The 964,688-nt window shown below is 54.4% G+C and overlaps 363 protein-coding genes and 3 non-coding genes across 366 annotated transcripts in view; 193 read left to right on the top strand and 173 right to left on the bottom strand.

Annotated features, from left to right (window-relative positions):
* Positions 1 to 1,701, bottom strand: part of BU26DRAFT_9593 (uncharacterized protein) — a 2,511-nt gene extending 810 nt beyond the window's left edge. Inside the window, exons 1-4 of the mRNA XM_033836549.1 lie at positions 1,081 to 1,701; positions 949 to 977; positions 593 to 815; positions 1 to 545 (exon numbers count right to left, since the gene is read on the bottom strand). The exon at positions 1 to 545 is cut by the window's left edge and continues 418 nt beyond it. Of these exons, the coding sequence (XP_033690849.1) occupies positions 1 to 545; positions 593 to 815; positions 949 to 977; positions 1,081 to 1,364 (1,081 nt within the window). The 5' untranslated portion in view covers positions 1,365 to 1,701. The remainder of the gene's footprint in view (positions 546 to 592; positions 816 to 948; positions 978 to 1,080) is intronic.
* A 2,296-nt stretch (positions 1,702 to 3,997) lies between these two features.
* On the bottom strand, positions 3,998 to 4,407 carry BU26DRAFT_557346 (uncharacterized protein; the record flags this gene model as incomplete). The annotated part of the gene is made up of 2 exons (XM_033832443.1): positions 3,998 to 4,123; positions 4,240 to 4,407. 2 exons carry the CDS (start codon positions 4,405 to 4,407, stop codon positions 3,998 to 4,000), a joined length of 294 nt encoding a protein of 97 aa, XP_033690848.1.
* Positions 4,408 to 4,938: 531 nt separating this feature from the next.
* BU26DRAFT_9574 (uncharacterized protein) lies at positions 4,939 to 7,201 on the bottom strand. Its single transcript, XM_033836545.1, has 3 exons — positions 6,330 to 7,201; positions 5,717 to 6,208; positions 4,939 to 5,658 (listed from the first exon to the last, which is right to left on the bottom strand). The coding sequence occupies exons 1-3, from the start codon at positions 6,874 to 6,876 to the stop codon at positions 5,096 to 5,098; spliced, it is 1,602 nt and encodes a 533-aa protein (XP_033690847.1). The 5' UTR covers positions 6,877 to 7,201; the 3' UTR covers positions 4,939 to 5,095.
* Positions 7,202 to 8,210: 1,009 nt separating this feature from the next.
* BU26DRAFT_9565 (uncharacterized protein) lies at positions 8,211 to 9,467 on the top strand. The gene is made up of 2 exons (XM_033836542.1): positions 8,211 to 8,828; positions 8,890 to 9,467. Exons 1-2 carry the CDS (start codon positions 8,439 to 8,441, stop codon positions 9,442 to 9,444), a joined length of 945 nt encoding a protein of 314 aa, XP_033690846.1. The 5' UTR covers positions 8,211 to 8,438; the 3' UTR covers positions 9,445 to 9,467.
* Positions 9,468 to 9,881: 414 nt separating this feature from the next.
* BU26DRAFT_557343 (MFS general substrate transporter) lies at positions 9,882 to 11,584 on the bottom strand (the record flags this gene model as incomplete). Its single annotated transcript, XM_033832442.1, has 5 exons — positions 9,882 to 10,223; positions 10,303 to 10,659; positions 10,735 to 11,139; positions 11,201 to 11,215; positions 11,270 to 11,584. 5 exons carry the CDS (start codon positions 11,582 to 11,584, stop codon positions 9,882 to 9,884), a joined length of 1,434 nt encoding a protein of 477 aa, XP_033690845.1.
* Positions 11,585 to 12,763: 1,179 nt separating this feature from the next.
* BU26DRAFT_9512 (uncharacterized protein) lies at positions 12,764 to 14,220 on the bottom strand. Its single transcript, XM_033836537.1, has 3 exons — positions 13,800 to 14,220; positions 13,134 to 13,748; positions 12,764 to 13,083 (listed from the first exon to the last, which is right to left on the bottom strand). Exons 1-3 carry the CDS (start codon positions 13,985 to 13,987, stop codon positions 12,936 to 12,938), a joined length of 951 nt encoding a protein of 316 aa, XP_033690844.1. The 5' UTR covers positions 13,988 to 14,220; the 3' UTR covers positions 12,764 to 12,935.
* A 1,609-nt stretch (positions 14,221 to 15,829) lies between these two features.
* Positions 15,830 to 20,094, bottom strand: BU26DRAFT_557341 (cell wall biogenesis protein phosphatase Ssd1; the record flags this gene model as incomplete). Its single annotated transcript, XM_033832441.1, has 4 exons — positions 15,830 to 15,869; positions 15,923 to 18,199; positions 18,250 to 19,945; positions 19,998 to 20,094. 4 exons carry the CDS (start codon positions 20,092 to 20,094, stop codon positions 15,830 to 15,832), a joined length of 4,110 nt encoding a protein of 1,369 aa, XP_033690843.1.
* A 1,158-nt stretch (positions 20,095 to 21,252) lies between these two features.
* BU26DRAFT_545359 (uncharacterized protein) lies at positions 21,253 to 23,770 on the top strand (the record flags this gene model as incomplete). Its single annotated transcript, XM_033831783.1, has 3 exons — positions 21,253 to 21,441; positions 21,480 to 21,709; positions 21,909 to 23,770. 3 exons carry the CDS (start codon positions 21,253 to 21,255, stop codon positions 23,563 to 23,565), a joined length of 2,076 nt encoding a protein of 691 aa, XP_033690842.1. The 3' UTR covers positions 23,566 to 23,770.
* Positions 23,661 to 24,640, bottom strand: BU26DRAFT_512789 (2, 3 cyclic phosphodiesterase). The gene is made up of 2 exons (XM_033827470.1): positions 24,130 to 24,640; positions 23,661 to 24,079 (listed from the first exon to the last, which is right to left on the bottom strand). Exons 1-2 carry the CDS (start codon positions 24,525 to 24,527, stop codon positions 23,899 to 23,901), a joined length of 579 nt encoding a protein of 192 aa, XP_033690841.1. The 5' UTR covers positions 24,528 to 24,640; the 3' UTR covers positions 23,661 to 23,898.
* On the top strand, positions 24,614 to 26,967 carry BU26DRAFT_512788 (uncharacterized protein). Its single transcript, XM_033827469.1, has 4 exons — positions 24,614 to 24,928; positions 25,045 to 25,175; positions 25,250 to 26,045; positions 26,104 to 26,967. The coding sequence occupies exons 1-4, from the start codon at positions 24,848 to 24,850 to the stop codon at positions 26,851 to 26,853; spliced, it is 1,758 nt and encodes a 585-aa protein (XP_033690840.1). The 5' UTR covers positions 24,614 to 24,847; the 3' UTR covers positions 26,854 to 26,967.
* On the bottom strand, positions 26,966 to 30,225 carry BU26DRAFT_471716 (glycoside hydrolase family 35 protein; the record flags this gene model as incomplete). The annotated part of the gene is made up of 5 exons (XM_033825398.1): positions 26,966 to 28,299; positions 28,348 to 29,540; positions 29,589 to 29,891; positions 29,965 to 30,041; positions 30,094 to 30,225. The coding sequence occupies 5 exons, from the start codon at positions 30,223 to 30,225 to the stop codon at positions 26,966 to 26,968; spliced, it is 3,039 nt and encodes a 1,012-aa protein (XP_033690839.1).
* A 985-nt stretch (positions 30,226 to 31,210) lies between these two features.
* On the bottom strand, positions 31,211 to 34,700 carry BU26DRAFT_9417 (uncharacterized protein). Its single transcript, XM_033836524.1, has 5 exons — positions 34,320 to 34,700; positions 33,880 to 34,005; positions 32,938 to 33,833; positions 32,455 to 32,882; positions 31,211 to 32,399 (listed from the first exon to the last, which is right to left on the bottom strand). Exons 1-5 carry the CDS (start codon positions 34,515 to 34,517, stop codon positions 31,426 to 31,428), a joined length of 2,622 nt encoding a protein of 873 aa, XP_033690838.1. The 5' UTR covers positions 34,518 to 34,700; the 3' UTR covers positions 31,211 to 31,425.
* A 2,368-nt stretch (positions 34,701 to 37,068) lies between these two features.
* Positions 37,069 to 41,468, top strand: BU26DRAFT_9373 (uncharacterized protein). The gene is made up of 7 exons (XM_033836520.1): positions 37,069 to 37,859; positions 37,918 to 38,184; positions 38,237 to 38,824; positions 38,875 to 39,270; positions 39,320 to 40,523; positions 40,572 to 40,773; positions 40,828 to 41,468. The coding sequence occupies exons 1-7, from the start codon at positions 37,424 to 37,426 to the stop codon at positions 41,293 to 41,295; spliced, it is 3,561 nt and encodes a 1,186-aa protein (XP_033690837.1). The 5' UTR covers positions 37,069 to 37,423; the 3' UTR covers positions 41,296 to 41,468.
* A 1,341-nt stretch (positions 41,469 to 42,809) lies between these two features.
* On the top strand, positions 42,810 to 43,685 carry BU26DRAFT_573618 (uncharacterized protein; the record flags this gene model as incomplete). The annotated part of the gene is made up of 2 exons (XM_033834306.1): positions 42,810 to 43,138; positions 43,186 to 43,685. The coding sequence occupies 2 exons, from the start codon at positions 42,810 to 42,812 to the stop codon at positions 43,316 to 43,318; spliced, it is 462 nt and encodes a 153-aa protein (XP_033690836.1). The 3' UTR covers positions 43,319 to 43,685.
* Positions 43,686 to 45,311: 1,626 nt separating this feature from the next.
* Positions 45,312 to 46,263, top strand: BU26DRAFT_557334 (uncharacterized protein; the record flags this gene model as incomplete). Its single annotated transcript, XM_033832440.1, has 2 exons — positions 45,312 to 45,745; positions 45,876 to 46,263. The coding sequence occupies 2 exons, from the start codon at positions 45,312 to 45,314 to the stop codon at positions 46,261 to 46,263; spliced, it is 822 nt and encodes a 273-aa protein (XP_033690835.1).
* Positions 46,264 to 47,636: 1,373 nt separating this feature from the next.
* Positions 47,637 to 49,637, top strand: BU26DRAFT_526483 (multidrug resistance protein-like protein; the record flags this gene model as incomplete). The annotated part of the gene is made up of 8 exons (XM_033830706.1): positions 47,637 to 47,984; positions 48,035 to 48,198; positions 48,247 to 48,341; positions 48,502 to 48,756; positions 48,826 to 48,827; positions 48,882 to 48,988; positions 49,062 to 49,475; positions 49,505 to 49,637. The coding sequence occupies 8 exons, from the start codon at positions 47,637 to 47,639 to the stop codon at positions 49,635 to 49,637; spliced, it is 1,518 nt and encodes a 505-aa protein (XP_033690834.1).
* Positions 49,638 to 50,304: 667 nt separating this feature from the next.
* BU26DRAFT_471711 (uncharacterized protein) lies at positions 50,305 to 54,466 on the bottom strand (the record flags this gene model as incomplete). The annotated part of the gene is made up of 10 exons (XM_033825397.1): positions 50,305 to 51,582; positions 51,779 to 52,014; positions 52,067 to 52,327; positions 52,384 to 52,504; positions 52,553 to 53,062; positions 53,211 to 53,282; positions 53,345 to 53,725; positions 53,777 to 53,969; positions 54,125 to 54,148; positions 54,197 to 54,466. 10 exons carry the CDS (start codon positions 54,464 to 54,466, stop codon positions 50,660 to 50,662), a joined length of 2,991 nt encoding a protein of 996 aa, XP_033690833.1. The 3' UTR covers positions 50,305 to 50,659.
* Positions 54,467 to 54,656: 190 nt separating this feature from the next.
* Positions 54,657 to 58,855, top strand: BU26DRAFT_512782 (uncharacterized protein). The gene is made up of 13 exons (XM_033827468.1): positions 54,657 to 54,915; positions 55,168 to 55,283; positions 55,336 to 55,506; positions 55,659 to 56,107; positions 56,155 to 56,259; positions 56,310 to 56,539; positions 56,586 to 56,619; positions 56,699 to 56,880; positions 56,933 to 57,788; positions 57,839 to 58,024; positions 58,080 to 58,233; positions 58,282 to 58,380; positions 58,433 to 58,855. The coding sequence occupies exons 1-13, from the start codon at positions 54,876 to 54,878 to the stop codon at positions 58,523 to 58,525; spliced, it is 2,715 nt and encodes a 904-aa protein (XP_033690832.1). The 5' UTR covers positions 54,657 to 54,875; the 3' UTR covers positions 58,526 to 58,855.
* A 3,464-nt stretch (positions 58,856 to 62,319) lies between these two features.
* Positions 62,320 to 62,901, top strand: BU26DRAFT_387192 (HET-domain-containing protein; the record flags this gene model as incomplete). Its single annotated transcript, XM_033822660.1, has 2 exons — positions 62,320 to 62,764; positions 62,831 to 62,901. Coding segments are annotated over 2 exons (516 nt in total), but the record flags the coding sequence as incomplete, so codon positions are not given.
* A 2,280-nt stretch (positions 62,902 to 65,181) lies between these two features.
* BU26DRAFT_412328 (uncharacterized protein) lies at positions 65,182 to 66,276 on the bottom strand (the record flags this gene model as incomplete). Its single annotated transcript, XM_033822965.1, has 1 exon — positions 65,182 to 66,276. The coding sequence occupies one exon, from the start codon at positions 66,274 to 66,276 to the stop codon at positions 65,182 to 65,184; it is 1,095 nt and encodes a 364-aa protein (XP_033690830.1).
* A 643-nt stretch (positions 66,277 to 66,919) lies between these two features.
* On the bottom strand, positions 66,920 to 69,519 carry BU26DRAFT_471707 (fungal-specific transcription factor-like protein). Its single transcript, XM_033825396.1, has 5 exons — positions 69,259 to 69,519; positions 69,084 to 69,203; positions 68,265 to 69,039; positions 67,967 to 68,218; positions 66,920 to 67,915 (listed from the first exon to the last, which is right to left on the bottom strand). Exons 1-5 carry the CDS (start codon positions 69,393 to 69,395, stop codon positions 66,995 to 66,997), a joined length of 2,205 nt encoding a protein of 734 aa, XP_033690829.1. The 5' UTR covers positions 69,396 to 69,519; the 3' UTR covers positions 66,920 to 66,994.
* A 163-nt stretch (positions 69,520 to 69,682) lies between these two features.
* On the bottom strand, positions 69,683 to 72,308 carry BU26DRAFT_512779 (FAD/NAD(P)-binding domain-containing protein). Its single transcript, XM_033827467.1, has 4 exons — positions 71,789 to 72,308; positions 70,801 to 71,581; positions 70,135 to 70,751; positions 69,683 to 70,085 (listed from the first exon to the last, which is right to left on the bottom strand). Exons 1-4 carry the CDS (start codon positions 71,995 to 71,997, stop codon positions 69,803 to 69,805), a joined length of 1,890 nt encoding a protein of 629 aa, XP_033690828.1. The 5' UTR covers positions 71,998 to 72,308; the 3' UTR covers positions 69,683 to 69,802.
* Positions 72,309 to 72,982: 674 nt separating this feature from the next.
* BU26DRAFT_526478 (transcription factor Tfb4) lies at positions 72,983 to 74,226 on the top strand (the record flags this gene model as incomplete). Its single annotated transcript, XM_033830705.1, has 3 exons — positions 72,983 to 73,028; positions 73,083 to 73,979; positions 74,036 to 74,226. The coding sequence occupies 3 exons, from the start codon at positions 72,983 to 72,985 to the stop codon at positions 74,224 to 74,226; spliced, it is 1,134 nt and encodes a 377-aa protein (XP_033690827.1).
* A 622-nt stretch (positions 74,227 to 74,848) lies between these two features.
* On the bottom strand, positions 74,849 to 77,290 carry BU26DRAFT_9183 (N-terminal nucleophile aminohydrolase). The gene is made up of 4 exons (XM_033836492.1): positions 76,776 to 77,290; positions 76,507 to 76,706; positions 75,194 to 76,456; positions 74,849 to 75,143 (listed from the first exon to the last, which is right to left on the bottom strand). Exons 1-4 carry the CDS (start codon positions 76,967 to 76,969, stop codon positions 74,887 to 74,889), a joined length of 1,914 nt encoding a protein of 637 aa, XP_033690826.1. The 5' UTR covers positions 76,970 to 77,290; the 3' UTR covers positions 74,849 to 74,886.
* A 584-nt stretch (positions 77,291 to 77,874) lies between these two features.
* On the top strand, positions 77,875 to 79,738 carry BU26DRAFT_512776 (Actin/actin-like protein). The gene is made up of 5 exons (XM_033827466.1): positions 77,875 to 77,980; positions 78,043 to 78,065; positions 78,123 to 78,397; positions 78,447 to 78,533; positions 78,584 to 79,738. Exons 1-5 carry the CDS (start codon positions 77,946 to 77,948, stop codon positions 79,484 to 79,486), a joined length of 1,323 nt encoding a protein of 440 aa, XP_033690825.1. The 5' UTR covers positions 77,875 to 77,945; the 3' UTR covers positions 79,487 to 79,738.
* On the bottom strand, positions 79,739 to 81,017 carry BU26DRAFT_512774 (uncharacterized protein). The gene has a single exon (XM_033827465.1). It carries the CDS (start codon positions 80,912 to 80,914, stop codon positions 80,141 to 80,143), a length of 774 nt encoding a protein of 257 aa, XP_033690824.1. The 5' UTR covers positions 80,915 to 81,017; the 3' UTR covers positions 79,739 to 80,140.
* Positions 81,018 to 81,385: 368 nt separating this feature from the next.
* BU26DRAFT_512773 (uncharacterized protein) lies at positions 81,386 to 81,741 on the bottom strand. Its single transcript, XM_033827464.1, has 2 exons — positions 81,662 to 81,741; positions 81,386 to 81,615 (listed from the first exon to the last, which is right to left on the bottom strand). The coding sequence occupies exon 2, from the start codon at positions 81,613 to 81,615 to the stop codon at positions 81,421 to 81,423; it is 195 nt and encodes a 64-aa protein (XP_033690823.1). The 5' UTR covers positions 81,662 to 81,741; the 3' UTR covers positions 81,386 to 81,420.
* Positions 81,742 to 82,522: 781 nt separating this feature from the next.
* On the bottom strand, positions 82,523 to 84,031 carry BU26DRAFT_412053 (uncharacterized protein; the record flags this gene model as incomplete). Its single annotated transcript, XM_033822951.1, has 2 exons — positions 82,523 to 83,695; positions 83,753 to 84,031. 2 exons carry the CDS (start codon positions 84,029 to 84,031, stop codon positions 82,523 to 82,525), a joined length of 1,452 nt encoding a protein of 483 aa, XP_033690822.1.
* A 678-nt stretch (positions 84,032 to 84,709) lies between these two features.
* BU26DRAFT_598664 (transcription initiation factor IID, TAF10 subunit) lies at positions 84,710 to 85,862 on the top strand. The gene is made up of 2 exons (XM_033835040.1): positions 84,710 to 85,033; positions 85,086 to 85,862. The coding sequence occupies exons 1-2, from the start codon at positions 84,785 to 84,787 to the stop codon at positions 85,497 to 85,499; spliced, it is 663 nt and encodes a 220-aa protein (XP_033690821.1). The 5' UTR covers positions 84,710 to 84,784; the 3' UTR covers positions 85,500 to 85,862.
* On the bottom strand, positions 85,611 to 86,415 carry BU26DRAFT_471685 (ribosomal protein S19/S15). Its single transcript, XM_033825395.1, has 4 exons — positions 86,343 to 86,415; positions 86,265 to 86,280; positions 86,029 to 86,208; positions 85,611 to 85,930 (listed from the first exon to the last, which is right to left on the bottom strand). Exons 1-4 carry the CDS (start codon positions 86,383 to 86,385, stop codon positions 85,888 to 85,890), a joined length of 282 nt encoding a protein of 93 aa, XP_033690820.1. The 5' UTR covers positions 86,386 to 86,415; the 3' UTR covers positions 85,611 to 85,887.
* Positions 86,416 to 86,536: 121 nt separating this feature from the next.
* Positions 86,537 to 89,340, top strand: BU26DRAFT_512769 (DNA repair exonuclease). Its single transcript, XM_033827463.1, has 6 exons — positions 86,537 to 86,689; positions 86,741 to 87,371; positions 87,421 to 88,025; positions 88,077 to 88,408; positions 88,457 to 88,999; positions 89,054 to 89,340. Exons 1-6 carry the CDS (start codon positions 86,665 to 86,667, stop codon positions 89,126 to 89,128), a joined length of 2,211 nt encoding a protein of 736 aa, XP_033690819.1. The 5' UTR covers positions 86,537 to 86,664; the 3' UTR covers positions 89,129 to 89,340.
* Positions 89,341 to 90,056: 716 nt separating this feature from the next.
* Positions 90,057 to 93,207, top strand: BU26DRAFT_557318 (uncharacterized protein; the record flags this gene model as incomplete). Its single annotated transcript, XM_033832439.1, has 2 exons — positions 90,057 to 90,153; positions 90,374 to 93,207. The coding sequence occupies 2 exons, from the start codon at positions 90,057 to 90,059 to the stop codon at positions 93,205 to 93,207; spliced, it is 2,931 nt and encodes a 976-aa protein (XP_033690818.1).
* A 1,302-nt stretch (positions 93,208 to 94,509) lies between these two features.
* Positions 94,510 to 96,973, top strand: BU26DRAFT_8995 (serine/threonine-protein kinase-like protein nrc-2). Its single transcript, XM_033836468.1, has 4 exons — positions 94,510 to 95,663; positions 95,710 to 96,009; positions 96,057 to 96,438; positions 96,488 to 96,973. The coding sequence occupies exons 1-4, from the start codon at positions 94,787 to 94,789 to the stop codon at positions 96,876 to 96,878; spliced, it is 1,950 nt and encodes a 649-aa protein (XP_033690817.1). The 5' UTR covers positions 94,510 to 94,786; the 3' UTR covers positions 96,879 to 96,973.
* Positions 96,974 to 97,473: 500 nt separating this feature from the next.
* Positions 97,474 to 98,156, top strand: BU26DRAFT_573584 (uncharacterized protein; the record flags this gene model as incomplete). Its single annotated transcript, XM_033834305.1, has 2 exons — positions 97,474 to 97,854; positions 97,947 to 98,156. Exons 1-2 carry the CDS (start codon positions 97,702 to 97,704, stop codon positions 98,154 to 98,156), a joined length of 363 nt encoding a protein of 120 aa, XP_033690816.1. The 5' UTR covers positions 97,474 to 97,701.
* Positions 98,157 to 98,303: 147 nt separating this feature from the next.
* On the bottom strand, positions 98,304 to 99,860 carry BU26DRAFT_471676 (37S ribosomal protein-like protein S5). The gene is made up of 2 exons (XM_033825394.1): positions 98,723 to 99,860; positions 98,304 to 98,668 (listed from the first exon to the last, which is right to left on the bottom strand). The coding sequence occupies exons 1-2, from the start codon at positions 99,783 to 99,785 to the stop codon at positions 98,448 to 98,450; spliced, it is 1,284 nt and encodes a 427-aa protein (XP_033690815.1). The 5' UTR covers positions 99,786 to 99,860; the 3' UTR covers positions 98,304 to 98,447.
* Positions 99,861 to 99,994: 134 nt separating this feature from the next.
* BU26DRAFT_512765 (S-adenosyl-L-methionine-dependent methyltransferase) lies at positions 99,995 to 102,024 on the top strand. Its single transcript, XM_033827462.1, has one exon. The coding sequence runs from the start codon at positions 100,065 to 100,067 to the stop codon at positions 101,742 to 101,744; it is 1,680 nt and encodes a 559-aa protein (XP_033690814.1). The 5' UTR covers positions 99,995 to 100,064; the 3' UTR covers positions 101,745 to 102,024.
* Positions 102,025 to 102,715: 691 nt separating this feature from the next.
* Positions 102,716 to 105,064, top strand: BU26DRAFT_573582 (uncharacterized protein). The gene has a single exon (XM_033834304.1). It carries the CDS (start codon positions 102,946 to 102,948, stop codon positions 105,013 to 105,015), a length of 2,070 nt encoding a protein of 689 aa, XP_033690813.1. The 5' UTR covers positions 102,716 to 102,945; the 3' UTR covers positions 105,016 to 105,064.
* A 3,843-nt stretch (positions 105,065 to 108,907) lies between these two features.
* On the top strand, positions 108,908 to 112,729 carry BU26DRAFT_8709 (uncharacterized protein). Its single transcript, XM_033836429.1, has 4 exons — positions 108,908 to 110,729; positions 110,781 to 111,270; positions 111,320 to 112,072; positions 112,131 to 112,729. Exons 1-4 carry the CDS (start codon positions 109,142 to 109,144, stop codon positions 112,690 to 112,692), a joined length of 3,393 nt encoding a protein of 1,130 aa, XP_033690812.1. The 5' UTR covers positions 108,908 to 109,141; the 3' UTR covers positions 112,693 to 112,729.
* Positions 112,730 to 113,597: 868 nt separating this feature from the next.
* On the top strand, positions 113,598 to 126,983 carry BU26DRAFT_545337 (uncharacterized protein). Its single transcript, XM_033831782.1, has 11 exons — positions 113,598 to 113,714; positions 113,773 to 115,031; positions 115,257 to 115,316; positions 115,534 to 115,681; positions 115,733 to 116,125; positions 116,261 to 117,249; positions 117,306 to 117,544; positions 117,911 to 118,071; positions 118,405 to 118,548; positions 118,609 to 118,766; positions 118,823 to 126,983. Exons 1-11 carry the CDS (start codon positions 113,656 to 113,658, stop codon positions 126,523 to 126,525), a joined length of 11,313 nt encoding a protein of 3,770 aa, XP_033690811.1. The 5' UTR covers positions 113,598 to 113,655; the 3' UTR covers positions 126,526 to 126,983.
* Positions 126,984 to 127,322: 339 nt separating this feature from the next.
* Positions 127,323 to 129,494, bottom strand: BU26DRAFT_8665 (SET domain-containing protein). Its single transcript, XM_033836420.1, has 6 exons — positions 129,467 to 129,494; positions 129,169 to 129,413; positions 129,077 to 129,112; positions 128,891 to 129,018; positions 128,602 to 128,839; positions 127,323 to 128,545 (listed from the first exon to the last, which is right to left on the bottom strand). Exons 2-6 carry the CDS (start codon positions 129,229 to 129,231, stop codon positions 127,460 to 127,462), a joined length of 1,551 nt encoding a protein of 516 aa, XP_033690810.1. The 5' UTR covers positions 129,232 to 129,413; positions 129,467 to 129,494; the 3' UTR covers positions 127,323 to 127,459.
* A 499-nt stretch (positions 129,495 to 129,993) lies between these two features.
* BU26DRAFT_471653 (uncharacterized protein) lies at positions 129,994 to 130,968 on the top strand. Its single transcript, XM_033825393.1, has 3 exons — positions 129,994 to 130,076; positions 130,132 to 130,239; positions 130,320 to 130,968. Exons 1-3 carry the CDS (start codon positions 130,025 to 130,027, stop codon positions 130,835 to 130,837), a joined length of 678 nt encoding a protein of 225 aa, XP_033690809.1. The 5' UTR covers positions 129,994 to 130,024; the 3' UTR covers positions 130,838 to 130,968.
* On the bottom strand, positions 130,951 to 132,141 carry BU26DRAFT_471650 (guanine-N(7)--methyltransferase). The gene is made up of 3 exons (XM_033825392.1): positions 131,925 to 132,141; positions 131,650 to 131,873; positions 130,951 to 131,579 (listed from the first exon to the last, which is right to left on the bottom strand). Exons 1-3 carry the CDS (start codon positions 132,068 to 132,070, stop codon positions 131,089 to 131,091), a joined length of 861 nt encoding a protein of 286 aa, XP_033690808.1. The 5' UTR covers positions 132,071 to 132,141; the 3' UTR covers positions 130,951 to 131,088.
* A 109-nt stretch (positions 132,142 to 132,250) lies between these two features.
* Positions 132,251 to 133,857, bottom strand: BU26DRAFT_471649 (uncharacterized protein). Its single transcript, XM_033825391.1, has 4 exons — positions 133,276 to 133,857; positions 133,057 to 133,207; positions 132,647 to 133,004; positions 132,251 to 132,595 (listed from the first exon to the last, which is right to left on the bottom strand). Exons 1-4 carry the CDS (start codon positions 133,702 to 133,704, stop codon positions 132,529 to 132,531), a joined length of 1,005 nt encoding a protein of 334 aa, XP_033690807.1. The 5' UTR covers positions 133,705 to 133,857; the 3' UTR covers positions 132,251 to 132,528.
* A 189-nt stretch (positions 133,858 to 134,046) lies between these two features.
* On the bottom strand, positions 134,047 to 135,358 carry BU26DRAFT_512753 (Mago nashi protein). Its single transcript, XM_033827461.1, has 7 exons — positions 135,298 to 135,358; positions 135,211 to 135,248; positions 135,066 to 135,161; positions 134,956 to 135,019; positions 134,812 to 134,899; positions 134,463 to 134,588; positions 134,047 to 134,404 (listed from the first exon to the last, which is right to left on the bottom strand). The coding sequence occupies exons 1-7, from the start codon at positions 135,330 to 135,332 to the stop codon at positions 134,390 to 134,392; spliced, it is 462 nt and encodes a 153-aa protein (XP_033690806.1). The 5' UTR covers positions 135,333 to 135,358; the 3' UTR covers positions 134,047 to 134,389.
* A 133-nt stretch (positions 135,359 to 135,491) lies between these two features.
* Positions 135,492 to 139,390, top strand: BU26DRAFT_471641 (coatomer subunit beta). Its single transcript, XM_033825390.1, has 10 exons — positions 135,492 to 135,831; positions 135,884 to 135,976; positions 136,041 to 136,219; positions 136,271 to 136,336; positions 136,386 to 136,426; positions 136,483 to 138,293; positions 138,341 to 138,512; positions 138,563 to 138,611; positions 138,661 to 138,941; positions 138,990 to 139,390. Exons 1-10 carry the CDS (start codon positions 135,799 to 135,801, stop codon positions 139,133 to 139,135), a joined length of 2,871 nt encoding a protein of 956 aa, XP_033690805.1. The 5' UTR covers positions 135,492 to 135,798; the 3' UTR covers positions 139,136 to 139,390.
* Positions 139,391 to 139,530: 140 nt separating this feature from the next.
* On the top strand, positions 139,531 to 141,389 carry BU26DRAFT_471638 (sphingoid long chain base kinase-like protein). The gene is made up of 3 exons (XM_033825389.1): positions 139,531 to 139,814; positions 139,866 to 139,922; positions 139,972 to 141,389. The coding sequence occupies exons 1-3, from the start codon at positions 139,655 to 139,657 to the stop codon at positions 141,285 to 141,287; spliced, it is 1,533 nt and encodes a 510-aa protein (XP_033690804.1). The 5' UTR covers positions 139,531 to 139,654; the 3' UTR covers positions 141,288 to 141,389.
* Positions 141,390 to 141,823: 434 nt separating this feature from the next.
* Positions 141,824 to 141,895, top strand: BU26DRAFT_t5. Its single transcript has one exon. It is a non-coding gene; the product is annotated as a tRNA-Met (tRNA).
* Positions 141,896 to 142,856: 961 nt separating this feature from the next.
* BU26DRAFT_557301 (polysaccharide lyase family 3 protein) lies at positions 142,857 to 143,682 on the bottom strand (the record flags this gene model as incomplete). Its single annotated transcript, XM_033832438.1, has 2 exons — positions 142,857 to 143,257; positions 143,313 to 143,682. 2 exons carry the CDS (start codon positions 143,680 to 143,682, stop codon positions 142,857 to 142,859), a joined length of 771 nt encoding a protein of 256 aa, XP_033690803.1.
* A 1,191-nt stretch (positions 143,683 to 144,873) lies between these two features.
* On the top strand, positions 144,874 to 147,517 carry BU26DRAFT_526455 (GMC oxidoreductase; the record flags this gene model as incomplete). Its single annotated transcript, XM_033830704.1, has 4 exons — positions 144,874 to 146,124; positions 146,178 to 146,403; positions 146,532 to 146,909; positions 147,237 to 147,517. The coding sequence occupies 4 exons, from the start codon at positions 144,874 to 144,876 to the stop codon at positions 147,515 to 147,517; spliced, it is 2,136 nt and encodes a 711-aa protein (XP_033690802.1).
* A 1,070-nt stretch (positions 147,518 to 148,587) lies between these two features.
* BU26DRAFT_413579 (tyrocidine synthetase 1) lies at positions 148,588 to 152,445 on the top strand (the record flags this gene model as incomplete). The annotated part of the gene is made up of 1 exon (XM_033823025.1): positions 148,588 to 152,445. One exon carries the CDS (start codon positions 148,588 to 148,590, stop codon positions 152,443 to 152,445), a length of 3,858 nt encoding a protein of 1,285 aa, XP_033690801.1.
* Positions 152,446 to 152,777: 332 nt separating this feature from the next.
* BU26DRAFT_536239 (MFS general substrate transporter) lies at positions 152,778 to 154,597 on the bottom strand (the record flags this gene model as incomplete). Its single annotated transcript, XM_033831337.1, has 5 exons — positions 152,778 to 153,414; positions 153,510 to 153,719; positions 153,793 to 154,048; positions 154,131 to 154,302; positions 154,421 to 154,597. 5 exons carry the CDS (start codon positions 154,595 to 154,597, stop codon positions 152,778 to 152,780), a joined length of 1,452 nt encoding a protein of 483 aa, XP_033690800.1.
* Positions 154,598 to 156,826: 2,229 nt separating this feature from the next.
* On the top strand, positions 156,827 to 158,089 carry BU26DRAFT_414208 (uncharacterized protein; the record flags this gene model as incomplete). Its single annotated transcript, XM_033823055.1, has 4 exons — positions 156,827 to 156,989; positions 157,070 to 157,158; positions 157,233 to 157,474; positions 157,528 to 158,089. 4 exons carry the CDS (start codon positions 156,827 to 156,829, stop codon positions 158,087 to 158,089), a joined length of 1,056 nt encoding a protein of 351 aa, XP_033690799.1.
* Positions 158,090 to 158,201: 112 nt separating this feature from the next.
* Positions 158,202 to 159,593, bottom strand: BU26DRAFT_392390 (FAD/NAD(P)-binding domain-containing protein; the record flags this gene model as incomplete). Its single annotated transcript, XM_033822711.1, has 3 exons — positions 158,202 to 158,728; positions 158,800 to 159,448; positions 159,501 to 159,593. Coding segments are annotated over 3 exons (1,269 nt in total), but the record flags the coding sequence as incomplete, so codon positions are not given.
* Positions 159,594 to 160,797: 1,204 nt separating this feature from the next.
* Positions 160,798 to 163,303, bottom strand: BU26DRAFT_526451 (glycoside hydrolase family 95 protein; the record flags this gene model as incomplete). Its single annotated transcript, XM_033830703.1, has 3 exons — positions 160,798 to 162,476; positions 162,527 to 162,759; positions 162,822 to 163,303. 3 exons carry the CDS (start codon positions 163,301 to 163,303, stop codon positions 160,798 to 160,800), a joined length of 2,394 nt encoding a protein of 797 aa, XP_033690797.1.
* A 483-nt stretch (positions 163,304 to 163,786) lies between these two features.
* On the bottom strand, positions 163,787 to 165,071 carry BU26DRAFT_412489 (polysaccharide lyase family 1 protein; the record flags this gene model as incomplete). Its single annotated transcript, XM_033822972.1, has 3 exons — positions 163,787 to 164,392; positions 164,446 to 164,863; positions 164,923 to 165,071. The coding sequence occupies 3 exons, from the start codon at positions 165,069 to 165,071 to the stop codon at positions 163,787 to 163,789; spliced, it is 1,173 nt and encodes a 390-aa protein (XP_033690796.1).
* Positions 165,072 to 166,816: 1,745 nt separating this feature from the next.
* On the bottom strand, positions 166,817 to 176,996 carry BU26DRAFT_512746 (uncharacterized protein). The gene is made up of 4 exons (XM_033827460.1): positions 176,780 to 176,996; positions 176,002 to 176,675; positions 170,220 to 175,844; positions 166,817 to 170,110 (listed from the first exon to the last, which is right to left on the bottom strand). Exons 1-4 carry the CDS (start codon positions 176,840 to 176,842, stop codon positions 167,050 to 167,052), a joined length of 9,423 nt encoding a protein of 3,140 aa, XP_033690795.1. The 5' UTR covers positions 176,843 to 176,996; the 3' UTR covers positions 166,817 to 167,049.
* Positions 176,997 to 177,884: 888 nt separating this feature from the next.
* On the bottom strand, positions 177,885 to 178,985 carry BU26DRAFT_8304 (uncharacterized protein). The gene is made up of 3 exons (XM_033836386.1): positions 178,642 to 178,985; positions 178,552 to 178,577; positions 177,885 to 178,478 (listed from the first exon to the last, which is right to left on the bottom strand). Exons 1-3 carry the CDS (start codon positions 178,805 to 178,807, stop codon positions 177,990 to 177,992), a joined length of 681 nt encoding a protein of 226 aa, XP_033690794.1. The 5' UTR covers positions 178,808 to 178,985; the 3' UTR covers positions 177,885 to 177,989.
* Positions 178,986 to 179,174: 189 nt separating this feature from the next.
* BU26DRAFT_498566 (aldo/keto reductase-like protein) lies at positions 179,175 to 180,282 on the top strand (the record flags this gene model as incomplete). The annotated part of the gene is made up of 3 exons (XM_033826345.1): positions 179,175 to 179,222; positions 179,373 to 179,648; positions 179,716 to 180,282. The coding sequence occupies 3 exons, from the start codon at positions 179,175 to 179,177 to the stop codon at positions 180,280 to 180,282; spliced, it is 891 nt and encodes a 296-aa protein (XP_033690793.1).
* A 323-nt stretch (positions 180,283 to 180,605) lies between these two features.
* BU26DRAFT_526446 (carbohydrate esterase family 4 protein) lies at positions 180,606 to 183,051 on the bottom strand (the record flags this gene model as incomplete). The annotated part of the gene is made up of 5 exons (XM_033830702.1): positions 180,606 to 180,776; positions 181,320 to 181,614; positions 181,764 to 182,085; positions 182,137 to 182,719; positions 182,776 to 183,051. The coding sequence occupies 5 exons, from the start codon at positions 183,049 to 183,051 to the stop codon at positions 180,606 to 180,608; spliced, it is 1,647 nt and encodes a 548-aa protein (XP_033690792.1).
* A 1,330-nt stretch (positions 183,052 to 184,381) lies between these two features.
* Positions 184,382 to 186,952, bottom strand: BU26DRAFT_512744 (uncharacterized protein). The gene is made up of 2 exons (XM_033827459.1): positions 186,765 to 186,952; positions 184,382 to 186,711 (listed from the first exon to the last, which is right to left on the bottom strand). Exons 1-2 carry the CDS (start codon positions 186,904 to 186,906, stop codon positions 184,568 to 184,570), a joined length of 2,286 nt encoding a protein of 761 aa, XP_033690791.1. The 5' UTR covers positions 186,907 to 186,952; the 3' UTR covers positions 184,382 to 184,567.
* A 136-nt stretch (positions 186,953 to 187,088) lies between these two features.
* Positions 187,089 to 188,453, top strand: BU26DRAFT_8260 (XAP5-domain-containing protein). The gene is made up of 3 exons (XM_033836377.1): positions 187,089 to 187,326; positions 187,379 to 187,913; positions 187,968 to 188,453. The coding sequence occupies exons 1-3, from the start codon at positions 187,106 to 187,108 to the stop codon at positions 188,325 to 188,327; spliced, it is 1,116 nt and encodes a 371-aa protein (XP_033690790.1). The 5' UTR covers positions 187,089 to 187,105; the 3' UTR covers positions 188,328 to 188,453.
* BU26DRAFT_8261 (uncharacterized protein) lies at positions 188,454 to 188,907 on the top strand. Its single transcript, XM_033836378.1, has one exon. It carries the CDS (start codon positions 188,580 to 188,582, stop codon positions 188,844 to 188,846), a length of 267 nt encoding a protein of 88 aa, XP_033690789.1. The 5' UTR covers positions 188,454 to 188,579; the 3' UTR covers positions 188,847 to 188,907.
* A 482-nt stretch (positions 188,908 to 189,389) lies between these two features.
* On the top strand, positions 189,390 to 193,476 carry BU26DRAFT_8263 (glycerophosphocholine phosphodiesteras-like protein Gde1). The gene is made up of 3 exons (XM_033836380.1): positions 189,390 to 189,750; positions 189,805 to 193,016; positions 193,069 to 193,476. Exons 1-3 carry the CDS (start codon positions 189,615 to 189,617, stop codon positions 193,354 to 193,356), a joined length of 3,636 nt encoding a protein of 1,211 aa, XP_033690788.1. The 5' UTR covers positions 189,390 to 189,614; the 3' UTR covers positions 193,357 to 193,476.
* Positions 193,477 to 194,247: 771 nt separating this feature from the next.
* Positions 194,248 to 196,530, top strand: BU26DRAFT_8258 (uncharacterized protein). Its single transcript, XM_033836376.1, has one exon. It carries the CDS (start codon positions 194,494 to 194,496, stop codon positions 196,303 to 196,305), a length of 1,812 nt encoding a protein of 603 aa, XP_033690787.1. The 5' UTR covers positions 194,248 to 194,493; the 3' UTR covers positions 196,306 to 196,530.
* A 170-nt stretch (positions 196,531 to 196,700) lies between these two features.
* BU26DRAFT_471607 (eukaryotic translation initiation factor 3 subunit H) lies at positions 196,701 to 198,278 on the top strand. Its single transcript, XM_033825387.1, has 3 exons — positions 196,701 to 196,820; positions 196,881 to 197,362; positions 197,412 to 198,278. Exons 1-3 carry the CDS (start codon positions 196,767 to 196,769, stop codon positions 197,980 to 197,982), a joined length of 1,107 nt encoding a protein of 368 aa, XP_033690786.1. The 5' UTR covers positions 196,701 to 196,766; the 3' UTR covers positions 197,983 to 198,278.
* Positions 198,279 to 198,309: 31 nt separating this feature from the next.
* On the top strand, positions 198,310 to 201,310 carry BU26DRAFT_512739 (uncharacterized protein). Its single transcript, XM_033827458.1, has 4 exons — positions 198,310 to 199,095; positions 199,157 to 199,727; positions 200,164 to 200,276; positions 200,380 to 201,310. Exons 1-4 carry the CDS (start codon positions 198,491 to 198,493, stop codon positions 201,047 to 201,049), a joined length of 1,959 nt encoding a protein of 652 aa, XP_033690785.1. The 5' UTR covers positions 198,310 to 198,490; the 3' UTR covers positions 201,050 to 201,310.
* Positions 201,311 to 201,713: 403 nt separating this feature from the next.
* On the top strand, positions 201,714 to 202,506 carry BU26DRAFT_8189 (uncharacterized protein). Its single transcript, XM_033836371.1, has one exon. The coding sequence runs from the start codon at positions 201,840 to 201,842 to the stop codon at positions 202,368 to 202,370; it is 531 nt and encodes a 176-aa protein (XP_033690784.1). The 5' UTR covers positions 201,714 to 201,839; the 3' UTR covers positions 202,371 to 202,506.
* Positions 202,507 to 203,494: 988 nt separating this feature from the next.
* On the top strand, positions 203,495 to 204,260 carry BU26DRAFT_415125 (uncharacterized protein; the record flags this gene model as incomplete). The annotated part of the gene is made up of 2 exons (XM_033823100.1): positions 203,495 to 203,867; positions 203,989 to 204,260. 2 exons carry the CDS (start codon positions 203,495 to 203,497, stop codon positions 204,258 to 204,260), a joined length of 645 nt encoding a protein of 214 aa, XP_033690783.1.
* Positions 204,261 to 207,246: 2,986 nt separating this feature from the next.
* On the top strand, positions 207,247 to 208,844 carry BU26DRAFT_413247 (tRNA guanosine-2'-O-methyltransferas-like protein TRM11; the record flags this gene model as incomplete). Its single annotated transcript, XM_033823014.1, has 2 exons — positions 207,247 to 207,363; positions 207,525 to 208,844. The coding sequence occupies 2 exons, from the start codon at positions 207,247 to 207,249 to the stop codon at positions 208,842 to 208,844; spliced, it is 1,437 nt and encodes a 478-aa protein (XP_033690782.1).
* Positions 208,845 to 209,272: 428 nt separating this feature from the next.
* On the top strand, positions 209,273 to 211,646 carry BU26DRAFT_471602 (glycoside hydrolase family 51 protein). The gene is made up of 5 exons (XM_033825386.1): positions 209,273 to 209,616; positions 209,668 to 210,120; positions 210,175 to 210,288; positions 210,340 to 211,113; positions 211,164 to 211,646. The coding sequence occupies exons 1-5, from the start codon at positions 209,500 to 209,502 to the stop codon at positions 211,614 to 211,616; spliced, it is 1,911 nt and encodes a 636-aa protein (XP_033690781.1). The 5' UTR covers positions 209,273 to 209,499; the 3' UTR covers positions 211,617 to 211,646.
* Positions 211,647 to 211,830: 184 nt separating this feature from the next.
* BU26DRAFT_512736 (uncharacterized protein) lies at positions 211,831 to 212,695 on the bottom strand. Its single transcript, XM_033827457.1, has 2 exons — positions 212,566 to 212,695; positions 211,831 to 212,515 (listed from the first exon to the last, which is right to left on the bottom strand). The coding sequence occupies exon 2, from the start codon at positions 212,374 to 212,376 to the stop codon at positions 211,855 to 211,857; it is 522 nt and encodes a 173-aa protein (XP_033690780.1). The 5' UTR covers positions 212,377 to 212,515; positions 212,566 to 212,695; the 3' UTR covers positions 211,831 to 211,854.
* On the top strand, positions 212,427 to 214,370 carry BU26DRAFT_526436 (multicopper oxidase; the record flags this gene model as incomplete). Its single annotated transcript, XM_033830701.1, has 4 exons — positions 212,427 to 212,515; positions 212,566 to 212,817; positions 212,868 to 213,994; positions 214,051 to 214,370. 4 exons carry the CDS (start codon positions 212,427 to 212,429, stop codon positions 214,368 to 214,370), a joined length of 1,788 nt encoding a protein of 595 aa, XP_033690779.1.
* Positions 214,371 to 216,792: 2,422 nt separating this feature from the next.
* On the top strand, positions 216,793 to 219,139 carry BU26DRAFT_526435 (MFS general substrate transporter; the record flags this gene model as incomplete). Its single annotated transcript, XM_033830700.1, has 3 exons — positions 216,793 to 216,936; positions 217,434 to 218,967; positions 219,105 to 219,139. The coding sequence occupies 3 exons, from the start codon at positions 216,793 to 216,795 to the stop codon at positions 219,137 to 219,139; spliced, it is 1,713 nt and encodes a 570-aa protein (XP_033690778.1).
* A 3,552-nt stretch (positions 219,140 to 222,691) lies between these two features.
* BU26DRAFT_8136 (uncharacterized protein) lies at positions 222,692 to 224,333 on the bottom strand. The gene is made up of 2 exons (XM_033836364.1): positions 223,977 to 224,333; positions 222,692 to 223,925 (listed from the first exon to the last, which is right to left on the bottom strand). The coding sequence occupies exons 1-2, from the start codon at positions 224,114 to 224,116 to the stop codon at positions 222,761 to 222,763; spliced, it is 1,305 nt and encodes a 434-aa protein (XP_033690777.1). The 5' UTR covers positions 224,117 to 224,333; the 3' UTR covers positions 222,692 to 222,760.
* A 1,660-nt stretch (positions 224,334 to 225,993) lies between these two features.
* BU26DRAFT_471588 (Nitroreductase) lies at positions 225,994 to 226,951 on the top strand. Its single transcript, XM_033825384.1, has 2 exons — positions 225,994 to 226,371; positions 226,425 to 226,951. Exons 1-2 carry the CDS (start codon positions 226,084 to 226,086, stop codon positions 226,743 to 226,745), a joined length of 609 nt encoding a protein of 202 aa, XP_033690776.1. The 5' UTR covers positions 225,994 to 226,083; the 3' UTR covers positions 226,746 to 226,951.
* A 1,514-nt stretch (positions 226,952 to 228,465) lies between these two features.
* BU26DRAFT_8070 (uncharacterized protein) lies at positions 228,466 to 229,706 on the bottom strand. The gene has a single exon (XM_033836361.1). The coding sequence runs from the start codon at positions 229,499 to 229,501 to the stop codon at positions 228,713 to 228,715; it is 789 nt and encodes a 262-aa protein (XP_033690775.1). The 5' UTR covers positions 229,502 to 229,706; the 3' UTR covers positions 228,466 to 228,712.
* Positions 229,707 to 229,785: 79 nt separating this feature from the next.
* On the top strand, positions 229,786 to 230,713 carry BU26DRAFT_598622 (HAD-like protein; the record flags this gene model as incomplete). Its single annotated transcript, XM_033835039.1, has 2 exons — positions 229,786 to 229,799; positions 229,858 to 230,713. 2 exons carry the CDS (start codon positions 229,786 to 229,788, stop codon positions 230,711 to 230,713), a joined length of 870 nt encoding a protein of 289 aa, XP_033690774.1.
* Positions 230,714 to 230,734: 21 nt separating this feature from the next.
* On the bottom strand, positions 230,735 to 232,038 carry BU26DRAFT_444107 (uncharacterized protein). The gene is made up of 2 exons (XM_033824560.1): positions 231,620 to 232,038; positions 230,735 to 231,565 (listed from the first exon to the last, which is right to left on the bottom strand). The coding sequence occupies exons 1-2, from the start codon at positions 231,665 to 231,667 to the stop codon at positions 230,933 to 230,935; spliced, it is 681 nt and encodes a 226-aa protein (XP_033690773.1). The 5' UTR covers positions 231,668 to 232,038; the 3' UTR covers positions 230,735 to 230,932.
* A 202-nt stretch (positions 232,039 to 232,240) lies between these two features.
* BU26DRAFT_536220 (HSP20-like chaperone) lies at positions 232,241 to 233,539 on the top strand. The gene is made up of 3 exons (XM_033831336.1): positions 232,241 to 232,364; positions 232,571 to 232,899; positions 232,977 to 233,539. The coding sequence occupies exons 1-3, from the start codon at positions 232,340 to 232,342 to the stop codon at positions 233,232 to 233,234; spliced, it is 612 nt and encodes a 203-aa protein (XP_033690772.1). The 5' UTR covers positions 232,241 to 232,339; the 3' UTR covers positions 233,235 to 233,539.
* Positions 233,540 to 234,470: 931 nt separating this feature from the next.
* Positions 234,471 to 237,177, top strand: BU26DRAFT_444102 (uncharacterized protein; the record flags this gene model as incomplete). The annotated part of the gene is made up of 3 exons (XM_033824559.1): positions 234,471 to 234,578; positions 234,634 to 234,692; positions 234,790 to 237,177. The coding sequence occupies 3 exons, from the start codon at positions 234,471 to 234,473 to the stop codon at positions 236,948 to 236,950; spliced, it is 2,328 nt and encodes a 775-aa protein (XP_033690771.1). The 3' UTR covers positions 236,951 to 237,177.
* Positions 237,178 to 237,854: 677 nt separating this feature from the next.
* On the bottom strand, positions 237,855 to 241,696 carry BU26DRAFT_8008 (uncharacterized protein). The gene is made up of 4 exons (XM_033836356.1): positions 241,545 to 241,696; positions 240,590 to 241,484; positions 240,423 to 240,538; positions 237,855 to 240,367 (listed from the first exon to the last, which is right to left on the bottom strand). The coding sequence occupies exons 1-4, from the start codon at positions 241,574 to 241,576 to the stop codon at positions 237,988 to 237,990; spliced, it is 3,423 nt and encodes a 1,140-aa protein (XP_033690770.1). The 5' UTR covers positions 241,577 to 241,696; the 3' UTR covers positions 237,855 to 237,987.
* Positions 241,697 to 242,504: 808 nt separating this feature from the next.
* On the bottom strand, positions 242,505 to 243,644 carry BU26DRAFT_415367 (TPR domain-containing protein; the record flags this gene model as incomplete). The annotated part of the gene is made up of 1 exon (XM_033823109.1): positions 242,505 to 243,644. The coding sequence occupies one exon, from the start codon at positions 243,642 to 243,644 to the stop codon at positions 242,505 to 242,507; it is 1,140 nt and encodes a 379-aa protein (XP_033690769.1).
* Positions 243,645 to 243,835: 191 nt separating this feature from the next.
* Positions 243,836 to 244,652, top strand: BU26DRAFT_413083 (RWD-domain-containing protein; the record flags this gene model as incomplete). Its single annotated transcript, XM_033823003.1, has 3 exons — positions 243,836 to 243,902; positions 243,958 to 244,032; positions 244,093 to 244,652. The coding sequence occupies 3 exons, from the start codon at positions 243,836 to 243,838 to the stop codon at positions 244,650 to 244,652; spliced, it is 702 nt and encodes a 233-aa protein (XP_033690768.1).
* A 79-nt stretch (positions 244,653 to 244,731) lies between these two features.
* Positions 244,732 to 245,684, bottom strand: BU26DRAFT_412962 (uncharacterized protein; the record flags this gene model as incomplete). Its single annotated transcript, XM_033822998.1, has 3 exons — positions 244,732 to 245,376; positions 245,427 to 245,587; positions 245,636 to 245,684. 3 exons carry the CDS (start codon positions 245,682 to 245,684, stop codon positions 244,732 to 244,734), a joined length of 855 nt encoding a protein of 284 aa, XP_033690767.1.
* Positions 245,685 to 245,808: 124 nt separating this feature from the next.
* On the bottom strand, positions 245,809 to 246,841 carry BU26DRAFT_512727 (UBC-like protein). Its single transcript, XM_033827456.1, has 6 exons — positions 246,817 to 246,841; positions 246,582 to 246,766; positions 246,450 to 246,529; positions 246,274 to 246,399; positions 246,142 to 246,221; positions 245,809 to 246,093 (listed from the first exon to the last, which is right to left on the bottom strand). Exons 2-6 carry the CDS (start codon positions 246,655 to 246,657, stop codon positions 246,033 to 246,035), a joined length of 423 nt encoding a protein of 140 aa, XP_033690766.1. The 5' UTR covers positions 246,658 to 246,766; positions 246,817 to 246,841; the 3' UTR covers positions 245,809 to 246,032.
* Positions 246,842 to 246,963: 122 nt separating this feature from the next.
* Positions 246,964 to 252,470, top strand: BU26DRAFT_536214 (uncharacterized protein). The gene is made up of 6 exons (XM_033831335.1): positions 246,964 to 247,239; positions 247,290 to 247,463; positions 247,508 to 247,714; positions 247,764 to 247,852; positions 247,899 to 250,373; positions 250,423 to 252,470. Exons 1-6 carry the CDS (start codon positions 247,095 to 247,097, stop codon positions 252,412 to 252,414), a joined length of 5,082 nt encoding a protein of 1,693 aa, XP_033690765.1. The 5' UTR covers positions 246,964 to 247,094; the 3' UTR covers positions 252,415 to 252,470.
* On the bottom strand, positions 252,422 to 253,240 carry BU26DRAFT_512725 (uncharacterized protein). The gene has a single exon (XM_033827455.1). The coding sequence runs from the start codon at positions 252,823 to 252,825 to the stop codon at positions 252,583 to 252,585; it is 243 nt and encodes an 80-aa protein (XP_033690764.1). The 5' UTR covers positions 252,826 to 253,240; the 3' UTR covers positions 252,422 to 252,582.
* Positions 253,241 to 253,621: 381 nt separating this feature from the next.
* On the top strand, positions 253,622 to 255,029 carry BU26DRAFT_498540 (kinase-like protein; the record flags this gene model as incomplete). Its single annotated transcript, XM_033826344.1, has 3 exons — positions 253,622 to 253,801; positions 253,875 to 253,986; positions 254,041 to 255,029. 3 exons carry the CDS (start codon positions 253,622 to 253,624, stop codon positions 255,027 to 255,029), a joined length of 1,281 nt encoding a protein of 426 aa, XP_033690763.1.
* Positions 255,030 to 256,011: 982 nt separating this feature from the next.
* On the bottom strand, positions 256,012 to 259,110 carry BU26DRAFT_414070 (uncharacterized protein; the record flags this gene model as incomplete). Its single annotated transcript, XM_033823049.1, has 4 exons — positions 256,012 to 257,760; positions 257,868 to 258,433; positions 258,490 to 258,668; positions 258,866 to 259,110. 4 exons carry the CDS (start codon positions 259,108 to 259,110, stop codon positions 256,012 to 256,014), a joined length of 2,739 nt encoding a protein of 912 aa, XP_033690762.1.
* Positions 259,111 to 261,064: 1,954 nt separating this feature from the next.
* BU26DRAFT_512721 (glycoside hydrolase family 5 protein) lies at positions 261,065 to 262,303 on the bottom strand. Its single transcript, XM_033827454.1, has 6 exons — positions 262,218 to 262,303; positions 262,083 to 262,162; positions 261,931 to 262,030; positions 261,479 to 261,881; positions 261,326 to 261,387; positions 261,065 to 261,265 (listed from the first exon to the last, which is right to left on the bottom strand). Exons 1-6 carry the CDS (start codon positions 262,272 to 262,274, stop codon positions 261,122 to 261,124), a joined length of 846 nt encoding a protein of 281 aa, XP_033690761.1. The 5' UTR covers positions 262,275 to 262,303; the 3' UTR covers positions 261,065 to 261,121.
* Positions 262,304 to 263,053: 750 nt separating this feature from the next.
* BU26DRAFT_7664 (uncharacterized protein) lies at positions 263,054 to 264,364 on the bottom strand. Its single transcript, XM_033836318.1, has 4 exons — positions 264,091 to 264,364; positions 263,949 to 264,035; positions 263,663 to 263,870; positions 263,054 to 263,567 (listed from the first exon to the last, which is right to left on the bottom strand). The coding sequence occupies exons 1-4, from the start codon at positions 264,232 to 264,234 to the stop codon at positions 263,419 to 263,421; spliced, it is 588 nt and encodes a 195-aa protein (XP_033690760.1). The 5' UTR covers positions 264,235 to 264,364; the 3' UTR covers positions 263,054 to 263,418.
* A 387-nt stretch (positions 264,365 to 264,751) lies between these two features.
* On the bottom strand, positions 264,752 to 266,297 carry BU26DRAFT_598610 (acyl-CoA dehydrogenase NM domain-like protein). The gene is made up of 2 exons (XM_033835038.1): positions 265,845 to 266,297; positions 264,752 to 265,788 (listed from the first exon to the last, which is right to left on the bottom strand). Exons 1-2 carry the CDS (start codon positions 266,172 to 266,174, stop codon positions 264,826 to 264,828), a joined length of 1,293 nt encoding a protein of 430 aa, XP_033690759.1. The 5' UTR covers positions 266,175 to 266,297; the 3' UTR covers positions 264,752 to 264,825.
* A 594-nt stretch (positions 266,298 to 266,891) lies between these two features.
* Positions 266,892 to 269,194, bottom strand: BU26DRAFT_7413 (uncharacterized protein). The gene is made up of 2 exons (XM_033836291.1): positions 267,080 to 269,194; positions 266,892 to 267,020 (listed from the first exon to the last, which is right to left on the bottom strand). Exons 1-2 carry the CDS (start codon positions 268,912 to 268,914, stop codon positions 266,960 to 266,962), a joined length of 1,896 nt encoding a protein of 631 aa, XP_033690758.1. The 5' UTR covers positions 268,915 to 269,194; the 3' UTR covers positions 266,892 to 266,959.
* Positions 269,195 to 269,835: 641 nt separating this feature from the next.
* BU26DRAFT_598607 (uncharacterized protein) lies at positions 269,836 to 270,565 on the top strand. Its single transcript, XM_033835037.1, has 3 exons — positions 269,836 to 270,251; positions 270,315 to 270,417; positions 270,468 to 270,565. Exons 1-3 carry the CDS (start codon positions 270,110 to 270,112, stop codon positions 270,496 to 270,498), a joined length of 276 nt encoding a protein of 91 aa, XP_033690757.1. The 5' UTR covers positions 269,836 to 270,109; the 3' UTR covers positions 270,499 to 270,565.
* Positions 270,566 to 270,570: 5 nt separating this feature from the next.
* On the bottom strand, positions 270,571 to 272,227 carry BU26DRAFT_512717 (phosphoglycerate kinase). The gene is made up of 3 exons (XM_033827453.1): positions 272,089 to 272,227; positions 271,606 to 272,026; positions 270,571 to 271,553 (listed from the first exon to the last, which is right to left on the bottom strand). Exons 1-3 carry the CDS (start codon positions 272,152 to 272,154, stop codon positions 270,787 to 270,789), a joined length of 1,254 nt encoding a protein of 417 aa, XP_033690756.1. The 5' UTR covers positions 272,155 to 272,227; the 3' UTR covers positions 270,571 to 270,786.
* Positions 272,228 to 273,014: 787 nt separating this feature from the next.
* On the bottom strand, positions 273,015 to 276,870 carry BU26DRAFT_526414 (uncharacterized protein; the record flags this gene model as incomplete). The annotated part of the gene is made up of 11 exons (XM_033830699.1): positions 273,015 to 273,086; positions 273,145 to 273,311; positions 273,363 to 273,711; positions 273,867 to 273,892; positions 273,949 to 274,039; positions 274,099 to 274,236; positions 274,864 to 275,008; positions 275,058 to 276,168; positions 276,216 to 276,458; positions 276,539 to 276,686; positions 276,826 to 276,870. 11 exons carry the CDS (start codon positions 276,868 to 276,870, stop codon positions 273,015 to 273,017), a joined length of 2,535 nt encoding a protein of 844 aa, XP_033690755.1.
* Positions 276,871 to 277,152: 282 nt separating this feature from the next.
* Positions 277,153 to 280,067, top strand: BU26DRAFT_598603 (uncharacterized protein). Its single transcript, XM_033835036.1, has 5 exons — positions 277,153 to 277,343; positions 277,388 to 277,542; positions 277,599 to 278,667; positions 278,723 to 279,559; positions 279,616 to 280,067. The coding sequence occupies exons 1-5, from the start codon at positions 277,182 to 277,184 to the stop codon at positions 279,733 to 279,735; spliced, it is 2,343 nt and encodes a 780-aa protein (XP_033690754.1). The 5' UTR covers positions 277,153 to 277,181; the 3' UTR covers positions 279,736 to 280,067.
* Positions 280,068 to 280,116: 49 nt separating this feature from the next.
* Positions 280,117 to 282,913, bottom strand: BU26DRAFT_471537 (Endopolyphosphatase). Its single transcript, XM_033825382.1, has 3 exons — positions 282,768 to 282,913; positions 282,152 to 282,698; positions 280,117 to 282,100 (listed from the first exon to the last, which is right to left on the bottom strand). Exons 1-3 carry the CDS (start codon positions 282,901 to 282,903, stop codon positions 280,507 to 280,509), a joined length of 2,277 nt encoding a protein of 758 aa, XP_033690753.1. The 5' UTR covers positions 282,904 to 282,913; the 3' UTR covers positions 280,117 to 280,506.
* Positions 282,914 to 283,514: 601 nt separating this feature from the next.
* BU26DRAFT_512710 (uncharacterized protein) lies at positions 283,515 to 289,569 on the bottom strand. The gene is made up of 9 exons (XM_033827452.1): positions 289,508 to 289,569; positions 288,661 to 289,082; positions 288,586 to 288,612; positions 288,462 to 288,537; positions 288,085 to 288,408; positions 287,994 to 288,037; positions 287,667 to 287,940; positions 284,139 to 287,613; positions 283,515 to 284,086 (listed from the first exon to the last, which is right to left on the bottom strand). The coding sequence occupies exons 1-9, from the start codon at positions 289,512 to 289,514 to the stop codon at positions 283,948 to 283,950; spliced, it is 4,788 nt and encodes a 1,595-aa protein (XP_033690752.1). The 5' UTR covers positions 289,515 to 289,569; the 3' UTR covers positions 283,515 to 283,947.
* A 984-nt stretch (positions 289,570 to 290,553) lies between these two features.
* BU26DRAFT_7283 (hemin import ATP-binding protein hmuV) lies at positions 290,554 to 292,600 on the top strand. The gene is made up of 4 exons (XM_033836277.1): positions 290,554 to 290,764; positions 290,815 to 290,912; positions 290,966 to 290,985; positions 291,036 to 292,600. The coding sequence occupies exons 1-4, from the start codon at positions 290,731 to 290,733 to the stop codon at positions 292,108 to 292,110; spliced, it is 1,227 nt and encodes a 408-aa protein (XP_033690751.1). The 5' UTR covers positions 290,554 to 290,730; the 3' UTR covers positions 292,111 to 292,600.
* A 1,570-nt stretch (positions 292,601 to 294,170) lies between these two features.
* On the top strand, positions 294,171 to 295,596 carry BU26DRAFT_526409 (FAD/NAD(P)-binding domain-containing protein; the record flags this gene model as incomplete). Its single annotated transcript, XM_033830698.1, has 3 exons — positions 294,171 to 294,428; positions 294,528 to 295,118; positions 295,183 to 295,596. 3 exons carry the CDS (start codon positions 294,171 to 294,173, stop codon positions 295,594 to 295,596), a joined length of 1,263 nt encoding a protein of 420 aa, XP_033690750.1.
* A 124-nt stretch (positions 295,597 to 295,720) lies between these two features.
* On the bottom strand, positions 295,721 to 297,431 carry BU26DRAFT_557248 (uncharacterized protein; the record flags this gene model as incomplete). The annotated part of the gene is made up of 3 exons (XM_033832436.1): positions 295,721 to 295,854; positions 296,007 to 296,180; positions 296,300 to 297,431. 3 exons carry the CDS (start codon positions 297,429 to 297,431, stop codon positions 295,721 to 295,723), a joined length of 1,440 nt encoding a protein of 479 aa, XP_033690749.1.
* An 892-nt stretch (positions 297,432 to 298,323) lies between these two features.
* BU26DRAFT_512704 (FMN-linked oxidoreductase) lies at positions 298,324 to 299,844 on the top strand. Its single transcript, XM_033827451.1, has one exon. The coding sequence runs from the start codon at positions 298,558 to 298,560 to the stop codon at positions 299,686 to 299,688; it is 1,131 nt and encodes a 376-aa protein (XP_033690748.1). The 5' UTR covers positions 298,324 to 298,557; the 3' UTR covers positions 299,689 to 299,844.
* Positions 299,845 to 300,652: 808 nt separating this feature from the next.
* BU26DRAFT_498525 (uncharacterized protein) lies at positions 300,653 to 302,456 on the top strand (the record flags this gene model as incomplete). Its single annotated transcript, XM_033826343.1, has 5 exons — positions 300,653 to 301,106; positions 301,158 to 301,252; positions 301,318 to 301,415; positions 301,650 to 302,266; positions 302,401 to 302,456. 5 exons carry the CDS (start codon positions 300,653 to 300,655, stop codon positions 302,454 to 302,456), a joined length of 1,320 nt encoding a protein of 439 aa, XP_033690747.1.
* Positions 302,457 to 302,658: 202 nt separating this feature from the next.
* On the bottom strand, positions 302,659 to 304,242 carry BU26DRAFT_598597 (uncharacterized protein). The gene is made up of 2 exons (XM_033835035.1): positions 304,005 to 304,242; positions 302,659 to 303,954 (listed from the first exon to the last, which is right to left on the bottom strand). The coding sequence occupies exons 1-2, from the start codon at positions 304,065 to 304,067 to the stop codon at positions 302,896 to 302,898; spliced, it is 1,122 nt and encodes a 373-aa protein (XP_033690746.1). The 5' UTR covers positions 304,068 to 304,242; the 3' UTR covers positions 302,659 to 302,895.
* On the bottom strand, positions 304,014 to 304,459 carry BU26DRAFT_7246 (uncharacterized protein). The gene has a single exon (XM_033836274.1). It carries the CDS (start codon positions 304,361 to 304,363, stop codon positions 304,100 to 304,102), a length of 264 nt encoding a protein of 87 aa, XP_033690745.1. The 5' UTR covers positions 304,364 to 304,459; the 3' UTR covers positions 304,014 to 304,099.
* Positions 304,460 to 304,512: 53 nt separating this feature from the next.
* Positions 304,513 to 305,938, top strand: BU26DRAFT_545284 (uncharacterized protein; the record flags this gene model as incomplete). The annotated part of the gene is made up of 2 exons (XM_033831781.1): positions 304,513 to 304,918; positions 305,061 to 305,938. Exons 1-2 carry the CDS (start codon positions 304,555 to 304,557, stop codon positions 305,936 to 305,938), a joined length of 1,242 nt encoding a protein of 413 aa, XP_033690744.1. The 5' UTR covers positions 304,513 to 304,554.
* Positions 305,939 to 306,312: 374 nt separating this feature from the next.
* On the top strand, positions 306,313 to 309,278 carry BU26DRAFT_512701 (uncharacterized protein). Its single transcript, XM_033827450.1, has one exon. It carries the CDS (start codon positions 306,384 to 306,386, stop codon positions 309,057 to 309,059), a length of 2,676 nt encoding a protein of 891 aa, XP_033690743.1. The 5' UTR covers positions 306,313 to 306,383; the 3' UTR covers positions 309,060 to 309,278.
* Positions 309,279 to 309,791: 513 nt separating this feature from the next.
* BU26DRAFT_598593 (uncharacterized protein) lies at positions 309,792 to 312,940 on the top strand. The gene is made up of 2 exons (XM_033835034.1): positions 309,792 to 310,647; positions 310,698 to 312,940. The coding sequence occupies exons 1-2, from the start codon at positions 309,955 to 309,957 to the stop codon at positions 312,489 to 312,491; spliced, it is 2,487 nt and encodes an 828-aa protein (XP_033690742.1). The 5' UTR covers positions 309,792 to 309,954; the 3' UTR covers positions 312,492 to 312,940.
* A 1,340-nt stretch (positions 312,941 to 314,280) lies between these two features.
* BU26DRAFT_498520 (uncharacterized protein) lies at positions 314,281 to 321,598 on the top strand (the record flags this gene model as incomplete). The annotated part of the gene is made up of 3 exons (XM_033826342.1): positions 314,281 to 314,586; positions 314,729 to 315,541; positions 315,596 to 321,598. The coding sequence occupies 3 exons, from the start codon at positions 314,281 to 314,283 to the stop codon at positions 321,596 to 321,598; spliced, it is 7,122 nt and encodes a 2,373-aa protein (XP_033690741.1).
* A 574-nt stretch (positions 321,599 to 322,172) lies between these two features.
* On the bottom strand, positions 322,173 to 323,540 carry BU26DRAFT_512698 (uncharacterized protein). The gene is made up of 3 exons (XM_033827449.1): positions 323,419 to 323,540; positions 323,063 to 323,308; positions 322,173 to 322,944 (listed from the first exon to the last, which is right to left on the bottom strand). Exons 1-3 carry the CDS (start codon positions 323,473 to 323,475, stop codon positions 322,483 to 322,485), a joined length of 765 nt encoding a protein of 254 aa, XP_033690740.1. The 5' UTR covers positions 323,476 to 323,540; the 3' UTR covers positions 322,173 to 322,482.
* Positions 323,541 to 325,046: 1,506 nt separating this feature from the next.
* BU26DRAFT_557238 (uncharacterized protein) lies at positions 325,047 to 327,219 on the top strand (the record flags this gene model as incomplete). The annotated part of the gene is made up of 5 exons (XM_033832435.1): positions 325,047 to 325,722; positions 325,776 to 325,926; positions 325,977 to 326,007; positions 326,057 to 326,455; positions 326,524 to 327,219. 5 exons carry the CDS (start codon positions 325,047 to 325,049, stop codon positions 327,217 to 327,219), a joined length of 1,953 nt encoding a protein of 650 aa, XP_033690739.1.
* A 654-nt stretch (positions 327,220 to 327,873) lies between these two features.
* BU26DRAFT_545278 (uncharacterized protein) lies at positions 327,874 to 328,977 on the bottom strand (the record flags this gene model as incomplete). The annotated part of the gene is made up of 2 exons (XM_033831780.1): positions 328,904 to 328,977; positions 327,874 to 328,829 (listed from the first exon to the last, which is right to left on the bottom strand). Exon 2 carries the CDS (start codon positions 328,705 to 328,707, stop codon positions 327,874 to 327,876), a length of 834 nt encoding a protein of 277 aa, XP_033690738.1. The 5' UTR covers positions 328,708 to 328,829; positions 328,904 to 328,977.
* A 292-nt stretch (positions 328,978 to 329,269) lies between these two features.
* On the bottom strand, positions 329,270 to 331,200 carry BU26DRAFT_512696 (alpha/beta-hydrolase). The gene is made up of 3 exons (XM_033827448.1): positions 330,685 to 331,200; positions 330,447 to 330,585; positions 329,270 to 330,396 (listed from the first exon to the last, which is right to left on the bottom strand). Exons 1-3 carry the CDS (start codon positions 330,877 to 330,879, stop codon positions 329,345 to 329,347), a joined length of 1,386 nt encoding a protein of 461 aa, XP_033690737.1. The 5' UTR covers positions 330,880 to 331,200; the 3' UTR covers positions 329,270 to 329,344.
* Positions 331,201 to 331,362: 162 nt separating this feature from the next.
* Positions 331,363 to 334,364, top strand: BU26DRAFT_512695 (uncharacterized protein). The gene is made up of 3 exons (XM_033827447.1): positions 331,363 to 331,510; positions 331,565 to 332,004; positions 332,053 to 334,364. Exons 1-3 carry the CDS (start codon positions 331,412 to 331,414, stop codon positions 334,124 to 334,126), a joined length of 2,613 nt encoding a protein of 870 aa, XP_033690736.1. The 5' UTR covers positions 331,363 to 331,411; the 3' UTR covers positions 334,127 to 334,364.
* On the bottom strand, positions 334,302 to 335,258 carry BU26DRAFT_512694 (ESCRT-II complex, vps25 subunit). Its single transcript, XM_033827446.1, has one exon. It carries the CDS (start codon positions 335,211 to 335,213, stop codon positions 334,533 to 334,535), a length of 681 nt encoding a protein of 226 aa, XP_033690735.1. The 5' UTR covers positions 335,214 to 335,258; the 3' UTR covers positions 334,302 to 334,532.
* A 259-nt stretch (positions 335,259 to 335,517) lies between these two features.
* Positions 335,518 to 337,420, bottom strand: BU26DRAFT_512693 (uncharacterized protein). Its single transcript, XM_033827445.1, has 4 exons — positions 337,055 to 337,420; positions 336,905 to 337,008; positions 336,783 to 336,854; positions 335,518 to 336,731 (listed from the first exon to the last, which is right to left on the bottom strand). The coding sequence occupies exons 1-4, from the start codon at positions 337,242 to 337,244 to the stop codon at positions 335,577 to 335,579; spliced, it is 1,521 nt and encodes a 506-aa protein (XP_033690734.1). The 5' UTR covers positions 337,245 to 337,420; the 3' UTR covers positions 335,518 to 335,576.
* A 484-nt stretch (positions 337,421 to 337,904) lies between these two features.
* Positions 337,905 to 338,662, bottom strand: BU26DRAFT_512692 (carbohydrate kinase). Its single transcript, XM_033827444.1, has 2 exons — positions 338,023 to 338,662; positions 337,905 to 337,968 (listed from the first exon to the last, which is right to left on the bottom strand). Exon 1 carries the CDS (start codon positions 338,644 to 338,646, stop codon positions 338,221 to 338,223), a length of 426 nt encoding a protein of 141 aa, XP_033690733.1. The 5' UTR covers positions 338,647 to 338,662; the 3' UTR covers positions 337,905 to 337,968; positions 338,023 to 338,220.
* BU26DRAFT_512691 (uncharacterized protein) lies at positions 338,558 to 339,157 on the bottom strand. The gene has a single exon (XM_033827443.1). The coding sequence runs from the start codon at positions 338,976 to 338,978 to the stop codon at positions 338,706 to 338,708; it is 273 nt and encodes a 90-aa protein (XP_033690732.1). The 5' UTR covers positions 338,979 to 339,157; the 3' UTR covers positions 338,558 to 338,705.
* A 320-nt stretch (positions 339,158 to 339,477) lies between these two features.
* Positions 339,478 to 340,225, bottom strand: BU26DRAFT_6841 (uncharacterized protein). Its single transcript, XM_033836208.1, has one exon. It carries the CDS (start codon positions 340,130 to 340,132, stop codon positions 339,614 to 339,616), a length of 519 nt encoding a protein of 172 aa, XP_033690731.1. The 5' UTR covers positions 340,133 to 340,225; the 3' UTR covers positions 339,478 to 339,613.
* On the top strand, positions 340,091 to 341,760 carry BU26DRAFT_536190 (vacuolar protein sorting-associated protein 26B-A). Its single transcript, XM_033831334.1, has 4 exons — positions 340,091 to 340,535; positions 340,611 to 341,108; positions 341,154 to 341,270; positions 341,376 to 341,760. Exons 1-4 carry the CDS (start codon positions 340,319 to 340,321, stop codon positions 341,477 to 341,479), a joined length of 936 nt encoding a protein of 311 aa, XP_033690730.1. The 5' UTR covers positions 340,091 to 340,318; the 3' UTR covers positions 341,480 to 341,760.
* A 1,116-nt stretch (positions 341,761 to 342,876) lies between these two features.
* BU26DRAFT_557230 (aquaporin-like protein) lies at positions 342,877 to 344,885 on the top strand (the record flags this gene model as incomplete). Its single annotated transcript, XM_033832434.1, has 5 exons — positions 342,877 to 343,241; positions 343,298 to 343,409; positions 343,564 to 343,980; positions 344,032 to 344,494; positions 344,545 to 344,885. 5 exons carry the CDS (start codon positions 342,877 to 342,879, stop codon positions 344,883 to 344,885), a joined length of 1,698 nt encoding a protein of 565 aa, XP_033690729.1.
* A 402-nt stretch (positions 344,886 to 345,287) lies between these two features.
* On the top strand, positions 345,288 to 346,900 carry BU26DRAFT_536187 (uncharacterized protein). The gene is made up of 2 exons (XM_033831333.1): positions 345,288 to 345,748; positions 345,837 to 346,900. Exons 1-2 carry the CDS (start codon positions 345,595 to 345,597, stop codon positions 346,829 to 346,831), a joined length of 1,149 nt encoding a protein of 382 aa, XP_033690728.1. The 5' UTR covers positions 345,288 to 345,594; the 3' UTR covers positions 346,832 to 346,900.
* A 998-nt stretch (positions 346,901 to 347,898) lies between these two features.
* BU26DRAFT_6821 (uncharacterized protein) lies at positions 347,899 to 348,455 on the bottom strand. The gene has a single exon (XM_033836205.1). The coding sequence runs from the start codon at positions 348,418 to 348,420 to the stop codon at positions 348,079 to 348,081; it is 342 nt and encodes a 113-aa protein (XP_033690727.1). The 5' UTR covers positions 348,421 to 348,455; the 3' UTR covers positions 347,899 to 348,078.
* Positions 348,456 to 348,459: 4 nt separating this feature from the next.
* BU26DRAFT_412911 (soluble quino protein glucose dehydrogenase) lies at positions 348,460 to 349,930 on the top strand (the record flags this gene model as incomplete). Its single annotated transcript, XM_033822995.1, has 3 exons — positions 348,460 to 348,741; positions 348,790 to 349,529; positions 349,582 to 349,930. 3 exons carry the CDS (start codon positions 348,460 to 348,462, stop codon positions 349,928 to 349,930), a joined length of 1,371 nt encoding a protein of 456 aa, XP_033690726.1.
* Positions 349,931 to 351,345: 1,415 nt separating this feature from the next.
* On the bottom strand, positions 351,346 to 354,849 carry BU26DRAFT_557227 (P-loop containing nucleoside triphosphate hydrolase protein; the record flags this gene model as incomplete). Its single annotated transcript, XM_033832433.1, has 2 exons — positions 351,346 to 353,960; positions 354,009 to 354,849. 2 exons carry the CDS (start codon positions 354,847 to 354,849, stop codon positions 351,346 to 351,348), a joined length of 3,456 nt encoding a protein of 1,151 aa, XP_033690725.1.
* Positions 354,850 to 355,127: 278 nt separating this feature from the next.
* On the top strand, positions 355,128 to 357,577 carry BU26DRAFT_512685 (BOP1NT-domain-containing protein). Its single transcript, XM_033827442.1, has one exon. The coding sequence runs from the start codon at positions 355,154 to 355,156 to the stop codon at positions 357,524 to 357,526; it is 2,373 nt and encodes a 790-aa protein (XP_033690724.1). The 5' UTR covers positions 355,128 to 355,153; the 3' UTR covers positions 357,527 to 357,577.
* Positions 357,578 to 358,102: 525 nt separating this feature from the next.
* Positions 358,103 to 359,853, top strand: BU26DRAFT_512684 (uncharacterized protein). Its single transcript, XM_033827441.1, has 2 exons — positions 358,103 to 358,829; positions 358,881 to 359,853. The coding sequence occupies exons 1-2, from the start codon at positions 358,239 to 358,241 to the stop codon at positions 359,559 to 359,561; spliced, it is 1,272 nt and encodes a 423-aa protein (XP_033690723.1). The 5' UTR covers positions 358,103 to 358,238; the 3' UTR covers positions 359,562 to 359,853.
* A 1,252-nt stretch (positions 359,854 to 361,105) lies between these two features.
* On the top strand, positions 361,106 to 362,967 carry BU26DRAFT_557224 (MFS general substrate transporter; the record flags this gene model as incomplete). The annotated part of the gene is made up of 5 exons (XM_033832432.1): positions 361,106 to 361,222; positions 361,274 to 361,434; positions 361,484 to 361,661; positions 361,719 to 362,563; positions 362,631 to 362,967. 5 exons carry the CDS (start codon positions 361,106 to 361,108, stop codon positions 362,965 to 362,967), a joined length of 1,638 nt encoding a protein of 545 aa, XP_033690722.1.
* Positions 362,968 to 363,276: 309 nt separating this feature from the next.
* On the bottom strand, positions 363,277 to 363,856 carry BU26DRAFT_498504 (uncharacterized protein; the record flags this gene model as incomplete). Its single annotated transcript, XM_033826341.1, has 2 exons — positions 363,277 to 363,537; positions 363,620 to 363,856. The coding sequence occupies 2 exons, from the start codon at positions 363,854 to 363,856 to the stop codon at positions 363,277 to 363,279; spliced, it is 498 nt and encodes a 165-aa protein (XP_033690721.1).
* Positions 363,857 to 364,912: 1,056 nt separating this feature from the next.
* Positions 364,913 to 367,719, bottom strand: BU26DRAFT_536182 (glycoside hydrolase family 105 protein). The gene is made up of 3 exons (XM_033831332.1): positions 366,582 to 367,719; positions 366,494 to 366,533; positions 364,913 to 365,795 (listed from the first exon to the last, which is right to left on the bottom strand). Exons 1-3 carry the CDS (start codon positions 367,650 to 367,652, stop codon positions 365,293 to 365,295), a joined length of 1,614 nt encoding a protein of 537 aa, XP_033690720.1. The 5' UTR covers positions 367,653 to 367,719; the 3' UTR covers positions 364,913 to 365,292.
* Positions 367,720 to 369,019: 1,300 nt separating this feature from the next.
* BU26DRAFT_545264 (uncharacterized protein) lies at positions 369,020 to 370,345 on the top strand (the record flags this gene model as incomplete). The annotated part of the gene is made up of 4 exons (XM_033831779.1): positions 369,020 to 369,108; positions 369,345 to 369,561; positions 369,712 to 370,071; positions 370,104 to 370,345. The coding sequence occupies 4 exons, from the start codon at positions 369,020 to 369,022 to the stop codon at positions 370,263 to 370,265; spliced, it is 828 nt and encodes a 275-aa protein (XP_033690719.1). The 3' UTR covers positions 370,266 to 370,345.
* Positions 370,346 to 371,236: 891 nt separating this feature from the next.
* Positions 371,237 to 373,074, bottom strand: BU26DRAFT_414383 (phosphoglycerate mutase-like protein; the record flags this gene model as incomplete). Its single annotated transcript, XM_033823067.1, has 2 exons — positions 371,237 to 372,350; positions 372,419 to 373,074. 2 exons carry the CDS (start codon positions 373,072 to 373,074, stop codon positions 371,237 to 371,239), a joined length of 1,770 nt encoding a protein of 589 aa, XP_033690718.1.
* A 1,173-nt stretch (positions 373,075 to 374,247) lies between these two features.
* BU26DRAFT_512679 (ATP-citrate synthase-like protein subunit 1) lies at positions 374,248 to 376,695 on the bottom strand. The gene is made up of 5 exons (XM_033827440.1): positions 376,463 to 376,695; positions 376,289 to 376,405; positions 376,038 to 376,227; positions 374,882 to 375,977; positions 374,248 to 374,829 (listed from the first exon to the last, which is right to left on the bottom strand). Exons 1-5 carry the CDS (start codon positions 376,630 to 376,632, stop codon positions 374,393 to 374,395), a joined length of 2,010 nt encoding a protein of 669 aa, XP_033690717.1. The 5' UTR covers positions 376,633 to 376,695; the 3' UTR covers positions 374,248 to 374,392.
* On the bottom strand, positions 376,576 to 377,691 carry BU26DRAFT_6432 (uncharacterized protein). Its single transcript, XM_033836132.1, has 2 exons — positions 376,895 to 377,691; positions 376,576 to 376,695 (listed from the first exon to the last, which is right to left on the bottom strand). The coding sequence occupies exons 1-2, from the start codon at positions 377,599 to 377,601 to the stop codon at positions 376,677 to 376,679; spliced, it is 726 nt and encodes a 241-aa protein (XP_033690716.1). The 5' UTR covers positions 377,602 to 377,691; the 3' UTR covers positions 376,576 to 376,676.
* Positions 377,540 to 379,772, top strand: BU26DRAFT_512678 (ATP citrate lyase-like protein subunit). Its single transcript, XM_033827439.1, has 3 exons — positions 377,540 to 378,223; positions 378,637 to 378,851; positions 378,902 to 379,772. The coding sequence occupies exons 1-3, from the start codon at positions 377,783 to 377,785 to the stop codon at positions 379,701 to 379,703; spliced, it is 1,458 nt and encodes a 485-aa protein (XP_033690715.1). The 5' UTR covers positions 377,540 to 377,782; the 3' UTR covers positions 379,704 to 379,772.
* Positions 379,773 to 380,530: 758 nt separating this feature from the next.
* Positions 380,531 to 381,436, bottom strand: BU26DRAFT_407348 (uncharacterized protein; the record flags this gene model as incomplete). The annotated part of the gene is made up of 1 exon (XM_033822881.1): positions 380,531 to 381,436. A coding segment is annotated over one exon (906 nt), but the record flags the coding sequence as incomplete, so codon positions are not given.
* A 1,228-nt stretch (positions 381,437 to 382,664) lies between these two features.
* Positions 382,665 to 384,381, bottom strand: BU26DRAFT_6427 (uncharacterized protein). Its single transcript, XM_033836131.1, has 2 exons — positions 383,711 to 384,381; positions 382,665 to 383,657 (listed from the first exon to the last, which is right to left on the bottom strand). The coding sequence occupies exons 1-2, from the start codon at positions 384,215 to 384,217 to the stop codon at positions 383,055 to 383,057; spliced, it is 1,110 nt and encodes a 369-aa protein (XP_033690713.1). The 5' UTR covers positions 384,218 to 384,381; the 3' UTR covers positions 382,665 to 383,054.
* BU26DRAFT_512677 (MFS general substrate transporter) lies at positions 384,357 to 386,616 on the top strand. The gene has a single exon (XM_033827438.1). The coding sequence runs from the start codon at positions 384,546 to 384,548 to the stop codon at positions 386,367 to 386,369; it is 1,824 nt and encodes a 607-aa protein (XP_033690712.1). The 5' UTR covers positions 384,357 to 384,545; the 3' UTR covers positions 386,370 to 386,616.
* A 1,005-nt stretch (positions 386,617 to 387,621) lies between these two features.
* Positions 387,622 to 390,008, bottom strand: BU26DRAFT_414504 (dipeptidyl-peptidase III; the record flags this gene model as incomplete). The annotated part of the gene is made up of 4 exons (XM_033823074.1): positions 387,622 to 388,028; positions 388,194 to 388,753; positions 388,807 to 389,814; positions 389,872 to 390,008. The coding sequence occupies 4 exons, from the start codon at positions 390,006 to 390,008 to the stop codon at positions 387,622 to 387,624; spliced, it is 2,112 nt and encodes a 703-aa protein (XP_033690711.1).
* A 140-nt stretch (positions 390,009 to 390,148) lies between these two features.
* Positions 390,149 to 391,557, bottom strand: BU26DRAFT_6260 (glycoside hydrolase family 16 protein). The gene has a single exon (XM_033836115.1). The coding sequence runs from the start codon at positions 391,457 to 391,459 to the stop codon at positions 390,290 to 390,292; it is 1,170 nt and encodes a 389-aa protein (XP_033690710.1). The 5' UTR covers positions 391,460 to 391,557; the 3' UTR covers positions 390,149 to 390,289.
* Positions 391,558 to 392,611: 1,054 nt separating this feature from the next.
* Positions 392,612 to 394,989, top strand: BU26DRAFT_413124 (uncharacterized protein; the record flags this gene model as incomplete). The annotated part of the gene is made up of 2 exons (XM_033823005.1): positions 392,612 to 393,328; positions 393,421 to 394,989. 2 exons carry the CDS (start codon positions 392,612 to 392,614, stop codon positions 394,987 to 394,989), a joined length of 2,286 nt encoding a protein of 761 aa, XP_033690709.1.
* A 70-nt stretch (positions 394,990 to 395,059) lies between these two features.
* Positions 395,060 to 396,771, bottom strand: BU26DRAFT_512675 (uncharacterized protein). The gene has a single exon (XM_033827437.1). It carries the CDS (start codon positions 396,705 to 396,707, stop codon positions 395,106 to 395,108), a length of 1,602 nt encoding a protein of 533 aa, XP_033690708.1. The 5' UTR covers positions 396,708 to 396,771; the 3' UTR covers positions 395,060 to 395,105.
* A 127-nt stretch (positions 396,772 to 396,898) lies between these two features.
* Positions 396,899 to 398,240, top strand: BU26DRAFT_512673 (mitochondrial carrier). The gene is made up of 2 exons (XM_033827436.1): positions 396,899 to 396,971; positions 397,187 to 398,240. Exons 1-2 carry the CDS (start codon positions 396,903 to 396,905, stop codon positions 398,036 to 398,038), a joined length of 921 nt encoding a protein of 306 aa, XP_033690707.1. The 5' UTR covers positions 396,899 to 396,902; the 3' UTR covers positions 398,039 to 398,240.
* BU26DRAFT_512672 (WD40 repeat-like protein) lies at positions 398,125 to 402,109 on the bottom strand. Its single transcript, XM_033827435.1, has 7 exons — positions 401,823 to 402,109; positions 401,651 to 401,729; positions 400,278 to 401,601; positions 400,018 to 400,228; positions 398,997 to 399,967; positions 398,605 to 398,916; positions 398,125 to 398,537 (listed from the first exon to the last, which is right to left on the bottom strand). Exons 1-7 carry the CDS (start codon positions 401,854 to 401,856, stop codon positions 398,307 to 398,309), a joined length of 3,162 nt encoding a protein of 1,053 aa, XP_033690706.1. The 5' UTR covers positions 401,857 to 402,109; the 3' UTR covers positions 398,125 to 398,306.
* Positions 402,110 to 402,324: 215 nt separating this feature from the next.
* On the bottom strand, positions 402,325 to 404,970 carry BU26DRAFT_512671 (uncharacterized protein). The gene has a single exon (XM_033827434.1). The coding sequence runs from the start codon at positions 404,879 to 404,881 to the stop codon at positions 402,533 to 402,535; it is 2,349 nt and encodes a 782-aa protein (XP_033690705.1). The 5' UTR covers positions 404,882 to 404,970; the 3' UTR covers positions 402,325 to 402,532.
* Positions 404,971 to 405,152: 182 nt separating this feature from the next.
* Positions 405,153 to 405,536, top strand: BU26DRAFT_557206 (uncharacterized protein; the record flags this gene model as incomplete). The annotated part of the gene is made up of 2 exons (XM_033832431.1): positions 405,153 to 405,299; positions 405,348 to 405,536. The coding sequence occupies 2 exons, from the start codon at positions 405,153 to 405,155 to the stop codon at positions 405,534 to 405,536; spliced, it is 336 nt and encodes a 111-aa protein (XP_033690704.1).
* BU26DRAFT_512670 (uncharacterized protein) lies at positions 405,458 to 407,197 on the bottom strand. The gene is made up of 4 exons (XM_033827433.1): positions 406,801 to 407,197; positions 406,696 to 406,748; positions 405,650 to 406,648; positions 405,458 to 405,598 (listed from the first exon to the last, which is right to left on the bottom strand). The coding sequence occupies exons 1-3, from the start codon at positions 406,978 to 406,980 to the stop codon at positions 405,829 to 405,831; spliced, it is 1,053 nt and encodes a 350-aa protein (XP_033690703.1). The 5' UTR covers positions 406,981 to 407,197; the 3' UTR covers positions 405,458 to 405,598; positions 405,650 to 405,828.
* Positions 407,198 to 407,727: 530 nt separating this feature from the next.
* Positions 407,728 to 409,320, bottom strand: BU26DRAFT_6135 (NAD(P)-binding protein). Its single transcript, XM_033836101.1, has 3 exons — positions 409,271 to 409,320; positions 408,846 to 409,213; positions 407,728 to 408,712 (listed from the first exon to the last, which is right to left on the bottom strand). Exons 2-3 carry the CDS (start codon positions 409,065 to 409,067, stop codon positions 407,963 to 407,965), a joined length of 972 nt encoding a protein of 323 aa, XP_033690702.1. The 5' UTR covers positions 409,068 to 409,213; positions 409,271 to 409,320; the 3' UTR covers positions 407,728 to 407,962.
* Positions 409,321 to 409,880: 560 nt separating this feature from the next.
* On the bottom strand, positions 409,881 to 411,346 carry BU26DRAFT_471445 (alpha/beta-hydrolase; the record flags this gene model as incomplete). Its single annotated transcript, XM_033825381.1, has 3 exons — positions 410,898 to 411,346; positions 410,093 to 410,845; positions 409,881 to 410,029 (listed from the first exon to the last, which is right to left on the bottom strand). The coding sequence occupies exons 1-3, from the start codon at positions 411,217 to 411,219 to the stop codon at positions 409,881 to 409,883; spliced, it is 1,224 nt and encodes a 407-aa protein (XP_033690701.1). The 5' UTR covers positions 411,220 to 411,346.
* Positions 411,347 to 412,100: 754 nt separating this feature from the next.
* Positions 412,101 to 414,845, bottom strand: BU26DRAFT_498484 (uncharacterized protein; the record flags this gene model as incomplete). The annotated part of the gene is made up of 6 exons (XM_033826340.1): positions 412,101 to 413,240; positions 413,285 to 413,539; positions 413,588 to 414,190; positions 414,243 to 414,456; positions 414,507 to 414,604; positions 414,681 to 414,845. 6 exons carry the CDS (start codon positions 414,843 to 414,845, stop codon positions 412,101 to 412,103), a joined length of 2,475 nt encoding a protein of 824 aa, XP_033690700.1.
* Positions 414,846 to 415,501: 656 nt separating this feature from the next.
* BU26DRAFT_443965 (calcium-channel protein CCH1) lies at positions 415,502 to 423,117 on the top strand. The gene is made up of 9 exons (XM_033824558.1): positions 415,502 to 417,498; positions 417,549 to 418,520; positions 418,567 to 418,867; positions 418,919 to 419,045; positions 419,094 to 420,030; positions 420,079 to 420,748; positions 420,797 to 421,563; positions 421,614 to 421,933; positions 421,984 to 423,117. The coding sequence occupies exons 1-9, from the start codon at positions 415,819 to 415,821 to the stop codon at positions 422,627 to 422,629; spliced, it is 6,420 nt and encodes a 2,139-aa protein (XP_033690699.1). The 5' UTR covers positions 415,502 to 415,818; the 3' UTR covers positions 422,630 to 423,117.
* A 1,462-nt stretch (positions 423,118 to 424,579) lies between these two features.
* Positions 424,580 to 424,957, top strand: BU26DRAFT_557200 (uncharacterized protein; the record flags this gene model as incomplete). Its single annotated transcript, XM_033832430.1, has 1 exon — positions 424,580 to 424,957. One exon carries the CDS (start codon positions 424,580 to 424,582, stop codon positions 424,955 to 424,957), a length of 378 nt encoding a protein of 125 aa, XP_033690698.1.
* Positions 424,958 to 426,650: 1,693 nt separating this feature from the next.
* On the bottom strand, positions 426,651 to 428,834 carry BU26DRAFT_6047 (uncharacterized protein). Its single transcript, XM_033835542.1, has one exon. The coding sequence runs from the start codon at positions 428,367 to 428,369 to the stop codon at positions 426,978 to 426,980; it is 1,392 nt and encodes a 463-aa protein (XP_033690697.1). The 5' UTR covers positions 428,370 to 428,834; the 3' UTR covers positions 426,651 to 426,977.
* A 1,031-nt stretch (positions 428,835 to 429,865) lies between these two features.
* Positions 429,866 to 431,004, top strand: BU26DRAFT_545246 (histone-fold-containing protein). Its single transcript, XM_033831778.1, has 3 exons — positions 429,866 to 430,094; positions 430,144 to 430,277; positions 430,344 to 431,004. Exons 1-3 carry the CDS (start codon positions 430,008 to 430,010, stop codon positions 430,810 to 430,812), a joined length of 690 nt encoding a protein of 229 aa, XP_033690696.1. The 5' UTR covers positions 429,866 to 430,007; the 3' UTR covers positions 430,813 to 431,004.
* Positions 430,907 to 431,714, bottom strand: BU26DRAFT_512660 (uncharacterized protein). The gene is made up of 2 exons (XM_033827432.1): positions 431,283 to 431,714; positions 430,907 to 431,229 (listed from the first exon to the last, which is right to left on the bottom strand). The coding sequence occupies exons 1-2, from the start codon at positions 431,689 to 431,691 to the stop codon at positions 431,177 to 431,179; spliced, it is 462 nt and encodes a 153-aa protein (XP_033690695.1). The 5' UTR covers positions 431,692 to 431,714; the 3' UTR covers positions 430,907 to 431,176.
* Positions 431,715 to 432,059: 345 nt separating this feature from the next.
* Positions 432,060 to 432,958, top strand: BU26DRAFT_545245 (uncharacterized protein; the record flags this gene model as incomplete). The annotated part of the gene is made up of 2 exons (XM_033831777.1): positions 432,060 to 432,280; positions 432,325 to 432,958. 2 exons carry the CDS (start codon positions 432,060 to 432,062, stop codon positions 432,956 to 432,958), a joined length of 855 nt encoding a protein of 284 aa, XP_033690694.1.
* Positions 432,959 to 433,719: 761 nt separating this feature from the next.
* Positions 433,720 to 436,803, top strand: BU26DRAFT_5973 (uncharacterized protein). Its single transcript, XM_033834995.1, has 7 exons — positions 433,720 to 433,998; positions 434,053 to 434,160; positions 434,343 to 435,437; positions 435,490 to 435,725; positions 435,776 to 435,844; positions 435,973 to 436,156; positions 436,206 to 436,803. Exons 1-7 carry the CDS (start codon positions 433,869 to 433,871, stop codon positions 436,658 to 436,660), a joined length of 2,277 nt encoding a protein of 758 aa, XP_033690693.1. The 5' UTR covers positions 433,720 to 433,868; the 3' UTR covers positions 436,661 to 436,803.
* On the bottom strand, positions 436,646 to 437,948 carry BU26DRAFT_443955 (CIA30-domain-containing protein). Its single transcript, XM_033824557.1, has 4 exons — positions 437,861 to 437,948; positions 437,750 to 437,810; positions 437,291 to 437,697; positions 436,646 to 437,237 (listed from the first exon to the last, which is right to left on the bottom strand). The coding sequence occupies exons 1-4, from the start codon at positions 437,896 to 437,898 to the stop codon at positions 436,982 to 436,984; spliced, it is 762 nt and encodes a 253-aa protein (XP_033690692.1). The 5' UTR covers positions 437,899 to 437,948; the 3' UTR covers positions 436,646 to 436,981.
* A 135-nt stretch (positions 437,949 to 438,083) lies between these two features.
* On the top strand, positions 438,084 to 438,919 carry BU26DRAFT_512658 (uncharacterized protein). The gene is made up of 4 exons (XM_033827431.1): positions 438,084 to 438,244; positions 438,292 to 438,398; positions 438,452 to 438,547; positions 438,674 to 438,919. Exons 1-4 carry the CDS (start codon positions 438,135 to 438,137, stop codon positions 438,895 to 438,897), a joined length of 537 nt encoding a protein of 178 aa, XP_033690691.1. The 5' UTR covers positions 438,084 to 438,134; the 3' UTR covers positions 438,898 to 438,919.
* A 151-nt stretch (positions 438,920 to 439,070) lies between these two features.
* Positions 439,071 to 439,922, bottom strand: BU26DRAFT_557192 (replication protein A, subunit RPA32; the record flags this gene model as incomplete). The annotated part of the gene is made up of 3 exons (XM_033832429.1): positions 439,071 to 439,673; positions 439,725 to 439,826; positions 439,881 to 439,922. 3 exons carry the CDS (start codon positions 439,920 to 439,922, stop codon positions 439,071 to 439,073), a joined length of 747 nt encoding a protein of 248 aa, XP_033690690.1.
* A 288-nt stretch (positions 439,923 to 440,210) lies between these two features.
* Positions 440,211 to 443,593, top strand: BU26DRAFT_443947 (DEAD-domain-containing protein). Its single transcript, XM_033824556.1, has 4 exons — positions 440,211 to 440,544; positions 440,598 to 440,887; positions 440,938 to 441,513; positions 441,564 to 443,593. Exons 1-4 carry the CDS (start codon positions 440,270 to 440,272, stop codon positions 443,120 to 443,122), a joined length of 2,700 nt encoding a protein of 899 aa, XP_033690689.1. The 5' UTR covers positions 440,211 to 440,269; the 3' UTR covers positions 443,123 to 443,593.
* Positions 443,594 to 444,128: 535 nt separating this feature from the next.
* BU26DRAFT_5867 (uncharacterized protein) lies at positions 444,129 to 445,264 on the bottom strand. The gene has a single exon (XM_033834665.1). The coding sequence runs from the start codon at positions 445,107 to 445,109 to the stop codon at positions 444,450 to 444,452; it is 660 nt and encodes a 219-aa protein (XP_033690688.1). The 5' UTR covers positions 445,110 to 445,264; the 3' UTR covers positions 444,129 to 444,449.
* Positions 445,265 to 445,729: 465 nt separating this feature from the next.
* BU26DRAFT_5910 (uncharacterized protein) lies at positions 445,730 to 446,674 on the top strand. Its single transcript, XM_033834786.1, has one exon. The coding sequence runs from the start codon at positions 445,835 to 445,837 to the stop codon at positions 446,387 to 446,389; it is 555 nt and encodes a 184-aa protein (XP_033690687.1). The 5' UTR covers positions 445,730 to 445,834; the 3' UTR covers positions 446,390 to 446,674.
* Positions 446,675 to 448,498: 1,824 nt separating this feature from the next.
* BU26DRAFT_526364 (uncharacterized protein) lies at positions 448,499 to 450,576 on the top strand (the record flags this gene model as incomplete). The annotated part of the gene is made up of 2 exons (XM_033830697.1): positions 448,499 to 449,155; positions 449,242 to 450,576. 2 exons carry the CDS (start codon positions 448,499 to 448,501, stop codon positions 450,574 to 450,576), a joined length of 1,992 nt encoding a protein of 663 aa, XP_033690686.1.
* A 1,427-nt stretch (positions 450,577 to 452,003) lies between these two features.
* BU26DRAFT_512652 (DnaJ-domain-containing protein) lies at positions 452,004 to 453,065 on the bottom strand. Its single transcript, XM_033827430.1, has 2 exons — positions 452,912 to 453,065; positions 452,004 to 452,859 (listed from the first exon to the last, which is right to left on the bottom strand). Exons 1-2 carry the CDS (start codon positions 452,978 to 452,980, stop codon positions 452,278 to 452,280), a joined length of 651 nt encoding a protein of 216 aa, XP_033690685.1. The 5' UTR covers positions 452,981 to 453,065; the 3' UTR covers positions 452,004 to 452,277.
* Positions 453,066 to 453,219: 154 nt separating this feature from the next.
* Positions 453,220 to 455,697, top strand: BU26DRAFT_526362 (DEAD-domain-containing protein; the record flags this gene model as incomplete). Its single annotated transcript, XM_033830696.1, has 2 exons — positions 453,220 to 453,342; positions 453,388 to 455,697. 2 exons carry the CDS (start codon positions 453,220 to 453,222, stop codon positions 455,695 to 455,697), a joined length of 2,433 nt encoding a protein of 810 aa, XP_033690684.1.
* Positions 455,698 to 455,720: 23 nt separating this feature from the next.
* On the bottom strand, positions 455,721 to 457,153 carry BU26DRAFT_471409 (uncharacterized protein). The gene is made up of 3 exons (XM_033825378.1): positions 456,966 to 457,153; positions 456,535 to 456,910; positions 455,721 to 456,481 (listed from the first exon to the last, which is right to left on the bottom strand). The coding sequence occupies exons 1-3, from the start codon at positions 457,012 to 457,014 to the stop codon at positions 455,758 to 455,760; spliced, it is 1,149 nt and encodes a 382-aa protein (XP_033690683.1). The 5' UTR covers positions 457,015 to 457,153; the 3' UTR covers positions 455,721 to 455,757.
* Positions 457,154 to 457,985: 832 nt separating this feature from the next.
* BU26DRAFT_5811 (uncharacterized protein) lies at positions 457,986 to 459,470 on the top strand. Its single transcript, XM_033834488.1, has 2 exons — positions 457,986 to 458,160; positions 458,209 to 459,470. The coding sequence occupies exons 1-2, from the start codon at positions 458,137 to 458,139 to the stop codon at positions 458,989 to 458,991; spliced, it is 807 nt and encodes a 268-aa protein (XP_033690682.1). The 5' UTR covers positions 457,986 to 458,136; the 3' UTR covers positions 458,992 to 459,470.
* Positions 459,471 to 459,928: 458 nt separating this feature from the next.
* BU26DRAFT_598542 (uncharacterized protein) lies at positions 459,929 to 463,160 on the top strand (the record flags this gene model as incomplete). The annotated part of the gene is made up of 3 exons (XM_033835033.1): positions 459,929 to 459,962; positions 461,662 to 462,084; positions 462,139 to 463,160. 3 exons carry the CDS (start codon positions 459,929 to 459,931, stop codon positions 462,864 to 462,866), a joined length of 1,185 nt encoding a protein of 394 aa, XP_033690681.1. The 3' UTR covers positions 462,867 to 463,160.
* Positions 463,161 to 464,227: 1,067 nt separating this feature from the next.
* On the top strand, positions 464,228 to 464,323 carry BU26DRAFT_t6. The gene has a single exon. It is a non-coding gene; the product is annotated as a tRNA-Leu (tRNA).
* Positions 464,324 to 465,574: 1,251 nt separating this feature from the next.
* BU26DRAFT_512647 (MFS sugar transporter-like protein) lies at positions 465,575 to 467,930 on the bottom strand. Its single transcript, XM_033827429.1, has 6 exons — positions 467,516 to 467,930; positions 467,357 to 467,465; positions 467,076 to 467,307; positions 466,917 to 467,022; positions 466,105 to 466,757; positions 465,575 to 466,049 (listed from the first exon to the last, which is right to left on the bottom strand). Exons 1-6 carry the CDS (start codon positions 467,545 to 467,547, stop codon positions 465,667 to 465,669), a joined length of 1,515 nt encoding a protein of 504 aa, XP_033690680.1. The 5' UTR covers positions 467,548 to 467,930; the 3' UTR covers positions 465,575 to 465,666.
* A 765-nt stretch (positions 467,931 to 468,695) lies between these two features.
* Positions 468,696 to 469,107, top strand: BU26DRAFT_557182 (translation machinery associated TMA7; the record flags this gene model as incomplete). Its single annotated transcript, XM_033832428.1, has 3 exons — positions 468,696 to 468,714; positions 468,812 to 468,904; positions 469,010 to 469,107. The coding sequence occupies 3 exons, from the start codon at positions 468,696 to 468,698 to the stop codon at positions 469,105 to 469,107; spliced, it is 210 nt and encodes a 69-aa protein (XP_033690679.1).
* Positions 469,108 to 469,395: 288 nt separating this feature from the next.
* On the bottom strand, positions 469,396 to 470,792 carry BU26DRAFT_395993 (amidohydrolase 2; the record flags this gene model as incomplete). Its single annotated transcript, XM_033822744.1, has 4 exons — positions 469,396 to 469,514; positions 469,695 to 470,064; positions 470,131 to 470,534; positions 470,678 to 470,792. Coding segments are annotated over 4 exons (1,008 nt in total), but the record flags the coding sequence as incomplete, so codon positions are not given.
* Positions 470,793 to 472,736: 1,944 nt separating this feature from the next.
* Positions 472,737 to 474,937, bottom strand: BU26DRAFT_5509 (DBR1-domain-containing protein). Its single transcript, XM_033832075.1, has 2 exons — positions 474,679 to 474,937; positions 472,737 to 474,628 (listed from the first exon to the last, which is right to left on the bottom strand). Exons 1-2 carry the CDS (start codon positions 474,835 to 474,837, stop codon positions 473,138 to 473,140), a joined length of 1,650 nt encoding a protein of 549 aa, XP_033690677.1. The 5' UTR covers positions 474,838 to 474,937; the 3' UTR covers positions 472,737 to 473,137.
* On the top strand, positions 474,655 to 475,746 carry BU26DRAFT_5495 (uncharacterized protein). The gene has a single exon (XM_033832001.1). The coding sequence runs from the start codon at positions 475,066 to 475,068 to the stop codon at positions 475,651 to 475,653; it is 588 nt and encodes a 195-aa protein (XP_033690676.1). The 5' UTR covers positions 474,655 to 475,065; the 3' UTR covers positions 475,654 to 475,746.
* Positions 475,747 to 477,488, top strand: BU26DRAFT_5496 (zinc finger protein-like protein zpr1). Its single transcript, XM_033832008.1, has 3 exons — positions 475,747 to 475,979; positions 476,027 to 476,801; positions 476,850 to 477,488. The coding sequence occupies exons 1-3, from the start codon at positions 475,839 to 475,841 to the stop codon at positions 477,395 to 477,397; spliced, it is 1,464 nt and encodes a 487-aa protein (XP_033690675.1). The 5' UTR covers positions 475,747 to 475,838; the 3' UTR covers positions 477,398 to 477,488.
* Positions 477,489 to 477,578: 90 nt separating this feature from the next.
* On the bottom strand, positions 477,579 to 478,314 carry BU26DRAFT_526355 (cyclophilin-like protein; the record flags this gene model as incomplete). The annotated part of the gene is made up of 2 exons (XM_033830695.1): positions 477,579 to 478,070; positions 478,303 to 478,314. The coding sequence occupies 2 exons, from the start codon at positions 478,312 to 478,314 to the stop codon at positions 477,579 to 477,581; spliced, it is 504 nt and encodes a 167-aa protein (XP_033690674.1).
* Positions 478,315 to 478,898: 584 nt separating this feature from the next.
* BU26DRAFT_5499 (arrestin domain conatining protein) lies at positions 478,899 to 480,524 on the top strand. Its single transcript, XM_033832020.1, has 3 exons — positions 478,899 to 479,082; positions 479,208 to 480,092; positions 480,143 to 480,524. Exons 1-3 carry the CDS (start codon positions 479,005 to 479,007, stop codon positions 480,383 to 480,385), a joined length of 1,206 nt encoding a protein of 401 aa, XP_033690673.1. The 5' UTR covers positions 478,899 to 479,004; the 3' UTR covers positions 480,386 to 480,524.
* Positions 480,525 to 481,497: 973 nt separating this feature from the next.
* On the top strand, positions 481,498 to 482,223 carry BU26DRAFT_498460 (uncharacterized protein; the record flags this gene model as incomplete). Its single annotated transcript, XM_033826339.1, has 1 exon — positions 481,498 to 482,223. One exon carries the CDS (start codon positions 481,498 to 481,500, stop codon positions 482,221 to 482,223), a length of 726 nt encoding a protein of 241 aa, XP_033690672.1.
* A 417-nt stretch (positions 482,224 to 482,640) lies between these two features.
* On the top strand, positions 482,641 to 483,993 carry BU26DRAFT_512638 (adenylylsulfate kinase-like protein). The gene is made up of 3 exons (XM_033827428.1): positions 482,641 to 482,955; positions 483,011 to 483,263; positions 483,392 to 483,993. The coding sequence occupies exons 1-3, from the start codon at positions 482,948 to 482,950 to the stop codon at positions 483,785 to 483,787; spliced, it is 657 nt and encodes a 218-aa protein (XP_033690671.1). The 5' UTR covers positions 482,641 to 482,947; the 3' UTR covers positions 483,788 to 483,993.
* Positions 483,994 to 487,497: 3,504 nt separating this feature from the next.
* Positions 487,498 to 491,250, bottom strand: BU26DRAFT_557173 (uncharacterized protein; the record flags this gene model as incomplete). Its single annotated transcript, XM_033832427.1, has 3 exons — positions 487,498 to 489,582; positions 489,634 to 490,097; positions 491,025 to 491,250. The coding sequence occupies 3 exons, from the start codon at positions 491,248 to 491,250 to the stop codon at positions 487,498 to 487,500; spliced, it is 2,775 nt and encodes a 924-aa protein (XP_033690670.1).
* Positions 491,251 to 491,949: 699 nt separating this feature from the next.
* BU26DRAFT_5287 (HAD-like protein) lies at positions 491,950 to 493,242 on the bottom strand. The gene is made up of 4 exons (XM_033830864.1): positions 492,990 to 493,242; positions 492,921 to 492,934; positions 492,715 to 492,872; positions 491,950 to 492,664 (listed from the first exon to the last, which is right to left on the bottom strand). The coding sequence occupies exons 1-4, from the start codon at positions 493,056 to 493,058 to the stop codon at positions 492,174 to 492,176; spliced, it is 732 nt and encodes a 243-aa protein (XP_033690669.1). The 5' UTR covers positions 493,059 to 493,242; the 3' UTR covers positions 491,950 to 492,173.
* A 277-nt stretch (positions 493,243 to 493,519) lies between these two features.
* BU26DRAFT_512635 (nucleolar GTP-binding protein 2) lies at positions 493,520 to 495,402 on the top strand. The gene is made up of 4 exons (XM_033827427.1): positions 493,520 to 493,558; positions 493,613 to 493,707; positions 493,756 to 494,004; positions 494,058 to 495,402. The coding sequence occupies exons 1-4, from the start codon at positions 493,546 to 493,548 to the stop codon at positions 495,288 to 495,290; spliced, it is 1,590 nt and encodes a 529-aa protein (XP_033690668.1). The 5' UTR covers positions 493,520 to 493,545; the 3' UTR covers positions 495,291 to 495,402.
* Positions 495,403 to 495,704: 302 nt separating this feature from the next.
* Positions 495,705 to 497,816, top strand: BU26DRAFT_545223 (delta-1-pyrroline-5-carboxylate dehydrogenase 1). Its single transcript, XM_033831776.1, has 5 exons — positions 495,705 to 495,851; positions 495,909 to 496,016; positions 496,072 to 496,367; positions 496,423 to 496,491; positions 496,544 to 497,816. The coding sequence occupies exons 1-5, from the start codon at positions 495,711 to 495,713 to the stop codon at positions 497,670 to 497,672; spliced, it is 1,743 nt and encodes a 580-aa protein (XP_033690667.1). The 5' UTR covers positions 495,705 to 495,710; the 3' UTR covers positions 497,673 to 497,816.
* Positions 497,817 to 498,870: 1,054 nt separating this feature from the next.
* Positions 498,871 to 500,927, top strand: BU26DRAFT_415671 (MFS general substrate transporter; the record flags this gene model as incomplete). Its single annotated transcript, XM_033823128.1, has 4 exons — positions 498,871 to 499,138; positions 499,193 to 499,831; positions 499,889 to 500,392; positions 500,440 to 500,927. 4 exons carry the CDS (start codon positions 498,871 to 498,873, stop codon positions 500,925 to 500,927), a joined length of 1,899 nt encoding a protein of 632 aa, XP_033690666.1.
* A 293-nt stretch (positions 500,928 to 501,220) lies between these two features.
* Positions 501,221 to 503,440, top strand: BU26DRAFT_512631 (glycoside hydrolase family 47 protein). Its single transcript, XM_033827426.1, has one exon. It carries the CDS (start codon positions 501,509 to 501,511, stop codon positions 503,309 to 503,311), a length of 1,803 nt encoding a protein of 600 aa, XP_033690665.1. The 5' UTR covers positions 501,221 to 501,508; the 3' UTR covers positions 503,312 to 503,440.
* Positions 503,441 to 503,697: 257 nt separating this feature from the next.
* On the top strand, positions 503,698 to 505,047 carry BU26DRAFT_471367 (glycoside hydrolase family 17 protein). Its single transcript, XM_033825377.1, has 3 exons — positions 503,698 to 504,118; positions 504,173 to 504,591; positions 504,644 to 505,047. Exons 1-3 carry the CDS (start codon positions 503,853 to 503,855, stop codon positions 504,868 to 504,870), a joined length of 912 nt encoding a protein of 303 aa, XP_033690664.1. The 5' UTR covers positions 503,698 to 503,852; the 3' UTR covers positions 504,871 to 505,047.
* Positions 505,048 to 507,205: 2,158 nt separating this feature from the next.
* On the top strand, positions 507,206 to 508,362 carry BU26DRAFT_557166 (uncharacterized protein; the record flags this gene model as incomplete). The annotated part of the gene is made up of 3 exons (XM_033832426.1): positions 507,206 to 507,275; positions 507,332 to 507,865; positions 507,968 to 508,362. 3 exons carry the CDS (start codon positions 507,206 to 507,208, stop codon positions 508,360 to 508,362), a joined length of 999 nt encoding a protein of 332 aa, XP_033690663.1.
* A 344-nt stretch (positions 508,363 to 508,706) lies between these two features.
* Positions 508,707 to 511,214, bottom strand: BU26DRAFT_512626 (uncharacterized protein). Its single transcript, XM_033827425.1, has 8 exons — positions 510,630 to 511,214; positions 510,538 to 510,569; positions 510,379 to 510,484; positions 510,180 to 510,203; positions 509,680 to 510,123; positions 509,229 to 509,516; positions 509,097 to 509,180; positions 508,707 to 508,954 (listed from the first exon to the last, which is right to left on the bottom strand). Exons 1-8 carry the CDS (start codon positions 511,065 to 511,067, stop codon positions 508,727 to 508,729), a joined length of 1,644 nt encoding a protein of 547 aa, XP_033690662.1. The 5' UTR covers positions 511,068 to 511,214; the 3' UTR covers positions 508,707 to 508,726.
* A 147-nt stretch (positions 511,215 to 511,361) lies between these two features.
* BU26DRAFT_512624 (uncharacterized protein) lies at positions 511,362 to 512,059 on the top strand. The gene is made up of 3 exons (XM_033827424.1): positions 511,362 to 511,510; positions 511,570 to 511,731; positions 511,782 to 512,059. The coding sequence occupies exons 1-3, from the start codon at positions 511,418 to 511,420 to the stop codon at positions 511,851 to 511,853; spliced, it is 327 nt and encodes a 108-aa protein (XP_033690661.1). The 5' UTR covers positions 511,362 to 511,417; the 3' UTR covers positions 511,854 to 512,059.
* A 525-nt stretch (positions 512,060 to 512,584) lies between these two features.
* On the bottom strand, positions 512,585 to 513,553 carry BU26DRAFT_598523 (uncharacterized protein). Its single transcript, XM_033835032.1, has 2 exons — positions 513,182 to 513,553; positions 512,585 to 513,129 (listed from the first exon to the last, which is right to left on the bottom strand). The coding sequence occupies exons 1-2, from the start codon at positions 513,447 to 513,449 to the stop codon at positions 512,750 to 512,752; spliced, it is 648 nt and encodes a 215-aa protein (XP_033690660.1). The 5' UTR covers positions 513,450 to 513,553; the 3' UTR covers positions 512,585 to 512,749.
* A 636-nt stretch (positions 513,554 to 514,189) lies between these two features.
* On the bottom strand, positions 514,190 to 518,493 carry BU26DRAFT_512622 (TBC-domain-containing protein). Its single transcript, XM_033827423.1, has one exon. The coding sequence runs from the start codon at positions 518,186 to 518,188 to the stop codon at positions 514,688 to 514,690; it is 3,501 nt and encodes a 1,166-aa protein (XP_033690659.1). The 5' UTR covers positions 518,189 to 518,493; the 3' UTR covers positions 514,190 to 514,687.
* Positions 518,494 to 518,547: 54 nt separating this feature from the next.
* On the top strand, positions 518,548 to 519,940 carry BU26DRAFT_512620 (uncharacterized protein). The gene is made up of 2 exons (XM_033827422.1): positions 518,548 to 518,882; positions 519,018 to 519,940. Exons 1-2 carry the CDS (start codon positions 518,665 to 518,667, stop codon positions 519,871 to 519,873), a joined length of 1,074 nt encoding a protein of 357 aa, XP_033690658.1. The 5' UTR covers positions 518,548 to 518,664; the 3' UTR covers positions 519,874 to 519,940.
* Positions 519,901 to 520,922, bottom strand: BU26DRAFT_512619 (uncharacterized protein). The gene is made up of 2 exons (XM_033827421.1): positions 520,711 to 520,922; positions 519,901 to 520,658 (listed from the first exon to the last, which is right to left on the bottom strand). Exons 1-2 carry the CDS (start codon positions 520,767 to 520,769, stop codon positions 520,112 to 520,114), a joined length of 606 nt encoding a protein of 201 aa, XP_033690657.1. The 5' UTR covers positions 520,770 to 520,922; the 3' UTR covers positions 519,901 to 520,111.
* A 115-nt stretch (positions 520,923 to 521,037) lies between these two features.
* On the top strand, positions 521,038 to 522,009 carry BU26DRAFT_5137 (uncharacterized protein). The gene has a single exon (XM_033827680.1). It carries the CDS (start codon positions 521,240 to 521,242, stop codon positions 521,777 to 521,779), a length of 540 nt encoding a protein of 179 aa, XP_033690656.1. The 5' UTR covers positions 521,038 to 521,239; the 3' UTR covers positions 521,780 to 522,009.
* On the top strand, positions 521,957 to 524,688 carry BU26DRAFT_5129 (uncharacterized protein). Its single transcript, XM_033827498.1, has 5 exons — positions 521,957 to 522,208; positions 522,271 to 522,726; positions 522,778 to 523,388; positions 523,439 to 523,840; positions 523,889 to 524,688. The coding sequence occupies exons 2-5, from the start codon at positions 522,301 to 522,303 to the stop codon at positions 524,532 to 524,534; spliced, it is 2,085 nt and encodes a 694-aa protein (XP_033690655.1). The 5' UTR covers positions 521,957 to 522,208; positions 522,271 to 522,300; the 3' UTR covers positions 524,535 to 524,688.
* Positions 524,689 to 525,119: 431 nt separating this feature from the next.
* On the bottom strand, positions 525,120 to 527,121 carry BU26DRAFT_443881 (prolyl-tRNA synthetase). The gene is made up of 4 exons (XM_033824555.1): positions 526,948 to 527,121; positions 526,818 to 526,890; positions 526,725 to 526,768; positions 525,120 to 526,674 (listed from the first exon to the last, which is right to left on the bottom strand). Exons 1-4 carry the CDS (start codon positions 527,023 to 527,025, stop codon positions 525,184 to 525,186), a joined length of 1,686 nt encoding a protein of 561 aa, XP_033690654.1. The 5' UTR covers positions 527,026 to 527,121; the 3' UTR covers positions 525,120 to 525,183.
* A 116-nt stretch (positions 527,122 to 527,237) lies between these two features.
* Positions 527,238 to 528,704, top strand: BU26DRAFT_512616 (uncharacterized protein). The gene is made up of 2 exons (XM_033827420.1): positions 527,238 to 527,263; positions 527,319 to 528,704. The coding sequence occupies exon 2, from the start codon at positions 527,320 to 527,322 to the stop codon at positions 528,343 to 528,345; it is 1,026 nt and encodes a 341-aa protein (XP_033690653.1). The 5' UTR covers positions 527,238 to 527,263; position 527,319; the 3' UTR covers positions 528,346 to 528,704.
* On the bottom strand, positions 528,355 to 529,295 carry BU26DRAFT_512615 (HIT-like protein). The gene is made up of 3 exons (XM_033827419.1): positions 528,917 to 529,295; positions 528,785 to 528,862; positions 528,355 to 528,707 (listed from the first exon to the last, which is right to left on the bottom strand). The coding sequence occupies exons 1-3, from the start codon at positions 529,224 to 529,226 to the stop codon at positions 528,496 to 528,498; spliced, it is 600 nt and encodes a 199-aa protein (XP_033690652.1). The 5' UTR covers positions 529,227 to 529,295; the 3' UTR covers positions 528,355 to 528,495.
* An 861-nt stretch (positions 529,296 to 530,156) lies between these two features.
* On the bottom strand, positions 530,157 to 531,859 carry BU26DRAFT_498441 (A/B/D/E cyclin; the record flags this gene model as incomplete). Its single annotated transcript, XM_033826338.1, has 4 exons — positions 530,157 to 530,242; positions 530,290 to 530,428; positions 530,478 to 531,749; positions 531,848 to 531,859. 4 exons carry the CDS (start codon positions 531,857 to 531,859, stop codon positions 530,157 to 530,159), a joined length of 1,509 nt encoding a protein of 502 aa, XP_033690651.1.
* An 857-nt stretch (positions 531,860 to 532,716) lies between these two features.
* Positions 532,717 to 534,197, top strand: BU26DRAFT_443869 (50S ribosomal protein L2). The gene is made up of 3 exons (XM_033824553.1): positions 532,717 to 533,719; positions 533,781 to 533,854; positions 533,907 to 534,197. The coding sequence occupies exons 1-3, from the start codon at positions 532,768 to 532,770 to the stop codon at positions 534,000 to 534,002; spliced, it is 1,122 nt and encodes a 373-aa protein (XP_033690650.1). The 5' UTR covers positions 532,717 to 532,767; the 3' UTR covers positions 534,003 to 534,197.
* Positions 534,198 to 534,999: 802 nt separating this feature from the next.
* Positions 535,000 to 537,929, top strand: BU26DRAFT_526338 (uncharacterized protein; the record flags this gene model as incomplete). The annotated part of the gene is made up of 6 exons (XM_033830694.1): positions 535,000 to 535,309; positions 535,366 to 535,654; positions 535,710 to 536,229; positions 536,282 to 536,773; positions 536,821 to 537,134; positions 537,221 to 537,929. The coding sequence occupies 6 exons, from the start codon at positions 535,000 to 535,002 to the stop codon at positions 537,927 to 537,929; spliced, it is 2,634 nt and encodes an 877-aa protein (XP_033690649.1).
* Positions 537,930 to 538,201: 272 nt separating this feature from the next.
* On the bottom strand, positions 538,202 to 539,231 carry BU26DRAFT_512610 (uncharacterized protein). The gene has a single exon (XM_033827418.1). It carries the CDS (start codon positions 539,074 to 539,076, stop codon positions 538,369 to 538,371), a length of 708 nt encoding a protein of 235 aa, XP_033690648.1. The 5' UTR covers positions 539,077 to 539,231; the 3' UTR covers positions 538,202 to 538,368.
* Positions 539,232 to 539,327: 96 nt separating this feature from the next.
* On the top strand, positions 539,328 to 540,587 carry BU26DRAFT_512609 (uncharacterized protein). The gene has a single exon (XM_033827417.1). It carries the CDS (start codon positions 539,343 to 539,345, stop codon positions 540,387 to 540,389), a length of 1,047 nt encoding a protein of 348 aa, XP_033690647.1. The 5' UTR covers positions 539,328 to 539,342; the 3' UTR covers positions 540,390 to 540,587.
* Positions 540,588 to 540,635: 48 nt separating this feature from the next.
* On the bottom strand, positions 540,636 to 541,436 carry BU26DRAFT_412523 (V-snare-domain-containing protein; the record flags this gene model as incomplete). Its single annotated transcript, XM_033822975.1, has 3 exons — positions 540,636 to 541,139; positions 541,201 to 541,314; positions 541,374 to 541,436. The coding sequence occupies 3 exons, from the start codon at positions 541,434 to 541,436 to the stop codon at positions 540,636 to 540,638; spliced, it is 681 nt and encodes a 226-aa protein (XP_033690646.1).
* A 498-nt stretch (positions 541,437 to 541,934) lies between these two features.
* BU26DRAFT_415441 (60S ribosomal protein L35) lies at positions 541,935 to 542,414 on the top strand (the record flags this gene model as incomplete). Its single annotated transcript, XM_033823114.1, has 3 exons — positions 541,935 to 541,999; positions 542,057 to 542,209; positions 542,273 to 542,414. Coding segments are annotated over 3 exons (360 nt in total), but the record flags the coding sequence as incomplete, so codon positions are not given.
* A 695-nt stretch (positions 542,415 to 543,109) lies between these two features.
* On the bottom strand, positions 543,110 to 545,447 carry BU26DRAFT_536132 (Phosphomevalonate kinase; the record flags this gene model as incomplete). The annotated part of the gene is made up of 2 exons (XM_033831330.1): positions 544,793 to 545,447; positions 543,110 to 544,235 (listed from the first exon to the last, which is right to left on the bottom strand). The coding sequence occupies exons 1-2, from the start codon at positions 545,065 to 545,067 to the stop codon at positions 543,110 to 543,112; spliced, it is 1,401 nt and encodes a 466-aa protein (XP_033690644.1). The 5' UTR covers positions 545,068 to 545,447.
* Positions 545,448 to 545,940: 493 nt separating this feature from the next.
* On the top strand, positions 545,941 to 550,743 carry BU26DRAFT_4926 (uncharacterized protein). Its single transcript, XM_033826124.1, has 3 exons — positions 545,941 to 546,002; positions 546,081 to 549,890; positions 549,940 to 550,743. Exons 2-3 carry the CDS (start codon positions 546,120 to 546,122, stop codon positions 550,594 to 550,596), a joined length of 4,428 nt encoding a protein of 1,475 aa, XP_033690643.1. The 5' UTR covers positions 545,941 to 546,002; positions 546,081 to 546,119; the 3' UTR covers positions 550,597 to 550,743.
* On the bottom strand, positions 550,607 to 553,855 carry BU26DRAFT_512605 (N-alpha-acetyltransferas-like protein 15). The gene is made up of 5 exons (XM_033827416.1): positions 553,548 to 553,855; positions 552,671 to 553,501; positions 551,484 to 552,623; positions 551,329 to 551,427; positions 550,607 to 551,272 (listed from the first exon to the last, which is right to left on the bottom strand). Exons 1-5 carry the CDS (start codon positions 553,627 to 553,629, stop codon positions 550,890 to 550,892), a joined length of 2,535 nt encoding a protein of 844 aa, XP_033690642.1. The 5' UTR covers positions 553,630 to 553,855; the 3' UTR covers positions 550,607 to 550,889.
* A 252-nt stretch (positions 553,856 to 554,107) lies between these two features.
* On the bottom strand, positions 554,108 to 555,703 carry BU26DRAFT_512604 (uncharacterized protein). Its single transcript, XM_033827415.1, has 3 exons — positions 555,557 to 555,703; positions 554,925 to 555,508; positions 554,108 to 554,878 (listed from the first exon to the last, which is right to left on the bottom strand). The coding sequence occupies exons 1-3, from the start codon at positions 555,563 to 555,565 to the stop codon at positions 554,317 to 554,319; spliced, it is 1,155 nt and encodes a 384-aa protein (XP_033690641.1). The 5' UTR covers positions 555,566 to 555,703; the 3' UTR covers positions 554,108 to 554,316.
* Positions 555,704 to 555,836: 133 nt separating this feature from the next.
* Positions 555,837 to 557,418, top strand: BU26DRAFT_471314 (Arginase/deacetylase). Its single transcript, XM_033825376.1, has 2 exons — positions 555,837 to 556,218; positions 556,267 to 557,418. The coding sequence occupies exons 1-2, from the start codon at positions 556,084 to 556,086 to the stop codon at positions 557,344 to 557,346; spliced, it is 1,215 nt and encodes a 404-aa protein (XP_033690640.1). The 5' UTR covers positions 555,837 to 556,083; the 3' UTR covers positions 557,347 to 557,418.
* A 200-nt stretch (positions 557,419 to 557,618) lies between these two features.
* Positions 557,619 to 558,718, top strand: BU26DRAFT_512602 (uncharacterized protein; the record flags this gene model as incomplete). Its single annotated transcript, XM_033827414.1, has 1 exon — positions 557,619 to 558,718. The coding sequence occupies exon 1, from the start codon at positions 557,730 to 557,732 to the stop codon at positions 558,714 to 558,716; it is 987 nt and encodes a 328-aa protein (XP_033690639.1). The 5' UTR covers positions 557,619 to 557,729.
* Positions 558,719 to 561,299: 2,581 nt separating this feature from the next.
* Positions 561,300 to 563,705, top strand: BU26DRAFT_536126 (GABA permease; the record flags this gene model as incomplete). Its single annotated transcript, XM_033831329.1, has 5 exons — positions 561,300 to 561,334; positions 562,026 to 562,107; positions 562,164 to 562,348; positions 562,399 to 562,859; positions 562,912 to 563,705. The coding sequence occupies 5 exons, from the start codon at positions 561,300 to 561,302 to the stop codon at positions 563,703 to 563,705; spliced, it is 1,557 nt and encodes a 518-aa protein (XP_033690638.1).
* Positions 563,706 to 564,449: 744 nt separating this feature from the next.
* BU26DRAFT_557142 (uncharacterized protein) lies at positions 564,450 to 565,918 on the top strand (the record flags this gene model as incomplete). The annotated part of the gene is made up of 5 exons (XM_033832425.1): positions 564,450 to 564,650; positions 564,705 to 564,809; positions 564,871 to 565,092; positions 565,147 to 565,289; positions 565,363 to 565,918. 5 exons carry the CDS (start codon positions 564,450 to 564,452, stop codon positions 565,916 to 565,918), a joined length of 1,227 nt encoding a protein of 408 aa, XP_033690637.1.
* BU26DRAFT_598501 (uncharacterized protein) lies at positions 565,915 to 572,321 on the bottom strand. Its single transcript, XM_033835031.1, has 4 exons — positions 570,126 to 572,321; positions 567,686 to 570,008; positions 566,190 to 567,638; positions 565,915 to 566,125 (listed from the first exon to the last, which is right to left on the bottom strand). Exons 1-4 carry the CDS (start codon positions 572,213 to 572,215, stop codon positions 566,000 to 566,002), a joined length of 5,988 nt encoding a protein of 1,995 aa, XP_033690636.1. The 5' UTR covers positions 572,216 to 572,321; the 3' UTR covers positions 565,915 to 565,999.
* Positions 572,322 to 572,325: 4 nt separating this feature from the next.
* BU26DRAFT_4861 (uncharacterized protein) lies at positions 572,326 to 572,923 on the top strand. Its single transcript, XM_033825906.1, has one exon. It carries the CDS (start codon positions 572,436 to 572,438, stop codon positions 572,814 to 572,816), a length of 381 nt encoding a protein of 126 aa, XP_033690635.1. The 5' UTR covers positions 572,326 to 572,435; the 3' UTR covers positions 572,817 to 572,923.
* A 535-nt stretch (positions 572,924 to 573,458) lies between these two features.
* BU26DRAFT_4685 (uncharacterized protein) lies at positions 573,459 to 574,388 on the top strand. Its single transcript, XM_033825291.1, has one exon. It carries the CDS (start codon positions 573,573 to 573,575, stop codon positions 574,197 to 574,199), a length of 627 nt encoding a protein of 208 aa, XP_033690634.1. The 5' UTR covers positions 573,459 to 573,572; the 3' UTR covers positions 574,200 to 574,388.
* Positions 574,335 to 577,854, bottom strand: BU26DRAFT_512600 (uncharacterized protein). Its single transcript, XM_033827413.1, has 3 exons — positions 577,160 to 577,854; positions 575,847 to 577,078; positions 574,335 to 575,793 (listed from the first exon to the last, which is right to left on the bottom strand). The coding sequence occupies exons 1-3, from the start codon at positions 577,353 to 577,355 to the stop codon at positions 574,579 to 574,581; spliced, it is 2,643 nt and encodes an 880-aa protein (XP_033690633.1). The 5' UTR covers positions 577,356 to 577,854; the 3' UTR covers positions 574,335 to 574,578.
* Position 577,855: 1 nt separating this feature from the next.
* BU26DRAFT_536122 (nitrilase-like protein) lies at positions 577,856 to 579,353 on the top strand (the record flags this gene model as incomplete). Its single annotated transcript, XM_033831328.1, has 3 exons — positions 577,856 to 578,054; positions 578,378 to 579,122; positions 579,253 to 579,353. Exons 1-3 carry the CDS (start codon positions 578,028 to 578,030, stop codon positions 579,351 to 579,353), a joined length of 873 nt encoding a protein of 290 aa, XP_033690632.1. The 5' UTR covers positions 577,856 to 578,027.
* A 38-nt stretch (positions 579,354 to 579,391) lies between these two features.
* Positions 579,392 to 580,758, bottom strand: BU26DRAFT_4716 (uncharacterized protein). The gene is made up of 2 exons (XM_033825385.1): positions 580,209 to 580,758; positions 579,392 to 580,153 (listed from the first exon to the last, which is right to left on the bottom strand). The coding sequence occupies exons 1-2, from the start codon at positions 580,594 to 580,596 to the stop codon at positions 579,591 to 579,593; spliced, it is 951 nt and encodes a 316-aa protein (XP_033690631.1). The 5' UTR covers positions 580,597 to 580,758; the 3' UTR covers positions 579,392 to 579,590.
* Positions 580,759 to 582,484: 1,726 nt separating this feature from the next.
* BU26DRAFT_4677 (uncharacterized protein) lies at positions 582,485 to 588,203 on the bottom strand. The gene is made up of 4 exons (XM_033825269.1): positions 587,333 to 588,203; positions 586,972 to 587,283; positions 586,034 to 586,878; positions 582,485 to 585,986 (listed from the first exon to the last, which is right to left on the bottom strand). Exons 1-4 carry the CDS (start codon positions 587,923 to 587,925, stop codon positions 582,598 to 582,600), a joined length of 5,139 nt encoding a protein of 1,712 aa, XP_033690630.1. The 5' UTR covers positions 587,926 to 588,203; the 3' UTR covers positions 582,485 to 582,597.
* A 3,224-nt stretch (positions 588,204 to 591,427) lies between these two features.
* Positions 591,428 to 592,126, bottom strand: BU26DRAFT_4498 (uncharacterized protein). The gene has a single exon (XM_033824725.1). It carries the CDS (start codon positions 591,917 to 591,919, stop codon positions 591,482 to 591,484), a length of 438 nt encoding a protein of 145 aa, XP_033690629.1. The 5' UTR covers positions 591,920 to 592,126; the 3' UTR covers positions 591,428 to 591,481.
* Positions 592,127 to 592,634: 508 nt separating this feature from the next.
* On the bottom strand, positions 592,635 to 593,522 carry BU26DRAFT_4532 (uncharacterized protein). Its single transcript, XM_033824824.1, has one exon. It carries the CDS (start codon positions 593,314 to 593,316, stop codon positions 592,672 to 592,674), a length of 645 nt encoding a protein of 214 aa, XP_033690628.1. The 5' UTR covers positions 593,317 to 593,522; the 3' UTR covers positions 592,635 to 592,671.
* A 206-nt stretch (positions 593,523 to 593,728) lies between these two features.
* BU26DRAFT_498423 (uncharacterized protein) lies at positions 593,729 to 594,472 on the top strand (the record flags this gene model as incomplete). The annotated part of the gene is made up of 1 exon (XM_033826337.1): positions 593,729 to 594,472. The coding sequence occupies one exon, from the start codon at positions 593,729 to 593,731 to the stop codon at positions 594,470 to 594,472; it is 744 nt and encodes a 247-aa protein (XP_033690627.1).
* A 1,423-nt stretch (positions 594,473 to 595,895) lies between these two features.
* Positions 595,896 to 596,899, top strand: BU26DRAFT_4528 (uncharacterized protein). The gene has a single exon (XM_033824809.1). It carries the CDS (start codon positions 596,103 to 596,105, stop codon positions 596,709 to 596,711), a length of 609 nt encoding a protein of 202 aa, XP_033690626.1. The 5' UTR covers positions 595,896 to 596,102; the 3' UTR covers positions 596,712 to 596,899.
* A 274-nt stretch (positions 596,900 to 597,173) lies between these two features.
* On the bottom strand, positions 597,174 to 598,684 carry BU26DRAFT_4518 (MT-A70-domain-containing protein). The gene has a single exon (XM_033824774.1). The coding sequence runs from the start codon at positions 598,586 to 598,588 to the stop codon at positions 597,179 to 597,181; it is 1,410 nt and encodes a 469-aa protein (XP_033690625.1). The 5' UTR covers positions 598,589 to 598,684; the 3' UTR covers positions 597,174 to 597,178.
* A 423-nt stretch (positions 598,685 to 599,107) lies between these two features.
* On the top strand, positions 599,108 to 600,666 carry BU26DRAFT_512592 (mitochondrial carrier protein-like protein LEU5). Its single transcript, XM_033827412.1, has one exon. It carries the CDS (start codon positions 599,143 to 599,145, stop codon positions 600,352 to 600,354), a length of 1,212 nt encoding a protein of 403 aa, XP_033690624.1. The 5' UTR covers positions 599,108 to 599,142; the 3' UTR covers positions 600,355 to 600,666.
* Positions 600,667 to 601,036: 370 nt separating this feature from the next.
* BU26DRAFT_545190 (uncharacterized protein) lies at positions 601,037 to 602,950 on the bottom strand (the record flags this gene model as incomplete). Its single annotated transcript, XM_033831775.1, has 2 exons — positions 601,037 to 602,666; positions 602,715 to 602,950. 2 exons carry the CDS (start codon positions 602,948 to 602,950, stop codon positions 601,040 to 601,042), a joined length of 1,863 nt encoding a protein of 620 aa, XP_033690623.1.
* A 321-nt stretch (positions 602,951 to 603,271) lies between these two features.
* On the top strand, positions 603,272 to 605,368 carry BU26DRAFT_512590 (Metallo-dependent phosphatase). The gene is made up of 5 exons (XM_033827411.1): positions 603,272 to 603,738; positions 603,875 to 604,364; positions 604,412 to 604,775; positions 604,826 to 604,891; positions 604,939 to 605,368. The coding sequence occupies exons 1-5, from the start codon at positions 603,582 to 603,584 to the stop codon at positions 605,128 to 605,130; spliced, it is 1,269 nt and encodes a 422-aa protein (XP_033690622.1). The 5' UTR covers positions 603,272 to 603,581; the 3' UTR covers positions 605,131 to 605,368.
* A 691-nt stretch (positions 605,369 to 606,059) lies between these two features.
* On the top strand, positions 606,060 to 606,899 carry BU26DRAFT_598490 (P-loop containing nucleoside triphosphate hydrolase protein; the record flags this gene model as incomplete). The annotated part of the gene is made up of 1 exon (XM_033835030.1): positions 606,060 to 606,899. The coding sequence occupies exon 1, from the start codon at positions 606,120 to 606,122 to the stop codon at positions 606,897 to 606,899; it is 780 nt and encodes a 259-aa protein (XP_033690621.1). The 5' UTR covers positions 606,060 to 606,119.
* Positions 606,900 to 606,945: 46 nt separating this feature from the next.
* On the bottom strand, positions 606,946 to 608,896 carry BU26DRAFT_512587 (glycosyltransferase family 25 protein). The gene is made up of 3 exons (XM_033827410.1): positions 608,418 to 608,896; positions 608,022 to 608,236; positions 606,946 to 607,970 (listed from the first exon to the last, which is right to left on the bottom strand). Exons 1-3 carry the CDS (start codon positions 608,628 to 608,630, stop codon positions 607,010 to 607,012), a joined length of 1,389 nt encoding a protein of 462 aa, XP_033690620.1. The 5' UTR covers positions 608,631 to 608,896; the 3' UTR covers positions 606,946 to 607,009.
* Positions 608,897 to 608,995: 99 nt separating this feature from the next.
* BU26DRAFT_471274 (LET1-like protein) lies at positions 608,996 to 611,321 on the top strand. Its single transcript, XM_033825375.1, has 2 exons — positions 608,996 to 609,322; positions 609,377 to 611,321. The coding sequence occupies exons 1-2, from the start codon at positions 609,218 to 609,220 to the stop codon at positions 611,147 to 611,149; spliced, it is 1,878 nt and encodes a 625-aa protein (XP_033690619.1). The 5' UTR covers positions 608,996 to 609,217; the 3' UTR covers positions 611,150 to 611,321.
* A 1,476-nt stretch (positions 611,322 to 612,797) lies between these two features.
* BU26DRAFT_4380 (meiosis induction protein kinase-like protein) lies at positions 612,798 to 615,596 on the bottom strand. The gene is made up of 4 exons (XM_033824267.1): positions 615,574 to 615,596; positions 615,306 to 615,527; positions 614,501 to 615,250; positions 612,798 to 614,445 (listed from the first exon to the last, which is right to left on the bottom strand). The coding sequence occupies exons 2-4, from the start codon at positions 615,456 to 615,458 to the stop codon at positions 612,979 to 612,981; spliced, it is 2,370 nt and encodes a 789-aa protein (XP_033690618.1). The 5' UTR covers positions 615,459 to 615,527; positions 615,574 to 615,596; the 3' UTR covers positions 612,798 to 612,978.
* A 7,707-nt stretch (positions 615,597 to 623,303) lies between these two features.
* On the bottom strand, positions 623,304 to 625,921 carry BU26DRAFT_557126 (HET-domain-containing protein; the record flags this gene model as incomplete). Its single annotated transcript, XM_033832424.1, has 2 exons — positions 623,304 to 624,473; positions 624,638 to 625,921. 2 exons carry the CDS (start codon positions 625,919 to 625,921, stop codon positions 623,304 to 623,306), a joined length of 2,454 nt encoding a protein of 817 aa, XP_033690617.1.
* A 152-nt stretch (positions 625,922 to 626,073) lies between these two features.
* On the top strand, positions 626,074 to 627,623 carry BU26DRAFT_598485 (Cullin repeat-containing protein). Its single transcript, XM_033835029.1, has 3 exons — positions 626,074 to 626,232; positions 626,294 to 626,641; positions 626,694 to 627,623. Exons 1-3 carry the CDS (start codon positions 626,176 to 626,178, stop codon positions 627,309 to 627,311), a joined length of 1,023 nt encoding a protein of 340 aa, XP_033690616.1. The 5' UTR covers positions 626,074 to 626,175; the 3' UTR covers positions 627,312 to 627,623.
* A 681-nt stretch (positions 627,624 to 628,304) lies between these two features.
* BU26DRAFT_526315 (uncharacterized protein) lies at positions 628,305 to 631,214 on the bottom strand (the record flags this gene model as incomplete). Its single annotated transcript, XM_033830693.1, has 3 exons — positions 628,305 to 629,720; positions 629,777 to 630,796; positions 630,849 to 631,214. 3 exons carry the CDS (start codon positions 631,212 to 631,214, stop codon positions 628,305 to 628,307), a joined length of 2,802 nt encoding a protein of 933 aa, XP_033690615.1.
* A 2,149-nt stretch (positions 631,215 to 633,363) lies between these two features.
* BU26DRAFT_557123 (uncharacterized protein) lies at positions 633,364 to 634,682 on the top strand (the record flags this gene model as incomplete). The annotated part of the gene is made up of 3 exons (XM_033832423.1): positions 633,364 to 633,404; positions 633,522 to 633,893; positions 633,944 to 634,682. 3 exons carry the CDS (start codon positions 633,364 to 633,366, stop codon positions 634,680 to 634,682), a joined length of 1,152 nt encoding a protein of 383 aa, XP_033690614.1.
* Positions 634,683 to 643,206: 8,524 nt separating this feature from the next.
* On the top strand, positions 643,207 to 644,324 carry BU26DRAFT_4179 (P-loop containing nucleoside triphosphate hydrolase protein). The gene is made up of 3 exons (XM_033823227.1): positions 643,207 to 643,449; positions 643,514 to 643,837; positions 643,906 to 644,324. The coding sequence occupies exons 1-3, from the start codon at positions 643,293 to 643,295 to the stop codon at positions 644,232 to 644,234; spliced, it is 810 nt and encodes a 269-aa protein (XP_033690613.1). The 5' UTR covers positions 643,207 to 643,292; the 3' UTR covers positions 644,235 to 644,324.
* A 5,318-nt stretch (positions 644,325 to 649,642) lies between these two features.
* On the bottom strand, positions 649,643 to 650,977 carry BU26DRAFT_557121 (uncharacterized protein; the record flags this gene model as incomplete). The annotated part of the gene is made up of 4 exons (XM_033832422.1): positions 649,643 to 650,292; positions 650,355 to 650,519; positions 650,603 to 650,753; positions 650,834 to 650,977. 4 exons carry the CDS (start codon positions 650,975 to 650,977, stop codon positions 649,643 to 649,645), a joined length of 1,110 nt encoding a protein of 369 aa, XP_033690612.1.
* Positions 650,978 to 651,277: 300 nt separating this feature from the next.
* Positions 651,278 to 653,172, bottom strand: BU26DRAFT_536108 (SIR2-domain-containing protein). Its single transcript, XM_033831327.1, has 3 exons — positions 652,918 to 653,172; positions 651,828 to 652,864; positions 651,278 to 651,778 (listed from the first exon to the last, which is right to left on the bottom strand). Exons 1-3 carry the CDS (start codon positions 653,138 to 653,140, stop codon positions 651,563 to 651,565), a joined length of 1,476 nt encoding a protein of 491 aa, XP_033690611.1. The 5' UTR covers positions 653,141 to 653,172; the 3' UTR covers positions 651,278 to 651,562.
* A 149-nt stretch (positions 653,173 to 653,321) lies between these two features.
* Positions 653,322 to 654,974, top strand: BU26DRAFT_443781 (uncharacterized protein). The gene is made up of 2 exons (XM_033824552.1): positions 653,322 to 654,334; positions 654,393 to 654,974. Exons 1-2 carry the CDS (start codon positions 653,627 to 653,629, stop codon positions 654,702 to 654,704), a joined length of 1,020 nt encoding a protein of 339 aa, XP_033690610.1. The 5' UTR covers positions 653,322 to 653,626; the 3' UTR covers positions 654,705 to 654,974.
* A 4,050-nt stretch (positions 654,975 to 659,024) lies between these two features.
* BU26DRAFT_443779 (uncharacterized protein) lies at positions 659,025 to 660,760 on the bottom strand. Its single transcript, XM_033824551.1, has 2 exons — positions 660,034 to 660,760; positions 659,025 to 659,984 (listed from the first exon to the last, which is right to left on the bottom strand). The coding sequence occupies exons 1-2, from the start codon at positions 660,404 to 660,406 to the stop codon at positions 659,152 to 659,154; spliced, it is 1,206 nt and encodes a 401-aa protein (XP_033690609.1). The 5' UTR covers positions 660,407 to 660,760; the 3' UTR covers positions 659,025 to 659,151.
* A 1,614-nt stretch (positions 660,761 to 662,374) lies between these two features.
* BU26DRAFT_4096 (multicopper oxidase) lies at positions 662,375 to 665,064 on the top strand. Its single transcript, XM_033822913.1, has 8 exons — positions 662,375 to 662,900; positions 662,951 to 663,013; positions 663,063 to 663,551; positions 663,600 to 663,698; positions 663,747 to 663,792; positions 663,860 to 664,356; positions 664,419 to 664,573; positions 664,683 to 665,064. Exons 1-8 carry the CDS (start codon positions 662,655 to 662,657, stop codon positions 664,858 to 664,860), a joined length of 1,773 nt encoding a protein of 590 aa, XP_033690608.1. The 5' UTR covers positions 662,375 to 662,654; the 3' UTR covers positions 664,861 to 665,064.
* Positions 665,065 to 665,671: 607 nt separating this feature from the next.
* BU26DRAFT_573344 (uncharacterized protein) lies at positions 665,672 to 666,180 on the bottom strand (the record flags this gene model as incomplete). Its single annotated transcript, XM_033834303.1, has 1 exon — positions 665,672 to 666,180. A coding segment is annotated over one exon (378 nt), but the record flags the coding sequence as incomplete, so codon positions are not given.
* Positions 666,181 to 668,703: 2,523 nt separating this feature from the next.
* Positions 668,704 to 669,766, top strand: BU26DRAFT_512568 (uncharacterized protein). The gene is made up of 2 exons (XM_033827409.1): positions 668,704 to 668,896; positions 668,974 to 669,766. The coding sequence occupies exons 1-2, from the start codon at positions 668,829 to 668,831 to the stop codon at positions 669,422 to 669,424; spliced, it is 519 nt and encodes a 172-aa protein (XP_033690606.1). The 5' UTR covers positions 668,704 to 668,828; the 3' UTR covers positions 669,425 to 669,766.
* A 671-nt stretch (positions 669,767 to 670,437) lies between these two features.
* BU26DRAFT_573342 (FAD/NAD(P)-binding domain-containing protein) lies at positions 670,438 to 672,477 on the bottom strand (the record flags this gene model as incomplete). The annotated part of the gene is made up of 4 exons (XM_033834302.1): positions 670,438 to 670,766; positions 670,848 to 671,500; positions 671,588 to 672,174; positions 672,288 to 672,477. The coding sequence occupies 4 exons, from the start codon at positions 672,475 to 672,477 to the stop codon at positions 670,604 to 670,606; spliced, it is 1,593 nt and encodes a 530-aa protein (XP_033690605.1). The 3' UTR covers positions 670,438 to 670,603.
* An 829-nt stretch (positions 672,478 to 673,306) lies between these two features.
* On the top strand, positions 673,307 to 674,029 carry BU26DRAFT_512566 (uncharacterized protein). Its single transcript, XM_033827408.1, has 2 exons — positions 673,307 to 673,633; positions 673,782 to 674,029. Exons 1-2 carry the CDS (start codon positions 673,422 to 673,424, stop codon positions 673,804 to 673,806), a joined length of 237 nt encoding a protein of 78 aa, XP_033690604.1. The 5' UTR covers positions 673,307 to 673,421; the 3' UTR covers positions 673,807 to 674,029.
* A 509-nt stretch (positions 674,030 to 674,538) lies between these two features.
* Positions 674,539 to 676,851, bottom strand: BU26DRAFT_4040 (serine/threonine-protein kinase cot-1). Its single transcript, XM_033822834.1, has 5 exons — positions 676,097 to 676,851; positions 675,801 to 676,044; positions 675,495 to 675,751; positions 674,946 to 675,425; positions 674,539 to 674,881 (listed from the first exon to the last, which is right to left on the bottom strand). Exons 1-5 carry the CDS (start codon positions 676,702 to 676,704, stop codon positions 674,581 to 674,583), a joined length of 1,890 nt encoding a protein of 629 aa, XP_033690603.1. The 5' UTR covers positions 676,705 to 676,851; the 3' UTR covers positions 674,539 to 674,580.
* Positions 676,852 to 677,891: 1,040 nt separating this feature from the next.
* Positions 677,892 to 682,031, bottom strand: BU26DRAFT_443768 (uncharacterized protein). Its single transcript, XM_033824550.1, has 3 exons — positions 681,246 to 682,031; positions 678,520 to 681,195; positions 677,892 to 678,468 (listed from the first exon to the last, which is right to left on the bottom strand). The coding sequence occupies exons 1-3, from the start codon at positions 681,623 to 681,625 to the stop codon at positions 678,381 to 678,383; spliced, it is 3,144 nt and encodes a 1,047-aa protein (XP_033690602.1). The 5' UTR covers positions 681,626 to 682,031; the 3' UTR covers positions 677,892 to 678,380.
* Positions 682,032 to 682,724: 693 nt separating this feature from the next.
* Positions 682,725 to 683,566, top strand: BU26DRAFT_557110 (uncharacterized protein; the record flags this gene model as incomplete). Its single annotated transcript, XM_033832421.1, has 2 exons — positions 682,725 to 683,008; positions 683,056 to 683,566. The coding sequence occupies 2 exons, from the start codon at positions 682,725 to 682,727 to the stop codon at positions 683,564 to 683,566; spliced, it is 795 nt and encodes a 264-aa protein (XP_033690601.1).
* A 275-nt stretch (positions 683,567 to 683,841) lies between these two features.
* On the bottom strand, positions 683,842 to 684,909 carry BU26DRAFT_512562 (uncharacterized protein). Its single transcript, XM_033827407.1, has 2 exons — positions 684,503 to 684,909; positions 683,842 to 684,450 (listed from the first exon to the last, which is right to left on the bottom strand). Exons 1-2 carry the CDS (start codon positions 684,569 to 684,571, stop codon positions 684,103 to 684,105), a joined length of 417 nt encoding a protein of 138 aa, XP_033690600.1. The 5' UTR covers positions 684,572 to 684,909; the 3' UTR covers positions 683,842 to 684,102.
* A 300-nt stretch (positions 684,910 to 685,209) lies between these two features.
* Positions 685,210 to 686,340, top strand: BU26DRAFT_412777 (uncharacterized protein; the record flags this gene model as incomplete). The annotated part of the gene is made up of 3 exons (XM_033822986.1): positions 685,210 to 685,488; positions 685,597 to 686,048; positions 686,160 to 686,340. The coding sequence occupies 3 exons, from the start codon at positions 685,210 to 685,212 to the stop codon at positions 686,338 to 686,340; spliced, it is 912 nt and encodes a 303-aa protein (XP_033690599.1).
* Positions 686,341 to 686,402: 62 nt separating this feature from the next.
* On the bottom strand, positions 686,403 to 688,020 carry BU26DRAFT_526303 (uncharacterized protein; the record flags this gene model as incomplete). The annotated part of the gene is made up of 2 exons (XM_033830692.1): positions 686,403 to 687,242; positions 687,298 to 688,020. The coding sequence occupies 2 exons, from the start codon at positions 688,018 to 688,020 to the stop codon at positions 686,403 to 686,405; spliced, it is 1,563 nt and encodes a 520-aa protein (XP_033690598.1).
* A 1,680-nt stretch (positions 688,021 to 689,700) lies between these two features.
* On the top strand, positions 689,701 to 690,574 carry BU26DRAFT_526302 (uncharacterized protein; the record flags this gene model as incomplete). Its single annotated transcript, XM_033830691.1, has 4 exons — positions 689,701 to 689,773; positions 689,817 to 689,901; positions 689,951 to 690,375; positions 690,429 to 690,574. The coding sequence occupies 4 exons, from the start codon at positions 689,701 to 689,703 to the stop codon at positions 690,572 to 690,574; spliced, it is 729 nt and encodes a 242-aa protein (XP_033690597.1).
* A 53-nt stretch (positions 690,575 to 690,627) lies between these two features.
* On the bottom strand, positions 690,628 to 691,428 carry BU26DRAFT_557105 (uncharacterized protein; the record flags this gene model as incomplete). Its single annotated transcript, XM_033832420.1, has 1 exon — positions 690,628 to 691,428. The coding sequence occupies one exon, from the start codon at positions 691,426 to 691,428 to the stop codon at positions 690,628 to 690,630; it is 801 nt and encodes a 266-aa protein (XP_033690596.1).
* An 829-nt stretch (positions 691,429 to 692,257) lies between these two features.
* BU26DRAFT_526301 (aldo/keto reductase family protein) lies at positions 692,258 to 693,428 on the top strand (the record flags this gene model as incomplete). Its single annotated transcript, XM_033830690.1, has 4 exons — positions 692,258 to 692,322; positions 692,487 to 692,952; positions 692,995 to 693,228; positions 693,291 to 693,428. 4 exons carry the CDS (start codon positions 692,258 to 692,260, stop codon positions 693,426 to 693,428), a joined length of 903 nt encoding a protein of 300 aa, XP_033690595.1.
* A 675-nt stretch (positions 693,429 to 694,103) lies between these two features.
* On the bottom strand, positions 694,104 to 694,494 carry BU26DRAFT_512555 (ribosomal protein S14; the record flags this gene model as incomplete). The annotated part of the gene is made up of 3 exons (XM_033827406.1): positions 694,104 to 694,173; positions 694,243 to 694,348; positions 694,432 to 694,494. Coding segments are annotated over 3 exons (178 nt in total), but the record flags the coding sequence as incomplete, so codon positions are not given.
* A 618-nt stretch (positions 694,495 to 695,112) lies between these two features.
* Positions 695,113 to 696,657, top strand: BU26DRAFT_512552 (uncharacterized protein). Its single transcript, XM_033827405.1, has 2 exons — positions 695,113 to 695,484; positions 695,530 to 696,657. The coding sequence occupies exons 1-2, from the start codon at positions 695,459 to 695,461 to the stop codon at positions 696,524 to 696,526; spliced, it is 1,023 nt and encodes a 340-aa protein (XP_033690593.1). The 5' UTR covers positions 695,113 to 695,458; the 3' UTR covers positions 696,527 to 696,657.
* Positions 696,658 to 696,809: 152 nt separating this feature from the next.
* Positions 696,810 to 698,360, bottom strand: BU26DRAFT_573331 (FAD-binding domain-containing protein; the record flags this gene model as incomplete). Its single annotated transcript, XM_033834301.1, has 2 exons — positions 696,810 to 697,772; positions 697,827 to 698,360. The coding sequence occupies 2 exons, from the start codon at positions 698,358 to 698,360 to the stop codon at positions 696,816 to 696,818; spliced, it is 1,491 nt and encodes a 496-aa protein (XP_033690592.1). The 3' UTR covers positions 696,810 to 696,815.
* A 1,517-nt stretch (positions 698,361 to 699,877) lies between these two features.
* BU26DRAFT_408307 (MFS general substrate transporter) lies at positions 699,878 to 701,641 on the bottom strand (the record flags this gene model as incomplete). The annotated part of the gene is made up of 3 exons (XM_033822894.1): positions 699,878 to 700,822; positions 700,873 to 701,274; positions 701,327 to 701,641. Coding segments are annotated over 3 exons (1,662 nt in total), but the record flags the coding sequence as incomplete, so codon positions are not given.
* A 1,186-nt stretch (positions 701,642 to 702,827) lies between these two features.
* BU26DRAFT_387167 (HET-domain-containing protein) lies at positions 702,828 to 703,874 on the bottom strand (the record flags this gene model as incomplete). Its single annotated transcript, XM_033822657.1, has 1 exon — positions 702,828 to 703,874. A coding segment is annotated over one exon (1,047 nt), but the record flags the coding sequence as incomplete, so codon positions are not given.
* Positions 703,875 to 704,610: 736 nt separating this feature from the next.
* On the top strand, positions 704,611 to 705,619 carry BU26DRAFT_3483 (uncharacterized protein). The gene is made up of 4 exons (XM_033822412.1): positions 704,611 to 704,817; positions 704,893 to 705,146; positions 705,202 to 705,532; positions 705,584 to 705,619. The coding sequence occupies exons 2-3, from the start codon at positions 704,894 to 704,896 to the stop codon at positions 705,444 to 705,446; spliced, it is 498 nt and encodes a 165-aa protein (XP_033690589.1). The 5' UTR covers positions 704,611 to 704,817; position 704,893; the 3' UTR covers positions 705,447 to 705,532; positions 705,584 to 705,619.
* Positions 705,620 to 705,713: 94 nt separating this feature from the next.
* On the top strand, positions 705,714 to 708,423 carry BU26DRAFT_557098 (uncharacterized protein; the record flags this gene model as incomplete). The annotated part of the gene is made up of 3 exons (XM_033832419.1): positions 705,714 to 706,364; positions 706,414 to 706,584; positions 706,645 to 708,423. 3 exons carry the CDS (start codon positions 705,714 to 705,716, stop codon positions 708,421 to 708,423), a joined length of 2,601 nt encoding a protein of 866 aa, XP_033690588.1.
* A 371-nt stretch (positions 708,424 to 708,794) lies between these two features.
* Positions 708,795 to 712,020, bottom strand: BU26DRAFT_512550 (DNA ligase 1). Its single transcript, XM_033827404.1, has 4 exons — positions 711,803 to 712,020; positions 710,381 to 711,709; positions 709,795 to 710,329; positions 708,795 to 709,747 (listed from the first exon to the last, which is right to left on the bottom strand). The coding sequence occupies exons 1-4, from the start codon at positions 711,826 to 711,828 to the stop codon at positions 708,986 to 708,988; spliced, it is 2,652 nt and encodes an 883-aa protein (XP_033690587.1). The 5' UTR covers positions 711,829 to 712,020; the 3' UTR covers positions 708,795 to 708,985.
* Positions 712,021 to 712,151: 131 nt separating this feature from the next.
* Positions 712,152 to 713,032, top strand: BU26DRAFT_443746 (uncharacterized protein; the record flags this gene model as incomplete). Its single annotated transcript, XM_033824549.1, has 2 exons — positions 712,152 to 712,447; positions 712,521 to 713,032. Coding segments are annotated over exons 1-2 (579 nt in total), but the record flags the coding sequence as incomplete, so codon positions are not given.
* Positions 713,033 to 713,812: 780 nt separating this feature from the next.
* Positions 713,813 to 714,869, bottom strand: BU26DRAFT_512547 (ribosomal protein L1). Its single transcript, XM_033827403.1, has 5 exons — positions 714,833 to 714,869; positions 714,736 to 714,774; positions 714,492 to 714,679; positions 714,317 to 714,443; positions 713,813 to 714,258 (listed from the first exon to the last, which is right to left on the bottom strand). Coding segments are annotated over exons 1-5 (654 nt in total). The 5' UTR covers positions 714,835 to 714,869; the 3' UTR covers positions 713,813 to 713,960.
* A 256-nt stretch (positions 714,870 to 715,125) lies between these two features.
* On the bottom strand, positions 715,126 to 717,064 carry BU26DRAFT_598458 (Rcd1-domain-containing protein). The gene is made up of 4 exons (XM_033835028.1): positions 716,486 to 717,064; positions 716,278 to 716,433; positions 715,855 to 716,230; positions 715,126 to 715,806 (listed from the first exon to the last, which is right to left on the bottom strand). The coding sequence occupies exons 1-4, from the start codon at positions 716,892 to 716,894 to the stop codon at positions 715,623 to 715,625; spliced, it is 1,125 nt and encodes a 374-aa protein (XP_033690584.1). The 5' UTR covers positions 716,895 to 717,064; the 3' UTR covers positions 715,126 to 715,622.
* Positions 717,065 to 717,229: 165 nt separating this feature from the next.
* Positions 717,230 to 721,076, bottom strand: BU26DRAFT_443738 (serine/threonine protein kinase-like protein Kin1). Its single transcript, XM_033824548.1, has 3 exons — positions 720,209 to 721,076; positions 719,531 to 720,158; positions 717,230 to 719,483 (listed from the first exon to the last, which is right to left on the bottom strand). Exons 1-3 carry the CDS (start codon positions 720,698 to 720,700, stop codon positions 717,526 to 717,528), a joined length of 3,078 nt encoding a protein of 1,025 aa, XP_033690583.1. The 5' UTR covers positions 720,701 to 721,076; the 3' UTR covers positions 717,230 to 717,525.
* A 783-nt stretch (positions 721,077 to 721,859) lies between these two features.
* BU26DRAFT_526293 (DUF1604-domain-containing protein) lies at positions 721,860 to 724,016 on the top strand (the record flags this gene model as incomplete). Its single annotated transcript, XM_033830689.1, has 2 exons — positions 721,860 to 722,074; positions 722,126 to 724,016. 2 exons carry the CDS (start codon positions 721,860 to 721,862, stop codon positions 724,014 to 724,016), a joined length of 2,106 nt encoding a protein of 701 aa, XP_033690582.1.
* Positions 724,017 to 725,003: 987 nt separating this feature from the next.
* BU26DRAFT_557091 (acid protease) lies at positions 725,004 to 726,529 on the top strand (the record flags this gene model as incomplete). The annotated part of the gene is made up of 3 exons (XM_033832418.1): positions 725,004 to 725,187; positions 725,234 to 725,626; positions 725,688 to 726,529. 3 exons carry the CDS (start codon positions 725,004 to 725,006, stop codon positions 726,527 to 726,529), a joined length of 1,419 nt encoding a protein of 472 aa, XP_033690581.1.
* Positions 726,530 to 726,779: 250 nt separating this feature from the next.
* Positions 726,780 to 729,579, bottom strand: BU26DRAFT_536090 (CRO1 protein; the record flags this gene model as incomplete). The annotated part of the gene is made up of 2 exons (XM_033831326.1): positions 726,780 to 729,440; positions 729,566 to 729,579. The coding sequence occupies 2 exons, from the start codon at positions 729,577 to 729,579 to the stop codon at positions 727,010 to 727,012; spliced, it is 2,445 nt and encodes an 814-aa protein (XP_033690580.1). The 3' UTR covers positions 726,780 to 727,009.
* A 138-nt stretch (positions 729,580 to 729,717) lies between these two features.
* Positions 729,718 to 735,655, bottom strand: BU26DRAFT_598452 (uncharacterized protein). The gene is made up of 3 exons (XM_033835027.1): positions 731,116 to 735,655; positions 730,969 to 731,060; positions 729,718 to 730,924 (listed from the first exon to the last, which is right to left on the bottom strand). The coding sequence occupies exons 1-3, from the start codon at positions 735,495 to 735,497 to the stop codon at positions 729,999 to 730,001; spliced, it is 5,400 nt and encodes a 1,799-aa protein (XP_033690579.1). The 5' UTR covers positions 735,498 to 735,655; the 3' UTR covers positions 729,718 to 729,998.
* Positions 735,656 to 735,915: 260 nt separating this feature from the next.
* Positions 735,916 to 739,215, top strand: BU26DRAFT_598451 (uncharacterized protein). The gene is made up of 2 exons (XM_033835026.1): positions 735,916 to 736,019; positions 736,261 to 739,215. The coding sequence occupies exon 2, from the start codon at positions 736,355 to 736,357 to the stop codon at positions 738,719 to 738,721; it is 2,367 nt and encodes a 788-aa protein (XP_033690578.1). The 5' UTR covers positions 735,916 to 736,019; positions 736,261 to 736,354; the 3' UTR covers positions 738,722 to 739,215.
* Positions 739,216 to 739,421: 206 nt separating this feature from the next.
* On the top strand, positions 739,422 to 743,933 carry BU26DRAFT_471201 (SAICAR synthase-like protein; the record flags this gene model as incomplete). Its single annotated transcript, XM_033825374.1, has 2 exons — positions 739,422 to 741,868; positions 741,989 to 743,933. Exons 1-2 carry the CDS (start codon positions 739,911 to 739,913, stop codon positions 743,931 to 743,933), a joined length of 3,903 nt encoding a protein of 1,300 aa, XP_033690577.1. The 5' UTR covers positions 739,422 to 739,910.
* A 606-nt stretch (positions 743,934 to 744,539) lies between these two features.
* BU26DRAFT_512540 (3-oxoacyl-reductase-like protein) lies at positions 744,540 to 745,840 on the top strand. The gene is made up of 3 exons (XM_033827402.1): positions 744,540 to 744,772; positions 744,862 to 745,571; positions 745,639 to 745,840. Exons 1-3 carry the CDS (start codon positions 744,733 to 744,735, stop codon positions 745,711 to 745,713), a joined length of 825 nt encoding a protein of 274 aa, XP_033690576.1. The 5' UTR covers positions 744,540 to 744,732; the 3' UTR covers positions 745,714 to 745,840.
* A 169-nt stretch (positions 745,841 to 746,009) lies between these two features.
* Positions 746,010 to 748,033, bottom strand: BU26DRAFT_415396 (uncharacterized protein; the record flags this gene model as incomplete). Its single annotated transcript, XM_033823111.1, has 2 exons — positions 746,010 to 747,844; positions 747,892 to 748,033. The coding sequence occupies 2 exons, from the start codon at positions 748,031 to 748,033 to the stop codon at positions 746,010 to 746,012; spliced, it is 1,977 nt and encodes a 658-aa protein (XP_033690575.1).
* Positions 748,034 to 748,547: 514 nt separating this feature from the next.
* BU26DRAFT_471192 (chaperonin Cpn10) lies at positions 748,548 to 749,441 on the top strand. The gene is made up of 4 exons (XM_033825373.1): positions 748,548 to 748,625; positions 748,686 to 748,910; positions 749,042 to 749,100; positions 749,158 to 749,441. Exons 1-4 carry the CDS (start codon positions 748,623 to 748,625, stop codon positions 749,180 to 749,182), a joined length of 312 nt encoding a protein of 103 aa, XP_033690574.1. The 5' UTR covers positions 748,548 to 748,622; the 3' UTR covers positions 749,183 to 749,441.
* BU26DRAFT_512538 (heterokaryon incompatibility Het-C) lies at positions 749,408 to 752,578 on the bottom strand. The gene is made up of 7 exons (XM_033827401.1): positions 752,134 to 752,578; positions 752,042 to 752,080; positions 751,959 to 751,991; positions 751,791 to 751,908; positions 751,725 to 751,732; positions 751,576 to 751,669; positions 749,408 to 751,523 (listed from the first exon to the last, which is right to left on the bottom strand). The coding sequence occupies exons 1-7, from the start codon at positions 752,335 to 752,337 to the stop codon at positions 749,602 to 749,604; spliced, it is 2,418 nt and encodes an 805-aa protein (XP_033690573.1). The 5' UTR covers positions 752,338 to 752,578; the 3' UTR covers positions 749,408 to 749,601.
* A 6,867-nt stretch (positions 752,579 to 759,445) lies between these two features.
* On the top strand, positions 759,446 to 760,405 carry BU26DRAFT_3041 (uncharacterized protein). The gene has a single exon (XM_033821828.1). The coding sequence runs from the start codon at positions 759,579 to 759,581 to the stop codon at positions 760,254 to 760,256; it is 678 nt and encodes a 225-aa protein (XP_033690572.1). The 5' UTR covers positions 759,446 to 759,578; the 3' UTR covers positions 760,257 to 760,405.
* BU26DRAFT_3081 (uncharacterized protein) lies at positions 760,406 to 761,840 on the top strand. Its single transcript, XM_033821876.1, has 6 exons — positions 760,406 to 760,793; positions 760,848 to 761,046; positions 761,099 to 761,300; positions 761,396 to 761,479; positions 761,554 to 761,716; positions 761,770 to 761,840. Exons 1-5 carry the CDS (start codon positions 760,555 to 760,557, stop codon positions 761,661 to 761,663), a joined length of 834 nt encoding a protein of 277 aa, XP_033690571.1. The 5' UTR covers positions 760,406 to 760,554; the 3' UTR covers positions 761,664 to 761,716; positions 761,770 to 761,840.
* A 1,628-nt stretch (positions 761,841 to 763,468) lies between these two features.
* On the top strand, positions 763,469 to 765,346 carry BU26DRAFT_443713 (uncharacterized protein). Its single transcript, XM_033824547.1, has 3 exons — positions 763,469 to 763,652; positions 763,928 to 764,683; positions 764,757 to 765,346. The coding sequence occupies exons 1-3, from the start codon at positions 763,650 to 763,652 to the stop codon at positions 764,883 to 764,885; spliced, it is 888 nt and encodes a 295-aa protein (XP_033690570.1). The 5' UTR covers positions 763,469 to 763,649; the 3' UTR covers positions 764,886 to 765,346.
* Positions 765,347 to 765,853: 507 nt separating this feature from the next.
* BU26DRAFT_2935 (uncharacterized protein) lies at positions 765,854 to 767,390 on the bottom strand. The gene has a single exon (XM_033821677.1). It carries the CDS (start codon positions 767,210 to 767,212, stop codon positions 765,944 to 765,946), a length of 1,269 nt encoding a protein of 422 aa, XP_033690569.1. The 5' UTR covers positions 767,213 to 767,390; the 3' UTR covers positions 765,854 to 765,943.
* A 78-nt stretch (positions 767,391 to 767,468) lies between these two features.
* Positions 767,469 to 771,256, bottom strand: BU26DRAFT_415354 (uncharacterized protein; the record flags this gene model as incomplete). The annotated part of the gene is made up of 4 exons (XM_033823108.1): positions 767,469 to 769,004; positions 769,185 to 769,384; positions 769,432 to 770,793; positions 771,007 to 771,256. 4 exons carry the CDS (start codon positions 771,254 to 771,256, stop codon positions 767,469 to 767,471), a joined length of 3,348 nt encoding a protein of 1,115 aa, XP_033690568.1.
* Positions 771,257 to 772,363: 1,107 nt separating this feature from the next.
* On the bottom strand, positions 772,364 to 773,116 carry BU26DRAFT_526282 (GINS complex, Psf1 component; the record flags this gene model as incomplete). The annotated part of the gene is made up of 3 exons (XM_033830688.1): positions 772,364 to 772,457; positions 772,514 to 773,037; positions 773,090 to 773,116. 3 exons carry the CDS (start codon positions 773,114 to 773,116, stop codon positions 772,364 to 772,366), a joined length of 645 nt encoding a protein of 214 aa, XP_033690567.1.
* A 621-nt stretch (positions 773,117 to 773,737) lies between these two features.
* On the bottom strand, positions 773,738 to 775,414 carry BU26DRAFT_413160 (uncharacterized protein; the record flags this gene model as incomplete). Its single annotated transcript, XM_033823009.1, has 3 exons — positions 773,738 to 775,015; positions 775,067 to 775,123; positions 775,175 to 775,414. The coding sequence occupies 3 exons, from the start codon at positions 775,412 to 775,414 to the stop codon at positions 773,738 to 773,740; spliced, it is 1,575 nt and encodes a 524-aa protein (XP_033690566.1).
* Positions 775,415 to 776,454: 1,040 nt separating this feature from the next.
* BU26DRAFT_498376 (uncharacterized protein) lies at positions 776,455 to 777,999 on the top strand (the record flags this gene model as incomplete). The annotated part of the gene is made up of 5 exons (XM_033826336.1): positions 776,455 to 776,730; positions 776,846 to 776,914; positions 777,063 to 777,104; positions 777,549 to 777,803; positions 777,862 to 777,999. The coding sequence occupies 5 exons, from the start codon at positions 776,455 to 776,457 to the stop codon at positions 777,997 to 777,999; spliced, it is 780 nt and encodes a 259-aa protein (XP_033690565.1).
* A 1,227-nt stretch (positions 778,000 to 779,226) lies between these two features.
* BU26DRAFT_557075 (uncharacterized protein) lies at positions 779,227 to 780,963 on the top strand (the record flags this gene model as incomplete). The annotated part of the gene is made up of 5 exons (XM_033832417.1): positions 779,227 to 779,290; positions 779,352 to 779,863; positions 779,941 to 780,036; positions 780,122 to 780,907; positions 780,955 to 780,963. 5 exons carry the CDS (start codon positions 779,227 to 779,229, stop codon positions 780,961 to 780,963), a joined length of 1,467 nt encoding a protein of 488 aa, XP_033690564.1.
* Positions 780,964 to 781,383: 420 nt separating this feature from the next.
* BU26DRAFT_557074 (uncharacterized protein) lies at positions 781,384 to 784,404 on the top strand (the record flags this gene model as incomplete). The annotated part of the gene is made up of 1 exon (XM_033832416.1): positions 781,384 to 784,404. The coding sequence occupies one exon, from the start codon at positions 781,384 to 781,386 to the stop codon at positions 784,402 to 784,404; it is 3,021 nt and encodes a 1,006-aa protein (XP_033690563.1).
* Positions 784,405 to 784,624: 220 nt separating this feature from the next.
* On the top strand, positions 784,625 to 786,179 carry BU26DRAFT_598438 (tRNA splicing endonuclease-like protein subunit; the record flags this gene model as incomplete). The annotated part of the gene is made up of 2 exons (XM_033835025.1): positions 784,625 to 785,784; positions 786,023 to 786,179. 2 exons carry the CDS (start codon positions 784,625 to 784,627, stop codon positions 786,177 to 786,179), a joined length of 1,317 nt encoding a protein of 438 aa, XP_033690562.1.
* A 2,783-nt stretch (positions 786,180 to 788,962) lies between these two features.
* Positions 788,963 to 789,815, top strand: BU26DRAFT_414172 (uncharacterized protein; the record flags this gene model as incomplete). The annotated part of the gene is made up of 2 exons (XM_033823052.1): positions 788,963 to 789,153; positions 789,209 to 789,815. 2 exons carry the CDS (start codon positions 788,963 to 788,965, stop codon positions 789,813 to 789,815), a joined length of 798 nt encoding a protein of 265 aa, XP_033690561.1.
* Positions 789,816 to 790,526: 711 nt separating this feature from the next.
* On the bottom strand, positions 790,527 to 792,699 carry BU26DRAFT_526277 (calcium dependent mitochondrial carrier protein-like protein; the record flags this gene model as incomplete). Its single annotated transcript, XM_033830687.1, has 8 exons — positions 790,527 to 791,046; positions 791,096 to 791,141; positions 791,190 to 791,280; positions 791,340 to 791,401; positions 791,452 to 792,062; positions 792,180 to 792,387; positions 792,443 to 792,523; positions 792,573 to 792,699. The coding sequence occupies 8 exons, from the start codon at positions 792,697 to 792,699 to the stop codon at positions 790,527 to 790,529; spliced, it is 1,746 nt and encodes a 581-aa protein (XP_033690560.1).
* Positions 792,700 to 793,327: 628 nt separating this feature from the next.
* Positions 793,328 to 794,310, top strand: BU26DRAFT_557069 (C/H/G cyclin; the record flags this gene model as incomplete). The annotated part of the gene is made up of 3 exons (XM_033832415.1): positions 793,328 to 793,487; positions 793,535 to 793,741; positions 793,790 to 794,310. The coding sequence occupies 3 exons, from the start codon at positions 793,328 to 793,330 to the stop codon at positions 794,308 to 794,310; spliced, it is 888 nt and encodes a 295-aa protein (XP_033690559.1).
* A 1,214-nt stretch (positions 794,311 to 795,524) lies between these two features.
* Positions 795,525 to 796,074, top strand: BU26DRAFT_2564 (uncharacterized protein). Its single transcript, XM_033821206.1, has one exon. It carries the CDS (start codon positions 795,605 to 795,607, stop codon positions 795,893 to 795,895), a length of 291 nt encoding a protein of 96 aa, XP_033690558.1. The 5' UTR covers positions 795,525 to 795,604; the 3' UTR covers positions 795,896 to 796,074.
* A 179-nt stretch (positions 796,075 to 796,253) lies between these two features.
* Positions 796,254 to 796,910, top strand: BU26DRAFT_498369 (uncharacterized protein; the record flags this gene model as incomplete). Its single annotated transcript, XM_033826335.1, has 2 exons — positions 796,254 to 796,523; positions 796,608 to 796,910. 2 exons carry the CDS (start codon positions 796,254 to 796,256, stop codon positions 796,908 to 796,910), a joined length of 573 nt encoding a protein of 190 aa, XP_033690557.1.
* A 1,399-nt stretch (positions 796,911 to 798,309) lies between these two features.
* Positions 798,310 to 799,123, top strand: BU26DRAFT_512524 (uncharacterized protein). Its single transcript, XM_033827400.1, has 3 exons — positions 798,310 to 798,593; positions 798,663 to 798,775; positions 798,856 to 799,123. Exons 1-3 carry the CDS (start codon positions 798,476 to 798,478, stop codon positions 798,946 to 798,948), a joined length of 324 nt encoding a protein of 107 aa, XP_033690556.1. The 5' UTR covers positions 798,310 to 798,475; the 3' UTR covers positions 798,949 to 799,123.
* A 223-nt stretch (positions 799,124 to 799,346) lies between these two features.
* BU26DRAFT_512523 (uncharacterized protein) lies at positions 799,347 to 800,507 on the bottom strand. The gene has a single exon (XM_033827399.1). It carries the CDS (start codon positions 800,250 to 800,252, stop codon positions 799,611 to 799,613), a length of 642 nt encoding a protein of 213 aa, XP_033690555.1. The 5' UTR covers positions 800,253 to 800,507; the 3' UTR covers positions 799,347 to 799,610.
* A 601-nt stretch (positions 800,508 to 801,108) lies between these two features.
* BU26DRAFT_1880 (mitochondrial carrier) lies at positions 801,109 to 802,709 on the top strand. Its single transcript, XM_033820480.1, has 3 exons — positions 801,109 to 801,236; positions 801,312 to 801,498; positions 801,583 to 802,709. Exons 1-3 carry the CDS (start codon positions 801,204 to 801,206, stop codon positions 802,431 to 802,433), a joined length of 1,071 nt encoding a protein of 356 aa, XP_033690554.1. The 5' UTR covers positions 801,109 to 801,203; the 3' UTR covers positions 802,434 to 802,709.
* BU26DRAFT_512521 (uncharacterized protein) lies at positions 802,495 to 804,933 on the top strand. Its single transcript, XM_033827398.1, has one exon. The coding sequence runs from the start codon at positions 802,986 to 802,988 to the stop codon at positions 804,606 to 804,608; it is 1,623 nt and encodes a 540-aa protein (XP_033690553.1). The 5' UTR covers positions 802,495 to 802,985; the 3' UTR covers positions 804,609 to 804,933.
* A 1,762-nt stretch (positions 804,934 to 806,695) lies between these two features.
* BU26DRAFT_526273 (glyoxylate reductase) lies at positions 806,696 to 808,800 on the top strand (the record flags this gene model as incomplete). Its single annotated transcript, XM_033830686.1, has 4 exons — positions 806,696 to 806,736; positions 807,053 to 807,267; positions 807,718 to 808,361; positions 808,702 to 808,800. 4 exons carry the CDS (start codon positions 806,696 to 806,698, stop codon positions 808,798 to 808,800), a joined length of 999 nt encoding a protein of 332 aa, XP_033690552.1.
* Positions 808,801 to 810,044: 1,244 nt separating this feature from the next.
* Positions 810,045 to 811,020, bottom strand: BU26DRAFT_2587 (uncharacterized protein). The gene has a single exon (XM_033821235.1). It carries the CDS (start codon positions 810,808 to 810,810, stop codon positions 810,226 to 810,228), a length of 585 nt encoding a protein of 194 aa, XP_033690551.1. The 5' UTR covers positions 810,811 to 811,020; the 3' UTR covers positions 810,045 to 810,225.
* BU26DRAFT_573236 (uncharacterized protein) lies at positions 810,856 to 813,375 on the top strand (the record flags this gene model as incomplete). The annotated part of the gene is made up of 4 exons (XM_033834300.1): positions 810,856 to 811,655; positions 811,844 to 812,261; positions 812,336 to 812,380; positions 812,549 to 813,375. Exons 1-4 carry the CDS (start codon positions 811,230 to 811,232, stop codon positions 813,373 to 813,375), a joined length of 1,716 nt encoding a protein of 571 aa, XP_033690550.1. The 5' UTR covers positions 810,856 to 811,229.
* Positions 813,376 to 816,437: 3,062 nt separating this feature from the next.
* Positions 816,438 to 819,099, bottom strand: BU26DRAFT_512513 (TPR-like protein). The gene is made up of 2 exons (XM_033827397.1): positions 818,720 to 819,099; positions 816,438 to 818,667 (listed from the first exon to the last, which is right to left on the bottom strand). Exons 1-2 carry the CDS (start codon positions 818,958 to 818,960, stop codon positions 816,875 to 816,877), a joined length of 2,034 nt encoding a protein of 677 aa, XP_033690549.1. The 5' UTR covers positions 818,961 to 819,099; the 3' UTR covers positions 816,438 to 816,874.
* Positions 819,100 to 819,218: 119 nt separating this feature from the next.
* On the top strand, positions 819,219 to 821,460 carry BU26DRAFT_443676 (Nop domain-containing protein). Its single transcript, XM_033824546.1, has 2 exons — positions 819,219 to 819,274; positions 819,327 to 821,460. The coding sequence occupies exon 2, from the start codon at positions 819,441 to 819,443 to the stop codon at positions 821,175 to 821,177; it is 1,737 nt and encodes a 578-aa protein (XP_033690548.1). The 5' UTR covers positions 819,219 to 819,274; positions 819,327 to 819,440; the 3' UTR covers positions 821,178 to 821,460.
* An 869-nt stretch (positions 821,461 to 822,329) lies between these two features.
* BU26DRAFT_1789 (14-3-3 protein) lies at positions 822,330 to 824,588 on the bottom strand. Its single transcript, XM_033820369.1, has one exon. It carries the CDS (start codon positions 824,134 to 824,136, stop codon positions 822,583 to 822,585), a length of 1,554 nt encoding a protein of 517 aa, XP_033690547.1. The 5' UTR covers positions 824,137 to 824,588; the 3' UTR covers positions 822,330 to 822,582.
* Positions 824,589 to 825,442: 854 nt separating this feature from the next.
* On the top strand, positions 825,443 to 826,265 carry BU26DRAFT_1744 (uncharacterized protein). Its single transcript, XM_033820312.1, has one exon. It carries the CDS (start codon positions 825,530 to 825,532, stop codon positions 825,977 to 825,979), a length of 450 nt encoding a protein of 149 aa, XP_033690546.1. The 5' UTR covers positions 825,443 to 825,529; the 3' UTR covers positions 825,980 to 826,265.
* A 1,290-nt stretch (positions 826,266 to 827,555) lies between these two features.
* On the top strand, positions 827,556 to 827,926 carry BU26DRAFT_512510 (uncharacterized protein). The gene has a single exon (XM_033827396.1). The coding sequence runs from the start codon at positions 827,645 to 827,647 to the stop codon at positions 827,837 to 827,839; it is 195 nt and encodes a 64-aa protein (XP_033690545.1). The 5' UTR covers positions 827,556 to 827,644; the 3' UTR covers positions 827,840 to 827,926.
* Positions 827,927 to 828,424: 498 nt separating this feature from the next.
* BU26DRAFT_1734 (uncharacterized protein) lies at positions 828,425 to 829,134 on the top strand. Its single transcript, XM_033820303.1, has one exon. It carries the CDS (start codon positions 828,577 to 828,579, stop codon positions 829,048 to 829,050), a length of 474 nt encoding a protein of 157 aa, XP_033690544.1. The 5' UTR covers positions 828,425 to 828,576; the 3' UTR covers positions 829,051 to 829,134.
* An 83-nt stretch (positions 829,135 to 829,217) lies between these two features.
* On the top strand, positions 829,218 to 831,366 carry BU26DRAFT_412485 (MFS general substrate transporter; the record flags this gene model as incomplete). Its single annotated transcript, XM_033822971.1, has 3 exons — positions 829,218 to 830,404; positions 830,620 to 830,810; positions 830,894 to 831,366. 3 exons carry the CDS (start codon positions 829,218 to 829,220, stop codon positions 831,364 to 831,366), a joined length of 1,851 nt encoding a protein of 616 aa, XP_033690543.1.
* Positions 831,367 to 832,097: 731 nt separating this feature from the next.
* On the bottom strand, positions 832,098 to 833,750 carry BU26DRAFT_498358 (uncharacterized protein; the record flags this gene model as incomplete). Its single annotated transcript, XM_033826334.1, has 3 exons — positions 832,098 to 832,852; positions 832,904 to 833,588; positions 833,637 to 833,750. 3 exons carry the CDS (start codon positions 833,748 to 833,750, stop codon positions 832,098 to 832,100), a joined length of 1,554 nt encoding a protein of 517 aa, XP_033690542.1.
* Positions 833,751 to 834,033: 283 nt separating this feature from the next.
* On the bottom strand, positions 834,034 to 836,149 carry BU26DRAFT_1643 (uncharacterized protein). The gene is made up of 2 exons (XM_033820186.1): positions 834,679 to 836,149; positions 834,034 to 834,627 (listed from the first exon to the last, which is right to left on the bottom strand). The coding sequence occupies exons 1-2, from the start codon at positions 835,996 to 835,998 to the stop codon at positions 834,391 to 834,393; spliced, it is 1,557 nt and encodes a 518-aa protein (XP_033690541.1). The 5' UTR covers positions 835,999 to 836,149; the 3' UTR covers positions 834,034 to 834,390.
* BU26DRAFT_1635 (uncharacterized protein) lies at positions 836,150 to 836,688 on the top strand. Its single transcript, XM_033820177.1, has one exon. It carries the CDS (start codon positions 836,302 to 836,304, stop codon positions 836,590 to 836,592), a length of 291 nt encoding a protein of 96 aa, XP_033690540.1. The 5' UTR covers positions 836,150 to 836,301; the 3' UTR covers positions 836,593 to 836,688.
* Positions 836,689 to 837,430: 742 nt separating this feature from the next.
* On the bottom strand, positions 837,431 to 838,168 carry BU26DRAFT_471137 (Prefoldin; the record flags this gene model as incomplete). Its single annotated transcript, XM_033825372.1, has 3 exons — positions 837,431 to 837,861; positions 837,917 to 838,083; positions 838,139 to 838,168. The coding sequence occupies 3 exons, from the start codon at positions 838,166 to 838,168 to the stop codon at positions 837,696 to 837,698; spliced, it is 363 nt and encodes a 120-aa protein (XP_033690539.1). The 3' UTR covers positions 837,431 to 837,695.
* Positions 838,169 to 838,304: 136 nt separating this feature from the next.
* BU26DRAFT_512506 (alkaline phytoceramidase) lies at positions 838,305 to 839,902 on the top strand. Its single transcript, XM_033827395.1, has 4 exons — positions 838,305 to 838,697; positions 838,744 to 838,930; positions 838,984 to 839,488; positions 839,539 to 839,902. The coding sequence occupies exons 1-4, from the start codon at positions 838,596 to 838,598 to the stop codon at positions 839,747 to 839,749; spliced, it is 1,005 nt and encodes a 334-aa protein (XP_033690538.1). The 5' UTR covers positions 838,305 to 838,595; the 3' UTR covers positions 839,750 to 839,902.
* Positions 839,903 to 840,110: 208 nt separating this feature from the next.
* On the top strand, positions 840,111 to 842,378 carry BU26DRAFT_512504 (beta-tubulin). The gene is made up of 7 exons (XM_033827394.1): positions 840,111 to 840,213; positions 840,330 to 840,353; positions 840,404 to 840,429; positions 840,492 to 840,533; positions 840,598 to 840,652; positions 840,707 to 841,162; positions 841,210 to 842,378. Exons 1-7 carry the CDS (start codon positions 840,202 to 840,204, stop codon positions 841,936 to 841,938), a joined length of 1,344 nt encoding a protein of 447 aa, XP_033690537.1. The 5' UTR covers positions 840,111 to 840,201; the 3' UTR covers positions 841,939 to 842,378.
* On the bottom strand, positions 842,309 to 843,630 carry BU26DRAFT_545128 (phosphatidylethanolamine N-methyltransferase). Its single transcript, XM_033831774.1, has 5 exons — positions 843,488 to 843,630; positions 843,377 to 843,416; positions 843,303 to 843,319; positions 843,125 to 843,230; positions 842,309 to 843,022 (listed from the first exon to the last, which is right to left on the bottom strand). The coding sequence occupies exons 1-5, from the start codon at positions 843,525 to 843,527 to the stop codon at positions 842,620 to 842,622; spliced, it is 606 nt and encodes a 201-aa protein (XP_033690536.1). The 5' UTR covers positions 843,528 to 843,630; the 3' UTR covers positions 842,309 to 842,619.
* A 30-nt stretch (positions 843,631 to 843,660) lies between these two features.
* On the bottom strand, positions 843,661 to 846,114 carry BU26DRAFT_512502 (uncharacterized protein). The gene is made up of 4 exons (XM_033827393.1): positions 845,474 to 846,114; positions 845,245 to 845,387; positions 845,070 to 845,196; positions 843,661 to 845,022 (listed from the first exon to the last, which is right to left on the bottom strand). The coding sequence occupies exons 1-4, from the start codon at positions 845,720 to 845,722 to the stop codon at positions 844,021 to 844,023; spliced, it is 1,521 nt and encodes a 506-aa protein (XP_033690535.1). The 5' UTR covers positions 845,723 to 846,114; the 3' UTR covers positions 843,661 to 844,020.
* Positions 846,115 to 846,460: 346 nt separating this feature from the next.
* Positions 846,461 to 847,328, top strand: BU26DRAFT_1521 (uncharacterized protein). The gene has a single exon (XM_033820001.1). The coding sequence runs from the start codon at positions 846,641 to 846,643 to the stop codon at positions 847,127 to 847,129; it is 489 nt and encodes a 162-aa protein (XP_033690534.1). The 5' UTR covers positions 846,461 to 846,640; the 3' UTR covers positions 847,130 to 847,328.
* A 199-nt stretch (positions 847,329 to 847,527) lies between these two features.
* On the bottom strand, positions 847,528 to 850,583 carry BU26DRAFT_415391 (protein kinase-like protein Scy1; the record flags this gene model as incomplete). Its single annotated transcript, XM_033823110.1, has 3 exons — positions 847,528 to 848,652; positions 848,703 to 849,914; positions 849,966 to 850,583. The coding sequence occupies 3 exons, from the start codon at positions 850,581 to 850,583 to the stop codon at positions 847,528 to 847,530; spliced, it is 2,955 nt and encodes a 984-aa protein (XP_033690533.1).
* Positions 850,584 to 850,972: 389 nt separating this feature from the next.
* BU26DRAFT_512500 (branched-chain-amino-acid aminotransferase) lies at positions 850,973 to 852,903 on the top strand. Its single transcript, XM_033827392.1, has 4 exons — positions 850,973 to 851,466; positions 851,514 to 851,811; positions 851,862 to 852,560; positions 852,612 to 852,903. Exons 1-4 carry the CDS (start codon positions 851,223 to 851,225, stop codon positions 852,628 to 852,630), a joined length of 1,260 nt encoding a protein of 419 aa, XP_033690532.1. The 5' UTR covers positions 850,973 to 851,222; the 3' UTR covers positions 852,631 to 852,903.
* A 108-nt stretch (positions 852,904 to 853,011) lies between these two features.
* BU26DRAFT_443642 (uncharacterized protein) lies at positions 853,012 to 854,495 on the top strand. Its single transcript, XM_033824545.1, has 3 exons — positions 853,012 to 853,687; positions 853,740 to 854,063; positions 854,114 to 854,495. The coding sequence occupies exons 1-3, from the start codon at positions 853,115 to 853,117 to the stop codon at positions 854,195 to 854,197; spliced, it is 981 nt and encodes a 326-aa protein (XP_033690531.1). The 5' UTR covers positions 853,012 to 853,114; the 3' UTR covers positions 854,198 to 854,495.
* Positions 854,496 to 854,662: 167 nt separating this feature from the next.
* BU26DRAFT_536056 (uncharacterized protein) lies at positions 854,663 to 857,399 on the bottom strand (the record flags this gene model as incomplete). Its single annotated transcript, XM_033831325.1, has 2 exons — positions 856,942 to 857,399; positions 854,663 to 856,873 (listed from the first exon to the last, which is right to left on the bottom strand). Exons 1-2 carry the CDS (start codon positions 857,158 to 857,160, stop codon positions 854,663 to 854,665), a joined length of 2,430 nt encoding a protein of 809 aa, XP_033690530.1. The 5' UTR covers positions 857,161 to 857,399.
* A 601-nt stretch (positions 857,400 to 858,000) lies between these two features.
* BU26DRAFT_1363 (uncharacterized protein) lies at positions 858,001 to 860,750 on the bottom strand. Its single transcript, XM_033819752.1, has one exon. The coding sequence runs from the start codon at positions 860,595 to 860,597 to the stop codon at positions 858,234 to 858,236; it is 2,364 nt and encodes a 787-aa protein (XP_033690529.1). The 5' UTR covers positions 860,598 to 860,750; the 3' UTR covers positions 858,001 to 858,233.
* On the bottom strand, positions 860,751 to 862,416 carry BU26DRAFT_1364 (uncharacterized protein). The gene has a single exon (XM_033819753.1). The coding sequence runs from the start codon at positions 862,170 to 862,172 to the stop codon at positions 860,904 to 860,906; it is 1,269 nt and encodes a 422-aa protein (XP_033690528.1). The 5' UTR covers positions 862,173 to 862,416; the 3' UTR covers positions 860,751 to 860,903.
* Positions 862,417 to 865,060: 2,644 nt separating this feature from the next.
* On the bottom strand, positions 865,061 to 867,019 carry BU26DRAFT_512497 (CORD and CS domain-containing protein). Its single transcript, XM_033827391.1, has 3 exons — positions 866,499 to 867,019; positions 865,881 to 866,406; positions 865,061 to 865,813 (listed from the first exon to the last, which is right to left on the bottom strand). Exons 1-3 carry the CDS (start codon positions 866,602 to 866,604, stop codon positions 865,501 to 865,503), a joined length of 945 nt encoding a protein of 314 aa, XP_033690527.1. The 5' UTR covers positions 866,605 to 867,019; the 3' UTR covers positions 865,061 to 865,500.
* Positions 866,883 to 867,238, top strand: BU26DRAFT_414929 (uncharacterized protein; the record flags this gene model as incomplete). Its single annotated transcript, XM_033823093.1, has 2 exons — positions 866,883 to 867,077; positions 867,125 to 867,238. 2 exons carry the CDS (start codon positions 866,883 to 866,885, stop codon positions 867,236 to 867,238), a joined length of 309 nt encoding a protein of 102 aa, XP_033690526.1.
* Positions 867,035 to 868,579, top strand: BU26DRAFT_1410 (Phosphoenolpyruvate/pyruvate domain-containing protein). Its single transcript, XM_033819818.1, has 5 exons — positions 867,035 to 867,077; positions 867,125 to 867,553; positions 867,608 to 867,695; positions 867,751 to 867,843; positions 867,891 to 868,579. The coding sequence occupies exons 2-5, from the start codon at positions 867,368 to 867,370 to the stop codon at positions 868,451 to 868,453; spliced, it is 930 nt and encodes a 309-aa protein (XP_033690525.1). The 5' UTR covers positions 867,035 to 867,077; positions 867,125 to 867,367; the 3' UTR covers positions 868,454 to 868,579.
* A 2,456-nt stretch (positions 868,580 to 871,035) lies between these two features.
* Positions 871,036 to 872,258, bottom strand: BU26DRAFT_1351 (uncharacterized protein). Its single transcript, XM_033819734.1, has 3 exons — positions 871,801 to 872,258; positions 871,327 to 871,747; positions 871,036 to 871,273 (listed from the first exon to the last, which is right to left on the bottom strand). Exons 1-3 carry the CDS (start codon positions 871,994 to 871,996, stop codon positions 871,150 to 871,152), a joined length of 741 nt encoding a protein of 246 aa, XP_033690524.1. The 5' UTR covers positions 871,997 to 872,258; the 3' UTR covers positions 871,036 to 871,149.
* Positions 872,224 to 873,300, bottom strand: BU26DRAFT_1346 (uncharacterized protein). The gene has a single exon (XM_033819711.1). It carries the CDS (start codon positions 873,167 to 873,169, stop codon positions 872,522 to 872,524), a length of 648 nt encoding a protein of 215 aa, XP_033690523.1. The 5' UTR covers positions 873,170 to 873,300; the 3' UTR covers positions 872,224 to 872,521.
* An 817-nt stretch (positions 873,301 to 874,117) lies between these two features.
* Positions 874,118 to 876,973, bottom strand: BU26DRAFT_1103 (purine transporter). Its single transcript, XM_033819394.1, has 9 exons — positions 876,460 to 876,973; positions 876,317 to 876,406; positions 876,169 to 876,271; positions 876,021 to 876,114; positions 875,606 to 875,957; positions 875,417 to 875,526; positions 874,886 to 875,366; positions 874,606 to 874,837; positions 874,118 to 874,552 (listed from the first exon to the last, which is right to left on the bottom strand). The coding sequence occupies exons 1-9, from the start codon at positions 876,550 to 876,552 to the stop codon at positions 874,326 to 874,328; spliced, it is 1,782 nt and encodes a 593-aa protein (XP_033690522.1). The 5' UTR covers positions 876,553 to 876,973; the 3' UTR covers positions 874,118 to 874,325.
* A 1,095-nt stretch (positions 876,974 to 878,068) lies between these two features.
* BU26DRAFT_471096 (uncharacterized protein) lies at positions 878,069 to 880,154 on the top strand (the record flags this gene model as incomplete). The annotated part of the gene is made up of 4 exons (XM_033825371.1): positions 878,069 to 878,540; positions 878,597 to 878,771; positions 878,821 to 879,337; positions 879,495 to 880,154. The coding sequence occupies 4 exons, from the start codon at positions 878,069 to 878,071 to the stop codon at positions 880,044 to 880,046; spliced, it is 1,716 nt and encodes a 571-aa protein (XP_033690521.1). The 3' UTR covers positions 880,047 to 880,154.
* Positions 880,155 to 880,179: 25 nt separating this feature from the next.
* BU26DRAFT_512490 (uncharacterized protein) lies at positions 880,180 to 881,618 on the top strand. Its single transcript, XM_033827390.1, has 2 exons — positions 880,180 to 880,861; positions 880,931 to 881,618. Exons 1-2 carry the CDS (start codon positions 880,525 to 880,527, stop codon positions 881,374 to 881,376), a joined length of 783 nt encoding a protein of 260 aa, XP_033690520.1. The 5' UTR covers positions 880,180 to 880,524; the 3' UTR covers positions 881,377 to 881,618.
* A 282-nt stretch (positions 881,619 to 881,900) lies between these two features.
* On the bottom strand, positions 881,901 to 883,722 carry BU26DRAFT_1095 (DUF887-domain-containing protein). Its single transcript, XM_033819376.1, has 3 exons — positions 883,652 to 883,722; positions 882,630 to 883,591; positions 881,901 to 882,579 (listed from the first exon to the last, which is right to left on the bottom strand). Exons 2-3 carry the CDS (start codon positions 883,380 to 883,382, stop codon positions 882,100 to 882,102), a joined length of 1,233 nt encoding a protein of 410 aa, XP_033690519.1. The 5' UTR covers positions 883,383 to 883,591; positions 883,652 to 883,722; the 3' UTR covers positions 881,901 to 882,099.
* A 323-nt stretch (positions 883,723 to 884,045) lies between these two features.
* Positions 884,046 to 885,116, top strand: BU26DRAFT_526247 (uncharacterized protein; the record flags this gene model as incomplete). Its single annotated transcript, XM_033830685.1, has 3 exons — positions 884,046 to 884,180; positions 884,229 to 884,629; positions 884,681 to 885,116. 3 exons carry the CDS (start codon positions 884,046 to 884,048, stop codon positions 885,114 to 885,116), a joined length of 972 nt encoding a protein of 323 aa, XP_033690518.1.
* Positions 885,117 to 885,999: 883 nt separating this feature from the next.
* Positions 886,000 to 888,228, bottom strand: BU26DRAFT_1027 (uncharacterized protein). The gene has a single exon (XM_033819299.1). It carries the CDS (start codon positions 888,057 to 888,059, stop codon positions 886,086 to 886,088), a length of 1,974 nt encoding a protein of 657 aa, XP_033690517.1. The 5' UTR covers positions 888,060 to 888,228; the 3' UTR covers positions 886,000 to 886,085.
* Positions 888,229 to 890,974: 2,746 nt separating this feature from the next.
* On the top strand, positions 890,975 to 892,203 carry BU26DRAFT_471083 (uncharacterized protein). Its single transcript, XM_033825370.1, has 2 exons — positions 890,975 to 891,158; positions 891,231 to 892,203. The coding sequence occupies exons 1-2, from the start codon at positions 891,078 to 891,080 to the stop codon at positions 891,948 to 891,950; spliced, it is 801 nt and encodes a 266-aa protein (XP_033690516.1). The 5' UTR covers positions 890,975 to 891,077; the 3' UTR covers positions 891,951 to 892,203.
* Positions 892,204 to 892,726: 523 nt separating this feature from the next.
* On the top strand, positions 892,727 to 894,269 carry BU26DRAFT_512483 (ARF/SAR superfamily). The gene is made up of 4 exons (XM_033827389.1): positions 892,727 to 893,282; positions 893,342 to 893,586; positions 893,644 to 893,709; positions 893,763 to 894,269. Exons 1-4 carry the CDS (start codon positions 893,135 to 893,137, stop codon positions 893,853 to 893,855), a joined length of 552 nt encoding a protein of 183 aa, XP_033690515.1. The 5' UTR covers positions 892,727 to 893,134; the 3' UTR covers positions 893,856 to 894,269.
* A 246-nt stretch (positions 894,270 to 894,515) lies between these two features.
* BU26DRAFT_512482 (Mob1/phocein) lies at positions 894,516 to 896,293 on the bottom strand. The gene is made up of 2 exons (XM_033827388.1): positions 895,631 to 896,293; positions 894,516 to 895,576 (listed from the first exon to the last, which is right to left on the bottom strand). The coding sequence occupies exons 1-2, from the start codon at positions 895,797 to 895,799 to the stop codon at positions 894,861 to 894,863; spliced, it is 885 nt and encodes a 294-aa protein (XP_033690514.1). The 5' UTR covers positions 895,800 to 896,293; the 3' UTR covers positions 894,516 to 894,860.
* On the top strand, positions 896,184 to 898,169 carry BU26DRAFT_512481 (uncharacterized protein). The gene is made up of 2 exons (XM_033827387.1): positions 896,184 to 896,635; positions 896,692 to 898,169. Exons 1-2 carry the CDS (start codon positions 896,490 to 896,492, stop codon positions 897,926 to 897,928), a joined length of 1,383 nt encoding a protein of 460 aa, XP_033690513.1. The 5' UTR covers positions 896,184 to 896,489; the 3' UTR covers positions 897,929 to 898,169.
* Positions 898,170 to 898,280: 111 nt separating this feature from the next.
* Positions 898,281 to 900,017, bottom strand: BU26DRAFT_412877 (cytochrome P450 phenylacetate hydroxylase-like protein; the record flags this gene model as incomplete). Its single annotated transcript, XM_033822993.1, has 4 exons — positions 898,281 to 898,611; positions 898,667 to 899,039; positions 899,107 to 899,740; positions 899,796 to 900,017. The coding sequence occupies 4 exons, from the start codon at positions 900,015 to 900,017 to the stop codon at positions 898,281 to 898,283; spliced, it is 1,560 nt and encodes a 519-aa protein (XP_033690512.1).
* A 702-nt stretch (positions 900,018 to 900,719) lies between these two features.
* Positions 900,720 to 902,175, bottom strand: BU26DRAFT_471068 (Fumarylacetoacetase; the record flags this gene model as incomplete). The annotated part of the gene is made up of 2 exons (XM_033825369.1): positions 901,118 to 902,175; positions 900,720 to 901,075 (listed from the first exon to the last, which is right to left on the bottom strand). The coding sequence occupies exons 1-2, from the start codon at positions 902,070 to 902,072 to the stop codon at positions 900,720 to 900,722; spliced, it is 1,311 nt and encodes a 436-aa protein (XP_033690511.1). The 5' UTR covers positions 902,073 to 902,175.
* Positions 902,176 to 902,268: 93 nt separating this feature from the next.
* Positions 902,269 to 904,257, top strand: BU26DRAFT_512478 (homogentisate 1,2-dioxygenase). The gene is made up of 2 exons (XM_033827386.1): positions 902,269 to 902,612; positions 902,662 to 904,257. The coding sequence occupies exons 1-2, from the start codon at positions 902,545 to 902,547 to the stop codon at positions 904,019 to 904,021; spliced, it is 1,428 nt and encodes a 475-aa protein (XP_033690510.1). The 5' UTR covers positions 902,269 to 902,544; the 3' UTR covers positions 904,022 to 904,257.
* Positions 904,258 to 904,312: 55 nt separating this feature from the next.
* BU26DRAFT_512477 (uncharacterized protein) lies at positions 904,313 to 905,422 on the top strand. Its single transcript, XM_033827385.1, has one exon. It carries the CDS (start codon positions 904,336 to 904,338, stop codon positions 905,329 to 905,331), a length of 996 nt encoding a protein of 331 aa, XP_033690509.1. The 5' UTR covers positions 904,313 to 904,335; the 3' UTR covers positions 905,332 to 905,422.
* Positions 905,423 to 905,743: 321 nt separating this feature from the next.
* Positions 905,744 to 907,518, top strand: BU26DRAFT_413991 (release factor H-coupled R; the record flags this gene model as incomplete). The annotated part of the gene is made up of 2 exons (XM_033823042.1): positions 905,744 to 906,041; positions 906,167 to 907,518. The coding sequence occupies 2 exons, from the start codon at positions 905,744 to 905,746 to the stop codon at positions 907,516 to 907,518; spliced, it is 1,650 nt and encodes a 549-aa protein (XP_033690508.1).
* Positions 907,519 to 907,704: 186 nt separating this feature from the next.
* Positions 907,705 to 908,705, top strand: BU26DRAFT_829 (uncharacterized protein). The gene has a single exon (XM_033836384.1). It carries the CDS (start codon positions 907,891 to 907,893, stop codon positions 908,401 to 908,403), a length of 513 nt encoding a protein of 170 aa, XP_033690507.1. The 5' UTR covers positions 907,705 to 907,890; the 3' UTR covers positions 908,404 to 908,705.
* Positions 908,706 to 910,148, top strand: BU26DRAFT_464 (Cu,Zn superoxide dismutase-like protein). The gene is made up of 3 exons (XM_033825153.1): positions 908,706 to 909,238; positions 909,293 to 909,473; positions 909,532 to 910,148. Exons 1-3 carry the CDS (start codon positions 909,007 to 909,009, stop codon positions 909,929 to 909,931), a joined length of 813 nt encoding a protein of 270 aa, XP_033690506.1. The 5' UTR covers positions 908,706 to 909,006; the 3' UTR covers positions 909,932 to 910,148.
* A 2,623-nt stretch (positions 910,149 to 912,771) lies between these two features.
* Positions 912,772 to 916,169, top strand: BU26DRAFT_512473 (uncharacterized protein). The gene has a single exon (XM_033827384.1). It carries the CDS (start codon positions 912,827 to 912,829, stop codon positions 916,037 to 916,039), a length of 3,213 nt encoding a protein of 1,070 aa, XP_033690505.1. The 5' UTR covers positions 912,772 to 912,826; the 3' UTR covers positions 916,040 to 916,169.
* BU26DRAFT_194 (small nuclear ribonucleoprotein F) lies at positions 916,166 to 916,836 on the bottom strand. Its single transcript, XM_033820523.1, has 4 exons — positions 916,748 to 916,836; positions 916,653 to 916,696; positions 916,426 to 916,581; positions 916,166 to 916,370 (listed from the first exon to the last, which is right to left on the bottom strand). The coding sequence occupies exons 1-4, from the start codon at positions 916,751 to 916,753 to the stop codon at positions 916,292 to 916,294; spliced, it is 285 nt and encodes a 94-aa protein (XP_033690504.1). The 5' UTR covers positions 916,754 to 916,836; the 3' UTR covers positions 916,166 to 916,291.
* Positions 916,837 to 917,168: 332 nt separating this feature from the next.
* On the top strand, positions 917,169 to 917,869 carry BU26DRAFT_526235 (DUF866-domain-containing protein; the record flags this gene model as incomplete). The annotated part of the gene is made up of 5 exons (XM_033830684.1): positions 917,169 to 917,206; positions 917,261 to 917,375; positions 917,431 to 917,496; positions 917,547 to 917,669; positions 917,726 to 917,869. 5 exons carry the CDS (start codon positions 917,169 to 917,171, stop codon positions 917,867 to 917,869), a joined length of 486 nt encoding a protein of 161 aa, XP_033690503.1.
* Positions 917,786 to 920,248, bottom strand: BU26DRAFT_212 (uncharacterized protein). Its single transcript, XM_033820658.1, has 2 exons — positions 919,338 to 920,248; positions 917,786 to 919,285 (listed from the first exon to the last, which is right to left on the bottom strand). The coding sequence occupies exons 1-2, from the start codon at positions 919,957 to 919,959 to the stop codon at positions 918,126 to 918,128; spliced, it is 1,782 nt and encodes a 593-aa protein (XP_033690502.1). The 5' UTR covers positions 919,960 to 920,248; the 3' UTR covers positions 917,786 to 918,125.
* Positions 920,249 to 920,505: 257 nt separating this feature from the next.
* BU26DRAFT_443575 (MFS general substrate transporter) lies at positions 920,506 to 923,045 on the top strand. Its single transcript, XM_033824543.1, has 6 exons — positions 920,506 to 921,177; positions 921,227 to 921,621; positions 921,686 to 921,747; positions 921,795 to 922,026; positions 922,074 to 922,417; positions 922,465 to 923,045. The coding sequence occupies exons 1-6, from the start codon at positions 920,912 to 920,914 to the stop codon at positions 922,717 to 922,719; spliced, it is 1,554 nt and encodes a 517-aa protein (XP_033690501.1). The 5' UTR covers positions 920,506 to 920,911; the 3' UTR covers positions 922,720 to 923,045.
* Positions 923,046 to 923,102: 57 nt separating this feature from the next.
* BU26DRAFT_379 (uncharacterized protein) lies at positions 923,103 to 926,009 on the top strand. Its single transcript, XM_033822550.1, has 4 exons — positions 923,103 to 923,812; positions 923,865 to 924,529; positions 924,581 to 925,166; positions 925,221 to 926,009. Exons 1-4 carry the CDS (start codon positions 923,426 to 923,428, stop codon positions 925,713 to 925,715), a joined length of 2,133 nt encoding a protein of 710 aa, XP_033690500.1. The 5' UTR covers positions 923,103 to 923,425; the 3' UTR covers positions 925,716 to 926,009.
* Positions 926,010 to 926,302: 293 nt separating this feature from the next.
* BU26DRAFT_526232 (uncharacterized protein) lies at positions 926,303 to 926,792 on the top strand (the record flags this gene model as incomplete). Its single annotated transcript, XM_033830683.1, has 2 exons — positions 926,303 to 926,592; positions 926,645 to 926,792. The coding sequence occupies 2 exons, from the start codon at positions 926,303 to 926,305 to the stop codon at positions 926,790 to 926,792; spliced, it is 438 nt and encodes a 145-aa protein (XP_033690499.1).
* A 959-nt stretch (positions 926,793 to 927,751) lies between these two features.
* BU26DRAFT_512466 (uncharacterized protein) lies at positions 927,752 to 929,957 on the top strand. Its single transcript, XM_033827383.1, has 8 exons — positions 927,752 to 928,036; positions 928,086 to 928,382; positions 928,513 to 928,617; positions 928,697 to 928,869; positions 928,922 to 929,038; positions 929,087 to 929,194; positions 929,261 to 929,304; positions 929,355 to 929,957. Exons 2-8 carry the CDS (start codon positions 928,182 to 928,184, stop codon positions 929,822 to 929,824), a joined length of 1,218 nt encoding a protein of 405 aa, XP_033690498.1. The 5' UTR covers positions 927,752 to 928,036; positions 928,086 to 928,181; the 3' UTR covers positions 929,825 to 929,957.
* A 235-nt stretch (positions 929,958 to 930,192) lies between these two features.
* BU26DRAFT_471044 (uncharacterized protein) lies at positions 930,193 to 931,398 on the top strand. Its single transcript, XM_033825368.1, has 4 exons — positions 930,193 to 930,397; positions 930,450 to 930,527; positions 930,581 to 930,688; positions 930,768 to 931,398. Exons 1-4 carry the CDS (start codon positions 930,394 to 930,396, stop codon positions 931,058 to 931,060), a joined length of 483 nt encoding a protein of 160 aa, XP_033690497.1. The 5' UTR covers positions 930,193 to 930,393; the 3' UTR covers positions 931,061 to 931,398.
* On the bottom strand, positions 931,009 to 932,824 carry BU26DRAFT_536029 (uncharacterized protein). Its single transcript, XM_033831324.1, has 2 exons — positions 932,267 to 932,824; positions 931,009 to 932,208 (listed from the first exon to the last, which is right to left on the bottom strand). Exons 1-2 carry the CDS (start codon positions 932,769 to 932,771, stop codon positions 931,439 to 931,441), a joined length of 1,275 nt encoding a protein of 424 aa, XP_033690496.1. The 5' UTR covers positions 932,772 to 932,824; the 3' UTR covers positions 931,009 to 931,438.
* A 130-nt stretch (positions 932,825 to 932,954) lies between these two features.
* On the bottom strand, positions 932,955 to 934,388 carry BU26DRAFT_512461 (Aldo/keto reductase). The gene is made up of 3 exons (XM_033827382.1): positions 934,285 to 934,388; positions 933,653 to 934,227; positions 932,955 to 933,603 (listed from the first exon to the last, which is right to left on the bottom strand). Exons 1-3 carry the CDS (start codon positions 934,334 to 934,336, stop codon positions 933,238 to 933,240), a joined length of 993 nt encoding a protein of 330 aa, XP_033690495.1. The 5' UTR covers positions 934,337 to 934,388; the 3' UTR covers positions 932,955 to 933,237.
* On the bottom strand, positions 934,176 to 934,965 carry BU26DRAFT_512459 (uncharacterized protein). The gene is made up of 2 exons (XM_033827381.1): positions 934,896 to 934,965; positions 934,176 to 934,840 (listed from the first exon to the last, which is right to left on the bottom strand). The coding sequence occupies exons 1-2, from the start codon at positions 934,914 to 934,916 to the stop codon at positions 934,598 to 934,600; spliced, it is 264 nt and encodes an 87-aa protein (XP_033690494.1). The 5' UTR covers positions 934,917 to 934,965; the 3' UTR covers positions 934,176 to 934,597.
* BU26DRAFT_512455 (alkaline ceramidase family protein) lies at positions 934,851 to 936,366 on the bottom strand. Its single transcript, XM_033827380.1, has 6 exons — positions 936,257 to 936,366; positions 936,170 to 936,182; positions 936,056 to 936,116; positions 935,836 to 935,985; positions 935,315 to 935,596; positions 934,851 to 935,256 (listed from the first exon to the last, which is right to left on the bottom strand). Exons 1-6 carry the CDS (start codon positions 936,328 to 936,330, stop codon positions 934,961 to 934,963), a joined length of 876 nt encoding a protein of 291 aa, XP_033690493.1. The 5' UTR covers positions 936,331 to 936,366; the 3' UTR covers positions 934,851 to 934,960.
* A 353-nt stretch (positions 936,367 to 936,719) lies between these two features.
* On the bottom strand, positions 936,720 to 936,806 carry BU26DRAFT_t1. Its single transcript has one exon. It is a non-coding gene; the product is annotated as a tRNA-Pro (tRNA).
* A 607-nt stretch (positions 936,807 to 937,413) lies between these two features.
* Positions 937,414 to 938,080, top strand: BU26DRAFT_26 (uncharacterized protein). Its single transcript, XM_033821255.1, has 2 exons — positions 937,414 to 937,433; positions 937,484 to 938,080. The coding sequence occupies exon 2, from the start codon at positions 937,548 to 937,550 to the stop codon at positions 937,965 to 937,967; it is 420 nt and encodes a 139-aa protein (XP_033690492.1). The 5' UTR covers positions 937,414 to 937,433; positions 937,484 to 937,547; the 3' UTR covers positions 937,968 to 938,080.
* A 112-nt stretch (positions 938,081 to 938,192) lies between these two features.
* On the top strand, positions 938,193 to 939,988 carry BU26DRAFT_414271 (general substrate transporter; the record flags this gene model as incomplete). Its single annotated transcript, XM_033823062.1, has 5 exons — positions 938,193 to 938,320; positions 938,368 to 939,323; positions 939,362 to 939,568; positions 939,616 to 939,728; positions 939,779 to 939,988. 5 exons carry the CDS (start codon positions 938,193 to 938,195, stop codon positions 939,986 to 939,988), a joined length of 1,614 nt encoding a protein of 537 aa, XP_033690491.1.
* A 630-nt stretch (positions 939,989 to 940,618) lies between these two features.
* On the top strand, positions 940,619 to 942,504 carry BU26DRAFT_443555 (uncharacterized protein; the record flags this gene model as incomplete). Its single annotated transcript, XM_033824542.1, has 4 exons — positions 940,619 to 940,885; positions 940,979 to 941,639; positions 941,713 to 942,281; positions 942,435 to 942,504. Coding segments are annotated over exons 1-4 (1,503 nt in total), but the record flags the coding sequence as incomplete, so codon positions are not given.
* A 589-nt stretch (positions 942,505 to 943,093) lies between these two features.
* On the top strand, positions 943,094 to 944,861 carry BU26DRAFT_598376 (uncharacterized protein). Its single transcript, XM_033835024.1, has one exon. It carries the CDS (start codon positions 943,103 to 943,105, stop codon positions 944,795 to 944,797), a length of 1,695 nt encoding a protein of 564 aa, XP_033690489.1. The 5' UTR covers positions 943,094 to 943,102; the 3' UTR covers positions 944,798 to 944,861.
* A 1,462-nt stretch (positions 944,862 to 946,323) lies between these two features.
* BU26DRAFT_573107 (uncharacterized protein) lies at positions 946,324 to 947,479 on the top strand (the record flags this gene model as incomplete). Its single annotated transcript, XM_033834299.1, has 2 exons — positions 946,324 to 946,943; positions 946,986 to 947,479. Exons 1-2 carry the CDS (start codon positions 946,655 to 946,657, stop codon positions 947,477 to 947,479), a joined length of 783 nt encoding a protein of 260 aa, XP_033690488.1. The 5' UTR covers positions 946,324 to 946,654.
* A 2,236-nt stretch (positions 947,480 to 949,715) lies between these two features.
* BU26DRAFT_545097 (uncharacterized protein) lies at positions 949,716 to 951,971 on the bottom strand (the record flags this gene model as incomplete). The annotated part of the gene is made up of 1 exon (XM_033831773.1): positions 949,716 to 951,971. The coding sequence occupies one exon, from the start codon at positions 951,969 to 951,971 to the stop codon at positions 949,716 to 949,718; it is 2,256 nt and encodes a 751-aa protein (XP_033690487.1).
* Between the last annotated feature and the right edge of the window lie 12,717 nt (positions 951,972 to 964,688).

Here is a 964,688-nt window from a genome sequence, read left to right as displayed (position 1 = left end):
AATTTCCGGCCGAGAAAGCGGACGCCAAAACCATGGCATTGACAATGTGCGGAAGTCCCTGAATCCGGAGACGATTCATAGCAACGACATAGGGCGAGGCTGCCGCCCCAGGCTTTCCCTCCTTGAACGCGGCCATCATCTCGGGGTCGTTGTAAGGTACATTAATACCGACGCACAGACTACCGAGTACGAAGAAGGTCGTCAGACGGTAAAATACCGCATTGTACGCGCGTGGCATGATACTCCGGGGGTTCTCGGCTTCTCCGGCAGCCATCGAGACGTAGTCTGGTCCGGCAATAGTAAACGAGGCCTGAATCAGGCACTGCAGAAAGCCAAGAAAGCGGCCTAAATCCCCAGTGTAATAGAGCTCCGCGAACGAGCCTGGATTCTTCCAGTAGCGGAATCCGTACCGGTCGTGAATGGGATTGCCGCCGAGCATTGCAATGAACGTGAAGATGATGAGACCGATGATGAGCAGGACTTTGCCAAGCGCGGCCCAGAACTCGGTCTCGCCGTACCATTTGACCGCCAAAAGGTTGATCAAGCTGAGGGCTGTTAGTTGATGACGAGGCGCTATGGGCGCACGACCTACCCATAGAGAACGAGGGTGATAGCGATGATAGCACCAGTAGGCACGATGTCGCTCCAGAAGTGGATAATGACGTTGCAAGCCACAATCTCGAAGGGAACCAAGGCAGCTTCGAAAACGAAGAAGTTCCATCCAGCAGCGACACCGAAGGCATCATCGACGAATCGTCCGGCAAATCGAATGAAGGGCGAAGATATTGGAAGATAAGTCACCATCTCAGCCATGCCTTGGGGTTCAGTTTTAGCAGCAAGATCGCATTGGGGTCTGAGCGGGGGAGAAAATTGCTCTGGATAGCTCGAAGAGCGTTGGCAATGCTGCGATTGGGCATGTTGCATTGGGTTTCGGAAAAGGTTTCTCACATAGTGTTACGGCCAAGATGAAAGAGCACCTAGAAATGTCAGCCCACTGAAGATGTATCTGTGTCTCGCCGATTCTTAGAGCTATATAAATCGAGGACCAGGGTTCTCGTTGCAAAAAATCTAGTGACTTACCAGATTGTGAACGCCATGAACAAACTGCCAGGACCGCCATTCATCAATCCACGCCCGATCTGTACATATAGCGCTGTGCCGATAGTACCACCAATGCCTATAAGCTGAATGTGACGTGGCTTGAGCTTCCGATGAGTTGAATCGTAGACCGTCTTCACCGAGCCAGATATAGACGCACGTCGACCGTCGTTGTCGTAGCCGATCTCTTTCTCCGCATCGGTTTTGATCTTCTTCTCATCCCTGTAAGGGTCGAAGGGAGCATAGTCGATTCCGGTGGAGGCCATCGTGACCGAATTCCCGCCGAATCCCAAGGATTCAGTATAGGCCTTTGAGGAGTAGTGAGAAAAACTGCGCAAAGAATTGCATGTGCTGAGCTCCGGCTGTAATATATGTGCCCAGAAGTTATCCTGGTCGCAAACAAAGGCGCTCGATGATAGGAAGAAGATAACGAGCTCTGTGCAGCACACAGCGTCTGGTGGAGAGAAAATGGCGCGGTGGCTGTTGATAACCCCTCAAGCGGATCTTGCGCAGGGTAAGGGGACCGGGCCCTATCAGAATCAGCGGAACTAGCCTGCAGGCATTTCAAGGCCAGGGCCTTGGCCATCGTAAACACATCCCGTCTGGATGTTGGAGCTGCAAGCGCACCAATTGCGCGGTGGGCAACACCATCTTCCCCTCCCGATCGACTTGGGGTTACACAAGGCTTGTTTGCGCTGTCAGATGGTTGCTTGCTGCGCGCAGTTTCATTCGAATTGTCGCGTGTCTGGTTGGAGTTGTGGGTTCCCCGCTCAGCCGGGGGCTTGAAAACGACCTGCTGCCTCAGTCTATTTCTCCGAGGCTCCTCTCAAACACACAAATGTTTACTCTCTCGCGCCTGCGCTTGCTGCCTCGAACTCTTTCTCTCGGGTCTAACCTATCGCTTCCGCTGTGGTTACATAGTCACGTCACTACCGCAGAGGATGCGGCAATCTTCTTGTCGGGCACTCCGGTTTTCGCCCAGCTTGCTCCGAGTAGCCACTCCAACTCTTACTTATCTTGGCCGAGACGTCCCCCCAATCGCCGCCTCTAAAGGCGTCTCCCGCCGAGCGGAAATCCACTTGGCATGGCTGGGCTTACGGTTGGCTTCAGGCTTCTTTTTGGTTTTCTTCGCCGCCATAGCTTGTCTTGACTTCAGTTAGCGTATTGAGCAGCCTCTGAAAACACCATCTCGGTTCTAAAATTCGATGTTTGCTCCGGTCCGGCGGGAGACGTCCAAAGCCGCAGAACTTTCGCCTTCGAAGCTGCGGTAAGATCTGCGCACGGAAATCCCTGCAGTCCTCGGGGAAGCACCGCGTCTAGGGTCGTATTCCCGCGTGACGCTTGAACGCCTCTGGATAGCGTACTGTCGTCAGGCTGGCGAACGTAAGACAGTTATCTGCATCGCGCGTCAGCCCCCGGATTTCTTTACCTGAAGAGCCTCATGCGTCCGCTTGGGGGGCGTCAACCCCACGCGGAGCTGACGCGTGGTCAAGGTTTCTATTCACCGGTCGTCGAACGCTATATGCACTGCGCGATCCGTGCAACCCAGGCAAACGCTGGCAGGGTCACGACTTCGGTTCCAACCCGACCACAAATTCAGGAGGGCAGGCGGACATCGACGACTCAAACATCGCCTCTATCTCGTGTTGCGCGACTACCTAGGCTCTTGCATCTAGAGTTCAGTATTCAGCCGCGCCGCATCGCTTTCGCTGACCCGCGTTTTGCGCCCAAGTCTGCGCTTCCTTTGCGGTGTCCTTTAATCCAGACACCGGTTATCTGGACAATGTAGAGCGCCAAGGGTCCGGCAGGCTGGCAATGTAGTCGGAGTCCATTCGCCTGGTTCAAGGCCTGGCTAGCGCATGCATGAGGTGCATAGGGGATTGGAATGCATCGTCCAGAGGCTGAAGAAATGCTGTAGGCCGCTGGATCCACTTCTGAGGGTTCCGCGTGACCTCGAGCGAGATTCGAAGCCGAGGGTCACTTTGAGTGCCAGGGAGCAGAGGAATCCCGGAGCTAAGACGTTGGCTATTGCAGAGGAGGTGAGGCGAAGTTGTGAGGGTCGGTTCGGCCCACCGAGAGCGGGCTGTACGGTGAGGTGCTTTGGAGGAGGAGAACAAATGCTTTCGACTGGTAGAGACGTGGCGATTAGATTTCCCGAGTGAAGAGACAGGAATGTCGAGGAGTTAAGTTGACCGTGCCGCAGATGGACCTCAGGATTACGCGACGAGGCGTCTGCAAGGAAGGAACGAATGAGCCATTACCGGCAACTGCCATACCCCGAAAACCAACCAGACTCTAGGCGAATATCACTATCACTCGAATGAAGGAAGAACCGAGTGGAAATGCTTGAACTGTAGTCTTGCACTGCTAACGCTTTCGCAGCCCCGGCCAAGATTGTAGAAGCTGCTGCCGGAATAGCTCGACGGCTGGTTGGTTTAACGGCGGATCACGAGTCGGTTATGTGGACAGGATGGAGTCAGATTAGGCTCTCGTTGTAGGCGCCCCTGATGGGAGTTCGAACGCGTTCACGTCTGCGACCGGAGATGCCACCGGAGATCAGATCTTCCATAGAAGGGAAACCAAAGCCATCGTCAGACAAAGGTACACTGTATCAGCAATCCAGCAAAAGAGCGAAAGGAGAACGGACAATTTCTCTCTCCTAACAACCAAACTCATTACTCCCCCTCCACCGACCTTGCCACCAACCCTCCCAGCCCTACTATTTCCACCCCATCGTGGCGAAACCTCAAACCCCGTTATTACTCAAAAAGTCTGTAACAACCTCAAACTCGCCCATTGCATCCCTATGGGAATGAATGATGGCCCGCCCCCAGATAAATCACCTACAGCAACAGCTTCACATTCTTGTAGTACGTCTTTGCCGGCTCGTCTTACATGCCTAGGCAGTAGCCGTTGCAGACGATATGGTCCTTTCTCCTGTGACGCGGAGGGAGGCTTTGTCCCATTCCTCGGCGGAGATGCTGGTGGAGCCTGCGAGGGCGAGGAATTCGCCGGCCGAGAGGGGCTGTTTGGCGGACTCAGTGGGGAGAGCGATACAGTACCGGCTTCTCCACGTTCGCGATGCGAGGGGCGAATGAGTGGATCAGTCCATTGCCATTAATGCCAAGTCATGTTCACTACAATGCCTGTCAGGTTGACAGCGTCGACGATTTCAGGCTTCTCGGCGATAGCAGCATCCGTGGTGTAAGACCTAAATAAAAATCCCATGTCTGCGACTTTCTCGGGCTTGATATTTCCAGTGTACTTCCCGAATTTGACGAGCGGGGCCTGTTGCTGCAGGCCTCCCATGCACAAATCGCGTGTAAATTCGGGCGGAACAACATATCTTGGTGAAAGGTCCGTTGTTGGATACATTCAGCCGTGACCTGGCTCGTCTGACATTTCCTCAAAACCTCATTCGCGTTCACGGTATCCCCACGGGAATGTTTCGCCGTATCCGGTAGTCCACGACGCAATAGCCTGGAATCGCTTGAAGAAGACGGGAAAATATACTGCAATAGAAATTAACAGTAGGGGTATAGTGCTGTCGGTTATCGGGGCGAGGAAGATGGACAGGTTAGGGAGGCTCACTGGGATTTCGGGAAGAAAAGGCAAGGAAATGCAGGAAGACGAAAGAAGGTTCATGATGGAAGAGGTATATTCAGAGGACAGGGAAAATAACATGCTGAAACCTGATCTATCGACAGTAGTCCCTTCGTCCCAATTTACTTTACCCTTCCCTCCCAAGGATCAGGCCCGTGTCGAAGATTATGCGAATAACTTCGCCGGATAAGACGACACCGGCTAACAGCCATGCGAAGTGCAAGGGCGGTCCGGTCTCCGGCAGGTACAGCAGGGATGCTCGTGGGTAGCGTTGACGTGTATACTAGGTGGAATCAAATTACGTCGTGCATTGGCGGGGTAAGGAAATCGAAGTATGAGTGATGAGCGCTTGAACGCCTTGTCTTCGTTAACGTCCTAATCACAGAACATCTTCTCAATGTCGTAGACTAGAGGTGCGTTCAGGGATACTTGTGGCCGGAAGGGTGTCCGCGAGTTCTTTCAGCGTCAGGGACTGTGTGACCGGACGACGATTCAACCTTCTGTCCGTCTCTTCCAGCTCCTCTTCAGGATTCTTTACGGCTTCGTGGACGAAATGAAGAGGTAGGACTGGACTGGCGTAATCCGACATGTCTTCCAATTCTGGCGAATGCACGATAGTTATCTCCCTTCGCTCGAACCCCGCCGGAGTCATAGTCGTTTGATCAGCAACGACCTTCGGTTCTGTTAGCCTTGGGCGGCGTTGAGAGACTTCTGTTGCGGGCTGCTCTTTCTCGGCGATAAACCACCTTTGGTTCGCTCCTGTACAGTAAGGTAATTGCTCTTCTGATACTTCGACTAGCTCATTATTGGAACCGCGGAGAAAGTGACGAGCGGGAAGAATCTCGGTCTCGTAGACAGGCTGAACGCGATGGTATACATCGTGGTTATGGATCTCCCGGTAGATCTTCTCTTCCCGTATATGATGCTCCGTAGGCTTGACTACCTCGTGTGTCACCGCTGTTGGGATTAGTCTGCTGCGCCTATGCTGCAAGTTTTGCACAAGTGTAACACGCACCTGGAGCCCAGTGCGTGGCTTTGTCAACATCTTCGGTATCCCTAAGGTCTACGATCCCATCAAGTGGAGGCCCTTCATCGCTGGGGCCATCGCGCTGCCCGCCCATAACAAATTTCCGAAGGTCTATAAGCCCTTCTTTAGAAGCAGGCGGCCTTTCTTCAGAAGGAGACTCGGCCGAGTCTCCTGGAGATCCTCTTGTAATCCGTGGTGCGTCCTCGTCACTGCTTCCTCTGGGTTTCCGTCTCCCCCAGCTCAGACGGAGCTCATCGCGCGCAATTCGAGACGGCCGATCAGTTGGCTTGCATTTCCGTGACTCTGAACCTTCGACGTGGGGTAGGATGCCATCAACAAGACTACCTTCGGTGGCCACTCCCGTACCTAGTGTATACTTGGACGCAACGGAGTTGAAGGAACCAGGTGAACCGACCGAGCCCATAGAGTTGCCCCCGACGGAACCCTTTCGCAGAGAAATCTGGTGCGAACCGAGGACGTCTGTCGTTTGTCAGCGTCCAGACAATATACCATTAGATGCTTGTCTGCCACGGTTTTCGCTGGAGGCATCCCGCGTAGCGCGAGGAGAGTCGTTGGCTACGGAAATTCAAAGGAAACTTACCAGACGTTCGTTTGCTGAGCTGCGGCTCCCCTTGCATAGAGGTTGGAATGGAACTGTGTCGGGGGGATGCGCTACCATAGTGGGCGATATTTCGATCGGCGACATCCTCGCTATGCTTCTGTTCGCTGACTCCTTCTATAAGTCTTCTATCCCCCCCAAGAGACATGTGCCCCGTACCGGTAGGTCCACCGTCTGGCGAAACCTCCGGTGTATACAAACTATGTCGGCCTGTAATTGACTCGTCATTGTCCTCAGGATCGGGCTGGCCGTAATCTGTGGCGGCGACGGGCGGTTTGTGGCTCGGTGGGGGCCTGGGCGAATCCCTTCTGCTCTGAGGGGGACTACTGATGACTCTGCCGTATTCGTCGTTCGAGGGTGTTACCGATCGCGCAGGTTCGTGTGTGGACTGGGTGCTTGGTTGATGTTTTGCATGTGGTGCTGCCTGTGCTGACTCGGGATGTCGTTCCGCAAGTGGTGGCTGGGTCAACGTTCTACCTGAGCTACTCGAGCCGGTTCTCCGAAAGAATGCCTTCAACTTGCCCGGCATGGAGGGCGGAATGCGGACGATGCGTGTGAATTTCGGTCAAGGGTTTTAGGAATAAGCTGGCTAGGATATACCGTAGGGGATCTGACGACCTCGGAACGTTTTGGGGTGGACTACCAGACCACGGTTAATACACAACGGTATTTCCTGCAGATTGGCGATGTGGTGCGTGAGGCAGGAAGCTCTGACGCACACGAGAGCTTAGTCTGGAAGCTACAGTCTTGCCCAATCACCGCAGTGTCGTGCAGAGTGGAATCGGCAAGCACAATAGCTTCACTGGCGAACTAAGTTCGAAAAGATTGCGCGCTTGGCTTGAAGCAAGTTGGTGGAGTTGGGAAATGTAGCGAGCCGCGGGGTTGAGGCCCAGATGCATTGTTGCTCAAGCTCGACGCGAATTCCCTCGAAGACATTTGCGATGACTCAAGTGATCAAGAAGCTAGTCCGACCCAGAGTGCGTTCGTGCGCCGCAACTTTGGGCCAGATCCCGTGCTAGGCGTGGATATCCCAAATCCTCTCAAATCCTCTCGGCGTCTTCAGCATAGCGGTCCACGGCGTGCCCGGTATGACGTCGTCATATTGTGGTCTCCGCACGGTCGCCTACAGGAATTTGATGGGAAACAGGCCGCGGAATTGAACAACTGTAAAAACAGTCATCATAGCGCGTTCTCAATGCCCGGATGGGGACCTCTAAAGATGGGATGACGAAGGGGGCGGGCCTCCATCACGGCGGTCCCGTCCCCAAGTGAAGGGGCGCCGACGATCTTCGACCTCTGCCACGGAGCTGGAACACTTTGGAGTTTTGTCGAATAGAATTGACCCGTCTGCTGCGTGGGCGATAGTTTACGATGCGCAATAGCCCGTCGGCGGCGTCCTCTTACGCCTCGCTTAGCCAGTGCACAGACCATCTTAGGTCTCGATCTATTGCGACATCCCAGGGCTGATCGCTCTTCTTTCAACTCCATCTGAGTCCGTCGGGACTTTCTCCATCTCAATTACTGGCTTTTCTTTCAGAAACAAGCAATTATCGAGTGACGACCTACCAGTTGAATCGGCGAGGAGAGAGGCAGGCATAATTGGCAAGGAAGAGACGGAAAGACGGAAAACGTAGAGTATCGCCACTGGGCCTTGACGTGGAGCGACCCAGAGACGACAGCCTGGATCTATTGTGATCTGAGTTATCCCTGACGCACACCTGTCTCTTGGGACCAGGAATCTAGTGGAGTGAGCCGCCGGAAATTCTCCGAGCCAAAGGAACCCGCCTCTAGCCCACTGACGTCCCACAACAACCAATGAACTCGTTCGTACATCAGATCTAGGACGGGATGGGTGTGTCGCGACACGGTCGAAAGCCGAGAAAAGACGTAGGTGGGTCCCGATCAGGCTTTCGCCTGTAGCATTACGTCGATTCTCGTCGGTGTGTACGTCCTTGTGTATAAAGTATCATCATGAAGCGTGTAATGCTCCCATCATTCCAACTTTAAATATTCTTATCTCCATACAACTCGGTCGCCTACTCTCTAATACACACCTTTATTCGAACCTTTCACAACATCTCCACAATCACAATGGACAAAGCCAAAGCCGCAGTCAGCGACTTCATGCACCGCTCCGGCAAACATGACACCACCGTCCATGAGAGCGTGGCTCCTGGCGTTCAACATGAAGCTATCAAGCCACACCAGCACGAGAACGTAACGACTGCTGTTGACAAGGAGGTCCACCAGGACCACTACCACCGAACCGTCCAGCCGGTCCATGACCGCGAAGTCCTCCCAGAGAAGCACCACGCCAATCTAGGCGCTGTCGAGCACCGCGAGTTCGACCACCGCGACCACGAGGGTATCAAGCACGCCCTAGGCGCTGAGCAATCCGGCTTCAAGGACGAGAGGGTGGTTCACGATGCCACGCAGAGCCAGAGTGCCCAGCCGACCATTGGCGGCGAGCACGTCCACCACGTAAGGTTTTTCCAGCCTTCCACAACTTCCTACGTGCAACCATATGATTAACGCCCACCAGCACATCCACGAAACCATCCAACCCGTCGTCAAGAAAGAAACCGTCGAACCCCACGTCGTCCATACCACCGTCCCCATCCACGAGACGCACCACAACGCCGCGCAGCACCACTCCGCCTCCACCATGCCCGCCATGTCGATGTCGGATTTCAAGAACAAGGGCGGCGTCCTCGGCGGCCGCGAGGAGCGCTACGACGCCTTCGACGGCGAGCCGAAACACATCGGCGGCACCATGAGCCACATGATGGAGGGCAAGACGTCGAAGCGGGATTCCGCGCACACCGACAATCAGGTACGGAAGAGCGCTATGCATGGTGACCATGATCCGCTTGATGGGGGAGTGAGGCATGGAGGTAGCGGGCTGACGTCTGGAGAGAGGAATGGGAATGTTAGGGGGTATGAAGAGGGTTCTGTGGATGGGACTCATGATACGGCTAGGCATCATGATAGTGGTTTGGATAAGTCGAGCAGTGGGAAGCCGAAGGTGTCGTTCATGGATAAGCTTAACCCGAGAGTTGATGCTGATGGCGATGGAAAGAAGGGTATGATGGATTAAGGGAAGTTATTTGTGTCTTATTAGGAGACGATTTCATCAGGTATAATTATCTCGAGGCCTTGAACTTCTTTTCATTAGCATGGAGTCGGCCTTTGTAATGTAGGCTAAAATATATTCTGAAATTAATTGAACTTATGAATTGTTGAACATCATAGTCTGTGCAGTGACCTTGCTTACCAAGGATTAGCAGCTACTGTTGCTTTTAAGAAACGACATGTGATTGCGCTTTTAGATATCAATTACCTGCTCATTTGACTTGCGATGAAACCACACTATCTGCACAATTACCAAGACATCTTAGACCCACAACGCCTAGTAATGCAAGACCAAATAGTAAACCAGCTTGTCCCCTTCCCATCCCACGCTCAACCTACCTCCTCTTCTCCGTTCCCCAATCAATCACAAACCCCCTCGTTCTCCCCTCCTCCACCAACCCCCTACTCCACCTTCCGATGAATCCTCGGCAAACACAACCAAAGCACCCAAATGACACCTAGCAGCACCAGAATAATCGGCTGCAGCACCTGCACGCCCTTCGCCTGGGCAATAGCCCCGACCGCAAACGGAAAGATCGCCGCGCCGCTCCCGCCAAACGCCGCAGCGAAGCCGATAGCGCTGACGTGCAGATGCCGGGGCAGCAGCTTCGTCGCAGCCACGACGGCGGCGGGGAACAGCGGCCCCAGGAAGAAGCCCTGCAGCGCGACGGCGACGGCGGAGACGTAGAATTGCGGGACGAGCCAGAAGATGAGCTCGAGGGCCATGGTGAGCGGGAGGTAGATCTGTTCGAATATATGTCAGAAGAACGTATCTAACGGGGAAAGCAAAGCTAAGGAGTAGTAGTAGCGAATCAAAACTCACAGCAATAGCCAACTTCTCCCCCAACTTCGGCGTCACAAACCCTAGCACAATCCTGCCCACCGTAATCCCCATCCAGAAGCCCGTCGCGGTCATCCCGCTGGCAAACTGATTCCCGTCGCGCACCTCGAGCATGAACTTGACGATCCAGCCGCCGAGTGCGACTTCGATGCCCACATAGCCCAGCAGGAACAACGCGCAGATCCAGGTCACACGGGCAAAGGGCAGACGCAGGAGCGCCTCCTTCATGCGGTGATCTTTGGTGCCTGTGGTGCGCGGGTTGTTCTCGCGGAAGATGGCGCCGGTGGCGGCGCGGAAGGCGGAGATGGAGGTCAGGATTTCGATGGCGGCCATGCCGATCTATGTGTGTGTCTATCAGCTAGGGTTATTTGTTCTAGGTGTTTGGGCGGAGAGGGGGGGCGGAAGGTAACGTACCATGACATAATAGAAGTAATACCACGGCAACCGCTGCCCCTTCGTAATCATCGTCGTTGCTACCAGCGGCGCCAACACAGCGCCCAGTCCGTAGAACGCATGTAGAAACCCCAGCACTTCATTCGGGTTCGCCATATTACCGATCCAGGCATTCCACGCCGCATCCGCGAGGCCGTTCCCAAACCCGGCGATCATGAAGATGACGACGAGGACCGGATAAGGGGGATGCACGGCGATGACGATGTAGGCGACGAGGTGGCAGCCAGGGGCGATGATGGCGACGCCACGTTGCCCGAACTTGAGATGGATGGCATTGTTGAGGAGCGCGGAGGCGGTGTAGCCTACGAGGGGGGAGAGGAAGACTAGCGAGATTACTACGAAGGTGAGGTTGTAGTATTCTTGGAGCTGTGGAAGGTGTCAGTTGATATATATATATATAAGTGCATTGATTGCTCAATGGCCATACATATGGGATCAATGCCTATCACAATTCGTTAGCTTCTACTCCAAACGAGAGGTTATGTTCGGCACATACACCATAAGCCGCATCATTGCTCCCCATAACCACGAAGCTCCAAAACGCGGCCAAGGTCCTCCAGAAGTTCAATCTCGGCGTATTCCATCTTTCCAGCCGCACAGCCGCCTGCGTGGTCGGAGAAGGGAGACTCTCCACCGGATCGTCGTCCTCCTGCTGGCTTCTCTGAGACGTCGTCTCATCGAGCTGTAAGTTCGACTTTGATTGGGGTAGTCGGGCGTTGTCCGGTTTGGTGATGTAGTGAGAGACGTCTTGGAGCTCGATGGTGGGCTCCATGATGCAGGTTGATGAGCCGCCGTTCTCGCGGAATGCCATGGCTGTGGTGTGTGAAGGAGGTTTCTTTGGTGGGTCGATCCTTCCACAAGGCAGCTGGTACAGCAGGTGCTCGATGGCCTTGATGAGGTCCTCTCGCGCTGCTGCGTATGGCAGAAGTGTGTATAACTCTTCAGCAGTTCAACGCAAGTGGGAGAGAAACTGCGATATCAACATGCAGAAGAACTGGGGATATGACGAAAGACTCAGATAATCGCCAGCCTGCCCTCGTTCAATCCGCTCAACGCAAACTCGGCTTTATACCCCTCTCTTCAAGTCATCAGGCCGCTCCAGCTCCTTTGACTCACGGTCAGAAAAGAGCCTAGCGAAAGACGCAGCATACGTGGAGTCAAGAAAAGTCGCCCTCCACAGCGCGATCTGCCATGCATGCCGCCAGCTCCCCTCCTTTCCTCTTCCGGCAAAGCTCACCCACGAACTGGGGTTCGGCTCCACATTGAACGAGCACGAAAGCGGGCGGTAGAACCTCGGGTATTCTCTCAGGCTCCGCGGCCCGCAAATCCACCGCAGCTGAAGGCGCTTCCGAGTCTCGAGAGAGACTGGATGGCTATCTCATAAAGCCAAGGTCAGCTGGCAGCGAACGGTGTAAAAGAGCGTTGACTGGTTGCAGGAAGAGGGGCGCTGACAATTGCACTGATGTGACCGTGGCAAATGGATCTTCGTATCTAGCTCTTGGCACGCATACAACTGCGATTGGCGTCATGCCGGGCCGGAGCAGGACTCAAGCCGCACGTGCTGTCCGTACTCGCAAGGATCTCCGAATGGACGGAGAATTAGCGGGAAAGCATCGAGTGAGGGCTGAAACCCTCCTGGTCGCAAAAAGTCCATGGCAAAACAGCCTCAATCATTCCAGCCGTCGTCACGAACTCAAATTCTGCATCCAGAGCCGTTTGAAGAATTATCATATCGAATTTCAGCTACGTGCCGATCCATCCGAAAGTGACTCCATGCTTTCTCGATTATCCACAACCATCCTATCCAAAGATTCCTGAATCTTTTCCCCCCTAGTAATCACCACAATACACTACCTACATGCAAATCCAACAGCTGGGGTATTCTGCTGCAAAGAGAGGCCCACAATGGTGCAGTAACCTCCTGCCTCTAAAACAAAGAAAGAGAAGAACATGAACAGTAATAAAAGAATTCTTGAGATCAACGCTTGTATTCAACGACTGTAGTGAAGGCAAATGATGTCGTACACGTACGCTTCGACGCTTTCGCTTCGCTTGTCCGTAATGCTGCAGCCCCTGCGACCTCTAAACGCTCATAATCATGATGAAATAGCAAGAAAAAAAATATGGCGGCGGTGCTGGCCATGACGGTGAGCGATGGGCGTTTATGAGGGCTGGATGACGGAGGGGCCGGCGAGGACCTCAGCATCGGCGACCGACTGCGACTTGGTGATCATCATGTACACCTCACCCTGGAGGTTCTGGGGAACGACGCAGTTGCCGTCAGTGATTTGCGAGAATTGGTTGCCACCACTAAGTAACTGTTAGCTACGTTCTTGCTGCGAGGCTGCGAGGTAACTTACGGAGCAACGAATGCGCAGAACTGGGCGCCGGAGGGCTGAGCGGCGTCTGCCAACTTGAGGTTCTGGCCAACGGTGGCTTGCTCGGGATTCTGGAGCGAGATGGAGGGGAAAGCCTGGATGTTCAGGTTGGAGCCCTCAGGGCAGGACTTGATGAACTGAGCAGCTAGGGTGAAGACAGCGCGGGGCCCTAGGGGAGTGTCGAAAGCGGCGGGAACAGGCTCGGCTCCGGAAGCCACGCGAATGAAGGCCTGGTGGCGGGCCTCAACGGTCACGATGGTTGCCGCAGCAGTGAGGACGTCGGATGAGTTGACGAGAGGAGCGGCTCCGAGGTAGGCAGAGACACCGACGGCCTCGAGGACACGGGCGGTTGCGACCATGGTCTTCGCATCCGCGAGGGCGGCATCGAAGTTGTATTGGCAGGCCTCCACGGGCTGAGCTCCAGCTCCGGAGATTGCGCTCAGAAGCGTCGACACGTGGGTAGCCTCCGTCTGTCCAACACCCATAAGAGACTTGATCTGCGCATCGGTGAGACCAAGGGCCTGGAAGTCGCTTGCGGGGAATTTGGCGAAACCCTGCTTGTAGAATTCGGATTCGAGGTGCTCTGCGGTCAGGGCGCTGGATACGTGTTAGTCCGGCTGGATCAGATACAAGTTCTTGCATACTCACAATTGAAGGATGTCAACATCGCTCAAGCCACCAGCTGGTGGTGCCGCCGCGCCTGTTGCTGCCGGGGCGGCACTTGATGAAGCCGCCGCTGATGAGGACTCTTGTCGGACGCGGACCTTGGTGGGAGCGGCAGCCGCGAGAGGCGCCAGGGCAAAGAGCCCGGTAATCAGTGTTCGTACGCTCGGCATTGTGCTGAATTAAGTTGGTGCTGTTGAAATTGATAGAATTTGGGAGTGAAGGACGACCAGCAAAGTCTCGCTTTGAATAAGTATTAACTTCCTAAGGTCCAACCAGGGACAGAGGTAGAGAAGAGAAGTGGTAAGGAGTGTGGTGGAATATTAGGTAGAGAGTACTGGATGGAAGGGCCTCTGCTAGCTGATATCCAACAGAAAACGTTCGAGGGAAACAGAGGTGGGCGGCCAATGGACCTTATAGCCCGCACTGCGACTCAAGGGCTGTACCTGAGACGCCATAGTAAAATTCGGAGGACGGATGCGCGCTCGTGGCAGGATGGCGGACTGCAGCGATCCCGCCCACGCCTGGTCCACCTACCGAATCTGTGGCCAGTCAAGCTTTGGGCTTGGCCGAAGGGCCTCTGATCCGCTAGGAACGGCCTGGTAGTGCCGTGGCAGCCGCTGAGGGAGTTCGCGGCGGTATGATGGGGGTTGAGGTTGAGGACGTGAGGTGTAGCAGGACCGGGGTGCTGCGACGCTTAGGCCACGCCATGAAACCGTACCGGTCACGACCTCGCACCCCTCGCGACTCGGAGGAGGTGCAGCCGTCGTCGGGCGCTGCGTTCTGGGCTTATTTTTTTCATTGCATGGCTGATAAGTGACGGCTGGCTGCGTATCCGGACGGATGCTTGCGTGGTGGTTGAGCAGTGCTCTGCCGGACGCGCGAATAGTCAGCTTTTCATGCTCCGTCGGGTCTCGCAGGCGTCAAACACTCGATGAAATGTTTCAATCGCTTCTTCCGAGGCGTTGCGCAGATTTCGAAAGCGCGGAGAGATGAGCGGTTAACATTGTCGTTGGGACGAGGATACTGAGCGCTGGTGGTGATGCCCAGGTGAGTTCGGAGGCGAAGAGGCTGGGAGACGCTCGTGGCGGAGGCATCCAAAACACCACAAGGCCCGCCAAGGCACATGACGGGCGATCACATCCACTGTCCAATTTCGCGTGCCTCAGGCTGAAAAAGACGAGAGCCCCGGATTGCGCATGGCACTGATAGGGGCGCTGTGACAGGGGCTAGCCGTTCCTGAAGGGTTGCAGATCTAACTGCCCCATCCACCAAGCTTCGTCCAAGCAGCCAAGCATCAAGGAGCCTCCTCGGATGCCGGCAGGCTGTTCTACAGCTTCAAGCGGATAAAACATGGAACCAACTGCGAAGTGCGTATCCGACGGAACGCTCATTAGCCTTGGAGGACGTTTCGCATTGTGCGACCAATCCAGAACTTCCAAGCATAGGCCTCCGGATCCTCCATCACTGTCTGCCGGACACAAAACGAGCATCCAGCACTGCCGGACGCAAACGAGATTTGTGGATCAAAGGCACATGCTCGATTCAGACGAGGACGGCTAAAGAAGATGAACGCATAACGGCAATATTGACTCTACTTAGGGGCTTCGACACTCGAGAACACATTAATATAATACCCACTGTTCCTCCTGCTGACTTGCTAAGATATTCGGTCTCGTACTTTTAACCACTGCACACATCAAGAATACAGATTCCTCTGTCTGTCTCCCCCACTCCACTCAACCTAGTATATGTTCGCGCCATGCAATTTCTCTCTACACAAATCCACCGGAAACAGGAACAGCCGCGGCAATCGATCAATGGGGTAAGGAATAGCTGGCAACGCCCAGACCGGAAGACATAGGTATGACTCAGACTGCGCGACGTGGTAGATGAGGTGCTTGCGGGTGAAAGAGACACGACAGCAAGCGTAAAGCCAAAGCGATGCCGGGATGCAGAGACATCAATCATTTGTGACGGTCATGGAGGCCGCCTCGGCGGACCGGGAAAGGCTCTTAGAGAGCGTAGGGGTTGAGGGACCGGATGGTCAAGCACCTAGTCAAACAAGTCAGCAGATCGAAACATGTGAGTTGCAGGGAACCACTTACGGCGGGCTCTTCGTCAAATCCGTCTTAAGGATGATTGGCACGCGAGTCATCTCCCGCACGTCTTGGATATAGTCTCCGTTCTCCTCTCGCAGGGTGAACCAGCTTAGATACTTCTCTTTGTTCGTGAGCTTGGCTTCTGGGGCTTCACTGGCGCTCTGAGCGAGCTTCGAGTCCGACTTGACGCGGTGCGGGGCCTGGCCCGACCCCAGACCGTTTCGGGTTGGTGATGGAGGCATGCTCTGCGTCGGGCGGTCCGCTCCCGATGGGTTCAAGGAAACGCCGGCCATAGCCCCGGTCAGATCATTCGAGTCGTCATCCTCATCATCAAACAACGCATCCACATCATCAGTCGACATCGTGCCCGTGTCCATTTGCCTTCGCTGGGCCTCCTCCTGCTCCTTCGCACGCTGCTTAGCAATTTCGGCGTCACGTGCGGCGGCGGCGGCAGTAGCGGCACGCGCTGAACCGTGCTTGGGCCTCTCGTCCTCGGGAATATAAGCAGAGGACGGGACACCCTTCTCCCAGTAGAGCTCGAGGAGGCGCTTGTTCTTGTCGAATTCTGCCTTCTTCAGAGGAAGCTGGTCGCAGTGGACACGCTTCTCGAAACCAAACTCGGGGATGAGGACATCAAACGCCGACTCGTACACGCAGAGAACAATGCCTTCGCTGATCAGGTCGCCACCTAGATCCTGCCTCATCTTGTCCATCTTGCGGCATGCTTCAATGTGAACGCTCTGCTCCTGTGCCGAATGAGCAGAGTCCTTCTTGGTGTTGCACATCTCTGCAGTCTTCGCCAGGACCTCAATGTCCTCGGTGAAGTCAGTCGCACCATTGGACAGGACGGCCTCCAGCTGGCGATGGACGATGATGTCGGCATATCGTCGAGATGGGTTGGTAAAGTGTGTATAGAGCGGCAGGTTCAAAGCGTAGTGGGGATGCTGATCTTCTGGTAGCTTTCCAGACACGAAGTATTTCGCACGGATCATGGACTTGATGACAAGCGTCTCCATACCCTTCCGGATATCGTCGTCGTCCACTTGGAACAGGCTGTTCTGCAGCGTACCGCTGCTGGTAGTATCGATCGGGTAGCCAATCGCATTCATGCGGTCGGCAATTGTCTGCAAGCGGCGGGAGTTGGGCGAAGGCTGTCGACGAAGAAGAGCCTTCTCCGGAAGGCCAGCGGCAATCTTCTTGGCCACGAAAGCATTCGTCTTGTGGCTAAGCTCCTCAATGCACTCGTGTGCAGGAGAGGAGTCGAAGATGTTTTCCTCAACGGGGACGTTCTCATCGTCAAGTTGATACATGAGCCGCAGAGGTGGGATGTCCGTAGTACGATCACCAAAGCGTGCCTGTCGGAATTTCTGGGTGATGTGGTGGAGCATCTTGATGTCCTTGGCTCGGCTAGCCGAAACTTCGAGGTCATTACCGTTGATAACGGCATCAACCTCCTCGTACGACAATTTGCCTGAACTCTTGATTACAGACTTGCCAATCCAGGTCTCATCCTCGTATACATGTCCAGAGTTAGGATCGACCTTGAACACCACGCTGACGGTGTAGCGCTCTTCTCCGGGGCTCAAGCAGCAAATCTCAGATGAGAGACGCGGTGGTAGCATGTTGACCGTGCGGTTCATGAGATAAACGGCCGTGCCACGTTTCTTTGCTTCGCGGTCCACAAGCGAATTCGACTTGATGAAGTGGGCAACATCGGCGACATGGAAACCGATCTCGACGCGACCGTCATCCAAGTACTTGAAGTGGACAGCATCATCTAACTCTTTTGCGCCGTTCGGATCGATCGTGAACGTCTCCTCGCTTCGGAAGTCGCGGCGGTTCTCTAGAGCGGCCTCGCCGTCGTTGGCGACAGACCACTCTTCGAAGCCGACATTCTTGATGACAGCATCGGAGAAGTCATCAGGACCAAAGTTGTTGTCCCGTAGGAGAGCATCGGTTTCCACCTTAAGGTCGCCCATCTCGCCTAGCTGTTCCACAAGGGTACCGAAGGGGTGTAGAGAGGTAATTGGCCATCGCTTGATGCATGCGACGAAGATGCGGTTGGCGTAATCCTGGTGCTTCTCGACAAAGTCTCTGGGGGCCTGTTCGGTAGGAATGGCGATCAAAGGAACACGCTTGTCGGTAGGCTTGAACCAAACGATCTTGGGCTTATCTTGCTGACGCTGTGGTTCAGGACGAGAATTGCTGCCTTCGCGAGCTGCCCGTTCGGCCTCCTGCTTCTCTTTTGTAGCCTGGCTGCTAGGGCGCAGAAGTCCAAGCGTACTATATCCTGGTTAGCCTCAATCCAACATTCATCGCGTTGCCAGACTTACCCGGAGAACATTTGACCGGCGACACGTTCAATGACGGCGACAATGTGGCCAGCATACAATGGCTTCTGCTCATCGTTGATCTCTTCTTCTTCCATAAGTAGCAAGCTCTGCCCCTCGACTTCAACGTCATCATTCTTCTTCTGCGTAGGACGCTGGCGCAAGCTGCCTCGGCGCCGGATACCACCTTCACCTTGGCTGGTCTCCGGCTGAGTCGTGGCATCGTTGACAGCAATGTTGCTGCCGCGGGGATCAGCATTATCCTTCCTCTTCTTCTTTTCTTCCTTTTCGCGCTTCTGTCCCCACACCTCGTCGACGTCGAGGAGCTCGACAGCGACCAAGTCGCCCTCAAGAGCGCGGTTCCTGTCCTTGCTACCACAGATGAAGATGTCGGCATCCAGATCGGTAGTGGTAACGTAGGCGTCACTTCGGTTCTTCTTGTTGACACGAAGAATACCAGCGACCAGCTGTCCGTCGCTAAGAAGGGCAGGCAGGGTGGCCTGCGGCAGGTAAGGAGTGAATAGCGTCTTTCGCTGTTGTTGTTGCTGTTGCATAGCCATCTGCGGCTGCGCGTGTTGGCTCGCCCCGAGGCCTCCCATACCTCCACCGTTCATCTGAGCAGCCTGGAGAGCTTGCAGATGGGCAATTTGCAGGGGATTGAGGCCTTGTCCGCCAAACATCTGCTGCGGGAGGAGCACCTGGCCCTGCGGGAGCTGGACGAGCTGGGGCTGGCCAGGATACTGGAAGTTGCCGATAGAACCGATCGACTGGTTCACAGAGCCACGCGTTCGGTGCCCTGGCTGGAAAGGAGCGGCGTTGGCGGTCTGATTCATGTTGAAGTTGCCCATGTTCTGAGCTTGATTGTCCTGCGGTTGTTGTTGTTGTTGTTGCTGCTGCTGCTGATTCTGGGGCTGCCTCCAATTGCCGTCGAAGTTTCGAGACTGAGACCGCCCGTGACCCTGGCTGCCACGTCGCTGGAAGTCGGACTGCCCAGAACCGTTGTTGGTGTCATTCGACGCTTGTGGGCCTGGGAACTGGAAGCTCCCACCACCACGACCGGCGTTGCCACCGCCGCGCCCAACAGCCATGCTCTGGCTGCGGCCATGACCGCCTCGGCCACGCGTAGAAGGTGTCTGTTCGGTGGCGCTATTGCCGCTGGGGCTCTGATCACGATTGGCGCTGGATCCGCCAGCAGAAGGAAGCGGGAACTGGAAGCCAGAAGCCTTTCTCTTCTGTTCCGCCAGCTCGGCCGCCTTCTTGGCTTCGGGAAGAGCCAAAGAGTGTCGTCGGGTGTGTCCCGACCCGGCGCCGCCGCCACCGCGGCCGCGCGGGTTGACATTCTCTCTGCTCTGATTTCCCTGCTGTCCGCCGTATTCGCCGAAGCCTGAAGCGCCCGATGACGGAGCCGGGGGAGGCCCCATGACGTTGGGGAGGGCGGACTGGTTGCGGCGGTGGGAGGACGGCTGGGAGGGGGCATTCATTGGCACCGCGAGATGCTGCTGGGGCATCTGCTGCGGGAACTGAAATTGGTTTGTGTGTGGCGATACATTGGACATCTGTCCCTGCATCTGGAAATTGCCGGGAAGGTGCTGCTGAGGCTGAATCATGCCCATGTTAACATATTGCTGATGCGTCGCAGCGATCTGCTGCTGCTGTTGCTGTAACACCTCGATCTGCTGGGCGATGGCCAGTTGCTCCACTACACGGGCTGTCAGCAGTTGCGCCGATAGGAGAGGGGAGGGCGCACGCACTCATCAGCGGAGTCAGCTCAGACGGGCTACGTCGATGAGCGATGTGCAGACGACGGCCGGCAGGGCCCATAGGGCCTGGCTGGCCTTGCTGGTCCATGGTGTAGACTGTTGTGGTGGTTCAAGCCCGTGCCCGCAGGTGTAGATGTACTGTAGCTGTACACTGAAAGTGACGGTCGACACAGTCGAGGCCGCTAAGGACACGAATTGGTCGAAAAGGTACTCGGTGGATTATCTGGAGCGAGTTAGCCTTTCGCCATCGCAAACGGCACAGCGGCGGGCGATGCAGCGGATAGCGGGAGAGAAGCAAACAGAGCGGGGGAGCCCGTGGCAAGGGCCTGGACGGCGGGATGCCTGGGATGCTAGCGTGGGAGCACTCACACTGCTGCTGGCGAAGGCGCGGAAAGGCGGGGTGCGCACTCAAGATGATGTCTAGAATCGATGCTGGCAAACAGGTAAAGCTCTGCAAAGTGACTGACGAGAGCGGCTGGGGGACGGTGTCGAAGCTGTGGTGGTGATAAGGATCGGGGGTGCAGGGGCGGGCGTTGACCGAGTTCAAGGAGCGGTTTCCCTGGGAGCGGGCTGTAGGCAGGCAAAAGCAACCAAATGAGGATGGAGGGAACGCGCGAAGAGGGAGCGACCGCAGCGCAGAGGAAGAGAGAGAAAGGGCGGGTGGTGAATGGGGAGGTCAGACTGCGCTGAGGAGGAGGAGAGCGCAAGTGCGGACGGAGTGGCCTCAGCTTCTATAGGGAAGCGATCGGCAGCCGCAACCGTCGTACGTCAGAGTCCCACGAAAGACGGCACCACAGGAGAAGCAGCGAAAGTCAAGCAGCCCCAGGCGCAGCGCAGTATGCGGCCTTGCGGGCGACGAGGCTATAAATACAGGCCCGCGCAAGGAAACAAAAGCATCGCGCGGGGACCAGGTCTCAGCGCCGGCCAGGTGAAGCACTGCACCTCGTTTTGCAGCGGTTTGGCCTCCGCGTTTCAACGAGGAGCTGCTAGTCAGTTTCCTCGCATATCACGGCCGCAGCACAGGCTCGCTCGCTCGGGGAGCCGACGGCACGCAAACACTCGGCTGTCTGTGTTTGTTATGCTCGACCTGGGAGCTGCAGTGCCGGCGTGGGTGCGTCTTCCGCAGGCGTGGGCGGGGGGTCGTCCAGACTCCGTGCTGGAGACCAGTGACAGCCAGTAGCTCAGTACAATTAGCAACTAGCTCTGCGGGTCCATTATTGCTCGAGGACGCGAGCTGCACAGTACAATGCCTTTCATAGTTGTCTTCTACACTGCGAGTACTGTACGCGCCGTGCGTGGGCTCTCTAATCGGGCCTTCCTCGACTGCACCTCATCCCAGCCATCACGTTCTGTCAAACGTCGTGCGTGCCATGCCCTCTCGTCTAGAAGGCGGGCGCCATTGGTCATCCAGCGAGACTGGCCGTGGATGCAGGAGGTTGGTGGAGGAGCCAGGCTATGTACTCGGGTCACTAGACCCTGGGTGATCCGCCGTCTGCGCCGCCGCGTATCCTGGGCTCTCGTCTCGACTTTCTCTGGATGGCGCTGTCGCACTACCCTCGCTTTGGACTATCCCACTTGGCAGACGCCGCATCAGGCTCTGAGGTGCTTCAGGTAGGCGAATGCGCGTGTGAAAGCAGAGCACAGCCACCACCAGTGAAAGCCGCGACTGCAGGAGTGAAAACAGAATCGCGCGGGATAGATCCGTGAGAGGCGCGGGGAAGTTGTGCCGAGCCTCTGCATAGCGCTCAGGCCCCCTCGTCGGCCGATCGTTTTTCCGCCCGACCTTAGTCTTTGAGGTCGACGCGCTCACCAACCTCCCCGGTTTTCCTACCACGCCGTTTGTCGAGACCAATTCCCCCCAGCGACCGCGATGCCCGCTAAATCGGGCGCGTCGTCGTCCAGCATGAACACCGCGGCGTCCCTCAGCTCCAGCTGGCTCGATGGCTCCCCGACACGACAATCCCCCAACCGAAATGGCGTCCGCACTCCCCGGGGAAGCATTATCAAAGAGCCCTACGACAGCCCCTCGCGGCAGATCCAGGTCGAGTTCAATCTCATGCTCAGCCGATCTGATCGAGACTTCAATGAGCGCCTCGATCAAGCCGCTGCCGAGCGCGCCAAGATGCACCACGAACAACTCACCAAAGCCGCGCACGAGCATCAAAGAGTCCAGGAAGGAGCCAAGCTCGAGATACAACGCATATTACTGGAGCAAGAGCACGAACGCCAAAGACGAGAGGAGGCGCAGCGCCGGGAAATTGAACGTTTGAACCATGAGAGGGCTCGCCAGGAAGCGGAGGCCCAGCGGCAGAGATTGGAAGCGAAGAGGCGCGAGGAAGAGGCGGCACGGCAGGCTGCAGAGAACCAGAAGCAAATCCAGGAGACAGAAGCGAGACTGAAGGCACAAAAGGAGCAAGAAGAGGCAGCCCGACGGCAGAAGATAGAAAAGGCGGATGCGGACAAGAAGGCAATGGAGGTGGCAGCCGCCGCTGAGAAGACTCGGGCACAGCAGGCTCCACAAGCTATACAGCTATTTTCGACACCAACGATATCGACATCAGCCGCGGCTACGCACGCTGCCGTTGCATCTACCGCCGGACCTGGCATAGAAGAACTCCACGCCCAGTATCTTGAACTGCACATGCGGATGAAGAAGTTCCGGATAGATTTCTTCGAAAAGCACAGACAGAGAGGCGACCCGCTCAAAGAACCTGTCGGCGACGCACGTCGAAATGTGCGTAAGAGGCTTGGCCAAATCACCGTGGACCGACGCGACAGCGTAGCAGCCATAGCGAAGCTACGAGAAGAATGCTTTAATAAGGCGCTTGAGACTCCTGGCCCTACGATAGATATCCGGCACTTTATCATTTCGCATCAGATACCCGCGCTATCCAATGAAGCCGAGGCACAATACCCCGCATTCCTCCTCTACGTTTGGATATGCTTCGAAAAGTCAGTCCTGAAGCAATTCCATAAAGAAGCCTCCAGTGAAGACGGGGGTGTTACCCAGGAGATTGGCTTAATATCGGCTAGCTTGCTCGCCGATCAACGGTACATGTGGAAGGGAATACCGATGACGGATATCATCTTGGCCAAGTTACATCGCGTTTGCCCCATCCTCTTTGGTATTCGAGGCACCATGGCAACAATTGAAGGACGAAAGCGTCTGGGCTGGTTGAATCCAGACAGCGAGAACGACTACGGGGAAGCCATGACGGGCTATGGTTCTGGGTATGCTTCGCTCTCTCTTCGCCAGTTCTCCGGGAAGAGTCCCGCTATTCCAATGTCCGATTACTGGCGCGCGGTTGTATCCATCTGCAACACGCCTTCTGAGGCCCTGTATCCCGGGCACTTTATGGTGCTCAAAGGGCTTCTGCGGGATTATGTCAAGAAGTTCCTTGCCTTTTATGGAGCTCCGGCAATGGCGGTCGTACGGCGAGCGACTCTCGATCTTCCGAACAGGGTATCAAGAGACCGTAACGGGGTGCATGACGCCGCGGAGCTAGTCCGAGTTTTGCCGGACATTTGGAGGGCGAAGGGGCAGGCCTTCATTAACTGAGGTGAAGAAAGGTAGTCGCGATGTCTTATTGAAGAATTGAACGTTTGTGCCATCTATTGGCGATTGCATAAGGCGGCGTTTAGCGACTATGACAGCATGAACCGGTTTGAATTGGTACGGCATTGGGTGGTTACAGTATACATGAGCATCAGCGGCGAAGCTTTCTTCCGCATAAATGAAATACTGGAAGCTCTCCGTAGCTTCTACATCTTCATGACTTCCCGTCCGCTCCAATTGAGGCCATCACCGTCGATAGTTCCGGCCAGAGTAGCCTAGGAGCCTGCGCTCGTTCTTGTTTGCTTGTAGTTCCATTTTCCCCTCTCCAAGGAAGCCTCACAGCTCCCTCTCGGCAATAGGCGCCCACTCCTTAATCGGCTTATCCGTAGGCACAAGCACAACTCTTCCACCGACCCAACCACCCAATTCACCTTCGCCCTCTAGATTCACTCCAGCATTCCTCACAAACTTCTCAATCTCTGCCAAGCCCTTCTCGTCAACCTTCGGGCAATCATGACTGCAGAACTCAGCACACATGCCATCACTTCCCTCACCGAAAAAACTCACTAAAGCAAACTCAAATGGGGCATCCACTCCCCTTCAACCCACTCCCTTGCCTTCGCTTCCTCTCCAAACCCATCCACCGCCGACCTAGCAACCCTTCCCGCCTCCTTTACCCCTTCCTTCTCCACTCGTGAATGCAGTTTCTTAAAGAAGACATCTTGGCTTTCAAGCTTGCCGAGTTTCACCCGGACGTCCTCTCGGGAGGGGAATTTGAGACTGGAAAGCCAGGCTTGAGGATCAGAGGAATAGACGGAAGGATCAATTTCGGAAGTTAGAGTTACGTGAGGGATGAATGTGTGCGGGGAGTTGAAGCGAGCGGCAGTTTGCTGGATGAGCGGTGGGAGAACGGCGGAAAGGGGGTGAGAGGCGGGTAGGAGAAGCCAGAGAGAGGACCCTGGCATTTTGATCGTCTTAGTCCTTCTCTTTGCCTTTCCTCTTCAACGACGACAAGCGTCTCGAATTCCAAGAAATGACGTCCCTTCGCATTCCACATACCGTGGCTAGTGCCCGTTCCCGCACCGCCACACCCCAGCGCGACCCTTTCCGTTCCCCGAGACAAGCTTGCAACCCCGAACATGTGAAAGCCTGCAGCTCGGGCTCAAAGCGGGCAACAACGCCCCCCATGCTCAATCCCACCATATCCCCGAAGCCTACAACAAATAGCATCAGCGTGATGCGACATGCCCGCCTGCTCGGCAGCGCAACCGGATGATCGCTCGACATGTCGCCGGGATGGAGCTTAACCGACGTCTTGAGGAGCGTCTACAGTTGTTTCTTTGAGGTTGCGTTTTTCTGGCAGCTGGTACGTCTCCCGTCTATCGCTGTCGCGCGACCTATCGCAAGGTTCTAGTTGTGGATTGAATCGGGCAGTTGTGATTGGTGTTGTTTGGCATGTGAGCTGATTCGAGGATGTTCAAGAGACTCTACAACTGGTGGACGAAGAAGAGCACGCGCGATGTGCTGCTCGAAACTATTGCCGAGGCGCGCATCTTTGAGGAATGGGAGGCTGCGGCGTTCCAGCTCGATGAGGTGCTAGGATATGATCTCTGGTAAAGCACTCCCCATCCCGTCCTCGACACACTTCGCGCTCCTAGAACCACACTGCTGACGCGTGGAATCACAGGCGCCAGAATCCAACCTCCAAATTCTACGACTACCGCCTCATCTACGAGCGCCTCCAAGCTATCATCGAAGCCCGCGAAGAAGACGACATTCTCTCCCTCGTCAGCCTCCTCCGCAGCGGTCTCGTACGGAATCTAGGCAATATAACAGCAGCACGGTTGTTCAATCGCGCGTATGCGGGGACAAAACTTCTCATCGAAGATTACATCACGCAAGTCGCCCTCGCAATCGACTACGTGACGAGCTATCCCACGACGCCGGACTCCGGGCTCACGAACCAGCAGAAGCTAGACGTGTTCCACGATACGAGACAAGCGTTTGGGAGGTCGGTGCTGGTGCTTCAGGGCGGTGCGATATTCGGACTGTGCCATTTGGGGGTGGTGAAGGCGCTGCATCTTCGCGGACTGCTTCCTCGAATCATTGCGGGCACGGCTACCGGGGCACTGATCGCAGCGCTTGTAGGTGTGCACACGGAAGATGAGCTGCTGGATTTCTTGAAGGGGTCGAGCATCAACTTGACGGCATTCACGAAACATTCGAGTGTGGGGAAGGAAGGACAGGAGAACAATGGACAAAGCACTTGGTTCCAGACGCTCGTGCGGCGCGTGAAGCGCTTCATAAAAGAAGGATACTTTCTGGATGTCGGCATACTGGAGCAAGTCGTGCGCGCGAACGTCGAGGACCTCACCTTCGAAGAAGCGTACATCAAGACGAAGCGTGTGCTCAACATCACCGTCTCCACAACCGGCGGTGGAGGCGTGCCAAACCTGCTCAATTACCTCACCGCACCCAACGTCGTACGTCTTCCTCCCTTCCCTTTTCCCCTCTCCATCCTCTGCTAACACACTCTACCAGCTAATCTGGTCCGCCGCCCTCGCTTCCAACGCCTCCTCCACAACCCTCTACCACCCCGTAACCCTAATGTGCAAAGACGACTCCGGCGCCATCATCCCCTGGTCCCCCGCTATAGAAACCACCTTCCGCCCCTGGACCCACGCGTCCTACACCGACCGCGAAAGCCCCCTTCACCGCATCGCCGAGCTCTTCAACGTAAACCACTTCATCGTGTCCCAGGCGCGCCCTTACCTAGCCCCCTTCTTAAGGAGCGATCTGCACCACCCGAACCCGAAGCAGGATGGCGGGCGCTTCAAACTGAGTATGCCAGTGCTGAGGCTGATTGTCATGGAGATCCAACATCGGCTGCGACAGCTAGACGAGCTGGGCGTGTTGCCCCCGAGCATAAGACGGTTTTTGCTCGATGAGAATGTGCCCGGGGCGAGCTTGACTCTGGTCCCAGAGCTTACGCCGAGTGACTTCTTCAAGCTACTCGAGAATCCGACCAAGGATGCGCTGGATTATTGGATTCTGAGGGGCGAGCGGAGTGTCTGGCCGGCGGTGGGCGCGCTGAAAGTGCGCTGTGCGATCGAGGTCGAGCTGGATCGCGGCTATCAGCTGGTCAGGCGACGCAAGCCGTTTGATCCTGTGGGCGGCGGCGGCAGCGGCGGCGGTTTGCGGAAGAGCGGGAGTAAGGGAGATGTGAAGGATAGGGAGAAGGAGAGGCGGAGGGTGCGGGCGGCGAGTTTTGGGGGCGGTATGGTTTCATGACACTTATGTTTTGCCCTGGGACGTTTGGCTTGCGTGGTTATAGATAACGTGTTTACGAAAAGTTCGACGACGAATAGCAATGCTTTACTATTACTAGATCATATGAAAATTGCTAATACGCGCCCTCCCTCTCTTCATACATCTGCCCCTCCACAACGCGAATCTCGCCATACCCGCTCCACACCATCCCATCAACCGTCAACTCCAACCCCCCTACTTTCGTCGGCCCATCATCCAGCCCCCACAGCGTCAGACCGACATAGTTCGTCCCGCGGTAGTTCAGGATGCCCTCGGGGACGGGGAACACAGTCTGCGGGCCCACATTATTGACGTATTTACCAAACTGCCAGCCATTGACGAAGAGCTGCGCTCTATACGCTGGCACGCTCGACCCTGTGCTGTTCGTCGTCGTGTTAGAGAATGTGAAGCTGAGCGGGATGTCGTAGCCCGAGGGCAGACTGAGGTCGAACTCCGCAGCGAAGAAACCGATTCCCGGGCCAGTGAGGCCGTCAGCTACGGGGCCGGCGCTGGATTGCCAGTTGGCGGGCGCGGAGGCGGACAGCGCGCCGGGGAGATGCAGACCCTGGCGCTCGACGAACATGCCACCCTCGTTGAGCGGGCCGCGCGAGATATCCTTATACTCTTCGCCGCCGAGGTTGCCGGTGAGTTTCCAGGCTACGTCGGCCTGCGCGTGGCCGTCGAGCGCGTAGTCCAGAATACCCCGCGGGTTCTTCATCGTCTCGGTGCCGATGGTCCAGTCCTCGTCCAGCCCCATGTTGTCGATGACGACGGTGAGGGTGTATGTTTTGCCTGCGGTGAGGTTCGGCAGGGTGAAGGTCGAGTTGCCGTTCATGGCGGCGTCGTAGCCACGCCAGGAGCCGAGGAACTGGCTGTTGAGGAAGGCGGAGGAGCCGAATGCCGAGCCGCCCTGGGTGGAGAGGTAGAGTGTCTTTTCGGCGCCGGTGGCGGTGAAGGAGCCGCGGAAGAGCAGCGTGCCAGTGTGGTAGCCGTAGTCGGAGGCGTAGAGGGAGATGGGCGTGGTTAGGGGGCGCAGACTGTTGTACGTCTTTTCGAGATCGGCGGGTGTCCAGGCGCTGTCGTCGTAGGAGGATTGGATCTCGGGCAGCGAGTCGATGTATTTCCAGTCGAGCTCGTCTAGCTTGGGGACGCTGAATTTCGGCTTGGGGAAGTCGATGGTAGCACTTACGACGCCCTCTTTGGAGGTCTTAAAGTCGAAGTCTTGGCCGTTGAAGGTAAGGGTTGTGATGTTGGAGGCGCCGCCTAGGATCTCGATGGGCGTTGTCGCATTGAGATCGCCTGTGAGGGCAAGCGTGGAGCCGGAGGCTTTTGAGGTGCGCATTAGATAGCCTGCCTTGAGAATGACGGGGTTGGATGAATCGTGAGGCGCTTGATCGATGGACCAGTAGTTATAGGCTGAGTTGCGATCTGCGAGAAGTCAGTTGTGGTCGAACGAGATGGGTAGAGGGATCTTACCAAGCATGTAGACATAGATGAAGTTGCTTTCAACGCCGACCTTAGCAACTTTCCTCGTTCCATCCGTCTTCCAGTTAAGTAGGGTATAACCTCGTGTCGTAGTCGACCTTGCTTCTCCCTCAATCATCTCTAGGCCAGTTACAGCAAGCGTTAGCTCATGCGTCTCCTCCGGTCCACCATACACAATAAGCACGGTCTTATCCGCGTACTTGTGCCAGGTGAAAACCTCAGCAGTTGAGTAGACGAGTGTCGCTCCGCCAATGTCGTAGTCGCTCACATGAATCTTCGAATCGCGGCCATTGAGGGTAAGGCTCGTGTCGTTCATCTGCGGGACCGTGATATTTCCGAACGCAGACGTCGGGATCTTCAGCTTGTAGCTCGTCGAAGCAAGCGAGTTGTACTGCGCATGCCGAACAAAATAGAACTTCGTGCTCGTGCCATTCGTGCCAAACGCCGGTGTGACAGTCAGATCGGTCGATGTTGTCCAGGCCGTGTTCGAAGCATTGCCGCGTGCAGCAGTCAAGTACGCAGGAGAAACTTTGAAGAAGTTCGCCTGAAGCTTCTGCTCCGAGTACTTCTCCCGGTCCACCTGCCGACCCTCAGCAATAGGCGCCGCATAGTCATACGAAGTGTAGCCGCCCGGGTGGCCAAGATTGCCCCAGTTCGTTCCTCCATACGTCATGTATATGTTGAAGATCGTGACGCCGAAGCTGTAAAGGTTCTTGTAGAACACGCGCTCGAACTCGTAGTTGACGAGGACCAAGCACTTGCCGAAGCCCGGTCCGCCCCATGGATCGAAAGAGCCGCCCTGGAATTCGACGATGGAGTACGGTGTGCTTGGGCTCTGCTGCAGATGCAAGCTGCGCCAGTTGGTGGGAAGCTTACCGTCTGGCCAAGTCGTAGGGTTGGCGCAGTCAAAGCCAAGAGGATAGCCATCATGGCCGTAGATGTCAACAGCTGCGGGCTGACCCGGTGCGTTGTGTCCTGAAGGTGAAGCGTCGTTGCTGATGAGCGGGACTACGATGCCGGCGTTACGCAGCTGGTCTTCCACGTAGCCCATATATACGGGATCCGGGAAGGGCTGGACGTTAGACGTTGCCCCTGTGTATTCGTTTTCAGGCTGCACGAGGATGATGGGGCCACCGTTGGTGATCTGAGCCGCAGCTAGAGTCTTGCCCAGGGATGCCATATAGCTTTACAAGTCAGTCTTCGAATTTGCGCCCGTCGAGTGCCAGACTTACTTGTCCGTCGCATTCAGATAATCGGGAGCCCTGGTCCTGAGGATGCCGTTAATCCTTTGTAACCACCCTGGAAAGCCTCCGCCAGAAGCCTCAGCATTGATATAAGGACCCGGGCGAGCAATGAGGTAAATTCCAGCTTTGCTGGCTGCGTCAAAGAATGGATTCAGATCAAATACGCCCTCAGCGCGATATACTCCTGGTGTTCCTTCAAGCAATGCCCAATCGACGTAGAACGAGACGCCATTGTATCCAAGAGCTTTGATCTTCTGGAAGATATCGAGGTGGAGATCTGGGACTGGGAGTCTGCATTTCGGTTAGCGGCGTCGTCCACACACAGCTTGATTGCGCCAATTGCCAAAGACAGTGTAACGCGTACCTGTAAGGGTGAACCTCTCCACTATACAAGAAGATCCGCTCTCCATTCACGAAAAGGGTCTCTTCATCCCAGGTAACCTGCAAAACGCGTCAATTCCGTCCCCATCCACGCCAATTGGTCTCTACTCACAATATCCTGCAACGGCTCCCTCTTATACGGCCTGATCCACTCCTTAGGCGAATACCCAACCGCTCTTGCCGCCGACTCAACTGCCAAACAAGCCAGCGCGACCACGCTCACACAATTCAAAAGCCGTTTCATCCTGCCCAAAACACGCAGACGTCAGTGAAGAGAGCGCGAACAGAGCTTTCCCCAGAAAACTCGGGGGGCCCGGCACGTAGTAAATAGCCTCCCCAGTAGCTAAGCTCCAAGAAAAATAATTCCTCCGCAGCTTATCCACTCACCAAAGCAGCAAGCTACCCGGATCTCGTCCCTCCACTATGGCACCATGACGCGCGCCAGGTGCCGCGCTCCACTCGTGACAATGCAGCCCGAGCTCTTTCTCCATATTGGCCCCGCAAGGGTTCCCGCCGGCCTTTCTTCTCAGGAACTCAGGAACACTCTACATTCCACCAATGCCTTCGTCCGGAGCGCGCAGGTCGTAGATGGCAAAGGCGGGGATCATGGGCCCGAAGGAATCAAGAAATGCCTTAGCCGCGGTGATCGGCGGGGGTGGTACCGGGAATTTAGAGCATGCATCCCGGCTGGCGTATATTAAGCTCTAGAACGGTTTTGCAGCTGAGCTCCGTGCCGGCTGGGAGGGTGGAAGGTGCGGACCGAGGTACTCCTGTGTGTGGATTCTGAAGGATGAAGTTATTGACGGAATGGAAGCCACGCGATGCGGATGTGGAGGATGGGCGCGAGTCATGGTCTAACCGAAGAAGGTTAGCTTTCCGCCTTCTCTGTGATGTCTTCCGTTACATATGCCTGTTCGGGGGGTCAACGCAGAGAAATTTGGTATTCTCATCATCTCAAAGATATCGTATGGAGGGGAGGTCCCAAGCGTCTCCGTGCCACTCAGTCCGGAGCTAGCTACACCACATGCAAACGATGCACAGGAGACGAGACGGCAGTCCTTTAGCCCTCGCGGGAAACAAAATCCGAATTTCTTTGCTACCAAATATTGAGGCTACCTCCATGCTTGTCGTGATATAGAAAAAATCGTTGCAATTCATAGCGCCATAATCACATTTCTCTTCCACAGTGGCCGCCCGCATGAGAGAGTACACCTGAGCCTGGGCTAGAAAGTCCTCCTTGGTGCAAGAACAGCTGCCGGAATAACTGCTGCCTTCGTCATGGCAAGATGAGAAAACAAGAGCTTGAATACCGCCGATATTGAGGACATCTATGAAAACCGAACGGTACCGGATGCTGCAAATAATAATACATATTGGCCAGACGTGAGGGCCGAAAATGTCTGGAGTCGAGGGCGATGCAACTTACCAGCTTGGGAATGCTCAGCTACTGGCCGGTGTCCCCCTGATAATACGGCAAGGAATGTGGTCCTTCCTGAACGGCATACATGAATGACTGCGGCTGGGCCCGCACACCGGGTATGCCTTCGCGAAGGCTCACGCTGGCGCCTGTCCAATGGGCAATATCCATATTGTCAAACACATATCCATAGGACGCCTCGAAACGCTCCTGTCCTCGCATTTGGGGATACGCGGTTAGCGAGGCGTCTTCCATAGGTTGATCCTGTATATGGTGATTCAGGTGCGCCGTAGCTCGTTGCGCGGATTCCGCAGCGGTCGGTTGATAGCCCATTGGTAGATAATGCGGGCCTTCACCAGAGGGTGATGTGAAACTAGGTCTGTAGGATCCGTGCAGAAGTACTTGAGTTGGAGCATGAGTTCCTGGCCCATAAGCACCCGAGTGGCTGATTGTCGGTTTTGGCGTTCCAATGTCGGAGCTTGCCTTCATGGAGCCATTACCATTGACAGCTGTGAAGCCTGGAGCCTGTGATGCTGACTCCGGAGTACCCTCGATTGTCTCTCCGTCCTCGCTCTTGAAAGCATGGGGGCTGCCGCATTCGCTCGCCTCGTCAAGGTGGGGTCGCAGATCGATCGAGATCTTTTCGCCGTCCCCGGTTTCACTATCCACGTCCTTCTGATGATTGCCGAACTCCTTAAGATCTTTTTCAAAGGGCATATACTCTGTAAGTCCATCCTTGAGGCTGCGTCCACTACCAATGGAGCTGCTGGTATTCGGCGAGCCCACCCACGCAGAGTAATCCCTCTTCGCGTTCTTGAGAAATTCCAACAATCTGTGAATGGTTTTGCACCAGCCCCGGGCCATTTGTAGTCTGTCTCGCATATGGTCTAACATCCCCCAAGCTCTTTCCCAGTTGTCTCCAAGAAGTTGGTCGTTCCGAGTGCCTTTTGTGCACAAGTAGTTGTGCTGGTCCATCTTTGGGAAAAAAGCGCACCACAGCACTAGAGCATGTTAGCCTACGAAAATCCCATTGTGGGTCAACATAGCTAAACTAACCGACGAATACGACTTGGTACACGCAAAATCCGGTAAGCGGGGTCTCGACTAATACACCTCGCTGTCTGCAAAGCGACATCATGTCGAGAAAGTCTCTGACAGCCTTGAAGAATATTTCCGCACGGTCTTCCCAATACTTATTGCCTTCGTCCGGCCGTCCAGGCGGCAGAGGCCCGTCTTTAGGGCCTTCAGGCTTGGAACAGCCAAATGGGAGGAATTGTAGATACTCTCGGTGGAGTGCGATGGTGCAAAGTGTGATAGCACTATGCAACAGCACGTAGCTCCTCGCCGTGCGCGAACTGATGTGGACGTTCGTCCGGGACGGGCTCAAGGTAAGATCGACGGGGAGATGTCGGATCAAGTCGTTAAGCCGCGTTTCAAACTTGTAGAAGCTGGACGAGGTGTCCCATGGTGCAAATTCTTCGTTTCTATGCACGTATGAGCGATCAAAACGCAAGGTCGGCGGAGCAAGTCCTAGCTTACCGACGGGTGACGGTACAACCCCACTGCATAGTGTCCCCGCAGATATCCAAGGCTTTGATAAACCATGACAGAGTCTCTTGGTCACTTTCATCTTCCCACTTAACGTCGGCGTCATCGTTGTGTACCGAAGTGTTGCCAAACCGGATCCCATTTCCATTCTCTAGAACAGGGCTTCGGAGCCGCTTCGACTGGGAATACTTCTCCCGCCGTTTGCAAAACTCCTCGTCGGTTTCGCGTAACTTCCTCGTCTTCACATTGAGTCCGAAATTGAAAGCGCGCTCGCTGCAAGGCAGCTGTATACGTAGGTCCCCGACATGGACCATTCGAGGGCGATACTTGCCGCTACCCAAGTAACGGTCCATGATGAAACAACTCCAAAAGGTCCGGCGTTTGATCTCATCTCGAATGAATCGCTCTTCTCTGGATAGTTGTTCGGAGTCTCCGGCGTCGAGAGTTTCTACGCAGGATGCCTGCATGTCGTCTAGATCATCTTGATACTGGCAGCCAAGTTGTTGGGCGCAACGAATAGCTGTGCCGATTGTCAAAAAAGCCTTAGCCCCTTGCCATAGACCCCATTCATGGAGGCCGAGCATTAAGAGCGCTTGCGTCGATTCGAGTGTAGGTTTGCTCAACGTGCTATCGTCGAGACGTGCACGAGCAGCATCTGCATATCTCTTGGAGACCTCAATAGGAGTCTTGGGACGTCCTGAACCCCGCCACGAATGTTGGACAAGGGCGTCATGGAAGGGAGCAGTGAGGGTGAGAAATGCGAGAAGCAATGCCGCAAATGAATTGTCGAGCGGAGACGACAGATCCACTTGTCGTAGTTTCTCGAGAAAGGTGGGAGCATGCAGGAAAGGCAGGTCTGTAGCGAAGTGCTGCTCGAAAATGGAAAACTAAAGGGGTGAGCTAGGCCCGAGCACTCGAGGGTAGGTAGCTTACCAACTGCGTCCAGATCTGCGGCGTGAATAGTTGCGGGTCGAGCGCATCTTCAGGCGTTGCAGGTTTGTCTTTCAGATGATCGCGAGCACTCGATGAAGGAGCCAGTTTCTTCTTTTTAGGAGGCACCTGCGGCGTAGTCAGTACGGCCGCTGTCAATGTGACGCGCTAGAATTGTCAAAAGCCATGGAAGAGCAACGACGTGTACAGCGGGGGGCTGTTGGATCTAGCACTAATGACGCGTATCCACTCCCATGGTGGAGCAATGGAGTCGACAGTCTTGAGATAGTAGGCTAGCGCTGGTCATAGGGAAGCATGGTCCGGCATTATACATACAGACCGGTCCATCCATGTGCATCCACCGGCCTCCACAGCGAACACCCACAGCATGGATTGTCATACACCAAACGAAATTGGACGAGTAACGAATCAAGCTCACTTACCTCTCCATTCAGTCGGTCACCAGAAGCATCTTGGTGGGCGGCTATGCTCCCTCTTCGCTGGGACGGCTCCCCGGCACCTGATGGATACTCGCAGATTCTGCCGTTTTTCTTGCAGGCCTCGCATGTCGTGTGCACGCCGTTGTTGTTGCACCTGACTTTGCTACGGCGGCACTTGGTACATGCGATGGAGGACCTCATGCGAGGCTGGTCGGACTTGCGCTTGTGGCTTTCCGAGCTGCCGTTGGCAGCAGGAAGAGAGTGTGGCGTGGTCAGAGGAGACGCCTGCACGGTGGAGGGCGATGGTTGCGCGGTCAGAGGGGACGCCTGCACCGAAGGCGACGGCAGCCTTGGTGGAGGCGGAGGAGCCTGAGCATGCAATGCGGGCAGCCGCGGCGGCGGCGGTGGAGCACTGTGCGATGGCTGCGGTGGAGGAGAGGGCGCGCGGGCGGCGCCCGTTGCCGTAGAGGGACTAATTTTGGCGGTGTTGCGGGTTCCAGCAGAGGTAGTAGGCCGTCTGGCTGTGTATCAAGAAACGCGCGCGCGTGCCGGCCGCTATGGGCGACGGATGCCGATCCGGCGAGGAGCTGTGGCGGCGGACGGTACGGATGCGATGTGTGATGTGCCGGGGGCTGTTGGGCACGCTCAGGACGCCGATTCCAGACGGAGAAGGGAGGCGCACGGGGGCTGGGCGTCTCTCGTGACCCGCGGGCGCAGTCTGTGTTTGTGTTCAAGTTGCAGAGCTTCGGCTTGCCAGCTGGCGGCGGGCGGGCTCGGGAGGGCGCGCTCAAATACTCAGGCCGAAGACCCGCCTGGGTCGGAAGGCCGGCGGCGGATGCCCAGCGGCCTGTCTGTGCACCCCTACCCTTGCTTCCGCGAGGCGCCAAATATGGCCACCCCATTTCTTCCGCGATTCCACGCCCGAAGCCCATACATCACCTCATCGCCGCGGCGTCTGCGCCAGCTCGCCTCTCGACCCTGCCCGTCTCGCATCGCTTCCAGCCCTGCCGCTATCGATATGGGAGCCCCATCCCTCGCCGTCCGCTCGTCACCCCTAGGGATGGCCTACTACCACTAGTGGGCGAACGGCCCGACGCTGGCTCTCGGGCTTCCGGACTGAGTCTCGTCCGACTGGCGACGCCCTTTCTTCTGGCCCCTTCCTCGCCCGCCGTGATTGAGCACTCTGGCTCACAGCTCCAGCTGGCCCGATTCTGACGGCTGCATCCCGCGACGCATGCAGGCCAGGTGCCATGGCGCCGAATCCAGCAACGACTTGCCAAGGGCGAGCCCAGCAGAGAGGGCGCCCGTTTCGAATCGGTTACAGCTCTAATCGTCGGCAATTAACCACCATGACCTATCTTCGTGAGCCCAGCTTGCCAGATAAATATGCAGCCTCCGCGCCTCGGCTCTGCCATCCTACTTGGCACACGGACTTGTGTAGCCGAACCACCCGATTAGGGAATCGTACAAGCGATGAAGGTATCTTCATCATGTCTTCACACGAACCCAGCATGCCCTCTGCCGGTGCGCTGTCCCATGCCGGCTGAGTGATATTCTTGTTGTTCCTTGAGTTCCCTACCAATTGGCGCTTTTCGGCGAATAGCAACATGCCGACAGTGCAGCTTCGGATGCCGATGCAGGTTGCCTGAATCCATTCCTCGACAACACCTTGCACAGGCACGCCAGAATCTTTCATCATCAGCAGTCTGACCTCATCCTGGGTTGAGTCCAAGGCTCCTCCCTTGAACACAATCGATCCGCTGACCTCAGGCTGGGGCCTTCGAATGCCTTCCTTTCCAACACTCTAGACACCACCCTCGAAATATCACACCAACTTCACTTGCATTCTGTCCAGCCCACCCGGCCAACGAATCAGAATTGCTGTCCTCGGTCGCAAGAGCGAAGCAGGACGCCTCTTGGAGGAATTCGAAGCACCACAGGCAGTTGAGCAGGCGAAGATGTTAATTGTTATCATTAGATCCTAGCTATCGTCGACCTTGAGTGGGGTAACCAGATATGCGACAACACGTTATACCTAGGTATGCTTTGCAGACGCGACATGGCACGGGTAGGAAAAACCCGTTGACAGAAATGAGGGACAGCCCGTCTCCAGCAAAGCTATGCATGCTCAGGGCCGTCGCAAAAGATGGGCAGTTGCGGGCGCCGCATCGCAAGTGTCCTGCGCCCACGTCTGCATCACCAGGAATGGAGGCAGGCGTGATGACGAATGCCTCACGCGGTCCACAATGCGGCGTGAGGTGTGGTTTCAAGAGATGTGATGCGCAGGCAAATGCGAAGAAGCATTTGTCTGAGAGTGGAAACAAGCATTGCGAGCACTCCATAGCATGTTGCACAAGTGAGATGCGTGTTGCCCAACGATCGTCGGGGTGTCGCATGCTCCTGGCCTAGTGAAGGCCAGCAAAAGATAGCAAAGGAGTAGGAGGATGGCTGGGTCTTTCCAGCTGCCACGTAGAACAGTCCATCTCGAGCTGCCACATCCATATAGAGGCATCACCAAGCGCAACGGCGTTCAGGAGGGCATGCGCCACACGCACCCGCGCCCGCGCCCGCGCTGATTGTTTGGCGCAGCTGCTGCCCGTCGCCCCGCTAACGCTTTCACCCCACTACACGCATCGTCGCCCAGTTCCGTCATAATCTCCTGCCCACTGCCACTCGCACTCCACCTCCACCCGTCCTGGTCGTCCTCGCTGTCGCCCACGACGCTCCCCGGCCAGACGCCTCTAGCCACCTCGGCCGCGCGCGCTGCACGAATAAGGGGACTGCGGGGCTGCTCAGCCACACGCTCCTGGACAGAGCTAGCCCGTCAACCTTTTGACATCACGCCTCCGTCTCCGCCGACGGCCGCCATTGCTACTCGCTATACAGCAGCTTTCCACACATTTTCCTCATATTCATTCCCTCCGTCTGCGCCAGCTGTAGCGCTCCGGAGGCCTTCAGGCTCGCGGTTCCGACAGCGACCTAGGCACCATCGACGCCTTCCACCACACAGCCTGCGCTCGCCAGGCACACCATCACCTCGCCGCCATTATCGGCGCAACCCCGCTGCAGACAGCTTCTTCGCTGGACACCGCTAGACCACCGCCACCATGAATGTTGACGAGACAGTTGCCAATGTGCAACGCAAAATTGACAGGGAGAAGGCCCTGATCAACGCAGCCAATGCCATGCGCCAGTCGACCAACAACCCCGCCGTCCTCTCGCGTCTCGACGGCCAGATCCGAGATGGCCGCCGTAACATCGAATACTTCGAGTCGAAGCTGCGAGATCTGGAAATGCAGAGGACAGCCAACGACATGGGGAACATGAACCTAGGGCCCGGTGCCTCGAGGAGGACCGGCAATCCTCTGACGCCTCCCCCAAAGGATGGCTGGAACGAATACATGGGACAAGACCAGGGGGGCTACGGAGACGGTCAGTACAGCAACCTCGGCGGCGGGCAGGGCCTGATGCCCCCCCGGGCACCGTATGCCCCTCCCGGGCCCGGATCACAACAGCCCAAACGCCCCAACTATAGCAAACTCGGTATGTATCGAAAATGCCGCTCTCTCACGCTCCTCTGCTAACTGCTAACTGCTGTCAGATCTCATCAAATATGATACCCCGCACCTGGGCCCCCGCATCCAGCTCATGCTGTCGCAGCTCGAGTTCAAGCTCAGCGTCGAGAAGCAGTACAAGGACGGCATCGAGAAGATGGTCCGCTTATATCAGATGGAGGGAGATCGCAAGAGCAAGCAAGACGCCGAAGCTAAGCGCATTGAGAGCAACCAGAAGATCCAGCTGTTAAAACAGTCATTGAAGCGATACGAAGATCTCCATGTAGACATAGAAGGCGCCGATGACCGCGATGGTGAGTCATTCTATCGTGCTCGCCGCATATTGCCCGCTGACTCCATCTTCAGACGACAGTCTCAGCGTACCGAGCCAGAGGAAGCCTCTGAGCGGTCACCTATCCCTACGAATTCACGCCGTCGCCGACGTCGACCACGCAGGAACGGGCCGCTTCAGCCGCGGGCCGGAAACCTTTGTTAACATCAAGGTCGAAGACGCCATCAAAGGGCGCACGAAGCCAACTAGAAACGATCGTTGGGCAGACGAGCTGCATGAATTTGACATCGACAAGGCGAACGAGATCGAGATCACCGTGTACGATAAGACGAGCGACCATCCGCTGCCCATCGGTATGCTGTGGGTGCGCATATCGGATATTGCTGAAGAGATGCGCCGTAAGAAAATTGAATCTGAACTTCAGAACTCCGGATGGGTGTCGGCGGACAAGATGGGAGGAGGCTCGAGTCCTCAGCCAGATCTACAGTTCCAGCCGCCGCCTGGGCAGAGCTATGCAGGTGCTGGCGGTCCCGTTCCTGGGGGAATGAGGCCGCAGGGACCCGCTGGCGCAGGTGCCCCTCACCCGCAGACTGGACCTATCTTCATAGACGCTTGGTTCTCTTTGGAGCCCGTGGGGCGCATACACCTGACCATGTCTTTTGGTAGGGTCTTCATTTTCAGAACTCTTGTCTCTCTTGCTAACAACCATCAGTCAAGCATACTCGGAATAAGCAACCATTCGATGCCGGTCTCGGTCGCAAAGGAGCCATCCGTCAGCGCAAAGAAGAGGTACATGAGCAATACGGCCACAAGTTCGTCCAGCAGCAGTTTTACAATATTATGCGCTGCGCTCTCTGTGGAGAGTTCCTCAAGTACGCTGCTGGAATGCAGTGTTCGGATTGCAAGTACACGTGTCACAAGAAATGCTACCCCAAGGTGGTGACCAAATGCATCACGCAGTCCAATGCAGAGACGGACCCCGACGAAGCCAAGCTGAACCATCGCATTCCGCATCGATTCGAGAATTTCTCCAACATGGGCGCAAACTGGTGCTGTCACTGCGGATATATTCTTCCTTTAGGTCGCAAGCAGACCAAAAAGTGCACAGGTACGTCTAATCGTCACCGGACGAGATTTAGATTGCTTACTCTCTCTAGAATGTGGGCTTACCTGCCACGCCGGATGCGTGCACTTTGTTCCGGACTTCTGTGGCATGTCCATGGAAGTTGCCAACCAAATTCTTATGGAGATCAAGAGAACTAAAAGAGGCCAATCCGCTGCCGGATCAACCATGAGTTCCCGTGACCTTCGCAAACATCAACCACCAAGGCCGGCTCCTTCGCCCGCTTCTCAGCCCCAATACCCCCCTCCACCGGGACAGGAGCCACAAGGACAGCCCGACAGATATTCCTATGGCAAGGATCAACAATATGGCGCTCCGCCCCGACAACAGTCATACCCGCCGTCCGCGACGTCCGTGGATGCCGCCCGTGTGTCATACTCCACATCAAGTTCGACTCCGACGCCGACATCGCCAACCTCTCAGACGCGCCCCCCATCAGGACCGCGGACGCAATCCCAGCAGACTGCAGCTATAGCCGCTGGTACGGCAATGGCTAAGGGACCTGCTCCTGGGTACCATCGCGCGCAGTCTGATTTCCCGCCCTCAGGGTCTCGATCATCGGGCGGTTATCCACAAGATCAGCGCATTCCTCAACAGCAGATGCCTCAACAATATAACCCTCAGGACTATGCAAACATACCCAGCTACCCGCCTGCACACCACCAGACTGCGCAAATGCCATATCAGCAGCAGCAGCAGCAGCAGCAGAAGTCATCTTATCCATTCCCTCAACCCCAACCACAATCGCAGCCGCAACTACATCAGCCACATCAACCACAACCACCTCCACACCAGCCTGAGATGAAACAACCACAGCCGCCTTCTCAGCCGGCTCAACCAATGTCCGCGATGACCAAGGCTCCAGAGCACAAGGTCACTCCTTCGGCAAACAGCCAAGGCACGGGAAGGAGAATTGGCTTAGACCATTTCAACTTCTTAGCTGTTCTAGGTAAAGGCAATTTCGGAAAAGTCATGCTGGCCGAAACGAAGAGCACCAAGCAGCTCTATGCTATCAAGGTCCTTAAGAAGGAGTTCATCATTGAGAATGATGAAGTCGAGAGTACTAGGTCGGAGAAGAGGGTGTTCTTGATTGCCAACAAGGAGCGCCATCCTTTCTTGCTCAATCTGCACGCTTGTTTCCAAACGGAGACTAGGGTTTACTTCGTCATGGAGTACATCAGCGGTGGTGATTTGATGTTGCATATCCAGAGGGGCCAATTCGGCACTAAGCGAGCCCAGTAGGTTATTCCAAACGCCCAAACTGGGTCAAACTAACATGTGAATAGGTTCTACGCCGCCGAGGTCTGTCTTGCGTTAAAGTATTTCCACGAGAACGGTGTCATCTACCGAGACTTGAAGTTGGATAACATACTCCTTACGCTTGACGGGCACATCAAGATCGGGGACTACGGGTTGTGCAAGGAAGAGATGTGGTACGGCTCGACTACGAGCACATTCTGCGGTACACCCGAGTTTATGGCTCCGGAGGTAATCCCCTGCCTAACCTTTGTGCTCACAGCAATGATTTAACCATATTTGCAGATTCTCCTGGACAAGAAGTATGGTCGCGCAGTCGACTGGTGGGCATTCGGCGTCCTCATTTACCAGATGCTTCTCCAACAATCACCGTTCCGTGGCGAAGATGAAGACGAAATCTACGACGCTATTCTTGCGGACGAACCCCTTTATCCCATCCATATGCCTCGCGACTCTGTCTCGATACTCCAGAAATTGCTCACCCGCGAGCCGGAACTGCGACTCGGGTCCGGTCCGACGGACGCGCAGGAAATCATGAGTCACGCCTTCTTCCGGAACATCAACTGGGATGATGTGTACCACAAGAGGATCCCAGCCCCCTTCATCCCTCAGATTACCAGCCCGACCGATACAAGCAATTTCGACACGGAGTTCACGAGCGTAACGCCTGTACTCACTCCAGTGCAATCTGTTCTTTCGCAAGCCATGCAAGAAGAATTCCGAGGCTTCTCCTACTCGGCCGACTTCGCATAAAGGATGTTTTCCTTCGGATACCCCGGATGTTCAAGTTCAGCTTTAGGTTCTTCTCAACGACACTGTCGCATGGTGCAAGCATAAGGTACGTTTGAAGGTCGCATGTGGCACATCTCATTGCTCCTGGCCGCGGCAAGATTGCTTCGAGGCGTTGAAGGCGTTGCAAAATTCCCTTGCACAGTCACTGCCGTTCTGCTCTCTGCCCGCTTATTCTTCTTTTCTTCGTCTTTCTTTCTTCTTGAGCACACCCGTTGTAATCCCTTTTTCCCCGCAGACCGCAGTGGTAGCTCTACCCGCGGTCAAATCAGGTTGCTTAGTCAAGGTCACGGTTGGTAGCGTTGGGGGTTCAGTAAGTAGGGGGGTCGGAGTTGGGGTTTGGGAGGGGAACGTATGAGTACTGGTGGAGATGGAAAATGGAACCTTTCACACTTTTGGCTCTCCATTGAGGCGGTCGGGCATCGGAGGGCCTTTTTTTGACTTGCGGATAGATTAAACAAGTGTTCAAGTTCATCGCTATCATCCCCTTGCTCCTCCGAGGTATCTCTGTGAATCCGTTATCGACACACGCGGGTTGTTGGAGTCTCCACGCAAACAGCGCACTTGCGAGCTAGGTTATCCGGTCTCCAGCCGTCGGGGGCTTGACCGCTAGGTTGTGGGTATATAAATATCCTGTTCGTCTCTCTAAACTGTCTCCGTTTCCTTCCCTCACTCTTCTTCGTGCTTTACCTCGAGCCACCGCCAAAAAGACGCCTAGATTGCGTGTACGTCTGCTCTTGCGCGCCTGCGCTTCCTGAGCAAGGAAAAAATAACGGTGAGGTGGATCTCATGGCTTTTTCTGAAGGTGGCGTTTCGGCGGGCTTGTGTTGTATTGTACTGTTGTGGCTGGTGTGGCTGGTGGGAATAGCGGGATTGAGTGTGGATGGGTTGGGTGAGAGGAGGATGGCGGATGGAGGGAGGGCTATTCAGACATCCAAATTCACGCCGTGGATAAAACCGGCCTGGGAGTTTTCCAAAATGCGCGTAGTGGACATTGATGGGGATGGCGGCTTTTTCGAATAGTGGATACTAGAGTTTTGTGGGGATGGGCGCGTATGGATATCTGAAAAAGCAACTTGGGACGATCTATGCTTTTAGCTATGCTTTTCAGGCACGGATTCTAAACGATTGTCGACTTCGAACGCATGTCGAAAATTCGAAGATGAAAAGTGAGATATGCGCCTTCGACGCTCCCCCCGCTTCGCCTACACTCTCGGCGTAAACATCGGAGTGCACTTTGAAAAGCGCTTGTATTATATATGTTGTGCTTTGGGACCGTGGTGGAATTTCCAAAAATTGCGTGAGCGACTTCGGCATGCCAGGGAATCAATGGTGGAGGTACTTGGCCGGATTCTGGACCTGGACTACGGTTCCTCAATGCTCACCTGGTCAATAAGAAACAAACAGAGTGGCGGTTGGTGTTATAAGGGACTTCCGAGGCTTTTCTCGTGGATACGAAACTTTGAAACGTCTACCTGATGTTTGGAGAAGTTTGGCATCTCGATGGCATGGAGGGATGGATGGATAGGCCACGTTGTCTACGAAATATAGCAACAGCAACGCCGATGTCTGTTCGTGCGACCTCCGTCTTACCAGTTTGCGCCGGCTCCGGAATGTCAAAATCCTCATGCTTTACTTCTATGAGCACTGCTCTTAGGAGAAGTGGTTTGCAGGATGCCGCTTCCAGTGACGGAAGCGAATGCGGATCAGAGCCACTACAAAAAAAGGGGAACAACCCTCCCATGTGGGCGTGCGAGCAGAATCCTGTAGACTGGAAAGAGTCGGCGAACAAGTCCACGTTGAAAACGTATGTCTGCATACATCGTTTATCGAGGTCTGTACGGATATGTACAGTACAGGCTACGTTCCGACCTACGCGTCTGCGCAATCGTCGCATGTACGCTCTATACCTCCCGCTCCGGGCCTTAGGCCGATCCTAAAACCGCGGATATCTAAATTGCCAACCACATCAAAGATGCTATCTTGAAGCACGTAGGGACTTCAATGTAGCCGGCATTGAAATTTTCACGCATTTCTCCCCATGGTCGCCGAGGAGAGGCGGTGGCTGAATCGCGAAGATAAGCAATGTACGGTGGCGTAAATTCGACGACATTGGATTATATCCCGTCCGATCTGGGAATGGAGGGCCTCGGGACTCGTCAGCCCTCAAACTCAGTTGATGGATGGGGGCCGGTTGAGAAAATAGGGCGTCTCAAGCCTCGAGGACGAGCGGGCATAGCTGCAACCTTTCGGCGTGCAGCGGGGTGAGGATTCCACATGAAGTCTCGTCAGTTTGCGGGACGCCCTTCAATCGGTACGCCAAAAGGACGCGCTTGGGGCTTCGGTTCTGTCTGCTTCGTGTACGCCCTGCTTCGTATTCCAGGGTTGGAGTGTCTGTGGACTTAGAAGCACTAATTAACGAGACGCAGCCGATGTACTTCGGATACGTTGTTCATGAAAAGAAGAGGTGGGCTTGTGAGAGATCAATGGGTGAAGTCCACCTATGGTCTAGTCTGAAATAGGTATAGCCCGCGTCTCGAGATAGACGCGGTCGCGTTCCGTCAACTTCATCTCTTCTTCCGACATTCTCCTAACGTCATCTGCCCTCCACGACACACCCTTATCTTCCCGAGGTCTTTCGGTATAGCATTACTTAAGCGATTGCATGGCTGTCTCAGCCTTGAACTGTCACCCCGCGCTTGACCTACCCACACATCACTAATTCGCGCGAAGAGGGCTCAGGAGTGAGGCCGCTCTTCCTAGCATCTATCGGCGAAGCCATCGAATAAGCTCGGATGAAAGAATATGCGATATCTTCAACTATTGGTTAGGCGAGGTGATACAAGCCTACACTTGAGGTTCTAAGTGCCTATCGTGAAAAGCGCTGGCCGCCACCCCCGCTGCAAGTTGCAGGACTCTTCCCACGTGGGCGCGGCTATGCCCTTGGCGACTCATCTCGGCCCAATACGGTGCCACCGATTGAGCATCTGCTCTAGGACCGCGTACGTACTTCAGGCTTATCGGTCAAATCAGAAAACCGATATGTGGGCTTCAGGTCGCCGTCTCCGCAGAACGGTACCGGGATGAGGCTCCTCAGCCTTGTCGACCTAGGTCCGACTCGCCTGAATTATTCGTCGCCCCATCACTGGAGCCTGGATGTAAGAGGAGGTTAATCAGGTTTTTAAACTCAATACTGCCCCTGCAATATCTGTGCTCTTAAGCACTATCTTCATAGGCGATCAGAATGAAGCCAGGCATCATTCCTATGATGAAGGCGCAAGGGAAGATGATCCCTTAACTCCTGAATAAAGTTGAAAGAGTATATCAAAAGAGAAGTCTGAAGCAAAGAAGGATAGCTGCACTTTTTTTACCAGCATTCTTTGCGAGCTGCATGATCGCGTAAGTACGACGTCCGTACCACTAGTAACTCGCTGAACAGTACTAGCATAATTTCCATCAGCTTGACTTGTCCAGTATACCCTATCAGAAGCGAGTATCAAGTTTTGAACCTCACTGCGGAAGCTGTCCTGCAGTTTATTGGTGGCCTCAACAAATTCTTCGATGTCATTGCCCTCGCCTCCCTGGCAGCGCTCGCAAACAGGATCAACTAAATTCGGCTCAGTCTTCCGCAGTTTAACGGTATAGCTTTGCTAGACCTAGATCTCAAAGAGGCGATGTACAATCCACTTCAGGCCTTCAGAGACGGGTTTCGACGAGGCAAACATAGTGGCCGAGCTAAATCGAAAGTGTTCACAGCGGTAGTTATTTTCATTACTTTTACGACCGCAATATGCGTATGGCTGCTCCCTATCGCTAACAACACTCTCTTGATACCGAAGCTGATATATCACCCTCTATGCCCAAACGATGGGTACCCGCAAGAGTTAGCCAAGCAACATCTATACACGCCAAGGGTGGTTATAGACGATGTGTACTGGGACGATACGCAATCGGCGCATGAATTTAGCATGAATGGGACTATGGCTATCGCACTCCAAGGGCGATTATCGTCTTTGATCTACTCAGGCTTCCTCGACTTCAACGAGTCCTACCACGCCGGGTGGAACGAAGCAACGCGATATCCAGAGAAGTACTCCACTACGTACATGCACCTGGACGCGTACTCTGTAAGAGCGGCCTCGGTGCGCACGGTGGATGTGGAGCAACTCTTCGAGGCCAGCAATACCTATGGACCGCCATTCGCAAAGCTTAGCGTCCGCAAATTGGGAGATATCAATGTCACAACGCCATCAGTGGAGGTACGGTGCGCTATTAGCACTTCAGACTTGAATACGCCTCCTGGCATTACGATCTCTGAGATAGACGACAGCTCGTCGCGGACACCATTTGTTTCCGTTCATCTTGATGAAGTCAACAGCATGAACTCTAGCGCTACGCGATACAACATATCACTGTACGTATACCTGCCAATCAGATTTAGAGCGTCTGAGATTATTGCGCGCATGGGATTCATATTTGGATTAGTCCAGCCTCGGTTCCGCGAATTTGGGAGCACAATGTGACTTTGCTAATATAGACTCTAGCCAACAATCGCTCTTTCCGCTCACATCCTGGACGCTACAGAGTACGGATCACACATGGCCAGGCGTGACTTTAGGCCCGTTCGAAAACGGTCTATACACGAGCCCTTACCCTACCGATCGTCTACTCTTGCAACGTCTCCACAGTGCGCTACAAACCACCATGTCTGAGCTTGAAACGCTTTCCGCTCTAGCATTCCCCGGAATCGTGAATAACACAAACCCCTCGCTTGAGCTAATACCATCCGCATACCTTCGTTTCCTTGTCTCGCGTGCTCGGCGCATGCGAACCCAACAACAAAACGCGGCTCAGTCCATCGACGACGATATCCCGTACATCGCGCGCCTTCTCGCCTTCTGGGCCCAGCACATGCTCACTATAGCTCACTAGGACCCCTCTATTTCCACCAATGAAACGACTTTCTCGAGGAGAATGCATTACCTGGTGTACGCTTCAGGACCGCGACGGCGCTATCAGTGCACCATTTTGCTGGTACCCTTCTGGCTGCTTGTAATCATGCTCAGTGGCCTAGGCTTCTGTGTATGGCACGGCTTCGATGAGCCTAGGCATGAGCTGAAGATGTGGACTCTGAGGGATATGCTGGTAGCTGCAAATTGGGCACCAAAGATGAGAGTGATGATGGAACTCCGGGACGACCGGCGGAGGGAGAAGGAAAGCAAGGCGGAGGGTGTAAAAGGAAGTCAGAGTGGAGAAGTTCTCGCACAAAGGATTTACCTTCGGAGAAATGCCACCGGGAACCGAGTACTAACGGGTGAGAAATACTTTGCGCTAGATGGCGTTGCTCGGAAAGGTCGCACTCGCTCCTCGTCATTCTAAGGCGGGAACGCAGTCTTGCCAACTGCTTGTGCAGCTTCCTTCCGCGTCCCACCATACAACCGGAGCATACCACTCACAAGGTCCGACCTCAGCATACTTACGCCTATCTGCCTTTCCGACAACGTTCAAGCGCCGAAGAACGATGGAGGTGGAAGAACCCGCAGGCTCTCATTGAGCGTCCAGATCCCTTGCTCGCTCCAACAGTCCAACCGAGTGCCGAGAAGGGTGTCAGCAAGATGGGAGGCGAGAGTATAATTTTATGGGACTAAGTCCATTTGGTATAGTTAGCTTTTCGCGAAAGCTTCGCGTCTCGTCCGCACCCGGACGTATTCTTGCCAACGCAGTTCGCCCGGTCGACCACTCAGGGCTACTGGGAGGAACACCATCGAACTACGCATTGTATCGCTCTGTCAGAAGCGCGGCCCTTCCACATAATCCTCATACTCTCTTGCCACATTTCTTAGCCGGCAACCACAAGCTAAGCTAATTTACAGCAATTGTGCGCGAGCAGTTTATATTCCCACGTTGAAGAGAGTTTCAACCTTATCAGCCGCCTTCGGACCTTGTGACTCTTCGCGCACGGCCTGTTCGATGCCATGCGGCTCTCTGCGGATGGGCGATATCTTAGCGTCGATCCGCCGGGAGAGTAGCGTCATGGACTTCGCCAAGCCTCCTGTTACAATTACAACTCTGCATCGAAAAGATATGTCAGAGTATGGTCGCGCCCAGTGTTATATCGCTTCTTTAGCGTCCGAGGACCGAAAGTCGGTCGCTCTCGGTCGGCGGGTTTCTGCCTCCGATGATGTATGACGCGGCGGTTTCCAGACATATAACCCTAGGAGGTACCTGGACTACTCGCGCTGTGAAGCCTTTTTGCATTTTGTGACAGGTAATATTCTTTTCTGCTCTTTTTTTGCCCTGCCATAATGGTTTGGGATCTCATCCGAGATTCGACGTTCGGGCATCTGGTGCGCCTTGCGAGCAAAGGGCGAATCTTTTCCTATGCAGAAGAGAGGGATACGTCGTTGTGGAAGAAGTTTGTCAACGAAGAAAAGTCGGGATATATTGCGCATCATGGAGACACTAGTCCTCCCTCGGATTATTCAAAAGAAGAGCTTAGAGGAGTAAGGACGGGTGATGACGACTATGCGTATCCCTCTGCTCATGCAGACCTCCCGGAAGAAAGATATAATGAAGCAAGTGATGTGAGGATAGACTCTGAAAAGGGGAAGGATCTGCATGTCATCGATTGGTATGGACCGGATGATCCAGATGTCAGTGGTCGATACTGCAGAAGTTAAACACATGTGCTAACGCTGCACAGAATCCTAGAAACTGGTCTACCACCAAGAAGTTCTTCGTTACTTTCGAGATCGTCTTCCTTACTTTCAGCGTCTACATTGGGTCGGCCATCTACAGTGCCGGAATAATTGGCGTTCAGCAGACCTTTGGCGTGAGCCAAGTTGCGGCTACGCTTGGACTGACGCTGTACGTTGAATCGCTTCCGGAGGCTTAAGGAAGTGCTAACTTAGAAAGCTATGTAGCCGGTTATGGCCTGGGACCGATGGTTTGGGCTCCAATGAGCGAAGTGCCGTACATCGGGCGCAACCCCATATACATCTCTACGCTGTGTAAGCTACGCTCATACGATCTACAAAATACCTCCTAATGCCTATATCCTAATGTAGTCGTATTTGTCATGTTCCAGATTCCCACAGCCCTCGCATCAAATTTCGGCATGTTGCTCGCCTTCAGATTCCTGACCGGCCTTTTTGGCTCCCCCCCCCCTAGCAACTGGAGGCGCTACCATTGCGGACATGTATCGACCACAAAAGCAAGCGTATGGACTATGCGTTTGGGGTATAGGAGCGGTCTGCGGCCCTGTCCTTGGACCTCTGGTTGGTGGCTTTGCAGCAGAAGCCAAGGGCTGGACGTGGACTATCTGGGAGATCATGTGGCTTTCAGGCTTCTGCTGGGTGTTTCTGTTCTTCTTCCTCCCGGAGACGAGTTCGACAAATATCTTATACCGACGCACGAGGCGGCTGCGTAAGATTACCGGCGACCAGAGACTGACGTGCGAGCCTGAGATTATGGCGTAGCATATGACTGGCAAAGACGTACGTTACTTCATTCGCATTGAAGCCACTCAGCGAAACTAATAAACCGACCAGATCGCCATGATGACGCTCGTCCGTCCTATAACTCTCAACTTCACCGAGCCGATGGTCTTCCTCCTCAAACTATACATCGCCCTGGTTTATGGTCTTCTCTACATATGGTAAGCTGGCTGCCTCCGGGATAGGCGTTCCCTTCTCTAAAGTCATCGCTACAGTAACCTTGCGCTCCATCAGGTTCGAATCCTTCCCCATCGTCTTCATCGAGATCTACGGCTTCACTCTCGGCCAACAAGGTCTCGCCTTCCTCGGCCTCCTCGTCGGCGCCCTCATCACGCTCGTCTGCCTCTTCTCCTGGCTATACTTCTACCAAGAAAAGCAATTCAACGAGAACGGCGAGATCGAGCCCGAAAAGCGCCTGCAGCCCGCCATGGTCGGCGCCTTCTTCGTTCCCATCTGCCTCTTCTGGTTCGGTTGGTCGGCGCGCTCAGACATCCATTGGATCATGCCCATTATAGGCAGCAGCTTTTTCTCCGTCGCCGCATTCCTGCTCTTTCAGGCTGTACTTCCGTATCTATCGGACGCGTATCCCGAGTATTTGGCGAGTGTGTTTGCCGGAAACGATCTTTTTAGGAGCTCCTTCGGTGCAGGGTTCCGCTGTTCGCGTCGGCGATGTACAGGAATCTGGGTGTGAATTGGGCGAGCAGCACGTTGGCGTTTCTGGGGATTGTCTTTATTCCCATTCCGTTTGTGCTGTATAGCTATGGGGCGCGTTTGAGGAAGATGAGTCGGCATGCGAAGAAGGACTTCTAATGTGCGTGTTTCGTTCCAGGTAGATGTGTTTTGAAGCGCCAGCATCATTATATCTTATTGACTAGCTTCTGTGTAATATATTGTATGGCTTTTGCAAAAATCAGGCATGCGTGGTGCCTATAGCTAGCGAAGTAGGTCATTTAATCGCCAGTGAAACTGGAGCACTCCAATAGATAGATGAGTGATGAATTAAGCTTCGCAGCCAAGAAACGTGACCCCCAAGTCACTGCCGTGTTGAAGCCGCCCTGTTTTTGCTTAGATACCCAGATTCACACATAGAAGTTCCTCCAATGGCAGTACAAAGGAAGGAACTAGTTCTTAGCATACTTCTGGGGCCAATAGGGCGAAACTGATCGGGTTTGGCATATTCACTCGTCCGCTTAACTGCTGTCATACAGGAGAGTCCCTCCCGGATTCAAACCAATGGCATGATCCCAGACGCATTGACGAGGGATCACCCAGTCCTGGTGAACACAGTACGGCCAACCAGACTATGCTAAGCCAGTTTTTCATGGTCAGGTATGGCAATGTTGCGTTTGGTTGAGAAGACACGGCTGGATTCGGACTAGCGTAGAATGACTCTCTTCCTCGACCCCTCCCAAGTCTGCACCGCCGCAGTCAGGTGATCCGCTATACCTGATATGTACGGAGTCGCATATGCTCACTTCCCAAAACCCCCACGAACCCCACGACCGCTTGAAGTCCACCAATCAAAGTTACACAGCTCTATTAATAGAAAATATTATTTGCCCAATGTAACGCCGCGAAACATTCTCCCGGGTTGTGTATGAGGTCCCTTATCGATAAAAGGAATGTGATAAGAATTGCCGGCTTATGCCAGACAATGGATATTGAAGGGCTTCAGGATGAGGAACGTGGTGTGCACGGCTTAAACCTCGCTTTTGTTGTCAAAAGTTTGGAAGCCGAAGGAGACTGAGAACGCAGCAGATTGATCTTTTATGCACGCTGTTTTCGTGGTTTCCGACATAGCGATGGCGAAGCGCTCGACAGTTCCAGCACTCTCAGGTGCTGTGAAGAGGGGTGTTCGGTTGCTGAAGTGGAGTGGACGTGGACGTGGGTGTCTCCAATTCCTCTTCTTCTTGCTTAGGCCGGATGCAAGCGCGCCCTTTCTCACTCTTCCAGTGCCTGCTGAGCACGTCGCCCCTATTGAACTCGCGCCCACATCCCCAAGGCGACCCGTTTTTGAGGACACCGCCACAGGCAAACTTCTTAGCGGACGAGTGGGAAGTGCTCTCGTGTCTGGTGCGGTCTCCTTGTCTGGCAAACCTTTTGCCGCAGGTAGTACAGATGAAACTTTCTATGTTTGGTCCGCTATGCTTGAGCCGTGTATGATTCTTGAGGTTGTGTTTTCGCGTGAAGGTGGCGCCGCACGTATCGCAGTCAAACGAAGATTTCTCAGGTGGCATTTCGGGGAACTCCGCATCCTCGTCGTCAAGGCTAATAGTCCCGTGGAAGTCAGTCTCATGCTTTTGGAGGTCTTTCAGTGTTGCGCAACCTAGTGTAGCGAAGGGACATCCTAAGAAAGAACAGAAATACGATCGCTCGTGCTTGGGGACATGGTCGTCTCGTTGCCGACTTGTTGCGAAGCCGTTGTAGAAATGAACACAGCTCAACCGAGGACACTTGTAGACGTGTGACCCATACATCTGTTGGAACTTTTCGGGGGCCTCCGTGGTTGAGGACATGACTTCGAGACAGTCTCGGATCATTTTCATGACTTGTCCTAGGTCTAGGACTTGCTCCTCGGTTGAGGTCTTCATGGATGTATGGAGCTGTCTTCTAGCGAGGTAGGATGCCGAAGCGATCTTTTCGAAGTTTGGGCCCGTTTCCAATGGCTTCAAGCGATCCAGGACCGATTTGGGCACTACAGTTTTCGTTTTTCCTTCAATCCAATGCGTATCGACGAAGATACCTGCAGCCTCGGCTAGAATGATAGTGGTTCGAGTTAGCACATGATCTGAATTAGAGAGCGGGAAGGGTCATATGTTCGCAGAGGGCCATTCTATGACCTGCATCGCTCTTATAACCAGCTCCATGGCCATTAGTAAGCCACTTGTGGCGTCCTTCAAGCCATGCATGCCAAACTTAGATATTCCAGTTGTGTAGCGCAAAGTACGTACCTATTTCGCGAAGCACATCTTCTGAGTGCTGTGAAGACAGACACTTATCGAGGTGACGGGACCAGTACGCGTAAGCGTAATCGAAGAAGCCGTAGTATCCGAGCGAAACATATAGCTCAAGGTCTTTCGGCTCAGTGTTCCTATCGAAGCACGGAAAGCTGAGGTACTCAATACAGCGTAATGTAAGTGCAAGCTCCACCGCGCGCACATCGACGATCCCCTTCTCGACAAGGTACCTTATAGGCGTTAACTCTCACAAAAGCGGCAGAAAGGTCCGATCCCTCTTACCGTTTCGCCGTATGATGAACGAGGTCCACAGCACCGTCCGGGTAGATCTCGACTAGGGAGTCGCAGAGATCCTTGGAATCAACACGGAAGTGATCGCGTTCCCATTGTACAGTCTGGTCTTCGACATCGATTGATACGGCACCTTGTATCTCTCTCCAGCTGAGTCGCCTCTTCGCGCACGCGAGCCAGCCCAATAGCGTCATCGAGTCGGAGGCCTGCGTTTTGTCTTCGCCGAACATTCGGCGCGTTATTCGTGCATAGCTTCGTTAATTAGCGGACATACAACCCCCAATACTGCTTTGGGCTGCGAAACTCACACTACATCCAGTCTGAAAGGGCCTTGAGGGAAGGTGTTAGGAGAAAGCTCTTCGTCCAGCCTGCCAATGGAAGTTAGGCTGTATAGGTAGCTGCTCATAAGTCTGGCGAATAGAAACATGCCTACTATGGTATCAGCACGGAGTCACTATGGATAAACTGTCAACTTACCCTCCGCCTTTTGCGTAATCATGTCTTCAATATAGTTCTGCCTCTCTTGAGTCAGGCCAAACTTCGCTTGAATCTTCGAACTCCAGACATGCGCATAGGTCCTAATATCCTGCTTCGTATCATCTTCAGTGACTTTGAGGGATACCATCTTGGCAAAATCCTTTCTCGCGGCGCTGTCATCTTGACTGATAAACATGCACCGCAACAGATCGGCATCACCTGGAGGGAGGGACTCCCACAACCCTTCGAAGGCAGTCACGATTCCCTTTCTTTGATCTCTCTCACATTCATCAATTCCATCAATGATGATGTACAATTTGTGGCAGTTCTTGACCGCGGTATCCAGGAGCTCCTTGGCAAGGGAGTCTGTCGAAAGAGTGGTCTGGCCACTTCGAGAGGATTTCTCATACAAATATGCGAGAAGACTGTCGTCTTGGTGAAGAAGTTGCGCAAGAACACCGCGGGCGACAGCGAGGAAGGTGTTTCGTTCGACATCAACAGGCGCGCGGTCTACATTAGCGAAACTCCCAAACTGCAAATGGAGCGTCTATATACAGACGCGTTTGACGTTCTCTGCACTGCGCGGAGCCACTCGGACAAGGGCTCCAAGAGGCAAAGACCAGAGACTTGTTTTGACTGTGTATGGCCACCCACGTACCTTGATATCTGCAGTAGAAAAAGGCTACAGTAACACCATGAAGCTTTCGGGCTTCTTCGACAATCAAGGACGCTAAGATTGTTTTGCCTAAACAATAAGTGAGTGTGGCGCAGTTGGAGCCTCAGAAGACTAACCTGCGCCTGGAATACCGGTAAGCCAAAGTAGGTGGTTTGAGCAGAAGACAGGGTCGAACCACGAGTGAAATCGGTTAACTCCTAAGAGCCATCGTCCTGTACCGGGATAGTCTTCTCGGACCTTTGCGTGCTTCTCTTGGTCCACCTCGTACTTCGCCGCGCATAGCCACTGATACACCGCTTCACGGCGTCGGCGAGTTTCCTCCTCTTTCTGGCTTTTGAGAGCCGCTTTGGCCAACTCTTGCGTCCTCAAGACTTCTGTAAACTGTGTGATGCTGGCTTGGGACTCAATGAGGGTGCGATGCTCTCGTAGATTGCGAAGGATACTAGAAAATTCTGTGTCAAAGTTCCTCCAGACGGCATGAAACAGCTGCTTCCACACTGAGATTGTTGGTCAAGTCTTAGAGAGCGAGAGGCCGGGGGCCGACATACTGCGCTGTTTGAAGTATTTCATGGCTTTCCAATGGAAATTCAGAATATCTTCGTATAGAAGTCTCAACACCTGAGATATCTGTGGGTAATTGCGAAAGTAGTTCTCGTATTGGGCGAGGAGGGGGATCTGCTCGCCAATTCGCTGATATGCATCCATCAACGAGTCGAAGGCTTCGGCAAAGGTACAGGCGACCTGGACAAGTTAAAATGAGGAGCCACTGCGAGTTTTTCTAATTCAATGCAGAAATTTGATCAGGATGGAAGGCGAAGCGTCGCTCGGACGGGGAAATTGGAAGTGAGGATGGCCAGACGTAGTGAGCATGACGGTTTCAAAGAGCTTATGTTTACCTGGAGAAGGAACTTCATAGGACCCTGAGAGCAACATTAACCTCAATCAGGTGATGGGGCTTTTAAGCACACCCATACGAAAGCGAGAACCTGGCTCGAATTCAGAAACACGGCTATGACTTTGTCGTATTGCTTCATTCCTTCTAGGAACCCCTCTAGCCTGTACATGCCCCGTAGCCTCTTCTCGGAAGCCTGGCGCCTCTGAATGGTCTCTATGGCGACTTCCAGCTCAATTAAAGTGGTTGCACCGAATTCGCTCCTCTCCTTATCGGTCAGAGAGGCCTTGAACCTATCCAAAACCAAATAGAAAGAGGCCGCCTGTGTTTGATAGGGGTTCGCCATATTACGTGTGAAGATAGCTCAAGTAGGATCATTTGGTCGACACTCGCAGAAGGCTGTGGAGTGGAGGTGACGAGAAAAGCTATGTCGACCGAGAAGGCTAAGTTTACTGGTCCGTGCACGAGTGGCGGTGCGCAACCCTCACCGGTCAACAAGCATCACTCCTTCGATTTCGCACCTTAACATCGTGAAGATGAACACCACAGTCTTCCTCACACGTTTTCAAAGCCGCGTACACAATCCGTGATCAGCTCAGGAGGCCTTTAACCTCGTACAGCCGATGATCAACCCGCTCCACAACGGCTCCTGCAACTACGTCTGCACGGCTTGGCAGCCTCACAGCAAATGAGGAAAATTTGCTCATAATTGCCCTCTGATGACCTCATATGAGTACGCAAATGCCAATTAGAAGATGGAGGCATTGGCAGGGCTTAAACGGTCATTTGAAGCAGGTGAGCGTGGATCAACGATACCCCCATCACTACCCAACGGTGGTTCATCGATGTGACCCTTGCTGGAATCATTTTAACCGTACTCTTCCTATAAATGTTGCCGCCGCGCGATAGTCTAACTAAGCCGTCCTCTGCTAGTCCATTTGAGTTGGCGACGGCCGGTAAACCTAGTCTGCTAGTTCGTCTTGTTGGAGATGTCTTGTGAATCGCTTCGTTTGGGGCGCAGCACTGGTTACTGACAGCCCCATGCAGTGGATGCCATTGCCGAGCATCACTCACGCAGCGTCTCTCGCAATACGAAGGGAACGTGGAACGCTTTCCTCCACTCGGAATGTTCTCAGGCCGAAATCCAGGTCTGCTTCGGTTCGGCAAGTGCTCCCTCACTTCATTGAATCCATACGAAGAGCTAATGCTAGTAAGATCTGTAGTGCGTCAATACAAGTAAGGGCCGATCCCGTGGCCTCGGTTCGAGAGATCTCAAAGCGTACGTTCCATGGAGAGGAAGGCGTTGCACTAGAGCTCTGCTTAGACGGCGAGAGCTTTTGGGTCAGAGTTCCCGGAGGTGAGCTCTTCGGCTGCTTGTCTGCCAAGGTAGGTACGTCGAGGTACATATACCAGCATATCCTACTGATCTGGAAAGCTGCCCATAGAGACTTCCAGCGGGCTGAGTATGGACAGACATGTTGCCTTGGCCCCGTTCCACTCTAGTTAATCGTCGCTAACGTGCACCGCCACATACGTAGGTATCACAAGCTCTGAAGCCGTTAGATGCGCTCTCGCATACGTGTATTCAAATGGAAGGTGTCATATCCTCATCCACGCTCGAGAAAGCCAGGTCGGCTTGGAAGAAATCTGGAAGATCAGCAACTACGACGATCGACATCAACTTTTACGGACATCCACATTCAGCCAGAAGGGTGGGCGACGGACTCGCCTCTGCGAAGTTGTTCCTGCAGCCTCCCGGCCTGGATCTCCAGTCGCTGCCCTATGACAACCCGCAGTATTTAAAACTCCCGGGGGTTTTCAATGTGCGAAGTACTTCAGGCAACGATATAGAGAGGCGCGAGCGAGCTAGTGATAACGCCCAGCCCGCTTCGAATTCTGAGATAGAAGCGATCCTAGATCACATGCCTCAACCGAATTTTCTTAGAGAAATCTCCACCGATGGCCGAATCATTACCGCACTGGTCAAGTATGTTTGCATCATCACCGTTGGTGAACTAGTTCTGACTTTACCAGATATCAGAAAGAGGCGGTTGATTTCATAACGAGGAGAGAGACGGGTGACTTGCCGCCTTCTCTAAGCCTGTGGAGACCGCAATCCTCCGCGAATGGCTTCTTTCAGTGAGACGCCCTTCCGACACGATTCGAATCAGACCTCTGACCCGACCAAGCTACCAACACGTCATACTCCCAAGTGCTAAGAATAGTACAATGGAGGATATCCTCGGTGGCCTCCTCGCGGACGATATGGGCCTTGGCAAGACGCTTTCGGTGCTTGCAGTGATTGTAGCATCGCTCAGCCGGGCTTTCGATTTTGCCTTCGCGAAGACGAGAGCAGCACCCAGCCATTGGGAGCATAATGTTCCATCCAAAACCACGCTCGTCATTGTCCCTTCGTCTCGTAAGTTCATCATTGATAGATACAAATTCGCTTCTCACGCAGGCAGTTCTTATGGATAGCTGGGATGAAGAAATTCAGAAGTGAGTAAGACGACTGTATACAGTCATCCACATCTCCCCATCTGAAACCTTTCAGCCTCGGAGTTGCTAACCGCTGCAGACACATTATTCCTGGCACGCTAAAGACCCATAGATATCACGGAGCGGGCAAGCAGATAGGATTATCAGATCTGTTGACACACGATATCGTTCTTACTACGTATGCAACCGTCGGCTCAGAATTTTGCCGTGGTCAGAGCATCCTAAATCGCGTTGAATGGTATCGACTCGTTCTTGACGAAGGTAGAACTCCTCTCGAAATCCACACGAACGTGTACTTACGATTTACACCTAGCGCATAGTATCCGAAATCCCTCCACGAGGCAATTCCGCGCTATAAGCTCTATTTCCGCGCACATCCGATGGTGCTTGACTGGGACTCCCATACAAAACACCCTCGAGGATCTTGGTGCCTTGGTGAAGTTCCTACGAGTACCCATACTGGACGATATGAGGACCTTTAGGAAACATATTACCGTCCCTGTTCAGGCGAACTCTTCTGGGCGCTTTGCGAACTTGCGACGGCTTCTAGAGTCGCTATGTCTACGACGAACAAGGACTTTACTCGGGCTGCCTGATCCTATTAATGATACGCAGATGCTGAAGTTTTCAGCTTCGGAGAGCGCCATGTACCAAGATTTTGGGGAAAACTGTAGGCATGCCATAGATTTGGCCGTCTCCGGACACAGCATGCAGAAGGCAAATCATCACGTCATCCGAGCCATCCTGGGCATGCGTCTATTCTGTAATGATGGGCCAAAAGCACTGTTGGGGAAATGGGGCCCTTGCGGCTTTCCCTCTGATCCCGAAGAAGCCTTGAGCTATCTACAGACCACCGGGAAGTCCATTTGCGCTCAATGCGAGTGCGAAGTGCTTGCTCTATATCAAGCAGACGATCGTAGCTCTGGAGTCCTGACAATCTGTCAGCATGTGCTTTGCGGAGAATGCCGTCCAATTTTCGAAGCAGACCTTGATGCTTACCTAGAAGATGGGCGCACTCAATGCCCGATCTGCGGGCTTCAAGGTTCACGGGATGCCTTCATCACGGAACCCTCGCAACAATGTGCGAGCACCTCGCCGCAAAAGTCATACCCAACGAAATTACTGGCCCTTCTCGAAAATGTCCGTGGCCATAATAGTGCCGATAAATGGTAAAGAGCCTCTTGAAGGACTTCAAGCTAGCAGCTAATAAAACACGAAGTGTTATCTTTTCGTTCTGGAAGAAGACGCTGGATATGGTAGCTGATCTGTTTGTTTCAAACGGCATACCTTTCCTCCGTATGCATGGCAGTCTTGCGCCCGGCAAAAGAGCCAAAATTCTGACCGAATTTGAGCAATCGACCTCCATTAGGGTTCTACTCGTTACGTTCGGAACAGGGTCTGTGGGGCAAGTACACCCTCGCTGCAGTCATCAATTTCCTCTCGCTGACCCAGCTTGATAGCATCAACAAATTGATGGTTGCTAATCACATCCATATTCTCGAGCCACAATGGAATCCGTCTGTGGAAAGCCAAGCAATTGGGCGGATCCTTCGATTTGGGCAAGAGAAATTCGTCAAGATCATCCGATATATCGTCAATGATACTGTGGAAGAAGTGAGCACTTACGGAAGGACCGTTGTCAAACCTCTCTAATTGACTCAGGCCGTCCAATCCCAACAGCTGCGCAAACTTCAGCTTTCAGGAGGAGGCTTCGGCCTGAGTAAGGACGAGCACGCCTCGCAAAGGATTCAAGAAATCATGGTAAGTCAAGCAAACGATTGTATGTTGATGATAACTCAGTACTTTGCTCCAGAGGCTACTGTGTCCTTCGAAATCGCCGAACGGACCTGCATCAATGGACCCGGGAGACGTTCCGCAACACCTACCTGTTTCAGATCCAGACTAGTGCGTAAGCTCGCGGTGCTTTTCAACTTTGCACTTATCTACATCGCCGCAGTCTTAAAATACAGCGGGTCTCCTCGCTGTTTCTGCTCGAATCGTGCTAGGCTAGCCGGGTCAACATTCAAGACCGGGTTACACCGTGGACACAGGCTTAGTTGAGAGCAAACATCTGCTTTGTTGCCGGAGAAAGCGAGTCACGCTTCGCACCCCGAAGATGTCGTACCTGAAGAGCCACGAAGCACTCCAGCGATTCAATCCATGGATTTTAATTGCAGTGGTCGGCCAGTGTCGTAAATTGATCTAAATCTACTCTCGATTCACACGCGAAATGTCATAGCTCTTTTGCCATTTGAATCTGTTTCCCCATCCTATCTAGAATCCTCAAAACCTGACTATTTAAGATCAGTGCCGCGCATGCTCCTCTTCGGGCCATCGCATAAGGAAGAGAGGAGTTGATCTTGCCCGTAAGCGGAACCTGGCCGTTATACCTTACTAATGAGGCTCAAAGTCGTTTACTTTACTGAAATCTTTAAGAATGGGCAGCTATTGCTTACTTGATACGCTGGATGGGCGTACAAGCCTGGTTGGGGTTAGCGTACTACGGCTCTGTTTCTCAACTATCCCCAATTTGCATCGCCGCACTCAGCTGATCAGATATTACTGCATATGGCCTAGTGTTCCTATCTACTCCGTTGTGAGCCAATGAATTTGGCTGTCCCCAAGTTGCTTCACCGGTGGCAATGCAGGCAGCCTTAACATCGAGCCAATAAAAACGACCGCCCCCGAACGCCTTCACCGCTCTCACCGCTCTCACCGAAGCCCAGAGCATCCACCACAGCGCTGCTCCTATAACGCTAGAGACGTATAATCCTCTCTCCTAGGACGCTACGGCACCGAGACGTTCAAAGGCTTCTGAATGCCCGGCAAGGTTTCTAAAAGGAATCACCGGTGGACTAAAGCATTACCTCTCTATTGGTAATAAATATGGGACGAAGATATTCCATTCCTCGCCTGGTTGCTAAGTAGGAATGGAGCTAATGCCCCCGGAAAGCTATTCACTTCGCGGATGTAAGCATCTACCATACGGGTTGAAAACCGATGCAGTACCAGATGCCTCAAAGGACACAGTAGACCGTCTATTGCTTTAGAGCGCTTCAGATAACCCGCCAGACGCTCAAAATGAGGAGTATGTCCCGGATCCGCCTATCTCATCAACAGCGTGAGGATAAAACCAATCAGCGATCTCAGCATGACTATTTTTAATCAGTGTTGAAGAAAATACCTAGTTGCCCCACCTATAAGGACTCTGTCCGTCGAAGACCTTCACGAGTAGCTTTCCTGAGACAAGACGAGAGGTGTCCATGACTTCAAGCGAACTTGAGATGGGATTGCTAGCTTCTTATGATTGCTCCTTACGGAGTCAAAAGCACTTGAGTGATGTCTGATCACTAGAAGAGCGCGCGTAATGCGTCTCTGGAGGCTTTCAGTGTCGCCCCGATAGCAATTTATTCTCAACTCCTCAACATTAGTCCGGGGAACATTCGGACACCTTACCGGTCCAATACAATAGGACATTCTCTTTGCGTTTGGACTAGCGCACAAACGGCTCAATTTCTCGCGTGCATCCATCCAAAGTAAGGCGAGGAGGAGTCGAAGACGCCTACGTCCACTCCCGGCTGAGCAACTGGATACGCTTCTATCCAGAAACTGAGCACAGCCGATTCCCCACTAGTCAGTGAGCAGGTAGGAAGGGGAGGATGTGTGCCATATAGCGAAGGATCAGGTGGGTTTCTCAGAAGCATTGATTGGACGTCTAAGCTCCCGTCATTTGAGGTAATCGGATGACCGTACCTGGCAGACTGAGATCGTCATTTGAAACATCTTCTGGTAGATAGTAGGCGGTCATTTGGGATATAGTGCGCGAGTCATTAGTACTCGGTGCAATTCTAACTCCATCATGCGCTTGTCATTCTAAGTTTCAGAGACCTAAATAATCCGTTAGACTATGTTTCATCCCCAGCTGGGTCTGGGAGTGTACAACGAGGTGGACTCATATGAATTCTTCCCATCCGCTCTGCGCCGGGCTTCCAGTAAGTGTCACTCCAATTAGGACTAGCGTATAACGACTCTATTTCTCCAGCACCCTCAAATTGCACCGCCGCAGTCAGCTGATGTGATTTTAACCTAAACAAGCTTAGTCTCTAGTCCTCCTGTAAGCGAGCCAATGAGATATGCTATTTTCAGAGTCACCCGCATGTCTACGTGTAGGAAGGCCCCAAATCTGCGCGCAGCCTAACCTACCTAGGTGTGTGGACAACTTATGCGCATGATCCTTCAACCATCGATGTGTGAGCATCCACACGTCGCCTCTTTAGTGTTACCCTCTCCTCCATCGGCTACTCTATCGTTTGCATAGTTCAGGAGTCTATTGCTCTCTGTATCGGCGCTAAACTTCGCTGCGCATGAGGCACAGAACGAGAGGCGTAACTGCGATCACATCTCGACGAGCTCGAGTAACGCTCTTGCACCCCGCCCAGAACGCGTATAAAGATTCAAAGAGATGATAAAAGGCAAGGCGACCACCGACATGCTTTTCTCGTGAGGATTGATGGGAACAGTTCGAATTTCAGTTGAAAGTATGACCTTCACAAACGTATCTGGCCACTCATCGATGGCGACCCCCGGCTGGTGCTTACGTCGAATCACTGAATGACGTTGAGAAAGTGGTATACCATCCTCGGCGTAACCTGGATGCCCGGCTCTCATTGCCCTGCTTGACTTCCAGCCTCAGCGAAAGGCCCATGTCCAGCTGAAAGACAAGAGCTGCAGACTCAACCCGATGCATCTCTAACTACATCGGTAAGCGCCCGCTCAAATGTCCGATTTCTCCTGCGGCACAGGAAGCCCAATTGCGTAAGCTCACAATCGCCCGTCATACTTTCCCGTGGTTGCGCCACAATCATTAGCCTCACATGGCTCGTGCAGTGGCTGTGTTCAGTCGGCCGATGAAACCTCCGACGGCCCACGACCACAACAGCAAGAGGAAGAGTTTGGAGTACGAAAAAGATACTATAGTGTCGCAATTACGAGAAAACTAGTGCAAGGGGTCGATCATCCTCGATACGGTGGGCTTCACCAATTCAGAACTAACCTGACGAGCGATTGCACAGAGCGACCGTCCGGGTCCGTGCCGCATATCTGAGGCTTTGATCCAGCATCCACTATGCGTTAGGGCAGTAATGACTCCATTCAAGCCCAAGCCACCACAATGGGTGGCCCCACGGACATGAACGGCGCGGGCTCAGGTATGGTATCACATCAGATACTAATATGTTCCCCGTTGCGTAGCACTCGTATCCTACGGCTACTACTCAGGGTATCTATCGTTCTACATCATGAAGCACATTGCTTCTCCTACACTTGCTTCTCTCGCATAGCGGACCGTCACCATGGGCAGAGAAGATAAGATCTTTAGGTACCGCAAGGATTTCCTCAGCAACCTGCCTCAGCAGCTTGCACAGGATTTCGGAATAGCCTCCGGTAAGTCCTCATTAGCAGCTTTCTAACTGGCGTGCTGACTTTGCAGATGCTTTACTAATAGCTGATCATGATTTGGCATCAAGCGATTGCGGAGACGAGCTCCAAGGACAACAGCAAGAATCTGTCATAGCCGCATACAACAAATTCCTACACCTTGCAACCTCTACAGGCGAGTGTCCACATGCGGAAACCTCTACGGCAGTACACTACCAGCCTTCGACCCATGGTGATCTTGCACTACCTCTGTACGACGACGTTCCGCTATCTTCTGCTTCCGACGACATTCGCCTGCTTCAGCTCCTACCAGGGGACCATGACGAGCCCATCGTCTGCAATCTATTCCATGTCGAATCAGTAGATCTCTACGACTACGAAGCGCTATCCTATGTCTGGGGATCAGTCGACAGCCCGAGGATCATCTACGTCAATGGCTGGGAAATGGCCATCACGGAGAATCTCGACACGGCACTCCGGGCTCTGCGGCACGAGCAAGAATGCCGTCTTTTGTGGCTCGACGCCATCTGCATCGATCAAAGTCTCATCCCAGAGAAGACCAGGCAAGTCGGCAAGATGGGAGACATATACAAGGCAGCAGCGAGAGTGCTAGTCTTCCTAGGTCCTCAAACCGAGGCCAGCGATACAGTTATCGACTTCTTTGAGGACGGCTACTCCAAGCTACCTGATCTTGGGCACAACACAAAAGGTGGCGCTCTTTCTGGATTGGATGCAGCAGCGTACCTGATCGAGCATCACTTGCCCGTCATCAAAGCCTTCGTTGACGTTCTCTTCCGGCCCTGGTTTTCAAGAGTCTGGGTAAGGCAAGAGTATATCCGCGCCAAAGAAGTCCCGCGCCTCTACTGTGGTCGACGGAACCTTGATTTCCCAGAAGAAGCCTTCAACTTATTATGCGAGGCCGTCTTCCTCCTGCCGACGCTGCTTAAACAGCCCATGTCCGAGATTCTCGCAACACATCAGTTCCATCAGGTCTTCTCCCGGGCTGTCTCCGTCTTCCAGCTAATGAACTCGACGAACTTTTACCCCGAGTGTCCAGATAATCTGCTCCTCAATGAGGGAATCGGCGCGTGCGAGGCTACGGATCCTCGGGACCTCATCTTCGGTGTCTGCGCTCTGTTCGATTCTGTCTCGGCCAACGTCCTCAAAGCGGATTACTCTCAGTCAACCCGAGATGTCTTCATGAAAGCCTCGGCTTGGATGCTCATGATGGAGCAATCGCCTAGAATGCTGGTACAGTACCCACCGCTAGAGGGACCTGGGATTCCTACTTGGGTCATGGATTACACAAGGGCCAGACCCACTTCTAGACACCATGAGTTCGTTGCCACGTTCGATTCCAATATTCTACCTGAAGAAGCGACAGAACAGGACGACGGTGACGCGGATAGTAAGCAGGACGAAGAGCAGCAGCCTACAGATCCTGGATTAAATGAAGATGCGGCTGAGGGGGACGCTAAAGAAGCAGATGAAGAAGCTGAAAAGCAGCCCGCAGAAGACGAGGGCGAAACTTACGACCCCACTGTGCGATGTACAATGTTCCACCAAGTCCTCTCAATATCCGGAGCGGACCTCGATACGATCGCGGAAGTCCACCAGTTCTCTTCCGACGACCGCCTGGAAACCGTAAAGATGCTCTGGCAAATGGAGAAAATATTCCAAACTGACAAGCCACTTCCAGCGAAAGAGAGCTTGCCACCAGCTATTGAGTCCCTTCAGAGTCCAGCTTTCATTCTCCAATGGGCCCTGAAGCTGCCTATTAACCACATGGTCTCCATGCTGGTGCCCCGCTCAGAGTACTTTCTAGAGTACGTTGCTGCAGAGCTCGACGACTTTGTCGTACAATTAGAAGATGAGGTTCTGGAGGACTTGCTGGGTGCCCTGCTCTTCGACTACGACAGGTTCGACTTCGAAATGCGTGGCCACTTGGACATCGCACAACTGTCCAACCCCTCGTCGCCTACAGACGTCACCTCACGCCTCTCCCAGCTCTCGCTCAGCACACCACGATACGAGGTTCTTAAATCCCACCTCATCTCCACGGACGAAGCCCGCAATGCCAGACTCCTCCAACAACTACAACAGCTCGCGACAGAAGTCCTCCCCAATCTCCTCGCCAAACCGGACCCCCCACGATCCCCCCGAATAAACTCTTTTGCCTCATCCTGCTCTTCATCCGCGCCTTCTTCCCCGGAGCCCACCCTGCACTCCCTCCCCCGCACCCAGGACGACCTGCTCCAAGCGTGGGAGAACGAGCGCGAAGACATCTTCTCCCAGCTCTTCCGCTCCTTCTGCTTTTTCCGGACGACACATGGTCTACCCGGGCTAGGAGCGTTTGGTTTGCAGGGACTACGTGCTGGCGATAGGCTCGTGATCTTGCACGACGTGCCTATGCCCATGGTTCTGAGGAAGTGCGCGGGGGATGAGGAAGGAGAGATGTGGGGGCTGGTGGGCCCTGTCGTTGTGAGAGGGATAATGGGAGGAGAAGCTACGGGGATGGTTAGGGACGGCAAGATTGAGAGGAGGGTGTTTAAGATTAGATGATAGGATTGGAGGGTCGCAAGTGTGAATCTACACCCGAAATCGATGCGATCTTACAGAATTGGATAGGCCTGCGGTAGCTAGATCAGCGTGAGCGACTCCTTATACTATTTGCCGTCAGCTACATGTACTGATATCCAAATAGAATCCAGCTCATCGCACGCACCGGCTTCTGCCGCTTGCGTAGCATGCGAGGGGTCGCCGTAGCCGAGTCCACGGAGGGAGTTCTAAGCTAGATCTGCGGCACGCAAAGGAAGGTTTATGTTGCAGTCGAACATCCGTTCATTAAGCCAATGCCCCTAATGGATTGCAAGAAGCGTATGCCGCGAAAGCAGAAGAAGTAGTAGAATGAAGAAGAAGCAGGGAAAAGTTACTTCTAACCCAACAACACACCTTAAGTCCACAATGACCCACACCCCACCACTACGCCCGTTAACCTGATGCCTTTCCACGATCCTTATTCTTCCGTCGTGTATCCATACGTCGTGCCTCGTAGATGGATTCCCTTATGATCCGCGCCAGATCGGAATCTGTTGGCTCCATGGTCTTGTATAGGTCCAACGGTGACTAACCAGCCGCACCCACGCCGTTCGTATCCATTGGACTACCGCCTGCATTACCATTTGCTCGCCTCCGCGTCCTACCGACGATCTTTTTCCTCCTGTCTACTGCTTTTCCGTCTGCTACGTCCACCATGTTTAGATCATCGTCATCTGGCCGGTCCCCGTCCTCTCCACGGTCTTCCCAGTACCTCCTCGTCTCATCTAGCTCCGTGACGTCCGCAGGTTTCATCCTCAGCCACTTCATCCGCGGTCCTGACCTTGCCCTCTCGCTAACTCTGAAGCCGTATATGCGCGGCTCGTAGATGTTTCCTGGGCCGAGGCCGGGCGCAAGATTGTGTGGCGCAACGCCGTTTATTGACGTGACGTTGGCGGGTGTGGTGTTATTTCCGGCCTTGGCTTCTCGGTTGGCAGCTTGTATCGCGAGCAGGGCATCCGCGGCGCTGGAGGGGTTGCTGCGGACGCCGCCGCCAATGTCGAGGTCCGTGAAGGTCATGAAAAAGAGCGAGGGGAACGTCGTGCCGAAGAAGGCACCGTCGACGGTTTGGAAGCGCGAGTTCGGGGGCGTATAGACGTCTAAACAGGAAGGGCAGAATAGTTTCACCGTCTCGTGGCCAGGGCTGTCGTTCAACCCCACGGGGAGCACCTTGCACGAGTTGCAATACACCCGCGGGCAGGTGCCAAAATGTTGCAGCTCGTACTTCTCCGCCATTTGTTGTATGCCTGGACGCGACGTGATATAGCGCTGGTGTATCAATCCGTAGAGCAACTCTGCGGAGCTTTCTATCACGCTGAGATCTGATGCTATCCGTAGGTGTCTTCGGTCGCTCGCCCTTCGGTAACCCGTCGGTCTTTCGTCGCCCAGGATCTCGTCGTCCTCCTCATCTTCTTCATCCTCATCCTCCTCTTCCTCGTCGTCTTCCGGCTCGACGTCCAGTATCATCTCTAGCGCTTCCTTATACATGGGTACTTGCGACTGGAGCCCGGTGAGGTTGAAGTCGTCCTCGATGAAGTCCTCCGACACCTCGGCGAAGTACTCATGGCCCAGCAGGCCGCAAAAAGAGGATATCCATGACTCGGTGACTTGTGATGACGACGACATGGCGCTCGCTTTGTTCGCAGTTGCACGCCGCAGTTACGCGGCGTTAGCTCGTCCGATGCAGAACCCAGATCGCAGGATGTTGGTCTCTCGCGGGAAGAGATTGTGAATAGAGGGGGGTCGGTGTCTGGGCCGGAGACGTAGTCAATGGGAGATGCCGGAATCGCGAGGGGTCGAAAAATAGAGAATGTGGGGGTGGGTTCGTGATGATGCAAAAATCGCGGGTAGAGGCGTCCGTGGGCTATGCCGGCGTATAGCACAGATCTAATGCATGGAGGCGCGATTGCTACCAAGATACCGTTGGACGGAATAGGGCTCGGGACCGCAGCTGCAGGAGACTCGGGTTCGGAGGAAGTCGCAAGGGTAGCCGTGGAGACGAGGAGGGCGGCGCGAGATCGGCGGAAGGCAGTGGGAGGCTCGAGATCGCCCTGGGATGTTTTCAAAAGTGGCTTGGATCCCGATCAGCAATTATCCGGGGTTGTTACATTCATGCTTTGGCGGTCGTTGGCCTGTTTCGGTGGTAGGAGAGGTGCGGCCGCAGCCTTGGCTTCACCCCGCCGTGTCGGCGGCACGTGATTTCGCCGTGCCAACCTTAGAACACCTGCACGTCGAAGAGAAGCGGACTCGTCACTACCACTTCATGTTTCTAATCTGTAATGCTGAACATATTCTCTCATTCGGTAACAGTCGCACCGTACATATTCCCCTAATTCTATCACATTCAGAACAAATCCCTCATTATCCTCGCTAACTCGTCATTCTCCTGGCCGAAGGCGCTCGTGAACTCTCCGTTCGACACCTCTGCGGAAGAGAGCCCGTATCCATTCTGAAGCATTGAATAGCCACCCGCTGCTTCAAACAATGTTGTAAGGTCTGACGCCATCCCATGCGGCGTGTCTAGATGATTCCCGTTCCGGCCGTTCGAGAAGATTGCTAGCTCGTCGACTTGATGCCCGGCAAGCCCTGCCATGGCGACAGCGGCAGATGAGTGCGCATCCGCAGCGTCGTGGCGTATGTTCAATCCTAGCCTCGGTCCCACCTCTTTGAGCATCTTGATGGTCTTCCATAGCCGCTTTGACACATAGGAGTTCGCCGACAGGCCGCGGACTAGGTCAAGGGCCATATAGAACTCATCTCGACACTGGGAGCTGAACTCTGCAGGCGCATGAGCGACTGCTAGAAATAGTACCGCTAAAGCAGAGATGAGAAAATAGTTGAACATCGTCTGCTGGGCCTTGTATATGTCTGATGTCTGATTGATATGTGTCAATATCCGGATAGTGTCCTTTGAAACTTTGACCACTGTATGGGCGAACTCAAGGTTCTCCATAATACTGGTAGCAGTGTGCAACACGGGGCGGTAGATAAGGATGCGCATCTGGTTCGCACGAAGGTATAAGGCAACCTGGAGCCGATGGAGCCCTCGCGTTGGCGGATCGAAGTGTCGGCCGCTGTCGGGGTGAACGAACTTCAGAGAGTCTGGGATCGATCGATGCCAGTTGAGGACTTGGAAGTCAAGGAACCCCATATCCTCTTTGTTAATTGTGTTCTGAGAGGCGTCGGCGTTAGCAATTGACTTCCAGACCTTCGACCCGATGAGGCTGTAAGATATCATCGCATTAAGGTAAGGGGTAGAGTCATCCTTTGGACCATTAGCATTATGTAAGACGGAATAAAGCGAAGCTGAGCCTACCGGTTTAGGAAGGGTTGGGTCTATGTCAGCTTCCTGCAAGGCGAATGGCATTCCGGTCCCAAAGCTCCAGCGTCGATCGAGCACGTACACAGACCAGAACGTCCGAATAGCTGTGCCTTGCTCATCTGGCTCAGTAAAGACCGAAGTGTATGTTTCTCGGCGATGTAAACCCAGCTCTAGACACTGGCGGGCAGCCAGACCAATGACTCGCCAGGCGAGAGACTCGTTGTCTTGATGAAAGTGGTACATGCCCTGGGCCGTTAGCGACATCACACAGCTGCGTCGGTGCAGAGCTTACAGTCATGGTTAGTAAGTGGATACTCCTGAGGTCCACCGGGTCAGAAAGAGCCTTCTCGACGACTTTGTGGACATTGTTGAAGAGTTTCTCTCCTAATGGGTCTTTTCCATTGCCCTCGAGCACTAAGGCAATGGCGAGCATAAGTTTCAAGATGCTCGTCTGGTCATCCATTATGGCATCGGCACCGGGGAGGGCACCTTGCATGAGACCTGATCTGGCTGCTGCTTCAACGAATGCGAAGAGCATCTCCGCATAGCGGATAACCTTGTCGATGTCGAGGAAGGGGTACATCAAGCCCATCTCTTCATGCCATAAATGGATTAACCGAATCGCCTCATGCTTCGTGAGCGACCAGATTGGGTCCTTATCAGCGTGGAGCGTTGGCTTGGGAAGGACGGCGTTCGTAGTGGGCGGGGTGGCCATCGGCGTCGCGTCCTGTGTCACAACTCCTTCATCCTCAGCATCGTCAGTTCCAGTTATGCCCATCGTCTTCAGGCTCGACTTTGCTACGCCCAGATTGAACGCACTCGACGTTGGGCCGTGGAATCGTGGGTGCTTGCTGAAGGACTTGGTTCGCTGGTTCGCTGGCGAAGGGGGCAGTATAGACGTCTGCCCAATGGACATAGACCGAGGATATTCTTGGGGATTGAACGGCGTCCCGATAGACCCGGCGCTTTGCACGTCGACCTGGCTCTTGAGGGAGTTGAGGTTCGCGAAGAGCTGATCTACTTGCTCCTGGAGGGCCGATATATGCGACGACATCTGCTTGAATTCCCTAGGTGGTTCAGCGCACTCCATTTATGGCTCTGGGCTTCATACTCGGAGTCCTTGAAGTTGTTGCAGCAGTTCGGCGCATATAGGCACTCCAGCGACAGATTCCCGCATCGCTGGCACGGCGTCTGGCCGTTGCACTTGATCTTTCTTCGCTTGCACTCGTTACTGAGACACACGTCAGCCTGCCCACCTACGGCTTTGCGCTCTGGTGGCCGCGCACCATGCAATTGAGATATAGCGATTGCGCTTGGCTCGAGGTTGCGGAGCTCCATCCTCGGTCTTCCGTTTCTGGGCCGCAGTCGTCTCGTTCGGAGGGCTCATCGTCTCGCTGCCGGTGAGAGTCGACGTCGGAGTCATGTTAGGCTTCGCGCTGAGAAGCAGACGTCTGTCACAGCTTAAAGGGTCCGTCGAGGGAAAGCCGCGCAGCCGTCATGCGCCTTGCGCTCCGTTCGTTCCTCTCGGACGCTCGGGCCAGAACGGGAAACTGGGGTTTGGAAATCTGCGGGGTCGGTTGAGGGCGCAAACGACGGCAATCCACTCCATGCCACGTGAGCCACCATTTGCGCCACGGCACCACCTCAGCGAATGTGGTGGGGCACATTACATAGTAGACTAGGTAGGAGACGTAGAAGACGGAAAAGCTACTCATGAATGCATCCGCCAGATGAAGATGGGAATGAGACCCGCAATGTGTGTACAGTACCAACATTAACGGATTACAATCTAGCTATCTACAAATCTTTTGCCCTCTTCTACCATGGCGTCTACATGCTCAATCTAGAAGCTGCCTGCTGCCTCAACGATATCAAGAGGCCAGTCGTGCTAGTGAGGCTTCGCTGGAGCACCTGTTGAAGCATCACCTTTGCATCCTTGATGCCCAGACCCTTCTGACGCATACGGTACGCCCCAATGATGGCGAGAGTGACAGCGAGGAAGCGTACGACACGGATCCTGCGAATGTGGGAAATACCCTTCTTCGTATACGAGATGTTCCAATCCCCCCATTTAGCGAAGGTGCAGCGCCGCCAGAAGTCGACTTGCGAATACCTAGTCGAGCGTAAGTGGGAGCGTTTTAGACAAGACGAGGAATACGTACGGATACACAGTGGAGTTCCATCCGTCGCTAGTGAAGTACCAGCTCGTGCAGCCACCACTCATGAACACTGTATCCTTGAGACTCCTCTGAATCTCATTGGTGTAGGCGACCTCTGCATCGTGCTTGACGTCCACGGTCGATGCCTCTCCATTCAGGAGCAGCTTGATAAACTTCAAGCTATAGTTCACCATATTCTCGGTAGCCAGGACTACGGAGCTATGTCCGGTCGCTGTATTGGGTCCGAAAATTATAAAAAAGTTGGGGAAGCCGTCCATCGCCGTACCCTGATAAGCCTGAGCGCCGCCTCTTTCCTCCATCGTGTCGACCAGGTCTTTCCCTCCTTTGCCCGCGACCTTCAACGGGTGAAGCCACTTAGTAGTGTCGAAACCGTTTGCGAGAACAATGACGTCCGCGGGTACCTCTCGCTCGGGAAAACCGCCCTTGGCGGCCGGAGGGTACATTGCACCAGGGCCGATGATTACGCTGTGTTCGTTAACACGCGTCAGAGGTTGCGTCGTCAGTTCGATATTTGGCTCGTTGAGGCTCTGATACCACCGCTTGTCAAAGATCCTCCTCTTGCAGCCGATACCGTAGTTTGGAGTTAGCATCTCATGATACTATTTAGGAGTCAGAGATGAAAGCAATTTTGTTCCGTAACCGACGAACCTTTTCCGGCACGATCTTCTTCATTCGCGCCATCAGCTTCTCCTCGGCCTCCTGCCTGTTCTTCTCTGCTTGCGGCGTATTGGGAAACAGCTTCTTGAAAACTATTTCGGCGCCAGCGAAAATGGTAAAGCGGAGAGTCTGGAGAAGACCAGGTACGGTCTTCAGCAACTTGGCGCTGTTCTTCTCCCACCACTCATCACCGCCGGGCGGAATGAAACTCGGAACGACCCACGGCGGTGATCGCATCAGCTGGAGAACGGACTTTGCGTTATATGGGGCGTGAGGCAATCGGGGGACAAGCTGCGCTGAGCTGCATCCGGTGCCAACGACGACCACGTTCTTGTCCGTAAAGTCGACGCTCTCGTCCCATCGCGCCGAATGGAACACTGGTCCTTTGAAGCTTTCGATCCCCGGGATCTCGTCCGGCCATCCTTTGGGCTCAACCAGGCCACCAACGCAGCTGATCACGACTTTGGCGCGTACGACCTCTGTCTCCGAGTACACAGCTGACTCTCCCTTCTCTTTGACAATCTTCATGCGATCCTTGGCGGAGATGTCGCCCATGCCCGCTATCATTCGCCTGAGTGTGACCTCCCATATCTGCTCATCCTCCAACCATCTGCATTGTTCGACATCGGTATTAAGCTCGAACTTGTCCGTGATGTTGTACTTTTGGCAGACGTCGTGGTAGTATTGTACGATTTCGCGACCGGGTGGGTAGAAGGACGTCCAGTCTGGGTTCTGCGCAAATGAAAAGGAATAAAAGACAGCGGGAACGTCACTGGTCAAGGTCAGCGATAAGCGTGAGATGCAGCTGCGCCATACACGCCAAGCGGACGCATGTTACAATATAAATCAGCTGGAACTCCCCTCGTTAACTTTTCCACAGCTCCGTTCATATTCAACGAATGCAGGAGATTTCCGTTACGAGTTGCTGCGTTGTCGTGTCTCAAGCTTCCGCGCTCCAGCACATCGGTGGAAGACTTACCACGCGACTCCGGGATACCGATTGATCCACCAAGTTCCCCCAATGCCCGCCTGGCGCTCGAAGATACGGAACTGGTCGAAACCAAGCTCATCCTTCAACCTACATGCCATTGCAATACCCGAAGCTCCCGCGCCGACGATGAGGACCGGATAGTAGGTATATGCATCGTGGTCGTATCCGTTGACGCGTCGAATCGTTTCCCCGATCATCGTGAAGCTTTCGAGAGGAAATACCAGGATGTACAGAAGTGTAAAAGAGGAAGAATGGAAAACGGAGGGCGAGAGCTAGCAAGCTTATGGCGGGGACCACGGGCGGAGCTTTGTACGAGACCCCAGAGTTCAGGGTACTTCACTTAGTTCCGCAATTATGCGGGGGCTAAAGCTTCGCCAGGCTCCTGGAAACGAAGACGATCGCCAATTGTACGACCGCGAAGGCCAGGGCGGGAGCCGCGGGACTGTGTGGCTCGGCGAGTGGTTCGTCCGTCGGGGAATGGGCAATGGACCTCGGCACAAACGCGATACGAGCGCGATAGGAAAAGGATCCAGGGGAATCTCTCGTGAGACTCTTACGAACCCACATTTTACTCCGCATTGACAAGCTTCTGGCATATGATTCGGGTTCGGGAATACCGAGGGATTGGTCGGGTATTGCGCCTTGTGTAACGCTGGCAAGTTCAGTCACGCTTTGGATGAAGTTCTGCTTTCCCTACTGTTAAATAAGTCCATGCTGCGAGATGCATGCATCGTCCGCAAGCTTTCGCCTGCGCACGCGTGGACCCTGTCTACACGTAGACCTAGGTAGGAAACGTTCTTCGATCCCTCTTGGTCAGGTTGCTGTCGCTTCAGCATTGAACTTAGGGACGCAGCGGCCTAGACATTGAAAGGAGCTTCTCTGCCTATAGTAACGCCCAGGGCAGATGAGGCGTATCAAGTCCAGTATCCTGGACTTCGGTGAGCCTTAAACCACAGCAGTGGATTGGGTTTAAACTCTCCACGTGAGAGCGTTCTGCAGTCGCGCACAGACCAAACCTTATTCGCTCTATCGCTATCGCTGCCTCATTGTTCCAAGCTCACAGCTACTTTCACAACAAGCCCTCTAGATCATACGCTACGAGGCACTTATGTCTGAAATGACACAGTTCCGCCTGTGATACCTGAACCCCAGAAGCTCCAAAGAAAGCTTCATACTCCCACCATGAACGCGATCGACGCCACAGATCGTCACATTCAGAAAGATGAGGGTACACATCCTCCTCAGCGCAAAGCGCATAACACGTAGCTGAACATCCTTCTAGGGCCACCACCATCTCTCCTCGCAATCGTCCTCGACACAAATCCCCACGCCTGGGCACACCTCTCCTCGACCCTCCCGCTCTCCACCGCCCTCGCCAACATCCTCATCTTCATAAATGCGCACCTCGCCTCGGGCAACGGCAACGAAGTCGCCGTAATAGCCTCCCACTCGCACAAAGCATGCTTTCTCTACCCTCCCCCCACCCCGCCTACTCCACAAGCCCGCCATGGCACCCCAAACGGCGACATCGAAATGAACGGCGTGGCAGACACCAAACTCAACGGCATACCGGACAACCCGAACAAATACCGGCCCTTCGCAACAGTCGAGACCGCTATCCTGAATAACTTCGCGAAGTTGCTAGACTCGACGAAGGTGGAACATCTTTCCGCGACGCCGACGACGTTGATAGGAGGCGCCCTCTCCCTCGCACTCTCATACATCGCAAAGTCCACTCTGCTCCACTCCCCCGTCGACCCCTCCACCCATGAAGATCCGCTTCGCGCCCTCGCAGACTCCGAATCCACGCACGCGCAACGCGTACCCCTCACATCCCGCATCCTCATCGTGTCCGTCTCCGGCGACCTCGCAAACCAATACATCCCCGTCATGAACTCGATATTCGCCGCGCAGCGCAAGCGCATACCAATCGACATTCTCAAGTTGGCGGGCGACACAGTGCTGCTGCAGCAGGCGAGCGATGCGACGGGCGGCGTGTACATGAAGCCCGAACGGCCAGAGGGACTGTTGCAGTATCTCATGATGGCGTTTCTGCCGGATGCGACGGCGAGGCGGAGTTTCGTGATGCCGAGCGCAGGGGGTGTGGATTTCCGCGCTGCGTGTTTCTGCCATAGGAAGGTGGTGGATATTGGGTACGTGTGCAGTGTGTGCTTGAGTAGTAAGTTTTCCCCTAGTCAATTGCAGAGGAGACAGCCCATATTGACGACTCTATAGTATTCTGCACGCCCAGCTTACCCAACAACCTCTGCCTAACCTGCGGCTCCTACCTCTCGCTCCGTAGCGCGACTACGAATCCCCCAGCGCTCATACCACGGAAGAAGAAAAAGAGGAGGAGGGCCGGTGGTACCGATTCGGCCACGCCGGCAGGCACGCCAGCTGGATCGGGTACGCCTATGCATGCTTGAACACTGTGTGTCGAAACCTGAAAGAGCAAAATGGCAAATTGTACCAAAAATCTCCTTCATCATTTGGTACAAGCGATTAGCATTTCGCGGCGTTTTGAGGACCCAGATGAGGTAACGAGGCATTTGGTTTTAGCAGGGCAATGAACGCATGGGATGGGAGTTTTCGGTCATCAGCTCCAGTAGCGCAAGAAGCCGCGACATTTAGAAGAGCCTAAGAAGGATCAAGGATCTATTCACTACTGCTCATACCCTGCCCTCAGTCCGGCACTCCCTCGTCGCCAAAACTCCTCGCTGAAAGATCATCCACCAGTCATGCTATTACACACCTGAGAAACAAATGCCACTTGCTATAAGAACAGAGCACTGACACCGCCGTGGGTATCAAACTCCTGTAAATGCCCAGGTATGACTACATAGGAAAACCAAGAAACAGAAAGCCCGCCGTGCAGGCTGAAGCCAAGACACGTCTTTTTGGTTGTCGGTTTGTTGGATCCGACGGGAGGCTGAGTTTAGGGCCAAGGGAACGTGTGTCGTCTCGCGGAGGACACAAGGAAACTAGGGAACGGGTGAAAAGGAAGTTTTGAGGGGGTGGATCAAGGCGGTGCTGTCGCTCAGCGAGTAACGCCGGCGGCAACGGCAGCTGGGCCAACGTTAGGCGAATTATTGACGCGGGAGACCTGTGGTCTTCGTCTTCTTCTTTCTCTGGTAGCGCATCATGCGCCCTCCTTGGGCGATCTGGCCGTTTCCGTTACTGCGCGACATGGCACACCAAGGCTTGTCCTCGTCGGAGTGCATCGAAGCCATAGCGAAAGAGTCGGTATTGTGGCCATAGTACAGCATAATCCCTTGGCGGGACTTCTTGACGCCCAGAATGCCGATCGCGCCGGCGGAGCTGCTGTTCTTGACGCTTGTATGACCTATGATGTATTAGCAACAGAAAAGTGGCGGGTAGTTGAAAGCCGCTTACCCATGAAATCGTTCTCAATCATTGATCTCATCGCCTCGTCCTCCGTGACTTCCACGTATTCGCCTCCCTTACCCTTTTTGATGCTTTGATACAGACGTTCGGCGCAAGTAGTGGCAGCCATAGTGGTCGCCATGTGCTCGCCCGTTCCGCTCGTAACTGTCGCAACACACGTCCCGTCTAAGTCGTCTGGGTCTATGGGAACAACGGCAGTGCCTACACCCACAAGAGCCGCCGGGCCAACCCGACCGCGGTATTTCATCCCGATACCACCCGACGAGGCAGCACAGGCAATATTTCCCCAACCATCAACAGCAATGGCGCCAACGGTATCGGTTATGCAGTCCTCCTCGCCCATTCGAGATGTAGGAGGAGAGGCTGGTTTTGGCGGAAGCGGAGCCGTTTCTTTTACATGCTCCAGCGGCGTCGCCACGGGGGGCGTCAGGCATTCGATATGCTTATCAGGAGGCGTGTCGGGCAGTGGAATATTCATAGCAAGATCGGACGGTTTTATCGTCGCGGTGCTAGATGCGGAATACGTGTCTTCATCGGAGCCGTCACCCCATGCGATTGGGCCACCGTCGGAATCTCGCATTGCGGTGTCCTCCGCAATGTGCTCCGCAGTGATATCCCGCAAGGCTCTGCTGTCTTTAAACTGCCTGAGCGTAGGCAGCTTCTGGGTACTGTTGATAAAGGCGCTCCGAGACGATTCTTCAACTGTCAGAGGGCGGGCTGATGGTGGCTGCAGCAGCCGCGTTGATGTCGCCGACTCTGGCATAGTCATACACTCCTCACTTGTAGATGAGCCCATTGAGATATCTGACTGGGGTGCTGATGGATCAGAGGGAGTGGCGGAGGTCTCCTCCCCGGCATAATAAATCGAGTCTTCTGAAGGTATTGGTGACATAGGCTGAGCAAGGTGTGGGTAGCCTTGCAACAAGTTCCTGGTATGTTGCATCCGTAGCCGTTCTTCCTCTTCCTCATCTTTAGTTGTCCTAGGCGTCCTGATTCTCCAGCAGGAGGGATGGGCGCCGGTTTTCCTGGCTTTCTTCTCTGCTACTCTCAGATCGGTCTTCCAGCGAAGCCACCTCTCATGTGCTGCCGGAGAGATCAGTGCGTCATGTGGCAATACTGGCACGCCCATCTCGTCGGCGAATTCTATTGCCCCTTGAGCGACGAGGAGATTTGGCGGAACGCGACGCAGGGTCAACGATTGTGTGGTGTGATTTAGAACGAGCCTAGCTAGCGAGATTGGATTCTTGATTTCTGGCATATCTCGTTAGTGAGGGAACCACACTCCATTGCGAAGGACATACTATATACTGCGCCCACTGCCCCACTGCGACCATGGTGGTCGACAATGGAAGCATCGCACTCGACAACGCCATCCATGGCCAGGTTGCTGCCATAACCTGCATTCGTGATCTCTCTGTCTTCGAGAATCTTGACGGCCATTTCGACGGCATCCAGGGCGGAGCCACCATTCCGTAGAATCAGCATTGCGACTTGGGCAGCGCTAGAGGCATGTTAGCATATCAAACCGTCATTCGGATTGTAGGGGAACAAGTCATGCCGATGGACGTACTCATTGCACGCATCAAGGTGAATACGTTCGTTTTGGTGGCTATGGTAGCCTGCTCCAGCATGGACGAATATGCAGCAAATATCGTCTCGGTGAGGGCTTTGCGTAGCCTTGCGAGTGAGCGAGTCCGGTTGGATCGCCCCGTCAGCGCCTCCAGGCGGACCTGTTGACGGCGACATGCTTCTGTCTCTCGGCATCGACAAGCGCCGGCGCAGGTCGCGAATTCGCGGACCGAGTCTATCCAGCTTTGCGCGCGGTTGATCACTGGCCGCTGTCAGTGAGATAGAGACTGACAAATCAATAGCCCCACGTCTACACGATTGCCTAATAACTTGACTTTCTCGGCTCCGGGTGCAGAAGCGGTTGACAGCTGACCGCCGTTTGTGCTATCGTTCCTGGTGAGCCGATGACTGTGGTTGTAGACAGCTGAACGGTATTGAGCCTGTCTTGTGGTGGCGGCAGTCTGGACTGGTGAGAAAGGCCCAGCAGAAGGGCTCGATTGGCGGCCAGAGCAAGAGGAGAGAGCAGACAGGTAGAGAATGTTCTTGTCTGAAAGAGCGGTGTTCAAGGCGGCATTAGTGAGTGATTCAGTAGGTGAGTCGGATAGAAAGAGAAGAACTGAGAGGTGGAGGTGAAGAATGTTGAATGAATGGAATTGCCGTGGCGGTAGTCGGAACTCTTGTGGCTTAAAGAGAGCGGCGAGGGCCCGGTGCGCTGTAGGGTGAAGGTCAGTGGGAGAGAGAATAGCAGCCGGGCGGAGAAGTCAAGGACCGCGCGCTCCTTCCAGTCTGAGATTGCGTGGAATTGTACGCCGCCCACCTGGGCATGTGCTGAGAGAGTCACGTTACATAGCCGCTAACACGGGCGGAAGGACCTCTTGTAGACGGCGGGAAGGAGCAACGCGGCTGGGGCGTAGTTATGATGTGTGGGAAGAAGGCGAGCTGCAAATAAAGTCGAACCCCGCCCTCGTCATCTCCGCTACGCCTGCCAAGACGACGCCCGGCGGGGCGGGGCTCAGCCCGTTTCGGCGCCCACATCGACCAGCCAGAGGCCCGCCAGCCCACTCTGACGAATCCACCCACCACCACAGCCAATTCGCGCCCACGCTTCTCTTCCGGCGGACACTCCTGGGCTGCTTCGTGCTTGCAACTACTCCGCCGAGCGGCAGCAAATATGGCGTCCCAAACCCCCGCCGTTGTCATGGACAAGTAAGCTTCCTGGCAGCCTGCGGGCACCAACAGCGCAATGACATACTGACAGTTGACTGCAGCGGCACGGGCTTCTCGAAGCTTGGTATGACTTGCGCGTCTACAACTTAGACATACAAGTAGTAATCATGATCTTTCGCAGGTTTCGCCGGCAATGACTCTCCCTCCTTCGTCTTCCCCACCGCGATAGCAACGAAATCCGCCGCGGGCGGCGCTGGCGGGTCTGGGTCTGGACGTCCCGCAGTCGCAAACAAGCCTTCCTTTTTGACCGGCGGTGCTGGCCCGAGCAGCCACTTACATGCGAAGAGGGGAACAGAGGATTTGGACTTCTTCATTGGCGATGAAGCGCTGTCGGCAGCAGCGGGGCCTGGCTATGGCATCCACTACCCGATCAGGCACGGCCAAATCGACAACTGGGTATGCAAGGATATTCTTGTCCAAGACAGCCGGTGCTGATGTGTTCCAGGACCTCATGGAGCGCTTCTGGTCAAACTCGATATTCAAATATCTCAGGGTGGAGCCTGAAGACCACTACTTCCTACTCACCGAGCCTGTAAGAAGGATGCCTTACCAATCGCACGTATGGCTCTAACAGATGAGTAGCCTCTCAATCCTCCGGAGAACCGCGAAAACACCGCCGAGATTATGTTCGAATCCTTCAATTGCGCCGGTCTCTATATCGCTGTGCAAGCCGTGCTCGCTCTGGCTGCCTCCTGGACTAGCTCGAAAGTGCAAGATCGGTCACTTACTGGTACTGTCATCGATTCCGGTGCTGGTGTCACCCACGTCATTCCTGTTGCCGAAGGTTATGTCATTGGGTCGTCGATCAAGAGTGTTCCCATTGCTGGCCGCGACATAACAAACTTCGTACAGTCGCTCCTCCGAGACCGTGGCGAGCCGGACTCCTCTCTCCAAACCGCTGAGCGCATCAAAGAAGAATTCTGCTACGTATGTCCAGATATCGTCAAAGAGTTCTCCCGCTTTGACCGCGAGCCCGAAGACCGATTCCGCAAGTACACCGTGAACTACCCCAACGGCAGGTCTGCTCAGGTAGACGTCGGCTATGAGCGCTTCCTTGCCCCAGAGATCTTCTTCAACCCAGAGATTTACTCTTCGGATTTCCTGACCCCGCTGCCCACTATTGTCGATACCGTTATTCAAACCTCGCCCATCGATGTGCGCAGGGGACTTTACAAGAACATCGTGCTCTCAGGTGGCTCGACACTGTACAAGGACTTTGGACGGCGTTTACAGCGCGACATCCGGCATCTCGTGGACGCCAGGATCAAGGCCTCGGAAGCCAGGAGCGGAGGCGCAAAGAGCGGTGGTTTGGAGGTTCAAGTCATCACACACAAGAGGCAAAGGCACGGGCCGTGGTTCGGAGGAAGCCTGCTCGGCCAGACACCCGAGTTCAGGAGTTACTGCCATACCAAGGCAGAGTATGATGAGATTGGGCCGAGCATTGTCAGAAGGTTCGCCCTGTTGGGTGGTCCAGGTAGCACGTAATGATCAAACTTTGGCTACGGGAGTATGCGAGATTGCGCTTTGGGAGTACCCAGTTTGGAGGATGTAGACGGGAGTGCTGAAAAGATCATCTTATTCACGAACCCAAGAAGATTTCAAATGCAAAATTCGAAAGGAAAAACTACATTAGATGTTTCATGTATTGAGCAATGCTTAAACGAGTGTGACGGCTGGCTTACAAAAATTTCCTTGAAAATACTGGGTCAGACAAGCTATCACTCCAAAAAAGCATTGGCCGGGGGTCGTAGAGGCTTTGTAATGAGACCTAACGTCCTCACCGTGTTAATCCCTGCGAGGGCTACACGGCGTTTTTCATTGGAAACCATATACCTCGAAAGATGTGAATTCATTGGTTCTTGCCATGGTGAGTGCTAGACTTCTTGCTTGTAAGCTCGTCCTTCATGTCAAGCCATACATGACACGGTTACATGTCAGCACTGTGAAAGCTCAACTACATGAAGGAGAGGCTTACGAACCGTACACCCTATCTTCCCACGGCGACACCTCTGGTACACAGTAGTATTCGCTTTGTGATGTTGTGACCACGCTATACTCGACAGCGCCGCCATTGGTCACGTCCACGCCGCCGACACCTCACCCCTTCGAGCCATCGGCGCTTGCTGTGGCCTGGTCCTACTATTCCAAAACAACTAGATCCAACGCTTCCACGAGCTTACGTGCATTCTGGAAGGTCCCCTTGGTCCAGCATCTCTCAATAATGGAACCCAGCCAAATATCTTTCGTTTCGGGAAGGTCCTCCCTCTGTGGCCAGGTGGCCGTGACCGGTTCGAATGGCTTGTCTTTATAGAGATCGAATTTGCAAGGTGTTCCGGTTACTACCTCGAACATTACAGAACCAAGCTGGCCAATGTCGGTGTATATGGAGTATCCGGAGTCGTCAGCAGTTTCCATATCGGTATGGAGGGGCAGAAGTGTGGATTCGCTAAAGTCTGAGAACTTGACAGACAGGTCGGCGGCGAGAAGAAAGTTTCGAGTGGCAATATCAGCGACGATTACGTGACGATCGTGGATGTGAGAGCGGGTGTATGCCATCCCCCAGAACCACGCCAGCTGTATCGTTCGATCGGGGGTATATTTCCTCAGGTAGTCGACTAGGGATCCGTTCTGCATAAAAGCCATGTGGATGCCCACACCGGGTTGGTCGAGGAAACGCACAACGCCATCGATTGGGCCTAGGCGTCGGTAGACCTTCTCCTCGCGCTGGATGGAGTCGGAAGAGATGCCAGCGCATGCCTTAAGGTGCTTGACTTGGGCTTCGCCATGGCCTGTTATGTCGTACTTCAAAGGAAGCTTGATGGCAACATCACCACGACGTACCACAACTCCAGTTCCGCCTATTCCGAGAATGCATTCTCGGAGCGCATTTCCATCGGGCAGCAGCAAAGACATGCTAGGAGCAGGGAACTAGTCTCGAAGATAGGTCAGTGGCACATTTACAGCGCTGAGGAGGTGCGACAAAATGCGTGGCCAAAGTGTTATATTCTAATGAGCGTGGTGTTGCTGGATGTTTCGTCCCAAAACCCCGCTGAGCCACACTGCCCTTGCCAAGCGAACTTGTGGCGGTGATGCTCTGTAGCACCCCCATGTAATAATTCGTTACCGATTCCAAGATGCCTCAACACCTTGCCGTCGCCCACACAGAGAGCTTCAGAAAAAGACGGCAAGTTTATCAAAGCTCTTAGGTAGGTGTCGCAGTAGATTTTCGAGCGATATATATATAGATTAGGTAAGTTATGTAGAGTTGAAGCTTTTGTGTTAATGTTTTGACGGTGTATTGATTTGGGTTAGCATCCTTGGCATCGGTAACGAATTATTACATGGCCGTGGTAGTAGCGCCACTGCCGCCAGTTGCCGCTCACCTCCGTCCCAGCGGTCCCTGTTCAGTTCCCAGAACTCTAACGGTGCTTGGGGCAGTTCATGTGGCGCTTGGTGGAGCTCCCCTGCGAAGTCTGTATAGGCTCCGCACATGGACTTCCTCTCTTATCCGCCTCCTCACACCAGTGGATGTGCGTGCTGCACGGGTCATTGGCGTTCCCCTTCTTCTCACAGTCGGGGCAACGGGCCGCGGTTTTGAATCGCTTCCAGTACATCTGAAAGGTCGTAAGAGGGACCAGTGTAAGAAAATGGGAGTCTTACTGAGAGTAGATGCCTTAGTTTGTTCGATTGACTTGTTCGGTACTTGTTGCTCGCTTGTGATTGATAGTTGAGGGGAAAATGGTAAACATTGGTAAAGAGGAAAGGACGAGATAGTCGGAGATCTTCGCCTCCTTTGTAGTTTTTTATTATATGCTATTTATCCTTAGTAGTTCCGCTCTCATCGACAACTGTAGTTCTACCAGAAATTTGCAAAGCTTACTAGCGCGTTGCAAAACTTACTACGGCGTCTAGTAAGTAGAGACTACGCCGCGGCGGGTGAGCAAGGAGCAGACCTGAGCGGGCCTGAGCTGAATTAAGCCGAGGTTGAGCCGGGCCTGAGCCGAGCCGGGCCACGGCGGCGCAGAGTCACGTGAGTAGCGGGTCTGGCAGCGCGTGGATTGGGGTGGTGAAACATTAGTATCGCATTCTGTCTAGATTGCTTGCTGAAAGTATTCAAGTACTTGCATATACCCAAGGGAACCCAAGATCCGTCTCCGCCTATCCCCTGTATTAATACCGTCCTCTAGGCAGGGCTACGCAAATATCGGAAAACCCAGTGCACTACAAATGTAAAAATCCGCAGCAAGCCGCACAGAAGAACAGGGAAAAGCAGACCAATGCCGAAAGGGCCTATATCAATAACTCCCGCCTGTCACACACTCCCTCCTCGATGTTTACCGTGTGCGCATATAAGTCAAGCCAATGCTTCCTCTTGAGTGTCCACCTCTATATCGATGTGTGCATGTGTACGTATCGGATGCTTCTTCCAATGGTTTTGCGGGAGCTGCCAACTTAAAGACTCGCATCTTTGTTGTTAATGAGATGGAGCGGGTCTTAACGTCGTGGTCGTGAAATCCAGCTTCAATGCGCTCGCGGAGGAGGCACCTCTTCTCTCCACCGCTCCATCTTCGCGCGAGCCTTCTCCTCGCTGTTCGCCCACCACCAGACCATCCACCACACCTTGGGCCACCTTGTCTTGAACACCTTCCTGATATCCTTCTCCTCATCCTCTCGGACATCTTCACCCACCATTTTCAGATACTTCTTCTCATACTTCTCAAAGGCCACTAACGCCCTGTCCTTGAAGAACTCCGCAGACAAGTCATCGATATTGAAGAGCTCGGTTGTCGCCGGCTGAGCCGTGTAGCGGAAGGGCCGCCCGATGTGCGAGGCCTGAAAGATGCTGGCGCGCTTGACAATGTGCAGATGGTGCATGGTGTTGCGGAGGAGACGGTGGGAGACATGGCTGGGGCAGGACATCTCAGTGCTGTAGTCAAGATCGGCGGAGAAGGGGACGGCGTTGTATGGGCGCAGTGACTTCTCGGATGAGTCAGGCAGGTCCGCCATTGGGTATGGTGGCTTTCGTGATAACCGGGAGCGGACTATCAGATCGATTATGTCTGGAGGTTGGAAATAGGCCTGCCCCGCCACAAGGAAGGCTTGGAGAAAGCGTGCGCAGAAGACCGAGCTCTTTCTTAGTTCTGATGGGAACGTAAGCGGCAGTTTCGATGAGTTCCGGTCTGCCAGGAAGCGGCCGTGGAGCGGTAGTAGATGGTGGTACATGAATTGGAACACTGCGTATCGGTCGAGCTCGTCTAGAATGGGCCTCTCTGTCCGGCCGTGAATCCACTTCTTGCAGTCATCTGCCAACCGGGTCTGAAAGTTGAAAGAGCCACCAGACGGGTAGGCGAACTGCGCCAGTGTCCAGCGAATTTCGTTGAAAAGCCAAACAGATGTGAGGGCGGCATAGAAGCGGGCCTGCTGGTCCGGATTGAAGTTGGCGTAGCTTTCGGTCTCTGGTGATAAGCGCGACACTCCGTCGTCCTGAAAGTCTTCGTCACGGTGCCGGATCCAATCGTACTTGTTGATGTACTCGTGGGCCTCTGTACTAGAATTTGCGGCTAGCAGATCGTTGCTCTTGAGCTGCCTGGCAAGCCATTGATCCCGGAGGACCTTGAGGCCTTGGTATCGCGCTACTATTTCGTCAATTCGCGCATCCGGAAGGCAGTCAGTACAGGGACCCTCTGCACAGTCCTCTGTAACGGCAGCCTCGAGCTGGGTTTCCACATGGTTCATTGTAATTGGACCAACGGCCGGTGTCTGAGTCAGTGGAATGGCCCCTCCTCCTTGTGAGTAGTGACGGACGATGTCGTGGTGGAGATCCAGCATCCTGGACAACGAGATGTCGAATCTGTGTTGGGGAGCGTTACCGATGACTGATCGCATAATGTCCGTGTATACCGTCGGCGACTGGATCGCATCGTGAGTTTTCCTGCATGCCCGCTGGAAATGATGGACGTCGTCAATGCTGCCCAGATGATGAAAGACTTCCGTGACTATCTCCAATGGGAGATCAGTCAGTCTAGCCATCGTGCATGCTCGAACTGCGAATGGGGATCATACGAGATGTCCGACTAAGGCAGCTTTATTTGGGCGTTCAGCGGAGAGATTCTGTGGTTCTGTTGGAACGATTGTATTGGTGCTGGATGTTCGGGACGGCCGTTATTGGTATCCCAACACTGCGGGGGGTGCGAATTGAAGAAGATAGGGCAATGGGCAATGGATTAAAAGAATGTTGAGAAAAGAGAGAACGAAAGTGACCGAGCGAGTTGCGGAGGACTCTGTGAGCTGGGGGACGATGTAGTGTTCGTAGCCCGTCACTGCTGAGGATGCTGGAACTCCAGCAAAGCATCCTCTAACGCATGTTGCTGAGCGAGGTGAGGGTAATGTGACCGTTTGCCCACGGTGCTGGAAATCGTTGCCTGGGCACGAGGGGTCAGATTGCTGTCCTCTGGCCTGTGAGCATGCATCAAGCGTGGGCTGGCTGGTGCTATCAGTCGGTGAGGAAGCGCAGACATCTGGGGTTCGCCAGGCTGCGGCGAACAAAAGCACAATGCTTCATGATCACGCTGAGGTATGCCCCTTGGCGGGGAAGTGCACGCGTGGAAGGCTGAGGGTGGTCCAACGGCGCGCGCTCTGATTGGCTAGCGTGGCCGTCGACCGCAAACGCCGACTTGCCGACGGCCATGCTGCCTTGGCGCTCTCATTCACCCACCAGCGCATTGTCCGCCTCCGCCCGCCTTCACTCACCGTCCTACAGCCTCAGTATCTGCTTACGTCACAATGGCGGAGAACTCGCAACCACCCCAGAGCGCGGACGTTGAGATGGACAACGAGCTGGACGCGACCATCGACGCTGATATCAAACCCGAGCCGACCCAACCTGACGCCATGAACCTCGACGGCGCAAATGACGCCGAGGCGCCCGCAAGAAATGGAGTCGCAGAGATCCCGCTAGAAGCGCGGATCCCGGCAAAGAAAGATGCCACCCTGCGCGAGTTCCTATCCAAGATGGACGACTATGCGCCGATAGTATGTCGCTCCCCCGCCACATGATGGCAAGACAATGCTGACAAGGGCAAAGATACCAGACGCAGTCACAAACTATTACTTGACAAAAGCAGGCCTACCACCGCCGCCACAGACCTCTCCGCACCTCGCCCGTCTCCTTGCTCTCGCGACACAGAAGTTCATAGCCGACATCGCCGCCGACGCATACCAATACTCCCGCATTCGCGCTTCCAACACTACGAGTAATAATCCTATGGGCGGATTAGCGGGCGGATCAGGACCGCAAGGAGCAGCTGCGCCAGGTGGAGCACAAGGCGCCAAGGACATCGCCAAAGCAAAGGATCTCGCCCTCGGCGCGCCGAGGCCAGGCTATGGTGGCGGTGGACAGGGTGGCAGTCAAGGGCGGACTGTGCTTACGATGGAGGATCTGGGTATGGCCGTGGGCGAATACGGAGTCAACATCAAGCGGGGAGAGTTCTATCGATAAGGGATCATCTCCCACGTCACACGAGCGCCAAAACACGGCGAGCATACCACCCAGGACCGGGGCCACTAGACACGCTGCGCAGCACATTTGACCACGCAATTGATTAGGACAACCAGCATCTCGACGGGTGCATAGTAGAGCATACAAAGCTTACAAAATTCCCATCACGCTTCAAGGGAACATCCATCTCAGGCGGCAACTTTGACAGAGGAGTAATTCCGGTCTCGGCTTCCTTCTAGCATCATTGGCGTTGGGTTCAAAGTCTTTGGAAGGACGGCTTGCGCAGTGCATGCCTATCGAATTTGTACAATAAAAGTACAGCAATTGAGGCTAGAAAGACCTCCAAATGATACCCTAACTCCTACTTGATGCATGGTCGATGTCGCTTCTACTTATTCTTCGTCTGCTTGTACGTGAAATTCTTTCTTGTCCTTTAAACCGGGTCAGTTTAACGCTCTGTCAAAGCTTCACTCTCCGTACGACGGAGCGTTGAGTTTGAGAATTCTGGGCTAAGAGAGCTCTGACGTACGGCGCAAATTCTCCCAGCTTGTGACCGACCATGTCCTCCGTTATCGTGATGTCCAAGTAGTTCTTGCCATTATGTATCTGGAACTTCAAGCCCACGAAATTCGGTAGTATCGTCGCAGAGCGTGCTTGCGTCTTTATCGGGAGCATCCTTTGGCCGGGCGCTGGCCGTGTGATGGGTAGGCTGCGAGGAGACTTAGGGATCGTTTGGACAGAGCTCCTTGCTTGCGGTGGACTTACGGGACGATGTTAGGACCTGGGGTGAGGTTAGCCAGGTATTCCACTTGATCCAAGCCAAATACTATGAAGTAGACTTACCTTTCCATACGGATCGTGCGCAAAGCGCTCGCGTGGGAAACATCGCGCTTTCGTTGCGAAGAGTGAGGTCGGCTTAACCTCTTCGCTCTATCGCTTCCAAGGTTCCAAGGTTTGATCTGCATCACGTGAGAGCCCGTCAAGCCTCGAAATCTTGGCGTAGGCCGCAGCGCGTCGCGACTTTGTGAAAGCCGCATGGCCGTCGTCCAGTCTTCGCCATATAAAAGGCTAGAGGGAGTCAGTAGGGCATTTCCGTTCTTATCACCGTTCTCCGCAGTCGCTTCTACAATCAATCCCAGCTCAACCGCTTTGGCGCGCCCACACCATGCGTCCGCGAGCGCCGCCACGAGGTTCGTCCCCTCCCGGATCGCAGCACGCACTCGCTAATAGTTCCATCCCAGACCCCGATACGATTCGTATCCTCGTAGCGACGGACAGCCATGTCGGATACAACGAGCGCGACCCATTCCGTAAGGACGATAGCTGGAAGACGTTCCACGAGGTGATGTGCCTAGCAAAGGAGCATGATGTGGACATGGTTCTGCATGGCGGAGACCTCTTCCATGAGAACAAGCCTTCGCGGATGGCGATGTACCATGTAGTTCAGTCGCTGCGTATGAATTGCCTTGGGGACAAGCCGTGCGAGCTCGAGATGCTGAGCGATGCGAGTGAGAACTTCGGAGGCGTATTCGACCATGTCAACTACGAAGATCCCGATATCAATGTCGCTATCCCAGTGTTTGCGATACATGGGAACCATGACGATCCCTCCGGAGAAGGCTCATATTCGGCCCTAGACCTCCTACAAGCGTCTGGCCTTGTCAACTACTATGGCCGCACTTCACAGGTTGAAAAGATCGAGGTCAAACCGGTTCTCCTGCAGAAAGGTGGCACGAAGCTGGCCTTGTACGGTCTCAGCAATGTCCGGGATGAGCGGTTGTTTCATACCTGGCGAGACGGCGGGGTCAAGTTCTTTCAACCAGGCGTACAGAAGGACGAGTGGTTCAACTTGATGACGGTTCACCAGAATCAGTGAGTCAGTATAGAGCGTCTCTTAAGTCAGCTTTCTAACAGCCACCAGTGTCGCGCATACCCAGACTAGCTTCCTGCCCGAAAACTTCTTACCCGAGTTTATGGATCTTGTTGTATGGGGCCATGAGCACGAGTGTCTGATCGAGCCGCGATACAACCCCGAAATGGGCTTCCACGTCATTCAGCCTGGCTCCTCAATCGCAACCTCACTCATGCCAGGCGAAGCTGTGCCAAAGCACGTCGCTATATTGAGCGTCACCGGCAAAGAGTTCACCTGTGAACCTATTCGGCTCAAGTCGGTACGACCCTTCATCATGAAGGAGATCGTGCTACAAGACGAACGCGAAATCAAACAGAAAGAGCTCTGGAGGGTGAATGATAACCGCGAAAAGATTGCGATATATCTCAAGAAGGTTGTGGAGGAGCTGATTGAACAAGCAAAACGGGAATGGCTAGAGCTCCAGGACGAGCGGGAAGATGGGGTCAGCATTGAAGTACCGCTTCCCCTAGTTCGCTTGCGAGTAGAATACACTGCTCCAGAGCCTGGAGAATTCCACTGCGAGAACCCGCAGCGTTTCTCGAATCGATTTCAGGGCAAAGTCGCCAACACCAACGATGTCGTCCAATACTACCGGAAGAAGAAGGCGGCAAATCGTATGTCAGCTCTCTAAGCTAGAAGTATTCATGCCACTAACACACCACCAGGAACAACAAAGAGCAATGCTGAACTTCCAGACGAGTCGGTTCTAGCCCAGTTCTCGCTAGACGCGGTGAAGGTTGAGAAGCTCGTCAAAGAGTTCTTGACTGCGCAGTCACTTACCATTCTCCCGCAAAACTCTTTTGGAGATGCTGTGACGCAGTTTGTGGACAAGGACGACAAACACGCAATGGAGATGTTCGTGAACGAGAGTCTCGCCACACAGCTGAAGCACCTGATGGATGCGAATGATGTGGACGAGGAGGAAATTGCTAACGAAATGGAAACATACAAGACACAGCTGGAGGAGCTCTTCGCTTCGGGCCAAATGAAGAAGAAGGCAAGTACTTACCCACATAGCAGTGATTCTCGCCTAACCAGCGTATAGAGGAAGGCCAAGTACAAACCAAAGCCGGACATTTGGGACAGCGATGTGGATGGTCCATGGGAGGATCAGCCAGGCGCGCTCATTCACACTGACGCCGAAGACGAAGATGACAATGACGTAGCATCGGTTCCGCCGAAGAAGGGTGCTGCTCGCGGAAGGGGCAAAGCAGCTGGCACTACTCGTAAGTCTGCTGCAGCTGCGAAGAAGACCCCAGCTGCGAAAGGAGGCCGCGGTAAGAGAAGGGTCGTTGAAGAAGAGGAAGACGATGTCGATGACGATGGAGATGCGATCATGATCACCAGCAGCGGCGATTCGGAAGAAGACGAAGAGGCCCTTTTCGTCAAACCGTCGCGGACAACGGCGAAGAAGCCCGTGGCAAGGGCGCCAGCCCGCGCCAAATCTCCTCCGAAAAAGACCCCGACTTCCCGAGCGCGTGCTCCAGCTTCTACAAAGCAGTCAACGCTCAATTTCTCTCAGGCATCCACACAACGTAGTCAAGCGCCACGGGCAGCTGCGACGCGGGCTAAGAAGGTCCAAGAACCGGTAAGTTGACATTGTAGTAGTAATAGCTCGAGCCAATGCTAATATAAACCCTAGGAGGACGATGAGATTTCCGACGACGACGACGCTTTTGAGCCTGTTTCAACATCTAGGAGTACCCGCAGGAGATAGCCCTACTGTACAAGTATGAGAGCGGGCGACCTGAATGGGGAGGATGGGCGTAAACGTTTTCCGTCGACATGCGCATAGCGACGGCTTTTACGATATGGCTAATGAGGCTCTTTCTCAAGCGAGTATGGGAAGCACACGGCCTCTCAAGAAAAAAAATAGCAGAGCCACATAAAATCAAGGCCGCGGCTAAATCAACCTTGGGTGAAGATGTAGGAGCGTAGGTGTCCACACTTCTCTCTCAGTTATACCTCGCATATCCCAAGCATGCTCCCTGCCCTTGCTTGCTGTGATGATTAGGCTTCAGTGGTTCCCGAGGTCCAAGGCGAGATCTGAGAAAGGGCTATCTGAGGTCTGAGAGAGCGCTCCACCGCTCCTTCCTCAGCACGCACCGGCAAGGCAGTCGCGCCACCTCCGCGGCTCCACTGCTCTGACTTCGAGATGCTTCATCTGTCCTTCTCTTCAGCTTCCGCACGTCTTCGTCTTCTCTTTCCACCATCCGTACGCCTCATGTAGGGGAGGCGCGGCGGGATGCCCTTATATACTTCCAACTATCCGCATCGTCCACCACTCTCCCCAACACACTCATTTTGTCTCCATCTTCTTGTTCCACCCGTCTTCTTTCGTCATTGCTGCTCTTCGGCTCTTGGATAGCTGCCCGCTCGTTGTTCACGTTGTTCACACTGCACGTCACCATCAGCTTTGAGGTACGTTCATCGTCCTTCTCGATCTGCGCCCTGGGGTCGATCTCCCTGGCCTTGAAGAACAAAGCGTCTGGATCGGATGGCTAATAATGGCAGGATATTCGCATCACAACCATCTCACCTCTCGTTGCTTGTCTGATTCGAGCTCTCACCGGATCACTACCGTCGACGCACCGCCCAAGCCCAGCAGTCATCGCGCGCTCAGCAGGGTCGAAAACCAACCCACCATGTCATACAAAGTCGAGGAGCTACTCGCTCTAAGAGACTCCGTCTCGGAATCGGCAGTGTCCATTGACAAGTTCGCCGACGAGGATGTCATCAAGGGTCAGTGGCGATGCTCAGTCACTTTCACTCTTCACCACACTCGGATTACACCTCCACACCAATCTCGCTTTGAGACCACGACTGTTGCCCAGGGGACCGGGCTCCCCGCAAAAACAATTTCTAGCTCTCTGGCGGGACGCGCCCTTCCCTTCCTCCTCCACCCTTTCGTCACTTCGCTCAAGCAACTGAGCAATAAATACTAATTACCTCCCGTGTTCAGAGCACGTCTTGCGACCCTCTGCATCTGCCACCTTGGCCGGCACTTCCTCAAATAGGAGTCTTCGATTGTCTGCGACACCTGCGATTACACCCGTGGCAGCCAACAAGAAGCCTTCGCCGTCCCCCTCAATCAAGCGAGGGAAGGTCGAGAGGCTACTGAAGGAACACGGCAGCCCCCCCGGCATACGAGTCACTGCCGGCGGTCGCGTCGTCCCGAGCGATCTTCCACCGTTGAGCAATTCCCGCTTCCCCAACAACGGCTTCAAGCCCCCTCCCCTCCGAGGGGTCGCGTCTGGTAGCAGTATGTCTGCGCAAGCACGACCAGACGTCAACAACGTCCCTCGTTTCGAGGTCGTTGGAAGCCAACCTGTGCTCTTCGTTGGCGACCGAGCCTTCGCTCTTCCGTCGCTCGAAGCGACCTCTTCCGCCTTGCCGTCACTTGTTTCCGGGGTTCCAGATACGACTGCAAAACAAGCAACACAGCCTTCCGTCTTGCCCTCTCAAGGCGCATTCTCTGGCGCAAGCGCAGCCGCACCGCCTGGCCCGGTACGCCCCAATGCGCAGACACCTTTCGCTGGTCTCGATCTTACTACTCTGAAGGCACAACAGACCCTCAAGAAGCAGGAGCTTAAGAACGTGGAGCAGACAGAAGTTCTACAAGCCAGTCAACAGACCGAGGCCTGGCGTGCCGGGATGATTGAGAAGAAGAGAAACCTCATCATCGAACTCGATGCCCTGAGGAAGGCCATCAGTGCTGTCGAAGCTACCGACAACAACGTCCCGCCAGCTCAAGTGAATACGTTCACTGGTCCTGTCGGCGCACCGGCAGCTTCAGCGGCACAGTCCTCCTTCATTCCCCAATTCCAGCAGCCCATGCCTTCACCCATGTACGCATTTCCGGGCACAGGCGCCTTCTCTCCTTTGATGATGTACCAGCCGCCGTTTGGTGCCTTCCCCAGCATACAGGCGACAGAGTCCACTCCATTCGTCCAGCATCCCGTACCGGCTCCGCACTCACCGGGATCAGCTAGTCGTCGCTCCCACGCGGTCGAGATCAAACCGCCCCGAGACGAGAATAAGAAGCAGCCTACCTCAAAGCTCGACCCCAAGAGTCCTACCTACGAGCCCGTCGCGAAAGTGACAACTGCCAAAGACGTTGCCCCTCCGACACCGTCTCCGGCGAAGCGCTCTTCATGGCGTACCAACGAGACGTCTCAATCAGACAGGCACGAGGACCGAACTATTTCACAGAAGCCTAGCTTGTCTAGCATAGATACGACAGACTTCTTCCCCACTAATACCCATGAGCACTCCTCTACGCGCGTTGCACCGAAGGCTCAGGAGTCCAAGCAGACAGCGAAGGAGAACGCCGCTGTCCCATCTACGCCCGAGAAGGACTGGCCTGCGAGCCCATGGAATGAGGGCAACTCGAGTCGCTCAAGCAAGAAGGCGGTTCCGAAACTTACCTCGTGGCCTGAGGCTTTCGGCAAACAGCCATCTATGTCCTCACTGAAGCAGGCTACAACCACCCAGCTGCCTTCAAATGCACAGGAGCGTGCGCCGCCTGCGACTGCGGACCCTCTGGTTTCTGCCTTCTCCAGCAACTTGACGTCGCGGAAATCGTCTATGCGACGAACTGGCACAGAGGAAAATTGGCCGCCGTTTGTGTCCAAGCCAACCACGTACGTGCCTTCCACATACCAGGAAGGATATCAGGCCGGCTATGATCATGTGGGGATTCCTGATAGCCCTGAAGTCCTGAGGGGTTACCTTGAGGGACTCTTGCATTTCCTGGCGGATGAGTGCAAGAAGGGTCGCGACAATTCACTTCGAGGCCTTGTGGCTCGTTCAACTCCGCACGACTCTGCCGTCAGCATGTCATTCGGTCAAGTCGATGCCTCAATCGGAAACCAGGAGAATGCTCGATCCGCTAAAGTCAATGCGCCGACTCCGGATGCGCGCAGGGATTCCGTGTACACTCAACTCGGAGGTGCCAAGGATACGCCCATCACATACACCTATTGCAACGAAGCTGCTCAGCAGCCACGCCTGCGAAACCCCTCGACTGCGACGTACCTGCCTCAGACGGACGCTTCGGATAAGATGAGTTCTGCATACCGCCAGCTTGCCTTTTCAGCAGCTGAGAATGAGCTTGCCATGAAGAACCAAGAGAAAGGTATTGTGTCCCGCGCCAACTCAGCACTACCTGGAGGCGCATATCCGCGGCAGTTCTCCGGAAATCAGACCAGCAGTCGCTCATACGGAACTCCTGTTTCCATGCAGCGTTACATTCCGCCGTCCAGGGAATATAGAGCCCATGGGCCTGATGCAAATTTCCCACCCTCCCCACGGCCTATGGCTAACCAGCGGCTGTCAGGGCTGGACGGCGCCATGGACGATTTGGCCGATGTTGTCCTCGATACGCATCTTGAGGAGCGGCGTCCTACCACGGAGGGACAGCGTTCGACCGAGGCCACTGGGACAATGGAGCCTGTCGAAGCTGATGCGTCTTGTTTCAGGCCGTCCTCGAGCAAAGGCAAGCAGAAGCTCGCCTCCTCGCCTACGAAGGCTGCAGCGGGCGAGCAGGGCGAAGTAGCTGCAGCTTCGCCGGCCAATACTCCGCGATCGCCAAAGAAATCCGGAGAAGTCTCGCCTGCGAAGGCCAAGCTCGAGCAGGTCACGAATAAGTTCAGGCGTACGAAGAAGGACCCACGCAACATGTCTCCGGAGGAGAAGCGACACCGTTCGGAGAAGTGGCACACCCGCTTCCGATCGATCAAGAGCATCGAGCAGCAGAATATCTACGAGCATATCCGCGACAATCCCCGCAAATGAGCGCGATATCCCGTCGGTACTTTCGGAGACAATTCTTAGGGCCATTTTGGCTTTTCTTACACCCGTTCTTGGTCGACTCTTACACGGCAACCCCTCCTAATACAACATCATATATGTTGGACCCGGCCGAAGAGCGAACCATACGAGCATACAGATGGACCTATCCTTGCACTCATTCCTTTTCTTTGGGCCGCCTTCCTAATCCTCTGTCGTTCAATACCTGTTCGGCAGCACCGCCTGTACCAATGGACGGGCAAGAAGACGTGGCGATAGAGACTCGGGAGTCGAGGTTGACGGGTTCTTCCTTAGACTGTTGCTACCCACTTTTTGTTTCCTTACTGTCACTATTTCCTTGGGTCTAATGATATGGCAGCTCTGGACGGCTGCAGAGGTCGGCAGGGAGGTGGTGCGCTTCTCCCCCGTCCCTCTCCACTTCCAGTCCGTTGCTCATGTCGACAGCAGTTGTATGATTAGGTTTCTGTACATGTGTAGCTGCTTGTATAGTATAATAAAAAGTTGTAATATACTCGCTGGAGCCTCTGCAGTGTTCGCGCCGGCCGTGTTTGATGTTGCGAGTATTCGACTGGGTCGTTGTGGTTGGATGGCAAGCGTCTAAGCCGTGTTGCACCTTCCGTGTAGGGCAGAGTTCCAGAACAGGCTATTACGCGGGCAATTTGCGTAGGGCAGAGATAGAGGTTGCAAAGACGGCGCAGGGCGGAATTGCTTGTGGAAGCGACAGTGGCATTGATGTTGCGAGAAGGCAAATTGCTGTGCGTCTTCCTGAAGGGCCTGAGGCTCCCCACGGGCAAGGATGGAGCTTTAAGTGGTTCGACGCTGCAGGATGCTACGAAGACATCAGCACGTTGCAATACGCCGGAGGAAACGCGATACCGGCAGGGGGACGTCATGGGCAGCATGTCTTTTGTCGTGCTGATAAATCCGGCATCAGAATCGTGATAGTCTATCGTGGGGGAGGCATTTAGCAGGGCGAGCTGGGAGGGGCGCAGTGCGAAGCCACCGGTCATAGAAACACGAACCTTTCACGGCGGCGCAGCATGCGGGCTTGTCGCTCAGGCACATACAACACCGAGTCACTGCGTCCCGGTAGGAGGTAGTCTAGCACGTCTTCAGAAAAGGAGACAGTTTGCCTTCGCGGCGCCCTAGTCGAGGCTGGAATTCCGCCCGTGGCTCGGCGCCTTCCAAGCGTCGTTCCCCACTCTTCCTCCGCCATCATTCGCCGCTCGACTTTTGGCGGTCACGGCGTCGCGCTTTCTACGCCCGCAGCCGCATCAACTCTCCTCCCCTTCTCCTCAGCCCACGAGAGTGCGAGCACTGCATTCCTCCCCGGCCGGCCACCGTTTGCGCGCAGCACCGCAGCCATCTCGACATTCTTTGCACGCCGCGGCAACAGAGCCCCTCGCTCTAGCCACAGTCGAGAGACCCTGGACGCCGACATCACTCGAAGCGGCCATGGCCCACTGATCCGTCAGCGACACGCACGCAATCCAACTACTTGACCTCTCCCGCCCCGGCGAGAGCGTGCACCCCGTAGCTGCCGCCAGCACGCCCCGCCGTCGCCATGACCCAGCTCTTCAGCTCGTCGTCGAGCCACTCGACCTTCGCCGAGAAGAGGACCTTCTCGGGCCTGCCGCTGTCCTCGAACAAGCAAGTGAACGGATCCAACAGCCAGGTCTCGCAGAAGATCAAGAACTTCTTCCGCATCAATAGCGGCAGCAGCGACAACAAGGACCGAAAAGCGTCCGACGAGGGCAGCTCCACCCTCAAGCCCGAATCCAAGTCGTCTTTCCGCCAGTCCAGGTTCCTGCCGCACATCACCCGCAACCGCTCCCAGACCGTAGCCAGCGAAGGCAATCCGCTAGACGATGGCGTTTCGCCTACCGCACACGCGAACCCGTACTTCATCCACCAGGGCCCGCCCGCCCTGCGTCATCACAATGAAGGCAGCGTCCCCCCCTCGCCGCCGGATACACCCCCGATCCCCACCACAAAAGTAGAGGCTGTCAGTGGAGCAAACGACCAGGCTACAACAGCCGGAAAGGAGGAATTGGCCCGGAAGCTGCGAAGAGTAGCCTCGGCTCCCAACGCGCAAGGCCTCTTTTCGTCAGGAAAATCCACCGAAAGGCCGCAGACTGCAGAGCTCGGAAAGCAGCCCCTGGTCCATCACCCAAATACGTCGACATTGAGCATGGTAGAAACTACGACACCTGATCCGAATCATCTCGTACCCGTAGACACCGTAAAAGGTGTTCCCTCGCCAGGCCAGATTCGCAACGCAGTAGCCTTTAGGAGAACGTACAGTTCCAATTCGATCAAGGTCCGGAACGTGGAAGTCGGCCCGGGCAGCTTTGACAAGATCAAGCTGATCGGAAAGGGCGATGTTGGCAAGGTATATCTGGTGCGCGAGAAGAAGTCCAGCCGGCTGTATGCCATGAAGGGTACGAAACTAGCAGTCACTCCTCGGCCCATACTGACAGAACATAGTCTTGAGCAAGAAGGAGATGATCAAGCGGAACAAAATCAAGCGCGCATTAGCCGAACAGGAAATTTTGGCTACCAGCAACCATCCATTTATCGTTACGCTGTACCACTCGTTCCAGTCAGAAGACCACCTCTACCTCTGCATGGAATACTGTAGCGGTGGAGAGTTCTTCAGAGCTCTGCAAACGCGGCCGAACAAGTGCGTGGATGAAGACGCAGCACGGTTCTACGCAGCTGAAGTAACGGCTGCATTGGAGTACCTCCATCTTATGGGTTTCATTTACCGAGACTTGAAGCCCGAGAGTACGTCTATTCCCAAAGATCTTGCTCACAGACGCTGACGAGTGTAGACATCCTGCTTCATCAGTCAGGCCATATCATGTTGTCAGACTTTGACTTGTCCAAGCAGTCTGATTCCGGAGGCCGCCCAACCATGATCGTTGGCCGCAATGGCGCTTCATCGAGTAACCTGCCGACCATTGACACTAAGTCGTGTATAGCGAACTTTAGGACAAACTCGTTTGTGGGCACTGAGGAGTACATTGCACCAGAGGTCATCAAAGGATGTGGTCATACTAGCGCGGTTGATTGGTGGACTTTGGGCATTCTCATTTACGAGATGCTGTACGGGACGACACCCTTCAAGGGCAAGAACCGGAACGCCACCTTCGCCAACATCCTGAGAGATGACGTACCTTTCCCAGAAGGCTCTGGGGCACCATCCGTCTCAAAGTATGTTTTGATGGCCTGTCTCTCCGTGAGCAATGCTGACAAGCTATAGTCTCTGCAAATCACTAATCCGCAAACTCCTCATCAAGGACGAGCTCCGCCGTCTCGGCTCCCGCGCAGGTGCCTCCGATGTCAAGGCACACCCCTTCTTCCGCACCACGCAATGGGCTTTGCTTCGCCATATGAAGCCACCGATTATCCCTAACCAAGGCCACGGGATCGAGACGCCAAATTTCCGAAACGTAAAAGAGAGCCAGAGCGTGGATATCAGCGCGGCGAAAGCGAAGGGCGTGCCATTGGATTCCGGTCTGGCTACCCCCATGGGCGAAATTGCCGACCCATTCGAAGAGTTCAACAGCGTTACCCTTCACCACGATGGCGACGACATGCACAACGACAGCCTCGACCATCTCGAACTACAAAACACTCATTCACATCGATAGGAAAGCATCACAAACACTGTTCTTTCCTTGGTCGGCGTCATCGCGCTTCGAGTTCTCGCCGTTTTCAAAAGAGCGGTCTCATTGCATCTTCTTTCGGTGTCGGGAGGGCGTTTGCTGCGTTCTCCTGTCCACTCCTTCGTCTCGTTAGAATGGGGTTGTCTCACTGTTTCTCCACAAGGCATAGGCGTTTTATGGGTCTCGAGCATAACACTTTTGTCTTGTATTTCTCACTGACTTTGCCTGTTGGGATCTATTAGTCTCTTGCTCAGGTGCTCTTAACGGTCTGACTGTAAATTGCTCCGGCGCTTTCAAACGTTGCGCTTTGGGTAGCATTTCTTTACTCACTTGAAGGAGGGAGGATGGTAGGATGTCTGGGTGCGGAGGCAGCTTGGACGTGGAGGAGGGTGGCATGCTTCAAGATCTGCTGCGGAGGGGGATGTGAGGCAGTATTCCAATATACAGCATTTCAAGCAAGTTAGTAGTACAGTCGCGTATCGATGTGACGTTGAGCTGAAACCGAAAGATCTGCGCCAAGATATGCAGTGTGCACGAGCCAACCATGTCGCGTCTTCCCCGCGGTGTCAATCCATGGATCAGATATAACGCCCACCACCGCACCGATTGAAGCACGAACATAGCCAGTTCTTCCCTCTCTTAATCGAGCGCAAGCCATAAGACTAAATCAACAAAACCTCCTCCCTTTCGCATCCCGCAGCACGACCAACAACAACATATCCCCACCCGCCCGCCATCGCAGTAAACAATTGGCGTTCCCCACGAACAACAGCGTACACCCTCCCACTCGCAAGAAGCCCTGCACACAATGGCAACAGACACCCCACCCCAGCACCTCTCCGCCTCCCAAACCTCGCAAAGTGGCGCCACCGGCGCCTCTACAGACGACTCCGAAACCCTCACGCCGCTCGAGCAAGAAGTGCTCGACGAATACGCACGGCTCCTGGGCAATCTGAACAACGTACGTTACGCCTCTCTCTGCCTCTCCTCCTCCTCCTCCTCCTCCTCCTCCCTTCCTATCCTACGGCTTGCTAACCCCGGTATTTGCGGTAGATGTCGACGCTGCTGTCCGAGCTCTCGGCCAACCCGTCCGCGGAGATCCTGGACGCGCTAAGAGGACTGGAGCGCAAAACGAGTCTGGTGTTTACGCTGCTGAAGGCGAGCGTGTATAGTATTGTGTTGAATCAGCAGATTCGGGAGGATGGGCCGGGGGGTGGTGGGGAGGGAGTGGGGATGGGGGATAGTAGGGGGAGTGTGCTTTGAAGGGGAGGGGCTGTGGGATATGTTTAGAGGGGGAGGGGGGATGATCAACATGGTTAGTTTGAGGACGGAGCGCAGGGCAGGCATTGGAGACGAGTTACGGACAGACATGGTTACATATGATACCCCAGGGAGAAAGCAAAATGGAATGATGCAATGAACAAGTATTTCAGTATGTGTAGAGATATACTACAAGGGCTTTCTACAATGCTGCGCTCCCGCCCAATGCGAATGCGTATGATACAACGTACATCTTTCGGAATCCGCCTCGTATCATACAGTGACCTAACACTCTTAATGTACACTTCCGCCATAGTACACCTTCCTCGCATCGACGAGCTTCTTCCCTCTCGCCCTTGCGATCTCATCTGGTAGCTTCTGGTTGCATAGAGCCTCCCATGTGGCTTTGATGACGTTCATCTTGTTCCGTGAGCGCGGTGTGCGGGCAGCGAGGTCCTGAAGGCCGGCGGCGCGAGCGAGTTCGAAGATTAGATGCTGGACGCGGAGACCGAAACCTAGCCTAGTATTAGAGGCCTGCATGAATGAGGGGAAACCTAAGATAGTCTTACCAGGTGGTCGCGCAAACAACTGCACTTTTGTGGCCCCAACCTTCTTCTCCAAATCGCCAAATATCGTCCTGTTCTCATATCTTGGAATGGGCCGCATGTTGCGGATTGCCGACATGACACTCTGCTTCCGCCCTTCTTCCGGCTCCACGCTCTTGCCCTCTCCTACACCCAACAGTCCATCCTGGTTCCCTGCGATCGTAAGAAAGTACAGCGATTGAATCTTGCCCATGCGCGTCTGGTTGGTCACACTGTGCACCACCAGCGTCTTCACCCTTATAGTGCGCAGCTTTTGCTTGTCCCAGTCGAGGTACTGTAGGAGCCGTTTCTGCCGCGGATCTTCCGCCTCCTCAGTGGAGAGGCGACGGGTTTGCCGCACCATTCTGTTGTCGATACGGGGCAGATCCGGCTGCACGATGGAATGCCGCGTGTCGGCGAGCGCTTGAGCGGCTGCCGGATTCTCGGAGTAAAATGTTGCACGCGGGTCGAGCGCAGCTTGCGTGAATGCGGCTTCCATTGCTTCCTGCAGCTGTTGCTCTTGCTTGGGGTTCAGTTGGCCCTCGGGTATACCGTCAGGATACATCTTCGCCAGGTTCTCATTTGCGATCCGGGCTATAGCCTCGTCGCGCTCGACCTCGTTGGCTTCGCGAAAGGTCTTCTTGCCCGGGATGTCCTCGGGCGAGAGCTTGGGCGCATGGTCGGTTACGGGATCAACTTCTGCGAGGTCGTCTTCGTACGGAAGAAGCCAGGGGTCTGTTCTGTTCTGGCCTTGTGTTACCACGTCGCGTGCGTCGATTGCGGATTCCGCGGCTTTGATGGCGGCGATTTGCTCGGGGGTGTAGCGTTTCGCAAGGAGAGCGGTCTCGGAGGTGTCATATTTTGGGTATTGGGTCTCCGCGGCTTGATTGAGGAGCTTGAGATCTTCCGCCTTTATTGAGGGGTAGTGTGGTCTTCGTCTACGGGCTGTTCGAGGGGCGGAAGCGTGGAAGGAGCGTTTCGGCGCGGATGAAGGTTTAGGGAGGGAGACTGCGGAGAACAGACATCTTACGGAGCGGCAGACGCTCATTGCGCCCTCTTACCGCTCGAAAGAAGGCCAATTGAAGGCGCACAATGAAGGGAAGTGAGAGAATGCGCGTACTGGTCCCGCCGATCGGATGGTCTGAGGTTCGAGCTTCGAGAAAATTATGAATGACTAAGCGATGCAGATTCCGCGCTAGCGAATCACAGCTTTCCCTTTTCTGGTGCGTAACTCTCGAACTTTTTAGGACCCTACATGATATCCTCAATCTTGCGGCCTGCGCTCCGGACACTGTTGATCAGTGGCCGCCGCACTTCACGATACAGGATGGCTTCCTCTGCGGCGAATGTGGCACCTATCGAGAGCTTCGGCGAGAAGAGGCAGCCCGAGACGCCATTAAGGAGCGAGGAAGAGCCACGAGGAAGTTACAGATTCAAGAATAAGAGGATGAGGAAGGGTCATGGCGATAGCAGCCAGATCTTGAAGACAAATGGGAGTAATGAAGAGGTTCTATTGGAGGATGTAACCACGCTGTTGAAATCCTTCAACCTGGAAAGAGCTGGCGAAGAAGAGGCTGCAAAACTTCCGGAGAAGTTCTCTGAAATCGAAGTTACGATTAAGGAAATCTCATCGACTGGCGATGGCCTAGGTTTCCAGGATGGCTCAAGCTCGGATCGGGTCTATGTTATCCCGTTCACAGCACCCGGAGACATGGTCACCGCGAAGGTATTCAAACACTTCGGGAAGGAAAAGTACTCTATGGCGGACTTCGTTAAAGTCAAAAAACCTTCTCCGCACCGCGATCAGTCGCTAGTCAGATGTCCCTACTTCGCCAGCTGCTCGGGGTGCCAATTCCAGATGCTCCCATACGACTTCCAGCTTGCGCATAAGAAATCCATTGTCGAGAAAGCCTACAAGAACTTCTCGAACCTTCCGCCGGAGCTCATACCCGCGATAGGGGACACTATCGGATCTCCTCTCCAGTATGGATACCGTACGAAACTCACCCCACATTTCGACGGGCCGCCGGACTCTCGCAGAAGTGATGGAAGGAACGGCATTAAGCGCAGCTTCAAAGATGTTCCTCCAATCGGATTCATGAAAAAAGGCACCCGTTCTACTATCGACATCGAAGACTGCCCCATTGGCACGGATGCAGTGCGAAAAGGGAACGAGAGGGAACGGAAACGTGTCGCGAATGAGATCAGTAAATACCACAAGGGTGCTACATTGCTCCTGAGAGAAAGCACACAACGCATCCCGAAATCAGAGTATGATCCTGCGAAAGAGGACGACTCAGACGCTGTTATCGAAGACAGAGGTGAACACATCCACAGAAAGACGTGCGTCACGGATCCCAACGCCAAAACCACGGAGTACATCGACGAGTTCCAATTTGTCAATCCAGCAGGCTCTTTCTTCCAGAACAACAACTCTATCCTTCCGGTCTTCACACAGTACATCCGCGACCATATTCTGCCTGCTGCATCCTCTGACCACAAGATCGCCCATCTGATAGACGCGTACTCCGGCTCCGGTCTCTTCACCATAACGCTCTCCTCTCTATTCAAATCCTCCCTCGGCGTCGACATCTCGTCCTCCTCCATCAAATCCGCAACCCGCAACGCGAAGGTCAATAACCTGTCATCTTCATCAGCAAAATTCATCGCCGCAGATGCTTCCGGGCTCTTCTCTGAAATTGAATCGCTTGCCTCTGAGACGGTGGTCATGATCGATCCACCAAGGAAGGGATGCGATGAGTCTTTTCTACAGCAGTTACTGAGGTATGGTCCTGCAAGGATTGTGTATGTGAGCTGCAATGTGCATACGCAGGCCAGGGACGTGGGAGTGTTAGTGGGTGGGATGAAGGGCGTTGATGGTGGCTTTGGAGTGGGAGAGGGGTGCTATGAGATTGAGAGCATTAGGGGCTTTGACTTCTTCCCGCAGACGGGCCATGTGGAAGGTGTGGCAGTGCTGCGGCGGAAGCAGAGCAATGAGCTGCATTGAAAAGGCGCACAATTTGGGAGACGATGGCAACTATAAAATGAAGACATGCATCATGCTCAAGAATGCAGTCGAGCCGGTCAGCTGTTCATGAACGCCGACCTAGCAACAGTAACCATTTTCGCCAGGACGACGGCATTTGATAAGCTTTGAAGAAGCAGACCGTCTGCAGGACAATTGGGCTCCGTCTTTGCAGCTTGCCAGGTGGAACCGGCTGTATCTGATTCGGAGACTCAGGCATCGACGAAGTCCCGCAAGATATCACGGAAAACATCACGCAGGAGCTCATCACTGAAGGCCGCTTCGAGCGGGTAAACTTAAAGTAGTTGTAGAGCTAAGTAATTATATTCTACTAGCTACTCTCTAGCTTTCGCGCTCGAACTGTGGCGTCGCGCGCTTGGCCCGCGTTGAGATAGGCTTCGCCCGTCTTCACGTCAGATCTCAGGCTCGGACTCGTGAAGAAGCAAAAAGTAGCAAAAGCTCTGGCTCGAACCCGCGAATAAGAAAAAAGTTGCAAAAGTTCACGCCATCCTTCAATTCAGAGTCCTTGACTTTACCCATGGGGCGACTTTGAATTGAAGGATAAGCGCTATGAAAACCCCGGCGGTTTTATCGTAGCCCAAGTGTTTCCGGTAGAGCCTAATCTCCCACTTGAACCAAGTAACGGATTACTCGCAATTACTATGCTAGGTACGTTCAATCATTGGATATCCTCCGTGGCTCCTTCCATCACCCTACTCGTTTCCAAATGCGCTTGCTGTCTTTTGTGCGTCCTTCCTACAGTCACCCCACTCGTCAGTCATCTCATATGCCGCACAGGACCGTTCGCAATTAGTATTTGCTTTTTCAATAGCAAGGCTAGACGGACGCTCGAAAACGAAGGCTTGGCCTCAGCTGATCTAGAGTTAATTCCGGGGGCTTATTGGACTTCTCCAGCCATGTTGTGGAGGCAGAGCCACATATTAATAGACTTCTCGGTTAAGTGGTACCCATTCTGGCGAGTGTGGCCTGATCTAGAGCGCCACGGTGCCACAGAGTTGAAGGCGTAGCTTCGAAGGCGTAGCTTTGAAGGCGTAGCCTTGAGGACGTAGCCTTGCTTTTTCGAGGGAATGATAAAGAGAGGGGATATCATCGATACCCCCTTGACAAGACTTCACAACAGCACTTCGCCCCGATTCATGCCCAAAGAGATCCGTCAAATGCTATGTCGAGCCGGGGCAGTCATGAATCGCTCCTAAAGCAACTCATTCAACACTCGCATGATACGGATTCACCCACCGAAGGGGAGCTGCGGCTTCCAGGTATATTGGAAAGAGTAGGATCCTACAGCATCTGTACAATCATCCTCGGAACAGCATGCATTCTCGGGTCCTTCGGCTTCATATCATTCCTCTGGTCGGGCAACAGCACGAACGAAGGATGGCGCCAGATCATGATAACAGGCTGGGCAACTCGGTGCGTTACGCTCACCGCACTTGCCATTCGGACGTCCATCTCTGCTCAAGCTATCGTGAGCACAAGTATGCTTGCCATGTTAGCGTTGCAGTGGCATGAGGTGCCTATAGCTAGCTCCGCCCCTGTGTCGCTACTACGGTTTGCAAATGCTGGGCCTTCATCACTGGCTCTGCCACTTCTCTGGCCATTTCGCCGGCTCGGTCCATTTCCTATTGCGGGAGTCCTTGTGCTTACAGTCGCCCTTACCGCTTCCCTGACCAATATCACATCGACAGCGCTGCTTTCCGATCTCGAAATAGGAATGTTGCCCGGGAACGAAGAATCAATGTCACTCTACATCGGAAAGAATACATCTGGGCCAGGATACAACTTTAGGCACTACGAGAACGAGTGGGACCTTTGGATGCGTAGGCCTGAGCGATTCCCCGCCTTCGCAGAAGCAATGGCTGAAGGCCCTGTCAATATGACTGGCATCCACGATACAGGCGTTGTGCTCCGGGCATTCTTGCCAATAATGTCTCAGACCATCCGGTCGAACTTGAGGAACTTTTCGGGCCCAACATCGCTCACTGCCATGAGGACAATATGCGGGAAGCCGAAACTGGACATGGAGATCGTGCGCGACGGGAACATGGATATGGGGTACCACCTAAAAGGTATAGCCTGGCTAGATGGTAGCATCAAGGAGTCTGCGTTCGTCAGCAATGACAGCGTCAAACTTGATTGCCTCGTCCCAAAAGCTAATACCGGCGGTACGGGCGTCCCCGAGTGGCATCTCACCTTTTGTTCGTTGTACGACGCGGATTTCAACGATAGAGTTCCTGTATTCAAGAGTGACTTCCTATTCAGCGAGACCGCGCTTGCCAATACGATACCATTCGACAACAACAGAGACGCGAATGCAGTGTATCTAGTGATTAACGTCACCGATCCGCACGTCTCTCTTCCGGACTATTCGGACTCAGAATGGACCGTCATGAAAAACAAGACCGCCAACGTCACTTTCGTCATTAGTGCCTGCATGTCTGTCTACCGCGATTTCCAGATGAACGTCAGAGCATCCAGGCCGAGGAATATCACCGAGCCGGAAATTCAATGGGATATTTCCAACCACGCCTTTGATACATTCAACATTCGACGACAACTCGGCGCGACGAGAGTCGCGTGGCCGCTCCACGATCGGGGTATCATGAACTTGGACTCATACAGCCCGCTTGAAATCTCTCAGACAGTCCGCGACCATCCCGCCTCACTATTCCTCTTCGCCAACACTGCCTTCGCCTCATGGCACCAAAGCAACTATTCACTGGCAATATGCCAGTTCTGCCCCTTCATAGGAGATGCTTTTGCCGAACGTTCCCAGGCCGCCGTCGTCGCCGACATCCTAAAGGACACTGGTCATCCTGCTCTCGCCATTCAGGCCTACGAGCTCATGGTATATGGTATATCCTACTACAACCATCTCGTGGATTTTGACCTCCCGGATACCGCGATGACACGCTCGTTCGTACCGGCGCTGCGACCAGCCGCTTGGCGCGGATACTACGCCGTTTCTGGCCTTATCATGGTACACTTGGGTTTGATGTTGGCCGTGATAACGTTGTACTTCTACAGCGGTGGTAGGAGGGGTATCCTTGGGGGCGCATGGAACACTGTGGCACAGCTTCAGATGGAGGAACAAGATTGGGTTTGGGATGTTGCGAAGACGAGGACGGATCGTGGTGTGAGAAAGCTATTCGAACACAGAGGGCTAAAGAGGAAATTCGTGGGACTCGTAGAGGATGAGGGGAGCTATGTCATTGGGGCTAATTCCACATGAAGTCGCGACGGGGTTTTCGGCATTTCTTCTGGGGACTCGTAGAGGATTAGGGGAGCTATATTATCACTAGTAATTCCACATGAAGCCGCAACAGGCTTTCAGCGTTTCTTCTGCCTGATTAACAGTCCAGCCTTCCATTTGCAATTCGATTCTTTCACCAGTACACGCTTGCAGCCCATATCACAGCAGTCTGGACTAGTTCCGACCGTTCTTCTACATAACAGACGCGCGAGAGCATACTGTGATACTATACCGCACAATCCCCACAAGAGCATGATGCAATCCTTACTGCTCGACGTCGACAGATGGAGTCTCGAGGTTCGTGGGTGCGGTTGTACAAAATGAAAAGGCGTAAAATCAATTGACAGGGTATTCTTTATGAATAACAATTGACCGGATGATCTGCTGTAGTGGATGAATAGCTAGAGGAGTGTCGCAAGACTCGCCTACCTCCTGAGGTCTTCTGACGCCGAGGTCGTGGTGGTTCTAGGCTTGTGCGGGCGGACCATGTGCGACAGTGGAGGTGTACTCGTTACCTTGGCTACTAATCGCAGAGGACCAGTGGAGACGACCGTGTGGCCTGTGTTTCTCCCCTTACAATAGCAATAGCCGTTTTCACGGTGGGGCATCTTGTACTCTGCATCTAGAGTTCAATAGCACGACAAGATTACCTTATCGCGCGCAAAACATTGAGGTCCATGGGACCAAAGCCAGCCACAACCGGCGCCGCACATAAAGCTCCGAGTACCCCGTGGGGTACGGCATCCTTCCGTCTGCAAAACCGTTAGCAAGCTCGATAGTGCTTACGAATGACGCCGGGTCTAGTCTTCCTCTAGTCCCTAAAATAGGGACGGGGTGGCGCTCCTATATTGCAGCGTTCCGGGGATGCAGGCTCGTAAAGTGTGAGTGCCGCGATCAGCGGCTTCGGGAAGGGTTCGATAGAGTGGCGAGACAGGCCAGACGCTGTCATGTGCAGCCGTTATCCAGGTACGTATAGCAGGGGTCTGAGAAAAAGTTTTGTGATGAGAGAGCTGCTGTCGTTGGTGGGGATCGGGAGGTGTGGTCCGCGCGAATACTCTGGGGAGCAATCAGGGTCGGTAGGAGAGCGCGGTATATCCGACGGCTCGATGCAATATGCGTGCGAGCGTATTCTTGGAGGGTAGCCTCGTCTCGTCGTCTTGAATGAGCATGCAAATCAATATGGAGCGGCATGCGAAGGGTAGAAGCGGCGCGAATAGATGGATTCTAGAAAGCAAGCTGCTACTTCTGGGCAACAGCGCCGCTAGCACGGAAATTCTATGTGAGGTGAAATTTAAGGGTAGTGGGTGAAATCCAGAGCGATGCTCGCAGGTACCCAAGCGGCGGGATTGATAGGCTACAGACGTACCTGTATATGTACCGATATATTGTTTGCAACCCTAGTCCCATTTAGCCAGGCCTACGATACGCAAGTTCGTGGACGGGTGGCCTGCAAGCGGGCGGATGAATGAGGTGACGTCGGGAGCTCCTAAAAGACAATACCAAGCAAACAGCGTATTCGTATGGCTAAGGGCCACGACGGAAAGACGTTGATATGTTATTTTTGGGGTGTGGCTGGTATGAGACAGTTCGCGGGCCGGCGCGCGACAACGTGTGACGCGTGGTGGTTTTGCCGGGAGTGAGTGGATCGGATCTGAGGCTGAGTCTCGTGCATCGGGTTTGCTGTGGCTAAGGAGGGTCCGACTGCATGCTTGGCCTGCTGTAACATTGAACTTTCCAGGCTGCAGTGTGATACAGACACGGCGTCATCTTCCGTGATTATGGAAGGAGGGAAACTGTGTTCTCTGGGGTACTGGGGTAGCTTGACAGGCTGGAAAATGAGGGTGGACAAGGTCGATGCTGATGGAGCTGAACGCCGTTTGTGGAAAGATATTCATGACCGCGCTGAAGTCTGAAAGGAGGAGCCTGACGATAGATGCACGGCGGAAGTGGCTAGGGGCGAGGGGATGGCTCCAGAATACCAGCCGGTGGGTCAACCCCTTCCCTGGGCTACTTCAGCCTGGGCTGAAAGCTGAAGGTAATCGCGTCCAACATCAGCATGAGTGACGTGCACTCTTAGCCGTGCTATTAATTGCTTCGAATGATTGATCTTGGAGAAGGTAGGGACGTTGAGGCTGGGCAGCCTTGCCATGTGCATCGAAACGGCTTATGTTTTAGGCAAGCCGCTCTGCGATCCTAGGCTCAGGTTCGGTCGTGACGCAGATCCGATTGCGAGATTGCCGGTTTTCCAGCGTTGGCGACAAAGAAGCGTGTCGTGAGGGGAAGGGGAGAGAAGTGTGGCGTCTGCTTACACAGGAGGTCCCACGGTGGACCGGACGGGGATGGGAGGAGCCAACAACGTAGACGAGCTTGATGACAATAGCTTGACTGCCTGCACTCTGCAGACTAGCTATCATGGTACTGCCGGCAGATGCGTAAGACCAAGCAGCGTGCAATCTTGCGAAGCCGGACAGCATGCGTGAAGACGAGCGGGCACGTGTTGCGCTGTGCCGAGAAAGCGAGCACCGCACGCTTCTCTGGAGCACGGCCCCGTGTATCTTATAGCAATTAGAGGTGGTTCGATATCTTATCCGCGTGCTCGGCAGTCTCCGGGACCTCAATGGGTCAATCCCGTTCTTCCGGGGGCGTTGTTGGGTGGCTTCCGCAGCAGCGATGGAGGAATTAAAACGGCCATGCAGACGGCGCCAATATCGCCGCTGTGCACAAGTCCTGGTGCCAGGTCATGCAGCCTTGACATCAAAAGGCAGCCGGACAGACAGCGAAGGCTGTCGGGGCGGAGAGGCGTCGCCGATGCGGCGCGGCATGGCTCATTATGATGGTGGTGATGGTTGACGATGCACTCCAGCGAGGCGAGCCATTGCCGGCTCGCAAAAGGCAGCAGCAGCAGCGCAAATGCAGACGAAGGCAGCACGCGGAGGCCGGCGGGGCGCTGGGAGGGGTTTTATGTGCAGCGCTTCCCTCGGGCAGTCGGTGGTGTCTAGTGAAAAGCAGCCGAAATGCGGGCCAGCAGTGGGCTTAACTCGGGCACCTCATCGAGTTTTTTTCGCGCTTGAACTGACCCTCCTCCTCTCCCCTCCCACCCCGTCTCTCCCACACACGCCCGTTCAAAATCGCCTCCCGGCCCCGGCGAGCCTCGACACAGTCCGCCACGACCGTTTCGAGTCGCTGCCACCGCCTCTTCTTCGCCGTCGCTTGTACGCCAGAGCAGCTGTGACGTCCACCCTCCAGGCACGAGCCCGCCGCACCGCTACCCTTGTGCCCGCCCATATCCCGTCGCCCACGCTCGGTGGAGCTCGTCACGGCTGCATCTGCGCTTCCATTGCTCGTCCGCAGTCGACGGCAGCCAGACGGTCTTCACGGACACGTCCAAGAGGTCAGTCTCGCCCACGCCATCGCCGACGCAGGCCGCACGCTTGCTCCAGCACCCCATTTCTTTGCGCCCACGACCGGCCTCGAGCTCGCACCCGCATCTGCCCAGCGCCTCCACGCCTGTGCCAACTGCCCCGGTGCGTCTGCGAGCTTCCCCCTGCCGCGCTCCCGCTTCCTCCATCCATCGCCGCCGCCGCCGCACGCCGCAGCATTCCCTCGTCCGGCTGCGCCTGTGACCTCTGCCGCTCGAACGCCCACCACCCACGCTCGCGCACTACCCGCAGCTCACTCGACTGCACGGCGCCCGTTTCTAGTGCTTGCTTTTGGTGTCGACGCTCGCTAACTGTTGGCGTAGCCCTGTGCATCCGCCTCACGGCCTCCACGGACCCTAGTCGAACATCTTCCCGCACGGAATTTTGCTTCGCCCACCAACTACTGCCTCTGTGTGCCACTCACGCCACTCGATTTCGCCGCAAACATTTACACAAGCTCCGCGTAGCTGTGCCCCCTCAGCCGACTGAAAGCACCGAGAGCCAGGCCTTGGTGGAATCCGAGGACACGACGTGCGGAGAGGTTAACCAGTGAACCTCTCCGGACATAGCGGCAACTGCACCTGCATTGGCCCACCTTTTCGAGTGCTCCCATAGGGGATCACCATCGCCGACCAAATCCTTCGTCGATTTCTAATCTCTGCTGGAACGCAGAGTCTGAAGAAACTATGGCAACAGCACCTCGCCGAACGGGCGGCGATGTCGCTGCCCCAGCGCCTTTCTCATATGCCCAAGCCGCGAAGGGTCTGTCGACGACACCCTCTGTCCCCAGCAAGCCATCCTCCGGCTCAGTGACCCCGGCTAAGGAAGCACAATCCCTACCGACTAATGCGCCCGCCGCAGCTGTGATGAGCTGGGCTGATGATGCCGAGGCGAATGACAGCCGCCCAGAGAAGTTATCGAACGCACGAGAGCCTCGCACGCAACCGCCGCCTTCCGCACCGAAACAGAGCACGGCTTCTCAGCCATCCACGACTTCTATCGTATCATCCCCCGACTTGGGTGCTTCGTCTGCTTCGACGGTCACGAAAGATGATGATGTTTCGTCAATACCGAACACGTCTTCCGACTCGACTTGGGAGAATAAGTCCCAGGCCTCTACGTCTGTTGACAAGTCGGCGGAGCCGACTGAGAAGACGTCAGAGAAGGGCAAGGGCAAGAATGCTGATAGCACTCCACCAAAGCCTCTGCAAGAGGCACCCGTTCCGGTGGTCAACATATGGAAGCAGCGAGCTGAAGAAGCTAAGGCCAAGGCGGTGCAGAAGCCGAACACTGCGAAACCAGCGGCGGCCGCTCCCGTTGCAGCACTCCCGAACGGGCTACCACAAGGACCTCAAGGGCCCATGGCTAAGCAGGTCCAAGGGGCTGCAGCCGCGGACAGCACTGACGGTAAAGCGAAGGCTGTCACCTACGAGAGCAGACCGAAAGGTCGTGAAGAAGAGAAGGCGATCCAGGCTAGAAAGGATGCAAAAGCGGATGCCGAACCAGACAGGTCTAAGAAAGCACAGAAAGGCCGACCACAGGAGAAGGAGGCAAAGCCGGCCCAGAGTGTTCTACCCCTGCCACCAGACCGTGACCAAGAAGCATGGCCGACTCCAGAGACTGCCCTTGATGAAAATCGGAAAAAGGCACAGGAGAAAACTGGGCAGAGCGACAAGGAGCGCAAGGACGGCTCCTCGACCAAGTCCGGCGGCAAGAAGGAATGGGTTAACATGGCGATAACACCCAATGTGATATTCAATACCCCGTTACCCAATGGCGCATCACGAAGAGGTGGCAGAGGGATGGGCCGCGGAGGAGCGCAGAGTGGCGGACGAGCTGCTGTTTTCAGCTCTGAGAAAGATGGGTCTGCGACAGCTGCTTTGCCTAATGGCGAACAGCCGAGACGTGGGCGTCCGGATGGCTCTGCTCGGGATGCTTCTCCGAAAGAGAAGCGAACCGTTAGCGCTGGTTCGCTGAATTTGAAAGATAAGGCACCAGCTCTCTCTGGGGAGAAATCCTCGAGAGCCGCAGCATCCGAGGCAGACGCGCCATCCAGACGAGCTTCTGTTATGACCGAACCGGGCGCTAGCTCACACATCTCGGGACAGAACAACACGTTCCCGCGGCAGTATCCCTCTGGCCGACCGAACAAAGGCAGGAGAGGTGAGATTCCTAGTCAAGGAGACAGGAGAAAAGATAGTGAGCTTGTTTCTCCGACGAAGGAGAACGGTGTTCCGAACGATCGACGGACCTCCGTTTCTACGCAAACAGAGGGTGGGTAACCATACAACGCGCCCTATACCGTACCGCGGCTAACAAGGACAGGTCCCGAGGACGGTGAACGTCTAGCGTCGATATTTCCAGATGGTCAGACTTCTTCACAGTCGAAGCAAGGGCTGAACGATCGTCGGTTCAGCTCCTTCTCTAGTCGCGAACGGGGCCGTGGCGGTGGTCGCGGTGGTCGCGGGAATTATCAGAACGGTCAGCAGTTTGCTAACGGTCACGTGGCGCCTCTGAAACCTTCGTCTACGTTCCCTGGACCGCTCTCGCCGACCTCGTTCAATCCGGAACAGAATGCCTACTTCCCTCCACCTCCCGGTAGGTACAGGGGCAACGGTCCACGCTCCCAGTCTGTCACCACCGACAGTATGTATCGAGTCCCTGGCTACCACGGTGGACATCAACAGCTAGCCCCTATCCATACATACATGGGAAACATGTATGACTATCCGGTGATGCAGCCTTTGACTGCTGCACCGTACAGTCCGTTTGGGGTGGATCATTACACGCTGTTCTCCATGGTGACGACCCAGCTGTAAGCATCGCATGCCTACTAGGATACTTCTTATTCTAACACTGCGTAGGGAGTACTACTTTTCTGTGGAGAATCTCTGCAAGGATATCTTTCTGCGCAAGCACATGGATTCTAAGGGCTTCGTCTTCCTCAGTGTGATTGCTGATTTCAACCGGATCAAGCAGCTCACCACTGACATGGAGCTCATCAAGCTGGTCTGTTACCAGTCAAGGCTGATCGAATTCCGCATCGGCCACGACGGCAAAGACAGACTCCGCCGTCGAGAGGGGTGGGAGCAGTGGGTCCTTGTAATGTCCGAGCGTGATCCTTCTGTGCAGAATGATGGACCTGAGGAGTTGTACAACCCACCGATTCCCCACCCTCAGGGCTTTGATCAGAATGGCTTGCCTAGGTATCCCGACATGCCTGCAACTTCCCCAACCGCTACAGCTCCCTTCGGAAACGATGGGCCGTATGCGTCGGTGAACGGGTTCCATCCTGGTGCTTCCCAGCACGGCGCTGCCACCCCGGCCGATAGTCTCCCTAACGGTACCAACACCGAAGGTCTGAATGGCTACCCTATCGACGATTCGACAAAGGCTGTGAGTGGCGAACCCGATTCATTTTTTGACGAGCAAGTCGAGAGCTTGACTGTCGTTGTTCGAAAACAAGACCAGTCTCAGCCGCCCGCCTTGCCACCTTCTGCTTCCAGAACCTTTTCTAATGGCTCTATCGATAGTAGGAGCGGCATGTCGGACGAGTCTGAGAGGTTGACCGGCCACCAAGAGAGACTGCGGGTCAACGGCACTGGTCCTTCACAGGGGTAAGCCTTGGGCGGCGAACGTGGTTGCTGGAGGATCTCCCGCTGATGCCAAGGATAGTGTTGAGAGCAAAGCCAAAGATCAAAGCCGGAGAGCTTTGAGCCCCTCTGCGCCTTCTTCCACGACGAGTCCTGTTCGCCTCTATTGGGTCAAAGACAACAAAGATGCGCCTGTTTCTTCCCTCCCCTCCGATTCTTCGCATGAATCCTATCACCACCTTCGATCGAAGGCGCTGCAGCAGCGCCAGAGTATGCCCCCTGGTTCTTGCCCCTATGATATGGACGTATTATACCAATTTTGGTCTCATTTTCTCATACGGAATTTCAACTCCCGAATGTACGACGAATTCCGCCATTTCGCTTTCGAAGATGCCACCCACATGTCGGAAGTTGGCTTGACGAATTTGATCAAGTTCTACGGAGAGTCGTTGTTATCATCTCAGAATCTAATACGGGAACGCGTCGCTCGCGATTATGTCGACCTTGTCCGATCGGAGAACGAGCATCGACGTCCGGCTTTCAAACAACTGCGGTCAGCTTTACGCAACGGTGCCCTCGACCCCCGGAATCGACGGCGCATAGGAGACTTTCTGGATGCCGAGCTTAAGGCTTCACTGGAATGAAGCTGCGGGTTTCAATCCTTACGAGTTCGACTTTTTGCCTCGATGTGTACCCATATACGACTCCTTGGCTGCTCTATCGGTCAGCGGCGACTATGTTGCCCCTAATTTCCTTATCCGCTGGGCAACTGTTAGGGCGTGTTTCTTCGAATAAAAGTTTCACTTCGGCGTTGGTACATGGCACAGGGGCTGCATCTTCCTTTCCTTCCGACAAAATAGACCTTTGAGCAGGTGACGGGCCTCGGGTTTTCTTATGTTCCCATGACAGATTTTCGGACGAAAGATACCTGAACTTGGGAAACCCGGTCTCGGTGCAGGAAATGGCATTGTGGCGGGCGTCTTCATGCATTTTTCTTTCCACAGATTACCCTTCTATCCCCATGTGTCTCTCCACTTTTGCAATTTGGCAAGTCCCAAGCATAGCGGCATATTGTTTTCCCCGTTCAATCCGGGACTGGTACGTCATTGTGGCTCCCCCGGTTTGATGTGCTTGACAAGAATCTTCAGCTGGGTGGGCAACTGCCCTGGTAAATAAAAGCTGTGCGCTCAGTGGATTTCTGTGCTGCGTTTGTAAAGTATGCAAATAGGACGTAGATGTGTTGTTGATAAAACTTGTATTGCTCGATGGATATGCTGTCTTCTCTGGGAGCGGGATATTGGCGCCTTACTGATCGCATCTAATTACTATCAAAGTGACGTGCATGCCTATTGCAGCTTTGACGAGGCATCTGGTCGTCTATTCGGCCTGATTTTCGATCTGTGCGGCTTAACCGAGTGACATCGGGAGTGAATTCTTCGGGCACGTGAGCCGGCCTTTCTAATGCGAAAGCCCCGATTTGCCGATCTTAGCGGGAATCTCCGTCATGGGTGGCGAATGCGCGCTCGCGCCACCCTTATGAACCCGAACTTCCCCACACTTTGCTCTCCTTCCATCTCCTCTCTACCGGCTGGTAATACAACCCCATCATGGCGCCTGCAGTGGCGCATCTGCATAAGCTGGTAGCCAAGAATGCGAAAGTGTTCAAGTAAGTTGTCGATTGTGAGATAGTGGACCATCGGGCAGCAGCACTGACGGCATTGTAGGGCTGCCTGGCGACACGCTGCAAAGCTCGTCCAGAATCAATTACCAGCATCTGTTCGACCTACCCAAGCTGAATTACAGCCTATCCTCGCGCGAAATGCTCCGAAGCACCCGATCCACCGCATTGCCTTCCTCAAGCAGAGCAAGGGCCGGTGGTACAGCACCCACAATGCTATTAGCGCCACGGTCCGTCGCTTTACGACCTCCGCCTCTCGCTCTGGCGTCAAGTTCGATCGTTCGTCGTTCCCAAAGTCACGAATTGGGGATGCGGTCAACCGCCAGGCGGGTCGTGCTCCGTTCGCCTCAACCCTCCGCCCGAACTTGACCGGCGGCACACTGGGACGGACTGCGGGCGGCTACGCGTGGGGTGCAGGGCGTGCCGGTGGTGCTCGATACTTCTCTCACGGTCCGGCTGCCCCGGCTCAGGTTATTAATAACGTTTCCCAAGCTGTTCGAGCTTTCTTGATCTCCGGTAACAAGGCACATTTCGACGGTGTCGACCCGCATACCGGCGAGAAGCGCTTCAAGACTGTGTCTGCTCTGCAGGACCAGGTCAACCGCACTTTGAACAAGGTCCCCAGGGCTACTCCAGGCTCGCACATCAGCTTCAACATCAACCCCACCGTTACTGCCCTTACTCCTCTCACGGCGGTCAAGGGCTTCACCTCCTTCGCGGCTGAGAAGGAGTCCCTCAACAAGGAGGGTTTCCTCGACGTCTTGTCTGTGGACTTTTCTCGCGCAGTAAAGGAGCTGGCTGCGGTTCTCAAGGACCTACAACGACTTTCTGGCCTAGGCGATCTTCCGATTACCTATGAGCCATCGACCATCAAGGTTCATTTTCCCGGATGTGACGCAGAGACTGTGGAGCGCATCTGCGATGAACTCGGTGTCCAGCGCGGTGTTATCCATCAAGACGAAGACTTTGATGCCTTCGTCGGCACCGAAATCGCCCTTCTATTTCCGTTTGCCTCGAGCCGCACACCCTCGGAATGTTCCTTCTACGAGAAGTCCGTGACTGGACGACAGCATCCGATCGACTGGCGGCAAATGATGTCTCCTTCAGTAATGAGCGCCGACGAATACTCCACGCTTTCCAATAACGGAATGGGTTTTGAAGATCTGGGGGAGGAACCCAATCCGTGGCTTTCCTCGCCGTCAGGCTATGGTAGCTTGCATTCTAGCGAAGCGGACGAGTTCATGGATATACATACTCCGCTGGAATACCAGGGTATAGAGGGTATCTATCGGTTCATGGAGCAGTGTGAGTCGAACCCTCGATAGTCGGGAGAATGGCGTTTTCTGGGTGTAGCAGGAGATCTCGATACCAGATGGCTTCAAATTAGCCGGACTGGTGTTCGCGGTGTACGGATATCTGGTCGTTTAGTCGCTCACTATCCCTCTCCTATGTATCAATTCGTGACATTGTTTGAACCGAATTGCGGTGCCTTGATCCCACTTGGCCGTAACTTACTACATGCGTCGATAGCTGACCCGACGATCTTCCGAGCCGTCTCCCCAAGATCAAGATCATTTATTGCTTACACACGTGAGTACCCCCATGTAACTCCAACCTTGGAAGGTTATCGCCGGCGGCCATAAGCGGCTATGTCCGCATTCGCCCCACCCCGCATGGGCATCCACATCCACACCACCATCGTCATGCACCCTAGGCCAAGAGGCTGAGAAATCAACCAATGCCAAGGGCGGAGGCTAACTCTTCTTGGATGAAAGGCTTGAACCACCGCGCGGATATTTCGTAACAGTTTGGCTTTATTTCCGAGATGTGGATTTTTCCCTGGCCTGGCCGTCGGAAAAGTGCCCACTCAGGTGGGACCTCGGTGCTGGATGGCTGGCGCGCGCTGGCGGAGTATGCGGCGGGGCGGTTTATGCCTTTTTGATTCCCCCGGGCTCGTTCGTTCTGGGAGTGTACATACAAGATGGCGGGCGCTCTCGCTGAACTAGTGTCGGATATACTTATTGGTTTTGTTACGAGGGATTGAGAGTGTTGTTTGTTCTTTGCATCGTCGTTCGATCGATTGAGAGAGACGGAGACTTATTTCCGCGTCTATATATGACGGAGCCGCAACGGCGAAATGCGGGGATGGACAAGGAGGAGGAGGATTATAGGATTGAAGATGGTGAGGCGGAAGGGAGGAGTATAGCGCTGTCTGACAAGAGCGGGAAGGGCTTTGAGGAGCTGGGCGATGGGAATGCGGATGCGAATAGGTATGTGGCGAGAGAGCCGAGAGAGGACGAGGAAGAGCAGGGACCGCAGGTGAGCGAGAAGGTGGTGGATGTGCCGCCTGATGGAGGCTATGGATGGGTCTGTGTAGCTTGCGTGGCTGTTATTAATGGGTAGGTGGGTTTCTTATGACTGAGCGGTGGGATGGCTGGTGCCAGTCGGGTGATTTTGCACACCACACCACTTCTCAGGAGCACATACTCCCGTTCTATTCTACTTGAGAGCGAGATAGCTAACTATACGCACAGCCACACATGGGGTCTCAACTCCTCCTACGCCGTCTTCCTCGCCTATTACCTCTCCAACAACGTCTTCCCCGGCGCCTCGCGTCTGGAATACGCCTTCATCGGCGGGCTCTCCATCTCGCAGGCCCTCATCGTCTCGCCCGTCGCGACGCTCACAACGCGCCTCTTCGGGACCCGCACTACGCTGCTCATCGGCATCTTCTTCGAGACCGCGTCCTTCATCGGGGCGTCCTTCGCCTCCAAAATCTGGCACTTGTTCCTCACCCAAGGGGTATGCTTTGGCTGGGGCATGGGCTTCCTCTTCGTGGGCAGCGTCGGCATCGCCGCGCAGTGGTTCAGCACGAAGCGGAGTCTAGCGAACGGGATCTCGGCCGCCGGGTCCGGGCTCGGCGGCTTGATCTACTCGCTCGCGGCGCAGGCGATGATTAGGGACATTGGGCTTGCGTGGACTTTCAGGATCCTGGGCATTGTCGCCTGTGTGGTGAATACGGTTTGTGCGCTGCTGGTCAAGGATCGCAATAAGCAGATTGGCAGCAGCCAGCTCTCGTTCGACCATCGGTTGTTCAGGAAACTGCAGTTTCTTGGCCTGCTTGCCTTTGGGGTTTTGTCGATGCTGGGCTATGTCGTGCTGCTCTTCTCGCTGCCGAATTATGCGCGCACGGTCGGCATGACGGCGAGCCAGGGGAGCATTATCGGCGCGGTGTTGAACTTGGGACAAGCGTTGGGACGACCGCCGATTGGGTATTTCAGCGATACGTTTGGGCGGTTGAATATGGCTGCTACGATGACGGCGCTGTGTGGGGTTTTGGTACTGGTGGTGTGGATATTCGCAAAGAGTTTTGGGGTCTTGATCTTCTTCGCCATTGTGGGAGGCTGTGTCGCGGGGACATTTTGGGCCGTGTGTGCGCCCATTACGACAGAGGTCATGGGGATTGTGGATCTGCCGGCGGCGTTGAGTATTACGTGGTTGGTGTTGGTGCTGCCTACAACTTGTAAGTTCTTCTCTTCGTTCTGAATGTTCCCGCTGGTTGCTGATGGTTACTCCTAGTCTCCGAAGCCATTGGGCTGGAGATTGTGAGCTTCAATAATGGAAGCTATACCGGCGCCATCTTGTTCACTGGGTTTATGTACCTAGGGGCTGCGGTACTGTTATGGCTGGTTCGGGCTTGGAAGATAGGCGAGCTGGAGGAGGTGGCTGCGAAGGCGCAGGTGGATGAGCGGCAGGTGGATCCGGTGACCGAGGGGATTATCGGTGATCAAGCTGACGGGGCGCCTGTGTCGGGAGAGGTGCGGAAGACAAGCTTTGCGAGGAGGTTGTTCATGTGGCGGAGAGTGTAGGGTGGGAAAAGAAAGAGCGATGGAGGGTGGCGTGGGTATTTGCATAGATACACAGCATGGTCGGCGTCAAGGACGAGAATCTTGCATCTAGAAACATACAACGAAGATCTGCTATCCAAAAGCGATGATTGCAAATGAAGTCAAGAAATAGACGATATGCACCCACCGGCTTACCAGCGATTCTGTGGTCGATTCAGGACCCAGCCGACCCTAGATTCGAATCTGCGGTAGCTCCCGCTCACTAGCAGCTACCCAGATCCCCCTAATACTTCTTTCGCCGGGCATCCTGGCTGCCTTGAAAATATTGTTGTGAAGTATCACGAGCTGCGAAGTTGTCAAAACAACCGGGACACAGCCTTTGTCGGACGACGTCAACCACTCAGTGCTGACTGCCAGCGCCAGCCTGAGACATCGACGTGTCCGCGTAAACAATCGAGCCGTGGTCATTGTTTGTTATTGACCGCACGAAAAGAGCAGTGCGTCCAACGGCATTGACGAGCGCCCACAGTTAATTATTGCAAATGAGTGCATTTCAACGCGCCGGGTTGGCGGCCGGTTACGTCAGCGGTTGTCAACACTCCATCCGGGCTCTGCTGCAGCTGCCGGCGCATGTGATGGATGATGCGAGCCTCTCGCAACTCCACCGAGACGTCGAGCTGAGATATGCTCTGCATCGCACCGCCTTCTGAGAGCCATTACAGACTCTGTGCGACGGGCCATGCGCACTCACTCGGGATCGTGGAACAGCCCCTGCACACCCACACGAGCCCCTTGCCGTTGACACGTTCTCCTGCATGCCCGCGCCACAGCCAATCGGCAACGGCTGCTGACTTAGCCTCTCCTTTCCACCATTTTCTCGACGTCGTTGAATGCGGCACACCTCCTCCACAGCCGCGTCCCTCGTCGTCTCTCTGCTGCTGCTGCTACGGGATGGTTGCGCTTCCTGTCTCCAAGTCAGTGCTCTCCAACCTCATGTCGCTCTTTTAGCTACACCACGCTCCTTTCTTTTGTAGACTTAATTCTCCGCGCCATCGTCACACGCTGGCCTTCCGCCTCAAGACCCTCCTTGCAACGTCCGCACGCGTTGCCGCCACCGCCGGCTCGAGGCACGCCTTGTTTTCCGCCTGGACTACCGATTCGCCCATCGCGCGGCGCGTCCAGGCCCTGGAAGGTGCGCGTTTTCGTCTCTCGGAGCCCTAGAACTGCCCGTTGAATGTTGAATGCAAGCTCGACGCACTTCCTCGTCCTCGCTTCCGCTGCCCTCGTCGCCCCCATCTGCCCCGCAGACCGCGGTTGAAGCGAACAGTCCATCAGAGGCGCGCGGCGTGCCCTCACCGGCACAGACTCTGTGGACAGCCCCCTCCCCGACCCAGACTCTCGGTCATTCGAGCCCGGAGCTTCCTCCTCTGCCTTCTCTGTCAGTGCTTGGAAGCATCCCGCGCACTCCCTCGACGGTTGCTAGGAACGACAGAACCGATACCTCCTACTACACGGCCAGCTGGGGCAGCCCGTACAGGAACCCGCCTCCGCCATTCAATCGGCAGCGCCACTCCTCCACGCAGTTGGGTAGTGACGATTTTGAGGAGGACTCTTCCAATCTTCAATTTGGCCTTGAGCATCTGCTTCCGCCGCGCTTGGTCCAAGAGGATTCGCCCAACCAGTTCAATCTTGAGCATCTTATTCCGCGCCTGGAGCAGAATCAGTCGCCCAACCAGTTCAACCTCGAACATCTCATCCCGTCTCGTCTGCCAGCTAATCTAGAGACGCCGACACGAGCGCAGTTCCATCCCGAGGCCACTCCGCGAACATCCGATCTCAGCCCGTCCGAGGAGTGGGTTCGCCAATTTCTGGAAGGGCGTTGGAACCGCGAAAGGAACGATTGGTGGAGCGACAGCACGACTGACACGGATTCGGGAAGCAAGTCGAACAAGGAGAAAGAGTCGGTGGAGACCACTTTGAAGAAGACGCACAAGTCTAGGAGGAGCAACAAGACCCTGAACCAACAGGACTTTTGGTCTCATTTCAGCAAGGGACAGAAAGAGCAGCTCGGCAAGATGATGGCCTCACGGTATGCGAACCCTGACGCGACACCGCACTCGCGTCAGGGCTCCGGCGCGAGCCTTCGGTCGGCGCTTGGGCGCAGCATTCATGCGGACAAACCCGCATCACCGAAGGAAGCGCCTGCTCCACAGTCTCCAAGGCCATCGCAAGAGGCCGCGAGCCAGCCGTCGCCAGCGCCGTCTGTGCAACCCGCGGCTACTCCCCGCATGCGCAAGAAGGTTTTGGTCAAGGGCAAAGGGTGCGTCATCTCGATTCCACGCGATATCCCGCGAGGTACGCCCGGTTACCCTCCTAAGCCTATGAGTGCAGACGCGTTAGAGACGAAACTACAGCAGTTAGAGCGTGAGGGGTACGACACTCGTGGTTATGGACGTTGGAGAGGTGCCGGAGGGTTGGATGAAGGGCCTCTTCCCCAGAACCGCTTCATCTGGCCTGACGAAGCCTGGATCAAAGCAGACCGGGCTCCTGGGCCTAGGGTGCGAGTGCCGAACAAGGCCGATTGGGATGCATACGTAGACCATCTGGTGGAGGCGAAACTGGCCGCGCTCGGCGTTGCGCTTGGTGGAGAGGAGGAAACACCATCGCCCATGTCCAGGCAAGCCTCTGCTCAACATCCGGGCCTCCCTTTTTCACCACCGCTCCCGACGTCTTCGGCGGGCAGCCATCGCATGGCACGGCAGGGAAGCATCGTCTCCGGCTCCTTCCCTCTTGGGCCGTCTCCAGGGCATGCCTCCCGGCAATCCATCGCATCGCCCTCGGTCTTCAGCAACCCGCGTGCGAGCATGCACATGCACAGGCACTCTACGTTTTCGCCCGCTAGCTTTGTCCAGCAGACTGCATCCCCTACGGGAGCGTGGTCGCCCGGCGGCTACTTCGGCGCCCAAGGCGCTCGGGGTGGATCACCTGCCCTGCCTCTGAGCAGGCCCGATCTTGCCAATGTCGTCTCTCCTGGATCTCCGTTCGGCATTAGACCCCATCCGCAACAGCCGCAACAGCCGCGTACACCGACCCAGCATGACGATCTCTTGGCTCAGATGCAACAGCAGCAGCAACAGCTCCAGGCTCAGCTGATGCAGCAACAGCAGCAGCAGCTCCTCGGACTGCGGCCGTCGTCAACGCTCGCCGAAGTTCCCGAAGATGAAGCCGAAGAAGAGGAGGTGCCTCTTATGAAGAATGCTGCTCGACCCGGACCAGAGATTGCCATTCCAACTCCTCGCGGTCATCGCCACAACATCAGCGCGGGCCTTGAGCGCGAGGCCCGCGATGCCGAATACCATCTCGAGGAGGCTATTGACAAGCAGTTCAACGAGGGTGGAGATTTCAGCACGGAACCTGAAACCACCGAGCAACTCAAGCCTTCCAAGCTTGTTACTGATGCCTCATGGGAGGAGTCTCGACCCGTCTTGCACCAGCCGCAGCCGCATAGCAGAGCCCACTCGCTCGCCAAGCCTCAACAACCAATGTTCGGAATCGGAGCCCAACAGCCAGAGAATCCCCGCGGGGACAGTGATGGCGCTAAGACAAACATCTCTGACATCACCAACCCCAGCCTGGAAGATGGAGAAATCCCCGAGACTGGTGCGGGAACTAGCTCGGCGCAACACTCCAAGGCGGCATCGCAGGTCAGCAACTCATGGAGGGACGCGAAATTCGCCTTCGGAAAGCCTGGCTCTGCGATGCACAGCAAGCACACTTCTCGGTCGTCCATTTCGAAGCTCAATGTTGAGGCTAAGGAGTTCAAGTTCAATCCTGCTGCTTCATTCAGTCCTGGATCGTTCTCTTCCGGCTTTTCCTCCTTTTCGCCCGCCCTCCGGTCACCTGCTGATGCGGTACCAAGAAGCAACAAGACCAGTATCGATGGCTTGTCCAGCCTCAATGTATCCGCACCAGCCTTTAAGCCCGATGCACCAGTTTTCAAACCAGACGCTCCTTCGTTCAAGCCTGTAGCCGCGGCACCCGTGTTTAAAGCTGCGGTTGAAGCTCCCGAATTTAAGCCCGGCTCGATGCCATCGAGTGGCTTCAGCTTCCTCTCTGGCGGGCCTTCATTCAAGCCCGACGCTCCTGCTTTCAACCCTGGTAGCGCAACGTTTAGCGCAAGCAATTCTGCTCCGACCAACTTCTCCTCCAAGATCTTTGGAAACGTCGCTATCTCGGCTAGCGACATTGTCAAGCCTGCCAAGCGCTCCAAAGCCATTCCGATCGTACGCCCCGATGCTACTCGACAGAAGACGCCCGAGAAGGCTGAAGAGGAAGAAGAACACGAGGATGAGGAAGGGCGTATCACACAAGCTGATGGGCGAGAGAAGCGTGCTCGACGTGGTCGGGATGATGGCGATGAGGTGCCTAAATTTGCGCTGCAACCATTCCTTTCTTCGCAGCAGCCCCTGGGTGAAGCGCGACAGCCACGGGCTCCCAAGCAAGATCTCCAGATCGAACGGGAAGCAGGACCAGATGAGAAAGAGAACCTGTCTCCTGACGCTTCAAGAGCTCCATCTAAGTCAAAGAGCCCAGAGCCTCTTTCAGTGCAGCGCGCAGCCCAGCCTGTCGAGCCTAGCATGCCAACACCCCAGACAGACGAGTCTGTAGAGACACAGATTGACGACGTAACGTCCCACGAAAGTGATGCGGTCACGCCTACGGCCGAGGAAGCACCACAGCCAGTCATGAAGAAACATTCGCATAAGAGCTCGCTCTCTGCAACTGCGAAACCGTTCGAGTTCCGGCCGCAATTTGGCCCTAGCGGCTATGACTTTGGCATTCATGTCACGAAACCTTCCGTTACGCAGACCGACGACTTCGACGACACCCATATAAGCCCGCCACGGCACGTCAGCCGAAGCCCAGCGACCACCTTCCGACCAAGCGACGATGGGTCTTACAAGACTGCTCTCGAAACACGCAGGCATGTACCATATCCTGAGAGTGAGAGCGTTGACTTCGACCACCTTGGTCAGGCATCGTTCAACGACATTGATGCTGTCATGAAGCACATGAATGAGGAGGGATCCGACTTTGGCGTCGAGCGGGACGAGAATTCTTGGGACCAATCCTCTTCTAGGAGAAGTCCCCATGAGTTTGTTCGCTCTGATTTGCCACCACACGCTAATCTGCGTAGCGATGCACCTAGTCCTAGCCCCCGCAGACTATACGCGCCGCGCAACATTAACGCCTCCTCAACGTCAATCACCCAAGATCCGTTTGATGATGAGCGCGCCGGCATCGCGTACGAGTCTCCTGTGCATCGCTTGAACAACGCAGATGAAGTGCCGATGAGCGACTGGGATGAGGGTATCGTGTCAGAGGGAGAAGACAAGGTACAGACACGCAGCCGATTCTTCGACAAGCACGTAGATGATATCATCGGACGTCTACTGCAGACCCGCCTTGGCCCGCTTGAGAGGAACCTGCAAGACATCCATGAGTCGATCGCTATGATGTCGCACCGATCCGGGCGGGGCCGTCGCAGCATGTCTACAACTGATCGCCTAGAGAGCGATGCTGATGATGAGGACGATGACATTGGCACCGACTCGTTCTACCGCAGCCGATCTCCCAAGAAGGACCGCAAACTTGAGAAGATTCGTTCCATCGTCAGGGAAGCGCTCGAGTCTCATCAGCCCCAGGTCACCTCTTTGCCGGTACCCGTTCCCGAGCCCGTTTTGCCTGAGAAGATTCGTGAGATCGTCGTGGATGCTCTGGCTACTCAACAACCTCAGATTGCGCCTGCTGAGCACGTAAAGCCGGAGAACGTGCGGGATATCATCATGGAGGCACTTGCTCACCACCAGCCTCAATGGACGCCACCCAAGTTTGAGCCCGTTCCTGCTGAACAGATCAAGGCCATCGTCGAGGAAGCGGTTGTGGCTCACAAGCCATTACCTGCCGCACCTGCTCCAGAACCCCTCAAGCCAGAGGACATCCGGGCAATCGTGGAGGAAACGTTTGTCGCGCATAGGCCCGCACCTCCAGAGCCTACAGCCGAAACTATTAAACAGGAGGACATCCGCTCTATCGTCGCGGAAGCTCTGGTCTCACATGTTCCCAAGGTGTCCGCGGAGCCGATACAGCCGGATGACATTCGCTCCATTGTGATGGAGGCTTTCGCGACGCATGCTCCGCCACCTGCTCCAGTTCCTGTTCCCGAACAAATCTGGCCGGATGACATCAAGGCGATCGTTACTGAAGCTCTTGCATCCCAACAACGGCAGATGCCTGCCGTCGAGCCTCTTCAGCCAGAAACGATCCGATCAATCGTCGCAGAGGCTCTCTTATCCCACCAGCCACCGGCGCCTGCTGCTCCAGCTGTCGAGCCTCTTCAGCCAGAGACGATCCGATCAATCGTCACAGAGGCTCTTACATCCCATCAACCGCTGGCGCCTGCTGCTCCAGTTGTCGAACCTGTACAGCCAGACATGATTCGTTCCATTGTTGCAGAGGCCCTGGCATCTCATAAGCCTGCTACACTTGAGGCTCCAATTGACATTCCTCAACCTCAAATCGACATGTCTGAGATCTACCAAGTCATTGGCAGCTTGAAGGCTTCTATCGCACAGACTACCAGCCACCATCTTCAGGCCGAGGACGTTCGGGAGCTCATCGACGACGCGTTCAAGCGTCAGAGCATGGAGGTTGCCAAGCGCGAGGAGAGCCAGGCCATCCAGGAGAGGGATACACGCGTTGCAGATCTGGAAGCAATGCTCAAGGAAGCCACTCTACGCTTCGACGCTGAGGCTGAAGCACGCAAGGAGTTGGAGGCTCGCGAGGAGAAGAGCACACGTTTGATCCAGGTCACTGAAGAGGAGCTTGCTCTCCTTCGTCAACAGGCCAGCGACGACGAGAATAAAATCCGCGCTCTGCAGGAGGAGGCCGAGAATTCCCGCCGCAGCCTGGACGCGTTTCAGGATGATGACGACGAGGTCCGTACGAAGCTCGACGCACTTCAAGCTGAGAACGAAGAGCTTAAGCTCAAGGCTGTCGCTTTCCAGACCGCTGAACAGGATGTCAAGAAGAAGCTCGATGCTGTTACAGCCGAGAATGAGGCTTTGACATTCACCTTGGAGGAGCATCGCATCTCCGCCAACAAGTGGAGAAGCGACCTTCAGCACGCTAACGATGAAGTCGAGAAGATGCGCAAGGCTATCGATCAGTCACGACTTCAAGCAGAAGAGGCTACGCGTGTGCGGGAGTCTATGCGTGCTAAGTTCGAGAAGCTCCAGCAAGACATGATTCTTGCTTCTGGTCAGGCTGCTGCTGAGCGTGCCCAATGGCAGAAGAGCGACGAGGCACATATGAAGAAGTACGAAGTCCTCAGCGCCCGTATTGAAGCTGAAGGGCGTACACGCGAACGTCTTGAACGTGAGCTCGAGAGGCTCGAGAGCCAGGAACGCGAGGGCATGAAGCTCAGAGTTACCCTTGAGCAGACGCAGAAGCACAACACCAGGCTTGAGGAGACCATTGAGGAGATCAGGCAGGAGGCCCTGGAGCACAAGCGAGCCGCCGATCGATATGAGCGCGAGTTTAGGGAGGCCAGGGAAGCTGCGCATGTTGAGATTCGACGTATGCGTGTGCTGATGGAGGCCGACCTCGACAAGGCGAACAACCAGGTCAACATCGTCCGACATGAGCTCGAAAGCGAGGTCGCTCGTGTACGTGCTGAGCTCGACAACGTCCGCATGGATGCCGATACCACTAAGGAGAAGCACGAGCTTGATCTAGAAGCTGCGGCCGATGCGAAGAAAGCTGCTGTTGAGGAAGCTTTAGAACGCAAGGAGCTCGCCCTCCAAGAGCAACAGGCGGCCTTTGAGCGCCGACTCGAGATCGTCAACAAGGAGCATGCTCGAGAATTCGACATCGCCCGCGAAGATAAGGAACGCGCCGAAGCATTCCAGAACGAGCGACTCGCCCTTGCCGCCTCTAAGATGGATCACCTTAACGACAAGGTCGCTCTGCTTGAGGAGAAACTCGCCGTCGCAAAGGAAGCTGCCAGTGCCGCCGTCGCTCACGCCCGGAACGTCAAGTTACCAGCTAGTGCTCCTACGTCTTACGCCTCGGGTGCAGAGAAGATCTCCCCTCAAGCGCTGCGGGAGTCCATTGCTGTCTTGCAAGAGCAACTCCAGGAACGCGAATCGCGCATTGAATCGCTCGAGCACAAGCTGGCGGAAGTCGACACGGATGCTCCGGCCAAACTGAAGGAGCGCGATACCGAGATTGGCTGGCTCCGCGAGCTGCTCGGTGTCCGCATCGACGACCTGAACGATCTCATCAATGCCCTCGCGCAGCCAGCCTTCGACCGCGAAACCGTCCGCGATGCAGCCATCCGCATCCGAACGAATCTGCAGATGGAGCAACAGGAGAAGGAACGTCTCGTGGCAGGCGGACAACAGAGCTTCCCGACTCTAGCTACGCTCTCCAACTTCGCCTCTCCAAAAGCCGTCCAGCTCGCTGCTGCCATCGGTAACTGGCGCAAAGGACGTGAAAATGCAACATCTAGTTTAGCAGGAAATTCGAGCGCCAACACCTCCCGCACGCACACACCGTCTCGCTCCAATCCTCCGTCAGCCCAGTCTTTCCTCTCCGGCCTCATGACGCCGCCGACTTCCAACCTCCGCCGCACTCCTGATCTCCCTTCCTCTGGTGTTCGTCCGGCGCCCATCCGAACGGACTCGACGAGCTCGCGTGGCTCCGCCGGCTTCCCCAGCCTAGGCAAGCAGCCCGTTCCCAGCACGCCTCCACTTCTAAGAAAGGCCTCGTACGATCGAGACGCAGAAGTAGAACGCTTCAGCGAGAGCGGCTTCTATGATGATGAGAGCACCGTCGACGGCGACATGACGCCCATAGGGCTGAACTTCGGGCAGGAGCTCCGTCGGTAACGACCGACTTCATCCCCAAAAGACAACCAAAACTAGAATGATTTCCTTTGTTACAAAACCCCCCTTTCCTTTTTCAACCGTAGCCTAGTCCAGGCATTCCTCTCATTCACCCAACTGTACGCTTGTTTTGTGTCTACCTACGCCTCTCGTTCTTGTATGCGCTCGCTTAATGCTTTACTTTTGCTTTGCTTTTTAGCCCCTATTGCTGTCTTTAGCGAAATGAAAGCATGGATGGATATACCCCCAAGACCGCATTTCGATTGGAAATCTCGGTTGCTCGATTGTTGAGCAAAGATTGGATAACTTCATGGAACCTAAATTGTTACCTACCAACATATACTACTCTTTTTTCTTTTCCTTGGCACTTCTTGTTGGATACAGCTATGTATGAGGAGGTGGGTGGGTGGGTGGATGGGCGGATTACTTGATAGGATTAAATTGTAATACAGACGTTATAGACTATGTGGTAGTTGTGTATGTGCGCGTGCGTGAGGCAGAGTGAGGTTCTCTGAATAGAGGTCTGTTGCTGATGGGGAGCGGAGGCCACGTTGAGAAGAGAGATGTCTACCCAAATACTTGTTGTTCGATTATGCAAGCTAAGGACAGATGCCGCTGGAGCGTTATCAAGCGTGATGCTTGATCCGCCCCGGCAGGAATGCATATGTTGAAGGAAAAGCCAATATCAAAACCCAACGCCGTAAGAGATGACGGTCTCTGAATGTCGAGATCGGATAATGAGAGTCCAGCGTCCAGGAGTCAGCCTGTTGTCCTTGATATGCTCGCTAGTTGCGAAAGCCTCTGCGCATCGCCGGTCAGGAGCCAGTCCCGTCCAACAGCCAATATACACATCCGTCAGTCAGTCTACCAATTCGTGCCCAGCTCGCCCCCTGCATGCCCACGCATCAGCTCGCAGGCACGACGTGACGACGTCCACCTAAGTCCAGAGCCACTTGCGGCACTTCGCCGCGCCGCAGAGACACGGGATCGCGCCCTCGCCCGGATCGTCAATCTCCTCGCCGTCCTCCTTATCCAAGTAGTCAAACGTGAGTTCCTCGCCGGCAGGGATCTCCCGACAAGCGAAGAACGCAATATCGTAGACCCTACAATCATGCTTATTATAGCTAACCGTGTACTGGCGACAATTCGGCTCGCAGGAGTGATTCATAAACTTAGTCGGGCCGCCCATAAACTCGCCATCGACGACGTAAAGCTCCTCAGGCGCGAGGCCCTCGCTCTCAGCAAACTTGTCCAAGCTGTACAGGTACGAGGCCTTGGTCTTGGAATGCGCGGCATCCTCGCGGCGCGTGGCCTCGGCGTCGGTGATGATCTCGCCGCGGTACGTGTCGACGAACTGGCCCTCGTGCAGCGGCTGCGGGCAGCGCAGGCCCCAGCCGCGGCCGGCGCCGCTGCCGGTCTTGAAGATCTCGAGCTCGACGGTGCGGCCGAACTGTACGTTCTTGTTGCGGCAGCGCGGGCCGCAGTTGCAGTTGTCGTTGCACTCGTAGATGGGGCGGCGCGAGTGCAGGTAGAAGGGCACGAGGCACCCCGCGCGCTGGATCTTGGTGCCCTCGGCGTAGTAGGGGAATTTCTTCGGGAAGCCCATTAGGTTCCCGCCCGTTGCCTTTGCCGTCTCGTACTCCTTTGCCATTTGCGCGTCCATGCGGGAGACGTCCACGGCGGCGTATTCAAGACAGGAGCATTTCTTCGTGTACTCACAGCCGATATCTCGGCCCATGTGCGGCGAGCACTCCTGGCATCCCTCTTGCGTCGCCGGATCCGCGCGGAATACTCCTTCGCGCAAGACGTAGTCCGGGATATAGCGAAAGCGCAGCGAGGGCGTAGAGGCGTCGTATATGTTGTTGAGGGAGACTCTTCGCCCGGGGATCTTCTCGAGGCGGCGGATGTATTCTGCTCGGATGAGGACATTCGCGTTTTCAACCTTGGAGCGCTGGGCTGTGCGAAGCATTTCCAGAGTAGGGACATTGCGGATATCGATTTCGACAACGTCTGGCCCGGAAGCCTGGTAGTGTGTAAGTGAGATGGAGGTGAGAGAGAGATGAAGTAGAGAGCACTTACGCTTCGGCAATACCTGAAGCCGTGCTCGTCTTCCGCTAGGACGCCATTGTAGACGTCGACGGGAGCACTGGATGACGTGGCAGCCGATGACACTGACGTAGATCGAGAAGATGGGGTCCTGCTTGTCTGCTCGAGCCTCCTATCAAGGGGCGATGGCTGGCGTTCGAACTCAGTCTCGGAATCAGGGCTCTTTCTCTTCTTTGAAGCCTGAACGTGAGAGGGCAACGTCTTCCGAGATCTAACCATAGATTAGCGTCGTATTTCGTAGAACCAACCCCGAGTCTCTTACTTTTGCCGAACCTCGAGATATTCCTGTACAAGCTCGAGGCATCGGGCCAGTTCGTTTAAACCATGCCAGCTAAGAGGCGGTTTGTTCGTGGAATTGGTTGTGTCCCAGCGGACCAGGAACTGTTCTTCCTAAATAGGCGATATCAGATTAGCTAAGCAGGGGCGACTGAAGTAAGGGACCACTAACCCCATTTTTGAGTCGGTTCGACAGTATACTGTGAACCTGAGTTAGAGGTAGCGTTAGCAGTGCTTCTAAGCTTGCAATAACGCGGTTTTTACCTTGCGTACGGCCACTCTACGCGTCACCCGCCCATTGGTAGGGATAACCACCATCGCGGGCATGGAGCCGCTACATCGCGTTAGACTATATGGCCATTCCTCTAGAGCCTTCGCATCATGATTGCTGCATTGTATAATGCGTTATAGAGCGCGTCTAGAAGGCTGCGCATGCTAGAAGGACGTGAAGACGAACCGGCAGCGGGGAAGCTTGGAGCACGAGCCTGGAGCGCGTCTATACAGACAAACTAACCCCTAAAATATTAGTAACAGCCTAGAAAAAACAGAATAACCAACTTACAAGCTTTATTTAACGAGTTATAGTTGCGTTAGATAGGCCTAGTGTAGAGAGCGTGCGTAGAGGTCTCTTACTATTTACTAGGCTGCTACAGCGCACGGGCCACCTAATATCTAGCTAATGTCTTGGCATAAATTATAGCAAGAGAAAAGAGTCTCTAATAAGAATTTCTCTTTATTTAGATATTTTTTAGAGATAAGAATAATAATAAATCTAGGTCTACGTAATATTAAGTTGTAGCAAACCTCTAAGAAATAGGGAGAAACAGTTGAGATAGTTGTGCGAAGCTGTCTACATTCGCTTTCTGCGCATGTTTTACGAACTTTCGCACTCTTACGTTAATTCTGCAAGCGCACCTTAACATGCTAGATATAGTTTACGCTACGGCGCACTTTACACAGTAGAGACCTCGGGAGTGTTTGCGATCGCGAGTGCATCAGAAACATCAGATGGCGCTAGCACGAATGTGGGCAGCTTCCTTATCGATAACCTTAATAACCTTAAATTTTCGAGATCGTCCAACTGTTTCGCGCTCGCTGTTTCGCAGGACACACGCCCATCATGGCAGCCGATCCGCAGAGTAGCCCGTTCATAAAACACCTCGCGTCCAGCGGTGAGCCAAAAGCGGCTGTGTGGAACTGAAGCAGTGGTCGCTGATCGAGGAGCAGACAAGGACATCCGCGACCAAGCGCTCACCTCCCTCCGCACATTCCTCAGTGGCCGCTCAGAGATATCAGACCTCGATCTGCTGAAGCTATGGAAAGGACTATTCTACTGTATGATACTCCTGCAATTCCCTTCGCTATCCCTGCTTAGCATCCCCCTCACACTCCGATGCTAGACTAACCTCTCGCAGGCCTATGGATGCAAGACAAGCCCGCCCTCCAACAACGCCTCGCCCTCGACCTCGCCTCCCTCCCCTCGATGCTCCAGACCCCCGTCGTCCTCCCCTTCCTCCGCGCCTTCTGGCTTACCATCGCGCGCGAATGGCAGCAAATCGAGGCTTTGCGTATGGATAAATACCTGTTCTTGATAAGACATTATGTCAATGCGTCTTTCAAGTATCTCGCGAGGAAAAACTGGGAAGATGAGGTGGTGGAAGAGTACATGCAGATACTGGAAGAGACGCCGTTGAATCCGGTGGATATGAAGATTCCGAATGGGCTGCGGTATCATGTGTTGGATGTTTATGTGGATGAGCTGGAGAAGGTGGAGAGTGTGTGGGAAGGGAAGGGTGGGGCGTTGGAGAGGGTGCTGGAGCCCGTGAGGAAGTTAGCGAAGGAGGGGAAGTTGAAGGTTTTGAGGGTTGCGGCGAAGGAGTGTTTGGGTGACGAGAGGCTGAAGGCGTGGAGAGGGGGAAAAGGGGAGAGGTGAGCGATGGCGAAGAATGGGGCGGCTTAGAGGATTGAACGGTGGACATAAAAGTGAGCATTCAAGCGTGGGCGTCTGGATAGGGTATATCACATTCATGCATGTCGAAAACGTTTGATACCTAGCTTCAGAAGAAGCCATTCTGAGTTATTTCCCATGATCCATTCATGTCTCATGACAGCATGACTAGTCACAGCTCTCACTCGAGCCAAGCCCCCAGCAGAAGAAGCTCCTCCTACATCGCCGTCAACCCATCATGGCCACGGCGGATCCTCCACCCTCCGATAAAGCGCGACAAACTTCGTCCCCCCATTCCTCTCCACCTTCTTCCCCTCCTCTGTCTCGCTCTTCATAACCCTCACACACTCATCCGCCTCCTGCTCCTCCTCCCCAACCCTCTCGAAACTCGGATGCCTCTCAAAGTGCTCCACCATCCACTCATGCAGATCCTGCACATCCGTAATCGTATACACAATCCCACCGGGGCGGAGCACAAACGCATACTCCGAGTTGAGCGTGTAGGAGACTATACGCGCCTTGTGCTTGCGCTGCTTGAAGTGCGGGTCCGGGAAGCAGAGGAAGATCTTGGAGAGCTGGTGTTTGGAGAAGAAGTTGGGCAGGAATTTCATGGTGTTGGCGCGCAGGCAGGAGATGTTTTGGTAGGCGGAGGTCGAGGCGTGCTGGGTGCGGAGGGCGCGGATTTTGTCGACGACGTATTCTGTGACAGATATGCGGATTTCCATGCCTGTATAGAGTGTCAGTCGGAGTGTGACGAGAGAGTAGGAGGCAGGGTGGAGTGGACGGATGGAACACACCAAGCATCAGGGTATCGGGAAACTTGGGCGCGAGTGCAAACAGCAATCCCCCAAAACCACATCCGATATCTGCAATCTCGACGTTCTTCATGATAGCCTTTGCTCTCCTCTGCTCTTCCTCTGTCTGATCATGTGATTCATTCTCTGCCTTCCCTTCCTCTCCGTTCTTAACCGCATACGCAGGGTAGAGACTCGCCCAGCCCATGTCGGCCGGGCTCTTGGGACTACATCTTGTTAGCACAGCTATTGAGTAAAGTGAGGCAGAATGTATGTACTATGTCAAAGCATGGTCCGAAAACGGATTGGCGTGGGCGCGCTGCCTGTAGAATTTCTTCTTAGGCAGCGCCGCATTCTGTTCGTCGCTGGTGAGTGCTTTCTTGTATTCTTCGCGCTTCTGGCGCTTCGCTGGTTCGCCGGGCATCGCGAGTTTTAGCAGCGCAAAAGTGAGGCAGAAGTTCTCCAGGGGATCGTTGATGGTTGGTTGGCGAAGCGAGCTGGAGGTGGAGTCAAGCTTTTGCCGCTAGGCCCCAATTCGGATATCCACGATGCAATCCGTGGGGTGCGACAGTCGGGGATCCACAGTTCGCGAATCGCGAACGGTCAATGACGTAACACGGAACTGGAGCATTTCAAAAAAGCAAATCTACACCGCAAAGTCGATAACATCCCAGTATCGCATATGCCTCCAAAAAGACTAGCCAGCCTTCGTCGCGCACTGCATCAAAGGCCCTCCCTCCAAGTAATTATCATAGAGCAAAAGTGGGTCTGTACAGGGAAACCAAAAGTGAAAAGAACTCGAACGCTCGTGTGACCCAGATGCTGTGTCCCATATCCCAGTTGTCACATTTATATGCACCTCCCAATTCATCAAGGTCGTAACTACCGGAATTCAATTGCGCCTTGACACCCGCGGTCTTCGACATGTTCTAATTGAAGCCTCTGGAATCTGCGCCTGGTTAGCATTCGCGTCGCAGTGCCCGGAACCAGGAATGCTCACTTCTCGCTCTTCGCATGGAAGTAGATGCCCTCGATACCGCCGGACATCTGATTGAAGCAGATGTAATAGAAGCCCTCAAAACTTGCGCCATTGATCGTCTTAACGCGGTGGTCCGGGACCAGGAAGTATTCTTTCCAGCGCATGAAGAGGTGCTCCTTCTGCATCCAATCCTTTGTGACCAGCTCGGGTCGCGAAGAGTATTTCGAGAGGGGCTTGTACGCTGGGAATCTACCCCAGTGCTGCCGATCGACCTTCTCGTTCGAGCCCCATTCGGGATGTTGTGTGATAAATGTATACTTGCTGCCGATTATCTCGCCCTCGAAGTAGGTAGTGAGGCTCGGGTGGTCTTCTGTTAGTCCTAGGGAGCGTTAGTCGCGTGTTGACCAGGACTTCGCAGGGGTCGTGTGCACCTTTGATGCGCAGATATCCGCACAGGAACGACTCGCGCATGTCCACATATTTTATTTCTACTTCGACTTCGTATTGTTGGCGGTCGGAGGTCTGGCTACCCTTGAATCGGCTTCCGGGTCGGAGTAGCGAGGACGAGGTGTTGGGGAGGAACTGTGCACACGATTAGCAACCATGTTCCTTGCGTGCTGCTGTGATCGCAGCGGCGTGGTGATACAGACCCTGTGGCTTGGATAAGCTGATGTCAAATGTCTGGGTTGCGGCCACGAAACGGGCGCCGACGCAGTCGCGGAGAGCGGCGAGGCCTGAGGATTCCGCGGGTCTTCCACGCTATCATCTGTCGCACTCATTGGTGTAGGGATATCTCTGACTGGGCCTTCTATGGGAGATTCAGTAGGTTTGGGATTCGGATTCGACGGGGAATGCGCATGCGCAGGCGACTCTCGCTCAGTTGGCGGTGGAGTGGGCTGTTGCGCCGGGGCATTGAAGGGCTGCTCGCCATTGTGAAGGATGAGAGAGGGTTGCCCGTCATTCACATCGTGAGATGGGTTCATGCGCGACTCCTCTGGTGGACATGTTGTGCGGCCAGCGGCATTGGCCGTGTGCTCCGCTGGCGGCGAGAGCGGCGCATCATCCCGGTGGGTGGGCATCGTCTGGGGTAAGAAGAAGTGGAAGTCACAGACAAAGGAACCGTACAATCATGGGAGGGCAAGAGGGTATTAGAAACTAAATCAAAGCGGCGCGGGTTCAGGATGGGAGATAGTGGGATGTTACGTTCATGATGCTGTCGTAGGACTCGACCTTGATGGGCTGGTCGTGAGGGCTTGCAGCTTAAGCGGGGAAAGGGCCCGGGGGCTAAACCTCACGTGGCGGAACAAGGCGAATGGCCGCCCAACTCAACCCCGACCCTGTGTCGCACACGCCCTGCCTTCTGCAGCTGTGACGGATAGCCTGCCACAGAAGACGCGCTGTTAGCGCTCGATGCTCTTCTTGCCCGAATGGCTTGACCATCTCAAAATCAGGTGACGTGCAATCCGAAAGTGCGGGTCTTGGAAGAATTGCGTGCAGCCTTGGCGCTTCTGGCTGAATTGATGCGCATCACGGCTTGCCGCAGGCCGCATCCACGTCAAAAAAGCTGCATTTCCGCGAAGAGACTGTTTCGCTAGACTGTTCGACGGATGCCGGTTGTCAAGAAAGCCATGAGCTGATGCTTCTGGACTCCGGACGCCCTATTCCCCACAAATAGGCAAGACCCCGTGCGCCCATCATTCGCCTCAGGATGATTCGCTGGCGGGAAAAGCAAACAGACAACGCCTCCCGGAGATGCTTCGACGCTCAAATTGGCTTGATCTGTGGCCATGGCGTTAACATCGACGATTCCTTGGAAATTTTGCCAGCCTTTTCTTACCTTGAAGTGCAGAGAGATGAGTGAGAACACCAAAGCCTTGAGATCCTGGACAAGGTAGTAGAATACGCGGAGGCCTTCTGGGTCGGAGGAGTCTTGCACGTCCTGTAACGAACCAATCTTCGCGGTCTAGCCAAAAAATCAGTCAACGTTGTTGAAGCATGGCATATTCCACGGTGACGCCGCCTACAGAGGCTGGCCGCCACCCTGTATATACAGCCAAAATGAGCGGGATAGAAGATCGCATTGATGCTCAAGCGACATCCCAACCTCTGGCCGGAAGCGGTCGCGAGCAGTGGAGCACAGGGCGTCGAGCCGTAACATAATAGGGAGCCTTGGGGGGTTGTCGTACCTCGAAGGAAATGTGCTCATTGCCCACGCGAATTTCCAGCTCTTGACGGCCGTCTTTGTTCTTCTGCGGCCATTTTGTGTCGTCTTCCCTGTCAAAATGGGTCAACTTTCGAGTTCTAGTCCACCCTGGTGATAGTAGACGCACTTCATGATATCGCTCTCCTTGACGATACGCTTGATCTCTGCAACCAAGACATGGCTCACGCACACTAGCATCGTCAGTAACTCTCATAGTCGCGAAGAACATGCACGTACTCTCTTTTCGGATCAAAGAGTCATTCCGGTAGTTTGAGTTGTTGGCATATCGCGCGGATGCGCTGCGGCCGTCTCCGAGCACGCGGAAATCGAACTCTGCCGCGGTTCAGCTAAAGATGTCAAGACTGCCTGAAAAGAGACTGACCCAAGAACTCGTGTCCAAATCGTCCTTGGTGGCCTGAGCTATGAAATATCAGCGGCAAGCACGTGCTGAGGATGGAGGCTCACTTACTAGTACCGCAGATAGAAAGGCTCGCTCTGGCTCATGGTGACTGATATTGCGTAGTTCTACGTCTGTAGGGTGGCTGCCGGAAATGTAAAATGCAGGTTGTGTGCAGCCTGGTGGTCTTCAGTCTGTGCAACAGGAGTCAATGATCACCAAGGGCTCGCCAAGACTCGGCTAACTGACCAGGGTCCGCCGACCACTTTCTCCAGAACACCTGGAAGGAGCCAGGGCAGTCGTCAACTGAAGTGGAGCACTCCAGAAATTCACGAAGCCACCTGTCAGCGCCCGGCAATTCCTCTCCTCTCGCACCTATCCCACCAGCTTCAGCTTCTTCCGACCGCGCACCCGTTTCACCGCCGAGTCCCTCTTTGGCTACACGTAACGGCCCGCCTATTCAGAACACCTGGGGAATTGGCGGCTGACGGCCGTTACTGGCACCCGAAGGCATTGCAGCCAGAGGAGAACATACCGCGCGCAAGCAGTATACAGAAAAGCTAGTCTGGCACCATGGCGACGTTTCTGGAAAATGCGTATAGTCTGGTGCGCACCACCTGGCGCTATTGAGGGCTTCAGCGCTGACGATCGGGAACAGGTCCACCAAGACAACGCCGCCGATGTCCCTTCCCAGAATGAGCTCAAGCAAGCTCTGGAGAAGGGCTCGGACGAGCACAAGATCGAGACTATGGTACCGTCATGCCCACACGAATGCCCCGCGCTGCTCCAAGACCGCTGCGCTAACAACTCTACAGAAAAAGATCCTCTCCATAATGCTGAACGGCGACCCCCAGACCGGCCTCCTCATGCACATAATACGATTCGTCATGCCCTCCAAGTCGAAGCCCCTGAAGAAATTGATGTACCTGTTCCTCGAGGTATGCCCGAAGCACGACAACCAGGGGAAGCTGCGACAGGAGTGGATATTGGTGTGGTGCGTACATGTCCAGAAGTTCCCGGAATGGTAGAGTCTAACATGGGAAAGCAATGCCATACGTTTCGACCTGCAGGCGCCGAACGAATACGTGCGAGGAAACACGCTGCGCTTCGTGTATGGATTCGCTCTTAACCAGTCTCCCCCCTGCTAACGAGCCACACAGAACGAAGTTGCGGGATGCCGAGCTTGTGGAGCCTCTTCTGCGTAAGTACCATCCAGACTTTCCCCGCTCGCATTCTATATGCTCACAATTTCTCTAGAACCGGTGCGCCAGTGTCTCACACACAGACATGCATATGTCCGGAAGAATGCTACCTTCGCGATCGCTTCCATCTTCGCCCACCTTCCCGAACTACTTCCAGATGCTCCTGATCTCTTGATCACGTTCTTAGACGACGAGAACGATGCAACCTGCAAGCGTAACGCATTCGCGGCTCTTTCCTCTATCAGCCATGAGAAGGCATTGGAATACCTCAGCACCGTCTTTGATTCGATTCCCAATCATGACGAGCTTGTCCTTCTAGCTGAGCTAGAATTTATCCGCAAAGATGCGATCATGAACCCACAGAACAAGGCGCGATATCTGCGCCTCATCTTCGACCTACTGGAGTCTAGTGTTTCGACCGTAATCTATGAAGCCGCTCATGCTCTTACAACTCTCACCAGCAATCCCGTAGCCGTCAAGGCAGCCGCAGGCAAATTTGTGGAACTGGCCATCAAGGAACCGGATAACAATGTCAAGCTTATTGTTTTGGAGCGAGTAGATCAATTGAGGGAAAAGAACGAAGGCGTGCTGGATGACCTGACTATGGAAGTTTTGCGTGTTCTCTCAAGCCCCGATTTGGACGTACGGAAGAAAGCTCTCAACATCGCGCTTGAGATGGTCACCAGCAGGAATGTCGAAGAAGTTGTTCTGCTGCTCAAGAAGGAACTCATGAAGACGGTCGACGAACAGTACGAGAAAAACTCCGAATACCGGTCGCTCCTCATTTCTGTCATCCACCAGTCTGCCATCAAATTCCCCGAAGTCGCAGCGAGCGTAGTGGGTTCACTTATGGACTTCATCTCCGACGTCAGCAGCAACGCATCCGCCGTGGATGTAATCTCTTTTGTGAAAGAAGTCGTCGAGCGCTTCCCCGATTTGAGACCTTCGATAGTGGAGCGTCTCGTTACCACTCTGGGTGAGGTGCGCGCTGGGAAGGTGTATCGTGGTGTCTTGTGGATCATTGGCGAGTTTTCTCTGGAGGCCAAGGATATTCGAGATGCATGGAAGGGCATTCGCTCCTCTCTGGGCGAAATTCCCATCCTCACATCGGAACAGCGGCTGCTGGACGAGGCTTCTGAGGGCAAGGAGCCTACGGATCAGGTCAATGGACATGCCAAGCCCGCGGCTCCCTCCGGCTCGCGAAAAGTCCTCGCTGACGGCACGTATGCCACGGAGAGCGCGCTCACCTCCTCTGCGGCTGCTAAAGCAAAGCTGGAAGCTGTCAAGAACTCACAAAAGCCTCCGCTACGCCAGCTGATCCTCGATGGCGATTACTACCTCGCAACGGTCTTGTCGAGCACCCTTACTAAGCTGGTTATGCGACATTCGGAGATTTCGAAAGATACTGCGCGCACGAACGCTCTCCGAGCTGAAGCTATGCTGATCATGATTTCCATTATCCGGGTCGGTCAATCGCAATTCGTCAAGACCTTTATAGATGAAGACTCTGTCGACCGAATCATGACTTGCATCCGGTCCCTATCGGAATTTGCACAGAGGAAAGAGCTGGAGACTGTGTTCTTGGAGGATACACGGAAATCCTTCAGGACAATGGTGCAAGCAGAAGAGAAGAAACGCGCTGCAAAGGAAGCTTCAGAGAGGGCAAAGTCGGCTATCAACGTAGACGACTGCTTCTCTATCCGGCAGTTGAAGAAGAAAGACGCAGATGGCACCGATGAGATTGAGCAAGACCTGGAGAGGGCCACTGGTGGAGACACAGCAACAGAAGACCTCACTTCAAAGCTCAGCCGGGTAGTGCAACTTACCGGTTTCTCGGATCCCGTGTACGCCGAAGCATACGTCAAAGTAAGCAGTGGTGCTTGTTATTGCAGGCCTTCTCTAACATCTCCTAGGTCCATCAGTTTGATATCGTCCTCGATGTTCTACTCGTCAATCAGACGACCGAGACGCTCCAGAACCTTACCGTTGAGTTCGCTACGCTTGGTGACCTGAAAGTGGTCGAACGGCCGCCAACGCAGAATGTCCGTCCCCACGACTTTATCAACCTACAAGCCACCATCAAAGGTATGACCTTCAGGCTTCTAGTCTTGGATTCGGGCGCTAACATGCCATAGTCTCTTCGACAGATACTGGCGTTATCTTCGGTAACATAATATACGAAGGGTATGTCTCGCGCAACACGTTCACTTGTGCTACGCTAACAAGCTCCCAGCGAGAAGGGAGTCGACTCGAATGTCGTTATCTTGAATGACGTTCACGTGGACATCATGGACTACATCAAACCGGCATACTGCACAGAGACTCAGTTCAGAACGATGTGGACAGAGTTCGAATGGGAAAACAAGGTCAACATTAACTCCAAGGCCAAGTCGTTACGGGAGTTCCTGAAGCAGCTGATGGCTTGCACCAACATGAGCTGCCTCACCCCAGAGGCCTCCATGAAGGGCGACTGCCAGTTCCTGTCTGCGAACCTGTATGCTAGGAGCGTGTTCGGTAAGCATATGTCCGAGAGTGATATACTGCGGTGCTAACATGACTCAGGTGAGGATGCTCTTGCCAATCTCAGCATCGAGAAGGAGGGTGAGAACGGGCCCATCACAGGTTTCGTGCGCATTCGGAGTCGATCGCAAGGTCTAGCGTTGAGTTTGGGGTCGTTGAAAGGTCTGAACAAGGTTGGTGTAGCATGAGTTCTTTGATGGAGGGGTTGGCCGGCAGATCTACGCTGACATGCAATCGCGATGAAAGAGCAACTGCAACTGTTGGGTTCGAGAAGAGGTTCTTTTCAATGCATGGATGTTGGGCGTGCCAGCATCGCCTGGCAGGAAAAGTCACGAGGATAGGAGAGTGGTTCTATAGCATTATTGGGATATCTTCAAGACACGAGAGTTTCCTACAGCCTCGTTATTACCGTTCCTTTGCGCTATGAGGCCACCCTGCTGGTGTGGGTGTTGGTGTTGGGGTGTCGCGCAAGCCATCAGATAAGCTGTCACGAGCGCGTTGCGGCGCGATGTGCCATTGCCTAATTCGCGGGATGCCTCGGCTCGGCATGCCGTTTCGAACGGACTTGTTTCCTCATTCTTTGTAACACCAATCCAGTTTGGAGCATCCGCGCTATGGGCCACGCTTCCTGCTGACCTCACTCCTCTCGCTCACATCGCTCTTGCTTGCTGCGCGATGCAATCCCTCCTTTGTGCCTCTTCGTGACCATGGCTTCCATCCTGGAGGACGACCCCTTCAAGGACCCTTCGCTAGCCGGTACCTCCACCCCGCTGTCGCAGCCGCCGTTCGCCGTGAATGTCCCCGCCACGCTGCCCGTGGGCAGAAATGCCTCACTGACGCTGGGGACGGATTCCTTGGTTGTGTTAGGTGAGAATGCTGCTGAACTGCGAAAGGGGTGTACGCTTACGGGACGTCTAGATGAAGAGCTGCTGGAAAGCAGAGGCGCAAACTGCTGCGGCGTCAATCTTGCTGGCAGTAAGCTCACGATTCGCGCGCCCTCTTACATGCCATTGACGATGAACAGAGAATAAAACCACTCGCTCGATACCATTCTTCAATATCCTCTGGGCCGAGACTTCCGACGACGGAGAGATCATCATCCATTATGCGCATAACGTTTCGAAGAAAGTCGTCCGCCCCGCGATCATTAGCTACAAACTAGACAAGCCGGAAAGCAATCTGACAGAAGGATGGATGGAGAGGCTGCTGGAGCGCGCGTACGGGGCCTCCCAGAGGCAGAAGCGCATCAAGGTGCTCATCAACCCGTTTGGAGGGCAGGGCGGCGCGCAGAAGATGTATCACAAGCACATTGCACCGATATTTGCGGCCGCGCGGTGTGAGCTAGATGTAGAGAAGACGCAGTACAGCGGGCATGGTGTGGAGATTGGGCAGAATCTGGATATCGAAGCGTATGACGCCGTGGCTTGCTGCTCCGGAGATGGTATACCCCACGAGGTCTGGAACGGCTTGAGCAAGAGGGAAGATGCTGCTCGTGCGCTGGTCAAGGTCGCCATCGCGCAACTACCCTGCGGTTCCGGGAACGCTATGAGTCTGAACTTTAATGGGACGGATAGCCCCAGCCTCGCAGCACTTGCTGTCGTAAAGGGACTCCGCACACCCCTGGATCTGGTCTCAGTGACCCAGGGCGACCGACGCACTCTCTCCTTCCTCTCCCAGTCTGTGGGCATTGTTGCCGAAACCGACCTCGCAACAGAGCATCTACGATGGATGGGCAGCGCGCGCTTCACATGGGGTTTCCTCGTCCGGCTCCTCGGAAAGACCATCTACCCGGCTGACATCGCCGTCAAAGTAGAGCACGACAACAAGGCCGCGGTGCGCGAAGTATACCGCGCCGAGTCCTCGAAACCTCCTCTAACCCACGACTCCCGGCCTCTTCCACCTGCGGGGACAGGCCTCCCAGCGCTCCAGTACGGCACCATCAATGACCCCCTTCCATCCTCCTGGACGCTCGTCCCACACGACCACCTCGGAAACTTCTACGCCGGAAACCTCGCGTACATGTCGCCCGATGCCAACTTCTTCCCAGCCTCACTCCCCTCTGACGGCTGTCTCGATTTGATCCGCGTCCGCGGTGACATTGCACGACTTACTTCTATCAAAACCCTACTGGCGATTGCAGAGCACAAGTTTTTCGACTTGCCGCATGTGGATTACCAGAAGATCAGCGCGTATCGGATTACCCCGAAGAATCAAAAGGATGGGTACATTAGTATTGATGGGGAGAGGGTACCTTTTGAGCCGTTCCAAGCAGAAGTGCATAGAGGGTTGGGGACAGTGTTGAGTAAGAGCGGGCATATGTTTGAGGCAAAGGGGGTGTGAAGGGTTGGTCGGGAGCGCGTGTATAGGACTGGGATTGTAGATACCAGAGGAGCCAGCCGGCTATTTCAAGCCAGGTGCGATGGGTTGGAAAGGGATTCAGGGTGCTATTTGGCGTTTGGGGACGGTGTTGTATCGTTGGTTTAGTCCTTTGTATAGACTATATATATCCTGAGGAGCTGAATGTATCATATGCATTTCCTTCAAGTAAGTGCCATTCTTTTCGTCTAATATCCTTCCAAACATTCCCGTGCTTTTGCTTTTCGTCTAATGCTTAAGCTCGTGCGGTTAACCTCCGTTTGCTTCCGCAGGTTGAGGTGTGATGTAACACTTGCGCGCGCGCGCCCCCCTCATGAGTCACCCCCTTCTTTCAGAAAGAAAATTCCTTCACCTCAGCATTCATGTTCGCACCTTCCCCGCGGCCGCCTACCCACAGAGCCAAAATCCAGCATCTAGCTTTTGCAAATTCAAATTTAATTCGTTGTGTTGTATATATATTAACTAGTCGTCGAAAAAAATCATAAATCAAATACAACTCAAGCTTCATGGCGCAGGGGAAGCGCGCCGGGCTCATAACCCGGAGGACAGTGGATCGAAACCACTTGAAGCTATATATACTTTTTTTTTTGCGCTTTTTTTTTGGGGCGGAGCGAGGGATGGGGTGAGAGGGAGGATGGGTGCAAGTTTTTTTAGGCGCTGTTTTTTGTCTACTTTTGGTCTTCTGTTAAGTCGAGTGTTTCTTTATGTCTTAGAGTTTTTGCCCCAACCCGTTAGGATTGGAACGGGTTTACATGCTCGCATGCTTTTAATGAGACGAGAGTTGCTTTTTCTCTCGCAAGAGCATTCTCGTCTCTGCGATTCTAGACTCGAAGCCGTCCACAGGCGCCCATGCATATCCTTATTCCTCAGGCGCAGGGGCTTTGCACCAATACCTCGCACTCTCTATGCCGTACCACCGCAAGCCGCAATAACCCCAGGAATTCTGGGGGCATCGATATAAGAAGAGCAGAACCGGACCTGCTGGCGCGCGCTCTTTCCTCAAACGGGGTTTGAGGAGATTGATCTTGAGTGTCCATTCCCCCTCTACCGGACTCTGGGGAAGCCTGGTTTTGGTAATAGGGAATATATGTATGATATTATGCCACTTTTATACTGAGCACCCCGAAGACATTCTAAGCTCAGCGTGGAGTGCAAGAATAATACGGTGGACACCCGCGCCATCGAAATACCTACGTTTGGAGAGAAGGCGAGGGAGACGGCGCGTAGGAGATACCCGCTTTCAGGGTGTGGGCGTTTAGATGGTGTTGGTTGCTTTCGTTTAATGTCCGTGGAGGTTCTCACTATCACTGTGGTGGTTCACCGCCTAAACGTCTTTCGCCGCGTTTGGCTTGTCTTCTCCTTGCAAAGTAATGGATGCAATTAGATTCCGTGCATGCACGGCATGTGCGTCGAAGCGAAGTAAATATATACAAGAATGCGCTTTCAAAGCCTTCCCCTTGCGCTCCGCAAAACTATCACTGGATCCTCAGACCCCTCCTATCCCACCAAAACCACCACTCCTCCCGCGCCCAACTAGCAAGCAGCAATCTCGCTCTCGGTATAAATACACGCATCACTCGGCCCCTCCCCGATCTCCTCAGGCTCGTTGCCGGGCGTAGTACCCTCGAACTCCTGACAGATAGTGCTGACATCCGTAGCGCACGTCGCACTAATCGTCGCATCGTCGCCAAAGTTAGAGTTTATTCCTGCCAGCACCTTGCCGTTGTAGGCGCTGACGTTCGTGATGACGACGTGGCGCTCGACGCTGTTCTTGCAGTTGCCGCACGAGCGGTACAGCTTGCCGAAGTCCATGACGGTGAAGCCGTCGATAGTCACAGTGCCCGCGCCATTGTGCTGGATTACTTTGTCGGAGGCGCCTTGGGCTCCGCCGCCGGAGACGGTGCCGTCGCCGTCGCCTTTCAGGGAGAGGGCGTCTTGTCAAGTTGTCAGCATACTGAATTGTGTATTCTATGGGATATGGGAGCTTACCCTCGCACACGGCAACCCACCACACGTTCTCGATTGTGCAAGACCCCTCGCAGTGCACGCCCTCGATCTGATCCGCGCCGATAATAGCGTTCTTGAGCGTCGCGCCGTCCTCGAGGATGAAAACGGCGTCAGAATCACCGCCCTCGTCTTGGCCGGTGCACTCGACGCCACGGCCGTAGGTCTTCATGCCACCGTCGAAGGTGCCGGAGATGGTTTCGGCTGCATCGTAGGTGACGGTGCCCTGGGATGTGGGAACGGGCAGCGTGGCGCGCTTCAGGAGGTTGAAGAAGTCTTTCGGGGTTTGGGCCGCAGGAGACGCAGCGGTGGAGGCGGCAAGAGCCAGGATGGAAGCAGCGACTGAGACCTTCATGGTGATCGTTGGTGGTTGGAGCGGTTGGTAGATGGAAGTGGAAGCGTTGGAAAAAGATATGTGACGAGAATGTAAGCCTGGAACGGACGGAATAGTACCTTAGAGAAAGAATTGCTTCAAGCAAACGAAAGACGACGAATAGAAGGCTCGGTGAAGAGTGGTTTCTTCTTCGAGGCTACCATCTCACCTTTATACCTACCACCGCCTATCCACATCTCCTGAACCTAAAGCAGGCCGTCCTCCCGGCACCATCCCTCACCACTCTCACAAACCGCGTGCTTGAAACCGTGGAACATCTATCTTCGGAAACGTCGCTCTTGGCTGCTCTTGGCTCCCGCCATGGTCGGAGCATTTTATCGCGCGGTAGCGAACGGAAAGGCTCCTCTTTCATTTGGAAAAGGGCCAGCCCTATGCCTATCGTACCGGGAGGACCCATAGCGCTAGCCTGTTTGGGGGTCGCGATCAATATACGAACGTTTCAAGAAGTTCCTCATGTTTCTCCGCCAATTAGAGGGAAGGATCGGAAACGATGCCAAGCCGCTGGACGTCTTTCGACGGCGGAGTGCATGATGGAGGCGGAAAGGGCTATCCTGTCAATCGGTCAATTGCGCGCTCGCCGCAGCCATCGAAAACGAAGGCTGTTGGTGCCGAACGGTTGCTTGCAAGAGAGTAGATTAAAGTCCCGTAGAGTCCCATTTTCCACATAAGAGTAATCTTCCGCGGCCTTGTGTCGGCGATGCTGCGTTATCCATGAAACAGTGCGGGTCGTTTATGCGCGCGGAAATCTCACGAGGTTACTGACTCGCGCAGAGGCCAAGGTCCTAGGACCCTTAGTCATGCGACAGCGTGACTCAACTGCTTTGCTATTTCGTACGACTCGACATTTTCTACAACATTCCAAGGTTCAAGATTACCTGCAGTTTGTGTTAGCCATTGGGATCATGTGCTGCAGCATGCACCTGCCCCGCATTCTAGGCTTCCCCGCAATACTAATCCCGACGATCATCTTATGTCCGGACGCTTTCCAAACGGATCGTTCAGGAGCGGCGCAATGAGCAAGAATGGTGCACTCCGGGTTTGCGGATCCTCAGAATGCGGGGGAGGGATGACCTATAGCTGCAGCGTCAGCCTCTGTACACGATATTCTCTTGTTCATCTGCTGCCCTCACGAAGTGTCAAATTGCTCCAACAATGGCTCCTGCAAACTCCGGGCCTGCACTGTGCTCCCTCGAAGAGTTTCTATCTCAAACCTACGACTATGTAATCGTTGGGGGCGGAACAGCCGGGCTCGTCGTAGCCGCTCGTCTGACCGAGAATCCTGCTGTGAAAGTCGGCGTCCTCGAAGCAGGGAAGAATCGCATGGACGACAAGCAAATCTCCACTCCGTGTCTTTACCCAAGCTTGATCGGCCGACCTGAGTATGACTGGTGCATGTCTTCGATTCCGCAGCCGAATGCCGGCGGAAAGACATACTCCATGCCGCGAGGGAAGGTTCTTGGTGGAAGCTCGGCAATTAACTATCTGATGTACGTTCGGGGATCTCGGAAAGACTATGACAGTTGGGCCGAGATAGGCAACAAGGGATGGGGTTGGGATGACCTGGTTCCCTATTTCCGTAAGCATCAGATGCTCGATATCCCGGATCCAGCAGCCCTGCCTACGGACAAGCAGTTTATGCCACACGCTGCAAAGGAGAGCTTCCATGGGAGCGATGGGCCAATTCATACCAGCTTCAATGATTATTATATGTCCATGGAGGAAGACTTCTGCAAAGCGGCATACGAAGTCGGCGGGAAGACCAGTACACTGAACGATGCTTGGAGTGGAGACCATATGGGCTTCTACTCTTCCTTGGGCGCCGTGGATCGTTCATCCGACCCAGGAAATCGGTCATATGCTGCTACCGGGTACCTTCGTCCCAATTTGGATCGAAAGAACCTGCGCGTGCTGACCGAAGCGCACGCTACTCGGATACTGTTGGACGGCGAGCGCGCAGTGGGCGTTGAGTTTGCGCATTCGGGGAGGCTCCATCACGTCAAAGCAAGCAGAGAGACTGTTCTCTCCACCGGCGTCATCCAAACTCCTCAGCTCCTAGAGCTATCAGGGATTGGAGATCGGGAAGTCCTTCGGAAGGCCGGCGTCGAGTGCGTCATTGAAAACAAGACCGTCGGTGCCAACTTCCAGGATCATGTACTCGGCGGTATGCTGTTCGATTTGAAGGAAGGTGTGTTGAGCCTGGATGAGCTGCACAGAGAGGAGTATGCCAAGGCGCAGCAAGAGATCTATGAGGCAACACACGATGGTCCGTACGGCAGTCCAGGGATGTTGATGGGTTTCGTCAGCTATGCAAGCATAGTCGGCAAAGAAGGAGTCCAGCGGATGATTCAAGAGATCCAGGAGAAGAGCCTGGCGAAGACTCCCTTCGAGAAAGCGCAAGAGAAGGTCAGGCTGCCTTACCCTCAAACGGCTTCAATTTGTGCTGATGAAATCGACAGGTAATTGTCGACCAACTAGCAGACCCGACATTTGCGAACCTGCAAACCTTCTGCATCCCATGCCAGCTGGATGTGAGCGCAGGGAGTGACCAGGTTCAGTTCTTCAGCAAGCCTCCAGATGGGAAGAACAGGGTCTCGCTGCTGATCTGCCTCGAGCATCCTCTGTCACGCGGTAGTGTGCACATTTCGTCATCGGATCCGCTCAAGCCACCAGTTATTGATCCAGGTATGTCGTATGTCGTGGTGCACTCCCGCATATCTCGTTGTTTGGCTCGGAAATGCTATTCATGAAGACCTCTAATTGATGGGATCCCTTCACTTCAAGCATTTGCTAACATGACCGTCCGTTCGTAGGGTACTTCCGCAGCGAGTGTGACGCAAAGATACTCGCGGCAGGTCTGAAGTGGCTCGATGCTGTATCGAAACATCCGCTCGTCAAGAAGTCGCTTGGAGAGCGTATCCTGCCTCCTCCTGAGAATAGTCTAGAAACAGAGGAGCAAAGAGTCGAATACGTGAAGAATCACATCTCGACGCAGTACCACCTTATTGGCACTGCTGCTATGGGTCAAGTGGTTGACGAGAGGCTCCGGGTCGTGGGCGGGAACGGCCGGGTCGTGAAAGGACTCAGGGTAGTGGATGCAAGCGTGTTCCCCGGCCACGTTAGCGGAAACATTATGGCGACTACATATGCGGTGGCGGAGAAGGGTGCGGATCTGATCAAGCAGGATGACGGTAGATTTGATGGTGAAGCTGGAGCGCAGACATGTGCCGCTCAACGGTCCCTAATTGAGTAGCGTTAGCGTTAGTGACCCTCGAAGAATGATAGGATAGCGCTCGGCTGAATTGTAGCTGGGTGGTCGACAGATGTGTCGTAAATCAATGGACAGATGACGGTGCCGGGAGTGACGCACGACCCACCGCCGGATCTGCCTTCCCATCTTGGCTGTCGGCCGTGTCATGATGAAGCCAGCGGACACTTCACTCCTCTCCTACACTTACGACCACCCCGTCGCATAACGGAAATTCGCTGATACTAACTTCAAAGCTCGCGTGCGACAGTACCTAGCTATGATGCTGCGAACGGATACACAAGTCTACCCACGACCTGTCCTGCATCCCCCCAAGCGCACGCGACCGCAATGTCTACCCCGCCCCGCCCACGCCTCTCTGTGTCATCTCTACGTGACCCTCCCGGCTTCGACGACGCTCTCTATTCCATGCGTTGCTGCCGCGGTTCTTCCATGAAGAGAGGATATCTGGCATGGATACAATTGCCACGGGGACCGCCTGGCGCCTGGCGCCCGGCGCTCGTTGGGCGTGCAGCTGAGGGCAAACCGTAGGGCCCCATTTCAGATCATATGGCAGTCCGAGTTACACTCTGCCTGCCTTCATAAGACGTCTGTACGACCCTGCTCCGGAGCGCACACCTTCCCGCTGACAGAAAGCAGGGCGCGCATAGACTATGCCCCCGGTCTAACGTCCACAGTAGTCCACCCAAGCGACTGAAAATGAATCCATCGTGGAACACTCGCACGACCGATTCCTGCTTATCCGGGTAATTGGCTACGGGCAGGATAGCTGGCGTACTTCATCTGTCGACCCTGCTGGGTAACGTACGTCGCATGAGACGAGGCAGGCGGAGATTCCACACAACCCTTCGCGACTTCTGTGGGCCTCCCGTTCTGGAATACCACGCGTGCTCCTTTGCCGCTTTCATTCTGGGATCTTCGCCAGACTTAAGGTACATGCTCGGACGCCATAGGGGCAGAATTCTCGTACAATGTGTTGGCGAGATCACACCGCCTGCTGATGCTTCTGAGTCCGCAGGCACATTCTCATGGGCGACTTCAGGCTAACAATGCTCAAAGAGGATCAATTGGCACACCGCTCTATCAGCTCCTACTGTATGCGACAGCGAGCGACCTCTGTATCCTATGCGACCTGTAGATGCCCTCCAATGCGGCTAGCGGAATGCGACGATGCGCTAGAAAACGGTTATCCGTGAATGCCAAGCCCGCAACCGGTACTGTAAATGCTCGGCCGTCTCTCGCATGTCGATCGACGATGATCTCCGGCGTCTTCCAAGACAGCTCAGCGAAGCGCTTCCGTTTCTCAATGCCCGCGTGAGGACGGCTGGCTCAATGAGCGCGAAGATTGGATGCAACGGCGTCGAAGGCGACGCCAACCGAATAACGTCATCGGCAGAGAAACGCTAGGGCAATCCAGACTAGGGCCAAGCGATAAGCGAAGCATGCAACTGGTCAAGCGTCCCAACAGTCAATGGCAGGCAATTTTCCTACTACCCTGTTTCTCTTGCTTTTGCTGGCCCTTTGGTCGGCTATATACGTCAACCGCCATGTCTACCGCCACACCTCACAATGAACCCTTCTCCCGTCAAACCCGAACAACGATGCCCATTATCGATATCACCAAGGACCTCTCGGCGCTCTTCACCCAACAAGCCCACGCTACCCCCGATGCTATTGCGCTAGAGGACGAGCAGCATACTTACACTTATGCCCAGCTCCACGATAAAGTCGCCGCCCTCGCTGACCGTCTCCGGAGCCACGGCGTTGGTCGCGATAGCCTCGTCGGCGTCTTGCTGCCACGGTCCGCTGATTATGTAATCGCCTGTTTGGCGGCCCTTCGCGCCGGCGGCGCTTTTCTCGTGCTCGAGCTTGCGTATCCGCCTGATCTGCTAGCCGATGTCATCGACGACGCTCGTCCTGCCGTCCTAGTGACGATCCGGGCCGAAGTGGGCAAGATCAAAGAGGGCGTGCCGCTCGTCATCGTCGATGAGCAGCAGCCAGGTGTCAACGGCCATGTCGATGAGAAGGCGCTTCCCCCTTTACCCGAAGAGACCGACCTCGACCGTCTGAGTTTCGTGGCCTACTCCAGCGGGACCACAGGGAAGCCCAAAGGCATAGCGAACTCTCACAAAGCAGCCGTATTATCTTACAATCTCAGATTTGGCCTGTCGGATCTTCAACCGGGAGATCGTGTGGCCTGCAATGTCTTCTTCGTCTGGGAAATCTTGCGCCCTCTCCTGCGGGGAGCCACAGTGGTCGCCGTCCCTGACGATGCCAGCTATGACCCCAGGATGCTCGTGGACCTTCTGGCCTCCAAGAACATCACTGAGACCCTATTCACGCCCACTCTATTCGCAGCCATCCTATCCCGGCATCAGTCTCTTGGCACTAGGCTTCCGCATCTGAAAACCATCTGGCTGAATGGTGAAGTAGTCACCACTGACCTTGCGCGCCGCGGTATCAGAGCTCTACCAAATGCTCGCTTGCTCAACTGCTATAGCGCTTGTGAGACCCATGAAATCGCCTGTGGGGATATTCGAGACATGCTCGACAAGATCAGCAAAGATGCTCTCTACTGCCCCGTGGGTCCTCCGCTAATAGATGAGAAGTACATCTATATCCTCGACGAGGGCGGACATAGGGTCGAGCCAGGTACTAATGGCGAATTGTTCGTTGGCGGCCATTTACTCGCGCGAGGATACCTCAACCGCCCGGAGACCACTGCAGAGGCCTTCACTCCCAACCCCTTCAGCTCCAAATCTGGTGCCCGCATGTACAGGACTGGTGATAAGGCGCGCCTGCTACCTTCTGGACTTCTAGAGATCACCGGCCGCGTTGGGGCGATGATCAAGCTCCGTGGCTATTCAGTCGTTCCTGGCAAGGTCGAAAACGCAATCGTGCACTATCTTGCCGTGAGCCGGAGTGCAGTTATTGCCCATGGCGAGGGAATGGACCGGCAACTGGTAGCATACATTGTCCGGGACAAGGAATCCTCCGCAGAGCGTCCTGAAGCTGAAATCGACAATGAAGGTCGGAGTCTCACGGCACGGCGAATACTCAAACCTTATCTCGCGCATTACATGATACCCCATTGGTGGGTCGAGCTAGAAGAGCTTCCAACGCATGATGTCTCTGGGAAAGTGGATCTGAAGCGTCTACCCCCTCCACATACCAGGACCAAGTCCCCGACGGGCAAGCGAGCAACGTTTGAGCAGGATCCGATCGATACCAAACAGATTACTGAGATCTGGGCGGCGATTCTGGGCATCAAGCCTAGCTCCATCACCCCTGAATACAACTTCTTCGACCTCGGCGGTCACTCCCTTTCTTTAGCGGACCTTGCTGCACGGTTGTCCAACACTTTCGGCCTCAAGATCCCGGTCGCCCGTCTGGCAGATCCTGCAACTCTCAACGGTCATCTTGACACCGTCCGCTCCGTCAGAGATGGACAGACCGCAGCGGTACAGGCTGACCTACCTGCCGTTTTGCGAGCTGATTCCGTCCTCGACAAGGATATCCAACCCGTTAATGCAAAGATATGCGCATTGAAGGATGCCGAAACTGTGTTGTTGACTGGTGTGACCGGCTTCCTGGGGGCTTTCCTGCTTAGGGACCTGTTGGACAGCACATCTGCTAAGATTATCTGCCTTGTACGTTTCAACGACGCCTCACAAGATGACCGGCCTGCCGGTATTGCAAGAATCCGCAGGAATTTGTTGGATTTCGGCTTATGGAGCGACCTGATTATGGAACGCGTGGAAATCCTACCCGGAAATTTGTCTCGAAAGCGGTTCGGTCTTTCTCCGGACGCATTCGCCGAACTCGCCGGCCGTGTCCAGGTGATCGTCCATGCCGCAGCTACTGTCAACCTCGTGTATCCGTATGCCGCCCTGCGCCTTCCGAACGTTATCGGCACTAAGGAGATTCTGCGTCTTGCATGCCGGGGTGGAGCCACGGTGCAATACGTCTCCACTAATGGCGTTCTTCCTCCAACGTCCGGCCGGCAAGGTTGGCCAGAAGATGCCATGCTCGACGTAGACGATGTTCCGGAGAAACTTGCTGATGGCTATGGCCAAACGAAATGGGTAGCAGAACAGCTCGTACTCGAAGCCGGTCGCCGTGGTTTGCCCGTGAAAGTACATCGAGCAGGCACGATCAGTGGGCACAGTGAGACGGGCGCCTCGAACGCCTGGGACCTCCTTACCGCCTTGATCGTGGAATCTGTTCGGATCGGCTACCACCCAGACGTTATAGGCTGGCGAGCCGAGATGACTCCAGTCGACTTTGTGAGCAAGGCGATGATTCATCTCAGCAATCAGACTGAGGTGGGCCAAACTATCTTCCACCTGGGCGATCCAACACCTGTAGATACGAGTGCGGTCTTCGAAGATCTCACTCAGCTCGGATATCCCACACAGCCACTCCAGTTCGACAAGTGGGTTGCTCTCTGGGACGACAAGAGAGGCTCAGTCAAAGGAGGAGATGGTGCCTTTACCATTGATATTCTCCGCAGCGGTATGCCAAGTGTCGCCTTCTTACGAGATATCGTCGTCCTTGATAACGCCAAAACACGGCCTTTCCGTGCAGTTGTAGAACGCCCCAAAGTCGATCAGGTTCTCCTTGAGACATACACTCGCCATTGGTATGCTCGCGGCTGGCTTGATGAACCACCGACCAGCCAGAATGCTAAAGGTGGGTCCGGGCAGCTTCCGCGGAGAGGACCACTATATGGGAAGGTCGCTGTCGTCATGGGTGCCTCCTCCGGAATCGGCGCCGCGACTGCGTCAGGTCTCGTAAGAGAAGGCTGTCATGTAGCCCTCGCTGCTCGTCGCTTAGATGCGCTCGAGGACCTTAAGAAGCGACTGGTCGTGCGTGAGGGCAAAGTTATCTGCCAAAGGACCGACGTTACGGACAAAGCGCAGGTTGAAGCGCTTGTTAGCGCAGCTGAGAAGGAGCTGGGTCCTATCGACATATTCATCTCGGTGTCGGGCGTCATGTACTTCACCATGATGAAGAACGTTCAGACGGAGGAGTGGAATCGCACCGTCGACGTAAACTGCAAAGGCCTGCTGAACTGTATTTCCTCTACAGTTCCAGCTATGCTCGGCCGTGGCAAGGGCCACATTGTCGCTATCTCCTCAGACGCAGGCCGAAAGGTATTTCCGGGCCTGGGCGTCTACTCAGCCAGCAAATTTTTCGTTGAAGCCACGCTACAAAGCTTGCGTCTCGAGACCGCTGGCACCGGGCTTCGCGTCACGAGCGTACAACCTGGCAATGTTTCCACGGATCTGCTAGGTATGTCGACTGATACGGAAGCGCTCAAGAAGTACGGCGAGCCGTCGGGAGCGAAGGTGTTGGGCGCCGAGGACGTGGCCAACTCGATCGTCTATGCGCTGAAGCAGCCGGAGCACGTCTCCGTGAATGAAATCTTGATCGAGCCTCGCGATGAGCCCATTTAAACCATCGAGCCTTGCTGGGTAAGAAAAACATGGAAGAAATAAGGGGCATGGAAGACAGAATGGGCATATAGATAGTTAGTTTCTTATTGTGGTATAGGGGGACCGAGTCAATTCGCAGTCTGAGGCGAGCTAGTGTTTAATGCAATCGGAGTTGAGGGTTGGCAGGATGAGCAAGCTCAAGAGAGGCTAATTTGGCCAGCCATCAGACTCTAGGAACAGATCGTGCCATCGCGCCAGCTTTCTCGTACTACTTATATTCCCTCCCCTCTATCTACTCGCCCTGTCAGTGTCTCGTCCGATCATCTTCGCCACTTTTCTCCACCATATCCCAACTACAACGCAAACCTAAAATCCGGATGCTCATCCCCCAACTCCTCCACAGTCCCCTCAACCACAGCGGGATACTCCGACCTCCGCTCATCCCTCTTCTTGTTCTCCCACCAGCAGCCCAGGAACGTAATCGTCGCCGCAGTGGCACCCATGCACGCCAGCCCCAGCCCAGTGCTGAATCCGGTATGGAACCTCGGCGTCTCCTTAAACATAAACACGTTACTGGACACAAACGCGCCCGCTGTCCCGAAATTAATAATCGCGCCAATCGCAATCGCGCGCTTGTACCCCTTCCCGGCATTCATGCTCACCCACACAATGCTGATCGGCATCGCCAGGTAGCAGCCGCACGCGATGAAGAACATGCCCATGTACCGGACGCCCGGCGCGGGCGGGTACGCGATTTCGACGGCAAGCCCGACGACGAGCACGGCCCAGCCGAGGATGTAGAAGGCGTAGCGCCGGTTGAGGTACTCGCTGAGGTAGGCGAAGATGACGCTGAAGGTGGCGCCGACGAGGTACACGGGGATGGTGTGGATTTGTGCTTGGGTGGCGGTGTAGCCGAGGCCTTTGAGGATGGTGGGTTGGAAATTTGCGAGCGAATTTGCGTTCTCAGTTACTCCGAGGTTCATGGCGACACTATGCATGCGGGCGTTAGCGAGTAGGTACGTTCGACGAGAATAGCAGGGAAAGGGAGGAGAGAGTGATGAGACAGGAGGAGAAAGAAGCCATACCCAGCCCAGATCTTCCAGTCCTTGAGGTGGTGCAGGGCGCCGCGGAGGGTGATGGTTTCGTTGGGGTTGTGGCCTCCGTCTTTGACGCGCGTGAGCATGAGCTCTTTTTCCTCTTTGGAGAGGAAGTTGCAATCCTCTGGGAAGGGGACGACGAGCGGCCAGGAGACGATGCTGATCACGATGGTTAAGATGCCCTCGATGATGAAGATCCTGTTCGCATATCAGTCTTCCCATTCATCATTCATGCCAACTGTTCTGTGCGTAAATGGGGCCATGAACTTACCATCTCCACGCGCTATACCCACCCACGCCATCCATCTTCGCAATCAGCGAAGAAATAAAGCCGTTAATTGCGCCGGCGATGATTCCAGCCGTACAGAAGAAAACGAAGCGGCTGAGGTATTCTTTAGTCGTGTAGTACGCGCCGATGAGGTACGCAGCGCCGCTAATAAATGCAGATTCCGCCATGCCTTCCAGCAGGCGCGTGACGACGAGCTCTTCCCAGCGCTTTACCAGCCCGCAGCCGATCACCGTGATGCCTGGACGTTGCGTTAGCATACAGCTGCGAAGGAGGAGCACGTGCACGGGGCAGAGGAGGAATGAGAGGGGGAAAGACGTTACCCCAAGCTACCATCATGACGCACAGCGATTTGGGACCGTACTTCTTGAAGGCGATGGTTAGAGGGACGCCGGCGGTGAGGATGCCGAGGTTGAAGATCCACACGCAGATGTTGAAGCGCTGGCCGATGAGGTTGAGCTCTTTTTCCATGCCTTGGATTTTGGCGTTGCCAATCTGGGTGGGTGGTTAGTAGATGGTGGTATTTGGTGGCACTGTGGCCGTAGGGAGGTGAGGAGTAAGGTCTTGGAGGGATTGTGGGACATGTACGGAAGGGAGAGGTTGGTGGCCTTACATTGGCTCTGTCGATGAAGTTCGCCAGATACAGAACCCATAGGACTGGGAGAATGCGCATGTCGAGCTTGCGGACCAGGCGCCGCTCAGCAGCACGGTCGATGGGAGGTTCGAGAGAGGACGACGTCGGAGAGACGCCGCCCTCGATGATAACTGCCATCTTCTCTGAATCCGCCATGTTGACGATGTCGAGCAGCAGTAAGAGCCTGTCTTACAGTACTGGAGAATGCGTATACCAGGCGCTCCAACGCAGGTCTCGAGGAGGCGGGATAGATAGATAGAGACGCTCTCCAAGCGGAAGGAGAGAACAAGGTGCTGCAGCGGCAGATTACACAGGACAGCAGACCAGAGCTCGACTGATGCGATGCGACACAAAAGTCCCAAACAGCTGCAACAGACGAGATATACTAGCAACCCAGCCCCGGCCCTGCGACACCCTGGGAACTGTCGTCCACGAACGGTGAGTCCTCCGAGTCGTGACACACGAACGCTCGCAACTACCGAGCCGGCCTGGTGGCAATGCGAATGCGAAGTCGTGCAAGGGAGTACTTGGTCTAGAAGGCTTCGCCAACGGGCATCCGAGCTATAGCGGGAGGAGAGGAGAAAGGGTCTGGTCTGTCAGACTGAGACCAGAGAGGTGGGGCATCTCAATGAATGGCCCTGTCCTTCAGGGCGTATCTTGGTGTAACCGTCGTATGCTCGACGCACATCCCCCATCTACTGCCTAACCCGGCCAGGGAGGGATCATCTCCTTTATCGGCCCTGCCCTGCCCTGACCTCACCGCTGACCCCTCACTTCACGCTCGGTTCCGCACCCTGGGCCCTGCCCTGTCCTAGTCGCCTCTATGCCGCGACTACGGCGGCACAGAAAGTGCTGCAGCCGCTCGTACGATCAGATAGCGCGCTGGAGCCAATGGCGGCGCTCGGAGCGGTCCCGGGCGCTTGAAGCAATTATTGAGGACGCAGATATAGAGGCCCCTTGGAGGGAGGGCGGACCTATCGGTCGTGGTGGTTGCGTCGGTAAGGTCGCCGAGATGGGGCTGCGAACCAGATCGTCGGGTGCGGGCGCGATGTGGCGCGCCAAACTTTGACTTTCCTGGCGGCTGCGGCATAGCGTTCCCCGCGCCACGGGCCGTGGTCGTACCTATGTACGCTTGGACCCTGAGGCTTTGGATGTATGAGCTGAAGGGCTGAGGCGTGGGTGGGCGTTGAGGTACTGTAGGTTTGGTTGGATGATGTGCGTCGTTCGTCATGACCGCCCAAGTACCACGGTACTGTGTACGTCCCCATCGAGCGATCGATAGAAGCCAGAAAACAAGGTTTGAGGGAATCTCCAAATGAAAGGATCTCTCAACGAAACGTGTATACCAACAACGTACCCACGGTATCCCTTGGACACCTCACACCAAACCACCAAGGCAGACACGCTCCCTCAGGCCTCCATGGTACGAGTGGGAACGGCAGAAGGTACCTCCACACGGCCTGTCGCAATAAACTTTGCGCCAGAAAAATTAAGCAAACCAGGATGAACCACGCCTCTGTGCGTCTCCAATCCTTCGCCTGCTTCTCTGCCACTCAACCCTTCCGCAAAGCCCCAGCCTCGTATTCCTCCAGCCTGGGTTCCTGACTACCCCGATCCTAGCAATCCCACCACAGACCCTTCATCAGGCAGTCCCGCCGTGGTCTTTTTCTCTCAGGAACACCAATCCTTGAGCGGTCCAGCAATGCACTCAACGTCGTATTCTCCCGAAATAAATCTCGTCGCACTACGAGCCCGTTTCCGCCATAGCTAGCAACGCCTTTCACATGAATGGGCGAGCTTGCGTATGAGGCGAGTATCAGACGTGCGCCACCAATCAACTATTATACCAGTAATGAAAAAAACTTCGCTGGCTAATCCGGCGTTCTGGAAACTTGTGTTCGTCGGACGAATGCCTAGTGGAGAGCCCGCGCGGGCGGGAAAAACAGGCCTGCGAAGGTGGTTCGTCGCTACACAGCAGCTCTTCCGGTCGTTCCCCCCGTACATAATACCAGTGCAATGGGACAGGGGACCTAACTAGGTACCTCTGCCAGGTGCAGGAGGGAAGGTTCCGTCGCCCTGCCAGCTAACTAGGTACGGAACGCAATAGTGAAGCATGAGGTTCCGGATCCGCGAGCGCTACCTCTCTCACAGACATAACACGATCTTCGAATGAGACGGATTCCAGATCTTGCACCTGCAGTTAGTAGGACGGGAAGGCATCGCTGGATCGTCTATAAAGATACTTGCTCTGCGCTAGTTTACCCGGCCTGGCCCCCCGTTTTCCCCTTCAACCCCTTCATTACCCACTGTTGGTCCCTTCCTTAAAAGCCTGCTAGCTCGGTCAGGGAGAGAGAAAGAGTCAGGTGCTCATCAGTCAGGTACAAGATGATCTTCTCAGCGTATGCTCAGGAGCAGCGCGATCTGCGATGGGTCAGCGTCAGCCTGACCGTGATTGCGACGGTGTTGCTGGTCTGTCGGCTGGCGACGACGTGGCAGAATCGTGGGTGGTTTGGCGCGGAAGATATCATGGTCATTGCTGCTACGGTGCGTTTCCTGCTCTCTTTTTATTCAGCCCATCAAGCTTGGAACTGACGAACGGCATGCAGGTCTGGCTCATCATCTTCACAGCAATGGTGTACATGGCGACTGTATATGGCTTCGGAAAACACGTGCCTGATATCATAGCGTCTGGCGGTAATGTCACGACGGCGCTGAAGGTAAGTTGCAATCTACCTCTCTACCTCCCTCTTTCCTTTATCCTAAGCAAAACTGATCCTGACAAAATTCGCAGTATTTCTGGCTCACCCAGATCTTCTATACGCTCTGCAACGGCACCAACAAACTCGCCTTCCTCACTCTCTACTACCGCGTCTTCCCCGTCAAGGGCTTCCGCCGCGCCTGTATGGCCATGATCGCAGTCAGCGTCGTGTGGACACTGTCCTACGTCGTGGTCGCTATCTTTCAGTGCTCGCCTGTTCCGCGCGTGTACAATCGCAAGATTCCGGGGACTTGTATTAACTTTGTGTGGCATCGGTATGTAGCTCCAGTCCGCAAGACGTGTTCATGGATGGCTAACGCGAAGTTAGCTGGACGAACGCCGTCTCCAACCTCGTCACCGACCTCACCATCTTCTTCCTGCCCATGCCGCTCATCATGCGCCTCAACATGTCCATCGGGAACCGCATCGGGCTCATCGTGCTTTTCAGCATGGGCTTCTTTATCTGCCTCATCACCGTCCTGCGCATGGTGACGCTGCCCCTAACGCTCAAGACCAAGGAGCCGACGTGGGAATCAGCGCCCACGAATCTCTGGTCGTTCATCGAGGCCGCCGTCGGCGTCATTTGCGCCTGTCTGATTAGCTTGCGGCGCTCGATATCGCGCTTCTGGCCCAAGAGGTGGCGCAGCACTAAGGGGAGCAGTGCGCGCTATTACCATCAGTATCCCAGCAGAGGTGGGAGTGCGCCGCTGTCTGGCAAGAATGGTGGGTTGGGTGTACCGGGCTCGAGCTTCCATATGGAGGCTTTGAAGAGTAGCAAGAGTACGGGCAAGACGGAGATCGATGTATCTATGGTGAGTCGGAGCGAGAGCCAGGAGCGCATGATCGAAGGGATCACAGTGACGAAGGATATTGAAGTTGTGCGTCAGTGAACGCTGAATAGAGAAGGAAAGGAAGAAAAAAAGGGAGTGCGGACTTCTTCTGTACGATATACATAGAGACAAAGACAATGAAGTGCTTCACGGCAGGAAAAGTTTATGCTCGCAGCATCGCTCGCGCCCGCTCAAGGTCGGCCGTCATGTCGTGGTCCCAGATCCAGCTCATCCTCTGCACCGCGTTGCGCTCGAACGCGTCGAGATCATCACCGGCAGCGCCGTGCAGCTCCCAGAGCTCGCCTGCCTCCCGACTTGTCTCCACCAGCTTGAGCGACCGGGGGCGTCTGACATGGTCATAGGCTCGGAACGCATCCTCGAGGCCGTCCGCGCTGGACACGTCGGCCAGCAACTCGCCGAGCACATAGCAGTCCTCCACGCACATTCCCGCGCCAGACCCTTGGTGCGGCGTCGTCGCGTGCGCCGCATCGCCCACGAGGCATATCCTCGGCCGCGTCTGGAAAAAAGTGCGAGCCGGTTCGTGGTTGAACAAGGCCCAGATATCCGGGTTCTTCATGTTCGCCATGATGCTCTGCACGTTCGGAGTCCACTCCGCATAATCAGCCAGCATGTCCTCCTTGCTGGTCTTGACTACCCACTCCGGGTCCTTCCACTCATCTCGCGAGCTGAACGCCACCACTGTCCACGCAATCAGTTATCAGCCCATCCCCTGCCTGCCTGTAAGGGCAGGTAGGTGGCTCCATACATACCGTTCATGATAGTGCCATTTGCAATCGGGAAGGTCAGCACATGGCCGCGGTACCCGCAATACATCTGCGGCGTCCGAGGAATCTCGTCGCCCAAGAGCTCGACTGCTTTCTGCATCGGGATGAGGCCGCGATACGCATACTTCCCCGAGAAAACGGGTCGGCCGTCCTGCCTGCCAAGCACCAGCTCTCGCGTCCGCGACTTGATGCCATCGCAGCCAATCACGGCGGTGTGCTGCGCCGTCGCGCCGTCCGCGAAGTGCAGCACGGCGTCGCCGGACCCATCCGCTGCCTGCGTCACATCGACGAGTTTCTTGCGGAACTGCGCAACGTCGGCGGGTATCAGCTTGACGAGCTCGTCCAGGAAATGCGCGCGGTGCACGCCGCCTCTTGGACCGCGGCGTGCGGGCATCACGAAGAGCGGCTCGTCGAGCTTGATCGCCTTGTCGCCCTTGTGGCAGACCACGCCGTTCGCGTCTGCTTTTCTGCGGTCGCCGACGCGCACGTCGAACCATTTCGGCGGATCGGTAACGACGTTGTTAGAGATGCGCAGGAAGCCTTCTTTTATTTTGGGGGAGATGAGCTCCATGATGCGGACCATGCATGGCTCGAAGCCAACGCCAGCACCGATTTCGCCGAACTGCGCGGCGGACTGTTAGGGTACGATCAGCAAATGCTCAGTATTGCGTTCCGCGAACTCTTACCTCGTACACTGTAATCGGAATATCATGCTTCTGCAGAGCGATGGCGAGAGTAAGCCCCGAGATGCCACCTCCTACGATAGCGATGTTGAAAGGCTTTGCCGACGATGCCATGGTGGACTCTGTTTCAAAAGCCGTGTTTCGCCTAGAGCTTTATACATACACCTTTGGGGTACAACTTCGAGTAGCGCAAGACACTAGTGACCATTTTATCCTTGTTTGTTGCCCCGCATCACGTGAGTGGGGTGGGGCGTTGGATGACACCTGCTTGTAGTCGCGGCTTGTGGAGTGGTATGTTACAGTATGAACCGGATTCGCTCGTACACTGCACTCGGTAGATGTACGACTGGCGCTTGCAAGATAGGCGCTCTAGCGCGTAGTGATTCAGCGGGCCCACGGCTAACGCACCTGAAGCGGGACGACTCCTTCAGTATGTACCCAAAACATCCTGGAACTATCCAAGGTGGCCTGTTCCACCATACGGGCAAGCTTCACTGGAAGTTTTCGACTCTCGTATGCAAGGGTGAGTGGATAGTGCAAACGTCCTCTGTCATCGCGCGTGTGGCTAGCAGTCTGATCCTTGCAGCACCGATGTTGGAGCCGTGCGGTGGACGTCTCGAACTCAGACCACAATCTCTCCATTCTCACACCGGGCGACGTATTGGCGGGCATCTGTTAGCATCTTCTTCCTTTGCCTTGGCAGCTCTCTTTCCTTCTCAGCCAACTCTCTAGCGCCCTCCTCCACATCTGCCTTGCCGACCTGGACTATCCTCGCACGACGATTTCAATCTCCTACAAAGCATCTTTCTCCGCCCCGATGAAGTGCATTTTGGCCTGTTCGACCGCCTTCGTAATCTGCTTGTAAAGCTCTTGCATTCTTTCAATATCCAGCTGGAAGGTCACTGGGTGCAAAGCCAAGCACAGCGATATACCGAGTAGTCAATGACAGGTTTGCGACACCAAGAAGCATGTTTCATTTTCTGGCCTTTTGTAGGGAATGAGCTGGGACCCCCAGACATTTTCTAATCCTTGAAGTAATTTTTGGTCTTTGACATCCTTCCCTTGTTTATCTTGTCCATCCTTTGTTCGAAAGGATTACATCTCTTGTAATGCAATGCAAATTTCATCTCTGAGTCGGGCCTTGCTGAAGTGCATGTTCAGATAAAGTGCTACGGTGGTGAGGAACGTTGGAGATTTCATCATGCAAAAATGATCGAAATATGAATCTAAGTTCTTCTTATCAGACAGCTGCGTTGACATCCTCTCAGCGATGCCAAATCCTTCGTGGCCCCAAATGGCATCAAGTGGCGATAGTATACTTCGCACCTTTCCTTGTTGCTAAAGCGCCCGAATACGGCTCTCCATTAACAGAGAACGACGTCCCATTCTCAACCCTCAATTTCAACTCTCCCCCAATCACCGCAACCACAGTCGCGTTCTTAAAACCCCCATCCGCCCACTCAATATCCACTTCAAAGTTCCCCCTCGCCTTCAAACCCCTCACACTCCCATTCGGTATCGCCTGTCCCGGCAGTGCCGGCAGGAGATGCACCACACCCGCATGGCTCTGCAGCAACATCTCCGTGATCCCGCTCGTGAAGCCGAAATTGCCATCGATCTGGAAATTGCTGCCGCTGTCTGTATTCCACAGATTGCCAGTCGGGTACGTCTTGAACCAAGCCCGCACCATCTCCCAGGCGTCGGCACCGCGATACAAGCGCGCGTACTGGTTGATGAACCACGTTCGGCTCCAGCCTGTGCTGCCGGATCCGCCGGCCAGTCGGCGGTCCAGAAGAACGCCTGCTGCTTTGGAGAGCGTGGCGTTGATGAGGGGCGAGAATTTCGTGCCGGGGTGGAGGGAATAGAGGGGGGATAGGTGTCGGTGCCCTTTTGCTTTCTCCTGGTATTCGTATCTCCATTCTAGGATCTGGCCTAGAGATCCGATCTGCGGGGGTCGTATGAGAGGTAAGAAGGCTTTCGCGGCCTGCAAATCCGGGTCGGTGTCTGATATCCCTAGTACGGCGGCTGCCTCGATCAGACCGGTGAAGACGTCGGTCATCAACTGATTGTCCATTGAGATGTCAACATCCATAGCCCCCGTCTTGCCGGCAATGCTGAAGTTCGCGGGCACCACGAAGGCATTCTCGGGGGAGAGAGATGGTCCGGCTATCCTGTAGCCTTCCCAGTTGAATGTATAGCATTCATAGAACTTGGCCACGTCGACCAGATATGGGTATGCGGTATTAGCCAGGAATGTCTTGTCGCCGGTGAAGCGGTAGTGGTCGAGCATATGTTGTACAAGCCAAGCTGCGCCCATTGGCCACATGGTAGACGAGGTGTAGTTATCCGTTGGTCCCGGATCACCCCAGAGATCGAGGTTATGGTGAAAGACGGTACCGCTGCAGCCGTACATTCGCTGCGCCATTGACTCGCCGCGTGGTTTGGCGACTTTCATGAGATCGAAGAGCGGCTCTTGCGTCTCGATGAGATTGGTCTGGCCGGCGGGCCAGTAGTTCATCTCAGTGTTGATGTTGATGGTGAATTTGCCTCCCCAGGCTGCGGTGGTTTTGTTGTTCCATGTTCCCTGGAGGTTGGCGGGCATGTCGATTGTTTCTCCGGTGTTTCGGGAGGAAGCAACGAGTAAGTGACGTCCGTAGTTCCAAGTCAATGTTGTCAGCTCGATGTCGCTGAAGTCCGTCCGAGAATTCAGGACGCGCTCATTCGTTGGGAGCGAAGTTAGGTTGGCGGGAGATTGGCCAAGATCTAGAGAGGCACGTTCTAAGAGAGCACATGCATCATCAAGTGCTTCTTTTTTGACACGATCATAACCCTGGCTAACAGCGTTGCCAAGCTTACGACTGATCTCAGCATCGCGATCTGCTTGAGTAGAGTAACGGTAGTTGGTCTCTGCATCAAAGAACATATCGATGACAGTAGCATTTGCTATGAGCAGTGAGGAGCCAAATGCCTGAAAGGTGGCTTTTGCAAAGTCAGCTGGGAATCCTATTCGGTAATGCAATAGAACTAACCTCCTGGAGCCACAAAAACAGCCTTGCCTGTGAATAAAATAGGATTTTGGCTAGCGGGCTGTCCACTGGTACCAGTCATATTGATCGAGTGAACAGAGCCGGTACTAGCAGCTAGGTTGGCCGAGATGTTCTCCAGTCGACTGAAACTCACGTTCAAGGTCAAAGCGTGCTGTTTACTAGCTGTGAACCGTGCAGCGAGGACACCCGCTGGAAAGCTTGCAATATATTCACGGCTGACGAGAGTGAGTCAATCAGTACTTTCTATACCAATTTTTAACATAAATGATAAACTCACGTGTAATTGACACCGCCATACATATACGAGACACCCGCATTTCCCTGCCTCGTATCCAACCACCGCAAATAATTCTCCAGCTGACCCGAATGACCAAACGCAAGATCCATATTCCCGAAATAGCTAAACGCACGCTCCGACTTCTCTGGAGGACTCATTTCTCGTTGGATATAATCTCCAGCGGCGGAGATATTACCAGCTAGCAACATCTCGCGGGCAATGGGTAATGCCTCGAGGGCATTGGCGCTCACGCGGTCCTGGAGCGGTCCTGACCAGATTGTATTTTCGTTGAGCGTGAAGACTTCATCTGCGCCTCCATAAATTGTGCCTCCGAGCCTGCCATTACCGATTGGGAGGGCTCCTTGCTCCCATTCTTGGGCTGGGCTTGTGTACCAGAGGAAACGGCTGCCATCGAGGACTGCCTGACACTGGGATGTCAGGGTCAGCGTGAGGACCAATTCTGAAAGCCCGTGGAGCTTCATCTCGACAGTTGGATGCTTTCATATTCTACTCGTACAGGAAATCACCTACTTATATTTGTGCTGTAAGTGGTAGTCAAGCTTTCACGGAAAGGAGGTCGTGGAGATCACCAAGTTGTTTCTCCGCCAATGAGCTCGTGGCGGCTAAAGACGAATTGCTTCTCTTACGCGAGCCAGCGCAGATCGTACCCCGGATTTTAGGAATGAGCCGCCATCTCGTGTTAAACTCGGCCGAGTAGACTTACCGTCCTAAAAGCCAGCTACAGTGGAGAGTGCATGGTTGTGGGCCTTATTTAGACTGGGGAGCATTGGTAGCGAGAAGGTTATTTAGCGAAGTGAACAGCGCTTCAGGATAATAACGGGTAGGTATGCATTCAAATATGTACAATAAGAGAATAATTGGTTCGATTAAGGGTGAGGAATTGATGCCATTCCAAAAAGTGAATTCCCACTCTCCACGTTCCATCATCTGGCCCAGACAAGTCATCAAATCTTGCCAATCCCAGCATTGGCCTTCACGTTCGCAGGTACATCCGCGACTGCTGTATGTCCAATCAAGTAGCTCTTATACTGAGAAGCCTTACTCAGCACAGCGACATTCGCAATGTCGTAAAGCGTGCCAGAGCTATACGCTTTATTCCATTCACAGATATAGCCAAGATAGCTTGTGCAAGCCGCTGCTTCAGCAACAGTGATGACATCATAGATGGCTCCACCAGCAGTAGTAGACCCAGACGTCATGGGCGTTGTGACCGTGTCGAAGTAATTGCCTTCCATCAGAACATAAGTGTTCTTGTCGATATCGAAGGCGTGGCCGCCGATGTTCTGGAAGTAGTTGTTGACCGCGTGGAAGAAGATCGTTGATGCGGTTACGGTGGTGCCCATGTGTGGCGCGCGGCCAGATACATCATGTACCCAGTTGCCGGAGAAGGTGTATTGGTCTGCTAGACCGACGAGGAGGAGCGTCCAGTAGTGCTTTCCGTTGCATCCTGAGGAGTACGAGGTTTTGCCGTCGAACTCGTTGTTGGAGATTGTGACTTTTCCGGCTTGGCCCCAGCCGCTGACGATGAATTGACGACCGATGAGGGAAAACTATAAAGGGCATGAGTAAGTCGATGATATCATGGAGATGAATAAAGACTTACCTTGCAATGATCAACCCATATCATGTCCGTACTGTCGAGAGTAAGAGCATCGCCTCCCCAAACGAACCTTGGGTTAATGTTGGTGATATGAATATTTTGGATGATAACATTTTTATTACCACCTCGGACACGAAGGCCCTTCCCGGCAATAACTCCTGCGCTTCCTTTGCCCACAATGCTCTTGTTACTGCCGACATCGATTGGCGTGCGGCCAGCCGTGTCATAGGTGCAAGTAACTAGTGTACCGCTGTCACATGTATCCGCGATGGTAAGTTGGCCAGCAGAAGTTCCGCCTGAACATGTGGTAGTGGCAGTTTGGCAGCAGGTCCCTGTAGTTGTTCCTTCAGACCCTACGAAGTCCCACGTCCGGTCAATGACAATGGTGCGAGCCGTGCTATCAGTAAGCCACGTCTTCAACCTTCCAGTTGTTAACCCAAATGCTTTCATATCACTTGATGCCTCTGATATCAAACTTACTGTGCTAAACTGGTTGGTGTAGCTGCAGCAGCCGATCCTCCACCAGTAACGCCAGTTGCGAAGCCAGAAGCTGTTCCTACAACTTGTGCATCTATTGACTGGCTGAAGATCCCTAGGATAGACAATGTGATGGCGAATGATGATCTCATTTTGAACAAGTTGGGGTGGGTGATGGGAATGTCCCGAAAAGTGGCCTTTTTCCCTGGATTGAATCGATACGGAGGGCCATCTGTTATGCAGTCAAGCCTTACCTTTATAAAGTAAAAACTGCTCTGTTTATGTTCGTTTTCACATGGAGAGACTTGAAATTTAGATAACTTGGCACCTAAGCGACTTCTGTCTCTTCCACCGTCATGTCCCATGTAAATAGTATATCTCGGACGCTTTCCGTCGCGTCCATTGGACGCATCAGCTCTACTTTTAGGTCTCCAGAGCTCCCGTCTAGCCACTCAATTGATGAAGTGAAATGAGTGGCAGTGCAAAATTTATGTACTCGTCGAGAAACCGGAAGGAGACGAGAGCTCCGAATGTTAATTTAGCTTCCCCTCTTTTGATTATTCGCGTAATTGGTGGAGAATTGTGAAACAATTGACCTCGCCCGCACTAGTCGGTGTTTGCGCCCAGAAAGGAAATTTGTGCCCGAAACAAGGTATGGATTAAGCTTGGACTTGGGAATAAGGGAGGAAGAGAGGCTCGAAACTGGTAAGCGAAATCCCGCTGCATATAAAACGGACTTAAGATTAGCGAGGAGCATCTGATATGTTGGGGTTGGGGAAGAGGAGGGAAAGCCTCCGACTTGTTACCAATGTTTACCGGTGTGCCGAGCCTACTTAGCATAACTGCCAGGATACCCCAGAGGCTCTACTAATCTATAGCTCTAGTCTTAGCTGTACGTATATTCTTGCAATAGCTAATTAATTAGTTAACTTATAATTTGCTCCCTTACGTATACCTCTAATAGATTCTAAAGAGTTACCTAAATAGGGGCCCCGGCCTTCCTTCTAATTTAGGGCGATATATAACCGTAGTAGTACCGAATGAAAAGGGTCAGCTACATTACAGTGAAGTATGGGAGGATGGCGCGCTTCTTGACCTACTCCTCATTTTCGGCCTCCTCCATGACTCTACACAGCTAGTTGTCTTGAATCCATCTTAGCCTAGAAGCTGAAACTATGCCGGTTAGCACACAGCGGCCCAACCATCACCATCCATCACCATCCTCAAAAGCAAAAACCGTCCTCCGCCCTCCTTCCTCCTTCCATCCCCCAAAACCCCCCACCCTACGGAGCAAACAGCTCCACAAACTCCCACCTCACCCCATCCCTATCCATCTGCATCCCCAACTGCCCTTCCGCCAAGTACTTCAACTGATGATACAGACCGCCATCCAACATATATCAACCTGCGCCTGTCCCCATTAAGCACCTTCGCTTTTAGCCGCATGGTTCCGGACAGTTTGGGATCGAACGTCGTTTTATCGCCGATAGTCGGTGTAGGAGGACTTGTCTCCGGCTTTGTCTTTGAAGTAGGCTTGCAGATCGGCGACTAGTTGTTCGCGGGCGGCTTTGCCGGTGGTGGACACCGGCGTGGGCTAACATCGGTCTGGAAGGAAGGGGTTGGGAGGGGGTTGACTTGCTGCGAAGGTTCGGTGCGAAGGGAGTTGGGACGAGATTGCAAAACGGACGCTGGGGGAAGAGCCTGATGGCATATTCGACGGCAACGGTGGCTTTTATGTTGGGTATTTGCTTGACATTAGCAGATTGGCTTTGCTTGTGCATGGGAAGCTTCGCGCATGACAACGCTTTTATGATTGCTTTTCGAATCGAAGACCATAGGAGTGAGTGTCACAGCTACTTTCGAGAGTCATCACGCAAGAACGGAGGTGGCGACAGCTGCAGACAGTAGATGCCATGATCATACATTCAGACCACCTGAGGAGCAGCAATACCCCAAGCATTGACTTGGCCTAGAGTGCAACCTCACCAAGCCATTCTCTCAAATAGGGTACACTTCCAATTTGTGTGAAATCCTCAACCAATCCGGCACCATATCCCCTCCACTCTAAGCACCATTTGACATACACGAGCGCCATCTCGAATACCTCGCCAACCCTCAACACTCCTGATTTCACTCGAAATCGCTCTCCTCTAACAACCCACCATCCAGGACCTTCCCTAAATGGGTCTTTCCCACGCCCTCGCCCTCCCTCCTAACCTTCGTAAAGAACTCTCTAAGAAACTTGACGGGGCTCCTCTTCAACCCCCACTTTCCATTCGGCGGCGCCACGAACCCATCTGCTTGAACCACCTGCCCATCCTTCGCCGCAGCCCACGCAAGACCCAGGAAGTCGCACAATTCCGTATACTCCTCGTAGGAGCGGAAGTACAGCTGGCCAGCGAACAAATTGAGCTGCACAATGAGGCTGCGTGGGACGGTGTTCGGGGAGAATGGCCGACCAACAGAGTACAGTTGAAGGATGTCAAGAGGCTTGTAGGCGAGGTTGGAGCGCGGCGAGTAGACGTGTAAGGTCACCTTAGAGAATTTCTGAACCTTCCCGAGTAACTGATCAGCTTCAAAGGGGCTGAGGATGACCAAGTGACCGACGGTTGGAACGGATGCACCTGGACGAGAAGCCGGTTTTGGGACCGATAGGATCCACTGAACGGGCCTCTGATACGAGTCGGAAGTGTACGAGGAATTTCCCAGGCCTGAAGGCGGCTTGACAGTGCGAATGTAGTCGGCCGTGACGAGAAGTTCCGTAGGAAACTGAGCAAGGCCGAAATGCTTGGCCGCAGTCGTCGACTGCAGGGCTCGGAAGGCAGGAGTAAAAGCCTTCGAATCTACTGCGATTTCTCCAGTTTCCACCAATTTGACAAGATCCCCTTCCAACACGTGTTTCGCGGGCTCCATGGGCGCAGGACGCTGTATTTGCCGCTCTTCCTCGATTTCCGGAGAGAGTTCTCGCTCCTGTTCTTCTTGAAGTGTGGCGGCATCGAAGTTTGTAGTCTCGAAGTCGCGGCAGCGAGCCAGGATCCTGGAAATGCTCTCGTTGGAAGTGTCCCATCCCTCGTACAATAGTGCTTCATGGGAGGTGCGCTGGCGCGGCCGGTATCGATATTCAAGGGACTGAGCTTCATCTTCGAGAAACTGCTTAGCTTGCTCTTTGGTAGTGTTAGCGCCATGTAGAAGATCTTTGTGTTCCTCGAAGCGACGACCCTGCGTGGCCCACAGCGGCATGCTCCGACGTAGGTCCGCCCAGGTCTCACATATGGCCCAGACCAAGACATCGGATACCCCGATCTCTTCGGCAGTCCGCTTCGATGTGCACTCTAGGATCTTATTCTGGATTTCCTCTGGTATGCAGAACACCACAGACTGCCCCTTGCCAAGCTTCCGAAGCCGCATACAGGCTTGCACCAGTCGGTCTTTTGTAAGATTGGCACCTAGGGTGACCGCCGCTCGGTAGTTTCGCGGAAGCTTCAGGTCGGTTCCGCGGGTATGCGCCTCATCTAGATAGATCAGGCAAGCATCAAGTTGCTTGGCAAACGGTGATGTCTGTAGGAGGTCGACCCGACCAGTACGATCAAGAACGGAGAGTTCCTCATTGTCGTTGAAGAAGACGACCGCTTTCGTTGTATCTGTGCTCATGCTCAGCCATTTCTCCGCTACCTGATAGTTGTTGAGCTCGAGGATCTGAGCACCAACGTCAAGTATGACCCTAGTCGAGAGGTCCATGGCCATGACCGTCGCAAGCAGGTGTTCGGCATCAGAGGTCACAGATGCTGTTCTTGGCGGCAGTAGTTTGACAGAGTTCTCATCCTGCAGAAGGTGCGCTAAAACTAGCGCATTAGTGTGCTTCTGTTTGGGTAGGTCGAGGTGATGAACACTAAGAGGAAGCACATGGCGCGAGTCGTTGGTCCCACTAAACCCAGTGGTTGGTTTTGGCTTCACCTGACCGATGTCCCAACCGGAGGCTGAGAGCTTGTACGGGAATTCCTTCATCTCTTTCGGGAAGACGATGTGGCACAAGAAGTAGTCGATAGCGCCCTTAGAGTACCGTAGCGATGGAAAGACCTGATTGATGCACTGGTATCGGTCTTTGATATTGATCCCAGATAGATGGTGGAACGCCTTTGGAAGAAGTCCTGCGGTGCGCACCCACTGCGCGTATTCGATGTCAGCCTGGTCTGACTTGAGCAAGTGGGCGAGAGTGTCGAAGAGGTCGTCATCCTCTAGGCCGCCGTAGTAGTAAGTAAGCGATGTGAATACGATGAGTACGTCTGGGTGACTGAATTCAGACCGCGGAGAAGGGCAGTCCTTTGATCGGTACGGTACAGCCAGCGTCGTCTTTGGAGATCGGTTCGGATCGACACCGTAATTCACCCTCCATCGCTTTGACCTTAAGGCGAAGCGCACAACGCCGCATGCGATAAGACCTCGTACGAGCAGGAGGGCATCCTTGGTTGACTCCATCCAGAACGGTCCCTTTTCTACCGCGTCGATATCCTTTGTGGCGAGTTCGGCCTGCCGAATATATCGGTAGACAGCATCTCTCATGCATTGCGGTTGCCGCGTGATTGGGAGACCGGGAAAGCCGACGTCGCAAATATGCCGCGCCATCAGATCAAACAACATATCCTCTGCATCGCTCTGCAGAATACGGACACGCGGAAATCTACCCTGCCATCGATCGTCGAATTCGATAGAATGCGGAAATTTCTCCTTGACCGGTAGAGCACATCGCCCTAGCAAGCCCAGCAGCGTATCAATGATGATCCATCTCTCGGGGCTTAGCTCGATAGGTCGCTGGGATCCCATGGTGTATACTAATTCGAATTTGACACTGAAGTTTTCATCGCTTTCGTCGACGATGTCCCGTGATTTGGTATCAAAGAATTCTTGCGTTCTCAGCAATGACGGTCCGGTGCTTGTCGGACCGCTGATGAGGCATTCGATCCCCATGAGCTTGAAAGAAAGTATGTGTTCCGGTTGCACAAGCAAGATGCCGCGATTCGCCATACACTCTCGGTAAATCTTGTCGATGGTGTAGGCTTGATCAGCACTGAGTCTCAATACCCGCGAGAACGGCATGTGATAGATGCGGCGGTTCAAAAGTCCACCGAGCTTGGAGACTAGCATTTGAAACATCTGCTTGGACTGTGGCTTCGCGACAATAACTCTCACCAAACTAAGTTGAAATGGTTAGCATGTGCTCAATTGAATTATGTCGGGGACGGGATGATATGACACGTTGAGACGTATTTTTGGGGGAAAAGCAGGATCCGCCATCGACTTACCTCCATCCGTCCGCCAAAGCGGCGGCAACTATTGGGACAATCACAGAAGATTTCCCCTCTCCCATGTTCAATTGCATTACCGCGTTTTGGTCGCTAGGGGGCTTCCTCATCTGGTTCGCAATTTCCTCTTGGACTTCCCGAACCATTATGCCGCTCTCTGCCTCGAGCAGCAAGGTCTCAGGATATTCCGCAGGGTCCCAGTTTTGATGACCGCAGTTGCGCAGCTCCTCGGCAAGATCTTGAGGATGACCCGAAAGTGCGAGCAGGCGTTGGGCGCGGTGCAGTTCAGTTATCGCAAGCCCGTACTGGATGATGACAGCCTTCCAGTCATCGGACAAGGTGTCGTAACGCTCTCGATTCAATTGCTGAAGCCAGAATGTTGGAGAAAGACGAGGAGACTGTTGTATTCGAGCCGCTACGTCGTGAGCCGACTTGACAACGTTCTCCAATAAGACGTTTAGTTCGTGGAAGTATCGTCGGCAGTCAGCCAGGTGCGCTTCCAAACGGACCGCGGTGTTGACGCCTACAACACGTCCATGCGGCACTGCTTCTTGCACTGCCAGGGAATCGCAGCTGTCCTGCAAGTCGGAGATATAGGCCTTCTCGCACTTTGACCTGGCTTGAAGTTTGAGGTCTTCGAACAGCGAGGAAAGCCGATCTTTGGCCTGAGGGTACCTGTCATGATCTAGCGACCTTTGGAACTGAGGTTCGGAGCTGCTATCCGACACTACAGTACTTCTAGGGGAGTGACCACCAGATAGATTTTCCGCGCACATAGCTTCCGGTAGAGTTGGCCCGCACATCCGATTTGGATTCGATGAGTTTGTGATAGGCGCTTGGAGAGAGAAGATCTTCGCCACACTGAAGCTCCGCCGGCTCTCATCGCCTTGGGCATACTTACGAGGGTCCACCACTTCATTCTGTGCTACAGATACAGGGACGACCTGCTGTTGTGCAAATGCAGTACAGAACTCCTGAATATATCGCCAGAAGCAGCGATTGTCATACCAAGCTTTGAACGAGGGCGCAGCAATCTGCATAACCCTTGATACGTCAAGATATGTTTCCGCTTGTGCATCCGAAGGCCTCGTGGGCTGCTCGCACGGCCACTGATCTTCAAGGGCCCGGGCGAGAGAATTGACCGCCTTTTCTTGATTGCTTTGGAACTGCTTCTGCCTCCTCTGTTGATATTGCTTCCGAGTCTCTGTAGGCCGCTGTGGCAAATTGAACTCCGGAGAGACTTGGAATGACTTCCGAGTTTGTATGAGGTTGCGGATATCGGACAACGTGGGCGCCTCTCCCTTCGACAACTGTAGTATTGTGAAGGGAGGGATCTCGATAGATGAAAACTCCCGGATCTTGTAGAGAGCTGCCAAGGCTTGGATTAGCTCCATATCCGCAGCCTGCGCAAATGCAGCTGTTGAGAGCCACATGGCAATATCGAACTTGTTGTAGTTCTGCGGTGACTTCGCCAAGGACGCGTGAAGATCGCACCACAATTTGGGAACAAAAGTGGAAGCTTCTTGAAGCCAATCGGAATCATACTTCAGGAGGCTAGCCTTGAGTGGAAGACGGCCTGGAGGGTGAACTGTAGCACCCTTTAAGTGAACGTTCCGAAAAGAATGTTCGAGCGCGCGGATAGAAAAGGCGGGAGCTCCTTGCTCACGCAGAATCAGTGAGGCGGCAGTGAAGGTACGTTGGCCTCGTTCTAGTCTAGAAACTCGGGCCCTCGCCTGGTAGACCTTGTCGAACTGCGTGCTGTAGTGCTCAGCACCAAAGCCGTCAACACGGAATATTGATGACCGTATCATATCCCGCTGGAGTAGGTGAGGCTGCATGAAATTGAACTTCACCGGTTCGACATAGTCCTCCCTGGCGTGGAAAAATCTCGCTTCTCGTGCTTGGTTGAAGATGCGTTCGACTTCCACGAAAAACTCGGGATGCTGCGAGAGAGATGGAAGGTTGGGGTCCCAGTCGATTTCCTGCATTACTTGCTCATTTTGTGGGTAATATGCTCGACCTGGCGAAAGTCTCGCAATGAGATCAAGGACAGCAATGTCCTGCTTCCTGAGAAGGTTGAATGACCGCACAGCGGCAGATCGCAGAATTCCGAGAGCGGCTTCGGTGCCCGTATGGCTAGTCAAGGAGTCCGGCAGACAGTACGAGGTAAGCGCATGTAGATAGCAGAGATACAACCTGCTCTGCAGGCTGCCGTTATCTGTAGCTCGCCCAAGGATGTGGTCAAGGTGATATACATGGGCCTTCACCGCAGTGTCTGGATCAATGCATACCACTACGTGGTTGAGAGCCTTCTGATACGTGATCGATCCCTCGGGCACCACAACCAACCGCTCATCCATGTCTCGCGTATGCTTCAAGACGAGCTTATTGGACAGGCCGACCAAAGTTCCCACGCGCTGGTCGGGATCGACAATCATTCCGCGGTATTGCCGAGAGTGTATGAGTGACTCGCGGTGCCCGAAATAGAATCCAAGCTGAAGTCTAGGTATGTCAATAGACACTGATAGGGATGACATGTCGAGCTTCGTATGGATATGCAGGGCGTTCTCCAATGGGGAGAACATCCTCGCGAGCGCGCGAGCGGTGTTGCTATCAATGTTCACGAGAGTGTATTGACCGCACACGAGGCGCCACGACGGTCCGGACCTATTGAGGCGCCAAAGCTGATTTGTGGAAGACCATGGCTTAGCTCGTGGCCGAAATTCTATCTCCCCGGTATGATGGTTATACCAGTGGAAGTAGTCATCGACGAAAGAACTCGGAAATAGGTCCTTCAGTAGGCGAGAAGGTAAGAGATCGAACTTTTCATTGGCATTGGCAGCGACAACGAGCATGTCGGATCCTTCCATTCCAAAAGAAAGCTCGTGGCCTCGGTAAGCGTGTTTCGAGGAGAAATCCATGCCTGGCTCATTCGTGGGCATTACTTCTATCGAGGATCTCTGGAAGAGTGCCGGATATACCGGGTGGCGCAAGTACTCTGCGGGCAACCGGGCTAAGGGTAAGCCCTGGACCAGCAATTCCGCGGTAAGAAGATTGAAGTGAACGTCGAGCGTGCTGCACTTCACATACATCCATTGATGCCAAGGAGTCTTGTACGAAGTCCAGTTATCTGACGGACGGAACGCTGCCCAGGAAGCGGTCACCGCGTCGTTGAGCTCCCCCTCTAAATGTCGAATCAGGATACCGGACGCCAGTGTAGGAAAGACGCGGTAAAGCACTGATCTCCAGTTCTGCAGCATAACGCGATACAGGGAATCGTGCTCGGTTGATGTAGTGTCTTTGTTCTCCTGGACAATAATCGAACTCTGTAGCAAAGCCGACGTCGCGGAAGGGGAGCAAAGCACATCGTTGACGTGGACCTCGTCCACGTCGAACGAGCTGATGCAGAGGAGAGCAATCTCTGTAGCCCTGGAGCAGAGCTCGACTCGCTGGCCGTCATCTGTTGAGACATGTAATCTCTGCATGATGGTGTCCAACCAGCCCAAGCATATCTGGCGAACACTAGCGAGGTAGCTTAAGCAGCGTGATTTAACTTCGGACGAAGAGGTGAAGCTCAGAAGCCTCAAAGATAGCTGCACGAAACTCGCAACAGCCCTCCAAGATTCCCAATTCTCTGTCACTCGTTGCAAAGCACTGTCGAGTTCCTTGATCATGGCTTGGCCGAACGATTCAACTGCCAGAATTCGATGACTCAATCTCTCAATGCAGTCATCTTCTGATGGAGGCCCCGTTCTGTGAGTGGTTTGTAGAATTAGGCATTGCGTCTCAGCCTTCGCAAAGTCCACGGTCGGCATGGCTAGTTGCGTCAGTATGTTTATGTACTGAACGTTATAGCCTAGTGGAAGTGCGCCGAAAGCTTTATATTCATCGATCGATATGTGGGTAGGACAATCCGATAGATCTGCAATGACTTTGTTGGGGGGGACATCAGCTGCAAGAGGCCGGACGTATTGTTGAAGATTCGACGAGCGACCAGGAAGCTGATATGTGCAGTTTTTTGACACTCGGTCAGTCGAATGCAGCGAGTCAGTAAAGACGCCGTCCGAGCTGTCGTAGTACTGATACCGCAGAGCATTGTCCAGACAGACATTTTCTTCCTTGAGCGTTGATACGCCGTTCTTGAGCTTGCGGTGGGTTCCAGTGTGGGGTTTGACCTGAGACAGGAGGATGATCCGCTGTCCGTACGGACCTGAACTGAAATTGGATAAGTCCTGATGGCCAGAAAGTTTGTAGGATGCCCGAGGCCGCTGATCCCGGCTACGAACGAAGCCCAGCACATTCATCATAACAAAAAGAGTTACGTCTCGCCAGTTACTGAACGCCGGGGGTATCTGCAGCTCGAATAGGGTTGCCTTTGCTATTGAAGCGTCCGAAGAGAGGGGCCACTCATACACGCGGATTCCAATGCCCTCTGCCTCTTGGCGGAATCTACACTTGCGGCAGTAGGGATCATGCTGAGTCTCAGTATACCCGTGGTAATGATTGGTGATGACTTCGCGATACTCGCATACGCTTTCATCGTACTTCCGCATCAGATCCCGGTATTGCTCCTGCTTACTGGCCAATTCTTGACGCTTCTTGAGACAGTCTTCGGTCGCAGCTTGTTCGATGCATAAGTGTAGCTCTTCGAGTTCGCTCGACCGGTCGAAGAACTTGACCGCGAAAGAAGATGCGTGACCGAAATTGCGGAACACGGACGGCGAATGCCGCTTAGCCGCATTTCGTCGGTCCCGCACATAGCGTTCGACCTGGGCCAACCGCTGCAAATGGCTCTTGAGCGGAAGCGAAAGCGCTGCGAGCGACTCCAACTGAACTTCGGGATCGAAATCATCAAGCAGAGGGTGTATATGGCGGGCGGATTTGTCGCAGGCCACCCAGAGTTCGAGAAGACATAAGTACATGACAGAAATGCTCCTTGGCATATTGGCGTACGCTGATTTCGCTGCGTAGTGGTAGGCTTCGATCAGCTCACGTAGGCCGTCACACGTCGACTCTTCTTCTCCATGGAGATCAAGCCACGATGAAAGGTGGTTCTCGACCCACTTCTCTACCGCTGCCAACTGGAAGTAGACATACTCCCCGGACTCACGGAAGCCGTTTGGGAGTTCATCCGGCGCAAAGTCGGGATACGTCAAGGAAGGTCGGAACTGAGAAGCACCGGAAAGTTGTTCCCTAGCTGCGATCCGGCCAACGAAGTTGTCCAGTCCCGAAAGGCAAACGTCGAGGTCCTTTTCGGGCTCCAGTGTGTTGAGCACGGCTGTGTTGACATTGGACGACGTATTGTTCATGATGTCCTTCCACCTCGTATCCATTAACTCGTAGGCACGGGATAACGTTATATGGGCGAACTTCATCCAATTCGCGGAGGAGGATTCGGATTGTGCGTGCGACTCTAGTTTCCGAATGCGACGGGTGAGCTTCGCAGAGGTGGCGAACAGCAAGTCACTCGACGCGGGGTTGTGGTGCCCTCCAGCCAAGTCGAGAATGTGTCCCAGCAGATACACCATGAAGGGCTTGTACAATGCCTTTGTCGGATCGCTGTTGTTTGCGCAACGATCGAATTGTAATTGCAGAGACACGCGGACGAGGAGCCACAAGGGTGACCTGCGAAGATGGCGGGACATGTTAGCGAAATTCAGCAGGTTAGGGGAGAGGGGAATATCCCAGCATGTCTTCAACTGTACTCTAATCACTGGGAATATCAGGAATATCTTTCCTGGGCCAGAATACAGACATGCTGGTATGTGTAGAGAGGACGTACCTTCGCCAGGGCATCTTGGCATTGGACCACAAGACCTCTTCTCGCGTATTCTTCCAGATGCCACCTGCGTCCATTGGCTGGCCGTTGGCGCAGAGGAAATTGGCTAGGTAGTCGGTGATCAGACCGGGGTGAGTAGTATCGCGGATCTCGGCATGGCTTTTGCCAACTTTCTGGATCAGAGGCTGGAAGCCTGGGGCTACCTGTGAACTCATCTTGGCGATAGCCTGGGCCAGCGATCCTATCAGACCTTCTTCTCGAAATTGCTCGATGGGGATCCGGTAGGCATAAGTTGGGAAGGAGCGAGTGAGACGGCCCTTGGTAGTCATGACTGATTGATTAGGAGGAGAAAGCTCGAAAAGCTCGAAGATGACATCGTCTTCGCGTCTGCTGACAATGATGCCGGCATTTTGGGCCTTGATCTCCAGAGGGACAGCGTCCAAAGTTCGTCCCGTAGCGAGACTGTGAAGGAGAACTGCCAATTGTGCTTCGCTGACATGACCACCGGAGTCACGGCTACGGAGCAAGTTATTGATCATGGAGGTCGCGGACTCGACTTGCGGAGCAAGTCCGGCATGCTCGGCCTGGATAGCACTTCCAAATTTTCGCAAGGCCTCTGAAGTTGTCTCGAGAAGGGCGCGCTCATTGGATGCCGTCGAGTCGTCCTTTTGGGGCACCTACAGACGTGACATATATATTAGCAATGTCCCTGCACTTATTCTGTTGAAGGCCACTCGGAGCGGATTCCCACAGTCGAAAGTGTGTACCGCGACATACGTACCTTGGGCGGGAGCACGAGATGGTGGACCAGGTAGGCCAACGCCTCTTTGTCGACCGCTCCCATGGCGCCGAAACCGCGTAGACTACGAGCTTCTCCCGTCCGCTATTGTGAGTTGAGGTGAGGTGAGCCTGGACTGAAGGCGTTAGGGACAGGAACGATAATACAACGGTGATGTGTTGCGAGACGGGAAAGTTGAGAAATTTAGGGGGAATTTGAGGGATTTGTGAGTGGGCACCGGCAGTGAAGGCGCTGCACAAGATATACAAAAATATATGTGTTTGGTTGCTGTGGCGGTGAGATAGCGGCGAGCAATTTGGCGCAACTGGAGTGAGTGAAACAGTCCGATCCAGGCAGCAACATAGCATCATGGTCAAAGCTAGAGCGGTGAGGGCAAAGGCAGGTGGGTCCTGTAGCTTCCCGTCTGTCTTCAGTGTGTTGAGGGTCCCCAAGAGTAGGTTTCCGGAGTTAGGCTGAGAGAGACAGCTGAGACATGCAGGCATGCGTACCGTAACACGGGAATCGAACAACCAGGCCAATGAGGCTCAGCGCCAATCAGAATCGACGGCGGGAACGTACAGGTGTGGGCAAGCCATGTTTCGCCGCCTGAGGTTGCAGGTTGCATGCAGATGTCGGTATCCTTGCCAACACGGCAACTGATAATGCGCTGGATCCCTTCAGGGTGAGGTATACCAAGTTGCTGTTGCGCGAGCTGCGACATCACTCTGGATCATTTTGGCTTCTGTACGTTATCAAATTTTGCCTGGCAAGAGCAGAGCAGGGACGCCGGATACCGCCTGAGTCCTGTCACGTGGTCGCTAGGCGGAGTTGCTTGCCCAGGTGTTACACAGCCTTTCCGCAAGTATAGACATATCGGGACCCACAAGAAACTGTCGCATAAAGAGGCTGAGTCACTGTACCCTGAACCAGATCATGAAAGCGAATCCATCGCATTTCGCGGGCCGCACCGCCCTCAATATCATGCCGAACCGCTGTTCCAGTAGCAGTCGCCATCGTCCTTATCCAGTCGATCGCAGAAGGCAAAGCGCCTTGCCTGCGCCACAGGCAAGGTACACACGGAATTCGCTATCGGACTGTCCGTCTCGGGTAGGTGGATGTGGCTGGCGGGTAGAAACGTCCAATCAGCTTCGGGCATGCGGCACAGTCGCATACTGCTTCCTGAGAATCATACCATTCCTACATGACGATGAGTTCAACCGTCGTCATCGGAAGAGGCATATCCTAGGCCTAAGGCGAGAGCATTCGACGGCTTAGACGGAGGCGAGGCGGACGTAGGCTTGACTGGGCTGGCTTGAGCAGGTGGTTGAGGCTTCTCAGCGGCAGCAGACGGTTTCTTCTCCTCTTTCCTGCTCTCTGCCTGGATAGTCTTCCTCGCCGCCGCCGTGTCCTCTGCCGCCGAGCTTACCCGCCTCAGCTTCACACCCTTGAGCAGCTCACGGCCTTTCTTCCTCTTCCTCCCATGCGCAACCCACTGCGCCTCATCTTCTTTCGGGGGCTCCGTGTTCTCCTCCTCCAGCGCCTTCCTCTCCGCCTCCTCTTGCCGCTTTCGGAATGCATCTAGCTGCTCCAGTGTCTCCTTCTTCACCTCCGCCTCCTTCTGCCTAGTAGCTTCGAGCACCGAATCGAGGAACTCCGCTTCGTCGTCATCGAGGGCGCGGTACTGGTTTTTGAGTCGTGTTGCCTAGCCCTACATTAGCACTCCTCATCTAGTAATCACTCCGTAGAATGGGAGGCAGGAGCGACTACCAACGTACCTCTTCAAAAGCTTCCTGCTTAGCGGCTTCCAGCATCAACCTAACATGTCAGCCCGCCCGCCCCATCAGTACCAATTAGACGTGTATCACCTTTATTCGCCTGTAGGACCTCAAACAAGCTCTTTCCCCCGTCCTGCTGCCCTTCTTTCTCCTTCAACAGCCGCTTTTCCTCAAGCTCCTGCTGCGCGCGCCGCCACTCGTCATCGCGCTCTTTGGGGTGCTCAATCGTGCCTCCGGAGACAAATCCCGAAGACATCTTTGCTGAATAATCGGGTACAGCACTGATAGCCGGGTTGTGGGTGTCGGAAGAGTGCAGCTTGATGTGTGATGGGTGGGATGTTTCCGAGGTCGTTGGAGAGCTAAGAGAAAGGCTTGCGGATAGATTACCCAGAAGGGGAGGCTGCACGACGTCACCACTAAAAAAGAGATTAGCGTCGAAAGAAAAGGTTGACGGTGAACAGCAATTACGGGCTAATCCGAACACTATTGGTGGAGAACGCGGAAATAAAGGTTCATGTATGTTCTCCCGGTGGCTTTTTCTATTACCTGATTAGTGGGGCGGCGAGGGGACCTTTTTTCGGTCGATGATGCAGATGGCGACGGGGTAGGTGGGATGCGATGCGATGGTTGCACACATATCAAAAGCTCCTCTCTCCGTCTCAATTTTCTTCGTAGGATTTCGTCTCGTCTTTATTCCGCATTCATATTCTTCTGCTCTAGAGACTCAGGTTTCTATTCATCGTTGAACGCTCCGCACTCTCTCCAGAATGCCACCCAAAACTTGAACCAAAGAAACCTTCCCCCTCAACACTGGCTCTCAGATCCCCGCAATCGGTCTCGGAACATGGCAATCCCAGCCCAACGAGATCCACCAGGCCGTCAAGGCCGCTCTCCTCACCGGCTACCGTCACATCGACACGGCATTAGCGTACGGAAACGAACATGAAGTTGGCCAGGGCATCAAGGACTCCGGCGTCACCCGCGAGGAGATCTGGATCACCACGAAGCTCGACAACCCGTGGCACAAGTGGGTCGACGAGGGCATTGAGTCCTCGCTGAAGAGCCTGGGCGTCGAGTACGTCGACCTCTATCTTATGGTTTGATCTGTTCTGACCCAAAGCGATGATGACGCCAGCAAAGCAACTGGACTGACACACCACACAGCACTGGCCATCCTCCACCGACCCAACTGACCTGAAGAAACACTACCCCGACTGGGACTTTCGCCGCACGTGGGCTGAAATACAGAAACTCCCCTCCTCCGGCCGCGTGCGCAACATCGGCGTCTCCAACTTCGGCATCCGCAACCTGGAGAAGCTCCTCGCGGACCCGTCCTGCAGCACCACGCCCGCTGTAAACCAAGTCGAGCTGCACCCGAACAACCCCTCTCCCAAGCTGCTCGAGTACTGCAAGGAGAAGGGCATCCACTGCACGGCGTACTCCTGCCTCGGGTCCACCGACTCCCCGTTGTACAGGAACGAGGCGTTGAAGACGTTGGCGGAGAGGAAGGGTAAGACGGTGCAGCAGGTGCTGTTGATGTGGGCACTGCCGAGGGGTACGAGTGTGATCCCGAAGAGTGTTACCGAGAGTAGGATTAAGGCGAACTTCGAGGTCGATGGGTGGGGGTTGGGCGATGGGGAGATGAAGCAGTTGAGCGGTATGCCAGAGAGGTTTAAGGTTTGCAAGGATGGGTGGTTGCCTGTGAAGGTCTTCTTTGGGGATGCTGGGTAAGTGAGCGTGGGTGTATTCGAACGATAGATAAAGCATGGGTTAGATAGGTTGTCTAGAAGGCTCAGAGAGGCATCACATCGCATATAGAACGCATACAGGAGACCCATCGCATCTGAGCACAAGAACGAAGAGTATTGAGATTAATTTCCATGTGCCCATTTTTTTACCCCGGAAGTCCCTTTGCATTACCACAGAGGAAACCCTTTTTTATGCCCATTACAACACCACCCAAAACTCACATGCATATACACACTTCCAATGCTCTCAACACCACTCACGCCTCACACCAAACCCAACTAGCTCCACATTCCCATGGTGCTAATCTACCACCAGCACTTGCCAAACTTCTTCTGGCATCCCATGCCACACGAAAACACATCACCACCACACTTCCCATCCCACCTGCAGCACTCCTCGCTCCTGCCATACCAGCCCTTATACCCCTTGCACGTCATACCTCCGTTCTTGGTCCCGCATTTGCCGTTCGTGCTGACCTTAGGCGTTGGGGTCGGAGTCGGCTTCGAAGTCTTGCAGGGGGTTGAGGTGGGTTTGAAGGAAGTTTTGATGGTGCTAGGAGCGGCGGACGAGCTTGCGGGACTATACGTGGTTGGTGAGGAGCTGCTCGGACAGGGCGTGGAGGAAGGTGAAGAGATGCCGGTGGAGGGAGTATAAGAGGGGACATCGGTAGAGGAGACGACATCAGAAGTGGGGGTATAAGAGGAGACATCGGTAGAAGACACGACGTCGGAAGAAGAAACAGTAGAAGATACATCAGGGTGCCCCGAGGTGGAAGAGACCTCCGTAGAGGACGCCTCAGTAGACGAGGCTACAGAAGAATGCACAGAAGACACCTCAGTGGAGGAAACGACGTCAGAGGAAACGGTGGAAGAGACCTCAGTGGACGACGCGACCTCAGAAGAAGCGGTAGAAGAGGCCTCAGTCGACGAGACGACTTCGGAAGAAACAGTGGAAGACGCGCTATCCTTCGTGACAGACGAGGCGGTCGAAGAAGAAACAGCAACGGAAGATGAACTAACAGAAGAGCCGCAGTTTCCATAAAGCGGATTGCAGCCAGTGCCGCAGTGATCCGCAGTGTTACCACACCAGCCATAGGTGGAGCAGCACTCGCCAAGCTCAAAGCCGATGCACGTATAGGCCGTGTTGGGACCACAGGTGCCATCAGGTGAGGAGGTCAAGCCCGTGGGGGTGGATGTCGGAGTAGAAGTGGCCGGGGTGCTGGAAGGAGCGACGGTGGAAGAGCCGCCGGAGCTGGAGCCGCAGTTGCCGTAGAAGGGGTTGCAGCCGGTACCGCAGTGGTCGGTTGAAGTACCGCTGGGGTATGTTAGTCGGTTCTCGAGAGGGCAAGTTGAGGTGTGAGAACTTACCACCATCCGTATTGGCTGCAGCACTCGCCATCGGCGAAGCCAATGCAGGTGTAACCATTGGTGCCACCGCAAGAGCCATCCTGAGACACGACCGACGGCGTAGCAGTAGGCGGAGTCAGGGTAGAGGAACCAGACTGGGTAGCTGAAGGAGTGGCGGAGGTCGACGTAACAACGGTACCAGAGGAGTCACGGTACCAGTTAGCCTCAGGATCGCCCATGCACTCGCCCATGGTGACGCCCCTGTAGCCCTTCTGCTGGAGCAAGCCGAGCATGTAGCCAGTGAGGTTCAGAGCAGTCTGCTGGTGGATGTCGTGGGCAATGGCAAGGAAATCATCGTTCGACGGGTTGCTGGGGTTGATGGCGTCGTAGAAGTTGTCCTTGGCGTTCTGGATAAGATCAGGAGTGACGTTGTTGTAATCTGTTGGGGGTTAGTATTGAACAGCTTTAGTGCAATCGAAGATATACGTACCGTCGGTGTCCAGGTTGAAGTAGGAAACGACGTATCCGAGATCCGCCAGATCAGACTGGCATCCAGAGGCGGCCGTGCAAGAGGAGTACGGTGGGCGCATATAAGTGGGGAACTTTTGGATGATGTTGCGGATGGCCATCTCGTTGTGCACCATCTGGTCGATACGCTGCGCCTGAGTGATAGCGCTGAGATCCTGGTGAGACCAGGTGTGGCTGGCAACTTGGTGTCCTTCGGAGAGCATGCGGGAAATGACGGCAGGCCAGGGCGTCGAGGCGTCATCAATAGCACCCTTGCCGATGTTGTTTCCGGTAATGAAGAAAGTGGCCTTCATGCCATACGATGCGAATTGGTCCAGAACATCGTTGGTGTAGATGTAAGGACCGTCATCGTAGGTGATAGCAACAGTGCCGGGGACAGTGCATTGATAGATCCCCTCGCCACCATAGGGAACCGATCCGAGCTGAGGACGAGCAATGTTCCGGGTGTCGGCTCCATTGGGGACCTTGTTCGCATCGCAAGCGGGTCCATAATTGAACAGACAGTCGGGAGCCATGCAGTACTCCTCGGTATTACCGCACCATCCCTAGAATGCGATCAGTACGAATCCTTGTTAACCTCGAAGATGGCAGGGAATCGTACGGCAGATGAGCAGCAGTAGCCTTCGTCACAGCTTGCGCCTCCGCCCTCGGGACCACATCGTCCATCTGCTCCTCCCTGGCGCTTGTTCAATTGAGGTGCATGCTGAGGCAAAGCAGCACGTCGTGCAGCCGGTCCAGCGAAGTTCCTCCCCTTTAACTTCTGCATCGGATTCGGTCCCAAACCCCATATCTTGGGGGCATGGGGGACATCACCATGAGCGGCGACGAGCGGTGCTGCCACCAATGACGAGGCAGCCAAGATTTCCGAGAAGCGCATCGTTCCGGGTAATGGGCGGCGAACCGTTTAAATTAATATCTCCTAGTAAGAAAAGCGAATGTCGGCGTACGCTCGAATGTAACGAGCGAAGACGTGTGAATTAACGATTAGGATAGTGGTAGATCGTAACAATGAAAGCGAGTGACGGGCGTCTTGACGAGCAAAGACGGACAAAAGAGTGAAAGGAGATCAGATCGAGAGGCGGCTGCCTTTTCTTATACGACAATGCCATGCAGGAGACTCTCGGCGCGGCGGCGCCTGGAGGAGCTCACAAGGCGAGTCTTGGCTAGTAAGCATGCTACTGTCACGACAGACGGGCCGGGGGTCTTGGAAATTGGGTAAGGTTCAGAATACGGGATGGAAGGATCAGGCCCCACAGATACTGCGTGCTCAGGGCGCGGAAACATGAGCTGGGCCAACAAAACCGAACAGAAATGCGAGCAGAAGCGTAAGGGCGTACGCGAAAAACAACAGCCGACAGTGTTTGAGGTTCATGCTTTGAGCCCGCTCGCTTAGCACAAGACCACGGAGCCTAGATGAAAGGGGATCAGCGGCGCCCGAAAGGGGTGCGCTGTGATGCCAAGCGCATCGCGGCGTTTAAAAATACCCCAGGATGGGCCGATAGGGCTGGGCATGCCACTAAACGCGTCTTTGTCTGGTCAACAGAAGCCGTGAGCCGTCACGGCACCGAGTCAAGAGCATGCCTTTCGAACGCGGTCGCTTGTTGAAGGAGGAAGTTGCTGATGCTGGTGGCGCTCGAAGAGAAGCGGACCAGAGGAAACTCGGAAGGATGCAGCATAGCAGGCCGTCAGAATTTATGTGGTGAGTAGAACTTCGCGCTCCTGGGACTGATTTCCGTCCGGAAAACTTCGTGAGGTGAGCGCCTAACAATCCTGCCGCGTGTCGCCCGGGGAAGGACGGCGGCGCCCGATGCCACCACTGTTCTGGGTCCTGCGTGGTGAGGTGGAGGAGCTAGCGAAGGATTCGCCGTGCCCCTGAAAGACGGCGGGATGTCTTGGCTGTCTTGGCACCATACGATCCTCCGAGGCCTCGTTTTCCTCGCCATTCGATCAAGCTTTTCAAATCGATAGCTCGCACACAAGCTCTCCTCGTGTCGTCCACGCGAGCCTCACGTCGTGTTACCATTCGCTCCGGCACGCGATTCCTTGTGCATCATCGCGTGTTAACGTGCCGCCGTCACACTGGACTCTGGGTAACGCTGCAGTACGGTCTGAAAATAGCATGGCAAACAGAGCGCTCTGGGAGAGCGAATCAGTCAAGCATGAAATGCGAGGAGTGACGTAGCCGCCAAGGACAAGGCTCTAATTCTCTAGTCTACAGGGCGAGACGTCAATAGCGCGCCACGCCGAACTTCGACCCAGCTGCCAATAGAGGTGGAAATTATGGGGAGAACGGTAAGCGCGAAGGGGGTATCGTTTTCATGGCATTATGTAGTCGTAAATACGTTAATTGGTAGGTTTACCGGTGCCGTGGCTTCCGTTGCTTCCGCTGGCGCTCATTTCTTGAGTGTGCGGAGAAGTGGCGCGATGCGAGCCCGCTTGCTCAGGCCGACGCGGTATGGCACTTTGCCTTTGCTGAGAGGCGAGTGACTGGCGTTTGCAGCTTTCGTCTTGTTATCTGGTGTGCGCAACGGCTCTGTGGATGCAGTCGTGGGCTTTGGCGGAGGTGTAGACGCCAGCACCTCTTCCACTGCGGCTACTGGAGCATCAGTCTGGTCGTTCGCCTTCTTCGTGATGCTAGTCTCGATGATTGGAGACACGTTTGGTTGAATCTCTTGGAGTACGGCTTTTGTGTGGATCGTTTTAGACTGTGGTGCTGCTTCGTCCTGTTCCGCCAATATCGATTCGACTGATTTTGCTTCCTTGCGAGGTCGGCCGCGACCTCGTTTCTTCTCCTTCGGCGGCTCCGGCGTACCCATCTGATGTCCTTCAAGAGTGGATTCTGGCTGGTCCAGAGTTGTCTTTCTGCGCTTAGCTTTGCTTCTAGCAGCCTCAACAGAACCTCGCTTTTGAGAGGCAATGCTCATGCCGGCTGGCTGCTGCTCTTTGACTCTCAACGCCGTCGCCTGTTCCCTCGAGGGTATGACCACTTTCACGCTAGGGCTCTTCCTCTCAGGAGCGGTGGCCATCGTATTCTCCGCGACCGCGTCGGCCGGAGCGTCGGCCGACATTATGGCGAGACCTACGTCTGCCTCCGCCAGTACGCTGAAAGATACTCTTCGACCTCCTTTCTCGGATGCCGGAGCCTCCTCCGTAGCTTCCATATGCTGCCCAGGCGCATCTGGGTGGGTACTGACTTTCTTTGTCTTGCCCTTCGATTTGGACGGTCTCGGAGGCGCTAGCTCATCTTCTCCGGCTACGCCGTTTGCGATCAGCCAGTCCACAGTTTGCGTGATGTCACCATTGTTCTGCCGCAGAGCCCTCTGCGTTGTAGATGGAGTAAATCCCATATCGCAAATTTGTCGGACTTTTTGGGGAGTTGTAGCGGTTGTTGCCTCGTCTGCCCCGCCTGTTGTCTTGCTCCGCCGAGGTCCTTTCGTCACTTTCTCCGGCCTGATCGAGTAATCTATCGGATCCTCGTTGAGCTTGAGAGACCTCGATCGACTCGGACGAGGTTTGTATTGCTCCTTTGGAAGACCAATAGCCGCCAGGTCATCATCCGGTTTGCGCACAGAACTGGACTTTTCCTTCGCCTTAATAGTACGTGCAGCAGGCACGGGCTCTTCTTGGCCGTTCTTCTGTCGATGAGGGGACTTGCAAATTTCCTCAGCGGCGCGTCTCTTGCTCAACGAGCTTCTGTCCGTCCCTGAAGGTGTAGCACAATGGACGACTGCCCCCTCGTTGGGCGTCTCCGGGCTAATAATGGGCGGAGGGCCCATGATGTCTTTAGGATTAACAACACCTCGTATGGCCTCCTTCCGGAACTGACTGCCTTCTAGATGTGTGAATGAACTGCGCCGACTGCGTTGAGATTGTTGGGTAGTCTGAACGGCGGCTAGAGCAGGCTCCAGTGTCGCGCCACCCGTCAATTTTTGCGAGGAATCCCCGCGCTGGTCTGATGGCACTTGTGACTGATTTGAGGGATCAGGTTTATCCTCTGTGTTTCCAGAGGGCGACTTTAGAAAGTCGGACCAAGGAACTGAGGACTTTGCAGGCTGCCACGCGGGCGCATCAGGGTCCGGGCGAAGGCCTAAGAATTCCGGGGCCAAAACCTCCTCCAGTAACCGCCGCTGCGGTGTAGCAGTGGCATTTGGGACGGTACTCGATGGTTCGGGAAACATAGCCAGGGGTTCCTGTTGCGCGAAAGCGGCTTGCATAGTCCCTTGGAGACTCCATGTCTTCTCGGTTTTATGAGATGTATCCTTCTCATTCGTATCTTCTTCCGTCTGCTCGAGAAGCGGGCTACCAAAGGATGTCTTCGATCTGCCATACGTGACTGGAGCCTTTGTTCGAGCTGGGCCACCTGCAGGGAACTTGTAGGGCGCGGCGTCTGTTGAGGTCTTCCTTCTCTTACTGATTGGCGTCGGCAGAGTTACAGAGGAGTGAAACGCTTCCTGCTGGACGGCAGGAGTAGGCGATGCGCCTACCTCCGTCTGGAAATGTGCGCGATGGGCTGCCTCAATGGCTCGCTTTAGAGATTCTGCCGCCAGTCAACCAACTGCCTCTATAGCAGCTCGAAGCTAGGGAGGATACCTGTTGAGCCTGTTCCCCTCTCGCCCGACGGTGGAGATGGGTCGGAGTGTTTGAAAGACGCGTCTTTGTCGTTCGGCGCGCCGTTGCCGGCTGCTTCGAGCTCGAGATCATCTTCATCTTCGGAGTCCTGAATGACTCTCATGGCTACCTGTGCATAACGGAGCTCAGATTGTTAAATTGGACGGAATGGGCCGCAGTCGATGAAAGATAGTGGGGCTTCAATCGTGGGGAATTCGCCAGTGACGCGAGATCATGTGAAAGCGTCTTAGCGCGATTTGGCAGGCACGGCACATTTGCGAAGAAAGGCCGCCGCCTTCACACAACCCTCAACCCTAGCAGATATGGACAGATTTGCGCCCAGCACCAGCGATCGCTCACGCAGCGGCACACCTGCCGCCTCGCGTTTCACCGCCCAGGCCGCAACGGCAGAAGACCTGCTCAAGTCGCAAACGGTGGGCCTGGTCCATCTCGATGACTTTCGTAAGCGACGCGCCGAAGCCCTGGAGCGCAAAGAGCGCGGTGAATCAAACACAACCTCAGGTGCCAGCACGCCGCAAGACGGGTACGTACCCTTGCGCGACCTGCAAGAGCCGGGGCTAATTTTTCAAGTACAGGGCATCGACGCTGAAACCCTCCGTCAAGAAGAAGCGAAAGATAGCTGGGAAAGGCAAGCTCTCGTTCGGCGTCGACGAAGATGAAGACGCCGACTCCAGTGCATCTGCGGCCCCCACACCCCGCGACAGCACACCAGCAGATTCTTCGGCGGTAAATTCCGAAAGCGAGGGCAAGGTCTTCAAAAAGAAGAAGCTTGGGGCGAACCTGGGGATCGGCCTGAAACCTAGAGTGATGACAAAGTCTGCGCTGCAGCGCGAGGCGCAGCAGGCCGACCTGGCACGACAAGACTTCCTCGCTATGCGTGAAGCAGTCAAGGCCACGGAGGTGGTGATCCCATTCGTCTTCTACGACGGGACCAACATACCAGGCGGCCGCTGCAGGGTGAAGAAGGGCGACCACATCTGGCTGTTCCTTGACAAGGCGAGGAAGGTCGGGGCGGAGCTCGGAGTGGGCGGCGATAAGAGCAGGAGGGACTGGGCCAGGGTCAGCGTCGACGACCTGATGCTCGTTAGAGGTGAAGTTATCCTGCCTCATGTATGTGTGCTACCAAGCCCCTTCCATGATAGGTGCTAACTGACCTCGTTGCAGCACTACGAATTTTACTACTTCCTATTCAACAGAGTGGCCGGATTCAATGGGCCGCTCTTTGACTACTCGGCGCAAGCAACCAAAGCCACACCGGTGGACACTGGGCCAGAGCTAGAGACTAGCAACTTCAACCCTCTCGGACGGCCTGACAAGGACAAGGACAAGCGGTCTACGATTGCGGACGAGGAACTGGAAGGCTTCGACGATGATCCCACGCTGACGAAGGTGGTCGACCGCCGGTGGTACGAGCGCAACAAGCACATCTTCCCCGCCAGCGTCTGGGAAGAGTACAATCCCGAGAAGAAGCTTTCCAAAGCGCAGCGCAAGGACACAGAAGGTAACACGTTCTTCTTCTCCTGAGGCATCTGGTCGGTTCGTCCATGGTGCCTCGGAGGTCTACAGCCAAGCTCCAGCTGTGAGAGTGAACGAGCTCTCACTCTGCAGAGTCTGTGCATTTGGAAGGGCCTTCACAGGACGCTTCCCTTGACGAACGAAAGCTAGATAGAGGCGTATGCCGCGGGGACAGTCCCGCGGTCCGCTGATCAATAGACGTCTGATGCAAGCCCTCACGAGTAGCCGTCGGCGTGATGCTCAGGGTCTGAAGCGGTGTACATGCTTGGCCGCGTAGCTAGCCACACACGATGGTCCCTGCCTATCACGACGGGGACAGTGGGGTCGCGAAAGGCAAGAGGTCGTGTGCGCACTTGCCGCTGCTGGGCAAACTGCCTCCCGCGAAGCCCACGTCGTAGTCAGCTGCAGCCCCTTCTGCTCGCCTCCAGGGCTGCGTTGTCGCTTCGTCCAGTGACTGCGCGACTGCACTCCTCTTCTTTGCACTGCGACTCGCCGCGATGGATGGCACGCGCACACGACGGCAGATAGGCGTTTCTCCCCTCCACGCCGAGACGCAGAGGCATGCAGCTCGCCCGCCCGCCCTCGGAAAAGCAAACCTAGTCGGTGAAGGAGGGCAGACAAGCACGAACGGGACGGGCCCTCTAGAGCGTCTATGCCGCTGCGGGACCTGTGACGCAAGAGGAGCGTTGGATAGTGGAGTATAACGCCGAGTCTCCGAAGCAGCGCAGAGCCTTCTTCGTTTGTGGCATGTAGTATAAATTCCCGCTTGCAGCGCCCTGAAACATTCTAGGTTCTTTATTGCTCATCAGGCACGTGAAAGCGCCGCCACTGCTCTTTGTCGTCATCCTGGCAAGCGAGGGCCCGCTACACGCCCTCAGATCTTTCACCTTCAACCACACTCCCCGCACGCTCAATCTACCTACCTTACCTCACCACGCTGCAGCACCCGGCCCGCCTTCGGTGTGCTTCCCCACAGTCTGCCCCTACTGCATCTGCAACCATGGCACTATATCTTAACCACAATGCAGGCGCGCTCACCACGTCGCCCACCGTTCCCCCGATTCCCAGCCCCTCCAATGAGAATCGGAGAAGCACCCACATGAACAGGTCCGCGTAAAGCACCTCCGGCAGCAACTGCGAGGCCCCGAATGGATATCGAGCCTTCACCCGTGCATTCAATCGCCGCATTCCTTTGCTTTTTGCACACTCGTTTGCGCTCCGCTGCGCAGTAACAAGCGCCTAGAGCTCCACACCCAGGAGCAGCATCCATCCTCCACAACCCGCAGATTTGCGAACATGAAATTCGGACACAATCTGCCGCGGAATCAGGTCCCCGAGTGGGCGTTATCCTATATCGACTACAAAGGCCTCAAGAAGCTCGTCAAGACCGCCGCCGAGGCCGTCAAGAATGGCGACGAGCCCGACCTTGCAGGCAAGCTACCCAGCGTTGCGTACCATACCCCTTAGCCAGCTAATACTATCGCAGCCTTCTTCTTCTCCTTAGATCGGAATCTAGAAGACGTCGACGGCTTCTATAACAAGAAGTATGCCGAATGCGCCCGACGGCTGAAGCTCCTCCACGGCCGCTATGGCCATGCTGCGCAAGTCCCCGAAGGCATCGACAAGGACGAGGCGCAGGACCTCATGGGCGCCCTGCTGGAGCTCCGCGGCCAGCTGCGGAAGCTTCAGTGGTATGGCGAGGTCAACCGCCGGGGCTTCATTAAGATCACGAAGAAGCTGGACAAGAAGATACCCGGCCATCCGACACAGCAGCGCTACTTGGCCTCGAAGGTCAACCCCAGACCATTTGCGCACAACATGCCGCTGAACCAGGCTATGAAGGCAGTCAACGAGTGGTTATCGGGTCTTGGCGATATTAAGACTTTCGATGACACCGGATCTACGCACTCTGCAGCATCCCTCGGCAGGGTGCCCGGTCGCGCGTTGAACCTCTCAACAGGAGTGCTGGATGCTGTGGATCAGGCCATTCGCAACGACGATGCGCAGACCCTTTCTCGGCTCGTTTCCGAGATATCATCCAAGAACGACCCGACAAGCCCTTCGTTTCAGCAGACACTTCTGAACCTCCTGCAGCGAGCCATCTCGTGTCGCGCCAAGGCCTGTATAGACCGACTATTACCGGACATCGCTTCCCTAGAAGAGGAGGACGACATCAACAAACGCAACTGCATTCATCGCTTGGTCATCAACATTGGCCGCTCAAAGAGTGGCGAAAATCTCGGCGCTGAAGGCCCCTTATTGCAGACTTCAAGTGAACCTAACTTCATCGCGCCTGCAACCGCGCCAAACCGCCACCCTGCGCCATGCACAACCACCGAAGATGAGTCTAGTAAGCTGTTGAGCAAGAACGACGAGTCAGTTCGGCTCCTCACTTACCTCCTTGACCGGCTCCAACCCCGCCAACGGTCTTCGCTCCAATCTCGTGATACCTATGGACGGCTGCCGCTTCATTACGCCGCCCAGTACGGCTTTGTAGTCATTTGCCAGGTTGTCATCAAACATATGCAGGATTGGGGCCAGTTCAATGTCAGCCAGGGCATCGATTCGCCATACTGGCAGGACGCGGAAGGTTATGCACCTCTTCATCTCGCCGTAATGGGTGGTCATCCACTTACCACGAAGGCACTGCTTCAAGCAGAGAACTGGCTGGGGGAGACCAGTGAGAAGCTCGCATTCAGGAAGACAATTTCCGAATCCGGTGCAGCTCTCGCTCTTGCCACACAGTCGAACTTTGTCGCCATTGTCAAGCTCCTAGTAGAAGCGGGCGTAGACGTGAACTACCAGAACGAACAAGGCGAAACGGCGCTGCACATTGCAGCACGATTCGGTCACGCCGAGTGCGCAAAAGCTTTGCTAGAAGGCTCAGTATCGTACAAGACCCAAGTAGACGTTCCCGAGAGGACCTTTGCTTGGACACCCCTTTTCATCGCCTGCGTGGACGGTCATCTTCCCATGGTCGAGCTTCTCGTCGCTGCAGGAGCGAATCTAGAACGATGCGACAACTCTGGCTGGACAGCGAAGGAGCACGCCGCGTTGCGAGGCCACATGCATATAGTGGAAGAGCTCGCCGAGATTGGGCCAACCCCCAAATCACCTCCGGTAGAGGCACGGTTGCGGCCGGATGGGTCTTCACTCGAAGAACGAAGATCTAAGAACCTGAGCAGGGAGAACTCTTCCGTCTATCAGAAACCGCCCGAGCCTGTCAAATCGTTCGGTCACCGTTACCTGACCAAAGAGACCATGATCCTCGTCAGTCTTGGCTCGATGGACACAAGGAAGAACATTCCCGCTGTCAAACTTGAGGACATCCCTCTGGCCGATGCCCATGCCACCCAGCTCGACACTGCTCTCTCAGTAGTCGTGTCTGCAACTGGCGCAACTGGTGACTCCAGTGTCGTCGATCTACCCGTGCAAGAGAACATATGCACCGAGCCCTTCACCTTCATGACCACCGATGTTTCCAAGGTTAAACTACTATTCGACATCGTCCCCACTTACGCGGGATCAACGGACCGCATTGTTGGACGCGGCGTAGCATTGCTATCCACCATCAAGACAAGCATCGGCTCGAATCGCATTCCCTTGCAAGGCGATGTCAAAGTTCCCATTGTAGCGGCTACCACACTAGAGGTCATTGGCTCTGTTAACTTCAACTTCCTCATCATCACTCCCTTCACTCACCCGAACATGTCCATCACCGAGCAGCACACTTATTGGAAGAAGATGACATCGACAATGGTCATTGGCCACCGAGGGCTTGGAAAGAACACGGCTTCTCGAAACTCGCTGCAGCTTGGAGAGAACACCATTCAGTCTTTCATTGCTGCAGCCAACCTTGGCGCCTCGTACGTCGAGTTTGATGTACAACTAACCAAGGATCATGTGCCAGTGATATATCACGACTTCTTAGTCAGCGAAACGGGCATTGATGCTCCTGTTCATACTTTGACCCTCGAACAATTCCTCCACGTCAGCGAAGGCCAGACGCCTCGGCAGTCGAGGCCCGGTTCTCCTGAGGACAACAGAATAACCGCTGAAGCTAATACTGGCAAACTCTCTCGACGACCTCGCTCATATTCGGTGGATAATTCGAAACAAAAGAACATCCACAGGAGTCACCAAGTGGAGCTTGCTGAACGAATGAAGCATACACGCGACTTCAAGATAAAAGGATACAAGGGCAATAGTAGGGGAAACTTCATTCAAGAGGAGTTCACGACGCTCGAGAAGATGTTTAAGAAGTTGCCCGAAACCACGGGCTTCAACATTGAGATGAAATACCCTATGCTCCACGAATCTGAAGAACACGAGATGGACCAGTACGCTGTCGAGCTCAACTCCTTTGTGGACACAGTCCTTAAGATGGTATACGACTTCATCGGGAAGCGTAGCATCATGTTTTCTTCCTTCAATCCGGATATCTGCCTCATGCTCTCGTTCAAGCAACCATCGATTCCCGTCTTCTTCCTCACCGATGCTGGTACTTGCCCTGTTGGGGACGTCCGAGCGGCTAGTCTACAGGAAGCTATTCGCTTCGCCAGCCGCTGGAATCTGCTCGGCATTGTAAGCGCAGCAGAACCTCTCGTCGCATGCCCGAGGTTGGTAAGGGTCGTCAAAGAAAGTGGACTTGTTTGCGTGAGCTATGGGACACTTAATAATGAGATGAAGAATGTCATAGTAAGTGACGTTGCTATACGGAAATTATATTACCTAAGCTAATACCCCGCAGTCGCAGAAGAACGAGGGTATTGATGCTCTCATCGTTGATAACGTCCTCGCAGTCCGGCAGGGCCTGACCGCTCCTGAGGAAGACGCTACGTCCACCCAAGGTTCCACCGCAAGCGGAGTCAGCGCAGCTACGAACAGCTTGACACTTTCCACGGACCCTTCCACTGCGCCTAGTAGCGGAGTAAGTGCAACATCATCGGATGTCGCTGAGCAAGAAATGGTAGACACAGTCAACGGTGTTCCTATCTACGCATATGCCGGCAACTCCACGGGGGCTGTGTTTAGTTAGCCGGGAAGCTGTTCGATGCAGTTGTCAGCCTCATTCGCGCGTCAATTTCTTTCCTTATTTGCATAAGGATGGTCGGTCATCTAGTGATTGGATCTTGCTAGGGACACACACCCTCAACTCTTGAACTCGTCATCTGGTATACATTAGCGGTTTCCACCAGGCCATTCAACACAGCCTGCCTCTTGCCATGATAGCCTCGACGTTGAATAGAAGATTGGATTCATGTCCCGCAAATAGGGACTACGAGATCTTGGTTGCACGGGTTCCTCTAAACCCATTTGTTCGAGGGCGTGACCCTTTGTAATTTTCTGAGCGTTCACATTTCGGAGTGTAGGTAGCATACAATGCATAGTCAAGTGAACACATCTGAATGCGGGAAGGGTCGTGAAGGACACCAGGATCCCGCGGACCTACTCTTCTCTCCTGTCTATTCTCGTGGTCCAAAGGTGAGATACCGAGCGTGCCAAGACACTAACAACATAAGCGCGCATGTCAACGTGCAGCTGACCGGGTGCGCACGGATCTCTCCTAACCCGGATAACAACTCATGTTTTCTCACCGCGACTGCCTTACGATCCGATCAGCCATCGACGACCTCAGTTCTCCATTCTTCCGGGCTCGGAACGCTCAAGAGACTGCTATGAATCATCCGACACGACTCTCTGGTTTTCCTGGATAATTATCTCCTCCCGCTTGAAAGAAGCCTTGATTTTCATTGCGGGCTTTTTCACTCCACTAGCTGCTGGACCGGGCGCGGTGAATCAACGCGGAACTTGACCTATGGCTGGAGGGGCTCTGGGTCTCTATTTTGCTTCTTGTTGCCTAGAGAATCGAGCTAGGACTCCCTTTGACACCTTTGGCCCGATGAGCGTGAATACCCCAACAACCGCACCGCCGAGCACTCTCTGGAATCGACACTCGCTGGGCTATCAACACGGCTGAGAAAATATCCGGTTTGAAAGAGAACACACGCCTTTATTGTCAAAGCACCGGCGACCCGATCTCGGGACCTACAACGGGACAGCATCCTTCTTTGGACGCAGTCGGGTTACGCAGCCCCCTGCACAATTCCTACTCCTCTACTATCCAAAGGAAGCATCATAGCCGCTATCCTACCGAGGCGTGCCCGACCGCGCTATGGACCCTTTTAGGTACCGAAAGGCGTATGAGGCAATGATACATGCCAGCCACCTATTGGAGGAACGCCTGAACCAAGACCCCGCCGCGGATGAGGAAGTTGCGGAAGAAGGGACAGCGGGAAATGCTACGGTATTTGAAGAAGATGATCCTGATAGCATGGAATGGACTCCCACCGGCGCCACCACTCCTCCGACAGCATGCGGGCCGCCACCGACGGCTTCAAAGAATATGCGTCATTTGCCGCCTGATGGCGGAGACGGCGAGTACCAGCTTCAAGAGCGAGGAGAGAATGCCGTGCTACTCCATAAGCTCCAAGAGGGTGTAATCATGGACGAATGCATCGACAAACTTGTGCGCGACCTCCCGGATGTGTTAAGCTACGATGACTCAGCTACATTCACTCCGTCAACGATAGAAGTACCCAAAGATTTTGGACTACAGCTCAGCATCTCAATTAATCACCATTTGGCGCAAGTGGCGGACCGGAAAGTGTTGGAGAAGTATCGGCGCCTGCTCGGTCACCGGAAAGATCCCGCGAAGCGAAGGTCGATCAAACTAGGCTTCGACCCCATCGAGCTTATCAAGAGGCAAGCTGTTACCTTTCCCGAAGATGCCTCTGTCAGGGCGTCTACTTTGGACAATGAGATCCATCCCATCTTCCGCCCGGAGAATTTCCATGGCTGCTCCGACGAGATCTACATGGTGTTGGAGCCCGCTCTACGCCTGAGTACTATGCTATTATTCTCTCGAGCAACATCCGGCTTTTGGCATACTTTGGTGTTTGGGGAGAGGAAGCCATGCGAGAAGACAACTGAGGCATACGGCCAGCCTTGTTTCCGCATACGCGAAGAGGTTCCTTGGGCCGAAGAACACGCGACTGCGTTCAAGAGCTTTATAGATGACCAGGTGGATACAGTACATTTCATGTTCCATCGCGACCCGCTACCACCGGATCCCGCCTATGCATCCATGGGCTTGGTAGCCGATTACAAGAACGGATTGATGCGAAAGTTGAATCGCAAATGCCACACCAGCAGAATCTGCCTCCACTCGGACTTCTACACCACTGCGAAGAAATTGAGCCTACTGCGCTATCCAGAGCCTGCCATGGTATTGCGCTTTAATCTGTTCCTCGCCGTTTGCCTCGCACACGAGATGGCACACTTCATCGAAGTATCTGGACCACATCACGAGCATCCGTTGGGCGAACCTGAGGTCTTCTTTAACGACAACATGTGGACCGAATCTGGCATTGCTTTCGAACTCAAGGTCTTTGGTGGCCGGCTGCACCCTATATCCTCCCGGGTGGATTGCGGACTTGGACTCGCTGTGCTCAGCTACCCACTCAAGGAGGTCTACGATAAGGAGGACAACGTCTTATACACTCTTCCGATGGACTACATCACGAAGATGCAACAGAGGGAAACCTGGGACCAGGACTTCAGCGAATCGGGCGCGGACATCTTCCACGTGCCATGGACAGGATGCCGCTCGATTGAGATCAACGGTGCGAACTTAATGGTGTGGGAAGACGAGAAGGATGCAGATATTTCGGACCATATTGACGGCAAGGACACCACATTTCATCGCATGGACGACGGTCAAATCGTCAAAAATCCTAATTCGAGCAACCGGAAGCCGCAGAGACAGGCCGAAGGTCGGCGATGGAGCCCCTACGGCCACAAACAAAAACCTACCGCAGAAGATGTGTCGTGTGTGTCGAAACAGATATTAGGTGGGGCCGCAGAGGCTGAGGGAAACGAGGACAAGGCCGATGAGGATGGTGGACAGGATGACGACATGTCGTAAGTGTGAGTGTTTAGAGGTGTCTGAGCAACATAGAAATACAGCATGAGATAAGAGCCGGGAGAAAGAGGGGGATCTGCTTAGAAAATAGCTGCTAAGCATGCATTCGTAAACGGCGTTTGAACACTAGGGCATCGGGAATTTTTGGGAGCATTATCATGGCATAGCGGTCCATAAAGCATTCGGATAATAGTCATGTTTATACCGGCTTCTTACTCACATACTTGGTCAAAGGTCAAGCCCTCTGACTTTAGAGTTTGTCTTACCGTCGTGTAGAGATCCAAGCACACCCGGGGGGTGGGGAGCAAAGCAACTGGAGGAAATAAGTGCACGTGACATAATCGCTCCTGTCTTAGCGCGAAGTCTTGGCATCCCGCACTCCAGAATTTCGCGGCCTTCAACAATCACCAGCGCCGTCCGCAGCCCCACCCCGACATCGACACTCCTCCTTACACCCTGACAATATGACCGACCCTCTGAAAGATTCGCCGGTGAAGGCGGTCCAGGTTGAAGCCCTAGTAAGCCGCCCTTTTCAGAGCGCAACGAACGCCCCATCCACCCGTCTGACTCTGTTGCAGGTCGTTATGAAGCTCGTCAACCATGCTGCAAAAACCTTCCCGACAGTCGCGACTGGATCTCTTGTTGGTATGGAGTCTGCAAAACAGCCCGGCCTGCTCGAAATCACGTCCTGCTTTCCCTTCCCGACCATCGATGTCCCCGCCACCGATGGCCACCAGCAGGAGTCCGCCGCAAACCTCGCGGCTGCCGCACCCCGCGCAAAAGCGAACGTCGTATACCAGAATGAGATGATCAAGTTCCTGAGGGAAGTGAACGTGGATGCGAACAACGTTGGTTGGTACACGAGCACGAGCATGGGCAACTTTGTCCATCTGAACACAATCGAGAACCAATTCTTCTACCAGAAGGAGATGAACGAGCGGACGGTGGCGCTGGTCCACGATGTGAGCAGGAGTTCGCAGGGAAGCCTGAGCCTGCGCGCGTACAGGCTGTCGCCTGCGTTTGTGGCAGCGTACAAGGAGGGCAAGTTCACGACGGAGAGGTATGCGCGCAACCATGTCCGTATGCGATATAGTAACTAACCTTCGCAGTCTGCAGAAGAGCGGTCTCCGGTACCAGGACATCCTGGTCGAGCTTCCTGTCACGATCCACAACTCCCACCTCCTCACCCCGCTACTTCACCAGCTTCCCTCAGACGCGCCCAAGGAGGAGCTTTCCTTCCCGCCAAACCTCGCCGCCCTGCAGCAAGACCCGAACACCCCGCTACCGCCACTTTTCCCGAACTACGACAGTCTTGACCTCTCGATAGACCCCTTCCTCGAGAAGACGTGTGATCTGCTTCTCGAGAGCATCGAGAACCACCACACTGAGCTCAACAACCATTCATACTACCAGCGATCGCTTGCGCGTGAGCAGGCTAAGATCACTGCATGGCAGCAGAAACGGAAGGCGGAGAATGCTGCAAGGACAGCCTCCAAGCAGCCCTTGCTCCCAGAGGACGAGTGGCAGAGGCTTTTTAAGCTGCCGCAGGAGCCGAACAGGTTGGAGACGCTGCTCAACTCAAGGCAGGTTGAGCAGTATGCGCGGCAAGTGGACGGCTTCACTGCGGGCGTCAGCGCGAAGATGTTTGCCGTGAAGAGCAATCTGCTGCCCGGAGAGTAAAGGGTGATGTGCAGCGGGTTCCTCTTGTTAATGCTTCTCCGTCACGGCATGGGCACGGCGTTGGGTGGGCAGATTCGAGCTTAGACAGGAGCTCAGGGTGGGTCCTTCATAGACGATATGAGCGGCGACTGCAGCTGCAGTGAAATGACGAAAATACCAGCACCTGTTCGAACGAACAAACTCTTTTGAGGACCGCGATTAATTGCAATGTGCCGAGTTTCCAGATTCTGGCCTCTGGTAGAGACTTGGTGGAATCCAAGACAGATGGTCCCGCGCCATAAACATACGTCCGTAGTATGACAAAGAAAAAGTCGGCATTTCGCCATCAGCCCATCCTCTCCAAATAAATGAAAAGCCAGTAACATAGAGAGACAAGAAGCATCAATCAGCCTTGCTCCATCCGTCCGCCCCACGCGAACCGGCCCATGCTCCATCCCACTTCAAGATCTCCTCGCCAAGCTGTCGTCGCCCATTTTTATCGCTGCTTTAAGCACGACGGCGCGACACGATGAACTCTTCGCAGCTGCCGCTCCACCACCTGCAACCCACTGCTATTCACCTGCAGACTCTGCCACAGGCCTTTCAGAACCTCGAGGCTATCTCCCCGGAAGCGAGCGATGGCTTCTTTCAGCAGCGGTATACTCAACATTTGAGCCAGGCGCATCCGCACGCGACTCCCCAAGCGTTGCATTTCCAGCAACATGCGTTACCGCAGAGTCAACCGCACTTTGCGCCGTTTCCGGGAGGATATCAGCAGGCGCCGAGGTTTGAGTTGAGCACGGCGCCTCCACCTGTTCCTCCGCCTGCGCCGCCGCACCAACATATTCAAGCTCCTCCGAGACGGCAACCACAGTCGCAGATTTCACCGATAGCCAGAGCACCGCAGCAGCAGCAGCAGCAGGTGCCGGAGTTCGAGCCAAGGGATGAATTTGTAACACTCCCTGTGCAGGGACAAAGCAGAGGGAATGCGCAGGTCCAAGATGGAGATGACGTGGTTATATCGAACCATGGTCAGTTTGAGGGACTGAAGTTGATTCCTAATCCGCCGGACTTAGAGGCTTGGAGGGAGAGGTTGTTCCATGTGGACGATACCATTACGCTCACCCAAGAAGAGTGCGTCCCTCCCATTTCCCTTTCCCAGATGTTTAGGACGTAGCTAACATGTGTGTGACAGGTTTCAGACATATTTCCCGCACGTCGACAACGTTTACTCGCACCGCTCGACGCAAAGACATAAACGGAAGAGATTTGTGAGCCATTACTGGGATTGCAGGCTCAAGGGAAGACCGCCGGGCACGAAGAAGTCTACGGATCCAGAGAAGAAGAAAAGGAAGCGGGTAGCCCGCGAACGCGATCTCTGCGATGTGAAGATCAAGATCACCGAGTACTTCGACGGCGCGGAACTGCTTGAACAAACAGGGCAGCAGCCACCCGGGGATACGATAACATCTCCACTCGAAGCTGCGAGCGGGAATCAGTTCTTCGGACAGAGTGGGGTTGGGGCAGGTGGTTGGGGCATGCAGGGCATGACAGGAGCTGGAGGTGTGAACGTGGGGATGGCGATGGGACTGCGGGAGCAGAAGAAGTTTTACACGATACAAAGAGTTAATGGGAACGGGGGGAATGGCAAAGGGGATGGCGTCGCCGGACCGCACAAACATACACTGGAGGAGAGCGATCGGGTTAAGAAAAACAGTGTGCAGAGGTGGTTGATGCGTAATGAGAAGGACAGGAAGAGGGTGCAGGTACGTTTCCTTTCTTGCTGTTCTTGTGTCCTCATTTTTGTTTGCTCTCCTCGGACTTTCTTATGCACGTTCTGGTGTTGTACGCGCCTCGTTATAGCAGCCAGAACTCCTGCAGAAGCCCGCGATCGCGAACACCAATCATTTGCACCACGTCATTTTGGTGTGGAGCATGTACCGCGTGTTCACGCGGAAAACGCGGGGTCTTCCTGTGTACCACTTCTGATCATTCCATGGTCTCATTTCGTCTTCGATGTCGTCGTTTCCAAAAGCTACTTCTTCAGCTTTTCAACCATTTTCGTTTACTTCACTCCGCACTTGCGCACGCTTCTTGTTTCTGCACGAATTTCCTCTTAACTTTGGTCGTTCCCTCCGAACATCTTCTCGCTCTCAATTCTCTTTCCCATCTGTCCGCTTCAAGATGACCGACACAAACCAGGGCGGTGATCCGACCAAGAAGACGTATCATAAGAAGGCAACCGGAAATGCTCTTGTAACGGTCAAGAACCACTCCAAGGAGGAAGATCTCAAGCTGTTTGGCAGCTGCTTCTGGTGAGTATCAAATTTCTCTAATCGCCTCCTTCAAATGAGGTTCAACATCCTCTACACATCATGACGTCACCCTTCAACATCGTACTAACCATACCCCTAATAGTCCCTTCGTTCAACGTGTCTGGATCTCCCTAGAGCATAAACAAATCCCCTACCAATATATCGAAGTCGACCCTTATAAGAAACCTCAATCCCTCCTCGAAGTCAACCCGCGCGGCCTCGTTCCTGCGATCCGCCATGGCCCCACCTGGTCCACTCACGAATCCACCGTCATCATGGAGTACTTCGAGGACCTGCACATGGGGCCCGCTTTGCTCCCCCCAGACCCGCAAACACGCGCTACCTGCCGCCTCTGGTCCGACCATGTAAACCGCCAGATAGTGCCTGCTTTCTACCGCCTGCTTCAAGCGCAGGACACCAACGACCAAGTGAACCACGCTTCCGAGCTCAAAACCGAAATCGGCAAACTGGTCGACGCGGCGGATGCCACCGGTCCCTTCTTCCTGGGTAAAGATCTCGGGTTCGTTGATGTGCAGGTGGCGCCGTGGGTGCTGCGGCTGAAGAGAGTGCTGGGTCCGTATCGCGGGTGGCCGGAACCAGAGGAGGGGAGTAGGTGGAAGAAGTGGGTCGATGCTATTGAGAATGAGCCCAGCGTGCGGAGGACGACGAGCGAGGATCAGCTGTATTTGGATAGCTATGAGAGATATGCGGAGAATAGGCCGGGGACGAGTCAGGTGGCTAATGCGGTTAATGCGGGGAGGGGCCTGCCTTGATGGAAACCTGGGGTCGAAGTGGTGAGACTGTGTACAGCAAAGAGTGCGGGAGCGACATGAGGTATTGTAGAATATATATTTTTCAAATCTTGTAGGGGTATGGTCCGGGGGAGGCGGAAGCAAGCGACGATCTGCGCACTTCTACATGCCTAGCTCTGCGCCCGGATGAGATGTTTGGGGCGACCTTTTGTATGTCTTCTGTTGACCTATCCAGCGGGAATCAGTGGGTCGATCGAACGGCAAGACATTACTCCTCATCCGTGCCCTCATCTTCCTCTTCGTCTTCTTTTCTTCCCTCGCCGATCTGCTCCATTTCAGCGTCGAAAACTTCGCTCACGTCCTCTGGGTCACCAAGCGCGACATTAAACTTATCTTCGGCGCCTCTCCATTCGCTGCTCGGAATGTCCTTAAGGCGGACCTTCGCGCGGTTAGTACTTCTGTCAGGCAGTTTCTATAGCGGCAACCATATTCGATAAAGCTAGGTAAGTTGCTGCCTCCTGTAGAAATGGGCGCAGCCGCGATCAGAGACGCTCACATGACATAGCCTCGCCATGAGAAGGCTTCGACTAGTCGACCCAGGCAAATGGGGCAGGATCGTTTACCCTCGCTCCCTGGGTTCCTTTGATCTCATCGAAGCAACGAAGACCTTTTCCGCGGTTCATTGGTCAACCCGGTCAGGATCGAAAAGCTCGCCGACTTAGAGACACTCGTCTCGTGTTTACCCAGACTTGAGACATCACGCCCGGCCGATGCGATCTACTCCCTTGTTCAGGTCGCATCAGACAGCAATATGATCACCATCGATTACCGGCTCGGAGATCTCTATATCTTCCAGGATTTTGTCAGGCATTATATCCACACGTCCCAGACGCTTAATATCATCTGCAGGCACTGGGTCCCGCTTCGCCTGACGCCCGGCTCCCGGTCCTGGCTCCCCTCTTGGATGCTATGTGCTAGGAATCTATTCCTGGGAGGCGCTTATGGCGCTTCAGGCATCAGTGGCGACAACTTAGTCGGAACACCCAATCACAAGCCGTACAATGCATCGAAAGGCACTGTCGCTACTGCCATCTTCCGGGCTATCGTGGACAAGACTCTCAAAGAAAAGAAATCACTAACTGTAAACGGCTTCGGCATTGGGACTATAAGCGGGATATCCCCATCGTCCTCAAGTTACGTCCCGACGGAAGCGATGCACTTCTCAGGCTGGTCCAGCGCTGACTCCAGCGTGCCGGATTGCCTCTGGCGAACTCTAGTGGCTGATCGGGGTCCGCACGGAATGAAAATACCCAGCTGGTACCACAGCGCATGCCAGTATTAGCTAAAGCTTAGTGGGGAAGGCGACATCGATATAGAAAGGCGACTCGGAGAGAATCCTCCTTCGATGGCATTAGAATACCTCACTCGTGTCTGCAACCTTCTTTCCAATCGCCGATTCTTCGTCCTTTCCACTCCTGATGGCTTCAGGCTACATGGGCTCGCTCCATCTGGCGCCCAAGGCACGGATACAGTGTGCATCTTACATGGGTGCAGCGTCCCTATTGCCCTGAGGAAAAGAAAGGACTGCGAGGCTTCCTGGGAGCTGATAGGGGAATGCTTCGTTTACCGGATGATGGATGGCGAGGCTATGCGGGTCCCGAGACCAAGTGCGCGAGTATCAGCTCGTGTGACCCGCCGCGTCGAGAGTACATCAGTGGTTTTCCGATAAAGCGCAATGTCTTCTCAGAATTCTGCCTCCTGTCAGACTGACTGAAATCATTGAATTGACCTAGCTCTTTAAGAGCTATGCAACTATTCTGTAATTTTTCCTATAAAAAACTTCTTTGTTTTTACCTTTATTTTTTAAGTTTAAAACCACTTAAAGAAAGTAAGTTACTGCTCTTTATTAGATACTAATCCTGTATATTCTTACCTTTTTAAAGAAGGCTTCCTATTTAACAAAGAGAATTCTGTAGTATTAAAGGCGGAAGCTAAGTAAGAGAAGTAGAATTTAAACCTACGCTTGCTGCGGCAACGGCGATGTAAAGTGTATCCGTTAAGCAAGCCCCAGGTATAGCCGCTAACTATCTACACCGCCCTCCCTCTGCCTCCTGTGCAAGGTATTGCGCATTGAGGATCCTGCGCGTTTGTGGTGCAAATTTAGTAGGGGACAGCACTCCATTCGTCACAGAACTAGCTCAGTGCGGTTTGCGAAGATCTGGAAACGGGAAGCAAGGCTTCACTTACGTGCCTCCTTCTCATCGTTTGTGTGGATGCGTTTGCTCACCCGGTGAAGTGTGTGGTAGTACATAACCGCTTTGGCCACTAGCTGCGCTACACTACCAGTCATTCCATTCTTCTCGGTCATACCACATCCACTGGACCCTTATTGCGTCGACCCCTATATGGATCCCATCCTGCGCAATTGCTACCGCTATCGCGACTTTCCACAATCAAGTTAACAGCATGCCGCTTGTTATCCGCGACGTTGAACACGCCGACATCACCGAATGCATCGGCCTCCGTGTCGCAGCCCTCGGCTCCCTCGTCATCGGCCGTCTGCCTCCGTACCTAGGCTATGTGGACGAGGCGGAAGCTAGAGTGCGAAGGGAGCTGGATGGTAGCCCGCACGTGCATCATTTGAAGGTCGTGGATACGGAGAAGGGAGAAGAGATTGTGGCGTATGGGAAGTGGGAGGTTTATGAGAGAGGAAGGGGGGAGGATGTTGGAAGTGCAAGTGTGGGGGGAGGAGAAGGGGAGGGGTTTAGAGAGCTGAGGCGGTTGGTGAGAGGGTGGTTTCATAAGAGGAAGAAGGAGATGGGGAAGAAGCCGCATATTTGTGAGTGGTAAACAGTTCTTATTTTGTCTTGCATGCGCTGAAGATTTGGACGGAGTGTTGGGAGTGAATTTGAGCGATTACGCAAGAACTTGTGGCTGACTGATGTCTTTCGAACGAACAGATCTGGCTCTGCTCGTTACGGCGGAAAAACATAGACGCCGTGGTGCTGGTAGATTGTTGGTCAAGTGGGGGATTGAAATGGCAGAGCAGATGGGGCTGCCATGCTATGTTCACGCTTCTGAGCAGGGACGCCGGTTGTACGGGTGGTGTGGCTTTGGGGATAGGGAGACGGTGGAGTTTGAGCTTGGGCAGTATGGGTTGGAGGGAGTGGAGAGGTTGACGGAGATGGAGAGGGTATCGGTGGGAATGGGGAAGGATGGGGGTAGGAGCTGAGAGAAGGATATGTGAAACGGGAATGAACGACTGCTAGGGAACTGCCGAAGGACAAGACCACTATATAAGCACCCATTGCTAGAGCGGCAGGCAAACAAATGCGTCAGGACAGTCTTGCCGTGTCCGTGCTGGGTACTGCCGGCAGCTCGTCAAGGCTAGAGTGGCTGAACAGGGGAGCCCAGTCAGCTTTGAAGATGTGGGTCGGGGGTGTGGGAGGCCAGCGTCTGTTAGAGCGAGCTCTGCGCCATCTGAGAAAAGAGCACTTGTATTGCGGATGAGAACGCAATGAGGAGGGAAAGGAGAGCCATGTTGTTTGCGAAGGAAAGTGGCATGGTGGAGACGAGTGTAAAGCTTAAGGTGTGGCTCAATCATGACGACTCCAAGTGCTCTAACTGATATGGGATATTCCGCTTAACCCACGGTCCTCACGTAACTATCTCTCTCCGAGAGAAACGACACCTCGTATTCTGTGACGATGGCTATTCAAGGCACCTCTTTCAAATCTCAGACTACTCCAATCTTCAGTAGCAAGCGAGTGGGTGAATCAAGGAGAGGCGGCAGTAGAGTTTCTACCATCTCTCAATATGTTCTTTTTGCGGCATCTTTGGAGCGCGTATAGCAAGGCGCTGTGGAGGCAACCAATTGTGACGAGCTAATTTCTTTGAGGGCAAGTTTAACCGAGGCTCGGTACCGAGCTGCCTCGCGTAACGCCCGGGCCCGCGTGACGCACGATTTTCGCGATCCACGCAGAACTTCAACACCACCTAACTTACCCAATATGGACCCGTACGAGCTCGCCCTGGAGTCATTAAAGTCGCTAAAAGTCGGAGAAAAGCCTAATATCACGAAAACTGCTGAAAAGTTTGGTGTTGAGCGTACAACGCTGTCGCGGCGATGGCGGGGGGTACAGAGAAGCCATCAAGAGAAGATTGAAAATCAACAACTACTCACGCCTACACAAGAAAAAGAGCTTATATTATACATTGATAAGCTCTGCGAACGGGGCCTGCCGCCTTTAAGGCAGATGATTCGAAATTTCGCGTCAGAAATAGCTGGAAAAGAAGCAGGAAGAAACTGGGTTAGCCGCTTTATTAACCGACACAAACTTGACCTAGTATCGCGATGGGCACCTGGCATTGACGCACTACGAAAACGAGCTGATTCAGCCTTCAAATATACTCTATATTTTGAGCTCTTGCGCAAGAAAATAGAGCAGTACAACGTAGAGGCGCAGCATACCTACAATATGGATGAGAAGGGCTTCTTGATTAGGGTGCTGTCAAAAATAAAGCGCGTCTTCTCCTGACGTCGATATGAAGAGGGGGGCATCAAGCAGTTACTTCAAGACGGCAATCGCGAGTAGATAACGACAATAGCATGTATTTGCGCCGACGGATCTGCTCTACAACCTGCTCTCATCTATTAGGCTGTTTCTGGCAATATATAGGACTCCTGGTTACAAGATTTTGATCCTAAAGAGCACAAGGCGTTTTTTACGTCATCACTAAGCGGATGGACAAATAATCAGCTAGGGCTGGCGTGGCTTCAGCAGGTGTTTGATCGGGAAACAAAGGCAAAGGCACGACGATCGTATCGGTTACTTATACTTAACGGCTATGGCTCGCACGTTATAGCGGAGTTCATTAAGTACTGCGACGATAATCAGATCCTCCTAGCTATCTACCCACCTCATTTAACCCATACGCTGCAGCCTCTAGACGTCTGCTTATTTAAGCCTCTCTTATCTGCCTACTCCGCCAAGCTTGCAAACTTTATGGATAGTTGCTAGGGCCTCTTAGCTATTACGAAAAGAGACTTCTTCCGCATGTTCTATAGGGCCTGGCATGCTACGTTTAAGGAGAAAACTATCCTTAAGGCTTTTGAGGTGACTGGCCTATCACTATTCAATCCCCAGCAGGTGCTCGAGCGCTTTAATATTACTTAAGAAGAGAGGCCCTTATCGAGCGAGAGCTCTACGTTAGTCCTTAGCGCTTTAGATTAGCGTAAAATTGAGAGGTTGCTGCGCTAGGTAGTTAGCAATACTTACGACAAGCAATCGCAGCAGCTCTCCCAAACGATCCACTCTATATTAGTACGCAATACCCTTCTCGAGCATGAGAATAAGCGCCTTAAGGAGGCTCTTATTAACGAGAAGAAGCGCCGCTAGCGTGGCAAGCCTCTACTACTTAAAGCTCCGCTAGAGTACTATGGAGGGGCTGTTTTCTGGTCGCCTTCTAAAGTTCGCGACGCACGTGATCGTCAAGCGCAGAAAGAAGCTAAGGAGCAAGCTCTATAGCTTTAAAAGGATGAGGAGACTAAGCGCAAGGAGGCACAAAAGGCTAAAAAAGCCGCTATGTTAGAGGACAGAAAGCGTATGAGGGCGTTGGCGAAAGAAATCCGCCTTCAAGAGCAGAGCGCGAAGGCTGCTAAACGTGAGGAGGCAAAGCACGCTTTGCAAGCAGAGCAACAACTTAAAAGAGACCTTAAGGAGTCTAAAAAGGGCAAGAAGAAAGCCTTAAAGGCTCCTCCACAAGTTACTTAGGAAGTTGAGGTTGATTTTTAATCAACAGTTGATGTAGCTCCGACAGCGGCTAGGTCCTCGCGCACGAGGAAAATCAAGCTTCCAGAGCGCTATTTGAACTAGCTATCGCTCTTAATAAAGTTTCCAAGCTCCTGCAACTGCTCCACTAAAAAATCTGGCGATTTTACGATATATATGAGGCTCTACAGCTTCAAAAGTTGGAGGTGGTGGCATCCGAAAATCGGGCGTCACGCGGGCCCGGGCGTTACGCGAGGCAGCTCAGTAAAGGCTGCAACCCCCAAATTTGCAGACGCACAAGCCCTCCACGAAACACCATACCCGACATTATAGATTCTACTACGCGATCACTTTCAGAATACACAACCATGCTCGTGCCGGACTGGTAACCTATACCCATCGACCGAGGCTCATATGATCTTCTTTTCCTCCACTTCATTACACACCATGCCCGAATACCTCGTCAGACTCGTGCAGGTACACGAGAGCTTTCGGAAAGCAGAGCTCCAAGCTTTGGCTGATGTGGCGGGAGTCGGAATTGAGTTTGTAAAGTACAATCAAGATGTAGGTAAAAAACTTTCGCTGCCATATGTATCCTATTCATGCATTAGGCCGGCTGCAGCCATGCCCTTTCGATCCTATTAGTCATCCTCCTTTCATCTCAGATAAGAACACGGAGTCTGAAGATCTCAACCATCTTGTTTCCTCCATTCTGACTGTCATAGTCTCCATTCTGCATCGTCCGTCTTCCCTCCGACTCAGCAGCGGAAGCTGTCATTTCCCGAAGCCTACTCTCTCAGGGCATCTACGAGCTTTGGGGTCAGGGTCCTACCTATGAAGCACTTCATACCTCCATTCAGGAACTTTCGTCTTCCAAGTGGCTAAAGTATGAATCAACGCCTTTCCGCTTCACCCTCGACGGTTTCCGCGGTACAAGAACGCAGACAGAACAGCAGGCGATCATCGAGTCTTTCTCTTACCTTGGATTCAATGGCCCAATCCGGATGCGGGATCCCGACGTCTCGTTTAGAGTATTCGAGGACTACGAAGACAAGGCACTGGAGCCGAAGCACCTGTACCTGGGCCGCTTCGTCGCAGCTTCTGGACGAGACGCTAAGACCGCCTTTGATCTTAAGAAGAGGCACTATATCAGCACTACTTCCATGGATGCAGAGCTTGCTCTTCTGACCGCCAATATCGCTCTCGCGGCTACTGGGAAGCTGTTCTACGATCCCTTCATGGGAACGGGCGGATTTCCGGTCGCTTGCGCTCATTTCGGAGCCGTTGTATTTGGCAGTGATATTGATGGTAGAAGTATTCGAGGTACTGGCGGGAGCGCCAGAAAAGGGCAAGTAGGGAAGAAAGACGTTGGAGGCAACTTCAAGCAGTATGACCTCGAGTCAAGATACCTTGGGGGCTTTGTCTCGGACTTGACGAATACGCCTTTGAGGTTATTACAACACAGTAACGATTCTACCAATGGTGGCTATCTTGACGGCATTGTATGCGACCCTCCCTATGGAATCCGCGAAGGACTAAAAGTCCTTGGACCGCGCGAGAAGCTGAACGTGACGGAACGAGCAACGCATCTGGATCGATTTAAAGAACCAACATATATTCCTCCGAAACGGCCGTACTCCTTCACTGCTATACTCGACGATATCCTGGCCTTCGCTGTGGCGACACTAGTTGAGAACGGCAGGCTCAGCATGTGGATGCCTACCGCAAATGACGAAGACGTCGAGCTGGTGATACCAACCCATCCATGCCTTGAGATTGTTTCGATCTGCGTGCAACCTTTCAATAAGTGGTCGAGAAGACTACTCACGTACCGGAGATTGCCTGAGTCAGAGGTATCTCCGAACGCGCCCGAGATGGCCAAGAAAGAGTACGAGAAGGGGGTGAAGGCAGATGAATTGAACGACTTCCGCCGAAAATACTTTGAAGGATTCAAAGAATTTGAGCGGCTGAGGCAGGAACCCACTCCGAGCGAAGAGGACATGATGGACAGCAAAGGTATTAGCGGGAAGTGGAGAAAGGCCTAGGCGCAATTAAAGAGGATGCTTCTCCGGCCGCTGCATACGCTGTTACCTACGTCCCCCTGCCCGCTTCGATACCTCCGAAGTTGTTGCTTTCTTGGCGTGATTGGCGGAATTCCTCGGCGAAATACATTGCGAGATCACCAACGCTATCCAGGTTTCTCCACATCCATCAACACCGCTTACGGTCACTAGCGCCATGTGGAAGATTTACAAGGGGTTACATCCACGGCTTTTCTTCCCCTCCCGGCGGCATTTGCTTGGTGATGCTTGCTTCGAACCCTTGCTTTCCAATTAACCATCCCTATCGATATAGTATCGCTTCCGGTCCATCGCCATGGATTGGTAGTTGCGCCGCACTTGATCATGCATCTGCCGCAAGGAGATGTCATGAAGTACGCGCGGTTCCTGGAATATTTGCAGCTCTAGCCAGTCTCTCCTCTTTTGCGAGCCGTTACGCGCCGGCAGCGAGACCGCGGAGCGAAAAGCAGGTGTTTACCTCGGTGCTCACCCAGAGCACGAGTAGCGGGAAACGCTATACATAGTCTAGTACGTGGGAGAAGAGCAAGGGAGCTATGGCCTGCTATAAAGCTTCAGAGGAGCTCTGCTTGGTGTCAGCTATGTCTTGTGTCACCGGAAAGCCTCGTTTTATCACACGGCCATGGACTTTTTCGTCCTTGGTTTGACGGCATTGGCCGGCGTGTCTGCTCTTGACATCAAGGTTGCAAACACGGGCGGCAACGCCACCTCGGGAAAGCAATATGGGATTATGTTTGAGGTAGTCTCATCGAAAGCTATGGAGATCGGCGAACCTGACACTCCGACTTAGGACATCAACCACTCTGGCGATGGCGGCATTTACGCGGAGCTCATTCGCAACCGCGCATTCCAAGGTAGCGCTGTCTTCCCTTCCACCATCGAACCATGGACATCAATCGGCGACGCCCAATTGTCTTTGCAAAACCTGTCCGATCCTCTGTCGTCTGCGCTACCCACGTCCCTAAACGTTGCAGCTTCCAGCGGCAAGGTTGGGATCTCAAATCCTGGATATTGGGGTATTGAAGTCAAAGTACAGCAATACAATGGGTCATTCTGGGTCAAGGGTAACTATAACGGGTCATTCACTGCTTCGTTATACGACTACCTCTCGAATGAGACTGTTGGAAGTGTTGAGGTGCCATCAAATGCTTCAGCCAGCGAGTGGCAGGAGCATTCTTTCACGTTGACGCCGGAGAAAGCCGCGGGCGTGAACAACACTTTTCAGATCACCTTCGATGCTTCGGTAAGCTCCAAGTGCTACTATCTTTTGCGGGACTATCTAACAGTACTCTCTCAGGCTACGGACGGTTCTCTTGATTTTAATCTTATCTCTCTTTTCCCGCCAACCTATAATAACCGTCCCAATGGCATGCGCCCAGATCTCATGGAAGCTTTGAAGGGCCTCAACCCGGTACGTGTTCACCATCGCTATTCGAGTATCTAACTCTAACTGTGTGCTCAGTCCTTCCTTCGTTTTCCTGGCGGCAACAATCTGGAAGGTAACGATCCTCCTTATTACTTGAAATGGAACGAGACAATCGGTCCGCTCAAAGACCGTCCCGGCTACCCAGGGACATGGAGCTATGAAAACACGAACGGTCTCGGGCTCGTAGAGTATTTGCACTGGTGTGACGACCTCGGCATGGAGCCTGTCCTCGCTGTGTGGGCCGGTTTCTACTTGGACGACCCTGTGATCCCCGAGGATGAGCTGCAGCCCTACATTGACGACGCGTTGAACGAGCTTGACTTCATCATGGGCGATCAAAACACGAATTATGGTGCTCTTCGTGCTTCTCTCGGTTACCCTGATCCTTGGACTATCAACTACATCGAGGTCGGCAATGAAGACAACCTTGGCGGTGGTGGTAGCTCGTACGAGTCGTATCGCTTCCAAGCCTTCAAATATGCCATCAATGAGAAGTACCCAGATATCCTTGTTATGGCTAGTACGGCCGATTTTGACTTTGCAGAGACTGAAGATGCTGGAGAGGATTACCATCAGTATACTCGGTCGGACTACTTTGTTTCGCAGTTCAACTTCTTTGATAACTTCATCACCGGCTTCAAGACGATGATAGGCGAATACGCTGCGGTGCAACCCAACATCCCAGAAGGCGGTGGCACCGATTGGAACGCGGCCCGATGGGCTTTTCCCATGTGGATTGGGACAGTCTCAGAAGCCGTGTTTCTCATCGGAGCTGAGAGGAATGCGGATAAGATGTTCGGCGCAGCTTATGTAGGCTTATTCCTCTCTTTAATACCATTCTAAGCTAAATCAGACCATAGGCGCCGCTCTTCCAAAATCTCGACTCCTACGAATGGGCTCCCGACCTAATCTCCTACTCTGCGAATACTTCGGCTGACGTCCTCTCTACCTCATACCATATGATCCAACTTATGTCGGCTCATCGCATTTCTACCACCCTTCCCATCGACTCCCCATCTTTCGATCCGGTTTACTACGTCGCTGGACATTCGAATTCGTCTGACTCATACATTCTGAAATCTGCCATCTACAATTCCACCGAAACGGTCTCTATGAGCGTCACGTTTGACGGTGTCAGCGAGGGTGCAGAGGGAACTTTGACGGTGCTGACTGCTCCCGATCCGTTCAGCTACAATGATGTAGGCAGTGATGTCGTGAAGAACACCACGATTAGCTTGACTGCGGGAAGTGATGGTGTGTTTGAGTTCGATCTGGATGATCTGAGTATTTCTGTGCTGGAGGTCAAGGCATGAATAAGGCCTGCCTGATGGAAGAAAGATATTAGAAGAATAAAATAATATGTCTCGCTGTTTCGCATTTTCGATGATACGTACGCTCGCTGCGCTGCCGAGGTATGAGTGTGGTTGTCCGGATAGGGTTTAGCGCCAAACGCTGTCTGGGTGGCTGTAACCCCAGTAGGGACTTGTGAACCTCCATCCCATCTCATCCTTCCCAGCAGATTGATCATCTCTATCGACTCGAATGTCTATTTTAAGATCCCACTAAGACACTCTCACAGGTACCATCCGAATGCTCGGATTCAAAGTCCAGGGCCCCTGCGTCATCCCCACCGCCCAACCTTCTACTAGCCCCGTTCCTGGAATCTAACAACGCGCACATGGCTCCGCAATCTATAATTCCCGGTTTGCCACGAGATCTCCACTGGCTCGCAGACTTTTGCAGCGTCATTGGGTCTCTCAGATGTGGTGGTGCAGAAACCCCGATCGCGGCGAGCCTCGCATACCGAAGGAAGGGTGTAAGGCTTACAACATCTACCATCCTGAACGGGTCATTTAGCCAAGGCACCACAGTTCGTTTCGGAAATGGCTTGCTTGAAGGTGGGGAGATGTAGGCTACCCGGTGAGCGAGTTCGTAGCTCTCGCGATGCTTTCGCGTGGTTCGCGGCCATGCAATTCGGAACGCTTGCCGTTGAGGCACGGCATGGGTATATATGGGACTAAGGGAAGAAGCAGACGAGGTACATAGAGCAAGTTTGAGAGCATTCCCTTGCATTTGCTAAGCAGTCCTACATTCCTTATCTTTTCCATCTCCTTATAGACACGATGAAGGGTTGCGCAGCATTTGTGGCGAGCGCTCTCGCTACTTTAACATCGGCCGCCTGTCCTCCTAGAGTACAGGAGGCACAGAACCGGTACTTGCTCACACATCTCTTTGGTAAATTCTCTTCTAATCATCATATAGCACATTCCATTGGGGAACACTAGGAGCCGGCAAGCTTCCGAAATTCCTTCGGAACAATCCTCTGCCCGGAGGTACGCCCTGGGGAAACATCAATCCCAAGACTGTCAATCCGCGGATTCCTCCCACGACCGGAGTAACGAGGAAGTATGACTTTACTATCAGTCGTGGATCGCTTGCACCGGATGGCTACCTGAAGGAGAGCGGCATCCTTATCAACGGGCAGTTTCCTGGGCCAACCATCGAGGCGAACTGGTGAGTCGATATAGCCACGTAGGATTTGTAATGGATTCTAACGAACCTAGGGGTGATATGATCGAAGTCAAGGTCACCAACCAAATCACTGCTCCAGACGAGGGAACCGCTCTGCACTGGCACGGTCTCTTTCAGAACGGTAGCGCATGGTACGATGGTGTGCCCAGTGTATCGCAATGCCCTATTGCTCCCGGCGCGAGCTTCACATACAAATTCCAGGCTGGAGTCTTCGGAACGTCTTGGTACCACTCTCATTACTCCGCTCAAGCCGCCGGTGGTCTCTTCGGTCCGCTCGTCGTCTACGGCCCCTCCCACGTCGACTATGACGAAGACATTGGTCCGGTCATGCTTACAGACTGGTTCCACAAGGACTACTTCCAGATCGTCAAGAACGTCATGAGCAACAACTCCACTCTTTGGGCGAACCCATCTGATAACACTCTGATCAATGGACGCATGCCGTACAACTGCAGCCAAGTGACCGATGGTACTCCTTGCGGAGACGCGCCATACGCGAAGTTCCGATTCCAGACCGGCAAGACGTATAAGCTTCGATTGATCAATGCTGGTGCGGCGGGCATGGAATACTTTAGCATTGATGGTCAGACGCTCCAGATCGTTGCCAACGATTTGACAGACATCGAACCTTACAACACTACGGTTGTGACTCTGAGTGTTGGGCAAAGATCCGACGTGCTCTTTACGCCCAAGGCGGTCAACGGCACAAAGGCGATCTGGATGCGCACTTTGCAGTCTGGAAAATTCTGCCAGCGCGCTTCGAACCCCGCTGGACGTGCCATCGTCCTGCTCGACGGAGCATCCGACAACACAATCCCGAAGACCACAGCTTATCCTGCTCCAGTTGATGACGGCACCTGCAAGAACGATCCTCTCGAGCTCTCGGTCCCATTTTACGAGGAGGAGCTACCCGCGCCAAGCACTACTATCCAAATCACCGTCAATACCATAGTGAATGCGACCGGCCACCAGCTGTACACGATGAACGGTTCTCCCTTTATGGCAAACTACAACAACCCGCTTCTCGGCCTTGCCTACCAGAAGAACTACTCTTATCCCACCCAGTGGAACACTTATAACTTTGGCTCCAACTCCAGCGTGCGAGTCGTCATCTGGAATAACTCTTCCGGCCCTCATCCCATGCACATCCACGGCCACGGTAAGCTCCCACCTTTCTCCTACCTCCCTCCCAAACTAGCACTAATGCGCAGCCAGACATGTACGTCCTCTACGACGGCAACGACAAATGGGATGGCAGCACCGTCGTCAACCCGTCCAATCCTCCCCGCCGTGACACACACAACCTGCGCCCACACGGCTGGATGGTGATGCAGTACAACCTGGACAATCCAGGCGTCTGGCCTTTCCACTGCCACATCGCCTGGCACTTGAGCATGGGCATGTATGTCAATTTGATGGAGAACCCGGCGGATATTGACCAGAGCGTGATCCCGAGCATGATGGCGCAGACGTGCGACGCGTGGAATCAGTATTCGAGCACGCATGTTGTGGAGCAGATTGATAGTGGCGTGTAAAATATTTTGGAACGGTTGCGTTGGAAGATGGTTGCTTTGGTATTGGTGCTTGTATAGACTGTGGAGATTGGTTGAGATGGGAGATTTAATTGGGTTGTGGATATTTGATTCGTTGTATATACGTAGACAGCTTCTCAAAACGAACGGTTTTCTATATTTTAAATACTATGATTCCGCCTTTGTTTCTCTGTAGAATTTCAATGGCTAATCAAATGTCCTTGTTAGGTTTGCTGGCTATCACTTCGAAATTGGAAACTTTATGGCCAAAGTAACCAAATTCTCTTGCTTCGCCAAATTCACACAGCCATCTGAATAACTCTGGTGCACATTCTCGGTGTAAAATTGTACGATATTTGTATCGCATCTAAGATGCCATCATCAAACCCGTATCAGGGTCTCTCTTACTATGCTAGGCCAAAGTGTCACCTGGCAGTGCCGTTCAACTACACAATACCAAAGATAAACGTGGGGTACACCTCAAAGTAGACTCCATTCACACTGAACTCCTGCGTCCTCGATGGCTTTGCCACGAGCAGATTCCCAATGTAGTGGCTCCTCCCACCCCTTGTAGACACACTTACGATATCCCATTCAGATTTTACTTCGATACTATTCAGTCTCTGCACAAGACCGCCATGGAAAGTACAAGGACGGAGGGTCCGATCAGATCTCCTCGAAACGGAAGGATTGATGCTAGCGACAAATACGGTTAGCCTGAATGGGTAGCCAGGTTCTGCCACGTGCACCCCACGCTTCGCTATCCGAGATATGAACGTCACCTTCGACTTCCCACCCATCCGTCACGGAGTGGCACGAAAGCCCTCTGGAAGCGAAAATATTGTACTCGTTCTTCGTTAATACCGTGCTATCCGTCCGAGTCCAACCTCGCCGACCTCGTATCAAGCCTAGCAAGCCTGCTTTTCAGTCGCTGCATAGCGTCTCCAACACGCATCTTCATATTTCTCACTGCATTAACATCTGCATGCAGATCGATCAGGTACTATCACTCATCCTGGTCCCAGCTAATGCACGTCAGTATGCGATATTCAATCTTCTAGAAGACTTCCTCGTATAGCAAGCGTATTTTCGCCTACCGATCCCTCAAGCCACACCTGCACCCTCTACAGTGATTCGGAAACCGATTGCAGGCCTGACCGCACCACAGCTCGACGTAGGTGGCGGTGCATATGCTCTCGCAACTGGCCAATCGCACCACACGCTCCGCGGCTTGGCTCCGAGACTTGACTCGCGGTTCCTGGAATCGAGGTATCGTTCACGGGTCCGTTCCACTGCTCGGGTTTCGTGCAATATGTTTCCACGTGCTAAACGCAGTAACCCTGGGAGGACGTACCTGGGGCGGAATGCAGGAACGCACTCAACCCCAGGCACATGGTGAGCATGGTAGGCTACGGACCCGAGAGTTGAGTTGCTGCGGCTTCTTGCTTTTGCTAGTTCTACACTTGTATTTCTGCGTTTCAAAGGCCAGTTTCTTATCGATTGTCAGTGCTTCGTACTCTTCGGTCACCTAAAGTTGCTTAAAAGTCTCTTGGCGTCTTTTACGAGGTCTGTATCCTCTTCCGTTCACTACTTCATATTCCCTTCAGCTTGGTCGAATTTGAGCTGTGCGGAACTGGCACGATGTCAAACTCTGGGGGCTCTTCGCCTCCTCATCTGAGAGGAGCGTTCGGCCATCACCAGCGCTCTAATTCGGATTCTTTGCCCCCTTGCGATCAAGGGCCTCGAAGTCGGCCTCGTGGACGTACGTTCAGTGGACGGCAGCCTTCTGAGCTCTTTCTTCCCTCTACGGTTCCTCCAAGAAACCCTCAAAGGGGTTCGCCAACTACACCGATCACACCACCACAAAACCTGCGGTCCTATTCTCCAGAACCTGTATCGAGCGGTGAGGAGCGGTACGCTTCAGTCTCTCCTCCAATATCTCGATCGTCGACTTACGGCTCGCGAAATCCATACCGTAACCACTCGCCCCCTTCTCCGATTGAGGAGCGCCCGTTGGCTCCATATCCACTGTTTGCAGCCCCGCCTCCACAGCAAACGGTGGAGGGAGGGTTTACGCCGGAACAATGGAACACAATAACCGGGCTAGTGGCATCGGCCACTCAAAATGCAGTCGAGAGAAGACGGGAAGAGCTGAGAGAGGAGCTTGAGCTCCGCAATCGTCAGCGAGAGGAACAAGAGAGAGTTCGTCAGCAAGCCAGACAAGCTCCTTCAGGCCCCCCAGTAGCTTCTGGCATCGAAGAGGACGAGGTTACTCTTCGCAGACGACAACAAGAAGAACAAGAGAAGGCTCGTGAGCAAGCCAGACGTGCGCGTGCTAGGCAACGCATTGAAGACAAATCGTCCCCGCCGCTCTCAGCGCCTGCAGGCATCAGTGAAGAGGAAATCGCCCTACGTAGAAGGCAACATGAGGAGCAGGAAAGAGCACGCCAGCGAGCTAGGCGTGAACGCATTCGACGACGCATCAAGAGCGAGTCCCCGCTCCGTATCGATGAAACAGCCGAACTACCCATCAGAACCATCCCACCTTCCCACGAACCAGCATACTTCGGTAGCCATGCAAGTGCTGCTGCTCGTCGCCGGCGAGACCGATCCATCACTCCTCCCAAGGCTATCAAAGAAGGATTGGAAGATGCAGAACCTATACTCCCGCCCAGCGAAGAGGAGACTGGGGTCATGCCACCCTTGAACCAGACACCCACTCGGCGGCCCCGCTCCCTCTCAAGGCGCCTAAGCCTAAGTCGCCCACGAAGTCTTTCGTTCCGCTCTACTAGCCGGCCCACGAGACCTCGCTCTTTCCGCGAATCGCTTCGCAAGTCCATATACCTCCCTCCAGTTGACCCTCTCTTCTCTGTCGTCGACGACGAGGTCATAAAGGAGGAGCGAGAGAACCTCGAGAGGCTTATTGCTGAATCGTGGAAGGAGTCCGATGACTTGGGCACAGTTGGGCGTGCCAGTCAATCGACAATGGAGATGATGTCTTTAAGCTCTCCACGCAAGTCAGTCAACCTCGAGGAGCAGAAGCCCGCCCCTCCGCCGGCTGCACAGAATCTTCCAAGTGGAGCGCGCTTGGCTGTCTTGGTGACTTGTATCTGTACGGCTGTGTTCTTGCAGGCGTTGGATACTACGATTATCTCGACTGCTATTCCAAAGATTGTCAAGCAGTTCCATTCCCTCTCTGATGTGGGTTGGTACGGCTCAGGTTATTTCCTTACCACGTGTGCTTGCCAGCTCATCTGGGGCCGCATCTATACTTTCTACAACCTCAAATACGGTTACTTGGTCGCCATCACCATCTTCGAGATCGGCTCTCTCATCTGCGGCCTCGCTACCTCGTCGGTCATGCTCATTGTTGGTCGAGCAATAGCCGGCCTTGGCTCAGCGGGTATATACGCCGGCAGCTTCATCATCATCGCCTTCTCAACCAAGCCCGCCAGTCGCCCTAAGTACAGCGCCCTCCTCGGAAGCATGTACGGCATCTCCAGCGTCGTCGGCCCCCTAGTCGGCGGCGCCTTCTCTGACAAGGTCTCCTGGCGCTGGTGCTTCTTTATCAACCTGCCGCTCGGCGCCGTCGCCCTCACAGGCATTGTCTTCTTCTTGAAGCAGCCCGCACAAAACGCCGCATTGCGTAATCTTCCCAACAAGGAGAAGATCAAGCGGCTCGACTGGCACGGCACACTCGTCTTCATCGGCGCCCTCACGTCGCTCTTCATCGCTCTCGAATGGGGCGGTGACCGCTACGCCTGGGATAATGACCGCATTGTTGTAATGCTCTTCTTCTTTGGCCTAGGGATCTGCGCCTGGGTGTGGATCCAATACTGGAAAGGCGAATCCGGTACCGTCCCCGCGCGCATTATCGGGCAGCGCAGTATCTGGACCGCGGCATCCAGCTGCTACTGCATGGGCGGCAGTTTCTTCATCCTGCTGTACTTCATCAGCATATACTTCCAGGCCATTAAAGATGCCTCGCCGCTCAAATCGGGTGTCCAGAGCTTGCCAACGCTGCTGGGTCTTACGCTTGGCATGACGATCGCGGGACATACGCATAAGTTTGTCAAGTATCATGCTGCGTATATGGTTGGCTCCGCGGTCATTGCGACGATTGGGTGTGGGCTGATTAGTACTTGGAGTCCGGAGTCGAACTCGCCGCGCTGGATAGGATATCAGGCACTGTTCGGTATCGGGCAGGGCTTTGGGTGGCAGCAGCCGCTGCTTATCGCGCAGGCGTTCCTTGAGACCAAGGATATCCCAATTGGAACGGCGCTTATGAGCGGTATCAAGCTTTTCGGAGGCGCAACGTTTATCTCCGTCGGCTCGGCCGTCTTCAACAACAAGCTCAAGGAGAAACTGCGCCAGATACCGGGCTTGGATCTCCACGCTGTCCGGGAAGCAGGAGCCAGCGGCCTCAGACAGGCGATCCATGACCCCGCGCAGTTGCACGCCGTCAAGAACGCATACAGCTCCGCTCTCTCGACTACCTTCACCATTTCGGTGGTGCTAAGCTGTCTCGCCATAGTCGGCGCGCTGGGCGTGGAGTGGAAGATCCCGCCCGTCAAGATCCCAGGCGGGCCCGGAGGCCCGGGTAGTAGACCGCCTTCAGGGCCTTCTCTGGGTCCTCCGCGTGGAGGCGCGGGTGTTGGTGCGACTAGCGGGGGGAGCAACAGCAGCCTCACAAAGTTCCCGTCCAATCCCCCGCCGCCGCCACTGCCGCCCTCGCAGATGCAGATGCGGGTGCAGAGGCCGCCCGTGAGTAACATCCAAGGGTATAGTATTAGCAGACCGGTTGCGACCTCCGGGCCGCTAGATCGGATATAGATTATATGTATATAGGGTAGCGATGATTAGGGCGTGTAAGCGCTTTTATGGGAGGGGAGTAGACGTACTTCGGGTCTTGTATCATAATGTTAGTCTTATGAATAGTATTATCTCTTGTGCTTGCGATACCTTTTCGTCAAGGGATGCGCCAGTTCCCTGAGAGGCAGTGACTTGGATGGTGGTCTCGTCGATAACCAACGAATGTTAATCCTGTGGTAGAGCATGTAACCCCAGCTTGGCTCGCTGAGCGATGGGGGCACTGAATGGCGTGGAAGCAGTGTGGAGGCGACGTAGAGATGGACTATCCGCTCCCTTCTCAGTAGCTCTGAGCGACGGAGCCAACGCCAAGCCGGTGGAAATAATATTTGATGGAGGAAGTGGAAGGACTCTCTAAATGTTGGCCATTAGGAACCAACAGTGGTTAAGCGGAATGCGAAATCCCGTTTCCTAGAGCAGGGCTGTATTGTTGCGGTGAATGGTTGTGAAGACCAAATATCAATGTCTAATAGGACGAGCCTGTACTCTACAAGACACACCATCACTACTAACACCACACCAGGCCTCAAATGATTGGAACAATGGGGAGCTGTCTTCCCCTGAACTCGCTCTTTCGGATGCATGCCATCAAATGATCCGTGAAGTCACCATAATATCTTCGCTTTAAAAAGATTCATGGACAAGCCACGATGGCACGATACTACCGTAGATACATGGGGAATTCTAAAAGCGACACACTGTTCCAGAAAACCATACAAGCCTTGAAAGCAGCGAGTCAGCATTCCCAATGATGCTGGAGTGATCTGTTAATCACGTGAACCCAAGGATTCACCTGCAATGCCATACCGACTGCCCGAGCATTCCCCCCTCTCCTAAGCACCAGCCAAGCCTATGACAAGACTCCGATACTTCGAGCACCGAAGCTTATTCGGAGGCAGATCGAACCGAGACAAACCGCACAGCACAAGCACGCAGCCCGCAAAAGATACTTATTCCGTACACTGCGGCGAGAATACGAATGTCTAGAAGCGCCGCGCATTCAGAACCCCCGGTACGGTAGCCAAGACAATGCAAAGCGAGTTCAAGGCGACGACAAGGTCCTTTGAAGAGTTTCTTAGCTGTGCAGCTTGCATAGATTAATTCGTATGCGGGCCCCGGGAGCTGCAGGGAATCCCACGTGCGGTCTTCGTAATGATTTGCTTCCGCGGGCCCGGAAGTCGGTTCTGTTTAGAATGCTAAGTATCTGAATGCGATGTGTAAATGCGAATTTCGGCGTGCGAATAATATCCTCAGCATTGAGGTTTTCGTGGAGCTTACTTTGGGACAAGCTGTGGCTGGGGTGGACAAAAAATAGCTGTTTCATCTGTGTGTAACTCGTATGCCCCGCGTTGCTGACCCCTGCCACACCTTTCGCAAAACTAGGCGGATTCAACCAGGTACACCGTGATCCGTATTGGATACGGATATTGAAATGGTGCCATAACGGCGGGGCAGCATACGAAGACGGCTTGATAGGCGTTACGAGAAGCTCATGTTAGCGAGTTGGTGGCGCATGTGACGGACTTCGCAGAGCCTCCGAGAGACGGCACCTTCCATATCGATAGATATGAAAGAAATCCATGGAAATCTGCGAAGCGAAGAGGCCATGGAAGATTCCGTGGGACTCGTCTTGGCTTGCTGAGACTGCGGGGTTGGCGGGGCGAGGTATGAGGTCTGTGGGGGGCTGTGCTGTGAATTGAGACATACGAAGGAGCTGCAAAACCCTCAGGACTATGTTCAGCTACTTGGTTCCTGACTATCACCGCCTGCATTTGGGTACATCCGCTCAGATATTATGGCAGCTGCGGCGCTTCGTTCCTGTATCAAGGCATGCCGCGAGATCCGGCACCTGGGAGCACTGCCAGTAAGACTCCGTGCCTGAGCATGTGTGACGTTGCTCCAGTCGTCAGCCAAGCTCGGTCCGCTTATAGTAAGCAGGCCGCTGCTCAAAGACACTATGAAGCTTTTGCCCTGGAATCTTGAGCTGCTTGTCGACCTCGGCAGCCTGGCCGCAAAGTTTGACCGTGCAGGAGTCGAGCCGGGTAAATGGGCTTCGTATGTGCATTGCTGAGGCACCAAAGATGCTGGGAATACGGAAGCTGGAGTAGGTCGGTCGGTCAAGGCTCCCTCGTGCGTTGCATAGAGGAGGATGTTGCAGCAGGTGGAAATGCATCAGGCTCCAAAAAGGGTCCTTGGTGTGTAGCGTAGTGTTGCTGCCAGATTGCGGGGCTGAAAGGATCGCAACCCAACGTAAGATCTCGAGTCTCCAAAAGATCGACTGGTTGCTTACGGGCCTCGAGACTACCGGGTGAACCACATTCTGGGGAGGCGGAGCTACCGTTGCGCCTTCTTCTCCTGGCAAGGTGTGGCTGCGTAGAGCAGCACAGAAGCGGCATACGAGGCAGATACGAGATGCAAATGCTCCAATGAGGTGTCTGTAGGGCGGTCTCAGTGTAGAGACGCTGTGGGACAGGCGCTATCCCACTCGGATACCGAAGCCGCCTATCGGCAGAGTCGAGATGCATAAGCAAGCGCAAGGACGTGGGGTGCGAGGCTTGATAGGGAGCCGTGCGAGCTTGGTGGCGCCAAAGCTTTGATGGACCTTGGCGCTGCGGTGGACGGCGGCACGGGTACGAATGTGGTGGTGAGGAGGATGTCGATCAGTGGACGGCTAAGCTTGCCTGACCCTACGCCACCAAGCTAGACCCGGCTGGGGCAAGCGAGCGCTTAGCGAGAACGCGACATCATCAAAGGAATCCTCGGACTGATGAGACTGAATCCCTCATCCTACGTGAGAATTCTATATCAAAAGCCTTCCCTAAAGCGGTGAGAAGGACGAAGGCGCAGAGTGGAACCCGGCTATGGCATTCCATCAGGATGTCGTCAAACTAAGCACTACTCGGCCCCTAGACCCCAAGCCCTCCGTTGGGCTTGGTGGGCCGTACGAAAGCTTGAAGGGACTGCCTTGAAGGAATCAGTACGGATTGAAGATGATCTTTGATTCGACGACGATCCCTTCCCAAGGGAAATCTGTTGCGGGTCTTTTTGTTTGGACTGACGCACCTTACGCACACCTTGAGGGACGATAAGCGAAAATCTCGTTGCAAGCTTGACTGTAGATCGTTGCCTTGTATGAGAAGTATCGCGAGTACCAAACGGATGGAACTACTGCTCGCTCGGTTGAGCCTGAAAGCCACAACTTCAAGAGCGAGCATGCGGAATGGAGCACTGATTTCATTGGGTTATCCAGTCTGGAGGCTCACTCGCGAAAGACTGCTCAAGAATGATCTTCCAAATCCAAGGATATATTGCAGATAACAGAAAATATCGACACAGTCTATATGCATTTACATGCCGCTCGTAGAAGTCGTGTAATGTACAGATAGCGTATGTGGACCGCTCCGCAACTCTAAATCTAAGAAAAGAAAATACAACCCGACCCCGCGCCAGAGAACCGTCCAAAAGATCAACCAATCACTCCGCGGGGACCCGCAAGCCAGCATCCTTCTCCTCTTATCATCCTTTCACATGTCCTCGCTGTTCCTCAAGGCGTTGTTGAGTTCCTTTGACGCAGCCTTAAGCTCAGCCCGCAGGAACTTCTCCAGGGCACCGTAGATCCCATCTCCGCCCGGTGCGCCTCGGCAGTAGCGTCCCTGGAAGGAGTCAATGAGCTTCGAAACCTTCCGCAGCTCATTGATAACTAGCTGCAGCTTCAAGTGCATTTCGTCCTCGGCGTCGATCTGATAAGCGCCCATAGAGATAGGAATGTCCATGACCATTTCGCGATCTTCCCAAGGAGTGCTTGTGCCGGAGGTGTACTCCGAAGTGACTGAGCCCGCGGTACCCGTTCGTGTAGATGTGCTGCGGCCAATGGCTGAGTAGCAGGATAGGATCTTCAGGATAATAAGCGAGAGGCCAAGTACCATGCCGGAGTTGCTGGAGCAAGGGCATTGAAGCAGCTGGTGGAAGGTTTGAATAGCCCTGCGGTTGGTAGCCAAGACCTGATCGATGGATGACGTAGGTGCGAGACCGCCGGGAGCACTGGTCGGATTCGATTGGCAGAAGTTCTGAGGAAGATGGAGGTTTTGCAGCGTGGCGGAGGCGAGATTGTGGCATGACTCTTTTCTGCTATGGCCAGGGCGATGAGGGTGCTGAGGCTGTGGAAGACGTGGAGAAGGAGTGGGTGATGCCTCGGTTGGTTGGGTGCTGAAGGGTTCCGAGGAGTTGGAGGTTACACGGCTGAGGTCGTCGCCTTGCTCTACTGAACCCCAGTTGTCCATAAAGTTGACTGAATTCTCCAAGGCCATCAAAGCGGAAGTGGAAAGGAACGCATCGCCTGATGGAAAGTTGTTTGGGTCGGACATGAAGTTCAGGTCGTGCCACGGTAGGGTGGGGGATTGCTCAAAATTCAGGAGGGAATGTTCGAAGCCGAGGTCGTTGAGAGGATCCGGAATGCCAGCAGCAAATTGCTCGTCGAAAATGTTCTGGTTATTTGAATCGCGCTCGGGAGTAGATAAGGCGCTGGTCCTTCGCTCCTCCTTCTTGAGGTCTGATTTCTTGGGGAGCGGGTTTCCGTTGGCGTCCTTTCGTGGTGGCTTTCCCATCCTCCTCGAGACACTGTAATTGCACCTCATGCCCGAGTTGATACATCTTTGGCAGCAGGGTCGTTCTCGATCGCATTTGACCTTCCTGTAAAAGAGTTAGACCTCGTCATGGGTATTCGAGAGTTGAAGCTCGTACGCAGATGCACAGATATCGCAGCTCGACCTTAGCTTGGGTGGCTTATCCGCGTTTCTCCGCGACGGAGCGGGGCGAACTGGTGGCTGCTGGATCTCAATTGAATCGATCTCCATATCCGGATTGTAAGAGTCCATTGACATTGTTGCTGATGGAAAAGAGTGGAGGGGACCAGAGATTAATGATTCGTTTCGGCGGTGGAACAATGATGTGCTGGTAGGCTAGAACAATGGAATGCTTCTGGAAGGAAAATCATCGAGGAGATCCAGGGAATGTTATATAGCTTGAAGGGTCTAATTTGGACGCTAAGCACGGGTGTCGCGCACCACGTTCCTAGACATCTGCAGGTGTGGCTACGGCACCGCGATGGTACTGGTCAGCTTACCGGGACCAATGACTCCGCCAAATGCCCTTCATAGCTAGCGAGTACTTTCAACAGGGTCATCGCGTGTCTTGCCTGCACGGGGTGCTGTCGTTGCTCGGGAAGATTGATTGCACTTGCAGTGTCCCCAAACCACGGGCGGCTGAGACCCACTCTCTCAGATTGTCTGAGGAGGACATGGGCTTAGCTGCTGGCCTCATCTGTGCACCCAGGTTAGTGACGGAAAACCTGGCTGACGATACCGTTGGAACCCAATTAGGGACCATTGTTGACGAGAGAGGGTTCGATCACCGATGAACATTGTGAATGGAACAACTCCACCCGGCGGAGATTGAGTGCTCAGACGACTGAAACGACGGACCAGGGTCAATAACGAGCCGTCATTGAACAGTCGCACGAAAACGAGAGATCCGAAGGCGTGCAGGCGTTCAGCCCAGGGCCACTGCACACTAAGGGTAGGGTCAAGCTGTATGGGTCCCGCGTCGTCGAGCTCAGTGACACGAGGAAGCTGCTGCGTCCGCTTTCGAGACAAGCAATTCAGCAGAGCCAGTAGAAGGCAGAGCTTGACGAGGCCAAGTCCGTGTCTGCGTGCGTGTAATTTGGAGATCGCCATGCCTGCTTAGAGTTTAGCGTATTATTAGCGTGTTGCTATATCTGTCCCGAGGTCGTGATCGGCTAAGCACGTGACAGTCCCTACCCGCCCTATCTCTGGCTCTCGTCGAAACCGGGCATGGATGATAGAAAACGCCCCAGGGCAGAAGCGGCGCCATCTGGCGCTCAAAGCGCATCGAAGATACACAATATGGCCCCTCAGCGCCAAAAGGAGCTCCCAGCTGGCGAGGCTCCCAGTCAGCACGGCACAGGCCCGTTTCATGCGGCTCTTACGTGCCGGAGCGCAAAGCATTCCAGGAACAGGTTAACGCGGCACCGCGAGTAAGTCCACAGAAGTTGTTTACGAAGCGGCAAGCGAATGAATGACTTCGGAGAGCGTTCGAACTTCACCGGAGTCCATCCTTCTGCTCCAAGCTTTACCAAGCCTCGTCAAGCCTCGCGCTAAGGCAGGCCATGGCTCGCTAGCCATTCCTCCTGCAGATGGTCCGACAACGTGCCATCCTTCGAGCTTACTTCGTAGAGTTGCAGCCTCAAACCAGCAGACGACCCTCATATCAGACCCAACGCCCGGGGCGGTTAGTGGAACGCTTCAACGCTTGGGTCACCGACCGTGGAGGTGGCAGGACCAGACAGCACAACAGCCAACCCGGTCATCACCACAGCCGCCAGCCTCACCGCTCTCAAATAATGCGGCTCCTTTGGGCAGCCAATGGGCACTACGCCGTGATAAATTGTCACATAAGAGCGGCGGAGGCACATCGGCGCCGCAAGGCCCCGGAATTTAGAGGATGGGGGCCTACGGTAACCGAAATTGAGAGACGTTGAGTGACGGTCCATGCAGCCGGTAAGCCTCAGCTGCGGGTGGCTGAGGGCGGCACAGCAACGGAGCGCATACAAATGGCCTCGCCCTGCAGCCTTCGTATTGCTTGTTCGTTCCTGTCTCTCAACCCAAGTCGCCGATTTAGCATTCATCTCTTGGCTCAAAGCTTGTCTTCTTGCCCTTTCCCTCTTCAACTAACTTCACACAACGAAGGCACAACCCTACTACTACACATCTAAATACCTCTACCACACATTTAAGCACCTTCACTTCAACGCCCAACAAACACAAGCACAATGGCATCCACTATTCCCTTCCTCACCGCGGTCGCTGGCCGCCGCTCCCTGTATGCTCTGTCGAAGGAATCCCCCATCTCCAACGACCGCATCCTGGAAATCGTGAACCACGCCCTTAAGCACGCTCCCTCACCCTTCAACGTCCGCAGCACCCGCTGCATTGTCCTTTTCGGCGAGGAGCACACCAAGCTCTGGGAGGCCGCGTACAAGATCACCGAGGAGGCCACTCCCGCAGCCATTGGCATCTTGGGCCCCAAGATCAAGGCTTTCGAGGGCGCCTATGGGACCGTAAGTCATCTCCCACTTGCTTAGTGAAAGCTTTAAGATTAATCGTGATGCAGTGCATGTTCTTCGACGACCAAGACGCCTACGATGACCTGACTCCCCGCTTCAAGGCCCTCTCTAAGACCTACAACGAGTGGGAGGAGCACTCTTCCGGCATGCACCAATTCATCGTCTGGACCGCTCTCGAGGCCGAGGGTCTGGGCTGCAACCTTCAGCACTACCAACCATCCATCACTCCCTACGTCAGCAAGACTTACGACGTCCCCGCTTCCTGGACGCTCAAGTGCCAGATGGTGTTCGGCAAGCCTGTTGGTCAGACCCCCGAAGCGAAGCCCAAGACACATCTTGAGAAGGCTCTGAGGGTCTATGGCGCTTAGAGAGGGGGACTGTGAGCTGACCACTGCTTTTCTTCAAGCTAGGTGAACGGGCGCTTGGAATGGGAATTACCTTAGCGACTGCTTTCGCGAGGTACAATGGATGAAATCTTAGAATGAATAGATCATCTAACTAAATGCCTTTCTCCTCGGTGATTGAATCCATTTGCCTATCGTCGCAGTGCTCTTTTTCCGCAAAGGAAGCTTCGAATCTAAACTATAGAATTTTAGTATCAGCCTCGTGTAGCAGAAATATGATGAATCCGCAGTCTCCAATTGCAGGTTACGATGGCGCAGCACGCTCCTGAAAGTCACACATCGGAGTTCGCACACTCCATGATCGCACACATTCATCGGGAGGATCGGAAAGGAACCTGCCGTCTCGATTCCGAAATTGCAATTCAATGCGCGCGTCGTCCAATCGATCGGTCATCAGCACCTCCGCCCTTCCGTTTCGGTTCCGAAATTCTCTCCCCTAACCATACAGCCCCCAGAAAGGCAACTGCCCAGGTGCCACAATATGTGATCAGCACCTCCAAAACATCTTAGCTCCCCACAAATCAGGTTTCCGCTCTCAATCGGGGCTGTAAGCCAACGGCGCTTACTCAATTCCCGTAGCACAGGCCCACTGAACAAGCACGGACAAGCACAGCCAAGCTTTGAAACAAGCTACGGACACAACAGATATCGATGCAGTGACTGATGAGATAATGGCAATATAAGCGCCGAGCTGAGGTGGAATCATTGAGACCGCGTTGGAGGCTGAGTTGGAGAGAGGCTCATATGCGTGCACCGGGGAGAGAGAAAAAGACAGCAGGAGAGTAAGAGATCGTGCGCAGTTAGGTTGTCTAGATGATTTCGCACTTTTAATAGGAGAAACTAGATGGCTGTGCGCGAGTGGTGGGTGTCGCGTGTCCCCTTGCAGGCCTGTGCCTACAACGAAACCTCATGACATCCCTCAAGAAGTATCTGGAGCACAATCTCTTCTTTTAATTCAGCTTCATCCCGGAATCGACAGCGCGAGCACCCTCTTTCGAACCAGACCGATACAAAGCCCGCTATGAGACGCATCTGGAAAGAAAATTTCCACCCTGTGCTTGCATAGTCTTGCGGGCAAAACATGGCTTTCTCTTGAGCTGCTTTGGTCTCTAGGAATTGGCCTCACTCCTTCTCTACCAAATCCTCATCCCCATCCCCCCGGTAAAGTTTCTTCGACCGGTGATGTTTTCGCTGTCCTTAAGCAGAGACGAAACTAAGTCCGCATCCCTTCGTACGTTCTACCGTCCAGTAAGACACCATACCCGAGCCACTGGAGCCTCTCAACCGCTCGTAGCAGCCATCTTCGACGGAGCGGAGAATGGACATAGTTCCCGGGCCAGTGTCGAGGATAATCCCACAATGCTTGGCATTAGCTCGAAATTCTGGACATTACTATTGCCATTGCAGATAGTGAAGTGCGAAGCAGGTAGATCCTAACGTATGCGCTCAATGTTCAGCCGGTCGATGGCTTCTGTTGCACTCCCACACAAATCCATTCGCAAAGACATGTACCAGTGCATCTAGCAGACTGCCGTGATTGTAATGTAGCCCACATCTTCTAGGACAACACGCGAAGTGTAGTTGGCTGTGCCTAAATATATGAGAGCGCCATGAACTTGACCCGGTTTTCGCTCAACATTTCTTGATACACTTTGCCAATGACACGTTGTTCGCCACCTTCGACTTCTGGGACGATAGCATCGAGGTGTAGGGAGTCTGAATTCCTTCTTGCCCTTGTCGAGCGGGTTGGAGACGTGTCGCGTCAGAGTTTTCCGAGAGCTAGGTGGTGATTGAGCGACAATCGATCACAGGACGACGACGTCGAAGAGAGGGGATCCAAGGTAGACTGTCCTTCGGAAGTCGAAGAGTTATTCCAGGCATTGTGCGCCTTCCATTCGCATCGTACGTACCGGCCCACCACCCTCTACTTCTCATTTCCCGCCCTGATTAAACTGCATGTTATACCCGCCACTATTCTCATCCTTCGTAAACTGAAAATTATCTGTGCTCAGCCCAAACGGCTTCAATATGCCGTTCCCCAGCTGCTTCAACTTCCCCATCATCTCCGCAACCTCTTTATTCTTCACTTCGTCTAGCTGTGGAGGTAACTCCCTCAGTGCTGCCTGCACCGTCTTCAGATCTAAACTCGACAACTGATGCGGTGGCTTTGTGAGCGTCTGGTAATCTTCGAAAGAGCCTTGTAGCGATGACCAGCCTCCGACTTCTCGCCTCGCTTTCGCCCGCCGAAGCAGCGCTTTCGTCCGCAGCTTATGCACATCATTTATGGTTTTGCCCGTCCTCGTCAGCGCAGCAATCCTAATCTCCGTCGCATCGTCAACTTCCTCCACAACCACTCCCTCTTCCACATCTTTCTTCCCCGCCGCAGTTCCAGGAGGATCAACACAGTCCAGAGCCTCCAACGCTCGTGTGGCCGACTCCACTGCTTGCTTCCATTCCTCCAGCTTCAACTGGCATGCTGCGATGTTCGACCGGAGAACCGCGATGTCGTATTCGAGGTAGGTGGGGCAGACGGCGAGAGCTTTCTCGTAGCCTTGGATTGCGGAGCTGTAGTCGCCGGATGTGAAGGTCTTATTTGCGGAGGTCTTTTCGGCGTTGGATTCGGAGAGGAGGGATTGCTCTTCCTCGGGAGGAAAGATTTCGGGGGTGGGGAGTTCGGACGGGGAGAGATTGACAGCGGGACTGGTCTGAGAGGGAGACATGTTGCCAGATGTGGGCAAGATTGGGGAGGGTACTGTTTGGGAGTTGGGGCGCGTGTGTTGTGTGTTTTCGTGCAAGGCGATTTGTTTCTCAAGTCGACGTCTTTCTGCAGTTCATGCGCTAGGATATATTGGGTATTAGCCGCGGCACGTGGGGCAGTCATTCACCGACTTTAACTGTTCGCCGCAGACTGCAATTGCAAACGCAAACATCTCTGTCTCCTCCAGTCCTCTTTCCTATACATATCCACACAACTACACATATTCTCTCTCTCCTAGGCGTCAAAATGGGCTCCATGAAGTACGTTGCTTCCTCCAAACCCTTTCGGAACCGTCGAAGTACCGACTCACCAACCCAGCTGCGACCCGCCGCCCATCCGTGCCGCCCTCTTCGACATGGACGGCCTACTCATCGACTCCGAAGACCTCTACACAATCTGCACTAATACCATCCTTCAACGCTACAACCGCCCTACCCTCCCCTGGTCTATAAAAGCGCAGCTCCAAGGACGTCCCGGCCCCCAAGCGGGCGCCATCTTCCACTCGTGGGCACAACTCCCCATCTCGAAAGATCAATTCTTCACAGAGCAATCAGAGCTGCAGAGGGAGCTGTTTCCGCGGACGAAGCCGCTGCCGGGGGTGATGGAGCTGCTGCGGGGGTTTAGGGAGAAGGGCGTACACATGGCGCTGGCGACGAGTAGTCATGCGGGCAATTTCAAACTCAAGAGCAGTCATCTGCCCGAGCTGTTTGAGTATTTTCATCGCGACCATCAGGTGTTGGGGGATGATCCGCGGATACCGCCGGGGAGGGGGAAGCCGGCGCCGGATATTTATCTGCTTGCGCTTAAGGTGCTCAACAGAACACTTACCGAACAAGGTCACCCACCTATTCGACCAGAGGAGTGTCTGGTATTCGAGGACAGTGTGCCGGGCGTAGAGGCAGGACGGAGAGCAGGCATGCAGACAGTGTGGTGTCCGCATCCGGAGTTACTTGTTGAGTATACCGGGAGGGAAAAGGAGGTGCTGGCGGGGTTGACGGGCGAGCATAAGGAGGATGAGGAGGCGGAGTTACAGCATACGGAGGTGGAGGTGCTTGAGGGAAAGAGGAGGGTGGGGATGCCAGGCGAGATTGATGATGGATGGGGGAAGTTGTTGAAGTCGCTGGAAGGGTTTCCATATCACGAGTTTGGTATTGGGCAGTCGACACTAAACTGAGGAGGGTAGACTGGTTATAAAACAGGAGAGAAAATCGCCATTAGCAATGAGCAGATATGGACATGCATAGATACCACATATGCCTTCACTGGCTTAGCATTATATGAAAATTCTATTAGATCCGGCCGCAAGTCTGTCATAGACGATACCACAAGGACTCCGCAACTCCGTCTTACCATGCCCTGCCCGCGATGTCACAAAATATCTTTAGTGCAGCCATTAACTCTTCAGAGCCTCTAACCGACCTCTCATCTGAGCCAGCAGCTCTTCCTGGTTCTCTTCCTCTTCTTCCTCGACAGGTGCAGCTGGCAGAGCCTCCTCTTTGGCCTTGCCCGCTGGTAGCCTGTCCTTCAATATCTCCGACAGGACCTTCTCGACCTCCTCCTCAGCCTCATCCTCCTCGCCTTCCAACAACTCGTTGTCGGGCAGGGTATCCTCTACCATCTCCTCTATAATTCCCGCCTTCATCAGTTCAGATGAGAGCTCGCGCATTGTTCCAGTCAGCTCCGGTAACCGCACAAGGGAGTTTACATCCTTCATGATGCCGGTCGAAGCGCGTATGCTACCCTCAATCTTTCGCACCGAGAAGGCTTCGTTGACCTGCATTTGTACAGATTGTAACTGAGCCTTGCTCGTCTGTAACCGCGCGCTCTGTTTCCGGACTCTAATCAACTCTCGCGCGAAGATCCGCACGTCTTGGTTGGCTTGCTTGGCCATGGAGGGGTTTCGCTGGGCGCGCTTTGAGGATTGTAGGATGAAGTTCTTCGTCTTCTGTTCGGTCTGCTTGAGCTGCTGGATGTCGCGGTCCAGCTTACGGACGTTTTGACGCACGAGGGCAGAGCACTTCCGCTTCTATAGGCTCATTAGCTTGCTGGCGGGGATGAGCGTTGGTCTTGTGGTACCGACCTGCTCCTCCGGCGTCGGTTTCCAAATGAGACCCCGGATGGTCTCCATGGTGGATCCTTCGGGCCGGCTGTCCTAATCCTCTACAGCATGCAGGTGTCTGCTTGGTATATCTAAGAGCGCGTCGGCGCTGTCGGGTAGGGAGTGGACGCTTCGTCGCGCTAGTGAATTCGAACGTTGGAAACTCTGAGTAACGGCGATTGATGGTCTCTCTTGGTATGGTTCTGGATAGCTGTTTTAGGGTGTTGGGGGCCTGAGGCTGTTGAAAGGGCGCGTGGAGAGTGAAGTTCTGGTGCCTTGGAAGCGCAGAGGTTCAACGTCGCGGTGCTCGGGCCACCCTTGCGGTGACGTTTCGCGGGGCAGCCGCAACCCACCAGCCACTCCCAATCTTGTCTACGGGTCGCATTCACCACTCGACATTGTCTAAGATACCAATTCGGATCAGCTTGCGAGCCTCTCATACTTGCTCGGCAAACTGCACAGACTCACAAAATAGACCGCGCGAGGCTGATTGCGGGGCTGAAATTCGATACAGCTTCCATTGCTTTCCACCAGCCTCGCCACGCTAGTCCCCTCCAGAACTGCATTTCTTCCTCTTTCACCAGACTTCGCCGACCGCAAACAACAACCTCTTCTGCGAGACGACACAAAGTTTCCTACTTACTCCGCGCCAACGAGACGAGACTATCCACTTCCACAGAACCAGGCTTCTTCACCGGCAACATGTCTGACACACTCACCCCAGAAGGTAAGCTGCAGCCTACTCCAGTATCGCGAAGCTTCAACGTCGACATCTCCGCACCGCAAGCGACCTGGCGCCTTTGGGTACTCGCAGTCATGGGACTCCTGCATGCGGATTGGACTAGTAGAGGCCGTGGATCTGCTGTGCTCCCCGACTTTTCTGCCCGGAGAGAAAAGATGCCACTGCTCAAGAGCATTGCTAACATGTCGCAGTCACTTGGGCACAGCGCTCATCCAAGTCCGAACCCGAGAAGAACTACATCTATCTCACCATCGTCGCGACCGATATCCCCGAGAAGGAAATGAAGCTGGATCTGCAACCCACTTCGCTGAGCTTCAAGGGCACCTCCACGTCAAAGAAAGTCACATACGCGGTGGACCTCGAGTTCTTCGCCGAGATCGACCCCAAGGAGACCAAGATTCACCACACGGGCCGCGACATCGAGATGGTGCTGCGCAAGAAAGAGCTCAAAGAGGAGTATTGGCCTCGGCTGCTCAAGGACAACAAGAAGATGCATTTCTTGAAGACGGACTTTGAGAAGGTACGTGCGGCATACCTGGCAGGACATAAGGACTGCCGGGATTTTTAATGCAGCTGAGCAGAGCTAACGTTTCACAGTGGGTCGACGAGGACGAGCAAGACGCCGTACCGGACGATGAGGACTACATGTCGAAGATGAACCCCATGGGCGGCGGCGACGGCGGATTTGGCGGCATCGACTTCAGCAAGCTCGGCGCAGCCCAGGGCGCAGGCGGTCTCCCAGGTATGGAGGGTGAAGAGCAGAGCAGCGACGATGAAGAGGACGACGAGGACATGCCCGAGCTGGAGGGGGACGACGCAGAAGGCGAGAAGAAGAAGGTGGAGGAGGTGAAATAGACGGACAAAAGCCCGCCACCGGGCTAGAGGGATGATTGGGTAGGCTTGTGTACTACCACCGGCGAACTTTCTGGATCCATTGGGACGGGAACGCTGGAATGGGCAAGCATGCTTTTGTGTTCAAAGCTTGCTTTCCCGAGGGATAGCTTGCCGGTGTAGTTGACGACCACGGTATATGATCAAAAGAATCCACTTCATACTACTACTTGCTGCTGCCCGCCAGACAGTCACTTGATGTTGTTTTGGTGAGAATTGGTGGACCCGAGGAGTTTAGAGCCCCAATGACTAAACAAAGATACATGCTGAATATTGAAGCAATGCATGATCAGAGTGGCATAGACCCTGTGAGTTGAGGGCAGGTACAAGACACAGGTCTTATATTATCCTAACACGTTCCAAACCCTACTAACTAGTTCTTGCTGCGCCTTCTTTCTTGCTTCATGGCCTTGGGCTCGTCATTCTCGGACATCTAACTGCGACCGGTCAAGCAATACCGAAAGGGCAGTCACCCCTTCTGCTACCCCACAGCGTCTCTCTCATCTCCTCGCAGTCCTTCCGACCCTCCCTTTTGACTTCGCGGGCCCAAGCTCAAGGATTATACACTTCAGGCTTGTACTCTCCGCCAGGAGTCGGGATTCGTATCGCCCAGTGAAACCAGCGTTCGGAGAGTAACGCGTGAGGAAGGTCGATTTGACATACTAGGGCTCATTGTTGTACTTGGCAGCATGGTACCGACCGGGCTGGGGATTGTACGATATCGAGGCCGAGGAAGGAGGGTCGCGGCGGCATCAGGTAGCGGATGAGGAGTTTGCGCATGTCAAGGGTGAAGGCTAAGAGCCAACAGTAGTTAGGGCAGGGCCGACACTTGTGCATTGCGGAGTCTCCCACAGTATAATGATGGTGGATGGAGAAGTCGCGAACTGAACCCACGCTAGCCTAGAGAGGCTTAGCGCTCTTTCTTCTCTCCCTCAAAGGACCATTTTACCATCTGCAGAAATTCAGGGCTGCAAACGACGGGTCTGATCAAAATACACTCACCCTACTATATCCTTCAAGGCGGATGATGTCAGGTGGAAAACTTCGCGGGTAGGGCTCGGGTGGCGTTCCGCCCTTCACCGTTCTTCCCCACTATCCGCGGCGGCGCTCCAGGCGGTAACGTCGGTTGCGGCAGTATTTTCCACCCCAAAACACGCCCCACGCTTCACGCTCCACGGCGCCTGAAGGCTTCGAGTCGCGATGGGAAGGCGCCCGAACCAGCTCATCCTAGAATTCTTCGAACGGGGCCCGAAACTCGAGGATGCCAGCAATCGCTATCAACACACCTGCAAGTCTTGCGGTGAGAAGGTCGGTGTGCCCCGCCTCCGCAAAGACGAGAAGATGAAAGCTGACGGCGGCGCAGTTTCCGAAGGGACGTATAGATAGTCTTACGAACCACCTGGTGAAAAAATGTCCAGCCTTGTACGTAGCCTCAGTCCTCGTCTCGTCCATTGGGATCCTTTGGGCTGCCTTTTCCAGAGCGCTCCAACTCATATGGAACCTCCGCTAACATATGCAGACCTCTCCGCGACCGGCAGCGCGCTCTGCTGCAATTCCACGAGCTTCCCGACCTCCCTGATCCGATGGCGCAGGCGGCGCCCACACAGCTACAAAACGGACAGACGATGAACCTCCCGTTCGCGCCTTCAAAGCAAGGAATGTCAGCCCTAGAGACCCTCGCCGAGGTATCAAGACAGCATTTGGATCTATCAGGGAAGCACATACCGGGCAAGCAGCGCAAGTCACCCCCGCCGCCGCCGCATCAACAGCAACAGCAGCAGATGAGCACCGGAGGGAGTCAGGGCCCGTCGTTCGAAGAGTTTCTGATACAGGACGATAGGCCGGAAGGTGACTCGATCACTCTATCGCAAAGCATGGATATGTCTGGGGCACCGGCTCTTCCGTCTATATACCAGTTCAACGGGCCACTGCAGCATTCGCCAACAGGTTCGCCCCACATGAGCAGTCTCCCGCTGGCAACTTCTGCGGGATCAATGGCGCATATGGTTCCCTCGCTGGTGATGGCAGCCTCGGCTGCCAATGAGTTAATGCCTTTGACCAACAGCATGACAATGGAGCCAGAGCTCAATATGTCAAATCCTGGCATAGCCGATAAGTTTTTCCACAGCCAAGCGCGCTCACAATGGGCAAACCTCGACCCCCTACTGCCTGATCATGGAAAGGACCAGGTCCCGCCACCGGCCGACAATGACGCGAAGGCCTCCACGCAGCCGCGTCCAATTGCCATGAACCCGAACACCACCCAGACTCACTTCACGACCGACTTCAGCGTGAACCAGAAACCGGCGAAACCGAAGGTACGCGGGCGCTTCACAGACTCCAGGCGGAAAGAAGTACAGGAAGTCCGAAAACGAGGAGCATGCATTCGGTGTAGGATGTTAAAGAAGCCTTGCTCTGGCGATAATCCGTGCAACACATGCCAGAACGTCGAGAGCGCAAGACTGTGGAAGCAGCCCTGCATTCGAACACGTATAGCTGAGGAATTTAACCTATACTCTGCAGGCCTGCGGGGGGTTTTGGCCTTCCACGCCGTCAGCCAGGCCAAGGGCCAAATACGTCTCGACCAGACCCCCGGTCGGATAGAAGCGACCCATTACCCAGACTCGGCCACTTTTGCGACCTTCACGCCACTCAAATGCCAGAGCCAAATAGTGCACAGCACAGAAATCGACCCTGTAATACTTGGCGCTCGCTCTCCTTCGCAGTTGGAGATAATCGACGGAGAAGACGACATTAGTGGGAAGCTCGATCTATACATCAAGAAGATGGCGCCTTCGTTCTTTGAATCTGAAGACTCAGCGTTCATGAAGGCGACAACAAACACGGCCTTTAACATTACCTCTTCGAACCCGGATGGCCTGCTTACCAAAGTGCTAGAGCTCTGGAGTCTGACACGAATCCTGACGAAACCAAATTTAGACTGGAATCTCTTCTCGAATCCATCCCTCGCTCCTACTATGGCTCCGTCAACCATGACTCCTTCCGACCTTGAGAATCTCGCCCGCATACCCATAACCTCCATCACCAACCAGGCATCCTATGATCTGATAAAGATGCAACTCATGGGCGCAACGGAGAAGCGAGCTGCATGCTTAGCTCGGATAGTCATGAATGACCTCGAGCGTCGGCTCTTGCAACGCCAGCAGGCAAACCCTTTCGAGACTTTCCTGGTCGCAGTAGTCCTCTTAGCCTGCGTAGAACGCATGTGCTGGCTCTTCCGGACCTGGGAGGACCAGAGCTCCACGGTCACTCTTCCTGCTGCAGAGACTGCTCCGAGCCAATCGCAGCCTACTACAGATGGCGACATCGCCCAAGCCCTGCAATCGGCACCCGCGTCAGACGTCCCGCAACCGTCTCGCAACCCGAAATGGCCCTTCGACAAGCACCCAGCGTATTATTCCCAGCAAGGCGAACGCTTCAGCGATATCCTCCTTATGCTCCTCAAGATGCGTGGTGTCCCACCAAAACCACAAGCGCGCAGCACGGACGGTGTATTGGTGATCTGGGGCGACAATGCCGACGAAACGGTCCACGAGTGGTATGAAGGCATCGCTGTGACCAATGACATGTTGGCCGAGCGTAGTAATGCGCGGTTCATTGGCGAGGACCCAAAGGAGTGGGAGCTGAAATTTGTGAGCAAGATTATCAGTGGAGCCTAGCACGGCAGATTCTGGCCCCAGGTTGGGAGGGAATCAAGCGAGCTGTGGATAGCCCTGTGAAATACTCCTTTTTGTTGGACAGTGATCAGTGGGATATTTAAAAAGTTTTTGGTTGGCTTTGGCTGGTTAGACAGGGGCGCTTGTCGGGGCGGTCTTGATATTTCACGAGCGAATGATACCAAAAGGGCGGTCAAATGGCGAGATATACCCGTATTCATGAAAGGCATACTTTGATCTACACGCATGTACTTCTTGCTGTGGTGTGGGAGAGTGAAGCTTTGTCCCCTGGGGCTATAGCCCCTTGCGGTCACGTGTATGCGTAAATCTCAGCTTGTGTTGATTCGCTTCACCGGCTTCTTCCAGGCCAATTCTTCTGCTGATCACGCTCGTGTCGGCTCTAGTCACCCTTGGATTAAAGCTCGGCTTGGCTCGTTCCCAGCATGAGAGGTCTGCATACCACTGAACTACTTGCCTATTTCCTCTGCAGATCTGTCATGGGGGAGCAAGCTCTTTCCCAAGATGCATCGGCAAAGGTAAAAGTTTCATAGACTTGAGGACTCCAGCCCAGCAGATCCTCAGGCCAGACTGACTGAAGGTGACTGCGATAGATCATTGAAACGAAGCCGTATTCGCGAAAAGCCGTTGGGAGGGGTGTTTGATTTGAATCGAAGCACATGGCGGTGTCTAACTAGCCATGTCATCTACGAAGAATTGTCCTGTCCTAGGACGAGATATTTATATGCTTCCCAGGCAAAACCGAAACTTGCGTAATTCCAACACATTCCAAAACTGCCAACAACTCCTTGCTCACAAGAAAAAAAATTAGTCCTACAAAACGCCGTATATGGGGTCATCTAATAATGCCCTTTAATAACGCCGAAGCCAGCCTCCTGACCGTGTCCGCCAGGGGTATGCTCTTCCCAAATCTTTATTTTATGTTCCCGTTCTTATCCGTGTACGCCGGTGTCGTGTATATGTCGTATATCATTCCGAAGCCCGTCGGTCTTCTTTGCTCTTGTTGTGCGGTGTTTGGTCCGTTATTGTAGCTTCCGTCCAGGCCCTCGTCTTACCCTCGACTTGTAAGAGCCCAGTGTCATGTCCAGCGCGCCATCACCATTCGTCAATCCATCGAATGATTCTTTGCCTAGCGTGAGGATCTTGACCGTATTACCAAAACCAACAGCCACGCTCTTCTTTCCTAATCGTGTGATGGGGCCAGGAGCCGCAACGAACAGCTGGTCGTCAGCGAGCAGCTCATCCACATTGTCGTCCGAATCAGAGACAAGCGGTCTCGAGCGGAATTCGCCGGTCGCAGACAGGGTCCAGGCCTCCCAGTTCTCTGTATCGGTGGGCGAAGCGGGCGGGTGGCGAGTGTGAAATGCAGAGTCCAGCGTCGTCAATAGACCGCTCGAGGTGCTTGATCTTGCAGCGCGCTGTTTGAGGGCCGACGCAAGAGCTGATGGCTCAGGCGAAGCATAATCGACACCGGAAGCAGACGACGAAGGCGTGGGAGACTGGACGCATCTTCGGATTCCCACGACACTAAGCGCGTTCGTAGATTCCCAAACGCCCGCAGGCTCGACGTAATATACCGCTTCTTTAGCCTGGCTGAGTCCTTGGCATTTGTGGGTTTCGTTTTCGGAAGGCTTGCCGAGACACATGAAGGATGTAGTAGTGTCGTCGAGAGTGAATGTCTGCATGATCAGGTGATCCGTCTCTTGTTCTGCGTATGCAACAGACAGTGAATGGACCGCCGGCGCCCCGCAAGAGCACTGGCGGCGGGCAGAATGCAACACCCGGAAAGAGTGAGCTCTGACATGGCCGATCGGAAAGGCGTGGATGAGGACACGGCTGTTGAAGTCGAATATTTCGGCTTCCTCGTCCCGAAGGGCAAAGATCAAGCCCAGGCTTGGGACGGCCTCGATGCATCTGATTTTTGAAGGATTGCTGTCCGGTGGCGGACCTGGATCGAGGCCTGCAACTACCTCTGATGTTCCACCACTCTCGCCCGTCAGGGGTAGAATATGGACTTGGGCTTTGCTAACGAATATCAAACTTAAAATCCCCTTCGCGCAAGTGTAAAGTTTGGCGCAAGAGATGGGAGTTGCGCAGATCTTTTTCGTCTGATGCATACCGGCCTGTGTCTCGAGCTGGGTGAGGTAGCCGTCGGGGGTGACAATGAGGAGGCTGAAGGTGTCGTAGTCCGTCCCCGGTACGATGGCAAAAGTGAATAGAATCGGCACTTGGCCTCGTAGCCCGACAGCCTGGAGCGTTGAGAAACGAGAGGCGGCAAGACTCCACAACCCAATCTGTCCTTTGTCGGTGCAAAGAGCAAGCACGTTACCGCTCTCGTCTATTGCGCATGCCGTGATAGGCCAAAGCTTTGGCTTCGTAGACGCTGTTTGTAGCGTGGATTGGACGAAACCACTTCTGCCAGGGAGCCAAATCGAGGTGGATCTGTCCAGAGAAATACTGACAAGGTGTCCTTTCGGAGACGAAGCAAGGCGAACAATGTCAAGTGATTGAGATGTCGGTAAGGTCTTGACCACCAAATTCGCTTCTTCGTCGTCTTCGTCCTCTATGCCCTCAGGTAGACCGGTCCAGAGAAGATAATTCATCAACAAGGTCACCCCTGCGAACAGAAATACGACAATGAGGGCTGCCGGAAACGCATGCTCTCGGGTGAAATGGCGCAAACCCTCAAGTAGAGAGGTCTGTTTCAGGGACGTATCCCTACCGTCTGCCCCCTTCAAGACAATTAGCAGTGGGTCGTAGATTCGTGCGATGAAGCTGTGATCATTGGGCTTGATGAAGCTAAAGAGCTCCCTTGCGGTGTTGTGATCTTGGATTGTTAGCCAGTCCGCGGGTGTGCGCGCCTGGTTGATCGGTGGCGGACTCCACAGGGATGGTTCTCTGGACCGTCGCTGCCTCTTGAAAATCTTCTCCTTGACCATTTGGACGGAGAGTTGTTGACCGTTGCCGTCGAAGAAATGCCAATTAACCGCCAAGATGATGGACAATATTGCAACAGAGCCGGCGAATCGAGTGCTAAAAGGTAATGCACCCTGCCGCAACGCCGTGAGCCAGGACTGGCGCTCAGACCGGCCAGCCTTGGACGCCTTGCTCTGCTCAACCCGCTCAAGTGAATCTAAAAGCTCCAATCTCTGGACATCGACACTTAGAACAGCGACAAAGAAAGTGAGGTGGTAAACTAGGTCGAGGACAAGGGTGACAGCGGCGAAGACGCAAAAGTCCGCGACCCAAGGTGTCACAATTCGAGAGCAGAGGTAGATGATGGCGAGGTTCTGCCCGGCCACTGCCAGTGAGTGATGACCGACTTCGCCAACAGCATGCCCGATGCGCTGATGAGGAGGCATCTCGGGTGGCGTCTCTAGCACAACGTTGATGAGACGAAATCTGCGCTATTATTAGCCCGAATCGTGAGAGAGAATAAGGCGCTTCCGGAGCGTACATGTTTCCAAGCCCGAAGCAAAAAACAACGCCCGGGAACCAAGGACGGGGGATGCGTGCTAGATTGATGCCAAGGAAGGTACAAACGGTGAAACTACCGATAACGCAAATCGTCATCTAGATCTCGGGTCAGTGGCGGCAGAGGTGTTTCAAGATACTAGATCTCACCTTGGCGCAAATCGTGATGAGGAGGCCAAACCAGCTCTTCACGGCTCGAAGCTGCATCATCCTCCAGACCACGTAGGCTGCGGTTACCAAATAAGAGGCTGCCAGGAACAGGTCGTCGTTGAGGGTCATCGGGCTGAAGCGGAACTCGTAAAGCCTGCTTCTGGCCATCTGGCCATCGTGTGGGAACATTGCCCATTCCGGAGACAGATCCTTGGCAAGCGACCGAGCCCTTGCGTCCCACATTGCTCCAAGGGTGGAGTCGGTCTGGTCGAACAAGGTGATAACTAACGCGTCGGCGGCTCGCAGCTTGCTCTTCGAGAATGATTTGCCTGCGAAGACTGTACTTGGGCGCAGAGTGACATTGAGGGCCGATTGGCGCTGGGATCCAGAGTTGATAGTCGCCACGAGGTCTCCATCCTCTTCGATGGCTCTCAGCGAGCAGTTCCAGTACATCAGCGGCGAGTGGAATCCCCATTTTTGACCAGATTTGGTGGCAATGCATCCTTCATCGCCTTGCTGAGTCGTGAATGCTGGGGCGGCAGCCTCATCGAAGCCCTCGCCGAGGAGGGCTTGTTGGACGTAGAGTGCTTCGCGCAGCACTCGCCGGTCAATCGCGTTCATGTAGTCGCCATGGACCCAGACCTGGCGGACCTCCACGTCTGCGGGCCGCTCGCCTTCCACCTCTGTTGTTGACGTCCACACATGCTTGGGGAGATTGCGCAGTCCGGTGGCGGCGGGGCTGTCGGTCTGGAAAAGGGCGGGATAGCACAGCAGCACGGAGACGACGATGGTGACGAGGATGGAGAGCAGCCAATGCCGCGCGGTCGCGGTGCCATGGGCCTGGAAAGCGCGCCGGATCGGGTGGGACGGCGATAGGCGTGGTGGCTCAGTCGTTCTGTGATGTTGCGTTCAGCATGCGCGGTCAGGCGAGGGGACGCGAAGCAGCAGCACTCACCCACGAAGCGGATAGAGGAGGTACCAGATCATTCGGCGCTGCGTGCCCCGGGATAGGGCATGCCCCGACTATTTCTAAAGAGCGGCTCAGCGGCAGCTGAGGGCTTGCGACGCGCACGCAGACGTCGGCCGCAAGGTATCAAGGCGAGGGGAGAGCGTGGGCGGTTCATTCATGGGTCACGGCGAGTGTGGCGGGTGCACGGCGGAAAAGGCGAGTGAAGGGAGGAGGAGAGGAGGAGCAGCCAAAGGGCGGGTGCAGCGAGGGCTCTAATGGCTATTTTGGTGGAGATGGAGGGCGGCATCGAGACGCCTTGTCTGGTGGTGGCTTTCGCGGCGCAACCCAATCGCGCGGCGTTCGCCAAGGGTTCCGATGGGACAGATGCTCGTCTCGCATCTTCAGGGCCGTAACACTGCTGGTAGCCTGCCCCGCTAGTGGCATCTCTCGCCCGAACCCCAGAGCGAATTGCAGGCTGACCGCTCGGAGTGTACCAGGGCTCAGGTCGGCGAAAGGACACCCATCCTGGCGGCATTCAGGCACACCTCTCACAAATGACATCACGGTTGGGCATCACCAGGTCCACGCGTACTGGGCTGAGGTTCACTTTAACGTAGCATTAAACCCTACGTACTTTGAGCACCCCGCGTGAAGCAGGGACTGTACTACGCCTTACCACGGCGCTGGAGACGGCCATCCCAGCGACGATGGCATCCGCCATTCCGACTGTACTTCAGGGATGACGCCTGTCATACCATCCGCATGGGATGCACTGCTGACTTCCAAGACGTGTGGCCGCGAAAGTCAAGACAAGCACGCCCAAAATCTGCCCGATATGAGCAAGCCCAATGCACTCTGTCGCCGAGCAACTGCTCCGTAGCAACCATCGGCTTCCAGGACACCATCCACACATGGGACGGTGACGTCCCCTAGGTATAAGGTCGAGCACACGATAGTACCACAGCCTCATGTCCCTTCCATCTCTTCGTCCTCCTCGTCATCTGCGTCTTCCCATTCTTCCTCTTCTTCTTCTCCAGTTGAAGGCCCTAACGTGTCGTTCAGCGCCTTTAGAATCTCTTCGGCATGCTCCTTCAACCGTTCATCCTCGTACTCAAGCATTGCGTATAATTTGAGGCAGTTCTCCAGCCAGTCACGGCTGGCTTTCAGCAGCGAAGTGGCAACCTCCGTCCCCTTTGCTTTTTGCTTCTCGGCGAGCAGATGTAGACACCAACCGCCTAGATACCAAGCCTCCACACTACCATCATTCTCGCCGACGAGCCTCTCCAAGACCCCGATAGCCTCGTCTTCCATCTCAGCCTCCATCAGCAAGCGAGATAAGCTTATTCTTGTTGAGTAATCTGGAACCTTGGGATCGTCTGGGTCCAGCTCTTTCCACAGGCTCATACTCCGTGTCAGCGCTGCTTTTGCGTCGGCAATCCGCACTTGTGAGATTCGTATCGAGGCGAGCGTCTGGAGTGGTTCTGGGCTTTCTGGTGCAACGAGCAGCGCTTCGGTGACAGCGGCTTCGCATCGAGCTTCGGCGTCCTCTTCCAAGGACAGATCCGTCATGTAGACCTCAGCGATCCCACATAGTGCGTTCGCAATCTTCTGCCTCTTTTCATCCAGCGCATCCGTGGTGTCCACTTTCTTCACGAGTTTTCCTTCCAGCTCGCCAATTTCTCTCTTCAGCACCTCCACGCCTTTCTCGAACCACCGCACGCTTTCGGCGCCGCCCTCTTCGTTAAGCTGAGCCATCCAGAGAAACTTCTCGGCTCCATCCTCTTCTCCATCTTCGTCCAAAGCCACAGCCGCTTGGAAAGCTTCTCTCGCAGCGTCCGCGTCTCCCAGTTCCACGTTTATTTCGCCCAGAAGGTTGAGTGCAGGTAGAGCGGCCAATGTTGGCTCGGAGGTCGGCTGAAGTAGACTCAATGCTCGTTTCGCGGCGAGAAGAGCTTCGTCGGGCTGTGACGTCTGTAAGAGCGTGGCGGCTTGTATGAGAAGGGTTTCCGGCGAAGCCTTCGGCTTTTTGGATGTGCCATTCGATGCGCCGTTCTTTGCGTTCTTCTTCGATTTTCGCGCGCGGTCCTGGGGCTTCGTTTTCGCCATGCTGTATAGCAGTATTTCTAGATAAGCAATGAGGGATAGAGCAACACCGAGTCGTTGTTGCGGAGAATGAGTGACACTCGAATAGACCAAAAATTTCGAAATTCTTGTGGTCCGTGCGCCGCGGGGATCGAACTGGCCCCGCCGAGAGCTTCGATGTTGAGCATTCAACTCAAGCTTCGTCAACATTCACAATGGGTGTGGAAGAGCAGAAAGAAGAACGAGAAGTCCTCGAGTCGATCTTTCCCGACGAAATTACAGGTGAACACGTTTGAGCTCACTGTGCCTCAGCGCGCCATTGACCTAACTTCCCGAGATGTTTCCGAGACGGAATTCCGAATTTCGATACAACTCGAAGTGACGAATGATGAGGGAGATAACTCCGAGGCGCGTAGGTTTCTCTCCCTGTACCGCAGCCGGTCATTGACCGGAAGTACTAAGACGCGTCCAGCAACAATCATCCTCAACGTCCAATACCTCGATGCTTACCCCGATGAAGCCCCGCGCCTCGACATAACGCAACCCCCCAACGCCCCCAAGCACCCCTACCTCGATATCCAAGAAGACAAGGCCGTCCTCCTCTCCGCTCTCGACTCCACTATCTCCGAAAACCTGGGCATGGCCATGGTCTTCACACTCGTCACCACCCTGAAGGACTCCGCCGAACTTCTCATATCAGAGCGTCAGAATGCCAAGCAAGCGCTCAAGGAAATAGAGGCGCAGAAAGCGGAGGAGGAGGAGAACAGAAAGTTTCAGGGTGAGGCGGTCACGCGGGAGAGCTTTTTGAGGTGGCGAGAGAGCTTTCGTAGGGAGATGGCGGAGGAGGAGCTGAAGAGGAAAGAGGCGGAAGAGGCGGAAGACAAGAGTAAGAAGAAGACGGCGAAGGAGGAGAAGAAGTTAACCGGGAAGGAGTTGTGGGTGCGGGGCCTTGTGGGTAAGATTGAGGAGGAGGATGAAGGGGGCGATGCATTGGACGGGATGGACAAGTTGAAGATTGGGACGGCATCATGATAGATACTTAGGACCGAGAACCGAATATACCCCGTCACGGAGGACACGGAACCGCGAAATGTTCGGAGTGGGGTTGTGACTATGTAGGCCAGCGCGGCCGTATCGGTTTGCCCTTCCGCCCTCTAACAACTTTCTGTCCCTCCTGCAGCGCCAACCTCGTCTCCTCATCCACAATCCTTATCATCTTTCTCGCAATCTCCCTATCTGTCGCCATATCCTTATCATAAGCGTCCAGATTCAGTTGGCTAGCCTCCTGCAGCGCATCCGCCCACTTCGGCTCGCCCCTCCCGCCCTCCTTAATGCCAAAGCGTTTCTCTAACATAGCATCCCACTCATCTTCCTGCCGTCCAATCGGTATCCAAAAATTGTTAAGCTCTATTCTCAGATGGAACCTGTTGATCCTTCGTTCGAGCTTCTGACGAATAACTCTGCTTAGCGCGGGAGGCTGGGGTTTCTTAAGGCGCAGGAAGGGGACGCCATTTGCAGAGGCGAGAATAGGGACGTGGCGGGGTCCGGTGACCTTTGCATAGGGGCGTACGTTGAGAACGGCTTTTTCCGGTGGGAGGCACGCGAGGAGCTTCTTTGAGGGATCCTGCGGCGGGGGTGGACGAGGACCGAGCGGCGGTGTGCGCTTGAGGCCTTTTGGCAGGGTGGAGATGAGAGATGTGAGGAAGCTTATGCTCCGAGTGTCGCCGGTGGTGGAGGCATCGAGATGGTCGAGAGTCTACCCGAGGTCAATTAAATGTCTCCAGCGCGTATTCTGGAGCAATCGACCTCGTAGCCGGCTCGAAATACAAGGCCTAGCTGATACGGGCTCTGAATCTTCCTGTTCTTGCGGAACTTGTTGCGAATCGCATTGCGCATTGAGGTGCGGTCCTCATCCGGCAGCGTCGCGGAAGAACATCGTGAAAGCAGCGCTCTGTATAGAGCGATCGCTGCACGATATCAACATATGTAATAGTATCAGGAGCGATAGAACTCACCTGCTACGCGATGCTGCGTCGACTGCTTAGGGCGGAGGAACCGGGGCATACATGGGGCGTTGTCGAGGTTGAGGTTTCGAGCTTCGATACGACGCGATTTTCTCCAAATCGCATGATCACGTGCGCGCCGCTTCGCGCTCAACGCCCCGACTCAAGGGGTCAAACAAATGGTCGTAACACTGTACACGCAGGCCCCGCTGCAAAGAGGAGTGACGTGATTGACGACTCAATTCATCTGCTTGCTAGTGCTAGCTCCAAGACCAACCCGGGAGGGACCGTAACTCCGTACCAATGCACTGCATGACCTCGCTCGAAAGCCTTGACCGTGTTCATTTGTTGCGTGATTCACCAAAACGGTCCCTATTCTTCTGCTAAACTGTAGATATACGTCGATTCTCTAGTAGGTCGACCCCTCTGGTGGCTGCGGAAGCTTCTTGTGCTGGGGGAGGGCCATGTACCTGCCGCTGATTAGCTAGGATCGACTACCAGAGCGCAAATATTCATACCGACGCAACTCAATAAGTATTGTCTCCATAGTGAACTCCCGCTTCCACTGCACAAGGCAGGGCAGCTTCGTTGGGTCGACCTGACGGTTGCATTAGCACAACTCTCCCCTCAAGTAGTATGAGCTCATGTACCTTGCCATTTCGCTGGTCTACGCAAGGTAGGTTGATCTTGGAGGTGAATGAGATCTCCGGAGGCACGTCGGGGTATTCAGGGCCGCAGTGGATCTTGACGCTGTAGATGCGGTTCTCGTGGACACTCTGCGAGGGAGTTAGACTTGTGATCGATGAGCGCCTTGTGAGAGACATACGTGGGGTGGGCCGAGAATTGTTCCGTTCCAGTCCGACATCAACAGGTCGTCGCCATTATCGAGACCGTATGAGCATGCCTCTAGAAGTCTCTCAGCTTATGTTTCTGAGGTGCTTCTTTACTGCAGTCATACCAGCACCAAGCCCCTTCTCTCCCTTCTCAAGCTCTTCTAGCAATCGAAAGTTGCGCGGCACCTTTGCGCCGCTCATGTTTGCGTCGGAAGGATGGGAAGTTCACGCGAGGGATAGGCGGGTGAGGTAACTGGGCAGTACCCCGCGATGGATGGGGTACGACAAGATTGCGGTGTGTTCTGGGAGACTGGAGCGCGTTAGAATTGCTATATAGCGTTGTGGCAAAGGCTGCCGAACGGTTGCCAGAGAGAAACGCGGAAAGCAAGGCTATCTCTATCGCGGAGGAGCGATTGTGGTGAGTTGCCTGTACTCACAAACTCTTGGCAGAACCTAGGCGTGACGGCGCAGGCTGCAGCGGGCCGACACTTCTCCGACAGCTGGCGAGTAACAGATGCACCTGACAGGTTGCCTTTCGACATCCACTATGGCTATATAACACTTCGAAGGTTCTTCTTTGACAACTTCCACTTCCTGCTCCCGGATAGCGCCCAGATGCCACCGCCGCTCGTCCGAGGATGACAGCACAGATTCTGGCGGCTGAGCTGGGAAACCTCATTCAAGATTCGAAGCGCAAGAACACAGAGCTGAGAAACGCCGCGGACAAAGCTCTACAGGAGCTGAAGTCCCTTCCAGTTACTTCGGAGGCCCAGCTCTCTGCAGGCAAGTCCTCGCAAAGGTGGTCGAGAAATGTGCGACTAATCTTGAAAGAGACCTCTCCAAACGGCCACACTTCATCTCTCCTTTCCTTCTCGCCTGCAGTACCCATAATGCCAAATTTGGGTCTACCGGAGTCTCCTGTCTGCAGAGGCTCAGCGTTGCGCGAGCTTTGCCCAGAGAACGACTGACTGAAGTACTTGATGCGCTCAAGGATTCCGTGTCCCTGAGTACGTGTCACCATCGCAAACGGTTTGAGATCTAACACGACTAGGCCATGATGTCCAGCTAAAGATATTGCAAGCATTGCCTTCATTGATTCAGAACTACCCTAGCGAGGTTCGCGGAGATCTGGTTTCAGCGATATTGCAGATATGCTCCGCCCTTCAAAGTGCAAAGAATCCCGCTGTCAGCAACACGGCGGCAGCCACCCTTCAACAGCTTGTGATTGCAGTATTTGACAGAGTTGCATCAGAAGATGGTAGGTAGTCCGAGCAGCATGGCCCCTCTGCAGCTGACCCCATACTCAGAGAAGGCGCTCGAGATCCCCACGGTCACGCAAGTTCCGGGAGACAATGGCTCTGTCGCAGTCAGGCCTGCAGCCCACGATGCTTACAAGGTCAGCACCAACTATTCGCGGGTTGCTTTGTTCTAAACATGGGCAGGTGTTCCACGACCTGAATCTCCTTGTCACGGGTGAGAAGCCAGCTTTTATTCGGTTTTCGTCGATCCCGTCTACTTCAATCCTCGAAGTAATCGAAGCGATATTGTCAAACCACGGCAAAGTCATGTCTACGCACGCAGAACAGATCCATCTCATACGGTCATTGCTCATGCCCACCATCATTCGATCACTATCAGACCGGCTGTCTTTTCCCATCACGCTGCGCATTATCCGAGTATTGAACCTGCTGATTCGTAATCATCTCGATATCATGCCGTCCGAATGCGAGATCGCTCTAGGTCTTCTTAATCATATGCTTGATCCCGAAGCGTCCACGTTGTGGAAGAGGGCTCTTTGTCTCGAGACTTTCCGCGGCATATACTCGGACCCACGCCTTTTGCTCCAAATCTATTCGCACTTCGACCAGCAAGAGGGCAAGAAAAACATCTTTGGGAATAACTTAGCAGCTTTCGTCCGCCTGTCGACAGAGAAGCCGGCTCTCATCGGGCTCGGGCAGCAGTCCACTATACCAGCAAACCGCAGTGACGGGAAAGATACCACGTCTGAGCAAGCAGTTGCCGAAGCAGGAGCTCTTGCTGGTGTCATTGGCGGACCTGTCGCTGAGACCAATGCCACCGGTCATCCGGCGGGGATCAGTACGCAGTGGAGCACATTAAAGACACCGTGCATAGAGCACCTCGACAAGTCAGAGCCGCCACATTTGCCGGAGACGTACGTATACAGCCTTGTGCTGACCTGCATCACAAACGTCTCCGAAAGCCTAGCCAAGTTTGTGCTCCCTCTCACTGTGTACCACGAAAGCAAGAGCAGGAAGAAAAGCAGGACAGAGGAAACCCTAAAACTAGATGAGGCGGCCCCTCCCGGAGCGGGAAATCGTCGCCTTTCGAGGACCCAATCTTTCCGGAAGAGAACAATACCTGTGAACCCGCTTACTCTCGAGGAGCACTCTGCGTACGGCTACGTGGAAGCGTCAGCAGCCTTGGTCACGGAATGCTGGCCTGCCGTTCTGGCTACGTGCTCCACTTTTCTAAATGCTGCACTAGACGCCGATTACTATCGGGCTTTGGTTCGAGCGATTCAAAAGTTTACTCAAGTGGCGGGTCTGCTCAGACTCCCTACGCCCCGCGATGCGTTTCTGACCACCCTCGGGAAGGCGGCGGTACCGTCAAGCATGCTCCTGGCCAATGTTGCGTCGCCAAAGTCGCCACAAATGGAACACTCTGGTGTCTTCTCGAATGCAAAAGGACTACTTAGCGTTGACAATCTTGTTAGTCAAGCATCCTCCTTGGCCTTAGAGAAAAACCGGCGCCCTTCACATGAAGCCAGCATGCCCATACTTGGACCTCGAAACCTTCTCTGTCTGCGAGCATTGCTCAACCTTGCTATCGCATTGGGCCCAACCCTTCAGTCGGCATGGTCCATCATCTTCGAAACGCTGCAGGTGGCGGACCTTGTCATGGCGATGTCCAACCAGAGCGGGGTGCGCACCCCAGGTGGCACCGCAAGCCGTGTCGAACTGGAATCGTCTTCAGAAAAGGTAGAGGCCGAGACTTCTGCTGTTCAAGCGGCTGCTCGAAGGCTTTTCGAAAGTACTGTGGACTTTCCTAACGAGTCTTTTATTGAAGTGCTCCAGGCGCTGTGTGCACTGGTACACACTGGAAGTGCTCCACAAAGTGGTCAACGAACTCCTACGATCCAAGGCCGTCCGCAAATCCTCCATCAGCGGCGCCTAGGAAGTGTCTCTGGTATCTCGCTAACCACTGAGACCAACACGCGAGACTCTGCTTTCACATTGAACAAAGTTGGAGAGCTCGTCGCATTGAACGAGGAGAGGCTTGCGCAGTACGAGCCTGCTGATAGTGGCTGGAGTGTTTTTGTCACAGAGATAGTCCGCTTTTCCGCAGACGACCGCAAGGCAGCATCAACGCGACTACTCGCTGCAGACATTTTGGCTAGGACGGTCAAGGAGATCGCCGAGCTCTTATTATCCGATGAGCAGCGCATTAATGTTCAAAGCCGGATACTTTCGGCACTCCAAACGCAGATATCGGCCTTGCACCAAGATGACGCCGGGAGCGACGATCATTACAGTGACACCGATCTCAGGATCCATCAGATAGCCCTCGAGGCGCTCAAGAGCGTCATTGAGCAGTGCGGAGAATCGCTCGTGTCTGGCTGGGCTTCAGTCTTCGACAGTCTTCTCAGTGTATTCTCGTCCGTGTCCTCGCCTTTTCGCGGCGACGAGCGCCCTTCTATTGTGGTTAACGGACATGCGGATGCCCACGCGGGCCCTATTGAGGTCATCTCAAAGCCACTTGCCCGGACCGCATTCGCGACTGTCCAGTTGATCTGCTCTGATTTCCTGGCTGTCGTCCCTGATATTGCACTGTCTACGCTATTAGATCTCTTGCTTAAGTTCTGTTGCCAACAGGAGGACCTAAACATGTCGCTCACTGTAAGTTGGACAACATAGAAACCATCGTTTGGTAATTAACCGGATGTAGGCAGTTACCTTCTTTTGGAACGTATCCGACTTCTTACATTCCCGAAGCGACATCTCCATGTTGCCAGACGTATTAGGCAGCATCCGGAAACAAGACGAAGTTCGGATAACGGTGCAGTCGGAGTCACAAGCAGGCAGCGTACCCGCGTTGTGGCTTCAAGTCCTTCTAAATCTGTCTGCCATCACGACAGACAAACGCGCAGAACTGCGCAATTCCGCTGTTCAGACCATACAGCGGATCTTCGAGAATTACGTTGATCAACTGTCGTCTGATGCTTGGATGCTATGCTTACGCAGCGTGCTTTTTGGCATGGTTGAGTCCAATCTCGCAGCTCAGAAAGCGATTCGAGGCGCTTCTAGCAACGCCTCGGAGGATGTAAAGGCGTGGAATGAAACGACAAAGACGGTTCTGGATTCCGTCAGCACCTTGAGCTCGATGTGCTTGGACAAAATTGACGACACTTCGAGACTCGGCGAGGCGTGGTCTGATTTGTTGGACTACTTTCAGCAATATTTCAGCTGCGGATCACACGCTCTTGGATCATCAGTCTTCACCACTATTACGGGAGTATTGTCCCGAGTAGAGGACGCTCGAGCACTGGGCCCTTCACCTCTCCGGAAAACTGCAACTATTTGGAAGGAGTACTTCAGCCATCGCGATGCCTGGCAGAAGAGCTCTGAAGATAACCAAGATGCCTTCGTAGCATATGCAGAAGCATTCAAGGCCATCTACCGGCTCTCGGAACAAGTCCTTGACGCGGACCTCTCCTCCATGCTAGCCAATCTTGAAGCGTGTATAGTCGATGCCGACGAGGTGGCCTATTCTTCGGATATCGACCACATGACTACACTTCAGAGTCGCGTTATGGAGTGCCTCTCCATGGTTCGCTCCGAGGCCGCTGGACTACCTGCATACCTGATCCAATTGCTCAGCCGCTTTAGCATCCTGCCCTACACATCCTTGGCAGAAAATCCCGATAAGCGCGGTCCAACGTTCGTGGCTTTGTCAAAGGCATCAATGAGCCTTTTACAAGGCATCATCGTCAAGCATATTGGAGATGAGGAAATCTACTCCAGCGGCGCTTTCTTCTCAGCACTCACGAGTCTGGCAAAACCGATACAAGAGAAGTACATCTGGCAGCGCGAAGGCAAGCTTCCTACCCTATGGCAAAAAGCCACCGCAACCGCCCTTGCCATACTCCAGCCCGGTCTAACGCACATCAACGAGATGGAAGGCGAGCCGCTGAAAGCTATCTGGAACCAAATCGTCAACATCGCCAGCGGCATCACCCGAGCGCAAATCAGCTCGACTTCTCCTCTAGCTACTCTGGACAAGGATGAGACCTTCGACATTACCTCCTTCACTAAACTCCACGATCTTATTACGCTCTCGCTCGGGTCACCCTCCCTACCAGACACTCTCCGCCGTACTTATGCGCGAAATCTTTTCGAGACCTCTATCATTCACCACCCTGCACCCGGTGAGATTCCCAACCCCACCAGCGCGCCGCTGGAAGACCTATACAAAGTGCGTCTCGGCCGGACCGATGACCCCGAAGTCAGCCTCCGTACTGAAATGGCCTACGTCTGCCTCTCCGAACTCTTCTCTCTCGTCTCCGTGCATGACAGTTCCGCCGAGCGTACCAAGCTCGCGCAAGCTGCAGCGCCCTACCTGATCCTCCGCACCGCACTCCCACTACGCGCCTATATCGCAGATCATCCCCTGCGTGGCCGCATGCCGCAGCCTGAACCTCAACGAAGAGAACTCTTGTTTGCGTTGGAGCAATTGGGCAAGTTGAGGAGTGAGCCTGCGGCTATTCCAGACGCACCTGGTGTGAGGAGTAAGCATAAGAAGCATTTGCATCGGCTGTATCCGTTGCTAGTGAAGGCTATGCGGGTTGCGAGGAACGATGGAGGGATTTTTGAGGGATTGGTTAGGCTGACGGATATGGTTGGGATGGAGTTTGGCGTTATGGATCGAAATGCCGAATAAAACCTTCATGACTTCGTGAATCTACTATCTGCTCCACAAGCTTATCAAGCATCAACAAATACATCCCCTTCATCCCCACCATCCTCTCGTTTCCTCCTCACCCGCAAACATCCCCTGAGCACCTCCAACAGCTCCACTAACACGTTCCCATCGCTCCTCCCAGCTCTCTCACACAATGTCAATAACTTCACGCTTTTCTGCGTATCCGCATACCGCAAGCCAAACATACTCTTCTGCAAGCCCATGTCTAGCCCATTCCAAATCTACTGTTAGATCCTCGGTGTTGCCGTCGATGGACACGTACAGCGTGGATCTGCAGGGAGGCGTGCAAAACGCGGGGTAACGGCTCCAGCTTAGGGTCAGATATCGGATCTGGACGCTTGAAAGGAATGTGAAGGCCGCCAGGCTCATTAATTGCGATGCCAAAGAGTCCTCAACTCTCAATGAATACCTAGGTACCCCACCGTGGTAGAGAGCGTAGGCTGAGATTCCATCTCTTAAGCCAGCGGACACAGCAACTGTTAGCAGGAGGATCGGAGAGAAAGAGCTCTATCGCCGCCCTCAACACGTGACTTGCTTCTCTTTGTCAACGAGCTTGCGCAATTGCCGAAGCGTGGGCTGTCTGCTACACCATCTTAGAGGTGGATAGAGATGCCGTGCCTGATGTGGACCCCGCAACTCTCTCTGCACGCCAAGACACTGAGAAGATTAGAAAGCCGGTTTGCCGTCCAGGCCAGCTATTCCTGCCCGAACGAAAGGTAGAAGATGCGAAAAAACAGCGGCAAAGGGAACTGTGTAGGAGTAGGTGTAGCCCAGAGATAAGAGGACTGGGCGATTATCTGATAAAGGACGGCGCCGGATGAGCCGGCTGGTGCAGACGTCACCGTGGCTGGGGTCAGGGGTTGTGTGGCGGCCAGTTTGCGGGGCTAGCCGAGAACAAGGACGGACCTTCTAGAAAAGGGACCAGCACGCGACAACCACTTGCCTCTCCTTCAGCCTTCTTACTCGAACGGACACATTTCTAGCAAACGTGTACATCTTCGCATAACTATAGGCCTTTGAGTCTGCTTAATTGGTACGCAGCGCCCTCCCGTAGCCTACGGCCGAGTCCTTGGCGTTGCTTTGGGATTTCACGCAGCTATGGCGTCTACCTCAATTGCCCGTCTCATAGCCTCGAAGCTGACCTGCGAAGAACCACAGCTTCGTCATGAATAGCGACACCTCTCCCTTCGATCCATTCGAGTCGATACGACACATTCCCCAGTACTACAATAACGCCGACTCCCACAACTCGGCTCTGAGTCTCATACTCACTCTTCGTCCAGAATGGCGAGAGTCCAAGGACACGATTGAGTTTGTGCGGTTTACGGACGGCATCACGAACACGGTATGTTCCGCGGTGCCTGTGGCTTCGCAGGAGGAGTTGCCTACCGCGACATGCGCTGACGTAGCGGCAACAGCTCTTGAAAGCAGTCAACAAGCTCCCCGGGCTCACGCAGACCGAGCTGGACAACGAAGCGGTGCTCCTCCGCGCATACGGAAAGGGCACTGACGTTCTGATCGACCGCAAGAGTAAGTCGTGGCGCCCTTGTTACGGCCATGCCGGTGCTCACAATTCCCGTCTAGAGGAAACGTCGTCCCACTGCCTCCTCGCCCGCCACGGCCTCGCCCCTTCCCTCCTCGCACGATTCGAAAACGGTCTCCTGTACAAATTCATACAAGGCAGCGTGTGTGCGCCCGCCGACCTACGGCGGCCCGAAATATGGCGAGGGGTAGCGTCCAGGCTGGGAGAATGGCACGCAACACTACCAATATCAAGCATCAGCAGCACATGTCCCGCACCCACACAAATTGCTCCTGCAAACAAACGTGCCTCTCTGGTCGCCATGGCAGAACTGACGCCAGGAAAGCCCATCCCCAACGTGTGGACCACGATGCAGAAATGGATCCTCGCGCTGCCCACAAGCACCACTGCACAAGTCGAGCGCCGAGACCTGCTGCAGCGAGAGCTCGAGTGGCTGGTGAAGCTGCTGGGAGACTCGCCTGGCGTCGGCGGTGAGAAGCAGTTCGTCTTCGCCCATTGCGACCTCCTGAGCGGCAATGTCATTATTGAGCCCGCGCCCTCGTCCGCTTCGGCGTCCCGCCGCTCCAGCGCGTCAAGCGGTTCCGATGAGTCTGAACCGACAGAAACCGTTCACTTTATTGACTACGAGTATGCGACGCCCGCGCCCGCGTCCTTTGACATTGCCAACCACTTCGCCGAGTGGGGCGGCTTTGACTGCGACTTCACCGTCCTCCCAACGCGCCACGTCCGCCGGGCATTCCTTCGCGAGTACCTCCGGAGCTACAACCTGCATCTGAACCGCGCGCACAAGGAGTCTGAGCTGGACGACTTGTTCGACCAGATCGACAAGTTTCGGGGCGTGCCTGGCTTTTACTGGGGTATCTGGGCGCTGATCCAGGCGCAGATCTCGCTCATTGACTTCGACTATGCAAGCTACGCGGAGATCAGGTTAGGCGAATACTGGGCCTGGAAGAGGGAGATGAACGGCGAGAGGCAGAGGGCCGGCGAGGAGATGCCTGTGCGAGAGAGGAGGTGGGCGCAAGATGTGTGAGAAGGGAGATCACGGCTGCCCGCTCTCATCATTTCCATGGGCTCCCATCGGTCAAACAAAATAAAACACCACCCCATTACTAATATTTCCTACTCATCGTCTTGTTTTCCCTTGAAAATATTTATCCCTTTCGCCCTAGTTCGAGTTGTACGGACATCGGATCGCCGAAGCGGGCTTTGTTGGGTTTCCCTTCTTCCTTCCTTGCATAGAAGGCCCGGATTTCAACACCCGTGGCGCTATCTCCCTCCTCCTTTCGTCGATTTTCTTTAGTCCCTGCATGCTTGCATATTCACGGACGGATTGGGCGCAAACGGCGCAAGCCGTTGAAAAAAACATGACCGCTGGACCGGGCCACGCGAGCAGAGGCTGGGCCTTGAAAGACAAAGCACGTAGTGACTCAGTAGCGGGGGTTGGTTCGAGACTAGTGGGTGGAGACGAGGGGCAGAGCTGGTAAGGGCCTTGGACTGGGCGGTGTGTGCGTGTGTGGGTCGAGAAGGCTGGACCTTCCAGGTTCCTTCGGAGGGGTAATTTTGCAGGGCAGAGGTAATTGTCTTCAACAGATAGCATGGTTTCTGGTTTCTTGTGATTTTCTGTCGCTTTGCAACCCGCGCAAAGAGAATGCGCTATGTAGCACTAATAATTGAGAGTGGGCATCCTGGAGAGGTAGACCCAGCCCAGCACAACAAAAGTATAAGGAATATAATGGAGAAGTCATGGAATTCTAGATTTGGGAATAATTCCGCGTCTAACTTATATCGTAGCAGCATATCTTATTGCGCGTGTGCCTCGCGTTGCCAGTCCATTAGTGTGTTGAAGCGCCCTCATCTCGTACGTACCAAATCAAATCGGAGAAAAAAACCGCAAGTGGATATCGTCGCAAATCCAACAACAAATGCAAACAAAACCAAAAAACCAAAAACTTTTCCTCCCAAAGCACCTGGGCAGACATGGAGATGTATGAAAAGCTTCTCCGCTATCCCGCTCATGCTCTCACCTCCTCCCCAAACGCCAGCGCCGTCCCATTCCCCATCCAATCCACCTCGCCCAACTGCCGCTCGATCGCATCGTCGATCGCAGCCTCGTTGAAAGTAAACGCCTCGCCCACCGCATCGAGATTCAGCAAGCTGTCGAAGTCGCCGTCGTCGAAGTCGTGGTGCATGGGCAGGCTGCTAAACAGCATTTCGTCGTCGTGGTGGTGGTTGATGCTGCTGAAGGGGTTCGATGGGAGCTCGAGTGTGCTGTATTTGTTGAAGGGGTTGGGCGCCATGGTCGTGGTCGTCGCGGGAAGGTCTTCGGCGATCGTGATCGAGGGGTGGAAGTCCTGCGAAGGATCGAGGTCGTGGTCATGATCGGACTCTGGGGGAGTGGAAGCGAGGAATGTTTCTAGGCGGCGGGCGACTTCTTCGTCGGTGACGTTGTTTTGGTCTGGGAGTTTCTCGAGCGCGTGCATATTCGTGGTTCCGTTGTCTGGTGGTGGCGTCAGAGTTGAGCGCTGCAGCTGCTGTGAGGCCGCCATTGTCACGTTCATCATAGATTGCATGTCTAGTCTTCTTCCGGCGTCCACGAGATCTTCGACGGTAGTCACCGGCGATGGCTTCGCTGGCATTGCGGATGCTCCGTTGGCGCCAGGTGTCTGTGCCGTCGTAGGCGCAATATGGATGCCAGCTTTGCGGATTGCAGCTTCGAGGAAGGCGGTGGAGTAGTCCGCTGCGGCGTACAAATCACGCAGCTTGCCCATGACCGCCATGCATTGGCAGAATCCGCGGAGTGAGATTCGGCGAGTCTCCTCCTCTGGAGCCTTGATGTCGAGCAGGTGGATGATAATGGCCGGGAGGAGGACCGTGACGCCGGTGGTGGGTAGATATCTGACGAGATCCACTGTATCGAGGCGCTGGGCGATCGAGGTGATGGCCGAAGCAGCTCGGCGAACGTTCCGACGCGAGACTTCCAAAAGGTCAGACGCGATATCCGGCTTGGCTGGTGTGCTCGCGGGTCCTCCTTGAGCGGACGGTAGGACTTGCGGTCGATGTAACGCAGAAAGAGTCGTGAAAAAGACCATGTGCAACAAAGCGCGGTTCAGATCTAATGATTTCTCTCCAGTGTAGGTGTCGGAGTACTTGGCTTCCTCTGGTAGCTCTTTGACCCACCTCTGCAGCTCCTCGTCGCATGTTTTGACTTCGCTGGTCTCGGGGTCCAGTTTCTTCGGAAGCAACATCATTGTCGTTCGGTCGTTCAGGAGGCCCTGGTTGTTGTTCAAGACACAGTACTGCTTAGACAAGACATGTGAAATGCATAGGCACAGCCTGGCTTTCTCGATGCACATAATGGCTAGCTGGCGCTGCATGTCGACATCCCGGGCTACGCGGCAGTCCGGAGGCACGCAAGAAATTGAGTCTGGAATGGGAGCAAGCTCGAAATCATCCAAAGTGAGCATGGGCACATCGAAGTCCTCGGTCTTTATGCGAGTGGGTCGTCGCATGCCCAAGGCTATGAGGCGATCGCGCATATAAGTCGACCACCATATCCTCTTCCAGAGCTTCGTACGCTTAGAGTCCATATGACCCTTGTCTGGGTTGCGATGAAGGCCGATCGTGTGCGCGACCGAAGTCGCGACGCCCATCCAGTGCCATGTGTCCTTCTGGTCATCTGGAGTTTCGTAGTAGTACGTCAAGAGGAGTAGCGCTTGTACAAGAGAGACCCGATCCGATTCGTAGTCAAAGTCGTAAAGAAGCTGTGGAATCGATTAGTCGTGTCACAGGCGTCGGTGAAGGATGAAAGTTGTGCCGTGTTTGACATGTGAGAGTCGGACACGCCGACAAAACGGCGTCGGAGGAACACAGAGTTGCTCGGCCGACCGAACACAACCGAGAACCCATGAAAGGAGATGCTACTCACCCTAGTCTTCTGAAAGAAGTCCTTGCGAGCTTCCTTCCGTGTGACATAGCCCGCGGTACGCAGATGATGCATATCGATGAAAGCCGAGCCGGCGAACATGACCGCCTGGAAAAGGATCAAGCTGACCTTTCCGAGGCTCGTGTCCGGTCGATCAATCATCGTAAGGAAATCGTGCAGGTCCAGAAGCGGCATGTACGGGTGCACAAACTCGATATACGCGCGTAAGATCTCATTGCGCAGAGTGCCCTTCGGAACCGTCAACGCGCCCTTCTTCTCCAAATAGGCAACTTCGTCGGGTCCGATTTTGACGGGGAGCGGCTTGATGAAATCCGGAAGATCATTCGCACTGAATTTCGGTGCCACGTTCCCAAAGTACGCGGCGCGGTTGTCGCCGGCAAAGGGCGTAAAGGGGAGCATGGACAAGCCATTGGTCTGTGAGGTAACGGACAGGCGGCGGTGCAGGTCTGAGAAGCCGGAGATGGAGTTCAGGCGGTGGCCGTGGGTCTGGTCTGCGGGCTTGTCAGCGCATGTGATCTTACAAATTTCATCATTGTCGTCGACGCACAAATGGAGTGAGGCACGTGCTCGTCATGCCGCGCTTCTGCTTCATGTGACCGCCGCACGGCGGCTGAGTTCAGGTTTTGGATGCTGTCCAAGGCCTCGCGCGAAGCCAGCTTGCGGTTGGCATTTGTGGCCGAGGCGGTCGTATTCTCTCCTTGGGGATCGTCGTCCTTGGTCCATTTCCTGGCAAACGTCAGCGACTCGCAAATTTTGGTGGTGCATCAGCAGAAGCGGGCCAAGCATTTCTGGCGGCCGTGACAGAATGAACGCGCTGCGAGTGGCTGGCGGAATGCGCCCGCCGACCCTGCATGACGACACTTTGCGACGAGTGCAATAGTGATGTCGGCCATCGGATGATGAACTGGATGAGAGGCACTGACTTTTTCCTCCTGCTCTCGGACACAATGCATTCGACCTCGTCGAGCCTGCAATTCGTGCACGGCGCGCCGTGCTCAGTGACATTGCATCTGACCTTGCGCGCCCGGCAGCACTGGCATGCCTTGGAAGCCCTCCTCTTCACTGAGCGGCCGGTGGTGTTTCCGTCGAGGCCGGCTTGGGCGGCCTTGCGCTTCGGCGGCTGGAGGTGGTGGTGGTGGTCCGACGGCGATGCTGAGCACTCAGACATGGCTGCGCTGCTGTCGCCGTGAGGCAATTGCTGAGGCAGGGCTGGGATGTGGGGAAGGGCAGGAGCGGTATTCGGTCGGGCAGGCGCGAGCGACACCAGGGGGGATCGCGTAGATTATGTATGGCACCAACTTTCGCCATGGTGGATTCCTGGCAGCCCTGAGGGCGAGCTTGGGCCAGCCAGACGGCTCGCGATTCACTCTGGTGCGTTTATCCCTCATGACACGCCTCGCCCGTCCCCGGTGGGGATGGCTAGCGTCTAGTGTTGTTCCCCAGGCCCCAGATTCGGATTGTCGGCGCTTTCCCCTCTTGGCGTTGGCGGCGGCGGTCTTTTTCGGATGGGCTCGGGACAAGACAACCGGATGAGGGCAGCGACGCGACCTCCGACGTCAGCAGCTCGCTCGTGCGGAAACGCCGCCTCTGCCTGCAGGAAAGATGCCGCGGCTCGTCGAGCCCCCCCTACTGTGCTGTGTAAAGCTGATGCTCCTCGTGCGCACTCAGCGTGGCCTTTGCCGCCGGTTTGCCATCTTGCTTGATGACAGTCGTGCACTTTGGCTTTTCCGCGTGCGCCGTACCTTCTCCCTGGCCTCCAGTCCGCTTTAAAGGCTCTTCCGGAAATAGGATCCCGGCTGCGACGTGATTGGTCTCGCGTCGCCAGCAACCGTTCCAACACCGCGCCCACAGCCGAGATGCTAGCCGGCACGCACGACAGCGCGGCGCTGACAAAATTCATCTCTGAGCGCTTTTCTACGCACGGAAGCGGTGGGCCTGGACAGCCAATGAGGCCACGTACACTGGCATAGCAGGAAGCGGACGTTTCCGCCCCTTCTTCCGCTATCGCTCCCTCACCGCAGCTGCCCGCTTTGCAGACACGCTCGGGGTTGAATGCGTCACAGAGCCCTTATCTACGATGCTGTCGCGCGCAATCTCTAGTACCTTGGGTCCTTTTCCGGCTCCCTGGGCGACACCGGAAAACGAACAGATACTTATTAACGCAGCAAACTCTGAGATTCGAACGTGTGGGGCAACCCGGCGATCCCTGGTGACGGCGTTGAGCTTTTGCGGGGAGGGGTCCTGATGCCGGTAAAGACTCGGACGTAACGTCAGCTCCCCGCTTGCTGTGGCTTTCAAACCCTCATTTCCTTCGACGGCCCAGCACTCGGCGTTTTGCAGTCTCTGAAGAACTGTTGGGGCGCATCCTTGCTATTATCGACATCACCTCATCAATCCGCGGCCGGCTCGAAGCCGCTGCAGAAGTCGATCGGCCTGCATGACCGGTAGTGGTGGAGATAACGTTTACAGTCCTGCAGAATACACGAGGCTGCTGTACTGAATAATTATATCGGCGTTCCGATGGCGGAGGTACTATTCCGAGTCCTGCCCCTGCTAATACAAAGGGTATCATTGGCAGTATCAGGATCGAAGTCGAGACGCGCTACAACACCGACGTCGTTTCTCACAGCTGCTAAGATTCGGATTTTTAGTGGGTCCACCGACCGAGCAGCTGAAATCCAAGGCCAGGCCTTCGCGTGCAACGCTTCAGAACGCTACTACTACGATATGATAAAGCTCACGCGAGCAGGTGGGCGGTGTAGCTGACTGTTTTTTGCTCCTCGACGATTCCAGTTGGCTGCCGTCCATCGACTGGCCTCAGATCGGATTCACGTTTATCAAGCAGCACCCTTGCAGCGGTCGAGATCTGCCAAGTTGGACTGTCCGCTAGCCCGCAAAGGACTAATCTTTCATGCGCTGTGGGGAAAATCGGAGCAGGGGTAGTGTCGGGAAAACGCGGCCTCGCTTGCTCTCCACGGCTCGCGCCCAGCGCCGTAGACGCCAACACCTTGATGTCCTCAGGGGCAGCATCGCAGAAATCGAAATGCAACTCGTATGCAGAGTGCCTCGTAAAGAGCAATCCTCCTAACTGATCTAGACCCTGTTTTGGAGCACATGGAAAGAGCTAGGGAGCATTCATTTTCTTCGGACAATTTTCTGCCACCGACCCCGGATCTCTTCTACTGCTCCGGACAAGGCACCGAAGGCATATCTTGTCCTACCTCCTTACCCTGCATCTTGAACAGATGCTGACGGATTTTGACAATCTGCTCGGTGTAGTTTGCTGGGTTCTTCGGATCGTCGTAATGCAGCGTGAAGCCATCCTGCGCAACGTTCGTCAGCATTCTCACTCCCCAGTTCATAACGTGAATCGCATCACTGACACTGTGCTCGACAAAGGATGAACAGTCTGGCACGTTACGGCCGAACAAACTCCAGAAGTGATCTGCACGGAACGTCAGCCGATGCGCGGGTTTCTCTCCGCTCGGAATGCTCGGAATCGGAAGCCCGAGCGACACCAAACATGCGCTACTTACCCCCGACCACGACCGGGCTCGTGCTGTTCTCTCCATTTCGATCTTCGATCCACTTGAAAAACTCGTCCATCTTCGTCTTCGTCTGCGACTCTGGCGTCCATCCATACTCAGCAGCGAAGTACACTTTCTCCGCCTTCTCAACGGCCGCAACGCCTTTCGACAGCTTATCCACATCCATGGGATAGAAGTGATCCGAATAGATGTCGACGCTGCTAATGTTCAAGTGACTCTCGTTGATGCCGTACGTCCCGTCAACAGTGAGCTTTTTCGGTGCAATCTGTTTGATGTAGTTAGTTATTTCCTGTGTCCATTCCGCGGGCACATTCTTGTCTCCAAAAACGGGGCCGCCGAGCTCGTTGCCAGTCTCGTAGGCGAAGATTGTTGGGTCTTGAGCGTAAGTGAGCTGTAAGACGTCAGTGTTCTAGTTCGATGTCGGGAATCAGGATGCGAACGTTAGTGAATTGATTACGGTGAGTCAAGATGATTTTGATATAGTTCTTGAAGTCCTCGATGATAGTTCTGTTTGTGTAGAACTGCTGGACCCTTTCATCACTGTCGTTTGGTAAGCCTGGTCTCTCCTTTCTATTGTTTCCACATCACTCACAGGTTCTGGCTCGGCACATCAATCCCCCTCCACCTCAAAAACACGAACTTTCCTCCATGGTAGTAGTCGTAGTTGTCAGTCTTCCAGTCCGTTAGCTTCTCATTTTCGCACATCTCCCCTCCCTCCTTGACGTACAAATGGCGCAAATATCCTGATTTCCGCCCTCCTCGCTTCCTTAACAGCCCAATCCATAATCTCAAACGCCTCCTCATTGACCTTCCCCAATTCCGGCATCACACTCAACGGATTACCCACGCTGACGCCCATCGTCTGGCTCCGCACCGTCCTCGCACCCATCGTCTTCAGCGTGTCCATGATCTCCGTAATGCGTCCCTTTGTCGGATAGCTCGCTTTGAGCGGCGCGTAATAGGGCGCGCCTTCGGCCGGAGTCACGTTTTCGTCGAGCCCAAGCCAATAGACGTTTGCTCCGGAGGCGGTCCACGGGAGATTGTTGAGCATGAGCGTGCTGCCATTGCGGGTTATGGGGGAGTTGGGCGAGCCGTCCGGTGGCGGTTGGGGGAAGGCGAGGGTCGACGTCCCAATGCACGCGAGCAGCCAAGCCGTGATGCGAACCATATTGAAGCTGTAAGTCGACACCTTCGACATGCGATTAGAGAAAGCGCAACACCCAAGAGCTTTTAGAAGTTGAACGACCCTCCTCGCCTTTTAACAGCGCTCCAAACGCCACGCCAAAGGCTCAAATAAACGTTCATTTCCACCAAACACCCTCTCATGACGAGTAGTAAGTATCTCCTCATTATCCATACTAGACCGGGTGCCGCGTTTCCTTAGCCCAGCCGCGATAAGTCGCCAGTGCGAGCGCCCGGCTTCTACGATCGTTCCACGGCCATTCCAGACGCGAGCTAGTTCCTTGGATTATCCGGGGACCAGCGCGGGAAATAGAGCGCGCTTTGCAGCGAGGAAAGCTTGTTTTGGGGCTTTCAGAGGCGGTTGATTGGGGTTAGCTGCTTGGGGTGCGGAGGTGTAATGCCGCGGTTCATTTGGGTAAAGATACGTTTCATGCGGCACGTGGTATGGACGGGGGTTGGGAGTATTTCTGGATAGTGATAATGAAAGGCTGGACTGGAGGGAAATTGAGCACTTCTACGGGTCTGCGAGAGTGAAACACGAAAAACAGCTCACGCAAGCACCGCGAGCGATCTTGAAAAGTGCGTGGTTGCTTCACAGAATTCAGCTCCGCGAGCGACTCCCTACCCCAGACCACATTGTATGACTATGATCCAGCGCACCCAAATAGAATAGCTAGAGGCAGAAGTCCCGTTAAGCCTGAACGCATCCTATTTTCCCAATAACAAACTTTTCCAGCTCCTGCGCCCTATCCCAAAACAGGACCCAGCACGCAAACACCTCCACAGTCCTTCCCTCCCAACTCAGGATCACACCCATCACTCGCATCATCCACGCAGACCCAGCCCTCCGGACACTGCGCTCCCATCTTCCCTCCGCACGGCGGCATCTCCTCAGCTATTCTCACCGTCAGCCCGTCTTCCTCGCTCACTCACTCACCCCTCTCATGCTCCTCCCCTCGTACCAAGGTAGAGAAACCAGGACTTACTCACTCCTCCGCACGCAAATCCCAATGCAGTCCGCGCCCCCCTGCGTCGGATCACACATATCCCTCGGATCATCCACGCACTTGTACCCCGTCGGGCACGCAAGACCCATGAGCCCGCCGCAGCGGGGAACCACGGGTGTTACAACAGGCGGAGTCGGGATCGGCTTCGTCGGTTTGTGTGTTTCTGCGGCGCGGGCTACGACACCGCAGACCTTTCCCTTCTATCAGCGTACCGCTGTGAAGGCCGTGGTTGTTGGGAAAGAAGGGGGTAGATAGTTGGGATGGCTTACGCTTGGTGTAGGCTTGGGACACTCAATGCCCTTGGCTAGATAGGATTCGTAGCACGCCTGCGCCGCTGCGTTCTTGCATCTGCACTCCTGTTCCATGTATTAGCCACGCACCATATGCGGCCCAAACTAGGTGGAAACATGCCGCAATGAGCTCCATCGGGCAAATCGGCGGCTTGCACCAGCATGGCGAGGGTAGAACAGGTGTCTTCTGCGGCTCTGGCACCGCTACTGGGTTGGCAGCGGCCAGCGATACAAACGCCGCCGCAAGCAATATCGAAGCCTTCATTTTGAGTTTGGAGTAGTACGGGGATTCGAAATGACGTAGAGACAAAAGCTGTAGAGAACAGTAGTTTCGAACAGAGAGTAAAAAATATATCGAAGGCCAAATGCCAATTTATACACCTACTTCGTGTCCGGGGAGTGCATCGAGCAACGCATATTAAGCCTTCGCTGTAGGGCAAGACCACGCAGCCTATTGCGGGCAAGAACACGAGGAAGACGGGGAATTCGGGTCCAGCACCCAAATTCTGGGTGCTGAAATTAGGTATGAGGCCCCATACGAGCGTCGAGGTTGTACGGCAAAATTGGCTTCCGCTGGGTTCTCGTGTTCGGAAACGTCGTCCAACACAGCACACCGTTGTGCATCACCCTACAAAAATTTGCCCGTGGATCTCGCGATTGCCAACTTTTTCATATAACCATATGCATACATTCATCTAATTTGTTGGAACACGTTATAGCTTCGATGAGCCTTTCGGTCGTTCCATGGCCTTAGTCTTGTTCTTGAAGTTCTTGACCAGCTGCCGCACGCCCAGGTCGAGCATGACATCCTCACTACCCCCAGGTATTCGAATCCCAGGCGCTTCACGATAGATTCCTAGGTGCGAAAGTCAGCCGGGAGCCCATTTCCACCGAAAGTGGGAAGAAAATTAGGATGGAGAACGCCGTGGAAGGGTGTGGCGTCCGTAAAATGCAACTTACTCTCAATGAGCTCTCCCTGACCGGACCTCGTATATCCGTTTCCACCAAACAAAAGTATGGCGCACTGCGCACACTCGTTCAGCACAATGCCAGCCTGCGCTTTCGCCATGGCCGTCAGCCCGCCCAGCTCGATGTCAGCCGTCTCTTTGGGGAGCTGTGTCATCTGATAAACGAATTGTTCGACCCACGCCCATTGGCTCTCCAGCAAAGCGCCACATTTGGCCAGCCGATGTCTCACAACGGGCTGCTCTACGAGTGGCTTGCCAAAGGCCTCGCGCTTGAGTACGTATTCCATGGCTGCTGCGAGCGCGACGCGGGACTGTCGCGTTGCGCCAATAGCGATGGTGAGTCGCTCGTGATTGAAATTGGTCATGATGTACCGCATGCCCATGCCCTCCTGACCGATCAGATTCTTGACGGGGACCTTGACGTCGTCGAGCTCAATGAAGGTTGTCCCTGCTGAGACCTGCCCACCAACTTTCAGCCGGCGCATGCTGACGCCTGGGTAGCCCTTCAGCGGTACCACGAGCATGGAGAGGCCTGTCGGGCCAGGCCCGCCGGTTCGAACCGCCATTGAAGAGTACTCTGCCCAGATGCCGTTGGTAATCCACTTCTTCGTGCCATTGATTATGTAGTGTTTCCCGTCAGGGGTCTTCGTAGCGGTGGTAGTGATGTTAGCGACGTCAGATCCGGCAGCGGGCTCGGTGATCGCGATACATGTTCGTTTCTTGCCCGTGAGGAGCTCTGGGAGGAAGCGCTCTTGCAGCTGCTTGTTTCCGTATTTGAGGATCGGAGGGACGCCGAAGGACATGCCGGTTGTGAGGGACCCTGATGGCCCTGCCAGGCCTGAACGTGCCATCTGCCGTTCGATTAGCTGGATTCCGCGGCGCAGCGTAGCCTAGATATGCCTCGTACCTCATCGATGTATATCATCGTGTGGATATAGTCGAATTCCTCCACCTTGACTGCGTCGAGCAGTTCATGTATACCGAGCCGCTTCAACCATTCTACTGGCAGCGGGGCGGGTAAAGATGGGATTAGCATGCCCGCCTTCGCGAACTCCTCGAAGACGTGCTCCGGCACGTTTTCGGCGGTATCCCACTCCAGCGCATTCTCCAGTAAATGTTTGGATACGAATTCGCGGCATGCCTTCTGCCACTTCAGGTGCGTCGGCTTGTAGTACGGGGAAGGGAGGCCGGCGAGGTACGGCGGTTCCGAGAACGGCACGACGGGCGTGGATGACATTGTGGAAGTGGCGGGCCACCTGGTAGTAGCTCGGGGCTGGATAATAGAAGCTAAAAAGGGCGTGTAGAGCACCTAAATACTCTCCGGAGAGGTATGCTACATGCTGATGGGAGCTGATGCAGGTATATAAAGCTACGCCGCCACGCCGCTTACGGTTGTGGAGGTGAAAGGTCTGGGGTTCAGATGAACCGAGGTTCGCCGAAGCTCTTACAAAACTTTGGATCCACATCAAGAAGCTCACCGTATAAAGACACGTCGCGGTGCATACCGGAGACCTCATCAAATGCATTACTGAATGTATTGTATCAACTACATATTATTGTTGGGCTTAGGATGGCACGGATTCCACTCCGGACTACATCTGATTGTATCCGGCGAGTGCAAGCTTGAGTGCAAGGCCAGCGATGGAACATAACGCATGTCCATGGTTTATAATCTCTAAAACGTTCTTTCATATTCCAAAAAGCCCTGCCTCGCAATCCCTGTGTGCCAGTCCCGAAGAGGATCGCCGCGGTATTACGAGGTCGGCCCATCGAGTCAGTTCGGATGGTATGCAACACTCTAGCATATTCATATTCTCGGATGTATTATGCCCATCACCATTTCCTGGTAACATAGACCCTTTGTCTCTAAACTACACATGTAGGTAAAACAAGGATCAACGCTGACCGCTTTCGCTTTCTTGTGCTCTCAAGGCCAAAGCGCTTGCATATATCTCAGCCAAACACCCGTTGCCCATCCTGGTTGAAGTTGCTCAACGTTCAGACTAAAACAGTCTCTTACGACTAGCAGTCCACTCCATACCTCCTCAGAGTTCCTTTTCCCGTGGTGACTTTCATACCGATCCTGTTCCGGGGTTAGCACATGGCCTTCCACACCCTCTCATTTTTTTCTGTGGAACTTACCTAGCCTCCAAATCAAAGCTCTCCCATCCGGATACTTCCTGCAACCATGTTTTACATTCCTCGAGTAGGTCCTTATGCTCTTCAGGCCTACCATCCGCATCTGCCTCCGTCCACAGATTCGCGGCCATCTCGTATCGTGAGCATGGTGCCGTCCACGCATCCTTCAAAGGTCCCTTGAACAACGCTCTATCATGGGTAATAATCTGGTCTTTCAGAATCTCTTTCGCCTTGCCCGTCTCGCCCTTACTTCTCAGCGTGGCCGCCCTCAAGAGAGCAAGAATGCCTTTCTCATCCATGCTTTCCTTCTCCCAAAAAGGGTTCTCAGGGCTTTCACTCCAGGCGAGATTCTCAAGTGATACGTCCAGATGTTCATCCCGCATGCGCCTGTATCCGCTCCAGAAATATATCATTTCCTCGACGGGCGAAACGCCTACTGCGTCGATGAAAGCGCAGTTCCATTCCTTGGCTCTGGCCTCCCATTTCTGGATCTTTCTGTTGACGAATACGTCGAAGGGGAGCTGGCGCGCCATGAACTTCTTCTTTCCCGTGTTGGGCGCGACCTTCTTAAAGAAGTTTTCTGCTTTGGCTGCATATTCTTTCGCGGCGGACGGATTGGAGGTCTTGTTGCGGCGGTAGAGTTCGACGTGCGATGCACCGCAGATAAAATAGTATAGGCCGTGACTCCAGTTGTTGAGCGTGATGCATTTGAGGAAAGCAGCGGAGGTGCCATCGTAATCGTGCATGAACATCGTGTTCAGACTGCGCTCGAACCAGCCTAGAGCCTCGAGCTGCTTGAGCGGGGATTCTCCGGCTTTCGCTACGAATTCGACAGCCTTCTCCAATTGCTTCTCTGAAGATAGCATGCGCGCTTCTTCGAGTAGCCAGAGATGGCTCTTTGGGTAGCGCTTCCGCATGTCCGCTAACAGGACCTTGCATCGCTCTTTCGGGTAGGAGCCCTCGCCTGTCTGGGGGACGATGTCGCAGAAGCTGAGTCCGTTGTAGAAGGCAAAGACGACGAGACCACCCATCGCGCCGTGAATGTTGTGAAATTTAGACGCCTGCCAAAGCATCTGGATGCCGCGTTCCCGGTCGCCCTTGAATCCCACAATCTTTAAAAGCGTTGCAAAAGCTGGAGGTACTAGAGAGATGATAACAAGCAGAATACCGAAGCAGAAATTAGAACCGGATATTATGAAAGTGTCCACGGGATGGTCGCTAAAGAGAGATACATCATCCGCGGCTTTGACGGTGTCGGATAGGGCTAGTTTCTCGAAGTCCTCTATGGCGTCGGGTACAGATGTGTCTGGTCTGACCTCCTGGGAAGGAAGATTTGGCGCTGAGCTCGACTTGATGTGCAGCTCTCTTTTGCTATTGTCCAGCTCCACAGATTCGCCCTTCTCTGCAGGTACGTTAAGATGCCCCATGTATTCCTTAGGGGTTTCGACATCTTGATGGTCTTCCGCCGCATCCATGAAGTCGAAGTCGTCCTCATCATCGTCTTGGCTCTCCTTCTCTACCGTCGTCTCACTTGAATTCTCTACATTTGTCTCCGAGCTGTCGCGGCTGAGACTTGTGCTCGACGCCGTTGCCGATATATTTTCAGGAGTCGGAGGTTTAGGAACCGGGGGACTATCACCCTTTGTCGAGTTTCTCGAAGCCGGTCTTGATGGACTATCCGAAGCCGTCGAATTCAAACTGCTAGTGCTTCTCTCTTTCAAGAACTTCTTCTCCGCATCCATGACGCTTTCTAGTGTCAAATATGCCTTCCTCAACTTATAGAAGCTCTTGATCGCTTCAGTCAAGCTCTCGTTCAGCACTCCTACAATTGCGCTCATAAGCTGCGCTTCTGCCAGACATACTGCGTATTCGGTCCCCGGTGGATATATCGGCGATTGGTACGTGTGAGGGGTACGGTGGGCTCGTCGTTGGTGTTCGTACGCGGCATTCTCTGCGTCGGATAGGGTCTGCGAGGCTACTATGGCTTAGTATCCTCCGTTTGATCTCTCGAAGCGCACGCCAGACCTTCTCGCATAATATCCTGCTCGAACCCAAGCGTTGCCCGCATGAACGTAACTACTCCCTTCCCTAGCTACACTTGTATAAGCCTTTCTGTATCAATTGTAGCCTACCGCCGCCTTTCAGGCCGCAATCGTACCTGATGGAACGGCGAGCTGCCTTTATTGAGATGCTCTTCAGCCGCATCGACATCGTCGTTCATAATGTAGGTGACGGCTGTAGTCGTGTAACGTTATTCCTAGTTCGGGCCACGTCTTAAGGGGGAATAGACGCGTACCGCCCATTGCATCCTCAACTATAGCCTCCGTTAGCTCCCGCTCATCTTCACGACTCCTCAATTGAGCACTCACTCTGAGACACTTCATCCAGAGCATTCAAGCTCTTGCTCTGCCCGTGCGCCTTGTGCCTCCCGCCCGCAAGCCATCCTCCGACTTTCAACATCTTGCGCAAATCCTAGTGGGGTCAAGGAGGGAACAATGGGGATAATTGACAGCGAGCGAGACTAGGAAAGGGAATAAAGCGCTGGTAGAAGATGCTGCCATTAGGTAGCCGTCATGAGGCTGAAATAAGGACTGAGCTATATAGTTGCCAGCGGGCATTGCTTACCTACTTCGCCTGCTCCGCGCGACTCTCCGCTGTCCGTGCCTAAGACCTACGTCACCGGACGAGTTAACGCGGTGCTTTCGCTGGCTTGAGCACAATCGGACATAGAGCAAATCATATATTTCTAAAAAGGTACACGGAAGATAGACGGAGGAACCGCGCGTCCGGCAAGGCTGTGCCTTTCTGCACCTAGAAACTACCAATAACCTTGGAAGGTGCCGTGGAGGGCCGCAGCACGTGACTCTGTTCACGCCCGCCAAGCCCGCCAGCATCGGCGCTGGAACTCCATTCACCGACCGCCGCCGTCACAGCAGAGCATCTGCAACGAGTCTGTGAACCCACCGATAGCTTGCGCTCGACTAACGTAGCCCGAACGAAACCCTTACAAGAACCCCCCGCACATTCCCCACAATGTCCGCCTCCGCCCAAGGCAGCAACGACACGAAGAAAGCCGTCGTCGACGAGAAGGCCAAGAACGGCGAGACGGAGAAGGACAAGAAGCCCGCGGCCCAACTGGAGGAAGACGACGAGTTTGAGGATTTCCCTGTCGAGGGTATGATACACCTTTAGCTAGAGATACAAGTCGGCACAGATGTAAACGCTGATGAATGGGCAGACTGGACAGAAGAGGACACTCAGATCCCCGGAAGCACAACACATCTTTGGGAGGAGAGCTGGGACGACGATGACACGAACGACGATTTTTCGGAGCAGTTAAAGTGAGTGGGAACGTGATGAGGAAGATGGCAAGCGTGCTAATTAGATGTAGGGAGGAGCTCAAGAAGCTTGGTCAGAAATGAGCGCGCCTAGACTTCGATAACCCGCGCACCGGTCGGCGTTTCTGGCATAGAGGTTTTGATATGGCGTTACCGAGCACGGCGCTCCGATGTACAGCATTGCACGCAGAGGGCAGGTCGAGCCCAGGATAAGAGAATCATGTTGGGCAACGCGGCCATTACTAGCAGACGGTCCGGGTGCAATACCTATCGATTGTATTTGGCTTGAAGAAAGCTAATAACATACATCATAACCTCGAAGAAACCCCTTCCAATCTATTTTGAGCCATTCCTTAGTCGTGGCAGCGTGATCTACTTACTTGACAGAGCAGACACACCGGGCAGGTCCTTGCCCTCCAGCAGCTCGAGCGACGCACCCCCACCGGTCGAGACATGGGACAGCTTGTCCTCAACACCATATTTCGCGGCAACAGTCGCAGTGTCACCACCGCCGATGATGACGATCTTGCCGTTCTGCGCGGCAGCCACAACAGCGTCCATCGTCGCCTTCGTGCCGTTGGCGAACTTCTCGAACTCGAAGACGCCTGGCGGGCCGTTCCAGAGGATGGTCTGCGCCTCGTCGATGGCGTCCTTGTACAGCTTGATCGACTTCTCCCCGCAGTCGAGACCCATCCAGCCATCTGGAATGCCGTCCTTGTCCTCCGCATATCCCGTCTGTGCATCCTTGTCGAACTTATCCGCAGTGATATAGTCGCACGGCAGCACCATCTTGACATTGTTCTTCTTCGCCTTCTCGACCAGGTCGCCCACGGTCTTGCTGCCAGCCTCGTCGAACAAGCTGTTTCCGATTTTGACACCCTCGAGAGTCTTCTTGAACGTGAAGGACATGCCACCGCAGATGATCAAGGTGTTGACCTTGTCGAGCAGGTTATCGATGAGCTGGATCTTGTCAGAGATCTTAGCACCGCCGAGGATGGCGAGGAAGGGGCGCTTAGGGTTCTCGAGCGCTTTGGCGAAGTATTCGAGCTCCTTCTTGACGAGGAAGCCTGAGGCTTTCTGTGGGAGCTCGACGCCGACCATGGAGCTGTGGGCGCGATGGGCAGTCCCGAAGGCATCGTCTGCAGTCAATTAACTTCACAGCTCCTCTAATCAATCCGTAGCAGCACTCACTGATGTAAATATCGCCCAGCGCAGTCAGCCCCTTCCTGAACTCCTCCACCTTCGCCTTATCCGCCTTGACCTTCTTGCCCTCCGCATCCTTGCTGCTCCCTTCTTCTTCAGCATGGAACCGCAAATTCTCCAGCAGGATAACCTGTCCATCGCTCGCATTATTCACAGTGTCCTCGACCTGCTTGCCCACGCAGTCCTCGGTGAAGACGACGCTCCTGCCCAATAGCTTCTCGAGCTCGGGAACTACCGGCTTGAGACTGTACTTCGGGTTTGCCTTTCCGTCCGGGCGGCCGAGGTGCGACATGAGGATCACCGCTTTGGCGCCATGCTCGATGGCGTACTTGATCGTGGGGAGCGCGCCGACGATGCGCTGGTTGTTGGTTATTTTCTTGTCGGCGTCGAGGGGCACGTTGAAGTCGACCTGTGGTGTAGAAGTTAGAGGTCAATCGCTGGACGATCGCAAATTACTGAGACATTGCTTACTCGGACCAGCACGCGCTTGCCCTTGACATCGACATCGGTGATCGAGAGCTTGTTGGAGAGAGACATGTTGGGCGTGACGTTGGATGCTCTGCTGGAGGGGTCAATTGGTAGCTTAGAGAAGGGCAACCTTGAGACAAGAAGATTCGGAAGAAGAGAAAAGCGCAGGACTCGTTCTCGGACAGGTGAGAGTTATATGGGGCCACTTACATCAGGGAAGGAAAGGGCCGGCGTGGGTGGTGTTATGTGTTTTGTTGACCCTGCCCTACCACGCGCGGGGCTAGCTTTATGACGTTCTACGCGGGGCACCCGAGTGGGCTGAGAGATAATTCTTGTCACCCCTTCTCTGCGGCGTTATCGACGCAAGAAAAGCAAGCAACATTGACCTTCTAAGCTGTTCGGAAAAGAAACGGGAAGCTGGAAAAGAAAATACTATCTACTCTCTCCAGCGTTCCAAGGACTGCTTGATGTGAAGCATGGTCCGAATAACCGATGCGGCACTCTCGCCCTTCACATGGCATCAGGAGACCAAGGAGCATCGTACCCATGATTGGTATGGCATTCCGCTAGTCTGATCTTCTTTCCGATGGCATCTTGTCGGGCGCGGCTAGGGACTGCACCCGCGGCCGGGAGATCAAACTTTTAATGCTATCTCAGCTGGAATATTCCGAAATTTTGTAAAAAGATGCAATTGCGACCTAACGAACGAAAGTAGCTGAGGGCGAGGACAACCTCCTAAAGCAATTGACCAGGCGCCGTTACTATGCTCTAAGCGCTAAGCTCCTATGTTACCGCCAGCCCGAAATGCAAAGCGCTCTGCGCAGGAAATTCCAGGGTATCTCCATGGTGCCCGGTCCCGACCGATCCCTTTCCCCTTATGCAAAGCCATGACCGCGTTGTAAGGAATAGTTTTGTATGCGCGGGGATATTTACACTTCGTCGGCGGAGTTGGTGAGGGAGAGGTATGCGGTCCAGGCAATACCGACTGTGGAGACAAAGGGCTAGCAGAAATAGTCAGCATCTCAGCGATGACACAATAGAACATCAGCTTGAACTTACAATCTGGAACTGGATAGGCATAAGGCGGAAGTTGACGATCTGAACTGCTGGCCAGACCAAGAAATTGGCTTTGAGGGCTGGCACATATACGTCTTGAAACTTGCGTGCAACTGCGCGCTTTCCGCCGCCTTCTGCGACCGTCATGAAAGTGAAGAAGCACGCAAGACCTAGAAAGCAATCAGCCAATAGCAAACAATAGTGGCCAAAACTTGCCATACCGATCGGAGCAAACAGCAGCTGGTCGAACGCGACTCGCTTCAAGGCAGGCGGGAAAGCAGAGGTCTTCGTAATTGGGAATGTCCTCGACAAGAATCCAAACCATTTATGCTGCACCGGAGCCATCAAGAAACCGTAAGCCATAAATCTTGTCAATCGCTCAAAGTCGAACGGCGGCGGGAGCTTCTTGGAGTCCGGAATAAGCTCGCCTGGCGGCCACGGATTCTTCTTGTCCAGCTCGTGGATCTCGATGGCGAGGAAGTCGTCCTTGTCGGGCCCGCCTTTCCGCACTGCTCGCTGCCGCACTGCGGTCAAAGTCTGTGCTACTGTGTCTGCTATGCCACCCAATATCTGCGTTCGTCATCAGCAAACGTCTCTCGCCACGCGGTTATACGGTATAGGTTCAAGTATGGGTGCAGCTTCCATTACGGGGTGATAATAAGGGAATATCAGATTCGGTACGCTCGGGGTGTAAAGGGTGTCGGGTTGCGGGAATGACAACGTACAGCATTGGTGATCATGGTGGTAAGGACTGTGAGCATCGTTAGCGACAGGACGCATACATGAAACCTCCGCAGGGCATCTTACCTGGCCGCTGGGCATAGTAGGTGTTGAATTTGCGGGTTAAGAGAGAGACTGCGGCCATTTGGAGGAGGAATACGGCGGCGTGGAGGAGAGGCTATTCGGCGATCGCATCCATCAGCATGTATCCCTAGCACAAGAAGCAGTACTACTCACAATTTTACCGTAAATCCAACGGGAGTTCAGAGTATACAAGACCCTGCGTCGGGAGCCTTCGATAGACATGGTTGCGGTGGGTGCACTTGAATGATGCGCGGTCGACGTCAATGGGGGAAAGAGGTCAGTGCGACAGCCCTACGAAGCCACACCGTTTGTCGCGAGCCGGCGGGGCTAGTCACTTGAGGAACGGAGGAAAATGTCGTCTCGCGGTGCGGTGCTGGTAGCGCCGACGGTGTTGGCTCGAGGTCAGGTCCGGTGAATGCGCGCCTTTGGGGTTGCGGTCGGCGGTTTCGGGACTGATCAAAAGGTCCACGGGTCTTGAGGCGGAGTCACGCTCCACAAATCACGTCAAAGCCTGTGACGTCTCTTGTGCGCATCGTTCCGGCACTCAAACATTGCAAGAAGGAGCACTTTAACTGCGAAACTCGCATTCCCTAACGTCAATACTACGCAGGGCAAGGCAAATGCAAAGAACGGAGCCGTCTTTCTGGGGCGTCCGGCCGATGGACAAGGATTATGGACACGGTAACCAGAAGGGTTTCAATGCAGTTAAGCAAGGTGAGGGCAGACCGCACTTGATGCTCTGAAGCACTTCAGGCTGCCCTTTACTGTACGGTACTACCTACTATGACCCTGGTCTGTGACGGCCGCTACTGTGTGCTTTGCGACTTGATCATTGCCAACCCGTCCGTTGCCATGTATTCCGAAAAGCTCAACAGTAATCCCCGGATAAAGCACCCCAGATTAGTCCTCCGTTCCAACGGCCACTATCGCTGGTAGGTCACGGACGTCTGAGGTGTCGTTCGTGGCTAAATCCACTATTCGAACGGCGTCTACAGACAGTACTCCAGGAGAGAGTGCCAAGAATTTCAAGTCTCCTGTGTAACAGGCTCCTGGTGCGAGATGACTTTGCTCTATTAGCACAGTACTTGAGGTATCGAATCTAAATTACTCACCCTATCCGTACGTCTGTGGTCAGACATACAAGTTCGGCCGCTTCCATTCTTGCGTTCTTTTGCTTGGCGTAGACGATGTTCTCATCCACGACTGCACTCGCCAATTGATCCCTCTGTTCTCCTCGGTGTCCGCCCGCTGAGGATGTAGAGGGATGTGGTTTGTGCCTGTCGAAATCCCGCTTCCTCTTCGGTAGGACTAAGATGGCCAGCTTCCGCGTCTTGTCTGAGCGATTTACTATGAAGACGTTCCAGTGGAAGACATCACCCACTTGGACCCGAGGTGGTCCTGATATTGTGAGAGTGACATTGATGACTCTGTTCGTAGCGTCATCGCCCTCTTGGTTCGAAGTGTCGTGAGTGGGAAGCGAGTCTGGATTCGGAGGTTTGACGGGTTGTGCAGTGGGGTTGCTAAGTCTATGAGCGGCTTTCACTAAGCTGCTATTCAGATCGGCATTAAAATCGACGGCTGTCTGCCAGCCAATGGTAATCAATGGCCTGCAATCCTCAGATACGAGTACTTTTGCCTTCACTTCTAGTGTCAGAATATGTCCTTCCTTTCCAAACGCCGGTGTGCCATCGAGAGAAAGATCTGGCGTGATCTTGTAGAGATAGGTAAGCTGGTCGCCTGGTTTGTAGACTGCAGTAGTGTCGATGCAGTCAGCAATAGCCTTAACGTGGCCTCCTCGTAAAGACAGATCGATATCCTCGATGCTGATACTACAGCCGGTGATATAGGCAACTTCAAAGTCCAAAGAAGCCATAAGCGACATATCGCTTACAGCCGCCTGGACCTTCGAATATCGTATCCGCCATATTAGAGCGGGTAATGCTCGAAAAAGACGTCGCTGGCCATTTCTTATTGGGCGAACCATCTCTTTCGCTACCGGGGCGGTGGGCGCGATCTTGCTTATTCTCAATGCAGACAGTCGTGGATGGATACCAGCCAGAACAGGATCGTTCTCAAAAGACTGAAGGAGATTGAGCGCTGTCGGGACCCTGCTCGGAAGATATTCATCGTCGAGGAGACTCCTTTTAGCCTTCTCAGCGGGTTTCAGGGATGCTGTAGGCTGGAAATAGACAGCTGGTTTATGGAATCTCCCTCGCGGCCGGCCTAGCGAAAGTCAGACGAGAAAACGACCGGCACAGGCATTCTCTTACATATGAATACCTCCACCTTCCAGATGACATAGATATGAGGACTGCCTTCTTCCTCATGGCGAACAATAGCCGGCTCATTCGAGGCTTTGATTGTCTCTGAGAATATCAGCTCCTTTGGAGGGGGAGCTTTTGTTTCTGGTTCTGGAGGCGGAGCTGTGCTAAAGGCGAATGCTTCTAGATTGATAGCCAGCCTGGCCAAGTACGACTTCAAAGTCGTGTCTTCTATTAATGGCGTCCGAAACACTATATGGACGGATACTCGTTCATCTATCGCCTATGCATGAGTAAGAGCCTGTAAAAACCTGAGTGAAGGTTCAACATACCGAAGAGTAGCACTTGCCGCTGTGACAGAAAAGGCAATATAGAGCCACTGTCGTCTTCGCTAGTGCCGTCCCATGAGCTCAGCTCATCTTCGACATCAATGGTAGACTCAGCAGGCACAACAGCCTCAAGGACTGAGCACTCTACGAACTGCAAGGGAGATGCACATTAGCCTTACTGCCAAAAGTCAGGCTACGCAAACGCGGCGAGCCACAAAGCAGTGAGCAAAGCCTTCAGCAGATGGAAAAGAAATGAGACAACGATAGTATGATCACCGTGATCAACATACCTCAGCACTCCCGCGAGGCTGTCTCTCGGTAGGGCTCGTAGCCATCGCGGCCCCTTTTCAAGCAGTAACGCTTGTTACTGGTTACAACCCGTGGACTCCGAACACGTATGACATGTGCTTCCCAATCGCCGTCCTGTCCTCGCCCAAGGATTTCCTGCAACGTAAAAGACCAAAAACAAGGAATAGCCTGTAGAAGTGCGACCGCCTGGAGGAATGGATCAGATTCACGTGCATAACGGTCCGGGGAATTGTTTTGCCGAGCCGCGTGGACCGTGCTCCAAAACAACCTTTTATGCCTGTCGCGATCTCCAACACCTCTGCAGCAGAGACTAACACGCGCAGCTCGGCCCGCCAGCATGAACGGCTACCCACCCCCTGGACCCATGGGGCCGCCGGCCATGATGCCGCCCTCTCCCTGGAGGGCATCCAAAGCTGCAGACGGGAGAGAGTACTACTACAACACCTTGACGAACAAGACTCAATGGGAAAAGCCGCAAGAGCTGATGACAGAAGACGAGGTAAGTGCCTCCCTCTGAGTACCAGTGAATTGCTAACGATGTAGCGCGCAATGATTGGTACGCCTTGGCAGATTTATGACTCCGGCGGGAGGAAGTACTGGGCGCATAAGGAGACAAAAGCGACGACTTGGGATATACCCGACGATGTCGCGGAGAATCTCAAGCGCATCAGGAATCAGCCGCCACAGCGGCCGCCTCCGTAAGTGCTTACTAGCGACAACATCGTCGAGGCCGTCCTACTAACTTTCGAAACAGTGGTGCTTGGGCTGCCGGACCTTCCATGCCTCCTCCTGCGTTTGAGCAAGGCCGCAACGACCGTGATCGTGATCGTGACCGTGACCGCGACCGCGACATTTACCAGCCGCCTGACCGACGCGATCGCGACTCCGGATATGGCGTCGACCGCCCTAGCATGGTGTTTGCGGCCTCGACGGACCTGCAGTTCGCGAGCCCGCAGGAAGCTGAGGCTGCCTTCATGAAGGTACTCAAGCAGTTGAAGGTCCAGCCCGACTGGGAGTGGTCTCGGGCCGTTCGCGCCGGTATCAAGGATCCCAACTGGCGCGCGATACCTGAGCCAGAGAAGCGCGAAGAAGCCTTCAAGAAATACTGCGAGGAGCTGCGTGCACAAGAGAAGCACAAAGAGCAAGACCGTCAAGCTAAACTGCGCACTGACTTCACAGCTATGCTACGCTCCCATCCGGAGATCAAGCATTACACGCGTTGGAAGACCGCTCTTCCTATTCTGGAAGACGAGACAGTCTTCCGTTCTGCCAAAGACGATAATGAGCGGAGGGCGCTGTTCGAAGAATATATTGTCACTCTCAAACGCGCCAATGCAGAGAAGGAGGCGGAAGACAAGAAGACTGCCTTAGATGAGCTGATGACTCTTCTGCAAGGACTTGACCTCGAGCCGTTCACTCGCTGGCAGTCCGCCGAAGAGAAATTGGAAGAGGATCCCGAGTTCAACAGTGAGAAGTTCCAACCTCTCCATCGTTTGGATGTTCTGAACACGTTTGAAAAACACATTAGGCTGCTTCAGCGAGAGCACAACGACCGCGTACAGGCGGAGAGGCGTGACAAGCATCGCATCGAGCGCAGGAATCGGGATGCTTTCAGGCAACTCTTGGACGAACTGCAAGAGAATGGTAGGCTCAAGGCCGGCTCGAAGTGGAAGGACATTCACGACATCATTCAGGACGATCCTCGCTACATTGCTATGCTAGGACAGAGCGGGTCATCACCGCTTGATCTCTTCTGGGATGCTCTGGAGATCGAGGAACAGAAGTTCCGTACCCAGCGTCGCTATGCGCTGGATGTACTCGAGGTTAGTCCAGAAGCTCTTCACTGCAACTGCACGTAACAATGCTAACAGACACCAGCATGAGCGCTTCGAGGTCGTGACCGCAACTCCCTTCGAAGAGTTTTTGAGCGTAATGCGAACTGATCCTCGCACTGCTAACATGGACGATCAGTCGATGAGGAGCATCTTCGATTACGTCATCGCGAAGGTCAAAAAGCGAGAGGACGATGAACGCCGCGATGAGGAACACCATGAGCGGTACGCGATGGATAACCTCCGTTCTGTTATCAAGCGTCTTGATCCTCCGGTGACGCTTTCGGACACCTGGGAAGCGGTACGTGCTCGTGTTGAGAAGACCGACGAATACCGCGCGCTAAAGTCAGACTCACTTCGCCAATCCGTCTTCGACAAGTACATCCGCCGCCTCAAGGAGAAGGAGAGTGATCGTCGGGACCGGAGCAGGCGTGACACGCGCGAGAGGGACAGGCGAGACCGAGATCGTGAGTATCGCAACGGACATTCTGACACTCACCGGCGTCACCGCACGCGCACTCGCTCTCCTGAGCATGATCCTTACGCTGCCGAGCGTCGACAAGCCCAGCAGGATCGGGAGGCACGTTACAGGAACAACGACAGCACTGGCCTCTCTCCTCCTTATCGTCGTGATCGTGAGCGAGACGACTACAGGTATGAGCGGTCTCGCCAGGGCAGCGGCGACCACTATGGTCGTGAGCGCCGTGAACGTGAAGCTGAGCGCGAGCGTTCCTACATTTCGCGTGGGGACCCCCTTAGTAGGGCGGATCCTCGTGAGCGTAGTGTGAGCGAGTTGGACTATGGTGACAGCGGAGGTCGTCCCTTGTCCGCTAGGCGCCGACGAGAGAGTGACGTGAGCGCAGCCGACAGGCGCGACAGCAAGGTAAGCATCGTTCTTTCTCTCATTCTTAGTTTCGCAGATGCTGACTTATCCTCCAGCGCGCTCGCTACTCTCCTCGCCCTGACCGTAAGTCTAAGACACCGGTTCCCCAGCCAACAAAGGAGGAGGAGCGAGCTCTTCGATCCGGAAGCGAGGAGGGTGAAATCGAGGAGGATTAAAGAGAAGGTGGACCTAACTCTGGTCTGCCTCTATCTATGCACCTCGCCGGGGAAAGCAGGAAGTGCGATTTGTGTGATTCCATTGTCGAGCTCTAGTGGTTACCGTCCCCACTACAGAGCGACACGGTGCTTATGGGCATAATGAGGTGTACCGTCAACCTCGCTACTATGCTAAAGGCTTCAAATTTGAGGGTGCGGATACCCACATCTGGGAAACCATCGTGTGGCATCTGCTTCTTCATGCCTGACAAACCTGGTGGGCTAAGCACCTTTGGGAACGGTCACGTGTATATATATTATCGAAAAAGCTACCTGTAATGAAAAGTCTACCTAGATCTGCATTACCTACCGCGCGTGATGTTGGGTAATGCTGACATCTACATCGACTCGGCGTGAAGAGCGACTCCGAGCCTCATGATGGTCGGTTTCTCTAGCCCAGGGGGTCACTGATGTGCAGGTGGAGCTATTTGTGTTCATGAGATCCCGGGGGCTGCACGAGACAGCATAAATTAAGTTGGCAAGCAGTTGTAGGGTTGATCTCAAGGCGACAAGAGTCATGCGAAAAGAGCAACATTGCGATGAAGCGAAAAAGTTAATACTCCACAATTCTACAAAGTAAGCCAATGTAATAGCGCCGCTGATGCCCAACCCGTCTCGTCAGTCATATCATGCAAAATCTAATGAAGACAATCGCTAAAGTCTAAAATGTAGTTCCTTCCCAGGGTATATCAACCACCTTGCCATGCATAAGCCATAGGTGTATGCTCTTCTTCACAACTCCATGACTTCTTGATCTTCTGCGGCGGGGGACTCGGCACGAGCGCTGAACAACTCCTCGATCTCGCGCGGATCCATAGTGGCGACGAAAGCGCGCTTGACGAAGGTGAACCACGCGCTGTTCTTGTCCTTCTTCTTCTTTCCCTTCTTGCCTTTCTTCTTCTTGTTTCCCTTCTTCATGTCCTCTATATCCCCGTCCTCTTCATCGTCTTCTTGATTAAAGTCGTCATCCCCTTCCCATTCATCGTCCTCGAGGTATTCGTCTTCGAAAGCTGTGACAGAGGAAGTATGATCCTGCCCAATCCTCCTCGCAAGATCAACATAACTCCTCACCGTCAGATCCTTGAGCTTGAACACCTTGTCTGTTCGCGTGTCATATTCGACCTCAAAGGCGAACTTCTTCGGGTGCGGTTTTGGGCGCGGCTTCTTCCCCTGGTGTTGGCCGTGCTTGCCTTCTTTCCATTTCGCTGCTTCGATCACACCGCCTTCGTCGACTTCCAGGCCGAAAATCATGTGCGACGAGGAGTCATCGTTGGTGGAGGCAGGGAGGGATTCGGAGACAAAGTCGTTGTTTATGTATGTTAGGTTGGCGAAGTATTGCGTGTAGCCCATGAGAGTAAGAGGCTGCGGGGAGTATGCAGGGCCCGGCGGTGAGGACTTAGATGGTCCCTTTGGAACCTTGAACTTGTACTTCTTCGGCTTCTTCAATGCACCTTTTTCCCTCTTCTTGCTCTTCGTTTTCAGGATACTCTGGATATCCTGCAGATAGACTTCGTCGTCGAACAAGTCGCCATCTGTGACTGGCAGCTGTTGGAGAGGGAATTGTGCAGACTTCGGCCGGTTATGGGTGACCGGGATGATGATGTCTTCCATTCCCGTGATGTTGTATTCGAAGACGCGGAGCGTGGGGAAGTAATTGGGGACGACGCTGGGCGAGACGTGGGCGATGCTGTAGCGTTCAGCGTATTTGCCGCCGATTCTGTCGAGGTACTTCTTCTTGCTGGTTTTCGGAGTCTTTCCCTTTTTCGCGCCTTTCTTAGACTTTGAGAGCTTGGAGACGATCCATTGCCAGACGGAAAAGCTCTTCTCTTCCTCCTCGGCGTCGACGTAGTCGGCTATTGAAAGCGAGTTCTTGGACGGCGGAGAAGGCAGTTTGGCCCAAGCCTGTCTCAGATCAAGCAAGTAATCTGAAGCAGATGCTATAGTGACCTCGCCATCCTCTAGCAAGCTCACTTCACCCTTCTTGCTCTTTACTTTGCTGGCAGGTGCCATGATGCCATTCTTCGTGTCTTTTTTAAGCTGCTTGAAATCTTGGAGCATGAAGTGGTCGATGTTCATGTGTCCGAAGAACGAACCGGCGATGACGTCGCGGTACTGCCGCTGCCACAGGGTGAACTTTTGCCAGCACGTTTCCTCCCAGCTTTCCTTGCTGTCAACCCGCGCGGGTGGGACGTGACCCATCAGCATCGCCTTCATGCCGCGATCTCGCAAGAGCTGCAATTGTATACGCAACCATTCGAACTCCTCAAATCCTGGCTCATGCTTGTTCGCGCAGCCGTCGACGCCAGAGTTCGAGCTGAAGAAGTACCTGCCGCTCGTTAATACCTGCTTGATAACTGGTTGCAGCTCCACGACTCACATGGTATTTATGCTGATGACAGCTAGCTTCCCAGGGATGACCTCTACGTAGAACCAGCCACCCTGTTGAAATTGGTGCCGCTGTGCCTCGGGAATAAAGTTCCTCCAAACATCCAGGTACCTCAACGTCCACTTGTTGGGCCCCGCTAGCAGAATATTATGCGGCATAATGTCATTATTACCAAATGTCGGCACGATGGGAATGACAAAATCGTTTGTCGGGTCGGTGTCGTTGATATTGTCCTGCTTGCCGAAGACCTCGGCGAATTTTGTGACCATGAACTCGTTTTGCCTGATGATCTGTTTCTGCGTGCGCGGGATCTTCTCGTCGTTGTCGTGGCGTGCGGAGTCGCCAGTCCATACCACGAAGTCTACCTTGTCGGCCAGGTGCTCTTTCACCCAGGCCATGGTTGCGTTGATGAGCGACATGGACGAGTCGCAGGCGGACGTCTCGGCGCCGTAGAATCCGGCGGGCCCGCGTTTGCGATGGCAGGCTGCATCTTGCTCGGTGCTCGAATAGGTCTTGTAGAAGGGATCCGGGTGGAAATCTGCGAATTCGGTTAGTCGTTGGGCGCTCTGGAATGACTTCTAGGGTGCTGCAGAGAAGAGAACGGTACCTGTGATATGGAGAAAGCGGCCTTGGAGCTTGCGGGCGGACGATTTGTGGAGGCTCTCGGTACCTGCGTTTAAACCCAGGCAGCTCGTGCAGGACACGAGAAGCGCGCAGACGAGCGCGTCTCGAGGCCGCAACATGGCGAGAAAGCGATTCTTCGTGGCAGCTACATGCGGGGAGGTGTGGACATTGGATATTGAAAGTTGCTGAGCACCAAGATGGCGAACGGTGGTCAAAGGCACGACGACAGGAAGTCCATCCGCCGAGCACGTTCCATGACACCCTGGTTGATTGGTCCGCCCGTTGCGTCATCGTCACCGCATGGCTGCGCTTACACCTGCACACTCCCACGGGGCCTTCACCGACTACATGTCTCACAGGCGGGAGGCTACCTTGCCTAAATTTACCTGTGGTGGTTGCAGACCTTCTGCGGTCAACCTTCGGACACATCATCGTGAGGCTGCTCACATGCTGGCGAATACCGCACGCTGCCCACTCCCCTGCCACGCCAGGTGGCAAAAGGGTCCACTACCAACACACCCACACCGTCGTATTTCGCAGACGTGAGGTGGCAGCGAACGGGACGGTGCCTAGGCAAGTCTTGCATCACGCGCCGGTCGCTGCAGATGGAGTTTGGGCAGCCTCTCGTGTGACCTTGTTAGCACACCCACCGAGGAGAGGAGACCACCCCGTGCATTTGTTCACGCATCAACTCGTCAACCACAAAACTGCGAAACAAGTGTTAAATGTAGTTTCCATTCAAACCCAGCAACATCTGCTAGCCGTATAGGCCTGCCCTAAGAATGCCGTCATTCGAGTTGCTGTACAAATGCCATGTCTAGATGATGCCGCGTAGCGCCGTCGCATCAAAGAATATGAAGATGCAGACCTCGCGGATCCATGTCGTAAATGCTAGCAAACCATCCCGCCGGTTTTGTGTGCCGTGTGTACGCCTGAGAAAGAGAGACACCAAATGTATCGCACGCCGTCGAAGCAAGCGCCGCCTATGCAGAAGAGGGCAAAAAGCAAAGAACACTTGCCGCACCACTGTCCAATCCGAGCGCCTACGCTATGCTGCAAGAAACTGTGGCCGCCATGAAATCGAAAAACGCCTTATATGCAGGCACGATATAGATGAGTTTTGGCCGAGGCGAGCGTCGCTCGCCCGTGCTTTGCGGCCGCCTTTACGAGCCATTGGTTTGCCCGTTCGTCTGCCCGTTCGTCTTCTGAGAGCTCTCAGAACTGAGCATCTTGTTGTACATCCCCTTGACTTGGGGAACCGTTATGTTCTGTCGCGGCCAGTAATTTGTAACCGTGAAGTTCCTAGTCAAGTCAGCTTGCATCTTAGCTGCATGGGGAGCTCGATATAACTGACCATAAGCGCTCCTCTAAGTCGACGTTATCGCGCGTCTCCTGGCGGATGAAGTTTCCAATCGCGATGAGCTCGATCTTGAGAACCTTGACCAGCGTCTCTTTGACGGGGTAGTTCTTCTGGGTTGCCTTCTTTAGCCGACCAAGATTGTCACGCACAGGCCGAAGTCGTCGCTCAACGAAGTCGTCCGGCTTCTTATCTTTGCTCTTGTTCGGCGTCGAGTCGACGCTACGGTTGTGAGCGTGGTGGCTATGGTGGTGGCTGTGTCCGTGGCCGTGGCCGTGGCCGCGCGAGTGCGGTCGATCCTCTAGAGGTCGTGGTCGGTCCTCCCTAGGTCGCGGTTTCTCTACGTCACCATTAATCTTGCGCCGAGCCTCGGGAGTGCCGCGCTCTGAATGTTGAGGTCGACGGTCGACGCTGCCACGGTCGTTGCGAGCCTCTTTGCGATGAGCGTCGGAAGGCCGATAATGGTCGCTCTGTCTATGTCGGGGTTCCTGGCTGCCCTTGTCATGCTGGCGACTCTCCGGTCGCTCGGACTGCCGGCTCTCACCAATGCTGTGGGCTCGATGAGCAGGCCGCTCCGATTCGCGCGAGACAACTTTACGTGCTTGTCCGGATGGGGCGGGGCTCGCAGAGACACTCGAAGCCTTGTCTACCCGTCGCGCAGCGCTCAGATGGTGCTTCTTGTTATTCCGATGATGGTTCTCCATGAGTCGCTTCGCATTTGGATCAACGCCCGTCTTATCCTTCAGCACGGTGAGAAGGTAATTGGCTCGTCGTACGAGGTGAACAGCGCCTGGTGACTTCGCATTCTTCTCCTCGGCCTTGCTACGCTCTTCTTTCTTGTCAACGCGGTGCTCCTCCAGGAAGAACTTATCGCTCATGCCCAGGTCAGGATCGTCCCGAATCGGAACCCATGCACCGTATCCGTGACGCGCAATGCCAACCATGAGCATGCCATCCTCTCGTGCTCCCCATGGGCAGGAGTAGCTTGCCGGCTTGATTGCGTCCGGAATGCGGAAGTTGCGCCAATCAGAGGTAGCATCAACGGCCTCTTTGAGGATTCGCATTTCAACAGGTCGGTCGATGATAGTTTCGGCGTTCAACTTCTTGACTTCCTTGAAGTTGAACAGGATGGCCTTCTTGTCCTTCTTCGTGAGGGTTCGGTTTCCCTCGCTCTCCAAATTCTTTAGCCTCGTTTGCTCTGCCTTCACGAGATCTTGGCTCATAGAGACAACCTCGTCGAGGGTCGTCTTGATGACATCCATGTCGCGACCGACAAGTCTCGCCTCTCGGAGCATCTCATCGCCACGTTCTTCAAGCGAGCCATAGCGTTCGTAAGCACGAATGAGGTTGCGAGTCTCCTTCGTACTGAGCGGTCGCTTGGGGTCGCTGTTGCCGCTGTCATCCTCAGACTGCTCGTCCTCGACGTCAATCTGCTTCGTAGCTTCACGTGCTCGCTTCTTTGCGGCACGTTGCTCGCGTTCACTGGATGCAGCTGCTTTACGCTTTCGTGGTGCGTTCTCTTCAACCAACTTGCGCGTCTCTTCCTCTTCCTTTCGGTTTTGAATTTCGGCCTTCACCACCTCGAGCTCATCCTTGGGAATGATATCATCCCACTCTAGGTCGATCTTGACATCGGTGTATTCGAAATTTTTGAGGAACTCCTCACCGCCATCAGAGGTGAGACCAGCTGCCTGCTCTGTCTTGTGCTCTTCAGCATTCTCGAGAACAGCATCGATATCCAACTCCTCGAGCTTCTTCTGGTTGCCTGACTGCTCGAACATCTTCTGGCCGCGCCGCTTGAGGATGTTGTTGATGTCATCAGCCGAGTTGGGCTCATTAGTAGCACGGTTTATCTTGTCGGTGAGCTCTTTCTGTTGACGATCAGTGACACCACGCTGAATGGTGATGAATTCGAGCATGCGCTTGTTGCGGGCTCGCTCAAGGATCTCTTCTTCGATGGTATCCTTCGAAACGAGACGGTAGACGCTGACGGGTTTCTGCTGTCCAATGCGATGCGCTCGTGCCATGGCTTGTAAGTCTGCCTGAGGATTCCAATCAGAGTCAAAAAGAATGACTGTGTCGGCAGTCATGAGATTGATCCCGAGACCGCCAGCTCGGGTGGACAGGAGGAAGCAGTAATCATCGCTGTCCGGCGCATTGAAGTGGTCTATGGCGGTCTTTCGGTCAGCTGCGGGTACAGTGCCATCCAGTCGTTGGTACGAGTAGTTCCGGAGACGCATGTAATCGGTGAGGATATCCAGCATGTGAACCATCTGACTGAAAATTAGGACACGATGCCCGTCAGCCTTCAGCTTAGCCAGGAGTCGATCCAGCAGCATCATTTTCCCGCTCGTCGTGATGAGTGCTTTCAAAGTCTCCTCTTTAGTGGCGTTCTCTTTGAGGAACTTTGCCTCCGCATTAGGGAACAGCAAAGCGTGATTGCTAGCCTTCTTGAGCTCCATGACGATGTTCAAGAGGGACTGCTTCTGACCGTTGCCACCTTCGTTAAGGGCCTCATAGTTACGAGTAAGGATGTTCTTGTAGTACTCTAGTTGGATGTCGGACAACTCCACTCGTAAGATCTTTTCGGATTTGGGAGGCAAATCGTTCTCGACCTTCTCCTTAGTCCGCCGGATCATGTAAGGTTGAATCGCCGCGCTAAGCTCGGCTAGCTTGCTGCTCGCATCCTCCGAAGCCAGATCTACGTTCTCATCCACCGTGATCTTCCCGGGCATGAGGAAGTCCATCAAGGCGGAGAGCTCTCCAAGCGTGTTCTGGATGGGGGTTCCGGTAATGAGAAGGCGACTAGGCGCATTGAACTGCTGTAGCTTGTCGTAGAGTTGTGAATCGCGATTCTTCAGTCGGTGAGCCTCGTCCACTGCGAGGAACTGCCACTTCAGCTGCGACAGAAACTGCCAGTCGGCGAGGACGTATTCGTAGGTGGTCATCAACACGTTAAACTTGGTCTTCTTCACGTTGCCATCGACGAGCAGCTCGCAGTCCCGGATGATCTTGCGCGCTGATTCTCGGCCAGTGTAAATGACGTAGTTGACATCCGGTGTCCAGTTGTTGAAGGTGTCAGCCCACGCAGGCATAGTAGATAGCGGAACGACGCAGATGAATGGTCCCTGTTGCCGACGGTCATGCCGTAGCCAGTTCATGAACGAGACAGTCTGGACTGTCTTGCCCAAACCCATCTCGTCAGCCAGGATGACATTCGTGCCCCGACACCAGTTGTGTGCAAGGAAATTGACGCCATGGAGCTGAAAAGACCTCAACTGGCCATACTTGATATAGTCCGGTTGCTCGTCGAGTTTTACAAACTTGCGGCGGGTCGCAAGGCTAGACTCCTTGGGGTCGGAGACGGGGCGATTCGACACGCGATCGAGGAAGCGGTCAATTTCGTTTTGGGCGAGGCCGCTCACCAAGGAAGCGGGCTCCCAGGTAGAGTATTCATAGGTCAAGCCTTTCCCTGCGCAACTGTTAGGTAATCCAAATAGGGGTAATGATGGGTGACCAACGTACACTTGACACGGTACTCTGTTTCCTCATCGCCATCTCGGGTATCGATCACGCGCTCAACGACATGAAAATCTGACAAGGTCTCGCGCTCTGCTTCACGCGCAACCATGTGCTGCTCGAATTCCTCGGGATCTTCGTTCTTGCGAGCGTGGTACTGCACGTCTGGGAGGAGCGAATTCTTGAAGTAGTTGTCCAACTTGCGCCAGCCCTTGTACGAGGATATCACATCGTAGTCTTCCCATGTCGAGTGATAATGCGCTTTGTCCTGCCATTTTATCTACAAATGCGGGTTAGTACGATGTGGAAAGGGCAATGGTTGGGTGTACTGACCAGATATTCGAAATCCTTCTTCTCTGCGGTATACGGATTAAGTTCTGCGAGCGGTCAGCATCAGCACTTCTAGGGGGAATTGTGTACACACCTGTGTCAGGCTTCGGTCGATGATCGAGAACTTTATCGATGGCAGGACCCGTCTCCTCAAGTGTATTAGCCCAATAGTTGGATGCTGTGTCATCCTCCTCCTCCTCGAACGGATCGTCCTCATCCTCGTTATAATTCGTGACTTGCTTTGTACGCCGTGACGAGAATCGAACTTCGGCATGTGAGGGGGGTGCGAGACCCTCAGCTACGAGCAGCTGGCGTTGCCGCTCCTTCTTGCTGGGGATGTTTCGACGTGCGCCAACGTAGCCGTCCGATTCAGAATCAGAGTCTCCGGACCGATAGACAGGTGTCGGTTGGTTCGATGCTGGATGAGAGGGTCAGTATCCGCTGAAGCCGAGATGGAGCTGATGACCGTACCTTTTCGCGAGGCTGTCCGTTGTCGCTTACGCGGCCGGTCAGACCCAGACAGGTCCTCTTCATCACTGCTCTCGACCTAGAATATGTCAGATTAAAGCATTTGAAAGGGGCACGGGTACCATACGATGCGGCGATTTAGGCGGGCACGACCCTGGGCAACGGTTAGCGAATATTTGCTGTGGGATTTCATACCACGTACACTGCGACGGAGGCCGTACAGCTCCGGGTTCTGTTCCATATCCTCTTCTATGCTGGCTTTCCGCTTCGGTCTTCTTGACTCTTGAGACGACGAACTGCGGACACGGTCGACCGCTGCCTGCTCTGGCGGCGGAGTCTCGGAGTCATAGTCGCCGTCCGGCTCGCCTTCAGCATCGACGTCCTCGGACGACCCAGAGTCCACGTCCATACCTTCATCTTCGTCGTATTCCTCGCCAGGAGCATCCTCGTCGGATAACGGGGCTTCGGCGATGGCCTCTTTGACGTCGGACAATTCGCTGTCGCTGGGCTGAGAGGCGTGGGCCGTGGCCGTACCATCTACCGCAACCGGCGAGACGTGCCCATTGGTGAGTGGAAGGGAGGCCATATGGCTCGGAGTAGTAGAGGGCACTACAATGGACGCGGCTGTTGGATGGTCAGCGTGATATCTCAAGAAGCGCACGGCTCTGGCAGGTGAGGGTAGGTGCGTTGGATAGAGCGGAACAGCGCGACCCAAAAGAACCAAAAAGCGACTGAAGACACCAAGTATCCCGTAGACAATCAGGGTCTGATGGAATATGACGCTGCTCGATGACCGGAGATGGGCGGCGGCCGGCTGAGTCGACGAGGCCAATGGCCCGCCGGCGGAGCAGACTGGGCGACGCGAGGTTGCAAAAAGGCTCGAGAGCCAGGAGACACCGGTAGCAGGCGTGTAGAGGCGGCCGACGGATGGATGGACGACGAATGGTGATGGGGGAGATGGACTTGAGCGAAGCCGCGGGCGGATCGTGCGGCGGGTTTGTCGCGGGCAAACAGGGAAATTCAACAGGTGCGAGGGGTTTCATACTTACAGTCCATGGCTGTAATACCCTCAGAGCGGGTGGTGGAGAGTTGTGCCTGGTGCGAGGCGTGGGGTCAAGATATGGGGTCGGCGTGGATGGGCGACTTCTCATAAGAGATTCAGGCGCAGCTGGTCACGTGCCTGGGTTCTGCGCTGCGCCAATAGGAAGAGCGCAGACATGCTTACACCAAAGGTGAATGCTCGCTACCGGAGTGCACAATTCCTACGGCGACTCTTGCCTGCCTGCGGAGTCATTCACACTTTTGAGTCGGCCCACCGCCCTGCGCAGCCTTTCAAGCTCGGTGTTGACTCGCCGCCCGCGCCTTTATTTCAGGCGTCGATTCCCCGCCACAGCCTTGGAACTATCGCAGAAATTCCCTGACGTCGTGAAGCCATCCAATCCACCACTGTTTCCGCGACCATGTCCGACAAGCTGACTCGGTACGTCCTCTCCTGCTCGCATGCGCAGTCGTATACTGATATTTCGGTAGTATCGCTATCGTCAATAGCGACAAAGTAACGCTCCCCGGCCCACTGCCCCTCCACGCAAATTTCAGAGAAAGCTAATGTGGCATGTGTGCGATGACAGTGCAAACCGAAGGCAAGCATCTCCCCCCGAATATCAAATGGGAATAGCCTAACAGATGCGCAGAAATGTCGGCAAGAATGCAAGAAGTCCTGTCCCGTCGTCCGCACCGGCAAGCTGTGCATCGAAGTGACGCCCGACTCCAAGATCGCCTTCATTTCCGAGCGGCTGTGCATAGGGTGCGGTATCTGCCCTAAGAAGTGCCCATTCGATGCCATCAACATCATCAACCTGCCTACGAACCTCGAGACCCAGGTCACGCACCGATACTCGGCCAACAGCTTCAAGCTGCACAGGCTGCCCATGCCCCGTCCCGGGCAGGTGCTGGGACTTGTTGGCACAAACGGTATTGGCAAGAGCACGGCATTAAAGATTCTGAGCGGCAAGCTGAAGCCCAACCTTGGCCGCTATGACAACCCGCCAGACTGGGAGGAGATCTTGAAGTACTTCCGTGGTTCCGAGCTTCAGAGTAAGGCCCCAGCCATATGCAGCACGGGAACATGCAGTGACGCCAAGCAGACTATTTTACCAAGGTGCTGGAAGACGATCTCAAGGCCGTCGTCAAGCCGCAGTATGTGGATCAGATCCCGAGGGCAATCAAGGCAGCCGATAAGTCGGTCCGCAAGCTCATCGAAGGCCGCTCTCAGATGGACAATCTGGAGGAAATCTGCGAGGTCCTGGGTATGTTGCGGAGACGAGTTTCGTTACATCCCTGTACTGACACCGTTCAGAGCTGAAACATGTCTACGATCGTGACGTCTCGTTGCTGTCTGGTGGAGAGTTGCAGCGCTTTGCCATCGGTACTGTGTGCGTCCAGCAGGCGGATGTGGTGAGTCATGCAACAAGCCTCTCCTCTATGCATGCATACTGACTCATAGCTAGTACATGTTCGACGAGCCATCGTAAGCAGCAGTGCTCACCCGTGACTAGATCAAATCTCTAACCACCATAGCTCTTTCCTCGATGTCAAGCAACGTCTCGCTGCTGGTCGCATGATTCGCAGTCTGCTCCGTCCCGACGATTATGTCATCGTTGTCGAGCATGACTTGTCCGTCCTAGACTATCTCTCAGACTTCATCTGCGTTCTCTATGGCAAGCCTGCCGTCTACGGTGTCGTTACCCTGCCGGCATCCGTGCGAGAAGGTATCAACATCTTCCTCGACGGTAACATCCCCACTGAGAACCTCCGCTTCCGAGAGGAGTCTCTCCAGTTCCGGATTGGCGAGGCCGGCGAAGATTTCATGGTGGACAAGTCACGTGGATACGGCTACCCAAAGATGGAAAAGACCCTAGGCGGCTTCCATCTCAGCATCGAACCTGGCCAGTTCACCGACTCCGAAATTCTCGTCATGATGGGGGAGAACGGTACCGGCAAGACCACTTTCTGCAAGATGCTCGCAGGCGCTCTGCAGCCCGACGGAGGAAAGAAGGTCCCTCCAATGAACATCAGCATGAAGCCCCAGAAGATTACTCCAAAATTCCAAGGCACCGTCCGCCAGCTCTTCTTCAAAAAGATCAAGGCCGCCTTCCTGAGCCCGCAGTTCCAGACCGACGTATACAAGCCGCTTAAGATGGACGACTTCATCGACCAAGAAGTGCAAAATCTGTCTGGTGGTGAATTGCAGCGTGTAGCCATCGTCCTCGCCCTCGGTATCCCGGCTGACATCTACCTGATCGACGAGCCCAGCGCCTACCTTGACTCTGAACAGCGTATCGTCGCCGCCCGCGTCATCAAGCGCTTCATCATGCACGCCAAGAAGACAGCATTTGTCGTCGAGCACGACTTCATCATGGCTACCTATCTCGCCGACCGCGTCATTGTCTTCGACGGACAGCCTGCCATCAAGGCGCGCGCCAACCAACCCGAGTCACTCCTCACTGGCTGCAACAAGTTCTTGAAGAACCTCGATGTCACCTTCCGCCGCGATCCCAACTCCTTCCGTCCTCGTATCAACAAGTACAACTCGCAGCTTGACCAGGAACAGAAGTTGAACGGGAATTACTTCTTCTTAGAGGAAGAGGCTTGAAAAGGTTGTCCATGAGCGGAATAGCCCTCATCACCAGCACCGCCCTCGCGGGCATGTGAAGGGCGGTCGTGGGACGAAGAGGGGCAATAAGAAGCGTGGCTTGAGGGCGCGCTTAGTAGGCCTCATAGATGAGGAGAGCGGGTCTGATGAAGAAGACGAGGAAGATGACTGTGAGGCTGCAGCGGTCGTCCTCCTGTGTTAACTGCACCCCCGTCCAGCTGCTGGACAATGTCAAGCATATGGGACCTTAACACGGGTCAAGTTAGGGGATCGCTGCTAGCCGTAAGGCATGCGGTGAGGCACACCATCGTGTTCACAAAAGTATCTCGAACGTCGCAGGCGTTCGATTCTGCGCTTTTGCTGTAGCCAGCTTAGTTAGAGCACGCTCTGTAGCGTTACAAAGAATATAGACGGCTAGCTGATATCATGTGCCCGGTACATATCCGTAATCACGATGTGGCTGAAGCGAGACCATCAGCGGGTAAGGGTGTATTAGCTCGTGTCTTTCTCCTATTCCTCAAGATCGTCGTTCAAGCACGGGTTGCTCTATTTACCATCCTCTCAGTTGACAGAACGGCAGAGACATGCGGGCTTTGAGTGGCCATGGTGTTAGTGATCTGCTGCACAGGGGTTGTCAATCTCCAGTCTGTGATTAGCTCGCTTCGTACGAGTAGACCTCGCACCTCGCGTCACTCAACTTTTACAGCCTCATCCTCCACTTCGATGACTAGCCGCCGAGACACTCTCTTCCCGCATGGCTACTACCCCCATCCACTCCAACTACCCCTCAAAGTGTCCTGACGTTGAAATCTGGCGAGGACGTTGCTTCAACGAGGCCTTACTCCAAGAGGCTGCAATGGTTGCTTGCGGACGAACAGTTTGTCCGAAGAGGGTCCAGTGCATGGAAACTCAAAGCTGCAGCCTAGCCAGCAATCCTCAGAACGAGCCAGCGCTTCCTCAGAACGCGCCAACCACCAGCAACGAAGCGAGTAAGCTTCAAGATACGAGATGGAATGTCGCTGCCGGTACTGCAAAACGATCACCACCAGCCTTCTGATTGTGGCCTTGAAGCCCCTGCATACGCTCTGGCTTACGCGCTCCTCCTGTCGGACGTCAAAGTCAGTATAAATGCTTTTCATGTCTTCAGTGGGGAACCGTTGGAAACGGTCTAAGTGTTCGATGCTGGAATGGTTCAAACTCGACCCATGGAGGACATTCACGTCAGTGAAGATAGAGAGTATATGGATGATAGCTGGGTTATACTAATTCGTTGGCTGACTCTCATGGTACGACAGAGTATGTGTTTCTTGTCACTGAAGGTACACGAGCGATATTAGGATTGCTTACACTGTCATAATAACAGGGCAACTGCTAATGCTAGGCAATTCTCAGATCGGGCGGTTTAGGATTGACTCAGATCTCCCCCCACCTGCAAATCGTATTGTCGCGAATGCATGGCAGAATGCGTGTCGGTCTGCAGTTTAGGTCTGCCTTGGACTGTGAAGCTGGGCGCAGTATCTAGTAACACATTGCGTGAGGAACCTTCATGCAGATTGACGGCATTTAAAGCATCCGTCACAAAAAGTTGAGCGGGTTGATGAAGTGCGTCCCCCTCCAAGCACGAACCATGCATACGATATGCCGTCAGCTTACGCCGGCAGTGCGAGATATAGCCGCCACAGCATCACGAACAGATACCACCGCGCAGTATTGCCCTACGTTGAGCTTCAATGTACGTCTCGAAAATATGTTACTCTGGCGCCCAGCCAGGCCAATCAATACCTCATGCATGCAGCATGCAGGAACGGCGGCTTCTTTCCATTACATTCACCGTACAACTCGGAAATGTATTTGCCGCGCTTTGACTCCGTCGATCATCTGCATGTAGCATGTGTACCTACGCCGCAGCTTACGTCCGCTTCCGCACTCACACTTACTTGAACTTCACACCGCACAGCTTTTAAGCGGCCCCATATCCGACCTTCTCCAGCAAGCCAATTCCTTCAATTGAGCTCGGCATCTGGATTATCAGTCCCCAAACACAAACCCAAGCTTCAACTATGCCTTCCTCTGACGGTAAACTCCGCGTCGCTATCATTGGCGGCGGCCTTGCTGGCGCAACGCTCATGAACGCCCTCCTCAAGTACTCGCATCTCTCTCCCGAAATATTCGAGTCCGCGCCTGAATTCTCCGAGCGCGGCGCTGCGGTCGGTATAGCGCAGAATGGGCAGGCTGCTTTGGCTGAGATAGCGCCCGAGCTTGCGGGTGCCTTGGATCGAGCAGGAGCGGTGGTGATGAGCTCAAGTCGGGTTAGGATGGTGAGTTGGGATGGTGAATTCCGCGTGATGAGGAGAGGAGGGACGCAGTTGGGGCAGTGGGAGTCGTTAATGAAGTGTACTAAACTGATGAGAACATAGGCTTCGGGCCCTCACACCGGCGCATTGGCATTTGATCTCACTGGCGAGCAGAGAGGAAAAGTGGTCCACCGGAAAGCCCTGCTGAACGAACTCCTAGAACCCATCCCCAAATCCCGCATGCACACCAGCAAGAAAGTCACCGACATTGCACAAGCCAACGACTCCGCCACTGGACCATTCAAGCTGCACTTCCAAGATGGCTCTTCCTACATCGCCGACGCCGTAATCGGTGCAGACGGCGTCCATGGCTACGTCCGCACCCACATCCTCGGAGCCGATCACCCAGCCCTCAAACCCAAGTTCGGCGGTTTCTGGGATTCGCGGTCTTTGATCCCAATGGAAAAAGCGAAGGAGCTGCTTGGTGAGCACTATTTTATTGAAGGGGACCAGAGACAGCATGGCTGGATCGGGAACGGTGGTTTCTTCATGCATGATGTGCTGGATGGTGGAAAAACGGTGCAGTGCGTCGCTTGTGCACAGACGAACGAGGAGTGGGGCGAGGATGAGTGGAGGAGAGATCTGGATAGAGAGAAATTGGAAAGTACATTTAGTGGATGGACAGAGAGTGCAATCAAGAGAGGCATGATTGAGGTGAGTGCATTCCGGTAGTTGCCGTTTCGGAGGGGGCGCTAATATTATGTAGTGCATGCTGCAGAACCCCGAACTGAAAGCGTTCGCGGAGTGGCATCACAAGATCGATGCGCCTACCTATGCCAAAGGTCGGGTAGTGATGATGGGCGATGCGGCTCATGCCATGACTCCGTGGCAGGGCTCAGGGGCGGGGCAAGCGATCGAGGATGCGATGGTTCTGGACGCGCTCCTTGGAGAAGTGAAGGAACCGAAACAACTCGAGGCTGCTTTCAAAGCGTATGACCAGGTCCGCCGGCCGAGGACGCAGCGTATCATAGCATCAAGCCATGACGTGGGAATGGCTCTATGCGGTAGGGGCTCCGGTGGCTTGGATGTGGAAAAGCTAGCGGATTTGCCGCCGAAGTGGGTGTTCATCCACACCCAGGACCAGAAAGAGCATATCAAAGGGGCTTTAGAAGCTATGCGAAGCATAGTATAAACGGTGGTCGTCGGGAAGGGATCATTCGGAGCACCGGGAATAGGAGCGAGTCCAAAATAACGCTCGTCGATTCGTGGGAATCATTCAAGAAGGGCGATTTTAGTAATGTAGTGCGGATTGCTTCCTACGCACCCTGCTCCACAAGTTGTTGCAATCGCTTTACTTGCGTCCGCGTATGATACCCCAGTTGCGATTCCACGTCATTTAGTATGTTCCATAGGCGCGCTTTGCGTGCTATGCCGTCGATATGTTTCGCCGCTACATCTGCACGTTAGCTATGCTTCTGTGTCCGTGCAGTACACAATCTCTCTATAAGGCTCGGGAGTCTGGGAAGCACGAGCCTCAGGAAAACACTCCTACGAGGCTTCGAGGGCAAGGTAAACGCGCGGTGGGAGAGAGAGAAGACATACCGTAGTACAACCCGTGCGAGGCATTTACGCGCAGCGAGTCAGGAAACTCGGATATGGAAATGTTGACTATTGCTATTGCTTGGTCTTGGATGAGTGGTATGTAAGACACGTCTTGGAGGGTAGGCTCTGTATAGAGCAGGATGTGGATTATGTGGTACCAGAATGCTCCAGCAACTGTGTAATGTCAGTGTATCGTTACGACATATTTTGGAAGGAAGAGAAACGGAATAGGTCTGCTGACCGAGCAAAGGAGGAGAGAATGGGCTGTGACAGGTGAGATAGCGGGGACCTACCGGCCGCTGTGACAGTGAAGTACACCTTCCGGAAACCCTCCTCATCGGCTTCGCCGTATGGAATGCCGACAAAGGTGTCAGACAGCCCTGCACGCCACTCCTCCAACTCCCGCAGAAAAGCTTCTCTATGCCGTTTCACGGCCACCGTAGTTCCTTCCTCGCCGTACACAAGGTTGATGACGCGCGCGAGAATCCACAGGACATGATTACCCAGCACATCTTCCCTGGTCTCGCCGTATTCCAACCTTACGGCCCACTCCTCCGGATTCAACATAAGCGGCTTCTCATTCGCGAGTGCGAACCCAATCTCATGTCGGACATAGATCCAGAAATTGGCGCGGTCGATGCCGGTGGATTGTGCGGTTATGTTGTGGTTTTTTATGAGCATGGTGAGGCCGAGGAAGTGGCGTCTGTGGTGTTCCGAGAAGATGCTCGCGATTATTTCGTAACCCGAGAGGATGATTGTCGCGGTGAGTGCATGGCCATGGGAAGGTGTGTTGAGCTCGTCGATTAGGAGCCTGAGAGACTGCCCATAATGTTCACGAGCAACGGGATCCCAAGAGGAGTTATGTCTTGAGTTGGCGAGCGCGAGGTGCTTTGCTGTGACGGCGCATATGCAGTGGAAAAGAAGGGGTGATGTGAGCGTTAAGCGCGGTATGGAGAGTTGATACGTGCTCGCGTGGTCCATGAGATCCATCCATGTTGCTACAGTGCGAAGGTAGGTCTGGAGCAGGAAGGCTGTCTCGGGAGTCAACGAGACCGCTAATGCTGTACTAGGAGGAGACGTTGGAGCTGGGAGGGTTGGAGGATCGAGGTTTAGATATAAAAAGACGTTATCAGGAGGTGTTTCATCAGAAGCGAAATCCACGCTTGCGAATGCCTTGAAGATATCCCATGTTGAGCCAGGAGCTTCGGATGACAGAGGTGATGGATCATTGCTGCTCTGTGCTTGAGTGGTAGGTTCCGCGCTTTTGTTCCAGGTTGAGGGAGCTATGAATTCGGATGGTTTGCATTCGAGGTTGAGTCGCTCGCAGTTACCGCACACGGGCTTCTTCTCGTCGCAGCGGGAGTGCCGGGCTTTGCAAGTATAGCTTGCATAATTGTCAATATGCGGGGTTATGATAGATGACATGTCCGGCGTACCTACCAACCTATGGGTTAGTCAGCAAGGGACATCCCTCCAAACGTAGCGGAACACGGAGCAGCAGAGTGTCTTAATTCTGGCTTTGGGATGCCAGGCCTGACGACCTACAACGTGCAATTGTGTCCCGCCACGTTGGGTCTAAATGGTAGAGGCTTCCTCACCAGTCTTTCTCCGAGCGCCTCCTCTTCGTTTCTTCTTTGGAGGAGCAGAATCACTCATTCTTGGTGCCCCTTACGCTCGGTAGTGGATAGTCCAGTTGCGATATTGTTTCGAGACTGCGTAGAACCTAGTGCCTGGCGAGTGCGGCTACGTAAGGGGACGATTTGGCGAGACGGCTGCTGAATAGTATGGCGTTCTGGAAAGAGGGATCTCCGAGTGTCAATTGCTCTGGTTTTGATAGAAGCTACCATAAGCAGAGTGTCTCGTAATGAAGGGCGGTGGTTTTCGCACCGGCCTTTGACGGACCGCGGCAACGGTGGCTACTCTAGACGATGGCTGTGTCCAACGGGCGATAAGGTAACAGAATCAGCCGAACCTCAGGCCTAGCCGCGCTCAGACTCTCTGTAGCATCAGCCTTCTGAACGTCTCTTTGGACAGCTGACATGGCTCACACTATGTCACGCCTCGGACGCCAAGTCGGTCAATGCGGTCATTGGCGAAACGATCAATGACCATATGTATCATCGAACCCCATCATTGATGCAGGCAGATGAAAAGCGGTTGGATATCACAGTGAAGACAAGATGCCTATCGAACATGGGCCTTGAAGTCAGAGGATCGACGTTCGCGCCAAGACTCTGGGTCATAGATGTTCACGCTATCACGTGTCAGCTCTCCCCACCAGAACGTTTAGAGCCCCATTGTCGCAATTCTCACACCACAACACCCCAATAAACTCCAGTTCGGCCGATCCAGCCCTACGTATTAAATACCGCCCGCCTGCAGAACGCCACAGAACTCCCACTCCCTGTCTGCTAGAATCTTCTACCACTATCCCCCACTCACAGCCCCGCAACACAGCTCTTCAACAGCCAAACAGACACGAAGACAGCCACCACGACTGCTCATAGTACGATACTACCTTCAAAATCGTAGCATTGTCACGCCTGTCATCATGAAAGAGCTCTACATCCACCCCCCGCTCCTCAATTCCGCCAATCCTTGGTGCACAAGCCTCGAGCAGCTGCAAGAGCTGTACGCTTCGCCTTATACCGGGGCGGTAACGACACGAACTTCGCTACTCCACGGCTTCCCGCACGACCAATCCGTTCACCAATTCACCTTCTACAACCCGAGCACCCACCAAGCGGCCGGCGCAAACCCTCTACAATCGAACAAAGCGCACGAGACCGGCAGTTTGAACACGCTGGGATATAGTCCGCTACCACTGAAAGAGTACTTGGGCTTCATCAAGACAATATCAGATAGCCTCCCTGAGGCAGGACAAGAGAATGCGAAGAAGGCGATTCTGAAGCCCTTCATCATTTCGGTGACGGGCACAGTTGAGGAGGTTGTTGAATGCTATAGGATGATATGCGGATATCAACACGTTACGCGGATGACGTTGGCCATGGAGGTCAATCTCTCGTGCCCAAATATCCCGAACAAGCCACCGCCAGCGTACAATTCTGCATCCTTGCTATCGTATCTTACCGCGCTAAAGGAGGAGGTCGCGCGGCAACTGGAACCGGTCTCTCCGTCCTCGGCCAATGGCTCGAAAGTACACGTACCAATCGGGATCAAGACGCCACCATATACGTATCATGATCAGTATCAGCAGATGATCGACGCGCTGCTCGCCTCCGCCACAATTGCGCCGGCGCATCTTCCCTGTCCAGTCTCCTTCATCACAGCAACAAACACCCTAGGCTCGTCTCTGCTCCTATCGCAGAAGCTGGAGTCCTCGGCATCACCACCAACTTCGCCAGGAGGGTCGAAACCGCGAGAGGTCTTCCACCATACGCTAAACTCCGCCACCGGAACTGGAATTGGCGGCCTGGCAGGCGCTCCTTTGCATCCACTTGCCTTGGGCAACGTGTACACGATCAAGGGTATGCTCTTCCAGCACTCGGAACTGGAGCAGATTCAGATCATTGGCGTTGGAGGCGTTGAAGACGTAGACGGGTATCAGCGGATGCGCGCGGTCGGCGCAGCAGCTGTAGGCGTTGGAACGGCGCTGGGCAGGAAGGGCGTAAAGGTATTCCAGGAGATCTGGGAAACGCCGCAGAAGGGTCGTCCGTTTTGATGGATGACTACGCGGCTAAACGGGGAATTCAAGGGTCTACTGGAGGAGTACGATGGCGCGCACACATGTGGGTGCATGGCAAGGCGCGAATGTACGGTAAATACCCAATCGATCTCTTAAAAAGCTAGAATATGATTTCATCGATCTCTCATCGTATCTAGCTGTTTACTTCCTCCAGGCCCAGTGCCGCTTCCCTTCCCCCCCTCGGCCCCCGCCCACCCCATCCCATTTCTCCCAGCTGCTCCTCCCCAATCCTCCCCTCTGGAGTTCTCACCTCGATCCTCCCCTCCACAACCTTAACTTTAAACCCCTGTGGCAAAAACGCCTTACCATACTGTTCCAAAGGCGTTGTCTTCTCTTTAAACATCTCCACCGCCTTTCCGATAAAAGCGAGCACGCCAATCATCCCATCCTCATTCTCTTGAAGCGCGTTGAAGAAATCCTCGTATACTTGGTCGTTGTCGGGGTAAGTAATGTGCAGCGTATCCATGAAGTGGAGTGCTGAGTCGTAATTTGATCTGGGTTCAGTATCAGATTCGGGCTCGAGGTCTGGGTCGTGTTGGGGTATAGAATCCTCATGTATGATGGCGAAAGATTTGTCCTCGTGGCATCTCGAGAGGAAGGAAGTGCGCTCAAGTCTGTCGTTCTGTCAGGGATGGCCTCTTCAGCGGCCCGTTGTCCTCCAGAGGCTTGGTTGGGAGACATGGCTAAGAAACAGACTTTCTCGGCGACTGTTTGACACGGATCTGGCTGTGAGGAGCCATATAGCGGTGGATACGGATACCGGAGGCCGCCTACAGGGCTATGGTTGACCGAAAAGGGGATGCACGCAAGCTTGTACAGTCTAGGCGTCATCTCTCAGCCTTACCCCTCCAGGGCTCTTCTGCCACAACACCACACCCGTTATTTTTCAGACTACCACTTGTTCCGTATTGCACACAGTTTGATTAACACACAAGCATACATGCTCGAGACTTTCGCCACTCAGTGCTCGCTTCCCTCCAATGCCGTCAACTTCGACTCCGCTCCGAACGTACGCGGAACCTTGGATATCCTCTGGACGTGTCTGACGATCCTCATCCTCTGCACTTGGAGCATTCAGCATCTCAGCGTTCCGCCTCAAGTGTTTCCTCGAACGAAATCGCAGTGGTTCCGACGTACTCTCTTCTTAGCGAGGCGTAAGGCTATCTGGATGCTGATTACTCTTCTCGCCCCTGAATTCACTTTTGGACTAGCATTGGCGGATCTCCTTAGCGCCGGTTCTAATGTAAAGGACTTGAAAGGGTATGCAGACGAAGACGGTGTTCCCTGGACTTACGCGCATGCATGCTTCGCGGACACGGGTGGGATTGTAATCTACTTCCCACCCGACTTGAATAATGCGGCAGAGCCTACAAGTGAGCCGATGGATTCTCATGGTACGAATCCTTAAACACCATTTCCGGGTCCTCCGCTAATGCATAACTTAGTACTTTCTGCTTCTGAGTTTTTTAGTAACAGCGCAAGAGACGGAGGTCGAGGAACATCCCTGCGGTGCCATCTGCAACATAACGAGATCCGGCCTGTACTAGAATCGGCCGTAACGCCTTTTCAGATTTTTAGTGGGGGACTACTGCCGGAAAGTGACAGGAAGAGCTCGTTGAACCAACCCAAGCTCGAGGGAATTCGATGAAGAACATGGCCAGCATTCCTGGAGAGGACGATTTCATCTCCGAGACACGACCAACGTAATACTCTTGAGCTGGATTTTCCTGGGGAGCCCCTACCCGAAAGTGACGGGAAAGGCTCCTCGGAACAACTCAAGCTTAAGGTAATTCGACGAAGAATATCGCCAGCAGTTCTGTCAAAGGCTGATCCACCTCTAACACACGACTAACATGGCGCTCTCGCTGGGGAAGCGTTTAATTATCATAACAACTCAGGTACCCATAATTCAAAAGGCGCTTTGACACGATCGCTAGTCGCAATGCGTCGAAGTTCGCTAAGTATGGCGACATTATCTGGCACGGGCATCCTACGAACAAGGAATTGGCAAAGGAGGCTTTCAAGGAGTACCGATCGCAAAACGATGGGTCCGTTGGCCGTACAGATCAGGAGTGGCTTGCAAACAGCCAAGGTGATATATGGGTGCTCGATGGCACTCAGCTCACTTTGGCAAGGCAAGCCAATTTTGTTGATCTACCATATTTGACGGCAGACTACCTTGACGACAGGAACAAAGGGGATGCCATTGTTAAAACCCTGGCTCTTGTTCAGGTTCTATGGCTGACCATTCAGTTGATCGTCCAGAAGACTCGCAACTTGCCCTCGGCGCAACTCGAGATCGTCACTCTCGCTTTTGCGGTTCTAGCGGGCATCACTTACGCCCTACTCTGGAAAAAGCCGCAAGATGCGAAGACTCCTGTCTATATTCCGGCGAAGAGATTCCCCAATCCGAGAGAGTTGGTAAAGCTAGCGGAGGCATGCCCGCGTCATTGGACAGGGGGGAATACGGTCTGGATGTTAAACGGGTGTATGCATTATGGAGACTCCCACTCTTTCCTTTCGAGATTGAGCTTTTATGGCGGCGGGGGTCTCGGTGCGTTTGTCTTTAGTTCGCTTCACTTGCTTGGAATTCTGATTTCCCCTCCCATTAAGAAAGACTGTTTTGGCGCGTAGGTACACTTCTGACCTCCGTTCTCCCTTTCTTCATATCTTGCTTGCTCGGCTTAGGTGATCATTTTGATGAGCAAATTCAGGGTATGGGGTTCGTGGGGGGATGGGCATGATCATCGTATTGGCGATCTCGTACGTATTGGCGCGGGCTTATATTATGGCGGAAGTCTTTCGTGCGTTGTGTTTTCTTCCATCAGGTGCGTATGTCGCTACCTGGACGAGTAATGTACCACATGTCGGATAATTCGGTTGGCTGCCGTTCGATGCAACTAATACTCTTAGAGTCGCGAACCGGACGGATTTTGGGTATTGAGACTGGACAGAAGGTATATTATGGCGTCGATGTTCGACAGCTTTGAGTACAAATAGAAGAAGAGTCTCGAAGTTCCCTACAAAAGCGATGCCGGGAATAAAGCTGGAACTATGCTGCACAATAGCGATCGTCATCAGGAGTGGAGCTACAGCCGCCTTTCTTTGAAATTGTGGATAGCTGGTCCTGAAGGCCTTCAACGGGTAGGGCCAACTTGTCTTGCGTTTAATTGACGACATTCCCTAACGTTCATCGCGACATCCGGGCAGTGCGAATACCGTTTTGGGCCAGGCGAGAGCTTCCCAATCTTGCGTAAATTTGCTCATCGCGGAAGCTGCAGTTCGACGGGGCCAAAGCTCCAGCCACCACCGATTCGGGCTCAGGTGTAAAAAGACGCACCAGTGTATCAAGATCAGGAGAGCGATATCATCATCCTTCAACAAGAGCAGAAGGAACTCGTTTCGCAAAGACCGGGGCCACTGGATATAATGACGCCATACTCTGGGGTACCCGTCGCAGTCCACGACCCAGTCCTTGAATGCGTTGAGGCCTCGAATTCGTGCTTCTTGATCGTCATCTAGCACGGCGTAGGACAAGACGGCATCTTCCAGGGTCTTGATAGCGGCTTGGGCCCTAGGGTCAGGAGGCCTCATTGACAGACGGACCCGGTGTTGAATGAAGGGCCACATGCTACTCTTAGAAAGAAAAGGGAAGACCTCCCGGGCCAGATTCGCAGACATCCTTAGCACATGAAGTGTTTCCATATAGTCGAAAGCAGCATCCGGACATGTCTGCTGGGTTGCAAACTGGAAGACAACAACAGCTAACCCAAATATGAGGACTGCTGACCAGTTTTCTTCGTTGACGACGGGAGGCGTATTTCGGAACAGCGTTGTCGCATCAAGATGTTGTCGGTAGGCTAACGACCGATCATGAGGGACGTTCTGGGGATCGTATCTTTCGGAGTAGAGCGAGACCAGAGAAAACAGGGCTGGCTGAAGGTACTGAAACTTAGAAGCGGGCTTAGCCAACGACTGGCCCCAAAGAGCCACTTCATTTCCGGAGAAGGGAATGGCCGAAAGAGTGTTTGCTAGGCACGCTCTTACACCTAAATCAAGGTACGGGAACCCGGCCGACACGTCGGCTGCGAGACTCATTCTCAATGGACTAGGTGCCAACGGGTATGCAGAGTAGGCGGATATGGTGGCTTGGTTTTCTGTAAAAGCCGTAGCCCAAGATGGCCATTCACAGTTCTCCTTCCGCCGCGTGCAGTTCGAGCAAATAGGAGCTTGCAGATCGCACTACATGATTGTCAGCAACGGGGCGCGAAACGGTCTGTAAAGCTCAGTACTTTTACGCGTCGCTGCTTGCACCTTAGGCAGCTATTGCGACTTTTCGAGTGGACTTTTCGCATGTAATAAATGTATTACCTAGGTATCTGGGTAATTAGGTGCTTTCACTCGAAGACGTTTTGATCGAAAACACCCAAAGGGATGAAAATAAGTAGAACAGGATCACGCAGCCCCGGAAGAGAGATGAGCGGGCGACATATTTCGGACGTGAAACGAGATGCTCAGACGTCGTGGCTATGTTGAAGAGGCTGGGCTGGCGGTGATAGCTTCCGGGGTCGAAATTTCTAACCGTATTCCGCTTAGTGTACGAGCTTCCCTGCTGAAGTTCTTTTGAGTTGCGCAGCGTCTTTAACGGCATCAGCGTCTATTGCGAAGAAGATCTCTACTCATGAGGTTTAAAGTGCGACGGCCACTTACCGGGTTATTATCATGGACGTCAGCCACGAGGAATATAAAAGTGCCCGAGGTTGCTCACCGTGACTCAGTCTATCTAGCTTTTCCTTTCTTGTCTCCCTCACGTTGTAGGTCCTTATCAAGAAGTCTTTCAACATGAAATTTGTACTCTTCCTGGCATTTTCGGTTTCGCCATACCTTTCTTCAGCATGTCTCCGCCATCAATCTGTGCCAGATCGCGACGAATCGGAATGTTATGTCCGCCGAGGAGATCCCTCACCCTTAGGCAAGACGGCTATCATGAACGTCCGTGTATTCGATGGCACCTGTATGAGTCCTCCCCGGACCGTCATAATCGACCAAGAACATATATCGGGGTGTTCTGACGGCGTCACAAACACCATTGATGCCTTCGAGCAATTCCTCATACCGGGACTTATCGAAAGCCATACCCACATTTTCAGCATTGCGGACCTTGAGAACATGACTTCGTACGGAATTACGACGGCTCTGAATATGGGTATGTACTTGAGGGACACATACTATCATGCCTCGCCCTTCAGCGTGCAAAACAGCACCGAGAAAAGACTAGGACATGCTTAGATGTTGCCTCCCTCTCCCCTTGGTTGAACATCCGCTAATGGGTACTCGCGGTGCCCCAGCCTGTCGCAATTATACGGAATGCGCGCTCCTCAAAGGTCACCTGGGGCTCGCCGAGGTCTTAACGGCAGGGGTTCCAGCCGTAGGTCCGAACAGCTCCCATTCCAGGATGCTCGATCTTACTCCTGGCCAATTGATTTATCCGACTTCGGATCCTGTGGAACTGGTAGATTGGGCGTTTGGCAACAATTCAGATTACTTCAAGATCACGGTCGAGACGAACGGGCCTTCACCGGAGCTGCAGACAAGGCTCGTCCATGCGACCCACGCTCTCGGAAAGCAGACGATGTCCCACGCTGCTGATTTGACATCGTATCTTCAAGTCATAGCTTCTCGTTCCAATGGAATTCAGCACACGCCCGATGACGGGAATCTTTCGGCCTCCGCTATTCGCGACATCAAGCACAACGGGCAGTTCGTAACACCGACTATGGCCATCTTCAGACTAGCCTTCTCGAACCCCGCGGTCATCCAATTCCTCAGTGGTAGTGGTGGCTCGAAAGGCAATTCTTCCTACAGCACCGTCCGCGCAAACGTCGCAGCACTGCACAAAGCGGGCGTTCCGATCCTCGTAGGCACCGACTCGATAGGGACGATAAGCGCGAACGTCTCCCTCCCTTTCGGGATCACCCTTCATGAAGAGCTTCAGAACCTTGTCGATATTGGAATGACACCAGCGGAGGCCATCAACGCTGCCACCAAAGTTCCGGCAAAATACCATAGGTTGGCAGATCGAGGAATCATTGCTCCGGGAATGCGCGCAGATCTGCTCCTTTTGAAGAGTAATCCTCTGGTCAACATCTCCAACACTTTGGATATTGAGGCCGCCTGGGTCGGTGGAAGACAGGTAACCAATGTCACGAGGGTAGGAATAGCTTAAGGTGGAGGCGAAGGCGGGCCGTTGCCCTGCAGAAAGTACTCTAGCCCTGGTTACTCGTGTGCTGTATAATTAGCTTGTAGCATAGTTAGCCATAGTGATGAATGGTTGAGGGCATATTAAAACAGCGTAGCTCAGACCTTTTCCATCCCTTTCTAATATGTAGTCATTCGGGTGGGGGTCTGCAAAAAGGGGGTTGTTGATGTTACAATGTTCGATATGCGCAGAGCAAAGTGGAAGTAACCCCTTCTATATGACAACCTTTGGAAAGATGTCGAGGGTTGTATTGCTGTTGGGCCTTGACGTCTAGCGTGGTGGGCACGGACCACCTATTCTCGCGATGGACGCGTCGAGGAAAGCACGACCAGCCCTAACACCTCCACACGACATCGCCCGCACACAGCCATGAGCACTGCCAATGACCTCCTACGCGTTGCATTCGAAAACAATGCTTCAAGCTGTGTGTAAAGATCCCACCGAAATTCTTGGCCTCTCGACAAAACGCGACACCCAGCAAAAGTCTCAACTGCCCTCCAAGAGGAAACGAGATACGATCTGCGGCCTTGGAACCTTCACCAAACCCTTCACGATCAAACCGTACCCAGAGTCGCCATATGGCAAGCCCACCAGCCTCAAACCTGTCCGGGTCATCGGCAGGTCACAGCTTCCGCTCACCTTTCTCGACACATCCGCCGATGATGGCCTAGTCGCGAAACGTCTCTTCTCCGCCTACATCGATATACTCGAGCAATATGACATTTCACACAATAAAGAGAATGAGTCGCCCAGGGTTCTTATTGCGCGATCCGAGACGAAGAGGGCACTATATGTTGTGGAACTGGTCCAAAGCAGGGTATACAGTCTGTGTAAGCTTGCGGGGTGGTTGAAGGAGAAAGACGTCGGAGAGCTGTGGGATCCCGAAAGCCTACGGTGTTATCCAATGTTACCCATGTCGGAGCATGGTGGTAGTCTAAGAGGAGAGTGGTGGCGGCACACCACGGTAATTGCTGAATTAGACAAGGTGCCCGTAAAACGCCCCAGGCTATCGATGGTGCGACCGAAACCGAAGCCCCAGCTTATGATACCGCAACCTATACCGCAGGTCGTCCACGACGGAGAACCCACACAGGAACAACCTGGGCCAAGCATTCAGCATCTTGTCCCAGAGGCTATGGAGATTCCTTCCCCACAAGAGCAATTTGACGCTCTGGTGCAGCACTATCTGGACGCCATATATATCTCTAAGACTTCTCTCGCATATCTCGCCAAAGGCCCAATTGCTCGCATCCGCAATACGTTTACATCACCCGACGAAGGCGCACCGCCCACATACGAGCTAGTTACGTTCCTACGGTCCATGCTTTTGAGCCACAAAGCCCAGGAGAAGAAGTACCAGGACAAGCTTCCAGAAATGATCAAGGCGATCCCTCCCGGATGCTTCTCGGACGAAGAATTGGGCGAGGGAACCACGAAACAAAAGAAGCCGAAGAAGAAAGTGAAGCTCGGCCGAGAGGGCGTTTATTCCTTTGAGCAGGAGATTGTTAAGAGGTGGTGGATGTCTGAGATGCCGAATGCGGAAACTCATGGCGAGGAGACTATCGACCAGCGCATCAAGAGACGCGTCGGGGATCTGCGGGTCCGCGAAGCGCTAGCTCAGATGATTCTGATGCTTGAAATCATCGCCCTCGAGGTCCTATCTACGTGTAAGGGACCGTCAGAGGAGGAACACAATGCCGTTGAGGAGTCGCAGACGCAAGGGGCATCACAGGCCAAACCAAAGAAGCGTAAGAAGAAACTGGAAGATGTCAAACTCTTGCTGGATTTGCTGTTGGATAAACTATGCATCTGGCAATCTGTTGAACAAGAGGGAGTATTGGACTTTGATGCAAAGGTACCCAAACAGGACAGTGGAGCAGGCGCCTCGGGTCAGCGCAGCGGAAATGATCGTCTACAAGGCTTCTGTGTCGAAGTTGTTATTCCTTTCTATATGAGTCGACTCCCTGAGCAAGCCCGCATGATCAACAAAAAGCTGGGCGGACCAGCGCATGCATCGCCTCCGAAGCGCAAGGCAATGAGGCCTCCAGCGACGTCGCGCAAGTCTAGCGACCCCAAAGAGCCCGATACGAAGAAGCCCCGCCGCGCCTTAGGGCGAGTGGCTACGGATACCACCGGACAGACGAGCCAGCGACGAGCCACTCCATCTTTGAGTCGATCCGCGACCGACTCTGCTCTCATAGATGGCATTAAACGAGAAGGGAGCGAGGTTCCCTTATCCGCAATACCATTCCAGCGCAGCCCATCGGCTGCCGCCAGACAAGCGATGTCTCAATTCAAACATCTCAAGGGACGCGAGATTGACTTGGTTGCACCATCTGCGGCAGCTGCAGCAAAGATGAAGCAGAAGAAGAGAGTCGAGGAGGATCTAAAGGAGGCTATTACGGCCTTGAAGAAACCAAATCGTGGGCTGGCTGCTGGAAGCTACGCGGATGATATCGAGCGGCGCGGTCTCGGTCTATCTAATCGATCAAGGAAGCCGGCAAATCCTGTTAGGAAGATTGTCAAAGATGTGCAAGTCTCAGCAACGCCCCGAGTTGCTAAAAGGACCAAAGACCTTGTGGAGCAGACGCCAGTCCATCATCGCAACCCGTTCTTTAGACCTCGCGAGACTAACGCGCCACCTTCGAGCGACTTTTGCATTCCGTCTTCAGCCGCACGTCCCTCTTCCTCTACAGTCCCTGCGACTGTTCAACGTAGTGTAACAGCCCGAAAGATAGGCGGTATAGGCGTCGCCGAGACACCATGCAGAGCGCTGAGCAACAAAACATTTCTGACTTCAGGGGCGGATCGAAAAGCAGTCTTTGCGACACCATCGAAAGTGAGAGAATTTTCGCCTGATTCTCCGGCTCAAGTCCTTCACGACACTCCCACGAAAGCTGTGGCCTCGTCCCCTCCAGACAATTTGCCCATGATTCCTCCCGCCGTATTTGCGACACCTTCAAAAGGAGCCACGGCCGTACACGTTACTGAGTCCCCGTTACCCACTTTCTCCAATCCAACAAAGGATGGCGGAGAAGCGTCTATCTACGATGCATTGGGCTGGAATGACGAGGATGAACTCTTATGAGATTGGTTTATTTTGCTTTTACTGCATAGCGAGCGTGCATGAGGGTGGAACAGATCTTGCTTTTCGATCGAGCATTGGGCGGCGTTGAAACGAACGGTATGTTTATGACAATGCATTAGGTCCCGGGCCTTCCCCCTGTTGGAACTGTTTCAGTCGGGCCGACCTCTGGTAGTTGACTTCGAGGCATGCTAATTAGACAAATCCAATGCATGAAGTTAGCTGACAGTATGATTTGACCCGTCACTGTCACTGTGCGTTATGACCTGCAAGCAGCCGCTCTGTACGGTGCCCGAACATCTACGTGCAGCTGTCACGATGACTTCCCGTCGGCGCGGGAACACGTGCACCACCATTACCCGTGGCTGCCCTGCCAAAGATGACATGGCGACTTAGATGCTGGTCGCACTCAGTGTATTTGACGCGTCGAGCTCTCTGGTTCCGCATATATTGGTACCAGAAGAAGCACGGAGGGTGAAGGATGAAGGGGAACGGGGGTAGCAACATCGATCCCTGCGCGAAGCCATCCGGGAACGGGGCTATTAGCATGAGGTCACACTGCCAAAGCACCAATTGCAGGCCCGGTAGGCACGGAGAATAGCGGGCGTCCTATCCCATTGCCGGGGAGATCGCTGCCAGTAGCTTGCCCCTAAACAGCATTGCTGAGGACGGGTGGTCAATGCGGCCATCTGAAAACCCAGAGCTCATCTCCCTATGCCGTCGCAGGCTGAGAAATAATTGATGTCGCACGCGTCCTCTTCGTGTCTCCCGTTCCCGAAGCCAGTCTCACCTTCTCCGACACTTGCGCTGCACACTGTGCCTACAGAGACGGCGTGCTGCTAACGACCCGGGAACTCCCACCATGTTCAGCTCCTGCGACCCGATATAACTCGGTACCATGGCAGCAGCACCTTTACCCGTCCCCGCCGGGCTTCCCTCCCCGCGGTCGCCGACCCTCTCAGAGATCTCCATGATCCTGCCAGAGGGCAACACACTGCGCAGCGTGTCTCCAAGCCCGTATATCGAACGAGAACGGCCACCCTCCCCTTCTAGCTTCTACGCGCACTCGAACCGCTCGACGCACACCATCAAGCTGGCCTCCGCGCCCCAGGGCCGGCGCGGGCCTTCACCTCAAATTAAATCTCCACCTCTTTCGGCGCAGAGTTCGCGCTCGACGCTGCGCAACATGAGCGACTCAGAGGCAAATGCGAAGGCCTCGGGCGCGCGCGCCGATGCGCTGGCGTCCTCGCCAACCATTCACGATGCCCTCACAAGCCACCCACCGCACGGCTGGAAGAACCCACCACCGCGCAGATACAGCAACACCTCGAGCTCTGTGAACAGCGAGGATTTTGAGGACATGACGAGATGGCCCGGGTTCGATAGCCAGGGCGGCTTCGACGACAGTGGAGTGGACCTGGAAGATGAGGAGGACCGCGACCAATTCCCGGTCGATGTGCAGGGCGACGAAGACACGGACAATGAGCGATGGATGAACGAACAGAGCGACAACGAAGACAACCACTACTCGTCCGATCTGTACTCGAAACGCGCAGAGATGATCCTGGCCAACGCCAAGAAACGTCTGAACGTAGGCATCGACGTCGGAAAATACAGTGTATAGAAGCTGACAGTGACTAGGTTATGGAAGGAAACCTTAGAGGCGCTCGCCAATCGCTGGTGGTCTCGCCGACACTCAATGGCATGAAGATGGCATCTGAACTCTCGCAGCAAATCTCAGCAGCGCGGGAACGAGACAGGAGATTGTATGCTGGAATGGGACCCATACCTCCCAGGACCCGACCATACTATTCTTCGCTACTCTCCACGAACAACAGCCCGGGTCACTCACGCGGTTTGAGCGAAACCTCCGTCCCTCTGCCCTTCTCTCCGTCGTACATGACTAGGACCGTCCCAAACAAGCGCGCATCGAGCGCCATGGGCATCACGAGCGGACCATGGTCGCCAGAGGGATATGGATATGGGCGTTTCCCGATACGAGAGACACGAAGTTTTGAGGTTATGCGTGATCCTCGCAACGGGTTGGGACATGATGAGCGGGAGCACTCCTTGCGTTCTCATTCCAGGGGCTCGCGATCGCCCCCCAACGTCTTAGAAACACTACCGGAAGACGACGACGCACCAAAGCTACATCGTTCAGCTTCGACTACGAGCAGTCTGCGGGATCAAATGAACGACCTCAAGGGCAGGATATCGAGCCTGAAGATAAGGGCGCAGGAGGACAATCTTCGACGGCGCAGTATGCAGACCCTTCGCACACCCAGCCCTTTCACTTCTGCCGAGATATGGTATTCCGGCACAGAGGCCTACAAGAACAGTGGCTCTCCGGTAACAGCTGACGCAGGTGTGGGGATCAAGACGGAGTCCCCCACCAGGAAAGCGCTGTATGAGGATGAAGGGAGCGATTCAACCCCGAGAACGACTACAACGACTGCAACATCGGCAGATCACATGCGAACGCTAACCCAAGGGAAGAACAATATTGACCGGAGGACGGTCGATCGCAGCCAACATCATACGGCAGACCATTACGACGATTCTCAAGATGCGGAGCCCGAGGGAACCGACGACGATGTCAACGGTCAAGACCTGAGCGGCGTGGAGGAAAGCGATAACGACTTCGTATCCGTTGAAGGTGACGAGTACGAGCACGGAGGCAGCAGCATCTACGAGGATGCTGTTTACGAAATGCCGGTTGCCGAACGCCATGAAGACCGCGTAGATGCATTTGACTACGAGCATTTCTTTCTGCACAGTGCAATGGGCACCTACAGCCAGGGACGCCGCAGCTCTAGCTCAAGTTCAAGTTCGACTGATTCTGTGGCCACCACCAGGCCGGTTACCGCCATCCAAAACCACGAAGATTCAACGAGCCCAGCCAGGAGAATCTCTTATCACCAACGCAATCCCAGCGTAGACTCAATCTCGACCATAGCAAGCTTTGCTACTGCCGCAGAAGAGCAGCCCGATGACGAGGAAGAGAATGAGCAGATGGACCGTTTCTCCCAACAACTTCTTTCCAACCGTCAGTCTGTTGCACCGCGCCACGCTACACCAAACGGGCTTACGTCGCCTCGCTCCGATTCCGCAATCAACATGCGACGAGTCAACAGCTCACCAACACAGACGTCAAATATTTCCCGCGGCTCCTCACCTGCGAGCGACCTTGTAACCGGCCTCCAGACCTCCAAGATCTTCTCCATTATGCTCGAAACACCTAAAGAGGAGCCTCGTCTGGCGCTCAACGAAGAAGAGAAGCAGCTCATCTACAGTTTGGCTGCCAGTCTCCAACAGGTTTGTGCGAATCTCCAGAGCACGGCTGGGGACCAGTACGAACGCAAAGAATGGCGGCGGCGACTTGATGAGGCGCGCAGGATCCTCAATGGCGAGGAGCTTGAGGGCCAACCATTCTAATATGTTCTAACTGCATGTCACTCGTTACTTTCTATTTATCTCAAGGATAGGTAATGTCTACTTTCTATTTTGCTGCGCATTAGCGATCTGCAACTGTACAATCCATCTCATCGACTAGGTTATATCTTGCTGATATTCTGTTTCCTATGTACCTACGCTCTGGGTCCCGGACGAGCGGCCACTCTCTTAGTCGTTGCTTCGGCGATATCGCGGTGGCTAGTCCTTTGTATTTCCCTTTGGATGGGCACTTGTTTGCCCTAGACGGATCTCTTTTAGGAGGCCAGCATGCTTGGCTGCACGTATGTATTGATACCCGGGGTGGAGTAGAGCGCAGCGGTGAAAGTGGGCATCTACGAGCGACGGACTGACTTTAATTCATGTGTCTACTTTTGCATGGGGTAGGGAGCTGTCTGAATAGAAGCTGTCAATTACGCAATGCTACATGGACCCGATTGAGCTGGCTTGGGCCTGACCGTCTTCTAGAAGGGTATGGGAAACGGTACCCTGCGTGTCAAGAGCGATGAACCACGGCGCCTCCCCCTCCAGTTTCTGGGTGACAGCTGGTGTCTATTGGCCCCACCTGCAGCCCACTCTAGCATGACGGCTACCTAGCTATGGCGATGCAGACGTGCGTTGTCTCTCCTCGCATTTGCAATTGCGGACGTGAGGAATGGGGACCACGCGCATTCACCGGACGTAAAGGGGGTCCCGCTAAATTCTCGAGCAGCTGTCATGGCCCTCCTATTGGGTCATCGAGGAGTTGCGGTGTAGGCTCTTCTCCAGCCACGACGTGTTGCTCGTCAAGGCCGCGGCCGGGCAGCCAATTGCGGGCATTTTCGAGCTCCCACTGCTCCCTCTGGGTGGGACACGGGGGCGACCCGAGCCTGGTCCATCCTATGCGGTATCCGCAGGAGCAGGGAAGACAGCCGTCGGCTTCACGCTCTATGCACAGCGGCATTCACCCACCTCTAGGGCTCAATGCAGCTGCGGCAGCTAGGCCAACAAATTTTTGCCTGGACCCGATCCTCTTAACGCGTGCATATCCTTCTCCAACTACCTAGGTACTCCGTACTGCCGTCCGATCTGATCGCTTTTGTTTACATACATCTCGAACACCCTGCGAACGCTACGCGCTCCCTCCACCCGGAACTCGCTGCCCGCCGCCAGCCCCTCACTTTTCGCGCTCCCGGATGTGAATTTCGACGCTGGCCCGCGCGCAGTGTGCTTGAAACGCCAATCGTTATCGGGGGCCGTCAAATGGCCCTCTCCCTGCCTCGATTTGAGTGCCCCTAAGCCTATTCGGAGCCCACGGCGTCGCCAAAACACACACAGAATTCGAGCCTTGTGACCACTCGCAGCTCAGAAGAGGACCCTTTCCGCCTGCGCTTCCAAGCTGACCTGCAACCTGCATCTCCTGCATCGCCCATCCCGCCACGCCAGGAGAACTCCCCTACCACGACTCTCGCTGATCGAGCACCTCCTGCAGCCATTCCCGGAGAACCAGCTCTGGTGCGCCGGCCTCTGTCACCGAATATCCGCTTATTGGAGACATTTTTTTTCTGCTGTGCGACTTAATCCTGTCTAGACGCATCACGACCCGCTGCGGATTGCTTCACTGCGCGATATCCAGACCTCGCCCGCCGCCCACCATTCACACCTCTCGCCTCACGACTCACCGCCCACCGCCCACCGCGCAATCCTCGCGGATCCTCACCACCGCTAATGTGCCCGCCTCCCCCGCCGTGCTCTCTCTGTTTGCGCGCCTCCAGATACTCGGGTCTCTCGCAGGATGTCTCCCTCCGCCAGCTCACGCCGCGCCGGCGCCGTCGCGCCATATGCGAGACGAAAGACCCGGCCGCCATCGAGGACTGGGTCGGCTGATAGCTGCAGGAGCAGGAAATCTGAGTCGAGACAGCACAATATGGCGAGTTGGTGCGAGTTTGAGACAAGCAGCTACACATCTGGAAGCGTGACTGCATGCGAATCAGAACAAGGGGACCTTATTACAGAACTGATGGAGGACATCTTCCAAGCGATGGACCGGCTGGAACGCCGCGACAAAGGGAAGCGCCGTGAAGACGGGCACACAATCTCGGTATGACGACACAGCTCTGTTTGGTCCAAATCCCCGCTTCTTTGGTCCTTGCATTCCCCATCCTTCGAATTGTCGGGCTCGCGTTGAGCACAGGTCATCATATACGCCTCAATGTCTACGGGTCACGTCTAATAACCAGCAGATACACGACCTCAACACCCAATTTTCTACACTGGCCCCGGAAACGCCAGCACCCTCTCCAGAGCTCTGGCTTGAATCGCCGCAGAGCTATTCCCAGCCGCCGCCGTCTTACGATGACACGCTCGCAGACCTTCCGCCCGACTACACCACCACAGATGCGCTAGCCACCGCGCAAACGCCTGAATACACGCTGTTCCCCTCCCTCAACCCTTCACTGTGCTCCAATGTCCCCAATTGCCTGCGCATAAGCTGCAACACGTCGCCGTCTTCTTCTTTCTACCTCGACGAGAAATCGTTGTACGCGGACATTGAATTCGGCTTCAGCGAAGACGGGGTCAGGTCGCACGCTAAGAAAAAGAAGAAGGGCGGCGCTGCGAAGGCTGCGTGGGACGATGATGACGACAAGAAGAAGGAAGAGGAGAATGCTGGCGGCGCGGGTGGTGGCGACAACGGCGGTGGTAATCCTCCTGCGGATGGAGGGGGCGGGGATGCGGGCGGTGAAGGTGGAGACGGCGGTGACGGGGGTGACGACGGGAATAACGAGGACGAGTGGGGCGGTTGGGACACCGGTAAGAAGAAGAAAAAGAAGAGCAAGAAGGCGCAACAAGAGGAAGAGGAAGCCGAACGCAAGCGCAAGGAAGAGGAGGACGAAATGGAGCGCAAGAAGAAGGAAGAAGAGGCGGCGGCTGCGGCTGCTGCAACTGCCGGCAATGACCTAAGCTGGGCCGATCAGGTAAATGACGCTAATCCGGACGACGACTGGGGAACGTTCGCGACTGTTGGGGGAAAGAAGAAGAAGGGTAAAAAGGGGAAGGTACGTAATTTCGGTTGCTTAATTACACGTTGCAATGCACTAACGCTTCTATAGGCGGGTGAACCCGCAGCACCCCCTCCAAAAGACCCCGAACCACCTGCAGCAGACCCAGCCACAACATTCGACGACATAAATCTCGACGATACCGGAGGCGCGCCGAAGATTGAAATGAATTTTGGTGATAGCGGCGCATCAAAATCACCAAGTTTCGGTTTTGGCGGCCTTGGCAGTTGGACGTCTGGTTGGGGAGCTAAGACTTCCTGGGGCTTTGATTCAGGACTTGACAGCTCGAAAGATAAAGATGAAGGCAAAGATGATAATCCGTGGGGATCCACGGACAAGAAGAAGAAGGATTCTTCGGGCTTTGACTTCAATTTCGACGCCTTCAATGCGACCTCTGCCGAGCCGGCCCCGGTAGTGGAAGACAAACCAGTCGAAGACGATACCTGGGGCTTTGGCTTTAGCAGCAAGAGCAAGAAGAACAAGAAGAAGGGCGCAGCAACTATTGTGGAGGAACCCGCTCCCGAACCAGCACCAGAGCCTGAAAAGCGAAAGGAGGAGGAAGAGCCATGGTCGTCATTCTCATTCGGCAACGCCAAAGACAAGAAGAAAAAGAAGAAAGGAGCTACGCTGATTGAAGAGACGCCTGCCGAACCTGAACCGGAACCAGCGCCAGTGCCAGTGCCGGCGCCAGAGCCGGAAGCCGCGAAAGAGGACGACCCGTGGGGTTGGGGCTCCGGTTCTGTGGGCAAGAAGAAGAAGAAGGGGAAGAATGCGATTGAAGAGATCAAGGAAGAGCCCAAGGTCGAGGAACCTCTACCCCCGCCTCCGGAGCCCGCACCTCCGGCGGACGACAGTTGGGGCTCGTTTGCCATGACCACCAGCAAGAAGAAGAAAGGCAAGAAGGGCGCGAAAGAAGAGCCCGTGGTTGAGGAGCCCCCACCACCAGAACCGGAACCGGAGCCGGAGCCAGAGCCAGAGCCCGTCGTTGAGGAATCGATAGATCCTTTTGCCGGTCTCAGTAAGAGAGAGCGGAAGAAGTTGGAAAAGAAGATGAAAGATGAGGCTGAGCAAAAGCAGAGGGAAGAGGAAGAAGAGGCTGAGAGAAAGCGTAAGGAAGAGGAAGGAGCAGCAGCAGCAGCAGAGGCGGCGGCGGCAGAACCAGATCCGGAGCCCGTGAAAGAGGAAGAGGACGATATCTGGGGCGACTGCGGCACTAGCTCAAAGAAAAAAAAGAAGGGTAAGAAGACTGGCGAGGAGCCACCGCCACCAGAGCCTGAACCAGAGCCTGCCCCTGTAGTAGAAGATAAGCCAGCAGATGATCCATGGGGCGATTTTGGGACGACCGCCACGAAGAAGGGCAAGAAGAACAAGAAGGGCTCTGTTTCTGTTCCCGTCCCTGAACCATCGAAAGAAGAACCCAGCGTTGAGCCTCTGCCTGAACCAGTTGTTGTGGAGAAGCAAGAGGACGATTGGTCTAATTGGGCATCCACGACGACAACGAAGAAGAGCAAAAAGAAAAAGGGCGCCGGCGAAGAACCACTTCCGCCTCCGCCAGCTATCCCGGAACCGGAACCGGAACCAGAGAAAGAGAAAGAGAAGAGCGAGGGTGGAGACTGGGGCTTCAGTTCCATCTGGGGCGGCAGTTCTAAGAAGAAAAAGAAGGGGAAGAACTCCGAACTGGAGCAACCGGAGCCCATTGTGGAGGACCCAGCCACAATTCAGAGCCCGGATGGATTCGAGGAGCCTAAGGCAGAAGAGGAAGACGACTTTGGCGTTCCGTCTTGGGGCACGAAGAAGAACAAGAAGAGCTCCAAGAAGGACACCCCTATTGAAGTCACCGAGGAAACGCCCTCCGCGCCCGTTCAGCAACCAGATGAGGAAGACCCGTGGGGTAGCGCGTCCTTCAACATCGGAAAGAAAGGCAAGAAGGGCAAGAAGTCGTCCCTCCTCGCTCCTCCCCCTGTTCCCACGCCGCCTGGCGAAAAGATCGATCTGCTCGACCCCGTGCCCGAAATGCCACCCCCGAAGGCGATTGAGGCAGCCCCAGTTGAGGAGAAGAAGGATGATGATGATCTGTGGGGCTTCACTTCTTCCGCCAAGAAAAAGAAGAAGAAGGGCGCCAAAGAGGCGCCGGCAGACGATGGCGGAAAGTTAAGCAAGACGACCACGAAAGACTCAGCTTCCAAGGCGCCCAGAGATACGTGGGATGACCTTATCAGTCTCGACGAGCCAAAAAAGGAAGAGAAGGAAGACGCTGCCTCTGCTGCCAAAAATGCCTGGAGCGCATGGGGCACTGTCACATCCTCCAAACCTAGCAAGAAGGAAACCCCGAGGGAGAAAAAGGCCCGAGAGAAACGAGAAAAGGAGGAGCAAGACCGCCTCGAGAAGGAGGTCAAAGAGAAGGAAGAGGAAGAGCGGCGTGAGCGCGAAGCCAAGGAAGCCGAGGAGGCTGAGAAAGCCAGGAAAGAGGCGGAAGAGGCAGAGAAGGCCAAGAAGGAAGCAGAGGGTAGCGCAGGATGGGGCAGCATATGGGGTTCCTCGAAGAAGAAGGAGACCACCAGACAGAGGCGAGAACGTGAGGCTAAGGAGAAGAATGAACGCGAGGAAAAGGAACGGCTCGAGCAAGAGGAAAAGGAACGTGCTGAGAAAGAAGAGCAAGAGCGGCTTGAGAAGGAGCGCGAAGAACAGGAGAGGATCGAGAGGGAAGCAAAAGAAGCAGAAGAAGCCGCGGCAAAGGCCAAGAAGGAGGCAGAAGAGAGCTCAGGGTGGGGAGCTAGTATATGGGGCGCGACAACAAAGAAGAAGGAGAGCCCCAGGCAGAGGAGAGAACGCGAAGCTCGAGAGAAGAAGGAGCAGGAGGAACAGGAGCGATTAGACCGTGAGGCTAAAGAAGCGGCCGAGGCCGCTGAACGAGCTCAAAGGGAGGTGGAAGAGGCAGAAGCAGCTCGTCTGGCAGCGGAGAAAGAACTCCTCGGAAGCACTTCGACGAAAAAGACGAAGAAAAAGAAGGGCAAGACAGTCCTCGAGGAGGCTGCTCCTCCACCACCACCTCCGATCGACGAAGATCTACTCAATCTTGTCAAGGATATACCAGCCGCCGATCTTCTTGCTGAGCTCGAGAAAGACACCCAGAAAGAAGAGTCCGGCGGCTGGGGAAGTGCTTGGGGCATCTCCCTCCGCAAGACCAAGAAGGCTGAGCCCAAGAAAGACGAGGTGATCGCTGAGTCAGCGCGGGATCTTCCGGACGAATCAGCGAATCTACCAGAAGCGCCGATTGCTGACGAACCGGTGGTCAAGGCAGCAAGGTCATCGGCGACCAAGAAGTCATCCACTAAATCCGGTGGCGTGGTTGCCGAAAGATTAAAAGCACTGCAGGAGAAGAAGAAGGCGAAAGCTGTGGAACCGGAGCCGGAGCCCGAACCAGAACCTGCCCCGGAAGAGCCTGCACCTCCTCCGCCTCCACCAGAGCCTCCAGCTGTCGAGGTCATCGACGCGACTCCTAAGAAGTCTTCGAAGTCCAAGAAGGCCACCACCAAGTCGTCAAAATCAAAGAATAAGGAGGTCTCTCCACCTCTCGTGATCCCCGACCCCGAGCCTGAAGCGGCTCCTAAGGTCTCTACACCTGTCCCAGGTGGCTTCCCCATGGATGATGAGATGGATTTGATTGATCTCAACGTCTCCGCTCCTCCGCCACCTCCAGCTGAGCCCGAACCCCCTGCTCCAGAACCCGTTGTGGTAGACAGGAAGTTGAAGAAGTCCAAGAAGAGCAGCAAATCGAAGGCAGAGCCTGTTATTGAAGCGCCCCCGCCACCCCCCCCACCCCCGCCAGAGCCTATCGAAGAAGAGCCCGCGCCGATGGATGTCGACGAAGTCCCCGGCAAACTCCCTACGCCGCCGCCCGAAGCAGAGGTCGTGCCCACGCCGGCCAAGAAAGAACGCGCAAAAGTTGTGCGCAACGCGGGCGCCGCGTCCTGGGGCTTCTGGGGCGCTGCCGCTGCGACTGCCGCCTCATCGCGACAAAAACCAGCCAGAAAACAATCTGGCGACGATGCGACAAGCACAGCAACACCAGCCAGGCCCAGCGTGTCCCGTTCTAAGTCCGCGCGCGTGTCTTCGTCCACCAAAGATAAGGATGTCATGTCCAAATCCTCAGGATCAGACAAGATGTCGAAGACGCCATCTCGCTCAAAGACCACGCGTACCTCTACCGGACTTGCATCGCTCTTTGGAGCACCACCACCATCTGCGCGTGCGAAAGCGCGCCGTGCGTCAGCTACGCCGCGCACACTTTCCAGAAGGCCCTCGATCGATCAGGACGCCGCTATGATGTCGCCACCGCAAACAGATACGGATGTTAAGGTCTCCTCGAAAGCTGCTAAGGTAATGGGCATGAAAGGTTCTGTCAGCAGGCGATCCAGTACCAGAGACAAGGGCAAAGCCAGAGGTAAGAAAATCGCCCCCAAACGGCGGAGCGTTCTAGGCTGGAGGCGTAAGCGGAGAAATCGAGCTAACCGAATGCGTGCAGCTGTACCCGACCCGTATCCTATAGACGACGACCTGGACATGCTGGACGACGACGCTCCTCCTTCACCAACACCCGCACCAAAGGCAGAATCATCGCGTCGCAAGTCGAAATACGAAAACGTTACTCCTACAGAGCCGTTAACAGCTCCACCTAGCGCCGACGATCCTGTTGACATCGATCCGATGGATGCGGAGCCAACCCCAGCTGAACCGCCCCGCCGCGAGCGATCACGCCGCGTGCGTGGCAACTCCAACGCGAAGGACTCCATGGCAGGAGCAGCCGCTGGAGCTGCGGCTGCGACAGGATTCATGAGCATGTTTGGACTCGGTTCGCGCAAGAAGGCTGGAGACGACGATAGGCGCGAGCGCCGCAGGACTGCTTACGAGACAGAAGACGAGCGCAAACGCCGCAAACGATCATCCACTCGCGGCGCCGCGACCGAAGATGAAGCGAAACGATTGCGACACGAACGCCGAAGCGTGCGACGCTCGTCGACCATGCCTAACGGCGATGCCGATATAGCAGCCCACGGCGCAAATGGCAGCAGCGACGCCGAAGCCGATCGCGAAGCCCGACGGGCAGAACGCAGGGCCAAGCGACACGCAGAGAAGGAATCGCGTCGTGCCGAAGTCGAAGAGGCTGAGGCCAGAACTGAGCGTCGCCGCGATCGAGAGCGAGACAACGAAGGCGCCACACTTGCGGAGAAGAAGGCTCGCCAGATGGCTGAGCTCGAGCGCCGGAACAAGGAAGCTGAGGAACAGCTTCGTCGCATGAAGGAAAAAGAAGACCGGCGCGGTGTTCGCGGATCGCGCAAGCCTACGGAAGACCGAGAGTATCGTTCATCTCGTCGCAAAGAAAAGGAACCAGAGAGCTCACGCCCTCGCAATGAGCGCCACCGGTCGCACATGGACGAGGACCCTGAGGAGCGCCGTCGCCGCCGCGAAGAGCGTCGCGCCAGGCGCAATTCCGAGTATCCGACAACCAACGGCGAGCCCATTACGGACTACTTCGACGAGCGCAACGGAGCCAGTCATCGATCTCGCCATCGTAGCTCCCACCGCTCGAGGGAGGAAGAGAACATGCCGTACCTAGCCAAGGGTGGCGACAAGACCTCGTCGTGGGTCGACTCGTTGTCGAATGAGCCGCCGCTCCCCGTTCCCATTGCCGAGACGGTCCTAGACGCTCCTCCGGGCGCTCGCGACGGTCCTGGGGACGACGAATCGCCATCTGCTGATGAGGAGATCCGTCTTCGCATCCATAAGAGCAAGCGCCAGAAGGATCACGAGCGAGACCGCGACAGAGACCGGGATCGCGATCGCGACCGGGAGGCAAGGCATCATCGTCGTCGATCCCACTACGAGGGCGCACGAGGAAGTGATGAGGATCGAGAGAGGAAGAGTAGGAGGAAGAGCTATGCCGCCCCTCCGGCGGCGTATGCTGATCCACCGGTTCGGACTTGGGATGGAAGGCCGGCTGCTGAGGGTGGCGGCAAGAGAGGAAGTTGGTTCAAGAAGATCGCTGGCTTATAAACGAAGCTGGAGGAACGTATTGGATAAAGGGCAGCGGGTGCAAGCGCGTTTGGTTCGATTTGATCTTGTTTAGGCATTGCGTCGGAGTTTCTTCACATTCCTATCACCTCACCCTTTTCGCATACCCTCTGTCCCCTCCGAGCGAGCGATGTATAACGTATTGCATGGAAATGGCCGGTTGCATATGGGGTTTTCTTTTTCCGTGTTTCGTTTTTCGTTTTCGTTTTCGTTTTCGTTTTCGTTTGGGAGTCTCGAGGATCAATCATCCTTCTCTTGTCGAGCGGCATCAGTACCGGATCTTGTAATACCCACTTCTTGGATACGGAGACACGATACCCTGCATGGGGCTGGCTGGCTGGCTTTGTAAGAAGAGGTGTTAGGAGAGATACTCCCTTGTCTTTTACGCTTGTTCGCGTTGGCTTTTGTAATGCGTTGCGTTGGCTTTTGGATATGTCGCGTTGCTTTTGCTGGATGAATGTATCAGATGCATGTGTTGGTGGTGAGAAGATAGTAGTAGATACCCCCTTCGTTTATGGAGAGAGAAGTTGCGCGAGAATGCGATCTTTGGTAGTAGTTGTGATTGAAAAGTGTTTTCTTGATCTTGAAGTGCTGTGATGGTGATGATGATGATGATGAGGTGGGCTTCGTGGAGTGCTGTCGTTGGCCCGGTTCGTCTCACTACGTGATTGGACTCCTTCCGATGTTATCTACACTTTATATACCCAACTAGCCCCGTGTGGACTTGATGTATCGTGGTATTAAGTAATTCTAATCGAGTCGGAAACCACGCCTGGCGCCATACCATGCTTGAAGAAGAGATATCCTACCCAGCCCTTTCGATACCCCATATGCCCATCAGCCAAGCCAACGTCTACCAAAGAATATCACTGCTGCACAACCGCGCCCTCAAACCCATCCCCCTCCATCTCCTCATCCTCCTCTTCCTCTTCCAGCTCCTCATCCTCCTCTTCAAACCCCGTCTCTATCCGCTCGCCCCTCAGCCTCTCCTTCAACTTCTCCCTCTCCTCCGCCTGCCACCGTGCCAGGGCGGCAGCAGCATGCACTCGAAACCCGAAGACGCGCGGCTCGTAGCGGCGCTGGCTCTTCGCCGGCAGCATGGCCGGGTAGACCTGGAACAGGATGTTGTGGAACGAGGTGCCGAAGTAGGCGCCGTCGATGACGGCGTGGCGCGACGACTTGGGGTTGTAGAGGTCTTCGCAGCGCGCGCAGTACAGCTTTACCGGCGACGTGTTGGGCACGTCGGACTGGCCCATGGGGAGGAGCGGTTGCGATTCGCACATTACGCGCGGGCATTTGCCGAAGTCGGATTTCTTGAATTTCTCGAGCTGTATGTAGTAACCTCGTCAGCAATGTCTTTTCAGGCAAGAGCCGAGAACTATGTCCCGTCCCTATGTGGGAGATAGAGGAGGAGCATAGGTCACGGACTCTAAGAGGAAGCCGTACCATCTTCGCCAGACCCCTAGTCGTGACGATGTATCGCGCATGCACCAGGCCGTACAAATGTCGCGCAGACTTCTCAATCTGCTCGCGCATGTCATCGTCGCAGTCGAAGTCGAACACGTCGGTCACGAGGTCGAGCGCGTATTGGTAGTACTGCACCTCGGTGTTGAGGCCGGTGAGGTTGAAGCGATCGGTCAGGTATTCCTCGTCAATCTCGCAGAAGTACTCGTTTCCCCGGGAGGAGATAAACTGGGCGAACTCGTTAGCGAAACTATGCCAGTGTAACCTGCCGGATACATTCCACACCAAGGGTATAAAGTCCAACACGTTCGACATGGTGGGTGGTTTGAGGTACATACCCAGTCCCGCCAGTAGCTGGTGTAGTCGCTGTCTGTGTCGCTGTTGAAGTCGTCCATGCTGTGTGACTCCCGGAAGTCGGCAACCCCGGGTGGGTAGTTGCGGCTCTGTGTTTGGTGCGGGATGAGGGGTAAGGAAGTGACCACCAGGCGGTGGATGAGGCCGAATACAACCAACCCACGCAGTGAATTGAGGAAGGTGGGATGTCTTGGCGTACGGGCCCGTGCATCGGCGGGAAGTTATTCCAGCTCCAGCACGTGGCAACGGCTCAGACTTCAGTGACGGGCAAAGCCCTAGTCCCAACACCATCGGAACGAATAGCCAGCCACTCATCGGAACCGGCACCTGTTCTTCGAGGCATTGCACCAAGCTTCGCATTCTCGATCCTCACTTATTTCTCACGATGCAGAGTGCCAACGCTCGTGCTCCTTCGTGTTCGCGGTGCCGATTAAGTTTCGGTCCATGGCTCAGACTCTTTGTCAAGGTATCAAACCGGGAGCTTCACGTCAGAGGCCACGGCATTCTCGAGTCATTGCAGCGCCCTAAAACACAGCGCGGCAGACCGTTGTGAGACACGAAATTGCGAGACCGGTGGACAACGAACGCTTCGGAGTTTTGTCATAAAGTTTGACGTGCATCTCAGCTAAACACTTGCAGTTCATCTTCCGAACCGGCATCAAAATGACCTAATTGTTGGCTGTGGCGGTATCTGCCGTGACCGCTGCACGATGCCGCTACGGACGACGGGAAACTTCAAAGACATGCGACCCTCGTGTCTCTGCGTACCTGGCGGCTCATGGATATGGTCCAGAATCCGCCGACGTCATTTGCTTTTAGCCATGGCAAGCCCATGAACTGATGATCCGCCCAGCCGCAGTCCCTGACAGCTCGTACCTCTCCACGATCGTCGCATCTTCGAAAGACCCCTGCCACGATCGAATCTCACCTCGCTAAATCTGCCCTACCGCCTCAACCTCGCGTGCGGCAACCACAACCAAAGCCGCGGAATCCTTGTACGAAGCCGCTCTAAGGGCTTTCTTGGTTCATCATCCCGAACACTTCATCATCTCAAGGTTGGACCTGCATATTCGTCTCTCCTTAGCCCGCTTCCGCGCATTCCTTTGATAGGGTAAACGCATGCTCTAGAAAATGCACTATGCGCCTGTCATCTTGTACCTTCGCGTCCAAGACTAGTTCGCGGTTTACAAGGCGTTTGCAATCTCTGCTGTCTGTTAAAGTTTATGGTTCCCTTTACCTTTAGTCCGCCTACTCCCCGCTTCACGCTCTCTTGCGACCGTTTCTTTCATTCTGTCGCTCAAGTCTCTTCTCCCTTCGCTTCTCGTCCAATGCTCTTTGCTATACTTTTCGCGCCGATAACCCAAGACTGACTCGCGAACCGCCAACCCATCCTAGGTCTCCGGCATTCTCAATACCAAGAGACAACTCTGCTAATCTCCAGAATACAATTGATACGGCTGCCCGTCTTCGCTCATTGCGGGAGTAGTATCAAAGTTCCGCGTGCGGCATGGATGATATACACTTCGGTCATATAAAACATAAGCCAAGCAGTCCAACTCTATCTACCTTCGCGCCATCAAAGATACTTCCATATCGGGACCCCTTTGTATCGATGGGTGAGCCGGACGAATACACCATCAACAAACTGCCCCAGATCGACTCAGCTAGCGAATTCGCAGCCCAGGAGCAGACCGCCGAGTTTGAAAGCGAGGGGGATTTCGATCACCGGGCGTCGAAGCGCTTCTCAACAGACGAGCTAACCGCGTACGACCTTCGACCGCCGCCTCCTACCATTTCAGATGCCAACGCAGAGTATCTGACCGAACGACTCTATTCAGCAAACCATCTCAATGTCATACTGAAAGACCCCGCGCATTTTCAACGCTTCAGAGGATTTCTCAATCGGTATCGCCCGCAATCCGTACCGACGCTTGTACGATACCTCGAATCGCAGAAAGCTCTCACGGCGGTTCATTACGCCAATGCTCTGGCTGATCAAATATCGCTCCATTCGCGCCAATCTTCCCGAAGCTCGTGCAGAAGCGAAGCTGCCATGGTGGACACAAAGTTTGAGAATCTCTCGAGGAGAGCTGTTGACGAGCTAGTCACGGATGCGTTACCAGCATACATCACCTATCGGATGGTGACAGTCGTGACGGACTGCTTGATCAAGGAGATTACAGGCAACAACACACCTCTGATGAAGGAGATGGTACAGGGGCTTGCAGAGGTGTATTGCATGACTGACCCCAGTCAGCCAGATAATCCTATTGTGTTCGCGTCAGAAGGTATGTTGCTCGTCTTCAATTGGTGGGGTTGGTTTTGTCTGACGCTGATGTAGAGTTCTACAATACCACGCAATATGGTCGTGAATATGTAATTGGGAAAAACTGCCGGTTCTTGCAAGGTCCGAGGACTCAAAAAGCCGCGGTGAAGCGTATAAGCAACGCTCTACACAACGGGCAAGAGATCAGCGAGATCTTGCTGAACTAGTAAGAGCAGACATCCTATCCAATGGGACCCCAGACTCACCCCAATACAGTCGTCGTGACGGCAGCCCTTTCCTCAACCTGGTATGCCCTCTCCGCACATCTAATCACAAATCATTGCTGAAACGTTTAGGTTATGATGGCTCCACTCATGGATCACCATGGCAAAGTCCGCTACTTCATCGGAGCCCAGATTGACATAAGCCACCTCCTTGAAGGAGGAAAAGGCTTGGAGTCGTTCAAACATCTTCTCGACCAGGATCAAGAAGCCCTGGAAAAAGAGGAGAACCGCAATGCTGGTGAGCAGAAACCGTCTCTGAGACTGCTGCACGAGTTGGGCGGCCTTCTCACGGATGAAGAGATGGACGTGGTAAGACCGCGCCGCAATTCGATCGAATCTAGTGGTAGCACGCCGACGCGTGCGAACTTCCCGACAAGACGCTATGTGGGCATGGATGAGCCGATGGAAGGCAACATCTGGCCGCCCACGCAATTTGGTCCTTCTGGGCGGCTACCGGGCGTCTATCAGAATGTGAGACTCGCCAGACTTCTCTTTCGCCTCCAGTCCCTGCGCAACCCCATCGCTAAGCCGTACTGCAGTACCTTCTCGTACGCCCATATCCCTCGCTTCGTATAATCTTCACATCTGCTGCGCTGCGTATCCCAGGTCTCTCACAATCAAAGCTCATGGACAGGATCAGCGGTCCGCAGCATGTTCGGGAAGGCGTCCTCGAAGCGCTCGCGCAGGGCGTCGGCGTCACGGCAAAGATCTCGTGGCTCACGCACGCATCCCGCGGGCACCAGAATGGCCACTCCGACAACGACAGCGCGTCCGTAGCGAGCGGATCAACAGAATTCGTCGAAGGCAAACCTCGCTGGATCCACTGCACACCGCTCCAGGGCTCAGATTGCAAAGCCGGCGTCATCATGGTCGTAATGGTCGACAAGGAAGAAATGACCGGTGCACTGAATGGTAATTCACACACAGCATCTCCTCGGCATGCGAGGAGTAGACAAATCCTCCGTCACGCCGACTACACGAGGGAAGGCTGGCCTCTGAGAAGCCTGAGCAGCACTCGCGACGGCGCGGGGAAGTACACGGGGAGTAAGCTGTACGCGGATTACTTGCGCAGGGAGGGTAGGAGTGGTAGTAGAGAGGAGGAGAGGACTGTTGTGGGAGGGGCGGGTGTGATGGGCAGATTGGAGAGTCCGGCTCCGAGTGGAAGGAGCAACGGCAGTTTGGCCGTGAGGAGGAGCATTAGTATGAGGACGAGAGAGGGGAGGGAGATGGGGTGACTCTAAGGAAGAGTGGGTAGTGAAGATGCAAGGTTTGGGGGATGGTAGATTGGATGATTAGTCTTTGATTTCGCGTGGTTTAGGTCAGCGATTAGATACCAGGGAAGCGGCTGCTTGACCTTTTCTATGGCGTCTGGTTGGGTTGGTCTGGGCCAGGTAATAACGTTAAGGCCAACGACGACGATAAATGCATTTTAAGGTTGGCTATACTGCGTTTCCTCCGCGCAAGTTCCGACTCAAGATCGTCCTCTGATAACGCACACTTACCTAGAGTCAACAGCTCTGCGAACCTGGTCTTGGAGGTCTTGAAAGCCCTAGTTGCGGCTTGATTTGCGCGGCAGTGCCAGCATGTGCTTCAAACCCGGGACCAAAGGGTATATCGTGACCTACAACATCAGGCTTGACGCAGAAAAAGATACCTATAAACACATTGAAGCAGTTGGATTGACTTGGGAGCCCTTATTCGTCTCAAACAGTTAATCCATTATCCTTTCATTCCATCCCGCTTCAGGAAGCCGCAAACGCCATTGCCATGCTTGGAAGACAGTCCCAGCACGGCTTTTGATATCTAAACATGCTTGCCGAGGCCGCCCTGGTATTTATTCCGAGAGAAAAGTATCCACAGTAAAAATCGCACAAGAGACCGCCGCCTCTTTATCTTAATAGCTGCCCAGCGATACCCAGCGCAACCCCCGCACCCACCCTGTACATATCGCCGCACATAGTCCTCGCCTCTCCCGTGCCCCCGAAGGCCTGACAAGCCTCCACCTGCAGCCCCGAGCACGCCTGTTGACTCAAGCTCGAGCAGATGCTCGCCGCGCTCTGCTGGCCCAGACTCGCAATCGCCGTGATGGTGGCGCCGCCATTTGGCGCGGAGATGGTAACGCCCTGCTGGCCGTTCGCTAGAGCAGCCGTGCAGCTCGCAGCATCCGACTGGCAGCTCGTATAAGCCGAAGAGCAGGCGGCTGCATTGGTGTAAGTAGTCGGTATGTAGGGGAACGGGAAGAAAGAGTTGGATACCGTGGAGTGGATGTACGAGGCCGCGGATCCTGTTTGCTGGACGAAGGGGTTGTCCGTGGAGGCCGTGGGCGCGCCGGTGGTTGTGGAGGCGATGACGAAGGGCGATGTTGTTGTCGTTGACGTGACGCTTACCGGCGCGGTTTGCTGCTGCACGGGCTCGATGGTGCCGGTGCAGGCTGAGCCCAGCGGGCAGCAGGCTACGTGCCCCGCGGCGTCGGCGGAGCAGACTTGCGATGTGCGGCAGCAGAGGCCCGGCTCGTTGAGGTTGTTGCAGGCCGCGTAGCCGGATGCGCAGCCTGTTTGTCGTTTGAGCAGCTCGAGGCTGCCGTCTTCGAGGAGCGTCTCGTTGGACTGTTGGGCGGGCAGCGATTCTTGGAGCGCGGCGGGCTCGAAGTCGGCTAGCAGCAGGTCGGGCGCGGCGAGCGCAATTGCGGGGAGGAGCACGAGGGTCGCGAGAGCATTCCGCATTCTCGGGCGTGTGTGCAATTGGTGTCTTGAGGGGTGGAGGGAGGAATGCGCCGTAAGGCGAGGAATGTTGCGGTCTGAAGCTGCGGTCGCCCTATCGATAGCCTGACGTAGAGCTTGGTGGGCTGTAAACAAATGTCAGTATTCGGAAAGGTGCGAAACGGTCGATTACGAAGGGCATTGAGGTAGGACTACTGACATGATGCTTTTTGGTCTCGAATCTGTCGGTTGAATAGCAGCGAAGACGTCAATGTAGCCAAGCTGATGTGTGCTGTGGTCCGCTCGTCTGGAGACCAGCCAAGTTGCGTTGTCAACGCAACGGTGGGTCCGGGCTCCTTCCAATTGATTCGCCGGCACGTGCGTGCGGCGCACAGCATGTGCTGATTGGTCCATCTCTCGCTCGACAAGCATCATTCGGGAGTCAAATGCTGAGCATTACTCCAGAATGCTTTCTGCAGCGTAATGGGAAAACGCACGCGCAAATGACATGTTGATCGAAACTATGATACCAAAATATGTCCTCTAAGGACCCAATCCGGTTGGGCTCTCTTTTAAGTCAAATTTTCGTGTATCCAACCAAAATCAAATTATTTTCAGGTGTTGTGTATACCTGCCTGTCTATGGTCTAAGATCCCGTCTCTCACAACTTGGACGCACTCTCCTTCCTCTGCGGCGTCTTCCCCTTCATCAAGCCCTTCAACTCCTCCACAAACCTCTCCGAAAGCACGCTCCTCTCAACACCCTTCTTGTTTCCCCACTCCTCCTCTGTCAGCCTCTCGTTCTCCCAGTACCTCGCCATCTCCTTCCCAATCCACTTCGCTACATGCTGTGCACTCTCTTCAACCTTCTCCATTGGAATAAGATGCCCTGCGTCCTTCACCGTGATCTCCGCCACCCGTCCTTCTTTTACGCCGCCATTTCCTCCAACCCCAGTGCCAGTCATGCTCAACTTTTCCTTGATCCACTCTGGGTCGGAAAGGAAGGACAGTTCGCCAAAGATGTAGAGGACGGAAGGGCGCAGGTGTGGTAGTTGTTGGAAGACCAACATTGATTCACCGCGGTAGAACGGGGTTTGTGGGACAGGGCAGGGTACTAGGTCCGGATGCGTTCGTCGGTTAAGAGCCGTGAGGTTGGCGAGAGAGTATACCGAGGAGGAGGGCTCTTTGTCGACACCGGGGCGGAAGGCAAAGTTGGGGCGCAAGAAGGTCATGACCTCTTGGTGTTTCGTTGTGGTGAGGGTGACTTCCTTGGGCTGAGGCCGGTTCGGGGTGGTGGTAGGTTCGCTGGATACAACAGCTGGGACGGGGCCTGGCGTAGATGTGGGCTCCATGTAGAGGCCCGTTGGTAGATCGCGTAGACCGAATTTGATCCAGCGGTCGAATACTCGGGGATCCCAGGCTTGATAGAACTTATTCCTTAGCATCGACTTCGCAGCTTCTTCGCGAGACGGCCATCTATCACGGCGCATGGCGGAAGAAAAGGCGGGCCCAACGTTGCCATTGAGAGATACCATACGCTGGATTACGGGATCCACGAGAATAAGTGTTTCGAATAATCGTGGATGGAGCAAAGCCAGATTGGCAAGTTGACAGCCGCCCATGCTGTGGCCTACACCAATTATTGGTCGAGGCATGTCTTTCCGGAATACATTAACCATGTGGAGAAGGTCCCGGCTATGGTCAAGCCATGCCGCTAATCGCAGTTAGCCTATTTAGAGGAGACTGACAAGCAATGAAGCTTACGGTCGTTTCCAAGTTTGCCCTCATTTAGGACACCACTCCACCCTTGGTGAACAACGTCTGCTATCCAGATGCCGCGGATACCAAAGCCATGCTGTCTTGATATCTTCACGAGTTCGTCCCACAGTGGCTCGTACAGTTCCTATCACTTTCAGCCTAGGCGCTCAAACTGGATTTGCGAAAGGAGATGGGCAGGTGCAGTGCATTCATGCAAATACCCATAAAATGGAATTTCCTTTACCTTGGGAAATCCATTCGCATGCGCCGCGATAATTGTGATGTCTCCAGATTTCGGGTTGGGGTTGCTCAGCGGAGTATACTGCTTGATAGCTAGATGCAGGATCTCTTCCTGAGTTGTAGACGTGGTTCGAGGGAATCCGCGAATGTGCGAGCCTTCTAACACGTGCTCTTCGATCCGGAAGAACTCTGAAGACATTGTAGGCTATCGGGGAGGGAAGCACAAGGCTCTCAGAAGTCGGCTGCGATTCCCGATCTATAGCTGGAAACCGAATTGAAGATGGGCGATAACGAGATGCGAAACCCGAATTCCACTCGGGCAAGCAACGCAGACCGCGTTGTCAAATTAGTTTTGGGATGGTAGAAGAAACTTGGATGGAAGACGTCAAGATCAATATGAATTGCCGGCTTTGGGAACGGGCCGAGGTAAAGCTCCACATCTTTCTGAACCACTGCTGGAGAGTAACCTCGTATATCGTCCTGATAACAAGCAGTGTTTCAGTCCAAGCCCGAATGAACGGATAACCCATTGGAACATACCAGGATGAGAAAATGTCAGCGATATCTCACCGTGAGCGACCGGGACGCAAGAGGCGGGGCATCACGTGAGGAACGCGATTGGGCCAAGCGCGACCATGCCTAAAACGCGCCCTTGCACACTCCAGTACGACACCTCGCCGCAATCATATCAACGCACATCACGAACCTGCGTTCCACCCTTCACCGCCGCCATGGAGGACACTACTATGCTAGACGCCTCACAGGCTCTGTTCCAAGATCTCACATTTACCATCGTTCCTACGTCCCTTTCCGAAGAGCGCATCCGCACGGTACGTCTACGCGTGTTCTCCGTCCAAGCCCAGGTGCTAACGATCTCTGCGCAGTTGACTGATGACATTACCACAAATGGCGGCGCCGTCCTACCATTTGACAGCTCCGTCGGGCGCATTGACAGGCTTGAAGAGGTTACCTACATTATTTCGGCGACCTCAGACTTCCCGGACTACCATCGCGCGTTGGACCTGATGATACACGTCGTGAAGCCGGCATGGGTGGACGGATGCTTGAAGACCAACAAGATCAAGAACCCTCGGGCATACAGCCCGGATCCTGCGCTGTTCATGAGCGACGTGGTAGTGTGTTGTGGGGACATACCGCCTGGGGACCAAGATGCTATTGCGGGTGGCGTGTTTGCTACTGGAGGGCAGTTCACCGCTACCCTATCGAAGCTCACCACACATCTTATCGCGCTCAATATGGACGATGAGAGGTGTCAGCTCGCCGTGAACAAGAGGCTGCGCTGCCAAATTGTGTTACCCCACTGGTAGGCTTCCAGCAGTTTGCCCAACGACTACAGAGCTAACAGCTGCAGGTTCGACGATTGCCTCAAGGTTGGTCGAAGGATAAACGAGCGACCATATACCCTCCCTGATCCAGAGATCCTCAACATAGAAGCCGGCCCGATACCCGCAACCAAGACCAGCCCGCAGATTCGTGAAGCTACAAACCCAGATCCAAACGATGCATTCCCTCCGACACCGCCTGCACACTTAGAGAGCCCTCGAGCAATCAGAGCATTTGACAGCAAGAAGGTCATGCTTGGAGAGGATCTCAACCTGAACGAACACCTCAAAGGCGTCATTACCGGTCTGATCAAAGCCGGCGGTGGGCAGATCACAACAAGCATAGAGGAAGCGCACATCTACGTATGCAACTACCGGGATGGTGAAGATTATGTCAAGGCATCGCAAGCGAATAAGGATGTGGGCAATCTCAGCTGGCTCTACTTCCTCATCACCCACGACACCTGGACGAACCCAATGCGCCGCATGATGCATTATCCCCGACCTCGCGACGGTATTGCCGGCTTTCAGGATTACAAGATCAGTATCTCCAGCTACACGGGGGAAGCGCGCGTCTACCTCGAGAACCTGGTCAAAGCTTGCGGCGCAGAGTTCACCAAGACCTTCAAGCAGGACAACACGCATCTCATTACAGCGCACAAAAACAGCGAGAAATGCGAGGCAGCCGAGGAATGGGGCGTCGATGTCGTCAACCATCTTTGGCTCGAAGAAAGCTATGCGAAATGCAAAAAGCAGAAAATGACCGATCCCCGATATACCTACTTCCCTCCTCGAACGAACATGGGGGAGATCCTAGGCTCTACGGAAATTGACCGAGATGCGGTTGAGAAAATGTTCTTCTCGAAGACCCGCAAGCCAAAGGCTGTGAAAGCCCCAGCGCAACCCGGTGGAGTGCCTGCACCAAGTATTCCAATGGGTAGGATGAACAGCGATCGGGGCGCTCACACCTCGCCTTTAGCAGAGAAGACCTCTAGGCGAACGAAGACCACGGGTGATGTGGTAACGCCAGCGCCCGCCCGACATTTCGGCGGCAAGGAAAACGAGACGCCTGGTACAGCGGGTAGCCGGGGAGCAAAAGATCGAGCTAATGCGAGGCTACACGAGTCTGCACCAGATATCGCTCAATTTGAGAAAGAAATGAAGCGCAAGGGAGGCGTGATCCACGGCGGCCGCCGGAACAAGGTAGATGAGGGCTCTGACAAGTCCAAGAGGAAGGGAGGCCGGGATTCTACATCAAGCAAACGCTCGATTGAGGAAGTCGACGGCGACGACGCGACAACTGAAGATGAACTCACAGAAGAACCCGGCAAGAAGAACAAGAAGGCCCGGAAGGACAAGCTCACGCCCATCAAATACCGCATGCTTCTCTCCAAGGACGAGCGCTGGGCTAACGACCCGGACAAGGAGTCAAAGGACAAGGCACGCATGCGTGAACTAGGCCTCTTCATCACCGACGACTTCAGGAAAGTAGACCTCCTTTGTGCGCCCAAAGTCGTCCGCACCAAGAAGTTCGTCGCAGCGCTTGCTTGCGCTCCTACGCTCGTCTCTAGCGCCTTCCTCGACTATGCGCTTAAGAACAATAAGCTGCCGCCGCCGGAGAAACATCCCATTGATGATAGGGAGTTCAGTAAGACGCATGGTTTCAGGCTCAGAGACGCCGTCGAGCGTGCAGAACAGAATAAGCACCGCCTTCTGAAGGACTGGACTATCTTTTGCACGGAAAAAGTATCTGGTGGCTTTGACACGTACAACGACATCATCACCGCGAACGGCGGGCGCTGCCAAAGATGGCAGGGTCGCACCACGAACGTCACCGCTTCGAAGCGCAAGATCGATACCCAACCCCAGGAGGTCTCGCAGAACCAGGAAGAGGACGAGGGTGACGTGCTGTACCTCATCTCCGAACCGAACAAGAGCGAGTTCAAACTGTGGGAGAAGTTCAGGGAGCTGGCGAAGAAGCATGATATGATTCCGCGGATTGTCAAGACGGAGTGGCTGCTGTTTGTCGCGATGGCACAGTATGTGCATTGGGATGAGGAGTGGGAGTTGAACGAGGAGGTTGTTAATGCTATGGGCAAATGATTCCCTTATTCATCGCTCATGCGGCGAGCTGACGATGACGGCCGGCTAGAGTTCTAGGCGTTCGGGCACGGGAATCGCATTCCGGACTGCGTTTCGGCGATATTTTGGAGAGAGGGGATCTCACGACGCTTGATGTGGGCGAGGAGAGTGGAGATATTAATCTGATTTGCATTGATATGCATGGGTATCTTCGATGAGCCGGTTTCGGCTTCTTTCATTCCAGCTGCCATAGCTTCCTGGCGAGCATTAGCGACGGCTCTTAGTTATGATGAATGCAAGCATTTAGTATCCATCCGGAGCTTCCTACCTTTCTTCTCAACTCCCCTGTCCTCAAGCCAGCCAATATGCGAGTACCACATGCCCATACTATCCAAGCATCCTTATTTCCATAAATTATGAGCCCTTCTCAAAAGAACTTCACCCCCTCACTCCCCTCCGCCCCAAAAATCTGCGCTTTCCCCCTCTTCACACAAACCTGCAAACTCTTCTGCAACAACTCCATATCCATCCCATAAAACTCCTCCCTCCGCGTCGCATCGCTCTCCGTAAGCTCATACAGCGTCAACACCGTGCCCCTCTGGCCCGTCCGCTCCACCCACTCCTCCACCGCAACCGCCCACTCCTCCGGCCGGCGCCAGTATATCCAGCACACCGCGCTGCCTTCGCCCTCCTGCCCCTGGCCTCCCTTCGCGGCCTTCCCCCCGCCGGCCGTTATCCACTCCGCGCGGTTCCCGCCCTCGGGCGTGCACATCCAGGACAGCACGGTGCGCGCGTCGCGCAGGGAGAGTTTGCGCGCGAGTTGGGCGTTTGTGAAGAGCGGCGTGGGGAGGGCGTCGATGAGCGAGAGGGCGAAGAGGTGGTGTGCGCGGCAGTAGGATTGGATGAGTGTGGACCAGGAGGTTAGCTGCGAGGTGCGGGTTTGCGCGTTGGGTTGTAGTGTGAAGAAGGGCGGGAAGGAGTAGATGGGGGGGAATTGGAAACCGTCGGCGGTGGTGGTGGTGGAGGGGGTAGGGTCGCCGGTCGTGGTTGTGGCTGTGGTTGTGGAGGGCGTTAGGTGCTGGATTGAGGGGGAGGATATGGTCGTCATTATGGTTGGTACGGTATCGGCCGTGTAGTAAAAAGACGAGAGTAGAGGTAGGTGGGCAGAGCTCCGAGAGCTTTGGGCGGGGTACGTCAACCTCAGCCCTACGGCTCTTGGCGTGACACGTGCAAAAACCTGCGCGATATCGCTGACACTAGCTTGCTTTGTCGAATCTGAATCGAGGGATGAATCTTGTTGAGACGCAGCCCTACATGACTTGCATGATACTGTCATTGATAAGGGATAGACAGATGGAGCTTAAAGCAACCTCAAGTCCATCGCTTGCCCTTCCATGCGCATTCACAACATCGTGAATTACCAAACCAGAGGATAAGCGTATTCATATTTTGTTTCGCCCTGTGGAAGGCCTCATCGAAGTCTAACGAGCATGCTCTCAACGTTCTCTAGATATCCCCGGACGGCCTCGGCGCACCTAGCAGCCATCGCACCATCGATGACCCGGTGATCCGCGCTCCAGCTAAACACACACTCCTCTTTCTTAACCAGCTCCCCATTCTCCCCAAATGCGGGAACCATCCTTGCTCTCCCTATTCCCAGGATACCTACCTGCGGACTAACAATCACGGGCGCTACCGCTGTTCCTCCGATGCTCCCAATGTTGCTCAGTGTAAACGTCGCGCCGCTCAAGTCGGACGAAGCGAGTTTTCCGGCTCGGGCTAGGTTACTAAGACGAACAATTTCCACCGCCAGGGATTCGATCGAATGGGACTGTACGTTCTTCACTACCGGGACAAGGAGGCCGGTAGGAGAGTCGATTGCGATGCCTATGTTATGCGAGCCCTTTACTAGTATTTGAGGCTTCTCGGGGTTGGTCGTTGTGTCCAGATGTGCGTTTAATAGCGGGTATTGCTGGAGTGCTAACGAGACGGCTTTGACGATGAAGGGTAGTGGCGTTATGCGATGCGATTTCTCTTTGTGGGCGTTGAACTTCTTGCGTAGGGCGTTGAGAGAGGTGAAGTCGACGTTGTCGGTGTAAAGGAAGTGCGGTATCGACAGCGAGCGCGTCATCTGCTTGTACATGCCGGCTTGTACAGGTGTCAGCGGTCGGACATGGTCTTCCACTTGCTGTATCGGCGCAGATGAAGGCGCAGGGGAGGGTTCGGTTGCACCGGTGCTTGTGTTCGCCGATTCTGCGTGCCGCTGTACGTCTTCCTTTAGCACGCGACCGTCTTTGCCTGTGCCTTCTATATCCTCGATCTTCAGGTTCAACTCCTTAATCATGTGTCTGACGGCAGGAGTAGCTAACGAGGCATGCTTCCCGAGTGTCCTTTGAGGTTTGAATTCCTCTTTAGGCCGTTCTGGAGGGAGGGATTGGGCTGGCTGTGGTGGTAGAGGAGTGTCCACAGTAGCTGCCTTAGTATCATTTCTGCCCACCTCCAATCCCTGCTCTTCCTGTGTCTCTTGTTTGGGTGTCTCCTTGTCTGCTGCCTTCTCGGATGCGCCGTTGAGGAGCGCTTCGTCGGCTGGGGAGATTTCACTCTGGATGTCGATGTCCACTAGGGGCTTTGGCTGTTAGCCTCTGTGCAGATTGGCGAATAGTGATGGGTAACCCACCTTTCCGACCTTGGCCATGTCGTCCGGCTCGTAGTAGAGCTTCTTGATTACGCCATCAAACCGCGATGTGATCTGCCATGGCTAAGCACCGTCCCCTACCATGGATGTCCTTGTAGACGTACCTCAACCGAAGCCTTATCCGACTGTACTTCGCAAATTGGATCGAATTGCTCCACGCGCGCCCCGGGCTTGACAAACCACTGAATGACCTGGCATTCCGTAATGCCTGCAGGTATTAGCACGTATTCCTCTTTGGAAACTTGAAGACGTACCTTCCCCAATGTCAGCCAGGAGATACGGCTTCACAACCTTCAAAAGAGCGGTCTGATTGAAGCCTCTCCCCTGCTGCCGTCTCGGAAGCTCCGCGTTCCTAAAATGACGGCATGTTGCGATTGGTGCTCTGTTTGCGAGTGTACAGCGATAAAAGAGACGTGCGGCTTCTCTCGACATGGCGTACTTCATGTCAGATCAGGAGGAATTGGAGGAAGAAACATGATCGAGACTTGTGGGTGACGATGCATAAGCCGGCGAATGTTTGTCGAAGCGTGCAAGCACCGAAGGTAGCCGTTCGGCTCAGGATTGGGGAAACACGCTAGTCCGAAAAGGGACAAATGGAAGATGCGTCGAGCAAAATTGGCTTTTGTCTGAGGCGTGTTCTGATGTGTGAGTCTGACCCGTCTCTAGTCGGTTGTCTGGACGCGGACGTTGTTATCTCATGTGTTGTAGTAGGAGAGCTCGTTCGACGGGGCCGCTGCCCAAAGCAGGCTGGGGAAAAGGTTGGAACCCCACAGATGGCCACTGCGCGACAGATCATGGCTTGACCATGCTCCCCGACAGCTTGGGATCGCAATGTTTGTTTGGACGTCACTTCCTCGGTCGTTGTCTTCCGTACTACACGCGACTGGCTGGCTCTTCCAAGGTTCTCTCCATGATGGAAATCGGAAAATTCCAACTGCTGCAAGGGTGGAGTGATCCTGATCAGCCTTAAAACCACGGCCCACGCCGACGTCAATCTGATGGCAAACGGTACCCAGAGAAAGGTTCTCTGGCGAGGTTCAGAATTTTGCACTGCCTGTCTTTCGGCCGCTGAGTTTGCATCACGTGCACACCGTGGCGGTCATTGTTAAATGCAGCGCTCACAAAGGCGCCGCGCAACATGCACCCTCGCACACACACTAAATATGCAGTATGTATTGAGGCACCCACTGTCATTGCAACTGTCGAAGATAACTAGGTCTAGAAGCGCCACTGACGCCCAAAATCGAACTCAGAATCCCTGTTGCAAAGGGTATAATATATTACTGCGCCATTTTTCATATCCATTCCCAAGTGCCGACGCCCCGCGATGCTGAACGCTAGGAGAGACCTGCGTGGTGTAATATGGGGTGAAGAAGAAAATCACAATGAAATCAGTACCAGCTGACTCCTTCCGCTAGCGTCACGAAGCGGTCACCAGGACTTTGTCTACCGCGGTAGATGCGAGTTTTTCGACCTCCAACTGGCTTCCCGAGACATCGACTATATCCACGTCCTTGAGCCTCTTAATTTCGTCCTCATCTGGTTCCTCAAGCGCTGCTAGCTGGCTAAGGACCATGGAGTCTTTCATGTAGTGCCCCTGTCGGGCACCCACGCGCGCTAACAAGGTCTCCTTGTTCGCCCGCAAGTAGACGAAATGGACGTTGGCGTTCGGGTCTTCGTCGTAGAGGCGCGCAGTACGGATAACGTCGCGATACTTCTTCTTGAGAGCACTGCAGGTTACCACGACTCCTTTGGCGCCATCCTGCAGAGCGGCTAGAGCCTCATCTCGGAGAAGGATCAACCAGTCCCATCGGTCGGCATCATTTAGTGGAATGTTGGCAGCCATTTTGTCGATATTGGCTTTGGGGTGGTACTAGGCTTGTAAGAAAGGCTCGAGGAGCACAGTCAACATTGACTTTGACTTACATCGTCGCCTTCAATGTACTCGAAGCCATAACGGCTAGCGAGGAATTTGGCAATGGTGCTCTTGCCGCACCCTGCTGGGCCGGTAACAATCAGGATGTGATGGTGGTGTGGGATCGTCATGTTGGAAGCGGGCTTTGCGGCGTGTGCTGAGGACGAGGCGTTGGATGGGGTGCCCGGTGAGGATATGGGGGGCGTCGGGGCCGAAGCATAATGAGCTGGCGTGGATTGTGGTGGTTCGAATGTTTGCAGCATGGTGGAGCGAACGGCTGTGACAAGTACAGAATGTTTGCTGTGACGGAGCCAAGGGGAACAAGCGGTGCTGGGCAATGTGTGCTATGTGAACAAAGGGAGCGGTAGCACTTATACCGGGAGATATATAGTGTTGAGAGCCCAATGTGACCCCGGCTAGGAAAGCTGATAGTAAGCAATAAACGGCAGTCCCACCAGTATGCAGCTGGGGCTGTGGTCTTTTAAGACGTGGCGTGTGAATTCCTCCACAGTTGCCGGGCGGCATGACGGCAGGGGTGGGAGCAGAGGTTAGTGCAGGCTTCAGGGAGCCAAGGTTTGATGTCACGACAAAGGCGGGCATGCGAATCAGCGCCTCTCGCGCGCACATCCGAGCGAGAGTGTGAACCGGCTCTGACGGGCGGACGAGCCGCGAATTGCGCTTCCGGGCACTGGCTGACAGGCGCTTCCTGGAAGCCCTGACGTGGATGGAGTTTAAAGTTGTCGGCGTTTGAAGGTCGGGGCGTCGGTAGCGTGGGATGCGAGGGGTGGCGGATCAGACGTAGTCAGGTAGTCACCGCGATTGCCTCCCCGCATTTGATCCCTGCCCTCGTCAGGTACTGCTGCGGGCTGCACAGCAGGCCTGCCAGCGCACCTCCCCCTCAGTCCGGGGGAGCGAAGCCGTCACGCCGCCTGCTCGTCATGCAGCGGTGCGAAGCGCCGCAGACGTCTCCATGGCGAGCGCGTCGACGCCGCACCTGGGCGGCCGAGGCGAGCGGAAGCTGTTGGATAATGGCGCGTGGGGGTCGGGCAACGCGACATGGCGAGAAAAAGGTCGTCGGACCGCCTGCGGAAGTGTGTCGCGCTCCCCTGGCGCCGGTATTGGGCGCAGAGCAGCGCCGGCGAGCAGCCTGCCGCCTTCGGGGTAAGATTAGCAGCTCTAGACCGAGACCAGGCGGAAAGCGTTCTCGAGCAGACGCCCAGAAGCTGCAACTGATCGTGTGCAGCTCACCGCCGCGAGCAGTTCGTGCTGCGAGTGAGCGCATCTCCGCGCCCGCAGGCTGCAACGGGGTCCTGTGACCATGCTGACGGCGTCGCGGTTGACGTGGATGGACGGAGGAAAGACGAGGATGCGCGGTCGAGCAGTTTGCACTCGCGATGATGCAACCTTGGAAGCGCATCTGGGACAGCCCTGGAGGGCCACAGGGCACTGACAGGTGGTGACTAAGCGGCCCAGCGCTGCGCTTGCCCGTTCTGGCGCGCCTACATGCGCAACCTCAGTCGAGCTCCCAGCCAGCGCCGTTGACAGCTGCATCGCGTACAACGCCCGCGCTAATAGTCTACCACGGCCCGGGCAGTGTTCCGCCATGTCGTACTTCTTCTCCACCCCCGTCGACATCGACATCGTCCTCGAGGACTCCGACGAGCGCCAGACGGTCGACGTGAAGCTCGACAAGAACCGCAAAGAGAAGGTCCCGCTGTACCTCGATGGCGAGTCTGTCAAGGGCCAGGTCACGATAAGGCCCAAGGATGGCAAGCGCCTGGAGCACACGGGCATCAAGGTGCAGTTCATCGGCACAATCGGTGCGTATACGACCTTCCTTCCCGCGGCCTGGCGGGAAGCTCTGTAGCTGACAACTGACGACGCTGCTACTGCAGAGATGTTCTTCGACCGCGGCAACCACTACGAGTTCCTCTCCCTCGGCCAGGAATTGGCAGCCCCCGGCGAGCTCCAGCACCCGCAGACATTCGACTTCAACTTCAAGAACGTCGAAAAGCAGTACGAATCCTACAATGGCATCAACGTCAAGCTGCGCTACTTTGTGCGCGTCACCGTGTCGCGGAGGATGGCCGACGTGGTTCGGGAGAAGGATCTATGGGTGTACTCATACAGGATACCGCCGGAGACGAACAGCTCAATCAAGATGGACGTGGGTATCGAGGACTGTCTGCACATCGAGTTTGAATACTCCAAGTCGAAATACCATCTGAAAGATGTCATCGTGGGAAGAATATACTTCCTCCTGGTGCGGTTAAAGATCAAGCACATGGAGCTTTCTATCATACGGAGAGAGACGACGGGTGCCCCGCCCAATCAGTACAACGAGAGCGAGACCTTAGTTCGATTCGAGATCATGGACGGCTCCCCTTCGAGAGGTTCGTACCCTGCTCTGCCCAATTGCGCCGGCTAATCGTGTTTAGGAGAAACAATCCCTATCAGGCTCTTCCTCGGCGGTTTCGACCTAACCCCCACCTTCCGAGAAGTCAACAAGAAGTATTCCACGCGATACTACCTTAGCTTGGTACTGATCGACGAAGGTATGTGACTTCAATACGGCGTACAGCGTCTTGTCATGTTTCACCGCTGGACGTCTCAAGCGCTTCCCCGCCTTGTCAGTTGCGACATGACTAATGATCCCCCAGACGCGCGGCGCTACTTCAAACAGTCTGAGATCGTGCTCTTTCGGCAAGCACCAGAAGGCCTGACCCTGGCCCAGGAGCAGAACAAATTAATGGCAGTCTCATGAAGATTTCGGTGCAAGCTTTTGGCGATGCGCGCGCAAGAAGAGGCGAGTTTGATGGAATAGAGTGCGCCAAGTTGCTCGGCCTCGTGGCTTCATTTCTACACACCCGACTGCAACCCTCCCAATCCCAGGAACCAACGCCTTGCATATGCTCCATCCACAGGGTCGGGAGTTCGATTATCGGTGCTCTCCCGCACTGTCGGCAACGTAGATACCACATTGTAGCACAAGAATAGTAATGCCCAGGAAGATCCAATGGGGTAATTTTCCCCGGTATCCCACGCGTGCGCTAATGTCCCCACGAATTTCGAAACATTGCCGTTCAGAAATTGCATCGGGGCTGTCGGCCCATGGCGCTAATGAAGTCAGGAATACGAAAGCGAGTCGTCAACTGAATCGACCTTTCGGCTTTTCTTGGATAGCCCCGCGGCTCAATGAGCTGCAGTACCGAGGGATGGCTGCGGCACCTTCCCAGTTGTCGCAACTATGGCAATTGGGATGATTCAAAGTAAGCCTCCGAAGCGGCTGAGATGCAACGACTGTTGACACGTTCAGGAAGTCGCGTGACGTTTACTCCTTCGCGGCAAGGCGACTTACAAAGCGATACCCTTATCCCGTGTGCCTGCTTCTGATGCATGCCATTATTTTGAACTACGCATCCATGCGAATCCACCTCCCTGAAGGTATCGCAAGGCCGGAGAATTACGTGTTGATATGATTGCGGACCGTAAATTTTGGAGTTTCCAGCATCACCCAGAAAATGAACATTCGAGCATTTTCTGGTTTATTCGCCACATTCGGAACAATTATCCTGCAGTCACTGACCAATAGTAAACCGGTTATGCTTATTCATCCATACACCCTACAGTCTGCGGCAACTTTTGATGAATTTGCGTCTCGTGAATGCGAACTGGATCGTAAAGAAAGATTGCAGTGAATAGATTGCGAGACCTCCTTGTCGTAAGAAGACCGAATTTGGATGGCTCTTCCCGAAGAGTCTTAAAGCTGTTACAGTAACGGAAGAGAAAGGGCAATTTTTTGCATATGACGTAGTAACTGCGTTACTATTGGCCATTGCTCCTACCACACAACTTTGTGTACACACAACTTCACTTCGATACCTAGGTACTCCTACAACCTCCACCGTACGCAGTCCTTAGCGGCAGAATGTCCGCGAGCGGTAAGACATTACACATTTCTGTCACGGATCTGGCTCCGCAAAGCCATTCCTGAGGGCCTTTTGCGTATACTGACTATCTATAGGAGATCAAGCCGCAGCCCAGTCAAATTCGGAGACAGCGCCGCGTCCAGGGTCAAGGAACTACACAAGCTCCAGCTTTAGACCACCAAGTCTACAACACCAACCCTCGACGCAAGAATCAAGGCGAACTAATTCAACCATGGAGAGACAGCCAACTGCACGCTTGGAGCCGATCGATAGCACGCAATCCCAGCATCCATCGAGGTGTTCCCGTGAGCAGACGGCCGAGGACAATGCACGTGCACAGGCTAGTAGCCTGCAGCGACAACAGACCGAGAAGAGGGCAGAGCAGAGCTTCTACGTCGACAACGATTACTTCGCCCTGAATCCTTGGTACGACCAAGAGCCCGGCCGGCCTTTGTTCGGACTGGGCCGACCCTTCCCACGTACAGTTCGCCGGGGCATGTTATGGGGTCGGCAGGGGCTTCGAGATGCTGTTTACAAGGTGGAAGGTCCGAAGGGGCCGGCTGAGGAAGAGCAAGGAGGTCAGTCTGAAAGGCCGGAGTCGGCCGTAGGTCCTCCGGCTTCAATGAACCCTGCCTTTCTAACCAGACTGCCAGGGAAGATCGATACGAAGGTGGGCCGACTTTTCAGATCCCGATAGACGAGACAGGGCAGCAGCAACTGCCACCGGATCACTTTGAGGCAGATATCGACGGCCAACGTGTCATGGTACGTAAGGTACGGGTACAAAGCCCGTTTTCCCCATTACAGTATATCTAGGATGCCCCTAGGTGAGCATTTTAGGGTACGATCAGGATCGGACTTGGATGAAGGTACAAACCGTTATTGCGATGGAGTGCGCTGACTCCGCCCCTACCTTTAGGTGCGCCGCCTCGGGTCTCAGGAGGCGGACCAAGTACTCCAGGAGCGAGGCATTTCCAGAGCAGACCACTACCCAGAAAGGGAAGAGCAGGACGCCCAGCCATTCGAATCGAGACCGCCTGAGAAATTTACTCCGGGTCTTGCCCCCGTTGAAGAAACTGATTCCGTCGATACCTCCCAAACTGAGGAAGAGAAAAAGGAGATACGACGTCGTGAAAAGGATGCGCTTCAAGAATATTACAACAAATATCGAAATCCCTTAGCGAGGCTACGTGCACGATACCCTGAAGCCCCGGCCGAGTTCCTTGCTGTGAGTACACCTTTCTTCCATATCCGGCGAAACACCGTCGTGAAGTATTGTAGATTGAAGCACATCAGGCTGTATGATCTGCACGCATATTGCGCCTTCATGTCGGGTGTAGGAAGACGCTATGATCTCTCTCTACTTCCTAGCCAATACTGACTTGAGCGGACAACCATATACCTCTTCTTTGGGATGGCAGGCAGCCTATACACAATCACATACCCCACCACGCAGGGCGATTACCAGACGCAGTCATGGGCTTGGGGTTTTGCCGTCATGGCTGGCATTTATGTTGGCGGCGGTATTTCCGGATCGCACATGAGTCCTTGGGTATCGGTCTGCTTCTCAGTGTTCCGAGGGTTCCCGTGGAGGATGTGCCTAGTCTATTCGATCGCGCAGATTCTAGCTGGATTCGCTGCGGGAGCTCTAGCCTGGTTCATATACCGCGATGCCATACTATACACCGACCCAAAGCTTACGCCGACCATCACGGGGAGAGCTTTCTATACGACTCCTGAGTCGTTCGTCTCTACTGCTACGGCATTTTTTAACAACTTCGTCTCCGCAGCCCTTTACGTCTGTGTCGCGTTCGCAGTTGGTGATGATAGTAACACACCTCCAGGTTCCGGTTCGTGTCTTCCCTTAAATGTTCTTCCTGCTTGCTAACATGTCTACTAGGCATGAGTGCCCTGATCTACGGACTCATGACTTATCTTCTCTGCATCACAATGGGCTACAATGGACTTGGTATTAGCCCTGCTCGAGACCTTGGACCCCGCCTCATTGCATGGTGGGTTGGCTACGGAAATGAAACATTCTCAACCGGTTGGTGGGCCTATGGACCAATCGCCGCTGGGCTTTCAGGCAGCCTCGTCGGCGCATTGCTCTACGACACCTTCATCTTCGTCGGTAGCGAGTCACCAGTCAACTGGAATTGGCCGCAGCCAGAGGAAATTAAGTGGCGGGTGAAGGCGCGAAAGGATCAGGCTAAGAATAAGCTTCAGAAGCTTGAGGTATGACGGTCAGGGACCACTGAAGGAGCTGTGTACGTGGCAAGCTAGCAAAGTTCAGGGTTATCTCAATGTGATCTTAATATTATGCGTCCTCCGTTGTGAGGACGCGGTACATTAATGCATCAGAATTAGGCACTATATCTATCCTGGCTCTCATGGTGTTGAATTCCCCGGTTATCACGAAGCACGTAACAGCCACTTTGAAAACCTTCGCAGGTACGTACAAAAGCACGTATAATAGTTAGCTATACAAGCAAATTTATATATCCGGCAACCCTTGAATGCGGAGAATTCTCTACTCGCCCCACGCGCCAAGGGTAGTCACCCTTACTACCCCTGGCGCGTGGGGCGAGTACCGCAAGATGGCGCCGGAAATAGTGGTTATTTTCCCCGCATCCGACTCAACGTCATCATCATATTCCGGTACCACTTAACATGCTCCTTAATGTATAACCCACGAGTGCGTCTGCATGATTACGGATAGTGGTGAGCTCTGTAGGGGTCCTCTCATCAATTTTGCACTTTCCGTCTCGTCCACGCTTCACGCATCCTTGAACACGTCCACCGACCCCACCCGATCCGTTCCTTGCATCCCAACAAAAATAATCGAATGGACTATAACAACGCTGAATTTTTTTGATTTTGAGGGTAGTATACTTTTACTTAGTAGTGTATGTCGAGAATCAGTGTGGCAGCATAGTCATCCAAGTCTACAATGGATGAGGAACGAAATGGCGAGCAGAAAGAGGGAGATGGCAAAGTTAGGATTAGGGATCGCTTGAAGCATTTCACATGGGCTTGGTTTACGTCTACCATGTCTACGGGTGGACTGGCGATTGCCCTGGCGGAAACGCCCCATCGGTTCAAGGGTAAGTCCTCCTAATCCGCATCAACGGTCTGTGGCCACGAACACCGCCAACCTCATTACCTGGATGATTGCTAACAGAAGTGCCACAGGACTCTACACCATCGGCGTCATAGTCTTCACCTTCAACCTCATTCTCTTTCTCGCCCTCTGCATCCTGATGCTCACGCGCGCCATTCTGGACTTCCCACGCTTCAAGCGATCCTTCGTGCACCCGCCCGAATCCTTCTTCTTCGGCTCTTTCTGGCTCTCTATCTCCGTTATCCTCGGCGGTATCCAGCTCTATGGGCTAACGCAAGGGCCCGGTGGTGCCTGGCTTGTCGCGGCTATCCGCATCCTGTATTGGATTTACGCAGCCTGCTCGCTCCTCAACGCCATCCAGCAGTACTGGGTCTTCATCATTCGCACTCCGAGACATCCAATCCCTTTCAACCCTAGCTGGTTCCTGGCCGGTTACAGCGCGATGCTGACGGGCACGATCGCAAGCTTGATCGCGCCGAGTCAGCTGCCCGAGCATAGAGTTCCGATTATCGTGAGTGGATGCGCATATCAGGGGTTCGGGTGGCTGATCTCGATGGTGTTAATCGTCATGTACATCATCAGGCTCATGGAATGCGGCCTGCCACCTCCGCCCGTACGTCCTGGGATGTTCATCCCAGTGGGCAGCGCAGCGTATACTATCATCGCGCTCATCGGGCAAGCGCGCGCCATCCCTCCTTCCTACGGCTACTTCGCTGCACATCCTTCTTCGGCCGACACTTTGCAGACGCTCGCCCTCTTCGTCGGCATTTTCCTCTGGATCTTTAGCTTCTGGCTCTTCGCTATCGCAGTCCTCGCGTGTGTATGGGCGGTTCCGCACATGGGCTTCGCGCTGCCGTGGTGGGCGTTTATCTTCCCGAATGTCGGCTTTACGGTTGCGACGGTGATGCTTGGGAGGGAGTTGGAGAGCGACGGGGTGTTGTGGGTGGGAAGTGTGATGACGATAGGCCTGGTCGCTATTTGGTGCTTTACGGCGGGGATGTGCGTTAGGGCTGTGATGAGGGGGGAGATCGTTTGGCCGGGGAGAGATGAGGATAAAGATATGTAGGGGAGCGAGAAGAAGGGAGTGAGACGTGTTGAGCATGTTCTGAAGTTATGAGTAGCGGTACTCTCCTCCTCAATCTACATCTATCTTTAATGCTGGCCCTCGTGCTTCGCTCTTCTGGCTTGCTCGATGTAGGCTACCAGATTTCAGCACACATCGGTCATACTACACATAATGACTTACGTTCTCCTAAAGCGCCTTGGAAACGACCATCCCAATTCACTTGTTCCCCCATGAGCATGTCGATTCTACTGATTTGCCTTTGTATTACTGCAGCGGTGTTCTACTCCGTTGCAAAATAGTTCTTGGCCGCGGTCAAGGATTGGGGAGACAGGCTTCACCCTGGTCCCCATTTTTCGCTCTGCATAAGCTGACTGAAGCACTACCGGAGCTAGCAAGATGCCGGAGTCTCACATGAGGTCTTTTAAGGCTTCCCGTTCATCCAAGCGAAGGCTTGCTTTTTGCGGGGCTAAGAACCGTACCAACCTCGCCTGATCAATAACTGTTCACCGCAACAACCAAACGGAATACTGGTGGACCCCCCTTTCTCCTCGAGCCCTCTTGTCTGCTCTCTGCTCAAGGCAAGCACACACGCTTCGGGATACCCCTTTCCTGGGTTCACCTCACAATTCAAACAAAGTGGTCTCTAGTACAGCGCCTTTCCTTTTCCTAGCGATTGATAAAGCCATGTGTCAAAGGTCGCGGCATCTGCGGCATCATCACACACGAAGCGACCCGACAGCCCGGTAGCGCACGTGGTTCCATTCACCTTGGCACAGACCAACCCCGCTCCAGGCTCCCAGTGCCGGCTAAAGCGGGGAGCTCTATTTAACCAACGGGACGGGACGAAGAGCACGAGCCAAGCCGACGGAGTACGCCTTCGGGGCATCGCTGCCCCGCATATCGAGGTCTTATCATGATGAAGTGGTGGGCGGGGAGGGATCACGAGCCGGAAGGGTGGCCCTACATCAAGAGCAGCGGGTACCGTCCGGAACACAAACGAAAGGCATGGACAAGAGATCGAGACGGCAGGAGAAAGAGCTCCAGTAGTAGCATGATAAGAAGCACCAGGCCTGTCTAAGCTTTGGTTAAGGTATTCCAGAGAGGTGACGGCTCACGACGGTCTACGGCGACTAGCCCGCAACCCGAACATCAATCCACCGTCCCGGTAAAATACAATCGATGTCTAACCGCTTTCCAGTTCGTTCCGCATGGCTGGGCTTTCTGGGGTCCTCCAACTACCCTAGTCCCTAAGCTCGGCACCAGCAAAATCCTCTCCAGTGCTGACGGCTGGGGTTGCTTTTTCTACAGCTCGTGGTGTGAGATTCTCCTCGCTTGCTGGGCGTGATACTTGGTCGAGGCTTGACCACTCGTGTGCGGTCTTGGTCGCGTGGGGAGTAGAGGCGAGAGGCTACTTGGGGAAGACACGATGCTGCACGTTGCTGCTGTTGGGAAAGCTGCCTCCCACCCTCCATACCTCTGGGTATATATGACCTAGTCGAAGCATGCAGCATGCCCCGCTTTCTTTCAGTTACTAGGTTGCAAACCAGGGCTCCGGTCAAAGTCAATTTCTCTTCCAATTTGTACTTCATTTGACTCTCTTCGTTCTCTCGCAATTAAGCTATAGCAATATGCTGAATGAAATTCTTCTTACCATTGCGGCGCTCCAGGGGCGCGCTCTTGCCCAGAGCTGCCCCTCCCTCTCTGCAAGCTACCCTGCTCCTTCTGTAGCGAGTGGATATGAGGCGAGGCTTGTTGCTACGGGCTTGACGAAGCCGCGAGGCATCATTTTCGACAACAAGAACAACCTCTTGGTCGTCGAGAGGGGCGTGGGCGTCACTTCGTTCACCGTCTCAGGGACTGGATCCTGCGTTAGCCTGCAGAACAAGAAGACCGTTGTTGGAGACAACACTGTATGTCCTGCATGATATCACAGGGAGTGATGCTGACGAGATTGGTAGCTCAACCATGGCATTGAAGTCTCAGATGACGGAAAGACGCTCTATGCTTCGAGCATGGAGTCCGTCCTCAAGTACGAATACGACTCCAACGGCCAATCCGTGAAGGGAGACGGCAAGGTCATCGTAAGCGGCATGACCACCGAGGACACCGTGACCCGCACCCTCCTCCTCTCCAAGAAGAAGAAGAACACGCTCCTTGTCTCGCGAGGCAGCGACGAGAACATCGACCTCAGCACCGTCGACATCAACAATGGGCAATCCCAGATCCGCATCTTCGACCCCTCCAAGAGCGACGTCGACTACGAGCAGGGCACGACCCTTGCCTGGGGTCTTCGCAACGCCGTTGGAGTCGCGGAGAATCCCAAGGATGGCGGTGTCTGGAGCGCGGAGAACAACGCAGACAACATTGAGCGCGACGGCTTCGAGATCCACGAGAACAACCCCGCTGAGGAGCTCAACTACCACGGCATTGCCAGCGACGCCGACAACCCGCTCATGAACAGGAACTACGGATACCCGCTCTGCTATGGCGTATGGAACGTTTCTGAGATCCCGTCTGCCGGTACGCTCCAGGTGGGCCAGCAGTTTGCCATTGCTGAGGCGAACGCGACGACGCAGGATGCCTTCTGCAGGAACGATCGGGAGGCACCGCGCTTGGTCTTCCAGCCGCACACTTCGCCTCTTGACCTGAAGTTCGATAGTAAGGGCGAGAACCTCTACGTCTCTCTGCACGGAAGCTGGTAGGTCATTCTGTTCTCACATTCTTGTTCTTCTTCACTGACTCTCGACCAGGAACCGCGAAGACCCTGTCGGTTACTCCGTCTCCGTCATCAAGTTTGGCTCCGACGGGCAGCCCACTGAAGGCTCGACGTCCACCAGCGCGCTCACGCCCATCCTCGGCAACAGCAACACGACTGCTTGCCCGGAGAACTGCTTCCGTCCTGCCGGCCTGGCCTGGGACCGCAACGGCCGCCTCTACATGACCTCGGACAGCACTGGTGAGATCTACGTTATTACGAAGAGCGATGGTAAGGCGCTCGATGCCTCGGCGCCCTCTGCTAGTGCGGCTCCCTCGAAGGGCTACAGTGTTGCGGGAGTAGTCATTGCTGCTTTGACAACGGTGTTTGCGTACTTTTTGTAGATGAAGGACGATGAAGCGTAGACTGGTCTGACCGGTTATGGCGGATGGAGTTGCAGATGGTGTACCTTTTTGTTAAGTACTGAGGGAATGAAAGATACGGCTTGTTCTCGAGCAATTGAGCACCTCCTGTAATGTCTTACAAAGCAATACAATGGAATATAATGACTCACATCCGCGTTATCCTCGTTCAAACCTGTCCACCCGACTCACTCAAAACGTCTCAGCTTCTGAACGATCTTTCCTCCATCCCCGAACCCGTTCAATCCGCTCAAAGCGTTCCCACCCGTCCCAACCCGGTCCTTCAAACGCATCCCATCCCCCACCAAGGCCGCCATACCTACTAGGAACGAGGCGATGGAGCTCCACGGCGTGTGGAGTGTGATTGGCGAGTGGTGCAGGATCTTGCTGATATAGGTCCGCCGAGGGTAGGTAGTGAGAGGAGGATAGGTGCGGGAGTCTTGCTGCTGGAGGTTGGGTAGGCGATTTGACGCGCATTCTTAGGCGAGCGTCGATAAGAGCGACAGCTCGTAGGTGGCGAAGAACAGAAAAACGGGTCTAGTGGTCGCGACACGATGACGACTGCTCCTCCCTGCGACAAAACGAATGCGGCCCTGCAACAGGAAGGTGATGCTGCTATACGTCGGGGTAGAAGGGACACCGGCAGGGTGCACCATGCGCTAAGCTTTGAGGGAATGGGTAGAGCAGACTTGGCGTCGGGTGCTCTAGGGGTTTTGGGACAACTCACTTGCTAGATTGCCCTTTCTCTCTCCAGTACAAGAGGCCGACGTTTTTGAAGTTTTCAAGGTCATGGATTTGTCTATCTACAGCGCGAATCCAGTGCTGGTGCTAAACCAACATCTAGGCGGCATAGAAAGACCACGAGACCACCAAACCTCCCCTCACCATGCAAAGAAAAGCCGAGGCTTTGCCATCAGCGGATGCTATTAGATAACGGTTTGGTTCGGTCGTTGTCGGGTGCCGAGAGAAAGAGTTGCGACCTGCGCGATAGTTAGTGTATGCTTATCAGGGCCCGTTGCGTTAAGGACACTTACAAGTCGAATACGACAGTCTCGCCACTTCAATTTTCGTACACTGTGGAACGAGGGAAACCATGCCGTTCGATGAAAGAAAGAAACCTGCGGAGAGGTGGCGGCGATCAGTGAATCCTTAGGAAGGTCAAAGCCGGGAGCACTCACTTTTCAGAAGACCACCCAGATGCAAGTAGCCGACAGATATGCTCCATCACCATCCAAGCCGAAAACTCCATCCCAGCCATGCATAACTCCATTCCGTCCAAGCACAACCCCTTCCAGCCCGTTCCATGCAAATGAAGGAAAGAAAACCTAGACAGTTTGGCTGGCAGGACATCACGCATATGTACGTACCATGAGATTGAGCTTGTTCAGCAAGATGCATCAGACGACGCTGTATCGGCCAGTCGGTCCGCGGACCGACGAAGGATCCTCCGCAGACATGGTTGCCTCCCTGAGCAGGCGAGTGATCTCCATCATCGCCGTAGTGACGGAGTTCTCTGTCTCTCCTTCGACAAGGATATAGAGCTTCGGCAGTTCGTTCTCTCCCGGTTCTTTGCCTGGTGGGTAGTAGTTGCCTTTGGTGGTGATGGAGACTCCGGTCCCGTCCAAGATCTTGACGACGTTGGTTCGATTGGTAACAGCCCATCGCGCCTTCTGTGGGAAGTCGTTGATCTCTATAGTAGAGTGGAACGCGCCAGCATCAGGGCCTTTATTGTCGATAGGCTGGCCATGATGGATAGTGTTCTTTTTGCCCAGACGCCCGTCCACCTTGTTGGCTGCTGCCATAGCCTTCTCTTTGGCGGTCATAGGCTTGGATGGGCCAGGGGAAGGTCGCTCAGTCTTGTTGACGATAATCTTGTTGCTGAGAAGCTGCATGTAAGCCGGCTGCTCAGGGGCGGTTTCAGTGGTCTTTGCTCCGTTTGTCGTCGTAGCAGCCTCCACAGTCTTGGGGAGTGGTAGTTCCGGCTCGTCATCGCTCACCTCTTCCCCTTCGATGTTAAGCGCACGCTTCTCACGCCTCTTTTCTTTCTTGCGCATTTCGTCATACTTGTCAAGCCCCTTACCTCCGAAGCCGGGGGCATACCATTTCTCTTCGCCACGCTTAATCTTCTCGTTGAACTCGTCAGACATCTTCTGCAGGGCGGCCGGTACCTCCTGTCCGCTCTGCTTCAAGGCCTTGGCAACGTGCATGGCAAAACGTTCTTGACCAGGCTGCTCAATGAGAGTGATTGCGGTGCCCTTCTGACCGGCACGCCCAGTACGTCCGCACCTGTGAACATAGTCCTCCAGGTGGGTAGGACAGTCGAAGTTGAAAACCATGGCGAGGCCCGGGACATCCAAGCCGCGAGCAGCAACGGAAGTGGCAATTAGGATCGGAAGCACGCCACGTTTGAAGTCGTTGATAGCTTCAGAACGATCTGTCTGATCTTTAGCACCGTGGATAGTGTTCACACCGCTGTATTTGGATTTGATCAGCTTGGACAGCAAATCCTCAGCCGTCTCTTGTCGCTCGACAAACACGAGCACGGAAGCATTCTCGTTTTGCGAAAAGAGGGTACCAATCTCGCGTAGTAGCACCTTGATCTTCGCCTCGTAAGAAGGCTTGACCAGTTCGACGACCTGGTTGACTTCGGGCGCTACGACGCTACGACCGCCGATGATAACCTCGACAGGCTTCGTGAGTGCCTTTCGGGCCAAGGACGCCATGTTCTTGGGAAAGGTGGCCGAGAAGAGGATGGTCTGCCGATCAGGGCGAATGATACCCAAGATCTTCATGACCTGTGGTTCGAAACCCATGTCAAACATACGGTCAGCTTCGTCGAGCACAACATATGTGACCCGCTTGAAGTTGAGGACACGACCAGAGTTGCTCTGCAGAAGGTCAATGAGACGACCTGCGGTCGCACAGAGCACGTGAATATTGCCACGCTTGAGCATCGCGATCTGCTCGGATATGGGCGCACCACCATAGGCACAAGCAATGTTCAGATTCGAGGCCTTGAGAAAGGGTTTGAGCTCATTGACAATCTGAAGGGAAAGCTCTCGGGTGGGTGCAAGAATCAAGCCAATCGGACCGTCAGCGGCCTTAAGCCGGCGCTGGGCAAAGATGTGACGTATCATTGGTATACCAAAGGCAAGAGTCTTTCCGGAACCGGTCTTGGCTACGCCGATGAGATCGCGACCCGATTCTGCAATTGGGATTGCCTGGGCTTGGATCGGTGTCGGCCTGTCATAGCGGACTTTGGCAAAGGCATTCATAGTCTGCTGAAGCAGACCCATTTGCGCCCATTTCGTGACAGGGCGGGGTACGTTGTCTGGTTTCACCTTGATGCCATCGAGTTCGTGGCGTAGATCAGCGACTTCTTCGGGGGTCATCTCGGCGATTTCTGCCGGCTCGCTATAGAAGCTCTTGCGGAAGGGCTCATACTGAACCTTTGAGTGGTCGACGGTGGGGACCTCCCGCTTGTTCTTTTTCTTGTTGGTCATCGCGAAGCCGTCTTCGCCCTCCACAGCCGTTAACTCGGGCTCGTGGTCGGCGTTGAACAAGGCTTCACCTGGCGGAGCCCGACCGTTGGGTTGAGTGTCGGTGAGGTCAGCCATAAACGCATCGAGGGGGTCGACATCGTCGACTTGAGCGCCTGCGGACTCGTCAACGTCCATCTTTTCGCCAGACTCGTCTGCGGTTGGAGCTTCTTCCATTTGTGCATCCTCGGCAATCTCGACCCGGCGTTTCTCTAGCCGCGCCTGGAGCTGGGCCTGGTCTGCTTCGTCGTCACTGCCGATATCGCTCATCGCGGCTCCGTCAGAGGCCACGGGTGACGCTGTATCGATGGGCGTGAAGTCGGGCAATATCTGTAGAGAACGCTTGCCGGTGTTCTCTTCGTCGTCAAGCAACGCTTTCTTGGTAGGCTCTGCCTCGTCGGTGGTAGGCTTGGGTTTGAGGCCGAAGGAGCCGATGTTGCCGTTCGTCTTCGGAGCCTGTACGGCGGGGCGGTCTATTCTGGTTAGCAACGCGCCAGCGACAGAGGCGGAGGGGCACATACTGGTGACAGAGGTGGCAGCGGTGGCAGCAGTAGTAGCAGCCTTGGCCGCAGACTTGAATGGTGCCGGTCGCGCTGCGGCGGATTGGTCAAGCTTGAAAGGCTCCTTAACCTGCTTAAGCTTCTTCTCAGCAGCTTTCTTCGCGGTAACCTTGGGCTTGGCGAGATCCTGCTTTGCCTCACCAGCCGGCGGCGTGGAAGCGGTGGTCGGAGTCGCCGGCGACGTGATAGCGGGGGACAACCCAGCCGCAGGGCTCTCAGCTTGCTCCTGCGCCTGCTTCTTCGCCATGGCGTTCTTCTTCCACTTCTCTAATCGAGCCATCTTCTCTTTCTGCGCATCCTCCTCGAGTTTCTTCTTCGCTTGTTCACGCCTCTCCCTCTCTTCGCGAGAGATGTCGCCTGCTCGGGAGCTGGGCCTCATGTCTGCACCTGACGTGGTGGAGCGGCGATCGTCACTGCCACGACGCTCATTGCGCCGACCGGCATCGCGATCACGCCTGTCGCGTTCACGGCGGTCGCGGTCGCGATCACGGTCGTCGTAGTCTCGAACCCGGCCATAGCGATTGCCCCTGTCGTCGCGATAGCGGTCACGGGAGCGATCTCGTCGAGGTGATGGTGAACGTGAGCGGCGGCGATAGGCATCGCGGTCGCGACGCTCATTGCGGGAGCGGTCCTCACGGCCGCGGTCGTATTTGTCGTCTCGGCGGCGAGTGTCCCGCCGGTCATCGCGTCGGTCGTCACGAGCGTACCGATCGCGCCTGTCGTCGTCGCGGCGGGGCGCATAACGACCCCCTCCGCGATCGTCGTAGTACGACCTTGAAGAATCAGCCCGTCGGGAAGCCATGGCGGCTTGCGGAGTAATACTGTGTGGGATCAGTGCGGCAGCGTTCCCCAAGGGCGGTTGTCGAGATGGCTTGCGGAATTGCTGTTGTTGTGGGCGCTGCAGTTGAAGGAAAAAAGGTTGGCGAGCTCGAGGTGAAGTCGAGCCCCGTTTGCGCTAATTTAGGTCGCGGCTAGCGGCGAGGCTGAAGCACGGCACGTGACGCGCGCGGACCACCGAAATCTTGGCGCCGCCTATCGATTGCCAAAATTTTTGGGAGCGGTGGAAAACAGAACTGAGGCGTGCAATCTTGTGCGGACGCTGAACGATGGCGCCTAACGCACGCAAGAGGAAGGCCGCGACGCGGGATGCGCCTGCTGAAAGCGGCTCGGAAGAAGAACTGGCCAACGGCCTTTTCGACGGCATCTTGTCACATAGCGAAGACGAGTCGGGCGTCAGCCCGGACGAGGATGCAGAAAGCGAAGCTAGTAGTGTGATTGGAGGCCTATCGGACGAGGATGATGAGGAGGAGGATGAAGAAGAAGCTGAGGAGGAAGGGGGGAATGAGGCAGACATACGAGAGCAACTTCGCAATCTAAAAACGACGGACCACCCTTCGAAGCGGATCGTTTCCGATGCCATTCTCACGAACGCGCACGATTCTGTAACAAACGGCGAGCTTGACGGACAAGAAGACGAGGACCCGAAGCCCAACTACACGGTGGCCATCGATGCCAATGGCAACCCGCGCTACCTGTACAATGAGATCGATCCTGTCTATGATTCAGACGATTCAGACGCACCAGCGACCACCAACACCATCGGCAATATTCCCCTCTCGTACTATGACAAATATCCGCACATTGGCTATGACATAAACGGGAGGAAAATCATGCGGCCTGCGAAGGGTGAGGCGCTGGATGCTCTGCTGGATAGCATCGACATACCTAAGGGCTGGACGGGCTTGACGGATCCCGCAACAGGGAAGCCGCTGAATCTTTCCGAAGAGGAGCTGGACGTGCTAAAGAAGCTCACAAGGAATGAGATCGTGGAAGAGGGTTACGACCCCTATCCCGAGATGGTGTACTACTTCTCCGGCAAGCAGGAGATTATGCCTCTGAGTGCTGCACCAGAGCCAAAGCGACGCTTTGTGCCTTCCAAGCATGAAGCGAAGCGTGTGATGAAGATCGTCAAGGCCATAAGAGAGGGTCGAATCCAGCCCTACAAGCCCCCCGGGGAAGAGGACGACGAAGAGGAAAGAATATATTACGACGTCTGGGCCGACGAGAAACCGCGCCCGGAGAACTCCATGCATCTACCTGCACCGAAACTACCTCCACCGGGGTACGATGCAAGCTACCATCCACCGCCCGAGTATCTTCCGGACAAGGCAGAGAAGGAGGCGTGGCTCGCGGCTGACGAAGAAGACCGAGAGAAAGATTATTTGCCAGCGAATTACGATGCTCTACGCAAAGTCCCTGGCTACGAAAGATTCGTGAAGGAAAGGTTCGAGAGGAGTTTAGATCTCTACCTTGCGCCTCGTGTCCGGCGGAATAAGCTTAATATCGATCCCGAATCGCTGCTACCGAAACTGCCAAATCCGGACGATCTGAAGCCATTTCCTACTACATGTGCAGCCATCTTCAGGGGTCAGCAAGGCCGTGTCCGCAGTGTATCAATCGATCCACATGGTGTTTTCCTAGCCAGTGGTGGGGATGATGGCTTTGTCCGCATCTGGGAGCTTCTGACCGGGCGCGAAGTTTGGCAAGCAAGACTGTCGGATGAGGATGCTGTGGATACGGTGAAGTGGCGGCCGGATACAGAGTGCTCTATCCTTGCCGCAGCTGCCGGAGAGACGATCTACCTCGTTGTCCCCTTCACGATCCTATCACCGGATATGGAGCAACACAGCCGCGACGTTCTAGACGCTGGATGGGGCTATGCGGCATCGAAGCCTTCATCAACTACCAATGGAGCGATTAAAGAACCTCCGGGCAAGTGGAGTCGACCTGGAAGCAGTCTGGAGCACAAAGGTGTCTTGGTTCAGGTCACGGTCCGGTCTATGGTCAAGGTTATCAACTGGCACAGGAAGGGAGACTACTTCGCTACAGTGTCGCCCCGGGGGCAGAGCACTGCCGTTGCTATTCACACTCTGTCCAAGCACCTGACTCAACTGCCATTCCGACGTCTCAAAGGTATTGCTCAGACTGCGCAATTCCATCCCTCCAAAGCCATCTTCTTTGTTGCCACCAGAAACACGATCCGCAGCTACGATCTTGCGAAGCAAGAACTCGTCAAGATTTTGCAGCCAGGTGCCAAGTGGATATCGTCGATCGATGTTCATCCTGGCGGCGACAACATCATCGTAGGCACATATGACAAGCGGCTGCTGTGGCATGACCTGGATCTGTCCACCAAGCCCTACAAGACTCTACGCTTCCACCAGGAGGCTATCCGCGCGGTGCGCTTTCATCAAGGCGGATTGCCACTGTTCGCCGACGCCAGCGACGACGGGAGTTTGCAGATCTTCCACGGAAAGGTGGTCGGAGACCTGATGGAAAATGCAACTATTGTGCCACTGAAGGTGCTGAGGGGCCACAAAGTGAAGAGCAGGCTAGGTGCGATGGACGTTGAATGGCACCCTCGGGAGCCGTGGTGTGTGAGCGCTGGAGCTGATGGGACGTGCCGGCTATGGAATTAGATACCACACTGCAGCATCTAGTGACGTTTTTGAAAATGAACAAAGCTGCCAAGGTTCACATGTACCCGTTTGAGACCCTGATCTCCCTGTGGCGCTATTTGACAGGCTTAAAAGGTTCGTTCGAGACCAGCCCGTGGAGCGGGAGAGTTTGGGCGCTCAACACTACGTAGAGGTTTCCCCTGCTGCTTCAGAACGCAAAGATGAATTATCGCCCCGTGTTCGCTACACTTACCGACTTTGCACCAATATCCCGCGCAATAAAGCCCACATGTGAAATGTATCCGGGCCACCAGTTCTCGCCCAGCAGCAGAATGGTCTGATGCATGTGTCGGCATTCCCGCCTATCATCTAGATCGACTCAAAACTGGGGCATGATGTTCATCGAGGGGCATTATCTTTCCATAGCGCACGCGCAGACCACGCCTCGAGCTCACTGGCTGTGGTTGGAGATGGTGGACGTTGAGTTCGGGCATGCGAGCATGAGCGACTGGAGGCGTGCCTTCCTCGCCGCCTCTGATTGGTCGGCTCCAGCCTCGACAATGCGATTGCTGCTCACAGAACTCTGCCCACGCGACACCGTCATTATGCCCGCGCCGACGCTTCCTCGCTCTCCTCTGCATCCCTTCATCTTCGCCTTCGAGCAGAAGCCGCGCCGCCCGCCTGTAGTGCTGCTTCCTCACAGATGAGCGGGAAGGGAGGTCAACGACCCATCATGCCGCGTCCCAGCTTCCCGCCGACGCCTGCCCCATCGACCGATATCACGGGCAAGAGCAGCACGAATGCTGGGCAGTTCGACGCCGCCTTTGCCCTGCCTCCGGCGGCAATCAACGGCAGTAGTAGAGGCAGCACCGACGCTTCGAGTTCCTCTGCAGTATCGAATGCTTCCGACTCCTCCTATCGACCGCTCTCCCCGTCCTCTCCCGTCGCAACCACAAAGACCGGTTCCGCCTCGCGCAAACGTTCAAGTACCGGCCAAAGCGTAGTCACCAGAGATGACTACTCTCTTCCTCCGCCGCCGACGCGCTCGCGCAAGATCATCCAAATGAAGCCCAAAGAATCGCAAGAACCACCCAAAAGCGCTTCCCCCACTTCCAATGCGAAAGCGGTCCCTGGGACCGCAGCAGGAGGAAAGCGGAAGCAGCCGGGAGGAACTTCAGCGGCGGGTCGGAAGATTGCACGCAAGACGGCGCATAGCTTGATTGAGCGCAGGAGGAGGTCGAAGATGAACGAGGAGTTCGGCGTGCTCAAGGATATGATACCAGCATGCGCGGGACAGGAAATGCACAAGCTTGCAATCCTGCAGGTAGGTTACAGATCCTGCTTTATGCGGTAGTGTGATACTGAGAGCACAAAGGCCAGCATCGAGTACATGCGCTATCTGCAGCAATGCGTCGATGACCTGAAGGCTGCGCATCGTTCGCGACGAGCTTCTCCCACACCTACATCAACGCCGAAGGACCCCGCGCCCCCTCCGACCCACAAGGATGTGCCCGAAGATGAGGACGACGAAGAGGAAGACGAGGATGAGGAGATGTCCGACGCAGTATCCCCAAGGCATGTAACCACCACAGAGCACGCACAGACCTACCACTTCACCAACGTATCACCTGCAATCTACCCTTCAGATCGGAGCTACTCCACCACGACGTCTCCAAACATCCACCCGGGCGACGCGCGCCACTACTCTACGACAATGTCTCCGGCTCTCCAACCCTCCGATCCGCACCACTACTCCCTAGCTTCCTCAATACGGTCGACAGCCACGTCGCCATCCGTGCAAGCATCGCCCGCGTTTGGGAGCCAGACACCCTCGCAGTCTCAGTTCCAGAATTCGTTCCCTACGGCGCCCTCGAGCAAGAGTTCCATATCCGGCCCGGCGGGAGGAAACTTCGCTCTGACCTCGCCAGCGCTGGGCCCGCAGGCAGACCGGGAGGATCATGAGGCTACGGAGGCACTGTTAATGCTAAACACGGACCGCAGGAGCTGGAATGGAGGCGGGAGGGGAATGAGTGTTAAGGATCTTCTTAGTGGGTAGGCGTCGGCTTGAGGTGAGGTGACGAACGCCTGAGGCGTGCAATGATCTAAAGCTGAGATGCCTTTATGGGACTACGGATGGGGAGGTATTTTGAGGTTAATGGCGCTGGAGGCTATTTGCTCTTCGGAGGTTTTAGTTGCCGTACTTTGCTGTCTGGCTCGGACACCGAATAAATGCGTACGTTCTGCGGGAGGATGGATATCGCCAACGCAGTGAATATACTAGTGGAGTATAAAGAGTTCAATAGACGCTTTCCCGATGCTTTTGAACAATTGACCCACGAACCGCTACGCGACTAGGCTTGATGCCGGTGCTGCGCTGCGGAGAGCCGATCGTGTTTCCTTAAGTATCTTTGCTCCCCTTCATTAGCGTCCCAAAATCTCCATTCGCGATGTTTTACTTGCCAACATGCCTATCCTTGCACATCATTCATGGCTATTTGTGATGATGCTGACGCCCTATTAGCTCCCGTTGTCAGATGCCAAACTCAACGACCTCCAAACGGTCCTCAGCTTTGACACCCGAAATCTACATGACAACCTCTGCGCGTCGCACAACACGAACGTCAGCCAGGGACAGGAGTCTTGTGTTACTTAGCTCTTGCGCCGCATGCCGGCTTACACCGACCCTTCACCGTTTCGATGGACGAACGTTGCGCCGACGACGCGTACTCCGTGCGGGAACCGCCCGACAGAAGGATGGCTCACTTGCTCGGATCCGAATCTACTCAGGGAGGGTGAGCACAGCCTGGGGGCTCGCTTCGCAGAGGCCGCGATGCAGTAAGTGAATCAGAAGGGCTTCAGGTGCTATACCTTAGGAGGTATCGTTTCCCAATCGTACCTCTCATTCATTGTCAAACTTCTCGTTGAACCTCTTCAGTCTCATATTTTGGGCAAACTTTTCGTCCGGTCTCCCTGGCAGTTTATCACCAGCCACGGGCCCGAAAGAGATGGTGGCATGTGGAACTCGTGTTCGGCGCACAGCAGACGGCGAAGGGCACCGAGTAAGGCGCGAGCCGCGATGCCGTAAGGCTGCAGGACCGAAAGATGCGCACCCTCCGAGACCATGTTGCTGGCTCCCAGACAGTGCCACGGCATCACGATGGACAAATTGCGATAGGCCAGTGACGCAATCACACCAACTGCGCCTCCTGGATCGATGCAAACCACCTACAACTCCTTTGTTTGCACACTGAGGGTCCCGTGGAGGTGTGAGGACGCAATCCTCGACGTTCGCGCTCTCGCAAACGCCGTGCACCGAGCCGACTATCCCCATTCGGAATAGCGTCTGCGGAGATACGCTGCCCATAAGTCCAGGCCGTGATATTTTGCCTCCGTATTAGACAGCTGTGTCTGCTTTTCCGAGCCTTCTGCTTCTTTTCTCTGTACATTTGTTTCTCTGTATCCACGTTTTCCTGGCACTTCGACGTCACAATTTGAGAGCGCAGCCTGCAACTTCGCAACCAAACGATTCTCAACACGATTCGGACGACTCCCGAGAAATAATCAATAGTCGAAAGGGCAAGGCCGGATCCCATCGGAGTGATGCCGGCGAAGGACGAGGCGGACATCCCCTCGAGGGAAAGCTCCGAATATGAGAATGTCGACGTGGAAAAGGCCCAATCTGGCCCCGAGATGGACGTCGAGGAAGCTGTGGAGAAGGTGGGTTCGCATGCAAACCCCGCTCCGACCCTAGAGCTGACTAGCATCGAGGAACCCGAAAACACCCAAGATGACATCGGAAGTGAACTGGAGAAGCACCTCTCGAGAAAGAGTAGTAGGAAGCACAGACTCACGCCTGAGGTATATCCGGTGATGGATTTGGAGAATAACCTGGTCGGATGGGAAAGTCAAGATGACCCTACACATCCAAGGTGAGCATCTTTAATGCTGGCAAGAATGTATTTAGCTAACAATCGGAAGGAACTTCGCGGAGAGGAGGAAGTGGTTCATTCTAGGCCTCGTTTCCGCCATCACCTTCCTCAGTCCATTGGCCTCGTCCATCTTCGCTCCCGGAATCCCCTTTGTCAATGCAGCCTTCCACAACTCGTCACAAATTCTAGGCGCTTTCTCCGTCAGTGTCTTCGTCTTGGGATTTGCTGTACGTATAAAACACCCTAACCCCCCGACGTAGACCACTTAGCTAACTTGACGACAGGTCGGGCCACTCTTCCTCAGTCCGCTCTCCGAGATTTATGGCCGCCGCATTGTGCTCAATGTGTCCAACGTCGTCTTCTGTGCGTTCAACCTGGGTTGCGCGCTCGCTCCTAGCCTAGGCGGCCTCATCGTCATGCGCCTCATCGCCGGCACCGGAGGCTCCGCCTGTCTGACTATTGGATCCGGTGTCATCTCCGATCTCTTCCCCACAGAACAGCGCGGCAAGGCCATGGCCATGTACTCTCTCGGCATTTTATTCGGCCCCGTCCTCGGCCCTATCTGTGGCGGCTTCATTGCGCAGAGGGCAGGCTGGAGATGGGATTTCTGGGTCGTCTTCATCGTTGCGTGCATCCTCACCACGGGCATTATTGTCTTGAATCGCGAGACGAACCACGTTGTCCTGCTCGACTGGAAGACGAACCGGCTCCGGAAGGAACTCGAGCGCCCGGAGTTGCAGAACATTCTCACCCATAACAAGGACGCTGCTGCCCGGAGCCGCAAGAACATCCTGAAGCAGGGTTTCATTCGACCGCTCAAGCTGCTCTTCAAGTCGCCAATTGTGCTTCTCCTCAGCTTGTACATGTCATTTGTCTTCGGATTACTCTTCCTTCTCTTTACCACTATCACCCAGGTCTATATCCAGACCTATGGCTGGTCACCCGAACTCTGTGGGTTGGCCTACCTCGGCGTCGGTCTAGGCAACTTCATGGGCATCATTTTCGTTGCGAGGACTTCGGACGCTACTATCATCCGTCTCACAAAGAAGAACAACAACGTCTACGAGCCCGAGATGCGCTTACCGACATGCGTCTTCTTCGGCTTCTTGATTCCCATCTCATTCTTCTGGTAAGCATGCTCCACTTTATGCGCACCAATCTTTGAAGTAGGAAGGACGGATGCTAACAACCCGCAGGTACGGCTGGGGAACAGACCAACACGTTCACTGGGTTGTCCCTATAATCGGGCTTCTCCCCTTCGGTTTCGGCATGATGGGCATTTTCGCACCCATCCAGACTTATCTTGTCGATGCCTTCCCGCAGTACGCAGCCTCCGCCATCGCAGGCATGACGTCCATCCGATGTCTCTTCGGCGCCGTGCTGCCGCTTGCCGGTCCTAGCATGTACGAAAGTCTCGGGCTTGGGTGGGGCAATTCGCTTCTGGGTTTCGTGGCCGTCGCTATGATTCCCTTCCCGGCGCTGATTTATAAATATGGCGGCAAGATTCGGAAGAGGTGGCCTGTGCAGGTGTAGGCGGACAAGCGCGAGACGTCCGGGTCAAGGATTTGCATTATGGATTCGCATTCTGGGTTGGGTGGAGTATTTGCATTCGACCAATATACCAGTCGCATAGATACACGTGTACAGCATTTGCATATATGAGGGCATTGTAATAGGTATACATCCCCTTAACATGGCATCGTCATCTTAGTCAAGCAAAAAGAAAAGTATTACCCTGCTAAGCTTATTTTTTCTTCTTGTCTCAGTATCCCGTCATCCCAATTTCTCAATCCAAGCTAGCGTAACCTTTTCAAGGTTCTCTTCGGAGGTCTAGGCTATCACCTACGCTGTTTCGTTCTTCCACGCCGGCCCCTCCGTCGTCGCCATCCAATTACAAACACAGTCCTTTCCCCTACACTCCGGCCCTATCTCACTCCCCATGCACAGCGGCCCGTACGAATTCTTCATATTCCCCGTCTCGGTGCACAAGTACGGGTCTCCAGCCCCCGCGGAAGGACACACCGTACACCTCTCGCTGGGCAGGCTCTTCTTCACTATCTCATCCCCCTTATACGCAACGTACTCACATTTACAATCCCCAGCCTACAATCCACTTATCAGCTTCCATTCCTTCCATCCCTCTTATTCCTAGCCCTTGACGGTGGAACGGAAAAGTTAAACTTACAGGGGTAGGACATGGCATCCGCTCATGCTGCTTAATCCCCCAATCGCAATAGCACCCTTCGCAGCCTTGCGGTCCGTCCAGCCAGCTCTTGCCCTGCGGACACGTCTTCGACTCGCAGAGCGGACCGTATAATGACGGCCCGCCCCAGAGATGGCAGATTAGGTCGCCGTTGATGCGGCATACGCGGCAGTCGGTGCCCGGGAGCGTGGTGGTGCTGTTAGCGGAGTAGGCGTACATGCAGTCGCAGCGTGTGGAGTCCTAGATGATGCTGTTAGTATGGAATCATTGGGGAAAGAGAGGGAGATGTACAGCCATAGAGCAGTCAGTCGGGACTGCTATCGCTCGGCGCAGGAATGCGAAACCCATGAGAAAGATGCAGGCCAACATCGCGCAGTGCCAGTTCTTCTCAACAACCAGAGCTGCAAGGGGAAAAAAATGCGAAGGTAAAATACTCAGAGCAAAGTTACCCCGACTTCGCCGCGAGTATATGAAGCGTTACGAATTTTCGCCATCGTATTCCCAATGCGACGTTGTCAAAGTCGATGGCACTTGGAAGTAACATTCGGAGTAGCACCGCGCGACCCAGAATGAAGAAAATAAGCGAAGGCCGAAGCATAGCTCATATAAAGAGCGTGGAAAGGGACATGTACGCTAGGAGAGTGCATGCGCGAGATTAGCTGCGAGCAATATCCTGGCTAAAGTCATGCATGCGATCAGTACCTAGGTATGGGCATACGTTAGGAATACACATGACCAAGGACCAGTCTCGAAATGGGAGTAATAATGCCGAAAGAGAAGATTTCTATAAGGTATGCAGCGCTCGTGGGCTAAAGTGTGACTGGCAACCTATGATTCTTATCCAATGGCTGGCTCAAGCTTCGACGTTCATCACTGAATTGATGGCCCTCTTTAAACATGATTCAGCACACCAAGAAATGGACAGCTGGAGGCAGAGGTTTTGTTAAGGCTATTGCGATAGTTCGTGTTGGTTCTCGTTTGGGTCAACTTTTCGCCTGAAGCTGGGGTGCTGGTAATCAGCAGGTAGAGGTGTGAGTGAGCCATGGTTCCCGTTGATGGCCCCTACTTGCTCGGATGCATCTTTGCGTAAGTACGGGGGTGAAAAAGGGCATGAAGTGTTAGGTAGAGGACTAGACCGTCCTGGGAGCATATAGATCTCTCTGGAAAGAAAACACGACTTCAACGAATGGAAGAAGAGATGGCCGGTAAGCTTCGGCCTGCGCCTGGAAGAACGACATCATGGACTAACTCGTTGTCAAAGGGAAGATACCCCGAGGGGTACAGACCATGGGAACACACGGATTTCCTTGATGCCTTGATCGATAAGTACTCGCGGAAACACCTCAAAAGGCTGTCTACAGCACAACAGGAGGCCGCCGGGCGACAGAGGGGTAGCAGGTATCCAATCGGTCGCGACAACGTGTTACTTCAGGTTCAGACACGAGCTGTCCTTGCCAGATGTAACCCATAACATGTCATCCAAAGAACGGGGTGTATATTATGATTCGTATTCATTCTTGATGTTGGTCACAGCCTCAAAGACCACGCCAATTCTCCCATACCGTGCAATGATTAGCCGTATAACCCAGGACTCCCTGCTGCTTCCGTGTTCACGGCACATAACCTTCCCCAACCCTCAGACGTTATTCACCCCCTCACAGCATAACCCCGAAAGCAGCAGACACAACGACCATGACCAGCATCCCCAATCCTGCCTTCGACACTCCCTGGGTAGGAACCACTGCCGGCGCCGCACCCGTAGACTGCGCCGACGTGCTCCCAGCCTGCGTTCCCGACGCCGTAGGATTGCTCGTGCTATCCGGCGTTCCGGTCGCCGTAGCCGTATTATTCCCGCTACAGAAGATCATCGCCGCATTGACTCCACCGTCCTGGAAGCATTTCTGAAGATCGGCGACGGACTGGTCGACGGAGAGGCAGTAGAGGGCGCAGTTATCGGCGAAGGATTCGACCGGCGCGGTCTTGCAGCAGTCTTTGAGGATATCAGAGTAGTTTTGAGGGACGCCGCTGGTGCCGCCCACGGCGCACGCTACGTCGGTAGTTGGGAATTGGGTGAAGTCGGCGGTGGAGCAGGTCGAGCCGGTTGCGCTGGGCGCTGCGGAGGAGGCGACGGAGGACATGGTGGGGGTGTTGGAGAGCTCTGGGTCGGGAATTAGCTTGCGAAGGACGTAGAAGATTGCGTGGATATGAGTCTACCTTTGCTGAGCAGCGGCGGGGTGGTTTTTCGACCGACGGGAGCTGTAACTGCTGTGCCGCTTGTTGGGGTGAGCGAGTGTGTTAGTTGCGAGAGGAGTAATTGCAGAGAAGGGACGATCAATATGAGGAAACCTTTAGAGCGTAGCCAGGGTTGTCACTTCCTTCAACCGCGCTCCAGCCATAAGGCGGTCTACATGAGGCGGTCGTGGTGAGTGGCTCCACATGGTTGCCCAGGGGACCGTCTCCTGATCGCGCGGAGCTATTTTTGTGGCTATGACGACACAAACTCGGCATGAGCGTGCCGACTTGACGCATCGTAGCTTGTCTTGAGCGATGGAAAAGGCATTGTTCTCCACATCATGGAAATGATAGAGGGACCATAGATTGTTCGTTCATAGAAGTTGGGGAGAGCCGCGGACCGTCCCGAACGGGTAAGGCCGCTTGGCGCCGATTACGGCTCCGCTGCTAATGGTGGGAACGCTATCCCTTGAGATGCCTCGTATCATTTCTAACTTGATTGCTTAAAGATGTATCTTCGAAATGATCATCAGGATGTTGTTCTCTCGTTGTGTTGTGTACTCCTGAGTCACGAAATCTACAGCATCTCGATCTCTGTACTCGCAAACATGAACGGCCCAGCACCCTTTCCATCATTTTCGCTCAACGGCACGCCGATATAATACTGCTTGCTCATTAGCACCGTTCCTTTCGGATCCAAAATGGCACTCACCTCATAGCTGCCGTTACCACTCAAGCTTCCAACCTCAACTGTTCCTTCCCAGCTAAGCGTACCATTCTTCTCATGCTTCACAAACTTGTCCAGCATCAAATCGTACGCCTTCTTCGCCGTATCTCTATACCCTTCCTCCAATAGCCCCGTCCTTACTCCCTTCAGGTACGCATAGGTGAACATAGCCGTTGCACTTGATTCGATATAATTCCCCTTCATCCCAGGATACGGCTCGTCCATCACGAGCCACCATCCACCGGTCTTGTCTTGCGCTTTCTTCAGACCCTCAGCGAGTGTTGTGGCATAGCCTTGCAAGCGTCCGTAGCCGAGTAAGTCCTTCGGATACACTTGTAGCACTTCTACCAAGGCCATGAAATACCAGCCAACAGCGCGATCCCACACATGTGGCGACGCGCCCGTTACCGGATCAGCCCAAACTGCCATCTTGCTCTCGTCGTATCCATGGACCAGCAGGTTGGATGTCTTGTTTCGACAGTGCTCCTCGATGAGATCAAATTGGCGCGCGATATCCTCCCAGGCGGTCGTATTATCGGGCTGGAAGTACGAAGTGTAGGTGGCGTAGAAGGTCTCGGCCATGTAGATCCCGTCGAGCCACATTTGGTTCTTGTACTGCGGGTCACGGTGCCAGAAGCCTCCGCTCGGCGTCCTGGGATATCGATCAAGCTGCTTCCGGAGCGCCGTGGCCGCAATCTCGTACTTCTTCTCCTTCCTTCCCTCTGAGTCCCAGAAGTACAAGATATTGTTTCCAACTCTTATGTCATCGAGGGAGTAGTAGTATGGATCCCATCCAAGCAACGTTCCGTTAGCTACAACGAGTGAGGAAATCGCTTTCGAAGCGTACGAGAGTAACGAGGCGTTTTGGTGGAGCGTTGCCGCCTTTTGGATGCCTTCGTACAAGACATTGGCGACGTAATGGCGGTCTATCTTAGACTGGGACTTGGATTGGAAGGAGGTTGCCATCCACGTTGAGTAGGGCTGGGATGCAGTAGGAGCTGCAAAAGCCGTGCTCGAGCACGCAAGGAGGGCTAGGGTGATCGATTGGAAATGCATGGCCGTGTGTCGTTGGCTAGAAGCAGAAAAGGAATGACCACACAAAGAACAGACACCAGAACTGAGGATTTAGAAAAGCGGTGATCTATACCGAAGGTAATATCATATTCCTATATATACCCACAGCTCCATCCCGGCCCACGTTCGGTTATTGCAATATCGAGCAGCGCCAAGCATGGCCAGAAGTATATATATTGAGGGGTTCGCAGCGGATTTTCCAGATCAGCATGGCTGGAGAAACTTGTTCGGTCAATTTCCGTACGAGTCCTCAGAAACCTAGAGAAGATGGCTATGGGGGGATGAAGCCGCGGAGGTTTAGCGGCGCGGCAACGGAGAAATTCTGGATTGGACGACGAGAATGAGCGTGCTATTCGAGTGGAAAGCATGCGAGGAAATCGTACATGCATAATTTCATCAACTTTGGAGAAAGCGTCATACGCGAAGAGTAAAGGTATCTTTCTCTGGTAACATCGAGAAGTCGGAGGCTTCGCGTATCAAACTTTGGAAGGAAGAAATTTGAGTGGATGAGCTAGCTCATTACGGCCTAGCGTTATACACGCAATGGACCTCAACCTTTGAAATGTGCACCAACACACATGTTCCACAACTACATTCGTGGTTCTTTCGTCGAAGGTATACGTTTCTTCCAATGTGACTCTTCTCTTCTCTTCATCCAGACTTGCCAAAGAAGAGATGCGTTTCGTCACCGTTCGCTCTACTGAACTTTTCGCATTGGATCTTTCCTTGGAAACGCCTTCTTTAACGTTCCAAGATGCTCAAAGCGTCATCATTGCCGTAGCTTGCCCTGGTTGTAGACGTGTAGAACCTGGATTGCTTTGATATATCAGCTTCGTTGAGCGAATACGCTACAGAAGGGGCGTCATAAGGAAGGGCATACCGTGGAGCTGCTGACGCCCAAGAGACCAGTAGTGCGTCCCTTCCAAATCCCAGTGCTACTTACCTTTAGTACATAAAGTAGGCGCCTCCCTCCCCACTTACTTTCTCTCTACAATTCGTCACAATTCGAAAGGCCTCCCCAGAATTCAAGGCGAACCACCATCCAAAATGCACCTAGCCTCTACTCTTCTTCTTCTCCTTCTTTCTGTCCTTCCCTTCCTTCCTCCTTACCGCCCTTCCCACCCCTGGCCCGCCTCCCACGAAAACCCCTTCTCCCACCAAGACCAAATGGCATCCGGTCTACAACGGCAATACCACGCCTTATGATCCCAAATACCATCCTCATCTCCAACCCACTAAGGCGCGCCTGGACGTGTTTTCCCTTCCGGAACTGCCGATCACGAGGAACTTCCTTTTTTACCTTGATAGTGCAAGGAGGGATAGGAAAGCTGTCTGCATCGCCAATTACAATGGCTATTTCGTCCCGGTCTACAGTGAGGAAGATGGAAAAGGCAACTCTCGGGCCCTCAAGTATGAGGACGGCCCGGAATGGTTCAAGGTATTTCCCAAGTCGTTCGTCTATGACGGTCCACTCGATAATGCGCTGAGGGAGGTTCAGGAGTATGTCCAGCGGTACGTACGTATGCCACAGCGCACATGCCAGCATTTCCTAGTTCTGGCTCTGGAAGACCCTTCTTGACGGCCTTCAACGGATAAGGACATAAGAAACGCTAGTACCCACACCCCCGACGCTCTGGCTGAGACTTTTGCTAACACATATCGTTACCACCGCAGCATAGACGGCGATCCGAAGGCGACTTGCGCCGCGGCTTTCAACAGCTGGAAGGTGCCTTCGCACTGCGAAGGACCCGTTTATATGCCGCACGGCGGTCGCAAGATGAAGTATAAGCCGTACAAGATCAAGAAGGGTAGCCGCTTCACTATTTTCCCCCCGGCGAGCCAGACCGCCGCCCCTGCGCCACCGCATTATTACGGCGACCGTGACTCAAAGGTGCGTATGTGGGGCAACACATCATAGAAGGATTCAGTATCGTCTTTCACCCTTGAATGCCCCCAGGCCTGGCCTCCCCTCCCGCGTGGGCCCCTCCCTCTAGAAAACCCGTCTCCTGAGACCATACGCTAATGTGTCCCACCTCTACAGAAGCCGAACCCGTTCCGCCCCACCAAGAAGAAGGACAAGCAGTATTTCCACCCACTGGAAAACAAATGCTGGCCGCGCGAGCCAGCGCTAGGGCACCACCAAGACGTCCCCGCTCCCGCCATCCGACGCGCCATCAAAGAACACTGCGCCAAAGAGTACGCCCTCCACGAGCACATGCTAGGAAGGACCGCCTACACCTCCGTCAACCTGACCGACCAGCTCTTCTGGAACAAAGGATGGGACACCGTCACCGTCTCCAACGGCGCCGCCTACGTCAAAGTCGACTTCCGCCAGACCTTCAACATCCGCTACCGCGACCTCGACAACACCGAGACGATGGGCGAAAAGGAATGCCAGCAGGTCTTCTGGACAACGGCAATGGCGTTATCGAGATTGAGAGCAGGGTCCTGGAAGCGGCGGATCGGCCGAGGAAGCTCGCGTATATCAAGCCCTACTATTACGGGCCGAGGGAGGAGAAATTGGATCCGGGAGAGAGCGTGGTGACGAAAAAGCATTTCATCTACAACATCATTCCTGAGGTCCACACTCCTTGAGCGCCGTCAACACCACTGATTGAGGCTGGTCACAGCCCTGGCCCCGGCGTCCCGGCGTCATTCCGCTTCTTCCTTTGCCGCCTTTAATAATTCCATAGTCCTAGAAATGTAAAATGTACTCCCGTCTGCCCCCATTCTCTCACTACTTCCCGCACCTCCCCAAGACGGGAAGCTGCGGTAATGGGAAAGTAAAAATTCAGCGCTTAGGTGTAAGACCACACCAGGAGGCACGCTAGTCATAGGAAAAGAAATCATCGCCTTCCTCGCTATATGTGTGTGTGTGTGTGAGAGAGAGAGAGAGAGCGTCATGCTAATTAGACCACGTACCCCTTTTGAGTTCTGTCTGATTCGAAACGATCTGGATGGAGATTGGAGAGGAGATATACAGCACCGTCTGAAGTACGGTGAGATGGGAAAGATGCGATTATCATGGAATAGAATAGCGGGTGGAGAGATTGTGTGGAGTGGCAAAGCCGTGAGATGACCTCTCTAACTGAGATGTTGGCAAGGAAAGAGCAATGTCACCGAGAAGCTGGGAGGGAAAGAAGGAGCAATGTATGCACTTCGATGAAACGTGGGGACTGAGACATACGGGCGGCGCAGCAAAGCTTAAAGCAACAACGGTACTACTACCCCCTTCGCCACGTCAAGACCAGGAAGGAATACAAATTATTCTATGCTTACTTGTACGTAGGTATCCTCCATCCCGTTCGCCTCGTGCATGCGCCATACCGAGTACCCATCCGATCCACCTCGTGAGTCTAGTCGTCCAAGAGAGCGTGGGTATCATAATGAGAAAAGGAAAAGGTCCCCCGCCTCGGACCGGGTATCAAGATTGTAAGAAGCGAACGTATGCCTGCGAAGCGGCCTCGCTCATCCAATTCTCCGCAAAAACAGTCATCCAGCGAGCGTCGAGCACGTGCTCCGAGAGAAATGCAAACAGTCGCCGTAGTGCAGCGGGGAAGGATTCCTCAGACCCTCTCAGAAGGCTCAACAGGTTTGTGCAACGCTGCTTCAATGGCCTCAAAGCTGACCCTCCTCGACTCGTCTCCCAAGTCGCCCGACTTCGGTCCAAACTCCTTTTGCCTGAGCTCCCAGCTCCCGACTCTCTCGTGCGTAACCTTCTTATCGCCATCCTTGCCGAAGCTCACTATTCCCGCCGGTGCAACAGCGTTCTTTGGCAGATGCAAATCGGCATCTGAAGCTAGTTTGGCTGATCCTTTGAAGCCTCCAAGGTCAGACTTCTTGCCCCGGCTTACGCGGTGGAAGCGGATGCCGCCGAGCAGCATAGCGACTGCAAAGAGAAGACCAGCAACGGCGAGAGTAACGACTGCACCGATGACGCCGGCGACAGCAGGAGAGAGCTGCTTCTTGTTTTGTGCAGCAAGCGTGATCGCGATGGTCGAGTTGTCGACGCCCCAGCAGAACAGCGAGCCCGAGCTGCACTGGCTACACCAATCTGAGAGCTGATTCGTCATGACGCGACTCATCATGTCCTGGAACTCAGTCCACGTAAGATCCATATGTGACGGGCCGTTACCGAAGATGGAGAAAGCCTGTAGCTGACCATTGAATGTGGCAGTACCATTTGGAGCAGTGCCATTGTGGAAGTAAAACCGGACCCAAAGATCGTCCTGATCCGAAGGGAAGGCATCGTCTCGCTGAACTGTAAAGAGTTCGAAGATCATGGCAGAAGCCGGTGGCGGGACGGCATGGAAGTTGTCGTGCAGATAGTCGACCATGATCAAGGAGAAAAGGGAGATGAAGGCTTCGTGTTCACCGAAGAGAAGAGTTAGCGGCTTCGCAACGCCGTTAGTCGTATTGCCGTTATTCAATACAATCTTTTGGAGTTGGCCGAGTATGAGAGCGGCGAGTGTCTTGCCCGCCATTGCTCGGTCACCGTCGCCCCCGGTGGAAGAAGAGTAGTTGCCGTATCTATACCAGGAACTACCATCCGCCAGATATCGAAGTCGGTCAAAGACCCCAGCGTAGGTGCTGTCGTTGGAGAGCTTCTCCATAGTGTCCGTATTGTGCACGTAGGCGTACGAGAGGTAATCGTATATCTCATAAGCATAGCGATAGTCCCTGGACATGATGGTCAGCTAATCCGGCGCTATCCAAAACGGGTCGGTCGAGCGAACAATTGTACATACAGCGAACTCTCGCGAATATTTCCATCAAACCAATCCATGTCGAGCGATTGGTAGAACGACCTCTCGGCCGTTTGGGTATTCATGAAAGCTTCCGTCGTCTCGTACATTGCGGAGTCCAGCTGCGACGCGGGGCAATTTTGGGCTCCAGCAATGTAAACGCTCTGCGGGTCGAGATCGCTAAGAGTCTGGATATTGGGATACTGATAGCCACCCATCGGGGCATCGACTGATGTGCCATTGGCCAGGAGGCCAGTAGCATCGGCGAGTGGCCCATTCCGGGTAACATTGAGGGAGTAAGGAGGGTACAATCCCTGCATAAAGGCCTGCGCGGCGGATACAAGATATGGCTTGTCGATTGTCTGGATGAAGAGCTGATCGTTCTGCAAAAGGTCGACCGACATTCCGTCGATATTTTGAACGCCAAGTCCGATTGGGCTATCCATCTCGTAGATGTATCTGCCTCTGAAGTTCTGTCCTAGCTCATGCATCTGCTGCGCACCCAAGGCAGTCAGGACGGGCGTGTCGGGCTTTAGCAACGGCGTTCGTTCCCCAGCTCGGATGAAAGCGACAGCCCCAAAATTATGGTGCAGTTCGTTGTCATTGGCCGCTTCGATCAGCCAGGCCGCGGCCATGACTGCGAGGAAAAGGGCCAGCATGGTGTGTGGGCTGAGCAGCAGCACTCTGAAGCTATACGAGGAGGGAAGAGGAGGGGCACAAGGCTGGAGGGACAGAGACAGGACAGAAAGAGGTACTTATTCTCTTGGGAGCGGCTCGGGCTGCACGCAGCTAGCCTATTGACCGTCCCTCCGGGCTGGTCTGCCTTGTCCAGCGTAATTTGCTTATCGCCAGCACAAAGAGGCTGCTTGGCGGCCCATATCGAGGCATGAGCTCAGGATAGCTCGGAAAAGCTCACTGCGCACCGCGGGGTAGCTGCAGCGAGCTGCCAGGCGGCTGCATCGCCACTGGCTGTTCCGTTTCTTGTCAGTCAGCTTCCTGCATATGGCACTTGTCTGCCGAGCGAGCACACCATCGAGCACCAAGAAGCCATGCCGTAACAAAGGCCTCAAAGAGCGGCTACATTCCACCAGCGCCTGCACCGCATCCGAACGATAGCGTGCTCAGTACTCCGGTCCTGGTAACGATGCCGCCGGTGGAGGGATAGTGGGAAACGGGGAGGCTGGGATGCGGGGCGTTCGGTCATCTGATGCGTGACTGACGATCGGTTCGCAGGTGTCCCCGTCCTTCACGAACGGCTTATCGCTATCAGCAGTTTCTAGTCCTCTTTCGGTTAACCCAATGTTTCTCACCATCAGGCGGCTCACGCATAGAAGTACCTCTGGAGGTAGCCCGTCAGACGTCACTGAAGCCTGTTTTCCGGTCAGGCACAGTCGGCCGATGATCGCGATAACGCGCTGCAGTACAAAGTCAGCAAGCCAGGATGGAGCGCCGCTGGTTCCTGCATGCCTCTAGTCGTGCCTCGCTGCGCAGATGCCGCTCAGCCCGGGTGAGTACGATGTGCTACAATGCCGGGAGTACCATGAGCAACCGGAGGGTGGGGGATATGTATGTGTAATGTGTCAACGGAGAGCCTGAGCGGGAGCCAGGCTTGCATGAGTGTGGAGCCGGCGCACGTGGGAGCACCGGACCCTCTCAATCGGCTCACGCGGGCCGCAGCCTCGTCCTAGTCCATTCGAATGGAAGTGTTTTCTCTTTACGAAGCAGCGGACTCGTTCGGAATCCATTCATATTATTATATCTTCGTACTGTCATTCGAGCAGAAGCGCCGAAGCAACTGCACCGAACAAGCTTGCATGAAACCACGCCAAAGGCTAACGACTATTGCTACACTGACCCCGATATGTCTGACTTCCTCTAGCACGCCGAATGCACATCTAAAATCTGAAGACGCCTGTCCAGGCCCAACAAACGGAGACCTGAACCTGGATATTTCCTTCCTTTTTGCCTAACTCAGAACTACAAGGTGACCTCGACACGACCCTCCGCTCCCGGTGCACCACCTTGCGACAGCGACGGGAGGAGGTAAGTGATGTCGTCCCAGGGATGCCTGTAGAGGCCAGTTCTCAGCCTCTTCTGGTCGAGGAAGTGAGCAATCAGACCAATGCTGCGGCCGAGCACGAAGAGACCGTTGAGGACACCCATCTTCAGGTAGTCCTCAGCCTCCTCAGCGGAGAAGGCACCGCAGTTGCGCATCAGGTCAACGAAACAGACGGCAATGCAGCCGTCGACGTTGAGAATAAGGTTGTCCTTCTTGGACGTTGTGACAGTCTCGACGGCGAGAGCATAGTCAAGCAGCTTGGTGTTGGGGAAGTTCTTCTTGACGTACTCCTTGACGAGCTCGACACGGAGGTCGGGGTTGTTTCGGGACTTGATCCTATGGCCGATACCGGGGACTGGGGACGGTTAGCGGTCTGGGCATGAAAACTAATACTTGCGCAAACTTACTCAGCTTGTTTTCTTTCCTCATGGTGTCAACAAAGTCACGAGGGCTGAGACCCTTGTCAAAGGCCCTGGTGAACTCCTCGGCAGCACCGTCAAGGGCACCACCGAAGCGGGAGCCAATGGTCAAGAGACCGGACACCAACGCACTGATGAGATCCTTGCCTGCACGGGTAGTGATGATGGTGTTCATAGCACCGGACACGGCGGGACCGTGGTCGGCCGTCAGCATAAGCACCATCTCCAAGAAGCGGCTGGCGTAGTCGGGCAGGCGGCGGCGGAACCATAGCAGAGACATGACACCACCGATACCAATGTTCTCCCTGAAGACGTCAGAGATGGGCATACCGGCATAGAGAAGCTCCTGGCCACGGTCGTCGGAGATGGTGGAGATGAAAGCGGCGGGCTTTCGGATGAGACCGAGCTCCTGCGCCCAGGAGTAGTCGATGGGGATCTTGGGAACAGCTGGTTCGGGCTTGGGCTTGATGGTTCCATCCTTGACCAGCTTCTGGTAGACCTGGGCAAGAGTGCCAGGCATCTCCTCGAAGGTCTCAGGGACGTAGATGCCGGCTTCCCTCATCGTCCTGTTCTTCGTCGCCGCAGTCTCGAGCTGAGAGTTGGCGAAAGAACCAGCGTGACCAAACTGTACTTCGGTCTTGAGCATACCAGCAACGGTACCGATGGCCCACGCGACGATGGGCTTGGTGACCTGGCCGGACTTGACCGCCTCAATCACACGGTATTCCTCAACACCACCGACCTCGCCGAGCAGCACAATGATCTTGCAGTCGGGGTCGGCCTGGTAGCGGAGGACGTGGTCGATAAAGGTAGTTCCCGGATACCTATCACCGCCAATGGCAACACCCTCCAACACACCATCGGTGGTGTTGGCAATGATGTTGTTCAGCTCGTTGGACATACCACCAGACTTGGAGACGTAAGAGACGGAGCCGGGGCGGTAGAGCTTGGAGGCGACGATGTTGTCCATCATACCGCCAGTGTTGCCGATTTTGAACGAGCCGGGCTTGATGCCACCGACGGTGGCCGGGCCGATGATGGTGATGCCCTTCTTCTTGGCGACGTGCAGAATTTCTCGGGCACGCTGGCAGATGTCAGTGCCAACTCAATTGGAGCTTATACAGGCACCTAAGACAAGACTCACTCGCTCAGGCACACCCTCGGCGATGATGGCAATGCACTTGATCTGCGGGAACTCCATCAATTCCATGGTGGAGCTGTAGACGGATCGCGACGAGGCGAAGTTGACGACGGTGTCGACATCGCTGTGCTTGGCCACGGCCTTCTCTACCGACTGGTAGACGGGCAGAAGCGTCTCGCTGGTTCCCCAGTACCTGCATGCCGCGGTTAGCACTCCAACTGCACGATGCGAGCTCAATGGCTTGGCAGACGCACATTTTGCTGACGAACTGACCGCCAAAGGTGTAGATGATGCCGGCGACGGAGGGCGTCTTGCGCTTGCAGATGAAGTCGAAGTCGAGCATGCCCTGCACGGCGCGGGGCTGCAGGCCGCTGTGCGTCGCGGTTAGAGCTTCTCCCTTGTTTACGCATTCCGCCAGAGCAGCTTACTAGACAAAGCATCGTGTCTTGGGGTGGAAGAGCAGGTGGGCGGCGGGCGGACTCAATGGCCGGCTGGGGGCTGCGAAACGACGGATGTTGTCATTTGCAGAGAGGCTGCCGTCGGTCGAGGTGGCGGCCTGCTGGGGCGTGGTCCCGTTGACTGGTACGGCGGAAGGCATTGTGGCCGGAGGAGGTGGAAAGCGAGGTCAGGGAGGGTCAATGGTCAATCTGCGGAGAGTGGCCTATATGCGAGAGGAAGGTCAGTATACGGAGGTCGGGGTTGCAGACAGCAGTGCGGTGCGGTGCGGTGCGGCCTTCGGCTGACGTGAGGGCTGAATGGAAGACCAACGAAAAAGCGCCGGGGGAAGCTGGCTGGGCAGGCACGCGGTGGAGGAGCAGAGCAACGGGGGATGGCAGCAAGATATCGGACGGGCGACTCACTTATTGAGGCTGCGCCAAGGGCCGGCAGAGCTGCGTACGGGCAATAAGGCTGGTGCTGATGGGGGAGCGGTGGTGGTAAAGGCCGCGGTGACGCTTTCCGAAGATTGGGGCTCCTGTGTTTCTTCGGTGTTGAGGTCCCTGCTCGTCTGCTGGATTGTTGGGGTAAGGCCGAGCGCGGCACTAAGCCACTTCTCGGAGCGGTGAAAGGGGAGCCGTGTATCCAACAGCGCAGCGTCGCCGCCACACCTGTCGGAATGTGCCCGGAGAAGTGCGGCGATGCTGCGACTCTGCGTGCGAGGGCGACTGCGGGCGTGCGACCCCAGCGACTCCGGCGGCGCTGTTATTTCGAGGTGCTCGCGGCCTTTGGCGTGCACTCGGTGCCCGTCAGCGCGCGGTGAGCCCCTTGCCGAGCGGTGGCCCGTGGTTGGCTGCTTCTCGACCCGCCCGCCGCGACCTGCATTGGCCCGCCCAACCTGCCACCCTGAGCTCAACGCGCGAAAAAACATACAGACCGCTGCTTCCCAGGCCCTCAATCGTCGCCGCCGTCTCACCCACACAGCCCAATCGTGCTCCTGCCGTGTCTTCGAATCCCGAGTGCAGCCCTCAACCACATATAGGTACGTCTCAGCAAGCCCGGCCGCCTTGGTGTCTTTTCTGCCGGCCCCCTCCACTGCTTTCCGACCCTCTGCACCCCGGCCGCTTTTCATAAAGGCCCATTGTCAATATTTCCGGACTTTGTCGGGAATCCAGTCCGCTCTTCGTCGAGACGCTTTTCGCCCTGCTGCACCGTCAATATCACCCTCCCGTCCCCTCTTGTCTTGTCTCCATCAGCCCCAGCCCACGAGAGTAGCACTCACCAGCTCCAGCTCCGCATAACCACCTCTTACAATGTCCGCCAAGTCAATCCTCGAGGCCGACGGCAAGGCCATCCTCAACTACCACCTCACCCGCGCTCCTGTCATCAAGCCCACTCCTCTGCCGGCGTCGGCCACACACAACCCGCCGCCCAGGCTTGCATCGCTGCACTTCCCGGCCGATGCGGACGTCAAGGGCGTGCTCGACCAGGCAGAGGCCACTTACCCGTGGCTGCTGGCTCCCGGTTCCAAGTTCGTTGCGAAGCCAGATCAATTGATCAAGAGGCGGGGCAAGAGCGGTCTACTGGCCCTGAACAAGACGTGGCCGGAGGCGAAGGAGTGGATCCAGGCGAGGGCAGGCAAGCCGCAGAAGGTCGAGGCTGTCACGGGCGTCCTGAGGCAGTTCTTGGTCGAGCCCTTCGTCCCGCACCCGCAGGACACAGAGTACTACATCAACATCAACTCGGTGCGAGAGGTACGTTGCTTTCCGTTTCCGATTTCGTTGCCAGCGCCATGGTGGAATCACATCGGCGACGGCTTGCTCTAGTGTCGAGGTCAAGAGAAGGAAAATATTTTGTGCATGAGACAGAAGCGCTGCAGCGGAAGAAGGATCACTTATGCGCGGACGGACTCCTGTTTTGTTAGACGGTGGGCCGGGCGAAGGGAAACCAATCCCCGACCCACTTGCTGCAGAGCGCACGCCCTCCAACCACGATAAGCCGCCGGCTTTCACATGCCATTCCTCTTTCTTCCCTCATTTGTCGCGCGCTATGCTGCTGCATTTGGGATTTCCTAATGTTTCATGATGCGGCTCTTGAGATGGCACTCGGCTATTGCACGGATCATGCCCAATCACTTCTCGATCTTCCCGCTAACGCTCCGCTTTAGGGCGATTGGATCCTCTTCACCCACGAGGGCGGTGTCGATGTCGGTGATGTCGATGAGAAGGCCGAGAAGCTTCTCATCCCCGTCGACCTCAAGGAGTACCCTTCTAACGAGGTCATTGCCTCAACGCTCCTGAGCAAGGTGCCCAAGGGTGTGCACAACGTCCTCGTCGACTTCATCTCAAGGTTATACGCTGTCTATGTTGACTGCCAGTTCACGTGAGCAGCACCCTCCACAACATCCTTAACTATCATGCTGACCAAATCAGCTACCTCGAAATCAACCCTCTCGTCGTCATCCCCAACGCTGATGCCACCTCGGCTGAGGTTCACTTCCTGGATCTTGCTGCCAAGCTTGACCAGACCGCTGAGTTCGAGTGCGGTGCGAAGTGGGCTATCGCTCGCAGCGCAACTGCTCTCGGTACCCCAGCTGCCCCGAAGGATGGCAAGACTACCATCGATGTCGGCCCTCCCATGGAGTTCCCTGCTCCTTTCGGCCGTGAGATGAGCAAGGAGGAGGCGTACATCGCCGAGATGGACGCAAAGACCGGTGCCTCGCTCAAACTCACAATCCTCAACGCCTCCGGCCGTGTCTGGACCCTCGTCGCCGGTGGTGGTGCCTCGGTCGTCTACGCCGACGCCATCGCCTCTGCCGGTTTCGCCAGCGAGCTCGCCAACTACGGTGAGTACTCTGGTGCGCCCACCGAGACTCAGACCTTCCACTACGCCCGCACTGTTCTTGATCTCATGCTCCGCGCTCCTCAGCACCCCGAAGGCAAGGTTCTCTTCATTGGCGGTGGCATTGCCAACTTCACCAACGTCGCCTCCACCTTCAAGGGGGTCATCCGCGCTCTGAGGGAAGTCGCGCCCCTCCTCCTCGAGCATAACGTCCACATCTGGATCCGTCGTGCCGGCCCCAACTACCAGGAGGGTCTCAAGAACATCAAGAGTGTCGGCCAGGAGCTCGGTCTCGACATGCACGTGTACGGCCCGGAGATGCACGTGTCGGGTATCGTGCCGCTGGCGCTTATCCCTGGCAAGACGACCGACGTTAAGGAGTTCTCTGGTTAAGCGTGTGTATACTATAGCTGTCGATGATTTGTACTCTGTTTCCTGAGGTTCGAGGAAGGGAAGACGGGCTTCTGGCATATGGTTAGACAAACAAGGCCTTGGGGCCGTTTGGTGTAAGCGTGTGTGGTGGATGGTCGGGGCGCAGAGTCCCTCGTCTAGACTTTTGCGTGTGCATTTGGTAGGCGCAACAAAGTACAGAATTTAATATCCCGTTGCAACTTCGCTGGTGTGGCTGAGGAGCGTCCTTACGTGAAGAGGCGCTGCTGAACCATGGTTTGACGTATTGACAGGAGGTAAAAGTGGGGAGCCGGATCTGTCACGAGGTCTGTCTATCACCATGCGGAAGGGGCGCTCCTTTCCTTTAGCCTGTGTGCATTCCAAGTGCACGACACGGATATTCACTAACCCGAAAAGGATGGTCAAGTTGGTGGGTTGAATCTCTGTGAGGTCATAAAGGTGGCCTGTAGGTCCGGAAATATACGGCATATTGCCTGCAGTCTACCACCGACGAAATGCAAACCACCTACCAGACCACGCGAAAGAATGAGATGCCTTTTCCTGAAGGTGTTCATACAATTTCCGTTGCTGAGCTGACTTAGTGCCACTTTCAGCTGCTTGACCTTGTGCTGGGACTAGCCATCCAATAGCCGTAAGGTATCATCATCCTGCTCCCTCTGGCGCACCCTCACACTGTGCCTTGGCGCCACCATATCACTCAGCTCGACTCCTCCTTCCTGATCCCGCTGCTCTTCCGCCTCCCTCTTCCCCACAACCTCATAGCTCGCCACCCTACTCCACCTCCCCCTGAGGCTCAAACCCGTAAGGTTGAACAAATGCCCGTACTCCGCCAACGTAGGTACGTCGTCCTCTCTGCCATCCCAGGGCCCGACGCCTCGTCCCTCAGCCGCCATCCTCTGCAATTGGAATGCGCTGCTTTCAATCCACTCCAGTTTCTTGTGCAAGCCGCGCCCACTGCGTTTCTGTATGTAAGCGACCACTTTCGGAAGCGCTACGCTCAGTACGATGATGGCGAGGCCGGCCGCGAGCAGGCCGAACAAGCCAGCAACCCTGAACGAAGTGTGGGCTTTTGATCTGAACTTGACTTTGTGGCAGAGAGCCTGCATCGCAGGGTCATCTGGCTCCACGACGTGCTTCAGAACCGATATGTCAGGGCCCACGTCGAAGGCAGGTGGGCGCGCAAACCCGAAGGCGGCACGCTGCATCAGTGCCAGGCTTGTGTTCATCCAGTTGGCGGTCTCTCTTTGCCAGTGGTCGTCTGGAAGCGATGCCGAGATGCGGAAACTGAAGCTGTCATCCCATAGGTATTCGTTGGCAATGAGATTTTCGCGACCGACGAAAGCAAGTTGAAAGTTGAGCTGTGCGAACCACGCGATCTTCCAAATAAGCTGAAAGAGGGCCTTTTGTGTTGGGTTTAGGTCGGGGGACTGCTCTGGCACAGGGTTGATTCCATAGAGACCTGTAAAGGGAGAACAGTTGGTTCCGTCAGAGGCGCAGAACTGGTAACGCTCTGTGCAGCCGAGAAAAGTTATGGCATTTGTGGCTGTACAAATTTCTGGGCTGACTGTGAAGGTGTTGTTCGTCGTACAGTTTTGCGCGTTGAACCAAGGATCCCGAATAGGGTTACGGTAGCCCATTTTGTTCAACAGGCCGATGATGGTCAGATCGGCTTCGGGAGACTTAAGTTCGGGAATGGGTTCGAAGTTGGTCGCTTCGTTACCATTGTGATTGACGAATGCTGAAGCGGACCTGTCGAGGATTAGCGCTGTCAAGACTCGGGATGGTACCCACCTTATCCTGTATGATTGATCACCAAAATTCAACTCAGTGTCTAGAAAGCAGATGGAATCTTCAGGCCATGGAGCGCCCTCTATTGTGCCCACTTTGTAGCACTTCATCAGTTGTGCCGCGGGATCGAAGTTCTTGACCTCGTCTGAGACTGGCCATACATCGCTGTATTGCTCTGCAGCGAGTGGAACGCATTGAAAGACTTTCCGGAGTGATATGGCATCATCTGGACGTGTGTTTATACCTAGATGTGTGTCTGATCGGAGGAGACCAGTGTCGAACATGATTGCCTCCCCATTGCAAATGTTATTATCGAAGGGACATGGGGCAGACATATTAGTATTGTATGGGAGTATCGTCTGTATAAAGTTTCCGCAAGCGGTGGAGTTGTCAGCGGCCTGGGCGTAACACGAGCGACTGTAACCTGCGCTGCGGCGATATCCATATCGAGCCATAAGGACCAAGGCGTTGAAGGATTCGAACTCAGCATCATCGGTGACGGAGTCTGTTGGAATCTCGTCTTTCATCCACCCACACTTGCCTGGTATGGCCTGGACCTCGTCACCCCCCGCGATGAAGCTTGGCGAAAGACCACTGGCGGCCCACGTCCCCAATCCATAGAATACGGCGAGAACAATCAGCCACATCGAGCGTCTGTAAGCCTCGAACCGGGCACCTTTGTGTGCAAAGCCCACCTTGAGAAGTTTCGAGATGAACGTTGCTGGGGTTTCCGTATTGCGCAGGACGAGTTGGAAATGATGGTACATATCATCTTGACTTTTGGCTGAAGTGTTGATTTGGTGGATAACGAAACGGATCAGTCCCCAGAGATAACCAGAAACGAGATTTACGAAGAGAGTGAGGAAGCCAATGAGGACCAGAGCCCACGGGGTGGGAAGGGTAAGTGTGGAGCCGTGAATTGCATCGGAGCCTACTCAATTTAGCGACGAGAAGAAGGCCAAGGGGCAACTGACTCCAATTCATCCAGAAGCCGCAGCGGACTATATGACAGCCATCCCACCACATCTCGAAGGTATACGGCCGTCAATGAAGGGAAGTCGCCGTACAATATCACAATTCGAAGTCAATAAAGTGGCATTGATCCAGGTCATATGGTGGAGAAAGGGCCGGAAGTAAACATCGAAAGTACTGAACAAGTGGGATGAGGAAAATGATCGAGATTTGAATATGTTCAGCTGTGCTTCCGTCCAAGACGGATTATCCCGTCCTGAGCTGAGATGGTTTTTTTGTATGGCGATTCTATGGCCAGCCGCAAGCCCTAAAAACTTGGCAAAGCCTCGTGCCCTATAACAGCACTCTTTAGCGATGCAGTCTCATCTTTGCTCTTGCTCGATGATGGGCGAGACCTTACGTGGCGGCCTTCAGCATACCATCCATTTGCTAAATCCAGAAGTGGCTGATTTGCTTCGTTGTCTAGGTTTCATGGGGCATCAAGGTGAAGCAAAGCCAACAGAAATTCACCAAGCTTTGGCCTACGAGACCGTCGCGGGGCCGGTGCATCTAGTGGTCAGGTGCCAATTGCGTTCAACCGACCTCGATTGCCTGTAAGGCGCCAATGACTTCTTCAGCAACTCCGCCAGTCTCGACCGCCATCTTGACAATCTGAGAAATCAGGTCTCTCTTCATACCGCCTCGCGGAGGCGTCCACACTCCAGTATCGGCGAGCAGTTCACGCTGCGTCAAGGCCTCTGCGCTCGAAGCTGGAACGGTGCCGCCAGTGGCGGAGTTCATTGAATTAGGAATACCAGGCGGAGTAAGATGAGAAGGTGGGTCAATGGTCCGGATTGACACTATGCGAGCACCTGTAGTCGAAGAAGTTGCGTTAGCGCAGGCAATGGCGAGGACAGCATCGGCCACAGCGAGCTCTTCCTTGCAGGGGTCGAAGATGATGTTCGGTCCCACGGCCATGGCAAGAATGATGACCGGCGGCTTGTCCGCTTGCGCAATGCTCGTGCTCTTTCCCGTCTTAGGATATAGAGGGACCGATGCATCCCAGTCGTCATCGAAGAGCGGGTCTTCATCCTTCTCGGACTTCAACGCCGGCAGGCGGGAGGTGAGGAGGGCGAGGTGGGCGGTCATAGAGAGGAGGGCGAGGGGATACGAGAGAGGCGGGGAGAGCAGGAGAACCTAGGCTGGATTAGCCCGGAATGAGTCCATTCAGAGGGGAAGGAAGCACCCACATCGACGTACAGCTTCCAGTGGAAGCGTCTGTTGATGTACAGGCGGTCTTTGAGCGCGCCGCTCGCAAGCAAGCTCTCGGTGAGCATCGCAGCCAGAAACACAGGCAGCGGGTCGTCGTCGCGGAAGCCTGGGATCTCCACGCTCATCTCGATCCACGCATTCTGGCCTTTCCCTTTGCTCTCGTCCTCCTCTTCGTTGTCGTCGCGCATCATCACATCCCCAGTAGCTACAGTGAGCATGCTTTCCTGCTGTCCCGCTGCCGGGCGCCATCGCGACTTCTCGACCTCCGCCTTGACTCCGACCAGCGCCTCGGTCCCGTCCTCCAGCGCAATGCGTGCACTGCCGTTTGCGCCCGGCAGCACGTCATACTCTGCTCGCATAGACCGGAAGTCCCTGGGGCCCTTGGTGTTGTCGAGGCGGATCGGCGGCGTCTGCGAGAGCGAGGAGCGCAGAAACGACAGCTCGGCGGGGGACAAGTTGACGTGGGCGGCCTGCGCGGGAGCCATTGCGACCGGGGGCGGTTGTGGAGTGGTGGTGGATGCGTTTGCAGTCGCCGAAGTTTTCGAGCAGCAGTTTCGCGGATCGCGGGCGCAGGCGAATCAGAGGCGGCAGCGTAGCCCGCTGGAAAGCTTGACGCCATGCTCGCGACAACACCGCCGAGCAGTCCGTCCGCCCGCTGACCGCTCGTCAAGCAAGGACGGCGCTCCTCGAGTGTCCAGTTTTCCTTCCTCGTCCTGCGCAGCCTCCTTTTGTATTCCTATGCAGCATTTCCTACCGCCGCCATGAGGCTGTAATCCGCGCGCCACCCTGTCACACGCCCGAAACCGGCCCGTCATGTCGCCATCTCACTCCAAGCGGAATAGCAGCAATGGCATTGACAAGCTCGACTACACCTCGCCCTCCCCGCGACGCCCGCTCCTACAGCCCGACGCCGAGAACGACTCGAACCGACACTCGCAGGACACCAGCTACGCCGGCAGCTTCTTCGAGCAGGTCGCCGAGGGCATCATGGAACGCGACCGCGAGAGGCTGCAGCGCGACGTTGCACGATGGCTGAGCTTCGTCTGGGCCATCGTCAACTGCCTGTGCGCGGGGAGCATCACGGCATACTCGCTGTATGGCCATCTCTTCCAGTCGAAGCTGCACTACACGCAGTTCCAGGTCAACATCGTGAGCATCACCGCTGAGCTCGGCATGTACCTGCCTGTTCCCGCCTTCGGATACCTCTGCGACCGCCTCGGCCCCGGCTGGCCGTCCTGTCTTTCTGGCATCTTTTTCGGCCTGGGATATCTGTTGGCCGCATTCGCATACAAGAGCGGGCCTCCTCCGTCAGCTGGAGGCCATGGCTGGCCGTTCGGCATCATGGTGTTTGCCTTCATCGGAGTCGGCATGGGCACGAGCTGCATGTACTTGTCCGCGGTGACGACATGCGCGAAGAACTTTGGACGCGGAAATGCGAAGGGTATCGCATTGGCTGTTCCAATCGCTGCGTTTGGGCTTAGCGGGATGTGGCAGAGCCAGGTCGGAAGCCGTCTGCTATATGTGACGAATTCGGACGGAAGCAGGGGAGATGTGAACGTCTTCCATTACTTCCTATTCCTGGGCATCCTTCTGCTCTGTGTGGGTGTGATCGGGACTTTCGCGCTGCGCATCATGGACGAGGAAGAGATGATCGACGAGGCAGTGGACGAGCTGGAGAGGTCAGGTTTGCTGGCGCACGATCAGTTCTTCACCCAGGCGGCCAACGTTCATGGTTACGGCACCATGGAGCCTCGGGATCTCTCAGACTCAACCTTTGACTTCTTGCAATCAGAAGCCGAGCGCTTGAAAGCGCATGCAGAAGAGGAGGCACGGAAGAAGACGTGGTTATTGAACGAAGAGACCAGGCGATATGTCTCGGATCCTACCATGTGGTGGCTGGCTGGTGGCTTCTTCCTCGTCACTGGCCCAGGAGAAGCCTTCATCAATAATCTGGGAACCATCATCGGCACCCTCTCACCTCCCCATAGCTCTGCAACAACCTCTGCAGCCACCCACGTCTCCATCGTAGCCCTCACATCGACCCTGGCACGCCTTATAACCGGAACTCTGTCGGATATCCTAGCCCCCATACCACCACTACACCAACACCGGCGAGGCCCTGACTCCGTCGCGAACTCCTTGGTCTCCCTGCCACCGCTCGAGCAACCCCGCAAGTTCACCGTTTCCCGGATAACCTTTCTCCTTACCTTCGCCTTCATTCTCTCCCTGGGCCAACTCCTCCTTGCGAGTGGCTGGGTGCAAGGGCACACTAACCGCTTCGTCGCCGTCTCCGCACTCATAGGCTCCGGCTACGGCGCCCTGTTCTCCCTGACTCCCATCGTCGTCTCCGTCGTATGGGGCGTCGAGAACTTTGGCACTAACTGGGGCATTCTCGCCATGACCCCCGCGGCCGGGGCCACCGTTTGGGGCGCCATTTACGCTGCTGTTTACCAGAGGGCTGCGGACAATGGCGAACCAGGCGTTGAGGGAGATGCGGATGACGTGTTGTGCTACGGGAAGAGATGCTATGCGCCGACATTTTGGGCTATGGCGATTAGTGTGTGGATCGCTATGGGCCTGTGGATGTGGGCTTGGAGGGGTCCTGGAGGATGGAGGAGGAGGGGTGTTGCCGTCTAAGAACGACCCGGAAAGGATCTTTTGATGCCAAAATAGTGGCAAGACGACGGCTTTGTACAGAAGAAGGTTGTATACTCACGATAATGGGCTATGGCAGCGTGCATTTGCTTTTATCCTTACTTTTTATATGTTACTCCGTGTGCTTTTAGATGTCGAAGGGAACGAACGGCGTTGCATTGGGTCGGCTGGGCGGTATTTTGAATCTTTCAGCTGCTGCATCAATCTCATGGCAAACTAGCTTCTCGCCTCTTTCTACGCTACGACGACCCACACAATATGCCTCTATCCGTGACCTACAGGAATCACTTTGTACGACTGACCTCGTCCGTAAAGGGTGTCCTAATCTGCAAGCCAGTTCTCCATCCCAACGCGGGGCAGCTGGTATAGCCTCCTCGAGGGCACAGCGACTGCGCAGCTGCGTAATTCGTTCAATCCCACCACTACTCTGTATGTATCCCGCTATTAGCAGGTCAAGTGCGCGGAGTTTGAGAGCGTGAGTAGGCCGGGGGCTTATGTGGCTCGTGTGCTTGACTTGCGGCTGAGCAGCCACACAGCGGGCCGGCCATCGAGGCTTGCCCACTCGTTTCCCACATTAGCTGACCGCTTTAGCCACCGGGCTGGAGAAGTATGGTTATGAGGTTTGGCGGAGTTGCCGGGGGGAAGGACGTCGCCGTGTGAGATGGAGAGTCGAATAGTTGGGGGGACTGGTGGGCGGAGAACGTTCGTAGAGAGGTTGAGCTCTGAGGGAGTGAGGGAGAAGCTGAAGAACGGCAGGTAGAGATAGGATCTCAAGGACTGGAAAGGAAGAAAAAGAGAGGCAGTAGAGGGACCGGGATGTTTCGACTTAGAAGGACGGAGAGGAGGCGGTTTTCCATGCCGAAGTGTTGGCACTGCTCTCAGCTCGCTCCCGCAACATCGAGCCAACGGCGCAGCACTCCTTTTGCTGGAGTCTCAGCACCATGGAGAAGGAGCAGGGCGAGGGAGCATTCGGACGTGAGCGAAAGACGCTATAATCATTCTTGTTAGGAAGAATGCGATACCTCACCGAGAACACTCTTCTGTTTAAGAATTTGGCAGTGGAATATTGGCTCTTCATGACCGTGTAGCTGGCTGTACTGGAGCTGCGTTTTGTTATATGGCTTATTCGTCTCTCGCTCCGTCTTTTATTTGCTCATATGTGAGTGAGGCGTGCTCTAACTAGAGTTCTCCAGTCGGTCTGATCTATGACGAACCACTAAGGATGTCGTAGTACCTACACATACTCCCTCTCCGCACAACTCTGGATCATACCCTTAGCACTAGCCTCGTACTCCTTCAGCTCGACCTTGCCATCCCTCTCCACCGTATTTGCCTGCACGAATACCTTCCGCGGCGTCTTCTTCTTGAGTACCGCCGGCCGCACGCGATTCTCATAGAATGGCTCCACTGTGGTGATCTCGTCGTACATCTTCTTAGCGGCATCAAAGTCTGCTGTGCTCTTGTAGATGTGTAGCTTCTGCAGATACGCATCCACGGCCTGGCGTCCCAGATCCAAAATGCGTGACCGTTCCAAGCGGATGGTGAGGTCAGAGAGGTCATCTTCCTTGAACTCCAGCTCACAGAATTCGACACCGGCGTTGAGGAAAGTACGCAAGATAGAAAATCTGGCCTGCATATGCGCTGCGTAGGTGGAGTTACATGTTAGCAAACGTCCTAGACTAAAGGGGAGAGGAATAAAATCCCTAGCATGTCTCGGGTTTTGGCCCACGAAATGCCACTTGGGGAGGCCTTCCATGGACAAAGAATCATATAGACATGCTGGTATGTATGCCGGGACCTACATACCTTGTCCCCACTTCCTAGACTTGGGGTCCCAGAATTCGAGCGCTGTGACACCGGCGCGTGCCATTTGCAGATATGCAGCGTAGAGAACGTGACCAGCTTCGCCGTTGATGTCTTCCTGGCCATTTCCGAAGCCGAAGAGCTCGAGGATGGGGAACTCGCAGGCTAGAGCCATTGCCACGCACTCTGCGCGGCACTCTTCATATGAGCCGGCCATGGAGCCGAACACGGAGCCCCATGTCTGGCCGGGCTTGTAGTAAGTTGTTACAGGCTTGTGGGTCACGGGGGAAATTGGCGGGTTGTCGATGTCGAAGTTGAATTCGCCAGGTGAGGTTTCTTGCAAAAGCTTCCCACAGCCGTGGCCGAGAAGTTCATGGAGACCGACCTGGACTTCGAACGCTGGATCGCGATACTTCTGGAAAATTTCTAGATCGGATTCTTTGATGAAGGGAATGGGCTCGTTGGGAGCTTTCGCTGAGAGCACGTTTCCAAGAGACACGTTCTTGAAGCCAAGGTTCTGCCGGATGTCATCGTAATTGGGGATGTTGATACCGGCTGGAATGCTTGTAAAAGTCAGTGCTGCAGCAGGGGGCTGAAGGCATCCGGGAGGACTTACCCGCTGCCTGCGAAGGTCAGGACCTCCAGTGATGTAAAATCAGGACTCAGGAACTTGTCTTTCTCGAAGGCTGAATCCCATGGTAGTAGCGGAATTAGCTTGGGCGCCGACTCCACAAGCTTACTAAACGCCCTCGTTCGCTCCTTGTTGACCATCGCCACGAAGCCTTCCCATTCGCCACGGATGCCGTGCGGGTCACGATAGGTCTCGATGAAGCCGATGTCGGTTTCAACTTCCGGACCCTTATCCTTAATCCAGTACCGCTGGCTCTCCTTGAAGGCCTCCAGTGAACCAGTTCTAAAGCTCTTCACGTACTCGTCGCACATCTTGGCCTCAGTATCGTTCGCCGCGTACTCCTTAGCCTTCTCCATGTGCTTCGCGATAGTGTCCATCTCATTGGTATAGTCACCAAATACGAGCTTGATCTTCTTGCCGTCATCCAGCGTCCATTCGCTCTCCCTCAGGTCTCGCTGCTCGGGAGAGGGATTGTCTAGAGCGCTTGCGATCAGGACCTCGAAGCCCTCATCTGTCTTCCTGATCCTGGTGTTCTCTGGCAGCAATTTCTTGCCCTCCAAGAAATCGCTAACACCCGTAATCTCCTCTTTCGTGATCGAAGGACTATCGGGATAGTAAGTCGAGATATGACCTTCGCTGGGGTATCCCAAATGCAGCTTCGCCACATCATTCCCAGCATATATCGCATCCTGGAACTGCTCATATAGCTCCAGCGTCCTCTTCGACACAGTCGCTAGCGCCTTCAGCTGGCGTGGCTCGAGCCGCGGCACGAACTTGGAATCGCCGAAGGATTTGTAGTTGCCCAGGTTGCCTAGAAACTGCGCGGCATAATTGAGATACGCATCGAGCTCATCCTGAGATAGCCCGGCTTCCTTCACAGCCGCCGCGTAGTCGCCATTGCAGTGTTTGTGCAGCGCGACTATGAAGTCGTAGATGGGTTCCGATTCGGGCGAGATCTGGCGGAGGACGATGCGGGTACCGGCGAAGCAGGCTCTGGTATTTCAATTAGCTTTCAAGGGGCAATGCGGCCCTAGTTGAAGCCTGGCATACACGGAGATGTGGTGAGCATAGAGCTTCTCCTTGTCGGACAAGGCTTCGAAGTGGGGTTTGATGCCTAGCGGGACAATGGTTGGGGGATTGTCGGCTAGATACTGCGTGAGAGTCTTGGAGTCTATGGTGGCAGTCATATTGGCGGTTCGAGGTTGTAGAAGGTTTGGAGGTGCATGTGCGGAGAGAGCCAGGATACAATGGTAAGAGATCCAAGTGGGCGGTGCCTGGAGAGCTCGGCGCGGGGTAGGTACGCGACACGGACCTCAACACCAGTCAAGCATCGTGAAACCGTCTTACGCTCGCATGAGCCTTGAATGCCGTCAATTAATGTGAATGGTCATGATCTGGTACAATCCACCGCCACGCCTTTTATTCAACAAGCCCGAGATCCTTTTTTTACCCAAATTGCCCGCGTACATTACAAAGCCGCAAGCAACGACACCAATCCAACAAACGCCAGAAGGCCCCACGATACAGAAACGCCAGCAGCCATGGCGACGCTAACGACCTCTGGGGTTCCCACTGTCTTGACCCCGTCAATCTTGCAAACAACTTTGCATCCCTTGTCCTTCCTCGTCTCTAATATTTCTAGATCCCGCTTCTTGTTTCCGCCCGGGGCGCCCTCAACTGGCCCGCTGGTATTGAAAGTCATCTCAATCCACTGTATATGGAACTCGGCCGAGTCTCCTACACTCATGTTTCCGGACCACTCTCCTCCGTCACTCCACATGTTGACGACGAGTCCACTTGGCTTCCGCGGGACCGAGTACGTGTTTGCGGCGACTTGCTTGTCGTTCAGGTACCAATAGCTGTTCTTTGGGAGCCAGTCAATGCGGTGGGTTTGCCAGTCATCCCAGGCGGGAAGCCTGTCGGGCGCCAAAGAAGCCGCTGCGACTTCGTTGCCCTCTTTGTCGACGGCAGGTTGGTTCGTGTACCTGATCACATCGGTAGGATCGTCGGTCAAGATCTCGATATCGGACTCGTTGGTATCGTCGAAGAAGGTGAAGAAGCCCGCAACCGCTCCCTTAGAACCAGTGACCTTGGCATACATCCGCATCGATACGTGCATGACGTTCTTTTGTTCGTTCTCGATCTCTGCGGCAGATTGGAAGTCCTCCAGTCGGGTGGTGCGGAGCGTGAGCCACGTCAAGGCATCATTTTCATCGTCGTTCTGTGAAATGAAGATATTGGCAGGAGAGTTCACCATGCGGGTTGGGAAATCTTCCGTAGCCGGTTTGCTCCAGTTCTGGATCCCCCAGTCCGTGTTCCAAGCATCGCTGTTTAGGATATTCGCGTCCCATACGTCCTCGTCGCCGGCGTCTTGAGTGTCATTGACGAGTGGTGGAGCATCCACATATTGGCCGGGTTCATCCGCGAGGTTCCGGAAGTCGAAGAAGCGGTAGTATTGAAAGTATTCAGGGGTGTTCGAGTCGGCCCCGGAATTGACGACATAGCAGGTACAGTTTTCGGTATTGTCGTGTGGCGTTGTATTGTTCGAAGTGGTGTAGTCACCAGCTGAAAGAGCTGTTTGGAGAAATAGCGTGAGGGGCACTAGGACGGAGCCCAGCGGTGGGAGGCGGTAGACCATGGCAATTGGCGAAAGCGCTGGTAGCGAATGTAGGAAGAATCAGGTTATCGGAATTAAACACTAGCAATAAAGCGAGAGACAGGAAAATGAAGACTGGACTTTTGTCGAACAGAACCGTCACTTCAAAGACATGATGCGTAAATACACGGAGGGGAATCGGGGCTGAGGGCCAAAGGTGAATGGGGGCATCTGTCAGCTCATATACGAGCATGCAACGAGAACCGCTGGGCCGGCGTCCAAGTGATGGAGGCGCAGGCAGTCAATCTAGCTTGTAAAACCACGCTCTCACGATGCTGGCTCGAGTTGGAGTCCTGTGGGTGGTCCAGGATTGGCACAGCCCGCATGGATCTGGGCCTCGAAGCGGCAGCGATCCCCTGGAGCTAAACGCTTTTTGGTGCTATAACGTGATCTCCAAGCGCGCAGCGTCCACTCTGGCGTGCCGCGACGAGCCTCAACCCAGTTGGAGCAGGGCATTTGAGCATGCGCCCAATGTGTCAGAACTTTATTGACTCGTTCCGGCGCTGTAGAGCTGAGGTCGAGGGGTTCTGCAAGTTTCGTGCAAGCTGCTCCTAGTCATGGTGGCCATGAAGGGAAATATTGATTCGATGCCCAGCCACACCGGCTCCTTCGGGAACAGCCACGAGAAGGGGTAAGCCACTCGCAGAGGCGCGGAAACAGCTCCTGGCCTCAGCTCGGGTGCAATTTGACCATGAGAATTATTGAATGTCATGCAATGGGGTTCGTGGTGCGTCGGGCGTGCGGGAGGAGGCTTATTCGAATGACATTGCGCAGCGTCTAGGGCCGCATCTACCACAGTAATGTATCGCTGGCGAAGGAGTGTACCACGAGCAGCTGCGTTCAAGCGATCCAAGGCTAAGTTAAACTACACAGTAAGGACGCGATGATACCTAGGTAGAAGAATAGGCACAATTAGGCGTTACCTAAAGCGGTTTAAACACCACGTGCCAACGCGTCACAAGACTACACGTCGCGCTGCTGCCTCGCTTGTGCAACCCCCTTTCACCTGCAATTGCTGACTGAATCGCTTTTGGAGGCTTTTTCACCAGCTATATATTGAGCACTACTAATTGCTCCCCGAGTCCCTTAACCACCCGTTCAGCGGGTCCCTATCGTCTACTTTTCTTGGTCGCTATGTCAGACAAAGGACTGCGGGAGAAGGAGGAGTATTTCAAAGAGCAGGAGTTACTGGATATATCAGATGATGAGACAGATTTCCCCGATGAAGGATTCTTGAAGGCAGAACGCGCGCTTGCGGATTCAAAGGCGATGCCTCCTCCCCTTGTTCGGCAGAGGAGCAGCTTTCTAGGACCCACGCCCAAGGAGAGACTAGCAGAGTTTGAAGCACACACGGCAAATCAACGTCCAGCCACGCGGCCTGAAGGGCATGGACTGACCCGGTCCGCCACTGCTCCAGAACCGGAGATCACTAAGAGTTTCCCGGTTATGAAGCCGAGACAGAGACCTTCATCGAGTCCGGACGACCGTCCTGGGAAGAAGCTGAAGAAGACTGTATCGATGCCAGACATCAAGGCGCATGACGATGTCCCGTTCTATAAGCGAATGGGCGAACTGCCCAGAGAGTTGAAGAGCGGGAAGAACGTCAAGACAGCCGAGAACATCAAGCTTGACCCAGAGCACAAGCAGTTGTTACGAGGGAAGACAGTGTACTTCTACCCCAACGATGACATAAGTCAGGCCCGTCGACAGCGCATACATAAAGTGATCCAACTGGGAGCAGCATGGGTCACTCGCTGGCGGGATGACATTACGCATGTTATGGTAGATGATGGGAATCATACGTATTCCCAAATCCTGCATCGCTTGAACAGAGCAGGATTACCTGTAAGTGTCTTGCCTCGCCATGCATGCTGATAGCTTATGTCCTAAAGCGGAAGGTAGTCCTCGTCAGGTTCGACCCATATATCCCTCAATGCATTCAGTTTGGGACCCTGCTAGATCCGACAGCTGGACGGTTTCTAGTCAAAGGCGCCCCGCGCCCGAGCACTACGAGCAATCCCACTCCTGGTGCGCATCCTCCATCATCCCCGGAGTCCCAAGTTTCCCTTCAAGTCAAGCCGTCCAGGCGCCAATTTGCGGCCCAATCATCACAGAAAATTGATTCCGACCCTACGGAAGCCAGCTCCCCGGCACAGCACGGAGGGGAGTCAACCAGTGCTGGTGAGGAAATTGTGAAGGATAGTTTCGACTATCCTGCATCTTCCCCACCAACAGTTCTAGCTAAACCTGCGGATGCGTACGATGACGCTCTGTCGAAAGCTATCCAGGAGACGAAAGCCGTTGCACACCTTCCTTTGGATGAAGAGGAAGAAGGTGACTCTCGGCCATCCAGCTCCGCAGGACAGGACCCAGACTACGGCACCGATGATGAAGCCGAACTAAGTCCCAAGCGCGTAAAGACTTCCAAATCCACAACCACCGTGCCTAAGCATAAAACAAAAGGTGGCGTAGACCCACCCGCCTTCCAGTGCATGAACCCAGGCGGCAACTCCATGTCACAAAACCCTAACGCCCGCACCATCCAAGTCCTAGAAGAAATGTTGAAGTACTACGACCAAATGCAAGACCAATGGAGAACACTCGCCTACCGAAAAGCCACCGCCACCCTCCGCAAACAAACAACAAAAATCACCACCGCAAAAGAAGCGGCCGCCCTCCCCTTCATCGGCTCCCGCCTTGCCGACAAGATCGAAGAAATTGTAATAACCGACCGGCTCCGCAGGCTAGACGAAGCGCGTGATGATCCACAGAACAAAGTCCTCCGACTCTTCGTAGGCGTATACGGCGCTGGATTGGTGCAAGCCAATAAATGGATCCAAGCCGGCTACAAAACGCTCGACGACCTCGTTACCCACGCAAAACTCACAGAGTCCCAGAAGATCGGCATAGAACACTACGATAACTTCGCGTCTCGAATCCCCCGCGCTGAAGCCGAAGCCCATGGTGACTTCGTCAGGAACGCGCTGAAGAAGATCGACCCAGTGTTCGAAGTCATCATCATGGGGTCCTACCGGCGCGGCGCAAAAGACTCAGGCGACATCGACCTCATCATCACCAAGTCCGGCGCCTCAATTTCCACCCTCCGCACCGTCGTGTTCGGTCAACTCGTGCCACAACTCCTCAAAGCCAAGTTCCTCAAAGTCAGCCTCGCGACCTCGCACCGCACCGACGACGGCACCCAATGGCACGGCGCTTCTTGTCTGCCGTCATCCAAGACCTGGCGGCGTCTGGATCTGCTTCTCGTGCCCGAGGAAGAAATGGGCGCCGCGTTGCTCTACTTCACCGGCGATGATATTTTCAATAGGAGCATGAGGCTGTTGGCTAGCAAGAAGGGGATGCGGTTGAATCAGAGGGGTTTGTATAAGGATGTCATGAGAGGGAAGAATAGGGAGAAGCTGACGGAGGGCACACTGGTGGAGGGCAAGAGTGAGAGGAAGATCTTTGAGATCTTAGAGGTTCCGTGGAGAGAGCCGAACGAGCGGATTTGCTGAAGTGCGCTTTGCGGGACGGGAGCTGACAATTTTAGGATAGCGTGGCCTTTTTGCATCGTTCCACTCCTAGTGGTATCTATACATTTTTGCCTATGAATCGAGCAGTTTCTCCTTTCCTACATGCCATGAGTCTCGGCTTCCGCTGTTGTGGGCTCGTAGCCTCCCAAACCCAGGATGTCTAAGCATCCCCACTCCCTGAACTTCGGGTATATGCCACCTCCTCTCAACTGTCCCTTCCCTTCGGCTGCTTCATCATCACCGCAAATCTCATACTTTCCACTAGCGGCGACCGCTAGATTGCCGTATGGATGCACAAGCGACGCCACAACAGGTGCATCGCTGACATCTACGACCTCATCCGCCTCAATCGCACCTTCCTTCAAGCACGGATCCCTCCAAACCCTGATCTTTCCATCCGTTCCACCAGCCCAAATTTCGGGACTCACATCGTCGTATCCGTACGTCGCGTCTCCAGCGGTCCAGACATCAAACCCGAGCCTTTGCTTTGTGAGCGCCTTTCGGCCGGCGCAATATCCCAAGGTGAGCGAGACGTTTCGGACGTCGTAGATCAGAATGGCGTCCGACATGCGTTCAGCGACGTACAGGTAATTACCATCCGGACTCCATTTCAGCTGGGATACACCGTCGCCTATGGTACTGCTTAGAGCGTCATTGCGAAGCTTCTTGCCCTGGAAGGTGCCTGGAAGGGTGATGTGTGTGGTTTCCCTGCCGCTTATAGCATCGTAGAGACCGACGTGGCGTGTTCGAGCACCCGCAGCTAAGATGCCGGCATTATTGGTAGGAGATGCTGGAGATAGCGCAAGAGCGGATATGTAGCCCTTGAAGCCTCGGCCTCCGCCTTTGAGTTTATTGCGTTTTGCGGGGATGGTGAGGATCTTGGAGATTGGGTCATCGGTGTATTCGAGGTCGAAGACGGCGATCGTGTTCTGCTCGCCAGCATAGAAGTATTTACCGTCGTGGGAGTACGCTAGGCTGGTGGGCGCTCTTACGTCTTCCGTGAGATGGTCGATGAGTTTGTACCTGGAGACCTTGGTGGAGATGTTGACTGGGCCTGTCCGCGGGATATCGGCCTGGGCATCTATAGGACGGGATAGATCCCAGAGGGCATTGTGCAGGCTGATGTATTGGTTGCGGCGACTGACTAGAACGTGGGTTGTGTTTCCATCATTGACACCGAAGTTTGGGTTTATGGCGAAGGCCCAGATCGGATCAGCAGAGACGAACTGCGCGTATGGCTTCAAACTGCGAGTGCCAGGTTCATTGACGATGTCGTTATCGATAGGGTAGACGGAGAACGCGCGGTTATAATCCGTAGTGAAGATGCATGTGCCATCTGGCGATAGTTGCGCGCTTTGTATGCAGCTCACGTTGCGCCGGCCGCCTCGATGGACTGCACTCTGATCGGTAGCGTCGCTCCTGGTGTCTGATCCGGAGTCGAAATCGGAACTGAAGCTAGAGCTTGATCCCGAGTCGCTCACTTCGCCCTCCTCGAGATCTGGATGCTCCTTCTTAACTTGATCCGGCCCGTTTTGCAACGCTTCCGGTGTGGCTTCTCCTACAGAATCCTTATTTGTGTTTGTAGTCTGGACCTCGTCTTCAACTTCCCGCTCTTTAAAATCCGACTCTTCGTACTGCGCTTCCTGCCATATCCTCGTGCTCGCCAGACACCTTACCCTGATCCCAATACTACTGCTCATGGTCAGTCCACATATTTGGGGATCATCACCGACCCACGCAGCCTTTGAGAAACAGATCTTGCGGAGTTGTTGTTCAAGTAACGGAGATCAATCATGCACCGAGCAGTTCACTAGCGTCATAAGGCTTGCGCACAGACCACTCAACTCCAAAAGTTGAAGCTCGCTGCATCATCGTTCCGAGTCACTTCCGCAAGCATGCAGAATGTCTTCGAGCCGCAACGCGGCCGCGCATGGGTTGAGTCACCCTACCTGCGGTCCCTCATAGTAAGTCTTTTGAATTGTTATTAATCGTAGTCACTTTTTCCAATAACGATTCGCGTTCAATCCGCAAACACCGCGGTCTCGTGCCACGGATTCTCTTCTTGTCTCCTTCTATGCATGGATAACCCCACGTTTCTGAATTCTCGGCTTCCGACCGTCCCCAATCTATCGCCAGCTGCCGGCTCATAACACCTTGATGTCGCTAATTGCACTCACAGGCAGGCGGCCTAGCCGGCACAACAGTAGACCTATCCCTCTACCCCCTCGACACGCTAAAAACACGGCTCCAATCCTCCTCGGGCTTCACCTCCAGCGGCGGCTTCAACGGCATCTATCGGGGCGTCGGCAGCGCGCTCATCGGATCCGCTCCCGGCGCAGCCCTCTTCTTCATAACCTACGATTCTATAAAACGGCACTTAACGCCTTCCACGCCGACAATCGCTCGCAATGCCGAGGGGAAGCCCTATAGAGATAACGGGTATAAGGAGGATAGGGGCAGGGAGGCGCTTGTGCACATGCTGGCAGCGAGTTTGGGTGAGGTAGCTGCGTGTGCGGTTCGGGTGCCGACGGAGGTTGTCAAGCAGAGGGCGCAGGCTAGCCAGCATCCCTCATCTCTCTCGGCGCTCACGTATATACTGAATCAGCGGCATACACATGGCTACGTACATGTCTGGCGGGAACTCTACCGCGGCTGGAGCATAACCATCATGCGCGAGGTCCCCTTTACGGTGATCCAGTTCCCGCTGTGGGAAGCGCTGAAGAGGTGGCGTATACACAAGACAGGCAAGAGCGAGGTCAGCGGGCTAGAAGGAGGCGTGCTGGGAAGTATAGCGGGAGCTGTAGCGGCGGGGATAACGACGCCGTTGGATGTGCTCAAGACGCGCATGATGCTGGCCAAGGAGAAACAGCCCATGTTCACCATGTTGAGGGAGATACTACGACAGTCGGGACCGAGAGCATTCTTCGCTGGAATAGGGCCCAGGGTGGGGTGGATAAGTGCAGGAGGTGCGATCTTCCTCGGCTCCTACCAATGGGCTAGTAATGTTTTGGGAGGAGTCGAAGAGCTGTAAGAGTTCTGCACGATCTTGACGAATGGAATGTTCCGAGTGTAAGACTATGTAAATAGCAGGGACAGCAAGCGATTGCGAATCTCAGGAAGACGACGCCGCTGTATTATACCTACAGACCCAGGCTCAAGCCATGTAGACATGGAGCACCCATGGGGTATGCGCGAGGCAAAGCTCAACTATGTACAATACACAAAAAAAGCAGACATCTCTACAATAAGAAGACGAATGCAAATCATCCAACATCAAATCATGCACGGAATCCGGAAAATCAACAAGCCTTGCCTTCCACAATACCTCTCGAGGAATGGCTGCTCCTTCCTCCTTCAGATGATGCTTTGCCTTCCGATACCCCGCTGCTACCGGGGCTTTCAGGCACAGGAGGGAAGGGCGTTTGCTTGATTTCTTTGCGCCCGTTGGCTTTGTAGTAGAGGAGCACGTCGCCGCCGCCGCGCCAGACATGCGCGCGGATAGAGGCGAGCGTCATAGTCGGGGAAATGAGCTATGTATAGTCAGTCGCCTACGTCCTCAAACCTCTGAAAAGGGGATTTATCGATCAAGCAACGTACCTGATTCTGACAATAAAGCTCTAAATACTCCTCCGGCTTCAGCGGCCCACCTTTCTCCTTCTGCTCCTCCTCCTCTTCCTTAGTAGGCGCAGGCTCAATCCTCTCTGCTACATACGCCAGTATCTTCCTCGCGCGCAGCATGCGGTTCGCGTTGAGGCGGTTGTTGCTTTGTGGCGTATTAGCATCGCGCACGACTTTGTCTGGCGGGGGAAAGAGGGGAATGTACCCGTCGGATGATATGCTGGGAAGTCGGTTTTGGTAGGGCTCGAGGATGAAGGAGACTTTTACTATGTCTTTGAGTGGGATTTGGTTCTGTGAGGTAGTGGGTTAGCCAAGAGTCGCCACTGAGTGGTAAGGGTGCTTGCGAATGGGTAGGGGAAGTTGAGACGTACTCGGAGGAGAACATCGGCGAGCCAGACCGGAGCGACCTTTTCGATGAGTTCGGCTTGTTGGCCTAGCGACCCTACTTTGCCCTCGAAGAGATCGGCTACGCCGCCTGAGTCCGGGCGGTCCTCTTGGATGAGTATTGTCGTTGATGCAGGAGGCTTTAACACTGGTGTCTCATTCGGTAGACTGGGCACTATGTGCGTGTCCACCTTCTGCGCGCCTAGGTTGACTTGCTCCTCATAGCCCTGCCGTATCTTCTGAATGGCACCGAAGAAGTTATCTTCAATGACCTTCTCGTCGGTTTTGCTGGAAGTGGAGGCGCTATCTTCCGACTTCTCGTCCGTTGGCGCCGGCTTGGGAGCCTCGGGTAACGAGGACGAGGTACCGAACTTCTTCATATTGAAGGACATGTTGAATTTCTTGGAGAAGAGGGCCTTGCCCTTCTTCTGCGTGGTGGGTGCCTCCTCTGCTGGTGACTGCGGGAGGTGTTCTTGGGTCGAGTCGGTGGTCGAACTTTCGGTAGAAGTATAGGGTTTACCATTAGTGGTGGGCGTCGCGGAGAAATAGTCGGACTGATCTTGGGCAGAACTCCGCTGCGTCTGTGTCTTCTCTAGCGGTGCGCTCTCTTCAGTGGTAGGCGTTAAGAGCGGATTGTGATGCGAGCCGTGGCTGGTACTGGTCGGGGGGAGCATCGGAGTAGCAAGCCCGATCGCCATACCGGGAGTCGTGACTGGCAAGTGGAACCCGTTCGTTGCCCGAATAGTAGAACCTGATGTGGGTCCTGATGCGGCGTTGTTCCAACCGTTCAGTTGTGCTTCTGGTATCTGAATGCTGCTAGGAGGATTGGCTCGGCTAGCTGTACTCTTCTCCCTTTCCTTTTCCTTCAGAAGATTGTCCCTGAAGGTGGCGTCTCGCTTGATTTCCTCATCAATGAGATTGGAGAACAGATATCGCAATATCCATTTGCCCAGGTTTACTGCTTGTGATGAGTCGAACTATAGGCAATGTTAGGTGAAGAAAGCTTACTCCTCTGATCCTCGCGGAAATCGATCTTCTCCTCGAGCTGTAGTTCGTCTGCGTACATCTCCGCATCGAAGCAGTAATTCTCTTCGAGCACGCAGGTCAAACTCCCCGTTCTTGTATTGACGGCACACCAATGTGCAACGGTTTCTCGGGTGTTGACTTCGGGTTCGACATCCTCAAGGTGGCGCTTGCCGAATGACTTCACTGGGACGCACTAGAAGGCTGTTAGTTAGCCTACAAAGAAAAGCCGATAGAATGCGTACCGATAATAGATCCCACAGCATCACTTCTCCCGCGGTATCGAGAGTGAGCACTCTCCTCCTGTCATTAAGAAGATGGTGCTTGATGAGACCATTCTGCCCCTCTATAGTGAAATCGGGGAGGTCCCGGCATGGGACCACTACACCCGGATCTGCTGCAGACAATACCTCGGAGGGTTTCCGTGCGGTCGCTACAGAGTACAAAGTGGAGGCTTCAGCGTCCTTCGGAGAGAAGAACTGTGGGAAAGGTGCGGTATTGGACATCCGCAAAAGTGCCTTGTATGGGATCTTCGGTGTTGCCCCGTTCGCTGGAGGCGTCCTGTCTGACGGAGGTGAGGGATACCGCGACCGCGTCGTAGCAACGCTAGATCGATGCCACTTGTAGGACTCTGGCAGCGCAATGTCGGCTGCGGTTTCGACGTCATTCCATCGATTTATACTCGAGCTCGAAGTTGCTGTCCACACATAGTCTGCCGCGGCGATGACTTTGTTCACTCCGTCGTGCTCTTGGCATACCGCTAGTGAGACGCCTTCGTCCATCTCAGGACAATTGCGCACATCGCTCTTCGCTACTATTCCTGATCGATCAGCAGAGTAGAATACAGACAGCTGCGGGTGGTCCGAAAACAGCGACCATACACTGTCGTTGTGCATGGTTAGCGTGTACATGCATCTTCCCGCTGTCAGTGACCAGACCTTGACAGTTTGGTCTGACGAAGCAGTCAGGATGGTGTCTCCGTCCTGCGTGATGAGAACGTCCCGCACGTTGTCTGTGTGCCCAACAAACTTGGTGATTCGTTTTCCCGTTCTTGAGTCCCATATCCGCACGATGCTCTCTGGCCCACCGCTTGCGACAATAGAGGGGGTTGCCGCAAGCGCATATACCGAGCCTTTCGCGGTATTCTCATCGTCGCCCACTGATATCTGCAGCTTCTGTCCGCCTCCGTTGAGATCCCACAGACTGATCTTATGGTCCAACCCGCCTGAAGCCACCCAGTTTTCGTGCAGACCTGGCGAGGCCACGCGCTTTACGTAGTCGGTATGGAGGCCGATGGTCTGTGGAGGCAGCACATCTTGGGCGCCGGGTCGCCATAGCTTGACGGTGATATCTGAGGACGCGGAGACGAGTGCCTGGCTGTTCTGCGCAAGGACTATGTCATTGATCCAATGCGTATGCGCTTGCACCTGCTGACGAAACTGGGTCGGCGGCGGTTTGTAGCCCGGTGCGCTCGAGTCGGCAAAAGGGTCTCTTTCGTCGCGGTCCCTATGTCTCAGATCGAGGTGCAGGTCCCAGGCGCATATCACGCCGTCACGCCCACCCGAATAGCTGTGGTAGCGTTAGCGGAGAAGGCAGCTGAGGCGTCGCGGGAACCCACAGGGTCGAGTTCACTGGGTCGACGGCCAAGCCATTCACGCCCAGCCGGTGTCCTTCTGCTGATTCCGCAAGTGGCAGCACTGCACAGCGCAAAGTCAGCTCCGTCTACAATCGACATTACTAGGGCGGGTGCATCATCGCAAGCAAGGGCCGGCGAGGCACAAGTTACCCACCGTACGAGATACGCTTCCGCGCGTTGCGCCCCATGCCCCTCAACTAACGGCGACTTGACATGCGGTGCGAGGGTAGGGTCGAGCGTCGTTCCGGGACAGAAGAGGGGGAACAGGGTCTACGGGTACTTTGGGGGTAGAGGATGCGGCGAGGAATCGTCAAACTGCCCACATGGTCGGACTGCGCTGCCGTCCCATGCTTGGGCTCCTCCGCCGCCCACTAGGGCGGAGCCGCTAAAAATGACAGACTGGGGCGGAGAATGGGTGCACGCGGCACGGGCAGATCCAAACGACGAACCTTCGTTGCTTCTACCGCCGGCTCGCGGGCGCGGAAGAATACGTCACGTATGCCTCAGGCATCAAAGAGAACCGCTCAAGCGGTGGGCTGCTCAGCTGGAAACCGCACTTGCAGCAGTTCTCCCGACAACCGAAAACGTGGACCCCACGTTGCGCCTGCGATTGTGGGGTCAGGCACAGGGCACATGACGCCGACAGCTGGCTCTAGCAGCGCTTAACATCCGGCTATATTTCGTTATACACAGTTTTAGCTGCAGACCGCAGCTGTGCTGCCGAATTTCTTGGGCGTCTATTAGACTGCCGTTATAGAGGCCGGCCATAGTAAACGCCTGACCATGCATAACCTAACCAAAGCCCCAATTTAGAAAAATACCCTACAGACAAGAACATACACTTCAAGAAGCCTACTCAGCAATTCAGCGGACGCCATTGACAGGCTCCTGAAGGTTATCCAGCTCATCTTTCCGCGTCCGGTAGAGTTCCTGAGCCTCCCTCTCTCGTCGGCTAACAAAGGAGACCTCGTCCCGCAGACTCTCCAGCCGCCAACCGATAGCGGACTGCTCCGAGTACTGCATCGTCCTTGTTGAGTCCAGGTCCATCTTGGCCTTCTCCAGCGCACTAGACGCGTCGTGGATCTTCTGCCGCAGCAGACCAGACCGCTTCATGTAACCAGCGTGATGCACCGTGAGCTTCTTCTCGATTTTGTTTGCCTGCTCCGCCGTCTCAATGATCTTGTCCTGGATGTTGTTGAACGCTTCCATCATAAGCTGGTGCTCATCGATCTCGTCTTCCTCATAGCCATCGAGGCCTGGCAATTTTGATGAGCCATGCAGATTAGTCCATGCCGTCCCGAACTCTTCATGGAAAGTCTTCTTATCCTTCTCCGTGTTCATGGACAGCTCAAGGGCCAGCTCCAGCTTCGCAGCGTTGAGCGCCTCCTCGTTGAGCCTCTCGAGGGGCTTCAATGTTCCAGACACTCGGCCCCCTCCAAATTTTTGCACATCATTGGCGACCAGCAGCGCCATTTCCTTTTCAATTTCGCGCTGGATTGGATCAGATATGGCGAGAGCCCTCTTCAGCATGGCGTCGATATCGACCATTGATGGCCTTGGGAGGAATTTCTGGACGACCTGGGACTGCCGAGCGAACTCTGCACGCTCGGCAGCCGCCTGCATTTCCTTCTTCCGCCGGTCGCGCTCGGCTGCATCCTCTTCGCTCATCTCTACTTCCATTGTGTCTGTCCGCTCTTCCGGAAGCTCGAACTCCCAACTAGTCTCCTTAGGCTTAGGAAGCGCTGCAAGCTTGCTCTTCAGGCCTTGCCTCTTCGCATTTTCGCGTAGTCTAATGTCTCGTGGCGTCTGTCCAACAAGCTGCATGGTGCCTTCTTGGTTCAAGTGAAGGGTATCTCTGGGGGTCCGCATCGGAGTGGCTCCAGGCCCTTGACGTATGGGGGTCGCGCCAACTCCGCCGTTGGTTTGCCGGAAAGGGGTCGCCAACGGGTTGGGAGTGATGATCTGGTGTCGAGGGCCAGAGCTAGGCAAGGCGGGGGACGCGGTATCTTCGACGAGGTCTGGATTGTCTCCTCCCAGGAGAGCAGACTGTGTCTCAGTCCGCAATCGCGCATTTCGGACTTCATTCGCAATGACATCCTCCTCTTTGGGAGCCATCGGTGTGCGAATCGGAGTGTTCCCAACAAGGCCAGAGTAGTTGCCCACCAAGCCTTGAGTGGCGATATTGTCACTGCCGCTGATGCCAGTGATTGCTCGCTCTCCAGTCATGCCCATCTTGATAATATCTTCCAGCTCAGCATCTCCAACCTGAGGTGCCGGAAGAGCAAGAGCACGTCGCTTGCTGCTTTGCTCAGCCTCCCGGATCCTCTGCGCCTGGGCAGCCTTCGCATGTGACGCCGCAAGACCTTGCTTATTATCATTCTTCTTACGTTTGTTGTCCCCTTGCTCGTCCTGCTGTTCTGCTTTGCGCTTGTTCGCAAGTTGCTGTTTTCGCGGGTCGAAGGCTTCGCGCTGACGCTCGTTTCGCTCAAGTTCCTCGGTGGTGTCGTAGAAGCCTGCAGGGACCTCCTTTTCGAGAGGTACGTCAGCGTTGTAGTCGATGTGGTTACCCTTCTTCGGCGTGATTTTGATATTGATGCCTGCAGCCTTCAGCTCTCGACGTTTCTGAAGCAGCGCGAGCCTCCTTGACTCCTCCAACTGCCTCTCACGGGCCTTCCGTTTGGCCTTCTTTCCGCTCACGTTTGCTAATCGCGCACGTGCTTCCGACAGCATCTCCTTGTCCTCCTCATCCATATCAATCGCATCGGGTCGGGCAGGTCGACTTTCGGCGTAAGCGTCAACCTCGCCAGGGCGTAGCCGTCGCACATCCTCAGCGGTAGGGGCAGCCGTCTCTCCACCCTCGGGGCCCGCCAGGCCCAAGTCTCCACTCTCCCTGGCTTCTTGCTCATCCAGCAGTTTCTGATACCGTTCAAGACACTGGGTTGCTGTCCTGCCGACGATGGGTGCTATGGTGCGCCACTGTGTAGGAAGTAGTTTCGCCATAGTCAAAAGCTTCTCATCATCCTCCCTCGACCACTCAGTCTTCTTGATGGACGGATCTAACCACTCGTTCCATCGCGCCTTGCACTGCTTGGCGGTCTTCTTCGCAAGAAGCGACGCGCATCGCGCCCACTGGTTGAGGCCATATTTGGAGATAGCGGCCTTCAGCACTTCGTCCTCCACATTGCTCCATTGGCCGACTTTGGTCACAACCATCGTGAAAACGTTCGAGCGCGACCGGTTATTCGAGAAGTGTCGGAGGGTTGTACGGCACTGCGAGTTGCAGCGGGCGTCGTGCAGTGTCGCGCGTTTGATGAAGAGCCTCGCGGAGGTGAAACTAGAGAAATGTCGACTAGCGCCTTGGCAAAGACTGCTTATGTAGCGGCAAGGCTGCAACAACCCGAAGTCACCGTGACGTAGGAAACGGATGTTCACAACTACTGCGTCTCGCCATGTCTCTCCTCTGACAGCGGAAAGGTCTCCAAACATGCCATCATTGCAGGCTGCAAGACGAATAACAATATCCACTACGAGACACGTACACAACACTACCTTCACGCCTCGATCCGCCCTCTCAAGATGCTATTCCTCGACAGGAGATTCAACGTCCAAGAAACAGCAAGATGAAACATTGGTTGGTACATTCGAATGGGTTTACAAATTAGTTAACTAAGGGCGCCAGATTGCCACCGTCAAGCCTTCGGAAATTCAGAAACCAACGAAGAAAACGCAAGCCGAGCTTGATAGAGAGCTTCAGCTGAAAATGCAGGGACTGGCTGGTGATGGGGGAGAGTCCGGTGTTGAGTATGAAGATGGTCAACCGGTATCGATGAAGAGAAGTGTGAAGAACAATATGTTCCGCTATATTTGAGAGTGGGACTATCGGTTTGTCAAGGAAAACGTCAAGTTTTCGCACGATTTCTAGTCCGGGAAAGGTATATGGCGCTCTGCGGCTTAGTCAATTATGAATGAGCTAATTCATACAGAGACGTATCTGGGACATTTCGTATACAGCGCCCTACTATGCAACAACATCTTCAATCCCATGGTTTTAGGAACGTGTGGGAGTTTCGTCACCCGATGCACGGGATCTTCATTAGGAATATGATATGTCGTGGGTATCTCAATAGGTAGGAAAGCCGCCCTCCAAGCATTACGCATCATTACAGCTCAATGCTCTCAGCATCTAGAGAAGCGTGAGTCGCCCCTTCATTCCAGCCCCCAGCCCGGAAGGCCAATTCAGCTGCCCCTCTTGCAGCCAACGTTGCACTGTTCACGTCTGCATTTGCCTCCATGAGCAAGGACGCGTCATACTCGAAGAGCTCCCACAGTGCCGCTTCCACAACCTCCACGAACTCCTGGTCTCCGCCATGCTCGCCCATCAGAATGATCTTATTGGGTGGCTGTTGTATCGCATTCCCAACAGCAAACACAATCGCTTCGATCCTCGCCCAGAAGGCAAGTCTCGGCTCGTCGTAGACGGGGAGGTTCCACCATCCGAGAGTCGTATCGAGAAAGGTCGCTGATATTTGTTGTTGGTACGCGTTCTTCATATTCTGGAGCGTTGCGCTGAAGGTGGTATTATCGAAGTTGAGGAAGAGAACGTGCTGGGATTTCAACTCGTTTTCCTCCCTCGCACACTGCGAGCCGTCTGCTCCGAACTCGCAGAGGCTGTATCCCAATCCGGCGTACGCAGCGTTCGTCTCGTATAGTATCTGCTCCTCCTGTTGCCGGGCATGCAGCCACGTGAGACCGGCATGCTCGAATGCCTCCTCGATATGCTCTTCGTTGAGAGCAGCAAGCGGCGGGAAGACGGGCAGGACGTTCGTGATCGCGGATTCAAGCTTGTCTTCGATAACAGTCTTTACTTGTCGCAGCATTGAAGACAGAATGGTCGCATCAACGCCAAGTGGCTGTCTGAGGTCCGCATGTCTTTGGCGTGCTTCCCTCTGCATGCGGCATCGAAGGCTCTCTGACGGTGCACTATCCGGGGTATTAGCAGCAAATAGCACATGGAGAGATGCGCTCACCATTTCTTGGACCAACGCGTCATTAGTGCAATATAATTTGCATCTCCCGCGACCTATACAGTCATCAGCTGATATCGCACAGCAATCACTGTGGAGACTTCTTACTCGAGCCAAATCCTCCACGGTGCCATTCTCATACCGAACAGCAGCGGTCGCGTGCGAATTCGTAAAATGGATCCCGATCGCCCTCCCAGCATTTTCCACCTCCTCGGTCAGGCTCTGTTGCTGGATCCTAACCACACGCGCGCTAACGAGGGGCACCGAAACAAGCCACAGGAGCCTCATCTTTCCGAGAAGTGACAAGAAATTAAGTATTAAAAAGGTAACGAGCGACAGACACGACCGCTTCTCGACAAAGAGCGACGAGGAGAAGGTGAGGCGCCCTTCCCTGGCGCGCACCTAATCTTATACGAAGTCCCCCATGAGCAAATGGTGCAGCGAGGGGCTCGAACGCTGAGTCCAGCTCATTCTCGGCTCCTGTTCCTGGGTTGCGCGTTAGCCGTTTTAGGGCGCCAAGCGTACGCGGGTTCATGGTTCCCTCATGTATGCGACGCGAAACGAATTGCGCTCGTGATGCGCTTGTTTGGAACAGACTGCGCGGTCCCGCATAAAAATCCTACGTTTCTCACAATCCTCAACGCCCAAACAGCCTTTTGAGAGAAGCTTGAGCAAGAGATCTTCCTTATCGTGAAGACAGATCCACAGGATCCGCGGATAAGACGGATACTGGTTACCTCTTGGCAGCTTAGGCCAGGGGCAGCAATTGCACCGTGGATCCTCGGTTCGACTGTCTTGCATAACAGACGTCGACCAATCCAGACGGTGGCTTTTACTTTTTGGGAAATTTAACGCTGCTGAAAATAGAGCGGGCGTTGATTGGCGCTGGGTGGATTAAACGAAACCGAGTAGTTCGGCTCGTCAGGCCTGGACTTCCATTCCTCTCTGACGCGCGACTACGAAGAAGGGAGAGCCTTTTCTTTGAAGAGAGGTTACACACGGGACAGCCATGGATGGAATCGGTGGATGGGTAGGGAAGCGCTACTGGCTCGTGTCCTTTGAAAAAGACTGCAGATCGCTACATCAGGCATGTCGGACCAGAGTACAGAGGACGGCAAAGTCGGAAGAGAGGAAACGTTGACGGCGGTTTGGCGCCCCTCCAGCTCCCTAATACGCGTCTCGACACACAAGGAACCTTCGGCTGTTTCTCGATTCAAGAGCTACCGTCCATTTTACTCGTTCAACAATCCCTCCTCCTCCCCTCCCCGCCTTACTTTCCCGCTCCATCCCGTACTTTGACCACATCTGTTTCAAAATCCAGTCCCGCTCTTTGCCTGACGATGCCGAAGACGCTGCTACTATCCATCTTCCTCCCTTTTGCATCCCCAAACGCTTTCGCCTCCCGCATCGCCTCCATGCTTAGTTCCCCCAGTTTTAATTCCATACCCACATCCTTCGCGACGCTCAGTCCATGGCCTACATCCTTCATCCCCAGCTCTAGGCCTGAGCTCGGCGGCTGCCTCTTCGCGGGATAATACGCACCAGACGTCATCCGGCGGGAGACACCATGAGCGTATGCACCAAAGTTCTGCTCGATGAGAGATTCGAGGATTGGTGCGGGGAGATCCGCTTTGGCAGCTAAGGTGTGCGCTTCAGAGAGGAGGTACATTAGGCCGGCTGTAATGAAGTTCGAAGACGTTTTCAGGAGGAGGGCTTTGGAGGGATCATCGCCAACTTGGATGACGTTTCGTGCGACGACGCTCTTCAGGTACGGTGATACAATGCCAATAGCTGAAGCTGGGCCAGCTACCGCCATGAGGAGGTGGCCTGCTTGCGCGAGCGGCGTGGCGCCGAAGACGGGGGCTGCGATATAGGAAGCGTTCGCGGCGGTGAGCTGGGTGGTGATGGAGCGTGTCGTAGAAGGATGCACAGTCGTCGTATCTACGATGATCTTGTCGCTGAGAGCCCCACTCGCTAGGGTCTCTTGGATTACGCCGGTGAGGGCTTCGTCGTCGCTGACCTGTCTGAAGGTCAATATGCTGTCTCGAGAGGCGAGTTCTCGATTGCTGCTGCGTCTTTTTCAACAGCGTCAAATGTAGCCAGAAGGCCTTGAGCGTGTTTTGCACAGGGTATGAAAAGCGGAATGCTCTCACCGAGATGAAGATCACATCGCAGCCCTGCACCACTTCTCTAATCGACCAGCAAGGTACGCCTTTTAATTCTTCCAACGAAGCTCCTCGGGACAAGGTGCGATTCCAGTACCGCAAAGGAGTGAAGTTCTTCTCTTTCAAATGCTTCTGGATATTGATAGCCATTGCGAGTCCCATGGACCCGAGGCCAATCCATCCTAACCGAAGTGGCGGTGAAGGTGTCATGCTGATGTGAATACGTGCTAAATGGAAAGTTTAGTGGAAGTTAAAGAGAAGACAGTAGTTTATATGTCCCGTCGTAGAGAAGGTGACTTATTTTCGTCGGCTGGGGGATTATGTGAAGCTCAGAGCCGATTGGTCATAGCGGCCTTCTAGATGAAATATTGGAATGCATCCCGACGTTGCAAGCCCGCCCGGATATCACATACCTGAAACGATGCGTGAGTGTATTCTTTCCTTGATGCTGAGGACTTCGCAAAAGAAAACCTCTACTAAGCTCCCTCCAGAGACCAGAGTTGTACCCGCTCAGCGTGGGCCAGTCCAACCGATGGCGTGACACACCGCGTTCCAATGACACGCCGCCTCATCATCAGCGTCTTCATCATCTTGATATCCCTTCTGGCCTGCTGCAGACGGGGCTCTTGAGCGAAGGAGAAACGCGAACGCAAACTTAGTTCAGACTATGTAACATCGAAAAAGAACAGCTCCCGGCTCGCATTGGGGATTTGATGGGATACGCACGCTCCTATTGGCCGGGCGGATTATTACAAAGTCCTTCATCATTTCCGAACTTTGATTCCTCATAGCAATGCTAACCAGCAGTTTGTGGCGGAATTGCTGGACTACGTGTGGCATCCGCGTGCCCAGGGGAAGACGAATGTGAGCGCTGCTTGATACAACCAATAGGGCAACGATATCATCTTCTAGGATACTCTCAAACATATATGTACGTTCTGATCCCATGTAGTTCCTCAAGGAGGAATCTTATCTTCTTCAAGAAATTCCGAAGCCATCAGATTCTACTTCTCACATTTCAATTTAGTCATACCCGTCCTTTCCAGGCACAATGCCAAAGCATGCACCACCCTTCCCGAACATCTTCTGCAAGTCTCCTGCTATGACATCCGGACGTTCCCACGCTGCAAAATGCCCGCCTTTCTCGCTCACGCTCTCATGAACGACGGACCCTGCATTTCATGTTAGCAATACGCATAGAAGCCACCATCTCGTCAGAGGGAGGGAATACCTACCCAAAGTGCGCCCCCAAATCCGTGGCACCACAGTAATCTCATTCGGGAAATGTGCAAGCCCCAACTTCACACTACCCACCCACTCACTTGCCCTCTCTCTGCTAGGCACCTCCTTCGTCGGATTATGGCTCGCCTCGTAGTATATCCTAATATGTGCATTCGGCCCCGCAGTGCTAAACCAGTATATACTGACCCACGTGAGGGTCTCGTCGTCCGTCCAGGGATACGCGTCCGTCCAATCATGCAGCTTCTCGTAGATCCATGCGAGGAGGGCGACGGGAGAGGAGGCGAAGGCGTACGAGAGCGTTTGCGGCTTTGTGGCGTGCAGTTGGCGGTAGGCTTGGCCTTCAGTGGTGAACCAATTGCTGCGTTCTAGTCCTATCTTTTCGGATTCGGAGTAAGGCGTCAGCGCGTGCTGGAGGGCTAGTGCGGGCTGAGAGGAGAAGGAGGGCGGATTTGCGCGCACCAAGTTGATGTGCGATGCGAGGACGTGTTGGGGGTAGAGGACGCCCATTATTCTTGTGGTGTAGAAACCCCAGTCTCCGCCTTGAGTAACATACGTATCGTAGCCCAAGTCGAGCATCAGGCGGTGGCATGTTTCCGCGTATTGGGGCAGAGCGAAGCCAGGTTTGAGAATGCTCTGGCTGAATCCAAAGTTCGGGAGGGAGGGCGCTACTACGTGGAAGGCCGGTTTGCCATCTCCTCCTTTCAGCAGCGGCAGGATCTTGGTGACCTCGAGGAACGATCCGGGCCCTGCGATCTAGTGAGCTTGCCATCCATTATCCGCGTCAATTGAGGTACTTACACCCATGGCAAAACAACAACGGCACCGCGCCTTCAACCTCACTCCTCTGATGCACAAAATGCACATCAATCTCCCCAAAACCCTCGACCTTTACTTTCTTCCTGAAATTCGGCAACTTATTCATTTCCGTCTCCGCCTTCCGCCAATCAAATCCTTGCTCCCAATACTGCGCTAACCTCCTCACATCCGATAATGGAGCCCCATAGCGCCATTGATCATCTGTCTCGAGTTCGTCGGGGTAGTCAGCGTCGGCGAGTTTACGTTTCAATTTCTCGATTGCGGCGTCGGGAACGGATATCGTGTAGGGCTCGGGTGAAGACATTGTAGGTAACAAATTAAAAGTAGAAGGTGCGGAAACGGAAGACAAGATTGAGTCCACGGGTATCAGCGATGAAGGATACACGAATACGAAAGGAAGTAGGAGACATGAGAAGCTGCACGTAATTGCTATATGACATGCTAAACCTACCCCTCACTACGTCCAAACCAGAGACGCGCCTGTCAGCTTCACGTTGACATCATCGCGCGCTATCACGCCAGCTCGCGCTGAACGACGTCCTGGAATCCAAGCTGACCACCCTCTAATCATTAGTCAATTGTATACAAGTGCCTGCAGGACACGAGTCCCGATTTGGCGGGTACGGAGCGGCCAACCTTGGAATATGGTCTGAAGGTGTTCAGACTCCCTCAAGAGCGGTTCCCACAAGGGGCATCAGAAGACTACTCAGCTAGATGAAGAATGAGGCAATGTCTCGGGACCTTCAAGAAGTCAAAGTTGGGACTGAAGCGAGGTCGGATGACATCATCATCAGTACCAAGACCATAATGGGGTAATTAAGTTTTTGATGATATTGCCCATCAACCGCGAGATGAGGTAAAGATATATCAGTTCCAGCGAGAGATATTCCAGTAAGAGTGTTTCCTACTCACAAAATGCGACATGCATGCATCAAGTCACCGCCTCTAATGACGCCCCATGCTATGCCAAAGATCCGATGAGCAGACCATCCATCATCCCAACCATGCAAAAACCCATGGGATGTGTGGCCCCAAAACGCCTTCAATATGAAAATATCAGAGAAAGCCATTCGAAACCCGTCCCAGTGCCGAAAAGTCCATCAATTGCAGTACCCTCCACAACTTGCCGTAGCGCTGAGTGGGGTACAACTCGACCCCTCAGCTATTTGAAAGTACCGAGCAATCTTACTGCTGAGAGCTTCCAATACCGTTCCCGACAGCGGACGCAACAGATGGCTTCTCCGGCGTGGGCGACGGCTTCTTGGTCGGCGGACTCAGGTTTTGCGGATTAGCGCTCGGTGGTAATGGCTTGATCGGAGGCAGGACAGGGGTATCTGCCATGCTGTGGCTGGAAATGGGTCTCGCGGCATCGTGCTTCGACGGTGCAGGGATGGGGTCCGGAAGAACTTGGGCGGGCATTTGTCTCGGCGATGGAGCAAATTTCACAGGCGCAGGTGCGGGGGAGGACATTTGCTGAGCGGGCGGAGGCGGGGAGCTATTCTTCGTAGGTGAAAAAACCGGGCCTGGCACTACGTTCGGAGGGAAGGATGAATGCGGGCTGTTGAAATTGTAAGCGTTCGGAACGCCATTTGTAGGGCGAGGCGACGGCGCCGGGGAGTGCTTGATGGGAGATTGGTATGGACCGGCAGGGCCTGCAGAAGAAGTCGGTCGGCTGAAACTGCTTCCATACGGCGGATGCTGCGGGGCTTGGAAAGGATTTGGAGCGTTGTAGGGACTGCCGTTCTGTCTTGGGAAAGACAGATTATAGTTATTGAACGGACTGATTGGTGCTCTAGGGCCCTGGTACTGGGGAGGTGATGACGAAGTCGGGAAGCCATTAGCCATGGAGACTCCGTTGTGTGCATTGGAGGCGTAAGGCCGAGGAACTGTAGGCGGCGAGCTGCTAGTAGCATGTGTGAATGGTGAGCCGTACGCTGCTTCGGACCGCTGAATTCCTGGCGGTCCCAGAGCCTGCCCCCGCGGCGAGAGGCTTGGACCAGTCATAAAAGGAGGGGGCTGCGCTGGCCTGGGCGGAGACTGCGCGACATATGGCTTCTGGACGGGGATCCTCACTGCTTCCAGCTGGCGCGCAGGCCCTGCAAGAGTCCTCCCGTTTACTTGCGCTCCATTATTGGTGCTGGGAGAGCTCGAAGTGAGCCTTAGTTTGAGAGGTGGAAGCTTCGGCTGGTTCGCCACGTCTGCTTTGCGTTTGCAAGACGAGCAGATGAAAGGGAAGTCCTCAGGCACGTTATCCGGAAGGCCGTGGCATCTGCTGTGTTGCCAAACACCGCACTTGTCGCAGGCGACTTGGGCAGTCCCATCCTTCTGTTTGGGTCAGTAGAGTCAGATGGAGAACCATGAATACTTACCAGAACGAGACATTCTCCGTGGAGACCGCACTTTTCACAGTCAAAGACCCAATAATCTTCTTCGTTTAGCCTCCGCAACTCCTCCTGCCGTTTCTTCATCTGGGTCTTAAGATGCCGCTCTGAGAGTCTAGCCTGCTTGGCTTCAATCTTCTCCTGGTCCTCCTCCATTTTGCGCACCTCTTCCTCTTTCAGAATCTTTGCGGTTTCGCGCTCGCGGAGGCGCTGCTCACGGGTCATGCGGCGTGATTCGTGGGCCTGTACTGGATCAATATGGAGTCGAGAGAACAAGCTAGGGATACTCACCTCTTCTAGCTTGCGCTGCCGGTCTTGTTCTGCTCTGGCCTTAGCCAGCTCAGCCTGCCTCTTGCGCTCAGCTTCTTCGGCTTCTTCCACCTCCTTTTGTTTCTCCATCCTTGCCGAAATTCGCGAGGAGCGCTTTGCAGTTGCAAGCTTCTGTAGCACTTCCAGCTCTTTCATTCTGCGGGCTTCTTTCTTCGCTTGCTCCTCCGCGACCTTGGCGAGTTCTGGAAGTATCTCCTCCTCGATACGTTTATACAGCGCCTTCTCGTTGGCATCCCTGCTCTTCCGGATGCTGCTCATATAGTCCTGATAATCCTCCAAGGTGACGCACATGCACTCCCACTTCATACCGCCAAGCCCATCATCCTCCTCTTTTGTTTCCTGGACCTCCGCCACCTCATCATCCTCTGCGGGCTCGTCCGGCTCTGGAGTAGCCTGCTTCCATCGCTTGCTGTTCCGTGTGGACCGGGACTTTTTGGCCTTTGATTTCGATTTCGCCTTAGGGGGCGGTGTGGGCGGCGCTGGGTCCGTTCGGCGATACAAGCGAAGGTCATCTAGCAGAATAAGCGTACGGTCCTGTGCGTCCCATCCGTAGTCTTCAATGCGCTGGCGGCGAAAGTCAGTCAAGTCTCGTGTAGAGCATGGTGACCGGGCTTACCCAAAGCACCTGTTCAGCCTCGGTAGGGTTGAGTCGCTCTCGTATAGTGTTGGGATTGTTTAGCGTCCACACAGAGAGTTGTTGTAGGACTCGGATCTTTGTGAAGACATCGAAGTCGTCAAACTTGTTGGGCGTCTCTTCGGTGCCGAACGGATTCCGCGAGGGGGCTTTAGCGACGAACTGTCGGCGAGCGTACTCGTCAAAAATGTCCGGCCTGCGATAGTGTTAGTGCTTGTCTGGTTCTGTCCGAGATGGAGAGCGTACGTCAGGCCTTTATGCGATGAGACATGCTTGAGGAGAGCAAGGCCTATCTCGGCCAGCTTCTCAGACGGCTGGGGCTTGAGGCACTCTGTCTCCAAATCCTGGCCATATGTCAGCTCTTGCTCCATCGAAAGCGGTTTGTGCTGGACCGGAGGGGCGTTTGCGCGGGATGCGTACCTCGATGTCGAAGTCGTGGTCAATTTTCAGAGCGCCGATGAACAGGTGAAGGTACTGCGCCAGATTCGCAAACTGCCACATGTTGCGCAGCTTGTGCAGCATGCTCGGCTCCTCGACGGGCTCCTCGGCCTCCATCTCGTCTCTCCCGCGCTTTCTCGCGACCATGACGACGGAGCCTCCGCTGAGGCGACGCGTGCAATCCACGTGCAAATTCGGCGATACGAAACCAAGAGCCAACAGAGAGGCAGCAAGAGGGGGCAAGGCGCGTGCAAGCTCAAGAGTCGGCGAGCGGGCGTCGATGGTGGTGGTGGTGCGGCGGGCGGGAGTGCGAGAAAGACGCCCGGGTCAGGCACGGTGAGGTCGGCCAAAATCATTGTTGCGCCAAATCGCCAACACCAAAGCGGCTTAGCGCGTTTAGCGCCACCTGGGAAGAATAGTAGGCCTGGTGCCTTTCATCTGATGTCGAGCGCTCCAGACTGTGCTTCGGAAGTAATAAAATGGGAGTGAGCTTAGCTTGCCTAAGGCTCTTCGAGAGGCGCATCCACTGATGCTTCCTGCCGTCTCCATGCCATAGTGACGGCCCCAAGGCGCAACGCGGCGCGTTTGACGGGCCGTGACGGCTGGATCGCGGAGCATTGGGTGTGCATCATTCTTGTCTGCAGTGCGGGCGTCCGTCCATGGACATATGCTGTGCTGTTGTGGAGGGCATCACTCGAGGGTGTCTGCGGGTTGCTGGCTGCCAGGCACATGTTAGAGCCATCACACTACAGCGAGCTAAAAATACGGCGACGCAATCAGACCCTGCGAATCCAGCCCTACCTGGACACTGTACTCGCTCAAACCCGTCTTGGCTGCCTGTGCGGCCAACGTCTCCCATCCTTGGGACGCGCATTCACGGGCATCAGTTCCAGCGTCCCGCCCCTGCAACAGAACTTCCCTACGACAACCTCGCTCGCACACGCTGCACTTTCCTCGCGCAGAGCCGTCTGCATCCCCCCGTCCCATCGCCCTCGCTCCATCGCCCCTACGCTCGTTTGAATCGCCTCCGACCTGGATAGTTACACGCTAGCGCTCATTGAGCTGGAGAGTCGCGACCAGATGTAGATTCGCGCACCAACCTCGAGGACCAGACGCTCCAATGTCCTCCCCGGATCAGAGCCACCACAGGAGCCATACGCACCAGTCAATACCGCTGCGAGACCTCAATCGCCCGCCCGACGAGCACGATGAATACACCCAAGGAGGGGCGCAGCAGCACCGGAGGACGCTGAGCGATCGGGGACGAAATCTGCTCAGACACTCTGGGTCACTGGCAACAGGCGGGCACTGGAACTCGCAGTATGCGCCCATCGCAGAGACGTCCCCGAGCCCCACGCGGTCAGCGCGCCGTCCCCAGCTCGATACTTCAGCTGCACATGGACACGGCGGCGCCGCAGTGCCAGACGATGCGGAATATTCGCCCGTCGATGCTGGCGCATTCCAGGCGGCGATTGGCTTCTCTGGCATGAGCTTCCAAGGCGAGACTTCGCCGCCCATTCCCACGCCGATGTCCTCGGAGCAGTCTTATCACCACTATGGAAGCGATCCCTATCTGGCCCGGACCACATCTGACGATAACGGCTACTTCTCTCCCACCGCGTACGACGACACGGCCCGATTGACAGACGAGCGCCATCTGCAACCGATAAGCGGCACGGCACCGCTATCTCCAACTCAACCGCAGGATCGATCGAGTTTCCAAAGCGTGCGGTTCTTGACGCCAGAGGGGGCCGCATCTGGAGCCCGGTTAGGCGACGACATTGGACATGTGGAAGCGGCGACGGCTGGTCTCCGGACCTCGACGGGACGAAAGCGATCGCTCTCACCCGGCGCCGCAGGGTCGCCTCTGCATCGGGCAGGCACCATCATGCGGAACATGTCCCAGCGCGTCGTCAACATCAGTAACGAGCCAGAGGTCGCCGAGCGAACTATGCGCCGAAAGTCTTCCTTGCGCCACGCCCGACTCGAAGAGCCACCCTCGTTTCCGGCGGCATTGCCCGAGTATCTCCACGATGGGCCCGCTTCCCCCGTCGAGAAACCGCCTTCTCCAATCCACCCAAGGAGGCCCAGCGTGCCTTGGCAGCCTCCACCAAACCCTCTACGTGGGAAGACTCTGGGAATATTTCCCCCGGACAGCAAGCTGAGGATGAAGCTCTGCGACCTCCTCGTGCACCCCGTTATCGAACCCTTTCTCTTGTGCCTAATCGTTGTACAAACAATCCTTTTGGCAGTCGATGCGAGCAACAGTGTCTGGGATCCCAAGCACAAAAGGTCTGCTGGATGGGGATCGGCTCTCGATTACGCCCTGCTTGGTCTCTTCGTCATTTACACCATCGAAACCATTATCCGGGTGATTGTGTCTGGGTTCATCATCAACCCTGTTGAATATAGCACCATCAACAGGCAAGTCGGTGTAAGGCAGGCTGTCCTGAGCAATGCTCGCAAGCTTTTCGGTCCCCAGCGGCAACCATCGCAAAAACGCGCCGACACCGGCGTGGACCCTCAACACCTCCCATCTGTCCTTCGAACATTCACTACGGCGCAGATCAATCCTGCCATTGGCCCGGGAGATTCCCGAGACCAGCAACGAGCTCGCCTCGCTCACAGGGCGTATTTGCGCCACTCTTTTAACAGGACCGATTTTCTGGCTGTAGTCTCGTTTTGGATTTCATTTGCCATTGGTGTCATCGGCATTGAGAACAGGAGACATATCTTTATCTTCAAGATGCTGAGTTGCCTGCGCATCATCCGTCTTTTGAACCTTACCAGCGGTACATCTGTAAGACTAGATCTGTCTCCTTCCCTCCGCTCTGCTGACGGGGACCTCAGGTCATTCTGCGAAGTCTGAAGAAAGCAGCACCGTTATTGGTCAACGTTGCCTTCTTGATTAGCTTCTTCTGGCTTCTTTTCGCCATCGTCGGTGTGCAGAGCTTCAAATCCAGTTTTAGACGACACTGTGTGTGGATCGACCCTGCAGGGCAGCAAAACTTCACGAATAGTAACCAGTTCTGCGGGGGTCAACTGAACAAGGACGGCCAGGCTGAAGCATACCGGGCCGCGCCCGGCATGCCTACTGGGACTGACAAGGGCTTCCTATGTCCACAGGGTTCCGTTTGCGTGGAGCTCGACAATCCGTACAACGGCACCCAGAGCTTCGATAATATCCTGAACTCCTTGGAACTGGTATTCGTCATTATGTCTTCGAACACCTATTCTGATCTGCTATACACGATCGCCGATAGCGACTACCTAATTGGCGCCCTCTTCTTTGCCGCAGGAATCCTAATTTTGAGTTTGTGGCTCATTTCCTTACTGATCGCCGTCATTACTTCGTCCTTCCAGATTATTCGCGAAGAGAGCAAGGCAAGCGCTTTCACTGGCGAACAAATCGAAGAGGAGGAGAGCGACAATCTGCCCAAGCAACGCGTGAGCGCCTTGAAGCGGCTCTATGACAAGACATCATGGGTGTGGATATTCATCATCTCCTACGGTCTGGTCTGTCAGATGATGAGGAGTGCCACGATGAGCGAATCACGAAGGAGATTCATCGACTTGTCGGAGACGGGCGTGACGTTCCTTTTGCTTATTGAAATCTTCATCCGGTTCGCTATCGATTGGAGGCACTTCTTCCAGAGCAAGCGAAACGGCACCGACCTGATCATTGCTATCGTCACGACTGTTATACAGATTCCCGCGATAAAGAATTCCCACGACGGTCGGGCATACGCTTGGCTGACAGTTTTTCAAATCCTCCGAATATATCGGGTCGTTCTGGCTGTTCCAATGACACGGGATCTCATTGTAAGTCCAATGTCTGTCTTGATGCCGTTCGCTCACATTTTCGCAGATGATCGTTTTAGGAAACGTTGGCGGTCTGCTTAATCTCATCCTGTTCGTGTTCCTACTCACATTTCTCGCATCCATTTTTGCGTCCGAGCTCTTTCGCGGCGAATTGCCGGCCGAGTCCGAAGGCGAGACTCTGCAGGTGTCCTTCTTCACCATCTACAACTCGTTCCTTGGAATGTACCAAATACTTTCCAGCGAGAATTGGACAACGATCCTTTACAACGTCACGAGCTACCAAGCGCCTTTCCATAGCTCTTGGATTGGAGCCTCTTTCTGTATCCTTTGGTTCATATTCGCCAATTGTAAGTCCATGGCGTGGTGTTACCGTTGTACCAAGCTGATTATCGTCTAAGTCATCGTCTTGAACATGTTCATTGCTGTCATCCAAGAGAATTTCGATGTTTCTGAAGATGAAAAGCGCCTGCAACAGGTCAAAGCATTTCTTCAGAAGAAAGAACAGGGGAGCACCTCATCCTACGGGTAGGCTTGATTCACTATCACATCCGAGTACGAGCTCACTCTAGGCAGGAATCTTTCGCTGTCATCCATTTTCAAACTCGGTCAGGCTAGCCGCAAAGATCCACTGGATTATGGTACCGCAGCGGCCGAAATGTTGCTCAAAGACGCCGTGGTTCGGGACTTCCTTGACGAGAGCGACGACACTAGCAGCCCCAACGGCGATGAGCCTCAGCCTGGCATCAGGCCCACACCAACCATCGTCGGGTCGGGAACCTTCTCTACCGTTTGGCAGCGCTTTCTGCGTAACATCAGCACCCATGAGCCCAACCCTTTCTATGCTCCTCTTGATTTTGGCCGGGCATATGAAGACCTCGATCCTCGAAGAATGGCCAAAGAAGTCGTCAGCGCAACTGAAAGGCGCAAAAAGGCTCAGAGAGAGTACCTCCGCAAGCATCCGAACTACAATGTCTCTCTGTTCATCTTCAGACCGCATAATCCCATACGAAGACTCTGTCAGAAGATTGTAGGGCCGGGCCGAGGAAATGACCGCATCGAAGGTGTAGCGCCGTCGGTCCCGGTGTGGTATGCATTCTCTGCATTCATTTACGCCGCGATTATTGCAATGGTCCTTCTAGCTTGCATTACGACACCCCTATATCAACGGACGTATTTCATGGATCACGATTTCAGCGTCAAGAATTGGTTCGTGTTTACGGATATGGGCTTCGCGGTCTTGTTTACCATTGAGGCATTGATCAAGGTGGTTGCGGATGGCTTTTTCTTCACTCCAAACGCATACTTCAGAGGTTCGTGGGGATTCATTGACGGCGTGGTGTTGATAACGCTCTGGGTCAATGTCGCTACGTCCCTCTACAACGAAGGCCAGATAACCCGGACTGTTGGCGCCTTTAAAGCGCTCCGAGCCCTCCGACTGCTCAACATCAGCGACAGCGCTCGAGACCATTTCCACTCTCTCATCGTGCGCGGTTGGTGGAAGCTCATTTCGGTAAGTCTTCGCACGCCACAGCGTCTAGCATAACTAATATATCCTCAGGCCGCATTCGTCTCTCTAAGTTTGCTCATCCCTTTCGCCATCTATGGGCTGAACCTTTTCGTCGGTCGCTTGCAAGCCTGCAACGACTCAGACTCTGGCATATTCGATCTACATGACTGCGTTAACGAGTACGCAAGCCAGCCCTTTTACTGGGATGTGCTTGCTCCTCGGCAAGCCGCGAACCCATACTACGATTTCGATAACTTCGGAGACGCGCTGTTCATCCTTTTCCAGATTGTGTCTCAGGAGGGATGGACCGATGTCATGTGGGCGTCGGAAAGTATAACCGGAATATTCACTCAGCCTGCAGCCTTCGCCTCACAAGGAAACGCAGTCTACTTCATCATCTTCAACTTGCTCGGCGCAGTCTTCGTCTTGACTCTGTTTGTCTCCGTGTTCATGCGCAACTACACGGAACAGACTGGCGTTGCTTTCCTCACCACGGACCAGCGTTCATGGTTGGAACTCAGGAAACTCCTTCGACAAGTGTCTCCGTCAAAACGGCCATCATCGACGAAGCGGAGAGAAACATGGGAGGAGTGGTGCTATCGACGTGCCGTTCGTAAGACCGGACACTGGCAGAGATTCATAACAGCCGTCTTAATATTTCATCTCGTCCTGCTTTGCCTGGAATGGTATCCGGGTAACGAACCTTGGGAGCGTGCCAGAGGTGAGCATCTACGCGCGATGTGGTAGCTATATGCTAACAACTACGCAGACTATATTTTCTTGTTCTTCACAATCATATTTATCACTAATGTTGTAATCCGCATCGTTGGTCTCTCATGGCATCGATTCCGAAAGAGCTCCTGGGACGTTTTCTCGATATTCGCAATATCCGGCACGTTCGTCACCTCGATTCTCCGCCTCACGAAGAGCAACGAAAGGGTCTTCATTCAACTCCATAAGCTTTTCCTGGTCTCCATTGCGCTCCTACTTATACCAAGGAACAATCAACTGGATCAGCTCTTCAAAACCGCCGCAGCGAGTTTGGCAGCCATTCTGAACCTTCTGGCAACGTGGTTCGTCCTTTTCCTGGTATACGCCATCGCGCTCACGCAAACCTTCGGCCTCACGCGATTCGGTCCACAGGAAAGCGGAAACATCAATTTCCGAAGCGTTCCCAAAGCGCTCATTTTCCTATTCCGGATGAGCACCGGGGAAGGATGGAACGAGTTCATGGAAGATTTCGCAAATGTCGACCATCCTTTCTGCACTGTCGGAGACAAGTACTTCGAAAGCGACTGCGGAAGTCCTGAGTGGGCTCGGGCTTTGTTCATCACATGGAACATCCTGAGCATGTACATCTTCATCAATTTGTTCGTCTCCCTGATATACGAGAGTTTCAGCTACGTGTATCAGCAGAGCAGCGGGCTTTCAGTGATTAGCCGCGAAGAGATCCGTCGGTTCAAACAGGCGTGGGCTGAGTTCGACCCCAACGGCACTGGATACATCTCGAAAGAGGCCTTCCCTAGGCTACTTGGCGTAAGTGTTCGAAGTAGGCGGAGGCATCACATGATACTGACTAGGTCTAGGAGCTTTCTGGAATTTTCGAGATGAGGATTTACGATGGTGACTGGACCGTTGGAAGCCTAATTGAAGAATGCAGCACACACAGAAGAATGTCGGAACTGCCGGTTCAGGGCCATGAGCAAAGCCCAGAAATCGATCTGAACAAACTAAATCGGCGCCTGGCCGAACTCCCAGTGGCTGAGATCCGACGGCGGAGGCAGCGCATGAACCAGTTCTACGAAGAGGTGCTGGTATCGAGTGACCCAGACAAAGGCATTCAGTTCACTTCGCTCTTGATGATCTTGGCTCATCACAAGGTCATCAATGACCATAAGAGCTTGAGGTAAGTGACTTACGCGGGCTGATTGTACGTGCGGCTAATGTTTGGCGCAGACTAGAAGAATATTTACGACGTCGCGCACGCTTGCAACGCGTCGACGAAGCCGTGCGGCGAAACGTGGTCGTAGGTTTCTTCGATACGCTATACTGGTCACGACGATTCCGGCGCGCAATGGAACACAAGAAATCTGGCCGCATGACAGCGGTGCCGCAGTTCACGGTACCGGAGATCTTCGTGGACGATGAAGACATCACAGACGCACAGCGCGGACAGTATTCTGCCAGCGGCAGCCCACTGTTCTCGCCTGTAGATCTACAACCAATGGACAATGCCGAGTGGCGTGCCTCAGGCAGCGATGCACGCGCACCATCACCACCGGCGGATATGACGTTACGAAGTCGAGCCAACTCGATACAGACGACACCACTTGGGTCACCAGTGCGAGCCACTCCCCTATCGCCGACGAGAGCTTCTCCTCAGATGTCGCCCTTCTCGCCACCAGCCGATGGCGAATGGCAGTTTGCATCGGCGCTCAGTCGACCTCCCAGTCCTCTCGAGCCAGACCCCGGGCCAGCAGGGAGCCGAAGCAGGCAAAACAGTGCGGTCAGCGCAGCCGATGTTTTGGAGGTGCTGGACAACTCGGCATGGGGCGAGAGTATCCGCAGGAGTTTCACACAGCGACGGTCTGGCGGGCGTTGACAGACTATTTTCGCACATTTAGCTCAGGGCATGCTGACCATGTCCGCATGCTGCTGCATGGTGTCGAGGAACTCAGCATGGCGGATGATCTACGATATGGCGGAGACGCATGGTGCAGGGTCTGGAAAGGTTTGACCCGCCGTCCCCACGGGCCTCAGAATAGGTCTGAGGAGTGGGTGCAGGGGATGCATACAAAACCAGTTGCATTGATGTTTGACATGGGGCATGAGGACAGCCAGATTCGGGATAGGGCGGCACCAGGGCAGCACGGGAGAAGGAGGCATTTCTGGAACACTTTTTCTTGCTCCTTTTGTTAGCTCGTGGACATGTGTCACCACTGCTGGAGCTACGAGATAGACGGCATTGAGCGGGCTGGACAGGAGTGTAATGAGGGAGTGCAATTGGCGGGGGGGCCTTGGGAGCGGGTGTCGTTTTGTTAAGGGGTGCATAGCGACGGCGCTGTAGGTCACAGCATGTGAAAGAATTTTTCCTCAGCTCTGCTAGCTTTTCATTCTGTTGAGCAGCCCGTCAGCGCGTCTTAGACGTATCGTGGTGGGCAGGAGGGTCGCCGCCAGCCTAACGCGTCTGTCGTCTACGGCGGAGCTGAGGTCCTGGCATGTGTGTTGAGCGGTGGTGGTGAAACTCGGCTGTGCGTCATGTGGGCCGGCGGGGGCTTGCTCAGACAGCTTGGCTCCTCCATCATCTAACCTGATCCAGGCGGGCCCTCTTACAGCGCACATGGATCTCGTTCCAGCTGGGTCGGCAGCGGACTTGAGACAGCGTGCTGGAGCCCCTACGACACTGGGCCCCTCAGGAGCCGGCAGCCGCGCTTCTGACAGGCCGAGCGGGCTCGCCGCTGCGGAGACAAGAGACACGCCATCGGCCTTTGCTCGCGCATCACGGTCGCGTCCACCGAGGCGGTGGGTGGGGTCAGCGTAGCTGCTTCGGTCCATCCCTTTGCTCGGTTCTGCAGTTGTGCGACGGCTGGTCGTGTGTGATAACCACGGGCGGGACGGCGTGCCAATGCAGGGAGCAAGCAGCAGCATTCTCGAGAGACGGGTGCTGATTGCGAGCAGCGTGCCCGTCCGGCAAGGCGTTTCTTCAGTATTCCGGCGGTAATTGCGAGCTCATTCTTTATCAGCGGGCCTGGCAGCCTGGATATTGGAGGGGCCCGTCGTGCGGCCTGCATCCGGACCTGGCTGTTCGTGCCCGTCCAGGGTTCGCTGGCGACGGCGATCAGACACAGGCCTGCCGCGACGAAACCGCTCGCTGCCGTTTGAGCGCTCCAGCGAACCGACAGGGGTGCAGCTGCCTGGCCTACTTTATCGCGGGTGGTCCGTGGGCCATAGCTTGTCTGGGTAGAGACGCATACGGGCTTCAGACACGGGTCTGCCCTTAAAACATGCGCCTTCCGTTCTGCCTCATCATTCTTTCCCGCTGCCACGACACACTTCTCATCTCAACCCTTACCTTCGTTTCCTCACTCCCCCCTCCGCCTTCCCTTCTTCTCGTCTCCCTTTCCTCCCACCTTGCTTCCACCGAACTGGATTTGGAGACGACTCTTTCAGTTGGAATATACTGAGAGCCGGTATTTAGCCCCGACACTTCTGAGAAGCTGTTCGCATCATCTGCTGTGTCACCATCGTCCCCGCTCCGCAGGGTCCAACCACAACATCCATACTTGATCGAGGTGTAACTCCATCGATCGACAACAATCGCTGTCACCACAACTGCGTCACCGACGTCCAAGACTCTCTTTGAAGAACGACTCCCCGCCGTGCGGACAGCAGGTTCTGTTAACGCGTACATTCGCTGTCCCCAAACCAAACAATCCTCGAGGGCAGCAATTGCTTGTAGCTCAGCAATTGCTCACAACAGAGAACCAACGTCTACTACCTAATACAACAATCCACTCCAACTTTCCGCCAATAACCATCTTCCACCGCCAAAATGGTCACCCCCACCCGCACCAACCGCTTCCAATCCTTCACGCCGCTCCGCACGCCCTCGACCTCCCTCCGCCGCCTCAAGACCGCCTTCTCGCCCACCCGCTCGCACCGCTCGTGCTCTCCCAGCTCCTCCACCGGCACCACATCGCCGCTGACCCGCACTTCCTCGCCGGACTCGCACCGCAGTAGCGGCTCCATGACCAGCATCCGCCACCTGCTCATGCTCCGCCGCAAGCCGTCCGTCCTCGACATCGAGATGGAAGAGGAGAAGCATTTGTTCGGGCACGAGGTCGACATGCTGGAGCCGCGACCGAGCGGGTGCGGATTGAACGGCGGTGTGGAAGTGGGCATCTTCGAGGTGCTTGAGGGACGCTTCTAAACGTCAATCAACACAACCTACTACACCACACCGCACCGCACCATACCACTGCCTACGTCACCCACCCAGCAGCGAATTATTGGATCAATTGGAGGAATGAATTCACGTGGCGTTTCCACTGGGTTACCGGTCTGCTTTTTGGGAACTTTTTTACGACGTGAGAGACAAGGAAAGTAATTTGGCTTGCTTGCTGGACAGAGCTCTCTCACTGTTTGACTGGCGTTGTCTATCTGGGGTCTGGGGGCTTTCGGACAAGTTTTTTTTCCCTTGTATAGATTCTTCTTTTTTGGCTCGACTTGTCAACTCGCCCTTCGCATCACAGGGCTATCGAGCATTTTACCTTTTTTATTGATTGAAACCGCGGGTTTGGACAGAATGGTGGATTGGAGGGGTTGGCAGCATATACCCGGCTTGGATTGATCGGGCATCAGGATTTTACATATTTACGATGGAAAGAGATACGAATATACACTCATTTACTACCATGTCTCGTCCTCGCTATCCTATGCCCAATAATCCGTTTGCATTGTGGGAATAGAATGCCTCAATTGACTTGTCTATGAATCTACAGTTAAACAACGCCCTTTTATGAAGCAAGCTGGCATGAACCATCCGCACCAATCCATCGATGCTCCAAACCCGCTCTCCCCCAGGGCATAGCATAGCCACGAAACGCGTACACACTATCCACCACCCTTCCCATGCAATCATGCGCATAACTCTCCGAACTTTTTAGCTCCCTCACACGTTCTCTCCCTTTTCCATCTCAAAATAACTCCTCCTCCCTGCCAACCTATCCCGTGACATGACGGCAGCCATACGAACCCTGGTCGATAAGCCGCCCTGCCACGCCTGCGCAAATCTCCCGTCCAAGCTTTTTCCCTTGGGAAGTGGGTGAGGCGGACGGATCCCTGTCAGCAATTTATCTGAGAAGTGGTCCCGTTGGCGGGTCCGAGTCCGAGACCCTTGCGTAGGGCGCGGCGAGCATCTCGTGAACTGAATTGCGGATGGGCGAGGTTGGAGAATCCTGATCATTTCGAAGAGTTATTCTCAGGAGGGGCCGGTGTATCGCCATCGTACAGGCGATTACACAGTAGAAAGGGGTGCCGAGAGAGGGTGCCGAGAGCCGAAAGTATCCCGAAGCTTTTCAACGACCAACGTTGACGTCGATGTCTTCTGGAAAACAAGAGATAGGAATGTGAGACGGAGGCTGCATCCAGTCGCCTACAACCGGCACTGGCATGCAGTTCGCAAGCCGGATATTGTTTCAAGTCACCGGACTTCTTCGCGAAGCTTGAATGGAAGAAGATGCTGACTATGCCGGTAAATGTTGACCATCGGACTTCGAGCGAACCCCATCCTACCATAGTAGGCTCCTTATCGACTTTTCCCTCACTGCCCCATCTGTTCAAAAGGATAAACGTCGGACTGGCGAGGCCTCGGGCGGACCAAGAGAAGTCGTAAGCCGCCTAGCTTAACGCGTCATTAAGCGGAAATTGAGGACGACATTCACTGCCCACCACCTCGTGACACGGCGATAATTCAGCGATGAAACGGACTATTCTTCGTTGAGATTACGTTGTTCTAGCGTCCGTTGCCATTATCGATATCCGCCCACGATCCGGCGTCGCAGTTCCAGCATGGTGGTTGTTAGCGTACGGAGATTCGATCGCGCCGCCGTTTGATGCATAACGGCTGTGATAACGATAACGAGGAACAAGCGAGCGGTCTTTAGTCGAATCGGGCCGGTAGTACAGCGTCGAATGTACGTCCGCCGAAGCGACTGTATCTTCCTCGAGGCATGCTTGCTGGAGATTGCGCTCCAATGCAATGGAATAGCTTCTCCCAATTACTCTCGTTGTCAGCCCATGCGAGTCGGTTCACGTAAGCTGCAAAATCCACCAATGCGGTGGCCGTGATACGTTGGACTGCCTCTCGGACATGGTCGAAGCCAGTGCATTTGATGTCGCAACGAAACTGGTCATGGGCTCGAGCAACCAAGAACAGCCCCCTTAGTCCGTTAGCACCGGCTCCTCATGGGTAATTCTCCAAAGTCTGCCTGCTCGAGATCTGGAGCAGGTGCGCAGGCACCTAGAGCAGGCGTTGAAATTCCCGAAGCGACGCTCAAGCTTCTACTTTCCGTATAGGCCAAGGAACCGGAGCTGGAATGCGTGCGTGACAAGGAATACAGTGCTTCGTACGAAGGGGCAAACTCCTTCGATGGCTCCCGAGGTGCGTACAGCGGTAGTGGCTCGATGTCCGCCTCAGCGTCATTGTGAAGGGCGGGCGACGTCTCCCCCAGCGTCCGAGGAAGGATCTCGAGCGGCATGGTCGATCGAATTGTAAAGCTCCGGTCTCCATATTTGATACCAACAGTAACTGTGAGGTCGTATCTTCGAATGATGGTGTATGTTCTGAAGGACGGTACGCACTCCGCGTTATCGACCAATCGAAAGTTATTTGTGAGCTTCGTTGCGGTACCAAAGGGAAGCGTCTCATTTAGGTCGGTCTTCGAAAGGCAAGTGACATGCTTGAGCACGACATCCTCGGGTTGCGACATAGGTTGGCCGCACATTGATGTTGTGCATGTGGAGATCGAAACTGTCAGCGAGTCTAATATGCACTCCGGCTCGCACGCCTCCCCGTGGTTGACTGCTCTGTGAACATTGGTGAGCGACAGCAGAAGCGGAATGTGTTGTCCTGGAGCTATCTTCTGTGGATAATGAATTGTGGGAATAATTCGCGGATTACGGTCGCCTGCTGAGGTTCGCCGGGAGATCTTCACCAAGGCTTTATCAACAGCTGTTCGATTTTCGCTTAAGGGTTTCCATGTCTGAGCATACAGTACACTCGATGTAATTCTAGGCTCCTGAGGAATATCTCGCGGCGCAGGCTGGTATACGAGTGGGTGATATGTCTTCGCCGTAGCTTTCGGTCCGCCTCGGACGAGCTTGGCCTGGAGATGATACGACACTTTCGCCTGGCCGTCAGGACTATTGGTGCGCTGATGGAAGGACGGTGGAAGTGGGTGGGGGCCTCTCGAGTATTTCGATCCATGTGTCCAGCGCGAGTATTTTGGCTCCGTCAGTTCTGGAAATCTGAATGCGAAAGTCCAGGTGTATTTCTTCGGCGCCAGAGTGCATCTCGGTAGCAAGTCCCGTCTGAAGTTGAAAAGACAGATCCTCTCTTCGAATGCTCGTCTCGATTGGGTCGCGTCGGCGTCGTTACCGGTCACATAGAACGGTCGTGTCGTCTTCGTAGTGCAAGTACCGGCAAAGCAGACCCTCAGGGACCTGATTTCATCTTGCTCTTCGATCCCAAGTATAACTCTTCCCGTGACTCTCTCTCCACGACGATAGACTCTGCTACTGTCGCCGTCCACGACAATCCGTAAACTTGGTCCAGCCGCCATGATATTCCCTGGCACAACCCAAAATGCAGGGTCCGAGCTAAAATATAAACGTTGGAGACGCGATTCTTGTTTTTGGATCCTAGCCAGTAAGGGCAACGCTTATCGGCGCAGCCGGTTGGGGGAGAACGTTTGCCGGGTACAATCACCGCCAAGAAACGTGGGATTTCCCGGCGTGCAGGAAAAGAAAGCGAAAGAAGAAAGTGGGAGCGCGACAAGATTCTGGGAAGATAGGCTGGAAGCGATGAGTTTGCCTGCATCCAATTTATGGTCTTGAAGTTCGAGGCAAACCAATACTAATCTTCAGGTGGGCGATCGCCCAAGGGAGGGTTGAAATAAGGAGAAGATTAGAAGACAGCAGCGAGCAGGTCCGTCCTCTTGCACAAGTGACGCATGCTGGCTGCCATCAGCTGCTTATTGAACAGCGGATCCTAACCCGTGGGTGCTGAGTTGTCCACAAATGCTTCTTTGTGGCTTTGGGTGCAGCTGGGCCGATAGCCGCACGTTGCGACGTCTGCCGGGGCCATCCCCGACCGTAGCCTTGACACAATATTTAGTCACACAGCGAGAGGTAATCTTTTAGCGCTTCCCCCACATTGTGAGCTGCTGAAGAACAAAATGCAGCTAAGGAAGTTGTGTTCTTGGCCGTCGGTCTGGATCTGCCACAGCTGGCTTCCATCATCGGCGGGCCGTCCAGCCTGGGGATTGGTGTCGTAGCTCGCTCGGGTCCTTTGGGGAGATACGAAGGTACCCACTGTAGTTCCAAGGCAGCGGAACCTGGGGTAGAACAGGAATTGCAGTGGGGCCGGAAAAGCGCTCGACGGCGCTCTGCATGATGAGTCTACAACAGAGCTAGGGATTAGAAGCGAGTGTGGAGCAAATGACCTGGAGTATCCTTGGCTAAGCGAAAATCTTCCGGATCCAGGCGCCCATCATGTACCTGCAGGGCGAGCAGAGAAGGAAAGGCCCGAGAAGCATGGTGGTACACGCCGACTCAGTTGCGACAGCCGTAGAGCCTATGGGCGACCGGGGGATGCTGACCGGCACAAAGGCAAGCACAGCAAGGGCGTCGTCTGACACGCTCGAGTCGACACGGAACGTCAGAGGGAAACGGAGAGAATCAAGGTTGAGCAAAAAGCAGTAAGAATGAGAGGCGACGAAAGAGACGAGGGGGTGCTGCCCAGGGAGAACGGCGCTAGACCATGTCGAGCAACCACAAGCGTCACTGCCGAGGTCTCCACGGGACGGATGGAACATGAGATCAAGATGCAGGATAGGCGCGAGCACTATACACCGTGGGTCCAAGTAGGTGGAATATATTTGTCTGCATGAAAATTATCAAGACGGTGCCGGATGCTGGGGGAACGAAGTGAGACGGTATAGCATGCGGTTCCTTCCGAACCTTCAAGCACATCCACAAAAAAAAGTGTGTCCGTAATCGTTCAGAGGAAGATCGATCCATAGAAACACTAGCTAGATCACATCAGTCCCCTCTTGGACCGAAATCATGAACGCGATGCGAGTGCCAAGCCCAGCCCAGCCGACGCGCCCTCACGCGTTTACCACTTCCGGCACGATTGTTAGCGGCGGAACCTCGACTTCACCAGCTTCACGCATATAAGCTCCCCCGCTTTAAACACAATGCCCGCCAGAAAGAGCAACGCGTCGACAGTCTCGAACGATGATACTGCAAAGTCGGCTGCGAAAGAAGACGGCTTGAGCGTCGAAGTATGCGCCTATGCTTCTGAGCCCCAAGGCGAATAGCTAACCGTCGCAGGACCTCAACCTCCCAAAGTCAATAGTGCAGCGACTCGCGAAAGGCGTCCTCCCCGCGAACACCCAGATCCAGAAGGATGCGCTGCTAGCAATGTCCAAGAGCGCAACCGTCTTCGTGAACTACCTCACATCATGGTATGCGATTGCGCCGCAATACCACACGGCTACAATCGGAGGATAGGAAGCTAACAAGGGTTGCAGTGCCGCTGAAAATGCCGCCCGCAGCAACAAGAAGACCGTCATGCCCAAAGACGTCTTCGACGCAATGCAGGAACTAGAATTCGAGTTCATGCTGCCCCGCCTCGAAGCAGAAGTCAACAAGTTCACGTCGATACAAGCAGACAAGCGGAACACCTACCGCAAGAAGGTGCGCGAGGAGAAGAAGGCGGCGAAGGATAAGGGTGCCAATGGGCAGGCGGCCATTGACGACTCGCCACCGACAAAGAGAGCACGGAGGTCGAGCGTGGATAACGGAGAGCATGCGGATGGATCTGATGAGGAGGATCACGTGGATGAGACGGTGGAAGATGTGGAGCAGGAGGACGAGGAGGTGGAAGATGATGAGGTGGAGGAGGAGGTTGCGGATGAGGAGCCAACGGAGGATCTGCTTGAAGAGCGCGAGAACAAGCCGTCGGACGATGATATGGCGGACGGGGACGAAAGCGATTGAGGACAGAGCGGTGGCGCATGGTGGGCTGGGATAGGTGGGATGCATGGGCTGGCGTTGGCTGGAGTACGGTACGGGTCACAAATATCATATTCCGCAGAATTGGTTGAAGATGATGATGTTTCATTTTCCCTAAGGACTGGAGCTGCTGCTCAATACCACTGACGGGCCTCTTCCATCGCGACGCCCTCCGCGAAGCAGTGCTGCCGGTGTGCCTGGAGCCCATTTGAGTTGCTTCAACGCACCTCCATTCGGTTGGGTCCCCTAGATGAGTCGTAACTTCCGGAATCCCCCTTCAAATGGGCCTACAAAGATAGCATCCGATCTTCACGTCCTAGATATTACCGCCTTCGACAGCGGAGGGACTTCAGCGACCGAGGGTCATGGGTACGTCTGGCTTCAGCGGGTCCCCGTATCGAGCTGGGTGTGAACGTCAGCAACTTGCCCTGCGAAGCATAGCATGTTCTTCTCACTCTTGATTTGCGAGGCCCTGTCTACGATCTGCTCCATAGCCCTCGCCTCATCCTCTCGCGCCCTAGTGTTCTTCCACTCGTATCCCGGCTGGTCCTCGGCCTTTGACCACTGATACCCCGTTACAGCATCGGTTTGAACAGCGGCAGAGTTGCCGCCGCCGCCTGCGGAGGTCAGCGCAGCCGAAGCACGAACGCGCTTGCCGTTCGCATTGAGCGCCGTCGGGGTCCCAGCCAGAGCGGCGGGGAAGCTCTCATCGCGGGGCAGGGCGGAGGGGCCGCCTTGCGAGTTTGGCGGGGAAAGCTCAGAAGCCGGGTCGAGGGAGAAGGAGGCGGCGTTTCGCGGCGTGGATGGGCCGGCCTCGTCGGGGAACATCTCGTCGTCGGCGGCAAGCTCCGGAGAGGACTGCATGGTAGAGTCGCCGTCGGCGTCTGGCATCATTAGGTCGCTGACGGGGGACAACATGTTGAGGGGTTGAGCTTTCGGCGGGGGGGCAATCTTTACCTGACATTGTAGCGATTATATGCAAGAGAGACTAGGAGCGGGAAATGGCTGGCGCAGTGAAAGTGATATGCGCCGAGGCAGCAGCGAGTGAATGGCAGCTCGCTCTCGCGCCGCGTTAGATCTCCCGCGCCCGTTCTAAGCGAGAGGCCATGACGCTCATTGGACGCACCCCGGCGGCATCCAGCCTCTTGCCGACTTCAGCCCTCGGCGCCCCTCACCACCAGCGACAAAAGAGCCCGCAATCTGCAATCACACAGCTACAAGATCGAGCACCAATGGCCCCGAAGACAGGCGCCGTCGCCGATGCATGGGACGACGATTGGGAATCGCTTGCTGATGTACGTTGTCTCTCGGGACTCTGCGACCGCGCCGCTGACAGGGCACAGAAGCACGATGAGCCCTCGCAGAAAGGCGAGCCCGCCCCAGAAGTAAAGCTTTCCAAGGCTGAGCGCAGGGCAAAGCACGCTGAGCTCAATCGGCAAATATGGGCGTCCGCGTACGTTGCTCCGCTCCACCGCCCAGCCTGTGCTCGACTGACAGTGTTCTTACAAGGGAGAATCCCGAGCCCATGCTATTCCTCGAGGCTCGCAACAATGTGCCTGTGCAGCCTACCTTCAAATCACCCGTCACGGTGCTCGCCCGCAAGCCGCCTCCCCAAGTTCTATCGCGAAATGGCCCCACTGCCGGAATGGCAGCCCTGAACCTAGATGACGACGACGACAGCGAAGAGGAGAGACGGAAGAGGAGCGAAGCTGAGTTTGAAGAGCGCAAGGCTCGTGCACAAAGAGAGCGGGCGGAGAAAGAACGCAGATACGCCGAAGCTCGGGAGAAGATATTCGGCTCGTCCGCCGCCTCGGAAGACTCTCGCGGTACCTCCCCGAACAAATCCACCAGAGGCAAGGGCAAAGGGCGGGGCGGACGCGATAGCCAACCAAGGTCAAGCAACGAAAACTCGCCGGCACGCCCGCCGATTGCGGGCCGACAGCTGTACGACCCCTCGTACTCGTCCAAGCCAGGCTCGGTCTACATACAGAAGAAAGAATCCAGCATAAGCCGGCCCGAGACGCCGAACGACCAGGAGAAACCAATTCGTGAGCCCCGCGGACCGCAGGCCATCGGTAGAGGTGGAAGGGGCTTTGCGCCGAGAGGGAATCGTACAGGCACGATTTCATGATGTCCTCAGGGGTCACGTCTCGATCAATGCGGCTCAGAGAGAGCCGTACTGTTGTCCCTGCGAAGTGCATTCCACTTGCCAGAATTCTTCATGAAGAAGAATCCTGGTGGCCAAGGTTTTTACTAATGGTAACCCTGGACCGGAGCCTTCGGCCTTAAGAGCAGCACCACGATGCGGCGAATCACATCTGCTAGCGTGCACCACGCATTTGCTCTACCGCCGCGAAACCGCCGTGATGGAGCGGGCTCGCATTCCAGACGGCCCTGAAGGCATTGGTAACGCCCTCCTTGGCGATATCGGCGGAGAGCAAGGGGATCGTGCAGCGGGCCGTAGCGAAGCTTAATTGGTGGGGCACTGGCATGTTGTGGAGAGTCGTCTACGGTTGCACAGGCTCCACGAGCTATGTCTCAGATTGGCTAGTGTTTCCCTGGCCCTCAAATTGGTCCTGCTGCTGCAGGAGCAGTCTGGTCGACATGGCAATAGAACATGTGGCTGGGTATCGTAAATCAGCCTATCGTTCGGAGCGTCCTCACCTTTCTTATCGCCTTCATCTTTCTCGCAGCCCTCTTTTCAGCGCTTCTCCTGGAAGCGACCATCTAGACTTTCACTAAACGATATCCATCGCGGTATATGCCAGCTTCATCCTTTCTCGGCATAGCAGCTTCACATCTGGTCGATATTGGAATGCTCGGGATCCTTGCATTTTATTGACCCCTCAGACAAATATGCTTCCCTCAACGCCCCTCAGTGCTGGAACGATGTTACATTGCAGACAGTAGCCATCACGGTCCGCGCGATCTTCGTCTTTATATTCTCCTGCTCCGACGTGCGTCAAGTCTTCGGCAGCCATTCGTTAAGGTAACTCATTCGGGTCCACTCATTTCTATCATCCAGTCGTTGCTCAACCTCCATGTCCATTATGGACTCGTACAAGGCTTTGGCAATCCTAGCCTTTTGTGCGGGCGCGCATGCTGCGGCCTTGCCACAGATCAATCTTCCTGGCGTTCTGCCGTTGGCTGCAACTACCTCCACCGCTGTCGGTAGGCATATCTGTCTCACTCTACAAATTTTGTGCTTACTGAACTCATCTCCAGGCGCTCCTGGTGCTAGTGGCAGCGCCGCCGCTGGTGTTAAAGTGAATAAGCCTGCTATTGCTCTGCCTGGAGGCCTTCCAGCTGCGCCGGCACTTCCGGCAGTTCCTGGTATGCCGTCTCTGATCAGCCCTTTGCTTAAGAGATTGCTTCATATTGCATCTCCACAAAGTGCACCTGCATGGCCCTCACTTGGCTATCACGTGGCGTTTCAAGGAACCCTACCGATAGCTGGCAAGCCATTACTGTGCCTGTTCCTGAGCTCTTACTAACCATCCACCCATCTGCTATAGGCTTGTCTCTGCCCGTAACCCCGCCCGGCCTGCCCGAAGTCCCTCTTCCTGATCTCACCGGCGGATTGCCAGGTGGCTTGCCTCTAGCAGGTCTCCCAGTCGATGTTCCGGCGGTCCCACTTCCAACGGATGCACTTCCATCCGTTCCTGGCGTGCCTGAGCTTCCAGCCGTTGGAAGCTTACCTATTCCTGAACTGCCCGCTGCCCCTGGCATTCCTAATCTGCCTAGCGTGGACGGCTTGCCTGTTCCCGACCTCGGTGTAGTGCCTGGCCTTCCAGACACCGGATCGCTTCCTATCCTCGAGGTTCCTGCCGTCCCAGACCTACCGATCCCCGCCGTCCCTGGCGGTCTTCCAATTCCAGATACGGGCGCTCTATCCCTCCCTCTCCCCTTACCCGAACTCCCAACCGGCGACATCACTGATCTCGCTTCGACCGATGCCCTCTCCAAGATCGTGCAGTTGGGCTCTACTGTCCTTAGCATCGTACTCTCTATCCTAACCAAAGGTGCTTCCCTCTTGCCCTTGCCTGGCGGCTTGCCTGTTCCGAGCGTGCCTGCTATTCCCGCTCTTCCCAATGCTTCGCTCCCGCTTCACAAGAGGCAAATCACCGGCGTCACGTCTGCTGCTAGCTCCGCGACGGCTGCTGCCGGCGGACTTCTTGGAGGTGTGACTGGCGGAGGCTCCCCTTTGAATGCTGTTACTGGGCTCACTGGCGGATTGACTGGTGGAAGCTCGCCCTTGAACGCTGTCACGGGCCTGACGGGCGGCTTGACTGGTGGAAGCTCGCCGCTCAGTGCCGTCACCGGTGCCACGGCCATCTTGCCCGTCGTCGGGGGTGTGACGGCGAACCTGCCTAGTGTCGGCGGTGGGTCGGATCCCGTTTCTGGTGTCGCTAATACTGTCGGTGGACTTACGAATAACCTCCCCGTTGCTGGCCTTACTGGAAATTTGCCAGTGGTCGGCGGCGTTACTGGCGGCTTGACTGGTGGTGGTTCGCCTCTCAACACCGTTACCGGCGCTGTATCCGGTCTCACCGGTGGATCTAGCCCAGTCTCTGGTGTTGCTGGTACGGTAGCTAATGCGGTGGGAAGCGGTAAGTCGTCCCTCACCTTCTGAAGAAAACCTGCTAATAGCGTATCGTTCAGTCCCGGTCGTCGGTGGCGCTGCTGCTCCCGTGCTCAGCACAGTTGGGGGGCTCACGTCTGGCTCTTCACCTGTCGGAGGCCTTACTAACGCTGCGTCCGGCATAGTTGGAACGGGTGCAGGTGCTGCTGGCAGCGTTCCTGTCGTCGGGCCTGCTGTTGGAGGTGTCGTTAGCACCTTGCCTGTCGTTGGCGGCGGCTCTGGTACCCCCAACCTTAGTCCATACATTCCTGGTGGCGTACGTATCTCCCTTTCGAAATATGGTAGCCGGCTAACCCAGACTGGCAGATTCCTGGAACTGACCCAGTTGGCGCTTTCTCTATCTCCGTCATTGCTACTCTTCTGAGTCTGCTGAAGGTACGTAGGCTCGGTACACATCTCCGTCTGTCATCATGCGTTGAAGGGCTTCACGAGTAGCTTCCCATATCTCTTCACTTCTCCTGCCCATAAAGAATATGTGCTAATGTGCATTCCCCTCTTCGCAGAAAGATCCCATGTCTCTCTTCGCCCAGTCGCTGCCCATCCCGGCCCTTGTGAAGCGGGACCTTCCCGAGCTCCACAGGCGCGACATTCCAGAGCTTGCTAGGCGCCAACTCGGCGCCTTGCCGTCCCTGTCTCAGGGCCTCCCGGGCGTAGGCGTTGGCGGTCTCCAGGCTAGCGGTATTCCAGGTTTGTATTTCGCTCGCTAAAAGCGTACATATACTTACCAGCACAATAGGCGTCTCTCCTGACCTCGCCTCCCTCGTCGGCTCAATCGCGAAGAACATTGCCATTCCCGGTGGAAAGGGACTTGGCGGTATCACCAGCGGCATCCTGGGCATCCTCAACGGTGTTGTGCCCAACTTCCTCTTCCAGCTGCCCGTCGTGCAAGACTCGGTCCCGACCTTCGGTGTCCTGCAGCTCCTGTCCTCTATCAACCCTACCAAGTTCAAGGATTTGGCTGGTCTGACGAGCTTGGGCGCTCTGCAACAGGCCGCTTCTTCGATCCCCGCTGGCGACCTTGCTTTCATTAAGGGCCTGCCAGTCAGCCCGGATTCGACGAACTTGATTACGACGATCATGACTTTGACCGACAACATCCTGACCTTGCCCGGAAATGTTGCTAACCTGAAGGCTGCTGTTTCCGTCCTGTGTTTGAAGAATCTGGGTCTGTCTGTTCCAGGACTGGCCTAGATCTATCTCGAGTGAGGATGATGGACCGGGAGATGTGATGAATAAGAGGAAGAAGAGGGACATGGTGATGGATACGAAAGATTGCGGAAACGTGGGGACGTTTACAGCATGGAATGCTGACTTTCTCTTCTTGTTGGGGATGTATTTTGAGAAACATTGAGACGATCTTTTATCATTTCTTTCTGACGGCAGATAATGCGAGCTTAGTAGCGAGAATCAATAGCGACGCAGACTTTCCTCGGACCTGATGTCTGACACACACTCTCTCTTTCCTTTCTTTTTTCTATGTCCACGGGGTCCGGTACGTGGGCGACGTTGCCTTCAATGCCACCGCCACATAGCATGATGAGAAGGTTTGAGCCACCGGCACACCACCAAGCAGACGCCGAACGTGACGATACTCAATACCAGTGCCGTCATCAGTTTCGCTCCGACGGACACTGGGATTCTTCTCTCGCTAGGCTCCGTCGACTCACTCTTCTCCCCCATGAAGCCCCTTTCGAGATCCTTCGGCGTTGCTACGGCCTTAATCGACTTGATGGTGAGAGAGAAGTCGCCTTCTTGATCACCAAAGAAACTGCTTCTAGTCAGCCAAATAGCCCAAAACACGTGAGGGGCAATCTACTTTACCTCCTCATCATAATACTGAACCTCTTCACATTCCTCCTATCCAACTTCGGCGCATCTTTCTTCTGCTTGCCACGATACGTAGGCTTCAGCTCCTCCCAGGGAATGAATACAAACGACGCCTCCGCAAGCGCCGCGTCTTCATCAACACTGAAATCATACTCGTACGAAATAGTTGATTGCTCTCTTCCATTCTCAGGGTTCCTCGGCAGCGGCTCGTCTTTCACGATGAACGTATAGCGCTTCCCGTCTGACTTGCCCAGGCCGAGATGGATGCCGTCATAGTCGGAGAGATCCCAGGCTCTGTCTTCACTGGTGGTGCGCTGGCTTGCGAAGCCGGCGCCCCCCAGCGTTTTGATGTCGAGAGTGCCATGGAAGCGGGCGCTGGATGATGCGATTTCGAGATAGGACTGGGGATTGTGAGTTAGAGGCCTATCATAAGGTAACGTTTGGAGGATTCACCTGCGACTTCCCACCGCGAACCCGGTCATCGCTCGCCGTCCAATCTGAGACTTTCCAGGGCCTACCACAGGGTCAGCGAATTCTTGTAGATGGTGGTTGAAGATTTCCTACTCTGAACCACCAAACAGCACAAGCTCCTTCTTCCCCATATTTGCTAAAGTCGTCCCTTTCGTTCTTGGGGTGTTCACATTGAAGTCGGAGGTTAAAGTCAGCCCTGCGATCTCGATGATCTCATTAAATCTCCGGTTCGGCACAAGACGGTGGCCCGTGCATCGGCTCGTCGGGGTGTGACCTCCAATGACCGCGTGCGCAACCCCCAGAACTTCGATCCCATCTCATTTCTCTTCGTACGACTTGCCTCTTCTCTATTTGACCTCCTGTCAGGATGGACTTCAGACCTATGGACCGCATGGGCGGGTCGGACCAGTCGATATTGGATGAACCGTTCCGACCTTTTTACGCCTTTTGGGCGCCGAAGCCCGTGCTTGTGAAACAGTAAGTATGCCCGACAAGTACAGTGGGGAAGCGCTGACGGTCCGTAGGGACAATTCGTATGATCGAGAGGTGTTCATGGAAAGGCCGTGGTTTGGTGCGCTGCTTTTTGATAACATCGCTTCGGATGCGCGAGACAATGCCGCGAATGAGAGAAGTAGGCAGCTGCATTAACGAGGGGTCAAAGAGTTTTGCTGAACGACGGCACAGCTTTCCTATCGTGGCTTCGATTATCTGTGTATATGGCGATTGTCTCGGTGGCTATGATTATGTCGTTTCATCTGAAGTCAAAACCCACAGAACTCGGTATGTTCAAATGCTTCCTGCTCATCCTGCTTCTTCTCTTCTATACGTTGACGTTTTTATCAAATTAGCTCCTGCGATATATGTCATTTCTATTGAATGCCTGAGCTACTCGCTAACATATCGCAGAGAAGAGATTCTCGCTACCGTTTGGTATCATATTCTGGGCCCTGGCAGTCGCCTGCCTGATATCCGGACTAGCGAACTACATTAGGACGGTTGCAAGATACAGTCGGCGAGCAGCGCTGGTACAAGCTGGCTGGAAGACACAGGTGGTGTTCACAGTAGTGGCCACAACCATCGTGGCAGCTTGCGTTTTGCTTCTATCTACTGGTGCGCAGAGCAATCGGTAGATACTTCATTATATCCGTCAATGCTGAAATAGCCGCCCACGTCCTTCTGTGGAATACATTCGTGACGTCGCGGCTCGTTCGTCAAAGCGATCCCCGCACTATGCCCCATACCGCCCTTTGATCCCGCGTGCCCGTCCCGAAATGGAAACACGGCCTGCAAGTCCTCCAGGCACTTAATCTGCCTCCAGCACAGCCCACGTCTGATCATCGACTGTGGTATATATTAGACCTCCAGCCAGCAGGTCGTCGCCGGCTCGTGCGACCTCCGCCATGTCGATACCCAAGTTTGCCGCAATCTCCTGCTGGTGTAGACCCTCATTTGACTGCGGAGACTCCCTTAAGAATTGGAACACTCGCTTGGCTACTTGTCCATAGCCCGAGAGGTCTGCTCCACCATAGGCGCCGCCTCCCGTCTGTGCTCCCTGACCACCGTTGGCTGCAGCACCGCCGCTCGCGCTATTTGTCCCACCCACCGGTCCACGTGTGAAGTACAGATGTACTGCCGTGGCTTCCAGAAGGTGGTATGAGACCTCGTTCATGTCCTCAACCGGCCGTATGATCTGCGCGTTGACATGTTTCCTGTCGTTGAAGCTCTTGAGCTTGCCCCATGCCCTGCAGTACGCACCCTCGACGAGCTTTGCTTTTATGGGGTTGACTTCCATGGCGTCGGCGTCGCTCCATTGCTTTACTTCGATGCTGCCGGTGCCGTCGTCGAGCTTGTATGTTATGTTGGTGGTTTGCGTTGCGATGTTTCGTATTTGGCCGACGAAGGTGAGCTACAATGTGTCAACACGGATTATGCCTCAGGCCTCAGAGGCAGAATGTACCTGTGAGATAGTGGTGCCGTCAATCTTGAATTCGTCTCCGTTAGGCTGTGCATCGAGGATCTGCTTGATTGTGACGGCTCGAAGGGAGTCGTTGAAGCCATCCTAGGTATTCTATGTCAGGGCAGACGGCAGAAGAATGGATGAAGCTTGACATACTCGTCGTCCGCTCGGACTGGTCTGGCTTCCTTCGCCTGGCATAAAGCCGCCGCCTCCTCCTCCCCCCCCGCCATAGGACGTGTAGGAAGTGTCGTAGTTGTTGTAGCCTGTAATGATTAGCACAATCCCAGAATTTGCTCAAAGTGGCGGAGGACATACTCATGATTGCCTGTCGCACGTTGCGTAAAGGCGTGGTGCAAAATGTCGCGAAGAGGGGACGACGCGTCGTGAGACGCGACCGGTAGTGCTCGACCCCACGTGCCGGCGCCAAGATTTCGAAACGTCCGTGCACTTAATTTTCAGGTCGAGATACTTCGACGTCAATTTGGTCTGATATTCAACCCTCTCCGATTATCGACGACGCACAACGCTGACGCCGGCAGACGACAATGGCTCCCCGCGCGAGCTCACCGGCGCTATCGGAGAACGAGTTCGACATTGGGGACGCTCTCTTCGGGAATGAGGATGTTAATGGGCAAGGGAAGGCACAGGGAGTCGATTTGGATATTGGCATCGGTGAGGGCTCAGAAGATGACGAGGCTTTTATTGCAGCAACACAAGCTGCGTCGAACCGGAAAGCCTCTAATCTGAAAGGAAAGACTGTGAAGAAAGGCGGGGGATTCCAAGCCATGGGCTTGAATGCTGCATTGCTCAAGGCAATAACGTACGCCTCACTCTTCCGCAATATCTTTCAACGTTGATTAATTGTGTGGTTAGGAGAAAAGGCTTCCAGGTCCCGACGCCCATTCAGCGAAAAGCGGTACCCCTCATACTTGCTGGAGACGACGTAGTTGGGATGGCGAGAACGGGGTCGGGCAAAACAGCCGCCTTCGTGATACCGATGATTGAGAAACTCAAGGCACATAGCGCTAAAGTGGGCGCACGCGGAGTTATTCTCTCTCCATCGAGAGAGCTCGCGTTACAGACCCTGAAAGTAGTTAAAGAGCTGGGTCGGGGGACCGATCTTAGGACCATTTTGTTGGTTGGCGGCGATAGCCTGGACGACCGTATGTACCAGCATTTTGGAGATTCAATTTCGAATATTAATAGGCTTCAGAATTCAGCTCGATGACCACAAATCCCGACATCATCATTGCAACTCCTGGAAGATTCCTTCACCTGAAAGTCGAAATGGGTCTCGACCTGTCCTCTGTAAAATACATCGTCTTTGACGAGGCTGACAGGCTCTTTGAAATGGGATTTGCTCAGCAGCTGACCGAGATCCTCTATGCCCTTCCTACTTCAAGGCAGACACTCTTATTTTCGGCTACTCTTCCGAAAACGTTGGTCGAATTCGCCCGTGCCGGCCTCCAGGAGCCGAAACTCATCCGACTCGATGATTCCAAGATCTCGCCAGATCTGGAAAGTGCTTTCTTTACTGTCAAAAGCGCCCAAAGGGATGGAGCTCTGCTCTATATACTGGACAAGGTCATCAAAATGCCTCTTGGTGAGACGGAGGTGGCGAAGAAAGCAAAAGAGGCCGGCTCAAAATCAAAGAAGCGGAAGCATGCCGAGGTTTCAAACACCATCGAGACGCCAAATGCCAAATCCACTATTATTTTTGGTGCTACGAAGCATCGGGTGGAATATCTCTCTGCCCTTCTGCGTTCCGCGGGGTATCCTGTTTCGTATGGTAAGGCAAACCTTCTATTTGTCTTGTACGTCATGCTGATTTGCTCATAGTTTATGGAAATTTGGATCAGACAGCCCGAAAGGCCCAGGTCCAGGATTTCAGAGCAGGCCTAACACGGATTTTGGTTGTTACGGATATCGCAGCCCGCGGTCTCGATTTGCCTTATCTTGGAAATGTTATCAACTATGACATGCCCGCGCAGCCGAAGATTTTCGTCCATCGTGTAGGTCGCACTGCTCGTGCTGGACGAAAGGGGTGGAGTTATAGCTTGATAAGAGACACCGAAGTCCCATACCTGGTTGACCTCCAACTGTTCCTCGGCAATCGTCTAGTACACGATAGAACCTCAGGTGGAGGTCCAACAGACTATGCTCAGGATGTGGTGATAGGTGGCTTTATTCAGGACGATCTCGAAGCCATGGTCGAAATGGTCGATCGTCTCCGGGATCATAACGATGATTTGATCGGTCTGGAAGCTGTCGCCGCTAAGGGTGAGCAGCAATACATGAGGACTCGCAACTCGGCTAGTAGCGAGTCCGTAAAGCGAGCGAAGCAACTACTAGCGGCTGGAAGCCTTCAGAGCATACACCCTCTCTTCGGCGATGACGTGTACGATGCTTTACGCGAGAAAGAGAAATTGCTGGCCAAGATCTCTTCGTTCAGGCCTACCGAGTCTGTCTTTGAGATGGGCCAGCGTGGCAGTACTAGCGAAGCTGCCGAAGTCATGCGTCGACGAAGAGCTCGGATGGAGAAATCGAAGAAGAAACAGTCGCCTGAGCCTACCAGCACTTCGCAAAGCTTGGATAAAGGAGCGATTCCGCCCCTGGAGGCAGAGAGTCTCCAAGTGGGGTCCGAGGAGGCCGATGAATTCGAGGCTCTGGAGTCCGGATCTGATGCTGATGAGCTCGAAATCTCCGTGTCAGAGCCTACATCACACAAAGCTGGGGTGCACGTTTGGCAAAGTTCCGAATTCTTCATGTCATATCAACCGAAAGGCCTGAATACAGCGGAAGAGAGGGGATACGGCGTCCACACAGGCTCGTCTGACCCGACACGTCAAAACACAAGTTTCGTCGAAAGTGCCCGGGCGGCGCAAATGGATCTCACGAACGATGAGACCAAGGGCTTTGCGGAACCCAGTAGAGCTCGTGGTATGCGGTGGGACAAGAAGGCCAAGAAATACGTTGCTAGAGCAAACGATGAAGATGGCTCGAAAGGGAAGAAAATGGTACGGGGCGAGAGTGGTCTCAAAATCGCTGCGAGCTTCCGGAGCGGGCGATTCGATGAATGGCGCAAGTCGAACAAGATTGGTCGATTACCGCGAGTTGGCGAAATGGAGGCGTCGAATCGAGCAATGGCGCCTCTCAATAGCGGTCGTCACTACAAACACAAAGCGGAAAAAGCACCCAAGGAGGCGGATCGATACCGCGATGATTACTATGTTCAGAAGAAGAAGGTCGAAGAGGCGAAGCAGAAGCGGATCGGTAAATTCAGGGATGGTGGCGCACAGAATGAACTGAAAGGCGTTGATGACGTCCGGAAACAACGTCAGCTCAAGGAGAAGCGCCGCGAGAAGAATGCAAGGCCCTCCAAGAAGAGAAGACTCTGAGCTGAACGCCTCATTCAGCGTGTTGGACTCAAACATTGAGCGTCAGCCCTGTTGTCGCGCAAGCACATGCCAAGCAATAACTATCACGACATCTTACCGCGTATTAGCGCCTAAACTAGGACGGGGCAGACGCGGGATTATCATTACGTCCCGCTGCCGACCTTCCCTGCATAAGGGTTCAAATTTTTAAGGCCGTCGTGCCGTCATCGTCTCCATCCAGCAAGTCTTCGGCAGCATGCAAGGCAGCACACCGCGCCACAAACGGGCATGCTGAGATTATTGAAAAGTCACTATTCCGGACTTGGACCAACTCCGCCGTCCTTCATATGCGCAAACGAGACCAATAGTGTTAGGAAGTTGTGGCTTTGATTATCATAAAGCAAATCTACGGTAGTCGATAGCTTCAGTAGGCATGTCACCACAACGTTGATGTATTGCCCAGCATGTTGGTTCGAGGCGCTACCGACGCGGCTGATTGCGAATAACGCGCTGTATGCTAATCTATAGCTTGTCGGAGACACGCGTTCATTGACATGAAGTAGAGTTCGCACTGACAGGTGACTGTGTATTGACAGACAGCTTCAACATAAGTTAGCGGTATATTGCCCTTAGCCCTGACAGCCGGACTCAGGTGACTACGATAGGTTAAAGTAGATGACATTGCTTTCAAGGGAATGTTGGCCATCAGATAACAACGCGCGGCATGTGCGACTAGCAGCGGCGCGCGCTCGATATGTAAATAGAAAAGGGCACATGGCACATGGCAAGGCACGTCATCTAAGGAGATTTTCGAACCGAAGAAAATAGTCCGCCACTATCCAGATACATCGTCGGACACGGCCTCGAGTATGCATCAGCCCGTATTTGGCTCTGGCTAGCCGGGGTGCGCCGGACAATTCAATATTTTGTTTATTGCATCCCGAGGTCGACGTGGGAGCTAGCCAGAGCTTACCTGTTGGGGGCTAACGCAAACTCTCAATGCTTCTCGAAGACGCCACAATATGCCATCGCCTGCCGAGAATACCGTTTCTCAGCCATGGCAGGGGCCCGAGGGACAGACGTTGACAAGGTTGCCAGAGCTGGTTTTCGCGTGGCACGTGATCACTTTCCTGAATAGCGTTCCAAGGTTAATACCCGTCCCAGCCTGGAGTCCATCTCGCAGCAACCGTAAAGGAAAATACGGAATCGTCACGTCCACGGCCTGCGAGGCTCGTATCCAGGCGTACATTATCCCTTACGGAGAAGCCGCTAACCTGCCGCTTCGCTACGGCTTCCCGGAGGGCGACTGTGGAATCTGGTCGCGACGTGAGGCTCCCTTGCCTAGATGTTAGTCAGGCTCGCGTATTAGTCGATGACGAGGTGCCTTGACTCTGAGCTCCGCTCGACGGACGGAACTTTGTCGTTCCGCTAGTAGACGGCAAGGCTCCTGACTGATTAGGCAAATGGAATAGGAACGGCATCCTTCGAGGCTCGCGTGCGGACTATACGACGCGCTGCAGGGAGCCCCAAGACTGCGAGCCGCGGCTGCAGACGACGTTGATGGACGAATCCGACAAGGCTGCTCCGGGCCGCACCCAGTCGCAAATCGAGAATTGGGCCATGGATGGGACCTGCGTGCAAGGGACCTTATCCAGGCACACTCCCGTGATGAGGCCGACCGGGGCCTTTTCAATAACGAGCCCCCGGCCCCGCTACTTTTGGAACAACGTGTCAATGGTTCGCAGATCCCCGCGGTTGAATCCGTGGGCCTTGCGCCCCTGTCTGCTAATCCTGGGTTACGGATTCGGAATTGAAGGCGGCCAGGGCCCCGTCGTCCAGAGACTCGAGCGGCTGGCACAGCAGCATGCGGCGTGGTCAATTGACTGTGCCTCCCGCCAAAGATACACAGCGCGGCGCTCGCCCTGGAGGACAGCAGGACCGCAATTCCCGAGGACAAGGCGCTGGGCAGGCCGTTGGACGCGGCGACACGGTGGGACGACGTCGCCATAGGCTCATTCGGCGGATGGCCGCTTCTGCGGCCTCGCTTCAGCGACTCGAGAGATGAGCCAATAAAGCGGCCATATAATACCTTCTGCTATTGTCAATATTTCCGCTGCCATTTTTGGGACACTGTTTTTCCAGAGGCTAAATTCCTGGATTTTGCAGGGCCACCACGCTGGACTTAAAGCTCCGCATGCTGGGGTCCGCCGGTGGCACGGCCGGGCTCGGAGTGTTGCAACACGTTTCTTCGACGGGCCCTGGACTGCCACACTATCCATTCCTGCTTTGGGGGAGGCGAGCGGTCCGGCAGACTCAGCTTACCGCTTACAGGGCCGGAGCGTGTGAGCGCGCCGCTTGGCGGAGTTGGATGTCCTCTTTGAGAGACGGCCCCCTGCGGCCCTGCTTCTTATTTCCCCGTCGAGGTGCGCTCGAGTGCTGCGTTCGGCTCGATAGGGCCGGAAGCGAGCAGAGACTGCCGTTGTATACGCGGAGGACGGCCCTTCGTCTACTGTACTGTACATGTATAGTGAGGGGTGCGAAGCTGACGCTGGCACCCCGTCGCAATTGGTTTCGCACTCGCATTCGAGGGGGGGTATGGGCAATATCAATCACTGCGGAGCTATTCTTATCCCATCCCAATCTATCTCCCCGTCGAACCTCAGCGGCGGGTTGACAGCAGTTCGCTAGGGACGGGCTGCCGCGATTCCGAGCTCAAGCTTCTGACCTGAGGGCATGGAGAATTGCGCCGCCCGCGTCCAGAGGCAGCGCCGTCGGCGTCGCACATGCGCGTTCGCCTCGTGCGGTCCGAGCAATTGGCAATTGCGCGCGCAGAGGCCTGGCGATTGGCCGCTGTTGCGCCTGCCATTATTGGGGCGAGTCGCACCTTCCCCGGTTCCCAGGCGACCCTCCAATGCCGTCACATGCATCGTCACTCGGCTGCAAGCTATTGACTGCAATTTTCCCTCTCGCTCGTCCACCACCCGGTTTATGTGTGACGGCCAGCCTCCAATGCGCCGGCTCCGCTGCGTCCAGGCGTGCGGCCGCATGATTCAAGCAATCTCCGCAGTGTTTCTCGGACGTTTTTGGGCGATCGTCGACGGCAGCCAGGATCGCGTGCACCAGGGCCGGAGCATTTTGGGCGAGATTGCCATCTCCCTCGATACACGGCGCCCGCCACGGCTATATTGCAGTCGATATAACCACTCGTCCTTTACGGCGTCGGCACCAGCGAAGTGCTGCCTGTTGACCGCAGACGAGATTGGCCGCCACCGCCCGTCTAGTGCATGAATATCAATTTGGGCAGTTGGAGAAGAGCGCTGGCTTGCGGGGTTTTGCAGGCCGCACCCACACGATCGCCTGACTGCAGCAGCCCGCTGTTTGACGGGGTGCAGAAGCATCATGGCCCACGGGCGTGGCACGCCGCTCCAGCTTCGGTCGCCCTTCAGCGAGAGTGCTCGCGATCCCCGAAGCTCTGGAGAGCAGATGCATACTCCTCGAGCACATCGAGCCAGAAACGGCAAGACGCCGCCATCTGCAGCTAAACGTGGGCGGCTTTATCCAAACGGCACAGCGCATGCCGGACCCGCACAGCTCCTGGGACGCTCTGGTAGCACCGGCGTCCTGTAGCTTTGCTGCTCGCTGTTGGCTGGTCTGCAACATGGCTTTTACAGTTCGACGGGAGCCAGCCACAGATACAGCCGGCATGACGTGCCATTAGTGCTGCTTGGTACTGAGCATCTAAAGGCGAGGACATACAGACCTCAATAGCGGCGCTCGTATGCGGCGGCACCCAATGGCCAGTGCCAATAGCGAACGGCAGCGCTTCGAGGGCGATCTGTAGGGAAGACGTGGTGGTGTCAAGCCGCATCCGCAGGGCGGCGTCGATCGGGGGTGGCTGCGGCGCGGTGGCCATCTCTGCGAAGCTGTACGCGGCCAGCTCTTTTCACATCGTTCGCGAAAAAGCGAACTCGCCTCAGGTGGCGCGTCTCGCTGCCATCAGCACGTCGAGACCCTGCGGCAAGGCGGCCAACAAAAAGCCCACAGGACAGGCGCGCGACGCTTGGGAGCGTGCCCCACGGACGGTGAGAGTCCGTCTTCTGGGCTCCGGGAACGCGAGTGACAGGCGTGGCCCGGTCTCGCGGGCCTGTCAGTGGGAGCCACATTTCGCAATTTGCACCCCAGCGCTGAGTGCCGTGCTTGAGCGCCATCCACTGTCTCTGACTTGCAGCCGCAGGCCCAAAACGCCCTCATTCGTGCTGTCGGAGTGCCCGGCCACTCAGAGCGCCGCCCTACCCAACCGCCGTGCTGCGCAGCACTGCGACTCGTCGACGCCCGTCTCATTCTTTGCCTTTATTTGCCCGCCGGCTGCGAACAGTGGTGCAATACCGTAGCGCGCTCTCGCTAGCCGTCGTTAGCTGGACGGTTTCCACAGCAGGGGACATGCCAGACGGAACAGGGCTCCTAGCGAGCCACCATCAAGCCGCTCCCACTGTCCATGCTCTCCGCTGCGAGGACGTGCATGCATCCGCGGCTGCAATCGACCGTCTGGGACGGCGGCCTGGCTTTGTCAAAGAACGATCAGCCGAACAAGCCAGCATGCCGTCGCCGAAGTGCACCCTTCCCTGCTCGCCCATGCTTCCCATAGCCCGGGGCTCTCTGCGGCCCTGTGTCATGGCGGTCATCCATCGTCTGCAGGTGTAGGCAGGGATTGTCTAGGAGATCTGTGAGCAGAATCGTGAGAACCGATCGTGGTTATTACTGGAGGATCTCCGCCGAGCTAAGCAGAGTCCTCTTCTGCCCTCCTGCGTCGAGGGCTGCTCGCGCGCACCGCATTGGTTCCGTCATCCACATTCCCACCTCTTTTTTCCGACACTTGCCTTGTCCCTGCCTCACCGGACAATCCGCCGCTACGCCCTTCCTCTGCAGGAGGCATTCGCGGTTCTTGCGCGCAGTCGAGTGGAGGGTTCTGGCGAACGCCTGCTCCGACTCTTGCGCTGGGGAGGGGTGATATCAAAAAAGGTAGCTTGCTCGCGTCTCTTTTCCGCCCGTTTATCACCATCCCTGCGGCCGGACTTCGTTTACTGGAATGCGTGTTTCTGATTCTCCGTAAGGGGGGGAAATATGTAAACGTTTGTTGGCGCCTGCCTGCTTCTTGAGTTTGCGCCTTTCCACTGTCTGCGTTGTGGTTGTCAAGGTTTCTTGCCGATCCTCGACTTACCTGTCTTCGACATGCAGGCCCAACAGCCACACACGGTTGACTCGTCCTACCGGGATCCCTCTCACCTGGATAGGTCTGCGGTGCCATCGGGAGCGAATCCGCTCGGTCTCCCCACCATCTTCACAGAGCATTGTGCTCCCGCTGCAGACGCAGCGTTTGAGCGCTGCGGTGGACGAGCTATGCATAGTCTGTCCTTACCTCCTCCGACTTCACTCCCTTCTACGCCGTTCGGGCGACGTCAAGAGCCAGGAAACAGCCTGGCAAAGTTTCCTTCCCAGTTCAGTCCTGGCAGGTCTGAACCCCACAGCTATCCATCTCCTCCCATGTCAGATTCTCACTCGCCCGCCCGCCGCTCAGCTCATGTTGTCGAACCTGAAGGCCATCCGTACCCTCCATTGAACGAACCACGTAGGATAGAAGGCATCGCGCCGCCTCCCCCGCCTCCGCCTCTGCTGGATCCTCGTTCTGCACCGTCTGCTCCGGGAGTCCCGCATCAACGACCGTTGTATCCCGGGGAGCCCCACTCTCGAGGTCAGCCGCTGCACTATCAGCCGGGACGCGCAATTGAACCACATTACGGAGGCGTACAAATTGCGCAAAACTATGCGTATGGATATCCCACTCCAGGTCCTCCTTCCTACCTCGGCAGTCAAGGGCCGGCTCCGGGTCCCCAAGTGCAGCCGACAGCCCTCATTGCACCGCCGCCTCACAGACAGAATAAGCCAGCGCGAAGGACTAAAGCGCACGTAGCGTCTGCCTGCGTCAATTGCAAGAAAGCGCATCTTAGCTGCGATGTTCAGCGTCCGTGCGGTCGCTGTGTTGCGTCTGGGAAACAGGTCAGTTCCTGTCCTTCATGAATACAATTTTCCAGCGTAAATTCGCGCCACATCTTGTTCGGTAGACTGACTTGACGGCCTCATAGGATACGTGCAAGGATGTGCAGCATAAGAAAAGAGGGAGACCGAGACTGAGAGACGACAAAGAGTTCGGCAGAAGCGATGAAACAAGAACGGCACCTACTCAGCTCTTGGGCGCGTTGCCTTCCTCCAGCTCCGACCCCTTCGCTCAGCAGCCCCTCTTCCAATCCTCGCATCGAGCTCCTGATCCGCATCGCGTATTGAGATCCTCTCGAGACGAGGATAGTCCCATTATCCACCAGCGGCCTACTCTTGCTTCTACAAGTGGGCGTCAACCAAGCGTGGGCAGCTATGGTGGAGTGGCCGCATCGCCTTATACGCCCGGGACGCATTTGGTACACCATTCGCTGCCATTAGCGTTTCTTAACTTAGACCTTGTCATTCAGAAATCGAACCAAGAATTCCAGGATCTGGTGCCTTTCCTAGGCGATGTCCGCGGAAAGAGTCTGGCGGACCTGCTGGAGAGGAGCCAGGCAGACGTTCTGCACCGTCTGCGCAACGAACTCCGAGACGAGAGGGACGAACGGGAGCCAACGTATATGGCGCCAATCACGCCGGTTGGGCAAGATCCTATGCAGTCCATGATGGAGTCGGTGTCAGAGCGGGATGTTGAACATGTCAGTCGGGGCTACGCTGATCGTCCAGTGTTACTAAACTTTCGCCTCCCGAACGGGCAATACCAATCGCTGCAAACTCAGATCCGCCTTGCCAAGATGGTGTCGCTATACTTTGTCACCCTGATCGTTCATACTCCTCCTCGACCAGCGGGTCCTCCTCTTTTAACACAGCAATTGGCACCGCCGACGCCGATCCACGCCTCCCAAACCATGTCAGCGCCTACGACTGCTCCTACCAGGGAATTCGGGCCGTATCCTGCTCGGCCAGCGTCTTCTGCTAGTTCCGCCCCGACCTCTCCCTATTTCAATTTCTCCTCAGTCCGAACCTCACTTCCAACCATCAGTTCCAGTTCGTTCGGGAGCAGCCCTTCGTATGGCTACTCCCCTACGGCTGGTCCCGAGCAGGGATATTTTCCGACTTATCAGCCGCTATCCCAGCCGGGAGCGTACCCCTCTCCGTATCCGCCCGTTAGCAGGACCGGTTCCATCACGTCCGAGCCCCAGCGTGACGCGAATCGACCTGTCCGATTAGAGGGGCTACAACTACCGCCGATTCGAACAGCTCCAGGTCCTCCTTTGGGTTCGCCCTTAGGCCAGGAGTTTGCCGAAAGTGCAAGAGACCGTATACGACGACGCGAATCCCCTTCGAGTGCCGACCCACGGCCCGATACGCCGGACACAGGCAAGCGACGACGATTAAACATACACGAAGTACTTGAGTGAAGAAAAGACGAAAAGCACGCTACATACATAGGACGGTTTAATATATGGCTGTCGTGAGAAGTCTCCTTCAATTCACGGCTGAAGAAGAGGAAGAGTGTATATACCTGCCGCTTACCGATGACAAGGCCGGCCTTGTCGCTCTTTCGAAACACGATCCGTTTGGGTTGGTGAAGCGCAGCATTTTTCTCGGCTCGGGTACATATTTTCCCCTTGGTTTCGCTTTTCCTCCACCCTTGCATCTCAAAATGCGCCTGTCGTTTCTGCATTATTCCCGGGTAAAAAAGAGAGATACCACGGTTCGTCTGGCATTTGGTTTGCGCTTGGCTTGTTCGACTGCTGGTGGGCAATGGAGGGGGGCATCGGACTTATCTTATACAACTGGATTATGCGCGTGTTATGCTTAGGTTGCATTGGGGTGCTGGCGGGCACATGCGGCGTTGGTTCCTGGGCAAGAGATGGCTCGGATTCCTACATTCCATCGTTTTGAGTGGAAGGCTATTCAGGGATGGTGCAGCGTGTGGTGGCATCGTGGAAGGTTGTTGAGCTGGCAGGGGACGCTTCGGCCGATATTAATTGGCTCTGTCGGAGAATTTCGATCGATCGTATGCAGGTCCGACGCCTCGCCTGCACGCTACGACTGCGGTTTCCCGTCGGCTAGGACTCTTGCTGTTTCTGTACAACCAACTGGCTGCCATTACGGGAGGGGTATCTGCACCAGGGGTGCAGGCGGTGAAGGGTTGATGGAGAGACGGCCGCACACATACTATAGACGACGGAAGATGTCGGGCATGTTTATGAGACTTTTGTGTATACCCTTTGACGCCTCCTGGCGTGTAACAATAGTAAATATGCGGATGCTACATGCCGCATGATCACCTTTCTGCAGATACCCGTGCGGGCATTCCATTTACGGCGACGTGACATCATCTGAGCTGGCATGTCGATGCATCCTTTTCGTAACAGCCATTGCCGACGAACAAGCTCCGTTCGACATGCTCTTGGTTCTGCGACGGAGCGATCAACACAGCTCTCCAGGATGCAGGCGCAGGGACATGGAGCCTTCCGACTGCCGTCTCCACATGGCACGATCCATCCAGCCCGGCGGATGCAATGGCGTCTAGTAACGACGCCAGGATCTGGCTACCTACAATAGCCTACTACATCGGACCGACTCGACCCGTAGAGAACCCAAAGTGCCGGGCTCTTTGACGTCTGGGTAAGACCACCCGTGCGGATGCGCTGATCCTAGGCTCGAACGGAGCGCAGAGCAACGTGTGGGCTCCAGGGAAAAAGTGGCCACTTCCTCGACATGGATTCGCACCCTATGTGTGCGCAATACTCTCATATCTTGTTATAGGCTGGAGAGAGACTTGGACGGCAAAGAAATGGACGTGCCTGGATCGCGTCTCCGGATAGTAACCGGCTAAGCCAGAACTACAATCACTAAGCTTCGCAGATAAAGTAGGGTCCAATAGAGCTTACTTTAACCCATTGATAGCTGAGCCAAATGCCGTCGTAGTATAGACCTTTGAAAGCCAGTCACGCATTTGCTGCTTGGGCAGCACTATTCATACGCCGAATATACCCTTCAGCAACTCCATGCTCAACATGAGCTCCCATGATATGCAGAAGCCTGCCGGACGCCTGGGTGCAGTATATAACTCCCATCAAGAAACAATGGACGAGGCGTGTCTCGCCTGCTCATCCCAAAGCCTTGATCTTCTTTTTCTTCTTCTTGCCGCCCTCCGCATCCGGCTTCTTCCCGTTCTGGAAGTCCCGCCAGCTGTTGATGCGCACATCCCTCGTCTTCTCCCACGCATCCTCATGATCCCTCTTGCGCTTGCGCTCCGCAATCTCCTCCTCCTCCTTGCGCTGCTGGCGGCCCTCCTCACGCATCTGCGCCTCCATCTGCCGCTTCTTGCGCTTCTCGTTGTCCATGATGACCCATGTCGTCTTCTCCCTCCACGCCTTCGCGAACTCCTCGTCCCTGGTCTCCTCGTCGTCGGCGGTGAGTTTGCGCTCCCGCATGAGTAGCATGCGCGCGTCGGCGATGTGCTCGTCAAGCTCTGTCCGCGCCTTCTCATCCATGAGGGTGGACTGGGCTTTCTTGAGGCGGTCGAAGGCTTCGGGGGCTTTGGGGTTAGGCGTCTTATCCGGATGGATGAGGAGGGATTTGTTGCGGTAGGTTTTCTTGATGTCGGATTCGGGGACGCCGGGGGTGAGGTCGAGGACGGCGTAGGCATTCAGCTTGAAGACGCTGAGAATGCGGTCTATCTCTGCATCCTGGCGAGCCGTTAGCTGGGTACTCACGTAGTGACGACGAGGGGTGGCTCACCTTGTCGAACTCGCGGCCAGCTGCCAGGAGCTCGGCGTCCACGTCGATGTCCTTCTCCTTGTCGCCCATCTTTGCTACTCCTCCTGGTTGCGCTGCTTCGAGCGAGCGGATTGTGGTGGGGGCGAGTGAGTGTTTGGTCGCAGTCGAAGTCGAGTCCAGCTATGGCGGCGGAGACCAACCGCCGCGGTTCCAGTGAAGGCTTCCCCGCGGCGCACGGGCCATTGGGATTTTCTCCGCCGAAATTTTGGACGCATGCAACTCCAGGCTTCGATCGCCAACTCTTCGAGCCCTGGCACTGCGATTTTGAGATGGTGGCTCCCGGTATCACGGGTCGCACACAGCCTGCAAAGGTCAAGAAGCGGGCCGCTGCGCAAAAGCGGAAGCGCGACGATGTGGATGTTGAAAAGCTGGAGCAAGCCGTTGCGGAGCTGGTATGGAGTCGCGATGAGCAATTATCCCCTCGCTAACAGCCTCAGGATCTGCAAAATGGCTCCTACAAAGACTTCACCGACCTGCCTCTCTCCGATCCTACCAAGCAGGGCCTCAAGTCTTCCCATTTCGCCGTCATGACCGACGTCCAGGCGAAGGCCATCCCTCTCGCACTCAAAGGCCACGATATCCTCGCAGCAGCCAAGACGGGAAGCGGAAAGACACTGGCATTCCTTATACCAATGTTGGAAAACCTGTACCGATTGCAGCACATTGGCCCAGACGCAGGATTAGGCGCGCTGGTCATATCTCCCACTCGCGAACTCGCAATCCAGATCTTCGACGTACTATGTAAATTGGGAAGGCATGGCCACATGTTTGCGGCGGGACTTATAATCGGCGGCAAGAGCCTAGAAGCGGAGCGGCAGGCTCTATCTCGGATGAATATTCTGATAGCGACCCCAGGACGACTACTCCAGCACCTGTCACAGACTGTCGCATTCAATATGGACGACTTGAAGATGCTGGTGCTGGATGAGGCGGACAGGATCCTTGACATGGGCTTTCAGAAGGACGTGGACGCCATCATAGAGTACCTCCCGAAAGAGAGACAGACCATGCTCTTCTCCGCTACTCAGTCGAGAAAAGTAAAGGATCTAGCCCGATTAAGCCTGCAGGACCCGGAATACATATCAGTCCACGCTGAAGATAGGACAGCGACACCGAAGTCACTCCAGCAGAACTACATCGTCTGTCCTTTAGAAGAGAAATTAGACACGCTATGGAGCTTCATCCAGGCCAGCAAGAAGTCGAAGATAGTATGCTTCTTCTCTACCGCCAAAATGGTGCGCTTCGTCTACGAATCCTTCCGTCACATGCAGCCCGGTATACCGCTTGTCCATCTTCATGGTCGCCAAAAGCAGGGAGGTCGCATGGACACGACGGCAAAGTTCTCGGCTGCAAAGTTCTCATGTCTGTTTGCAACAGACGTCGCCGCCCGTGGACTGGATTTTCCCGCAGTGGACTACGTCATTCAGGTTGATTGCCCGGAAGATGTTGACACATATATTCACCGCGTCGGTCGAACGGCGCGTTACAACCGCGAGGGTCGTGGCGTGCTCTTTCTAACGCCCAGCGAAGAGGAGGGTATGCTGAAGCGTCTCGAGGCGAAGAAGGTGCCCATTGAGATGATCAACGTTCGGCAAAAGAAGAAGCAGTCGATCAAGAGTCAGCTCGTTCACATGAACTTCAAAGACCCCGAGCTCAAGTACCTGGGGCAGAAAGCGTTCATCACGTATACGAAGTCTATCTATGTGCAGAAGGATAAAGAGATCTTTAACATCAAGAAGTATGACCTGGAGGCTTTTGCTGCAAGCTTGGGCCTACCAGGTGCTCCGAAGATCAAGTTCTTGAGGGATGATAAGGGTAGGCAGACGAAGAACGCATCGAAGCAAGCGCTTGAAGTGTCTGAATCTTCAGCTGGGGAGGATGAGGAGGCTCCGAAGGATGCTAAGCCCGTACGGACCAAGTACGATCGTATGTTTGAGAAACAGAACCGGGACATTTTGGCGGATCACCGGAAGAAACTTATCAGAGACGGAGAAGAGGACGAGGCTTCGGGGCTTCAGGATGACTTTGCAGGCGGTCCGTCAATCGCCAATGGGGAAGATGACTTCCTCGCCGTCAAGAGAAGGATACCGGCCACAGCTGATGGAGTGACTATCGCGCCTGAAGAAGACGAGCCTGTCAGACTACGTGGGAAGCTCGTCAATCTATCAGGCGCCACTCAGCCTCTCATCATCGATAGCAACCGCCGCGAAAAGCTACTTAAATCCAAGAAGAAACTGCTGAAGTTCAAGGACAAGGGCAAGAAGCTCGTCTACGACGATGAAGGCAATCCTCACGAAGTTTACGAGCTCGAAGACGAGAACGACTTCAAAGCTAAGGGACTTCCGGAAGAGCAGCGGCAGAAATTTCTTGAGGTCGCGAGGGAGGTCGTTGCCCAGGCCGATGTCGAAGATAAGGCCACGGCGAAGGCTAAGAGAAAGGAGAAGATGCGGAAGAGGAAAGAGCGTGAGAGGATGGGAGCAGAGGGTGTTGGGGGTGAAGAAGGTGGTGTGGAGATTGAGGATACTGGCGAGGACGCGCTCGCCAACTTTAGGGCCGATGCGGAGTATAGTGATGAGGAAGAAGAGAAGCAACAGAAGAAGCCTAAGAAGTGGTTCCAATCAGACTCGGAGGAGGATGAGAGAAGTAGCAAGAAGCGCAAGAAGGGGAAGAAGAGCGATCGGCATGTGGTGGAGGAACCTCAAACGCTGGAAGATATGGAGGCTCTGGCGGCTGGCTTGCTCGGATGAGGAATGATCTGGACAGTACAGTGGCTCTGAAATATAATCTTCATTTCATACGCGCAGTCTCTAATCCCACTTCATACGACCAATCATAGTCCGTATTTGCTTGATCATCTTCAAGCATGTCGCCTCTTCCCCCTTATTATGACACTCGTCGTGCGAGCCCCACATCCGCTCCCGCTCCTCTCGATTCGAATCGTGATCCTCATGCCACCTCTTCTGTCTCTTCTCCATCTCTTCTAGCAACCACACAAGCGGTCGCTTATTACACCCTCCACCCAGCACCTCCGTCCGCAGCGCCTGCTTCGCCAACTTCTTCCAATCCTTCCCCTCAAGCTGGATATCGAATCCCATCGGACAATTCAGCGTGCCCGTATGCAGATGCGCATTCTCAGCGCTATTATCACCGATTCTAAACGGCTTCTTCTGCCCGGTTTCTTCTAGCCTCGCGGCTTCAGCGTCGATCTCGGTCAGCACTCTGTGGAAGCGCTCGCCGAGAGCGGTGAGGAGTGCGGAGAGCGACTGCACGTTTTGGATTGCGGTGAAGTTTTCTTTCGGGCACTTGGGGCAGTGGATTATGGCTGATGCCGTGTCCATGGCGGACCGGAGGCGCGGGATTACGGCGGGGAAGGAGAAGCTGGGCATGGATTGGAGATCTGAGAGCGTGAGGTACATGAGGGAGAGGCAGGAGCAGGGGCCGATGTCGGGTTCGGTGGGTGGTGGCGGGGAGAGTGAAGTGGGGGCTAGTTGGGTGTTCCAGAGGGAGGGGTCGATGGGGGATATGCCGAAACTGTATGATTGTCAGATCCACTGCACGAAGGGGAGTAGGTGGGAGAGCCATACTCTAAATTCGAGCTATGCCCATGTCCAAATCCGTTTACCAATCCAGCGTCAGCGCCGAGTGGATGCGCAAGAGTATTCAAGGCCACATCGCCGCCAGTCCCAAAATCTGCGAATCCAGAGAAGTCGAGGTCATTCAGATCAGGTGGGGAGATCAGTCCCATATCCGTGAAATGCGGCACCCCATAGCTCGTGTCTGACGTCGTGCTAGATTCAGCCTGATCTCCCGATGATGTTGTCTGTTCAGAACCTGCATCTTCTCGCCTTCTCTTTCTAGGCCTACCCATGGGCTTTTGGGGTGAATAAACGCAGTTTATCTTTTCCCGCTCGCAGCGGCTGCATGCTGGCATTTCACCGGAGCACTTCAACTTTCTCATCCCTGTTCCTCAGCTTTAGCTGCAGAGCATCATCGGATAGGGGACCACACGACTCACGGCACTCATCACATGCGGCGTGTAGTTTCTCCGCCTGCATTTCGAACATGGCGTAAAGTGGGTCAAGACTAGCTCTTCGAAACAGGGTTCGGCCCACCCGCGTATGCGGAATGTGAATGTATAAGTAGGCTTAGATGATTGCGGAGGTTGTAGTCGGTTGCACAGCGTTGTACAGGTCGAAGTGCTCGTGCTCAGCCTTAGCTTATGCGGCGTCTGCCTTACAACCCTGATGGCGGTGATATGTCAGCACCGAAGAGGGACCGTCATCGGGGCTAGCCGTCTCAGGCTTAATGGGTTGCGCACGTGCCAGGTTTGGACGACCTCATCGTGTCTCGGTGTTGGACTCTTTGCTTCTTGATCTTGTCACCCCAGACCGGTTTGCGGTACGAACACGTGGTATCACCTACAATGGAACCTTATCCGATGCGCAGGCTGTCGCTGGCTTCATCAACCGGGAAAGGCATGCAGCGCCCGGCCTTCACCATTTCCATGAGGCATCGTAACTTTCTACTTCCGGCTTTAAGACCCTCTCAAAACCTCCTCAAGACTGTTCATCCTCCTTCAGCTGCTGGTGCATCACCCGAACATGTTTAAGAACTCGGGTAGTTACCCACTTCTCTTAGAATAACTCCCCCCAAGCCCCACTGGTAACAAAGACGCCGCGACCGTCGCCCCCTCCACGTTACCTCACTCATAATAGAACAGCTATATTTTCCCTCACAGCGACTGGCGTCTCTGCGGTGCCGTCCATCTAAGGCCAAGCCATCTTCTAGTCGAAGCATTGGCTGGTCAAGAGTATCTCTGCTAAAGGAGCACAGGATTTTCAAGAAACTCGATAGAATTCTATTAGTTGAGAGGAAGGCATACATTGGCAACGATAAGAGTAACAGGCTACGTTCGTTTCCGTAAGGCGAAACTTTCCTATATGACCATTTTCACTATTTTGACCAATGAACTTCACAACCGCCTCATATCTCTCCGCTCAATACCAAATATACGTTTCCCCTTCACTCCCAGCATTGCGCCAGCTCTCCCCTTCACTTTCGCCTACGATTGTATATATATTACCTAAGGTCCGTCTTGCCGCTGACTCTCCTCCACACTCTCCCCGCAACTCACCTCCCAACCCTCCACACTCGACGAAGGGCATCGACTACCAAAGGCGACCTCAATGGCCCCTCGCAAGATAGCCAGCGTAAGTGTTTTAAATGCCATCTTGCGAGCACCGCACTGACAGAATCAGGGCGATACATCCGCCTCAGCGAGCCATGCGGCAACCCCTTCCCCCAGTCGCAAGAAACCCAGGACGAACGCCGGAACCAAGGGAAAGAAAGCCGCCAAGAATCGCCAGAAAGAGTCGCATTTCCCGTTTCTCAAACTGGCCCCCGAGATCCGAAATATGATTTACGTGTACGCACTGGTCTCCAACAAAAAGATAGATATCTATCGAGCAAGGCATCCCAGGCTAGGCAGAGAAATGTTGGCTAAACGTCGCCCTCGTACTGGCCGAGGACGAAAGGACATCACCCCACAACTGCTGCGTGCTTGCAAACAAATTCGGAATGAGGCAACGACGATCCTCTACTCTCACAACTGGTTTTCTTTCGAGAAAGCTAGAAGCCTCTTCGACTTCTTGGGTCAGTATGCGACCCATGTCCGCGATTTGCGCCAGATTTCACTCTCCATACCGAATTGTCGCTCCGACACGGTCGAAGCAGCCTTTTCGATGTTGGCCCACGCCGAAAACCTGGAGATTTTGGACATGGTATATGATATGTCGGGTGGAACAAACGGTAGCGGCGCAGCTCGACTATTCTATGGCGCTGCCCGCAAGTGGCTTGAAGCAGTGGGGATCCGGGCTGGAAATAAGTACGCCGCTCTGCAGGTGCTCCAACTGCCAGCCATCAAGACGCTGAAGCCCGTCACCCACGTTGATTATTGGGGTCATAGCCATACGACCGGTGTCAGCGAGAGCCAAGAGGGACAGACGGAGTTTCTCGAGACTCTCAAAAGCCTTTTGGACTGATCTGGCTGGAAATGGCCAGTGAATCCGGACATATCTCGCGCTGGTGCACTATCCTGGTATGAGGATGACTTCGATTGTTGAACTTCTGCTGTTGTCGCTAATTTCTTTGCAAGCTTGCAACCCAGTCCGACGAATAAGCGTTTTGAAAAGCTGGTTTTGCATTTGCTTGCTCGCGATCGGACAGAAATCGCGGTTCTGGGCACTCTCAAGGTAGTTCTGCCACGGTGGCGCGTTCGCGAAAGTCTACATGATACCTAAGACTTGACAAGTGCTTTTCTCCCGGCTAGGACGACACCCGTTCAGGGCTGAATTCTTCTGGTTCCTTTATTGGTTTCTATTCGCCCCGAACACGTCTCGGACACTTCTTTCCACCACTTGGATGAACTGGGTATTCATCTCATAGCACCGCTTTATCAACAAGCAAAGCTGGTAACCCCGTCAGGAGCGGTATATTAGTAGCATCAGATGGTTTATCCTACTTTCATCTTCGTTGCACTAATATGTTTACGTGGGATATCATACTGCGACATATACAGTAGTTTATTCGATTTTGAAGTTACTAAGTGGTGGACATGTGCCCCCGCGACGACGTGACTCTCCAGTTCCATAGGCTGCGCAAATGTTTCCAGTTCTAAAGGTTGTTCGCTTTACCACACTATTGCTAGAGCCGCACAAGATAATATGGAGAGAAACCTATGCCACGGAGCGGCTACGTTGAAAAGACCTCCCGTGCTATAGTAAGAGTGCAATCTCAAGTCTGCCCGGATGAGATGCGTGACGAGCGGCGTTTGCTGGGATGATCGGTAGGTCGGTCCCGTCAACGGAGTTCTGTCCGGTTATTCCGACAATGCGGAGTTCGACGATCGCTGAGAACATGAGCGGGAATTGACCAATGACCTTTGCTAGGAGACATCGCAAGCGTATCCAGGGATCGACCATGGGCGATGACCAGGGAGATTACAAAGCAACGGGTGAATGATAGAAGATCCAATACGAGATCGCCCAACTGCGCGGCCGTATACCAGTACAGCGCCTCTCGCAAACTACTTCATCCCAAGACTGCAGGACCGGTAGCATGTTGCTGACAAACTCCATAGCCTCCGGGCATAGGACCAAGTACTGAACGCCGAGAAATTTTGCTGCATGGAAGACATGCCTGTACAGTGCGCAAGCCAGCGGGATATGCAGTAAGCTTGCATCATGCGGATTCGATTGGAAAATGGCCATACCTCAACGATGGCATTGTATGCGACCCTCAGGCCGGATCAGGAAAGCTTACCCATCATGCTGCGACGCCGTCGGCCGCGTCTCAGCGGATCGAGCCGCACGTGATAATAGATCACAATCCGCAACCCATTCCGCTTTAATTGTTTCAGATGAAAGAGGAAAAGCGCAAGCAGCCTGGGGAACAGTTCTCTTTTTCTTCAGCCGTTGAAGTGAGGCAGTACGGTGTGCGCGCCAAGATTCACGTCTCGGCAGTTTGACCCCACGGATCAACGATGGGGTCTCTCCGCAGCGTTGCAGATTGGGGCTGAGTTCTAGATCGATAGATTGATGAAGAGAGTTGGGAGTCATACCTGCGCGATCCGGCGTTGTGGGATGCGGGATGCGGGCTGCCGTTTCAAAAGGGCCTTCTCACCGCTTCTTGCGCCAACCCGAGGCTGCAGGGCGGCGCGCGCCGAAGGTTTGCGATATCTTCGAGAGCCTCACGAGCTGTCCTCCTGCGCGAGCACCGCGTGCCGGTCAGGCGCCAAAGGCATCGGGCTCGGCGCGGAAACCCTACCGAAGGCCTCGTGTGCGTGGACGGAATTGAAAGGGCAGAAGGGCGCTCGTCTCTGCTCCGCCCTCTTTTCCCCGTCGGGCTTTGGGGACCTGATTCCGTAGCGGCGTTAGTGCTCGTAAACCACGGCGGCCGGTCCCAAGCCTTCAGCTGGCCGGGGCCGGCGGCCGCTGATTCGCGCCCTACATGTCGAAGAGGTGATGCCTGATTTTGGTAGTCCTTGCGGCGGATTACTCTACACAGCCAGGAATAGCCGGTTTCTGCGGCTGACCGTCCACGGTCGGCGCTGGCGGTGTCGTGAACGGCTCCGTTGGGCCCAACGAGAGCCACAAGCGCAGGCTGGAGGCGCGTCTTTGCGTTCTCCTGCTTCTCAATAATACCTAATGTATCGTGGGACGTCAGACCTGTGTTGAAACTTGGGCGGGATTTCTGTTGGCCGTGTCGCACGATGGACCGGCCGGGTCACTTCGTGGAGGCAGCCGTGGCTGCGTAACCGGGCTGCGTTTTAGCGGCCTTCAAACGCGACTTGATCAGCTTCAGACAAGGGCCCCAGCCGCTCCGAGCCAATAGGTGCAAGTATTGCGCGCCCAAGATTATTTCACGTGCATTAGCGGGCGCATGCGCCCCGCCGCGAAAAGTGTGAGTCACTCGTCGTTTTTGGGCTAAGCCTTTCGGCTAGTACAAAAATCTCGCCCGCCCCCTCAGGCATCCTTTCCTTTCTCTCTCTTTTCCACCCCACCTCAACTCATCTACAACACACCACACCACACAGAAGACATCCACGATCATGGCTGCCTTCTAGCTTCCTTCGCCCCTTCACAGTCGACCTCGCGCCGACACCTTGGACTCCCCAGCTGACCAACCCCTCTCCACTCATCCAAACCCCTCAGAGACTTCCCTCGTGGAACCTCTGAACTACAGCCTAGCCTCGCGCAGCTCTAGTTCGCCTGCAACCATTCCCACGTTCGACTTTACGTCGTTCACCACGGCTTCACATCAGTCAACATGGCTTCCCTCACCAGCTCCCCCAGCCTCACGGCAACCACTGCATACATCCCACACCGAATTCGCGCCTCCGCAGACGGACTTCGTGCTCTACGACCAGCCGGGTCAAGTCCCTCATCGGCCGCAGCGTGCACCGAGCGCTCCTCAACCTGGGCATCCGTTTAACGCAGGCCAGCACTTCTACGCAAATTCTGCGCCATCATCAACTTCAGCATTTCCTCAGCCCCAGTTACAACAGCGTCCACCGGTTCCCTTGTTCTCTAGCTCCAGCAACAACGTCCCACAAAACAACGTCGCAGCCATGGCAGGTAGGACTCACGCTAGCCGCTTACCACGCGAGCCCAGGCTCACATACCCCGCAGATTTAAACAGCAACAACTCCTTCGACTCAGGCGCCAGCCTGTTGCACGGCTTCTCGAGCGAGATGTCTCCTTGGGAGGGTCAAGTTACCGCGTTCACGTCAATCAACCCCTCTGTCTCTTCGGGGTCGACGCGCACTGTTTCCCCCAAGGACCTCTATCTTGATCCCCAACAATCTGCGCCTGCTTCCACGGCGTTCACAAACTTGACTTCTCCTGATATCGGCGACTCTCCTTATACCTATGACCTCAACGACAGCTTCGACAACTCCCCGATGTTCCAGGGTGAGCCCGTGATGCCCTCCGAGCACTGGTACCCTCTGTTCCCCGAGGAAGAGTCAAAGTCTGCTGCGCTCGACTTGCCGCCCGTTGCCCCTGTCGCTCCTGCCCTTGAGCGCACCGTCAGCACCAATACGAACAAGTCTAGCGCGTCGAGTTCGAACTCCCCCGTTGTTTTGCCGCACCGAAGGAAGTCGTCTGTCACGGATTCACCTGCCACGAATGCAGGCATCACGAAGGCTCGTCGCCGAAAGGGTCCTCTGCCCCAAATCGTTGTCGATAGCACCGACAAAGTGGCCGCGAAGCGAGCGCGCAATACACTTGCAGCTCGTGACTCTCGACAGCGAAAGTTGGACCACGTCATGAACCTGGAGAAACGCAATGCTGAGCTGGAGCTTGAGGTGGAGAGGTGGAGGAGCATTGCTTATGCTCAAGGTTACAGCGAATCGTAAATACCTGCGCCTCTCGAATTCGGATCGGATCAGTGGTCTTAGGGGAGCTGGTGAAGGTCTTCCACCCAGTTCCGCTTAGGCAAGTGTTTCCTTATCTTATTGTCTACTTGCTTTTTGGGGTTCTTCTCACCTTTCCTTCTATCGCCTGGTAGTTGGAAGTGGGATGCCCATGATTTCTTATCTGTCTTGTTTCCGGCCGGGGTGTAGTCTCCCTGTGGTGATCGACTCCTCATGGCAACGGTACGGTGGTTTGTCGACGATGCTCGGATCCGAGATGCGAGTGAATCCTGTCCTTAAGTAGTATTGCGTGTGTTTTTGGCGGAGTGCCTTCGTGCTGAAGCCTCCGGGGACCTGTCTCTTTAATATACATGTGCTTTCATCAAATCGATGACTCCCGCCTTGCACAGTGACTCCTCGTGTGGTCCGTGAGTGTGACTAATACCTTTCTTGATGACTTGGTGAGCGATGACTGGCTATGGCTCATAGTTTCGCGTGCCCTGATTTGCCATATGCATGAGGCTACAAGACACAAGTCACGATCTGTACCGTGCTCTAGTCAAGCGACTCTGCCGCCGTCCAATAGCTGGTGTTGAGGTCCATCTACCAGTCAGAGTTGATGAGTCCCTAGTTGCGGATACTCATGCTTGCCTGCAATGCTGCCTCAACTCCTGCCCAATGTTTCCAGTGACGTGGGTTTAGGCTCCGTCCCCATAGTTGGTTGGCTCCGATGTGCCTGGCGTTCCTGCTGTGTTTGCGAAATCGCCACGTGGACCCAGCGTAACCACGCTCGCGACTTCAGCAGCACAATAATGCTCACCGTGACAAGTGAGAAGCTGGACGACCTATAAGGCTCGAAGATCTGCAGGCAGGCATATCCCTCTTGCCTACAAAATGATAGTCTGAATGGCTTGATCCCAGCAGTTGAACGCCACGCCCAAGACTCCGAAGTGCCAAGGAAGTCGACTTTGACATTCAGAGTGGCAATCAAGAAGTATCCATTCAATGCTCACCTGCAGACTTGAGCAATCGCCCCTATGCTGTTCTCCGCATTTACACGGAGGATTCGGTTGTAGCAGTGAACGATGTATAGGGTTCGCTCGATATGTTCTATATTCTGGACATCATTACCGTTTGTGGTGTTTGCTTCGCATGTGGCCTGCGGGATCTCCGCAGAAGGATCGTTATCGATATGCCTTATCGATAAGATAGCTTGGCTATCACTGGCTATTACCAAAACCCCGCTTTGAGTCACTCAGGCTTCAAAAAATGCGTGAAGCGTGAGCGAAATCAGCAAGGCCGCCTTCCAGCTAGCTATATAAGATTTCTAGGCCAAATTTTCTGCAAATTCTCCTCAAATCAAAGGCGAAATGGCCGAGTGGTCTAAGGCGCTGTGTTTAGGCTTTTCAAGCATAAATCCGCAGTCAGAAATGGCGTGGGTTCGAATCCCACTTTCGTCATGCGCTTTCTTTTTGCCTTTGCGTGCGGTATTGGGCCTTTTTTGTTGTCGTGGTGGACTGACGTGGCGCGTCTCAAGCGAGCAGTCATCGTCCGATTTAGTCGGAAGAGGCGAACATAGAAAGGTTCGGGGTCTCAATTTTTGTGCCCGCTTCTGAAGTGAATTGCCTCAGTATACCCTTATGCGGGCGTCGTCTCACTTTGATTCTAAAGTTGGGGAGGGAGCCACTTGACTAGAAAAGCTACCCTTCTTCCTTGCGCACCATCTCCCGACACCACCACCATCGACTCGCAACGACGAACCGCAACCAGGACTGCAAAACCACGATCTGCCACACTACCGACCGCAAGTCATGACTAACGCGGAGAACGATTTACTACTCTCAGTGCGTACTACACGCGATGCCCTCTCCCATCGACCTCATCCTCTTTCCATCCCCTTTATCCGACTCAACCTTATTCTGCCCCTTCCTTTACTAACTTTCTTAGCTACAATCCTCTCTACGCAATGCCCTGGCCACTTTCGGCCCCTCGAGCCCACAATACATCAGCATCAAAGCCATGGTCGACGAACACATCGCCAAAGCTGCCCTTCGCACGAAGCAGCAGTCTGCGCAGGAGGACAAGGTTGCGGGTGGAAGCGGGCGCGTTATGAATCTTGCTTTCCGACCTAGGGGAGCATGAAACTTTTCCTTTGCAGCTTCGCGGTCAGCCCGCTCTATGCTAGCTATTGCGAGTGGCCCGTGGGAATGCAAGTGTTCGTCCTCTTCTGCATCGGGGGATTGAGACGCTAGAATGAGATAAGCTTGTATTGCTCGCATACCTCGGTGTAGCTTCCCTGAAGGCTTTCCTTGTCGCGCATCCATGTTCACGTGTCGTCTCCGAAAGAGTGTTCGGAGTTGGCTGCTCGCATGTGGAAAGACCTGTGGAAAAGCTGCTGGAGTACTTTAGGCTACCGCGTACCTACCTGAACACGCTTCGTCAAATGCGGCGACAAGCGTCTGATACAAACCAAGACGTTTTCTAGACTTGCGAACGCATTCTCTCAATATGCCGCTCTACTCAAACCGCACAATCCTGGTCCTAAAATACGAAGCCAATTGTGTTGCGAAGGCACGCAGCGAGCAGAGTGAAGATGTAATCACAGTTCATGCCGAGCATGATGGAACCAATGGTGGATTAGGACTGAGGGCCCGGGGCGCGGACCAACCCCCAGGACAATCAGAACAATATGAATGACGATGCTTTGCATTCCCGATCGTATGCGAATACATCGGTATCACATACCACACAGCCAACGCCTGTCCCTCTCTCCATCTTGTCACCACGTCGGATATGCTTCAGCTCACTTCCTCTCCATGACAGTCTTCTCTCCACCAATCTCCACCGTTTCCAACCGCGCATGATGCGGGTCCTCTGCGCCAACAATCTCCGCACCCTTCTCAACATGGTTGGTGCCTCCGAACAAGGCATCAATCTCCTCAAGACAAACCTTCTTCGTTTCAGGAAGGAAGAAATACACGAATGCCGCGAGCAGTGCATTGACACCCGCAAACATGTAGAAAGCGTAGAAGCCGCAGTTGTCGAGGAACTGGGGGAAGAACTGCTGGACGATGGAGTTTGCGACGTTCTGAGTCTGCGAGCACATGCCGACGGCCTGGGCGCGGACGTTCATGGAGAAGATTTCAGAGGTGTAGATCCAGACGGTGGCACCCCAAGATGGCTTGTCTGAAGGAAGGGATTAGTGGGTGCACGGAAAATGGGAGGCAGGTGAGTGGCTTACAGAAGAATGCAAACAAGAACATTAAGAAGACGATCGCAATGCCAACGGGCACCGACTTGGCTCCATCGAAAGAGGGAGTCTGAGTCTCAACCGTAGCGACGGTGAACATGCAGGCAGCCATACCGAGACCACCGACGATGAACAAGAACTTGCGTCCAAAACGATCGACCGTCCAAGTGGCGTTTAGCGTGAATATGATACCGAAGGTAGCGTTAAGCGCGTTAATCAGCGCAATCTGGGACGTTGACTTGAAGACCTTCTTGTAGATGATTGTGCTGTATGAGTTGAGGGTGCCTTGTCCGGTAATCTGCTGGCCAGCGTTGATGATCATGGCGAGGTACATCCGCTTCCTGACAGACTTGTCCTTGTACAGTGCAGAATAGCCGCTAGAGATCGCCTCGGCCTCAAACTCAATAGCCTCGCGGATAGCCAGGAGCTCATCTTCAACCTCCTGGTCGGTGTCACGGACTCGGTGAAGCGATCGACGTGCGTCTTCCTGTCGGTTGCCGTGCTGGATGTACCATCGAGGCGTCTCCGGTATAAAGAAGACCTGAGCGATAATAAGGATGGGCATCAGGAGCTGGAAGATAACGACCATTCTCCAATCCCATTCGCCGAGGTGCTGGGGGTTCTTGGAACATGCGTAATTGACCCTGCAAAGGCGGCAGTCAGCAGATGTCTTAGGTCAGGGAAAAAAGGTGGGACGTTAACTATCTAGCATGCCTTGGTCTTTACCTGCCAAAGGCCTTCAGGAAGACCTTTCCGCAGGGAAAAGCTGAGACATGCTGGATTGTGCCCCGTGACCAACATACCAGTAAGCTATGAAAGAGCCGACGGAATAGAACATCTGCCAAAAAGACATGATCTTCCCTCTGATTTCAGGTGGGGCGAGTTCTCCGATGTAGATGGGGCCGGCCGCTAGAATACCATTAGTCAACAGCATCATAACTATTTCCCATGTGCGCACTTACTCAAAGCAAGACCCTGACCGAGACCAATAAGTACTCGGCCACCAATAAAGCAGCCGACATTTCCTCTCGGTGAGAAGGTCTGCATAAATGTGGCAATGATGACAAGACCAGAGCCGACTGCCATTCCCACGCGTCGTCCAGCATAGTCTGCCAACGGTCCTCCGAAGAAGAAACCAGCTACGACAGCTCCGACTGTATATGCAGTATTAATCGCACCGATAATGTTGGGACCCTGTAAAGGTCAGTCTCGGGTCCATGATATTCGTGCTTGGAAGGCGTACAGGGTGGTTGAAATATGCTACCCAGTTCTTTGAGCCCTGGACGGCGTTGAAGACGGAGGCATCATAGCCGTACAGAACCATGCAACTTGCCGCTACGAGCGAGATGTACCTACGGGTGTTAGCCAGATCCGTACCCCCAACCAGGAATGTGAGGCCTACCAATTGTACACCCTCTTCGATGAGACAGTCATGGTGGCGCTTGTTCCCTCTGGTACTTCTTGACGACTGATGCAATGTGCGGCGTTACCAAAGGTCGCAGAAGATGCAGAGAGGGTCTCGTAGGAAGGAAACAGAAGGTGGAGACTCCTCGCTAGATATATAACCTTATCTCCTAAGCACGGTGTACTATCATCCCGTGTTGACCCCAAGAATTCGGGAAGCACGAACCTGGTTCTGGGATCCACGCATCCGCGCTGCAAATAATCACACCAATCACATCCTATTCGGCATGCAAACGAAGTCCGAGATGGCTGGATCTGGGGCCCCAGACATAGTCTCTTGCCTCCGCATACTGGCCGTGATGGGGTAGAGACGGCGGCCTTGCGTTCGGAGGAGAATTGCTGGTGATTCTCCACGAATTAGAGGAAGAGATGTAGTATGGAGGTTTAGTTTGTTTCCGGGATAGCTGGCAGGCCGGAAGGGACAAGGCGCCGTTTATTCGTCGGCTAGCGACAAGGATCGATGGATGTGCTAGCTGGAAGAGGTAATTTGTCCTGGCTGGCCTGAGAGCGAGTGCGAGTGCGTGATCACAAGCTCATGAAGCCTTGCAGACAAGAAAGCTTTTTGCTGGCGCATACGAGCCTTGTTGTCGCGTGGTAGTCTTGGTAGATACTCAGACGTTCTGATCTTGAAGGAGATGACTCGATCACGACCGCGCTTGCATCACGACCGCGACGGTCCATAAAGGTGGACCTAATGAGATGAGCCGAGAACGCTCCGAGAAGCGGCGTAAACAACGGTGTGAGTTTTCCACGCACGACCACGCCCAACAAAACCCAGAGCTGCAAGAACACTTTGGCGACATTCTCCCTTGGACATGCGAGACGATTCAGGAAGCGTTAGCATTTCAGTGGTTCCCGAGTCATCAAGCGTCGTGAAGGGTGGTTGAACCTAGAGCCTGAGGCACAAGCCCGCGAAACCACGTGCGGGCACTCGCCACGAGATCCGCGCCACTTTTTCCCCCGCGCCATTTTTGCCCCCGCGCCACAGCACACCCCACTTTATTTGACAACCCTGCATCGAGACCACTGTCCATCTCACTCCAGCAAAACCTCACCTCACGCTTCCCACAAGTCGCAGCCGCCACACCGATATCCGCATCCGCTCAAGACTCGCCAAAATGCCTTCAGGACAAGGAGGTACGTGCGCCCTTCCGCAGCCTGCGTAAGATCTGCAGGTCTGGGGAGAGAGAGAGAGAGAAGGAACGAGGGATTTTGAGAGCTGACATGATCACAGCGGGCACAAACCCGATCCACAACAAGAAGCCCAAGAAGCAGAACAAGGAGGAGGACGAGGACGATATCGCGTTCAAGCAGAAGCAACAAGCCGGTGCGTAGTCCGACATCTTCCAGCCTTCGCCGGTCTCGAGAGCAAAAGGTCGATGGCGGGCGGGCAGGGCCAAAGACATATGCATGGCGGCTGACTGGCCTACAGATAAGAAGGCACGCGAGGAAATGGCAAAGAAGGCCGGAGGCAAGGGTCCCATGAATACTGGGCAGCAGGGCATCAAGAAGTCCGGAAAGAAGAAATAAGCGGTCGACGGACGCAAGCCCCGCCACGGACGACAACGATGCGGCATGTTAGACGATATTGCGGATACTTAGCGCTCGAAATTACGATTCCCGGCTTCGCTCTTGTTAAGACTACACTTGAATGAGACATGAGCTGACATGGACGATTTGACTGCTCCTTGAACTACGTCTGGTACGGTGATGGCACTCCAGGAATCACTAGCTATTCCAGCCGTCTAACTTGTTCCCTGTCGATATCCTTCCATATTCAAATTGCCATTATCAAGCCGAGGATCGACTGACACCAGACCTGCCCACTCGAGCTCCGTCGCCCTTCAGGCCGAACAGCGATGCCGCATTCCCCCAAGCAATCCTCTCCCACTCCTCCCTACCCACTAATCCGCTTTCCTTCAGTTCAGTCATCAAACCTAGGCGCCGATTAGCAAATGGGTTGGTGGCTGAGGATTTCATCCAGCGAGAGCCTTCGGAATGGTCGAAACGTGAGACGAGGAGCATTCCGGCTAGCCCTGGAAGTCCGCTTGTGAAGGTTCCCAAAAGGTGAAGATTCGGCCATGCTAGCATGTGAATGTGCATCGTGGTATACGTACCTCTTCCTCTCTCCTCGAACGGGTAGTTCGTCGCATATAACACCCGATCGATCGGTATGTGCTCTAACAATGCCCGCATACTCGCTAGATCATCTGCCGTAGTGACGTAAAGATTGTGCTGCCAGACGTCTTTGAAGCTACGTGTTGTTTTCGTCGGTAGAGTGGAAAAGACGGATTCGATGCGTGGCAGGGCGGATGCGATGGAATGGGCGGATTGTGACAGGATGAGGCGCAGGTTCGGGTGTCGCTGGAAGACGCCGGCGGCATAGAGCCGTAGGATCGGCAGTGGTGATGATGTATGCGCGGCGTGGAAATTCGTGACTAGCGGACCTACGAAGGAGTCGGGATAATTGTCTTTGTATTCTGGTATCTGCTTGTTCAGCAACCGTCTCGCTCCATACGTTGAGGACATCAGAAGTCCAGGTGTCCAACAGACCTGCTCTCTTGAGGGAAACACCTCTTTCAATGCAACCGGGACGCGATATTTCTCTGCTATTCCCCAAAGCTCCTTAAATGCTGGGTCGTCAAGGTGCATGCTGAACTCTCCCTCTTTTATCCCATATTTCCTTCGCAAGCCCAGCACGCCGCCAACGAACTGATATTTCGTGACACACCTCTGCAGCTCTCTCGCCGCGTCCTTCGGGTCATTCATGGGCAATAGCGCCAGCGCCGCAAATCGATCCTGACTAAGGCAAATAGCTGCAGCCAGTGAGTCGTTCAGCTTTGCGCACGTCGATGGATTCGTGGGGATTGGGACGTGGGAAACGACCTGCATGGAGACACCAGTGGAGCGCATATCCTTGACGCGAGCAGGACCGACATTCTTCAGCTTGGTAAGGACTAAAGATCCCGATCTCGATTAGTAGACACCCTTTTAACACAACAGGATGGTGTAGAGGAAGGGCGGGCCACGGCAGGCTATAGCCCCAAGCTAACTGGCTTTGGAACTACCACCCTGAAAGGCTACAACGGATCTCACATACTAGGTGTGGAGATGAGGTGGAATGCAGCATCTGACGGTGAGGTCGAAGTGCCGACAGGTACAGCGGGAGCCAGGTAGGATTCCAAGACTGCGATGAAGGGTGCTTGCGGGGTAGTGATGCTGGACATGGCGATGTTGTGGGTCTGGCTAAGTGAGTATTAGGAGTGGAGGGAGACAGCAAGTATAATGTGAGGTGTAAATGGCCTGGCACTTTCGGTGCGAAAACGGGAGGGGCAGCAATCACGGCGCATAGTAGTTGAGGAAAGAACGACGCCCGAGCGCGAGAACTACTTCCTCAATGGCAACCCTGAGGTCAGAGCATTTACGGCGAATGATTAACATGATTGACAATATCCTTCTTCATTCTTGGAGGGTATCTTTCAGTACACTTGAGACTACCGGTTGGCTCGCTACATGATGCTCTCCTGAGGCTCCCCTGAGGGTTTTCCAACATCTTCCAAACTTTTGGTGGCGCTTCTAGCTTCCATGCCAGGAACCCGGGTTATAAGAATATTAAAATGATCCATATCCGAAGTAAAATGGTGATGGTGTGTAGGCTGCGTGTTGAGGGTCTAAACCCTTTCCGAACGAAGGCGGTATCGAACGGTGGCCGGCTGGACTTTCGGGACGTCGTCGACGTGAATGTCGGGGGAGAATGGACGGCATCGGCTCGTCGTGAATATATTTTCGCCACGCCTAGTTCGATGACGATGGCTCTCGTATGCGGCATTCATGTGCTCGATAACCAAATTGGTAGAAACGTCTTTGCTTTGGCGGTCTGTTCTCAAGTCCCGCGTCGTCCCTTTTTGCTTCCAAATGTGAACGCCCTCCGTCTCAGTGTGCTTCCTTTACTCTCCTCCGTTGGGGACTTTGGGTTGTCGTTCCCGGTTCGTGAGCTGCTCGTGTGCGAGGACGATGAGGACTCCGACGTAGACCGCTTGCGACAGTCTTCTGCGAGAACATCTTCGAGAGAGACGTTGAGGTGCGGGTGCGTGTAGGTGGGTGCGTCCGACGGTTCAAGGATTTCGGTGAACTTGGAGGCCATTGTGGCGAATGTCTTTTCAACGAAATGTGGGACAGTTGGTGTTGAAGACTCGGAATGACACGAGCGCGGCAGGGCGAGGACGGCGGCTATGTATATAGTTCTCTGGACGATTAAGCCCGGGGGAAACAATAAACGTATCGATGACTAGCGGGGTGAAACGATTGGCAAAGCTCTTAGAGTAGTCTTCAAACGGAAGTCCAGCGGTCTAGACCCGGTAGCGTTGTAGTGCGGCAAGGGCAATTCGAAAGGCTCGAAACTCGAAACGAGTGCTGTGTTATGCGGGGGAAGAGAGGGCCTGCGCTCGGCACGAGGAGGTGGCAGACTTTTAAAGTGTGGATGGAGGAGCACGCGGACAGAGCCACTCACAGCGGGGTCCAGGGTGTGGGTGCTGATCCAGGGTCCTCGAGTGCCGATCCTGGGCCCGTCTCGAACCCCCTGGGCGAGCCAGCATGACGGAGGTGGAGCTTCTGGACGGCGCACGGGCCATCGGCTGCTGACAATCGCATGCTGTCGCCGCGGGTAGGACCGGTGGGCAGAGGCGTTCCTGTGAGCTGGCCTCTGCGAGCCTGAAATAGAAGCTGTCGGCGGGTGCGCAAGACGACTTCGCGCGAGCATCGGCCGGCGACGGACGCGACGACGAAAGCAAGGGCGCTGGAAGGATTGCGCTGCCTCCTGACCCAGCGCATACGCAACAACAGCCGCCGACGGTCCGCAGCGGCAGTGCAGCGCCTTTCGCCACTTCCTGCTGAGGTGTCAATAAACTCTGAACAGCTTGCATGCGATCAGCGCGATCAACGGAGGCGTGCGACAACCGTAACTTCTATGCCGGCTCTTAAGATCTGATATCGCCAACTGTTCTCACGGCAATAACCCTCAACGGCTGCAATTTGCGTCCGACTCTTGCTGTCGCTGTCTATCCCGCATGCCGCTTCGCACGAGCGCCACGCCGTATCGCCGGACCAATGACGTAAGATTCGTGGACTCCAACAGCACGCCCTCCTCCACGCCTAACCTAGACTTGCTGAATCATAACCAAATACTGCGCTCTGCCAGCGGGTGGCCGCGTATATGCTAGAATGGCCTCGCTTTGCAATGCTACTATAATGCATTCGTTGTAGACATCATCGTGCAGCGAGGGTTCATTTACTGACCCACTCCGCACCGGCCATTAGACCCTGTGTCGCCCGCATGCAGAACCGCCTGAGGCTCTAAAGTAGTGTACCGCAATTACCGTGCTACAGCCGTCATCACCGTCGAAAAGCGGCCCGTTGATCGATGAGAGTGGTCAGAGTGGCGTTCCCGAACTCGTGGTATCTGTCAACGTGGGCCTATCCCGCTGCCGCCGCTATCCCGTGCAATCGCTATCGCATACGGAATCGGAGTGCGCGGCGCGTCGTTAGTCCCATCGCTCTCGGTTCACCAACGACCGCGACCGCGGCCTCGTCCAACTGGTGCGTAATTAGCATTGAACCCGCCTCGACCTCGACCTCTTCCCCTATTTCCGCCTCTGTACCCGCCCCTACTTCCTCTGTCGGAACGTTCGGAACCGGGCCGAGGACCCTTTTGCATCATCTGCGCTCGCTCTTCGTCTGACGCATGGAAAGCATTTGGGATCTGTAGTAGGTTGCAGAATGCTTGCGTGTGTGGATTGGAGTACTCCTGCGGTATGCCCTTGACGTCGATACCAGTAGCCGCATCGTACACGGGCGCCGTCTGAGCAAAATCCTCAGGTATAGTCATCCTGTCTGATTTGACAAGGTTTTCTTCTACCCATTCCATCTCTTTCTCGACCAAAGGCCTGTAGAAAGCATCGCCGCTGTCCGCAGGAACTTGTGCCACAGGATCACCTACTTGCAGGTCCTTGGCGAAAACTCGCGTAATAGCGAGCCACTCTTTGTCATACGCTAACTTGAGAGGCCTTTGAAAGTCAGACGGAGAAAGCGGAGCTATCTCCAGCAACTGGAGAAAATGCCTGTTGGGCAAGCACTTGTCGAGCGCGAGGAACTTTGTTGTCCTATTCGTTATCTCCGCCGGGAAAGGCAGAGCTAGCGGGGACTGCGTGACAGGACGCGCGAAAGACTCTGGCAGAAGATCCCTGATATCTTGTGGCACTTCTTGTAATTCCCCGTTGTTCGCCTCTTTTGGCGCCAGAACTGGCGCCTGGACTTCGTCGTCCAAGTCAAGATCAATCTCGGCCTCGTTCTTTGCAGCAGGCGCTGGGGTAGCATCTTCCATCTCCAAATCGATCTCGTCGTTCTGAGTAGCCCGTGAAGGGACACCGTTGCTGGTAACATGGGTCGAGGTTGCTTGCGGATCTCCATGCTCCCAGATGGCGGAGTATCGAGCATGCATATGGGCGCTAAACCAGTGCGCAGGCCGCAATCGCTCCAAGACCTGCGCCGCGGCAACGCTGCCCAAGGTACCGTCTTTTGCTTCCTGTTCAAAGTGAGGCTTAAACCTGAAGAGTTGCCGATGATTTCCTTTCCATTCCATGCCGCGAGGCCAGTCGTGGCTCAACCCGATGTCGACTTGGGTCCGCATCTGAAGAAGCTTGCGTGTATCAAGCTCCCTTACGTGGTATATGCTCCTCACGTCGTCCTGGTTATAGGGCAGGCGTTCGAAGTGCGGCTTTTTGTAGTTGTACCCTTTCCAGATTCCAGAAAGACCAGCGATGCGGAGGGGCCCCAGCCGAACGACGTTCGCTGCACCCATGTAGTAGATCCGAGGTGCGACCCACCCGCCATAGTATAGTTCCCACATATAGTTGCTGGCTTCGTGGTTTCCTCCTATGAATATCGTCAAGTATGGCGCCGTCCGAGCACCAGAATAGTACTCATGGAAGTCGTGCATTGCGTAGTACTTCTCGGGCATCGAGACGGCTTTCAGGTCGTAGGCATTGCGGACGGCCTATGCTGTTAGTCGGCATGCCAGAGCGGTAATAGAATGCTGGGACAAACCTGAAAGTCTCCTCCAATAATCAGCAAATCGACGCCTGGCCAGCCTTTGAGCTCGCACGACTTCTTGATAGAGGCGTATATTTCATGCAATGTCCCATGGCCGCATCCTTCCACGGCGACGCGCAGGCCTTTCATTGCGGCTAGGGCCGGCGATGCCATGGTGTTGTTGTTGCGAGACTGCGCTGGTAGCTGGAAGCCAGCATGGAGAAAGTTGACCAAGCCGCGCTAGAAGATCAGGAAAGGAACTCTTGTTGAATGTTGGAGTGAAGTTCTTCGAAGCTGATGGCCAATTCTGACTAGCGTCGGGCAGTCGGCGTTTGAGAAGTGGACCGTGATGACCACTTCAGAAGTTCTCCCAGACAAGACGGAAACGCTGCGCGGGCACCAATGGCCAACAACCCCAGTGAGCTGCGGCTCAGGTTCCTCAAGCAAGCAGCCCATCTACTCACTGTTCCGGCACCTACGGCTGCAGCTGCGCTTGGAGCCGCGCACGATCAGCTCCTCACCGCTGACGATCAGGATCTCGGCGCGCCAAAGAAGGACTGGGATGCACTGCGACGCGAAGTGTGCGGCGCCTGTGGGAATGTGATGGTCCCGGGGTGGTCATGTCAAGTTTCTCACCGCAGTCGGCCGGAAGATAAGAAAGCGAAGCCCTCGGAAGAGCCAAGACTACGACAAGAGGACATGGTCTACTTGTGCCTGAGATGCGACTGCAAGACTATCCAGCCATTACAGACAAGACCACCGAAGCACATTGGGAAATCCAAGGCGGGTAAGAATCGTGTAACTTCGCCAGAGCCGGAAACCAGAGAGCTTAGGGACGACCAGAGCAAGGTCACCAAGTCGGCCAACGCGACCAGCAAGCAGAGGAAGAAGGCTCGGAAGGGCGGCCTGCAAGCAATGCTTGAGAAGAACAGGACGCAATCCTCCGGAAAGGGAGGACTCGGGCTCGACCTGATGGATTTTATGCAGTGACAGCGATAGGGCTGAACGGACGACCAGGATGCCTCTTGAATGCGCTAGAAGCAACCCCGCCAAAATCGCGGGGCAAAAATCTTTCGCACTTCCGTCACTGGCGTTGACTCGAGCTACGAACACCCACAACCAACACGCCGAAAACAGGACACAACAATACATTTTCTCTGATAAACAACTTCAGCATGGCAGGGAAAAGTCTTGCGCAAGACTTGTTCGAGGATATGGGCCGGAAGGTGGCGGAGGCGAGCGCGCAAGAGGGCGGCGAAGATGGCAGCAAAGTTGTCGACGAGATTGAGAGCCTGTGCATGAACTGCCATGAGAATGTAAGTACTGCGGATTAACATTTACGAACAGAACTAATTACGCCCAGGGCACTACGCGACTTCTCCTCACCAAAATCCCCTACTTCCGCGAAATCGTCATCATGTCCTTCGAATGCCCACACTGCCACTTTAAGAACGCCGAAGTCCAGCCAGCAGGAGAGATACAACAGCGGGGAGTCAAGATCACCCTCAGAGTAGATGCTGCCGAAGATCTAAACCGGCAAATCGTGAAGAGCGACACCGCGGTGTTCAGAGTCGAGGACATAGATCTGGAGATTCCTCCCGGCCGTGGCCAGCTCACAAATGTGGAGGGGATTCTGACCATGGTCGCACAAGATTTGGAACAAAAGCAAGATGAGCGGAAAGAGGTGATGCCGGAGATCTATGAGAAGATCCAGGGCGTAATCGAGACTGTGAAGGCGATGGCGAGCGGCGGTAAAGTGCCCTTCAAGATCACCGTCGACGATCCGGCCGGCAACTCGTCGATTGAGCCCTCGATACAAGACACCGCCGCCAAGTATTTCCGTCACGAATATCCCCGAAGTCCTGCCCAGAACGCAGCGTTAGGTCTCGGGGACACCACAGGGGAGGCACCAGCATCAGAAGTCCGTCCTGAATACCACGCCACCCAGATGTATCCCCAGATGCCCAGCGGGCCAATGGTGAACAACGTGGACGAAGACATCGTGGAGAACCAGGTCTATTCTTTCCCCGCCAGCTGCCCAGGATGCACGAAGCCCTGCACGACAAATATGAAGATGGTAAATATTCCACACTTCAAGCAAGTGGTGCTTATGAGCACTGTATGCCCTCACTGCGGATGTAAGTTGAACCCCGCACCCCACCACGCATATACTAATCAGACGGCAGATAGGAGTAATGAGGTCAAGACCGGAGGCGAGGTCCCTGAGAAGGGCCGTCGAATAACGGTATCCGTCGAGAACAAGGAGGACCTCTCGCGAGACATCCTAAAGTCGGAATCTTGTGCTATGGCATGTCCAGAGCTCCATCTCAGCGTTGAACCCGGAACTCTCGGCGGCCGATTCACTACCATCGAAGGACTTCTCACTCAGGTCCGCGACGACCTCCACTCTTCCATTTTCGACACCGGTGATAGCGGAGACTCGATGGACAGCGCAACCAAGGAGAAGTGGGACAGCTTCTTCGGCCAACTCACAGCGGCCATCAACGGCGACGTCAAGTTCACCGTTATCCTGGAAGACCCGCTAGCCAGCAGCTACGTTCAAAGCTTTGCTGCACCAGAGCCAGATGCGCAGATGAAGGTTGAAGACTACGAGCGGACGGAGGAAGAAGAGGAGCATCTCGGCCTTCGCGACATGAAGACCGAGGGGTATGAAGAGGAGCAACCAGCGGCAAACGGGGTGACGACAAACGGCGGGACGGCCAATATTACATGAGCAGAGGTAGCTGCCAGATTTCCTTAGCATGCATCTGGGGTCCGTAGATACCAAGGCTTCGTCAGCCTAATAGAGCATTGTCCTCGATCTCATAGGGTGGTCTCAGCCGTGACGCATGTCTTAGCCGCAGAACTCTCGTTGATTCCATACTAATCCGTCATCTTCACGGCTCATAGCCACGTCATCCGGCGAGAGGGTTGGCGTGTATGGTGATGTTCTTGATCTCCACGCGCTCCTTTGGCCTTGACTTCTTGTCCACCTCGAGCTTCTCCAGCTCATCCAATACCTCCATGCCCTCGAGCACCTTGCCAAACACGGTATTCTTTCCATCCAGATGCGGGGCCGGAGCAAATGTGATGAAGAATTGGCTCCCGTTCGTGTTAGGAGAGGACTTGTTGGCCATTGCGACTATGCCTCTTGCATTGTGCCTTAGCGCAGGGCGGATCTCATCCTCGAACAGCTGGTCCGGGGTGGCGTCGTAGATGGATGTCGAGGTCTTAGACTTGGGGTCCGAGGCCGGGCTGCCGGTTTGCACCATGAAGTTGGGGATCAAGCGGTGGAAGGGGCTGCCGTTGTAGAAGCCAGATGCGCAAAGGGCCAGGAAGTTCTCCGCCGTCTTGGGAACGGACTCGCAGAAGATCTCGAGCTTGATATCACCGCGCGTGGTATGCAGCTGTGGCGGACTTAGTCTAGCACAATCGGAAGCACGAGGCACGTCCACGGAGCCGGGACTCGCGTGCGCATGCGGCAGTCAGACAGTCAGACAGGATTGGGGGTTGGCTCTACAGGCGATGACGGGGTGGACGTCGGGGAAATGCACCGGGGGGCATGACGTGGTGGAGACGGAGGCCGTATGGGCGCGCGAGGATGCGTAGAGGCTGGAGAAGCGAGCAGAGGCTACTTACGGTGACAGACATGGCGTGCGTCCAGCTCGTCGCGCATTTGTCTGCTGCGTCGAGGCGGCGGCGGCGGCTTTGCGCGGGTGGTGAGGTTCTGTGCTCAGCTGCGCTTCGCACCGAACGAGGCCGTCCGACACCTCTCCCCACACCAGCGGCCACCATCGCGGCCTGCCTCTCACGTCCCCGACCGGGCCCGCGCCGCCCTCTCGCTGCCAAACACCGCTGCGCTCGCTGCCGTCGCCATTGTCGCAGGCTATTATCCAGAGCCCGCCGCAGCTCGCCCGTCTTAGCAGACGTGCCATATTCATTAACAGGCGTCCCCCGGGCCTATCACGACCCTGAGCTCCGCCGCCCACGACGCCCGCCAGCCCTACAGCGAAACAGCTCCCACCGCACCCGGGCCACGCATCCACGACGCAATATACACTATCCTCGCCGCTCCTCGCTCGCCGCTGTGCGACCGGCCTGCTGCCGCGCAGTACCCCGCCTGTTCTAGCATTCCTCCGCCGTGCATCTTCCCCCACCGCCGTCCCGCAGCCGGAAGGCTACGCAGCGTCTCAGCACGCCTCCGACAGCCCGCGCACCAAGCTGGAGCCCCTCGAGCGACGTTTGGCCGGCGCATAGCTACAGAGGAGGCCGGAACTTCTCCCATGCGGCGCGCGCTGCCGTCCCAGGCCTGCGCCGACGAGTCCGTCACCGTGAGACACCATGTCGGCCTTTGTGCGCGTCTCAGGACCGCCAAACAGTAACTTCCTGGTGGGCTATCCGGGCATATCGGCGACACTGGTATGTCTTCCCTCCGTGCGGCCCATGTTAGCAGGGCTCGCGCCGTGCATCTCGCAGCTGGAGTTCTGATACTATCTGATCTCTTTCCGTATTCGTATCCTAGAACTATGCTAACTACTACGCAGCCCCGAATAGAAGGCAAAGTCGAAATACGGCCGTTAGTAGGCGTCTCAGCACCCGTCAATGTGTCCCTCGTCACTATCGCGCTCCAGCGGCGCGAGACCATCCACCCTGCCGCCGACTCCGTTACCAAGAAGCACCTGGCCGCCCCGCGCAAAGAGATCACTGACATTGTTGGCAAGGAGATGCTTCTGTTTCGATGTCCAGCTGGAAGGGAATACGAGAGCGTGCTGTCCATGGACCTACCATTCGTGATATTCATACCATATGGCCGAGGAGGGGAAGAAGTAGCGAGGAGAGTGCCGCCCGCGAGCTTGCAATTACCAAGCCGAACAGCTGAGACATTCTACGAGCTACTCGTAACGGTGCAGCAGGGACCCTCAGATCAGAAGAAATATCCATTTCCGGTGCCAATACAGAGATACGATACGCTGTCCACTTTCGGCATGTATAACCGACCTGAGAGCGCCGAGCGAGTCACCGACCATCTGGTCACCCTGGGAATTAGTCTGCCTCGGTGGAGTTATGGCCCCTTAGATCCCGTATCTGTGTACATCAAACTGAGCCCGAACCCGGACTGGTTATCCAAGGCGAAGAAGGTCACTATACAGAAGATTACAGTGGGTATAGACGAAGAGATTATCTTTAACCATGAAGGGGATGAGCCCACAAGAAAGGTCAAGACGCTGGCGAGGACAACGCAAGCTGTCGGGGTTAAGATGCCCGAGGCAGGCTATTTCACCAACCTTGGCCTGGTATTTCCCGCGAAGGATCTACGGGACTCGGAAGGCATAATACCGCGAGGAAAGAAGGAATTTCCCATGTACGCTGTCAATGGCTTCACGACGACAGGCACGCTCTACAAGATCGAATATTACCTAACAGTCAAGGTGAGCAATGTAGCGCCTGTTGCACTTACAGCCATCTTATACCTGCGTAGGCACAAATGTCGTCAGCAAGAGACATTCTCCTCCGTCAGCCTATCGTCGTATGCCCGTTCGATCACGCCGGCTGCAAGGAAGAGATGGACGCTATCGAACAAGCAGCCAAGGACGCCGCACACGTCTCACCCGACAATCCCATGCTACCTGCTGCTGCCATTATCCGCGCAAATGACCCGAGCGGCCTACATGCACTAGGCATGGCGATAGTCGGTGGAGCACGGAAGCCCTTGATCGAGTGAGGAACCTGTGGTTGGTTATAGGTCGACCATCGCTATCACTAGTAGCTGTGTTTCATCTATCACCATATGGCGGAAGATCTTGCAGATAGAGTGCAAAGGCAGTGGTGCTAAGGCAAGAGCGAAAAAGGTCATGAGCATCTGCGTAAGAGCTCCATTGGGCTGACTGAATATTTGACGACAAATATGCGATCGGCGAACAGCTTTGCCCGGTCCGCAAAACTACAAAACGCACGAGCACTTCGACGAGGATAGGGCATCAATACAGGTATTGGGCGTTCATGGTGCTGGGGGCGGAACACGGCGAACCAGGCATGCCTATACCACAGCAGTCGGGCGTCACAGCGCTGGAGCTTTGGAGCTTGGAGTGCATCAAGCAGCGATCATTGTGGAGTATTGGACTATCGCTTTTTCGGATAAGGGAGCAATTGGGGAGGTACTCTGAGCCTGGCGCGGGATTTGGCATTTCCTGGAGTCGTTACCCGGGACAATGTTGGATGGTCTTTTACGATACGTTCTCTTGTGGTTTTTAATGTTGAGTTCTTGGATAGGGTCGGCTCCGCGGGCATCGAGCCGCAGGTTTGCAAGAGACGCGATTGTGTATAGAGAGCAGGCATGAGTCGAGCCCCCTTGGGTCGCACTTCGCAATGAGGAAGGGGTGAGCCGAATACCACCATGTTATTTCTATGACCAAATTTAGATGCGACATTGCTGTGCCCGGAGGCCTTCAAGGGGCATAGTAAAGCCCAACCCGAATAATTTTTCTTCTGTAACCAGCGGAAGGTCCGTCCCAACACAGGCTCAAGTTGCCGTTGACCGTCTTCTAAGGTGTAGTTCCAAGTAACTTTTGGCTGTTATCCACACTTCAGATAGCTAATTCCATACCAACGCATCTCCTCTTCGACCAACCCTACTCGCTGAACCACTATAGAAATATAAAATTTTCAACTAAGCGAGCTGGCAGAGGAAGCTGTTCTTCTATATATCCCAGCCAGTGTCTACTTCTCTGTAGGTATCCATCTTATCTTCTCCACTGCGCACTAGCAACTACTGCACTCCTGTAAACAGCTGCTACTTACCAATACTACTTTTTGCAACCATCTACCACTCTCAAGATGCCTTCCTCCCTCCTCTCAGCATCACTGCTGTACGGCTGCAAGCCCTCTGCCGACTCAGCAGCCGTTGAGAGCTGCTCACCAAAGCCCGCTCCTGCTCCTGCACCCAAGCATCGCGTCTGGCGCCGTGCACCACCATCCACCACCGTCAAGGAGCCAGTGGGGATCCCCATCCCAGGGGCTCGCAAATGGCAGGACGACCTGCAGATGGACGCTCGCAAGCTGCTGCCTGCGGGCTGGGAGCCCAAGGGCTCCCGCATCCACAACCGCAAGGACGACATCACCGACTACTACGCCATGGGCGAGAGCTCCTGGGGCCAGTACCACGCCCAGCGTGTCCGGCAGGGCGAGCGAGAAATTGGTACCATCCGTGCCGGCGCCGCGCGTCCTCCGCCTGGCTTCTCCTGGCCGGCATCCGACCCCGTCAAGCGCAAGAACGTGGCTATCGTGCCGAAGTACGTGCGGCCTGAGGACAATATTCGAGAGCGGAATTCGCGCAGGTGGGCGGTTAAGTGCAAGCTGGCGGGAGTTGCTGGCGAGATGGTTGCTGAGCCGGCAGGTCTTAGCGAGGAGACGACTTCGGATGAGAGTGTTGGGACGTCAGAGGGCGATTGGGTTACGGTTCGGGGAGAGGATTGTGTTGAGACGGACGAGCAGGGCGGCAGTGATGAGAAGGAGGAGAAGAAGGTGTGCGATTTGGGCTATGGGTCCTGCGGATGGTGCTGAAGGTAGTCAGGCTCCGCGATGCATTGTCTCGTCTTCTCGACGCTGTGGATTTTGGCGTTTGGTGTGTGGTTCGGTCGATGAGATACCCCAGGCTTCGTTTTCCCGTTTCCGAATACGTATACCTAATCACGTCTTCTATCTCTTGAAAGTACTTGGTACGAATGGTGTCTGCTTCTGCCATGAATTCTCTAGCCTCCTAGATTTCTTCGCACCTAGAATCAGAAATAGGCTGCCTTCATACCTTCACATAAGCTGATATTAACCCAGCCCTAACAGAGTATCGTCATGGTGTCTCCAATACGCCGACAGCATTTCCCACATGGCGTGAAGTGGTACGTAAGCTGACAAGGTATGAAAGGGGTAGTGGGACTGCTTGACGCGGCGCTGGCGTGTATAGACACGCTCTCATGCCCTAGCTCTTTCACATAACCACCCGAGGGTATATTAGACGGAAGAATGGCGAGGGGACGTCGGAAGCAAGATACGAAGATCTACAGCCCTACGCAAGGACCCTTGCAACAGAGAGTCGGAAGCACGTCATTTGGCGCTAAGGAATTTTCGGAATCAACAAGGAATTGCGAATTCCCTCTCCACTTCATTTACTTAACAGACACTCCTCAAAACTCGAGATATCTTCGTGTATCTACCCCTCTACCGTTCCCCCCCCTTCTCGATAATCTTCCCAGCCTTTTCCATCCCGCGAATCTAGAGAGAATTAAGCACAATGGCAACGTAAGCCCCACTATACCCCTCCGTCTCCTTCATAGACACTCACAATTCACCACAGCAACATCACCTGGCATCCGTCTCTCTCCCGCGCCGAGCGCAACACATACCGCAAGCAGCGAGGCTTCACAATCTGGTTCACCGGTCTCTCCGCGTCCGGAAAATCCACGATCGCGACTGCCCTCGAGCAGCACCTTCTCCACCTCGGTCTGGCAGCATACCGTCTCGACGGGGATAACGTGCGCTTCGGACTCAACAAGGACTTGGGCTTCTCAGAGCAGGATAGGAATGAGAATATCCGGAGGATAGCAGAGGTATGGTCATCGATCCCGGGCACACCGACAATGGCAGCATTCGGGCGGTCGAGCACGCAATGCGCCAAGTCAGGGCACCATTGGCAAAGTGAAGAAAAGAAAAGAACGCTAACAACGCGCGGCCATAGGTCGCCAAACTCTTCGCCGACAGCTCCACGATCGCCATAACCTCCTTCATCTCGCCCTACCGCAAAGACCGTAACTCGGCCCGCGAGGTACACGCTGCTCCCGTCGCCGCACACCCTGAGGATGAGCCTCTCCCCTTCATCGAAGTCTTCGTAGATATTCCGCTCGAGGTTGCTGAACAACGCGATCCGAAGGGTCTGTACAAGAAGGCGAGGGAAGGCAAGATCCCAGAGTTCACGGGCATTAGTGCGCCATACGAGGAGCCGGAGAACCCGGAGATAAAAATTCAGAGCGATAAGACGAGCGTGGAGGATGCGGTGAAGCAGATTGTTGAGTATCTGGAGAAGAGGGGGTTGATGAAGCTCGGGAATGAGGACGGGCGGGGTTTAGAGTACTAGGACGGTGCATTACGGAGTTGATTATTGCATGAGGCATCTTTGGGATAGGGCTGCCATACTAAAGATGTTGAACAATCTATACAGAAAAAATTGACAAGGATGAAGGCCATCTACAAGCAACAGTGAGTTTCACTAAATCCTTTTTCAGCCCTACAAGCAGATAGCGATAGCCAGCATTACAAATTGACATTCCTATCGCGCTTCTATTAAACTATTATAGCGCAGCATAATTGCAATTCTAGGCTACTCATCGACGAAGCCGGACAGGGTTGATCGTGGTGACTCGCAGCTACTGCCTTACGATGCGATTGGCTCTGGAACCAACGCCCTCCATAGCTCCAGGGATACTCACTTTTGACCCCCCGTCGCGCGGTCTTCATTGGCTTTTTCTCTGCCGAGCCGAGGTTCTCAAGGATTACTATGCCCTCATGGAGGCATATATTCAGGCAACCAATACGGGGACCGGCAATTGTTCTGAACATGCATTTAAAATCCCTTCCTTTTGCCTTTGGCGATAGCGCGTGAGGGTAGAAATGCTTACTATATCCGACTACCTGATCTGTATGCTCCGTGACATAATTTCATCAGATCAAAAACCAACCGCGGAAACTACTGAAGGTCTTTAGGAGCACTCATGCTAAGGCAAGTAGAGGACGCTCTGTTCCTATGTCCAAGTCACTACTGCCCGACGCTTCTTCACCTGTCACAGTCTCAGTTGAATTGGATGGGTGGGCTTCCAACTGTCTGGCGATCCGAACATCCACCAGCAACGTCTGGCCATTCAATCTCGTCACTGCTACAGTAAGGGTTGAAGGCAAGAGCAGGGGGGGTTTCCCGAATCAGGAGCACCCAAGGAATGGGGACAGCCAGCGGTTGGGATTATACCAAGAAGCATTCCAGATCGTTATTCCAGGAGGACAGGCACATTAGCGAAAACATTCGAGAGTTGGTTCTTCCATAGAATACCGTACAGGGAAGGAATCATGCGGTAAGCGTCCGTACTCTAAAGCCAGGCCGCAACCAGGGCTTTTCAAGTCCGGGAGAATATCTAAGAGTCCCTCCAAAAACGACTACATCCGTTGAGCATGTGCCAAAGTCTCCATTTAAGTGGTTTGATCAGGATGGCAATACCACGACTCTATATGCAATCTGACTCCGAATTCGTGTTAGTTCCCCAAGGGCCCACAGTGGTGCACTTCGTACTTTCTTGTGGAGGCTGAGGACTAAAGGAGGTATTACATCCTCGGAGAAGGAGAAAGGCATGAGAGGCCGATATCGGGTTTCCGGCCGGTGAGTGGTTTCGAATGTCTCTCCTTCATGAAGCTTATTCGACAGGGTTTCTGGTCGACGATGTCTAGCGGACAAGGCCTAGATCAATACAGCCCTCAGATCTTTAGGATCGCGGGGAGAACTCGAGCCGTACATGCTGTGGCTGCCTTTTTGCCGTGACTCCAACATGCTGGTATACTTCACTCCTTTCAATACAACGACGAATTTCATAGCCGGTGGAATTGGCAAGGCTCTTCGGGAAGGTAGTCGAACTCCACATGTGCTCCAGGTGAGGCAATTTTGAACTAGTCCCCCGGCACCACATAGCGAAGGGACGGCGGGCCGGCTGGGGTCACGTGCTTCCGCGTACTCGACGCTCTGAGCCTTTCATTCACGCGTTTCGCTCACTGTCAAATCAGGCTGTCTTCTCTTACATCCTCTCATCTAGAATCTCCGCTGGCGTCGTCTCGAAATAGTCGGACATCGGCGTCAAATAGCCATACCGCACATTGCTCGCCCAGGGCCTTCATACTCCGCGGACCACCAGTCACCGAACTTGTGCACTCTGGCATGCCGAAAATGAATGGGACATGAAATCAAAATCAACAGTGACGGGCGCTCCGATGCACCAACTGACATCTGCGTTCCTGTCAGCAAGCGACAAGGCCTTACCAAGCGGGGAGCGTCATCAAACTTTACCTTCAAGCCCAGAAACCCCATGACTCCATGCACCAGCACATATTCCGGGACGGCAAGAGTTGCCATGCCTCGAAGAATCCGAGCGCCATAAAGCCGCTCCCAAGATCCAAAGCCTTCGGCAGGAGAATAGGAAGAAAAATCGGGTGTACCAGTAAACTCGACGCGAAGACTAATGGGACATCGTGCCGTTGGCGTACCACACATAACATCGTGCAGCTAGTGTACCACGGCACGACTCGGACCAATTTTGAGGGCCCTACAGTAGCCGTCTGCAAGCTGCAAGCTGCAGGTGCGCGTCCCACACCGTCTCGCGCAGCCCCTCCGTGGCGGTGCTGAACCCACGGAAACAAGCTTCTCAACCAAACTCAGCTCCCGCAAAAGCAAGCAATCAAGTCCCCCGTTTTTCCCGTCCGTCTCTCCCAAGGTTCCAACCCAGCCCAGCCCACAACAACAACAACAACAACAACAACAACGGAAACGCCTCGGCCCGGCCGCCGCCGCCGCCGGTACTAACAAATGCACATGCAGTAGTCAGGAACGCGTGCCAGCGTTTACATTTTTGCAACGCCGGAAGTCTCAACAGGCGACTTTTGTTTTGGCACGCCATAGCCGTGTGGGACCTGCAGCACGGCGGCATGTGCTCAGGGGTAAAAATTCCACCCACCACCACCCGCAGCGAAAAAGAAAGTTCTGAAAAAAATCGGAAGGTTCTGAGGACGGCGAGTAATCGATAAGAAAAAAAGTATTACGCGGTGGCAGCAGTATGACAGCGGGATAAGACGCCCGGCCCAAACGGGGTAACGGCTGCAGCTGGCGTCCAAGGAGAAATTGTAGGCGGGAAAGGAAAATGCCAAATGCATCTCCGCAATACGCTCGAGCCTGGGGCTGCGCGGGACAAGGGCTGAAAAGGCAGGAGCGAAGATGCCGGTCGACGATAACGGGATGAGCGCACGAGCACGAGCACGAGAATGAAGTCAGGGCGAAATGCTGGTCGGGACGGCAATTTCCATCTTGGCAGGGTCGCGGAACACAGATCGAGAGTCAGCAACCACAATTGCAACAAATCACTCTGAACATGCAAAAAAATGAAGCTGTTGGAAATGAGCAACTGTCATGTCACAATAATGACAAGCCAATGCTGATCTTTCATTGCGTTTCCCCCCTCGTTCTTGCCAGATCCGGCGTGTGTACATCTGATCTAGTAGCCCCTACTCCTACACATTGAGATGCCTTGCGCTGATATCGAGCGCTCTTTCCCACCCAGCCCAGATATTATGAAGTAAGAGAGACATTACTAGGGGCCTATATCCATGCCCTCGCAGCATTACAATATAAGAAAATATGCCGATCCAGATCCCAAAGGAGCGTGCGCTGCGTAAATCCGGGGCAAAAAAAATGCTAGCCCATATATCCAAAGAATTCCCCTTCCTTTATTTTTCACCCCGGCGCCGTAAATATGAAAGCGATGGAAGGAAAATCAGACACAATTATAATTAGTGCTGTGGCTATAGCCGGTGCGTTGCGTATAGTCATCATGTCGAGAACGCAGAGGCCGCTGAATCATCGATCAATAGACAGTACGGTAAGAATAGCCCCTTTTTATGTCCTCCTGATAACGATGCGATTTGGTGAAATAGACGGGCTGAGAGTAAGCGCGCAAAACCGGGTATATTCAAACGAGAAACCTGAACCCAAATATGAGACGAGGCACATGAACGCCGGAACCCTCCACAGAGAGCTGATCATGAAGAGCGGAAGTCGTGTGGACCTTGGTTGGCGAAAATATAGCTCTTCTGTTGAGGTTCAGTTGTTCGCCGCATCATATGTGCATGGGGTCCTGCGCCCTGCGGGGGCTCGTACTGATGGACGAGAAAGTCGGGCATGGCTGACACTGGCGGTGCGAATGGGACATTGTGAGTAATGCCGCTCAGGGAAATGTCTTTAAAGTCGTCGTAATTTAGGTTCCCGAACTGAACTGGATACTGCATGTTCGCATCGTCAAACTGACCGTGTCCCGGGTCAGGTAGGGAAGGCCTTCTGAAATGGGATGGCTTCGGTTGTGCGAGAGTGAGATCAGTGGTCGAGTGGAATCCAGCCCGCATTTGCGGAGGTTGCATCAATGCTGTGCGAGGAAACGTCTGCTGTGTCGCCGGCGCTGACTGCGGGGGCGTATCACGGTACAGGTTCTCATGAGCAAGGCGCGCTTGATTTAGTTGTGCTAGGTCCAGAGGCGTTGACGGCGGCGACGTGGCATTAGAATACAGCCCAGCCGACTGAGTCTCGACCGTCCAGTTCGCATTGAGGCTTTCCGGACTGCTGTGCTCGGGCATTGCTGGGTGATTCCTGATGACAGCGCTGTTCTGCCAGTAGGGGAATCGGCTCATCTCGTTCGGCGTCAGGGGGGTCGGAGGGGCCAGACTGCCACCCTGCCCGACGGTTGTGCTACTCGATGACGAGAATGCCCTAGCAAACTTGGGCGACGCTGCAGCATCTGTGAAAGTCATTGTCATGGGCGAGCGCTGCGCCGAGCCCGGAGTGGATTTCTGTACACGACCCGCAGCATTGGGAATCCCCGAGGATCGGATCTTTCGAAGAGTGTGGTCATTGTTGGCTCCCGGAGAAGGCATGCCGCTGGTGTAGGACGCGCTCCTCAGGGTGCTTGGGTTGAGCGCTGTTGGGCGTTTGTGCCTGCGGGCAGCGATGCTAGAGGGCTGACTCGGTTGCTTGAACTCCTCTGGCGTGCTGTTCTGTATATGTATCGCCTCGATGTTGTTAGCAAGATTGGTTGTAGAGGAGTTCCTTCGCGCAAAAGCTTCATCGCCAAAGCTTGGTGGTGGTTCAAAGTCCGAAGGAGCTGCGCTTAGCTTCCGCGTCTCGTTCTGCTCGGGAGAGGAGAGGACGGCATGTGCAGAAGCGTTGGGGTGCTGGTACAGCTCAGCCTGCGAGAATCCTTGCCCCTGTCCGTTCGGCCCCCAAAAGGGTAATGCATGCTCGGAGGCCGACGCTTGGGGCATGCTGTATGGTGGATCGAAGTAATCGTCACATTCATTGGCTGGTTTCGCGTCTGGCCCCGAGTTCTGGTCTTCCGTCCAACCTGAGTAGACTGAGGCGATGGAGGCGACCGACGAGGCACCCGGCCCGCTTGATGACTGGGTGGTAGCAGTGGACTGGGCGCCAGAGAACGGTGAAGGTTCTGACGAGATCGATCCAGTGCTGTTCTGCACGTCCGACGAATTAGGTGCGTTAGCGGTGAGCGAAGAGTAATCCAGGGCGCCGAAATCTGGGAAGCCGGTGAAGGTGTCATTCGATGGCGCGCTCTCGTTGGGCAGTGACGAAGGCACGGAGAAGGCGAGGTCGCCCTGCATTCCATTGGGGAGTCCAGTGGTATCATAGGCAAATGCCGGGTCTTGGGGAGGGAGGGAAGCGGTGTTGTTCTGCATGTACGACGCCCCAGCCGTAGCAGCCATGAACGAATGCAGGACGGCGTCTGGGGGGTACGACGTGGTCCGGTTAGCCTCTGGGATGGAACGCAGCGAATGGTGCATGTCAAACGGCTGCTGGAGGGTCATCTGAGGGCCGAGGTCTAGGGCTGACGGACCCTCGACGCTCTGCACCGGGAGGCATGTAGGGCTGATGTCAGAAGTCACAGGGAAGAAGTCTTGGCCCATGGACAGCTGAGGCTGTGGTTGCTCTGCGTGCGGCGGGTACTGCGACGCGACGATGGGCATCTGCGGCGGCGGCCCATAGATTCCCATGCTCATGTTGTACTGGTTCATCTGCTTCTTGATGTCCTGCTTGACCTTGGCCCGGCGGTTCTGGAACCAGTTCTACGCGTCGTTAGCACGGCTCGAGCGATGCAAAGCGCGAGCATAACTGACATTGATCTTGTCGAGGGGCACATTGAGGGCCTCGGCGAAGCCCTTCTTGGTGCTGGTGCTGGGCTTGTGCTGCTGCTGGAAGTGGCTCTCGAGGATGTCGTGCTGCTCCTTTGTGAGGCGCGGCTTGACGTCGGCGCAGGCATTGTGGTGCGGCTTTGCGGGCGCTCCTGGGGGCTTCGCGGGCGCGCTGGTCTGCGAGGGCGGGCGCTGGGAGCCCGCGTCGCTGGTGTTTGTGAAGGAGCGCATCGGGGCACCGCTCTGGTCCATCGTCCGCGACGCGCGCGAGGAGACAACGCGGTCTGCGGCAGCGCGGCCGGCTCCTTCTCGTCTCCCGGGGCAGCCGGACTGTGGTGAGTGTCGGCTCGAGGGCAGATCACGGCTATCGGGGGGTGCAGGTGGTGGTGGAGCACGGGACGCGGGCTGGGCGGAAATGAGGGAGCTGGAGCTGCTGGGGTGCTGGAGCACTGCGGACGGCGACAACAGGAAACGAGCGACTGTTAGCACACCACGATGCGGAGCGCGACGCAGCAATAACGAGGGAATGCGGCACTCGGGCAGCGGGCCAAAAGCGAGCGTGAGGGCGAGGCGAGGCGGAGAGAGGGAAGGTCAGGAGAATTCAGCGTTTCGGCGGCGTCACCGTCCTCTTGATGAGAGAGGCCGATGGCTCGACCGGCAGCGGCACGGGGGCGTGATTGGCCAAGCCACGCCCGCCCCGGCCGCAACTGGCAGCGAGCCGTCCAAAAATAAGAACCCCACGCATGATCGCCTAGGCGCTGCTGTGTGTATGCTGGCCCTCAGCATGCAGGCCGCCGCCCGCTGATTCGAGCGTGCCTCCCGAGCCCGCCCAGCAGCGCCTGCTGTCACGCTCTCGACGGCGCTCCTACACAGTGCAGCGCTGTACGTGCCGGTGCGCCGTCGCTCGCTAGCTCGCGCGGCCGAGGCTGGCTGCTGGCGTTGGCCCTCGCGGCACAGGGGACGCAGATGCGCCGGCCGGCCCATTGGTGCAGCGCGGGCGAGTGTCCTGCGGCGGCGGCGGCGGCGGCGGCGGCTGATCTGCTCCACTGCGGGCGCGCTTGGCTCTGGAGGGCGACCTCAGCGCGCTGCTCGTGGTTACGCGAGCCTCTCGTCGCCGTGCTCGTGAGCGTCATACGCACTTCGTAATTCCGGGAGATGCGCACATGGGCGCAGACGGGCCCAGCATGGACCCCCGGAGAATATCCCCTCAGAGCGTCACCGCGAGGGACAGCTCCCTCTCTCCCCTCCCTCCCGTCGCAACGTGCTGGGTGGGCAGCCCGTGGCTCCAACAGCCGCTGGTGGAGTGTGTGGGAGACGACGCGGCGGGCGCTACTCCTCCGAACCCGATATCTGCATCCCCTTTTTCCCGACCTCACCTTCAAGCGCCGCGCCCACGCCCCGTCGCTCGCGCTCTCGCTGCCTCTCGTCACCACTCGTCGAGCAGTGCCCCAGCACACCTCTTCCGTTCCGGGCCGTGATGGCCATTTCGTGCGACATCTGGCTCTCCACCGCCTGCACAATCAAGGGGCAGGCGCCTCCCGTCTGGCCCTCGGAAGGCGGCGCGCGCTCTTTCAACAACGTACCTTGCAGCACCCAATCCATTTTGGCCGCAGTGCTACTCGAGTATCTCAAACTGGCGCGGGTCCTGTTCTACAAGGCTCGTAGCTCGCCAATTCAGGCGTAACCTCCGCCCCGACCTTCGCTTTTCAGTTGTCTAACCATGTGCTGCACTCTCGACATGCGCTTGAGACGCCAAGGCCGGCTCGCCCAGCTGAGGAACTGGTTCCACGGCGAGGGTGCACAGCCTCCTCTCGTGTGCCTTCGACGCTTACGACTGGGACTGTCAAAACCTCGCGCAACCACCGCTTAGGCCCGCACGCCGTTCGCAATTTCTCCTGCACAATCGACTAGCCTGGCCCAGCGGTTGCACCAAAGCGACGGTGCGCTTCCCGCAAGGGAGCATGTAGAGCCAGCTCTGTGCTCCAAATGACGTCCGGCCATGCACTGTAACCTGTAACCGTTCTAGAAAACCGACTATTGCGAGAGTGGCTCAGACTGTTCGAACTGAAGGAGCTCATGCGATGCAACGCACCGACGGTTAATCTATGATAAGAGTCTGCTCAGAGGTCCGACGATGCTGATGCTATCCAGCGGCGTGGTAAAAGACCGCATGATCGCCGGTAGCCCAAGAGGCTGATTCGACCGTGGTTGTGCTGCGCATGGGCGAATCCTCGAGGAAGAGTCGTTCTGCAGGTCGGTTGACCAGGTTGGCTGGGGTTGGAGGACATGGATGCTTACCGAAGGACTCGGGCACCGAGTAAAGTTGCCTCCCGAACGCAGGCGGTCCTGCTTTCTCACTGGAGACAATTGCCCTTGCAGCCTTGCTTCGATCACCAGTAGAAAGTCCACGTCTATAAAAAGCGACAACTAGCTGATCACAGGTTGGACGATGCTGGTAAGACTCCAGATGCTGCTCAGCCTCTAGACTTTGCAGAGTCAATTTATTCCACTGTACTCGTCCCTCACTAGACGAGGGCGTCCAGGATTTGGATTTGTGCCTCCTCGCTTGTCTTATCCCAGGCCTTGAGTACAACGCTTCGCATGTCACGTACGATGTAGTCAGCGCCGGCTTCCCTGAGTTGGTCCAACGAATGAGTTGTGTTGAGCGCAACGACCGTGAACCCCGCCGCTTTGCCTGATCGGACTCCTGCCGGCGCATCTTCGAAAACAATGATGGACGGATCTCCGTGCGGCAGGCCGAGCTTTTTCCCGCCTATCTCGTAGCATGCGGGATCTGGCTTTCCGTTCTCAACATCCTCGGCGACAACCAGGTTTTTGGGATGTGCCAGCTTCAACACATCTAGCCAGCCGGTCACGAGAGGCCGGGTGCCCGAGGTGACGATACACCACGGGATAGAGTGCTGCTCGAGCTTCTCTAGTAGAGTTCGAGAACCAGGTATTTCCACGGCATCCGCTCCAAATTCTTTCGGAATCCGGCTCTCTTTCTCGCTTATATCTGTATTCCCAGTCAATCTTCTGCATGTGGATTCCAGGAAGAGCACGTACATTCCCAATTAGCGAGCTTGGGCTCATATATTTTGAGCACGTCAATCGATCTACGGCCGTGTGAGGTAGCGAGAATCACTTCCGGGTCAACGCCGATCTCGCTTCCTATTCGTTGCCAGTTCTTGATAACTGCTTCAGTGGAGTCGATTATCGTGCCACTAGGCAAAGTCAGCTCAGTCACCCTGAAGCTCGGGGTGAGGCTATACTCCATATCAAACAACTAGTCATTTGGGTCAGTGAGGGGTCGGTGAGTTGAACTTAGGACGGTCGCTCACCATTCCATGGCACTTGACCGTCTGCGGTGGGGCCGAGAAGGAGGGCGCTGGGACTTCTGGGACAGTCATTATGGTAGGTGGTGCAGGTAAGATGTCGAATGTGTCTGAGAGGACAAAGTCAGGTTAGGAAGGTAAGGTCATCTAAATATTTGAGGCGAAAAAGGCGAGGTTTCAACTGCGAAAACGAAGGATCTGCATCGTGACTTCCATATTAGGTATGCCGTCCGGCCCATTACCTTCGTTCGGATTAGGACCGTTTGGCGTGACAGCAGATAACCTTCTTTCCAAGGTTGACACTCGGTTTCTTGCAGTACCCAAGTATGTTCTTCCGAACGCCGAGGGTATTGAACATCCCCGTGATAATACCCTGAAGACCCTCGCGAACGATGGTGGTAACAAGCTTTGTGACGCAATTTCCGGGCGCGGCCTCGGATTTTCTATTTAGCCGTGTTTGACCGCTCACGTGAACGAAATCTTGGCGCTGCCGGGACAATTTTTGAAATCTTTGGGCGGAGAACTTCTACGCACAGCACCGTCAATCTCCACAACGCCAAGCATGAAAGTCGGAAGTAAGTGGATTACACGTACCTGCCGCTGGGAAAACTGCTAACGTAGGGATCTAGAGCCCAAATCGAAGCGCGTTCCCGTGCGGCTGCGGCACAAAATCGAGAAAGCCTCCGCGGCGAAGCAACGGAAAATGAAGAAGCAGGCAAAGAAGGTGCGAGACGTGGGTTGCGAGCTTAGAAACAATACTCATTGTAGTTAGAATCCTGAATGGCGTTCGAAAGTCAAAAAAGACCCCGGCATTCCCAACCTGTTTCCTTACAAGGACAAGATCCTGCAAGAGATCGAGGAAAAGCGCAGGCTGAAGGAGGACGACAATGCCCACCGCAAGGAACTAGCAAAACAGCAGAACCTTAGCGGAAATGCTGCAATAGATACTATGGAGGAAGACGAGATCGTTGCAGAAGAGGACGATCTCGCAGACGAGCTTGATGACGACTCCATGCAGGTGGTCAGTCTGGGCGGTCGCAACCGGATTGCTTGCGGTGCTGACAATCATCACAGGATGAGTCGAACCCCATGGCGGCGCTCCTCGCCTCTGCCAAAGCTCGTGCGGCCCACTTTGAGCAGAAGAAAGCACCAGACGAAGACGCGATGGACGACGACGGAGAGGATGAATTCTCGGGATTCGACGACGAAGACGAGGATGGCACGTCAACGGCCAATATCCGAAAAGACTCCTCGAGAAGGGCTTTTGACAAAGTGTACAAGCAAGTCGTGGAATCCGCGGACGTCGTGGTATACGTGCTTGATGCGAGGGACCCGGAAGGGACGAGATCAAAGGGGGTGGAACAGATGGTTATGGCAACTGATGGAGGAAGTAAACGAATGATCTTCATCCTGAACAAGATCGACCTCGTACCACCCGCCGTCCTGCGAGCGTGGCTCGTTCACCTGCGGCGGTCATTTCCCACTCTTCCCCTCCGTGCGTCGAAACCAGCGCCGAACGCAAAAACTTTCGACCACAAGGATCTCACCATGAAAGGCACCTCGGAAACGCTATTCAAAGCTCTGAAAACGTTTGCTGAGTCAAGGCAACTGAAGCGATCCACCAAAGTTGGTATTATCGGGTACCCCAACGTCGGCAAGTCATCGGTTATTAACGCCCTAACGTCGAGGCTGGGTGGAAGGACCGGGACATGTCCAGTTGGAGCTGAAGCTGGCGTCACCACCAGCTTGCGCGAGGTTAAGCTGGATAACAAACTGAAACTGCTCGACTCCCCGGGAATTGTATTTCCTAACAACACGGAGGGCGGCAAGAATAGCAGGGTCGAAGAGCATGCCAGGCTCATCCTCCTCAATGCCATTCCACCTAAGGAGATTGACGACCCAGTCCCGGCAGTGAACTTACTGCTGAAGAGACTTTCGACTTCCCCAGAGCTATTCGCGAAACTTGTGGATATTTATGACCTAGCACCATTACACACCACCAATGGAGACACAACAACGGATTTTCTCGTTCAAGTCGCGAGGAAGAGGGGTCGGTTAGGTAAAGGGGGTGTTCCAAATCTCCACAGTGCAGCGCAAACTGTTCTTACAGACTGGCGAGACGGGCGCATCCAGGGCTGGACCGATCCTCCCAAGTACAAGCCGGACGCAGCTCCTGCCACGAAGTCAGCTCCTGCATCCACTGGAGGTGATCAAAAGGAGATTGTCAAGGAATGGGCCGCTGAATTCAAGCTTGAGGGTCTTTGGGGAGACGAGGCGAATGAGGCGGCTGATGTCATGGAGACATGATGTATGTATTGTCAGGCGAAATGGCGTTAAGAAGGGACAGGAAGGGCGTAAGTGCATCTCCAAACAGAGCCTCTCCGTTCACGATACCAATGAATCCTAGTTCTGTTGTATGTACACGCTTGACACATTCGGTTTGTGTCGGGATTGATCCTGGATGATTAGGAGCTGAGAATCTCCGCTGCATTACGAAGATCTCCTGCGACATCGGAGTTCAGATTGCATGATTGCTCGGATGGCGCTTTGATGTGCATACGGAATGATGTTTTCAAGGTTTGCCCTTCTGTCAAAGCACCCCTCCTTCGCCCCGCTCTTCGGTTTGCGTCGGCTCAGCGCAACGTGATCGCGCAGAGCTTCATCCAAGCTCGCAGCTACAAATAGTGATTCCTCTCGTCGATAGTTGTTCGTCCAAAGGCATCCGCAATGGCCTCTCTGAAGAACTTTCAGCCACTGACTTCAGTCTCCAAGTCTGTGAGCGCGATGCCAACCCAGTCCGGCGTATCTAGAAGAGGCGTCGCAACAATTGCGAACTTCAAGATCCCCTCGATAAACAACGAGCCCAACGTGAGCAATGGACCTGGACCAGAAACATTGGACTACTAGGCTGACTATACTCTTCAGAAACACTACACAAAAGGGTCCGTCGACCGACAGAAGCTCCAAGATGCGGTGGCTGCATTGAAGCAGCGGGCACCGATCGACGTCCCACTAGCAGTAGGGGGCCAGCATGTAAGAGGGTTAATTCTGTGGCACGTTGGCGGGTACAAGTCGCTAAATAAATTAGATTACGAGCTCGTCCATCCTCACGCAGCACAATCCTTCCTCACACGCCGACGTGGTCGCCAAATACTCCAACGCAAGCACCGAAGACGTGAACAAAGCCATAGAAGCGTCACTCGAAGCTAAGCTGTCATGGGAGACGCTACCGTTTGCCGATCGCGCATCCGTTTTCCTCAAGGCGGCCGACCTGATCTCGTCGAAGTACCGATACGACATTATGGCAGCAACGATGGTGGGACAGGGCAAGAATGCCTGGCAAGCGGAAATCGATGCGGCGGCAGAACTATGCGACTTCTTGAGGTACTAATTTAAGCTGTCGTGTACCTGAAAATGTCACCGTGGCTGACACCAACAGGTTCAACGTGAAATACGCCGAGGATACATACGGGCATCAGCCTGTGCACAACTCACCTGGGGTCTGGAAGTACGTACCAATTAGAGCTAATAATCTGGGTCACTATGCTAATCATACACAGCCGTGTGGAGTATCGACCACTCGAAGGATTCGTATACGCCATTTCGCCGTTCAACTTCACAGCCATCGGAGGAAACCTTCCCGCAGCGCCGGCCCTCATGGGCAACGTGGTGGTTTGGAAGCCATCACCTTCGGCCATCGCTTCTAACTGGCTAGTCTACCAGATCCTCATTGAAGCTGGCCTTCCACCGAACGTAATCCAGTTTATCCCCGGTGACGCAGAGGAAGTAACCAAGGCAGTACTGTCCCACCGGCAATTTGCTGCATTGCATTACACAGGCAGCACCGCAGTGTTCCGATCACTTTATGGAAAAATTGCAACGGGCGTTGCAGAGGGGAAATACCAAAGCTACCCTCGCATTGTTGGCGAGACTGGAGGCAAGAACTTCCACCTGATCCATCCTGGTGCCGACATCTCCAATGCGGTAGTGCAGACAGTACGCGGCGCTTTTGAGTATCAAGGTCAGAAGTGCAGCGCATGTTCCCGATTATACGTACCCAAGTCCGTTTGGCCCCAGTTCAAGGAACAATTAATTGCAGAGACCGCAGCGCTCAAGATCGGCGAGCCTTCAGACTTCTCCAACTTCATTGGTCCAGTCATCCACGAAGCGAGCTTCAAGAAGCTCTCCGGTGCCATCGACGAGGCCAAGAATGACAACGAGCTGGAACTTCTGGTTGGTGGAAAGTACGACGGCAGCAAGGGCTACTACGTCCACCCAACCATCTACCAGACGACGAACCCGGACCATCCGCTCATGTCCCGCGAACTCTTCGGGCCTATCCTTGTCACATACGTCTACGACGATGCTGTTCCAGACGCCTTCGCTAAGATTTGCAAGCAAATCGATGAGACATCGGAGTATGCCCTCACTGGTGCCGTCTTCGCTACGGATCGAGAGGATATCCGATTTGCTGAGGATGCTCTTCGGAACTCCGCCGGTAACTTCTACATCAACTGCAAGTGCACTGGGGCTGTTGTCGCGCAGCAACCCTTCGGCGGTTCCAGGGCAAGCGGTACGAACGACAAGGCGGGAAGTGCGAATCTCCTAGCCAGGTTCGTGAACATGCGGGCGATCAAGGAGGAGTTCGTTGCTACTGATAAAGTGGCATACCCGAGCAATGAGATTTGAGAGATCACGAATTTCAGCAAGACGAGATTGTACAGAACTTGAGAGCAACGGGGCGTTTTGGGGTACTGGGAAAAAAGCATGTGCTTCTGTGGACACGAGCGAGACACTTGCATAACGCTCTTCACTCTGATCAAAGCAGCGCCACATAGTAGTTGAGATATAAGAGAACATGGTTCAAAATATCCACATCCTGCAGTCGACTACTTTTTAAAAGCCCGATAGGAAGCCTCGGCACATTGCAGGAGATCTCGGATGCTTCCCGAACCTCGTGTTCCTCATCCCATCTGCCCCCTTTTAGAACATCTTTTGATAGCGACCCGCCACGTCGGGCACTCCGTTCGGCAGCTAGCCTTTTGGGTTCCGCCTAGCCCTTCAAGTGTTCCTTTCGGTGTTTGTAAAAACTCGGTACAGGAGGCACGGACCGGACCGGGCGACCACATCCGTTTGAGCATGCACCGAAGATTTCCAGAACATCTGATACCGGTACAACAAATATCCGCCGGTCATGGGCTTCTCTGTTTCTAATCCTCCATATTTCCACCGATAAGTCCGCCATCAGTAGTTAAGGATTAGGTAGTAAGCTCTAGCACCCACGCGGCGGTGGGCCCGCCCCTCGTGAAGGGCGCAAAATTCCCAATGAAGACTCGGAGGGAGATATCGGAGGAATGCCTATCTTTAAAATCTAAGGTTGCACCATTCTCCCGGACGCCGACCCTCCGCCAGGCTTCCTTCGCTCGAAAAAGTTGCGAAGGGCGGTTCCAGTTGCCGAGGTACTTACCGCATGTGGTATGGCCATACGACGCACAGATCAGGATCTGCACTAGCCGCTGTGATGTCAACCATCGCGGCCGCGAAGGCAGCCGGGGTTCCACTGTCCCGGCTGGATCGGATTGGTTGGTGTGGGTGGTTACTGCATGGGAAGGCGTTTTGGGCTGAAGGCGTTCGGCCGAGGCTGGGCTTCGAAATTTCGAAGGAGAATGATTGTGTCATCGCTTTGAGGGGGGTTGCTTTCCCATATTTGATAATGGAGTCCTCCCAGCGTCCAGTTCTTCGGGTTCTCGAGCCTGCTTTTGGGGTTACGCCTTTCTCTTTCGGCTGTCTATATATTAATACTCTTCTTCGGAGCCTTTCTGCTAGATATTCCTTGATACGTTTCTTTCGAGATACCCGCCACAGCTCGTTGCTGTGAACAAGAGGCATGGAGAAGCAGGATAGAGACATCGAGTCCGGGAGGCAGGGGATACCCCACTGGAAACTCATTCTCGAGCAAGGCGTCGTTACGGACGAGATCGCGAACTGGAAGTATGATGGCTCAGGCACCGAAGATGATCCGTATGTGGTAGAGTGGATAGAGAACGATCCTCGGAATCCAATGCGGTGGTCGAAGACGAAGAAGTGGGCAGGCTGTTTCTCTATGGCGTTTGCGACGCTCACAGTGTCGTTCTGTTCGTCAGCGTTTTCAGGAGGTATGCAAACCCAGACTCAATGAGGCGATTGCATGGAGACTGACTGCAGTACAGGCATCCAACAGGTCATGTTGCTGTTTGACGTTAGCCAGGAAGTCGTTACGCTTGGTATCTCCCTCTTCGTGCTCGGCTTCGCTCTCGGGCCGCTCCTGTGGGCTCCCTTCTCTGAACTATACGGTCGTCAAGTCGTCTTCTTCGGGACCTTCCTCGCTTTCGTCGCGTTCAATGCCGGTGCGGCCGGATCGCAGAACATCCAGACCTTGCTTATACTTCGGTTCTTTGGTGGCGCCTTCGGATCGAGTCCCCTCACGAATGCAGGCGGTGTCGTGGCCGATCTCTTCGCTGCGAAGGAGCGTGGTCTCGCCATGGCCATCTTTTCCGTCGCACCCTTCATGGGGCCAGTGTTGGGCCCGATTGTTGGTGGCTTTTTAGGAATGACCGAGGGCTGGAGATGGGTTGAGGGTCTAATGGCGATCTTTTCCGGCGTCGTATTCTTCGCAGCAGTTCTGATCGTCCCAGAGACTTACCCCCCAGTCTTACTGAGAAAGCGGGCAGAGACTTTGTCGAAGATGACGGGTAAGGTCTATATGTCAAGAGCCGATATCGATCAGGGGAAGGTCTCGCTTGGAGAGGCCTTTTCCACCGGCTTGAAGCGTCCTTGGGTCCTTCTCTTCCGCGAGCCAATCGTCTTCCGTAAGTCTCTCCATTACAACGCCAAGGGGACATCTAGCTAACCAATGTACACCTCAGTCCTTTCCCTGTATATGGCGATCATATACGGTACACTCTATATGCTGTTCGGAGCATACCCTATTGTCTACCGCTTCGGCCGTGGTTGGAACGAAGGAATCAGCGGTCTGCCCTTCGTCGGCGTCGCCATTGGAATGGCGGGCGCTGTGACCTACACGATCTTCTACGACAACAAGCGATACCTCAAATGTGTCAAGAATGCCCCAGGCGGATTTGCAGCTCCAGAAGACCGGTTGCCACCAGCTATCGTTGGAGGCATCGTGCTCCCGATCGGTCTGTTCTGGTTCGCGTGGACGAACTATCCGTCGCTGCCGTGGCCTGCAAGTGTTGCGGCTGGCATTCCCTTTGGTTTCGGAATGGTGCTCATCTTCTTGAGCGTCATGAATTACCTCATCGATGCTTACACCATCTTCGCGGCAAGCGTATTGGCCGGTAATGGAATCATCCGTTCGGTCTTTGGCGCGGCCTTCCCCTTGTTCACAACACAGATGTACAACGGCCTAGGTAAGCGTCGGTCCTCGTAATCTCGGTCTGGAAACTAACAGGAACAGGCATCCATTGGGCCTCCAGTATTCCCGCTTTCCTCGCACTGGCCTGCCTTCCGTTCCCCTTCCTGTTCTACAAGTACGGCGCTGCCATCCGCAAGAAGTGCAAGTACGCTGCCCAAGCCGACGCATTCATGCAAAAGATACGCGGGCAGATGGTCCAGCAAGCTCAAGACTCTACGGACAGCTCGCGGAGTGCGTCCCTACAAGCTGAGGAAGATGAAGAGCAAGAAGCCGCAGACTACTCTTACAAAGCCGAGGAAGAGGCCCGCTTCGAAGAGATGAAGACCGGGAAGGAGGCGGAAGACGATGGATTAGAGAAGGTCAGGACTGCAAGGAGTACGCGATCGAGGAGGTCGGTGAGGACGGCGAGGACGGCGGAGGGGTATTATGACAACCCGTATGAGATTGACCGAATTCATACGCGGGAGAGCTTCCGGCCCACCCGGAGCAGGGCAAATAGTAGGGCGAGTAGCAAGTCCAAAGGCTGGTAGTGGAGACAGAGCGAGTGAGGGTTCCTGAGTGCCTACTTGTCAGCGTTCGGGCGTTTGGTTTGTTTGAGAGGGAACAAAGTGGGCGTATGGGAAGGATCATACCAGCATTTACTGCATATACCAGATACCGATCTAAAAATAATCTTTAAATTTTGAATACCTCCGACATAGTCAGACCCTTGATGGTGTGGTGAAAGCGAGATGGGGGGCTTCAACGCTACATGTACACTCGAAGCTTTACAGGTGACTTCGTTCAACCTCCGACGGACGGCCTTGATTCTGGCAAGATGCAGAACGATGAATGAACTGCAACATAGAGAGGTTATGAAGTGCTGGCTGATGTCAGTGTCAGCATACAGGTCCGCTTATCGATAGTACCTTCCCCTGAACCCTAAATTCCGCGACCCCAACCGTCGCACAGATCACGCCTCTAGTAACGTAGATTAAACCGCGACCTAAAATGCCCAGGACACCACATTACCTCTCTCTCACTACTCCACGCCCAATGGGATCGCGGTCGGGCATGACCTGTTTGTCATCTTTCCCCGATTCGCACTGCAAGACCTGAGCCATTAGCAGCAATGGCTCGTCTCCGCACACGACACATTGCCGTTTGCGCCGTCCTCGTTATTTTCCTATACTACGTCCTCCCACGCGAAGACGCGATATCATACCTCACGCATCATGGCAACGGAGCGCCAAATGCCGGAACTGCGGAATTGGCGCGATACATGAACAGCCCGAAGCATGTCCCGCACATTGTCGCCAACCACAGCAGCTTTGCATGGAACGCAGTCCAATTCATATATCAACCCGAGCTCACGCCGAAGCTACCCCCGCCCGTCACCAAACGCCCGCGCATACAGCATAGATTTCGTCCGGACACAAGGAGGGTGGCTGCGGAACAAGAGAGGAGACGGCTAGAGGTCAAGAAAGTGTTCGAGAAGGCATGGTCGAGCTACCGAACTCACGCATGGATGAAGGACGCGTTGAAACCTATAAGCGGGCAATATGTAGACCAGTTCTCAGGATGGGCAGCTACGCTGGTGGATAGCCTCGATACACTCTGGATGATGGGGCTACGGGATGAGTTCTATGAGGCCGTGGCAGTGGTCGCAACAATTGATTTTGGGAAGAGCACTGCTGCGACTGTGAACATGTTCGAGTCCTGCATACGGTATCTCGGTGGATTGATCGCGGCGTACGACTTGAGCGGACACGAAGTGCTGAAGATGAAGGCTGTTGAGATTGGGGACCTACTCTATGCGGGCTTCAACACGGATAATCGCATGCCAGTGGATTTCATCAACTTCGAGCGGGCAAAGGAAGGCACTGGGCTTGTCGTCGAGGAGTCCGTTGTCAGCGCATCGCCGGGAACAATTACGTTGGAATTCGCCAGGTTGAGCCAGATCACCGGCGATAGCAAGTATTACGCCGCGGTTTCGCATGTTATGGATGAATTTTACGAGCAACAGAACGACACGAAACTCCCCGGCATGTGGCCGATGTATGTGTCTATGAGGAGCAAAGACCTCGTCTCTGGATATCAGTTTACGATTGGCGGCAACGCCGACTCGCTATACGAATACCTCCCGAAGGCGCATGCGCTGCTCGGATCCGCAGACGCAAGCTCGAAGAAGTACGAAATCATGGCTCGCAACTTCATGGACACGGCTATGGACAACCTGTTTTTCAGACCTATGACTCCTAACGACGAAGATATCCTCATCTCAGGCAACTGCGACGTGCTAGATGACGGTCCACGCCTAGATCCCGAGAGCGAGCATCTGTCATGCTTTATTGGAGGTTTATACGCGCTCGGCGGCCGTCTTTTCGAAAATAAAAAATACCTTGATGCCGGAGCGAAGCTTGCGCGAGGCTGCATATATGCATACAAGTCATTCCCCACCGGGATGATGCCGGAGCGATATAATATGGTCAAATGCCCGGGACCGGACCCCAAAAAGCCGTGTAAATGGGAGGAAGAGCTTTTAGTCGAGGAACGCGAGCAACGAAAAGATCGCCACGAGAACCTGCCTCCAGGATTCACCACCGCAAAGGACCCCCGCTATATCCTCCGCCCGGAAGCTATCGAATCTGTCTTTGTACTATGGCGGATCACCGGGAGGGAAGAGTTTAGAGAGGCGGCTTGGGATATGTTCCAGGCAGTGGCTAATGCAACCGATACGCCGTTTGCTAATGCAGCGATCGACGATGTTACGGTGATCGGTTCAAAGCAGACGGATTACATGGAAAGTTTCTGGCTAGCAGAGACGTTGAAGTATTTCTACCTAGTGTTTGCGGATACTGATTTGATCAGCTTAGATGATTTCGTTTTGAATACGGAGGCGCACCCGTTCAGGCTATCGAAGGCCTTGGTGTAGGCACAGCATAGGCGGCTCATGCTTTGGGCATTCGGCGTCTTGAGGAAGGGTTCCGTATCACATCGCGCACGCATTGCAGGTGTTCAATATAGAGTGTGCACTCATCCTCGTGCGAATATGAAGGAGTGGTGACCTTCTGCGCCACCTCTAATCCCCTACGGGCTTCATGGTGTTTGTTTCAACGGACTTTTCGCACGTGTTTGACGCTAAAAATAATGTGGCGCCCCGAGCGCTGATTGGCTCGTTCCTGAACCTGTACCTGGCAGGAGGCGTTTCGAAACGGGCAAGCGCAAATGACTCCCGGGCAAGCCCCTTCTCGCGCCGCGACCTCACCCGTTCCTTCTCTTCTTCACTCCACGTCCTTTTGTGCACTTGTTGTACAGTCACTCTTTTCCTGCTGCTCAGCATCTATCCTTTCTTAATTCTTTAGTCACTCATTCATTGACCCTCTTTCTGGGATTTTTCCACCCGTTCGACGCGCTCAAACGACTCCCGAGCCCGACTACTCCTTAATCCGCCTACAGTACTTACGACCCCGAAGATGCGTTTCTCGACTGTTGTAGCTGCGCTTGCGGCGGCCCCGGCTGTTGTCTCTGCCGCGAAGGGCACGGTGGGTTTCGCCCTGGGCACGAAGGAGGCCGACGGCTCCTGCAAGACGCAGGACGACTACGAAGCCGACTTCGACGCTATCAAATCGGCATCCGGAGCGACAATCGTACGTGGATATGCAGCGGCGGACTGCAACATGACCAAGGCCATCCTTCCGGCTGCGAAGGCCAAGGGCGTTAAGGTCGTGCTCGGCATCTGGTTCGTATTCCCCCTATGACGTGTATCTTCATTTCGCTGACCGGCGTGAAAAAGGCCTGATGTTGAAGAATCCTTCAACAACGATCTCAATGCCATCACGGCCGTCGCCGAGTCATACCAGGACGTCATCTATGGCGTCACCGTCGGTTCTGAGACGCTCTATCGCGGCAACTTCACGGGCGAGGAACTCAAGGCCAAGATCGAGACCGTCAAGAGCAAGCTGCCCACCGGCATGAAGGTCGGGACTGCGGACTCGTGGAACAAGTTCGCGGATGGCACAGCCGACGCTATCATCGGCTCTGTTGATATGCTCATGGTCAACGCGTTTGCTTTCTGGCAGGGTGCCAGCAGAGACAATGCTACCCACGTCTACCTCGACGATATGTACCAGGCCGTCACCCACATTGAGAAGCTCGCTGGCGGCAGTGATAAGATTGAGATCTGGAATGGCGAGACCGGATGGCCGACTGCCGGTTCGTATTGTCTCGCTCACGTCTAACGATCGATTTCTGACATGTGTTACAGTTGGTACCGACTACGGTGCGGCCGAGGGTGGTCTTGATAACGCCAAGTCTTTCTTTCAGAACGGCTTCTGCGCCCTTATCGACTGGGGCTTCAACGCTTTCTACTTCGAGGCCTTCGACGAGCCGTGGAAGCCCGCCTCCATTGGTGACAATGGCAAGGCTGCCGACGAGACCACCTGGGGCGCCATGACTGCCGACCGCAAGGCAAAGTTTGCTCTCAAGTGCTAGACGTACATCGATCAGGACTGAGGAGGTGCATATGGTTGGCAAGGTGGTAGACTGTGCATAAAGAAGCTGCATGCTCAAGATGATCTTGGACGCGGCGCGGATGGACCGTCCCTCTCGGGTACTGACTTGGATAATTTTGGCTGTATGATTCCCAATCTATGTTATGCAGCTTTTTTTCCTTCATCCGCCAAGGTCCGCATCCGTAGGATCGCTCACTGTCTTCATCACCCGAACCTTTTCCCTCGTGCTCATATTCACGTACTGCCTTGCGCATTTGAGTGATTCTGTGATGGTTTATGTGCTCATCACTGCCCGCTCCAATTTGACAACCAATTCCGGCATTCTGTTTCTCAGCAAGGTTGCATGAGCTGCCTTGTTTCCAGCGGAGTGGCGGGCTGACTGATGCTGCCCTACTAGACCTCGTAGACCGACACATTAGATCTATACCCTCACCCGGCGGAGGCGGAGCGCCACCTCTATCCTGATGGGAGAGACACCGCTAATAGCGGCAATGCATCACACGCAGGCGTGGTGCACTAGCATATAGCGCCGCAAACAAGTCTTTACCGATATCGACCTTCCGCCGCTGGGGAAGCGGGTGTGCTTGCGGCTGGCTTGGGTTTGAGGTACTCCAACATGCTTGCCGTAGGATAGACAATGCATCAGCATTCTTGTCCAAGCCTGCCTCTTGATACCTACTTGCGTCGTAAGGTCAAGATGCTGTGTAGCTTGCCGTGCGCTCCGCGCTCCTTCCTGCCTTGAACATGCGCCTACTCTCTCGTTAGCCCAACTTTACCCCGCCTTCATCAACTCTCTCATGACCATGCTACCTCCCAGCCCAAAAAAAAAGAGAACCCCCCGCCAAGGATAAAAGTAGAAAAAAATGGCAAAAGAAATTGCTTTAGGCAGAGTCTAAGCTCTGCGGCAATCCAGATACCAGGCGAACTGATTTCTGATCTACCCCATCCAAGATTAGCGAGTTTGATATCACCTAGACGGCAACCAGATTCGAACCCTAAGCGTGACCATACAATGGGATTCGCTGATGGCCACGGGAACGAAACGCCTTCTCACTATTATGACACTTGGCTTGTTTAGTGATAGGATTGCAGATTTATCTATAATATATACGACAAAATAATTGAGGGGGGTAATTTGAGTGTGGTGAGGGGAGGGTGGTGGGTTTGCGTGCGCGCGTTTTCGGGCGGGGTTTTGGACTGAGGTGAAGCTGCGTGAGAGCAATGAAACTACAGAAATGGAAGGTGCGCGAGAATTTCGCGCGCCTTTTACTTTCATGCTGTGAGTAAAGCAGATCCGGGTCGCCTTCAGAACCTGTCCTCGGAAAGGCAAAGCAGCGCTTTAGCTGCACGCTTTGAAACTACAGATTCTTTGACTGGTGAAGGACAGAAATATGTTTTGGGCAGATAGTAAGTTCCGGTACATGCGCCATTAATACGTTTTTACTGTGATCTAGGAGACGAGAGATGAGATGACATTGACACATGTGTTCAAAGGGAGAACGAAGCAATACGGAGATGTTTACTTAGGATGGAAGAGAAGCACGGGATGATTTAGGAAAACCTCGTTCTCAGCGGTAATGGTACAATAAGTATAAGAAAGTAATATTATCTTAGATGCAGAAGAAGAGTGGAATGTCAGCTATTGAATGAGAGAGAGCACTTTCGCGATGCAAAGGCGTCGGCGGTCAACGAGCTCAACTACAGATGCTTTCAATAAGACCCATGCGAGAAATGTTCCAGACTTGAATGAGTTTAAACTGGTTCTCCAAGCCTGTCCCACCATACGCATAGCAGGCTCGACCTCAGGTTGATAGGGCATCAGGGGGCATGGAGGTGGTCAAAGAACGGTTGCCGCGGAGCCAGACCATTCAAGGTAAAGTCAAGAAAGTGCAGATCTCGCTGAAAGGGATGGGGAAGTTGACGAGGTGAAATCTGTAGTGACTGGCGACATACTGATGGCGAAGTGTAGGTGTCATCGTCTGAAGTGGCAAGGGACGTCCAACGAAGGTCTGTGCGTCTATCGCTAGAAACTTTTTGGAATCTCTGATAGAGCGTGATCACTCTTCGCCGCGATGACTCGATTCCTCCTACAGAAAATCTCCGAGCTACATTGAGTAGAACATGCTGCACGATACGGAGTCATCGGTGTACAGACTGCGATGTTGTGCTTTTCCCCATCGCTGAGCTTGTATGAGATCCAGGGTCCCGTTTCTACGCCGTTGGGAATCTGCTCTCTATCATGCCCGGCTGCGCTGACATGTAAAGTATTTATCGAATTACCTGCAACCACCCATCCCCTCATACAGCTTGCCATGATGGCTAGACGGCATTGGCTCGTACGACGCTTCAAGCGATTTGGCAAGCACGTGACCGCCGTCATCTACGGTCCATCTCCCGAGCCACAGCCTCAGCAGTTTTCCAAGCCTAAGAACACCGGCAAGGCGAAACATCAGAGCCGGGCACCAGCAGTTCAGCGTTCAGTCGTTGCGCAAAGGCTGCAAGACACGAGCAGCAGCCGGCCCTTGACTACGTGGCTACGCAATCGACAGCATGCTCGCTCAATCAGCACACGAACCTCCCAAACAGCAAAGAGGATATGGAACAAATCTCGAATAGAGCATTTTATCCTCTGGCTTCGCGGCCGACCGCGCCAGCACTTGGTCCCCGTTCTGGGATCCCCGATCTATTCTACCGGCGCGACAGCATCTACTTCCATCTATCAACCCGTCAACTACGCTGGCAGTTCATGCCGCCAAAATTCCACCACGACGTATTCGACGCCGCAAAAAGAGTTAACAATGTAGAAGCCACGATAGGGCACACGTTCAGGAATAAGATGCTGTGCGTGGAAGCGCTCAAGATGTCTGGCATGCATAGTCCGTTGTACTTCGATGGGAGTATTCACCCCGTGGCACCTAACAACCGGCTGGCGCTGTTGGGGGATAGGGTCCTGAGCCTGCAATATGTGAGATTTGGTTTAAGACGGGGAATAGTACGAGTATGTCTCCTCCATATCCACCCTCTCCCTCCCTCGCTCTTCTCGAGTTTTCTTGATTCGTTGCTAATATTGCGGACAGAGCAGTACACCGAAATGGACCAAGACACCGTAACTCGCGCCAGCCTAGCTGTTAAAGGCCGTGCTCTCGGCTTCCATGAGGCCATCTTACAGTCCCCAGGGATGCAATCAGCGAAAGCGAACATGGTAGCTGAGACTTTCGAAGCTATTCTTGGTGCTGCCTATGTTGACTCAGGAAACCAACTTTCTGCGGTCACTAGGGTCATCAAGAGGATCGGATTAGACGAGCACCGGTTGCTAAAAGTGCCCCAATCGCTAGCACAAGAGCTCGCCCAGGAAATGGGAGAGGGTAGAGCTGGTGCGGATGCCGCGGCGGATATCCAGCCAAAAAGAGGAGAAGTGGACGTTAGCGCGGAGGAGCCCGCGCTTATTCGCGGAATTTCGAGTTCAGGGTGAGCACTATGTGATGCCGAAGGGGTAACGACAAAGTTCATCGAGATTGCCTGCTTGAGTCTCTCTCCGACCTGAGACTATAAGTGCCATCCGGAACACCAGAGGCATGGTCTATGACATGGAGGAGCTAATATCGTTTACAGGGCACATGTAGCATTTATCTGTATCAACACTGGAGATATATTTCAGGGTCAAGAGCATTTTGGAGGGGTTTTGCGACATCGGGACGCCGATTTTCTGTGCATCATCCGAAGTGAGATGTAAAACTCGTCCATTCGACATGAGCAAGCAATAGGGAGCTCTTCACTAGTGCTAAGATGGCCATGAAGGCCGCCAGAGAGAAGAACAGATGACCGGATGTTCCCAGTCAAAACTGTCTATAATAGCTACTATATGCCGAGTTTCCGCGCTTCTCCTCAACCCACTCTTTACAGTTGCGCCATACTCTATACGGACTGCGGCGAGAGGCGATCATGTAATTAACCAAGGATGTGACAAGCAGTAGTGCGAAGAATACTAGCCAGGGCAGCTTCTCTGGTCGCACAAAGTCCATACTGAAGATAGCGGCCGTGAATAGTAAAGGGAAGGCGATGTACTAGCAGCAATCTATTAGCTAAGGAAATTCAATGCTTTTGAGTCACTGGGACAAGGGTGTCCGGAAGAGCACTGATTTAAGGGGCCGAAGGCATTCAAGCCGTGCGGACTGGTATCAGGTATTGTGAGAACAGGGGACCCACCACTGTCATTTCTGTGAGTGTCTTAATGTTCTCGCCCTGAACAATCGCTGTTTCGGCTTGCTTGAGACTCGAGACCGTGTGGAGCTGAGGTGGATCAGCATGCTGAATGCCTTCATCTTCGACGAAACTCACGCTGCCCAGTTTTGACCTAAATCGCTCTCTCTTCGTCAGGAGAAGTCTCCGCAGTCGATCCAATTCGGACATGTTCCGAATTATTCTGTCGATGCGGTCCGCGAAGCCCCGCTTATCTCGAGCGTGGATGGTGAAGTACGAGATTTGATTGCGGCGGAAAGTTTCCCATGTCTCTATGATGCCACTGATGCAGTCGACAAAGATCTGAATGGTTTCGATGACGTTACTAATGGTTTGCGTGTGCGTCCTCCTGGAATCGTCTTCGGTCTTACGTCTGATCTTTCGTGCCTACAAAGTATGTTAGAATATTGAGATCGGGTTTCATCATTGGAGCCCCTTAGATGACAAAAGAAGACACTAAATCGGCAATGTTACCAGCGTCAGATCTAAGCACCGACCTTCGAGAAACATTGAAAGCCCTTCAGGTGGACAAATGAAGAACGTCACTCACGTATTCCTCCATCCGCTGATTAAAGGTTTCGATAAGCGCAGTATACTCCTCAGTCACCTGAAGCACCCGTCGGTCCAGTTTCAGCAGCCAATATTGCCTAGGATCAAAACAAGGGTTATCCAATCTTTCCCGGCCACCCAACGGAGGGTCATATCCATTACCAGCCGGGGATCCTGTGAGATACGTTGGGTGATTGCGTTCGGAACCAAAATAAGTGTCTACGAGAAATAATTCCGTCCAGAACCATTCATCTGGACCCCAGGAAAGAGACGAGGTTTGGGCCTCATGATAGTAGAGCTCTTCTTTATCTCCCGACTCCAACTGAAGCGGCAGCGGATCGGACTTCCTCAGCCGCCTTCCACGGTTGTATCGATGGTCCTTTGATGGAGGTCCGGGGCGCAACGCGTGGTATGGGATATGGAATTCGAGGAAGAAACCCCAGGTCTAGTTCCATCAGTTTGTTTCAGGCGCTTAAGTGAAGCAATGAGAGTGTTACGTACCACGGATACCGAAAAGGTGTGCTCCTGTGAACATAAAGGCATAAGTAAGCCTATGTGCTATATGATAAGAGCAAAGGGAAGGGGAATATGGGAGACTTGAATGCTCAAGATGTCTGAGTAGCTCCCGTCTGACGAAGGCCTCCACGAATGGCGAACCCAACAAAAGGCGTGGTGGTATGCTTAGCCATGGTTTACGTACCCGTCCGAGGTATCTATGAATGAAGTCTCGTACCGGTGTCGCAGATCGTCTAGCGGTGGTTGCAGCCAACGCAAGTGCGCCCGCAGAGGTCAGATTTGGAATGAAACTAGGCTCTCAGCATTGGCTAACAAGAACAAGAGACCTGAATTTTGTACTGACATTATTCGTTTCTCCGCTTTGAGAGCGATTCGCTGTTCGTCAGAAGAAGTGAGTCAGCTTATGCCAATCACCATGCGTCATGTGGTGCTCACCTCTTCTTTCAGCCTTAAATATAGATTCGGAATGGTGACATTGTTAGAGTATATCTGGCAGTCGTCGCATTGCTTCCCGATTGGTTTCGCGCAGCCCTCGTGCTTTTGACGGTCGTCGAGTAGAGCGATGTCTCTGCTGGAGCTTGACTTGACAATGTCCTCGTCAACATGACAGTTTAACCCTCTCCCGCTAACAGCTTCACTGAGGAAGTCTCTGAGGAGCTGACGTCTCCGAGGGATGGGCTGGTCCGGGCTGCTGACTTGATCGTGAGTCAAGAGTGCGTCAATGACCGCTGAGGTCGAAACGTTGTGTGGGGGTGGAACAAGTCGAAACCGGTCCTCTGGAAGGTGGTTCTCATCGTGTCGCTGCGTGAACCTCTCCCATGGGTTGTGGGGGCGATATAGCTCATGATGGGAGCCGTTCAGCTCATATGCCATGGATAGGACTCTAACATTGAATAGCGTTGGCACATCACTAGGCTGCACAGCATCTTAACAGGCGGTGGCCGCGACATCGTTACGCCTCACTTTAGTGACCGGAAATTGACCGGAAGTAGATGTAAGGCTGAGAGGACAAGGGATTGATAGGTCGTTGAAGCGCAGCAGGAGGGACGACGGCAGGCGTGAGGCTCTGACCGTGTTGGTGGCTGTAGCCCCCTATTGGCTCGCTTACATTCGGTTGGGCATCTGGCAGAGTGGCGGGTGAGAAGACCTAAAGGGTATGAAAGACCTCGAAAACTTGTCAGTCTTCAGCACACCACATCGAAAATCTTCTTCAGTTGTTACAGATGAGACGCTGTCTTAACAGTCCCCGTGGCGTATCACTATCCCGGCGACATGGTGATATTTCCACCGAACCTGATCCTCGGCGCTCTTGTGAGGTGAGTGCCTAGCTCTTCTCGTTTCCTCTTCGGCACTGTATCTAAGCACGCATATTCAGGGAGGAGACCCAACAGAATGTCGGGTAGAAGCTGAAGCACTGTCCTCATGCCAACCCTTCCACATACCCTCCGGTCGATCTACGCAAAGCAAGCTTCAGCGACCTGCAGATCCCAATATGTCCGCGCCCCAAGAGGGTCCAGAAGACACTTATTGGTATTGTGTAAGTCTACATTCATAGGCATTTGTGCCGCAGAGAGTAATATTGTATAGCCTGAGTGCGGAGATGGACCCTATGGATCCTGGACTATGGTGTGCGCAAATTGTGCTTATAAGAAAAGTTAGGTGTTTTGCTGTATTACAAATTGGGCCTGATCTTTCCTCGGCATCTGGGTTGTCTCAGTATGTTATTGGACATTAAAGCTTGCATCTGCGTTTTCATATGGCGGATATCATAAAGCAAGTTTCAAAAGCTCGATCGAGGGTGCGAGTTTCTCAGTGCTATAGCTAAGCAAGTGCTCATATATCGCTCCAAGACGGGAAGAACAAGGTCTCTTTATCGTGCGCCTGTGTTAGCACTGTACGTACGGCACATAGCAAAACATTGACTAAGAGTTTCCGGGCAATCTACAATGCGACGATTCCCAGATGCCGGGGACTCATCTCCGAGTCACATCAATGCCAACACCCCCGTTAGGTCGTTTACACTCCAAAACGTTCTCCTGTTGCAGGGGAATGCATAATAAGAAGTCTTGATGAAGGCTTGAGCACATCCTGTTGCAAGCACGCACACCGCACGTCCCAGAAACATAGACCGTACTCGACCATCTACTGGTATTGTGTAAGCGGGATTCCTCCATGGCACCATGAACGAGAGACCAAATCAATACAAATGCTTCAGGGAAGGATGCATAGGCACGTGGATGATTGTAAAATGCAAAGATGCAGCCACGACAGGTGCGATATTGGCCCCATGGAGGAAGGAGAAGAGAACTGTCTCGGAGACTGGGAATAGTAGTAGATGGGATACGAAATCTTCCTAGATCTCGTTTGTTGGATGATCGGTATTCCATATTCTAAGTCTCATATCTCAATGACGGGAGTTTTAGCCGTCCCTTGAAGCGGTGCCTATAACCCTCCTTCGAGCCTTTACACCAGCCGGTAAAAGACCACCCTGCCGGATTTTTAAATGCTCCATCTCAGAACGCCGTCACCCATTTGAACCACAATAGTCCCGTCGTCTATCGGAAGACCCTGACCTCATGTTTACCCCCGCACGTCGTACACTTAAACATGAAGCCGGCGATCTCTTTCTTGCACTTGTAGTCCGGACATTCGTAATCCTCCTCCATCAGCCTAAATAGGCAGCAGGGCTCGTCCTCCGGCATGCCGTGCCTGTCCCTGTGAAGCCTCTGCTCCCTCGTGAAGGTGTCGGAGACCTGCCGGCCATGTAGTCTGATGTCGCTGGTGACAGTTGATTGCACAACTTTGATCAGTTCTGCAGTGAAAGCTTCGTTGGGCTGATTGGTGATGGCAATGTCGGAGGTCTGCACAAGCTTGCCTGGGACGAGGTTCTTGTTGCGCGAGATAAACGTTGCTGTGTCATCAAGCGAGTTGGGTTCTGGTCTGGTCAGCGTCACATGTGACGATGGGGCGCTTCAGGACGAACTCACTGATGAAAGGTCCAATGTTCACAATGATAGTCTTGCGGACGCCGAGCTTGTAGATGGGCTGCCTCTCGAGGACGGCAGTTAGGGCCTGGTCAAGTCGAGCCTCGATTTCCTTCGCAGCGGCGACTCTTCCGTCGTTGGCTTTCTCGTGAATCATCTGGTTGGCTTGAACAAGTTGCTCGCTCATGCACGCGCCCAGTGCTTTGGCGATGAGGTCGATTAGACGGATAGCATCGTTCGGAATATCCGGGAGATTTTGTACGCGAGTCATGGTTGTAGTAGATCCGACGATATAGTAGTAGGGCGTATGAGGCTAGTACAACAGGCCGTTGGCGTAGCGGGCATGTATGGGAGAAGCTGAAGGTTAGACCTTGGGTGGTCGACTGGGGAATTATATCTTAAGCACTACCTGCGTTTCCAGGCAGAAGCGGGGCAACAATTACGCGCTCGAGCGAACGGGAAATTTGCTCCCACTGCAGCAGGCAACCAGCCATCATGGTGCCTGGGAAGGTGAAAGACGGTGTTGGTGCTGCGCTAATCAGGTCACGCCGACGATGCACCAGCATCAGATTAGACAACGGGGAAGGAGCGTACCTCTTGTAGCCGCATTGCCGTGACTCAGCCGCTTAGATTGGAGAAGGGAAACAACGCGGGGGCGATGTGACTCCGTGGTCAAACGGAGACCGGCAGCCGCTCCGGCCACTGGGCTGGCGTGCTCGCGTGCATCTTGAGTCTGCTTTGCTGTTAGCCCTTAAGACCGCTCTGCCACCGGCTCTTATGCGCTGGAATGCAGGAAAGAGTAGCGTGGGCAGAGCTGTAGAGGCTCAAATGGCGGGATTCGCGTTCACTAGTGATCTCGCTCGTTGTCCGCTCCTTCCGTTGTTGACCTGGGAAACGAGACCACGCTCAGCTGATATTCCATTCGCCAATGGCAATGACGTACGTATACCACGTGTGCCTGTGGGCTGAGAATTCAAGAAAGAGCGAAAGGGGGCGTCATGTCGAAGGGAGGTGAGTGTATCTATAGCCATCAAGATCGGGCCTAGACTTAATCAGGCAAAGTCGGATCTTAGAGCATGGGTCTGCCCAGGCGTCTTGACAATCCGCTTTCACCCTCTGCTGCTTGTAGATCATGCGGGGATACCAGAACTGTAGGCTCTTCCGGTAAGAACATTTGGCTTTTCTTCTAGTGCTCGGCAAAGCAGGCACAAGAACAACCAAGGACGAGGACCGAAGTCTACACGAATAAAGAAAGTGGGTATATGTATGAGCTCAATAGAAGCCCGCCTTAATCTCAATGTGTCTAGGGACTAAAGTGCAATCCAATCTTCGGGGGTATTTGTATGCTGACTTCTGACCGGAGCGCCCCCAATGCAAACTTGACAAAAGAGACGATTTTGGGACACCGTTATTTTAGAAGGAATGGACTAATCTGGGCTGGGGTATCAAGAAAACACCACCTACACCGAAAGTGACCCAAAGGAACGAAAATATGTGGCAAAGGGAACCTCAAGCGCGCCAAAGGCTTTCCTCCTCGATGGGCATCGGTGTCCTCGTTGTCAGGCTCTCCAGAGTCTGATTCAATGCGTCCGCATCCTCCTCTTCCTCGCTTCTCCTTGATGCCGTTGAAAGAGGCGTCCGCATAGGACTCGTGTGCATTGACAACTCGGCATCCAGACTTGCTGAGATGGAAGGCGCTTTGCTGGTCATCTCTAAGGGAGCTGGCTCCTCCGCAGCTTTGCTTGCTCTCTTCCTTTTCCGTTCCAGGCGAGCTTCTTCGCGCTGACGCATCAGGTCCCGCTCGTGAGCAACGGCTCGCTCTCGTCGTTCTTCCACATCCTTGCGCTTGACGACCTTGTTGAGGGCATCGCTTGCTTGGATGAGGCCGTCGATGCTGATAGCGTGGTTCGTCATCTGGTGGTTGATGTAGTGGTAAATGGCGGCCGGGGTGTCGCACTGCAGCAGTTGTTTCTCATTCAGCTTCAGAAGGGCAAGCGCGACTTGGAATAGGAATGTCGAGCCGTCGTGCATGCACAGGACCACGTCCCACACGCGGTATAGTGCCTCCGCAGACAGACAGTCGGTGAAGACGGAGAGGAACCACTGAAAGGTGAGCGCCTCAAGCTCGATCTCTAGAAGCTCGAGGTGGTTCGAGAGCGTTGGGAGCAACTCAACGACATACTCACGCAGAACGGACTGATCGGCGCGGGAGGTAAGCAGATGCTGGTCGTAGTAGTTCTGCGGCAAGATGTTTTCGATCATGGTTGCCAGCACCCAGAACGCATCTTCGGCAGTGGGCATGATCAACAAGAGGCAGGCGGTGATGAGATTCATGCCTTGGCAGTATCCCACTTCAGGATTGCGACGAGAGTAGGCGAGCAATACCTCGTTCAGTTTGTGCACACCTGGGCCTTTTCGGAAGAAGATATTGTCGGTGAGAGTGCGAGTGATGTCCATCTGGATTTGAGCGACAATGGTGGGGTTGTCTTCGCCGTTGCTGACCAGATCCTCGTAGTATCCAGGGATGCGCAAAGCAGACGCACCGCTGCATTCTGCCCAGATCTTTGCTCGATAGGCGACAGGAATACCACCGAGCACGAGTCGACGGAATTCCTGCCACTTGGCGCGTCCAACTTTCCCTTTGTTACCAAGACCTGCTACGCCAACGATTTCGCCATCGGTTAGAAGAGTTTCTGGCATGTCGTGCCCTATTGATCGGCCCTCGCCAGCGTTGGTTGCGTCACCTTGGCGCTTCCGCTCGGCACGCACTTTGCGCAAGAACTCATTCCACTTCACCGTTTTCTCTTTCTGCAGATTGTCGTGTAGCTCTGTGAGCTGCTCCAGAAGGGACTTCACGGGGTCGGGTTGATGAGGATAGGGGCTGAGCGGGCTCGCTGGTCCTGGAGACGGTGATGAAATCGAGAACTCTGCCTTTCCAGAAACAATTCGGGAAGGAGAGGGCTCGGGATTGATGCTTGATGTAGGTAGAGAGCCACGCTTCGCGACCGTAGCCGTGACCTGGCTAAGCTTTGGGGCAGATATCTCGGCCTCTGGCGATTCTACAGTCGTAATAGGTGCTGCCGAAGGGGTATGAGATAGCAGTTCGGTGGGATGAGTTGCGAGTTTGAGATAGTCAGCCCACGTCTTTACAGGCTGCTTGGCCGCCTGGTCCTCCGAGCTGGTGCTTTCCGGTCTAGATGGTGGCCTTAAAGCGGCGTCCCCATCAAGGACGGGTGCTGGGGCGTCGCCAGGCTCATCGCCGAGCCCGAGAGTTTTGAGTACCGATCTGCCGTCGCCGATAGATTCAACATTGCTGCTTCGCTTCTGCTTGGTAACGGCAGCGGCAGCCTCGCTTTGCCTCTTCTTCCGGCGTTGGTCGTATATGAATCCGAACCTATCAGTCAGATATTCGTTGCTCGTGGCGAATCTGTTGTGGTGTTGCAGCAACGTTGGAGGTCGCGATTCCTCGGGCAAGATCCTATCCATCTCCACAGGTCCAAGATTGCTCAGGCCACGAGCAGGTGGGTGAGGGCTGGGATTAACGGGACCGTTTTTCGGGGCTTCCGTCGAGATGGTCTTGATGGTTCCATTCGGCCCGAGGGTTCGGCCACCACGCCTTGCAAGTGCAGACCTGCTCGACTGAGTCGTTCTGGTAGAATCCATGGAAGGTGTCCTATCGGCAGGGTCCGACGTGATACTCTTGCGTCCTCTAACCGCATTGACCTTGTCAGAACTGCGACCCGGTTGATTGTTGCCCGCTACCATCTTCAACGTCCAGTTCATTATTGAGACAGAAGATCTACGGGATGATGGAGTGGACTGAGCTTGGTCCTCGCTCTGTAGTCGACGTAGGGAGGGAATCGCGCTAGTGCCTCTGTCTGCGCCAGGCGGGACAAACAGATCATTGCTAATGGGTTTCCGCGGCTGCTTCGCGCCACTAGAAGCTCGTGAGCGGGTCTGAACTGAATGGCTTTCTGCATCTCTGTCAATCATACTGGCGACAGAAGGGGCTCTGCTGCTCTTCCTACTCGTCCCGTTCCAGAGATAGCTCCTCCAGTTGCTGCGACCTGTCTCGCGCGGTGGCTCGGACAAGGAATGGATAGACGCATCATCGCCTCCAGGTGCTGCGGCTCCAGAGTCAATTCCTAGAGCATCAGGGTGTTCTGGTATTTCGTCTTCCATGGCGCGGGCCAGTCTTTGGTCAATAGGGTCGTCAGGGTGCAGGCCAGACAGCCCACTTTCGCTTCCCCTCTTCCTGACTCTTCTAGGGCCATTCTCGTTCCCGTCCTGGGTCCGGCCCCGGTCAAGCTCGCGGAGCCTGTTCTCAATATCCATGTTCGATACCTCGCATTCCTGTAGCATTTTCCTCAAGATCCTCTCACGTTCCTCCGCCCTTCTTCTCAATGCTGTAACCTGTGCATCTCGCTGCGCCAAGTCCCCAGCCAGCTGTCGAACTAATGCCACCGCCCCCGATTGCTCCAGCATATCTTCAATGTTCTGGTCGCTCGCATAGTGGAGGTTACCCGGAACCTTGGCGGGCTCCGGTGGGGTGTCGTCGAAAAGGGCGGACCGGTCCCTTGCTGAGGGGGTTGCTGCTACTAGGCTGCCAACAATTTGCTGTGTGGACTTTGTGACCTTCCTCACTGTCGAGCTGGGCCCGTTGTCCTTATTGACGTCGGCCGGAGGTATAGCTTTGATAGTCTCCGGTGAGCTTGTGGGCTTGTTCTCTCCGCTCTTGCCTCCCAAATCTCCTGCGCCGACCGCCGCGCGAAACCAGCCGTTGACACGCGATTGTACCGGGGATGAATCTGGTGTAGGCGACAGCGAAGGGAACGACGTCAAGCTTTTGTCATCGGCGGCGGGCGAGGGTGTTCGGCCCAGAGACGCATTGGAGCTCCTTTTCAAAGGCCTTACGCGTACGGTGCTGCTCTTTCTGCTGTTCGACGCGGTCGAGTTCTGCGAGGAAGTGCGCACGAGATCGGCGGCAGTGGGAGTCTCCGCGGCCGCCATCTCAGTCGGAACCAGCTAATGCGCGCACATTCGAGGAGTGAGATGGTAGCAACGCGTGCGGCGTGGGTGCTGTTACGGATTGTGCGGCGTGGTGTAGGTGGTGGGAGACGAAATGCTGTACATGTGGGACAGAGTGCGTCATATGTGGCCAGGATGGTCGAGATCGCGATCCGTAAGCTTGCAGACCTTCGGCGCACTTCTGGGCTCTTCGATGTTCTGGCAAAGGCGCGGAAACAACGAGCGTTGGGGGTAAACAGTCAAAGGGCGGAGGAGCAATTAACGGGCAGCAAGGGGGCGAGGGTGTGGTCTTGGGCGATGTCTTCGAAACAACGTGGAAGGTCTTTAGCCCAACCGAGCCTCACGGCTCGTTCAGCCACATTCACCCGCCCCGACGCGCATGCTCCCCTCCCTCATCTTCCGAGACACGAAAACACCACACCCACCCATGAAGCCGAAAAGGCTGGACCACCGTCGCAATGCCCGTCACGGACGAGGACGCCGCCCTCCAGGCGATAGCGACTCTCGAGCATCTCTCCGTCGAGCAGACCGAAGCTCTCACCTCGATCAACAAGATACTCTGCAATGACGAGCCGTTCGTCGACATCCACGAGCTCTTCGGGCACTATAATGTCCTGTATTTCCGGAACCTTCTAGCGCCACGAGTTGAAGTGTTGTGGTCGCCGCGGTTGACTTTGTAAGCACCCATCTACTAAGCTCACTGTTGTATTGAACTGTATATGCTGGGTTCTGAAGCGCGTCGGCCTATTTCGCATTCCGTCGAAGCCTCTCGGGCGAAGCGTATCAGTGCAGAATCGCTGACGTGCAGCAGGTGCGCCGGGATCTGCGAGCTATCCAAAGACCTAGCGACCGGGAAATACACGCGCATTCGGCTGAAGCTGAGCACGCCTTTGCTCCAATATCGCCCGCGCTCGGATACCATTAACACGCTGTTACACGAGGCCATCCACGCTTACTTCTTCATTACAACTTCATGGCGGCACTCACGCGGCGACGACGGCACCGGCCACGGCGTGGGGTTCCAGTTGCTTGCTGACGCAATCAACAACCATGGCAGCTACGACATTACCGTATACCATACATTCCACGATGAAGTGGACAGCTATAGGACACACGTCTGGCAGTGCAACGGGCCATGCAAGGATCGACCTCCGTATTTTGGGCTTGTAAAGCGGAGCATGAACAGGGCTCCGGGGAAGAGCGACACTTGGTGGGCGAGGCATGGAGCCGAGTGCGGGGGGACCTACACCAAGATTCAAGAGCCGGCGCCTACGAAGAAGCAGATCGATGCCATGAGCAAAAAGGAAAGAGCAGGAATGCAGAAAAACAAGTTGGACAGCTGGGTCAAGACGGCAGCGCAGCAGGGTGCGCCTGCTGAGGATAAGACCTCTGACACACCGATTGATCTTGAGGGAGAGGGTAAAACCTCTCCCAAGAAGCTGAATTTCAAACGTAAGGCGGAAATGATTATCATCGACGACGTGGTGGAGACGGATCCATCTTCGTCGGGCTTGAAAGCTAGCCAGAAACGGCCGCGAACAGATGCCGAGGAAGACGATAGTGTTTTGGTCGTGGGAAAGAAAGTGTTGGTTGAGTGCCCGATCTGTAGCCTACGGATAGTGGAGTCAGATATCAACGAGCACCTTGACGTGGTGCATCCACCATAATCCTTGTCAATGGCTTGATCCACTTGATGTGATGAAGGCACTTGGTTGAAGTGTCGTGGTCCATATTCTTACAGAACGCGCAGCCGCCCTTTGGCTGCTAAATCCGACTGTATATTTACATCGAAATTATACAAGGTCCGAGACTGAGAGTCATTGAGCTCTGCCATCAACAGCTGCCAACGCCTCCAGCACTCACTATCCGGCAGCATCTCCACCCCGGGCTGCAAACCACGGTCCATTATCTTCCAAGCATTTGCGGTGTCCTTTTCTCTTCCCATATTTCCAACAGGCTCTTCTTCCTCTCTGGGCTTGCCTCCGCAGCCTCCTCTCTCTTCTCTCCCCCCTCCTCCGCCTCTTCCATCGCCTTCTTCTCCGCCCACCCCAGCATCTCCTTTGCCTGCTTCCTCAGATGCGCCGCCTCATTCCTCTTATCCTTCATCATCTGCCCATGCGTCAAAGAACGAAGCATAGACTTTACCTGCTCTTCCTTCTCCTCCTTACCCCATGGTTCCCAGCTCTTCGGGTCCGCCGGCCACACAAACGGCTTCTCCATCTCCACCGTCATGTATTTCTTGCTGTCAGGCCGGAACCAGTGCCGCGGCTGCTCGCGCGTGTCTCGCACGGGCTCTTGCTTAACAAACGAGCGTATGTTGTAGATCTTGACGTTGTACGCATGGTAGAGGTAGTCGCGGAGGTCGTATTTGGAGAAGTTGAGCGGGACGAGGAAGCGTGCGTGATAGGCGGAGAGGTGCGGTGTGCGGACGAGCGCTATTGTGAATTTGGGCCTGGAGGGGATTGTAAGCGGAAGTAATCGGTGTAATACTGGGAAGGGCATACAGGAAGATTTGTTTGCTGCCGAATGCAATTATCTTCTTGCTAATGGGTACAGCGTCCATAGTGGAGGGAGCTGGGGAATGCTCCAGACTTCAACAGTAATAGCGAGCGACCGATCGTAAGTGCAATTGGGCGTCAAAAAGGTCTGCGCATTCGGAAAGAAGAGTCGTGCATCAAGCTGCGGGCTGATCCAGCGGTAATGGCTTCGATTTCGGATGGGTTGATGTTCTCCTCAGAAAATCGATCGGAGCGGCTCGTGCACCTCCGCGACGTCACGTGTTGGCTTAGTTCACCCAATATTTCCGGACGAGGTTAACATCACTCTAGACATCAATAGCCGCCTTATCAACGATCGGTACATGGCCCATAATATGACTCGAACTGGACTCAACCAATGCCCCTCAACAGCACTATAGTGGGCTCTAAAGGGTAATAGCGGGCGGGACAAGCAAGCGACGGATCTTTCCTGGGTTACATCCCTCGCTCTTCGTGCCCGTCCCCGACAAAATGGGAGCTTAAGCGAAGGCTCAAGATGAATTTTGCTCTTAGCTGGTCTTACTCCCGGCCTAAAAGACCGAAGATAAACACATACTCACCACAAGTGCTCCTTCCAATCCTTAAGGGACTGGAGCAGATCGACTGGAGACATCTTCAGCTTAGGCACGTACTTGCTCCACTGGAGGCTTCTAGACTTCTCGAGAGACAGAAGTCCAGAAGTGAGAGACACAGGCCTTCAGGCTTTATGTCTAAAGTAAGACTCTGCCTTCGCCCCTTTTCAGTACCATCCGAAAGATTTGGAGAGCCTTCTCCTCGCTCATACCTTCCGTTGCCCTTCACTGCAATAATCGCCACCCCCCCAATCCCTTTACACTCTAGTAACCTCTCCTTGGCTTTTCTTCTCGTCTTTCCATCACTCCTCGAGAAGCGCTTTCATTCAATAACTGCTCTCAGCCCCAATTGCTCTGATTTACGGGCTCATTCCCTGCGGTCCATCCGTTCCTATCGCCACAACCACCAACAAATTTGGTGCACTCTTTACAACGGGAAAGCCGGACGACGTCATACTCCCTAGCGGTCCAGGCCGTCTTGTGCTCTGAACCCGTGCTCACCGCGACTCTTCATTATTCACCGACACACCGCAACACACCTACCGATCGATAGGCCAACTACCGTCCTCGTCAGCAGGGTACGGCTAATCAATCATCCAATCTCCGCGGCGAGATCAGCCCACTAAGCGGCCGCGAGACTTTCTCCGACTGCGGAAGAAGCCACTGACCCCTTTGGTGCCAAGCATCACGCCTTCCCTCTCGGCTCCCGGTCGCCCTAACTTCTCCACACCGCTCCACTAGGCGCAAATTGCAATTTCAAGGCCGAAGGGCTTCTCTTCCCGACATCAACAATTCACCAGGCGACTCCAACGAAGTGCATCGAGGGCCTGAGCCCGAGAACCTTATCGAATAGCCAAGTGTGCGGCCACAAACACGAAAACCACCATCCAGCTGTGAGTACATTTCACCGCCGCTTCTCTCATTGGTATGCTTCTGCTGATTCTGAATGCCTCAGAAGCATTTGAAGCACGCCGCGCCCGGCGCAATGAGCAACAGGAACGGTCCGCCCCCACACGGCGCGGTCGCCAGGCCCGCGAACTTCGGCAGACCCCCGAATCGTTTCGTCCGCGTTCCTCCAGAGTACCGACGTGTGACTCTCTTCAGGGAGAGCGAGCGGCTTGCTCACCTCTGGAAGATAGAGACCAACTGCGAAGTAGTGTCACACTGGGACCATAGCAAGATCGTCCGATTTGACGTGTACGGCTCTGGCTCGAATCTGGACAAAGCAGAGCGGCAGATCAACGATTGGATTCTCAATGCAAACACCAAGTCCAAGGAGTCCTCCGCCTGGGCGAAGTGTCCCGCATTCGACAATGACAAGTGGTACTACAAAGAGGTGCAGGAGATGGAGAGGGAGCGGAAGCAAATGTTCAAGCATCCGATTCCAGAAGGATTAGAAGTCCCCTACAAGGTAAGTCAACGTGATCTCTTAACCCGGGCTTATTTCGCTAACTTACTGTAGATAGTCGTAGACTGGCCAAAAGATCTGGGCGACCACAGCGAGCCGGTCATCCCAAAAGATGTATTCGGTACCGGACTCGAGGCTCTGGATACTATCCGAATGGATGACGAGGTCTGGATCACTCCACTTGACCTTCGGCGCATTGAAATTTCAGGCTTCGACATAGCCCGTGTTGACTCTGCCGAACAGCACTACTTCACCATGATCCAGAAGGCTCGGACGAGTAAATTCGCTGCACCGTTCCCCCTCCACATGATCCTCGATGACAGAGAAGGCATGGATGTGCTTCTCGAAGAAGTTGAACGTTGGTGGCCAAACCGAACGAGTCATGGAATCGTACCTCGTCTTATTTATCACCCAATGATGAACATACCGGGTGCCTTTCGTCAGGACGGTTTACATTTCACTGACCTCTCAACTATCCAACGCGCGATCCAGCTTGCGCTCGAGTCAGCCCGATATGAGAAAGGCTATTACGACTTCTGCATTCGTTATGGGTGCTTTGCGCTTAGTTCTGAGAAGATGCCTCACAGTGAAATTGGGAAGAACTACCCCAAGGAGCACTTCTTAAAGGCCCTTGAGACACGGATTGATAGCGAGGCCAAGAAATGGTATGTTCTGCTGCATCCTGCAGTTCTATCTCTGCTCACAATTCTCATAGGCTTTTCCCTGACAAGGAGGGTGATCGGCTTCTCGCTCGCCTCGTAGCCGCGGGCGATCTCCTAGAGCCGACAAAGTCCGCCGGGTTCTTCGGATACAAACCACCGTCGTTGGATGAAACCCGTCCGATGCTGCGAGGCACCTGGGTGTTTCACGATCCCAACGCACGTATCGTGAACACGCAGGTCTTCAACCGTCACCCTGGGAGGCCAGGGCCTCAGAAGCAAGAGAGCAATGAGAAAACCAAGGCTGCACCCACGTATAGTCTTATCGTGGTGCAAATAGACTGGACAGATGACGAGGAGGGAGTGTATGAGAAAATGGAACCGAGGTATTTCCAACTCAGGCCTGGTCACGCCGGTCCGAAGCAGAACATGGACATCAAGCTGCTAGAGTTAGGCGAGTAAGTCTTCTGGGTAATTTGCATGCCAATTTATACTAATTCATTTAGGGGGCGAGCATGGCAATTCAGTCTGGAATCCATGACGCCGTTGTCCAAGAAGCTCGTCTCACCCGCGTTGCGTGGCTTTGCCGACCAGGTCCAGATGAAGCTGTGCTACGACATGCACTCGAAAGAAGGCTTTGCAGAATGGCCTAACATCAAAAGTCTGAAGATTCATACCGGCCGCTTGGATAAGATCTACACCTTTGGCATCCAGAAGACTGGCTACAAAGTTGAGGCCGTTAGCATGTGGTACCCACAGCAGCGGGCACCTTGCTGGGGCATCAACGTGCGCCACAGCGAGTGGGCCACACATCTGTGCGAGCTGGAGCGCCTTCCCGTCGGACGTGCGGCCGATTGGGGAGACACAGTCTCCACTTTCCTTCCGGACAACGGACTCACATCAAGTGTTACTCAAGAGAACGGCGACGACCTCGGCGTTCCAAACCTGCGGCTAAGCAATAATATCGAGCCTCCGCCACGAGATGGTATCCGGTTGCTGATGGAGAAGCTCATGAAGCTATCGGAAGTCGTCAATAGCTCCGGTGGCGTTACCATTGGTAATATTACGGTGGAGACTCACGAACCGAAGGAAAAGCCCAAGGAGAAGCCCGATGTGAAACTCAAGGACAAGAAGGTCACCAGGAAGTATTAGGCATTGAAGCACTTCTGGCTCCAGTTTGCGGAGTCAGGACATCCAGGCACGCGAGCCATGGCCTGGCCCATTCTTTCCGGCATTGACACACACACTTCTACCTAATTGTTTCCCCTTTCCCATAGACTTCCCGCACGCTGATTTCCCCCTGTCTCTATGGAATTCGGGACATTCCCCACCCCTTCATCGGTTTAGTCACATACTCCACATCGGATGTCTGGTGAATAGGAGGAACATCTGACATGGTTTCTTGACGGCTTGGAGTCGCTGGCAGTACCTCAAAAGTACCCGGAAGATAACTTGATTTTCATTGTGGCAGACTAGGCAGGGCCCTCGAATGATGGCCTCTGGACCGGATTTCTAGGATCTTGGTAGCGATTAGTCTGCGAATTAGAATTTTTTATTTTAGAATTCGCCATTTCGCTTCGTGTGAAGTCGAACCACTGAGCGCAACGACATGCTGGCTTCTACACGGCAATGCGAACGTTGCAGGACATATCAGCGAAGGTGCTGAAACTCTCTAGGAATGGTTGTCCACAGTCAGAACCTAACACGTGTGGTCATGTGTACCGCCACGTATGTCTTATGATATGGTATGTACAGTAGATTACAAGGTTTGCGCAATATCATACATCCGCTGCCAATACCCTCATAGTTGCTCCAGTAGGTCCAGCACCTCGCTCCTCAGATTCTCCAGCGCAACGTCCTTCTTGACGCCCAGTCGGCGACACTGTACTTCCACCTCCCTCCTCTCCTTCCAGCGGCGACCGAGCACTACTAGCACGGGATATCCGATCAGATCCGCATCTCGCAGTTTCCACGCTAGACTCTTGATGGGCCGGTCATCTAGTATTAAATCCAGTTCCGTCGCACCATCCCTTCCCGCCAACGTGTCATACACTTGTGCACTATCCTCCTCCGTAACTTGAGGAGTCGTAATTATAATGGCTTCATAGGGCGCTACGACCCTCGGCCAATTCAATCCCCGCTCGTCCACGAGAAGGCTCGCAATAGCGCCGATGAGCCGCGAGACCCCGATGCCGTGGCATCCCATGTGCATGGCTTCTTTCTCGTTCTTGTCTGGCACTGCGACGAGCACTTCAAGCGGTACGCTATATCGTGTGCCGAGGTGGAAGGTGTGGCCTACTTCAATAGCTTTTCGTACTGAAAGCTTTCCCTCTTCGCAGCGCGGACAGCCGTCGCCTGATTTCGTGATGGTCAGGTCGCCGACGAATTTTGGAGAGTTAGGGGCGCGTACGGCGCGGTCGTAGATGTCAGTTGTAGATGTAGTATTGGGGAGGAGGGAGTGTAGTGTTGCCGTCTCGATACCGGTGTCGATGTCCATGCCTGTGAGCCGTTTCAGGGCGTGCAGGTTTACGAACTCGTGGATGTGGTCCCAAGGGGGCGACTCGTTTGCCGACATAGCTGCTGGGCGGGGGATGTAAATGTTGATGGCGAGGCTGCGGTCCACGCTTATACCTGTGAAGACCAGCGGTGGGCAGTTGATATCAGAAGGCGTATCTGACGTTCGTTTCTCGACGAGTTCTTCATTCGCGACGTAGCTGCAAGAATCACAGGACCAGACGTTGTCTTCGCCTTTGGGGGAGGCGAAGTGGTATTCGTGACTGAGCTTGCCGCCCATGTTCCCGGAGTCGGCGTCTGCGACGAGATAGGGGATCTTGAGTTCATTGAACAGGTTGTTGTACGCTTTCCGAACTGCTTCGTATGTTTTCAGCGCATTATCATGCGAGTAGTCGAATGTATAGAGGTCTTTCATCAGGAACTCCTTAGCGCGGAGGAGACCCTGTCTAGGCCGTCTTTCGTCGCGGTACTTCCGCCCTATTTGATACAATCGCAGGGGTAGATCTTTATATGAGTGCACCATTCCGCTCACAAGAGCCGTGATCTCTTCTTCGTGAGTGGGAGACAGAAGAAAGCCAGATTCTCTTCGGTCCTTTAAACGGAGGAGTTCTGAATTCGCGGAGTAGCGACCGGACTGGCGCCATAATGTTTCGGTGGTGATGGATGAGAGGGAGAGTTTGGAGGCACTAAGAGAGCGCATGTGCTTGTCTATTAGGTTTTCCAGCTTGTTTTGCACGCGGAGGCCTAGGGGGAGGAGGTGGAAGACTCCTGAATGGGCCTGCACGTGATCAATGGATGGTGGAGAAGGGATGGGACGGAGGTATTTACCTGGCGGAGGAAGCCTCCTCGAACCAAATGCGCATGAGAGTCATCTGTGTCGACGTTAGTTAGGGAATCTAGACGCTGTGTTTCAATGCCGACCGTGTTCTCCTTCCTGCGGTGAGATGCCTCCTGTAGGTGCCCAGAATTTTGATAGTCGATTTCGTGAATCGGTCTATGCCATCGTCATCAATGCTGCTCCACAGCGAGAACGAAGTTCCAGACTCCTTACAGCTATAAATCTAGCGTTGCACGTTACTCTTGAATGTACGTTCGCTCGATGCGCTCCTCTCCAAATATGCGCCTTCATTGGCGTCCACAGAGCTACGGTACGTAGTGATCGGGCTAATGTAGGATTATGAGACAATTAACATAATACAGCGAAGAAGGAGATATAACAAACGAGTGCCGGAGGTGCAATTGATGGCTTCCAGTTCAGGGCGCTCAATTGGAGCAACTGCGCACGGACCATTGACACTCTCGAGCTCTGCCGAAAGATTTCTGGAGGACCTCACTCCATGCCAATTGCACAGCAACCCACACTTCACGTAAGTACTCGCGTCAATTGCTTGGCTAGCGCTCTGCGTTCTGACACCCTACAAGAATGCCACCACGAATACGCCTCCGACCACGCGCCTTGTGCGTCCGGGCTTCTCATCCCGCGAGCCCCATCGGCGCAACCTATGCTTCCCTCGCAACCGCAACAACCCCAGCGCCACCCATAGAACAAACCATACGCTCCACACCACCAGTCCTCCGCTATCCGCCCACACAACCGCCATCTCATAAGCCCCCCGAAGTCCGCAAAACCCAACTCCACCGGCAATACCAATCGCTCCTCAAGTCCTCGCCCTTAATCCTGCTCTTCCAGCACAACAACGTCAAAGCCGTAGAATGGATGGCTATACGCAGAGAATTGGCGATAGCGCTGCAGAAGCTGGAGGATGAGCTGGCGAAACAGGGCAGGGAGGGCACGGCGTTGGCTGAACAGGTCAAGATTCAGGTTATCCAGACGAACATTTTTGCGAGTGCACTGAGGGTCGTGGAGTTCTTCCAACCAGAAGAGGGAACTATGGATCATGCGCAACCTCCCACAGACCCGAGGACACCGACGAGCGCCCAGGTACCGCAGACTACGAATGTACCGGAAGACGAGCGCTTTACGCACGGGCTGAGCAGGAGGGCATGGGAAGCCGCATCAAATCGAAAACTAAAGCTCGAGCTCGAACCCCTCCTCTCCGGACCCCTAGCCGTTGTAGCCTTTCCCACCGTGTCCCCACAACACCTCAAGACCGTCCTTTCGATCCTTTCTCCCTCTCCCGCATTCCCCGCGCCAAAGAGGCGAACAAACCCGGACTACCACGAGCCGGCCGTGCAATCTGGACTCCAAAAGCTTATGCTACTAGGCGCGCGAGTAGAAGGCAAAGTATTTGATACCGAAGGCACAAGGTGGGTTGGTGGTATTGAGGGTGGTCTTGATGGTCTTCGGGCGCAGCTTGTGCACGTGCTGCAGGGGGTTGGGGGCGGTCTTGCGAGTGCGCTTGAAGGAGCGAGTAGGAGTTTGTATTTTACAGTTGAGGGACGGAGAATGGATATGGAAGAGAAGGAGAAAGGGGATAAGACGGAGTAGCGTGGGTATGTATAAAGATTCGGCATTATGTATAGATATTGTACATGTACCAACATTTCCGCACACTAGGGTCTACCTCTATGCGTCTTCTACAGCGCCTTGTACATTCGCAATGCACCCAACCTCGATCCTACTGACATTCTAAGAAAATCACAGCTTCGTGGCGCCCTTCATCCTTTCTACCTCATCTCGCAACACTCTCCTCATCTCGCCTGCTATCCTGGCCCCGTCCTCGTCATCCAAATCATCCCTCTGTCCTCTCCCAAACATAGTCCAGCTCTTGTTCTGGATCTGCGGCATCGTCTCCGGCCGCGGAATGATGTGGAAGTGGACGTGGGGGACGACTTGCGCGGCCCTTGCCCCTGATACAGCTGTATAAGCGACAAACAACACATACCTAGATAGAATGCAAGACCGCCTGAGGCCATGCACGACGTACCGTTATTCTGCACAATATTATAATCCGTAACCCCCGTGACTTTGGCAACAACCCTCGCCAGCACGGGTAACCAAAACCCTATTATTGAATCAGGTTCTCTTTCTTCTTTCTCTATACCTCTCTCAAACTCACCAATCTCCCTTCCCTCCCCCTCCTCCATATCCGCGACCTTAACCCGATGCCCCCTCGTCGCAACCAGCAAATGCCCACCCGTCATGGGCAGAATATCCAAGAAAGCGACCACATCCCGACTAGCCAGCACGACAAAGGAACTCGGCGTCGTCTTCTCGTGATGCGCCTCGTCATCGTTCGGGATACATGATTCCAGCGATACGGATGCTGGGGTCCAGAGGCGGGAGGAAATGGAGGATGAAGGGTAGGCGGAGGCGATGTTGCAGAAAGGACAGGCATCGGGCGGGTAGTGCAGGTCTAATTCGTTCATGTTACATCGCACGTTGTCCCACTAAAAGAGTGGTAGGAGGAGAATGTAGAATGGCAAGTGGCTGCGATGTTGACGTGAGGTTTGAGAGACTGCTGGAAGTGGTTAGCTCGACTTTATGCCGAGGTTGACCATGTCGATCACTGACAGATTAAAATCGTGGCGTTTGTTTATGTCGCGCCTCTCCCGCGCGGGCAGAAACCCAAGATCCTCAAGATCCCCACTCATCCAGATGGAAACATCTCTGAAAATGATATGCTCATTGCCGATGTAGAAGCTGTCGTCGCCATCATGATACGCTCAAGTGATATCCAACAAGGTGATGCAAGAAATGCAAAGCTAGACAAAAAGGTGAAACTCCTGAACAGACATGCATGGCTCATAGGCGGCTCCATTGCGACGCAACGCGCAACTACCTACTCATACACAAAAACACATAGCCCATCTGTGTATCGACGACCAACCCATAGCCACATCATCTCGGCCCTGCCACCCTCGCAATCAATAGCCGATCGTAGAACACCATTGCGGTATACCGTCCATAGCGCTATGAGCTTTGTATCCAGAGCCAGCCGTCATCGTCTCAGAAATGAAGATGAGAAGAAGTCGAAGTAAGAGAAGATCCCTTGCGCCGTCGCATAAAAAGGAGATGACGACGCCCTTCGACTCCGTTCCAAAATAAAGATTTCGCAGGAAAAAACACATTCAAGACCCTCACGTAGCCAATTGCATACCTTTTTATTAACGCCGGTCCGAAGGCGATGAGCCAAAATGCAAACATGAATGGAGCACCGGATGCAATTGGAAGGCCGCGCCGATTGTCTATCTCACATGTCGCGCAGGACATGGAGATTGACGGGGTTGCGACGGGGAGGGCGGTCATGGCGGTCATCGGAGGCAAGGACCAGGTAGACCTAACGCGCAGACACAGTCTCAGCGCTGGGACTTCTCGGTCTCTTGAAGCACGTTACCATATTGAAGGACGTATTTTTTGCACCACTGACGGAGGACGATCGAGGCTGGAGGATGTCAGTGAATCTCAAGGCAGAAGTCAGGGGACACATACCTTTCATGAACTTCTTGCTGGCGTACTTCTTGAAGAACGCCTCGTGAACAACGGGGCCAGACAGGTAATCGATCATGAGCTCGAGGACGGGCTGGATCTCCTCCTCGGTATATCCAGCATAGTGGGCAAGCGTTGCATCCTACAATGATCAGTACGCAAGATGAGACGGGGAAGGTTGCTCGACTTACCCAAGGGCCGCGCTCCAACACCAACCGAGCCAGATACATGGCAGCAGCAGCAACCTGGCTGGGCGGGTGGGCGATGAAGCGGTGATCTAGACAGCCTATCTCTAGAAGATATTTGCCAAGAGTGCGGGTCTGGATGTCATAGCTGTCGGCCTTCGATATCCGACGGAGGAAGTTCATGGGGTTTGGGTAGCTCAGGTCGTAGTTGAGGGCAGCGAGGACAAAGCGCTCAGCGCTAAGGATCTCCTCCTCTGTGAAGCCATCATCGGCAACGTGTCGGAAGTTCTGCACGTGCGGAGATAAGACCTCCTCGTACTTGGATGCAATGAACATGGCGGTGACACCAACCAGCTGCAGGCGGTCCAGCTGGACAATCTTGGTGGATAGGAAGCGGTCGATGATGTTGACGGTGAGAAAGAGGGTCTCGGGGAGGAGGCGGAAGCGGGTGTGGACCTCGAGCAGCCAATCGACGAGAATGCCGCGCATCTTCCACTCGAGCTCGTTCTGGCTGTCCATGTAATCGGGGTTGGCCATGGTAGCGATCTCAAGCTCCTTCAGGTACTCGAAGATCTCGACAACATACTCCGAAACCATCAACGGATCGTCTATATCCTCCTTGTCAAGATCAGGCACTTCTGGCTCCTCAGGAGCGGCCTCTCCCACCTCCTCGAAGATCTCAATCTGAGACTTGACGCGCTCATGCTTCGTAGTAGCCGTTTTGGTAACTTCCGCTTCAACCACGACGTTCGTCTTCGGCGCAACATTCTCCGTCTCTTCAGTATCCTCTTCTTTGAATGACTTGGAGCTGGTAGCGGTAGTTTGTCGCTTCTTGGTCGGGTGTCCGGCGATGCCGTTTCCGCTAGCCGGGCGCTTCAGATCGGAGGAGCCGACATTCTTCTCCTTGGAGCTGAGCACAGAGCGTATCGTGTTTGTCCGCGAGGGTTTCTGAACCCCAGCGGGACGTGCTGCCTTAGAGACCTGCCCGACTTTGCTGGCCAACGGCTTCTTGCCATCCTTCGCGTCCTTGGAGCCGGCACCGGGACCCTCCGCCTTGCCAAAGTTGCTGACATCACCAAGCGCAGCGCGCTTTCGCGTCTGACCGGCACCATTAGTTCTTAGGGCGGTGGTCGACTTCTTGGTCTGCAGTCCCTTCTTGGGCACATCCGCGGCGGAGTCAGTCGAGCCCAACGCGGCCGTTTTCGCACGCGTTACACGTATCGAGCCCGCGTTCTCATCATTCTCGTTCGTGACGGCTCGCTGCCGGAGAGACCGAGCCTAGTGCAGGTTGTTAGAGAGCTGTAGGACGCGACATGCTTACCCCACGATAACATCATGAGACGGCATGGTAGGGTGGTGAGGGAGCGGCAACGTACAGCTGGAGGCATCGCAAGCAATATTAGGTATGTTGAGCAAGGCTAGAGTCGTAACCGGGAGATCGGGCTATGTATTAGGGCGTAATGTTGTATACAGGTCTTGTTATGATGCACTGTTCTAGCGTCAGCAAAGGGCCGTGGAGGAAGTAGGGTGCGGATGTGAAGGAAGCGGAGGCTAACAATACAGGAGCACCGAACACGCGGGCAAGCGTGTGGCAGTCTGCTCGACAGACTTCCAGGCGATGCTCGCGAGTATCGAAGTACCAGACACGCTATATGGAATGCGGCAGCGATGGTGATATGACGGGCGGCAGCGAGACAGACCCTTTGGAGAGCTCTGCCCGTGGTAATTGAAGGGACGAGGAAGAAGTCCAGCTCCAATGGCACGGGTATGGGTGGAGGGGGCGAGTTGAGGTGCTGCACCAAGGTGTGTGTTGATGGAGGTAGATGTAGCGGCGGGTTTGTTTTGAGTGCAGGTCGCCTCTTAGTCAGCGGCGCCAACACCGCGCCGTGGACGTGAACCGCCGAGGGCTGGGGTTCGTGCAGGAGCCAATGAGAAACGCGTGCACGCTTACCTGCGAAAAGAGCCTGGGCAGACGCGAAATAGATGCCGGAGCGCGTAGATGAGTATGCTTGACGTTCGGCTTGCGCTGAGAGTCGGCTTGAGATGCAGAGCGGGTGCGATGGGGGCTTGAACGTCTTCGCGAATGCGAGAAAGGCACGAAGCAGGTGCGTGGTTGCCACGGCAGGTGCGGTCGTGTTGCAGCAAGGGTCTGGCGTCCGAGATGGAGCCGCGAGGCTAAGCCGTTCCGGGCGGCGTCTGAGAATTTCTGGAGCTCCTCCGTTGACCGCACATCATCGCGTGGCTACCCATTGTGTCCGTCTACGTTGTCCTGCGGCGGTCGTGGCCATCAGTCGAGATGTTGCAGCCCAGGATATGTCGACTCGGGCCCTCACGTTTCGCGAAGGCGCTCCTTTCCTCTGCTCGCTCCTATGCCACCGCAATCGACCATGTCCCCCCGCCCGCATTTGAGCCCGCCGTACACGCGGACACCGGTGTCCTACACTCCGAAGGTCCCAGAAAAGATCAGTTCATTCCGCTCCGAACGTACAAACCACGCACTCCGGGGTTGCGTCACCTCAAGCGACCCGTCAACGACCATCTCTGGAAAGGCAGACCGCATCTAAAGCTCACCATTGCAAAAAAAGGACAGCATTTGGGCGGACGAAACAACAGCGGGCGCGTCACAGTCAGGCACAGAGGAGGCGGCCACAAGAGGAGGATCAGAATCGTGGACTACAAGCGCTATCTGCCCGGCAAACATGTGGTGGACCGAATTGAATACGATCCGAACCGCAGCTCACACCTGGCCCTCATCACCCGGGTAGAGACGGGCGAGAAGTCCTACATCGTGGCTGCTGATGGCATGCGAGCGGGCGACGAGATTGAAAGCTTCAGGACCGGTATTCCACAGGACCTGATAGAAAGCATGGGCGGTGTCATCGATCCCGGTATGCTTGCCGCCAAAACCGCCACGCGTGGGAACTGCCTCCCTATCCACATGGTGCCCTTGGGATCGCAAGTCTACAACGTCGGCTCCAAGTCCCACGGGGGCGGCGTTTTCTGCCGAAGTGCGGGCACGTACGCCATCGTTGTGAACAAGGAAGAGGCAGAGAAAGGGAACGGCGTCGAGATCAAGAGCGTAATAGTGCGTCTGCAGAGTGGCGAGCTTCGGAAGATCAGCCCTGACGCGTGTTGTACCATTGGAGTTGCGAGCAACCCGCAAGCACACTTCACATCACTGGGTAAAGCTGGGCGGTCGCGATGGCTGGGAAGGAGACCTGAAGTTCGAGGTGTTGCCATGAATGCAGGTGCGTCTCTCACATTTGACCCTTCATATCTGTTTGGAGCGGCTGGACTGACTTCTACCAGCGGATCACCCTCACGGCGGTGGACGAGGTAAATCGAAGGGTAACGTGCACCCGGTTAGCCCGTGGGGCACTCCGGTAAGTCTGCACATTGCTATAACAGAAAGGACATCAGCTAACGCAAAGGCAGGCCAAAGGTGGCTACAAGACGAGGCACAAGAGGAACAAGCACACGTTTCTCGTCCAAGACCGACCACGCAACCAAGGCAAGCGTAGACCGAGATAGAGCAGCCACATGCCTCCATGTATCACTATACTTGTTACCCAATCTGTATCATATTCGCTTGCATGGGCACATGGGCTGCAGGCGTCTCTGGCGATACATAGTACCGAAGCCTGTTGGTATGCTAGACATGTGGCAGACCAATGCCTGCAAGCCCTCACCCTCAACCAACTGCTGCGCTTTGCATGTATGACACTTACATTTCCACTCCTGAAAATGGCTTCTGCTCTCATTGCAGGGGTACGGCCGTACGAGGATGCACTCGCAAGACTGGCTGTTTTAAGGTGCCGGCTGCCCAGGTGCATCCTTCATCTGAACCCCGCGATCGCCCAGACCACCGTGAAAGAACACCAGGAGTCTTCTTTTCAGCTTCGACCTCACCGGATTATGAAGGGGCGCTTGTGCATATATATGGATGCCTGCCATTATTCCAATACGGCGTTGCCGAGCTGCTGTGGAAGCGGCTGGCATGCGCCGTGTTCCCGACTGTCGGGAATTCCGTGATTATTCGTCCTGTTTGGTGCATCTGGACTGCAGTCAAGGATGACACCGCGCGCCATAGGGCAGAAAGCTTGTGACTGGCCCCCATGACGGACAACGCCGTCAGACCTGAGCCCTTTCACGCTCGATGCTGCCCTTAGGTATTCACGTGTATCCCGTGCTAGCCACGACATTGCCGCGATGCTTCGCCCCCTTCTTGGATGCGCCGTATTACTCGTAAGGTCGAGTGATGCCTGATTGTCCCGCGCGCGCGGTCGGAAATCTTTCTTGACGCTCCACACTAAGACCGATCCTTCAGGCGCGAACTAAATCCACTTCGAACACGCAAGCTGAAATCGGTCTACAGAAGCCGTACACGCCCTTCAAGCGCCTGCCTGGCTTTGTTTCGCGACTCCGTTCAATCTGCCCGCACCTCCAATTGCTTACGCGGGGGCCCTCCCCGAGCAGCTGAGCAACGCCGCACTCCGCTCGATCGCGAACGCCGCCAGACGTGACAAATATGCCCTCACCAGAGTCCGAATCACCGGACGAGGGTTTCTTCAACGACCTGTCGCAGCAGCCCGAGTCGAACGAGACGAGGCAATCGCCGACAGGTACGACGAATAGCCAGGATGCGCAGGGCCAGGATGCCGCAAGCAAACCAAAGCGAATAGCCTGCGTGCTGTGCCGGAAGCGGAAACTGCGCTGCGACGGTGCGCGACCAACGTGCGGAACCTGCAAGAGGCTCTCTCACGATTGCGCGTACGACGAGGTGCGCAAGAAGAGCGGGCCGAAGAGGGGTTACGTGAAGCTCCTGGAAGCTCGACTGCGTGCGTCCTCCATTCCTTTCTTGCGGAGGGGCTTCTCTGACTGAATGCTGCGATAGAGCAAGTGGAGACGCTCCTGAAGAACCAGGAAACGACCGACCCGCACAAGGACGTATCCCGCCAGGACTCCACCTCCGCATACGTCGCGAGCACATTACAGCAGCCATTGCCTCACACGAGCGACTACCTCGCTGCGCCGGACAAGACCCCGTCCGGTGTATCGCCAGGACCCGATGTATTCCAGAATGGCGGCGCAAATGCGGGCTCTGCCGAGGGAGAGTTCCCGTGGGAGATGATAGGACTGGGGCTGGATGAACCGCTGCCGCCCCAGGATGTCATGAACGACCTGTACGTGCATCATACAAAGAGAAGAGAAGAGCTGGGGCGGGCTGACTTGCTGCAGGTACCAGATCTATTTCGCCAAGATACATCCCTCTGTCCCCATCATACATAGGCCGCGCTTCATGGCCGCAATGAATCTTGCCCCACACATGCGGCCGCCCGTGTGCCTGCGCTACATTATGTGGACATTGGCGGCTTCCGTCACCGACAAGTACGATGCGCTGCAAGGGCACTTCTACCAGCGAGCGAGGAAGTATGCTCAGACGGACGAGATGAGAGGTCACGGTGAATCCACAATAACACTGGCACACTGCCAAGCGTGGATTCTGACGGCGACATACGAGTTTAAGCAGATGTACTTCCCGAGAGCCTGGCTTTCCTCAGGACGTGCTACACGTTTGGCTCAGATGATGCAACTTCATCGATTGGATGGAGTTGGTCTTGACGTGAAGCAGTGTCTCCCACCCCCGAAAGATTGGACGGAGCGAGAGGAGCGGAGAAGGACGTTCTGGATGGCCTTTTGTGTCGATAGATATGCCAGTATCGGAACTGGCTGGCCGATGACAATCGATGAGCGAGATGTGAGGGACCTTACTTTTTGAAACTAGGAGCAAGAGGCTAACCCCAGCTTAGATCTTGACGAACTTGCCGGCCAGCGAAGAAGCATTCGAGAAGAGCAAGCCAATGCCTACTGGCTCGCTAGAGCAAGCATTGAGCCCGAACAGCATAGGGAATCTTCAGCCATTCGGTGGTATAGTACTAACAGCAGCCCTCTTCGGTCGCAATCTGCTTCATCTTCATCGGCCCGGACCCGACGATTGTGACGATGACCTGAACGGCGGATTCTGGACGCGACATCGCACCATTGAAAGCATACTTCTTCAGACATCCCTTGGGCTCCCTGACCATCTACGACTCCCGACCGGCTTATCAGACCCGAACGTAGTATTCCTGAATATGAGCATCCACACTTCTTCCATCTGCCTCCACCAGGCCGCTATTTTCAAAGCGGACAAGCACCACTTGCCAGTCAATGTCAGCAATGAGAGCAAGATTCGATGTGTGACTGCTGCGGCTGAAATTGCCTCCTTGATGAGGATGATCAGCCACATGGATTTGGCCGCTGTAAGTTTATAGGCATACTTCTCCGACACTGAAACTCACCCCAGCAGATGAATCCATTCATATCCTTCTGCGTCTATGTTGCAGCGCGCGTCTTCGTCCAGTATCTCAAAACCCGGCCGAAAGACCAGCAGATGAACTCATCTCTCCGATTCCTCTTGCAAGCCATGCAAGCCCTCCGACGGAAAAACCCCCTTACAGAATCCTTTCTGGTCCAGCTGGATCTCGACCTGGAAAGCGCAGGTATACTGGGCCAACAGAAACCCTACCTGCCACCCAACCCTAGCGGCGCGGTAAGCAACCACCACACAGAGCACGTGAACAATCACATGGCAGCGGGTTTCGAGACCACAACCAGTATTGAGTAAACCCATCAACTGAATCTAAGCTAACTTGTGTCTTTCTCTAGGGCGCTGTCGTGCCTGTCAATTCTGACTCGGTCTCTTGCAGTCCCCTCTTCGAGATCCGCGAAAGCCAGAACCCGAATGCGTCTATTAATCAGTATGGGAATGGAGAACGGGCGGCTACTGCTGCGAAGAATAACAACATGCCTCATATACCGGGTACACAGCCGGGTCCGCCATTCCATATCTCGAGCGTGACGAAGATCAATCTGGAGCCGCAGAATCCTGCGCCATTTGTACCCTCGCAAAGCGGACCGCAACTGGTACCTAGTAACTTCAATCTCAGCGCCGATAACAACGAAATGGATATCTCTCCCGACACAGCTAGCGTTGACCAACCGAGCCCCGCCACAACTACCAACTCGCAATCCCAACAATCCCGCGGCGGCTCCACCTCACACTCGTCTTACTCGCCCGGCCAAGGCATCGAGCATCTGCCCTACCGTCCCTCACCTCGCATGTCGAACCGGGTTCCGCTTCCGCACACGACATCCCCTAACAACACCACGAATACAAATGCGAACTTCTTCCCACCTAGCGACGATATGTTTTCGGCATACGTGACCGGAAACCCCGGCAGCATGAACGGTGCAGATAATGGGTTTTTGATGGGTCCGGAGTGGGAACTGGCGGGGATGGGGCCCGGGACTGGAATGACGCCTATGAGCGATGGCGGGTGGAATCAATTGCTAGAGAGCGTGAATTTGGGATGGGATGGGATGGGGCCGCCGCATGATGCGCCGCCGGGACGATGAAGGAGGAACATTGGGATATGTGGTTCGATTTATTTTTGGAGATCGGAAAACGGAACGGATACCCACTTTCGCTTGGCTCGCGACTTTTAGGTCCTGCTGATGCAACGCAAGGTGCTGGAGCATCTTTACTTGGGTGAGGCGTCTAGGGCTAGACCGGACTTTGGTCCCTCATGATGGCGTCTTTTGAAGTTTCCGTTTTGAACGCCGCTCTTGTATAGTATGAATGCTGACGTCTGTAAATCACGATGGAAAGGGACGAAAGACGTAAAGCTTCAGAACCTTCGTGTCATTCAGCCTGATCTATTCATGAAATGCTCTGTTGTATCAAGCGGGTATCTCGTCGCAAGTCCAATAATCTAAGCCAACCATAACGCCGTCGCGATGCTATGCAGATGTCTTCCTGTGCCCCAAACGGAGCACGTCATACAGTTGAAGATCTCTATTTCAACCCATGATCCACACCCTCTAGTTCACCCAAGTACTTCTCCACCTCCTCATTCCCGTAAAACATCTTCCGCAGTTTCTCCTCTTTTCGCTTTTGCACGGCGTGCAACTTCCGTACTTTGCCCGCGTCTAGCCTGACATCCTTTGGCGTGGTACCTTCTCTCTTTTCTCGCTCCACTTGCTTCTTGTCCACGCCCAGCCCCAGCTTATCTCGCTTCTCCTTCGGCACGATTGGGAACAGCATGCCCTGTCCGCTTGCTCCTAGACCGACTCGCGAATCGACATCGAACCCGTGTTTCTTGAGGTATTTCAGCCCCATACGCGTTCTATCGATCGACGACGGCGTCGGTGCGCGCGGGAGGGCGCCTTGGTGCGCTAGACTCAGATAGTGCGCTCGATCGTTCGCCTCTTTGACGAGCGCACCGCATATGCCGCATGTGGGGTAGGCTTCGGGCTTCGGCTGTGGTTGACCGTTGGGGAAGACGATGGCCAGGTATTTCTCTGCTATTGAGCGGCCGTTGGGCTTTGGTGCGGCGGGGAGTGGGGGTGAGGGAGGTGCGGCGGGCACGAATCTCACGGGATTCTTCCAGAGCCGCTGGCCGAAAGCGGGCTGCTGGACGAAGGGCGCAGTGGATATATCGGCGTCGTCGTAGCGGGCGTCTTCGGGGTATTCTTCTGGATAGGGTTCGTCGGAGACGGGCATGGTGCGCGTGGCGGTAGAGATGGGGTTGTGCAGCGGTTTGTGGATGGTGTACCACGCTAGGAACGTTGGAGAACACTAGGTGTAATAGAGCCCTTCAGCGGAGGAGGGGGTCACTCCGCTGCAAGAGAGCGCTGCTTAAAGGCGAGGTCGTGAAAGAGCAAGGGTGTTCGAGCTATGATCTCACATGCCATCGCTTCGCTAAGACTTGCCGCCAAGCCAACTCAACCAGAGCTCGACTCGACTCTCCGCACCGCACTTCCATCAACATGCTACAACCCCGAATAGCATCGCCCTTGGGGCGCACGCTCCTCAATGCCTCCTCGATATGTCTTCGGTCCCACCATCGCGCGCTCAACGCCCACCACCTCCCAGTCCAATCCTTCACCTCCGCAGCCGTCCTCCGCCAGCCCACCCCCTCCTCCAAACAAGCCCAACAACAACCAGAGCCCTCAAAAGATGAAGAAACCTTTGTCCCCAAGCCCCTCGGCCGCCCTATCGGCTTTTCCCACCCCCCGCACCCGGGTGACAACACCCTCCCCGCGCTCAAGCCCAACTACTCCGGCATGACGCTCTCACAACGCAACCTCGCTAAGCGCGCTGACATCGTCGAGAAATGGGGCACCAACTACTTCCGCGACTTCAAGAACATCCGGAAATACCGGTCAGGGAAGACGTTTGTCGCGAACCCGCGACTTTTCAAGAAGGAGGCGGCGCTGTATTTTCCGAATCTGAGGGGCGAGACACTGCAGGAGAAGGGCGTGGATACGACACAGGTGCTCAGCGGGAAGGTTAGCGTGGTGAATCTGTTTAGTAGCGCGTGGGGAGAGGCGCAGGTACATACGTTTACGGGGAAGAGAGCCAACCCGGAGTTGCATGAGCTGCTGCAGCAAAATCGGAACGTTGCACAACAAGTGGATATCAACGTGGAGGAGAACAGCATGAAAGCCTGGATTATTGCGCTGTTTCAGTGGAGGTTGCGACGGCAGCGGCGGAAGGATGATTGGGGCAAGTACTTCGTCATACGGAGTGGAGTGAGCCAGAAGATTAGGGAGACGATTGGGTGCCTGAATGGGAGAGTGGGTTATGTTTATCTTCTCGATCAGGATTGCAAGATAAGGTGGGCAGGGAGTGCGGATGCGGAGGGCACGGAGGTTCAGGACTTGACGAGGGGATTGAAGAGGTTGATTGAGGAGGCTAGGGCGGGCGCGACGAAGACGAGGTCAAAGATTCCAGTCAAGACTGGAGAGGTGGGAGCCGGTGCGGAAAAGGATGAGAAGGGGTTGCCTATTCCGGTACCGATTGCTTTCAAGTAAAAGAAGATTGACCTGCTTCTCAATGACGGGAGGCTTGACTAGTGTACGTTTGGCTGTACAAAAGTGCTCCACAATGCTGGTTGGCATCCACTGATACCAACTCCCCCGTCTAGGGAGATGTAGACATAGATGTACAATATAAACAGGTAATGCGCCTGTTCCTTCCGCATATTCATACCCAAGACGTGCAACTTAATGGATATCCCCCAAACGCCGAACGCTAAAAAGACTTGATAAGAAAATGGGTCATCTGAACCACAGCAACATGAGAAAGCAGAAAGCAATGAAGCCCCCAAGTATAATTCCATCCCTCCTCTTCTTCGCCCCAATCCTCCCTATCAGACCATTAATTCCCGGAACCTGACTCGCCGCGCCCACTATCCTCCGATTAATGCTCGCCAGCGTCTCCCGCTGGACCCGAAAATTATCATTCACGGCGTATGCCTGGCTTAGCACACTGTCCGTCACGTTGTGCGTGTTGTCGATGCGCTCTCGCTCGTCGAGCATGTATTCTGCCTCCGCGGTGTTGGGGTTTGCAGACCGGTAGGCGTCGATGTCTGAACGGACGTTGGAGAGCAGGTTTGCTTTGTTGCGGGCGTCGGTAATGTTGGACTTGAGGCGAGAGAGCTCGCGGCGGTGGTCTGAGAGGATTTCACGGTGTCGGGCGAGGTTGTTTTGTTTTACGGCGGAGGAGGAATGGGCGGATTCAGAGTCGAGGAGCCGGGATAGTTGGGCTACAAGGGCTTCTCTCTGGGGACGTGTGTTAACAAGTGAAACCGTGGTTACGGTGGGAAAGTGATGGAGGGGGTACCTTTTCGAGGACCTCTCGGAGTTGTGATTCGGTTCGTATCTCCTCTTCTGAGGGCTTCGTGGGTATGTTTGCCGTCGAGGCATACTGCGAATAGGTGTGGAATAGCGTCTCTGTCTGCATCCCTCGTTAGACGGCCAAAGACCGAGCAACTCCGCCGGACCAGTGTTGCATACCTGGGTCTCTAATGATCGCGCCTGTTGGCGCAGTTGCGCCCATCCGCCGCCTGTAGAAGACATGTCAGGTTGTGGGAGTAGTGGATGGGTTGGCGTGTGGAAATGCCAGCCTGGAGTTCTTCGGTCGTGATCGTACGGACCGCGGTCGCACCTGCGCCTGCGCCTGCAACGCAATGCCAAGGCGCGCTCGGACCAGGCGACCGGGGCTCGGGATTCTCCGTAAGCGAGCTCCCACACTGGATTCTTCGAACAACCTCAAGCCGTCGACCACACGCGATCTCCAATCGACACCACCGGGTCTAACTAACAGTACAGTCAAGATGGTACGTCTTATTTTCCATTATTCTAGTTGCGACCGGTGCGCACCATGCACGCTCTCTGTCTTGCGGTGTAGAGAGCAAGAGTGTGCGTGCTCGTTGCAGCTCCGCAAATTTATTCTCTTGTGTCGCTGCACAAAAACTAGATCGCTAACTCGATGCCCGCAGTCGTCTTCCAAAGTCGTACGTTACTTCCGCCGTAAACTCCTCGCATCGCCCGATTTAATACTCACAACCGCCGCAGAAGACCTCCCAGCTGTGGAGCAAGTCGAAGGATGATCTGAACAACCAGTTGCAGGAGCTGAAATCGTGGGTTATCCCGGGGACAATGGGGCAGGACACGGACAAAATGCTGACGGATTGAAGGGAGTTGATCCAGCTCAGGACCAGCAAGGTCGCTGGAGGTGCTTCGACCAAACTCACCCGCATCCACGACGTCAGGAAGGGCATTGCTCGCGTTCTGACCGTCATAAACGCCAACCAGCGGGCGCAGCTCCGTCTCTTCTACAAGAACAAGAAGTGCGTATTTTCACTTCCGTCCGCTCCCGGATTTTTGCGGGTCAAGAATCTGACATATCCCAGATACATCCCGCTCGACCTCCGACCCAAGCAGACGCGCGCTATCCGCCGACGGCTCACCAAGCACGAGGCCTCGCTCGTCACCGAGAAGCAGAAGAAGAAGCAGATGCACTTCCCGCAGCGAAAGTACGCCGTCAAGGCATAGGCGGCCGTTACTAGGGGTGTTCTCTTTTCTTCCTTTACTACCTGAAGCATTGCATTGCCGGGGCTTTTCCAGCTAGCGCTCACCAATGTACCCTTATACCATCCTAAAAGGAGAGGAGGTGATGCGGTGGGCCAGGAACGGGGCGATCTTCTACGGAAATGGGTTGGCGTCCATGTCAAGATCAATATGAACAAAAAGTTAAAGCCTGCATCTGCTGCGCCCGGTGGTGCTTGTAGTGACTTTGGCTCTGGTTTTCGCAGCGACTGAATCTACGTTCTAACTACGATCAGACAGGAACCCCTCATGAAGCAAAAGAAAAGGCAGACAGAGAATGTCCCAAGGCTAAAGAAGGAAAGAATAACACTATCATCTACGTCAAAATGCCCAACAGAGCGACATGAGATCTCCCTGATCTTTTCAATTTCACGCTTCGGTCTAGGATGTGGTTAAAGTAGTATATCACGCTCTCGCCCTCGCATAGCATTCCAAACCTCCCCCCCCGCCAGCTCTCGGAACACAACTCAGAACGGCACACGTCAGGCTCAATGCGGTATATATTTTTATTTTGAGGCTTGCACCTCCGCAAGTCCTCGAGTAGGCAGATACAGATCCGCTTAGCATTAGAAGTCATTAATCTCCGCCCACAGTTCAAAGTCTCGCCAGGCTTAAACCCCCAGGACCTGATCTTGCTTCGCTCAAGTTTTTATCCATTCCTTGTAGATGGCCGGATCCTCTTGCTTCACGCCCACCATCTCCTCCCGCACGCCAATGATCCCCACCTTGCCAATCTTCACGCCTTCTTCGCCCTCGTCCTCGCCCTCGACCTTCCATCCTGCCAGCAGCTCCTCCAGCTCGAAAAGAACCTCCACCTTGTCCTCGAGCAGAAGCACGATGGCATCGTACCCGCCGGCTCCAGGCACCACGCCGCCAATCACCCCTGGCACGCTCGAGCATGCGTCCAGCAGCGCTGTCTGCTGTGGCGGCTCGATGGGCACGCGCGACGCAACGCTCATCTGCCTGATGAGCGTCCTATTCTCGCCAATAATCTGCCGCAGCTTCGCACACTTCTCGCTCCCCTCTCCATTCTCTGCGTCTGCGGTCGCAAGCCGCGTGAGCTCAGTGGCAAGCGCCTCATTCCCCTTCTGCAGCTGGCCCCAAATCCTCTCCGCCTCCTCCCCGTTCTCGGCCCGCCACTTCAGCACCTTCTTCACCATGCCGGGCGTCTGGCTGCCGCAGTCGACGTCGCACATTACGAGGCGCAGGCCCGTTGGCATTTTTACGGCGGCTTTGCGGATCTCAGTGTCCCAGTCTGAGCCCTCGACGAGAGCGCGCAGCTTTTTGGAGAAGTCGGGGTTCCCTGGCTCGGGGAGAGAGGAGAGAACGGAGGGTGAGAAGCGGCGGTAGAGACAGGAGCCGTAGACTGCGCTGGCGATGTCGAAGCCAGAGCCTACTTTTCCCTGGGCAGCGCAGTGCGAGGCTTGGGACAGGTTGTGCAGGATGCGGAGGCTGGCTTCTGAGGCGAGGTCGAAGTGCGTCTGGGGGAGATAGTAGCTGAGCAGGGCGGCGGTAAAGGAGGTGACCAGTGCTGCTGAGCTGCCCAAGCCAGTCTTGTGGGCTTCGGATATCGTCACGTTGAAGTTGAGGAAGCGCGAGGTTGGAGACGGCGCGGTCCCAGGGTTGGAGTAGTAGGCTTGGTCCGCGAGGATGGATATCGAGCTTGGGGAGATGGGCATTCCGGGAAGGAGCGTGGAAACGTAGGTTAGAGCGTATGTGAGCGCCGTCTCGACGAAGGGGTTCTTGTTGAGCTTGTCATCGTGGGAGCTGCGGAGGTGTGGGAGTAAGTGAGCGCTCCCAGGGAGAGGTGTCTAGACTCCAAGTTCAAGTACAACCTTAAGGTTAAATAGAAGCGTGGATAGCAATACAAATATTGGTAGTACAAATATTGGTAGTGAGTTCGTTGAACAGTTGGATACCTGAGACGCGATGTATGACATACAACTGATGTAAGGACTGCCAAGACCTGGGGAAGAACAATGACAAACTAGAAAGTTGGGAAGAATAGACTGTGCAGAGTAGGATTACAATGCAGCCGGAGAGGACATGTCGTGTCTAGCATCCATGGGCGGCCAGACCGACGTCCCCTCCAACAACGCCCACTAGTCCACTGGTACGTTTGATCAGGCCATGGACAGACACTGGGGGCCTGAACAGAACCAGTCCAACCTCCCATTGACGGTACTCTGCACTAGAATCCGGAAAAGCGGAAGTGATAGAAAAACGTAGTAGAGAAGTGGCAAGCATCGTGAGACAAAATATGGAATTGACTAAAAATGCATGGCGCGAATACCAGAAGTAGCGAATAAGTAAAGTACACTTACGCCCTCAATTGCGTGACAGCAATGCCGCCACCGGCCTCGGTCAACCGATACCCATACTCCCACGCCGCTTCTCTAAACTGCGGGCTCCTCACAATAATCTCGCTGAGGGTGACGCCGCTCTTGGTCCGGATCGGCTCAATCTCGACATGTATCCGAGCGTCGAGGCCGAACACGAGCGCGGTGTATTTTCGGTCGAGCACCAGGTAGCCGCCGGCGACGAAAACCTTCCCCGGCGCAGAGACGGCCTTGGGCTCGAGAGCGGGATTGGAGCTCATGGGAAGCGAGGTGGGTGGTTATGAACGGTTAAGGGGTGTTGGTCAGACTGCTCGTCGCGAGGATCTTCGGGTGGGCGAATGACGGGTGGTTGCGTTCGCGAGCGGCGGCGGATGCGAGGCGCCGCGACAAAGGCCGCAGACGCAAACGTGACCAGATGTACGGAGCACCCACTGGACCAGTCTCCCGCCTTCCTGCGCATCCCGAGGACGCTCGCACGTGCAGATCCGCGCTGGATATGCTGGTTGCTAATGCGGCCGGTCGAGGCTGGGGACGCTTCCCGCTGCGCGTAATGCAATTGTAATGCAGACAGCCTCTGTGCAGTCAGCTGCCCTCGCCGCTCCCGTCGCTCAGTCCCCTTGGGTGAAAGCGTGAAAGCGCAAGGCGGGGTGCAGACGCGCAGCCATCCGCAGCCGGTCCTTTATCGCGGAGGAGTCATGACGGACCCCTGAGCGCCGGCGAAAGGACGCGCCCCGTCGCCGACGCTCCATGACGCCGGAAAAGCCGAGTGCGACCAGAGGCCAGCCGGTGCCGCGCTGGGGCTGGGTGCGCGTTTTAGCCAGCCCCCAAGCGGCCTAGCGTCGTCAGCACGAGAAAAAAGACCGGCATGGCTAGCGTGCAATTTGCGCTCAGGTAGTGGTGACGACTCCATTGACCACCAAGCTCGAGAAGCTTCCTTTTCCTTTTCCACCGTGCGCAGGCAGCTCTCGACGGACCTGTATCTCCAGGCCAGCTTGCCTTCTGCCCCCATTTCTTTCCTTCCGCTACTTTTAGGATACCTTACTTTTCCCTACACGCCTGATACGGGACGGCACCGCGCCATATCCCCCATTTTCTTATTAGGCCTCACCTTCTCTATACCCCCCCTTACAGCGCGTTCTTTGACGGCACGTGTCGTCAAATGAACCTGCAACCTCGTCGCGCCCTGAGAATAATAGTACGCCACCCATTCCGCCATCCCGACGAGAATCCGCGTCGTCCCAACGGGTGGACGAGCCCATGCTGACTTTCCCAGTCTCACCCTTCCAATCCGAAGGGTTCCTCCATCTCCTAAATGGTCTTTAAGAGCTTCCACCTCGCGCGTCAGAGTCTTGCCAAAGGCTTCACCCACGGATATGCTCAATCAGTAGTCCTCGTCTCCCAGAACAACCCGCTCGCCTCCCTCAACCAGGACCGGTTCCGCAAAGCCGGCGCAAAGCAGACCCAGCATGCTTTTGCTTCGACATCTACCACCAGCGCTATAAAGGCGCTTGGTGGCTCCGAACATCACGACTCTGGTCTAGCTGCCTACTATGCCGCGTGGCAGAAGCACCAGCGCGTCGAGGACAAGGAGTGGTCGCAGTTCCAGTTCCGCAAGCTCATTGAGTGGAAGCCTCAATCGACGACCCCGCGAAGCCAGGTCGAGGCAAAAGAGTCGAATGCAGTAATCGAAGAGTCGGATGAGCCGGTCGAGGCTATCCCGGCGCGTGCCGGCGTCAGCCGCGCATACAGCACAAGCCAGGTCGATGACTTCAAGAAGGTTATCGGTGACGGAAAGGCGGAGGAAATTGCGCTCGCGCAAGTTGATGAGGCGATTGCAAAGGAAGCAGCTAAGATCAAGGCCGAGAATGAAGCCGCTGCGGCGCGGGTTGAGCAAGAATTGTCTCCCATCGAGGAGGCCCGATCAGAGTCCCCTGCTACCGTGTCAGAGACTCTTGTGAATTCCGCCACCCTGAGCCGCGTCGACTCAACCGTCGCCACGAGTCCCATCGAAGCCTTCGACGAGCACACCATACAGCTTCAGCGGCTCGTTGAAAAGCGCAGCTATGCTGAGATTCCCGCCGTCTTCGAGTCGATGCTCCGCTCTGGCGTTCAGCCGTCGGTTACTGCATACAATGCGCTCTTGTCCGCTGCTATCAACCTCCCAAAGACAAAGCATCAAGTTGTACCCAAAGCCCTAGATGTCTACTCTGATATGCTCCGCCGACGTGTCACCCCCGATACTGCGACGTATACCGCGCTTCTTGAACTCCTTTCCAAGCGATCGCTGGAAGTGGTGTCCATGAAGCAAGGATTAGAGGAGAAACGACTGAGGTATGGCGGAATGGAAGAGGAGGGCCGGTTCATGCTTCACTCGAATGAGACCGAGTATGCCATCCTTTCCGAGGATGGGTCCCTTGCGATCGCCGCTAGACTTTTCGATGCCGCCATCAACGTCGAATCTGGTCGCAGCTTCTCCGAGAAGACCTACCGTATGTTGGTCACTGCTTGCGCTGAAGGCGAACGCGTTGAAGATATGGTGCGGATCTTTGCACACATGGAATCTCGAAGCGTGATTCCAGCGGCCGATATGTTTGTGCCTATGATCCACGCCTTCGGAAAAGCTGGCGATCTGAGGAGTGCTGTAGAATGCTACGACGAGTACAAGGCCCTCGCCATTTCGCACGACAACGGAGACATCCAGCTATCCCGGAAGGACAACGACGTCTACGCCGCGCTAATCCGGGCTTATGCTAGCTGCGACCGAATTGAGGGAGGACGAAAATTCCTCTCCAAGATCGAAAAGGCTGTCGCTGCTCCCGAGGATGTCGCCTCGGTCCGTGACATCGTCAGCTTGAAGGCTTTTGTGCCGGAGTGGCTGAAGAAGGGTGCTTTCCACGAAGCATTCGCCCATGCCGCCGAGGAACTAAGCCCGCCGGCACGTCACCTTGCAATGGCAGCTATCTGCATCAAGGCAGCTGATAGCAACGTCGTCGAAATCGCCACCGAAGCCTTCGATGCTCTTCCCGCCGAGATGGATCTCTCCCGTCCAGCTATGGCTATGGGGGCCATGCACATCCGCAACGGGAACATTGAGGCCGCCGACATCTTCTGGAGGATGCTTGAACTTTCGCCGACCAAGCCCGACTTCATTGAGCCTACCGCTATGCATAGCATTGCTCTCATCGGTAGTGGTCAAGCCGAGCGCGGCCTTCGCCAAGGTCGCCAGATGTTTGCTCGCATCCGCGACTCCCAGTCGGGCTCTAACCAAGCTAAGATGGAGATCGTTGAGCACATCGACGAAGCCATCGAGGTTATGGGTCAGTTCATGATCAAGCGAGGCATCATTCTTCCACCACGTGCCAGCATGGAACTGATGTGGACTATGATTGAGAATGGTGGCCTCGTCACCCCGGTCGCCCACCACTTACTTGTTGGTATGGGACCTGAGGCTATTGCTCAGCTCAGCTTCGAAGACATTACGCTCCTCATGCAAGTCCAATCCGGAATCATTCTCAACACTGCCGAGGTTGATGTTGCTCACGCCGCCCGATTTTCCCATCTACTTGAAGTCATTACATCGACAGGCGCGCCCGTGAACAAGACAACATCCGGCCTTGTGGAGAAGGTTTTGGTCAAGCTTGATCGAGGAGACCTCCAGCACCGCTGGTACAATTACAAGCACCCGGCTCCGGAGCCAATCTACTCTCCCGCACCATTTGCGGCTTATCCTGTTCAACAACCCGCGCCGGCTGCACCTACGTTCGAGGACTCCTACGATCCGTATGCTGCTACCACCGACAACAAGGGATCAGTCACCATCACCGAGCTGCTTGAGAAGACCCATGGTCGATCCGCTTCGCACCTCAATGAGGCGTTGATGAAGTTCAAGAACATGCGCCGCGCAGGACGGCATCCTCGATTCTTCACCTACGCTAAGCTCATCTCCGCTGCCGCCAAGGAAGACCGCTTGAATCTCGCCCATGACATCCTCAATCTCGCCAAGCAGGACGTTCCTCTGCTGCCCCAGTACCGCATCGTGCGATATGGCTGGGTCACTATTCTGGATGCTATGGTTGCCGCCTGCCTGACTACCGGTCGACGCGATCTCGCTGCCCAATACCACCAGGATTTGCTCGATATGGGTGCTGCTCCTACGGCTAACACTTTCGGTCTGTACATCACTACGCTCAAGGAGTCCACGAAAACCTTTGACGAGGCCACCGAAGCTGTCAAGATCTTCCTCCGCGCCAAAGCCGAAGGTGTCGAGCCATCGTCCTTCCTCTACAACGCTCTGATCGGTAAACTTGGAAAGGCTCGCCGCATCGACGACTGCTTGTTTTACTTCTCTGAAATGCGCAATCTCGGCATTCGACCTACCAGTGTCACCTACGGCACTATCGTTAACGCACTCTGCCGCGTCAGCGACGAGAAGTTCGCCGAGGAGCTCTTTGAAGAAATGGAGAGCATGCCCAACTACAAGCCCCGTCCTGCGCCGTACCACAGCATGATGCAATTCTTCTTGACCACTAAGCGCGACCGTAGCAAGGTTCTGGCCTACTACGAGCGCATGCGTTCAAAGCGTATCGAGCCAACTACGCACACGTACAAGCTCCTGATCGATACCTACGCCACGCTTGAACCGGTCGACATGGAAGCTGCCGAGAACGTGCTTGAGCAGATCCGTCGAGCCGGTGCCGTTCCTGAGGCCGTTCACTATTCGTCTCTGATCCACGCCAAGGGCTGCGTCCTCCACGACATGGAAGGCGCGCGGAAGCTCTTCGATACCGTCCTCGCCGACACCCGCGTCCGCCCTCAGGCGTGCCTTTACCAAGCGCTCTTTGAAGCGATGGTTGCCAATCACCAGATCGCCGACACTGAGGCCGTGCTCAAGGACATGCGCGCCCGTGGCGTCGAGATGACTCCCTACATCGCCAATTCTTTGATCCACGGCTGGGCCCTCGTGCACAACATCGAGAATGCAAAAACGATCTACGAGTCCGTGCCCGAACACAAGCGCGAGCCCAGCACTTACGAAGCCATGACGCGAGCCTTCATGGCCGTCGAGGACCGCGCATCTGCCATGGCTGTCGTCAACGAGGGTCTGTCCCGCGGATACCCTGCTGCCGTCGCAGGCAAGATTCTCGAGCTCGTGGGAGGTGGCCGTGCCGCTCCCGCTGCCGATGCCGTTGCCTAAACGCGATGCATCACTTTCGTTCCGATTTACTTCGATTCGCATATGCCTCAGTTTTAGAACATCTCGTTTGCATATCTCCTTTGTAATCTCGCTTTTTTCGCAACGGCCACCACCATACCAAACCATTTGCCCCTGCATATACGCACCTCGGACGTTTTCGCGATGCCCTCCGATGACGTGCTCGCAGCTGGGCACCCTCCTTCCCTTTCCCTTCGACCTGCGTGTTTTCAAAAGAAAAGTCGCTTTTGCATGTCTCTCTTTCCTTTGTAAAAGCGACGGCGTTTCTGGCAAACCTGGGAGATATCCGCGTAATCAATCGCACGGGAGCTGGTGGGCCGGCGGATATTGGCTGGGTGGGATGTACCATAGAGAAGTGAAGGGAAAGGGTTGCTGTTTTGGTGTTTTCGAAGGTGTGTCTGGGTTATTTGCATTGCCGCGCGCTGTTCTTGATGTTACGACGTGTACAATACCCTGGATATACCATCTCCTCTCTAGACAGGTTGGTGGCTGGGCGGTTGGCGAAGGTCTGCATACGGCTTGGGGGTTTGGGCCTGTGCGGATAGTATATTCAGAAAGGAAATACAAAACATTGTAATATTATGCCTGTCCTCCCGTCTTTCTTGTGTTGGATCACCGATGGCGATTAGAGCTACTAATCCTGAAAACAAACACGCCTTCGCAAATATCTATTCGAACTTTTGTTGGATGTAAACACCTAGTACGACCTCGGCAATAAAAATGCCACCACCGCTCGCAAATGCACATGCATCATCTACCCATATCGCTAAGCGCGCAACGCGCCGCATACTCTACAAGAGAAAACGCAAAGCACATACACACATGGCCCCAACCCTAGCCCCACCAAACCCACCCCAGCAGCGAAAGACCTCACCCTGACTTCTTCTTGAACGCGGTGGCTTCGGGCCACTTCTTCGCGGCCGCTTCCCGATACGCGTCCACGGCTTTCTCATCGCTCTTCCACCCGTCAAAGATCTTCAAACCTTCCGCGCCCTGCTCCATTGTGATATCGGGAAGGTCGAGCAGTTTCTGCAGATCGGCTTCGTTCTGAGATTTCGTGTTTGGATCGAGGTGATACCGGACGCTGTATCCACTCTGCAGATGAGCCGGGCTTTGAGAGTGCTCGTCCAGGAACTTCTCATTGTGGGTCTTCAGAGCTGCAGCGTCCGCGTTGAGTGGAGGGTTCGCGAAGTGTTGCTTTATCGCCTCTGCTGTAACGCCCTTGAGCGAGTCCTTGCCAATCCCCTTGGTAACTATGACAGTGTTAGTCGCTTGTCGGTGAGTTTGTGTCGCACAGTGGGTAACTTACGGAAGGCATGGAAAAAGAAGGCATTATAATGGCACTTAGGATCCATTGGATCAATTGCTTGTGCTGCAACAAGGCACTTTAAAGCGAGCAGAGGCTTTTCTAGATGAACTTGTGAGCGTTCTGTTCGTGGTGGAGATGGAGTGTATAAGTCATACTTCGTCTGAGATATACTTGGAAGCCAAGGTTTTGCGCCTCAATGTTGCGAGGGCTAAGCTCAAGAAGCGGGGTGAGGTATCTCATCACCTTCTCCAGTGGCTCGTTGGTTTGCAGGAGCTTCTCTCCCTTCGGGTCAGTGTCTTCCTTTTTGGCCTCGCCGTCAGATGCGGCAGCCGTTGGCTTCGCGGCAGCGGCCGCTCTCTTGTCTGCTTCAGCCTTCTCGGCCTTTTCTTGCTCTTTCTTCAGCTTCCTTTGTGCCTTCTTTCGTTCCCCCGCATCGAGCTTGGCTAATTCGGGTCTGCCGCCTGTATGAGCCAGGTCCGGGTTGTCGAAGAGTTCCAGGTAGATCTTGATCGCGGACAACGCGGCGCGTGTGAAGAAGGGGTGATCTCGGAGGTGATCTTCCCATCTGACCATGTCAATGTAAGCCCGTATCAGCCCTTTTCGTAATGAAAAGCCGTGGAAATCGAACTGATCTTCTTGCCATGTGTCAAAAATGTCGGCCACGGAGGTGAATCGCTTCAGTGCGAGACCATACAAGCCCCGCCGGAGGTACGCCTCGCCATCTTCTAATAGGTACCACATGCATTGCATGTCGTGAAGATCGCCGAGCGGTCCCCCAACCGTCTCATTGCGGGTGAATTTGCTCATCGTATCCAACGCCTTGTCATTCTCGTTGTTCCGGAGCTGATATTTTGCGCATTTAGTATTGATATACCGGTCTTTCAAGTCCAGTTCCCGTGCATGATTGATCGTGTCCGCTGCTTTCTCTGTGTCACCATAGTGCTTCCATATCCGAGCCTTGATCTGGTTGTAGTCGACGGATTTCGGGTCCATCTCGATTAAGCGATCAATGTACTCCGTGGCTTTCGCAAGGTCGCGGCTCAGGGCGTAATTATAATGCTGAGCGAGAAAGTATAGGACAGACTTTTCGAAAATCTCCGATGTTTCCCCATTCACCTTTCCCTCGGTCGACCCGTTCATCGTTTTCTCAGAGGTGTATCCGAGTACCAGTTCCTCGATGATGGATTTCTTTTCAGGATCGGTGTACAAGGCTTTGATGTTGGGGAAGGTCGAGGGAACACCTTTGTTCAGCTTTCTCCGCAAATACTGGTCTGCCACGCTCCTGAACGCGTCGCCTATACCCCGTCAGCGTTCCGTAAAACACTTTCCCCGATTTACCCACCTTTCAGGAAATCCAACGGTATTCGCCTTGCAGCGTCGTTCCTCTCGCTCTTGCTAGCGTAGAACTCGTAGAGGGTGGAAAGCTTCTCTATGGATGCGTCATCGGACCTGTCTAGGCCAAGAGCCTGCTCCAGCCCCTCATAGTATGCCCTGTACTCGCTATTTCGGTCAAGCAGAGCTCGGTATGCCTTCTCCGCCTCTTCTTTCCTTCCCAGCTGCAGCAGGTATTTGGCATTGAGCTCCATGACGGCAGTCCGGTCGAGGTTGTGTTTTATTATCCCATCCAGATGTTTCAACGCCCTCTCAACGTCTCCTGATTCCGCTATTATCGTGTTCTTGTAGATCACGGCTTCTGAATGCTCCAGGTCGGTCTTCGAAGGAGGGGTCTTCAGCGACTCCTCGTACGTTGTGAGAACGCGCTCAGCTTGTGCGTAGTCACCAGAAAGATGATACGCTATGGCTAGGCCCGTCCAATTCTGCCTTATCTGCGGCCGCGCATTCAGTATGGTCCGCCTGCTCTCGATGTACCCTTCGTAGTCTCGGACCTGGCATTGGAGGTTGGCGAGGTCGCGGAGGATGTTTTGCGAGTCTGGCTCTATCCTGAGAGCAAACTTGTATGCCTTGATAGCCTCCTCGTAGTTCTTCACGGACCGCCAAAGCAGCCCGTAGACGTGCCAGCAGACGTGCGATTTCATGTCGTTCTTGAGCGCAAGTTTGCCGAGAGCGAAGGCCTCGTCACCTTGGCCCTGGGAATTGAGGATGAGGGCCTTCATGGCCTGCGTTTCGCCATGGTTGGGGTGCTTGCGCAGGATCTGCTCTGCGGCTTTGAGGCCTGTTGCGTGTTAGAGACGACGGCGTGCAGTGAGCACAAGGCTTACCCTTCTTATATTGCTTGTTCTCATAGTTTTTAATCAGACCGCGGAAGAGCGAATGCTCTTTCGTGGGTAACAGCTGGGGCATGGCGGCGGGTGTCTCTTTCCGGGCGTGGAGAGCTGCGGGCTTGCGCCTGTGGACTGTTCAAGGTGGACTATTAGCACAGGTAGTGCAGCCGCTGGCGCTGCAGCGAAGTGGACGGAAAGAAGCAAATTGACTATTGCGAAATTGGAGTCATGTCGAAGCTGGAACCAAAGCGAATGGGCCGGTGACGCAGGATTGGGCCGCGTGTGAGAGCTGCGCGGCTTTGCAGTGAGCAGCTGTGATTTTCGAAGTCGCGGGCCAGCAACCGCCGAGCTAGCGCCGACCGGCATCTCAGCACGTGCCAGGGTGTATGTCCACCTGGGCACTCCCCAGGCAGGAGGATAGCACGGGAGCTCCTGAAAGTCCCTGCATTCATATTCGAAGCGCCCCTTTCGTAGCCACCCGGCCTCGACCGATTGGCATCAACCAGAACTATGGCATTCCACACAAATGTCCAGCATTACATTTACTGTCTGGAGGACATCAGTAAGTACAGACCAAGGTCGTCGACCACGTCTATGCTCTAGCTGAACAACCACGCGAAGATGCCAAAACGCCGGCGGTGATGTACGATATAGTTTATAATCAGGCCATGAGACCTATAATACAGTATCCAGCCAAACAAGCCCGTCCACCGTGCCGTCTCATAGCCAACTCCAACGCATGTGTAGGCCTTCCAGCGGGCGGGATCTAACTCTTGGAAAGCCGACCAGATCGGCGCTTCCCGGTCGTGTCTTCGCTCTTGGCTGGGTCCTCCTTCTTCCCCTTCCGTGATGTTGCATTGGCCGCTTTCTTCTGCTTCTTCGGTGCAGGTGTCTCCTCTTCCTCGTCATCGACTTCATCCTTCTCATCCTCATCTTCCTTAGCAGCCTTGCTCTTCCTCTTGCCACCCTTCTTCGCCTTGGGCGCTTCCTCTTCCTCTTCCTCCTCGGCGCCATTCGTATCCTCCGAGACATCACCGGCAACAGCGCCAGTCTTCTTCTGCACGCTGGGCACGACAGCCGATGTCCGTCCGCCGACCTTCAAGAATGTGATCTTAGCACCGTTAGGTAACTTTCCCCCATTCTTCTTGCCCTTGTCCCATCGATGCTTCATCAGCCAGTCTTCAGGGAATCGCTCGGACTCTGCATTCGCGTCGACCGCCGTTTTGCAGACATACATCATTGCGTCGTGGAGGCGCTTCACTTGCTCGTCGCTGAAGGTGTTGCTGTACTGCTCGGGGTGGAGCCGAGCTTGGTACATGATCTCGTCGCTGCGGGGCGTAAGCATGCAAGACAATGAGCGATATAGTAACTTACCCAACCCAATTTCCGATGCCGCTAATGTTCGCTTGATCCAGTAGGAGTGCCTTCACAGGCACCTTCTTACTCCTCAGCTTCTTCGTCAACCACTCCACCGTCAACACGTCAGGGTCGAGCAATGGATCGGGCCCGTTCTCCTTCAACGGCGTTGTCTTCCGCATTTCCTCAGCCTTTGTGTCTACCAGCCTGATCCTGCCTAGCCTTCGCGCATCGACGAAAGCAACCTCGCACTCCGGTTCTCCTTCCAGCACTAGAATGAACTTCCAGAACTTGGGCGGCCACTGATCTTCCTCTCCCTTGCCGGGCCGGTAGTACGCGGTCGCATCGTTTGAGAACTTCATCCAGCCAGACATTCCAAAGTGCATGAGCGGATGCGGCGCAGAGTCCATCTCGAGCCAGAAATACTTTCCTTGCTGACGGGCGTCGATGATCTTCTTCCCGGTCATGGCTTTTTGGAAGGCATCCGCTGAAGTCCCGACTTTGCCATAGACGATGTTGTCTTCTTGAGTCTTGACAGACCTTACCATCCGTCCGACGGCATGCTTCTTCAGGAAGTGCACGATGCGGGCGACTTCCGGGAGCTACGACGCGTCAGCTGAAGCTCTACTCCCACCGACATTTGCGCGTACCTCTGGCATGGTTGCTATATGCGTAAAGCGGCGCGACTCGTTCAGGATATGTGATAACCAAGTAGCCAAAAGCGTCTATAGCTAACAGGCCGATGTAGAGGGAGTGGGAGACGGGAATTGACGATGCAGAGCGAAGGTGTGATGGAGTGAGGTTCGGAGGCGTCCAAGCTTTCGAGTCACGACGCGATGTCGCGCTCTCACGGGACGTCCGAGTTCCGCCCCGCGTCATTGGTCACATCTCCCGCACGTCTCTTACGTCTTGCCGACATCGAACGTCGTCCACTTTGGCAAAGATCATGCCTAACGGCCCTGCATCTCCAGGGCTGCTTGACGCTTCTCATGCTCGCAGCAGGATGGACCTTCCGATTCGGGGTTCCCCACCAACGGCATCGATGTCGGAGCTACTAGCAACAACGATAAGAGCTGTTACATAATTCGCGCCCTTTGCTCGATTTCATCGACAATGAACTTCAACCCCTCTTTTCCTTTCCTCTCTTGCTTCTACGCTTTCAATCCCTCCTGTCAGCATGTTGTGGCGTTCGATTGTACTCTCTGCTCTGTTTCTGTCTGTTGCGTTCGCACATTCAACCTATCATGTAGACGAGCAAGAACCCATTGCGCAAGAGCGTCTAGAAGAGCTTGAGCGGAAATGGGGCATTGATGTGAGTGCAGCTCAATACTACCAGACTCAATTGCTGATTCAATATTAGTGGGGTTTCTCTGGTGTATCAACATTTGCCCACCTCCCGCACATCCGCTGCCTGACACATCCCGAAAGAGCCTACGACATCGGCATTATAGGCGCTCCTTTCGACACAGCAGTCTCATACCGGCCGGGCGCACGCTTTGGTCCCCGAGCCATCCGCGCAGGTTCGTCACGACAAACGTCCTTCCGAGGCTTTAATCCGCGAGCCAACCTCAACCCGTACACCTCATGGGCGACAATTGTAGATTGCGGAGACATCCCAATCACGCCTTTCGATAATGCGCTCGCGCTCCGGCAGATGAGCGAGGCATTTCAAGAGCTGGGCAACAGAGCGCCGACTACCGAGGCGCTAGCGTCTTCAACAGGATATTTGCATAGACCGAAGTTGCTCACGTTGGGTGGAGATCATAGCATTGCGCTTCCAGCTCTGCGGGCGCTGAAGCAGATCTATGGGCAGCCGATTGCCGTAGTGCACTTCGATGCCCATTTGGACACATGGCATCCAGCGAAGTACCCGTCCGCATGGATAGACCCAACCGATACCTCTACGCAGTCCTTCTTCAATCACGGCAGCATGTTCTGGATTGCGGCAACAGAGGGTCTGATTGCGAATGGCTCGTCTGTTCACGCCGGGTTGCGCACGCGTCTGTCTGGAGACGAGCCGGAAGACTACGCTGACGACTCAAACCAGGGTTGGATTCGCATTTCAACCGACGACATTGATGAGATTGGAGTCAAGGGAATTATATCATCGATCATGGAGCGTGTGGGTACCGAGATGCCAGTCTATCTCAGCATCGATATCGACGTGATTGATCCTGGTATGGCGCCCGGCACTGGTACGCCGGAGCCAGGAGGTTGGACGACGAGGGAGCTGATTCGGATCTTGAGGGGAATTGAGGGTATGAACGTCGTAGGAGCAGACATTGTGGAGGTTAGTCCCGCGTATGACGGCTCTGCGGAGACGACCGGATTGGCAGCTGCGCAGGTGGCGTATGAAGTCTTGACGAGCATTGTGAGGAAAGGGTTGATTGAGCAGGCGAAGACGGGAGAGAGCAAGGAGAGCGTCCGGGACGAACTGTAGACTAGGAGCATGCAACACCACAAAGATAGGAAGATCCTACATCTAGTAGAACCAGAAAATCTTCAAGATGCCAAGACACTTTCATACTACGTCATGATTTCAGCCACTCTGTCACAAGCAAGGGATGCTCAAACAAACTCGTAGGCTCGACAGGTGGAAGTCAGGCCCGCGAGATACTTACCTACCTTTGCTGTCAAAGGCTAAGGCTTCATCCATGGAGCATTTCGCGCCACATCCAAGATCAACCTTTGAAGGGTATGTAATCCTCTTACGCCAGCAAGTCTTAGCTTTCAACTGCAGAAAGCTCCCTCTAAAGGCCTCCAGCGGGTAAAGACCTAAGACATGCTCGTGTTAAGTTCTCCCCAATCTAAGACGTCTACTAAATGTACCGCTACCTGTGCAGATACTACTCCAAGTTCGACCTACCATCTGGCGCTCACATCGCCCTCGTGATATGCACCGTCCCCGACGCAAAGACGCGTCCACACATGGTGTCCTTTACCTACTACCCAGCAAGCGGCTCGCCCATATTCCAGCGCGAGCACTGGGTCTCCGCCATCGAACGCACAACCACAGGTCCAGGCAACGCCTTCGAACTACGCATCCCCGACATGGGAACCATGGCCGTCGACGCCGACTCTACAACGACATACTCCCTCTCCTGCCCCGAATGGAGCCTCTCAGCCATGACCGGAAGCCACACGCCCTGGCACCCGCGCAAGAAAACGCCCGAGGGCTGGCTCGTCCGGCTCCCGCTGCCCCTGCACTGGCACGTCCACAGCCTCTCCTCGCCCACAGCCTTCCAGCTCGACATCCCGTCCCTCAGACTCCCGCGCGCCGACCGCAAAGGCCGCGCGACTATCCACCAGGAGAAGAACTGGGCGAGCAGCTTCCCAGCAAGCCATATGTGGATCCAGGCGCGCGACGGCGAGAACGAGCGCGGCGTGTGTCTGGCGGGCGGCAGGATACTAGGCATGACGGCGTATATGCTGGGCTATCGGTCGAGGGATCTAAATGTCGATTTCGTGCCGCCGTTCGCGCTGGCGGTGCTGGGCTTCATCTCGCCGTTCATGTCTGTTGATGTCGACTACGCGAATCGCGCGTTCGAGATCAGCGTTAGCAATTTGTTCTACAGGATCGATTTGAAGGCGAGGGCGCCGAAGGAGGGAGGCTGGTTCGGCCTGGGGAGTCCGTTTCCGGAGGGGCATCGCCGCAATTTTTGCACGGAGAGCTTTTTGACGGAGGTTGAGGTTGCGGTGTTTCGGCGGGGTTGGTGGGGCTGGAGCGAGGTTCGGAAGGAGCGGTTTGAGAATGCGAGTCTGGAGTTTGCGGGAGGGTATTTTCCTGAGAGGGGAGAGAAGAGAGAGTAGCGTATAAACGGTGTTTTGTTTTGGTTCGGCGATTATGGCGCCGTCTTTCAGAAAATGTGAAGAAAAAAATTCAGAAACATTTTGCTCAATTTAGAATCCGTGTGACCCCAGAGAGAGCTCGACAGCACCACCTTGCAGGCACAGAATCCGAGCAAAAGACTGTAGGTACATGCCGCCTATGGCTTATCACCCTCTTGTGCGTAATATGTCGTTCGGTGCGGACAGAAGAGGTGGCACTACAGCCTACGGGTCCTTGGGTTGCAGTGAGGTGCTCCAGATATACGACGTGCGCAACAGCTAGCCTAGAGGCCTTCGCAGGTGCGTACAATGGAACGTATAATGGATAGCTATACGAGTGATTTGTCTATCTGCTTCCAACCAGCTCCAGCAACGCTCTTGCAGTAGAGAATTCTCCTCGCCCTCCGCGGGTACAAATAAGCAAGCTTGCTCACCTAGCTATACGTTCTATTGTACACACCTGCGAAGGCCTCTAGGGTAGCTGTTGCGCACGTCGTATATCCGGAGAAAAAGTAAACAGCCTGTCTGAGATGCCCATAGCATGCCGCAATTGAACAGCCCAGAACCTGCGCTCTGCTTGTGTGCGTCTCACTCCCACCCACAACCCATCGAACAAACAATAAGCCAAGGTAGCGAACGGAAAGGATCTCTTCCTCAACTTGTTACCAGCGGCAACAGAGTCAATGAAAAAAGGTCGCGTCAGCCGGAGGTAGTGCGAATACCGGCGACACTGTGGCCTCAACTATGAGCAAGCCCAGTGAGAGGAGACCTGGGTTCAAAAATAGGAATAATCTTGATATGTCCCCGTGGGAACGTTTCAGAGATTAAACTGCTTGGATGTTAGCGAAGGCCAGAGGAGTAGAAGAGGTCAGAATGCTCACCTGAAAAGAACAGATACTACACTTGATCTAAGCCAAAAGGCAAAGAGAGCTGTTCGAGGTAGGAGGGGCGGGGGGAGGGCAGGCTTATATAGACGGTGGGAGCAGGCCCGTGCCCGCGGCGCTAGCTTAGCGAGATCACGGGACCGATCTGCTGCCTGTGCAAATGGTCCGTGGTGCAGCTGCGGGCGTTGCTGGGTCGACCGGCAACTTCACCCGTCGCCCCTCACCCGCACCAACATAGACGGAAAAGCACGGCTGAAGGAAGGATATCCACGCATTTCGGGGCAAATTTGCCGATGGAAACGCTGTCTATCACCTCGAGTAGCTCATTATGACGCAGTGATATCGATATCACATCGTGGTAGGGACTTCGCCCACAATGCCCACAATGCCCGCAGTCCAGAGACCCAACGCCTCCTGCAAAATCTTTACGTCATTCTGGTGCGTTCTGTTTACGAAATTTTTGCGGACCACCTTTGGGTGAGTCGCAATGGCTCAGTCGCACCCGCTTACGTAAGTCACCAGAGGCAGCCTCGCCCGCCAACCTTGGCTCTTGCGGTAGGGAATTCTCCGGATCTCAGAGCTCGCCGTACGAGTAAGTAAGATTACCGCTGTGAATTATACGTCCTACCGTACCCATCCGCGAAGGCCTCCAGGGTAGCTGTTACGCACGTCGTTCTATCCGGAGAATTCCACACCGTGAGAGCTTGGAAGGCCGGAACCGCGAGCCGTATACTTCCAAGGGGCACCATATTCGACTTCGGGTCTTCGGATGACGTATCTGCGCAGTGCAAAGGGATTGATTTGGCCCTTTCCCAACCCCCTCGAAGGTCTTCAAGCTCGATAATGTCTCGCCCACGGCACGCAGACACGGTGGGAGTATTATGTTATAATATTTCCCATTACATTCTATACACATTAGAACATCTCATCTATGACTTTTTCGCATATCGTCTTCGCGCGGCTCGGCATGACTTGGTTACAGCCTTGGGACTGACGGACTTGAGGTTCAACTTAACTCATGGCGGGATCGAATTCCTGCAGCCTTCCCGGGTTTGCTTCCGAGAGGCTGAAGAACTCTAGTATGCTTTCGCGAGTAGGGTTCGCATTGAATTACGAATTTCACTATATGCTTCTAGGATTCGGCGCGGGATAATGAATAGACGAGAGAAGATTACGCCCGCTTCGTCTTCTTCATTCCACCGCTTCTCTTGATGTCAATTCCATTTGCTTTTCAAACACCCTTCTCAAATCCATCATAGAATCGTATCGTTACTCGAGCACAGGTCGGTTGAAATAAGCTTTCCGACCATGCCGATGGGGGCCATGTTTCAGGAAGGAACCGAGGCCTACAATGCGGCCACCTCAACTGTGGAACCCAGCTCAGACACTTCTACTTGCTTCGCAGCAGGAGCTGGCGACGTTGCTCAGCAGCGCCCCTAACGACCTCCCCAGTCGCCACAAGTTCCATAATCCCCCCATCAGCACCGTCCTCCGGTTCAATACACCCTACGACTTTCTTCATCTATTCCAAGCACGAGCCGGCTTCTAGCTAGCTTCCGAACCCTTTGGCATAGCGTGCAGGGACGACGAAAGGCAATGATTCTATACATTTCTTTCGACGAAAGAACCATACCGGCCCGCTACCAAACAGGAGGACTCCTCAATAGCGCTCTCGTCCAGGATGCAGACCCCCCTAGACTTTCTGACAAAGGGGACGTAGGAGAAGTCGCTGCGTACACTGCCCGGGTGGAAGTTATCACGCGTAGAAGTTACCAAGTGAGAGGTTCATTCTTTGTGACCTCGAGGGCCACTTCTTAGAAACCTTCTAGAAGGCCGCTAGAACAAGCTCAACGTCTCCAAGAAACAGGCTCCGGAATAGGAGCTGCCAGCACGCGCTTGCGGAAGCAACAAGCACCTCCAGCTGTCGCCGCATACAGCAATCATGATGCACATTCACTAATAAGAGGCACATGCACGATAAGGGCCTTTATTGCTCTCCTTGTTCCATCTAGGAGGTTGGGTGGTGACATTCCTTCTAGTTTCTTTGTACCACCCTATGGGAACCATATTCAGACCCTGTTGTAGGAAACAATCTCCATCATCTCAAGATGCGAACCCTCCGGTTCGATATCTGTGGGAGCCAGACGGGTTACGGGATCGTATGCACGCCTTTGTGCCACATCTTTTCTACCACCTTAACGCGGTATACCCGCCTTCCTGCACCTCTCTGCAGGCAGTCTATCCACCTCACGTAAACGTAACTTTTCGAACACGCTACGATGTCGGACGTAGTAGAGCAGCACGAGGTTCCGACGCCCAAATCCGGGTTTGGAACAGAGCATCCCAACTCCTCATTCGATGCCATAGTCAAACAGGAACAAGGCGACGTGAAAGATGATGTCTACAGTCGAGCAAACCCGCCCAGGCCGGGCTTCACGAAGGCTGATCAGAAGCACATGTACCGGATGGGAAAGGTGCAGGAGCTGAAGGTGCGTGTTCTTGCTGCAGGGCAAAGTTGAGGCAGTCAAATTGACCGCTCGAACAGCGCAATTACCGCCCATTGTCGGCTTTGAGTTTCGCAGTCGTCCTCACTGCCATTTGGGAATACCTTATGATAGCCAACACCGAAGGACTTACCAATGGAGGTCTAGCAGGCCTGTTCTGGAGCTACATCTGGACCTTTATAGGGTTCACGTTTGTGGAGATGAGTTTGGCAGAGATGGCTTCCATGTACGATTCCGGCAGTCGTATTGTGTCGTGCATTCTAACCTTGACTGCAGGGCACCCACTTCAGGCGGCCAGTACCATTGGGTCTCCGAATTCGCCCCTCCAGCATACCAACAATTCTTCTCCTACGTCGTAGGCTGGATGTCCACGCTCTCATGGCAGGCCGGCAATGCAGCAGACTGTTTCCTAACCGGCACCATCACGCAAGCTCTTCTCGTTGTGAACAACCCGGACTACGAACCTCAGCGGTGGCAGGGCACACTCTTCGTCTTCGCCATGGTTTTTGTCCTCTACATTATCAATATTTGGGGCCATGACTTCTGGCCGCGCATTCAAAACGGACTAATGGTCCTGCACGTGCTGGCCTTCCTCGCGGTCGTTCTCACGCTCTGGGTCATGGCACCACACAATACTTCAAAGGCAGTGTTTACAGAGTTCCATAATGGCGGAGGGTGGCCCACGGTGGGCTTGTCACTGATGGTAGGCCAGATTTCAGCCATCTACTCGGTCTTAGGTACGTCTGCCTTTGGAAACTTGCATGAGACATTGACTGATTTCATGTACAGGCTCCGACGCAACCGCCCACATGGCCGAAGAAGTCCGCGATGCTGGGCGGTACGTCCCGCTCTCCCTCTTCTGGTCCTACATAGGCAACGGCTTGATGGCCATCGTCTTCCTCATCACTTACCTCTTCGCCATCGATGACCTTGACGCAGCCATAAATGATCCTTCCGGCTACCCCTTCCTCTACGTCTTCAAGTCCGCTGTCAGCATCTCAGGTGTCAACGCTCTCACGATCATCGTGCTCCTAATTGTGAGCGCCGCGAATGTCAACTTCGGCGCCTCGACTGCGCGTCAAACATTCGCTTTTGCGCGTGACAAGGGGTTGCCCTTCTCAAGCTGGATCGCGAAGGTGGATCAGGGGAAGGAAATCCCTGCGAATGCAATCCTGCTGTCTTGCACGATCGCAGTCCTCCTCTCACTCATTAACATCGGCTCTGAAACAGCGTTCAACGCCATCATCTCCCTACAGGTGGTCTCACTCATGTTCACCTACGCCTGCTCGCTATCCTGCGTCCTCTACCGCCGAATCCGCTACCCAGACCTCGTCCCCACCGCTCGCTGGAGCCTCGGAAAATGGGGCCCGCTGGTCAACGCCATCGGTCTGGTGTACACGCTCTTTGCCTTCTTCTGGAGCTTCTGGCCCGGTTCTACGGCTATCAATGCGGAGGACTTTAATTGGAGTGTGGTGCTCTTTAGTGGTGTGTTCATTCTGAGCTTGATTATGTATTACATTCAGGGCAGGAAGATTTACAGAGGCCCTGTTAAGCAGATCAGGATGGCGAGGCTTTCTATCTAATTCGATATGCGGATGCTGTCTCATACTTTCAATGGCTTAGAAGGTCACCATAGAACAATTTCCCATTATAGATGATACAGATGTATAGATATACTCTTCACTGGGATTTCGAGCCCACTTCTCCAAGAGTGCTTCTCGCAGGTAGTGTTCCATTCATCTTGCCTTCATTGCTCTAATTCCAGTCCCTCAAAAACCACCGAATCCACACGGACACTGTCCAAAAACAGCCCCATCGCAGTTACGGGGCACCATCTCGCACCATCGCAGTGGCGAAATACCGCAATTGCCCATTTCAAACCTCAATAGCGATAAGGCAGTATTGGCATCCCACATCCCCGGATGTGGTTTCCACACGGCGTACGCACATGCCCACCTTATCGCTCAAAGCCCGCGTGGATGGACGGAAGAAGACGCCCACCACCGTCGAATAAACGCATCACTTCCTCATCCGGAAACAAATAGCTCGCTCGCCATGTTTCCATCAGCGTTCCGGAAGGGCGGCTATTAAGCGACTAAACGCCTGGAATGCAGTGAACGGGTCGAAGGGTCTTTGACGCCGCTGGAAGCGGTATGTTCTACGCTGCCGTCCTTTGTCTCCTTATCTGAATAGGTGCGCAAGCTCAGCAAGCTGGACCCGTAACACATGCGGGTCTCAGACATAACTATGCGCAGGCCATGTGCTGCGGTGTTCGCAGCGCAAACTTTCGCCCCCCGCACGCGTTGTCTGAAGCTATCAAGCCGCAAATGTCTGCGACATCCACACCGCTACCTGCGGGTATCACGCCGCCGTATGCGGCAATTAACGACCATGATCAGTCGGGTCTTATTGCTATTTTGGCGGGGTTCTCGCTCGGGCTGGTGTTGCTGAGTGCGGGGATAAGAATGTATGCGAGGCGCTACTCTGGGGATTATCGCATTGATGATTATACAATCTTTGCGGCGGTGGTGAGTTGCTCCGATGAGGGCGTGGTGAGAAATGGAAAGCTGATGAGTGGCTAGGGTTTCGCAATTATTCAGTCGTCGCTGGTGTTTTACGAAGTAGCTGTTGGCTTAGGAAAGGAGTGGACGGACCTTGAGGTAGACCAGTTGGTAAAGATCCGGAAGGTACGCTAGCTCTCCCAGCTCACATGCATCATTAAGCCGATCGTCTCTGACGCTCTAATAGTCTGTGTTGGCAAGCGACCTCTTCTACATCATCGTCCTCTTCTGCTCCAAAGCATCCTGTGGCTTCTTCCTCCTCTGGCTCACGCCCTACAAAACGCATCGGAAGCTCGTGTGGGGCCTGATAGCAACCGAGATTGTATGGGTGACCACAAGCCTGTTCGTTGAAGGATTTCGATGTCCAGGAAGAAACTTGATGGAGCACGCTACGCGATGCACTGGATTTGTAAGTCACCCGAGTGTATGAGAGTTGAAGCCGGGAATCCTGATGCAAGCATAGTTCGCTCGGTGGGTCTATGTCGGTGTATTCGATATGCTGATTGAAGTTGCTCTCATCGTGACATCGTCATGTCTTGTATGGAGTCGGCAAATGACGCGGCGGCAGAAGTACGTCGTCGTAGGTGCCTTCGCCTGCCGCATCCCGTAAGCATACCCCTTCTATATGCCCCTCTACTCCATATCCTAGCTCTCGGGTCAGCGTCTAACTCGTATGAAGCAATATTATCCTCACCATCATCCGACTCGTCTTCCTCAGCGAGCCGATAGTGGCTTCGACGTCGGACTTCTGGAACGCCCGCGTAAGCAGCGTCACTCAAATCGCAATCGGCTACACCGTCACTGCATGCGTCGTGCCGTATCTCCGCCCGCTCGTGCAAGCGTATGAGCCAGGAATAGGCCGCCGGCAATCGAGAGAACCGTCTTTCAAGTTGTCAGAGCGATCTTCAAGGGGCTCGCAGGGCGGGTCGGGGGCCAGATCCAGGCATAGATCCGAGAATTTGCGAAGTCCAGTTGATAAGATGCGAGCGGAAGAGATAGGAAATAAGGAACTGGCGTGTGTCGCAACAAAAGAGAAATCGAAGAGCGCAGCAAAGAAAGGCAAGAGAGATATAGGGACGGAGGAAAGCCCCGGTCTGGTCATAAAAAAGGCAGTGGATTGGACGGTCACCCACCACCACGTAGACCATAAGCAAAGCATAGCGGTACCACCGGAGCAGCGAGATGATTCTCCAGTGAGTCCAAGGCAGGCCAAGGAGGGATTCTCCTTCGTATAGACATGTATTCTGGATCTATTACTAGGTATCAACAATATCATAGATAGATCACAATCGTACTTCACCCCGCTGAATTTCACTTCAGCGCTCCATTTCCATGGCCCTCGTCACGCCCTGAACAGCTTCGTGATGCTGACCACCGATTCGCGCTCCGCACTCTGGACAACGAGCAAGTTCCATAGGCATACCGCATTCTCCAATAGCGAACTGTTAACCCATCATTAGTACATATCTCAAGATAGTGAAGCAGGGACGAATCAAGACGACGTACCGGATGCCCGTTGGCGCAGTTGTACCAGTGACCAGAGTGAGTAGCAATGCCTTTGGACCCGCTGACCATCGCTTGCTTGATGGCAGCAAGTTCCTCCGCGGTGACCTCTTCGTACCACTCCTTTCGTAGCAGCTTGATGGACTCATTCACCGCCTGCAGCAAAGACTCCGCGTCCTGAAATTGCTGCTCGCATAGCTTTTGCGCCTTCTCCAAATGGAGCTTGGCTTGCTCCCGATATTCGGCCGTTTGCTGGCGATCATTTGAGTTGGTTGGACCGGACGCCTGGAAGAGCCGTGCAATCCGAGCGTAGTAAAGTGCCGCTTCAACTGCAAGCTTCGGAAGATTCTTCTCGCTGCACTCCGCGATGAGCTTCGCGCAAGACTGTAGAAAAGGCTTGCTCAAATGGGAAGGTGAGCCTCCAGGAAACTTCAGAGACGCCGCAAACTCGTCATGTTTGAACTTGATTGCGCTCAGGACGTTGAACTTGTCCTCGATGATAATGCATTCGGTCTTGATCTCGAGCGTCTTGGCTCCAAGTGCGACGAGCTGATCTGGTCCACCAGGCGGCATGCTACAATCAAGGCTGAGGCCTTCCAGCGCCCTGTCCAGAGATGCATTCCGCCGCATAGCATGGACGGTGGCATCGTGAAGCTTTTGACAAGGTTGATGGCGATCAGCTACCCGTCGCTGCAACTGACGAATGGCGTTTTGAATTCGTGTCGACTCCTTGTAGCGATTTTGAATCCTTTGCGCTACATCTTGCATTGCTCGGGTCTCGGCGTTTTTAACGCCACTGGCAAAAGATGTGGGTATGGCTGTTGGTCGCACCTTCTCAAACTCGTTTGCAAGTCCCGTCAGGCTCTCCTCTATCTTCTGCAGTTCTTCTTGACCAGTGACAATGAAGCGCTTGGTCATTTCATCAACAACGGCCCTGTTGATGAGTCGATTGTATCTCTGCGTCGCGAACTGCCGTATTGGGCTTTGGCAATCGGGGCATCGTGGAATTGACGTCGCCATCGCGGAGGAGATATCTTTCAGGCCTGAGATTTCGCCCGTCTCCGCATTGATATTGTACACTTCCTTCAAACCAATCATGCCGTCTAACGTCTCGGCGGTGAAGAAATGTCCGCAAGGAAGAGCGATCACGGGCGTCTCGTCTAAGTCGATCTCGTGATACTCCTTGAATATAATCATATCGACCACTGCGTCAGGCTTCATCCCACATGCCTGGCAATATTGCGGGAGACACTCTTCTTCGCATAGTCCTGGACACTGGTGACCGCAGGGAAGCAGCTTGGTGCATCTCTTGTCGCATGGAACCCGGTTGCACGGCGCGGAGCAAGGCATAGTGCATTGTCCATGGTGCAGGCAAGACCACGTACATGACTCAACGCAGGGCGTGCATGCTTCGTGGCACTTCGAGTCACATCTAGAGTGCTTGCAGCGTACCTGAAAACCGTCAATATGATGTACGACTAGGGATCGGTTAGACATACCTCGCAACGCTTTTGACAAAGGCCGCAGCTGGACCCACTATGACAACGCTTGGGACAGGTGTGATTGCACGTTCCGAAACGCCTACCGCAAATTTTACGGCACTGTAAGTGCCTCACAGTGGTGTTCCCATCGGCGTCTTTGATATTGCAACTTCCACAGGTGCCTGGGCAGGCATGTCCGCAGGATAATATATATCCACAAGGCTGCGAGCATCGGAAGTGCTCCTCGGTCACATCCTGCGAGCATTTTACTTGAATTATGTGATTGCAACTGGGGACTGTTTTGTAGACGAGTGCATTGCATTGAATACCGCCGAGATTTTGGGTGAGGTGACACGCAATAATGTCCTTGATATGTCCGCATGGAAGCCGTACGTTGGTCACCAGAATCATGCATCTTCCGCAGTCCTCGCCGCAGGTTTGCTTCTGACAGGCGTGATTGCATGGCTGGTGCTGGCGTTGGCAAGGCTGCTCACATTGCCAGACATCGTGCATAGCTTTCGAGTGACATCTTGCTTGACATCGATGCCCACAGTCAGGAAGGCGATCGAGACATGCCTCACGACAGCCGCCCTCTGGACTGAATCTGGCGAAGTCCTCTGGTTGTTGGACTTGGATAACAGTATCCATATGGCGGGGACAGCAGAGACCTAAGGAAGTGCCGACGGAATCCGTAGCACGAAGCATGTCGATGACCTTCTGCCACATAGGGATGTTGGAATACGTTTCCGTGTTGCCGATGAGGAACATGCCGTGCTGAGCTCGGCTCAGCAGAACGTTGATGCGGTTAGTGGTCTTTAGGAACCCGACTTTCTTTTCCTCGTTGCTGCGGACCAACGAAACGATGACGATCTTAGCTTCCTCGCCTTGGAAATTGTCCACCGTCGCCACACGTAGCAGATCACTCAGTTTCTTCTTTTCCAGGGCGACTCTCTTATTGTCTTGCTGAGGACCGGGCCCCTCATCCTCGGACGAAGGCCCAGTAGAGGTAAACCCATCTTTGGCCAGGGCGTCTTCATCACGTTCACTGAGAACGACCTCAAAGTCGTTACGCAAGACCGTACGAAGCTTCTGCAACTGACCGGTGTATGGGGTCAATACAGCAATGTCGTTGCTAGCGTAGATGCCTTGACGCACCACATGACGCACCAATGCATGAACCATTTGGACCTCCCATGCATTGGATTGCGATTTTTGGTGGTGTACTTCTGCTTGTTTTTGGTCCTCGACGTAGTCGTGATCAAGCCAGAAGACATTGTTCCGCATGCCAACGACATTCGGATGTAGTGTCGTGCACGGATGATCCACGAGCTTGTCGTAGATTGTCTCTCGTATTAGGATCGATATCTCGGGCCGCATGCGTCGTTGGACATTTAATTGAGCGATGGGCATCAAAGGTCTTCCACGCTCACCAACCGAAAGCCGTTCGAATTGGCTTCGGTCCAATTGATACAAGAGGCCTCGCTTGCTCTCAAGCGACAGGTCTTTGTAGTTAGTAATAGAGGGCCGAAGCTGCTCATGATCTCCAATTTGAATGCAATGTTCCACGGTTGGTAGCAGTGCCGAAATCATGTGCGGTTCCATGACTTCACCGGCCTCTTCGCATATGACTACCTTGCATCGCACATGCTGAAGAGTCATGATGTTCTTTGCGAGGCCAGTTGTCGTGAGGCCAATAACGTCAGCTTCTTGTAACACTCGCCGATTGAGCTCCTCGTGGACATTTGCCAGGTGCCGTTGAGTGGTGTCAGCGTCTTTCACAGTCTCGAACAATTCCCTCTTCGCATCGCTCTGAAGCTCCTGTGTCCATAGGTCCACAAGGGCTTGTCTCTCCACAGAGGAAAGAGAGTGAATGTCTGCTGCTGCTTCCCGAATGAGGTTGACCGGATCCGTCGTTGCCTGAGACGCCTGAGGTGATCTCCAAGAAGGCTTGTGCGCTGGATCGACTGCTCTCCACACATCAAAAGGATGACGTCCCACAAGAGTGAAGCCCTCTTCGTCGTTCTGTCTGAATTGTGCATGAATCCTGGGGTATTTTCGACGAAGGAAGTACTCGAAATTCTTCCACTCTGCACGCTTTCGCACTCCATGCAATCGACCAAGGATAGATTTGATAGACCCTTCAAGGGCTTCCAGCTTTTTATACGCAATTGCGGCTTGTGTCCCCTCGGACCTAGTCTTCATCTCGGACTGGGTAATCTTCCGGAGGTTGTGGTCTTCAAGCATTTCAGAGCGGCTTTGACCGCCTATGCGGATGACCTTTTGGAGACCGATGATTAAAAGGTGTTCTAGGAATTGGTCTAAGGCATGATTGGTGTAGCATCTGTTCAACTATTAGCAAGGCCCAGTTGGCGATACAGTATTGCCCAGTAACGGGCAATACCAGGGGGCTAACAGCCCTTGCACTGGATGTGTGCACACTACGAGTCACAGTACTTACACTACAACAATCGGACCAAGCTTTGCTTTGCTCTTGATGCCCATGAGCACTTTCATCAGCTGGATGCCAAGATACGACTTTCCTGTCCCGGGGGGGCCTTGGATGAATGCAAATTCGCGGGTAAGTGCCGCCACTAACGCTTGACATTGTCCGCGATCAAGCGCTGTCTTTGCCTCCATTTCATCGATGAGAGACTTATCGTCGGTCGAAGAACCTGGTTGAACGTAGAGGGCGTCACTGTCGTTCTTGAGGATAGACTTCAAAGGAAAAGCGAATCCTGCGCTCCGAGCATACAATGGCGGAGGGATATCGTGGTAAGCTTTGAAGCCGGGCCGTATGTCGACTCTGTCCGGGAGGATCCATTGGCGAAAGGGTAGCCGGCTCAAACGTTGCATGTGCTGGAGGTTCTCCAGGACAGGCACGAACGTTGCTGGCAGCACACGTGGATATTCGACGAGGACGCCTCGAGTTTTCTGGCAGCTTAGCTCTATGAAGGCCTCCACGTTCGGCTGATCCTGGTTCAAAATCTTCACGGTGACAGTTGCCATATTGGCGTCGCCGGATAGACTGCTCTCTTTCGCCTTGTCTGTGTTCTTCTCCAAGACTGTTAAGAACAAGTGATGGACCACTGAGTTCTGGATCCAGATGAAGGAGAGCAGCACTCCGTCATCCAATCGTCTCGACTCGTCCCACCATCTACGTCTCTCTGCGGCTGACTTCTTGCGGATTGAGTAGGGCTGAAGGAAGGAAATTTGCGCTTGTAAACCGCCCCGGCTGTTGAACGTTACGTAACTGACGAACGCGTTCGAGTAAGGGTAAGCGCGCATATCTCCGAAGTCAACCTTGGGATTGCTGAGCGAAGCAGGGTCTTTCGTGATAGCGTCCAACAGGTCTGCGAGGGCCTCTTTTAGCTTGCCGAAAGTGTCATGACGAAGCAGACGAAAGCAGGTGTCGATATGTCGCTCCGCCTTATCGGTGAGGAAGTGTGGCTGATCGGGATCCATGGAGGGAATGAATTCTTGTACGTCGCTCATGATTTCCGCTCGAGTCGGGAAGATGGTGAATTCCGTAATGTCGACTTTGTCATTGTCATGGCGGTTACTCGGTATGATGATACCACGGGGGTACGTGGACGCTGTAGTCTGATTGGAGTGGCCAGCAGGCGGTTCATTGGAGTTATCAGAGAGCAGTCCTTGCGCTCGAGCTATCATTGCGCGAAGCTCTCCAACATGAGTGTTGACGATGTGCGAGGTGATGGATGAGTCTCCCTCTGTCATCAGCTGCGCCGCGGTTTCTAGCGAGTTGACTAGATCCGGGAGATCGTCGTTGAATCTGGTCCTCGGCTCACGTCTGAGCAACTCGCAGAGGGCTGTGGACATCGCAATAAGGGTTGAGTCGGTGGATGCGGTCGACGTTTGACGAGAAGTTGCCGTCCAAACAGCTACCAACACTTCGCAAAGATGCTGGAAGAACGGAACCGCACGGGTGCCATTGGCACCGCATATGAAATTGTATAGTGCACCAACGTATGTATCGACCGAGAGACAGTCTAGCAAGGCGGGATGCGTAATAACCAGAAGGAAGTATCGAGAGATACGGGTGAAGGTCTCGAGTTGTCCAGTTTGGGCCCGCATGTCCAAAAGAGCCCGGATATGGCGCCGGCCTTGATACTTTTCGTCATCGTCCAGGTCTTGCGGAAGAGTCTGTTTCCAGTCTCGATCATCTGCGTTCAAGATGTCGAGTGCTCCTTCCCAAAGGCGCAGCATGGTATACGTATCATTTGCATGAGGCGGATCTCTGATGAGGCTTCTCCAAGTATTGTAACTGAATCTTGCCAGCTGTTGTTCGATAGTTTCGTCGACCCTCGTAGCTCGCTGGGTTGAATGGCTGTTCCCGTTGCCGGCCGACCCTAGATCATGAGAATACCTGCATCCCTCACCAAACCTACATGTCCCCTGGTCTCGAAAGTAGCGACAGATGGGTCGATTCGGACCTCCTCTTGCAGAACTATTTCCTCCCCTTCCATAGCCCCGTCCAGGAGCTCTGTAGCTGCGGATGCCACCACGGCCGCCGCCCCTGGGCTCTGCCATGTCTGTATCTCGTCGTGCTGATGAGCAATTGGAAAGAGATCACCGCGCAAGATACTGAGGGTAGTCAGGATAGCGGATGCCGAAAAGGTTCACAGTAGTGGTTGAGGTATGGAAATAGGTGGAAATCAAAATCTCCTAGACCCAGAGACATCACGCGAAATGCTCAGGCAGCAATGTCAGTGCTCTCCGTCCTTCAGTCTCAAAGAGGGGCAAGCCGCATATGCAGCTTGCCCTCCTGGTAAGACCAGAAGGTGACAAAGTCAGACCCTCATGGATTGAGTGGGGAACAGCAGCGCTTCGCATGCGCCACTCAAGGACGAATGCACGGCAACCACGAATGGACGCACAAGGACCGACTGGGCGACCTTCCGATACGCTTTTCCAAGCTACGGGTCAACGCAAGCATGATTGGTCGCCTGCTGCTTCCTCCACTCTCGAAAGCCGTAGGTCGCCTTCTTCTCACCGGAAAATATCATGGTCGATTATCTTGGGAACCACGATGTTCTGGACCATCTCGGTGTTTCACAGCACATGCGGCCGGCAAGACAGCAAACGATGGTGCAGGAGAGACGGGAACGTGCTTGAGAAAGTCTTATCTTAGCTCAGACGAGAAGAAAATGTGAGCTGTCACATACTAGGAATTGAAACATAGATCCAGTGCTCATCTTTCCAGCGACATGCAGCCCCTGTCAAGTTAGATACAGTGTCTCCCACAATAGTTCTGTATTCCGGTGGTCCACAGCATACCCCAGCTCAACGGTGCGCAACGTAGCTCAGTCAACGAACCAAGTCGCCTTGCACAGCGAATCCCATTCATGGGTTTCATGGAGAGGGTCGGAATACGATTGAATGTCAGAGGGTTGGAAGCTCCGTCTGCGGCAGTACCTTGGACCTTGCGCTTACATAATCCATCCCTGTACCTAGTTAGTTCACCGCCTGGCAGAATAATTCATATGATGTCGATGCAGACCTCGGAGGACGATCGCGGGGTGGTCCTCCTCATCACAGCTCCAAGCTTCCTCCAGCCCACTATCCAGACTGTATCCGCAATCCAGATACACTATCATGGAGGACCGCGCCTCCAAATTCGCAATCCACGAAGCCAGCCGCGAAGGCCAAAGTAAGCCCATCCCCCGCCTCACCCACCATCTCGACTAACTCCACTTACAGCTGCAAAAGTCGAATCTCTCCTCAATGCCAACCCGAAGCTCGCCTCCCTCCGCGATGACGACGACCGCCTCCCCATCCACTGGGCCGTATCCTACAACCACCTGCCCATAGTGCAACTGCTCGTGCAAACCAAACACTTCGACCCCGATGTAACGGACGGCTCGGGCTGGACCCCACTAATGATGGCATGTTCAAGAAAAGATGCAGAGGCAATAGTCGATCTCCTGTTATCAAAGGACGCGGACGTAAACGCGAAGAACAACAACGGACAAACCGCCCTACACTTCTGCGCCTCAAAAGCGAACCTCGACATCGCCCGGACCCTGCTTGCACAGAAACCCCCGGCGTCGGCGCGGATAAAAGACCGGCGCGGACAGCTTCCCCTCCACCGCGCCGCAGCCGTGGGCTCGGTACCCATGATCAAGGCCTTGCTCGACGCCAAATCTCCCCTCAACGCAACCGATATCGACGGCATGACCGCGCTCCACCACGCCATGTGCGAGGGCCACGGCGACGCTGCACTGCTCCTCCTCACAAGCGGCGCGGATTTCGACAAACAAGACAACGAGGGCAGGTTACCACTCGACCTGGCCCCCGACGCCAAGACGAAAAAGTTCATCCTGCAAGCTGCGGAAAGAGAGGGGATAGATTTGGAATAGTTCTCAATAGGCGCTACCATGTGCTAGATCAGGGCCCTCAATACGGTCTGAGAGACGTAAAATGGCGGAGATGTGCTATGCCATATGAAGAGCAGGAGCATTCAATCTGCGTGCTTCTACAGGAACCTCCACAGCCCAAAGTTTCGAAGGCGTGAAAGCGCAGGGCTCGGGCCGCTCGGTTAAAGCTGGTGGCGATGATACATACATGCATGATACCCTGGAGTTCAGCGGCATAGAACATGCATGTTTAGAGACGAGCAACGAGCAACACGAGCAATGTACTGTACAACATCTAAACATGTTAAAAGAAGTGGATAACACTACAACTTCGCTATATCTAAACGTTCATGAAAAGGGCGGTCGGTGCCAGACCAGTCAAGAATCGAAGGAGAAATGTAGCTCCAAACCAGGCACCAAAAACCCCGGACCGCCGTTGTCATCCCTACACCCCGTAAAATGCTTTCAACCAGTCAACCAGTCAACTCCGACAAGGGAGAGAATGGGTCCAAACTCCAAGCACAGACGAAGCTATGTTTACTTCATCGTCTCCACCAAATCGCGATAAATCTTCTTCAAGTCCGCAACATCGCTCTCCAGCTCGTCAACCCTCTCGCTCTTCTCGCCGAGCATCTCCAGAGTGGTCTGATACCGCTCGTCCATTTCCCTGAGCTCCTTTTCTAGCTTGTCTACCCTTTCGTCCTGGGCGCGCTTTTCCTCAACTTCTCGCATCAAAGCGACGACTTCTTCGCGCGCCTCGTCGCGTTGGGCGATAAGGCGGGCCATTTCCTCCTTCGAAGTGGCTTTCTCGGATTCGAGACGACGGACAGCAGCGCTCATGCGCTCAACGAGCTGGACCGAGGGGCCTGCACCGACGGTGGAGACAGAGATCATGTCGTTGATCGTCGCACGCGGGGATGAAGTATGCTCAAGTGCGTCGTCATAATCGGGAGCGTGGATAGAAGGCGTATTAGATGCGCTGGCACCGTTGAGGTTCGAGGACATCGAGGGAAATGAGTCTTGACGCTGCGGCGTGCCAATTTCAGGCGTTCGAGTAGTCGGGACGGATTTCTGGCGCGAGCTGGACGGCCGGCGGGCTTCGTCGAGCATGCGGTCCATGGGCGAGAGGGGCATCTCTATGCCTTGGGAAATAGAGCGCGGCATACCCCGCCGGTTGTGGATACCGAGGGGGTCAGGCGAGTGTCTGCGATTCGGCGCTGACGGGGAGTCGGTGCGGAGGTGGTTTGCATCAGACAGGAGGGTATGGGAGTGCAATTCAGCTCTCCATTTCTGCTTCTCTTCATCAAGACGCTGTTGGAAGTCTGCTTCCCAGACTTTCTTCTCCCGTTCCAGGTCTGCGCGTGCGTCTTGCGCAGCACTTTCTGCTTGCGTTAGGCGGGCCTGCAGCTTCTGCGCTGACGCGCGTTGTTCGGTAAGGTCTTGCTCGAGGGTTCGCGCTCGATCGTTGATGCTTTCAAGCTCATCCTCTAGCCGACGTGCTTTGAAGTTCACCTCCCTAGCCTTGCGACGAATATCTGACTCTCGCTTCGCCGTCTCATCGCGATCCTTCTCAAGCGCTGCGACACGAGATGTCAGTGTGCTCTCGATTCCTTGCCAGTTCTCGGAAGCAAGAGCATATTGAGTCTGCAGGGTTTCGATTTGGCGGAGAAGCTTCGCTTGGGAGTCGCCGGTTGCTGACGATGAGACTTCCTCGGAGCGGCTGCGGAGGAGCTCAAGTTTGCTCTCGAGATTCTGACTTCTGCGTTAGCTTGGGTACAGCGAGAAAAGCGATTGAAAAGTATTACAGCAATCTCGCCGCGAAGTTCAAGCTCGGCGACTTTTGCCCTCTCTTGCTGCCTTTTAGCCTCCTCTTTAGCCTCTTGTAGCTCTCGCTTCGCACGGTCTTCGACGAGCTTCTTCTCTATCCGCATATTCTCCATGTCTTCCTTCAGCGATGCGGTGACTCGCTTTTCAGCTTCTAGCGCTCCAGCTTGCACTCTCTTCTCGGCATCCTCAGCTCTAGTAAGCGCATCATTGAGTTGCCTCCGGAGCTCCGCTATTGTAAGCCCAGCCTCTTCACGCTCTTCCCTAATGAGCTCAATGTCTTTTTCAATCCTTGCAACAACCTTGAGCTTCTCCTGTGCGGCCTTTTCGGAAGCTTCAGCACGCTTTGCCCTGTCCGTCTGCTCTCTTATTGACTTCTCCGCCTTGGATAACCGCAGTTTGAGCGTGTCAATCTCCTTGTCTGTCTCCTGGGCCTTTGTCCGCATCTTCTTTATAGTCCCCAGGTGCTTCATCTCCGTCTTCGAAAGCTTTTGGCCTTCTTCCATGAGTGCCGCAATCTGCGCATCCTTCTCTGCCAGCTTCTTGTCTGCCGGGGTGGCTTCCGCCCCCGACGAGGCGGCTTTGGCGGAGGACGCGAGCTGCTGGGAGAGGTATGTAAGCTTAGATTGCAAGGCATCGATGCGCTCGAGGTGAGAGTTCAGCTCCTCGCGATGTTCGCGGAGTGTCTCCTCGTGTGTTTTCTCAAGAGTGGATAGCTCGGCTGCAAGGACCTCGGCGTCTCGAGTTGTCTCGGGCTCTGCAGGAGTGGAGATCTCGACGGAGGGGCGCGACCGAATGCTATCTAGCGATTGGCGCGGAGAAGAAGTCTGAGGCGTGAGAATTGTGGGTATAGACATTGTAGGTAACGTCGTTGAAAGCGGTTGTTCGGATACGATGGACGAAGGCGGCGGCGATGATAGCGGCGCTTCAGCGGAGAGTCGCGGTGAAGGATCAACTTTTGTTTCCTCATTATCGGGAGTCTCATTTTCACCAACGAGAGCACCCTCCGTGACCCGCTCCGATACCTTCGAATCAAAACTTGATCTTCCGGCGTCGGAGACTATTCCTGGGCTCTTCAATGCTGGGCTCTCCGGGCGAGACCCAATCTCAGACGATGGTCTTGACTCTCCGTCTTTTCCCTTGTTCACGGCCTTTGCCAGTCGGTCCTGTAACCTCGAGCTGGGCCTGCTTCGTGACGAGCTTCGCGAAACGCCTGCGCCATCAGCTTGCTTTCCAATGCGGCCATCACCGCCTGATATGTGGCAGCTTTCAAGAAGGGAGCTCTGTAACCCACCTTGGTCGACCTGTAACCTCCGCTTCTCCGCCGCCGCCGCCTTCTCAGCAGCCTCCTGCTTAGCCGCCGCCTCAGCAGCTCTCGCCCTCGCGCTCGCCTGGTCATCGTCCGCCAGTATAGTATCCAGCCGCGACTCCAGGCCGGCAACGGCGGTGCCCAGGAATGAGCCCCATCCTCCCTTCCGTTGCCCGCTCATGTTTCCGTCGTCTGGACGTTTCTCCTCGACGGTCGCAGATATTTTAGAGGGTTACTAGCGATCACCGAGCTGTCGTCTTCCGTCTGAGGCGGTTCATGGCTCGGGCGTGCAAAAGGCCAGATTGGTGAATGCTGAGGTCGTACCTCGCATTAAGGCTGCCGCGGGGATTCGGACTCGTAAGGTGATCGCGGGACGGCTGCAACGCGTACGTAATCGGGATTTTCTGAGACCTCGGGAATCTCTTGGGCTGGAATTGGCGTGCCTGGATACGCGGGACGTTGAGCAAGCAGATTCGTGCGAGTCGCAGCCGCGCTGGCGTCTTGAGTGTTGATGGTGCAGTGCCAGGTTGAAACAATGTTAGCGCCCGTGCCTTCGGACCCGCGTGTACTGACGCAAGCAAGCGTGATCGTTTGCAGCGACGAGCAGGGCGTCTAGCGCTCAGGTATGTGGCTTATATAGAAAGGGTGTCTAGGCATTCTATAGAGTTCGAAGATTATCGTACAGTACTCAGTAATGCAAGGGACAAAGAGCACCACCATTCCCCGACGAGGTCTCCCATGCCACTAGGCTTACCCTATTGGGTTAGTCCGTCTCGCACGACATCATCTCGAGGGCTCGCATACCATCATCTTCAACCTATATTTCGCTATTTAAGAACTTCAACTTGAGTACATGAGGACTTTCAGGATGCCTATCGCAGTAAGATGATACCGCAGCTTTCCTTTCTCATCCAGTGATTCTATCGCTATCTCAAAGGACCTCCGGAGTCTCTCGATATGGCTTGGGTCTCCCCGTATTCATGGTACATGTTGATAAGATATGTTTCATATCTCCTTATATCGCGAGCTTCTTCTTGTCCTCGCTTCCTAGTTGCGATTCGGTAACAGAAGTCATACCCCATCTCCGATACCGTCCAATGCTGCAAGTCCAAGCACTAGCTGATGCAAACTCTTTCGTTCTTAATACGTACTCCCTACTCTGTTTCGCCCTTCCCATTTCAATTCCTAACAGTTCCTACCTAGGCAGTCGGCCAAATATGCTCCACCTCCTCCATGACCCACAACCTCACCCAATGCCGCTCGCTCATCCAAAAAGCCTCCGCTGCCGGCGCAAAGGCCCTCTTCCTCCCCGAAGCCTCCGACTACATAGCCTCCAACGCCGCCGCAACCGTCTCTCTCTGCAAGCCAGCCCAAGACTCAGAATTCGTCCTCGGCCTGCAAAAGGAAGCAGCAAAGTACCAGCTCCCGCTCAACGTCGGAGTGCACGAGCCAGCCGAAGGCGGGAAGAAAGTCAAGAACACGCTGCTGTGGATCGACGAGCAAGGAAACATCACCCAACGCTACCAAAAGCTGCACCTCTTCGACGTCGAAATCCGCGACGGGCCCATCCTCAAGGAAAGCAACTCTGTTGAAAAAGGCCCGCGCATCGAAGATCCTTTTGATACGCCGCTGGGCAGCATTGGCCTCCTGATCTGCTTCGACCTGCGCTTCCCCGAGCCCAGCCTTGCCCTCCGCCACCGCGGCGCCCAGATCCTGACCTATCCTTCCGCCTTCACAGTGCCCACGGGAAAAGCTCATTGGGAGACATTACTCCGGGCGCGGGCTATCGAGACGCAGAGCTATGTGATAGCGGCCGCGCAAGTTGGGTTTCATAATGAAGAGAAGACGAGAAGGAGCTACGGGCATAGTGTGATAGTAGACCCGTGGGGGAAGGTGGTTGCGGAGTTGAGCGGGGAGGAGGATGAGAAGGGGAGGGGATTGGACGTAGGTACGTATGTGTCGTGCACATCGCGGCATGATTTGCTTTTTAGGTTTGGAAGACCAATCCTGAAGGCTTAGAAAGGTTTGATCGTTCTCTTTTTCAGGATACCTGCTAATGAATCACGCTACGATCACAGGCGAAATCGCGGTTGCCGAGGTGGACATGGAGTATCTCGAGAAGGTTAGGAGAGAGGTGCCGCTTCTAAGGCGAACGGATGTATATCCGGAGATCGATTGAAACAATTTAGTAAGCTGAAAGCAAGTGAATGAATAAACCCTTTCTACCAGAAGCTAAACTGCTAGCCAGCAGCTCGACCTTCTAACAAAAGACGCCTCCAGATCCAAGACTCATAGATGCATCCTCCCATCCCAGCCCAGATCAGCTCCCATAAACGCCGCTCTTGCATAGCTCTTGTTCTCCTATATCGAAGTCTTCATAACAAAAGGCAAGGCGACTCCCAGTGGCAGGGCGCGATCACTCGTCCACATACTCCAGATCCGAGCCCTGGATCAACCTTGCCTTCCCCTTCAGATCTAACCACGCGAGCGAATGATCTGAGACCTCGACATCCTCCTCAATCCTTCCTCTAATCTCCTCCAGCGGACACTCCGCCAGCTCAGCCAACCTTTCTAAAAGTGTCGTAAATAGGCTCCGCTGAGCCATCGCCGGACCCCGCTCCGGACCTTGTGTAAGCGGCGGCTTGAAATCTCCTTCTATCCAATTTGAGATGTCCCAGTCGCGGATCGCGTGGTCGTGGTAGAAATTTAAGAGCATGGCCTCGGCGTGTTCAGAGTTCAAGAGTACGTCTGAAATGAAGGAAGGACCGAGGTTAAGTGCGCCTTCGCCGAAGCAGAACTCAATGTCTGAACGGAGCGATAGCGTGTTAACGTCCATGAATCTGCCATAGGTACGCTGGTGGATCAAGCCTTGTCCGTGGTACCGCGCTGTAAGCGTTGAGTAGTTGATCGCCAGATAGACAACCGTTAGCGGATCCCGAGGAAGCGATTTGAGGAAGCTAAGCTTTGACGAGTAGGACTCTGGCGTCGCGTTAGACTTGAGAAAACGAGAGCTGAAGTGCTTTAGGGCACTTACCAATGCCAACAAGCCGATACAGCAACAGCAACCCAGTATTGACCAGCGCCATGTTATGCTTCTCAACCGCATAGCAGTTCAGATTCGAGACCAAAATCGCCATAACATCGTCGACAGTGTCGTACCTCTGAATGCAATCCGCAAGCCACGCATACCCTCTCTTATCTTCATCGCACGGGAAATCCGTAGGCGCATGCACCAACTCCTTGCGCACGAAGTTCCTAGTGATCGAGCGTTCGTAGGCCTTGAGCAGGGACCGGATCCGGGAATGGGTCTGAGCGAGGCTGGCGATTATCTTGCCGTCGCCAAACGACAGGTGCTGTATGGCCTCTAGGACGAGTTCTGGGGGGAACGATGGACAGATGAGCTTGGATCTGTGGCTAGTCATGCTGAGCGCATTAAGTATTCCGTAGGATGATGTGGAGGAAAAAGAAGCAAGGGAAGTCGGAGGTAAAGTCGAAGCCTGGGAGAGCTGAGAGATGGTTCAGCAGGTGCGCTCTAGGACGCACTTTATGTATGTCCTGGTACCTGCTGCTGCCGCTCTGACCAGCCCCCACTGAGAAATGCGGAACGAGCTGTGCTGTTGCCTCTATGCGGAGATTCGATGACAGATTTGTGCAAGCGGGAGAGGCGCGAATGTACTCTACTGATATAGATGCTGTGAATACCATGATGGAGATCTAGCCAATCCCCGAGCACCATGATGTCCCGGATCACAATGGGGCTCCGGCTGCGGATGCTGTGAAGGCAGCAAGGCCTCGTGCTGTGAAGCATGGTTCACATGTGGGGACCAGTTCTACCGTTGTTTGGTAGCGCCGGGCGTGACTGCTGCTCGTGAAGAGGCCCGTGAAGTTGCAGCCTTGCCAACGGTCGGTAGCGGCGGACGATTGCGCATTGAGTGGGACCTGCCGACGACTGTGAAGAATAAACGAAGCAAGCGGAACGTGCACGGCTCCCGGAGGCGACTTGAAGCATGTCATGCCTGATGACGCGACTGCTGTTGAGAGGAGAGGGCGAGTGAGTCCTTAGGGGAGGGGGAAATTTCCGTGGTTGAGCAACACCACTTGACCAATCACATGTCACGACGGAGCTAGACCCACCACGTGAGCTATGATAAGATATCGCGGCCTGGAGTCTAGATGTTTGTGCGCCTATGTGGCGAAATAATGGTGTACATGGAGGCAACTTCCATTTCCGTGCAACCGTGGCAGTCCTTCGGAAAAGAGGGCGTTCGCGAGCGATCGGACTGGCCCAGTATTCAAAGCGATATCCTTCATCGATCGACGGGAATAAAGATGGGACTTCCTGCAGGGTGACTTTAGTACTCCCTTTCGAGTACATAACGCTATCAGCAAATAAGGCACGGGCAGTCCAAGCAAGGCTGGTAGGGAGCGAATCCATTTCCTATCCTAATTACATTACCCAATGCTTTCCTTCTCACTCAAAGCCCCGGTGTCACCAAAGGTAATGAAGGAGGGAAACGAAGTAAACCGTAGAGTAGAGTAAGGATAGAAAGAAACTTTTTGCCGCGAGGCGCTTGTCTTTGGTATAGAAGGTGCAAGGTCCATGTTTATATCCCGCAAATGCCGCTAAAGTTGAGGAGAGCTTTGAACTTGTTGCTTTGGGAGTGGCGAGCAAGGAGAGGAGGCCGGTGATTGATGAAAGGAGCGGCAGCCGTCCAGAACAACACACCAACAGAGAGAGCATCTAGGAAGAAAGAAGCTGAACGGCAAAACTGTACATTATTTCGAAGCGAAGGTCTCCTAGCTCTTCCTTCCGGTCCTCCATCATCCTACTCGTAAGTCTTCTGGCGCATCCTCCTGTCACCTCCTCACCTCTCTCACCTTCTCATGCTACAGTCTGATTGGCTTTGCGACCAATGGGACTCTTCCAGATTCCTTCAGCTCTTTCTCCAAACCGCCATATGCACAAGAATTGCAATGCTTCGAAGCGAATAAATACAGACAACGCAGAAGCACAAAATGCAAAGCGACCAAAAAAATGCGAAATAACGTGCAATAAGGCACCCACTTGCTCCAAGCCATCCCCGTCGCGTGTTCGGAGGAGGTCGAGGAAGGGAAGAACAGAAGAGAGAAGGGTATCGACATTTCCGCCGCGAAGCGCATGGAAGACGGTTTCCAATCCAAGTCTTTGTCAAGAATGAAAACGCTTCCAAGACACAACAAATGATGATGACAACCCGCTAATGATACTGACAAAATGATAACAATGCAATACGCTGGTGATGGCAATGAGGTATATGAAGGATGGTTTTGAAGGTATGATCGAATGGTCGTTAAGGTCGTCTCGGTGAGTATACGTAATGAAGTGATTTAGGGGCCGTGGAGGGAAATGTGCGCAATAATGAACGGAAGGTCGAACCAGTGGCCTAGATCATGGGAGTCTCATGGTACACGCCTGGCTGCAATTGTTGTGGCGGCATATTGGCTCGGATCTCTTTCGGATGACGATAGCCCTGGAATTGGGAGTTCCTCAGCTCATCGATAGGAGAGATGGCTTGCTCCATTGGCTGAGTTGGAGGCGGGGGAGGGGGAGAGAGTTTGCCCAAATATTCGGTGCCTCGATTGTCAACCGGGGATCTGGCACTCGCGCTTCGCGGGAATGTGAATTCCGGCACACTCTCATAAGGTGATGGTCCAGCCTGGACAGGAGGAGACTTGTTCCGTGAGCGACTGGTGCTGCGCATTCGCTCTGTGACTCTCTTGAATGTCATGCCAATATTCTCACTCACACTACCGCGGCCACGGCGATGGGTGTTGATGGGTGAGCTTGTTGCCGAAGGGCCAGCAACGGGTGACGCGGCATCTTGAGGCTTCTCTTCAATGGCGATGTTGATGAGGCCAACACTACTTTTGGGGCTGTTTGGGTTTGAGGAAGCCGGGGCAGGAGGAGGAGGCGGCGGGGTAGCCAAATGCTGGAGCTCGGCGACAAGTGTAGGAGCGTTAGGGTCTTGCTCGAGGATGACAACTTGGTTCTCGTGAATGGTTTCATCGATGCTAGCTGTGATGGGAGGAGGGCTGACTCGCTTGTGGTCTGGTCCCACCGAAAGATCCGGAGAGGTATTCATCCTCAAGTGGCCTCGATTGCCGCCGAGAGACCCACGCCTTGTTGGCTGAGGCAAGGTGGGCGAAATCCGTGGAGCGATATTCACTGGCGATACGTCTTCTGGGGGAGCTGAGGCGGAGCGAGCCGGAGGGGCTTGACCGAAGGTAGTTGCTGGTAGCAGTGGACCGTCAGCCTGAGCGACTTGTTGCGTCTCTAACATGATCAGATTGTCCGGTATCGTCGGAACGGCCGGAATACCCTCCCTTTCGTTGGGATCTGCACTCATGTACCGAGGATGACGCATGGCTCGAGGAGTGGCGGGTAGACCTATTGGGACTGAGCTAGTCGAGGTAGCGCCTACAGGTATCCTATTCGTGGGTGAGTACTTCTTTGAGATCTCCGGGTCTGCAGTTTGGCTCCGCTGGACGGGATCACGGTGCATGGTGATGAGCTCAAGGCCGTCGGTGTGGGATCGCTCGGCCACGGGACGATGGGCCAATTCTCCAGGATGGGGGATGACAGGAGCCGAAGGTCGTCGAGCCAGAGATAGTCTTCTCTCTTCTAGCTCTTTGGCTGCCAGTTCCTTCCTGGACAATGTAGTGGGCCGCGAGAGATGGCCGGACCGCCCTGAGATATTAGACTGTCGGGACTCAGGTCGATTCTCTGGAACCCGCTCCGGTAAGCGCTCTGGTGAAGCCTCCCGCAAGTTGACGCGCGAGCGACTCGACTCCCGCAGCGCACCTGCAGCCTTGCGGCTAATGGAGCGGTCACGTGGCTGTCGGCGATCAGGGGATTGTTCTCGCCTAGCACTGGTGCCTCGGTCACCGGCTCGGCGGCTGCTGCTTCGTTGACGGGGACGGATGGGCTCGTAGTTCTCTTCAATGACAGCCTCCTCAAGGAACATTGGCTTTGGGGATCCGGGAGAGCGTCTGGCAGAGTTTTCATCGCGTGTAGTGCTTCGACCCCGATCCTCGGCCTGGCGACGGCTGGATGCTCGACTAGCGCCTCTGCTTCGGGCACGTGAGACAGCCTCTGGTGACTCTGGACGACGGGCTGTTTTCGATGAAGACCTAGGCTTGTTCATACCGGCCTTCGCACGGCTTCGATTTGTCCGACTACTTCCTACTGATTCTGTCGCGACTGGGGAAGCGACGCCGACCTTGTAGTATCTTTCGTCGTCAAAGTGCTCCGTGTTAGTGGCCGCTTCCTTGCTCGTCCGCGGATAGATTCCGGCATCTTCAGGAGACATCGGGACGGGGGACGATGGGGAGCGTTTGGCCGGACGGATGTAGCGAGCACCTGAGCGCCCACGAGACTCTGCAGATGGATCACGAGTGCGGCTGCGCGTCCTTGTCGATTTGTTATCTGGACGGGGCTCAGTTCGCGAGCCTGGCCTGGGTTCGTTCCTGGAGTCGGCGCGCTTGCGGGCATAGTAGTTGGCTTCCTCAAGGCTGCTGATGTACTGATCAATGCTGCGAGCCTTGGCGCTCTTGACGCTGGCCCCAGTCAACGGTGGGCTGAGGTTGCTGCTAAATCCAGTGTCTGGGCCTTGCTCAATGACGGCCTCATTTACCTGAAGCTGGAGCTCCTGTCGGTTGCGGCTGCGAGAGCTGTTGCGTGACTCCGCCTCCTTCTCCAAGAGCGAATCGAAAACGCCTGCAGCGGGAGAGGGTAGATGCTCTGCGGATTTATTGGGATCATAAGTAGCGGCAGTGAGAATGATGTCTTTCTGGCCGCCGGCGGACGTTGCTCGACGCGTAGAGAAGGGAAGAGTCTCCGCCTCGCGACCAACGTTGTCGACTGCGGTTTTCGGAACCGGCTCGCCACGTTGACCACGATCAGGCACTGCCAGAGAAGCGAGATTCTCATTGTTCGTTGTAGAGCGTTCACCATCCGACCGTGACGGCATACGTCTGCGTTTGTATGATCCTGGTGTCGCTGTTCGCGCCGAAGATGGCTCTCGGGAACCATCCCGGGCAGATCTCACACCGGCCGAGAGCCACGGGCTCTTGCCGACGGCGGGGCTGATTGCAGACTCTGCGATGGGGGTTACGCCGACATTCATTGGAGTCTGCTCGTCCTCTTCGGGAATCATCTGTTGAGGTCTAGGTCCGGCACCAAAGTCGGTGACGAGCTTGAGAGAGGACATTTTGGCCGTGATCCTGCTCTGACCACCTGGTGGGGATACTGGAGGGCTGACCTGTGAACCAAGCAGGTGCTGCTTTTGCGCGGAAAAGACGGCATCCTGAGCCCGCGGGGAGAACCAGGGCTCTGATGATTCGAGACCCATGCAGGAGAAGCACTTGACAGCGAGCTCAGCTTTGCCATGGGAGACGGCGGCCTCGCCCCACTTCCTGACAAGGAAAGACTGCCTCTGCCAGTCGGTCGGGAACATTAGGCATGTGAGCAAGATGGCCTCCATGTAATACTTGCGCGAGACATAAACCTCAATGGCGTCATTGTGCTCTCCAAGTCCGAGGAGGATTGCAGCAGCAGGATGAACGTCGCCCTTTTCGAGAAGGCGCTGGACGAAGGTTTCACCCACCTTCTTCTGTGACGTCCCTGAGCCTAAGTTGGTTAAGGCGAGCAACATCCAGTCGGAGGAAGTCATCGACTCGGAGCCGACTAGAGATGCCATCAGGTCGGCACCCACTTCACCGAGCCACTTCGAAAGGAGAACTGCTGCCGCGGACCCTGGAGGGTGGCGCGCCACTAGGAGAGTTAGCGGAGATCTTATTGCGTAGGCGGAGCAGGCTTACACTCATCACGAACCAGTTCTTCAATGTCATTCTCCCATCCAAATACGACGCGAAGCATGTTCTGCCTAAGATCGTCTGGACTTCGCTCGGAGCCGAGCTGTGGGTTTCGGTATGGAACATCGCTGAGCCTGGCCTTGGTGAACGGGAATAGGTCCATGTTCTTTGTGCGATCCGACTCATCTGGACTTCGGAGTACTTCCTTACGCAGAGCTGAGCCAAAGCGAGAGGAGCTCGTTGAGGAGGTGGAGCGAATGGAGATACTCTCGCGGGTGTTGCCAAGGAATGAAGAGGTGCCGGAGGAGAATACAGTACCGCTACCTCCTGAGCTCTTGGATGACCGGGTTAGTGACGGCTTATCATAGCGATAGCGTGGTGCCCTTCCACTCCCGGACGACCGTGAGCTTGCAGAGCCTCGGCTTGAGACTGGACTCAGGGGGCCGACGCGATCCCTGCGTTCATCTTCGAGCTGGTCCATCTCTTGCGCAATTTTCTGCAGCGGAGAGAGGACGGAGACACCCTCCCCTTCACTGCTTTCGGATCCGACTACCACTTGCCCACCTGATCTTGCGGGTTGCGCAGTAAGTGGAGTGTCTCCCTTCTTCTTCTTCTTCTCGTCCAGAGAGTGAGGAGGGGACGGAGGCGTGTTAGTAGGAGGATGTAGTATGTTAGCAACCAGCGTCGGGGCGCCGCTAGGGTTCAGATCGTATTGCTGGACGCCATAGTTGCGGGTCATGGTGAAGAGAGTGGCGGTGGGGCCGTAGTTGCAGATGGCGGCGACATTGTCCGTGGTGGGCACACTCTCATACGATACCCTTTTGGTGCGCACATCCCATGCGCAAGTTTGACTATTGGTAGTGAGGCGTCAGCATGTTGGAGTTAAGCGCCGGGCGCGGGCCTTATGCAGGGAAGCCGGGCGTGAGAGCATCTAGAATACGTACCCTTCGGTGTATTGGACGATCCGCCCGTTCTTCGACCAAGCGAACCAGCAGGGGCCGGGTTCTCTTTGCTCCGATTTGTTGAGGATGCGTATCACGCAGGGTGAGTCGCCACCGTGGGGGATTTTGGGTATACTCCATACTCTAAGGTCCCCATCGGACGTCTGGGCGGCTAGCATCTCAGACTTCTGCTTCGACGAGGACCCGTGCCAGGCCAGCCCCGCAATAGGGGAAGGGGCCCTGGGTGTCGTGAGCGTGTGCAGAATAGTAAAGGACGGCTGGAGAGTCGCAATCAGAATGGAGCCGTTGAGATATCTGAGCACGGTCAGCGGAGCACGTGAGCGGTGTTTCAGATGGGGCCTACCCAATTGCAAAGGTCCTGCAATCCGCCGCCGGAGCCAGTGCCGTGATGGGGTCGAAGATGGTCCTCGCGGAGATGTGTTCGGAGGTGGCAGGCTCGAAGAGAATGATGTTGCCCTGCGCGTTACCTGTCGGCGTGTTAGACACGGCAGGCCCCCGTCGGCAATCTTGGAATGTGCACCCACCAAACGCAACATTCCCATTCCTCATCCACGACGCAACCCGGATCTGATCGTAGGATGCGAACCGGGCAACCTCGTCGCCCGTGAGCAGATCCCACACAATTGCCGTGCTCCCCGCATCGTAGCTCACAACCAGCCGCCCGGCGCCCCTCTCGCTGACGGTGTCGGCCGAAATCCAGGATACGTCCTCGCGATGTCTCGTGAATCTCCTCTCCACAGCGAGCGTGTCGTGGTGGAGGCAGAGGATTACGTTGCGCTGGGCGTACAGCAGAAACGAAGCGGTGGCAGCGCACGGCTCGAAGGCGAATTCGTCGCTCCCCGGAGTAATGCTCGGAGTCGGAGGCTTCAGATTGACGTCGGAGCGGACTGAGGAGCCTCTCGAAGCGGAGCGCTGCCTGCTCAGTCCTGTCGACATTGTGCGCGGGCCTGCAAAGCGGTCCCTCTGTCAGTTGCGGTCGAGTCCAAGACAGCTCACACGGCGCATAACGAGGGGAATTGGCTAGCGATTAAGGGCTTCGGGAGTACAGTCAGGGGCTTCCAGAAGGGCTGCGACGAAACTGAGAGATGTCCGGAGAATTGAGACTCACAGCAACGTGCGCGCTAAAGAGCAGTACAGTCGTCCCCAAGCTACCCGGCGTCTGGAGGGCGGTATACTTTAGCCCCGCCCTGGCTTACTAGGGTTGGAAGTCGGCGGTAAACGAGTCTGCATGCGACCGCTTGGAGAGAGTTGGGGCGGTACCACGACAACGTGCAGCTAGAAAGACAGACAACAAGGCAAGACAGTGAGAAAGAGGAGAAAAAGCAGCAGAAGCGCGGGCGAGGAGCGAGTTGATGCGGTGGGCAGCATGAGCCTATCAAGGCCCGGCGCTTAAGAAGTGCAGGACGGATTGATATTCTCTCAGAATAGGACGAGGAGCACGGCCTGAGTCTGTCAAGCCAGCGAGCACTTAACGAGTGCCATAACCGGGGACAATGAGGCGCTCAACGGCTGGGGTTCACGCCTGTTCATTTGCTGGCGACGGTGGAAGCTCGAGATGGACATCGGACTCGACGAACCAGCGAGCTCCAGCCAGACGTGCGAATGCTGGAATCATGCCGGCCGCCAAGCTGGCCGCCCCAGTGACACGACCGCATCGTTGGCTAGGTTTCGCGCCGCAGAAACCGCGGTGCCTGCATGGGACGAACAGAGCAGCCTCTCAAAGGGCTCGAGAGCACAGGAACGAAGAGGTGGACGACGAGGGTTCAGGATGAGAGCTCGATGGTGCCGGCTAATTGGCCAGTCCAAGGTGACAGAGGCAAGCCGAATCACATCAGGGTTCCGCCCGCGACCGAATCATGATGCGCAGCGGAGCCTGGGTGCGGGCCGTGTGCATGGGTGATCCACCAAGGGCCTGCCTAGAAGTGCAACCCCACCGCGCGAAGCAGACTGGCTGCATATATCAGAGCGATGTTCGCTCAAAGCTTACGATATTTTTGCATCGATATCTCGCGACGATTGCGCGATAGCACTGCCGTCCTGACTCTTCCAACAGCCCCAATTGATGAACTGAAGTCCGCTGGGGGCGGTTGGGTCCACAACATGCGCCCACGCCTCGGACCTACTGCGGGCCATCCCATTGCTCTGGCACTGTGCTCGGAAACGGCAATGTAGTCTCTGTGGCACCAAGATCGTGGTCCCTCAGGGGAGCAACGAGCGTTCGCTGCTGGCTGCGACACGAGGAAAGGGGACTGATCTGAGCCGGAGACTGCATCCGCAACCTCGCGCATGACGTGGAGGACCCCATCGAGCGGTTATTCCGACCTAATACTCAACCCGAGCGCGTGTATCGCAACGCACAGGATGACGGCCCCCTCGTTGACGGATTCGTCGACGCATACATATACGGCCCCTATCTCCAGGAACCCCTTTCTGCTGAACGAAGTACAAGCGAAGATCGTGTGTTTGGAATACATGAACATGTCGTTGATTCAAGACGAGCGATGAACGAAGCACAGGCACAGCCGATTCCGCGCCGCACGCCTCTTCCTCCCTCCCGCAGTGTGACTTACAGCAGTCCAAGCTTCGTCGATCCGCGAGGGAGCTCTTTTGCCCAGTGCTGATATCGGTATGCTGGTCGATAACAACCGCATATTAGATTCAATATCACGCTCCCTGGTTACGCCCGAGGGTCACAAAATGAAGCATGAAGCAACACCTCAACATCTACCCTTTATCGCCTGGGTGGGAACTCTATCGCATTCGCGACCCCAAGCGGCACGTATCACATAATTTGGCTTTTGCTCCAACGAGATTATCTCTGCTGGGTTTTGCCCACGACTTGTCAACCGTGCGGGTGTAAGCGCCCGCACTAGCATCGCATCCTTGCTGCGCTTCACCGCAAGCCCAGCCACCCCTCTTTCTGCCCCTCACTATCCCAACACGCACCCCACGTCTCTCTCAACGACAAGCTGCGGTAAGGGAGCTCTGCAACGCAACCTTCCCCTCAGTGCAAGTTTCCAGAACGCCTCGGGTGCTCAACTCGAGACAACAGGTCGCAACCCCTTGTGGCCTGGATTTCAGACCGAGTGTGACACGGAGGATGCATCGGCCGCCGGAAGCGTGAGCTCAAGACTCCAAGGAATAACTTCGCTTCCGGCACGGTAGCGGCGGCTTACCGAAATCGTTGTGAGCTTATTTTTGGCTTGCATGTCACGGGGTATCTCCTTCTGGGCCTCCTTCATGCGATGATTTGAAGCCATCAGGAAGGATCGTTGACGGGCGTCGTAACTAGAGTATGCAATGGCGTATCATACGTCCGGAAGCATGGTTAACTCCTCTTAAGGGCGTTTGGCCTATGTCTTCGCGATATTCAGAAGGAACTGTACCCTGGGCGAAGCCATCCAACCCATTCACCGAAGTCCCACGACGAAGACCACGAGCCGCCACAACGAGATGGGCGTACATCTCAACGAGCCGCTAGGTGTGACGAGGTGTGACAGGCTCGTTAGCTCAACCTTCATTTTCTTCACCACGATAATTCACGAGCGCGAAAAGCGAAGGATTGTCAAGATCAAATATTGATATTCGCTGGGTATCAGTGAAGGGGTATCATAAGAGGCAAGGCGTGAAAGCCACACGCAGCCCCCGCACGCCATGCGGCACAAAAGCAGTCCCGCGCATGAAAAACATCCCGTTCCCAGTCCGGGCCAGTCCGCATATCGGAGGGGGTATCAAAAATGCCAAGTCCCAGAACGCCTGCAAATGCTGAAAATCTGTCACAGCTCAACCGCCAATCCGACTCGAGCGCTCTCTCGCTCATTCGCTCCCTCACAATGATCCCCTAGGGCGCGGCGGCGGTCCGGCATCCCTAGCTTGGGTGATCGCCGAATCTGGATCTGACTGATGGACCCTTGAGAGGAGGTCGGTCCAAGCGATGTGGAAGGCTGCAGCCCTGAGGCGAGAACCCCGCGGGGACGTGCGAAACTCGCGTGGAGGCTGCGTGGAGGAAGTGACAACAGTCTCTCCTCACGGCACCCGCGACAAGCAGCCAGCCGTGGCAGTGTGACTGCGGCTGACGCTATCGACTTCCGGCGTCGGTCGCCGGTGGTGCAGATGTGCTGGGGATCCGGATGCTGATCGGAGTGCGAAATGAATGCGTGACGAGTGTTACGCGCGCAGTTCGCAAACCGTCAGACCCAACACGCCCAACGACCAGCGGAGCGCGAAGAAGAAAATATTTCTTCGTTACAGCGAGCAGCGGCAGCCGTTAGGCACACCAACTGTGGCTGACGCCCACATGTGGGATGCCACCAGCCACATGGGTGGTGGAGATGAAGCCGCGGCGCTAACAATACGATGCGCGCGGCTTCAGATATGTTGTTGATATCAAACATTACTGGAGGACAAAGTTAGCAGCTGCGACGCGATTCGACGCGTTTGTGATGGACTTACAGTAATGTGGAGGGTATCATTCAGGTTGTCGGCCTAGTCTTCACTCGCGGATGGCCTCAGGGGACTCCGAGATGGGAGTCATAGGCTTAGAAGGACGTCGCTGCTTGCGGCCGCTGCTGCGCCTCCGCTGCTTCTTGGGCTTCTCAGCAGCGTAGAGTGGCGGCAGGATGGGGAAGGCCTGAGCCATGGGCGGCTGGCGTGGCGGTGCCGGTGCCTCCTGCAGGAAGGGGCAGAAGTCGTCGTCGACGTCCTCGCCGAAGAGGTCGGCGTCGCTGATGAAGGAGCTGGGCGTGCTGCGGTACTCGAGCGAGCTGCCGGTCGGCCAGGAGGGATAGGCGCAGGAGGAGCCGCGACTTGACGACGACGACGACTCGGTCGAGCAGTTGCTGTAGATGGATCCTGAGGGCGAGGCCATGGTCCTGATGGAGATGGGGAGCGACTTGGAAGGCGACGAGCCTGGCGAAGCTTCGAAATGCATTTGCGCGTGGGTGCGAGAGCGCGGTGGATATATGTTTACGTGCGCTTGCGGACGTAGCCGGGGCAAATATGGTCGGCGGAAGACGCGTCGGCGTTGCGCGTGGTCGACGTCAGGACAGGCTGGCAGGTCAACCGAGGCGTTTTCGCCCGGGCGTATGACGGCGTGGCAGAGCGGAACCGGATCCGACGGTGGAATCAAGTTTGCGGGCGCCGGAAATGGGGATGCGGCGGCGGATGCAACACTAAATCCTGATGTGAAAAGTGCGGACGCAGGATGTCGGCGGGATGATGGCAGCAATATAACAAGTCGGCGAGTGAGGCGGCGGGTCAGGAGTGCGAGTCAGAAGCAATGTGTCTCCGTGGACGGCGTGTCTCGACGTGGTATATCACCTGGGCTGGACGTGGGATGCGTGGTCACTGCGGCGTTATATCTTCCGTCGCAAATTCAAACGCTCCGCCACGCGTTGGCGACGCATGAAACGCCTGCGCGCTGTCGGGCCCTGATTTGCTTCTGGAGACATTTGCGGTGAGTGACCGCCTATTCATGGGGGGCAAGGGATTGGGTGCAGTTGACCGCTGTTTGCAAAGCCGTCAGCCCCGTTGGCCTGGTCCGCTGCAGATGGGGCAGCCCCCGGCTCGGGACTCGAGACCGCCTTTCCCCATGCGAAGTCGCCGCCTAAGCTCGCGCGCCCTGTCGCTCTTCGCACGCGCGCCTCGCTGCGATGACTCGACCGGCCTGCCAGCAGTCAACAGTCAACAGTCGTGCTGCGGCGCCAGCTGTGTTGCGCGCTGGCACCGGGCCTCCACTGACGCTCTCCAGGTAGCATCGCGAGCCCTGAAGCACAACCGCCCTGGAATGCGATCCTGAGCCCGCAACTGCAGCAGCGCCCACGCCGGCCTCGCACTGTGCAAGCGGCGGTCCCACGCCCCCACGAGGCGGAAAAACGGGGGACATTTGCGTCTCGGTCCTCCGTGCTCGACTAAGCGTCCACTTGCTGGAGTAAGCTTAGTCCGGCGATCATCCCTCGGGTATCGGGGCAGGTTTGCCCATCCACATCCCGCGCATTCAGCCGGCAGCGTTTGGGCTGCCAAAAGGGGATGTCGAACGCGCTCTCCGGCATCCCATCCGCAGCTCCGCCTTGTGACTCCCATTTGCCGGCGGGTGTGCAGCGCGGCGCCCAATAACCCAAGGCGCGACAACAACTCTGTGTTTTGGCACATGCGGGCTCCGCGCTGCCCTCTCGCCGCCCTGATTTGCCCGGCCTCGGCGACGGCAGCCTGTTCTGCGCGCTCGTGAAGAGGGCCACGCGGGGCGCTGGATCGCCACGGGGTGAAACGAAACGCACCGCAAAAACCTTGCTGAAGCCTGAGGGACTCCGCCGTCTGGCCGTGCCCCATGCGGGAAAGAGAGTCCGGGTGTCAGCGTGGACGAAGTTTAGCCGGGTGGTAACCTGGGGTACATTAGCCCCCTTCACATGCACCACCTTCAGACGGCGATCTCAGGGTCTAGCACCTCCAGCTTAGTCTCCGTTGCAAATTCTAGCCTCCGCGAGCTAGCAGCACAAGCATGGCCGCCACAGGCAAAACTTTGCACATGGGACGAACAAGCCGTCATTCATCCGCGCACACCTCGGACGTCCGCATCAGGAAAGCCACGAGAAGCAGGCGGCGCGCGCGGTTCCGCAGCACAACCGGAAAGCGTTCGGACACCCCAAGAAACCACCAACAGCCCAAAAGCGCAACCTTGGAAGCCTCGTACTCCGTACACCCTCTTCCAGCCAGTCTGCGCAAGGCTGAGTAGAGCTCTGCAATGTCCGGTCATCAATTATGCGAACATCTGCAGTCAGCACCACCACACCCGCTCGATACCCGCTCACCACCCGCCGCAATACTATCGATCCTCCTGCATGTGTCGGGCACTAACACAACATATTCCAACACCGCCCTCCTGCCATTTTCTAATTTCAGCCAAATAATCTCACCTTCCACGTTGTCATCTTCCAAATTCATCCACGTTTTGATATGCGGTCGCGGACCGAGCATCTGGGGGCACGCAGCGGCGGCGCTCGGACGCCTAACTTTAACCACTTTAATCTCGAGACCGTCTTTCGCCTCCTTCCAAATGCCCGTAGAAGACGCGAAGAAGGTTTCTGCTGCTCGGCTCGCGGTCCTGGATATTGCTGCGTCCAAGCGCCCACGAGCTATTTCGGCCTTTACCCAGCCCAAGCATGTGCGGCGACGAAGTGCTCGTTCCGCGATGGCAAATTCGAGTAGATACGAAATATCCCACGTCGCTGCTTTTCGAGCAGAAAACGAGGCCAAGAAGGTTCTTTTTCGTATGCAGGGTCGCATGTTTAGGGGTCCTGAGCTGAGGAGGGAAAAGGTTTGTATCCGCTTCCGCGACACGACGAGCATCCACGAATCACGTCTGCTCTATTTCATCCCTTTCTCGCGGCTTCCATGGCGGCGAGGTATCATCACCCTTGACTCGTGCTTGCTTCCACCTGGCTTCTGCGGCGCGCCGCCGTCGTGTGAAGAATCTTCTCTTGCGTGAAGAAACTTCTCCTGTATCCATGGATGTTGGCTTGTCGCCAAGATCTCCAAATCAGGAAAGTTTGAAGCGGTGGTTTCAAGGTGGCACCTTCCACGGTTGCTTCTCGCACGTGGTTCGGCGCTGCCCGAGTGCCTTGCCGATCGGATCAGGGATGCTACGGTAGAAAATAATGGCGCGCAGTAAACCTGTGGGGGAAGCGCTTCCGCTTGCTACGAGCGGGAGAAACTTCGGTGCGCGATTTTTACTACTGACTACTACGGTAGTAGTAGACGGGAGACATGAATTAGCAAGCGGCTACGGGATGCTTCGGAGAGCCGGGACCGTTGCTTGGAGTAACCATGGAAGAGCATTATTCAGGAGCGCTTCATCCAGCGTTTGACGCTTGTAGGTGGATAAAGTCAAGCCAAAAAAAAGACCGGTCTTTTTTGTGCTTTTTCCCTGAGATTTCCCTGCGACTACGGAGCACTGCGACGCTCGCTCAGTCCTTTACTCCCCTGTAACACATCACGTCCATCACTTACTCCAGACCCTCTGCGGTTCAAGTACCCATGTACTGTACCCTTCCAGAACACCCACTACTGCACCCGTCCAAATAATGTACTCGCGCATGTACCTTCTAGACTACAGTACGAAGGTACATCCCCATGTACCTACCGGACTCTAGGCCCCAATCCCGACCACCAAACACTCCAGTGCACTCATTGTATGTACAAACTCAACTCGGTCCGACAAACTCGGGCCCCATTAACCCGCGCGGTACTCCACGCCTCTCCACCAACAACTATCGATAAGCGCCGCATCCCACCCCTTCATTCTCCGGTTTTCACAATACCTATCGCATGCACACATCTCCGTCGTGAGGTCCATCTGACAAGCTGATCTGTCATCTGGATTGCATGCGCGCGTGCGTGCGGGCAGCGCATGCGCCTGTCTCATCCACCAACAGGCGATCAGCCGTCGCACACGAGCGGCACGCGGGGTCCTGTTGTTGGTGGTGGAGGTGGTGGTGGATGACCACCCTGCCACCTTCTCCGGGCGGTTACGGCGTTCGCGTTTGTGGACCTTGCGAAGCGAAGCGAAGCGCCCTTCGGACTTTCAACAACTTATCAGTCAGTTGCGCATTTCGAAACGAAGAAGGGGTTCGCATGCCATGCGATGCGAACGGAGGCAAAGGCACACGCAAGGTAAGGCGAAGCAAGGCCAAAGCTGACTTCTGATCTGACACCCCGCAACTCTGCTCCAGTCATCTCATCTCATCACCGGCTCCGGAATCTGGAGATCAGCAGCACCCAGAGTCACGGTCTTGCCGTCCCGTCCGTACAGGATTGCAACCTCAGCCTGACTCCGACAGTAATCACGACTATCGATACCGCAGTCAGGTAACTTGCATCCGCACCTCGCAGCGTGTTCCTATTCTCATCGCAAGGCTGTCAGCACCACCCGTGGACCTCCCCAATCTCGGAGTCATCATCAGTTAGCAGACAGATCATGATCATGATCCCAAAAAGGGCCATTCATAGAAGCGAAGTGTGCCCAATAGTAGCAGAAACAGTCAGCGAGGCCAGCCTGTGGCGGTGAACACGCAAGCTGGTGAGCTGTCATTTTTACGAACCGCAACTGCAACTGCCAGATGCACAACTGCGATCGCGGGCTCTCCGTATGCCGTGCAACCCACCCCCTCTTCGTTGCGCCAGCGTGGCTCTGCTGCTGCGTTTTCCCATGCTGGCGGGTATTGACGTCGGGAAGTCGAGCTACCTATCAAAAGAAAAGCGGCGTAGAAACGCTGATCTGTCATCCACGCTGTCCAGAACCCACGGACTGGAGTGGAGGTGAGCGGGAGGAGTCGTCGGGGAGTTCAGGAAAGGGCTCGACGGGAACCGACGACTGGTTGCGCTGGCTCGCGGCGACAACAGCGGCATGTGCGAAAATGCTAGTGAAGCTCCCGCGATATGCTAGGGCTGCTTGTGCTGGTGTTTGTTGTTTTTCATGTGTCAGTAGCGGAGCTTGCCCGCGCGGGGCGTCTGAAGAGCCACAAGCGGAAAGCGGCGAGCGGCACCGGAGTAGTGAGGCTTCAGCGAGAGCCCGACTGACAACAGTCGACCACGAGAGCCCAATCCAAATCACATGTTTATTCCGCGTGAATTATTCCGCCTACCAAAGACCCTACGAAGGCTCTGCCCGAAAGCACGCGGGAAATCTCCTGCTAGAAAGGCTGACTGTGGGTACCACAAGAACATAGCCCGCTGCCAAGTTCTATGCCCCACGTTCTTTCGCAATAACTTCAAAAAATGCCGTCCCCCACTCTCCACCACATACAGACGGAGGAAATGTGGAGCCGGTACTTTATCGCCAGCATCCTCCCAAAGACGCTGCATGAATCATAGATCCGAGGGTAGGCCGGGGAAATGTGGATTTCGGCTGTCGTCGCCTTACGCCGCGAATAAGGCTATTAATGAGGCCAGTCTAGAATACATGAGTACATTTGCGACCGGGTCACGGGTCCGTTGAGGCGCATCTCGTGATGAGGAGAGAATACCATGGCGGGAGACATACCGGGAATGCGCTGCAGATCGTCGAGATTGTCAATCTGCATGGCCGTTTACTGTCGGCTTGTTGTGCCATGGCCGCCGGAAGATGTTTTGCAGCCAGTGTTTTGCAGCCGGCGGTCGACGTTCCGGATGCGCATACCGGTTTGATGAAGGGCACTCATCTGGATGGAGTATCCGCTGAAGATCTCTCGGAACCGGGTGCGGATGCCCAATATTGATCCCAATTGTACTTGAGCACTTCATTACCCCATGATGTCCATCCGGCGACAAGATACCGAGAGAATATTTCGAGGGCGCTGTAGTCGTTTATATCCGGCATGTAGGGCTCAAGCAGCTCCTTGAGACACGGCTTGCGGGAGTGGATGTCCGGCACCGCAGCGATAACTCTCTTCTTGATGAAGGGCGCCGGAGCCATGGTTGTCCACGAGTTGGGCGCCGCTCTTCCGAGGAGCAGAATCTCATATGGCTTTCGCAAAAGGCTGTCGATATTGAACATGGGCTCGCCATGTGTAGTCGTCTTGATCCATACCCATTCCTCGATCAAGCCAACGTTCCACTTCTCAAAAAGTCCTCCCGGACCGAGTACGTGCGCACGCAGAGCTTCCTTGTTTGTAATCCAGACGCCTACGAGAGCATTGTGCTCAAAGTAACTGTCGATGTCCATGTTCAACAGCATCTTCTTCACGTGAGGCATACCTCCAACTTGCTCGTAAGCTCCCTTTCGTTTCGCCGATCGATTGGGCCATGGTGGATCCAGGAGGACCAAGTCGAAATGCCTCGGAAGGGTGTACTCGTCTGTCAGTTCGCGAAACGAAGCACGGAACGCGTCCGAGTGGGTGGAGTCGCTGAGGAAGAAGGTCGCTCTCGGAGGGATCGTGAAACGGTACTCAGGCGACTGAGCCATACTCCCAAAGACGGCTAGGTCTAAAGCATGGTCCTCCGGATTGTGAAAGAAAGCCATCCAAGGTTCCTCTGACCCACTCTGCGGGCCAGCTTTAGCACGTTGTGCATCGCCCTTGATCTCGCGTGCAGGGCCGTACGACATCAACCACTTGTGTGTGACTGTTCCGCTCGATGTTGCATTGGGTCCGGAAGTCGTACCGAGAGAAGCCATCATCTTCTGGAAGTCGAATGCACTATCCTCGCCCTTGCTTTCGCCCAGTGCGGCCCACTCCCGGAGTCGGCTTTCGAGTTCCTTTTCTGGGTCGTCGATGTGCATGTCCGTCTTCCCAGGTTTCGGTACGTGGGCCATTAGTTGACGTGGTCTGCACCACGGTCCCGATACATGATTGCAGATTTCGGCAAGCGCCTGTTCGATTAAGACCTTGTAGTCGGCATGAAGGTCTGGGTTCAGAAGATGCCGGGCCTTGTGTGCCTTCGCTTTCTCGGGCGTTGGCTCATCATGCAGGGGAATGGGCGCCTCCAGCGGAGAAGAGGAGAGGAGAATACCCGAACGTCTTTGGGCTACCGCGATCGACTTCGGAATATCAATGAGAATGATATCTTGATTCGCGTTCTGGTAGAGTATAGCTGTGCGCTGGATGCCACCGGGGATTGGATCCGACATGGTCCTGCATGAAGAAGAGTTAGTTGTTCTCGAATACAGAAGAGAATAGGGTGACTGGAAGTTTTGAAGGTCGTAGATATCGAGTGCAGAAAACAGACTTTGGATTTTCAGAAAGAAATACCGACTCGCGTGATGTCGCTATTGGCGACGGCCTCTACGTTACCGTCTTTACTGTGAGTCTACAATTGCGATCAAAGAGGTACGTATCCGTTATCAGCCTGGCTTTCCTTCGCAACCCGGGTATGTTCACAGTGCGACGGATACCGATCCGTATCGAACCGTGGTGTTGTTTGTCGTGACAAAAACAGAAGCCCAGATGTTCCGCTTTCCATCGGCAGGCTTGGCGCTGCCGGCCGGAACGATGCCTTTCACGAACCCAGATCCTCGGCAAGTAACGTCATGGCCGACCGCACATTCCTCCACACACTTCCCCGTCTTTCTAGTCACATCACGCCCAAATGCCACTCCTCGCCCACCCCTAATCTAATCAAAAGACCCACAATTCGCGCTCTCATGTTGAGGTAGGCACAAAGACGGCGACGAAAGGCTTCGGGATGTCCTCGCACATCCTCCGCTATGACGACGAACACTCCCGAATCATGACCACGGCGCAAACACTCTCCGCGCATACTACGAAACGCCAGCAGTCACCACCGCTATGCCCGACCGACGACGATGCGATCATCCCGCAGAAGGAGAAAACGGCGGGCAGCGCAGCCGGCGCAAAGACATCGACAAAGAAGGTGGATAAGCAGACCCCGGAATACCTAGTCAAGAGCGGGCTTGCCGGGGGCATGGCGGGATGCGCTGCAAAAACTGTCGTGGGCCCCCTCGACCGCGTAAAGATTCTCTTCCAGACAGGCAATCCGTTGTTTGCAAAGTACGCAGGCCACTGGTCCGGTCTCCCCGCCGCGGTGCGTGAGATATACGGCCAGAATGGAATACCGGGGCTGTTTAAGGGCCATTCCGCAACCCTCCTCCGCATCTTCCCCTACGCCGGCATTAAATTCCTTGCCTACGAACAAATCCGCCATATCGTCATAAACGGGCGGCACCAAGAAACACCTGCGCGCCGATTTATCTCAGGTTCCCTCGCAGGCATGTGCTCTGTATTCTTCACCTACCCGCTCGAAGTGATCCGCGTACGCTTAGCCTTCGAAACCCGGCAACAGCAAAGAAGCACACTAAGATCCATATGTCGCTTGATATACAACGAGCATCCACGGCCCACGGCCCACCATCCAAACAACCCTCTCACTGCCGCAGCAGCCACGGTAGTTGAGAAAGCCGCCCCAAGAACCGGTCTGGCGAACTTCTTCCGTGGCTTTAGTCCCACGCTGCTCGGCATGGTACCGTACGCCGGCGCCTCTTTTCTCGCCCACGACTCGATGTCCGATCTAATGCGGCACCCGTCCCTCGCACCCTACACCACGCTCCCGCACACTTCGCGCGAAGAAACCACAACCTCGTCACACAAACCCGCGCAACTACGCTACTGGGCCGAGCTCAGCACAGGTGGCTTCGCCGGCTTCATCTCGCAAACGGTATCCTACCCTTTAGAGGTCATAAGACGGCGCATGCAAGTTGGCGGCGTCATAGGAGACGGACATCGGCTCAGCATCCCGGAAGTAACGAGGAGGATACACATGGAGAAGGGCTGGAGGGGGTTCTTTGTCGGGCTCACGATTGGCTACGTGAAGGTGATCCCGATGGTGGCGACAAGTTTCTTTGTGTATGAGAGGGGGAAGTACTACCTAGGAATATGAGCTGGCATTGAAGCGTAGAGATGGAAGGGGTGAAGTTGCACTTTGAATTAGCACGGGAAGCATTGGCGTTCGTCGGGCGTATTTGACACAGCACTTTTTGGGTGCGTTTGGCATAGCATATTTAGCACTGAGCCGAGGTTATGCGTTGAGAAGAACTCTGGGATGCAGAGCTGTGCATATACGTCACACGCAGCAGCACATTTCTTGGACGGAAGAAAGCGTTAAAGCAGATATTCATACATAAGCAAGTCCATATTTCATTTGAGCGTCAAGACTAGCAAAGTATCCATATCTCGTTGACTATAACTAGGTAGTCCACCATGACATACCGCCGTCCTCCTGCAATGACTCTCCTAGACCATGACCACATCCTTGTACTCATATTGCATATCTGCATGTGGTTGGGGTTCCGACGCTGGGGCCGGACCTTGAAGTGATGCCGACGGAAACATATCCGGGTTTGCATATCCGGTCTAACCTTTGGATCATGCTCGGACAATGTTGAGAGCTATGCAAAATGCTGACCCAATCATCAGTGTTAGGCCTGTCGTGATAGTACATAACGGAGATAATTCGGTATGTCGGATTCCATGCAGCGTGGCGTTCGGCGTTGTGAACTGAAGCGTCTCGTGATCACGGTTCGTCGCTGACCGTGGCATCAACGCAATCCTCTCACGTTATTATCTCATGTTGCTGCTTCACTCGTAGCAGGTGCAGACGCCGCCGGTGCCGGTGCCGGTGCTGGTGCAGCCGCAGATGCCGGTGCCGGGTCTCCAAGAGTGAGGTTTGGGATGGCATGTCCGCCACCCCTCGCGCCTCCACGTCCGCGACCGCGCGGACCAAATCCCCCACGGCCACGAGCCGGTCCGGTAGGAGGCCCAGCGAACGGACGGTTTCGAGCAACTTTCTCCTTCCGCTCGAGCACCTGTACGGCGCCCTGTGCGACCTTGACCGGACTGGCAGCGATAGCGTTCTGAAGACCCTCCGGCTCCGCAAAGTCCACATAGGCAAACCCTTTCCTCTTGTCGATCTCCACCTTCTCAATAGCGCCAAAGACCTTCAAAGCTTCTTCGATAAGCGGTTCGGTAATTCCTTGGGAGGCATTGGCGTGTTTCAGGAACGCCTGCTTGCCCGTGGGGGTAGGTGCAGGTAGAGCAGATGAGGGTGTGGGGTTTGCTGGACGGGCGGGAGATGTGGCGTCTGCCTTGGATGGGGTGGCTTGAGGTTGAAGCGTCGGGTTCCTGGCAGCGGCGGGCTCGGTGGGTGGAGCTCGTGCGGCTGCGGGGCCTTTGGGAGCCGTGGGGGTTTGCGGTTGAGCGGATTGGGGTTTCTTGAGGATAGTAGGGGCAGGGGTAGGGGCAGGCTTGGTTTGTGCCTTGGAGTCGTCTCTACTGTTTGTTTTGTCTGCCAAGGAAGCCTTGAAGGCACGGCGCTCCGCGCGGGATGGTCGCTCCTTCTTGGTAGAAGCAGATGCAGTTTTGTCCGCTGCCGATGGAGTAGTTGCAGACACAGGAGTAATGTCCTTCGCTTTCTGCTTGCCGGCCGTGTTCTCGTCCTGTTGGGCCAAGGTGTCCTGGGTAGCCGGAGTGACCTCGCGTTTCGTGCCTCGTCGCCGGTTGGGAGCAGGCCCAATGCCCAAATCCCGTTGGAGCATCGACTTCGCCAGATTGACGTTCCCACGCTTACGTTCCGTAGCAGGAGATTGGGTAGCTGGAGCGGCCTTGTCAGTTGAACCCATTGCGGAGGCGTCCTTCAGGGCGGACGCCTCCTTGTTGAGGACCTTCACTGCGTCCTTCTGAGCCTTCTCTCTCTCAGCCTTGTTAAGCCTGCGGTTCTTGTCTCCAGAAGCGAGCGCAGCCTCCTTCCCGCCCTTGCCCAGAGTCTTCTTCTCCGCAGCATCATCTTTAGCCTCGCCACGACCTTGTTTGCCTTTGGCCTGCGGCTTGTCCTTGTTAGCCTTCTTCTCTCTGAGCGCTTCAATTAGCGGAGTGGTCTTGACCTTCTCCTCCTTTTGAACTTCGCCTTCGGGAGCAGCTGGCTTGGTGATTGGAGCTGTTAGGCTCTCGAGGAACTCCTTGAACTCCAGGTCCTGGTCGATGGTGCCCTGACGGGCGTCATTCCTCCGCCTGCCTCCTGGCATCTTCGGGTATGGGGCGAACTCAAGCGCTGGCGGGCCGACAAGGGCGGGATCCTGGAAGGATTTGGCGGCATCATGGAAGGTAGCTTCGCGGATGTGGTCGCCGAGGGCCGTGACGTGGGCTTGCTGCGTAACGTGAAGGTATGCGCGCGAGGGCCTGGAGGGTTTGGCAAGGCTGTCCTAGGATTAGACTACAACACAAAATGAGGGTGGAGGGGCGTACTCTTTGGAGATCTTGCCCTTCCTGTAGCTCAACCAGTCGATCTTTCCGGCACCGAGTTTCCACTCTTCTCCCAGAATGCTCTCGAACTCGGCCTTGGTCAGTCCCGGGGGCAGTCTCCGACAGACGAGCTTCAGTCGCGGTTGGGGAGCTTTCGGACCGCGGGATGCAGATGCGGGGGCATTCTTCTGCAGCACCGTGACCGGCAGCACGCCGTTAACGCCGGCCTGGGGCGGCATTCCTGTGGGTGTCTTTCGAGGGGGCTGCGAGGCTTGCCAGGACCCTAAGGGGCGGTTGTGAATGGAGTTGGGAACTATGAGTGTGGACTGGGAGCTTTGCGGGGGGCAGAACGGCAATTTGTAGATAGGGACATTGGAATGGAAGCTCCAAGCGATACGTAGCCGGCAGCGCGACAGCGACGGCTCCTGCACTGTTCGAGCGACAGGAAGGTAAAGCCAGGGGTGATGCGCCGCAGGAAAGGGCAAGCTTCACTTCGACATTGAGGTTATCAAGAATTAGTGACGCTCACCGCCTTCCCAAAGTGGCACGCTTCGGTCATCCAAGCGCCGCGGCCAGCCAGCTGCAGCTGCCACCAGCGACCTCAGGCTTGCGGCAGTCGTGCTTCCACATCACCATGCATACTCGCTGCGGATACTGATGAACTCGCTATATTACTCTCATTGCTGAATCCGGCCTTCTCTGCTAGCGCCCACGACAGATGATACCGCAGAGATTCGCTACGTCACGCTTGATAATACACCGTCACACGACCAACTCCCTCTTTACCGCCATTGTTGCCTCTCCAATTCGAAAGGCGCGCATCCTTGCTCTTCTCCAGGGCCGTTGACGACTTGCGAGACTTTCTGAACCATGGGGAAGGACAGCGACGTCCCCCAGCCGGGGCCAGCGCGCCTCTCGAAAGGCGCAGGACCTGATGAGTGGTTGGAGCAGGCGAAACAATGCAAATACCTGCCGGAAGCCGAGATGAAGCGCCTTTGCGAGATCGTGAAGGAGTGCCTCATGGAGGGTGAGTTCTATCGGTCCAACAGCTGCCGAGGGATGCCCTGCATTGAGCTCTTCCTGGGCATTAATTCAATTGCGATATCCGCACGCCTTGTATCCGCCTCACAGTGGTGCTCCGTACACTGACACTTCATATACAGAATCAAATATCCAGCCTGTCCGGACACCCGTCACAGTATGTGGCGACATCCATGGCCAGTTCTACGATCTCCTTGAGCTCTTCCGGGTCGCTGGCGGGATGCCCAGCGATACTCCTACCCCACCCATTGCTCCTGCCGCCACGTCCCCCGTTCCTTCAGCCATAAAGCCCGAGGATATTGAGCCACCCACCATGATTACAGACCCGAAGGCAAAGCGGAAGATGAAGAGGAGATTTCAGCGCGATGCCAACTATACTGGGCCGAGCAGTCCCAACGAGGGCGAAGAGGAGGAGGAAGAAGAGGAGGAAGAGCGCGGCCGGAGTAGAAGTATCACTCGCAGGCGGAGTGCAGAAGCACAGTCCGAGGCGGGATCCACGCGGAATGTTCCTACCGGTAATGGACAGCAGAACTTTGTCTTCCTGGGCGACTTCGTGGACCGAGGTTATTTCAGCTTGGAGACTTTTACACTTCTCATGTGCTTGAAGGCGAAGTACGCGTTCCTCTGTTCTGGTAGTGACCCGACGACTGACGATTTAGATTCCCTGATCGAGTTACCCTCGTCCGCGGAAACCACGAGTCCAGGCAGATCACCCAGGTGTACGGTTTTTATGAAGAGTGCCAGACCAAGTACGGTAACGCCTCAGTATGGAAAGCGTGCTGTCAGGTCTTTGACTTCCTCGCCTTGGCGGCCATTGTAGACGGAAAAGTCCTATGTGTGCACGGCGGATTGAGCCCCGAAATCAGGACACTGGATCAGATCCGCGTGGTTGCAAGAGCCCAGGAAATTCCCCACGAGGGCGCATTTTGCGACTTGGTGTGGAGTGATCCGGAAGATGTCGATACATGGGCCGTCTCTCCTCGCGGCGCTGGGTGGTTGTTCGGAGACAAGGTCTCTTCAGAGGTGAGTCAAAGTATGCTTCCCTGACAAAGTCCGAAGCTGACAGATTCTAGTTCAATCACGTCAACGGCCTACAACTCATTGCTCGAGCGCATCAGCTGGTCAACGAAGGCTATAAGGTATGTTGTAACACCAAATTCCACGTGCGCGCGCTCACCCACCCTAGTACCACTTCAAAGACAAGGACGTTGTCACCGTTTGGTCAGCACCGAACTACTGCTATCGCTGTGGCAACGTGGCCTCCATCATGAACCTAGGCGAGGATTTGAAGCCCGAATTCCAGATCTTCAGCGCCGTCCCCGATCATCGAAGAGCCGTGCCGGCAGGAAGAGGTACGCGCGGCGAGTACTTCTTGTAATGAACGACTGTGTGGGGAACTGTGCATACATACGTTACGAGCTTTTGTGGGGGGTGTTGAATGTCATGACGATAGACGGCGGCGGCGGGGTGGGCTTGGGCTGGTGTTCACTTGAGGCTGCTTGGGAAGCATTATTGAGGATACGCGCATGCTGCATTGCTAGGAAGAAAGAATACCCAGGAACTTTGTTCATGACCTTGTAATATATTGGACGCGTTTGTAGCTGTATGAATACTAGGTGTTGTTGAAATCAGGCTTTGCACTATTGTGTGCAAGTTTCCTCAGTGATATTGGACCCCACTGACAAGGCTCGCTACGCGCTTGCCGCACACGCACTTACTCCAACTAGAAAATTATTCCACATCATGGCAGGGCATGATAGGAACGGAACGCCGTCTTTTCGTCTCCCAGTAAAATTTTCTAAAAGGATATATAATGTTTATCCTCAAATTCTTGGCACCTGTAACGGGTCCTCGCCAGGAGGCTCATCGTTATCCACTCGCGCTTCCCAAATTCAAGCCTTGGCAGGAGCCCAGTTCGAGTCCGGTGGTGTCCGATTTCAACCCACTCACACAGGTAACTTGTGATGCTGGGCGGACCTAAGCAATGAATACTACATGACGAGGGAAGAAATTCTGCAGTCGCGTATTCACCATTGGACGGCGGCGCTGGAATACTCTTGCTTGGGTTGGGAGGTGTGAGTTGGGCTGAGGGGTCGACTGGTTTTTTGCTGGCTTTTGGGTCTTTTCTTTTGGAAATGATGAAGGGAGTTAGTTATATATATAGGTTTACCTGTCCTATTTTAATTAAACCTTTGCGCTCTAAGAACCATCCATCTCTACAGGACAGCATTCTGCGGAGCCCCTGACTGCCTTATACGATGCATACTCGTATTTCCCCTCCAGGAGAACGCCATAGATTCCGCACCTCTCTAACCTAGAGCCCACATCCCCTCCACCCGTCATCCATCCCCAAAGCGCCTAAGCACAATGCCTCGCCCCCAAAATCCCGCATTCAAGATGCTGCTCTACAGAACCACGCTCCTCGGCCCCAAGGGCTGCGGCAAAACGTCCCTCTTTTGCCGCTTCGGACTTGACTACTTCTCTCCCGACATCTCCAGCTATGGCCCCACGACCGAGGGCGAAACGCTGCGCAAGCAAATGGTGCTACGCTCCACATCGCAATGCGTCATGTGGGAGATTAACGACGACGTTTATTATGGGGAGGACAATTGGGTGTCGAGGCGTTACTTGGACGCGCTGAATGCGCATCTCGTTGACAATGCGGATGGCGTGCTGGTGTGCTATAGTGTGAGGGATAGGAAGGGGTTTGAGGATGTGGATGAGTGGAGGGCGGAGATTGGGAGGTTGAAGAGGGTGAAGAGGGCGTGGGAGAGGAAGAGGGAGGGGGTGGTGGAGGGGGAGGTCGACGCTATGGCGGAAGAGCTGGCTAATGGGGGGATGAAGGTGCCTATTGTGCTGGTGGGTTGTCGGTCGGACTGTGGGGATGAGAGGGAGGTTGCGTATGAGGAGGGGAGGGAGAAGGCGCGGGAATGGGGGGTTCCTTTTCTAGAGTGCAGTGCGAAGACGGGGGAAGGTGTTGAGGAGGTGTTTGTTCAGTTGGCGGGGGAGATTAGGAGGGTGAGGGATGGGGTTGTTGAGGGGGGAGAGGTACGGGCGGAGAAGAGGGGGGCTAGATTGTCGATGGGCGGGTTGAGGGGGTTGCTGAAGGGATGGTCTAAGAAAGGGTCAAGAGAACAGGGCGGATGATCATGCAAAGCTCATAACGGAGCAGACCCAGAAAATACGATCGATACTATTTTGTGATGCCCGCCGGAACGCCTGTTCCATGCCTGAAAGTATAGCTGCGAGCTCTCTCGTCACTCGTCCGGCCACTGATCCTCCAACTCCTTTTCGCCCCTTACAATCTTCTCCAAATTCATCCTCACACTGTACCTCAAATACTTCGTCTCGTACCTCGTCGCATACCCACCTCCCAAGCCCCCGATATCGCTCTCCCCATCCATCGGATGATGGTGCGCAAAGATGGGCGGCTGGGTCGTCAGACACACCCTCTCTCTTCCATTCCTTTTGCCTTTACCTCCACCGAGCGGCGATTGATGGGCGGGCTTCTTCTTAGGCTCTGCGGACGCGCCCATATCGGGATCTTCTCCGCCACACCAACGCCCCATTTCAGAGTCGAAGATCCCGTTCCAGCCCTTGATGCCGAACTGATGGAGAAGGCGGCGCGCACCGCGCTGGCTAACGGCATAGGCTATCGTGCAGAGTGTGCCGCCTGATGCGCGGTGGAAGACGCGTGTATGTGGTGGATATGCGTCGGCTAAGGGATCGAGAACGCCTTGGAAGGGATGCGCTTTCAGGTGCTTGCCCACGGGTACCGTATCATCGTTCGACTGGGTGAGGATCACGTTGGCTGCTGTGATGTCTGACTTTTTATGGTCATCGGAGTAGCGCGGGAATCCGGCGCCGCAGTGGCCGACCCAGAGGATGTCCCATTCTGCGGGGTCACCGTAAGGAGAAGGGGAGCCGCTTGTTTGGTGATGTGAGTAGCCGAGGCCAGTCTTAGAGACGGAGGATAAGGGGAGAGTGGGCAGTTGCGTAGTGAGCCCGTGGTCGGTCAGGATGTGAATACCGGTCTCGGGAGTTTCAGGATTGGGACGGTTTTCGAGTTTATACTGCGGAGAAGATGATAAGACATCCTTATTCTCTGAGAGGAAACGTGATGCGAGTGCGAATCGTTGTAGGTTCTGTCGAACGCGAACATCCCAGTCTACGTCGTCCTCAATTATGAGGGCTGTTGAGAGATTCTGCTGTACGACCCTTTTTTGTCGTAATCAGCGAATGATTTCGCCATGAAGTTCTAAGCGGTACCTTTGTAGCGCGTTCATGTGCGTTCTCCAGCTGCCTCGTATGCCTACGGAAAGCTTGATATTCTCTTCCGGTGGTGGATACGCGCTATTCCGGATGCTGTCTCCAGTCACGCCGTCCACAAATTCCAACTTGATGTTGCTAGTCGCTGCGGAGAGGGTCATGGCATCGCGTCGGTCGGATCGGAAGGGGAGATTGAGGACGAGAATCTTTTGAAACTTGAGAACATGTTAGTTGCTATGGCTCGGAGCTGGGCTAGACTGGTAGGCAAAGGAGGGTGTGTCTTCGCTTTCCGTGCTTCTCTTGTCAATAGCCGATATCTGGGAGGGGTTTTTAAGGGATGCGCAAATAGGTAGGATTGCACTTGAGAAGCCGTTAGGGAGGAACTTTTTGACGTACACCGAGAGTGGAATTGTGGATATCCGTCAACGAGCCATCCTGCAAATACTCGAATGAATCCACCGGGATCACAACTTGGTGCCCCCCGTAGTTCAACCAGAAGTACAACGCTGCGAAGAACAGAACAGTCGTCAAGAGTCTCGGTCTCGAAAGATACCATGGACTTCTCCTCCTCTTCATCGGACTGAAAGGGCCGCCACCCCTCGGGGACATCATCCCAAAGGTATCGATTGAGATGCGCCGCATGGCATTCGGTGACAGCGCCGCTCTGGAAAGTGAGAGAAACAGCACATTAGAAGTACTTGCTCGACAGGAGCAGAGGCGTTAGAAGTTGAGAGCAAGGCCATGCTGTCCAGTGTTCTGGTGACCAGGCTAAATGGAGCCGCAATCTGCTGCATGCAATATATTGCAGTATTGATGAAGCGATGCGCGGCCAAGGGCTGCGCAACCTGGGCGAGGGATTTTGCGGGGAGGAGCACGTGAGGGCTGAGGTGCAGGTGCGGGTGCAGGCGCAGATGTGGCGGCATCGGAAAGGCCGCGGAATTGCGTTGCTGAGAAATTCTTATCGATAGATAGGCCGATGGTGGACGGTGGAGGACCCTTTGCCTCGAAAAAGAAGTTTGACGCTTCTCCGAGCCTCCATTCTTTTGCTTCTCCGCCCGCACTCGATTGCGCTCGTCTTATTTCCTGTCTGAGGAGCGCTGGATCTTGGAGAACCTCGACGACGCTCCGCCATCTAGCCGTTCCCTTTGATTCGCATTCGCGCCCGGTCGCCACAACCTCCCCACGAGGAGCTCACCATGAGCGCAATTCTCTCCGCCGACGACCTGAACGACTTCATATCGCCCGGCGTCGCGTGCATCAAGCCCATAGAAACACTTCCAGCAAAGCCTGAAGACGCTTCCGTACGCCTGCCCTGCCCTCTACTCTCCGTCATCGGCGCAAACTGACAAACGCAGCATGCCTACGAAGTCACCACCGAAGACAAAGTCGCCGCGTCGCAGCCGCCTCCTCCCGCCCAGATATCGCTTACAGATTGCCTCGCGTGTTCGGGATGTGTGACGTCGGCCGAAGCGGTGCTTGTCACCCTCCAGTCACATACTGAGGTCCTCGCCACGCTCGATACCTACCGATCGCTGCGTGCGCCATGGCTAGCGCAGAACGGAACGAAGCATATGAATAATGGGGCAACAAACGGTGTGAATGGGCACTATGGCGAGGGAAAGCTGTTCGTGGCCAGCGTCTCACCGCAGACGCGAGCAAGCCTGGCAGCTGTCTTCTCCGTGTCGGAAGCGGAAGCGGGGAATATGATCGCCCAGCTGCTTAGCGGGCCGTCCGGTCTCGGAGCCGGAGGTGCCCATGGTAGCGACTTCACCTGGGTCATAGACACGAACGTTGTGCGGGAAGCCTGCCTCGTCGCCGCGGCAAACGAGGTCGCATGCGCCCTCTCTCCAGACGCCCAGAATACCCCGTCCGAACCGGGAACAGAAAGCGCAAGCGATACAGCGCCTAAGAAACCTATCTTGACATCGGCATGTCCTGGCTGGATATGCTATGCTGAGAAGACACATCCCTATGTCCTCCCGCACCTCTCGCGCCTAAAGTCCCCGCAAGCTCTAACAGGAACACTCATTAAATCGGTCCTAAGTCAGCGCTACAACATTCCCCCTTCTCAGATATGGCATCTGGCCATCATGCCCTGCTTCGACAAGAAGCTCGAAGCAAGCCGCAGCGAGCTCACGTCCTCCGCCTGGCTCCCTAACCAAGACCCTTTCCAGGGAGCCGTGCGAGACGTCGATTGCGTGATCACCGCCCGCGAACTCCTACATCTAGCTGCCGCACGCGGCATGAATTTCTCCTCCCTCCCTCAGACCCCACTACCCTCCGCGCAACGAACGCCCTTCCCGGACCCGAGAATAGACGCCTTCCTTTTCCCGCCCACCCGTCGAAAGAATCAAGACCCCGTCGCTGGACCATCGGGTGGATACCTATATCACATATTGCAAAGATACCAAGCACAGCACCCTGGATCGTCAATATCGGTGTCACGCGGGAGGAACGCAGATGTGGTCGAATACTCGCTCGTCCGGGGCCCAGAAACTATCGTCAAGATGGCGCGCTTCTACGGATTCCGTAATATCCAGAATCTCGTACGGCGACTGAAGCCCGCGAAGATGAGCAAGATGCCAGGAGCAAGGACAGGCGTAAGCAGGAGACCCGGGGCAAATGGCGCGGCCGGCGTGGAAGGAGTCAAGGAATATGCATATGTGGAAGTCATGGCTTGCCCCGGCGGGTGCACCAATGGCGGCGGACAGATCAAGGTTTCCGAAGTGGAACAAGTACGCGCTGCTGAGGGCTTCCATGCCATCAACGGAGCCGTTGTAGTCGCAAGACCGGGCCCAAAAGAGCAGAAAGAGTGGTTAGGAAGGGTGGACGAAGCGTACTTCTCTGGCTCGGATGAAGAAACCATCGACAGCGACGGAGACCAAGAGATGCAAGACGTCGCCACCACCAACGGAACCAACACCCTGCCTTACGATGATGATGTCGTGGGCGGCATTTCCCAAACATATGTCTGGGATGTGCTATGTCACTGGGCCGATATCACGGATGTAGACATGCGGAAGTTGATATACACGTCGTACCGCAAGGTGGAGAGCGATGTGGGCAAGAAGCAGAATGATGTCGAGAGGGTTGCTGGGCTGGCGAGCAGCATCGGAGGCGGCTGGTGAGTGAGCGAGCGAGCTCAAGCGCTGAGCTTGCTACATACGGACATTAGATGGCGTTATTAGATAACATGCGAAGCATTTGCACGGGTACGGGAAGATGGAGTAGGTTGGGGGCCCGATAGGAAGACATACAATCACGTCCGTCGTGGGATTTTAATGAAAGAACTATCAACACAAAGGCAGCAGAGCATACCGCCTCCCCACTGTGCTCCCGAATCCTAAACTTTTCTTCGAGCCGTTAGTCGCCTCGGAGGAGAACCTTCATCTTCGCAGCGGCACACATGGGCGTCAAGCTCACACAAACTCTGGTACACTAAGACGGAAAGCGCCTAGTACATTCCTCACCACGCCGCTCCCTTCTTCCGCCCGCAGCACGCGCAGCGGTTACGGCCCGCTCCTCGCCCTCGCGGATGGCGCCTGTGAATCGGTCCAGATTCTGCTGTGCGACGGAGGTAAATGTTGTACACGCGTGATCGGGTGCAGCGCGAACACGGCAAAGCCAACCATCCAGCGTAGGCTGGCTGTGTGATCTGTAGGGTAGGGCTGAAATGGAATAGAGCTGACTCTGACGCCTAGGATTCATTCACGGAAGCATAAGACAGCGCCAATTAGATGGAGCAGAGACCAAACTTTCGATTTCGATTCGCTTCGATAAAACATATGAGAACGATCCAGCAAGCAAGCAAGCAAGCTGATGTCCGGATCCAGCCAGTCCAATCCAGTTCGAACGCGTCGCGTCGCGCGTTGTGGTATTCCCCCCCCCAAAAAACAAAGCTTCAAAATCCCACTTGCTCCCCAAGCTCCGGCGATAAGAATAGTACAAGGTACACATTGCCGTCCGGGGCAGGTCGACCAGAATTATAGAATTACAGTGTGGTTGTGCAGGGTAGGGTACAGTCTGGTTGACGAGTCAAGGAGAAAAAGCGCCAGCGATGGAAAGTAGCGTAGGGAAGACCCTGTCTATAACGAGCAGAGCACACACAAAGGGAAACCGCTGCATTCTGGTGGGCGGAACTGAGTCAAAGAAACAGATTGGAAAAGGGTTGATCGCTCAACAAGGGCTAGCTATAGCGTCTCCTTCCACCAGGGGCTCTCGACATCCAAAACCCGCCCAATCCTTCGCTTCCAAATCCAAGACAGGAGAAAATAACAGTATGATGAGGTAGTGATGTAGTCGCCAAATGCCAAATTTGGGGGTATTCGCCATCGAATGAAGAAAGCTGAGAAGGGAAATGAAAAACGGTCTAGCGAGGTATCTCTTACAAAACTGTTGCCCCTTGAATGAAACCTGCGAAATTGGCCAGAAATGCGTTTGGCGGCCCCACCACTTGAATAGGATGATCAAGATAGGATTCCCATGCTCACACAAAGTCCGCCCCGCCACAAAAAGCTGAAAATGCCACCGAAATAGTTGTAAAAGGAAATTGGATGCGCAAGCGAATGTGGTGCAGTAGTTGGTTGTTGTCGGCATGTTAGACGACACAACAGAAATGGTGTGTTAAACGATTGGAAGAACAGTATTGCGCCGAAAACACCATTTCCAAGATGCGCTTTCTTTTTGTGATTACCACTTTTGGTAACGACTCGTGTGTATGTCTCACACATCTCCTTGACTCGTGCACCGTTCCTGACGGGAGGGCCGAAAAAGCTCGTCGTGTGGTCGTCAACCGTGAACGTTGGAGTGGTGGCGCGAGCCCCGAACTGTATTCGACGATGGAGGCAGTAATATAAGCCGTAGAAGGAGAGACCGAGATTATAGTAATTATATGGTTGAAGACGGCGTAGAGAATGCAAGGGGAAATCTATCATATAGATTCGAAGGTGATAGGTGATCACCGATACATGGACTGCGTGGCTAGAAGGCTGGCAGCCACACTTGATGCCCAGTCATTGTCATCGTAGGGCGGCGTCGGCCACTTCGAAGGCCCCTCATCCTTAGTTGTTCGCGTCTTCGAGATCTCCAGCGGCTTCGTCGGCGTCATGAAGTCCATCTGGCCGAACCCAACATTGTTACGGTTCGCTGATGGCGAAGGCGTGAGGTACGAGGCGGCAGGGCCGAGGTCGGCCTGAGACTGTCGCGCAGGCTTCTTCTGATACTCTGTGCCCGCCTCCGCATGTCGATCGAGCTTCTTGACTGCCTTCTGAGCAGAAGCGAGCACTTCGCTTAGCAGCTCTTCTTCTTCGTTGGGAGTTTCATATCGGTTTGAGGGGTTCGACCTGTTTTGGAGCGCTCGCCTGGTTCGACTGGAGACTGGACCGGCGGGTGGAGCGATGCCGTGCTCCGAGATTCTGTTGTCATGATTCAATGAGTGGTGACGCTTGAGCATAGGATTGGTAGCGACACGGGGATTCTTTGTCGCAATGCTTGGCTGCGGTGGCCCCTCGAGGCTACACCTCACGTTTTGTAACGCTTTGTCGAGATCCGAGAAATCCGAATTGGTAGAGGGTGCCGGCGCTAGAGGGGGTTGGTCCATGATCATTGACTGCCTGGTACCTCCACTTGCCCATGGAGCACAGCCGGCATTAGCCTCGATGTCATCCGAATTAGGCGACATTGGTGTCTGGTAACGACCAGACAGACGGCGAGCTCGCTTCCTCAAATGGGAGAAGAAGCCTTCCTTGTGTCCACTTGAGGGCGATGCAAGTCCCGATTGGCCATTCAACGCTCTCTCCGCTTCTTGGCGATGAATGTCTGCATAGTGGTTACCGTGCGAGGCGACAGATAATTGACGACCAATCTTCTTTGCAGCCTTTTCTTCTCCCTCTGCAGGACGCACGCTCGCCTGAGCGGTCACCTCTGCTGACAAAGGAGAGACTGGCCGGATGGAAGGCAGAATGGGGATAGGCGCCCCATTGGAAGGGACGCCGTTCGTCCACGTAGCTCGCTTAGGCGCGTTTGGACGATTCTTAGTCGATGAATTTGCATCCGTGGAGTTCGAATGAGCGGGCGACGGCCGCGGCGATATTGGGCGTGCCGGGCTGTGCTGCGGAACAGCCGGGGCACTTTCTCGTGCAACCAGTGACCTACGCAGCCACGAAGACGTTTTCGAGGTCAGGCTTGGAGAGGCGTCAGGTGAGTCCTTTCCGGAGATGTCGGACTGCTTGCGACCCAATAACCTCGACGATGAGGATTTTAGGCGCAGAGGATCAAAGGCATCCTGGAAGTAGTCGTGGGCCAGAGCTTGTGTTGATGTCGGCCTGTTCCGTGGGTCCCACATGAGACACCATGTGACGAAGTTGGCCAAGCTTGCAGGCCACTGTGGGGGTTGGAGAATAGTATCCAGGGAGTGGGGGGCCATCTGCGCGAATGTTAATCAAAGCTGAAATTCTGGTTCGGGTCACACGGTGCTTTACCTTTGGGAAGGAGAAACCAAGCTTCTGTGCCAGCCGCACACCATCCTTCCACTCGCCCCCACCAACTCTCTGTCCGTACTTGTTGACCCAACCTCCAGGGCTGCCCATTATTTCGCACACCCTCCACACCTGGTCAACCTCATTTCCACCGGGGAAGAGGGGCTTCAAAGTAGCGATCTCAACAGCCATCGCACCCACAGCCCAGATGTCGACTGGAGCTGAATATTCGCCTGCGCGAAGCAGGACTTCGGGTGCGCGATACCACCTCGTCGAAACATAGGTAGTGTAAGGAAGCTTAGAATGCGTTTCCCTTGCGAGTCCGAAATCGGCAATCTTAATGGTGTACACGGGTGGTGTCGATGGAGGAGTCATTAGAGCAGAGTACCGTCGGAAGGGATGCGACGAGTCGTTTTGTTGCGACGTCGATACCAGAATGTTTTCGGGCTTGATGTCGCGATGAAAGAATTCGCGTTGGTGGATGTGCTCTAGTCCGGAGATGATCTGAAAGAGGATACTTTTGACACTGTGCGCGTCCATCGGCTTGTGATCGCGTGCCTTCATCAGCTGGTACAGATTTCCATCCATAAACTCCATGGCAATGTGAAGCCGTCTGCTGTAGGGATCCAGGAAGATGTCTAGGGCAGGAACGAGATGCGGATGCGGAGGCAACGAGCGAAGGAAGATGACCTCGCGAAGCTCTAGGCATGCGGAGAACGAGTCGAATGTCTTCTTCATCGTCTTAATCGCAACCTTTGACGCGTTAGTCCACGGCATGTTCCAGTATTCGGGCTCCTGTGATACATACCAGAGTGCCCCGACGCGCGATATGTGCACCCGCCGTCCGTACCCGTGCAAGGGCGACGCTGCCAAAGCTGCCGTCTCCGATCTCCTTCATTACCTCATACCGTTCTTCCAGTGAGGCCCAGCCATGAGGCTGGTTCTGCGTGTCGGCATACATGTCGATAGATTCACGTCAAACTGTGCGACAGAGGGGGGTCTCCGAACAGTTCCGGGTGAATTGAAAGGGCTAGGACGATGAGAATCGACCTGCTCGACGCGGTGAATGGACTCACCGCTCCACACGTCCTTTTAGCAGTTGCTGTCAAAGGTTTACAGCCCAGTCCGGTGCATCTCAGGTCGATGATGGGCGGATTAGAGGTTCGTAGTGTAAGGTGATGTCGAGCGGGGATGGAACCTGAGGGGAGAGGGGTGGCTCAGTGCGTATCGACAGGTTTGAGGTGCGATAGGAGCAGGAGTAAGGGTCCAGGTTGCTGCAGCTGCGGGAGAGTCGAAGAAATGAGGGACGACGGTTGGAAAAGGGCGTGTGGAGACAGGTCCAGGACCACGGTAGGCGGGTAGACTGCCGTGGATTGGGTTCCTTCTAGCGGGTGAGGAAAAGGAATAACTTGGTGACCATAGCTCGAGTGGCTTGCTATCAGGATAATTGGCCGCGGACTGTGCGTCCGGGGAGACAGGAAAGTGGATTTTAGAACGAGAAAGGAGGTCGGGTAGAGGACAATAGAACAGCCCAGGCGAGAGAGGTGTTGAGGAGGTGGTCAGAACGAGGCGGCCGGCTGTGATTGATGGACGTGTCGACGCGCAACAATCACCCGTCGAGGACTGGAAAAAAACACGCCAGTCGCAGAGATCTGCTGTGATTGAAAGACGGTTTCGTGAGGAGGGTTGGTGAATGCGACTGTGGGCTTCAGCATGAATCGCCGTGGCCAATTTCGGACAAGCCCAGGCCGTTAGACGGATTAGAGTGGAAAAGGAGCGGACACGAGAGGCGTTGCAGAGCGTAATAATGAAGATCCTGGGGCCCGAAGGGGAAAAGCCGCGAGTGAGGCCAGAAGATGGCCGTTGCTGTGGTGAAGGGCAGGCCGGCAGCGGTCGCGGCGTTGCTGTGCTGGCAGCGCGCTGTCCAGATAGATGAACGGGCCCTCGGTGAGACGCGCAACGGCAAACGAGCGAAACAGCACGCGCAGCGGGACGTGGGACTTGGGGAGCGCAGCAAGCGGTGAAAGCAGCGAGGTTTGTGGTGAATGTCACGAGCGATCCATGCACGCGACGGCCATGTCGGGCGTGGTGGACTTTTGAGAGGTGAAAGGTGCGGGTAGTGAATGTGGCGCGCGCGGGCAGGGAAGGGGAGTGGGCGACGCCTGCGCAAACGCCGGGCTGCGGGCACAACAGGCTGGCCCGGGGCCGTGAAATGAGCAGGACAGGCTGGACGGGGGGCTGATTCTGGCGAGAGGTGAAGGCTCGGGGTGGTGAGGGAGAAGGCTCGGTTGGATCCGCCAGGGCTTTCCCCCCCTAGCGCAACACGACGCACGTCGCCCAACCGTGCCGGCAGCCAAAATGCGCCGTGACGATTGGCTAGCGCGCCCCCTTTTCTGCTTTTATTGAAACAATTTCTCCCTTTTCGCGCTGCAGCATTTCACATTTCGCTCGCCGCCCGCAGCGAGCGTTATGCCGCGCGCACGTGACGCGTTATGCTGCTCCAATTTTATCCCCCAGCGCGCTGCGGACCTGACACGCGCAAGTGCGATGTGGGTGCGCCGGCGAGGACTTCACAGCCTCCGCGTCTCCCCAGCAGCACGACGGCGCTGGCTTCACCACAGGCACGCGCTGGGTGCGCCGGCGAGCGCTGCGGTTTGCCTTGCGAGCGCGTCGCTGCGCTTCTCCGACGCGCGAAGGGACGGGGCACCGCGCAGACCCCATCGATCGGGAGCGTGAAGCAGGATGTCATCGCCGGGGGTGGGACGAGCTCCTCATCCTGCTGGGCGGCCACGTTCTGACAGCGTCGGCCTGGTGCCCCTTTTCTCCCTCGTACCGTCGCGGGCTGCCGGGATCAAGTGGGCCAGTGTCGCGCCGCTGCTTGGGCTCTCCATGCCCTGTTTCGGACGCTGTTCCTGAGCGCCCTGCAGCCTTATTGGCCGCCGGGCTCTGCTATCGGGCCTGATTGGCGGACCGGGGGCCTCGCGACTCCGTCGATGTGGTTGTGCAGTCGAGGCGTCCTCTAGCGCAGCCGCGGGATTCACGGAACAGCGGACGGTCTGTCGTGGTGGTGACGGGAACCGCGCCGGCGACTCACTAGGCCTCAGTCTTGCCCTCAGGACCGCCGCGATGTGGGCATCAAGCAGGCGCCGCAGCTTGATTGCGCTGGCTCTGACGGCGCCTCTGTGATACAGAACGGTTGGGGCCGTCCAACCTGCCAGCATCCAAGTCGCGCTCAGGAACGACGGCAAGCAGATCTCATGTCATCATGGACCTGGACGAGCCGTGCGCTCCACAGCGGGCTCGGCAGGCGCAAGGTCGGATGCGGAGAGCCCGCGACAGCAACAGCAGCCAAAACTCAATCGTAGCGCGTCTTGGATGTGCCCGCATCACAATCCCCTACAGGACGCCCTTGAATGTTTCTCAAAGCCCACGCAGAGTTAAGTAAAGTCTATCCTGCAGCCTCACGCCGGCGCCCCTCCCCCGGCCGCACGTAGACTAATCGCTGCGTCTTTCAGCACTTGCTCCGACAGCCCCACAACAACCCCGACTTCATCCCCATCGCGATGCAACTTCATAGGTCGGGCGGTTGAATTAAGGGTAACGGTTCCTTAGCACGGCTCCTCTCAACTTCCAGAACTCTTCCATCGTGTTGCCCCCCCGGTCCGTCATCAAAAACATATTGCATGCCAACCTCAGCATCTCCTCGTGAACGCCGACAGGCTCCGGCAGCTAGCTTCTCAGCCCCGGGAATATCGTTCAGCTTCACCGTTCTATCACGATCTATCAACTGCGAGCTGCAGCTTACAGTCATCCACTAATACCGCGTCTTCCAACCAAAAGCCATCGCGACACTGCTGACCATAGACTCGAACGAAACGCCACAGCTAAGTTACACCGGCACGTCAGGATACAGCCTTATCCTCGCGGTGCAACCGAGATCGTCGAACGGAGTACTTTGCGACGTATGAGGCCTGCCCCATATCTCATCTCTACGCATTCAGGCAGTGGCGCTACCAGCCAATAGAGCCTCACAGAGAGCAAAATTTTCAAAACAATACTCATCCAGCAGCAGACGTCGCAGTTGCAGGCCTCCAGCGTACGATTACCGAGCAAAGAGCAATCTGATCCTCCTCTCGAGTTCCCGGACAACCCGCTGCAGCTCCTGCAAGTCATCCTCGTAAACAAAGCGCCAGCACACCATCTCATCTGTTTTCCAACGGTTGTTTCCCTTTCTGATTTCGCTCTCCCCAATCCGTCGTCGCCGTACGTGCTCCGTCTCTATTTATCCTCCAGGCTCACCCATGGTCTCCGGCCCAGAAGCCGTTGATTTCAGCAAGATTCGCGAACCATTATCCACGCGACACGCAAAGATCCTTCCTCCCGTCGTACGGCTGCGCGCCGTCTGGGCAGCGATTGCCGGTGTTGCGTCACTTCTGGATGAATAGGGTGTATCCTTCTACGGCTTGCCGGCTGTTGGTGTGCTACCAACATCATCCTGCGGGCCTGACTGCCGGGTTCTCGGCCTAGTGTTGCAATGTCTAAAATGCCAGCTGAACCCTGTTCTCACCACGCACAAGGTCACCAACTCCTTTCTCTTACGGCTTTTTAGGGTGGTCGTTTCAGTCCGCTTGATACCGCTCGCTAGTTTCTGTGCTTCCCTTTTCCGGAAGCCAGCGCATGCCGCCCTCAGAAAAAGAAAGAGCAATGCATCGGCACTTTCCCATTCACGAAAGGAACCTCAATGGCGTGGGACGTTGATCCCCGAAGCGAACGTCAGCGTGCTCTTGGGGCAATCTACGCTGCTTTTTGGCACAATCAACTCTGGTGGCACATGGGGTGGCTGAGACCTGCGCTTGCAACCAGGTGATTCTCGTCATATCGCTTTTGCACTTTAATTCGCTATCTACCAAAAGCACGCCCAACCTTTTTATATCTCCTCGGGTCATTCTGCTCGAACAGTGTCTTGCGCCGACTGAGGCGTCGGTCTTCCTAAGCTGAACTTGGCGAGGATGAGCGACTTCCGATCACGTGCAAAGCTTTTCACCCCAAACCAAGTACCCACGAGCCCAATGACGACTGGGCAAAGACAACACCTTCGGGCACAGCCAGAGTAACCCAGCCTCTTGAGATAGAGTTTGCAACACCCTTGAGGTCACCTGGCTCTCCAACGCCTAGCTATCCAACGCCTAGCTATCCATTCGTTCCAAGGTTCCGTGCTTTGATGTCAGATCTCAATCTCAACGCCGCTTTCAAACTCGCCGACGTCTGACGGATAGCAAAGATGAGCATGTCAGCCACCCGCAAGGCTCCCTACCCCTAAAGCTCGCCGCGAAGGACCGTCCCGAACGACGCAATAGATACGCTTACATGGGGCGGCTGACGTTGGGTGAACCTTTGATTCCGTGATGTTCTGTCTTCTACGAGGCGCAGCTACAGCCTCGCGGACCGAAGCACCAGAGTCCAGCTTATTCCTCGAGACATGGAGATCTGGTGCATGTTGTTGGACAAGCTCGTTGAAGTGGACGTATCTCTGCCGTGAGCTCCCTTAGTGAGGATTCGCCTGCAGAAAAATACACCCCAGGGTGCTGAGTCGAGGAACACGTGCTTTCTTAGGTCAACCGCAGTGCTCCGGAAAGCACATGGTCCCACCGAACTATGGTTCAGTCCGGAGGGCGATTACGTTCCGACTAGTTTCGAGGCCTTCTCATTACCGCCGACGCATGGGTTTCCGACCCAGTTGCTTCGAGAGTGAGTTTCTAAATCAGCTCGTTACTGAACACTGCCATTGCCGTTGAGACCACCGGCTACACATCCCGTCGTAGAGAAGACGCATCCTACGGGCTCCTCTCCATCCTACGGTAGTTGGCCGGCCTGGGTAAGTATCAATGCTGTGCCTTACAACTCCCACATAGCCACTCAAAGGCTTATGATTGATATGATCATGAAGGAATGACGGCCCCTTCCCTATCCTCCGAACTCTAACTAGGGAAGTACCAACCGCAGTCCTCATGGAATGAACGTATGTTTTCCTCCATCAGTTCATGTTTCCCTCCTCGTAGACTTCCCCCGAAGCTCAACAAGACTCATAGGCGAACATTATTACATTCTCGATGCTCTCAATCATCCGCTTCCGGCTCGCTTTCCAGCTTCACGTAGCTACAGGCCGTTGCGACCGTGCAGTCGCGTTCATCACACTCACCTCCATCTCTAACGCAGGAATTACCTCGTACCTCTCGAGCACACCCACCAGCCCTTACACCACCTTCCTACCATCACGCCCCCAGACCACATCCGATCCGCGCAGCGCAGCGCCCATCTCCGTCTCCAAGCGTTACCCCAAAACGGAAAACCACGACTATGTACACACACACCGCCATGCGGTATCCTGCATCTGCATCTGCAGCATTCCTACAGCGCCCATTATTATTCCACGTCATCCCGCACTAGGTATAAGCAACTAGCCTCGGCACGGTACACACTGGACCGGCTATTTGAATAAAGCTAAAAAGCAAAGCGGGAAGAAGAAAACAGATTGACAGGAGTGCATTGACAACACTAGGGTTTCCCTGACCGCCTTTTGCGCGCGCATGCGCCCGAGCGATAGACCGAGCGGGTAGACGGACAGGCGCGGGCCATACCCGAAGTGGCTCCACAGAACGCCCAGAAGGAAAAGGCGGAAAGTATGTAGTCGGGTGGATGCGGAACGTGAATCAGCGTCAGCCCAGTGTGGTACATGAACGGATGTACCTCACGCGCTGGGGTTGAAGTGCGGAGCATATAGTTTATGGGGTTGACACGTTGACATGAGCACACCGACAAGAGAATGATAGAGTGGAATAGGTTCATATTCATTGTAAGTACGTGTAGTGACTAAACTAGAAGGTTCTGTCCTATGGCGTGGAACCGCAACCGATCGAGGATGCAATCTATAATGTCTGGTCAGCACCGAAGTCGAAGATAGAGGCTACGAGCAAGGCGCAAAGACAGAACGGTATCAGTTCTCCAAGGTGATGTTTGTTTCTTCAATGATAAACTCAGGAAGAACACAGCGATCATGTTGTTCATCATGAGAAGAGTGCTGAAAGAAGGACGAGGAACATACCACTTGCGACTGTGGCCAGAGAACAAAAGAGTTGAAGGACCAGATACTGTTTGAACGATATCGTCAGCACGTGAGCGTATACGGTTGAACGAAATCATCCTGGCCGGACGAAGAAGCAATGTCCATCTGAATTCAGCCTGCCAACTGTTAGTTAACATTGCCGGCCGGCCCCTCGCTCTCGCTCGCGGGTCCACATACCTCATTAAATCAGATTATTTTGCGTGATCAAGACGACGGGTCCTCGTTACAGGCTCGTCGTTCACACAGTGTGAATATCAAGTATCATCATGAAAGAGATGGATGGAGCACTTCTGGGAGGCGGAGAATCTGCCGTACCTTGACCTGCAAACAAGGTCAGCCCGAGATCCGAGAGCGGCGTGTCAATTGGTGCATGCGTTGTGCCGGCAATCAGGTGATGCTGTATCAACAAGTATCTCCCCTTCCAAACACCCACAGGTTTGTACGCCTGCTTTGAACGGATGCCGGCTGAGGAGAACGATCTGTCCGCCCGACGCATCAAGGGATATCATCATAGGAGGCGTCCGAGATGGGAAATATACGCGGAGGAAGGAGGACAGTGGAGGGATGTGTACCTGATAAGAACGTCAGCACGTTGAACTCAAATGTGTGTGGAACACAAGTTGTATGTTGGAGGGCAGAATCAGACAAGGCTGAAACTAGTTTGACAGAATCGACACTGTATGTTCGGATTGAGGAATGCCTTTCCGTGTCTTGTAATCATCACTCTGCCGCTGGGGGAAAACCGGAGAAGAAGAGGGTCGTCGTACCTTTTGATGAATTCGAGCTCGGGCGGGCGCGGAAAAAAGCGATTCTGCAACGGCGTTAGCAAGTCGCTCGCTAGTTTGTAGTGAGCCAAAGTGGGATTGGGAGCATCATTGTAATTCTAGAGTATTTGAAGTCCTTCACGGTGCTGTAGGAGTTGGATTGTTATGAAGCATAATCCTCTGCGGGGGAATACAGAAGGAGAAGAGGCCACTTACTTTGCGCGAATAGCTATTAGCTTTGCTGCATTAGCTTGGGAAAGTCGTAGCTAGATCGAACACGCGCATGTTGGCGCATATGCTTGGAGCATCAAGACGTTGAGGAAAGGTTGGAACAGAGCTTCGAAAATTTAGCTTTGTTAGGCTGTGCCGGAGTTATGTTTCGCCGATACCGGTATCAGCTTTACGTAAGCAACCCACCACAGCTCACCTCTACCATCTGAGCCCACGGATTTGAACATGCATTTCCGTAGATGCAGAGAGCACTGAGTCGTACAATCCCCCCGACTCCGAGCTTGGGGGATGGTCGGCCGACTCTTTCCCTCCGCACCCGCCCACAGCCTCAGAAGTATGCTCAATAGGGAATTCGCTGGCATACCGTAGTATACCAGTCACTTTACCTGTTGCCTGCGCTTCTTTCGCTACCCGTAATAAGTCTCAAAGTTGAGGCACCCTCCGCTGGACGCAATTCCGTCCTTCGTCCAAGAACGCTGCTGACGAGACTTGCTCATCACTACGGCACTGCTCCAACAGTAACCCTGGACTACGAACTGTCATTCCGACCGCTGAAAACACTAGTTTGAGGCACTTAAGTACTAAAAATGATGCCGTGCCGCCGTGCTGATAGGTGTTTCGCGATGGGCGAAGTCCGCTTGTTCCCAAGCTCTTCCTTCTAGCTTCCCGGTATAATCATCTTTCTGTATCAAATGCAGCATACAGTGCCCATTTTACAGACGTCCAACCGCCCCTTCTCAACAATGCGGCCTCTACCTATTCTTCGATAAAGGGGTTTATTCCGGTCGCCAGGAGCTTGATTTCCCAAGTCGTCCTCCGTTAGAACGATGCACTCGAGGATATGCTGCTCAGTCTCTTTTCGCCCATGCAGAATGCGCAGCACGACTGCTGCGCAAAGCACCTTTTCCTCCGGTCGAACGTCCCGATCAAGCACAACCCAACCGACGGCACGCCCCGAATCGTCATCCTCATTCTGGCCATCGCAGGCCATCAGCAAGCGCGTCATCGGGGGGAGATCGACTGCGCGATACTCCCGGGCCAGTTCCAGCTGGGATGTGCCCTCAGACACGTCGCGAAAGAACTTCCAGCCTGGTGAATCGACGGCTTGTCCTGTCTGCTCTCGGAAATGGAAATCCTTGAACTGGCTGCTAGACACCGCGGCCAGGCTCACGGGACACGTGAGGGTGAGGCTGCCTGAGAAGCCGTAGGGCATATGAGTTTTACCTACGTCTCTTGCGAGAGTAAGAGGACTGACATCCTCGAAGGAATGGTCTTTTATCAGTGGTGCCACCTCTTGAATATAACCCGTATACGATTCGTCCTCGTACGCGTAGGAGATGGGTCCGCTCATGCCGAGCCAAGACCACGAAGGCGTGACAAAATCTGAGAAAGGAGTCAATGGGTTTGCGCGTGCGTGCCAGAGTAAACAGGCTCCAACTCCTATATCCCAGATCCCCGCGTGTAAGTTCGACTTGTATCGGTGCTGGAGCACGTCACAGAGACCCTGTATGGCGAACCATCGATCCTTGGTGAACGTCAAGGAGCACTGGGTGTAGCGTTCGGTGATTAGCCACCATGCCTTAATCAGGGAGGATTCAGCCCAAATATCATAAAAGGTGAGCTCTTCTCTCCAACGGCCATGGGATTTTTGGAGAAGCACGGCGCGCCGTTCGTCGGAGACGCGAAGCATTCGATGAAGGTGGTGATTGGAGGTCGCCCATCTATCATTTCTGAGAGTCTTCGGACTCGTTTGGCCGACTTTTGTTTTCCCGGATTGTTCATCTTGTATGCCCTCAGCGCATTCCCAAAAGACTTGCTCCTTGCCAAAGTATAGTATTCGGGTCGACAACAGCCGCTCCTGGAAGCTGCTCAAGGCGACGGTGCAATTAGCAGGCACTCAGAGTGTAAAGGAGCAAATACCAGATTAGATAGATAATTGTTTAGACAATTAAACATTTAGTGTCTTACTTACTGTTCGTAAGTTAGCATAAATTCAACTCGCTACTGTGACCGACACCTTACCATCCAACCGCGGGTGTTCCAAACCGACCTCTCGATACACATATCAAAGGGCGTGTATTGAAAATCGGCGGTGTATTGCTTATCAGTCTCCCATGCAGAGTCCGCTACTCGGCCGGGGTCGACGGGTTGCTTGCCAAGCGTGTATGTCCTTTTCCCAGAGTCGTGGGAGTGAGTAGAGTCATATTTAATCTCGAAGGAGGATTTGATTGAGATGTTAGCCGGGACCTTGTCGCGGGAGAGTAGGAGACCCATGTCGTCCTGTGTCTCGCAGAAGGCATCGATGGCTGCCAAAGTGCAAAACGATCGCGCGAAGATGAGTCCCATTTGGCTGGACTGCTGCGTCCAGTCCTCGCTATCGTTTTGTATGATGCAGATAGAGTCAAGCCACAGGTGTTGAATCCCCAATTCTCCGGCAACGACGATAGCATCTCGAACCGTTTTAGGAAGTTGGTCGTATGGAATGCCTCGGAGGCTCTGGTCGAAGTTCTTCCTTGTGGTCTTCCATGGTTGCTCTCGGCTCCATCGGTGGCTCAGAGTTATGTACGGCGGTGGCTGGTTGTGGAAAGCTTCTAGGCGAATCTTCGGATCCGGCGTTGGAGCAAAGCACTTAATAAGCCGTATCGCATGTGGAACCCCCCGGTCGCTCTGAAAATGTGGGAGACCGGCTTGACAATGAGCGTGATGGTGTTGGCAGGAACGAACGAGGCTTTCCAGATGACGAAATGTGGTATGCCAATCGACCGCGGGTACACTCAGAAGTTTTGCGAAGAGGTCAAACGGCTTCTTCCATGTATCTTTGGGACGACCATCGTGGGAGTGTCCGGGGATGATTGCGCTGCTTGGCAGGCGATATTGGAAGTTGATACATCGATGAACCCGAGCTGTTATGATGGGGATGTAGTCTTCTAGTCTCGTGCTTAAACCTTGGAGTCCTTCAGAGACTGGCCTTTGTGTAATAGTCTTTGTGTATAGCTCTCTGAATACGAAATCCCCCGCGGAGCATTGTATAATCAGGTCATGTTCGTCTTGATCTTTGCTGGAGGCCCAATCTGTTCGTTCTCGAGTGCTGAGGTCCTGGTCGTAGACGAGACGAACGAAGTCTACAGCATATGATCTCAACGGGTCGACGTCCAGTGATTTCGCAACCGTGATAGCAGCCAAAACTAGCCGGCATATGCGACATGTAAGGTGTGTACTGTTAGGCTGGCGCGTGGGTTGGGCGGGAACGCCGGTTCTGTGCTGGCAAGATCCGCACAGGCGGCCAACAAGGCTGCTGTCAGCCATCCGTTATTCGCTCTAGAGACCTTTAGACATGACTGAAGACGGACGTTCTTTCCGTGCTTGCGTTGTTGGACGCTGTTCCAGCCGCGGGGCTACGTTCCTCCGTAACCCCGCCTCAACCTCCTGAAGGTTGCCTAGTCTCCTACTCCGCGCTCCACCTTCCGAACCATCATACATGCTGCTGAGGCGGGCTCTTTCAAAACAGTTGTCGTCTTGCGACCCAAAGGAGCGGAAGCGGAAGTTATACTGGTTTCAACATGCCCTATCAGAAGGTAAAACCGCAGCGGCGATTGGAGGTGCTCCACGACACAAAAGTAATAGCTCTCCTCTTGGATCAATCAAGCGGAAAGTAAGCTGATGTGCTTGATTATCTAGGTCGCCCGAGAATTAGAAATTTTGGAAAGAGAGCTGAAGCTACGGTTGCAGCACCGCCCCAGCACCCTGTCCTTTGAAGAGACTTACCGATCCGCCTATCGTGTTGCGATACTATTCAGGGAGAAAAAGAAGCTGTACGAATTGGTAGTGACACTCATAGATGAGTACATGAACGCACGTTTCCCTACGCTACCTATGCGGGATCGCCTTTTACAAGCACCAATCGAGGAGATGGGAGCTGCACGGGATGTCGAGTCGGACGTGACGGAACTCTTGGAGGCATTGGAAAATCTTTGGAAAGATCTCAGCATCCAACTTTCTGTGGTACGCGATCTGTGCATGGCTCTGGTAAGGAAAACCGATTACACGCGTGCGATCAGAGTGGATAACGGATGGATAGGAAAGCTGCTACTATGACGACAACAACTTACCGAGCGTATACGATGCCGGTTGCACTACCTTTCGGAGGCTATTCCAGCAACACTTATTTCCTATTGGTGTGAACTCGACGACTGTTCAAAATGTCATCATGGTCTTCATCCGGAACGAGTTCCACCGAGACCGGATTTATGATCTTGTGGACCATGAACGTCTACGCTCATCCATCCAATTCTTGAAGACGATCTCCGAAAATGTAGCGAAAAATAAAGTCTCCAAGAATACAGCGGAAGAAGACACGCCGTTCGCCGCTGTCGAAGCACGCTTGCTGCACGACTGTCAGAGATTTTACCAGGAAGAGGCAGAGGCCTGGCTGCATCATGGAAGATTAGATTCGTACTGCCATCAAGCCGTTAGACGACTTCAGGATGAGTGGGAGCGGTGCAAGGCACTCCTCGGGGAGCCAAGTGCCGGAAAGATGGTAAAGCTTGTGGGTGATGAGGTGATACGACGTCGGCTCGATGATCTAAAGCAGCTAGAAGCACGGGACGATGTCTTGACATGGTTGCAAGATGAGGAGAGCAGACTGCTGTCATATTCAACAATACGGGACGCATCGAAAGATGATATCAGGTATTGAGTCGGAATGCCGGATGAGGAAATGCCAGATGTGGACGACATCGCTTAGTCCATGCAAAGCCTATTACGGTCCGGGAACCGCGTGCTACGCCCTCACATCACCAACATGGGAGACACCCCTTCAACAGCTATGTAGCACGTCCAGTCCAGCCCTGCAAAGCATTAAACTAGTCTATCAATATCATCCTTCGCCTTGGCCGTTTTCACATGCGCGCCATCATGTCTAGTCTCGAACGCAGCACGCTCATAGAGAAGAAGCAGCTACTCGTCGTTCTTCCCTTCCCATCCGCTCTTAAAAGCCGTCCCAAGGAAGAAACCGCCCAAAGGCGACGGGAGAAGAAGTATCGGCGGGGGTTATGAATACATGCAAACGAGCGTCACGACCTAGGACGAGGCGAGGCGCAAGACGATAATGGCGAGATTGATATGAACAAGAGGAAAATTGGTATTATTCTCAATCCTACTCACAACAAACAAGACAATTACAAGCAACCTACAGACAAGACAATGGGGCCGGCAGCGGCACAGCACACTCAAGAGAGACACAGACACAGAGACGCCCGACATACAAAGATGAATGAACCGCTCCGTTCGTTCCGTCTCGCAAAGCCCCAGCCCAATTTCATGGCGGCGACGGCGACAGCGACATCCTGTCCCGCCAACTCTCTTCCTTCCTCCAACAGACCGAAGGCCGGCTCCGCTTACCACACCCTCCTCCACTGCTTCCCCTCCTTTTGGCAAAGAGACGCTTCCTTCCAGCACTGACAAGACCCTCTTGGATCTGAACATGGGGGGTAATATAATGCAATAGCATAGCAAGCCTCAAGGAAAGTGTGAAACATAAGAGACAAAGAAGCACCATGAACGCCGGCACAGCGCCAAAGCAATGGATGGGGGCATCAATGAAGATAACACACCTCTTTTCAAAAACCACCGGAGCAAGAAGCAATAAACGTGAATAGAGGGAAGAGCGTCTTCACAAACAGGGGCAGGCTTAGCGCACTGACCGCATGTTCTGCGACGGACGGGACAGAGGAGTCGCGTACTTGGACACAGGAACCATGTCGTTGTGCAGGTTGTCGTCCTCCATGTCCTCGTCATCGTGCTCGACGATGCGCGTCGGCACGTCGGGGATGTCCTCGTGCGGCCGGTGCTGCAGGCTCGTCCTGTCCGGCGTCGTCGACGCGCTGGTATACGACATGGACGTGCTAGACCGATGCGTTAGATCGGGCGTTGGTGGGATGCTGGATCCGCGATGAGGCCTCAGCATATCATCATCACCGTAGTCGCTGCCCTGAGTCGACTGCGCGCGCCCATCGCCAACCGACGACGAAAGCCCCACGCTAGCGCGGCGCTCGCTGTGGTTGTCATCTTCAGTGTCAGCTTGCTGAGCGAGCTGGAGGCCCTCTACGGCAGCAGCGCACTGCTCCGAAATGTTGCGGATGATGTACGCAATAGCGTCAGTCTTGTCGCGGAGATGGCGGTCCGCGACATCAACCATAGAGAGCGTGCTAAAGCGCTTGGAATTGCGGCCAACTGGAGACCGGAGTAAGCGCTGTTCCATGTCGGGTGTGACGTCCTCACCATCGAGATGCTTGCCGTCGACCGTGCTTGCTCTCGACTCATTGCGAGTGTCGATGCCACCCATGCCGCGGATTACGCCCACCTCGGACGAGGCCTTCTGCTTGGGTTGGGGCGAGGGGTGCGACTCCTCTTCGAGGTCTTCTTCGTCCTCTTCCGGAACGTCTTCGAATCCTTCTTCGATGTAGTTGGCCATGCCGTCGCCGGCGTTCAAAGATTTGACAATGTGTTCCATGTGGTGGGTCTGGCCGTCAATGAGTGCACGAAGATGTAGGACCACACGCTGAGCTTCGTCGCGCTGGCGGGCAATAGCGTGGTTGGTGTGTTGAAGGGCGGAAAGCTCCTTCTTATTCCGCATCCTCTCGCGCTCAAGCTCCTCGGCAATCTCCTGCTGCAGGACAAGCGCCTCGAGAGCATCATCGCGCTGCTTCTCAGTGCCGGAGAGGCGGACGGTAAGGCGCGCAGCATCGTCCTTCTGTTGGTCAATGAGGCCTGTGAGGCGGCGGTTCTCCCGCTTATGGTTCTCGATCTTGACCTTGAGCTCCTGGGTCTCCTTCGTAAGCTGCTCGGCGAAGGCCTGAAACTTGAGGAACTGCTGCTTCCAGCTCTCGAGCTCTTCAACCAGGAAGTTGTTCCTCTTGGTGACCTTGGAAAGCTCCGTGTCCATGCGACCCTTGAGGTTGATGAAGTCCTGCCAAGCCTCCTGCGCGTCACGGGAGTACTGGTTGCGTTCCCGGACGATCTCGTTGAGATGGCGCATCGAGACCTTAGTCATCAGCGGCTTCTTGACGGAGCCGCCAAAGATAGCCTTCACGCCGGTGTTACGTCCCTGTGTCACGACGTAAGCATCACATACGAGCATGGTATTGGGAGCTGAGAACTTACCAGCTTCTCGCACACATGGTCCATAACAGTCATAATGGAATCCTGGTTCCACCACTCTGGATCCTGGATGCTCTCGACCTCGCCACGCATCACGATGATCTGACCAGCTGGAATGAGCTTGCCGCCCCCGTACGCTGATCGCAAATGTTGTGGAACGCCTGTCGGTGACACCTCGCCATTCAGGGCTTGTGTGAGGCGGTTGATCATCTTGGTCCTCTGGCCAGCTGTGAGTGCAGTCGGCGGGCTGGAGGTTAGCACGAAGTTTCGATCCAAGTCGACCACGAGCGCGTCTGTGGGGGCGGTGAATAGCGAGCGGCATTCCGACGTTACACCAAGGATGTAGGGACCCGGCTCCTGAACCAGATCCTTGACATGCCGCGCATGAACAACGGGCACATACAGACCGCTCCACTCGTACACCCTTACGCAGAACCGCACTGTCTCGGCTGCAACAGTGAGCATCGCAGGGTAGTGGCTGACGAAGATGATTCGTCTGGTCGGTGAAACGGCGGCTTCCATCACACCGACGATGTTGGGGATGGAGAGACACGTGAACAGGGGCCACATGGCGAAGTTCTGGAAACCAGTGGGCGAGGAGGGGAATTGGTAGCACAACGCGTAATCCTTCATGTCGATTCGGACCAGATCGTTGAGTCGAGGAGCGGGGAAGCTCAAAATGCGAGACACTTCCTCCGCGTGGAACAGGTTAGTGGCCTTGTTCCAGTGAATCCACATGCCACGGAGGTAGTCGCCGAGGAGGTTGTACAATGGATATCGTGAAAGGAAGCTCAAGCAGTATGGGATCCAGTACGTCTCGTCCGGGTTATCGAAGAACTCGGGCTCGATTCGTTTCCGAAGATCCCGGATTGTCTCAGCCCTCTTCTCGTCGGCGCGCGACCAGACGCGCAAGGCGATGCCGTAGAGGGTATGTGAGGAGTCCTGCTGGAGAACGAAGGAGTGGTGTACACAGTGGGGCTGGGTCCTCCCTGTGCAAATTTCCACATCGTGGGGGAAGCAAGCCTGCAGGGCATGGTTAGACTGGAACTTGACCGTTGCGAAAAAGTAAACCTACCCGCATCGCGGAGTGGAGGGACCTTGCGATGTCGTTATCCTGCTCCAACCTCGGGCTGCTTCCCAGAATCTCTGGAAGCCAGAAGGTGCCAACAGCTCCCTTCATGTGTCCAATCTTCCCCTGGCTCGGTGCCGGCGCCTTGACCCATTGCGATGGTTCCCTTCCAACACCGCACACCATATAGGCGTGGGTCAAAGTCTTTGGGCTCTTCGCGCCCGGTCGGACATTGAGGGTCGATGGGAGGGGTTGCGTAATTCTGGAATGGAGCGACGAAGTTCGGCTGGGAATGATGAGACTGTGGTCGCCCTGGTCCCTCGTGGGAGGTCGCTCGCCGGTGCGAGGACGCAGGCTCAAAGAAGGTGCCATTGCGGAAGATTCGGTTTTTCTACTGTGCAATTGACCGTGCGAAGTATTCAGCGGCGTGTCCGGGAAAAGACCCAGGGAATTAGGAGGACTCCTAAGAGAGCACGGAGGACATCCGAAGAAAGTAGAGCGAAACGGCAAGCGCAGAGGTCAGAGCAAAGCGAGTACTTGACGTACGTCTTCAATTGACGCTCTGAGATCACCTTGCTGCGGGTATGCAGTGAGGAGTGCTGCAGCAAGGGAAGGGGAAATGCTGGCGGGCGGGCTGGCGTCTTTTGGGGAGATGCGGCCGCACTCGAGGAGGCAAAGCTCGGGCGCTGGAGCTTGGGGAGCAGGACCCGAAAGTGGCGCTATCTAGGGTGGGCTTCACAAGTCTCGGTTGCACAGGGAAATGAGGGAGCTTCCCTGCCAATCCGCGCGCAAGCAGGGTCCTGTCGCGGTGCAAAGCTTCAGCACGGGGCAGTCAGGGGCTTCGACGACTAGGCCAGGAACGTGCGCTGCGTGAGCGATGGGACTTTATGCTCCGTGTGTGCAAATAACGGCGGTCGACCCCCTCGGCAGCACCGCATGCAACAGAAGACAATTGACGAACTGCTGGCGACGGCGCTGACGAGAGGGTCCGGCTGCAGGAGCTCATGCTGATAGATTGCACCCCGCTGCGTGCGCTGGACGGCTGGACGTGGTGACGGGTGTCGTCTTCTGCCGCAGTTGGGAGGCACTTCCGTCTCCCAGCAGCCGTAACTCTGGTACCACGAGTCGCGCAACGGCGGGCGGCAGCAAATCAGCGAGGGCTCCGCGAGCGTCGTCCGGTGCCCGCTGCTGGTGGCAAATAGCGCAGCTTATGCTCTGCTGCGTATCGGGACGGGTTTGATTCATTCGCAGCGTTCTTGTGCATGGCGCGAGGCATCTGCAGTGTGCATCCCCCAAGCTGCAGGAGAAAGGTCCACGCTGCATTGCAGACCTTCCGCGAAGGGGCCCGGCTGCACCTGATTCAGCAGGCGGGCCCCCTGACCATCACCGGCCGTGCTGTGATTGCGAGTCTTGGGCGTCGATGATCAATTGCCGTTACCCTCAGCGGCGCGTTTGATCCTCCGAACGTTTTCGCGGCCGTAATTTTGGCTGCAAATTGTGGGTTTCGAGTGGGTGGCAGGGCAGCAGGGCAGCAGGGCAGCAGGGCAGCAGGGCAGCAGGGCAGCAGGGCAGCAGGGCAGCAGGGCAGCAGGGCAGGTGAGGAGAAGTCCAGGGCTCCTGGAGAGCGGGGTTGGACCTGCTGAGGCCCCTTTCCGAGAGATTCTCCAGGCCGCTTCTTTCATGCTTCGCCGCTGCTTCGAAGGGACTGAACCGGGCATTGCGCCGTCTACGCACGCCTTTCGGAACCTGGCTTGGAGATCAAGGTGAAACACCCAGCCAACGCTGCTCGCTGGATAGCGCTAGCCGGACTCTGGTAGTCGACATCCTATTGCCATCCAGTGACTCGCCCACGGCTTCGCGGGAGCAGTCCGCGATCCGTAGATGCTCATCCCGTCGAGCAAGTAATCAGAGAGGTCCCCTTCGATGACCGGACGCCGCGCTCGCCGTGCAGTAGTCTACCCCTCCTTCAGCGACAGCCTGAGCGATCACCACCTGGATATTCCTGGCTCGCTCCTGCAGCGTGGAGGCGGCTCAGCTCCAGATGTGAAAGGGTCTCCCGGCTTCGGCGGCATCGGCGAAAGGAAGGGGGCGTCGCAGAGTAATCATCATGCTGAACTGGTCGTCTCTTACTGCTCCAAGCGGCGGAGATGTTCATTACTGTCGACGTCTGGTAGACACTGTAGAGATGTAGCTCCGTGAAGGCACCACTGCTGGGACATGATGGAAAATGCTCCGAGCACCAGCCACACCTCAACCCTCGCTCCTTCCCATCTTGACGCCAAGACATGGCAACTTTTCACGACATCATCAACACGGCTGAGAGCACTACCTAGGTATTGACGCCTGTCGCAGCTAGACTTCCAAGCTTGTGACATCACATTCTACACAGTACACTACCGTTTACCCCTCCGCTCGCAACCTCCATCGCGCCCGTCCACCCCGTCGTCCTGCACCAGCAAATTTGCCGCCTCATATCGACCATCTCGGAAGGCTCCCGTCTACTCAAGCGTCTACTCGAGGAATGTCCGGCGACGCGCTGCTAAGCGATCTGTGCGGCATCTGGTGAGTATCTGCCAATCGCTTTCTTCATGACGTCGTTCATTCCACTCCGTGCAAGACACGCGTCTTGCATTTGCGCGACCCCATCCAAGACATCTTCCACCTGCTGACAAACGCTAGCAACACGGCCACATCGAAATACCGCTGCCCGGGTTGTGCTGCGCGGACTTGCTCGCTGCCCTGTTACAAGCGTCACCAGACGTGGGCGCAATGCGGCGGGAAACGGGACCCCACCAAATATGTGAAAAAGTCGCAGTTGGCTACTCCCGCCGGCATCGATCATGACTTCAACTTCCTGACCAATGTCGAGCGCGGCATAGAGAAGGCGGAGAAAAGCCTTCCACAGGGAGACGTCGGCACTCCACCGCATGTCCGAGGTACTGCACGCAGTCGCGTACCCACAGATCAGCAGTTTGCAGCTGCTGGCGTGAAGGTTATCCGCGCGCCGAAGGGCTTCAGCAGAGAGAAGGAGAATAAGACACACAACTCAAAGTAAGTGTCATTGATGATTCCACCATTATATATCACCTAACCTGTAGCAGGAATAAAAATATCATATGGACCGTGGAATGGATTCGCGACGACAAGACCCACATCCTCACTGAAGGCAGCTCGCTGGCCTCAATCATTGAGCTACAGCCTTTCTTTAAAGTCAGCAAGAAGAGGAAGCGAGGCGCCGAGGAATCTCGCGGCACCAACTCTGCAGCTCCCCAAGATGCTCCGCCGGATGAGGTCGGAGAACGAGAAGTCGAAGCAAAGGATGAGAAGCCGGAGTCTTCGTCTCTTAGACGAACAGAACTTGGAACTGAGACCGCTGGTACGAAGACAAGCTCAAGAAGAAACAACGACAACGATGCCAAAGTGGCAGGCAGTCCTCATACAAGCCCTCCTATCGATCAGCCAGACTCCAAATCCCTTTCTCCTGAGTACCATTTCTACCTCCTAAAGCCACGCACCAGCTCCAGCCGCCACGTGCTGATCCCGGTCTCCCCAACAGCCACTCTCGGAGCATGTCTGCGCAGCCGCACCGTCCTGGAGTTTCCCACAATCTACGGCTTCCCTGCCACCACATCACCGCCATCGGAACAGTTCGTGCTAGAGGAAGCGTACCTCAAGCAAGAGGACGAAGAGCAAAAAGAATTCGACGAACTCCTCATGACGGCAAGGCCCGAGACACTCCGCGCGTTGAAACAAGAAGCCGGCGACGACAACGCAAGCGGCGAGATCGACAGCAGCAAGATACTCGACGTGCTGAAGCAGGATATTGGGGCCGGGGTGTAAAGCGATCAATAACCCAAATTCTATAACTTATTCCCAATCCAGCGCCAGCACTACTTCTCCTTTCCGGCCTTGCCAGTCCACGAGTGCCTTCCGGTCCTCTTTGAGCGACCTGCATATCGCAGACTTTCCTATCTCGTCGCCTCGGCATGCTTTGGGCCCCGCGACTCGTGTCCATGACATGCAACATCCCGCTCGCGTCAGCCCCCATTCACCACACCCCCAAACACACCCCAGAACAATGAAGAAACAAGGCCGCCTCACGCTTCCCTCGGCTGTGCCCAATAATAACACCCTCATGTTTCAATAACACCCATTCGCGTTATACCTCCTCCTGTTCAATATTGCGGGGGTTTGTTGCTTTTTGTCGACTTTCACCCGCCGTGTTCACTGTCACCGTTTCATATTGTTTTTGCTGATGCAGAGACGTTTCGCGCGTCACACACCCCGTTCCCGCGGTTACATTGCTGCTTCTTTTCCTCGCACCCTTGCATCCTGGCCGTTGCCGTTATCTTTCGTGTCGCGCACGCAGGGCCGCGCAGGGTCTGCCCTTTCTCACTCGAACATTTTGGTTAGACTAACAGACCCGTTGGTAGAGTCGCGCCAGCACTAACGGTAGGTAACCCGACCTTCTCCGCACAACGTGGCGAAACGCGCAAACGGTCCGTTGAGCAACAAGTGGACCAGGTAATTTGCTTTTGAACGGCTTTCGTCTTTCCCGGTTTTCGGTTCCGTGCGAATGGGATTCTGCTTTGCTTCTTCGATGGCGAGGCAGGAGGAGTGTGTATGTATGTATTGGAAGGGTGTTTGGCGGGAGGGAAATCGTACGATGATTTCGCTTTTGGCTTTGATTCAGAGGTTATCGATCGATGTCGGGCCGTGTCGATGAGCACGATCAAATTTGGAGATCGGGAGCACGAGGACTGTGTGTTGGTTTCGCTGATGATTTTCTAGTTTGACACCACGCGTCCCTGGACTTGTACTGGGTGTTGCGTATCGGAGACTCCTCGTGTTGAAAACCTAGCGCCCGCCTGTGCGGTGAGACTCAGTTTACTTTGCTAGGTATCAAGTAATGCCATGGAGTACACAGTAATCCGCAGAGACCACGGAAGGCAGTGTTTATTCCGCCGGCCCACCTGTTCAACCCTAACCAACTCTCTCTCTCGTTCCACACTCCTTGACCACGCTTCTCAAAGCCCCCTTTTGCAAGAGCAAAGCAAAGCCTCGCGTAGCATTCAAGAGGTACCCCATCTATAGTTCGCAATTCTCCATTTCACGCGTCGTAGATACTGTGGTCCGTTGCTTCTCCACGATGCTCCGTGTTTCTATTCTAACCCTAGAGTCTAGCATTTCCACCACTACATCTCCTCAAGCTGTCCGTCTTCTCTCCTTGCTTCCCCTACCACTAGCCCAACTCCCCATCCCGCGCCGTCCCCCAATTTAGCTCCCGTTAGTTTGGACACAATCGTCCATTCATTCACTCATTCATCTATCTATTGACCGAGGTTCGCGCATCCGTCGATACACTACACTCCACTATCCTACACTCCACCCACCCGCATTTACACGAAATAACAGATCCAATCCAACCCAACAGCAAAGCGCAGCCTAGCGTAGCGTTTGTACCAACGACTCGGCCCTACTCGCACACAGGCGCCACCAGATACGCGATGCCTCTTATTGTATAGACGGTGCGGTCCTGGTCTATCGGGCCCACTACTGTACTAGCTCTTTCACCGTAGACGTCACTATATACTGATGCAAACGAAGCATAGCATAGCATTAGACCACTTTTCCTCCTCTTTCCCCTGTGCCTGTGTCGGGATGAGATACACACTGCGGTACTAGGTGCAAGATAGGCTGTTCTGTTGCTATTGGCATTGCTGTTGCTATTGCGGTTGAGATTGTTGACCGCTATTAGACTCAGTAAGACAGCCAATCAGCCAGCCGGGTTGCTTGCTCTACCTAGTTCTAAGCCCTGCCTGGTATTGAGCCAGGACGGGAAGACGAATATAAGGTTTGTTTGTTTGTTGCAAAAATCGGAGGGAGGGAGGTTCGCAAGTGCGAGTGAGTGCGAGATACATAACAAGCGTTGAACTGAGATGCCGATTGAACACCCGTATGTAACGTATATCATTGACGCAGTCGAGCCGCGCCGTTGTTGGATCTGGAGCGACGCTTCAAGCGTGTGTGGGAAATTCCGCACGATAGATAGCAAGCAAGCTGTTCAGAGACGGACAGACAGATAGGAGGGGAAGGGGAGGTTGAGCAAGGCTGTACTGTTAAGTTTCCGGTGTGAGTCTGAGTCAGAGTCTTGCAGAGAGGGAGGGAGGGACTGGAGACGGGGCGGGTCGATGACGGTAAATGAGCAATTCCTTGTGCATCCTTCCTTCACTGCTCTATCTTCGTCCATCGAGTAGAGTAGGCTAGGTCTTTCGGTTCGGCGAATGGTGTTGCTTGCGTGTATGCTTGCACGCCTGTATGAGAAGCTCCCTTCTTCTCCGCTACGACGCGGCTATACTTTTCATCCCCACATGCAGCGTAGGGTCTGCATGCGAATGAACATGCACACAAACGGCATCGAAGTGCGTATTCCCTCCCGTCTGAAGAGCCTGTTCGAAGGAGAGAATGTGCTACTCCAATTCACAAGTTGCAGAAGTATACGTGAGATAGGGGCAGAGGGAAGTGAGTAGCGGTCGGTAAAGGAAGGGCTCCGGTGGTTTTGACAGGAAAGAAAAGTGCATGATGGATTGATTGGGACTGCTCTTTGCGCGTACGTGCCAGTGAAAGATAGCGAAGTGAGTGGTCGTCGTAATACTAAGCGTTCGCGATGCGAGACTAGAAAGGACAGGAATGTAGGTCGCGATCTCGGCTGGGGTGCCTGCCGTCGCTGCTGGAGTATGTACATCGCTGCTACTGTGGCACGAATTTTACTTATTTACTCCGCGATATGGGTCAGGGTGGGAATGCACCTAGATGTCAGCGCTCGATGCTTTGGGTGATAACGGAGTTTTCTCTTTCTTCATCGAGATGGCGCGTTGGGCGTAGACAAAGTGCAGGTTGAAGAGTACAGCCGTCAGTCTCTCGGACGTTCCACCATAGAACCTTGAGGAGGAGCTGGCCTGCCCTAATCTACTGTCTACCTACTAACTTCCGGAGGCGCGTCTAAAGATAAAGAAACTCAAGAGTAGACGGAGCTCCTCAGTGCTGGTGACGCAAGCGACAGCGATTATGTGAATCGGGCTTCGAGCGAAATGCACTGTGTATACTAAGTCGAGGATGATGAGATGCGATATTTGGAAGCTTGATCGATCCCGCGGTAGTAGACCGAAGGATATAGGGCGCTAGTCAAACGGGGAGACGCCTATCTATCACTCAACGGGACGACCGTGAGGAAAAGAAAGTGATTGAAACCAAGGGGGGATAAAGCTGAAATCTCCGAGAGCTATTGGCGGGGACACCGCGAAAGCGTGCGAGACACCGTACCAACGCCGCGCGGAGGGTTGAGAGATGAGAGCATAGCCTGTGGAGAACGAGAAGCAAATGTCTCCAACCTCCCATAGTGAAGTTCGGAATCACCTACTCCTCGACGTACTTCATCTTCGAAATCCTAAATCGCAAGCATACATGTCGACGTAGAGACTCACCCGTCTGCACACCAAGATAGTCTCATGCAATAGCACCTCCATTATACATGTTCCCCTCTCCCACGGATTCCCCAGATCCCAAGTCCGCGCGGGCGCGATCCCGCAAGAACTCGATCCGATCCAGCAGCTGCCAGATGGCCGATGGCGCACTGCACGATGGCTTCGCGGACCGCCTCCGACATGCAAAATTTTCTCGAACAGTCAATGCCGCGGACCGCGTGCCGTGACACACTGCGGGGTGAATGCAGGTAGATGACTCGCGATGATGCGGCCAAGCTTGAAACGTGGTACAAAAGGAAAAGTGAAAATTCTGACGAGTGTTCGAGTTTGGGGATGAGACGAACTGAGGGGAGGGAGAGAGAAGAGGAAGCAGAAGGTGTTAATCGCAGAGGAAATGGGAAGTGATATCGGGGTAGTAGCAATGGATGGTATGGAGACGGTCAGTCGCAGTTTTGGCTTCGTAGCAGCCACTGGAATGTTGTCGCAGGACGAAGGCTGTACCATGCCTCTTGCTTCTGCGTGAGTGTGCTAGGAAAGGATTGATTAGAACGATTGAGTCGATGGTCAGCGAAAAGAAATCCGCAGCGCTAATGTTGTGAAACGTCGATCCGACCCGCCGCGAGCGTCACCAACCTGGAAAACATTTACTACGTGCATATGTCGCTAGACATCGTAGGTGCGCTTTATGGCTGGAGCCCAACTGTACGGTGTTGTTGAGTAGCTTCGAGTCTAAATAGCACCTGCACAGTGGTGATGTGGCAGTGACTCCGCAGCGACAGCGCGCTTCCACCAGGATCGAAGTCATTTAGCAAGTACGTCTTGCACCCTTTAAAAATCTTTCAGAACGAATGGAGGTCCAGGCGCATTGTCAGCCAAGGAGAGAAATTGCGTGGACATCAATGGAGGAGTTCGAAGTGAGAGTAAGGGAATCTTGCTGGCTGTGCATTCATGGACTCCACAGCACTACCAAACCCACTCGTACCACAAACAGTTGGAAGGTGACAACTGACTCTTCGACTTAGCGCTGTCTAGGCTGTCCAGCTAGTGCTCTAGTTGCATCTGATCGCAAGTCAGAGTTGGGGTAGAAGACGTCCATCAGACATGGTCTCTCAAATTTGGTGTGTCTAACAACTCTGCGGACTTGTGGAATGAGGTGAAACCAAAGAATTGGCTAACGTAGATCCCGTCGGAAGATCCTATCATCCATCAGGCACTCGCGTGGCAATGCGGGGTTCCTAATGGCGTCTCGCCCGTGATCGCCAAACGCGCGGAACGTGGCGAGCGAGAGTCTACCACCACGATTACCAGATTAGGTACTGCCCCGAGACCTTTTGCGGCGGCGACCTCAATGGTGTGGATGTAGTGCCGTGGCGGCTTCTATAGTAGGCATACGTATGCATGGTCGTGTTGCGAGGCGGCGATGGAGACGAAGATGGAGCGGAATGAGACGGAGGGCAGTGAAAACCTGGATGCAGAAACGCAGCTTGACAATGAATCGCAAGCCGAAGGCGCATATACTGACGCCACATGACTCGTTGCTTCTGTATGTCGGCTATTATCAATGGATACCGTATAGTCGAGGAGAGGCGTGGAGGTGTTGCGATGCCGATGAATGCGGTGGAATTTAGGTTCTGATCAAGCATGACGGAAGGTCGCACAGCATTTCCCCGCAATTCTCATCGCCGACAGTCATGTTGCAGAGTGATCCGCGCTCGATGTTTTGCTGTGCTTAGATTGAGGGACGGAGCGGGTAAAAGGGAAGCGGGGCGTTCTTACCCGGGATAGGAGTCGCTGGCTGGATTTCAGTCATATTACCCGAGACTAAGTACACCTGCATGACGGATGGGATGTGTCTGAATACGAAGGAGGCGGTGAGCACCGGTCTGGAGGGTTAGCAATGGTGAATAATGGATACAAGCCGCTGAGATGGGCGGAACTCGAGGTCACTGAATAGGATAAGTGTCGCACCCACGTGCCTTAGAATGTAACGACTACGTAGGGCTCCTGTAGGGCCAGCATCGCTGTCAAAGTTCGGTGCGGTCCTGCAGCGTGCTTGCGGCGCAGCTAGAGATAGCTGCAGGACGTCGAGGCAAAGCCGGAGCGAGGTTGACCGCGCAGAACTGAGTCCGGAGAGGCGCCATGCAGATCCTTGTCGCGGATATTGGATATCTGTCCTGCACGAGGCAGTTAGGGGTCAAAATCTTGCACACGCTGCCTGGCTTGGTGAGGGATGTGGCAGCTGACAAGACGGTGATGTGACGATACTTGGATCGTGGACTCAAGACGGAGGGCTTCTTCCAAGGCAAAATCGGAAAGACCCTGATTGCGAGGGCCTGATTCTGTAGGAGGGCTCAAGTACGGAGTGCAGAGGTACCCATGAGGTAGTGAGAATAGCGGGAGCGGATTCCTTCCGCTAGGTCGCAAGTTGAAATTTCATGATGTGGGCGAGCAGGTGCGCAGCTTAGAAATTACGGAGGAGGCGGGGAGATGCATTGTGGGTCAGGATGACCCCGACGAGCCGGCAGCCAGACAAATGATGTTGAAGGTCGAGGTGTTGAAGTGTGATGTCGCCGTATCCTGGTGCTGATCATGGCATGCCCCTCGTCCCTACTTTACTTAGCGTGGGCACGCGGGGTAGCTTCCCAACCTCCTCCAACGTCGGATCACAGTGCGGATGAGGGCTCAGGTGAGAGTTTGCTGCCGAATACGGGAGTATTATCGTCCTGATCGATAGCGCTTCAGAGGGTCCGACCACATGTTGCCAAGCATATACGGGCCTGAGAACCGCTGTGTCCATGGTGCTTGCATGTCACACCGCACTTCGCGGGAGAGGCGTTCGGTTCGCGCATCTACCGGCGTGTAGAGTCTTGGTGATAAGAGCCTTTCAGGGCGCCGTCGATGGAGGGAGCCAATGAGGCCGTTCTCGAGCCTTCAAACGGCTGCGATTCTGAGATTCCGATGGGCTTCAGGGACAGACGGCAGTTGCGTGCATGCCTTCAATTATGTGGTGCCCGACTTATACCAGAGCTATTCTCGGGGGTGTTACCGCAAGCGTGCGGAACTCCGGATATAGATTCCAGTGTGATAGGTGTTGGTGTTGCTCTCTGCGAGAATTATTAACTGGAGATTAAAGAGGCTAGCCCAAGGATTTACCTGCAAGTGCTCGGGACCACCTTGACTATGAAAGCTAGAGTGATGGCTGGATCGTACGACATCTGGAGGTTGGCATGCCTCTCTATCAATACTGCAAAAGTGTAGACAGGCTTTTGTTGTGTACTGCGACTGAGCATGTGGAGACGTCGGAAAGGGGTCGCTATGTGCTTCGGGCTGGCTACGTTTCAAGCCGTGCTATGTGGCAGACGCATAGCCACAGCACAGAAAAGGTCAAGCCTGACAGCGTCTGTAGCAGAACTTGTTGTTCACATGCTCCGTACATATTCGCGTACGTAGCCAGGGCAGCTCAAGCCGAGCTCCTCAGGCATCCGAGTCGATAGATACTCCAAGCAGTCAGGATCCTCAGTCACAGATGACAAGCTGCAGCCGTCGTCACCTTCGTCCCGAGCCTTTGCCGCAATTTGCCCACTCAGGAGGCCGGAGCACTCGCCTCGCCATCGAAATTCGGGATTGTCGTTGGTTGAAACACGCCCCAAGCTGTTGAGGGAGTAGTCTCGCGTGGCCGACGTGGGCGCGACTCGATCCCCTAGACGGTTTGGTACAAGCCTGAACTATATCGTTCGCCCCGGCGCAATGTTGCAACGCTCTTCAGGTAAGAGCAAGACGAAGTGCCGGAGGTGTTGACCGGGACACTGTAGCTGTAGCGGGGCCGGCTTGAGGGTACTGTGGGTGGGACTGGAGTAGCGCATACCGGTACCCGCGTCTCCAGCCTCACTTCTGCAGCGCAGGAGCAGTCTGAGTCTGCGAACGATCAGCCCACGGCTCAACGCATCAAAGGATCGTGCCGCTGCAGCATGGAGCGCGCGAGAGCCGTGGAGAGGCTCGTTTCGGGCTAGTCGCAGAAGCATGGAGGAAGCCTGGAGGACGGCGCCACCAGTGCAGCTGCGATCGTCGCCGCGCCCATAGACTGCGCTGAGCAGACGCCGGACAAGAGACTGTGGTGGTTAGGCGCCTCCCAAAGTGGATGGACAATGGCGTGGACGCGGGTTTGTGTCGTCCGTTGCGGCGTCTCCAGTGTTTGGCAGCCGGGCAATTTCCCTCAGCGCACACAGGCTTGATGCTGCACCGTGAGACGTGTCCGTCCAGGCGTGGACGCTGCGGCGGTGGCCTGGGAGGAACGGAGGAACAAGCAACGAAGACGCGCCGAAGCATACCTAAACGTGCCGCGTCGCACAACGGCTCCTCCAGCGGCAGCCTAGGTATAATTGTGCGCAGCGCGAGAGAACAGCGTAGCCGTGGACTAGCTGCATCGGAACCGGCAGCTTTTGACGCGCCTGCTCAGCTGAGTGCCGCACTGCGCAGTCCACGGGTACTTTCACGGCAGACTCGCTAAGGCACGGGCGTTGGTGAAAAAGCGGGCGCGTTGCCGCAGCTATCAGCTCTCCCCTGAGCATCCGCGCCGGTCGGCCAGGGGCCGCAAAAACACCTGCTGGGCGGCGCGCAGTGACCTCCTCCCGCTCTCCATTCACCACCGCACTGCAACAATTCTCCTCGCCGTCCTGCTCCCTCTCCATTCACCACCCCCGACGCACCGCCACCGCGCCCGCGCCGCTCGTTCGCTGGATGAAGCCCTCCTCAGTGCGGGCATCCAGGCTAAATCCCGCACACACGCGCGCTGAGCGTCCCTCGCCAACCAATTTCGCATGACAACCGGGGAAGATATTCGCCTGCCACTATATTCTCTACCGGCTCTGCCTCGCAAATCTCGCACACCACGCGCACCACCGCTCGCCCCGTTGAAGCTGCGCACGACCCGCCCTCCAAATAACGGCATAGCCGCGTGCCGGCAGTGATGGCCTCTCCCCCAGGCTCGCCGGCCGGCGCAATCCAGAGGCCCATGAGCGCAATGATCCGGCCCAACCGCTCGAGCAGCAGAATGAGCATGAGCAGCAAGCACGGCGGCGGTTCGCGGGCCTCCGACGAGGACTCTAAAACGGCCGTAAAAGTTGGTACGTCTGCGCTCTAAACTCGCGTCCCCGCAGTGCCCCAAAATCTAACCACATTCTAATGCAGCCGTCCGCGTGCGACCGCCGCTCAAGCCCGGAGACCCAGGCTTCGACCTCGTCCCCCAGCGCTTTCGTGGCTCGACCTGCCAGGTCACGTCGTCCTCGAGTCTCGCCGTCGATGCGTCCGGCGGCCGGAAAGTTTTCGTGTTCGACAAGGTCTTCGGCGAGGACGTCGAGCAGGAGGGCGTCTTCGAATACGTGAGCGAGAGCGTCACCTCCTTCGTGCAGGGCTACAATGTCTCCATCCTTGCCTATGGCCAGTCCGGCGCGGGCAAGTCGTACACAATGGGCACCACAGGCCCGCGCGAGCAGAACGACGCAAAGATAATGGGTGAGCTCTCTTCGAGCAGACACTGTGTCGCTGCAGGAATGCGGAGTGGACGCTAACCATGTGAGCAGGCATAGTACCACGCGCGGCAGGCATTCTCTTTGAGAAGCTCGAAGGACCGAACGGTCGGGCCTCAGGAATCCGTGCGCCTTCGCGTTTGTCCGGTCTCAGCGCGGCAAACTTCGCACACAAGTCGTCGAGCAACAAGAACTGGCAGCTGAAGGCCACATATGTAGAGGTAAGACGCGCGCCGCCCGTCTCCGGGAAGACTGCTGACCTCCGCAGATCTACAATGAGCAGCTTCGTGATCTCCTCATCCCCGAACACACGCCTCCACATGAGCGACCCTCCGTGGCAATTCGCGAGGACATCAAGGGTCGCATCCTTCTCACGGGTCTGACGCAGGTTTCAATCAATTCCGTGGAGGATCTTCTGAACGCGCTCAACTTCGGCTCAGCCATTCGACAGACCGATGCAACCGCCGTCAACGCGAAATCGTCCCGTTCCCACGCCGTCTTCAGCTTAAACCTCGTGCACAAGAAGACCTCCACGGCCCCCTTGACGAAACGCGAGAAGCGCATGTCCGTTCCTATCGAGGCTATGTCAGGCAATAGCGAGAACTGGATCACGGTCGACAGCAAGCTCCACTTCGTGGATCTGGCGGGCAGCGAGAGGCTGAAGAATACCCAGGCCCAGGGTGAGAGGGCTAAGGAGGGTATCTCGATCAATGCGGGACTTGCGAGCTTGGGCAAGGTCATCTCTCAGCTCTCATCACGTTCGGCAGGCGCCCACGTGTCGTACCGCGATTCCAAGCTCACCCGCCTGCTGCAAGACTCCCTCGGTGGCAACGCAATCACTTACATGATTGCCTGTGTCAACCCCGCCGAATTCCACTTAAGCGAGACACTGAACACGGTCCAGTACGCACAACGCGCTCGTGCCATTCAGATCAAGCCCCAGATTCAGCAAGTGCACGACGATAGTGACAAGCAGGCGGTCATCGAGCGACTACGTGCCGAGGTGCAATTCCTGCGCGACCAGATCAGGCTTTCTGAGCGGACGGACAGGAAGAAGGCAAACCCGCAGGAACGAGCTGAGCGCCAACAAGAACGCGAAATCGAGCTTCACAATCAGCTGCTCGACATTCAAGAGAACTACAATGCTCTTAGCGGGCGCCACGCGAAGCTGATTTCTGAAATCACCAAAGCTCGCGATGTTAATGACGACTCCGAGACGCCTATGCTTAAGGATGCTATCGGTGACTCAGCGCTAGAGCGATTAAAGCGTTCCAATTCATTCGCTGAAGCGGTCGAATCCGTCGTCCTCGAATATGAGAAGACGATCCAGAGCCTCGAGTCTTCGCTGTCAAATACCAGGTGTTCGCTTTCGGCCAACGAGAGTGAGTTGCTCGAGAAGGAGACCAGAATCGCATTTTTGGAGAGCCAGGCGCAACAACTTCAGGCACGCATTCAGAAAGCCATGGACCGGGAAGCTAGCAACGAGGAGTACGTCAAGACACTGGAGGCTCAGGTCGACAGCTCCGCTTCTGGCATCGAGAGGAACGACACCACGATATCGGATCTGCGCGAGAAGCTCCAGAGGGCCCGCGAGAACGAGTCCAGCTGTGAGGAGTACATTTCAACGCTGGAAGAGCGCCTTGCAGAGAACGAGCAGGAAGCAGAGCTAATGCAGCGGGAGATTGAGCGGCTGAAGCACGTAGTCGAACGACAACGGAGCATCGGCAAACTGGACAATCTCTTATACGAGCTTGATAGCATCCGGCAGACAGAACCCAAGGTCGAGGAAACCTTCGTAAATGGCCATTCTAAGAAGCCCAGCGATCCATTCGTGGAGAAGAGATCATCGGATGGCAGCAGCCGACAATTCAGCACCAATGTCGATGCCATTGCGGAGGAAGACGATGCGGAACGCCCCCGAACCGCGGAGGCGGCCGAACCTCCTACAACAGACGGCGCAGAGGAGCGCGAGGAAGACCGAACCGCGCCAGCTGTATCTAGCAAAGAACTGGCGCCGGAGGAGACTATCGACATGCCGCAAAGCCCCGCTCAAACGAAGTACGTGCAAGATAAGCTAGAGTCGGTCACCCAGGAGTTATTCGATCTCCGCGTCGAGCATGAAGGCACTCTCCACGACTATGATCGGCTTGCAAGCAAGTACCAGGAAGCTCTGCGCACCTTGGCTGCTTTGCAAGATGCCGTGGACGAAGCACGGCACCGAAGACCATCGTTAGCGGAGTCTTCTCGACCGACATCTTTTTTAGCGGACGCGGGGGTGAACGGACTCAAGGTAGAGGATGGACAACCATCATCCTCGCGTACATTATCTGTGGAGTTGTCCTTAGCAGAATCTGGCAATACCTCTACGCCGGAGGAGACGGAGGCAGCAGCCGAGAGCTCTGAACACGACACGGCGGAGCCCAAGTCAAGCACAACAGAACGTGCCAACCCTCTTCAGAACGAGTCTGTTCTGCTCCAAGAACTGGAAGCGCTTAAGAAGCTTAACGCGGAGAAGGAGCAGCGCATGGCCGAGCTTAACCAGAACTACTCAGAACTGCACGAGCAGCATCAAGACACTCTGGATTATGTGGAGGAGCTGAAGAGCGAGGTGACAAAGGCCCAGATGGCGCGTCCAAGCTCACCGACCGCTCATATTATTCGTCGCAAGTCGAGCCAGCAGGTCATGCTTGCAAACGACCGCTCCAACCGGGCTTTTGCCTCTCTTCGTAATATGGCTTTGGAAACTTTCGAAGAGGAGCCTGACACGATTCAGAACTTTGAGCTCAACCTGAATGCCATCATGACCGAACTGCACATGCGGTCGGAGCGCGTGCAGGCCTTGGAGGCCGAGGTTGCGTCTGTCCGCAGGGAAATGGAAAGCAAGATGACGTTGATCAGCGGCCTGACGAAGGAGAGATCGAGCTTGAAGGCGTCGTCGCCGCTCGACATCTCCATTGTGGCAACCATGCAGGACCAGATCAAGCAGAATGAAGAGCAGATCAAGGAGTTGAAGGACTCGCATGCCCAACGGGAGCAGGAGCTCCTAGCAGAGATTGCAAACCTCAAAGCATCTGTGGCGCCCACGGAGTCCTTGGACGAACCTCTTTCTCCGCGACAAATCTCAGCCCCAGTCTCCCGGTCGCTTGATGAGGCGACTGCAAGCGAAGGTGACCATGTTCACCAGTCACAGATCGCCAAACTCCAGGAAGAAGTGGCGCAGTGGCAGTCAAAACACTTGGAAGCGATCGAAGCTACCAAGGCCTCCAAGAAACAACATCTGGACACCGTGCGGGAGTTGGAATCTGCGATGAAGAAATTGGAGACCGAGCACGCCACTCGTATTACTGAGCTGGGGCAGTCCAAGGGTGCTGATGCCGAAGCCAGCCTTGAGGCGGAGAAGGCGAAGCACGCCGAGCTCGTCGCTGCTCTCCAAGCTCAGGTCGATGAGCACAAGGCCACTGCCGTCAGCAACGCCACTCGTCTCGCTGAGCTTGAGGAGTCTCACGCCAACATTCTCAAGCAAGTCGAGGAGGACGCCGAAGCAAGGCAGCTTACAGAGAAGGAACTTGAGACGCACAGATCGCTTGTGTCAAACTTGGAGAAGCAGATCGAAGAGCACAAGACAGCGATCGAGTTCCACGAACAGGGCTTGGAGTCCCTAAAGCAATCTCACACAGCTGAACTTGACAGGCTCACTGCTGAGCTTGAGGCACAGCAAAGCTCTTCGCAAACGCTCCAGGCAGATCTCGTGAAAGCCAAAGAGGCCATGGACAGCCTACTCAAGGGCGTCTCTTCCGCTTTGAACGAGGAGACGGACATGACGAAGATCCAGTCGCAGATACGGTCTTTGGTCGACGAGCGCAAGTCTCTCACGGCCAAGATTGACCAAGCAGTGAACGATCTGCAAGGGGCGAGGAACGAGCTCTCAGATGCCACTAAGACTATTGAGTCATTGAGGGGCAACCTCAAAGAGTTCGAGCTCATCAACGCGGAAACGATCAAGGAGCTCGAGAAGGTCAACGAGAAGGAGCGGAAGAGCTCTCGGCTCGTACAGGAACTGGAGGACCAGCTCAACCAGAACTGGGACCAACACGAGGCTGCCACCAACCGCCTGTCCGCTCTGCAGACCGAGCGCAGTCGGGAGCTTCAGGACGCGATGCACCGCAAAGACGAGCTCGAACGGGAGGTTGAGCAGTCCCGGATCCAGATCGCACTTCTGGAGGTAAGTAGTATGTTTCTCTGCCACCAAGGCTGTGCTGACCTGACCAGTCTCAACTCGTTGACGCCAAGCGCAACTCGAATCGCGAGTCGATCGATCCCCGCGAGAACCTTCAGCGGTCGAATTCCAATAACTCAAATCTCCGCAAGAGCACCTCTCACACTTCGTTGCCTTCGCCTCCCCCAGCCATCCCTCTGCCACCTCTGCCTGGAAGTCCTCCTCCGACCCAGGCCAACGCGCCTTCTCCGCCCACCTCCCGGCACCAGAGCAAGGACATTGCTCAGGCGCAGCTCGTCGAGGACCAGGAAGCCCGTATCCGCACCATCGAGAAGCACCTGTTCGCCGAGAAGCAGCTCACAGCTACTCTCGAAGACGCCCTGACCGACCTGGAATCGTCCAGCCAGAAGACCAAGAACGACCTCGAGTCCTGGAAGAAGAAGTGCTCCGGGCTTGAGGAGGAGCTCAACGTGATGCGGAAAGAGCGCAGCATGGCGCGCCACTCGCTCCAGGCCGTCGAAGAAGAGCGCAACGCGCGCCTCCGCGTGGAAGCCGAGCGTGCTCACCTCGAAGCCCGCATGGCGGCGCTGAACAACAGCAACAAGAAAAAGAAGAAGAGCACGTTAAACTGCTTCTAGGCGTGCGTTCGCCGCACTCTTCTTCGCTGCTCCACAGCGAAACTTTCACTTTCCCCCTTCGTGTATACTTTGCACATGTCTGCTTTTATACCGGCGCTTTTTGGGAAAGGTAAACGCTACATACCCCGATACACTTCACATTTGCTTCGATGCTGGAATTTTGATTCCCCTTTTTTGTTTCACTTTCTTGCCATGTGTTCACGACTTTTTTGCAACGCCAGGCGGTTTAGGGGGCTCCTGCATATAGGCATGTCAACGAGGGATCCTACATCTTCTTCTTCTTGCTCTGTCTTTATGCTTGCGTACGCGCCTCATACCCCATACCCCGTATCCCCCGTTCTTGTTTTACATGTGTACCTAGCCCATTTTAGTCCATGTCCCCCACCTTCATTCTTCTTCTCTAATTTATTTTGTTCTTATTGTTTTAGGTGCGACATGGCGGATATCATTAATTGTGGAGGATAAAATTTGCTCGCGAAGATTCCCCCCAAAATTGCTTCGATATATCTTTATGAGCGAGCATGTGCATGGCTTGATGGATGCAGAGGATAGTGCCCGGAGGCTTCCGGCTGTCTATCTGCAACGATGGCTTTTTGGGGGAGCTTATTTCGTTCGGTTCGTCATGTTTTTAGGAGGTCGGAGCGAGTAGGGGGGGTGTCTGGTTCGGTGAGAGCTGAGACGGAAGGGGGATGGGATGATGATCTCCGACACGGAGCGCTTAGATGGCGAGATAGTTGCAATTCACATACCCCCCCTTTCTTCCTTGCTCTGTTAAGTCTTCCAAGATTGACTCCTTCCCTGCAACGTGATGTGATTGAATTAAACTCCGTGCGAGTCTGCCTGAGGTACGACCCCGTTTCTACTTTCTCTCATGCTGCCCGGTGATAAGCGCTCAGGACACAATCAAGTATATCAAGAGAGCATAGAGGCAGCCTCCTCAACCTTCACACTCCCAAACCAGCGTCTCCCTCCCCGCCCACTGCATAACCGTCCAGCCCTTCTTCCCCCCAAAAGCCCCCGCACTCCAACACACCCACCTATCCTCCTCACCCCGCTGCGTCCCCCCCTCGCCATCCTGCTCCGCCTTCACGACCTTAAGCCCCTCCCTCCGCACCACCAAGAACAAGTCCCGCACAAACTGCGCCGGTATGAAGCCCCTCCACCGCACCCGCACCATATCCCTGGCGCCAAGCCCGTGCCCGAAATCAGGCACTTCGTAGCGCGAGAGGTGCGGGTCGACGCGGTCGGTGGCGCAGAGGCGCGGCGAGCCGAGCGAGAGCAGCGCGAGGTATTCATACAGGGTGAGGGCGTCTTCTTGGGCGTAGAGCGCGGAGAGGTCGGCGACGGCGAGGTTCGGGACGAGTGTCCGCGGGAGCTTTGTAACAGTCGGCTCGAGGGCGTGGATGAAGGGTTGGTGGGTGGAGATGGGTTCCTTGCCCGCCGGCAGCGCTTCGCGCGCCGAGGGATTGAAGTTGTAGAACAGCCACGTTAGACTCTCGTTGAGCACGTTTTTGCACGCCCATTCGAGGCGCGAGAAGCCCTTTTTGCCGTGCACCATGCTGGGCGCGCGGAGGCCGAATTCGACGACTGCCCGCTTGTTAGCTGCCGCTTCGATATATGTGTGTGCGAGGGAGACAGGGCAGACGCACCCCATCGCGCTTTCTGATGCTTCTTCCCCCCGTCCTCGATCGGCTTTCCCTGCAACCCGCAGCGCTCGTACGTTGGGCGATCGAGCTCCAGCCTCAGCACGCCGTCGTGCAGCGCGAACACGTTGTCGACGAGCGGGCGGCCTTCGGAGAGCATCATGATATTTCCTTTGCGGCGCGGCAATCAGCATGCATACAAAGCCTTCTTCTCTAAGAGCCGCTGCCCTGGGAATAGACAATCGCATACCTACCCTTCTTAACATACTCCTCCAAAAACTCCCGCTCCAGTATCTCCCCGAGCTTCATGTACACCCGGGCATACATCCCCCTCGCGACACCATCCTGCTTCTCCAGCTGCGCGCGCACAAGCTCGTATATTTCTTCCGGGAGTATTAAGTCCAACTGCAGCTTTCTATTAGCCAGCCGTCTACTGCTGTAATATGTATGGCATCGGTTTCGTCAGGGGGGCGCGGGCGGCATACCGTGTGCGAGAACGGCTGCGCGTTGAAGGTGGAAAAGGGCTTTTTCTTCGTCGAGACGTTCTGCGGGTCGAGGTAGCTCGGCAGCAGGCTGTGCGAGAAGAAGAATTTCGTGGCGGGTCCGGAGTCGCGGTGGATGTCGAGCATTGCGACGGGAGTGTTTAGCTGGGATGAGAGGGAAGCTTTGAGCGCTGGAGCTTGCATGAGCTTAAGCTTGGGCGGGGGAGGTTGAGGGTGGAGCGGGGCGGAGGATTTGCGAACTCAGCCTTAAAACGCTTGGCCTGGGCTGCCTAACATGTGAAATTATCTTTCGCGCCTTTGGAGGATAGGCGGGTTGACATTATAGCATTTTGTAGGATAGACGCTTTCGCCGTCGTGCTGAAGTATAATGTAACGGAACGGTGAGAGTTAACGCACAGGGAAGAGAGTCTTAGGAGCAGGCAGGCTGTCTGGATAAAATTCGAGTAGTGAATTCTATGCACTCCGGCAGGTCAGAGAAAAGGTCCCCAGACTGCCTCTATAAGGAATATTCACCGTGGTACCGTATCATTTCCCGCCATTCCTCATTATGCCACCTCAACGCCCCAACATAGGTCCGTATAAACAGCTACCCCATGATCAAAGCCGCAGAAGCCTTCAGCTGCGAAATGCCCTCATAAAAATACTCAAAGCCTGTATGAACACCGGAAAAGCTCCTAGAAAATGCCCGCTTGAACGCCATAGATACCGTCGCTAAGACTTGGATTCAGAGTTTTCCGATTGTATCGCTGGACTCCGAACTTTGACACCGTATTTGTGCTCAACTTCGTCGATCGGAAAGACGTCTACCTCCTGACCCTCGGGGATCATTTTGTGCTTGAGGTCCCAGCCTGCCCGGCGGGCAAGCTCCGCCACCACAGCATCACAATCTCCAAGGAGGTTAATGTCGAAGTTAATGTGGTGAATGGGCTAAAGAACATTAGCTGGAATCATGGCCTCGTGACGAGAGTTGACTTACATCGCGCGAAATGTATATCTGCGGGACGTCCCGCGGAAGGAAGTTCGGAACCTCTGACACCGGAGCGACCTTCATGCTCGTGCCCATGACGATGACGAGGTCTACTTTCTCTCTATCGTGGTCCTTCATGCGGTTGAAGAAGTCTGAAGGCAGCGCCTCGCCGAAAAAAGTAATATCAGGCTTCATGATGCCAGGCTGCGGAATGTCGTACGCGCCGTCTGAATCGGAATCGTCGTCGCCAGGCCCGCGCCGCTTCTTGGACCCATTCGAGCTACGTTTCCGCTTCATGCCCGGCTTCTGCGAAGCAATTTCCTGCACGCACCGTGGGCACTCGGCAGGCTTGTGAGAGCGGACCGCATCGAAGATGGATTCGCCAGGGACCTGGTACTTGCACTTCCGACATGTCGCCGTTGCCCAGGAGCCGTGGCACTGGATGAGCTTCTCTCTCCGTATGCCCGCATGCGACTCTACGTTATCGATGTTCTGGGTGTAGTTCGTGAGGAGCTTCTCCTTGTCCTGCAGCAGCCGAATAAACTGGTGCGTCGGCGTCCACTTCTCCAAGTCTGGTATGATGTCGCCGGCAAGCTTGTAGAAGGTTGCGGGGTCTTCGTCGAAATTTTGGATGTCGAAGACTTGCTCTGGCTCTGAGTAGCCCATGTCGAGCAGCTTGGAGTAGAAACCGGTGTTCTTCGAGCGGAAGTCGGGGATGCCGAGGCTCGTGGAAATGCCTGCGCCGGTTATGACCATGATGTTCTTGCGCTCCTGCAGCAGTTTCGCTGCATCGTCAATCGTCTTGTACTGCGGCAGCCGCAGCCGCTTGTTGAGCTCGCGACATACCGCCAGGCCTAACAATTGGTAGAGATCTTCGTCACGAGAGTCGGCCATGAAGGTCGGAATCCTCACGCCGAATGCCGAGAGCAGTTTCCGGGCCGTGTATCTCCCGCTCGTGATGTAGTGCAGTACGAAGCGGTCCTCGCCGACTTGGTGAAGGCGCTGCTTGATCGTGCGCGCTTCCTCGGCGGTGCAGATGTGCTCCCCTGCTTAGGAGTCAATTGCCGACAGTGAAAGGTACACATATCTCAGAACGCACCATCGGAGTACTCAAACGCGTCCACCTCGTCCAAGATCTCCTCGAGCAGCGACGCCGTCTCCCACGCATCGCCATCGTCCGCGTCGTGCTCCACGGACGCGCCGTTCGTCTTCGGCTTCCCATCGTAAGCGCTCTGAACAGCAGGTTCGGCTGTCAGGTCCACGACCGGCGCGGGGACGGCCTCTTGAACCATGACGGGCCCGTTGTGGGCGTAGGCAGCCATGTCTCTGTCGTCTGGCGGTGCGCCGTCGCGAGCGGCAAAAGCATTGGTTGAGTGTCGGAGAGATGGTCGTGGTCCGACGGGCGGCATATAAATGCGCGCTAAGCTGCTTTGGGTAAGGGCGTCCATGCCAATTACTTTATCGTCGAATCCTAGGGCCGCGGCTTCGTCCCTCACCGGCGTCATCCCGACATGTCGCATCCGCATCTCGATCAGATTCCGTATGCGAGATCGATTGCTCGGGTCATGCAGGTAGTCGCCGCGAGAAAAAGCAAAGCATGAGGGGTAGGTATATGTATTCGGCATCCCGATCAGTGTCACTCGGATAGCTGCATACACCGCTCTGCCGTATTCTCTTCTCATAAATTGCTCATCTGCCCTCTGTCTTGTTTCACATTTTCCCATTCCTGTCATTCCTTCGGTTGCGCTCGAATTTCTGTACGTTTTCTTCTCGGGGCGCGTTGTCGAAGCACGTTTCCACAGGTACCCATGGCCGCTCCAAAGTCCAAACTCAAGAAAACAAAGTCCAATAAAACTTCAACTTCCACGCACAGGCCCGCATCAGAAGGATTGACTAACTCTACCAATTCATCTTCGAACCTCCTAGAACTACGGGCCAGTCGCCAGAGCCACCAAGGCTTTCCACCGTCCGGTGACTCCACCCACGCGGCTCCGTCGTCAGCCTCAGAAAGCAAACTCGAGACACTACCAGTAGAAGTCCTGAATCACATCCTCTCTTACCTCATCACTCCACGATCCAGACTCCCGGGCCTTTCGGAAGGTGAAAGCGCACACGACTTCCCCCGACCCGAGCAACATCGAATCAAAGGCGAAGAGGATCGAGCCTCTTCCCCCGACACCGAACGCTTCGCAGCCGACCTCTTCTCCTGGACCGAGCTCCGCCATCCGTTCAATGCCTTAGCTGCGACATCCAAGCGTTGCTGCGAGCTTGTCGAGAGCTACTCCGCTCATCTTGTGAAGGCCTGCAATCGGTTCAACCTCCCGTTTCCGCAGATGGACGAATATGGAGCCGAATCAGTGTATCCTGATCTGAGTGGAATAGTGTACCGCCGGCTACTACTCCAAGTCACGCCTCGACCCTGCGTCTTCTGCGGCGGCGTGCTGAGCGCCTACCCTCACAGATCAGTCATCCGACTCCTTTTAACATGCGAAGACTGCTTCTATGCCCAGGCTCTCGTAAGTTCCCATCCCCATCCGCCACATTTCAATTCCACTGCTTACCGCTTCATTTCAGACTCCGGATGAGATCCAAAGGCAATACCACATCTCCGACACTTCCTTCCTCGCTGCCAACGGTGTCCGCGCAAGTAGCAACTTCGAATGGGTCCTCCGCATAGATGTTGAGGCGTTAGTCCTAAAGCTTTATGGAACCAGAGCATTCCACGCCACGCATCCCGATCTAGAATCAAAGCCTTGTGAGATATGCCGCCGCCGTCAAACCGACCACGAGGGAGCGGGGACCGTGCTGCGGGATCCCAAGAGGCGGAGACGAAATCTACCAGCACATGTAAAACGCACGCCCGGATCTACACGAGCAAAACAATAAGCTGTCATCGACAGATATCCTCGACTTCGGTCGCTCTTGCGCCCGCATTGGTGTACAGCTGGACCATTCTTTCTCTAGCACCTTTCTTCCCGTTTCTCCTGCTTCCACTTCCTCCTTTGTTTCGAAAGAGCTCCTTGTTTCGGTTTTGTTTCTCTTCCGCTGAAGCGGCTGTTAACGAATATGTACGACTGTACGACTGTATGACTGTAGGAAGTATGGGAATATGGAGGATATCATAGCATCAAGGTATCTATAGACAATCAAGAAAAGATCTCTTCGGTTTCATGAATAATTACAGCGAATTCTCACTGTACATAGTCCAATGTTGTCCTGGAATGCGATGCTAATTTTCTTTAGAGGGCCGCCTTATCTGGCATACGCTTCCTCCGTCCTTCTCGAAGCCGCGGTTTCCAACATGCCTAATGAGTCTCCTTGAATTGTTTCAGATTTATCGGCTGTCTAGCCTTGTCTCGTCTTAAAGGCAGGACCACATTGAGAGCAATGAACCTTACTAGTTTGCTCTTCCCTTTATCACAGTAGATCCGCCGTCTATCACCATCTCCATGATTTCTCGCATAATTCTAGCGGGCAAGACGCTAGAAGCTTTCCGGATCGCCTACATCACTTGCGATAGAGGCCATCTGTATCACCACACAATATGAGCCTCCTCATACCTCATGCGTCGAGTGGGCTGTGTCAGGCGGAGCGTTCTGCTCGTCCTTAAGTGGAGCTGATCGCATGTATTGCTTGAGTGGCCCTTCGCACACTCATGATCCAAAAGACATTTCTGCGCATTGACAGGCTACAAGTATCGCGAAGACGTGGGGGCAAAGTCATCTGGAGTGAGTTAGGTAGATCTATGGGTCGGGAGCAAAGCCGCCCTAGGATCCTTGCTTAAGAGCCAGGCAAAGGGAGCTCGAATACAGAAAGCAGGAAATGCGGCTTCAGCGTCTTTGTACTACCTCACGAAGGGATCAATGAAGGCGTACTGCTCCTGCTCGTGTTCTGCGGTTGCTACCTTCTCAAGAGGACGAAGGGGGATAGTGTAGGTGGTTGGTGACTACATCTGGGGCTTGCTCAATAGAGACACCTTTATCGTCGCCGCAGCAAGAGTAGGTTCGAATTCTGCTCCTCTCTTGACTTTTGTCTTCAACGCTCTCCTTCTAAATGCAGCAACAAATTTGAAGATCAAAAGTAAATGGATGAACGTTTTTGATCACTTCTTGTCAAAACTTTAAGTAGTTTTACTTCATCCACCACCATACAGGGCAATTGTAGAATAGTTGCGTGGCCTTTCGGCCAGGTCAATTCAATGATTTCAACAACAACGATCAGGAAGACAAAGGTACGGAGGACGTAGACTCAAGAGCAAAAGAGGTCCTCCCGAAGACGCTGGGATGAGCTACTGTGGTATCTGGCATAAGTTATCCTAATTCTCTGCTTTACGCGTACGGTTTCGCATAGCCCTTTCAGTTTTAAATTTGAAGAACAAAGCAAAAAAGAGGGAGTTTTTTATCACTTCGCGTGGTTTTCCTTCATCTGCCCTGCAGGAAATATTGTAGAGCTTCGCGGAAAGCTAGGTCAATTCAATGATCTCAGCCAGCCAGCCAGCCAAGCCCTTTCCAGCAATTCTACAAGCAATTCTACAGCGTATGACTAGCTATAGAAGGCGTTTATAGGCCACATAGCTCTGTACGCGCGGGCACTAGTAGGCAGAGAATTACTAAATTTTTGCTGGATACCACAGTAAGCACAGGATATCACTCCATCTGCAAGAGCCGGCTATCCCCGAGCACAAGAGCCACGTCGACGACCGCCGACCAGGTCACCGGTCTGTTCCCAGGACCCAGGTGTGAGTTGAATCCTCCGCGAGTGTCTAGGCTGCACTGTGCTAGTATGCAGAGGGTCATCAAAGCCGAAACTTCCTCGCTCTACCCGCCTGTGACCGATTTTCGCTCTTTCCAGCGTCTTTTGCGGAGTCCTGGGTACCCTGCGTCTCCGCACTGCACTACCTATGCACGTGGGCCGTCAATGTATTGGACCCACCATGGCTCCCGCAATCAAACCCTAAAGTCGCCTCAGCTGTGGGTATGGCAGAATGGAGTAAATCCGACCGAGAAATGTTCAGGGGTCGCAGCAAAGTTCTCACTTCACATTTTGGCTTTAGCCTCCAGGGGACCAGCACACTTGTGTGGATCCACGATGGAAGATATCACATATTGGACGGCCTGAACCATGCGTCGTCACGTAGGTACGGACGCGGACGTTTGAGGCTCTCACGCCGGTGGGAAGCTCCGGAAGGCTGATCAGATAGCGTGGAAAGTTGGAAGTCAGCACACGTCGCGGAATGGACCGTAACGCAATTGAAGCGCTATAGTAGCGCGAGACGATGGAAGATAGCGAATGAGGTAAGAAAGTAGAAGCGCTGGGGCGCAAAGTTAAGCTTGCTTGGACATGCGGCTCCATAGGGCTGACCTGAAGCCTTGCTTACTTCCTTGCACTCTCGCAAAGCCAGCAACGCTTTCATGTGCACCTGGTCGTAATCGCCGTAGTCTTTACGATAAGCTCCGTGTCTGCATCACCGCCCTTCTGACCTGATATCCAAAGTCTGAGAGCTCATTGGACTGTGCGAATCAGTGGTGGTGGTCGAGTACGAGCCCTCCGCGTCGCTAGCTCGGAGAATTTCCCAAGCTGGTGTCCGCATTGCAGGAGCTTACGTGGACGCTGTAGGGAGCGAGTCAGCGGCGCGGTTAACTACGTAGCTGCAGGATCTGTATCTCGCGGAGCGTCGTTGTTGGTGGAAATTCTTCGTCAGTTGCTTTTGATGCTTGAAGACAGCCGGGAGGGCGCTGGTGGGAGGGAGCAAGGGTGAAGATAGAGAAGATGGCTGGCGATACCGGACCCGCAAAATCCCAGAAGAGGCGATGAATGAGAAGTGTGGGAGGAAGATGATCGCGGAAAACGAGCGCGGCAGAGAAGATACGAAGGTCTAAGAAGTCAGCACCGAATCGACGAAGATGAGAGGTCCAGCCTATATCCGAAACGTAAAGAGGTCTCAAAACACGAACTATGAAAGGAGTTTCTGATCGTCCGCCTGGCTCGTCCCGCATCGCCATCCGGCCCAGCGGTCGCGCTAACCCTACTGCGGTCAAGCGCGATCGGCAGCGCTTGCTAAATTAAGAATCCCATTCCTCTACTCAACTGCAAACCCAACCCAACCCATCGACCACCAGACGCACTCTTCTACTCGACCTAGCAAAGATGCATAAACCTGTACCTTCGCTTTCGCGCACGTATCTCGCATCATGCAACATGTCCACGCAGACGCAGCCTTCGGTCGTAAACCGGATCAGTCGGCTGCTGACCTGCTGAGATCTCACGAAGTACAACTCCGGTACCGAAGTTCAATGTGCCTATGCGAAACGCCATCACAGCCTCTTCCTCACGTACCTTTCATGTACCTGAGGTTCGTACCGAGACGGAGCTCTCCTCCGTCCCGCAAGAAGCAACCTGATCTCACTCTGCAGGTGGAGCTCCCAGCTCCGGTGCCCCTCCAAAGCTGTCTGTGTCCGTCAAGAGGCGAGAGGGCTGACGCCACAGGACGCGGCACTTGGTTCCTACAGTAGATAGCCATCGGAACGCGGCCAGCAGAACCGGCGTGACCTTCCCCCGGTCCCTGAACGCTGAGGAAAGATAGGCTAGCACTAGTGCATTTGCTTGTGGTGGCGCGCCGTTACACAAACGTGGCTTTTCGCCGGACTCTGAGGGGAGCCTGAATGCAGGCTATGATTTGATGGTGGCATGTTCCATGTAGTTTTCGTGCCCAGCTCACGACGGGAGCTCGATGAAGCTTGGCTGGATGGGTGGCAGAGAAGGCCGGAAGCGGCGCATGCATTGCCCCGCCTGTGTCCTCGTGTCCTTACGAGATGGAAGCATCCATGCGGCTGCAGGTGAGACAGGGGCGGCTCGGTGTAGGTGTTCGCTAGGCTGGACTGCGTCCCGCCAAAAGGAATGATGTGGCGCAGGGTTTACTCGGACAACCGATGCCACCCTTGTCTACGGCCGCTGCCTGGGATAGCCCATGCATAGCACTGCTGTGTGATGTTTATTGATTCTTTGTTATGCCGCAGACTAATGCGGTGAGCTTTTGACATGACGTCTTGAAACTGCGTTGACTGGGCGAGTATGCGCGTGAGATGTTTGGGATGAAGAGCTACCCTTGTACAACAGCTGTAGCTCTGGTGAGCTCTTCGGAGCTTTGTTGGGTGCTACAGCATATGCAATGTTTAGACTTCGCGGTGCAATTGTATTTGGAGCATTGAAAAGAGATACGATTCATTCGAAACTATCGCGCCGAGTTGAAACGCTATACCAACCATGCGCCGAGCCCTAAACACAGGATGGCCGGAGAGCTTGATAATGCAAGGGAAAATGAAGTGGGGGAAACCTAAATCTTGCCGCCGAAGTGGCCACCGCGGGATTTGCAGGCAGGAATCGATGCGCTCGGCGTAATTGTAGTAGTGCTAGTCCACGTGGCGCGGAATGTCTTCGTCGAAGTGGTGACCGCATATTTGAATGCAAGCCGCGTCTTGGTTGGCGTCGGAAGAGTAATTGTTGAGGTGTAGATACCCGAATAGACGGTGACCGGGGGCAGGGTAGTGGTAGTGGTACTAGTAATCGCTGTCGTTTCTATCTGGGTAGTGGCGGGAGCCGTATGCGTTACCGTGATATTGACGGGTGGGGAGGCGGTGATAGTGATTGTGGGCTCGTCGGGAGCGCGCTTCGCAATAGGTGCGGCCACTCGAGCTTTCCGGTCGCGCTTGAGCTTAGCCGCTTCAATACGAGCGCGTGCGTATTCAACATCGACCGCACGGTCTGCCTTGCGCATGAATCTATGCATCCTGGGCAAGCTGGTGGGAGTCTCCAGTGCAGCGGGATGAAGCAAGGTAGGCGAGTAAGTGCAAGGCTTATCGGGCTTGCTCTTCGAGGTCGTGCATGTTGCGGTCTCCGTCTTTGTGACGATGCTGAGCTCCTTTGTCCATGTATACTTGGTGCGAGTGAAAGTCTTCGTCGCCGTGGTCGTAACTGGCTTAGGAGTGATTGTTTTCGTCTTCTTGGCCGTTGCGGATGGAAGAGTGAATGTTGCTGTCGGACCGAACTCCGAAGTGATGACGAAGGTCGACGTTGATGTCGATGTCACTACGGGAGTTGACGTGACATCGAAAGTAGCGGTAGGGGTCGATGTAGTTGTAGCTTGCGGGCCGCAGGTAAGGTAGAGGTCTAGAAGACAAGTCAGAAACAGAAAAACCTTTTCGGATATCGAATTTACCTCGTTGCCACGCGAAAGGCTGGCCATCATCATTGTTTCCCAAGATCAGGATGATCCAGTCTCCTGAGACCATTTGGCTCTTGAGGATGGGACATGTCGAGAGCTCTGGAGTATCCTCTGGTGTGGTCGGGATCTGGGAGCAGAGAACTTCGTCCCCATTGGGGTCGACGAAGAGTACATCTGCAACATCGTTGTTGCATCCTTTGAACGTCGAGACACAAGTGAACTGTTCGTTGGATAGCGTGTTGATGAAGTAATGGCCTTCATCAACAAAGTCCACACCATAGGAATAACAGATGGAGTTGGGATCAGAAGCAGCTAACGAGAGCAGAGCAGTAACTGCTGACAGACTGGACAAACGAGAGTGGAACATGACGAAAGCTGAAAGTGAGTGGTGGAAAGGTGTGACTTCTCGGGATGCCCTCGGATGAAGGCGAGAGAGACAGCGCTTTTGTATCCCGTTGTGGCCCGGAGCTGAGCTGCTACTTCAAAGTCATGGCGTCAATACTTAGAAGCTCTTCCAGGAGCCAAAGTTCGACGGAACAAGGACGCCGTCAGATGGCTTGGAAATGGTAGCAGTTCATGTCTTGGTGAGGCCACCACTGAGCCGAGATATGCGGGAGGATGGGGCACTTCGGCCGTGTTTAGAGCAGGCTGCGGTGGTTTCCATCTAGCTCTCGCCCGCGCCACAATGAAGGAGTACAACAATGTCACGCAGCAAGACATGTCGTGGTCGGTAGTCGGCTTCGGACAAGCGAGCATGCACATCTGTATTGGAGACGCTCGGATGTAGAGCCAATCAGACTTCGCCTGGCCCGTGCACTCTTTCACCCCTGGACGTCACGTCCCAATTTTAGGGTCCTTCGACGCTTCTCCTCTCGTCCGTCTAGAGGACCTGCATATCCTCCGCATGTTTTTGCAGCCTATCTCACCCGGCGGGTACCTTGATGCTGAGCCTGACACGCGCTTGCCCTGGGATGATTGGACGCCTCATGACAGCAGACTCCGATCAGCCCCCGATGACGCTGACCCGATGGGCCCCGGTTATCCTCGCTCGGACTACTGTGTACAACATGCGCCTCTTTGAGCATCACGGCTTCTCGTGATCGCTGCCTGGGATCCCGAGTGCCCGTTCTTGTGTCTGCAGCCGCCCTGCCGGTACGAGCTCGTGGTAAAGCCACCATTGACTGGATCCGCCTTTCTAGCTTTACGTGCCCGCGGTCGATTCCAGCTCGCGACTACCCTCCCAGCTCGCGCTTGGGTTGCATCTCGCCACGTTCTGCACGACTGGAGGACTCTAGGCATGACCGAAAACACGACTCTCTTGGCCCCCAGTACCTACGTAGCCGACTTCTCCACCCTCGTATAGCTCTACTTGAAACACATCCGGTGAGGAATTGGCATCCGGAGAGCCTCAGGTAAGCGGCGAGATACCAGGACCATTGTCGCCTTGAAGAAGCCTTCCGCCGTTTCCCCTTGTCTTTGATGTCAGGTACGCGCTCTCGTGAACAGGTGTAAGAAATTCCAAGAACCGGCCGGTTTTCGCTGAGATTGGTACGCCCCGATGATGCAAGCAAGCGCCGAAGCCTCGCCCTGCTGCTCACGTTCTAGAATTATCACGCTTCGTGGCTTGACCTTCTCTGATCCTGGTTGGGTCGGTAGTTTTCCCAGGACCCGGTGAAGCCCTTCAGCCTCTTCTCTTCGCATACAGGTCCGTTCTCGTATTCGCCATGAGATGTCGGCGTAGGCTACTTGGGCTAAATGCTGTAGCCCACTCACGCGACCAGCAACGCCAACCATCCCTAATCTTTGCTGAAGGAGAATACCGCGCTCGCTAGCCCTGATCTACCTTCCAATATATCCTGCATGCTGCAGACAGGGGGTATCTGACGCAAGCCTCCATGGGACCCACCACATAGGATCAGGGTCCTCGACCACCTACGCTCGCTACTCTTACCTAGAATGGGAATTCGCAAATACCCAACCATGAACCTTGGCCTTTCCCCGGATACCGCCCACATGTCAGCCACAATCCTACCAAGGCAGCCTTCATCGGACATGATCACTTCGCCCTGCTGTTCCTACAGATCTCGGTAGTTGCAGACCGGCCAAAGCGATGACCCAGGCCATCAGCTGTACCTGACCTTCAAACGCCACGCTCCTGGGCGTTAGCTCTCAAAATAGGTCTCCTATCCATTAATGTGGGACAATACTGGAACATCGAACGAGATGCTGCCTTATCCTGACCAGAGCACCGACACCGCTTCGTCTTGGGTTTGAAAAGGAACTATTGACTATGCGACCGCATCCGACCCTTCATTCTCGCCAATGCACACCTCTAAGCCACGGCTTACTGGAAGCTGAAGGAGTTCTGCTCGGCGTGATCTTTGGGGACGCCACGCCAATGCAGATTAGTTTGCCGTACATCGCTGTTAGGCCCTCCTCTCATATCATACGGAGTCGAAGATCATATATATCTACTACCTATTGCGAAGGTCCTGTCTCTTCCTCGAGTAGATTGCCTTCAAGGTCGCTCCTTACTAAAAGGCCTAGGGCTTTGCCTCCATATATTCCACTCTTTTCATAGTACCACTCTATCTTATTGCACATTCTCACCCACCATGTTGGTTAACACTCTAGCCTGTTGGCTCTCTCTTGGGTCACTTGCATTCGCTGGTGCTATTCCCCGGAACGCTGATCCTTTACCTCCATCCCGTGTTATCGTCGAGAGGCAAGCCACCACAAGTACATCAGTTCCTGACGGACAGTGTACGAATGGACCGCGGACACGAAACTGCTGGAGCAGTGGCTTCAGTATTGCGACGGACTTCGACGCCAAAGCCCCCCCAGCAGGAAAGACGGTGACGGTCAGTCATTTCACTATCCCGATTTCTATGCCGCAGACTCACTTGTTTAGTATAACCTCGAGATCACGAACACAACACTGAATCCGGACGGAGCTGGCGATCGTAATGTCATGGTGAGTCCTCTTGGAAAAATTGGCTAAGAAGTGGCTAACCTATCTCAAGCTGATCAACAACCAATTCCCTGGTCCGGTCATTCGAGCATCTTGGGGAGACACACTAGTTGTCAATGTCAAGAATTCACTCGCAGACAATGGGACTGGTATCCACTGGCACGGCATCCGGCAACTGAACTCATGTCAGCACGATGGAGTCCCAGGGGTAACGGAGTGTCCCATCGCGCCTGGAAAGTCCCGCCAATATGTTTTCAAATGCACTCAGTTCGGAACGAGTTGGTATCACTCTCATTGGAGCGCGCAGTACTCGGAAGGCACTCTAGGCACTCTCATTATCGACGGCCCAGCTACTGCGAACTATGACGAGGATCTCGGCACGCTTCCCATTACGGAATGGTACTCACTGCCAGGATTCACCCTGAACGAGCAAGCGCAGCACTCTCAGGTTGGACCGCCTAAACCAGACAACATCCTGGTGAACGGTACCCACGTCAACGCGAATGGAGGTGGTAGCTACTTTACGATGAAAGTCAAGAAGGTATACAGACTTCACCCGATTCAAGCATCATGCTGACCTTTCCCAAAGGGCAAGAAGTACCGCATCCGCATTATCAACACCTCTGTCGACACCACTTTCAGTGTCTCTATGGATAAGCATCCGTTTACTGTCATTACTTCAGACTTTGTAAGTCTTCTTTGACATATCTCGAGAGTACCCGGCTCATATGTTTAGGTCCCGATCAAACCAATCGTTGCAGACCAACTCACTCTCGCTATCGGTAAGTATCCATGTCTCTACCACATACGTAAGCATGCTTCGAACAAGCGCGCTAACCATAGCCCCAGGCCAGCGTTACGACGTTGTCATCAACGCCAACCAAACTGCCGACAACTACTGGTTCCGCGTCAGCGTAGGCACCGACTGCGGTAGCAATGACATGGTCGGCAAGGATATCCCTCTGGGCGCCATCCTCCAATACGACGGCGCCCCCGATGGGAACCCGACATCCACCGGCGTCACGATGCGCACTTCCTGCAACGACGAAACAAACCTCGTCCCATTCGTGCCCAACTCCGTCCCCACGGACATCGTCCCGCAAGCAGAAATGCAGCTCAACCACCACCAGGACGCTACCGATAATTTCCTCTTTCGATGGACGATCGATGGGAGTCCTATCATTGTGGACTGGAATCAGCCGTCGCTGCAGACTGCGCTCGAGGGCTCGTCGACTTTCGGCAACAATTCTAACGTGTACGAGATGCCGTCGAGCAATTGGTATTTCTGGTGGATTCAGACGACGAGTTTTATTGCGATACCTCATCCTATTCATCTGCATGGCCATGTAAGCCAACTCTGCGATACGAATGCCGTTCTGAGACATCCGCTAATCTACCGCTACATTAGGACTTTTACATTCTGGGCTCCGGTGCGGGCACTTGGGATGGCTCGACCGCCGGTCTCAACTTCGCGAATCCCACGCGCAGAGATACGGCGACGCTGCCGGGTGGTGGATACCTGCTTCTTGCGTTCCCTGCTGATAATCCGGGGCTGTGGGTGATGTAAGCAATCCCTTCTCTACATCAGCCTGCCTGAGGGCAAATGTTAGACACTTTCTAGCATTTACACCCCTGTTTTCTGAGCGCCTGCTAATTGTACCGTCAACTTTAGGCACTGCCACATTGCCTGGCACGCATCGCAGGGCTTAAGCGTACAGTTCTTGGAGCGGAAGACGGAGATCAAGGGCGCGATTGGCAGTACAGCCGCCTTCGATCAGGGATGCAATGAGTGGGATGATTATTGGTTCCCAGGTAACCATCCGTATAACCAGACGGATTCTGGTATCTAAGTGGGTTTCTTTTCTGGGGGGTGGGCTGGAGTCTTGGTGATTTGAATTGCATTGCATTGTTCTATTTTCGAAGTCTACGGGGGGAGCTTCTACGCTTTGCTTTGTTGGTGCTGAGAGTTTCTTCTAGAATCAGTACTTCTCGCTTGCTCCATATATCTGCGTTCTGTGTGGGGATGGTGGACCCCAGGAACCTTCAAGGAGTTTTATGAATATGCCTGTCACTGGGTGGATCAATCCCCCAAAATATTGAGGCCGTGAAACAGGTAGTGGAGGATTGAGAGCAGAGTACGCACACACACGGGTGATTAAATCCATCATGCATCCGCGTCCCCTCCGCACACAACCTCCTTCTTCCTCCGTTGCCCGTTTAGTCTCTCGCGGTATATGCAAATGCGCGTCTCAAGGAAGCTAAATTCCAATCTTGCGTAAAGCCAGCTTCCGACCACTTCCCCAACTCCGTCCGCCCTGCATTCTCTCATTCGTAGATAGGTAGCCAGGAACTCGAAGTTCATCTCTCTTCGCTCCCCTTTCGTCCTCCACATCCATCTTGACTACTCCACGGGGTTTGCTGCTCCCGCACAGTGCAGTGCATGCATGAGAACACCGGCGTGCGCCTTGGATGTATGTATGCATGTCGTCCAGCGTTGCTCCGCGCCCGCGTTGGCTTTTCCCTTGACGCACCCCCACACCAGCCACAGATCCTTCCCTTCTCCTTCTTTCCGCCCGTGAAAAATCTCCCACCTCGAACACGCACGGAAACGTCTCGATCTGCATGCATGCTACTTCCTCGCTGCTACTGCAAGCAAGCAACTCAAAAGAAAAGTAAAGATAGCAGGAGCAACACAACTACGAAAACCCCCATGCCACTCTGACCGGCGCCAACCAAGGGACCAGGTTGCCGCCGCACACCCATGTTCGTAGACGCAGGAGGAGGCCCGGTTGTTATGGTGAGGGAAGCGATGGGGACCGCGGTTGTTGGCGTTGGAGTTGATGTGGTTGAGACGGCGTCAATGGTAGCAGTGCCGGTGGAGGAGTCAGTCGTCGGGCAGCCGAAGAGGCAGCGGCGGCCGGAGGCGATGCTGTCTGTGGTGGCCCAGCCCCAGAGGTCGGGGGCGGTTGTCGTGGTGGAGATGGAGGTGGGGAGGGGAGATGTTGTGGGGGCTGACATGGAGGAGTTGGGAGTTTGGGATAGGGTGTGTGGATGTTATGGGAGAGGTGATTGATAGGTGGAGGATGTACTGGCACGGTTTTTGAAGATAGGTGTTGTTGTTTTTGGGGGACGAGAAGATCAGAGTATGATGCGGGCGTGATCGAGTGGAAGAGAGGGTGGTGCTAAATGGATGGCGCTAAAGATCCATGTTGAATATATACCCATTCGGCTAGCTTGGATCCTTCCAATATCTGTGTATGTCGAGTAAACCACGAGGCGAGCATTGAAGCGTATATTGTATAACGGTCTATCCCACTAAGGTAGAAGATATTTGCAATTTTCCGCTCTTGATCCAAGCATCTTCTAGTGCTTGAGTCCAGGGATACGCTCTCCTAAGGCTCCTCGCCCCTTAACCCTCTCCTCCCCGCCTCCGCAAGCTCAAACGCTATTGCACACGCAAGACTCCTCCCACAGGTGCGCCGAGCATCGGCTTCGAACCAACACCTCAAGTCTTGAGCTTGCGTTATGTGTCTGAACACTACATCTCAGCCCTCTATATCTCATCAAACCGCATCATCTCCCTCTCCACCCCTCACATCCTTCCTCTCCCCCACCCTCCCGCCTCTCCAAAACCTCGCCTCATCCGCCTTCGCCCTCTCCTCCGCTCTGGGCGACATCCTGCTCCTGCCCAGCCAGCCCCTGTGACCCATGACGCATAGAGCGATAGTGCAGAGGACCACGAGGGCGATGGCGCCGACGACGATACCGACGGTCTTTGGGCTTGCGTCGCCGCGGGATGCGGAACGTGCGATGAGTATTGGTGTTGGCGGCATTGGTTTGGACGGGTTGAGCTGGTTGCGCCGGTGGGATTTGACGGACGCGGGTGGGTTTGCTGGTAAGAAATCGGTTGGTTCTCCTTGACTACGGACGGGGTAGGTGGTGTTTGTCGGGTATGAGCGTGGGCGTATTAGGAGGATGAAAAGGAGATGTATGTTGAGGGTGTCGCTTGAGTATTTGTACGACCGATGATGAATGAATCCAGAAAGTTAGTTATTTCTTGAACTTTAGAAAGACGACAAAACAGCGTCCTTAAGTAAACACACTTGGACGCTACAGCCCGCTCTTTGCGCCTGTGCTATGGTAGAAGCCACCCGGATGCTGAGGCTGCGATGGTGTAGAACCCCTGCAAAACGAGGCTGTCTCACATCCTTCGAAGCCACGAATCTCGTAACGAGCCACAGTTGGGCGGTGCAGTGAATTTATCCAGCGAGTAGGAAGAGTTGGGGGAGCGAAAAGTGGTTAGGATGGGATATGTATGCTCGAGGTTGGTCAGGCAGCGACTTGGTGTGTTACTCTGACGGTTGGAGAGGAGGTAGAAGAAAGGAATGCGGACAAGCTCGAACTAATTGCAGTGCCATTCTCGTGTCTCTTTCGAAGGGACTTGGGGTCCTATCACCTGCTGATGTACTAAGGGGCAAATCATTCCTTAGCCTTACGAATTGAAGAAGAAAGCGGTCCCAGCAGAGGGGGATACCCTTCAAGCTTCTCCTCTCTCATTCCCTCTTCGGGAAGACGTCGAGCCAGAGTTCGGTAGAATCCGTGGGCACCAGGCCCGAGTCCCGCAGGAATCTGGTGATGTCGTCAGAAAGCGCGATGTGGTCTCCCGACTCCATGCAGGGACCCGCCCGATACCCAACACGATGATGTGAATAGAGAAACGAGATGGGCAACTCGGTGATGCGGCTCTTTGGGTGATGGAAAGCGCTAGGTAGCAACCGCTTTGAATGCCGAACTCCGGAGGGCAAGAGCCGGCCGGGTCTCTTGTCATGGAAGGACGCTGTAATTGCGATGCGCGAAGTCTGGTTCCTCGCCTCTTGGTACCATGTTGGTGATAGGTAGATACCTGGCATCCAATATTTCTCTTGTCGCTTGCGCAACCGGCCCATCATGCGTCGCCAAACCTCCGGGACGCCAACAGTCTCAATTCTCGCAACGCATACACAATCCCTCACCACATACTTCCAGCTCTCTTGCTCGTCGCACTGCGCCTTGCAGTGGCACAGGACGAGGCTGCCCACAGGCTGGCCTGCATGTCATCGGTTCGGCGTGCGTGGGGCCTGCCCCTAACCGCTCCGTGCGGGCGTGCGGTGCTTAAAAAGTGGAAATGAGACGCTCACGCAGAAGGCCGAGCGCAGCGCCTGATTGGCCTGCTAATCAAGCTTCTCCGCGTTCGAGTTTAATGACCGAACGGCTGCCCTGACCCTGGGCCCTTGAATCGCCGCGACCTTCACACGATGCCGCAGCTTGCATTGCCGTGGAGCTTCACGTTGAAAGCGTTCAGCTGCGTGCGCTGCGATGCGCTGTCGTCTTGTTCCAGGCCCTGCACGCTGCAGGCACTCAGCCGCCCGCTAGTTGCGCGTTCGGCGACGTCCTCGCCAACAACAACGAGAGAAAGGAAGAAAGAAGCGAATAATAGCAATTAGCTAAGACGAGCAGCTGCCATTCGTTTTTTGGTCTGCTCATTTGCTTTGACGGTGCGCCGGCAATTCTGCCAACGCTTAATTTAAAAGCTGCCGTAGCCGCCCATCGTGAGATCTGAGCACCCCCCAGTCGTTGCCGCCGCACGCATCAATCCCGTTTCAAAAGGACCCAGGCTCCCGCGTAAAGGAGCTGCCCGCCCTCTTCACCCTTCGCTATTTCGCACTACTCACGCCGGACTCTCGTTGCGCCTCAATCAACCTTTCTCCACACTCGCTCATCGTTATCTCATAGCTGTCTGTCGACCCGCAATCGCTATTTTGTTCCGTCGCTGCCAACCATGCTGTTCAAAGCGCTCGTCTCTCTGACCGCCTTGGCCGCAGGCGCATCCGCCCAGCTCGACTCCTCGTAAGTCATCTCACGCTCCATCAGACTTTTGCATTATGTATTCAGCGCATCCTTTCCTCCGTCTAACACCCATCTAGCGTCCAAGCCTCCGTCGCCAGCGTCCTCCTCACCGCCATCCCGCCGGAGAGCCTGCAGCTCGCGCTCACAAACAGCGCCTCCTTCTCCGCCGAGCTCGCGTCCTCGCTCAGCGCCGGCAACACGCCCGAATGGTACCAGGCGCTTCCGTCCGATGTCAAGACACTGCTGCCACAGCTGTACCCCGCCAGCACGCCCGCCCTGACCACCGCGCTCGAGACCACGACGCCCGCCGCCACGCCCAGCCCCACCGGCGCCGTCAGCGGCAGCTCCTCCGCGCCCCTCAACTCGACCGTCATCAGCACCGTCGTCTCGCCCACCCTCGGCACCACCGGCGGCGCGAACTCTGAGTCCACGACCGGTTCGACTGGCGGCGCGCCGGCGTATCCGACCGCCGTCGTGGGCGCGGGTCTTGCGGGCGCGCTGGGCTTCTTGGGTATGCTTGCGCTTTAGGCAGAGCAGCGAAGCAAGCAGCAAGCTAGACTTGTCTACATTGTTCGAGCGGCACCAATAAGGAAAAGGTGGTTTTTAGTTAGCGGGCGGCGCATTTCGGCTTCGACGAGACGTTCCCTTTTACGACGCGACGTTGTCATTCATTCATTAGGGGGTTAGGTTTGGTTTGATGCAAGTTTATGGTTTATGGTTTAGTTTATGGTTTGCGGGAGATACCTTTGTTGTTAGTTAGCTTAGTATGTTGATACTGACTGCAGTAATGTCTGTTGAAATGTGGTATGGTATGGCTTGGACAGTTTGAGAGTTTGGTGGATGATTCGAAAAAGCAGTGGATATGGCTTTATGTTATGTTTGTTGATGGAGATGGATGGGGATAGCGCCTTTGCCGTATGTAATAGCTAATTCTGCCACTGCGCCGCAGTCGTTGTTTTGTTGCCCTCCTTTTTGCGTCGCCTGGTGATTTATGATTTCGTGAGGCTTGAGGTGAAAGACTGCACGCCCGTGCATGTCGATATTCCGCCACATGCGCTCAACGTGCCCTCCGCTGACCCACCACGTGGTGGAGCAGCGACGACCCACATGCGCCTCATTTCGATCTGACCCGCGCCACAACCTTAAGCCTAAAAAGTGGCTCTTCAGTCTCCACACTTCTCCCGTTCCGTTGCGAAAAGCGCAGCTGCGCAGTGCTCGAGATCGACACACACCGATCTTCCAAGATTTTTTTGTACTGCACGACCAGCGTCCATCTGGGTACCTGCATAAGCAACCTTGGAATTACCTGGGCAGGGCACTTTACACGCTTTTCCGCTTCAAGCCACTTGCATCATCGTCGCGGATACGTATCTGATCTGTCAGCATGTTATCGTATCTTGATAGGCGTTACTCGCGGGGAGGAGGACGAGGCTGGCGCTCTGTCATAACGGTTAGATCTCTCTTACATATATCAGACTACAGTTAGTTACGTAGAGAGAGTTGTAGCGCCCATGCACGTTAGTTATCGCAGTACTGTACCACTTACTCTCAGATGCGGTATGGTATGGTATGGTATACTACGAGCCCGACGGACAAAGCAGATGCGGGCCGCTATCCCTTCGACGCGTTCCATTCGCTATTTCTAGGACACTGACTGCGTATACCTGCCCTGGCGGGCTGGCGGCAGCATGCCTCTCGACCTCACTTTTACTTCTTCAAATAGAAAGCAAGGTCCGCCCCGGGTTCGCCCTCAATCTTCGTCCGCCCATTCCCCATCCACCGGAACCTATTCCTGGTCCGCCACTTTATCCGAAAGTCCTCCGGCCGCAAACTCTCAATCGTCTCCTTATATCCGATCGCGCTCCCCTGCCTATTTCACAGCACAAAGTCAGCCCATATACCCCAGTAGAAAACGGCGTCCACATAGCAACGAACGAAGGCATATACATACCAAACAGCAGTAACCCGTCCCTCCACGCGATTATTCTTATACCAACTGCGACACCCGCCCGTCCACACCAGTCTCTCCATAACCTCGTCCCCATACGCATTAAACTGCTCCGTCGCCTCGGGCGTCGGCACCACAAACTTGATATCCTCGGCGGCAATCTTGCGGACCCACCGCGCGATATAGACCGCCGTCCACGACAGCGCGGCCATGAGCGAGCCGTGGCCCACGGGCGCATTCGGCCCCGAGAAGAAGAACAGGTTGGGGAAGTGCGGGCACGCGACCGAGAGGTAGGACAGCGGCTCGTCGGCCCAGTGGTCTGCGAGGGAGAGGCGGTTGAGGCCGAGCACGGGGAAGGGAGGGCGGTGGGAGACGTCGAAGCCGGTGGCGCAGATGAGGGCGTCGAAGGCGTGGTGCGTGCCGTCTGCGGTTACGATGCCGGTGCGGGAGATGCGCGAGATCGGGTCTGTGACGAGGGAGACGTTGGGCTGGGTGAAGGCTTCGAGATAGCCGGGGCCGGGGGTTGCGCGGCGGCAGCCGACTTCCCAGGCTGGGGTTAGTTTTGCGGCGAGGGGTTTGTTGTTGTTGAGGCGGGAGAGCATCATTTGAGATGTTGCTTTGAAGGCGGCTTTTTGGGCGGGGGAGTCTTTCTCGAACTAGGGCCGGTCAGTGTCAGTGGTCAGTGTGACACGGCGCACTCATTCATTCTGTAGAGGGAGGACCACCTAAAAAGAAAAGCTTACCATAGCGAAGGCCTTGTTGCTTCCGTGCTGAATCTCCTTCCGATGCGCCTTCAGTGCCTCGGGGTCTTCTCTAAACCTCCTCTTCTCCTCCTCACTATATAACTTGTTCACCTTCCCATCAATCACCGCACTGCCCAAGCCCGGCGTAATCCACGTCGGATTCCTGATAAAATTCGTCACATGCTGCGCGCTTTTCGCCAGCTCGGGCATGATCTGAATCGCCGAGCTCCCATTCCCGATCATCGCGATCCTCTTATTCGCATAATCGTACGAGTCGTCCCAAGCCGCGGAATGCACTTTCAAACCCTCGAAGTCATGGAGACCCGGGATGTCCGGCCACTTCCAGTGTGAGAGGAAACCCGTAGCGCTGACGAGGATGTTGCACCAGTCGTCGAAAACCGTGTCTTTGTGCTGCACTTTGAGATTCCATATGCCCTCATGCTCATCGAATTCTGCGTGGATGATGCGGTGCGAGGTCTTGACGTCGCGATCGAGATTGTACTTCTTCACGGTGCGGGTGAAGTAGTCGTGGATCTCCTTGCCTCCGGCGTAGAACGCGGACCAGTCTGGATTGGGCTCGAACGGGACTTCTTAGGAGTGTCAGTCCCCAAGCACTTTCTCTAGGTATTGGACTTCGTCGGATAGCAAACTGATGGACTCCCTGTTTTGACATGGCTTAGCAAAGGAAAATCACGCGTACATGTATATATATGCGCCGGCACATCGCAAGCAACCCCAGGGTACGTATTAACCCACCACGTCCCACCCAGCACCTCATCCTTCTCATAAACGCAATGCTCCACCACATCCTCCAAGCTCTTCCCCTCATACCCATACTGCACTTCATACGCCAGATTCATCGCCGATATGCCACCGCCAATCGTGACCATGCGCAGCTTCCTCGGGTGTCGGAGAGGTTGGTCCTGCATTGGCACCCAGCACTTTGGAAGGGGCTTTCCATAGCGCGTCTTTGGCGGTTCTATGGTCTGGAGAAGCGCTTCGAGCCGTTTTTGGGCGGTTGAGCTTGGGGCCTCGACGGGAGGAGGTGAAGCAGCGAGCGTGGGTTCGTCGGCGTTCTTCTGCGAGAATGCCATGGTTTATTTGAAAACGAAGTGATATCCGGACGACAACGTAGGAGATAGACGGGGATGAGTACGAAGTCGATTACTTATACCTTCGCACACTACATCTCCGAGAAAGATGCTGATCCACAGCACAACCACAACGCGGGCACGAATGCGGGGATGGAAGCGCAACACCCCGCAGACACTATTCCCGAGGACCCTGAACCTGACGCTGATGACGTGCTCGAATGCACGCAGACTGCTGGTTTTCTGGAGAAGCTCGGTATACCTCGGCATCTTTTCTTAGAATACTAACTACCGTCGACGTCTTCCTCCATCCCAGCCGGAGTTCTCGATCTCCGCGAAAGCTTACCTAGATTAGGGTGCGGTTCAAGACGCGGATATAAGAAGGCCGGCGACGGGACTACTCTACAAGTAGATGCGGCTCTCTTAAGCGATGAATTACTCCCCTGTCTCCGAACTATGCGGGAAATGAAAAGAGAATGTTTGGAAACTTGGATCAAGCCAAGATAAAGTTCGGAAAGAGCACGCGCCACATTCACTATCGATAAGCACCGTGCACGTCCCATGTCCTCCACGCCAGCGCCACACCTCATCCCGAAAATATCTCGACTGCCAGAACGCTCTCTACTCCGCCATCCCACTCAACTCCTCCACCCGCGCACTACCTCCCACCCACCCAGCCAGCGCACCTCCATATCAACCTCCCTCCAACTCACCCCCCAACCCCAACCCAACCCACCCTCAAAATGTCCTCAGCCGGCTACACAGGCTTCACGCCCTCGGCAACGCAAACCACCGCCGCAAACGCGGCCGGCGACACCTCGAACGTGGACGTGCACGCGCGCGCCGTCTCCTACACGTGCGGCGACTGCGACGGCGACGTGCAGCTGAAGCGCGGCGAGCCGATCCGGTGCCGCAACTGCGGGCACCGCGTGCTGTACAAGAAGCGGACGAACCGGTGAGTTTTTTTGAGTTTAAGTTTGCTCTTGGCGGGTAGAGGGAGATTTGAGAGGGGTGGGGTAGTGGGGTGGGGAGGGGAGGGCGGGGAAGAGAGGATGGAGGGAGGGAGGGGTTTGGGAATATGGGATGGGCTAACGGGTGAATAGTATGGTCCAGTTCGAGGCGCGATGAACGGGGGAAGTTATGACCGAGCGCGGGATATAATGGTGCGGCGCTATGGAGAAATGAGGGCTTCGGGATGACAGCATCAAAGATTCAGAGGACGAAGGCTGGCTTTGGCATGGCGGTGGTCCTCAGCAAGCGGCATGGTGTGTGGCGTTCATGGTTTAATAGCGGCATGGCATGGTAGAAAGACTTTCTCAAATGCATCACCACAGTCACGATTGCAAGGCAGCAGCGCAGTTCCAGGTGTCGACGAGCCTCCATATTGTGATTTCTCTCGTACTCCGCCCAGATGCCCGAGTGTCCAGAATGCTCTTCCACCTTCCACATCCACACCAACCGGAGAATGATCCCACCTCCGGGGTACCGACCAGCAAAATATACGCAACCCAGTAACAGTCCATGACCATCCATCTCCAGCTCCAAGCAAGCAGCAACCAGATTGGCAGAAAGCCAAATTAACAGTCCGCAGGCAGGATGGCAACAAAGGGGGGTAGAACTGTGGTTACGCTATTACTTCAGCTGCGCCCGCGGCGCCTACATATGCATTGCGTCCAGAAGAACTACCATTACTCCGAGAATGACAGTCGATTAGGGCGAGTCTGGAAGAAAAAGGCAAAGGGAAGGAGGTCCAGCGAGAGAAGGTCTACGCCAAGAGAGTTGCGTCGGCCCACATGCGATGCTCTTGAAGTGATCTGATGATGCAGAAACAAAGTCTTGATCAGTGTTAGAATCGTAGCTCATGCCAGGTCATGGAGCGTCGTGACCAGTCGACGTGGGTATCTATGATCCTCGGAATGCATCGAAACGCTTGTAGGTGTAACCGATGAAGGGCAAGCTCATCTCGGCAGCGACATCCTCGCCAGCCTGTGCAGTTTGCGCACGAAGAGCAGCACTGGTGTCGTTCTGGTCGATCTCGTCGATGGGGAAGTACTGAGTATCGATGTTGGACTGCAGCTTAGGCTCAAACGGCGCACGAATGCGACGCAGCTGGTCCCACTGGACGCCACGGAAGAACGGGTGCTGCTTGATTTCGCTGCCGCCGCCGATGCGACCGAGACGATTTTCGGCATCGCAGATCAAGCTGGACTCACCGTTAGCATGCTCTCGCTTACTGAAAAAGAAAGGACAACGAAAAAGGCGCTCACCGCTTGATGAAATCTTCTGCCTCTGCTCCCAGCTGCTGATCCGGTGGAAAGTGCAAGTTCCGCGGCCAGTCCACGATCTTGCGGTATGTGTCATGCGGCTCCTCGGCGCAGAACGGCGGCCAGCCGATAAGACACTCGAACATGATAGTGCCAACCGACCACCAGTCGCAGCCGAAGTCGTAGCCCTGCCCGCTAAAGATCTCCGGCGCGATATAGTCGGGGGTACCCACGGTGGAGTAGGCAAGCTGCCGGCGAGACTTTCTCCAAGTGTTGATCTGCGCACGGTTGCTGACCGTTAGTTGAATCTGGTCTAGGTTCATTGAGTTCCGGTTGTCTCTATTGGACTTGTGGGCACCTCCGGCGAGAAGTTTCTTGTAGTACGAAGCTTCATGCTCTTTGTGGAAACCCGTTGATAGACCGAAGTCAGTGAGCTTTATGTGACCACCGCGGTCCAATAGGATATTGTCAGGTTTGATGTCACTTTGTGTCGTTAGCATAGACAAATATCATCGACGCCGCCCAATGGAACGGGCCGTGTTGTGGCCTTACCGGTGGATGAAACCAAGCTTATGGACGGCTTCTATAGCAAGGGTGATCTCGGCCATGTAGAAGCGGGTGATGTCCTCGGTGAAAATCTCGTACTTAATGAGCATGGTCATGAGGTCACCGCCGGGCAAGAACTCCATGAGCATGTAGAGGAACGTGCTGTCCTGGAAGGTGGTGTGCAGCTTGACGACCCAAGGACTGTCCGACTCTGCGAGAATGTCGCGCTCGGAACGGACGTGGGCCAGCTGGTCCTTTTTAAACTGTTTGAAGTTAGCATCTTATGCACGAAGCTCGGGCGCGAGAACCGACCATCTCAGACTTGACGAGCGACTTGAGTGCGTAGATCTTGCCGTCATTCTTCCTTTGGACAAGCTTGACCTCGCCGAAAGCTCCCTTGCCAATGATCTTTAGCGTCGAGAAGTTCTCGGGCCTCTCCTTTGTGCGCAGAAATCGGAGGTACTCTGCCTCAGCACGGCGCATGCTGTTCTCCTTCTGAGCCTTGCGGGCTTCAGATATAGACGGCTCCTTCATGATCTCTTGCAGCTCCAGCGCTCTGGACAAGTGTCAGTTAATGATGCAAAGAGAAGCAACTGTAATAGGCGCACCTCTGATTCCGATCGCGTGCGCGTTGCACACTGTCCTTGAAGAAGGTGCTGACAAGGTTCACCGACACCTTCGTCTGGCGCAGCACATTGTCCGAATATCGCTCCGGCGTCTTTGGCGGCGGCTCTTCATCATTGAGTGAAGGCTGCCTCGGCACGTGGCCGCCATAGCCGCCATACTGATAACCTCTCTCGCCGGCAGTTCGGGGACGCTGTTGGTTCGGGGAAGGTTGGCGGCCGTAGGGGCTGCTGGAGCGACCGCCACCACCGAGATGCTGGTGAGAGAACTGCTGGGCGAGGCCATTGGCAGCTTCGTTAAACCGCGCAGCGCTGGGCGCCTGCAAGTTGCCCTGCTGTCCCTGGTACTGGGCCTGCTGGTACGGGCTCACGAAGTAGCCGGCGCCGTAGCCATTGCCCTGCTGTGCGCCCCAGACCTCTTGCTGGCCGGCCTGATTGGGGTATACAGGCTGCGGAAAGGTCGACGGGGTGGTGGGAAACGCTCGGCCGGAGTCCTGGTAGTTGCTGCGGTCACCACCACCACCGCCGCCGCCGCCGCCTCCGCCGAAGCCAAAGGCCAGATTCAGCCGGTTGGCCTGCTGCTGGTTGTTCATTGCGGACGGGGAAGCGATCTGAGGAGCCGAGGAGCGGGAGCCTCAGCGGGCGGCGTGTCGTGCGTGCGTAGTGCCGGGGGGGTGTTGTGGTGGAGGAGGTGCCTGGAATTCTTTTTGGAGGGGTTTTGGGGGCTCAGCGCCGTGGGGACTGGCTGGGGAATGGAACCACGGTCTCGCAGACAGCGCGGAGGAGGGGACGAGAGGCGCAGCGGAGGAGAGAGCGAAGTCTTGGTAGGAAGGGAGGGAGACGGGAGTGACCTCAACTCAGGGATAACTCTCAAACGGCGAGTGGGTGATGCTAGCGCTCGGCCCAGACTCTCTGATTCGCCGCGAACGCGGGCCGAAGTGCACGATGAGCTGCACGGCGGGAAGGCGAGCTCGCTCGCTCACCAAGAAATGGGCGAAGGTGAGAGTGCGGGGAGCAGCGTTTTTTTCACATGGGTCCATACGGCGCCGTTACGAATTGAGGCTGCGCATGCATGGTTGCTCTGCTGCTGCGCTTGTGCGGCCTGCACCCCCTAGACTCGAGCGGCAGCACTATCGATAGGGACACCATGCCACCGGCGGCCCAGCGCAGGGCGTGTACAGAGACCACTACGCCCGCCTAACCTTCGCCATATCGCGGGGACGGCATTTGTCTGGCTGGAGGCCTTCTGCACGCCCACGTGTGCCCGCTTCTTTTCTCCTTCTCGAGCACATTCGCTGGCACCGAGTCGCAGCCACGCTCTCCTTCCACGCGTGTGCAGGTAGCACGGCTGCACCATGTCCTCCCAGCGAGCTTTGGACGGGAGGCTATCTGCATTTTCCACCTGTCATCCAAAGCACGGCGTTGGGGCGCATCCACAGCGTCGGGCAGCAGCTCGCTACCCGAGTGTGCTGACTTGCCAATGCAGGAGGATTGCTTTCCATAACCGTCAATTTGTTGCACCACGCCTCCTCGCATCCGACGTCTTCTCCCATTGATTCGCTATATTAATTCCATGCCTTCCCGCCTGGTACGCTGCCCATCGCACTGTGGAACAATTGAATGCTGTATTTGTTCACCACGACATCCTTACGGCCACCAGTGGCATGATACTCCAACCTTGGAAACTATATGGATCTCCTTCCCGCCCGGCCATGTCCCGGGAACTTGGCCGTCGTCTGAGTCAGGTCACTTGCACTGCATGCAGACGAGGTGCGCGAGTACGCGTTTGCATAGTAGCTAGTAGTACAGCAATCCTGCGGATTGACGAGGACCCAACATCCAACCATTAGATCATTACATACACAGTAAGCTTGATGTCAAAGGGGGTACAATAATCCAAACTGGCAAAGAGTCCGAAATTCAATGCCCAGGCTCTCTGCAGGAGCGCAGCCAAACGGAAGGGTATATAACAATGTGGCCAAATGCGGACCACGCCGAATGTTTGTCGACAAGTGTCTTGAGACAAGAAAAATAAGCGCCTGCTAGCCTCGGCGGCCGGTAATCAAGTGTAATAAAGCGATGTGGTTGTGAGAGGATTTCCTCACGAGGGATGCAACCGTTGCTCCTGCGTAAATGCGGTGCCCCAGAAACGCCAAATGTAAGTAGACGGTCCAAAAGGACAGATACTCGATGTATCTGAGTAGAAGGGTACGATTATGGTCGGATAATTATCGTCGTGTCGAATGGCTCGTCATGCCTCGTTAGGATATTAGTTCTGTGCCATCAAAGCCTTCACTTTCTCACGCTCAGCAAGGATGTCTGCTTGGAGCCTCCTTGTCTGCCTCATTGCCTCGTCCCTGCAGCATGCGTTAGAAACAAGTACGAAATGTAGGATCAAGTCAGCTTACCTTTGGAATTGCAGGTCGGCAACCTCAATCTGTGCCATGTTCATCCGGCCAACCACTTCTTCCATCTCGTGGTCAGCGTCCCTGAGAGCCTTCTCGAGCTCTTCGACGCGCTTCTCTAGCAATTCCGTCCTGGTGGCTTCCGCCATCGACATAGCGGGTCCGCTAGTCGTTCTGTCGAGACGAGGGGACCTCTGGGCGAAGACTGGAGAGGAGGGCATTATTGGGGAGCGAATGGTAGGGCTAAGCAGTCCAGATTTGACGCGGCGGAGATGGCTGTTGTGGCTGTCCTTGATTGCCTTCACTTCCTCTTCGTGTCTGGCAATGGCCTCTTCGGAGGACTGTTGGGCGATCATCACCTTCTCCTCCGCTGCCTTCAGCCGTCTCTCCAGCTCAATGATCTTTTCTGTCGACCTTCCCTGCTCTTGCTCACCACGTGACACAGCGTCAGCAAGGCGCTTGCGTAGCGCGCTGTTAGACTCTAGCTGCAGCTGAATTCTGTTGGAAAGCTCGTCCATGCGGGTCGCTGCAGCAAAGAGTTCAGTGCTAAGCTTCTGCTCCTTGCCTAGGTGCTCGAGCTCCGACTTTTGCAGAGCGCGAGCTTGCTGGCGATACTGCTCGGCTTCCTTTTGTGCGAAATCCCGCTCGGCCTCCGCGTCAGATATGCTTTGCTTGAGAAGGTCCAGAGTCCTCTCCGCCTCAGCACCTGCTACGCCGAGCGAGTCTTCGGATTCCATCTGTTTTACGCGGGCGAGCGAGAGAGCATGTGTCGTGCGCAGCTCATTGTAAGCCCTGTCCAACGAGACCGGCTGGTTCTCGATTCGGATCTCAGGGATTGAGATATCGTGCTCCTTCAGAAGGTCACGAAGGGAAGACGTCTCTTGTTGCGCCCGGTCCAAGTCCATTCGCAATCCGCGAAGACCTGTCTCGCACTGCCACTTCTGGTCCAAAGCATCGTCAGCTCGGCGTCTTAGCGAGTTGACTTCCTCTCTGAGATGGGTGACTTCTTTGTGGAAGGCGGTCCGTCGAGGTGTAAGGTTGAGAGCGTTGTCTCTTTCGGCTTCCAGCTCCTTGATACGCTTCTCGAAGTCCCTTTGTTGCAATTCCTGTCTCTGCAATAGATGCTTCAAAGCCTTGTGAAGTGCATCGCGTTGCTCTTCCAGCTCCTTCACGGGATTGCCAGCTATTGGTGCTTCCCGCGGGGAATCAGCCCCTGATCTGTCCTTAACGGAGTTGGACCGTGACAACGACCCTCTCTTGTTAAAACCAGAGCTTCGCGCAAGGGAGTTCGATCTTGATAGGCCGACGCGGGGATTGGTTTTCTTTGGGGAACTGTCTTCTTCAGCGATGGACTGGAAGCGAACCTGCTGCTGCGACATCTCCTGCTGCATTCTCCGTGCGTTGTGCAGCGTCTGGTTCTCACTTCGCAGCTGCTGGATCTCTTGCTGCATGCGAGTTGTTTCATATATTAGACCTTGCGTATCGGCGGCTTCGGACTCTAGGCCTTCGAGGCGGGCCCTGAGTTGTGGGACTACTTCGTCGCGGAGATTGTCTCGTTCATTCCGGTGCTGCTCGAGCTCTTGCCGAAGCGCGGTCAGTAGGTCTTCAAAGTTCTCTTTGACCTGTCGCTCTTCAGCCAAACGTCTTTTAGCATCTTCCAGAGAGGCTTCGAGTTCTTTTACTCTGGGCCCTTCGGCCAAAGGTTTTGAGCCAGGTCGGGTAACCCGATCTTCAAGGTGCTGCACCTGCTCCTCCAGATCCCTCCGGCGCCGAAGCTCTTCTTGTAAGCGCTCGGCCATGTGGACCTTCAACTGTGCACGCTCCTGCTCTGCTTTCCTGCGAAGCATTTCCACCTCCTCCAACTTGCTCTCGGCATCTCCGATGGGGAAGCGGACCGAGCTAGTGCCAGAATCTGAATAGTAGTCGCTGGTTCTTCGGTTGTCGATTGACATTGTGGATGAGCTTTCTGCCTTCCATCGCTCGACTTCGTCCTCCAGTTCCATTTCTCTCCGGATGGAAGCAGCGAGCTCCGAGCTCACTTCCCGAAGCTCGCGCTCGAGCTCTTCGACATGAGCGTTCATTTGGGGCGACGATGACAAAAGTGGCGTTCCTGGGACGTTGAAATACGAGGGTTGTGCGAGAGAATTAGCCATAGGAATGTCAAGTCCCATGGGCTTTGTCTTGGTAGGCATGTTGCTTTGTTTGGGGTACCGCGGAGAAGCGGCCGGAGACAAAGACTTGTCTGAGAATGTTGTCGTTGGCGAGTCAGCGCCGTTCTGTTTGGACGAATTCCAGCCAAAGAATGATGTGAACCCTCCGGCTGGCGATTTCGGCTTAAGAGGCCGCACCTCTCCCCTGTCCTCCTGCGTCTCGTATGGGTCTTCGTCGATGAAGTCCTCCGTCACACCGTCCAGTTTCAATCTCAAGTTTGGCTGGCGTGGCTCGGACGTGTACAGGGGCATGTTTGGCATAGTAGGAGACCGAACGTGCAATCCTTTCGCTGACGCTTTCAATTCCTCTGGTCTTTTCTGTCGGCGTAGCTGGGAGCTGCTGGCTGATCTATCATGCCTTGGAGTAGACGGCGCCGGTGCAGGTGTTGCGTAGGCTAGGGAACTTTTTCGAGGAGCGAAGGGCTGCTTCGGTGCGTTCGCGGTCAGCGGCGTCTGGCCATGTGGGTTGCTACGATTGAGGTCAGTATTCGAGGACACATGGGCTGGAGGAGCGCTTACTCGTCAAGGTTCCGAGGGAGGAAGAGGTCCTCGTCGCTGAGGGGTGGGGACAGCGCTGCGTCTGTACGGCGAGGGTCCTGGGACGGCGGAGGATTAGACGAAGATGCACGTTGGATATTGCTGTCTTTATCTCGAACGACGTTTAGGGCGGTGTTCAATTCAGCCGGAAAACGTCCCACAACGGGCGAATCTGCAGGCAGGGGTTTTCGTCGAACCGGGGACTGGACAGCAATGGGCGGCGCCGGCTGCGAGGACTGGGCGCGAAAGGCGGCGAAGGAGGAGATGGCAAGAGACGCAAGGAAGGCAGGCTTCGCTCGAGGCGGCGAGGAGGTCTGAGTAGTAGAAGGAGCGCCCTCGCGCGGGCGCGTGGAGGCTTGCATATTCCCAGTCAGTCCCCCGCGAATGTCATGGTCTTGCACAACTCGCTCGCCGCGCGTGGTGGAGAGGTGGACGAGGCTGGCCTACTCGCAAAAAAGGGGAGTCGCTGAACCGAGATGGGCGCATGAGCGGGAACGGGTCCTCAGAGCGGTCAATTGAGCAGATCGCGGCGCTGGAATTGGTCGCGCTCGAGGCGCTCGCGAACGGCCGTGGGCGGTTGGCGGTCGCGAGTGGAGGCGGACGCCCAGGGGCAGGGGCCGGCGTGATGCAGGAACGCTTTCTTTTGGCCAATGAACCGTCTTCAGCTAGGGACCCTGCGCTCAGGGCGAGAAGAGGGCCTTGTAGCTGCGATGGACTGATATGAGCGATAGGAGGACGTGTAGGAGGACATTTCGGAGTCCAAAATTGCGGTGGAGGTCAGCACTTGGTGTTGCGCTCTTTGCAGCTGACATGCGCCCTCAGCACTTGTTCATGCCTTGGTCCGCCGGCTTCACGCAGGGTTGAAACACTTCCGGCGCCGTCGTGCGCCCACGCGCATTCGCCGACCACACGTCCATCTCAATATGCACAAAACTTAGTAGCAGCCTAGCATCTCGTTATTCACAGACGGCTGCAACACGAAGCGGGTAGCTAGCAGGCCATAGTTCATCGCTGTGCGTTAGCAGTTGCTCCGCAGGGGAGGAGCATCCCAAAGCGGAAAGCGAGGCTGGCGACGGCAATGACGAATGGGGAAAGTGCCATCCCCACTCCACGCAGGGGCGCGCTCGCGAACACCGCGCTGAGAAACGGCGCGGCAGGGGGCCTTCGCTGGACACATCTGGCCGCCTTGCCCGCTAACTGGAGAGGGGCGCTTTTATGAAGATGAAAAGGAGAGCCCGCAGCGCAATCTCATCTTGCACATCTATCGGCTGGCCGATGGCAGAGGCGCTGCAACTGGCCGGGCGGAACAACGTGCCGCCGACGTCGCTCGTCTCAAGCCGCATCAGCGTCGCCTTCGCATGACCACGGCGCGGCACAATTTGTCAGGCCCTCCCGCAGCTCAACATGCATTCTGACTACACACCTCGCTAGCAGCCCTTAACCACCTCCCAAGCTAGCACAATGGCGTTCCAGTCGCCCCGGCAGTCGCAGAACTTCTTCCAGTTCAACCCCTCTACCCCTCCTCCGCCGCCGCCTAAGCCCTCAGCGCACTCGAGCGGCACCGCGACACCGCAAACCGGGCCTCCACTGCCTCCCCCGCCGGGCCAGACGTCGCAGCCTTACGCCCATCACCCGCAAGCACCTTCCCAGACGTACACGCAAAACCCGTCGCAGGCAGAACCCGACCAACTAGCCGTTCAACCGCCCGAAGATGGTTGGCTGCCGGATGTTTTAAAGGACAAGTCGTACGTCAGTCTTGAAACACATGAAGCCCGCTACTGAACTAGGACAGGACCGTGCATCTCCACCACGTGCTGCAGACGCCCGACCTCCAGCACGCGATTGTCCACAATCCTGAGACAACGCATCCCTCGATACCCGCGTCGACGGCGCCGTTGCAGGCATTGCTGGCCCAGAATGTTGCGCTAGCGGAGTCGCTCAATCAACTCGAAGCCCATCTTCAACACCAGCGCGAGAGCACGCAATCGCGGCTGCTGTCGCTACGAGCACTCGAGCGTCAATGGAGGGCGAAGCAGGCAGAGCAGGATGGGGCATTACGGGAATTCAGCCCACCAGCGTTGTACCAGCGCTTGAGTGCTGCCGTCGGCGAGCAGGAAGCGCTATGTCGAGGGCTTGAAGAGAGCTTCTTGGAAGGGGAGGGCGCTGACGGCACCGGTGCTGTCGCCAGTGACCGCGAAGTGACCGAGTTCGTGAGGAGGCTGAGAGAGGGCCGCAAGATCGCCTACCTCCGTGCCGAGCGAAAGGAGAGATGGGACGAAGGCAGAGTCGGCGGCTGGCGGTGATGGGCTCCCGGACGGATCGAGTCCTGTGTAACTTCGGCTCGTGGAGCGTATCGCGATCGGAAAGACCCGGCAACCGCCTGTGTGACTGTGGCATCCCACGGCGTTTGTCCGAAACGATCGGGCAAGCGAGTGTGGTACACGTTGGCCAGCATCCGCGCAAAAGCCGAGCAGAACGGCATCAAGCTCTCGGCATCCCAACAGGTCAGGATACAGCTTGCGGCGGTGCGGAGAGGGCAGTTTCGCCGATGTGCGGTCGCCGGCTTTGATGGCAATGTAAATGCCAGATGTTAGAGCAGGGTATATTCGCTTTGACTACAGACTATATGCCAGAACAAAAAAGGCATTCGAAGCATGGCCCAGGACTAAACCCCTGCCCGTTTCAATGCGTGTTCGAGGCGATTCGAGGCGATTCTCCTCCCTCCGATGCAACTGGGGTCTCTTTTGCCCAGGCGTGACCATGGACGCAAAGCTGCTCTTGATACAGTATCATACACTCTCCGTCCCTATTCACAAACATAAATCCCATCCTTCGCCACTTATTCCCAAATACCGAACCACCTCTTAACTCTCCTCCTCCTGACACCATCCTCGCCAATGTAATACCTCGGATCCTCGACGTACTCCTCGCCCCTCTCCTCCGCCTCCCGTATCCTCGCCAGCCTATACTGCTTCCGCTTCTCGACGTCCTCCTCCTTCTTCAGGCGTTGCTGCGCGGATAGCTGCGACTGGTGCTCTATGTGCATTTTGTACGTCTCGATGAAGCGCTTGGTACTTTCATACGGATGTCGGAGAAAGTCTTTCCGCGAGGGGACGAGCTCGCCATAAATGGTCTTGGACATGAAGTCCATGTACCAGGCAGCTATTGCTAGGGATACTAGTATACCCTATGAACAGTTAGCGCAGCCCTGGATCTCTGCCCCTACAAGCTCAACGGACCATAGTGATCCACAGATGTATGGCCTTGTTGTTCAGAAACCAGTGCGAGAATGTCCCCGGCGGACTCATCATGTTCGGATACTTCTTCGTGCGCATGCGCTTCTTGTCTTCCTCTGTTATCGGAGGGCCATAGCTCTTGTATTCTGTTTGGCTCCTCGGCGTCCGCTTGCCATGCGAAGGCGGGCGGTATTTGTCGGGCTGTGGTATTACTGGCGTCTGCCTTCGGCGGAATTGTTCGGATAGGGTTTTCGGATTCGAGGATGATGATGCATAGCGGAGAACGGCCGCTGACGGAAGAGGCAGTAGAAGACGCGCTTGGCGGAGGAGGAGGAAATAGCCGCGTGGAAGCAGGAAGCGCGGAATTGACTGCAGGTTAGCCATTGTGTTGTGCGAACTGACACTGAGCGTTGCAGTGCAATTGAAAACGAGATGGTCTGAGAAAGTCGCAGCTCTTCCACCCTCGGCAGATTGTTCTTCCGACCGGCGGTCCCCTCGTTGCTCCTTGCTTGCGCCAGCAGACGCCTGCATAATGCTTATAAGGTGCCACGCACACTTAAGAAAGCGATTGATCGCCGCGGCCGGCATAGATGTTCCGAAAAACTTTGCGGCGCGCGCTATTTGATCTCTTCAGAGCCATCTCAAGCTAACTGTGAGCTTTACGACTGCTAACCAACGGACAGTTCTAACGATCCGGATCCCAGGTCGCAATGCCTCCCGCACCACCCTCCTTTGGTTCCCGAGAATACTGGGAGAAGCGCTTCACCTCGAACTCGAATCCTTTCGAATGGCTAGAAGCGCCGACAGCACTTGACCCGTACCTGGTTGCTGCGCTGAAAGAGACAACGGAGCCAGAGCTGGAGCTACTGCATATCGGCTGCGGGACGTCGTTACTCTCCTACCACCTGCGAGCGCATGTCCCAAATCCGGAACACATACATAATCTAGACTATTCAGAGGTCGCAATTGAAGTCGGGAGGAAGAGGGAGGTAGACATTTTCAAAGCCGAGCCGGAATTGCTTCGAGGGAAGAACCGGGATAGCACAGCTTCAGAGGCAGATTCAAAAGATGGCGAAAAGCCCAGCGAAACCAATGAGCGCCAGACCTCGAAATCACCTCCGCCCGATGCACAGGAGCCAAGGAGTGCTTCATACATGCGCTGGTCGGCCGCAAACTTGCTCGACTACTCCTCGCTTCTTGAGGCCTGCAAGCCGTCCGCCTATTCGATCATCGTCGATAAGTCAACTTCGGACTCTATAGCGTGCTCGGAGGATCTCGTCGTTCCGCTCCCGTACCACATTACAGCAACGCCGAATCCAGCGTCAAATCCAAATTTGACTGAATCGCCCGAACCACTTCACCCTCTACATATTCTCGGCGTACACCTAGCTCTCCTTACGAAACCAAAAGCTCGATGGATATCGCTTTCTTACTCTATGGATCGATACCCCTTCATACCTCTTCCTCCACCAACGCCTCTACCCGCCCGATCGGGGACCGGAGACGCATCGACACCAGCATACGAATCAGAGCCAATACCCACCCCTACGTTGTGTCCAGCACCAGCAGCAACAGCAATAGTAGAAGAAGAAGGAGACTCGGAAGAGGACATGATCCTCGACGATGATCTTGACGATATCCCGCAGAGAGTGATTGACAGCGGGTTCCCGGACCCCAGCACGCTCTGGACTTTGATTGGCAAGTATGATATAGAGGTGCCGCAACCGCAGTCACCGAGCGGAAGTAATGGTTCCACGACGACGCATAGACCCAAAGTCATGCACTGGGTGTACGTGCTAGAGAGAACAAATGTAAAGGTCTTCGCTAGAAGGGAGTCATGAGAAAATGGAGTCAACGTCTAGAGATTAATTCATGCTACTCTAAAGAACCACAGGGTATCGCTTCAATTATACACCCCAGGCGCCCAGCTCCGTCTCACCTCCGCATCATCCCTCCCCTGGAAGAAAATATCCACCTGGTTCGGTTCCCCGTTCTTGCCCTCGCGATAGTCATACCGTATCCTCTTCCACAGCAACTTCGGGTGCATCTTGATCTCATCCCCCGATAAATTCATCCCCACGCGCCCAATCCGGTTCACGACCGGACTCAACAACATCGCCAGGCTGAAGAAGCTCTCATCCCGTATAATCGACTTGTTCCCAAACGCGATCAGACACACCAGCGCCGCAAGCTGGATAAAGCAAATGCCGCCCAGCAAGCCCAGCACATACGGCCAGTCCACCGTTAGCTGCTGCCCCTGCATGGGCCTGCTGTTCTGATTCTTCACTGTGTACCGTATCCCATGATCATCGAACGCAGCCACCGCGCCAATCGTAAATCGCGACAGCAAATCCTCCACATCGTCTTTCGAGATAATCCGATACGGGCTCCACTTGCTGCCGCGCAGGTAGCTGCGCGTCTGCCGGTCGTCCCAGCCGTTCAGCGCGTACCCCGTCCAGGCCATGGATCCGGCGGCGATGCGCGCGAAGTCGTCGTTGCCGTAGATGTGCTCTTTGTCCGAGTCTGCGAGGTTGGTGAAGTCGGACTCGCCGCCTGTGATGTGGGAGAGGGTGCTGTTGCAGAGGAAGAGCGAGGGATACTTGATGTCGGCGTTGTCGCTGTCCTGGAAGACGGTGAAGTTAGTACAGCGTGGGCCGCAGAACGCGTAGGTGCTGCCGATCCAGGTTATGGAGCCGGTGGTGCGTTGCGGGAGGAGATAGTGTTCCCAGTCTTTGCCTTCTTCCTAGGAGGAAGTGTTAGTAGCTTGTAGAGTAGAAGGGTGGATTAGGGGGACTTACTCTCCCCTCCATGTACATCGGACCATCGTCGGGGTCGACATACTCGCCTCTTGTCTCTAGCTGCTCGCACGTAGCGCGGGACTGCACGATGCGCGACGAAACGACGTAGTTCGTGTACTGGTGCTCCGGATTGCGGTTATAGAACTTGTACTCGTAGTACCCATCCGCCTTGTACAGCGGCGTTCCAGGCAAAGACGACAGATCCGTCTGCGTCTCGTTCAGCCTAAAATTATCCGGATAAACAATGGCCTCCATCCCCGCCACCCACGCCGCTTCCATCGACGTGCTATTTGCCCACCAGGTCGGGTCGGGCGTGTCCAGGCTCCATGTGTTCAGATCCGCAACGAGCACATTGCCGTAGGTCATGAGGGGCACCGCATCCGAGGGATCTACCGGCCAGAAGAGAGACAACGCCGCGACGAGGATCTGCGCGCCGATGTTGATCAAAATCCAAAGCAAACATGCGATCCAGGTGAAGCGGGTGCCGTCGTCGCGGGCCTCGCGGAACCAGGGGAGTTTGCGGAGCGGTTTTACGCGGCGGATGCCGGGGAGCGAGATGATCATTAGCTTGCCGACCTTAGTGAGGGTCTCCAAGCCAAGGATGAGGTCGAAGACCTCGAGCGAGACGTAGCGGCGCGTTAGCAGGTACCAGCGCAGGATGACAGCGTAGCGTTTCAATGACGATGCGAGATTTAGACCGAGGCCGAGAGACAGTCCGAGCATGATGGAGTTGAAGACGCGCACTTGGGTCTTGTTCATGATGAAGGGTTCGCGGAAGCCTTCGTAGGCTTTGAGGGACAGGCCGATCAGGATGCTGAAGCCGAGCGTGATGAGGAAGCGGTAGGCGCCTGTTTTGAATAGGAATTTGCGGGACTCGTGGTGGTTGTAGTGTTTTGCATGGCTGATCAGGGAGCGGGTGTCGCTGTCGAAGGTGGACCCGTTGTTAGAGGGCAGGAAGCCATAGTCGCCATTTTTCGTGAATAATGGGGATTCAGTGCGGCCGGAGGTCGGCTCGTCCATGTGCTGCATTGCGATGTCGCCATCATCATGGCGGATTTCTGGAGGGTCGTAGGGTCTGTCGTATGCGCTTGGTGGGCTTGGTGGGGAGTTTGGACTGTGTTCTCTAGGAGGGGAGTTTGTTGGAGCGTATTCGCTGAAGTTTCTAGAGTGTTTCCGTTCGATTGTCGGGGAGAGAAGATCGGGGTGGTCCATGCCGGGTTACCTAGGGTAGGCGGCCGCCAAGTACTTTTGGGTCGAGAACGGAAAATGGTGTTTGAACGGATGATAGCCAAGGCAGGATTATAAGGCTACTTAAACGCCTTTTGAGGCTACCATGGGGGTTCAGACGGATGCGATCCCTAGCTTACGTCCTTCGTCTCCTTGATCAGTGATCGAGGTTTGACACGCTTCGGCTGAAAGTTGGTGTGGCAACTGGGGGCCAAAAGCAAAGTGTTGACGGGGAGTACCGTACGACTTTCGAAGCCTCAGCGGTTGCTTTGTGTCCAAAAGAACGGTGGGGGAGCGTATAGCTAACCAGAAAAGACGTTTGAAACACAGAAGAACATGTTGAAGGAAGGAATGAAACTCCAAGCTGCGCAATCCTCTGCACTCCGCAAACTCGGCATTAAGTCTCGACGTGAAATGCAGGGCGGGAGGCCTGATGTTCGACGAGGCTAGAAGCACTCGTGGGTCTCCCTAGTTTAGTCTACGCCAGCTCGTGTGCTAAACATATCGAAGCGTGCTGCGTTCCGTTCTCTTCGCCTCCTGTGTGGGACATTGATGGCGAGATCCTGGCTGTGTTATTCGTCCGTTCGTCTGTAGCGGCTTGGTGAGGAGGGATTGCTAAGCGGGCTGAGGACGCGTTCGTGCCGGGGGTTTTGGGGGCCAAAAGGTAGCCTTCCGTCCTGTCACATGTGGCGGAGTCGCGAACGTACACAAGGATAAGGCAGAGCGCTCTCGCTGGGCTTGCGCTACTGATGTTGAAGTACTTATCTGAGAAGCAGAGTCATGACAAGCGGGCGTAAAACGCGCTGCGTAAGTCATCCATTAGCGGCACAGCAATAAGCGGACGAATGAGAAACGTTGAACCTCATGCTGTCGTCGAAATAAGCTCTGCGGACGGGTCCTAGCCAGCGTTCAGATGTTCTGGAGGAGCGAGCGGAGGCTTGAGGCTTGCAGGAGCGTCCGTGGTGTTGAGGCTCTGAGAAGAGGCGACAGCCGTACCGCTTCGAGCTAGCAGCGTCTCCACTTTGCAGTCCCGATGTCTCGTCTAGGGTTCGCAAGGCGTACCGTATTACAAATGCTAGGACGTCAGCGCTGAATCAAATCTCTCTTACCTCAAAACACCTTCTCTCCACCATCAATTGCTTGTAGAAAGGGTGGCAGATCGTTGTGCCCTCAAAAATGTCTCAAGTCATCCTCTACGACCTTCCGAGCAAACCACCATGTAAATCATGGTCCTACAACCCGTGGAAGAGTAAGTATACATTAGCTAGGAAGGCTTACGCTGACAGCTTCAGCTCGCCTGGTTTTGAACTTCAAGGGTATTGACTACAAGACTGAATGGGTTGAATATCCTGATCTGGTGCCCACGCTTAAGGCTCTGTAAGTTGATCTCTAAACCAGCAGGCGAAGGTATTGACGCCGAGAAAAGCGGCCTTCCGCCCAATGACCCGACCAGCCCTGGCTACTTTTCGGATTACACTAGCCCCGCGATCCGTTATGAAGACGGGACGTATTCGATGGATTCGCGCAAGATTGCGGACGAACTCGAGAAGCGTCATCCGACACCTTCGCTCCACTTGGACAATCCCATTATCCAGCAGGTTGTAGACGTTCTTCCCAAAATTTTTGAACCTCTTCGACCCCACCTAATCCCCAAGGTCCCGCGGGTGCTGCTGAACAAGTCTTCGGCCGACTACTTCGTGCTAACGCGGGAGGAGCGTTTGGGTATGCCATTGTCGCAAGTGGAGGCCGAGAAAGCCAATGAGCAGTGTTGGGAAGCAGCAAACCAGCCGGCCAAGGAGATGGCGGATCTCCTCAAGAAGAACGGAGGGCCGTATTTCCTCGGACAGACGGGTAAGAATTCGATATCTATATGAGAAATCTGACCGCTAAGCTGACTATCGTAGTGTCGTACGCCGATTTCATCTTCGTGTCGATGTTGCACTTCTTGAAGCGCATAGACGAGAAGATATACAAACGGTTCATTGAGTTGGACCCCTCGTTTAGCCGAGTCTACGACGCCTCGAAGCAGTGGTTGGAGAAGGATGATTAGGGTGTCATTCCGCTAGTTCGAATCGGCATCGTAGCAAGCCACGGGGCCGATTTTCATAGAGAAACAAGATGGTCTTGCAACTCCCGATTTCCCGGTGTGGTGTCTCCATTTGCTTTGGCTGCCTCTTTGTCCGCCTTCTTCTGGGCTCGTTTGATGCGCGCGCGTTCCCTTTTCTCCTTTCTCATCTGCCTCTTAGCCTCTATGTACTCTTGATTATCCTTGGGGGCATTCTGCTTCCTCTTGATACCCTTCTTTGACTTCGGATTTTTCTTCTTCTCACTAGCGCCAGAGTCCTCCAAAGGTAAAGTATTCTTACCCTCCACCAACTCGATAGCCCGGACCAGAATGTCGCGATCCCCCAGGAAAGTAAGCGTCTGAATTGCTTCTTTGCAGGGGAGAAACTTAGGCTCGTATCGAGCCTCGCCGGGTAGCTTCTCCGCTTCGTCGTCGTCGGCTTCTAGAGCTGCGATAAACCACCAAATGATCTTGACTCCCTGCGGGCGCTTCAAGTCCCTAATCGTACACATGAAAGGTTCCATGAGGTCATCATAGACTTGAGCCTTGTCTTTGAAATTCGGTGACTCATGAGCGGGGGTGGCTCTAGTAGGCATAGTCACCGGGAACAGGCGACAACGGTGTCCCGTTTCTTCCCTGACTTCCCTCAACGCAGCATCTCGCCGAGCTTCTCCACAGTTGCGGCGGCCTTTCGCAAGGTGCCACTCCCCGGTGTCTCGTACGCGGATTAGGCAAATTTTCTTGTCCAGTGGGTCCGAAAGGTCGAATAAAACGGCACCGCAACTCTCCACGAATTGCTCGGAGGGTAGTTGACGCGTTGGAACCCTGGATTTCGCCATGCTGGGCAACTTGCTGGTAGGAGAGAGAGATCCCTCAGGCAGCCGGCTTCCGCGGGATACCTGGTCGGAAGACGCCAATCGCGGGTACAGAGATTGGCCGCGAACCGCTTTTCCTGGGAGCATGCACTGGGCTGAGATGTCCTGCGGTGCTGGCAAGGTGGTGTAGACATTAGGTAGCTGCCAAGCCATCAGAATTATTTTCAGTTAGCGTCGTCGCGCGAGCACATGACTCAGCACCGCTCTCAATCCTCCCAACGATCACAGAGACTCCCATAGGTCAGTAATTTGTTCTGAAAATCGCGCATCACTGGCGGAGATGTTCATTTTCTCTAACTAAATGATAGACGCTCTGGAAACCCCGCACATACGGTCTACCCTGGTCCCTGAGTACCTGGAGTTAGGGCGAATCCGTCCCAACATGGCAAGCTATCTTCCACGCCAACAAGGTGTACGTACAAGCCAAAAAAAAAAATTTTTAAAAAAAAAGGGATACCTCAAAAACCGGGAGAGGGGCTTTCCGATGATGACCGCCCTCCCAGAGTCTCTTCCGATACCCTGATGGCTTTCGGAATATATACGACGTCATCGACGGCAACGCGGGCAGAATGGAGGGCAAAACGTAGCCATGACGCTGGAAGCTAGCAATACGAGAGGGAGGCATCGACAGGTCATATTCTTATGACAGTTAGTTACCATCATCGCGTAGGCACTCTTCATAAAAATGATTTCTCGCAGGGTTTCTTTCCGATTTCTTCACAATGCGACCAGCAGAGTATCTCGAACCAATTTACACTTTCAGCCTCGAATGCTAAGCACGATATAAGTCAGAATGGGTCACAACGGCACAATGTTCACGCTGAATACTGGCGCAAAGGTTCCCGCTCTCGGCTTTGGGTACGTACGCATATTCAACATCTCTATTTCCGCTCCGGAGAGGACTCGTGGAGACCTTGAACAGATGAAGACGAAAGCGAGTCATGGCGATCATCATCCCGCACTCGTCTTCTTTTAGTCGTTGCTCTTGCGATGGAGAACATAAACTAATATAACATTCGCAGCACTTGGCAAGACAAAGATGCCCAGGAACCCGCAGTCACCATAGCATTGAAGACGGGATATCGCCACATTGATACAGCCCGCATTTATGGAACAGAGGGTGCTGTGGGTAACGCCATTAAGAAGTCCGGCATTCCGTGCGACCAGCTATTCATCACCAGCAAACTTTGGAACAATGCTCATCATCCGGACGATGTCGAGAAGCATCTCGACGAATCACTCAAGGATCTCCAGACCGATTATCTCGATTTATTCCTAATGCATTGGCCATCCCCTTTCGCCCGCGGCGATGCGATGTTTCCCAAGGATGATAATGGTAATCCATTGATGGGGGACACGGACTATGTGGACACGTACAAGGCCATGGAGAAGTGCATGAAGGCTGGAAAGGCTAAGGCGATTGGCATCTCAAACTTCAGCAAGGCGGAGGTTGATCGCCTTTTGAAGGAGACGAATGTGGTTCCTGCCGTCCATCAGATGGAATGTCATCCATGGCTCCAGCAGAACTAGTTCACCGACTTCCACAAGCAAAAGGGGATTCATGTGACTCATTACTCGCCATTTGGCAACCAGAACAACATCTACGATTCTGGCAAAGACATGGGCAAATTGATGGACAACCCAGTGCTCGTGGAGATCGGAAAGAAGCATGGAAAAACCGGCGCTCAAGTGGCTTTGGCTTGGGGTATTGCGAAAGGCCATTCGGTCATTCCGAAGTCGAAGACTGAAAATCGCATCAAGCAGGCGAGTTCTCCCTTCCACTTTAGCTTCTCGCAGGGCTGTGCTAATGTTGTATAGTGCTATAGAACTTCGAGGGCGACTTCACGCTTCCTGAGGAAGATGTGGAAAAGGTCGATGGCATCGACAAAAAGCTTCGCTTCAATGACTCAAGTCAGAGCTTTGGGTGGAACTTCTTCGCTGACTTGGATGGAAAGAAGCAGTGAGCATACTAGGATTAAACCTGGTTTCCTGCCATGAGCTGGAAGGTCCGGCTAGTTTCTATCACTCTAGTATAGTCGCCACGCGATACGATTTCTGGTGGAATTGGCTAGTACGGGAGGGCGTGGAAGAGTCATATACTTGAACAGTGTGCATTAACTTTGGCATCAGCTGTGTCCGTGGAATAGCAATCATCAATGCCAGAAGCATGATGAACCATTGTGCATGCGATTGGTGCAGAAGGTTGAAAAGTTGCGATGGGATTCGCGTACCGATGTGTATATGACCTCATTTGTGATAAGCAAGATATCACGGCGAAGAGCGACTTAGTGACGACTATCAGGAACGGCAGTAGGTTTCGGGGAAAGGGGCTGGTGGATTGGTTCGATCCGGTGAGTTTTTGGAGTGTGCTGGGCTATCGGAGTGGCTAGATTGAGTAGATTCCGGATGGGCATCATGAGTATCGGAGGGAGATAGACAAGAGGACAGTGATGCACGAGGGAATGCATGAGGATCGCTGAGCCGATAGGTGATGGACGGACTAGCAGACGAAGGCTAGAGGGTGAATACGAGCTGATACTTGACACTGATGGAGGGAGTGATAATTCTCTAACCTGCCTTACAAGGTAAGAGGAAATCAGCTCTGTAGCACCTTTTGGCGTTGCATCCATCTGTGACCTCCTTCTTTGAACGAGCGTCTCTCATCGTTCCACCCCTATATCACCATGTAGTCGCACATCGCTAACGATACTGCAACTCACCATCAGCATACACCCTCGTTCTCGCCTATCACCTCACTTTAACTCAACCTGTACATACCTTGACGAACCCGATATCGGCAGCCTTCTCACGGAACGCTTGCCGACTCATATTCAAGCCATATTTGCGGATCACCCCCGCTTTCTTCTTGTCACCTGTAACGCGACTACCAAATCAATCAGCGCATCTTCCCCTCTAGACAGGCACCGTAGGCGAACGTGAAAGCGAATGGGAAGGGTCGAGACGTACCAGCCTCTAGAGCCCTTGCCGTAGTCGCGCGGACGAGAGTACCAGACCGATTCGTGTGACATGTTTAGGTGCCGAGTAGCCGGTGGATATGGGCAGATGCGATTATCGAAGAGGAGAGAATTGTGGATTGCGAGTATTGAGTGTTCGTGCGGAGGAGGCGAGAGGCAAGGGGATTTTGGAATGTGCGTTTGGTGTTCAGTACCCTGATGGATACCGACATAGTTGCATCACGTGCTTCCTCTGCACTCTTCTTCTCTCCTTGCAACCTCATTCAGAACGTGCCGTGGAGCGTGGAGACATGCTAGATGATTCCGAGCGCCGTAGATCGCGTCGGGTGGCTGTGTCTCTCCGAGGCAAGCCCCTCGTCTTCAGCTCCCCAGATTGGCCAGGCTCGCAAAGTATTCGTTTCCGCCAATAACATCACATCGAGCTATGCCCATAAAACCGAAGCACACGACGTTCGGCGCGAGCGTTCAAAGGCGAAATTCAGTTTGCGCCGCGGCACCGTCCCGCTCCCGCTTGTGGCGTCACCCACAACAGCTGAAGCGCGTCCACGCGCACCGCTAAAGTCGGACGGCGTAGCTGGCTCCCATCACTCGTGGACCCTTTGTGGAAATCCGGGGTTGATCGATCGCTTGCGTCTTCCAGATTCGGATCTTTGAGCATCGGCCTATACTGCGATTGGTGTGAAACAATTAGAGTTGATCGGACCTTTTAATCTAGGCTCCGTGAGTGGCTGCTCCGGAGGCCTAGGACAGGGATAGGCGGGAGGAACGGGAACGAAGATATAGAAACGAGCTGTCTTCCACATTTCACGTCGAGTAGGGTATTTTTCTTCTTTCCCATACTTATTCTCCAAGTCGGGCCTGTGTTTCCCATTTCTTCATGCCCTTGTTCGTTGTCGAGTAGCTCATAGCCTCTTAATCTTTGTGATGCCCATGGATATTCTACCAGCGTCTTTTCGGCCAAGTGGTCGAACTCGTTTCCAGTCTGTAGAAGACGGCAAGCCAGATAGTAGCACCGAATCATGGTCGAAGAGTGCCGCCATAGCAACTGTACGCATTAGCACCATCTCTACTTGGGCTACCCCCAACTAACACTAGCGCAGCCGGCTGCAGACGACAAACTCGCAATCTTCAGGCACCTAGTCGGGATCCATAGCACGCGCTCCTTCGCACCCTCCACTTCCGCAGGAATCCTGCCTGACCTCTCTCACAACAATCTCCATTTCGACGGGCGCGCGGCACCGAATCTCGGAATCTATAATCGCATCGTGCACCGCGAGCAAGCGGCAAAAAGAGGCTACAAGTTTGCTTCTATCCTCATAAACTCTTGTCTCGGAATTCAAGTCATCGTCGCCGCCGCGTTGACAGCGATGGGCGCCGCGAACTCCTCACACGTCTCGATCACCGCATTCGGCGCGATAAATACAGTCATAGCAGGTATTCTGACGTATCTGAAAGGAAGTGGTCTGCCGAGTCGGATACGGTACTATGAGAATGAGTGGAAGAAAGTGCGGGAGTATATCGAGCAAAGAGAGCGTGACTTTAGTCGGCCGAACTGTACACTCGATGTGTACGAAGTTGTGGGGGTAGTCGAAGCCATGTACGAGGAAGTGAAAGCAGATATCCAGACGAATAGACCGGACAACTATGTCAGTGTCGGCGAGATCCGGAACCGAGCTACGACAACTACGTATCCGCAGATCCCAAAGCTGAGCAACTTGACAGGAACAATGGGCGCTCAGGAGAAGAAGTTCAAGGAGTTAGAGATGAAGTATGGGCATAAGATTACAGAGTTCTTGGACGGACTGGCGAGGAAGGAAGAGGAGAGACTGAAGACGATTGAAGGAGAGCTTAGAGCGCGGAAAGAGCAGATGGGCCAGAAAGCGGAGGCATTTGAAAAGGACATCGAAGCGAGGGGTACAAGATTCGTAGAGTTGGAGAAGGAGGCGGAGAAGGGCATCGCAGCGAAAGGCTCGATGCTTGTAGATTTCGAGCGGGATGTGGAGAAGGAAGGGGAAAGGACCGGGGGGAATCTAGCACGGCTAGGGCGAGAAGCTCAGGACGAAATCCGATTTCATGGAAGAGGCTAATGTGTAATGGGAATCAATGCCGAAGCTGTTGTGCTTTCAACAGGCGTAGAGGAGTGCTTGCGTTGAGGGGAACCTTGGAAAGTGGTTAGATAATAGTGGAATCCTTATGACGTAAACTGCGTCAAGCGTGCTCCAAAGTACGCACCCATTTTCATCTCCCGCGCTGGCATCCTCCAACCAACCATCACTGCAACAGTCCAGACGCCTCTGCCCCCACTACCGCGAAATTACAAAGCGAATAACAAGTACAATAGGAGGTTGCAGAAGCCTTCTCTGAGCGTCACTTCAATCAGGGTCTCCAGCCTCCCGTCCTAGTCCGGAACATCCCCTCCGGGTCCACATCCTCTTGTACTGACCTCGCTAGTGCTCTACTCTCCGGCCGCAGCCGTCCCCAGTAATCCTGACGATAGAAACCATAGTTCATCATAAGCGGCAGATATGCCTGCTGCAGCGTCCCGTCCGCCTGCCATGCGAGCACCCGATCGCGAACGCCCGAGTACGTCGCCTCCATCGTGTCGGCCATCTGGTCATAATTCGGCAGCGAAAGGAAGGCATAATTCATTTCGATAATGATACGGTCAACATCATCATCGGCATCGATAAGGTCGGGGCTCCGAGCACGCGCTTCGCGGGCTATAGCCTTGGGGAAGGGCTGCCACGCAATGGAGGGTATGATACCAGGCTCAAGAAGCGTCGTGGCGGTTATGTTGCGCCACCAGTTGTGGATGCCTTCCATAACTTCGACTTCATTCTCGGAAGACGGGAGAGGAATGGTTTCGGTCGCGATTTGCACCACTTCCGCCTTGACGATGACCCAATTGCTGCCAGCCATGAGCGATGCGTATGTTTGCTCCATGCAGGTGTTGAGTAACGGATCAGCCTCAATGAAGTCGTCAAAGATACCAGCCGGAGGAGTCGGGCCGTCGTAGAAGAGGAAGATGATCCAGCTGTCAACGACGTTCACATTCGCGCGTTCGGCGGTCACGATAACCGCCGCCTTTGGGTCCGTGTTTAACTCGGTGAAGTCGCGGACTGCCTTGAGCAATTTTTTGTCATTCTCCGGGGTCCTGAGGTAAACCAGATTGCCTCCCCAGATGTTTGCTTGCGGATGCGCTTGGAGCCGATAGTTTGTGACGATGCCGAAATTGTTCCCGCCGCCCTTTAGCGATTTGAATAGGTCCGGGTAGTTGTCCTTATTGACATGGCCGATAGTGCCGTTGGCGAATACTATCTCATACTCTAAGACCTACGATTTTGTCAACACAACTCAAAAGAGCTAGGATTTCAGGAGGAGGCATACCTGGGATGCGGCCCAACCATACTGGGCAGACATGTACGACAATCCGCCACCCAGCACCAGGCCACCAACGCCTGTGTTTCCAATCCGTCCACCGACAAACGTCCACCCGCTACCCTGTAGCTTCGCGGCTATCCCGTCGAGCCGATTTCCCGGCCCCACATCTACGACACCGGTCGCCTGGTTTAAGTTCGCTTGATCCAGATGCTCCGTGCAGATCAATGGTCCGCCATCCACGCTCGAGAAGTAATTGTTGGGATTGTGTCCGCCAGACTTAACAGCAAATTGCTCGGTAGTGTTGGCGAGAATTTTAACGACTGTAGAGACTTCCTCGACAGATTTGGGGAAGATGATACAGGAGGGAAGAAGAGCGCTGCAAGATGTCGACCAGTATTGCGTCTGCTCTTCAATGTAGGCGAGGTCGAGCTGCCGGGTTACGTTGATGTAGCCCAGGGCTTCGACGGAGCTGCATGTGTCGGCATAGGTGAAGCCGGCAAAGAGAAGTGATGACGCGAGGATTGCGAGACGTAACAACATCTTGTGCTGCAGACAAGAAACGATGGTTGAAGGATTCTGTGCTACTCCTTCTTTCAAGGCCCTTTGGAATGCTTCTTATCCTTCATCGACGTCGTCCCAAGCTCCAAAGCCGCTGACGTACCTTTCGGCATTCCCTGGTCTTCACGAAGAGAAAACACGAAGTCGTTTAAGCAGCCAAGGATACTCCCGGCCTATTCGACTCAAGGAGAGCACACCGAAAAGTTACACCGAGCCAATGAAGGAACCGCACACAGCATATTTTCGGCGGAAATGCTCGCCAGGACAATCTCTTCCCACCACCTATGTATGCTGAGCACAGAGCCGAGTCCCCCTAACAAAACCGATCTAGAAATCCAGGAACAACCCCTGATTCCGGCATTCAACACGCCCCCTTTGCTCCTAAATCCGTAGCCACAAACGTCATATCCCTTCCTAAACCAGAACTTCGCCCTTATTGTCCAGCGTACCGGCTCCCACAACAGCCCGTATCTGCACGAATCCCTCCGCTCTATACCTCGTATTCCTACTCGGCGCCATCCGACCTGGGATTGCGGAGGTGGCGCCTGACAGGCTGCTGACGACCAGGTTTGCAGGACCCTGGACAAGAGCGGAAGGATTGGGGTTGGATTCAGGAACTCATCAAGCACGTGTTGGTGGGCGCCGAGCCGGCGGATGCGAGCCGGATAAAGGTGGCTTGCAGATGGTGGTGGTTCGGCTAGGGCGCTGTACGACGTAAGGCGTATTGAGGAGTGTATAGGCTGAATGCTAAGCATACGAGTTCTGCTGGGCAGGAGTACTCCTAATTACACCGATGCGGAAACGCAAGTGTCGATCACTTAGGAATGGCGATGGGGGATGGGATTGCTAACCGGATGGTACACGGAGGTTGAGAGTTTGGGTGCAGGGGCATGGTGTTGGATCTCGAGCGATGTCTTGGCGGTCACTCTCCCGTTGACGGGTATACTGAGATGGAAATTGGTTTGTCGGTCACCGTAAGTTTGGTACATTGGAGCTCTTCCCTAGTGTTATAACATCTAAATAATACCAGGGAGGCCCTCCATGCTTCCATCGTCAGGCCATCACCTTTCAGGACGTGTCAACCTTGTCAGTGAGGACTGTTCTCCAGCGAGCCGGCACATTCTGAGGGGCTTTCATTCTATTATTAGCGCAATTGAATACTCTCATACGCGTACATACCATCACAGCCATGATCCCTGATATAGTCTTCTATCTTGCGTCTGTGGCTTAGCATAGTCACCAACGTACTCTTTCTTGCATTTCGGCGTCGTCCTGTAATTCGGCATCGTCTTTCACGCGGGAAATTCTTACATCTATGAAGAGGGAGCAATTATTTGCGCTCAACTTGGGAGTATATTCGAAGAGCCGGAGGCAGCGATCTAGGACTACTGTCTGCGTAGACGAACGATACACAAGTATTAGGGAAATGGATATCAAGATTACTCCGGGACTTAGGCCCTCTCCGGCCTACATGTGTTTCCCTCTCAAACACTGGAGCCCTCCTCCACACTCTTCTCATTAATATGGTCCGCTTCATGGTGCAGCGTAGCGGCCACCTTTCCACTCATCAGATCGTCCGTATTTGGCGCCCACCAAGTCAGAATAATCGAAAGTGCAGAGAATGCAATCGTCGCCAAATAGACAGTCCTATATGCATCTGCACTTGCGTCCTGGTACGCCCTGTACCCAGTCGCCAGGATCTGGTCTGTGATCCCAGGTACTGCCTGTAGTGCCTGAGAGCCGAGCGACAAAGCTTGTAGGAAGGCTGGTACGCTGGCGGCCGGAAGACCGGCGTCGATCAGGGCCGGTGGAACCTGCGCAGGCACGGTCTCCCCCAGACGATTGGTCATGATCGAAACGTAGATGGCAACGAGAACAGCGCAGATAGCAGCGCGCACTGACCCCGCTGTTCCACCCGCAACACCGATTTCTCGCTGATCGCGGACAAGGATAGTGGCGTTAGCGAGGCAGATAGATTCGTTCCAACCGATGAAGACGCAACCAAGGAAGATCATAGCCATAGTGGTAGCCTCGTTGTCCGGATTCGCAACAGCCGCACAGCCCAAGAAGATACCACCAATGATGAACACAGTCATGCACTGGTATCTTGTCTTTCCGATGCGGACCGCAAGGAACCCAGCCATGACCTGGCCAGTAATGATGCCAATTCCGACGATGGTGCTCATGAACCCGACACGTATGGTTGCGCCGTTGCCATAGAGGACGGCTGCTTGGGCGGGCCAGACGATGGAGAAGGCATAGTAGACTCCTGCGCCGAGACCTAGGAGTACGACGGCGGCGACCCAGCGGCCGTTTAGGAAGAGATGCATAGGGATGAGGGGCTCTTTGATGGGTGCGTAGATTTCGTAGAGGACGAATACCACGAGGACGGCGAAGCCAATGACAATGGCCGCGATAACCGCGGCTGACTTCCAGGGGTAAACCTAGTGACAGTTAGTTGCAGCCCTTTGAGAAAGAATGAGGAGGTGCTTACAGATCCACCCCAGCTTAGCCCCATTAAGAAGACGATGAAACCTGCCGCAAACAAAAAGGTACCGATCCAATCGAAGTGCTTCAGCCAGTACATCTTGCTGCGGTTCTCATCATTCTTATGCTTGTCGTCGAAGGTCGGAGGGAAGTAGAACGCAGTCCAGCAGATGAAAGCCGCGATGTTCATGGCGAGCAAGAGCCAGTACACTCCGCGCCAGCTGACGCTAGGGTAGTGTGTCACAAAGCTCGCCGATATAACCGGACCAAAGCCGGAGCTTCCGTATGTGAAGGCGTAAAGTATTCCAATAGCGAGATACCGATGTTTCATAGGCACCAGTTCTCCGATGACGAAGTGGAAACTGAGTTGGGTGGCAGTAGCTGCCGCAAGGAGGACATTTCCACCAATCTAACACAAGGTCAGCCGTTGATGGTAAATGCTGGCTCTTGAAGTTACTGACTAGTGTAGGGATATCCTTTGCAGTGGCACAGACCGCGCTGCCCACAATGGCCACGACAGCACCACCAATGAAGAAGTATCGGCGTCCGAAAATATCGCTCAATCTTCCGACTGGGGACAAGAACACTGCTAAAACCGCGTTGTATACAAGCGAGATCCATACATATCGATCGTCTGGGCCGATGTCTGCGTTGATAGTGCCAAGAATTGGAGCAGCGAAGCCAAAGGCACCCGTACCACACATGATGGCGAGGCCTGTAGCAAGATAGCTTCCGATAAAAAAGCGGCTAGTATAGTACCCCTTTGGAAGCGCAGCATAGTCGAGTTCGAAGCCATGAATCTCGTTGGTAAGGGTATGATCGAGCTCATGCTTATCGTATGTCTCGGTATGAGTGGGCGCTGCCTTGATGGGTTCGTGCTTTGCCATGATGATTAGATCAGACAAGGAGAAGGCAGAGAAATGAGCAAGGTATGGAGGTGAGCCGGGCCAGTGTTATATTCTACTCTGGATAGATTTTCGTACCGGGTCCGGGGTCCCGGACGCGCGAAATGCAAACGCCATGTGGGAAGCGGATGCACGAAGCCCCTGGGCCTGTCAAAACAAGCTCTTGGGATGCGAGGTTCCAGACTCTCTTTCATCCAAGCACATAGCATAATGTGGGAGACGAGTCAAGGTGAGCGGCTTGGTTGGTGCGCCAAAGGGTGGCTGGACGCGTCTAGAATTGCACTCCTCGCGTGTGTTCGGCTGCCTAGAAAATCTGGGGGTGCTCCGCGCGGGGTTTATGAGAGGATTAGCTTATTCTAGGGAAATGGGGTCTTGCGGAGAACACTGGAGAGGAGTTCGGGGACCTCGGGACTGCATATCCGAAATGCCGGGTAACGTTTTGAAGATCCAAGCTTGAAAGTAGCGATTGTACGAGAACAAGATCGCTAGTAAGGAAGCCCAGCGAGTTATTCGCGCGGTAGCTGAAACTTCCTCGCTCCCGCGTTGATTGATAGGGCAGCGTGGAAAGCACTATGAGTGAGGAGCTCAACCAAGAGACTTGGGCGAATGATGGCTACTCGAAGACGAACATGCGCATAGCTCAGATGATACAGATCCTGCACTTTCCAGTCGAGGAGTCGTAGACTTCGCCGGTTGCATCGTCCCGCTCTGGAATCGTGAGCCTTTTCCATTCCCGGTCTGAGAGCGATGCCATCCCAACCCTGCAATACTGGTTGGACGGAGCACTAATGCGCTCCAAGACCAATCCTTTCCACAGCCAGGGAGCAATATTGTTGCGAACGATCGGGAGGAAAAGATGCTCTTTCCCAACTTCTTGTGCAAGCTTAGTGTCCAGTTCAATTTTTATGTCGTTGTCAAGTAACTTTAGCAATCCCTCCACGAACAAGCGTCCTCCGGTGACAGGACCCGTTGAATTGGAGCCAGGGTAGTCGATTTGGACGCGAAGGATGCGAATATGTATCGTGGCATGCGCATAGGAAGAGATATCCGGAGGAATTATCGTTCCGTCAACTGAGGCCCAGGAAAAGGAAGGCGCACGGTAGCACCGTGGCCGCTCTCTTCTAGAAGGCTGTTCAACACGCCATAAGAGCTGGGAGGTAAGGCGATCACCCCACAGACCTGCCAGATAGTCCGTTTTCAAGCCTGACTGAATCTTTGCTGCTATGCCGGCAATGGCGATTAATTTGTCCTCTGGGTATGTGAGGTTAGTCCGCGAATAGGCGCTCACCAGTCGGTTCCAAAGTGCGTGGATGGAGGCTCGAGCGAAAGGGTCATTTTCAGTGGACGGAAGCCCTTGCCCTCCATCAGGATGAAGGGTTAGGCTGCTCTTGTACCCTGCATACTGATGTGCTACAGGTAATGATGGTAGTTGATCCGGAAGGCGCTCGCTGGCTTCGCTCTCGCAGCACTCCCATAGAAGCTGTCGACGCCCAAAATGCAGGATGCGTGGGGATAAAATTCTTTCCTGAAGAACCCACCCTCTTTCCAACAAAGGTGCATCTAGTAACTCTGCTTCCCAGTGGTGTTCATGCGTGAGATGAAGTTCGAAGTCTCGGTGGGGATTTCGAATTGCGCTGGGAAAGACTGTGTGGGGGCACCGAGGCTTAAAGAGTCCATCGTTGCCGTCAGATGCGCCCGTGGCAGCGATGTTGCAATATGAATTCGAATATATCATTCCCATTTGCGGAGATTCCCGCAGCCAGTCGTCCTTTGAATCCTGCTGTTGTATGATACATAGACTGTCAATCCAGATATAACGCATTCCAAGGCACCGAGTAGCCTCGATGGCATCTTGGAATGTCTTAGAGAGAGCGTCGATGGGTATACCCTTCTTGAAGCATTCAAGATTCGATTCCGTAAGCTGCAGAAATTCGGATTTACCCCAGCAGTGACTGAGAGAAACATAACGCCCGGATATCGTTTCTTCGGCAGTACATACTAAGCGAGGAAGGCCAAGTACCTCTGCGCCAACGTCGATAAGCCGGGATGGATACCAGGAATCCGAAGACAAGATGCTGTTGCAGATCCGATGCTGCCTAGAGCATCGCCGTAACCATGTACGAGCAACGTTCCATGACTCGGAGGAGTTGGTCGTTTGACTCTCTGCAGCGTCAAAATACTGTACTGGAATTGCTCAGCTTTGTTCGAACTGTGTGAGCTTCCTAGATAATAACATACTATCATCAACGTTGGTCCTGCCGAAAAACACGGCCCATTCGCGTAGCTTGGGCCCAGGCCCTACGGTAGACAATCCAATAGTCACGTCCTTATGACTAATTACGGAGAACATGGTTCGTAGACCAGTATTCAAGTTCATCAGCGTTTGCTGTTGGGAAGCGTTCAATCGATCCCAGATAACGCTGCAGAGGTGGCAACCTTGGCTGACAGACGCTCGCCATTGCCACGTCGTTTTGTGGTATTCATAGTATCGATACAGGCCGTCAATCTCGATAGGGTGCTGTTCTCCAGAAAGGATGTTGTAGCACCTGGAGCAAAAGCTGCGTTGGCCTGTGAATCCGGGAGGCTGCGGGGACTTTATAGCCTTCTGCTCGAAATTCGACTTCGGCGCTGAAAAGTCCTCGACCGTAACACGTACCGCGAACGCCATTTCTGATACGAAGAAGAACCTCCTAGATACTTTTAAAGGCAAGAAGCTACTACCCTCGCATGATAAAGCGAAAGATGCGGGATTGGAGAGATGCTACTAGCACTAATGCGGAATAACGCCATTCCAAACCACCACCGACAAACTTTGGAAGCTCCCAGCCTCCAAGTCATCACCCACACCTCAGAACATTATTCGTTTGCCTGCTACGTGGCGCTGCCCCCTCTTGGCCCTCTCATGAACTCAGCTCTGTGCGCCACGGCGGTACGAGGGTTACGTTTTTCGCGACTGCGCATGAGAGGCTTTCCACGGCGTCTTCTATTGGATGCATTGCCTGCTCAAGCCCTGTTGTCGATAGGTCGACGCTGTTCGGGTTGCATATGTATGTCAGACGCACAGTGAAGATAAGCCTTCGCTCAATATGTTGGATAAAAGAAAAAGAACTTATTGGTTGCAGCATGTTCAGCTCGAAGTCTTGTACCCCAATGAAGCTTAGTCTTCACCAGCTTTGTAAGGATAACCTGGGAAGACGGCAGCGCAAGGCGAATATAGCAACGCCGGAATTGTTCAAGATACGCGAGCAGCCAGTCCATTTCTCCGACTTATATCGGAACTCGTCCGCTAATCATTGGCAATTCTCCTTTGGAGTAGTCTCTGAATCATGGAGGCAATCACCCCTCTCCATATACCCGCGGAAAGAACTAGGGGCCGGTAAGATATTTCACACTAAATACACGCTTTACATCTTCTCAAAGACCATGTTTAGAATCTTTATATTCCATCCGCCCGAATGTTCTCAAAGACAACTCTGGACTCAACAAGACGGAGAAATTGCTGCTCCTCGATGCTCTAACGCTACCTGCCGGGCTTGGCTCCAGAAAGATTTTAAGCCACCACAGGAGTTTCAACATTGCGCTATCTACGACATTCGCTGCCAGTCTAGATGGTACATGGATCCAATACGCACTAGAGAGTTTAAGAGTGGGTTTGATAGAGATTGTTGGGAGATAGAGGAGCATCTCAGCAAAACTCGACTTGAGCAACGAGCCCCAATAGTTTTCATTGTGCATGACCTTGCGGGCTATCACTTGAAAAACGTAAGAACCCATGGTATCACTACACTAGCGCATGTACTAAACCTCTGGTAGCTGATTGATATCCTTTGGGGAACGCAAGGGGAAATCAGATCTTGTACGCCGCAGCTTGACAGGCTGCTAGGTGTTCTCTTTCTTGGTAGGCCCGGTTTCTTTACTGTGGGCTTTTTACCCACGTGTTCTGATGAGAGTAGATCCGCCGACGTATCTGGATGAAGAACTGGATTGCAGACACTATTTGGAAGAGCATGTTCGGGATTTCCTACCGGAGCGATGGGCTCACCAAGATTGGAGAGAGAAACTTATACGTGTTGATCAACAGTTTGAGGCTTCGAAGGTTACGCACGGTTTCAAGTCCGACGTTTTGCCTAACGAACCGTCGTCCGCGACACCACCAGAGGACGAAGCTGCAGCAGAAAACTCGGGATCTCATCCACAAGCGGTACCTAGAGAACTCACAGCACATCCCAAGCTACGAAAGGTTCACAAAGTCAACGCATTGCAGCGGTTCCGGGACGCATGCAAGCGTGTGGAGCTGCTTTTCGAGGTTCAGACTCGAGGACTTCTTGTTCGGCACCCCTGCACTTCCCTTCTCTCGCACGACTTGGATTGGGCTGCGGTGCACGTTTCTTTGGAGCGTAAACGGCCATTCGATAAGTCTTCTATTTGCAAAATATACCATCCCGCCAATTACAATCCTAGTAGCTTTTGTAAGCTTCCCAATTCCAACCCCGGCAAGCCCTGGTTCTTGGAGGATCTTCCGCTCAGAATAAATTATCCCCAACTATCAGATTTCTGGCTGCATATCCCCGCCAACAATGAATCCTGGATGAAGGTCAGTTCGAAACTACTACTTTTTACGTACAGCTACGTAACATTAACAGGATGCAATATTGAAATTGACAGAAACAACGGTCATATCAGACAGCTGGCTGTACACTTCTCTCGAATCTAGTCTCAAAGCAAGACAGAACTTTCCGCATTCCCGATATATCCTACCAAATTTCGACATCCACGAAGATCGCGAATACAATGTTGCCAGTGTTTGTATAACTGTAAGTCAAGCACATAGCCCAGCAGTACCCATGAGTACCAGATGTTTACATCGCTCATAGATTCCGTACCTTCATTGGGATACACTCGAGCGGGCTCAAGCATACTGCAACCATGTCTGGCATGCGTATTCTCCGAGCGATAGCCAACCCCCATCAAGGGCAATTCCGCGCATTGCTAAGCTGCTAAAGCTTATGCAAACGAATAAGAACGTTACGTCGTCGTATCACCCACGTCGAACTCTGGACCAATTCTCGTACCCTCGCGTGAAAGATACAAGGGAACGCGATGCGGATCAAACCATTACGCGGCTCACGAAAAGAGACGATGTACAGAATGCAGCTAAGATGATCATGGTAGACCAGCTGTGGCTCTACCTTTTGGTCTTGGAAACCCAGGGCACAGCTGCGTCTGCTGTAGCGCCCCAAACAGCGGGACATGTTAGATCGGCCGTCGTCACTTCTTTTCCTGACACTTCATACGCAAGATCGGACAATGAAGGCCCGGACCCCTATAGCGCGGCAAGCATTCGTGACCGGGTTCTCGAAAAGCTTGAAACTGCGCAAGATGAAGAATACGAGGGAGTTCCTCGTGCGCCAGAAGTTGCGTCTACGATTCTATCTACCGCACTGCGTGAGACTCTATCAATCCGAGATGACTGGTCGCTGGATTTCCTGGAGCTATTCCAAGAAGCGATAGGAGAGGTGACGGAGAAACATATTGGCTTCTTCCGGGCGTTTGAAAAGTCCTTGAAACGGACCGAAAATGACTCCCAGTCCGAGAATTCAGCATCCGCGGAATCGGTTTCGGAACAGAAGAGAGCTGATACAAGGAGAGAGCAAGTGGCGTTGGGCCTCGAGATAGCCGATATCCTCGATGAGCTCAGTATGCTGAAACAACTCTTCGAAGTCCAGAACGGTGTTCTACGAAAGGGAGGCCAGGACATGCAAGAGAAACAGACTTCCCTTCTGCATCCCCTCCAGGAAGAGACAGAACGCCTACTGCGGACCATCAACAACGAGTACTTGCCCAAGGTGTTACGTATGATTGAAGATGTACATCGGTTACAAAGAAGCGTCTTGGACCTACTCGACCTCCAACAAAAGGAAGCAAGCATCGACGAAGCCAAATACGCGAACCAACAAGCTCTATTTGCAGGCAAACAAGCCATAGCAGCACAAGCGCAGGCCGACGCAACGGAAGCACAATCGCAAATCCTCTTCATCTTCACCGTCGTCACCATTGTCTTTCTCCCACTATCGTTCATTACTTCCTACTACGGCATGAACATCATCGCAGGCTTTGATAACGAAGGAAACATCGAAGCAAAGAACTACAGCATTTCAGATGTCCGGTCGGTTATTTGGAAGAGCTTAGGAGGTCTTGTCGGGCTTTTTATTGTTGTGGGAATGTGGTATTGGCTTGGCAAAGCGCACGCTGCATATAGGACAACGAGGAATTTGGTCAGGATGAGGGAGGAGGGCTATGTGCCTCCTAAACTAATCGACAAAGCGGACTCGGAATTTGTGAGGATGAAGAACTTTGATCCAAATGCAAGACTGGAGGTGTGGTGGTGTCCGCACTGCTGGTTTCGAGCTGCCTTATCCGCGGCACATAGGGAGCCGGAAGTACCACCTTCAGCGAATGTGGCTCATTCGGATGGATCCCGCTCGGCAGGTACTGTTCAAGGCTCGGGAGGGGTACCTAAACCAGGTTCAATACCTACAGCAGCAGCAACACCTACAGCAGATTCCGTACCTACAGCAGGAGCACCAACCCCCGGAACGAGAGCCAAGCTATTCCAGCGAGGAAAATCCAGGCGATCTGAGAGTGCCGTGTAAAGTAAATTGTATTCGTAGTCATCCTCAGACAATTCAATCAGTTTCGGTTAGTGTAATAAGGCTTGCGTCTTGCAAATATCCTTAACAGTGTCCTGCCGTACACATTTCGTGGATACTTAAGCCTAGAAACATTTGACAACTAAGCGTTCTGACTAGTGTATTGCTGTTCTCCAGGGCTAGCTCTGGAGAGGTGTACATATGGTGGCGTTCGAAGGGCAGGCACACATTTGACGTTTGCAACGTCGGCCAAGCCATCCGAACACCACCACTACTCACCAATCACGAATCACACGAGCGCTACCTCGCCCCCTAAGCTGAGATACACGGAGTGCCGATTTGAACAACAGTCAAGGCCGCCGACTTTTCAAGTTGTTTATTCATTTCGTCCAGGGAGGATGTCTAGCAGAAACTGTCGGAAGGAGTATTCAGAACTGGCCTATGCAATCCCTAACCTATGGCCTTTTCCACCATGCCCTCAAGCGCGACTCCCAGGAATCAGCCATATCCATCATGCACAAATGACCACCCATCCACCCGTTCCATGCCATCGTCCCCATCCTATCTAATACTCAAAGTCATCATCCACACTCGGCCCTTTATTTTTCGCCACACTCTCCTGCCTCTGGTACATCTCCGCAATCATCCTCGACGTACTCGCCTGATCCGGCTTCTTATCATCCCTCTCCTTAATAAACCTCGGGAACCTCAAACTAATCCCCTTTCCACCACCACCAACCTCATCAGCGGCGGCCTTATACCGCGGCGACAGCGTCAAATCGGCCGTCTTGACTTCCCAGACGTAGCGCGGCTCGAACCAGACGTCCGGCTGGTCTTTATTGCCGGCGGAATGCGTATAGAAGGGCTTCGGGCGGTCGATAACGATCTCCGAGAGCTGCTTGTGGAAGGTTTCGAGGATGGCTTCGGAGAAACCGGTGCCGATGTTGCAGACGGTTTCGTAATTCTGGGTGTTCGGGTTGTAGCAGGCGAGCAGGAAGGCGCCATACCAGCTCGTGCGCTTGCCTTTGCCGTAGTAGGCTCCTAGCACGACGAGATCGAGAGAGTCGCCAACGCCGGAAAGGTAGTCTTTCTTGACTTTGAGCCAGTTCTGCGAGCGCTTGCTGGGCTCGTAGGAGGACTCGGGCCCGTCCAGCATCTTTACCATGAGCCCTTCGCACGAGGCTTTGACGCTCTCTTCTAGAAGAGTTTGGATCTCTTCGAGCTCGTTGATGTTGCCGTACTTGGCGAAAGCGAATTCGCCTTCTACAGGCACAAAGGTATTAGTGAGGGCCTCACGTCGCTCTCGGAAGGGTTTGTTGACGAGAGCCTGGCAAGGTTAGCGTCGCATGGGATGTGGTACAGAGGACAACCGACCTCGCCATTCAGGTAGAGGATATCGAATGCGAAGACGCAGACTTTGACCTTCACATCCTCAACCTTGACGTCCTTTCTCTTCCGCGTCATCAGCTGCTGGAAAGGCAGAACCTTCTTCTCAACCATATCCCAGGCTACGGTCTCGCAATCAAGAACGAAGCTCTTGGTCCCCTCCTTGACCCATGTCGGCAGCTTTGCCAGAATATCTGGGTACTTCTTCGAGAGATCCTCAGAGTTCCGCGAAAAGATGTTCGCGACACCCTTGTCGCTCTTTCCTGCTAATGGCGCAGCAGTAGCAAGGCTCTCCAATGCATCATGCGCAACGAAGTGGATCTGAGCTCGCTCACCGTCATACTTGTACTCGCATGTGAAGTCTTTGTTGTCGAAGCGGTCGAGAACTTCGGTGATAGACTTTGTCGGCTTTGCAAGCATGGGCTTGAGGGGTACACCGGGCTGCAGTTGGCAATTCTCACGAAGGTTCAGGATGCCATGCTCGAGCATTGCTGGAATGATGACTTCGTAGCTCGGAAGTTCGCTGAACAATGTTAGTCCTCCTTCCGATAAGAGTGAAGAGGATCCAGCATACCTGTAGACGGACTTCAGGACCGATTCAGCCTTGGCGAGATCTGCGGTAGAAGGCACCTTACCCTCCTGCGACATCTCATGGAAGATTACGGCCTGTGCTAGGGCAACTAAGACCGTCCTCTCTGCGAGACCGAGTCGCAGCTTACCCTCCAGCGTGCGGACAATATACTTCGCCTCACTAGGCCCACCTTTGTCTTTCTCGATATCGACAGCCTTGCCCGCAGTATGCGCGTCGGCAGCAGACATCAACTTCTTGATACCATCTACTTTTCGGCCCTGAGCACCTTGTCCTTCAGTGGTGGCAATGGTCATGAGACCCTTGTGCACTCCCGCAACGGTGAGAGGTTTTGGCTTGAACATGGTCGGCTGTTTAGATCTGCTCTTCGCCGCAACGAGACCAAGGTCACCGATCTCGTTCTGATCACTCTTGATATGTTGCAGGCTTCTGCCAGTGCTCTCAGAAATGGCCTTCATGATCAGGGACTCGCCAATGCCAAGTTCAATACCAGCGTAATCAGCCGCAAGCTTGTTGATCATAAGCAGAATGGTCGGCAGAAGATCCGAAGGGGTGAGTCGTAGAACTTGCCGGAGGAACAAGGAGCAATGGGCTAGGATCTCCAACCGCTTCGTCGTCATCTCGATCTTCGAAAACGTCGTGCAGAGCGCGGCGTACGGTACGGGCTCGCCAGGTTTCCAATCTGGATATGGATCCTTCGTCGTGTTCTTAAGCGTAGTCTGAACCTTCTCGCGGGCCTTAGCTTTCGCTGCCGGAGGTTCCTCGTCTGAGCTGAGAACCTCCTCATCCTCCTTTGCGCTTGACTCTCCATCCTCTTCCACGATAGGAGACTTCTCGACCTCCTTCTTGCCCTTGGCGACCTTAGGTGGCGCCGAAACCTCCTCCTCCTCGTCCTCAGGCTCTTCAACTTTAGTCTTTACAGGCGCCTTCTTCTGCTTCAGAGCAGCCTTCTCCGTCTTCTTGGGCGCAGCTTTCGATTTCTTCGCACTCTCCGCCTTCGGCTTGGCCGGCTTCCTGCGCTGCCTCTTGGTCGGCGGCGCATCATCAGAGTCTTGTTCCTCCTCTTCTACCTGCCTTTTCTTGCCGGCTTCAGAGGGAGAGCTGTCGAGCTCCATAGCGTTGACGTCCGCCTCTTCTTTGACCTCCGCACCGGCTTTCGTATCTCCATTCTCCTTCTTCAATTCCTCGGGCGACGACATGGGCTCTTCTTCGGGCTCCTCATCTTTCTTTGTAGTTTTCGACTTCGTAGCGAATGAGAGCTTCGACTGCTGCGGCTTCGATGCTACCGTGCCGTTCGGCTTCCCGAAGAACTTTCTATGACGCGACGCATTAGCTCTACGAATAAGCAATCACGGCGATTCTAGGTGATGCCCGCACGTTAAAGTAGTCTGAGAAGGCCTGACATACCCCAGAGTAGCCTGCTTAGGCGCCATGGCTACTGGTCGGTGAAAACGTGGTCCACAGTGCTGTTGGCGGAGGGAATTGCGGCCGGGTACGGACAATGCAGTGCAGCGAAGTGGAAGGGTGGAAGAGGGGCGGGAGAGACTACAAGGAGCTAAAGATGAGCAGGCAGAAGCATTGCAGCGCCGGAGCATGCTCTGGCAATCAGTTTGCCAAGGGTGAAGTGAGCACAGCAGGCACGCGTCTGAGTCGCGCCTTCGCGTCGCGGCGAGATCTTCACGTGAGCGTGCTGACATCATCGAGCAGGGATTAGCTTGCATCACAACTTCACCTTCGAGAATCATCGTTGCGGTCACTTCTGGTCACACTTCGGACTCAATTGCGAAAGCTGTACCTTTTTGCAGGCCGCCCACTTGTGTCAGCATCAGAGAGGCTGCAGGAGCCTGAATTGCCTTCAGCAGCTTTACGCCTACACCGCGAACCCTAGCACACGCCTTCCAAGCAACGCCCCACCGTCCGACCTGGCGCACCTCTTCTGGCAACGGCCTCCGGCTGAGCCGAAGAACCTTTCTCCACCGTCGGCAATGTCACAGCCATCAGAGCGCCCGCGATTAACACCCCAATTCTGCTTCAACCAGACCGCCCTCCGAGGTCCGTACACACGCGAAGCCTGAGGCCCTTCCACCCCATCGTAAACACTAACTAATCAGACGCCCCGCAACAGACTTCCTCCGTATATCGCGCGGCACCATCGACGACTCGATAACCCAGAACCTCAATGCGCTGCTGACGCCCGCGGGGCGGGGCTTCGATCCCTCTTCGACGTCCTCGCGCTCACTAGCTGCGCCTGGTACGAGTCGGATGATTCCGCCAGAGCAGTGCGACGCTTTCAAAGAACGAGTCTTATTCCCGTCATGGGCGGTACGTTCAGATGTGCTGGACTACTGCGCGGGCGTTGCCACCTCCCCCGATCCAGACGATCCCGACAGTATCCTCCGACAAATCGAAGATGACAAGGCGCGAGAGCGCGTTGTCGACGAGCGGTTAGATCCATATTCAGGACGGTTCTTCCCCCGAGAAGCGCGCACAGAAAGTCTAGCCATGCTGATGCGGAACGAACGGGCTGTAGAGAAGATCATTCGAAGTCGGACATGGAGCGTGCTCGGCGAGCGTTGTGGCATGAGCAGCGAGACGGCGGATCAGGCGTTTGATAAGTGGAGGCAGAGGCAGCCGAAGCAGTGAGGCGGATATGGGCTGTGGATGTTGGCTTGAAGGCTTTCAGGATACAAGGACAAAGCATTGTTGAGCGATTACATAGCATTCTTATGGCATCTAATGATTGTACCAAATCTTGTAGGATATTGTATCAAGAAAACGAAACACCTCCACGAGATATCCTCCATTCTGAAGCTCAATGGCGTACTCGCACCAATCCACGCAGACTGCCCAGGTGGTGACTAGCACACGTGCAACTACAACCTCTACCATCATGGATGAGTTCGAGCATGCATCCCGCAAAATCCGCAACCCCCAGATCTTTTCTGGACACTTCAAACGCAACAGCAGGACGTCAGCAACAAGATTTCCTCAATCCCACATCACACATCACTCTCATCATCCATCCTAATGGAAAAATCGCTTATGCATGTCCCACCCATCCCACAACTCCGATCCATCTTTTCACGGACGAACGCAGTTGGTAAGGAAGAACGGTTGGATACTACTCTACGAGGCCGGGAACGGAAGACTATTCATCGAAAAAAAGAATAACCCTCAGCAAGCCGCCGAAGCGGAGCCGCGATGGTAAAGGATAGAAACTTTACCTTCTGATGATGGGGAAGAGAAGAGGGACGCGGGAGCCGCAAGATTTTATTCTCGGAGGTGTGGGGACCGTGCACGGAGATTAGGTAACGCCCGGACTTGGCAAGAATGGCGTCAAATCCATGAAGCAGGTACGCAAGAAAAAATTGGGAGAGGGAATCTGGGGTTCACGATCAGGTGTGGGAAAGAGATTCGTTTTGTGGGCTTCATGATTTCATTGACTAGCTACACTACTGCCCATGTTTTCAGATGTCGGTTGGGTTTGTCGAGCGAACGATTCCCACTGCAGAAAGCCAAGCACATTCACCCACAACACCAATCCGACAGACGTGGAGAACGCTGTCTAGTAGAGGCGCCTGGGAGGGCTCATAGTGGCCTTGATCGTCAAGCTTCCAACGTTCTGCCAGCCCTTCTTCAGAAGCGAGACGAGGTAGTTGATAGCCAGCATGATGTTGGAGATGAGCTCGTCCTCAGTCATGCCAACGTTTCCAACAGCGACACCCATGCAGAGCACCTTCTTCAGCTGGAACTTAATGGTCGATTTGACCTCCGTGATCTTGTTGCTAAGATCCTCGGCATGGGAGACGGGCGTGGGGAACTTGCCGGCCTTCGAAAGGCCCGGGCCAAGGAGACGAGGAATCCTAAGCGCGGTACTTAGTACACGAGATGTTCGGTATGCGTATTTTAGGGTGGTCTTACTGCTTGATGAGCGCATCAGAGGCGATGAAGGCGTCGTACTTCCTCGCCAGCTTCTTGATGAGCTTCTTGTTCTTGTTGAGCTTCTTCAAGTCGTCCGCGGACATAGCGTCGACTCCGTGGTGCTTGGCTGCCTAAGGTTAGCAACTGCGCAAGCTGCCTGGACGACGCTACCAACCTCGATCAATATCGTGCTGGTCTCCAAGCACACAGAGAGCCATGCGTGGGCGCGGCACCGTCTGGAGCCTAACCGTCCCGGAGAAACGCTTATCACGCTGGGGATCATAGTTCTTGAGGCCGATCTGGAGCTCGACCGTCTCGAGGAAGTTGCGCTTCTTGGTTTCGTTCGAGTACTCGAGCAGTTCCCTAACGCGGCGTTGTCAGCTTCCCAACTATTGCCTCTTCTCCATGATCAGACTCACTTGACGTTGGCGCGGACGCCGGCAACTGAGATTTTCGACCTAGCGAAAGGGTCAGACGAACTGAATCGCAACGAAGAGAAGTTTCGACGACGCCTACATTGTGGCTGTTGTCTCCCAAAGGATGTGGTATCCGTTGGTGGTCTCTAGTTGCGATGGGTGTTTTGGAGGGGCGGAGGTTCGAGCGGCGAACTGAGGTTTTGTGGTGGTGAGCCTCGCTTACAAAATGGCGCTAGGCTAGTTCAAGCGACATCTCTTGGCATTTCTTTTGGGGAAGTATACAAATGTAGCTCATTCTAAAGCTTGGAATAAAATTAGTGACTGATGTTCTGCCGGCGGACTTCTGTGGTAGAAGGGGGCAGTGATCCTCTCCATGCGCGCTACATGGCGTACTTGCGCTGCACCCATTGCCCTGCAGACTACCTCCCTCCATCGATGCATGTCCGAGGAATACTGGCAGTGCACCTTCGAAAACAAGAATAAGTATTCTGTACATCGCTTCACGTACCCTCCCAGCTAGTATACAGTATCGCTTTTCCAAGAGACCAGTCACTCCGATCCTATGCAGAGAAACCCAAAACTCCGAGCCATGTCCGTCACTCGTGAAATGGAGTTAGATGCAAGCCTGAGAAGGAAAAGATGCTACAGATCCTGAAGATACTGTCGCAACGGGGTATCGCATCAGAGGTGCCCAGCGCCCAATCGAGTCGTGCCGATGCACCTACTTTTGAAAGAAACCATAGGAAAAAAGGGGTATGTAGTCGCCATAAGAAGAGCCGCCTCGAAAATAGCCAAAGCCATATGATACAAAGCATGAAGTAGGTATCCACACGAGCCCAAAGTGGAATCGACGGAGCCGGAGCGTGTCCCATATGAAGTTGTTGACCGCCCTAGTGGAGGAGCTGCTGGTTATTACTCGGCTCGACAACGTTGTCCGAGAGATTGATCAAGAGCTGGGCGAGGCAGCGCTTCGTAGCGGCATCGTCACGCAGGACCGAGGAGAAGGTAGCATCGCGAAGGGGCTCCGGAAGACATTGGCGGAGAGCCTCACGAGCGCGGGCATTGTCGCTTAAACTATGGTCCGTTAGATATGATAAAGGGGATGCATGTAAATGTCCTTACCGAAGAAAGCAGCGGACGACATGCTTGAGCAAGCGGACGGTCTGCTGCTCGACCAGCTGGTTGACCATGTTGCTGAGGACGGTGCCAACGGCATAGAACCGCTCGTAGGTCTGGCAGATGTATGCGAGACCAATATCATCCAGTAGTATCTTCTGTACGATGAAAATAGCGACGGTCTTGCTAAGCTCGGATCCCGTCTCCATTATGCGCAGGCAGAGCGGGATGATCTCGGTCGTCAAGAGGAAATTAATAACCTCGGAGGAGTCGTTCTTGACGAGTGCGCCGATGACGCCGAGCGAGGTAAGGCGGAGGTACTCAAAGGGACGAGATTTGGACGTCGTGTTGAGGAACGGGTAAAGGAACAGCGGAATGTGAGCTTTGCTGGGTTAGCTGCGCGCATGAGCACACACGAAGTCGACATACCGCTCAGGAAGAGACCACGGGTCTCGGTGTGAGAAGCGACGCATTGAAGAAGCGCAAGGGCATTGCAGACGCGGTTCGAGGCAGCGGCGGTCAGCTGCGAGGGGTTGAGGAGCGGGTAGACGGAAATGATCTCCTGGAGCAGCGAGGCCATGACGCCTAGAGAGTGTTAACTACGATGTGGTGGTGGTAATAGAAACGGGTGCAATACCGAATGAGTGCCAGAGGATCAGAGCGAGCTCTGGCACCTGCTCACGCTTCTTGCTGAGCTCCAACAGGGCGGTCTCCCTCGTTTGCGGCTTCATCAGCTGGGCGATCCACTCAAGCACTCGTCGGTTCTCCTCTGTCATGCCAATCTCGGCCTGCCCTTGAATATCGTTGGCAGGCCCGCGGGGGATAATTCCGCTGCCGGGCATGGCAGTGCCGTTGTTACCCGCAATCCGGTTGTAGTGCTGCTGTTGAGCTGCTGCGGCGGCGGCAGCGGCGGCCTGAGCCTGCGCTTGAGCTTGGGCTTGCGCGTGAAGCTGGCCATGCTGGGCTACATGCTGATTTGGATGCTGGTGGTGGCCCTGAGACCACTCGCCCGGGTACTGCTGCTGGTGCGCGAAGATGTGTTGCATTTGCGGCTGCAATTGTCGAGGTTGAGGTAGGAGGTGTGGGAAGAAGAGTAAAACTAAGCAGAGCTCTAATAGAGACAGCACAACGAGTCGGTGACGGATCGGCGGTGGGGGAAGCGTGTTCCGGAGAGGAGAGAGAAAAGCGGTTGTGTGTTTGTCCTGGCGCACTCGAGAGGTGAAGTTGCGAAACGCGGACCCCACTGATGGCTCGCGCCTCTTGGCGCCGATAAAAGTGGCCCGAGCTCGAGGCAATCTGCTGGCACCCGCCCGACGTTGCATGGTTAGGTAAGACACGGGCACGGGAGATAGTCAGCTCGAGCTTCTTCTCGCACAGGGACGTAAAAGACGGCAAGATATCGAGCCGCTCTCGCTTTTCTGAAGCTTCTCGGAATTACAACAGGTGTCTATGAACAGTACAAACGTCTCCAAACGAGCGTTACCTCTCTCCAAACCACGGCCCAATTCCCTCAAGCGATGAAGATAAAACAAATGAGATTCGTTCGTCATGCTTGTTGCCTGCAAACTTCTCTCTCCGACAGTCCCGCAAAATGCCGCCATGCAACACTGTCTGGAAGGAGGATCGTCTCTGCTTTGTCTCGCAAAATGCCCAAAAACCAGAAACGCCATTGCTCGCTCACAATCGCAATTCCCTTAGAATGGTCTGAGCCATATTCTTGTACTGCAACATGCCACCATCCACCTTCTTGAACTGAATGCCATGCAACTGCAGAAGCGGCACCTTCACAATCAAAATCTCAAAAACAAGAACCATGCTTTCTCCGAGGTCACTCTGCACATGCGTCGTCGTCTCTCCAGGTGGGAGCGCGCGGCCGGTGCGTGGTCGCCTCTCTTCCTTGTCTTCGCCACTCGCATCAGACTCGTCCGTGTTGGTGTAGCTGCGATCCGCCATTGATGGCCGACCTCGTCCGGATCTCGGCGTCTGGGGAGTGCGATGCTGTTCTCTAAATTCGTCTCGGTCCTTGTCCCGGTTGAAGGCGCCGAAACTGATCTTCCGTCTATGACCGCTTGCAGGAGGATTCGCTGACGAGGGTGAATCGACGACCTTGTTTAGGTCGATACTGGGGGCGTGACGGCACTTGAAGCCGCCCTTAATTTCGTGATACGTAACACCAAGCTGGTCCAGCACGCGGATAATGTCGGACTGGATATACGACAACGGCTTGCTACTGGTCGTGGATACGCTGAAGAGTCCTTTCAGGAAAACCGGCTTAACAGCATCAGGGCTGCGGCTCGCCTCCGCGCTGGTCTCGACGAGGTCTGCATCAGTCTCTTCCGGAACGTTAGCTTCCTTGACCTGTTCCCTCCGTGCGCGTCGAGCCTGGATGCTTTCCCGCCGTGCATGTCCGAGTGACTTTGTGCGGGACGTTGCAACCCGGCGGGGGCTTGCAGATAGATCTTCTGAGGCGGCATCGTTTGTAGCTTTTGTCTGTTGAATGCTCGATCTGTCAGACCCGCTTGTTGGCGGAGGATTGCCGGGATCTTCTGATGACCTTCCTCTGCGGCTTAGTCGCCTTCGTAGGTCAGCGCCATTAACGCTCGTGGAGCGGCCAAGAGCCTTCAGCTTTCGTGTAGCACTACTAGCAGTACTCGGCGGAGAGAGAAGCTCCGGTTGGTTTGCATCGCTTGGGTGGAGGTGGGAGGATGATTGGTCGTCCTTCTCGCGCGTGCGCCTAACACTAAAGCTCTTTCGAGGCGCATTGACCGTCTCTGCTGGGCCTGATACAGCAAGGGATGGCGTAGGTGGATGCTCCGCGCGGTCACGTTCGGGGTTCCTATACTTCCTGGTGCTGAAGCGTCGCAGGATACCTGCAGCCTTACTCTCTTGCTTGGGTTGCTCGACAGCTGGAGAAATAATCGCTGGGGAAACGCTACCAGGCGGTTCCTTCAGATTCAACTTTTGCAATCCTTCGGTCACTTCGTCTTCTCCGTGCGTTCTGGCTCTAGGCCGAGATCTTCCTCCGGTGGGCTTTTCGCCGGCCATTTCGTACGCCGCAGTATTGGTGTAGGCCGCTTCAGGGGCGGGAAGATCGGGCATCTTTAGAGGTTTCTCCCCCGGGCTGTGAGGCATAGCCAAAGCGCCAGGGTTGACTTCGAGCCGCTCACGATCTCTCTTCTCACGCACAAGGTAGTATACGGAAATGAGTGGGCTGTAAGCATTCACCGGATCCAGCCCACGTTGTACCTCCTCGGAAGACGAAGCGGTTAGCTGCTCCCGACTCGAAATTGAGTTCCTCCTCTTGTAAAAGTCAAACATGCCCCTTTTCTTCTCCGCCTCTGGAGTTTGCACCGTGGTTTTGCGCGCCGCAAGCCGCACTACACGCTGGTATTCGTCCGATTGGATCACGTTGGTTAACTGCGTCCGGATATAGTCGGGGGAACCGAAGTCGAACCCGGTCATCTTCTCAATGATCTCCTCGTCGAGTGGCAGTTGCAACGGTTCTCGGTGGGGCAGGTAATTTTCGGGCGGGCTGTTGAACCCTTTTGTCAACCATGGGTGGTTCATGATCTCGCCGAGCGTTATACGTTGAGAGGGATCGGTTTGGAGCATTCGATGGATAAGGTTGCGGCATTCTGACCAGAATTAGCGAGGAAAGCCCTCTCCAATGGTGTGGACATACCGGCAGACAACCACGGCGGGTAGTCAACGTGCCCCTTTTTGATCTTGGCATGCAGCTGCGGCATGCTCTGGTCGTCGAACGGGACCTTGCCGCAGACTAGGACATAGAGCACGATACCAAAGCTCCAGACATCGACTTCCGGACCGGTATATTGCTTCGCCTGCAGCAGTTCCGGGGCGGCAAAGTACAAGCTGCCGCAGAACGTCTTCAGCTGGTGCCTGGGAGAGAAAAGATTGCTGAGGCCGAAGTCAATAATCTTTATGTCGCCGGTCTTGCTTATGAGTATGTTCTCGATCTTCAGGTCGCGGTGCACGATGCTGTTGCGGTGGCAGTAGTCCAAGGCGCTGGCGATCTGGCGGGCGAATTTGCGTGCCTGCTTCTCCTTCAGGCGGCCGTGCGAAATGATGTAGTCGAGCATCTGTCCTCCATTCACGTATTCGAAGAGCATGTACCAGTGGTAGTTTGTTCGGACAACATCGCGCATGCCGCAAATATACGGGTGGTTAAGAAGGCTAACAATAGCGGCCTCTCTCGCAGTTCGAACCTCCTTCGAATGGTCTGCTCGCTCGCGGTCGGCCTGGCTGTGGTGCTGGTCCGTGGACTGGCGCGGTACAATCTTGACGGCGACCTATCGGTGTGTTAGCAAGCTGTGTCCGGCCTCCACGGCCCTATACGCACCTGCTCGCCAGTCTCCACACTCTTCGCCAACTTGACTTTTCCCATGCTTCCCGCACCAATCGTCTTGCCGAGAGACCATTCCCCGGTGGACGGCCCGCGGATCGTCGTTCTACGCTTCGTGGTGGGCGCTGGGGCAGCAGCCCTGCTATCGGCCGCTACACCGTTGATGGGCATGGCGGAGGCAGTTGACGCGTCGGACGCATAGCGCGTGTGACCCCTCCTGCTGGATTCGGTGCGCGAGGGTGCGGGCGCAGTCCTATCCCTCGATTCGGAGCGGCGGGTGGTGGGCGGGTTCGCAACGTTGGATCGCTCAAAGTCTCGACGCGCAACCGCGGCCAGGTCAGGCTGCGGGGGCTGCTGGCGAGCGTGCGCGTGCGACTGTGTAGTTGGGCGTGTAGTCGTAGATTGCGAGCGATGAGGGCGATCGGAGGGGCTGTTCAGGGCGTGTGGGCGGCGAGAAGAGGAATGGGAGCGGGCGACGGAGGCTGACATGGCGAGGCTGCCCCAAGGTTGCGCAAGGAGCAGAAGGAGGCCTGGCGGGTTTGGCGGCGCACCAAGCGCCCAGCGGAAACGAGGTGCGGACTGCCTTCAGGGTGCCGCACAGAGAGCGCAGACGGCGATATGTGATATGTGGAGTGAGGTGGTGAAAGGGGGCCCAGCTCCGCGTGTTGATCGCGATGGCACTTGGCGGCGGAGTTGGCAGCCAGCAGCACGATTTCAGGCCGGCATGACGGCGGGCGGAGCCTCAGGCAGGGCAAGCGGGGCTGCGGCCGGGCATCAACACGGCGACGGGGGCAGTCGGGAGTCAATCACTGGGGACAATGTGTACTGCCCGGGTGTGTATGAGCAGCGGCGTGTTGCGTTGTCTCGGTGCAGGCGAGAGAGAGGAACACGATATGGCTTCCATCGCGCTGGTGAGCTAGCTAGCGGGCCGCATCTCGACCACTCTCGGCGGGGCACCTGGGCATACTAGATTCGTACGTCTTAGTTTATGGGTACCGCGCCATATGGTCAGCTGCCCGCCCGCGGTGCGCTGCTTCAGGGTCGCTGCACCTCTAAACACGGAACCTGGTTGCTACAAGGGCTAATCCAGGTACGGCCGTCGAAGGTTGGCACACATCATGATCGCCCAGATGCCTTGGATGCGCGGAGCTGTTTCCAACCCAACGATCATCCCTTTGTTTCACCTTCCTCCACGCATGAAGCGATCCGCTGGGTAATACGAGGAGCTCAAATGGACCCGAGAATCAGATATTTTAGGTTTACGAGATCGATATCACGTTACAGCTGTGGCTGGAGTCAGCATGGATATACCACATTCAGCGCTGGGCACGCCTATGAAGGCATTCACCATCGGTAGTGCATAAGGAAAACAGTAAAAGCAATTACTTTCGATATCCACACACATCGCATCAATGAACAGGCTGGCAACATTCGAAGCTCGGAATGTATAGTACATCTGTATTCATCTTAGTCATCACACTCGGAGTCTTGGCATCCGACCCCGAACTGATAACCTCACCATGCGAAAGTTCTTCAGAACCAAACCCTCCATCATGCAACCAACGTAATGAACGCCAACCGGAACTTGTGATTTACTGTTGGTTACAAGCGTGTCGATACTTTGCGGAACGAAGAATTAGCAAACGTCATGTCTTTCAAACGACCGCGCGCCTCCTCTCCGTCTTCGTCCCAAAAGCGCGCCCGCGGAGCCGGCGGGCCAGGCAAATATATTGCCCTAGGGACCGAACTCTCGCCAGAAGAAGATGACGACGGCTCGTTTGTCCCGGTATGGAAGCAGACCGTGACCGACGAGCGCGGTCGGAGGAGATTGCATGGTGCCTTCACTGGTGGCTTTAGTGCAGGGTAAGTTACTGAGCCTGGTTGCTCCGAACGTGGTTTCTTGACTCTGCTAAGTTACTTCAACACAGTTGGGTCCAAGGAAGGATGGACCCCGAAGGCCTTCGTATCCTCACGCTCGAACCGGAATAAGGATGCTACTCAACGACCGGAAGATTTTATGGACACGGAGGATCTAGCTGAAGCCGCCGAGTCTCGCCAGCTAGAGACCGTTCAGAACGTGGCTACAATTGGTCGTATCGGCGACACTCAAAACGATGCCTTATTCGGGCTCTTCGTGACGGAAGAGGAAACTATGGGTGTTAAGATAGCCCAGAAGATGGGCTGGCGACGAGACCAGGGCGTTGGACGTAAAGTTCGTCGGCTGGCTCACGTAGACGATGGCAGCGCTATCTCCAAGGACGCTCCCTCCGCCCACATGTTTGCTCCGAAGGATAGTCGTGTCATGTCCGTTGCTCAGGGGCAGGTGAATCGCAAAGGGCTGGGCTACAAATCCGAAGCACGTTTAGGCACAATCGACGCAAAGGACAAGGAAGACCGTCCAATGCTAGCCCTTCCATTCTTTGAGGGCTCCGCCCAATCCCCAGCGCCCAGGAAGGCTGCCCCAAAGAAGTCCTCTTTCGGCGTCGGAGTGCTGAACGACACCGGTTCAGACGACGAGGATCCTTATGAACTCGGCCCTAAGATCACATTCAACAAGACCATAGGGAAGGAAAAGAAGCCCAAGAAGCCCAGCAAGTTTGCGAAAGCAGGGGACAGGCACCTCTTTGTGTCAAAAAAGGCACATGGGAAAGCCGCTCTTGGAATCTCCTACGACGGAAAGCTTCCACTTAGAGGCTTTGTATTAGCCACGCAAATTGTCGACCTAACCAGCAAGCGCAAGCTTCCACCACCCATGATCCCTCCGGGATGGCAATCCTCGAAGAGTGGCGCTCCCGCTACGGACGCCCAAAACTACCAATCCGTCGCCGATGTGGCCAAATCTTCTACACTCGACGCACATGCCAGGGCATCGCTCCTAGGCGAGTCACCTCTCCCCGGCAGATCCGTCTTTGATTTCATCCCAAAAGAAGCGCGAGATCGTCTTGCTACACTTACAGGGAACGTCAATCTTCCTCAAGGCTTAGGACAAACAGCTCCAGAGGGGCAGCAGTCCGCAGCTAAGGCACAACCTAAAGGCTTATGGTCGTTCGTACCGGTCTTGGATAAAGGGACCGCCGCCGCTGCTCTGGCCAAAGGTGCGACTGGATGGATGCCCTACGCCGAAGATTTGAAGAAACGTGCCAGATACGTCGGCTTTCTGGAGCTCCGTGCTGGACAGAAAACGGACCTTCCAGAAAGACCCGACGAGATGCCTGTCTCTGACTGGGCTAAAGAACTCCAAGAGTTTGCACATGCTGCAGAAGTGTTCAAGCCAACAACGGGCATCATGGCATCGCGTTTTACCTCATCGACCGCGTCCCACCAGATCGGCAGCACAGACAGCGGCAACACCCTTCTTCGAAAGCCGGTCGCGAAGCCAGAGGATCCAGCAGATCAAGCCGCGAAATTGGGTATGTACGGTCCCATGACACGAAGCAGCTTTCCATTTCACCCTTCCCGGCTGCTGTGCAAGCGATTCAACGTCAAGCCTCCTCCGGATGTTCCATGTGACTCCGCACCTGACGCTGGTGATTACAGCTCGAAGAGTAGGACCGAGGAAGCTGTGTCCAAGTCAGCGATGGATAGAATGCTGCACGAGGTGTTGACCAAGGGTGCGCCCACATTGCAGCGCCCTGCATGGATGAACCCCACCGCGCAAGAACGTGTCCCACCGGCTGCGCCTTCAACAGAGCATGCAACTGTCGATGTTGACACCAATGAAGCGTTGACTCAGGAGCGCGCTCCCGAGGACGTCTTCAAAGCCATTTTTGGCGACGACGACGACGACGATGATGATGATGAATGAGCAGTTGGTCATCACGCTATCTTCGGCACATATTGGCTTAAGAGAGCCGAACTTAGCAGTAAGTATAACGCTACCTAGTCTTGCGTGGATTCTGCAGGATGGTACCTGCAGTAGCTTGGCATGGAATAATTACGGTTCTGACAATTCTCCTTTCCCGCCCTGTCATCTGCCGCTTTCACGGACTTGTTGTAGCTATGAACCCCTCCAATATTACATAAGATTCAATCCCTCAGACCCATACCCAACTTGTACGCAATAGCACTATTAGTCCCATTCTCTCCTCTTCTCGCGTCGTCTGGGCACAACCACCATCCGCCCACCTTTGATGCGTGGTAGCGTTTCAACACTGCCCTGCGTCGAGGATCTAGGCCGAAAGACTAATTTTTGTTGAGAAAGCGTTCACATCCCGCAGATTCTCGCAGATATGGTACTCGCTCGAATCGGATACGGCGAGCAGCATCTACCGGGTAGGGAGAGGGACTGAAGGATTTCTGGAAGCTCGTTACGTTCGCAGATACTGTGGAAGGGACCGGACGTCGATCTTTGCTCTGACAGCGACGCATTTGGTGATGGTATGTGCCACGGAGTGAACATAGAAAGGGCGACGGTGCGCACTTCCTCTCTTAGAGTGGACGCCATTCGCCATTCCACCTTTTTGTCGCCTTTCCCTCGAATCTGTTCAACACACACTGAAGACCTTCGGGCTCCGCTGTGCCGTCTCCATCATGACGTCTCATCGGACCCTGTACCTACAGCGTTTCACCAGCACCACCCGCATGCGCTCGAGCTCGTAAGTGCCCTTTCACATCAAGTGAATGCCCCGCTTGCGCATCGAGGCTAATTTCAACTCTCACCACGAAGCCTTTCAGCCCTCTCTTGTCTCCCACCTCCTCAACTTCGCATGGCAGTCGACTACCCGGAATACCTTCACCGACTTATACCAACAAGAGCTTTCCACTTGGTCCCTTGTACGATCGATTGATCAGTATGAAGCTGCGCGCGACCATTGCGCGTTTCCTGTCCGTAGCCTCGCTCGCGATGGTGGGGACCGTGGCTAGCGATATTGGCGACTTCGTGCCGCAGGCGGAGGGCGCTACAGGTGGTGTCGTTGTGCTTTCAGTAACCAGACGCGGGATCCTTTTTGACAATGCTACCTTCCATATGGTCAATAGTAAGTCGAAATTTGGCCTTGAAGACTACAGTGCTAACGCCGCAAGTCACCATCGGAGGCAACTCCCAGTCCGCTATCCTCTCTCTAGACACATCGACGTCGTCCATGTATGTGAACTCCGACTGTGAAATCGATTTCCCTGTGGCCGATTATATGTGCCGAAAGTACCCTAAGTACGACCCTGGTGCTTCGGATACGTCTGAGCTGCTGAACCCTCCCCGAGATCGTACTCCTGCGAAGTACGCAGACAACGTTAAGATTGGGAACCTCACGCTCGAGAAGTATGACTTCTTCGTGAGAACAGCTACCGAGTCTACGCAACTTACTGGACGTTTGGGCCTGGCCCACAACAAGGACTCGATTGCGTCAGACCTCGTGGCCAGAGGCGTGATAAATAGCAACGCTTTCGGCTTCAATCCTGGCCTGATGAACAAAACAGGTAATTCTCATTTGCAACCCTAAGGTCCAGAGTGTGCGCAGAAGCTAAATACATCTGCAAGGGTCGCTCATCTTTGGTGGTATCGACACCAAGAAATACAGGTGCCATTTGGAAAGGTTCCAGCACCCAGTGCTTGATAAAGATAGTCGTGACCGGATCCTCCTTGGTGTGGAGATGACGGGTGCTAGTTTGACATTACCTGGTATGCCCTACAAAGCGTTCGACTCAGCATCAGTGAACCCCTACAATTATACATATCCGAGGGGCATCCCCTACGTAACTCGCAGCGAGACGGTCTTCAGCGCATTTCCCGCACGGCTATTCCACGCGATCGGAAAGTCGATCCCGGGCGCGCAGTACGAACAAGACGCTTTTTCAGAACAGGGCAAATCCACTACGGTTGATAACACCACGTTCTCGCGTGTCGGCTATTCCGTACCCTGTTCTCCAAGCCTCGAGGGCACTATCTCCTTCACCTTCGGCCAGACGACCCATATCTCGGTGCCTCTGTCCAGCTTCGTTGTTCAGCAGACTAGAACGCTGTGCCTTCTCGCGATGACGGCAACGAACCCCGAAGACTTGGACACTTATGCAATTGGATCTGTCATCTTAGATGATGCATACATGGCCTTTGATTGGGCCAATTACGCCATATGGTTCGGCGAGCTAGACGATTGCGGCTCTAACATTGTTCCTGTTGATAAGGGCAAGGACGCTTTTCCTGTCATGGATGGATGCAACTGCCCTAAGACTGAGCATCCGCAGGATCCCAAGGACGATCCCAAAGACGAGCCCAAGAAGGACCAAAAGAAAGGAGTGGCTGCTCCGTCCACCGCCTATCTGTCCCCGTCATCTCTTGCCCTAGTAGCTCTGCTCATAGCAGCAGTCACGCTGCTCGATTAAGGGGATCGCCACTTCCGCATTTCCGTCTCTTAGGCTCTTACACTGCAGGGCGAATGGCGTAGTACGGTAGCGACTGGTAGATGGAGTGTGTTAGACCTTTACTCGGCGAATGTTGACTAATCTCGCGATACCGGCGCCCTGCTTGGGTACCTTGGGAAGATAAGCAGTTGCTTCGTCGTCAAGACCGCGCGCTACGGCATGGGTGGTTATAGCTGGTGCAGCGCAATACAATGAGTCGATATATATGATCCTAGACTTGATACGCTCTTCTTGTGATTCGCTACAGAGAGAATTCATAGTTTTCTAAATGTGGTGTGTAACAAACAGCCAAGCCATTTCCATCCATGACAAATGCCCGCCGACCTTTACAATCGCGCCATTCCATTCCATCCCGACCATAGTCATATAAGCTAGCATCTGCGAACCCATCCCTACCCCTCGCATCCCCTCTAAACACAAATTACCCCATCAATCGATCCCTCACTGCCCCAACAAAATCTTCAGCGTCTCCACCCCCAACCCCAGCACCTCCTGCCTCCTCGACTCCTTCAACAAGCCCTTCAGCACTTCAATCCCCCCCTTCGCCTTCACCACCTCAATCCCCTCCTTCGTACTAACCACGCACCGCAAACACACAACCCCCCTATGCCGAATATCCTCGTTCTCATCCCTGCACAGCTCGAGCAAGAACTCCACGCCCCGCTCTTGCTTCAGCAGCTCCGGGATCGCAGGGTCGACGGAGAGAAGCATGGCCAAGGCGCCGCCGGCCGCAGAGCGGGTGGGCGCGTCGTCGACGTCCGTCATGGCGAGCAGGATGTGCAAGCGGTGTGTTGCGCGGGGCGAGCCGTCTGCGAAGCGCTCGATGCAGAGGGGCGCGGCCATGAGGTTGCAGAGGAGCTCGGTGGCTGCGCGTCTCAGCAGCGTATTTTGGGAGAGCAGGAGGTCGTCGGCGACGATATCAAAGGCGTTCCGAATAATGTGGTTTTGCGTCTGCATGTCCATGGACGCGAGGTTCGTGAGCGCAAGGAGCGATTCGAAGGCGTGGAGTTGCCATGCGGAGGACTCGCTCGGAATGAGTAGGGAGATCAAGGGCCGGATTGCAGATTGCGGCGGCAGGGCGGCATTGAAGATATGCGCTGGGTTTGTTGAGATGAGGATGCGGGAGAGTGCTTGGGCGGTTTGCGGAGCCATGTTTGGTGGGTAGGGGGAGGGGGTTACTTTGTCCAAGGTGATGGTGTCGTAGATTTGGACGAGGAGTTTTATGGCGCCTTGTTGGGCCATTATGCCTCTAGTTTTGGTATCTTTGGAGAGGGAGAGCAGGATGGAAGCTGTTTGTCCGAGGGCGGAGGGCGATGCCTTTTTAGAGATTGTGACGAGGAGGGGCACGATGCCGGCGTCAAGGACGCGTTTACAACGTGCGGTGACATGTGCTTCGTCGAGCAGCGGGTCTGGGTCCGAGGGCTTCTGCACGTTCGCGTATGCTTTGAGTTGGGCCATGCGCTTTTCCTCTTCGGATTGGATGGGGAGGAAGGAAGTCAGGTTCGAGAAGATAGTCAGGCCGCCGAAAAGAATGTTCGCGGGTCCAGAGGGATCTTTCATCGATTCAATGAGGCGCTTGAGGAATTTGGGCGATTTAGCGAGGTCCTCGCGCACTTTGGGTTGGAGGGAGGCGTAAGCAAGGCCTTCGATGGAGTCTTGTTTGCTGGATTTGTCGGAGGAGATTACCATGGATTTAAAGCTCGCTATTAGGTCGTCTTGGTCAACTTTGCCTGGGGTGATGATCACTGGGCCTTCGGATGGAGCGGGTTCTTCGCCGAGTTTGACAAGAACGAGGGCGGCAAGGTTCGAGCGCTTCTTGTCGGGCGAGGAGGCTACGAGGTCTTCGAGCCACATTCTGCAGTGTCGATTTATCGCGTCGCGGCAATTATTCTCGACGCAGGCGGCGCTGATGAGTTCGAGGGCTGCTTGTTCGAGTTTCTGGCTCTTTTTGCTCTGCACGAGGGGCACTAGCGTGCTGATGAAGCCGTCTGTGAGGAAGAGCGCTGCAGCTGCAGGCGTCGTGATCGGGAAGATGGCAGCTGCCGCAGAGAAAGCGACGACGAGCTCGTGAGCTATCCCATCCTGGACGCGCTTCGTGACGAATTTCGAGACCAGATCCTGCGCGGTGCTGGGTGCGAGCTCGAACAGCTTGATGGTAGCGAGAGTTGCGTGGCTTCGGAGGCTGTTTGGGAGCCGGAGGTCGAGCGAACAGAGAATAACATCGAAGCTATCCGCATCAATAATCCCATGGAGATGCTCCGCATAATGAGCAAGCAGCTGCGCAATGCCCTTCATAGCGCGCTCCGGATGCTCAAGCGCCTCCTCCATCATCATCGCCAAACTCAGCATAAAGCAATCCCGATGGCCCTGCACAAACGCCTCATCGGTCGGCCACACCGACCTATTGAGCAAGACTTTCAGTAGCCCATCGATACTGTCGTCTCCGCGCTCGAACAACTCGTAGTACGCTTGCGTCGGGTGCTCTTTAATCAGCTTCGCCAGCCACCGCTGCGGCCCCGGAAACCGCAGCAACTCGCCCGTCACATGGTCCAGCACATCATCCTCGCCCTTGAAGTCGTACAGAATATCCATTGCCTGCTCCGCCTCTTTATCCCTCAGACTCTGCCCTTTAACCAGCTTTAATGCCTTCTCTCCATCCTCCTCGTCTCGCGTCCGTACCCAGACCCGACAAACAGCAAGTAGCTCGGACTTCTCCTCTTCTTCTCTCAGCTGGACCCATGCTTGCTTGACCAATGGGTGCTGCGGGGCGATAGTCGACGCTTGTCGCAGGTACTGCGCGGCGTCCGACAATTTACCGGATTTGGCGGCGTCGATAGCCCGCTGTGCGAGGTGGACGGCCTGCTCTGCCTCGCTGGGGGAGGAAGACATGTTTGGGCTTGTAGTATTTGGTGTGCATGGCAGGAGGAGGAGAAAGGAACAGGTGGGCTCTTTAACATCGGGCAGGTATGTCACGGGAGGGTCGTTTGATATGCACGCGGCGCACGGGCCATGGCAAGACCGTTTCAACGTCTACTCTAGCCGGACCACTCCGCGGCTCTAGACTCGCCGCCTCCTTCAGCTTTTGCGACTGTCGTTTCACGGATCCATTTCTTCTCATCAGTCACAACATGCAAGAGATATAATCATGCAGATCTCTTCTCATTATTAATACACTTCATCACGACATATTGAGGCGCTGTGGACCCCCACTTTCTGCTGTGAAGCGTGATATCGTACAAAAATGCTCGGGTACCTGATACTCCACGCGAGCTTCCCAAAAGCAACCAAACTCCATGTGACCGCGAAAAGACCCACTCTATTCATGACATAAACTCAATCACCGCTGGCGGGCACTTCCGCTTCCACGCGTAGTGATCATCTGCCCGCATCCCCTTCCCGGCCTTGCTGGGATTCCTTTCTCACATCTTCGTCATTCCGTAATTTCATCGGTAGTGTCCGGTTGCTTGCGCTGGATGACACCAAGGTAGAGGAGCCGCTCCCACACATCGTCCTTTACGAGGACGCGGGCTTTGTCGAAAGGGAGACCGTCGAGTTCTCTGAGATTTCTGCAGAAGTTGGCCAGCATCATTTCCGACACTCTCCGTCTGATTCGCGTCTCGTAGTCCAGGCGCGAGAGGTATTGTTGATCATCATCGGCGTCTCCGTTGGGAAGGACGAAGCGGTCCGTAGTCTGTTCATCTGAAGGCTTTTGACGGAGTGACATAATGCGGTTCTCGGACGCTGGAGGATAAAATCGTAGCGTAAGGGGATTGTCCCGCCAATCAAGCTTCGAGAGAGTAGGCAACTTGCCTAACACCATCGCGTTCGCGCGCAACCTTTCGAGCTTGTTGCCTGCAACGAGCAGCTCGCTGAGTCTCTTGATGTTGAGGAGTGGCCGGAGATCTCTGATGGAGTTGAAATTCAGGTTGATAGAGCGGATATTGGGTGTCAACTGTCCAAAGTCATTCGGTAGCTCCTTCAAGCCCATTGAGGCCAGCTCCAACCGTTGGAGGTTCAGTAGGTGCTGTGAAATCTCCAGGCCGCGCGTAGGGTTCAGGGAGATATAGAGATTTCGGACATCCGGATTCCTCACGAGGTTGCCGACGCAAGTCTCCGCATCTGAATCAGTGTCTAGCATTTGCTCCCGTGCTGAGAAGGTCCGCAGGTGGCGGAGGTGCTCCAGTCCGGAGACGTCCGTGAGCGCGTTGCCGTCCACGTAGAGAGACTCTAACTTCGGGAAATGATTGTTCACGTCGAGAGAGGTAGACCCGTTCCGGCAAATGCGGAGGGATCGCAGCATATTGCATGGCCTGGCCGGCGTGTCGGATACGGGACACTCTTCAATGCAATTGTCATCTGCTCTCGTTAGTTGAGAACAATGACAGATAAACCCGACGTACCAAGATTGAGGTGCTGGAGCTGCGGTGCGCATTGCAGGTTCCGAACTTCCATTAGCCGGTTACCGCGGAGGTCAATGTCCGTCAGAGATTTCCTTGAGCACGCGTTAGCATCTATTGTCGGGGTCTTCAAAATCTAAGGAGACTTACAGATTGGCTTTCGCAAAGTCCATAGTCTCAATCTGGTTTCTTGCCGCGCTGAGCTCCATTAAGCCATCAAGGTGGAGGATACCATCGAGTGACCTGATCTCATTGTCGTCGACTTTCAGAGTGCGAAGATGAACAAGTTCGCTCAGCCCATCCAAGCTATCGATGTTATTACTCGATACATCTAGATGTTGCAAGTTTAACAAAGTCGACCACGAAGTCAGACCAGTGAGGCAGTTGTTCTGCGCTCGTAGTCGCCGCATGGTGAAAGGAATCCCCTTCACTTGGCTTATGCTATTGTTGGAGACATTGAGCTCCTCTAATCGGTAGCAGAACTCGTCAAGGCGGTGCAGGTTAGTCAAAGCTTTGTCATGGAGGTCCACCTCGCGAAGGTCTTCCCAGTATGGCTCATCAGGTTCAACATCTTGCAATGCCTTCACCAGTTCCGCTGTACCTAGAGCGTAACGGTCCTCAAGAGCTTTCGAAAACTTGTGCCCATCGTGTTTGACGACGACGCGGTTCGGAAGCTCGCACTCGTCGATCTGGTTCAGAGTAAACTCTGGCAAGTCGCTGAGCATGAAAGTAACGTCCGTTTTGGCTGGGGACGATGGAGCAGGTACTAACGCGTCATGTTGGGATAGAACGGGTGCGGAGACGCTCATTGACAATTGCATCCGATAGTTCCTTGATGGAAGGTCTTCGAGAATCGAGAGTTCGCCATCATCCCCAAACACTGGCCTCCGCGTATTTGGAGCGTGCGGTAGGGACTTTGCGCCTTTGGCATGGTTCCATCTTGCTGCCCTTGCCTGGGTTTTCTGATCATGATTCGAAATCCAATGCTGATGAGTACTCTTTTGCGGGCTTGCTGGGTGATGCTGATGCTCATTCATCTCCCCAAAATCTCGCTCGGCGATAGATATCGTGATGTCTCGGAGCCTGCCATTTACTACAGGTTTGGCCGAGCCACGGCCTTCGAAGTACTTAATCTCATGCTCTACATCGTCCTCGTCAGATTCCGGAATAGCATGTGTCATCGGTATATGCTGAACCTTCTGAGAACGGACGGTCCTCGTTGCTTGGTCACTCCAGGATGTGGCTCGAGTTTCAGTCTTTGGGAAGCTCCAGGCAAAATTTGATACCTTTGAGGGGACAGAGCTGGTATCAGCGACGGGGATATCTTTGCCATCCCGGGTGACCGGGCGCACTTTGTCGCCAACTCCTGCTTCTTCAGAGTCTTCTAAGAACGTCTCAGCAGTGGCTTGTGGCCGGGCCGGAGAACCGCTGTTCATCAGACGTTCTGCTGTTTCGTCCACGGTAAGGTCCGGAATATTGCCAAATGGATCGTCCTCACTCTCGCCGGCGCCACTGTTACCCTCGTCTGGGCAAACCTCTCTTGATGGACTTTTCTGACGGACCCAAATCTTCTTCTCCCGATCGAAGCTCATCCCTGCTACTTCCTTAGGAATTAAATGAGCGACTGCTTCCGGTGCTAATGTTGCCACGTGATCCGATCGACGCGATGCGCTGGTGGCAATAGTTTGGCCCATGGACGAACCGGTAGATGGGTGAGTCCCATTAGTCCTTGGCTGTGAGTTGGTTCGGTCGTCCTCGGGTGCGATGTCCCCGTTGTGTCGGTCTAGGTTGTCTGTTATACGGATGTCGTCTTGTTCGACGATGACACTGTTTCCTGGCGACGCCGGCCCCCTCATGCGCGAGAAGCGTAAGGAGTGGAAAGACGAACCCAGAATGTCATCCGATTCTTTCTCCTGGAACTTGCGCAGGTGGTTGATCACTCTGGGATCCAGTTCGCACTTGTTGGGCTCTTTCCATGCCGACAACCGCCCCTCTCGACTCGGCGGTCGATCAAAGGTCAACGAACTTGAAGGATACCCATTCTTGTCCAGTATGTCTGCCGTCTCCGATTCTGTCTCTTCCAGGCTACCCAAGCCGCTCGACGGCCGGCCCTTGGCGCGGATGTAATCCATGATCTTGACTGCTTCGTCCAAGAAGTCCTGAGTTGTGACAGATTTTTTACGGCTCTCGTCACGCATGACTTGTTGCCTCTTCATACTAAAAGCAGCAACTTCATTTGCGATGATGGCCGCGCGAGTCTCCTCTGGAGGGGCGTCCCATTCTTCAGGAGGGTCTATGTGCTCTCGAATAGTATTCATCTTTGGTGAAGAGTGGATGAATGCTTCCGTTGCTTCCAAGATTTCTGCGTGTATTTCGTCCAACCTCCTCTGACTTGGGGTGGGGTTTCGAGGTCGTAGAATATGTCGACGAGCTAGCACCTCGGGGTCTGCAATGTTGCTGGAATGGTCATGACGGGCGTCCTTCCTTTTCCTTCCAATTACAGATTGCATGGCAATGTGTGAGTCCTTCACGGATCTCATACCAGTATCATTGACCTCATCCTCGTCTTCATCGACTGAGTGTATCGTTCTCCTGCGCTTTGGGGTGGGGTTCTTGAACGGAGAAGTTGGGCCTCGTTTACCTTCGGCGTACTCATGCTGGGCTTCTAATAATTCGTTTTCGGTCGTAGTAGACGGTCGCTGAGGAGCCTGCGGTCTGGTATAGCTCGTTCCTCGGAAGGGGTTCGTTACTCGGGTGAGGCCTTGCCTCTTAGCTCTGGAGGGTTCTCGGGAGATCGGAGACGTATCATAGTGGAAGTTGAGAGGTTGTCGGCTGCCCGGTGGGGCAACGTCTGTGGAAGGTGACTCGTCCGGTGCGCTCTGTCCTTCTGATTCCTGGGAAGAGAGAACGGAGAAGTCTCCAGAAAATCGGAATTCGTTCAGTTGGCCTTGTCCAAAAGTCTCCACTCTTTGCTGTCTCCACTGATCATTCGAAATTGAAGCTGGGCCAGCTCCTTTCCGTATGCTCAGTTCCTCAACCGAACCTAACCGCGATGTTTTCTGGACAATCTTCGTTGTCTCGTTTTGATTCATTTGTATGCTGCTAGACGCGGTGTTGTTGGGCTTGCGCTCGAGCTGGCTGAGCCGCCTCTGGAGGCGGTTGCTTGTGAATGTATCGTGAGCATCGAATAGCTTCAAAGGGCTCCCAGAGCTTTTGGTTCGTTCGGGACTAGGGTGCTTCGAGCGCTCCTGGCGACGCGGGGTCTTTGGCATAACAGCTTCTGGAGCTCCATCAACACCATCCTCCGCCTGGGTACCTACGGCTAGGTTGGTTTCGGAACCGAGCTCAATTTCGATCTTGCTCCGCGCGACGGCTTTCGATTGGGGGGATGGGCTAAGGGGTCTTCTTCGAAAAGAACCGTCTCTTGAGTATCCCCCTCGTTTCACTTCCACAAAACGCCCGACGTCCACGATGTCGGGAGTCCCGGCTGGAAGATCCTCAGGCAGGGAATCATCCTGAAGTCGTGCAAAAGACGAGTCCCCTTGACTCTGCCTGAGAGAGTCCTCCGGGATAGGCATGGGACCTTGACTGCGCGGTGGTGAGCCAATGTGCCGTAGCCTATTGGCAAGTTCGGATCCTCTGAAATTGGGAATTGAACTAGGGCCAGACCCAACCTTGAGATTCGTGGAAAGGTAGACGGGACTGAAATTCTCGTTTTCGAATTCGATTTGGCCGCTCACTGTTCGGGGGGGTCCCTCGTTGCCGACTGCTGGCGCGTTCGTAGAGAACGACTCGCCTATTCGCTGATTTGAAGGATCTTCATGATATTCCTGATCAGTGTTCTGCTCGCCCGGGTATTCGTTCAAGTCATGCCGCGCGTCGCCTTCGTCTACCACCGATGTATCCTCACGGTCCGCCGAGGGCCAGGGCGGCGGGCTCGATGGTATAGCGCCAAGCACTTTGAGCATACCAAGTTTGCGCTTAGGCTGCTTTTCTTCTGAAGCGCTACCAGCGGGTTTCTGGAATATATTCTCGAGCCCCATCGGACTGAAAAGATCTTTCTGGTCGCCATATCCGATCTCGCCCTTCAGCAACCTCCTTCTCCACTCCGGCGTGTCATGGACCGGTCTGTCCTTCTCTGGCGATTGTGTGGGCGCTTTCTGTGCTACAGTGCCGTTGTATACGACTGAGTCGAGCGACGCGGCGGGGAAAGACTGCGAGGCGCACCGGGACGATGTAATATACGACGCGTCGGCAGAGGCAGAGGGCGGAATGTTGTTGTCGCTAAGGCTCCGTTCAGCTAGAGCGCTCCTACGCTTTGGGGGTCGAAGATCTTTGGCGACATGTCGGACCTGGATCTCAGAGAAGGACCCCGACGAGTTCCTCATGCGGGGAAGGCGGCTTTGCGGCCTGGGTGGTACGCTTTGCGAGGTTTGGGGCGCCATAGCACTGCTCGCATCGTGCTCGATCGACTGAGGAGTGGGCTGGGGAATCCACTCCTCTGAGAGGTCTTCGAGCCATGGCTGGCTCATGTTTGCGGTCGGTGTATTCTTCGCGGAGGCTGTTGACGGTGCTGTTTTCCGGCAAGACGCGTCGAGATGGAAGCTATGCGGGCGCAGAAGGCATAATGTGTGCTTGGGGTACCTCAATGGCAGTCGGTGTAGCGAATAACGCGTGTAGAGCCCGGTGTATCAATATGCAAGGATTGGAGTCCCAAAAGTGGCAGGGTTATGGTGTTGCAGGTGTGCGCACGTGAGGCGGTGTTATCGATAAGCCGTCGCCCAGACAACGACACTGAGGCTCACGGTGGACGCGCGAAGCGCGCAGCGGTGAAGGTTGGGAGAGGTGAACGCAACGGCCTCACCGCCAGCCGTTTGCCGTCCGCAAGCTGCTAGAGGGCCACGAAACTACTTGGATTCCTATTGTTCCCGCGACGGAAAGCACGACCGACCCAGCGAGACCGATATGCCACACGCACTGCCCAACCCTCATATCTACCGCGCAACAACCGCGACTGGAGACACAGTACGGAAAGAAACGCGCTCTCTTCTTTGGTACGTAAGGCTGGGTACTCATACCAGCATGTCTCAGTTCTATGCGAAGCCATGTGCGGATGCCTAACGTGGCGGTACACCTAGGCAAGTGTCTCGAAATCTCTTCAGACACTAAGGGTCTTCAGGTATGGCATTCTAGAGTTTAAGCTGAGGTGTGCAAAAGACATGGCTGAGACATGCCTTGGATGCTGATTACCCTTCTCCTTCCGACGCACTTACTAATTTGCACCTACATTTGCAGGCTCTTCTTTATTATAAGCGGAACCCAGAATCGAAACGTTCGACTAGCGTTGCACGAGCGAGACCGACGGAGCGCTATCTAAAGACCGAAAGCCATGCACCATTCTTTGCATGTCCAGCTGAGGCATGGCATCGACTTCGGTAGCATCGTTCCGACGCCCGAAGACCGCATCGACGATATCTCCGACGAGCAATATGGTCCCGAACAGCGAGCCGCGAAACGGCGAAGAATTGAGACAATCGCGACCCAGTACTTGCGGGGAAGGACACCGTTCATACTGTCTGCGAGCTTGCGGGGGCCATTCAACAAGGGCTGGAAGAATCCCTGGGCGAAAGCGAAGCAGGAGGAGAAGAAAGTAGCATCACGAAAGAGAACTCTAGCGGACTCTAATCATAATCAGGGCACAAATCCGAAAAATGTGCGTTCGAAAAACGTGTCCCAGAAAAGAGTCGCGCGCACCCGCAAGCTGTCCCCGCTCCCATCTCCGGAGACGTCACGGGCCGTCGGTGATGCTTTAGAAGATGTTGGGCACGCAGTCGAGCTTCGAGATCAGGCGGAGGCGCCGCCCCCAGGCCTCCCACCACCACAGCGAGATGATTCAGGGGCTACAGAGTTCTTCAGCGCAGAAGCCAATACAACAACACTCAATGATACTTCGGAGAGCAACCTACATTGGCTACGACGCCCTGTATTGGAAGGAAGAGTAACTTTTGGGCGACCTAAGGATAACCACAATGATCCCTCACCAACGCGCGCGCAAAGTGGACACCGCCAGCTAGATGCACAAGGAGGGCTTCAGCTTGCACCGCCGAAGCTTCCTCTAAGCGCGGCTCACTCCCCTCCATCCCGAATCCAGGCGCAGGACGCTGAGCGGGGTTCAAGCGCTTCTGCATCCATGGTCATATCCTCTCCTGCGAAACCCGTCACCGCCATGTCTACCACACGAGGCGATATACCACTCCTAAGAAGAAATGGCTCTTCTGTTAAGGGCACGACTAAACATACTACCAGCAACGATACGACTATCACCGCTCCGCACGACCCAGCCAACATCCCCAACCCTTCGCGTACCCAGGTTAACTCCAGTGGTGAAAGAATCAATGGAGCGAACGATGCAAGCGAAATCCTTCAGTATGCGCAAGTGGATAATATTGCCACAGAGCCTACAACGCATAATGAAGGACTGATGCCGAGTGATTGGATGACGAACGAGGTCGGCTCCACAGAGGGTCGGCTTGTTCTCCAGACACCTCCTATCGGGCCAGCGAATCCAATAGGGCACATCGCTAATTCAGCCGTTGTATGTCTCAATGAGGCAGATCCTACGATCTTGGAAGGGCTTCGCTCCGCTACGAAGCTTGCGCTGCGCGCCGTCGAAGAAGCACGCGCCCAAAGGAGAATCATTCGCCGTCCTTCGAGAGAAGATGTTCAGAATTCCGCAGAACGATGCCTACAAAGGGATCTCCCGTCAAATGCTACGCTTGGGCACAGCCAAAAGGCGATTTGCACAGCTTCAAAGGAGCCCGCATCACGAAAGCGGCCGCACCACGACCTCGTTGCGTCACCCACTCCCGCCTCATCTAAGGGGTTCACGTACAGGAAACCTGGAGTTCCTAAGCCGAAAGGCACGGGCGCTAGAAAATCGAAGCCGCGGCCCATGAAATTCAGCTCTTCACCGGCGCTTGGGAAGGACACAGGCAAGACTATTAAAAAGGTTCAACAGAATTTGACTCCCCCGGACGAAGGTAGAACGCCGCGTCCTGATGTGTACGAAGTGCCCACAGAGACAACAAACGAACAGGAGCGACAGCAAAGCTTCCGATCCAGCCGAAATTCGGAATACTCAACGCAGGCAGCCATAATGCTTGCGCAATTGGAATTCCAGGAAGGGACTTTTCCATCTCCAGCATCAGCAACTCCGGGTGGTTGGCAACATGGTTCGAATGAAAGGCCACAACAGGGCGCGATGGAGCTCAGCCCTGCGATTACTCCTTTCCATGCGTTCAACGCGGAGCTGGAGAAATTACATTCGCCAGACAGCGTCCTTCGAGAACCACCGATAAGCACGCAAGACCTATTCACAGCCGCATCGCCTTTCGCTTTCAGTACAGTAAAGAAGAAACCCCCCCGGGTGCAAGGCGGCAGCGGTCTGAGATTTGCCGTGTTCCCCACTGGCGAACAAAATGGTCATGTTGGCCATGAGAACGGTGCGAAGAGTCCGACGCCTTCCGCTGAGCGGATCCCGCTCAAAGAGAGGAACTCAAAAGTGCATTTCCGAGGTACCGCATCGGAAAAGGCATCCCAGGAGACCCCGTCGACGTTCCAGGGACCGAAGCTTTTGAGACAAGACGTTGAATTTCCTCAGCAGGACTTTCCCACGTCACTGGATGGCCCAGGTCCGAACGGCGACCTTGATTTTACGGATCAATTCTTGCGCAATCTGAATAATGACATGACTTGACTACCCCGCGAACTGCGATGGAGCTCTTGAGACGCAGTTCTTCTGCTGAAGTGCATGCCGTGCCTATCTAGACCCGCACTCCTTTACTGGTTCGACTTTGGCCTTCTTGGAGCGGCTTGGCGGAGACTCCACAGGTGGACGGAATTCTGAGGTCAACTCGAGCAATAGTATGATGGTCGAGGCTCCTTGCGTTGTGGACGCAGAGGCCCTGGTCGTCGTCCTGCGGTGAGGAGGCCACGTTCCGGAGTGATTGGACGATAACCACCAAGAGCTTGGGTATTCTGCATATTGCTGCAGAGGCCGGAGGCGGACGATGCGACTCCTCATCAGATATGGCACGATCATGGATAGCTGAGGCCATGGAGAGAGCGGCCGGTTTATGAGGGAATTCTGGGGAAGGGGCTCTGGTGGCCATGAGTCGCACGAGGGTCAAGGTTTAGCATGAATCATAGCCTGTATACGACCGCGCTGCTACAGGCGCTTGGTAACTGGACGGCTTCCAATGAATTGTGATGTTCAACCACGTTGGCTCCGTGACAGGCGCGGCCGGTGCTCCGGCAATATCGCGGTGAATGGTTGTACGTAAGGTGATGGTTTCACGGCGCGGTGCCGAGTAACGGTGCACGGACGCGTTTTCCTGTCACTCTAAGAAACATTCCGGTCTTGGCCATCTGGTGCATCGGCAGCACCGTCCGTCCATGATAACGGACCGCAGCGGGCGCGCGAGGTGGCCAAAAAGCAACTGCACGCTCCGTAAACAAACACCGCCGGGAGCCAAAGCCGCCCGCTGCTGCCATCGCTGCCTCAGACGCCGGCCCCGCGCCCTGCAGTGAGCCGTGCGGTCGCCCAGACGTCATCGGCGAGCGCTCTCGCTTGTGTAATATCTGCGCCACCGCTGGGTGTGGCCTTGTCCACACAACACCAGAACGTGGACCCATCACTGGCCTTCAACAGTCCACCCTCCGCTGCCCCTGTAGCCAGCACACTACACGCCCTGCACGCCCTGCCACCGGCTCGACCGCGCACACACGTTAAGCCGCCGCGGCTAGCTCCCGCCGTGCCCGCGCGCCGCCCATCGACCGTCTTCCTGGCCCTCACGCCGCCCCCCGGTCGCCCTCTGGCAATATCTGCCAAACATTCCACCACGCACCCGCCGCTGAAGGAGCTCAGCCTGACCAATGTCGACTCCATGTCACAGCTCTCGCACGTCCCGAGAAGTGTCTCACCCCCCGCATCGGTGAGATCAAATCCACCGCCGACCCCCGGCCATGGAGCTGCCCAACCCTCCTGGCCCGCTCCCGAAGAGGTGACGCCAAAGACCCTCTCGCAGACGGGCCGCTCCAAGACGGCGCCCATTGGCCTGGAGCAGCTGTGGACGCCAACTGTCGACCAGCCTCAGCTGTCTGAGCGCGACAGTATTTTTGCGACCACGTACCTGCCCGCCGACAGTCCAACGTCCTCCCCCCCCTCCGGCGCGCCAACGCCAGACACAAACGACAATTCTTCCGACCATGGCCCCTCACACATGGCAGCATCAGCGTCACCTCCGCGGCGACTGACAGACGCGCCTGTCCTCCGCCAGCGGCGGCCCCCACAACTACACGCCACCTTAAAGCACCACCAGGGCCTCCTTTCGACCCACTTCAATTCGAGCGGACGAGACGTATCGAGCATGAGCTCTGAACACCTGCGCCAGAGTCCACCGCCGTTCATGAGCCCCGTCGACTCACCCGTGCATCGACCCACCGTGCCCCACCACCCCGTGCAGTCTGCCGCGCCGTTAGATGATAAAATTGCAGAAAACGAAGAAAGAATAAAGAACAGGCTGTGGCGAGAAGGAAAGGCTGAGCCCTACCTCCACCACAAGGGGGTAGGTCAGAATTTGGTTAGAGACGGTCACGTCGATAAGAAGATCGAGGCAACGCTCGCCAAAACAGAGCAGCCGGCAACTGCGAGGAGCAGGAAAGCAAGCCACTACCTGCGCGTGTTCAAGGAGAACGATGCCGCAGAAGAACAAAAGAAACGAGAGGGCCGTCCAAAGGAGCGCCGTCCCACCGAGAGGAGCCTACCCACACATCAAGAGGACGGATCTGTCAAGTCGGAAGCCAGTGTTCTTGTGGAGCAACTGCAGTGGCATTCTCGTGCCTCGTCTGTTGTGCAGTCGCCTCAGAACGGTCCAATTGATTCATATTTTGACACTGTTCCTGCGACCCAGGAAGGCATGGGTGGTCCACTAAAAGCCGATGAAGAACGCTCGAAACGCGAGATTCCTGCGCGACTCCTCGAAGAAATTCGGAATTTTCACAATCTTACTCCAGGCGCTGACCGAGGATCGTCCTTCTCGAGGAGTCTCCCTACTGCTGCCGCCGAGAAGATCCGCTTGTATGCTCCACAAGGCAGACCAGTCTCTCAAGTGCACGAGCCCTCAGAGTATTTCCAAGTCACACGCGATGAGAGTGCCGACCACTCTCACGGTTCTGAAGACGATGAATCCGAACGAGAGCAAATCTCGTCGGCCCTCTACTTCCCTCATCGCCAGCTGAAATCGCCTGAGGAAATTCCCTCCGAAGTAGAGGCTCAGAAGGCAGAGATCGAAAGTGCTCGGAAACGACCCTCAGTCAGCGCAGGCAAAGCGCCCAAGGTCTGGGCCAAGGACGAAGAGGCTGTAAAGACTCCCCAAGAAGTAGAAATTTCTCTACAGTCTCAAGATACAAATCAATGCCTGCATGGTGACATCTCAACCACAGCTACTATCTCACAGGAAGAAAGCAAGTCGCTCATTTCTCCTATCGTCGAAGCGACTACCTCCGCCGAATCTGGCTATGATTCGCTCGCGGATTCCTCAAGATCCGTTCGGGACTATGAATCTAGTGCGACTGATGATCTAGGAACGACGCCCACCGCAACACCGCGCAAAGAGGGAAAGAAGCCTCCACCTCCAACTCCGACTTCGACTCTGACTCAGGCTCAGCCGCCTGCCCCGCTTGGTGCAGTCGAGCTGAAGCCGTACGATCATCAGGTTGGCGGTCATACAACGGTGTATCGCTTTTCTCGTCGAGCTGTGTGCAAGCAACTCAACAACCGAGAGAACGAGTTTTACGAGACAGTCGAGCGGCAACACCCTGAGCTGCTAGAGTTCTTACCAAGGTACGAACATTTCGTTCATGTCTACGATAGCTTTGAAGCTGAGACGTCAGCGAAGATATCATCTCCCGCCCCGCGGACACCCCCTACTAGAACTGCGCTAACGTTGTGCTGTCGATTTAGGTACATTGGTGTTCTGAACGTAACTTATCGCAAAGCTCCAAAGCGGAAGAAGACCAACAAGGACAAAGCCAAGGTCGATGCGGGCAACTCCGCTTCCGCTTCCCAGACTACTGCCGACCCTGCATCGTCAAGACCGGAGTCAACCGCGCCGAGCCACGGTGGGACAGTTGACGATTTACCTAGAATGGTTAGCCATTCACAGCAAAGCATGCCCATACCTCAGGTGGTCTTCGAGAACAATCGCCACATCATCCCGGATAATCTCTTTCGGGTGCCGCCACGATCTGCCACTCCCGATCCATGGACAGGCAACTCATTTTTCCCTTCGCAATACCACCGCAGGAACCAGAGTGATATCGGATTCACTTACGGAAAGAATCAAACGCGGCCTCAAATGAAGCAGCAGAGCAGCTGGGGTGTTACCACCATCAACAGGAAACTGCAAGAGGAGGTTCTGCGCCAGGTGTTTGCGCCTCCACCTATTCACCACCGTCACCGTCATCACCACCACGGCATGCCACCGCGCAGATTGAAGGTCGATTCACATAGCATTGCGGGATCGGCGCCATCGATGCGTAGAAACAGCGCCGACGTTTCCGAAGTCAGTATACCTGCTGAAGAATCCACGCGAAAGCAGGTGCTCAAAGCCGAAGCTCACCGTCAGATGGCCGGCACAAATGCAGAAAGCCTGCCCGATGAGGCTAGCTATATCGTGAAGAAGGAAGTTATTCCACCGCCATCCTCTACGCTTCCTCGACGTCGTCATTCCGGTGGTGGTCTCACACGTCGACCTTGTGGCGTTGATTCAGACCGGAGGTCTAATTTGGAGTTTTATGAGGAAGAAGGATACGGAGGCGATGGGGAAGAGGAGGTCTTCGCTATGGACGAGGATGCTAAGATTCCCCCGCAAGTGAGAAGTGGTAATAATGATCGGACTCGCGAAGTTGCAATCCAGCATGGCCAGGAGAGTGCGCCTGAAGGCACAATGCTCCCTGCCCCCGTGACTCCAAAGGCGAAAAACACGCCACCGGCCACCCCAGAACCAGGCAACCCGGAAGAAGCTCAACAACAGCCTGACGAGCGTGTCCAGCATTTTCTTCTCCTTGAAGATCTTACGGCGGGGATGTCAAAGCCTTGCGTGCTCGATCTCAAGATGGGAACTCGTCAGTACGGCATTGAGGCCGACGAAAAGAAGCAACGATCACAGCGCCGCAAGTGCCAGATGACGACTAGTCGTGAGCTTGGTGTCAGGGTGTGTGGTATGCAGATTTGGAACGTCAAATCGCAAAGCTACGTGTTCGAAGACAAATACTATGGCCGCGACCTAAAAGCCGGAAAGGAGTTTCAGGATGCCTTGAAGCGCTTCTTCTGGGACGGTAATGGATACAAAGCAGCAATCCGCCATATTCCTGTTATCCTGGAGAAGATCAGCGCACTAGAAGGGATGATTCGAAGCTTGCCAGGTTACCGCTTCTATGCTAGCAGCCTGCTCATGCTGTATGACCGCGGGGATGGAGAGCAGAAGGATAAGGAGCCTTCGCCCCTACCGAATGGTTTCTCGAACTCCAGCACAGAGGACCTTTCTCGACCTACGTCTCCTTTGACAGGTCCGACATCAAACCCGACACCGAAGAGCCATCCTGAGATTAAATTAAAGATCGTCGACTTTGCGAACTGTGTTACAGCTGAGGATCGGCTACCCGAGCATGTCTCATGTCCGCCAAGGGATCCCGACGGCGTCGACCGCGGCTACCTGCGTGGTTTGAGGTCACTTCGACTCTACTTCCAGCGCATCTGGCGCGATATTAACGAGAAAGATTGGGTTGAGCGTGGTGAAGGCGAGGGAATGTCGAGAGATCATAATCACGGCCCTGGCATGGGCGAGGTTGGCCCTGGATGGATGGACGCGCCTAACAACGATGACTTTGGGTACGTCAGCCTTTGAACTTGCTCTATCTAATGTGTTTCCAAAAGGAGAGATTGCATAAGAGGAGGCATTTTGCATTCATGGCATGGCGTTCCACGTACATATTCTGGGAAGTACCCATTTCCTTTCCTCTCATTCTCTTCGACTACTATGGCCTCTCCGACGCGGTGTTGGGAGTTTGCGCAAGACAAGTATTGATTCACTCCGTTTGCTTTTCTTATCAACAGGCGGATTCTTTGTCGATTCGAAATTGAGATAGGGGCATGGTACGGCGTTTGCGTGGTTGGCTTTCTGAAATTATGCGTGTGGATAGGACACGTCGGCATTCTGTATATTGTAAGCACTAGCAGTAGAATCGAATCAGTGTCAAAACTGTTATACACCGTGCCTTGAATACCTCGCTCTCATGTATCCCCAGACGACCCCGAAAAGTTACCTCGGCATCTTCCCCAGAGCTGCAAACCTCCGGCGCGAACTCCGCAACCCCTCGTCGAAGCTCCCTTCAGCTCCGACCTTCTCAACGCCGGCTTTCTATTCCAATACCTTACCTCCTTCTACCGCGTTCCCCTCTTCTCCGAATTTACTATACCAATTACCCATTCACCCATCACGATGCCGGCAGACCCCAAAATCAAACAGCAAGCTCTGAGCAAAGAGCTGTCCGAGCCCTTCCCAGACCCGGGCACGTTCGAAGACATACCGAAAGTGAGGAGTATAGCGGGGGATTTGGGGGATAAGTGAGTATGCTGGCCGGGGGTCCTGAATGCAGTCCAAACTAGAAGAAGATTGAGAGCTTTCGCTGACGGAATGGGTGGGGATGTATAGACGTGTGAAGGGCAAAGTCGTCATCATAACTGGTAGGTTACGTCGTCTCCCTCCCCTCCTCTTCCATTCCATTCCCGCCGTGTACAGTACAGCACCAATACTAAACCCCATGAACAAACAGGCGCAAACTCCCCCATCGGCATCGGCCGCGCAAGCGCCCACCAATTCGCCCGCCACGGCGCGCGCGCCCTCTTCCTCTGCGACTACGCCGCCACGCACCTCGCAACGCACAAGCGCGAACTCTCCTCCCTCTACCCCTCCGTCGACATCCACACGCGCCAATTCGACGCCGCCTCCGAGCCCGCCGTCGCGCAAATCGTCCAAGAAGCCCTGTCCGCCTACGGGCGGCTCGACGTCTTCTTCGCGAACGCGGGGATAAGCAGCAGGAAGGTCTTCTGGGACGAGGATACAGAGGGGTTTATGAAGACGCTTAGGACGAATGCGCTCAGCGTCTTCCTCGCCGTCAAGTACGCCCGCGCCGCTATGCTGGAAACTTCGCCCGGGAAACCGTATCCAGGCGGCAGTATCATAGCGACGGCGTCCGTCGCGGGGCTGCGCAGTAATGCCGGGCCTACGGATTACAGCGCGAGCAAGGCGGCGGTTATCAGCCTCGTGCAGACGTGCGCGTACCAGCTCGCCGGCAGCGGCATCCGCTGCAACGCCGTGTGTCCCGGGCTCATCGAGACGGGCATGACGAAATCGACGTTCGAGGCGGCGAGAGCGCGCGGGACGGAGAGGAAGATTGGGCAGCTTAATCCGCTGAGGCGTGGGGGGCAGGCGGATGAGATTGCGCGCGTGGTGCTGTTTTTGGGGAGTGAGGAGGCGAGTTATGTGAGTTTTGCTTTTGATTTGCGTTGGCCAGGGTAGTGATCATGGAAGAAGCTAATAAGAGTGATAGGTTAATGGGCAGGCGTGGGCGGTGGATGGCGGGTTGTCGGCTGGATTGCCGTTTGTGCCGGGGAAGTTGGCGTAGGGGAGGACGAGAGGGGAGGATAGGAGAGCGCATGAGGTTGGAAAGAAAGAGAGGGAGAGGAACTGTACATAGCATAAGCCCCCAAAGCCCGATGGGCGCAATCGAAGCCCCAAAGCGCAAAGACAACATTTAATCCTCGCATTGCTCCGGCGAACCAAAGTCACAAGCATCCGTCGGTCATTAGGCCAAGCGTGTTATCGGCCCCAAATTTTATACACAAGGTTCGTAGTTGACGCACGAGTGACTCGTGTATATTTGTACATGGTACCTACAGTGGGTATCCCTCTCTCCTATCTTTACACTCTACTCTCAAAGTCCGCCCAACTTATCCTCCGACTCCCCTCCTTCTTCGGTTCCTCAAAGAGCTTATAACTCTCTCGCTTCCGTATTTGCAAATCCTCCTCCAAGAACGTCGCCAATCCCTCCCTCTCGCTCTCACTCATTTCCAACGGCCCGCGCTTCTTCTCCCTGCGCGGTCTTCCCTCCCTCGTTAGTCTTACCTCCTTCTCTGCGTTCTTGAACCCGGGAAACGCATCGCGCATACCCTCGTCCCCAGCCAGGGCATCCGTTCTCAGCTTTAGTCGTTTTATTCCTCCTGCTTCTCTGCGATAGCGCTGTTCTTCTGCTTCTATGTGCACGTTGCGGATACCAGGGACGACGATGTCCTCAACGGAGCGGCGCCCAAAGTTACACTTTTTGTAGCGGACCTCCCATGAGCAGGCGCGTGGAAGGAGAGAGGGGTCGAGATTAGTAGAGCGTGAGCCAAGCGTCGGCAGAGCGAGAAGAATTTCCTCGCCGGAATCGGCCTTGAGGAAGAGCGCTGGGAGATGGCGACGCAGTTCAGTCGGGTTGATGAGTGCAAGCGCAGCCCTGTGGTAGCGGCTGCTGGCGACGAGGGATATCTCCTGCACGGTAAATTTCCGACCAGGAGGTTTGTTGTGTGCGAGCACGTGCAGTTCAGAGTCGTTGAGAGTGCGAAGGATGATCTCGCACTTTGTGCGGTTATCCACGCGGATCCAAAAGCGGCCGTCGAAGAGGTGCCAATCCCCTCCTGCGGGCGTGTTGGTGAGCGATAACGGCCCGCCAGTGGGCGGGAAGGCGATGTTTGCTTCCGGGCTGTCCTTCTCGTGTGGATCTAGCGGTTGCCGGGAGAGGAGCCAGTCCTGGGAATGCGGCTGCGATGTCAGGCCGTCGAAAGGGGACGGCTGACTCCACGGGCGCCACCAGACGCCGAAGACGCAGAAATTGTTCTTGCTGATGCCGGATCTGGTGGGATCGATTCCTAATTCAGTCTCGTCTTCGCTCAATAGCGAGGGGTATATTTGGAGGACGGCGTTGGCTAGCTGGCTTCTCGGCGCTCGCTCTCGTGGAGTGACAAGCTCGGCGAAGCGTTCGAGCAGAAAGTACGCGGTGTTTCGCGCGTGGTACTTATCAGAGTCGGTGACGATGGGGTGGCCGAGGAGAGCTTCGGTAGGTGGGAATCGCACAATGAGAGCGCCCGTTTGAATATCGAGTTTCATCGGACAATTGTCAATAAGTTTATATGCCTCTCTCTTGTGCGATTCGAGCCGGGCTTGCATACGCTGGGAAACCTTCATAAGGGACTTTATAGTGAGTGCGGCTGGAAGCTGGTGGTTCTTGAATATGTGCCGGATGGCGTTGCGCGATGTGAGGGTCCGGTTCTGGTTCGTCTTATCCTCAGCCCACGCCGTGCCGTGCTCTTCGCATGTTGCTATAAGGCGGCTCTTCTCGAATCCTAGCAATGGCCGCACAATCTGTATGCCTCCCTTTTCCACGGGGTATGGCAGATTCGGAACATCTGGTGCCTTCGTATTCTCAGCGTGTAGACCACCGCTGTGGTATGCCCCATACATGCCATAGCATTCAGGTATCCACTCCACGCCCTGCATACCTCGCAGTCCCGACCTCAACCGCATGTTCATGAGTCGCATCATGATAGTCTCCGCCTGATCGTCCGCATGATGTCCCAACATCAGCAACTTGATCCTCTTCTCCTTGCACGCTTGTCCGAGCGCTTGGTATCTGAGCTTGCGGGCTTCGGTCTCGAATCGTTCGGCAGGATGGTGCTCTTCTGGCCAGGTGAGGGGAATTATGGAGGCCTCCATGCCCACTACATGCTGTAAGTAAAGACCATATTTACAAGATTGGAGATCTCACACTTCCAACGCAACTGCTGCGCAACCCATTCCGCCTCCTCAGTGCTCTCCGGTCGCGCTCTATGATCAATGATAAGCCCATGGCACTTCGGCATATAAGGCACCGTCGCCGCCGCTTGGGAATACAGCGTAGCAAGCGCCATGGAATCGACGCCTCCGCTAACCGCCAAACCTGCATTCAGTCAGCTAGTTCCCTTTCTTCAGCATCTGCGAAAGGAAGCTCCGTACCAAGCGTGTAATTCGGTCTCCATTTCCTCCTCGAATACACCTTGTCCAATGCCTCCAAAAACTCGTCCCCGCTCACCGGCAACCCCTTCTCAGAGCTATACCATCTCTTCTTCAATCCAGGCTTCCGGACGGTGGTGGAGGAACAGCTCCTCAAGCGGAGGACATTGCTTCTCCACATATACAAGGCCGTGGCATTGACCGCGCTTAGCACTCAGAATGAAAATCAGGTATTAAGGGAACAACGGTGGCGGAAGAAAGAAAGCAGTATAATACAAATCCGCGATTGAGGATGTTCAAGCGCGTCGGCTATCTTCCGAGGTTCTCTAGCAAGCAGCTTCGGAGGTCGCGCACGGTCCACCTCCATCGAATTTTCCAGACCACCAGAAAAACATCTCCTCCGACTTCCTCCTCACCTCTCACTGTATCCAATTCGCATATCCCCAGCTTTCACCTTCCACGATACCCCCTCTATTACACCTTCCATCCCACCCCCCCACAGCCACAATGGTACGCAATCATGCTTCCCAAGCTGCATCCAGAGCTACATAGCTAATCATACGAGAGCAGTCCGCCATCAAGTCAATCCGCAGCATCGCCCCACTCCTCGACCGCATCCTCGTGCAGCGCCTAAAGCCCGAGGCCAAGACCGCAACCGGCATCTTCCTGCCCGACAGCGCCGTCAAGGACCTGAACGAGGCGAAGGTGCTGGCCGTGGGTCCCGGCGCTCTGGACAAGGATGGGAAGAGGATCCAGCCGAGCGTGGCGCCGGGCGATAAGGTGTTGATTCCTCAGGTACGTTGATCTCCAGGGAGGGCGGGAGACATAGGAAGGCGGAGCGTAAGGAGAATTGGGAGGCTTTCATAGGAGATGGGATTTAGGAGGTGGTCTGAGATGCGGATGAATGAATACTAACGGTTGCTTAGTATGGTGGAAGCCCCATCAAGGTTGGCGAGGAGGAGTACTCGCTTTTCCGCGACCATGAGTATGTTCTCCATTCTCTCCCTACTCTCGTATGCTCGCAGCTGACGTCCGTACGCAGGCTCCTGGCCAAGATCAACGAGTAGACGACGCCTTCCGAACAGCGAACCGCGACCTCCCCCTGTATCTTTACTGTAACACCAACCACCACCACCGCCGCCGCCCTTATAACCCTCGACGAGACGCTAGCATCTGCCGGCGTTCAATTGGCTTGTTTGTGATTGGGCCATCTGTATTGGAAGCGTTCTATATTTTCGATGTGTGTAGTTGCAACAGCAAGATAGGGAGGTCTAGGAATAATACAAACATCTCTGCTCTGTTGAAGTTGGGGAACTTTACATTGACCTATCTATCAAAAGAATCATGACCTGTTTAGGGAACTACCTATCGACCGAATATCTGTCCACGCCTCCCTCTGCAGGGAATCACCTCTAAGACCCAATCTGTTGTCAGCCCAATTGCCGCAAGCCGTACCCAGGCATTGCCGCTTCGTAAAAGGTTTCAATCACCACGCGGAGTTCCCGCCGCCTTCGCCCCAACGCCTCCCACCTTCCGTAGAGCCTTGATCATAGCTGTATCCTCCCCCATACCCTCCCTGCGGCGCTTGTGGAGGCGGCTGCTGATATCCGCCTTGGTCGTAATTCTCATAGCCTTGCTGATAAGCAGTGGGCATTGTGTAAGCGGGCTCGGCTCCCTGACCGCCGCTATATTGACCATATCCCCACTGATTAGCAGGCGGAGGCGCATTATATTCAGCAGGAGGATTGCTGTACCCGCCAGTATCACCGCCAGCATACGAAGACTGGTACGGTTGGAAGTCACCCCAACCGGCAGGCTGCGGGGAGTGAGACCGATACGGGTCGCCAGATGAGCCTGGTCGCCCGTCATCCAGGTCTCGCGAACTGCTGAATAAGTTTGAGGGGAGGTTGAGTTTGTTTCCAAGGCCGCCCGGCAGGTTGCTCGTAAGACTGCCCAACAGGCCACCAGGACCACCACTTCCGGAGTGTCCATGGCCGCCGCCGCCACCGGAGTGTCCGCCACCATGGCCGTGGCTTTGGAAAGAGCTGACCCCCGCAGCACCGTGCCCTGCGCCTTGAGAGTGGTCGTTCTGGCCAGTGTGGTTCTTGCCCGCTCGGACGGAGTCAGAGCTCAGGATGTCGTTGAGATTTGGACCACGGTAGCTATGAGCCCACTTCTCGACGACGGCAAACATGTTCCTGTGGATTTCGTTGTGGTGGTTGCGGATGGCCGGATGATGGAAGGCTTGCATGCAATCGTTCAAAATCTGATCGACAGGGATGTCCGGGTGATCCCAAGCGTATACGACGCGTGGGGCACAGTATTGTAGGGTAGCGACGGCAATCTGACCAGCGGGCTGATTGAGGATGTTCGAGAAGTGGTCCTTCGAGAGCATGCTGTGGGTGGGATCGGTAGAGTGAGGGTTTGTCCAGACCTCAAACTGATGTTTTGCAGCAGATTCCACGACAGCAGAAGAACCCTGCTTTAGCTGCTCTGATGCTGACTTAATGATGGGCATGATAAACGGAGCCAGCAACGAGAACACGAACAGCGTGACTCGCTCAGTGATGGTCTCGATGAGCTTCTCCAGGCCGGGGATCTTAGAGACGATCGCAGAGATGGACTTGACAACCTTGTCGCGGAACTCTAGGATCGGATAGATCTTAGGGATGATGGTGGCTGGATCTGTGTTCATGCCGGGAATGCCTGGTCCTGGCGGTCCTCCGACAGAGCCCGGAGGTGCGTCGAAAGTCGGCGGCGGCGCAGGTTGTTGGCTAGGACCGCCAGCCCGGGAGCCGCTATAGTCATCATAACCCCCGCTACGATATCCATGACCTGCGTTTGCGGAAGCTTGAGCGTCCGATGCAGCCTGAAGGGAGAGCGCCTCTTGGACAAGGCCGCTGGTTCCGGGGACTTTTCCGAGCACGTCACAGAGTTGCGAGCACGAACTGCTCCCACCTGGGCCGCCCTTGTTGTTGCTCGTGAGAGCATCAGAGAGCGTAGTGTTCATCTGATCGATCTCAGATTGCGTGAAATGGTCAGTCGCTTCTCCGAGCACCGAGTGGAAGAAATCTACGCCTCCAAACGTGCCGGTAACGATGGGGAATACGTGCTTTCCACGGAGGTTAATCTGGGTTTGAACTCCAGTATGCGGGAAGACGTTCGTGTAGCCCAGTTCTCGGAGCGCGAGCTCAGTGTAGTTGCTGTGGGCTCCGAAATCTTCCAGGCAATGCAGACCCTGTCCAAGACACCGAAGTGCTTCGCATAGGTTTGCTTCTTTTCCGCGCTCGCCGGACGGGCCATGCGTATACATGCGCCCGAAGTGGATGGCGCGAGAGAATGAGAACTTGATGTAGCCTGCAGAAGTAGCCCATGGTCCTCGCTCATTAGCTATGTAGTTCTTCATCCCTAGTTACAGTCAGAATTCTGGATCGCCTTATCGATTATCTCGAGGGTGTACCTGTTTCTGGATCGATTGCCAGCTCGGCGTCAGTGACAGGCCCGCGCAGGCGTTGGTCGTACTTTCTTGCATCCTGATTATCGGCGTAGTCTTTCTACATGATCGGTTAGTCCTCAACGTCGTCGTGGCATTTTCAAGTGCGACTTTACAGGATTATCTGCCGCAAACGTTAGCCCCGGCAAATGCTGAGCAGATCGACCTCGGGAACCACTTACCGATATGCTCTTCTGGCCGGTACACACCAAGTCGCTCCGAAGTGACTTCAAACTCGCCAGTTGCATAGCCAAACGACATGAACGACAGGATCCAGACGAGGACGCGTATGGTTTCGGCCTAGCGGTCGTTAGTACTAAGTATGCAGCACACGCAAGTAGGAAACTCACTTGAACTTTGCTCAGAGTCCCAACGTCCACAGCCTAGAAATCTCAGTATGAGTGAGCATAGGCCCTCCGGGAAATGTTCATACCTGGGAGTAGTCTCGAAGCCAGTTGCCAAAGTACACGCGCTATTGACACGATCAGCTGCCGCGCGACCATTAGTCGGGCTTGTATAGAATACCTTGATCATCATAGACTTCCATTTGTGTCCTTTCAAGCAGGCGACGGTCGCCAACATATCCTCAATGTCTCCATGGCGCCAGTTCTTGCCCTCGATGGCCGAGATAGAGGCGATATTGCCGGCGCCGAAAGCTTCGGCTCTGCCTGGCAGGAGCACCAGCAAAGCTACGGCGATAAGAAGGACGTATGTCGTTGAAGAAGCCATGATGTCGATAGCGAACGATGGTGTGAGAGAGAGCGATGTGGATAAGAAGCAGAGAAGAGGGTGCCCTTGGAAGACTGGGGTCATTCGCGCCTGACCAGTCAGCCGTAGAGTGACGTTATTGGGTTCCTGACTCAGTGGCGGTGCATGACGCCACAATCACCTGCAAGGACTTGCAGCTTGCGTCAAACACTGTACACTCGCTTTCACATTTGCTACTTTAGGGGCCCCGACAGGTGCGGCGGCATACCAGAACAAGCGTCATTGTACGAGGCTTTGCTTGTGCAGGACACGACGCTTCGACTGCGCCACAGCGCTACCCCGCCGAGGGGCACTTTCAGCTGAACTCGGATCAAACGGGCCCTGCTTGCGGCTCACCAACACCCTACCAGTCCAGTCAGACTACAGTAATCCGATGCAGTCCAACGGGTGCAGCTTGGCCCGTGGGCAGAGTTGCGTCACGTGCCACCTCTGGGCGGCCGCCTGCTGCTGCCTTGCTATCTTCAGCTTCATGCGTGCTTCTAAGAGCTTGTCCATCATCGAATCTTGGTTCCAGTCCTTCTCGCATCCCTTCTCACGTCTGATACCTGTTGGATTCGTCTTAACTCCTCTTGAAGCCTTTAGGTTCCCAGCAGATTACAGCCTGGTGACAGAAAACGACTCGCTTTGTTCAGCCTGGCGAAAGATATATCGCCATTAAACGGCCATTCAATTGTATCTGTACTCTCCGGATATCTTACGGCAGAAGGAGAAGACTAGGTCCCATAGCGAGTATTGACGGCTCAGGTACCTCCAGCCGACATGGACCCGAAGTCGTCAATTGAAGACACAACCGCTCTGGGGGAGCGAACTCAAGAGCTGATACCGGGGAAGAAAGCGGCCCTCAAGCTTCCTATACGTCATCATCCAACAAGGCTGGACGACATCACAGAAGATGTTGAGGAGAATTCTTCTGACGACACCAGCTCCTGCGGCTCTTGGGAAGCCATCTCCGACTCGGACGAGGAGAAGAAAGTCGAAGCCCAGGTCCGTGACGCCAATTCTGTCGAAGAAATCCCGGCCGAACCCGAAGTCAGTTACCTAAAGCTCTACCAAGCTATCATATTTGGAGACCAAAGGGAAACAAAGTACCAGCTCGATCTCGGCGCTTACATCGACGACGAAACAGACGATGGCTTCAGTCCCCTCGTCATGGCCATCCTGGAAGAGCAAGTCGACATCGTCAGACTGCTGCTCGAAAGGGGTGCTGATGCGAACCATCGCGTCAAGCGGATGCCTCCTTTAGTACACGCCGTCATGAGATCAGATCATGGCTGCGAAATGATGCAGCTCGTCCTAGACCACGGCGCGGTCCTAAATACAATATCTGGGCCCGAGCAGAGAACTGCCCTGCACTGGGCGGCTGCGGAGGGCATGGCGGAGGCTGTGGACTTCCTCATCGAAAAGGGAATGGACATGGAAGCGAAATGCTCAAAGGGTCGCACGCCTTTGATCCTTGCCGCCGAATTCGGACACACAGACGCTGCGAATATACTTTGGGTGCATGGCGCGGATCTTCGTACTCGGAGTGATAATGGCGGGACGGCTCTGACGTGGGCCGCGTGCAATAATCGTGTGGAGGTCGTTGAGTTTTTGCTAAAGCAGGGCGCAGAAGTTGACCTAAGAGATACGAAGGGGCATAGTAAGTCTTCCGTTCTTTTCTTCAAACGAGACGCTAGCTGACGACGACATAGCTGCGCTCTCCCTAGCAAGTCACTTCGGCTACGTCGACGTCGTCAACCTGCTACTCGACCACGACGCCGATATCGACACTCGCAGCGACGAGCCTAAGGTACGTAAGTCGCGGTACACACTCCACTATATCTCAGCTTTTGCCTGCGGAAGGCTCTTCATGAGGGCCTTCAGCGGGTAATGGCATGAGACATTCCCCCAATCTAAGGCGTCTGCTAAGTGTACCACTCCTTTTTGCAGGACTGCACGCCAGTCATGGCAGCTGCATGCTCAAACTCCGTCGCCGTCCTCAGAACCCTCATATCTCACGGCTGCGATCTCAGCCTAACATCTGGCCATGGCGATAACGTTCTGGACGTCGCACTTCTCGAGCGGCAAACAGACGCCGTTAGAGTCCTCCTCGACGCTATGGGCGGCGAGAACTACCCAAAAGAGAGCGTCGCTCTCCAGATTGCCCTAGCGAATGGACATACAATGATCAGATCACTCATGGCTACCGCATCCTTGATGTACTCCTACATGGAATACGTGGACCATAAGCTCGAGCCCAACAAGTTCGCCTGGCTCGACTGGGTCCTAAATCAAGGCGGCCATCTCGTCAAACAGATGGCGATGTCACGAATGCTACACGCCGCGTTGGAAGACCGTGATATCGATCTAGTGGAGACCCTCGGCCGCCATGGCTGCGATATGAACCGCCGTCTTGAATCTGGCCACACGCCTCTCTCCTTCTCCGTCGGCCATCGCCATCTCGAGCTCATCCATGCCTTGCTCGATGCCGGCGCGGACCCTAATCGACGCCTGCCTGAGCCAAACGAAATGAACTACACTGCGTTTGATACCGCCATCATTCATCTTAAAACCGGCCTCGACACTGAAGTTGTCGACCTTCTCCTCAAAAGCGGTCGATGCCATATCAACCAGGGACGGGACCCAGCTTCCACCGCGTTCTCCTACGTCCTGGGCAAAGCAAAAGTATGGGCACCAGGTGTCGCGGAAAGCCTCGCTATCCGTATGATCGATTCTATCCCCGACGTCAATGCCGATAGAGACGATATCGGATGCACGCTTCTCCACGCGGCCTTGCACCATGAAAGAGAAGATTTCATCGACATTCTGCTCGGCAAAGGAGCGGATATAGAAGCCACTGCAGCGTCTGGCTACACTCCCTTCATTCTCTCGAGCCAGCGGAGTCCGAGCATGATCCCCATCCTCATCGAACGAGGAGCCGACGTGCATGCTCGCTACAAGGCTAACGCCGGCGCTTTGCATGCCGCTGCTGCCGATGGCAACATTGAGTCCCTTCAATTCCTCATAAATTGGGGTCTCGACATCGAAGATCAGACCGCGAACGGTTTCACGCCTCTCGCATGCGCCTTGACTTGGGGCATGGAAGAAGCAGCTCTCTGCCTCCTGAGCCAAGGCGCAAGCGCTCATTTTCAGACGCGGGGCAATCTCACTGCTCTCCACTTCGCCGCTAGAAACGGGCTCGACGACGTGGTTGAAGAGATTCTGAAGCAGAACGTCGACATCGACGCCAAAGACGAGAAAGGATGGACGGCTTTGCATGAAGTAGGCTTCACCCTCCCCAATCTCATACCTTCATTAATAAAAGTACAGGCCTGCGCAACCGGAACCCCCAACACAGTCTCCCTCCTCCTCGCCGCCAGCGCGTCAATCAACAGTCCCCTCCCCAACCGCGACACCCCCCTGCACGTATCCCTCATCAACGAAAACGAAGACATCGCCCTCTTGCTCATCGAGCACGGCGCCGATACCGCAGCCCGCGCGTCCAAAAACCGCACAGCCCTACACCTCGCAGCCGACTACGGCCTTCCGCGCGTAGCACGCGTCCTGCAAGACAGCGGCGTCTGTTCAGCCGCGGATACCGACATCGAGACCTGGACGCCGCTGTGCTGCTGTTCACACCCGGAGATCGTGGAGCAGCTGATCGAGGGTGGGGCTGATGTCCATTATGCGGATCAGGATGGGTGGACGCCGCTACACCAGGCGGTGAATAGTGGTGATGTGGAGGTGGCCAAGCTGCTGGTGGCGGCCGGCGCGAAGTTGGGCTGCAGGACGACGGACGATGGGCTGACGGTTATGGAGAGGGCTATGGATTTGGAGGACTGGGGAGGGCAGAGGAGGATTGTGTCTCCGAGGTTGCTGAGGAGTGCGGTTGCGCGGAGGAGGTGCCAGGCTAGGAGGGAGAGGGAGAGGGAGGCTAGAGAGAAGGAAGAGCGGGAGAAAGACCTCGGGGAGCTGGGTGGCATGTTCGAGGAGATTGAGTCGGAGATGTTGTGATTACATCGATTGATTACACGCTACGTTACGCTACTTTATCACTAATGGGTCAGCTACTCTCTTGATCTAATAATGTTCTGTATGCGGGACCTTCGTGCTTCCTTCCTCTCCAAGCCCACCATGAGCCTCGTTCGCCACCGTTCATCTGCCCGGCTCTTGGCAAACGGCATGCCTTCGACACCTACATAGGTAATAGTCCAGTGGTTGGAAACGGAAGGTGGACGAAACCGTCGCTTCCGCCTATCCAACTTCCCGTTGCGCTAACCATCCTCCTACACAGGCACTCTTGCTACCTGCCGCAGCAGTCACCCTCTGTGCGTGGGAATGCGTGCGTCTGTCGTTGCTTGCTAGCTGGGAATACAGTCCACTGTGTGCTTGTGTGCGTGTGGTGTTGGGACTCGCGCCTTTCGAAGTAGCTTGACACCGGCGAAACCAGCCAGCCCACAGCCATCCTCCTCGGCGGCACCTTTTTGTGATGGGAAAGCTGTCCAAAATTCCGTGCGAAAGGTGAGAAGTCGAAGTTGGTTGTGTGGCCGTGGAATCTGGTTTAGGGGCTTTTCAGTCAGTGAGTGAGTGTTGGCTGCGTGTGGCTAGCTGCGTTGCCCTAGTACGGCGGACGGAAGCGTTCGCTCGCTCGCATATTGAACGCCATGCTTATCGTTGATTTACTAAAGCCTGGATGAAAAGAAAGGACAACTACGAATGAGAATGGGCGAGGCAGTGGGGCACTGTGAGCTCGTTGGCGGTCCAGGGGAGCAACAGAAAGGGGATAGTAGGAGAGGAAGAAGCTCTAGCATTCCAAGGTTGGAATGCTATCTTGAGAGAATTCTCCCAAAAATAATTTCAGACGCACCATCCATCTTCTTAGCTTCTACTTTCCTGCCTGCGCGGTCCAAGCAATCAGACCACAAACAATTGGAGGAGGAGACTCGCGAAATCTATGAAATCTACGTTCTACGACCCGCGCGCTGGTGATCAACCTGCTATGGATGCCGTCATCCCTGGAGGTCGTGACGTGTATTGCGGAGAATGGATGGGCATGTTATCCACACGGGACCGAACCTAGACGGCTTGAATGCCCCTGTTGAGCGTTGGACTTAGCGGCTACGTACTTGTCGATACGCGCGGACTGGGGCTGACGGTCGAGATAGAGAGATATCCTAGGTAGGGGCAGATCCAGTTCAGTGTAAACAGGCATTGACATGAAAGGGAAGATCCATGAGCATTAGGACTATTGCCTCGTTTGCAGTTGATGCGGTGGGTGGGTAAGTAGATGCCCAACCTTAGCCTTGGCTGGATGAAGACGAAGTGCAATTTTTGAACGAGAACTTGGAAGAGAAGAGAAGAGTCGCATGTAGGCAGAGGAAATGCACATGCATACTTTCATGTTTTGTGATGGGATGGTGAGTGCTGTGGTCACGCTCTGCCGGAAAAGGAAGGCACTTCCCACGCGTACGCTCTTTCCTTCTTCCGAAGGCGAGACGGGAGCTTATTTCGACCACACGTTTCCTGGCCCCAGGTCCGTGTCAGGGCCAATCTGGACGACGGAGGCGGCTGTTTGATCGACAAGCTGTATCTGGAGATCTATTGGTGGATATCGGCTTGCGTTATGTATGAGATGAGAAGAAAGGACTGCGGGAGGGAGAAACTCCCAAAGTCAAATCTGGAGACGCGTCTCGTGTACATTATTGGCACACGCACGTTCTAGAAGGATATCGTCATCGTCCGGCATCGCGGTGCGGAGAGGTTTTCCATCATCCATGAGCGCGAGTAGATGAAACCAGGGACGAGAAATGGCGATTGGCGAGTAATCCGACGCGGCGGAATCTCGAATCCCATCACGCCCAAGGTAAGAAAACATCTTCGCTAGACTCTTGACTCGCTGTCACGATACATTATTGAAACATGGTTTCGCTGGGGAGCGTGGCTTTGCTGTCAAATTGCCAATCAACGGCTCGGCACGCGATTCTTCGAATCCCAGAAATCCCAGTGGCGGGCGATCGACCGCTCTTCAGCTTTGCCATCTCACGAACACAAAGGCGATTGCCCGTTCTCAAACATGTCCAAAATTAGAGAAAAGAAAAAAAAGTTGGCGGATTTTGAACGGCTTTAAGGTGGGCCATGTGGCGCTGTGCGAGATAGATTGCGGCTAGTAGCATGGATTTTATGCCATGAGCTGCATGCGCAAGTCGAGGCACAACCTCAAACACAAGGCCGTTCGCGCTGTGCTGCGGCAGGATGTTGAATTTTTGCAATTTGAGGCCCTGGTGGCGGTGAGAGCGGGCGGGTATTGGTTCGCTGGAATGGTCTAGGGATCTTCAGTGGGTGTTATCGCGGCTGCCGTGTGAACCGCGATGAGATGCGATCAAGGAGACGTTGGGAACGGGTTGTCATGTGTCTGGACCCTTCAGCGGGGAGGCAAAAAGTGGATGGAGCAATGGGCGAATGGATGTGATACGCGGAGCCGTCTTTTGCAAGAGAAGTGCAGCAGGCTGGCCCATGGTTGCGGTTTGTCAAAACAAGTCTTTGGTGGTTGAGGTACCCCTTTTTCACGTGAGAGGCCCTCGTCTGACTCTGGTCCATCCTGTCTTCGTCTCTAGATCAGCCGAGGACATGGACCGGGGCGTTTGCAACCTTGAATCAATCAGCATCGGCGTTCAAAGCTCCCAGATTGGCCCGATTGGGAAGTGCCCCTCTCGATCTTCAATAAATCGGCAGACGTTTTCGTAATACTGCAGCGTTGCTCTGCCTCGCCGCGAGAGGCTTCGCCAGACTTTCCACGGGACGCGCGCGCACTGCTGCAGTTGACAGGCTGGTCCGCCGTGTGTGGCCGACCACGCATGTCAGCTTTTTTGTTTCAAAGCTTGCGGCAGCGGTGGGCGGAATTATGCTCGGTAATATGAGGGTAGCGCGAGTTTAATGATGCACCCATCTCCCGCTAGGCCACACAGAGGCCGCTCTCGTGATAGCGTGAGGTGGGCGGCCACAATTCGCCTGTATGGCCACTCCAGCAAAGGGCGTTGGCGCAGGGGTCCTCGTCTCGCGCTGTAAACGGCGATCGGCGACGTGAGCGGGTGCCTATTCGCTGGCGGACGCAGCGCTAGAGCGCGCAACGCTGCTCCAATGCTGTCTAGCCCTGCGAGGTGGGCCGGCTTGGCGGCGTGTGCCAGATGGTGGAGTTGTGCAGAGGTTGGCGATGGTTGGGATAAATGCGCTGGTGTTGCACGCAGGCAAGAGCTGTGGCGAGCAGGGAGAGGCAGCTTGGGGACCGACAGTACAGCCGCGCCGCTGCTGCGTGTGAAGGGAGGGGAAGCAGAGGCTCCAGAGAGTGCCTTGGCAGACGACGCATCGTGCTGCAAGATGCTCCGGACTCCCCAGGCAGCAGACGCACGCACCGAGATACGATGAGAGCATCGCGCTGCAGAACGGTACAGCAGATTCCCAGGCGCGCCCAGGGGCCACAGTCACGTCCGCATGTCATAGAAACTGCCGCTCGCTGCACGGCGCGATGCTATCTGGCAACCCAGGCCGCTGGAGCGCGGCATCGAGCGCGGCTTTGCGAGTCTCGTGAGGGCGAGGTACAGATGGCAGGCGATCGAGACGAGCGGGCGGAGGAGGGGCAGCAGTCATGCGACCTGCTGCGGCGCGATATCGAGCAGCCCGCACTATTACCATCCGACGGCGTGAGATGCTGCCTTCTTGCGCACTCGCGGGCTGCACACGCCTTTGTTTCAGGCCCGGAGCAGTGCATAACACAGGAGAGGCGCGCTCATTCGGCGGCGCGCCCGCGGCGAGGGCCAGGCGTCGTGCAGCGCGCAGAGCCGGCCCCAGCGACTCCAGCGGCGGCTGCCCAGCGGCCGGCCGTGCTGAGCTCCAATTTCGATTAATCCCTGCGCCGCGACGCCCCTAGCAACCACCCACACAGCTTAAAGCTCTCGCGGCCCTTGCCCGTTCGCTCGCCTTCCTTTGTTCTCTCTCACACCACTCCTGCTCGTCTCTGCAACTCCAGGTCGAGCCTGCCATTGCCTCACGCTGTCACCTGCCGGCACAGAGCCTTCTTCTTCCCGTACGCCTTTGTAATTCCCGTCGCGAGCTTGTCTCCACGCCCCTTATCTTTCCACCGCGTGCACACGCCCGCCCGCTCTGCGCTCGCAACTCGTTGATACCCAGCACAACACCGCAACCATGTCTGCCGAAGAGACGAAGCCCGCCGTTACCGCCGAGTCCGGCACCGTCGAGCCCACGCCCGCTCCTGCCGGCGTCGTGGCCGAGGACAAGCCCGCCGAGGCTGTTGAGCCCAAGCCGGAGGAGGCCGCGAAGCCGGAGGGCGAGGCAGCTGCTCCAGCTGAGGTCAAGAAGGAGGAGAAGCCCGTGGAGCCCATCTACAGCGGCGCGCTTGGCTACAAGGCCCCCGGTCTGAAGAAGTGAGTTTGGCGTACTTGATAGCTGTCACATCAGCCTTGCTAACAACTTGGCAGCGCGTTCCGCTTCTCCAAGAAGTACTTCTGGTTTGGCGAGGAGCCGGTCCCGGCCTCGAGCCTGGGCCAGTACCTGCGCGGCGAGAAGGCTGAGGTCGCGCACCCGGTTGCTGCCTGGTCGAGCGTCACCGGAAAGGGCCTGCTCTACTTCGTCAAGCACGCCGACCAGAAGGAGACGCCTGCCGGTGTCCTGAACCTGGTATGCACGGACCAGAAAATTTTCCGCAGGCCAAGTTTTCTAACATCACTAGGCTGATGCAACTGAGCTCACCAAGGATGGCACCATTGCCTTCCACTTCAAACTTCATGGCGGCAAGCACACCTTCGAGGCGCAGTCCGCCCCCGAGCGGAACGGATGGTTCGTCGCCGTGGAGAAGGCTATCGAGGAGGCCGTCGCTGCTAAGGAAGGCATTGTCTCCGGCGAGGCCTATAAGGAGCAGCTCGAGAAGCTCGGTAAGTAACTTTTCATGTGAGGCGCGTCGCGTCGTCGAAAAACAAATTGCCGCATTCGCTTGTTCCCGCTGCAGGTGCACTGACATCAAGCGAAGGCAAACCCGCCACGCTAGCGGCCACCACCGCTAAGGAGGGCTCCACCCCCAAGAAGAGCACCGACGTCACAAAGCCCGCGGAGGGTGAGGCCGGCCCCGCTGAGGCCGCTCCGGCCCGCACTGGATCTTCGTCTAGCAGCTCTTCTGACGAGGACAAGAAGAAGAAGAAGAAGGCCAAGAGCAAGAGCCGCTCCGTCTCCCGCGGCAAGCGTGCCTCCATCTTCGGTGGCATCCTTGGAAAGAAGGAGAAGCCCGAGGAGAAGGCTGAGGAAAAGAAAGAGGAGGACAAGAAGGAAGAGACTCCCGCTGTCGCCGGCGAACGTAAGTTGACATCTGTTTGAGTATTTTGCATATTCGAAATTGACTTTGTCCAGCTTCCACCGCCGCTCCAGTCATCACCGAGGACGTTCCCAAGCCCGCCGAGGAGGCGAAGGCTGAGGAGACTCCTGCTGAGGCTGCGAAGGAGGATAAGAAGGCCGAGGAGAAGCCTAAGCCCACCAAGCGCGGTTCCATCTTCGGCACCTTCGTTGAGAAGCTCAAGAGCCCGACCCACGAGAAGAAGGAGGCAGATGTTGGTCCTCCCGCTCCTCCAAAGGAGCCGGAGACCGCGGAGGCCCCGAAGGTTGAGGAGACGCCCGCCGTTGCTGCTCCTGCGACTGATGGTGCTGAGGCTCCCAAGGCTGAGGAGGCTAAGCCCTCTGCCACTACTCCCCACAAAGAGAAGCAGCACTTCTCATTCGGCAAGTTCTTGGGCAGTGCTAAGGAGAAGGTGAAGTCCCCGACCACTGAGAAGGCCCCCGAGGCGCCTAAGACCGACGAGGCCCCGAAGCTGGAAGAGACTCCCGCTGCGGCTGAGCCCGCTGCCCCAGCCGTCGATGAAGCCCCGAAGCCCGCTGAGGAGGCTAAGAAGGAGGAGCCTGCTGCTGAGGCGTCCACCCCAGCTACGAAGAAGCGTGGTTCCATCTTCGGTACTTTTGGTGGCTCCGTCAAGAAGGACAAGGAGGGCGAGGAGAAGCACAAGGGTCTCGGTGGCCTCTTCCGCAATGCCAGCAAGGCCGGCAAGTCCAAGAAAGAGAAGGAGGCCGCCACCACTCCGCCCAAGGTCGAGGAGGCCGCTGAACCCAAGGAGGAGAAGGCCGAGCCTGCTCCTGTCGAGGCGAAGAAGGAGGAGACTCCCGCTGCGCCTACTGAGCCCGCCACGATCGGCGACGTCGTCCCAGATGCGGTTCAAGTAGGGCAGGCTCCGAAAAGCACGCCCGAAGTCGCTACCACTGCATAAAGTATGGTGGGAAGACCCCACGTATATGAACGACAGCCATGATGGAATGACGGAAAAGCAAATATACCGCAACTCCCTCCTTTGACCGCACGGCTACCACGACAAATACCCCCAGGATCTCTCCGGACTCCGGCGCAGGTTTTGGACCGAGCTTCCCACGCATCTCCTCTCCCGTACACAGCGTACACCGTTTTCATTCGCCCAACTCCCGTCGCTCGCTCTCATCGTGGGTTACCATTTGCGGCATGGACATGTTTGGAGGTGTCTATTTTGCCTATTCGGTGCTTATGCCCACTTTTGTCTAGATTGATACCACTCTGCACTTGTTTTCTCTCATTTTGATACCAATGTCTGGTCTGGCTGTCGTTTATTGGTTTTATCGCGCAATACCCCCTGATACCCTGCGTACAGCCTTATTGGGAGATGTACAAGCGGCCGCTAGGGCACCACCACCACCACCACCACCTAATAATCTCTAATTGAAAATGTGGTTTTCTTGAACTGTGAGCATGTTGCTTGCGTGCGAGGTGTTCGATTGTGACATTTACGCAAGCGTCCTGAGAAGTGGTTGACGAAAGGGCTCTGTTTGGCTCATCTCAGGTGGCATGACGTGCACGAAAACCGTGTGAGCCGTTCATGGCCATTCGCGGGCAGACTATGGCCAAATTCTCGCCTAGCTGCAGATGTGGCGGAGTCTCGATGAACAACGTCTTTGCCGCGGTACAGCCTACCGCACAGGAGGTGAAGGCGTCGCACCTGCACCATCGCTCCTGCTGCGCCTTCTATCAAGCTCATCCTAGAAGGAGCTTCCCCGCAACACGAACCTCACCCTCGCCCATGTTTGCGCCCCTCCACCCCACCACTCCGGCTATACGTTCTTAATGTCGATATCCTGCCGACGAGGCTTCCATTCGCTCGATATTCGTTTCGGGTGTATTGCTATCTTAAGCTGGAGTTGAGGTGTCAAGGGTCACGATGGTGAGTTGAATTGGGAGCACGCCAGGGCGGCTTTGGGTCATGTCTTGGGTGGCGAGCGAGAGTTTACGACGTCTTCTTCGGCGCAAATGAGGGGCACTGCAAGGAGACAAGCAGCAGGAATCTCCTGCCACGGTCTTCGCTACTTTGCGAAGCTCCTGGCAGCTTTTCACGACCGTTTGTCGTTCGCCCGTCCGTATGCCGCATGTGCCAGAGCCACTGCCCACATGCACCTCTGGATTCTAGAGCAGAGGATTCCTCGTGTTAACACTGTCTAGGGCTGCTGTTTCTCCCGCGAGACCGACTCAGACAGCGGGTCGCCATACCCAGCCGTCGTAGACGCCCAAACCCAAGCTCCAGATTCCTCCTCCCGCAACATCACCGCATCCTCGCCACCTCATCCTGGCTCAATAGCCTCTCCGCGCGGCTCGCATGCCTCCCGATCACACCCACAAGTCGAGCGCCGGCCCAATCATCCTCTCAAACCTATCGATCCTAATGATCGTTCCAAGCTCCCGAATACCCTCGCCTCCCCCACGGTCGGCAGCCACAGAAACCATGTCACACCGCTAACAGACTCGATACACGGGCAATGGACGCGGTCAAGGCTAGAGAAGGAGCGTAATGACTGGTGGGATACACGAACGACGGGCTCGCCTGAGATATGGAGTGCGCTGCGCATAATGGTGGAGAGCCTGCAGAAGGGAGATTTAGGGGAGGCGCAGGCGCTGCTCGATGCGACGGAGTGTACGTGCCCGAATGGGCAGCTGTGGAAGGGGATATTCGATGCGCATGGCGAGTGGTATCGCGTCCCAGAGTGGATCGTCATAGAGCCCGATGGGCTGGTAGAAGATGAAGACGGGGGCATGGGGATAGATGGTGCGAATGAGGATAAGGAGCTTGAGGTGGAGAGCTTGGGCGAGCCGGTTAAGGTGAAGTGTCGGCTGAGCTCGAATGCGCAGGATGTAGTGGTGGGGATACGGAAAGGGGAAAGGGTGGGGAGGCTTGTTAACCAGCTTAAGGCTAAGGCCAAGGTGTGTATAGTGGCTTGAAGCGCTTCAGGCCCTACCCTCCTCAGTCGACCGGTCATACTGACGAGATGCATAGCTCAATCCCTTCGCTACCGTCCGAATTGTTTACGCCGGAAAGATCTACGACGAGAACCAAACGCTCGAATCGAACCCGATGTGGAGCTACGAGAGCAAGCACGTGCTTATTGCCATGGTGTTTGAGTAACTGCCCTCGGCAACCGCTCCCAATATTCTCCCAAATACCTTCATATACATCATTGTAAATGTTATGGTCAACGTATACGGACAGAGGAGGCCGGCTGATGACGCCAGACCTTCCGATAGCGATATATTTCGAACGTACTGGAAGATGTTGCTCATAGAATTGAGCCGGGACGACGTTTGCGCTCTGAAAAGGCTTTGAGATACCCCCTTTTCCATCTGTTCTCTTCGGGATCACGAAGGATGCGAGGAGACATAGGAGTTTGTTACGTTGTATTCAGTCGCTGCTTATAAGGGCTTAGCATAGCATCGCACATGGTATGGGAGCTTTCAACGGCATCCTCCTCGACCGTAGAGTAATTTGTAATCCTTCCCGTTCATTTTCTAATTTCTCTCGAGAGGGGATGGATGTCGTCCCCCTAATATGCTTGACACGTGCCCACGACGACTATGGGAACATCGCAGTTACAGGGTAGAGTCCTCTAGCTAGCTAATTCCTACTCTGTCCTCACTGTAACAGAACTGTACCTGAGTTCAAACAAGTACTCGCCGCGTCGGTTCTACTGTTTCCGCTTATCAGCTGAGTACCACTGCTTCTTGGCTGAAGGAAAGAGAGTGCAGCGGAGGCTAGAAAGGGGAGATATAAATGCATGTGTTTGCTCGATGAGACCCAGTAATAGTAGTGAAACATTAGACAGGTATAGATAATCTCCATGTTACTGACTTCGCAAACGAGCTCGTGAATTCCCTCATCTCCGTATCGATAAACCCACATCCCCCGTTTTCCCTCCTCCCATCCAAGCCCCCCGCCTACCATACCTGCAAAAAGCGACCATACACTTCGTACTGTACATGCCTCAAACCAACAAAAGCAACCGCGCATTTGAGTGTGGTGAGTTACAACCTCTCCAGCACGCCTTATCTTCCCCTGCTAAAATAGAAGCCTTCAATCGTGGCTTCCCGCAAGCAAAAATAAATAAATTTAAAAAGCCCAGACGCACCAGATTACCTACCACATCCTCCCCCCACTCCCACTCTAACTCCAACTCCAGCCCCCGTCACTCACCACTCCCCCTTCCTGACCAGCGCCCTCCTCTCCCAAAACCAATACCCCGTCGGCGCACCCCGAATCCGCTGCGCATACTTCGAGCTCCCCGGATCCAGCACAAACCCATCGAGATACACGACCTCCTCGTACTCGTCCTCGCGCGCCCGCATGCTCTGCTTCCCTTTTGCTGCGTTGTCGGCGGGCCTGAGGTCCTGGTCTTCGGCTTCGCGATGGGTTTGCTCGGATAGTGCGTGGCTAGGCGCCGTGCCGCCTAGTATGCGCGAGAAGCTGGGGAGTTCGTGGTCGGGGGTGAGGCTGCCGAGGGGGAGTTGCGAGCGTCGTCTGGGTGTGACGTCGTTGCGGCGGCGGAGGAGGGGGGCTGGTGGGCGGGCGGCTGAGGTTTGGGCCCGAAGGAGGGAGGGGCGGGGTCGCGGCGGTGCGGGTGTTGGCTGTGTTGTCGAGATTGAGCCTGAGCTGGAGGTGTGCGGTGACGTGAGGCTGGGTGGCTCGTCCAGCATAAGGGGGGGTATGTCCTCTATGTCCGCGGTCCAGGGGATGCTGGTGTTCGACGTTGCCGTTGAGGGGGGAGGATATGCTAAGTGCTGTGGGGGAGTGTATATGTGAGGTTGCAGTAGGGGCTCTTGATCTTGGGCTGCGATGTCTTCGATGTGGAGGACTGAGGGGGACTCAGACCGCGGGTGTGAAGATTGTGGGCCGGGGGCATATTCGATATGGAGGACCGAGGGGGATTCAGGTCGCGGACCTGACCCCGGGACGTATTCAATGTGCAGGACTGAAGGGGATTCAGGTCGCGGGTCTAATTGCGACCCCGGGACGTATTCGATGTGGACGACTGAGGGGGATTCAGGCCGCGGACCTGACCCCGGGACATATTCGATGTGCAGCACCGAGGGAGATTCAGGCCGTGAGTCTGAGGTGAAGGACGCCTGGACGTATTCAATATCTGTGCCTGATGCAGTAGACTGGTCGGCGGGAGGGCCGCCGTCGATGGGATCCATTGAATCGATCGACGACGACTCGGTATGCTCGGGGGGAATAGCAGCGGGCTTCCCTCGCTGCTGTTTCCTTGAGAAGAGGAAGGCAAAAAGAGCGACGAGCAAGTTGCAGAAGAATCGAAAAATGCGAGATATTAGCCCGAAGACGGCGCCCATGCTCTCTGGAGGCTGGAGTGTGTCAGATGCAAGAGTGAGAAAATGTGAGAAATTCTTGTGTAGTTCAAGAATCTTTGGTTCTTCGGCTCCAGGAGCCAGTGTCGAGCCCATGAACCGCCCAATGCTGCCAAATGAGCGTGCGCACCCAAGCGCATGCAAACCTTTCTCAACAAGTGGGAAGCCCAACCCAATTTTTGAAACCCGTGCATGCTATGCAACAGTACCTCCAAGAAGCGAACAGAATGCGACATATCCCATCCCATCCCGCATTAGCGTTATATAATCCAACGAGCTACAAACGAGCCGCTCATCAAGAAGCGGTTACAAGAACATAACTGTGGTCTTTGTCAGTCCTCTGGCCGAGAAGCTACGCTGGGCAAAACACATACGAAGTAATAGCATCCATCCTCTCTTTTGTGAGCTTTAGCCCAACTTTGAGTAGCTCCGCGGCCACATCTCGGTTCTTTTCCTCTAGCTCTTTGTACTTGGGTAGCGTAAGAAGCCACGCCACGCTGTCATTTTCTACTGCCACGGTTCCTGTGCGATCGGTCTCGGAAAAGAAGGGTAGCTCGCCGCATGTCGTGCCGGGAAGGATGACTTCGTAGAAATTTCCTTGCTCGAGCTCATACTCTGCCCTGAAACGACCCTTCTCCAAGATGTAGAAGCCATCAGGATCGTCGCCACGAGAGTACAAGACCGTTCCCGCAGGATATTCTCGCCGCTCGAAGTAGGGAGCAGCGGCCTGCCAAAAGTCCTCGTTCTTGGAAGAAACATCTTCGAACGTCTGAAGCATGATCTTGATGGGCTGAGCGAAGTTCTTCCACTTGGATGGCAGAGCCGAGGCTGTGTCGTGATCAGCTTCGCCGAAGGAGAATCTCTCATTGCCCTGCTCCCGCATCGTACTGGTAGCAGCTAGATATTGGGCGCCGCGGCGCGGGGAGGAGAAGTCGGGATTCAGGGAGCTAACATCGAAGGAGGATGCGGGCGAGCCACTAAGGATATCTTGGCCGGTGGTGGAAAGATTGTGCGAGGAAGTAATTGCCTTCGGTGGAGACCTCTGCCGCTTCGGGGACGGGGCTTTGCAATGCTTGTAGAAGACCTCCAGGAGTTCGTTCTCGCAGCTTTCCAATGCAGTGTTCAAGTCCTCGAACACCTGCGGCGGAGGGCAATCCTCGTCGCCCTTCTCGGCATCCAACAAACCCACATTCTGCAGAGACTGCCCCACTTTGCTGGCAAACGAGACGCTCGCGATGATCATTTTGACGTCCTTGCGGCAAAGGATGCGGTTGATGCGCTGAAACCCTTCGGAACCGGAAAAGTCGATATCCGTGACGTGGGAGAAATCCACGATTATAAAACTAATAGGCTGTTTCTGGAAGTTGGTTTCCTCAATAAGGGAGCGCATGTACTCCTCCACCGAGACAATAGTACCAAAGAAGAGGAAGCCGCTGAGTTTGATGACCTGGATCTGGGCGCGGACCTTGTTGAGGTACCGGCGGTCTGCGCGAGGACGACGGACTGTCGATTCCGCGACCTCGCCGCTATAAGTCGCTCGAATCGCTGGTGTACGTGACGATTGAACGACGTAGCTCAGGCAGGCTAGGACGATGCCGACGAAGATTCCCACCACGAAGTCATAGACCCCCATGACAAGAACGATCACAATGATAGTGAGATACTCCAGCTTGTGGCACTTGCCCAGGGTATCCCACACGGCCTCTTCCATTAGTTCAATCCCGAGCAAGAAGATCAAAGCGCCAACAAGACAGACCGGAATGAATCCGATCATAGCCGGACCGGCCATCCAGACAGCGGTGGTTGCGATGGCGAGGAATACACCAGCGAGGCGGCTGTTGCCACCGTTGTCGATGAATAGAATGCTGTTGGCGTAGACGAGGTAGTTCTATCTATAGCATTAGCATCGTCTTATCGGGCTTGGAATGCATTACTGGTGCGTCACCGGCTGCAGAAGCATATGCAGGCCCCACTGAAGCCGGTGATATCTAACAAGCGGTGACTGCCGAACGGCGGGATGCGCCCTGTTCGCGCTTGCGAATAGAAAAATCGACGGGATTGGACTTACCTGAATGCTGCCAACCAACCCAGACAACGTGTTTGAGATGCCATGGGCAATTAGCTCGCGATTAACACTAACATTATCTTCTTTTACGGCAGCTCCCAGAGCCGGAACATTAATGGGTACGTGGATGATGCCGAAGAACGACAGCGCGAACATGGTCGGGATTGTGCTAACCAGAGCTGCTCCGTCGATCTGGCTGAATTCTGCATGGCATCAGCCTCAAAGTTCCAAAACTGCGTAGGTAACTTACTGAAGTAGGAATAGAATCGATAAAATGGGACACCGCCTTCAGGTTTCTCGAAGATCCAGCCGGAGCCGCGGACAGGCTCCAGGTCCAGCCGCAGAATACCTTTCACGATGATATAAAATGTAGCGAAGACCATGATGAAAAATGCCGGCAGAACAAACGGACTCTTTATCACGCGTCGGAGAATTAGGACGGTGACCGCGAGACAGAGTGGAAGGACCCAGAGATAGACAGTGTCTCGAGCGAACAGCTTGTGCAGGGTAACCAGATTGTAATTCAAGTTACCTTCCAACCTTGCGGAGACCTCGATCCCAGTCACGACGAGAAAGAATCCCACTCCCCCAATGCAGCCGATCAAGATGTGCCGCGGGAAGAAGCTGACTAGATTGCCCAACTTGAAGCCTCCTAGTCCGAGGAAGATTAGACCGGTGATGACGGAACTGAGGCAATACGACACTATCGTGGTGGCAATGATGGCTTCATCACTCTTGCCCTCCATTCTAGCCATGATGGAGTATGCCATCTTGTGGAAGAAGGGCACAACTTCGATCATCTCGGACCCTACACCGCCCTTGAAGACTGACAGTCCGAGAGAGTAGCACAGCTGAGAGACGATGCAGCTGACGAAGAATATTGATATGCCATCCGGACCGGTGTGGCTGAAGAGAGGGCTCCCCAAAGGAAAGAGAATGTAGCCGTACGAGAGGGCGTCCAGAATGTTCAAGAGCAGACCGAGGAAAACGGCAGAGAGCATCTGCATGCCCGCCACCGCGCCGGCAACAGCGGTGTCTTTCGTGTAGTTCTTCCGGTTGGTTACAGAGCGTCCGATCTGGGCGAGGTGTTCTCGGCCGGCTGTAAAAGTCTCTCCTACGCGTATCTTGAAGCTGTGCGAGCTCGATCGAGAGGATGAAGGTATCTTAGAGGCTTTCTGCTGTGGCTCGGACCCTGTCCGAGGAAGTCTAGCTTTGGGCAGCAACGGAGTCTCCTCTGTGTCCTGCACCACGACGTTCGGCAATTGCACCCCTGGGCTCGGGGTCCTTGCATATGCTCCTGGGCTCTGCCACCCATCGCGGGGCCCTGATCTCGGGCTAAAGTAGCTCTGATTTGTTGGCCGTGCCGGAGCTATGACCGTCTCCGGCGGCTCGGCTTCACTGTCCTCTGCTATCGCCTCCCTCTCCAACGAGTCCAAAGATGTCCTTCCCTCAATGGGGTCTGCTGTCGGTATCGTACGCCTCGTGGAAGCAGTCTCGGAATCGGTGAAGCTCTGTCGGTGGCGGGGCCCTTGGTATGCCTCGGAATTGAGGGCATACGAAGCCAGCTCCTCGGTCCTCTCGCGAACACCATGCGATGAATATTGGGGATTGCCTGTACACATGTCAGTTGTGCGCCGTACAAGCTTCCACATGCTGTGCGATGCCTTTACGCTGTGGAGCATGAAGCATGACCGAATCCGAACAGAGCAAACCACCAACCCGCGTCCTCAGAAATCGGGGCTGGATCGCAAAGCATTCTTGACCCATGCTAGCTCTATTCGACCGTATATGCAGCAGAAACTATACGAACGCGGAGAGCACCTACCAGCAACTGTGTGTGACGCCTGATGGGCAAAGGACCGGACCGGATTCCTCTCTCGATATGAGCCGGACAGTATATTGGCGGTAGTAGGCGGAGCCCTTATGGGACGCGATCGAGGTACGGTATTGGCGCCATTGACAGTCTGGGGCTGCTCTTGCGAGAATTCGACATCGCTGACGTCGTCGCCTGTGAACGGAAGCTGCTGCTGTGGGGAGCTCGAGTCTGCGCGCCGCGGCAGCAGACGAGGCGGCATAATGATGCTTCAGGAGAGGCTTTAGCAATGCAATGAAGCATGCCCAAAAGTCTGCTGGAAAGGTCGCCACGGAGCGAGGGGCAGGCGACTGCAAAGTTGTGATAGCTAGCGGTTGTGTGTATCGCAGGTCGGAGCAGGTCGATCGGTTGCGGCCAATTGGTCTAGCAGGGAGCGGCTGGCGGAAGATATGGGTAGTGCAGCTTTTGGATCCCGCATGATAGCGACGGCGGCAGGGCTTAGTTAGAGTCGCGTGGGCCGGCTCGAGGGCATGGAAGTGAAATTTTTGCTGCGCGTTGCCATCGACCATCCAGCCAACGTCATTTGCCAAGCCCCGCCTCTCGCCCCAGGGCTTGCATTTCACGGCTATTTACTGCTGCATATACTACCGTCTCACCAGATTCAGCTCCTCGCAGCGCCGCCGAAGCAGTCAATTGGAAATTTGCGGGCATCACACCACGCTGGCTAGCAATGGCGACGAGAGTGGTCGAGGAAAACATGTGAGATGCAGTCTCCTCACTCATATCCGATACCCCGGCCCGCCGTTTAGTGCATTAGCGAATGCGCCGCAATCCTTCTCAGCAAATCACAAGAGTCGGGACGCGTTCGTGCAGTGAGAACTGGCGAGGCTGCAGCTTGCCGGAGGTTCATGTGCCACCAAACACGCTCGTGCTGCGGATCCTGCATCAAGAGCCCTGCCTCTCGTTCCACCTGCAGTTCAACAGGTCATCAGTCAAAGTCGCTCAGGCCAGCCCCTCATCAGTAACCTAGCAACCAGCTCATCGGTTCCGTCTCCGCATCTTGGGCCTTCGTCGTCGAATCATGGCCGAGTTCTGCAAGACGCCATTAGGATCTGGTCTTCGCGTGATCTGTATCCTGCATCAACCCCCACGGCTATGTTTCGAGCAACGAATCCGCGGTGCTCCATCTGCCTGCAAAGACAATAATGCGTACTTTACATCCGATGTTCGGCCATGATCGTCGATTGGGAGGCATTGGCACTTCTGGAAGCGGACGGACGCAGGCCAAAAGGGTGCTCGCATAGAGGCCACGCTTCGTACGCATCGGAAGACGGCCTGGAGCCGCAGTTCAGTGCACTCAATACCCGACTCAGCTCAAGCGCTGGAGGTATCCCTGTGCAATAAGTCGCTCTACGTCGCCCTGGCGTACGTAGAATTGACTATTCTTGGTCAAAGTGATCGCGCTGATCATGGTCAATTTGATTCGACATTTGCGGCACGGGAACGACGAAATACGCACCCGTATTCAGTCTGAATTTCGCCAGCGTCTTTGAGCACCCGGACGTCAATGAACAGGTCCTTTGGTGGCTCAAGGCTGCCAGTCAGATCAATGTCTGTCCATTGCCCTTTGTATGCAGCAAGCAAGTCGCTGTATTGCCGAACATATTCCTCCTCTTCAGGACTCAAGCTGCTCGAATTGCTATCCGGCCCCATTGACGCTACTCCCTCGCCGGCTTTGTTTGACTGCTGCTGCTGCCGCTCCAGCACGTCAATGCCGCTCCAGCACATCTCCTCCAGCTTGTCCGTCCGCACGCGATGATAAGCCAGCAAGCAGCGCTTGTTTCTCCTCATGCACAAGTGATTTACTAACAGCGCGCAGGCAGTAGCAGGCTCGGCGGAGGGGTTGAAGGACCCCGCGAAGGGCTCGAGGATGGTTGCAACATCTTTGTCCAGGTCGCGAGCCTCTCGGGCGACAGCGCGGACCATTTCTGTTTGATACGGCGGAAGGTGGGCAAGCGATTGCGTCCGTTTTGCATGCTGGACCTGGGGACACTGTCAGATGGCCTGCTGTCCATTTCGAGGACGAAGGAAATACCAGCTTGTTCCCGATCTCTCCGTACATGGCGATTGTGGACTATTAGCAAGGAATCAGACGTCGAAGCTGTGCATTCGGTTTCTGCATTAAAGAAGCCTACAATCGACAATTAACAACGCCGAGCAAGGGCGCGTTCTACCGCGTCGCGCTAGGCCAGATGAGTGGGGTTATGGTCCGTGCTCACCGAGTCCCTCTCACACATCGCCCGCCGATTCTCCAGCACACTTTCTTCACCAAACTCGCAACACCCACCTCCGACGGTGCCAATCGCTTCACTCAGGGCGCTCGCTTGACCATCTTCTGCAACAAAGCAATGCCTTTGTCTCTCGCACCGGACCACAACCAGGACCGGAGGAAGCCACTGAGCCCTGAACTCACTTGGCATGGGTTGAAGATTCTATAATTGATTGACATTCTAAGTACTAATGAGAAAAAGAGCAAACAAAGCTTATCAGACTGCCTCCCAACTCCTGGCTGCGCAATGGGTATTTCCCTCCCCCGTTGCGACGATAAACATCCGAAGCAGAACGGGAGTCCGACGATCCTTTTCTGTACATATACCACAGCAGTAGGGTTCTAGGCAGGACGCCTTGGCAGTCGATGGCTCGACCGCACTCCCTAAAGCCTCTGCGCTGACGGCCATCCAGGCTAATGATCGCCCATCCATTTCTCGAATTCCGACTCTTCCTCCATCGGGGCCATGTTTGGGTCATGCTGCCATGCCTCGGGGTGGAACTCTTCGTGTGCCGCTGCTGCTACGAGGAGATTGTTGACGCTGTCCTGGCCCAGCTCCCTCTCAATCATACCGATATGCCCGTTCCGAAACTCAGGGTGCTGCGCTACGGCAGGCCCCACGTCGTGATGGTGGCCACCATCGAACGCCAGAAGCATTGGGTCGACCTGGGAATCATCTCCTAGAGGCGTACTTGCATGCGAATGCAGCTGCATTAGATCTTCCGTGGTACCTCCGGGGAGGCCTAGCAACGCATGGCCTGCTGAGAACTGCATTGACGAAATTGGTGTATCGACTCGCCGAAACCGCAAGTCTTCCATTACGCCAGGCCCCATGCCCATATTCGGATGGACTGACGTCTGGAAATACTGGTTATAGAGGTCGCCCTGTGTCATCGGCATAGGCATAGGCCTTCCTTCGTTGGTCATTTCCCAGCTGGACTTGTTCATAGCAGCACCATTCGGCCCGAACGAGCGGTCGAAGTACTCGGTATTCACGATGTTTGTCGGACGATCAAGATTTCTATCCGGCCGTCTGGAGTGCCGGGTTCTGAATCTGCCGTGTCCCGGGTTCCATTCCCCGTCATCGAGATCGCTTGGTTCTTCGTCGGAATAGTCCCCTTTCCGCTTACGCGACGGCGGTGAAGCCTTGCTCGGGGAGAACTTGTAGGTCGGGTGCGCGTTCTGGTGATTGATTCTTTCGATCTTCGCGTATTCGTTATACAATTCTCGGATTTCGGGAGGCTCAAGCGGCCAGCTTTCCCCTGAGACAGAGGACACGACTTGATGGTTGTTTTGAAGGCACCACTGCTTGGTTCGTTCGGCATACGCGGACCGGTATAACATGAAAGAGTTCATGGGCCTGGTCACGTATCCATTGCGCTTTTCAACTTCTCTCCTTCTCACCTCTGCCGGCCTGTTCACCCATTCCTCCATGTTTTTGACCGGTATAGCGGTCATGTTTTTCGTCAAGATACTTAGTGGAGCAGTCAGCTTCGGCGTCTTCGGTTTCTCGCTTTTGCCGGCTTTGGACTTCTTTGATTTCGGAGTGGCTTTGGGGCGTGGCTTCTCTGCTTCCGGGGGTGAGCTGGATGGTGCAATAGTCCGGCCACTTCGGGTTCGTCTACCGGAATCGTCGTGATCGGTCGCGGATCGCGGTGTCGGCGGTGATCCCGAGAGCATCGTCTGGTCGGTCTTTTCTTCGTCAGTACCCGGGCTTTGCCCTCCATACGAAGCTCTACTCACCGGCAACCCGTTGTATTGCCCTTCCTGGTAGTATGCCGGGTCTTCGCTGTATCCATCCTGGGGATTCGTTAGCTGAATGTGTCGGTTAACGGGGATGGCTTTCCTTACATATTGGATACCTAATCCAAATCCTGCGCCAGACTGACTGTCAACCTGCGACGAGTGGTGGGAGAGTCCCTCGGGCACCGCAGCTCCTGGAGATCCATATGTCCCTAGCGATTGGGGTTCATTGTATGCGTAATTGCGGTCGACATTGTATGGTGCGATCTGGTGAAAGCCTGGTTGAAGCTCGATGCTAGCATTGGGTGGGGTAGGAGGGTGGTGCTGGACGAGAGTCTCAGCCTTCATAGCGATGAAGCGCGCCGGCGCACGGATTCAACGGCACGAAAGTGTGGCGATGCTCTAACGATGCAATCTCGATTTCAACTTCCGGACTCAATGCGAAACGATTGGCGACCGGAATGATCTATCCTCAAAGAACAGCTGAGGAAGAAAAGCAACGGATATCAAACGCTCTGTAGGCGGTGGCGAGTTCTGCTCTACGGCGAAAGATAGACCCGCAGGAGTCCGCTACTGTTACGCGAAGAACCGATTCTATCGCGCTTCTGGAAGGCTTTTAGGACGAATGTTTCGGGCCACTTGTGTTCCTGAACATGTGTCAGTAAGGGGACATAGTACGTTGCTGCATATGATGGGTTTGCTTCCGCCGCAATTATGCACGGCAGTTCGCAAAGAGTTCAGCGACGAACCTGTTGCAGATACCCGCTTCTCACCGGCGCATTCCTTGGTACTCAGGCAATCAATCCAAATGGTAGGGAGACGCAGGAGTTGACCTCAGACAGAACGTGGAGTGTCTGAGATTTGATGGGCTCGCGCGTTTCTTTGTCGAAGGGGTCCCACTTTGGGAGTCGCGAGGAGGCGAATCGATGGGCAGCAGTTCTTTGTCTGTTGACCTGAGTCCCCAAGAGGTATTTGTAGCGACTGCTGAGGCTCGAGGCCGACTGCTCACGTAGACTGTAGCTCACCTGGTCGCTGAAGACGGACAAAGAACACCGGATCCGTGATGGCTTCTGGAGCTTGCCACATTTGGTAACCAACGCTGCTTTTGGAATGGAACACTCTGTCGAGGCAGATGTGTGTGTGAAGATAAGAGGCTAATCCGCGGGGCCTTCCATCGTTCCTGAGTCCGAGGTATCAGACCTCGCTCGAAACGGTTGGTTGAAAACGGCTGCCCATACCTTCCCGGGAGAAGCAATGGCCGATGAGCGCCACGATCCCCCCCGCCGTCAGGTCTTATTTCATTCGGCCCTGACGGGAGAGAAAGCGACTGCGAGCTCCATGCCCAGCTGTGGCTGTCTGCCGATCTTGCCAGGCCCGTCCAATCACCCATGGTAGTCATGTGGACTCCAGACCCTTCAGGGCAAGTTGCAAGCCCTGCTGTAGCCTTAGCCGTTGGCGTGCGCACTGAGAGAGTGCGCCGTCGCACCAAATTCGAGACCCACATTCCTCCCATTCGCTGGGGACCACATCTGCCCATCCGAAGCCAACAGGAAGGGACTAGCACGACTACTGTCTTACTCTTCAGCCAGTCGAACGCAGCGTGTCCCCCCATGGATGTCCAGCCTGGCCCAAGCGTCCTTTTTGCAGCGGGTAACCGCATCGCTGTCAGGTCACCACGCTGGATAATCGTGGCAAGGCTCTGATGAGGATGGTACCTCAGATCTGAGGTCACCGCACCAGAGCACCTTTAAGAGAGTCTAAATTGACTACCTGTAACAGCTTATTGTCACCTACTTGCACGGCTGGCGCGACATACCCAGCATACCCAACATCTTTGACCTGCAGTCAGTGAGTCCGATGCAGGCAATACCCGGCCCGGCTGCGCTGCCCCTCCCGTCGCGACGTCCTCGTCTCATTTCACCGCATTTTAGACGATAATCGTTCTCACCAGTACGCGTCGAGATCTTCGGCTTGGAAATTGCTTTCATGTTTCTAGAGCTCATCCAGAGCGTCTTCGGTGTTCGGCATCCCCGTCATGGTAGGCTAACACACCTTGGAAACCCGTTACAGTCCGCGATGCCGCGCTCGTCATGGCACAGCGTCATGCCCGTCGCATGCAGCCAAAGCTCGGTTGCTTCCGGCCGATCATTCCAATATGCGTCCCGGGTGCTTTTCCCTGTCCGGCCCTGCCTTAGGAATGCACGCTATGACCCGAATGGGATGACAACCAAACACTGTTTCGACGTTGTGTAACCAAGGTTGAGAGCCGCGACAAATGATTGGATTGGGCAAGCGAGGAATGAGACGGTTGCCACTCCATCGCTTGCCCTGATTGCGGGTCTGAATCAGGGGCTGTTTTGCTCCGTGGGGTGAACAGCGGCAACGGTGTTGACCGGAGCGCCCTAAGCATAAGGCAAACACATCAATATCACGATGCTTCGCTGGGCGGGTAGGGCTTCGGTTCCGATGAACCCCATAATAGTGCCCTCAAAACGACAGCACCATAGCTTCAAAGGGGTTACAAGGGGGTTACGGTCGACCTAGGTGGCACTTAAGTAATATCTACTTCTGGGAAACGTGGTTTATGCACTTGACATTGAGAAGCTACCCAGAAGCCGCTGCGATCAGAAACTACCACTACCACTATACATCTCCAGTGCACCAGTCCATCGATCGCCCAGTTGAGCAACATCACAGACACCTGAGCGTGCATGAGTCCATCTCGCGACATTTGCTCGTACGTCCTCATAATTCCCGATAGAATGATACCTTCCGGCATTGACCTAGTCATCTAGCTTTCGTTGGCGCCTCCCTTCATTACGTCTGCTGTCGCCGGCAGCAGTCCTCTCCGCGCCCCTGGCGGCTCCGCACTGCTCGCCATCTCTGTCCATTTCTACGGGACTCCTTCGTCTTGGCCAATGAAGATATCCTGATATCAATTCCACGGATGCTCGAGTGGTACGTAAACCGCTCGTCTTTTCGGGGGGCTGGGCCTAGCATCTCCACATCACGAACTGCTTAACCATGGTCGGAACCATCACGGGAATCCCAGTCCAGCCTGCGCATTGCACCCCCTGCCGAGCCGAACCATTCTCTTGACCGGCCTTCGCTCGCTCACCCCGGATTTACGTCGTCTATCGCCGAGCGGCTGTCCCGCAGAGTGCCATCCCGCATAGTGCCAACCATGATTCTACGAAAGTCAATGCGTACATTGCGCACCAGGATATTCGCTTTTTCTTCCCTGCCTAGGGGGCTAACGTATACTACATATGGGTAGGTTGGAATAAAGGTTTGGAACGCTAGTGCGGCGCGTTGGTGGCTCAACGGCTGTGGTTGTGTCAGCACCGCGCCGCACTGAGGGTAACTCCAACAGGAATATGGCAGCATATGGATCTGGCTTGCATATGCACGTGTGGTCTGATCTTGTCGATCTCGACTCCCAAATGCCCACCCACCAGGGCGCACAGATACGGAGAATTAGGAGTGAGATCCCGAGGGAGGCTATTTCCGAACCGAACCACGCCCCAGACGGCTGAGATACATATACAGGATTGAGCCGCAAGGTAAGCCTCACTCGTCTATCCGCAAGGTCGGACACACCGTCGGATGTCATGGCAAGATTCTAAAGCAGAGCTGCGAAGGGGCATATCTTTGCACCTCAGCCGTTCGAAGCTTTGACCCCGGCCCGCCGCCCCGCAGCCTAGCGTTGCATACATGTGTTTCGAATTTGTTTTCTCTTCAACGTACCGTTCAGCTTTTCCCGTATCGGTGGACATTCAATGCTCGTAGCACTCGATATGTGCCTTGACGAAGGTGGTCTTCGTGCAAGATATTGGCGAATAGTTCCTTCCTACGCCCTTTTACGACTGGTATTCAGAAACTACCAGATTGTATCCAGACGGTTGTTGTCACTATCCTCACGCCGGAATCATCTCCACTGAAGTGAGGTTGAACGCGGATATCCTCCGGCTACCCCAAAGCGGCTAGCCATACAATCTATCCAACCACTCACCCTGCGATGCAGGGGTTCGTCTCACTCCACGTGACCCAACCCTCTACTTCTCATTCTCTTGACCTTCTCCTCTCGCGCACCCGTGCTCATTGCCTAGACCGACCATTCCTCTTTCGGCAACATCTTTCGAGGTGCACACGACTACGATATGGTTGGTGTCGCGGGCAAGTCGAAAGCATGCAGAACGTGCAAGAAGAGGAGGATCAAGTGTGGTATTTACAGACCCAAAGCATCTCACTAACTGGGTTTTGACTGACAATGAGCCGGCTCTAGACGAGGGCAAGCCGACGTGCGAGAGGTGCAAGAAGAGCGGTTACGCATGTGCTGGTTACAGTACCGGATTACAGTTCATTAACACATCAACCGCGCCCTTCAATCAGCCCACATCAAACCAATCATCCGCACCAATCCAACTCGTCGGTAACACGCCCGTCAGAGTCGTGCCCCGGATACGCACTGCCGAGCTGCCCATGGAGCTCAGCCTGGCAGCCTTCCAATCCGAAGTCTGCACCGCGTTTATGCTGCACAATTTCGTGTGGAAGACGTACGGGAACGGCTGGTTGGAACCGGCAGCGCAGGAGCTGCTCGATCAGTTGAGCACGCAGGCTGTGCGGGCGCTGTCGGGCATCTTCTTTGGCATCTTCCATCATAAGGAGGATATTCAGTTACAGGCTTGTTTGCATTATGGGAAGGTACTTGCACAGTTGCGGATGAGATTGGCGGAGCCGAGCGGGGAGGGGGTGGAGAGGATGATAATCCCGGTGCTGGTGCTGTTGATGCATGCTGTAAGTCAACTTTCTTTGCGAGTTAGTAAAGTGGTTTGGTTTGGCTTGGTTTACAGAGGTGCTGACGGTAGTTGTAGTCATACGAAGAAGATCAAGCGGCCGCAGTCTCGCATGTAAAGGGGCTTATCATGCTGCTGCAGGTCGCGGGACCCTTCCGCTTTCAGAATGTTCCAGTGCGTAGGGCGTTCGAGTCCGCTGGAGCTACTCTAGTAATCACCTTCCACCCATATGTTTACTCATCTACTAATTATGCCTCAGGCGACGTCCTTCATCCTCGCCCGCCAACCCCTCTTTCTGGCCTCCGAGGAGTGGAAAACCATCCCCTGGGCCCTCGACCCGGCGTCAAAAAGCCAGCAAAACCACCTCACAGACATCCTCGTCGACATCCCCGGCCTGCTCTTCCGCGCCGGCGAGTTACAGCACAATAATGACGACCCATCGGCTCGCTTGGCGCATCTCGAGCGCGTGAAAGCAACTCTCTTCTTCCTCTACTGCTGGCGCTACACCTGGGAGCTTCTCAATCCGGACGCGGCATACGAGACTAAACCCACAGCGGCGGAAGCGAAGACACGAGTTATTGCTCGCCGATTACACTTCCGCGGGAGCCACGAAAACGCCGCCGAGATACTGCTCTACAACGCCATCCAGCTCTTTCTCCTAGGCCTGATCGAGCCCCTCTCTGATCTCACCACCACCGCAGCAGACACCACCATCGCCCAGCAGACCGCCTTCCTCGCCGCTACAGCAACATCCTTCCCGCTGTCCACGCATCCCCGCGGAGCGCTCCTCCTCCCCGACGACGTGGATACGCTACGGGACCTCGCCATCGAAATATGCCGCGCCTTCGAATTCCAAATGCACGCGCCCGAAAAGAGCCGCGGTAGCAATCTCTTCTTCCTGTTCCCGCTCGGCATTGCATACGAGATGCTCAAGGCGGATGCAGACTATAAGGCTTGGATGAAGGGCATGCTGGATAGGACGCCTGTGACAAGCGGGTATGCTGTGGGTAGGAATAGATGGTTTGGGAAGTACTATTTCCCGAAGGTGAGGGGAGTGCCTGGGGAAGATCGGCGAATATTGAGGCCGCCAAGAGGAAGTGAGGGGGGAGGGTTAGGGCGGCGGGAGGGGGGCTTAGTGGGGTGAGGTGAGGGATGATGGCGGCAAGGGGCATGGATCTTGCCGTGTAGCGCCTTGGGCAGTGGAGACAAATAAGCCATGGGGACGGTACCGAGAGAGAATGCTCTAGTAGTAAGCGACAAAGAGTAGGAACGTGCTTCTTTGTTGCCTTGGCGGCTCACGGTTTGGGACAAGAGGCATCACTTCCTAACAATAGCTTTGAAAGAGGGATGAAACTTCATGCGACAGCTTGGGGCTGGATGAATGAATGTCCCCTTCTCTAGACGTAACGATATTGACACTTTCCAGCGAATAATGCTTTTGCACCGTGCTTCGAGACATCATACAGTCACTCTCGTCTAAGATCTCCTAGCACACTGTGAGATTCTGAATGCGTGCACGCCATGTCCCCACCTAACCAAAATCCACGGCGACCGCCTTCGTTCCCAATGCCCCCGAGCCGGAGTGAAGTCAGCAGAGGCGGAAGGCGGCCCTTGTCCAACATAGACGAGAACCCTGCATCGTATGATCAGGACTATGGCGCATCCTTCTGTAGTGACAACAGCTCGGATGGCGAGATTTCCCACGAAAGTAAACCGGCCAGCCTAACTGACACCGACAGCCCTGGAGAACATACATCGAACGGAGAAGACAGCGACAATGAAGAAGCATTCGATAGCACACTGAAACATCCACCCACCTCCATAGCACTAGGAGAAACAGAAGAAGAATCCGATGCAGAGTCCTCCGAAGGAGGTGCTCAAGTTCTCCTAAAAGACGCATTGAGCATGTTAATGGCAGCGATCCCAAACGACGAGGAGCTCGCCGTGCGAATCTACGAAATGATAAGCCCCATGGTCCAACAAACTTTCCTGCAAAGATCGTACGGGGGGAATCTAGACGACATTTCCGCATTACTCAACCAGCAAAGAAGCGTCGGCACGCAAAAGGACTTCAAACATTATCTGCGGCCGACCAAAGCCTCCATGATGAAGCAAAGTAGCAAAGTTGATCTTCCCCCGGGTCATCCGCCAAAGCCAGGTAGCACACAACCGTTAACGCCGAAGGAACGGCTTCCTAGCAGCACGTCGCCCAGTCGACCTGTTTCGCGGCAGGGCTCGTGGCTGGGCCCGTTGAGTAGGCAGGTTTCTAGAGCGCGGAGTGAGGCGCCAGATACGTTGAAGCGGTCTCACTCGATTACTGGGAGAGTCGAGACGCGGATTGAGAAATCTCCGTACGTCGGACGCAGATACACATCGTTGGCATCGGGAACGTCTTCGCAGGATAACGGTAGACCAAATAGCGCGAACTCATTGATGAGGAAGCGTAACAGCGTGCTCCCAGCTATTAAAACATCCGAAGACGTAGCAGGGCTAACGTCCCGGGTGCAAGCCGACACAGCAACCCTGGAAGACGAGTTCAGGCCGCAGCCGCAGCCAGTGGAGCGGTGCGAAACGAGAATCAGAGAGCTAACTAAAGACATTGAGCGATTGAAAAATAGCGAGCAGGAGGCCTGGAACATGTATGAACTCAAGGTCAAGCAAATCCAGCGAGAGCACGAGGATGTGCTGAGAGCCAAGGAGGCGGAGTTGATAGAGTTACGAGGTCTGATACGGAGTTTGCAAGATGAGCTTGTAAGGGAGAAGGAAGCGAAGAACTTTGCGGAAGGTGAGCTTGCAGAGATGAAACGTCCCATGAGAGGAACGGATGAACCGGCCGCAATGAACGAGGATCAGAAGATGATTACGGGCCAAGCACAACGGATTCGAGATCTCGAACAACACTTGGTTCAAGCGAGGGCCTCCGAGAGCGCAGTTCGGAAAGAGATGCAAGAAGCCAACGCTCGAGCAGAATTGCGCACCACCGAACTAGAAGAACAATTACGTCAGTCAAACGACTCGGAGAACACCTTAGAGACGAGCCTTTCCTCCGTTGAGGAAGCCAGACAGAAACTCCAGCACGACCTAGACATCACAAAGCCAGCGAAGGAGCGTCTGGAGAAGGAGGAAGGAGAACTCATAGACCATGTCAAGTGGCTCGAACAGCAGTGTGCTGAAGCGCAAGCCTTAGTTGATGCGGAGAAAGCGCTTCGCGAGACTGCGGAGGAGAAGATAAAGTGCCTGGAAAGAGATACCAAGGATTACCAGATAGCGATTTCTGATGTAGAGAAAGGCGTGCCAAACTCTGAAGCGACAAACGAGGCTTCGGATTCGTATGCGGGCTCAATTCAGCAGCTCCAAGCAGACATCGATACGATTCGGCAGACGATGCGCGGAAATACTAGGGACATCGAGGCGTATAGAGACATCCTTGATACCAGTGACGAGGGCGAATCTAAGCGCATAGTCATGATCCGCGTGTCGATAAGGAAGCTGCTAGATCAGTACATGGAGATGCTGAGCAACGTGAAAGGACTGATTGCCCCGTACCACAAGGAAATGCAGGAATCCGAGAAGCAACTGCGGCAGGCAGAGAAGGAGCGGGAAGAGGAGCTCGAGATGACGGATGAACAGCATTTGAAGTGGAAGCCGCTATATGAGAACGAGAAAATGAGGCACAAAAGGCTGAAGGCAACCTGTGAGAGGTTGAAGACAAAAGTGAAGGAGCTGTACCAGACGGTCCCGGAGTTACGGCACGAGAACAAGGAGTTGCGCAGCAGACTTTCCGATTGTCGAGACCACGGCAACCTGATGAAAGAACAAGCTCAGAAGTGGCAGGAACAAGCCCTGCACTGGGAAACCGAATACACAGCCAAGGAAGCGATATGCGAGAAGCACCGCAGTCACCTCGAAAGCCAGCTCGAGATGCAAAAGGAAGAGATGCTGAAGTACATCAAAGACTACCACGACTGCATGCCAGAGAACGATCCTGACTGGTGGGCCATGGAAGGCTTGCAGAGGAAGATTAAGGATGTAGAGAGGCAGTTGACTGACGTGAAGGATATGCTGGCGAGGGTTAAGGGAGATAGAGAGACTGCGTATCGGAAGATTGAGACGCTCATGGACGAGAAGAAGGCCCTCGCCGAGGAGACTGAGAGGCTTAGGTTAGGTATACTGGAGGAGATGGAAGCCCCTGAGGGAGACAGCGGATATGATAGTAACTGGAAACCTAGGAAGAACGATAAGAAAGACACATGGTCCCAGTCCAAAGAGGAAGCAGCGAAGCAAAGGAAGACTATGGAGGAGTTCAAGGAGAAGCAGAGGATTGACAGGGAGGAAGGGGACACGGCTCGGGCCCAACAGGTGATGGAGAAGGTGAGAATGTGGAAGATGGGACTTTATTACCCACCACGGAGAGTTGACTGGGGAGAGACTGTGGAGAAGACGCCTTGGGAGAGGTGGGAGGGCGAGAGATGGCTGCGGGAGGCTGCTACTCTGGAGGAAACGAGGGAAGCGGAGAAGGTGAAGAACGCGATAGTTTTATAGAGCTACGGATATGCAATACTGCAGTATATGTCGCATGGACGTTTAACTGAGAACTGCAAGTGATGGTCTACGGACTGCTGAAAGTCCCTGCTCCTCCGCAACCTTCTCTAAAGGCAATTTTACCCGAGCAGCAGAGTCATAGCTCCAACTTTCTCAACCCCACCAACACCAACACTCACACCCTTTCCAGACTTAAACAACGGCACAATTGCCCCTCACAATGGCCGACGAAGACGAAGACCTCTCGCATCTGCGCGCCCCGGAAGCCGCCGACATCGACCTCGACGAAGAAACCCAAGATTTCCGCTTCCTGGACAAATTAGCCCACCATGATACCAGCTCGCTCTCGCTCCCCAAACGAGGCGAGAAGGACTTCGAATCGCACTCCACGAACTTGCAGCTCGAGACCCTCGAAGCCTCGCGACAGGCTATGCACCGCGTCCTTTCGATCCCTCGTACGCACACGCAGAAGAATCACATCCTGGGCATGTACCACCCCGAGACGAATATGGCATATGTGGAGAAGGTCAAGACGCAGCATTTTCTAACAATTGGACGCGCGAAGGGCGGGAAGGAGTGGCTGCTGCCTGAAGAAGCGCTGTTCTTGATTGAGCGGGGCAGCATGGATTGCAGATGGCCTGTGGACCTTGAAGATGGGGAGGGAGCTGAGGTCGGCGCGCCCATGAGTCTACAAGGAGCCTATGCGGCGTTCATAGGGTTTGAGGGCGGTGTGGGTGGCAAGCTGACCCTGGAGATGTACACAGTTTACGCTGGGTTGAAGAGGTCGGGATACGTTGTTTTCCGACACGGAAGCTGGGACGACGACAGAGCACCCATCCAACCTCTCGCCCAAAAAGAGGAGGAGAAACCCAAAACCGGATACCTAAGCCACTTCTTCGCCGAACTCTGGCGCCGCATCAGCACGCCTTCCCACATCATCCCCTCGCAAAACCTCGCCTTCGGGCCCCTCATAAAACCCGGCCTCTTCAGAACCTACGCCGACATCTACCGCCTCCTCCAAATAATCCCGACGCACGACCGCACCTCTCCCCCTCAATTCCTGCTCCCTTCATCTTCTGACAATCCTTTCCGCCTGCACTTCGATGTCTGGAAAACGGCCGGGTCGCAAAGATTCCGCAAAGCGAAGCGTCCATCGCCCGATTTCCGCATCTGCGTCATCAACGCGCGGGAGACATCTATCCCGACAGGCGCGCAGCTGAATGATTTAATGGCTACGGTGCCGGATGATCCGCCTAAGGGTACGGGTCAGATATATCAGAAGTTGAAGCATGGGAGGCGGAATGTAATCCTCGCGGTTGTGGATAATGGGATTCCGAGTTATATTCGAGTGGCGGACTGCCCGTTCAGCGAAGAGAAAGTGTATGAGCAGACGAGCAGGGGGCCGCGAGGGAAAGGTGGACGAGGGAGGGGAGGTGGGCGGGGAAGAGGCAGAGGCAGAGCAAGAGGGAGGTGAAGATATCAAAGACCTCCTGGGAACGACCGCCGAGATACACATAACTCCACCTCCGAGAAGGAGGCACGGCTACCTATCGCCCCCAGCGCAAGAGGAAGGACCCCACCGCCCTGCGCAATTAGCGCTAAAGATCCGTCGGTCTAGGGCCCTGTGTCGCAAGACAACGAGAGGCGAATCCCTTCGAAGTCCGATCGAGAAGGCGGATGATGAAGGAATGCTAGCCGATGCACTCGGATTTACCTTCAAGTTGAAGAAGGAAAGCAAAAACGAAACGACGGGTCGATCGGCCTCTGGCGGATGAAGAATACTGCTTCCTCGAGGAAGTCAGAGCCACCAGTTGACACTTATAGACAAGTGCTGCAGACAGCCTGGAATTAAGATACCTAACGTACGCATCCCATATCTCGAACTACAAAATGACGCGTGCTAGGAGTCAAACTTGACATGCGGCCCCAGTGGAGATATACTACATGATCCATTCTGTGAGGTATCTAACACTAGCTAGCTAGCTGTATTGCCATGGACCACGCTACCTACCAGTCACTTCCTGCACCTACGCCATTGACGCAAACTCGTCCGTAGCTACCCTTCTTATTATATCATGGTAAGTAAATGGGGTATTTCCATGAGCTTTCCACGTCTAGACCATGAACTCCTGTATCCAGCCGACAGATTCCCATAGATCCCAATGCTCGGCTCGCCGAAAACGCCAATCGTGAAAGCAATTTGCGTTAGATGATGCTGTCGTAAAATCGCCCTGCGATGATACTTCGAAAGAAGCACTTTTCGTTTCCTAGCTCTGCTGGAACAATCCTTCCAACTCGGAACAGCAAGCGAGCGTCGTGTGCCTCACAGCTTCGTGTCCTGCCTCGTTGAATCGCTCAGCCTACGCATCGGCGCATGCAACGTTCCACTCGCCCCTGACCTGCTACCCAAACTCCCGCTAGCCCCTTGCGTCGCGCTGCTGCCACTTGCGCTCGCGCTTGTGCTCGCGCCCGCTCTGGCCGTTGAGCTACTAGATGTGTTCCGTTGGTGCAATGTTGCACTCATCAGCCAATGCAACTGCATGCGCATCCCGTTGATGGCGGCGTTGGTGTGTAGCATCTCGTCCTTTACGCGCTGGCTTTCGTTGATGACCATCATGTTGGTGCGGCCTTCGAGCTCGGTTAGGGCGTTGGCGATGCGGGATACTTCCTCGCGGAGAGAGTCGTGCAGCGTGAGGAGGTGGTGGACTTGCGAGTCGAAGGGAGGCTGGGTGGGGTTGTTGAAGGGTGTTTGAGAGGGGTCGTTGTTTGGTGGAACGGGTGGAAATGAGGCCGGGGGTAAGCGGAAATCCGGTGTAGGAATAAGGCTTGCTGGTGGGAAGGATTCGGAGTTGTTGGGATCCAAGGGGTTGGTGACGGGGAAGGACGAGTCGTTCGCGTTGGCTGGATAGAGCATGTCCGTGATATTCGAGAGTCCGTCTTCAAGTATGCCAACCTTCCTGGCCAAAGGCTCCAGCCGTGCTTCGTTCCTCTCAATTCGGGCTTGCTGCTCCCGAAAATGGGGCGCCATGGTTGCCATGGGGCAGCTCTTTTCGTGATTTACAACCTCTGTCCGCTCAGCGGTAAAGGCACAGCCTACTATTGCGCCCGAGCATGGAACGACGACCCTGCCGCAAACGTCCTTGATGTGCGTTTTGAGATCGACTCGCAGAACCTCGTTTGAGCAATGAGGGCACGTCGTAGCCCGGTTCGGACAGGTGGTTCTCTGGTGCTCCTACAAACCACATGTCAGGAACCTTTTGACGCACGCTAAAACGGTATTACATACCTCAAGATCCTTCTTCATCATGGAGGTGTGACAGTCCTCGCAGCTCACAGTGTAGTGCAAGCAGCCCTTGTGGAAGTCCTTCTGGGAAATGCTGTGCCGGCAATCGTACGAAGGGCATTCCACAAGCGTGTACTCGCAGTACAGCATGACATGGTCGTGGACATTGACCCGCTGGTTCACCCAGGCGCAGCCGAACTTGCCATTTGGACACTTGACCATGAGCTCGTCTAGCATAGTCTGTATGATTTTCGGCACCGGCCGAGGGTCCTTCTCTGCATCAATCGTGCTCCGACACGTAGGGCACGTCTTGCGGCCGTCCTGCTGGGCCTGCCAGGCATGATCCAAACATTCTCGGCAAAAGTAGTGCTCGCAGGCGAGCTGAACAGGCTTGTCAAATGGCGTATGGCAGATAAGGCAAATGAGATTGTTATCGATGGTCGTCGACACGTATTCGAGGAGATGGACGTCGGGCGGGACTTTGGCCGCGCGACTCTTACGGCGCTTTGAAGACGGGGAGTTGGAAGCTCGAAGCGCCAAGGGAGAAGGGTCCGCCCTGGGAGGTCCACCGACTACGAGCAGGTCAGATGGCTGCGAGGGGACGGTGGTGCCTGCTTCGCTGGAGGCTCTCGAGCTTCGGCGGTCGTTGGGCGGCGGGATAGGCTCCGGCGACGACATGACGGACAACGATGTCCAAGACAAGTCAAACTAGGCTGCAGCAGTGTGTTTTGCTCTGTCAAAGAGGTCGAGGAGCGGGATCAGATATCTGAGCTGCGCCAGCTTCGTCCGTGGCGTACGCCAGCTGTGGGGGCCCTCTCGGAGGGTGTAATGGGATAGTCGGGTTGGTGGTCGCCCTGGTATGCTCCAGAGCGACGGCAGGGAGGCCGCTGATTAAATAGTCATTTGCTTATTTTGTTGTGTATGACAGAGAAACATGAAAGGTATGCGGCGACTTCCAGGTGCTCCGCACGCTGAGGCTCGGAAGTTGGCCCGAGCCAAGCACGAGGCACCTGCCCTGCCTTGGTGCAGGGCTGGCGTCAGTCGGCATCGGAACCTCTCGCACCTCACCAATCCCCGGTGAATCTCGACGCAGGTGCACATACTCTCTGTTGCATGTAGTCCTGTACCTCCACTGTTTGCTCTCCTAGGCTCCACGTCGCTCCTTCTGTCTCTCACTTGTGCTCGCTCTTGCCCGTTTTCGGTACTCCACCTCCACCTCCGCAATCACCTCCGCCTAGACCACACATCCCTCCCTCCACAATCACCGCCGCCGCGATGTCGACGACGAATCCACCGCAGCTGTTTCTCCTTGCGGACCACATCAAGCTCTCCCTGCTTGAGAGACAGCGAGCAATCTCCCTCAACCTCTCGCCAAATACGCAAGATGGCCAGATATCGCGGTCGCTGGAGCAGTTCCGCTCAGGCATCGAGTCTCTCGAGTCGCAGGTGGCAGACAACGAGGACGAGTATGTCTCCTTTATGCCCATTGCCTATATACTCCCGCATTCTAACACCCCCCAGATCCATTACATCCCAGCTCCCCCGCCTGCGCTCCCAACTCGCCGACCTAACCTCACAATTCACCTCGAGCACCTCCAACTCGCCTACCTCTCCCACCGTCACCCAACCCAACAACCCCTCCCTCACCTCCGACTTCGCCGCCGCCCAGAAGAAACCGCGCCAAGTCTCGAAATCCGTCCGCTTCACAGACGACCCCTCTACCTTCCGAAACGCCGCCCCCGCCGACGATGACCCCAACCGCGCAGCCCTCTTCCCCTATCGCGACGACCCCTCCGAAGACTCCGGCCCTGATCAAAGCGACATGTCGAACCAGCAGATCCACGAGTACCACAGCCAAGTCATCCGCGAGCAAGATGACCAGCTGGATCGGCTCGGCCAGAGCATCGGCCGGCAGCGGGAACTCGGTATGCAGATTGGAGATGAGCTAGACGGACACGCGTTGTTGCTAGACGAGATGGAAGAAGGGGTTGATCGACACCAGGCGCAGTTCCGAAGAGCGAGAGGGAGGTTGGATCGGTTTAGTAAGAAGGCGAAGGAGAATTGGAGTCTGACGGTGATTGTGGTGCTGATCATTATCCTGGTGCTGCTCATTGTCATCACGAAATGAGCTGGGGCAGCGAGAAAGAGAGAAGGGAAGAACCAAGAGGTGTAGGGATATCGGAGCATATTTGGCGTTTTGGAGCGTGTATGATATGGCTGGGCATTTGTACGTCACCCAGTTACTGCTGCTTTCTCTTAGGCTCAGCGCTGTTTCATATGTATTACGTGAGTAGGCTCACTTCGCCATCACTGTTACTACTCGTATCTACTACGCCATTGTTTTTTATCACATAGGCGGTCTGGCAAGACGAATGGGACCACATTACGCCTTTCACATGCTGTTGATCCTTCATCTTTCAAATCTTCTCGATTCGTCGCTTACAGTACACTCCACGCGGCCGACATCCCTCTCAGCTCAACTTCTTTTGGCTGTTTCGAGAGATCGTACGAGGCTGCCCGATTGATTCATGATCTATCCTGATCTGAACGCCACGCTCCAAAGTCCTTAATGCAATCATGGATAAAAGACCGGCCCCAAGCCAGAAAGTAGTATAATGCAGTTGTGTGTCGAAAACGTCATGGCCCGCTGCTGGAGCATGAGTGGAAACGGGTATCTCTATATATATGCAAAGCGAAAAGCTCGAGAGGCGCTCGAATCGGCATAGGATAGCGGTGGATGTCGTGGAGGGATGCTAGGAATGGTCTAGGTTTTGCCGTCGGAGGAATAGAATTAGGATCCGGGGGTAGTGCTGGTCTTCCGCTGGCGTTGGAGAGACTCTCATCGGAGACCTAGAGCCTTCTTTGACTTGTCGTAGACAACGTAGGTAATAGATACAGCTGGAACAACCTTCAGAAGGTTCGGTGTAAGACCCTTGAACAGACCTCTCACGCCTTCACCTTTGAGTGTCTGGCGGGTGACGTCCATGATGCCAGTATAGGTCCGAGGATGGAGGACAGTGCCCTGGCTCTGAAGACGGGTTCGAAGGAGGTTCAGTGGATACACGGCGCTTGCTCCGAAGGCGCCAGAGAACCCGCCAATGGCTGCGGTGACGAAGCCACCTGGTTGAGCGTCCTCTTCGTGGCAGCCTCGTTTCCGGGCAGTGCGGGCTGCAATAGTCCGCTTGAGGTACTCGAACGTTCCGAGGTCAAGGGCGGCATATGGAAAAATGCCGAAAAGTCCCATTGGCAGGCCGCGATAGTATGATACGAAGCCACCAGTGCGCCACATCTTCTTGGCGGTAGCGATGATGAGCCGGTTGCCGTGCAGTCCGCCGGAAACCGTTTCGCACTGCATGCGACTGTAGGAGATTAGCTTGGAGTGAGCTAGCTGGGGTCAATAAAACCTACAATTTGAGTGTGTCGATGGGATAGACGGCGAATTGCGACACCATCCCTGCAATGATTCAGCATATTCAAGATGAGAGTACAGTCAACTACTAACCTGCAAGCCCACCGGCTACAAATTTCGACCAGGAATGGATGATGGCGGGATCATTATGGCCTTCAAGTTTGGCAAAGACGCGTTTGGCAGCCTGAACTCATTAATTAGCACATGTAAATATTTTTGGGTTTAAGAACCGAGAATATGTACCTCATAAGATCCAAACTTGATCGCTGACTCCGGCATCACCTTGACCACATTGAGACCGTTTCCTGCATCTGATCAGCTGATCCCGCTGTCAGCACCGATCGCTATAGCTTACCAGCATAAAGACTGCGCATGCCACCGGCCTGCCATAGCTCCTTCGTGGCTACGGCAAGAGGCCGCCATGCATTGAGCGCTGCGCGAAATACGTTGCCTGATTTCGCAGCGGCGACGGCCTCTTTGGTAACGTTGGTCTGGGCGATGAGGTAGACTTTGAGACGGTCGAGGGGAGCGGTCGAGGTGCGAGATACAATTCCTGCAACGCCTCCCGCCACGAAATAGCCTGGATTGGGAACACAAGCAATCAGCACGGATTTGAAGCCTTCAATAAGCCCTTTCTGGGCCTCGGCAATGGGAACATGCAGGTCCTCAACATCGTAACGTGGCGGGAGGGTTTGCGAAACCGCAGAACGCGAAGCTTCGGCCGGCGAAACCATTTGGAACGATTCAATGTAATCGGACGAAGGAGAAGAGTGGGGCGGGGTTCTTGCTATGAGGAAAATAGATCCAAAGAGAGCGTGAAGAAATTTTTGTGCAATACCTAGACCATGGATAGTGTCGTCGCTAATAAGGACGTCACCCTCTGGGTTAATGTGAGTTGAGGCTTGGAAGTAGGTTAAGACAGCCCTGAGGTTCGGTGCGCCCGCGGGAATGAAAAGAAGGAAGTCGCTGCACTCTGTTAGCAACTTGGCCTTGAGCTTTCACTGCGGGCAGGGCATGGAGACTGGTGAAGGTGAAGGGGTGGAGAGGAAACTGTAAGCGACCAGCGACCACGCGAGGACTTACCGCCATTCCTCGAAGCTGAGAGTCCCGTCACTATCGGTGTCAACTTCTGCAAAGAAGCTATCCAGTTTGCTGTTGGGAACCGCAAGCCCAGCACGACCGAAGGCGACACGGAGTTCCTCCTTCGATATCTTGCCGTCGTGGTTGTAATCAATACTGTTGAACAGCGCCAGCAGCTCCTTTTCGGTCTCTCTGACGAAGGTACGGAATTCTTGAGAGCGCGCAGGTTAGCAAAGCTCGAGTGAAAGCCATTCGCGAGAGCTGACCGTTGTATTGGATCCGCCCGTCTCCATCCGTGTCTACCGCCTTCATCACCTCGGCCAGGAGCTGATCCGCATTTTTCAGAGCTGCCGTCTGTCAGTGCGCGGCGCGCAGGAACACAATGTTAAGGCGTACGGTGATCCAGCTTGCGCAGCCCTTTCTTAAGGGCTGCGAGGTCCAGCGCCCCCTGTTTCCGCGTGTCGAGTGTCTTCCATAGTGCGTCAACGCGCGCATCCTGGGCGTTCGCCGTCTCTGTGTTCATCGTCCCGCTATCTGTGGTCTATCATGGCTGGGGTCTGCGAGACGCGAGGGGAGTCGGCGCGCGATCGGGCGAGGTGAATTGGTGGAAGAATGGCTGCGGGGAGCGGGCACATAGGTATCGTCGTGCGGGATGATGAAAGACAGCGGGGCGCTATGATGTTGTTCAAGCTTCTTGAGCAGTCCCAAACAGGCTAGCCGTGACCAGCTGGGCCGGACCGGGCCTGGAGGGCAACCATGGCCGACCACAATATCAACTTCGGTCGCTAGTTGAAATTTCTTTTCTCTTCCTTTACCTTTTACCTCGCGGCAAGACTTGTTATTCCTTCCCCAAAGTCACGGAGTACAAATCCCTCCGTATCGGAATCTCGGCAGCGCAAGATCAGGCTTCCGGAAACTCGCTCACCTCACCCCTCACCAACGAAGGCACCGATCCGCCCGCTAAGATCAATAGCATCTTGAAGACGCGGTGGCAGATCAGTTTCACTGTCTCACTCGCAAGTCACATGCCTGGCTACCTCTCCGTATTCTTTATTACTTGGATCCGTTAGCCTCAAAAAGGCGGCTTCCGAAGGCACTTGAGCAACGGACGAGCAAGTAGTGTTTTCTACGGTGGAGCTCGCTCGTGCACGATGGCTTCCAGCTATTGGGACTCGACACAGCGGAGGTTCTGGACCTTCACCAAGCAGCAGCTGGCGCTGGAGCGGAAGAAGCTTGAAGAGTCAGAACGGAACCTGGTGAACATGTACCCACTTCCGGACAGACGACATCTTAGCATCTACTTCTATCATCGTAGGTGTTCGCCGCAGCTTGCTAATCGTCGGCTAACTTGACTCCAGAATTATCAAAGATGGCTAGACCACTAGTCATCCGGCAGCAAGCCTTGGCCACCGCTCAGATCTACGTCCGACGATTCTATCTGAAAGTAGAGATTCGACGTACGAATCCTGCCTTAGTTCTGGCAACAGCTCTGTATCTAGCTTGCAAAATGGAAGAATGCCCGCAGCACATCAGGATGGTGCTGGCGGAGGCTCGCCATTGTTTGGGTACGTTGCCGCTCAGCTCCAGGCATATTTGACTGGCTAACGAAGTAGATACATCCTTCAACGACGTCTCGAAGATTGGCGAGTGCGAATTCACCCTCATCTCGGAGATGAACTCACAGCTCATCATTCACCACCCATACCGCAGCCTTGCCGAGCTACAGACCCAGTTCCAGCTAACGCAAGAAGAAAACGCGTTGGCTTGGTCAATCATCAACGACCATTATCTGACGGACCTTCCTCTTCTCCACGCCCCTCATGTGATCGCCATCACTGCCATGTTCCTTGCGGTGGTGCTCAAACCCACGCAGGGTGGTCTCCAGATGCATGCCGCAGGGGTAGCTAATGCACTCCAGACTCTGGGCAATGCTCGCGGTGGTTCTGCCCAGGGCACGCAAAACAGGGTGCAGAAGCTCGTTGACTGGCTGGCAGAAAGCACAGTCGATATTGAAGCCGTCGTCGAGTGCACTCAGGAGCTTATCTCGCTCTATGAGATATGGGAGTCCTACACGGATAAGACGTGCAAAGATCAGATTGCTAAATTTGTCAAAGCAAGAGGATTGGACAAATGAGAGTGGTTGTTAACATGAGGCCGTATCCGATACTTCTGGCCACAGGTCGAGGAGATCAATTCGCGTCAACCTGGCGCTGCTGTGCGTGCCAGGTGCGGCGATGTTCCCTCGGACAGCAAGCGCGGTAAGCTTCGGATTTCCCGGTGCGTTTCCAATTGGAACCGCAGGACCATGATGACATTGCGACGGGGTTCCGATATTGCGGACTACCGCATCAGACGGACGTTCTCAAAATGCGACGGGGGAGCATGGGAGAAGCATCAAGTTTCTGCGTCAGTCTCCGGCTCTTCTCTGGCTGTCGACGGGACTGCGCCATACTCAGGCGACCTTGCCTTTGTTCTGGTTTCGCGCGCAATGCGAAGGATCAATACCACCACCCCCGCGCCACCAGCTGTGCTCGTTAATTTGGGTGCTGACCACTATGCTCAGCACTTAAATGCAGTACAGTAAGCGGGCCACTACATACCCCAAGACCGTGGGGAAGCGATTTCGCCTGTGTTCACATAGAGTAACCCTGCGCGGCATGAGCAGCTGCCCCAGGCAGTTCCTCGGTGGACCGAGCCTGAGCTGACATGTTTGGGCGAGCGACAAGGCGATCGCAAGCGTCAATGCAAGGGCGCTTGGCTTCCTGTCAACGAGCAGTTTGACGCTCTACGAAACTGCCGCGAGGGCACGAGCAAGCGCAGCGTTTTGGATCTGCTAAATATGGGACATTGCGTGCGGCCGCGCCATTGGTTGCGCGTTGCATTCTGCCCCTACGGAGTGGGACGTTTTGGCAGGGCACATGAAGGGTCTTCGCAATCCACGGGAGCGGTTGTCAGACACAGCCAGCGTCTCGAAGATCGCTGGGTCGAGCAGCGTGGGCCGGCGCTTTCATGATCTCACACGCGCACGCAACGGGCGCCAAAGGCCAGTTGCGGTTGTTGGACCAGCACAACGCAGATTCCAGAACAGTCGCCGTTGCTGTAACAAGAAACGATTTGCAAAGGCTATCGGCAAGGGACTCGGTCGGCCGTCGTCCAGCCACTGTGTTCTGCTTTTAGCGCTGTCCGCAGCAGCTACCCCAGCGCATTCGACAGCTCCCGGACTTGAGATGCGCATTCGAGAGAAATCGGGAATTAATGGGTTGTGCTAGCCACACGCTTACTCGCTAGTAGGTGGAAAGCACCTGGCGGGACAGCGAGGCTCGCACCTGCAGGCGGAGAGGCGGTCAAGAGACACTCGCAGTGATTGGGGTCACGATGGTAGCGTGGCTGGCCAAGAAGGCCGGCAGGAATTACCCCAGCCGCCACGCATGAAGTGTTTGGTGCTTCGCCTCCTCTCGACACGGCCCTCTGGGGCTCTGAATAGACCCAGAGCGCTGTGGAGGGGCTGCCGCATGTCACTGCTGCGCTCGTGGGCGGTCCCGAGGCCAGGAACGAGATCACTACTGATGCCCACCGGCCCTCAGCGGCGTCCAAGGCGCGCTGGCACACGACGGAGGCGATTCAAGGGCCGGAGGTGGCGAACACGGCCCACTTTTGCCCACACCGGGGCCTGCCATTGGCCTGCGCGCCCGCCGAAAGAGCGCAGCGGGTGCAGCTAAGTGTCCGTGCGATCCTGCCCTGGTCTGTGCGCACTCTGTCGCATTTGAAAGGGCAGCAGCCCTCAGCCCACCTTCCGTCGCTCACCAGCATCCTGTGTCTCCGCCGACCACCTTCACATCACGATACATCCCTCCGTACATACCGACTTCTCCCCCCTTCGCTCGCCCCCTCCGCTGCCATCGTGCTCTCCCGCGACCTTAAGCGCTGTATCCCACGAACTGTTCCCCCTTTGCGTCGACCTACCAAAACAAAGGCTGGCTCACCGCTCACCGCTTACCAAGCTTCATCAACAGAGCCAACCTTGGACGGCCCTTTCATCTCATCCACCGTCAACCGACCCTTCCCTAGCCCGTAATCATGTCGCAGTTCTTTAGCTACGGACATAACAGCCACGCATCGCACCTTAACGCCCATACACACAACCACCATGGCGGCCGATCGCGGAGGGCGCCCCGGCTCTCGGCATCACAGAACCACAAGCAGTTCCGTCAAGCACGCACACCCAAGGAGTTCGTCGTAGAGCCGCCAACCATGCTCGCGTTCCGTCGCGACTTCGAGGCTGCTAGGTCGTTCGATCTCGAGGACGACGAGCTCTTTTGCCCGTTCCATCTGCTCACGGAAGACGATGTAAGTGCGCTTGCGCTTCCGCCCTCAGATATATGCCACCCGTCCATGTCATCGCAACAACAGGCGCTGATTTACGACGAACAGCTTCAATCTATTCACTCTTCCGGCTCCGATCGCTCGTCGTTGTCGAGCGGCTCCCCTGAACAATCTCCGCTCCAGCATCAGCTCCAACCGACTCCTTCCTTCGTCTTGTCTTCTGCTCCCAATCCTTACACGCCGGCGGGTTTCCAATCGAACAACTCGTCGCAGACAAAACTCCACCAGCCACTAGCTCAACGAACCCGCAATGCCATTCCCATCGTCGACCCATCCACGCGCGCTGTTGCTAGCCCGCCCCCATCTGTGTCCCCCAACCGACAGATGCAGCAACAGTACCGACGCTGGTAAAAGCCCGGCTGGCACGAGGCTAGGCGATCTGTTCGGTTGGTATTGCGGTGTCTCTTCGTTGCTAGACTAGTGGCTACCCCCACATGGTGGATCCAAGCAGTTCTTGCTTTGATCTGGCGTGTCTCCAGGATCTAATACTCTTCTTCCCGATATCCTCCGGAGGATCATACGTCTATACTATCGACTCTCCTTGTACAAATCTACGATATCTCCTTCGACCATCTTGGGTATACCACTTGGAACGGGCGACGGCGTTGCACTAGCGAAAGCATCATTCCGAATAGAGCGCTTCTGGTCTTCTGTCATCCAGCGCTACGCATTGACGGCGATTCTGCAAACATGGGTGTTCTGGGTCGCATTTTGGGTTCTCTCGACGTTTTAAGACTTATCAGAAAATTCTCGGTTACAGATATAGGTGTTCTGTAGCGTTGGATGTCTAACTTATTGTCACCCGGCCGCCCGTCATGGGGCCATTACAAAGGGTAGATTTCATTTGTGTGGGTTCAGGAGGCTGGTATACCACGGCGCGATAAAGTTTATTGAAGCGGCGGTGTCGGGTCATCGGTTGGGTTGCATATCTCCATATCTCTGTGGTTGTCTCTTGATACTGTACGGCTGGGATGAGTCACGTCTAGCGTGTGTGGATTTCTTCTTCTCCATTGTACGAGGTTCTTATTCCCTAGGGTTGAGGGAGGGGCAATCTTGCGAGCTTCTTGGATGTCTTTTGGATGCTCTATCTCCTTTATTTTGGGGCGATTCCTCGTACAATTACACGCCTCGATCAGCGTCGAGGGCAGTGAGTTTTGGACAAGCAATCGTAACTCTACCTTCAAGATCGTCTTCCTTCTCAGCTGAATGCCAAGTGATGTTTGCGACAACGCTCCCCGCTCTTCGCCGCAGAGGAGCGTTGGTGAGTTTCACATTCCGCACCTGCGCCGCAAGCTTCGCCGAGGGCGGCAGCGAGCTGTCGTAGCTGCTACAAGCTGGACAACACGCAATTATTCCTGTCTGAACTCGTGGGAGCGATGCGAATGAGCATCTCCAAAGGATGACTACAGGAATCAGACCAGAAATCATGCATCTTTATTCTGGAACCCTTCTACCGCTGTAGCCGCAGAGCTGACGGCCGCGGGAGCTTGTCCAATCCACACCACCCTTTCTCGCCCACGGCTACTTTTATGGAGAGCTCCATTCAATGTTGTAAATATCTCACCACTGTGTCCGTCGCCAGCATGCTTTGAAATATCCGGGTTCCAAATGGGCGATGGCTGTACGTAATGGTGAACTCGTGGGAAACTGACGTCATGGGCACATTGCGCTTGCCGAGGGAAAACTTCACAGCATTGCCCAGCTACATCTCCGGCTCTCATCAGCCATTGCACAGCTACGTTGACTTGCAATACCCTTTCGGAGCCACTCAATTGAGAGAGACCCGAGCGAGCAAGACACATTCCGTTTGCGTTTGCAGAGACGTATTTTGCGATCACATCAGACCCCGCACGAGCTCGACCGACCTTCGATCACCGAAGCTTCTGTTATCGCTCCTCAACGACCGTACCGCAAGCATGTCCGCCCTTCGCGCCCTAGCTGCTCGCCGCACTCCGCTCGTTTCTTCTAGCATTACGAAGCGCGCAGGCTTCCACTACTCAATAGTCCGCGCCGCAGGCAAAGAGACACATCTCCGTAAGCCCGACCGGCTACTCGTGGCAGCTTCTGCCATTGCTTTGAATGAGGACTAATTGAGTTGCATAGATAGCGAAGGACGTGGGGAGGAGGTGCAGGAGAAGAAAGAGGATTTGCTGAAGAAGCAGAAGGAGGGCAAGGGCCATTGGGAGGAGAGCCTTGCATCGGACAGCGAGAGTATTGTACGTCACCTGTCCAGCCCGCGATAAGGCCCCAATGGAGCTTTGGGCAACGGGGCACGGGGTACTGACTAGTTGTGCAGGTCAAGGCGGATCGAGGCGAAGTGGAGGCGTCAGAGGACACAATCAAGAAACTACAGGAGGAAGCTGCAAAGGTCGCCAATAAGAAGTTGTGAGCGGGCCGACTGCTGCATGTTAGGCAATTAAGGAACGTGGGCTGGAGGATGATATCTAACATTTACCTCTCTCAGATTGTGTCGGAGCTTAGTGTGCCGACGGTGGTATTGCATCATTTCTTTTAGAGCTAATTCATACTCGAGATCAAGACTTATTTGACACGCTGTACATTCACTCCTCCAGGTTTCCCTACATTGATGGTTATGCGCAGAGGAGCCTCTATGGTCGTCGGCGCTCTGATTGTCCACAGACGATTGAGCCTTGGTTCTCAGCTCTGCTCACCTACAGGATGTTGTTTGTACCGACCAGATTGCAAGCGGCTCGTACCTACGCTGGGGTTTACCGGTCGGTGTTTTCTGGATGATATCGAACTCACTCTTTTCATAAAAGGGCTTTTGGGGCAAACCAGTATGTATTATTCTTCAATTAAGATAACTAAATCTGACTGACAAGGTATAGAGCATAAACGACAGGCTAAACTTCTCAATCCACGCCATTCCGTCGATGCCCGATGACCGTATGACAAGAATAGAGCCCCGCATTCATTACCGGTACCTGTGGCTTTGACCCGAATCCGACGGCAGTCCGCTCGTCCCCGACATGGAATACATGGAGAACAACGGTCGGTCATAGAGCCGCGGCTTCAAGATCTTCCCAGACCCTACTGCTTATCCGGGCCTTTAAAACTCAGCCAGTATTCCGGTCGATTGATCGACTCGTCTTCGCGCATGGTGCGGTAGGCCTCCCTCAATGCCACAACCTCGCCATACCTGACCTCTCTCATCCCCGCCTCAAGCTCCCTCTCCAACCACTCGACTCTCTCCCTCAACTCCCTCAAGCCATCTTTATACTGCACCAACCTACTCGGCAGCCCCTGCCCATCTATCAACGCCAGAGCTCCCGTTATAACGCCATTCAGCGCACCAAACACGGCAATCGCGACACGGTGGTTCCACGGAACGGCCGCGAGCAGGATTATCAGGGCAGACAACAATAGCTGCGTGATCAGCCCGCCGTACTGTACAAACTTGAATAGCCGGTAGTGGCGGGCGGCGATGCGCTCTTGGTGCAGGATGTTGGGGTAGATGCCGATGTTAGATTCGGGGTCGGGTAGTGGGTGGTATTGCGGGCGTAGAGAGGTGGGCCACCAGCGGGGGAGGTGCGACGGGGGCGGAAGTCGTTCGCGGTCGGAGGGCAGGCCGAGGAGCGTGCGGAGGCTTTCGAGACTGATGGGAGCTTCGAGATAGCGGGCGGAGTGGTCGCCTGCTGGAGTGCTGGGGCCGGCAGGCTCTGGGGATTCCATTATTGGCGCGGAGAGGAAGTGGTCTGAGGCGCTGAAGGATGTAGAGAAGGATGTTTAATGGCTGGCGGTAAAGACGGCTAGCCAGGCAGTCCTAAGCGGTGAACTCTGGGCAGCTGCTCAAACAATGTTCTGGAGAAAGGCGAGAGGTTGGGGGGCGAGAACAACATGCATCGAGCGGGGAAGACACGAGGCGAGGCGAGGCTGGGAGGATGCTGCATTGTGATCTCCTGATAGGCGCCTGAAGGATGGCTACCCCACGCGCGGACCCCAGTGGCTTTTTCTGACTGAATAAATATGACCCTGCATAAAGGCAGTTCACAGGCGAGCGGGACGGGCGACTTTGTGCCTGGCTACTGCAAGCGTCGTGCATCCCTCCGGAAAGCTGCTAGAACGTACGAGTGCGTGGAAGGATTCAGCGAGCTTTGTGAGAGTAAATCTGAATTTTCAGAGCCTTGAGAATGTCTTCACATGCTGTAAGCCTCCTGTGGTAGAGGATTCTCCGGATCAAGGGCTCGCTGTACGAACGAGATCGCTCGTACAGCTAACTATACGTGCTATCTACCTACACACCTGGGAAGGCCTCCAGGGTGGCTATTACGTGCGTCGTTATATCCGGAGATGTCCACACTGTGAGGGTAGGCTCTTAATCTTTCCTAACGCATAGCAGTCATCAAGCTATACCGAAATCAAGCATCGTTGCAGAGGTCTCACCACAGCGTGGACGTATGCGAGGAAACCACCAATCTTACATCAGATAAGATACCCGAATCGCCGAACTACGTCCGCTTTTCGCAGTGAATTTTGCTACACGTGATAGCGCATTGTGCGCTTATCAATGGTGACGTTGCCCGTCCATTGATCTGGGAGCCGACCTCGGACCGCGCCTCCCGACCTCAAAACGCTGTTCTGCTCAGATCATGGCACTCCCACACATCACATTTCGAGGTATCGATGTCCGGTAACACGAATACCGATATCCTTCTTGTAAGCTACTGCAGCACATCTCTGTTTCTGGTTGTTTTAATTCTAGAATGAATAGAGCGCTGATGATTCCTTTAGGCCGGCGCAGTCGCAGCATTCTCTGTCGATCTACTTGTCTACCCACTCGATACTTTGAAAACGAGATTTCAGAGCCCGGACTATGCAAGGTTTTATACCAATGTCGCGACGGGGAAGCCGAATCCCGCGTTGTTCCGTGGCTTGTATCAGGGCGTGGGGAGTGTCATCATAGCGACTTTGCCTTCATGTAAACACCACCAACCCTAAGCATTGAGCGCTCAATTCACAAGTGAGCGACGACAAAGAGGAGACAGCGACTAACATTGAACAGCAGGAGCATTTTTTACGACCTACGAGCGGACAAAAGCTTTCTTCACGCACATCAATCCTTCGACATCTGCGCACCCCAATGGCCTCGTTCCTGCGCCGGTGATACACGCGACGGCGTCTTCAATCGCAGAGCTGGTATCCTGCGCGATACTCACTCCAGCCGAGGTCATCAAGCAAAACGCTCAAATGGTCTCCGCAGGCTCTTCCACAAATGCCACGATTCAGACGCTCGCAAAGTTCAAATCGAATCCGCTAGCGCTATGGCGGGGCTATACAGCACTAGCGGGGAGGAACCTTCCATTCACGGCTCTGCAATTCCCCATGTTTGAGCGGCTGAAAGAGGCAATTAGGGCCGATAGGGATAGGAGGGGCTTGACGACTGGAACGATCCTTGAGAGTGGGATGATTACTGCGTTTAGTGCTGGGAGCGCGGGAGCGGTCGCGGCGGTACTGACGACGCCTGTGGATGTGGTCAAGACGAGAATCATGCTCTCCGCTGCGGGGGACGGCGCCAACGAGGCTTCAAAGAAGCAAACCAGCGCAAAACCCGGTTCTAACGGACTGGTGGACGCGTTTGGAAAGTCGGTCGAGTCATCGAAGGCCACCGCGAAGAACGCGGCGCGTAATCTCAATCCCATGCTGAGTCCGGAGCAGAAGGGAAAGAAGAGCGCCTGGAAGATTGGAACGGATGTTGTGAGCGAACAGGGCATGAAGGGCCTTTGGAGAGGCGGTGCACTGAGAGGTATATGGACGTTTATTGGTAGTGGGCTGTATTTGGGTGTTTATGAAAGTGGAAGGGTGTATTTGGCGAACAGGAGAGGGGAACATGTTGACGAGGCGGAGCTGCTGTGAGGCAGGTGCAGCTCGTAAGTCCTTCCTAAACGCGATCACTAAGGAAAGCAACTCAAAACCACGTTTTCATCGTCTCGCTGGACCGTCAACATTGCTAAACAGCGGCCGCACCATACTGACGCTGAGAAGCATTTCAACATACGTCACTAGCTCTTAGAACAAAGCACCTTCATTAGGTCCCGAGTCATTGCTCTCACTACTAGGGCAATCTAGAGACTTACGATGGCTCCTAGGTAGAGCATATCAGTCCTTCCCAAGACCTTCTTAAAAAAAAGGACCAGCCGAACGCGCAGTGAAGGGCTCCGGATGTCCTTTCAAAGAGCTCGAATTCACTTTCACCACAGCGATTGTTTACGAGCCGTTCCGCCGCATAAGTCGTCATAACAACGACCGTCACCCGTTCTACGAAAACATTTCGCTTGGTCAACACGTCAATCGGCTTAAGTTGCCACCTGCCGTTTCTCTACCATCCTCGACACCTTGACTGGCGGCGCATCACCAATTAATTCCCCGACCCAGCTCCCCAACCAACACCTAGCGAACCCGACCAAAATGGCCTCCGGGCGATCCACGTCGATGCCGCTTCTGCACCGCTGCGAGACGGAGGAGGAGCAGCAGGAGCAGGATTGGGAAAAAATACTCCAGGACATCGAAAATTCGCCGCAATACAAACTCTTGCGTGCAAGCCCAACCGAATCGCGCACCTCTCGCCTCCATGGCTCGGATTACCCCAACAGCTCGCCCCTTCGCGGTAGAGAGTCCGTCGATACGGACCGCAATGGCCCATTGAGTTCTCCTCTCTCGGACGAGACGGTCAGGCCGAGTGGCGAGCAAGACAGCAACGGCGGCATTGCGATCTCGGGCGGCGAGGGACGCTCTTCACCTGGTTCGGACTCTACGGCTGTCGCCAGCAGCAGCAGCAGCGGTGGCGAGACCCGTCACAGTAGTCTTTCAGGCAAGCTCAGTGCCGAAGCCCCAGCTTTCCAGCCGGTGAAGTATGGCTTTGCTGTCCCAGGTCAGAACGTCTCTCAAGGCCCGGCAAGCCACTCTGCTAGATCGTTCGGCACTATCTTCACCGAAGGGTTACCAGCGCCGGGTCAATACCGCAGTGCCTCAGGCGAGGATATCCATAACCTTCTGTCCAGTGCACAAATGGGCAACGGAACTGCTGGCGACACGCGTGGCGCCCAGGGCCCGGTCACCCCGAAGCGGTTGGCGAGGATGTGTTCACGGTCATCCATAATCTCTTCACCACTCGGGCCAGGTCACTTCAATGATGACCTGGGAGCGGACAGGTCTGGCTTGCTCGTGTCCCCTTCTCCAGCTCCCCGCAACCGCAACCAGCGCCAGAACCTCAACACAGGTTATATGCCCGCTACAACCCCAACTCGGATGAGTAGCCACCTCGCCCCGACCATGAGTCCGAGCCACACCCGTCATCTCACCGATCCGTTCATGGACAGTCGGCCTGCTCAGTCTCCCGTGACCCCCGGACGCGGTCCGCTAGGCCAGCCGATCAATAGCCCGGCTCGCCCTCAATCGTACCCCCAATTCCACCCGTCTCCTGGCGTCCAAGCCCAAGCCCGTCAAGACCTCCCCATCCCACCGCCGCCCCTCCCAGGCATCGCAGTCCGCCTCCATCACACCCCAGCCGCGCGCCAGCGTCTCGACGCCCGGAAAACCATCCGTGAAGCCTGGATCCGCACCGAAGCTCAAAAGATAGCGCATCTGAACCGCGTTGTCTTCCTCGCAGCGCAGAAGTACAACGCCACCAACACGCGGGTGGACTTCGATGCATGGCAGAGCGCGCTGGCAGCTCTCAACGACGCAGTGAATCTGGAGAAGCGGATGGAGGAGCGGCGGAACTTGTTCCTTCCGCAGGGAAAGAGCGCGTTGAAGATGGGAGCGGGGAATATGCAAGGTGATGCGTTCGCAGGTGCAATTGCGGAAGAGGGAAAGCAGAAGCTGCTAGGATTCAGGATGGCGATTATGGAGCGCGTTTGCGTCGAGGGGATGACGAGGGATGAGGCGGGCAATGTGGCGGCGCTGGCGACTATGGGCGAGGAGACGCCAGTCAGGAAGCAGATCCTGGCTGGCTTTAAGGCGGCTACTGAGCGGAGGATGCGCGAGAACGTCGGGAATGATTCGGGATACCGCCGTTATGGTGGCCGTTGAGCACCGCAAGCCGACCCTGGCATGATTGACCGAAGTCGAACGACCGGACTCGGCGCTATTAAGGAGCGGTGAGCAAGATAGAGCGAGCATCGGCATTTGCAGAGCATCAACGTTGCTGTGCAATATCTAGATACTTGCCGGGATCTAGGAGACTCGTTTTCGGAATCGCTGACTTGCTGCCGATCCAACGTGGGCGCAGATGCATAGAAAAATAGACAAAAGTGGAATACTTCATGTACAAGATATTGAACGGGTTCTCAGCAGTTCTCCACCGAGCTCCTGATGAAGATGCCATCAGTACTCTGGAAATGTGCGTGAGTCAGTGTGATCAGAGCAGTAATGTTTAGGAAGAAGCGATGAACGTAGACGACCTGTGAACCACACCTGCATGAGGCCTGGGTCATGTGCTCTGGTTATTGCCTAACGCTCAAGTCTGCCTACATACCTTGAGAGTGCCGCCTCGGCTCTCGATGCTCATGCGTATCATTGAGGCTCTACATCTCACCTGATAAGAGAAGCGTGCCGTATTGATGATCCGACAACCAGAGAGCAAATTTCCGCCTCATTTCTCGACTCAGATGTACAACCCCCACTGTAGTACAAGATGCGGCTTCAAGCCCAGTCACTAGCAGTCAGCCTTTACCTCTTGTGCAGACTTTTCCCTATCTCGGGCGCACTGTCCCGCAACCTGCATTATCTATCTCACACTCCGCTCCCCTCTCATTGGATCGCACAGCAGCTGTCGTTGGCATCAAGATCTGATAGTCTATCTTCGTTTGACCCCGCAGCCAGCTAGCGCCACTGACAGCAGAAAGCACGAGTTCTAGCACCGGCTGATTACGCTAGTGAATCGGTGTCGTTGGCCGTTTCTTCGCTGATGCAGGAGCAAGGAATCGACCCTGGCATCGGAGCTGTACAGCTTGTCCCACCCGTGTCCGCTTACGATTCGCTGCAGGGTCGGCACTTTGCTGCGCTTACGCTCGTGGCCTGCAGGGTTGTAAAGGCGGTTGCACGGAAGGTACCTACGTACATGCGTGGGTGACGGATACGGTGGTTAGGGTGATGCTTTGCTTTGCTTTCTTGCAGATTAGATGGGCGAAAGCGCGGAGTTGCTCGGTGCGAGGCATACGTGTCGATCCTGCACGGCAGAGTGAATTTCGAGTATACTGCCAGGCTGAATATTCTGGCCTGAGGGCACATGGCGTGAAATCGACCTGATCCTTCTTCCTGCAGTCAGCCCTTCCTTGCCTGCTCACCGTTCACAACGGTATCTTCGCATCTTCACCACGAGGGTACTCACCGAGCGCAAAGCCAAACGTAACGGATTGCGGCCCACGTACGCCTGCGGCAGATCCACGCACGCAAATCCCATCCGTTTTGATCCATTCCCTCGGTACCTGGTATGCCGCAGAAGCTCACCAGGCGACCCCATTGGCCCTCTAGACCCGCGATAACGAGCCAGCACAGCATGCTGGCCTAACCTGGTTCGAGCCAGATATAAAACGCCCACAAGTGCGCTCACTGCCGTGGAACTGCAGCCGAGCCGGGCGAGAGCTACTTTGCGTAGCCTGTTGCTGTTGCTGTTGCTGCCTTGCACATTATCCTTCTCGACGTGCTCACCGCTACGTCGCTGCTTCGCGTTTGCGCAGGAAAAAGCGGATTTGTTGGAAAGAAAGAGCAAGTGAATTTGGCGGGGCAGGGGTGTTGGTCGCGTACGACGAGGGCGGGGTATGTCTGTCCCGAGTTCTTGTCGTACAGGCCAAAACCGGAGACGCTTTATCTGCGGAGGTTAGACTGCTTTCGAGGATTGAAATCGTGCAGTATCTCGAGGAAGAATTTTGTTGGACACTTTCTTCAGCCTTCCGAATTCTGACTTATCTTGTCCTTCGCACAAGGCGGTTACAACTGAGTTGTATCAAGCCCAAAGGTTCGTTATATGACCCACCTAGTTTGGCACTAGACTGACACGTATCGCAGTAGCCCAATTGTTCACCGGAGGCCGGAGGCATCTTATACTTTGCTCACTTCTCCTCCAGCCCATTGTGGCCGTCAATTCCGGTCCAGTCCCGTCGGTCCAGACAAGCAGCATGACAAAGCCAAAAGTGCTGCTCCTAGGAGAAATCGAACAGTGAGTTGCGAAACACTTCTTTTCCCTCCTCCTTCCCCAAATCGAGGCCCAAAAAGGTTGCGCCGATGTCGGATTTCCAGCGTCTTTACCGGAAAAAAGCGTGGTAAACCGGCGAAAGGATGGTCTGGCCGTCGGCACCACAATGTGGACAGTCGGGAGCGGAGCATCTGTGTCGTTGTCTAGGAACAGCCTAGTCGCAGACTACTCTCCCGCTGTCCAATCTGTCAAATTCTCAGCCTCCAACTTCCGACTCGCTTCCCTCCATGCCGATAGTGCGGTAGACCCCTGTCATAATTGACCTGATCTCCGATTGCAGCGCCCACGAATCGTGGAACTCGCTCTCCAACATCGCCGAACTGGTCTATCCCCGAGCCCGTACACGCGCCGAATTCTTAGACGAATGCAGAAGCGGAGACCTGGATGGAGTCGTCGCCATTTACCGCACCTTCGCCAGCGTGGACTATACTGGTAGATTCGATGAGGAGCTGGTGCCTGCGTTGCCGGCCAGTGTGAAGTTTGTATGTCATAATGGTAAGTCGGCAGATAACTCTCTTTTCTTTCGGCGAGTCAGGGGTCCGCAGTCCGGATTGGCGCAACCTATCTGCAGCTGTTCGTTTTCGGAATTGACCCCGCAGCATAGATAGAAGCCTGTTCTCCTATCAGCCACGAATATGGAGTCGTGGTTGAAAAGATGCCCCCTAGACGAGATAAAGGACAGGGTCAACGCATCGGGATTCGAGGCGGCGTCCACCCCCTCAAGTTTCTGCATCAGTCCAAAATGGACGGTTGCTAAGCACCTTACTATGCAAGGGGGTAACCGTTCATACTGGTAGCTCTTAGGCTGCGGGCGACGTCTGCTGGGCAGGGGCAGATGTCTGAATGGCGCCGCAAGCATGGTCGGGGTGCGCGGGCTGCATCCTGCCTCACTGGTGGAAGCCCTGGGTGGCAGATCTATACGGAAGGGCTGACTGAATTAAATAGGAGCGGGATATGATCAAGTAGACGTCCATGTTTGCACCAAGCGAGGTATCCGGGTATCGAATACGCCGACCGCCGTGGACGATGCTACGGCCGACGTCACTATGTTCCTTATATTGGGGGCCTTGAGAGGATTCAATATCTCAATGAGAGCGCTGCGAGGGGGACAGTGGAGAGGTCATCCTCCACCGCCTCTGGGTAGGGATCCAGAAGGCAAGACGTTGGGTATCCTAGGCATGGGCGGTATCGGCAAAAATTTGCGTCGAAAGGCAGAGGCTTTTTCGATGCGTGTGATCTACCACAACCGCGAAAAACTCAGCGACGAGTTATCAGGCGGCGCGGAGTACGTATCGTTCGCGGAGCTGCTGATGACTAGCGACGTCATTTCCTTAAATCTGCCTCTCAACGACAAGACCCGGCATAAGATTTCGACTCGGGAATTCGAAATGATGAAGAAGGGCGTCGTCATCGTCAATACCGCTCGCGGCGCGATCATTGACGAAGAAGCTTTAGTGAAGGCGCTGGATAGCGGACACGTCGCGTCTGTCGGGCTTGACGTATACGAAAATGAGCCGTCAATACACCCTGGGCTACTTGCCAATGATTATGTCATGCTGTTACCGCATATGGGGACGTGGACGATCGAGGTGAGTTTTCTATCCGTCTCTCCGGTCGCTCCTCTTCATAGCCGTCTTGTCTTAGACAGCGTGGGCTCGCATGCAGTGTTAAGGGGTCGGCGAGCTGGACCACCTCAGCCGCAACAGTGGACCGTTAGGAGCGCAGGCTCTGCCGGTGAAAAGCGTTTGCGCCAATGCAGCCCTGCGGAGGCACAAAGGGACCGGCTAGGCTGATGTTGGGAGTTTCGGATGTACCAGCACGCCGACCTTCCTCTTTCAATGCCGCAAGCGCGCGACTTCTTCCCGTGCTTCCCATATGAGAAGGAGGGAGTCACCATGCGAAATTTAAGGCTGACTTTGTGGAACTTAGACTCAGACGGCGATGGAGGAATGGACGATTTCGAACGTGCGAGCAGCAATCGAGACAGGGGCTCTTCGAAGTGTCATTCCTGAGCATGCGGCTCTCTGAGATGGTTCCTCAAGGGCTCGAGCGAGATTGAATGCAGCTTGCTTTTGCTGCAAACTGTTATCGGGGGTTCAGGAGTCAATGATAGATAGGGCTTAAGACCAAAAGAAAAGAAATAGAATGCAAAAGTCCTCTTACTTACCTGCAGTCTCCCACGAGCTTCAGACGCGCTTCTCCAGGCGATCCTCAAAGCGATCGGCTCATGATGCATAGCATCCAAGATGGCACTGGGATATGCCGGTGCGAAAAGTCTGCAAAGTCGATACGCCGTCCGAAGAAGCAATGAGGAGCTGAGAGCAGCCGATTCGACAGTGCCTTCCCACAGCCTCCGATGGCACCAGCTTTTGTCACATGCGACGCGGTTTGCCAGAGCTTTCTGCCAAAGTCAATCCCATCGTGCCGTTGCTTTTTACCCCGTCGGGCAGCATGCGATCCGCAGATAGGGTGGACAGGCTGTCCAAACCAATAGCGTCATGCGGCTTAGCTGTCTGCGACAACGAAGTGCGCAGTGAAGGATACCCGCAGGCTGTTCCAAGGACCGGAATGGGCAGCTAGGCTACCGGACGGCGGCATAGCGAGACGCAATGTGATACAGTTCACAGAGATGAGGGAAGCACACAGAGAGAGACATTGTTGATGAGAGGACGGAAACCTGGGGGTGGAGTTGCCGTGGATGCTTGGTGGGTGATGCACATGCTCGCTCGCTCCTTCCCTAGCGAGCGGCCTAGAAAGATTCCAGAAATCTCGCCAAAATATTACGCGCAGGGAAGCCCCAGACACGAGACGGGACGAACAGGTCGAGCCGAACGTTACGTCTTCATGTCCCCGGTCCTCCCTAGGCCAAGCCGGAGCAGAGCCAATGAACCACAGAGCGAGACACTACATGCGCAAAGGCAAAGCCGAAGGCTCGCGGGTCTGCCTGTCGTCGCAACGGTGAATGGCCAGCGCCCCCAACCAGCCGTTATCCTTCAGGGTTCCCGCTCGTACGACATTAGAGAGGAGTTGGTTCGATTTCGTCTCCAGCCCATGCTCGCGTCAGGGGGACTCCAGGGAGCTGGGAGATGAGCCGAAAGACGAGGAACTCGCAGCTCGCTACACCCGGTGCTCCATTCCTCCCTACCTGTGCTGTGTATGTTCCGGACAACACAGCAATTGTCACATCGCCATTTATCAGGCCGCGGTTCCAACGGCCGTACTCGCTGCCTTTAGCCGTTGACAGCCCCTGGTGACACACGCTGTTGTTAGCATCAGGCTGAGTCTAGCAGTCTAGGTAGTTCCTCCGCAGCGCGACACCAACATCATGACGCGCGACGCGCTCACCGTCTTTCTCACCCCGATCCGTCGTGGTGGGATCGATTCCACCCGTTCTGAGATGTCTTTGGCGGGTAAAATGACGTGCCCGGGGAGTTGAAAATAACGCAGCGCTTGTCAGCTGTCGTCTTCAGAGCCTCTCCAGGGCTGATGGAGCAATCGGTAACCGGCCCGGCGAGACGAGTTCCTGCTGCTGTGCCCAACCACTCTATGATGCCCTGATGAGTTCGTCGATGCTGTTAGTCGTGCCGGCGCATGTACATTGCACCCTGTATATCCGAACAGGCGAAGCGAGGTCTGCGAGCATATCAGAAGAAGCGCCCAAGCATTCGAGAAAGAAGCCGCGCCGTTCCGTGCTCGGATGCCAGGGACCGCAGCAATCAGCCTTAAAGCGGAGCTCACGAGGAGAGGAGGACAAACTCGGCAGGCAGGCGCTGACGTGCTGCAGCGCCGTGTATTGAAAACGGGCGTAACGGCGGACGATTTTGACCACCGACATGCGGATGCGTCAGCTTGCGTCGCGAGTGCAGTTCGTTGCCGGCGGCCGCAGATGTCGAGCAGAAGATGCCGTCGACAGCAGACATCGGGCGCAACCTTGGAAGCTGTCAACCTTGGAAAGGACGGCGGGGCCACGTGACCGCAAATCGGCGCTAGTGGGGTGCTTTTTCTCCCATTTTCCACCTGGGCAGGTCCGCCATCCATCCTAGCGTGAGTTCCGCCCTTCACACTGCCAATGCCCAATACCTGCTAGCTCCCACTTCCCCTTCCCTCCCATCGCACAGCATTCCGTCGCCTGGCGAGGGCCCCGGCGCGCGAGCCAGCCACCACGAGCCAGCCATCACGCATATTGCCTTGCCTCACAGCACCGCCCAGCCCGCTGTACGTAGGTGCGCAGGTTGCGCAGGCCAGTCCCGTCTGCAGACCGAACCGAGGCAGGGGCTTGTTAGCTCCCAGATCTCAAGCCTCGCCGACGCATCCCAGTCGTTCCTTCCCTCGCTCGCTTTCTTCCTTCTGCTTGCGTCCGGACCTTCGCGTGTGCCCTCCCGGGCGGGTTCGTTCACAGGGAGCGTCACACCTCGATTTTTATACCCACGCCTCCGCGCCGTGTCGCGATTTTCGCAATGGCCGATCAGCACACCCGACAGCAGAGCTACCCGTCGCCCCAGATGAACTCTGCCTACGCCTACCCCCAGAGCAATGAGCCGTACCGGTCGCCGCAGGGCAACCAGATGTCGCTCCCATCGCTCCCTCCGCTCAATCTGCCTCCTATACAGGCGCCGCCGCCCCAGCCTCAGCCAGGGCAAGGACAGCCGCCCATGGGCTCGCCGCTGCCTCCGCCGCAACACGGTATCCCGCAGTACTACGCGCACCCAGCGCACCCGCCGCCCGGCCAGCCGATGAACATGGGCTCGCAGCACCTTGCGATGCGATACCAGCTGCCGCCGCAGCCGGGCGAGCAGAGAATACTGTCGGGCGGGCGGCATAAGAAGGAAATCAAGAGGCGCACCAAGACTGGGTGCCTGACGTGTCGCAAGAGGAGAATAAAGGTGAGTGCGGAGCTCAATGGTACGCGATTGGCAGGCGCGACGTGGTGCGCGAGGCACGCACGCCCTCGTGGAGACCGCGGTGTTGTCTGTAACCGAGCCACCATGAAGCGAGCGATCCAAACTATTTCCCTCCTCTATTTCAACCTCACCTCTCCGCAGCGCACCCACTGACCACCTCTGTCTGCCAGTGCGACGAAGCTCACCCGGTCTGCCGCAACTGCCAAAAGAGTAAACGCGACTGCCTTGGCTACGACCCCATTTTCAAACAACAGCCAGGCCCGGCGCAGATCCAACCCGCGCCCAACTCTGCTCCCCATCCCACCTCCGCACCCTCATCTGCTCCTCCAACGACCGCGCCGTATAGCAGCCAGGTGCCTCAAGGATACGCCCCTGCTGCTACTGCCGGTTACGCGCCGCCGGTGCCTGCGACCGGTTCAGGTCACCCTCCACACGAGAACTTCAACAGCTCTGCCATTGACCCCGCCCTTGCGGCCACAGATCCAGCAATGCATGGACAGACGCCGTATAATGGCGTGCATGCGCTCAACCCCGCACTGCGAGGAAGCCCATATTCGTCGGGCCCGTCAGACGGCCAACCGATCAAGGGTACGTACCAACGCACCAGGGCTGTTGCACCTGATGATTCATCTTATATCGATACATGCTAATTCCAATGGCAGGCAAACAGTTGAAGATTTCCGACATATTCAGTATTGCGAATCATCGTGAGTAACGCCCTATCACTATTCTTGTCTTCTGGCCGAGGTGTGGGCCTTTGTTTCGCCGACTGCCCCCTAAATGGCATTTCGCAGCGAGATATACTCACTTGACTGAGATATGGATAAACCACCACGTACTTTGAGAGCTACGCTAATTTCGTACCCCACCTGTAGACCCTCCTGAGATACCGCCGCGTCCCGCATCAATACCCAAGGAGCTCGACGATGAGTTCTCAACGATCTTCACGAACGATTACTGCGTCGGATTGGATGTCATGCTCGAGACGAAATGGTTCTCGACGAACAACAACGCACTGAGCAGGATCTTTGCTGACAAAAGCCTTCATGAAGAAGCCATATTTTTCACCGAGACCGTCAAGTATAGGTCTGGCACAAGCGACATGAGCGGAGTCTTCAGTCAAGAAGCCCGCCTCATCTGGCACCTGCTGGGTTGCTGCAGACATGCCGCCCCGGCCACGAACGGCACTAACGGAACCGCACCCGCCAGCGCCGAAAACGAAGACATTTCATTAAAGGAAGTCCGAGCGCGGTTCATCATTCTGGAAGCTCTCCTGACCAACCAAAACCTGGAGTCTAATCCGTTGCGTCAGGTATCTTATCCTGCCGATATTCCGGAGTACAAAAAGATGGAAGTCGAATTTTGGGAGCAATTGGGCGAATTTGTTGTGCATTCCGACAGTGAATTTGCACCACCTGGTAGTACCGACTACGCCCTGGGCAGGATGCGAAACGTACTGAACGCGCATGAAGTGCGCGACACGATCTATTCTATCGCTATTGCGCGACATATCGGCAATCGGATTCGCGGTTTCCCCAACGCCCTTCCGGCTTCGGTCGACCAGAACCCAGAGAACGACCTCACCAAGCTCAACGTCGCCATGTCTTTCATCAGTCACGAGTGCCGTAGCGGTTCGCAGCAAGTCATTGCTCGCATATGCGATATGGCTATGCTTTCATGGACAGTAAGCAGGGCACCATAATATGTGGCCTCGCTTTATCATTTTCATGAACCGAAGCCCGACCTGGCAGCTTCTCCCTCGGCCTCTGCATTGATGTCTCTGGCGCGATTGCGGATACGCTCCGTGCACACTACGTGCGGCCCAACATCCTGGAAAGTCACATGGTTTTTTTTTTCATCCTCCAAGCTGGCAGACTGTGTCCTTGTAACACTATGGAACCCATCATTGCATGCTTTGGAGCCGGAGTTTTTTGCACCACCTTGTCCTCGACTGGTTCGCTTCTTTTCCCTCGCTCGCGAGCATTCCCGTTGGAGTTTGCAGGCACTTGTACACGACTTCGGGATTCCCCCATATTCTTTTCATCTACTTTGGTTTTTTCTGCATGGGTAGCGAAGCGAGGGCGATAGCAGCATCAGGCAGACACGGCGAGATATCCACGGTCCGACTTATTTCACGCCCCCTTTGTCCCGCTTTCCGTGGACAGAGTAATTTGTATTCTTGATGTGCTGGTACACCACACGGAGATCTAGCGAGGTGTTGGGAAGGCCCAAGGCCACGGCTGCTCTGAGCCGCACGGATTGATGGACGCTTGAACGGTACTAGAATGAACACACTCTAATTTCTACTCCCGGTCTTCTTTCAACTTAGTCAGCTAATACTTTCTTTTCTTTATAACACTGTCGTCCTATCCTGCCCGCTAAACACAACGTCTTCGCGTATCCTGTTTCAAGGGACAGGACTTCTGTTCTCCTAATGCAGGATATCCCTGCGAGATGGCAACTTCTTTCCGCACCAGTGCGGTGATGCCATCACGTCGTTGCACAACAGAGCTTGAAGCCCCAAACTACCACTTCCTCCCTGAAGGACAGCGCTAATCAAACACATCCCCACTCTTAACCCCTCAGCCCACCAACCCAGAACTGCTCGCTTCACCGCTCTTCTGGTACCACCTCCAGCCTCACAACACTTCGAGATATCGCTCCCTCCCCCAAGCCACTCTCATCAGAGTGGCACGCACATCAGCTCACGACCGGATGCAGGGTGCGCGCATTCGGCATCGTGCGCATTTGCCAGCTTCAATACATACCGCAAGAGACGAAAAGGGGAATCTATGACCACTTAGCGAAGGAGCACGCGGTGCACAACGCGGGTTCGGAGAATTTCTTCCACTACCGCGGAACGCCTTGCGTGTGCAATGCGCGGGAAGCGAGGGTGACGAGCAGTGCAGTTCATCGCTGTACATGATCCCGCAAAGCGCAGTTGCACGAAGCACGCCTCCGCCGGTGGAAGCGAACATGCCGATGAGCGGTTCAGCCATTCGGGAGCGCCGTTTGCTGTCGTGTTGCGACGCGAACATGCGGTCTGTGTGCTGCGGTTGCCACTAGCGGCTTGAACTGGTGCTGTTGTGCAGCGCACACCCGGTTGTGGTAGGTTCGTGATATTAGATAGCAAGGGACACGGCATACGCAGTCTGCGCTTGACAACTCCGAATGTGCCGAGAAGGAGTGGGCTCACCCACTTTTCTTGCCCGGGGTTCTGCTGCTGCTGTTGTTTCGTAAATCTCCGAAATGCAGGTGGATGTTGAGGCGCCGTGGTACAGTTGTTTACGTGGCGCCGTTCAGGTGTTTGGAGCGCCCTCCTTCGCGCCTGCCTTCCATATATTCAAGGCCCAATTGCTCCTTCTCCTTGTGAGTACAGCACTTCTACCCAAGCCGATGGACTCCAACCGACCTTTCCGCTCCATCAACCCTACGATCCCGTCTTCCCGGATGCCAATCGTTTGCTCTCGGCCATTCCGGTGAACAATCCTTCCCTTCCCATCCTTACGGGGCGCCAACGAAAGATCACGGCCCCATACGTAGCGCGCAACTACTCCGCCTCGTTTCCTTTTGCCGAACGTTACGAGTACTCTCCGACTGGATTCGGTTGCCGATAGTTCTAGCGCGCGAGGTTGCGACGACAGCTTTTGTGGGAGGTCAACCGTTTCATCCGCCACGATGGCACGCTGCAGGGCGAGGTAGGATGTGCGTACGGCTTGTAGCAGTGATAACACGTGGGATCCCGGCGTTAGTTCAAGATCTAAGAGAGACTGCTGGGTGATATGGACCGGGTGGTAGTTGGACGGAAATGTACGTGCAGCCGGTATCTCAGGGGAGTTGTGGTAAGCGGTTGAGAAAAAGTCGGAGATGTTCAACCGTTTTCCTAGCCCGTCCGTGCCAGCAAACAAGTTTACGTTTAGGATCTACTACGTCGCCGAATGTGCCGAATTAATTGCGGAAGCTTGAGAGCTCGGCACGTCTCCCTAGGTCCTAACCACCGCGATCGCTGTACTGACGGGTTCCGCGTTCTAGGTTGCCGGCACTCTCCTCGCGGCTCATCGCGCGAGGGCGCTTGGATAACGAGCACCCTTTCATAACGACACTCGTTTTGTTGAAGCCATGCACCGTCGTAATACCTATCCGGAAGCATCTGCATACAAGCTGTTGGGGACATCCTGTGTTGGATGCGTCGGCTGTCTAGCGATCTAAGAGCCATTGTTCAAAATCTGGAAGAACCTGTTGACTGATTGGGACATTCTTTCCATGGACGTTATTATGGACCCCACCCAAGCACTAGACAGCAGCTACGGGCTAGATCTCTCGGCTCCTTGCGAGCTTCGACGTGACGTCCTACGTGGATTTCGCGCCACGGGTTCTTTCAAGTTAAACTGTGTGGGCAATACTGACTGCGCCTGAACAGTTGCAGGTGTCTCGGGTAGGCTGGCGAAGAGTACATGTTTACTATCAACGTTGAGCCCTGGGATTACCTTCAACAAACGTGTTTGGCTAGGCGCGGCCGCCACTCCTGCGCTATCCATGTGCTTCTTATCGTTCCGCACGTGGAAGATATGTAGGAGTGGCCGAGGCGGGCGCTGGAATCCTACAAGAAGGCGAGACTGGCCTATAAGCGGTGTTTCTTTGGTGAGCGCTGCTAGGGGCCACTGGGCGTTTCAAGTGGAGCGGTAGTGAAGACTGGGAAGAGAGACTGAAGGAGCTGGCTTACTGGTATATTTCGAATCGACCTTGAAAGCCAAGCTAACACGCTGGTACATCTTTGCTCTTCACCTGCTGAAGGCCTCCAGGAGTGGTTTTCCACGGGTGGGACATGAAAACTAAGGTATGTTGGTATGTACACAATGTGCCGCTTACTCGAGAGCCTAGTGCAGTCCTCTCGACTATAGCGTGTTTGGGGAGGCCAATATACTTGACGATTAACCCGCCCAGAATGCCTTCGGGAGAAGGTGTGCTGATTCGTGAGGGCGAACGCTATTTCGCATTGTTTGGTCCTGAATACTAGTGTCCATGTGCTGTCCTCATCCTCCCTGTTGTCGCCCCTTCTACTACGGTCTGGAAGTGGGTCTGCCTTGGCGTAATGCTGGGTTCTGCTGTATACGCCGAAACCCCAAGTACTCCCAAATATCCTGGTATAAGCCGCCCCAACCCGATAGCGCGCAACCTTTTCTTCCGTAAATATCGACGCTTTAACTGCCGTTCTGCTCCTGCGTCTGCTGCGCCGCCTTCCACCTCTGCGCATTCGCCATAAGTTTCGCCAACTTCGCCGCGCTCTCATCATCGGCCGGAAACACATAATCCACATACTCCTCAAAGCTATCATCGTCCAGTTTCCTCCGCTTCTTGACCTTCCGCGGCATCTGCTTATCAATGTTCTCGATATCCTCGGGCGACCCGTGGATCGTTTCAAACGATTTCCATGCATTGAGCAGCGCGACGCGTTCTTCCTTGAGGTCGTTTTCTTTCATGCGCTTGTGCGCGCGCTCGAAGACAGCGCGGGCGCGTGCTTTGGCGAGCTCGCTGACGGGGCGGTCTTCGTCTTCAGCGGCTTCTTCGTCCGTGTCAGGGACCCCGATTTCGAATTGCGCCCAGGAGGTCCAAACTTTGACGTGGTCGGTCTTCTGGAGGAGGCGCTCGTATAGCGCGCGCGTCCTGACGTACTCGCCTTCGCCCTCTTCGAAGTCGATGTACGCTTTCCAAAGGAGTTCGGGCATGTCTAACTGGGGTTCTTCAACAGCGATTTCGAAGATAGCACGCGCGCGGTCGAGGTCGTCTAGCCCACGTTCGAGCTCAGCGAACTTGATCCAGGTCTGGCAGTTCGACCCGTTCCATTCTATGTACTTGTCGTACAGCTGCCGACAGCGGCCGAATTCGAAGAGCTTCATTTCGAGCTCGATGTAGCCTTTGAAAAGCTTGTCTTTCGGGCACATGCCTATTGACTGGCCGAGTAGTTTGCGTGCTGCGGTTAGCTGGCCTAGCCGTATCTCGAAGTGAGCGGCCATCAGCCAGACCTTGGCAAATGTGAAGCGCTTGTGCGGGAGAAGCCGTAGGCATTCTTGGTATATCTGCCGCGTCCTCTCGATGTCTCGAGATACCGTCTCTTCGTATATAGCGTAGAAAAGCCAGAGGTAGATGTAGCGCCTCCAGTGTCGCTTTTCCTGTGTCGGCGGTATTTGCGCGATGGCTCGCTCGTACACGTCCCGCACGCGATCTATGTTTCCTGACGTCTCCTCTAACCGCGCAAACTCGATCCAAGCGTCGTAGTTCTTCGGGTTCTCTTTGACTTGCTCTTCGTAGTGCACTCTTCGTTTCGATAAAATCACGTCCTCGATTCCCTCCCGGTCACCGTATTGCTTCTCGAACTGCGTAAAGGCCTTGTGAAGGTTGACGGACTTAGACCGTGGCATGCGGTCCAGGGCGAACTTGTAGATTGCGCGGGCACGCTCAACCTCCTTCAGCTTTGCTTCAAACTTGGCGTATGCCATGAAGAGCTTCTCGTCCGTGAACTCATCGCCCAACGTCTCAACAGCAGTTCCAAAGACATCCCGGACGAGGTCGCTGGTGCCGTTCTCCTCTTCAAATTTCGCCCATTTAATCCAATTCTTCGGCTCTGGATGCACGACGGTGAAGCGTTCAAAGATAGCTCGCGCTCTCTCGAACTCGCCGTGGCGCTTCTCCATCTTAATGTATGCAGACCATGCCGCCTCCTCTGGCTCCCACTGCATCCATCGCTCGAACACAGCGCGCGCGCCATCGATGTTGCCGAGAGTCTCTTCCATATATACATATTTGTACCATAGCTTGTCAACTCGGGGGAGTATGGTAACAGCGCGGTCAAGGATATTTCGCGCATGGTTGATGTTCCGGCTTTTCATCTCCGCCTCGATGTAGCGGATCCATAGCGGGACCGAGGTGCTGTCGACATCCAGCGCTCGTTCGAATATCGATCGCGCGCGGCGGAATTCTTTCTGCTCCAGCTCCCCTGTACCAAGTCAGCCATCGTCCGATCGCTCGTTGTGCCAGCAGGAACTTACATTGCGCGTAGCGCATCCAGTTATTCATATTGATCCTGTTCCTTCGGACGTAGTCTTCGAACTCTTTCCTCTTCCTCCCTTGGAATTCGTGCAGCTCCTCCAGGTCAGCGAAGCGCTGCGTCGGCGCCTTGAGCTTCTCATCTTGACGGTCAACGGCTTCTCGCAGCAGCTGTTCGGCGCTGATCTGGATGGGCGCGGCGGCCTTGTTCTTGACCCGCGGGGGTCCCCGTGAGCTCTCCATGGTCGATCTGTAGGAAGGAAGCGGCTTCGGGTGGCCTGTTTCGATGATGCTGTGCGCCGTTGAGAGAAAAAGTTCGAGGTTGGTTTGCTTCGCGGAGCTATTTCGCGTTGGCGTTGCACGCCGTCCGAGAGAGTGTACAGTGGTGGTGGAGCTCTTCGAGCTGGGGTGAAATTCACGGCCGTAGCCTTTCACCGCCCGGCAAAATATCCGCGCCAAGACTTCGTGCCTGCACGTCACTGCTTCTTTTACTTGCCTCCACGACAGCCTCGTCCGCTGACAACAACAACTCGATCGGCGGCCACACTCGGCGACAGGTACGTTCACAACTGCATTCACTGAGCTCAACACTCAATCAAACGCTACTAGGAGGTTATCCTCCCGCCGACTTTCTCGTCGCCGCCTCAACGACTGGAGACGTGCAGCTAGCCGTCGCTAGCTTTCCTTTTCTCGCAGGCTCTCGGACACTGGGAATTAGACGCAATGGCCACGCTCGAGCAGGAGCTGCTGGCCGACTTCGCGGATGTTGGTTCCGACGAAGGCGAGGGCTTTGCGGACCGCGGCGGAGATGACCTAGCCGATCTTGAGAAGGACTTCGGCGGCGGAGCCTCAGCAGAGGAGGAGGAGGAGGAGGAGGAGGAGGAGGAGGATGATGATGAAGAGATGGTAGATGAGGAGGCGGAATACGCAGAGGAGCAGAAAAAGAAGAAACAGAAGGGACCAGCCGACATCCGTGGCCCTGCGAGCTTGCTGGCGAAGCTGCAGCCCGTGCTGCAGAAGATTGACGAGGTCAAGGATCGCATGGAGGAGGTTTTAGATGGAGAGTCGATCGAGGACAACCCGGAGTACCAGCTCCTCAAGGAAGCGAACGAGTTCTCGACGCAGATCGATGATGAGATTACGGCCGTGCACAAGTTCATTCGCGATCACTACTCGATCCGTTTCCCGTACCTCGAGGAACTCATTAAGAACCCCGTAGACTATGCGAAGACCGTCGCCATCATCAAGAACGGACCCTTGGACGACATCAAGGCAATCTCCCAAAGCGCTGATAATCTGGTTGGAGTTCCGCTCAAGAACATCCTGGACGCTCCCTCTCTCATGGTTGTCACGGTCGAAGCCACGCGAGCTGCGGGTCGGGACCTCAATGATGCCGAGCTGGAGGTTATTCTCAATGCCTGCTCTATGTTGTTGGACCTCGACAAAGCGAAATGGACTCTTATCGAATACGTGCAGTCCCGCATGAACGTCTTTGCACCAAATCTTACCACGCTCGTCGGATCGCTTACTGCAGCCCAATTGATCAACTATGCTGGAGGTCTAGCTGGCTTGGCGAAAACACCAGCGTGCAACATTCCGCCTCTAGGTTCCAATAAAGCAAGTGGTCTTGGTTTCGCCACTAATGTTGGGATCAGACATCAGGGATTCCTGTACCATAGTCCTATGATCCAGCCCATTCGGCAGGATCTCAAGAAGCAAGCGATGCGCATCGTGTCTGCAAAGCTCATCCTAGCCGCCCGCGTCGACATGGTCCATTCCTCTCCTGATGGATCGACTGGCCAACAGTTCAAGGACGAGTGCGAGCGCCGTCTCGACAAGCTCACCGAACCACCACCAAACAAGGGTGTTCGTGCTCTACCGGCACCAGACGACAAGCCGTCGCGCAAACGCGGTGGCCGTCGCGCTCGAAAGGCTAAAGAGGCAACCGCAATGACTGAGATCCGGAAGGCGCAGAATAGGATGGCATTCGGAAAGGAAGAGAAGGAGGTCGGTTATGGCACTGGGGACTCGACGCGTGGTCTTGGTATGATCGGCGCTACAGACACAGGCCGCCTCCGCGCACACCAGATCGACCCAAAAACACGCGCCAAATTATCAAGAAAGAACCCCGGCTGGGGTGGCGATACTACGCTCGGCGCGAATACTTCACTCAAGGGCTTTGGCGCCGGTGGCACATCAACGAGTCTACGTGCTCAGGGTCTCAGGACTGGTGGTGTCGGCGCGCAGGCTGGAACGAGCTCCATCGCATTCACGCCCGTGCAGGGTCTTGAGTTGGTTGATCCGAAGGCGCGTGAGGAGATGAACAGGAAGAGGAAGGCGGAAGATGATCGGTGGTTCAAGGGCGGCACGTTTACGCAGCTTGGGTCTGCGACGGCGAAGGTGGACAGCGCGGGGTTCAAAGTGCCTTCGTTGCCGAATAAGAAGCAGAAGCAAGGTTAGACGGGCATTGTTTGCAAACGGGAAGATACCCATCGAGCTTCAGAGAGGGATCGCATCTATGGCGCTTAGGTGAAATTATCTAGCATTGGGCGGCGTTTCGTGGGGTTAGCACGATATCATAGGCTCGGTCAAGCTATACCTGGGAGCCGGAAAAGAAAGCTTCGAATAATCGAGGAAAATCATCTCATTTTAGGCTTTGCGGAAGTGATGTATGTCATTGAGCTTCTCATCTTACAAGTCGCTCAACTCAGATATCTCTGACAGACGGAGCGATATAATTATCTCCAAAAGTCTATTATGAAGTTAATCGGTTTCAGCATCAGTATTTGAAGCTAGCCTAGCATTGCAATTCTTCACCTTTTAGATTTTACATCAGGGAGCGTGAAGTCCTTCAAGTAACTTTAGCAAAGCAGATTGGATGCTGTAAGCTGGTCTGAGCACCCACTTCACTCACTATAACATTATTTTTCGCCGAAACATTGAGGAGCGCGAAGACCTTCAAGGGTCTTCACCTAGTAGGGTTTGGACTCTGTAATCTGGTCCAAATGCTCACAGGTCTCATCTTAGACATTTCCTTTGCCAGAACATTGCGGAGGCTGGTTTACTTCAAGGGTTCTTACATAGTCGATGAAGGTCAATAGCGCGTCGGCGTCACCTAGCACGCTTTATTATTTTAGTGGAGCAAACGAAAACATGTGCAGCCCGCGCGGCATTCGACGTCAGGAAGACGCAGCGAGTTCGAAGTACGAAGTACCCAAAAGTCCAAGATGTTTGATATTCAAGCGGTGCGATCCAAGATTATCTAGCGTTGCGCCCTCCAAAGTAGAACCAAGCCGAAAGGGAAAACGAACCAACAGAGTGGTATCTTGTGATGAATACGATGCGATAGGTCCAAAATAGAGTTCCAAATATCAACCCAGTATTATGCGAGTATAATATAGTAGCGAGACAGCCGCCCATGGAAGGGAGGGCTTTTGGTATCCAAAATGCAGGTATGCAGATCCGAACCGAGAGATATGGGAAAAGGGATATGTACGCCTTTTTAACGCCGGTATGATACAGGGGGTATTCGGCGAGGAGGAAATCGAGCGCGGGATTACGATGCGGTACCGCGATGTGCAGTTACGGATGTCGCGGTCGTACCGTGGTTACGTGGTAGTACACGGTCGAGAAAAAGGAAGAGCATATGACTGAATGGCAGTGATGCGGATCTATCTGTAAGCTAGTTTCGAGAAGGGGACGGTCCGGCAAGGAAACAATCGGACTCCTATGTAGATGACCGATTCGGCGTCGACGAGCCCGCCGGTGACTGACTCAAAGGCCGCAGGGTAATCTGCGCCTCGTAGTCGGGTATCGTCCACTGTACGTCCATCTTCCTTGCTTTACCCCGCCCCTTCTCTGTTTGTCATCGCTGCTGGTTTGCGTAGGTGCTCTCCTGGGTCGGAGATGTTCGTATGGGCGGTGATCGGCGTAGGGTAGGCGAGGCTCGAACAGCGTTTGAGGCAAGCGTCGCAGCAGCGCTAGGTGAGATTGGCGTCGAGTTCCCAACAACAGGTGTGCCTTTGGCGGATCCACCACTGCCCGGTTGTTGTTGGATCGTTCGGACCGTCGAAGGCGTCGCAGGTGAGCGCCCACCAGCTCCTTGTGGAGCGCGTGGCGTCGAGCTCGCTCCACTTTCCACACTGATATGCCTCGCACGTGGTGTAGTTTCCTGGCTTCCTCCTCCCGTGAAACGTTGCGTATCTGACCGTGGCGTATTCTCGTGGCTGCCACCCTCTTTCTGCCTCGTCCCTGGTTTGTTTGCAGAATTCGAGCGACTACGTGCGGTGCCCCGCGTTTGAGTCTCTGTAGGAGAATTATCGATTGGAGGCGCCCCCGCAGCACGCCGACTTGTTTGAGGGCTTGCCTGAGTGGGCGCAACGAGTGCTTTATCGTTTCGTAAACCGGCACCAGCTTGAACGGCAGGGGGGGCCACTGGTTCGGGCGTCCCAAGCCCACCAACTCGAGGTGTCCCTTCCCAGCTCTTGCGCTTCATCATGCGACCCAGGATCCCGACCAGCTCCGCTGCATCCTCAAACTCGCTGTCGTCCATTGCTTCCTGTGCGCGATACACGTCCTTTATCGCGCGGCGGGCTATACGTCGAGACCCCTCGTGGTCGTGTAGGCAATCCCATAGGAAGGCGCTGTGCTCTAGAGCAACTGATAACCGCAACGGATGCGACCCAGGAAGGAAGGACGTCGCGTATGCACTTGCTGTCTCGAAGTAGCCACCAGCTAGTGGCACAAAGTTCAAGGGCGGAAGGATGAATGATGAGGGTTGAGGTATTGGAATTGGGTGGAGTCCAGGAGGCGCATTTGGAGGCCCAGGTGAGGGAGTGGCCACCGGACCTCCTGTCGCATACGGATTCGTGACGAAGGATGTCTCCGAGACAATGGAGTCGATGGGCTCGCGAAGCATTGGCTGCTTTCCTGCGCGCTTTGAGGATGGTGAGAGACTAGAGGTGTCCATGTGCCGGGTTTGGCCGTTGCCTGTTCTCTCGGAGAGCGGTAATGGAGGCACGCCGACGTTTCGAGGGTCGCTCGTGGGCATACCTGTTGCTGTGATCGGCGGCTGGTTGTGAAACAGGCAGAAGATGTGATAGAAGCTCGCGCGGAGCTTGACGCTGAGCACCCTGCATTCGGGCCCATGTTGATTGTCTTGCGCATACGGCAGGACGTAGAGCTCCAGGATTGACAGCCCTTCCCTAGACAGCCACAGAATGTGTTGGTAGAGAGCGAGGGAGGGCGTGTCGCGGCTGGTGTCAAGCTTCCGTAGCTTTCTCGCCCGCACGAGTCTTCGCGAGAGCAGGACGGACAGGCCGAGAATTTGATAGAGCGAGCTGGATAGCAATGGGTTGCTGTCGGCTGTCTGCTTGGCTATTCGACCGAGGAACTTTTGGTCGAAGTCCAATGATGCCATCTTCTAGCCCGCTGTGCGCTGCGTCAGCGGGATGGCGGTGTTGGGAAGGAGCGACAACGGGTGATGTAGAGAGGGAAGGCACGACTGGTGAGATGTAAACGGAAAGGAGAGGGCCACACTGCTGCCAGCTCCTGTGGCCGAGCGCCCCCAGAAAGATGTCGCCAACCGTTTTTCCCCTTCACATTGTCGGCCTCGAGAGTACTTTCGATGAAAGCTCCGCAAGGCGGAGATGAAGTTGCTCGACTGATTCCGGAAGCGAAATACAAGGCTACTCACCATCAACACCCGCCTCGGACCGCCGCGCTGTATCTTGATGCCAGACACAGTGCAACTCGGTCCGAGCTGACCGATGACGCCTTGCAATGATGCCGCCGAGGAGATGAGCGTCTGAAACCTCGCAACCAGCACCAGCCAATTGATGTGTTTCGAGAGCTGGTACCGCGCACGGAAGCTCGGAAAGTGAATAGCACCTCTCGTGACAGGCCCCCGGCCGGCGGCTGTTTATTCGACGAGAGGAGGCTCCAGTGATCTTCCAACGCCACTCGGAGATTTGTCGTATTAGGAAATGCTGATGAAGAGAATATGGTACAACGCAGAAGTATTCGAAGAATGGTCGAGCTTGGGATGGGCCCGATGATATGCAGACGGTCGGATCCCAACGCCAGCACAATTCGGGATATCTGCACAGCTGTCAGCGGCGCATCGCCAGAGGACGTAACAGCACAGCGTGCATCTGATGGGCTTGCTGGGCTCCAATTTACCTCGAAACGGACAAGGCTAGACGGTGTTGTTGCTTAACTGCGCAGCTTTTCTCCCATTCGACGGCTGGGGTTGCGCGTGGGCCAATGGAAGCGCCTGACGGATGAGGCACTCGGGAAGCCTCTTACGGCGGGCTAGCAGACGTCAATGAGGCGGAGGATGCAAAGTGGCGGGCAGGTCGGATTCTGAAGCCCCAGACAGCGCATTGCGAACTCCTCCAGCCTCGATGTCGCCCGCGCGAAGTTCTGCGACGAGATTAAAAGCCGTGACGTTTGGCAGGCGGTGTAGAGCGGTCAGTGCACTTGTTCGAAAGCTATTTAGGCCGAGGAGGCCTGGCTCGGCACACACAACCAGGGCCCTTCAGTTTCGCGGATTCGCACGGGGACTGGCGTTTGAGCGCGCGTTTCCGCTGTGGCGGCGGCGTCGTCGCCGTCTCGCGACACAGCCGGCGTGGTGGTGAGGGAACGAGCGAAGAGCGCATACGGCAATTGCGCGCGACAGCAGCGACAGCGACAGCGACAGCAGCAAAGGAGAATTGGCAGGGCGGCCGCGAAGGCAATCGGTGCTACTATTATCCCACTCAATCTGCGCCCAGACGTGTGGGAACCGGAGGTGGGAGCTCCTGCGTCACAATATGCAGACGCGAGCTATACGTTGGTTGACGTGTCAAGCGTCGAGGGCTCCGCTAACCACGCCTGTCTCATGCATGGCCGCTTGTCCGTTCGAGGTCCAAGACGGGGCGTCATTGCCAGCTGGCATTGAGCCTAGAGGAGCCATATCGTCTTCTCCAGATCGCCGGACAACACCTCAGCGATATCGCGGGCGCTCGAGGCTGGCGCGCATGCAGCTACAGGGCTGCGTCTCTGCGTCCCCAGCCGCACCCATATCAACTGCCAGCGCTGCATTGGCTCGGCGGGGTGCATCAATCCATCTTTGCTTCTTCCAAACGGGAAAGAAGGCTTCGAAGTCCACAGACGGCGCTCCCAAGTCCAGCCACCAGCGGCCGGCTGGAGCCGTAGTTTGGCGACATCCTCACGCTCCCCAGCTGGACCCCACGGTACGGAGCGTAGCAAATGCAGGCTGACGGCAAGGTTATGCTGGATCAATCAACTACAGGCCTGGTCTACCGTCCTGCACGTCCAAATCCCTTGCGAGGTGGAGCATCTGCAAGTTCTCTCCACGACAACACACATACAAGGGAGCCGAAGGTCGGCCACGTCGTCCTGGCCGAGCTAAAATAGGCCCTCCTTCACGATTTCGACGTCAATTGAGGTGGGAGACTCCACCCAGACCGCTCTGCTGCGTCATAAGCGCCAACATGCAGCATTTGCAGCGGTTCGCATCGACGGCCCCGTCACGTCAACCAGCGGTGAGAGGTCCGCTGTGATTGGTCGGCATTTCCGTATTGCTGCCAGCGCGGCATTGAACTTGCAAACTCCAACACACCATCCTCCGCAAGCCTTCGGATTATTACGCCCCACACAATAATGTGCAGGAACAGGGTTACACGACTGCGCAACGGCGCAGGGCGAGGAACAATCGCATGCTGACTGCCAGACCCTTCCCGATCTGGATATCAGATCTGGTTTGCAATGTGGTGGGTTTCGAGATCCACCCTTGAACACAGCAATTGCCTTTCAGCATTCCAGTGAGCCCATGCTCGAGGTCGAACTAAGCAGACGCCATAGGTGCATTAGTTTGCCAATTGATTCCTCCTCGTATAGTAAATTGAGCCTCCAGTTCCTGGCGACATGGCTTACTCCAACAGCAGCAATCATGCTTCTGCCAGAAGCGAGTCGTATGTCTCAAACCCGCAGACCGAGTACTACGTCGCAGACGATCAAGCGTTCACACAGGGCTCTGCAGCTTTCCGACGGCTAGCCGGGTATTGAGCAGCAGAGACTTCCATGAATGGCATTCTCGCAAAGAACGGCAACAGACAATATCGAGACAAACAGCACCGACGGTGGAGGCAGAGATGCTTTAGTTTACCACTTTGAGTCGTAGCTTCCAGAAATTCCCTCGCTTCAGAGCTAGCCGTCTTCCCCGGGATGCAGGCGACCGAGCCACCACGCGGTTGTGCTACTTTAATCCCTCCATTACCGCGTTGTGCGCCTCAACAAGCGCTCTGTACTGTAGTTTGCGAGGCATTTCTCCCTGGCAAGGCTGACGCCACCAAGGAAGATCTCACGACACCTCTCGAAGACAAATAGACCAGTGCAACGCTCCCAGAAGTCCCAGTCATACCATTCAATTTGGCTTCCGTTGGCATTTTTAGCAATTATGCCCGGCGGGTTCGAGTGTCAGTAACGCACGATAGAGCTATGGTTGCAACTGCTTGTTTATGCCAGAATCAAACCGCTCGCCTGTGTCGCCTAAAGGGAGTGCACACCTATCGAACCATGACAAGCAGAGCATATAAGGAGCCGGAGACACGAGGTCTCGCTCATCACACGGACATTCATACGTCAACCGTCTTCGCCTCGAGCCAGCAACACTCACCTCCCCGCGAAAGCTAAGCCAGCTAAGCCAGCTAAGCCAGCTGATAGCTATCAAGTCATCTGAACTTTCAGGTAGACATTTCTCTTACTGATCATGCCCCTGCTGATGCGCTGTAGTCCGATCCCAGCGCGACCGCCTAGCCAATTCAACTCGATCGTAATCTGTGGAGCACCATCACCAACCTATTCGATCCACCATAGCGTTCTTTTCGCGGCTACAACGTACTCTTGGCCCACGGCTGTTCAGAATGTGTTATTACCACGCCTACTCTCACCGGTGCGGCCACACTGAGATGGTGTTTCAGCAGCTCTGCGCAAAGGGTCAGATGATCCAGCAGAAGTGTGCTCGAGGTCAAGAAGGCATCATTCTCACAACGGTGAAAGTCGAGTATCCCTGCAGCGCTTGCCCGAAAAAAGTACGTACCACTTCACGAGCCGGATGAGTTGCAGCTGGCTAAATCTCTGCTCAAGTGACCCACCCTCAGAGGCATGGAGCTCCAAATGGGATTTCTCGTCTTAGCGTCGGCGTGGGATAGAGTGGAGTATGTTTACAACGGTAGAGGAGACGGCGTTGAAGAAAAGCTAGGCTCGATCGATCTTCCGCTCTTCTTTTCTCTCACGTTTCATCTTATATTCTCTCCTGCAGAACCTCATCCTACCCTCCCCATGTATATAATTAATGCTTCGGCCAAAATTCACGTTATCACTGCCTCTCCGCCGGAACTCGTCCTTGTTGCCTGCAATGCCGTCTAGACCATGGAGTGACGTCGGATGTTGTCTACGGGACGTCGCGGGCCGTTGCATGGATGTCCACGCCATCCTGGTGGATACTTTCCCCGATAGGCAAACTATAGTTGCCCTACCTAGGCTTCCGGCACGTGATGTGCTCCTATACGGTGGATACGGTAGCATCCGCTCAGACCACTTTCGAGGCTCAGCTTCCGGCAACCAGGCGATGACGAGTTCTCCCAAACCTCAGTTGGGTCTCTGTTTCGTTAGCTGACGATGTTGTACTGCCTGTTTAGTCGATGCAACACTGGTAGTGCTGAGGTGGAAGAGGCTCTTCGTTTACTACTCGTGCTGTTATGCGCTTAAGTGCCGAGGCACGTGTTCGCTTTCGCGTTTCTGTCGTGAAGATCGCCTCCCACCGCCGCCTCTGGACAAGGGTCCATCTCGCAGTATGTCTAACCGAGCTCTCCTCCCTCTCCCCGCAAAAGCCACTCCAAACCATCTCTCCTCCAGCATCCCAGAGTATTCTCGTCACGGGCCCTTTTACGCCTCGGATCTGAAACGTGGGCTCGTGGTTTGCCCACCGAAAAGCAAATTCTCCGTGAGAGACAATGGGAAATCGATGCAATCATCGAGAATTGCTCGAAGCGACGGGACAAGGGTAGTCACCAGAGGTATGGTTCGACTAACTCCTGATTGGGCAGCCGCAACCCTGGCCCGTGAAAGGCTCGGACGGGAGGTGGGAATTCCGGGACTTCGCTTCGAGCGTAGTTCGAGAGGAGGAGTAGACGGTCAGGTTGCGCGCGCGGAGGGCTCGAAGAAAAGGGTGTCATTTCCGCCGCCGAGTGCGCGGCCTTCCCATTTCTCCTCATATTCTTCCATCTCACCGCGCAAACGACAGTCTTTTGCTTCGTATCGTTTTTGAAGCATTTCGAGCAATTAGAGCGACCCTAATATCAGGCATAGCCGCCGCTTTGCCTCGTCCGACACGGAAATCTCCTTCCTGCGGCCCGCCTGTGCGCCCCGAGTTTCGGCAAGTTCCATCAGCCGCGTTACGGTTGGCTAGACCCGCGTTTATTAAGCGGTTCCTTGATGCAGGACCCGGACACCACAAACGTCAATGGTCGTGCTACCGACTACGAAAAGGACAAACAGCGCACGGTACAGACTTGGAATGAGAAGCAAACAAGGGAAGATGAGGGTTTCGCAAACAATACTCATACGAATGGGGAGGTAGTAGGCAAAGAGAAGGATCTGGAAAGCGAGAGAAGAGCGAGCCAGGATGAACAGAGTCGGGAAGTAAACTATGAAGGCAACGTACAAGAGACGGAACAAAACGGTCGCCCGACTTCAAAGTCAAGCCATAAAGCCGACGCTGCTACAGGGGAAGACGAAGAAGCCGAAGATGAATCCAACTATCTTTCCGGTCTCAAACTCGGCATCCTCTCCCTCGGTCTCTGCCTCACAACTTTCGTCATCGCCCTCGACAACACCATAATCGCCACCGCAATCCCCAAAATAACAACCGTCTTCAACAGTCTCGAAGATGTCGGTTGGTACGGATCGTCCTACCTCCTAACGACCTGCTCCCTTCAGCCCTCGTTCGGGAAAGTGTATACATATTTCGACGTCAAGTACACGTACCTCTTCGCGCTTCTCCTTTTCGAAATCGGATCGATTATTTGCGCCGCTGCCAGGAATTCACCCATGTTCATCATTGGAAGAGCAGTTGCGGGAGCTGGCGCTGCCGCCCTTTTCTCAGGAGGCATGACGATTATAGGGTACTCTGTCCCGCTGCGCAAACGACCTATCTACATCGCCGCGCTATCCAGCATGTTCGGTATTGCCAGCGTCGTTGGTCCCATCCTCGGCGGCGCCTTGACCGACCGCGTCTCCTGGCGCTGGTGCTTCTGGATCAACCTGCCCTTCGGCGCCGTCTCACTCTTCGTCGTCGGCTTCTTCTTCTCGAACCCGGAGCGCCAGTATAGCCACACCCCCTTCCGATCGCGCATCAAGGAAATCGATTTGCTGGGCGCGGTCTTCTTGATCTGCGCCATTGTGTGTTTGTTGCTCGCGCTGCAATGGGGTGGCCAGACGTATCCCTGGGGGAATTCGAAGGTTTGGGGGACTTTGCTGGGCTTTGGGCTCATTATTAGTGTGTTCATTGCGATTCAGATGAGGCAGAAGGATAGGGCGACGATTCCGGTCAGGGTGTTTAAGCAACAAACTGTGTTGGTTAGCTGCGTGTTCTCGGCGCTGCTGTCTATGGGGTTGTATACGTAAGTATATCTCTTTCTTCTCTTCTTGTACCCTGCCATCCTGTTACTCCTCTATCTCTCTCTATTCCTAGTATCTTTCTATCTTGTTATCCCCTTATTCCTTACCAACCTATCCTATATCTTTCCATCCCTCTGTCCCCTCCCTCTCCATACCCTCTTCCTCCCTAAATACCATCCATAAGCCACCAAAAGCCCAACGCTAACCCCCGCCGCAGCCACATCTTCTACCTCCCGTTTTACTTCCAAGCCTCCAAGGGCACCACAGCCGAAGAATCCGGCATCCGCACCATCGCCTATCTAGTCAGCATAACATGCTCCTCCATCGTCATCGGCGGCCTAATCACCATCCTCGGCTACTATACACCCTTTATGTGGTTCGGGAGCGCCGTCTTTACAATCGGCGCAGGTAAATCCCCCTTTTCTTCCCCTTTAGCAACATCAATCAACAACCCCTTTTCTAATTCACCATGCTAATAATCTTGTCCGTAGGGATGCTGTACACCCTCAAAATCTCCTCCCCGGCCGCCTCATGGATCGGCTACCAAATCCTGGCCGGCATCGGCGCCGGCGCCTCTGTGCAAATCCCCTTCATCGCCGTGCAGGTCGTCACCTCCACGCGCGACATGCCCACCGCCAACGCCATGGTCATGTTCTTCAACTCGCTCGGCGGCGCCATCGCCATCAGCATCGCGCAGAACATCTTCGTCAACAGCCTCGCGCGCGAGATCCCCAAATACGCGCCGGGCCTGGATCCGCGCATAGTGATCAATGCGGGGGCCACGTATGTGCGCCAGGTTGTGCCGCCGGCGCTGCTGCAGGGCACGCTGGAGGCGTATACCAAGGCGATTGTGAGTGCGTTTATACTGGCGATTGCGACGGCGGGCTTGGCGTTCTGTGTCAGTCTCGGGATGGAGATGAGGAGCGTTAAGGGGAAGAAGCTGGTGCATGCTGGGGGCGCGTAGAATACGGTTTTGTTTTTGGATTAGATCGTCAGGTATTCTGATTTTGTATAGAAAAAATCTTTCTTCGGCTGAAGTATTTGAAGTATTGCCTTCAGTCCATCTCGCACATGCTCCTTCGCGCCCGACCAGAAATAGAAAATGTTGTAGATTGAAAGCCTAATCGAAGTAAAGTATGAAGGGAACTGGCTTACACCCTGCCCAAGCCAATAGCCGCTCTTGCAGGGGGTACAGAGCTACAATCAACGATAATGAAGATCTTCATCAAGCGGTACTCTTGAATAATTATACCCAAAAGTTGGCCAGAAGCCTCATTGAATGACGCTACATGGATGTAGTTACATCTACCCAAGATACTCTACTATATACAGGGAAAAGTGTCACAAGGCCGCCGGCATACTACTGCTCCTGATCTCTCTGCGACTTGGCTTGGCTCGGCGTTGAGCGTTAGTGAGTTGACTTCTCCATCCCACTGGGCTTCGTAGACGTGTATCAGGCGACTGGGACAGCAGCAGTCTGCAAATATGGGCGTGAGAGGTCGCTGTCGTCTCCAGCACAAGGCTGAATAGACGAATCGAGTATGGGCATTATATCAGCTGAGTAGACGCGGTCCGTCACCTCAGTGGTAATGAATATAACCCTCGACCGGCGGATGCAGCCCATTCCTCGTTAGGCCATGCACTCCTTCCCTCCCAAGGTCGAAATCCTGCTCGTAGATAGGAATCTTCTCCCCCTCATCTATGATAGCTGGCGCGGACATTGTAGTAGCTAAATTGATCTGAAATCTCATCAGTAACAGGCTCGCTGGTAGAGTGGCGTGATAAATCGTACTCCTGGTCCCCTTCTTCTGAGAAGACCGGCATGCCAAAGTCTGTGGCAGCGTGGTCGAGAATGTGAGGATCGACTTCAGGTATAGCCGATGCTGATGCTTGCTGTAAAAGGGAAGAAGCACTGACTTCGACCATCTTGTCGCCCTCGACACGGACTTCGCGGTCGCGTAGGCGCCGCATGAGCTCGAGGAACTGGCTGTTTTGGAACTTCTCGCTCGTGTTATCGGCGACTCTTTCTAGTAACCGGCCGGCTGTCTCTGCCATCTCGTCGTCATCGTTCTTTAGTTGCGACTCGTCCCTCTTCTGCTCGGGTTGCTGCTCAAGCAGTTCTGAGGCTGGGCTCCTCGTGTAGCCCGCGGCCTCCAGCTCTTCCCAAATGTTCTTTCGACTTATGGGTACTCCAGACGCAAGGAGCGGATACGTCGACATGAGCCTCTCATTAATCTCAGTAATCAGCCTTTCGGCTCGTGTCTTAATCTCTTGCGGAGCCCCGCGGTCAACTATCCTCTGCAGCGCGTCAACGACCCATTTTGCTTCGCTGGCATCCTCAACCAGTTTCCCTGTGGGCTCCATGTTCTCCAAAAAGGTGAAAAACGGTGATGTGTCCACAGATTGCCCTAGATCGATTGCGCTTCGTATCTTGAGGGCGGCGTAAACCGCTGAAGATGGCTAATCAGCACCGCCGTTAAATACCGGAAAGTCAAGCTCACCTGGTCGCTGTTCTCGTATGCGCAGCAGCTCAGGACCATCCATCTCGGCGGCTTGCTCTGTCTGCGCTCTAGCTTGCATCTCTTGCTGTGCACGCCGTAGTCTCTCCATATCGTCCCCCATACCCCGCTCAACTTCCAGCTTCCCCTGTTGGCCGGCTGTCTCCTCGAGCATATCCTGGTGAGCCTGCGCAAAAGCCTGTTCGAAGGCCGCTTCATCGAATTGCGGCACTGCTTCCAGCGCTCGCTGTTTCCCTTGTGCCACCTCTGACGCCGGATTGCCATTCATGACACCAAAGTCCGGTCGTTGGAAAGTTGAGCCAGCGTATCCGCTTATGCCATACCCCGACATGCCTCCAAAGGTATTCTGTTGGTACGTCGGTGTTTGCATCGCGGGTGCCTGTTGTCTCGCGAAGTCCTGGTGCCATGCTGATGCCGCAGTTGCGACTGGCGCACCATGTTGCGGTATTGGCGGGGTATGCGTGGGAGAGATGTGCAAGCGCTGAAAATCCGAGGCCCAGTCCGGGCCTTGGGGCGCTTGCGCGAACTGTGGCGGAGGTGGAGGACGAGCGAGGTGAGGAGGAAGGTGGTGGAAGTCAGACTGAGGCGGCCCTACATGTCCGGCTTGGAAGGCTTCGAACTCGGGGTCTAGAGCGCCTGCAGTCGGCCCGGGGGAGGATCTGAAGCCCTATATCCAAGTCAGAGCCGTGCAGCATGTCCCATGGTGGATACTGACTTGTGAAGGCGAATGACGGCGGGTCAAACGGTCCTGCTGCAGAGTCCGGTCGACGGCCGTATGCTTCTGGAAATTCTGGAGGGCGTTCGAAGGCCCACAAAGAGCGTCCGCCATATTTACAAAATGTAGGGAATCAATGCATGCTATGCACAAATACAAGAAGCAAGGGAGAATGGAGGGAATGCGACGGGAAAGCGTCCCGCCTTGTGCAATCAAATGCCGAGGCAGCGACTACCCCAGTCGCCGGTCCGATCCAGCGGCTCGGTCGTTACTAAGCAAGCACGTGCTGCATTCTTCACTGTCCTTTATCCGAGTTCCGGGCGCATAAGCTGGGTGGCGTCATCTGATTTCACAAGCCAGTGGTACAGGAGGATGGAACGAGATGCTGGTGGCACATGACCGGTGAGCAAAAGCTGACTTGCATGCGCAGATGCTGGACAACGAAGCTCAGCTCCACAACAGGTGCGACTTCTGCTGCCGTACGACCGGGCTTGGTTACTTGAATGTGTTGTCTGTGTAGCTAGCTGAAACGTTCAAAATTCCAAAGGACATACTGTGTCTATCTAGGGACAGACCCGTTACTCCCTTCTGCCATGTTCCACAGAGTAGAGGTATGGAAGGTATGAAAACATTCCTGATGCGGCTAGAATTTGCCTCACCTCTTGTCTGGTAGAAAGAACAAAAAACAAGACGCCACTCCTGCTCAAGCCAGAGTATACAAATGATATGGGGACCCGATATCTATGTTGCCTATTCAAAAGAACATCTCCTTGATACCAACAACCCTCTTTGGTGAGCTTCGGCGGCGGGACGGGGATCGCGAGGGCTTCCTCCGACGCACCCAAGCGTATTCGGGCTTTCCGTGGTCGTGGCGCTCTTCGATGAGGAGACGGGAGGAGCCTCGGGTGCGGAGGCGACGCGTGTGTTCGAAGAGAATCTCGGTTTCTCGGGGCTCCATCTCTCGGAGGATAACGATGTAATTAGGATCGGCCTGCGGAGTGGTTAGCTTAAGGCCTGAAGGATTCGTTTAACGAGCACTTACCCTATCGATCTCGTACGGAATATCGTAGTATAGCAGGGTCTCAACAGACAGATGCTCCTTGTGCACTTTGACATATGTCGGTTGGTGCGTCAAGCGCAATGGGTTACTCGGTGCCATGCCCTGCTGGAGTTTCGCGGCATCCTCCGGCTTGATCATGGCTTGGATCTGGTTGTCCTGAAAGCCGAAATGAGCGAGCCTCTTGCGCATTTCCTCTTCTAGTTCCTTTTCCTTCTTCGTCTTTGCAGTCTTCTCCTCTTCTTCCTTCTTCTTCTGCTTCATGAGGAAACGGTCCCACTCCTCCTGCTCCTTTCGCTTTCGCTCCTCCTCTTCGATCTTGAGTTGCATGATGAGCTCCTCGCGCTGCTTCTTTGCTTTCACCTCATCTTCCACTTTCCTGCGCTCATACTCCATGACAATGCGATCACGTTCTTCCTTTGCTTTTTTCTCTTTCTCGGCCTGCTCGCGAGTGAACGCGTCCACGGCTCGTTGACGTGCCTCTTTGCGCTCCCGCTCTTCCCTCTCCATCTTCAGCGTGTTCTCCGTAATAATCCGCTTACGCTCGTCTTCTTTTTCCTTCGCGCGTCGGTCCAGCTTTGCCTGTTCCTCTAGGATGATTCGCTTCTTGTCATCCTCAGCCTCCCTCTGATCCTCAATTCTCTTCATCTCCTCCTTCTTGAGCTTTAACTCCCAGTCCTTTCTCAGGCGGTCTTCTTGCGCTTTGATCCGCGCCTCCTCTTCCTCACGCTCTCGTCTGTCCTTTATATACTTGAGCTCGGCTCTCTTTTTCATCAGCTCGTCGCGCAGCTCCTCGCGCCTCTCCTGCTCCAGCTTGTCTTCGGTTTCTTTAAGTCGTCGTTCGGTGTCCTGAAGCTTCCAGCGCTCGTACTCATGGCTAGGAGAGTCGTCGCGATGGTAGTGCACGGACCGAGAGCGAGACCGCTGCTTTGCGACTTGTAATTTGAGTTCTTCGAGTTCATCCTCAAGTGCCCAATCATCAGCGAGCCTACGGGTGCGGCCTCGTGGGGCCAATCGAGGGCTTGGGGCGGGACTACGCTGTTCGGTGCGCACATTTGGGCTGCTTTCGTTGTCCATGCGGCTAGTATTGTAGATGGTCACGTTAGGCGCTGGAGAATGGCCTTGCGACCGGGTGCGGTGGAGGCCCGTCGTGTAGGTGTGGTGTTCGGGCGCGAGGAACTCGGTGGTGCGACGACCGTAGGCGTCATCTCGAGCTCTTCGAGGTGGATGTACGTGGCGGGCGCCGCTGGTGTATCGGTCGCTGTACCATTCGTCCTCCTCGTCCCAGTACTCGGGCGGCGGCATGGCTGCTAAGCGCGAAGGGGTGCGATAAGGGATTGGAGAGGCGACTCGGGCGAAAGTCAAATGTGTCCGCGGCGTAGTGGTATGAGTGTAGGAGCGGGGTGCGCAAAGTGGGGTGGTGGAGCAAGGTGACTCCTGCGGTCGGGCAAAAGCAAGTCTGACGGAGCGCGCGAGCAAGGTAGTGCAGGAAAAGATGTCAGAAGAGAGAAGACGGCGGGGACCAGAGATTTGAAGGAAAGAGGCCAGCCGACCAGCTTGGGGGCCAAATCACCTTAGCTTGTCATCAGGCAACTGCTGGGGCTGAGGATGTGCTGGTCTTGTGGACCCGGCCGATGGTGCATGGTGCATTTGCGCAACAGAAGCTATGGCTGCGCGCATGCAGAGACAAGCCCTTGCTCGACTGCGGGACGCGAGAGCGGTGAGCGGGCCTGTTTGCCTGCTGTTTTGCCGGCTTTTTGCTGGCTTTTTGCTTCGGAACGACCCAGTGTTGTTCGTGAGCGGCTCGAGGAGGGGCACTCTAAATTTGTCACACGTCCCGCGCCGCGAGCGAGCGATCTCCTGTTTGGGGAGGCCGGGGCGCGAAGTCAGACGAGTTGATAATCGTTCCAGCCTCATCCATCAGCATCGACATCTGAAAGGGAGCATGTGATTCGGTCCGCTTCTCGCGCGCGCCGCTGCGACACTGTTTCAAGGCGGAAGTCAGCACGGGAGCGGCTGTCGAGACAGCAGTGTGCTCGTGTGCGCTGCCGCCCAGCACACCGTGACCTTTCTCATTCGGCCGAGCTCACGATGCCCAGGCGACATCGGAGTTCTCCTCGCATCCAGGCTTGGCATGGCACAGCTGGTGGGATCGGCACAGCTGTCGTGAAGACGCGCATTCAGCGCCTCAGCCGCAGTTTGGGCTCCTGCACTGCTGGAGAACCGGGGGTAAGGCAAAATGGAGAGAGAGAGAGAGCGCGCCGACACACCACCTTCCATGGCCGTTCACGTAGGCCAACATGTGTGAGTGCATTTTACTGCTATATTAAGCCTGCTCCGCTGGGGGCCAAAATGGTTATATCCGCAGGACCCAGGGCATGGTTGGCCAGGTTGATTGCTCGAAGCGTATTCGAAACGGTCTTTCGCGTTTACTTCGGCTTCTGTGAATTGGCCAGTGGAGCCAAGGGAGTCCGTAGTTGTTATGCTGGTCTTCTTGAGCGTCTTGGCTTTCGTTCTGTCGTCTGCAAACTATCAGTAGCCTCCAGTGCTTTGCTAGAAGCCACACATGTCTGGTAGAAGAAATACAACCGTTGCACGAATAATCAGACCTGGCGTCTATCGGATGCTCTTGAAAGCGGTAAGTGCCCACGGGCAGAATCGTCGTTGCGCCCGGAGAACATCAAAGGCAAGATGGCCTACACGGCGAGCCCTAGATTGGGGATTTCAGGACACATGAATCGGGATCAGGGCTGATTTCTCATAGCCAAGAAGACATTTCCTTCCTCTTTCACTGTGTAAACCCGAGAAAGAGTGTCTAGGTCGTCTGTACATGGCGTTCTCTCGCGCGAACACCAGAGGCTAACGAGTCACGACGCTGCCAACCCTCCAGATATCTGAGAGCGCCGACGAGACCGCAAGTTGCGGGTTCCTTGTCATCAACCTGTGGCCGCGACGGGGGTTCGGGTCAATCTTCCTCTCACTCGTCCTTGATATCCATCTCTTCAGCTCCCTCCACCACGAAGCACTTGCTCAAGGCTATTCTTGCTGTTCTCGTACGTCTTCTCCAGATAGTCCTCTTTCTTGTCCAGATTACTCATCTCGGCTTTGAGTGCATCCCGTTCTGATGCGAGTCTCTTCTGCACGTCCGGTATAGGAGTGCAAACGAACCTGCGCAAGCGTTAGACGGACACTAGATTTGCTACGAGAGACTGCTAGAGCATACACCTTGCCTACACCCTCGTAGACTTTGGTATCCTTTGGAAGAGATTCGACTTCATTTGCAGTCAGCTGCAGCATCCGGCTCTCTCGACCTTTGATGGCCTTTTGCTGTTTGACGATGCCGAGCTGCTGCTCAGCAAAGGCCCTCTTCTGGCCTATCTCTTGCAGAAGCTGAAAAGGAATGCTCAGTCAGTACTGCGTAGCTAGGGCAAGGCGAATCACGTACCTTCTGCAGAGCTTCGTTGGGTATTGACATGACGGGGCGCGTGGGAGGTATGTGGTAGTCTAGTGGTGAGTGTGCTCTGTGGTGCACGAGTCTAGCTTTCTCGGTTAGCCTTGCCTTGCCTTGGCAACGGCCAGGGTCCCCAAACGAGCGAGGCAACCCTTGGAAATGACGAAGCAGGCGTTTGGGCATGTGGCCTGTGAACAAGAATTTCTCTACCGCCACGCCTACAGTTCACTGTCATTCACTCCTTCACTTCTTCACGCATCTTCGATTTTCGAACCGTGGATTAGGTACAGAGGGTTGCCCCGCTCAAGCATGACAGCGCTGGTGCATCGATAGTTCTCTTAGCACCTTGCATTTCGAACACTCCGGATCTAGCGCTTTCTACTTGTGCCAGGCGGTCTCGTCCACATAGCACCCCTCCATGTTCTTTCTTTCGTCACACTCTACAACCAAGATGGCTGCAAGGTTCTTCTCGTGGTTACCTTCCGTTCCCTATCCGCCAGCTCAGGATGGACGCTGGTCGCCCGTCACGTCTACACTAAACTGGTGCGAAGAGGTACGTCTATATAAGTCAATTCTTGCATATAGCTAATTTAGAGAAGGACTACTACTTAACCATATACTCTGCGGAGATCGTGAACACGCTCACTAACCTTCTTTTCGTGTATCTCGCCGCTAAGGGCATCCACATGTGCTTAACCAACGGACACGACACAGTTTTCCTCGTGGCTTACGTCGGCTACTTGCTTGTGGGCAGCGGGAGCTTTCTTTTCCATGCAACTCTCAAATGTGCGTCTGGGAGATGTGACTTGATCTTGCCTTCTCTGACTAACCGCGGACAGATCCCATGCAACTCGTCGACGAACTTTCGATGATTTACACCACCTGCCTCATGGTGTATGCCACCTTTTCCTACAACAAAACCAGGAAATACCGCACCATACTCGCCATATTATTGGTGTCTCTGGCACTCTTCATCACGCTGTACTATCATTATCTCCAGGATCCCACGTTTCATCAGACTGTGTACGCCCTTCTGACGGTTATCGTGTTCTTCCGGGCCGTATATGTCATGGAGGTCAACATCCGGCCCAGGTTGCGTTCGAAGGAGAGAGAAGCAGCCAACCCACACTCAAACGGAGGAGTAAAGTCTGTGCAACGGAGGGAGGATTCGAGAGATCGGGAGATCCTACGACAGATGTGGATGATGATCGCATGTGGCTTGGGTATTTTCCTCGGCGGTTTCTGGCTTTGGCACCTGGACAACGTACACTGCACGACTCTGAGGAGATGGAGACGGCAGATTGGGATGCCATGGGGATTCTTCCTTGAGGGCCACGGCTGGTGGTAAGTAACCCAGTTCTCCGAACAGAGCCCGCGGACTGACAGATTGTCAGGCATCTGATGACAGGTATTGGGGCGTACTTCTACATCGTGTGGGGCATTTGGCTCCGACACTGCTTGAATTACAAGCAGGAGGACTACGAGTTGGTTTGGCCTCGGATGACTACGGTGCCGGTGGTGGTCAAGCGCAACCGGCACGCCAATAGCTACGCCAATGGCCATGCCAACGGACACGCGAACGGTTCGGCGAAGAAGGGACTGTGATTGATGCTGCCTGCAGCGGTCGAGCGGGAGATGGTTGTGCGCCAGCTTTTCGTCGCGATACCCCAGGGGTTTGCCAGGCGATAGAGATAGAGCTTCCGTGCCAGAGATTTACGCATAGCCCAGCAAGGTCTGATAGAACTCTGTCGATATTTATTCCGTGCCCGGTGCGGACGCCACGCACCAAATGCGGTCTGTTGTCGAGGGAGCCATTGGTCGCGGTGTGCAAAACGCTGGTGCCTGCCGCTCCAGAGTCGCCCACGGGTCGCGTAAACAGGACTAGCGCGCCTGGCCCGTGCAGCCCAAGCGCGGTAAATAGCCACCCACAACACCCTCACCGCTTGACTTCTCTCCCTCGTCCTCGCTCCACTCTCGACACACCCAGCCAGCTTCGACTCAGCTCAACCCCATTCTCAGCTCCAGTAATCGCCTTTACCCTCTCGACACCACCCAACATGCGTGAGATTGTACGTATTTGCCCCGCCCGGCAAATTTGCTGTCGCGCGTCCCCTGTGCCCCGCGTTGCGCTCAGGGACAACACAACCTGAAGAATAGCTGCTAACGTCGACTTTCTGTGCGATAGGTTCACCTCCAGACCGGCCAATGCGTAAGTCTTGCTCTACTTGACCCTTTGAGACTGTTTCTGACGAGTCCTAGGGTAACCAAATCGGTGCTGCCTTCTGGTGCGTCCGCTAGTCGAACGGCTCCGCTCCAAGGGACAAAAACTGACCTGACGTGCGAACAGGCAAACCATCTCCGGCGAGCATGGTCTCGATGGCTCCGGCGTGTAAGTTATCTCCGCCCCGCGTCGGGTTGAGACCTGCGAGCCACAATTCGCTGACCTGAACTAGCTACAATGGCACCTCAGACCTCCAGCTCGAGCGCATGAACGTCTACTTCAATGAGGTACGCGACTCTGCCCGGACGCGCCCAACAGGATACTTTACTGATGCTGTACAGGCTTCTGGCAACAAGTTCGTCCCCCGTGCCGTCCTCGTCGACTTGGAGCCCGGTACTATGGATGCTGTCCGCGCTGGACCGTTCGGACAGCTCTTCCGCCCCGACAACTTCGTCTTCGGCCAGTCTGGCGCTGGCAACAACTGGGCAAAGGGCCATTACACTGAGGGTGCAGAATTAGTCGACCAGGTCCTCGACGTCGTCCGCCGCGAGGCTGAAGGCTGTGACTGCCTGCAGGGTTTCCAAATCACCCACTCTCTCGGTGGTGGTACTGGTGCTGGTATGGGTACGCTCTTGATTTCCAAGATCCGTGAGGAGTTCCCGGACCGCATGATGGCCACCTTCTCCGTTGTCCCTTCTCCTAAAGTCTCCGACACCGTCGTCGAACCCTACAACGCTACCCTTTCAGTCCACCAGCTGGTCGAGAACTCCGATGAGACTTTCTGCATTGACAATGAGGTGCGTATAACCATATATTTCCTTGTGACCAGCTGACAGCTCCGTAGGCTCTCTATGACATCTGCATGAGGACCCTCAAGCTCAACAACCCCTCCTATGGTGACCTGAACCATCTTGTCTCGGCTGTTATGTCCGGCGTCACCACCTGCCTGCGCTTCCCTGGTCAGCTCAACTCCGATCTGAGGAAGCTGGCCGTCAACATGGTCCCCTTCCCGCGTCTGCACTTCTTCATGGTCGGCTTCGCTCCTCTCACCAGCCGTGGCGCGCACTCCTTCCGTGCCGTCACCGTCCCTGAGCTGACGCAGCAGATGTTCGATCCCAAGAACATGATGGCTGCCTCCGACTTCCGCAACGGTCGCTACCTCACCTGCTCTGCCATCTTCCGCGGCAAGGTCTCCATGAAGGAGGTCGAGGACCAGATGCGCAACGTCCAGAACAAGAACTCTTCCTACTTCGTCGAGTGGATCCCCAACAATGTGCAGACCGCCCTTTGCTCCATCCCCCCGCGTGGTCTCAAGATGTCCTCTACCTTCGTCGGCAACTCCACCTCGATCCAGGAGCTCTTCAAGCGTGTCGGTGATCAGTTCACTGCCATGTTTAGGCGCAAGGCTTTCCTGCATTGGTATACTGGTGAGGGTATGGACGAGATGGAGTTCACCGAGGCCGAGTCCAACATGAACGACTTGGTGTCTGAATACCAGCAGTACCAAGAGGCCTCAATTTCTGAGGGCGAGGAGGAGTATGATGAGGAGGCACCTGTCGAGGGCGAGGAGTAGTGTCCCGACCCATGGGAGACTCCCGGCTGCTTTGCGCCATAGCTAACACGGTGACAGAACACCGGGTCTAGCTTTGTGAAGCGGTCGAACCTTGGTCAATGACGCTGTTACGATTCGTGCTTTAAGTGTTCTTGGTTGCGTTCGAACAGTCGATACTGGGTGGGAGCGACAGATGTTGTTTCCTGCGATGGATCGGTTGTGCAGGATGCAACTTGAGAGATGTCTTGGAGTGTAGAGCGAGACTCTTGTTAATGGAAAAGATTGCCTAATCAATACATGTTTGCCGTCATTAATATGCCTCCCTTGGTCTTTGATTGGACTCCGTATCACTCGGGCTCTGTCGCTCTGGGCTGGCAATGTCACGTCAAATGTGCAATAAAGCCTGTAATATCTATCTACCTATAGTAGACGATGAGAGAAAGAGATGCGAAGCGAATAACTTTTGCGCCCGTAGCAAGGCTTGTGTGCGGAGGCAGTTGAATACCCGCAACCCATGAACTCCGTCGCTGTGCATGACTGATATGTTGAATCAAAGGCACCTTGGCCCATCCGGAACGAACTCAAAGAGTGCTGTCCCGTTATCCTACTTTGCTCAACCGTCGTAGGAGTTGCGCCGCCTTTAATGTTCCTCTCCGCGGGCCAACCAGACCCCATTCTCGTCTCCATCGCCGAGCCGCTTGTCTACTGCGCCTTCTTTCCGCCCTTCTTCCTCTCCTCATCCCTCTTCTGATAGATCATAGTCGTAAACGGATCCTCGTACTGTCTCGCAATCGTATACATGACCGCGACCAGCCCCGTCAGTACGATGCCGGCGGGCTTTCCCTTCCAGATTGCGGTCGCGAGGAAGGACATGACCGAACCGTGGTACATGGGTGCGTCGGTCACGTTGAAGGGGAAGCTGGTGACTGGCGCGTCCATCAGGATGCCGAAGTAGTCGCCTAGGTAGGTTCCTGTGACGCCGAGCGCGTACATGGAGCTTAGGACGAGGATGTTGCCGCTGAGGAAGAGCGGGATCGCGGAGAGGTGGATGGCGGGGGAGAGGAGGGTTGGGTGCGTGGGTTGGGCGGCAAGGGCTTCGGAGTAGCTGTGAGGCGTATAGCTAGTTAGCAGACTATCGTGATGGGTTGATGGGGGGGTAGGAAACTAGTGGGTAGGGTAGTGGTGGGGAAGCAGAAGACGGACGTACAGGTAGTCTCTAAATATGCCGAGCGAGAAGATGGTGACGGCGAGCGCATAGCAGCCTAGGCGCGAGTTTCCGCCGAAGAGCTTCGTTATGACTTTGTTGTGGTATTCTATCCCGCCGCATATTCATCAGCCTTACTCTCTGATTCCTCGGCGCAAACACCAGATGTGGGGCTTCGTACCTTGCCGCGCTGCGATGCTAGAACCAAGTATTAGCTACGATGGCCTCAAAAAAAGAAGAATGATGCGAACATACTTCCAGAATGTCGGATTGAACACGATTGACGCTGCAGAAACTGTCCTTCAATGTCAATTCCATCTGCGCTCCCCCAAAGCTCAAGCTCCACAAAGGCAGACGGAAACTTACTCCAGAAACTGGACTGGCTGAAATCCACAAGGTTACTCATGATGCCGAATCAATCCACAAGACCTGAGAAACGTAATACGGAAGCACAGGTGCGAAGAAGGACTGGAGGAAGAGCGGTTCGAAGTCGAAGATGCACCAACGTGGGGAAGCTTGGTGTTTTCGGCAGTCGCGCTAGCGAAACGTCATAGCTTCACATGACATGTGGCTGCACCCGACGTCTGGGTGCGGCAAGCGGGCAGAAACTGCATCCTGCATCGAGAAACATCGGCAATTGAGAGCTTTGAAATCCGAGTTTGGAAGCATCAAGTCCGTATGTATCCTCATTCCACTTTTGTAGGTGTGGACTCCTCTATCGCACCCAGACGCCTGTAATCATGTAGATCCTTTTTTGATCTTCCTGCTGTCGTAAACCCGAAGACAGTCCAAAGTCTCCCGAGAAGGAACGAAAACGAAGACAACCGCCAATAGCCCCGAAGACGGTCTATAGTCTTCGACAGAAAATCAAAAACCTCCCATGTATCTCCGTCTATCCTCTAGAACCCATTGTTATCGCATGAAAACGCTCCTCCGAAATTGTCCGCCTTGTACCCGTCGATGATGCTCTGGACCGTAGCGTATGTGCCGCCTGTCAAAAACAGCACACCAACCATGCAGAGCCACACATTGAAGAGGAATCCGAGCCACCCCCTAATGCCCCGGGTCTTGAAGTAGGTGCGTCCGTAGTCATTCTGTCGCATGCGGAAATATGCCACGCCCCAGAAGATGAAGCCGAAGAATGAATCGAACAGCGCACTCATCAGCGACAGCAGGTCCGAGAAGAAGGGAATGACTTCGGCGATGATGAACGCGAGGAACCAGAGACAGGCCAGAATGCCCGCCCACGAGACCCAGCCGACCACGGTATGGGAGCTCATGTGCTTCGACCCGCTAAAGAAGCGGAAGAAGATGAAGCGAGCCGACACCGAGGCGTACAGCACCCCCAGGAAGATGATGGTCGGGATCATGAAAGAGAATGAGACCTTGAGGTAAGTCTCATTGCCAAGCGAACCGAAAGCTGGGGCCGTGTTGTATTGGGTACCGGTGTAGGCGTACACGATGGCTCCCACCAAGCTGAAGACGAATACTTCGGCAATGGTAACGGCCCAGAGCGCCTTCGGGAAGTCGCGGGGTTCCTTCATCTCAGCAATGAAACTTGGGAGCGTAATCTGACCGATGAACGTGTAGCTGATGTTCATGAAAGCGTTCATTCCCATCACGAAACCCGTTCCAGCAGCCGGGATCGCGAGAACAATCGGCTCGCCCTGATCCGGATAGCCAGTCGGGTGGTCCTCGATTCCAGCAAAGATAGTAGCCAACATGACTGAAATGAAGGTAAAGAGGGCGGAGAAAGTGGCAGCCTTAGCGAGCGTGTTGAAGGTTCGCGGCAGAGAGCACACCCACGATATGAGTGCGACGATGGCGGAGAACCCCACGGTACAGACGGAGTGCCCAGTAATGGTGTTGAGATACTTGGCGCCGACCAGACAGTGCAAACCCTGAAACACGTAAGTTCTTGGCCGTTAGCCGTAGAGCAAAATAGTACCTGAATGAAGGTATTGTTCAGGATGAACATGACGGCGGTAAACCAGAAGGCCGCCTTGTGGTTGTAGAAGATCATTTGACCAAGGTCACAGACGTCGCGAATCTCGGGATGGCGCATACAGAACTCCCTGTAGGGAGTTAGACATGGTAGTCAGTCTTGCGATTGGGATGCTCACCAGCAGGTCAGGGACGTATACAGGACCAGAGCTGCCACCACGACAGTCAAGATCAAGCCCGGCACAAGACCGAGCACAGAGTAAGACCATGGAAATGACATGATAGCCAAACAGATGTACTCAGAGAACAGCAGAGCGGCCGTCTGCAGGGGGAATCAGTACGGTCAAAACCAAAAGAATGACAGACTCAGAGTAGACCACGCCATAGGCGGAGGGTAAGGAAACATACTTTGGGCCAGCTGCAGGTGCGGTACTGGATGGCATTGCCGGCCTCCAGCTCGATCTGCTTGCCGACCGAGATGCTGGCCTCGTCGTCGGAGGTCATGTCACGACGGTTGACGCCGCCGACCCTGCTGCCGCGCCGCTCAGCGTCGATGGACGCCTGCTTCTCGGCATCCTGGAAGTCGTCGGGCTTCTTGGCGTCGTTGCTGTCGCTGTCGGTGGGCTTGTCAGCCGTGGAACCGAAGCCTAGCGCCATTTTACGGTGCTGATCGTGGTGATCAAGGGAGTGTAGTAGAAGGGACGGCGAGAGTTTGCTTCTGGTAGCATTAAAGGCCTGTTGTTGAGCCGCTGTGTGGTGGAGGGGGTGCGCGCAGCGAGGGGATCCACTCGGCGTGCGGGCTGTTGATCAAGCAGGTTGGGGGCGGTCAAGGATGGTAGCACAGGCGGGCTTTAAATGGGCGGGTGAAGGATGTTAGATATGAGCGAGAGTGAGATGGACGTGCAGGGCCTGTCCCGCCTAGCTCCAAGGCGGCGGGTTGGAGAGCGGGCGCCGGCGAAGTAGCACTGTACTGTAGCACATGGGTGGGCACGGCCGTCGAACCTGGGAAGGTGTGGAGATGGGCCGCTCCTTCCCTGGTTGCGGCTTCGCAAACGGCCTATCGGGGCCCGCCTGCGCCGCACAAAGCCCATTCACTGGATTGTTGCGCCCGCGCGGATGACCGCTACGCCTCGCCCGTGCCATCATCGTGGCGCCGCTCAGCGCAGGCTCGGCTGCTCCGAACTGCTCAACCAACTGCGCGCGCGCCTCGTCCATGCCGCCGGAGACAGCAGGCCGCGTCTGCGTGGCGTCAAGTCATCTCTAGCACTCCTCGCGCGGCAGTATACCTCGGTGAGCACCAGCAGCCCAAAAGGCGCAAACACCCACGTCTGCCGCCATCAGCAAACCCCGACGACGACCTCTCCGGCCCCCAGGCCCCCGACCGAGGGCTGCGACGCGGCCCTTCAATTGCCCAAGGCCCGCCTTGCTCCCAGTGCCGCCCCGGAAGCGGTAACGTGAGAATTTGTCGAGAAGGCGAGGTTGAGTGACGTCGCATGCGGCGCATCCAAGCTCAGCCGAGAATCTTGGACTGTGAGCTTACCCAACTTGGCTGTTCTTGTTCCGTAACGCTTTGCCATGGCGTTATTGCTTGTTTGGATGGCATCATCTAGCGGCCCTAGGCCATTTCGACAAATGCGATGCTACCGCATGCTAATCCTCAGCCCATTGTTTTGCTTTTCTCCGGCCATGATGGACGAGCATCACGCGAACAAGGCCTTTGCGCAGGCCAGATGCGAGCTGCAATCAATGGTGCTGTGTCGTAAATTCCGGGCCATGATGATGTCCCCCGCGCATCTTCTACGCAGTCTAGAAGGAAGACTTAGCGACAGCGGAACCTCCCTCTGGTCGTGCACAGCGGCGTCGCAGAATGCACGTAGGGGCTGTCGCGTGACCTGCAAGTTCACTGGGGAGCCATATGCCGCCTGTTCCGGATGCACAGACTGGGAACTAAAACACTCAAAAACTCCTCGAGGCCACCAAGATAGACCATGTGCCATCTCCATCCCCGCAAACGCTCTCGGTTGCTCGCACGATGGGCCGAGCGACGACAAGTGCGACGAGTAGTGCTCAAGGGAGCGTACTCGATCAGCTTCACCTCCTGCCATATATTGCCCAAGTATCCATGCCAGTCAGCTTGAGAACGCAATCGAGCGGCAGGACCTTAGCTTCTGGAGGCCGTTACTCCCGAGGGTGACAGTGCATCCCCACAATCACGCGAGCAGCCGCTTCATTGCTTTTTGCGCCCGCAGTGCGGAGGAAGGATAAGGCTTACGACTGCGCGAGTCAACAGCTTGGTATCATAGAAAGGAATTCGCGTATCTGACCACCATCTCCCCTCAGCCGCACCTACCCCTCGGTGGGCAACCCAGTTAAGGCTCGCTTTCCCAATCCCACCCTATCCCAAAGTCTATCACAAAACGCCAAAATGCTGCCGCTAAAGCGCAAGCTGGAAAACTGAAATATCAGATTAGGCTGTCTCCCGTGCTCCAGCCCTGGTTGTTGGGTTTCTGTTGGTTCTGACGAGTCTGGGGTTGATTTTGCGCCATTCGGGCTGCCATGCTACTCATGTTCAGCCCGCTACCCGCACTCCCCATCCGGGACCCCATACTTGGTGGCGGCGCGATACTGAATGAGTTATTCCCAGAGCTAGGTGGAGGTGCGATGCCGAATGAGCTTGTGGGTTTCAAGGGAGGTGGCGCGATGCTGAATGCTGAGTATGGATTACTTTGTTGCTGTGGCTGCGTTTGAGAGGCCAGCGGAGCTATCGAGAAATTTGAGAGATTACTCGATGGTGTAGTAGTAGTTGATGTTCCTCCCCAAGGATTCGAAGTGCGTGATGAGGCTCCGGCGGTTGTGCTCCAGCCGATGCTGCTGCTTTGCGTGTTATAAGAGGGTGTAGTTGCGGTGGGGGACACCATGTTATTCACGCCAATTGCTGGCTTCTGTTGTGGTTGAGAGAATGAAGAGCTTCCGATTCCAGGATTGACTGGAGCCATAGCCGGGAAGGCCGAGTTGAGTGAGGTCATTGTGTTGTCCGGTGTGATCGTTCTGCCCGTCGCTTGCAGCGCGGCGAGGTTCGTGGGCGGCGGAGACACAGGGGGGCTGGACCACGAGAAGGCCGGTGCGGGAGAAGCATTGTTGGCGGAGCGCCCACGATTGTTGGAGGGTCGAGAGGGCAAGGTGGTAGACGAAGAGGCAGACGGTGGAGCATTAGCCCACGGATCGCCACCGAGCATGTCAGCTCCCTTGGACGTACCGCCGTTGCCACGGACAAGAGCTTCGAAGTCGGCTTCTCCAGTGCCATTTGTCGCGTCCAAGCCATTGGTCCCACTGATCCCAGCGAAGCTCATGAATTCGTTGCGCGACGTGGCCGGAGCGCTGCTTGCACCGAGCTCCTGGAGTTTCCGAGTATGCTCGTTTTCCACCCGTGCAGAAAGCGACTTGATGAGCAGCATGTAAGCTTGAAACTGCGAAAGATTGAGTAGAGGACCAAGGCTGAATTGCCAGAGGATGGGTAAGACATCAATAGCGAGGAAGTCGCTGTCGATTTGGTTTCCAATAGCCTTGAATACATCGAGGGCAGCCATCTGAATGAATATCAGTAAGCGAGCAAAACTCAGAATTCCGGAGCGCTTACCATAACAGCAGGCTCCTTAGTTTTTATGCCGCGAAGCAGCGGAACAACCTTTTCCTGTATCGTATATTTGTCCAGGATCGAGACGTTGCTCTTTGCCTTTGGTGCTTCAACCATTCCTGTGAGGCCGTCTCCCTGCATACCATCATGCTCCTTGCTAGCACCTCCACAAAGAGTCTTGAAAGCTTCCAGGCCTCGAATCTTGATACCCATGCTGCTAGTTTTGGCAAATATCGTGGCGATGACTGGAAAAAGCTCGTTCTTTATTGTGGAGAAGTCCAGAATGGGGAGGACGACTGGAAGCGTTCGTAGAGCAGCGTCAACCAAAGAGTGAGTGGGAGATTCGAGCGCGTAATTGACAATGGGGAGTATGTCGTCCTTGAACTCTTTCCCTCCACAGTTGTCCACGGCCACTGTCATGTTCTCAAGCACAATCATCAAACCCGCTTCTTTCAGGCTGTCTCTCTCTTGCGGGTGGCCCTTCGGATGTGACAAGAATGTTTCTCGCAGTTTCGGGACGACCTTCTCCGTGAATGCTCGTTTCCCTGATGGAAGCATTATCACAATCTTGAACGCATTTTGGAGGACCAATGCAAGCAGTTCGCGATCCTTCATCTCCTCTAGGAGCGCAGGCAGAACTTTCTTCTCCATGACCGACTTGGGGAAGTCCTTTAATATCCTTGGCAGTCCTCGCATAAACTGGGACTTCTCATTCGGTGTTTTGGCGGGTAACGAGTCCAGGAAGCGAATCGTCGACACAAGGATGTTGTCAAAGTACTGAGCTTGTTGGAACTCTCGGGCATCTAATCTTTGTGCAGGCCGCCTAGTTATCAGTCGATCCAGCACGCCGGTCACAACGTCTCGCGGCATCGACTGCGAGCACATGAAGTTATTGGTTCTGTTTGGAACCGATGCTGAGGATGAGAACGCTCGCTTGTAGGAGGATTGGCTTCCATGGAACTCCATAGGACTCTTGTGCGGCGAGTTGTACAGGGCGATGATGAGCATGCCGAGCGAGAACATGTCTGCTGCTGGTGTAACATTTCCATCCACGACAAAATCCGGAGATGTGTAGTCCAGATTCAACTGGACGTATGGTGGCAATCGCGCGTCGTAGTTTAGAGCTTCGGCGAGGGAGATGGGTGACACGGACGTTGGTTTGGTGGAGTTCTCGGGCGGGGTACAGAAGGAGAGTCCAGATATCTTCCAATCTGACTGTCACGAAGATCAGTACCGTATCAAGAACATAGACGTGGTATTGCCTACTTTAGCATTGACGAAGATAGCCTCCGGTGTTAGGTTGGCATGCACCAAGCCAGCGCTTTCGTGCAGAAACTCAAGCCCTTTCGCAATCTGTAGCAGACCCTTTTGTATCTCGAGCTCGTCAATCTCTAGCTCTCGTCTCCGCTTCTGCCCGTCAGCATCCTCGATGACATATCGACTGCGGCGTCCCCCCACACCTCCGGCCTTCTCTTGCTCATCCTTCTCCTGGAGTAAGCCGGCCAACGACGCTGTGACGGGCTCCGTAGCGAACATCAGTCCTCCGCCACGTGTCTCTTCTATCGGTTCCACCAGCTCTAGAATGCTGGGATGGCGTAGCCGTGCCAGCGAACTGGCCTCTTTCCTGAGTCTCTCCACCACCTCCTCTTGTGCTCTCTTGAGCGCAGAACCGCTAGACCGTCCGCCGAGGCTTCCGCCTCCTGGGGGCTCTAGAGCCTTTTTCTCAAAGACGAACACGGATGCCGCCTTGCCTGTGGACTTCTTCTTCGCATCGTATATCTTCCATGGCCCTGAGTGTCCTGTCGGTTGCTGGCTCAGCGAGTAGTTGGACGAGATATTCGAAGAGAGCGACTTGGATAAGTCGGACGCGAATTTGGAGAACATAGTGTCCGAGTCGCCCGCGCGACGATGCTTGCGGCGTCAAGCGGGGACGTCATGGACCGGTATTCGGATGCGCGAAAGGGAGGTGTTGCGTAGGGGGATTCTGAGACCATGCACGGTAGCACAGTAGCAGCTGAGCAGTCGCGCACAGGCTCAGTCTATCCAACACAAGGCATCGTTTTCGGGATCTGTCTTGCCACTGGGTTCACTGCTATAGCAGCTGGGTAGCTGTGTGGAGTTCGAAGATGGCCTTGAACGGCAAAAGAATAACAAAGCGGTGCTGCCAGCCCCACGCGACATCGTGTTCGACGAACGACCCTCGCCGCCACATTGCATGACTAAGCGGGTGCGAAATGCCGTTTCTGCGACCAGACCCGCACCAGCAATGGTACCTGAACTAGCACACGTGAATAACCTCTTGTATCCGCACAGAATGCGTATAGTAATCAATTGCGCCCTTTCGCATTGATTGCTGCCGTCCGATTGGGGGCAACCGTTATCGGGGAGCAGTTGACGTCTCCGCGCGGTCAGCTTCGGCTTCGTTTTCGAAATAATCTGTCCCCTGGCAATCACCTTCTTCTGCTCTCGTTTTCCCCCAGACGCCACCTTTGCTGCAATTGTCTTTCAGTGTACTCTTTCAGAATGCTCCAGCAAAGGTCATTACGGTTGCTTTCTGCGCTGTCCCATTCCTCCTCTCGTTCAATTGCTGCCGCCCTGGGCGCATCACTGCGATGTCGGAGCCAGCGAGCTTACAGCATCCACGCTGACGCTTCAGTCGGGACGACCATTCAGGATATTGACCCTTCAAAGCTCACCATCACCAAGACCACGACACCCAAGGCATTGCTGCCCCCGGAGGAGCTGATATTTGGGCGCAACTTTACAGGTGGGAGCCCCAACAGCGGGTCACAGTGTGCGACTAACAGCACCCAGATCATATGCTCTCGCTTGAATGGACAGCATCAGAAGGATGGCTACCAGCCCGCATCACTCCGTACCAGAACCTTAGTCTCGATCCGGCGACCTGCGTCTTCCACTACGCATTTGAGTGCTTCGAGGGAATGAAGGCATACAAGGACAAGAATGGTGGTATCAGGTTGTTCCGTCCGGACAAAAACATGGCGCGATTGAACAAGTCCGCTGCACGGATTGCGCTACCCACGTTTGACGGCGATGCCATGATTGACCTCATTGGCAGGTTTGTCAAGTTGGATGAGCGATTTATCCCACAGTGAGTGTGGCGTTGCGTCTTCTCCACATTGCCCACTGACGACGTCTCAGAGCGCGCGGTTACTCGCTGTACCTCCGCCCGACCCTAATCGGTACCCAGCGCACGCTCGGCGTTGGTCCACCTGCCTCCGCCCTGCTCTTCGTGATTGCATCGCCCGTGGGCCCATACTACCCGACTGGATTCAAGGCTGTGTCATTGGAAGCTACAGACTATGCTGTGCGAGCATGGCCAGGAGGGGTTGGAGACAAGAAGCTTGGAGCCAACTACGCGCCCTGCATCGTCCCCCAGATGCAGGCAGCCAGCAGGGGCTTCCACCAAAACCTCTGGTTGTTCGGAGAGGAGGAATATGTGACTGAGGTCGGCACCATGAATCTCTTCGCAGCCATCAGGAACAAGGAGACTGGGCAGCCGGAGCTGCTGACTGCGCCGCTGGATGGCACCATCCTGGAAGGCGTCACGCGAGACTCTGTCCTTTGCCTTGCGCGGGAGCGCCTTGAGCCCCAGGGCTGGAAGGTGCTGGAGCGCAAGTTCACGATGAAGGAGCTTGCTGATGCCTCCGACGAGGGACGCATGATGGAGGTATTCGGCGCTGGTACTGCCGCAATCGTCAGCCCTGTGCGACGAATCAGCTGGAAAGGGCGTCTTGTTGAGTGTGGCCTTCCGGACCATGTCGAGTGCGGCCCACTTACCCAGCAGGTCAAGGACTGGATAGAGGCTATTCAATATGGTGATGAGAAGCATCCTTGGAGGTGAGCGTGCCCAAATGGTTCCTGTTGTGGACGGCTACTAATTTGAAGTAGCTACACAGTGCCCCAATAGAGGCTGGCAGCGCATATAGATTGCAGCATTAGAGCAACGAGGGGACGCCTCCAGCTCCCGTCGTGTCGGGGAGGGTAGGGCTTGTAGACGGGAGAAGGTTTTCCATTTCTGAAAATACCACGTGGAGCGACGTACAAGCGGGCGGACGTTTCCAGCGAAAGAGCGTATACTCAGAGGAGGCCTGGCACTTGATAGGGAATATGCCTGGTCAGAATTGCTTCCTCTTTGCCTGTGCCCGCGAGCGCTGCAGCGTGCCTGAGGCTTGCTGTGACGTAGCCCAATCGGGAAAGAGGCGCACGGGGCAGCCCCCAAGCTCCGAGCTCCCAGCCTCCCTTCCTGTTCCTGCCCAGCTGTCTCATCGCGCATCACGCGCACTCCATCCCCACCACCGTCGCCCAACGCCGCCCAATTGCCCGCTCCCAGCTGCAAGACCATCTTCGCGACCCGACCCGCGCAAAACAACACGCCTCACGCACCAATCGCGATGCTGGCTCGCGGCCTTCTCTGCCGCTTGGCAGCCGATGTACCCAAAGCATCAACACAGGACCTCTCGCAGCTCGCCCGCCTTCTCCAACGCAGCACGCTCTCTCGCAATGGGCTCGCCCCGCCGACCGTCTGCGCCCTCTCACGCGCCTACAAGGCTGCGCTGTACGAATCCCGCCGCTCCTACGCCACGGCGGCGCGCGCAACAAAGCCCACCGCAAAGGTGAAGCGCGACGTGAAGAAAACAGCCGCAAAGAAGACGCCCGCCAAGAAGTCCGTCAAGAAGGCTGCAGCGGCGAAGCCGAAGGCGAAGCCGAAGAGGAAAGCCGCCGCGAAGAAAAAGGCCGCGCCGAAGAAACCTAGACGTGTGAAGAAGACCGCGGAGGAAAAGGAGAAGGCGACCCTCAGCGAGTACAAGAAGCGAGCGCTGAAGGAGCCATGCACGCCGCACGCGGTGCAAGCCTGGCAGGTCTTCGTGGGCGAGGCGTTGGCCGGTAGAACCGGGGCCGCAGACAGAGGGAGGCTTGCGGAAGCTGCCGCCAAGTACAAGGCGTTGACTCCGGCAGAGAAGGAGGTAAGCCAGGGGCCACGCGCATACAGTTCGTGACTGACACGCGCTGCTACAGCACTACAACCACCTTGCCAACGAGAAGACGGCCGCCAGGCGAGCAGAATACGCCGCCTGGATCCGCAGCCACACGCCCGAGCAGATCCGCATGGCCAACCTGGCACGCAGCTACCTTCGACGGAAGCTCAAGGGCGTATACAAGTCTCGGCCTTCCTACACGACGAAGCTGAAGGATGACCGGCTCGTCAAGCCGGCCATTAGGCCATTCGCTGCTTTCACCGTCGAGCGCCGTTCCAGTGGGGATTTCAAGGGCATAACCATTGGTGCCGCCGCCAAGCTCTGCGGCCAGGAATGGAAAGCGCTGAGTGCGAGCGAGAAGAAGGTGAGATCGGATGATTGTACTAGTTGAGTGTCTTGCTAACCGCGTTGTAGAAATACGAGGACGTGTACCTTGCCGACAAAGCTAGATACGAGAAGGAGTACCAGAGCACGTACGGCCATGCACCAGCGGCGTGATCGGTCCTCTTCTCCCCCCCCTTTTCCCTGCCATCACTGTCTCCTTAGCGCATGTGCCGTAGCCCTTTGGTCTCTTGGTGGTCGTACCGGTTCCGGCGCGGATCTTTGTCCATGCTCAGCTTAGCCTCGCCTGGCGGCTTCCCTTTGTCTTTGGGTGTCTGGGTGTTCCGCGACGCGGTGTATGAGTCGGAGCGTGAAGACGAACGGGAAATGTCTGGACATGGATCGTTTCGTCGCTAGGGCAAAGACTTGGTAACGCCTTGTCCTTGTCTTGGGTTTTTGGCACATTCTAGTCATGTGGGAACTGTAGGGTACCATGTAGAACTAAATGCCACAATTATTGTGATGGCCCTAGCTGCTATGAACTGCTTCCATTGCTGAGGCGCGCGTATCCGAAAAGGCTGAGCGAGAAGAATAACGGTGGAAACAATGGTATCTTGGGCCCCAATCGGCCTTCCAATCCGCTCATTCATCATGACTTTCCTTCAACTTCTCCAAGTATCCCACTAACCTCTTCTTGATTACAACGCCCACCAACGCTCCCGTCCCTTCCTCTGTAACGCACAAATACCGCAATCCCAACTTACTAAACATCTCGACCGCATATTCCAACGGCGCCTTGGCGCAAATACTGAGTGGAGTCCTATCCACAAACGGCGTCAGGTCCACCTCCAAGGTCTCTGGCGCGGGATCGTCGTCCACCAGGTGCCCGAGCAGCCGGATCTGAAACTCATTGTCCGAGTGGTGAGGAGGTGGGTCAGAAGGGGGGTGGTGAGCAAGCAGCTTCGTGAGCCCGAATTCGAGCTCGGCTTGCGAGATGTAGCCCTGCAGCATGGGAAGCGAAGTATGATGGTGGTGCGAGGAGTGGGATTGCACGAGCACGAGGCCGGCGTCCATGAGACCCCGCGCGTGGAGCTGCGTGAGTTTGTGCTGGAGGAGGGCGTAGGGGACCTTGTTAGAAGGCGGCACGTGTACGGTTACCTCGTCCATGGTCTGCTTCGGTGGGATCAAGACTTCCACTAGGAGATTCCTCTGTCGGACGATGGAGATGGCGAGATCCGGGTCCAGAAACGGGTGTCCGAGAACCGTCTGCGCGAGATCGTAGACGCCTTCCGAGGAAATAGCGTCCGCGACCCATTTCGCAACAAGGATAGCGATCATGTGCGGGACCACGTATTCAAGCTGCCCCGTCAGCTCGAACATGATCACTGCCAAGGAGATTGTCATTCTGCACACGCCCGCGAGAAAGGCGGCGGCACCGACCATGGCGAAGATACCGGGAGAGATGGTGGTTATAGACTGGCCGATGAGGCGGCCGAACAGCGCGCCTGCGTCTAGCGCGGGGATAATGACGCCGCTGGGGACCTTGCAGCCAAAGGTTATGATCGTTAGGACGAGCTTGGTGATGGTGCCGTAGATGAGGTAGGCGGTGTACGCCCAGTTCACCTTCCCCACATCCACGCCTGTGTCCTCGTTCCGGCAGACCCAGGAGCGCGCAGACTCACTGCCTGCGTTGCAGTCAACGAGCAAGTTCTTGATGATGACATCTCCCGGTTCGCGGGTCAGTGGGTTCGGGAACTGGAGTAATGTGGTAGCCAGAACGACAAGGAAGACTTCGAGAACGGGATTGTTCTTGATGAGGGAGAAGGAGCGGAACCATTTCGACCAGAGGAAATTGAATTTGCAGAAGAGGCCGCCGAAGATGCCGCCCGCGATGCCAAGCACGATGAAGACGAAGTAGTGGATGGGCTGGTAGTCGGTGCCATAGTTCGTTTCGAAGAGGACCAGTTTGCCCGTCCCAGTCGGGTTCAGTGCTTTCAGAATGATGGCGGCGAAAAGAGAGCAGAGGAATGCGCGCCAGAGCACTTTCCGCGGGAAATAGGTGCTGATCTCCTCGTAGCTGAACAGCACGCCGCCGATCGGAGCACCAAAGGCTACGCTTAGACCGCTGGCGCAAGCCGAGGAGAGCAGTTCCCGCATCTTGCGCCCATTGTTTTTGTATTTGGGGAACCAATTTCCTACAATGTATCCCACACATGTCGAGATGTGTACGAAGGGCCCTTCTTTTCCCAGACACATGCCTGTTGATACCGCGAAGACGGCGCCGAAGGCTTTGACGAGGAGCACGCGGAGGGAGAGGAAATTCGGGATAACGAAGCCGGAGAGGATGGTCTTGATCTCGGGGATGCCGCTGCCCGCTGCCATGTACATTTTCTTTCCAGCTGCTGCTGGCTTCGAAGTGCGTGAGGAATCGTCTTTAGGAGAGGGCTCGAACGATGCAGCGGGTAGGGAGCCACTAGTGAGCAAAGTCGCTGAGGAGCTGATGATCCCAAACGCTAAGGCCATGCTGACGTATATCGCAAATGAACCGGCGTAGTTGTTTGTCCAGAGATGGAAGTCCTTGCATTGGTCCGCCAATTCAGATCTAGTAGCAAGTAATGGTGTCCTATCCTCACAGCAAGCTTCTCGACTGAGCAATGGGTTTTTAGTGCAATATCCCAATTTCCAATCTGAGACCGTAGCTACAGCGACGTCGACGACGAAGGCTACGCATGCGGTCAATGCGCCAACAATGACAACCGCTATCCAGCCCGAGCAGGCTTCGAACATGGAAATTGCATTGTATCTTAGACCTCTGCGTGATTGAATATAGCGGAAGCGGTACGAGTCTTTGACCTGGACGGGCCATCAGTTCGCTGCCTGAAGTGCTCCTAGCAAAGCAATGGGGTTAGGGGTATGGGCACCAGGTCGTGTAACCAGTCAATGGTCGTATAATCATTGTACGGCAGCCTCTCTCCGACCGTACTCCCAGCCATCGCCTGCTCCTCCTTCGTCACGGCGGACGAAATGATACTCTGAGCCTCCGCATCTTGCTCATGTTGCAGCTGCGATAACCGCCGGTCGTTGGCTACATGGTAGAGGAGAGCAGTACGCTCAGTCGCCGACTCCGCGTCTACGGGCATTTTTCGACCGACGGCAGGGAGTCTCGCGCCCGAAGGGCAATGGAGAAGAAGAGAATGCCATGGGGCGTCGTGCAGATTGGATTGAGATAGCAAAAGCTAGGCTGTGACGCACGACTGCAGCGACAGCGTGTCTAAACCCTGCAGCGTATCTATCCGCGGAGAAAGCTCCGCTGGTATTTGGTAGGAGTGTCTTGGGAGGCGGCTGGTCCAGATTGTGGGAGGGTTGGAGGGGAGATAAAGATAAGGGTGCATGGAAGACGCGGCGTCGATCGACGAACGCGCTAGTGGGCAGGGAGCTAGCCCGTTCAAGCGCGCATCGCGACTTTTAACGTTCTCACTTGCTCTACATCACGGTCAGGTAACTGTACGGCTGGCTTTGGTTTGGAGATCTCAATCGGTTCATTACGAGTTAACGCGTCCACAACGGACATGGTGCTGCGAGCAACGCAGCTCGCTGATTAGCTACAAAGTTCTTTCCATCTGCAGACGCCATGACAGAAAATGCAGCCGCGAGAGTGGATATGAACAAAGGGCATGCAACAATAGAGAATCGAAGGAAACGAGTTACCAAGGAGAGGCAAGAAAAAAGAGGAGCCGCGCAGTCTAGACCGCCGTGTAGAGAGCGCGGAGAGAAGATGGCTATATACAAGGGCGGAATGAGGTGGAGGTGTTGACGCCGGTGAGCGTCGGGTATCTGTAGCGAGCGGTAGCGAAGTAGCTTGTGTGCTTCGATGATGCGGCGTACAAAAGAAAGGGAGAGAATAAGAGAAGGGACATGAGAAATATGGGCGCGGGCTAAGGCGCGCACGAGATGCTCCAGAAAGATCCAGCAAAGGAGGCAAAATGGCAGAAGATTCGGACGCCGGCCGCTAGCATGCATGCATGACGCTGATGAGAAAAAAAGATCCGGCGAAGGATGTTGAGAGATGGCCATGAAATGAAGACTCATTGGGCTTTTGCGCGTTCCGGACCGTATGCAGAAAACCGCCGATAGTTGGAAGAAAAAGGGAATTACGACCCCTCGGCGCATCGCCGATTAGAGAGCGTTTAAATCATCCCAAAGGCGTGGCTATTCATTTCCCGGCGCCCAGGTTTAACCAAGACATGTCTTGCTGTCCGTTCTTAGGTGCATTGTCTGCGGTGCCACGTGGGAATACCGTCACCGTACTCTCACGATCTTCGGGGGGTCCCCCAAGCCGTGGTGGCGCAGGGTAGAACGAGTTGAGGTTGGTCTGTGGTTGGCCAGCTGGTGGATTGCTTGCTGGGTTACCGCCCGGGAAGACTGTGACGGTGCTCTCCCGACCTTCGGGTGCGCCGAGCTTTGGTTGGCCAGGATAGAACGAGCTGTAGTTGCTCTTCGGGTAGAATGAACTAGCGCCATCGGCATAGTAAGAGCTAGCACCATCTCGATAATTGTCGATAACGATGCTGCCAGTGTAGTTGCTGCTTGGAGGACGGTCATGATGACCATTGTCACCTACAGGTGTCCAGCTCTCCACGGGTTCTCTGAGATAGTGGTCGTCGTGACTGATGCCGGAGCGGGTGCTTCCATTCGAGTTTGCCCGTGCCAGTTCCGCCTGCATCGGCTGAAGGGGCAAGGTCTCCTGCGAGGTACCCAGTGTTGGACTCCCGGTGACTACTTTACTGATGCGCTGTCCATCGAATTTGGTGTTCGGAATCTCAAGCGGAGGGACCGTTTGCGATGGCTGGCTGTACATTCGTGAATCGGTGTACATTGACTGACTGCCGGTGCTCGTCCGCTCAGACGCGAACGTTGACCGATTGGAAGGCATGTGTGCTAGATTCGTGGCTTCATTATTCGCGAAGTAGCGACTCCATCCAGAGCTGCGGCTTCGACCGATGTTCGGTGCGCGAGGTTGGGTCGGTATGCGACCAGAGTTCTGACGAACCATCTTCTCCTGAACCGGCACAGGCTTCAAGTCAAATTTCGACATTTCGACTGGTTCCGAGTATCCCAGCGGGCTGGTCTTCTTAACCAATCCGGCAGTGCTGGCATCACTCGCCACGCCCCTCTTATGTCCAGTTGCTACTCGGCCGCTCACGATTGCTAGCGATGTTTGTGATGCATTCATCGATGATGAGAACTTGGGTCCAACCGCTCCCCCAGCTTCGCTCATGAACTCGGCGCCTCGGTCCGCAAAACTTAAGCGATCTTTTTCGATGTACCCGGATTGCTGCGTCTTGTTCTTTGATTTCTTGTACTTCAAGCAGAACAGGAGGAGGATGAGAATTGCAGCAATGCCAAAGATTGCTCCCAGCGTTGCACCCAGTACTGTCAGCATCCTGTCCTTGTTGTTGACAGGGCCAGCAGCTGTGGCAGCTGCGGTGGAAGAAGCCGAAGACGATGCGCTGGGTAAAGTAGATGCCGGGACGTTGGTGGGTGTTCCTGTAGCTGAAGAGGTCGGTTTGAGGACGGACTGCTGCTGCTTTCCAGAAAATAGCTCCGTAGCGTTGATCCAAGCATTGTCGTGTTGGTCGAAAATGCATAATGGGTCCTCCTCGCTCCCTCCTGTCACGACGGCATAGCCGTTTTCGCCCTGGGCAATAGAGTAGCCCGTTCGAGTGGCAGTTGGAGCAAAGGTCCCATTGTAGTCTGGGAAGTCCTGAATGGTCAGTCGCTTCGCCTTCTCGCCAACAGTCGTTCCCGGAGCCGCCACAGTACCACCCTGGTTCAGAAGAGCAATGCGGGTGACCTTGTTAGGCGACACGCTCATGTCATACATTTCCAAGACCTTGCTCCCATCGTCTCCTGCAACCAGCGTGCACTGAACCGCATCTTGATTAGTGATGGGCTGCGTGAGGTCGACGCCCAGATTTAGCCAACCCTCGTCCGCACCGAACGTGAACACGGCGGTATTCGTAGCACTGCCTCCGATCATCACTGCATGGTTCGAATCCCAGGGCATGAGCAGCGGTTTAACGCCGGGTGGTGCGTCCGCAGATGGTGAACTCCTCACGTTGTAGGGAGGCACCGTGGAGATGAGGAAGGTCGATGATGAGGGCCCATTTTCGCCCGTTGTCTGCGACCCGGAGTAGACAAGGAGGGATTGCGAGTCGTTTAGATAGACGGCAGCGTGGTTCTGTCGGTTTTGCGTGACCCAAGATTCCGGCCGCACCCAGTCCCACTTTTTCTGCACGAAAGAATAATGCATCAATCCAGGGTAGTCCCACGTTGACGCCGTCTCGTTTACCGATCCTCCCACCACATACAGCATAGCAGCGTTCGCATCTCCTCCAGGTACCGCCTTGACACACTGCGCGCCGGTCAACGAGATGTCCATTGGTAATGCCTCCCACTTTGCGCCTTGCGAGAGGTCCAGTGACTGGAACCCAGCGGGCGAATACACGTAGAGCGTGCCATCGTGGACGGCCGAGCAGTGACCGCTCAGCGGGAAGATGGGTTCTGGCAGGCCCATAACAGGAAGAGATCGACAGGAGAGTCCGGCTGGCGATGGAGCAAACGAAGGTGCGTGTTACTCGAGCTACTAACCCAAGAACCGAGGAGGAGCGATGGTCAATGGACTAGTATTTGGATTGAAAGGTCATGACGAGTGGCCGTGGGGTCGTGGGGGGTATTCTCGAGTGAATGTCAATGGTCGGCTCCCTCCAGCAGCGGGCGCCTGTGTTCGAAGAGCGACGGACGCGAGCTCTAGAAGTCTCGTTCAACCTTGGAAGGTACTCCGGTGCGGACAAACTTTGGAAGCGGCTGGAGCGCAGCGTGTCTAGTTTGCTTCAGCTGCCCGACGGTCGGCGAGCACGACAATGGGAGGCAACACGGTCGGGTCGCGCGCGAGCAAGTCGAAAGGGCAGTCTGGGTCGACAGGCGTAAGTGGAGAGGCGGCGAAGGCGAGAAAGCGCGACCTACTCGAATCGAAGACGGTTTTCAAGAGCGACGGTGGCTCAGACAGCGACTCCAGAGGCAGGTCCAGGTCGAGACAGCGTAGCCAGGCACTAGCACAGAGAGCGACGGGGGAAGACTCTGTCAAAGAGGCGGGTGAGGCGTGCCAGCGGACAGGTAAAGGAGAGGAAGCAGCACAGCACAGCGGTGTGCGGATGTGGAGCGCCGGTGAATTGAGGCTGTTCAGGCTCTCGTGGGCGAGGGCTGGGAGGAGAGGCCGCGAGTGTGAGCGAAGGAGGTCCGGCGGCCACGGGAAGGGCCCTGAGCAAGGGCAGGGACGGGCAGGGACGGGCAAGCGACTGGGGGGGAGGCAGCCAAACGGGCTAGTCGGTGCACGGCACGAGCGACGGCGAAGCTGCACGGCCGCTGCGCTCAGGGGCAGGCGGTGAAACGGGCCAATCGGCGGCGGCGTCCCTGTCGCCAGGGTCGCTATACGCCAGCCACCGCTCCCGCCCCTGTTCTGTGCTAGCTGCCCTCTACGGCCCAGGTGTACAGTATCGCCCGCCCAGGTGGCTTCTGCTGCAGCGAGAAGCAGCATCGCGCTGCGGCTCCAGCAGCTGTGTGCGACGCCGGCAGACGGAGAGTACGGCGCAGCTGGACGAGGCCGTGGGCGAGCCGGCCGCGTGTGCGCACATCCAAAGAGGCATGTATGAGCGTTTGTTTTCGTCGTGAAACTTTGCCGTGACTGGGAGCGCAGGGGTTCCCTCATCATATCCCGTCTGCGCTCCTCCAGGCTCCTGCCCTCACGAATCTTCGCCAGACCACTCACTGCGCCGGGCGGGCTCCTGGTGTGATGGCGTCGTGTCTTCACCATCTCGTCCTCCGCTTTCGTCGCGAGCCGCCGCTGGCTGTGGTCGGCCATGTCGTCACGCCTCATCACGCTCGCACAATTTCCTTTCGCGCCGTTGATTCGCACCCTTTGCGTTCGCATCACCGCGCTGGAGCCGCGCGCTCGCCTTGCCGGGTGGTCTGCGAGGCGGCCTGCGGAGAGGTCCAGGGCTGCAGAGCGGGTGTACCGACGCCTGAAACGGACCAACACGCGTCTGATTGGGCCATCCTGGTTCGCTCCTTCCTTAGTCATACCAACACGCATCCTCCACCCATCCCATTCGACCACCCCACCGGCCGTCAAAGTGTCGACGTATCAAGCACCCCGCTGCCTCTTCCCAGCTATCTGCACCGCTCTTGCAGCCATCCTATTCCTATTTACCCTCGCGACCACCGCCTTCGTCGCACCGCAGCTATTTTCATTTGCAACACGGCCAGGTGCACCGCCAAAAGCAGTCCGCGCCGGACTCTAATATCGCGACGTCAGCCTGATACATTCCAGAAGGGCAATTGTCGGCTCCAGTGCTGCCCTTCCGATATTGCACCCCCATCAATCTGAGTCTGACCCCGCCGAGCTTAGGTGTCGCCCGCTCAATCCAAGCCCATGGGGACGCCATCGCGAGAAGCGAGCGTTTCCAAATTCCAAACCGCTGTCACGCCGGCCGCGTTGCTTGATCCAGTACCACAGTACAGTAGGTATTCCCTTCGCCGTGGAATCCAAGGAGAAGCTCAACCCATGCCGCTCTTCCCGACATGTCAAGAATAGCTTCTCCATCTCGCTTCTTACCTGCATGGTCTTTTTTTATGCTTCCATTTTCTTCCTCCAAGCATTGCGTTTCCAGAACCCACCTGTTCCTTTATGCGCGAGCACGAGGGCTCCACGTTTCGATATGCGGGGCCCGGCCTAGAACAAAATGACGCCTGTTTCAGTTTCCAGTTCTATCGTGTGTTTCGTTATGCGGTCAATCGCCATGGATGATTTTGCCTTGCCGTAACGGTCTTATCGCCCAATCCCATGCGTTCAACGCTGTCCTTCAAGGTCCAACTACTCGACAACAGGGGGAGAATCGCATCTGCGGTATATGGACCGACGCCCTCTATCAGTCGACCAACTAGACCTCCAGCTCGTAGCAGCATCCTTGCACATCGTCAACCTACCGAACCACCACCTCGGCAAGTGCCACCGATGGCAGAACTTCTTGCTTGTCACTTTGGGAGAGTAGTTATTACGGTGGGCGAAGGAAGGATCCACGCCTGACGCTTCGTTTTGTGACTACGGGATTCCTCGTCGCGAACTTTGCAATAAGCCCGCGACGTTCGGCCCTACCGACATTTGCGGTGCAGACCAGCGATGGAGCTTACGCCACCCTGAGGACCACCCGCTTCTAGCGCTGGAGGAAGCGTTGCTCAGCGTGGCAACTACGGTAGGCTGTCAAAGAGGTGCCCGTCAAGCTCCCTTCGACCCATAGCTGCTTTTCCACTACGTGTACCACCAGGCCTGCGATTGGTAGATTTGTGTTCCCGTCAGTCGCTGAAGAGCGAGGCTACATGTCGACTTACGTCAAGTTACGCAGGTCACAAACCAACCCGTCCATGCTACTGGAGAGACGACCCATCGGCCGCGCCACGTGTAAAAGCTAGGTAGTTTCCTAGGAGACACACTATCAATGATACTTTGGCCGTGCTTAACATCGCCTGAGTACCTCTTGTCCAAAGATAGTAGGTAAATTCTAAACTGGGAGCGTCGTGCTGACCACATCCTAGACCAACACCGTATTTAATATACTAGGTCCGATCATCCTCCTTGTGTAACTCCTCAGCAAAATGCCGTTGTTAGGCCGCGGGCGGGTGTCCCGTTCCGGGCCGACTTGGGCGCTGACGATCTCACGAATGGACGCCGCTGGTCTCGCCCCTCAGCCTCACAGATCTCGGACGCCTTAGGTCAGAATGGTTCACAGCACTGGGCCACCATCAGCCTCCTCAGCCTTACCTCGCGCTACGACTTGCCATCATCTGTGGTGGAACATACCAACAGCGTATTTCTGGAGGATGGTAATAGCCGGATCGCCCTCTAAAGGCTTCCCTTGCTGAGCCGCCGGAACCATCATCTCGCGCCCTTGCACTCCGCTTTGTACGCAATCCCTCCCCTCAAGGCATGCCATCGAGGCAGCAAACTCTAAGCAATCGCCGATTTTGAATCGTTGCCGTACGACACTATACACGTGGTGTACAAAAACACTCCGAAGAACTTGTGGCCTGCTCCCTTTGATGCCGGTACGCTCCGCTCCGGACACGCCCTCAAGCTGTCCGTACCTCAACGCCCATATTTGTGTACGAGTATGTGATTGGATGCGCAAGCTGAAATATCACGTTTCAGATGCCCCGTACCGGAAGGGGTCCGGGGTCCGGCGATCCTCCAAATGCCACCCCGAGTCCTTCATCTCTTCATGTTTTCCTTCGCTACGTCGGAAATGATATTGCAGTCAACGCATGGAGTTTTACGACCAGCTCTCATAGCTTTAACGATACAGCTGATAATTTCCGGCCGAACCACGCCTACCGCGTACAACCCCCATTCTAGGCATGGTCCCAAATTTAATCCCTAGAGTCATTGAATGCTACCAATAGGAACAATCCACCCACAGCATTACAATGCTGACTGGTCTGCTTCAGGTACCGAGCGCCACAGCGATGCCGAGGACAGCTCGCCGATCCTCATATTAGACATCTCGACTACCCACAACCTAAAAGCACAATACCTCCCTAATACCACCCGACAAGCGTTGATCTTATAACATCGTCGCTGGGAACCAGCAGTGATTCCCGAGACATACTATACGATTATCCGACCCCACGATAGCGTCCACTCCCGAATAGGCAGCTGTCTGTACAGCAGGTAAAGATCACAACTCCGGTCCCTACTAGCCATGCACGTCTATCAGACGCACATAAGTATAATCGACAGGATGTTACTGCTTTCAAGTTGCTGACGTATTACGGCGCTTCTTCGCACGGCTGCACCAATGCTTATGCAGAGCACAGAAGATTCTATGGAGCGTCCTCGTCTGCATAACAAAGGAGCCATCCTGTGCCGCAACATCCCCACGTGGAGTGTTAATAGCCACGAGCATGATGACAGTTCAAGGGAAATGTGTTGGCGGATGCCTAACACTGGGGTCTTTCAGGGTAGAGAGTCTCTACGCTGAAGTGCGAAGGGGTTGGAAATGCGCTTCATTTCATTGCCCGTCTTCGATCAAATCATGTAAGTCAGGTCTGCAAGCCCTATCATACAGGGCCATGTAGACGACAGGAGGTCTTGATAGTGTTCATCTGCTCTGCGGTCGAAGTGGTGGCCATTTCTCTATCCACCGCCAAATAGAGAGGTTCGTCCGTAGTTTAGAAGCATGCAGGAACAAACCCAAGCTATGTTGCCCTCACTTGCGCCGGGCGAAGGAAGATTGTGTTGCTGCCTCTCGAATTAGAGGTAGAGCCGAACATAGCAAACGTGAAGTCATGGAAATGGATTCTTGTTTTGAAATGGTATCTTGAACTACATCCAACCACCCTTCGCTCCGGATGCGATGTCAAGGTCTTCATACCCGACCTGCCCTCCCAACCTGGATCATCTCACCCGTGAGCTTATCGTCTGATCTCAACACCGGCCAGGTTGTAGCATCAGCCTTCGCCAGCGTCAACTCCAGCTTCGTACCCAGAATCCTGTACTTGCTCTCGTTGGGCTTAATAGACCCGAATAGTGGGAAGTCGGCTGCGTAGCGCTTGCTGTCCGTCGTCCGCAGGTCGAGGTTGACGTGTTCGGAGTGGAACTCGACGGTCGCAGTCTCTTTATCGATTTTCTTGAGATAGAGCGAAGCGATTACGGAGGTTGCGGTTTGGTAGTAGTCGTGCCTGCTAATGCATTAGCATCCCCAATCGCCTATACAAGAGGTCGGGTAGGGTGCCGCAGAATGCTTACCTCACGGTTTCCAGCTTCTCCTCTGACGCCTTCTTCCCACTGCCCACGAACAGATGCCGATCCTTCGTCCTGCATCCTTCTATATTCATGAACTGGTCAAACTCCAGCACCCTCCTCTTGCAGCAACTCCAACCCTTCGACCCCTCGTGGAAGATGGGTGCGCCGGGATGATGAACGCACTTCTCGTCTTCTCTCGGCCCACCCGTATACATTTCCCCGCATCCGCGCCGCCTACATGACATACCTTCCTTGAGCTCCAGACTCGGATCGTCATCCTCGGATTCGGGCGGCGCGGGTGAGGCTGCGGGTCGCTCGACGGCCGCTTGTGTGGGAAGGCGGGGAACAGGCGCCGGAAGCGAAGCCTCTAAGCTGCCGAGCGAGACATTTGTATCGTTGGGGATGTCGGGTGCTTCGACCTTTTCGGGTTGAGGTGTGTCGTCGACTTCGGAGTGTTTGCCTATGGTGCAGGGCTCGATGTTGAGGAACTCGTCGAAGGTGAGGACGCGGGGTTTGCAGCATTTCCAGCCTGGTAAGGGGATTTGGTTAGCATAGAGTAGAGGAAGCCGGGGCAGAGCACCCTGTTGGTAGCGCACAGCCAATTGAAGGAAAGTTGAGTACCTTTCTGTCCCTCGTGGAAGACTGGTGGACCGGGATGGTACACGCACTCCTCGTTCTCATCCTCATACTCTTTGCCGCAGCCTTTGTGCACGCACTTCTTCGCCATAGCTCAACCCGGCTGTCAGAGCAGTATAACGATGTCGAGCAAGCTGAACGAGCGGAGGAATACGGTCTGATTGAGTCGCGTGTTTGTGCCTGGCGATTTCTCCCAGCGGCCGAATATTCTGGAAGTCGCGGAGTAGCGGGCATGTCATAGGGTCCGAGCGCGGCAGAAAAGAAGGCTTTCTGCAGGCGGTGAGCTGCCTACTTGCACTCCCCCTTTCACCAATCATCTCCGAGGCTTGTCTTGTGCTGCATATTCACCGACGCTGTTGTGGTTCGAAGATGTATCGCGCGACGTCCAGGCTGCTGCAGTGTCGGATCACCTTCTTCACCAGGAGTCCGTGCGGATTATGTGATACAGCGAAATCGGTGGTCCGGAACGTGAAGGCGAAGAGGAATTTCAAGTACGACGAGATCAACGTTATGGAGCTGGGGCAGGAGAAGTGGAAGAATGTGTATGAGTTCGACACACCCGTGGTAAGCCCCAGCATCAAGTGTCTGCATCCGACATGCTGAGACGTCAGATCCACGTCGATAAAGCCGACTCTTCAGCAACGACGACTTCCGCCCTGAAGCTTATGCATCGATTCAAGGAAGAAGACGTCATGAGGCTCATGGACGAAGCCGAACGGACATAGGCGTCCGATGACCTCGGGGGGAAGGCTACACGACGGCCGGAGCTCCAGGTTTAGCGCCGTGTAGGCGGGGTAGCTCCTGCGTTGGAGAGACATCGGGGGAGGGGTATCTGGCCTTCTCTCCGAACAGCTATGACGATGTCGCGTCGGGTGCTTAGAAACGTGTTTCCTCTAGGCAGAACATCCGTCTCCCTTTCAAGACACTTTCTTACTCCTCAGTCGACCTCAATTCGCAGCAGGAACATGAATTCTCTTCAGGAAGCGAGCAGGATATACAAAGCTTTCAAGAAAGGCGGGCCGAGCTTCGGGGCATGGCAGGTACCGCATCCTCCATACCGGACTTGCATGCCGCAAATGCTGACTCAAGTGCAGATGCTCCCTGGAACAAACCACTCTCGTGCAATCGCTCGCTCAGGCGTTGATTGGATATGCGTCGACTGCGAGCACGGCAACGTTGACGGTAGATAGCTTACTCAAGCCTAATCAATGGACAACCATCCTAACGAATGTGCCAGATGGCCAAATGCACGAAGCTGTAGCAGCAATTGCAGCCACGGGCGTCAGTCCCCTGGTCCGCATCGCGGCCAACGAAGCGTGGATGGTCAAAAGTGTGTTCTACCTGTATCCCTTTTTGTCTTCCCCTAATGCCTTTCAGGAGCCCTTGACGCCGGCGCCCACGGCATTGTTGTCCCGCTAATATACACCGTCCACGACGCAAAGCGCCTTATCGCCTCAACGAAATTCCCTCCAGAAGGCCACCGCGGCTTCGGCTCTCCCTTTAGCCCTCAAACCTTCACCAACGAGCCTTTAACCCACTATCTACAAAACGCCAACTCATCCCTTATCACAATCGTTCAGATAGAGACCAAATCCGCGCTCGAATCCGTCCGCGAGATTGCAGCCATCCCCGGCGTAGACTGCCTCCTAATTGGGCCCTTCGATCTCGGAAACAACATCGGACGACCTGTCCTGGGAGAGATGCACGAAGAGCTGAAGCAAGCAATCACGAAGATCAAGGAGGCGGCGCATGCGGAAGGGAAGAAGGTGGGTATCTACTGCACGAGCGGAGAGCAAGCCAAGGAGTGTGCGGACAGCGGGTTCGATATGATCAGCATTGCTGCGGATATGATTGCTATTCCGGCGTATTTCAGCCAGACACTTGCTGTTGCGAGTGGCAAGGGTGACGGACAGAAGGGGTCGGGGTATGATGGCCGGTAGCGGTTCCGCTCATAATGTGCATTGGATAGAAAAAAAGACCCATTTTTCATAAGCTAGCGCTTAGTGGTTTGATCTATATAAGGAATGCAGTGGGAAAGGGAGACAGCCTTCTTTAGCGACGCGGTGCGCAGTGGGAAGGGTTTCAAGGCCAATCTTTCCTTTCCACCATCTCCGGTATGATCAGGCCGGCTTTTATATGCCGGAATCAGAAAGAAGAGAGCAAAATAAGGTCAAGGCGGCAGCGTTGAGCAGTCACCGTGACCGCTTGTGCCCGCTCTCGACACCTTCACCCGACATCACTTCGCGAACTTGTCGTATATATGCTATATTATTTTCCTCGAATATTACTCCAATGGAGGGCTGCCGGTTGTGTCGGTAGCTGGTCGATTTCCTTCGTTTATGCTTTCTGGTTTTCATTTTTTGGGGGGGGTTTTTTTTTTGGAAGTTATTGCTCAGTTCTGACGTGCTACAGTCCGAGCATCTATGTTCATTAGAATTTGTGGCTCTTCTTTTCCCTATACAGGTAGACATAGGAATATGAAGGAAGTGCTCTTTTGGATCTAAAATACGAGGTGTTTTGAGATACCATAAAGTACCTCGGGGCCTTTCGTAAACCTATGAAAGTCGATATGGGACGTCATGCTCTCTACTTCGCCAGCGTCTGTTCACCATTAAATAGAGATAGTGACCGGATAGAGGAAGGGATGAAGGGATACGAAAAATGGTTATATTGAGCTCCTGCTGCATCTACGGCCATCCAACCAGCACGATAAATCCGTCCCTGTCCAATCGCTCCCACCGATCTAGAAAGCTCTCTTTGTTATCCAGGTCTCTTCTCTCGGTTTTCTCAAGGACTTTAGAGTCGCTGGATTCTAATACCTCCCATGGAGCTGTTTCCCGCCCTTCTAGCCTACATGATTTGCCCTTGCCAGCTCATACAAGAATCCATGGGCTACCCGTGCCCATCATATGCGGCTGTCGCATCCTGACGTGTAGGCTGAAGGTCCAAGTTACAAGAGGTACGCTGCTGACAACGAGGCGTAAGTGACGGGTGGTGTGGAAACGAGACAGACATGAAGATCGAGTCTAGGCCTTGAGGCTGTCCATCATGTAGCTGCAGGATAGTCTGCGCATTGAGTTGCTCTTAGAGTATAGTACGCTGTATGGAGTCTTGAAGCGGAGAGAGTGTGTGACCAGAGATGGGAGCGCATACCCTTTCTTTGCGCTCATTGTCATCATCGAGATGGAAGAGAAGAGCGTCGACTGCGAGCCAGTCAAGCTGAAGGCATGCCCGTTGCAGAAACTCAAGGTACTGAGGCAAGGGAAGAACGTCCATGTAGCTTCGAAGAGACTAGACCCTAAAGAATGCATGTGCTGCCCACACGGGCGATCTCGTGGGAAAGGCGGAAGAGGAGGAGTTGCACCCCTGAACTGCTCTGTTCCAAAGCTGAGAGGTTCTCTGGGCGAAACCCTAAGTGTGACAGGTCGGAGAGGCTGGTCAAAGAAGAGATGGTCGGCCTAATATCGGCTCAAAACTGGTGCGCCCGGACCTGTTGATGGTGCGAGAAGATGTGGTTCGCATCGAGGCGCAGTGACTGCGAAGTGGAACAGCGTCCAGCGAGGCGTTGCGTAACCTCCTCTACGGGGGCTCAGTGACGGCGGAAAGGCTGCTCGGGTCGGCCTAGCTCATATTGGCATCTCAAGCGCTTTCCGAAAATTGCAGGTTGCATCGAAGAGTCAACGGCCTGGGACAATGCATACCCTCCCCTATTCTCTCCAGTGCATGTCCTCTTTCTATCGCTGCATGCAGTCCAAACGCAAGTCTTTCAACCCCGGATTCTGGCATAGACTCTTGCGATATCCTTTGAAGTTATGTCATCAAAACGTGGCATATATTGGCCGACCATGTCTTGGAATTTCCAAGACATTGAGAATGCCCACTCGAAGCGCTCCCAGACATGTAATCTTATGGAGAAGCAGATTTAAGGTGTAACGTATGCACGTATCACCCAAGACCTCGGCGCGCACACACGAAAAGCGTGACCTCATGTTCGAGCTTTTGAGCTGCTTCCTGGAAGCGAAGCTCCTCTGGATGGGTAATCGGAAAGAGACGATTCGAGATATTCTGTCGAGTCTTAGCAACGACAACAGGAGCGAATCGGAAATGGCAACCCAGTGAACCATACGCATCGCAAGCGTAGGAGTAAAGGCAGGAGCCTTAACGGCGAGTCTTGCAACTCCTTGTCTTTTGCTCCATCTGCGAGGAGCGACCCGTGAACAAGAATGCATTGAATTTGCGCATCGACACGATCATTATTGACGAGAAACGAAAGGGAGCTAGTATATTGCGCTACCGGTGAGCCTTCAGGAGCGTCTTTGGTCCCCTCGCGGGGAAGAGGGGTGGGGGGAAGGACATTGTATCGTCACGTGTTTGTAAGCAGATTAGAGGCGATTGCGTGGAAGCGATGACTAGAGAAAGGACCTTCAGAGGCAGCTTAAGACGCCATTCGTCGAAAGGAGAGACTACGGACCGAACGCGTCGACGGTTTATGTATATGCAGGCCTACTGGATCCATCCCGACCGCGCCGTACCAAACCTGCAGGGTATCCAACTAGCAGAAAATACCTCATGGAGCCCCGAGATAAAGCAAAAGGATAGGAAGCCGGATACAGCTTGAAAATGAAAGCATCAAGAACTAGGGTGTCGATGCGTAGCAAGAGTATTGGCTCCTGTGCGGGTAACTGGAGGCTTCGCGGCCCCAGTATAGAGCGTCCGAAGAGCTTTCTGTATTCCAAAATTCGTCGTTATAGGAGTAAGACCTATCTTTGTGTTAGGCTGTTGGTCTTCGTCGAGGCACATGAGTGCTACTTACTGGTCCTGGAAGGCGTCATAGGGAGATGAGGTAGCGTCTGAAGTCTGAGACACCGGGGTGTTGGGCCGCAGAGGAGAAATTCCCATCTGAATTGGCACCTGGCCGTTTGTGGTAAGCAGTTCTGAGGTGTAGTTGGTATTGCAGAGCGTTGGCATTGAGTTGAAGGTGAAAAGCCTCGGGTTCAGGAGGTCGGTATCGGTAGTAGGTGCTGTGCAGGCAGTGTTCCATTCATCTGCGGTGCTTCCATAGCTGCTGAAAGAGTTGCTAGCGTCCGCAATACTAGAGTTGTTGAGGGTGGCAGCGGCGCCTTCGGCGAAAAGACGGCTCGGTGTACTGCAGCCTGCATGACAGATACTCGTGGGTTGGGAATACGATGGCTGCGATGACCGTGGTGCTGGATTGCGAGTAACGTGGGCTTTGCCTAGTGATAATGGTTAGCATGCTACAGCGTTGAAGCAATAGCGAAGTTCGTACCTGGTTGAAAGCTGAACGTCCGCAGAAGATGTATCCACTCATTCTTAGCCTGTTGCTTCCGGCCTTTGATGTATTGACAACGAGCCCGATTCTTCTGGCACCGGCGGCAGCTCGGCCTTCCTCCATCGCACTTAACCTTCCTGTCTCTGCATCGCGCGCAAGCAACGTGCTTCGTCTCTTGTGTAGGTGGCATCATGACGCGGGCTGTTCGGAGGAGCTCCCGACGCAGTACTGAGAGGAACCATCCCTATATCTCGCACGCTCCCTGCAGATGAGCCACCGGGCTTTTGTAGGCGACCATCATCCCATCCACCGCCATGCCCAGACCCAGCGCTCTGGCAATGCGGTCTATATCTCTCACATTCTGGGGCAAGAAACAACCACAAGAACGTGGTCCTCTAGCCCATCTGTTGCGGACTTAGCTCATGGCCGAGCCATGCTATCTGCCCTATTGCGCCTTGAGCAAGCAGCGGAATGAACAATGGTTCGATTAGGCGATGAGACCGCGGCTGGAAGAGGTACCAAGCACCGAACAGATGTGTCAGAGCTTAGAAGGAGATATCTCGTTCAGCCCGGCTATGCCTTACATATCGGATCTAGAAGAAGTTCCGTAGGACCGCGAAGCGCGTGAGGCCGGCGTCGTTATGAGGAGGACGAGGGGCTCAGCCAGCATTCTCACCGCTCCTTGCTTTCGGCGTCCTCGCGAATCTGTAGCACAACGTTACTCTGCGTAACGCCGTCCGAGAACACAGACTGCGCCTTCCTGGAGCGGCAGAGCCGACATGGAAGGTACGCCAGTGGTTCCGAGGTGGCGGCTGCAAGGCGTAGCGTTCTGGAAGGTCGCCCAAAGCCTGTACGACGTACCGAAAATAACCTCATCGGGGGCAAGGCTAGAACGGCCCAAGTCCCGGTGTGATACAAATGCACCCGGATTGATTTGGAGAGCTTGAACTGTCATATGACCTTGAAAAGAGGAAGGAATCTCGAAGGCAGTTGTCCGGATTGAGTCAGGATGACTACGACGTGGTGGTACGGAACGGCTGCTAAGTGGGGATAGTCGGTCTGCTGCGCTGATGCGTGGCCGTTGAGCTGTGATCTTTCCCGTCCGCTTGGCTTCGATGCCGTGAAGCAGCCGCTTAGCATGTGAGTTCAAAGCCATAAGACGTAGCGAAACCACTGGACTAGCATCGGCGGCCCCAGCAAAGCCGTCAAGGAGGGATGCTGCAAAATTTGGTGGTTTTCGAGGCGATAGAGTGCACTTTGAAGTAGAGACACAATCTGTTGCCTTTACTGTCTGCTGATTATGTCGTCCATTCGGGGTCAACGTATCGCTGTCAGGGAGCCGCGTTAGGGTTCGGACGCGCGGCATTCGAACTGCATGCTAACAATGGAGCCATCTTCTCGTTGGCTGTCATGGAAACGGCGTGGAACAATTGTGAAAAATCCGAGGGATAACGGTGTTGCTGCATTTTGGAAGTGGGTCCATGTCCGCGATCGGCAGCAGGCTGAGGCTCGGGCTGGTGACACGGCGAAGCACTTCGATCGGGTCCTGGATGAGGATGAATAAGGCACGTCGACCTCGCTGGAATTTACGGGCACTTGGATATAGGTGCGAGATCACGGATCGTTGGATTACTGCGTTTTCCATTCACTGTGATTGCATGTCAGCAGAGCTGCACAACATGAGGGTAGCCTCGGCACCGTATGTGACTTGGTGCCATTACTCGTACAGGCCCGCGTGAGACGCGGTGGAAGCTTAGCGTCGGCGGCGGGGCGGGAGAGATGGTGATGGTGATGGGCTCGCAGAGGAGAAAGTTTCCGCACCAGACCCCCGCATGCAAATCATTTTAGCGCTCCTGATCAACAGGGGCGTGGATAAACCTGACTCTGGCCCGCACCCCAACATGCAGTCATCGCCGCCCTTCACACCCTAGTTCTGGCGTGTTTCAGATCGGGCCAGGGACGGCGTGACAAAGATGCAGATAAGTGACCACGTGACGCCGAAATTCACCCGTCCAGCCTCGCAGACACGGAAGCTTGGAAAAGGTGGGGTTGAGAGAACTCGTCTCCCCCGCTTCTAACCAGCTCCCGCCGTCCAAAAAGTCTGGGACAACTAAGTTTCAGACGCCGCACAGTCATGCCAGCATGTGCTGAGGCAGATTAGCGGGCTCGCGACATTTGCCGTAGTCGAAACCTTGAATCAGGCATGCACGTCGAGCATGTAATTCACGGGACAATCGTCCGGGAGCGAGGCATGGCGAACAGCCGAAGAGCGGGATGCAAGCTGTGCATGAAGCGCCGTGGCGAAGAATAGAAGTGACTGTTGTATTCAACCGAAAGAAACTCCGTTGGTGGTCGCGCTATTAACGGATGGCAGTGATAAAAATACAGCGCTGCAGAGGCCATCAACTTAGCCGCTGAGCCCCTCAAGTAATACATCTTGTCGGCCCCGCCTGGGAAAAGAAGCACCGACACCCCCTCCAGGAACAGGAATAGTACCCTTATCATTACCGCACACTCCCTGTTCACAGTTTCCGAAGCACCTTCTCGTCGCGCGGGTCTCTTGGAATAACCACTACCGTATCCAGCTCTTGATTGGAGCTCTTCGAGCCAGAACGGAACCGCTCCTGCGACTCACCGCTCTTGGTGGATGCGGCGTCTTGCTTTGGAACATGGCTGCTTCCGTGCCCAAAGTGGGAAGCGACAGCTTGAGTGGCGGTGATGAACCAAGGAAGCTTCCCGTGTGGCTTGACTACAGAAACTATTAACTCGGCATTGATGATCGCTTCCAGGTTGAACGCTTACTTGTCCAGTACTCGCGGTGATCCTCGTCTTGTGGAACGATGCGGCCACGAGAGATCATCTTCGTGAGGTAGATCAGCCCGTTTAGGGCTGTATACACCATGAGGCCGGCAATGAGGCCATAGGCAGCGCTGTAACCAAACGGAATGAACATGACCGTGACGAAAGCGGGGACAGAATCGCCAATGTAGCGCCAGTTGATCATGCTCACTTGTTGCATCATCAAGCAACCCACCTGCACCGCCGTTAGAAGCTGTCTGCAGAGTCGTGCTGGGGGACTCACAAGTATGAGGGTGCATCCTGTGGCCCAAGGAGGGATGGATGCAAAGATAGGAGCAAAGAACATAGAAATGAAGAAGCAGGCACCGCAAGTCATAGCCGTCAAGCCTGTCTTGCCACCCTCGGCAATGCCAGCTCCGGACTCGATGAAGGCAGTGACTGGTGAGCAGCCAAACAGAGCTCCGACCGAGATGCAGAAAGCGTCAGTGCAGTAAGCGAGTGTCGACCTGGGGAAGTCCCCAGTATCAGGGTCTACCACCCCGGAGAAGCGCGCCATGCTGTACAGCGTAGCCGTGCAGTCAATGATATCCACGTAAAGGAAGGTGAAAAGAGCGAGTACGAAGTGGGAGGGATCCTTGGAAACATCCCAGTCCAGCACGTTGAGCGTGTCCTTGATAGGGTGGAATTCGGCAACTTTCTTGAAGAAGTTCCAGCGGTCGTCGCCAATGGGCGTATGTGGGAAATACGTGAAGGATGTTCCTCGTCTGCATGCAGGTCAGTGGTGGAAGCACTTCAGCCTGCCTGCTTCACTTACGGCCACGACATGATAGAGACAAGAGCGATGCCGGCAATCATAGCACTCTTGACTTTGTAGATCATGAGGTATGCTGTTAGTATGCCACCGCAAAAGATACCAATCCACATCTGTAATTCAGCCGATTAGCATGCGTGCGGGGTGCTGCGGCCAATTTAACCTGCAGTAGCGTGAGGTGCTTCAACTTACGGTTGGGGAAGTCATCTTGTGGCTCGCACAGAAGCCATTCTCATCTAGATACTGTTGTGGGCAGCCAGCGATCTCGAGAGGAGTGGCCGTGGAGCCAGTGATCGCGCCGATTCCTGCAGAGTAGCTTAGACCGATCTCAGAAAGAAACAGCCCAATACCACAAGCGCTTGCGATCTTCAAAGAAACCGGGATGACCTTCACGAGCCACTGGCGCATGCCGATCAACGATAGGAAGATGAAGACGAAACCTTCCACGAAGACGGCGGTGAGCGCAAGGCTGTATGAAACAAGCCCGCTGCCGTGAAAGCCAACGATTTGGTAGGCAAAATATGCATTCAAGCCCATACCGGGTCTGTGGGGAGGATCAGCAAGGGTTGTAGAGACATAGAGGGAGGATTAAGCAGGGCGTGCGTACGCAAGGCAAACCGGCATGTTCGTGACGAAACCAAACATGAAGGAGCTGAAACCAGCAATGGCGGCAGTTGCAGTAATCAAGGATCGATTCAAGTCTGGAACGCGGTTAGTATGTGCTGCTGATAGTGAGTATGGGGAGAACAATTTACCCTGGACACACACGGCGTAGTCCGCGTTGTTCTGGCATAAGGGGTCTTTACCGGCGGGGTCGGTGCAGACACAGTTACCGCCCGTGTCAGATAGAATCGAGGCCTTTTGAAATTAGGTACGACTCAATAGAGGTACAGGAATACGCACATTGACGGCAATGATGTAGGCCATAGTAAAGAATGTCGTTAATCCGGCACGGATCTCAGTGGTGAATTTGGTGTTCTTGATTTCTTTCTCCTTGATCCATGTTAGCACGGTGGTTTCTGGGGTGCTTAGAGGGCGAAACGTACATGACCGCAGCCTTCGAGGCGGAAGATGCGTCCAAAGGTAGACGCGCCCACTGCGCCATTGAAATTGTCGACCGTCCTGCGAGCTGCGTTCATGGTGTCGTTGAAAGAGCAAACGAGGAGAGTTCAAGCTTTTCGTGGAACTAAGAATGGAACGAAGAGGGCTTCAGGGAACGATTTGGCTTGAAAGACTGGATATATAATCCTTTCCAGGCGGTTGCAACAAACATGCAGCGCCCCGTGGATGGGACCTTGGAACTGAAGCAGTCAACGCGCGGTGACAGGTATTAGGCTATGCAAGTATGTGCCTTAGGAAGCTGAAAACAAGAAAAGAAAGCGAGCTCTCGACCTTTCAAATACACGAAGAGGATGCACAGCGGGTGGAGATGCTGCAGGCAGTAGCCAGCCTTGAGAAGCGGACAGAAGAGCGCGGCCCTGGCGAGCTGTCAAATCGTACCTGACAGATCCGTCGCCTGCGAATAATCAACGTGTTACGACGCCATTCCATGTCGGCGGCCTGCAGGTGCTTCCGGTGTGACGGGGTGGAGATTTTCCTTCCTGAGCGCGGACCTTCTGATCGAGAGTGGAGAGGCGTTGTTTGGTGGCGGCGGGTAGCGAGTCAGGGGTCGCTCCGCGTGAACCTTGCTCGCAACCACTGCGCAGGAACAGCCGGTGCCGATCTCAGCCAATTATGGCGCTGATCCACGGCGAAATCAAGCCCCCGCAGGACGTGCGTCCTCGCGAAACGGCGAACCCGGGATCTCGCCGAAGCCGGGGTGTGATGGTCGGACAGGCCTGGCCCACGCCGCAGCGGCTTCGTCAGCTTCCGCTCTCTGTTTGTTTTGTGAAGGGGGGAATGTGATGGCCGGTAGTTCTCTCTGCAGACGTGAACCCTGAAAACACCAAACAGATCGTTCCACTAGGGCGTGCCTCTGCGCCTTAGGCACGACTGGCGGCGTCAGGCCGCACCAAATGCGTGACTCCGTGCAGTACACCTGACCTCACAACCGCGGAGCATCTGCACATCACCGCAAGAATTGTGCTATTGAACCCATGGCGACTTCGGGCAGAGACATGGATAGGTGCGGCGTTCGACATGCTAGCCACCGACTTGATGTCGTACGACCTGTGCAGTTACTTTTTCGACAAAGGCTTTTGTCGATTCGAGTCTATCTGCACGACTCCCACCGCCGAGTCCACGTGTAGGCTGAAACTTTAGTGAAGTGGAGAGTTCCGCAGGCCCCACGCGCTAGGATCCCTCTCCTTGCATCGTGGCACGGCAGGTCGCGCGGTACTAGCCTGCCCATGTCCTAGATTTTGTAGGCGTTTGCGCATCCTTTCATAGGCCAATAAAGCCACGAACGGGGTGTGCGACAATTCGCGCCTTAGGTGCTGCTGTAAAAAGAGGCGGCCTTGCAGCCCGCCTTCACACCCGCGGCGCCATCACAGCTCCCTGGTCGGCGTCTAGCTATTTTCTTGTACCTGATAGCAATCTTAGCGTTTGTTTATCTGTCTGATACTCCGATCCATCCCTCATTCTCACTTCCGCTTTTGTACCTTGGTATAGCCGTGTGTCCTCCACCTGGCCAGCTTCCCTTCATCTGTATCGACCATGTTTGCCGCCGATTTATCCTGGACTGAGCCAGACACAGAGAAGGTGGGACAGCGGAGGGAGAGGATCGCGAAAGAGCGGTCGAGTCCCTCCGCAGCGCCTTCGATCAAAAGCTCCAGAAGCTCGAAGACTTCGGTGACGTCCGTTGCCGATGATAAAGAGCTGTGGTGGACCTCAAGTCTGAGGAAGGCCAAGAGCATCAAACCGAACAAGAAGGGGCGACCCGGCACCAGTCGCAGTACCGGTACCGAACATTCGAGAAAGGCATCAAGCTCGATTCCCCGAACGCTTGAGATCGAGCTGCCGCATGAGTTGCGCGATCCTACCCTCCAGCCAGCGTGGACATACTCATCGACACTTTCCCCGACTCTGCCGTCTGGGGCGCCACTGGATCCACCAGAGTACGAAGTACCTGAGCTGGAAGGCGACTTGTCCTCACGTGGCACCAATTCCACCGGATCTCGTTCTTCTCGTAAGTCACGTAAGTCTACCCCCGCGCTGAACTGCGGATATTAACCGAACTCTTAGACGAACGACAATGGAGTGTGAAGTCTCCTGGGAAAGTCAAAGTCATCGATGAAGTCCATGAAGTGCAGCAACTCAGCCCCCGCTCTTTCATCGCTCGCACGACGCGAATGAGTTCCGAAGCCGCTGAACCTGAGGACATTGTACCAGTCTCTGCTCCCAGCGAGAAGAGAAAGAAGTAAGCTTACCTTGACTTCTCAGCGCATCAATGACTTACCCGGTTGCAGAAGGGCATATTCAGTGAAAATCGAAGGAGGTCTTGATTTCGAAGCCCTGAAGTTGCAAGACCAGCCGGACGATGTGACAGCGCTGCCTTCGATCGACAAGCAGCCCTCATACGCAAGCGGTCTTCCGGATTCAAACATTGTAGCTTGGAGACCACCGCCCGAGTGGAACATTGTCTTACCTGGGGGCCTACGTCATGACAAGCGGCTCCCACCGACGCCTGGGGACGAGGAGAAGGAAGTGGCGGTCGCCCGCGATAGCCCGATCGAGCTCACTCGCTTCCAGCGCTTCATTCGAAGGATGGAGAGCGCGGGTCCGAAGATCATCCTCGATCGCATGAAGGAAGAGTGGCATGACCCGGTCGACGCGGAGGCGGACGAAGAGTTGATATTGGAAAAGCAGCTCTGGGTATTGACGGCTTTCCAGCTGCAGAACTTGGGCCAGTCGAGGACTGCTCCGAGGCCCCAGTGCAATACCGGGAAGATATTGGAGCTCTATGGAAATCTGGGTAAGTCGTTCGTCAGCTGTGTTGTCATGACCTTGTCTGACAGAAGCGTTAGCGGAGGTCTACCAAATGTCGGCCATGCACCCGAGGCAGAAGGTGCACTACCTTACTACCGATCCTCAAAGACCAATCCCGCTGCCTGGAAACGTATCATATCTGACGGTACCGCAGCCCGGAATTGTCCCCTTCCCTTGGCCGGACTTTTCCTTTTCTCACATAAGAGCCTCCACGCTGCCCTCCCTCGTACCATCGGCGAAGCTACCTCAGGTATTGCGCGAATGTTATAGGCTGCTTGCGCCGGGAGGCTTGCTCGAGATTAGGATTATGGACGCCGCTCCAGTCCGGAAAAGCGCCGGCCCAAAGATGAGAGCTTGGATCGAAGATAGGGTATCACTGAACCTGGAGAGACGATTCCGCTGCTCGAAGCCTTGCATGCTGGTTCCGGGATGGCTCGCGGAAGCTGGCTTCGAGCTCCCGGCTGCAAGCGAGAAAAGACAAGCGATGATGAGGTTGCCATGCGCATTCGATACGAACTCATCGGACGTGGATGCCGAGCTTTCCATGCAAGTGGGTCGAGCGCTGTGGAAGGATATCTGGGGTCAATTCGTCGACGACGACCCCGACGAGCCGAGATGGTGGTGGGAAGATGCAGAGGTGGCGCAAGAATGCCTGGAGCGCCGCACTGTCTTTGAGTGTGGGGCGATCTTCGCGTACAAACCCTGATCAATCGTGTATATTGGATATGCTCATTGGGCGGGAACGGTGGTGGAAACCGGTGCGTGCGGGTGTGGCCGTTGGACTGTAATACCCTTCGTTTGATCTCCTCGTGTTCTATGATACCACTGTTAGGGTTCATCTCCTATGTAAAATAGCCAGCCACGGAAATACCGTACAAGATGCAAATCCCAGATCGTGGCGGTGGAGTTGACGGCATCGCGAACCGAAGATCCGGCCCCAGCAGCGAGCCTACCTAGGTAGCGCGCAATCGCACGTGAACACCCGTCGCCGTTCCTGGCGTTCCAGAATCCGTGCATGCGACACGCCCCGTTTCACGAACGCCTCCTCGCTACATCGTCTCAGCCCATCTCTGCCAACACATGCACGTAAGTCGTTCAGCTCAGACTCAGCTCGCCATCTCAACCATCCCAACCCTTCATCCCGCGCAATTCAACGGCAAGCAATCAGCGGCCCACTACTCACCATGTTCAGCAAAATCGGCACCAAAATCGCACTGCACAAGGCTGGCCTCGGAAACGTCTCATTACCTTCTTTCACCAAGTCAGAGGGCACTTACACGGGTGGAAATTCGAAGAATCGGAGCGGTGACGAATCAGAGGGTGCAGGCTTCAACAATCCGTTCGCGACCGTGCAATGGGGGAAAGCGTTTGCATCATGGCAGTCCCCTCCGCCGCCGCCAAACCCGGTCCGGGAGCCACCGGTAGCGGGCGATAAGGCGCAGAGCAATGTGAAGCTGAAGTTTCCGGCTATAGACGGGCGGCCGTGTATAGTTCTTTTCATGAGATTCTGCGGGTGTCCCTGTAGGCTTGCCCCTGAGGCGCTGCCATGTTGGCGGTGAGGATTGAACACCAGCTAACGGACCCACGCAGTCACGCAGAAGCTCTTCCTCCACATGCGATCTCTGGCCAATCGGCACACAGGCATCCACTTCATCGCCATCTCGCACTGCACCCCCGACGCGACAAACGAATGGCTCAAGAAACTCGGCGGCGCATGGAATGTCGACGTAATAGTCGACCAGACTCGCGAGCTATACGCCCTCTGGGGTCTCGGCATCTCAAATTGGGGCCACCTCCTACATCCGCGGAACGGATATAATCAATATCTGCTCGGAAAGAAGGAAGGCGTCTGGGGACAGCAAGTTGGCGAGGGAGGCTGTAGATGGCAGACTGGAGGCGCTTACGCGGTGGACGATCGGGGAATCGTGAAGTGGGGCGGCCCGATGAAGAGCGTGGATGATCAGATCATGTTGGAAGATGGGGTCAGAGCACTCGGGTTTGGTAGCGCGCTTGGGAGCAATACGGGTGTCTTTTGAGCAACGAGAGGGGGGAGCAGTGTACTATTGAACTTTGCTGAGGGCTAAGTTTATTGAAGATATCCACCTTCTCATCGATTGAAGCACTGAAAAGCTGCCCTAGCAATGCGAATCCAAGTGAACCAGAGTTCACCTCGTTATCGTACGACGTATGGGCTGATACGATCCTGGAGAATAGTCCAGATCTCTTGTCTCTCGCTTCCCATCGGTTCGGCTCTACCCCAGCTGAGAGACAAAAGCCACATCTTCGTTCTTTTTAGCTTACCAGAGTTTGCTATACGGTAAAGGGGGTCTGTGCCCAAGAATACCATGCCACCAACCCCCATTTGGGTCTTCCAAGTGTTCGGGCCTCTCCCGCTTGTCAAAGGGCGCGAATGCGCTCCGAGTTGAACCCGGGGTATTGGGTCCCTTCGAGAACGACCTTCACTGACCTGGCCTTCGGATGTCTCCGATTACAGGGCGCTGTGGGCGGCTTGTAGAGAGCTGCATTCAATGACCATTGGCTAGGCACCTGGGCATTTAAAAAAAATAAAATTCTTGACTGCTTTCCACCTACCCCAGGATCCTGCGACGACACAACCGAGGGGCCTCTGGATGATGGTCCTTCAACCACGCTATTCGATTCTTTCGGCTTGGAGATTTGCTGACTGGACCCTACTTCTCTAGGTTCGAATTTCCACCACAGTGCTCCCGCTGCTCGTAACGCATTTGAGAAACCGCCATCTACTGGCTCTTCTTTGCATATCCATTCGCTTTCGCCTCTTGTTGAGGGACAAACCTCTTCCTCACAGCCTTGATCATTTGACTGAACCAATAAAAGTTCAGCAGGCTCAGAGAAGTATTGCCGATCAAGTATATGGTGACTAACCACATGGGCAGCTCGCCAACCTCGCAGCTAGCAGGGCCTCGAATGCCCACACCGCTCACGTTCCCCTCGCATTTGCTATCGTCCAGCAAAGACCGCATGGGACTCGAGGATGCCGTCGTCAACGCTGTGTATATGTCCGAGTATATGAGAATTGACTGATAGGTGCCCCAGACGAGCCGACACGCAAAGAAGGAGATGAGCAGGCCGATCCCGTTGAACAGCTGGAACTTCGACCCCGTAAGATTTAGCTTGTCGCAAAACCAGTGGATGTTGAGGAAGGGCGTTGACAGTTCGTAGAGGACGAAGGAGAGGCCATAATAGTTTCCGAAGGGTCTCTGCCACATCGTTAGTGACCATGCCCCACACAATCTGCCCTGTTACGTACGAAACCAATACATGTAACAGCTAGAGCACCGACAGCATGTAGCAGTGCGCTCACTCCAGATAATGCAATATACTGAGATGAGATTTGGAGATCCCAGAGGAAGTACCCTGCCGCGAAGCCCTGCACCATACCGCTAGCGGGCGTGTATCCCCACAACCTGCCCTTCCAGTCCATCTCTTTCCGCTGAGCATCGGTGAAGATGACATACAGCGCAGCGCTGTTGATGAGCAGGGCCTGGATCATCGAGACCCAGTGAATATCCCAGTTCAACCGCGTCCGCTTGTTGAAGCTGTTGTAGATGTTCGGGCATATAGCGCGCGACAGCGTTGGCGACAGGTAGTATAGTATGAAGTGGTACCAGAGGAAGCCGATCAGGATCTCGTGCGCATGGTTGGGCAGGGTGCTCAGCGAGAGCTTTTCGGCAAGCGGTTTCGTGAGCTCGACGATGGGCGCCGGCGCGGGGATAGGGTCTCGCATCGTGAGAAGGGGCCAGAAATGAACAGTACACAGTAGAAAGAGCGGAGAGGAGAGAGGGAGCGGGAGAAGGGAGAGACATGCTCCGGTGGTAACTGCATGATTAACAAGGGTCGGGCTGCAGGAGAAGCGCTGGCCGCCCGGACTCGACTCTGTGGTTGTCTGAGAAGTGCTCGGGAGCTGCGATGCCGCCACCCTCGCTGATCCCTGACACGAATGGAACGGTGGGGTATCGCAGGCACGTGACGGTGCTACAAATGGCGGGCCCGGACAGAGCATGGCGAGAGCAGACTTCCTCCCTCCACCACCATTATTGCAGCACAACACGACCACGCTCTGCACTCTGCATCATCTCGCCTAGCAACGACAGCCCATCTGCAGCCAACCGATGTCTCTGTGTAGGTCCCTCTGCGCCCTCGGGTCCGCGTTGCTGAGGAGCATGCACCCTTCAATTCACTAACGCCGGAGGATCGCCATGTAGCAGCACACTGAAAGACTCGCGTCAGTAAGTCCCCTCAGGCCCCCAGGCTCTGCTGTGCCATACTCACCCTCCAAGGCCGTCGTCGTTAGTCTCCAGCTCCGCGTCAGGTGCGCGTTACCGCCTAGCCTACCCGCGTTTCTGCCGTAGGCTCGTGCGCATATTTTCGACGCAACGAGCCCTCGAGCTTCACCCCTCAGCCCGCCCGACCTCCAATTCCTTCACGCCGGTCGCCGTCTACCCTGCTGAAGCGAGGAGGGCTTTCGTACCGCTGCACCCCTCCTTTAAGGGCTTCTGTCACCGTGCAAATACCGTCCAAAGAGCAGCTTGCTGCAGCCAAGCACTGGGGTCTCCGGGGGAGCGAAGGATCACGACACCGTCTAGTGATACCTTTCTGCTACGCTTACATTCTGGCACTCCTGCTAGCCTTTGCTGGCTTGCTTTCTGAAAGTAGCACCGTCGACATGACGTCTTATGATGAGTTGGACGAGTTCGAGGCGCAGCTGAACGGCGGCGCGGGAGGTGGAGGCTCTGACAACGTCAGAGCAGCCGAGGCTATCAACCCGCAGAAGCGCAAGAAGGCGCCGGGCCCCGAGGATGTAAGTCATGCTTCCACAGCAATCTTCTCCGGCTGACCTTGACCGCAGGGCAACCCGAAGAAGCAGCAGAAGGCTCAAGAGAACCGCGCCGTCTATGTCACAAACATCCCTCGCGATGCCACGGTCGAGGAGATCGAGGAAGTGTTCAAGAAGTATGGCATCATCGACCAGGGTGTGGAAGGGAAGCCCCGTATCAAGAAGTACACCGATGACTCTGGCGAATTCAACGGAGAGGTTCTTATCGTTTATTTCAAGAAGGAGTCCGTAGACCTCGCGACTACTCTCATGGATGGCTTCGAGTTCTGCTATGGCCCGCGCTCTAATGGTCCTATCCATGTCCAGCCAGCCGAAATGTCGTACAAGAAACACAAGGATGGTGAGGCTATTGCATCGAAGCTTGTGCGCAAGGATCGCAAGGCGGCTGAGCGCAACCGCGCGGAGATGAACCGGTACACATCCTCTGCCCATTCATCGATGCATCTAGCCTAATAGTATTTCAGAAAACTCGCCGAGTGGTCTGATAATGAGGAGGAAGTCAAGGAGGCGTACGCGCCGAAGAAGAACAAGTGGGCTAAGATTGCTATCATCAAGAAGGTCTTTGAACTCCACCAGCTCGAGAACGACGATGCCGCTATCCTCGAGATCAAGGAGGACATGCGCGGCGCCGCCGAGAAGTATGGCGAGGTCACCAAGGTCACCCTCTATGACAAGGAGCCTGAGGGCATCGTCGCGGTTCGGTTCAAGGACTTCCAGGCCGCTGAAGACTTCCGCGATGGCTTCCAAGGCAAAAAATACAACAATGAGCGCATCCAGATTAGCATCGCCGAGGACCGTCCCAAGTTCAAGAAGAGCGCGCACGGCGGAGCATCCGACAGCGAGGACGATGTAGCGCGTCTCGAGCGCTTCATGAACCAGAACGCTGATGATAGCGAGTAGGCGGATACACCGTGTACACCCCGGATGAGTCCGGTCGGACATCTCGTGCGTTTCCTATCGATGCGGATGATTTCCCATGTTGCTAATTTTCTCTTTCGGGATTGAGCCGACTGCTTTTCTTTACTTATCTGGATAAAAAGGGGGTGCTTATGGCATTGGGTTTATGGAGTCATGGGGAGATGCTATGATTTGATACCCTTTCAACTCAATATGAGATCTGATCAAGGCTCCTTTCAACGGAGCGCTTTTATTCAACTGCATATTTCCCTATCCCAATTTCCGTGACGTTTTCCTTGTTCATGACAGAACAAAATGGCCTAAATTCACTCTACCACTACTTACATAGTCATTCTAGTGTCACTACGGAAACGATGGCCTGGTGAACAATTATATATCGCTCCCTAATGCCGGGTGTGAAGAGGACCGTATTGGGAATGGTGATATATCAGATTCGTCCCCTGTAAGGGCGTCTACGTCTATACAGCTGTCTACCATCCAGTGACACGCATATGCCTTTTGGCGTTTCGCCATTCAATGGACGCGAGTGCCAACCCAATGCTACCTGTCGGTATTTACATAGGATATATACAGATGGTATACAAAAGCTCCTATTTACACAGAAGTGCTGACTCGCGAGGTTTTGTGGGGATGCCCACGGAGTCTCGCCGCATGAGTCGGAGCGACACAGTAAGTTTTTGGGTTCCTGCTTGCTTCAGCGCTGGTTGGCAATTCTCGGACGTCGTATGTCGCGGTTGGTTCGTTGATGGCTACGAGCTTTCTATGGGCGAGAGTGTGTGAAGACGGATGGGGTTGGCTGGGGGCTGGAGGCGGCAATGCTCTTCCCAATGGAGACCCCGGTCTGACCCGCGTTCGTTCCCTATTTGAGACTACCTCAAGGACCCCTAGGCTTCATTGACCGGCGGTTCTCAGCTTCTCGCTGTAGACAACCTCATTGGACGCAGCATGTTTTCAAGGGCTCTTTCTCAGCGGTTCTCCAAGTTCATGCTCCATCCATGTTGCCCACGTTTCGTCGGGATCTTTGAATATTGGGTCTTCGGACTTTGTGGCCTCGCTCTCCGGCATTGGTTGAAACGGATCGGCTCCTTCGAGTGGACCCCCCTCTGGTTCTGAAGAAGTACCATCCCCTACGTATCCCGATACAGCAATAAGCAGATTATCCGCCGTCCAAGCAGGAGCCAAAGAGTCTGGCTTATTCTGTGCAATGTGCGTCAGCTTCATGGCCGATCTCAGAACCCTTTGCCGATCAAATCCGCGCCGGACAACTTCGTTCAATACGCGATTGAAAGCGACCGTGTTACCCGTGACGGAGCACAGGCTCAGCATTTTGGAATATGCTATGGCCATATGGCTAGGCTGAACGCGGCGCCTGATGCTGCTTATTTCTTCCCAGATGAAGAGGCCGCCGTGCCAGTCAACTCGATTAATGCAGTCGTCCAGGAAGTGGGCGAGCCCCAGGACATCGAGGCCCCAGCCGTCTTCTTTCATCTCGTAATAGATCTCTAGAGCGCGCTCGAACCCGGCGAATTTGAGCACGCCGAGCATGAGGGCGTTGAAGACCATAGGCGTTGGATGGACCTTCTGGTAGACTTTGGTCTCATTGACGCGGATGAGGCGGTCTTGCCCTTTCTCATTGATTGTGATTTCCGGATTAGCTAACATGAGAGCGTCATCGGCACCTCTCATCTTGGCCACAAATCGACTGAAGCTGTCAGGACGGTTTGTTTGGATGAAGTGGTCGAGAATGGCAGCGCAAGTGATCTCATTCGGGCGGATTTTGCATGCGTAGAGCGCGGCGATGACATCGTCGATTAGGTTTGGACGTCTCCATCGCTTGAAACCAGAAATCAAGATATTGAAGGTTTGAAGGTCGGGCGCTGCTGAAGACACCAGAAGATTGTGACAAAGTTTGGCGGCAGCTGCAGCTACTTGGTCATCATTCTTTACCGGGTCCTCGCTCCCCTTCAGGAGGTACTTGATGGCTGTGTTCATTTGCTGGCAGATATGGTGATAGTCACCGTCGCTGTCCTGATAGTATTGCGGTATTGCAGGCCTGTTCGGGTGGACTTTGGCATTGGTGATCTGCTCAGCCGAAGCATCTACGGGAAGCGCTTGAAGTTTCTCAACGGTTTCGAGAATCTCGCGCCGACTGCTCTTGTTCGACCTTTCGTCTAGTAAAGCCACTGTTCTAATATGTGGCGACAGCGATGCCAAGGCATCTTGTGGCAGCCGAGAAACATTGGCATGCTCGAGCAAGGCATAGATGAGCATGCCCACCGAAAGCTCTTGAATTGCCAATTTCTTCCACGTCTGTCTTTTGCGTATAGCTGTCCAACGCATGTGCTCCGGCGACCACAGGGATTGAGGTGGCAGGTAGTGCTTGACGAGATCGCGGCCGGAATTTGCAGGCCATTCCAGGGCCGGCGTTCCAGGAAATCTTGAGTCGAAGGGCAACAGGCCCCACAAGCTCTCCGAAATGTGCTCGAGATCGAAATCGGACTGAAGATTATGAGAGGCTCGGTCGTCGACCAATTGCGTCCCCGATGACCGATATATTATGTCCCAAGGCACACCCTCTGGGAATAGCTCTTCAACTGGTCTGAAGTCTGCGCTGCCCATGCTATGGTGTTGCTCATCATCAACCAGCTGTTTCCTCCGCCTCGTGGCCGGCTGGCTCATTTCTTCGCGCAGAAGCGCAAAAGCCGCATCCCATTGCTCGTTCCTGTTGCGCTTCACTGTTGCGTCAATCGCAATGCCGGCGGCGAATATAGCAGTGTAGAAAAAGGTCGATGTTGGGGTTCCGAAAGCCCAAGGCCCCTTGACGGCTACGCCGGCTCGGCTGCCGACGGCGGAGGCATTGGAGACGCATGATATGCATCTACAGGTACCCGGGTTTCGCGCTGCCCGGGACCAAAGCGCTAGCATTGCTACCGGGACATGCTTTTCGAGTTACGGCGGCACGGCGGAGGGTGGATTCGGGTCGTAGGAAGACGGTTGACGGCTCTGTCTGATTCCTGGAAGGCTCAGTCGCCGTGTTTAGCACTCTAAGTATGCGAACACGATTGACTGGGATATCGGCTTGCGCTCGGCGCTGACAGCCTCTAAAAGCCTGCGCGACATCTTCTCGAGATGTCGTTCGATTTTGCTTACATAAGTCGCCGATAGCGCGGGCCTCGGCAGCGGAGCGGAATCCGCCGAACCATACTGTTACTTCTCTCTAGTCTTCAAATCATCCAGTCATCCCTTTACCAGAGCAATTACTTCGATCCTGATTCAAAACCTGCTGGAATGGCTTCCCAAAAGTACCGCCGTGGTGGCGCGTACCAGCATGCCTTGGTTTTCATTCTGAAATACTGTTCCAGGAACTTCAACAGGCCAACGCAATTCGGGCATGCTTGAGTGGCGATCCCTCCTTCTCTCAAGAGCTTGGCTGTCCATCGGCTTGCACGTTCGCCGTCATCCCGTTCGAGCACGGATATGTAGGCGCATCATGAGTCCGGAAGCTTTCTTGCTTCCTGTCCTACGGAGTGGCGATTATACTCTCGTCAGCCATACTTGCCACCGTACCCAGGCTCTCAGCGGCAAGTAGGTCACGCTCTACTGGTCCAACATGCCACTAGCTCAACCCAGCAACCATACCCAGCCGGTCTCGTTCGCGGCAAGCGCCTCAAGAAGAGACGTCATATCAATCTGCAACAGAAATCTACACCGCAGGTTCATTCGCCGATCTAGACCCAAAGACTATGCCCTGTCCAAACGACACAACTCCAGCAGCAAGTCATGCGTGCACGGCCGATCCAGTGAAGGTGACGGTCCCCTCTTGGCGAACACCTCGACATCATGAGATTATCTTGCAGCGGATAGACTGGGAAGGCGACGGGCAGATGGTCGGGTTCGGTGGATGATCACCTAACCCTTCGCCCATGTGGGATTTGCATGCCACTAAACTCTGGTACCGAGAGAGCCACCAGGCTTTGTGTCCATCTAGAGTGTTTTCACCGCGGAGCTCCTCGATGACTGGAGACCATCGTGCCGAATACCGTCCTCCCCCACTGTCAGACGGACTTCAACTTGGCATCTAGAAAGATATGACGAGCATGTGTACAGCACTAGGCATTTGTCAGGTCACCGGAGCGTGTTAGAACATGCGAAGATGCGCCCGTGAAGGACTCAAGACTGGTTGGGCACTGTTGCTGGGCGAGCTCATGGTAGTGTCACGGCCAGTTGCACTCCACATGCCAACTGCCGTAGAGGCAAACTCTTTATCCTCGAAGTCTCTAACGTATCTTTCATCAGCAAATATGTGCGAAGCTGCCACTCCCTGCTGGTGGGGGTTCCTGCGACCTCAGAGGATTGTGGTTTGACGGTCACGTGCATGCACACTCACAAGGCCGCAAGGTGCCTTTGGCCCGATAACGAGTGACATAGCGGTCCACAGAACATCGATATTGCCAGCCGATTTCCATTTTCGGTATAGCGCCATCGTGAGCTGATCGAGGCACCGCCAAGCTCGTTCAGTTCTGTCTAATTAGATTAGCCGCAATCTATCAGGCTCGCTTCAAGGTCAACGACTTTCCAACAGTCACTGGTTTTCTGCCGTTAAGGCCTGATAGAGGAAAAGCACGGGATGTTTGCTGATGCTCTGCGGCGAGGCCGACTTTGGTCATTTTTGCCAGCTGTCCGTTGGACCTTCGAGGAGAGTCGAGAATGCAACGCTGTTTTCGTCCAAATTAACATCCTATCTTTCTGGTACATCGAGTTCATTTGTATCTCGAGGTCCTTCTTATTTCATAATCGTCTGCTCGCACGAGGTTCTATTATTAGCCATCCGAAGCATCTCCAAACCTCCATCTTCCGGGTCTCTATCTAATCCAAGCTCTTAGTATCCCACAACAACCGCTTAGATGCAATTTTTCACCTCGCTTATACCCCGTTCTCGGCTGCTGATGCTGAAAATAGCGACTTTTGAATATGAAAACCGTATCAATGCAAGCCTAACCATAGGCAATGGAGATCCGGCATAGACGACATTCCGTCTGGTCCGGTCCAATCCGCCCCCGGGTCACCAGGTAACAATGCGACCGATGGACGCACGGCCGAGAGTTCTAAGGCATTTGCATGGGCCGTACATACGTCTGGAATCGCCTGGATATCCCATTCCGCACGTCCAGGCCTCGTTTTCCGACGCGGCGACCCTTGTGGAATGTTCGATCCCCCCAGCGCCTTTACTCTCGGAACCATAGGACGCAAGGCCCATAACGCCTATGCATTTGCCGTGCCTTCCACCCTCTCATGTGCAGCATGGGCCCCCCAAAAACGATCCCTATCATGTTTCCTCTTTGGTAGCACTTGGCGACGCACTGATAGAAACTGACGCCCAAACCACAGGCCTAGCCCAACCAAATGCTAATCTAGCAGCCGTTGCACCCGAGCTTCCAACGGCTTCGGTGCAGACCACCAGGACAAGCCCAGGACACCCCACAGGACATGGGCTCGCCAGCTCGCCACCAACCACCCCTCGTACCCACCCGGTAGCAAAGTGGTTGCGGATCACTCTCCGTTGACTCCATCACCCCATTAGACGCCGTTCACACCATGTAATATGCCCTCCCGTGAAATGGACCAGTCTCTGTCGCCAGTCGACCACGCTATGACGGAGGCTGCATCATGCTTTATCCAGATTAGCTATACGGGGGTCGCTGTGCGCCGTCGCTGATCAACGCAAAGGACCGTATTTGGGTAGGTCACTTTTGTTTTGGTAGCAGGTGGCAACCGTGTCTCTTTAGTCTGGAGACTATATGAAGACCTTTCCGTCCTGTCTTGGTCGGTCTATCTGAACCATACTTGCACTGTTATATCCCATCGTTAACTCAAGCTTCTTCTTCTCATCCTTGCCGGAGATCAGTATCCACTCTCGATATTGAGGTTGATTGAGGAAAGAACATGCAGTACAGACTCGTCTCGGCGATTGCCGCTGGCGCTTTGGTCGCCAATGTCTATGCTCTGCCTGTTGCGCAGCCAAATGTACGCACTGGCCCAAGTCTATTCTGACTTCATATCTTGTTGTCTGTCATGGTGTGTACTTACAAACAATAGTCGCCGAACCCACCAGACAGTATCCAGCTTGGTCCTCCATCAACAACCATCACCTGGGGCAAGGACAGGCGAGACACCACCAACCCACCCGACGATGTTCAGCTTGGTCCCCCGTCCACAGTCATCACTTGGGGTAAAGACAAACGTGACGCACCGAATCCACCCGACTCCATCTGGCTCGGCAAGCCCTCAACGACCGTCACTTGGGGAAAGGACAAGCGTGAGGCCGGGCCGCCCACTCCGCCCGACTCCATCTGGCTCGGCAAGCCATCATCAGTCGTGACGTGGGGAAAGCGTGACGAACAGCCGGATGACATTGAGCTGGGACCACCATCTACGGAAATCACCTGGGGGAAGCGCACAGAAAGCAACCCTCCCGATGACATCCAGCTCGGCCCGCCCTCGACAGAAACGCACTGGGGCAAGCGCGACCAGACGCCTCCCAATACCATTGAGCTCGGCAAGCCGTCGACTACCATCACCTGGGGTAAGAAGCGCGGTATTGTTTTCGGAAAGCCCAAGGACACGATCCAGCTCGGCAAGCCGACCACTGTCGTGACATGGGGAAAGAGGGACGCCGGGATTGATTTCGGAAAGCCCAAGGATACGATTGAGCTTGGCAAGCCGTCCACCACGATTACCTGGGGGAAGAGGGATCAGCCGGCGGATGAGATTGAGTTGGGAAAGCCGTCGACGGAGATTACATGGGGCAAGCAGTAACTGCGACCCAAGTTGACTTCTGATGTGGGTACGCTCTCAAGCCAAGGTACCTCGTCGGCATTGCTTGCTGGCGCCGGCGCAGTCCTTTCTGGCATATCACCTTTTTCCTTTGTGCTAGCGAGAAAAGCAGAGAAGGCCGACGCTGCTCATTTACCGTCGTCGGGGAGAAATGAGCATGCAGGTGCATTTGAGGTTGATATCCGCGGGGCTGGTTTGTCTGCCTCTTTCGTTTAATTGGTATGCCGTATTTCTCCTTGCGAGGAAGTAAGTAATCTGCAGCGCAATGAATCTGTTTCATGTTCAAATGCCGCATCGAATGGGTTATCATCGTACATACGTTGCACGCACGCCGGTTGACGCTCTGCGCTGGGAGAATTGCTTACTAAGAGTATTCGAGTCTCGTGCAAGACATCTCGCGCAAGACATCTCGCGCACGCCCCGCCTGGTTGAGAGAACGCAGCTCCGAGTGGATGCGGCAAGGCGACAAGAAGCTGTGGCGACCGACTCAGCCCGGCGCACGTAAGTGGGCTCTTGGTGGGCAGTGGTGGTCTAGCGCTGGCCATGATCGAAGTATTGGTGGTTGCCTGCGCATCCGATGCCCGCATTGCACGGAACCAAAACGTGTCAATAACGGCCCCGTCCTTCTTTAAGAAGGTCGCAATAGTGAACGGGACAGTTTCGCAACAGTTCCTCGAAGATTTCTCCACGATCGTCGACCCGCAGCCACGGTCACGTGTCTGAAGTGGCTCCTGCCTTCCCAGGATCGGTGGTGCCCCGACTTTTCGCCGCCTCCCACAACGTCTCTTCAACCCAGCGCTTCCTGTACATCAATTAAATTGCATCCACAACCCGCCCGCGCCATCTCGAACCAGCACACGGCCTCTTGGACCCATCCCGTAAGTACTCCACTGCAGGCCTTCCTCCGCCGGCCGCCTCCTCCCTGCACCCTCCCGCGAGCGCCCTACGCCACGATATCAGGCCCGTCGGCCTCGATTTCGCATCAGGCGCTCGCCGTCTCTAGCGCCAATACGAAGTCCAGCTGCGCTCCCACAATGCAGCCCACCAAGCTCACCTGACCCCTTTCTGACGCTTCTGCCGCCGCAGGTTCGAGAGCCTACACTCACCGCTTCCCGCGCGCTCGGCCACCTCCACACCTCCCAACACAAGCAGCCCCCACCGCAACCATGGGTCTCACATTCTCAAAGCTGTTCGACAAGCTATGGGGAAAGAAGGAGATGCGCATTCTGATGGTCGGTCTCGACGCGGCAGGAAAGACCACGATTCTGTATAAGCTCAAGCTCGGCGAAATCGTCACCACTATTCCGACTATCGGTGCGTGCCCATTCTGCTCGTAATAACAATCGCGATATAGGGCTGACAGGTTAAACCAGGCTTCAACGTCGAGACAGTCGAGTACAAGAACATCCAGTTCACCGTGTGGGATGTCGGAGGCCAGGACAAGATCCGACCTCTCTGGAGGCATTACTTCCAGAACACCCAGGGCATCATCTTCGTCGTCGACAGCAACGATCGCGATCGTATCGTCGAGGCCCGCGAGGAACTGCAGCGAATGCTGAACGAGGACGAGTTGCGGGACGCTCTCCTCCTGGTCTTCGCCAACAAGCAGGATCTGCCTGTAAGCACACAATGAATCGAAATTTGCGAAAGGAAAGGTGACTAACCGGGTCCGCAGAATGCCATGAACGCCGCCGAAATCACCGACAAGCTCGGTCTCCACAGCCTCCGACAACGCGCTTGGGTATGTTGAGGCCTGCCCCGCTCTTTCGAGCGCTCCGCTAACAGCATCTATAGTACATCCAGTCCACCTGCGCCACGAGTGGAGACGGTCTGTACGAGGGTCTCGAATGGTTGAGCAACTCGCTCCGCAAGGCGGGTCACAACTAAGCGTATGCCCCACACGTCGTTACGCGACTGCCCGTCAACGTCTGCTATCATAGCTCAGACGACCAATCTCTCTCCAACCCCGACCCTTCCTCCCTCAGTTACAGTTCACGGATCCTCTACAAATGTGTGTGCTTACGGGTGTGCGTCTTCGAAATGGATGGTGGTGGAGCGGACACATTTCTTTTTTCACCAACGGAGTTTGTGAACTGCTATGACCGCTACATCGACAATGTCTCACGGATTGTTTTGGTGGTTCAAACGGAAACAGTCTCTCTGGTTACTTTACAGTGCTACTATCCAATTTGAGCCTCTTTTTACTATAGACGCCTTGTGCGGCTGCTATGTCTTCGCCTCGCGTACGCATTCCAAACATTACCACAGTACAATTGGCGTGCAAAAAACACCTACCTTATTCCGTTCAATGCCAGAGCGAGCTTCGTCTGCTACCTAAGTATCGATGTCCCGCTTTTCATGACGGGGATGGGCTTAATTCCCCGATGGCCGATCACGTAATTCCATGGCATCATCATTTCCTTGAAGCGACGTGCACTCACGACTTACCACGGCCGCGCCCAGTGGCTTATGGCGTCCATCCTGATTATGGTTACAGCTGAATCGACACCGTTCACGAGCAGGTAAGAGAAGGAGACCCCAAATGTCCTAGTAAGTTGTTAGGGGTTAAATGTTCATGGCGGAAGCTAACCAGGCACACTTTCCAGGGAATGCTTATATTTGGTCATAGCACGCATAGCATCGTGCAATTCCCAGCTTGCAAATATGGCCCCGTAACCCAAACGCCGTGCACTCCATTCATCCATATCATGCATTCATCGGTCTCCATATTCTATTGTCCTCCAATCGTACGCCCAGCAGTGGCAGTTCGCAATAACAAGAACAAGCCCATAAGGCGTATTCTAGGGGGAAAAGACCCCTGTGGCTTGCCTGTCGACAAAAGTTTGCTGCACGTATTCCAACATCAACTAGTTCCTATCCATCCAAACAAGTTTACGCCGGAGCAGCTTGCGGCGTGCCTCCCATCGAGACATTCTCCTTCACCTGCTGTGAAGACTGTGTCTGTGTCTGCGGCGCCGGAGGCAGCAGGCCCTTCGCAAACCACAGGTCGACGAGGGGCTGCATCGGCTCGATCTCCTTGTCGGTGATCAAACCAAACAGCTTGCCGACGTTGATGAAGTGGACAAAGCATGTATTGAGCTCCTTGTATGCCCCAGCGTGCCAGAAGGGATCGAGCCAGTGGCCGTGGTAAATGTGCGCGTAGCAGCGCATCATCTGGCGGTAGATGCTCTTGATGTCGGACTCGAAGGTCTCAGGGAAGCCGGAGGACTTTCCGAGCCAGTCGCGGCCTGCGAGCTGGGAGAGCGGGGCGTTGAGGTTGGTGGGCCCAAGTGGCTGGGGAGTCGACATGGGAGTTAGAGAGCCAGAAGCATAGTTGGAGGCGGAGTTGGAGAAGGCGGCCGATGTGGTGTCCGTGGGGAAGATGGAGGGGTCGTTGATCTTGCCGACGATCCATTTCTGGACGAGGTTGATGTACTGGATGGCAGGGATCTTGATGGGCTTCTTGTTGTTGTCGAGCCAGGTGTAGGTGTGGCCGCTCGCCGACATGGTCGGGCAGACATCCGGGTTGCAGCATGGCTTGCCAGTTCTCTCGTCAGGGACCTTGATGATCTCAATCATCTGCTCCAACAGGCGGTACTGTTCAACAACTAGTCATGTGTTTTAGCACGGGCCACCACAAGAAGCAGGGGTAGTCAACGTACCCTGATGCGCCAGCCATTCGCCCTCTTCGACGAGCTTCGGTTTCGCGGCGAGGGTCATGAAGTTGCCCTTGACGATCAGGCCAGAGTACTCCTCCCTGAAGAAGAAGGGCGGCCGGCGCGAGCTGGACGGCATGCTACCCTCGGGTGCACCCTGGCTGTCGAACGACATTGCGGAGGAAGGCGCAGGGGAATGGGGCATGGGAGGGATGTTCGGAGGCAGGCCAGAAGCCGCAGATGGGGAGTAAGGCGATTGCGCAGTGGGTGAGGGCGTGCTGTTCCCCTTGCCCTGCTGGTTACTCTTATTTGAGCGGCCGGCCAATCCTTGGCGTCTGATATAGAGGCGTTAGCAAAGCAAGGCGGCGCCGCAAGGCATATATAAGGAGAGGAAAAGACGAGAGACTTGACGAATGGCGACAAGAAGAGGAGACACAAAAGGTGAAACACAAGGCAGCCGGGCCCTTGAAACGACCCGCGCTGAGGGGCTCGGGGGCACGCAGGCGCATTACTGCAAGCAACTGGGGGCAGCTTGCCAAGCACTCACACGCTGGAGAAGAAGGACGCCATGCCCGCCCGCAGTAGGCGACGCTGTGTCCGGAGTGGCGAGCAGAGGAGGAGGAGTGCACTGGAAGCGGGGCGGCGTGGAAGGGAGTGTGGGACGGAGACGGAGAGTGTCGGTGATGCGCCTCAGCGCGGCCAGCTGTGTGGGAGAAGGGGCGTCGGGGCCCACGGCGGAGGAGGCGCTAGCCTGATTGGGACGCGCGACCTCACTTTGTTCACTCGGTCAACCCGTGGACTTGAGCAAGCACCCACTCCGCTTCGTCGCGCAGCCGCAATACAAGTTGCCACGACGCCCGCAACCATGGCCGCAACCGTCGACGCCGCGCCCGCCCTCTCGCACGCCTCCGACGACGACGAGCTCCCGGGCAACGCCGCAGAGAGTGCGCTTGGCGAGGACGAGGACGACCTCTTCGGCGAGGAAGGCGGGGAGGGCGACGAGGACCCAGCGTAGGCTGCTTCGGCATCCATTTGTCCACAGCCTGGCGGCGCTGACATGTCCACAGCAGGCTGCGCAAGCTCGACGACGAGGACCTCGATTCAGGCGACGATGAAGGCCGCGCCGACCGCGTCGAGGCGCTCGAGGCCGAGCAGGAGCAGGAAGAAGAGCTGCAGTCGTTCAGCTTCATGGACGCCGACATTGCGCGACATGCCGTGCCCGAACCCAGCGATGGCGAGCTCTACCTCCTCAAGATCCCGCGCTTCCTAGCCATCGAGCCTACCGCCTTCAACCACAAGACCTTTCAAGCGCCAACGACGGACCATCACTGGAAAACGGCGCCCTCGGAGCATTTCTCCGCATTCAACACGGCTATGACGACCATCCGATGGCGCCGGTCGCCTTCGAAACCCTCGCAGCTCCAGTCGAACGCCCGCGTGCTGCGCTGGTCCGACGGCTCCCTGACCCTCCAGTTCGCCAACGACCCGGTGAACCAATACCAGGTCAACGCAAATGCGCTCGCGCCGCCGCAAGTCGATCCGAAGATACCCACGCCCACTTCCGTCAAGAAGAAGACGAGGACCGAGTTCAAAGAGAGCTATACCTACCTCGTTGCGCCATACGAAGAGGCCAATGTTATGCGCGTCACCAACAAGTTCACCACGGGCATCCAAGTCGTGCCGGCGGCAAACTCGCGGGACGGCGCGCTTGAGAAGCTGCAGAACGACCTTGCAGCAGCCGCAGCCCGTGGTCGAGACGACGCGAACCAAGCCATCTCCTTCATCAACGTCAACGAAGACCCCGAGCTCCGCCGCCAGAGGGAGGAGCAATCATACAAGGAGAAGCTTAAGCAGCAACGTGCAAGAGAGAAGCATGAGCTGCGCGAGCGGGAGCGGGCGAACCGCACCTTTAATAGGAGTGGTGTCCACCGATCCACTTACGGTCTCGACGTCGGCATGCTCGAGGGCGAGGAGCGCGGCAGGAGACCCGGGGCCAAGAAAGCGAGACTGAAAGCTTCGCAGCGTGACTGGAGCAGCGATGAGGACTATGGCATCCGTGGACGGCCTACAAGGGAAGACGAATACGACGAGGAAGACGACTTCATCGCCCCTAGCGAAGAAGAGCCCGAGATTGTAGACGACGATGAAGATGACGACGGTATTATCGAGGAGCCAAGACATCGTGCGCGGGATACACAGAGTCCGAAAAGGAATCGGGATGGGGACGAAGATGAGGACGAGGAGGTGATAGTCAATCGACCGAAGAGAAGGAGAGTCGTCGAGGACGATGACGAAGACGAATAGAATTAGCACCCTCGTCGAAAGCCGATTGAGGATATTGGAGCCGCGTATCAGACGCCTCTATCACTACCCACGATCTGCTTCCTTGCTGCTCTCTTTAGTTGCGTTAAATTCTGGTGGTGGAGCTAATATTAGGGATTTGGGTGCATTAGCTTCTGTAGGATTTAAGCATACCCCTAGAGGTTAGTTTCTGCTGTGCCCGTCTTCAAAAGGCTACCTATCCGTGCAGGTGCCCAGCTGTACAACGCGAAAAATTACCATACAAAGTATTTGATGCGGAACGTGAAGTATTAGCTATGACTTCTTTTCAACGATCCAACTCCCCTCCCTCCACCCTGCTCTCACCCCAAAACCCCTACATCAACAACTCCCTAGTCCTTTCCTCACTCTCCCGAATCCACTTCTCCAACAGTGTTCTGTCTCTGGGCTTAAACCCCACCTTGAAGTACTTGGGCTCCATCGTCAGACTCGTTGGAATCGCATTCGCTTCCAGACAATCCATTACCGGCATGTCCCTGGGGTCTTTGGGTGGCGTGAACTCGAACGCGCTGATGAGCCGCACGAAGGCGGTGTAAAGCTCGCGGTTTGCGAGGTGCGAGCCGACGCACATGCGCGACCCGGCACCATAGCCGTAGTGCGGAGTTCCGGCACCGTCGGGCACGTTGAGGTAGCGTTCGGGGTTGAATCTATATTGCAGGCTGGGTTAGTTGGAGTCTTGAAAGTTGCGAGTCCGTGACTTACGTATGTGCATCTTTGAAATGTGTCTCGTCATAGTCCGCTGCATAGGCGTTCATATAGAATGTTGTTCCTGCGGGAATGATTACGCCGTTCCATTCAATCGGCTTGATGCTGACTCTGGGCAAGCAGATGGGGATCACGGTCCAGTAGCGCAGGATCTCCTTGTATAGTGCTGTAATGTAGGGCACCTTCTCCTCGTGCAAGCAGCGTTCCCAGGCGTCGTTTTCGGGGTATACTTTCAAGATTTTTTCGTAGGCGCGCTGTTGGATCTTCTGGCCTTGGGGAGATGCGAGATATGCAATACCCATGATCAAGTTGCCGGGAACGGTGTCGAGGCCTGCGGAGACCATGGTGAGGCCGATGGATTTGATTTCCGCTGACTGAGTGTTAGCATCCCGCAGAGAAACATCTACGCACAAAGACACAGGGGATAAGATACCAACCTTCGTTCAACTTCGCCTCCGGATCCTTAAGAATATTCCCCGTAATACACGGCTTATCCGTCCCCGTCTTAATCCTCTCCCTCAGCTCCCTGAGCAATCTATCCATATACACATCCCTCCTCTTCCGGAAGCTGACGGCCTCTGTGTTCATGTTTGGCCACAACCTCATCATGGGGATATAGTCTTGCCAGTTATTGCTGGTGCTCCTGAAGTTACTCACCCCCCTTTCTACATCTGTGATCTCCTTCAGCAAGGCATCGTCCTTGTCACCGTCGATCCTGTATCCGTAGTTTAGGGTAAGGCTGGTGTTGAGTGCATATCTCTGCCAGTATGCGCGCGGGTCAAGATCAACTTCTCCGCCTTTCGAATCGTGGAAGAGCTCTTTTATGCTGACGGTGGATTCGAGGTCAATGAGGGGCATGTAGGACTGGACTGCGGGGCGGTTAAGGGCGGTGGCGGCAGCTTTGCGGCGGTTCTTGCAGGATTCATCCCATGGCGAGGTGCCGATTGTGAAGCCCTGTGAAGAGGAGACGACGCTGTGGAAGGTGTGGAGCATGGGACGCGAGATGAGTGCGGATTGGTTCGTTATCCAAAGATGCCGGACAGATTCGAAGGAATTGGCGAATACGATCCTCTAGCTGAAGCATTAGCATCCGGAACCTTTTCCCGAGAATGAAAGAATTGCTTACTCGGTTGCCCATACGCACTTGGAAGACTGGCCCGTACTTCTTCGCCCATCCTTGAGCCACTTTGGCATGGTCCACGCCCAATTCTAGCAAGCTGCCGAAAAGAGGTAGGCCTGGCACCTCGGGCAGGCCTTTGATGTGCGGAGTATCGGTGCCGTAGAGGACGCGGTACGCGAAATAGACCACGACGAGGGCCCCCGCAATCGGGATGATGGGAAGTGTCATGATTACAAGCTGCACTGTAATAGACGGCGAAAGAAGAAGAAAACCGAAGACGAAGACGAAGACGAAGACGTGGCGATGAGGAGAAAGAGCAGTGACGCTGGGCCTAAACGCAAAGGAGAGCTGCGTAGTTATACATAGCCAGCATTGCCTTCGGATCGATGTCAAAGTCGCAGACAAAACTCCACTCCGCGCTGCATACCGCTCAGCAATTAGCGTCCATCTGACTGGCCCTTAGCCGATAGACCATGCTTCGTGATTCTCCCCGGCCGAACATCCGCCGCAGGGCGGGGTTGTCGTGGAGGAGCGTTCGTGTCTTGGATGGCGCTGGTGACGGAATTAGGCCGCCATGCAGGTGTTCGCCTCGACCCTGGCGCTACGGTAGCGCTGTGTGGAAGCCAAGCTTCCGCCGCCCAAGGACCAAGAGAAGCGGAATTCTGGGGTAACCGCTGTGGTGGCACCCAGCATCATACATCACCTTAGGTACATGCATTGCCAGCAGGTGCTCGCAGTTCCACTCTGGGATGCGGTTTTAGGGGCGGTTTTAACCAGTCGTTTCAAGTCAAAGTATCTCTCTGTCATGTGGTGTGCTGATGCTGATGCTGGTGCTGATGCTGGTGCTGATGCTGGTGCTACCTCTACCGATCGAACCCCTCCTTGATCCTATCACTCGTTGCGGACCAGACGCTTGCGTCTCTCGAACGCTCAAAAATCGAGAGTCAGCGCGGGCTCAATCTTGCCGGTACATTGACCGAAGCCAACCAAAGCTTCCTCGTCCGATCCACATACCCCTGTAAGGGTAACCTCGTCGCCGTCCTGGAGGAACGTTCTCTCCTCTCCGCCCGAAATGTGAACTGTGGTCTTCCCATTCTCGCTTTGTTCAAGCAGACTGCCGCATTCCGACAGCGACGTTCCGCTTATTGTTCCAGAACCGAGCAGATCGCCCGGTTGGAGATTGCAGCCAGTGATGGTATGGTGCGTCAGCATTTGAGGGAAGGACCAGAGCAGGTGCCGACCGTTCGTCTTGGTGATTGTAGACGTGTTTCCAGATTGCGCTGATGCTGATTAGATTGAGTGGCCAGATGAGGCAAGAACATACTCACTCTTCAGGTCAACCTGCAGCTGAATGTCGTAGACGCTTTTCTCGTCCTTCTCCCTAAGGTATGGCAACACTTGGGCGTCATTCTCGATAGCCTTGACTTTGAATGGCTCCAGGGCATCCGTCAGCACAACCCAGGGGCTGATAGTCGTGCCAAAGTTCTTCGCATTGAAGGGGCCCAGAGGCACGTATTCCCATGCCTGTACGTCTCTCGCTGACCAGTCGTTCAGCAAGACGAGGCCAAACAGACTCTCTTCTGCCTTGCCGATGGGCACCGGTTCTCCCCGGTTATTCGCTCTGCAGACAAAGGCGCCCAACTCCAGCTCGAAGTCTAGCTTCTTGCATTGCGAGAAGGTGGGAACCTTGTTCTCTGCCGAGGGGTTTGTCAGGATCTGGCCATGAGGGCGGCGGATCGGCGTTCCCGAGACGACTACTGACGATGCTCGGCCGTGATAGCCCACCGGGAGGTGCTTGTAGTTTGGCTGGAGCGCATTTGCGGGCCCCCGAAAGATGAGGCCGCAGTTGTAGGCATGATTGAGGCCGACGAAGAAGTCGGTGTAGTCCCCGATCTTGAAGGGCAGATGGCACTGGACGTCGGTGAGCGGCAGCAGAGACTGCTTCTGGAGCGCCGAATTGGTCTTGAGGGCTTCAGGGCATGGGGTGTCTGCGGCGAACACGGCCTGGATGTAGCTTCGCACAGCCGAGTGGAGGGGCCGGCCGAGGGCTGCAAACGCGTTCAACGACGGCTGGGAGAAGACGGCTTGATGCGGGTGGATCGTGGACAGCGCAGCGAAGCCGTTGCCTGCAGCGAAAGCCGCGAGGTCGAGCGCGTGGTCTCCAATTGCGACGGCGACGCGCGGTGTCGTGGACGACGCGGTGGAGATGATGCCGAAGGGGATGTTCGCAAGCGAGAAGTGCGAGCCGCGGGGGATGCTGAACCACGACGGGCGTGCAGACATGGCGAGGCGATCGGATGGTGGTGCCTGCTCAGGGAGGCCTGGGTGACAGCATTATCGTCGTATCGATGCTTCCCATCGGCTGGTGACGGAGACGGCGAAGCTGGGGAGCGGCAGGCGGAACGCTTCCGCCGTCAGTGCGCCTCCCTGCTGGCCCTCGTCACCCGTCACTGGTCACTGGTCACTGGTCACTCGTCCTCTCCACCTCCACCCTCCACCTCCACCTCCGCCTTTGTGCCGACGCGGAATCGCAAGCCGCCGTCCCTTACCGCGCAGCACCGCACCGCAGCCATGGCCGCGCAGCAACCGCAGGCCTATGCTGACCCTCACACCCCGCTGCATCCCAAGAAGCCGCCGCTCCACGCCCTACTTAAAAAACTCACCGACCGCGACAAGAAAATCCCCAAAAGCGCCATTCCACTCACCAGGCGCAACCTCGAGGAGTTCCACAACCCCGACTACACCGACATCCACGATGCCTTCCTCCCAGTTCGCCCACAGCGAAAGATATCGGTACATGAATGGCTTCAACTCCTACCATGAGTACGTCCCCAGCACCGCACCCGCGTCTCGCCCACTCACAGCTCGCCAGGTCAGAAGCAGTAGACGGTGCGCTCCCCGTCGGCGCAAACTCCCCCCAGAAGCCGCCGTACGGCCTCTATGCCGAGAAGCTGTCGGGAACCGCCTTCACCGCGCCGCGCCACGAGAACCAGCAGACCTGGCTGTACCGCATCCTCCCCTCGTGTGGACACAGCAACTTCGAGCCGCGCGAATCGTCAACCTACAACACCAATCCCGAGAACAAGCCCTACGAGAAGATCCACCACATCCCCAACCAGCTGCGATGGGACCCCTTCGATCTCGACGAGACCGTCGACTGGGTGCACTCGCTGCATCTGGTCGCCGGTGCCGGCGACCCTACGATGAAGACCGGCATTGGCATGTACATCTTCGCGGCGGGGAAGGACATGGACCCGCACGAGGCCTTCTACTCTGCCGACGGCGACTTTCTGATCGTCCCCCAGCATGGCGTCTTGGACATCAGGACCGAAATGGGTCGCATCCTCGTCCGCCCGAACGAAATCTGCGTGATCCCGCGGGGCATCAAATACCGCGTCACCCTGCCCCAAGGTCCCGTGCGAGGCTACATACTCGAGCTTTACCAAGGCCACTTCCAGCTTCCCGAACTCGGGCCTATCGGTTCAAACTGTCTCGCCAATGCTCGCGACTTCCAGGCTCCTGTCGCCGACTTCGATGAAGACACAGAATCAGAATGGCACATCTTGTGCAAATTCGCCGGCCATCTCTTCCAGGCTAAGCAAACTCACACGCCCTTCGACGTTGTAGCCTGGCATGGCCTCTACTACCCTTACAAGTATGATCTCGGCCGCTTCAATACCATGGGCAGCGTCTCCTTCGATCACCCTGACCCTTCCATCTACACCGTCTTGACCGCACAGTCCGACCACCCAGGTACCGCAGTAGCAGATTTCGTCATCTTTCCGCCGCGATGGTTGGTCGCCGAAGATACCTTCCGTCCGCCGTGGTACCACCGTAACACTATGTCCGAGTTCATGGGCCTCATCCAAGGTCAATACGACGCCAAAACTGGAGGTGGCTTCCAGCCTGCAGGCGCTTCTCTCCATAACGTAATGTCCGGTCACGGCCCCGACGCTGCTACGCACGAGAAGGCCTCCAATGTGGAGCTGAAGCCAAACAAGGTCGGCGAGGGTAGCATGGCTTTCATGTTTGAGAGTTGCTTAATGGTGGGCGTCACGGAGTGGGGACTGAAGAAGTGCCAGAAAGTGCAACAAGACTACAACGCAGAGAGCTGGGAGCCGCTGAAGCCGCACTTCAAAAGACCTACACCGAAGAAAATTGAGAACGGAGCTGGGGAAGTAAACGAGGGCGTACTGGGAGACAAGGCACAGGTCCCTCATTGGACCTCGTGAGAGGGGCTTCGTTGGTTCCACGCAGGAAACAGGAGGGGAGGTCGTGAAGGGGCTGACGCGTTTAAGGAAAGGAGTTCAAACGCGCAATAGTGAAATATGGAAATGTAGAGCTTCACTCTAATGGTTCGCTACGAACGACGGGAAACGTGAATGGAACGATCAGGTATATATTCCTGCAGGCTCGTACTCCTGTAGTGAACGGACAAGGACCTCAAGGAACAATAACTCAATTTCTCAAATTTCTCAAATTTTCTAACTTGTTGGTGTCTAAGTTGCCTTTCACCAGTATGACGCCATTCAACGGCCAGGAAATCATGCCAGGAGCTATGAAATACATCGACTGCGATGCTGGTGGCTTTCGGAGCGGTCAGATCGACTCAAGAAAGCCCGCCTCCTTCTATCGCGTCAAAGAGCGGACTAACATCTGGGATTTTGAGGAGAAGAAGCTGAAAGGGAAGCCTCTTTTTACCCGTGGGTATATCGAAGCCGCAGCTAAACGACGAGACGAGTGCAGAGAGGGAGGGGCCTTGGATTGGCGACGAAGCTACGAGATGTCCAAGGATCCGGAAAAATACACCACAGAACAGGTTCCGCTCGCCAGAGTCCCGTCACGCAGAGCGGCTGGAAGCGCCGAGTCTGTGGCCGAGCTGGTAAAGGATTTGCAGCAGCGATGGCTTGTGAGCAAGATGTGCGCGCAACTGAGAGAGCTTCTCCGCAAAACCGCAGACAAGATGCCGAGGATTGAGAAGATCATCTGTTTCGGACTTGGGTCGATTTCTTCATTTCCTGAGTGGTACCCTGGATTCGGGGATCAATACCCTGGGTGGCTGTCTCGAATGTCAACCCGCAACTACATCCTGCAGCATCTTGGGGCCGTCACCATTGCAGCTACCCTCAATGAGGTCTACGGGAAGGTTACCGACCGACCTCCAATCCGCATTCTGGCTCAAGACCCAGGCTACACCGACACGGACCGCTCGATACTTTCTGAGCTCGAAATCCCGATGGAAATCATCAACGATCCGGAAGGCTTCCTCGCCATCGACGAGAGCACCTTTATCATGACATGCCGGTGCGCGGCACCGGTTTATGAGATCGCGGCCGATCTGACGGCTTCCTCCCAGTGTGGACGCGGGCCTGCCGCATTCATTGCCGACGAATTGGGTTTGGCTGGGGAGCCAATTGAGTATGTTCACGCCTGGAACCGGGAGACGCCGAGGGTGATGAGGTTTCTGGAGTGTTATGAGATGAGGAGTTTCGATGATTTTGTGGTTTCGAGCGAAGAGTTCAAAGAGCTGTGGGAGCAGTAAACGGGGGAATGCCCGTGGTGGTGGCGCCTGGACCTCCGCTTTAGGAAGGATACTTGAGAGCCAGCCGGACTCACTGACGTCCATTGACTCCTCGTTGCTTCGCGTAACACTAGAGAAAGTGAAGAATCATTCCCATGAAGGATCTGTGGTGTAGTGGTCACCTGGCTGGTGACGATTAGGTAATAACGACACGATGAGTCGAAGTGAGCAAACGCTTCAGCCAAACCTTGAAAAGGCGTTTCCTTCTGGCATTTCCCAAATGCACAGAGTCCGCAGACTCAAGTTCGCAACTACGCTTGAAGGAACTCAGAGAGCCAACCTCAACCCTCTATTTCGAGTCTAGAGACCACCTCGTGGACGTAGTCGAGTCGGATTCGGACCGGAACCCCACAGTAAGCGGTTTAGCGCCACGATGCCAGCCACACGCGTCACGGTAGCTCTCAACGCCAAACAATCTCAGAAAGCTCCACTGCTCGTCCCCGCATCTGCTTCTCCTGATCCTTCTTCCGCGGCTTCGATTCAGTCACTAGTTTTCAAAGCCGCTCAGTCTAAGCTTCGACTCAAGAAGCCCTCCCGCATCTACGTTGGTGGAACGGGAGAGGAACTGATCACCGAAGCGGATTGGAAGAGCACAATCCGCCGTGACGTTACGCTGCTCGTGTCTGCTGGGGAGGAATATGTTGGTGTGAAGAAGGAGTCGGTCACACCTGGTGAGTAATCTCGACATTACTTGCGCAAAAGGCCTCAAATGCACGCTCCCTTCGACAAGTCTTAATGAACGCCTGTTCGCATCCTACGTTTTGAAGCCCTTCAGCTAGCTAACACGATGGCACAGGTGAAGCAAACCCGGAATGTGCCGTCCATGTTCTCGCGGAGAAAGCGCACGTCGACGAACTTTCCGTCACCCAGCTCGCGACCGCCGCGCACACGTTACCAGGCATTATTCACGCTGTCGGCCAACCGGACTTACACCCCGGCAACAAGTTCCCGATTGGGGCCGTCTTCGTGTCACGGAAATGGGTACATCCGCCCTTAATCGGTGGAGACATCGGCTGCGGCATGGCGTGGTATAAGACAACTCTATCGCGAAACCAAGTCGACGGCGACAAAGGCAAGAGGATTGCCGAGAAGCTCCGGGGCCTCGAGGGTCCCTGGCGCACACAGGCAGATCGCGAAGCCTGGCTACAAGATGCCGCCGGCAGTTGCTCTGCCGGGGAAGAGTGGGATCAAGCTGTCGGTACTATTGGTGCCGGGAACCACTTTGCGGAGATCCAAGTTGTGGAGGAATCATGCACGTCTATCGATGGCGTCGGCCCTCACAAAGACGACGTCATTCTGCTGGTGCACTCAGGATCCAGAGGCTATGGCGGCAGCATCCTCAAGAAATATACGACTGAATCGCACATCAGCTTCGAAGAGGACAGCGAGCAGATGAAAGCGTACATGGAAGAGCATGACAAGGCCTGCCGATGGGCCAAGGCTAATAGGGATCTAATCGCCTTACGTTTTCTTTCCTGTCTTGAGCCTGGCGAAGAGGCATGGGATTTAGGCCGAAACATTCCAAACAGCGTAAATCTTGACAGCGCTATATCCGGTGTCAGGGCGAAGATGCTCCAACGGAAAGTGGTGGACATCTGGCACAACAACGTGGAGCGGGTAAAGTGGCCTCCTTGCCCGCCAACTGGGTCGACATCAGGTGCGGCCAAGAAGACAAGCACAGGATTGATTGAAGGCGGCGAAAGCTTCCAAGATTACGTTTACGTGCATCGCAAAGGAGCTGCACCGACGTACAATGCCAGCACCAATCTGCCACTGGATATCCTCCCCTTGCCCGGATCGCGAGGCACCCCGACCTTGATGCTCAAACCAGTCTTCTCCGCGGAGACTTGCTGGGGCCTCAAGAACGCCCTTTCGCTCGCGCATGGTGCGGGCAGGAGCATGTCAAGGGCAAAGGCACTCTCATCACTTAGCCGGAAGTACCGGGATCGGAATCTGCTAGAGCCGTCCGGCGCAGAAGATGGGACATGGGTAGTCTGCGACGAGAAGGACCTCGTCTTCGAGGAGGCGCCCGATGCATATAAGGACGTCCACGCCGTTGGTGAGGATCTGGTGAGGGAAGGCGTGGCGGAGGTTGTGGGTTGGTGCAAGGCGCGGGTGAGCTATAAGGTGAGGCATGAGCGGCGTTGAAGGACCACAGGGCCCTCTCTCTGCTTGGCGACATTGGCAAGACAGTGCAGGGTGAGTTTCCGAGGATCACATTACCAGAATCGAATTCATGCCCAGGTGGTAGGTGGCATCTTCCTACCTACTTCATCTACTCTCGTCAACAGCAATTGCACGCGACGTCATCGCATTCCTCCAGCCCCAAGCGATGACGGCTTCCATTTCATTTCCGCTTTCATCCGCAGTCACAGCATTTCCACATTCCGCCGCTTCCATTTGGAGAAATATTGTGTGTGTTTTTCCAGAAAGGCTGGCGGTGACTGAGGTTCAATATGCGGCAGAGTGGATAGGGGCAAGGCCGACGACGTGGTGCCGATATTGGTTTGCGTCACTTAGATGCGGGATCCCGTCTCTTGCTACGTTCCCTTCATTTCCGTCTTTTTTCGTGGCAGCTCCGTGCAAGAAGCTGTGCCTCTGGACTCAGGAGCTACTGTACCTAGGTATGCGGCCGTGGAACAGAGCTCCACCACGAATGGCGTCCCCCGAAACGGCTCGGCCTCGCGGTTGTGTTGGCGCAGGGGCGCAGGGGGGCAGGTGCGGGCGGCGCACGAGGAAGGAGCCAACGGCGATCGGCCTGGGGTAGATTTGGGGGCCCCGCTAGCGTGCCGTAGCCGAAGCTTGGTTTTGGACATTCACATTCACAGTATCGACCCGCCCGCCGCCCTGCCGCCTCGCACAAGGAGCGCCCGCGCTACCTTTGAGCCGCCGACGCCGCTGCAGCAAATGCGCCTCCACGCCAGCCTTCTTCGCGCTGTCTCGGTGCACCGCCGCGTTCCTGGCCGCCCTCTGACAGCGGTTGGCCGGAGCAGAGAGCGTTTCAAAACAACTGGCCCCTGCGCAAAAGCTTAGCGTGGCGTGGCCCGAGGGCGGGCGCGAAGGACGAGCGCCTCGAAACAACCATGCTCTTCATCTGGGCACAGAGTGCATGCCGGGCTAAAAGCGTTTGGCACCCGCCAATTGCAGAGTGCAATCGACCAGGAATGGGAGTCTCTGCCTGTGGCGCAGGCCCATGGCAGCTGCGCTTCTGTTTCCCCTGTACTACGTGAGCCCCAACCCCCCGCGCGCCCGTATATAGTCGATTGTCGCCGCCCGCTGCACACAGTCCTGGTCCTGCTGCTTGCGACCACACTGTGTCTTGGATTCCCGCGTGAGATTCGACCAACAGACTGGGCGCGTGTCGAGTGACGTCGGCTTCACCGTTTGCTCCCGCACGTGCACAGGGCAACCGGGGCCAGGAGCACTTCACCTACTCACCCTCCTTCCATAAAGGTTCGTCACCCGGACCGTCTCTACTTCCCCACAACAACACACTCGTTTCTCCTCACAAACACCTCTCTTGGCTCTTCTAGCTTTCTGGCTTTCTGACTCTCTCCTACCGAACGCTCGCTGAGACAGCTCCTACCAGCCTGACTACTCATTCTTTTCATCAATTCGACAACCACGCCCACCAAGATGCGTGCCTCGCTCCTCTCCCTCGTCGCTGCGGCTGCGGCTGCCAGCGCCCAGTCCACCGACGCACCTGTCGTTCAAGGCAACCCAGTTGGAGCCCAGTACCTCGCCACCCTTCCGATCAAGGCCGGTAGCAGCCTCGGCGGCAGCGTCCAGGCCGAGTCTGCACCTGATGGCAAGGGCGTGCTGTTCTCCATTTCGCTTAGTGGACTTCCGACCGAGGGCGGCCCATTCTGTAAGTGCTCCCTTCACTTGCCTTGAGCTGACTCGGTGTACTTACAATGAGCAGTGTACCACATCCACGAGAAGCCCGTCCCCACTGATGGCAACTGCACCGGCACCGGCGCTCACCTCGACCCCTACAAGCGCGGCGAGACACCGCCTTGCGATGCAACCAAACCGGAGTCCTGCCAGACCGGGGATTTGAGCGGCAAGCATGGCACCATCCCCGGCCAGAGCTTTACGGCAAAGTGCGTTCCTTTACCACTTCCTAGAATGCTTCAGAGCATTGAGTTGACCTGAATATAGGTACACTGATCTCTATGTCGCCACCTCCATGTCGGACCCTTCATACTTCGGTAACCTCTCCGTTGTTGTCCATCTCGCCAACAAGACTCGCATCTCCTGCGCAAACTTCAGCATGAACTCCGTCGGCGCCGTGTCCTCATCCATGCCAGTCCCTGTCGGTCCGTCGTCCGGCCACGCCATGCCAACTGGCACTGGAGGCTACAACAGCACCATGACCATGACCATGACGTCCACCGCCACGGGAACCGGCTCCGGCCATAGCAGCGCGGGCGAGTCCACTGGATCGCCGATTATGCCCACTGCACCTGCCGAGACTAGCGCGCCAGCCAACTCAGCCGGGAAGGCGGCCGCCGGTGCCGGTGCCGTGATCGCTGCTGCTGCGGCTGCTCTGATGCTCTAGGCGACTCTCGTCTAGGCTTGGACTGTATAGGGTGGAGGCGGATTTGCTCGTGGGTATTTAATGCATAACGGAGTTTTCACGGTTCGGTATCATCTCGTAGCTCAACTACGTTGTATATGGACTACTCTTCATGATCCGCGATAATTTAATGTGGGGAAGAAAGGATAATGAGGCTTTATTACGGTAGATACCACCAATTCCGATGATAGTTGCAATTGACTTCAACATCTTTACTCCGTTCAGGCTCAGTGGTGAGGTTACCGAGGGTGGAAGCGTTAGGACTGCGTTGCGTATTGACAAGGAGACCAATGGAATCTCGGGTGAGTGTCGAAAGTGCTGAGTATAAAGGGGCGGATGGAGTCAGATGCAACGAGGGAGCGCTGACTCAAAGCGTCGTAGGGCCAAGTGACCTGCGCTGCAGAAGGCGGCGCTGCTAATCATAGAATGTCGAACCTAGCACTCGGTTAACAGTAGTACCAGATCTTCGAAAAGGGCGACTTATAAAAAAAGAATGGGCCGCCCCAAGGACGGCTATGTGAGTAACCCGCAAACACTCCCTCACTACGGACTCCCTCATCAACGCCAACAACCTCGCCATAGCTTCAGTCCAGCTCAACTCCGATTGCACATCCCCAGGTCCAGCTAAGAGCATGCCGCAAAGAAGACGGTCTGCCGGTCAGCAAACAGTCTCATCCAGAAGCGTCACAGATCGGTCCGAGCGACTACACAGTACTGCAGACGGTGTTGACGGACAGGCCGAAGCCTTGATCCTCACTCTAGAGAGGTCCCGTCGCCAAAGCCCTTGGTATGTGCAATGTGCCTCCCTTTCCGAAACTGCGAGTCCCTGCCGTGACCGTTGTGTTTGACCAACCGCTCCCTTCCCGCAACTTGCCCTTGTTGTGATAGCGTTTTCCCAGAAAAGTGGTCGATGAGAACCCAGATATCGATCTCGCAAGGCCGCGGCGCTTCAGAACAAGCCGCTCATCACGTCTCCATCGCCCTGCCTTGCTCTTCGCCGTACCAAAGGCCTTCGCTTTCGTAGACGAGGACACGTCAATGACAAGATCCTAGTCGAAACAGCACAACTGTTGCGCACTTCTCTTTCGAACACCATCATCGGCGGGTTGGCAACCCGCAGAAGCTTCTCTCTGTGTGTAGTAGCATGGCCTTCTGAGACTAGTCTTTGTTTCCGCTCCGGTCCCTGTTAAGGTGTCGGAGGGTAAGTAATGCGGTCAAAGTACATCCTCAAAAACCGCATGGTGGCATCCGTAATGGCGAGAGAGCCATGCGAACGACAGGAAGGGTAAACGCTTGCCAATACAGCTGTACGCTGAACGTACAGGTTGACAATTAACGCGACTGGCCGGATATTACCAGGGGTAACAAGCGTCGTTTGATCGAAATCATGACACAGGCTTCGTGACGTTGTGGATAGCGGGCAAGGTTGGAGACCTGGTTAGGACTTGCGTCCTTGTTGGGGTTAGAAACTAGATGCACGGGTATTTCCGTCGTTGTCGCAACAAGCCGGCTCGGAAGTGGTCACCGAAAGGTAATAGCGCTGCGTACTGAGTCCAACACACGTGGAGCCTCCCGACACTCCTCGGCGAGATCTTCAAGGCTTCAGATCCGGAGCGTGACGGTCTGTCATATTCATGCCAGAAGCACGAGACAATATCAACTTGAGACGCCTTGAGACCTCGCTGGGCACATGGCCTTTCCGACGAGTGGATCTCTGCGACAGCCGAAGCCGACCAAGAGTGATACGTCTGTATGTAGGACTCGACCAGAGATCAAGATCGTGCTCTTCTTCTGCCTATCCGAACACATCCAAGGGGAATAAGAAGGGACGTGGTTGAAGTTGGTACCCAGAGTTGCAGCTCCCAATACAGCTTCCACGACGGAGTGACAAGTGCTCCAACGGTATACAAAATCCCAGAGACGACCCTCTACCGAGGTGCCCGGCATCTCCCTCCAGGTCTCTCCTCGGCGGCGCCGTCGTAATCGTCCACGGAAGCTATCCATGACGGGCCAGAGTCTGTTGCACGGATGAGGAGTCGACGTGGCTCTCGCATGAGAACTTTAACGCCCCGACAGGCACATGAAACCTCAATTTGAAGCAGTGCTTCCCGTACCTCGAGTCTCCCTTTTGGACACGTCCTTGCGAGTCGCCGCACCTAAAGGTACGCCGGCAGGCCGTCCAGTGCTTAGTCGGAAGGTCGGCGACATGACCGCGATGCTGTTCGTTCGCGCGCGAAGACGCGAAGTATACCAGAAGAAGATTAGGGTTAAGATCCGAGACTGCCCTCCTCACACACTACCCCGATGTTGCCACCAGGGCGCAAAGACCAGCATACAAACGACCCATTGAGACCATGCTGAGAGGCTCGGGTGTGTGCCAACCAACGCACGTGCGCGAGGCGCCGTGAGGCATTCCAGCTGGAAGACAGACTTCGGTAACTGTGGGGAAAGTGACATGCGTGTAGAGCTCGCGGGGCAAGCGAGAGGAGAAATGGTGAACGAAGAGAGCGTTGCGCGACCGTCCCGCCGTCGTCGACATGGTCAGAGGTTGTCAACGGGTTGTCGAGGTCCAGAATCCAGCCCCAGTGCGGGCGAAATAGCGGCAGCAGTTTGGTTGGAAACAGACTCTGTGCGGTGCGGAAATGTCGGGATTACTGTCGAGAGGAAGGGAGAAGACGCGGCAAGCCTGAAGAAGAGGTGGCTGGAGACGCGAGGCCAAAACACGCTAATCAGTTGGGGACTAGCGCGTTTCGCGTCATCACGCTCTCCCAAGCACGTGCCATGGTCATCCTCTGCGCCGCCCATGCTCGGCTGCCCTCCACCGCCACCCTCTACTTTCCAGAGCCGTCCTCGTCGAAAAGGCAGAAAAGGCACGCCATGGGAGCCGTGGAGGATGCAGTAGATGCCGCCGCCCATTTCGTTAGCCCATTCCTGGACCAGGCCTCGGATCGACATGCTGATGCTGGCAAAGGCGGCTTCGAGGCACGCCAGCTTGTGGAAGAAGCACTGTCACATCTCCAAGCCATAAATACCGCCGAGCAGGCCTCCGACCCCGATGCTCCATACGATGCATCTCTCGTCGGGATCATGTACGGTCTTCTCGACCTCATCGCGTCCCTAGGAATTCTCCCGCACCTTTCTCCTGGCGTCTTGTTCAATAAACGCCCACGCTCCGTTCTAATGCCATCGTTATCTATCTCTTCACGCCGCGATGAACTCCTGCTCTCCGATGTCACCAAGGCCTTGATTCCCATCTCGGAGCAAAACGGTACCGGCGTTCAGCCGCTGCTGAGCCAACGACTACTGCCAGACATCATATCTGCGCTTGCAGAGCTTTCATTCTCGCCTCACACAAGCGAAGCGTCACGCTCAATGTACAAACCTGTCTATGGCAAGGTTCTTGCGACTACGCCCACATCGCGGTTACTGCCGGTTTTGGCCTCCTTTCTCCAGCAAGACCTTCCACCATGGCTAAGGCAAGGACTCTCCAGAGAGCTTGCAATGGTACCTCTTCGCCCTCATGGGGTTCGACATACCATCGAATTCCTCTCCTTATCATACCTATCGAAGAACTCTCAAGTACCGCAAGATGCGTCGGGTTCTCAAGCGCAATTGCCGCTTCCTCTTGAAGCTATCACACAAGCATCGAAATTGCTTGTGTCGGTCCCCAGCGGCATGAGCCAGGATGACTGGTTCACTCAGCTCGCACCGCAGCTATGGACTTTATTAGACGGGTCAGAAGGCAAAGAGCTCAGCCGGGCGGCGGGTCAAATCGTCGCTGGCGGTATCCTAAATCGGAAGACCACCGGCTCTCCAGGAACGATTGGATGGGAACTATTCGCTGCTCCTCTCCTTAAGGCCATTCATCCCAAAGTTGTTGTCGGGGCAAGGGTGAGACAGAGCACAGCAAACAGGGTCATCGTGAGTGAGCAGGACCTGGAGCTCTCCCTGAAGCGGATGGCCACGATAGCCTCTTCATACTCGCATGCCGGCCTTATCAAACGCCTCGTCGGCCCGGTACTGCTCTCTTTATGGGGCCTGTTCGCTCATGCAACATCACGGCCATCTCTAGACAAAGGGTGGACCGAGCTTCCACGCGCTATCATATTAAGGTATATGACTGTAGCCTGCGAGCCAGCACGGATCGATACCATAGCAGACAACCTTTTCTGGAATGGAGAGTCCTCATGGACCTTCGCACCTGGCTCTCGAGGAGGCATCGAGATCCGTCAAAGACCGCATGATGGCGACGATTCAGCGGATATGGGAGACATCCTGTCACGCATTGGATACCTTGACGAACGTGTGAGCATGTTATTGTCACTCCTTGCAGATGCCAATGTCGAAGACCAAATCGCCGGTGCCATATTTCTACAGACGACGAGGAAATGGCTCTCGCCCGGACAAGGAACCAAGCGTTCCTTAACCCAAGAACCTGACATGGATCCTCTAGCAATGCTCACCTATGCAAAGCTCTCCGAAGCTATGGCGGCAACGTTCAAAGCCAATTTTGCTCGCAGTCCGCAGCATATCATCGAACTCATGGCTCAACTGCTGCAAAACTTCGTCGATGAGCACAAAACTAAATCAAGAAGCATTGCAGACGCGAACAAGCCCAGCCGGGCTACCCTAGGCAGCCTCGCGCAGCCTCATTTAGGAAATGCCGCTGTTGGTAGCGAGAGAGAGTCTGAGGATCTTGTTTCCTTTGCTCTCAGCATCTTTACCACCGTCGTTGGATCACCGGACTTCAAGCGCACACCGGAAACGTCCATGCTATTCAACGCCGTTCAGTCATCACTGCAATACCTTTCTCAACCTAGTCATGCCCTCCCCGTCCCACCGCTCATCGCCCACGCCGCAACGAACCTTGTCCAAATCATAAGTCCCACGCCCGTTTCCACTCCCGCCACCGACCCTCTCATGCAGTACCGCGTGACTCTAAAATCAGCTTTTACTGATCTGACATCCCCGGAACCACCAAACCGAACATGGGCGCTCTCGACCCTTCGAAACCTGATCCAAAACCCCACTGCCTTTCCACTCATTGACATCCCAGCCACAACGCAAATGCTTCTCTCTGTGTCAATACCAGATCCAGAATCATACGTCCACTTAGCCGCAATGCCAGTCCTCGTCGATCTCGCGGTGCGCGCCCCGAACCCTACGATTGGCATCCTAATCGACGCATTCATTGACGTCGACGAGCGTTCGCTTCAGCTAAAGAAAGAGCAGGAAATAGAGCAAGCTTTAAACTTTCGACTCCGTGTTGGCGAGGTCCTGAATGATATTGTCTTGGAAGACCGGTTGTGGGTAACAGGCCGTGCCTTGGCCGCGAGATACACGAGCCTGAAATTGGTAGTCGAGGCTACCTTATCACTTGCCTCCCGTCGCGGTCAGCGCAAGCAGACCCTCGCTAAGCGCATGGAGTTCGTCGAAGCAGAGAGGAAGGAGCAAGAAGAAGGCGAAGCAGCGTGGGGCGGTCCAATACCAAACCTTCTTGATCCAGAGGCTGAGAACCTAGTCGAACAGGCAGAGCGTGATGCTCTGCTCAAAATTTTGCAAGGCTGGGAAGAAACGGGCATCGAGGAAGACGTGCGGATCCGTGCCTCTGCACTGAGCATCCTGGGTAGCATCATGGAGGAGCGATTAGGGCTACTGAGTCAAGCCACGGTAGATGCGGGGCTGCAAATGGTGCTCATGATACTTAGCGTGGAGACTGGGGAAGCGAAAGGGATCTTGCGGCGAGCAGCCGTGCTGGTTGTAATGGGTTTGTTGAAGGGGATAGACGCGGCTTTAGAAGGGGGTAAGGAGAGCGCTGTTGGGCTAGGAATGGAGCCGGCAGAGGAGGTGGAGAGGGTGGTGAAGTGGGTGAGGGATGAAGATGTAGATGGGTTGGTGAGAGATCATGCTGGCAGTGTGGTTGAGGGACTGGAGACACTGAGGATGAAGAAGCTGTACAAGATTAGGGACGGGGGTTTCAGATTGGGACCCGATCTGGGTTTGGAAGGAAGCCTGCGGGGACTAGGTGTAGACCGTCTACCAGGCAACGAGAAGCGACGGAGAGGCCCAATTGTGGAGGAGATTGTGTAACTTCATTCGTCGTTCGAAGAAGTCGAATGCTGTGACGCCCGGCTTTTCCAAAGCTTCGGTCGATTTGCGCCCATGTCCTCCTGGCATCTAAACAAAATTTTCAGGGAATTTCGCCCCGGTATCATCGGTGAGAAGGCGTCTCTGCAGCGCTCTTCCGCTTTCGCGCAAGTCTGCCTATGCGCACTAATTCTTCATCCCCCAAAATCCGAAAGCCTCCGCTGGCATGTGTTTCTACGCCCAGCGATGCGCTCTTCAATCCGCCATAGCGACGTCTTTCGTTGCCTTTGGTTGCACCTGGTCCGCCTGGCCGATCCAGAGAACATTGTTACACCTTTACACCGTCAGCACTTGCCCTGGAAGCGTTCTGAGACGTAGCGAAATCGGACCTTATCAGCACCTGACCAAGCTGCCCCGAGCTGACACCACCGACGAATTCCTCCGTGTTGTTGAGCTGGATGTTCATGTATAGGTCCACGGAGACGAGCCGACCCTTGTATTCGGTCTCGCCCCACTTTAGGCGCACGACGATGTCTTTGTCGACCCTGCAATGCATCAGTATCTGCTCCAGCGGTGCGCGCGACGAAGTTCGAAGGACGTATGGCAAGGTACGTACAAGCTCTGGAGCAGAGGACGGGGATTGAAGGGTGCGACTGGAGCCTGATGAGGGTTAGCTTTGCGAGGCCATGCGGAGCTTGGGGGATCCGTTACAGCCATGATTCGCGGTCGCGTGAGCGTCCAGATATGTATCGATGTTCCGTCTTGAGTGCCGCCAGTGCACCTTGTCGTCACAAAGTTGGGGACTCGGTTGCGAAGTCCCTCGGACAGCGTGGTTGGAAGCCCGCGTCGTCGAGAAAGGCAAAGCAGAAGCAATGAAGTAGCACCTACTTTCGGCGGGCAAAGAGATGGTGTGCGCGAGAGCGAGGGGTCGCGATGGGTCGGTCGTGAGCTGCACGAGTGCGGAGGATCAAAGTGAAGTTTCTCGGCAAAACAGTTTTTCCGGCTAGCCAATCATGCGAGCGCCTCCCCGCCCCCGCAACCGCGAGCGTGAAGCTGGACATACCTCCGGAGGTAGCCCCGTCTCACTACCGCTACTCATACCTTGACCCGGCCCTGACTAGGTATCACCACCATGGTGCTCGCGCTTGCTCTTACTGCTGAGCTCAGTGGGTAATGCCCCCCCCGGCCTGCCCTCTTCATATGTGCCTTACTGACCATAGACAGAGTGACAGGCCTCCGCCCCCTCGACACCGACGACTCGCCTTTCCACTACACCTTCAAGGTCCAGTGCACATCATGTCGCGAGACACATCCGAACTACGTTACCATGACTCGCTTCGTACGCCTGCCCCGCTGTCATTCCACGACGTGCCTTCCCTAACGGGAGTTGCTAGGAAATGCACGATGTGAGCGGCAGCAGAGGCGAAGCCAACTTTGTGTGGAAGTGCAAGAACTGTAAAGTCGATACGCCCTTTGCTTCGCTATATGAACAGGACCTGATGAGGAACAGAGAGAGCATTCCGCGAACATCAAGGCAGCGCCGGCGAGCTATGACCAGACGAACCCACCGAAGACGGTGAACATACTGGAGTTCGACTGCAGAGGGCTCGAGTTCACCGAGTTCAAGGCGGAGGTGCGTCTAAGCGCAGTGCGGACGGCAGCGTTCTGGCTGGCTGACTGGATACATAGGGGGAGTTCCTAGCTACGGGCACTGAATCGAACACCAAGTTCACCGGCATTGACCTTTCCGAAGGCGAATGGTTCGATTACGACGAGAAGGAAGGCGAAGAAGTCAGTATCACAAACGTAAAGTGGGAGATACGGCGAGCGTAGATGCTTGTCAAAGTCTACAGATTGGCAAGGTCATGCTGGATCGGAGGGTTACTAGGTCGCCCAAAGAGAATACGCCAAGGGTTGCCATGACAAGGACGAATCGCCTTCCAAAGACAATTGGTGATAATTTCTATACTGTCCATTTCAATCGAAACCAACGCCGCCGTGCTATGCATCTGAAAGCCAGAAGTACACTCATGTCATATAAGAGGTCACGCTTCGTTCCATCACCAGACTCATCGCTCTCGTATCGCCATCAAAGCGTCTTACCCCTCTTCCTACGATGCATCCACCACTTGCGCGACTTATCATACGCCGTGCGACTCCACGGTCTCGTAATAATTTTCCCTTCAAACGTCCCACTAAAGAAGCTGAACAAGACAAGCAGCACCAGACTCACAGCCAGCACCACTGCAAACCCCCACCAGTAGCTCTTGACTGTAAACTCGACGCCCGCGAACTGGCACGAGAAGTAGCCTGTCATGAGCGTGACGGGCATGAAGACGATGGTGACTTTGGCGAGGAGGAGGGTGACCCGGGTGAGCCGCTCCACGCTGAATGACTCTTTGATCGCGATAAGGTTGAAGTTCATCATCACCAAGGATTCTTTCTGGTCGATGCATTCCTGGATTTCGCTGAGCGCGTATAGCATGATGCGGTCCTTCAGCCTCTCGAATCGTGCTCTGGCCGCTGAGCTGAGCGACACACCGAGCAAGCTGTCGGCTTCGGGAATCTGCGTCGGCGGCCCAACCATGGGGATGGAAGAGGCCAGCGAGTCCACGCCAGACACTATGTGCGAGTTCTTGAGGGAAGCGAGCGTTGCTTCTTGCTTTTTGAGTACGCGCTCAATGATGAGCTCGTAGCTTTGGTAGACGCGCTTGAGAACGGCGAGTTGGCAGCCAATATGGTGCAGTTGGTCAACGTGCTCCAGATTGGCGCGTACAAGCATCTCTCGTCTCAGTCGGTCTAATTCAGCAGCATAGCCGTGCTCGCGCCGCGTCACGAGGCTGTAAGTGGTGAACCAGTCTTCGAACAGATAGTAGAACAACAGGCCCGGCGCGTCGGTCGGCCGATGTGCCGTCTCTTCCTCACTGTTCCCGATGCGATGGCGAACAGGAAGCATGACGAGCGAGCTTTCTCTCAACGGCGTAGGCGCTTTAGTCAGTTGACGGAACACGCTAACTAGATTCCTCCGCGTCGTGTACAGCGTCTTGAGCTCGTGTGCACTCAGAGTGCCATTGCTAAACGGAAACGGGTCCTCGGAGATGGAGATGACGGTCTTGTCTTCTGTCAGAAGAAGCCAGTTCCATAGCCGCTTTCCGCGTGGAATGTCTCGGCTCCTGTCCATTTCATCGTCGTGTTCGGCAGAGGCCTTAGAGCGAATATTGTGCAAGGAATTGTAGCCCAAGCAGACAACTGGTACGTTATAGCCTTAGTGGAATCCCTAAACCTAGACACGAAGACTTACAGCGTCGACCCCAGTCTACTGTCGACCAGTGCCAGATCTCATCAACAATCGTATAGTGGCTCAGATCGCGCACCATCTCCAGCTGCGTAGAATGCATCAGCTCCGTCATGCCTATGCTCTCCTCTGAATCCAAAGACTCTTCCTTGGACTTGCGAGACTTTGACGACTTTCCCGATCTTTTCGATCCGTGCGACTTCCTCGATCCCAGCGTAGCAGCGCTGCTGTGGAGAAGACTGCGTTTGGGAGGTAGGGGATCAGAGCACATCAGGCCGAGCAGTCGAGGGGAGAAGTCGAAGTGCTTTGCCAGAGCATGCAATATATCCTTTTGGTTGTATGGCAGCCACAGGTTGATCCATCGCGTGTGTAGGTTTGGAGGCCGTGGCGATGAAAGCAGTCTGGAGTACGAGTCAGATCCGAGGTCGAAGGCGCAGTATGCTTCGTCGTCGCCGAAGTCGATGCAGAAGTTGCTGCTCCGCGGGTTCCGCGTCTGCCTGTCGAACAGGTCAAAGTTCCTTTCGTTATCGAAGTCCCTGAACGATGCAAGGATGTCCTCATCGCGGAGGTCCTGATAGTACGCGGGAAGCTCTTCCGCAGGCGATGCGGGACGGAAAGGTCCATCCATAGCCTCCGCCGCTGTGGTTGGAGATGTGAGTATTCGTTGGTGTCATCATCAAGAAGATGCCCGCGGGGCTTTTTGATCAAAATGTTGAGTTGCAGCCATAAGCCCCTGTGACGCGAGCTCGTGCACTGCTCAGACATTCTACCCAGGTGCGACGGCCTTCACGGGGCTGGTCACGCGTGGCTTTGTCAGGCAGAAGCCACAGCGGTCGCACTCAGTGCCCAGGCGGACCATTCGGTCGGAGAGCGCACGGCGGTGCAACACTGTGTCGCCGGTTGCGATGGAGCGAGTGACGGGATGGAAAGCAGTCGTGTGAGCGTGCGCGCAGGAGAGCAGCCAGGCCGGGGGTTGAGGTCCAAGGTGATGGCTTGGCGCACGCTAGACCGCTTTCGGTGCCAGGGCAAGGGCGTGTGCAGAAACGGCCCCAGGACCTTTCTTGGCTAGGCCACTTTTGCACGTGTAACCGCCAATCACCGGCAGCCTTCAGGCCCGGACGGACTCGGGCATCGTAACTCCGCTGCGCACCGAGAAAGCGACGTGGGCAAGTGTTTTGCAGGAACGATAGGCGGCGACGGCTCCCAATGCGGTGGAGGGCCGCGGAAAGTCCGCGGGGCGGCGCGCGTTATCGATCCTTCTTCAGCCCTGCAGCCCGCACACCGTTCGTTAAAAGGCAAACAAGACGACCCTCATTCTCACTTTTCATCCGGGTCTGCTCTTGCCAATGCTTACTTCTACACTCCCTCCGCCTTGATCCTTCTTTTCCGCGCTGTTACCCGCTCAACGCCTTCAGGACGAGCTTTCGACAGCTTGAACTCACTCTCCGTCCAGGCCCGTTCTTGCCAATGCTTGCTTCTATACTCGATCCACCTCGACCCTTCTTTTCCGCCGTTCGCAATTAGCCCTAGGTCATTACCCGCTGAAAGCCTTCAAGCTGAGATTTTCCCCTCCAACTGGCATGGACGATTCGAAAGACATCGGAGGCGACCCGTCAATCCACTCTGAGGATACAAACCAACAAGACGACCTTGAGTACAAGCAAGATGTGGAAAAGCAACACATTGACAACAAGGTCGAAGATGGCGCTGCTGCCGACGCTGAAGCGCACAAAGACTTGAATGTCGTCGGCTGGGACGGCCCAGACGACCCTGCAAATCCCATGAACTGGCCGAAGGTGAAAAAGGTCGGCGCTATAGCGGTGGTCTCCTTCATCACCTTGCTATCGTGAGTCTCCCATTCCGTCAGCCGAATGAGCATGACTAAGGGCAGAAAGGCCACTCGCTTCCACTATGATCTCGCCAGCTACTGCAGAGGTCATGGAAACCTTCCACTCCACAAACGAGACCATGGGCGCTTTTGTGACAACGGTATATCTCCTCGGATACGTTTGCGGACCGCTAGTCCTCGCGCCTCTCTCCGAGCTCTATGGCCGTGTCATCGTTTACAATGTTTGCAATTTCGTCTTCTTGATATTCAGCATCGCCTGCGCAGTCGCCAACAGCATGGGATCCCTGATCGTGTTCCGGCTGTTTGCCGGTATCGCCGCGTCTTCTCCTATCACTCTTGGGGCCGGGACGATAGCGGATATGATACCTCTGGAGAAGCGTGGTCTCGCCATGGCCTTATGGATTTTGGGACCATTGTTGGGGCCCACCTGCGGGCCGCTAGGTATGTAGCGTGCGGAATGGCTTCGCATTAGCTATTCTGAAAACCTCCAACTAACCATGAGCAGCTGGGGGTTATCTCGCTGAAGCCAAAGGTTGGCGTTGGATTTTCTGGGTGATATCTATATGCGTAAGTTGCTGCTTCAGAAAACCGAGACTGTCCTGACGTCGTTACAGGCTGGCGTTGTCTGTATAGTCACCCTCATCTTCATTCGCGAATCTTACGCGTATGTGATCCTACAACGGAAGACGACGCGCTTGCGGAAAGAGACCGGGAACCAGCAACTACGGTCTGCGTTGGATACTGGTAGAGACCCTGCCGAGCTATTCAAATTCTCTATCGTGCGACCAATCAAAATGCTTGTCCTGTCTCCGATTGTCTTATTAATGAGCCTCTATCAAGCAATAGGTAAGCTACGCTACCCTCTTCAAGGTGTGAAGCTGATTTCCGGCGAGTGTATGGCTACTTATATCTGCTTTTCACAACTTTTCCTCGCGTCTTCGAAGGCCAGTACGGTTTCTCGCAAGGGAGCGTCGGATTGACGTACATGGGCGTGGGCATCGGGTCCTTCATCGGCTTGATCTTGTGTGCGGCATCCTCGGACCGGATCGTCACCACATTGACCAAGCGCAACGGCGGAACAGCGAAGCCGGAATATCGCCTTCCGGTTATGTTTATTGGGTCCCTGGCAGTGCCGATTGGTTTGTTTTTGTACGGCTGGACGGCGGAAAAGAAGGTGCATTGGATCGCGCCAATAATTGGCACAGGCTTTCTTGGCAGCGGGCTTTTCCTGATATTCGTAAGTCGCAAGTATCAGCGGCAAAAGACAACACTGACTTTGGCTAGCTGCCGACCAGTAGCTACTTAGTGGATGCCTACACAGTGTATGCTGCGTCTGTATCAGCGGCAGCGACAGTCTTCCGCTCCCTCCTCGGCGCCCTGTTACCTCTGGCCGGTAACAGTATGTACGACGCTCTAGACGTGGGATGGGGTACATCGCTCCTGGGCTTCATCGCGGTGGCGTTCATTCCTGTGCCTCTAATCTTTTGGATGTTCGGCCAGCGAATCCGAGAAAGTAGGTTCGCGCAAGTCCAGTTCTGACCGAAGAGCCGCAGTACGAAGATTGTCATATTTTTTGAGTCACCGATGTGACCACCTAGCTCAGTGACTCAAAATATACGATAATCTTCGTATGGGGTGAAAAGGAACCGGGACAAATACGACGGCAGACCTTGGTTCGAACCTTGGGCTCTCTTTGTCTGTTTTGACCTCTTGTAATATACTACCGTTGGCATGAGGGACAAGGCCACGCAGCGATACGAGGACGGATTAACAATCGAAATCTCAGCTCCTTCTTGAGGTAGAACGAAGGCTGCAGGAGAACTCGCAGCGGAACCGGCGTTGGGCCGGCTTGAAGGCTGCCATATGTCAGTGACCTAGATCATGCTCGGGAGGGTCCAGAATCATCTGACGTGTCGTCGGCACTGGCGCGACTTTGGCGCGTGCTTAGTAAGCTCCGCTGCCAGCTGAAACCGGCCCCTGCACCGCTATGGCGAACTCCCTCCATCGCCCAAACTCTCCTCGCGCATTCGGTCACTCGCACTCGCCGGTCATGCTGGACCCAAATATTGTGGACGCGGGCTGTGCACCGAGCCTGTGCAGCCGCCCTACCTCTTCTAGCCGTCCCCCTGCATAGTCTCCTGCGGCCCCGCGGACTGTCCGCGGCCCTCTGTCTGGACACAATATCAGGAACAAAGCTCAACCTGGCCTTGCCTCGTCCCATCCCCGCGGAAAACCCGTTCCCAGAATGCCCAAGGAGTCGCAAATGCATACTGGCCCTCGCCAAAGGCCTGTGTCCTGCCGCTTCTGCCGGTCTCGCAAGCTACGCTGCAGCAGAGAAGCGCCATGCTCCAACTGCGTGTCTCGCGGCATCGAATGCGAATTAGAAGCCCCCAATGGACAGTCCCCTGGAGCCCGCACTTCTTCAGAGTCAGAACTACTCGAACGGATCCGCAGGCTCGAAGAGCGCTTGGAGCAACAGAAGTCACAACAGCATCAGCGCGTCAGGCCATCTCCTGACGGTTTTGATATCCCCACACAGCAAGCACACAGCTTAGACGTACCACCTCAGATGGAGCAACTCGATAGCGATGTTGCCTTCTTGGAGAGTATCTACAATGGGCTAGACCGTTCTGTATGCCCCGTCCGCCCTACCGCGGTAATCGGGAGCTAACAACTGGTTGCAGGGTACGATGCCGTCTTATAGGGTAGTCTTCAAAATTTGCCCTATTCAGCAGATCATGGACGCGCCACAGTACATGAACCAAAACGGCTCGTCCTATTCGACCCATCCCGGCCCGTCAAGGTGTGTCTGGCTGCCACAATACTCGGAGGCCAAGATTCTTCTGGACAAATTCGTTCAAGACATCGAGCACATTCATCATATCATTGCGCCCAAACTTCTATCTATTCTCGATGAAGTGTATTCTCGTCTGAACCAGCAAGGCCACGTTAGGTCGGGAGAGATGATCTTACTCCTAAGCATATTTGCGAGTGCTACCTATGTCTGGATGCATCACGACTGCTGCGAACGCGGCTTGTTCTCTACGCCAGGGGAAGCGAATCGACAAGCGCCAATGTGGATCAAGGCGACGGAAGATGTGCTTGATATTGCGCATCGCACAACTCGGGTATCAATAGAGGGCATACAGGGGATTATTATTGCCTCCTTCATATCCGGAAATCTTGATGGGTTTCTTCGAAGATGCAAGTCCTTGTATAACACGGCCCTTATGCTGGCACGAGAGCTAAGCCTACATTGCATCGACCACCCAAGCAACGCGCACCTTGCGAATTCAGCCCAGGCGGAGATTGGACGCAGAGTGTGGTGGTATCTCGTCGCTTCTGACTGGTAAACGTATCGTATTGCACAAAACGACTGATCATACTGATTGCTCATCAGGGCCTTAGCTGCGAGGTTTAGCGGTATTTCTCGGGGGGTATATCAGTGCCATCCGCGTCACATGATGACGAACAAACCCCTTAATCTGGACGATGAAGACCTTGTGGATGGCATGACTCGGATCGGGCGACCGATAAATCAACCCACTGCAATGTCCTATTCCCTGCAGAGAATCCGCCTTGCAGAGATATCCCGTAACATTGTTGACCGCACTCCTCTCATTATGGCAAACACCGGCGGGCTGAGCTATGACGCTGTTATGGACATCGACACTGAGCTACAACTACTCTTGAACAACCTCCCACCATTCTTCTCCATGTCAGTTCTGGACTTGATTGAGACTTATCGCGTCGATCCTTCGCGAGCAGCAAGCATCATTCGCCAAGGACACATGTTTCATTCGCTATTCTACGCACAGCGGTGTAAGCTACATCTCCCGTTCGTGAGTCGTGGCTTTCTGGATCCTGAATATGCTCCATCCCGCGAGATATGCATTCAATCCGCCTGCCTCATAATCCAAACGGAATCGAAACTGGAAAGCTCTGGGCTATTTGTAGCGGGCCGTTACAAGTACCTAGGCCTCCTAGTAAGTGCGCTAGCAGGTATCATAGCACGGGAGTATGAGCTGATCTACGATAAGGTCTCGGTTACCATGGCCAGTATAGTACTTCTCATAGACCTTTGCCATAATAAATCGTCCCCTCATCATGAGAGCCATCGAGGGGAGCTTGCGCAGGCGTTTAGAATGCTCGAAGATGCCAAGAACGAGTCGCCGACTGCTGCCAGATTTCTCGACTCGCTAGTGCACGTTTTCCGCAAGCATAAAATATCGCCGCCAAAACCCGCTGCTCAACCACACTTGGTGCCACATATTCCGACTGCGTCGCCTCTATCAGCGCCTCATGACTCAGGCTCCCACCTATACAGCGTTTCTACCTCAGCACCTATCCCCACAGTGCTATCGGATATGCTCGCAGGCAATAGGGGCAGTACCACTGGTAAAACCAATGAGGGAGTTTCAAATGAAGAGGATTGGTCTTACATGAACGATTTTGTACAGGGCATTGAGCAGGGCACTCTCGACAACTTCGACTGGGACAGTGTCTTTCTAGGGCTCAACACCTCGTTCATGTGAGGAGAATAGAACCAGGCTCTAGAAATTCGGGGCGCTTTGCAGTCATCCAATCTGAAGTGGCATCCTTGCTAGTTGAGCAATCCATAGGGCCCTCAATCTTCCAAAAGAAGGCTATCTCGATTCTCTATTTCGTGATCCGGGCGTCCTTCGCAAGTAATCTATCCGTACGCTGCGTAGACGAATCAGCGGCTTCACACTTCCAAAGTTGGTCGGCAGCCACCTGGGGGGCTCTCAGCGCTATACCGCTTTCAGATGGCGGCCAATCACAAGACACCAGGCCGGACATACCTAGGTAAAAGCTTACCTGCAGCAAATACTAGGCACGTTGTGTACAATGGTTTTTAGGGATAGAGACTGTAGCCATGCTCCTGAGCCGCTCAACGTGCGTATCAGTGGAAGGTAGCGCTGGAGCTCCCCAAAGAGCAATGACGTCATGGCGCTCAGGTCGTGCGTTCCACCCCATATACTTAACACAGTAATCCCGTCTCTCGCCAGAGGTCAGCCCTTTCTTCTCAAATCATTCCCTTAAACCACCAAAATAACGGCCAACGACTAGAGCCAGCGAACGCTAGTCTAGACAAGCAGACATGTCTTCAACTCTCGGCACCTACAACCCTTCCATTCTCGCCATTCCGGCTTTCTACATCCTCTCTGTCTTCCCGCACAGCTACGCCCTATACGCCGCAACGCAAGGCAAGCTCAGCAACTGGGATAACCGCAACCCGCGCTCTACCGACATGAAGGCTAAGCTTAAGGACCGCCTCGACGCCGAGACCTACGCCAAGTACGAGCGCGCTGAGGCATGCCACGCCAATGGGATGGAGAATCTTCCGCTGTTTGCTACGGCCGTGGTCTTGGGAAATATGGCGGGCTTGAAGTGAGATGGCATCGGCGGTCTGACGGGATTCGCGGCGTCTTTCCTCGCTGAGACTCGCATACACGGCTGTCTACCTCACGCACACGACGCAAGGACCGACTGCGATCAGGAGTGGACTTTGGGTTGTTGGCGTGGGAATGTGCTTCCGCATCATCCTCAAGGCTGCGAAGGTGCTCGGTGCTGGCAGGGTGGGCTTCTAGAAGAGCGGTTGTGTATTCTGGGCTGATCCAATGATCACAAAAGGTCAAGGGAAGCAAATCCACTACTGCCAGGAGTAGAGCGAGCCGTATCTTCGGCTTGATGAGCCTGGCGATGGCCTCCTCCGACTCTCGTTCGGGTCGGATCCAAAACAGAGTTCAATATATCATAGAATTCCCAACCTTGGCCATAGGGGGAGGAAGGATTGGAGTGAAGGAATAACTAGGAGGCCAAAGACCGTAGTCGTCCACCCCGCGCCAACGTTTCTTAATCAATGCCTCCAAACTACTCGTCTCTGCAGCCTCCAGAAAACAACAGACGAGATCGAAAGGTTGATAGCATTGTGGCGCATGGGGGCGGTGTAATGTGGCTGCAGCTCTCGGAAAACGATATGCGGAATCGTCCCTTTTCCACCTTGAGCGTCGAAGGGCGCTTTTAGGGCCTCCGCACAACTTACTCCCGCAATGATGTGTGCTGTTGTCCGATCCCTTTGGCAACGCGAACCAAGAAAGTCCTTTCTCGAGTCGACGCTTCAGGTCGTCGAGAGGGCATTCGGCGCGTCCGCGCTGTGAACATCTGAGACACGTCCAAGCTAACATTGGGCATCAGAATCATGCTCTCCAAGAACGCCCCGCAAATCCTGCGAGCCCACGGCGTCCGGCATTTCCAGCGTTAAGGATACTTTGGCTAGCTTCATCTCCATTCTAATAGTTGATTCCGGAACCACGTTTCTCCTACACGCTTCCGCATCCTGGGAGTGCCTACGAGAATCGCTTTTGAATTCACTACCCTCCACTGGGCTCTAATCTTGCTGATGCGCATGTCAAGTCTCCATGTTTGCAACAATCCTGACTCGAAACAATAACACAGAGCGACCTAGAGTCATGCAATGAATTGAAAAGGCCCGACAACGATACATTCAACTTACCATCTAGGAAATTAGCTAGCAGCAAGGTGTGTCACTAGCTCCCCGATGGCGCTAGTGGCGCTGCCCTAATGACATGGTGGCGCGCGGTTAGGCTGAGCTAGCCTCACTCCCCCATGGGGTGGCAGCAACCCAGCTCACGCATTGATCCGAGACCGGATCCTCCGCGACGGTGCAACAACTCCCACGAGCCGCCAAGGATGAGACTAGAGACGCCGGATGCATTCCCAAACTTCCGCACCCAATGGAAACAAAGAAGGGCTCGAGACACGGGAAGCTTGCCGAACCGTGTTCATCTTTATCTTGGACCATTCCTTTCAGGTATTCTCCCCTTTTGCGTGCGATCTCCACCTTCGTTAACCCCTCTGAGTATACACGATCGTCGTCACCCTGTATACCCACTTCCCTACTGTCTTACTCTTTCCCTACCTCATATCATCAGGCCATCTTACATGAGTTGGAGGATATGGCATCCGCAACGCCGGAAGAGATCGCCTCCTGGCCGGCACCGAACTTCGACCATCCAGAGAATCGCGGTCCGATCCTGCTGGGGCTCACTGCCCCATTCATGGCTCTCGTTGTCGTGTTCACCGCCATGCGATTCTACGGTAAAGGAGTGCTTCGACAGGCGCTGGGGATAGATGACTGGGTCATGCTCGCCGCTGGGGTATGTGGCTTTAAGTTCTCATTCCCATCACCACGGTCATTGCGCGCTAACACCACGCCAATGAGCCGGGAACTCTCCAGCGAAGCATTCAACGTGTTATGTCTGCTATCAGTTGCTGACGATCAACTAGATCTTCTCGTTACCAGTATCAGTAATGGCTATTGCGTCTCTAAATTTTGGCCTTGGGCTCCATATTTGGGACCAAAAACCAGAGTGGCACGTACCGTACAATAAGGTGCTTTCCTATCCTCTTTCCCCACTCTCCGATAGGTGATGCTCTCACTCGCATGCTCAAAGACTAATAGGGATTGTAGATGGGATTTGTCGTGGACATTCTCTTCCCCATATCGTGTTCCCTAACTAAGATATCGTTGTGCTTGACGTACCTTCGCCTGTTCCCATCGCGGGAGGATAGGATATTCTGTTACGTTCTCGGCGCATTTGTGACACTGTACACGGCTGCGTGCATTTTCCTCATGCTCTTCCAGTGAGTAATGCCTTAAGCTCTACACACCAGAGCTCCCAGCTAATAACTACAGGTGCACACCAATCCGGGGGTACTGGGACACTCAAGCGGGGCAACATTGTATCAACATGCGTGCAACGCTCATCTCTATTGCGGCATTGAACAGCCTAAGCGATTTCCTCGTCTATTTGTAAGTGCAAAAGGATCCGATTCAGACGGAGCAAGCTAACTCCTCCAGATGGCCGGCCAAACCACTGTGGAGCTTGCAGCTCCCTCTGAAGCAGCGTCTCGGACTTATTCTCCTTTTTTCCGTTGGCTGCCTCGTTTGCGTTGCCGGCATCATTCGGTTTGTCCCCCTCCCCCTTTCCCCCTTCGGTGTCTAGTGGCCCGACTTGCTCATGGCTTGTCGTAGGATGTATTACTTGGAAGTCTACTTCAAATCTTATGACCTTCTTTGTAAGCATCTGTGATGGTACTTAGGAGGCGTGTTGCTAAAGAAATTGAAGGGAACGCCTGTGTCGTTTACGCTGCCATCACCACCGAAATGAACATTGGCATCATTTGCGGCTGTCTCTCTGGTGTCAAGCCCGTGATGGCCGTCGTCTTCCCTCGGCTTTTCGGCAGTTCCTATAAGTCCAATACACGCCCCGCGACGTACGGCCGTACAGGACGTGCCACCCACCCGGAATCCTTCCCGTTCCAACCTCTCTTCGACAGCTCCAGCAAAGCCCGGGACAAGCAATACGAGCATGCGATCTCCATTGCGGAGATGAACCCAGAGGATAAGGAGCGGAGGAATTTTGCCTGGGCGAGCTCCAGCGGCGACGACCATCCTGATATGCCCTATAATACGATAGTAGTGAAGACTGTGGTCGTAAGGGAGGAGGAGATTGGGAGCCCAAAGCGCGGCGGTAAGGATGACGGCGGTAGCGAGGAGTGGATTATAGAAGACTTCCCTGAACCGGGGAGGAGATAATTGTCGATGGAAAAGGATACCCCGCATTGTAGAAAGCTCAGGTTTGTTTGATACGGCCTTGAGCTGGCGTTGAAAGCTGTGTTCCTCTTCACTATATGTATGGGGTTGGGTGGGATGATATTAAGGCTTAGTGACATCTCTTGGGATATACATTGAAGTAAGCAATTCACTCCAACTTGGCAGCGACGAAGTACAAGAAAGCGGCTCAGTTCGCTGCCGATCACCTGGGCAGGCCGGCCTGCTTTGGAACCGCGCACGCTAGACTAGGGTTAGCGCGGGCCTTGATCCTTCCATAAAGAGCACATGCGATCGGAATGACGTAGCTGTTGCCAGGCACGGTACAGCTCACGCACGCAACCCTTTAAATCCTTCACATCCTCCTTCCTTGATCTTAACACACCTGCAAACTTCGAAGATCCCAGCAAATAACACCTCTGAGCTCAATTGACTACCGTCGACACCATGGATGTAAGGCGTCCGGGGTTAAGAAGTGGCAGCGGGGGCAGGAGAAGGACAGCTGACGTCGTGTGCAGGTCTACTACTTCTACAGCTATGGAACGGCGGCATGGATGGGTAAGCTTGATGAGCTCTCGTGAATGTCATCGCGGCTAAATCAAAGGGACAGCAATGCAAGCGGCGCCCTTGATCGCGTCGCCGACCATGATCGTAGCCCTCCTCTCTCCCGAAGTCCGAGAAGCATCGAGTATGCAAAGCCACGCCTGGAGCACTCTCAAATCAACTGACGACATTGCGCAGCCCTCGAAGTCTACTTCTCCCGCTTGCTCGGCTTCGCCCTCCTTACGATCGGCTGTATGAATGTGCTCCTCACCGGCTCCGTCCCACTCTCCAGCCGCCTATCCGAAGGTGCATTTACTCCCTCCTTTTCCATGCTATCCGCAAACCCTTCATCAATCTCGCACATGCCACTAACTCATCTTTTCAGGAGCAACAACATCCGCTTCAGACCCCAAAGCGCCGTACGCACTCCCCACCCTGACAATTACGGCCTTCTTTCACGCCGCCTGCGGCTTCTACCAATACGGCCTATGGACTGAAATAGGCATTGTGTCGTTCGGGCTCGGCACCATCGGAAGCGGATTTCTGTGCGCCGTCGCGCTGTGGTGCATCTTGTTTGCCAGCAGCGATGGCAGGATTAGCCGGAAGACTGGGGCAGATAAGCGGACGAGTGGGTTTCCATTCAAGAATACAGAGGCGGATAAGAGGAAGGGTAGATAAAGTACTGGACCTAGTGAAGAGGTTTCCTTCCCTGGGGCATGACATGGTCTGGCTGTGGTTAGCAAAGAGCACTCGACACATCAAGCAGGACGCATGGGGCCACAGCAAGGCGTTTGGCGGAACATTAAAACGGAATGGAGTTTGGCTGATCCTGTACACTACCAAACCTTGGATTGCAATGGTATCCATAAGTCTTTGATGATAAAAGCGATATAAGGCGCAAATGGCAAAGAGAATGTGCCATTTGATTGCTGATCGGCAGCCTTTAGGCGGTCGAAGTCGGGATTGCGGTGTCCCTAGAGCGCGCCCGCGTCCAGAGTCACCACGTGCTAGTAAATACAAGCAAAGAAAAGATGTGAAGTAGTCCCACAGGCTGAATCACACCGCCTCGGAAACGGCAAGCGCCTCTCGCTCCAAGTCACCCGGCCGCAGCTCCAGTAATAGCGCCCCGCCTGCCGGTTCCTTGATTTCAGCATGCCGGTTCAACCATGCTTCTTCCCGCCACCACGGCATCTTTCCCGCCTTGGGCTCGATGTTCAGTTTCTTCGATGGCGCTACGTCCTTCGCTAGAAGTGCCATATGCTCGGGCTCATGTGCCAAACCTGCATCTATCCGTTTCCGCCGCGTCGTGGCTAGCTCTGCTTCCATAATGTTCTCCATGAGCAGCTCCTTGGCTGCCCATTCTTCTTTGCGCTTCTTCTCGAGGGCTTCGGCCTCGGCGCGGAGTCGCTCGCCTTCCTGCGTTGCCCAGTGCAACTGCCGGCGGAGCAGTCGGAACAGGTCTGGTGCGGGGAGCGCCAGTTCGTGCGGTGTGAAGGCCACGTCGGGCGGGAACTGCACCATGGTCGGCGCGCTCGGCGACGCGAGGTCTTGCATGTAGACGACGTTGTTGTGCGCGTATTCGGCGTCTGCGCTCAGGGGGGCCGTTGCGCTGTTCGGTGGATGCGAGGAGGGCGAGGCGGGCGCGGACCCTTTCTCGGCGTGTCTTTTTGCTTCGCTGAGGACGAGCTTGATGCGCTGGAACTTGTTGGAGGGGTTCGAGGAGTGGTGCTTGGGGACGGGGTCGGAGGGGCGCAGGGCTTCGGTTTCGTGGACGGTGCGCATGTGCTTCGCAAGGGCGTCAGAGCGGGTGAAGGAGCGGTCGCATTCTACGCCATCTGAGATTAGCCACGGCGCCAGGAGGCAGCAAGGTGAGGCACGGCGTACCCGGCAGCGTGCAGTAGAACGGCTTCTCGCGCGTGTGGCTGCGCATATGGGCCCTCAACGCATAGCCGCTAGCATGCGGAATGCCCTTCCTCGAGCAGTCGCTCCATTCGCAGCTATACTTCTTCTGGCGCGTGCCAATGTGGTCCTCGTGCAGGTGCTCGACCAGATTGTCCATGTTCTCGAGGTCGCCCGCCTCGCAGCCCTCCCACTTGCACACGCTGACCTGGTCCTGGCCGTAGTCGTCGTCGGCCGACATGCCGGGGTGGTGCGGCGACGCGGGCACGCTGCCATCCGTGTCCTCTGAGATGTCGCCAAAGTCGTCGGTGGGCGGCATGTTGGTCGCGGGCGGGTCGGAGGGCGCGCGGTTGTGCAGGCGCAGGCGTTTGCTGGGGCGCGCCGCGGGCTCGTGGTCGGGCGTGTGCTCGATGGAGAGGCGCCGCATCTTGACGTCGTCGGGGAAGTCGTCGCTGGCGTAGTCGGAGAGGTCCGAGTTGGGCGAGTCCATTGCGGCGGCGGGTGGGGGAAATGCGCGCGTCTCGATGGGCAGGTTGGGGGGGCCGGAGGACGAGGAGGAGGGAGCGGCGGCTGCGCGGGTCGGTCAGATAGAGCACGGGCCGCGATGCTGGCTGGCACTGTAGCTGCAGCAATACATGGCAGCTTTCTCATTACTACCCGACTTCCCACCACTCCGCCAGCTTGGCCCATCGCGACGCGCGAGAGTACACACGGTAAGCCATTGTTGAGCCAAGTCCTCTCCCCGCCCTCCTGATGAAGCATCGAGTTCTGCAATGCCAACGGTTTCGCTCACAGAAGCCGAATGCGGACTGCTCTATTCACTACACTTGATCTGACCCCCTTCCTCAAGCGCCGTCCGTTCGTTCACACTCTACATCGCGGCACAAGGCTAACACGGCTTGCTACAGGCGAACACGGCTTGCTACAGGCGTCCACGATACCGTTGCCCCCCCTCCTCACAGCTCCGCGTGCTTCATGCCCGCCTCGTGGTACCGCGCACCAATCGGCGGGAATCGCTTCAGAATCTCCTCGAGCGCGGCCATCTCGTCGTCGTCCAGCTTCGCGGGCTTCATATTCTCCGCAATGCGCTCCGGGGTGGTCGCTCCCGGGATCGGAATGACGTTGGGCATTCCCTTCTGCCCGCTGTGGGCGAGGATCCAGCCGATGGCGATCTGACTTGGCTTGCAGCCCTTCTTGGTCGCAATCTTTTCGACCTCGAGTACGAGCTTCATGTTTTCGTCGAACACGTCTGGCTGGAACCGCGGCAACATCTTCATAACCGAGTTCTCAGGCACGTCGCCGGCCGTCTTGTACTGTCCGGTCTGGCAAGCGTCAGCTGTGCAGATTACACCATCAGGCAGGTCTTCGTACCAGAAACCCTCGACCCAGGGGTGAGTATGCGACAATGGGAATGCCCAATTCCGCACACGTCGCCGCCACACCATTCTCTAAGATGTCGGTGGCCCACAGCGAAAATTCAACCTCCACCGCGGAGATAGGATGGATAGCATGCGCCTTGCGGATCGTGTTCGCGCCCACCTCGGACAGACTGATGCCGCCCACCTTGCCCGCCTTTACGTACTCCGCGATCGTTCCAATAGTCTCTTCGAGCGGCACCCGCACATCGACCCGCGCGCACTCGAACAGATCGAGAAACTTCTTGCCGTCCAAGACCGCCAGGCACTCCTCGATACTGCGCGTGACGTTCGCCTTGCTCCCATCAGGTTGGAGCCCGCCAGGCACAACGCCGCCCTTGATTGAAAGCACGACCTTCTCGGCATCCTCTGGCCACTTGGTGAAGTACTCGTTGAGGAGGTGCAGAGAGTTGCGCTGAGGGGTGCCATAAATCTCGCCGCCGTTCCACGCATTGGCTCCAAGCGCCAGGGCGGTGCGCATTGATTCATAGGTTTGCTCTTGTGGAGGTGGATTTGCCCGCCATGTCAGGCCTGCTCACTCCATCAGTCCTAGCCCAGGAAGGTAACTTGTCGTGACTGAAAACCCACCCATGAGGCCGTACCCAATGTCTCCTACTTCCTTGCCTGCGAGATTGACCATTATGTCTTGATGCCTGAGTTCGTTCAGTGCTCTCGTGCGGGTAGTGAAGAGCTGAATGCTTCGCAATTGCTGTACTCGGTACTCTTTGGGCTGTGCCTTCACCCAAGTATTTATATGGTTTATGCCTTGGGTATATATATATGCCTTGGTACGTCTCGTCAAAATCACAACTTCCCTGACGTTATTGCGCCGCGAGCGCCCCACCTCGCCGTTCGGAGACAAGCAATACCGCCGTCGGCCAATCACAACCACCCATCTCAGCTACATGGAGTTAACGGTGGACATAGGCGAAGCGGAGGACAGATTAAGCCGGAACCCGTTTACTACGTTTGGTGAATGTTCGTGAACGGGGCGGATCTTCAGGTGTCTTTTTGCTCCGGGCCGGTGGTGTGTTGAGTCGGGTCGCCGGAGATTCTGCGGTTTGGTGGATATGGCCGGACCGACGTGAGGGTTTTCGCGGCCAATGCAGATGTTGTTCGTGAATGTACCGAGGATCGGCAATAGGTGCGAAAGGTTTGGAAATACGATTGATGAGATGGCGTCTAAGCTGAATCTCTAGTCTATCTACACACATTGCCATGCTATTTAGCTCCCTTCGACTTACACCGAGACCTACCTCAACGGCTACCGAGCCTTCTTCCCCTCGCTCTCTCCCTCCAAGCGCCCCAGATCTCGCAAGACAGCCCGTACGGGCCACACAAAGCCTTCCTCAATCCGATCTGTCCTCCCTTCTTCAATCGTGACAAGATACTCTACGAGCGCCATACCGACGTATGCGCCAATGCCAGTCAAAATATGCCACCAGCCATGCAGCTCGAACAAGAAACCCCATGGGAGTCCGATAGAGCGCTTGAATTGGGTGACGTAGGAGCAGAGGTGGTAGTCAATGTTCCAGAGGAAATAGCCGAATAAGCCACTACCTGCGATAAAGTCAACCACCTTTTCCCGGTCAAACGAAACGAGGCTAAGGGCTCGTACCCGTGCCAAAACTCGCCATTCTTCGCAGCCTCCTCTGCGACTCTGCATTCTTGATCCTTTCGCGGATGAGCTCCCGGATCTTGCGCCCTACCATGATGACCATTGCGCCGAAGGCGACCTCATGCACGATGATTTCGTCCGTCACGCAGTGGTAGATGGAGACGGGGATTAGGGTGCCCAGGATGGCAGCGGTGATGATGAGCCGTTGGCGTTGGGAGGCTTCAAAGGTGAGGAGTTGGTGGAGGAGAGCGCCTACGGCGAGAAACATAGAAAGGTCATCGCCTGCAAGCATTAGTGAGGAGACGCTTTGGTCGCGGAGGACGGCAGAGACGCGAAGTAAGGAGAGATAGGCGGCGCAAAGACGACCATTCCGGAGCCCCCGGGATGTTCAATGCTGCCAAATAAGCATTGCCTGAAGCCTCGCTACGCCTGGCTTGATCTTCTCCAGGCTGTCATTTGGCGGCACGGGAGTATCCCAAGTGGAAGAGGTGTACCTCCGCAAAGAATGCAACAATTCTTACCCATCTGACTATGGTACTTCAACGTAGCATGGTACCAACCAGAGAGTACGCCGACGCCGATGAGGGCCCAATACGGAAAGGCAAGAGTTGAGAACAGCCCTCCGTCTTTGCGAGGTTGGACTCTCCGGAGGCCGTGGGCACCGTAAATGACTGTTGGGATCGTCAGTCATCTTCAAAACACTCCTCATGTGGACGGGCAAAGTGGAATCTGTGGCCATACCATATGTGAGGTTCGTAAGCGTGTTGATGAACTCGGCAATGTACGTCGTTATTATGTAGTCCTTTATGAGTGGTAAGCCCTAGCCGGAAAGCAGAAAGCCATGCGTGTGCATACCTCCTCGCAAAAACTACAAACCATCAGCAACCATGCCCACATCCGAACTAGCCATCGAAACCGCAAATATCAGACCTCGGGACTCACTTTTGATTTGAAGTCGGCATGCCCCAGGCCCCCGACCCAGGGCTCTCCAGGTATGGCCAGCGGAGACGAAACATATCGTACAAGCAAGCCAACGAGAAAGAAAAAAAAAAGGCGTTGCGGAACACAGCGGTGGATAAGGGGACTGCTGCCTGGACTCTGGAGTGGATGTGGGAGCCCGCGGGATGCGAGACGAAGCGAAGGAGCTATGGCCAATGGGATTCTGTGCTAGGCCCAAATGGGGAGCATATCGCTAACTCCCAACCGCCAACCGCACGCAAAGGCACCATCACACAGTACGGCATATATTGAGCGTGTGCTGTGAAGCTTCTGCTACTACCTACCTGTTCGTGATAGACGAGACAAGATGCGTCCTCAGTCCGTCAAGACTGAGAAAGGCTAACCCAGTACAAAAAGATGAGGCATTCCAGTACACCGGCTGCCAAACTACAGTGCAAATAAAGGCGGGCCTTTCCGAGGTTCGAACTCGGGACCACCTGCATTATAGGACAGAAATCCCTAAGCAGGTATCCTACCACTAGACCAAAAGGCCATTGCTGACTAATATATGAGTAAGGAAGGCTTAGCCGATAGATATACGATGGCGAAAGGTTACAAAAGAACGGAAGCGTGTGTGCATGCGTGGGTTTGCGTGCTGTATCGTTTCTGGGTGCCGATGGCTGTGGAAAGGTACGGGCTGAAGGCGGTGAAGACTTTTACTTTGGCGGTATGCGGTATGCAGGCTGCCGAGATCATGATTATGTGAATTCGAATGAAAAGCCGCTATGGGCAATTTGAGAGAACACCCCTCTAGGAAACGGAGTGCTTTAAGAGCAAAGGCGTCTTACTGGCATGGGTGGACCACGTGCCGTATCTCTTCAGTACCCACGCTGACCGTGCCTTGCAGGTCTGATCGTGGATCAGCAGTCTCCGCTACGCTGGCAATGCTCCGATATGCGATCACAGGAGATGCAGCATGCATTTCCGTCTTCCCGCAACCGGGGACAGCTCCAAGTTCCAGAAGACTCGGCGCAGATGGGTCTCGTTCACAGGAACGGTGCAGTATACGGGAATAATCGGACGCACAAAGCCACGTTCACAGAGACGTAGGGTTCTCTCAGGAGCCGTTGTAACGTCGTATCGGGTCTCCAGCAACGAAGAGCAGTGGCTCTGGGTAGAGGTAGTCTTGACACCTAGAAATTCGTGCTACTGACCCGACGTCTTCAACAGAAACGGCCAAGGGGAATCCCTCGCGGGATTGCTTCACTTTTGGGCAGTCCTTCCAGGAGATGAAATGATGCTATTGCACTTGACTAGCCGGACGCCAACCGGCCATACTCCGATGCGGCACGATGCACCTTCTCGCATCCCACATACCGCTGACATGTGCTTATCTCTCCTTTCATCCCCCTCTGCCTGCTCGATGTGCGGTTCGGCCCTGGACCCAAGGCTCCCAACAACTCTTAATCCCGAAAACGCAACCACGACGTCGAAGCATTATTCCCGTACGGACGCCACATCGAGAGCCGTTGAAACAAGATCGACGCAGCAACGCCACTTACGGCTCTTCGACGCGGGTGAGGAGGCCTCCACGACGCTTAGCTCACCCCGGTGCGGGTTCCCCAGATCACGCACCAAATTTCCACCAATGGAACAGCCGCAGCCAGCGTCTCGCTCTGTGATACCCCGGCATCAAGGGCCATCGTCTCTATAGCCTGGAAAAACAGTTGGAAGCCAAGGCTGCACATCGGCCTGCCGAATTAGCCACCGCGGGAGACTCGCAGCTCGGGAAGAGCCATCGGAGCAATAGCTCTAGCGGGCACCGTTGCAGCGCGCAAGCGGCCTCTCGTGGCGTATATATGAGCTATCACCGCAAGTTTCGTGCGACAAGCCGTACTATTCTTCCCTCCACCGACTGCAAAGAGCGTTGCCAATCACCATGGGGCTCCCAACGTTGCCAAAGATCTACAATGTCTACTTCCTCGCCATCATCGCAACCATGGGAGGCATGCTCTTCGGATTCGATATCTCCTCGATGAGCGCCATTATCGGAACGGACCAGTATCTGTGAGTATTTCGCCCTTCAGCCGTAGACAGGTCTAACACAGCCCAAGCGACTACTTTGACAATCCGTCCGGCGTTGCTCAGGGCGCCATCGGTTCGGCGCTCGCTGCAGGCTCGGTGGTCGGCTCAGTTATCGCTGGCCCCATCTCTGACAAATTTGGCCGTCGAGACTCGCTCATGTTCGCCTGCTTGTGGTGGCTCCTGGGGACGGCCCTCCAGGTTGCGTGCAATGGCCGTGGCATGCTCATCGCCGGACGCGTGCTTAACGGGGTGACTGTTGGCATCACGTCCTCGCAAGTTCCCGTCTACCTTGCCGAAATCTCAAAGCACTCTCAACGTGGGGCCATTATTATCATACAGCAGTTGGCCATCGAATGGGGTATCCTGATCATGTACTTCATTGGCTACGGTTGTAAATTCATCCCTGGAAAGACTGCGTCATTTAGGACGGCGTGGGGCATCCAGTTTGTCCCCTGTGTCTTGTTCATGGTCGGCCTGCCGTTCCTTCCCCGATCTCCTCGCTGGCTAGCCAAGGTCGACCGTCAGGATGAAGCCGTCCACGTCCTCGCCAACATTCAAGCCGGTGGAAATCTCGAAGACCCATATGTTATTGCCGAGTATGAGGAGATCATGGCCGTCCTCATCGCGGAGCGGCTGGCACCCGCCGGCTGGAGGAAGTTCGTTGTGAACGGCATGTGGAAGAGAACTCTTGCCGGCTTTTCCGTCCAGGCGTGGCAGCAACTGTCTGGAGCGAATGTCATGACCTATTATGTCGTGTACATCTTCTACATGGCTAACCTTAAGGGGAACGTCAACCTCATCTCGTCCGGTGTGCAGTATGCACTGTTCATCATCTTCTCCACCATCATGTTCTTCTTCGTCGACAAGATCGGCCGCAGACCACTGCTCGTGTATGGCGCCATCGCCATGGGTGTCTGCCACTACGTTGTCGGTGGTGTTCTGGGAACATACTACGAATATGTGCCTGGTACGAGCCCGCTTCTCGGTTCTTGCGTTTCAGCTCTTTGTGCTAACTTTACTCAGATGGTGTCGCCGGCAATGCAAACGTCGTCATGAGGGTAACAGGAGCGGCCTCCCACACGGTCATTGCGTTCTCTTACCTCCTCATTATCATATACGCGCTAACCCTTGCGCCCATCTGCTGGGTTTACGCTGCCGAGGTATGGTCGCTTGAAACCCGAGCCTGGGGTATGGGTATCGCGGCGATTGGTAACTGGCTCTTCAACTTTGGTATGAATATCCTTTCACGTATCTAAATATGTGACTAACTCCTCTAGCTATTGGTCTGTTCATTCCGCCCGCCTTCTTAAGCATCAAGTGGAAGCTGTTCATCGTGTTCGGCACTCTGTGTTTTGGTGGTGCCATCCAGTTCTGGTTGACCTACCCTGAGGTAAGCCATAAGCTCCATGTATCGAGGAGCATTGCTAACAGCGTACCAAGACGTGTGGCAAGACCATCGAAGAAATCGAACTGCTCTTCAGCAAGGATGGCCCACCTGCCTGGAAGACTCACAAAGGACACTCTCGTCTCGACCAGGAGATAGAAGCGATCGTGAGTGGACAGGCCAAGGGAGAAGCCAGGGCTAGCATTAGCGCCGTCATCGAGAAGGAGAAGGGAGTAATGGCAGAGCATAAGACTGATGCCGTCTAAGGCATTGAGTTAGGTTTTACATAGGGAGCTACGTCGTAGAGAGGGGTCCGGCCATCTAAAGGGTATCTAACGACTCACGATCGTTAGGTTGCGTTTTGACCGTCATGAAGATGACGAGACAATGCTCTGAGGAAGATGTGTCAGAATTGATGCCCTCCAGAACCACCCTCTAGAGGCTCTCTTGATATAGCGAAATTGGATGCAATGGATACTCCGAGCCTGGCGTTTGGTGCAGCTAGAGATGCGTGAGTGGAACCGCAATTTTTGTCGCATGCTTCCAAAAGGCCATGGATCTACTATTGGTTCCCCTGCAGTTATTCGGCCCGAGCTACTAGAGATCGACGTAGCGCCGGTGTTTCTTACCCCTCGGATCATTTCCCCGACGGACCTTAGCCTCAAGATTCCACTTTTGCGCGCGGAGCATTCTCTAAAAGTTCGTGTTTTGATCCGCAAGCGAGCTCCGCATGATAATACTGTAAAGTCATCGCCGAAGGTTATCCCACCAGTCAACATAAAAACACAGAAGTACCCACGATGAACGCCCTCCACCCAAGTCTCGTGGGCATCGATCAAAATGCTCGTTCCACTATTATCATGGTCCCTTGCGCCTTTTCTTCTCCGTGGCGTCGTGACCGAATGCGCCGCTTCTCACACAAGGCGCAATGGGTTCGCGCGCAACTTGCTCGAAGAATCGATGAATTGGATGGACATGTACTATGATTCTGAAGCTGGGTACCTCTATTCGTTGGACGCAAGGGCCCTAACACACGACACGAGGTCTTCGGCGTGGTACGCGGCAGGCCTGTTGGCGAGGAACGAGGGGGACAACGCTCAACAGGCGACTAAGATTGTGGAGAATGTAATATTAGGGCAGCATAAGAACCGGAGTGAGCAGTGGTAAGGTGCTCTGATTGAAGCTACAGCTCGTTTTATGAGCTTTAGATGGCTGTTATGATAGCTATACCTTCTCCATCCGCTCACGCTAAACAGGTTCGGAGACTACCAAATCTACCCCGAAGAGCCCACCGTAGGGACTGCTCAATACCCGCCCGTGATTTACAACTCCTGGGATCCAAACTGGAGAGGCTTCGTCGGCACAACCTTTATCCTCATGCTCGAAGAATTCCCGGACCTCATTCCACACGATACGCAGAACCGCATGCTCGAGAGCCTATACAACACAACCATCGGCGACAGCTACCGCGTAGGCGGCGTCGACGACGACAATCTCTACGCGGCCTACAGCAACCCCTCCATCATGCGAGCATTTGTCTCAGGCTGGGTCGGCCGACGCCTCAATGATTCCAACATGACGGCTGCGGGGGAGATGTACGCACAAGAAGTCATTGACCTGTTTAATCGCGCCAACACGCTTTCCGAGTTCAACTCCGGGACCTACGCCGGGGTGTCGCTGTTTGCGCTAACGCTGTGGGCGAAATATATGCCGGCTGATTCGGTTATGGGGCAGAATGGCGCGAAGATGGTGACGGAGACGTGGAAGACGTTAGGCGAACTGTATAATGCAAACTTGAAAAACGTAGCGGGGCCGTGGGACCGAAGCTATGGGTACGATATGAATCGGTATCTGAGCATTTTGGCGTTGCAAATTTGGACCATCGTGGGGAAGGAGAAGACGCCTGTTAATGCGAAGGTAAGGCCCAACCCATCCCCGGAGACTGCGGCGAGAGCGCAGAACGGAACGGGAGCTGACAGATGGTGGATAGCCGTACGCCATGGGCCACAAAAACGACTTCGCCATCGGACCGTTAATCGCTATCCTCGCACCCTATCACAACACACTCCTCACAGCCTCTACACTCTCAGCACTCTCCACTTTCCCGGGCAGCCACACAGTGACCACGTCCGCTTTCTCCCCGCCCTATGACACGTCCCCGCGCAACATCACCACTTGGCTCTCACCCAACCTGACCATTGGCGCGGAATCCTTCTCAGAGAACGTTATCGGTGGACCCTCCATAAATCCGAATAGCTTCAACCCCGCAGTAGTGCAGTGGGGCAGGAGGGACGGGACCGTGGGATGGTTGACACTGTATGCGCAGGTCAAAGAGTTGGTTGCGGTGGCCGGAGAATGGACGCTCGACATGACGTATCCGGCCGGGAATAGCACGAGCACGTTTCAGTTCCTTGTCGGCACGAACTCTAAAGCAGGAAAACGGGACGTGGCGAGCTGGGAGGACGTCGAGGGCATTAAGGTGACGGTGGAAGGCACAGTAGACCCGAGGTATAATGTTACGTTTAGTGGGTTGGTAGGCGGAGCGGGAGAGACGATCAAGTAAGTGTCATCTTCCTTATACCCCTAGTATATGCGTCGCAAAGACGCAGTGGAGGGATCGTGGAGCCTGATGTATCGCGCGGCCTTATTGTTTCGAGTGCTGGTGGCTTGCCGCAGCAGCAAATTTCGGGGATCTAGGTTGACTTGCTGTAGTGACTTCGAGTTCTGGAACTTTACCTATGCAATGCCCGAAGGAAGCGAAAAGACGCCGCGGGCAGTGCTCCATTTCACGGTGGCCTGATATATCGACAGCGGTCTCTACTGTGCTTGAGCGACGGGGGTTAGGTCGGGGTGGTGAATACGAACCTAGATGCAGCAGCAATCCATATATACTCCCCATTTACAGGCTTGGCTCGCCCATTAGTTCCAAACCATCTATTCCTGGTGTGATTCAGAAAGATGGGTAGCATGCCAGACGAGGGGACGGAGAAAGATACGGCCGCATTCCGAGATGGACTCAGAGCACGTGTGCCAAGCCGCCAAGACCGGCATGCAGTGCGACAACGAGTGGCCAGGGACAGGCATCGTCAAAGTCAGCGTCGGAGGTGCACGCGTCCGCTATACTGGACGATTTCGTCGTTAGCTAATACCCCAACAAAAGCTCACCGCACGATGTGCTGCATTGGCATGGCTGGCACACTGCGGACTGGCGTCCACGTCGTGGCACTCACGTGGCACTGCACCTAAGTAGTCACGTGATCGTTTCGAGCGTGCTTTGATGTTCTCGCTTCATCTTAGTGCCCTTGGCGGAAACAGGGGCTTCGTTTCACGTGCGAGTGCTTGTCTCGCTCACGAGGACACAGCATCGCTCACCAGGCACGATGAATGAATTGGCAAGGGAAGAGGCTGCGCTAGGGCGCTGGCCAAGGCGGCTCCTCCATGTGCCTAGCCTCACGTCCTACCAGTGGCAGCCTGGAAACATATATGGCGGCATCGCGGAGCCCGAATATAACGCCATCACTTACACCTGGGGAAGGTGGAGACTACGCGACGAGAATCCGCACGAAAGGCCCGACATTACGGTCATCCCCATCGTAGGCACAACATGGCCGATTCCCAGAGTAGATCCGTCGCACTTCACGGCAGTGCAGTTGGAGCAAGTTCTCAGGAAGGCTGCAGTCCTACAGCCTGCGGACCATTTGTATGGGCGAAGAAAGAAGCCGGTGGCGTTTGTCTGGCTGGACGTAGCGTGTATAGATCAACAAGCGTCAGAGCCTAGGTCAGCGGCTGAGATTGGAAGGCAGGCGGCCATCTTCAAGGGTGCGCAGACCGTTTGCGTCTGGCTGACAACTCAGGACATGCAATCATTGCGGCGAGGGATAGAATCCATGTCCACCTTTGCCGCGTCGACATCGACGAAGTTATCTGAGGATGCGCGAGCCATCGACCATGTCATTAGCTTCTTAGCGGACCCGTGGTTCTCGTCGCTGTGGACCCTACAAGAAGCATTCCTTCGCCACGACGCATTCATCCTAGACCGGGATGGCGAGCTCTTAGAGTACCCAGCATCTACCGAAGTACCCGGCGAGCCTTCACTCATTGATATCTTCGACTACGGCGAGCGATGGTGCGCCGTTTGTACGGAAAGGGCAGCCAACCATTCCCTTAGGTCCGATATGTACTCGAAAGCGAAAGAAACCATCGAAAAACGTGGGCTGAAAGCGTTAGCATCGATGAATGCCATGTCGACGTATGCGGCTGCCTTGCAACGAACAACGACCTTCCCAGAAGATCGCATCTATGGTATTCAGCAAATCTTTGAATTTCGCCTCGGCAAATCTGCGCTTAATGTGCAGTCTGGTTGTTCTTTTACCGTTGCTGAGCTTGAAGACCAGCTTGGCGAGGCGCTTATGACGAAGTATCCAGTGTTGAGCCAATTTCACGTCTTCACCGAGCATGTGCCACGCGAAAAGCGCTGGCGCGTGAATGCATGCTCGGCAATACCCTCTGATGTGAGCAGGCAAGGGCATTCGGTATGGGAGTCCTCGGAGGACGATCAGCCGTGTTGCTCGTTCAGTGTTGACAGTACTGCGCAGGGGTCGAAGCGTGTCTGGTGGCATGGCAAGCTGGCGTCTTTGCAAAGTCTACTTGATGCATGCAGACGTGTTGCCAATGAAAGGTTATTCAGCGAGCTGAGCAGGAACAAGGACATGTTCATGATAGTCCCTGATGTCGTGGACGAGCTTATCGGATCTCCGGGTTTTCAAGCGTCAGGCTACCGGCTGATTCCCCCGGGGCCCGGTCAAGAGCAGCTGAGCAAATGGCTACTTGGCCATTTCGGTGCAGCAAAACTTCAAGTTCTTCTCCTAGGACCGTCATCAGGTGAGCGTTACGCATATATGCTCGGCATGTTGATGCTTGACTGCGGCAACGGAGAATGGACCAGATTGGGTTTGTGCCAATGGGAAGTTTCGGACTTGCAAGTGAGCGACATGGTCTCTTTGCAATATGATTACTTGACTGGGGGGGGGTTTGGATGGGAAACAAGCGCTGGCCTGTTTGGGCGTATTGCTTGAGCTCCCCCAACAAATGTTGGCTGATTCAACAAAGAAAGAATGCATTTGCTCTCTACCAAGCGAGTAGGCTTATAACGTGGGGGACAAATTTTTGCGCCCGACAACTCGAGGATTTAGATGAGCTGTTTATGGTCTCGGTGGGTCTGCATGGTCGGGCTCCATGGGAGTGTGGGCTACACCAAGGTAGTCCTGCCGTAAACGTGATAAATTAGAGGTTCAATCGATTTTTGCTTAGACACGAGTGGTTCATGATCCCAAGATCATATCTATAGGCTACTAGGTTTGTATTAAGCCACCTCATACACGGCGTGTTGTAGACGACAGTGCTCATAGGTCAAGGTTTCGCCTTGAATTTGGACTGCAAGGCGTCAGCTCTCGAGACTTATCTCTAGAATTAAAACCTAAATGACGCGCCAATTGACCTGCACAGTTGCTGGAAACATAAAACGTCGACGCGGATGCCCGACTGGATATTCTGGAGTGTCAAAGGTGCCCACGTTCAAAAAATTGTTCCCTCCTGGATCCAACCGTTCCAGAATCACTCCCCAGCAACTGTTCGTTAGGTTTCGGAACAAACAAACTGCATGCTTCTCGGAATTCGGCCGGAAGGAACCCATCCAATCATTCAGATCTTGAAGTGACCGGGGGTTGAGAAGGTCCCGCCGGCGAGGCCTAATATCGGCATCAACGTGCCCGCTGTTCAAAGTTGGACCAAAGTAGGACGCAATTAATCCGGCGTGGGGTAATTGCGTGGACCCATCGCGTTCGATAAGCCACGTAGCTACTACGGGATGATCCTCGATACACATGAACACAGCCATGAACCTCGGATCCTGCACACCCAACGAAAATGGCAACAATGATCCTCTCAAGCTATCGACCATGTCTTGGTCTAGCACAAGAACCTCGTAAAAGGTTTCGTCCAAATTGCGCACATCATAGGACGAGAAAAGAACCGAACCAAACCGGCGATGGCACTCTTGCAGGAAAACTAGGGGATACTTCCTGAGCACAAGTTCTTTCGGGTCGCGCTAGATACTATCAGGCGAGCTTTTTGTGTGCCAATCCACAAGCCCTAGAGTGGACATGATTGCCACAGCTCGATTGGTATCTTCGCAGTATCTCATTTCGCCGAGTATGATGATATCGATGGGATCCATGTTGACCAAGGTTCGAAGGCTACTCGAGCTCAGAAGGAGCTTGGCCTCGTGTACACTTGCAGGCACATCTTTCAACTTTGGGGGGTGCGGTCTTTCAAACAGCACGACTAGGTGATCAAGTGGAATCGGCATCTGGCATTCACCTTCACCTACACTCAAGACGTTCCATTCTCGATCGCAGAGTATCATATCAGGCCGGAGGCATGCTTCTTGTAGTGTCCACAGGGACGTGAACCATCGGTCTGGTGTTACTGTTCTGTCATTTTGGTCCTGGAATATCCAGGCAGATTCAGGGGTACCCTCGTCTTCCTCTCGTGCCGGTATCGTCAAGCCCGATGCCTGACCTGCCTCATCCTTCAGGAAGGATGGTGTAGATGGTTGGCGGCTACACCTGGGGCTTGCTCGACGGTTCGCCGTCGCCGCAGAAAGCGTAGGTTCGAATCCTGCTCCTCTCTCAACTTTCGCCTTCAACGCTGCAGAATTTTCATTGCCGGACAAGGATCCTTCTTCAAAAAAGGCAAGGACATGCAGATCGACATGATGAGGGGTAGCGACCCACTCCTTACGCAGTTTCAAATTTGAAGAACAAAGGCAAAAAGAGGGAGGTTTTTCATCACTTCGCGTGGTTTTCCTTCATCTGCCCTGCAGGAAAGAATTTGTGGAATAATTGCATAGCTCTCAGAGCCAGGTCAATTCAATGAGTTCAAGCCAAGCCAAGCCTCATCCTTCAAATGGGGTAGCAAATCCGCGGTTCCAAACTTATCATTCTGGTTATGGCTCAAGTATTCCAGTGCAGCCCACATCACCGCGGATTGAGGTCCGCGCCATCCTCGAACCTGATTTAGCCACACCACCGCGAACCTTGCCGCCACGAATATTCCTGCCTGTCGTCCTATCTCTATATCTTGGAGTGGTCGACTATCTTGTGGAACGCACACTAGGTCGAACTATATGTATCGGGTCGGCATCGGCACCCGAGACAATATGTCTGGCAGGCCCTTGACTTGAAAGAGATACTCGGGTCTCAGGCGTGGTATATGCCAATCTATGCGATTCTTCCAAACGGCAACCTCCATGTACTAGCACTCGGTCTCTCCCGAGGGTTTTGGTCCTGCAGGATGTACGGCATAGTGATTCTACAAACTGGCGAGGCTTGGCGGAGATTGGGAGTATGCCTGTGGGAGACGAAGGCTCTTCCTGCCGGAGTTGTTCTGTCGGAAGAAGGCGAAGCGCTGAAACATTCTTTAGAGGCGGCTGGGTACCTGTGGAGAATGGTTCGGGGTCTTTATGGAGAGATGGGTTAGAAAATGCCCAGTTTCCAGGTGATAATGGTGATGGCGGAGCCGTCAACGTCGGCATTTCTATAGAGCTGCGATCCGCGCGTATGGTCCCATATTCCACCATTTTCCCTCCACCCGCGCGTTATAATACCGTTAAGTTTATAGCCTTGGGCTTAGGAAAGTCTCTGTTAAACGTAATGAAATATCCTGTGTTGACCATGGCTTGCGCTCCAGTAACCTGAATCGTGTTCCCTTAAGGATTATGCCGTGGAGATAGAAGCTATCATGCGCCAGAGCAACGGTAAACCAATCATGCTCTAGATTGTTGTTGTAACCAATCTGAAATTTTGGCTTCCTTCAAGAATGACCTAGCTCGGTGGCAGTCTAATATCCAGGCGGCTTCGTCCCATGGATGGGGCGAGTCGGTACTTGCGGCTAGAATGCCTGCTCTCGAAATGTACACTGCACCATTCGTTTGGATGTCCCCCAACTTCACTTCGGGATGACCTTCCTTGTTTCTTCAATTTCATGTGTTGAAAGCACGTAACGCCTGCCGTGGCCTATCCCGAAAGGATCGCCCGAAGAAAGACCTCTCCGCCCCCTATAGGCTTCGCAGTGAGATAGAAGACAGCTCAAAATTTACCGACGACTTCTTTGAGGAATGGGAATGGATACATTCCGAAGACTAGATTGGTCTCGGGCGGCGGGCAGCCGTGCTGATTGACGTACTATGTATACGAGTCTGTGGCATTGAGAATGCACATGACGGCCTGTGCTCGACTCTCCGAACAGTGTCGTAGGTTGCTGAGCACAAGTTCTGATGTTGGAGAGGGCGTGCCTAGTTCGCTCATTTTTTATCGTAACTACAAGATACTGGATCTCCAGAACGCTGATCAGTAAGTCTGGTTGTACATTTGCCGGCGTTTTCAGTCTCTGCAGGATCATTCTGCATCGTAGCTTGTTGGATCGCTGAAGTCGCATAATCCAGAACAGGCTGAGATCTCAATATATTGTAGCGCTTGCTGCTCGAGTGCGATTAGATTGTCAAGAGTAATGAAGTAGCCCGCTTTCTCCTTCAAGGACGCCCACTCACAGGATGAAAGGATAATATTTGGGCACAAGAAAACCCCTAGAAACCTCCAAAGCTAGGTAAACTAAGCCCTGATTGAAGATTTAGAGAGCTTGCGTAGATGTTTGAAAATCTTGGAGCTTTCTTCCCTTTATAAGTGTTTGTTCACCAATCGTTGCAATACCAGAGTTCGCCGCTTTCCGTGAATGTGGGAGGGCATCGTTAACGTCGTATATGCCCGAAGAAGAGGTTGACCGAAGATATCTCAATGATAACCTCTCAATACCCCGAAATAAGCTATCCCAGGCGGTAATTCCATTGATCCACGCCGCATCCAGACTCGCATTCCGAAAGATGATGTGTTGGCGGCCAATTTCGGTGGTTGCGAACTCGAAGCCGACCTGAAGAGGTCGAACGATATGTAGGGTTAGTCCACACTTTCTCTAAGAACAAATCTAGAAGCGTTCTTATGTTGGACCTTGTCTTTGCAGATACTAGCCACGGCACGCATTCTATGTCGAATGCAGCATTCTTGATGCGCCAACTGCCCCTTGGGTAGCTGATGCACTTACACGTAGGAGAGTCTTCCAAGGTGTTGGCAACGACGGTACGTTTACTTAAACTGTCCCACAGGTAGAATGGCATTTCCCCAGACTCCCAAGCATCCGGTAACTAGGTAGCCATGCACAGAGCTCGAGGGTCGAGCTATGCAGCACCTTTGTGGCTTTCTCAGTTGAGGGTTACAGGGAAGATGATGGAGTTCAATCCTCTGAGCCGTTACATGAAGTAGAGCATCTAGCCGTGTGTGCCGAATCCATTGCGCAACATCGGGCCACGTGCCACATCCATCTTCATCGGACGCATCTCCGAAATTGACAAGCCATTGGTTCGAATTCTACGTTGAATAGTCTCAGCATCGTGGAATTGTAGAGACTGTCCTTGCTGCCTGGGCAGTCACCAATAGTAGGCCGTTCCGATGTCGGTGCCGAGCAAGCCACGAATAAAGGAAGTCGTAAGCAGATTTGGACAGGTTCTTTCCTAGGTGTGCTGGTACCGCCCATGCCACCAATCTTCCAGCATCTTCCAAAACATGTTTTAGCTTCATGTGAGCAACTTTTAGAACGTATCCCGAGTGGTCTGGTCGTTCAAATTTTCGATTAGAAGTATAAAGATTGTTGCGCCACGATATGTGCCTGCCTTCGCCGGCATGTCGTCCTGGACAAGGGTTTGGACCCTTTTTCAGAGAGGGCCCGTTTGCACGTACTCGTCATAGGCCTGTATATGGTGCTCACTCCGGGCTTCCATGCTAGAGAGTTGCACGCCGGTGGAGGGGAAAATGGGTGCAGAAGCTCAAGGCTGGAGAATTGCGTTAACACTACTGTAAACCGACTTAGCCATCTAGGTCCACCCTACAGAACAATCCAGTCTACATGCCCAGACTCGACCTCCGCCATCTTGCGCTCATGCGTCACAAAGGTTCCGATCTTGACGAGCTTGTTTGCTTCAACCACTTTCAGGAGAATTCCGACGTGGAACTTCCGCGTTGCTTGATACAGACTGACAGCAAAATTTGCACAACCGGTGTCAGCTCGAAATGTACAAAGCCACTCGCCCAGGTCGCAGTTTTTATCCATCCCGGTCGAGAAAATACCCGGGATCATAATGCTTGCCGGAATGGGTACAGTCGACGGCCGCGTGGACGATGCTACGATACCGGCTTGCGTTATCTTTACAGACCCATCTTCAGTGACCAGCCACGTGCGAATTGACTCATGACTGCAGGCCTCGCCATGCCCATTCACCGGCCCCACAACTGGCCCTTGGATTGATGTGAAGGGAAGCATGGATCCTATTGCCGAACAAGGTTTGCGCGGGACCCATCTCCCACTCGCCAGATCGACTACCGACTCGACGATATCTAGATCTGGGAAGACTGATGCAAAGAACGGTCCTTCGACCTTACGGACCACCTCGTTTAGAAATTCGGTCGGATAATAGCCCATGACCAGAACCTCTTTCTCGCTGTTCAGCGTGGCCTGGAGCACGGATGACTTGTACCAGTCAGTGGTGCCCACTACTGACATGATGGCCTCAGCGCGGCTAGATGTGCATTGACGGTAGTGACCGAGAGTTAAGATGGATGCGGGTGTGGTGCGATACACATCTTTTATGCCCGAGTTAAACAGTGCGTCCCACAGCTCCAGAATGCCCTTCGATTGCTTTGGGAGTTGGCCGAGGATACGCCGCTGGCGGCCTGAAGACGCCGAGTTCAGATCTTCGTAGTCAAGAACCGTGCCGGCCCTGGCGCTCTCTGGAATTTTGCTCGCGTTGACAATCGTCTCGAAGGGACTCTGGTCGTAGCTGCCAACTGTGTAATTCAGCAAGGCTGCTAGACTTTCTAACGTCACAACCGTGTCACGTCCTACAGTGAGACACTCGAAATTCCTGTTGTAGAGCATCATGTCGGGCCTCAGGCACGCTTCTTGAAGAGTCCAGAGTGACGTGAACCAAGGCGTAGTGATGCTCGAGTGGTCGCAATCTATCGGATCCTCTTCGACCAACCCGGTGGTTTCATCGTCCAGGTCTGGTGGAAGCTTCTCACTTGCATTGACAATTGTATAATTTTCGAGACAAAATTCGCTGAGCCAGCGTATGACCCTTCGCAGTCCGTCCCAGCGAGGTATGTCATTCAGCCATGCAATAACCACAGTCGCATTCCCAAAGATATCTGCCTGTCGAGATATCTCGATCAAAGATCGCTCAGAACGGTCTTGTGGAATACAAAAGAGATCCAGCCAAATATAATTGCCTGGGAAAACTTTCGCTAACCGCTCTGGCAAGTCTTGGACACGGAATTTGGTGTTCGCCGGAACTTCCCACGGTACCATAGGAATGCTCAATGGTGGCTGCGACTCATCTCGCCACCTTCCCCAGGTGTGGCTTATACAGAGGTACGGTGGTGGTTCAGCTAAGTCCTCGGTCTTAACAGTCCTTCTCGCGTCGACATGCCATAGAAAGTAAGGGTACCCTGCGCGACTCTTCTGGAATTTGAGCCAGTGACATGGATCGATGCTCGGCCCCAACGGACGTCCAGCTAGGCCCGTTGCTCCGAACAGCCCGTCCGAGCATGTGCTTGGTAATGTTGCGCCTGTTATGGCTCGGAACGGGAATGTTATTCTCTGGACGGTGGCATAAAAGGCTGCTCTCTCTCGCAGCTGCTGGAGTCGCTCGAGATAGGCCGATTCCTCGAGCGCGTCGTCGTATTCCGCCGGATCGAATTCCATGGCGAACAGCCGATAGATTTCCAGCCGATATGTCGAGATGCGAGGTGGCCTAGGCCCAATCCCAAATACCATGCTGATGACTAAAGGTGGTGCGTTGTCTAGCACAACATGCATTTTCAGCATCTCCATCTGCTTTGCCTTGTCTCGGTTCTCTGCGAACCATTCTTCCTGCTCAATCGAGCAGTTCCACCATTCCTGGATGATCTGAAAGGACGCGACCTGTGGCGAGGACAAAGTGGCTCGGAATGCAGTGTGGCGAGCCGCATCGTGAAGCGCTGATTCCAGGCCGTCGTAGATTGCTATTGGGCGACCGAGCAGCGGCAAGTCTAGGAAGGTGATTGCTTTTTGCCAGAGCGGTCCTACTGGACTTTTAAGATCCATCGCGCGAACATAAGAGGAAGTAAAACATTCGCGGCCCCCTAAAAGCCTAGTGGGGCCCCTCCACTCTAAGATTTACGAACTAGGCCGAAATACTAACCTCTGATTGGCTGCTTCTTTGCACAGCTATGTGGCTAGTCGGCGCTACGAAAAATCACGATCTATCTCTAAGCCTATATAATATATTAGTTCTTCTCGCTATGCTTTACTAGATACATGCATAAAGCTACTTAGCTAATCTAGATATAGATAATAGTAACGTACTTTATTAGCGAATACTCTATATTACTAAACGCTCTATAATTTCTTAGTAAGAAAAATTAATAAGAATCTATAAGTTTTTCTTAAATAACTAAAACCTTAATATATTTCTATAAAAATATTTATATATATTCTCTATAGTATATTATACTTTATACTAAAGTTATACTAAGATATATTACGTAATTAAAAAGCTATATATTTAACTAACTTTTAAAAAAAATCTAGTTTACTTCTAGTAAGTACTATTATATCTCTATAATAATCTATAAAACTTATAGTATATAGTATTTATAATCTAATAAAGAATTCTAGAAAATTTCTATAAAGCTAGCTCTTCTAGATATAGCGTAATAAGAGATAGAAGTATAAAATAATTTTTTTAGAGTTTTTTTTTCTAACTATATATAATATACTTTATAAGTAAGCTAGCTATATAAGTAAGCTAGCTACTATCTTTTAGTAAGAAAAATTAATAAGAATTTATAAGTTTTTCTTAAATAACTAAGTAAAATCTTAATATTTTTCTATAAAATTTTAAATATAAATAGAACTATTATAAAAGCTAGCTTTTAGTCTCTACTACTATACGTTAAGCTCTAGAATATCTAGCTAGATAAGTTAATTATAGGTAATATAGTCTCTATAAGCTATAAGAATAAGAGTAATAAGTAGAGTAAGTTAGATTAAATTTAGCTATCTAAAGATAAAAAGTAAAGAAAGACTCTATAAGACTCTATATATAGAGAGCTAAGTACTAAAATACTAGGTAAAGTTATATAACTCTAGTAATACTAAGGTAGACTATTATATTACTCTCTCTCTTAGAGAAAGCTTATCTCTAAGCTTTAAAGTATATCTCTAAGATTATTCTAGCTATTAACTCTATTACTAAATTACTCTTAGCTCTACTTAGTAGCGCCTTTATATTACTTTCTTATCTTCTATCTATATAGATTTTAAATTCTCTACTATTTTCTATAGAGTTTTCTCTTTTTTATATATTTTAATCTAAGTATCTAATTATAATAGTAGCTCTAGCTTATCTAGATATACTATATAAAAGTCTCTTACCTTATAGAAAGTATTAATAAAGCCTATAGTATTATACTAGATAGAGTTAGAGTTATAAGTAACTTATATAGCTTAGTATTAAAGATAATCTTAATAAAGGTAGCTATCTAGTATCTTATATATAGACTACTCTAAATTACTATTAACTTTAATAGATAGCTACTTATTATAATTATAGAATTAAAAATAGAGTTAGCTAGCTAGAACAGAGAAAACGGCGAGCTAAGCCTAGAGTTATAGAATAAGAGATTACGTGCAAGGTTATAGAATAATTAGAGTTACGTAATATAGATTAAATAGATTAGATAGATTAGAACCTAATCTAAAGAATTAGGCTCTAATCTAGAAGATCTATAGAAGCTAGAGCCTTAGTACCTAATCTAGCTAAGATAGTATATATATATAACTAGAAGAAGCTTACTTCTTATAGCTTCTTATAGTTATTACTTTAGTTATTAAATTACTATAGAGACTTGCGATTTATAGTATTATTACCTTTACCTCTTTGTTACTAAAGATTCTAGCCTAAAGTATACCTCTTATCTCCTCTTATAAAAGTAAGCCTTAGTCTTAGCTAAGAGAATAGCTTATAATAAAATAACTACCTAACGTTAAAGAGTAGAACTATTATATTAATAGTTAGAACCTAATCTAGAAAGACCTAGGCTTAAAAGCTAACTATAGAGAAATAGATTATAGAACTCTAATAAGTTATTATAGTACTCTAGAAGATAAGCGTTTATTAGGTAGAAGAGCTAGCTATAGTAAAGTAATAGGTCTAGGCTAAGATTACTATACTACAGCACTTTAATAGTAAGAGAGAAAACCTTAATATATTTCTAGTAGTTATAGAACTCTATCTATAATACAATACTATAGTATTTCTATAGAATAAGAATAAGATTCTAGAAGCTATAATAAATATAGAAGAGAAAGCTCTTACGTAGACTAAACTCTATATAACTAACTAGCTAGAAAACAAGAGTAATATAAAGAGAATATAATAGTCTATAGATAAGATCTTTAAAAGCTAGACTAGGTTTACAAAATACCTTAGAGAAACGTTTAGAAAAGTTAACGTATATAAAATAGCTTAGAAGAAGCTATTCTAGCTACGTTAGACTAGATTAGCATTCTAGTATATAGCTACGTTTAGGTAGCTAAGCGCTCGCCTAGACTAGAATAACCTTACGCTAGCAGAACTCTTCTATAAAGAACTAAAGAAGTTAGTTAAGAATAATATTACGCATACTAAACAACTAGAGAATCTAAGTAATATAATAGAAATAGTAGTAAAAATTAATAACTAATAATATAAATAAAACCTAGAACGTTAATAGAGTAAAGACTACTCTACGCTACTAATAGTTAGAACTAAATAACTATAGACTCTATTCTAAGAGAACTCTATAGACCTAGACTAGGTTAAGACTCTATAGAAGAGAAAATAACTTTACAAGACTAAGAAAAAAGTATAATACTTTAAGGAAGAATTATACCTTATCTATAGCGAAAAAGAATACTTTACGCAAGAATATCTAAAGAAGAAGAAAATAGTTAGAATAATCTAAGTAAACTATAATAGCCTTATATAAATAGTATGCTATAATAATAGCTATATAATATACTAGAGAGATAAGATTAACTTAGAATAGTATCTAATAAGAGTTAGAGCTATTATACTAGAATACTCTATATATACTAAATACCTTACTCTAGATACTATCTAATAACGTATTAACGTGTAATAGTGCTAGATATATATAGAATTCTATAATATATAGAACTATTAGCACGTATACTAGAATATCTTGTTTACTAATAATAAATTCTAGAAGATATTAGACGCTCTTAAAAAAGTAGCTAGGTTAGTAGAATACCTTATAGATAAAGAAGTGTATACGTATATCTAGAAGATATACTAAGGCTTCTCTATAAACTACTCTAGAGCCTAAAAAGCTAAGTAGTAGTAACTAAGGTATATAGAAAGAAGTAAGTATAAGAATCTCTTCTATAAGATATACCTAACTAAACTATTATAAGAGAAGAAACTCTCTAGACTATTTATATATAACTAGAAAATTAAAGTATATCTATAATAGAAGTTATACTAGCTATATAAAGGTAACTACCTAGGTTATAACTACGTCTACTATACCTACCTATTAGTAGTTTATAGAGAAGAAGGTAAGGTAGTAGTTAAGATAGCTATTAGTATATAAGAACTAGATAAAGAAGAAATCTAAGTAGCTACGTATATAGACCTACGCTCTAGAGATACTAGCTAAATAGTAATACTAGAACTAGTTAAGAAGGTCTATAGTAAAGAATACTACGCTAAACTATAGAAGTAGTACGCTATAGAATACTAGTACTACTAAGAATAATACTAAACTATAGAATAGATAGCTTAATACTCTAACTACTATACGCTTAACTATAGATAGTACTTTCTAGAATAGAAATACCTATACTATAGAAAAAAGGCTAAGAATAAATATATAAAACTCTACTAGACTATATACTTACTAGAAAGATATCTAGTATATATAGTAGAAAAGAAATAGAGATTAACACTAGCTACCTCTTTAAAGTTAAAAAACTAGTAGGCCTCTAAGGTAGAAGTCTAGCCTAGAAAGACTCTATTTAGACTATAAGTAAAATTATTACTCTAAAATCTAGAATACTACGCGTAAAAGCTATATTAGAAAATAAAAAACTTATAGCTTATATAGATAGTAGAGTAGTAAAAATATATATTTCTACTAGCCTAGTAAAACTATAGAATATACTATTTTAAGAGAAATAATAGCTATACTAGGTATAACTTATAGATAACTAGCTACCTACCTTTAGCTAAGAATAAATTTACTTAAAGACTAAGGCATAGGTACTAGATATCTAGAGAATATAGAAATAATAGTTCTATAATATTATAGAACTAGAAAATATAAACGTACTTCTAGAGCTAGATTAGCTATAAAGACATAGCTCTAATATTAGTTAGATTAGGCTAAAACTCTAAAAAAGGCTAAAAGTAGCATAAAAGGCTAGAGTAAGATACTACTTAAGAGCTTACTAAAAGCTAGAGGTAAAGATTAGAAGAATATCCTCTATAAGTTTAATAAAATAGGTAAAGAAATAACCTTAAGACGTTAGTATTATATAGATATAGAAGCTATAAACTAATATAGAGTAACTACCTTAGAAGGTTAAAGAAGACTATAAGAAGTTTACGTTACTATTTAATAGATAGAATAATAACGTTCTACCTAAATATAAACTATAGAACTATAAGATATCTATAGAGAATAAAGCTATACTAAAACTAGAACTAATATACCTACTTAGCTATAAGTAAAGAAAGAAACTCTAAAAATATCTAGAAAGACTTCTATAAAAAGAATATATTTAAGAAAGCTAGAGTCTAATAGCCTTACTAGTACTATTTATACTAAAGAAGAATAGATAGTTAAGACTATATATTAACTACTAGTAGCTTAACTAGATAACTTAAAAGAACTAATATCTATTACCTATAATCTTAGAACTAATAGACTAGCTTGCGGAAATATAATAGTTTATAAAGTTTAATATTAAAGAAGAGTACTACTAGATATAAATTAAGAAAAAATATAAGTAGAAAATAGCTTTTAGAATAAGAGAAAACCTATATAAATACCTAGTTATACTATTTAGACTTACTAACGTACTAGTAATATTCTAAAGTATAATTAATATAGCTCTATATAAGTATATAGAAAGGTTTATAATAGCCTATCTAGATAATATACTTATATATTTAAAAGAAGAACTAGAAGAATATAAGAACTACGTATAAAAGACGCTATAGAAGTTTAGAGAATATAGACTTCTAATAGCTTTTAATAAAAGCGAATTCTATTACGCGAAAACTAGTTACTTAGAATTTTATCTAACCTGCAAGAGAATCTAGATAGAGATAGATAAGATCTAAGTAGTTCTAGACTAGCCTATACTCTAAATAGTAAAAGAAGTATAATTCTTTCTAGAATTTACAAACTACTACTAAAAGTTTATCTAAGAGTATTTATAGATTACTACTCTACTTATAGAAGTTACTAAAAAGAATTAAGAATTTAGATAGAAAGACCTATAATAATAAGCGTTTAAGATACTAAAATAAACGTTTACTACTATACTACTATTATAAACGTTTAATAAAAATAAACCTATATAGGTAGAAATAAATACCTTAGATAAAGTACTAGAGGTATACCTTAGCTAACCTAGAGAAGATAGTAAGTACTAACTATACTTCTTCTACTTAAGAAAGTTCTTAGCACCTAAACTTAACTATAATATGTATAACAAGAAACTTATAGCTATTATAGTAGTAATAAAGAAATAGAGAATATACTTAGAAGGCGCTAAATACTCTATTAATATAGTATTAGACTATAAGAACCTTATAGCGTTTATAATAACAAAAATACTAAACTAATAATAAGTTAGGTAGATAGAAATACTAGCTACGCTAGACTTTATAATCTAACACTAGAAGAGTACTAAAAATAGAGTAGTAGACGTACTTAGCTATAGAGCTAACTACGTAATAGTAGCTAAAAAAAAATATAAAGCTATACTCTACGCTAGACTAGATAAAGCTCTAGAATATAATAGACTATAAATTAGCTAGGTTATAGAAATCTAAGACTAATAGAATAATAAACTAGAGCTACCTAATAAATAAGAAAAAAGAAAGGTACTAGAAGTACTATAGATAGAATTTCTCTAGAAATTCTATAGTATAATAACGTATAGATACTAAGAAATTAAATATACTCTTAAAAGACTATAGCGAGAATATAGATTTCTAGTAATAAAGAAAAAAGTTATAAGAATAATATAAGAATATATAGAATACTAATAAAATAAGGTAGTTAGATACTAACTATATAGGTTACTATAACCTCTAGAACTATCTATAGTACTATAGTAATACGTTACTATAGACTTTATTATAAAGCTACCTAGATTAATTAAACCTGCGTTATAAAGAAAATGCGATACTATCTTAGTAATTATAGACTAATTTACTAAATACGTATACTTCTACCTAACTAGTAAAACTCTTAAAGCTAAAGAACTAGTTTATAAGGTAAGCTAATAGCTATTTAGCTAGTATAGAATACTAGAAAGAGTTACTATAGATAGAGATAAGTTATTTACATCTAAGTTCTAGAACGTATTACTTAGCTAAATAGAGGTAAGTAATTAAATATTAACTAGCTTCTACTTACAAACTAATAGCTAAACAGAATAGACAAACTAGACTCTAGAGAAATACCTAAGAAACTACGTTAACTAGAAGTAGAATAACTAGGTTAAACTACTACTTATAGTATAGCTAGTATATAATATAGTAAAATAAGAAACTATAGAAATAACTCTCTACTAAGTATATTATAGCTATAAGACTAGAATATATAAATTCTTAACATATATAGCTATAATTTCTCTAAAAGTAGAAGAAAAAGAATACTAAATAAGAATAATCTATAATAGACTATAAAAAATAGTAGAAAAAATAACTTAATAAGTAAATAAGAAAAGAATTAAGAGACTAACCTTTAAGAAGAGAGGTAAAGTTTTTATTCTATAAAAAAACTTACGTACTAAATAACCTAGTAAAAAACTTAACTACCTATAAATTAGACTATTTAAAATAAGTAAATAACTTAGACCTATTAACTTTAGACTAAAGCTACTACTAATAATATAAATATACTCTATATTCTATAAATCTAAACTTAAGCTAGCACCTAATAATACGCTACTTAATAAATAAACTAAGGTAGAACTAGACTAGAACTTTAAGATTAAAAGTATACTAAATAAAAAGCGTATATAAGGTTAGTAGAAGTACTAGGTTAGATAGAAAGAATACCTACTAGAGAAAGACACCTAGAAACTACTAGAGAACCTTAGAAACTACTCTAAGAAACTTAAGAAGTTTTATTAGTAGTACTAACTCTAAAACTAGAAGACTAGAATTCTAGATTCTCTAGGCAACTCTAGTTAAACAACTAAAAGAGATTAACTAAAGAAATAGAAGATTATAGCTATAAGAGTTACTATACCTTATACTCTAACTACTTTAACTTCTTAATATTAGCTAGATCTTTTAAAAATAGCGCGTTATAATAATGCTATACTAGCTCTAACTACTTTTATAGACGCTTACTATAGATATCTATAGACTACTAGAATTCGCGTAGAAACGCCTTCTAATAACCTAGCTTAGCGTAAGAATAATCTATCTTTATATAAAGGTAAGCCTCTATACGCGCTAACTCTACCTACTAAGTCTTAGTAAGGCGCTCTACCTTAAGACTAGCCTTAGACTACTAAGAACGTAAATTAGCTACTAGCTAATCTAACTTCTCTACCTCTTTCTAATCTAATACCTTATTATAGAACTAACTCTTTACTATACACTTTAAGTAATAGCTAGAAGATATCTTAATAACGCAACGTAGGTTATAGAAATAGTAAGCGCTATAAGAGTTATTAGATATATTAGCGCTAGTATGTAGAATAAGATTAGCGTAGTAGTAGTAGTAAACTATTAAGAACTTAGTATAAGTAGGTAGTATAGTAGAGACAAGAAGAGAAGAGAGAATATAATACTATAGAACTATAGGTAGTACTACTCTTATATAAGAATAGCGTAAAATAATAAAATACTATATCTAGAAATAGAATAAAGCTTTAGAATAATACTTTAGAAGAAGAGGTAGGTATTATAATTATAGAATTAGAAATAGAGTTAGCTAGCTAGAATAGAGAAAATAGTAAGCTAAGCCTAGAGTTATAAGATAAGAGATTACGTGTAAGGTTATAGAATAATTAGAGTTACGTAACGTAGATTAAATAGATTAAATAGATTAGAATCTAATCTAAAGAATTAGGCTCTAATCTAGAAGATCTACAGAAGCTAGAGCCTTAGTATCTAATCTAGCTAAGATAGCATATATATATAACTAGAAGAAGCTTACTTCTTATAGCTTCTTATAGTTATTACTTTGTTTATTAAATTACTATAGAGACTTACAATTTATAGTATTATTACCTCTACCTCTTTATTACTAAAGATTCTAGCCTAAAGTATACCTCTTACCTTCTCTTACAAAAGTAAGTCTTAGTCTTAGCTAAGAGAATAGCTTATAACACTACTTAGGCTTTATCTACTCTAGTAGTAGCTCTAAGATTTTTCTTAGCTAATTAGTATAAAAAATATTATATATACGTATATATATAAGTAGCTAAAGCTAGAAAAAGTAACTCTTTATAGTAATAATTAGGTAAGAGCTATATATCTATTAATTAAGCTTTACGCTAAACTAATTTATTAAAAAGCTATAAAGTTTAATATAGACAAGGTTATCTATAGTAAAATTAGGTTTTTAGTACTTTTTATTTACTTAAAGTATTTATCTAGCTTATACTTTTATAATATTACTTTATATAATCTTAGTAGTCTTTTTTATAGTATTATATTACTTTTTAGTAAAAGTCTAAGCTTTCTAATATAAGAGATATAATAGTCTAGTTTAGAAATTTACCTTAGATTATATAACCTTAAATTACGTAATCTTATTACGTAACCTAGCCTAGCGTTTTAGCGCTTAGTACCTCTATATATAGAGTCTCTTAGAGTATTCTTCTACTTCTTACCTTTAGATAGCTAAATTTAACTTAATCTACTCTACTTATTACTCTTATTCTTATAGCTTATAGAGACTATATTACCTATAATTAACTTATCTAGCTAGGTGTTCTAGAGCGTACGTATAGTAGTAGAAACTATAAAGCTAGCTCTTATATTATCTAAAGGTTAATACCTCTTTAGCTAGAGATAGTAGTATAATATTAGGCTAAACTAAATAGCCTTATAAGAAGCGTTTACTAATAGCTATACTAAGAATTAGAGCTATAAAAGCCTAGTTACTTACTCTAAGAATCTATTAATATTACTAATTAATTACTTATCTCTTAGTACTATATAAGACCTACTAGTAGATCTAGTTAGTAGTAGAAAAGATACTACTAGTAGTAAGCTAAAGAGAGCTATAAGAGCTCTACGTATAGAAGAACTTCTATAGAACTTCTACGTATAAAAACTTCTCTCTATTTTAAAAATTAATAATTCTCTACTCTACTAGTAGAGCTAATAATTAGCTACTACGCTAGTAGTATATACTTTTACTTCTTAAATAAGAAGCTATATCTAAGTTAAACTACTTAAATACTATAGGTAAACTCTTATAAAGTAATTCTAGTAGTAAGACTCTAGTTATATAGTATCTCTTTACTTTAATAATTCTTAAATTCTAGGCTAAGAACCTGCTAGCTAGTTACTTAAACTAATATTATTATCGCGAATTGCTTATTTAATAATATAATATAATAACTAATAAGAATTAGAATATTAACTTTAAATAGAAGCTAGCATAGCTATGCTAGAGCTTAAAGATACCTAGCTTATTAGTAGTAGATAGCTCTTATACTCTTTCTACCTCTAGAAAGAAGCTCTAAGAGCTTTTCTTAGAAAAGCTAAGTAAAATTATTAATAAATTAGTTAGCTAACTACTTATATACTAGGTACTTAAATAATAAATCTATATATATTACTAGATTACTACTAACGTATTTACTAAAGAAGACACTATATATAAAGAGTATTAGAATTTATAGTAGAAAAAAGCTACTACTTTAGTAAAGATTTAATAGCTATAAGCGTAACTATAATTCTACTCTAGAAGCTAAAAGCTACTTGCTCTATTAACTTAACGTATAACGTGCTTTATAAATTAGATACTACGTATACGTAAAACTAGCGCGTTAGTACTAGATAACTTAATTCTAGGTTCTTATTTAACTACGTATACGCTTGCTATACTACTAGTAACTAAGTAATGTTTAGGAAGCTAAATAAGGCTTTCTACTAAGTTTCTAGACTCTCTATTACTATTAGATAGTAAGGTTATTACCTTTAAGTAATAGAGAGACGGCTTATAAGATAAGCTTTAAGATAATTATAACTAGTACCTAGAAGAGATAGCTAAAAATACTAAGAAAACTATTATAGTATATATACGTACGTAGATAGAGAGAGACGTATACTAGACTCTTTCTATAATTCTATATTCTCTAAGAAATAGTAGTACGTAGATCTTCTATAAATATATACTTAATTAGCTAGAGAGAAGCTACGCGAATCTATATAAGAGGCTAAATATTTACTATAATTTCTAGAAGCTATATTACTAAAATACTACTAACTTTGCGTACTTCTAGATTAATTTCTTCTACCTAGCATAAAAGCGCTAGCTCTCTATAGACTAATAGGTAGAGAAGCTTTATAAGAAGCTTCTAGTAAATCTATAGACGTAGATAGGTGTCTACTAATATTAGTATACCTATAATTATAATTAATACGTAGATCTTACTTAAGATCTTACTAGAGAGCTTACTTAAGAAGAAGCTTATATAACTAGAAAGGTTAAAAAACGTAACGTACTTACGTTAACGCTATATTACACACCTACTACTCTACTAGATATTCTACTAACCTTTAATAAAGCTCTAGTAATTAGAAAGCTAGTTACCTACTTCTAATACTAGTAATCTAGCTATATAAGCTATAATTACCTAAACGTCTCTACTACGCAGAAAGCTATTAAGAACATTAATCTAGAGAAGAAGCCTATAGAGCCTATAGAGCTATAAGTATCTAAGAATAATACGTTAGAATATAAATTTAATAATTTAGAAAAAGCCTAGCTCTAAAAGAAGTCTTCTCTCTAGAGCTACTTACTAGAGTAATAAACCTACGTAAAAAGCTATTTAGTAGTTTTACATTTACTCTACTCTACTAAATATCTATAAATAGTCTTATAATTAAGCTTAGAGGTTTAATTAATACTAGAGTAGGTAGCTACGTTCTAGTATATCTAAAGTACCTTTAGACTCTTAGAAAAAATCTTTACGTTAAGCTAGCGCGTATAGAACCTATTTCTCTTACTAGATATAATAGATAACCTAATAGCTAGGTAGATAAATACTTTAAAGCTAATTTAGTACTAGAAAGCTACTAAATACGCACCTACTTTATATATTATAATACTAGCTACTATAATATAATAATTAGTTATAAGCTACTTAAAGAAGTTAATGTTTAGGTTAACTATAAGTAGCGCGTACTAATGTAGCTAGATACTAATTAATTAATTAATTATAAACGTAACGCGTTTATCTCTATATAATTCTCTTAATCTACTACTAAAGCTTAAGTAGCTTACTAAGCTAATGCTAATTACTATAACGCTCTAATATTAGTAGTAGAAAAGCTAAGAGTAATATAATAAAGAAGAGAAGAATCGCAACGCTAGAAGCTTTAAGAAAATCTACATAAAATAGACAAATAGCTTAAGAATCTTAACTTACCTGCTAGGTTGCTCTACAAGCTAAATCTAGAGAAGAAACTTCGCTAACTAGTAGTCTAAAAGCTTCTATCTCTAGAGTATACTAGCGTAACTATAGCCTATTTCTTAAAAAAGAATTCTAATACTCTACTACTATATAGAGAAGGTGTAGATTATAATATTAAGCTTATAGTAAAAAATACCTAGATAAATAGTTCTCTTTATAGTATATTACTTAAGTACCTATAGTTAGTATAGAATTATCTAGAAAACTATCTTTATTATAGCTTTATTATTTATAGTAATACGTTATACGTATTACTAGTTCTATTTACTAAAAAGCTAGATAGAGAATAGAGGTTCTACGTTAACTATTAAAAGCTTAACGCTATTATAAAAAAAAACGTCTATTCTATCTCTTTTATCTAGAAAACGCTTACACGCCTATTACGCGCTAAGGTCTTTACTAAGTTAGATGTAAGGTAAGCTTTCTACTAGATCTAGCTTAATAAGTTAGTAGAGAACCTAACGTCTTTCTATACGCGGTATAGTAACTATAAGTATTAAGTTCTACTCTTTAGCCTCTATAATAGCTCTACTACCTTTTAGTAATATATTAATAAGATATTATATAGCTTACTAGATAATTTCTATATAGTATATATTAATAATATTCTTATTTATTTAGAGAATTTACTTAAGTATAAAACCTATATTATCTAGATACTTAATTAATTATATAAAGCTAGGTTATAAGTAGATATTAAGAAATCTAAATTTACTATTAAAAGTACTAAGTTTCTAGAATTAATTATAAGTACTAATAGAATCTAGAAGAACTCTAAGAAGATTACTACTATCTAGAATTAGCCTATACCTATAACTCTTAAGAGCCTTTAATTATTTCTAGGTTTCT

The sequence above is a fragment of the Trematosphaeria pertusa genome, assembly GCF_010094035.1.
Source record: "Trematosphaeria pertusa strain CBS 122368 unplaced genomic scaffold BU26scaffold_1, whole genome shotgun sequence".
Classification (NCBI taxonomy): domain Eukaryota; kingdom Fungi; phylum Ascomycota; class Dothideomycetes; order Pleosporales; family Trematosphaeriaceae; genus Trematosphaeria; species Trematosphaeria pertusa.
This window is presented reverse-complemented; position numbering and strand designations above follow the sequence as displayed.

What these genes read in the sequence shown, in the direction of transcription:
- BU26DRAFT_1635 (XM_033820177.1), top strand. Translation starts at nt 836,302, where the DNA reads ATGTGCTGGTCTTGTGGACCCGGCCGATGGTGCATGGTGCATTTGCGC.
- BU26DRAFT_545246 (XM_033831778.1), top strand. Translation starts at nt 430,008, where the DNA reads ATGCCCGCCAGAAAGAGCAACGCGTCGACAGTCTCGAACGATGATACT. An exon ending in AAGACGGCTTGAGCGTCGAA is followed by an intron (nt 430,095 to 430,143) that starts GTATGCGCCTAT and finishes TAACCGTCGCAG; the next exon opens with GACCTCAACCTCCCAAAGTC. An exon ending in GTGAACTACCTCACATCATG is followed by an intron (nt 430,278 to 430,343) that starts GTATGCGATTGC and finishes CAAGGGTTGCAG; the next exon opens with TGCCGCTGAAAATGCCGCCC.
- BU26DRAFT_512620 (XM_033827422.1), top strand. Translation starts at nt 518,665, where the DNA reads ATGCCCGTCACGGACGAGGACGCCGCCCTCCAGGCGATAGCGACTCTC. An exon ending in TGGTCGCCGCGGTTGACTTT is followed by an intron (nt 518,883 to 519,017) that starts GTAAGCACCCAT and finishes GACGTGCAGCAG; the next exon opens with GTGCGCCGGGATCTGCGAGC.
- BU26DRAFT_573582 (XM_033834304.1), top strand. Translation starts at nt 102,946, where the DNA reads ATGTCGAGCCGGGGCAGTCATGAATCGCTCCTAAAGCAACTCATTCAA.
- BU26DRAFT_512744 (XM_033827459.1), bottom strand. Translation starts at nt 186,906, where the DNA reads ATGAGAGTCATTCAGGACTCCGAAGATGAAGATGATCTCGAGCTCGAA. An exon ending in GAGGGGAACAGGCTCAACAG is followed by an intron (nt 186,712 to 186,764) that starts GTATCCTCCCTA and finishes GACTGGCGGCAG; the next exon opens with AATCTCTAAAGCGAGCCATT.
- BU26DRAFT_4716 (XM_033825385.1), bottom strand. Translation starts at nt 580,596, where the DNA reads ATGACTAGCCACAGATCCAAGCTCATCTGTCCATCGTTCCCCCCAGAA. An exon ending in GTATCGGCTTGTTGGCATTG is followed by an intron (nt 580,154 to 580,208) that starts GTAAGTGCCCTA and finishes ACGCGACGCCAG; the next exon opens with AGTCCTACTCGTCAAAGCTT.
- BU26DRAFT_545128 (XM_033831774.1), bottom strand. Translation starts at nt 843,527, where the DNA reads ATGAGTAACCTTGTGGATTTCAGCCAGTCCAGTTTCTGGA. An exon ending in CAGCCAGTCCAGTTTCTGGA is followed by an intron (nt 843,417 to 843,487) that starts GTAAGTTTCCGT and finishes ATTGAAGGACAG; the next exon opens with TTTCTGCAGCGTCAATCGTG. An exon ending in GGCATATTTAGAGACTACCT is followed by an intron (nt 843,023 to 843,124) that starts GTACGTCCGTCT and finishes TACGCCTCACAG; the next exon opens with CTACTCCGAAGCCCTTGCCG.
- BU26DRAFT_512660 (XM_033827432.1), bottom strand. Translation starts at nt 431,691, where the DNA reads ATGCAGTCCTCTCCGGAGCTTGCCGCCGACGACGAGATGTTCCCCGAC. An exon ending in CAGGGCCTCGCAAATCAAGA is followed by an intron (nt 431,230 to 431,282) that starts GTGAGAAGAACA and finishes GTTCACACCCAG; the next exon opens with CTCGATACGGGGACCCGCTG.
- BU26DRAFT_8136 (XM_033836364.1), bottom strand. Translation starts at nt 224,116, where the DNA reads ATGTCAATGGACTCTTACAATCCGGATATGGAGATCGATTCAATTGAG. An exon ending in TGCGATATCTGTGCATCTGC is followed by an intron (nt 223,926 to 223,976) that starts GTACGAGCTTCA and finishes ACTCTTTTACAG; the next exon opens with GAAGGTCAAATGCGATCGAG.
- BU26DRAFT_1103 (XM_033819394.1), bottom strand. Translation starts at nt 876,552, where the DNA reads ATGAACGCAGCTCGCAGGACGGTCGACAATTTCAATGGCGCAGTGGGC. An exon ending in CTACGCCGTGTGTGTCCAGG is followed by an intron (nt 876,115 to 876,168) that starts GTAAATTGTTCT and finishes ACCGCGTTCCAG; the next exon opens with ACTTGAATCGATCCTTGATT. An exon ending in TCACCGCGAGTACTGGACAA is followed by an intron (nt 874,553 to 874,605) that starts GTAAGCGTTCAA and finishes TAGTTTCTGTAG; the next exon opens with TCAAGCCACACGGGAAGCTT.
- BU26DRAFT_512698 (XM_033827449.1), bottom strand. Translation starts at nt 323,475, where the DNA reads ATGGACGACTTCAACAGCGACACAGACAGCGACTACACCAGCTACTGG. An exon ending in CCAGCTACTGGCGGGACTGG is followed by an intron (nt 323,309 to 323,418) that starts GTATGTACCTCA and finishes GAGTTCGCCCAG; the next exon opens with TTTATCTCCTCCCGGGGAAA. An exon ending in CTAGGGGTCTGGCGAAGATG is followed by an intron (nt 322,945 to 323,062) that starts GTACGGCTTCCT and finishes TACTACATACAG; the next exon opens with CTCGAGAAATTCAAGAAATC.
- BU26DRAFT_6427 (XM_033836131.1), bottom strand. Translation starts at nt 384,217, where the DNA reads ATGGCTCCCGCGCAGGCCGCCCACGTCAACTTGTCCCCCGCCGAGCTG. An exon ending in ACTGGAAGCTGTACGTCGAT is followed by an intron (nt 383,658 to 383,710) that starts GTGGGTGCTTCC and finishes AATCCAGCCTAG; the next exon opens with GTTCTCCTGCTCTCCCCGCC.
- BU26DRAFT_2935 (XM_033821677.1), bottom strand. Translation starts at nt 767,212, where the DNA reads ATGGGCTCGACACTGGCTCCTGGAGCCGAAGAACCAAAGATTCTTGAA.
- BU26DRAFT_471367 (XM_033825377.1), top strand. Translation starts at nt 503,853, where the DNA reads ATGCGTTTCTCGACTGTTGTAGCTGCGCTTGCGGCGGCCCCGGCTGTT. An exon ending in AAGGTCGTGCTCGGCATCTG is followed by an intron (nt 504,119 to 504,172) that starts GTTCGTATTCCC and finishes GGCGTGAAAAAG; the next exon opens with GCCTGATGTTGAAGAATCCT. An exon ending in GACCGGATGGCCGACTGCCG is followed by an intron (nt 504,592 to 504,643) that starts GTTCGTATTGTC and finishes CATGTGTTACAG; the next exon opens with TTGGTACCGACTACGGTGCG.
- BU26DRAFT_443676 (XM_033824546.1), top strand. Translation starts at nt 819,441, where the DNA reads ATGGCCACGCTCGAGCAGGAGCTGCTGGCCGACTTCGCGGATGTTGGT.
- BU26DRAFT_4677 (XM_033825269.1), bottom strand. Translation starts at nt 587,925, where the DNA reads ATGTCGACAGGACTGAGCAGGCAGCGCTCCGCTTCGAGAGGCTCCTCA. An exon ending in TGCAGGACCTTTGCAATTGG is followed by an intron (nt 587,284 to 587,332) that starts GTAGGCCCCATC and finishes GACCGTGCTCAG; the next exon opens with ATATCTCAACGGCTCCATTC. An exon ending in AGAACTGGTTCGTGATGAGT is followed by an intron (nt 585,987 to 586,033) that starts GTAAGCCTGCTC and finishes TAACTCTCCTAG; the next exon opens with TGGCGCGCCACCCTCCAGGG.
- BU26DRAFT_598452 (XM_033835027.1), bottom strand. Translation starts at nt 735,497, where the DNA reads ATGAGCCAGCCATGGCTCGAAGACCTCTCAGAGGAGTGGATTCCCCAG. An exon ending in GACTTTGCGAAAGCCAATCT is followed by an intron (nt 731,061 to 731,115) that starts GTAAGTCTCCTT and finishes CGCGTGCTCAAG; the next exon opens with GAAATCTCTGACGGACATTG. An exon ending in GCTCCAGCACCTCAATCTTG is followed by an intron (nt 730,925 to 730,968) that starts GTACGTCGGGTT and finishes TAACGAGAGCAG; the next exon opens with ATGACAATTGCATTGAAGAG.
- BU26DRAFT_512684 (XM_033827441.1), top strand. Translation starts at nt 358,239, where the DNA reads ATGCCGCGTCCCAGCTTCCCGCCGACGCCTGCCCCATCGACCGATATC. An exon ending in ACAAGCTTGCAATCCTGCAG is followed by an intron (nt 358,830 to 358,880) that starts GTAGGTTACAGA and finishes GAGAGCACAAAG; the next exon opens with GCCAGCATCGAGTACATGCG.
- BU26DRAFT_471607 (XM_033825387.1), top strand. Translation starts at nt 196,767, where the DNA reads ATGACCGACCCTCTGAAAGATTCGCCGGTGAAGGCGGTCCAGGTTGAA. An exon ending in CGGTCCAGGTTGAAGCCCTA is followed by an intron (nt 196,821 to 196,880) that starts GTAAGCCGCCCT and finishes ACTCTGTTGCAG; the next exon opens with GTCGTTATGAAGCTCGTCAA. An exon ending in GGCAAGTTCACGACGGAGAG is followed by an intron (nt 197,363 to 197,411) that starts GTATGCGCGCAA and finishes TAACCTTCGCAG; the next exon opens with TCTGCAGAAGAGCGGTCTCC.
- BU26DRAFT_2587 (XM_033821235.1), bottom strand. Translation starts at nt 810,810, where the DNA reads ATGGATGGCGGACCTGCCCAGGTGGAAAATGGGAGAAAAAGCACCCCA.
- BU26DRAFT_7664 (XM_033836318.1), bottom strand. Translation starts at nt 264,234, where the DNA reads ATGAAGGCTTCGATATTGCTTGCGGCGGCGTTTGTATCGCTGGCCGCT. An exon ending in GTCCCAAGCCTACACCAAGC is followed by an intron (nt 263,871 to 263,948) that starts GTAAGCCATCCC and finishes TAGAAGGGAAAG; the next exon opens with GTCTGCGGTGTCGTAGCCCG. An exon ending in TGGGATTTGCGTGCGGAGGA is followed by an intron (nt 263,568 to 263,662) that starts GTGAGTAAGTCC and finishes CGGTGAGAATAG; the next exon opens with CTGAGGAGATGCCGCCGTGC.
- BU26DRAFT_471676 (XM_033825394.1), bottom strand. Translation starts at nt 99,785, where the DNA reads ATGAGCGTCTGCCGCTCCGTAAGATGTCTGTTCTCCGCAGTCTCCCTC. An exon ending in GTTGTTTGCGCGACCACCTG is followed by an intron (nt 98,669 to 98,722) that starts GTAAGACTATCT and finishes ATACTAGGCTAG; the next exon opens with GTTTCGGTCTCCGCGTCCAG.
- BU26DRAFT_8304 (XM_033836386.1), bottom strand. Translation starts at nt 178,807, where the DNA reads ATGTCTTCGGGATTTGTCTCCGGAGGCACGATTGAGCACCCCAAAGAG. An exon ending in GGTCCTACAGGCGAATAAAG is followed by an intron (nt 178,578 to 178,641) that starts GTGATACACGTC and finishes TGATGCTGGAAG; the next exon opens with CCGCTAAGCAGGAAGCTTTT. An exon ending in AGCAGGAAGCTTTTGAAGAG is followed by an intron (nt 178,479 to 178,551) that starts GTACGTTGGTAG and finishes ATGTAGGGCTAG; the next exon opens with GCAACACGACTCAAAAACCA.
- BU26DRAFT_4380 (XM_033824267.1), bottom strand. Translation starts at nt 615,458, where the DNA reads ATGTATGCCGACACGCAGAACCAGCCTCATGGCTGGGCCTCACTGGAA. An exon ending in TCGCGCGTCGGGGCACTCTG is followed by an intron (nt 615,251 to 615,305) that starts GTATGTATCACA and finishes AACGCGTCAAAG; the next exon opens with GTTGCGATTAAGACGATGAA. An exon ending in TTGGTTTCTCCTTCCCAAAG is followed by an intron (nt 614,446 to 614,500) that starts GTAAAGCACCGT and finishes ACATTCGCGCAG; the next exon opens with ATGGCCCCCCACTCCCTGGA.
- BU26DRAFT_512483 (XM_033827389.1), top strand. Translation starts at nt 893,135, where the DNA reads ATGGGTCTCACATTCTCAAAGCTGTTCGACAAGCTATGGGGAAAGAAG. An exon ending in CACCACTATTCCGACTATCG is followed by an intron (nt 893,283 to 893,341) that starts GTGCGTGCCCAT and finishes AGGTTAAACCAG; the next exon opens with GCTTCAACGTCGAGACAGTC. An exon ending in GCCTCCGACAACGCGCTTGG is followed by an intron (nt 893,710 to 893,762) that starts GTATGTTGAGGC and finishes CAGCATCTATAG; the next exon opens with TACATCCAGTCCACCTGCGC.
- BU26DRAFT_512658 (XM_033827431.1), top strand. Translation starts at nt 438,135, where the DNA reads ATGGACTTCAGACCTATGGACCGCATGGGCGGGTCGGACCAGTCGATA. An exon ending in AAGCCCGTGCTTGTGAAACA is followed by an intron (nt 438,245 to 438,291) that starts GTAAGTATGCCC and finishes GACGGTCCGTAG; the next exon opens with GGACAATTCGTATGATCGAG. An exon ending in GTCAAAACCCACAGAACTCG is followed by an intron (nt 438,548 to 438,673) that starts GTATGTTCAAAT and finishes AACATATCGCAG; the next exon opens with AGAAGAGATTCTCGCTACCG.
- BU26DRAFT_512568 (XM_033827409.1), top strand. Translation starts at nt 668,829, where the DNA reads ATGCTGTTCAAAGCGCTCGTCTCTCTGACCGCCTTGGCCGCAGGCGCA. An exon ending in TCCGCCCAGCTCGACTCCTC is followed by an intron (nt 668,897 to 668,973) that starts GTAAGTCATCTC and finishes ACACCCATCTAG; the next exon opens with CGTCCAAGCCTCCGTCGCCA.
- BU26DRAFT_512671 (XM_033827434.1), bottom strand. Translation starts at nt 404,881, where the DNA reads ATGGTTGTGACCAAAGTCGGCCAATGGAGCAATGTGGAGGACGAAGTG.
- BU26DRAFT_194 (XM_033820523.1), bottom strand. An exon ending in CGTCCTCTGCTCCAGAGCTT is followed by an intron (nt 916,582 to 916,652) that starts GTACGTACCTTG and finishes GATGCATTGCAG; the next exon opens with GGTCGACAAAGACATCGTCG. An exon ending in CTTGGTCAGGTGCTGATAAG is followed by an intron (nt 916,371 to 916,425) that starts GTCCGATTTCGC and finishes GACGGTGTAAAG; the next exon opens with GTGTAACAATGTTCTCTGGA.
- BU26DRAFT_512513 (XM_033827397.1), bottom strand. Translation starts at nt 818,960, where the DNA reads ATGGAGAGCTCACGGGGACCCCCGCGGGTCAAGAACAAGGCCGCCGCG. An exon ending in CTGGATGCGCTACGCGCAAT is followed by an intron (nt 818,668 to 818,719) that starts GTAAGTTCCTGC and finishes GACTTGGTACAG; the next exon opens with GGGAGCTGGAGCAGAAAGAA.
- BU26DRAFT_443642 (XM_033824545.1), top strand. Translation starts at nt 853,115, where the DNA reads ATGCTGGCTCGCGGCCTTCTCTGCCGCTTGGCAGCCGATGTACCCAAA. An exon ending in TGACTCCGGCAGAGAAGGAG is followed by an intron (nt 853,688 to 853,739) that starts GTAAGCCAGGGG and finishes GCGCTGCTACAG; the next exon opens with CACTACAACCACCTTGCCAA. An exon ending in TGAGTGCGAGCGAGAAGAAG is followed by an intron (nt 854,064 to 854,113) that starts GTGAGATCGGAT and finishes ACCGCGTTGTAG; the next exon opens with AAATACGAGGACGTGTACCT.
- BU26DRAFT_512638 (XM_033827428.1), top strand. An exon ending in ATATCCGGAGGATAGCAGAG is followed by an intron (nt 483,264 to 483,391) that starts GTATGGTCATCG and finishes GCGCGGCCATAG; the next exon opens with GTCGCCAAACTCTTCGCCGA.
- BU26DRAFT_4518 (XM_033824774.1), bottom strand. Translation starts at nt 598,588, where the DNA reads ATGTCGGATCCAATCCCCGGTGGCATCCAGCGCACAGCTATACTCTAC.
- BU26DRAFT_512605 (XM_033827416.1), bottom strand. Translation starts at nt 553,629, where the DNA reads ATGCCCCAGCTGTTACCCACGAAAGAGCATTCGCTCTTCCGCGGTCTG. An exon ending in GAACAAGCAATATAAGAAGG is followed by an intron (nt 553,502 to 553,547) that starts GTAAGCCTTGTG and finishes AACACGCAACAG; the next exon opens with GCCTCAAAGCCGCAGAGCAG. An exon ending in ACCGTTGGATTTCCTGAAAG is followed by an intron (nt 552,624 to 552,670) that starts GTGGGTAAATCG and finishes GACGGGGTATAG; the next exon opens with GCGACGCGTTCAGGAGCGTG.
- BU26DRAFT_598593 (XM_033835034.1), top strand. Translation starts at nt 309,955, where the DNA reads ATGGCAGCAGCACCTTTACCCGTCCCCGCCGGGCTTCCCTCCCCGCGG. An exon ending in ACGCCAAGAAACGTCTGAAC is followed by an intron (nt 310,648 to 310,697) that starts GTAGGCATCGAC and finishes GACAGTGACTAG; the next exon opens with GTTATGGAAGGAAACCTTAG.
- BU26DRAFT_9417 (XM_033836524.1), bottom strand. Translation starts at nt 34,517, where the DNA reads ATGAGGTCCTCCATCGCATGTACCAAGTGCCGCCGTAGCAAAGTCAGG. An exon ending in CGCAGATCTGGACGCAGTTG is followed by an intron (nt 33,834 to 33,879) that starts GTAAGCTACCTA and finishes TCACCCCTTTAG; the next exon opens with TTTTCCATTTTCGAGCAGCA. An exon ending in GGTTGTACCGTCACCCGTCG is followed by an intron (nt 32,883 to 32,937) that starts GTAAGCTAGGAC and finishes ATACGTGCATAG; the next exon opens with AAACGAAGAATTTGCACCAT.
- BU26DRAFT_6260 (XM_033836115.1), bottom strand. Translation starts at nt 391,459, where the DNA reads ATGGTCTACCGCCTCCCACCGCTGGGCTCCGTCCTAGTGCCCCTCACG.
- BU26DRAFT_512717 (XM_033827453.1), bottom strand. Translation starts at nt 272,154, where the DNA reads ATGTCTCTCTCCAACAAGCTCTCGATCACCGATGTCGATGTCAAGGGC. An exon ending in GCAAGCGCGTGCTGGTCCGA is followed by an intron (nt 272,027 to 272,088) that starts GTAAGCAATGTC and finishes TCTACACCACAG; the next exon opens with GTCGACTTCAACGTGCCCCT. An exon ending in GCTGGGCGATATTTACATCA is followed by an intron (nt 271,554 to 271,605) that starts GTGAGTGCTGCT and finishes AATTGACTGCAG; the next exon opens with ACGATGCCTTCGGGACTGCC.
- BU26DRAFT_512736 (XM_033827457.1), bottom strand. Translation starts at nt 212,376, where the DNA reads ATGCAAGGGAATGCTCTCAAACTTGCTCTATGTACCTCGTCTGCTTCT.
- BU26DRAFT_512773 (XM_033827464.1), bottom strand. Translation starts at nt 81,615, where the DNA reads ATGTACTGGAAGCGATTCAAAACCGCGGCCCGTTGCCCCGACTGTGAG.
- BU26DRAFT_512746 (XM_033827460.1), bottom strand. Translation starts at nt 176,842, where the DNA reads ATGGGAGCGGTCGACAAAGAGGCGTTGGCCTACCTGGTCCACCATCTC. An exon ending in GCCAAGATGCCCTGGCGAAG is followed by an intron (nt 175,845 to 176,001) that starts GTACGTCCTCTC and finishes CCATCTTCGCAG; the next exon opens with GTCACCCTTGTGGCTCCTCG. An exon ending in GCTTTGGCGGACGGATGGAG is followed by an intron (nt 170,111 to 170,219) that starts GTAAGTCGATGG and finishes ATTTCAACTTAG; the next exon opens with TTTGGTGAGAGTTATTGTCG.
- BU26DRAFT_444107 (XM_033824560.1), bottom strand. Translation starts at nt 231,667, where the DNA reads ATGGAGACCATCCGGGGTCTCATTTGGAAACCGACGCCGGAGGAGCAG. An exon ending in AACCGACGCCGGAGGAGCAG is followed by an intron (nt 231,566 to 231,619) that starts GTCGGTACCACA and finishes ATGAGCCTATAG; the next exon opens with AAGCGGAAGTGCTCTGCCCT.
- BU26DRAFT_471650 (XM_033825392.1), bottom strand. Translation starts at nt 132,070, where the DNA reads ATGCCCGGCGAACCAGCGAAGCGCCAGAAGCGCGAAGAATACAAGAAA. An exon ending in TCGGACCATGCTTTGACATA is followed by an intron (nt 131,874 to 131,924) that starts GTACATACATTC and finishes AACAAGATGTAG; the next exon opens with TCCCAAGAGCCCGGCCGACA. An exon ending in TCCCGATACCCTGATGCTTG is followed by an intron (nt 131,580 to 131,649) that starts GTGTGTTCCATC and finishes CACTCTATACAG; the next exon opens with GCATGGAAATCCGCATATCT.
- BU26DRAFT_598610 (XM_033835038.1), bottom strand. Translation starts at nt 266,174, where the DNA reads ATGTCATCCACGCCCGTCGTGCCGTTCTCGGAACCGCCGTACCTCGCC. An exon ending in CGATGATATACATCGATGAG is followed by an intron (nt 265,789 to 265,844) that starts GTACGAGGCATA and finishes ATCGAACGGCAG; the next exon opens with ATGGCACGTTCAGGCCTGGC.
- BU26DRAFT_512704 (XM_033827451.1), top strand. Translation starts at nt 298,558, where the DNA reads ATGAAAGAGCTCTACATCCACCCCCCGCTCCTCAATTCCGCCAATCCT.
- BU26DRAFT_512523 (XM_033827399.1), bottom strand. Translation starts at nt 800,252, where the DNA reads ATGGAATCCCCAGAGCCTGCCGGCCCCAGCACTCCAGCAGGCGACCAC.
- BU26DRAFT_8189 (XM_033836371.1), top strand. Translation starts at nt 201,840, where the DNA reads ATGATCACCATCGATTACCGGCTCGGAGATCTCTATATCTTCCAGGAT.
- BU26DRAFT_6821 (XM_033836205.1), bottom strand. Translation starts at nt 348,420, where the DNA reads ATGAAGTACAAATTGGAAGAGAAATTGACTTTGACCGGAGCCCTGGTT.
- BU26DRAFT_1351 (XM_033819734.1), bottom strand. Translation starts at nt 871,996, where the DNA reads ATGATGCCACCTACACAAGAGACGAAGCACGTTGCTTGCGCGCGATGC. An exon ending in GACGTTCAGCTTTCAACCAG is followed by an intron (nt 871,748 to 871,800) that starts GTACGAACTTCG and finishes CATTATCACTAG; the next exon opens with GCAAAGCCCACGTTACTCGC. An exon ending in TATGACGCCTTCCAGGACCA is followed by an intron (nt 871,274 to 871,326) that starts GTAAGTAGCACT and finishes ACACAAAGATAG; the next exon opens with GTCTTACTCCTATAACGACG.
- BU26DRAFT_9574 (XM_033836545.1), bottom strand. Translation starts at nt 6,876, where the DNA reads ATGCCGGGCAAGTTGAAGGCATTCTTTCGGAGAACCGGCTCGAGTAGC. An exon ending in GCTCAGCAAACGAACGTCTG is followed by an intron (nt 6,209 to 6,329) that starts GTAAGTTTCCTT and finishes GACAAACGACAG; the next exon opens with ACGTCCTCGGTTCGCACCAG. An exon ending in AGCCACGCACTGGGCTCCAG is followed by an intron (nt 5,659 to 5,716) that starts GTGCGTGTTACA and finishes TAATCCCAACAG; the next exon opens with CGGTGACACACGAGGTAGTC.
- BU26DRAFT_4040 (XM_033822834.1), bottom strand. Translation starts at nt 676,704, where the DNA reads ATGAACAACCAGCAGCAGGCCAACCGGCTGAATCTGGCCTTTGGCTTC. An exon ending in CGCTCGTCAAGTCTGAGATG is followed by an intron (nt 675,752 to 675,800) that starts GTCGGTTCTCGC and finishes AACTTCAAACAG; the next exon opens with TTTAAAAAGGACCAGCTGGC. An exon ending in GCAGAAGATTTCATCAAGCG is followed by an intron (nt 674,882 to 674,945) that starts GTGAGCGCCTTT and finishes CGGTGAGTCCAG; the next exon opens with CTTGATCTGCGATGCCGAAA.
- BU26DRAFT_512510 (XM_033827396.1), top strand. Translation starts at nt 827,645, where the DNA reads ATGTGTTATTACCACGCCTACTCTCACCGGTGCGGCCACACTGAGATG.
- BU26DRAFT_8258 (XM_033836376.1), top strand. Translation starts at nt 194,494, where the DNA reads ATGGACCCTTTTAGGTACCGAAAGGCGTATGAGGCAATGATACATGCC.
- BU26DRAFT_536214 (XM_033831335.1), top strand. Translation starts at nt 247,095, where the DNA reads ATGACAGCACAGATTCTGGCGGCTGAGCTGGGAAACCTCATTCAAGAT. An exon ending in CAGAGTTGCATCAGAAGATG is followed by an intron (nt 247,715 to 247,763) that starts GTAGGTAGTCCG and finishes CCCCATACTCAG; the next exon opens with AGAAGGCGCTCGAGATCCCC. An exon ending in ACCTAAACATGTCGCTCACT is followed by an intron (nt 250,374 to 250,422) that starts GTAAGTTGGACA and finishes AACCGGATGTAG; the next exon opens with GCAGTTACCTTCTTTTGGAA.
- BU26DRAFT_512753 (XM_033827461.1), bottom strand. Translation starts at nt 135,332, where the DNA reads ATGAGCCAGAGCGAGCCTTTCTATCTGCGGTACTA. An exon ending in CTCTTTGATCCGAAAAGAGA is followed by an intron (nt 135,020 to 135,065) that starts GTACGTGCATGT and finishes TGACGATGCTAG; the next exon opens with TGTGCGTGAGCCATGTCTTG. An exon ending in ATGAGCACATTTCCTTCGAG is followed by an intron (nt 134,589 to 134,811) that starts GTACGACAACCC and finishes TTTTTTGGCTAG; the next exon opens with ACCGCGAAGATTGGTTCGTT.
- BU26DRAFT_512670 (XM_033827433.1), bottom strand. Translation starts at nt 406,980, where the DNA reads ATGAGGCTCCTGTGGCTTGTTTCGGTGCCCCTCGTTAGCGCGCGTGTG. An exon ending in CCGTGGAGGATTTGGCTCGA is followed by an intron (nt 406,749 to 406,800) that starts GTAAGAAGTCTC and finishes ATGACTGTATAG; the next exon opens with GTCGCGGGAGATGCAAATTA. An exon ending in ACGCGTTGGTCCAAGAAATG is followed by an intron (nt 406,649 to 406,695) that starts GTGAGCGCATCT and finishes TACCCCGGATAG; the next exon opens with TGCACCGTCAGAGAGCCTTC.
- BU26DRAFT_7246 (XM_033836274.1), bottom strand. Translation starts at nt 304,363, where the DNA reads ATGCCGTTAAAGACGCTGCGCAACTCAAAAGAACTTCAGCAGGGAAGC.
- BU26DRAFT_512652 (XM_033827430.1), bottom strand. Translation starts at nt 452,980, where the DNA reads ATGGGCGACAAGGAGAAGGACATCGACGTGGACGCCGAGCTCCTGGCA. An exon ending in CTGGCCGCGAGTTCGACAAG is followed by an intron (nt 452,860 to 452,911) that starts GTGAGCCACCCC and finishes ACGGCTCGCCAG; the next exon opens with GATGCAGAGATAGACCGCAT.
- BU26DRAFT_443869 (XM_033824553.1), top strand. Translation starts at nt 532,768, where the DNA reads ATGTTGCAGCCCAGGATATGTCGACTCGGGCCCTCACGTTTCGCGAAG. An exon ending in AGGTGTTGCCATGAATGCAG is followed by an intron (nt 533,720 to 533,780) that starts GTGCGTCTCTCA and finishes GACTTCTACCAG; the next exon opens with CGGATCACCCTCACGGCGGT. An exon ending in TTAGCCCGTGGGGCACTCCG is followed by an intron (nt 533,855 to 533,906) that starts GTAAGTCTGCAC and finishes ACGCAAAGGCAG; the next exon opens with GCCAAAGGTGGCTACAAGAC.
- BU26DRAFT_471274 (XM_033825375.1), top strand. Translation starts at nt 609,218, where the DNA reads ATGAGCGCAATTCTCTCCGCCGACGACCTGAACGACTTCATATCGCCC. An exon ending in CAAAGCCTGAAGACGCTTCC is followed by an intron (nt 609,323 to 609,376) that starts GTACGCCTGCCC and finishes TGACAAACGCAG; the next exon opens with CATGCCTACGAAGTCACCAC.
- BU26DRAFT_598607 (XM_033835037.1), top strand. Translation starts at nt 270,110, where the DNA reads ATGTCCGCCTCCGCCCAAGGCAGCAACGACACGAAGAAAGCCGTCGTC. An exon ending in TGAGGATTTCCCTGTCGAGG is followed by an intron (nt 270,252 to 270,314) that starts GTATGATACACC and finishes ATGAATGGGCAG; the next exon opens with ACTGGACAGAAGAGGACACT. An exon ending in GATTTTTCGGAGCAGTTAAA is followed by an intron (nt 270,418 to 270,467) that starts GTGAGTGGGAAC and finishes AATTAGATGTAG; the next exon opens with GGAGGAGCTCAAGAAGCTTG.
- BU26DRAFT_5499 (XM_033832020.1), top strand. Translation starts at nt 479,005, where the DNA reads ATGTCGGCCTTTGTGCGCGTCTCAGGACCGCCAAACAGTAACTTCCTG. An exon ending in CGGGCATATCGGCGACACTG is followed by an intron (nt 479,083 to 479,207) that starts GTATGTCTTCCC and finishes ACTACTACGCAG; the next exon opens with CCCCGAATAGAAGGCAAAGT. An exon ending in AATATTACCTAACAGTCAAG is followed by an intron (nt 480,093 to 480,142) that starts GTGAGCAATGTA and finishes ATACCTGCGTAG; the next exon opens with GCACAAATGTCGTCAGCAAG.
- BU26DRAFT_536182 (XM_033831332.1), bottom strand. Translation starts at nt 367,652, where the DNA reads ATGCATTTCCAATCGATCACCCTAGCCCTCCTTGCGTGCTCGAGCACG. An exon ending in GTGGTAACGGCAGCTATGAG is followed by an intron (nt 366,534 to 366,581) that starts GTGAGTGCCATT and finishes ATGAGCAAGCAG; the next exon opens with TATTATATCGGCGTGCCGTT. An exon ending in GAGCGAAAATGATGGAAAGG is followed by an intron (nt 365,796 to 366,493) that starts GTGCTGGGCCGT and finishes TTCCCGACCCAG; the next exon opens with AGCTCTCCAACACCCCCACC.
- BU26DRAFT_8008 (XM_033836356.1), bottom strand. Translation starts at nt 241,576, where the DNA reads ATGATCTGGTACCTCCTCTATCCGCTTCGTGG. An exon ending in CTCCTCTATCCGCTTCGTGG is followed by an intron (nt 241,485 to 241,544) that starts GTGAGTGCTGCT and finishes GCAACATCACAG; the next exon opens with AACGACTGAGCCACCACGCC. An exon ending in TCATCACGATTTGCGCCAAG is followed by an intron (nt 240,539 to 240,589) that starts GTGAGATCTAGT and finishes CCCGAGATCTAG; the next exon opens with ATGACGATTTGCGTTATCGG.
- BU26DRAFT_512482 (XM_033827388.1), bottom strand. Translation starts at nt 895,799, where the DNA reads ATGTCGTTCGACAGCCAGGGTGCACCCGAGGGTAGCATGCCGTCCAGC. An exon ending in CGAATGGCTGGCGCATCAGG is followed by an intron (nt 895,577 to 895,630) that starts GTACGTTGACTA and finishes ACACATGACTAG; the next exon opens with TTGTTGAACAGTACCGCCTG.
- BU26DRAFT_512521 (XM_033827398.1), top strand. Translation starts at nt 802,986, where the DNA reads ATGGCCTCCGGGCGATCCACGTCGATGCCGCTTCTGCACCGCTGCGAG.
- BU26DRAFT_1410 (XM_033819818.1), top strand. Translation starts at nt 867,368, where the DNA reads ATGACGATGTCGCGTCGGGTGCTTAGAAACGTGTTTCCTCTAGGCAGA. An exon ending in CGAGCACGGCAACGTTGACG is followed by an intron (nt 867,696 to 867,750) that starts GTAGATAGCTTA and finishes CGAATGTGCCAG; the next exon opens with ATGGCCAAATGCACGAAGCT. An exon ending in CGAAGCGTGGATGGTCAAAA is followed by an intron (nt 867,844 to 867,890) that starts GTGTGTTCTACC and finishes AATGCCTTTCAG; the next exon opens with GAGCCCTTGACGCCGGCGCC.
- BU26DRAFT_512473 (XM_033827384.1), top strand. Translation starts at nt 912,827, where the DNA reads ATGGGAGCCGTGGAGGATGCAGTAGATGCCGCCGCCCATTTCGTTAGC.
- BU26DRAFT_2564 (XM_033821206.1), top strand. Translation starts at nt 795,605, where the DNA reads ATGAAGTGTTTGGTGCTTCGCCTCCTCTCGACACGGCCCTCTGGGGCT.
- BU26DRAFT_512550 (XM_033827404.1), bottom strand. Translation starts at nt 711,828, where the DNA reads ATGGCGCCTAAGCAGGCTACTCTGGG. An exon ending in GTCCTGAAGTCCGTCTACAG is followed by an intron (nt 710,330 to 710,380) that starts GTATGCTGGATC and finishes AACATTGTTCAG; the next exon opens with CGAACTTCCGAGCTACGAAG. An exon ending in TCCTCTACCTGAATGGCGAG is followed by an intron (nt 709,748 to 709,794) that starts GTCGGTTGTCCT and finishes TAACCTTGCCAG; the next exon opens with GCTCTCGTCAACAAACCCTT.
- BU26DRAFT_598501 (XM_033835031.1), bottom strand. Translation starts at nt 572,215, where the DNA reads ATGGCAGAGCCCAGGGGCGGCGGCCGTGGTGGCATCCGCAGCTACAGA. An exon ending in TTTGTCAAAAGCGTTGCGAG is followed by an intron (nt 567,639 to 567,685) that starts GTATGTCTAACC and finishes GACGGTTTTCAG; the next exon opens with GTACGCTGCAAGCACTCTAG. An exon ending in ACTGCGCCAACGGGCATCCG is followed by an intron (nt 566,126 to 566,189) that starts GTACGTCGTCTT and finishes ATGGGTTAACAG; the next exon opens with TTCGCTATTGGAGAATGCGG.
- BU26DRAFT_512562 (XM_033827407.1), bottom strand. Translation starts at nt 684,571, where the DNA reads ATGAGTCCGCCGGGGACATTCTCGCACTGGTTTCTGAACAACAAGGCC. An exon ending in TACATCTGTGGATCACTATG is followed by an intron (nt 684,451 to 684,502) that starts GTCCGTTGAGCT and finishes AACTGTTCATAG; the next exon opens with GGTATACTAGTATCCCTAGC.
- BU26DRAFT_8995 (XM_033836468.1), top strand. Translation starts at nt 94,787, where the DNA reads ATGACCCAGCTCTTCAGCTCGTCGTCGAGCCACTCGACCTTCGCCGAG. An exon ending in CCGGCTGTATGCCATGAAGG is followed by an intron (nt 95,664 to 95,709) that starts GTACGAAACTAG and finishes GACAGAACATAG; the next exon opens with TCTTGAGCAAGAAGGAGATG. An exon ending in GGGGCACCATCCGTCTCAAA is followed by an intron (nt 96,439 to 96,487) that starts GTATGTTTTGAT and finishes GACAAGCTATAG; the next exon opens with TCTCTGCAAATCACTAATCC.
- BU26DRAFT_512622 (XM_033827423.1), bottom strand. Translation starts at nt 518,188, where the DNA reads ATGGCGGCCGCGGAGACTCCCACTGCCGCCGATCTCGTGCGCACTTCC.
- BU26DRAFT_512679 (XM_033827440.1), bottom strand. Translation starts at nt 376,632, where the DNA reads ATGCCTTCCGCCGTACCAGTCAACGGGACCACGCCCCAGCAGGCCGCC. An exon ending in GGTCAGTTCGTCAGCAAAAT is followed by an intron (nt 376,228 to 376,288) that starts GTGCGTCTGCCA and finishes CGCGGCATGCAG; the next exon opens with GTACTGGGGAACCAGCGAGA. An exon ending in GAGGAAAGAAAACAAGCTGA is followed by an intron (nt 374,830 to 374,881) that starts GTAAGTTTGCGC and finishes AACCGTCCCCAG; the next exon opens with TCCCCGGTATCGGCCATAGG.
- BU26DRAFT_512455 (XM_033827380.1), bottom strand. Translation starts at nt 936,330, where the DNA reads ATGTTTCGTCTCCGCTGGCCATACCTGGAGAGCCCTGGGTCGGGGGCC. An exon ending in GCTTACGAACCTCACATATG is followed by an intron (nt 935,986 to 936,055) that starts GTATGGCCACAG and finishes CGATCCCAACAG; the next exon opens with TCATTTACGGTGCCCACGGC. An exon ending in AATGGCGAGTTTTGGCACGG is followed by an intron (nt 935,257 to 935,314) that starts GTACGAGCCCTT and finishes ACTTTATCGCAG; the next exon opens with GTAGTGGCTTATTCGGCTAT.
- BU26DRAFT_7413 (XM_033836291.1), bottom strand. Translation starts at nt 268,914, where the DNA reads ATGAGCGCAATTGTAGGAGTGCTGAACGAGAGCTTGACTGAAGCGATC. An exon ending in AGCTTTGATTTGGAGGCTAG is followed by an intron (nt 267,021 to 267,079) that starts GTAAGTTCCACA and finishes ACCCCGGAACAG; the next exon opens with GATCGGTATGAAAGTCACCA.
- BU26DRAFT_512678 (XM_033827439.1), top strand. Translation starts at nt 377,783, where the DNA reads ATGTCCGCCAAGTCAATCCTCGAGGCCGACGGCAAGGCCATCCTCAAC. An exon ending in ACATCAACTCGGTGCGAGAG is followed by an intron (nt 378,224 to 378,636) that starts GTACGTTGCTTT and finishes GCTCCGCTTTAG; the next exon opens with GGCGATTGGATCCTCTTCAC. An exon ending in TATGTTGACTGCCAGTTCAC is followed by an intron (nt 378,852 to 378,901) that starts GTGAGCAGCACC and finishes TGACCAAATCAG; the next exon opens with CTACCTCGAAATCAACCCTC.
- BU26DRAFT_1521 (XM_033820001.1), top strand. Translation starts at nt 846,641, where the DNA reads ATGGCGTTATTGCTTGTTTGGATGGCATCATCTAGCGGCCCTAGGCCA.
- BU26DRAFT_598458 (XM_033835028.1), bottom strand. Translation starts at nt 716,894, where the DNA reads ATGCAACACATCTTCGCGCACCAGCAGCAGTACCCGGGCGAGTGGTCT. An exon ending in CCGTGGTCTCTTCCTGAGCG is followed by an intron (nt 716,231 to 716,277) that starts GTATGTCGACTT and finishes AACCCAGCAAAG; the next exon opens with CTCACATTCCGCTGTTCCTT. An exon ending in GTCGTCCGCTGCTTTCTTCG is followed by an intron (nt 715,807 to 715,854) that starts GTAAGGACATTT and finishes AACGGACCATAG; the next exon opens with TTTAAGCGACAATGCCCGCG.
- BU26DRAFT_1027 (XM_033819299.1), bottom strand. Translation starts at nt 888,059, where the DNA reads ATGCTAGCGCTTTGGTCCCGGGCAGCGCGAAACCCGGGTACCTGTAGA.
- BU26DRAFT_471044 (XM_033825368.1), top strand. An exon ending in CGAAGTCCGAGAAGCATCGA is followed by an intron (nt 930,528 to 930,580) that starts GTATGCAAAGCC and finishes GACATTGCGCAG; the next exon opens with CCCTCGAAGTCTACTTCTCC. An exon ending in CTCCAGCCGCCTATCCGAAG is followed by an intron (nt 930,689 to 930,767) that starts GTGCATTTACTC and finishes TCATCTTTTCAG; the next exon opens with GAGCAACAACATCCGCTTCA.
- BU26DRAFT_5910 (XM_033834786.1), top strand. Translation starts at nt 445,835, where the DNA reads ATGGAGAATTGCGCCGCCCGCGTCCAGAGGCAGCGCCGTCGGCGTCGC.
- BU26DRAFT_512477 (XM_033827385.1), top strand. Translation starts at nt 904,336, where the DNA reads ATGCCAGGAGCTATGAAATACATCGACTGCGATGCTGGTGGCTTTCGG.
- BU26DRAFT_512710 (XM_033827452.1), bottom strand. An exon ending in CCCGCCTAAATCGCCGCATC is followed by an intron (nt 288,538 to 288,585) that starts GTATGGTACCCG and finishes GACATATTCTAG; the next exon opens with GTCGAGAGCAGTGATGAAGA. An exon ending in ACGGACAGCCTCGCGAAAAG is followed by an intron (nt 288,409 to 288,461) that starts GTACGGTCATCA and finishes CCTCTCATCCAG; the next exon opens with CATCGAACCAACCGACACCT.
- BU26DRAFT_512592 (XM_033827412.1), top strand. Translation starts at nt 599,143, where the DNA reads ATGTCCTCGCACATCCTCCGCTATGACGACGAACACTCCCGAATCATG.
- BU26DRAFT_443713 (XM_033824547.1), top strand. An exon ending in AGCTTAAGGCTAAGGCCAAG is followed by an intron (nt 764,684 to 764,756) that starts GTGTGTATAGTG and finishes CGAGATGCATAG; the next exon opens with CTCAATCCCTTCGCTACCGT.
- BU26DRAFT_512647 (XM_033827429.1), bottom strand. Translation starts at nt 467,547, where the DNA reads ATGACTGTCTCATCGAAGAGGGTGTACAATTG. An exon ending in TCGAAGAGGGTGTACAATTG is followed by an intron (nt 467,466 to 467,515) that starts GTAGGCCTCACA and finishes TAACACCCGTAG; the next exon opens with GTACATCTCGCTCGTAGCGG. An exon ending in TAGCATATTTCAACCACCCT is followed by an intron (nt 467,308 to 467,356) that starts GTACGCCTTCCA and finishes TGACCTTTACAG; the next exon opens with GGTCCCAACATTATCGGTGC.
- BU26DRAFT_8070 (XM_033836361.1), bottom strand. Translation starts at nt 229,501, where the DNA reads ATGTCTCCCTCTCAGACCAGTCCCGCTGTCAATCTCTCCCCGTCCGAA.
- BU26DRAFT_829 (XM_033836384.1), top strand. Translation starts at nt 907,891, where the DNA reads ATGCGGGATCCCGTCTCTTGCTACGTTCCCTTCATTTCCGTCTTTTTT.
- BU26DRAFT_1363 (XM_033819752.1), bottom strand. Translation starts at nt 860,597, where the DNA reads ATGGGCCTGCCAGAACCCATCTTCCCGCTGAGCGGTCACTGCTCGGCC.
- BU26DRAFT_471537 (XM_033825382.1), bottom strand. Translation starts at nt 282,903, where the DNA reads ATGTTGCGGCCTCGAGACGCGCTCGTCTGCGCGCTTCTCGTGTCCTGC. An exon ending in CCGCTTTCTCCATATCACAG is followed by an intron (nt 282,699 to 282,767) that starts GTACCGTTCTCT and finishes CCGAATTCGCAG; the next exon opens with ATTTCCACCCGGATCCCTTC. An exon ending in GTCATCAGCATAAATACCAT is followed by an intron (nt 282,101 to 282,151) that starts GTGAGTCGTGGA and finishes AACGAGCGGCAG; the next exon opens with GTACTTCTTCAGCTCGAACT.
- BU26DRAFT_512691 (XM_033827443.1), bottom strand. Translation starts at nt 338,978, where the DNA reads ATGCTGCAAACATTCGAACCACCACAATCCACGCCAGCTCATTATGCT.
- BU26DRAFT_1364 (XM_033819753.1), bottom strand. Translation starts at nt 862,172, where the DNA reads ATGCGTGTTGGTATGACTAAGGAAGGAGCGAACCAGGATGGCCCAATC.
- BU26DRAFT_8709 (XM_033836429.1), top strand. Translation starts at nt 109,142, where the DNA reads ATGGCAACAGCACCTCGCCGAACGGGCGGCGATGTCGCTGCCCCAGCG. An exon ending in TCCATGGTGACGACCCAGCT is followed by an intron (nt 111,271 to 111,319) that starts GTAAGCATCGCA and finishes AACACTGCGTAG; the next exon opens with GGAGTACTACTTTTCTGTGG. An exon ending in GGCACTGGTCCTTCACAGGG is followed by an intron (nt 112,073 to 112,130) that starts GTAAGCCTTGGG and finishes TGCCAAGGATAG; the next exon opens with TGTTGAGAGCAAAGCCAAAG.
- BU26DRAFT_545337 (XM_033831782.1), top strand. Translation starts at nt 113,656, where the DNA reads ATGGCGCCTGCAGTGGCGCATCTGCATAAGCTGGTAGCCAAGAATGCG. An exon ending in TTTTTGATTCCCCCGGGCTC is followed by an intron (nt 115,682 to 115,732) that starts GTTCGTTCTGGG and finishes TCGCTGAACTAG; the next exon opens with TGTCGGATATACTTATTGGT. An exon ending in TGCGTGGCTGTTATTAATGG is followed by an intron (nt 116,126 to 116,260) that starts GTAGGTGGGTTT and finishes CTATACGCACAG; the next exon opens with CCACACATGGGGTCTCAACT.
- BU26DRAFT_536220 (XM_033831336.1), top strand. Translation starts at nt 232,340, where the DNA reads ATGTCTGACACACTCACCCCAGAAG. An exon ending in TGACACACTCACCCCAGAAG is followed by an intron (nt 232,365 to 232,570) that starts GTAAGCTGCAGC and finishes AACATGTCGCAG; the next exon opens with TCACTTGGGCACAGCGCTCA. An exon ending in TGAAGACGGACTTTGAGAAG is followed by an intron (nt 232,900 to 232,976) that starts GTACGTGCGGCA and finishes AACGTTTCACAG; the next exon opens with TGGGTCGACGAGGACGAGCA.
- BU26DRAFT_545223 (XM_033831776.1), top strand. Translation starts at nt 495,711, where the DNA reads ATGGCCTCTCTGAAGAACTTTCAGCCACTGACTTCAGTCTCCAAGTCT. An exon ending in TAGCAGTAGGGGGCCAGCAT is followed by an intron (nt 496,017 to 496,071) that starts GTAAGAGGGTTA and finishes TAAATAAATTAG; the next exon opens with ATTACGAGCTCGTCCATCCT. An exon ending in GAACTATGCGACTTCTTGAG is followed by an intron (nt 496,368 to 496,422) that starts GTACTAATTTAA and finishes TGACACCAACAG; the next exon opens with GTTCAACGTGAAATACGCCG.
- BU26DRAFT_3483 (XM_033822412.1), top strand. Translation starts at nt 704,894, where the DNA reads ATGTTCAGCTCGAAGTCTTGTACCCCAATGAAGCTTAGTCTTCACCAG. An exon ending in GCGGAAAGAACTAGGGGCCG is followed by an intron (nt 705,147 to 705,201) that starts GTAAGATATTTC and finishes GACCATGTTTAG; the next exon opens with AATCTTTATATTCCATCCGC.
- BU26DRAFT_512524 (XM_033827400.1), top strand. Translation starts at nt 798,476, where the DNA reads ATGTCCGCCCTTCGCGCCCTAGCTGCTCGCCGCACTCCGCTCGTTTCT. An exon ending in AGGCAAAGAGACACATCTCC is followed by an intron (nt 798,594 to 798,662) that starts GTAAGCCCGACC and finishes TGAGTTGCATAG; the next exon opens with ATAGCGAAGGACGTGGGGAG. An exon ending in CATCGGACAGCGAGAGTATT is followed by an intron (nt 798,776 to 798,855) that starts GTACGTCACCTG and finishes CTAGTTGTGCAG; the next exon opens with GTCAAGGCGGATCGAGGCGA.
- BU26DRAFT_8260 (XM_033836377.1), top strand. Translation starts at nt 187,106, where the DNA reads ATGGACAGATTTGCGCCCAGCACCAGCGATCGCTCACGCAGCGGCACA. An exon ending in GCCAGCACGCCGCAAGACGG is followed by an intron (nt 187,327 to 187,378) that starts GTACGTACCCTT and finishes TTTCAAGTACAG; the next exon opens with GGCATCGACGCTGAAACCCT. An exon ending in GTGAAGTTATCCTGCCTCAT is followed by an intron (nt 187,914 to 187,967) that starts GTATGTGTGCTA and finishes ACCTCGTTGCAG; the next exon opens with CACTACGAATTTTACTACTT.
- BU26DRAFT_7283 (XM_033836277.1), top strand. Translation starts at nt 290,731, where the DNA reads ATGGACAATCTGGAGGAAATCTGCGAGGTCCTGG. An exon ending in GGAAATCTGCGAGGTCCTGG is followed by an intron (nt 290,765 to 290,814) that starts GTATGTTGCGGA and finishes GACACCGTTCAG; the next exon opens with AGCTGAAACATGTCTACGAT. An exon ending in GCGTCCAGCAGGCGGATGTG is followed by an intron (nt 290,913 to 290,965) that starts GTGAGTCATGCA and finishes ACTCATAGCTAG; the next exon opens with TACATGTTCGACGAGCCATC.
- BU26DRAFT_512497 (XM_033827391.1), bottom strand. Translation starts at nt 866,604, where the DNA reads ATGGCGAAGAAGTGCGTGCACAAAGGCTGCGGCAAAGAGTATGAGGAT. An exon ending in CTTCCACGAGGGACAGAAAG is followed by an intron (nt 866,407 to 866,498) that starts GTACTCAACTTT and finishes TCCCCTTACCAG; the next exon opens with GCTGGAAATGCTGCAAACCC. An exon ending in GAGAAGCTGGAAACCGTGAG is followed by an intron (nt 865,814 to 865,880) that starts GTAAGCATTCTG and finishes ATGCATTAGCAG; the next exon opens with GCACGACTACTACCAAACCG.
- BU26DRAFT_512727 (XM_033827456.1), bottom strand. Translation starts at nt 246,657, where the DNA reads ATGAGCGGCGCAAAGGTGCCGCGCAACTTTCGATTGCTAGAAGAGCTT. An exon ending in TAGACCAGCGAAATGGCAAG is followed by an intron (nt 246,222 to 246,273) that starts GTACATGAGCTC and finishes TGCAACCGTCAG; the next exon opens with GTCGACCCAACGAAGCTGCC. An exon ending in ATACTTATTGAGTTGCGTCG is followed by an intron (nt 246,094 to 246,141) that starts GTATGAATATTT and finishes AATCAGCGGCAG; the next exon opens with GTACATGGCCCTCCCCCAGC.
- BU26DRAFT_471602 (XM_033825386.1), top strand. Translation starts at nt 209,500, where the DNA reads ATGGACTTTTTCGTCCTTGGTTTGACGGCATTGGCCGGCGTGTCTGCT. An exon ending in AGATCACCTTCGATGCTTCG is followed by an intron (nt 210,121 to 210,174) that starts GTAAGCTCCAAG and finishes GTACTCTCTCAG; the next exon opens with GCTACGGACGGTTCTCTTGA. An exon ending in CTTTGAAGGGCCTCAACCCG is followed by an intron (nt 210,289 to 210,339) that starts GTACGTGTTCAC and finishes CTGTGTGCTCAG; the next exon opens with TCCTTCCTTCGTTTTCCTGG.
- BU26DRAFT_5509 (XM_033832075.1), bottom strand. Translation starts at nt 474,837, where the DNA reads ATGGCATCGCCGGCCCTAGCCGCAATGAAAGGCCTGCGCGTCGCCGTG. An exon ending in TTATTGGAGGAGACTTTCAG is followed by an intron (nt 474,629 to 474,678) that starts GTTTGTCCCAGC and finishes CTAACAGCATAG; the next exon opens with GCCGTCCGCAATGCCTACGA.
- BU26DRAFT_3081 (XM_033821876.1), top strand. Translation starts at nt 760,555, where the DNA reads ATGTCTGCCGAAGAGACGAAGCCCGCCGTTACCGCCGAGTCCGGCACC. An exon ending in CTGCCGGTGTCCTGAACCTG is followed by an intron (nt 761,047 to 761,098) that starts GTATGCACGGAC and finishes TAACATCACTAG; the next exon opens with GCTGATGCAACTGAGCTCAC. An exon ending in CGTCACAAAGCCCGCGGAGG is followed by an intron (nt 761,480 to 761,553) that starts GTGAGGCCGGCC and finishes GACGAGGACAAG; the next exon opens with AAGAAGAAGAAGAAGGCCAA.
- BU26DRAFT_512619 (XM_033827421.1), bottom strand. Translation starts at nt 520,769, where the DNA reads ATGGACGCTGTACCCATTAGCAAGAAGATAATTGCATTCGGCAGCAAA. An exon ending in GGCAGCAAACAAATCTTCCT is followed by an intron (nt 520,659 to 520,710) that starts GTATGCCCTTCC and finishes AATCCCCTCCAG; the next exon opens with GCCCAAATTCACAATAGCGC.
- BU26DRAFT_471649 (XM_033825391.1), bottom strand. Translation starts at nt 133,704, where the DNA reads ATGCCCACCCACCGGGATGATGCGCCGCTCTCGCCGCCAGCGGAGCAC. An exon ending in CAGCTTATCCAAGCCACAGG is followed by an intron (nt 133,208 to 133,275) that starts GTCTGTATCACC and finishes TCGTGTGCACAG; the next exon opens with TTCCTCCCCAACACCTCGTC. An exon ending in TTCCATGCGAAGAGCGAGAA is followed by an intron (nt 132,596 to 132,646) that starts GTGAGCATTCCT and finishes AACCAGGCGCAG; the next exon opens with ATTCCAGAGGCTTCAATTAG.
- BU26DRAFT_512695 (XM_033827447.1), top strand. Translation starts at nt 331,412, where the DNA reads ATGGAGGACACTACTATGCTAGACGCCTCACAGGCTCTGTTCCAAGAT. An exon ending in CCGAAGAGCGCATCCGCACG is followed by an intron (nt 331,511 to 331,564) that starts GTACGTCTACGC and finishes ATCTCTGCGCAG; the next exon opens with TTGACTGATGACATTACCAC. An exon ending in CAAATTGTGTTACCCCACTG is followed by an intron (nt 332,005 to 332,052) that starts GTAGGCTTCCAG and finishes TAACAGCTGCAG; the next exon opens with GTTCGACGATTGCCTCAAGG.
- BU26DRAFT_512552 (XM_033827405.1), top strand. Translation starts at nt 695,459, where the DNA reads ATGGTCGAAGAGTGCCGCCATAGCAA. An exon ending in GAAGAGTGCCGCCATAGCAA is followed by an intron (nt 695,485 to 695,529) that starts CTGTACGCATTA and finishes CCCCCAACTAAC; the next exon opens with ACTAGCGCAGCCGGCTGCAG.
- BU26DRAFT_443947 (XM_033824556.1), top strand. Translation starts at nt 440,270, where the DNA reads ATGGCTCCCCGCGCGAGCTCACCGGCGCTATCGGAGAACGAGTTCGAC. An exon ending in GCATTGCTCAAGGCAATAAC is followed by an intron (nt 440,545 to 440,597) that starts GTACGCCTCACT and finishes TTGTGTGGTTAG; the next exon opens with GAGAAAAGGCTTCCAGGTCC. An exon ending in GGGGTATCCTGTTTCGTATG is followed by an intron (nt 441,514 to 441,563) that starts GTAAGGCAAACC and finishes ATTTGCTCATAG; the next exon opens with TTTATGGAAATTTGGATCAG.
- BU26DRAFT_512779 (XM_033827467.1), bottom strand. Translation starts at nt 71,997, where the DNA reads ATGATCGGGGAAACGATTCGACGCGTCAACGGATACGACCACGATGCA. An exon ending in AGAAGATCGTGCCGGAAAAG is followed by an intron (nt 70,752 to 70,800) that starts GTTCGTCGGTTA and finishes ACTCCTAAATAG; the next exon opens with TATCATGAGATGCTAACTCC. An exon ending in TGGAACTCCACTGTGTATCC is followed by an intron (nt 70,086 to 70,134) that starts GTACGTATTCCT and finishes ACGCTCGACTAG; the next exon opens with GTATTCGCAAGTCGACTTCT.
- BU26DRAFT_4498 (XM_033824725.1), bottom strand. Translation starts at nt 591,919, where the DNA reads ATGCATTTCGAAGCTTCGCCAGGCTCGTCGCCTTCCAAGTCGCTCCCC.
- BU26DRAFT_4179 (XM_033823227.1), top strand. Translation starts at nt 643,293, where the DNA reads ATGGCCTCTCCCCCAGGCTCGCCGGCCGGCGCAATCCAGAGGCCCATG. An exon ending in TAAAACGGCCGTAAAAGTTG is followed by an intron (nt 643,450 to 643,513) that starts GTACGTCTGCGC and finishes ATTCTAATGCAG; the next exon opens with CCGTCCGCGTGCGACCGCCG. An exon ending in GAACGACGCAAAGATAATGG is followed by an intron (nt 643,838 to 643,905) that starts GTGAGCTCTCTT and finishes CCATGTGAGCAG; the next exon opens with GCATAGTACCACGCGCGGCA.
- BU26DRAFT_443738 (XM_033824548.1), bottom strand. Translation starts at nt 720,700, where the DNA reads ATGTCAGCCTCCGTCGCCCGCTCCCATTCCTCTTCTCGCCGCCCACAC. An exon ending in GTGTGGAGACTGGCGAGCAG is followed by an intron (nt 720,159 to 720,208) that starts GTGCGTATAGGG and finishes ACACACCGATAG; the next exon opens with GTCGCCGTCAAGATTGTACC. An exon ending in CCCGCCGTGGTTGTCTGCCG is followed by an intron (nt 719,484 to 719,530) that starts GTATGTCCACAC and finishes AATTCTGGTCAG; the next exon opens with AATGCCGCAACCTTATCCAT.
- BU26DRAFT_598485 (XM_033835029.1), top strand. Translation starts at nt 626,176, where the DNA reads ATGCCCTATCAGAAGGTAAAACCGCAGCGGCGATTGGAGGTGCTCCAC. An exon ending in AGGTGCTCCACGACACAAAA is followed by an intron (nt 626,233 to 626,293) that starts GTAATAGCTCTC and finishes TTGATTATCTAG; the next exon opens with GTCGCCCGAGAATTAGAAAT. An exon ending in GCGATCTGTGCATGGCTCTG is followed by an intron (nt 626,642 to 626,693) that starts GTAAGGAAAACC and finishes ACGGATGGATAG; the next exon opens with GAAAGCTGCTACTATGACGA.
- BU26DRAFT_512701 (XM_033827450.1), top strand. Translation starts at nt 306,384, where the DNA reads ATGCTTCAAGCTGTGTGTAAAGATCCCACCGAAATTCTTGGCCTCTCG.
- BU26DRAFT_9512 (XM_033836537.1), bottom strand. Translation starts at nt 13,987, where the DNA reads ATGCCGAGCGTACGAACACTGATTACCGGGCTCTTTGCCCTGGCGCCT. An exon ending in GATGTTGACATCCTTCAATT is followed by an intron (nt 13,749 to 13,799) that starts GTGAGTATGCAA and finishes ACACGTATCCAG; the next exon opens with CGCCCTGACCGCAGAGCACC. An exon ending in TTCTGCGCATTCGTTGCTCC is followed by an intron (nt 13,084 to 13,133) that starts GTAAGTTACCTC and finishes ACAGTTACTTAG; the next exon opens with TGGTGGCAACCAATTCTCGC.
- BU26DRAFT_4861 (XM_033825906.1), top strand. Translation starts at nt 572,436, where the DNA reads ATGCAGCTTGCCCTCCTGGTAAGACCAGAAGGTGACAAAGTCAGACCC.
- BU26DRAFT_9565 (XM_033836542.1), top strand. Translation starts at nt 8,439, where the DNA reads ATGGACAAAGCCAAAGCCGCAGTCAGCGACTTCATGCACCGCTCCGGC. An exon ending in GCGGCGAGCACGTCCACCAC is followed by an intron (nt 8,829 to 8,889) that starts GTAAGGTTTTTC and finishes AACGCCCACCAG; the next exon opens with CACATCCACGAAACCATCCA.
- BU26DRAFT_471638 (XM_033825389.1), top strand. Translation starts at nt 139,655, where the DNA reads ATGGCTTCCATCCTGGAGGACGACCCCTTCAAGGACCCTTCGCTAGCC. An exon ending in GGATTCCTTGGTTGTGTTAG is followed by an intron (nt 139,815 to 139,865) that starts GTGAGAATGCTG and finishes CGGGACGTCTAG; the next exon opens with ATGAAGAGCTGCTGGAAAGC. An exon ending in CGGCGTCAATCTTGCTGGCA is followed by an intron (nt 139,923 to 139,971) that starts GTAAGCTCACGA and finishes GACGATGAACAG; the next exon opens with AGAATAAAACCACTCGCTCG.
- BU26DRAFT_8261 (XM_033836378.1), top strand. Translation starts at nt 188,580, where the DNA reads ATGCTTGGCCGCGTAGCTAGCCACACACGATGGTCCCTGCCTATCACG.
- BU26DRAFT_5973 (XM_033834995.1), top strand. Translation starts at nt 433,869, where the DNA reads ATGTCCATTATGGACTCGTACAAGGCTTTGGCAATCCTAGCCTTTTGT. An exon ending in AACTACCTCCACCGCTGTCG is followed by an intron (nt 433,999 to 434,052) that starts GTAGGCATATCT and finishes ACTCATCTCCAG; the next exon opens with GCGCTCCTGGTGCTAGTGGC. An exon ending in GTCCATACATTCCTGGTGGC is followed by an intron (nt 435,726 to 435,775) that starts GTACGTATCTCC and finishes CCAGACTGGCAG; the next exon opens with ATTCCTGGAACTGACCCAGT.
- BU26DRAFT_5811 (XM_033834488.1), top strand. Translation starts at nt 458,137, where the DNA reads ATGGCCCCTCGCAAGATAGCCAGC. An exon ending in CCCCTCGCAAGATAGCCAGC is followed by an intron (nt 458,161 to 458,208) that starts GTAAGTGTTTTA and finishes TGACAGAATCAG; the next exon opens with GGCGATACATCCGCCTCAGC.
- BU26DRAFT_4532 (XM_033824824.1), bottom strand. Translation starts at nt 593,316, where the DNA reads ATGGGGCACGGCCAGACGGCGGAGTCCCTCAGGCTTCAGCAAGGTTTT.
- BU26DRAFT_8263 (XM_033836380.1), top strand. Translation starts at nt 189,615, where the DNA reads ATGAAATTCGGACACAATCTGCCGCGGAATCAGGTCCCCGAGTGGGCG. An exon ending in CGACGAGCCCGACCTTGCAG is followed by an intron (nt 189,751 to 189,804) that starts GCAAGCTACCCA and finishes ATACTATCGCAG; the next exon opens with CCTTCTTCTTCTCCTTAGAT. An exon ending in ATGAGATGAAGAATGTCATA is followed by an intron (nt 193,017 to 193,068) that starts GTAAGTGACGTT and finishes AATACCCCGCAG; the next exon opens with TCGCAGAAGAACGAGGGTAT.
- BU26DRAFT_512769 (XM_033827463.1), top strand. Translation starts at nt 86,665, where the DNA reads ATGCGTCCGCGAGCGCCGCCACGAG. An exon ending in TCCGCGAGCGCCGCCACGAG is followed by an intron (nt 86,690 to 86,740) that starts GTTCGTCCCCTC and finishes GTTCCATCCCAG; the next exon opens with ACCCCGATACGATTCGTATC. An exon ending in GAAGAAGAAGGCGGCAAATC is followed by an intron (nt 88,026 to 88,076) that starts GTATGTCAGCTC and finishes ACACACCACCAG; the next exon opens with GAACAACAAAGAGCAATGCT.
- BU26DRAFT_512538 (XM_033827401.1), bottom strand. Translation starts at nt 752,337, where the DNA reads ATGGCTTCTTCAACGACATACGTCCTTCTTATCGCCGTAGCTTTGCTG. An exon ending in GGAAGTCTATGATGATCAAG is followed by an intron (nt 752,081 to 752,133) that starts GTATTCTATACA and finishes TCGTGTCAATAG; the next exon opens with CGCGTGTACTTTGGCAACTG. An exon ending in GGCTTCGAGACTACTCCCAG is followed by an intron (nt 751,992 to 752,041) that starts GTATGAACATTT and finishes TGAGATTTCTAG; the next exon opens with GCTGTGGACGTTGGGACTCT.
- BU26DRAFT_443881 (XM_033824555.1), bottom strand. Translation starts at nt 527,025, where the DNA reads ATGAAGGCGCATATTTGGAGAGGAGCGCATCGAGCGAACGTACATTCA. An exon ending in ACCGCAGGAAGGAGAACACG is followed by an intron (nt 526,769 to 526,817) that starts GTCGGCATTGAA and finishes ACGTCGACACAG; the next exon opens with ATGACTCTCATGCGCATTTG. An exon ending in GAGGAGGCTTCCTCCGCCAG is followed by an intron (nt 526,675 to 526,724) that starts GTAAATACCTCC and finishes GATCACGTGCAG; the next exon opens with GCCCATTCAGGAGTCTTCCA.
- BU26DRAFT_1744 (XM_033820312.1), top strand. Translation starts at nt 825,530, where the DNA reads ATGCAGACGCGAGCTATACGTTGGTTGACGTGTCAAGCGTCGAGGGCT.
- BU26DRAFT_512604 (XM_033827415.1), bottom strand. An exon ending in GGCATCGGAAATTGGGTTGG is followed by an intron (nt 554,879 to 554,924) that starts GTAAGTTACTAT and finishes TACGCCCCGCAG; the next exon opens with CGACGAGATCATGTACCAAG.
- BU26DRAFT_512478 (XM_033827386.1), top strand. Translation starts at nt 902,545, where the DNA reads ATGCCTTCCTCCCAGTTCGCCCACAGCGAAAGATATCGGTACATGAAT. An exon ending in GGCTTCAACTCCTACCATGA is followed by an intron (nt 902,613 to 902,661) that starts GTACGTCCCCAG and finishes ACAGCTCGCCAG; the next exon opens with GTCAGAAGCAGTAGACGGTG.
- BU26DRAFT_471653 (XM_033825393.1), top strand. Translation starts at nt 130,025, where the DNA reads ATGGCAGCCGATCCGCAGAGTAGCCCGTTCATAAAACACCTCGCGTCC. An exon ending in AAAACACCTCGCGTCCAGCG is followed by an intron (nt 130,077 to 130,131) that starts GTGAGCCAAAAG and finishes ATCGAGGAGCAG; the next exon opens with ACAAGGACATCCGCGACCAA. An exon ending in ATGGAAAGGACTATTCTACT is followed by an intron (nt 130,240 to 130,319) that starts GTATGATACTCC and finishes AACCTCTCGCAG; the next exon opens with GCCTATGGATGCAAGACAAG.
- BU26DRAFT_512502 (XM_033827393.1), bottom strand. Translation starts at nt 845,722, where the DNA reads ATGGCGCTAGGCTTCGGTTCCACGGCTGACAAGCCCACCGACAGCGAC. An exon ending in GCACCTGCAGCTGGCCCAAA is followed by an intron (nt 845,388 to 845,473) that starts GTATGTTTCCTT and finishes TTCCCCCTGCAG; the next exon opens with ACGGCCGCTCTGCTGTTCTC. An exon ending in TATACGTCCCTGACCTGCTG is followed by an intron (nt 845,197 to 845,244) that starts GTGAGCATCCCA and finishes AACTCCCTACAG; the next exon opens with GGAGTTCTGTATGCGCCATC.
- BU26DRAFT_26 (XM_033821255.1), top strand. Translation starts at nt 937,548, where the DNA reads ATGATGCTATTGCACTTGACTAGCCGGACGCCAACCGGCCATACTCCG.
- BU26DRAFT_8665 (XM_033836420.1), bottom strand. Translation starts at nt 129,231, where the DNA reads ATGCCCGCGATGGTGGTTATCCCTACCAATGGGCGGGTGACGCGTAGA. An exon ending in CGAACCGACTCAAAAATGGG is followed by an intron (nt 129,019 to 129,076) that starts GTTAGTGGTCCC and finishes TCGCCTATTTAG; the next exon opens with GAAGAACAGTTCCTGGTCCG. An exon ending in GCTTCAGGTATTGCCGAAGC is followed by an intron (nt 128,546 to 128,601) that starts GTAAGTGCTCTC and finishes ACACACTACCAG; the next exon opens with GCTTCCGGGCCAGACGTTGT.
- BU26DRAFT_512725 (XM_033827455.1), bottom strand. Translation starts at nt 252,825, where the DNA reads ATGAGCCTGGCGGCCTTCACATTCCTTTCAAGCGTCCAGATCCGATAT.
- BU26DRAFT_6047 (XM_033835542.1), bottom strand. Translation starts at nt 428,369, where the DNA reads ATGGCGGCTGGACCAAGTTTACGGATTGTCGTGGACGGCGACAGTAGC.
- BU26DRAFT_598603 (XM_033835036.1), top strand. Translation starts at nt 277,182, where the DNA reads ATGAACGGCTACCCACCCCCTGGACCCATGGGGCCGCCGGCCATGATG. An exon ending in AGCTGATGACAGAAGACGAG is followed by an intron (nt 277,344 to 277,387) that starts GTAAGTGCCTCC and finishes CTAACGATGTAG; the next exon opens with CGCGCAATGATTGGTACGCC. An exon ending in CCGACAGGCGCGACAGCAAG is followed by an intron (nt 279,560 to 279,615) that starts GTAAGCATCGTT and finishes CTTATCCTCCAG; the next exon opens with CGCGCTCGCTACTCTCCTCG.
- BU26DRAFT_512776 (XM_033827466.1), top strand. Translation starts at nt 77,946, where the DNA reads ATGGCGTCCCAAACCCCCGCCGTTGTCATGGACAA. An exon ending in CCCGCCGTTGTCATGGACAA is followed by an intron (nt 77,981 to 78,042) that starts GTAAGCTTCCTG and finishes AGTTGACTGCAG; the next exon opens with CGGCACGGGCTTCTCGAAGC. An exon ending in ACGGCCAAATCGACAACTGG is followed by an intron (nt 78,398 to 78,446) that starts GTATGCAAGGAT and finishes GATGTGTTCCAG; the next exon opens with GACCTCATGGAGCGCTTCTG.
- BU26DRAFT_471409 (XM_033825378.1), bottom strand. Translation starts at nt 457,014, where the DNA reads ATGTTCGAAATGCAGGCGGAGAAACTACACGCCGCATGTGATGAGTGC. An exon ending in CGCCGCATGTGATGAGTGCC is followed by an intron (nt 456,911 to 456,965) that starts GTGAGTCGTGTG and finishes GCTGAGGAACAG; the next exon opens with GGATGAGAAAGTTGAAGTGC. An exon ending in GGGCATAGCTCGAATTTAGA is followed by an intron (nt 456,482 to 456,534) that starts GTATGGCTCTCC and finishes ACAATCATACAG; the next exon opens with TTTCGGCATATCCCCCATCG.
- BU26DRAFT_536108 (XM_033831327.1), bottom strand. Translation starts at nt 653,140, where the DNA reads ATGGCTGCCTACGCCCACAACGGGCCCGTCATGGTTCAAGAGGCCGTC. An exon ending in CGCGTTTGAGTACTCCGATG is followed by an intron (nt 652,865 to 652,917) that starts GTGCGTTCTGAG and finishes ACTCCTAAGCAG; the next exon opens with GGGAGCACATCTGCACCGCC. An exon ending in AGATATACATTTCGCGCGAT is followed by an intron (nt 651,779 to 651,827) that starts GTAAGTCAACTC and finishes AATGTTCTTTAG; the next exon opens with CCCATTCACCACATTAACTT.
- BU26DRAFT_512566 (XM_033827408.1), top strand. Translation starts at nt 673,422, where the DNA reads ATGTCCTCAGCCGGCTACACAGGCTTCACGCCCTCGGCAACGCAAACC. An exon ending in TACAAGAAGCGGACGAACCG is followed by an intron (nt 673,634 to 673,781) that starts GTGAGTTTTTTT and finishes ACGGGTGAATAG; the next exon opens with TATGGTCCAGTTCGAGGCGC.
- BU26DRAFT_512616 (XM_033827420.1), top strand. Translation starts at nt 527,320, where the DNA reads ATGCCACCACGAATACGCCTCCGACCACGCGCCTTGTGCGTCCGGGCT.
- BU26DRAFT_512782 (XM_033827468.1), top strand. Translation starts at nt 54,876, where the DNA reads ATGGAGGCATTGGCAGGGCTTAAACGGTCATTTGAAGCAG. An exon ending in TAAACGGTCATTTGAAGCAG is followed by an intron (nt 54,916 to 55,167) that starts GTGAGCGTGGAT and finishes AGCCCCATGCAG; the next exon opens with TGGATGCCATTGCCGAGCAT. An exon ending in TGGGATGAAGAAATTCAGAA is followed by an intron (nt 56,620 to 56,698) that starts GTGAGTAAGACG and finishes TAACCGCTGCAG; the next exon opens with ACACATTATTCCTGGCACGC.
- BU26DRAFT_512590 (XM_033827411.1), top strand. Translation starts at nt 603,582, where the DNA reads ATGGGGAAGGACAGCGACGTCCCCCAGCCGGGGCCAGCGCGCCTCTCG. An exon ending in CTCATGTGCTTGAAGGCGAA is followed by an intron (nt 604,365 to 604,411) that starts GTACGCGTTCCT and finishes CTGACGATTTAG; the next exon opens with ATTCCCTGATCGAGTTACCC. An exon ending in TGGTCAACGAAGGCTATAAG is followed by an intron (nt 604,892 to 604,938) that starts GTATGTTGTAAC and finishes CACCCACCCTAG; the next exon opens with TACCACTTCAAAGACAAGGA.
- BU26DRAFT_5495 (XM_033832001.1), top strand. Translation starts at nt 475,066, where the DNA reads ATGGCCAACAACCCCAGTGAGCTGCGGCTCAGGTTCCTCAAGCAAGCA.
- BU26DRAFT_512774 (XM_033827465.1), bottom strand. Translation starts at nt 80,914, where the DNA reads ATGTCTTTGCTGCTGCCCGATGGAAATGCGCTCCGAGAATGCATTCTC.
- BU26DRAFT_512696 (XM_033827448.1), bottom strand. Translation starts at nt 330,879, where the DNA reads ATGTCTTCAGAGTTCTTCCGGATCGAAGAGCACGTGTTAGAAGGCTCG. An exon ending in ATGCGAATGGATTTCCCAAG is followed by an intron (nt 330,586 to 330,684) that starts GTAAAGGAAATT and finishes TGAAAGTGATAG; the next exon opens with GAACTGTACGAGCCACTGTG. An exon ending in GGGCAAACTTGGAAACGACC is followed by an intron (nt 330,397 to 330,446) that starts GTAAGCTTCATT and finishes AACTGCGATTAG; the next exon opens with CGGCATGGCTTGACCATAGC.
- BU26DRAFT_443779 (XM_033824551.1), bottom strand. Translation starts at nt 660,406, where the DNA reads ATGTTCCACTCTCGTTTGTCCAGTCTGTCAGCAGTTACTGCTCTGCTC. An exon ending in GCCTTTCGCGTGGCAACGAG is followed by an intron (nt 659,985 to 660,033) that starts GTAAATTCGATA and finishes CTTGTCTTCTAG; the next exon opens with ACCTCTACCTTACCTGCGGC.
- BU26DRAFT_536187 (XM_033831333.1), top strand. Translation starts at nt 345,595, where the DNA reads ATGGATGAGGAACGAAATGGCGAGCAGAAAGAGGGAGATGGCAAAGTT. An exon ending in AACGCCCCATCGGTTCAAGG is followed by an intron (nt 345,749 to 345,836) that starts GTAAGTCCTCCT and finishes GAAGTGCCACAG; the next exon opens with GACTCTACACCATCGGCGTC.
- BU26DRAFT_1346 (XM_033819711.1), bottom strand. Translation starts at nt 873,169, where the DNA reads ATGCCGCGCGTCCGAACCCTAACGCGGCTCCCTGACAGCGATACGTTG.
- BU26DRAFT_512789 (XM_033827470.1), bottom strand. Translation starts at nt 24,527, where the DNA reads ATGCCAGGGTCCTCTCTCTGGCTTCTCCTACCCGCCTCTCACCCCCTT. An exon ending in CCCCATTTGAGTTTGCTTTA is followed by an intron (nt 24,080 to 24,129) that starts GTGAGTTTTTTC and finishes TGAGTTCTGCAG; the next exon opens with TCATGATTGCCCGAAGGTTG.
- BU26DRAFT_4096 (XM_033822913.1), top strand. Translation starts at nt 662,655, where the DNA reads ATGTTGGTTAACACTCTAGCCTGTTGGCTCTCTCTTGGGTCACTTGCA. An exon ending in CTGGCGATCGTAATGTCATG is followed by an intron (nt 663,014 to 663,062) that starts GTGAGTCCTCTT and finishes ACCTATCTCAAG; the next exon opens with CTGATCAACAACCAATTCCC. An exon ending in CCAACTCACTCTCGCTATCG is followed by an intron (nt 663,793 to 663,859) that starts GTAAGTATCCAT and finishes CCATAGCCCCAG; the next exon opens with GCCAGCGTTACGACGTTGTC.
- BU26DRAFT_6841 (XM_033836208.1), bottom strand. Translation starts at nt 340,132, where the DNA reads ATGCGCTTCCAAGGTTGCATCATCGCGAGTGCAAACTGCTCGACCGCG.
- BU26DRAFT_6432 (XM_033836132.1), bottom strand. Translation starts at nt 377,601, where the DNA reads ATGAAAAGCGGCCGGGGTGCAGAGGGTCGGAAAGCAGTGGAGGGGGCC.
- BU26DRAFT_443768 (XM_033824550.1), bottom strand. Translation starts at nt 681,625, where the DNA reads ATGCAAGCCTCCACGCGCCCGCGCGAGGGCGCTCCTTCTACTACTCAG. An exon ending in CTCCCTCGGAACCTTGACGA is followed by an intron (nt 681,196 to 681,245) that starts GTAAGCGCTCCT and finishes CCTCAATCGTAG; the next exon opens with CAACCCACATGGCCAGACGC. An exon ending in GCCGACCTGCAATTCCAAAG is followed by an intron (nt 678,469 to 678,519) that starts GTAAGCTGACTT and finishes CGCATGCTGCAG; the next exon opens with GGACGAGGCAATGAGGCAGA.
- BU26DRAFT_443965 (XM_033824558.1), top strand. Translation starts at nt 415,819, where the DNA reads ATGTCCTCCCCGGATCAGAGCCACCACAGGAGCCATACGCACCAGTCA. An exon ending in GGGAGCACCTCATCCTACGG is followed by an intron (nt 419,046 to 419,093) that starts GTAGGCTTGATT and finishes CACTCTAGGCAG; the next exon opens with GAATCTTTCGCTGTCATCCA. An exon ending in GTTGGTGGAAGCTCATTTCG is followed by an intron (nt 420,031 to 420,078) that starts GTAAGTCTTCGC and finishes ATATATCCTCAG; the next exon opens with GCCGCATTCGTCTCTCTAAG.
- BU26DRAFT_212 (XM_033820658.1), bottom strand. Translation starts at nt 919,959, where the DNA reads ATGGATGGACCTTTCCGTCCCGCATCGCCTGCGGAAGAGCTTCCCGCG. An exon ending in AGTAGACTGGGGTCGACGCT is followed by an intron (nt 919,286 to 919,337) that starts GTAAGTCTTCGT and finishes ATAACGTACCAG; the next exon opens with TTGTCTGCTTGGGCTACAAT.
- BU26DRAFT_512721 (XM_033827454.1), bottom strand. Translation starts at nt 262,274, where the DNA reads ATGGATTGGGCTGTTAAGGAAGCGAGGAGGGCGGAAATCAGGATATTT. An exon ending in TCAGGATATTTGCGCCATTT is followed by an intron (nt 262,163 to 262,217) that starts GTACGTCAAGGA and finishes ACGGACTGGAAG; the next exon opens with ACTGACAACTACGACTACTA. An exon ending in GATGTGCCGAGCCAGAACCT is followed by an intron (nt 262,031 to 262,082) that starts GTGAGTGATGTG and finishes ACCAAACGACAG; the next exon opens with TGATGAAAGGGTCCAGCAGT.
- BU26DRAFT_512490 (XM_033827390.1), top strand. Translation starts at nt 880,525, where the DNA reads ATGTTCAGCAAAATCGGCACCAAAATCGCACTGCACAAGGCTGGCCTC. An exon ending in GAGATTCTGCGGGTGTCCCT is followed by an intron (nt 880,862 to 880,930) that starts GTAGGCTTGCCC and finishes GGACCCACGCAG; the next exon opens with TCACGCAGAAGCTCTTCCTC.
- BU26DRAFT_9183 (XM_033836492.1), bottom strand. Translation starts at nt 76,969, where the DNA reads ATGCCGAGAGACAGAAGCATGTCGCCGTCAACAGGTCCGCCTGGAGGC. An exon ending in CACCTTGATGCGTGCAATGA is followed by an intron (nt 76,707 to 76,775) that starts GTACGTCCATCG and finishes ACATGCCTCTAG; the next exon opens with CGCTGCCCAAGTCGCAATGC. An exon ending in GATTGAGAACGATTTCATGG is followed by an intron (nt 75,144 to 75,193) that starts GTAAGCGGCTTT and finishes AATACATCATAG; the next exon opens with GTCATACAAGCGTCAAGAAC.
- BU26DRAFT_512675 (XM_033827437.1), bottom strand. Translation starts at nt 396,707, where the DNA reads ATGAGCAGTAGTATTGGGATCAGGGTAAGGTGTCTGGCGAGCACGAGG.
- BU26DRAFT_536190 (XM_033831334.1), top strand. Translation starts at nt 340,319, where the DNA reads ATGTCGTACTTCTTCTCCACCCCCGTCGACATCGACATCGTCCTCGAG. An exon ending in GCAGTTCATCGGCACAATCG is followed by an intron (nt 340,536 to 340,610) that starts GTGCGTATACGA and finishes CTGCTACTGCAG; the next exon opens with AGATGTTCTTCGACCGCGGC. An exon ending in CTTGGTACTGATCGACGAAG is followed by an intron (nt 341,271 to 341,375) that starts GTATGTGACTTC and finishes ATGATCCCCCAG; the next exon opens with ACGCGCGGCGCTACTTCAAA.
- BU26DRAFT_512504 (XM_033827394.1), top strand. An exon ending in CAAATCGGTGCTGCCTTCTG is followed by an intron (nt 840,430 to 840,491) that starts GTGCGTCCGCTA and finishes ACGTGCGAACAG; the next exon opens with GCAAACCATCTCCGGCGAGC. An exon ending in GGTCTCGATGGCTCCGGCGT is followed by an intron (nt 840,534 to 840,597) that starts GTAAGTTATCTC and finishes GACCTGAACTAG; the next exon opens with CTACAATGGCACCTCAGACC.
- BU26DRAFT_512626 (XM_033827425.1), bottom strand. Translation starts at nt 511,067, where the DNA reads ATGGCATATGAGCTGAACGGCTCCCATCATGAGCTATATCGCCCCCAC. An exon ending in TTCATAGATACCTCGGACGG is followed by an intron (nt 510,204 to 510,378) that starts GTACGTAAACCA and finishes TTATGTTCACAG; the next exon opens with GAGCACACCTTTTCGGTATC. An exon ending in ACACCTTTTCGGTATCCGTG is followed by an intron (nt 510,124 to 510,179) that starts GTACGTAACACT and finishes TGATGGAACTAG; the next exon opens with ACCTGGGGTTTCTTCCTCGA.
- BU26DRAFT_471685 (XM_033825395.1), bottom strand. Translation starts at nt 86,385, where the DNA reads ATGTTTCCCACGCGAGCGCTTTGCGCACGATCCGTATGGAAAG. An exon ending in AAGCTGGGAGAATTTGCGCC is followed by an intron (nt 85,931 to 86,028) that starts GTACGTCAGAGC and finishes CCCGGTTTAAAG; the next exon opens with GACAAGAAAGAATTTCACGT.
- BU26DRAFT_512587 (XM_033827410.1), bottom strand. Translation starts at nt 608,630, where the DNA reads ATGTCCCCGAGGGGTGGCGGCCCTTTCAGTCCGATGAAGAGGAGGAGA. An exon ending in TCCACAATTCCACTCTCGGT is followed by an intron (nt 608,237 to 608,417) that starts GTACGTCAAAAA and finishes CATGTTCTCAAG; the next exon opens with TTTCAAAAGATTCTCGTCCT. An exon ending in CACATGAACGCGCTACAAAG is followed by an intron (nt 607,971 to 608,021) that starts GTACCGCTTAGA and finishes ACGACAAAAAAG; the next exon opens with GGTCGTACAGCAGAATCTCT.
- BU26DRAFT_471192 (XM_033825373.1), top strand. An exon ending in ATAAGGTGTTGATTCCTCAG is followed by an intron (nt 748,911 to 749,041) that starts GTACGTTGATCT and finishes ACGGTTGCTTAG; the next exon opens with TATGGTGGAAGCCCCATCAA. An exon ending in TCGCTTTTCCGCGACCATGA is followed by an intron (nt 749,101 to 749,157) that starts GTATGTTCTCCA and finishes GTCCGTACGCAG; the next exon opens with GCTCCTGGCCAAGATCAACG.
- BU26DRAFT_471707 (XM_033825396.1), bottom strand. Translation starts at nt 69,395, where the DNA reads ATGACTCCGACGTCGACTCTCACCGGCAGCGAGACGATGAGCCCTCCG. An exon ending in AACAACTTCAAGGACTCCGA is followed by an intron (nt 69,040 to 69,083) that starts GTATGAAGCCCA and finishes TGAACCACCTAG; the next exon opens with GGAATTCAAGCAGATGTCGT. An exon ending in TCCACTTACTAACCATGACT is followed by an intron (nt 68,219 to 68,264) that starts GTAAGCTCTGCA and finishes CTAACGGCCCAG; the next exon opens with GGCATGTACCACTTTCATCA.
- BU26DRAFT_512739 (XM_033827458.1), top strand. Translation starts at nt 198,491, where the DNA reads ATGAACTCTTCGCAGCTGCCGCTCCACCACCTGCAACCCACTGCTATT. An exon ending in ATTACGCTCACCCAAGAAGA is followed by an intron (nt 199,096 to 199,156) that starts GTGCGTCCCTCC and finishes TGTGTGTGACAG; the next exon opens with GTTTCAGACATATTTCCCGC. An exon ending in AGGACAGGAAGAGGGTGCAG is followed by an intron (nt 199,728 to 200,163) that starts GTACGTTTCCTT and finishes GACACAAACCAG; the next exon opens with GGCGGTGATCCGACCAAGAA.
- BU26DRAFT_379 (XM_033822550.1), top strand. Translation starts at nt 923,426, where the DNA reads ATGCCCAAGGAGTCGCAAATGCATACTGGCCCTCGCCAAAGGCCTGTG. An exon ending in TATCTCGTCGCTTCTGACTG is followed by an intron (nt 924,530 to 924,580) that starts GTAAACGTATCG and finishes ATTGCTCATCAG; the next exon opens with GGCCTTAGCTGCGAGGTTTA. An exon ending in ACAAGTACCTAGGCCTCCTA is followed by an intron (nt 925,167 to 925,220) that starts GTAAGTGCGCTA and finishes ATCTACGATAAG; the next exon opens with GTCTCGGTTACCATGGCCAG.
- BU26DRAFT_512694 (XM_033827446.1), bottom strand. Translation starts at nt 335,213, where the DNA reads ATGACGACCATATCCTCCCCCTCAATCCAGCACCTAACGCCCTCCACA.
- BU26DRAFT_6135 (XM_033836101.1), bottom strand. Translation starts at nt 409,067, where the DNA reads ATGACACCTTCACCGCCACTTCGGTTAGGATGGATTGGCCTCGGGTCC. An exon ending in GCGATGTGATCTTCATCTCG is followed by an intron (nt 408,713 to 408,845) that starts GTGAGAGCATTC and finishes ACCTTCAGACAG; the next exon opens with GTCAGCGACGACGAAGCCCT.
- BU26DRAFT_1789 (XM_033820369.1), bottom strand. Translation starts at nt 824,136, where the DNA reads ATGGCATCATTGGACTTCGACCAAAAGTTCCTCGGTCGAATAGCCAAG.
- BU26DRAFT_512693 (XM_033827445.1), bottom strand. Translation starts at nt 337,244, where the DNA reads ATGAAGTACGCCATGTCGAGAGAAGCCGCACGTCTCTTTTATCGCTGT. An exon ending in CGGATAAGGCTTCGGTTGAG is followed by an intron (nt 336,855 to 336,904) that starts GTACGTCTACAA and finishes TAGCCATGGCAG; the next exon opens with ATCACATCGCGGTTTGATGG. An exon ending in ACATGGCCAAGGTCGGAAAG is followed by an intron (nt 336,732 to 336,782) that starts GTGGGTTACCCA and finishes TAACAGCCAAAG; the next exon opens with CCCCTAGTGGACATCGACAT.
- BU26DRAFT_5287 (XM_033830864.1), bottom strand. Translation starts at nt 493,058, where the DNA reads ATGACTGTCCCAGAAGTCCCAGCGCCCTCCTTCTCGGCCCCACCGCAG. An exon ending in CAAGCTCGCTAATTGGGAAT is followed by an intron (nt 492,665 to 492,714) that starts GTACGTGCTCTT and finishes CTGGGAATACAG; the next exon opens with ATATAAGCGAGAAAGAGAGC.
- BU26DRAFT_536029 (XM_033831324.1), bottom strand. Translation starts at nt 932,771, where the DNA reads ATGGACTCGCCCAACTCGGACCTCTCCGACTACGCCAGCGACGACTTC. An exon ending in GTTCTACTGCACGCTGCCGG is followed by an intron (nt 932,209 to 932,266) that starts GTACGCCGTGCC and finishes CAGATGGCGTAG; the next exon opens with AATGCGACCGCTCCTTCACC.
- BU26DRAFT_471083 (XM_033825370.1), top strand. Translation starts at nt 891,078, where the DNA reads ATGCAGTACAGACTCGTCTCGGCGATTGCCGCTGGCGCTTTGGTCGCC. An exon ending in TGCCTGTTGCGCAGCCAAAT is followed by an intron (nt 891,159 to 891,230) that starts GTACGCACTGGC and finishes TACAAACAATAG; the next exon opens with TCGCCGAACCCACCAGACAG.
- BU26DRAFT_512506 (XM_033827395.1), top strand. Translation starts at nt 838,596, where the DNA reads ATGGCTGCAAGGTTCTTCTCGTGGTTACCTTCCGTTCCCTATCCGCCA. An exon ending in CACTAAACTGGTGCGAAGAG is followed by an intron (nt 838,698 to 838,743) that starts GTACGTCTATAT and finishes AATTTAGAGAAG; the next exon opens with GACTACTACTTAACCATATA. An exon ending in CTTGAGGGCCACGGCTGGTG is followed by an intron (nt 839,489 to 839,538) that starts GTAAGTAACCCA and finishes ACAGATTGTCAG; the next exon opens with GCATCTGATGACAGGTATTG.
- BU26DRAFT_443575 (XM_033824543.1), top strand. Translation starts at nt 920,912, where the DNA reads ATGGACGATTCGAAAGACATCGGAGGCGACCCGTCAATCCACTCTGAG. An exon ending in GCCCACCTGCGGGCCGCTAG is followed by an intron (nt 921,622 to 921,685) that starts GTATGTAGCGTG and finishes AACCATGAGCAG; the next exon opens with CTGGGGGTTATCTCGCTGAA. An exon ending in GCGGGCTTTTCCTGATATTC is followed by an intron (nt 922,418 to 922,464) that starts GTAAGTCGCAAG and finishes GACTTTGGCTAG; the next exon opens with CTGCCGACCAGTAGCTACTT.
- BU26DRAFT_512685 (XM_033827442.1), top strand. Translation starts at nt 355,154, where the DNA reads ATGGCGCCTAACGCACGCAAGAGGAAGGCCGCGACGCGGGATGCGCCT.
- BU26DRAFT_512540 (XM_033827402.1), top strand. Translation starts at nt 744,733, where the DNA reads ATGTATAGACGTGTGAAGGGCAAAGTCGTCATCATAACTG. An exon ending in CAAAGTCGTCATCATAACTG is followed by an intron (nt 744,773 to 744,861) that starts GTAGGTTACGTC and finishes ATGAACAAACAG; the next exon opens with GCGCAAACTCCCCCATCGGC. An exon ending in GGAGTGAGGAGGCGAGTTAT is followed by an intron (nt 745,572 to 745,638) that starts GTGAGTTTTGCT and finishes TAAGAGTGATAG; the next exon opens with GTTAATGGGCAGGCGTGGGC.
- BU26DRAFT_598664 (XM_033835040.1), top strand. Translation starts at nt 84,785, where the DNA reads ATGGCGGAGAACTCGCAACCACCCCAGAGCGCGGACGTTGAGATGGAC. An exon ending in TGGACGACTATGCGCCGATA is followed by an intron (nt 85,034 to 85,085) that starts GTATGTCGCTCC and finishes ACAAGGGCAAAG; the next exon opens with ATACCAGACGCAGTCACAAA.
- BU26DRAFT_512609 (XM_033827417.1), top strand. Translation starts at nt 539,343, where the DNA reads ATGCTACAACCCCGAATAGCATCGCCCTTGGGGCGCACGCTCCTCAAT.
- BU26DRAFT_443955 (XM_033824557.1), bottom strand. Translation starts at nt 437,898, where the DNA reads ATGGGGAAGAAGGAGCTTGTGCTGTTTGGTGGTTCAGA. An exon ending in GTGCTGTTTGGTGGTTCAGA is followed by an intron (nt 437,811 to 437,860) that starts GTAGGAAATCTT and finishes ACCCTGTGGTAG; the next exon opens with GCCCTGGAAAGTCTCAGATT. An exon ending in TTCGCGGTGGGAAGTCGCAG is followed by an intron (nt 437,698 to 437,749) that starts GTGAATCCTCCA and finishes CACAATCCCCAG; the next exon opens with TCCTATCTCGAAATCGCATC.
- BU26DRAFT_4528 (XM_033824809.1), top strand. Translation starts at nt 596,103, where the DNA reads ATGCACAACTGCGATCGCGGGCTCTCCGTATGCCGTGCAACCCACCCC.
- BU26DRAFT_512481 (XM_033827387.1), top strand. Translation starts at nt 896,490, where the DNA reads ATGGCCGCAACCGTCGACGCCGCGCCCGCCCTCTCGCACGCCTCCGAC. An exon ending in GAGGGCGACGAGGACCCAGC is followed by an intron (nt 896,636 to 896,691) that starts GTAGGCTGCTTC and finishes ACATGTCCACAG; the next exon opens with CAGGCTGCGCAAGCTCGACG.
- BU26DRAFT_1643 (XM_033820186.1), bottom strand. Translation starts at nt 835,998, where the DNA reads ATGCCGCCGCCCGAGTACTGGGACGAGGAGGACGAATGGTACAGCGAC. An exon ending in TTCCGTACGAGATCGATAGG is followed by an intron (nt 834,628 to 834,678) that starts GTAAGTGCTCGT and finishes ACCACTCCGCAG; the next exon opens with GCCGATCCTAATTACATCGT.
- BU26DRAFT_512459 (XM_033827381.1), bottom strand. Translation starts at nt 934,916, where the DNA reads ATGGCAATGTGTGTAGATAGA. An exon ending in TGGCAATGTGTGTAGATAGA is followed by an intron (nt 934,841 to 934,895) that starts CTAGAGATTCAG and finishes AACCTTTCGCAC; the next exon opens with CTATTGCCGATCCTCGGTAC.
- BU26DRAFT_598376 (XM_033835024.1), top strand. Translation starts at nt 943,103, where the DNA reads ATGAATGAATTGGCAAGGGAAGAGGCTGCGCTAGGGCGCTGGCCAAGG.
- BU26DRAFT_4926 (XM_033826124.1), top strand. Translation starts at nt 546,120, where the DNA reads ATGGTCTTTAAGAGCTTCCACCTCGCGCGTCAGAGTCTTGCCAAAGGC. An exon ending in AGGACCGCGCATCTGCCATG is followed by an intron (nt 549,891 to 549,939) that starts GCTGTCGTCAAC and finishes CTGCCGTCGCAG; the next exon opens with GCAAGATTCTCGAGCTCGTG.
- BU26DRAFT_512672 (XM_033827435.1), bottom strand. Translation starts at nt 401,856, where the DNA reads ATGGGGCGCAACGCGCGGAAGCGTATCTCGTACG. An exon ending in TTTCCGCGAGGATCAGAGGA is followed by an intron (nt 399,968 to 400,017) that starts GTAAGCTTTCTT and finishes CATCACAAGCAG; the next exon opens with TAAACCTGGGCAAATGGATA. An exon ending in TCGCCGATGTTCTCCTCCGA is followed by an intron (nt 398,917 to 398,996) that starts GTACGTCTCAAC and finishes ACTACCTCACAG; the next exon opens with AACCAAATCCCACTCAAAGA.
- BU26DRAFT_512692 (XM_033827444.1), bottom strand. Translation starts at nt 338,646, where the DNA reads ATGGCTGCCAACATTCCACTAAATGATGCCGACCGATGGGACTGGTTG.
- BU26DRAFT_5496 (XM_033832008.1), top strand. Translation starts at nt 475,839, where the DNA reads ATGGCAGGGAAAAGTCTTGCGCAAGACTTGTTCGAGGATATGGGCCGG. An exon ending in GCATGAACTGCCATGAGAAT is followed by an intron (nt 475,980 to 476,026) that starts GTAAGTACTGCG and finishes AATTACGCCCAG; the next exon opens with GGCACTACGCGACTTCTCCT. An exon ending in TGTATGCCCTCACTGCGGAT is followed by an intron (nt 476,802 to 476,849) that starts GTAAGTTGAACC and finishes ATCAGACGGCAG; the next exon opens with ATAGGAGTAATGAGGTCAAG.
- BU26DRAFT_512673 (XM_033827436.1), top strand. Translation starts at nt 396,903, where the DNA reads ATGCAGAATGTCTTCGAGCCGCAACGCGGCCGCGCATGGGTTGAGTCA. An exon ending in CCTACCTGCGGTCCCTCATA is followed by an intron (nt 396,972 to 397,186) that starts GTAAGTCTTTTG and finishes TTGCACTCACAG; the next exon opens with GCAGGCGGCCTAGCCGGCAC.
- BU26DRAFT_512624 (XM_033827424.1), top strand. Translation starts at nt 511,418, where the DNA reads ATGAGACGCTGTCTTAACAGTCCCCGTGGCGTATCACTATCCCGGCGA. An exon ending in ATCCTCGGCGCTCTTGTGAG is followed by an intron (nt 511,511 to 511,569) that starts GTGAGTGCCTAG and finishes ACGCATATTCAG; the next exon opens with GGAGGAGACCCAACAGAATG. An exon ending in AAGACACTTATTGGTATTGT is followed by an intron (nt 511,732 to 511,781) that starts GTAAGTCTACAT and finishes AATATTGTATAG; the next exon opens with CCTGAGTGCGGAGATGGACC.
- BU26DRAFT_512466 (XM_033827383.1), top strand. Translation starts at nt 928,182, where the DNA reads ATGGCATCCGCAACGCCGGAAGAGATCGCCTCCTGGCCGGCACCGAAC. An exon ending in GGGTCATGCTCGCCGCTGGG is followed by an intron (nt 928,383 to 928,512) that starts GTATGTGGCTTT and finishes ACGATCAACTAG; the next exon opens with ATCTTCTCGTTACCAGTATC. An exon ending in CAAATCTTATGACCTTCTTT is followed by an intron (nt 929,305 to 929,354) that starts GTAAGCATCTGT and finishes AAGAAATTGAAG; the next exon opens with GGAACGCCTGTGTCGTTTAC.
- BU26DRAFT_471314 (XM_033825376.1), top strand. Translation starts at nt 556,084, where the DNA reads ATGTTGTGGCGTTCGATTGTACTCTCTGCTCTGTTTCTGTCTGTTGCG. An exon ending in AGCGGAAATGGGGCATTGAT is followed by an intron (nt 556,219 to 556,266) that starts GTGAGTGCAGCT and finishes ATTCAATATTAG; the next exon opens with TGGGGTTTCTCTGGTGTATC.
- BU26DRAFT_598523 (XM_033835032.1), bottom strand. Translation starts at nt 513,449, where the DNA reads ATGACTCGCGTACAAAATCTCCCGGATATTCCGAACGATGCTATCCGT. An exon ending in GAACATTGGACCTTTCATCA is followed by an intron (nt 513,130 to 513,181) that starts GTGAGTTCGTCC and finishes TGACCAGACCAG; the next exon opens with AACCCAACTCGCTTGATGAC.
- BU26DRAFT_9373 (XM_033836520.1), top strand. Translation starts at nt 37,424, where the DNA reads ATGAATGTTGACGAGACAGTTGCCAATGTGCAACGCAAAATTGACAGG. An exon ending in AGGCGCCGATGACCGCGATG is followed by an intron (nt 38,185 to 38,236) that starts GTGAGTCATTCT and finishes CTCCATCTTCAG; the next exon opens with ACGACAGTCTCAGCGTACCG. An exon ending in CCGAGTTTATGGCTCCGGAG is followed by an intron (nt 40,774 to 40,827) that starts GTAATCCCCTGC and finishes CCATATTTGCAG; the next exon opens with ATTCTCCTGGACAAGAAGTA.
- BU26DRAFT_512631 (XM_033827426.1), top strand. Translation starts at nt 501,509, where the DNA reads ATGGCTCGTCTCCGCACACGACACATTGCCGTTTGCGCCGTCCTCGTT.
- BU26DRAFT_512615 (XM_033827419.1), bottom strand. Translation starts at nt 529,226, where the DNA reads ATGAACGAATTAGACCTGCACTACCCGCCCGATGCCTGTCCTTTCTGC. An exon ending in GGGGGAGGGAAGGGAGATTG is followed by an intron (nt 528,863 to 528,916) that starts GTGAGTTTGAGA and finishes ATTCAATAATAG; the next exon opens with GGTTTTGGTTACCCGTGCTG. An exon ending in TAATATTGTGCAGAATAACG is followed by an intron (nt 528,708 to 528,784) that starts GTACGTCGTGCA and finishes CAGCTGTATCAG; the next exon opens with GGGCAAGGGCCGCGCAAGTC.
- BU26DRAFT_443781 (XM_033824552.1), top strand. Translation starts at nt 653,627, where the DNA reads ATGGCCGCTCCAAAGTCCAAACTCAAGAAAACAAAGTCCAATAAAACT. An exon ending in GCTTCTATGCCCAGGCTCTC is followed by an intron (nt 654,335 to 654,392) that starts GTAAGTTCCCAT and finishes GCTTCATTTCAG; the next exon opens with ACTCCGGATGAGATCCAAAG.
- BU26DRAFT_512610 (XM_033827418.1), bottom strand. Translation starts at nt 539,076, where the DNA reads ATGCCCGTCTCCGACGAACCCTATCCAGAAGAATACCCCGAAGACGCC.
- BU26DRAFT_512461 (XM_033827382.1), bottom strand. Translation starts at nt 934,336, where the DNA reads ATGGTCAATCTCGCAGGCAAGGAAGTAGGAGACATTGGGTACGGCCTC. An exon ending in CATTGGGTACGGCCTCATGG is followed by an intron (nt 934,228 to 934,284) that starts GTGGGTTTTCAG and finishes TGGAGTGAGCAG; the next exon opens with GCCTGACATGGCGGGCAAAT. An exon ending in CCCTGGGTCGAGGGTTTCTG is followed by an intron (nt 933,604 to 933,652) that starts GTACGAAGACCT and finishes GACGCTTGCCAG; the next exon opens with ACCGGACAGTACAAGACGGC.
- BU26DRAFT_512600 (XM_033827413.1), bottom strand. Translation starts at nt 577,355, where the DNA reads ATGAGCGGGCAACGGAAGGGAGGATGGGGCTCATTCCTGGGCACCGCC. An exon ending in GAGGTTACAGGTCGACCAAG is followed by an intron (nt 577,079 to 577,159) that starts GTGGGTTACAGA and finishes CTGATGGCGCAG; the next exon opens with GCGTTTCGCGAAGCTCGTCA. An exon ending in AACTTCGCGGCGAGATTGCT is followed by an intron (nt 575,794 to 575,846) that starts GTAATACTTTTC and finishes CGCAGAAGTCAG; the next exon opens with AATCTCGAGAGCAAACTTGA.
- BU26DRAFT_5129 (XM_033827498.1), top strand. Translation starts at nt 522,301, where the DNA reads ATGAGCAACAGGAACGGTCCGCCCCCACACGGCGCGGTCGCCAGGCCC. An exon ending in GATTAGAAGTCCCCTACAAG is followed by an intron (nt 522,727 to 522,777) that starts GTAAGTCAACGT and finishes AACTTACTGTAG; the next exon opens with ATAGTCGTAGACTGGCCAAA. An exon ending in AAGCTGCTAGAGTTAGGCGA is followed by an intron (nt 523,841 to 523,888) that starts GTAAGTCTTCTG and finishes TAATTCATTTAG; the next exon opens with GGGGCGAGCATGGCAATTCA.
- BU26DRAFT_512500 (XM_033827392.1), top strand. Translation starts at nt 851,223, where the DNA reads ATGCTCCAGCAAAGGTCATTACGGTTGCTTTCTGCGCTGTCCCATTCC. An exon ending in ATTTGGGCGCAACTTTACAG is followed by an intron (nt 851,467 to 851,513) that starts GTGGGAGCCCCA and finishes AACAGCACCCAG; the next exon opens with ATCATATGCTCTCGCTTGAA. An exon ending in GATGAGCGATTTATCCCACA is followed by an intron (nt 851,812 to 851,861) that starts GTGAGTGTGGCG and finishes ACGACGTCTCAG; the next exon opens with AGCGCGCGGTTACTCGCTGT.
- BU26DRAFT_1734 (XM_033820303.1), top strand. Translation starts at nt 828,577, where the DNA reads ATGTCTAACCGAGCTCTCCTCCCTCTCCCCGCAAAAGCCACTCCAAAC.
- BU26DRAFT_5867 (XM_033834665.1), bottom strand. Translation starts at nt 445,109, where the DNA reads ATGGCGACGTCGTCCCACCGTGTCGCCGCGTCCAACGGCCTGCCCAGC.
- BU26DRAFT_598451 (XM_033835026.1), top strand. Translation starts at nt 736,355, where the DNA reads ATGCACCATTCTTTGCATGTCCAGCTGAGGCATGGCATCGACTTCGGT.
- BU26DRAFT_1095 (XM_033819376.1), bottom strand. Translation starts at nt 883,382, where the DNA reads ATGCTCTGTCCGGGCCCGCCATTTGTAGCACCGTCACGTGCCTGCGAT. An exon ending in CTGTTACATGTATTGGTTTC is followed by an intron (nt 882,580 to 882,629) that starts GTACGTAACAGG and finishes ACGATGTGGCAG; the next exon opens with AGACCCTTCGGAAACTATTA.
- BU26DRAFT_4685 (XM_033825291.1), top strand. Translation starts at nt 573,573, where the DNA reads ATGTTCAAGAAAAGATGCAGAGGCAATAGTCGATCTCCTGTTATCAAA.
- BU26DRAFT_512635 (XM_033827427.1), top strand. An exon ending in TGAAGAAGCAGGCAAAGAAG is followed by an intron (nt 493,708 to 493,755) that starts GTGCGAGACGTG and finishes CATTGTAGTTAG; the next exon opens with AATCCTGAATGGCGTTCGAA. An exon ending in ATGACGACTCCATGCAGGTG is followed by an intron (nt 494,005 to 494,057) that starts GTCAGTCTGGGC and finishes CAATCATCACAG; the next exon opens with GATGAGTCGAACCCCATGGC.
- BU26DRAFT_598597 (XM_033835035.1), bottom strand. Translation starts at nt 304,067, where the DNA reads ATGCGAAAAGTCCACTCGAAAAGTCGCAATAGCTGCCTAAGGTGCAAG. An exon ending in GCAAGCAGCGACGCGTAAAA is followed by an intron (nt 303,955 to 304,004) that starts GTACTGAGCTTT and finishes ACAATCATGTAG; the next exon opens with TGCGATCTGCAAGCTCCTAT.
- BU26DRAFT_512677 (XM_033827438.1), top strand. Translation starts at nt 384,546, where the DNA reads ATGTCGCCATCTCACTCCAAGCGGAATAGCAGCAATGGCATTGACAAG.
- BU26DRAFT_3041 (XM_033821828.1), top strand. Translation starts at nt 759,579, where the DNA reads ATGCGCTGGTGTTGCACGCAGGCAAGAGCTGTGGCGAGCAGGGAGAGG.
- BU26DRAFT_512765 (XM_033827462.1), top strand. Translation starts at nt 100,065, where the DNA reads ATGGCTTCCTCTGCGGCGAATGTGGCACCTATCGAGAGCTTCGGCGAG.
- BU26DRAFT_464 (XM_033825153.1), top strand. Translation starts at nt 909,007, where the DNA reads ATGCGTGCCTCGCTCCTCTCCCTCGTCGCTGCGGCTGCGGCTGCCAGC. An exon ending in GACCGAGGGCGGCCCATTCT is followed by an intron (nt 909,239 to 909,292) that starts GTAAGTGCTCCC and finishes TACAATGAGCAG; the next exon opens with TGTACCACATCCACGAGAAG. An exon ending in GGCCAGAGCTTTACGGCAAA is followed by an intron (nt 909,474 to 909,531) that starts GTGCGTTCCTTT and finishes ACCTGAATATAG; the next exon opens with GTACACTGATCTCTATGTCG.
- BU26DRAFT_512788 (XM_033827469.1), top strand. Translation starts at nt 24,848, where the DNA reads ATGTCGCCGGGATGGAGCTTAACCGACGTCTTGAGGAGCGTCTACAGT. An exon ending in GTGCTAGGATATGATCTCTG is followed by an intron (nt 25,176 to 25,249) that starts GTAAAGCACTCC and finishes GTGGAATCACAG; the next exon opens with GCGCCAGAATCCAACCTCCA. An exon ending in ACCTCACCGCACCCAACGTC is followed by an intron (nt 26,046 to 26,103) that starts GTACGTCTTCCT and finishes ACACTCTACCAG; the next exon opens with CTAATCTGGTCCGCCGCCCT.
- BU26DRAFT_1880 (XM_033820480.1), top strand. Translation starts at nt 801,204, where the DNA reads ATGTCCGGTAACACGAATACCGATATCCTTCTT. An exon ending in CGAATACCGATATCCTTCTT is followed by an intron (nt 801,237 to 801,311) that starts GTAAGCTACTGC and finishes TGATTCCTTTAG; the next exon opens with GCCGGCGCAGTCGCAGCATT. An exon ending in CATAGCGACTTTGCCTTCAT is followed by an intron (nt 801,499 to 801,582) that starts GTAAACACCACC and finishes AACATTGAACAG; the next exon opens with CAGGAGCATTTTTTACGACC.
- BU26DRAFT_471588 (XM_033825384.1), top strand. Translation starts at nt 226,084, where the DNA reads ATGGCATCCACTATTCCCTTCCTCACCGCGGTCGCTGGCCGCCGCTCC. An exon ending in TCGAGGGCGCCTATGGGACC is followed by an intron (nt 226,372 to 226,424) that starts GTAAGTCATCTC and finishes ATCGTGATGCAG; the next exon opens with TGCATGTTCTTCGACGACCA.
- BU26DRAFT_471641 (XM_033825390.1), top strand. Translation starts at nt 135,799, where the DNA reads ATGGCGACGTTTCTGGAAAATGCGTATAGTCTG. An exon ending in AGCACAAGATCGAGACTATG is followed by an intron (nt 135,977 to 136,040) that starts GTACCGTCATGC and finishes ACAACTCTACAG; the next exon opens with AAAAAGATCCTCTCCATAAT. An exon ending in CCTACAAGCCACCATCAAAG is followed by an intron (nt 138,513 to 138,562) that starts GTATGACCTTCA and finishes AACATGCCATAG; the next exon opens with TCTCTTCGACAGATACTGGC.
- BU26DRAFT_512547 (XM_033827403.1), bottom strand. An exon ending in GGCGTCCGCGCCAACGTCAA is followed by an intron (nt 714,680 to 714,735) that starts GTGAGTCTGATC and finishes ACGCCGCGTTAG; the next exon opens with GGAACTGCTCGAGTACTCGA. An exon ending in CCAGCACGATATTGATCGAG is followed by an intron (nt 714,444 to 714,491) that starts GTTGGTAGCGTC and finishes AACCTTAGGCAG; the next exon opens with CCAAGCACCACGGAGTCGAC.
- BU26DRAFT_5137 (XM_033827680.1), top strand. Translation starts at nt 521,240, where the DNA reads ATGAATTTTGCTCTTAGCTGGTCTTACTCCCGGCCTAAAAGACCGAAG.